Genomic DNA, 1153433 nt, shown 5'->3' with positions numbered 1-1153433 from the left:
CTTCTCCCAACACATGCAGTTTTCAAAGAAGAATGGGATGCCTATATGGTGAAATATACCATGTTAGGTTAGGTAACAGAAAACATTTTGTATGGATGGCGTTCTAAATATAGTGATCCACCTATAAACATCGCAAGCTTTTGAAAAGTGAAAAACAAGCTTAGTAGTTAATTTCAGTTGACAAATCGATACCCACAAAATGTTATGGACAAAAAATGCTGAACTATCCTAAGAATGGCATTTTGACAGAAGTAGGCCGAAAGCAAAAGCAAGAGGCCCCTACTGGTGCCCTTGTCAGGATGCATTATTTGAAGGGTTGGTCAAAGATTGTCTTAGTTGGGTCCACAGTGATAAGTCTTAAATAACAAGAACAAATGCTCTTGATCCGGTAGAGGTTTCAGTAAAACCATGAAAAAAACTCGTCGTAATCGCCCAATGATTTTCAACAATGCTCTCACAATGTGTACGCTAGCATTAGTGGACTATCACATTCATCGGATTGTCACTCGTTGGGTAAAATGTATTAACACAGAGGTTGTCATTTAATGTTTACATGATGCTTTCTTTCTAGAAGCAGTTTCCAGAATTCTGATTACAGATCATGATGTGCAATTCACCTATAAAGATGTGAAGCAATACTTATCTGCTTTGTCTGTCCCATGAGAACTGCACTTTATTCTCCTAAAGCATACAGAGAGCACCTTTTTCTAAGATTTCTTATGAGCTATGCAAGAATTATTATAGTCTCATCATACCATTCCTAACAACACTACTAGAGTATCCCTGTTTGTAGCGATGAACAAAGGAGTACCATGTACTAAATTATCACCTTGTTGGCCAAATGGTGGTTACCCAGTATGTGCCAAAGGTTTTAGCTTACCAAACTTATTACAAAGTGAAATATGACGAGGTCATAGTGTAAAGAGGGAACAGTGGGATGTGAGTGATTTATTTTTAGTCAAGAGATCAGAAAACTAAACCAATGTGCATATCCTGTGCCAACCACACTGTTGTTGTGTTGGCCAAAGGGCAGATATGGAGCCATATGTTTCCATTGCCCTCTGGAAGGCAAAAAACTCACAGGTTTTTCTAACAGAAAACCAGAGCTCATAAGACCTGTCATCTCCTGAACTTAACAACCTCCACGGTGGCACAATAAGTTTGGTATTTTTTAATCTTTTCCTCGGGACGGGAGATGGTTTTGTAATGTTATTACTCTTTCACACTATCACCAATGCATGCAGATATATTCCTTGCTGACAACCCCACCTATGTATTTGTACATTATAATGTATTGATAGTATAGAATGCTCATGCTCAGGCAGTGTTCTCTGAGAGCAGCTTGTAGGCAGATGTAAATAAAAGATTCTTCACATCTCAAGTGGATTCAACTCACTTTTATCAACTGCATTATGCATTTCTATTGTTGTTTTATTGTTTGATCAATAACATGATGCTAAAATGTTGACATATTGTGTTCTCGTAATGAGAGCCGGACGTCAAGGTCACAATCCAAATGTCTTGCGACATCAAAAAGAAAAAACGACATTTTATGATACTCTATGGCAATGAGCTTTTTGTACCTTAACCACTGCAGATTATTATGAACAGTTATGTCTAAGGGCAGCTCTGACTGCCCTCCTATTGTGATGTTGTCAGCAGCAGGTTGGGGATAGTGGACCTTTAACACAGTATGTGTGATATAGATATCTCATAATTGTTTGACAAGACATCCTTGTGGGGCTGACAGTGCTGATTAACATATAACCATATTTAGTACTGTTTAATTTCAAGCAGATTTACTTGAGCTGCTTTGGCGGTTTAGCTCTGGTGGTATAGACCAAGCATAAATCATCATACAAACTCTTATAGCTTTCTCAATCCATTTTAATATTTTTAGTTTCATTCATCAATATACATTCCCTGCATGTTTTAAAGCATTTCCATTATAATTGTGGACAGCAATATATTGGTATCTACTACTACTAGTGGCTGCACCTCGTTCATTGTATATCATGGGACCGACCGACACCCGGTCGGTGGTCCCGACCGAATAATTAGGATGCGACCGAACACTGTTCGGTCACATACCTATACTTTGCAATGGGATCATGTATTTCGGGTGCTCTCATTGTAAAATAGGAGGTGCAGATCATCCCTGTACCCTGTGGCAGGCACCTCAAGGTACCTGCCACGGGGTGCAAGGATCAACAGGGGGGCACAATAGATTCCCTCCCGGCCTCCAATCCGAGGCCATACACCCAAGGAGGTACTGATGGGGGTCCCTAAAGTCTAGTTCTGACAGCCTTCTGTTTCAGAAAGGCCAGCACAGAAAGGCTGTCGAAACCTGTCATCTTAATCCCAAGGCCAGAAAGAGCCGCCCTTCGGATTACTAACAGCCTTCCAACCGCATCGTAATAGGGCCCCATAGACTTTAACCTTGAACCAAATTAGCACAAGCTATTTGGGTCGAGGGAGACTATTTGTTTAGTCTATATTGAACATATCTTCAGTTCTATATAGATCGTTACAAATGGTGAAGTGTATTGCCTCCCTCCAATATTTCAATACATATTCTGTTGTCTCTTCAAAGAATACCCCTCAGGTCCTTTTCACTTATATTAATTTCAAAGTGTCATATATCACTTTAAGTTTTTCCTCAGCTTTTCACTTGTCTCAATCACAGTCTAATCTCTGGAGCTCTTTGAGGTCTACAAGCCATCGCTATACATCTGCTGGCTAGTAGAGCAGTAGTATATCCAACACGCATGGCCAGCCATTGATCCTGCAAATCTCTCCCACAGAAAATAGCGGAGCTAACGACATAAAATAGACCCTTAAAGCAAAGTATGTTAGATCGAATTCAATTATTTGAAATAGTAAAAATATAACTAATAAGATTTATTATATAAAAAAGTAAGCTTTTACCAAAATTATTTAATGAATTTCTAATCTAAAAAATAATTTGACATTCATTTATATTGCAATAGTACGAAATATGTTTTTTTTATAAAGACAAACCATCACTTTGAAGAATTAATGATACAAAATAAAAAATATTTTAATTTTACTTAAAGTAGGAATCTTTTTTTTTATTTAAGAATTAAGTTAATAATGTTGTGCCCTATGGTCGAAGTTTCCCTATGGTAAAGTATATGTAAGAGTAAAAACATTCACTAAAGTTGAAAAAAATGAGTAAAATGTGTTTATGGTAAATATTAATGCAAATAAGTGTTTATATTTATTTTAAATGTGGAACACAATACAAAATAATTAATGACATTAAAAATTAAATGTAACTATTTTGATTATATAAAATTAAACTAAAATTATTTTGCTGAAATTAAACAGGGCGGGACATCGTTATCCTCTATGGTGGTGCCTGGTAGGCACCGCCACCATTCTGGGGATGTGGAGCAGTCCGACAGGCAATCAGAATGATTACTACTGTCTGGCCTGTGGTGGTCGGGCTTTCCATCTGCCAGCACACCGGCCGCCATCAAAATATGGCAGATGGGAAAGCTGCTTAGGATGGTGGGAAGACAAAGTGCAGAGGAACACAACCTTCGCAAACCCTGGCTACCATTAAAGTATTTGAAAATGTTCAGTCCGCAGGCCTCGCACAGATTCAGTGGCAAAGTCTCCCATTTTTGCAGTGGCGCCACATAACCAAGTCTTTCAGTAACGTCTAGTGCAGCGGGCGGGCATCCCTTTTTTTCTACATCCAAAAGAGTTTTGATGAAAGGGACGCCCAGCCTAACAGGTCGCGGCTTGCAGGCCACGTCACCACCTAATATATTCCATAAGAATCTGTGGGTGGACTGCAGATTGAACATTTTTCTAACACTTTAATGGCAGCCAGGGTTTGTGAAGTTTGTGTACCTCTGTACTTCGTAAATGGTAACATAATTGAAGGGGTAGGGATGCAGATAATTAGAAACAACAACTTCCAAGCATGATGGAAAGTGTCCTCGAAGTAAATGGAGGATATATTGGCCGCCCAGCCCTAGCTGGAATTAACTCCTGGGTGAGCGTTTTTCCTCTTGATTATTTAGTGGAAGCTCAAGCATCCGTTAATATATGTTGGTCCTTCATTGTGCAGGGCTTTGTATGGATGGGTCAATATCTTGAACTGACAACACTTCTTCGGGAGACAGTGTAGCTTCTTGAGGTGTGGTGTGATGTCGGTTCGTCTGGGGAGGTTGAGAATAAGTCTTGCAGCTGAGCTTTGTCTGTTGCCCCTCAGGAGGCGTGCTATGATTCGCACATGGACAGTGTTCCTGTATTCCAAACTGTTGGTGATGAGGACCTGCATGACGGTCCTTCTGGTGTTGACTGGGAGCCACCTGAAGATCTTCCGGGGCATGCGTAGGGTGTGGAGGCAGGCAGTTGATAATGCATTTACCTGTTTCTTCATACATAGCTTGTCACCCAAGATGATGCCGATGTTGTGGGTGTGAATGAATGAACAAATGAATGCATGCATAAGTTAATTGTGTGACTACTTGAAATCATTACAATGTTAAATTAAAAGAAAGGTTAGACTTTAAAATCATAGCAGCAAGAGGGTGTGTAGCCAGCTGTTGCTTACTATATGATTGACAAACAAAGATAAAATATCACCATAGTTCATTCTTTGAGTCCCTGGAAAAAGTAATCTTTGCGGAGTGGAGTTTTGTTTTGGTGGGGCACCTCAAACTGTTATTGGTTCAGTCCGTGTGGCATTTTTCCTTTCAGGAGTGAACGTGCTAGGTAGATGAATTTGCCGAAATGGGCCATGTTCTTCACCGTATCCAAGGTGTAAAGCTGGCAGATGGCATCCTTTGCAGTACGTTTGCCCAGGGAAAGAAGTATGGGCCTGAGGTAGATTTAGCTGGCTTGCAGAACAGCCGGGCAGCATAGGAGAATCTGTGCCAGGGACTCCCTTCTATAGTTGCATAGTCAGTAATCAGTAATATCTGTAAGCGCTTTCTAGGTTGTGTATAGTTCGTTTATGGGAAGTGGGTGTGGTCTTGTAGCTAAGATCTGATATAATGCCTGGCTCCCCAAGGCCTGTGTGAGATGGGGCTTGTTTGTTTGTAGAATATGTGGAAGGCACAAAGTTTCATGAAAGTCTCTGGCAGCAAGAGCTTCTATTTCCAATTTGAGGGACCAAAGACACAGCTGCTTTTTTATAGTTAATGTGATAGTGGCATAGTCAATTGTACTCGGGTTCCAGTTCTCAATTGACTAGCTGTGGTTGCTCCTTTGATGCTGGGAGTTTAACAGACCAGGGATTGTTTGGTTTTGATAAAATGTTTTTTATGACAGTCTTCATATAGTTAGCTGGGGCTATGGTTGCCAGGTGATGGTATTTTGCTAAGGTAGCCAGTTCCTCTAATTTTTGTTGGGTGAGGTCGAACTCAAGACGGATCAAGCTGTTTCTTGTGGATGCGGGCAGGCGATATATTTTCTTGTATGCTGAGCATTGAATTTTCTCCAGGTCTTCTACAAGCAATTACCGGAAATGCCTGTTGTGCATTGTTAAGTGATGGTAGCAGTTTGGCCTGCATTACCCTTTGGATGGCAATAGTTGTTGGGCTGTCTAGCATGGCATGCAGCTTACAGAGGGAGTGTGTGACCATCTTTCCTTTCAGCTGCAGTTTGTGTAAATGGATCGAAGGGAAGCCAATCTCGCTTAGCCAGGCGCTTAGCTAGTTGTAGCTTTGCACCCAGTCCAGGCTCAAAGTGCCCATCGCCACTTGATAAGCTTTTTATTTGGATAACTACCAAAGATCACGGTTTTGGATTTACTCGCATTAGATGCTAGCATATTTTTGATGTTGTATTCAGCTAGGGCAGTGAGGGCATTTTGGAGGCCTGTTCTTGTGTGGTCCAAAAGGCCTAGGTCATCGCCATACTACATTAGATAGATTTTTTTGTCCCAGATTTTTGGGGTGACAAGGGAGGCCACCTGTGGAACCGGGACCAGATCGGCAGAATACAGATTGAATAGTATTGGTGCCAATTTACAAAAATAATGGTCCTTGACAGAAATTCAGTTACCCCGGAGAAATGACTATAGACTCAAATTAGTGCTATATTAATGCTGTACAGCCGGACAGTGACATTTAATGAATTAAGGTTTTTGAGAAAAGGACAAAATAAAGTGGGACACAGCCCTGCATCCTACACAATACAATTGACATGAAGAAACGTGAAGAAACATTCAGGCAGGGCAAACAGCTTGCATAAAGTACAAAAAATGTAACAAACAAAATGAGACAACACCGTTACACTTAAATAACAAATTAAATTGTGTATGCAGTGTAAAATCAGTCAACGACGTTTCGATCCCTTTACAGAAATAATGGGATCATCATCAGGAGAAAATTAAATGCATGCCTGAGGAATATATGGCCGTGCAGGGTGTATTTGTCATGGTTTGGGAGTGCTTCAGAGAGTAAACTGCGGAAAAAGACAGCAGTTGCGAGTAGAACAGTGCCACAACTCGGGTAGCCATCTGGTTTGGCCAGCAGGAATTGTAGCTGTAGGGCATCGGAGCAAGCTGGCCTGCAAGGAGCAGCTTTTGGGGTCCAATGCTAGCAGTGGAAAAAGGAGCGCTTGAGATGTCCAGCACTGTCAAACGTGATTGATTCGGAGAGAGGGAAACCAAAATAATGTTTGACCAAATTTTTTATTCAAGGACCTGCAATTCAAGGGGGATAAAGGAACATGGTCCACGGTGGCATGACCCATTGTAAGGCTCGACATCCTGCGGTGTGGATGCTTGGTGCATGGCTCATTGGCATGAGCATTAAGCCATTTAGGAATACACCACGCATCCACGCCGCCCGTACATAACAGGCCCCTATGGTATCCTGCGCATATGTCTTGCCTCAAGTTTTTTTTTGGTCATTTATTGTCCCGATTCTGACACGGCTGGCGGATGTGCATTTTTTAGAAATATGGGGAAGAGTGGAGGGCTATTTCCGACATTAATATTAGGCTTTGGTGGCTCTTTTTTCCTGCTGTGTTATGTGTTTTGTGCCAAGTAGTGGTCATTAGTTGTCGCATTAAATGTTTTTGTTTGCTTTTTGAGGTGTTTCTTCTCACTACGTGTAATGGGCCGTGATGTATGAGGCGCCCCCTGTGGGACTGTAGCCCCTATGTTGTGAGATATTGAGGCCGCTGTTTGGTTACTGTTCCCTATAAGTGATTCTGAATGAGGTTGCTGGGTTGCGTTACTTGTAGCCTGCTGCTGCAATTGGCTGGGAGCGGAGGCCAGGTCTCTATTTTCGTCAATAAGCTCATTTATTTTGTCCCCGGGGCCTGCGAGGTTGAACACGTTTTGATTTTGAATTTTAGCTCCTCCGCCAACAAGGTGAGTACTCTGGGGAGGCATGCAAGTTTGTGTACTATCTCAGGGCATCGGCATTCAGATGAAGGGGTCAGACTGCTACTGGCTGCCGCGATGCTGTCGACTTTCTTGGCAATGTCAGCCATTATGAGGGCCATTAATTGTATGGTTTCCATCTGTAGTTCCAATATTTCTGATTGCCATGTTAGAGCATTTATAGCTGCTGACAGAGAGGCACATGAAAGCTCGAATGGTACTAGCGAAGATGATCTATGTAGGGAGTGACTTGCTTCTTTCTGGCTCTAAGAGGGAGTCTAAGATGATACATGAACCCTCAATTTCACGTGTGCGATATTTGATCTTGATGAGGCTCACCCTCTGTATCTTTATTTTCTGTATGTGTAGTTTAGGGGGTTGATTTTGAACTGTGGAACTGACTGGTGAAACCATCCAAACCTTCTAAGGCCGTGGTGGTGGCATTTTGAAGGTTTACTTGTTGCATTCTTTTAACTGTATTGGTGGGCTCTAATGCAGAGCTTTACTGCGCTCCCATGTTGTGAGAAGAGTGAGACCATTTATTTTCTCATGGGGGACTGGCAGCCCTGAGGATGGTTCAGCACAGTATTTTTAGCTTTTGTATAGGAGATTTCGGTTCCCGTTAATGCAGTTGCGGGTCCTGCCCGTATTGCTATCTGTGCTGTCTGTGCTCATCATGGGTGTGCCTTGCGCGGGTGAGCCTTGCATTTTTTCGGGTGAGAAGGCATCAATGGCACTGTTTTCTAGGCATTCGTCATCCTTACTGATGGGGCCTGGGATGCGCTCTGTGAAGGTCCTGGGCCCGTGCACAGCTGTCCGAATTGTATATCTTTGGGTTTATGAGCTAGGCTGTTACCCCAGATGCGTCTGCATGTAGTGGATTTGGATCACTGCTTTGGCCTGGCCACTAGCAAATGTGCACTTTTCTTTGCCATTTTTACTGGTGATGTCCTTGTCCTGATCTTGAAACGTAGGGGTCACAAGGGCAATAATGTCAGGTCCCGAGGAGGAGGTGTAGAGTTTAGGTGAGATTCAAGCTGGGTCTGCACCAAAGACTGATTTTGCACCTGGTTATCTTATGCGTCCCTGCGGGTTTGGCCGCCTGCTATGCCACACCCTATTACCCCCAGACTTTCTCCCTGGAGTCTGCAGAGCAAATCACCACTGTGTGGAGAGGTGGGAGGGTGGGTATGTGTTTGTGGCCATCACAGGAATGTTACTGATTTTTACAGGGATGGACGGTAATGAGCGGTGTTCTAGCTGCCCTGGCGACTATTTTGCAGTGAGCTGTGGGCGCTTATGGGCTAGCTATGTTGCTGTGGCATAATTGAGTCTACCTGGTACTTTAGCAGGTACTTTGCCTTGAAATTACTGTGCTGCTTTCTGAGGCTCTAGCAGATTTGTTGCTTAGGCATCAGCTGCTGAAGGAACGGCTGGTAGAAATGGACTTGGCCATCTGGGTAGATGGGTAATCCTTACATTTCTTGAGGACTCCTAAAGTCTCTTAAATCCAGTGCAGTCCGTAAAAATGCCTGATCATCCCATCCGGCCCGACTTAATCAAGCCAGGCTCGGTCTCTCTCTCCTTCTTGCTCCCCCTCCACCTCAGACCTGCTCTGTTGTGCACTCTTGATGTTCCTGGGGGGTGAGGAGTCGGCAAGGTGTGGAAGAGATGTGTGGGGCATCCCGGACAAGTCCCGAGGGCTCATTGAGACTCTGTCTGGGCCTCACGGCCAAGGGGAGCAAAACCAGGGAATGTGAAAGAGAGGCAGCAAAACAGGATGCAGCTGCCCGACCCGCAGGCTGCACAGGTCTAATACCGAGCCCTCAGTGAGTTTTTGGGTGGAGCCACAGGCTCTAGCCTGTGGTGCTGCGGCTGTCCTCCTGTTTCAGCCGCCAGAAAAAATCCCCTGATGCTTCTCTGGGGGCAGAAGGGGTCACAGGTGTGGACCGCAGGCTCCGGCACTGATGGCCGGGGTTTCTCCCGCATTCACACGCAGCTCCTGCCTTGAACATAAACTCTGTTCTGCGCTGCTCCTCCTGTGCTACTCCTCCTGCATGCTTCACCTGCTTCACTTTCTGTCTTATTACTGTATTCCCACTGCTGAAGAAGCGTTGGAGGAAGATCTGACCCTCGCTGTATGTTCAAGAAAGAGTAATGTAATGTACCTTGAACTTATATAGCGCACAAACTGTCACCCTATGGGTATCTTGGCACTGCAACTTACCAAGTTGTCACTGAGCAGAAAAGTAACCTATTCGCCGGTTTAGGGGAACTTGTTTTACTCATCCATAAGGGAGAGCCAACTTTTTAAGCTTTTCCTAAACGGGAGCAGAGATTTAATTTGTCTGATGTTCAGGGGAACATCATTCCAGATTCATGAGGCTGCTACACCTAATGCTCTACCACCCGTCCTGGTCTTCTTAAATCTAGTAGTAGTTACCAGATTTGCGCTAGAAGAACAGAAATTTTTCCCAGGAGTATGCCAGGTGAATTTCTCCTGCATGGACATTGAACCCAAGCCGTGTACTGCTCTTAACACAATACAGAGGGATTTGAATTGAATTCTCTCATTGATGAGTAGCCAGTGAAGGTCTTTTAAAGCTAAAGTTGTTGAGGACCTACGTTGCCTGTTTAACTCCAGTTTGGCTGCTATAGACTGGATCCTCTGCAGCTTCAGTGGCACTGATTGTGGTGCTCCCACGTAAGCCTACTTAATATTTTACTCCTCACTACTAGAGATCTAGTAGCACTGGGCAGTAGTGGGATAATCTGGTGAAATGCTCTTATCAGGGAGAAACAGATACCAACTGATTTGTTGACTTGTGACTCCATTTGAAGGTTATCATCCATTAAAACTCACAGGTTTTGTACTGTTCTAGCTGGAGTCAGTGGTGTACCCTTAGGGGTGAGTCTAAACTTGTACGGTAAAGGCCGCGCAATTTTGGCTGTGGAACAGTATACTATATCCGTTTTATCTCCATTAAAGTGTAGGGAGTTTTTTCTGTGCCACTTGGTGGTATTGGACATGGATTCCTTGAATTTATCTATGGATACTGCTGGATTTCCTTCCAGAGAAAACACCAGCTGTGTGTCGTCTGTATAATTGACTAAATCAATGCCAAAGGACTTAATAATTGGGATCAAAGGGCGCAGATAGATATTGAATAGGATTGGGCTTATTGCTGAGCCCTGTGTCACCCCTTGTCGCACAGGGGTCTTTGGAGATGTAAATGGTGAGATAGTTACCACCTGTTGCCTGCCCATAAGATATGATTGCAGCCACTTTAATGCCCGTCCTTTCACTCCGATGTTCCCTAGTATTTTCAGCAGTATACTGTGATTCACCATATCGAATACGGCCGACATATCCAGTAGCACTAGTACGGATGGATTACCATTGTCGGCTCGCATTCTCAGGTTGACAAGTACCGTCACTAGGGTTGTTTCAGTTCCATGTCCTTGACAAAAACCAAATTGGTCCTTGTTTAGCAAATGGTTTTCTTCTAAATATAAGGACAGGGATTTACTAACTGCCCGCTACAGAATTTTTACCTGGTACGGCAGGAGAGAGATTGGTCTGAAACTCGTTGGACTTTTAGGATCAAGAGACGGTTTCTTGAGCAGCAGGGTCACCACTGCCTGCTTCCAGACTTCTGGAACCGTTCCCTTTTCTAGTGATTGCAGGCAAATCTGCCGCAGTCAGGGGAATAGTTCTAGCTGAAACTCTTTCCATATCCTATGCTGAAAGGGATCTAAAGGGGAACCAGAAGATACACTTTGAGCAAGGTAATTAAATACATCCTCAGTAAGAGTTTGAATGCACTCTAGAGCAGGTGGCTGACGGCCATTGAATGCCTCTGCCTGTTGCTCTTCTGCTAATGTCGTAGGTGGTTCCTTTTTCTCATCCAGTCTGCTGTTGTTGTTGGAGTTTAGACCCCCAACAATCTTATTATTCTTTTCATCAAAGTAGACAGCGATGTCATCTCAGAGTTTTTGTGTTGCGTCCAACTTATTGCCCATACTGCTGGATTAGATACGTCCTTCATAATATTGAAGAACTTTTTTGTACTATTAGGTGCCTGCAAGATAGTTTTACAAAAGGGGGTGGTGATGGACGGAGCATCTGAGCCAATCAAACACTCACACCCAGTCAAAAGATCTGGGTTTGATCCATCACCGTTCTTAAGCCCACTCTGCCACCCCAGTTCAGACATGGCTATATGCAAATCAGTCTGACCCTGTGCCTCATGGGAACAGTTCAGCCCGAACTGCCAAGGCATGTCTTCCCTGGACCGGGTACAAGCTTCCGAGGACCGGTTTCTGGCATTCCAGCCGTCTTCAGCCCGGCTTGCTTGAATCCAGTGGCAAAGTGAGCAAGGGACTCACGTCTGAGCATACCCTGCCACACTTATGGCAGCCAAAGCGGTACAAAAGGGGGTGGTGATGGACGGAGCATCTAAGTCAATCAAACACTCACACCCAGTCAAAAGATCTGGGTTTGATCCATCACCGTTCTTAAGTCCACTCTGCCACCCCAGTTCAGACATGGCTATATGCAAATCAGTCTGACCCTGTGCCTCATGGGAACAGTCCAGCCCGAACTGCCAAGCCATGTCTTCCCTGGACCGGAAACAAACTTCCGAAGACCGGTTTCTGGCATTCCAGCCGTCTTCAGCCCGGCTTGCTTGAATCCAGTGGCAAAGTGAGCAAGGGACTCACGTCTGAGCATACCCTGCCACACTTATGGCGGCCAAAGCGGTACAAAAGGGGGTGGTGATGGATGGAGCATCTGAGCCAATCAAACACTCACACCCAGTCAAAAGATCTGGGTTTGATCCATCACCGTTCTTAAGCCCACTCTGCCACCCCAGTTCAGACATGGCTATATGCAAATCAGTCTGACCCTGTGCCTCATGGGAACAGTCCAGCCCGAACTGCCAAGCCATGTCTTCCCTGGACCGGAAACAAGCTTCCGAGGACCGGTTTCTGGCATTCCAGCCGACTTCAGCCCGGCTTGCTTGAATCCAGTGGCAAAGTGAGCAAGGGACTCACCTCTGAGCATACCCTGCCACACTTATGGCGGCCAAAGTGGTACAAAAGGGGGTGGTGATGGACGGAGCATCTGAGCCAATCAAACACTCACACCCAGTCAAAAGATCTGGGTTTGATCCATCACCGTTCTTAAGCCCACTCTGCCACCCCAGTTCAGACATGGCTATATGCAAATCAGTCTGACCCTGTGCCTCATGGGAACAGTCCAGCCCGAACTGCCAAGCCATGTCTTCTCTGGACCGGAAACAAGCTTCCAAGGACCGGTTTCTGGCATTCCAGCCGTCTTCAGCCCGGCTTGCTTGAATCCAGTGGCAAAGTGAGCAAGGGACTCACGTCTGAGCATACCCTGCCACACTTATGGCGGCCAAAGCGGTACAAAGGGGGTGGTGATGGACGGAGCATCTGAGCCAATCAAACACTCACACCCAGTCAAAAGATCTGGGTTTGATCCATCACCGTTCTTAAGCTCACTCTGCCACCCCAGTTCAGACATGGCTATATGCAAATCAGTCTGACCCTGTGCCTCATGGGAACAGTCCAGCCCGAACTGCCAAGCCATGTCTTCCCTAGACCGGATACAAGCGTCCGAGGACCGGTTTCTGGCATTCCAGCCGTCTTCAGCCCGGCTTGCTTGAATCCAGTGGCAAAGTGAGCAAGGGACTCACGTCTGAGCATACCCTGCCACACTTATGGCTGCCAAAGCGGTACAAAAGTGGGTGGTGATGGACGGAGCATCTGAGCCAATCAAACACTCACACCCAGTCAAAAGATCTGGGTTTGATCCATCACCGTTCTTAAGCCCACTCTGCCACCCCAGTTCAGACATGGCTATATGCAAATCAGTCTGACCCTGTGCCTCATGGGAACAGTCCAGCCCGAACTGCCAAGCCATGTCTTCCCTGGCTTGGCTGTGATTTTGGTGGTGTGTGCAGATCCGGCGTACCCTTTCGAACTGTTTTATTTGCGGGTAACGTTTCCGGGAGTGGACGCAAATTCTGGTGTGTTCCACACCTACACACCCTCACCTGTAGCGGCTGAATATACACCGTACAGGGCACTGGAAATACCTATTGATCATTGGCAGCATCGCGTTTGGTTTGATGGCGTCCTACCCCACCCTTTGTCCGCTGCGAGGTTGGGTCCATTGTCCATTCCAGGCACAAATTGGCCTCGCACCCGAATCACGGCGCTTGTCCCTTAGCGGATATTCGCAGACTACATGTTGTCTCGATTGCCGTGATTCGTGCATTAGTGCAATACATAGGTCGTCATCTCCCGGGAGGTCCCCCGGGGGGTCCGGTCGTTCAAACGGAACATGGCGGTTTAAGACTCAATCCGGTTATGGTCAATTCGGTTTTTGGTAAGCGACCCGATGATAAAGATGATTTCCCTTTCTGGCTTGCCGAGAAATTTGACCAACTGGAGGCTGTGTTTCCGAATTCTACTCCTGCTGATAAACATAGAATGTTGACGATTACTTTGCCTAAGGATTTAACTCCTGATCTCGTTGACTGTGAAAGTTGGGAGAAAACTTTTGCGGCCGTTTATACGAGGTGTTTCGGCACCCCGTCTATGTCCGTACTGCCTACGATCGTTAAGCGTGTTCAGGATGATCACGGACCAGAGGCAGCGGTTGAATTGGGTATGCGCCTGTGTGGTTCTTTTGAGATCCTCTCCAATATAAAGGGAGATGCGGTGAACTTTCAGGTGTCGAATGCTTTGGCTGCTCTACCCGATGCCGAAAAACCCCGACAGTTAGCGAAGATTGTTGTGGCCGCATATAAAACTATAGGTCGCACAAGTAAAGGTCTGAAATATTTTCCTATCAAGGAGAAGAAACAACCAAAGGGCAGCCTGCTACAGCAGATGTCCAGCCCAAGTCCAAAAAACAAACTTGGCCTCAAAAACAGAAACAGGGGAAGCAACAACAGCAGACTCAGGATTCTTATCCTGCTCCGCAAGTTCCTGCGCCGACAGAGAGAGTATATGATTTGCGCGATCGCGCGATGATTAAATCACCTGATCGATTTCAGGTTTCTGAACAACGCTCTCCTCGTTCCTTTCAGGACTCATCGGCCCGAAGACCGGTGGAGGAGGAGGCGGTAGGGGACGTGGTGGCCAACAAGGACGTGGCCAGTCCCGCCAGACAGACGGCGCAGAGAAGCAGGAGGATTCTACGCCAAAGAGACCGCAGTTTGTGAAAAAGAAAGTCGCGGCCTTAACAGCGCATCGATATGCCACAGATAGTGAGAACGCGGCTTCGGAATCTGACGTGGGCTCTGACCTTGCTGGACAGCGCGGCGGAGATTACCATAGTGAGAGAGGCGCTGCGTCCACTACTGAGGGTGACAGCGACTGATGTCTACGTTGTAATAGAAACAGCCGATACGAGACTTGCTCCCCCTGAAAGACTTTATGAAATTGTCCTGTTAATTGAAGGTGACATACAGCGTACCGTCAAGGGGGTATTTTGGGAAAATCTTTCTTCTATGTATAATATTTTGCTTTCGGAGGCTGACTGGCCTCCACCTTTTGTGCTCGCGGCGCCGCGAGGGGAGGAGGTGATCCTCCCCAGTTTCGCGAACACTGTCTCGAAAGAGCATGAGCAGCATTTTGCAGAAGAGTGGGCTCGGGCTCTCGCACCGGCTCTGTACCGTAACCAATGTGGTTGGGACAAATTATCCCCTTGCCACGAAATTTCGTTGCGGTCTCAGCCGCAGCCTCAACCTCAATATCCCATTCGGCGTGAAGCCAAAGCTTCAGTCGCGGAAATCCTTGAACAATTGGAATATCAGGGAGTTATTGAAACATGTGTGTCACCGATGAATAATCCTCTTTTTACTGTGACCAAGCCTGACGGATCATATCGTTTGGTATTGGATTACCGGCATTTGAACTCGCATTGCCGTAACTGTGCAGTACAGAATACTCACGGCTCTGCCCGAGTGGATGGTCTAGTGCGTAAGCATTTTAAAACAACGCTTGACATATCCAACGGTTTCTATGCCCACAGATTGGACAGCTTTAGCTCCCAATGGACCAGTTTTACATGCGCTGGGGTCCAAAAACAATTCCGGCGTCTCCCAATGGGCTATAAGAATAGTCCTGGTATTTTTACCGCTCGCATAGTCTCTCTTTTGGAGAGTATCGACCCGGATGCTTGTTCGTATGTGGATGACATATATCTCACAGACGACGAAATTTGGGAGCATCTGTGTCGTGTAAATTCAATTATTTGTAACTTTGCAGATATGGGTTACAAATTTAACTTTGCAAAATCGCACATTGCTGAGTACACGGTGTTGTTCCTGGGCTATGAGCTCAACAATGAAGGTAGAGGTTTGGCTCCTCACTTCTTGGAGAAATGCGCACAGTTGCGCGCTCCTACAACACTGAAAAAATTATAGTCTTTACTGGGCTTTTTAAATTTCGGGAGGACATACATTCCGGAATATGCCCAGCGTATCAAGCCTTTGTATGCTTTGATACAACTAACTTTTTCCAAATCATGCTGGCTGCCTGAGCATTCAGCCATCTTGCAGTCATTGCAGGCTGATCTGCTCGCTTCTAAGTTCTTACTGACTCGTGACAACCATACCAACCTGGTGATAAGAATAATACCGGGGACAGTGGGTTTCACGTACCTCACTTTTAATGAAGGAGACACAGTGCCTATTGCTTACAAGTCACACTTGTACACTTCGGCTGAGATGCGGTTTCCCACTGTGGAAAAGGTTTTAACAGCTGTGCAGATGGCTATTCTTAAGGAACGAGCTCTGTCACAGGGGAAACGTATGTTGGTTGTTACACCCTGTCCTCATTTGGAGGCAGTCACGAAAGCCAGTGTACCAAATTCAAAGGCTTTGCACCCTCGGTGGATTCAGTGGGCTGCGTCCTTGACGTCCACGGATGTCACGTTTATTTTTGACGCCTCGTTGCGGTCGCAAGAGTACTTGCAGTATGAGTTTGTTCATCCTGCTCCTCTAGCTATGCGACCTTTGGAGGACTTCCATTGTATCATTTACACTGATGGTTCGGCGCAGGTTGCGCATGGCTCTAAACATGCCTACGTTTCAGCTTGCGCCATTGTGGTCGGTGCTATGTTGAACGGGAAGTGCACAGGTTGCCACTGGGAGATTGCACCGCACAATTGGCAGAGCTTCGTGCTCTCTTACTAGCGTTGGAGTACGCAGATCCTAGTGTTACTACTCTTATTGTAAGTGATTCTTTCTACTGTGTCCAGTCTTACAATGAAAACTTGTTCTTTTGGATTCAGAATGACTTTCGTGATTCCAAGGGTAGCACAATAAAACGAAAAGATGATCTGGGTTCGAGTGGCGGAGCTTAAGGCTACGTTGCCGCTCGTTTTTGTAATTCATACTCTTGGCCACCAGCATGTTGGAGTCCACGCTGTCGGTAACTCGCTTGCTGATGAAGCAGCGAAATCAGCGGTGTCTACATACTTAGTTACACGGTCCAAAAGTAAGATTGATAGTGACATCTTGGCGGCTGTTGCTGCCACTGAGAAGTGAGGTAAACATCCTACGGGGTTCCCTTCGAAGTACACATACCACTTAAGTCCCGAAAAGGTTCCTTTTATGAAAATTCCTGATGTTGGGGAACGTTTGATTCCCAACTCGGATCGCAGGGCTGACTTGATTACAGCGGCTCATGAAGGTGTGGCGTCTGCGCATGCGGGCGTCTCGGCCACTGTAACTCAATTACAACAACATTTCTGGTGGCGGGGACTGTACAAACAGACGCGTGATTATGTCCTTCTTTGTGACATTTGCCAGCAGATAAACCTTCGACTGCTGCGCGTCCGCCACAGACACAGTTGTACATTTCTAATAAACCGCTAGGTTGTGTTTATTTAGATCACTGCGGTCCTTTTTCCTCTGATACTGCGTATAAGTACATCTTAGTAGCAGTTGATTCATGCACACGCTTTGTGTGGGTCTGGCCCCATCGCAGCGCTGATTCACGGACTGTCATTAGAGATTTGCGCATCTTTGTAGGGATTTTTGCCTGTGGTACCTTCCATTCGGATCAGGGTCCGGCTTTCGCCTCTAAGGCGTTTAAGGATACCATGACTTCGATGGGGGTCCAAGTCAAGTTTTTGTCTCCCTACAGACCTGAGGGTAATAGTGTAATGGAGCGAATGAACCGTGATTTAAAGCAATCTTTGACAGCTCGAGGTATAGGCACTGGCAGAAACTGGCTAGCCCACCTCTATGGTGTGCAGCGTGCTCTTAATAATCTCCCTAGAAGGTCTCTGGGTGGGCGGACCCCATACAAAATGCTCTTTGGCATCAAGATGTACGTCCCTGACCTTGACGGTCTAGACTGCGTGGCTCGCGCCACAACCTTTGACGTTGATGAACATTGTAATGTATTACAGGATCTACAAAAGACCAGAGAGTGTCTTGCAAAGGAACATTTGCCCTCCACGTCGGATGTTGCGTTGCAGATCCCGGTAGTCGGCTGGCTACCCCAAGTTGGAGAACTGGTTCGAGAGAAGATCGACAACAAGAAAGAATTTGGTCCTTCCTATCGAGCTCCGGTTCCGGTACTTGGAGTGAAGGGCACGAGAACAGTCAATTTACCACTTCTTCCTGGTCGTAAGGAAAACAGGTTTATCTCAATTGACAATGCCAAGATACACAGAGTGGCCGATTCTTCTTAGCATGACACCGGCTGTTTCCTTTCCTTCCATTGTGAGAAATTCAGTTTTGCCCACTGCTTCTAATCATGAAACTGAAGTGGCAATCGAGTTGCCTGCTATTTCCAGTCCTTTATTAAGTACTTTGCCCGGTACTGACCTTGCTGAAATAGACTATACTTACCCCACTGACTTGTCCATGCCTGACCTGCAAGCTTATTTAAAAAACATTTTTTAATTCCCCCTTGGACATATATTTGGCTGGTGCTTTTTTCAATTTACCTCTTTATGTCAATTGGGTTTGTGTTTTATTTTTTCCGACTTATGAATGGACACTATGTCGAAGAAAGAACATGCATTCAACATCTGAATGGAACTTTGGCCCCCCTTTCCTCATCGCATTCTGCACACAGGTTGAAAAGAGACTTGACATTTGTTAACATCACTGCTTGGCCTGTCCTTGATGGGATAGTGTGGGATGCCGTTAGGTTTCAAATTCATGGCCCTACCGAGGTTGTTAATGTCCCTAATGTGCTTAGAGTTAACATGGGGGATGTAGTGAAACAAAACATACGTTCTGATGATTGTGATGTACAGGCCGTAGAGTCTTTGTTTTCTGATTTGAAATACTATGCTGCCTTTGATGCGGAAGATTTGTATTTAGAATCTGCTAATTATGGTGATTTGTTTTGCTTTCAACATTTTGGCAATCACTTCTTACATAAAACAGCATCTAAAAGGAATACTGTAAATTATACATAATGGGAACATTGCCCAGCCCCTAAACAAGGCAGTTCGAGTACTTTTTTGAAAAAGTACACTTATTTTACTGACTTCAATCAGTCTAATCCCGAGTCCTTTTATTTCAAAATGACACAGAAGCCTATGTCCAAGGTTAGACTTACTGATACCAAATTATTGTATTCGAAGTCCTTTCTTGATCAGCTGGCTGTTGGCGGCTATGAATTATGGAAGGAAACTATTGACTTAAAATCAGTTTGGGGTTCTAAAAACTGGCAGGTACAAGGCACTGAGGCTTTGCACCGTGCTTGTCTCATCCCGAATCAATTGTTGTTTTTGAATTCTTCTATTTTACAAACAACGTGCTTTGGATTGGCTACTTCTAAAAAATTAAATTCTCCGACCATCCCAGAGTTAGAAGAATATAATGGCTGGAGTAATTATACTCAGTTTTCGATTAGGGACTTGCAAACCCTATTGCTGAATTCATCATTTAACATATCCAGTATGGATCCAAAAGGTTGGCTAGTGTGGCACAGAAGTGCGGATTCATGCCAGCACCGTTTTCTGGGTTTATCTGATGGCTGTACACAGGTCAGACCTGATCCACGTTTTGAAACTGAGCATTCTGTCACAACTTACTCTGTGGGCAAGTTGTGTCAAAATTGGTTGAAACATTCAACATTGTCTGCAGTTAAATTACATCTTGCAAAGCTGAATGATGATGTAGATTTGAATGATTTCATAAAGGGCCCGGCTAGTGGTAGATCAAAAAGATGGATATATGCTGTTTACAATGAAATCTGGAAGACGTCACAGATTGAGGCTGCGACACGCCTTAGAGCTATAGATCAAGCCAATCTAGAAAAAGTGCTTGCTGTGGTAGATAATAGTATTAACATGCTTTCTTTCCGCATTTACACTTTAGATAATATTGTGTCTTCTGTAGTGGATATTGTGCATGATGAAGTGTCTGTGTTATACCATGGTCAGAATCAATTACGTTCTATCATGCAATTTGCATGGACACTTCAAACGTTGAAAGCTGGCAAGGTGCCATGGACCTACATGAATGTTTCTTCTCTCTTTGCCCCCTTTAATTTGACTGACAAGCAGCGCTTGCTTTCCATGCGGGATGCTTCATTTTCTATGTTACATATTGAGAAATTAGAGTCCGTGCCTTTTTCTGTGGCAGAGGCCAACGATGCAACGTGGCTTATCCACGGTTTAATAACTTTGACTTTTGCTTTGTATAAATTTACAAATTGTATGAGATATGTTGCCATAGGTCGCTATGAGCCCTTAGGTAGTGCATTTCTCCATGAAGTCTGGTCCCTTCCTTTCACTTATAGATGTTTGAAAGACGGAAAGGAGGTTTATCTGAATGGGGAGGAGTGTACAGAAACACCAGACCATTCGCTAATGTGTAGGCATATGCAATTGCACGGTTCTTGTAACCAAGACCGGCCTAACTTAGCCTGTGTTTTAAAAGGGACTCCAGTGCCTGCAATCACCCCGACTTTTACCTTGTTGGGAAACGGAAGTTATTTACTTTTAAATATTGAAGATTGTTGCGGGTTGATTAGAGGTGTAGCTTATGTGGTCACCGTAACTGAACGTGTAGTTTGCTGCAGAAATGTTCTGTACCCACCCACGCATGAAAATAGGGATGTTTCCATCTGGCCACGCATCCCAACCTTGAAAGCAGAATTCAGCGGCATGAGCAGAATAAGGGCTCTATTGTCCCAGAAAGAAGTGGCCTTGAGTTCGGCTAGGGAAACTTTCGTTCTTCACATAGCTAATACCCGTACTGAAGTTCAGGCTCTTTTAAACACTGATTTACTGTTGCATTTCAGCGAGATGGAACATTCTATCTTTAACGCGTCCTCCACAACTGGCCTGGCGCATTTTTTTAAATCTGTTAGCAGTGGTCTTGTAACTTCATTTGAAAAAATCTTTGGAGTCATCCCTGCTTTCTTCCATTCCATTTTTTCGAGTTTGTTTGGTGGATTCCCGGTTATCCTGGCACTAGCGGCAGCCGTTTTAGTGATTATTTGCTTCCTTAAATATGGATGCCCCACATGTGGAAGGAGCAGACCAGCCCCTCCTGGCGCTGTTTCGCAACCGGATGCTTGAATATTATGGCATGCTGCCGCTTGCGATTTTGAGCACGGCATATGGATTATCGTTTCGATTTTCCTACTTCACCTGTGCCCAGCCTGTGTTTCATTGCCTAAGCTGTGATTTTGACTGGGCCATTGATTTGTGTCTCTGCGGACCTGTTTCTCCTGAAGTCGACTTTAATCAGCTGATGAGTCCCATCGTTACTCACGAGTTGGTTTGTACTGGCGACAGGATTATGGCCTTAGCAGCGATGCATGGACTAATGGGTCCTTGGAACATTCTTACAGCGGCGCAAGATTTCTTGGCACTGAGCTTTCTTGAAAACCCACCGAGTTGTCCTCTGATGGTAATAGAGGCTCCAGTTTTAGGAGAACACGTCTGTTCTTTTCCTTTTTTAAATTGGATGGCTGAACTGTTTTCGGATGAAGACGGTGATTTCCTGTTGGAGGCTGTTGCTGCATATTTTGCATATTCGGTCTTGCCTTAATGAACCTTATTGGTTTATGATGATGCGCCAATTTCTTTGCATTTTTTTCACCTCCCAGTCCTATTGGCTTGAGTGCTGTTGAACTCTTAAATTGACATTTTTAAATTTGGTTTGATTACTGTAGTTTTTTTAAAAATAATTATAAGGTTGTTCATAGTTGTTGAACTCTGCTTTCATGAAGTTGCCCTTATCTTATCTTGTCTTATCCGTCCTCGTATCATGGGGGGGTGTCATATAGCTACTGTATATCTTTATAATGCGTTAAGTTAGCATAGGCTCATTACATGTTTAAACGCAATTTTTACCTTTTGCTGCTTCTGCACTTAATTGTTGATTTAGCTTTCAACCTAGTAGTTCGTTGTGGTTTACATGAGAATAATATGTTATTACTCTGATATCAGCTTTGCTTAATAAACTATGTCTGTACAGAGAGTGCTGAAGCTTCAGGAATAACACGATACAGAATTGTTATGAGGTCTGATCTTCACGCGTTCATAGACATAACATAAGTGCAGCTTCTGCCAACTTTGGGCTTTAGGCGGGTTTTATATTGCTTTGCTTGAAGCACAAACACACACTTGATGCTGTTCGCATGCAGAGAGAGCTGGTGTATGCTGATGTGATCTCTTCATTCTAGGATCCTGAGGTATGGGCCCGCCCTGCTAAAACCCAAAGAGACCTTCTTAGCTATTAATATAATATGTGTGTTAGGGAGGGTGAGAAATAAGTGTTGTTAACCCTTATTCATTACAGCATGTTAACATGCTGTCACCATTTGCTTTCTATGGACTAGTAACTATGCTGATAACTTTGCTTCTGATAATATGTCTCCTTGTATTATCTAAGATACTGCGCCTGAGAAGACGGCATTAGTAAATAAATATTTCAAATGTGCACGTGTCCTCATTTACTCCACGTTCTGGTTTGAAATGATTGTATAACGAAAGAGTGCTCATGTGTTCCACGTAACCTGAGGTATTGTAAGCTCATGTTCTGGTTTGTCTAAACATTGGGAGTTTTGTTATGACCAATGAGACACTGTAGCTAGCTCGGTAAGGGGTTTGTTGGGTACTAAGGTGAGTTTTGGGTCACCCTAATTCGCTGAGTTTCCAATTCTCTGTGCACAGTTCTGTGGGACAACAGAAACCCTGCTACAAGTCTTAGCTCTTCACTATACCAAGGAGCTGAGGGTTTCTTTCTGTTCTTCAACCTTTTTACTGGAGCAATTTGATCTAGGGTACAGTTTATGTGATCACAGTAAGTTTGATAGTTTTCTTCCACTGATTTACTGGTTGCAAATAAATTCTGTTCTGGGAATGTTGGGTATTGTCTATATTTTACTAGCTCAGCCATTTCTCTTCCCTTATGAAAAGTTATTGACTGATTTGTATTATTGACTAAACTGGGCAATGTTATCCTAAAATGGGATTAGGAAATGATCAGTCCAACATTTAGGAAATACTTCAATCACCTCTGTCTCGCTCTGGTTGGAAAACAAAAGGCCCAGAGTGTGCCCTCCTTGATGAGCTGACGGATGTACCAATTGGTACAAATTGAGGCTCTCGCAGGCTTGCCTCAAATCTCGGAGTGGGGGTCCAAAGTTCCCGTTGTCCCAGAGATTGAAATCGCCCAATATAATCATCCTTGAGTATGTTAAAGTCATGTTAGCGAGGGTGTCAATTAAGGCTTGATATTGGGTGGTTTGACCCAAGGGCCTGTAACATACTATTCCTGCCAACACTTTTCCTCTTGCCTCTTGCAATGAGGAGCCTAGTAGTTCAATCGCCTCGACATCATCAATGTGCAACATTCTCCAACTCTTCTTCTCCCAAGGTCGCTGAGGTTGTGGGTGTGGTCTGTCGAGTACGGAATGGCCCAAGTTCAGCAGACCACCATGCATTTTTCCATGTTGAGGTATTGTTCCCAAAAAAGAGCACTAGGCCTGCATGAAGCTTGCAGAGATTTACTCCGCAGAATTTCAAGAAGTTGCTGAAAAACTCTGCTGTTCCATGAGCAGGCAGAGTATTGCTTGGCCAACACTAATGAAGTCCCCTTGGCTGCTGAGGGTCGTTGGGGGCCAAGAATCCCTATTGCTGTGACAAGTAAGTCCCCCACAGCAAGATTGCTGAGATGCTATCTCAGGCCCACCACCTTTCTCAACCTGGCTGCAAAAGGGCCTTCTGGTGCGCTACAGGTTGGGTGATGAAGTCCCTTTGGCTGCTGAGGGTCGTTGGGAGCCAACATGCCCTATTGTTACCACAAGTAAGCCCCCCACGGGGGGATTGCTGAAACATAATCAGAGGCCTACCTGCTTTCTCAACCACTCTGCAACGGGTCCTGCTGGTGCACTACTGGTAGGTAGATGAAGTCCCTTTGACTGCTGAGGGTCGCTGGGGGCAGAGAACCCTTTTTGTTGCCACTAGTAAGTCCCCCGCTGCAGAATTGCTGAGACTAGGAGTGAGCGCAGCGTTAAAGTCCACTCCACCAGTGGGTTTGCAGAGTTTTTGCCAAACTATGGGAGCATAGTGTGGAGTGGTAAAAGTCAGCAAACTCCCCCATGGTGCTACGTTTGCTGCCCACCCCTATTTTGAAGCGCACAGAACTTCCTACCTCCTCTGCCCTGATTCCAAGCTGACTGAAGGACAAAACAGGGTCATTAGGCCCTTTGTGTGAAGGCAGAGACCAGACTATTAATTTGCAAGTGGGGCTGTGCTCAGCTTTGCCATCCCATCCTGCCCGTAGATGGCCCATTCAGGCACACCTAGTCCCTCTATTGTGTGACTGTCTGGGAGACACTTATGAAGTCTAACTATCAGTTACACCCAGTCATTTGACCCAAGAGAGGCTGCAGGCACAAAAGGGCTAAAGGCAAGAAAATGTCAACTTTCTAAAAGAGGCATTTTATAATTGTGATCAAAAACTCAATTTAACCATGAAATAGGCCTCTTCACCACAATTCCAAGTACACAAAACATGACATACCTTCCAGCTCCCATTTGAAATTGAGGTTTTTCAATACCACGACATGTACAACGAAAAAGTACATATCCAATTGTTTAGTTTCACAGCACAGTGCCCTTAGGGGCCTGCCTTAGAGGTGACTTGTAGTTAATAAAAGGGGAGTGTAACGCTTGGCACAGGGTTTAAATGCTTAGGCAACATTGCAGTTTAAAACTGCATTCAGACTTCTATGGCAGACCTGGGACATGTTTTAAAGAACTATTTAAGTGGGTGGCACAATAAGTGCTGCGGGCCCACTTGAATGATTAAATTAAACTCAGACACTGGCAATTGCTCGGACAACGTTCCAAGCTGTAATTTTTCACACACTATACTACTCCACACAGAGACCTAACATGCACAATTCATCCTTCATTTTACTCAAACCTTTGCATCATAGTACAAAGTTGTGTGCATGGTGTCTAGCATAGGTTTTGTCCTGGGAGGGTGCTCCCCAGCACAAATACTACCCTAACACATAGTTGAATGCATTTCCCACTTTGCATAATGCTGCACAGTACAGCATATATGTAAAGTTAGAAAGCTTTGGAGAAAAAATCTTTTTCTCCAACTTTGCGCCTATCTTAAGGAAGCATAATTTTGTTTTGCACAAAGCCCTTTCTGCAGATGTTAGTAGCGGCTTTATGCTACAACCATCGGTTGCGTAAAAGACAGTGTACTACCCACTGAATGCATCTTTAATGCAAAGTAGAATAAACTGCTACTTTTCAGTATTTTAATACTACTTCAGTGCACCCAAATCAACACTTTGAACCAGTTTGCTTCAATTTTGGTGACGTTGCACTTAGCCATAGGCAGTGTTGATAAATGTAGCCCTACAGATGTACCGAAACCACATACAATTGATCTGGATTAAGCAAACTGCAGAAGTGGAGACATTTTAGGGAAGGTGGTTACATCAGCCAAACTCGACAGCACTAATGACAATAAGGCTTCATGGCGCACTTCAACTACAGACACATACTGTCTCTCAATGGCCCTACCTCTAATCACCAGGGCACAGCAATGAAGATAAGCTCGGATCACTGTACAGTATCAATCAGTGTACTCATTGGCAGCTCTCGTTTATTAATGATTAGTACCATCACGGATCCTACTACGACAGAAAGAATAATTGCTGCATAGACCTTCCAGGTGTAAGTTCAGCATTAATTCCATAGAATAGATGACTTAGGGCCATATGTATCAAGCCAAATTGACTTCGCAAACGCCGAAATTCACAGAATTTCGGCGATTACAAATGCAATTTGGACTAATGGTATGCATCAAGCAAATCTGCTTGAGAAATAAGGAATCGCAAAATATGCGATTCCTTATCTTGCGATTGCATGTAAGGAATCGCAAATTTTGCGATTCCTTAAATCCAATGTAAGAAGCTTAAAAAAAATAGCAAATTGGCTTTAAGGAATCGCAAATTACCACCAACTTCTAGTTGATGGTAAGTTGCGAATTCCTTTCAAAATGCATCTTTTTTCTTTTTTCAAAGTGCCATGTGGGCATGTAGGTGCGCCACATGTGCACCCATGCAGTTTTCAGGGGTGCAACAGGGTGTCCTATAGATGCCCCTGCACCCTTGAAAATATTCACAATTTGCAATTAGCAAATTGCGAATCACACATTTCCCCTTCATTCCTATGGGCCTCCTGGCCCATAGAAATGAATGGGAAATTATTCCTTAATTGCGATTAGCAATTTGCTAATCGCAATTAAGGAATTTTTAGAAATCGCTAAAAAGAAGCGATTTTCTACATACTTTCCATTGTGCGATTTTTAAATAGCGATTCCTTAAAAATCGCTATTTAGGAATCGCAAAATGGAATGTTGATACATAAGGCCCTGAGTCCTCTCTAAGATTTCCAAAAGCCTACGATACTTTGCACAGCTTTTAAACAATTGGGAGTGGGCAACTGGAGTACTCATAAAACTTTATTCTGAACCGTCTAAATTTCCACTGAGGTTTGTGAATCTGAATCTCCCTGTAGATTTCCACAGAAGTGGTATTAAATACACACTTATCTACTTTAGTAAACTATGTTTTTTCTTATCTCTGCTACATTACCTTAACATGTGCATGCGCGTTTTCAAGGGATCGGAGTAACTCAAGTTGTTATCTATGTAAACTATACAGAACACATCCAGGAAATGTTCTTAAGACGTTTTCAATAAAATATTGAAAAGATGTTAGAGCATTGGAGGGGCTGTAGGGCATGATGTGAAATTCCAATAATCCAAACTTTGTGCAAAACACAGTTTGCCACTCATTGCCCACTAGGACTCCGTTTATTGATAGGCTCTGAGGAGTTCAAGTTTGGAAAAATCTTTGCATGTCAAATTTGATCTAAACGGACAGATATCTTGTATTCACTAATATTTAGTGCAGGGTGTCATTGCAGAAGCAAATCCTATTTCTAGGTGCCACCTACACTGTGTGCATTCTGCACACCCGGCCACTCTCTTGAAAACACATATGGTGAAGTGGTTCAAAGAAAAGCATGTCCCACAAACAATTACAGTTGGGCTGTCACTTATACAGCATTTGTTGACTGTTTTGATGTTTATTTCTTAAATGCATGGAGTCTGTTCACTAAATTATTAAACAATTATGTACATTTCCGGCCATAAACGTCTTAAAACACTCAAATGTTGGTATCTCTAGACTCAGAGTCTAAGTAAACATTTTCTAGCTTCATCTCTTCTAATCACATATCACTGTGTGCGGGAAATGGGATAAAAGTGTGAATCTTGGTAAAGCTGATTACTAAACATATAAAGATAGACTTTGATTGAAGCAACATGAAGAAATAAGGGAAAAGGAGTGAGAGGGCTAATTTGAAGAAGCCAAGGTATAGTCTCAAATGTTATATCCAACATACACAACAGTGGGACAACCTCTTTCTAAATACCAGTAAATTAACCTGTCATATGGGAAGTGTTGGGTAGTTAAGTTATTACTTCAACATGGTTCTTGTTATCAAAGGCATTGGTCTGTCACAGAACGAGGAGTTCTTCTCAGTAGCAACTTTAGATGAGATTTCTTATCTTGTAATGTAGGGCTATTAAAGAGTGTTGGCTCTGCATCCTGTTCATCTTATTAGGAGCCGTTAACACATGAAGTACGAGTTTCAGTACCTGTACAACATCTCTCCAGAAGAATGTGAACCTTTATGAAAGAGCCACTAATTTTTTAACAGAGCAACTTGAACACAGTAAAGCTGGTGTAAGACTTTCTGCCTAAAGTGGACCCACTACCACAGTGGGTGCACTGTTTCACTGCACAAACTGGTGTCATGCTTGAATGCTGAGCTGGTGCAAACAGGACCCAAAGTGGGTCACACAAAGATGAATGGCCCTTATGCACACAGCGTTTTTCTCCCTGCATGAGAGTGATAATGTAAGTTCCCTGTTCAGATCTGCGATGGCTGCCATGGCAGGCTAGTGCAGGGAAATGCAGTCTACCTTCCCTAAATACAACGAGCATGACCTAGAGTCCTAGTGGCAGGCAGCCATCGGGTTATAGGTTTATGATAGCAGAGCCAACTAGGGCTCCAACATTGGAATCCCACTGATTCCACTTTACCTGAGGTGGAAGAATTTTGAGTTTAGTGTGCATGATCTCCACCAGTTCATGGTAAAACTCCCACTCCGCCAAACTGTAACGGAGGCTCAGCAACGTTATTTGGTATAAGAGATAGCTAGGCTTTTTAAAGAAGTGACAACTTTGTGTGTCTCTAATCTCTTTATACCCAGACCCTCTAATGCCAGCAATGAAAAAACATAATAAACTGCCAGCACAACCACTAACTGCCATTATAATAATTAACAAAATATTATTCTCCACAACTATTCTGCGTGTAATAGTATTCTCTTGGACACGATGCTTGTGTTTTCTTTGTGATATAGGAATTCAATAAAAAGAAATTAAATATTTGCTAATCTCTTAAAACTTTTGTCAACAAATAACTTTTCTCAACCAGCTTGTGTTACAAATTAACAATGCAAAACACATTACACTTTTATATAAAGGGAATAATCATTATCTCCTGTTATATATAATCTACCCCTTCCCCTTCCCTACACCTACATGAAGTGCTAATTCAATATGCACGGCTGCCTCAGCAACAATGGAACACCTACACAGCAAGCCTGACTCATATACCCATGAAAACAATGCACTGCTAACTGCTCACAGATACAAACCAACAGACATGGAACTATCCCAGCTTCCATTATCATCTGTCCTAGAGTGAATGACTCACATTCTAGCTATTTGACCTCTTTTTTTCTCTTGCAAACATAATTACAGAAAACCCATTCCACTTAAATATCACCACTGGCAATAGATTGCACGTTTTTGTGTCACAAGAGTTTGTATTTAGTTTACTAAGACCTTTTCTTGGATGCGACACAGAGAGAACTTCAGTTGCCTAATATAATACTGAAGATTAATACATCTGATCCTTAGTAGTAATACATACAGATTATGGCTTTTGTTCAGCCATACCTCTGTTGGAGTAGGATGCACAGTTTTGTTCAGCCCTTAGAACAGAATAAAATGAGTGGGAGGCTGGGTCAGTCCTCTTTAGCCTCTGGCCTGTAAGCAATTTCACCCACATATTGGATCAGCTCTCAGGACAGGTAGTTACTGATAGACAAATGAGTTTAGATCAGTCTTCGGACTTCTTCTCTCTCCCACCCACCATGGTGTGATGGCTGATTGTGGTACAGGCTTCTTCTCTGACTGTGACCCTCGTTGCCACTGCTTTATATTTATCTGGTGCTCATTTCATTTCAACAGTTAGCACCCAGCTCTGTTCTGATATGTTTGCAGGGCCACTCATTGATTTTTAAAGTTGAGTTCCTGCAACGTTTCTCATATGCTTGCCAGGCACTCATTTGAAATGAGGAGCACCCAGCAGCCTTCTCGCATGGCAAGTTATCAAAAGGGTATCCAATTGTTTATATTGCAACAATTCCTAAGCTTTTGATATCTTGATAATGAAGAATCTCAAGACTACCTACACTACCATTAATATTACCAACATAACAATTACCATTGCATCCACTTTTACTGCCATTAACATTACCACCATTACACCACCATTTCCACCTCTACCTATTACCACTACTATGGCCACCAACATTATCCTTTCTCCCACCAGTACTGCAACCATTACTACTACCTCTGTTGACACCGCCATTACAACCACCAAAGGCATTAACGGCACTACCACCACCATTACAACACCATCATTACCATCAACACCTTTACCATCACCACCATCCAGATCACTATCATCACCACCATTAACAGTTTTACTACCACCATCCCCATTCTCAAATTACCTCCACGATTACCATCACTAACATTACCACCACCAGCATCATGATCACTATAACAGTATCACCACAAGCATTACCACCACCACCACAATGATTACCATCACCAACATTACCACCACTACTATCACCACCATGATTATCTTTACTATCATCACCACCATTATTATGATTTACATCTGTCATTTCCCAAAAGCTTTCACATTTATTTCTGTCAGTTAATTCGTAAACGAGTTCCTTCCTACATCAAGCGTATTTAATACAGAACCTATCTGAGGACACACACACACACAAACACTCATGAATGGCATCAATCAACCAGCTGTATAATACACATTTGTATGAATGGCGTGTATTTTGAGTAGGCACACATCAAAATTTATATAATTGGCTGGAGGCATGTTTGAAGATATAATACACCTGTATCAATCCAAGTAGTAGTCGTCTGTTTATGAGACATATCAAGATTTTTAATGTATCACTTGCATTCCTTCTAGCTTACTGCATATGGCTTTTGCACTGTGTTTGTACCCATACATAGCAGAAGAATCTATCAGTTGCTTGACATGTCTACTGCAATGATCGTTAACCAACTGTTTATCTTTTAGGTCTGGCTAAATAGGGATTTATTGGTTCAATGGAGACTGATTTTACAAAGAGTTTATCAGACTTTTCTTTGGTCCCTCGTGACCTTGCACTCGGATTGACAGATTTGACGGTTGTAGTGTCTGTGCATCCTAAAAAGAAAAGATTTCTTTTAACTTTTTTGCTGTACCACCTATGTTGTGTTCATGTACTGTGACTAGAAGCAACGTGATTATAATTTAGAAATTAGCACATGTGCAGTAATCCAGAGCATTTGCCACAATGTACAGGTGCTAATTCCGCACCCCCTTAAACCACTAGACCTATAAAAATGACAGACACACTAAGAAAATGCTTTTTGTGCCCCACAGGGAGGTTCGAGCCCCCTTATGGCATTGGAGTTTCTTTTGGCTTCATGTCGGAACATATTTGGGTTTCTTGTGTTCATGTTCTGAGGTTTGGGCTAACGTCCCTTATGTGTCAGACACAATCTTGTTTGCATATAGTTTTACCCTGTAATGACAAGGGCAAGCTAAAGCTGGGACAAAGTGTGCCCACAATGATTATCAGTATTTCAGATGAATTCTCAACCATCACTTTGGGGCTGTTTAAAGTGACTGAAAGAGGGCCATTGTGTTGCCAGATAGCTTGTTCTCTCTGCCTCAGGGCCAGCAAAAATTCATTGTAACTATTTCATCTAATAAAATTCTATAACATTGGGCAATAAATATTGTGTTAAGTTTGTGGTATACACCCATTACAACGCATTTTTTACAACGCACTACCATTACAACGGAACTTTTACAACGCAAATACTATTACAACGCATTTATTTACAACGCATGTTTTTACAACGCAGGTACTTTTACAACGCATACCATTACAACGTAAGTATTGGTAAGTATATAATTATATTTAAAATGTTATATGTTAGGTTTTTTTTAAAGGGGTATTTTTAGGGTTCAGGGTCAGTTTTGGGTTTTTGGGTAAAGGGGTATTTTTAGGGTTCAGGGTCAGTTTTAGGTTTTTGGGTAAAGGGGTATTTTTAGGGTTCAGGGTCAGTTTTAGGTTTTTGGGTAAAGGGGTATTTTTAGGGTTCAGGGTCAGTTTTGGGTTTTTGGGTAAAGGGGTATTTTTAGGGTTCAGGGTCAGTTTTGGGTTTTTGGGTAAAGGGGTATTTTTAGGGTTCAGGGTCAGTTTTCAGTTTTTGGGTAAAGGGGTATTTTTAGGGTTCAGGGTCAGTTTTAGGTTTTTGGGTAAAGGGGTATTTTTAGGGTTCAGGGTCAGTTTTGGGTTTTTGGGTAAAGGGGTATTTTTAGGGTTCAGGGTCAGTTTTGGGTTTTTGGGTAAAGGGGTATTTTTAGGGTTCAGGGTCAGTTTTGGGTTTTTGGGTAAAGGGATATTTTTAGGGTTCAGGGTCAGTTTTGGGTTTTTGGGTAAAGGGGTATTTTTAGGGTTCAGGGTCAGTTTTCAGTTTTTGGGTAAAGAGGTATTTTTAGGGTTCAGGGTCAGTTTTCAGTTTTTTGGTAAAGGGGTATTTTTAGGGTTCAGGGTCAGTTTTCAGTTTTTGGATAAAGGGGTATTTTTAGGGTTCAGGGTCAGTTTTCAGTTTTTGGGTAAAGGGGTATTTTTAGGGTTTAGGGTCAGTTTTCAGTTTTTGGGTAAAGGGGTATTTTTAGGGTTTAGGGTCAGTTTTGGGTTTTTGGGTAAAGGGGTATTTTTAGGGTTCAGGGTCAGTTTTGGGTTTTTGGATAAAGGGGTATTTTTAGGGTTCAGGGTCAGTTTTCAGTTTTTGGGTAAAGGGGTATTTTTAGGGTTCAGGGTCAGTTTTCAGTTTTTGGGTAAAGGGGTATTTTTAGGGTTCAGGGTCAGTTTTGGGTTTTTGGGTAAAGGGGTACAGGGTAAAAATAAAATAAAATTAAATTTAAATTAAATTAATTAAATGAAATGAAATTAAATTAAATTAAATACAATTACATTACATTATATTAATTTTAAATAATATACAATTAAAAAAAATATATATACTTACCAATACTTACGTTGTAATGGTATGCGTTGTAAAGGTACCTGCGTTGTAAAAAATGCGTTGTAAATACATGCGTTGTAATAGTATTTGCGTTGTAAAAGTCCCGTTGTAACGGTATGCGTTGTAAAAATATGCGTTTTAACGTCATATATCCTTAGTTTGTATCAGCTCACAGGATAGCTGTTCAGTGTTTGGCTTGTCAGTCAGTGAGTAAGAAAGCATTTTGCCTGCCTATTGTCTGTTTCATCATCTGGGGAAGGACTGCCTCAGCCTCAGAACAAGGTGCTAACATAAGAAACCTGGGGCCTCATTACGAGTTCTGCAGTCCAAAGAACAGCCAAACCCATGTTGGCAGTCCACCCACACCAACGCTGCAGGACCACCCGCAGTATTCTGACTGCGATGGTCAAACCGTCACAAGACCGCCGGCACTGCCGGGATCAAGGATCCCGCAGGGCCGGCCGTCATTTATTGGCAGGAATATGCTGGTAGTGCTGCAGCCAGCACTGCTGAGCATATTCAGAGTTGCCATCTCACCGCCCTTTTAATGGCAGTGATCCCGCAAAGAAAAGGGTGGTGGAATGGTAAAAAAGGGGGCCCTAGGGCCCTCTTCTGGATTTGGGCCTGAGGGTGCATGCGGGATGGGGGGGGCACATGTCGTTCTCCCCTGTATTTCACCTCCATTTCCTGCGTGGTGCGGCATGTATGCCATACCATGCAGGAAGGTGCAGTCGACGCTCTGCCAGTGGCAATCTGCATGTTCGGCTCTTCTATGAGCGTCACAGAACACCCCTGTTATACCACCGCAGGACAGCCCACCAGACGATGATCTGACTCCTAATCCTGCAGGCAGTCACACCAAGGCTTTGGTGCTCCTACAGCGGATGGCGCATTTTACCATCCGATGTAGGACTGCCAAAGTCATAATAAGGCCCTCGGTCTCTGAGCCACAGCAGCTGAAACAAAAAATATGTTGCCATCCCATTTGTTATTACTACTCCATATTGAGGAATAGTATAGGTGAAAGCCGATGATACTGATTGTTTTAAAGTGGTGGCTTAAATTCCAGACAGAAAGTGACAATATTTCGCAATGTAAGATTCAATTGTACACTGGAAACCAAAATTCTGTTTACATTTATAATGGCGACCAATCAACCCATCAGAATTTTTCGACATAACATAAACACATTTTTTGTAATTTGCCCATTGTACCCTTGCACATGGTACAGATTGGGGAGATGAAATCATATCCTTGCCTTGCTGCACACATAATATCTGAGATGGCTCAAATTTGAGCATAATATACTAATTGATTTTGGGAACCTCAAGGCTTGCTTTCATGAATTTCAAATGAGTTTGAATGATCCAAATTGTAAAATCACCCACATGTTTAATGGATTCCACTGTATGATCAATAGGAAACATCTGATGAAAATGATAAAAGTCAAAACAACATTCAAAAAGACATGACTGGGTACAACACCCAGGAAAGGTTTGCTTATCTTTATGAAAGTGGTCTATGTAATAATAATGATAGTTAAATATCCGTGAGTCTGTGTGTGAAAGCTTTGGAAAAGGGGAAATTCTTCCCATGTACTCTCTAGATTATTTGCAAAAAAGATCAGATGTGATTCATTAGATAATTCTTTGGTAAACAGACTCTTGTTACTGTAACTGATTGCCTGCTGTATGAGAAATTGATAAAGAAAGTAGGTTAATTTGTGAAACTATATGTATTTGGAATAAGAAAGAAAAATAGGTATTTCTGTTCAAGGTGATAAGGCAAAATGTATACAGGATACTGATTTTGAATGTGTGCTCCTGTGTGATATTCAGATTAGATTTTTAAGCATGGTCACAGTTTTGTAAACTCAGAATATGTGTGCCTTTGTGACAGTAGGGGTCATTTAAATGTAGGCGGATGGTGTAACTAACTTCGTCAAGGAGGGCTTTTCTACTCCCCCATGCCGAGTTGACATCACTTGCATTTCAAGGAACCACCACCACAGCAATTCCTGGAGATGCATTTTAAGTTTGACGTCCGCCTATGTAAACATGATTGTCTCTGTCAACTTTTTTTTTTTTAATTTTCAAAGGGAAAATCACAGGATAAGATTTCCTTTTTGAAAACAAATAAATTAACCTCTCACCATGGGAACATTCTCTGGTTGTCTCTGGTTGTCAGGCTTGTACCCTTTCCAAGTAGGAACCCTTCCTTGTAGTCTGTGTGAGGGGGATTACACTTCTAAAATAACCTCCTGCTCACCATCTTTGCAGTTTGGCATGAGCAGTCAGGCTTATCTCAGAGGCAATGTGAAAAGCATTTGCATATAACATACAGTAATAAAGTGAAAAACCCTACAGAAGGACACCACACCAGTTTTGGAAAAATAGCCAATATTTACAGTGCCAGACTGGGAACTGAAAGCAGCCCTGGCAAATTTTGCCAGACCAGCCCCGTCCGGCACGTTGCGAGCGAGCGGAGCGAGCGAGCCTGAACGCTACTAGGGGGGCTTGGGGGGGTTCTCCCCCCAAGAAAATTTTGGAAAACAACAGACCAAAATAGTGAATTTTACAGCACATTTTTCATTACTTATTCAAATTGTATCATCTTTCAAAGCACAGTAAATAGTAGATGATGACCTTAAAGAACATCAGGTTACCCACCCAGTTATATGTACCCATAGACATTATTTCAGAGAGCACCAAAAATAGATACAAGTAGTGAATCAGAGAGAACAAAGTAAAATTGAGACCAGCCCCCATATGGTATGTAGCGAGCAAGCACAGTGAGCAACCACTACTAGGGGGAGTTTGGGGGGTTGAACTTGCCAATTCCGTGTAAGCCAATTTTACCATGTTTGAAAGGAAAGAGCGCAAGTACTTTAGCACTGGTAAGTGGTGGTTAAGTGCACTGAGCCCTAAGAACCAACAAAAATGTCATTTTTTGATGTAATAAAGCAGATCAAACCGGATTTTAATTTGGAGGAATCTGAGGCAGACGAGGACTTATCTAACTTGGTCTCAGCATTCAGTATGAACAATATGTATCTAAAAAACATTTTACATGTGCTAATGGCGCTGGAAATTTTTCTGAGTTAGCTTCCTTCTATATCTCCTTGGGTGCCTGAAGAAAAGGATGCAGTTTAGAATGCAGGCATTTATCATCAGTTAGTGTCCTTTCCAAGTTCAATCATGGGATTAATTACTTACATTGTTTTTCAATCCACAAAGAAAATAGGACAGTGTGTCTTAATTTATGTTTTGTTTTTTTACCAGAAATTGCAGCCCGAGTCCAACATATATTTTGGTGCACAGACAAACTACTCCCTTCTAAAGCAGATATTTATGGATCTATGTGTTAAATCTAATGCAAATTACTCATGCTACCCTTGTTAGATCATTATACATCGTTAATACAGTAGTCAGGGTAGAAACAAAGCACCCAACATACCTTGAGCATATAATCAGTTCTACCCTCTTACTTGAACCATACAGAAACCTGACCTACTCCCCTTTGTAATAATAGATGTAGTGTTTTTGATGGTTAATGTAAAGCTTCCTTCTCCATACAACTTCAAATTGGCAGCTGGAAAGAATATGTACAACATTGGCAACATTCTCAGTTTGAATATTAAGTCTATTAAACCATATGCCATGTTTTAAAAATCATATCCATGTGCCATTGTACTCCAGAACCACCCATTATTCTTAAGTCATGGTGCCTTGTCACTGCAGCACAATTTGTTCCTCGTCTGGCTCCCAATTGTTTTTCTTCTATGCTCTGTGTGCTACAATGCCTTGGTACCCAAAGGCTGTGCGAGAAAGGCTCTGACAATGTTCACTTGCAATTCCACGCCTTCCTGCCTTTATTTTAACAGAGAGCCTTAACTATTGTTTACAATACATCTCCTTTCACCTCTTCAATTGCATTTTTGTCAGATGAGCCAACCAAGTAACTTTATGAAATTTACATTCAGAATATATGCTTAAGGCTCAAGTCACTTAATTACGATGTATGCCAATTAACTTTGAAAGCACAGTATTATTAAATCTTAAATTTAGTGGTGGTAATTAAACACTATTCAGTACTCGAGTTCATTTGCTGCATGGCAGCCACTGGCAGATTTGCTGTTATAAGCTTGATATTTTAGCACAAAACACAATGTTTTGAATTGTGTCATTGCTTGTTATATAGCAAATGCTGATCTCAACCATACATTTTTAGGTGAATTAATATAAGTACCTTATCTCAGAGACTCTGGCTGGTAAGAATGAAACTCAGTTAGGGGTGCCCACTGGCTAGGAGTAGCAGCTCCCACCCCAGGCTTGCCTTTGAGTACTCATGGTGTGGCAACGCCCTTGTTGGTTTCTACCCCTGCACCAGGTGTAATGAAGAAGGCAGGAGCAGAAATAGAAACTAAGGAGGGTTTTAAAGGGCCTATTAGTGTGTGAAGTGCCCCATAACTGACGATTTTTAAAACTTTTGACTATAAGAGAGAGGAGGAGGAGGAGGGGGCATAAACAAGGAGAGGAATGGCTAGAGAGTAGCCTGAGGGCCACACCTCTCTCTCCTCTAAAACTCTAGCAAAAGCTTCAGAGGCTACCACTAATTTCCTAGGGAGGCTGCTTGTAACCCACTTTATGGACGTCAGCAATGCAAAGCCTCCACACACAAGCTGGAAGGCTGCTCTGTGCAAGGGTTTCCAGCTCACCTTGTCTAGCACTATGATAACAGCTCTTCCCCAGGTGACCATGCGAAGGGAGCCAATAGTGCGACACACACTCACACCATGTGAGGTAGCAGTTCTAGCTTCCACATCTTGCCCTTGCTGCCCCTGGGCCCTTAGGAGCAAGTAGGACTAGGAGGCTGTTGAAGGGCTTGGGCTGGGATCAGAGATCAACTCTGTGATTTCATCAGAGGATTGGTGATGTAATTTGCCTAACACTCCGCCTTCTGTAGAGAACTCTGTGCAGCTAATTCGTTAAATATTGGAATCAATGCAAGGCAGAACCACCCTTTTCAGCTTTCTGAGGCCAAAAAACACGAATGCTATTCAGCTGGATAATCTGTTCCTTGGACATTAAAAACGAAACATCATAGAATACACATAAATTGGGTATTAAGAAACAGCAAGTCTCTTTCTAAAACGTCTGTCAGATTGCACACTGTGAACTGCAGCTACCATACCGTCACTGTGGCCCGATTGCATCTTTAGAAGTGAACCATCCGCTGAACACACAAGTCTGCACATTTTAACAGCACAAACTCCTTTCTCGTGAAATCCGGACTGAAATCCGGACAATAAAAAAAAAATAAAGAGGTCACGAACCAACTGAGCCAGCGTCAAGGGAACGCACAGAGCTCTCCTAGAAATGTACACATTAGCCTAAGTGGCAAGTGCAAGTGGCAACAACACCAGTGGCCAGTGGAAAACAAAAGGACTCACTCGTGTAAAAAAATAAATACAATAAAAAAACACTAGAAAGCCCTGTTTTCTGCTTAAAATATATTTTTCAGCACAAGCCCCAACTTGGGGCTTGTGCTGAAAAATACATTTTAAGCAGACTTGCTGACCCCAACCTTCGCCCAAGTTGCAGCCCCCAAGAGTCCAGCAGCACAGCGCCACCAAAGGGAGCAGCACACATATCCTGCCTGATGGCTCGGAACATTGCAGGCGGCCTGGCCATGCCCAGAGACGGACACACACACGAACAACACCTGACCAAAAGAAAACCCATTTATACAGAATCTGACCTGAGATCATGTTTGAGGTCAGTGCTGCACTGCTGGGGTGGCGGCCAATGGGCCGTGGCAGGAGGAACCAAAGGGCTGGCAGTGCCATTGCCATTCCAGCCCTGATCCACACTCAGGAGGCGAGGGTGCTAGAAGTGCGCTGTGCACTGCATGCGCAGAACCGGGCCGGGGATTAAACAAAAAAGGATAGGCCAAGGAATTAGTATTTTGTTCTTATATAGTTAAATCATTCTTTTTAAAATATGTACTTAATGTTAAAATAGATAACGTCCTATCCCTGTCTTTTCTTACTGACATGCTGTGCCTGTTAACCCTAGGGCTGTTTCCCCAAATCATCCTCATCACTGTAATAACGAATATATATGACGTTGTCATACATTATTAGAAAGTTAAATAACATGCGATGCAGCTGCCTTGTTTGCTATTTCATCCCTGTGCCTCTGCTGCTCCTGCTTGTCAGCTTCACAGGATGCCCCAAAATACCACACAGCAGAGAATGTTGGTTCAGTTAATATGCAGCACTTTCACGTGTAGCTCCGATGCACCGGCCGACTTTGTACAGGCACAAGAAGCATATTTTATCTCATTTAGAGGGCCTTGTCTGAGTCATCGGGGACAGCGCTGCGGTGGGCCTATACCTTTTGTTTAATCCCAGCTCGCCCCTGCCCACAGTGCCAATGCCTTGATGAATCTGATTGCAAATGCAAATGACTTCAGTGACTCCCTGCATAGCTGCCAAGGTTTAAAATTGCTATGTGTGACATGTTCAGAATTTCAGTGTAATTATGAGTGACATTTCAACGACAATGAGTGACACTTTTTCGCAAGCAAAATCAAGTCACAATCCAAGGTGAACAAGACTGGGCGAAGTTTAACTTTTATCCAAATGGGAAATCTGGTAGCCAGTAAGCGGTATGTACATAGCTGCCAAGTTTTCAGACTGCTTATGTCTGAGATTTCCATGGTATGTACACCTTAAAGGCTTCACAGAGCACTCCACAGTGTTGCCATTATGTGTGAAGAAATCAGTACTGGCGCTGCGTAGCTCGGTATTAAAAAGGGGATATCGAGGTGCATTTTCGGGAAGTCTCTACTAAATGAAGCTGTGATCAGGTGTGCAAACTGCAGACAGAGTTAAGATAATCGGCGTGTGAACCGACAGCCTTCGGACTAAGTGCTCGACATTTGTAGTGCGCATGCAGACATCCCTAGTAGTAAGCCAGTAGTCTATTCATGACCATGCTTCATGAGAAGATGTCACGCAGGTGCCCTCTCTGACACTTTGGGGTGCCTAATTGGCCAGATGTCGACTAAGTCATGGTCAGTTCGGAGGGAGTGCACTTGCACTGCGGCGCTGGGTGTGTGCTCCAGCTGGACCATGATCTGTCAGGATAGAGATCTAAAATAACATATAAGTCACTCACCTATAACACTGTCGAGTGACCACAGAAGAGACTATGGTTTAACATATTGCGGCAAAGAAGTCTAGGGAGTTAACATTGGGCCATTATACACATACAATGGTGACCCACTGACTTAGGAGTAAGTGGAACACGTGCAGAATCACATACTTATCTGCCCTTCTTGTCAGACAGGATGAAGGAAACGTGCTGCTGGGTCGCTGGCCGTGCCTTTCCCCAATACTTTCACCAAAGCAAAGGCGGACCTCTCAGAAGGCCAAGTTCATAGGCCTAAGGAGTAGGTACCTACAAAATACCCTTGCTCTCCCTTTGGTATAAACAAGTTCATAGGTAGCCTAGACTGTGGCGTGACTGAGCAGCAATCACCAGGCCAGGCCACGTGGCAGCACAAGTACAGGTGGCTGCCACACCGGGCCACAGGTCCTCGAGGGGCACAAGCAGGTCACTGCGTTGCAGAGCATCAGCAGACCCCACACAACACCATTCCCTCAAATGGTGTGCAGGGTGGTCAAACAGCAACAGCCAGATAACAGCAGGTTGCACAGGCCGCAATCCGCAGTCCTCACTCCTGCCAGCAATTGTCAGCGGTGAAGAGGGAGCAACTTTAAGGTGTCCGCTCCACTGCGGAGCATCTCTGGTAAAATGCCGCTGTTCCTCTCCGCCGCAAATTGGGCTCCAGTCTGGTGCGAGGTATAGGGTCCACCAGGGCTTTAAGTGGGATGAAATAACAGGGGGGAGTCGCTCAAAGGGGCGTGGCTAATGTAATTAAGGGCGTGGCTTAACACATAAGCTAAAAATCTGTGCTTAACATTGTGTGCCGCCCGACTTGTATTTTGCTGTTCTTTCTGTCATTGCATCCAGATATATGATACAACAAATAACATCATACCTACAAGAAGACAGAACTATTGTCTTTGTCAATGGTTGTTAGTTGCATAAGATAAAAAAGCAGCAACTATGGCTTCTTGTATATAAAATTGAAAAAGCTTCCACTTAAAGCCCTGATGACATCACCACGATGTTGCTGCTCCTGAGTTTCAAAGAGAGAAGAGAAATCCAGAGAGAAAATGACTCTAAAGGATTTCCCTTCCCCTACAATGCTCACCTGGCCTGACCTCATGCCGTAACTTCACCACTAGTGAGAAGTGAGCAGTGTGAGCAGCACACATCCATGTGCCTGATGTCACAGCAGTCCAGAAAAAAACTGAGCGCCTGTGCCAGGGCACAAAACAGAGCCCGACAGAGACCCGTTTCGAGGCCCCCTTTAAAAAACTGCTGGCCCGGCCCACTTAAAGCCCTGCTGGTATCACATTTTGGTTGTTTTGACTTTTTTGGGGTTTAAATTGAATACAATTCAAGTTATGAGCACAAAGGTGTAGCTTTGTATTTTTAACTTTGCTTACCTATTTCTGTGTACTCGTACATTGTTTTTTCTCAGTAACAGGCTTAAATTCATAGTACGGCCACTCATTCGTTATTTCTGTTGCCATGTGTTTTTGCTTGTTATTTAAAAAAAATTCTGGGGCATATTATCAAGGACAGGCGATACATTATCGCCGCTTTTATCTGCAGGAAACTGCCGATAAAGCGGCGATAATGGCCTTGATAATATTATTATTATTATCAAGGCCATTATCGCCGCTTTATCGGCAGTTTCCTGCCGATAAAAGCGGCGATAATGTATCGCCTGTCCTTGATAATATGCCCCTCTGTTCTTATTAATTTCTATAACGACAGTAGCACTATTCATTCAAGCAGTTAACTCCCACCCCCTCCACTGAGTCCCACTCACATGATATATGGTACAGTAATGAAATCCATCCGCAAACAGAACACCCCCAAATAAAGAACAGGATGGGTCTCGTATGTACCCCAACATAATTACCAAACACATCCTTGTGTATTACAAGAGGTCACCACAGCCAGCATCTCTGGTATTTTTACAACAAAACAGTTTTGTAAAATGGAGTGCCTTTTAAATGCCAGGTGGCCCATGTTACTGAAGGCAAAAAAGCAGGAGAAGGCTGTAAAGAACTGAAAGAAGGAGGAAAAGAAGTATAAGCAGAAGGCACGATAAAAGAATTAAAGACCGAGTAGGATAGTGGAGGTGTCCTCCTGAGGTTTTATTAATTATACGAATTTACTAATCTGCTCGAAAGCATTCGTACTCACACAGGTGTCAACACTTTTGTTAATAAGAAAATAAATACACATGACAAAGAATGTACCCATCAGAGAGAAAATGTGAATAAAATCTATTCCTAAAAATTAGTGTGAAGCTTATGGTGTTTGAACCAGCTTTTCGGACACTCTGCCACTGCCTTGAAAGGGTCCGTGTGTGGGCCGTGTATGTTTTGTTTGTCCTGTCACGGCCCACAGGGCAAAAAACAGGCCCATTCACTGGCTCTTTCAAACTGACCCATCTGAGAGCGCCAGAGGACCAGATAGCCCTGTTATCCGTATAGAACGCCTGAACTAATGCAGTCTGAATCGGGTGAGTCACGTGATCTGGCTCTTTCAAGACGTGTACTTCACTATTCTAAATGGAGCCTCTATTTAATTGTATCACAATTTCCGTTTCACACTTTTCGAACTTCCTCCCTTGCATCCCACACACCCTTGGCATTTGTATTGCTTGTCACAGTGATAGCAGACTTTTAAGTCACTGAATACCATAGAAAAAAACGAGACCCCCCTCTTGTGCAATGGTTTCGCCTCCGAGCATGACGTTGCTTCAATGCTAGTAGAGAATGACCTGTGCCAATGTCTGAGCAGTTATTTTAAAATCGCAGATGTAAATGACCCCTCATACTCACCCTGGAGCCTCAAATTGAATTCACCAGCAATATCCATCACTCGCTCTCCTCCTAACTTTTAGGACAGCATCGGTGCGTTTATATGGGCTCCGTCAGGCCAAAAAAAAAAAGATTACAATCACTTGTGGAGTCAAGCGACCCCATAGTATGCTGTGCAGGGGAAGTCGTGTCAACAGTTCTCAGAATCAGTGCTTTGTCTTCTGGCGAGAGTCGAGAGATAGTAGTTCAAAGTAGTACTATCACACACGGCAGCACCACAGCGAAATTACGGAGCAGGTCAGTGTTGCTGCCCATGCTGCCTGCTGCCATCCTGCCACCAAGGCCACTCACGCTCACCACTCTCAGTCGATGGTGACACAGCACGGCAACCCTGGAACTCCGGATCAAGGCTTCTGTAAAACTGCAGTGCCCCGGTCGGCCACCTTCAAGTTCACCACGGCTCGCTCACTCCTCTCTCCGACTTCCTCCTCGGGCCCTGCAGGATTGAAATTGCAGTCCGACCGGCGGGTGGCAACAGGGGGGGCCTATCAGGCAGGGGCTATAAATAATTGAATTATGGGGTGCCTCTCTGCGACTTATAAAAAATAAATAAAAAGACTTGTCTTAGACAGTTTGGAATGCTCCTCTCGACCGGGTCACGCACGCGCACGTTTTATTACCGAGCTACTATGCGCATGTCACCACCAGCGCGGCAGTAGAGACCCTCCCCCTATTGAACAGCGCGCAGCACAGTTCCATTATTTATGTATTTTTGCACGAGATAACCCACTCCACGATAGTTGTGCTTTATTTACCCCCACACGGAGCGAGGAAAGACGCAGAGTAGTGACTGACTATTCTTAGTGAATGCTGCGGCGGCACCAAAAATCGGCCCCCAGCAAGAAAACCGGCCCCAGCCAAAAAAATGGCCCCCACCCCTGGCAGCCGACCGGGGGATTGCCTGGTGCCCGGCATTGTCAGTCCGGCCCTGAATATTTATCTGTGTAAAACAAGTTCCAAATGATAAAAATTCAACATTCAGTAATAAACATGCGAATTTTGCAAGAATAAACCAAAGATACTCATCCTTGAAGTCGATAGCTCTGTCGGGGCTATAGCAGCAGCGGCGTCGTTGATGGCGTTGGAATGGTTTTTCTTTTGTTGCAGAAAAAAAACACAGTTTCCAGTGCTGTTGGCAGATGTACCTGAAGTATTTGATGTTACTGAGACATCTTAAACAGGGGGCAATCTCTACCTCAAGCCCTTGGAGAAACTCTGGAAAAAAGTTTGCAGAACGTTCAGTGCAGTCCTTTCACTGCCCAAGAAAGAAGTAGCAACTGCAAGCAAACCCACCAAAGAAATAAACAGCAAAGTGGCAGTACTCCTCTTGGCAGCTCTTCATTCTCTTCTTCTTGGCAGGGTTCTTAGTCCAAAAGAGTCTTAAAATTCTGTGGTCAGAGCCCCAATGTTTATGCTACTTTTCTCTTTGAAGTCTTTGGCAGAAAGTCCTTGTTGATCACTAAAAAACAGTTCTACCCTCCCTGGTCCAGCTTCACTACAGGAGGTGGAGAAGCATTGTGCAGAGAGGCCACAGCCTATTCAGGTGTCAGTGACAACTCCTCCCACCACTCTATCCCAAGATTATCCATCAGCATATGAAGGGCACACCTCAACTCTTTTCATGCCAGTGTCTGGAGTGAATACACAAACAGCCCCTGTAAGTCTAAAAACAGACGGCGAATCCACAAGTAGGCAGAGGCGCAAACGATGGTTAAGCAAAAAAATGCCTACTTTCTAAAAAGATATATTAAAATGGTGGTGATATGCACACCGTTCTTTTTCCTTTTTATCCATTATATTTAGAACGACCATCAGAAAGTTCTGTGCTTACTTGGCATGTGCCCTGCCCTGAGGGCACACTAGAATGAAACCATACTGTGAGGAGCGACATTATGCTCCACACCCAGTCGCACAGCAAAAGTGGATTTACGATCTTACTCAAAATTACGCATTCCTTTATCTCCATTTAACTCCATGTTTCTCCATGCTATATTCCAAAAGTTTTAAAGCTCTTCATTTTTAATCCATATGTACAGTGTTGTGCTTTTTGAATGCTTCCCGTGTTCAAGATGTGCCCATCCGGACCTCTGTCAAGAACATGATCAAAACGCAAGATTCGTTCGGAGCAGCATTTCTTTATTAAAACCCAATGCATTTCAGCCTTTCACAAGCCCTTCCTCAGAGGTAATCTGCAAATTACAATTGAAGAAACACATCATTACTACATTATACTTATGTTACCTAAACAAATCATGAAAGAAATCAACTATATTTCCCTGGAGAAACTGGGGGACCCTACCTGCTGCATACGACGTGGGCTGTGCATGTTGCTGTTTGCTGTTGCTGGGTCCTTTTTCGTCCCCCTCCTGCTGCCGCATTAACCACCCTTGCGGCCGCCGAGCGGAGGGGGGGCACTTGACACCGGAGGACCAGGGAAACTACACTTCCCGCCTGCCCTAGCGGCGGAAAATCCCGGAGACAGAGCGCGCCAGGCGGCGCTTTAAAGAGACGTCATCCCCGCATCGCGGGAGTGCCCGGGGCGAAGCCCGGGCAAAGGGCGGGCCCTCTACGGCCCTCCAAGGCCAAACAAGGCTGGGCTGGGTATACCCTCTAAAGTTTATGCCTTGACTCACGATCTGTAAAACACTCTATTAACGAACTCATACCATCAGAAATGTCTACTTCCGTGGCTGATGAATTTCCATCCAGGGTAGGAGTATCCATTCTCGGTCCCTTGGATAAATATTTCTCGAGAGCAATTGCCGACGTAGATAGAGATATAGCATTGGCAGAGCGACGTGCGGAACGTCGCCTCTCTATTGAACTATTAAAAAACACAGTCATTGCTCCAATTCCTAAGGAAACAAAGATACCACACTTAGAAAATGTCACCATTGAAAACACAGATGCTGATTTGTTTAATACCGAGAATATCCCCTTGATCTTTCAAATCAGCTCTTCCCCAAAGCTGGCTAACATGTCGATATCTGCTGTCACCCAGTCAGACCCACCTCCCCCTACCAGCCTTTTAATTGATCTTAATACCCCCATAGAACCAAAAGCTTTTGGACATTCTACTCTAAATCTTTCTGTGGCTAAAATAGGCTCCGGGGATGATCAATATGCCCAAACACGACCTCACCCTCCTATAGAACTCAGACCATTAGCTGATAACAATTCTTTAAAAAATAAACCCGGTATCATTCGTTCACCTCCAAAAAAACGAAGGAAAAGAAGCGGGCGAAAGACAGCGACCTCTGCTCGTAACTTGCTGCCATCTAAAGTTTCTTTGAGACAGGAATTAGCTGGAATTGTAGAAAGGGTTCCAAGCCTAGCCTCGACTAGTTCAACTAATATCATCCCTTCTTATGTGCCTCCATCATTAAAAGACTTTATTGATGCGACGGAACAGCTTTTGAAAGCCCTGCTGCTACCAATAGCAGAGAGAGTCAAGAGACTAGGCGTCCAATTAGATACTCTTGTCGAAGGTATTAAACAAACGATCCAAACAAAAAATGATGTAATAAAAACAACGAACTTAAAGGGGGCAGAAAAAGTGTCAACTAAGGTTACAGCAACACCCACTGTAAAAACAGCTACTGTGCCAATGCCTTCTGCAAAAATAAATCTGGCAAACACCAAGGTCTCTTCTGCTATCAAAAAGATGCCCCAAGAATCACAGTCTCGTCAAGTTAATGCACTTGTGGAATCAGCAAGATTTGGGATTAAAAAGACCTACTCCCAGTTGAACAAAGAAAAAACGAAACCTACCCAGATTCTACGTGAAAGAAATGTGGATCTACCCCCTGACGCTTCCAAATATGTTATTATTTTAACAGGGGTTTTGCCCTTACCATCAGGATCTTTTGAAAATTATAACAGCCTAAAAAATAAGGCTATCTACTGGCTATGCAATAATAGACCACTGCCACCCCACCTTAATGGTGACATAATTTCTATGCGACGAACAAATTGGGTGGGAATACGACCAAAGGACATTGAGGGTGATGTCGTGATTGTCACTTTCAGAGTCATCTCACACATCATGGATTGGTTTACAGATACTAGTCGGGGGGCGATTATTCTAAAAAACGTGAGTTACTTCTATCCTGAAGGCTTGATGCCCCGTAAGAAATATTGTCCAACACAGCTCTGCGAAAACTATTTTTCTTCCCAGCAATATAGACATTCACATAATTCCTATCCCTCGAGGCTAAGATATATGGAAAACAGCTTTCCTCTTTCCTTCCCACATGCTTTCTCTGGCTATGGCCATTGCCCGCCACCTAGAACGCCTCAGTGGAATATTCCTTGTTTTAACCCTTATGCGCCTCTTTCTGGCTTGGATGATATTGAATGACTTTCCACCCTAGATGCATCATCGACAAATTGTTTTGAGCACCTTGCCAAACATCAAAACCCGAACACTGCGCCTTCTAAAAATCTGAAGTCAAAAACATTTTCGGGGAGCAAAAAGGCAGCGAGGGTGTAAGGCCTCCTTTTGGTAAAATCAGTAGCCCGAAGAAAGGTCTTCTTCTCGAGTCTTTCGAGTCTTTGGATTTATACAAAAATGTACACCTTTCTATAGTTGGATCACAGCTCGGTACAAAAGTTTCTGGTAGCACATTGGCTTTATCAAGGGTGGATAGCTCTGAGAGAGGGAATGAAACTGCTGCGAGCTTTGACGTAGCACCTTTAAATAGTGTTTCTCTGTGTACCAAGATAGACGCCAGTGGGATAACAAGTCGGACAGAACTTTGGGAACTCTTAATCAAACAATCTGGGGTAAATCAGGAGAATAACACAGAGGCGTCTTATAATCATTCTATGAATCGTGCCACACTTTCCCAAATACAGATACTTAGCTGGAATGTGGCTGGCCTCTCCACTAAAATAGGCTTATCATCTTGGCTTGATTTAGTTAGTTCTTTTTCAGTTTCATGCTTCCAGGAGACGTGGGTACAAACCCCGGTTCATCTTCTGGGTTTTCAGACTTTGCACTCACCGGCGTTACCGAGCAAGCAAGTAAGAAATAGGGGTGGGCTGTGTGTTTATGTTAATATTGCTAGGGGTTTGAGCGTACGGAAACATTCTCTCACGGATTCTTATCAAATTATCTCCATTCAAACAGGTAAATCTTTGCATTTGCTAATAATAAACTTTTATAATAATATGCCATTACATGGTCTGGAGAGGGTGTTAAATGAATTGTTTCACGTTGTTGTTTCTGTCAAAGATCTGCTTGGGGGGAAATGGGCCATCGCCTTTATGGGCGATTTTAATTGTTACACTTGCCAGTATGCTTCAAGGGGACTCTGTGACTTTATTTCCTCCCCGGATAATGATGATACCTCAAACCATTTCATGCACTCAAAACCAGGGGAGGCACTAAATAGCTTTTTAGCACATTTTAACTTAGCTTTTGTAAATGAGCTATGCTCACCCCCGATACCCTTTAAACCCTCTTTTCATGGAAGAGGCTCAAACTCTACCATTGATTTTGTTCTCTTTTCTAAGAGGCACGCCCCCTTGATATCCTCATGGGATACGCTAGATCAGATATATGGTGATCATTACCCCATAGCCTTTTCTATTTCTTTACCATCCCACATTATAAGTCATCATACTCATCTGGTAAGGTACGACCAACCAATCTCAATAGGGGCGGTAAATGGCCATACTCTTAAATGGGAAAAAATTGAGCCTGCTGGCCTTCTTAAGAACTTAATAGAGATGAGGTGGGAAGAGGTGCATATTTGTCTGTCCACGACAGAACACCCCCCAAATTTTTTTTAATCTTTCTCAAAAATACAAGAAACTCTAAAAAAGTTACTTACCCGCCAGTTTAAGTCAGGCCCCTATATATCTAAAGGATGGTTCGATAACAATTGTACATGAGCACTTAAGTTATTGAAAAAGGCTTTACAGTCCATCCCGAAGTCCTTAACTGAGATACGCCAGGCAAGATATTGCTACCGTCATGCTATTAAGAGCAGGATAAAAACTTTGAAGGCGGAGGCTTGGCAGACACTGATGTCAGCCTCAGAAAGTCGCGATTCCTCGGCTTTCTGGAAGCTAGTCAATGCCCCACTGCCGTGGGTTAAAATGCCTGAGAAGAGGTTAGACCTGGCCATTGATGGAGATACTTGGGCTGCTTATTTTCAACAGCTGTATAGCAACCCAAGTCTTCTCGGTACAACTCCATCGGACCCTATTCTTTCCTCTCCTACTATCACAGTGGATTTGGGAGAGTGTGTTCCTGACATTGTTTTCTCATGTGATGAGGTCATCCTTGCTATTAAGGAGAGTAGATCTGGCAAGGCCCCCGGTCCTGATGCCATACCAGTGGATGTCTTTAAGGCTGAAATAGATTTTTGGGCCCCGTTATTAACATCTGTCATGAACTGTGCAAACGTTTATGGCCTAATCCCATCCTGGTCAGAAGCTATTGTGGTACCCATATACAAAAAAGGGGATAGGCATGTACCCTCTTCCTATCGTCCTATCTCCTTGCTTGATGCCCTAATGAAGATTGCGGGACGCATCCTCTTAAAACGTATGCATAACTGGACAGAGGAGGCTGATGTCCTCTCTAGATTTCAATATGGTTTCCGAACAGGTAGGGGTACGGTCGAACAGAGTTTAAACTTATATTTTTTAATTTCTAAATATGTCGAGGCCAAACATGGTAACCTTTTTGTTACATTTATAGATTTGAGCTCAGCGTTCGCCTGTGTTGCCCACAAGCAATTATGGGGTGTTTTGGAGGATATGGGACTGAACTTATCTATTCTTAATTTTATTATTGCTTTGTATAGGGATGCAGGGGCCAGGGTGCGGTACGGACAGAAAGGGGAGTGCTCCCCAAGATTCACCATTGGCAGAGGTGTGAGGCAGGGGTGCATTTTAGCCCCCCTGCTTTTCTCGCTCTACATAAATGCCGTTGGTGATTTCATGAGGAGTTTTGAATGTGATTACCCTAAGGTAGAGGGCCATGCCGTCCCAATCTTGTTATACGCAGACGATGCGGCTATTTTGTCTCAAACAAGGTTGGGGCTGCAGAGGGCGGTCACTAAATTTACTCTATTTATGAAAGAAAAGGGTTTGAAGGTAAACATTGCTAAGACCTTCTCCCTGGCTTGTAGCAAGGGAATAAAGAAAACCCCATGCCCGATATTCATTGAGGGAAAAAAGATAGACACTGTAGAACAATTTCCATATTTGGGTATTTGCTTTCATAGAAAGGTGTCCTGGCAACCCGCTGTAAAAGCTAGGCAGCTTGCTTTTGCAAGAGCGATTGGCACACTCAGAGATTTTGCTAGCAAAATTGGGGGGAGACCAGTCAAACAGCTCATTACCATTTAAAAAGCAAAGTGCGTATCAACGGCAATCTATGGGGCAGGGCTCTGGGGGATCGATACAATAACATCAATCCAGAAGGATGAAAATAAGTTCCTCAGATACCTCCTAGGATTGCCGAAGTCAACGTCTACTTATTTGACGCACATAGAGTTGGGACTACCGTTTATCTCCGATACCATTAAGACTGAGCCCATTCTCTTATGGCATAAGCTTTGGACCACCCCAGAAACGACTTGTAATAGCTGACTGCCAAAAATTGGAGGGGGCAAAACACATAAAATGGATGTCTTTCGTTGAAAGGATGTGTCTTGAAATTGGCCGCCCGGAGTTTTTTAATGACCCATCGAGTCTGGAGCAAATATCGAGGAAAGCCTTGAGAAGGCTCTTAATGGACCATTTAGAAGCCAAAAGATGGTCTACCCAAAAGGACAATAAAACAGTTTTGGCTTTCCAGAGGATCACTAAGGTTCAGGGTCTTCAACTATACCTGACAACTGACATTAATTCCTTCTCAAGAATGCTCCTCTCCAGATTTAGATTGGGCTTCTTTTTTCGGCTAATTACTTTCCCCTCTTGCAATGATTGGTCCCGAAACCTGCTCCCTTGCCCTTGTGATGATATTGCACCCCAAACAAATATACATTGTATACTTTTCTGTAAATACTATCAAGTACCTAGAAAACCCTTACTGAAACCTCTACTGAAGACCTGGGGACTGCGGTCCTGTAAGGATGCTTTTGTTCGTTTACAACAATTAGAGAACAAGGAAGTGATACTTATTGTGGAAAAGTTTTTAAAATTGCTGCTAAGGTTCAGGAAGTCGATATGATACATGAATTTTTATATAATTATTTATTATCTATATATTCTTTTTAATATCTCTTTTATTGCTAATGACAACTCCTTTCTTTCTTGTGAAGCTACGTTCTTCTGGCATTTTATAGTTCTATGTGTGGTTTTTTTAATTGCAATTCGATTATTGTAATGTGTGCTTTTATGATATCCTTGTGATTATCGAATAAAGCCTATTTGATTTGATCTGATTTGAACTATATTTCCCTTATTTGATTCGTCAAACCATACAAAAATAAACCCCATGCCCTTTCCATGTAGATTTAAAACAAATCAGGATCACCAATCAATCTCCCCCGTGCCCAACGAATCTATTCCACATTCCCACCTACTGCCATAAACCTGACATTTAAACATAACACTTCCGTGTCAGCCCTTTTCATTTCCAAACTTTCCTTGCTCTCCCACTATTACACTCCATTCGCCTGCATTCAATCATGCTCATCACTCCCCATCACTAACTCTAACCTCTCGCACATTCGCACTTTCCTATTTCCTCTTGCATCCTTGCTTAAACCCAAACACTCGATCTCACGTAACCCAACCACAACTAATCACATACCTGCCATAATTACATCTCTCTTTCTGTTCCCTGGCTGCCTTCAACAACATCTAACCTCCCACGTGAAACCTTCATTTTAAACCCTTCGCTAACGCAAGTACTTCTCCCCCCTGTGCATGAAGTAATTAATCCCTGACACTCATGCCGTTCCCTACATACTACAACTCTTGTACCCCTTGGCCACAATAACCAACATAAATAAATTAAACATGAAGATCAAACATTACAAAAATCATATAAGTAAATGTTGCTGCCATTCAGGATGTTTACGTCAATATTAGCAATCGGTGTGTTAAAAAATATAAACGCCTTAATGATTTTCAGTCTCATCATAACATAACTGTTGCTCAAAAGAACGTGCTGTTTCGCCATACATGCGGTGTTAATAGCAATCTCTCACCAAAGTGCAAAACCATCGAGTCTGAAAATTAATTACTTTGTACACAGGGGGCGGGGGGGCATATGCTTTAACGAAGGGTTTAAAATGAAGGTTTCACGTGGGAGGTTAGATTTTGTTGGAGACAGACACGGAACGGAAAGAGAGATGTAATTATGGCAGGTATGTGATTAGTTGTGGTTGGGTTACGTGAGAGCGAGTGTTGTTTGTGTTTAAGTATGGATGCAAGAGGAAATAGAAAATTGTGAATGCGCGAGAGGTGAGAGTTAGTGATGGGGAGTGATGAGCGTGTGGTGAGCATGATTGATTGCAGGCGAATGGAGTGTAATAGTGGGGAGAGCAAGGAAAGTTTGGAAATGCGAAGGGCTGACACAGTAGGGTAATGTTTAAAAGTAAGGTGTATCGCAGTGGATGGGAATGTGGAATAGATTAGTTGGGCACGGGGGAGATTGCCCCGGTTACTTACCGGTAATCTTCATTACTCCGAGTCCATGTCTTCCTCGCCACAGTAATATACATATGAGCCTCCGGCTCCACACAGAACTCCAAGTAAAATAAAAGAGCAGCGCTCTAGTCTCCCCTCCCTCCTCCAATATGGCCCCAGAGGCTTCATCCAATCCTATAAAAGGATACATACCCACCAGCCCAGCCTGAAAAACCAAGCCGCAGACATGAAGCCACCACCAGGGCCGGGAGGGAAGGGAAACTATACTGTGGCGAGGAAGACATGGACTCGGAGTAATGAAGATTACCGGTAAGTAACCGGGGCATTACCTCCTCGTCCTGTCTTCCTCGCCACAGTAATATACATATGAGCCGATACCAAAGCAAACAGCTTCATGTAAGGGAAACAGACCACACCATCAGTGCAGCGAAAACATATTTTAATATACAGAGGCATAACAACCCAAAAAATGGACAACCTCTTAAGGCACCCCAGCAGTCAAAACAGAGGAGGCAAACGAAACAGAACCCCCACCCCCAATCTGGAGGCGGTAATGGGACATAAAGGTATGCGGGGAGGACCACGTAGCAGCCCTACAAACATCCTCCATAGACACCCCTTTGAAAGAAGCCCAGGAAACAGCCACCGACCTGGTGGAACGACCCTGAACAGGAAGGGAAGGAACTTCAGACACCGAAGCATAAGCCAAGAGAATGGCTTCCTTTATCCACCGACTGATCGTGGACAGGGAGGGCTTCATACCCTGACGCGACAAACCATAATTCACAAACAAGCAGTCAACCTTACAGAAGGGAGAAGTGCGAGAAATGTAAATCAGCAAGGCACGCCTAACATCTAAGAGGTGCAAAAGTGACTCCTCAGCCGAGGAGGGATCAGGACACAGAACCGGAAGAACCACCTCGGTAGACCGGTGAAAAAAAGAATCCACTTTAGGAACAAAAGTGGGATGAGGGCGCAAGACCACCCGGTCCGCCAAAACCAACAAAAACGGGGCAGAACGAAGGAAAGCACCCAACTCCCCCATACGCCTGGCAGAGGCAATCGCCACCAGAAACACCACCTTGAGAGTCAAAAACTTCAGGTCCACAGACTCCAAAGGCTCGAAAGGAGCCAACTGCAAGGAACGCAAAACCAAAGGAAGGTCCCAAGGAGGAGGACACATGATAGGACGTGGCCGCTGGAAAGAAAGAGACTTAAAAAGCCGAGCAACCAACGGAGAAGTGGAAACCAAAGGCAGTACATGAAATGCCCGAATGGCGGCCCACTGAGCCCGAAGGGTCGAAATGGCCAATCCCAACACAAACCCATCGTTCAGAAAGTCCAGAACGCGAGCCGGATCCAAAGCATCCAACGTCAGCCCACGATCAACACACCAAGAAGCAAAATGATCCCAATGCTTGGCGTAAGACTTAAGCGTAGAAGGCCTCCGGGACTGTTGAATGACACCAGCCACAGCCACCGAACAACCTCCACGCATCAGAGACTCCCTCTCAAGAGCCAGGCCCGCAGACCCAGGGAACGGAACACAGGCAGAGGAAGAAGAGGACCCAACAGAGGATACGGTACGAACGGCAAGGGCCAACCCGGAGACACAGCCAATTCCCTCAGAAGGGGAAACCAAGGGCGACGCTTCCAACAAGGCGCAATCAGAAGCACCAGCGACCCCTCCCTCTTGATCTTCTGTAACACCGCTGGAAGCAGGGGAACAGGTGGAAATGCATACAGCAGACCCTCCGGCCAAGGGAACGAAAGGGCGTCCACCCTCCAGGCGTCCCGGCAAGGCATAATCGTGCAAAAACAACGGGTCTGGGCATCGTCCTGGGACGCAAACAGGTCCACAATCGGACAACCAAACATCGTCTGCAACCTCCTGAACACCCACTTCGTGAGAGACAAGGAACCCATGGAAGGAAACACCCGGCTCAGACAATCCGCCACAGTGTTCTCCGCACCCGGCAGGTAGATGGCAGACAGGGACTCCAGATGCACCTCCGCCCAAGAACCAATCCGACGAGCCAGGCAACTGAGGGAGCGCACCTTGCACCCCCCTTGATGGTTCACATAAGACATCACAACCTGATTGTCTGTCCGGATCTGCACGTGGTGACCCCGAACAAGATCCGAGAATTCCAACAGACCCAGAAGGACGGCCTTCAGTTCCTTGTAGTTGGAGGAACATGACAAAACCGACTGAGGCCAAATCCCCTGAGTCGTTGAAACCCCTAGAGTAGCACCCCATCCCAGCAGGCTGGCATCGGTAGTGACCACGCGGGTGGGAACAATCAGAAAAGGGCGGCCCTTGGACAGATGACCCTCGTCCAACCACCAACCCAGGACCACCCGAACCTCCTCCGACATAGGAACCAGAACATCCATATCGAGGGAACAGGGGTCCCAATGCGATAAAATGTGGGACACCACCGGGTACATATGGAGGCGAGCCCACGGCACCGTCAACAAAGAAGCCGACATCAGACCCTGAACTCGTAACCACAGGCTCACAGGATGAGAAACCCCCACCAACAGGGAACGAACAGCAGACATCAGGGACAAAACACGGGGAGGGGGCAGGAACACCATCCCCAACTGAGTCTTGAACAGAGCCCCAATGAAAGTCAATTCCTGAGCTGGAACCAGGGAGGACTTCGGCACATTCACGAGGAACCCATGATGCTCCAGGACAAGGCACACCTTCCGGACATGTAACTCCGCCTTAGGAAGAGAAGAAGCAGAAATTAGAATGTCGTCCAGATAAGGAAAAACACTAACTCCCTCTCCATGCAAATGTCCAATAAGAGGAGCCAGAACCTTAGTAAAGATCCGGGGAGCAGAGCAGAGCCCAAAAGGCAATACCTGGAATTGGTAATGACGACCCAGCACAGAAAACCGGAAAAATTTCTGAAAGTCCGGATGAAGAGGAACATGAAGGTAAGCATCCCTCAGGTCGATCGATGCAAGGAAATCCCCCTGAGCGATCAGAGGAAGGATCAAAGGCAGGGAAACCATCTTGAACCCCTGGTGAGGGACGAAAGTATTCACCCACTTCAGGTCCATCACCGGCCGAAGATCCCCGGTGCGCTTGGACACTAGGAAAAGTATCGAATACACCCCTTGCCCCAACTGATCGCTGGGCACAGGAACGATCGCCTTCTTGACCAACAGCGACGCAATGCCGTCCAAAAGCGCCAATCGTTTCACCGGATCTCTCGGGCAAGGAGTGGCCCTGAAACAGTCTGGGGGTGTCCGGGCAAATCCAATGCGCAAACCCTCCGAGATCACCTGAAGCACCCATTGGTCCGACACAGTCGCCCGCCAAGAGTCCAGGAAGCAAGAGAGCCGACCCCCAACCGGACCCACACCAGGAGCGATCCAGTCATGATTTGGAAGCGGGAGCGGAGGAGGCAGAAGCTCCGGAGAACCGGGACTTATCAAAGGAGGGAGCACCCCGGCCACGCCCCCGTCCACGAAAGGGCTGACCCGCCCGACCCCTCTTCGAGGAACCAAAAGATCGCTGAGAACCAAAGGCACGGAACCTGCCAGGACGGTCAGGAGCAAGCAGTTTACGGTCCTCCGCCGTCTTCTTCACCATGTCGTCAAGAGAGGAACCAAAAAAGTCTAACCCCCGAAAAAGGGATCTTCATAAGCAAGTTTTTCTGGGCAGCATCAGCCTTCCAGGAGCGGAGCCACAACTGACGCCTCGCAGCCACAGAGGATCCGGCCGCAGAAGCAGCAGCCCCCAGCGAATCAAAGGAGACATCGGACAGCAGACGAACCTGCTGCTCCATCATCGCCAGGGTAGAAGAAACATCCTCCCCCTGGTCCAACAACTCCGACAGAGACTGAAAATCCTTTAGTAAGGACTGGATAGCGTAAGAGGAATAGGCCGCAGCCCTGATAGAAAAATTAGCAGCCGCAAAAGTGCGCTTCACAGCACCATCCACCTTGCGGTCAACCGGGTCAGCAGGAGAAGAGTCCTCCGAGACAACAGACCCATGTGAAGACATGCTCGCCAACAAAGAGTCAACCTTCACGGAGGCAGGGAATTTGACCGCAAAATCCAGAAGAGGGTACCTCTTACCCAAGAAACGAGGAAAGGAACCCTTGTCCACATCCTTCCATTCATTCTCCAGGATCTTCAAGACAGAGGAATGGAGAGGCAAAGAATCCGGCTCAGGACGATGATATTGCGAAAACAGATCGTCCTCCAGAGGCACCACAGAAGCAGGGAACACCAAGTTTTCGCGAATGTGACCCAGCACCTCCTTCAGGTCGGCACCCTGCACAAAGCGACCCCTGACATCAACCTCCTCCTCATTCTCAGAATCAGCATCCGCAGCAGCGCCATCAACCCTCGCCTTTTTAGGAGGATGGACAGGGACATGACCCTGCAAAGCAGCAGAAACAGCAGAATTTATCATCCGCTGCAAAACCTCCATGGAAGGAACATGCACCCCCGAACTGGAAGCCACGTCCAAAGAATCAGGAGCCAAATTATCAGAAGAAAGATCCATGACAGCCAGCCATGTGAGTGAAAGAAAAACAAACACAGGCAAACCACCGAACAGTCCGTTAAAATAGGACCCGAGGTTGCCAAGCAACCAAACCAATCCCACCTGGAACCCAGCCGACGGCTAGAAATGCAGCCGGAAGAACCGCGCGCACCCAAATGGGAGAGGAAAAATTTGAGGCACAGACCGCATCGCGGCAACCCGTGAAGGCGTCTCCAGCCGCGCAGAGACACCACGAGTCAGGAAACCACTCCGGGACGAGACCGAAGGTAAGGGAACATAGAAAGAAGCCTCCGGCTCCAAGAGATCCCGCACCCGGCCGCGCAACGTCCGCTCAGCAGGACGCGCGGTCGGGAAAGGCAAGAAATACAAAAACGGCAAACAGGACTCAAGGCGCCCTGAAAAACAAACCAGCCGTAAACAGAAAACCACTCCAGTCCGCTGAAGCAGGACACGAGGCAGCTAGGCAATAGAAGGGGGAGACAAAACTTATTAAAAAAAATTACGAAGCACATGAAACGACCACAATAAATATGAACAGTAGTCATCACACCCAGCAAAACTAACGTCCCCCAACTAGATACCACAGGACACAGGGAACCGCTAAAGCAGGAACCCAGCCCCACTCACCTGACCAGCAGGGAAGACACAGCACTCGGAGAAGTGCAGAAAAAAAGAACAGGCTGGGCTGGTGGGTATGTATCCTTTTATAGGATTGGATGAAGCCTCTGGGGCCATATTGGAGGAGGGAGGGGAGACTAGAGCGCTGCTCTTTTATTTTACTTGGAGTTCTGTGTGGAGCCGGAGGCTCATATGTATATTACTGTGGCGAGGAAGACAGGACGAGGAGGTAATGATTGGTGATCCTGATTTGTTTTAAATCTACATGGAAAGGGCATGGGGGTTGCTTTAGTATGGTTTGATGAATCAAATAAGGGAAATACTGTTGATTTTTTTCATGTTTTGTTTAGGTGACATAAAGTATAATGTAGTAATAGTGCGTTTCTTAAATTGTAATTTGCAGAGAACAACCTGACGAAGGGCTTGTGAAAGCCCGAAATGCATTGGATTTTATTAAAGAAACTTTCTAAAAGCGGCATTTTCAAACACACAATTTAAAAAACAACTTTACTAAAAGATGTGCTATTAAATTCTGAGCTCAAAGAACCTAAACTCCATTTCTCTTTCTTTCTCCAATTGAAAGTTACACTCTAAAATGTTACAAGGCAGCTGCAATCCTCACCTATGGGAAAGACATCCTTTCAATAGTGAAAAACTAAATGCATTGTATCAGGACATGTAAAGCACACAAGCACATGTCCTACCTTTCATATACACTGGACCCTGTCCATGGGGCTATCTTGGGCCTAACTTAGGTGTGACTTACATGTAATAAAATGGAAGGTTAGGGCCTGGCAAGTCTGTACATTTGCTAGTTCAACATGGTAGGTCCGAGACATCTTTGAAAGGCTTCTTCTGTGGATGGCACAACCTGTGGTGCAAGCCGACTAGTAGCATTTGGTTTACAGACCCTGGGCACACACAGTGCACTGTACTAAGGACTTACTAGCAAATCAAATATGCCAATCATGGAAAACCAATCAAAGTACAATTTACATTAGGAGCACTTGCACTTTAGCACTTAACAACAGTGAATAAGTGCGCAGAGACATTAAACCATCAAAAACAGGGGGTCAGAAAGCAAAAAGACAGTGAAAACATGCCAAAAGATGCCATGTCTAACAATGCCCAAACCTCCAATAGCCATTATTCCATCAGGCTGTTAAAGGTGTGTGTACGCGGTGTAATATGGAGTACTCTCTGTCGTCTATACATTGAAGGTACGCTTAACTATAAATGAGGCGGATTAAGCTTCAGGTTGGCGGAAACGGTACTCTGTCCAACATTTAAATCAAGCACATAGTTTGTGGCTCAATCTTAGTAGCATTTAGTTTTAGCCAGTTAGAAAGCATGAAGGTTCAGTGCAATTAAATAATCATATTTGCCGAGCTCAATGTTGATAGTTTTTAAGATATTCAACTAAAGTATGCTGTAACTATCTAAAAATTCAGAGTACAAATGTAATATTAGAGTATTCATTTCTGAACTTGCTATGAAAGCAACACAGTGAGGATATAAAAAACAACGGCATATAATAACATAAACAATGTGCAGAACTAAGATGGGCTGAAGGAGATACAGTGATTACCGGCAGAGAAGTAACATTTTCCTAGTAATGGAATTGTGTTGTGGTCAGCTGTAATCATCTCAACAAATACGAGTGGAGGAACTAGTCATATAATACATCAATGAGTTAGGGCCTCACAACAAATGCATTCTTGTTCATCTCTCTTCAATTTCTGGGTTCTTTTGTTCATCACATGGGCCCTAATTCAAGTGAGGAAAATAGCTCACCCATCATCTAGTTTCGTAGTGAAAGACAGCTTTAATTGGGGTGCAGTAGACTCCTAAACCCAATGGGTCCCAGTGCCATTGAGCCTGCTGCGCGATTAATCTTTGTATGATGTCAAGCCAAGTTCCTCTCCACCTGATGCCTCTTTAACCTCTACAGCGCTACCGCGTTTTCCCGCTGTGCGCTGGAATTTCAAAAATGCGCGGTTTGTGACAAAGCCAGCTTGTCATCCGCGTAGCGCAGGTAACGCCCATGACGAGCTGGCTTTGTCATCAGCGCTGAAGGGGTTAATCCACCATCAGACATACCCTGCCCCTCTATCTCACTCTTGCAGGGTCTTTTAGTATCCCTGCTTTCTTCCTTTGTCACTGTTTTTCCGCACCCAATGTTTTTTTCCTCTATTGCTCTGAATCAAAGCCTGTTGAGAAAAAATGTCCTGTCCTATCCTCAAAAATGAGTGCCAGAGGCTCACCTGCAACCACCAGCTACAATTAAGCACAGCAGGCTGTATAGCTGCAATGACATTTTTCTGAATAGTACACAATGACACTGAATCAGAATCAGGCTTGTCGACCTTTCCTCTGCTTTGTTAGTGATCATGCCATGCCTGCTTTAAAATTTGTATTGGTTCCCAGTGTAATCTACAAATTGGAGGAATGTGATCTGTAAACATTTTCCTGGTTTGAAGTTATCTCCCTCCACTCGTCAAATCCCTAGCAAGGCCCCCTACTTGGTTTTTGACAGCGTCACGTGGTTCCTACAACTGCAGAGACTGAAATCATGATGATGGGCATTAGGAGGTCTATAATCATGATGTGTTGATTATCATCGAAAAATAGTTTTGAAGGTTGAGAAATAAAATTCATATTGGGTGTATGCTGCACCTAGGCAAACATGAGCACAATTGGTAGAGACATGAAGGGCGCACGCAGAAAATCAAATTAGCCAATATGCTGTTTGTATTGTACATAGGTCAGACTGATCCAATGTGACTATTTAATGAAGGCATTGGGTGCCAACTACAAAGGAACCTCTTTTTCAGTAAAAAGGATGCCTTGCTATATGAACACCTCATGGTCGCCTTCATAAAGGCCTAATGTGCAGATTTTCTATCAATGAACGCACATGTGATTGGAATAATATTTCTATACCATTTTTTTGTTGTCCTACAAATAAGTTGGAATTCTGCATAAGCACAGCTATAGTAGATTCCTATTTTTAGTCGGTGAAAAAATGATCCCATTATATGCACTTTTTTAATCTCAATTTTTTTTTATTATAAAATGTTCATATCAGAGGATATATACAGTACAGAGTGTGACGTAAATAAGAAGGGGCGTGTGATGTGGGGTTACACATATCTATTTAATACGTTGTGATTAAAGCGTGAATAAAAATGCTACATGCTATATTACAAAGAAATCATTTGCCTACTTGGGGGCATATTATCAAGCACGTCGATAAAATTATCGGCGGTTTAGCGGCAGAAAACTGCCGCTAAAGCGGCGATAATGGGCTTAATAATATGCCCTGGAGAATACCAATAGAAGCCCATGTTCACACCAGAACATGGACTACTGGAATTTTCCAGGGCATAATATCAAGCCCATTATCGCCACTTTAGCGGCAGTTTTCTGCTGCTAAAGCGGCAATAATTTTTAACACCATCCTTGATAAGATGCCCCAAGATTCCTTAATCGCACTGCAGTAGAAATGAGTTTATATATCATGATATTTAAGAAGCTGGAGCTAATACAAAGCTGGCCAGCATTTCCTGATATTCAAGGCCTTTAATAGTAGAGTAATGAATTATTTTCAGGAGTCGCAATATACTTTGCTGGGATGGGAAACCAACAGATAAGCAAAACAGAAGCCTAAATCTTTGAAGGTAATACATTTTAGAATGACAAAAAGAACACAAAAAGTATGGCTCTAAGTATTCAGTAGTGACCAAAGGCAGATATTCAGCAACTCACTTCTTGCCCAACTATGTACGTTTCCTCTGCTTCCTTAGTGTAGTTAGGAGATCCTGCTTCAATTGCTTCAACTTAGATTTTGAAATGATTGCAATAAGTTGTGGGTTGCAGAAACAGTTCACTCTCCCCATAAATTCAATCTGCTTTTTTACATGACTGTGCCATGGATTTAGGCTTATTATCGTTAGACTTTATATAATATATAGTAGAAAGGCTCACAGTCAAACTTTCACCAATAAATAGATGTATATAAAACTGTAATCGCAATGCCAAATTGCTGGACTCTCAGTGGAAGTCAGGGGCCAAAGGGCATTCAGTCCATTGCAGAAGAAAGATCACACAACAAGCTACATTTTATATCAGCACCTAACATGTCACTCTTGGGTAACACATACACACTGTGGATACATTTTTTGAACATAGAGTATATTGAACATTTGGACCTGATTAAAAGACTTTCATGAGACCATCTACTACTAATAAATATATTTGTAAACAATCCAGCTCTGAAATACCATTTCTTGGCATAATTGTTCTTATAGTGCATGATGAGTGTATTGAAATGTCCACTTGGTGTAACAGATATCTACACCAGCATAGATCATATACCAGAGACAAAGTTAGAAACCTTAATTAAGCAATTCAATATCATAACTCATACCTACTTATTACATAAAGCATTTCTGCTACAAGAACAGGCACTGATATAAAGGAGGAATTGTATATCAGGGCAAAGGCAGCGTAAAATCTCTTCCTTTTGCATTTGGCTGAGAGTTCACAATGCAAAATCCCTTTGTAATGCATTTTTAGGAAGTTCATATTCTTAACCCCTCCCTATTACAGCTGTCATGGAATTACACCATGACTGTATGCAATGGGATTGCGGCATTCAAAGCCTCATTCTTCTGTTGTTGACATGTCGTTTGAGTTAAAAATACCCCTGTCATTTATGAGCAATGCATCTGCTATTTTCTGTTGCATTTGTCAGAGTTCACAATCTAAAATCCTTATCTAGTGTATTTGTCATGGGGTTACAATCTCCCTCCCGTATTTGACACAAGGTCTCTGAGTGAAAATGCATGTTTTCTCTTAGTCAAGTCACCCCTATTTTTGCTGTTTTTTGTTACTGATTTTTAATCTCTGCACACTGGAGCACTGCTGCACAGTGCCAAATGTATAGGGCACTGCTGTTCAGTGCCAAATGTATGTGCTCTGACCTCTAAGACATGTAGAAATTGGCTAATCCCAGAATGGCATGTTCAATATTCTTATAGGGCATAGTATAAGGTGCAGAAAATTCACCTACGGCATAGAAAGTTAAATGTCACCTGTAGTCTGCTACACGTAATGTGCAACCCATTCTGTTGACAAGGAAATTATGACTTCAGGCATATCCCTGTAGCCTGACTGCTACAGTTAAAACGTTAAGCCTGAACTGTCAAAATAACCCTTTTAACAGGGGAAAACCCATCATTTTAAATATTATTTTAAATATTAATAAGTCACCCCTATGTAGGCCTTGTACCCCACTAATTAGGGTGCATCGTATTAAAAAATTGGCCATGTAGAAATTTAATGTAGCACTATCCCAACAGTGACAAGGTCCCACAGGCTATTTTCACTGCGGAGGTTCCTGGCTGTCCTGTGACGTAAACAGAATACAGATTGAAATACTAATTCTACTTTCTCGAGTTTGGGACCCACTAGAAAGAAATTCAATCATTCTTTTTAAAAAATATTAAACTCCCAATTCAATGGTGAAGGTAGATTTGTAATAAATATTTAGAAAAAGTAAATTTAGAAAAGTTACCTTTTACCTGTGTTAAGATCCTGGAGCCTAATCTACCTTAGTTCTCCAGGAGCTAGCAATCAAGAGTTTGACCTTAATGAGGTGTGAAATACCTTCCAGGAGCTACACAGTAGAACACTATGATTGAAAGGTTGACTTTAATGGGAATGGATGACTCCTCTGAGCTCAGCTGGACCTTCAGAGTGGGAGCTACGGTCTCTGCTGTTGGCACACAAGTGTCAAATCCTACATGACATGACTCTCTGAGGCACATGAAAATCTTTGCCTCCTGAATAGGTAACAAACAGGACCAGAACACAAGTTTTAGGTATCCCCTGTCTGGTTGCTGAAGTACTCTGCTTTTGCCCTTCCAGAATTCTGCTTCATGTTTACTTGTGGGCTCAGGGCCTGCTTCAAACGGGAGTTTAGAGTTAAATGTGGGAGAACACTGATGATTTCCACAGTACCCTCCTATACACTACTCCAGCTCTCACAGTCTAAGTTTAGTTTGGCTGAGGCTTCAGCCATTTTGGCATTGTCATTCCAGTAAGGCAAACAGAAACTACTGAAAATGTCGGTAGGGTTGCCTTCAGGAACTTTTGCCCTGTTCGTTAAGGAGTGACCAGGAGTTTCACCACCCACTAGCTAGTACCAACCATAAATATGGGACATCAAGGAACCTCCTCAGAACACTCACTGTACCTGTAGAAGAACAGAAAAAGGAGAAAGACCTGCTGTTTAAGACCTGTGAGTGGACCTGACGGGACAAACCTGCTCCCATGTGTACCCAGAACAAAGAAGGAGACTCCAAGGTTCAGTTAGCTGACCTCCTGTGTGGCTGAAGGGAACAACAACTGTAAGAAGCAGCAACTGAACCCTGATGGGAGCCTGCTGTTGGCCTGTGCCTGAGACCCTGAGATTATATAAGTGTCTTCCTTGAGGTCCTGGGGGACTTAGAATAAAACTTCCATTGTTGCTTTGGCGCTAGAAGAAAGTTTGGAAATGTTTGAAAACCTTTCCTCCAGAGCTGCAGCAGGACCCAGTGGAAAAAATGCCCGACCAGCAGTTTCAATATGTCAGAATGGATTTCAGCTCTTTACCATTCAGAGATCCCCGCATCTTTGAGAAAACAACAAAGCCCCATTCTGTGTTAGGACCTTTCAGCAAGAATTCACCACAGCTCCAGAGCTCCAGAAGAAGCAACCAGCTTCAGGGATACAGCTTTCAGTTCCACTCCTCATCTACAGTTTCCTCTGCAACCCAGGAATGAAGGATTTGTCTTCTCCAAAAATGACAAAGGTATTTTTTGTGTTGGTATTTAGAATACATTTCAACATTTTCCTTCAAAAAGTGCCAAAGTCAATTTCTGAAGACTTTGAAACCTTTTTAACTTTTTGAATTTTAGGACTTTTTGACTTTCACCTGGACCAATCCACATGGTGTATCATGGCCAGGCTGTCTCGGTCAGACTGTAATTGCGCCTTGGTCTCCGTATACGGGGATCAGTGAGTTAAATTAGGCATATATTTTTATTGCCACTTTTTCCTTTTAAACCTTTAAAAATTCATATTTTTGCGGGGCGTGGCCGAACGAGCTGCGAAATGGCCGCCTAACTCGCGAGCTCCGCCGGCTGCTTCATTAATCCTACCATAATCCTAGCTGTTTCGGGTGCAACACGTCTGATTTTGACATCTACTGACTCCGCATGGACTGCGGCATCATCGACCCAAGTTTCATGATCGGGGCATGAGTGCTGCAGAAGCTACCGACTCCGACTGCCGAGATTAAGGAGACGCACTGAGGTCCGGAGGCGCCGGAGGGCACACCCGGGCGCCTCGACCCAACTGAAATCGGGGACGCACAGGCCGGATCGACCCTGAGGCGTAGCAACGGGACGCGGCACTGTGCCTACACGCGGAGAAGCGGGGTAAGATCGCCGCCTAAACTGTGGTGGTCCTCACTGCGACAATCCTGTGTGACATTAATTCCTCCTCCGTTCTTGGCATAACGGCTGGCCCGCCGTACTCTAAAGTGGGACGCACCGCCATTTTGTATTGGGCTGTCTTGCCGAGATAGTTGCTACGCGAGCGGCCAAGCTGCGGACCCTGCCCGATGTAAAACTACATCAAGAGTGCACGAATCCTGCCACAGAGCGGAAAAGACAACAGTGGGCGCCCACGACCCACATCGTGCGTGTGGAGACAGGGGATTATCTGCGGCGCATCTGGTCGGGCTGCTGTGGTGTTTGTGTGTCGGAGCTACCGGCGGCCGCCGCCATTGTCTTGGGTCCATACCTGTTTGTGGTATGTGCCTGGGGGGGCTCGGAGTTGCCGGCATCCGCAACGCGGTGCGTACACCTGGCCAGACTGGCACCCAGGGACTCACGAATACATTGGGTGCGCGCCCGCGACCTTGGAGCCCTCCCGCGCGACATAATCCTTCCTCCACGAGACCGAAAGGTTCCATGTTCTTTGGTGATGCTTAGAGACACAGCTCACCCATTAGCTGGATGTCCTTTGGCACACGGGAGGGCGCCGCCGGGGACTGTGGAGAGGTGTGTGCCCGCCTTGTGGTGCCTATACTGTGCCGTGCCCATTCCATATCCCTGGGCAACACGACACTGTGAGGTTGACACTGCTGAAGACGCGGTAACTGTGGAGGCGATTGGGCCTAATTGCCAAGTCATGGGTAAGGGCGACCCCCGCCAGCCGAAGCTCACATTCGAACAGAAACGTCAATCCAAACAACCGGAACAGGACCTCATGGCGGCAGGGGGGTCGTCGTAGGAGGCTCCTCCAGAAATCGACGTCGCCACACTCCTTCTTGAGGTACGCTCAAGCCTTAAGGGTATAGGCACCAAACTTGATGCCATGGCGGCCCAGTTGGACACTGTGCGCTCCCAGGTCGCCACACATGAAACTCGGCTGTATAGTCTTGAAAACCGACATACAGAATGCAGCGAATTCTAGCAAGAGACCAAAACGCACATTACTAACATGGAGAAATAAATTTAGACTCTATGCGCAAAGGTGGACGATTTAGAGGCGCGCTCTCGAAGATGTAATGTCCGAGTCACCGGGATCCCGGAAACCACGGCGATGGGGAAAATGGAAATCTTCATTACTGAATTGCTACATGATCTCTTTGACCCCAGCCTGTCTCCGGTGTTCACTGTGGAACGAGCGCACAGAACACTGGGGAAGAAACCCCCAGTAGGAGCTCCACCCCGACCAATCCTGGTGAAATGACTCAACTACCAGGATAGAGACTTAATTTTGCGTTTGGCAAGGGAAAAAGGGAAAATAACGCACAAAGGGAAAAACATTTCTTTCTATCCGGATTTTACGCCTCTGGTGCAGGCGGCCCGCAAAGAGTTTCTACCAGCAAAGCGGATGCTGCTCCAAGCTCAGATCCCATACTCCCTCTTGTACCCAGCAAAACTAAAGGTTCTGCATGAGGGCACGGCCCACTATTTCCTAGATGCCAAGTCTGCTCTCAAATCTGCGAAACACGTATGTGGGCCCAGATCTAAGAGGAGATCTCCCACTGAGGTAACCAGGGATAACCCAATGAGTGACAATGACTGAATTTGGACTGTCGCACCATGCTGTCCCCTCTGGGTATACCCAGCTTCTTTCTGATATTAAAAGCCTGATCTCACTAACTATACTGTTCTACATGCACGATCATACTTTCTGCTGCCACTGCTGTCTGTTTTTACTTTAGTTAACTGACTATATTTCTGTATTCCAATGCATAGGTTCGAAATTGACTGTGGTTCTAACTGGCTAGTCGTGATCTCGATCCTTATAGTGGTCGAACAGCTTCAAATAGTGCAGCCACCCTGTGAAAACAGGGATGTGTGCTCGAGGCGCCGCGCCTCCGAGGGGTGTCTCCCGCAATTCAGTGTTTCTACTGTTCCAACGCCTTTGGCGTGCTAGGGGGGGGTTATCACACAACCTGATTGGGGGGTTGGTGTGGGTGGCGGGTGTTCGAGGGAACGGGGAATGTTGGCGAGTTGTTGGTACTGCATGGCCAGAAGGTTCTGTTTTAGAGTGTGGCATTCTATTATGAGTCAATCAACACATGTACTTACTGCTTTCGGTGTAATACAATGGGGGTAACAATGGTTTTAACATGGAACATTAGAGGCTTGAATGATAACAGGAAATCCAGATTGGTGCACAGTTATTTACTAAGACACAACGTTGACATCTGTTTCTTACAAGAAACGCACATTAATTCCACGGCATCCCCTAGACTCAAACATTCTAGATGGGGGTACACGTATTCAGCTATATTTTCTAACTATGCTAGGTGTGTGGCTGTACTTGTATGCAGGGGTATTGACTGGAAAGAACACAAGGTGATAAGTGATACGGAGGGCAGATATGTGGTGATACATGGCACCCTCCTAGGCAAAAATGTGATACTAGCGACTGTTTACGGGCCAAATGTGGACGACCCAGGGTTCTTCAGGGAGGTGTGGGCGCAGATAACGATGTTAGGCTGCCCCACGGTCATCTGGGTTGGGGACTTCAATGTGGACATGGATGATTCATTGGATAGAAAGGGTGCATCCAGACAGTTACACCCGCAGGCCAGCCAGGCGCTGAGAGACATACTAGATGAAGGCTCTTTAATAGATATATGGAGATCCCGAAACACCCACACTAGACTGGGCACATGTGTATCTGCCCATCACGCTGCATGGTCAAGACTGGATTTTTGGCTAGTGTCTCAAGATGTGGCCACCTGGTCTGTTGATGTGGGTATTCTGGCCCGATCCCTCTCGGATCACGCTCCCTGTCTTTTAGTGCTAGATATTCCCAGGGCCCCCACAAAGGCTTTCACCTGGCGCCTCCCACCACATGCACTTCAGGATGCAGCCTTTACTGAAGAGATACGACAAGACATAAAAGACTACTTCACTAATAACGCAGGGTCCGTGACCACTGAAGCAGTACTATGGGACGCCTTTAAAGTGGTCATATGGGGTCAATGCATAGCACGCAAGGCCGGGGTTCTTAAGGCCATAAGAAGCACCATAGCTAGGATAGAAGGGGAGCTTCAAACCCTTGAACAATCATTCTGTGCTGACCCTACGCCAGACACGGCCTCTAAGATTAAAGCTAAATTGTTAGACTTTGCTGAGGAGGCCCAGCGTGAGCTGAAGTTCCTTGGTAAACAGGCTGAGGCACGACGATATGGTGAGGGGGACAGGCCCAGTCGCACCTTAGCTAGAATGATACATTTCTCTGCACCACCCACGGCTGTCCATACCATCCTTGACAATGCAGGGGTCATGACTTATACAAGTCCTCACATGCCGCGCCACAAGACGCTTTAGCGTCTTATTTAGAGTCCATAGCACTTGTGTGGTTTAACAATGCACATAGGCAATATATGGACCACCCAGTCACAGTCCAGGACATCGCCAAAACCATCAAGGCTTTGCCGCTCAACAAGGCTCCGGGACCGGATGGCCTTACGGCGGCATTCTACAAAGCATATGTTGATGAGCTTGCCCCGCGGCTCCATGAGGTATTTGCTGAGGCTTTAGAGTTGGGAACCAGATAAAGACGACAAATATCTAGACTCGTACAGACCCTTGTCCCTGATAAATGTAGACGTGGAAATCTATGCAAAAATAATAGCAGGTCGTCTACAGCCCTTGCTCCCCATGGTGGTGCTTCCAGATCAGTCGGGTTTCATACCTGGCCGTGCAACCTCCCATAACCTAAGGACTGTGTTCTCTGTGCTACACTACCTGCACCCTGATGTGCAGGCTGCAGTCATATTCCTAGATGCCACCAAGGCATTCGACTCTCTCGAATGGCCGTATCTCTTTACCATACTGGAGCGTATGGGATTCAGCCCTTTATTTATAAATTAAATTTGCCTCCTTTATACTGCCCCAAGGGCCAGGGCGAGAGTGAATGGGCTGCTGTCAGACCCTTTTACAATTTCCAGAGGTACCAGACAGGAGTGCCCTTTGTCCCCCTTGTTATTCGCCATCGCCATGTAGCCATTAGCAGCCAGGATTAGACAACACCATACCGCTAGAGGTATAAGTTTCAGTACCCGCAGCTTACTGATCTCGCTGTACGCTGACGATGTCACTCTATATGTGCATAATCCAGCTGAAAACCTAAATCCTCTACTGAGGGAATTTGTTAAATTCGGGGGTCTGTCAGGGGTCACTATAAATTGGTCCAAGTCGGTAATGTTTCCGCTTACTGACAATACTTCCGAAATGCATTCAGATTACCCCCTGCGCTGGGAAGCAGATGAGGTTAAGTACCTAGGTGTTTGGATCAGCCGCAATCTCCAAGATCTCTGGACCCTGACTTTTGGAAGGGCGGTGTCCTGGCTCGAGGGCAAGGTGGCGATTTGGTCGAAACTCCCTCTGTCTCTGGCTGGCAAAATTGAGCTTGCAAAAATGATCTTATTGCCAAAATTCCTTTATCTATTCGTGAACATCCCCATCCCACTGGCACAATGCTTTTTCACCTGTCTACGTTCGCACATGCTGTCTCTAGTGTGGGCTGGGAGCCAAGCTAGACTCTCATGGGCGTTATTAACAGTACCACTACGTCAGGGAGGCATGGGTGCTCCAGATTTGCAACTATACGCGCTGTGCGCACAGGCCCAATATCTGCACTTCTGGGCCTACCCAACACCTTACCAACCACACGTGGCGGTGGAACTGGACACGGTGTCTCCGCTACCCTTAAATGTTGCTTTATATCGTAAAACTCCTAGGCCAGCAGGAGATGTCAACTCAGCTAACATGCTCCGCTGGGCATCGCGTGAGTTACAGAGGCGTGCTGCACTGCCCTTGTTATATGCACCTGCGATTCCCCTCAAACAGAACCCCATGCTCCCCTGCCTGGAAGTCAGTGGTGGAGATGTATCCGTTGCGGGATCCAAATTACACATATTTGCGGATTTGTATCCGGAGGGTAGATTTCTGGACCTGCAGGCTGCAGAGGAACGCCAACCTCTGTCATTTGGTGACGCGTTCACATATCACAAGCTTAAGTCTGCATGTAAAGCACTGGGGGACCGGTTCCCAGAGGAGCCACCGCACTAAATGCACTCCAGAATATACTGGCGAGGGCATCCCGGAAAAAACTGGTGTCACGCCTATACAACTCCATGCAGGAGCAGTCCCTTGTTGTGGTACCCAAATCTCTACAGCTGTGGAATGAAGAACTAGAGACACCCTTAGATGATGACCAGTGGTCATTCTGTTGCAGGCAGCTGTTGGAACTGTCCACAAACTACAGACTTCGACTTATCCACTTTAAATTTTTACACAGATTCTACCGCACCCCGATAGCTCTTGACCGCATGGGTATTAGGGAGGATGATAAATGCTGGAAATGTGGGACTGACGGAGCTACTTTTCTGCATGTGGCATGGAGCTGTTCGGCTCTATTGGAGTACTGGTCGGAGATCTTTGTAGCTATAAATCAAATTCTACACAGGGAAGATGGTCCCTTCCCGCTCCTTGGCATCCTAGGGTGGGTGGCAAATACGGAACCCAAGCACCGGAAATTGCATGCTTTATTGTTGTTATATGCTAAGCGACAAATAGCTATGAAGTGGGGGCGCAGAGCTAGGCCTAAATTCAAGGACTGGCTGTCGGATGTGACATATGGCCACACACAGCTGGATGCATATTGGGACCTGATGCCTACTGCCTCTTGGCCGCGGGATATCTGGGAGCCGTTCTTGCAATGGTCACGGGATAGAGCGGAGTCCCCCCAATCTGAGCCTGATGACCCGTTGGTGTAGAGTTGGAGAGGCGTGCGGGATTTGCCCCGTACTGTTGTCTATGCAATTATACCACGAATTTATGATGCACCTATTCAAACCGAGCACTGTCAATAACTGTGTTAAACACTCACCTGTATCTGCCCGTAGAGAAGTATGAATTATCCGTCACTCAATGTATTGACTTCATATGCCATGTATATTTGTCAGACTGCTCCTAATTTTATATGAGAACGCCGAGACTAACAAATGTGCCTCATGCTTGTACCGACGTTAGCCTGTTTGGTCTGTTGTTAAAAAAAAAAAGAATTTTGTATCCTTCCTTAAGACGTAACAGCAGAACCTGAAATGCTTCACTTGTTTTTGTATATGCATATGCTGATATTATGTGTACTGCTGCGGTTTAATATGCAATCTTTAATAAATACATTAAAAAAACAAATTCATATTTTTGGTACCCTTTATTGAATTGGATTTACAAATGGGTGTGGAATTTTTATTTTGTTGTGTCTTTGACTTTTAACTGTTTTGCTAGTTCTGAATTCTTTACACATTTTCCTTAAGCTAGGCCTATCTGCTCTGTGCCATAGCTACCAGATGTTGAGATCAGTTTTAAATTACTGAAACTTTTAACTGGACCTAACAGGTTAGTGACTTTATTATTTATGGCGACCAACCAACCGCCCCAATTCATAATTAACTTTCTAACATTGTCTATGAATTATGAGCAATGGAATTACTTCAACGGGCATCTTACACAACTGATGCCTATTAAGAAGATCAACAAGGGACTTGTTCATAGAACTGAGGTTTCTTTTGGACTCTTAACTGATCACCAACTATACTCCATAGTACGTTACCCTCAGGATAATGATACAAAGCAGCTCAAGGCATACTCATTGTCAGAAATAGATGACTCTTGTACTCAGTGGCTTGCACCGTGTTCAAATAGGTACCCTTATTCTAGTCAGGGTAAGGGAGTTACACACCCAAGATAACTCCTGCTCAGTCGCTTGGTAGCTTGGCAGAGCAGTCAGGCTTATCCCATAGGCAACGTGTAAAGCATTTGTACATAAACACAGTATCACAGTGAAAATACTACAAAAGGGCACCTCACCTGTTTAGTAAAATAGCAAATATTTTTTTTAATAAAACAAGACCACATGACAAAAAGCCAACATACATAATTCAAGATGTTACTTTTAAAAGGTTTAAAATAGTTCAGTCCATATAAAACTATGAATTTGTCACTTTTAAAATCAAAGATGAAAACACATGCAGAGTAGGTAATGCGCCAGTTCCTTACATGCAGGGAAGGTGATGCATCAGTTCCTTAATGCCATACAGGAGAGGTGCAAAAAACACAGTTGATGGACAGAATGTAGAACAATGTCATACATTCACCCCAGTACAAGGATCTGGGCCTAAATCCATCGTTTTTTTGCACTCCACACCACCCTGGGTTAGACACTGGCTATATGCAAATCAGCTCTGACCCTGTGCCTCATGGGAACAGTCCAGTCCGAACTACCAAGCCATGTCTTTCCCAGACCGGAATCAAGCATCCAAGGACCGGTTTCTGGCTATCAGCCTTCATTCAGCCTGGATAACTTGACTCCAGTGGTGTGGAGAGCCTGGGACTCACGTCTGAGCATACCCAGCCCACTCGGGGTGAAAATTGCAAAAAACACAGTTGATGGACAGAATGTAGAACAATGTCATACATTCACCCCAGTACAAGGATCTGGGCCTAAATCCATCGGTTTTTTGCACTCCACACCACCCTGGGTTAGACACTGGCTATATGCAAATCAGCTCTGACCCTGTGCCTCATGGGAACAGTCCAGTCCGAACTACCAAGCCATGTCTTTCCCAGACCGGAATCAAGCATCCAAGGACCGGTTTCTGGCTATCAGCCTTCATTCAGCCTGGATAGCTTGACTCCAGTGGTGTGGAGAGCCTGGGACTCACATCTGAGCATACCCAGCCCACTCGGGGTGAAAATTGCAAAAAACACAGTTGATGGACAGAATGTAGAACAATGTCATACATTCACCCCAGTACAAGGATCTGGGCCTAAATCCGTTGTTTTTTTGCACTCCACACCACCCTGGGTTAGACACTGGCTATATGCAAATCAGCTCTGACCCTGTGCCTCATGGGAACAGTCCAGTCCGAACTACCAAGCCATGTCTTTCCCAGACCGGAATCAAGCATCCAAGGACCGGTTTCTGGCTATCAGCCTTCATTCAGCCTGGATAGCTTGACTCCAGTGGTGTGGAGAGCCTGGGACTCACGTCTGAGCATACCCAGCCCACTCGGGGTGAAAATTGCAAAAAACACAGTTGATGGACAGAATGTAGAACAATGTCATACATTCACCCCAGTACAAGGATCTGGCCCTAAATCCATCGTTTTTTTGCACTCCACACCACCCTGGGTTAGACACTGGCTATATGCAAATCAGCTCTGACCCTGTGCCTCATGGGAACAGTCCAGTCCGAACTACCAAGCCATGTCTTTCCCAGACCGGAATCAAGCATCCAAGGACCGGTTTCTGGCTATCAGCCTTCATTCAGCCTGGATAGCTTGACTCCAGTGGTGTGGAGAGCCTGGGACTCACGTCTGAGCATACCCAGCCCACTCGGGGTGAAAATTGCAAGAAACACAGTTGATGGACAGAATGTAGAACAATGTCATACATTCACCCCAGTACAAGGATCTGGGCCTAAATCCATCGTTTGTTTGCACTCCACACCACCCTGGGTTAGACACTGGCTATATGCAAATCAGCTCTGACCCTGTGCCTCATGGGAACAGTCCAGTCCGAACTACCAAGCCATGTCTTTCCCAGACCGGAATCAAGCATCCAAGGACCGGTTTCTGGCTATCAGCCTTCATTCAGCCTGGATAGCTTGACTCCAGTGGTGTGGAGAGCCTGGGACTCACGTCTGAGCATACCCAGCCCACTCGGGGTGAAAATTGCAAAAAACACAGTTGATGGACAGAGGTGCTGCATCATTCCCATACCGGGAGAGGAGATGATGCATTGGTTTCTTACTGTGTGGGGAGGTGATGCTTCCTTTATCCGGACACGCAGCCTCTGTTCCTTACTGAAGCCCTGCATCAATGTTAACTTGGCAAACAGATGCGGTGCATGAAAATCCAGACACGCCAGGGTCGATGCGGCGACAGTGAAACAGGCGCTGCATTGATTCTCTCAGCCGCAAACAGGCACTGCGTCAACTCTTCAGCAGCATCATGGCAATGCAATAGATTTTCAGCAGTGCCAGAGTCGGAGTCGGTGTCGTGGACGTTGGAGACACAGTGCTTAGGACCAGAGCCACATGAACTGCTGCAGTGTCGATTCTCCCAGCTGCGAACAGGCGCTGCGTCGATCCTTCGGCGAAAGTGCAGCGATGCATTGGCTTTTTGATCACACGGTAAGCTAGCGGCAGGAAAAACAGGTGTGGAGGGTCGCTGCATGGATTTCCTTTTATCTTTCTGCAGCAAAGCCACCTCCAAGGGCCCGGAACTGGAACTGGCACCACTTGGCAAGTCTGAGCTTCCAGAAGAGGAGTCCAGGGGTTACAGGTAAAGTCTTGGATGGCCCTGAGACTTCCAACAGGATAGAAGCACAAACAAACCCATGGAGAGAGACTTTTGTCAAGTAGGATACAATGCAAAGTCCAGTCCTTTTTCACTCCAAGACGGAAGCATTAACTACAAGCCAACCCAGCAAAACAAAACAGCAAAGGGGCAGTACTCCTCCTGACAGCTATCCAACTCTTCCTCGTGGCAGAGTCTCCGCTTGATCCAGAAGGGTACTAAAAATGTGGGGCCACAAGTCCAATACTTATGTCCCTTTTGGCCACTGAAGTAGGCATACTTCAAAGGATAGTCTTTGTAGTGCACAGGTCCTGCCTTGCCCTGCCCTGGCTCCAGACACACTACAGGGGGGTTCAGACAGCATTGTTAGAGGACAGACACAGCCATATTCAGGTGTCAGTGACAACTCCTCCCGCCGCTCTAGCTCAGGAACTCCCATCAGCCTGGTGATGTGCCATCAGGACAAGCAGGGCACACCTCAGCTCACTTTGTGTGACTGTCTAGAGTGAATGCCCAAGCAGCCCAACTGCCAGCTCAAACCAGACGTTGATTCAACAGGCAGACAGAGTCCCAGAATGGTAAATCAAAACAATTCCCACTTTCTAAAAGTGGCATTTCCAAACACACAATTTAAAAAACAACTTTACTAAAAGATATATTATTAAATTCTAAGTCAGGGAGCCCAAACTCCTATCTCTTCCCAATTGAAAGTTACACTTGTAAGATATTACAAGGCAGCTCCAATGATAACCTATGCGAGAAATAGCCCTTGCAATAGTGAAAAACAAAATTGGCAGTATTTCAATATTAGGACATGTAAAACACACCCACACATGTCCTACCTTTTACATATACTGCACCTTGCCCCTGGAGCTACCTTGGGCCTACATTAGGGCTGGCTTACATGCACCAAAAGGGAAGGTTTAGGCCTGGCAAGTGGATGCACTTGCCAGCTTGACATGGCAGTTTACAATTGCACTCACAGTCACAGCAGTGGCAGGCCTGAGACATGCTTACAGGGCTACTAATGTGGGTTGCACAATCAGGCCGACTAATAGCATTTGATTTACAGGCCCTTGGCACACACAGTGCACTTCACTAGCTACTTACCAGTAAATCGCTATGCCATTCATTGATAAACCAATCACCATTGCCATTTACACCAGAGAGAATACACACTTTAGCACTGATTAGCAGTGGTAAAGTGCCCAGAGTCCTAGAGCTCACAGAAACGGGTCGTAAAAAAGGAGGAAGAAAGTCAAACATTTGGGTATAACCCTGCAAAAAGTGCCAAGTCCAACACTCATTAAGATGATTTGAGTTGAAACCACAGATCTCTTCAAAGCATATCACACCACTTAATTAGCAAATTAACATTGCTTTCTCTTTTAATTTCAGATTGATTTAGAAAGCACACATTCATCTCTAAAGTTAATTCCAGCACTGAACACAGTTCTGAATAAAGACGGTAGAAAGATGAGACCACTACAAAAAATAAACAAGGGCCTATAGAGGAAAGAGAGAGCCACCAAAACAAGCAAACAAAAACATGTTTCAGTCATTTCTTGAATGCGGTTAACTTAGCCATCAAACTCAGTTTGGAAGGGAGAGCATTCCAATGTGTAGCTGCCAGATATGTAAGTCATTGTCCTCCCATTTTGGTCTTAGAAATGCGTTCCAAGGTAATAGCTGCCTGATTAGCTGACCTGAGTACTTTGGCAGGCTTATATAGGCAGACGCTATTTTTGAGGGGGAAAAGATCTGTATTGTTTTTTAATTATATTATGATGCATTTGTGTATTTTATATGTTGCAATGTGATTTGTGCTTTTATGGATATGCTTTTATCTGAATGAAGTCATTGAATTGAAGATCTGTATTGTAAACCGATCAGCGCACATGGTAGTGCAGTCTGAAAACGGCTCTCTTGCACTCAGGTAGCCAATGAAGTGAGAATAGCCTGGAGGACACTGAGGCTCTAAAAAGTAAATTCCAGATCATGCGCACAGCAATATTTTGTACACTTTGCAGGTGTATAAAAAGGTAGATGGCCTTATAAGGCATTCCCATAATCAAGTCGACTCATGATGAGGGCCTGTAAAATGGTCTTACTTCAAAGGATCAGAACCCAATTGAAAATTCTGCTAAGTAAACTGATGATGCCAAAACAGCTCCAACAGACTGCATTTACTTTGTCTTTAACAGAGAGGGAATCATCAATCAGAAAGCTCAAGTTCTTAGCTGTTTTTTTTCCAGCTCAGTCTGGGTCAAAGGTTTCCAGCTTCCAAGAGCCAATCCAGATTGAATTGGCCTTCCCAAACAGGATGATCTCCGTTTTGTCTCCATTGAGCTATAAGCACAGACTCTGCATCCAGTCAGCCACAGCAGTTAGGCATCCCACTAGATTGTCTCTTGTTATTTCACTGATCCCCACAATTGAGACAATTAGCTGAGTATCATCTGCTTAAGATGTAATGTTGAACCCTCAGGCTCTAACAATGTTTGCAAAAGGAATTATATATACATTTAAGAACAGAGGGCTCAACGAAGAACTGCAATTGACCACCACTGACTATGACCTGAAGATAGGACGATAGATAGACTGGAATTACCTGCTCAGAAAGTAACCATACCATTTGAGAGTGATTGAGTACAATCTGATCTTGTGCATTCTTTTAGGAGTGACTGATGTGAAATGGTATCAAAAGCTGATGACAGTTGTAGAAGGATGAGGGCCGCCGATTTGCCCTCATCTCTCAAACGTCTGATATTGTCCCCCATAGCCAGCAATTTTTTTTAAGCACTATTATTTGCACTAAACCCTGACTGAGAAAAATCCAGCAGGTTGTTCTCTTCCAAACATCATGAAAGCTAAATATTAATCAACTTCTGAAGAAAGCAGGTGGAAAAAGTTAGGATATGCTTTCATGGTTGCCCCTCCCCCCCTTTTTGCTGCTATTATGCTGTTTTCTGACTAGTCTGACTGGAATCCTGCTAATCACTGAAAATAGTAAGTACTTTGGTACCACCACAATTGGCGACTGGTGTACCCTTGTAAGTCCCTAGTGTATACAGGGCATAGGTACACAAAGGGGTCTTCCATGGGCTGCAGCATGTATTATGCCACCCATAAAAGATCTCTCAAATTGTGACTATAGGCCTACAATTGCAGCCTGTGTGAGTGGGTGGTTGCACGCCTAACCACGGATATAAGTTTCCTTATATCTGAGGTCACTTATGAACAGGACACCTTCTACAAATGGCAGAGCCAATTCTCCAGGCTTTGAAAGTGCGATCAGCCATTTAATACATATAGTGGACTTTAAGTCAATTACGAGATGTCTAACTATATATTGGCTGCATCGCAACTGGTCATGTCTGGTCTTAAACATGTTGGAATCCTACACCAACACTGATTCCAGTGTTGGATGTTGGATCCCATGTACTGGAGGGCTCCATTAGGAGGCATCCCTGTATTCCCAGTAACAGCCTTTCAGATTTCTAACAGCAAGTAAATGCTGCTGCCGACCACAGAAAGGTTTCTGCCCTCCTTCTGCTGAGCTGAGCTCGAGCAGGGGAATGCAGAAACATAGGTTTCCTGCCACAAGGAGGTGTGACCACCTCCCAGACAGGACTTAGTGTAGTGGGCTGGGGAGGAGGTGCCTGCCAGCGCCACCAGCTACTTTGAAGGGCACATTTGGTGCCCTGCTTTAATACTCCAGTTTGAGCCAGTTCAGGAAACCCTTGACTCCCCCTCTGGTTTGAAACTGGACAAAGGCCATGGGAGTATCCTCTCCTCTGGGAGGGATCTTTGAATTGTCCCTATCCTTTCCATCAGGTACTTGAGGGAGTACCTGTGGGTGGCACTTCTGATTCATCATGTGACAAGATTCAAACTCAAAACCACTTCAACTTCAACCATCTGGGCACCTTGGACTTCGCTGGTCTTTGTCTGGAACTGAGACTGCACCAAGGAAGACTCCTGCTACTCCTGGTCTCACTCTACTGCAAGTCTTCATCATCATCGGCGCCTGTGCTTCATCCAGGTTCCTCCCCAGGCCTGTGGGCATCAAATAGATCAGAAGGTATCTCCCTTGGAGTGAAGGAGTCACTCCCCTGCATCTGCAGGCACCTCAACAAAGGTGGACGGTCTGCTGCTCCTGACGTCCCACAGGCTCAGCAACTAAAGTGGCTTTTCTGCAACTCCCTTGAGGCCTGACCTGTCCTCTCAGCATGTTTGAGAGCAGTATCTCTCGTCAGAACTGCTGGAACAGAATAGCGTTGACTAGCCGTTGCCAAGTGTTGTTGGCTGTGTCCTCCAGATACCTACCAAGATTTTCATCCTCATTGCACCTTCTGCACAGTGGGCCTACATCTTTGGTGAGCTGCTCTAGGACCTCTTGTGAGTCCTGTGCCTTCGGCCTGTGGGTCCTCTTGAGGGTCTTCGTTGGCTTCAGTTGATTCCCCTGCTTGCTCGGGGCTTACTTTTTCTCTCCAGCAAGTGGTGAGTCCCTTGGATCTTCCTTGTCCCGCTTTGCCCTTTTTTTATTTACCACGTCTGTTGCTGCTGCCAATGCTTGTTGGTGCTCCCGCTGTACACTGACCCCCAGGTTCTTGACTCTCGATGTGGAACAGCTTGTGAACACCTCCTGATCTTCCTCAGCATCGCCTGGTTCTCACCGCTGCAGCAACAAGGTCACCATCAATACTCCTGCATCTTCCGTCATCAGTAGTCATTGGTCTTCCTTACCTCCTGGTCACTTCTGAGTGGCATAGACTCTGTTGCCTCTGCTTGTAGGTACTTCTCTTCAAGAATCCCTCCTTGGATTCTACTGGACTCTTTCACCTTCTTCGCCAGTGCCATCTTTCCTAAAGTCCTCCATTGTGGTCTACAGCCTTTTGCAATGTCACTTCGCACTTATGCACCTGGCTTCCCTTATGTAAATATCCTGATTCCTTGGGGAATCCACGGGTGGGGGTACTCTCCAACCTCCTATCTTCCACTGGGTATCTTCAGGGTCCACTGAGAAGGGTCCTTCTTCTTGAAAACTGCAACTGCAATGTTCCCATTGATTTGCATTGAGTACGCAGCTGTGTTTACACTCTACATATAGCCTCAGTGGGGTTCCTGGGTACTTACCTCAGGTGGTTCCTGGGGTCCACAGCTCTTCTGAGGCTCTTGATGAAAGTCCTGACTCTGGTCACTGTTCGCATTCTACTACTTTAGTACATAGTTTGGTCTCCCCCTGGAGACCACTGTGGAATTTTGCTTACTTACCTGTTCACATTTGGAGTATTGTGTGTATTGAATTGATATCTCTGTTTAGGAGATATATCAATATGTTAGTGAGTGTGTATTATAAATATACTTATTTTTTATAACTACACTGTGTGGTTATTTTTCATTAAACTACACTATTTGATTTGTTTTGGTAAAACATGCTGCTTAACACTCCTCCAGGACTTCCAGGAAATTATTTTTCACCCAAACTCCTGTTCTCTGAGTGTAGAGGACCCAAGCCTTGTGCCACTAGGAGGTTGGTGATACCTCAGAAGTTCATTGGTTTTCTTGTATCTCTAGCACATGACATTCCCCTTGCAGGACATCCTGGGCAAAGCAAGAGTTGGGACCTCATTTTGACAGGCCCCACATGCCTGAAGACACCAAGGAGTTTTGGTGCTCCTGTGTCACTTGCCAAGCCAGTGGTAAGTCAGGTGGCACTACAAAGGCCCCCTTAATTCCACTTCCAGTTTTTAGGCTTTCCTTTGAGAGGGTAGGGATAGATATTGTTGGTCCCTTAATCCCCCAACAGCATCTGGACAGAATTCCATCCTAGTGGTGGTAATCCATGCCACTAAGTATCCAGAGGTTATTCCCCTTTGGACCACTAAAGCTCCTCTAGTGGTTAGGGCCCTTCTGGGAGTCTTTTTCAGAGCGGGATTCATTAAGGAGGACTTAACAGACAGAGGTACAAACTTCATGTCTAGTTACAATACTGCCATGTGGAAATAGTGTGGTGTAAACTACAAGTTTACCACACCCTAACATCCACAGTGCAATGGGCTTGTTGAAAGGTTCAACAAGACCCGCAAGGGTATGATCTTGGGGCTCTGTTAGACCTGGCACCTTTTGGCATGTTTCCCCTGTCATTTTACTTTCTGACCTCCTGGTTTTAACTCTATTTGTGTTGGTTTAGGGTCTCTGCACACTTTCTCACTGCTATTCAGTTCTGTATATTAGGTTATCAATCAATCAATCAATCAATCAAACTTTGTTGAGCGCACTACTCACCTGTGCAGGTCTCAAGGCGCTAAGGGGGGGAAGGTGCTACTCCTGCTCAAACAGCCAGGTCTTGAGAATTCTCCTGAATGCCAGGCGGTCCTGGGTCTACTGCAAGTGGATGGGGAGGGTGTTCCATGTCTTGGCGGCGAGGTCTGAGAATGATCTGCCGTCATTCGTCATTCGGTGGATGTGTGGAACGGTGGCGAGGGCGAGGTCAACAGAGCGAAGCTGGCGGTTCGGGGTGTAGAAGGTGAGTTGTTTTTTGAGGTAGTTTGGTCCAGTGTTGTGGAGTGCTTTCTGAGCATGTGTAAGGAGCTTGAAGGTGATCCTCTTGTTGACGGGGAGCCAGTGCAGGTCTCTCAGGTGGACAGTGATGTGGCAGGGGATGTCAAGGATGAGGCGTGCAGAGGTGTTCTGTATGCGTTGAAGTATTTTATGGAGTTTGCCCGTGGTTCCCATGTAGAGGGCGTTGCCGTAGTCCAGCCTGCTGCTGATGAGGGCCTGTGTGATCGTCCTTCTGGTTCTGGTGGGGATCCATCTGTAGATTTTGCAAAGCATGCGGAGGGCGTTGAAGCAGGAGGAGGAGATGGCGTTGACTTGCTAGGTCATAGATAGTGATGAGTCTAGGATGGACCCCAGGTTGAGTTCATGGTCGGTGGGGTTTGGTGCAGCTCCCAGCATGGCCGGCCAACAGGAGTCCTCCCAGGCAGAGGGGGTGGAGCCAAGGATGAGGACCTCCATCTTGTTAGAGTTCAGTTTCAGTTTCGGCGAAGACCTTCATTCCTTCGTACAGGATGGACTTGGTTGTGGCGGGGTCCTTGGTGAGGGAGAGGATCAGCTGTGTGTCATCGGTGTATGAGACGATGTTGAGGTCGTGCGATCGAACGATGTTGGTGAGCGACCCCATGTAGATGTTAAGAAGGGTCGGGCTGAGGGATGATCCGTGGGGTATGCTGCAGGTAATCTTGGTGGCTTCGGATCGGAATGGAGGGAGGCGGACTCTCTGGGTTCTGCCATTGAGGAAGGAGGTGATCCAGTCCAGGGCTTTGTCTCGGATCCCTTTGTCATGGAGATGTGTGTGTAGGGTGTGGTGGCAGACGGTGTCGAAGGCGGCAGAGGAGTCCAGGAGGATGAGGGCCTCAGTTTTGCCATTGTGCAGCCGGGTCCTGATGTCGTCAGTGGCGGCGATGAGGGCAGTTTCGGTGCTTTGGTTGCTGCGGAATCTGGATTGGGACGAGTCCAGGTTGTTGTTTTCTTCGAGGAAGCAGGTCAGTTGCCTGTTGACAATCTTCTCGTTGACTTTAGCTGGGAACGGGAGCAGGAAGATGGGCCAGAAGTTCTTGAGGTCCTTTGGGTCCGCCTTGGGTTTCTCGAGTAGAGTGTTCATCTCGGCGTGTTTCCAGCTCTCCAGGAAGGTGGCAGTTTCGATGGAGCTGTTGACAATCTGCCGGAGTTGGGGTGGGATTTGGTGAAGATGTGGTGAGCGCAGGGATCAGATGGTGAGCCAGAGTGGATGGTCTTCATGATTTTGGTGGTGTTGTCGTTGTTAACATGGTTCCAGGAGAGCAGGAGGCCGGTGTGGCGGGGGGTCGGTGAGTGTGAGATGTCGGCGGCTGTCAGGGGGGGGGTTTGGGTATTAAAGCTGTCGTGGATGTCTGAGATCTTGCGGTGGACGAAGGTGGCTAGGGAGTCGCAGAGGTCTTGTGATGGCGGGATGCTGTTGAAGCTGGAGCTGAGGTAGACGTGTTCCTTCACGATGTTGAAGAGCTCTTTGCTGTTGTGCACTTTGTTGTTGATGCATTCCTTGAAGGAGATCCTTTTGGGGGCTCAGATGAGTTGATGGTTCTTGCAGCTGGCATTCTTGAGGGCTGAGTGGTTTTCTGGTGTCTGTTTGTTGTGCCAGGGGTCGAGCATGTGCTGGCGGTGTGGGTGGGTGTCATGACAAGCTGTTTGAGTCTAAGGTTGTCGAGCAGGGTGGTGGAGTTGCTGTCGATGGCGTCCTAAAGGTGGAAGTTCAGGTCTCCGAGGAGGATGTAGTCTGTGGATGAAAAGGAGTGCGTGCTGAAGATTTCGGTTATGGCGTCACTGATCTGTGGCCGGGGTCCGGGGGTTCTGTAGTTGAGGGTTACTCTGAGGGGCTCGGTTATGGATTGGGATTTCCAAAATTGCTGTGTCTGATTTACTGGTAAGCTCCTAGTAAAAGGCAAGGATAGTGCCAGGGCCTGTAAATCAAATGCTTCTATTTGACCTGCAGTACTGATTGTGCCACCCACAAAAGTAGCCCTATAAAGTATCTCAGACTTGTCACTGCAGTGTCTGCGCGCAGTTCAAACTGCCCTGTCTTTCCCTTTTATTACATATGTCACCCCCAAGGTAGGCCCAAAGTATCCCTATGACAGGGTGCAGTCAATGTGTGAAAATTCCTGGTACTTCACAGGAGCAGAATGATGACTTTTGCCAATGCCCCTCTGAGTCTCCCTCCATGCTCCAAAGAGATTTTTTTCTGGGAAGATTGAAGGAACCTCCGGGGGGAAAGGGGAATGGGATAGAGAAGAGGCAGCCTCGTCTTCTTATCTTGGGTGCCTTCTTGGAACCGCTACCCTTAGTCTCTTCTTTGCATTTTCAGTATATTGACACTGTAACATAAATAAATTACTCAGGTCCAAACATTTTTAACAACTCTAATTGTGAATTGACTGTTCCTAGTTTTACGTACCCTTTTAAGGCTGGGCTTAAGCCTCTCTTCTATGGTCTTTAAGGATGTGCTTTCATTTTTACACATGAATAACAATCACTCAGATTTAGGCTATTCTTGACTAACAGCTGTGTATTTTTTCTCTATAGTAAATCTTTCCTACCCTTTAGACTGGACTAAACCTCTTTGTTGTGGTTTGGTTGCACGTGGTATTCTCTCGAATAGAAACTAACATAACTGCCTCTTATAATACCCTACTATAGCTTTTAGCGAGTACTACGCTAGTCAAAACAACAAAACTTTTTTCCTTTTCTATTTACAGGTGCCCAAGGGATGTGAGATGCTTGGCTGGCACGAAGACTCGCTGGTAAGTATACTTGAACAAGAAACAATATGTCTTTGTAACTCTTTTAAACCTAAAACTCTCTTCTTTAATTAACAGGTGTCAAGGACTGCATAAAGCTTGACTGGCACCAGAATTCCTGGTAAGTATTCTTAAACTGTACAATTCTCTCTTTACATTTATTAACTACATTATTTGCGTGACTGGATCTTATCACTCGATGACGGAATGCTCCAAGAATGATGGGAAAGTCAACAGGAGTCACGGACAACTCGACTTTAGATTCTGCTATATTTGTAGCTCTGCCTGATGCCTAGTGTTACCTAACACTGCTGCCAAAAGTCGCTACGAAATGTCACTAACTACTCTGGCTCTGAAACACGGATGATGCTTGAAGCGCTGCTCCTTCTCAAACGGCTTCAGTAAAGTGCAAACAACTGCGGGAAAGCGCGAGTCTTGAGTAGAGCTACCGGTTTCGCCCTCAAAGAAGGAAGGCTGAAGCACTGACCTGCGCGCTTTCAGCCATCTTAGAGGAGCGCAATTGTAGCAGCTCAGTCCAAGACAGATGATGTTTTTTCCTACTATAAGTAGAGACGGCCCCCACTAGGCAGGCCTTTTGAAGTCTCTTGGCTTGGTTCCTGACAGCGTGAAAGGTAGGACATGTACGATTGTGTGTAACATGTCCTAATAGTGAAATACAGTGTAATTAATTTTTCACTATTGAAAGGTTATATGTCTCATAGGATAGAATGGGGAATGCTTTGTAACGCTTTACAAGTATAACTTTCTATGGGGACAAGATAGAAAGTTGGAGTTTATTATGCCTGAATTCGGAATACAAAAATGCATCTTTTAGTAACGATGATTTTTATATTGGGTGTTTGAAAATACTACTTTTAGAAATTAGGTATTTTCTTGATTAGCCACCTGTGTGCCTCTGCTGGGGTGTGGATTGACTGTCTGGCTTTGGAGTGACAGGGGATGTGCTTTTGCTTCAGATAGCCATTGGGGTGGTCGAGGTGTGCCCTCCTTTTCCTGAATGAGTCAGAGCTAGGCCGAATAGGCATGGGCTGCATTTAGAGTAGTGGGAGGAGATTTTCTTGCACCTGAATGGGCCCGGTCTGCCTTAGACAATGCTGTCTCCACCTCCTGCTAGGAAGTTGGGCCACAGCGAACAGAACTTGTTTGGGCTGAGCAAAGACACTCTCTGCCACAAGAGAACAAAGGGAAATGTGGTATAAATATGGGGGCCCAGACCCCTGGATTTTTTAACTTTCGTTCACCAAGAAGAGTGCCAAGAAGAAGAGCTGGAGAAGCTGTGAGGAGGAATTACCACTTTTCTGTGTGCTTTGCTGTGTTGGCCTGCAGTGGCTGTGTCTATCTTGGACAGTGAAAGGACTGGACTGACCTTTCTGCAACTTCTTTGTGTAAGATTCTCCAAAGGCTTGAGGTAGAGCTTGTCCCCTGGTTTAGAAATCTCAGGACAGCAAAGACTTCAACTTTATCTGCTCTCAGCACTGGGAACTGTGTGTTTTGTGCTGCAACAAAAGAAAAAGCACTCCAATGCTGTCAACGACGCCGCTGCCTGCTTTGTGTCCTTTTTTTTTTTTTTTTAGTCCTCATCTCACCATAAAGTATATAAATAAAAGCTTGAAACCAGCCTTCTAACTTGAGCGCCCGGGATTTCTGCTGTTGCATTCGCTATGGGCCGACCAGGCCAGCTTTCTTTTTTGTACAAAGCCTGCTGTAATCATTGGACCAAAAACTTAAATCAGCCTCATTTCTTTGCCCCAACCGAGAAGCTGTGTCCAAATACTGGGCTCGTCACTGACCAAGTGACCCGAGCCCAGCTGAGCCGTTACCAAAGCGACCCGTAGCCATTTCTCATAAAGCGGGGGAGATGGACCTTCCATAGCCTACATATCTCTCTTCGGGCTATTAAAATAAGGTACATTAAAAGGCCTTTCTGTCTACCAGTCAATGCGAGCAAGGGGTTGTTATCTATGCCAAATATAACCGTAGATAGAACAAGCTTAAGATTAACTTTTTAAATGGCGCCCAGCGCACACTCTACATTGTGCCAGAACCCCTTTAAGGCCCCACACTCATAAAATATGTGCTGATTGTCAGCTTGGGTGGAGTCACATCTAGGGCACTTTGAAGAGACGAGGGGTGCAAATTTAGCAATTTCTTTGGAGTGTAGTATAACCTGTTAATTATGTAAAAGTGGTTCTTCTTTAGGGAAGCGGGTTTAACTACTTTGTATAACATCTGCAAAGAGAGCTCGAACATTTCTGGGGCCACAGTCTCCAACACTGATGAATCCCATACCGCATGTTGTGAGTGTCCCACAGTTTCGCTCACTTCCAACATCTTCCTATACCAGAAACCGACCTCCTTTTTAATTGGGTGGATATTCTGGCATTGGAGCTCGATTTCCCAATTACCACAGATTTCTCCGCAGCGTACCAGGAGGTTAGTTGAAGATATTTAAATCTTGAAAGTCAATCCCCAACTTTTAGCCTTAAAGCCTCCCAGGGATGCACGTCATCTGTGAAAACAAGATCTGACCAAAACCTAAGCCCAGCTTTCTTAATGGGGATTGCTAGGGTGTCCATTAAACACTCAGGTAGCCCCGGTGAATACCAAATAGGGGCGAAGTCGGAATAGTAGCCTATCCCCCATATTTTCCTGAGCCTATACCACAATTTCAATGTGGCTATTAAGGCCTTCGGATGAACTATCTTAAAACATCTGTGTTAGAAACGGGACCCCCGGCCGGCCAATGCTCACGCCAAGGTCAGTCAGGGATCGCCATTTCTAAGGTCAGGGCAAGGGAGTCACACACCAAGATAACCCCTGCTCACCCTCTAGGTAACGTGACGCGAGCAGCAAGGCCAATCTCAGAGGCGATGTGTAAAGCGTTTGCACGCGCACCCCAGCGACAACACCCTAGGCCCACCACAAAGGAAACTCCACACAAGGTTATATAATTAATAGCCTTTGTATTATAATAATAAAAACACATTTAGATAACACACACACTTTACAATGTGCCAACAGGCACGGGCAAGATTTACAAGGGATTATGTACAGGACAGGGCCACCTGGACCACTGTCAGGGGTATGCACTTTTTAGAAATAATACTTGTAGGTATAACACTTAGCACATCAACATATAATGACTGTAACACAGAAATAGTAAATGTAGCACACAACCAGTCACTACTAGGACCTTATCATCAGGGCCTATGGAAGGAAAACCTATCACCTAAGCAAGTCACATTTAGCAAAGGGAAGGAAACCTAAAATAATCACCTAAGCAAGTCACATTTAGCAAAGGCAATAAAACATCAACATTCCTCTAAGCAGGTCACTTTTAGCAAAGGGAAATAAACCATAAACAATTACCTAAGCAGGTCACTTTTAGCAAAGGTAATATCAAACAATCCTCTAAGCAGGTCACTTTTAGCAAAGGGGATAAAACAAACAATTACCTAAGCAGGTCACTTTTAGCAAAGGTAATAACATAAACAATCCTCTAAGCAGGTCACTTTTAGCAAAGGGGAATAACAAACAATTGCACATGAAACATTAAAACACATTCAGAGGTGCAGGTAGAACATTTGCGCAGAAGTCACATAAATCAGTAAATTACAATGCGCAGGGTGCATATAGCACAACACTAGGATTGTCCCTCAGGCCAACTGGCCTCGCAAGGGGCTGATTGCCCTGAGTCTCAATGTCAGGGGAGCTGCGCAGGCAGCACAGCACACAAAAGCCTAAACGTAGCAACTGTCCACTAAGTGCTGGACAGTTGTAAATAGCAGGTAGGCAAACGTTGGAGCCACGTGGGCTCAAGAACACTGGTGGGGAGGAGACACTGTGTGGGAGCCTCGGGGCTACTGACCACACTCGTGTCCCCAGAGCCTCTCTGGCTCGCAAAACAAATGTGCTGGCACCAAAGAGCTTCTGCGCTCTAAACCAATGATGGGCGCTCAAGAGCCTCTCTCAGGGCTCAATGGGCCAGGGTGCCGGCACTCGAGCCTCTCGGGGCTCAAAGAACAAATGCAGGTCCCTGGAGCCTCGTGGGCTCTTAAAACGAATGCCCCCTCGAGCCTCGGGGCTCGTAATTATACATAGGGCGGGAGCCTCGCAGGCTCGACAAAGATCAATTGCCCCCGGAGCCCTTGGCTCCCACAACGAAATGCTGCCCACGTTGGAGCAGCCCTCTGCCAACTGGGGCCGCTCGGGAACAAAGAGGCACGCCTCCACACTCACCGGCTGCTTCCCGGGCGGCGCTTCTCACTCTCGGTCGGCTCTCCTTCTGGGCGGCTTGGCGGTCTCCTGGGTGCACACGGGGAAGCCCTCGTGCGGCCCCGGGATGACGCTACGGGAGTCCCTGAGGTCGGGACCAATCACAGAGCTTCTGTCCTATGACGCGAGGGAATCTCCGCCGGCTGGGCCAATCCCAGCGGGGCCCCCTCGTGACGTCAGCGGCTGCCTCCTCTCGCCTTCTCCTCGATCCTGGGACTGCGGCGGTGAAACAACGGGGCAATGCCGGGTGGGCACCGGCGTCAAATTAAATATAAAGCAAGGTGGGCACTCGCTCGGCCTGGCAAAGCGCTCCAAAGCGCTAGAATCAAAATAAAGCGCACCCAGCGCTTAGGGGTAAAATAAAGCACTCTTCAGCGCTAGGAGTAAAAGAAAAAGCGCTCCACAGCGCTAGTGGGCAAATAAGCGCTCCCAAGCGCTAAGAGTAAAGCAAAGGTTCCAGCAGGGTCTGGAGGAAGGCAGGGGGGCAAGGCAGGGCCAGAGCCAGCACACTGGGTCTCCAGGCAGGGAGACACTCCAAGTGGCGGTCCTCCTGGCCCCAGCAGCAGCAACAGCCCCCTCTGGCAAGGATCCAAAAGTAGAACAGAGAACAGTTTCTGTGGGGACACAGCCCCTTTTTTATACCATAAATTCCTTTGTCTTCAGGGTGCACGGTGGGGGGAAACCAGTTGCAGCTGGCTTGGGAGTACCCTTGATGGCCCAACCACCCCTTTCATTCACTGGGGAGGCTAGGGTCATTAGACACACCACAGGGGGGCGGAGCCAGCATTGTGTGGGGAAAAACCCAGCCCATCCAGGACCCAGGTGCACTCCTCCCACACATCACTCATGCTGATCTCACACTCACCACCGGGCAGACCCATCCAGACTTCCTGGAGCCTGGCATGCCAGCCAGCTCCAGCCAATCACCCTCCAGCACCCTCACTGCACACATACATCAATGTCCAGAAGTAGCACTTCCCTTCTAGACACATACATGCCGCACACACCATCTCGCAGCATTCATTCTCACGAGTTCATACATACCAAACTCGAGCCTGCACTCCCCACACATCAGGAACTAACATGGACACACACATTCTCCATGCATTCCTATGGGAGGGCAGGCCAGCCATACTACACGCACGCACTTTACTCTGGGACACAGGGAAAAAGTGCGCCAAGACCCAAAAATCACTACACAGGGTCACAAATAAAAGCAAAAAGATTAGGGGTGAACCTGCCCTAAGGCCCAAGTCCAACAATCTGGGTGCACCAAACTAGCACAAAAAACCCTCCCCGCCACCTTCAAAAGCCACCATCTCAGTTAAAATCTTCCCCCAATTAGATTCCCCCACCGTAGAAAGTATAGCCCGGATATTTTTAAACTCAAACGCATATGAGTACCAGAGTATATCTGGGAGTGCCAAACCCCCTTTCCGGAGTTTGCACTTTAATTTATTCCATGACAATCGGACCGTTTTGTTGGGCCAAATAAAAGGTCCTATTTTACTTTGTATTTTCTCTATTCCTCTTTGGGGGAACTCTAGGGGAATGGTACTGAAGAGGTAGGTACATTTTGGCAAGACAACCATTTTAACCAAGTTTACCCGGCCATAAATTGTAAGCGGTAGACTAGCCCATCTTGAGAACAGCCGATCAATCTCCCTAGAGATCGTCTTGAGATTAACCCTTGGTATATCATCTATGTTGTTCACAATCGTGATACCCAGATATCAGAATTCACTGCTTATCTTGCCAGTCCAATTGTCGACGTTCCACATCATTACACCAGTTTTCAAAGAGTTACAAGGTAACCTGAATACAAGCCAAACTCCTCAAGGAGGGCCTCCACTCTTAGTAATACCTCGGCTGGCTTGTTGGTGTACTGCAGCAAGTCATCCGCATATAGAGCAAGCTTGCTGCTGTAAGAGTGGACACTAAACGGGGGAATTAATTCATTGAGTCTTATAGCCTGAGCTAGGAGTTCAATGTAAAGATCAAAAAGTAAGGGTGAGATTGGACAGCCCTGCCTTGTTCCCCTTGAGATAATAAAACTCGCCGTCACGATACCATTAAGCAATATCGCTACTGAGGCACCCTGGTAGCAATTGATTAGTGTCTGTATGAAGACTGGGCCGAATACCATTGCTCTCAGGACCTCCCACAGGAAGGCCCAACTCACACGGTCGAAAGCCTTCGCTGTGTCAAAAGCTTCCACAGCAAGGGGAGACAACCGAGCGACAGTAAGATCGATGGTACCAATCAGCTGCAAAGTTCCTGTAAATGCCTACCTGGGATAAATCCCTTTTGATCTGTATTTACCCTGCTAAGCTGGACATAAAGACCTTATAGTCCGCGTTGAGCAGAGAGATTTGCCTATAGGAGCCCGCCCTGCATGGATCCTTTCCTGGCTTTAAAATAAGAACTATGATGGCTTCCTTCCAGGATTTCGGTACTCTCCCCTCCGCACTGTATACAAAATTAAAGAGCTCACATAATCTTGGAATCAGCTCTGCCTGAATGATTTTATAGACCTCGCCTGGTAAGGCTTCCGTCCCTGCGACTTTATTGCTTTTAATCTTATTAATGTGAGCCGAAACCTCACTCTCAGTGATAGGAGAATCCAGGACAGCTTGACTGCTTGCAGTGAGGCCTGATAGCTTTCTATACCTTAGCCAATCTCTGATGCTCTCCTGACCTGGGGAAACCTCCTCCTTGTAGAGATCTTAGAAAAGGGAAAGGAGACAGTTCTGCATGTCTTCATGTTCACTTGAAGTTCCTCCCTTCTCATCTACAATTAACTGATTAATGTTGTTTTTAACCCGGTCAGCCTGGGCTTTCCAAGCCAGGAGGGCCCCTGCTTGTTCCCCGTACTCCTAATGCTGCATATTATGTGTCAGCCACTGTGCTTTAATTTTTGATTCAAGTTTGCCTCTATAGCCCTGACGGAGACGCTCAAGATCAGCATTAATACGGGACAGTTCATCTGTGTGTATTTGTGAGGTGTTAAGTCTCATCTTCTCCAGATTCCCTATCTCCCTCTCCAACTCCCAAAGCTCCAGAGACTCTTCCCTATTCTTATAACAGATCAGACTGTGCAGCTCCCCTCAAAGGTTTGCTTTAAAAGCATCCCAAACTACATCTAGGGAAGTTGAGCCAATGTTATTTTCAAAAAAGCAATAGTAGACGTTTTGATTGTACTAATTGAGTCGGAATCAGAGAGACATGCCCTCTTCAATGTCCACCTAGGCCCGGAACTCTGTCTGGAGCTCGAGTAGGAGTAGGAGAAGGAGAGAGGAGCATGATCGGAGAGGATACTTGGTAAGATAGCAATGTTCCCAATTCTGTCAAACCCTGGTCTATCTGCCAAAATGTAGTCTATTCTTGATGAATGAACATGCTTTTTACTAAAAAAAGTAAATCCTGCATTACTCCCTTCCTTGGTCCTCCAAACATCTATGAGCCCCATGTCGTGCATCATGTTAATTAGGACACGGCGAATACGTGTGGCACCGACGTAGTGGCTAAGGTTGGACCTATCCTTTACTGGGTTAATAAGAACGTTAAAGTCTCCACCTATTATTAATGGGGTAGACCTACTCGTTAGCTTTACCTGTCAATTATTGATGTAAGATGGGTCGTTACATTTGGCCCGTAAAATGAAACAATAGTTAATTCCCCCCGCCTGTTTCAATCTGTGCTATAATCCATCTCCCCGAATAGTCTGAATCTACAGATTTAATGATATTGTTTGCCCCTCGCTTAATTAAAATTTCCACCCCTCTATTATGAGCTACCAGTTCCGAAGAACAGTAGAGCTCTATCCATCGATGCTTAGCAAAGATATTTTTACATTCCAGATTGCTCAGGTGAGTCTCTTGGAGAAGCAAAATCTGTGCGTCCGATTGTTCAAGATATTTCCGAACTAATCTTTGCCTACATGGGCACCTGAGTCCATTGACATTCCAGGATGTAAACTTAATTAAGTTACTCATAGTTTTCTATGAAAACAGACAATTCCGGGGGGCATAATGTCATAGTATATAGAACGCATGATTTCTAAAACATATCAGAGATTGAGGACATTTTTTGTAATTTTCTCCCACTGCTCCCACACCCGTGCTTTCCCTCCCTCGACTGCCCCATAGCCCACCCACCCCGGTGCAACTTCATACCAACCCTGGGAAAGCCTCCCTAATTCTCTGGGCATAGCCCTATGGGCGGGGTCTCCCGAAGCGAAAAAAAAGAAAAGAAAGCACAAATTATTAATACTACAGCCCAACCCTCCACCCTCTAGAGAGGCCTGCGAAAAAAAGTCAGATTAAGTGGTCTTCATTCAACAAGAGTTACAGAATGCTGCGATAGTCCTTAAGTATCACCCTAATAGCCCATCCCCCTAAGCTAATCCTCACCCCTTCCTCTGATTTTGTCAATTAGTGTATCCACTTCTGCAGTCTGCCTCATATTATACATGTGGTTATTCCACATGACCCATAAGGTTGCCGGGAATCTCATTTGAGCCTTAGCTCCTAATGATGTCAAGATCGACAACCTTTTACCCATATCCCACTGCTTTGTAGCAGTGATATGCAAAACATCAGACCTAATGAGAAATGAGAATGGACTGGAGAAAGAGCTACATTTTATCTGGCCGATTTTCAATGCAGAGGAGAGGATTTTTTCTTTTAGTGAGTATGTTAAAAAGTTAACTAGAATCTTTCTTGGCTTATCTTTGGCGGGATTTCTTTTATATGGGTCCTGATGAACTCTGTGAATATCGAGCGCCAAGTCGATTTCTTGTGAACCCTGAAGAATTGTGTCCTTCTGGAGAGAGATTAAAAAAATTTTTACGTCACCCCCTTTCAGGTCTTCAGGGACATTCAGAATTCTCATGTTGTTCTTCCCGGCATGATTTTCCAGACGATCAATGTCGTCCTTCAATTTCCTATCCTGAAGGGCTAGCTCTTCCACTTCAGCTGCTGAGTTGTGCATGACTTCCTTAATTTTTGGAATTTTGAGTTCCAAGAGATCAGTTCTACGGGATACATCTTCCACTTTTTGTGCCAGAATTTCACATGAGGACTGTATGGCTGCTTGATTAATTTTGAAAGTGGTGAATCTTTTCCCCATATCTTCCCTCAGAGCCATAAGTATATCAGCCAAGGACCCGACCTCCATAACTGGGGGTCCATCCTTATATGGTGGCTCTGACGGAGTTGCCAGGACTGGAGTATCCAATGACGGCAGAAGGGATGAGGAAGTAGAGACCGCGGGGGGAACGACCAAAGGCATATCTCGAAGAGGGAGGAGCTCGTCGCCCAGAGTAGGCTGATCTTCCAAGACCTCATATTTATTAGATAATCCAATGGCAGGGTGGATAAGGACTGACTGAACAACTGGAATTTCACCCTGAGATGCATGAAGAGGCCCAGGCGCTACTAAGGAATTTACCAGGAGTGGGGGAGATTGACTACTCCCCTGACATTCCACCTTTTGCTCCTGGGGGATCTGAGCTCTCTGGGCCGACATGATGGTTTTATTTTGGGGGCCCTTATCTGAGGAGGCAGATATAACTTTAAAGAAGGACTTCAATGAGGGAGTAACTCTTACTTTTGAGACTGATATTTGTTCCCCTTTCCTTTTCCTTTACCTCCCGTAGTTGCAACCTCAATTGCACCCTTATCTTTGCGCTGCCTTGGTCTCGTCTATGTGACTGGAGGAGAAGTACGAAAGTTGTATCGGCCGCCTCTTCTTCAAAATGACCCCCCCCCCCCCGATTTCGAAGGGTGTATCTGCACACAGTTGTTTTAAGAATGCACTGTGGCTGAGGCTGCGACTGTGGCAGAGTAGGGGGGATAAGCTGAATATTGCTGAAGTTTTTTCCATGCAGCTTTGGGCCTCCTCCTTTTGGACAGGTCCCACTATCTCCTCATACAAACACACAGCTGGGGTACATGGTGAGCTAGCTCTCAATCAACCCGAAAAACCAAGAGGGCCCAACTCCACCTGGCAGAGTCCCTGAGCCCAACCTTGTGCCTGAACTTGAATCTGGGGTTTTAAGAGCTTAGAAAGACCTACTGTATACAGCCTTGAAATTGGCTCAGTCCTGGGGAAAGACCCGAAAACCCAATCCCCTCCTACCGCACTGCCTCTCTCCGAGACTGACGACTTCAGCTGGTAACCTTTAACCACTTCTGTTTCTCCCACCCGATCGTCAGTGCTGACTCTATAGAGTGCCTGGAGCTGGATGCTGGGGGTACGCCTTCTCCACTCAAAAGCGGCACCCAGAGCTCGGGTGGGAAAATCCCTTGCTGCGGAGACCCGAGCACCATTCGCAGCTCCCTGCTCCCTAAAATTCCCACAGACGCCATACAGCTGCACCCTGCTTCGGGAAGTTTGCAAAATCAAAAAGCGCCAGCACGACGCGACGCCGCCAGCCCTCTGTCCTCGCTTCAGGCGTGAGGACCGTCAAAGTTGTTCACAGGAGTCGCCCACAACGCCTACGGCAACAGGAGCTGCTCTAATCCGGGGAGAAAGGTCCCAGGTGCACCAACAGGAAACTCAAGGTAACAGGGTTTACAGTATTATTTGGCAGCATACGTTTAAAACTCCAAAAAACACAATCGCAGGTTTTCATCTCAACGAGGGTGCAGGGACAGGGCTAAGCATAAGCGCTTTGGAGGGGAGCACATCCGCGACCATTCAGCTGCCGGCCGCCATGTTTCCCCAATCTGCCTGCTTTGTGTCCTGAAGGCACCACAGAGGGCACCACTGTACTTTTCGCTGCAACCCTGATCTCACTGATGCCACTGTTCGATGCTGTCACCGAGCTGCTGCTTTCACCAGGACATGTGGGTACCACACTTAAGCAGCGCCGTATTTTATGGTGCCAACATTAACGCCTCTGTTTGCCACGTGGTTCAAGGGCACCGCTTGTAAGTTACTTGATGTACCGCTCTCATCCCACACTGCAGCCTTGCCTGCCGGCACCATCAACTCCGATTTGTCAGCCGACGACAGCGCTTCTGCAACGATGACGCTGCTGCATGCATTGTGACTTGCCAGCACTGCAACAAGCACAGCATTACCTTGCACTGCAGCTCTGGTCTCACCAATGCTGCTGAACGACCGTCACTGGTCTGCTGCCTGCACCTCAACCTGCGAGAATGGCACGCCGCGCTGCTGCACTTTGCACCACAGCCCCAATGCCTGCAGACGCCGGCACTCCTGACTTTAACTGCGAGGAGGTCGATCTGAAGCTCGTGTGACTTCAAGGGCCCAATGACTCCTGCACCGACCTCCGGAAACAACACATGCTGACCCAGTTCAACAAGATGTTGCCAACGCCCTGCATTTCTAAAGGTACTGTTTTGCGGGTTTCCCCAATACCGTAGCTGGCCCGCGATGCCGCGGTCAGTCAGAACTGTTTGGATTTGTTGTTCACGACGCCGTGATAGCCCCAGATGGGGTTATCGACTTCCAGGAACTGTAATTTAAGCCTATTCGTGCTTATTGGTGTTCCTAAGAACTTTATGCTGGAATTTTATCATTTTTGGTCTTGTTTATATAGAGTTAAAATATGGGTTATTTTTCTGAAACTGGTTTGGTGTCCTTTGAGAGAAGCCTGACTGCTCATGCTACCAAGGGGAATCCTCATGGACGAGGTCCCTGGGGTGTCCACAAGGTTGCAAAACATCCTTAAGCATATAACTAACTGGATGTCACTGAACTCTTTAAAAATTAACCCTGACAAGACAGAGGTTTTACCTATCACTTTGGCGGGCAGCCCTTGGCATGATGGGTTTTGGCCCTTAGAACTTGGTCCACCCCCAGTACCTGCAGTGACGGTTAAAAGTCTAGGCATTCATGTGGATGACAAGCTATCCATGCGGAAGCAAGTCAGTATGGTGGTCGGAACCTGTGTTGGACTATTACGTCAACTCAGGAAAATCGCACCACTATTGTCACTTTCAACTTTGAGACAGGCGGTCTCCGCAATGATACTATCAAGGTTGGATTATGGCAACTCGCTCTATATAGGATTGCCCCAAAAACTTCTTAACAAACTCCAAGTGGTGATGAACGACGCCGCTAGGCTCATCTTTAAGAAACCCAGGAATTCGCACGCGTCCCCACTCTTGCGCGAGTTACATTGGGTGCCGGTGAGACAGAGGGTGCTCTTTAAAGGGCTATGCATTGCTCATAAGTCACTCTATGGCAAGGCCCCAGGATACATCAAGACCCGTCTAACCCCATATATACCGGGCAGGGCACTAAGATCTGCTGATGCCTCTCGTCTCACCCAACCACGCGCCAGACTAGCCACGGTGGGTGGTCGTGCGATTTCAAATACCCTCCCTGTAGTGTGGAATAATCTGCCGATTGATCTGCGCAGGGAGTCCAATCTGATGGCCTTCCGGAAGAAGCTGAAAACTGCCTTATGCCAGGAAGCCTGGGTGGGGTTATGAGGCCGGCTTTACCAATCTAGGAATCTGTCTGTTTGTGCTCACTTAGGAATTCCGCGGTGCTACTTGGACAAGCGCTTAGAGACCCCAGGGTATAACGCGCTATATAAATCGAATAAAATAAATAAATAAATAAATAAATGAGCAGGGGTTATTTCAGTAGTGTATTCCCCTTATCCTTACTAGAAAGAAGGGTCACTACTTAGACAGGTTAACAACCTGCCAACTAGAGACCCCCATTTCTAACGGGCTCCCATAAAAGCTCAGGCAAAAATGGGATGTCTTACTACCCTGCCTTCTGTTTGCTTGCAGAGAGGTTCCTCAGAAGGGGGTGAGCTACATCCCATTTGAACTTCTTTTTGGACATCCAGTTAGGGGTCCATTGTGTCTGGTTAAGGAGGGCTGGGAGCAGCCTCTCAAACCTCTTACACAGGATATTTTAGACTATGTCCTTGGCCTGCATTCACGTATGGCTGAGAACATGAAGAAAGCCAGCAAAAACCTTGAAGCCAGCCAGGAGCTTCAAAAAGCTTGGCATGACCAAAAGGCTGTACTGACTGTTTACCAGTCAGGAGAGAATGTGTGGGTGTTGGAGCCTAAGCTCCCAGCAGCTCTCCAGGACAATTGGAGTGTCCCCACACCATTCTTGAGAACAAAGGTTTGACCTAGAAGCCCCCACAGGGTAATTTATGTGAACCGCCTAAAACATTTTGTTGACAAGGCTGACATGCGCTTGCTCATGGCCACTGATGAGGGACGGCAAGAAGAGAGTGACCCTCTCTCTGATCTCCTCTCTCAGGACCCTGTTGATGGGTCAGTTGATGGAGTAGCCCTGGCAGGCAGCCTCGCTGATCATCAGCAAGCTGATTGCAGGAAAGTCCTAAAACAGTTCACTCAGCTATTTTCTCTGACTCCCAGTCAAACGACTTGGTGTACCATTGAAGTGGACATAGATGACAGTCTGCCAGAGAAGAATAAAATCTACAGAAAGCCTGAACATGTCAAAGATTGCATCAGGACTAAGGTCCTATAGATACTAAGTTGGGCGTCATTGAGGACTGATGCCCATTCAATTTCCGGGGTAGATAAGCTAATTGATACTCTCCTCAGCCAAGTATCTTAGTACATTTGACCTGACTGCTGGCTACTGGCACATCAGACTCTCTGAGGATGCCAAACCAAAAACAGCATTTTCAACCTTTAGTGGGCATTATCAATATTTTAACCTCATGCGCGCGGCAGTTTTTCCCGCTACGCGCTGAAGTTTTAAAAACCCCGCGGTTCATGACGAGCTCAGCTCGTCATCAGCGCACGGCAGGTAAAACTCATGACGAGCTCAGCTCATTATCAGCCTCGAAGGGGTTAATGCCTTTTGGCTTGAAGAAGTGGTACAAAAGGGGGTGGTGATGGACGGAGCATCTGAACCAATCAAACACTCACACCCAGTCAAAAGATCTGGGTTTGATCCATCACCGTTCTTTAGCCCACTCTGCCACCCCAGTTCAGATATAGCTATATGCAAATCAGTCTGACCCTGTGCCTCATGGGAACAGTCCAGCCCGAACTGTCAAGCCATGCCTTCCCTGGACCGGAAACAAGCTTCCGAGGACCGGTTTCTGGCATTCCAGTCGTCTTCAGCCCGGCTTGCTTCAATCCAGTGGCAAAGTGAGCAAGGGACTCACGTCTGAGCATACCCTGCCACAGTTATGGCGGCCAAAGCGGTACAAAAGGGGGTGGTGATGGACGGAGCATCTGAACCAATCAAACACTCACACCAAGTCAAAATATTTGGGTTTGATCCATCACCGTTCTTTAGCCCACTCTGCCACCCCAGTTCAGACATAGCTATATGCAAACCAGTCTGACCCTGTGCCTCATGGGAACAGTCCAGCCCGAACTGCCAAGCCATGCCTTCCCTGGACCGGAAACAAGCTTCCGAGGACCGGTTTCTGGCATTCCAGCCGTCTTCAGCCCGGCTTGCTTCAATCCAGTGGCAAAGTGAGCAAGGGACTCACGTCTGAGCATACCCTGCCACACTTATGGTGGCCAAAGCGGTACAAAAGGGGGTGGTGATGGACGGAGCATCTGAACCAATCAAACACTCACACCCAGTCAAAAGATATGGTTTGATCCATCACCGTTCTTTAGCCCACTCTGCCACCCCAGTTCAGACATAGCTATATGCAAATCAGTCTGACCCTGTGCCTCATGGGAACAGTCCAGCCCGAACTGCCAAGCCATGCCTTCCCTGGACCGGAAACAAGCTTCCGAGGACCAGTTTCTGGCATTCCAGCCGTCTTCAGCCCGGCTTGCTTGAATCCAGTGACAAAGTGAGCAAGAGACTCACGTCTGAGCATACCCTGCCACACTTATGGCGGCCAAAGCGGTACAAAAGGGTGTGGTGATGGACGGAGCATCTGAACCAATCAAACACTCACACCCAGTCAAAAGATCTGGGTTTGATCCATCACCGTTCTTTAGCCCACTCTGCCACCCCAGTTCGGACATAGCTATATGCAAATCAGTCTGACCCTGTGCCTCATGGGAACAGTCCAGCCCGAACTGCCAAGCCATGCCTTTCTGTTCCCATGAGGCACTTGCCAGTACCCTAGAATCTGCTGCAGGCTTGACTAAAGGTACTGATGTGCATTGCAGGGTGTCTTTCATTAATGTGATAGGCACACCAAAGGATAAAGGAAACTTCATTTGTCGGTGATAGGCACACCATAAGATCATGCCTTTCCAGTGTGATACTTTTTGTGTAAACTAACGCTATTTGGTAGAACTCCTAGTGCATTGTACCTGCGTGAAGTTAATTCCAGGCCATGATGGATGCAGCAATAATACCACCTACGTTCCAAGAAGACACATGAGGGTCATGTGGGGCAAATACGGACAAACAAGAGTTAACAACACGTAAGAGTTTCTGGTTGGTGGATATGAATCAGGATGTTACTGAATGGGTGGTCCAATATATGCATTGTAAAGATAGAGAGAAAAGGTTGAGAGTAGGTGAGAAGTCAGTTATGGGAGAGATAGTGTATCCGGGATTGCCATGGCACACTGTATGCGTAGATTTCATAGGACCCATGTGAGAGTTGCTTCGGAGTTGAGGATTTGCCCTTATGATGGTGGCATTCAAAATGTCTCATAGTGAAATGTATGCGTGAGATTGCAATGAAAAATACAATCAGAGTGTTAGAGGAAATATTCAAAGAGGACCCAGTGAAATGAATCACAGACAATGGGACCCAATTAGCTTAGTAGGAAATGATGAAATATTTGAATTTTTGTGGAATTATACACCGGACCTCATTGTGCAACCCTCGAGCCAATGGAGCTGTTTAGAGGGCAAATCGCATGGCAAAAGGGGTGATTCAGATGGCAGTGATGTTAGTGTTATGGGAGTGATTTGGTATGGGGATATCGTACCACAGATAATGATGTCACGAAAAGAAATTCGATTCAGTGTGATAAGGAAGGCCAATACTAAGATGTCACCTGCATGGATGAGAGTTTTGAAGAGCCAAGAAGATGATAGAGGTGATTGCTAGTCTAACGAGAAAACTGACAGCAGGAAAAAGGTGGGTGATTTAGTGAAAGTAAAGCTTGGACATATTGAAGGTGGTCTAACAAAGTTTGGAGGTCTATTTAGAGGGAGAGATGTATAGGGTTTGTTTGTTATCTCAGAGAATGGGTGGCAATGGGACATGGTAAGAGTGGCATTATGTGAGTGAGGTACCAATGCCAATACAGAAGTAGTGGAGAGCTGCAGCAGCTTTATGAGGATGGCTGATGGTGATGTTTTGGGAAAGAAAACCCAAGATTCTGGTGAGAGAGAGTACAGTGGTGTAGGTGATGTGGGTGGTGCGCAGATAATTGGTGCTCAAAGGTTGCCAAGGCATAGGGTACCACCAAGATACATACATGACTATATTTGCAAGGTGTAACATTTTGTTTTTGTTTATCATTGTAGAATAGGTTTCATTCCTAAAAAGAGTGTCATTTCTGTAAAGGGAATAAGATGTGTTGTATCTGTTTACATAGTTCATTTATGGTAAAACTAGAATCTTATAGTGCTTCTGTTTTAGTGTCTTTTGTACTGTGATTTTGCTCTGTGCTCTCTGACTTTAGCTGTCGGCTGACTTGGGAGGAAGCACCAACTGCAGTCACTTGTGTCCCAACAAAGTACCTATTTTAACTCTCTACTGGCTCCTAGGTGTGCATCATAAGAGATACACTTTGCAAAACCCCTCACAACTGCATCTGACATGGAGATGGTGTGAACAATGAGCCTGATTTACAAAGGTAAACTAAGAAGAAAGTCTAACTTTACGACTTTTAGTATTCACGAAAGGCATTTATGAGTAGTAAAGTTAGACTTTTGTCTTTGTTTCACGTGTGTGTCTTAAGTCTAACTGAGACCAAAACGTAAGCTAAACTGAGACAGAAGTCTTACTTTACTACTCGTAAATGTCCTTTGTAAATGCTGAAATTAGTAAAGTTAGACTTTTGTCTCAGCTTAGCTTTGTGAATCGGGCCCAATGTCTTTATCAGTAATGAGCAGTGGAACTACTTTAATGGCTGGCTGACACAACTGCTACCCAAGCGAATACCGATAAAGATGAAAAAAGGAGTGGAGCCAGGCAGGCCCCTTTCTCTAACCCGCATCTCAGTTCTTGTTTGGGACTTAATGACCTCTAGCGTACAGCGAAACCTCTCACTAGCCACACCTAAAATTAACTCCACTGTAATACGTAGATATGCAGACCGGGATATAATAGTCATCCCAAATGAGTGTAATATAAGGTCTAATATGAACACTAAACATGGAAATGTGGAAATTCTTATCGATACTTGGGAAGACTTTAAGGCATCTGTCCTATCAGATTGTTCAATTGTAGTTTATTTTTCTCCCTTTCTATGTAGCAAGTGCATGTTGATGCAAGCATGGCCAGGGGCGTTCTCTTTAGATTGGCAGGTATAATACTCCATCCCAAACCTGAAGCACATCTTGTGTGCCTTAATAAATTATGTTAGAGTTTATGGAGCTTGTAATAGGGCGGATGGGAAATACTGTTTAACACAAAAAGAGCCGCTCCCAGTTTGGTGACGTAAGTGCTACGGTGTTATTTCGTGAGTGCAAGCATCTCACAAAAAAGTGAAAGACTGGTCTCACACACCACCTGGTGTCATGCTTCATCATCGACCAATACTCGCCCTCTAAAACCTTGGAGGCATATTAGTAAGTAACGGCGATAATTATCGCCTGCTGCAAGTATTGCAAAACTTTGTATCACTAACTTTCCGTGCTCATTTTCTCAATATTATCTGCATATTATCAACACCTTGATAACATGTGAGAGGGACTCTGAAAGGACGCGAAAAGTACCAGTAACGTGCGATAGCTATTCATGCGATAACATGAGGTCAGTGCGTTAACAGCGCGTTAGCGGGGATAATATTTCTGCTAAGTCTCATGATGCCTAATAACCCCCTTAAACCCCCTGTATGAGACGATCAGTGGCCCAAGGGCCTTGCATGACAAACAGTTAAAAAGGTGTGATAATGTGACATGCCGGATGGTGTCATCTGATGTTGTACTGCACTGTACCCCTTCAAAACAACACAACGGCACCTTTGGACATGGTAAGGGTCTACTATTATGACATGACCTCTACCTCTGTGGCTCCTGAGATGGTGATCTGGGCTACTGTCCCTCACGTTACACCATGTATCACCATGTTTTGTCTGTATTGTATCAGGTGTTAGAATCGCGCATTAGTCGGGCCTTAGCGCGACTTTTCCTATCACGGGACAACGTTGGTAATACAGGGAAGTTGTGGTAGCGACTTTTAGCGTGTTATTTTGGTTGGGAACGCCTACCTTGCATGCCATTAACAATAAATATCGCTGGCAGACGAGAGAAAAGGTGTCAGCTATCGCCTAGAAGCTGGCGCTAACGCATGTTAACTCAGGCTTGCTGATAGGGCGATAAAAATATCACCGCTTTCTCAGCAAAAAGTGCTGCTAAAGCGGTGATATGGCCCTTGATAATATGCTCCATGGTTTGATAGAGGGCGGGCATGCACCTGAAGACAGGGATGCACTTCTAAAGCTAAGTGGATGGGAAATATCCCATGTTCTGACAGAGTATGGAGCAGTAGCGATCGGTGTTTCATACAAGTGGTGAGGGCGGGGGTGAGGGGGCCATAGGCGTGGCGCAGGAAGGGGAAAATAAAAAATAATAATGATTAAAAACAATTACAAATCTTACCTTCAGCCGGCTGTGTCCCGCTCCTCTGCTCCTTCCTCTTCTTGTGGCACAGGCTATCAGCCTGCCCTGCGACCAATCCTGAAGCTGCTCTTGCATGAGAGCAGCTTCATTATTGGTCTGAGTGCTCTTGATTAGCGCTCCAGCAATGCAGCTGGGGTTGGAGAGAGTTTCACTGTGCATGATGGTTTGACCGGCCTGAGATGGCCGGTCATACTGTCATGTGTAGTGAAGGGAGTGCACACACCACTCCCCTCAGTGTTGTCACCCCTCAGGCCCAGCCCCCAAGATGACAGAGAAGGAGAAATAAAAACGAGTGTTGTTTTATTTTTGCTTTCCAGCCGTTTTTGTAGAGGGAGACGCTCCACCGCCATAGCGGAGGATCCGCCACTGGTATCAGTCTGTCAAACTCTACAAAATTAAGTCTGAAATGCTTCTGAAGTTTACCTAGTAAAATAACCTCCAAAGAATGCAGCAAAATAGTTTACAGGGTTTCTTGAGAGGAAACCTAAGAATGTTGACAGTATATCTGATTGCATACTGAAAATAGGAACCTGTTTCTGATTTTCATGATCAGCTACAGGATCCCCATTGTAAGACCACAGAAAACGAATAATAATATTGAGCCTGGGAAACATCACCTACTTCCAGAGCTGAGGGTTTACAGGGAGCTTTAGTAAGAAATGACCTATAAATCATTGCGAAGACCCTAATTTTTGTTTAATCGTCAAAGAACAAAAACAGAGGAGGCATACAAAAACATCTAATGCTCGTCTTAGAAAAGCACAGAGGTGACAGACGTGTGGGAAGAAATTTTCTTCTTGTTTTCAGCACATTCTCCACTAACTTGGCTAGCTCTGGAGTCACATTCACTTTGCGAACAGTTCCTATATATTTTATATTTTATACATAGTCTGCGCTGCCGTAATTACCGTTGCTTAAATCAGTTTGCATACATAGTCCATGTAACTTAACTTATAGGCAAATACATTTCCAGTAATAGCGCATGCAGTAACACTTCAAACGTACCACTTTGGCCACGTCTTAAGAACATTATCCCCACCAATCATTTTCTATGTAATTTAACATTACATATGCTGCAAATTCATTGGCAGAGAATTTGATTAGAATATATATTTGTGGAGCAGGGAGGCATCATTTTCAAATGGCAAAGTCGATCACGGCCTGATGATTCACAGGAATCAATGCGCCAGTGATAATTACAAGTTTAGATTTAGATGAAGCCCACCAGTGGAAGTTGAAATCCAATAATGGAGATTTAAGAAGTAATTAGAATGATCAAGCACATTGTTTATAGCTAACTAATAAACAGATTTCTCTTTCAGCTCCTGCTCAAATATTGTGCACCTTACTAAAGGGGTATATTGTAATGTATGTTTAGGAAGTAACCAAGCTGTAAATGACTAAGGAAGAACTCCTTGGCCCTATGCCCATGCATGGCTGCCTGTATTAAATGGAATAAATCAAATGATCAGTTGACCAGAGTGAATAAATAAATCGCTAGATATCTTTCTTCGTTAGATATTCGTTTGAAGAAAAGGTCAAAATTAAATAATTTCTGCCTCAAAGGCCACAGGGAAAACATCGAGCTCTTCACAAACTTAAGCACCTAAGCTGGCTGAGAAAGCTCGGAAGTAGAAATATGCTGTGTGTTTGTTTATGTGACTTTGTTATTTTGCTTTGTTGCATTTGTTTTGATATTATAAGATTTGCCTTATAAAAGTTTATATCATCTGCAAACCAAGGGTGGAGGATGAATATCAACCCCCTCTGCTATTGGTTACTGCATCATTCTCATATTGATCAGCCAACATTCACAATCATCAACCATTTGCTGATTTTGTCATTTTTAACAATTGTGCAGTTTGTTTTCCTTCTTACCTACATATAGCCAATTCATGTTAAACAAACCCCAATGAATCATAAAAGTGAAGTTCATTCTAGGGCAGGAAATAATGGCAGTAGAATGCAATGTCATTTTTTATGTGGCAAAGGCCTTTGCACCTATGGAATAGGCAGTTACCGTTTGTGTGTTCTTCCCAGACAGCCCCACAATAAAGGGACTGGGTGTTGACAGGATGGGCCATCCTAGAATGATGGGGTCACAGCCCTACTCGCTCTTCAAAGACTATGCTTCAGCTCACAAAAAAATTCACACTAGCCTTTTGTGCCCCCAGGCAGACTGGAACCAAAGCAGGGAAGCAATACGTTCCAGAAACATCTGGGGAGAGAAAACTCCAGAAGATTCTTCCACTTCAAAGCTGGCACCAGCTATAAAAATAGGACCCTTATACCCACTCTTCACTTCACTTCTGGAACTGCAGAAGGACTCTCAGAGGACTGCCCTACTGTCTGTGGACTGTTGTGTTCTTCAGAGGACTTCCCTGTTGCCACAAGAAGACTGCCTGCTGCCTGAAGCTTGCCTTGTGCCCTCAGAGATCTACACTGCTGCCTGAGTCTTGCTTTTCTGCATTAAACCGAGATTTTCAGAGTGACTCCAAGAGCTAGTTGGCTGGCCTCCTTACCAACCATCTTGAACCTGTACTTGGACACAGCATGAGTGAGTGCTGACCCTCCGAGTGCTGACCCTCCGAGTGTTGCCCCCTACACTCCTGTGCCCTTGGAAGTGGTGCTAAAAGTGCCCAGACAGCCCATATCCAAAACATGGGGACATTTGTTTTGCCTCAAAGTGCTATGGAAACCGAGAGGAGAACGGGACCTACTTGCTCACCTATCCACCCAAGGTGCATAGCCAGTGAGCCTGACTTTGCAGCAGCTCCCACTATGTTCTTCTCCGCAGCAGCAAAACCTGCTCTGCTTCTCCTTCCAGGTGGCGTATCTGGCCTCGTGGAGCTCTCGTAGCTACATCATGCAACTTTGTCCTGCTGGAGATTTTTTACTTCCATGAGAGGGACTAGACTAGACACAAAATGTAGAACTCTTCACCACGACTTCATCCAGCGTCTCCCCACCGCTGACTCCTCCTCCTTTGAAACCAACGGCTGCTTTACCCTTCTGAAGTTTACTTTCTTGGACATTTTTCTTCCAAATTGCTTCCAAGTCCGAAGCTAAGCAGGTCTAATCCATTTCGTGCATCTAAACCACTATGCATCGTGGTTGGCCGTAACTTTTGACTTTACCCCGGTCTCATGCGACTAAATTTCTGCAGTTGACGCTTTGATATATTTCAATTTAAACTTTAAAAATTCAGAACTCTGGTTCTACTGATTGAATGTTTGTCATTTTGGTGTCAAATAATTGATTACAATTTACTCAATTTTTCAAAATTAATATGGGATTTGTCTTGTGTTGTGTTTTCACTCTATCGCTGTTTATTTGCAACATAAAAACTTTACACATTACCTCTAAGTGATCCCTGACTACTTTTGTGCCAAGCAAACAGAGGTTTAAGCAAGGTTAATTTGGTGGCTTTTTGTGGTTCACCCTGACAAGGATTGTGGCTGTTGGGTGAGTAGGGTTTCACCCCCTCAACCAACAACCCAATATTTCACAAGCCTGAATAAAAATTTAATTTACCATTTGTCTGCAGAACTCTCACCTTGTTTGGGAAGGCAGTTGCCATTTTCAAATTTTGAATATGTTTCTGCATGGTTTAAAGTGTCCATGAAACTCAAAACACTTTGGGGCCATTAAGATGCCTGCCATGTTGTGCATGGAAGTGGACAACATGCCTTCCTGGCATTGTGGCGCAATTAAGATGCGCCCGCCACAGTGGCGGGCGCATCTTAATTGCCCACATGGGACCCCCGCCTTTATGGCGGGCGGTTCCAATCCCCGATAGGATGGCGGGCGTTTTGTCCGCCCTCCATCCTAATGACCCCCTTTGTTCCTGCAACTCACACCTAGCTAACAGAGCTTTTAAAAACTTTGTAGTATATTTCTTCCTTTTTGAAAACTGTATTTTGGAACTAGACGTACACATCAAAGTACTGATTATGTTTTTATGTTGAAGGAGTAAAGATCTATATTTGTGTTACACATTTTTGGTTTTTATATTAAGTGAGGAAATGGGAAGGATCCTCTTCATCTTTAGAAATTGTTGAAATATTCATGATGTATATATTCTGTTGAAGGTAGTGATGGTATTAAGGAAACTGATTCACTGGTATATGTGTAAACTATGTAATTCTGAGTATTGTTATATTACAGATTTACTCTAAAATTGTTTTGAATGTATATCTGAAGCAGAACGTGTGCACTCAAAAAATATGAGTTCTCTTAGAAAATAGAGTGAGAATATAGCAGTGATTGAATTGCATAAATCATTGCAGAGCTGTGATCCTGAGTGGAAAGTCAGGGAGCTTTGTAAGTTTGGAGCACAGGTTTAAGGTCATTGATGAATAGAACAAAATATTCAGTAACTATTGCATTGGTCTTTCCCATTCAGATCACTGCATATAAAATACCATACACACCTGACCTGAAAAATAAATTTGAAGTTAAACTAATAAATCAAAAATGGACTAGTTTACATTGTATGACTCTTCGAATAATGTGATCACTGCAGATGTATGTGTGTGCCACCAGAGATTTTAAAAAATGATACCTGGTTGGTACTGTGGGAATAGTGACTTCTGTGTTTATGGTGCCTGTTGCAAATGGTCCTTTCTGCAGGGTCACATCCAAACTGTTTGAATTCCTAATTCCCTTTTTGCTGAATTTTCTTTTTGTTGGCTTTAGGACTCCAGACACTTTACCACAACTAACCAGTGCTAAAGTGCATACTCTGTATACTTAAAACGTAGTAACAATAAAAAATAAAACATTGGCTTATCCACATTTGGCATATTTAATGTATTTATAAGTCCCTAGTAAAGTGCACTACATGTGCCTAGTGCCTGCAAATTAAATGCTACTAGTGGGCCTGCAGCACTGATTTACCACCTACTTAAGGATCCCTTTAAATGCGTTGCAGGCCTGCCATTGCAGAACCTGAATGTGATGTTTTATACTGCCATGTTGACCTGACAAGTTAACCCTCTTACCAGGCCCAGCCCTTCCTTTTTAATAATTATAAGTCACCCCTAAGGCAGGCCCTGGACAGCCCTAAGGGCGGGGTACACAGTATTTCAAAAGTTGGGCATGTACTTTTATATTTTACATGTCCAGGTGGCGAAAAACTCTTAAATTAATTTGTAACCACTGCAAAGCCTATCTCGCCCATTGGGATTACCTTATCAATCAATCAATCAATCAGGGGATTGTAAGCACGCTACTCACCTGTGAGGGTCTCAAGGCGGGGGTCAGCAGGTCTGCTTAGCCGAAGAGCCAGGTCTTGAGGGTCTTCCTGAAGGTGTTCAGGGAGGTGGCGCATCTGATGACTGCCGGTATCTCGTTCAAGTTCTTGGCGGTGATGTGAGAGAAGGATCTTCTGCCTACTCTGATTCTGCAGATGACCGGGGTTTGAAGGTTTTGCAGAGGATGCAGAGTGTGTTGTAGCAGTTGGAGGTGACAGCTTTGACCTGTCGGTTCATGGTGAGGGATGAGTCGAGCACAATGCCAAAGTTTTTGGCGTGGTCTGATGGGGTAGGTGGGCTTCTGAGTACAGTTGGCCACCAGTTGTTGTCCCATGCTGAGGCGGGGGTTCCAAGAATGAGGACTTCTGTTTTCTTGTCATTGAGCTTCAGGCAGCTGTTGGTTATACCGACTGTGATGTCTTGCATTCCTTTCTGAAAGTTGAGTTTGGCATTGGTGGGGTCTTTGGTGAGGGAGCAGAATGGATGAGCTGGGTGTCGTCAGCATAGGATATGATGTTGAGTCTGTGTTGTCGGATGATGGCTGCGAGGGGGGATATGTAGATATTGAAGAGGGTCGGGCTCAGCGACACTCCCTGTGGGACTGCACAGGTGATTTTCGTGGGATCGGAGAGAAAGGGTGGCAATCTGATCTTTTGGCTTCTTCCGGTGAGGAATGATCCGATCCAGTCCAGGGCTGTTCCTTTTATGCCGGCGTCATGTAGTCTGGTGACTAGTGTGCGGTGGGAGACGGTGTCGAAGGCCGCTGATAGGTCAAGTAGGATTAGTGCTGTGGAGTGGCCTTGGTCCATGAGGGTGCGGATATCATCTGTTGCAGCGAGTAGTGCGGTCTCAATGCTGTGGTTGTTTGAAATCCAGATTGGGACAGATCAAGGATGGCGTTCTCTTCGATGAATAGTGTCAATTCCCTGTTGACTGTTTTCTCTGCGACTTTAGCTGCGAAAAGGGAGGAGTGAGATGGGCTGGTAGTTCTTGAGGTCGGTTGGGTCCGCTGTGGGCTTCTTGAGAAGGGGCCTGACGTCTGCGCGTTTCCAGTCCTCGGGGAAGGTGCCTGTTTTGAAGGTGGTGTTGTAGCTCGGGTGCGTTGGCGGGCACTGCTCTTTGGTAGTAGTGTGGAGAGCAAGGGTCGGTGGGTGCCCCCCGAGTGGACGCCTTTCATCATCAAGTCAGTGTCTTCCGTCATGTTTGGTGTCCAGCTGGAGATGTTGGGATGGCTGGTGTCCCTAGGGGCAGGGATCTGGCTGTGGCATCTGGTGGGTGGTCGATGAAGTTGTCAGGGAGGTTTTTGATTTTGAGGTGGAAGTAGGTTCCAAGTTTGTCTAAGAGGTCTTGGGATGGGGTGATGTCTGTGGCTTAGCTGCGTGGGTTGGTGAATTCCTGAATGACACTGAAGAGCTCCTTGGAGTTGGTAGAGTTTGCAAGGATTTTGTTGTGGATAAAACTCCTCTTAGTGGTTGTGATTTGGTTGTGGTAGTCCATCATGGAGTCCTTGTATGTGGAGGAGTTTTACGTTGTCTTGGTGTTTCTCCAGTTCTTCTCCAGGTGCAGGTGCGCGAGGCTTCTTGGAGATCGATGGTGAACCGGTTGGCAATCCTGGGGCGCTGTTTGCTGGGGTTGCGTAGCAGGTGAACTCGTCTGCGCAGTTGGAGATCCAGGTGTGGAGTTCTCTGGCTGCGCTGTTTGCGTCTTATGTCCTGCTGTGGTCGTGTTGGGTGAGTGTGGAGTTGAGTTACTCATCGGTAACCTTGCTCCAGTTCCTTCGTGGTGGGTGTGTGGCCGGGTTGGGTCCCTTGGGTTTGTCGACTGTGAAGTGTACGCAATGGTGGTCGGTCCATTGCAGTTGCGTGGTGTGGCTGAAGTGAACGTTATTTCCTGTGGCGGAGAAGGGGTTGAGGGTATGTCCTGCTCTCTGGGTTGGTGTGGTAACGAGTTGTTTAAGTCCGATGTCGGTGAGGTTGTTGTGGTGGAGTGGTGGTCACAGGGGTTGTCGAGGTGAAAGTTCTGGTCCACAATGAGTATGTAGCTCGTTGAGGCGATGGCGTAGGGTGCGATGTAATCTGTGATGTTGGTGGCAAAGGGTGTCCAGGGGCCAGGTTGCCTGTAGATGGATCCCTCGGAGTGAATAATAATAATAAAGGAAATTTATAATGCGCAACTTAGCCCAAGGGTGTCAAGGCACCAGATAATATAAGTGTCATATGACCGGTCTCAGAATCGCCAAGCCCATGCCTTAAGAGTACGCCTCTCGAAAAAGCTAGGTTTTTAGTTCCTTGCGAAAAAGTGCCAAAGAAGACTGCCCCACCAGGTCAGGGGGGAGGGAGTTCCAAAGCTTAGGTACAATGGTGGAAAAAGCTTTGCCTCCCCATCTAGCTTTGGCAAATCTTGGCACTTGAAGAAGATTTTTTGTAGCAGATCGAAGGGCTCTACTGGGGTGATAGGGAACAAGGAGGGACCTAATGCCTTCAGACCCAGCACCATACATGGCCCCATGGGCGAGGCAAAGAAGCTTAAAAAGAGACCCTAGCCTGAACCGGCAGCCAGTGAAGGTCTTTCCTAGCCCGGGAAACAGAGGATAACCAGCCTGGCTGCCGCGTTTTGGACCATCTGTAGTCGATGGACAGAGCTCTTATTCATGCCCACGTACAGTGCATTACAATAGTCTAGTCTCGATGAGAGTAGGGCTACCGTGGCCCGCTTCCTCGCATCTGGAGAAAGGTACGGTCCTATCTTTCTGAGGATCCTGATGATACCACAACAGGTGGGCACGGTCCTGCTGACCTGCCGGTCAAAGGACAGGGTGGAATCAAACAGGACCCCCAGGTTCCTAGCCGAGTGCGAGGGAATAGGGCAGTCTCCAAGGGAGTCCGGCCACCAGTCTTTTGACCAAATATCATGGCCACCCGCAAAGATCAAAACTTCGGTCTTTTCTCCGTTGAGCTTTAAGAAGTTTTGAACCATCCAGTGAGACACCGCCTCCATACAAGTTCTAAAATTGAAGGCGGAATCATTCACCGACTGCGTTAGAGAGACCATAATTTGGGTGTCGTCAGCATAGGACAACACCTCGAACCCATAGGATCTCACTACCCTGGCAAGTGGGGCCACATAGATATTAAACAGGGTGGGACTTAAAGAAGACCCCTGAGGGACCCCACATTGCACAGGTGTGGAAGGGGGCAGAAAATCACCCAGCTTCACTCTCTGCTCCCTTTGATGGAGAAAGGAAGCTAAGAGTCTGAGGGCGGGACCGGACACACCTATCTCCCTAAGCCTGGAAACCAAGATGGCGGGTGACAGGGTGTCAAAGGCCGCCGTCAGGTCGAGTAGAACCAGGAGAGTGGTCTGGCCCCTATCCACCTTCGAACGGATGTTGTTTACCACCACAGTCAGAGCAGATTCAGTGCTGTGGGCTCTTCGAAAGCCATTCTGCGAGATGTCTAATAGGTTCGAGTCATCGAGAAAGGTGGTCAGATGGATTTCTAGTATTTTGGCGGGGGCCGGAAGCAAAGAGATAGGCCGAAAGTTTTTAAGGACCGCAGGGTCCAGAGAGATTTTCTTTAAGAGAGGCTTAACCACCGCCAGTTTCCAGGCCAGGGGAAAAACCCCTTCGGTAATGGCAAGGTTAAGCACCTCTAGCAGGGGGGGGCAGAATAACGTCCCTGCAGCTCTTCAAAACCTTCAGTGGACAGGGGTCCAGGGGTCCAGGGGAGAGCCCGATTTGATGCTGTCGAGGAGGCGCTTAAGGCCTCATTTATGAGGCCTTGCGCCAGTTTTGCGCTTCCGATGCGTCACTTTTTGTGACGCATCGGCAGCGTAAAACATGCTTCCTGTTGCGCACTATTTACAAAGTGACACATCTAAGCAGATGCGTCACTTTGTAAACCCCTGCGCTACATTATACCTGATTCAGGTATAATGTATGCAGAGGGGGCGTTCCCCTGCAAAAAGCCTCGTAATAGTGACGCAGTGAAATCTATGAGATTTCACTGCGTCACTTTTAGGACGCGGTTGCGTCAAAATCTTGCGCTGCCTCACAGCAGGCATAAGACTGACGCAAGCCCTTTCACATGGGGCTTTCCCCATGTGAAAGGATGCATTGCTGGAGTTGCGTCACTTTTGTGACACACTCTAGCAATGCGTCACTTTTGCGCTTACAGATACGCCAGAAATACTGACGTATCTGTAACTCCTTGCGCCATGATGTGTCATACTGTAAATAGGACACATCATTGGTGTCGCAAGGAGGGCGCACTGAGAAGTGACGCATCGCTGCTTTCACGCAGCTATGCGTCACTTTTCATAAATGAGGCCCTAAGAGTCATCAAGATTAAGCAAAGGAAAGGTAAGCAAGCAGGGTAAAGATTCAGAAGGGTCAGGTGCCAAGAAAGAAGCCAATGAAGGAAAGTGAAAGGGATCTAGTTCCCGGTTGAGAAGCTCCAGGGAGCTGTAAATGTCGTCATTTTTTTAATGAAAGAAGGTAGAGATCTTATTGCAGAGCTCCTGGGATTCCACTATAGCCTCCACCTTCTGGGGGCTGAGAGGGAATCAATAATCTTAAAAAGATCCCTAGGGGAGTTCAGAGTAGCAGTCAAATTTAGGAAATGGGCTTTCTTTTCCTCGATGATGGCCATTTTATATTCCTTCAGAAGCTGTTTGTGCTTTCGTCTGTTTTCCGTGCAGTCCAGATGAGCACACCAGAGCCTCTCTTGCTTTCTACAACCCTGTCTCAGGCATCTAAGTCTGTCAGAGAACCAAGGGGCAGAGGGGCTCTTCCTGGCAGAATAATGCTGCTTCACGGGGGCTATGAAGTCTACAGCCTCTGTGATGGTATTAAAAAAGTCCGCGGCCTAGGTCTAGATTTGGAAGGGCAGGTGGTTGGCGGCAAGGAAGGTTTCACTAGAGGCAGTGAGGTGGAGGGGGCTCTTGTGGGCAATGGTGAGGCCCCCTCCTCGGTAGTTTGGGCCGTCCTTCCTCTGGATCTTGTATCCGTCCGGGATTGCGTTGTTGATGTCGGGTTGGAGGAGGCGTTGGTCCAGGTTTCTGTGAGTAAGGCGATGTCGGCGGAGATAGAGTTGAGTAAGTTCCAGATCTCCATTGCGTGTTTGTGTACAGAGCGCACATTGAGGAGTATGCATCTTAGGTTGTTGCTGGTGCAGGCGCTGAGGGTGTTGAAGGCCAGGGTGGTGGTGAAGATCTGGCGGCAGTGGAGGCAGGATAACTGTCCATGGGTCGTGTTCGGTGAGGCCTGAGGGCAGTCTCTGATTCTTCCGGGGTTGAGTGCGAGGAGGGTGGTAGTGTTGTGGTGACAGATGGTCAGAGATTCAGAGTTCCTGGCGCTGATTGCGGTCAGGTCGCGGATGGGCGCAGATAGGCTTGCCTTAGGCGCGCCTTCCCTACATTAAGTAGGCGAGGGACATGCAGCTGGGAGGCGGGAGTGGGGGCAGTCAGGGTACAGAGGTTTAGGCAGGAAACAGGGGGGAACAACAAACAGCAGACAGTACAGCAGAAGAACGAATGGGCACAATGCAAGGGGAAACAGAATATATCAACACAAAAAGAATGAATGAAACAGAGTATATCTCCACAAAAATAATAATAAAAACAGAATATATTACCACAGAACAGAAAGAATAACAATACCAAGAAAGGCAATCGCATAAACTGGCACAGCGGGGTCTTGAACCCTGTCTGGGTGGGGTCAGAGGCAGAGCACAGCAGAAGAAGCTGGGGAAGAGCAGATCTCAGACCTTATTGCATTTTATAAGTGTAATTTACAATTGGGAATAGATAGATATTTCCAGTTTAGTGTGTCTCTGGACTCACAATTTAAAATCACAACATATGGTAAAGTTGGATTTTAAGTTGTAAGTCTTAAAATGCTATTTTTAGAAAGTTGACTTTTTCTTACTTTAACAATTCTGTGCCTTCCGCCTGTCTCTGAATACACATCAGGGGTGGGTGACAGCTGGGCCTTGTGCATTCTCTTGAGACAGTCACACACTATGGGAGGTTAGGTGTGAATTAATGGGCTTTAGTGGGCCATTAAGTGGCTTTTTCTGTGGGCCTAGGTAAGCACAGCCCCACTTTCACATGGATAGACGGTGCTCTGTCTCCACACAATAGGACTAACAACCCTGTATTGTCCATCAAGCGAGCTTGGAGCCAGTGAAGGGGAGGAAGGGGATTTCTTGTACTTCAAAGCCACTGTCTTGAAGCATCTCACACCTTCCAGAACCAGGCTCCAAAATTTAAATATCGGACCTCAGGCATGACCACTTCATTACAGTTCTGGACCTGTGGATACTCTGCCAGGAAAAAAAAGTGCTGTGCTGTTGAAATGACTGCCACTCTACTGGACTGCTTCTTTGCTGGAATGCTGCTTTTGCTGTGCTGACCTGTGCCTGCTGGCCTGCCAAGTGGTTACACCCAGTCCTGGGCCCCTGTAAGTGGTCCTGAGGTGCTTTGCCCTGTGTGGTCCTCATCAGAACTACTGCAAAACCTCGCAAAAGCAACACCACGCAAACTGTGAACCAATGTTTAAGGTACTGTCTTTAGTGGACCTAAGTCGGTCCCTGTATCCGGCCCGTTCTCCATTGCGGTAGGCCTGAACTCTTTGTCTGGGTCTGGCGTGACCAGATTACCACAGTTGGTGCTTTGCCCATTTTATGCACTATTTTTACCTTTAGCTTTAAAATTCAATATCACAGGATCTGCTTATTGGATTTCTGTGTGGTGTTTTCTCTGTTTTACCCTATTAAGTGTTGCACGAATAATTTTCTTATTACCTCTTAAGTTAAGCCTGACTGCTCTGTGCCAAGCAACTGGAGGGTGAGAACAGGATATTTTAGGGTGTTTATCTGACTTACCCTGACTAGAGTGATGGTACCTACTTGGACAGGGTGCATACCTCTGCCAACTAGAGACCCAATTTCTAACAGTACCACAAAGTTAATATACTTTGGCTATGTAAGTCTTTTTTTTTTAAGTGTTTTGCACACAGGATAAAATAGGCTGCCTGTAGGAAATCTGCCTTTTCTATGTAGTCAGCGCAAACTGTTTTTTATTTTCGGGCCCTTTTTTGCTGGTTTTATAGCTATGTGCCGCTGCTAACTAATAGAAAAGTGCATGTGCTCCCAAATTGGCCTATTGCTAAATTGTATGTTTAATGTATCTCTAAGTCCATAGTCTGTGATACAAAATGTTACCAGGCCAGAAACGTAACTGTCACTACCATTCTACAGCACCTATTGTGCCATCAACTCTAGTGGCAGTGTAATCAAGGCCTACCACTGAATCCTGAATGATGCAGGTTACATCTCCCTATGACTTGTTAAGAGGAAAAAACCTCCCTTTTGAATTTTAGTATGAAACCCTTATGTGAGCATTGTAGACCACAAGGTAGGGTGTACGATATTTAAAAGCAGGACATGTATAAATGTTTGACCTACTGTTACAAGAGGGTGTTCCAGAAGGGGTTGCTATAGAAACTAGGCTAAGACGGTTTCTAAAGAAGATTGTACTTTCAAAGCTAAAAGGAGAGTGGTTTAGACACATTGCTTATTATGGATGAATTTTTACCTGGCCCTTTTTGCAGGGTTATCCCCAAACCTTTTCCCTTCTTCCTTCTATTTGTTTCTGCCTTTTGGGGGGGCTCTAGAACTCTGGGCACTTTACCACTGATCAGTGCTAAAGTGCTTATGCTTTCAGTCTAATTTGTATTGGTAATGTATTATTCATGATTGGCATATGAGGTTTGCTGGTAAGTCCCGAGTAAAGTGCATTGTGAGTACCCAGGGCCTGTAAATCAAATGCTACTAGTGGGCCTGCAGCACTGATTGTGCCACCCACATGAGTAGCCCTGTAAAAATGTCTTGGGCCTCCCACTGCAGTGTCTGCAAGTGCAGCTTTAAACTGCCATGTCAACCTGGTAAGTTCACTCAATTGCCAGGCCCATACCTTCCCTTTCGGTACATGGAAGGCACCCCTAAGGTAGGGCCAAGGTACCCTTATGGGCAGGGTGTAGTGTATGTGAAGGAAAAGGTAGGATATGTCCTTGTGTATTTTACATGTCCTGATAGTGAAATATAGCCATTAGTGTTGTCACCATTGCAACAACTTTCTCTCCCATAGGTTATTATTGAAGCTGCCTTGTAACATCTTACGAGTGCAACTATCAATTGTGATTTGGGGTTTGGGCTCCCTAAGCTCAGAATTCAAATGTACATCTTTTAGTGAAGGTGGATTTTAAATTGTGTGTTTGAAAATGCCACTTTTAGAAAGTAGGCATTTTTTTGCATTACCATCCTGTGACTCTGCCTACCTGTGGAATGTACGTCTGGTTTAGACTGACAGTTGAGCTGTTTGTGCATTCACTCCAGACAGTCACAGCTGAGGTGTGCCTGCATATCCGGATTGCCTATCACAAGGCTGATGGGTATTCCTGAGCTAGATTGGTGGGAGGAGTTATCACTGACACCTGAATAGGGTTGTGTCTGTCGCCTCACAATGCTGTCTCCAACCCCTGTAGTGTGTTAGGAGCCAGGACAGGGCAAGGCAGGATCTTTGTACTGCAAAGACTATTCCATGAAGTATGCCTACTCCAAGAGCCAAACGGGGTATATGTTTTAAACCTGCAAACCACCCTTTTAAAACACTTCTGGATCAAAAGGAGACACTGTCATGAGGAAAGGCTGGAGGGCTGTCAGGAGGAGTACTTCCCATTTTCTGTGTTGCTTTGCTGGGTTGGCCTACAGTTGTTGCCTCTGACTGAGAGGAAAGGACTGGGCTTTGCTTTCCATTCTGCTTGAGAAGATTCCCCAAGTGCTTGTGTGTGCTTTCCTCCTGTTAAGAAGTCTCAGGGCCAGCAAAGATTTCATGGTCAGTCCCCCTGAACTCTTAGGATGGGAGTCCTGACCTGCCAAGTGTTGTCAATTCCAATTCTGGGCCCTTGAAGGTGGTTTGGCTGCTTTAAAGACTCAAAATCCATGCATTGCCCATAAAGCACTATTTTTCCAGTGCACTTGAAAATCCAAATCGTTGCCGGCCAAAAACCATCTGTTCATAGCCAGAAAAACCACCCCAGCTGAAGTCCAGAGCACCATGTTTCAGACGCCCTAGACCCCTGCTCCACTCCAACTCAGACGTATCACCAGTCCGCGGCTGAAAGAATTGATGCAGTGCCTGTTTTGCCACCGGCACATCGACCACATCGCATCTGGATTTTCATGTATTGCTTGGCACCAGGGGCCAGATGTAGGTAGCCTAATACCGGTCGGTAACGTCCGAAATTCCCGAATTTCGGCCGTTACCAACCGTTATTAGGCTTTTGAGATGTAGGTGGCCAATTTACAGATTCGGTAATTTACCGAATCGGTATTTTAAGGAATCGGTAAATTACTGATTCCTTAAAATACCGAATCGGTAAATTGCCGAATCTGCAATGTAGGTAGCACTCAAATGAGTGAATTGCATAGTTAAGGATTCGGTATTTACCACCAACTAAAAGTTGGTGGTAAATATCGAAAACTTTTGGAAAAGCATTTTTGTGCATTTCCAAAAGTGCCATGTGGCAGACAAACATGATGTATGTGTGCAACATGTGCACACATGTACGATTCAGGGGTGCAACAGGGTGTCAATGTGACACCCTGCCACCCTTGAATGTGTTCCCCCATAACCAAATTGGTATTTACCGATTCGGTAAATCCCATTCATTCCTATGGGCCTCCAGGACCATAGGAATGAATGGGAATTACCGAATCGGTAAATACGGATTTGGTAAGTACCGAATCGTAATGATTTGGTATTACTTACCGAATGTTTTCCTACATATCATTTACCCATTCTAAAATACCGAATCGGTAAAATTCGGTATTTTAGAATCGGTAAATTAGGATTACCTACATCTGGCCCCAAGTTTCCAGCACATTGCCCTGCAGAAAGGACCCACTTTCAGATTTCGACGTATCGTTTCTCATCGCAGTAAGGAATTGATGCAACACTTCTCCTGCATGAAGCAGAACTGATTTCTCCATTTACCTGAGACTCAATAAGCAATGCATCGCTGTGTTTTCCTAAACTTCGCTTCATTGTAGCTTTTTTTCATCTTGGATTTTGACACATCAAAGGTACTTTGTGCTGAAGTCACCGCATCCATACAGTACTATGGACAGAATTTCTTAAACCTTTAAAAAGTGATATCTCGAGTTCTGTATGTTGGATTTTTGTCATTTCGGATTTGTTAGGTTTAGACAAAGATTGTTTAGTTTTCTAAACTGGTGGTGTGTCCATTTGTAGTGTTTTCACTGTTTTACTGTGTGTGTTTTGTACAAATGGATTACACATTGTCTCTGAGATAAGCATGACTGCCTGTGCCAAGCTACCAAGGGGATGAACAAGGTTTATGTTAGGTGTGTAACTCCCTTACCTTGACTAGAAGGAAGGGTCCTCTATTTCTAACAGAGGACTTTTTTACTAGATCAGCACTATATTATAACCTAAAATGTAGATGGAGAGTCATAGTAGTATAATATGAAATGCTTTAATGGACTCCTGTATAGATTTGCAAATATGTTGCAAAGTTACAAGGGGTCCACGTTGAGCGCCCCAACGGTTTTGGGAATCTGCCCACAAACACTACCAGATGGAGCTTCTTAACAGGAGACTAGGAAAGTGTAAAAAAAACTGGACATTGATAAGTGGCATTACAAAAATAAATATGAAACAATGGTTCTGCATGGGTAACTGAGGCAGTATCACTGAAAGCAGAGAGGGCAAGGTTCCCATTATTGGTTCTTTCGTAGTGAGAGCGATATAACATACTTGTACTTTAGACTATAGATTGTGTCACAAATAAGATTTCAAGTGAAACTGAGTTCAAAATTGGAATCAGATAAGAGATTTTACAGGTATGTTAATATTGATGTACTTTTAAAAAGTATTTCTATATATTGAATTATGAGTTTAACTGCTAGATTTATTTGCCATTGATTACCCTTTACCAAGTCTTAAACTCCACTTTTTAAAATATTTCACCCCTAAGGAAGGTAGTAAGCAGGAAATAGGGCAGGGTGCTATGTGCTTAGAAGGTAAGAAATATACTTTAAAGTTTTAGTGAGTCACATGTGCACTTCCAGATCCTTATGCCAAGTTAAATATCCGGTCTCCCGCCATATTGCAATCCGGTCTCCCACCATATTGCAACTCACATACGTATTTACAAAAGCATAGAGGCACTCACCCACCCATTCAGACTGAGGAACTTACACTGTCACATGCCTATACAGCAGTTATATCCAACAGTAACAGAGTGAGTTGCACACACAGTTATATACCTCAACACTAATAGAGCCAATAAGTAATATATACAGCCAGTTACATACACATATAGAGACCCATAGTAATAGTAAGGCAACTAGTCATATGGAAAAAAAATAGCGGCTTAATTACAAATTCAGTGACACAGCCAGAGAGGTACTGATACACTTAATTAGATATGTACTGAAGTAGTGATACTCCTAGTCACTCATCCAGACCAGTAGGCCTTTAAACATGTGTTATGCCTGCTACTGCAGAGCCTGTGTGTGCAGTTCTACTACCAGGTCAAGTTGATATTTAAAACAACTTGCCAAGCTTTAAACTTCTGTTCTACTAGAGATAAGTCACCACTAAAGGTAGACTTTAGGTAGGCCATAGGACAGGGCACTATGTGCTTAGAAAGTAAGACACGTACTCAAAGTTTTAGGTAGTAACATGCACACATCTAGACCCATATGCCCAGTTAAACATCCAGTTCCCTACCATACTGCAACTCACATACATATTTACAAAAGCGTAGAGGCACTCACCCACCCAATCAAACAGAGACACAGACACTTATACATTCAGTCACATGCCGGACAGACCACCAAATTTTCCTGGCAGGTCGCTAGAGGGAGCAAGAGAGCTGTAACTGCCAGCAAACGCCAGAAACACTAGAAACGGCGAGGTGAGCGTGACACGAAAATAGGCTCCAGACCGCAGCTATTTGACTCGCTATTGCCTTATCTCGCCCCACCTGCCTGCAGAGAGCGAGGGGCTGTGGCCGCTGACCGGGCGGCCTGCTGTGATCCTTTCCCTCACCAGGATCGGGCTCTCCGCCGGCCCCTCACGGCCCCTCACTCACCGTCGTCCATCGGGGCCAGGTGGGTCGTGTAGACCTGGGCAAGCAGATTGGCTGTGTCCAGCTGTGTTTTGCCGTGTTCTGCTCTGCGGGCCTGGGAGAGCCGCTGCCGGCCCCGCAAAAATATCCGGTGCAGAGAACGGAGGCAGCAGCTGTCAAGGCAGGTGTCGGGAGAAGCGAGCAGGCTCTGGAAAGGCGAGCGTTGCGGAGCGTGACAGAGCAGCAGAGAGAGGGGGGCCGTGGTGTGCCAGCAGCTAACACCCTATCTACCTAATCTATCAACAGCAAAATTACCCTACACTCAAGACAGCTTCCAGACTATCTTTAACAGCTCTAGAGCAGCGGCAGCCTTCTGGAAATGTGCAACTGAGCAACTGAGTGGCCTGCATCCCGTGGTTTCTCCAGCGCCCTACAGTGCACCACAGCCCTCCAGCCCTCCAGTTGACAAGGTGAGAGGCGGCAAGCAATTAGTGAGCCGGGTGCCGGGTGCCGGGCGTTTGGTGCTGGATGTTGGGTACGGGCGTATCGCCATAAGGATCAGCCTTTTTTAAACGCCAGGCGTGAGTGGGTCTGTCACAGCGCCACAGCGAGCGACAACAAGCAGCGCCAGTCAAAACCCTAGCCGGGATCACGGTCACGCAACTGGGAGTCTGAAAGGCCGAAAGGAGTAGAGGGCAGGTTCGCCTAAAGAGCCACACTTTGATTCCCTTCATGAGATCAGGGACACTTAGAACAGACCCAATAGCTAAACCAAGCAAAAGCAAAAGCAAAAGTAAAAGCAAACAAACATCATGTCAGAAAATGAGTGAGGAACTTAACAACTCATCTGACGAGGACTCAACAGAGGTCACCCTAGAGGTGCCCGACTCCATTGCCAGCGTCCTCAATACCAAAACACCACAGAAGACCGTAGGCCTCATAAATACCAAGATCACAGATTTTTTAACTTTAGCTACATCATCTGCCCCATCAGTGTTGCAGGAGCAGAAGTCAAAAACTGATATTAGCATTAAAAGAAAGTCCCAGTCGGTGACTTTTTTAACTAAAACCCTGCTGCCTCAAAATAGCACTCAGAGTAACAACTTTCATGAGACCAAACAGCACCCGCGGGATATTTTCCAAAAAACCCCAAATAAAACGATGAATCAATTTATAGTGAAGGCCCAAATAAACACCAGAGGGGAAGTGGGCGGCACTAACCTTGACATAGTGCCAAGTGAAGAGCGCATCGAGGGCACAATGGAAACATCAAATGCACAAATGACTCTTACCGCTCCAGTGACACGGCGCTCTCTAAGCCTAGGTTCATACTTTGGCCTGGGGGGCTATGACCACGACCACGGGCTGATATACGACCAGTTCCAAGAACGGAAAATAAGGTCCTATTGGACCCATTTGCTAAGGCCATTACAGAAGCTGATAATAAGGCTCAGTCTCTAAGTGAAAGAAAGACACCCAACACCCCAACACAGCCAATGGAGAGTCCGCCAAGCACAAACAAAGCTCAACGTTACCCCAAAACTCTCCACATGCGTAGACCCGCAGGAGGGTTACTACCCGACCAGTCCTCTCCCCACAACCACTAATCATATGACCAACAGTAAAAATTCAAATCGCCCGTCTGGGCTATTCCCGCTCCACTTCAATATTTCCCCACTAAGCCCAACAATTTCACTAAAGGGCTTCGACCTAAGGAACAGATCGGACAACCACACATTTATTCCGGACAAGGGGCCAGGAGGTGACGCACGAGAGTCACCAAACCTTCAAGACCCACGAGCTCTGGGTTCAGTAAGGGCTAAGTTAAGGGACAAAGCTTGGAGTAGTCCCAAGACCCAAAATATTCAGCAGGGAATAGCCTACCAGCGTACGCACCGTTGTGGCCACCGTTTATAAAAATGATGGAAACCATCTCTTCAGCTTTACTCCAACATTCAGAAAAGTTGGAGTCACAAATTGACATCTTGCAAATCTTAGCCTCGCATGTCGTGGGCATAGATAAAAAGATTCTCGATCTGAACTCTTTCATTGAACGGGTACAGAAAGACCCGCGCACAACGTACCACGAATGTCAGTGTTCTGAAACCATGAATCAGCTTAAAGTTTTACCGGCCATTCTAACTGACATCCTGGCAGAGGTACAAAGTAAATCAAACGATGTCCATTATTCTTCTAAAATTGTTAGGACTGGAAGCCCGCCCGTAAGCTCGTCAAGCTCAATTAGTTACTCCACGCCACATAGGGAGGATAAGAGGGCGGACAAAACGGAAGGCAGTCCTCCACCCGGTTTCTCGGCCACACAGATACAAACCAATGAAGCCATTACACACCATCAAAAAGGTATTCCGGTCCCAGTTTATTTAGGAAATGAAGCCCTGGGCCATTGCAATCAAATGGGCATCAACCCAGCAGACCTATGTGCGAGCCGGAAAACCATTCTAGAGAAGACCCGGGGACGACATCCAACGGGCAAATAAAACAAATCTTTCCACTGACAAAGCGTGAATGCAAGAGACTAAGGAAAGCAAGACACAATAAGCTCCAGGGGAAAAAAGATGCTACAAGCACCATCACGGCAAATTTAATTATAGGAACGATATCGCAAGGATCGAGCCGCAAGGAATCATTCAACGTGGAGCAGGAAGAACAAGTGGACTGTGCGCAGGCTTCTTCCCTAGTGATTCCGCCCCAGGAAGTCAAATCAACAACCGAAATAAAGAACCAAAGCTTTCCTAATTCAACAAAAGCTCAAACAGCCAGGCAACCAGTGGTAGGCCCTTCCCAGCAGAAGCCGCACATAGAACAGAAAACATTTCACACTACTTTCCGAAATTGGCAAAGGCACCTAAAGTCCACCCCCCAGCAACCGAGCAACAACAGAGACTCACTCTACAAGCCCCGATGGCCCTAAGATCCCAGCAGGCGGCTTTTGACACTGAGTCGGCTTTTAAAAACAATCTTTCAATAATCGAGCAACAACAGAGACACATTTTACAGGTCCCGGTGGGCCCAAGTCCACAGCAGGAGGCCTTTGAAATTACGCCGGAAACTCAGTCGATCGACCCAAAGCAGGGAACTAGAGCAAGACCAGTAAAATCCAACAATCAAATTTGCCTTTCAAATCACCATGAGATGCAAGATTCAATCTATCCGGCGGGCTCAATTATGCATGAAATAATACCGCATTATAACTCGAGGGGGAAACATGATATCTTAAGTCGGAGTGCCATATTAAAACTCATCAATTTGTTCGAGACGCTAAAACATGTGAATACAAATCACATTGAAAGCATCGAATTCAAAATAATTCCTAATACAAACGGGAAAGAAATGACTGTGGCTACATGGAATGACCCCGAAATAGCCAAAGAAGCTTGGCAACATAGAGAAGAGTTCGCCAACTGGGGAATTGAAATAAGGCCAGTGCCGCCAGAAAGATATCCGGGCCCGTTATCAATATTGGCGGGAGAAAGACCAATACCAGAAGGCGGTTTGCTCAGGGGGGCCGTCGGTGGCACAGACACAATCAAGGGGAGATGGGCCAATATCCGCATCATACATCAAGGTCAGTCAGGGGGGCCCAAAGAAGGCCGGACAATCCTAGCCCCAACACGAAACACACTAGAGACAAGGAAGGTGGAAGCGTGAAAACCGATTCTGAAAGCCTGCTCGTGGAATATCAACGGTCTGGGGGGCAAATCTAACGACGTAGAATTAATGTCATTTTTAAAAGACTTTGACATTATTCTACTCCAAGAAACCTGGCTAACGGCTTCCCAGCCCATAGATGGTTTTAGGGAAATCCAACTACAAGCCATCAAAAGGGGCCCTTCGGGAAGGGCTGCCGGAGGCCTATCCATCTACCTCAACACTGGTATCATCTGGACTTTCCTTACAATTGACACAGGACAAGATTGGATTCAGTGCATCAAACTCGATTTAAAGATAGATCTCGGCAAAGGCACACAGAAGGTGCAAAACCCCTTGTCAATGATAATCTGTAACATATATCTACACCCAGACTCCAAGAACAAAGTGGAAAAGATCCGGACCCTCAAAGCCTATATCAATTTAATGCAATCCATCTATCCGCAGGACGGGCTGGTTGTGTCAGGTGACCTGAACATGTTCTTGCTTGAAAAGGACCAGGCCCAAACCATGACTCAAAACAAATGGAAGGGCAGAGCCATCCCAAGCATCATCACAAATCACCGAAAAAAGGATAAGTACGGTCAACAGTGAGCCCTAATGCTCTCTGAGGTTGGAATGGTTGCTTTGAAAGGCCGGTTTCCACAAGATCAACCAGCGGCCCCAACTAGAATAGCCAAACAGGCTCAATCAGTATTGGACTATACTATTGTGGACTTAGAGACCTTGCAAACTATTGTGAGTTACAAAATCATCCCCAAACTGGAGAGTGACCACAGCCTGCAAGCCATTGAACTTAGGGGCATATTAGCAAGGAACCTCGTTAAAATTATCGCCGTTTTATCGGCAGGAAACTGCCGATAAAACGGCTTCCTGCCGATAAAACGGCGATAATGGGCTTGCTAATATGCGTTATAGAATTCCTATAGAATCCCTGGTTAGATGTCCTGCACATCTAACCTGGGACTCTATAGGAATTCTATAACACATATTAGCAAGCCCATTATCGCCGTTTTATTGTCAGTTTCTTGCCGATAAAACGGCGATAATTTTAACGAGGTTCCTTGCTAATATGCCCCTTAGAGTCCAACACAAAAGGGCCACTCCATGCAAAGCCCTGATTGAACCTCCTAGTCTCTATAATCTCAAGAGACTAGTATGGAATGGCAATAACATCAAAGAGATAATGACGTATGTTAAAACTTTACACTCAGAAACGATAGGTGAAGATGCATCCACCCCCCGGGACAACTGGGAAAGTTTGATCATAAAAATAATGGAGAGATTTGCTAACCAAATCCATATCACCAAAAGGAAAACCGGAAAACCACCTCAGGTGTCCCTAGGACCAATAGTGCATAAGAAAAGGTCCCTAAACCAAGAAATCAGAAAGCTACATGCAACAGCCAAGACAAAGGGCGAAGATATTGGTAAACAAATTTACAGTTTAAGACAAAACTACAAAAAAGAAGTATGGGTAGAAAAATCAAAATACCAAACAGATATCTGGCAAGCACTACTAGTAGCCAGCAAATCAAACAACAACGGGAAATTCTGGGCTGAAATAAATAAAGTGGCAAATGGAGCGGAACAGGTCTTCAATGCCAACATTCTGGAGGGAGACTGAATACGGCATATAGAGCAAGCTCGATGTAACAACACTCCAGCACGACGCCCGGACCAGCAGACAATGCAACTAATAATTAACCAAGAAGCAGAGACACAACCTGATGGAAATTGGATAACGCAATCTCAGGTAGTAATAGTACTCAAAAACTTGAGGTCCAAAGGCGCCCCAGGCCCAAACGGCCTACCGAATGGTCTGTTCAAACAAGACCAACATTTTTGGGCAGAATATCTCACCCCACTCTATAACAATGTATTTCAAAACGGAAGTATACCTGAGTCATGGAGAGGCAGCATCTTACATCCTATCTTCAAGGCCCGAACAAGGTCAGATCCAGGCAATTACCGCCTCATCGCACTTATAGATGTCGAGGCCAAAATCTATGCCTCAAATCTTCTGAGGGACCTGGAAGATTGGGTCTGTGCGAACAAGATCCTGCCGATCACGCAGACAGGTTTCAGGCCTGGTACCAATACATCATGCAACCTGCTGGCTCTAAATCTTATGGTGGAAAAAGGAAGGGAAAAATCAGCCAAGCTGTACACGTGCTTTGTAGACCTCAAAGCAGCGTTCGACACAGTCCCGAGGGAGGCATTATGGCGAAAGATGGCCAATTGGGGAATACCATCAAACCTGTTGCGGGCCATATAAACCTATACTCGTACACCTGGGTTAGAATAAAACTAGCTAATGGCGATAGAATGACAGAAAAAATCCCCACCTATGTTGGCCTCAAGCAGGGCTGCGTTTTAGTACCAACTCTCTTCAACATTTTTACAGCGGATCTGGACAAGAGCATTGCGGAAATAGAAAGTGATCCACCAAAGTTAGCCAATTACAAAATCAGGAGCATACAGTATGCAGACGACATCGTACTATGCAGTCAGACCCCGCTGGGTCTACAACGTGCCATCACAAAGCTCAACGATTACATCAGTGCACAAGGTCTGCAAATCAATTACAAAAAAACAAAGATAGTCTGTTTTGCCTCGCGGCCAGGGAGAAAATCCTTTAATTGGCACATTGCAGGCAACACAATAGAGCAGACCTCCACTTACAAATACTTGGGAGTAGTAGTCGATGCCAGGTGGTCGCTGAAAGATCATCAGTAAATGTAAATGTAAATGTAGTTGAGCTTATATAGCGCACAGCTAACCGCAGTGTGTTTCCCGGCGCTTGCTTAGGGAACCCTTCCTGGTATTCCCCTGTGAGATAGCAGGGTATCCACAAGGTGAAAGTCAGGCATCCCGCCGCGAGGGGCCGTTGTGGAGATTAAGCAAGCTATTGCCCAGAGTCGCAGAGTGTGAACCCGTGAGTCGAGGAGGCACCGGGGCGAGAATTATCGAGTCCGTGGAATTTTTTGCCCAAGACCCCGCCGAGGCGGGGAATTAAACCCTGGTCCAGGACCGATCTCAAGCTTCCGGGTCTGCTGCCTCTAACCCCTGAGCTACACTTCTCGATCAGTCATACAGAAAGGCTCAGGCAATAAAACTACGCTATGCACTAAACCTATTAAAAACGAAACTGAATTGTCCATCTAACTCGCATTTGTTGAAGGTAATAGCTGCAAAATTTCTTCCATCTCTTACATATGGGTCGGAACTGTACAAGGGAAATGACGCTAACTTTTTGAACACACAACAATCAGAGCTGTTCAAATAAATTTTCCAGATTCCAAGTTTTGTTTCCCAACCACAGATCCGCTTGGAATTTGTTTTACTACATCAGCATCAAAGCAGACAAGCAGCCATATTAAAAACATGTTGGAAACTAAGATCTGCTGAAGAGAACACGCTCATGGGCTTCTGTTGGTCTGATATGAACAACCAGAAAAAGTTAAAAAAAACATCGAAAACAGCATGGGAGAGCGCCGTCTCAAATCTTAAGATGGAAAAGGCATGGAATACAAATCAATCATTTACGGCCTTTAAAAAAGAGACCAATGCGGCAGCAAAGCAAAGATCATGGGCAACAGACAAAGCTGCTATAGCGAAGAAAAAGCACGGTTGGACTGTGCTGACCACGTACGGGAAATTGGAGCCGCAACCATATTTAGTTAATCATATATCCCCAGCAGCCCAAAAATACTTCTAAAATTACGGCTGGGAACCTCCATAATAAAAGATCAGACACCGGCATGGAAACAAACATGGCCGACACCTGTTTGTAGACTATGTGGGCAAATGGATGAAACTATGATACACATACTGTGCATTTGTCCGGCTTTGATAAACCTGAGACGTTATTATTTACTCCATGTATTCCGATTTTCCCAAATTAGATCATGCCGCCCGGCCGTTATGCTAGCGCTGAACAGTTACCAACTGCAGATAGCCTGCAGGGCCGCAAGATTTTGTCAAAAGGCACTTTAGTTAATAGTGAACACTGAGAACAAGGATTTCAAAGGTCCGAATTCGACTATGTAAATGTGCAATCAATCAGTTCCATCCACAAATACACCATCCACATAGACATTACAGAAAGTTTTCTTTTTTAATGATCTGTCCGCTTGTTCATTATAGTTTTAAATCACATGTTTTTCTTTTTACATCATGAATATTGTAAAGGTTTTAATTAACTACAAACAATAACAATTTTACTTACACCATACAGCACTTACATATCCAGCAGTCACATAGCCAGTTGCATATACAGTTATATACCCTAACACTCAGTAATGGAGCAAGTACCGAATATAAGCAGCCATGTACATATAAATATATAGTGAGAGACCTATAGAGATGGTAAGTCAGTCAGTAATGTATTGAGATAGTTACTTACACATCCAGTGACATACCCAGAGAGGGACTGATACTGTTTTTAAGGTATGTACTTAAGTATTGAAACTATAAGTCTCCTATCCAGATAAGTAGCCCTTTAAATATGTCTTGGGCCTGCTACTGCACAGCCTGTGTATGCAGTTTTACTACCGGGTTGAGTTGGCATTTAAAACCCCTTACCAAGACTTAGACTTCCTTTTTTCTACATCTAAGTCATCTCTCATGTAGGCTGTAGTTTGACATACATTGATGCATTTCTGACACACCCAGACACACTTTAATGCATATAGTAGCACACCCAGGCACACACTGATGCATTCAGTAGCATATCCAGGAAGACACGTATGTATACACTGACACACCTAGGCACTCACTGATGCATTCATTGACTCACCCAGGCATACACGTATGCATGCACTGACACACCCAAGCACACAGACTTGCATGCATTAACACACCCAGGCACACACTGATGCCTATGCTGACATACCCCACCCTCACTCATGTATATGGTGATACACCCAGGCACATACTGATTCCTAAAGTGATAATCGGCAAAGGCATATACTGATGCATACAGTGACACACCCAGTCACACACTAATGCATACGCTGACACTCCGAGGCACACACTGATTTAAATATGAAAAGTACGAGATTTAGAGTGTCTATAATATAGTCACATAACTGTTTATGTAGGTAACTAAATGCTTAAATTATGTAACATAATAGTATAAAATGAGAAGCTATATGTATTGATTTGTTTTTTCCCCAGACATCTACTTGTACTTAAATACAGAGAGTTACAATGCTGGAAAAAAAGAAAGAAGAAATAATACAACCTCCTTACATCAGAGAGAGAAAAGGGACATAGTGTAAGAGAATGTAGTTAAAGATAAAAGAGCTGCTGGTAAAGACTAAGAAGTTTCTTAAAATAATGTGTGGAAAAATGCAAAGTGAGCAAGACCATGCAAATTAAAAGCAAGGTTTCAAATTAGCTAAGAAAGGTGATACAGTAAGTGACATGAAGAGTAATAAATGTTAAATGACAGTATTTAGTTCAAAAGGAAGGCAGAAGCGATGTAACTAAATAAAAGTCAGAATGTTTTGCAACAGGGCACTACAGAATTTGGTATGAACTATGAGGCAGTATACAAGGAGAAAAGAAACAGTCAAACAAAAACAACATGTTGGGGCTATGGTTGATAAGGTATTTGCATTGCAAAGGAAGCTATTTAATCTGATTCTGAACAGATTGAGAACACTGGATAAAACAGTGTTGTGTATGAAGAGAAGAAGTAAAAACAAAGGCTTGTGAGTACAAGACATTTTTGTAAAACGTTTCAGACGAGAATGGAAGCATACGTCACGTGCTGAGCCTTTTTTTAATGAAGTTAAAACAACTGGTTGATGTTAGGAAGTGAAACAAGGTACTCCTATTGCAAACGTGAGGTGGTTCCTAGGAATGTTGAGTAAGTGATAGCTGAAGAGGCACAAGGAAGATGTTGAAAGACACCTGTATACAAATGGATCTGTAGCAGTATTTGCAGTGTTTGCCAGGAATCAATTGATATATTGAGAGGTGTCCTACATAACTCTCCATACAAAATTCTGAAACAAAAGAATTGGAATTTTGCAAGGATTAAGGAAATATACTAATTTACAGGGACATTCACTGGCATGTTTATCGTAGAAAGTGAGCCCAAGCACATTTCATCACTTCAGAATGTTATCTGTTCATCATTTAAAAATGCTAAATTTAGTTAGGATACTTTACTTTATGAAAACTCACACCTTCTGTTTAGGAGAACAAAAATAGAGCTCTATTGCATTGTACAATAGCAAAGGTAGAAAATGTTTGTGAGATGTTCAGTTTCATTTCTTTGGTCCTGAAGAGCAGTCATGGGAAAATGAGGAATCAGTGGTGCAGGTGTAGAGGAACAAGACACAAGTACACAAGAGATTGCAAAGTTTAACATATTTTCTTCAGAAGAACCAAACTGCGTTTTTATTTGTTGTCCACAAACTCACTACAAAAGCCAAACTCAAAATGTTAGGTAATTCTCAAAACCTGTTCAAGAGAATAGAGATAAGTGGCAAGAATTGGCTTTATATTTATTTGGAGTGGAACGCTTTAATTTGTTAACACAGCCAATTATATGTAGGTATTGCTATGATAAGTTAGATAATAACAAAGGGCCAACCAGAGCAATTCATAACAAGCTAGAATTTATATCATTTCCAGAAGCAGTTAAAAAATTATGTTTATGAATCAGTTCTCATACAATATATTCTCCATTTTCAAGCAATAGTTTGAATAGAACTAAAGACTGGAAAATTCATATTGACAGAGCTGCATAAATCCATAAAGAAAGAATTACCTACTTACTTTTAGATTTTAAACAGAATATTGAATCAGTGGGTGTACAAAGAGATATTGATCAACCACTTAACATTCTAGTAAATGGTGTGGCTACCAAGAACAAAATATTCTGGCAAGAGTGAGTGGGTGTTACTAAAATAAAAAAATAAAGCTACACATTACCTGAAACAAACTAATATTAATCATAAAAAATGTTGATGTTGGAGATGCAAGTTCTATAGAGGATGAAATATTACCATCAAGTGGACAGATTGAAAAAGTGCATCAGAAGAAATATATGAGCATCCATCCACTGCATTCCAAAGAAGCTATTGGCAATGTCATTGTTCTCTTTCAAATGAAACAAGCAAAGGCAGATCTAACGACTGTCTGGGCGAAAGGTTTAGAGGCTCACTGTTTTCCACAGCTATTTCCCACTGGAGTAAGTGGCCGGTATGATGACCACCAATGCAAATGACAGCAGCTGAGTTCATGTCAACCAGATTATACTCAGAGGGCCCTAGATTTTGCCAGTGTATTACATAGGCATATTCCATCTCTTATTGACTATCAAATGCTGTAAACCACATACTGAAGACAGGACAGAGTTAATCTACAAAATCTCTCTGCAAAGGAATTCATTGACAAAGTTCCTGGGATGGATGAGAAGTTGCAATACACACACAGATACTCGCTCTCCCATACAGTCTCTCATTCACCCATATAGCCACTCATCTACCCACTTACTCGTCCACATAGCTGCTCACAGAACCACTCACTCTCCCACACAGCTGCTCATACACCCATGCAGCCTCTCATACATGCACTCACTTATCTATGCAGCCAGTCACTCAGTCATACACTCACCTATACACCCACTCACACACCCGCTCAATCACACACACAACCATTCATACAAACACTCCTTCTCCTATAGCCACTCACACATTGTCTAATATACACACTCATACACCCACTCACTCTCCCATATAGCCAGTCACACATGCACTCACTCACCCATAGCCAGTCACATATCCACTTACCCATACAGGCACTCACACAGCCAATCATCCACCAATACAGCCACTGACACAACGACCTGCTCACTAATATAGTCATTCACTCACCCACACAGTATCTCACATACCCACTCACTCTCCCAAACAGCCAGTTACACACACACTCTCTCACCCATACAGGTTCTCATACTACTAGTCATTCACCCATACAGCCAGTCAAACACTCACTCACCCATCCATGCAGCTACTCACACACCCATGTATTCATCCATACTGCCACTCACACACTCAGACACACAACCATACAGCGACTCACACTAGCACTCACTAACCCATACAGCTACTCACACACCCACTCATTCTCTCATTCACCCACACAGCCACTCATACACCCACTCACTCTCTCATAAAGCCAGTCACACGTGCTCACTCACCCATAGCCAATCACACACCCACTCACTCACCCATACAGGTACTCACAAAGCCAATCACCCACCAATAAAGCCACTCACACACCCACTCGCTCACCAATATAGCCACTCACTCACCCACACAGCAACTCACATATCCACTCACTCTCCCATACAGCCACTCACACATGCACTAATTCACCCACACAGGCTCTCACACAGCCACTCACCCACTCATACAGCTACTCATACACCCACTTATTCATCAGTACAGCCCCTCACACACCCAGTCACGCAACCATAGAGCCACTCGCCAATTTACAATGATACCATCTGTGGCACCTCTTTGCATCAAGAATAACAGAAATAGAATGCTCACCCACAGACAAAACTTTTTGGTACTTTCTGATAAACGTCCCCAGGTCTGCCAACTCTGTGATTAAAGCAGGAAAGGCTTAGGTTCCAGGCACAGGTATGGTGTTGCCAACAACTAGCTGCCCTGCAGTATGTGTTGATGCTGCCTCTTGCTCTTTTTACGCTCTGAACAGATGGGTGTGGATGAATAGTTTGCAGGTGCTTCAGAATGGAGGTGTTCCCAACGCTGTATTTTTTTGTGGTGCCTCTTGACAGAACATTTTTGCACAGCTCACCCTGCACCTGTCTTGCAACACCTTTTCTTTCCCCAGAAGGGATAGTAAAGAATTTCCAAGCTATGCTCTCTTTTCTTTTCAGGATCTGTTCCTCCTCAGTAGAAGAACTGTCGTCTTATGAGTCTGGGGCCTGAGCAGATGTTGAGGCCGCCATTTTTAAAATGAAATAATGCCTCCCACAAAATCAGGAAACTGCAGCTGTAATTAGAGGTGTCAAACAAGACAGCTACACCCAAAAGTACTGAACAGTGGGAGGGCTCTTACTCTGGAGAGGCATGAAAACTGTTTTAGCTAATGATATCCCTTTAGTCATGTGTCACATGAGTTTTCTAGTGATGTCGCGATGACGTCACAACGTCATTGCGAATACTAACAATTGAATTAAAACGTGCGTATAACATTAAATAACGTATGGGTACATAAATTAATACATATTATCAGTAATTCGCTTACCTCAAATATACATTTTAAAATGTCTATATGTTGTTTTAAGTCTTCTTAATACTTACATAGGCTTTGCAAATTTCCTGCTGTACTGGAAAATATGTGAATAGTCGAGAAGGATTCACGAACATCAAAAAATGTATAGAAAACACATTATGCAAATCCTGCAAATTTCAAGCAACTGCACCTATATATTCAGGTATATGAGTAGAGTGCAGCAGCTGAAGTGACACCAGAGTGGACCGAAGAGTGGGAACAGTGAAGTTCATGGAGATTAGCATTCAGTCTGAAAAATTCAATTGAATAGCAACGGTGCAGCAGGTGCACTGTCACTGGAGCAGGTTGAAGAGTGCAAGCAGTCCACTACACAAACATTAGGAAATAGTCACTCACACAGCCGCTCACTCACCCATATAGCCAGTCACACAGTGAATCATTCACCCATACAGCCACTCACACACGTACTTAGTCACCATGCAGCCAATCATACACCTACCCACGCACTCTCCCGCACTCAACAATACGTAGAAGCATTAACACACCCATCCTCTAAGGTTACAAAAAACACAAATTACACTGAAACAGCTAAAGGTTACAGGGACGCTATAGGTAGGAAATACAACTTTTTAATAAACCTAAGCAATTCACTGAAAAAAACAAAGGTTACATGGAAGTTATCGTTAGGATTAGTTTCTTAAAAAATCCTTAGAAATTCACTGAAAAAACAAAACATTACAGGGACGATATAGTGAGAAAATCGGAAAAAAAGCATCGAAATTCACAGAAAAAGCAACGGTTACAGGGACGTTATTGTTATGCACAGATTTCACTCATACAAAGCCAATTACATTTAGCAGTTACAGTTACCTGAGCTAACTATACTTAACACCTCTGCAAGGGACTGCTTATGACCTCATATATAATATCACTCATCACACGGTCAGAGAAATCCAGTATGTCATCTCAAATGACATCATTGATAAAATCATCCACAGAACTAGTCACACACCCACTCACATACCCACTCATCCATTAACATACCCATCCACAGACCCATACAATCACTCATTCACACACCCACTTACTCATCCATAGAATCACTCACACACCCACTCGCTTACTCACTCACTCATACATGCATTCACACAGCCACTCACTCACTCATACAGCTACTCACACACCACTCACTCACCCATTCAACAACCTACACAGCCATGCCCTCACTTACACAGCTACTTACATACCCACTTAATCAAGCATACAATCTCTCACACAGCCAGTCACTCAACCATACAGCCTCTCAACACAGCCTGTCACTCACCCATGCAACTACTCACATACCAACTCACACACCCACACAACCACTTACATAAACATTCACACATCCATTACACACACACTCACTCACCCATACAACCACTCACATAGACGCTAACTCTCTAATACAGCAATTCACACTCCAACTCACTTAACCAAACACCAACTCATACAGTCACTCATACATACAGCCACTCATAAACTCACTCATCTACCCATACCGCTACTCACATGCCCACTCACCCATCCATAGACCCCCTCACTCAGTCACTCAGTCACTGATACAACCACTCAACCACCCAGTCACTCAACCATAGAACCATTCACACACCACTCTCTTACCCATACAGCCACTCACAGAACCACTGACTCACCCATACATCTCACACAGCCTTACACACACCTGTACAGCTACTCACACACCCACTTAATCAACCATACAGTCACTCAGAGAGCCATTCATTCACCCATACAGTCTCTCAACACAGTCATTCACTCACCCATATAATCATTCACTCACCCACCCAGCCATTAACATACCCATTCACACATCTATACAACCAATTACACATCCACTCACATAGACACTCACTCTCCAATACAACCACTCACACAGCAACTCACTTAACCAAACACATAATCAAACAGACTGTCACTCACCCATACAGCCACTCATATATACACTTACTCACTCAAGTATCCACTCACACACCAACTCACCCATCCATAGATCCATTAACACCGACATTCAGTCACTGATACAGCCACTCAAACAACCAATCACTCACCCATAGTGCCATTCACACAGCCATTCACATACCCATACAGCCACTGACACACCCAGTCCCCCACCCATAAAGCCACTCATGCAGCTACTCACCTACTCATACAGCAAATCACATGTACACTTATTCACCCATAGAATCACTCACACACCTATACATCCCCTCAGACACCCACTCCCACACTGATATAGACACTCACACAGCCACTTAAATTACATATATTAGAAACAGCATCATTCATTAGTAGTACAATAAGAATAATAATTTAACTTGTGCAATAGCTTATTATATATCTTTAAGTCTGAGAAACATTTAAGAATTATACATTTACTGGATGATTTCAGCAGCGAGGTCATCAGAGATGTCACTGACCATGTCGTGAGTTATGTAATATGTCAGGCCATAAGCAATGCATTGCAGGGGCGTAAGTTATAGTTAGCTCGAGTTGCTATAACTGCTGAATTTCAATGGTTTTCTATGAATGAAATCTGAGCTTAACTATAAAGTCCCTGTAACCTTTGTTTTTTTGAGTGAATATATACATATATATGTTTTGAGCAATATGCAATCAGACTGTACTTAACACAAAAAAGAGTTTATGGCTTCATTAAAAGAGTGCACTCGATTCGCATGCATTTACATTGCTAGTTGTTTCAGCTTTTGCTTTCTGTCCCTTCCTTGGTTTCACAGCACAAAAAGAACACACTTCTTTTTTTTTAAAGTATGGGGACTGTTTTTTTCAAAATTTGAAAAGCATGGGCATGTTGCTCCTCTTAAATATCACTCACTTCAACACTGTGGTAACCATACACATATAGTGATTGCTCTTTTGAACTTGACTACACTGCAAAATTTCTCCATGACCACATAAGACAATTACATTCTTGAGACAACCTGGTACAGGCTGTGGTACTGCAACTTGAGCTGCTTCCAGTCTGGATGCTTAGTAACAGCCTGTGGTACTGCAGACTTGTGCTGCTCATTGTTTTTTTATCTGGCTCGATAGCACATCTATCTGCTACAGGCCTACAACTTGTATTAATACACTGGCATACAGTGGACTTGAGATATTATGGGGCTGATTAGGATCTCGTGAGACTGTCATTAACAGACTGTCAGTGGCGGTCCCACCGACATCCAACTGAGCGGACAGACTGTTGCATAATGAAGCAGTCGGTCGGGCCTCATCATTCAGAGGTACCACCGATGCTTCTGATGGGCTCAAGTAGCCCATCAGACCATCGGTTGGATAAAAGTCCCTACAATAGGGGTGGTCCCTGATCAGGCACTGTTGTAGGGACAACAATGTCCCGTTTTGACAGCCTTTCTAACCGCCATAGAAAGGCTGCCAGAAAATGACTTTGGGATCCCCTAGTAGGCCCATTATGAGGCCCGGGGGGCATCTGTGGTGCCCCAAACATCTCTGACCCATGTGCCAGGCACCATGAGGTGGCTGGCACACAGGACAGGGATGTTTGTAAATATGCATTTGTCACTGGGGCTTGTGCTGTGGCATTTTCCGGGCTAAAGCCATGCTTTTGATATAATTTGGTGGGGGTGACCTGTTGGCCAGTCCCGTAACAATGGTGGTTGAATGCTCATCCAACCACCATCAAAATCGGCCCCTAAATATTGTTCAGCTCCCGCTATTGACGTATATTCTGGCTCTTAGGAAGTCTTCCATTGTGGTGCCTAAGGTGCATTGTTTTCTCAATGTGACAAAGTCTATTTGCTAAATATAGAAACCATTTAAAAAAAAGGCTTCCCCTTCAGAAAACCTCATATATACATTTTTTCGGAGTTTTATACAATGCGAAGTAGACTCAAAGGTATCAGAGCACTTTACATGAGCACCAGTTGCATTTCAGACGGACACATTCATTTTCTTTTTTTCTGGTAGGCATTATAAGTTTATGTTGACTTGAAGTATGATTTAAGGACTGAGTATGTAAATGCTTTATTATTAGTCATAGTATGTTTAAAGAAAATAATTGTTGCTGTTAAAAATGCTACATAAATATATTACTTTTGGTAAAAAACATCTGACAAATATTATTACACACTTTCTTGATGAGTTGTATCATTATTTTATCCAGGCTTCGACTTCTCTCATAAGTTTGCCTTAGCCTTTGTTCATAATTGTGAGCATGCCCCTAACAAAGGTTTTATGTGCCATTATGATCCTTCTACTTTGTTGCTAGTTGTAGGTCCCAGTGTGGTTATTCTTGTATATGGTGGGTTGCTTTGTTACTGTAGTCCTTCTTCTGTTTCAATATTTATATGTGCTCCTCCGGTCCTTCTTCAATGTTAGTGCCTTTTGATCCAATACAGTTTGTTTCTACATCACTGGTTGCATGTGGCATTATAGTTCATTTTAAATATGGTGCATTTCTGGAAACAATTAATCAATTTTTACTAATATAGGTGATGCCTCATGTCTGAAATGTTAAAAAAATGGTATCACTGTTATTTTGCAGTGCTATTGTTATGAATTGCAATCATGTGCCTTTACATATTGGGACACCTAGTATCCCGCCATACTATAGTGCACGCTTGGGCTATTCACTCTTGTGACACCTTGTAGCAGCCTTTGGTACAGAAGTCTTGTTCAGCCAACTGTCAAGACTCTCAAGACAGCTAACATCATGAAAGACAATAGGACTTTCTATAATGTGCTAACACGTGCAAATAGAACTTCTGATTGCGTATGAGCATGTATTAGCACAGTGGTCCTTGACCTGTGTGTGTGACCCCCCGCGGTCTGCAAAGTCTACTTAGGGGGTCCACGACTACTTGGAAAATTAAATAATATGAACAGATCAATAAAGGGTACATAAATAAAAAGGCAAAATGTAACATTGAACATTTTAAAATGTTATGTAAATGTGAGGCAATTTGAAATTGGAGGCTAAAAACTAAGTTAGAATCCTCAGATTGAAACATGTGAGCAGCGCAAGTGCATTAAAGAGAATATATTATGTATAATGAGTGGCCTTAATTATAGAATCGTCCAGTGTTGTATAACTTGTTGATTTATGTTCATTTGAAAGATATGCTTTAGTATCCTGAAAAAAAGCATTCAAATGTGTATGTTATTTCTATGTGGTGTCTTAATGTGTTTGACCGTATTTCAAATTGAGTAGCCAAAATATGTTTGATTCACTGTGAATAAAAAGTGAACACGATTCTAACCGTGGACGGAGAACTCCGCTCCGCCCGCGGAGTGTGCAGAGTTTTGCCTACTCCATGTTCCACGGGGAACGTGGAGTAGGCAAAACTCTGCACACTCTGCAGCGGAGAGCAGTTGGCCCACCGCCCACCTCCACCCCCCTATTAAGATATACGTTAGCAGTAATTTAAAACAATTAAAAACCACTTACCTCCATACTGCTGCGTCCCCGGGCTGCCCTCCTCCTCTTCCTCGCATATCAGATACTGGTTAAGAAAACTACACATGCGCGCACTCCCGTGCATATGCATTTCTCGCAAGAACTCTGTGGCACTCCGCTTAGCCCCGCTATGCACACTACGCCCAGAGTTAGACGATTCACAGCCCTGACCAACAAAACAAAAATAATCCTATTCAAGATTAATGTCAGTACATTCACTCTTTGGTTAGTGTTGAATTTGCAGTGGCCCAGCCTTGCTGATAATAAATGGCCCCAACCCCCTCCTGCTGCTAAACATTTACACCTTGGCAGTCATTTTCATGTATCCATACTGTTATACATGTATGTTTGTGTGTATCAAGCTAACGCTGTTTGAAGTGTTCCTAACATGTCTGAAGTTTGCTGTATTCTGTTCACATATTCAGTAAAAAGAAATAGACACATTTTACACAAATAATTGGAAAATGAGATATGGATCAAATAATGAACTATGCTTTGCCTTGTTGGATTGACTTATTATACTTAACACATCACTTTCCACGAGTGAATGATTCAATACTGAGAAATGTCAGCAGACACTAATATACTCTGAAAATGAATTTTACTGGTGAACATGTCAGAAGAGTTGGTGCTTTTCTCCATACTAACAGGAACTCAATCATTTAATCACGGGCTCCCGTCTCGATCACATGGTATGCAGAAAAGATAAAATTGTCTAATACATTTATTATCTGTCTCATGCAAAATGTGTTTGCCATATCTCACATTCACTGTCTTGCTCAACACAACTGTGAAAGATAAGGTTGTCAATGATCGACTGATTGTGACAACTCTTCTACCTGTTGCTCTATTTAACATATCTCAAAGTCTCTCTATCTTTTCCTGTCTTTATGTCTCTATATTGACTCTGAATTGCAGAGGGTAGCAGAAATGACACGAAACACATTTTGACTCCCGATGACAACACAAGGTTTGTCTTTTGTTTCATCATGGCCTCTCAAAATCCTACTCCTTGCTGACGATCAGCCAAATGATATAGCAAGTGAAACCTGAAGAAAGCAAACATGCTTTCATTATTTTCTATTCCTTCTTCAGCTGTCATGTTCACTGAGACACGAAAAAGGAGAACAAGGGTAACCCTACTCACTAAGGAACCAGGGTAATGCGTTTATCAATAAAAACAATGGTTCCTGTGGCATATTAATTATACAATGCTCAATGGCAATTCAATTATTGGAGAGAGGATGACAAAGAGAAACACAAGCCACACTTGTACCAGTATATAACAATCTCTTTATATTTCAACAAACAGTTAATACTGCAATTTCATCTACAACGTACACATAATATACTAAAGTGCAATGTGTCCCAAGTGTTATTGAAAGCGAAACAAAAAACGTGTAACAATCAATAATATATACAAATTTCAGCTAAGAGTATTTACAAAAAGGAAAATGACCATGAATAATAGAGACAGTAGTTAATCAGTGGCTATCTACAATCATAGGCGCTGTGTTCAATTGTTCATTTCCTATGGCGTCAACGGCGTTTCGACCCGTGAAATGGGGGTCTCGTCAGGACTGGACAGTGAGGGACTTCTAAAAAAAGGGGGGGGGAACAATCAGTGATGCTGTGTAACTATGTGTACAGTCGCAATGAATAATAATTATTCACGGACTCTTAACTGGAGAGTTTACCTTGCAGAATGTTTTATTCCATTGCGCAACCAATGCGTGATACGAAGTAATTTTAATTTACTTACAGTGAACCCAGCCGGGCACTGTCGGAAAGCAAAAGAGAAAGGATTAAACAAACGTCGGGACATTACGATACAATACAGGAACTGAAGTATGACCAGGTGTGATATAACTTACCACTGTAGGTGGTAGATATCAATGAAAGTCCTTGATTGATATGGCGGTCAATGCCGTCAATGCGAAGTATATTCAGGAGAATGCCTAATAGAAAAAAATATATATATATATACCCCTTAGTTTAATTGTGTTCCAATCATTGATCCGAGTCCTATTATCAAGTAACTAGAGTGTATCATACCTGTTATTAAAATTACTACTTTAGAAGTCCCTCACTGTCCAGTCCTGACGAGACCCCCATTTCACGGGTCGAAACGCCGTCGACGCCAGCTCCAACTTGTATATATTATTGATTGTTACACCTTTTTTTGTTTCGCTTTCAATAACACTTGGGACACATTGCACTTTAGTATATTATGTGTACGTTGTGGATGAAATTGCAGTATTAACTGTTTGTTGAAATATAAAGAGATTGTTATATACTGGTACAAGTGTGCCTTGTGTTTCTCTTTGTCATCCTCTCTTCAATAATTGAATTGCCATTGAGCTAGGTACTGACTGAGCATTGTATAATTAATATGCCACAGGAACCATTGTTTTCTGGATAAACGCATTACCCTGGTTCCTTAGTGGGTAGGGTTCCCCTTGTTCTCCTTTTTCGTATTTTTGCGCGGTGGCTGCACCGCAAGGGTTTTATTCACGTAGTTGAAATTCCTTTCCCTATACACCAATAGGGATACTGTTTGCTTGGAGCTCGGGAGGGCAGAGAGAGACACACCATTGTACACAGAAGAGTATATTACAAAATTAACGAGTGGACCTTCTTTGTTTTCGAATTTACCTATTAATACTAGTAGCCCAAGACAGGTACTGGTTGAGAAGCTAGAAAAGGCAAAGAAAAATCACGTACGAACAGAGTTACATGCCCGTATGCTTACGGATTATTTGCGCGCAGGCATAATACCCCAGGGCCTCCAAATAAGAAACATACCAGGTATCTTCAGAGAGGACCCTAAATTCAAAGGGAGTTTCTGTGGAATCTCTGTTACTTGTTCTCGCCATTGGATGGTCCTTGGTGTCGAGACCGCTATTGAACATTCTAAGACTGAGCTCAAAGAAATAGAGGAGTTAGAGAAGGAACTTCTTGGTGGTGACGGAGTAGCTTAGGTCAAAATACTCCTAGACAAACTTAATAAAACTATAGAAGAGCTCAATACATTTGAACTTAAAAAGAAAGCGGACAAAGTCACAAAAGACATTAAGAATTATAACAAGGAGATAGCTTTTCCTTATTTGTAGGAAGATTACTTCTCAACTTTTCCTAACCAAAATAGACAAAACACCTGGGGTCGATTTAGAAAGAACCAACCAGTTACATTTTCAGAATCATCAGGTGTCTCCAGTGACTCGGACGGTCAAGCAGGTCCTAGTAACTTCAATACTCATCAAGGACCACCTTCTTTTTTAGACAGAGGAGGAAAGACCAAGAAGAGGGTATGGCATCAATATTCAGGAGAACGCCAAACAAGAAACAAACACTATCAGTGGGGGCCCCAACCATACTAGACACCACATTAGAATGCATAGACAATGTGTAAACAATACCGATTTTTGTCCAAACATATTTTGTCCTCTTCTGAAATTTCTCTATTAAGTAGAGGTCTTTCGTTTGTCATTACAGAGAAAACTAATTACTTCAATTTAAAATCGGAACTATTCCAGTTCTTCCGAAAAATTCGCCTCAAGCTATTCTTTAAAGATCGAGAAATTGTCACACATGAGTCGGCAACAGGTTTAAAATTGCCTTCCACCTTTTACCCCACAAACAGCATGATGCCACCTGAGTTACTCACTTTTGAGAGACTCATTTTACAGAATGTAGACATTTTGAGAAACCAGAAACAATTCACTCCATATAACATTACTTTATTGGAGAGACAGGCCCTTAATAACTTAAAGAAAGATGCTTCTATAATACTCAAACCCGCAGACAAGGGTGGGGGCATTGTTATTCAAGAAAGGACTGACTATGATACTGAGATACATAAACAAATCTCAGAAGAGAAACACTACAAGAAGCTTAATCATAATCCTTTGATTGAGATTCGTGAAGAAATTGTATGCATTACTAAGGAAGGATTAGAACAAGGCTTTATAACAAAAAAGGAGTTTGAATTTTTAAATTCAGACAATCCTAGAACTCCAGTTCTATATACTCTCCCAAAGGTTCATAAGAGTATAACACATCCTCCAGGGAGACCAATTTTATCTGGTTGTGGTTCGATTTTGGAACCAATTGGCAAATATATTGATGTTTTTATAAGAGATTATGTTCCCTTACAGAATAGTTATGTGTGGGACACCATGCACATGATTAATCTAGTTGAGGGATTATCATACAATAAAGACACCGATTGGCTGGCTACTCTCGACATATCATCATTATACACTAATATTCCTCAGCTTGAAAGCATTCGATGTATAGAACATCTTCTTGACACCAGACCAAGACCATTTAATGTCCCTACTTCATTTATAATCTCATTATTGGAAATAGCACTTAAAAGAAATTACTTTGTGTCTAACGGTCAATATTATGAGCAATATGGCGGGACCAGTATGGGGGCAATTTTTGACCCGAATCTGGCAAATATCTACATGAATCATGTGGAAAATAGCTATGTCTTGAATGACCAGAATCCATACTATACCAGCATTAAATGCTGGTATAGGTATATAGATGACATTTTTCTCATCTGGAGAGGCAATGAAGATGACTTCACTCAGTTTGTCACATATCTCAACTGTGTCCAAACCATCTCACTTTTACATCTATGTTACATAAAGAGACTATCCCGTTTTTGGATCTAAATATCCAAAACGAAGATGACAAACTTTTTACATCTCTCCACAGAAAATCTACCGAGAAAAATACATTACTGTCATACATGAGTCAGCATCCAAGAGCACTGAGGGACGGATTGCCATTTGGAAAAATTTTGAGAATCCGTCGCAATTGTGCGCGACGTGAAGATTATCTGAAAGAGTCAGAAATATTAAAAAACAAATTATTGAAGAGAGGGTATCCCAATAAAATAGTGAAGAGATCGTTGAAACGTGCCTGGTATTGCCCACGGGAGGAATTACTTGTTACCAGACCTAAGAAGGAAATGCAAAAAATTGTATGTGTCACTACCTTCGGGGTCCATACCAATAAGATTCGGAATTCGATTATAAAAAATTAGCCCATTAATAAAAGTATTGATCCACAACTGGAAGTCCACCTTTTTGCGTACAAAAGAGCAAAGAACTTGAAAGATCATTTGGTTAGGTCATCGACTGAAAGTACCAGAAAGAAACTTGGTACGTTGGAATCCACTTGGAACCTTCCCCCCATTCTTGGCCACCATGCTTGTGGCAATTGTGTGATCTGTCCATTAACAGTGAAAACAAATACATTCAAACATGGCAACTTTGAACAGAAACTTGAATTTTTCTCCAACTGCAATACACGCAATGTCGTGTATTGCATTTGGTGTCCATGTGACTTACCTTACATTGGACAAACCCAGCAATCAGTGAAGGCTAGGATAGGGCAACCCCGTAGCCGCATCAGAAAATCAGTTATGACTGCACCTCTCGTGGCTCATTTCAAAGAAAAGAACCTTTCAGCAGATGAGATGAAATGGCAAGTTGTGGATATTGCAACATTACCTGAGAGAGGCGGTGACATTGCCCAAATATTACAATGTCGGGAATGTCACTGGATTGACAAGATCAATTCAATTGATGAGGGTTTAAATTCTGCTGATGAATGTAGAGGATTTGTATCCACTCTCACTACATAAACACATTGAACATCATATGCAGTAAACCATAACTATAGCTGTATTTCAAGTTATCATATACGTCAGGAGATGTCTGTCTTTACTCGTCCAATGCGTACTGGTACTTTGTTGCAAGAATGTTTTAAGAAATGTTTTTGGTAACACTGTCGTTCAAAAAAACATTTTTATGCATTGAAATTGCCAAGTGTATTTTATTAATTGCTCTTACAAATGTTTATGTATAATGAATGCTTCTCATTTATGTAATATTCAAATTGTAAATTGTCTTCCAATGGGCTCTAGTGATATGTCCATCATTACATCTGGTACAATTTTGCACACGCGTTATCTAATTTGAATAGACCAAAGCACTAAACCAGAACACCATCAGACGAGGATTGAGCTGTCGGCTCTCCTCGCGATGGCTGCGCACGTACCTCACGCATCACGTTATAAACGTGATGACGTAATTGCCGCGCATTACCCTGGTTCCTTAGTGGGTAGGGTTCCCCTTGTTCTCCTTTTTCGTATTTTTGCGCGGTGGCTGCACCGCAAGGGTTTTATTCACGTAGTTGAAATTCCTTTCCCTATACACCAATAGGGATACTGTTTGCTTGGAGCTCGGGAGGGCAGAGAGAGACACACCATTGTACACAGAAGAGTATATTACAAAATTAACGAGTGGACCTTCTTTGTTTTCGAATTTACCTATTAATACTAGTAGCCCAAGACAGGTACTGGTTGAGAAGCTAGAAAAGGCAAAGAAAAATCACGTACGAACAGAGTTACATGCCCGTATGCTTACGGATTATTTGCGCGCAGGCATAATACCCCAGGGCCTCCAAATAAGAAACATACCAGGTATCTTCAGAGAGGACCCTAAATTCAAAGGGAGTTTCTGTGGAATCTCTGTTACTTGTTCTCGCCATTGGATGGTCCTTGGTGTCGAGACCGCTAATGAACATTCTAAGACTGAGCTCAAAGAAATAGAGGAGTTAGAGAAGGAACTTCTTGGTGGTGGCGGAGTAGCTTAGGTCAAAATACTCCTAGACAAACTTAATAAAACTATAGAAGAGTTCAATACATTTGAACTTAAAAAGAAAGCGGACAAAGTCACAAAAGACATTAAGAACTATAACAAGGAGATAGCTTTTCCTTATTTGAAGGAAGATTACTTCTCAACTTTTCGTAACCAAAATAGACAAAGCACCTGGGGTCGATTTAGAAAGAACCAACCAGTTACATTTTCAGAATCATCAGGTGTCTCCAGTGACTCGGACGGTCAAGCAGGTCCTAGTAACTTCAATACTCATCAAGGACCACCTTCTTTTTTAGACAGAGGAGGAAAGACCAAGAAGAGGGTATGGCATCAATATTCAGGAGAACGCCAAACAAGAAACAAACACTATCAGTGGGGGCCCCAACCATACTAGACACCACATTAGAATGCATAGACAATGTGGAAACAATACCGATTTTTAATTTGTCCAAACATATTTTGTCCTCTTCTGAAATTTCTCTATTAAGTAGAGGTCTTTCGTTTGTCATTACAGAGAAAACTAATTACTTCAATTTAAAATCGGAACTATTCCAGTTCTTCCGAAAAATTCGCCTCAAGCTATTCTTTAAAGATCGAGAAATTGTCACACATGAGTCGGCAACAGGTTTAAAATTGCCTTCCACCTTTTACCCCACAAACAGCATGATGCCACCTGAGTTACTCACTTTTGAGAGACTCATTTTACAGAATGTAGACATTTTGAGAAACCAGAAACAATTCACTCCATATAACATTACTTTATTGGAGAGACAGGCCCTTAATAACTTAAAGAAAGATGCTTCTATAATACTCAAACCCGCAGACAAGGGTGGGGGCATTGTTATTCAAGAAAGGACTGACTATGATACTGAGATACATAAACAAATCTCAGAAGAGAAACACTACAAGAAGCTTAATCATAATCCTTTGATTGAGATTTGTGAAGAAATTGTATGCATTACTAAGGAAGGATTAGAACAAGGCTTTATAACAAAAAAGGAGTTTGAATTTTTAAATTCAGACAATGCTAGAACTCCAGTTCTATATACTCTCCCAAAGGTTCATAAGAGTATAACACATCCTCCAGGGAGACCAATTTTATCTGGTTGTGGTTCGATTTTGGAACCAATTGGCAAATATATTGATGTTTTTATAAGAGATTATGTTCCCTTACAGAATAGTTATGTGTGGGACACCATGCACATGATTAATCTAGTTGAGGGATTATCATACAATAAAGACACCGATTGGCTGGCTACTCTCGACATATCATCATTATACACTAATATTCCTCAGCTTGAAAGCATTCGATGTATAGAACATCTTCTTGACACCAGACCAAGACCATTTAATGTCCCTACTTCATTTATAATCTCATTATTGGAAATAGCACTTAAAAGAAATTACTTTGTGTCTAACGGTCAATATTATGAGCAATGTGGCGGGACCAGTATGGGGGCAATTTTTGACCCAAATCTGGCAAATATCTACATGAATCATGTGGAAAATAGCTATGTCTTGAATGACCAGAATCCATACTATACCAGCATTAAATGCTGGTATAGGTATATAGATGACATTTTTCTCATCTGGAGAGGCAATGAAGATGACTTCACTCAGTTTGTCACATATCTCAACTGTGTCCAAACCATCTCACTTTTACATCTATGTTACATAAAGAGACTATCCCGTTTTTGGATCTAAATATCCAAAACGAAGATGACAAACTTTTTACATCTCTCCACAGAAAATCTACCGAGAAAAATACATTACTGTCATACATGAGTCAGCATCCAAGAGCACTGAGGGACGGATTGCCATTTGGAAAAATTTTGAGAATCCGTCGCAATTGTGCGCGACGTGAAGATTATCTGAAAGAGTCAGAAATATTAAAAAACAAATTATTGAAGAGAGGGTATCTCAATAGTGAAGAGATCGTTGAAACGTGCCTGGTATTGCCCACGGGAGGAATTACTTGTTACCAGACCTAAGAAGGAAATGCAAAAAATTGTATGTGTCACTACCTTCGGGGTCCATACCAATAGGATTCGGAATTCGATTATAAAAAATTAGCCCATTATTAAAAGTATTGATCCACAACTGGAAGTCCACCTTTTTGCGTACAAAAGAGCAAAGAACTTGAAAGATCATTTGGTTAGGTCATCGACTGAAAGTACCAGAAAGAAACTTGGTACGTTGGAATCCACTTGGAACCTTCCCCCCATTCTTGGCCACCATGCTTGTGGCAATTGTGTGATCTGTCCATTAACAGTGAAAACAAATACATTCAAACATGGCAACTTTGAACAGAAACTTGAATTTTTCTCCAACTGCAATACACGCAATGTCGTGTATTGCATTTGGTGTCCATGTGACTTACCTTACATTGGACAAACCCAGCAATCAGTGAAGGCTAGGATAGGGCAACCCCGTAGCCGCATCAGAAAATCAGTTATGACTGCACCTCTCGTGGCTCATTTCAAAGAAAAGAACCTTTCAGCAGATGAGATGAAATGGCAAGTTGTGGATATTGCAACATTACCTGAGAGAGGCGGTGACATTGCCCAAATATTACAATGTCGGGAATGTCACTGGATTGACAAGATCAATTCAATTGATGAGGGTTTAAATTCTGCTGATGAATGTAGAGGATTTGTATCCACTCTCACTACATAAACACATTGAACATCATATGCAGTAAACCATAACTATAGCTGTATTTCAAGTTATCATATACGTCAGGAGATGTCTGTCTTTACTCGTCCAATGCGTACTGGTACTTTGTTGCAAGAATGTTTTAAGAAATGTTTTTGGTAACGCTGTCGTTCAAAAAAACATTTTTATGCATTGAAATTGCCAAGTGTATTTTATTAATTGCTCTTACAAATGTTTATGTATAATGAATGCTTCTCATTTATGTAATATTCAAATTGTAAATTGTCTTCCAATGGGCTCTAGTGATATGTCCATCATTACATCTGGTACAATTTTGCACACGCGTTATCTAATTTGAATAGACCAAAGCACTAAACCAGAACACCATCAGACGAGGATTGAGCTGTCGGCTCTCCTCGCGATGGCTGCGCACGTACCTCACGCATCACGTTATAAACGTGATGACGTAATTGCCGCGCATTACCCTGGTTCCTTAGTGGGTAGGGTTCCCCTTGTTCTCCTTTTTTCGTATTTTTGCGCGGTGGCTGCACCGCAAGGGTTTTATTCACGTAGTTGAAATTCCTTTCCCTATACACCAATAGGGATACTGTTTGCTTGGAGCTCGGGAGGGCAGAGAGAGACACACCATTGTACACAGAAGAGTATATTACAAAATTAACGAGTGGACCTTCTTTGTTTTCAAATTTACCTATTAATACTAGTAGCCCAAGACAGGTACTGGTTGAGAAGCTAGAAAAGGCAAAGAAAAATCACGTACGAACAGAGTTACATGCCCGTATGCTTACGGATTATTTGCGCGCAGGCATAATACCCCAGGGCCTCCAAATAAGAAACATACCAGGTATCTTCAGAGAGGACCCTAAATTCAAAGGGAGTTTCTGTGGAATCTCTGTTACTTGTTCTCGCCATTGGATGGTCCTTGGTGTCGAGACCGCTAATGAACATTCTAAGACTGAGCTCAAAGAAATAGAGGAGTTAGAGAAGGAACTTCTTGGTGGTGGCGGAGTAGCTTAGGTCAAAATACTCCTAGACAAACTTAATAAAACTATAGAAGAGTTCAATACATTTGAACTTAAAAAGAAAGCGGACAAAGTCACAAAAGACATTAAGAACTATAACAAGGAGATAGCTTTTCCTTATTTGAAGGAAGATTACTTCTCAACTTTTCGTAACCAAAATAGACAAAGCACCTGGGGTCGATTTAGAAAGAACCAACCAGTTACATTTTCAGAATCATCAGGTGTCTCCAGTGACTCGGACGGTCAAGCAGGTCCTAGTAACTTCAATACTCATCAAGGACCACCTTCTTTTTTAGACAGAGGAGGAAAGACCAAGAAGAGGGTATGGCATCAATATTCAGGAGAACGCCAAACAAGAAACAAACACTATCAGTGGGGGCCCCAACCATACTAGACACCACATTAGAATGCATAGACAATGTGGAAACAATACCGATTTTTAATTTGTCCAAACATATTTTGTCCTCTTCTGAAATTTCTCTATTAAGTAGAGGTCTTTCGTTTGTCATTACAGAGAAAACTAATTACTTCAATTTAAAATCGGAACTATTCCAGTTCTTCCGAAAAATTCGCCTCAAGCTATTCTTTAAAGATCGAGAAATTGTCACACATGAGTCGGCAACAGGTTTAAAATTGCCTTCCACCTTTTACCCCACAAACAGCATGATGCCACCTGAGTTACTCACTTTTGAGAGACTCATTTTACAGAATGTAGACATTTTGAGAAACCAGAAACAATTCACTCCATATAACATTACTTTATTGGAGAGACAGGCCCTTAATAACTTAAAGAAAGATGCTTCTATAATACTCAAACCCGCAGACAAGGGTGGGGGCATTGTTATTCAAGAAAGGACTGACTATGATACTGAGATACATAAACAAATCTCAGAAGAGAAACACTACAAGAAGCTTAATAATAATCCTTTGATTGAGATTCGTGAAGAAATTGTATGCATTACTAAGGAAGGATTAGAACAAGGCTTTATAACAAAAAAGGAGTTTGAATTTTTAAATTCAGACAATGCTAGAACTCCAGTTCTATATACTCTCCCAAAGGTTCATAAGAGTATAACACATCCTCCAGGGAGACCAATTTTATCTGGTTGTGGTTCGATTTTGGAACCAATTGGCAAATATATTGATGTTTTTATAAGAGATTATGTTCCCTTACAGAATAGTTATGTGTGAGACACCATGCACATGATTAATCTAGTTGAGGGATTATCATACAATAAAGACACCGATTGGCTGGCTACTCTCGACATATCATCATTATACACTAATATTCCTCAGCTTGAAAGCATTCGATGTATAGAACATCTTCTTGACACCAGACCAAGACCATTTAATGTCCCTACTTCATTTATAATCTCATTATTGGAAATAGCACTTAAAAGAAATTACTTTGTGTCTAACGGTCAATATTATGAGCAATGTGGCGGGACCAGTATGGGGGCAATTTTTGACCCGAATCTGGCAAATATCTACATGAATCATGTGGAAAATAGCTATGTCTTGAATGACCAGAATCCATACTATACCAGCATTAAATGCTGGTATAGGTATATAGATGACATTTTTCTCATCTGGAGAGGCAATGAAGATGACTTCACTCAGTTTGTCACATATCTCAACTGTGTCCAAACCATCTCACTTTTACATCTATGTTACATAAAGAGACTATCCCGTTTTTGGATCTAAATATCCAAAACGAAGATGACAAACTTTTTACATCTCTCCACAGAAAATCTACCGAGAAAAATACATTACTGTCATACATGAGTCAGCATCCAAGAGCACTGAGGGACGGATTGCCATTTGGAAAAATTTTGAGAATCCGTCGCAATTGTGCGCGACGTGAAGATTATCTGAAAGAGTCAGAAATATTAAAAAACAAATTATTGAAGAGAGGGTATCTCAATAGTGAAGAGATCGTTGAAACGTGCCTGGTATTGCCCACGGGAGGAATTACTTGTTACCAGACCTAAGAAGGAAATGCAAAAAATTGTATGTGTCACTACCTTCGGGGTCCATACCAATAGGATTTGGAATTCGATTATAAAAAATTAGCCCATTATTAAAAGTATTGATCCACAACTGGAAGTCCACCTTTTTGCGTACAAAAGAGCAAAGAACTTGAAAGATCATTTGGTTAGGTCATCGACTGAAAGTACCAGAAAGAAACTTGGTACGTTGGAATCCACTTGGAACCTTCCCCCCATTCTTGGCCACCATGCTTGTGGCAATTGTGTGATCTGTCCATTAACAGTGAAAACAAATACATTCAAACATGGCAACTTTGAACAGAAACTTGAATTTTTCTCCAACTGCAATACACGCAATGTCGTGTATTGCATTTGGTGTCCATGTGACTTACCTTACATTGGACAAACCCAGCAATCAGTGAAGGCTAGGATAGGGCAACCCCGTAGCCGCATCAGAAAATCAGTTATGACTGCACCTCTCGTGGCTCATTTCAAAGAAAAGAACCTTTCAGCAGATGAGATGAAATGGCAAGTTGTGGATATTGCAACATTACCTGAGAGAGGCGGTGACATTGCCCAAATATTACAATGTCGGGAATGTCACTGGATTGACAAGATCAATTCAATTGATGAGGGTTTAAATTCTGCTGATGAATGTAGAGGATTTGTATCCACTCTCACTACATAAACACATTGAACATCATATGCAGTAAACCATAACTATAGCTGTATTTCAAGTTATCATATACGTCAGGAGATGTCTGTCTTTACTCGTCCAATGCGTACTGGTACTTTGTTGCAAGAATGTTTTAAGAAATGTTTTTGGTAACGCTGTCGTTCAAAAAAAAATTTTTATGCATTGAAATTGCCAAGTGTATTTTATTAATTGCTCTTACAAATGTTTATGTATAATGAATGCTTCTCATTTATGTAATATTCAAATTGTAAATTGTCTTCCAATGGGCTCTAGTGATATGTCCATCATTACATCTGGTACAATTTTGCACACGCGTTATCTAATTTGAATAGACCAAAGCACTAAACCAGAACACCATCAGACGAGGATTGAGCTGTCGGCTCTCCTCGCGATGGCTGCGCACGTACCTCACGCATCACGTTATAAACGTGATGACGTAATTGCCGCGACACACAACAATCCCTGATTGACACAGACGTATGGATAGAAGCGACTGAGCGCTTGAAACTTGCGAACAGGTATGATACACTCTAGTTACTTGATAATAGGACTCGGATCAATGATTGGAACACAATTAAACTAATGGGTATATATATATATATTTTTTTCTTCTATTAGGCATTCTCCTGAATATACTTCGCACTGACGGCCTTGACCGCCATATCAATCAAGGACTTTCATTGATATCTACCACCTACAGTGGTAAGTTATATCACACCTGGTCATACTTCAGTTCCTGTATTGTATCGTAATGTCCCGATGTTTGTTTAATCCTTTCTCTTTTGCTTTCCGACAGTGCCCGGCTGGGTTCACTGTAAGTAAATTAAAATTACTTCGTATCACGCATGGGTTGCGCAATGGAATAAAACATTCTGCAAGGTAAACCCTCCAGTTAAGAGTCCGTGAATAATTATTATTCATTGCGACTGTACACATAGTTACACAGCATCACTGATTGTTTCCCCCCCCCCCTTTTTTTAGAAGTCCCTCACTGTCCAGTCCTGATGAGACCCCCATTTCACAGGTCGAAACGCCGTCGACGCCATAGGAAATGAACAATTGAACACAGTGCCTATGATTGTAGATAGCCACTGATTAACTACTGTCTCCATTATTCATGGTCATTTTCCTTTTTGTAAATACTCTTAGCTGAAACTTGTATATATTATTGATTGTTACACGTTTTTTTGTTTCGCTTTCAATAACACTTGGGACACATTGCACTTTAGTATATTATGTGTACGTTGTGGATGGAATTGCAGTATTAACTGTTTGTTGAAATATAAAGAGATTGTTATATACTGGTACAAGTGTGGCTTGTGTTTCTCTTTGTCATCCTCTCTCCAATAATTGAATTGCCAGTGAGCTGTGTACTGACTGAGCATTGTATAATTAATATGCCACAGGAGTCATGTTCACTGAGAGCAGGTTGACCAAGATTACCGCTTTCTGTGCAGGTGAAGGAAAAACATAGGGCCAGACTTATTAACATTTTGCGTTGTGTTTGCACAAACTTTGTGGTGCAGCCATACTGCAAAATGCTAGCAGATGTTTACAAAGCCATGCAAGAGGTGATTTGTGTTGCCTAGCATGGCTTTCTAAAGAAATGTAACGCAACACATCAGCTGGCACTGCATTGCCTTTCATTCTGGGAGGTGTTCCATGGGTGGAGCATGGCAAGTGTATCTACCCATGGATTTCATGCAATCCCAGATTTACACCAGTTTGTAAACCTGGGATTGCATGAAATTGTTATGGCTCGCAGAGGATGATGGTGTAACGAGGAGAAAAATATTTTTGTCTCCTTGTTACTTCCTCTTTTATGTGTGCTGCATTGTGTAACTCACATAATAGGAGGAAAATGCATTGAGGGATTGATTTTTGTGCAGGAAGGCACCACTTCTTGCACAAAAACAATTCTCCTTGTAATGCAGGCACTTTTCCACTGTGGTGCAAGGGTGCCTGTATTGGCACCAGGCTGCCTGAAGTGAGAGCTATCAACAGAAAAAGACCTGACTCAAAATGAACACCAACAATTGTATTCAAGACACTGGAGGGGCCTTTAACATTTTTTCAAACACTCCCTCATAGGCTAAGACGCGCTTTCACTAATGCAAGTGTCTATGTGTTCTATTTATAACCAATATGTCAGTGAACTACAGGAAAGAGAGAAGGCTGTCAAACAAATACATGAAAAAATGTGAGGAAGGAGAGAAAACACCTCACAGTCGTAACCAAGGGGGGCTTGCTGGTTGGTACTCACTAGCACACCCACTTATCATCATCGGTTGCTTTCTCCCCGTAAAGAATAAGTGTGTGTTCCATCCTGAAGTTCTCAAACAATAAAGAAAAAAAAGACAGTGAAGAAACAAATATAAATATAAATACACTGTAAGTGCTTGGTGTCACTAAAGTGCCCACTGGACCCCATGAGAAAAGAAATGCAATTCCCAGCGTTTAAAATGAGGTACCGCTCACTGGTTGGACATAACTTTATTCAGTGCTGTAAGCGTCCTCAATTAAAAAATTGTTTAAATCAGACCATTTTCAATTCCAAAGATCTGACATGTTTTGTTGCCAACAGTTTGTGCAACTTCATCAGGGCTACAGGGGTTACAAGTATTCAATTCACTTGAGATTAACACGAAACTGAGTGGTTTCGAGTATTCCTTGTACCTGCAACCACCTCTTCACGGACAATACGCCAACCGGTCACATGTCCAATGGGTGACTGCACACATTCACGTCACCGATACCGAGTCCCGCCGGCGTAATGAAGCCCCACACTTAAGATCAGGGTGTGGGTAGATGAAATCATGAGAAGCTGGTCATGGGGACACAAAAACAGACTGCAGCAGCATGTTGAATCGAGATACAAGTCAAGATCTGGAAAAGACAAAATTGAATCTACAAAAATATTCTCCTATTTGGGAATTCTGCTAGAGGAAACAGGATCTTGGCTACCCGCAATTAACAATAGGGCGTTACTATTTAAAAGGTCAACGGTAGCATTAATGATGTTTGCTAAAAAAATGGGAAAGAGGCCTCCGGGAATTTTATTGAAAATTGACTACGCAAAATGCACTAGTGTGGCCACATACGGAGCAGGGGTATGGGGTCACAGTGATGTTACATTGATTCAATTAATTGAGAATGCTTTTTTAAGATTTATTTTAGCAGTTCCCCAAAGTGCTTCTGTTTTTAATTGTCATAGCGAACTGGGGTATGCTATATCACAGATGTTATAAAAGTACAACCGATGCTATTATGGCATAAAGTCTGGACCTCACCTGATCTAGGCTTGAACCTGGACTTAATTAAAGATTTGATGGGTTTGGACCAGGCGAGTAAAATTTTATGGTTAAAGTACATCCGTAATCTTTCTAATGATCTGGGTAGACCAGAATTTTTTTGTAACCCCGATTCCTTAATTAACATCTCAAGAAAAGAACTAAAGAAACTATGTTTAAATGATTTTGACCTGTTATGATTTGGGCTAGAGACAAGTAAAAATACAGTGACGAAGCACCAACTTACTTTGACTACAGTCACTATTCAGCCCTATCTTGCTTTGTGTTTGAGGGGTTATGACAGGTATATTCTGACTAGCTTCAGATTTGATTCGTTTTTTCGCCTGGTAACATTCCCAACCACCAATGATTGGTCTAGAACGCTCACTAAATGTCCTTGTGACAATTTATCAGATCAATCATCACTGCACTTGATATTTTTTTGTAAATTTTATTCAACTGAACGGGTCAGATGGATTAAACCTTTTTTGAGGCAGGGTTCATGGCGGCAGTGCCGCCCGGCCCTTTTGTTCTTACAGTCATTGAAACACGAGTAAGGTATCGAAATCATGTCGGGTTTTTTAAAAAGCATATTGAGGAAAAGAAAATGTATTAGTTGTTTTTAAAATTGAATATGTGTGTACATTTTTTATTTGACTGCTGTGTTTTAAAAAAAATGTATATTGAGGAAAGGAAAATGTATTAGTGGTTTTAATTATTTTTGAATGAACTGTTGCTTTTATGGTTTTATAACATGGAAATCGAATAAAGCATTTTCATATCATATCATACAAGTCAAGGTCTGCCTTGGAAGACAGATATCTGTTCTATTGGGTGGTCCTCATTGTTTGAGTTTATTAAGTCTTCTTATGACATCCCACTCTATTGCTGGAAACAGGGTCTGTGGGTTAACTGTTACTGCATAGATAAGATTCAGAAGATTTGCCATAAGTATTTTGTTTAATTGTTATGTTGAATGACTGCTGTGGAAAACCTGATTGTGCAACGAATAGTTAGTCACTTATCTTTCCCAACCTTTAGACAAGTGATGGAGCAGGGTTCTCGTGAAAATAAAACTTGCTCGGATTGAACCCTCAGTAACATTTACTAACCGTGTGCAATGAAAATTATACGGAAAAGGCCTAACATGAGGGAAAATGCTACTGCGCAACATGTACTCAAATAATAATAGTAGACTGCAAATGCTCTTTAGGCTAACAAACATAAAAAGGACTAATGCTGCTTGTGTGCATGTTATTAATGATTGCTAGGAAAAGGTAATAACTAATATGGGTTGTGCAGGGATAAATGCAGCATTGGGTTGGTGCATAAAGAAAAAGCATTATAAGTGAATAATAATGCCTTTGTTTGTTTTATAGAGGTATGGCTCTCTATTCTGCATGGTACATAATGGGTTAAGGAGTCTTCAGAAAATAAAAGCATTTAAAAGATGAACAATCAAGAGAGAATAAGGAGATAGAATATTATTCTGTCCTTAAAGTCCTGAGTGCCTGCCAAAATCAGTTAAAAGAACATTGCGATAAATAGAGATGAGCTTCCTCTGCAGAGAGGCCTTCAGCAAAAAAGATATACACATTTTTCACCATTTGCCAGAGAAGAGGAAGAGAAGAATGACAAAGGCTCGAAATTGTATTTATTAGGGAAGTTTATGTCATTAACTAAATAAACAATGAGAGATTTAGAGTGGTGGACATGCTGAGAATGGTGTGACTATACACCCCCTTCCTTAACCAATCAAATGTGAAGAAAACCTTTAGCTTGATACATATGTGGGTTGGACTTTTGGGTTTTTGGATATAATTGAGGATTACTCCAAGTGCACCGTTAATTGAAATAGAAGATCCCCATATTCCACAGGTTTCACAAGTTACCTGAATATCACAGGAAAAAGAGATTGAGATGCTTAATAGAGCAAAGGAAGAATTGACTCAGAAAATTAACCACTACCCTGCGGCGCAAATTCTGCCGCAGTGCAGGAATTTAAATGGGGGGCATACCCCTTGCATGCTCTGGCCGTCCTACATCATGCTGGGCATGTGCTTAGGATGGCCGGGGGCCATCCGAACTCCGCCCACTAATTAATTCTTCCGCACAGGCAGGGAATTTGAGTTGCGCTGCGGGATTGGCGGAGTTCGGGCGGTCTCCGGCCGTCCTGAGCACACGCCCAGCGTGACGTATGACGGCCGGGCCGTCCTGAGCACACTAGGGGTTAATCAGATGAGTATAAATGCATGAGCATTGTCAGTTCCAGTTAGGAAAGGTCCTGTAGTTCAGTTGTATAGTGAGGGTCAAAATATTTCAAGATACATGCATTAACTGTTCCGGTAAATAGTGTTAGGAATGTTAGTCAAGCAGAGTCAAATGAGACAAGTATGTCATTAATTGATCTTCCAGTAAATGGAAATGTTACTGAAACACAAAAAGAAGTGTTCAGATAGATCCTAGAAAATTATTACTGAATGCAAGAGAAACAACTTCGATATCAGGGGGTTCTGGTTCAGTGGGACCTTCTTGGAGGAGTTAGATGAATGGATACGAGGAATGGCATCTAATAGATCTAAACCAAGTATGGATTTATTGAAATTAAAAGTAGATTTGGACGAAATGATAACAATCAGTCCAGAAAGATTGAGTAAATATCAGGATGAAGAGTTGTTATTCATGTGTAAGCATATTACATTGAGAACTGCACAAGAATTTGGTGTGGATATAGAAAAGTCAAAAGCTTTGCAAAAGACGTATAGGTTGGATATCATTAATAAGGATTTGGAGGGTTTGAATGCTTCTGGAAAACGATTGCAAATAAAAGAGTTATAAATACTCTGAAAAGATGGGGTGATGTGGAAAGTTGGGAAGGTAGATGGACGAGAAAGAAAGAAGAAGCAAATATGAATAAGGGTGTGACTGCTTTTCCTTTACTTCCATTAAAAGAGACAGAGTCTGCTTAAATGATATATCAAATGAGAGAAGTTGTGGTTGATAGATATGTTCACATCCCTTGGTCAAGACAGGATACATTGTCTATCACAAATGAGTGCCACAGATTGAGAGAAAAGCCTGTTGAATGGTACATAGAGGTAGAGAGATTTGTAAAGGTTTCAAAGGACTTGTTGAAAGATTTGGATGGTTTATTTGATATTGTGGTTTCAGCTGATTTATGGACTGAATGTAAGAGTGCAGTTGATTGGCCCAAAAAATAATATCCTAAGGATAATAAAACAGGAGCACCTTCAGAAGAGGTGATGAAAAATTATAACCAAGTGATTACTTATGTGAAAGTAACATTTCTCCAATAGATACCGATTGGGTTAAGACTGACAGGATGACACAGGAATCAAAAGAATCAGTACATGCTTCTTATGAGAGGTTGTTACAGGTGTTCAAACAGTATAGTGGTTTTAAAAGCATCACAGATAAGGATATGGGACATTTTGTATATACTTTTGTGTTTGGATTGAAACTGGAAATTAGCAACAAGATTCAGCAGCATTTGATTTGTTGGCAGAACAAAACAGTGGACGAAATACTGAGGTATGCAAAGTATTGTAGCGATGATATTAAATAGAGAGAGAAGAAATTGAAGGAAAAAGTGATGTGGGCACAGGTGAAAGTGACACAACAGAGTAATGGAGATTTTGTGGATGGTTCACAGACAGGTTACCAGATGAAAGGGCAGAATCAGAATTTCCAAAATGGTCAGGTACCTATGATTATTGTACCTAATGGAGGTGTTCCGGTCCAGTTACCAGGAAAAGGTAGAGGTAAGGGTAATAAAGAAGAAATGAAAAAGAAATTCCCACGTCTTGGATGGGGCCAATTAGGGTATTGGAGGAACAAGTGTAAGTCTTTGTTAAGAAATAATGGGATGGTTCAAATTTTCAATCAACAGATGCAGAATGAGGTGGTTGTGACTCAACAACAACAGCAACAGCTAGTTACACCACAGGTACAACAGGTACAAGTGCTTGAAGCTCCTATGCCAAATAATGTGAATGCTCAGGTACAAAGATGCAGTGCGGATGCTGGTTTTCACGTGGGTGAACAAGTTGGTAAGAATCAAAATGTACAAATTGTTCCGCATTATTGGTTGCAGTGTTCTGAGAGTGATTCAGATTCATCTCAATGACGGTGCCTGAGGGGGGAGGAAGAGTGCGTACTTGGTGCATTTCTAGAGGTAGATCAGTCAGGTCCTTTTGTATATGGGAAAGTGGAAGGTGATGATATTACATTCCTTGTGGCACTGGTGCTACCCATTCTACTGTGAGAACAGCGGAAATTAAAACCCTACCCCGCTCGGGAGAAAGTATCCAAGCCGTAAGAGTCTCAAATAGACATAATGAGACTCCAGTGACCAAACCAATGGAGGTTCATAATGGAAAATTCAAAGATTTGCATCGGTTTGTGATGTGTGACTCGAGTCCAGTGAAACTTTTAGGTAGAGACTTGTTGTGCAAAATGAATTGCACAATTTATTGTACACTGGATGGTATTGTGTTCCAAACACCAGATGAGGATGTTGCTTTTACGATGACAATAGCAAAGCAAAGGACAGAAGTGAATGATTTGTATCCAATGTTTACAACTAGTGATCTACCCATTGAATTAAGAGACACGGTGACAGCTGATGTGTGGGATCTTTCAGGGAAAGACATTGGATTATTGAAAGGTGTTGATCCTATTCAGCTTATGGTTAAACAGGGTGCAGAATTTCCCAAAACACCACTATAAAATAAGTCCTGAGACTATAGAGGGAGTTACTCCAGTATTTGAGCAAATGATTGAACAGGGTATTTTGAGAGAGATTCTAGGGAGTCCTTGTAATTCACCTAGTATGGGAATTAAGAAACCGAGGGGAAAGTATCGGATTATGCAAGATTTGCGCAAAGTTAATAAGATTGTACTACCTTGTTGTCCGATAGTGCCCAATCCAGCAGTGATTCTTTACCAAATCCCTTGTGATGCGAAGTGGTTCACAGTGATTGATTTGTGTCAAGCGTTTTTCTTGATACCATTGCATCCGGATAGCCAATATTTTTTGCTTTCTGGTTTTAGAGATCGTGTTTTGGCATGGTGCCGAGTTCCTCAAGGGTATACGGAGAGTCCCTAAATTTTCAATCAAATTCTGAAAAAGTGTCTGGAGTCATTGGTTATGCCAGAAGACTCAGTATTGGTGCAATACATCGATGACCTACTGGTGGCATCAAAGACACGAGAAGCATGCATGACAGATACAGTTGCTCTACTGAACCATTTGGCAGTAGATGGCCATAAAGGTTCACCAGCAAAATTACAATTTTGTTAAAAAGAGGTTCAATATTGGCGACACTAAATTGAAAACGGAGTCAGGAAAGTATCACAAGATGGAATTGCTGTGATCTTGCAGATGGGACCTCCCAAAACACAGAAAGAAGTTTGAATGTTTCTGGGCATGGTTGGATACTGTAGACATTGTATTAGTGGCTTTTCTTTGACAGCTAAGCCATTACAGAGATTGACTCACAAAGTAGTAGTCGATCCAATTCAATTGGATGAAGAAAGCATGAAGACTTTTATGGAACTGTGAGATAGTCTATGTCGAGCACCTGCATTGGGAATGAGGATTATGATAAAGAGTTTGCATTGTTCTGTTGTGAGAGAGATGGGTGTACATTTTCGGTCCTGACACAGACACATGGAATGGCACGTCGACCAGTGGCATATTTCTCTGCTCCTTTAAATTCAGTGGCTGCAGCATTGCCAGGTTGTTTAAAAGCAGTGGTTGCGACGTGTGTGAGTTTGGAGCAGAGTGAGTAGATTGTAATAGGACATCTAGTGGGAGTGTATGTGCGATATTCTGTTGAGATTCTGCTGACACGTACTAGGACTTTACACATGACAAGCAGTAGTTTGACCAGATATGAAAGAGTGATCTTTGGTGCTGAAAATGTGACAGTAACAAGATGAACTACATTGAACCCTGTGACTTTGTTGCCGAGTTCAAGTTGTGAAGAAGTGAAAGATGAAGCTGATCATGATTGTTTGGATGTGACAGAATTGTGTACAAAGCTGAGGCCTGACATAAAGATGTACACTTGTCAGAGTCAGATTGTGTGATGTTTGTGGATGCTTCCTGTCTAAGGCATGAAAAGGGTGTTCTGCGTACTTCATATGCTGTACATACAGTGGCCATGGTTCTTGAATGCTTTTGTCTAAAAAGGTTATATTCAGCCCAAATTTTAGAGTTGGTCGTTTTGACCAGGGCGTACATAATTGGCAAAAATATGAGAACAACCATATTTACAGAAAGTCAATATGTTTTTCGGGGGGGTGCATGACTTTGGTCAATTGTGGATGCAACTGGGATTGCTGACTTCTTCAGGATCCCTGATTCGGAATAGTAACGGTGTAAAAGATTTGTTGAATGCACTACAATTGCCTAAAGAGATTGCAGTGGCACATAAATCAGCAAATGATTATGTGACCAGTGGAAACAGATACGCTGACCAAGTGGCTCGTTTCTGTGCACACAATTCAGTCTCGATTAACAAAGGATCACAGAAAAAGAATACAGATTGTCACTTGATGTTCACTACTATTGAAACGCAAGATGAAATTAGCCAGTTGCAAGAAGATGCCAGTGAAGAAGAAAAAGAACTTTGTGTATACAGATGACAGAGTAGTAATGCCACATTGTTTACTTTCCCGGATGACCAGGATGTATCACGGAATTACACATGTGGGAAGAGATGTCATGATTAGACTCTTCAAGCAGTCATGGGATAAACCCAAGTTTAGGGTTATTGCAGAGAGTCTATGCCAAAGGTGCACAGTGTGCCAGCAGCAGAGTCCAAGCAGAAACACAGTTGTTACTTGGGGCAGAATTGGGAAAGCAGCTGGACATTTTACTAGGTTGCAGGCTGACTTTATTGAGCTCCCTACTTGTAATGAACTAAAATATGTGTTGGTTGCTGTTTGTCTGTTTTCTCGTTGGGTAGAGGCTTATCCAACATGAACAAATGATAGTCGAACAGTTGCTAAATTGCTTTTGAGAGAGATAATTCCTAGATTTGGATTTCCAGTCTCGTAAGAAATGGATAGAGGTGCTCATTTTTATAAAGAAATTATTTGGATGATTTGTGAAGCATTACACATTGAGCAAAAGCTGCATTGTGCCTATAGACCAGAATCCTCAGATGTGGTCGAGCAAATTATTGGCACTATTAAGTCCAGATTGTAAAAGGTGTGTGCATGCACAACACTGAAATGGCCTGATGCTTTACCCTTGGTGTTAATGAGTTTGAGAAGAATTCCTGATAAAAAGACTGGATTATCCCCTTATGAAATTATAATGGGGAGAGCAACGAGACAGCCGATTGTACCAGCAAATCAACTGATGAATATTACTGATGATCTAGTGCTTGATTATTGCAAAGGATTGGCTGATGTGGTGCGTTCTGTGTATCATCAGGTTGGAGAAATTGCAACCACAACACACAGGAGCAAGCTCATAGTTTAAGTTCAGGTGAGTGGATCCTAGTGAAAATCATGTGAGAAAGTTGTGTTTGGAACCTAGATGGCATGGCCCTTCTCAAATAATATTGGTAAGGACTGCAGCCGTAAAGTGTGGTGGCTTGCCAAATTGGTTACACGCAAGTCATACAAGAAGAATCCCAAGTCTACTTGAAAGACAAGAAGAAGAGCAGCAACTGGTGGAAAGTCAAGAACAGCCAGAAGCTGAAGAACATGAAGCTGCAGAGTTTGAAGTTACAGATTCTGAGAGTGTTGAACACGTGCTTGAATAGGGAAAAAGTCGAATGAAGTGGGCACCAGCTACTGGGTCTCGTAAGACTGCTGTTGAGGGTGACAATGGAGTATTGTTGAGAGAAAATCTAGAGCAAGTGAAACAGAGAAAAGGACTGAATAATAGAATTTGCGAACTTGACACTGATGCTGCAGAAACAGTTCAAGTAAAGAAAGCAAGAAGAGTTGATGTGTGACCAGAAGGATTGAAAAGACTGAAATACACTCTGAAACAAAGATCACCTGAGACGATAATTGATGTTCCAGATCAGACTGAGCAAAGTGAGTCTGAAGAAGAGACTGTTCATAAAACGAAAAGAGTAAGAGTTTGTTAGAAAACGTATTTCTGGTTGCCTAAGGCTTGCACCAAAGCCAGGCAGAAACCACCACTCTAGTCAGGGCAAGGGAGTTACATGCCAAAGATAACCCCTGCTCACCCCCTTGGTAGCTTGGCACGAGCAGTCAGACTTATCCCGGAGGCAATGTGTAAAGCATTTGAGCAACACCCACACAGCAGCAACCCACTAGGCACACCACAAAAAGGGTTATATAAAAAATAGCATTTGTATTATCAGGGACACATTGGAGTAGTAATCACACAATATACACTGTGCCAACTGGCATCAGGCAGAATTTACAGGGGACTATTTACACACCACAGGGCCAATGGGGCCACTGTCAAAACCATCACAAAGCACAAATAGTAAATGTAGAGCACAACCAGTAACTAATGGTGAAATACTGAACTGAGACTTAGATCCTGTAACATAAAAAATATAAGAGGCTCAAATCATGTCAGGCATATATCACCTTAGCATGGACCACATGAATTACCTTAGCATAGACCACTTTAGGCATAAAACTACATTATGCGCCAGCCTCATAAACATACATCACATGTTATAATAAGCGTCACCAGCATAAACATATTGGGCAATAATCAGTATACACACAGTGTGTCCCAATCAGGGGCACCACACACTGGAACTGCCCCCTGGTCAACTGGCCTCTCTCAGGGGCTCAAAGGGCCCTATGTCCCGCAAAAGTCAGGGCTGGCTGCAGGAGCAGTAAAAGCAACATGCGCAGGTGCACAGCCTAAACGTGGCAGCTGTCCACTAATTGCTGGGCAGTTGTGAAAATGAGCACGGGCACCAGCTTGCCCCCTGAGCTCCTCTCTGGGACTCTAACTGAAAATGCTCCCAAGGAGATATGCAAAAACACACAGTGCCCACACCACAATTACTCATTCAATATTCAAGAAGGGTAAGAAACCAGTTTATTGTAACCACCCTTAGACAGCATTACTCAGTGTCTATCATTTTATGCTTTTTTCCAAATTTTCAAAAAATCATAACAGAATAAAGGACTACGTATTGGAATATTTACAAGACTAAATACACTTTATACATACATCAAAAAACAAACATTATTTACACACTAAAATACGTTTCTGCATCAAACATTACAAAAAATTATAATTACATCACAACCAACAAATATTACAATAAAAAACATGAAGAAAAATTATTTCCAAGGGGGTATAAGCAACTTAATAGCTTGTAAACGCTTAAATACTGGACCAGCCGGTCCTAGTGTCGTGAAGTTGACAATTTATTCCACCCAAGAAAGACTGCCGACGCGTTTCAAGAACCAGGCACAAAGTCACTGGTCTATCATCAGGGCTGTTTATTCTTTGTATCCAAATTGTTTTAAAGAGGGGCATGATGGTTAATCTTCTTGTGGTCCAACTCGCTCGAGTCTGCTTTCTTTCAATAATATTGAAAGAAAGCAGACTCAAGCGCGGGCGTGCTGTGGCAGAGGAGCAGGACGGTGACTGCGGTTTCTCCCTTTAAATCTTTAAGAACAAGATACTTCAGTAAGAATTACACCTTGATGGTGACGTCGTACAAGCAAAATTCGCCGTGCTACGGCAGTTCACAAAAAATAAGACATCTCTGTCTGGCCACCACAATAACTAGCGAGTTGGACCACAAGAAGATTAACCATCACGCCCCTCTTTAAAACAATTTTGATACAAAGAATAAACAGCCCTGATGATAGACCAGTGACTTTGTGCCTGGTTCTTGAAACGCGTCGCCAGTCTTTCTTGGGTGGAATAAATTGTCAACTTCACGACACTAGGACCGGCTGGTCAAGTATTTAAGCGTTTACAAGCTATTAAGTTGCTTATACCCCCTTGGAAATCATTTTTCTTCATGTTTTTTATTGTAATATTTGTTGGTTGTGATGTAATTATAATTTTTTGTAATGTTTGATGCAGAAACGTTTTTTAGTGTGTAAATAATGTTTGTTTTTTGATGTATGTACAAAATGTATTTAGTCTTGTAAATATTCCAATACGTAGTCCTTTATTCTGTTATGATTTTTTGAAAATTTGAAAAAAAGCATAAAATGATAGACACTGAATAATGCTGTCTAAGGGTGGTTACAATAAACTGGTTTCTTACCCTTCTTGAATATTGAATGAGTAATTGTGGTGTGGGCACTGTGTGTTTTTGCAATTTAAATATAAGGTCTAGCCCCCACTACGTGTTTATGGACCTATCCCCTTTTGGATCCCAAGAATATATGAGCACTACTCACCAGGCTCTCACAGTGCCTGGGGAGGGCTAACATGGTTCCCCCTTCAGCCCCCACTCACCGGGACTTTGACGGGATGCTCCTGTCGTGGCAGGATTCTCTCTGCTCCTGTTGCGGCAGGGGGAGAGCAGGTCATGCAGCCAAGGGAGCCCGCAAGGCTCCGGTGCCCCCTTTCTTCTGTCAGCTTCACCTGGTCCCTCTCCCAGGGTCACAGGACTTTTGCAGAATAGGCGTTGCTCCTCACCGGTCACGAGGTCCCTGCAAACAGAAGTGATTGTTCTGACTTCTCCCAGGCCCCCTCCTGGGACCCGGGACTACGATGCGGAGCCCGCAATGCTCCTTCCTGCTTCCTTTTTCCCATGCTGCAATTGGCGGCCACCTAGCCCCGCGCCCAATCAAGCCATGGGTATGCCTGTCTTCCTGTTCGCCCCTCCGATGCAGCAGTTTCCTTATTTGGATCTCGGGTCGCGACGGTGACTTCTAGGCAGCAATGCGGGGTGGGATCCCGCTGAGAAATTAAAAACTAATGCGGTGTAGGTACCCACATCTGTGTAAAAAGGTATAACGCGGGATAGGCTATCGCCAAAGACACAAGGCAGCGGGGTGGGCACCCGCCTTCAAGGTACCAATGCGGGGTGGGCTCCCACTCAGTTTCCAGTCTAAATCAGCGGCAATTACGCTGGGTGGGCACCCGCCATAAAAGCAGCCAAATTGCGGAAATCTCTATGTTGGGATTTCCTCAAAAATTATTGCAGCTCAGCACTGCAGGCAGCAACAGGAAGTGCCTCTTCTCAGCCTGCAAAAAATCAAGTGTTCCGTTGGAACAAACGCGGACCTCAGAAATAAAAAATAAAGCGCTCACAAGGCGCCAGAGCCCAAGTCCAGGTGAGGCAAAGGCTGGGCCCAGGCAGGCCAGCACACAGTGCCCACCAGCAGGGAAGCAGTCCCTTGTTGCAGAATCCTCCTGGAGCCCGGAAGTAGCAGGCCCCCCTCAAGTCAGGAGAACAACACAACAGAACAGTTTCATGGGGTCACAGCCCCTTCATTTATATACCCTTTTCCCTTTGTTTGTAAGCACAGGGCTGGGGAAACCAGATGCAACTGGTTTGTAGGAGCTTTGGAGCTCTTTGTTTTGCTCAGCTCCTCTCTCCTTTGCCAAGAGGGGGCTCAGGAATCAGACACACCACAGGGGGGGAACCGGCATTGTGGCGGCAAGGCACAGCCCTATCTAGGTCACAGGTGCAACTCCTCCCTCCCATCTAGATGCAGATCTCTCTATTCACCACTGGGCAGACTCACCCTGGCTCCTGGAGCCACCCACACCATCCAGCACCTGTCAATCACAAGCCAGACATGCAATTCACATCAGGCAGGCAGACACAAAGGACACTGACATGCCAACTTCTAAAAGTGTAATTTCTCCACCAGTCACCATAAATCTGCGCACACCATTGTGCAGCATTTATTCTCACAAGCTCACACATACTAAACTCGCCCCTGTACTCCTCTCATACCAGGAATTACCATTGACATACATATCCCCCATGCATTTGTATGGGAGGGCAGGCCAATCTCACCACACACACTCAGAGCATGCCCGTACTTTACAATGGGCCACAGTGCTAAAGTACGCAGAGGGCAAACACTACCAATATCAGGTCACAGAAAAGGCAAAAAGTTTAGGGGTGAACCTGCCAAAAGGGCCAAGTCCAACAGAGTTTCAAACAAGAAATACACAGTTCCAAAATGGACATATGTAGTGTTGGAAGAAATTGAAAACACAGATCAGATTAAAGAAACAGTGGTACCGAGCATAGTGAAGGAAACCGTTTTGAACCACTCTAAAGAACTATGTACAAATAAGGTGTAGAATCCAGAAAATTGAAAAATCAGTGAAAGAATTGCAAAAAATTGAAGCAGAAGATCTAAAGAAGAAGGAATAAAAAAATAAAAATAGTGGGGTTAAAGAGGAAAGTCATAAAGTGTGAGGATACACTACTTTGGCTAGATCTTACAAAAACTTTTATAGATTCGATTTTTGAGTTAGGTTTTTGAGTTTTTCTTAGTTTTTTAGTTTTGTTTTCTTAGTTTTATAGTTTGTTTTAGAATTGATTGAAATTTTTATTAGAAATGGCAAATACAGAAGAGACTGGACATCAAAATCATAGTTTTAAATGTAGATGTATTAATGCTTGCTTATTTAGTACTAGCAGCCCGTCCCGACGTTGTCCGGGAGCAACAGGCTTCCCCGACCCCCGCCCGCCCCGACATTGTCCAGCAGCCCGGCCCCCGCCCGGCCCGTCCCCCGCCTGCCCCGACGCCTGCCCCGACCCCCGCCTGCCCCGACCCCCGCCTGCCCCGACATGGGTCCCCTCTGCCCCGACATGGGTCCCCTTACCTCAGCTGCCGCTCCTCCAGCCTGTCCGCTGCTCGCACCGCCGCTGGCCTGTCCGCTGCTCCTCACGTCACCACTCCTCCCCCGCACCATGTCCGCCGCTCCTCGTCGTGCTCCTGGACACCACTCCTCCCCGCGCTCCTGACGTGAGCACGCATGTCGTGGCCGGCGCTACTTCAGAGGGACTACTTTTTTTTTACTGTAAATTTTTTAAATAACTTTTTTTTTTTACATTTATATAGCCTATAACCATCTACACACCCTGACTATTCCAACAGTGTATCGGGTGTGTGGATTGGCGCTGTGGTTCCCGAGTTTACCCGCCTCAAAGGCTGAAAGTTCTTCCTTTATTATAGTAGTATAGATTTTTCTACTAATGTTGATGTGGTTAACATTAATCGTCATTGTGCCTGTCTGAATGGTAACTAAACACAAAAATAATACTAATACTAATGGTGTGATGACTGATAAACAAAATACTAAAGATTTTGAAGAAGATTCACATACTAAATCAGAAAAGATGAAAGATAACACCATCTATCATCATGATATATCAATTAATGATTTTTTCTTAAATGTTTTCACAAACCTACTTTATGAATACGTGGATGTAATGTATGCGAGAGATTGTTATGTGTGCATGCAATTACCGTTGTCTGTCTCAGAAGGGGTGACTTATCATCACCTATCTTTAACATATGGTGTGTCTTCTAGTGTAATAACAAGTCTGTTCTATGAGTAGGGAAGTTTGCAGTATTACTATTCTAACATTGATTTAGTATTTTCAAAAATTCCTATTAGAAAGAACAAGAATAGAATATATGGTGCTAAAAATGCTGAATATATAGGAGCATTTTTGTCATTCTACACAAACAATAGATACAGTATATTTACATAGACACAATTTAACCTGTAGATTATGATTTGAAGAAATAGAATGTATTAACATGGTTGAAGTTAGAAGACAAGAGTTTCAGAGACAAGCTGCTGAGCAAAAGTATCATGTACCTCCATGGGCTTTCAGAGAAGGAGATTACAAGTAGGGCGAGACTTACACTGCCATGACCCTAGACTGGTATCATAGAGGGAAGCTTTGTTTGTTTACATAAAAGATTGATTGTAATAATTCTTTCATTGGTTCTAGTGAATGTGATCATACTTTCCTAATTACTGGAGGATGGGGAATAAAAGGAGGAACTGCTCCTGTCTTTCTGGGTATTTATTATGTGTGTGGTAAGAATGCCTACTAAAGGTTGCCTGTACATTTGTATGGGTGTTGTTATTTAGCAATAGTATTTCCGAAGATATATCATGTAGATAAGAATAATAGAACAAATGAAGTAAATAATGGACTAATATATAATAAGAAAGCGAGTTTTCATAGATAATTGGGGATGTTTTTAGAGCATTGATACCTTCAGTTGGAGTTATTTTAAATTTGCACAAAACTTGAAAATTATCCACAGTGGTTGATCGTTTATCAACAGACACTACTGGTGGGTTCTTACTAAAATGGGTGCACTTAGGTCTATGATTTTACAAAATCGACTTGCCCTTGATGTTATTTTGGCCAAAGAGGGTGGAGTCTGCAATATGTTGAAAACACAACAATGTTACACTTATATCCCCGACAAGATTAAGAGTCTTGAGGGGTATATTAGGAATGTTACAAATCTTCATCAAGATTTGTCTGAATTGATGGTTGATGTTGCTTGGGAGCAACTTGGTAAGAGTTTTTCCTCTGTGGGTAATTGGTTTTCTACTTTTGAAAATAGTGTATTAAGGAGAATATTAACACCTATTATTGCGCTAGCTACAGCAATACTAATGATTTTTCTGATCTATAAGTGTTATAGATGCAAAAGAGATTCATCTGATAATAAACAAAAAACAAGAAAGAGAAAGAGAGAAGAAATAGAATTAGAGGATATGAAAGGAAATTATTATGAAATTATGAAGGATTTAGATGGAATAATGATAAAACGAGAGAGAACATCTGCTTTGTGATAAATAACGACCTGTATCGGTGGGTATTTTGGTGACGGCTTAAAACACCATCAAAGGGGGGATTGATGGAGCAGGGTTTTTGGGAAAATAAAACCTGCTCGGATTGAACCCTCAGTAACATTTACTTACTGTGTACACTGAAAATTATGCAGAAGAGGCCTAACATGAGGGGAAATGTTACTGCGCAAACGCGTACTAAAATAATAATAGTTCTTAGGGTCGAAGTTTATGTAATTAACTAAATAAACAATGATTCAATCCCGGTTCATATACTATTAAGATAGAGTATAACACTTAGTACACATGAATATGTTCACAATTAATATTAGAAAAACTGGTGATAATGGCAATGAGAGTAAAAAGAACGAAAGAAAAGAGATCTTGTCATTTTTTTAAATCTGAATGAACAAATGTCACTTTTCTACAAGGGACACATATATCCCCCAGGTAGAGTAACAGATTTCGTAGGGCCTGGTAGGGTAAAGTTTACCATGCAAGCAAAAATACACAGTCGGATCACAATCAATGAACAAGAGTTCCTATTTGAAGGGCCGGAGAGGCCATATTGATTAAGAAAGGTTTACCGGTCAGTCTATGAACGTTTGTCAGACATGCAGGGATAATATGTGCTGACTAAGAGCACAATACAAGACAAGGCTGCTGAGGTTTCATTTTTTTGCATCAATTGGTGCGATTTTCATATTCTGCTGGGATCTGGACATCTGAGAAAGAGCTGCTGGAGGAGTTTCACAGAATAGAAGGGTTTTCAAATAAAGGATTACTTCTTGCACTCACATTGTGCATTGTAGTCCTATGTTACATCCCAGTGTTTACACCACAGTTCAGCTGGATTTAGCATCCAGTTCAATCTTAGCTAATTCCTTGTAATTTTGAATGTATTCTGATAATGTTTTCTCCCCGCTGTGCAACTGTTGCTGTTGGACTTGACATAATGTTTGGGTATAACTTGTTTTCCTCCTTTGATTAGCTGCTATGGAAGCAGACCGAAGAATGCTATACTAGAGTCTGCTTTTCTCTGTGTTTCTCCTAAGGAAAAGAGCTAGTGCATGCAGTCTGGCTATGTCTCATTATGGGGTAGCACTTTTATACTCAGATCATAATTGCTAATCAGTGTAGAATATGATTATGATTTCAGGCTGTGGAACATGAAATCTTGAATTACGTTTGCGACAATTAGCACTGCAGTGTTGAAAGCGATTCTGACAGGATTATTGAAGCCTTGCAACAAGGTGTGTGTGGGTCAGATGTTTGTCATTTTTAGTGCCCATTTCAAATGTATCAGTCCCTTCTGTAGGGGTGTGCAGTGTGCCTTCTATGCATGGTTTGTACATAGGCCCTTCCTTTATTTGATCAAGTGGATATTCCCTGTTGATGCCACTTTTCTGTTTGCAAGTGCTACCTGGTCACTGTGTGTGGTGTAGTGTATAACTTAAATAAACTTGTTATTGAGGTATTTCCGGGCTCCTAGAGCTCCCTGAGTCAGCTGTTCATGAACCAAGATCAGTCACAGTCTCTCTAGGGGCACATCTGGCTCTTCTTGTGGTGACTTCTCTAGGCTCAAAGGTGAAAGCCCTGTGGAGGTCAAGAGGGATGCAATACACTCAATTAAAAATATCTCAAAAGATAAAATGCTCATTTCACAATGTTATTTCACAAAACACTAGTTTGGTACTGCTGCTTTGTTACTGCTGTTGAAGACCATAATGGTTGTTAATGGCCCTGAACTGGAGATGCAAGCAGAGACATACAATGAGAGAGAGCGGCTTTAGCAATCATTATGGCCTGATGCTGCAGGGCTGTAAGATCATTCAAACATTCCACTTATGTAGGTTAAAATGTTCTAAATCAAACAAAGGGAAACAGAGAAACAAACATTGGAATGCTGGCCAGAAGGCCTATACCAGCCATGATTGTCCCTGTGCTACTCCAGTGTCTTAATTGCAGCTCTTAACATTCCAATGTTCTAATTAGCTTTAAAGTCGTCATAGCCATAGCCATTAAAGGCCCACTCCAATGTTAAAGGCCCAAGCGGAAGGCTTTAAAGGCGAAGGCGTTTAATGCTAGAGCAGGCCTGTTGGTCTTGGCCCTTTTTGCAGGGTCATCCCTGAACTTTTTGCCTTCCTCCTAGACTTTTTTTCTGACATGGTGTTGGTGTTTCTAGGAAGCTGGGCACTTAAACACTGCTGTCCAGAGGAAAGTGTGTGTGCTCTCTGTGGTAAACATGATATTATTGGTCTACACCAGTGTGGCATATTTAATTTTACAGTCAGTCCCTTGTAAAGTGGTATCCCAGATACCCGGGCCGGTAAATTAAATGCTACTAGTGGGCTTGCAGTGCTGATTGCGCCACCCACCAAGGTAGCTTTTCAAACCTGTCTCAGGTCTCTGCCATTGCAGGGCCTGTGTGCGCAGTGTTACTGCCGCTGTGACGTGGCATCTAAAGTATGTGGCATGTCTGTGACCCACCTTTTACTGCATGTCAGTCACCTCTAAGGTAGGCCTTAGCTAGCCCTATGGGCAGGGTGCATTGTAGGTAAAAGGTAAGGCATGTACCTTAAGTGTGTGACATGTCCTGGTAGTGACAAACAGCCATTTTGGTTTCTCACTGCTGTGAGGCTGCCCTCTCACAGGAATGCATTGAGGATTCCCTGATCAGTGTTTCAGTGGTAATCCCTGATATGAGAGGGGCAGCGTCGTCAAGTTTGGTATGGTTGGAATAGTAATAATAAATGCTGCGCAATGGTGTGCACAGATTTATTATACCTAGTTTAGAAATGCTACTTCTAGAAGTTGCAAAAACAACAATTGACAGACGGAATGTTGCACAATGGCAAAACATTCACCCCCAGTCACAGATCCGGGTTTAATCCATCGTTATTTTGCTTACCACACCACTCCAGTTCGGGCTGGACTGTTCCCATGAGGCACAGGGTCAAGCCTGATTTGCATATGGCCATGTCTGAACTGGGGTGGCTTGGTGAGCAGAATAACGATTGATTAAACCCAGATCTGTGACTGCGGGTGAATGTTTTGCCATTGTGCAACATTCCGTCCATCATCTTGTATGTTTTGCTGTTCACCCAATGTGGGAAGGGTATGCCCAGATGTGGGTCTCGTGCTCACTAAGCCACTGGAGTCAAGCTATCCTGACTGAAGACGGCTGATAGCCAGAAACTGGTAATAGGATGCTTGATTCCGGTCCAGGGAAGACATGACTTGGAAGTTCGGGCTGGACTGTTCCCATGAGGCACAGGGTCAAGACTGATTTGCATACGGCCATGTCTGAACCGGGGTGGCTTGGTCATCAGAATAACGATGGTTTAAACCCAGATCTGTGACTGGGAGTGAATGTTTTGCCATTATGCAACATTCAGTTCATCATCTTGTATGCTTTGCTGGTCACCCTATGTGGGAAGGGTATGCCCAGATGTGGGTCCCGTGCTCACTAAGCCACTGGAGTCAAGCTATCCTGGCTGAAGATGGCTGATAGCCAGAAACCAGTCCTAGGATGCTTGATTCCGGTCCAGGGAAGTCATGGCTTGGCAGTTCGGGCTGGACTGTTCCCATGAGGCAAAGGGTCAAGACTGATTTGCATACGGCCATGTCTGAACTGGGGTGGCTTGGTGAGCAGAATAACAATGGATTAAACTCAGATCTGTGACTGGGTGTGAATGTTTTGCCATTGTACAATATTCCGTCCATCATCTTGTGTGTTTTGCTGTTCACCCTATGTGGGAAGGGTATGCCCAGACGTGGGTCCCGTGCTCACTAAGCAACCGGAGTAAAGCTATCCTGGCTGAAGACGGCTGATAGCCAGAAACCGGTCCTTGGATGCTTGATTCCGGTCCAGGGAAGACATGGCTTGGCAGTTCGGGCTGGACTGCTCTCATGAGGCACAGGGTCAAGACTGATTTGCATATGGCCATATCTGAACTGGGGTGGCTTGGTGAGCAAAATAACAATGGATTAAACCCAGATCTGTGACTGCGGGTGAATGTTTTGCCATTGTGCAACATTGTGTCCATCATCTTTTGTGCTTTGCTGTTCACCCTATGTGGGAAGGATATGCCCAGACGTGGGTCCGTGCTCACTAAGCCAATGGCGTCAAGCTATCCTGGCTGAAGATGGCTGATAGCCAGAAACCGGTCCTAGGATGCTTGATTCCGGTCCAGGGAAGACATGGCTTGGTAGTAGTTTGGGCTGGACTGTTCCAATGAGGCACAGGGTCAAGACTGATTTGCATATGGTCATTTCTGAACTGGGGTGGCTTAGTGGGTGAGCAAAATAACGATGGATTAAACCCAGATCTGTGACTGGGGGTGAATGTTTTGCCATTGTGCAACATTCCATCCATCATATCTTGTGTGTTTTGCTGTTCACCCTCTGTGGGAAGGGTATGCCCAGACGTGGGTCCAGTGCTCACTAAGCCACTGGAGTCAAGCTAGCCAGGCTGAAGACGGCTGATAGCCATAAACCGGTCCTAGGATGCTTGATTCCGGTACAGGGAAGACATGGCTTGGCAGTTCGGGCTGGACTGTTCCCATGAGGCACAAGGTCAAGACTGATTTGCATATGGCCATGTCTGAACTGGGGTGGCTTGGTGAGCAAAATAGTGATGGATTAAACCCAGATCTGTGACTGGGGGGGAATGTTTTGCCATTGTGCAACATTCCGTCCATCATCTTGTATGTTTTGCTGTTCACCCCATGTGGGAAGGGTATGCCCAGATGTGGGTCTCGTGCTCACTAAGCCACTGGAGTCAAGCTATCCTGACTGAAGACGGCTGATAGCCAGAAACTGGTAATAGGATGCTTGATTCCGGTCCAGGGAAGACATGACTTGGAAGTTCGGGCTGGACTGTTCCCATGAGGCACAGGGTCAAGACTGATTTGCATACGGCCATGTCTGAACCGGGGTGGCTTGGTCATCAGAATAACGATGGTTTAAACCCAGATCTGTGACTGGGGGTGAATGTTTTGCCATTATGCAACATTCAGTTCATCATCTTGTATGCTTTGCTGGTCACCCTATGTGGGAAGGGTATGCCCAGACGTGGGTCCCGTGCTCACTAAGCCACTGGAGTCTAGCTATCCTGGCTGAAGATGGCTGATAGCCAGAAACCAGTCCTAGGATGCTTGATTCTGGTCCAGGGAAGTCATGGCTTGGCAGTTCGGGCTGGACTGTTCCCATGAGGCAAAGGGTCAAGACTGATTTGCATACGGCCATGTCTGAACTGGGGTGGCTTGGTGAGCAGAATAACAATGGATTAAACTCAGATCTGTGACTGGGTGTGAATGTTTTGCCATTGTACAATATTCCGTCCATCATCTTGTGTGTTTTGCTGTTCACCCTATGTGGGAAGGGTATGCCCAGACGTGGGTCCCGTGCTCACTAAGCAACCAGAGTCAAGCTATCCTGGCTGAAGACGGCTGATAGCCAGAAACCGGTCCTTGGATGCTTGATTCCGGTCCAGGGAAGACATGGCTTGGCAGTTCGGGCTGGACTGCTCTCATGAGGCACAGCGTCAAGACTGATTTGCATATGGCCATATCTGAACTGGGGTGGCTTGGTGAGCAAAATAACAATGGATTAAACCCAGATCTGTGACCGGGGGTGAATGTTTTGCCATTGTGCAACATTCCGTCCATCATCTTGTATGTTTTACTGTTCACCCTATGTGGGAAGGGTATGCCCAGACGTGGGTCCCACGCTCACTAAGCCACTGGAGTCAAGCTATCCTGGATGAAGATGGCTGATGGCCAGAAACCGGTCTTGGATGCTTGATTCCGGTCCAGGGAAGACATGGCTTGGTAGTAGTTTGGGCTGGACTGTTCCCATGAGGCACAGGGTCAAGACTGATTTGCATATGGCCATGTCTGAACTGGGGTGGCTTGGTGAGCAAAATAATGATGGATTAAACCCAGATCTGTGACTGGGCGTGAATGTTTTACCATTGTGCAACATTCCGTCCATCATCTTGTATGTTTTGCTGTTCACCCTATGTGGGAAGTGTATGCCCAGACGTGGGTCCCGTGCTCACTGAGCCACTGGAGTCAAGCTATCCTGGCTGAAGAGGGTTGATAGCCAGAAACTGGTCCTAGGATGCTTGATTCGGGTCCAGGGAAGACATGGCTTGGCAGTTCGGCTGGACTGTTCTCATGAGGAACAGGGTCAAGACTGATTTGCATATGGCGATGGTCTGAACTGGGGTGGCTTGGTGAGCAAAATAACGATTGATTAAACCCAGATCTGTGACTGGGAGTGAATGTTTTGCCATTGTGCAACATTCCGTCTATCATCTTGTATGCTTTGCTGTTCACCCTATGTGGGAAGGGTATGCCCAGACGTGGGTCCCGTGCTCACTAAGCCACTGGAGTCAAGCTATTCTGGCTGAAGACGGCTGATAGCCAGAAACCAGTCCTAGGATGCTTGATTCTGGTCCAGGGAAGTCATGGCTTGGCAGTTCGGGCTGGACTGTTCCCATGAGGCACAGGGTCAAGACTGATTTGCATACGGCCATGTCTGAACTGGGGTGGCTTGGTGAGCAGAATAACGATGGATTAAACTCAGATCTGTGACTGGGGGTGAATGTTTTGCCATTGTACAATATTCCGTCCATCATCTTGTGTGTTTTGCTGTTCACCCTATGTGGGAAGGGTATGCCCAGACGTGGGTCCCGTGCTCACTAAGCCACCGGAGTCAAGCTATCCTGGCTGAAGACGGCTGATAGCCAGTAACCAGTCCTAGGAGGCTTGATTCTGTCCAGGGAAGACATGGCTTGGCAGTTCGGGCTGGACTGTTCCCATGAGGCACAGGGTCAAGACTGATTTGCATACGGCCATATCTGACTGGGGTGGCTTGGTGAGCAAAATAACAATGGATTAAACCCAGATCTGTGACTGGGGGTGAATGTTTTGCCATTGTGCAACATTCCGTCCATCATCTTGTGTGTTTTGCTGTACACCCTATGTGGGAAGGGTATGCCCAGACGTGGGTCCCATGCTCACTAAGCCACTGGAGTCAAGCTATCCTGGATGAAGACGGCTGATAGCCAGAAACCGGTCTTGGATACTTGATTCCGGTCCAGGGAAGACATGGCTTGGCAGTTCGGGCTAGACTGTTCCCATGAGGCACAGAGTAAAGACTGATTTGCATATGGCCATGTCTGAACTGGGGTGGCTTGGTGAGCAAAATAATGATGGATTAAACCCAGATCTGTTACTGGGGGTGAATGTTTTACCATTGTGCAACATTCCGTCCATCATCTTGTATGTTTTGCTGTTCACCCTATGTGGGAAGTGTATGCCCAGACGTGGGTCTCGTGCTCACTAAGCCACTGGAGTCAAGCTATCCTGGCTGAAGAGGGCTGATAGCCATAAACCGGTCCTAGGATGCTTGATTCGGGTCCAGGGAAGACATGGCTTGGCAGTTCGGCCTGGACTGTTCTCATGAGGCACAGGGTCAAGACTGATTTGCATATGTTGATGTCTGAACTGGGGTGGCTTGGTGAGCAAAATAACGATTGATTAAACCCAGATCTGTGACTGGGAGTAAATGTTTTGCCATTGTGCAACATTCCGTCCATCATCTTGTGTGTTTTGCACTTCTAGAAGTTGGCATTTCTGTGTGCTATGTGTCTGCCTGCCTGATGTGGATTGCATGTCTGGCTTTGGAGTGACAGGGGCTTGTGAAGTATGTGTGGCTCCAGGGAGGGCAGGGGTAGTCAGAGATCAGCTGAATGGGAGATCTGCATTTGGAGTAGTGGGAGAAGTAGTCCCCTGACCCTGTACCGGCCTGTGCCTGCCCAGGTGGATGCTGGCTCTGCCCCCTTGTGGTGTGTCTGATGACAGAGCCCCAACCTGACAAAGGAGGATGGGAGCCCTGTAAACAAAGTGCTCCACGCTGCCCAGAACCAGTTGAGGCTGGATTCCCCCAAGCCTTGTGCCAGGGCAGACAAAGAACATGTAGTATAAATATTGGGTCTATGACCCCATGTGAATGAGCTTTTTGGTGCTTTCCTGGTGACTTGGGGGCTTGCTGCTGCTGGGCTTCAGGAGGAGCCCCCACGAGGGACTTCCTCCTTGCTGGAGGGCCCTGTGAGCTGGCCTGCCTGGGCCCAGCCTTGTGCCCCAGAAACTTTGTTCTCTGGAGCTCTGAATCATAGCGCCTTGTGAAGCGCTGCATCCTGATTCTCCTAGGATGGGGAGAGTGCTGGTGCCCATCAGCGTGGGGCTGCCTTCCGACGGAACCCCGGCATGGGGATTCCCCCATGCTGCAGGTGGTGGAGTGGGAGCCCACCCCGTATTTGTATATATTTCTGCCGCATTTTTGTGCATCCAATAGGGGGAGCCAACTCCGCCTTTATGCCGTGCTAGCGGGAGCCCACACCACTGTTGTGTGCCCTTGAGAGGCGGGGGCCTACCCTGCATGCTGGTACAGTCATTGGTATAGCGGAAGCCCACCCAGCATTTTTTTTAATACCAGAAGCCGCCAGAGAAGAGAAGCTGCTGCTCAGAGTGCGACTAGGAAGTGTGGTAGGGCTGCGCCTGACTGTGGGCAGGGCTCCCGGGAGGAAAGGGAAGCCCCTCATGTTGCCTGGAGACCGACAGGAGGATCGGGTGCCTATATGGGTTTCCGGCTGAAGTCCCACGCTGTGCCCCGCTCCCAGAAGAAATCCACTAGAAAGCCCAGGTTAGAGGGGCTCCCCGAGGCACAATGTCGGTGCCTTTCCCCCGATGTGGGGGAGTCCAGTCACAGGGCACCGGTGAGTGGGGGCAGACCGGAGCCGAGTTGGCGCTCCCTGAAGCATTGTGGTGCCTGTGACTATTTTCCTCGGGGGCAATTCTTGTTAGAGTCGTGGTGTTGGGGCTCAAAAAGCACAGTGGTACCAGGCCTAATTCTCTAGCTGCACCATGAGAGAGAGCAGGCAGCTGCAACGTGGAAGGGCAATTCCGGTCCCTTAGATCCAGAGTAGGACCTAGAAAAAGGCACTGTTAGTAGCAGTACGTCGTGGTCTTTCTCAGCTGCACCGCGAGAGCGCGGGCAGCTGCACCGACAGGGGCATTTCTTTTGATGTCAAGGAAGGGGTGAGATACACCCCCATCCCCAGTGCCTAGGTCACACTGTTTTTGCTGCTTTTTGAAAGGCCAGATGGCTAATTGGAAAACCTAGAGTAAGCCCTGACATTTTGGACAAGGGGCAGTTGAGCCCCACAGAAGGCAAGTTGGCCTGGGGTCAGTTCAGTGTTTACGCCAAGGTGCTGTGTGCACTTCATCTGCGGTACTGGGATGATGCCTATTGCGTAATGTGTTTATGCTTATGAGGTTTACTCATAATGTATTTATGAATAAGCTCATAATGCTTAGGTCATTCATATACAAGTAGCTACTGGTTATGTTTTATAATTACTTACCTGTTCTGATGGTTCTGAGAGTGACCCGATTGGCCCTGTCCTGTATATAATCCCCTGTGAATATTGCCTAGTGCCAGTTGGCACACCGTAAATGTGTAATTAGGTTTCTAATGTGTTTATGATAATACAAAGGCTATATTTGATATAACCTTTTGTGGAGTTTCTTTTGTGGTGTGCCTAGTGTGTTGCTGCTGTGTGTGTGTGTGTTGCACAAATGCTTTACACATTGACTCTGGGATAAGCCTGACTGCTCGTGTCAAGCTACCAAGGGGATGAGCAGGGGTTATCTTCAGCGTGTAACTCCCTTGCCCTGACTAGAGTGGAGGTTTCTGCCTGGCTTAGATGCATGCCCTAGCCAACCAGAAATCCCATTTATAACAGGGCCTTGATTGGCCAATAAAGTCTGCTATAGTAGGCTATAAGGTGATTAGAACAGTCAGCAATATCAGGGGAGAATGTTTTCATTATAGAAACAAAGGCCTCCACAACACTGAGTTAGGTTGAAATCCCCTGTAGCTCTGAAGTTTTTGTTTCACAGCTGTTACTGTGAATGTTAAATATCAGCAGTGTGCAGGGCCACTGCTATTACCTGTTGAACATACACAGCAATAGCTGTGGAAGGGGCTGACATCAGCCCCTGATTCTCCCTTGGGTTTGCTGAACTGCTGTTCCTCATTCAGCCCAGCCTGAAGACCCAGTGGCTCAGCTTTATTCTGCCCTTCTTCCTTCCGAGGCTCCAGTGACACTATAAAATGTGGGAGGAAGGAAGATTCCTGTGTTCCTTGCTGCCCAGTCTCTGCCTTTCCCTTTCCCCTGCCCAATCCATATACTTTGGAGAGTCAGGGGAAAAAGAGAGAAACAGAGGCTGTGTATCAGGACATTGTAATGTTAAGAGCAGCGGGCCTATACCAGTTCAGATAGGCCGCTGCAGTTCCTTTGTCTTCAGTAGGGCTCTCAACATTACAATGTCCTCATTCAAAATAAAGTAATTCACCTAGTGTCATAAAATAAGAATAGCAGTCCATTAAAAACGGACTGTTACTTCCTTGCACCACAAGGTTCTTTGTGGGATGATTATGGTATATGGAAGCTTAAACCTACATTCAAATATGACTAGTGTTAAGGGAAGCCTATGGCTAGTCAAAGTTCATTGACTGTGCCCAGCCACGACTAACGTAGTTCAATAAAGTCAGAACTTTGGCATAGAGGGTAAATCTATGTTAGGATTTAGGAGACCTTGGGAGGACAGCGCCATATCGGCAGGCTCCAGTTGTACCAACCCAGGATTCCCCATGCGGGAGCCTGAGTATTAGCCAAGTATGGTATTTAAGACTCACACCCAACTTTCAGATTTCCTCCTTTAGGAAACCCTGATGGCTCTTGAAAAGGTAAATTGACCTTTGCCACCATGTAAGAATGAAGCAAGAATGGAAACATGAACTATGCATATATCAGCAACAACTAGATCATTAATGTTCAGTCAATGATGAGAGGTTGATGAAGTTTCAACACCTTTATTTATCTTAAAGTATTACTTTGATTTATCATCGTCATTCAGATTAGTCAGTTTACATGAATATCATTAAAAGTATGATTAGTGATCATTTTACAGGAATATCAATAAAAGAAGGATTAGTGACAGCATAGATCAATACAAGTGTTCCAATAAGGAGAATTGCACTAAACTAGCTAAGAACATAATATACCCTAAATAGAACCCACAAATAGTCCTTTTAGCAAAGGAGCAAAATATAGAATGTAAGAAGAACTTCCCGTAAAGAGTCATTCTGGAAACGCAGCCAAGTTCCCCACAGTTGAAGTAGCAACCATCAATAATAGAATGTTCTTTGCAGTAGCATTGATCAGGAAAAGGTCTTTGGAAAAAGAAGGATGACGTCACCTTTAGCAGTAGCTGTCAGCTACAGAAGCAAAGTACTAACTTTCAATTAGAAGAGTCCCGGAGCAGGTTAATGGAATCTGGGTCAGAGTCCAAGAGAATCTTCTTCTAACTAGCTCGGAACACTCATTAATATAAAATCACACAATAATGTGTTGAAAATTGTTAGATGTTAGCTCTGCTCAGCCAATGGAAATTGCTCAGCCGATGGTGTCGTCAACTTCCAATGCTTCTTCTCTTGATTTCCATGGTAAACATTCAAGCTTATATAGTATAAAACAGGTATTTGTAAAATGGAGGAATGTTCTCATGAGAAGCTTCTTACTTAAGCTAAAATATGCATTCTATGTCCATTGTGAGTACAAAGTAAGTCGGATATGATGTGGGGAAACAAGCAATATTATTCTGTGAAGCATTCATAGAACATATCTAAATCATTATTTATTCAACAGTCACAGCAAGCTCATTGTAATAAAATAGGTGATCATTTTACAGGAATATCAATAAAAGAATGATTAGTGACAGCATAGATCAATACAAGTGTTCCAATAAGGAGAATTGCACTAAACTAGCTAAGAACATAATATACCCTAAATAGAACCCACAAAGAGTCCTTTTAGCAAAAGAGCAAAACATAGAATGTAAGAAGAACTTCCCGTAAAGAGTCATTCTGGAAACGCAGCCAAGTCCCCCACAGTTGAAGTAGCAACCATCAATAATAGAATGTTCTTTTCAGTAGCATTTATCAGGAAAAGGTCTTTGGAAAAAGAAGGATGATGTCACCTTTAGCAGTAGCTGTCAGCAACAGAAGCAAAATACTAACTTTCAATTAGAAGAGTCCCGGAGCAGGTTAAAGGAATCTGGGTCAGAGTCCAAGAGAATCTTCTTCTAACTAGCTAGGAACACTCATTAATATAAAATCACACAATAATGTATTGAAAATTGTTAGATGTTAGCTCCGCTCAGCCAATGGAAATTGCTCAGCCGATGGTGTCGTCAACTTCCAATGCTTCTTCTCTTGATTCCCATGGTAAACATTCAAGCTTATACAGTATAAAACAGGTATTTGTAAAATGGAGGAATGTTCTCATGAGAAGCTTCTTACCTAAGCTAAAATATGCATTCTATGTCCATTGTGAGTACAAAGTAAGTCGGATATGATGTGGGGAAACAAGCAATATTATTCTGTGAAGCATTCATAGAACATATCTAAATCATTATTTATTCAACAGTCACAGCAAGCTCATTGTAATAAAATAGGTGATCATTTTACAGGAATATCAATAAAAGAATGATTAGTGACAGCATAGATCAATACAAGTGTTCCAATAAGGAGAATTGCACTAAACTAGCTAAGAACATAATATACCCTAAATAGAACCCACAAAGAGTCCTTTTAGCAAAAGAGCAAAATATAGAATGTAAGAAGAACTTCCCGTAAAGAGTCATTCTGGAAACGCAGCCAAGTCCCCCACAGTTGAAGTAGCAACCATCAATAATAGAATGTTCTTTTCAGTAGCATTTATCAGGAAAAGGTCTTTGGAAAAAGAAGGATGATGTCACCTTTAGCAGTAGCTGTCAGCAACAGAAGCAAAATACTAACTTTCAATTAGAAGAGTCCCGGAGCAGGTTAAAGGAATCTGGGTCAGAGTCCAAGAGAATCTTCTTCTAACTAGCTAGGAACACTCATTAATATAAAATCACACAATAATGTATTGAAAATTGTTAGATGTTAGCTCCGCTCAGCCAATGGAAATTGCTCAGCCGATGGTGTCGTCAACTTCCAATGCTTCTTCTCTTGATTCCCATGGTAAACATTCAAGCTTATACAGTATAAAACAGGTATTTGTAAAATGGAGGAATGTTCTCATGAGAAGCTTCTTACCTAAGCTAAAATATGCATTCTATGTCCATTGTGAGTATAAAGTAAGTCAGATATGATGTGGGGAAACAAGCAACATTATTCTGTGAAGCATTCATAGAACATATCTAAATCATTATTTATTCAACAGTCACAGCAAGCTCATTGTATTAAAATAGGTGATCTAACAGGGTCTGAGGAAACTTAAGAAACACAAGCTTGAAATCGGCACACAGTGCAAGGAAAATTGCTCTAAATAAACATCTATGAAGCTATCAGCAAGATTCAAAAGAAATAAGCTTTTAGGCATTACTAAAGGGGCACATTTAAGAATGATTGCCTAATACAAATTTTTCTAGATCATTTTGTAGATACTTTAATTAATTTACTTTAATATACAGGTAATTAATACTATTATTTGCAGCATTAATAAGGATTCATACATGTTATAAAGCAGGCTCCATTTTCTACGTGTCATTTTCTATGTGAAACCATATGTGAAGCAGTTTAAATGCATTCTAAGGTGCAATTCTAACATGGTTTGTAAGTCAAATTTTCATTTTAGAAGTAATTTCCTCCAGAGATGAGTAAACTGATGATTCCCCATTCTGTTCAGATATGAGTGAACAGTTAGGTGTCTGATGGCAGAGCCTGAGCTTGCTTTGCTATTGGAAACCCATGGCAGGGAAGCCTATACATCACAGGACGTCTGAACTCTCTGTTAGAATGCTTGCCATTTTTATGGCATTACTTCCAAGTGATATTTTCCATGCCTAGGCCAGCTATTTGAGGCATATGGGTTCCAAGCTGAAAAAATAACTAATCAGTCACTCCCATGCACAGGGAGAAAACTTCAGGCATTTCAGAGCAATTGATTCTTTTGTTTCCCGGAACCCACCTCATTGGGAATTTGCGTCAAGGAACGAAAACATGTTGAATTATTTACTCAAAGTTGTTGGTCCACACAGCATTAACAGTCTGACAAGAGTACTGAGCCTGCAGAAGCACTTTCACCAGCAATTCCCTGCTACAGCAGACTAAGGCCTACCACTAGGCCTATGGAAGAGCACATGAGGAACCATTAGTAGTTGTTCTTGAGAAAAGGGATCAATTTGTACTTCAGAAAATCGTTTAAATTAGAGTTTATGAAGAAAATACAATGTTGTTGGATAGGCTCTGTGGATGCTGCCTGCCTTGAAATACCTCTATACAGAAACTGGTGCTGAGGATGTCAAACTAGGTGAAAATGCCACAGTAACAGTAAGGTAGTTCCTATAATGTGTCACTCTGTAGAATTCAGCCGGTTTATTCAATGAACTGGTTCATAGTGTGTCCAAAGAAGGAGGGACATTCTTGGTTAAGGTCTCAGGTGACTCACTGTGAATTTCATATAATTGGACAAAGAGTCTGTTATGGGTTGGTCTTGGTCTGGATAGTTAGTCCTATACATGTAGTAGTTGTTTGCATTGCTGATAACGTGGTTAAAAGCCTTTCCTTGAAAGTGTTTGTGGTGTGTGTGGGACAGCCCCCAATAACACCCTCATTCATAGAGGTGCAGGTGAACTGAATTGTTAATTCTACACCCACAATTACCTACACTTCAGGGTCAGTAATTCTGAGATATAGGATTACCTCAGGTTTCTAAGCAATCCGATGATAAATTGAGGATAACCATGGAAACTTGCATTTCTAGATCTGCTTTCAACAGTTATTCTTCTCTTTTTAGTTATATTCATCTACATAATTTGACAGGTTTTTCCTGGTGAAATATCCAGATGAATAAAATTGGGAGTTGAGGTTTACCCGCATTACTTGCAATCCCAATTTGACCAGAAACCCGTACTACCAGCCAAATCAGAATTCTTCTTATCAGAACGCAAGTTTTTATCTACTAGTGAACATTTAAGGCCTCAAAAAGAATTTCTCAGATTTACGTGTGAGTATATCAGGGACCTAACTGTCTGATTCCAAGAGGTATCCCCACATCTAAAACTGTGGATGACAAACGTTTTCTCCCAGAATTAGGACTAAAACACGGGCCCAGTATGCTGGGTGAATTGTGCTTGTTTTTTTTTACCTCTTCCAGGGTAAACAACAGGCACAAATCAGTGCTCATTTACTAATTTGTACAGGTGCTGTGTTCTGTCCTGTGATGCAGGTAGCACGAGAAAGTCAATGAAGAAGAAATTAGGGATTTTGTTGCTCCCATCATGCTGCCCTTAGTGCATATGAGCTAGGCGAAGTACTTGTCAATCGCCCCCCACAATTCTGCACAAAGGTCGAGTTCTGGTGTCTCTAGGCCTGGAAGTATCGGATCAGAAACTTGCAAACCTGGGATTGTCAGGTCTGGACTGTGCAAACCAGGTAATTGCATGACCAGAGACATTGGGTCCGCTCATATTTACAATTGGTGCAATTCTACAAGGAGTTACCTATCAGAGTAGAAAACTGCCCTCTTATGCTTGCCCTAAAAGGACAGCTTTCAACAAGTCAAAACATTTCCTCCTTGATACATGATGCACTGCAGGACAGGAATAGTGAAGGGACATTAAATATCAGATCGCCAGAATGATTGAACAATTGATAACATTTGTATAGTGCACACTACAGAAAGTTTCTGTAAGTGTTGTAATACCTTTTGCCTGCAATAGAGAGATTTCAGGTGATCCTAGAATCCAAAGACAATGTGATATGATCTGAGAACAATTTATTTTAAAAAAGTCGTTTTTAAAAGTGCCCCAGACCTTAGATAATTGTCGTCAAACCTACTTTTCTCACGGAAAATATTCAAATATCTTGGTGGCAAGAAGGGGAAAACTCCCACTCTTTGTTTGTCACTCACATTTGGTAGTGATAAGATGTTTTCCAAAGATCTTATGTATTTTGTATGCACTATCTAATGACATTTGATGGTCGGGTAACTGGGTCCTCTTCAATGAATGGCTTTGTGAACCAAACACAGGATTTTTAAATTAATTCAATCTGCCACTTTGAGCCTTGAAGAGAACTATGCTCCTACATGATATGGCCAAATTGCCCAAACCCTAATATCATTCTTACTCAAGCGCAGTGTGCCAGCTGCAATTAGCTTACAAATAGGTGGAGAAGCCAGCATAGGGACTATCATCCCGTAGAATAACACATGAAAGTGGGAACGCGGGTCAATGAATAATAATTCCAGATTTGTAAAGCCGGCGTATTACAGCTAAGGGTACCCATGAGCTGAGGGCCGTCGGGGAGATTAAGTGAGCTATTGTCCACAGTCACATGATGCTGAGCTGCCGCCAGCACCGTGGATCGAACCACGAGCCCCACGCACCGGAGTCAGCCGCTCTTGCCGCTGCACCACACGCTCCCTAATTCCTCATGTTTTCGCCCTTCCGAGAGAAATGACGGGGTATTTTCAGTCCCAATGTGCATGTGGAAGGGGAAGGTCAAGGTTGGTGAGGAGATATCATTTTCTTCTGCCTTCATGTGGCTTTACAGTGCAGGCAATGGACAGGTGCAGCAGCTACCAATTGCCCCTGCAGCTCCTTGCAAACTTCCGGATTTAGTGTCTCTAGACTCTCTAGGCAGGGATTTATAGGGTCCAGTGTTTGTAGACTAAGGATTGCCATGTCTCGGATTTGCAAACCTGGGAATTACAAGTCTAGAGTCACTGGGCCACTCATAATAACGATTGGTGCAATTCCATTTAGAGTTATCATATACCGCCTCTCCTAGTGAGGGCCTTAGAAATACAACTTCCAGGAAGTCAAAAATTCTAAGCCTTGATAAAGGATGCACTCCAGAACTTGCTCTATATGTTGTTCACAATGGCTCTTACCAGTAATGGTCTGTGAGGTAAGGACCAAAGTAAATCACCTTTCACCGCAGTGATAAGTGAAAATATGCTTTGACCATTACTTTAAACAGAAGTCTCACTGGCAATTCTCCATCTAAGAGAACCCCAGCTGTGTTAGATTGTCCTTGGGGTTAATAGGCTGGCCTACCAAATTAGCTCAATCCATTAACTTGAAGGTAAAAGTAAAAAAATATGTTGCTCAACATTACCACAGAGTCAAAAAAATGTGGTTGTCTTTGGACCAGCTGCAACTGACACACGAGGCCACCTCTCACCACTCACTGCCATAGTGATTCAATATTCTAATGAGAAATGAAAGAGCATCAGAAGAGAGATGAGAGTATGTTACGTGTGCCAGGGCTAGATATCGTGCTGTTTTCATATCCTAAAACTAGAAAGGCTGAGTCTCAAGGCATCGACATTGGCATGCCCCATTGCATTGTGCCTTGGCAAAACAGTTATTATTCAGGGCACAGTCCTTGAAAAGAACTGCAGGCAAGTAAGTCAACACTTATGCATGTTATAGAGACAAGTTGCTCTTGTCACAGAAGTTGTTTCATATTTTAGGACTCTTGTTACTTTCAGTTCTGTGGCAGGAAATAGATCAATGACTCAAAGAGAATTCCAATTGTTTTCTAAAATGTATAGAATCTTGTCTTCAGGATTTGGGGAGGCTTTCACCTCCAAGGAAACACATAGGGTGTTTATATGAAATATGGAATTTACCTTGAACTCTGGGCAGACAAAATAATTCAAATAAGATGCCTGCCGCGTTCTAGCAGACTTTGATGGGCTTCTGGGTGCTACTTAAAAGGAACCATGTTACTTGTGAAGGTCGCATTAAGTCATTGACTCATTTGGAGGCAAATACAATTCCAACTTTTCTCATGAGATATTTGTTGACTTATTTGCAATGAGGCAAATCATTGATAAGGAAAACGTGCACTGTGAACAGGTGTCTCATTTGGTGACACGACCGTGGCAGAAAACAAGTGAGTGGTCTATACTGCACTAGATGCAAGATGCGAGAAGAGAGAAGGGAATTGTAGGGATTGCAATAGGGCCTATGATGCACAGATGGAATGCATGTATGTCCGATATGTTCGGCTGGTGGCACAGGGAGCCATTACACTGGGTATTCATAGAAGAGGACAGTCTTTGTGCATTATTTTAATCGGTTCAATTTACTAGATGCATCATATTGCTTCTACATGTCTCAGTTTCTTCATGAAGATACAATGAATCTCTACGTGTTTGAACCAGTTTGGTATTAAGTTCCTAAGCCTTGTATCTAGGAAAGCAATTTGTCTTCCATCAGTCTCGACTTCTTTAGCAGAGATGGTCAGGAGATCTTCCTGTCTGCATGTGAGTTGAGTGGCCGTGCGCCATCTCTGGAAGCATGAGCTGAGACTTGTGGCTATCTCTGGAAGCATGAGCTGAGACGTGTGGCCATCTCTGGAAGCATGAGCTGAGACGTGTGGCCATCTCTGGAAGCATGAGCTGAGACGTGTGGCCATCTCTGGAAGCATGAGCTGAGAGGTGTGGCCATCTCTTGAAGCATGAGCTGAGACGTGTGGCCATCTCTGGAAGCATGAGCTGAGACGTGTGGCCATCTCTGGAAGCATGAGCTGAGACTTGTGCCCATCTCTGGAAGTATGAGCTGAGACGTGTGGCCATCTCTGGAAGCATGAGCTGAGACGTATGGCCATCTCTGGAAGCATGAGCTAAGACGTGTGGCCATCTCTGGAAGCATGAGCTGAGACTTGTGGCCTGTTGCCAAAGCGTGTGTGGGTACTCCAAGGTTCATCAACTTTTTAATTACTTGTGGGTCTCCATTTTGCTAGTAATCACTTCAGTCTGCTGTGGGTTTATTGTCTGTATGTTGCCTTTATGGAGTTCTTATCCATTGTTGCCTATTTTAACTTGTTGTGCAGTGGAGCTGCTACTCATTATCAGTGTGCCTCATCCATATGCACAGTTACTGTACTGCACGCGTTTTGGTAGTTATCCGATTGGAAATTCCAATAGGATGACTACCAAAACACGTGCAGTAAGTACAGTAACTGGTAACTGTACTTTCCCTGGTCCATGGCCGTTATCCAGGCAATTGTTTTTCGTACCTCATTGGTCACACAGAGGCTTTGGATGGCGGTACTTTGGAGTCACAATAAATATCTCCTTACTATTGTCCTACAACAAATGTCGTTAAATAGTTATTTCAAATGTCCTTACTGGTTACAGTAGATATCATGCAATGTGTACTGGTACAGAGGCTACGGGAGAGTATGGCACAACCCCGTACAGAACAGCAGGACAACACCATTCTATAGTACGAGCAACATCCTGCATGGTGGGAAACGGGGGGAGATGAGGGGGGTTGTGTGTGTGTGTGTGTGTGTAGGGGGGGGGTAACACTGGGCAAGCAGTGGTACATGGGAAGCTATGAATGACCAATGTGATGCTTTTTAGCTACCTTGAACTGTTGTGCCCTAGGGCAATGAGCCAACTACCATATATAGATGAAATAGACAAGTTGTCTGAGACGTGCACGAGCCAAAGGAATCGAGAAATGTAAGAAAAATAAACATGGCTCATCGGTTCCTTAGCTCTCCAGATGAAAGACATCCATTGTGCCCCTATAATTATACGAGCGCATCATGGAGGGGATGGCAGGCTCTGTGCAGTGCGTGCTACTGACGAGCATTACATTAAGTGCCGGTCCACAAACAAAATGCAGCTCGGAATTCATGAAATTGTCATTGAAGGGACAGTTAAAAATAATGAAGTGAATTAACGAAGCAGAAGGTGAAGCATCTGCCCACGCCTGTGAAATATTCCAAATGGATCTCTCTCCGTATTTCATGGAGCGTGGCCTATTGAAAGGCATTCTTTTAATCCGTTTCCTCTGATTGTCTTTTCATTTGCCAGAAAAGTGGGGCACGAGGGCATGTAAACAAAACAGTTGCACTCAGCAGAGCGCGTGGTGCGGCGCAGGCTGTCCCAGTTCCATTGACCTGGAAAAGAGAACGACATCAGAGCAGCCTAAAATGGCTTCACTGTGGTGGCGGGGAACTGCTAGTCTCTTCGCGAGCCACTCGCATTACATTAATTAGCCACATTAGTAAGCCGACGGTATTACCAGAAGTAGCTATTACAGGCAACCAGGAGATTTGATTTTATTCTAGCAAAACATTTTCAGTTTCTGAAACTGACAAATACATCTGCAGTATGATAATGAGGAATGTCGCTCTCAGCAGCGCCTTGATAGAATATTACTGAGCGCGGCAAAGGAAGGATGCTGGTAAATGAATGGTGCTATGTAATGCATTATATTTAAAACGATCACTATTTAGATTTTGAATAAAGGTGACACCTACTGTAAGCATGGGCGGATTTTGCGGATCCACGATTCGCGGATTCAGCGGATTCACGGATCGTGGATCCGCAAAATCCGCGGATTCAGCGGATTTGCGGATTTGGGGGCGGGGCTTCCTCGAGCGTGTGGGCGGGGCCAAACGGACGGGGCTTCCACGCGAGCGCACATGCCTCTTGTGTGTCTAAAAGGTCAGAGACCGATCAGAGCAGCAGATTAAGAGACAGAAGCCCCTGGTCACAGGAACAGCACGGGGGTTGCGCTCGTAAAAGTCAAAGATGCCCAGCCTCCCAACGCTCACGTTTTTTTTTGGGCTGCTGAATGAGTCACTGCATTTGCGCTTCAACTAGTTCCAGCGACCAAGTGTGTGTCACTATGCAATCGCGCCGAAGTGCGCAGGGGTCCCTTGAGTGAAATGTCCATCATAGTGGGTAAATGGCGGGAAGACGGTGCACACCTCGAGTGTGTGGGCGGGGCCAAACGGACGGGGCGTCCATGCGAGCATGCCTCTTGTGTGTATAAAAGGTCAGAGACCGATCAGAGCAGCAGATTAATTATTTAATTGTGCCAGGACCGTCGTGCCCGAATGAACCCTGCCCTTCATATTTATTCAAGACACCACTGTTGAAGTAATTTACGATGGCGCCGGCAAGCTGCCAGCGCCATCCTGCAAAAGTTACTTAATTAGCTTCAACAGGAAGCTCCAACTGCTAAAATAAAGCAGGCGCTCGAGCCCCTGCTGTATCTTATCTGTTAGAGCTTCCTGTTCAAGCTAATTAAGTAACTATTGCAGGATGGGCGCTGGCAGCTTGCCGGCGCCATCGTTAATTAGGCGCGCGCGCTTGAACTTTTGACCGCAAAATCCGCTCCGCTCGCGGATTGCGGATTTTCGGCAAATCCGCGAGAGTTCGCGGATCGCGGATTTGCCGAAAATCCGCAAAATCCGCGATCGGAGCGGATTTTGCGCTCATGCTTACTATCAATAACATTATTGGTATTTAGCAAACTGCAATCAAAATAAACCGACATAAGAGAAAGAGGAATAAACAGCATGCCACACTGTTATTTTTAGGTCTCGCCTACGACACCGCATGCGTTGCATATTCTTTTGCTTGTAAGAGATATTTTACACAACAAAGGGCTTGCAGAGTACCCATTGCTTATTATTCATTGGCTTCATTGACACTCTTATTTGCTGCCTTCTAATTGGCCAGCAAATGGTGGCTTCACTTTGCCTTCTTTCAGCTGGAGCATGGATCATGTATTGGTTGCTTCGGCTTTATTATGTGTCTTTCCATTGATCATGCTGTGATTGAGGTGCTGTTTTTATTTTTTCTTCTTCCCTGTGGTCCTCATTGACCCTCTTGCCACTTGTAGCTATGTTTAACTGTGCCACACACTCTTCAAAGAAGCCCTTTACTACTTTGAAATGGATGTATATTGTGACAACCGATGTCATCTGCTTTACTGCCAAATGTTTTTCACTAAGAGATGGACATGGGCACAATTGCTTACTGTTGGATGCCGGAGTCCCAGTCCCGCTGAACTGTCACCAAGTGTGAGACCCGGGGCTTCCCACTCAATGTTAGGCCAAGTAAAGACACCGTTTGAGATAGCCCTGCTCACCCCCTTAGTAGCTTGGCACGAGCAGCCAGGCCTATCTCCAAAGCACGAGTGTTCAGTATGTGCAACCACGCCCACAGCAACCCCCTGGTGACACAACAAATGGACTCCACACAAGTCTGATAAAAACGAGTACAAACTTTATACAAACAGATATATGATCATACCACACAATACATAAGCCAACATAGAATAAAGGGTAATATTCGTTCCTGCTGGCTGGTAGGTTCAAATCCCAACCACCGCTTTCAAAATCCTATGCTGGTCACAACGCTAGAATCACACACATTGCAACAGACAAACAATAGTGTACTGCGTAACAATATAATCCTGTGCTGGCCAAAGGAGATATAATACAATGTGTAACAATACACCCCGGTACCTGCAATGGGAGAAATAATGCAATGCATACCACTACATTTATGTACTGAGCTAGGAAGGAATAATGCAATGCGTCACACCCCAATCACGTACTTTGCAATGAAGATATAATGCAATGCGGGCCGCTACAATCATGTACTTTGAAATTAAGGAATAATGCAATGCATAACGACAATCATGTACTTTGCAAGGAAGAAATAAGGCAATGCGGGCCGCTACAATCATGTACTTCACAAGGGAAAAATAATGCAATGCGTAGCACTACAATCATGTACTTCGTTATGCAATAATAATGTCAGGCGTCATAAGACAGTCCAGCAGTTCGATAGCAGCAATATTGGCAATGTGTTTTGCAACAATCAGCCTCTTCGATAACAGTTACCCCCCACATGGTTCAACGATGACACAGAGTTCAGCTTACTACTCTGGCCCCTGTCCTGCCACTCCTTTCATCAGTAAAGGCCCCACTCTGAGCTGAAGCAAAGGCTCACGTCGTCAGAAGGACTGAGAGGCAGAGAGAGTGTCACTCCGAGCCCGCACTCCAGCCAGGGAGTAATCCACGTTACCTGGGGGCATGACCCCACTCTCCTCTTCTCCTTCCTCGAACTGGGCCTTCCATGCAGAACTCTCTCAACGGGTCTCAGTGGCTCGGCCTGGCAGCTCAGCTCTTCTGGGGCTGCAGTTCTGGGCCACGACTGTTAGGAAGGTCTCAGGCAGCAGCAGGGCTCACGTACCCCTCCTCTGGCACGAAGCCACACACGTTGTTGAAGGGACTTCATGTTAAGTCCGAGTGCACGCTCGCGAGGCACTCCTCTGTGCAGTCTCAGTTGGCACCAAGAAACGCATACAGCCTTGCAGAGACTCACTTTCTTCCAGTGCACACAATTACCAGCCGATCACCTCCACAGTCCCAGGTTGCACCAAAGCACGCACGCTGCTTCACTGTGACTTACTCCAACTCCAGTGCCCCGATATCCAGGTGCTCTTCACCAACGCCTTGGGCCGCACCTTGATACGCTCACTGTGTCTGAGCCTCACTTCTCCTCTGGTGCACTCGATCACCAGGTACTCTTCACCAATGCCTTCGATGCACCCCGACCCGCACCCTGCGCGTCAGAGGTTCACTCCACTTCCGATGCACACGTTGTCAGGCACTCCTCACCTACTCCTGCGATGCACCATGACACCCACCCTGCGCATCCGAGTCTCACTCCAGCTTCGGTGCACACACTGACCAGGCGCTCTTCACTAATGCCTGCTGTGTACCACGACACGCACCAAGCACGTCTGAGTCTCACTTTTCCTCTTTGTGTCCAAGATCACAGGGCACACCTTCCGAAGGTCTCAAGCTGCCACAACACATGCCCACCGCGTTGCCTGAAACTTCTCCAGAAACTTTTATGTTCCTGTATTTCCAAACAGGGAGCCAGCTCACCTCTGCCCCAGTGCCTCCAAGCACAGTCCCTTCCTTGGTTAGAACAGCAAACTGCAAACCAGCCCCAGATCACAAACCAAGGATTGGTCTTTCCCCAGCAGTCTCTTCAGTTGTTCCTTCCTTAGCAGAGGTTCTTCTTGACCACAGAATGGGTCCAAGCCTTTTCACTCTCAATCCATCTCTGTTTCATTCCAACGTTCAGGGGTTTCAGCTCTCATAGTTATACCCCTTACTGTCCTTGAAGTTTGTTGTGCTCAGGGGTCCCTGACCGTCTCTAAATCAGTTCTGGTTGTCTCTCTCCCAGTATCACCTTTCTCCCTTTGATACTGGGGGTCTGGATCTTTAATCACTCAGGAGGATATGGGTCAACTGATTTATAACACCAGCCCAGGCCTTTTCACCTCCCGGGCTTCTCCTCCCCCTACTCTCCAGATGCAGGTCAGCGTGGTTCCATCTCAACCTCTCCCTGGGTCAAGACCTCGCCCAGCTCCTCTCACCTCTCAGATCCAGACAGTCAATCCTCATTTAGCAGAGACACACAGAAATGCTTAAAGCACAAAACTCAGCCACTTTCTCAAAGAGTGGTTTCTGAACACACAGTGACAAAACCACTTCCACAGAAAGATGTGTTATGAAACTGTGAATTCATACATACTAAACTTCACTTCTCCATTATAAACTTACAGGAAACTCGGCAACCAAAACAAAATACCCAGCCTCCTCCATTCTGTCCTACGGGTAGAATGGCCTTTCACCAGTGAAAACGAAATGGAGTGTTTTTTACTGTCAGGACATAGCACACACCTCAGAATATATCCTGCCTTTTACTTACACTGCACCCTGCCCAGGGGTTTCCCGGGACCTACCAAAGGGCTGCCCAATGTGTATCCAAAAGGGAAAGTAAGGCCTGACAAGTGGTTACACTTCTCAGGACAACATGCTAACTAAGAAAACTGCTCGCAGGCCCTACACTACAGGCCTGAGTTCCCTTCTCTGTGCACCTTTGCATTACTAGCCCTGGCACACACAGTGCACATCAATAGGGACTTTACTAGTAAGGCAAACATACCAATCATGACTAACCAATTACCATTACACTTTACATAGTGAACACTTGTACTTTTACACTGATCAGAAGTGGCAAAGTACACAAAGCATCTAAATTGGCAACTCTATGTCAGGAAAACGGTCTAGGGGGAAAGGAAAAAGTTTAGGGAATTTTAGCCAAAAAGGTCAAGTCATATACTTACTTTATGTGATAGCGTTTTTTGTCATAGGTCATATTCCAGGTAAGCAAATGACTCTCTTCACTAATTCTGCACTCATTAATTCCTCTGTTTCCACAATAATACATAAAGTTTGGTCCAAAACGTGCACTCCTTTTCCTCTAATATTAAGTGCTTTCAGTGTGATTTACATGCCCTCTACCATGTTTCCCATCATGCAACCCAAAGAAATAGCACAGTTTTGTAATGCTTTAAACCTTGTCTGTTTTTCATTAAGACGTCACCCTGTTTTTCACGGTTCCACTAATAACCTTCTGCTAATTTACTTTTCCTCAGCCACTATTATACTATTGGTCAGACTCTAATTTTGCTTCAGTGTCTGCTACACTGATTAACTACATCCTCTTTCCTGTTCAACGCTTCCAGGAAGCCCATCACCGCTGTCTCTCCTTTGGAGTGTTTTCCAATATTAGATATCTCAGCATATCTTTTAGTAGATCCTCCTTAATTCCATTTGGTTTGGTAGGAGATCTGAGTTAAAAAGTTTAACAGACTTTTCTCATTAATCAATTATTTTAGCAGAGTGTGGAACTGGAGTTTATACCACTAGTTGTTTTATAAATGTCTTGTAGAGGACACTTATTAAATAGGATACAGGCCCTCACCCACAAAACTAGGTGGCATACTTCATCATTGTGCTGCGCCTTACTCGAGTGGGTGTCTTCAGTCGGAAGCACGTACAGAGATCTTTTATGACAGCATGACCATTTGTGGTTGCTATAGAATCTGAAAAAGTGAAAACAGCACTACTGAACAGTTTTGCTCAATAACTTTATTTCTGATTGACTCTGGTGAAAAAACATCAAGGATAATGATAGGGATAATTAGTTATCCCTCATTCTGAAGGTCAACATGTTTCAGCCAGATTAGGAAGGCCCATATGGAGCTGTTTTAACAGTGTATCTAACCTGTGCTCTAGTTCTACTCAATACTAAGATGAATTATGCAAATATACATGCAAACTACAAATACATGCAAAACAATACTTGTGATTAATTCCCAAGCTGTTAGCCCTTCTTTACATTGAAGAGGGGGTCCCAGGTGGAACACTGTAGTAAGGCTCTATACTCACACTCTCATCACGAGTCTTTGAGAATGGGGAAACATAGAGAAAGTCAGCGCATCATCAAAACTGTGAGGGAGGTATAAAAGCATGAGAACGTTTTTTGAAGGATAGAAAAGCTTGGCTAACCTCTGAGGTATGATACAAGGGCATCCCAGGGCCTCAAGCCCTGTATTCTTAATGAACATGTACCCATTTGTACATGACACGGGTATACAGATCATTAAAGTGTCACATTCTCTAAAGTCCATGGTTGCTACATAAGTAAGGAAATCTTTGTAAGTAAACTGTCTTCTTGCTTTGGAATATCATGTAAACAGTAGACAGAACATTGAATTTCATCTTGTATTTTCAGTTGGAATTCAAGGTCCGTAGCTTGAAAATGACAGATAGCAGCTGATTTTATAGTTCCTTTGGAGCACTATAATGTTTGTTCATTCATATTTTGAAAGTCTTGGTCAAATATTGTTGTCCTCTGAAAGTCTAGTGGTCTCAGTTTGCCTGTTGAGGAAATTTCAAGTCCAATAGCCCAATGTTTTCAGGACCTGTGGTCATGGCAAAAAAATTATTTTGTATGTTAGTCCGTAGTGGCTTATGGCACCCTTGTGTGAAGATTCAGTGGCTTCTGAGGCTCGAGAGCCTGGACACAACAAAAGAAAATTAGATATGTCTTGTTCAGGTGTCTTATCGGGTCAAAAGTGTTCTCCCACTACATTGTTCTAGGAGATCTCAATATCCATCTTCATCAGGTTGACACTAAGGACTCGGTTGATTTCCTGGATATTTTACACCTGGCCCATCCTGCTCAGTGGGTTAGCCATCCCACTCATCAGGCGGGCCATATAAAGGACCGAATCTGCCCCAACTTTCCCATCTTGATGGGAGATCCGCGCCCGGTTCCATGGTCTAACCACTTTTTAACGTATTTTTCATGGGAAGTTTCGAACATTGAGCCTTTAGTGCGATCCGACTGCAAGCCTGCTTTTGGTAGAATTGACCCACTCGTGTTCAACCAGGCCTTGGAAGACTCCAGGCCCACCCTCACGGGGGATCCTGAGAGTCGACTTGTTGGATTTACTAGCTGGGTTTCTGATATAGTTGACACGAAAGCCTTGCCCCCTCTTCCTAGGCTGTCTAGAGAATCTCCCTCTAAACCTTGGTTCAGCCCTGATCTCAAAGCACTTAAACATGAATGAAAGATTCTTGAGTGCACGTGGCGTCGCAGTGATTATTGCCCCGCAGCTAAGCTGAAGCTCAGACTGAAGCAAAAAATCTACTATGAGGCTATAACTCTGGCCAAAGGGAAATTCTACTGAGCTCGCATTGACTCTGCTAAAAACAATGCCAAAAATGTTTTCGCAATTGTCCAGAGTTTTACGTCCCCTATGGCTCAAGCTAGCACGCCTCCACCCACAGTCGCCTGGTGCTATAACCTCTCCAACTTCTTTACAGATAAAATCAGCACTATTTAGATGGCTTTCTGCTCCTGTGACAATTAAACTGGGGCAGCTCTTGTGTCATCCCCTGCTGACCCCAATCATTCCTTGCATGCTTTTAGGCCTGTGGACCTGCTTGATTCCCTTAAAATCATTAAGGGTCTGAAGTTGGCCTCGCCCTCGGACCCTTGCCCTGCTAGACTGCTGGAAGCATCAGCCGAGACTATTAACACCGAAGTGAATGATATCATCAATTTGTCTCTTCAGGAAGCTTGTGTTTCAGAGTCATGGAAGCAGGCTAAGATTTTTTAAAAAGCTGTCGCTTGATCCCCTTAGCCCAGGGAATTACAGTCCCATCTCTCTCCTGCCTGGTCTGACCAAGGTGTGTGAGAAGGTGGTGAACAAACAACTCACTGAGTTTGTTGAGAAGGAGGGCCTTCTGCATCCAGCCCAGTCAGGGTTTAGGGCCTCCCATAGTACCGAATCTGCCCTGGTGGAGGTCTCGGAGGCCATTCGGGAGTGTCTGGACACCGGCAGGAAGGCAGAATTTATTTTGCTTGACCTGTCGGTGTAGGAGAGTAGGATTTGCTTACTATGGTTACCCCCACTTTTTGCTGGTGTTTCACTGTTTTTCGACTTTAGTCTGACTGGGGCCCTGCTAACCAGAACCCCAGTCTAACTGTTTTCTCTCTAAATTGATTGCATGTACTATAGGTACACTCCAGTTTGGTCACTGGGGTACCTTTGTGAGTCCTTAGTATATGGTACACTATGTACTAAGGGCATAGGTACCGCAGAGGTCTACCAGGGGCAGAAGCATGTATTATGCCACCTCTGGAAAGCCTTCCAAAATGGCACCACAGGACTGCTAATGCAGCCTGGGTAAGCTGGTGCACGCACCCCTTACTAAGATATAGGTTACCTATATCTACCTTTAATCACTGACACATATAAGCCTATCAGTCCCTCCTATGGCAGACCTTATCAACCCTGAAGGCAGAGTGCTAGGTTTTGTGTGAGAGGGTGCCCATGCATGAGCAGAGCCCCTCTGCAGCTTTCGGAGCCTATCCCCTGAGGCTGTTCTGTGATGTAGCCAGACCATATACTCTTAAGTGCATTATAACCTTACGGTAAATGCTAACTTTGGAATGGCTGCATGGAAACATGTTGTGTTTAGTGTCAAACACTTTGGAATCCTACCCTCACCAGTCCTGGCGGTGGGGGTAGAATTCCACCCTTCCAGAGGGAGAGACATGTACACACTGGTCTAACCGGTAATAGTTTAAAAGAGCCCTGGCATCACAAAATGGATGCTGCAGCCAGAAAGGAGTCTGGCCTCCTGCTTCTGACCGAAACTCCGGCAGCGGAGGCCTGGACAATAGGTTTCCTGTCACAGGGAGGTGTAACCACCTCCCATACAGGCTTTAGTTTATTGGGGCTGGGTGGGTGCACTCTGAGAGTACTTTGTAGTCTGCACTGGGGGCACATTTGGTGTCCCTGTGCATAGTCCAGTCCAAACTGGTTGCAGGGGATACCAGCCCCTGCTCTGAAACTGGACAAAGGACATGGGTGCAGTCACCCCTCTTTCCTGAACCTTCCATTGGTGGGTCCCCAGAGTATGTCCAACCCACTCCTGGATGAAACTCTGAAACTGAATCCTGGAACTTTGATGCTCTACTAAAGACTGGAGGATGAAAGAATATCCCTTGGGGTCAAGGAGTGACTCCCCTGCTCAAGCAGGCACCAATGAAGCATTTGCCAGTCTGCTTCTCTGAAGCGCCTGCCGGACTCCGAAGTTTTTGCAGCCCCGGAAGAAGATTTCCAGACTTTTCGAAGGCCGATCCGAGTCCCCAGCAAAGCTGAGACCCGCAGCCCTCAAGAGTGACGTGGAACCGGAACCCCTGGACATCATGCACATTTGCTAAGTGCATTGACTTCCCAAGGTTTCCTGAAGTTTTGCTTTAGGACACTTATAGCCCAAGCCCCGAGCACCATCTGCACTGAAGATTGTGGGCCTACACTCCACGAGTGTTCCAGGAGCCTGCTTCTTGTATTTCCGCTTGAGGTTCCTTTGCGATTCCTGGTCCATCAACTGGTGGGTCTCCTCGAAAGTAACTATACTTTTCCTTTGGCTTCCCTGATTGCTCCAGGTGTGCCGTGACTCCCCACCAAGGGGTGAGTCCCTCAGATCTTGCTGGTCTGCACCAAAGCATTTCTTTGATTCTTGCGTGGGTTGCTATTGCCAAGGTTTGTTGGGTCCAATCAGGAAACCAACATGGCAGCACTTGACATCCTTCATGGGACAGCTCGAATACAGAACCTGGTTGTCATCGACATCTCCTGGTCTTCGTGGCTGAAGAGTCAAGCTTCACCTTCTTCACCTGAAATCACCCGACATCGGTGGGCATTCGACTATTGTGCCCCTGGTCACTGGCAAGTGATCCAGACTCTGTCCCCTCTGCTTTCTGGTTCTTCTCATCTTTGATCCAGGCTTGAACCACACCGGACACTTTCCACTTGGACGCCAACAGCACTTTGCAGCAGATCGCAATTGAAAACGACGACGAAACCCGACACCAAAAGACACCTATGCACCCGGCTTCCCTGGGTGAGGTAACGCAAGTACTCCAGTGCTTCCATGGGTGTTGACTCTAGAACCTCCTAGTTCTAAAGAGGTTTGCTCCAAGTCCTCTTCAACATTTTCTTTATCTTTAAAATTCCAACCGCGACTTTCCCCAAAGAAGTTAATACTGATTTGCGAATGTGTTTAGACACTGCACGTGTCCCCGTGGGTCCCCTGTGTCACTACCTTGGGTGGTTCCTGATGGCCCCAGCGGTTCTACAGGCTCTAGGCCTTGTCTCTATTCAAGTTGTGGTTCTTATACCACTTTCTTGATATATGGCTTGGTACGCCTCTGGGGCTCAACGTATATTGTGCTAATTTACAGTCTGTTATTGAGTTTACTGAATGTACTTCTGCCTCTAGCCTCATAAAGAGACTAGTGGGATGTGTTTAGAATAAATACATATATTTAACCTGGTGTGTTCTCCTTTCATTTGGCCATTCATGAGATTATAGACTGGTAAAACAAGCTGCTTTGCATTCCTCCAAGACTTAGCCTGAAGGCTGCTCCCCACAGCTATGGGTAGGATAGCTTTCTATGAAGGTTGTCTTTAACCTACCATCAATAAGGGTTGTTTGGACTGGTGCAAGATGCCCACTAGAATAGTGGACAGCATATGCCAGGCCAACTTCTCACAGTCGGCGGCCTTCGACACGGTCCCATATTCACTGCTCCTCACGCGACTTGCCAAGATCGGTGTGTCGGGCACTGTTTGGGGCTGGCTTAGGTCCTTCTTGGAAGGACGGGTGAAGCAGATCTGGCTTCCACCATCCTCTTCCTCTCTCCAGTCAGTAACTACAGGAGTAGCCCAGGGGTCCTCCCTTAGCCCCCTTCTCTTTAACATTTATGTTACACCGCTGGTATATCTGGCTGAGGGTCTAGGGGCTAAGGTTATGGCTTACGCTGATGACACCCAGCTTCTCTTCACATGGGATAAAAACGCGGACTCAGTCTCCTCTTTAAATGGCTGGCTGACGCACAACTCAAGTGCAATGAAGAGAAGTCGGAGATTCTCCTCTTTGGAAAATTTCCTCCCAATTTTAGGGAATCTCTCTGGCCACCTGACTTACCCCTGCCCACATCTACAGGGAAGCCCACCAAAAATCTGGGGGGGGTGATTTGATGAGAGCCTTTCCATCTCAACTCATATTAAGAAGTTGGCCGCCAACTGTTTTGGTTTTCTTAAAAGCCTGAGAAAGTTTCTCCCTCTCCTACTCAAGGCGGCGAATGAAACAGTTATTTGCGCCCTTATTCTGTCTTGACATGACTACCCCAATGCTCTTTATATTGGCATTCTGGGATTTCTGTTGAAAAAGCTCTAGGTGGTCCAAAATGAGGCTGCCAGACTTCTTTTTGGCATTTCCTCCAGGAATAGCGTGAGACTTCACTTATGCTCACGACACTGGTTCCCTATGGTCGAACAGGTCAAATTCAAATCCTTAGTTATGACCCATCATGCTCTTCATGGCCTCGGCCCTACCTACGTACAAAAACGCTTCTCCTTCTATGCCCCAACAAAACATTTGTGCTCTATGTCCCAATGCCTCACCCAGGGCCCTTGCTTCAAATGCCAGAGGCTAGGAGGCAGCTCTCTTGCTTGGAAAGCTGCTGTTTCTTGTAACGCCCTTCACTTCGCCCTTCAAAATATTCAGGACCCAGTAGTTTTCAAGAAAAATCTGAAAACACACCTCTTTGTTTAATGAAACACTTCACCCCTCATTGCTTTGCGCCGGGACACTCTTGAGTATCTGTGCGCGCTACAAATAAAAGTAACATTACATAATATAACAAAGCCCACCATGGCGAAACTCTGAACCTGCAGGCATAATTCATGCCAATACATCATGGAGGCATGGATAAAGACTGTGTCAAAAGATAGGGATCTTGATTTGGGGTGCAAGGACAACAGCAGATGTTTAGAGCTTGGCGAATGCAGGACATCTGCAAACAATTGTCAACAGCCTTTTCTGTCTTATATAGAGTATAATTAAATGTATAAACTCTAAATATACATTTGTACACACCTTAATTGGGCCAATGAGGCTTTTGATAATTTTTAAGATTGTCTTGCATCCACCTAACTCAAAATAACTCTGAAAGTTTGTTTATCGATTCAGGGGAGCAAGGTCACAAGACATTTTCTAGTCACTACTCCAGAGCTCGTTACCTGCACTTTTGGCGATCACTGCTGTATTCCTTCTCTGGACTACTCGATCAGCTAATCCACCAATGCAAAAAGAAGAATTGATGGACAGAATGCAGATCAATGTTATACATTCACCACCTCAGTACAGAGATCTGGGCCGAAATCCATCATTTTTTTGCTCACCATGCCATTCCAGTTTGGACCCAGCCATATGCATATCAGTCTTGACCCTGCGCCCGATGGAAACAGTCCATCCCAAACTGCCAGGCCAGGTCCTCCCGCGACTGGAAACAAGTATCCTAGGACCGGTTTCTGTCTTTCAACCCTCATCAGCCAGGATAGCTTGACTCCAGTGGCATGGAGAGCACGGGACCCACGTCTGGGCAAACTCTCCCACTCATGGTGACAAATCGAAAAAGAACAACTGATGGATAGAATGCAGAACAATGTCATACATTCACCTCAGTACAGAGATCTGGGCCTAAATCAATTGTTTTCTTGCTCACCATGCCTTTCCAGTTTGGACCCAGCCATATGCAAATTAGTCTTGACCCTGCGCCCAATGGAAACAGTCCAGCCCAAACTACCAGGCCAGGTCCTCCCTGGACTGGAAACAAGCATCCTAGGACCGGTTTCAGGCTTACAGCCCCCATCAGCTGGGATAGCTTGACTTCAGTGGCATGAAGAGCACGGGACCCACATCTGGGCATACCCGTACCACTCAGGGTGACAAATGCAAAAAGAACAATTGATGGACAGAATACAAACAATGTCATACATTCACACCAGTACAGAGAACTGGGCATGGAGCCATTGTTTTTTTGCTTACCATGCCATTCCAGTTTGGACCCACCATATGCAAATCATTCTTGACGCTGCGCCCAATGGGAACAGTCCAGCCTGAACTGCCATGCCATCTCCTTGTGTTTGCATTGTTTGCCCTAAGTTGGCAGGGTATGCACACACGTCGGTCCCTTGCTCACTTTGCCACTGGATTCAAGCTAGCCTGGCTGATGAGTGCTGTAAGCCCTAAACCGGTCCCATCATGCTTGTTTCTGGTTGAGGAAAGACATGGCTTGGCAGTTCAGGCTGGATTGTTCTCATGAGGCACAGGGTCAAGACTGATTTCCATGTAGCTGTGTCTGAACTGGGGTGGCAAAGTTAGCTAAAGTATGATGATGGATTCAACCCAGATCTGTGACTGGGGAGAGTGTCAAAAAAGTTTCAGCGCTCCGTCCATCATCTCCTTGTGTTTGCTTTGTTAAGCTAATCCACCACCATTTCCATTTACTCACCAGAGTCACTATTCTCCACATTGCAATGGGCCAAGTCAAGTCAAGTCAAGCCATAAATTTGTATAGCGCGCTATTCACCCAGAGGGTGTCAAGGCGCAATGGGCAGTCTCCTTAATTGGCGCCTCATCTTAGGGGTGCTTCTATAACAACAAGGAACTCATTGGCCATAAGGCAAGCATATAGTACTGCATTCCATGCCTAAGAGATGCAGAAGAGACCAACCAAAAGTCTTCTGATGTTGAGTGCCCCCTGTTATTCTAGTCCTGAATGAGATACACAAAGAGACACAGTTGCCAATGGACTAATCTTCCTCCCTTGAGAAGACACTCATGGATTACAACCTAACAGTTTTGTCAAGTCACTCAAATCTGATCTGCTGGGTACTACCTCAGCTATTTTCACATGCACAGGCATGCGCACACAGTTAAGTGCACACACACACACACACACACACACACACACACTCTCACTCTCACATGGGCAACTTTGTCCACCTCCACATATAACGTAACATGTGTCTTTGTAAAAATGCACACCTCTGGGTATCTTGCCCCTGGAGAATAGATGATTACTGTTACCCAACTCAATGTTTCTCATTTGTTTTTGGAAGTTAGGTGGACCTGCCGGGATTCAAACACAGATTCCGGTACAAGTGCACATACTCTTGTGTATGTACAAACACTCATGTGAACATACACTCATGTGCACATACCTATGCAAATTTACATGGACACAAACACATGCACACATTTGCACGCTTGTCTGCATGCATACACCTTTAAGTTCTCACACACATACATACACACACAGATAAATTAAAACTCACATTCACACATTCATGTACACTCACCTACATGTACACTCACACAGCTGCATACACTTGGGTGGGCACCCACTCATAAACCCCTTGTGTGGAGAAGTAGCTTGATGGCCTAAATACTTGCTGCTACAGCAAAGCAATGATCAGCAGGTCCAACAAGGTTGACTCGGACTCTATCCACCCGAATGTGAGTAGATTGAGTACCTTTATTGAATGTATACACCCATCTGTTATTTAAAATGTTTATAAATGGCACAAGTGAGACATGAAGTGCTATATAAAAGCAAGTTATGTTTTAGAGCACACTGACATGCACAGACACACACTCATGGAAAACCATATGCACAAACACATTTGCACAGATTCACACATACACATATTCACATACAGTCATGTGCAAACACTCACAACCACACAAATACATCTGAACACTGCGTTGCAAACACACACTACAACACACACACTCACATGCACAAACGCACATACACAAACACACACATATATTTATGGGGCTTTTTTGCTTACAGCTGTGGCTATGCCTTTTTTTTTTGCAAGCAGCAGCAGCCTCCCATTCTCATCATTAGGCCCGCCAGGCAGGTTTGAGATAGGGCATCAGCAGTAGGATCCCATGCACAGCCCCAGCAAGATTGTGGGAGAGCGATTGAGGTGTGTCTTCCCCTTTGTAATCCTGACAATGCTACTTTCTCTGGGTCCTCATTGGGGATCGTGCCTAACTGATTCAGCACCATGGAGCCTCAGAGTTGCCAACAAATAAAGAAAGGTAAGCTTAAATATTCAAGTGGCATGCATTTTGCTGCCAGCATGGATGGCAGCCTGGAAGTCATTGCCCTGCAGACATTATAGTAGGCAACCTGGCAGTCCTGTTGGGGTTGCCCGGGTCTCATCATTGCACCTGGGTCTCTTCTCCCGCATCTCCATCAACATCTGCCTCGACATTTACCCACACTTTTTCAACATTCTCAGCTTGGTCCCTTACCTGCTCCCTCGCCATGGTTAGTCCTGCACTACCTTCCCAGAGTGCCCTTCCTTTTCTTTTTCTCTTCTTTCCTTTCCATTTCCTTTATTTACTTCTCTCTCTTTTTATTTTCTTTCTTGCCCTTCCTTCTCATTTCTTTTCTTTTCAACCCATTTTTTTGTTTTCTTTCTTCTCTTCCTTACCCTCCTTTTTCTTTCTCTGTTCCGCCTCTCTCTCACCCTCTGCTTTTCCCTTCCCTCTTCATTTCCCACCCTCCGTTTAGAGGGTTTAGAGGCCTGGGGTGCCTACTGAACTCTGGTTATAAAACCAGAGCATCTATACTGTAGTAGTTCAAAGCAGAGCTCCTACTTCAGCAGCTGTGAGTGTGTGTGCATGTGTGTTTGTGTGTATGTGAGAGATTGTTAGAATCAGCGAGTGTGAGAATTAGCGAGTGTGTGCGATTGGATACATTTGTGTGTGTGTGTGAGACAGTGAATGGATGTAAGTATTAGTCATAATGAGTAAGAGAGAGTGTGTGAGTGAGTTAGACTGAGTGAAATCGAGAGAGATTGAATGAGACACGGATTGAGTTTGAGTGAGAGTGAGCGAGAAAGTGAGTAAGAATGCGTTTGTAAGCATGTTTTATGCTGGTGAGTCTGCCAAGGGGCATGGCATGCTCAAGATAATTTGAGAATTATGATGGCACCCAAGGTAAATTGCAGTTGCAGGCATATTAGAGGTAACAATTAGCATAAGGGTGGCACCTGTTGAAAAATGCAGGCTTTGATACACTGGAAATAATTCTTGGCATATGACGTACAGCTATGTCAAAATGCTGGTGCTTGCATACTGGCGGATATTTTTGCCAACCCTGGCATATTGGGGGTGGAATTTCTGGTTGGGGTAAGCAAACCATGAGAAATTGCGCTGGCATACTGAAGGTAATTTTTGACAAATGGCAGGCCAACTGGAATTATGTGATACTGCAGCCATGGAAATGTCTGCATAATTATGGCTAGGGCTCCCTGTTTTATGGTATTTATTTTTTTGACATTTCCATCTGTATTTATCCATATTTAATTTTTGCTAATTTTCTCTGCATTTATCCATATTTATTTTGGGTTTTGTGGAAAAATTAAGCTGAAATTAGTATATTTCCACATTTATTTAACCGGTAAATATGCACTTATGCTTGAATGCCTACTAGGTTTCAATGTTGTAAAGACCCGCAGAAGATAAATCAATGCACTTATAAGAAAATATGCAAATTTCATTAGCAACCATGTGCATATCTACTGCTGTTAAAGCCTCCTTACTAAAAGTCCTTTCTTTTGTAGCCACCTTACCTATCTATCCACACAACTATTGGCCTCAAAGTCATGACAGACAGTATTCAGAATTTCTCAAAAGCAAACCAATTTCCGTTTTTATCCACATTTAAAAATAAATACAGTCAAGAAAATAAATGATTTTTGTCTGTATTTATCTGTAAAAATCAGTAGAAACGGAAAAAGGGGAGCCTTAATTATGAATTAGCCACACTTGCCACATAATCCATCATCTGCAGCATAATCTGTGGATTTTAACAAAAACAAATGTTGTTTCTTACTGAAACAGGTCAAAAGTTATGAAAAATATTGCAACTTGGGTTCTTGTGCACCGGAAGGCTTTTTGCAAAGGCCGACTGGTCATCTTCTAGTTGATAATTGATGCATTTGGATGTTAAAGTGAAAGGCCGGCTCAGCATAGAGCCAGCAGCCATTATGGTGGTCGCACCGGCCCCGGTAATAAAGAGGGGGCGTGGTGCCGGGCGTTGAAGTGACGCGGCACCCCCTCCTTCGCAAGGGGTAAGGCTTATCCCTGGGGCGCCACTGAACTGGAAGCGCTTGGTTGCACTTCCGGGTCAGGTGGCGTGGTGGGGCGGAGGGGCAGGCCAGTTGGAACTGGTTCCGCGTCCCTGCTTACTCTGGTATCTATTCTGGCCCCAGGCAAGGAGGCATTCTCTTTATGCCTGCCCCCTTGCCTGTGAAGTGCCATGCCGCTGTGTGGATCGGGCTGGGAGGAGGCCCGGTTCATTTGAATTTTATGCTTATTTTTTAGGGTGCACAGGAGCGGGCGGCGCATCGAGCGCGGTGATCCAGTGCCTAAGTAGTGGGATTGGAGCAGCGGCGGCGGTAAGGGAAGGGAGGCGATGTCTCCAGCTAAAGATGGAAGGGACGCTTGACAACACACCGATGGAAAGGCTCATAGGGTTTTTGCAGCGTTCACGCCCCGCACTGCTTTAGTCCCTCGTGAAGCCCGGTTACACACTGCGTGGGCATTGGTGGTATCAAGGATCCCAGAACGAAAATCTCCTGCGCTGCACCCGCTGTTATTTCTATGTTGGTATGGGGTTTGAAAGGTGCAATTTAGCCTGTTCTATACATTTTGTACGTTTGGTACACCTTCTGGGTTTTAAATTATGCCTTTGCACAAGTTGGGTGCAAGTTGCAGTGAAAATTATGACCTGTTGCTGGCATTAGGGGTGGCTACGGTGTGGCATTGGGGTGGATACGGTGTTATACTGGATTGGGTCCTGGGGCCCCGAGAATTCATGCCGCCCCAGCGTGAATCACCCCCCCTTAATTGTTCTTTTTACCCTACCTTATTGTGCTGCAGGAAGCAACTGTAATTCTGCAGAAGCTTTCTGGAGGGAGGGAGTCCTGCTCCAACGCCAGGTAACGGTTTTTTGGTGGGTCCTAGCTAGGATACTTGCGCAAAGGACAATTTGGGACACGCGAGGCGGCGGACAATTGTGCTTGGGGCAGGTTGTTTGAGTGACTCTTGAGGCCTGGGACGGGGAGAGCAGCAATGGCCCCTAAGGCTAAGTAGAGTGAGCGGCCCACTCGCATGGAGGCGTTGATGGATAAGATGTTGCGGGAAATGGCGGAGATGAAACAGGGCTTGGCAGAATTGCGAGAGAAGACGCAGGGGCTGGAAGGGACAGCAGAGAGTAGGCCTAGGTGGCCCATAGTACCCCCCAAAGCTTACTCGCCGCCATTGTCAAAGAGGAATAGAGCGAAGAAGAGGAGGTCTTCAGAGGAGGGCCCATCAGTAACGGGGGAGGGGGTTCCATCTGTACCAGCTCCACTTGTTCCTCAGTCCCAGGTCACATCTGTACCGGCAACAATGGTGAACAACAAGCTGGCCGGGCAGGTTCTGGGAATCCAACAGTTGCAGGCATCACAGGTAGTGCCCTTCGGGGGGGGGGCTGTGCCAGCTCAACTACATGTGGACAATTTAGCAGCGCTCCTCCCTTGGTTGGAGAAGGTGGGGAACTGGTCGCCCGTTGGGGCATCTGGGGCATGGGGGATGCCACAGAGAGGGCCAGAAAGATATTTGAGGAACTTAGCAAGGCTAAACCGAAAGACGTGCCGGCGGTACTAGCAGGCGGGGCACCGACAGTGAATGCAGCAAAGGAGAAGAACGCCACTGGTCCCGTACAGTCTCCGGCAAGCACGGGAGCGGCCAAACCCATGGAGGTCACAACAGCAGGTAAGGAGGACAAACCCCTGCCACCCCTAGGCATGGGAGAGGTTAGATCCTCCAGGGATCAGTTGGGGAGTCATTTGTCCCAGGAGATGAAAGAGAAGATTTGGAAAGGGAAGTACTTTAACATATTCTCCCTGTTGATAGACAATGCAGAGTGGGAGGAGGCTAAGAAAAACAAGGAATGGCTATTGCCCAGGGAATGGGCCAGTTCTGTCCTGAAGTACAGGGTGGAAGAATATTTGGCAACCTGGGGAATAGGTTTTACTACTTACACAGCAATCATGTGCGAGCGTTTCCCAGAGCTGGGAACGGATTTGGCATGTTACCAAAATAGGATAACATGCAAGCATGATACATATGGGGTTCAGGGGTGGAACAGTTACGATAAAGAATTCAGAAGGGTGAAAGCAGCAGATCCCTCATTATGCTGGAACCAGGTAGACATGATCATTCACTTGAGGCATCTGGGGCAGGACCCCGCCAACAGGGGCGTTACTCAGAACACATTCCGGGGTCAGCTCTTTCGGGCAGGCCCCTCAGTGCAACATGCGGGGGGGGTGGAAAGAAAGGAGCCTGTTGGGATTTTAACAAGTGGGTATGCAACAGGCCACCCGGGGCATGTAGATTCAGGCATGTCTGCATAATTTGTGGTAACCCCTCCCACCCCGAGATCAGATGTCTCAAGAGACAAAAAGACAAAGGTGGAAAGAAGCAGGATTAGCAGCGCAACAGTTTCTAAGGCCGGATCCCCCTTAGTCATCAGCGCCATTTTCCCCTTGCTCAATAAATATCACTGCCCGGATTCTGCCAAGGTCCTTCGGGAAGGGTTCTTAGAAGGTTTCAGAATACCAGCACCTGGGTACACCGGAGAGGCACATTGCAGAAATCAATCATTGATAAGGGAAAAAGAGGGAGTGGTGGCGGCAAAGATTGAGAAGGAAGTTAGACTGGATAGGGTGGCGGGCCCATTCGAAGCCCCCCAGTGCCGAATTTTGTTTGCTCGCCATTAGGAGTGGTTCCCAAAAAAGAATAAGAACAATACCGGTTGATTCATAACCTGTCGACTCCCAGGGGGCAATCTTTGAATGACGCCATTGATGGTGCTTTATGCAGCGTCAAATACTCCTCTTTTGACCAGACAAGGGATATGCTCAGGTAATTGGGTCGGGGTGCTCTCCTCGCAAAAACAGATATTGAATCCGCTTTCCGGTTGCTGCCAGTTCACCCACAGGATTTTCATTTATTAGGCTTCCAATTCAGGGGGTTGTACTATGTGGATAAGTGTATGCCCTTGGGTTTCTCAGTGTTTTGCGCGTATTTCGAGAAATTTAGTTCCTTTCTCGAGTGGGTATTCAGGCAGGCGACCGGGCACAATTTGGTGCTGCATTACTTAGACGACTTCCTTTTCTTGGGGCAACCCGCGTGAAACAACTGCAGGATGGCATTGCTCAACTTCTGCGCGATCATGCAAGAGTTAGGTGTACCACTAGCAAGGGACAAAACTGTGGGCCCTGCAACAACAATGGAATTTTGGGGTATTGAAATGGACTCAGTGAAGGGGGTGTCTCGCTTGCCTGGGGAAAGGTAGAAGCATTTGTTCAGACACTGCAGGCTTGCTTAGTCAAGGAGAAGGTTACTCTATACCAGTTGCAACGGGTGGAGGGTCAGCTGAATTTTGCGCTTAGGATAATACCCATTGCACAACCATTCTCACGCTCAATCGCGCAGGCGATGTCAGGGCTTAAGGAAAAACACCATCACAACAGGTTAATCTGCCGAAGTCAAGCAGGACATGCAGATATGGCAGGCCTTCCTGCGCGAGTTCAATGGCCGGGTGGTGTGGCCGGGCCCCCCTAAGTCAAGCCCAGGGATTGGTCTAATGACTGACGCAGCAGGTAGGGAGGGTTTTGGTGCCATCCTTGGAGCAGAATAGGTAGCGCAGCATTGGCCCCTCTGCTGGGAGCAGTCGGGGATCACAAATAACATCAGTTTTCTGGAACTGTTTCCCATCCTGGTGGCATTGTCAGTTTGGCCGGAGCAACTGAGAAACCAAAGTGTTGTTTTCCAGTCAGACAACATGGCAGTGGTACAGTGCATTCATTCCCAGACCGCACATTGTAATATGATACTGCGGTTGCTCAAAGAAATTATACTGAAATGCATGAAACTCAATGTGTTGTTTAGAGCAAAGCATGTGCCAGAGGTGCATAACAATGTGGCTGACGCTTTGTCTTGCTTTAAAATGCAGGTATTCAGGGCTCACCATCGGGAGGCAGCAGCACGGCCAATGCCTTTCCCAGAACAACTTTGGCACCTTGGTGCCCCCGCTTATCGGACCTCGTGGCAGCTAGCCTAGCTTCCGGGATGAGAAAAGCGTACGGAGGGGCTTTTTAGGCATACTGCCATTACTTCGGGGATCACTGGGAACAGAGGTGGCAAAGTCACGGATCCTTAGTCTCCTATTTAGCGTCCATGCGGGAAGAGGGACGCTCGGCGGCTGCTGCCAGACGGCACGTCGCAGCGATTTCCTTCTTCGCAAAAGTGAAAGGAGGGTGTGATCCCACAGGTTCTTTCATGGTGCAGAAAGCACTCAAAGGATGGCAGCGGTTACAAGGTGTCCTGCCCGATGAGAGGAGACCAATTGGGGTACCCATGTTAGCCACCTTGATGGAGACACTGCAGCACACCTGTAGCTCCCTGGGGGAGGCAATCCTGTTCCAAGCAGCATTTTGCCTAGCCTTTTACGGGGCTTTTAGGGTGGGGGAACTGGTGGCAAAGAATAAATGTGACTGGCATGGGGGCCTCCAGGTGGATCATGTCAGGGAGGGGGAAGAGTCTGTTATGATATCACTCCCTGAATTGAAAGCGAATCAGGAGGGCAGAGGCGAAGGGATTGTGCTACACAGAGCTATGGGAAGTGTGTGCTGCCCAGTCACTAGGTTAAAGACAATCATATCACAGTGGCCAACAGCGGCAGGGGGCCCACACTTGATACACGTAGATGGAACTCCCCTTACCATATTCCAGTTCAAGAGGGTTATGGCTTTGGCTATGGGAAAAGCCAACATGGACCCAGCAGTTTTTGGTACTCATTCCTTTAGAATTGGGGCTGCTACAGAGGCAGTGGCCAGACGATTGAGCGAGAAAAAAGTGCAAAAGATTGAGAGATGGTCGTCAAAGTGCTATTAACGCTATGTGCCCTTGCATATGCTTGGTCCATCTTTCGGGGAGACCGACTGACGGTTGTTTCTCTCTACTTATGTTGCAGTTTCTTTGTCCTGTGATGCAGGGAAGAAGCATGCAGTGGGGGCATCCGCCTGCCACACAGGAGGGGTTCTAAGGGACCAGACAGCACGCGTCAAGGTGCAAATCCACAAGGGGCAAGAAGAAAGTGAGGTGTGGGTCATCGGTCATTCATACGTTCGCCATCTAACGGATTTCTTTGCAGATGATTTCCAGGCTAGAACTACGCAGGCAAAGGTAACTTTAGTGTTCCATGGCCGCGATGGCCTGTGAATTAGGCAGTTCCAAGACTTAATGGAGGATGCCTTACAGAATAGCCTAAGACCCCCAGCGGCATGTATTTTGCATTTTGGGGGAAACGACTTGGTTCACATGAGCCGAAGGGCACTGGTGGAGGACTTGCTGACCGAAGTGGAATGGCTAGCAAAGAAATGCCCTGAAACAATAATTGTTTGGCCACACATAAACCCAAGAGTCAAATGGACGGGAGGGAAGTCAGCAAAGGCGTTGAATCACTCGGTAAAGAGGATCAACAACAAGATGGAGAGGCTGTTCAGGACACCCAAGCTTGCATCCATAGCGCATGGCTATATCCGGGGTGAGCGTTTCTTTGTAAAAGATGGGGTACACCTCTCAGTCAAAGGGATGCAGGCTTTCATTGACGATATGCTAGCTGGGCTGGAGGGCAATGCGCAAGACATGACCTATGGGGGAGCTGAGGGGGAGGCCAGATAGTCGGTCGACTACCCTGCCCTGTGGTGGTAAGGTCATGGTTGGTGGGCATAGTTTGGGGTCCTTTGAGGGCATCACCTTGATGAAAGGGGATGCCCATGGGGGAGACAGAGGGTCTCTCATAGAACTCCAAGGGGCAGTTTCAGGCAGTAGGTGGAAGGGGTGTGGGGGGCTCTGGGAGCCACGCTTCTGGTAGGCCATGGGCCACCCCCGCACTCGCATGTGCTCAAGAGGGCACTGGCGGCACGTTGAAGGGGTGCGGGGGGCACTGCACTGGGAGCCACACTTCCAGTATGCCATGGGCCACCCCACACACGCATGCGCCCAAGGGCGCAAGGGCGCATACTGTTTAAGGGCCCCATTTTAAGGAGGGTCTGGGCTGCTAGTCATTGACCTTGCTGTAGGCTCTAAAGGGTTGCGCAGAAATGAAATCATATTCATTTAGAATACGATAGGAATCCAGATGTGTTAGAAAAATGTTAAGGTTAGTCTTTGAATAACTGTGCCTATCTGTATTTGGACTTTTTGCGCATTGTATAATGTATACTCAATATTATCAATGTTTAAATCGGTAATAAAATACGGCCGGGGGACTGCGACCCCTGATCCAAAACATGTTGTGTGGTCTGACTTGTCTGCCTTGGGAGGAAGGGGGTGGGGGAGAGGGACTTACCCCCTGTTTGGGATCATCTGCTTTTATGGTAGGGGCCTAGGCAGTACCAGACCATAGTGAAAGGCCGGCTCAGCATAGAGTCAGGCGCCATTATGGCGGTCATGCCGGGCCCGGTAGTAAAGAGGGGGCGGGGATGCCGTGCGTTGAAGTGACGCGGCACCCCCTCCTTCGCAAGGGGTAAGGCTTAGCCTGGGGGCGCCACTGAAACGGAAGAGCTTGGTTGCGCTTCCGGGTCGGTGGCGTGATGGGGGTGGAGGGGCAGGCCAGTTGGAACTGGTTCCGCGCCCTCCTCACTCTGGTATCTATTCTAGCCCCTGATGAGGAGGCATTCTCTTTGCGAATGCCCCCTTGCCTGGGAAGTGCCATGCCACTGTGTGGATCAGGCCAGGAGGGGGAACGGTTAATTTTAATTTTACCCGCCCACCATCCCCTAAGGCAGATATTGTTTAATGAATATATATGGTATGAAGTATGTTCTTGCTTTCACAGCAGGAATAAGTATATGCTAGGTAAATCAAGTTAATGTATTGGATGTGCGTATATTAATTTTGTGTTGCAAGACAATGTATGTTAGTATTGCAAAGTATGTTTCATTTACAGGAAGGTAAATATGTCGTATTTGGTGCGTTTTCCCAGGTCTGGCGGTGGTTGGTGGGCATAGTTTGCGGTCCTTTGAGGACATCACCTTGATGAAAGGGGACGCCTGTGGGGGAGACAGAGGGTCTCTCATACAACTCTAAGGGGCAGTTTCAGACAGTAGGTGAAAGGGGTGCGGGGGATTTAGGAGCCACGCTTCTAGTAGGCCATGGGCCACCCTCGCACGAGCATGCGCTCAACGGCATACTGCCGGTACGTTGAAGGGGTGCAGGGCACTGCACTGGGAGCAACGCTTCCAGTAGGCCATGGGCCACCCCGCACGCACATGCGCCCAAGGGCACATACTGTTTAAGGGCCCTGTTTTATGGAGGATCTGGGCTGACAGTCATTGACCTTGCCGTAGGCTATAAAGGGTTACGCAGAAAGGAAATCATATTTATTTAGAATACGATAGGAATCCAGATGTATTAGAAAAATGTTAAGGTTAGCCTTTGAGCAACTGTGTCTATCTGTATTTGGACTTTCTGCGCATTGTATAATGTATACTCAATATTATCAATGTTTAAATCTGTAATAAAATACGGCCAAGGGTCTACGACCCCTGATCCAAAACATGTTGTGTGGTCTGACTTCTCTGCCTTGGGAGGAAGGGGAGTGAGTGAGAGGGACTCACCCCCTGTTTGGGATCATCTGCTTTTATGGGAGGGGCCTAGGCGATACCAGACCATATAGGTACCTATTAAGTTAAACTCTTTTCTCATACGCTGTTATCAGGTGAAAAATAACTAAATAACGAAGAAATACTATCACCAAATGTGAAGCAACATGCCGCATAATTAGCATTTAGTCACCCTCACATAAGATCCCAAAAGTATCGTACCTCTACTATTTAATCTGTACATCGTCAACCTGTTGGAGGCCCTAGATGACATCAACTGCCATATCCCAAAACTGGGAGGCCAAAGCGTTACACATCTACTTTATGAGAACAAATTAGTGCTGTTAAGCCATACCAAAACCGGCCCACATTGACAACTATTAACTATGCACTTTTACATCGGCAAGAATAGTCTTTAAATAAATAACACCAAATCCAAAATTGTCATCTTCAGAAAGAAGACTCCCGAACGGGGAAAATGGCACCTAAAATGGGGAGTGGCTTTCAACAAAGCACAGAGTACAAATACTTGGGAATCCATCTCTATAGCAAAGGTAATTTTAATAACCACAAGAACTTCCTGAAAACCAAAGGCAGCTGTCTTTTGTTTGGCTTCATGACTCTATCTCAGAAACTGTGGGGTCCGAGTCTAGAGCCTTTACTTCAGGTGATGAAGGCAAGGCAATACGAGCGTTAACTTGCGGAACCGAAATTACCCTGGGAAAAGAGGCTATCCGGCTAGACAAGATCATTATTAGAATCTATAAGCAGTGCTTCGCCTTCCAATGAGAGCATCTCCTGCTCAAATAAGTCTTAAATTCAATCTCACCAAGCAGACCTAGGCCAGGAGCAGTTCCTCTTTAAATGTTTGCCATAGACTTAGACTTGCCCCATATGATACCTGGATGGCCTAGGCTGGCGAGACCTAAAAAGCTCAGGACAAAACATTTTCGCAGTCGCAATTCAAAAAATTGTCAACAATTACTGCAACAAAAACCTGTCTAGACTAGATCACATGACTATTTAAAACAAAAAAGCAAAGGTGCACCACATAAACAATGATTTAAAGTAGGACTCGTTTTAGTATTCACAGAACAGTAGATAGCAACAATCAGAGATCTTCAGTTCAAGTTCTTTATTCCATTTTCTTTTTTTGTATTAAGAACAATACAGCAGACGCGTTTCGTCCTGCTATTGGACTTCTTCAGGGCGAGGGTTCAAGTGTATGTACGATCTCTGTCGAGCAGTATCATCAATTGAAGAGACTTCAGTCTACTGGGGGAGCAACCCACCCACCAGGCTTTAAGTCCAGAACTGAATTCAGAGACTGCCATGCTAAATGTTAAAATTGTCCAGTTTTTGCAAGCTTCTTCAGCGAAACTAAGCATAGCTGAGAATAACGCTGATTTGGATGCTGGATTTAAGAAATTGATTTACCAAAAATTCTGTGGCTCTGCACGGTTGCTCCCATATTATACTACCCTCTCTACTCGCTCCTTGATATTGGCTTGCTGCCACTTTGCAGTCTTTTGCACTTTGGCAGTAGGCATTTTTCCATATAAGCCTGCCCAATTTTGTGGCATTGCTCTATTTACCAAATTCATAATTTTTCACTTTTTGTACTTCCTTCATCACATTTTAGCATCCAGGCCTGCTGTTATTTTGCTGCAATTCTACTGCTACCCTGCACTTTTTATTGCTCAGGGGTGGACAAGCTCGAAGTGCATTAGCATTATGATGGTAACTGCAGCACTCCATTTGGTTTGAGGTAAACTCACTTGTTTTTGCTAAACTGAGGTATCAGACCTTTCTGCTATTCTGCATTTGCACTTCTTATCAACACTTCACTTACTGTTGAAGGATCTCAAAGTGCAAGAAGATATTATGATGATAATCGCGGCATTTAACTCGATCCGAGGTTATTATACTTGTTCCTGCCAAATTAAAGCATCATGTCTTGCTTCACCTTCCTCTTACCCTCTAATATTTAAATCAACATCCTTATTCAGTGGATGTTTTAACTTTTTCTATTATGTTTGTAAATTGTTGGCTATGTTTCTGTAAACATGAAGTTTTAAGTATTTTTATCTTGTATGGCATAGACTGGCTGAGCAATATATGATTAATTCACTGTCAACATTGCTGCATCATTTGGTCCACCTTTGCCACCTAATTCCAGTGGACCTGCATATAAATCACCTATGATATATAGGGCGTATCAATGGCGAACCTATGGTTTGGGAATATTATCTGTAATTCTTGGCATCATATGGTACTTGAAAGTAATTCTTAATATATAGGGGGCACCAATAGCAAATAAAAAAAAAACAGGTAAAACCATGGCAAGTATTACATTCACCCAGTGCTTAATTTGAGCCAGTGGTTTCTAGTGCTCTGCACCGGCACTTAATTGTCAGCACTGGCTCTTGCGACAGTCTGGCACAAGGTGGCGCTGTCTGACTAATGTAGAGATGACCACAACAGCAGTTGATTATTCATTCAATATGCATAAAAATTTAATAATACCTGCCGCCCAAGCCTTATAGCCTAGGGGAACTGAAATAGTCCGCATTGCCACACTTGTAGGAGTGTGATGGTTAGTAGTTGTGTTGGTACGGTCATTAGCAGCATGGTAGGGGCAAGGTGCGGTGTAAGCTGCAGTGAATACTGATGAGAGCCATGGCACTTATTCTTAAACAAATTAAGCACTGACTCAACCACTCTTTGAGAGCACCAGCCATCACTGGAAACCCATGCTCAAAATAGTGCACGAATAGCGCACTTCCTCTTTAGTAATTACATTTTTAAATATACATCAGCTATGTACAGTGAAAACTGAAGTGATATCTAATGCTTCATGTGCACATGTATAAAGTGTGCTAGTGTTTAACAAGACCTCTGAGACGCACACAAATCATGGGAAGGATGAACCCTAAGGCTTTCTCTTGCTCTAAGGCTAAACGGCTACTATTTTGTCATTTTGGCCCCACAGCTTTAACATTTCCACACATGTCGATTGTGACATCGCGCCGGAGGATGGATGGAGGGTTTTACCGCATCCCGCCGTCCACAAACCTGCCTTCCACGCTCACTGGCCGAGCAACAAGACCCTTCTCATAGACTGAAGACTATTAAACAGACAGCCAGAGCAGAGTTACGCTCAGATGGTGGATAATAAAACACTGTCTTCTCGATTTACCTTTCTGACAGAACGCAGTGCTCAGTCAGGTCACACTACCCTTTCAAAGTAGTCTGATCCGAACAGAACGTTCAGGACAGATGCGTGAGGCCTCCCGCACCGACGAGCACTGAGCGCCTCCCAGTGTACAACCGTTAACCTTTTCTACTCATTGAACATGGCCACAGTGAAACGCATTGTGTAAAATGCGCCTTGTTTGAACTACCTTTTTTTAATTTGTTCTGGCTAATAGAGCTATATCTGTGACCTATATTCTCAGGGGCTTCACTTATAGTCAGGATGATGTAGGATAGCCTTTTCTGTACATACCTGCGTGGTTTGGAGTATTACATCATGGGTTTTGTCCATACATTGATAATCGTTGGTAGCATGGTCTTAAATGTGGGTCCATGTAAGGCTTGTTATTCTAATTTCTTTAATGATGTCCTTGGTCTGGATAGCCTATCTTTACTTTTTGGCCTGGTATTGACTAGGTTGCAGACAGCTGGCTCAGGAAAAACACCAGAAATCGCGTGACACCACTGCCCCAGCTGATTTTAGCTCCCCTGCTATAGAGCAACAAACCTTGTCCATCCAAAACTAATCATGCTTAGGGACAGCTGGGACTAGCAGAACACCCCTGGAGCGAACAGCTGCAACACCAGACACAGGGATTAAAAGAACAGAAAATAAAATTGCAAGTTCAAGAGACAAATATCTATAACAACGAAAATCTCCCATCACAACAACCATGCGAGCAGGCACTGTGAAGTGTATTGACTTCTAGGCTCCCTTTTGTCACCTTGTGCTAAGGTCTAATTTTGGACGGTAGCTCGTTTTTAAACCTTCACAACTTTTGTACAACACAAGGCTGTTTTTGTCGGCAAATTGGGAAAAAGTGCTGTGCAGGAAAGTGTATGCTTTTTCTTCTGCAAATGTCATCAATGGAAGGTTTGCTGTTGTAAGACCACCATCTTCCAGCTTTCAGGAATAAGCTTATGTCAAGAAAGACTTTTTTTTCTTAACGTTTTTGCACTTCCCTAAGAGACTGTCCATTTTTTGTGATTTACACGTACTTACAATTTGTGGTGGAAGCATGCGTGAAACCCATGGCTGACCATGAAAACCTCTGAGTCGCCTTGTTTTCTTTTGTTAGTTCCCTTTGTGTCTAGTGGAGTTTTTTGCCCCTGGATGGGCGATTAGGGATAGTCATTCCCACCCTCGCGGGGGTAAAATACTGATTATGTTATGGGGGTTGGGGGAGCACAAGTCCTTGCCCAAGGGGACACTCCCCCTGCCAAAAATCCCTGGTGTCTACGGGAAGCACCGGGGGAACCCATCCTACCTTCAGGGATAGGGAGGTATTGCTGAAAAGCTGAGTTTTCTCCCTTAAGGCACATTTCTCTGTGAGCATGAAGAACAGCCCACTCCCGCACCAGGGAAACCTGGGACCATATTGTGATGTGGAATAATGACCAGAGTGATCGACCTCGAAGATGGGGAACTGGGTTCGAGCCTCGGCAGGGACGCACACCATCCTGTGATTCTGGGAATTCACTTAATCTCTTAGTGCCGAACAAAAAAATGAATGTGTCCATCTGTAATGCAACGGTTGCTCATATACAGTGCTCTGATACCTTTTAGTTAAGTTTGCGCTATATAAAACTCACAAAGAAATAAAATAGAAGTGCCACTGTGGCACAACAGGCATTTGTGCCCACTTTGTGCGTCCCTGGGCACCTTGGTATTGCAGAAGGGGCCACAAATGTTTGCGCGTCCCCTTCTGTAATACTGAAAGCGCTGATACACACACATCACAGCGCTTCCTCAAGAGAGCATCCCCTCATTTGCATGGGGGCGTGGCCTCTTGCAAATGAGAGAATCCCTTTGCCTCTGCATCCGCACCATATTATAGATGAAGGCACAGAGGCAAAGAAGCTTTCAGGAAGAGCACTGACAATGCACCACCTAAAAACGGGGCGCATTTTCAGTGTGCCCTCTAATTGCAGCCCTCTGGTGGGGGGAAAGAGAGTGGACCCCCAGACATACCCTTGCAGGCGGGTGCAAGAGGATCGCTAACCCCCTTAAAACACAGAGCGGCTTCAAAGCAACTGCTCTGTTTTTCACATGGATGCGCTGCCCTGGGGGCAGCGCGAGTTCACACCTGTCCTTGGGAAAGTGCATTCACACTAACACAGCACTATCCCCTTAATTACGCCAGATTCACATTTTAAAAGGTGCACCAAGCACAATCAAGGAAAATGCGCTGTATGCATAAAATGGCCCCAAGAGGTGGTTTCTGGGATGACAATCCTCCAATGATTTGATTGCGTCACTGACACAATCACATTGTAGGGCACTCACATCCTTGCTGCTTCTCTGAAGTTGGCCCTGTGAACGTGACCTCCATGTCAATAGCACCTGGCTGGGAGCACTATGGATGTGTTAATAACTGTAGTCCAATAACAATGCCTCTTTTATTTCAAAAACATCAATTGTAAACTAGGAGAACCAAGCAGGAGAAAATAGCCCAAACAAAAGTACTCATGGGAAGAATAGAGGATTGTAGATCTAGTTTCCTACAACAGCCATAGGAAATAGCACACCGAATTGTAAAACAAATTCCTGTTTCTCTGAAAACCTTTTTATAGTGTAAGGAGGTAATTAATTTCTGCTTAGCTGGCATTTACAAGTGAGAATAGAAAGGTTTTCCTATGGGGTTTTGCTATGAGTACCACCATCTTCGATTGGGATCACCTGTTTGGATTTAAACTACCATCTTGGTTAGGCCACTATCCTTGACACAAGGCTTCTTTTCAGTAATTGTCATCCTTTCCTGCTGCAGCTTATGCTACCCCAACATCTGTCTCCAACTCCTATATTTTCTCCTGCGCAAGGGACCTATGACTGTCTGCAAAGGCATATCAAGGTCTCATGGGTTTTCTGGGACAGGGCACAGACCTATTGCGAGAGCACTCAATAGCTCGCTGTCAGTGTTTCGGAATTTCGGGGTAGAAAAGATGGCCTTTCTTTCTACTACTTGGCTGCTCAAGCCTAGAATCAGCTCCCACATGAGTTTTTCACCCTCAGGCCTGAATTGCAGTTTCCACATAGTTTGAAAATCTGGCTGTTTGCATATGCTTGATGTGTTATACATTCATCCATTCATATAAACAAGCACTTGTCTGACCAATAACACTTTCATGTTTTTTGTATTGATAATTTTGTGGAATTACTTTTTTTTCTAACTTTTATAGCACCTGTAACAACTATGTAAATATATTGTAGGGAGTTTGTTTTTTGCATACATATTTGCCATTATGCAATGCATTTCTTTCTCTTAGTTTTAAGCCGTCTCTGGTTAGGAGACTCTGCAGAACTCTTTAAGACGATGAAGGTTTCTAATTCTTGCTTTTGTTGCACTGCATTCTAAAGGTCCACTACAAGGCAAACTGACCACCGGGTTTTTCTCTTGAGGGAGATGCATAAAGTTCTAAACTGCCACTTTTCCCTTTCGTGCAAGTATTAGTACATCACATAGAAATAACATATTGAGGGATTTGACTCATTATCATCATTACTGTTTCCAGGAGCTTATGTTGTCATGCTTTAGCTGCCAAATAGTAGGAAAGCTATTTCTACATCAGCACGTGCAGGGTGATTTGCCAGATTAAGTCTGAATGCTTGCCCAGAGCCTTTGAATTGAGGGACATCAGCCTGGTGAAGAGGAACCTGTCATCTCAACCATCTGTTGAGCACAGCAGTGCAATACAAGTGACGATGATTTTTCAAGTAGTGTGAATTGTAATGTAAGACAACGAGCAAAACCAGCTGAATTAACATTAAAGTTAATCAAATCAACGCAGTCTGTAAATTTGATTATATTTGACATTGCAACCTTATGTCATGTTAAGAGACCAATGTTGATCTGCATGCGATCTTTCTTTACCAACCATGAGTAAACAACATGTAGGAAATTGAAAGAGTGAAAGGGAAATGATGATTTTTAGCTTGTGAATGAAACATTGATTCTAAATGAGCATGTTGTGATTAGATTAACTACAAAGGGGTCAAATTGTCTATCATAGCTGAGAGCACACGTGTCCTGTAGTGCTATTCATAGCCCTTGTGTGTGTGTGTGTGTACATATCTATCTATATATATATTCACAGAAAAAACCATAGGTTATAGACCATATATAGTTAGGAATTAGCATTTACAAAACCTTGAAAATTCACTGAAAAAACCATAGGTTATAGACCATATATAGTTAGGAATTAGCATTTAGAAAACCTTATTTTACTCACACAAAACCATTGAAATTCCATATATAGTTAGTTGCACTAACTATATATCGCGCACCCGCAATCCACTGCTGATGATGTCACATATTACATCATTCATGACATGGTCAGTGACATCACTGATGACATCACTGATGACATCTCAAATGACATCACTGATGACATCTCATTTGACATCATTCTTGTGCTAATACGATAAACCTCTTCAGACTCTAATATAACCTTAGATACACTCAGTGTATACAGACACTCACACACTGTCACTCATCCATGGAGTTACTCACACACCTAGTCAGTCATGCAAAGAAACAATCTCACCTCCATTTCCTCAACTATACAGTTATACACACCTTACTTATTCAAACATATACTAACACATATTTACTCTCTTATACAATCCCTGATACAAGTTCACAATGATCCATACAGCCACTCACACATTCAGTGGCTCTCATGCACAGTTATTTATATATGCCAACTCTCACATGTACTGTGTTTTACATATGTACTTACTATGACATGTAGCATTGAGATATCCATTCACTCATCAATACACTCATGCACACAGTCAACCGCCCATGTAGCTTTTTCCACATGCACTCTTGAACTCATACACCTAGTGAATCAACTGCTCACACATCTATGCACAGAGTCACACACCTCCCAGCCACCCCCACACAAACTCAATCTCCCATAGAAATACTTGGGCAACCAATTAATAACACATATAGCCTCTCGTATAGCTAATGATCAACACATGCAGCAGTTTACATCACAACAGACATAATGATGCACAAATTAAGACAGTTTAGTCACTAACCCATGCATTCAGTGAGACACATTTAATCACTCACTCATACAGTCAGTCACGCACCTACTAAATCCTTCATCCAGACACTTATACATCCACTCATTCTTCAATATCTAAGACATATTTTAACTTTACAGAAACATACAGTCACTGGATGTTGTCATCAGTGATGTCATTTGAGATGTCATCAGTGATGTCATCAGTGATGTCACTGACCATGTCATGAATGATGTAATATGTGACATCATCAGCAGTGGATTGCGGGTGCGCGATATATAGTTAGTGCAACTAACTATATATGGAATTTCAATGGTTTTGTGTGAGTAAAATAAGGTTTTCTAAATGCTAATTCCTAACTATATATGGTCTATAACCTATGGTTTTTTCAGTGAATTTTCAAGGTTTTGTAAATGCTAATTCCTAACTATATATGGTCTATAACCTATGGTTTTTTCTGTGAATTTCATTGGTTTTTTAACAGCTAATATCTGTAGCTGTAAAATGTATTCTTCTTTAAATCCAAAAATATATTTTATATGTTTATGAATAATTTTTTTTTTAAATATTTTTTTTTCTTCGTTCCCGCTTCGCGAATCGGGAAGCTTCCCGTTAGCTGACCTTGATGCCGCGAAATAGACCGCGAGCCGGTAAACGTTTCTTTACCGCAAGTGCCGCGTTAGAAAACAACATCGTGACGCCTCCCGTCCGCATGACGTTTCACGTTGTCGCGTGATACGTCATATGACGTGCTACGTTAGCGAACTGGTACGCGAAGCGAGTCGCAAAGCGCAGGTTTCTGGAAGCAAACCGGGAGGCCCTGCAAAGCGCTTAACGTAAACACAGCAAGTCATGTGACTTGGTAATAACACTTTTCATTGGTTCATTTCACTTTTGGTTTCCTAATGATGTAAGACTAGGTCATATAATCTAAAATGAACACTTTTGATTGGTTGAGAACTCTTGTTTTTCCCAAATGATGAAAATCCCTCCTTCTTTCCTCACTCTGACTTTCATCATTGTGAGAGAAAGACCCTTTGTGATCACTGAGCAATGGCTTCTTTAGTAGCTTCAGCTGGTGCTTCCCCACCACCTCCACCACATCCAAGGAAGAGTGGACCACCTGCTCAAGTTGTAATTCAACAAGAAGAAGAAGAAGAGGAACAGGAGGACGAGCACGAAGAGAGGCAGTTTTTGCCTGAGCAGCCCAGGACGTCTCACCGGAAAGAAAACTTCATTTGGCAATTTTTTAAAATTCCCAAAGGTCAGAAAAAAGTAAATGCAAGATACGTAACTTGCCTTATATGTCAAGATAGACTGTCCAGAGGGACCGACAAAAAATACAGTTTCGGAAACTACACAATGCATCGCCATATGACTAGGTGGCATCCTAACAACTACAGTGCTGCACAGTTTCGGAACGACCTAGATAATCTCCCTATTATGGCCAGAAGATCTGTTGTACCGGAAGTAACGGGACCAGAGGGCAGGGAGATGGTGCCAAATATACAAATGAGATTTGGTGATGTAAAACACACCTGCGCATTTTGCGATGGATTCATTTCCTACGGAGAAAAAAGCATCACTCTGATCAACAGAGCTATTGACTATCATATGCAAGTTTGTCCGAAACGCCCAAAATAATAAATACTTCTTTTTTTTGTTTTGTTGCTCCTGTTGAGCCCTTTACAATAAATCGTTTTCATTGCCCCCTCCAAGAAAAACCCAAAAAAATATAAAACTGTTCCGAAAAATTCAAAAACAGTAAAAAAATGTTCAGAAAAATAAAAAAAAAAGTTCTTTTCAGAACTACCTCCCCGTTATTAAAAAATTGGTACAATATTTGGAACTGTGCCAACCTCTATTTCTCTTAGTTCGCTTCCTAGTTCGCTCGCTGGTACGCGAACTGGAAGCGAACCAAAAACAGTAAGTATAAGGGAAGGAAACACACACTTATGTTAAAAGAAAGACAGCTATAGGGGAGTAAACTAGAGATACCATTACCCGTAATCCACTGCTGATGATGTCACATATTACATCATTCATGACATGCTCAGTGACATCATCAGCAGAGGATTGCGGGTTTTTTGGCAACATGCCTTATCCACGGTTTAATAACGCTGCCTTTTGCTTTATATAAGTTTTCAAATTGTATGAAATATATACCAATAGGTCGTTATGAACCTTTAGGTAGTGCTTTTCTTCATGAGGTCTGGTCGCTTCCATACACATACAGATGTTTCAAAGATGATCAAGAAGTTTATCTGAATGGAGAGGAATGCACTGAGACGCCAGATCATTCACTAATGTGTAGGCACATACAGTTACACGATTCATGCAACAAACACCGACCAAATATGGCTTGCGTGTTGCAAGGCACGCCAGTTCCTGCTATCATCCCCACCTTCAAGTTGTTGGAAAATGGTAGTTATTTGATGCTCAATAATGAAGATTGTTCTGAGTTAATTAAAAGTATTCCTTTTATCGTAACAGTAAGTGAACGGGTTATTTGCTGCAGAAATGTTCTATTTCCTCCCACACATGAACATAGGGAGTTTTCAATCTGGCCACAAATACCAACCTTGGGACACGTTTCAACGGCATGGCAAGAATAAGAGCTCTTTTGTCTCAGAGAGAGGTGGCCTTGAGTTCGGCCCGTGAAACTTTCGTACTTCACATAGCGAACACCCGTACACAGGTTTGCCTTTCAATTTCAGCAACATGTTTCCGACTATCTTTAACGCATCCTCCACAAAATCCCTGGCACACTTTTTTAAAGTTGTTACCAGTGGTCTCGTGACTTCATTTGAGAAAATCTTTGGAGTCATCCCTGCTTCCTTTCATTGTATTTTCTGCACTCTGGTTCGTGGATTGGCATTTTTACTTGCATTACCAGCGGACGCTCTTGTGCTTTTTTACATTTTTAAATATGGATGTCCCTCCTATGCAACCTCCGACCCTGCAGCTGCTGACACTGTTCCGCAATCGCATGCTAGAATATTATGGCACAATGCCGTTGGCGATATTAAGCACGGCATATGGATTATCTTTTCGGTTCTCCTACTTCACCTGTGTCCAGCCTGTATTTCACTGCCTGACCTGTGATTTCGATTGGGCCATTGATTTGTGTCTCTGCGGACCGGTTTCTCCTGACGTCGACTTTAATCAGCTGATGACTCCTATCATTACTCACGAGTTGGTTTGTCCTGGCGAAAGGATTATGGCTGTGGCATTGATGCATGGACTACTTGGTCCCTGGAATTTACTGGCGGCAGCACAGTCTTTCTTGGAACAGAGCTTTCTTGAAAACCCACCGAGCTGTCCTCTGATGGTGATAGAGGATCCGGTGCTGGGAGAGCACGTATGTTCTTTTCCGCTTTTAAATTGGATGGCTGAACTGTTTTCGGATGAAGACGGTGACTTCCTATTGGAGGCTGTTGCAGCTTATTTTGCATACACAGTTATGTCATAGACCTTTTTCATGTTTGATATGCTGAGTACTAGCATTTCATTGACAATTCATTGACTTATTTGTCAAGTTTTTATTATTTACCTTGCCTATTGGCTTAAGACTCGATAAAGTACTTGGCTGTTTTATTTTTCTTTAGCATTAAATTTTCCTAGTTTTTAATGCTTTACCTTGCGGACCGTCCACATATAAACTTGCAATCTGCTCTCATGAGATGGCACTTCTATTATCTTATTCAGTTCGTTTCCGGATCATGAGGAGGTGTCATCTAGGTCCTGGATATCTTTACACCGTGTTAAGTTAGCATGGGCTCATTACCGGTTTAAACGCCATTTTTCCTTTTTTGCAACTTCTGCACACGACACTTAGTTGTTGCTTTAGCTTTCCACCTAGTAGTTCATCGTGGTTTACATGAGAATAATATGTTATTGGTCTACTATCTGCTTTACTTGTTAAACTATATCTGTACAGCGAGTGCTAAAGTTTCAAGAACAACACGATACAGAATTGTTATGAGGTCTGATCTCCACGACTTCATACTCATAACATAAGTGCAACTTCTGCCAATTCTGGGCATGAGGCGGGTTTTATATTGCTTTGCCGAACACACATACACAACAGTTGATGCGGTTCACATGAAGAGAGAGCTGGTGTATGCTGATGTGATTCCTTCAAATCTAAGACACTAAAGTATGGGCACGCCCTAAACCAACACAAAGAGACCTTCTTAGCAAATAATATAATATGTGTATTAGGGAGGGTGAGATATAAGCAGCCGCGGGCCGTGGAGGGAGTTACGATGGGGCAGGGAGGCGGGGAGGGGGAGAAGCAGGGTGGAGCCCTCTCTACCTTGCCCCTCCCCCTCCCCGCCTCCCTGCCCCACCGTAACTCCCTCCACGGCCCGCGGCTGCTTATAAGTGTTGCTAACTCTTATTAATTTACAGCATGTTAACATACTGTCACCATTCGCTTTTTATGTACTAGTAACTATGCTGGTAATTTTGCTACTGATAATATGTGTACTTGTATTCTCCACCCTGCTTCTCCCCCTCCCCGCCTCCCTGCCTCACCGTAACTCCCTCCACGGCCCGCGGCTGCTTATAAGTGTTGCTAACTCTTATTCATTTACAGCATGTTAACATACTATCACCATTCACTTTTTATGTACTAGTAACTATGCTGGTAATTTTGCTACTGATAATATGTGTACTTTTATTATCTAAGGTACTACGCCTGAGAAGACGGCATTAGTAAATAAACATTTCAAATACACATCTGTTCTTCTTAACTCCATGTTCTGGTTTCTAAGAAATCTATAACGACCGACTGTTCATGAGTTCCACGTATCCTGAGGTACTATAAGTTCATATTCTGGATTGTCTAAACATTGAGAGTTTGTTATATCCAATGTGACACTGTACCTAGCTTGCTAAATAGTTTTTGATTACTAACGTGAGTTTTGGGACACCCTAATTCGCCGAGGTTCCAATCCTCTGTCCACAGTTCTGTGTGAGAACAGAAACCCTGCGACAGGGGCACCCCCGACCCTTGCTGGAGCTTCATCACACTTGCGATACAACTCCAGCAATGCATTCGCCGAGGTTCCAATCCTCTGTCCACAGTTCTGTGTGAGAACAGAAACCCTGCGACAGGGGCACCCCCGACCCTTGCTGGAGCTTCATCACACTTGCGATACAACTCCAGCAATGCGCCACCTTTACGGCACAGATACATCACGCATCTGTGCTGTTTTTGCCCCATGATGCGCCGCATTGTAAATGCAGCACACCATAGGTGACGGAACAGCGGCACAGAATGACTAACACATCCCTGGTGATGCGCCAGTCATCATAAATGTATCCCTATGCTTCTTATCTTGTTAGAGATGAACCGCCATATGTATCATCAAAGTTATTTGCATTTCCTAAATAGCGAACTTTAAGGAATAAATAGCGATTCTTTACCATTCCTAGTTTGCGATGAGCTATTTGCTAATTAGCCGAATGTAGCCCAATGAAGCCCAATGTAGCCCAATGTAGCCCAAAGATGGCCGCCAGACACACAAAAAAACAAATGTAGCCCAAATATCAGCCAGATGTAGCCCAACTATAGCCCAGTGACAGAATGACCAATCAGCTTCGCAAACCTCCGTTACGCGAAGCGGAGCGCTGTTACAGATATATATCTTTTTTTGAACGTTAATTTCTCAAAATCCACTGGAGCACATATATTGAGACCTAGCAAAGGCACATCGGGCTACCAGTCCCTAATATTTTGCCAAGTTTCGTGCAAATCCATTCAGCCGTTCAATTATTATTATTATTATTTTTTTTTGCCCCGCGGGGCCCTTTTAAAACCTCCACATCAAACCTAGGGGGTCAGCGAGGATCTACTATGCCCCCTTATAGTTATTTCCCCCTTTGTTTTGACCTCCTCTTGTCTCTCGATCCTACCGAGAGACAAGATGGCGGCCGCTACGGACTGTTTGGAATGTTGACAGACGCCGGAGAACCAATCAGCTTCGCTTCACAAAGCTCCGTTGCGCGAAAAGTCCGCGAACCACTGCGCTGCCCGGTCCGCTGTTACAGATATATATCTTTTTTTAAACGTTAATTTCTCAAAATCCACTGGAGCACATATATTGAGACCTACAAAAGGCACATCGGGCTACCAGTCCCTACAATTTTGCCAAGTTTCGTGCAAATCCATTCAGCCGTTCGGGCTAAAAGTGAGGCCAACCGCCCTATGGAAAACTCAATGTTAAAAACACGTTTTGGGACCCCCCTTTTTTCTCGGCCCCCACTGGACGAACCCCCCCCAAATTTTTAAGGGCTGCTCAGAAACAAAATGTGCCATTTTCCTGAAAATTTCAGCCAATTCCGTCCACAAACGCCAAAGTTATTAGACATAGAATTTTCAAAAAACCCATAGAGAAAAAATCCTAACTATATATACCTACTGGCGACCGCCAGTAGGTAATATATATATATATATATATATATATATTCACTGAAAAAACCATAGGTTATAGACCATATATAGTTAGGAATTAGCATTTAAAAAACCTTATTTTACTCACACAAAACCATTGAAATTCCATATATAGTTAGTTGTACTAACTATATATCGCGCACCCGCAATCAACTGCTGATCATGTCACATATTACATCATTCATGACATGGTCAGTGACATCACTGATGACATCACTGATGACATCTCAAATGACATCACTGATGACATCACTGATGACATCTCATTTGACATTACCGATCACATCACTGATGACATCTCATTTGACATTACTGATCACATCACTGATGACATCATTCATGTGATAATACAATGAACCTCTTCAGACTCTAATATAACCTTAGATACACTCAGTGTAAACATACACTCACAGACTGTCACTCATCCATGGAGTTACTCAGACACCTAGTCAGTCATGCAAAGAATCAATCACACCTCCATTTTCTCAACTATACAGTTATACACACCTTACTTATTCAAACATATACTAAAACATATTTACTCTCTTATACAATCCTGGATACAAGTTCACAATGATGCATACAGCCACTCACACATTCACTGGCTCCTATGCACAGTTATTTATATATGTCAACTCTCACATGTACTGTATTTTACATATGTACTTACTTTGACATGTAGCACTGAGATATCCATTCACTCACCAATACACTCATGCACACAGTCAACTGCCCATACACATGCACTTTTGAACCCATACATCTAGTGAATCAACTGCTCACACATATATGCACAGAGTCATACACCTCCCAGCCACCCACACACACACTCAGTCTCCCATACAAATGCTTGGGCAACCAATCAATAACCCATATAGTTACTCATATAGCTACTGATCAACACATGCAGCAGTTTACAAAACAAGAGACATAATGATGCACAAATTAAGACAGTTTAGTCACTAACCCATGCATTCATTGAGACACATTTAATCACTCACTCATACAGTCAGTCACGCACCTACTAAATCCTTCATCCAGACACTTCTACATCTACTCATTCTTCAATATGTAAAACATATTTAAACTTTACAGAAACACACAGTCACTGGATGATGTCATCAGTGATGTCATCAGTGATGTCATTTGAGATGTCATCAGTGATGTCATCAGTGATGTCATTTGAGATGTCATCAGTGATGTCATCAGTGATGTCACTGACCATGTCATGAATGATGTAATATGTGACATGATCAGCAGTGGATTGCGGGTGCGCGATATATAGTTAGTACAACTAACTATATATGGAATTTCAATGGTTTTGTGTGAGTAAAATAAGGTTTTTTAAATGCTAATTCCTAACTATATATGGTCTATAATCTATGGTTTTTTCAGTGAATTTTCAAGGTTTTTTAAATGCTAATTCCTAACTATATATGGTCTATAACCTATGGTTTTTTCAGTGAATTTCATTGGTTTTTTAAAAGCTAATATCTATAGCTGTAAAATGTATTCTTCTTTAAATCCAAAAATATATTTTATATGTTTATTAATAATTTTTTTTTTAAATTTTTTTTTTGTTTCGCTCCCGATACGCGAACCGGGAAGCCTTCCGTTAGCTCAATTTGATGCCGCGACCCGGTCCGCGAACCGGTAAACGTTCCGTTAGCGCAACTGCCGCGTTAGAAATCAACATCGTGATGCGTCGCGGAAGCGCGACGTAACACGTTGTCGCGTAATGCGTCTTATGACGCGCCGCGTTAGCGCACCCGGAAGTGCTCCGGTACGCGAACTGAGACGCAAAGCGCAGCTCCCCGGAAGCGATCCGCGGCGCGGCGCGAAAGCGCGACGTATCGCGTTGCCGCGTAATGCATCTTATGACGCGCCACGTTAGCGCACCCGGAAGTGCTCCGGAGCGCGAACCGAGGCGCGAAGCGCAGCGAACCGGAAGCGATCCCGGGCGCGTTCCGCAGCACGTAACATAAGCGTGAGAGGTCATGTGACTTGTTAATAAAACTTTTCATTGGTTCATTTAACTTTTGGTTTCATAATCATGTAAGGCTGGGTCAGGTGACCTAAAAATAACACTTTTCATTGGTTTAGAACTATTGTTTTTCCCAAATGATGAAAACCCCTCCTTCTTTCCTCACTCTGACTTTCATCATTGTGAGAGGAAGACCTTTATTCATAGTAGAGCAATGGCTTCAGTAGTTGCTTCAGCTGGTGCACCCCCACCACCACCTCCACCTCCTCATGGGAAGAGAGGACCACCTCCCCAGGTCCCAAAGATATATATCTGTAACAGCGGACCGGGCAGCGCTCCGGTTTGCGGACTTTGCGCGTAACGGAACTTCGCGTAGCGAAGCTGATTGGCTCTCCGGTGTCTGTCAACATTCTAAACAGTCTGGAGCGGCCGCCATCTTGTCTCTCGGTAGGATTGAGAGACAAGAGGAGGCCAAAACAAAGGGGGAAATGACCATAGGGGGCATAGTAGATCCTCCCTGACCCCCTAGGTTTAATGTGGAGGCTTTAAAAGGGCCCCGCGGGGCAAAAAAAATAAATGTTTTTTTTGTTTTTTTGCGTGGGTAGCGCCCGGTTCGCGAACCGGGAAGCGTTCTGGGCAGCGTACTATAAGGAAAAAAGAATGATAGACTTTTCAAATACTGTATGTTAATTGATTGTTGGTTTTGTTGATTATTTTTTAATTTTTTTATTTTTTAAGCAATTATTTATTATTGTGATTGTGTTTGAAAATTTAATAACATTTCTAACATTTAACTAGTTTATGAATTACATATAAAAATGATTAAAGACTCAAACAATTTTTTAATATTACATACAATTTTATTTTTCGGATTGTTTTTCAAAATTTAATAGAACGTCTAGCATTTGACTGTCCGATATGTCCTCTTGTTGAGTGAACATAAGTTCCCACATTTGACCGTCATCATAATGAAGTAAATGATCCACAGATTCTACACATTGAACTAATTCATGGTCCCGTGATTCATCCATGAAATCTGAGTCATCATTGTCCTCAATATCTTTTTCTGTGTTGTTCTCCAGAACAATTTCGAAGGAAACATTCTGCTCACCTTCCATTTTATTGCTGTAATTTGCATAAAAAATAAATATATCAGTAGAGATAGGGCACTGTTGGGTTTAAGTTCAGACAGGTACTTGTGAGTTTATAACAGAGAAGTAATCTATGGGCACTGTATGGTTTCAGGCGTGAAGTAGTACTATTAAAAAGTGCCTGTGAAGAAGCCTAAGTAAATTCATAATTATACCACAGAAACCTAAATCAATCCATAATTATAATAAAGAAGCCTTTCTCAATGTCTAACTCTTACAGAGGGATAGTATATAACTATCTGAAAATGTTTTCAAATTTATAAAATAATATCTCACCTTCTAAAAACAAGTTTAAGTTGTGTGTGAAAATGATCTTGCAATGTAGTTCTGGAAGTAGTAGTCAAAATGGCTGTGTTTCTCTCTCTTCCTTTATATATATTCAGGTACATAGCCAATCAAATGTCAGGTAAAAAAAGTAGAAAATGAAAGTAACATTTTAATTGGTTGTCAATTCCAACACTTCAGATGTGTTTTGTGAAGTAATTTACCTCAGGGTATTTAGAGAGGTCTACAGGCTAAATGGTTAAATGGAATTTCAATCAAATTTGTGAAAATGGTAGGCATTGGTATGTAGTATGAGCTAATCTATATTTGGTGAAATTGTCTCCAGTCGCTTTTCTGTAAACTACTTTCCCACCTTTTTTGATGGTGCGCTTCCCAGGGAGCGACCCGGTACGCGAACTGGCGAGCGCCCCGGTTCGCGAACCTTAAGCGTTACGGGAGTCCACCATTTTGTGTTTCGGTCGAATTAAGATACAAGATGGAGGGCAAATAATGTTCAGAATGGGTAGAAGGGGGCACGGTAGACTTATCTTGACCCCCTAGGTTTTCTGAGGGTGGCTGAGGAGGCCCATATGTGCGGAAAAAAAAAAAAATTAAAAAAATTTACCGAGGTTAGCTCCCGGTTCGCATACCGGGTAGCGCCCCAGGGAGCGTACTTTGTTGAAAATTAGTGAAAAATGTTAGAGTAAAATAATAATTGTGAGTGATCAGATGTAGGGTAGCTCTGAGAAGAGCTTTTGGGTTTATGGTACATTTAGGTACTTATAAGTAGGTACCAATGCACAGTCTTAAATTCAGAATGAAAATTCTGTTGCCCTCATCTGAGAAGTGAACTCCATCTCCTCTGTAGATATCTTGCATGTAGTAACGCAAGTTATTGTTGTACAGGGAGCCCATTCCATGGTCTCTCATGTAAGCTGAAACAGATTTGTTTACATGCTTCCTCGACTTCTCAATTTGTGGACAAAATTGGTTTGACCACCTCCATTTCTGTCTTTGGCATATATTTGAATATACCAAGGCAGTCTGAGGAAAAAGTGCCATTAATTGCTCAAAGGTGTCCTTTAAAAGCATGTCCAGACCTACCCCAGTCAAAGTGCCCAAATCATTACCTCCACAGTGCACAATTAACAGGTCAGGTTTTGGCAAATGCATAAAGGTTTTCACCAATGGTATCAATTGGTGACATTTTAATCCTCTGTGGCCAAACCACTTAATTTCCACATCTTGTAAATTGAGGTTAGGTAAATTCCTGTTCTCAGCATACCTCTGAGCCCAATAGATGTAACTATGTCCAACAATCCAGACAGAAAACATGGTGAGAGAAGGTTCTCCTGCAGTCAGATGAAGTGTGGCAATGAAATGGCAGTTGAAAAAATAAGAGTTTAAAATGAAAAAAACTGTGGAGTTTCTGTGTTAATGAAGCAGTAACAGTGATTGGTGGATTTTGATTGCTGAAAACAGAAAGTTAGGGTGCATGGATGAGTTCTTTGAAAGATGTATTTTGAGTGGTCAAGAAAAAATCATTAAATGAAATAATGCACTGGATATGAGGTGCACTGAGAGTTCAGAGTTCAATTGCAACATTGTTGTGTGAACTTGCAAACACCAGAGGCCTTCAAGGAGGTGGTTGCTATGCAAAAAAGGCAGAAAGGGCAGAGGGGGGAAGGGTTTTGATTTGAAAAAAAGTGAGGGAAGAGTTTTGATTGGGTGACATGAGAGATATGTGTGAAGAATTACAGCATTTCTGTGCTTTTGATAGCTGCAGACTCTGGAGTGCATACCTTTTGCTCTGCTGAAGACAAATTGGTGTGTTTCTGAGACTGTTTTGAAACTCAAAGTATTTGCTAAGGTGAGAAAAGATTTCTTTAATTTAGATAGAGAATAGTGTGCTTTAAGGAGAAAATTATGAAGAAAGTTGTGTTTTTCAAATGTTGCTTTGTCTGTTTTACAAATAGATTTTGTTTCTTTGAGAAAATGTAATTGGAGAAAATGTGAAGTATTAGTACTGACAGGGTGTTTTTGTGCATAGGAGCTGTGCAGTGTTTTCAAATTATGACTTGAAAATCGTTTTTGAGGAAAATGAATGGTTATAATATTTATGACAAGGACATAATGGTGTATGCTTCTTTATAAGGCAATTGAGTGTCTCTGATGTTATTTTTCCCATTTTAATGTAAGACCTTTCTCTGTGGAGCAAATTGCTTGTAAATATGCTCCCACCTGTGCATGGCAAATTTAGATTTTGAATGTTTGCGTTACATAGCCATGTTAAAAGTGACACAACCATGCTAGAAAGGCAATCAAAAAACGCTTTCATGTGTCTTAAGGACATTTTAAGTCATTTCTCCATGTGCAGTGTTTTGAAATTATGATTTGAAAATCGTTTTTGGGGAAAAGGAATGGTTTTTAAATTTATGACAAGGACATAATGGTGTATGCTTCTTTATAAGGCATTTCAGTGTCTCTGATGTCATTTTTCCCATATTACATTAAAAGACCTTTCCCCGTGGGGCACATTCCTTGTAAATATGCTCCCACCTGTGCATGGCAAATTTAGATTTTGAATGTTTGTGTTACATAGCCATGTTAAAAGTGACCCAACCATGCTGGAAAGGCAATCAAAAAACGCTTTCATGTGTCTTAAGGACATTTTAAGTCATTTCCCCATGTGCAGTGTTTTCAAATTATGATTTGAAAATCGTTTTTGGGGAAAAGGAATGGTTTGTAAATTTATGACAAGGATATAATGGTGTATGCTTCTTTATAAGGCATTTCAGTGTCTCTGATGTCATTTTTCCCATATTACATTAAAAGACCTTTCCCCGTGGGGCACATTCCTTGTAAATATGGTCCCACCTGTGCATGGTAAATTTAGATTTTGACTGTTTGAGTTACATAGCCATGTTAAAAGTGACCCAAAAACTTGCAAAGGCTTTAAAAAAACACTTTCATGTGTCTTAAGGACATTTTAAGTCATTTCCCCGTGGGCAGTGTTTTCAAATTATGACTTGAAAATCGTTTTTGAGGTAAAGGAATGTTGTTAAAATTTATGTGTGCCATATGCCCCCAAATTTCTTTTTCAGGGGTGCAGCAGGGTGTTCTTGAGACACCCCTGCACCTTTGGAAAAATTCCTAATTTGCGATGAGCTAATTGCTAATCGCAAATTGCACCTTCATTCCTATGGGCCTCCTGGCCCATGGAAATGAATGGGTAATTTGCAATTAGCAATTTGCTCATCGCAAATTAGGAATGGTAAAGAATCGCTATTTATTCCTTAAAATTCGCTATTTTGGAAATGCAAAATAGTTTGATGATACATATGGCGGTTCATCTCTAACAAGATAAGAAGCTTAGGGATACATTTATGATGACTGGCGCAATGAAGTGGACATCACTTACTTCATTGGTAGAGCTTTACATGTATTATCTCCTCTGTATTCTTCATCAAGCGTAACTTTCATCTGCAATCCTGAGTAGGCCTCACCTTAAACAAACCTCTCGATAGGGCACACCTTATCGTCATCCTGAATTAATCATTTAAAATGCTAGGGACAGATTTTTGATAGGTGTATGCCTCTTTTGCGCCACTGTGCGTCACTTTTGTGATGCAGCGGCGGTGCAAAAGATTTGCTATGAGGCGACAAAATTACAAATTGATGCATTTAGGCAGATGTGTCATGGTGTAAAAAACACCGTGCCACATGAAACCGATGCAGCAGTGATGCAAAAGATGCACCATGTTGCAAGACAGGCCTCACTTGGGGCCATATGTATGAAGCTAATTAGCATTTGCAAAGGCCGAAGTTCGGTGAATTTCGGCCTTTGCGAATGCTAATTAGACAAATGGTATGTATCAAACAAGTTTGATGCAAAATAAGGAATAGCAAAATTTGCTATTCTTTATTTTGCGATTGCACTGAAGGATTTGCAAATTTTGCGATTCCTTAAATGCAATGTATCAAACAAAAAATATGCAAAAAATGCCATTAAGGATTTGCAAATTACCACCAACTTCTAGTTGGTGGTAATTTGCGAATTCTTTTCAAAAAGCTTTTTTTCCAAAAAACAAAAAGTGACATATGACGCCCATACATGCCCTTAGGGCATGTATGTGCGCCATATGCCCCCAAATTTCTTTTTCAGGGGGTGCAGCAGGGTGTTCTTGAGACACCCATGCACCCTTGGAAAAATTCCTAATTTGCGATGAGCTAATTGCTAATCGCAAATTGCACCTTCATTCCTATGGGCCTCCTGGCCCATGGAAATGAATGAGTAATTTGCAATTAGCAATTTGCTCATTGCAAATTAGGAATGGTAAAGAATCGCTATTTATTCCTTAAAATTCGCTATTTAGGAAATGCAAAATAGTTTGATGATACATATGGCAGTTCATCTCTAACAAGATAAGAAGCATAGGGATAGAGATATGATGACTGGCACAATGAAGTGGACATAACTTACTTCATTGGTAGGCCTTTACATGTATTATCTCCTCTGTATTGTTCATCAAGTGTAACTTTGATCTGCAATCCTGAGTAGGCCTCACCTTAAACAAACCTCTGGATAGGCCACACCTTATCGTCATCCTGAATTAATCATTTAAAATGCTAGGGACAGATTTATGATAGGTGTATGCCTCTTTTGCGCCACTGTGCGTCACTTTTCTGATGCAGCGGCGGTGCAAAAGATTTGCTATGATGCGACAAAATTACAAATTGATGCATTTAGGCAGATGTGTCATGGTGTAAAAAAACCGTGCCACATGAAACCGATGCAGCAGTGATGCAAAAGATGCACCATGTTGCAAGACAGGCCTCACTTGGGGCCATATGTATCAAGCTAATTAGCATTCGCAAAGGCCAAAATTCTGTGAATTTCAGCCTTTGCGAATGCTAATTAGACAAATGGTATGTATCAAACAAGTTTGATGCAAAATAAGGAATAGCAAAATTTGCTATTCCTTATTTTGCGATTGCACTGAAGGATTTGCAAATTTTGCGATTCCTTAAATGTAATGTATCAAACAAAAAATATGCAAAAAATGCCATTAAGGATTTGCAAATTACCACCAACTTCTAGTTGGTGGTAATTTGCGAATTCTTTTCAAAAAGTTTTTTTTCCAAAAAACAAAGGTGCCATATGACGCCAATACATGCCCTTAGGGCATGTATGTGCGCCATATGCCCCCAAATTTCTTTTTCAGGGGGTGCAGCAGGGTGTTCTTGAGACACCCCTGCTCCTTTGGAAAAATTCCTAATTTGCGATGAGCTAATTGCTAATCGCAAATTGCACCTTCATTCCTATGGGCCTCCTGGCCCATGAAAATGAATGGGTAATTTGCAATTAGCAATTTGCTCATCGCAAATTAGGAATGGTAAAGAATCGCTATTTATCCCTTAAAATTCGCTATTTAGGAAATGCAAAATAGTTTGATGATACATATGGCGGTTCATCTCTAACAAGATAAGAAGCTTAGGGATAGATTTATGATGGCTGGCGCATCACCAGGGATGTGCCAGTCATCCTGCGCTGCTGTTCCGCCACCCATGGTGTGCTGCATTTACAATGCGGCGCAGCATGGGGCAAAAATGGCACAGATGCGTGACGCATCTGTGCCGTAAAGGTGGCGCATTGCTGGAGTTGTATCGCAAGTGTGATGCAGCTCCAGCAAGGCTCAGGGGTGCCCCATCTCCACAATGTTGCGTCAAGACCTATGCCTGCTTCAAGCAGGCGCAGGGTTTTGACGTAGCTTTCTCCTATCTGATTGTAAATGCGGCACACCATGGGTGGCAGAGCAGCGGTGCACGTTAACTGGTGCATGCCTGGGGATGTGCCATTTAACATAAATCTGCCCCTTTACATTTAAGTATGTGCAGGGGACACAGAGTCGGTGAGGCTTATCCAAGGTTAAGAAGAGATGAGTCCTGTTCACTGAAAAATTAGACATAGGCTTCACCTGCTCAGCATCGCTGGACATGGCTATATAATAGCTGCAAAATGTTACTCTTGTTAAACAATTTTACTATTATAATCTCTGAGATTTGTCTCTTACTCTGCAACATCTCATTGTTGTTATCTTTCTTTAAAGATAAAGACAACATCAACATGAGCGACAATCAGCAATCAGTTGATTTTGACCTCATCATTGAACTCGTAATTGAAACATCAGTCGATGTTGATCCCTTGGATGATTTAAATCCTGAGGATGAAGAAGAACGTGATGAGGATGCAGATTTGTCCGAATTATATGACATAGGATGGGAAGCTGACGTGCTTGAGCCTATGGAACTATAAACATTTATTTTAAAAATTTATAATAAATAAAAAGTAAAAATGCAAACCGTTTAATTTAAAAATAAAGACACCTTCAAAAACAGGTTATGTGTAGTGTCTTCAATAAAATATTAAAATATGCTCATAAAATTAGATCAGATTCACATATAAAATAGCACAGGTAACATGAATATAAATTCCATTTCTTTTCTGCTATTTCTGTATTCTAAATTTGCCAAGCACTAAAAAATCTTCTATGTAAAAATGTCAAGTAGTGTTTTAAGTTTTTGATTACTGTTATTGATTTACTGTTGGGTAATAGTGGTTAATAAATTTTTTTAATATATTTTACCACAGATTCAACTGCAGATCATTTCAAGATTTCACCATGCCAACGAAAGAAAGACTGAGAAAGGCTGCAAAACGTCAAAGACAGCAGGTGAATGAAAAAAAGCAGCAGTCCTCTAATAAAAAGATTTGTCAAGTCACCAAGAAAGCACCGGGTAAGAGTACAAAAACATTCATAAGAAATATTTGTAGTAAAAAAAATATTACTACAGAAAATGTTTCAGTCCAGAAAAAGAGAAGCAATTCAAACGGAAAGGAAAGGCCAATGAAAAATGTTACTGCTAGAGGAAGAGATAACTCTGTGCATGATATTAGAAGGAAACAACAGTTTAGGGACATTCGTAAACGAATGTTCCGCAACAGGATAATTGGCAATTTGTTAAAAAATATTAAGAAAGGTCAACAGAAAGTGGTTTTTTATAAGAGAAAAAAAAAAGTTGAGAAAGTTATTGATCAGGCATTTGAAATTAAACGTAAGTTATTTATTTTGATAATCAATAGAATTAGGAAGCTAAACAAGGCAATTTATGATTTCAAAAGAAATAGTAGATGGAAGAGAATAGTTAATCGTAGTAATTTTTGTGAAGTTTTTTCTGGAGAATGGATGCATAGTTCAAGCTGTGAGGCATTTTTTAATGAGGAGAGTTATTTCCAGGATAATGATTTGGTGCATGCAGTTGACACCAGTGGTCGTTTTTATGAAGTGAAAGATGGTTGTCCAGTTGAAAAAGAAAAACTTGTGACAACAGAGGCAGAAGAGGTGTTAGGTAATGAGGTTTTAGGAAGACGTGCTAAGGGTCCTGTGTACACCTGGAAGTGTAGTAGTATTTGCAGTGTGCGACAGGATTCCATCAATTTGCTTTGTGATTTTGTACGGTCATTTAATAAGAAAAGTTTGAAGCAGAAAATGAGGTTGTTGCAAGAATTAGATCCTTGCAGAGTGAGAGAAGTGACAGGTTTGCATGGTCATTCACTGGCTTGTCTTTCCAGGAGAGTATGCCAGAGTGTTTTTCATCATTTCAGGATGCTAGCAGTGCATCATAATAAAGTGAGGAAATTAGTTAAAATGTTGTATTATGCTAAGAGTCCAGCAATTATGCTTAAACAATTATGCGCTGCTCTTTTGCATGGTTCTGAAATAGATGTGAAGAATATATGTGAAGAAATTGAGTTTTGTTACTTTGGAAGTAAAGAGGAGAATGTTGAAATTGACCAAGAAGAAGCGGGTAATGTGGAAGATAGTGTACAGGTTTCCAGTACAGATAATTTCCAGAGGGAAATTGCGACGTTTCAGGTCAAATCAAGTGAGAGGCCAAATTTCACTTGTGTGTGTTGTCGACGCACTTATTATAAGAATCAGACTAAGTTAGTGGATTTATATGCAAAAAGTGAAAGGGAAAATAATAGTGAATGGAAGGATTTCACAAAATACTTGATGGCAGAAAATTGTTTTGATTTGGGATTGGATCAACGTGTGTGTACTTATTGTTGTTGCAAATTAAATCAAAACCAGATGCCTGCTAGAGCAGTTCATAATAATCTGGAATTGGTTGAGATTCCTTCTGAATTGAAGGATTTAAATACTTATGAATCTATTTTGATTCCAAGTATCCATCCCTTTCAGGCTATTGTAAGAATGGAGCCAAAGACAGGGAAATTGCCTCCATCAGATTTACAGAGTGGATTAAAGGGAAGAGTTGTTTATTTGCCTCTAGATTTGAAGAAAAACATTAACACAATTGGAGTAGAAAAAGTGGAAGAGGAACCTCTGGTTATCTTAGTTAATGGGGTTCCGACAAAGAATAAGAAAATATGGCAAGATTTAGTGGATGTTAGGAAAGTTAAAAAGGCAACATTGTATTTGAAAAAAAATAATAAATACTATAAGAATGTATATGTTGCAGAAGAGGAAGTAAGTGAGGAAGAGGATAGCGATTTGTGTGCTGGTCAAATTGAGAAAGTAGAACCCTCTACTAGTGAAGAGATATATGAACATTATAGTGTTCATCCTTTGCATTCCAAGGAAGTCATGGGGAATGCTATTGAGTTGTTTCAAATGAAACAAGCCAAAGGGAGTCCCATTAGTGTTTGGGAGGAAAGTTTGGAAGCTCGGTGTTTCCCACAGCTTTTTCCAACAGGTCAGGGAGGAAGATATGATGAGCGACCTCATCAAATTCCTGCTTCTGAATACCGGACTTTGCGATTGTATGCAGGAGATGCTAGGTTTCGACAATGCATTCCTTATTTGTTTCATCTCCTGTTTGAAAGCGATCTGTCTGGACTGTCATATGCAGTGAACCACATCTTGAAAAGTGGTATACACATGCAAAACATCTCGGCAAGTGACTTTATGGATAAAGTCAATGTCCAAGACAGTATTTTGGATTCTCACCTGATTAATCTCATGGCGTGTCAGCGTGGTACTAATGAGTACTGGTACCGTCGTCATGGTGATTTAAAATGTATGCTGAGGAACTTAGGAACTCCCACATGGTTCCTCACTCTGAGCTGTGCCGAGTATGGCTGGGAAGACTTACTTGAATTTCTACGAGAGGCAAATGCTAACGTAGAAAACATCGAATTCAAGACACCCGGAGAACTGTGCTCTTTGGATCCAGTCAATGTATGTAGGTACTTCAATCATAGATTTGAAGCTATGATGTCTTTCATCATGAATAAGAAGAATCCACCTCTTGGAGAGGTGTTGGATTTCTTCTGGAGAAAGGAGTACCAAGCAAGAGGTGCTCCTCATATACATATGTTGCTGTGGATCAAGGATGCACCTAAATTTGGAACGGATCCAGAAGACTCAGTGATGAGTTTTATACAACAGTATTCTACGTGTGCTGTTCCAAACGCAAAGGAGAAGAAAAGCCTAAGAGAAAAAGTTCTGCGTTTCCAAAGCCATCGATGTGGAAAGTACTGTCGTCGTAAATTCCGAAACAAGGACAAGTTCTACACCAAATGTCGTTTCGGCTTTCCACGACCGGTGATTTCTAAAGGAAGAGTAAACAGTTTGATGTCTTCGCTGCGACATAATGTGATGAAGAAATCACCTAAAAACACATACAATTTGAAGAGGAACGAAGAGTCCAAGTACATCAACGACTACAACCCGGTGATTTTGTCCATGTGGAATGCTAACATGGATATACAGTTTGTGGCTGATAACTGTATGGCTGTGGCTCGGTATGTGACATCTTACATCACCAAAAAAGAGAAGACAGAATTGAAGGATATGTGGGAGGACATTTCCCATGAAAAGAGCCTCAGCAAGAAGTTGTACAGTTTCAGTCTGAAGATGTTGTCGCATCGAGAAATCGGAGCGTACGAATGTTCTGACCGGTTGTCTTCAGCAAGTCTCTATGCCAAGTCCAGGAGTATTGTTTGGGCGAGTCTTGGTCTTGCTGCAACGCGTAATCGAGTTCTCAAACCTGTGCGGGAAATTGAGTATTTGGCGGAAAAGGAGCCAAACAGTACCGACATTTTGAAGACCAACATGTTGGATACATATTATCCAAATCGAAGCATTCACCTCGAGAATGTTTGTCTGTATGAGGTTCTTCAAAATTACATATTCAAGAGGAACATCAAAGAAGATACTGAGAAAGGAGTGTATGCTGTAATAGGAAGTGAGGGATGTCTGGTCAAGCAAAGAAAATGCCACTTGGTAAACCATCGAAAATTGAGTGGCGAATCTCCTGAAAAAAAGGAGTTTTTCTATTTAGCACTTTTGCAACTTTTCAAGCCTTGGCGTGCAGAAGAGGAACTGCTTGGAGATTTTCTCTGTTACGAAGACTCTTTCAATGCCGCCAAGGAGACCATAGAATGTCCTGCTTTTCCCAAATATGTAGAAATGTTGAATGCGGAAATTGAGCAGGAAGCAATGATTGCAGCCGAGATTGCCAGAGACAGTTCTCAGGACAGTCAGAGTTCTGCTTCATTGAGTCAGGATCCACTAGGAGGACCTGTTATCGAAAATGAAGCTGCCACTGCTATGAATGAAGTGGAAAGAGCCATGGCACATGCTCAGGAGGATGCGGTTAACTTAGAAGAGTTGGAAAGACAACTCAACGTTGAGCAGAGGAAAATATATGACGAAGTTACCATGCAAATTGATCATGGATTAAGTCATGACAAGAAAGAGTGCTCATGTATGTCGTTGAAGCCTGTCCGACTGTACGTGAGTGGAGAAGCGGGAACTGGAAAAAGTTTCCTTATTAAAGCAATTTCATGTTATTTGCAGGAAAGGACAGAGTCATCGCTGTCTTGTGTTGTCACCGCTCCAACTGGACTGGCAGCACATAACATTAAAGGGATTACTTTACATCGTTTACTGATGCTGCCAGTGGAGCATGACAACAAATTACAATATCACAAGCTATCTGGAGATGCTTGTTTTGAAGTTTCAAGAATCTTGAGGAAAATGAAACTTCTTATCATTGACGAAGTAAGCATGGTTTCCAATGTCATGCTTGCCTTTGTGCATTTGAGAATGCAAGAAGTTCTCAAAACAGAGTATGATTTTTGGTGGCAAACACATCATTGTTTTCGGAGATCTTCTGCAGCTGACACCAGTGAAAGGGCAACCTGTGTTCAAAATGCTCACGCATGAAGATACCAGGAAGTGCCTAGGCAGCATTGGCAACGTCAATATATGGTTAAACTTCAATTATGCTGAACTGCATGAAAATATGCGTCAGGCGAAGGATGAAGTTTACAAGACTATTCTACAAGATGTTAGAATTGGAAAAGTGACCGAGCATGGGAAAGAAGCTTTACATGCACGATTACTGTCAAATTTATATGCAGAACAAGATGTTGTGCCTGAGAATATTTTTCAGAAAATTACTGAGAAGAAATCTGGAATATGTTTGATGCCAACTCTTGCAGAATGTGCCAAATTCAACAACAAAATGTTGCATTTAGAAAAGCAAGAGATTGTGAAACTGGAAGCTATTGACAGAGTAGAGCATATGGGATCAACAATTATTTTGTCTGAGAATCTGAAAACAAAATTGGATTCATTAGAGAAGAGTATATCTAAAACTGCAGGTTTTGAAAAGACTCTGAATGTGTGCTTGAACTGCCGTATAATTTTAAGAAGGAATTTACATGTTGAAAGAGGTCTGGTAAATGGATCAATGGGTAATGTTGTTGATTTTGTAAAATACAGAAATAGAGATGGAATTTGAATTTTTAAAAATTAAATTTGATGGCATTGAGGAAGTACAGCTAATTGGTTGTTGTTCTGCTAGATTTTTGCTTGTAAAAGACTTATATGTTCGCCGTAAGCAGTTTCCTGTTTGCTTGGCATATGCGGTGACAATCCATAAATCGCAAGGTTTAAGTGTAGACAGTGCATTGGTGAATATTGGCAGTTCTGTGTTCAAGGAGGGTATGGCATATGTGGCATTGTCAAGAGTTAGAACTTTATCGGGATTGTACTTGATTGAGTGTGATGTCACAAGCATTTGTGCGGATCTAGATTGTGTTAAGGAATACAATAGGTTAAGAAGAGAGTATGCGCCACATTTGCCTCAATATCCTTTGTTTGAGAAACGTGTGGTAGGCCGGAAACGAAGAAATGTGACCAATACTGGGAAGGTTGTAGCAAAAAGACGAAAAGTCGATGAACCTGAAATTATAAGCAGAAACAAAAAGGATTCTGTTGAAGATGTTGTTGGTTTTCAATTTGAAAACAGTTCTGGTGTCAACTGCTATGCTAATGTAGTGGTTAATGTTTTGTTTTCTCTAGAAAATGTAAGAGAAGAGATTGTGGTCAATTCTGATCAAAGATTTTGCAGTTTGTTAAATTCTGTCTTAGAAAAATGTAGCACTGATAGAACAAACATAGAAAGTGTGTCTGAAATTCGAAATCTGTTAGACAGATGTTCAGGCCAAACACAATTCTCTCAAAATATTCAGCAAGATTGTCAGGAGTTTTTAATGTATATGCTTGATGTATTGCATGCTGAAGGTGTAGATGTAGATCAGCTGTTTGGGCTTTCTTATCAATGGCAGCATGACTGCGAGAACTGTAGGGTATCAAGTACTACTAGTGTAGACTCAGAAAGATTTATATATTTAACTTTGCCAGACAGTAAATCAGTCTCCTTTAATAAGCTAGTAAAAGCAGCTGATCACAACATGGAGTGTAGCCAATGTAAATCTGAAATGATGTCCACATTATTTATACGAACATATGGCCAGTATGTCATTTTAATGTTCCAACGATGTAGGCCTGATGGAACAAAATTGACAACTTTAATTTAAAATTTTGTGGCTTCACAGTTGTCAATATCAGGAAGGACTTTTGTAACTGCAGCAATTATATATCATGACGGTCCTTCAATAACATCAGGACATTACACAGCTTATTTAAAGTCTAGAAATGGCTGGTCATTCTGCAATGATTCTGTTTTAATTTTCAAAAAAAAATTGCCGTATGACCTTAAAAACACTTACCTGGTGTTTTTAAAACCAAAATTTTAGGGAAAGAATCTCGGGATGTGCTCTGAGGAATTTCAAGAAGTTCTAATGGCTCCTACACGATTTGGCCTTGAGGATAAGTGTAGTTCAGAGACATAACTTCTAACTATAAGACTGGACGTCATGGAGAAATAAGTGCACTTTGAATGAGTTCAGAAAAACTGTTTCTTTTTATAAGCTAATTGAAGCAGCCAATCAAAACATAGAGTAGAGGGAATGTAAGTCTGCAATGCTGTCTACTGTTTTACATTGCTTTGTGATTAAAAGTGATGTAGAGAATTAAATAATTGTAGTAGTCATAGAGGTAGTGTAAGTCTGCTTCATAGTAAGCAGTATCAGTGTCATAGGAAATGTAGAACATGACTGAGCAAGAAGGGGAAGATATTACTAGTCCAGGATTGTGAAAATGATCTTCAACATTTTAATTGTGAAAGTTGCGGAAATACAACATGATGGGATTGGCTTACAAGAATTCCAAGAGTTATAAATGGCTCTGACACGATTTGGCCTTGTGGAAACGTGTGGTAGAGAGCGAGAAGTCATTTATTGTATGTAACATGTTTTTCAAAACGATGGAGGTTTTCTTTCAGAAAGTGGCGGGCTGAAAGTAATAACAGCACAACAGAGTGTAAGCTGTTCATAGGACATCCTTCGCCGTCATGGAAAGTAAGTTAACTTTAAGGAGTTCTGAATTCTGATTTGTTATGTTGTATGGGTTTTTTAAACACAATCATTTTGATTGTGTTTTTTTTTCCCCGCTGTTATATGATGAATACCTTCAAGTCACTGTTTTTAGTGAAATTTGATACATTCTGAGAACAGCAAAAATAAACCATTTAACATGTATAATTAATTCTGTACTGTTTCCATTTATGATGTACATTTAGAACTGTGTAGGAGGCATGGAGAAGGAGAGGCTTCTGTAAGTGTCAAAGTTCTTGCATACAGTGCTCATATTCTACGTAGTCTTTCATATGATAGACTACATTTCCACAATGAGATACCTAAGCAAAGGAAACACAGGTCATATGATTGTGGAATGAGCAAAAAAATTTGCATGTTTTTCAATTATATTACCTGTGTTTCCTAACATTACACACCACATTGTGTAGATGAGGTTTAGGCCTGTTCCTGGAGACAGAGGAGGTCTGACATTTGTTCAAGAGTGCAGTGGACATTACTCACTTTGTTGGTAGGCCTCCACATGTATTATCTTCTCTGTATTCTTCAACAAACCTAAATTCCATCTGCAACCCTGAGTAGGACTTACCTGAAACAAATCTGTGGATAGGTTACACCTTATTTTCATCTTGAAACAATCATTTAAAATGTTAGGGTCAGATTTATGGTGGCCGTGCGCCTCTTTTGCTCCATTGTGGGTCACTTTTGTGTAAAAGATGCACCATGTTGCAAGATAGGTTTCAGTTCATCTCCAGCAAGATACCATCAGTTTAAAATGTATATAATTAGCATTGTGTAGGGGGCATGCAGAAGCAAAAGCTTTTATAAGTGTCAAAGTTGTTGCATGCAGTGCTGCACTTCTAGGTACTGTTTAATATGCTGGACTACATCTGCACTATGAGATACCTAAGCAAAGGCAACACAGGTGATGTGATTGTGAAATGAGGAAAAGAAACTCCACATTTTTCAATTACATCACCTGTGTTTCCTAAGTTTATGAATGACATTGTGCAGATGAAGTTTAGGTCTGTCCACGGACACAGAAGAGGTCTGGCCTTTGTTCAAGAGTGAAGTGGACATGACTTACTTCATTGGTAGGCCTTCACATGTATTATGTCCTCTGTTCTCTTCAAACAACTCGAAATTTCATTTGGAACCCTGAGTAGGTCTCACCTCAAACAAACCTCTGGATAGGACACATCTTATTGGCATCCTGAAGCAATCATTTAAAATGTTAGTGTCTTGCGACACTTTTCTGAGACAATAGCAGTGCAAAAGATGCACCATGTTTTAAGATAGGCCTCACTTCATCTGCATCAAGATACTGTTAGTTTAAAATGTATATCTTTAGGACTGTGTAGGGGTCCTGGAGAAGCAGAAGCTTCTGTCAGTGTCAAAGTTGTTGAAAAACTGTTTGTCCTTCAATCTTTTCCCTTGTCTTTTGTAATTTTTAAATACATGTTTTAATATTTTTCAAATGTTTGTTCTCTCTTTCACAGATTGAAAGTATAAAAACAAAAAGTGAGTAATTTAACGACAATTATAAGGTAAATGTTTTTTATTCTGTTCGTTACATTTCTATCACATTCACCTACTATTAGTTCCACAGCTTCATTTCTTTAACCCTCAGTTTCCTGCCTTTGCTACTTTCCTCATTCCTTTCTCTATTACCTACTTACTCAACTCCTTCCACTCTTTTTCTCAGTCCCTCTCTTCTCATAGTTCCTCACTCTTGTTCACTCACTCCGTCTCTATTACTCTTAGTGTCTTTGACTGATCACTCTTTCACTACTTGTTCATAATGCTTTCTCTGTGTAGTTGAAGCACACTAAGGGGCATATTATGAACACAGCCAATAAAATTATTGCTGTTTTTATTGGCAGAAAACTGGTGCAAAAGTGGTTTTAGCGGCAGTTTTCTGCTGCAAAAGCGGCTTTGGTGACATATTTCTGCCGATAAAAGCTGCAAAACTTTTATTGCCTATGTTGATGATATGGCTCTATGTTATTTACATTTCTTTGCTATTTCAATTAATCTTTTTCTGTTACTTCTTCTTTTCTGTTTTCTATTTTTTCTCTCTGTTATTCCCCATGTTTTAATCTTATTTTGAACATTCACTCACATTCTCCAAGAAAGTCTTCTTTGTTATTGTTCTACTCTCTTTTTTTTCTTTCACTTCCTTATCTATTTTGTTTTTCACAATTATACCCTCTTCCGTCTTTTCTTCGGTAAATAGATCTATTAAACAGTATCTCTGGTTTACTCCCTATAGCTGTCTTTCTTTTAACATCACTCTCTGTTTACTTTCCTTATACTTACTCTTCTTTTTTTTAAAAAAAAAAAAATTTTTGGTTAGCTCCCGGTTCGCGAACCGGGAAGCGAACTGGGAAGCGAACTAAAAGAAATAGAGCTTGCCAGAGTGCTAAACATTCTAGCAATTTTTTTTGAAAGGGGAGGTAGTTCTGAAAAGAACTTTTTTTTTTAATGTTTTTGTTGTTTTATATTTATTTTTATTTTTTGAACATTTTTTGTTTTTTTTGTATTTTTTGAACAATTTTATATTTTTTTTTGTTTTTTTGGGGGGGAAACAACAAAAAACAGGCATTGAAAAGGGCTCAACAGGAGCAAAAAAAAATTACTGTCTGGGGCGGTTAGGACAATTGTGATTTTTATAAGCTAGGTTGATTGAATTAATGCTCATGTTACCACATGATATCAATGCACCGCAGTGCAGACAAGTGTATTTCATATGCCCAAAATTCTCCTGGATGTTTAGCACGGTTTCCCGTGCCTCTGCTGCTGTCAATTATATTAACGATGTTGACCTGGCCACAGGAGTTGCTGTTGGGTTTTCTTCCATGTCCCGTATCTCCGCCCGGCTGTAATTCAATGGATGCCACCTGTTCATGTGCCGATGCATGGTATAGTTCCCATAGCTATACTTTTTATCAGTCCCTCTTGATAATTTCTCTTTGCAAATGAGGCAGGTGACATACCTCACATTTACTTTTTTCTGCCCTGGAGGGATTGAAAAAAACTGCCAAATGAAACTGGCTTTCCTATGGGAAACCCGGGGCACCTCTTCCAAGAACTGTGGTCCTTCTCTCTCCTCTTCCTCTAGTTCTTCCTCTTCCTCCTCTGTGTTGGTGATGACCTGGGGAGGTGGTCCTCTCTTCCCATGAGGAGGTGGAGGTGGTGGTGGGGGTGCACCAGCTGAAGCAACTACTGAAGCCATTGCTCTACTATGAATAAAGGTCTTCCTCTCACAATGATGAAAGTCAGAGTGAGGAAAGAAGGAGGGGTTTTCATCATTTGGGAAAAACAATAGTTCTAAACCAATGAAAAGTGTTATTTTTAGGTCACCTGACCTAGCCTTACATGATTATGAAACCAAAAGTTAAATGAACCAATGAAAAGTTTTATTAACAAGTCACATGACCTCTCACGCTTATGTTACGCGCTGCGGAACGCGCCCCGGATCGCTTCCGGTTCGCTGCGCTTCGCGCCTCGGTTCGCGCTCCGGAGCACTTCCGGGTGCGCTAACGCGGCGCGTCATAAGATGCATTACGCGGCAACGCGATACGTCGCGCTTTCGCGACGCGACGCGGATCGCTTCCAGGGAGCTGCGCTTTGCGTCTCAGTTCGCGTACCGGAGCACTTCCGGGTGCGCTAACGCGGCGCGTCATAAGACGCATTACACGACAACGTGATACGTCGCGCTTCCGCGACGCGTCACGATGTTGATTTTTAACGCGGCAGTTGCGCTAACGGAACGTTTACCGGTTCGCGGACCGGGTCGCGGGATCAAATTGAGCTAACGGAAAGCTTCCCGGTTCGCGAACCGGGAGCGAAACAAAAAAAATATTTTAAAAAAAAATTATTAATAAACATATAAAATATATTTTTGGATTTAAAGAAGAATACATTTTACAGCTATAGATATTAGCTTTTAAAAAAACAATGAAATTCACTGAAAAAACCATAGGTTATAGACCATATATAGTTAGGAATTAGCATTTAAAAAACCTTGAAAATTCACTGAAAAAACCATAGGTTATAGACCATATATAGTTAGGAATTAGCATTTAAAAAACCTTATTTTACTCACACAAAACCATTGAAATTCCATATATAGTTAGTTGTACTAACTATATATCGCGCACCCGCAATCCACTGCTGATCATGTCACATATTACATCATTCATGACATGGTCAGTGACATCACTGATGACATCACTGATGACATCTCAAATGACATCACTGATGACATCACTGATGACATCTCAAATGACATCACTGATGACATCACTGATGACATCATCCAGTGACTGTGTGTTTCTGTAAAGTTTAAATATGTTTTACATATTGAAGAATGAGTAGATGTAGAAGTGTCTGGATGAAGGATTTAGTAGGTGCGTGACTGACTGTATGAGTGAGTGATTAAATGTGTCTCACTGAATGCATGGGTTAGTGACTAAACTGTCTTAATTTGTGCATCATTATGTCTCTTGTTTTGTAAACTGCTGCATGTGTTGATCAGTAGCTATATGAGTAACTATATGGGTTATTGATTGGTTGCCCAAGCATTTGTATGGGAGACTGAGTGTGTGTGTGGGGGGCTGGGAGGTGTATGACTCTGTGCATATATGTGTGAGCAGTTGATTCACTAGATGTATGGGTTCAAAAGTGCATGTGGGCGGTTGACTGTGTGCATGAGTGTATTGGTGAGTGAATGGATATCTCAGTGCTACATGTCAAAGTAAGTACATATGTAAAATACAGTACATGTGAGAGTTGACATATATAAATAACTGTGCATAGGAGCCAGTGAATGTGTGAGTGGCTGTATGCATCATTGTGAACTTGTATCCAGGATTGTATAAGAGAGTAAATATGTTTTAGTATATGTTTGAATAAGTAAGGTGTGTATAACTGTATAGTTGAGAAAATGGAGGTGTGATTGATTCTTTGCATGACTGACTAGGTGTCTGAGTAACTCCATGGATGAGTGACAGTCTGTGAGTGTATGTTTACACTGAGTGTATCTAAGGTTATATTAGAGTCTGAAGAGGTTCATTGTATTATCACATGTATGATGTCATCAGTGATGTGATCAGTAATGTCAAATGAGATGTCATCAGTGATGTCATCAGTGATGTCATTTGAGATGTCATCAGTGATGTCATCAGTGATGTCATTTGAGATGTCATCAGTGATGTCATCAGTGATGTCACTGACCATGTCATGAATGATGTAATATGTGACATGATCAGCAGTGGATTGCGGGTGCGCGATATATAGTTAGTACAACTAACTATATATGGAATTTCAATGGTTTTGTGTGAGTAAAATAAGGTTTTTTAAATGCTAATTCCTAACTATATATGGTCTATAACCTATGGTTTTTTCAGTGTATATATATATATATTCTATTGGGAATAACTTTGGCGCATATTGAGGAATTCGCGTGTAATTTTACAAAATTTAGGCCAGCTCCGCTTCGCTCCTTCCCTGAAAGTTTCGGGGGGATTCGTGAAGTGGGTGCCGAGAAAAAAAGGGGATCCCAAAACGTGTTTTCCCCATGTTAATTTCCATAGGACGAATAGACAAGGCTACAGCCCGAACCGCTGAACGGAATTACACCAAACTTTGCAAAATTGTAGGGACTGGTACGCAGAAGTGCCTTTTCTATATTTGGTGAAAATTGCTCCAGTGTTTTTTTTTTTAAATTAACTTCAAAAACACATATATATCTATAGGCGCGCTCCGAGCGCTTACCGGTACGCGTACCGGGAAGCGCACCAGGCGCGCTACGGGAGTGCGCGAGCAGAAAGCTGATTGGCTCTCGGATGTCTGTCAACATTCTAAACAGTCCGGAGAGTCCGCCATCTTGTGTCTCGGTAGAATCGAGACACAAGAGGTGAAAATAAAAAGGGGGAAATTATTAAAAGGGGGCAGGGTGGACACCCGCTGACCCCCTAGGTTTTCTGAGGGGGGCCTAGAAGGACCCTGAGGGGCAAAAAAACTTTTTTTTTTTTTTAATTTTCGCAGGGTAAGCGCTGGGTGCGTTCCCATGTACGCTTACAGGTACGCGAACCCTGAGCGCACCACGGGGAAAACAGTGTAAAAAATGAGAGTAAAAAAATAATTTAGAGTGATAAGAGGTAGGGTAGCTCTGAAAAGAGCTGTTGTGTTATGTGGGTGTTTTTTGTACCTACAAGTAGGTACCAATGCAGAGTCTCAAATTCAAGAGGAAGACTCTATTCCCCTCATCTGTAAAATGTACACCATCTCTCCTATAGATGCCTTGCATGTTGTAACGCAAGTTGTTGTGGTATATGGAACCCATACCATACTCTCTGAGGAAAGCAGAAACAGATTTATTCACATGTTTCCTTGCTTTCTCAATCTGTGGACAAAATTGGTTGGACCAGTTCCATTTTTGCCTATGGCATATATTAGAAAATACCAAGGCAGTTTTTGGGAAAAGTGACATCAATTGCCCAAAGATGTCCTTTAAAAGTATTTCCAGACCTACCCCAGTCAAAGTGCCCAGGTCATTGCCAGCACAATTATGAGGTCAGGGTGTGGTAGATGCATAGATGATTTTACCAATGGTATCAATTGGTGACTTCTCAATCCCCTCTGTCCAATCCACACAATGTCCACATTTGGTAAATCAAGGTTGGAAATACCTCTGTTACTTGCATATTTTTCACTCCAGTAGACAAAGCTACGACCCACAAACCAGACTTTTGGCATCTTGAAGGTAGATGTGCTTGTATTCAGATGATTTGTTGAAATGAAATGGCAGTTTGAAAGTAGGAGTTATAAAAAAAAGTGGTTGAGATTCAGTGCACTTGAAAAACAAGAAATGATTGGTGGTTTCTTAAAATTCTCCACTGAAAATTAGGGTGCATGCTTTTTTTTTTAAAGAAGTCATTTTAATGGTTGAGAAAAAGTCATTGAAAGAAACATTGCACATGATTAGCTACTACATTGAGAGGTCAAACACCCTTGCTGGATTCTTTTGCAACATAGTATGATGAACTTTTCAACTGTGTGCTGAGTTAGGTGGGAGTTACCATGGTAACAGGGTGAATGAGCACTGGGGGGATGGGTGAATATTATGTGAGTTTCAAAGTGTTGAAATGTAGAACCAATTAAAATGTCAGTTTGGTTTTGAAATAGTGTGGGAAGAATTTTAATTGGTTAAGTCCAGGGATATGTGTGAAGAATTACAGGGAATTAGGGCCATTTGTGGTTGCAGTGTTTCAGGAGCATTTCAGAGATTCTCCTTAAGAAAGTCTGGTGTGTGTGACTGACACTGTTCTAAATCTTCCAAAGCATTGTTAAAGGTGAGTAATGATTCTTTTAATAAAGATAGACTGCTGTATGCACCATGGGGAAGATTAAGAAGCATATTGTGCTTCTTTATTCTTGCATTGTGTGTCATGTTTTTATGTAATGCTGTTTAAAAATTGAATGGTGCATATTGGAAATGTACTTTGGAAATGAGTTAGGTTTCTGCTTTGTTTTGTTGTGGTCATTTAAATGGGCTGTGCTTTGTGTCAAAAACGATTTACTATGGAAAATGTTTTCTGGTAAAATGTCTGGCTTTTAAATTTTGGTCAAGGATCACAGCGAGTATCTGTGTGAAATAAGGAATTACATTTTCACATTTTTCAATAATGTCACCTGTGCCTGCTAACAGTTTGCCTCTCTTAGCTTAAAGGGTACACTGTGCTTGTGTCTCACCTTACTCTGTGCCTGTGTGTTATCTCATATATGATTCATTTAATAAAGATAGGCTGCTGTATGCACTATGGGGAAGATTAAGAAGCATATTGTGCTTATTTATTCTTGCATTGTGTGTCATGTTTTTTTGTAATGCTGTTTGGCATATTGGAAATGTACTTTGGAAATGAGTTAGGTTTCTGCTTTGTTTTGTTGTGGTCATTTAAATGGGCTGTGCTTTGTGTCAAAAACGATTTACTATGGAAAATGTTTTCTGGTAAAATGTTTGGCTTTTAAATTTTGGTCAAGGATCACAGTGAGTATCTGCGTGAAATAAGGAATTACATTTTCACATTTTTCAACAATGTCACCTGTGCCTGCTAACAGTTTGCCTCTCTTAGCTTAAAGGGTACTCTGTGCCTGTGTCTCATGTCACTTTGCACGTGCATAATCTCTCTTTTTCTGTGTGTCATTTCTCTCTTTGTGTGTGTGTCATGACATGTGTCTCATGTGCCTAAGATCACACTGTGAGTCAAGCTTGATTTTAAATGGATCTGGGTGAATAATTTGCTTAGTTGATGTGTTTAAAAATATGGAAATACGTGTATTTTTAAAGTCAGTTAGGCTTTAGCATATGTACTAGTAGGGAATCTAAGGCAGCATGTCTGTTAGGCCTCTTACTTCACAAATAGGCTCTAAGCTGTGCAATCAAGATCCAGGGTGTGCCGTTGAAATAAAAAAGGAATGTTATGTCTTGCTTATATATATGTGTTCTGTTTTTTGCCAGTAGACACAGTAAAATAGTATGAACAGAGACACACATATTGCATGCAGAGACAGACATGGTAGATTACATGTAACATCCTGGTCATGTGCCTAAGATCACACTGTGAGTCAATCTTGATTTTAAATGGATCTGGGTGAATAATTTGCTTAGTTGATGTGTTTAAAAATATGGAAATACATGTATTTTTAAAGTCAGTTAGGCTTTAGCATATGTACTAGTAGGGAATCTTAGGCAGCATGTCTGTTAGGCCTCTTACTTCACAAATAGGCTCTAAGCTGTGCACTCAAGATCCAGGGTGTGCCGTTGAAATGAAAAAGGAATGTTATGTTTTGCTTATATATATGTGGTCTGTTTTTGCCAGTAGACACAGTGAAATAGTATGAGCAGAGACACACATATTGCATGTAGAGAGAGACATGGTAGATTACATGTAACATCCTGGTCATGTGCCTAAGATCACACTGTGAGTCAAGCTTGATTTTAAATGGATCTGGGTGAATAATTTGCTTAGTTGATGTGTTTAAAAATATGGAAATACATGTATTTTTAAAGTCAGTTAGGCTTTAGCATATGTATTAGTAGGGAATCTTAGGCAGCATGTCTGTTAGGCCTCTTACTTCACAAATAGGCTCTAAGCTGTGCAATCAAGATCCAGGGTGTGCCGTTGAAATGAAAAAGGAATGTTATGTCTTGCTTATATATATGTGGTCTTTTTTTGCCAGTAGACACAGTGAAATAGTATGAGTAGAGACACACATATTGCATGCAGAGACAGACATGGTAGATTACATGTAACATCCTGGTCATGTGCCTAAGATCACACTGTGAGTCAAGCTTGATTTTAAATGGATCTGGGTGAATAATTTGCTTAGTTGATGTGTTTAAAAATTTGGAAATACATGTATTTTTAAAGTCAGTTAGGCTTTAGCATATGTACTAGTAGGGAATCTAAGGCAGCATGTCTGTTAGGCCTCCTACTTCACAAATAGGCTCTAAGCTGTGCAATCAAGATCCAGGGTGTGCCGTTGAAATGAAAAAGGAATGTTATGTCTTGCTTATATATATGTGGTCTGTTTTTTGCCAGTAGAGACAGTGAAATAGTATGAGCAGAGACACACATATTGCATGCAGAGACAGACATGGTAGATTACATGTAACATCCTGGTCATGTGCCTAAGATCACACTGTGAGTCAAGCTTGATTTTAAATGGATCTGGGTGAATAATTTGCTTAGTTGATGTGTTTAAAAATATGGAAATACATGTATTTTTAAAGTCAGTTAGGCTTTAACATATGTACTAGTAGGGAATCTTAGGCAGCATGTCTGTTAGGCCTCTTACTTCACAAATAGGCTCTAAGCTGTGCAATCAAGATCCAGGGTGTGCCGTTGAAATGAAAAAGGAATGTTATGTCTTGCTTATATATATGTGGTCTTTTTGTGCCAGTAGTCACAGTGAAATAGTATGATTAGAGACACACATATTGCATGCAGAGACAGACATGGTAGATTACATGTAACATCCTGGTCATGTGCCTAAGATCACACTGTGAGTCAAGCTTGATTTTAAATGGATCTGGGTGAATAGTTTGATGAGAGTTAGAGAGATGGAAACTGTGAGCAGACACAGGTGACATTATTGAAAAATGTGAAAATATAATTCCTTATTTCATACAGACACTCAGTGTGATCCTTGTCAAAAATGTTAAAGCTATGCTTTTCACCCTAAAACATTTACCAGAATGAGATGAGACAGACGCAAACAGACAAATGACACACACAAAGAGAGAGAGATGGGGCAGGCACAGAGTGAGATGATACACAGGCACAGAGTTAGGTGAGAAACAGGCTCAGAGTGAGATGAGGCACAGGCATAGAGTGAGATGAGACACGCAAAGAGAGAAATGACACACACAAAGAGAGAGATTGGGTAGGCACAGACTGAGATGAAACACAGGCACAGAGTGAGATGAGACACAGGCACAGAATGAGATGAGACACAGGCACAGAGAGACATAAGACACAGGCACAGAGTGAGATGGTGCAGGCAGAGAGTAAGATTAATATTGAAACTGTACTGCACTGTTACTGTGACACAGTTGCTGTGGTATAAAGTAACTTATGTTGTAAACTAGTGTTTATATCGTTTACTTATTATAATTGCTATGTAGTATGTTTGTAGTGGTCTATAATATGTTATTTTTTCTTTACCACAGATTGTAATTATCTATAGAAAGATAAAAGAATATGCCGTCAAAGGAAAGACGTCAAAAGAAATATAAACAGGATTTATGGTCCAAGAAAACAGAAATACAAGACTCATCCAAAACACAATCTTCAGTGAACAAAAAATAATGCTCCTGGTAAGCAAACTAAGGACTTTTTAAGGAAGTTAATGAAATGTAAAAAAAACGATGTTGTTTCAAAGAAGAATAACCCATCTGTAAATAGAAACAAAAAACTGTGCCCCTCAAAAAATGTTAGACCTGAAGAAGGAGATGATATTGTCTATAGCAATAGAAGGAGAAATCAATTTATTGAAATTCGTAGACGAATGTTTTAGAACAGAATAGTTTCAAATTTATTAAAAAATGTAAAGTTGTATCAAAAAAAGACTGCTTTTTACAAGAAAAAAAAGCATAGTGAAGATTGTGGATGAAGCATTTAAAGTGAAAAATAAATTATATTGTTTAGTAATCAATAGAATTCGTACACTAGATAAGGTAATCAATGTAAGTGGAAAAGAGTAATTAATCAGACTAATTTTTGTGATGTTTTTTCTGGAGAATGGAAACATAGTTCAAGTTGTGAGCTATTTTTTAATGAAGAAAGTTACTTTCAGGATAATGATTTGGTGCATGCTTGACACCAGTGGTCGAGCATATGAGGTGAAGGACGGTTGTCCGGTTGAAAAAGAAAAAATTGTGCCTAGAAATACAGAAGAGGTGTTATCTGATGAAGTTTTAGGGAGATGTCCTAAGGCTCCAGTGTATACTTGGAATTGTAGTAGTATTTGTAGTGTGCGACAGGATTCAATTGATTTGTTTCTCTGTTTCTTACGGACATATACTAAGAAAAGTCTAAAACAAAAAATGAAAATTTTGCAAGAGTTAGATCCTTGTAGAGTGAAAGAAAAAACAGGTTTGCATGGGCATTCACTGGCTTGTCTTTCAAGAAAAGTATGTCAGAGTGTTTTTCACCATTTTAGGATGTTAGCAGTGCATCATAATAAAGTGAGGAAATTAGTGAGAAGGTTGTATTATGCAAAAAGTCCAGCACTTAAGCTAAAACAGTTAAACAGTGCTCTTTTGCATGGAACCGAATTAGATGTGAAGAACATTTGTGAAGAAATTGAGTTTTGTTACTTTGGTGAAAAAGAGGACAGTGCAGAAACTGATACAGTAATAGAAGGTAATGTGGAAGAGAATGTAGTGATTTCAAGTACAGAAACATTTGACCATGAAATTACAAAGTTTAAGGTCAATTCAAGTGAAAGGCCTAATTTTACTTGTGTGTGTTGTCGACGAACTCATTATAAGAATCAAAGTAGATTAGTTGATTTATATGTAAAAAGTGAAATGGAAAATAATAATGGGTGGAAGGATTTTGCAACTTATTTTTTGGTAGAAAATTGTTTTGATTTGGGTTCTGATCAACGTATTTGTAAATATTGTTATAATAAATTAAATGAAAACAGAATGCCTGCTATAGCTGTTCATAATAATCTGGAGTTGGTAGACATTCCTTCTGAATTGATGGATTTAAATACCTATGAGTGTATTCTGATTCAATGTGTGCATCCTTTTCAGGCTATTGTTCGTATGGAGCCCAAGACAGGAAAATTGCCTCCTTCAGATTTACAGAGAGGATTAAAGGGAAGAGTTGTTTATTTGCCTCTAGATTTTAAGAAAAATATTGATACAATTGGTGTAGAAAAAGTAGAAGAGGAACCTCTGGTTATTCTAGTTAATGGTGTTCCGACAAAGAGTAAGAAAATCTGGCAAGAATTAGTGGATGTTAGGAAAGTCAAAAAGGCAACGTTGTATTTGGTAAAAAATAATCACTACTACAAAAATGTATTTGTAGGAGAAGAGGAAACAACTGTAGAAGAGGACAGTGATTTCTCAGCTGGGCAAATTGAAAAAGTTGGTGTCTCTAGAAGTGAAGAAATTTATGAACATTATAGTGTTCATCCATTGCATTCCAAAGAAGTAATGGGGAATGCTATTGACTTGTTTCAAATGAAAGAAGCAAAAGGAAGTTCCATTAGTGTATGGGAAGAAATTTTGGAAGCTCGTCGTTTTCCACAGTTATTTCCAACAGGTCAAGGTGGACGATATGACGACCGACCTGTTCAAATTCCTGCATCTGAATACCGGACTTTAAGATTATATGCAGAAGATCCAAGGTTTCGTCAATGCATTCCATATTTGTTCCATCTACTGTTTGAGAGTGACTTGTCTGGACTTTCGTATGCAGTGAACCATATACTGAAAAGTGGAGTACATCTACAAAATGTTTCGGCAAGGGACTTTATGGATAAAGTGAAACTGCAAGACAGTGTTTTGGAATCTCAGCTAATTAATCTCTTGGCATGTCAGCGAGTACTAACGAGTATTGGTAACGTCGTCATGGGGAATTGAAATGTATGCTAAGGAACTTAGGAACTCCTACATGGTTCCTCACTCTTAGCTGTGCTGAGTATGCTTGGGAAGACTTACTTCAATTTCTACGAGAGGCAAATAAAAACATTGAAAATATTGAATACAGACACCTGGAGAACTGTGCTATTTGGATCCAGTTAATGTATGCAGGCATTTCAATCATAGGTTTGAAGCTATGATGTATTTTATTACAAACAAAAAATCCTCCGCTTGGAGAGGTTTTGAATTTCTTCTGGAGAAAGGAGTATCAAGCAAGAGGTGCTCCTCACATACAAATGCTGCCGTGGATTAAAGATGCACCAAAATTCGGAACAGATTCAGATGAGAAAGTGATGAGTTTCATTGAACAGTATTCTACATGTGCTGTTCCGAAAAGTACAGAAGAAAACAATTTAAGACATCAAGTTTTACCCTTTCAAACCCATCGTTGTGGAAAATACTGTCGTCGAAAATACAAATCCAAGGACAAGTTCTACACAAAATGTCGTTTTGCATTTCCACGTCCAGTAACATGAAAGGAAGAGTGAACAATTTTATGTCTTCTCTGCGACATACTGTGACAAGAAAATCACCTAAAAATACATACAACCTAAAAAGAAATGAGGAGTCCAAATACATAAATGACTACAACCCAGTAATTTTGTCCATGTGGAATGCTAACATGGATATTCAATATGTTGCTGACAACTCTATTGCTGTGGCTCGATATGTGACGTCTTACATCACAAAATCAGAAAAGACGGAACTGAAGGAAATGTGGGAGGAAATTTCACATGAAAAGAGTCTAAGCAAGAAATTATACAGTTACAATCTGAAGATGTTGTCACATCGAGAAATTGGAGTATATGAATGTTCTGATCAGTTATCATCAGCAAGTCTATATGCCAAATCTAGAACAATCATTTGGGTGAGTCTAGATCTTGCTGCAACACGAAACCGAGTTTTCAAATCTGTACAAGGAATAGAGTATTTGGCGGAGAAAGAACCAAATAGTACAGATATTTTGAAGACAAACATGTTGGATACATACTATCCAAATAGAAATAGTCATCTTGAGAACATTTGTCTCTATGAAGTTCTGCAAACCTATACTTTTAAGAGGAACGTCACAGAAGATATCAATAAAGGTGTATATGCTGTAATTGGATGTGAAGGTTGTCTGGTGAAACAAAGAAAAGGCCATTTGATTAATCATCGAAAATTGAGTTGTGAATCTCCAGACAAAAGGGAATTTTATTACTTAGCTCTTTTGCAACTCTTTAAGCCATGGCGTACAGAAGAGGAACTACTTGGAGATTTTCTTACTTATGAAGATTCGTTCAATGCAACCAAGGATACCATAGAATGTCCTGTTTTTTCTAATTATCTGCAAATGTTGAACGAGGAAATACAGCAAGAATCTACAATTGCAGCGAGAGATTGCTAGAGACAGTTCTCAAGACAGTCAGAGTTCTACTTCATTGAGTCAGGATCCACTAGGAGGACCAATTATACAAAATGAAGCTGCCACTGCCATGGATGAAGTGGAAAGAGCCATGGAACAAGCTCAGGAAGATGTAGTTAACTTGGAAGATTTGGAAAAAGAACTAAACGTTGAGCAGAGACAAATATATGACAAAGTCACAGAACAGATTGAGCATGGTTTATGTCATGAGAAAAAAGAGTGCTCATGTACATCATTTATACCTGTCCGACTGTACGTGAGTGGAGAAGCAGGAACTGGAAAAAGTTTTCTGATTAAAGCCATTGCAACTTAAAACAGAGTATGATGTGCTATTTGGAGGCAAACACATCATTGTTTTTGGAGATCTACTGCAGCTAACTCCAGTGAAAGGACAATCAGTGTTTAAAATGCTTACACATGAAGATACAAGGAAGTGCCTAGGAAGCATTGGAAATGTTAACATATGGTTAAATTTTAAATATGCAGAACTGCTACAAAATATGCGACAGGCAAAGGATGAAGATTATAAAAATATTCTAAAACATGTAAAAATTGGAAAAGTAAGTGAGCATGGGAAAGCAGCTTTACATGCACGATTAATTTGAAATTTGTTTCCAAACGAAAACATTCTGCCAGAGAATATTTTTAAGAAAATTCCTGAAAACAAATCTGTCATATGCTTGATGCCAACTCTGCAAGAATGTTCAATCTTCAACAACAAAATGTTAAAGTTAGAAAATCAAGAGATTGTGAAACTGGAAGCTATTGAGAAAATAGAAGGAGCAACTATTATTTTGTCAGAAAAGTTGAAATCAAAATTGGATTCTTTAGAGAAGACAATATCTAAAACTGCTGGTTTGGAAAAGACTCTGTATGCATCTTTAAATTGTCGTATAATTTTACGACGTAATTTACATGTGGAAAGAGGTTTAGTAAATGGAGCAATGGGTCATGTTGTTGATTTTGTGAATTACCGAAATAGAGATGGAATTGAATTTTTAGAATTTTTAAAAATTCAATTTGATGGTATTGAAGAAGTACAACAAATCGATTGTTGTTCTGCCCGATTTTTGCTTGTGAAAGATTTATATGTCCGCAGAAAACAGTTTCCTGTTTCTTTGGCATATGCAATGACTATTCATAAATCTCAAGGTTTAAGTGTAGATAGTGCTTTGGTGAATAATGGAAGTTCTGTGTTCAAGGAGGGTATGGCATATGTTGCTTTATCTCGAGTCAGAACTTTATCTGGAATGTGCTTTATTGATTTTGATGAGACAAAGATTAGTGCAGATGTAGATTGTGTAAAAGAATATAATAGGTTAAGAAGAGAGTATGCTCCAAATTTACCTCAATATCCTCTATTTGAAAAGCGTGTAGTAGGCCGAAAAAGAAGAAAAAGAAAAAATGGAATGAAGTTGTACTAAAAAGGAAAAAAGTAGATGAACCAGTAATTGTAAGCAGAAAGGAAAATGATTCAGTTAAAGATGTTGTTGGATTTCAGTTTGAAAACAGTTCTGGTGTCAACTGCTATGCTAATGTAGTGGTTAATGTTGTTTTTTTTCTCCAAACTGTTAATGTTATTGTTAATGTTAATGGTGCTTGTAAAGCACTAACAATCATCCTGAGTAGGATATCACGGCGCTATAATGGCAGTAGTGAATGTCAATGATAGGCAGATAATAGGATCCTTGTTTTAATCAGGCTTGGGGAAGAGAAATGTTTTCAATTGCTTCCTGAAGGACAGGTATCAGTCCGTCAGTCTAAGATTCACGGGCAGCTCATTCCAGCTGGTCGCCGCCAGGTGGGAGAAGGCCCGTCCGCCCATCCTTGTTGTTTTCACACGGGTAGTTCTTGCTCTTGCTGTTGTTTGGGAGCGTAAATTCCTGGATGGCGCATAGAATTTGATTTTGTTTTTTTAAAATACATGGACCTGTATTGTACAATGCTCTATGCGTTATGCACAGTAGTTTAAAGGTAGCTCTTTGCCTCATTGGCAACCAGTGGAGCTCTCTTATGCAACTCTTGGCTGGATCGTATTTCCTTTTGTTGCAGATTGCTTTTGCCGCAGCGTTCTATACGACCTGTAATTTGGAAAAGAGATAATCAGCCATTCCCAGGAACAGGGAGTTTCCATAGTCCAACCTACTCATCAGTAGGGACTGGACCAGGATCTTTTTACACTCAGTAGGAATCCATGGAAAGACTCTTCTGAGCATTTTCAATAATGCAAAGCCTTTACCACAGATTGTTGATACATGGGTTTTCATGCTCAGAGTGTTGTCCAATGTCACACCTAGATTCTTTGCCGTTATTGTCAGGCTGGGGGTGTGCCCAGAGTTATGGGCCACCAACTGCTATCCCATAGCTGTGTATGTCTGCCGAACAGTAGTATTTCGGACTTATCTGCATTTAATTTAAGGCAGTGGCTTTGCATCCAGTTGGCTAATTTGGTGAGGCAATTTAGTAACCTGTCCTTTGGGTCATTTTCCTCATCTAATTTGATCATCAGCTGGGTGTCGTCTGCATAAGAACAGATATCGACCCCCATTTCTTCCTGTTTCAGCCAACGAGGAGACAAACACATTGACAAATTTGCTTAGTTGATGTGTTTAACACATTGACAAACACATTGAACAATGTCGGGCTCAAAGAGGCCCCTTGCGGGACCCCAAACTTGATGTTCCGGGGAGGAGATGAAAAGTCACCCATCCGTACTGATTGTGTTCTATCTTGCATAAAGGATCGCAGCCACTCCAATGCATTTTCCCGATGCCTTTTGCTGCAAGGATTTCCAATAGCCGATTGTGTGGTACGGTATCAAACGCCGCCGAGAGGTCCAATAGTATCAGGGCGACGTTTTTCCCTAGTCTACCTGGGTTCTGATGTTATCCGTCACTGCCAAGAGTGTTATCTCAGTGCAGTTATTAGCCCGGAACCCTGTTTGAGAGATGTCTAGTAAATCGTTGGTTTCCAGGAAATTGGATAACTGCCTATTGACTCATTTTTCTAATACTTTTGATAGATAGAGTAACTGTGAGATAGGCCTATAGTTTGCCGGGTATTAATATCAGAGCCTGCTTTTTTAAATAATGGAGTAACTATAGCATTTTTCCAGATTTTTGGAAATTCTGCAGAGTTTAGAGAGAGATTAAATGCTTTTGTTACGACCGGGCAAATTATTGGAGTCAGTTGTGAGAAAATATGATATGGGCATGGGTCCAATGGCGAACCTGATTTTACTTCTAGCATGACTTTGCCCACCTCCTCTACTGAGAAGGGGCCGAACCTAGGACAGCTAGCCTGGATTGTAGATGACACGTGGGGTTCTAATTGTTCTAGTTCGATATTGGAGAAAGAAGCATAAATTGTATCTATTTTCTCGCAAAAGTAGTAATTTATTTTGTTGCAACCTTCTTGTGAAGGAGTAAGATCTAATGAAAGACTCACAGGGCTACATAATTCTTTAACTATTCTAAATAGTTCTTTCGATGAATTTTTGTTTTCTGTTATTCTACATGAGAAATATTCTTTCTTCGCTTTCCTAACAGTTTTGTTGTAGAGTTTAAGTTCTCTTTTGTATGTAACTCTAGTTCCTTTCGGTTTTATTGAGTCTCCATTTATGTTCACATGATGTGCACTTTCATTTCAATGATTTTAGTTCTGGTCCGTACCATTTCTCTGATATGTGGATCTACGTTTGTGTTTGGAGTGTGATGCTGAGCAATATTCCAGTGCACTCCTAATGTTGTTCTCGAGTAGCTCTATTTCGTCATTGGTATTAGTAACTCCTGTGTTTGCGTGTATAAAGTGTTGCTGAAATTTTTCTACAGAGAAATTTTTCCAGCTCCTCATTTTAACTACTGCTGAGGTTGGTAGTTTAGAGTGTTTAGTAAGTAGTTTAAGAGAAAACACAATCATAGAATGATCTGTCCATATCATTGGTTTTATCTCGTTGATGTCAATGGTTCCTATGTTAGAGAACATCAGATCTAGTATGTGTCCTGCCATGTGTGTTGGCTGATCTATTCTCTGAGTCAACTGTAGAATTTCTGTACAAGAACAGATTGTTGAAAATCGGGATCAAAGATTTTGTTCTTTGTTTAATTCTGTGTTTGAGAAATTTAGCAGTGATAGAACAAAAATACAAAGTGTTTCTGAAATTCGTAATTTTTTAGACATATGTTCTGGTCTAAATCAATTTTCACAGAATATTCAGCAAGATTGTCATGAATTTCTAATGTATATGCTTGTTGTATTGCAAGATGAAGGGGTAGATGTAGAAAATCTTTTTGGCCTTTCTTATAAATGGCAGCATGACTGCAACAATTGTTCCTTTTCAAGTAGTACTACAATAGACACTGAAAGATTTATATATGTGACTTTACCAGACTGCAAATCAGTGTCTTTTAATAATCTAGTTAGAGAAGCAAATCAAAACATGGTCTGTACTCAATGTAAATCTGCAATGCTATCAACATTATTTATACAAAGATATGGACAGTATGTAATTTTAATGTTCCAACGATGTAGACCTGATGGAACTAAATTAACAACTTTAATTAAAAATGTTGTGGCTTCTCAATTATCAATTTCAGGAAGAACCTTTGCAACTGCAGCAATTATTTATCATGATGGTCCTTCAACAAAATCAGGACATTACACAGCTTTTTTAAAATCAAAAAGGCTGGAGTAATTGTAATGATACTCAATTGACTTTCAAACAATGTTTTCCTTCTGACTTACAAAATTCTTACCTAGTGTTCTTACAACCGAAATTTTAGGGAAGGTAATTGGCCTATGAAGATTGGAGCAGTTAATAAAACTTAGTTTGCTGTTCAAAATTACTTTGCGAGTGAGAGTGATCAAGATAATAAAAAACTTGTAGTTGTCATAGAGGTAATGTAAGTGTATCACGTAGTGTGCGATGTGAGTATTATAGGAAATATTAATCATAAGTAAGCCAGAGGTGGAAATATAACTATTGTTTCATAATATAAAAGATGTTGGAGCTTTTCTTTCAGAAACTCGGGTAAATGGAAGAATAAGAATACTGTTGAGTAATTTCCAAAGAAAAGTAAGTATGGGCGATATCAGCGAAATCGCGGTCCGCGAAATCATGTGAATACAAATTCGCAATCCGCATAATTCGTGAATTTGTGCGAAATTGCCAATTGTTGGTTTTTTGCGTGTTTGTGGGGCTTTTTGCGTGTTCGCGGGGCTTTGTGCATGTTTGCGAGCCGCTTGCATGGCGAAGTTACCCATGCGGTCGTGTATGGGCTCAGCACCCTCTGGTTCACCACTGCCACCCTCTGGTTCATCACTGCCACCCTCTGGTTTGTTACAGCCACCCTCTGGTTTGCCACTGCCACCCTCAGGATCATCACTGCCACCCTCTGCTTCATTACTGCCACCCTCTGGTTCATCACAGCACCCTCTGGTTCACCAGTGCCACCCTCTGGTTCACCACTGCCACCCTCTGGTTTATCACTGCCACCCTCTGGTTCACCCCTGCCACCCTCAGGTTCAGCACTCACCACTGCCACCCTCTGAATCATCACAGCACCCTCTGGTTCACCCCTGCTGCCACACTCTGGTTCAGCACTCACCACTGCCACCCTCTGGTCATCACTGCCACCCTCTGGTTCACCACTGCCACCCTCTGGTTCACCACTGCCACCCTCTGGTTCATCACAGCACCCTCTGGTTCACCACTGACACCCTCTGGTTCAGCACTCACCACTGCCACCCTCTGGTTCATCACAGCACCCTCTGGTTCACCACTGTCACCCTCTGGTTCATCACTGCCACCCTCTGGTTTGCCACTGCCCCCCTCTGGATCATCACTGTCCCCCTCTGGTTCATCACTGCCACCCTCTGGTTCATCACCGCACCCTCTAGTTCACCAGTGCCACCCTCTGGTTCATCACTGCCACCCTATGGTTCATCACATCACCCTCTGGTTCATCAGTGCCACTCTCTGGTTCTTCACTGCCACCCTCTGGTTCATCACAGCACCCTCTGGTTCACCAGTGCCACCCTTTGGTTGATCCCTGCCACCCTCTGGTTCATCCCTGCCACCCTCTGGTTCATCACAGCCACCCTCTGGTTCAGCACTGCCACCCTCTGGTTCATCACAGCACCCTCTGGTTCACCAGTGCCACCCTCTGGTTCATCCCTGCCACCCTCTGGTTCATCACTGCCACCCTCTGGTTCAGCACTGCCACCCTCTGGTTCATCACAGCACCCTCTGGTTCACCAGTGCCACCCTCTGGTTCATCCCTGCCACCCTCTGGTTCATCCCTGCCACCCTCTGGTTCATCACTGCCATCCTCTGGTTCAGCACTGCCACACTCTGGTTCACCAGTGCCACCCTCTGGATCAAGACTGCCACCCTCTGGTTCATCCCTGCCACCCTCTGGTTCATCCCTGCCACCCTCTGGTTCATCACTGCCACCCTCTAATTCAGCACTGCCACACTCTGGTTCACAAGTGCCACCCTCTGGTTCAAGACTGCCACCCTCTGGTTCACCACTGCCCCCCTCTGGATCATCACTGCCACCTTCGGGTTCATTACTGCCACCCTCTGGTTCATCACAGCACCCTCTGGTTCACCAGTGCCACCCTCTGGTTCTTCACTGCCACCCTCAGGTTCATCACAGCACCCTCTGATTCACCAGTGCCACCCTCTGGTTCATCCCTGCCACCCTCTGAGTCATCCCTGCCACCCTCTGGTTCATCACTGCCACCCTCTGGTTCAGCACTGCCACCCTCTGGTTCATCACAGCACCCTCTGGTTCACCAGTGCCACCCTCTGGTTCATCCCTGCCACACTCTGGTTCATCCCTGCCACCCTCTGGTTCATCCCTGCCACCCTCTGGTTCAGCACTGCCACCCTCTGGTTCACCAGTGCCACCCTCTGGTTCAAGACTGCCACCCTCTGGTTCCTCCTTGCCACCCTCTGGTTCATCACCGCCACCCTCTGGTTCAGCACTGCCACCCTCTGGTTCATCATAGCACCCTCTGGTTCATCCCTGCCACCCTCTGGTTCATCACTGTCACCCTCTGGTTCAGCACTGCCACCCTCTGGTTCACCAGTGCCACCCTCTGGTTCAAGACTACCACCATCTGGTTCATCACTGCCACCCTCTGGTTGACACTGCCACCCTCTGGTTCAAGACTGCCACCCTGTGGTTCGCCACTGCCCCCCACTAGATCATCACTGTCACCTTCCGGTTCATTACTGCCACCCTCTGGTTCATCACAGCACCCTCTGGTTCACCAGTGCCACCCTCTGGTTCTTCACTGCCACCCTCTGGTTCATCACAGCACCCTCTGGTTCACCAGTGCCACCCTCTGGTTCATCCCTGCCACCCTCTGGTTCATCCCTGTCACCCTCTGGTTCACCAGTTCCACCCTCTGGTTCATCCCTGCCACCCTCTGGTTCATCCCTGCCACCCTCTGGTTCACCACTGTAGATTATGGGGGGAAAGCACACCTGCCCAACTGATATGAATTAATTAGGGGCTGGTTAATGTGTCACTGAATTTGAGCTTCAAGTCTGGCACCTTGCTCCCTTAGCTGTAAGTGCTTCCTGTTGCAGTTAATTTTTTTTTACAGGAGCATTGTGCCATACTTGTAACTATTCTCTGACCCTGCTTTGAGGGTCAGAGCAGGGTCAGAGAATAGTTGCAAGTAGGCAACTGAACTCTGGAGGGGCCCCTCAGGAAGCACTACAGGGAATGGCTACAAATTAGCTTGAACTTTTGCACCTGCTAAGTGCTTTCAGTTTTCCAAAATTCGTTTTTCTGCCACTTCATGAGATTCGCGGGGCGCGGATCCGTGCGAAATCGAACTTGCAATCCGCAAATTCGTGCGAATTTCCTTTTTTTTGCGTGTTCGCGCGTTTTTTTGCTTATTCACGGACCGCTTGCAGAGCACCGACCCCGAGGTTGCCCATGCGGTCGTGTATGGGCACGGCCATCTTGTTTGCGTGACGTATTTTCATTTCCGGGCGCTTGTTGCATGTACGTGTTCATGGGCGTTTTTGCGTGCTTGCGCGGAAAATATCGCACGAACTTACCCACGCGGTCCTCTACGGGCGCGGCCATCTTGTTTTTCATTCACTGCTATGGTTTTGGGCATGCTACCTTTCTATCCATCTCACATCTTCATAATCCTATGTTTTTCTGAACTTTTTTTATTTTTTTTGCTTATTATCTCTCTCTTCAATTTCCTACATCTCTATTTTGTGTTTTTTAAAACTTTTTGTTACTTTATTACCTACTTTATTTCTTTCGCTCTCTCTCTTTTTTTTTCACACCTATTCTTCATTCCTTCTTCTTGTGCCCAGGACCATGGCTAAGGGAGGCGACAAGGGCAAGGGGAAGGGCCCAGCACCCCGTACCCGGCTCCCTTGAGGGCGTTTGAGGCGTGAGGAAGTCCAGGCCAGGGAGATCTTCTCCGCAGTGGAGGTGGCCGCCTTGATGGTGTTTGTGCAAGTCCACCTCCCTAAAACCGTGGCAGCAGGTGGGCGGATTGCTTCCGGTTACGGCCTCCGGGAGCGTCGCCAGCTGTGGGAGAAGGTGTGCCGGCGCATGTATAAGGAGTCTGGGGTCCGGCGCACCTACCAGCAAGTGACGCACCAGTGGAGTGACATCTTGGACCGGGAGCATGACATGCTCGACCTGCTCAGTGTGGAGATCCCTGGCCTTGGTAAGTAGCTATTTAATAACTACTTCTTTTCCTTCTGCTCTGTTATATTGCTAATCTATTTTTTTCCTGAAGAGTACGAATGCTGCTGATTCGATTACATTGCAGGTAAATTAATGTTTAAATAGCTTCTGTCATTGCAGGTGCTCGCCTGGTTATTGGCGTTGCTACTATGCTTACTTGTTTGCAACTTTTTAGTCATTTGAGAGCATTACTGCGTAATGGTAGAGACAGTAGACTCAAGTCTAGTCCTTCTTTGTACTCCTCCTGCTGCCACTTTGAAGAGATAGTGGTGGATTGATACGTTGAGTATATTATTTATAACTTGTTATAGGACATTTGTTAGTGGTCTGCAATCATGATGACGGACTGTGTCTGTCACGCGACGTCTCGTACTGCTGAGTGAGGGCAGTCGTAGCAGAACCTTTTTGTTGTTGATGTAGTTAGTGAATTACATAACTTTCCTATTAGATGGTCTGCGAATCCTGCAATAATGTGCAACTATCCTCCTAGTTGACCAGATCAGATGCAATTGATGTTAATTTGTTTCCCCGACATAATTTTAGATTGAGTACAAAGAAATCAAATATTTCCCAAAAAACAATCATCCATGTTGTGTTTCATTATGTTATGTTATGTTATGTTATGTTATGTTATGTTATTATTATTTTTAATGCGCACAGATGCTCCAGCGAAGGAGCGTCCTGGCGCAGGGAAAGGTGGACATAACACAACATCAAAAACCAGAAACAAAGAAGAGACAGGAGTGATTGAAACAAAAAATTAAAACAAAAAAGTTTTCAGAGCCCTACGAAAAGTTAGTAGATCATCTAAGAGGCGGATTTCTGAGGGAAGCGCATTCCAGAGAGTCGCGGCTCTCACTCGAAAGGAGCGTCCGCCCATCCGGCTGAGTCTGAAACGTGGGACAACCACTAAGGATTGACCAAGAGATCTTAGTGGGCGAGTTGGAACATAGGGAGAGACCAGTTTGTTAAGTATCTCTGGTGCCGACTTTTGTAGAATTTTAAAGACCAGGCTAAGAGCCTTAAAATGAGTTCTATTTTTGATCGGAAGCCAGTGCAAGGACCGAAGAGTATTAGAGGTGGGACAGGTCCGAGGCAAACCGACCACCGCCCTCGCTGCTGCATTCTGTACCCGTTGTAGACGAAGAATCTCAGCTTGGTTTGCTCCTAAAAGGAGTGAACTAGCGTAGTCCAACCGGGAGATAATCATCGCTTGGATGACCAGCTGTCTTGTCGGGGCGTCAAAGAATTTAAGCACTGGTCTTAGCCGATGATCACCAGGACCTCCCAGGGGCAAGGCGGCGGCAGCGACAGAGACTCCGGTGGCAGAAGGTGGAGAGGCTCAGTCCCTTGCAAGCTCTTCTGCTGGCCCCAGTAAGTTGTTCTATTGTTATATTAATACTTATACTTCCCTAACTTTTACAGGTCCTATTCATTACAAACTGGTTCCTAATAATTCTATGTTTTACAAAATAGTCTTTGATCTTCTTCTAATGTAGACTACTTTCTACATTCTTATCCTGCCTCTACCATCACTCTCTGTGCTACTACTATTTACAATTATGAGTCGGTCTGTGTAGGTAGCTAAGCTTGCCCATTCGGCAAACGGTGTGAAACAAAACTCTGATACAGCAATAGGTCTAGGCACTGAGTGCAGTCCTCTGGGTGGCCCTTGCTGTATATTCCAGTCTTCTTAATGTAAGTGCTTTGACAATTTCCAACAACAAAATGTCATTGTTTACACCAAGTAAAAGGTAGCAGTTGCCTTTTTGATTTGAGAGGAGCACATCCCATACCACTAGTGTTCCAGGGACTATTCTGCACACAAAGAAGTATGGACAAGATAAAAAGGACATTGTTGATGATAGGTGCAGTTCGACTTTCGACATACCTCAGTCCGAGCAGAAGTTGAACCCCCATTCCCCTGACCGACTATCTAGAATGTCTGACCAATGATTTTACGACCCAGAAGAACAGAAGAAGACTACATCCGAGTCCCGGCCTATCTGAGTCACTAAAACATGACTGCCAAGTGCAGTAGTTCAAACCTTTCCGCTCACTCACTCATGAACAAAAACCACACAGTGTTTGTTAGTTTTAAAGATTTATTTTCAATTAAGAAATGAAAACATTATTTCTTTATTTTTAATAGCGTAGTATTCTGATGGATGAAGATGATGTTAAAGTTTAAACAACATTCCCATGAATGAAATTAGTATGACTCAAACTTAATAATAGTTAACAGACACAGGAAATTATTAGAATAACTGTGCGTGAGCCCCCACCTTCTTTAAAGTACTTAAAGTACTGCTGGTGATGACTCAGTAGTAGTTGGTGAATCGTCTGGCAGAAGGGCAATGGAATCTTCTTTCTGTAATGAGAAAAATGGTGCATGTTAAGCAAGCATTCATCAGTTATCATAAGAAGAAGTGTAGCATTTAATGGAATGAGCATATAAAAGGTTAACACCCTCCCCAAAACCGTTACTTTTTTTTAATCCCAGTAATAAAAAATGTGTTATGTAACATTTTCTTCCATTACGAGACAAAATAGGGGGTTGTGTATGGCATCTGAAAATATGACATGTTTTTCCTAGACGTCACAACATCTGATGCGGCACAGATGACCACCAGTGCCGGGGCCAGCACTGCGGAGGGGTCCACTCTGGATGCGGCGGCGCCAACAGGAGGAGCTGGGGGGGAAGAGTCAGCGGCGGCGGATGGTGGTAACTTATTATAGTCCTTACTTATTGAAATTTTTTTGAGTAGGCTCGTAAAGGAGTGTATGAAGTACTGCACAGTAGTACACAGTACACTAGTATAAGTACACTGTACTGTCAAGAACATTTACTAATTTAGAACTACTTTTTGGGCTATCACGGAGAAGACAGTCAACCTTGACTTGTAATAGCATTAGCGGCGGTACTTCTCTGGTAACCAATGGCCCCCTCTATTTCACTTCAACTCAGCTGGCAAATTTTTATTGTGAAGCCAAGTCATATCAGATGTAGTTTAGGGATGTGAAGAACGAAAAGTTAAAGAAGGGTGAAACGAAGGACGAGCGAGTCTTAATATTTATTTATGACTGTAAAGAATGGTTTTGTTGAATGCAATTCAACATAAGAAAGAAAACGGTGGTTTCCAAAATATAATGAAAAGGGTGTTAGTTGGTTGTTGACAAAAAGAAATTGTGGTACATTTGAGACATTAAGAAGAATCATAGACGTACTTTGGAAGCCTGGATGTTATCCTCTTTATCCTCCTCGTCGATAGCAGAGGTGTATGATGTAGTAGAGCAGACGCTGAGTGGATGAAGTATGGCCAGTGGCAGTGCCACCCCTATAGAAAAGTAAGACATTCCTATCCCCACCTGCTTGTACTGCTTAAAGTACTGCGAGTCTGCATCATCATGGCCTGTGTCTGTATTTCTTGGGTGAAAGCTGAGTGAGCTGCCATTATGGCGGCTACAACAAGTTCACGTACCAGTAATTTATTTTGCAAAACAAGAGAAAAAAAGTAAAAAAGGCCTTTTTTTTAGTACTCTCTGACTATGTATGTAGTAGTGAGTCCACCTATAGTGCTGCTAGTAAAATTCCTGAAACTCACAGTGTCACAGGCTTACAAAGACGGCGGAAAGATACATGCCAAAATGTTATACTGTGTTTGCTACTTGCTGGTGTTACTGAGTGTCAACCTTCCGTAGAATTATTTTGACTTTATGTTAAAGACTATTGGCTACAGTATTTTTCTTTCTTTCTTCATAGATGCTACTCCCAAAAAGCTCACCCCTAAGGAGATGGCTGTCCTAAGGAGATGGAGGGCCCGTAAGCTGGAGGCTATTTGTGTCGAGTATCGGCGGTTGTGGGCTCGGGAGCATGAGGAGACATCAACATCTACATCCTCCTCCACTGCCCCCGGGTCCACCAGCCAGAAGCCTCCAGCCAAACGGAGCCGTGGCCCGACAGCCTCCCGCCGCCGCCGCACAGCAGCAACAACATCAGCGCCCCCCCAGATCCTGGATCGTTCCTGTGCGCCGACTACGCAAAAGAGTGGACTACCTGGAGCGGTTGGCCGAAAAACACCAGCGCCAGCTCCGGGACCTCCGCAAAGAGAGCGGGACATGAAGCAACAGCTTGCAAAACTACACTACCGGAGGAAGTGACTGTCCCTTGCCCCTTTTTTAAAGACTGTTGTGGGGTGGGAATTGGGTGTTTGGGAAGGGGACTTTTGGACTTTTGGACATTGGTTGGGGTTAGGTAGGGGGGTGAGTTGGGTTATTTTTTTCATTTTTTGACTACCTCAATATATTTCTTAATAATTATTTTTCATACCAAAACATAGTATACGCGTTCATATTATTTTGTGTGGGGGTGGGCGGTGGTTACTGGACGTTGGGTTTCTTCCAAACTTACCAGCATGAATGAAACATCTAGTCCTGAAATGTACCAGTAACCGAGTTAGTGAATTCAGTAGCCTTACTAGTACTTTACTAGTAGTACTGGCAATCTCTGCTCTCCTCCCAGTCCTAGCCCATTATTCTACCTCTCCAAAATGCTTATCTTACCTGTGATTCGTGTTTGAGAATCGGGGTAGCCCCAGGGCTGGCTGCATTGCAAATGGTGATTAAGGTTGGTTGTTGACTTGAATCCTCGACGGATGCATTATTATTGTTGTGCTGGTAGCAGTCGTGGTACACACTTGCAGTATCACCATATGAAAAAAAGAGGAAATTAAACATTGAGTTGCCTGAGCGTAGCATTAGAAACAGTACAATAGATAGTACGGTACAGAACAGTGCCCTAAATTGTAGCCTAAGCAGTGCCAACGTAAGGTAAGCATTAAGCATTAGATTGTTCAGTCGTGTAGGAGGAGGATGTTCTTATTATCAATCCACGATGGCGCACATGAACTTCTGGTTGCTTTGACCTTATCCTCCCCAGCAAGTGTGTGGAATTTATTGTTGTTGTCAGTCACACCTCAATGAAATACCACACAGCCCGGGGGAAGAGGGTTAGGGTTTGAAAATTGGATGGGAATGGGGGTTTTTGGGAAAGTTTGGTAGAGAGAAAAAAAACACAGCATGGACAGTCAAACAACAAATAAAGAGAAACAAATCTTTGGATTTGAAGATATTGATAAACCTTTAAAGGGACATAAAGGAAGTGCACTACCGCATGCCAGAAGTTGTTTACTAAATGGATGGTTAGCTTACTGAAAAGTAGTACTACTACTTACTGCAACTTACTAGTAACTACGAAGGAACAAGTTGGCAGTACAGGGCTGCAGTCAATACGCAATTTCACTTGCCTCTCTGCCCTCAGAGAATAAACACTTAGAACATTAAATTAGTGTTAAACATAGCAAAGACGTATCAAATAGCTGGAGGGATGAATTTGAAGCAGAGATCAAACAAACGCACAGAGTCACACTCGTAGAAGTAAGTTCAAGTTCACAAGAATATCATTTCAAACATAAGGAGAATTTTGGATACTGTTACTGTTTTTTGTAGTTGTCCCGTTGAATTTGTGAAGTTGATGCATCCAGCCATTCCTCTTATTCGCGGTACTCCTTCATTCCATCGGATGCTCCGTCGATCAATCTTGGTGACCAGACACACTGACTGTCCACTGCCTGCCTGATGCGGATTTGCGGATCGCTAATTGTAAGCCTGAGTAGTACATCAATGGCACAGGGTAAAAGGCTGCCTGTAATTGATGATGGAAAAACACAACAGTAAGTGTTAAAGACACCTCGGAGAAAAAAATATATAAGGCACGCTGTGTAGTGCAAAAATTATACTGTCACTTTCAGAGATGACAATCCCCAAAATCTAGAACACCCCACATTACCCTCCCAAAAACGTGCAGAATACTGCTGCTACCTCGCAGAGGCCTAATTTCAAATCGTGCCAAAACGCACTCAGAAAGTATGACCAAAACCCCCCTTTTCCACCATGGATTTTCTTCAAACCACTTGCAATCAAAATTAGACATTCCAACAAGTGTTCCAAGGCCCCACCCAGTCGTAAAAATCTAGAACCCCCGCCCAAACACATGCAATACAATACTGCTAACCCTAACGAGCCCTAAGTTAAGAATAGTGGCAAACGCTTTCTTTAACTAGGCCAAATCCCCCCTTTCCCACAATGGATTTTCTTCAAACCAATTGCAATCAAAATTAGACATTCCAACAAGTGTTCCAAGACCGCACCCAGTCGTAAAAATCTAGAACCCCCGCCCAAACACATGCAATACAATACTGCTAACCCTAACGAGCCCTAAGTTAAGAATAGTGGCAAGCGCTTTATTTAACTAGGCCAAACCCCACCTTTCCCACCACGGATTTTCTTCAAACCACTTGCAATCAAAATTAGACATTCCAACAAGTGTTCCAAGACCCCACCCAGTCGTAAAAATCTAGAACCCCCGCCCAAACACATGCAATACAATACTGCTAACCCTAACGAGCCTAAGTTAAGAATAGTGGCAAACTCTTTCTTTAACTAGGCCAAATCCCCCCTTTCCCACCATGGATTTTCTTCAAACCACTTGCAACCAAAATTACACATTCCCACGAGTGCTCTAAGACCCCAGAACCCAGTTGCAAAAATCTAGAACACTCTCAAACACATGCAATACTGCTGCCAGTGCTAACCCTAACGAGCCCTAAGTTAAAAGAGTGCCAAAACGCTTTTCAGCATGGATTTTCTCCAAACCACTTTTATCCGGTATTAGACCTTCCCAGCAATGCCGCAAGACCCGCCAACCCACCCGCAAAAAAGCAGAACACCCCCAAACAGGCAAAAAGCAAAAATGGAAAATCTCATACTTAGAATCGGCCTTCTTTCAATTCTGTCCAAACGCGCTGTGCAGCGAGGCCATAACTCCCGTTTTCCACCATGGATTTCCTGAAAAACAAATACAATCAAAATTAGACTGTGCCAGCAGTGCTCCCAGACCCCAAAAGCCACCCCCAAACACCAGGAACGCCCCAAACAGCACCCCAAAGACAAGCAAGTGAGCAAAAACGCAAAAACGTTTTCAACTCCGATTTTCTCCAAAACACTTTTATCTGGTATTAGACCTTTCCAGCAATGCCCCCAGACCCGTCAACCCAGGCGGAAACAAGTAAAAGACCCCCAAACAGGCAAAAATCAAATATACAAAAATGGGGACTGAAATTTTCAGTCAAATTTCTAAAATCACTCCGCGCGCGCTCTGCAGCTAGGCCCTAACTCCCCTTTGCCACCATGGATTTGCTTCAAACCTCTTGCAATCAAAAGTATCCATACCCAACGTTGCTCCAAGACCCCAAAACCCACCCCCAAACACCAGGAACCCCCCAAATAGGCCCCCGAAAACGCTAAAATGAGCAAAATGCCTGAAAATGGAAAAAAAATTGTCACCTCCGATTTTCTCCAAACCACTTTTATCCGGTATTAGACATTCCCAGCAATGCCCCCAGACCCGTCAACCCAGGCGGAAACAAGTAGAAGACCCCCAAAGAGCCAAAAATCAAAACCTTAAAAAGTGAGACTTAGCAAATTTCGGGCCAACCTGGAATTCAGTCCAAATGCGCTGTGCAGCTAGGCCCTAACTCCCCTTTTCCACCATGGATTTCCTGAAAAACAAATGCAATCAACATTAGACTGTGCCAGCAGTGCTCCCATACCCCCCGACCCAGCACCGAAAATCTAGAACACCCCCAAATAATCCCAAAAACCTGCAATACTGGTATATTGAAAACATAGCAAATTGCGTGGTTCACAAAAAACAAACAGCAATTGGTTTCAACAGAGACAGACAGCCATTGCTGTCCACTGCATGCCATCTTCTCATTATTCATTACCTGTTCTACTTTATGTCCGCATCTTCTTCGGAAAGTGAGGGCCCACAGGGCAGCCTCTCCTGTAAATTTCAGAAGTAGGTCTGTCAACAATCAGCAAGCATGTAGTCAGTCAGTTATTTCAGTCCCACTTGAGGGGACTCGTCTACGAAGACAAAGTTTGTTTTTTCTCCATAATCCATCCATCTGCCTTGAGGGAAATGGATAGGGGGAGTCTGGAGGCGGAGGATAGAGGAGCATGATTGAGTTGTGAACTTGTGAACATCTGAATGCAGACTGCGGCACCTTCAAATCAATAAGGAAAATAAGATGAAGACAGTGCTGATGATGGACTTATTGTGATTAGGTGATTAGAGTTTTGTTGTGGTAAAAGTAGCAAAACAAAGAAAGACACACAGGAATAAAAGTGAATAAGTACGGAAAAAAAGGAAGTAATTTTCAGTCCTCGGTGTCAGGGAAGCAGAGCTCGTCCTCCAAGTTTACAAATTGAGACGGGAGTAGGTCTGGTGACCGAGCAGAACTTCCGTCGTCGTCACCTAAGTCCTCTTCTTCCTGCGTGCATTCACGTATTTTGTAATCGGGTGGTATGAAGTGCTGATTCATCTTGATTATTGTTAACCTCTCCACATTTTTGGGCAAAAGGCGGGTCCTGTTTGTACTTTGAAACATCTGCTTCAGAAAAAGGAATGAAATTATTGGTGGGCAGTGCCTTTTTGTACCGTGGATCAAGAATAGTGGCACAAATGTAATGTTGTTCTGTATGTATCTTTTTAAGCCTTTCATTGTCAAGTAGGCGCCATAATAACTTCTCCGCCAAACCATATGCTTCTCGCTTTTCACCATCATCTCGGAACGTTCAAGACACCTCCTTCAGTTGGTGCTCTAGCATGCGCAACAATGGGATAGCTTTGCTCAAAGAACAGTCCTCCCTGCTGACTTCACGCGTGAAGAGCTCAAAAGGACGAAGCATGTCTGTCAGGCTTGCTATTAGCTTCCATTCCTCCAACTCTAGCATCAAGTCTTTGTGAGTAGAACCCAGTTTAAAGACAAACTCATGTATTACCTCCCACTGCTCAGACAGATGCTCAAGCATGTAAAAGGTTGAGTTCCAACGTGTTGCCACCTCCTGGATTAGTCCTTTGACTGGCAGTTTACGCTCATATTGAAGGCTCCTCAGCTGCTTCCGGGCCTTAAAAAGAATGGTTGAAATGTGTGCAGATTTTTCGGCAGACGGTCAGTACTTTGACGACTGGCTCTTCTGTTTTCAAGAAGGCTTGCACCACGATGTTAATACTGTGCGCCAAACACGGCACTCTGAAATAGCCACCGTTGTCCATGGCCTTCACTATATTACTGCCATTATCCGTGGAAACATAACCAACTGTGCGGTTTCTTGGATGCAGCCATTCATTGACCTTCCTGTTAAAGTTAAACTCCTCCAAAAGGTTAGGTGCAGTGTGAGATTTCTCCATGGCAAACATGCCTACTGTTGCATGTTTGCGAGTAGCTTGAAAAACTTCCTCCATGTCAACATCTTTGTGTTTTAACTGTTTTTAGACCCTGCAAAAGAGACCCAGTGTGCAGTGATGCACATGTAATCAAGGGCTTGGCAACTGGTCCACATGTCTGTTGTCATGTGGATAGTGTGAACTGCACTCTTCAGAATAGCTGCGCCAATCACCTCCAGCACATCTTGATGTAGTGCTGGAACAGCAACCCTTGCAAAATAGGACCGGCTAGGAACATTCCATTTAGGGCAGACTGTTACCACCAATTCACGAAAACCCACCCCTTCCACGAAAGAGAAAGGGAGAAGGTCCAGCGCTAGCATTTTAACCAGCTTTGCGTTATACAGACGCACCGTTGGGTGGTTGCGTTCAAATGGCGCATCCAACCAAAACATGCTGCTAATGGTGCGCTGGACCGTTTTACGTGATGATGATGATGACGATGCAGACTTTAAACCAGTTAGGCTCATTGATTTAGTATTTTGCATTGGTGTCTGTCCCATACTCTTAGTGTGCCTCATACATGTTGCAGGGGTAGAGGGTGTGGGCGCTACCACTGCAGTGCTGCTGCCAGGGGTACTGGGTGTACCAGAAAAAATGTCTGTTGCTTCTTCACTTCCCCCCTGCACGATCAGCCTCTCGTCATCATCATCAGATGCAATTTCAAGGGATACATTTGGATTTGTTTTTGTTTTGGCTTCCTCAATGTCACTTAGGTGCTTTTACCACTGGATAGGGTGGTGTTGTTTGAGATGACCTCTCTGGCCTCCGGTACCATAGTTGGTACCAAGCTTACCCCGACTAACTGATACTTTACAAATCGAACAAACAACCATGTTTTCCGTCTTTTTGATAACAGTAAAGAAGTCCCAAACTGGGGACTGGAGATGTCTGCTGGTGGTGGAGGCGCTACTTCTACTTTCAATGCCAGATGAAGTGGAGGATGGGCGTGGCTGAATTAGTTTCTGTTGTTCACTTACAGTACCACTACTTGAGGTAATGGAGGTCTAAGTGGATGGAGGTCCCTGCCGGCCCTTCTGATGAGAAAATATGGAAGCTGGAGGTTGTGTTGGTGTTGTAGTTAACTGCGTTGGTGGTGGTACCAGTGCCACGCCGCCCACATCCCACTCAGCAGCCATTCGGGCTAGGGTTAAAATGTTTGTCTGCTGCATGCCCGCTGTGGCTGGAGTGACGTCTGTGATGACTGGGTCATCGTCAGACTCTTCAGAGGTGTGGCGCCGCGGCCAGGGCGACTGACGCTGGAATCTGGGGACCAGGGTTCGATCCCCGGCTCCGGCGGCAGGTTAGCCCAGCACCATGCGACTCTGGGCAATAGCTTGCTTAATCTTCCTGACGGCCCCCAGCGCCTAGAGACCCTAACGGGTGATTGTGCGCTATACAAATGTGGATTATTATTCATCTGCAGCAGAAGGCACCACTTCTTGTTCATCGTCAGCAACCATAAGTCGAAGCCTTGTGGGAACCTTCCTTTTAGGCTTAGGTACCTTTGTCGGCTCATGGCGTGCCTCACTGTCAGACTGCATTGATGGGTTCCAATCAAGATCAAGGTCATCAGAATGAAGGGGGCTTGAAAAAGAACTTGTAGTAGTAGCAGCCCTCCTTAACCTTTTTCTTGCTGGGGATCTGGAAGACAATGGATCATCCTCAGGAGGAATGGCTTCCTCGGATGATTCTTCCACTTGAATATCAATTTCCTGATGTGCCCCTACTTCTGGAGGAACAAGCGTTGTAGGCAGTTGTGCAGCTCCATGAACCTCTAGTGGCACCTCTCCATGCACCTCTACTTGCGCCTCTCCTTGTGCGTGTACTTGCACCTCTCCTTGCCCATGTACTTGCGCCTCTCCTTGCCCATGTACTTGCGCCTCTCCTTGCCCATGTACTTGCGCCTCTCCTTGCACATGTACTTGCGCTTGTACTAGTTGCACTTGTGGTTGTCGTTGCAGCTGTGATTGTTGAACACTCGCCAGCTGAGTTACACCCGGCGTTGATTGGATGGTACTTTCTTGTGATGAGCCAACATCACTGGTCGATGGTGATTGAACAACCAAAGTGGCTGCCGCAGCAGCACTCATGGTCTTGGACCTAACTTGGCGTGGTGGCACTGACCCCAATTAGGCGGAGGTGCTGCTTCCAGCTTGGTCCCCGGCGGACACCGCTGCTGCTGCAGGCGTAGTTTTTTTTTCTCCCAAAAAAGGTGTCGGAGGGCCCACCATCTCCTTGGTAGGTGGTGCCACTTGCTTCTTACTGGCAGTGGCACTGGCAACTTTCTTCGCTGATGCGCTACGGCCACCTTTCTTTGGGCCCATCTTCAGATGTCAGAACAGCAGGCCGCAGTTGCACGAGTTGCAGAGTTGTCTTGTCTGTGGCCACACGTGACGTCGTGTGACGTTGTGCTGCACACACCGCTGCAGGACTTCTTCCTGGCACTGGTGGTTCTCTTGTGCACCTAAACGCAATGGAAGACAGAGGAACATCAGTTATACACCCCAAAAAGTCGAAAAACACATACAAATCACCACAATCCCATGCCATCCATGCCCTCAATGATGTTTAAATTCAAGACACCCCACAGAAAAGACTAGGCCCATGCACCACTCACTACCCCTGGGCCTACTGGCTAGTGAGGCTTTACAGGTACCCCAAAATAAAAAAATAAAAAACATATAACAGTGAGCTAAAATTCCATGACATAAATGAGAGTTAAGTAAAAAAAATAATCAGAGAAACAGTTGTATCATGCACCCATGACTAACCCTGGGCCTACTGGATACTGTGGCTAGCTATCACCACAATATATATTTTGTTAAAGTTGTGAAAAAAGTTTTAGAACTGGAGTTGCCTCAACTGCAATGCCCAAAACAAACAACACCAACTTACTTGTAAAATATCAAGTCCAAAAGTGATCCAAACTCCAAAGTCCAAAAAGTCCTCAAATACAAAAATCTACCAGCAGCAAGAAAAAGTAATCCTTCCAGCTCAACAGCCAAATGAAAAGTGGCCAGTACATGGACAAAGCACTGGGAGGAGCCTGCTGGACAGGAACAGGAAGTTGGAGGCTCTGAGGCACTTCCTTCCTCCCACCCCACCCCAAAAAATGGACTCCTGCAACAAAAAGTGCAGCCAAATGTCAATCTGAGGAGTTATTCTGATCAAAATCATCATTTTCACAAGGTTTATGCTTCCTGCGGTTGATTTCTTGTGCAGAATTGCAATTTTTGCAATTTCGGGAATTCAAGCTGTTCAAACCTCCCACCGGAAGTCAGCTGCGCGCCGTCGCGGGCCTTTATGACGTACTCGCGTTGTCAAACTCTCGCCGTGCAAGATGGCAAGCCGCGATTACGTAATTGCGTTCGAAAAACTCTCAGCAAGATCGAACATGGCGCAGCACACGCAAAACCGGGAGAAAAACAACTCGGCAGGCTCAGAGTCAACACGGAGCACGCGATATTGTATTTTTCAAGCGCGACCAAGCAAAATAATTCGTAGATTGCGAATTTGCGAATTATTGGGTAATTTCCCGCGATTCGCGAAATCGTCAAAAATCCGCGAATTCACCCGCGAAACGGATTTTACGCCCACGCTTAAAGAAAAGGACTTTCCATATACTATTTGGCCTCGTGGAAAAGTACGTGGATCAAAAGTGAGTTAAGATATGTTTTTCAAAGTTTTACATTATTTATTGAATCGTTGTATGGGTTTTTTAAACACAATCATTTTGATTGTGTTTTTTTTTGCCCGCTGTCATATGATGAGTAGTATCGAAGTCACGGTTTTAAGTGAAATTCAATATATTCTGAGAACAGCAAAAATAAACCATATAACATGTTGTACAAATTATTTTATATTTTGTATTATCAAATATATATTATTCTCCCCTTGTCTTATGCTCACTCACCTTTTTCCACCCTCTATCACTCCTCTTAACTCACCCTCACTGGCCTTCTCTCACTCTCCCTCATCTCCCTTCCCTTATTACACTTCCCTCACTTATGCTTATTCCCAATTCCTTCACTGCCCTTTCCCACTCTCCCATCCACCACTTTCCAGCTGTCAGTCACTCTATTTCACTCCCCTTCCCTTCTTTCCTTTCTTTGCTCCCTCACTAATTCCCCTTCCCTTACTGACCTTACTCCACTTCACTCACTCTTGCTTACACTCCTTCTGTCCTCTCACATCCTCACTTCTCTTCCCTCACTCTCTCACTCTTAGCCTCACTCTTTCGGTCCTCTCACTCTATCACTCCTCTTCTATCACGCTCACTCCCTATAACTCACCCACACTCCCTCACTTACCTTTCTTTGCTCCCTTACTCAGTCCTTTTTTCTCACTTTTTCCTTCACTACCTCTATGTCCTTACTCCCTCAGTCCCCTTGTCTTACAATCACTCGCCTTTATCCACCCTCTATCACTCCTCTTTCCTCAACCTCTCTGCCCTTCTCTCAGTCTACTTCACCCCGTTCCATTACTCCACTCCCTTCAGTTATTTTCATTCCCCATGTTTACTGCCCTTTCCCTAACTCCCCTCCCACACTCAACTTCTTTCAATCTCCCTTCTTCACTTCCCTTCCCCTCTCTTTCCTTCCTTCGCTCCCTCACTCATTCTTCTTCCTTTACTCACCTTACTCAAATTCTCTCACTCCTTAAGTCACTCCCTCTGTCCTCTCACTTCCTCACTCCCCTTCCCTCAGTCCCTCTCTCGTAGCCTTACTTTCTCCATCCCTTCAGTCTCTCACTCCTCTTCTGTCTCGCTCACTCCCTATAACTCACCCACACTCCCTCACTTACCTTTCTTTGCTCACTTACTCAGTCCCTTTCTGTCACTCTTTCCTTCACTACCTCTATGTCCTCACTCCTTCACTCCCCTTGTCTCATGCTCACTTGCCTTTATCCTCCCTCTATCGTCTCTCTTTCCTCAACCTCACTGCCCTTCACTCACCCTCCCTCACCCTTGTTCCCTTACTCCAGTTCTCTCAGTTGTCCTCATTCATCATCCTTAACTCCTTTTCCTCTTTCTCTCCTCACGCACTCACCTTTTCCCAGTCCGTTTGCTTCACTCCTCTTCCCCTTCTTTCCTTCCTTTGCTCCCTCAGACATTCTCCTTCCCTCACTTACCTTACTCCCCTTTACTCACTCTTGCTCTCACTCCCTCTGTTCTCTCATATTCTCACTTGTCTTCCCTCACTCCCTTTCTGTTACCCTCACTCCCATTGTCCCCTCACTGTCTTACGTCCCTACATTCACCCTCACTCACCTTCCATCCCTCATTGTCATGAATCCACCCTCACTCACTCCTGCTTCCCTGTCACGTGCTCCCCTTTCTTTACTCCCCTTTCTTCCTTTAGTTTTCCTAATGCACATTCCTTTAGTATCTTACTCACCTTCGCTTCATTTCTCTCTCCTTCTCTTCTTCTCTGTCACTGAATGTATCCATCTCATTATCCTCTTAGTAATTTGCTCTCCCTCTATTTCTTTTTCACTCTCTCTGACCTTCACCATTCCTTTGTTTTCCTTTCTGTGTCCTTCACTCCTACTTTATCTCTTACTACCCTTTTATGACTTTTAATCTCCTGCTTTGTCTCTTGTATTGTGAAATATATATTGTAAATATTATAACTTACTTTTTTTCTCTTTCACAGATATTAAATTTACTGAAAACATGTAATTAAGTTTACATTACTTATAAGGTAAGTTTGACATACAAAATTTACTTTCTCAACACTCTTTTCCTTAACCTCACTACTCTTTTCTCAATCACCCACAACCCCGTTCCCTTACTGCGTTTCCCTCACTTATTCTCAATCCCCATGTTTACTCCCCTTTTCCTCACTCCCCTCCCACACTCACCTTCTTTCAGACCTTCTGCTTTACTTTCCTTCCTCTCTCTTCCCTTCCTTCGCTCCGTCACTCTTTTCCCTTCCCTTACTCTCTTTACTCCACTTCACTAAGTCCTTCTCTTACTCCCTCTGTCCTCTTACTTCCACACTCCCCTTCCCTCATTCTCTCTCTGTTAGCCTCATTCTCTCCGTCCTCTTAGTCTCTCACTCCTCTTCTGTCACGATCACTCCCACACTCACTTTCTTTCAGATCTCCTGTTTTACTTCCCTTCCTCTCTCTTCCTTTCCTTCGCTCCTTCACTCTTTTCCCTTCCCTTACTCTCCTTACTCCAATTCACTAACTCCTTCTCTCACTCCCTCTGTCCTCCTACTTCCTCACTCCCCTTCCCTCACACTCTCTCTCTTACCCCCATTCTCTCCGTCCTCTTAATCTCTCACTCCTCTTCTGTCACGCTCACTCCCTATAACTCAGCCACACTCCCTCACTTATCTTTCTTTGCTCCCTTACTCAGTCCCTTTCTGTCACTCCTTCCTTCAGTACCTCTATCCCCTCACTTCCTCACTCCCTTTGTCTTACCCTTACTCACTTTTATCCACCCTCTTTCATCCATCTTTACTCATGCTCTCTGCTGTTCTTTCACTCCCGTTCTCTTAGTCTGGTTCCCTCACTACCCCTCATTCCCTATCTTTCTCTCCCTTTCCCTTTACTTTCATCCCCCACTCACCTTCTCTCAGTACCTATGCTTCAGTCCTCTTCCCCTCTATTCCCTTCTTTCGCTCACTCACTCATTCCCCTTTCCTCACTCACCTTACTCCACTTCACTCACTCTTTCTCTCACTACCTCTGTCCTGTCACATCCTCATTCTCTTTCCCTCACTCCCTCTCTCTTAGCTTCACTACCTCCGTCCCCTCACTCTATCACTCCTCTTCCATCACGCTTACTCCCTATAACTCACCTACACTCCCTCACTTATCTTTCTATGCTCCCTCACTCAGTCCCTTTCTGTCACTCTTTCCTTCACTACCTCTATGTCCTCACTCCTTCAGTCCCCTTGTCTTACCCTCACTCACTTTTATCCACGCTCGATCACCCGTCTTTCCTCAACCTCACTGTCCTTCTCTCACCTTCCCTCACCCCTGTTTCCTTACTCCGGTTCCCTCACTACCCCTCATTTACCATCCTTCTCTCCCCTTCCCATTACTTTCATCCCCCACTCACCTTCTCTCAGTACCTATGCTTCAGTCCTCTTCCCCTCTATTTCACTTCCTTCGCTCACTTACCTTACTCTACTTCACTCAGTCCTTCTCTCACTCCCTCTGTCCTGTCACATCCTCATTCTCCTTCCTTCAATTCCTCTGTCTTAGCCTCACTCCCTCCGTCCCCTCACTCTCTCAGTCCCCTTCCCTCATGCTTACTCCCTTTAACTCTCCCATACTCCCTCACTTACCTTTCTATGCTCCCTCACTCAGTCCCCTTCTCTCACTCTTTCCTTCACTCCGTCTGTCTCCTCACTCCCTCACTCCCCTTGTCTCACGCTCACTTGCCTTTATCCACCCTCTATCACCACTCTTTGCTCAACCTCACTGCTCTTCTCTTACCCTTCCTCACCCCGTTCCCTTACTCCGCTTTTCCTCACTTATCCTCATTCCCCATGTTCACTCCCCTTCCCCTCACTCACCTCCCACACTCACCTTCTTTCAGTCCCCCTACTTCACTTCCCTTCCCCTCTCGTCCCTTCCTTTGCTCCCTCACTCATTTTCCTTTCCTCTCTCACTGTACTCCACTTCACTCACTCCTTTAGAATATGTAAAGAATATAGCTCTTTTTGGAGAATTGGAGGTAGTTCTAAAAAGAACTGTTTTTTTTTTCTTTTTTTGTTTTTATTTATTTGTTGTTACTTTTTCTGAACGTTTTAAATTTTTAGGGGTATTTTTTTCAGAACAAAACCAAAACTAGGGAATGCCAAACTGCTCAACAGGAGCAAAAAAAAGGGGGAAAATTAGGGCTGAGGGGCGCAGCGGTGTTCTTCCCTTTTTCGAACAATTAGTAGAATACTCTGCTCCCCATAACAAAGCAGTTCGTCACACTGCTTATGAATTGTTATGTCAAAAAAAACCAGGCTGAATATTAGGTATCATGTCTACTGGTCTTCCTCTCACCGATGATGTCGATGCTCCGGTGGAAGTCGAGGGGCCATCTCTTGGGGGATTGCGTGCCAGGTCCCTGGTGCTCTCCCTTGCAAAATTATTTGGGTGCCTCCTCTGTACATGCCGGATCAAGTTGGCATTCCCAAAACTATATTTGCGTGTGGGATCTCCACGTGACAAAGTTGTGTCACATATTTTGCAGGTGACTTTTGCTGCATTAACTTTTTTTTGTCCCTCTGGGACACTAAAAAACTTTCAAATAAAGTGCTCTTTCACTTTTCTCTGGGGGGTGTCCTCAGGTAGGAATTCTAGATCAGAGTCTGAAGCGGGCTCTCTGGAACCAGACATCTTTCCCAAAAAACAAGTTTTTCCTAGAAGAATGGAGAAGAGGTGTCCTCTGAGCAATTGCAAAGAGGTAGTAAGGGAAATGGGTGGAGACATTCCATAGTTCTGTAAAATTCTTTTATTAACCAATCAAAACTGTTGTTTTAAGGTCACATGGCTTGATGCGCACTTACGCTATGCACTCCGGGGCGCTTCCGGGGGCGCTTACGCGGCACGTACGTCGGCGCTTACGGAGGTGCTTCCGGGGCGCTTACGCGGCACAAATGAATGACGTGTTGCTCGATTTTCGGAAATGTGTTTAAAAGTAAAAATACAGTGATTAAAAATCTAAAATACAACTTTTGTGAGTATGCCACTGAATGTTTTGCATTAATATTTACTTTAAATACATACATATATTTTTTTCGATCGCTGGAATAGCGCTCACGCTCCGTGTACGGCTGTGCTTACCGGTACACGCTCCGTGAGCGCTCCAGGGTTTAAATATAAAAAAAAACAGGAAAAATACATTCAAAAAGTAATATTATAAAAATATAGAATATTGGAATAATTAGAAAAAATTATAATAATTTATAGCTATAAAAATTACCTATTAAAAAAACTTAATAATTCACTTAAAAAAAACATAGGTTTGACACTCGTATAGTTAGGAATTAGCATTTAAAAAACCTTTGAAATTCACTGAAAAAACTATAGGTTTCACACCAGTTATAGCTAGCTGAACATTTTACTCATACAAAACCATTGAAATTACCACGGTATAGTTAGTTGGACTCACTATAACTCGAGCGCCCGCAATCCACTGCTGATGATGTCACATATTACATCATTCATGACATGGTCAGTGACATCACTGATGACATCTCAAATGACATCACTGATGACATCACTGATGACATCATCCATGTGGTAATACGATGCACCTTCTCACACTCTAATCTAACCTTTGATACACCCAGTGTTAAATACAAACTACCATTTCTGAAATTATTGACACACCAATACCAGTAACTACATACGCACTCACTGATTCCTAGGTCTACACACACATCCACTTATTCACCCATACAATCACTCATACATACAGACACTCATTAATACAACACTATCATATGCACTCATACAGCTATACAGACACTCACACACTGTCACTCATCCAGGGAGTTACTCACACACCTAGTCAGTCATGCAAATAATCAATCACACTCCTATTTACTCACCTATACAGTTATACAGACAACACCTCAAATATACCAACATATACTAACACATACTTACTCTCTTTTACAATCACTGATACAAGTACACATTGATCCATACAGCCACTTACGCAATCACAGGCTCTCATATATAGTCATTTATATATGCAAACTCTCACATGCACTGTGTTTTACATATGTACTTACTTGGACATGTAGCACTGATATATCCATTCACACACCAACACACCCATGCACACAGTCAACCGCCCATACAGTTGTTTGCTCATGCACTCTTAAACCCATACACCAAGTGAATCAACTGCTCACACATCTATACACAGAGTCACACAACTCCCAGCCACCAACACACACACTGAGCCTCACATACAAATACTTGGGAAACCAATCAATAACCCATATAGCCACTCATATAGCTACTGGTCAACACATGCAGCAGCTTACACAACAACAGACATAATGATGCACACATTCAGACAAATTACTCACTAACCCATGCATTCAGTAAGACACATTTAATCACTCACTCATACAGTCAGTCAGGCACCTACTAAATCCTTCATCCAGACACTTATACATCCACTCATTCTTCAATATGTAAAACATATTTAAACTTTACAGAAACACACAGTCACTGGATGATGTCATCAGTGATGTCATTAGTAATGTCATTTGAGATGTCATCAGTGATGTTATTTGAGATATCATCTGTGATGTCATCAGTGATGTCACTGACCATGTCATGAATGATGTAATATGTGACATCATCAGCAGTGGATTGCGGGCGCGCGAGTTATAGTGAGTCCAACTAACTATAACGTGGGAATTTCAATGGTTTTGTATGAGTAAAATGTTCAGCTAACTACAACTGGTGTGAAACCTATGTTTTTTTCAGTGAATTTCAAAGGTTTTTTAAATGCTAATTCCTAACTATAACGAGTGTCAAACCTATGGTTTTTTCAGTGAATATATATATATATATATATATATATATGTATATATCCCTCCCGCTTTACGGCCCGACTTGTTCTATTTTTGGAGGCTGAGGCATTGGGGACCGGAGGGAGCCCTGGGCACATGATATACGGGCTCGCCTGCCACAATGCGGCCCCTCTTTTGTAAGGCAAAACACAGCGCTCATGTGAGCATGATCCGGCTGCCACACTGACAATATCTGGTGCATGCTGGGAGAGGTATTTGGACATTGTAATGCCTCTGCCCGAACTACAACTGGATCAGCTGATCTCCCACCTATGGGAGTGCCCAAGGAGTTTCAAAAAAGGGAGAAGGCATTACCTGGCGGTTACCAGCATCTGAAGAAGGCACAATCGCCGAAATGCATTATGCTAAATACTGCAGTGAATAAAGGGCTCCTGAAACTTACCCCTCTGTGTCCTGGGATTACTTCATATGCAAGTGGTCGAGTGGCGATATATATATATATATATTCACTGAAAAAACCATAGGTTATAGACCATATATAGTTAGGAATTAGCATTTAAAAAACCTTATTTTACTCACACAAAACCATTGAAATTCCATATATAGTTAGTTGCACTAACTATATATCGCGCACCCGCAATCCACTGCTGATCATGTCACATATTACATCATTCATGACATGGTCAGTGACATCACTGATGACATCACTGATGACATCTCAAATGACATCACTGATGAGATCACTGATGACGTCATCCAGTGACTGTGTGTTTCTGTAAAGTTTAAATATGTTTTACATATTGAAGAATGAGTAGATGTATAAGTGTCTGGACGAAGGATTTAGTAGGTGCATGACTGAATGTATGAGTGAGTGATTAAATGTGTCTCACTGAGTGCATGGGTTAGTGACTAAACTGTCTTAATTTGTGCATCATTATGTCTGTTGTTCTGTAAACTGCTGCATGTGTTGATCATTAGCTATACGAGAGGCTATATGTGTTATTAATTGGTTGCCCAAGTATTTCTATGGCAGATTGAGTTTGTGTGGGGGTGGCTGGAAGGTGTGTGACTCTATGCATAGATGTGTGAGCAGTTTATTCACTAGGTGTATGAGTTCAAGAGTGCATGTGGAAACAGCTACATGGGCAGTTGACTGTGTGCATGAGTGTATTGATGAGTGAATGGATATCTCAATGCTACATGTCATAGTAAGTACATATGTAAAACACAGTACATGTGAGAGTTGGCATATATAAATAACTGTGCATGAGAGCCACTGAATGAGTGAGTGGTTGTATCGATCATTGTGAACTTGTATCAGGGATTGTATAAGAGAGTAAATATGTGTTAGTATATGTTTCAATAAGTAAGGTGTGTTTAACTGTATAGTTGAAGAAATGGAGGTGAGATTGTTTCTTTGCATGACTGACTGGGTGTGTGAGTAACTCCATGGATGAGTGGCAGTGTGTGAGTGTCTGTATACACTGAGTGTATCTAAGGTTATATTAGAGTCTGAAGAGGTTTATCGTATTAGCACAAGAATGATGTCAAATGAGATGTCATCAGTGATGTCATCAGTGATGTCATTTGAGATGTCATCAGTGATGTCATCAGTGATGTCACTGACCATGTCATGAATGATGTAATATGTGACATGATCAGCAGTGGATTGCGGGTGCGCGATATATAGTTAGTGCAACTAACTATATGGAATTTCAATGGTTTTGTGTGAGTAAAATAAGGTTTTTTAAATGCTAATTCCTAACTATATATGGTCTATAACCTATGGTTTTTTCAGTGAATTTTCAAGGTTTTGTAAATGCTAATTCCTAACTATATATGGTCTATAACCTATGGTTTTTTCAGTGAATTTCAATGGTTTTTTAATAGCAAATATCATAAGCTGTCGAATGTCAAGTACGTGGTAAGTGAAAACATTTTCGTGTTTATGCACACTGATCTGCTTTGAATGGTGCCCCCCCCCTCATTTCTATTAGGAGTACTCTCTCTTTGCAGATAGTGAAAGGTAGTTAACGCAGGCCTTTGCCCCCGTTGTAATCCGTCGTGCCTGCTTCTCTCTCCATTTGATTGATTGTTATCCAAGTATTTACTGTTTTAGAATTAGTTCTCTTTGGTTCATTCTCTATTTACAAACAAACACAGAGTCGCAATACTCTGTTTAGTCTTTGCAGATAACGAAAAATCGTGTAAAAAAAAAGAAAAGGAATCGAGCAAAATCAGTAGGCCACTAATGGGATCTCTTTTTGACCTCGCTAAAATAGAAACATTAGGAACAACCCCTCATGACAAATACAAAACTAGTGAGATGAACTGAACTCCACACAATGATGGCTGCAAAACAGCTCGGCTCCGCCACCCACCCCGCTCAAAATAACGATAAAGAGCGGCTGCCATGATTGGTTGCGGAATGGCCACAACGGAGCTACGAAATGGTGGTGCTCTCATGCTAACCCCAGCTTCAGTCTGAAACATCCAGAAACACTGTAGACTACCAATTTGATCAGTTCCGGTAGCGCCCCAATGTAACCCGGTAGAGAAGAACTAGCCCTCCCCTCTTTGACTGATGGTTCTTGTTGCCTGTCCCTTCTGTTGTCATTTAACAGAACTATTTAGCCTGCTGAAAGGGGTTGTGTTTCGACCGCTGGTTGGTGGAGACATTTTGACTATATTCTGGACCTGCGTTGTCGCGTAATGCGTCATATGACGCGCCGCGTTAGCGCATCCGGAAGTCATCCGGGGCGCGCAGCGCGTAACGTAAGCATAACAAGTCATGTGACTTGTTAATAAAACTTTTCATTGGTTCATTTTACTTTTCTTATTCTAATGATGAAAGCCTTGGTCATATCACCTAAAAATTACGCTTTTAATTACTTCCGAACATTATTTTTTCTTAAATATATGTTATAATGTTCCAGGCTAATGTACTTTCCCGGAAATTTTACAACTGTCCTGCAAGTAAAATATATTCTTTTTTCGAGAAAAAGAGCGTTTCTTCGTCCCATGACGGAGCCGTTGAGCAAAAGAGGGTCGACCTGCTGTCTTAGTCGCCGATACGCCTGAATATGAGATTCTTATCGATCACTTTATGTTGCAGGAATAGAAAACACAACAGCCCTTGACCATTTATCTTTACTGCGTTCCTTCGTATTATACCTTTTACCCTTCATGTAATTGGTCTGCTTTATTTCACTTGCCTTTTAATGATTCTAAAACAGTGACTATTATTAAAAACTTTACCAATGTATATACTACTACCATGTTTTCTTTTAAAAACCTTTATTGTGAAAATTTCATTATACAAATACGAGCCTATAACCACGTGGGCCTGCCACGGAGCAAACTGTAATCGTATATGATGAATAGACATTTACACTGTAGAGGAACGTAACGGGCGGGCCATTAGGTTGCAAGAACTAAGGTGTCTAACAGTTACGGAATCGGTGGACGTACATTTTATAATTAAAATACGACAGGGCCAGTTACAATAAAATTATCTAGATATACATTTGCGGGCAAGTACCATGGGTGACGTTAATTCGAACTTTCAACAGTACAGTAATCAATAACACATCAGAACTTAATATCAATAGGGATGTCGAAATATTCAATCAATTCTCGTCCCCGCCCGCCATGTGCTTCAAAACTGCATACGTATCTCGTGATTTCAAGGTTCTGCAACCAGTACACAACAAGGAGTTACGAGTCCCATTTATTCCAGCGCCATTTTGGGCGAGGACGGGCAGGTCCAGGATATAGTCAAAATGTCTCTACCAACCATCGACTATGATGATGTTCATATGCTGTATTTATTAGAGTAACACTCATCTGTCCACATGAAATTAATTTACCACAATCTAAACATGTCATTTTAATCTTTCCAAAGTTCTTCTAAATATTTGGGACCGTTTCCCTTGCCTCTGAAGCTCTCAGTGCCACTTCTTTGATGAATGTACTAGCAGGTCAGGGGTTCTCCTCCAAATCTCTCTTTTATGCAGCACTATAATTAATTGGTGCCACCTCTCCATATGACGATGCATGGTATAGTTACCACAACTATATTTTTTTTCGGTTCCTCTGGAGAGTTCATCGTGGCAGATGAAGCGTGTAACGTACCGGGCATTTACCTTTTTTTGCATGTACAGGAAAGGAAAAAAAAATCGAGCGTCCGAGTTCTAAGGTGTCCCAGGGCCATTTTAGTGGACCAGGCCCAAATCCAAAGAACAGGCCGCCATTTTGAGAGTCCTCTTGCAGCCGCCTGTCGCTGTAGCATCAAGAGCAGCCGAAACTCAGCTGAATGGCAACTGAAACGGTAAATGGGCGCCCCACTACATTTCAGCATTGTATGATGACCACACCAGTACAGCAACTTGCTAGACATCACCTCGGTGCCATCCGGATCTCGGCGTCCCACTGCAGATGAAGTGCCTCTTAACTATGAAACCACCACGGTGACATCCGGATCTTGGCGCGTTGTGCTGCCTTCGGCCTATTCGCACATCGGTCCGCTACTGACGCCATCTCACTGGCTAATGGGGGGATCTTCCGCTTCAGGCTCGGTCCCCTCCCCAATCACAATACAGGATGGTTTTCAGATAATAGCAACGCTTCTGCTGTGACGGATCTCATCGAGTGTGGGCCTTGATCTACTATAACTCCTTTGAAGAGGGGTGATTCTTTACAGCTGTGGCCATAAACTACATCTGCAGGGCTAGCTGATACCCTAGGACCAGCCTGGACAATCGGACACAGAGGAAAAGGAGTGTCAGAGGGTGCGGTAGTGAATAGGGCGAAAGGGAGGTGTCGGGCGGGCACAGGGTGTGATTCTCAGGGAAGAGCAGCGCAGATGGGGGGAGGTTTATTACCCATGCATAAGACAGAGAGCGGGGGTGACCACTGCCTGGGGGAGATGCTTGCGAGGGTGGGGAGCCATGCTAAGGATCGACAGCGTGCACAGAGTGGGTCTGGTCAAGGCATCTAAAATGGCTGCCGTGCACGACAAAAGTGTGGCATTTGAAAAAAGACAACACTTCCTGATTTCCTTCGAATCGAACGTTAACAGACGTTGGGGCATATTACCAAAGTTAAGCGATATTTATCCCTAACGATGCTTAGCAACGATTTTTTTACCGTCAGAAATTATCGCAGATAAACCTTGCTATTATCAAGGTTTATCGGAAATACGATAAAAAACGACCGCAATGCATTAATATCGCTGAAAACTCAGCGATATTCATGCATTACCGAGCTAATGCTCTTAGCCATGTTATCCACCTCCCATTGGATAACATGGCTAAGAACTGCTCAGGGCAGGTGGTAGCTTTTGGAGATATTCGCGCTTATCTCGAATATTTCCAAAAGTTGATAATAGGAGATAGCGATGTTAGCGACTGTTTCCAGTCGCTAACATCTTGGCATGCCCACTTTGCATGTCATTAGTGATAAATATCACTCACATGCAAAGTGGGGCCCAAGATGGTCGCTATATTCTACTAGCCGTCGCTAACTGGTGTTAGCAACAGCTAGGTAATACACATATAATTTTATCTCCGCGAAGCGGAGCGCTGTTACAGATATATATCTTGTTTCTGAACGTTAATTTCTCAAAATGCACTGAAGCACATATATTGAGACCTAGCAAAGGCACATCGGGCTACCAGTCCCTACAATTTTGCCAAGTTTCGTGCAAATCCATTCAGCTGTTCGATCCTACCGAGAGACAAGATGGCGGCCGCTACGGACTGTTTGGAATGTTTACAGACACCGGAGAGCCAATCAGCTTCGCTTCGCAAAGCTCCGTAACGCGAAAAGTACGCGAAGCGGTGCGCTGTTACAGATATATATCTTTTTTTAAACGTTAATTTCTCAAAATCCACTGGAGCACATATATTGAGACCTACAAAAGGCACATCGGGCTACCAGTCCCTACAATTTTGCCAAGTTTCGTGCAAATCCATTCAGCCGTTCGGGCTAAAAGTGAGGCCAACCGCCCTATGGAAATTAACATGGGAAAAACGCGTTTTGGGACCCCCCTTTTTTCTCGGCCCCCCCTTGACGAACCCCCCCAAAATTATTAGGGGCTGCTCAGAAACAAAATGTGCCATTTTCCTGAAAATTTCAGCCAATTCCGTCCACAAGCGCCAACGTTATTAGACATAGAATTTTCAAAAATCCCATACGGAAAAAATCCTAACTATATATACCTACTGGCGACCGCCAGTAGGTAATATATATATATATATATATATATATATGAAAACCAAGTCCTTCAATGAGCAAACGAGAGCCTCCACATCGCTTCACCAACAGGAACGGAACATCACAAAGGTAATTTATAAAGTGCAATTTTATTCCATCAAAGTCACAACATGACGCGTTTCGACCAGGTTGCCCCGGCCTTGATCACATGACATGTCAGGAAAACCCACTCCCTTAAATCTCGTGAGGCATACTCTAGTCACTCCCATTCTAATCATGAACAGTGAAGATAGACATAATACAAAAAAAGTGCAGAGTGCATACAGCATATTCAACTCGCAATAAAAGAAACACATTGTAGTTTCACAATTGCACGTTTCATTGTTGGAACCTCCTATAATAGGTAAGAAAATCCAGGGCAAGTGCCCAAATTCAGCTTATGAAGAGAGAATATGCAAACCATACTATGCACTGTAATGGGAAAGAGCAGCCCTCCTACTGAGTACATCCAGTGTAGAGATAATGAAGTATTGCTAAATAAATAGCCTAACTTCTATTAAAACAGTTTAAAATCGGATGCGAATGTATTATAGCCATTCAAGCAAAGGTAAAGAAGAGTATTTGCACCTGCTTATAGATATTGCATATAATGAAGATTTAAAGTCATAGAGTCAAAATTTGTAAAAAACGAAGAGTTAATATATATAGAAAACCGTCGGGTTAGGACGAGTATGCTGAAATAAAAGCAGTTGGTCTAAACTGAAATAACCTGAATGAGTGCCTCCTTACCGGTTTCCAGCCGGTATCCTTGTGTGTGTGTATATATATATATATATTGCCCCCGCGGAACACATACCTGGTTGCGGTGGTTGTGCAGTCAGGGGACCCAAGGAGCCACGATATTCCTGCAGGCAACACGGGACATTGGGAGAGAGCTACTCGAAAAAACCTGCAGTCCCCACAACGTTGTTGCCGTCCTATCCTGGCAAACCATTGCATGCTGGGAGTTGCAGTTCCTTTGACCATCGGGAAAATGAAGCAGGTGACATCAATCATCGCTTTCAGGGCGGAGACTATTATAACTAGCTTTGTTGGGGCAGGACTTTTTGTCAGCATACTCACCTCCTGTTTTATTCTGGGCGCTGAAGAGGCTACACAGCCGAAATGCATACGCCCATTTGCCAATAAGGAATAGAGACTCCATTGTGTTCCCCTATCGTGGCCTCTGCCTTTCTTTGTGGAGGGTATTTTGGATACAGTTTGCACTGCTAGCCAGCGGTGTGCTACAGGGGCCCCTGCACTCAAGCTGGCCTGGTCTTCACTGGCGCTGTTTTCGCTCCGGCAGAAACATTTTCGTATTCCGAGGTATCGGAAAGACCAGGCCCACCACTGTGCACAGGAGGACAGGAAGCGGTGTCGGAGTCACGGAACTCTGCCCTGGGCGAGGCGCACTGTCGCACTTGCCCCCGCGGAACACATACCTGGTTGCGGTGGTTGTGCAGTCAGGGGACCCAAGGAGCCACGATATTCCTGCAGGCAACACGGGACATTGGGAGAGAGCTACTCGAAAAAACCTGCAGTCCCCACAACGTTGTTGCCGTCCTATCCTGGCAAACCATTGCATGCTGGGAGTTGCAGTTCCTTTGACCATCGGGAAAATGAAGCAGGTGACATCAATCATCGCTTTCAGGGCGGAGACTATTATAACTAGCTTTGTTGGGGCAGGACTTTTTGTCAGCATACTCACCTCCTGTTTTATTCTGGGCGCTGAAGAGGCTACACAGCCGAAATGCATACGCCCATTTGCCAATAAGGAATAGAGACTCCATTGTGTTCCCCTATCGTGGCCTCTGCCTTTCTTTGTGGAGGGTATTTTGGATACAGTTTGCACTGCTAGCCAGCGGCGTGCTACAGGGGCCCCTGCACTCAAGCTGGCCTGGTCTTCACTGGCGCTGTTTTCGCTCCGGCAGAAAAATTTTCGTATTCCGAGGTATCGGAAAGACCAGGCCCACCACTGTGCACAGGAGGACAGGAAGCGGTGTCGGAGTCAGGGAACTCTGCCCTGGGCGAGGCGCACTGTCACACTTGCCCCCGCGGAACACATACCTGGTTGCGGTGGTTGTGCAGTCAGGGGACCCAAGGAGCCACGATATTCCTGCAGGCAACACGGGACATTGGGAGAGAGCTACTCGAAAAAACCTGCAGTCCCCACAACGTTGTTGCCGTCCTATCCTGGCAAACCATTGCATGCTGGGAGTTGCAGTTCCTTTGACCATCGGGAAAATGAAGCAGGTGACATCAATCATCGCTTTCAGGGCGGAGACTATTATAACTAGCTTTGTTGGGGCAGGACTTTTTGTCAGCATACTCACCTCCTGTTTTATTCTGGGCGCTGAAGAGGCTACACAGCCGAAATGCATACGCCCATTTGCCAATAAGGAATAGAGACTCCATTGTGTTCCCCGATCGTGGCCTCTGCCTTTCTTTGTGGAGGGTATTTTGGATATATATATATATATATATATATATATGCACGATTATATATATATGCACAGCAAATTACTCTCCAACTTACTTGCGGCGAATAGAGAGACATGAACCACTTTCAGGTAAGGCTTGATGTTTCTTTATTTCCTCGAAGATAAGACATGTTTCAGACTGCTCTGGTCCTTGCTCACATACATTCGAATGCATATCGCCATGTTTTTTAAATACGTTTTTTTGACTGCACACCACGTGATACACAGACATAAAAGAAACACTTCAATGTTCATTCTATATTCGTCACATTGTAGTCGGTTTTCGCATTTTAGAAATTGGTAAAGTGGCATGTTTACATAAATGCGATTGTAGTTACAAGCTAATGCAAATATAAACATCATAAAAATGAATAATTGACTGCATATTATGTAGTACATACACATGTAAATATAGAAAGGCACCAATCAAGTTAAAAGACATCCGCTAATAACTAGATTAAAATAGTGCCATCCACATGTAAAATCTAAGACAAATAACAGGGTAAATCCTTAATTGTATTTCAATCCAAACATATACTCATGTCCAAATACCGCATTCTGTAAACCACTGACTTGTAGTAAAACAGCTTATATTCATGGACAATGCCATCATTAGTTATGTTTGCCTATATGGCTAGATGGCTATATGTGCCCTTTCCAGCCTATTCTGCAAATGAGCACATTGAAGCTATGCTACTGTTGTTCAATGTTATCTTAAATGCAGAGCCTCGCTCTTACTATTCCTTATCTCTAATAGAGGATATTATCGTAGAATATATGTGCAAATACTGTGAACAGAAAGTGCATGTGCTTGTTAGAAAGTTGAAAAAGGATTCCTTTCCTGCAAGAAATCCTATTGTCAATAAAGTGCAAGTGCTAATTAATCTTTTTTTTCCATTGTTTTCTTCCTCTTTTTAGACACATCTAATTTAAAAAACCGTGGTAAAAAAAATGCATAATAACCCTACTAAAACCAAAATTGGGGAAGTGTGCACTATATGCAATAATCTGCCTAATGTAGTCAATTGCCTAACTACATAATAAGGGATACATCAAAACCGGAACATAAGTACGTATTCAAAGAGACATTAAAGTCTTCATATGGAAGTGGGCTAGGATAATTATAGCCAAACATGTGAACCATAATGGTTAGAATCAGGAAACCAACTACAGCTTGCTTCACCAATTAGCCTTATAGACAATAGTGTAAGTCCTCATTAGTATTCATGCCATTAGGAGCCATACTGTCTAATTCAATTATTGTTCTAGATTCCAATTGGCGAAGCTTTGTTTCCCTGTCTCCGCCTCTCTTCTGTTTCGGTACTGCTTTTATAACCTAGTAGTGTAGAGACTTAAGATCGTTGTTATGTTAATTTTTAAAGTGTCTTGCGACTGGGTATAGAGTGTCACTGTTCACAATAGCACATAAGTGCTGCAAAATTCTGTTATGCACCTGTAGCTTAGTAATGCCAACATATCGTAAGCCACAGGTGCATTTCAGAACATAGACCGCAAAGTCAGTTCTGCAATTGAAATGACCATCAATTGCTATCGCAGTCGGACTGAAAGGGGTCTTATAGTGAGTGGTGTTCTTCCCAAACTTGCAGGCCCTGCTGGAGCTGCACTTATAGAACCCCTTCCTAGAAGAAAGCCACATATTAGAGGTAGTGATTTCAGGACTAATTTTCACCATTTACGATCGCATGGATGGACCCTTTCTGAAGGTAATTTTCTTTTGTTGGGGGAGCCTCGGAGCAGGTACGCCGTTTGTCAAAATTATTGACCAATTTTGTTTCACTATTGACCTAATTTTTCTTTCTTGCCTACTATAAGTTGTAATAAGTCTCGGTGCATCATGCTCCTGATCTGGCTCAATGTTCTCGACTACTTTGGGCATGAGGGATTCCCTAGATCTAGTGTGAACTTTTCTCAATGCCTCCTGAAGACACTTTTCGTGATAACCCCTGGCGCAAAATCTATTCAGAGCTTCATGAGCGCATGCATCAAACTCACTTTATTCACTGCATTTTCTCTTGAATCGTAGAAGTGCTCCAAAAGGAATGTTGTTAATAAGGTGCTTGGGGTGTGAACTGCTGACGTGTAAGATGGAGTTGCCAGCAGTGGCTTTTCTATAAGGAGTAGTAGCAATTTTCCCTTCCTTTATGAACCCCCTAACATCTAAGAATTCAATGCTGTCTTTATCAATTTACGATGTAAATTTGAGATTAACTGAATTTTGATTAATCCTGGCAGTGAAGTCACTGGCACTCTGTGTATCACCCCGCCATACAATGAAAATATCATCAATGTACCTTAGCCAGTATAGTGCATGATTATCATATATTAGGGCATAGTGGTGTTTGAGGACCTGCTCCTCCCACCAGGCTACGTGTAAACACGCATAACTGGGAGAGAAGCAGGCCCCCATTGCCACACCTCTTTTTTGGATGTACATCTCATTGTTGAATACAAAAAAGTTATTATTCAAACACCAAGGGGTCGATTCCGATTCGGGAAAAAGCGCTCCGTTTAGCTGTTAGTAGCGTTTTTCCCGTGCGAATCGTACACCTACAACGTCCCCGTACAAACGAGCAAGTACGATCCTAATCCAAAGCGCAACTCCGTACGACTCGTACCAAACACCGTACAACTAGAAAGAACATACGGATTGTCTCCGGGTGACGCTGTACGCTACGTCCGTACGTAAATAGGCAGCCATTTCCGGACCAAGAAGTACGATCTGTGTTGAAGACACTCCGTACGGCCCTTTTGCTACAAGAGCTGTAAACTGCCGTAACACCAGAGTCCGGCCCGAACTGCACCCCGGTACGCGACATACATGACATGAACCCCTTCGAGCGTGTCATCCCAGCCCTGTACGCCTACGACCTCGTGTATAAAAACAGACGACGGCGCAGACGGTGAGTACAACCTACCGCAACAACGGAAGTATACCTGAACGGTGCGCCACACGCTAGCGCATATCACCATTGCCATAGTGATACGTGCCGCACATACGCCATTAAAGTGGGGGGGTATAGTGCGCCACACGCTACCGCATATCACCATTGCTATAGTGATGCGTGCCGCACATACTCCATTAATGTCCGGTACGGTGCGCCACACGCTAGCGCATATCACCATTGCAACAGTGATACGTGCCGCACACACGTCTGAAATGTCGGGGTACGGTGCGTCACATCTGAGTGGTAGGTGGAAAAGACCCCCAGCAGTGCCCAACAGTGCCCAGCAGTGCCCAACAGTATAGGGGGTGGGTGCACAGGACTCCCAGTAGTGACCAGCAGTGCCCACCAGTGCCCAATAGTATAGGGGGTGGGTGCAGAGGACTCCCAGCAGTGCCCAACAGTATAGGGGGTGGGTGCAGAGGACTACCAGCAGTGCCCAGCAGTGCCCAACAGTACCCAACAGTAGAGGGGATGGGTGCAGAAGACTCACAGCAGTGCCCAGCAGTGCCCATCAGTATAGGGGGTGGATGCAGAGGACTCCCAGCAGTGCCCATCAGTGCCCAACAGTGCCCAACAGTATAGGGGTGGGTGCAGAGGACTCCCAGCAGTGCCCAGCAGTGCCCAACAGTATAGGGGGTGGGTGCAGAGGACTACCAGCAGTGCCCATCAGTGCCCAACAGTATAGAGGGTGAGTGCAGAGGACTCCCAGCAGTGCCCAACAGTGCCCAACAGTATAGGGGGTGGGTGCAGAGGACTCACAGCAGTGCCCAGCAGTGCCCAACAGTATAGGGGTGGGTGCAGAGACTCCCAGCAGTGCCCAACAGTGCCCAACAGTATAGAAGGTGGGTGCAGAGGACTCCCAGCAGTGCCCAGCAGTGCCCAACAGTGCCCAACAGTATAGGGGGTGGGTGCAGAGGACTCACAGCAGTGCCCAACAGTGCCCAAAAGTGTATAGGGGGTGGGTGCAGAGGACTCCCAGGAGTGCCCAACAGTATAGGGGGTCGGTGCAGAGGACTCCTAGCAGTGCCCATCAGTGCCCAACAGTGCCCAACAGTATAGGGGGTGGGTGCAGAGGTCTCACAGCAGTGCCCAGTAGTGCCCAACAGTGCCCAACAGTATAGGGGGGGCAGAGGACTCCCAGCAGTGCCCAACAGTATAGCGGGTGGGTGTAGAGGACTCCCAGCAGTGCCCATCAGTGCCCAACAGTGCCCAACAGTTTAGGGGGTGGGTGCAGAGGACTCACAGCAGTGCCCAGCAGTGCCCAACAGTGCCAAACAGTATAGGGGGTGGGTGCAGAGGACTCACAGCAGTGCCCAGCAGTGCTCAACAGTATAGGGGTGGGTGCAGAGGACTCCCAGCAGTTCCCAACAGTACCCAACAGTATAGGGGGTGGGTGCAGGGGACTCCCAGCAGTGCCCAGCAGTGCCCAACAGTGCCCAACAGTATAGGGGGTGGGTGCACAGGACTCCCAGCAGTGCCCAGCAGTGCCCAGCAGTGCCCAACAGAATAGGGGGGGCAGAGGACTCCCAGCAGTGCCCAACAGTATAGCGGGTGGGTGTAGAGCACTCCCAGCAGTGCCCATCAGTGCCCAACAGTGCCCAACAGTTTAGGGGGTGGGTGCAGAGGACTCACAGCAGTGCCCAGCAGTGCCCAACAGTGCCAAACAGTATAGGGGGTGGGTGCAGAGGACTCACAGCAGTGCCCAACAGTGCCCAACAGTATAGGGGGTGGGTGCAGAGGACTCCCAGCAGTGCCCAACAGTGCCCAACAGTATAGGGGGTGGGTGCAGAGGAATCCCAGCAGTGCCCAGCAGTGCCCAACAGTATAGGGGGTGGGTGCAGAGGACTCCCAGCAGTGCCCATCAGTGCTCAATAGTGCCCAAAAGTATAGGGGGTGGGTGCAGAGGACTCCCAGCAGTGACCAACAGTATAGGGGCTGGGTGCAGAGGACTCCCAGTAGTGCCCATCAGTGCCCAACAGTGCCCAACAGTAAAGGGGGTGGGTGCAGAGGACTCCCAGCAGTGCCCAACAGTGCCCAACAGTATAGGGGTGGGTGCATAGGACTCACAGCAGTGCCCAACAGTGCCCAGCAGTATAGGGGGTGGGTGCAGAGGACTCCCAGCAGTGCCCAGCAGTGCCCAACAGTGCCCAACAGAATAGGGGGTGGGTGCGGAGGACTCCCAGCAGTGACCAACAGTATAGGGGGTGGGTGCAGAGGACTCCCAGTAGTGCCCATTAGTGCCCAACAGTGCCCAACAGTAAAGGGGGTGGGTGCAGAGGACTCCCAGCAGTGCCCAACAGTGCCCAACAGTATAGGGGTGGGTGCATAGGACTCACAGCAGTGCCCAACAGTGCCCAGCAGTATAGGGGGTGGGTGCAGAGGACTCCCAGCAGTGCCCAACAGTGCCCAACAGTATAGGGGGTGGGTGCAGAGGACTCCCAGCAGTGCCCAGCAGTGCCCAACAGTATAGGGGGTGGGTGCAGAGGACTCCCAGCAGTGCCCAGCAGTGCCCAACAGTGCCCAACAGTATAGGGGGTGGGTGCAGAGGACTCCCAGCAGTGCCCATTGTCATGTATTCCTATAGGTTCTGAATCGATCCCCCTATTCCTGACCCTATTCTGGTTAAACTAACTATCAAGTTAACTAACAGTCAGCCCATGAGGCAAGAAAAGCCCCCACGATGCAGATACCGTTATCTGACGCAGTCACACTATGGCACAGGAACGTGTTATCTGATTAGGTCATAACGCTTGAGATCTAATTAGACAAGCGACATTCCTCCAGCCCCTGATAAGGCATACGACGTTCTCATAACAAATCAAACCTATGACAACCTGGAAAATCCGTGCGGCCATTGTTTTGATTTTCCAGAGAACTTCAGTAAAAGAATGTGCTAACGAGCAAGTCGTATGACATCTTTATTGACGTATCTATGTCCATCCTTACGTCAATCTCGGCACCTTTAAGGTATAAATATTGCCGATCTTGCCCTATGCAAACACACGCGTGGTGACGAGACGGAGCAGCCATACTTGCCGAAGCCCAGAAGCAGAGCAGACCCCGCTGGCAGCAGCCCCGCCTTCCTGACGCGCTGAGAGACGCGCTGCTTTCTCCTGCCGAGAATCCAGCACCGGCGTTTCTGGGCAGCCCTCGCAGGCAGCCTGGAATATCGAGAGCAGAGAAAGAGATACCATTCCTCATTCATCCTAACTTCCAGGTACAGAACTGAATAACCCCTCACAGAGAATTCTTTAGTTATTCACTTGGCAAAAACAAACTTAACTTAAACTGTAACTTTCTATTCCCGCCCACGCATTAGACTTAGGTCAGGTACACGGGGTAGGCGTATTTAGAAACACCAGTTGAGTACGTTTAGTCAAATGTATATGTGTATGTAAATATATTTTAATCATTTTAAACATCATATGGCTCAGAAACCATATCAATGTTTTTACAGTATTACTTTATACTATTGCTTTTAATGTATGCACTTTACTTAACTATAAGTATTGCAATAATATCGATCCATTTCTCTTGTACGAGAAAAGAGACTGATCAATAAATAACACCTTTTTATTGAACACGCCCGTCTCTTCCTTTTCTCTACAATCTGATGAGACTAAGAATGCACGTACTGACTGAGTAAAATAATTGCCTTGTGCTCACACGACTCTGGAGATACACTCTTGATTAGGGGAGAGCAAAGTTTTCATGTTCTATGGTGTCAGAAACTAAATCCCTTCTTGTCTCATCAGGGAAGTTAATTCCTCCTTGAACATTCGAGAAAGTTTCTAGCGAACTCTGAGCTACGCTGGAAAACCCAAAACTTAAGTCTAGTATCGACAGTAGTAGACCTAGTTAACGTCTGGCCTAGGCCTTTACTGCTGTAGGTATTATTCCAATGCGCAGAGCCTATTGGGAAGATAGGAACTACACTACATGGCGCCCAACGTGTTTGGAAAGGGCGATAAAACTAACGTAAGACATTTAGAGTAACTCAGTCGTGCTTTCTCACTCAGACCCCTTTTCCCAAATACTCCAAAGACGTCTGGAGTGGGTGAAAGGTTATATCCGCCAGACCTCGCAGGAGGGAACTCCTATGTATGGTTCTTGGTATAGTAAACGTTGAAGGATAAACAGTTCCAAAATATTGTGCATCTAATCTTTGTTCCATAAGAAACCTGATCTGCAAACAAACATAATACCATCCTGTCGGTAAAATGGGAGACAGTGATGAAGAAAGAGAGGCAGTTAGATTAGCAGCTGAAATAGTAGCAGCTGATACTGCAGCACTAGATGCGGACGGGGATATAATACTCATCCCGGTCGCCAAAAGGAAATCTATAACCTTAAAACTTATAGAAAATGGACTGACACCTAGAGGTGGCACAGTCATATTCGTAATTGAGGCACACGAATATCGGCAGACAGAGGTATACTATACATGGATACATTTTCCAGCAGCAAATGCTGTAACAAAGTACTTCCACTATTACAAAATAGAGGTTCCACCCGACATTTACACTCCTTTCGAGGAGGTGGAAGTACCACTCAAATTCCAAGAGCATTTGCTCTTATTTGATGGCGCCCTAATACATAATAATCACATCACCAGGCTCGGTCCTTTAGGTAGACCAGGAGCAACGTGGCCGGTCTTAGCCGGATACACACCACACCCAGACATCGAAGGAATGTCTACAGGAGAGCTGTTAATACAGCTAAAACAATTACTAAAAATTCATAGACAATTAGTCCAGTATGTAATGCGGACTTCAACAATTCAGCCAGCGATTAAACTTCCACAGCTGACCCCTCACCAGGGGAACACAAATAAAATCACACCACAGAACATCCAATCCTGCCTAGGTAAAGTTCCGGCTAAACGGGAACAGATACCATTCTGGTTGGCACAGAAAATCACCCAAATAGAGGCGGTGTTTCCTGACACCACCCCGCTAGAAAAACACAGGATTCTGACTATATGTCTCCCAATGGGAATCGCACCACACATAGAGGACTGTGACACTTCGGGTACAGTCTTTGCTTCAATCTACACAAAAACGCACGGTGTTCCATCCATTTCGGTAATACCAGATGTGCTAAAACAAATTCAAGATGAATACGGTCCAGAACCAGCTTTAACTCTTGGTATGAAATTACTGAAAGACTTCAAGCAGGTCTCGGCTATATTATTAGCCAATATAAAAGGTGAAGCAGCAAACGTGGCGATCCGCCAGAGGTTAAAAGAGACAGATATAGCAGACCAACCAGCTGAAATTGCCAGAATCATAGAAAAATCCTATGAAGAACTAGGTAGAGATAGTTTAGGTGGAATACCAGTAAAACCGCAAATGACTGAAAGTCCAGAAAAAATATTTTTTAATAATAATTCACCAAAAAAGAACTGGGATGGAAACAAACAATCCAATCCAAAAGAAAAGAAATTCCAGTCCCGAGGAAGGTCTCCTAGGCGAAGGGAGAAATCTCCGAACCAGAGACACAGGTCACCCCAGAGTGACCCCTCTGGGAAAAGATATAACCTTAGAAATAGGGATAATATTAAAAAACCTGATAGATATCAAGACATTGATACACGTCCCTCTCAATCTTTTCAGACTTCCTCGCAGAAATCGGAAAGAAGAGGACGATCAGAACAAAGAGAAGAGCACGCCAAGTCCAAAGACAAGGAACCTGCTCAACAAAAAAAGAAATTACAATTTCCAAAAAAGAAGGTAGCCAGTATCAAGGTAGTTAACAATGCCGAGAATACTGAGGACACAACTGAAAAACGGAGAGTGGGCTCAGACAATGCTAGACAGCGCAGCAGAAGTGAGCATAGCTCGCAAAGTCCTTATGAATCATCTGGAGACAGTGGACACGAATGAATATCTTCAAGTGGAAACTGCAGACACCAGAGTTAGCAAACCCCACAAGATATACGAGATAACATTACGTATAGAGGGAGATAAGACTAGGAAAATAAGGGGACTATTTTGGGATAACCTCTCCAAGGGTTATGACATCCTTCTAGCTGAAAAAGACTGGCCACCAGAGTTTGTCAGGGAGTGCCCTCATGGCGAAGAAGTAATTATGCCTGCCTTCTCGAATCAAATCCCGATTCATAAAAAATACACACTTGCTAGAAAGTGGGCAGTGGCCTTAGCACCTGCTTTATATAAAAATCATGTAGGATGGGATGAGGATTCTCCTCCTCACAAAATCCAGTTAAAATCACAACCTACTGCACAAAGGCAGTACCCAATTAAGCAAGAAGCTAAAAAACAGGTAAATGAAATACTAGATCAGCTAGAATACCAGGGGGTGATTGAAACTTGCACCTCACAAATGAACAATCCTTTGTTTCCGGTCTCCAAACCAGACAATTCATATTGTCTAGTTTTGGATTACCGACACCTTAACACATGTTGCAAAACCTTTGCAGTGCAAAACTCACACAGTGCTGCACTAATGAATAACATAGTGCGCAAAAAATACAAAACAACCTTGGACATCTCCAATGGATTCTTTTGTCAAAACATAGCACCAGAGAGCAGATATTTAACTGCATTCTCAGTAAATGGCACTCAAAAGCAATTCTGTCGGTTAGCCCAGGGGTACAAGAACAGCCCGGGGGTATTCTCAGCGAGAGTAACAGAATTACTACAACTATATGATGATGAAGCATTATCTTATGTCGATGACATTTACTTAACAGACGATGACTTGGATACTCACTTAAAAAGAGTGAACACCATAATACTTGGGTTCGCAGCAGAGGGTTACAAATTCAACTTTAAAAAATCCAGAATTGCCCATTTAACGGTCTTATACGTAGGATATGAATTATCAAGTATAGCCTGGTTGACAATTTTCCAGAACTAGAAGAATTAAAAAATCTAAAATATGAAAAGACGTATCCTCTGCCAATCGACATTCTGCCTCTAAGACATTACGCCTGTGTAATCTATACAGACGGACATGCTCAACCCTCCGTTTGGGGAGAACATGCATACAACCCCACATGTGAGATTACAAAAGAAGTGTGGCGCGGAGGTAAACTAAGACCTCTATTAACAAAATCACACTCAGTAGAAACTAATTCAGAACTACAAACTGAAATAATAGCATTGAAGATGGCGCTAGATAATGCGGATCGCGAATTCCCGACACTTATAGTGTCAGATTCATATTACTGCGTCAAATCATATAACAAGGATTTGCAGACATGGATTCAGAACGATTACAAAGATGACACAGATGCACCAATAAAGCAGAAATTGCTCTGGGAACAAATAGCTCTTTTACAAAAAGAACTACCAAGGACTCACGTGACACACTCACTGAGTCATCAGCGTGATGGCGTTCACGCTGTAGGGAATTCATTGGCTGAAACAGCCGCAGCGGCAGCCACTAAATCGGCTCCCGTAGTTCGAAAAAAGCGTACATTAAAATACATTGACGGTGAAACAGTGCTGGCGGTGAAAACGTCATCAAAAGGCGACTGCTCAGCATTACCGATCAACTATCCACTCAATTATACATACATAATCGATGCAAACTCCGTCCCTTTTGCTCGAATCCCTGGAGTGGGGGATAGAGTGATTCCAAACATGGACAGGAGAAGCTTGTTAATCGCAGACGCACATATGGGCGAGGGTCTCAGACACCTCAAACTGAAAGATTCTCTGGAAGAATTACAATCACGGTATAGGTGGCCAGGCATGAGCCTGCATTACACCATGTTTGTAAAAAACTGCCCAAACTGCAACAGAGATCGCAGTGGGGAGAGAAACAGTTTAATACCTCGTCGTATCAAGGCAGATAATATGACCAATAAAAAGCAGGGCTTGCGATTAACATATACAGGCTAGTTTCCACTTATAATGTAGATCACCAGCACTCGGCTGACGTCCGGACTGTTATACAAAGATTTGCGAGTCTAAATGGCATATACGCTAAGAGCATGCTACGTTCGACCACTGTTTTCACTCAAGCCCACCAGCCTGGGGGGAAACATGGCCGAATGAGCACAGTCCAGCGGGAATCTTCTCACTTCCTTCCTGAGGGTACGGGATGGTGTAAAGAAAAAACCAAGGCAGAAAGCAATCTATAATGGAAAGGATATTAGGTTCGGGAGCTGGGTGGGTCAAACATCTAATAAGTATCCAACGTAGTCTAAATAACTTGCCAAGAAATTCTCTGAAGGGATTCAGTCCGTACGAATTATTATTTGGAACTAGAATGATTATCTCTGACCTCGACAGTCAGACTTCAGTGGTTAAAGAAAAAAGCTTTGATGTCAAAGACCGTTTGGCTATTTTGCAGGACTTAAACAAAACAAGAAAAGACCTGAGCAACATACAGTTGAAACAACAGCCAACAACCACTGAAGAATCACCACCTGTCCCAGCAAGACCTGTCTGGATTCCAAAAGTCGGGGATCTAGTCAGGGAGAAGATCGCGGTAAAGAAGGAATTTGGGCCTTCTTACAGAAAAGCAGTTCCTGTCTTGTCTGTCAACGGGACAAGATCAGTTGTACTACCGCCACTTGCTGGTAAAAAGGAGAACCGAGTTGTATCCATCGACCTGGTAAAACCACAACATGTGGCCGATAACAAACAGTAGGCCAAGTGGACTCCCAATAAGTAGCAGAACACCAAGGTTTGCTACCAGTACAGAGGTCCTAACAAAGAGGCTCATCACATTCGAAACGCCTACAGAAGAACAACAAGGACTATGCAACGATGCAATAGAACTCAGACCTCTGAAAACCCAAATAAAAACATTTAGCAGAGACACACCAATCTACAATGAAGTACCAAGTGAAAATGCAAGAAACAAAAATCCTGAACCAATTGGAACAATTGACAGAACTGCATCCGGCTACTTCATCAACTTCGATGATTCCTCTGAAAGCCTCAGTGAATCAAAGACACAGCCATCATCAAAATCCTTTAAAGACAAAGCTAAGGAACTTTTGAACCAACTGAAAGAAACATATCTGATTTCTCCATGGATTGAATTTTGGGTGGGTTTTGGTGCATTTATCCTCATACTTTGGCTCATCATGGTATTAACTTTGGGACGCTTCATTGAGGTAAAATATGCTAAAATGGACACAGCAAGTCAGAACATCAACTTGGTCCTCAAACCACACACATCTTCACACGTCGAGAAAAGAGAACTTTCTTCAGCCAACTTCACAGCCAATCCTATACCTGGTGGGGTAGCCTGGGACAACACTGACTATGAAATGTATGGTCCGGTCGAGATCCTGAAATATCCACACCAAATCAAGATCTCCTTGAGTGACTTTGCAAAACCAAACTCATTTGCTGATGATTGGGACTTCGAAAGCATTAATAACATGATGTCTGACTTAGTAATGTCTGCTAAATTTACAAAACATGATTATTTGCAAGGTTCTACAAATTATGATAGTATGTATTGCTATAACCACTATGGTAACCATTTTTTACATAAATCTGCACAACCTAGAAATGTTTTAAATTATAATCAATGGGAACATTGTGCAACACCTCCAAAAGGGAGCTCAAGAACCGTTTACGACAAATATTCATATTTTTCAGGTTTTAACACAAGTAATGCTGAAACATTTTATTTTAAATTGTCAAACAAGACAGGGATGAAAACCATGATAACCAACACAAAGTTGATATATTCAGATTCGTTCTTCGAAGAAATGAATACTTTTGGATTTGATTATTGGGACAAAAATGTTGATTTGAAAAGTGTTTGGGGTACAAAAGAATGGCAAGTACAGGGTTTAGAAGCTTTGTTTAGAGCTTGCATGATCCCAGAACAAATGATATTTTTAAATGATACTGTTCAACAAACCACCTGTCTTGGCCTAGCCAAAATCAAAGATTTAAATAAACCGTCTATTCCAAAGCCAACAATGTTTAGCAATAACTCTGATACAGATGAAGAGATAGACGTAAACCATATATTAAACCAAAACAGAACACATCCTGATTGGAAACAATGGTTGATCTGGCCCACAGATACAAATAACTGTCAAGACAGATTCCTGAATAAAACACAGGGGTTCAAAATGACCAGGCCAGACCCTAGATATCCCCAAAGACATCACCCAGGGATAATAACAACCTACAGTGTGGGCAAATTATGCCTTCAGTGGCTACAAACTTCCACACTGCCTGAAATTAAGCAACACCTAACTTTACTTACTGATGGTGCTGACTTGCGTGATTTCATAATGGGACCACGCAAACAGCGTCAAAAGCGTTTCATAGCAGCCTCTGTATATGCAGCATACAATGAGGCCTGGAAGGTTAATCAAATTGAAACAGCAGAGAGAATACGGGAAATTGACCGTATTAATTTGGAAAAATCACTTTCTGTAGTGGACAATGGGTTAATGACTCTGTCCTCCAGAATTTTTTCTTTGGACAGCATTGTGTCTTCAGCAATCGACATATTATCGCAAGACTTACTGTTATTACAACACGGTCAGTCACAATTGCGTTCTATTGTACAGCTTGGCTGGACGTTACAAAATCTGCGTTCAGGCTATGTGCCTTGGCGTTTAATCAACACAACGTCACTATTCCAAATCTTTAACCTTACTGATAGACAAATCGGTATGGCGCAAAAGGGTGCTGATTATACAATCTTGAGCATTGAAAAACTAGAAAGATTACCAATGACAATGTCAGAACGACCTGTCAGTGAATGGATAATCCACGGAATCATAAATATTCCAATCTCAACCTTCAGGTTTCAATACTGCCAAAAATATATACAGGCTGGCATGTACGAGAAATTGGGGAAGGGGTACCTTAAAACAACTTGGAACCTGCCCTATTCACATGCATGTGTCAGTAATAAAGGACAGAAAGTGTTTCTTAGTGGCAACAATTGTGCCATGTCACTAAGCGGCACGCTTCTGTGTAACGGAATTAGTTTGCATGGAGCCTGTGAAGGGAATTCATACAACCTTTCATGTCACCAGCAAGGCGCACCTGCAACTGAAATAGAACCATTCTTTCAAAGACTCTATAATGGGAGTTACATTCTTATTGTAGACCGCAAATGTTGTAGTCTTATGCCCGGGACTCCTTATCTAGTCACTACGACTGCGAAGGTCAAGTGCTGTGGACGTTCTTTGTTCCCCAGCTCCTTTCCAGACAGGGAGGCAAGGGCATGGCCCAGTTTGAAAATTACTTCTATTCGAATAGATACTTTAAGCAGAATGAAAACAGTGCTTCTTCAGACGCCTACAAGGCTCACGTCATCAAAAGAAACGTATGATCTACAAGTCGCAAGGACGACTGCAGAGATACATACATTATTATCGACTAATTCCCCCGTACATTTCGCGGAAATCCTGAGCGAAATCTTAAATATTTCTGATACCACTGGGGTCTCAAATGTATTTAAGACAGTATTTTCGATGGCATTAACACCATTCAAAGCCATACTGGGTATTTTTCCAGATTTCGTCCATTCGATTTTTGGCGGACTTCCCCTGATCCTGGGACTAATTGCAGGAATCCTATTCTTAGTCCTTATTTTTCGTTATGGCAACCCATGTCACAGATCTGACTCTCGCGGCAATGGAAGAAACAATCCTAGCCATTGGATACCGGGACCGGATATCAAAAATCCTGGGACTCTCCCGGCTTAGAGACCTGAACATGACTTGGTTTCTATCATTTCGACCAATGTGGCAAAGATGTGTTTTACCTGTATTGAGATGTCTGCTATGCGGAGAAGAATGCGTGTTAGACACCTGTCTGACGCTACAATCGGATGCGCCAGTGGATGCAGATACATTGTTGGTTCCTACCAAGGTTCACGCTTTGTGCTGCCCTCAAAGGCTGCCAATCCTGATGACGGCATTCGTGGAATCTTCACCACTACGATTGAAGAGTAGTGAAGTTCAAGATGAAAGCAGCATTGATCAGGTACGACCTTCTGTCAGCAATGCGAATCAGAATGTCAATGGAGACAATCATGCGCACGAATGCATGGTTACACCTATTTCCGACTTAGTGGAACTTTCCCATGAAGCTGTTGACAGTTTTTTCGAAAGCCTTAATGATATGATGTTCTCTCCAGAACAGAAATAGAGACTTTTGAGCAAGCTCGCACACGGCGTTCCCTGAATTCGGCCTTCAACTTTAAAAATAAAGTCACATGAACAATTTTTCCCATCAGTTCACGGACAGCAATTTTTTAGCAGCCCCAAATTATTTTTTACAAAATTTTCGGGACACTTATCTTCTGCTTAAAGTAAGAAACTATTCCTAGAGAACTAAGATTTCTATTTTTAGATACTTTATAAACTTTAGTTGCCCGATGGTATGTTCACAAATATTTTATTATGTGATGAAATGGTCTCGAACTTTCTTTCTGTATAGCCATATTAAGAGCCATTTCATGTGTATTTCTCATATACCAAATAAGCAATAATGTCTACAAATGCGTATTTACTTTAGCGTTTAATTCATAGCTTAAGTGCATACAATATATATGACTGCAATATTTCAGTATATTTGAAAATTTCAAAATGCATTTATGTATTTTGGGGTGGTGAGGTATACACTATACTCTATAGTATGTTGTACTATGTTATACTATGCATAGATTAGTAAATATGACCATAGTTAGCGTGGAGTGGGTGTCATGTATTCCTATAGGTTCTGAATCGATCCCCCTATTCCTGACCCTATTCTGGTTAAACTAACTATCAAGTTAACTAACAGTCAGCCCATGAGGCAAGAAAAGCCCCCATGATGCAGATACCGTTATCTGACGCAGTCACACTACGGCACAGGAACGTGTTATCTGATTAGGTCATAACGCTTGAGATCTAATTAGACAAGCGACATTCCTCCAGCCCCTGATAAGGCATACGACGTTCTCATAACAAATCAAACCTATGACAACCTGGAAAATCGGTGCGGCCATTGTTTTGATTTCACAGAGAAATTCAGTAAAAGAATGTGCTAACGAGCAAGTCGTATGACATCTTTATTGACGTATCTATGTCCATCCTTACGTCAATCTCGGCACCTTTAAGGTATAAATATTGCCGATCTTGCCCTATGCAAACACACGCGTGGTGACGAGACGGAGCAGCCATACTTGCCGAAGCCCAGAAGCAGAGCAGACCCCGCTGGCAGCAGCCCCGCCTTCCTGACGCGCTGAGAGACGCGCTGCTTTCTCCTGCCGAGAATCTAGCACCGGCGTTTCTGGGCAGCCCTCGCAGGCAGCCTGGAATATCGAGAGCAGAGAAAGAGATACCATTCCTCATTCATCCTAACTTCCAGGTACAGAACTGAATAACTCCTCACAGAGAATTCTTTAGTTATTCACTTGGCAAAAACAAACTTAACTTAAACTGTAACTTTCTATTCCCGCCCACGCATTAGACTTAGGTCAGGTACACGGGGTAGGCGTATTTAGAAACACCAGTTGAGTACGTTTAGTCAAATGTATATGTGTATGTAAATATATTTTAATCATTTTAAACATCATATGGCTCAGAAACCATATCAATGTTTTTACAGTATTACTTTATACTATTGATTTTAATGTATGCACTTTACTTAACTATAAGTATTGCAATAATATCGATCCATTTCTCTTGTACGAGAAAAGAGACTGATCAATAAATAACACCTTTTTATTGAACACGCCCGTCTCTTCCTTTTCTCTACAATCTGATGAGACTAAGAATGCACGTACTGACTGAGTAAAATAATTGCCTTGTGTTCACACGACTCTGGAGATACACTCTTGATTAGGGGAGAGCAAAGTTGTCATGTTCTATGGTTGTCAGAAACTAAATCCCTTCTTGTCTAATCAGGGAAGTTAATTCCTCCTTGAACATTCGAGAAAGTTTCTAGCGAACTCTGAGCTACGCTGGCAAACCCAAAACTTAAGTCTAGTATCGACAGTAGTAGACCTAGTTAACGTCTGGCCTAGGCCTTTACTGCTGTAGGTATTATTCCAATGCGCAGAGCCTATTGGGAAGATAGGAACTACACTACACCATCAGTGCCCAACAGTGCCCAATAGTATAGGGGGTGGGTGCAGAGGACTCCCAGCAGTGCCCAGCAGTGCCCAGCAGTGCCCAACAGTATAGGGGGTGGGTGCAGAGGACTCCCAGCAGTGCCCAGCAGTGCCCAGCAGTATGGGAGGTGGGTGCAGAGAACCCCCAGCAGTATCCAGCAGTGCCCAACAGTGCCCAACACTATAGGGGGTGGGTGCAGAGGACTCCCAGCAGTGCCCAGCAGTGCACAACAGTGCCCAACAGTATAGGGGGTGGGTGCAGAGAACTCCCAGCAGTGCCCAACAGTATAGGGGGTGGGTGCCGAGGACTCCCAGCAGTGCTCAGTCATAGGGGTGTGCATGTCCACCATCATACAGCAAGTACATGCCTGTATGTGTACATCCCTAACTGGTAACACTCATGATAGTTGCATATCAACACATCACACACAGCAGTGACCTACTCCACGGAGAATGGTATCCTGTCACACACTGGGTGACACACCACATGTGGGTGTATTGTCAGATCCCACATGTATATCCACCCGTCTAGTTCACTGGCACACACCCCTCCATCATGACTCAATAGTGTGTAGTCATGTAACAGACCACCAAAGAAATGAAGCACAAATGGACTAATACAGTGTCATGTAGATCCCGGACATGATGTCAATGTCCAGGTGGTGCAACATGTACTCCCTCATGGATGTAACAGGGTAGTAATTCCCTAGATACAAGGAACCCACATGTATTTTGTGTGTCCAAATGTAAAAAATGTACAATCTGAATCATAACGCCAAGGCTGATAACATTGTCATGCATAGTGTGATAAAGTATGATGGTCTCCCAGAAGGCATTACTACATACTACAACCCCAAGCACAGTGAGTAGCATGGATGGCACTGACCAATTATCTGAATTGATTTGTGAGCAGGCATGGCCATTGCCGAAGGGAAGCTACAAATCTATAGGGAAGCAACACAAACGTCATCACAACAATTGTGTAACTGTCGGTAGTAAAAATCACATGTGTCCCTGAGGAAGGGACACTCTTTGGGACAATGTCTGCAGGCAAACTGCACACACACCAATCTAGATATTTTGCTGCAACATTGGGATAGCACAAACATACCATGGTCCACCTCATTACCATCAGAAAATAGACATATGTTACAATACCCAAAAATGAACATTACACCAACTCGTAGGCACACAGCAGCTAAACTAATTTCCTGAAAAGCAAAAGTTCTGAATGAAAGATGAAAAGCTTTATTCAGCGCAACAATCAAAAATACGAAAGTAATGAGTCCAGGCTCACAAAAGGCCAATGGCCAGTCCAAATAAATGTCCTCAACAGTGGTGGCATTGTGGATGTTGTCACACCCAAACTTGCCTGTACATGGAGTTCAGATGTCTGTGGACACATGGGGGCATCATTGGGTTAATTGTCCGGCACCGCAGGGACAGGAGAGGGAAGGGCAGGTGTAGTGGGTGCAGGTGGGGTGGATTCCTCCACAGTGGCCGGTGCAGCGCAAAAGGATGACAAATATTCTGCGCTGCACATTGCTGCCAGTTCTGACAAACTACTACCTGAACCCGGGGACACAATGGGGGTGGATATAGAGGGCTGTGAGTCAGATGTCATGTGTCTGTGGATGTGTGTGTGATGTCTGTCCCCTCTCCCTGTGGATGTGCCTACATCCCCTTGAGATTGGGTGCGTGGAGATTTGCGTTTCGACTGCCGTGTGGGTGTGTCTGTTGTGGTGTCTGACCTGTGGCGTCTGCGTGTACGTTGGACAGGTATGGGAGAGGGTGATGTGGATGGGTCTGAAGGAGGAGGGGGCTGACGTTGCAGGATGAACAGTGCTTCCGTCAGTGAAGACTCTATGGCTGCCAAGCTCCGACTTTGGCCAGACATTGCTGCTGACATGCCCTCCATGTATGACAACAACTGTGTCATGATGTGTGTTTGGCCATGGAGGACAGTCAGCATTGACGTCTGACCAACTTGGATCTGCCGGAGCAGGTCCACAGACTCAGCACTGAGGACAGCAGGGGAGACAGGGGCAGGGGCTGCAGTGCCGGGGACAAAGGAGACACGGGGGGTAGCACGGACCCTAGGGACCCTAACAACTGGGAGGGTGGAGATGGGTCTGGAGGTGGGGGGGACAGGCATAGTTGTTGTAGATGGCATAGCTGCATATTCCCCCTCCTCCTGGGAGTCCGAATCCGAGTCGTCCGCATGGTATGAGGTGTCGTGCTCATGAGGTCCGGCCGCCTGACTCCCCTCACCCTCTGTGCCACTGCCTCCCTCCGACTCCTCAAAGGTGGTGGCACTGTTGCTGGGTCCCTCTGTCTGGTCCGTGCCTGTGTCTCCTCCAGGTTGTGGTGATGATGCTGTTGGCAACGAGAAAATGATAAATATATCAGTCACCTGTACACATCAGACATATCAGAAACAAATCATTTGGGGACATTTCTAATCATGGCAGGCATCATGAGTCACATGCCACATAACTCTGCACATATATAAGTCTAGTAATGCGCAATTGTAATAGACACAACGCTCATTGTATACAAAGATACAAGTAACAGACCAGGCCACAACTTGGATGACAGTCACAATGATGAGCCACTGCCTGTCAACAGGATAGGTGTTGATCAATCACCGTTCAGTTGCCCACTCTGCCACCCAAGTCCATACATGGTCATGTTCAAATCTGTTTGACCCTGTGCCACATGGAACAGTCCTGCCCGAACTGCCATGTGATGCCATCCCTGGACCTGAAACAAGTTTTCCATCACCTCTCACTGGCATCACAGCTGTCTACAGCCAGGCTTGTGTGAAACACAGATGTGTATACAAACAAGCATGGCTGAAGACGCCTGTAATGCCAGAAAGTGGGTCCAGGAACCTTGTTACCAGTCCAGGGAAGGCATGGGTTGACAATTATGGCTAGACTGTTCCCATGAGGCACATGGACAGACAGATGTGCACATGACCATGTTTGAACTTGGGGGCAGAGTGTGCAACAGAGAGGTGATGGATAAATCCCTGACCTGTTGACTGGGTGTGAGTATATGATTGGTGCAGAGGCTCCCTCCATCACCAGACACTTTAGTGACACTCCTCACAGGGGCATCTATCCCCAGACCATACAGTTGCTAGCACATAACACACACTGGCTGTCAAGTGAAGTGGCACACATGTACAAAATCCAGAAAAAGACAAAGCTAATGTGCCTACAATTGTGAATGTGAAAAACATTGATGCATTCTTGACACATCCGCAACCGCATGGGAAATGTGAATACAGTAGTGTGGACACCAAGACAAAACTGCGTTACACCACCAACCCATACTTGTAGCATAAAACGATGTCGAACAATCATCTCTGTGAGCCAATAACATTGCCTGTAAATCCTACAATGACTGCATTGTCCAGCAGCACAGGCTAAGTGCATAGTGACAAGTTCACATCAGAAATAACATACACAGCACACCACTGACAAGGCTAAACAGCCAGGCCCATCACACCTCCCATGCACAACACCCCAGTCACTCCGTCAATGTGAGTGTTACAGCTCAAGTAGTGAAAACTCAGAATCTGGGTCTCAATAACTGGGCAGCTATATTAAGTAAGCCAAGGTCACATTGTGTGGCTGCACATCAGTTCAGTTCAGTTCAAATCTTTTATTCGGTTAACCGTTTTGTTAATCATAAAAAGTACAACACATATAAACATTTCATCTTAAAATCACATTTACCGTTAATACACCTTAAAAATATAAAAATTAGAAAAATACATTTGTCCAGGAAAGTACAATTTTAAATCAATTTACAGCAAGGAAACAGATATCCAAGTGTTCAGGAAAGGTTCATACCCAACATTTTTCGAATGGTTATACATGATTTCAGAAAAAGAGCTAAGCTTTTTGCCACATACTGTGAATCAAGATGTTGGAGAGCTAAAAAGGCCGGGCGACAGGTCCTGAGTCCCATTTGACGCAGCAATGGTAAGACCCAGCGCTTGCGTGTTTCTGCGTAGTGATGGCAAAACAATACTACGTGCATAGTTGATTGGTGGGAAACTTTGTCACAAGGGCACTTATCAAGGTCGCGGGACCAGTTTAAGATTCTAGGGAAGGTAACCAGTCTATGAAAAATATTAAAACGTAACCTAGTTAGTAGGTATTTTTCATAGTTGGAAATATGGTACGATAAGTACGGCTGTATTCCTAAGGACACCTGAACCATCAAAATGTTTACATTTGTTTGTTTGGGAATTTCATTACACAGACGGAGATCCCTTAGGTGGGAAAGGCAATGATGCTTCAAAGCTTTTCTACTCATTTCAGTGATGGATGAGGGCTCAATGGTATACCGCGTCAAGTCAAGATCTTTGAGAAAGTTGACTACGTAATTCAACCAAGGGATGTTTTTCCAGCCCGACATCTCAAAACAGTCTAAAATGAGTGCGCGGGTAAGATGACACTGTGGCTTTGTCCATATGCGATGCCATAGGAGCACTGGTTGACATTTTATATAATCTGTTAGATAATCAATTCCGAGCTCTATATGGCAACCATATATGGGGGCACTCCGTGGTAGGGCCAAGAGATACTTTAAAAAACCATTCTGGATTTTTTGCAGTTCGTCAGTATTTACATAGCCCCAAACCCCGGCTCCATACGTAGCGATGCTCAAGCATTTAGCTTGATGAATTTTAAGCAGTACTGAGGGGGATGGCTTACCCATTTTTCTTGAAAAAGACACGAGGGCAGAAGTTGCTCGTTGGTAGAGCAATCTCCTGGTGACCATCGCCCTTTTCCAAGTCAGCTTGTCGTCTACTAGGATGCCCAGGTAGGGGTATTCCCTAACGCGTTCCAGCTTTGATTGGTCAATACAAAGATGTTTAGAGCTTTTTACCTTGGGCCCAGATTGCATAACAAAGGTCTTGGTCTTGTTGACCTTTAGCCCAAGTGAAAGCATGAAGTTGCAATATTTATCAAGCTGCTTCTGGAGTTGAACTAGGGTCCTGGCAAAGAGTACGGAGTCATCGGCATAAAGAAGTGCTGGAATTGGGCGCCTGTTAATAGTAGGTAGATCCTGGCACCCCTCTAGCATGGCTGCTTCTAAACCGTTGGTATATAGGTTGAATAAGAAGGGGGCCAGGACACAACCCTGCCTTACTCCGCGATTTACTGGAAAGGCGGGCGTTAACTCTCCATCCGTACCAAATCTTACGCGGGCCGAGGCGTTAGAATAAAGCTCGCGCAAGAAGCTGATGATGGGTGGGTCAACGCCCAACTCTTCCAAAATGGACCAGAGCTTGATATGACTTACACAATCAAACGCCGCGCTTAGGTCGACGTAGACCATAAATAAGTTGCCCCCTTTTGCTCCAACGTATTTCCCAATTAAGAGTGTAAGATTTAAAGCCTGTTCGACAGTGCCCAGCCCCTCCCTGAATCCGTACTGCAGGTCCGTTATGATGTTCTTTTCTGTCGCCCAATCCTGTAGACGATCCAGAATTAGGCGACCCGCAACTTTACCCAACGAATCCAGGAGGGAGATGGGCCTGTAACAAGCAGGGTTATTTCTATCACCCTTTTTAAAAATTGGGAGCAGTATGGAGGAAGACCAAGAATCCAATAGGCCATCTTTTAATGCTGCAGCGATTAGTTGAGTTATTAATGGGGACCATAAATCTATATTTTGGAGGAAAATATCTAAAGGTGCGCCATCGGGACCGGGGGCCTTTCCGCATTTAGAGGCCAATAGTGCACTTATAACCTCGCCGAGGGAGAAGTTCAGATTGATTGGGTACACCCCTTTATCGTGTGTCCCTTGCGCTGTGGTGGAAGTTACAGCGCAATCCGCCGGGGGGTCGGTAAAGATTTTGGAAAAATGTGCCACCCACTCATCCGAAGTTACAGCAACTTCCAGGTGCTGATGGGATTTACCCTCGGTTAAAAAGGGAGATTTTATTATTTTCCAAAATAGAGAGCTGTCCTTACTGTTACTGCTCTCGTGTAGCTGAGCCCAGAGGTCGTTTTTATGGTCTCTCTTACAGCTTAATTGGGCCTGTTTATAGTTGGATCTGAGGAGGGCTATTTTTGGTTTGTCTCTGACCGGTTTATGAAGCTCCTTTTTTAGTGCATTTAGGGCTTTGCGGCATGCTGAATTAAACCAGCCTGGCTCGGTGTGACTACCTGATTTACGAGTACGCAGAAGAACTTTCTGTATAACTTTCAAGATTTCTCCAAAACTAGAAAGGATGTCCGAATAGAGGGCGTTGTCTCGTTCAAACATTTGTTTATCCAGGGGAGAGCTTTAGAAATCACGGAGGCAGATGTTTCTAGTGGGTCTATCCTTGACCATTTTACTGCATAGCCATTAGTTTTTGCCATTGATAGTGATTTTTGGGTCAGTAGGCTATTCTTTATAGTGTTTGACGCCCGCATAGGCAGTTTTAGCTCAATTATAATTGGAAAGTGATCACCTGAAAACTCTGTTCCCGTGTTAAACTTAATAAGGGTACCCTTTAAAGAGCCTGAACAAAGTATAAAGTCTATAATGCTAAAACAACCCCTACCGTGGAAAGTAGGCCTAAATTCCACAAGGGTCGGTAAGTTCATTGGCAAATGTTAAATCCATCGACATTAAAATGGCGTTAAAAGAATCGCCCACCGGGGAGTGTGTAAAATGTGTTAAAGGGCATTCATTTTCATCAAGGAGGCCACAATCTGAATTCTTATAATGAGAACACAATTGTACATTAAAATCCCCTCCCCAAATTACATTCCAAAAAATTGATGCTAACTTTGCACTTTGCTCGTCTATACAGTGTGAGATTTCAGAGACAAAGCTTATACACTCTGTCGGTGGGAGATTATTATAGAAGTTAATCAAACTATATGTAGTACCATTTTTAAAAATAATCAATAAGATTTGATAACAGGGAGTGTTACACAGAAGGGAAATTTTCCTTACTTCTAACTTATTGGATATATATACCACAAGACCCCCCTTAGGTCTGCCATGTGTAGAAGGGCTAGCGGGGGAGTGATATGTTAAATACCCTTGAATGGGGAGAGGATCGGTAATCCAAGTCTCTTGAAAACACATTATTTCGTGAGAGGTAACAAAAGCCAACCAAGATGCCGATAACATTCTGGCTCGCAGACCAGCCACATTCCAGAATAATATAGGCAACGTGGGGGTCAATACTGGACCAATCGTGGGTAATAACCTTCTATTTTTAGACGTGTTTTGATGCATTGCTGGGAGGTCATGATTAAAAGATGGCAACAGACTGTCTTTGTGGTTATCGCGTGGGTTGGAAGGATGAAGCAGACAACCAGCATAGTCAAGAAAGTGTGTGTCCACTATAACAGGCAATGTGTCCAATATTACAGGGGACATAGGTATAGTTGGCAAATGAATCGGTGCGTGTGTCAGCACCGAAGAACCAATTTGCGCGCGAGGGGAAGGGCTTGGGGTGGTGGAATGACCACCAGGCATGTTAGTGCCTATTGGTGGTCAGTCCACCATCTCCAAGCAGTCGTACCTGTTGTAAGTCGGCACGCCCCTCCACTCCGACAAGGGCATAGGGTTTCTGCCTCCCTGGCCCTGCCAGTTTATCCAATCCGCATTTCTAGGCCGGGTCCCTACTTGCGTCCAATTCCACTCTAAGGATGGTGCAGGGTGGTGGGTTGGAGGGTAGAAAAAAGCTAGCCTTTTAGTTCCTATGCCATCTGAGGATACTTGATCGTCCCTTGGGCAAATGTGGTCTACAGTCTGGGGATCTTCGAAGGTTATTATAATACAGTCACCCTGGATGGTTTTTTGCTCCTTCCCTATCCAGGGGACTCTACGAACTGAAATAACGTTATTATTAGAGAACGGTGGTAGTGGTCGATTTATCGTTAACCAATGGAGTACCTTGTTTTTCAAAGACCATCCAGGTTCCTCAGAATTAGTAAGAAGTACCGGAACTCCGGTCATAATTACTACATATGGTGTTGCTTCTGGGGGGAGGTGAACAGAGCGGGGTGGATTGCGTCTTGTGTTATACGCCGCATTCTTAGTAGCTGTTGGTTTAGCTGAATGACGTGTCGATGGTGCAGTAGAATGGTTGGCCGTTTGAGCTGACGGCCCAGGCAGAGAGGAAATGGCGTTTTTTTTTACTGGAGGATTAGCTGGTGTTTGTTGTGTTTTAGCTGCAGGTGTGTGAACAGGAGTGTGAGTAGAGGGGTGGTGAACTACCGCTGTGGTAGTTACCACTTTAGGGACTTGTTGAATTTGTTGGGATGGAAGAGGCCCTATGTTAATCAGATTTGCATTTGACTGATGAGGCACGGAAGCAGCAGTAATAGAGGACTTGGTGTTATTAGATTTTAATTCAGATGATAAAGTCGCTATTAATAACTCAATCTTAGATAACGCCAATTTAACAGGATCAAGATGACTTTTAATTATTGCTTCAAATGAAGCTAGGATATAAGGATCTTGCACCAGGGAAACCTGGTCATTACCTATATTACCATTTGAAGCAATAATAGGCTGGTCGGAAGAAAGATTAATTATTTCCGACGTTATTAAGGTGGTAGACTGGTGAATAAAATCAGGTTGAACTAGGGGTTGAGCTAATGTGGGAGAATCATCGTTCGAATGGAACGGGGGGACCTGTTGTATATCGTTGTTAATAGATGTAGGGTTTTTAGTGTCTTTCTTACTCTGTCTCTTTTTTGGAATAGCACCTTCCCGCTGTCCCCTTGTATTGGGGGACTGCGGGATCTCCTCCATGTTGGAAAAAAGGATGGGAGTTCTCTCAATCGAACAGGAGGGGTTGGGCGCAGAATGTTGGGATGCTTGCGTGGTAGACAGGTCTATGGACACTGATAGATCCACTATTCCTGGAACTGACGGGGTCACGTGTTGTATTTCAGGGAGGGGGAAACGTTGCGGGGTTGTAGCAGCGGCCAGTAAGCCCAGCGACGAGCGCCTGGCTGCTGCTAGGTCTAGTGAAACCCTTCTCTCTAACAAAAGAACACCCTGGTTAATGGCGTCGTTAGCCTTTGCGATGAATTGGTCTATTGGACCTACTATCTGCGCTACGTGCGCAGCTTTGCTGTTTCTTGTGACTCTGGGGGACATAGCGATTACTTAAATACACAGTACACAGATTAAACGATGATAATAATAAGGCAGTCCAACTAATAAAGAAAATGTTAGTGGTAGGATGGGTTGCGGCTGTTATGGGGCACCCTTGAAAAGATGTTAATAAGGTGGGCCAGTCCAGTCTTACCCGGTCTGTAACGGGCTAGAACGGGCCCGCCCTTGGCCCGGGCTTAGCCCGGCGCGGTCACGCGCGCGTTCCGCGACGCGGAGGAAGCCTCCTCCTTTTCTGCGCCTCCGGGCGCGCTTGTCCAGGAAGTGCCCCGCTCGGCCTGCTGGGAGCTGTAGTTCCCCGGCGGCCGTGAACCAGGAAATCACCGGCGGCAGGGGGAACAGGCAGCGTTTGGGCCCCAGCGGCGGTGTGTGGCGAGCGGCCAGTGGCGAGTGACCCAGGTATGGCCAGAACAAAGTTAGTGCAAGGTTAGTGCCCCCGCTCCTCAGTAGGAGCCTCCTCCTTTTCTGCGCCTCCGAGCGCGCTTGTCCAGGAAGTGCCCCGCTCGGCCTGCTGGGAGCTGTAGTTCCCCGGCGGCCGTGAACCAGGAAATCACCGGCGGCAGGGGGAACAGGCAGCGTTTGGGCCCCAGCGGCGGTGTGTGGCGAGCGGCCAGTGGCGAGTGACCCAGGTATGGCCAGAACAAAGTTAGTGCAAGGTTAGTGCCCCCGCTCCTCAGTGGGAGCCTCCTCCTTTTCTGCGCCTCCGGGCGCGCTTGTCCAGGAAGTGCCCCGCTCGGCCTGCTGGGAGCTGTAGTTCCCCGGCGGCCGTGAACCAGGAAATCACCGGCGGCAGGGGGAACAGGCAGCGTTTGGGCCCCAGCGGCGGTGTGTGGCGAGCGGCCAGTGGCGAGTGACCCAGGTATGGCCAGAACAAAGTTAGTGCAAGGTTAGTGCCCCCGCTCCTCAGTGGGAGCCTCCTCCTTTTCTGCGCCTCCGGGCGCGCTTGTCCAGGAAGTGCCCCGCTCGGCCTGCTGGGAGCTGTAGTTCCCCGGCGGCCGTGAACCAGGAAATCACCGGCGGCAGGGGGAACAGGCAGCGTTTGGGCCCCAGCGGCGGTGTGTGGCGAGCGGCCAGTGGCGAGTGACCCAGGTATGGCCAGAACAAAGTTAGTGCAAGGTTAGTGCCCCCGCTCCTCAGTGGGAGCCTCCTCCTTTTCTGCGCCTCCGGGCGCGCTTGTCCAGGAAGTGCCCCGCTCGGCCTGCTGGGAGCTGTAGTTCCCCGGCGGCCGTGAACCAGGAAATCACCGGCGGCAGGGGGAACAGGCAGCGTTTGGGCCCCAGCGGCGGTGTGTGGCGAGCGGCCAGTGGCGAGTGACCCAGGTATGGCCAGAACAAAGTTAGTGCAAGGTTAGTGCCCCCGCTCCTCAGTGGGAGCCTCCTCCTTTTCTGCGCCTCTGGGCGCGCTTGTCCAGGAAGTGCCCCGCTCGGCCTGCTGGGAGCTGTAGTTCCCCGGCGGCCGTGAACCAGGAAATCACCGGCGGCAGGGGGAACAGGCAGCGTTTGGGCCCCAGCGGCGGTGTGTGGCGAGCGGCCAGTGGCGAGTGACCCAGGTATGGCCAGAACAAAGTTAGTGCAAGGTTAGTGGCTGCACATCAATATTAGTCCCAAACAAACTGCAAAATTTCTTGTGAATATGCACACACGCACTGCCCAGTGTGAGTATGCACAAGCCAAATTTTGTATACATGGACAGTGTGCACATGTAGCTAACACATGAGAAATACAAAGTATACCAGGGACAAAGGCCACTGAGGCAGACCCGTGCAGAACTCCATGTTGAGACTCATGATCAGTGCCAAAATATCATGAAGGGCAACCACAGTGCACAGGTCGTGGAACAGTTAAGGTACCAACAAGTGTCACAGATCCCCCTCCAACATGATGTTGTGCTAAGCAATATGCATACTAATACATTGCACCCTAGGAGGAAATACCCAAAGCAGGGGACAAATGTGGAGGAGGGGAAGGGATGTAAAAGAGCATCTGCTGAATATGGGGCATTGCAATGAGAATGCATAAAGTGCCTGTCTGACCAGACCTCCCCAACTGTGGGAGTGTTACCAGGCTTCGGAACACTGCAGGTAGCAGGTGACTCACATGACAACAAACAGACATGTACCTACCCCCTCCTTGCTGCTGTCCCTCCTGCAACTGCCTATGGAGGTCTGGGAAAACCACGGCCAGGACCCGGAGCAGGGTGGGGGTGAGGTGACGTGTGCCGCCATGCCGGCGTGGAGCTTCCAGCTTCAGCTGCACCCGGGCGATATGGCGGGTCCAGCACCGGATGCCCTGCCACCTCTTGCGGATGTTCCGGATTTTACGGTGAGGGCCCCCCTCAGACCTGACATCCCTGACAGCCCTGGCTATGTCCATCCAGATCTCCCCCTTCTCATAGGCAAATACCTGTGAGGAAGACGTGAAACAACATCAGTACACCTGCTCCATGTCCCAAAGACACACACTTGCACCACATTGACGATGACAACAGGGCAGAGGATGCTGACAGGACTTGCATCATTGTCTATGTGAATGTGGCCTGTGAGCAAACACCAATGCACTACATGCCTTTGAAAGGCAACATATGCCCTAAGGGGTGCAAACCACTCACTGAGCATGGCTAACACTGAACAAGATATGCTATTGGAGGGTAGTGGACAGCATGTGACATGCTGTCACATATCCCACTACACCTAAGAACTCTCAGCAGACCACACATGCTCTAGTGAATGCACTTAGCACAATGCCGGTAAGCATTAAACACTATTTAGCCACATCATTCACTGCATGGTAGATACTTTAATGTACACACCAGGCACTCACTCCAAAGTACATTGCATCTCTCTGTCCCATTAATACACAATGGCTGTAGTGACAATCACACATTCATCACTCACCTGATCCCCTGGTTTCCCATACAGCTTGCTGTAGTTAGGTAGGAGGGCATCCAGCAGGGCCTGGTTCAACTCTTCACTGAATGCAGGTGTCCTCTCCATGCTCAGCAAAATCAGGGTCCAGGGAATACAGAGACAGCAGCAGTGTTGTCCACTCCAATGTTGTGCAGGCAAGTGCCCTCTCACAGCCACATGCAGCCTTACATCTGTGCTGCTGAGGGGCTGTCAGTCTCAGGAAGACAGTGTGATAGGGCAGATAACTTTGCATCCTATGTTTCATCCAATCCCATTCCACATAAGGCCCTGACACACATTTGCATGGTTTAAAATTTGAGCTCTAGCTACACAACAAACATTGCAACATTGTATAGTTTTGGCCAACTGAATTTTGCAGAACACCTGTAGCACACTCAAATCTCTATTTCCTTGACAACTAGCCTGCATTCTGGGCATTCTACTCGTCCCCTAGGTGTTCCCTATGTAGTTTCAGGGATCCACACACAAGTACGATGCGTGATTCGTTGCAAACGCCAGTTTTCGATAGTGAGACGACCCGTACACATGCACGCACCAGTGGGTAGGCTCCACGCGCGTATCACGTATGACTACAATGCAATAGTGAGACGACCAGTACACACACACGCACCAGTGGGTTATGCTCCACACGTGTATGGCTACAATGCAAAAGTGAGACGACCCGTACACACGCACGCACCAGTGGGGTACGATGCACACGCGTATCGCATATGGCTACAATGCAATATTGAGACGACCCGTACACACGCACGCACCAGTGGGGTATGCTCCACACGCGTATGGCTACAATGCAACAGTGAGATGGCCCGTACACACGCACGCACCAGTGGGGTACGCTCCACACGCGTATGGCTACAATGCAACAGTGAGACGACCCGTACACACTCACGCACCAGTGGGGTACTCTCAACACGCGTATGGCTACAATGCAATAGTGAGACGACCCGTACACACGCACGCACCAGTGGGGTATGTTCCACACGCGTAACGCGTATGGCTACAATGCAATAGTGAGACGACCCTTACACACGCACGCACCAGTGGGGTTCACTCCACACGCGTATGGCTTCAATGTAATAGTGAGACGACCCGTACACAATCACGCACCAGTGGAGTACGCTCCACACGTGTATGGCTACAATGCAATAGTGAGACGACCCGTACACACGCACGCACCAGTGGGGTATGCTCCACACGCGTATGGCTACATTGCTATAGTGAGACGACCCGTACACACCCACGCAGCAGTGGGGTACGCTCCACATGCGTATCGTGTATGGCTCAAATGTAATAGTGAGATGATCCATACACACGCACGCACCAGTGGGGTACACTCCACATGCGTATGGCTACAATGCAATAGTGAGACGACCCGTACACACGCACGCACCAGTGGGGTACGCTCCACACGCGTATGGCTACAATGCAATAATGAGACGACCCGTACACACGCACGCACCAGTGGGGTACGCTCCAAACGTGTATCGCGTATGGCTACAATGCAATAGTGAGACGACCCATACACACGCACGCACCAGTGGGGTACACTCCACACGCGTATGGCTACAATGCAATAGTGAGACGACCCGTACACACGCACGGACCAGTGGGGTACGCTCCACGCGCGTATGGCTACAATGCAATAATGAGATGACCCGTACACACGCACGCACCAGTGGGGTACGCTCCAAACGTGTATCGCGTATGGCTACAATGCAATAGTGAGACGACCCATACACATGCACGCACCAGTGGGGTATGCTCCACACGCGTATGGCTACAATGCAACAGTGAGACGACCCGTACACACGCACGCACCAGTGGGGTACTGGGCGTCTCACATGCTCTAGTGAATGCATGTGTACAGTGCGTTCCACAAGCTCACGCATGGCACCATTACTATAGTGATAACAGGAAAACACATTGCAGGGATGTGGGTGTGAGGTCATTAAGAGGATGTCCATGTATGTGTTGGCATGGCATACTTACATGAGCAGGCCCTAGGTGTGGCACACAGTTATATAGCAGAGGGCATGTGATCTAGTGGCACAGTTGATGTGTGATGGGCTGTGGAGACATGACATCTGTGATGTGCCACTATGTGGTTCACATTACCTTGACACTTGTCACATGAGTAACATCATGAACATGTTGTTATTCACATGAACACTGGGATGGCACACTCTTCAGTACGGGCATTTGTCACATGATGCCAGGGACAGGGGCACTGTCTCACTTTACCAATTGACGCTCTGCATGACCCTGTGTGACAATGTAATGTGTGTGCCATGTAACAGATTGGACATGCTGTTTTTATCGGGTAAACGTAATCCTCTTTAGGTGCATCTATGATGGGTCTGTGTCGTGATTGCAAGTGTCTCACATGTACGCACACCATGCCACAGGGGCATTTCTACAGCTCATGTGTGTGATGGCATCATAGAGCATTTGGCCACACACATACAGATCTGCATTCAGAGGATGGCTGTGGTGTAGTTTTGTAAAATTCACAACTCATGCACAATATCACTGAAATGTAAAATATATAGCACATGTGACGTGGGTGTGTTCCTTGCAGTCAGCTGTCTGGATGTGTTGACAACCTTCTCATGTAGGTCACGTGATGTTTGTCACTGACGTGATACATTGGTCTGCTAACTCAGACATGCCCAGATGACCATTTGGGTGCATGTCATGTCCATTTCACAGCCAACAGGTGAATCAGTTTTGTTGTAGTAGTGCCAACTAGCTGGCATAAGTGTCCATGATGTATAGAACACGGCAGATACATAAGGGATTTCATGTGTTGAAGTAGTGTTGATTGTGCTATGTACATTGTAATTGTTGTTTGCTGATAGTTGTACACCTTTTTACCCAAACATGTCGTGCAGGGCACCCCCTCTGCCAAGGCCGTTGCCTGACTTGGATGCCATGAGGGAATGTGATTGCATCCGCCGCTACAGATTCCCTCAAGAGTTGATTCAGAAGTTGACGGACAGGCTGGAACCAAATCTCCAACCGCGACACAGGTATCCAACTGCTCTGACACCCAAGGTAAAGGTGATGGCAGCCCTACATTTCTTTGCCACAGGTATGTTCCAATTCATCATAGGTGATATGGGGGGATGTCCCAGACCATGTTCAGCCGTGTACTACGTGATGTCTTAGCTGCTATGTTGCAGCACATTGATGAATTCATTAAGTTCCCTACTCCACAAGAGTTGAACAATGTCAAGGGTGCATTCTATGCCCTGGGACACATGCCACTTGTAATTGGGTCCATTGATGGGACACATTTTGGACTGGTGCCACCACAGGCTCAGGACCAGGCCTTCCGCAACAGGAAACATTACCACTCCATAAATGCCCTGGTGGTGTGTCTTGCTAACATGATGATTTCCCATGTTTGTGCACGTTTTCCAGGATCATGCCACGATGCATTCATCATGAGGCGGAGCAGGGTACCACAGATGATGCTGCAGCTGCGCAACCATCGGGCATGTCTTGTTGGTGGGTAAACACTGTTTCTCATGTATGTCTCAATGTAATTTATCTCTCTCACGGCTTCTCATTACACACTCATTGTAATGATGTATTGTTGTAGGAGACGCTGGATATCCGAACATGCCGTGGCTCATGACTCCACTACGCAACCCCAGAACTGCTGCAGACTAGCGGTACAATAATGCACACGGGCAGACCAGGCATGTGATAGAGCGTGCGTTTGGACTCCTGAAGAGCCGGTTCAGGTGTCTCGACAAGACAGGTGGATCCCTACCATACTCCCCGCTCAAGGTGTGTCACATCTTCACAGTGTGCTGCATGCTGCACAACATGGCAGTGGAGAAGGACGTGCCACTCATCCTGGATCCTGATGATGAGGAACATCCACCCGTTAAGGATGAAGGCCTTGGCCAGGATGCTAGCGATGAGGAGGAGGATGATATCCAGAGTCAGCTCATACGCAACTTCTTCTCATAACGGTGAGTACCTGTAAAATAGTGTGCAAGCTACTACCATAGAGTGACATGTGTAGCATACTGTGTGTCCAGCAGACTGTATACAATGTCACTTTCATGTTTGTGGTGCAGTGTCACACAAGTAACGATGTCAGGCCACACACATGAGAGCAATGAGTGAACTTTGAATGTACAAGTGTACTACATTGTTAGTGTATTATACATGACCATGTCTGAATGAATACATTCAGTCCGTGACCCCTTGTGTGCCTGTCCTTTCCAGGTCGCCCTGCCTGTTGTCTGTTCGTGTCATCTTGGTCCTCCTGCAATTCCTCCTGATGATAGCAACGACGGATGAATCTGCGTACCCTGCACGGACATGTGGAAATGTCAGATTGGGTAAGGATCCCAAACAGGCAGTTTATTGTTGGTATGGTTTTTAAATGTGTGGAAACTGTTCATGCGCATGTTGTAGGCCCATACATACATGTCACATTACCATGTATCAAATTTCATGTAGCGCCACTCCCATGACAAGACAGTCACCTTTCTTGGCAGTCATCTGTAGTTGAGTTTTGACTTTGGTGAATGCATCAATGTGTGTTAACATTGACCCTGACACATTGCGGATGGCATGGGTTGCCATAGTGTGTGACATCACAAACACAGGCTCCGTGGAGAATTGCAGCCTCACTGTGTGCAGCAGGATGTGTCTGAACCATCCACTCAACCTTGTGGGCCAGTAGAGTTTGATTTCCAGAAAACCATGTTGTGCCGGTATGGGCCAGTGTATGTCCCACATGTTCTGTCAACTGTCCTGTGAGTCTGTTTGCATGGATGCATTGCCCCTTGTGGCAGTATGTCATGTCACTGTCATGTTGTTACCTCAGTGCCGGTGGAGAACACTGCTTCGCTAGCCTTTTCAGTAAGTTGATGTTAACTTTCCATTCTCATGATGCCATGTATGTTGCGCTGATTACATCACAACGTTGGGCTGTAGCAAATGTTGGGCTGCCACACCAGTCGGGTGAGTTCATTGCCCGAAATCTCTTGTGCCATGCAGCATATCCTGGTCACGGTAGGGTTGTTTTTGTTGCTTTGTTCCTATTTACTCGCTGTTAAGTTTGGTTAGACATGCTTGTCCTGTCTAGCATAGTAAGACACAGTTGCAAGAGGTAATGACTGGCCCCTATGGGGCTTCCTGGTGTTTAGGTTATTTCCTTCCTCATTTGAGGAGCTGCTTACGGCTCTTGCGGGTGATGTCTACTTTCCCTTCATGACCCTTACTGATTCACAGGGCTGACTAAGGATTGTTGGCTTTGTGTCATTTGCACTGCTATACGTCACAATTACTGAGATAGCGAGAATCAATCATACACTGTGACGTCGTTCATGACTGCATGGATCTAATTGCATTGTAGCAGCCTAGTGAGCGTAATACATGCACCATTTTGGTGACAACCTCTACTAACTCTCATGTGTCCGTGTTGAAGGATCTGATCTTGTCTCATTGCAAGATCTGTGATCAGTAATAGGACACAGTGGCAGTGGTTACACTACACAGGTGTGAGTGGTACAGTCTAGGTGCCAAGGTAATCTGTGAATCTGTAACAAAAAGTATGGAATCCTTATGCTTGTTTTGCTTTGTTTCAGATCTCCCTCCCTGCAGTTCCCATCCTCACCTTCCCTCGCCTGATCGCCCTAATGTGTCTATCATTTGTAGTCAGACCAAGGGGATATTGGGAGATGGACCCCTTCCAGCATCACACCACTCTGATGATCACAGGTACGGGCAGTCCCTGGCAGTCGTGTGGAGAGTGTTTCACCAGCATTCGAGGTAACATCATTGCATGAGTGTTATTGTCGGCAGAGCAATGCCACTGGGCATGTAAATTGGTTGAGGCAGCATGGCCTTGCAACTAACTTCATCCTATTGTGTAGGAACTGTGTTTCACACAGTACATTGTGCCTCATTGCTGTCACCGCCGTTATCTTTCCAGTCTGCATGCGTTCAATATGGCATTGTTTACAATGGGTGTTCATATGTGGTTATGTGTACAGTGACAACAAGCATGCTGTTCGTAATGGCTAATGGACCATATTGTGCATGATGTACATGGTTGTGTATGTGTTGTGTAGCTTGCTACACACAACGTGCAGGCTACAGCTGCTGACGCAGTGTGTCCTGTGCCCCGCTTGGCATTATGGTGACTCGTCCTGTGGCCGTGATGTTTGGTGAATGTTCACACATTTTCACGCAGTGACCCATGGGTAACCAGCCACTCCTGCCTCACATACACATATCACTTTTTGACTCTGGGAGTGTTAATGTGGATGATGGCAATTCCTCCTACCACTCTGTAGGTGTGGTGTTTGCGGGAGTTGTCATTGCCTTGTGGTATGGCTATGGTGATGTCTGTTGGCAAGGTGGTGTTCAGCCTGGTTGCCGTCCACAACACCAGCCAGCCCAACTACAGCAACAACTTCTACACAGGAACAAGAACCTGACTCCTAGAGTACTTGTGGAAATCCAGGGTGCATGCACATACCTCATCCTCAACATCCCCTGCTACTGCCACATGACCATCCGCCTAAGATACCTACAATGGTCCCAAAAATGCAGGTTCACCTTCATACTCCTCAGCCACACTCAGTCAGCACTCCACAGACCCAGGCAAAATAAATGATATGGACATCTACCATCCAACACCCCGTTGCCCACAGTCCATCTTGCCACCCTTGGCCAGGCCAACAATCGTCACATCCACAGTACAGCAGCATGTGGCTGCTAGTTCTCATACCTCATTAAACAGATCCTGGTGCTCCCTCCGTGGACACCTACATATTAGCCAGGCTCTTGACACCTCACACACTCTTCTATGACTGTCTGTCATTGCAGTATTTCAAGCAAACCCCATCGTCTGCAGTTAGTGACCATCACGGGTGAGTATTGCCATTCATGTATGTAGTTTTGGCTATATTGTGACCTATGTGTGTCCACAGCCGCACTCAGATCCCAGTGTGTGGATGGCTAGAGTTTGCAGGAGACTATGGCATTTGAAGACATGTCACCTCACGAATGTATTTGAATCTGGGTACATACAAATACATCTATGCATATTGTGCTAGTTAGATTTATTTTGGACTCTTGTGCGTGTAACGTGAGTAGGTGCTGTACAACAAGGGGGGAATCCAAAGTTCAAAGTGGGAGATGTGATGCCTTACAGTATGAGTCAACAGAGTCCAGGCCACAGTGCTTGGCATCATTGAGCACACTGCGACCAGCAAGTCCCTGTGGGAGAGTCTGAAAGTCAATAGGGTGATACTGTTGCCCACGAAGGCAAGATGCCAGACCAGGTGACCTGGGAGTTGTGCATGGCCCTAGCCTCTCAACGTCTGGACCGTGGGCGGCCCACCTTCCTTGGGGGACCCTCACGTGCAGGCCTTGACGATGCCTGGGATGCTCCGTCTGACAATTCCTCCTCCTCCTCCCTCCCTGTGCCTGTTGCTGGTCTTTGCCTAGATGTTTCTGGCCTTGTGACACAGGGAGGGTGCTGCATGTTGACAGCGATCAAACGGAGTGATTGGTTAATTTCCCTATGCACCATCATGAGCTCATCCAGTCTTGCCTCCTGCCGTCCCTGGTGTCGTTCTTGACTGGCATGTAGCTGGGCCTGCTTATTTGTCATTTTGTTGAGGGCCTCCACTACCAGGCTGAACTCCCTGGTGTCCCGCCGGTATACAATCATGATGTCTCTGAGTTCTGCCATACCGGGCCCTGCAGCTGGCGGGTCAGGTTCTCCCCTTCGCCTTGCGCCACTCCCACCACCCCTGCACACACGAGCCCACACGAGCCGGGCCTGCGTTTGTGGACACATCATGTCGACGGGACCCATGAGTGCTGGCAGTGGAGGTGTCGTCGGCCACCTCCTGGGTTCCCGGCGAGCCATGTCCCTCATTGTCAGACTGGCTCTGTTGTGGATTATGGGCAGGGCTCCGAGCTGTCTGCTGGGATGTGGCGGGAATGGGTGTGGTGGTTGGCACAGATGTATCTGTTCCAGCTGCTGCACGGGTTTAGGATCCAGAGGGGCCTGGTTGTTTGGGGTCATCCACAGTGTGTTGAGAGGCCTCGCTGTCAGTGGGCTCAGTGCCGTGCTGAGCCTGGGACTGGGATCCATCTCCCCCCTGGTTGGGGGTAGTTTACACACGTTCACCTGTGGGTGTGAGAGACAAACACTGTTAATGCACTATCATGCAACATCCAAATTTTATATCCATTGTCGTTAGCACTGTTCCACCCGCTTTAGATTGTTGAAATTGTTCACTTGTGTATGGGTATGTTGTGGGATGTGATTGACATGTGCTCAGGGGTGCTTGACATGTTGGGTACTGTTTACGATGACTGACACAGACATTGCTGTGGCTTGTGTCGCCAGCACCACACAGATCCAGCTGTGCTCTGTGTGGCCAAATCTGCACAATGCAGTGTCAATAATTATGCCTGGTTCAAGCATGCACAGGGTTTCAATGCAGCATGTTTATGATAGAGATTTCATTCAGCAACTTTTGAGAGGTGTTGCTGTGCCGTGATGGCCACCCACTACCAACCCCCCAGGACCAGTACACCCACTTCAGGCACAGGGCTTTAGGACGTGGCACTTCTCCAAGATGCATTACCTTGTCAATACCCAGGTCCATGGTGCTACTTGAGTGCATCCACAGCATCACAAAGCTGTGGCAACAGCATTGTGTGAGAGGCACAATGGACTTGTGATTCAGCACTGTGCTTCATTTGCTTGGATGCGTCATCAGATCAGTATTTCTAAGGTTGTGTTACATGACGATTGTGACAGTGGTGCACTCCATTGTCTTTCCCCAGGAGCTCAGTTTCTGTAAGGGGTGTGTGTGACAGGCCATGCTAGTAGTTTGAGTGTGATTTGCAAGTGGGCTTCCCTCGTGGTGTCTATCCCCCCATGAAGCATGCGGCCATGATAGTGGATGTGAGTTCCTGTGCAGGATATCTGATCTTGTCCTGGTGTTAGTGTTTGCACTGGTCACAGGAGGTCCTTGTGCTGCCTACACGAGGGCCCAGTGTCCGCTATCTTGTCAGTACTTTCACACTCCCTGTGCATTGAGCATGGTGCATTGGTGTGTACCTGGTCCATATGGGTTGAGGGCAGCCTCCTACCCTACACCTTGCACCCTCTCACCCTCCCCCTTGCAGCCTTCTGGCACTCCCCTTGCACCCACCCCATACTGTTAGGCACTGCTGGGAGTCATGGCCACCCACCCCATACTGTTGGGCACTGCTGGCAGTCATAGCCACACCCCCCCACACTGTTAGGCACTGTTGGGAGTCATACCCACACCCCCCCACACCACCCCCATACTGTCTGGCACTGCTGTTAGTCCCCCCATGTTACATGAGTTGTTTGTATACTCACCAGGCTCCACGGCTCCTTCGATTCCGTGAACTCCCACTGGTGGTAGCAGGGCCATGACTTTCTCCTCCCAGGGATGGTGTTGTGCAGGTCTGCGGGGACCGCCACCTCCAGTGTGATGAGCGTTGGCGTAGTCCTCATCCATCTTGCGCTTGACCATCTTCCGCAGATCGTACCACCTGTTCTGGCAATCCCTCCTGGTGCGCCTAATGGCTGCAACAGCATTGACCTTCTCGACGATCCTCTCCCACAGGCGTGAAATTTTCAGCTGTGCTGGTCTGTCTGACCAATGCACCAAACAGCTGTGGCTCAACTCTGATGACTTCATCTGTAAGGATCTCCATCTCCGGGTTAGTGACCTTTGGATTCTTTGGTGTGGTCATGGTGTGGGGTGTATGTGATTGGGGGGGTGATGGTGTGTATGGATGAGGGTGTGTGGGTCTGATTGTGAAGGGGGTGGTGTGTGTGTGAATGAGATAGGGTGTATGTGTGAAGGTGTATGGCTGCATTTGTTGGTGTGCTATCAGTGTCTAAGCGCAAATAGGTGTCTTGCAAAGGATGATGGGTTGTATGTGTGGGCCCTTTTATTGGTCCATTTGTGGGTGTGGCTTATTTTGAATTTTTGGTGGGTGTGTTATAAGGGGTGGGTGTGACTTGGGCCCTCTGTTTGCCTGTTTGGATGTAGCCAGGACATTGTTTTCCTATGGTGTGTACACTGTAGACTTGTTTTGTGGGGTTGTGCGACTCGTTTGCACCCTCCTTGTGCTGGATTCGGGGTTTGTGTGCACTTTATTAGTGAGGAGTGTGCAGTTCGTTGTTGTTGTTGTTGCTGGGTCATAAGGGACATTTTTGCGGTTCGTATTTGTTGGTGCGGCTGGCTGTTACGGTCCGTTTTCAGGACCGGGGATCGTGTACGCTTGATTGAGGGGTGTGCGCTTCATATTTGTTGGTGCGGCTGGCAGTTACGGTCCATTTTCGGGTCCGGGGTTCGCGTACGCTTGATTGAGGGGTGTACGGGTCGTATTTGTTGGTGCGGCTGGCAGTTACGGTCCGTTTTCAGGACCGGGGTTCATGTTCGCTTGATTGAGGGATGTGCGGGTCGTATTTGTTGGTGCGGCTGGCAGTTACGGTCCATTTTCGGGACCGGGGTTTGTGTACGCTTGATTGAGGGGTGTGTGGTTCGTACTCGTTGGTGCAACTGGCAGTTACGGTCTGTTTTCGGGGCCGGGGTTCGTGTACACTTGATTGAGGGGTGTGCGGTTCGTATTTGTTGGTGCGTCTGGCAGTTACGGTCCGTTTTCGGGAACGGGGTCGTGTACGCTTGATTGAGGGGTGTGCGGGTCGTATTTGTTGGTGCGGCTCACTCATACACGATGTTTTCCGTACAAATCATGCTTCATGCGGGACTACGTTTGCCCGTACAAATCACGTACTTGGTCCCTGGTCTGGATCGTACTTGTTAGTTCGTACGGCATGTTTACAAATCGTACGGTTAGAGTTCCGACGACATTTCGTACGGGTCTTCGATTGTGGTTCGTACGGTTCGCTGGTATTCAGACGTATTTTCGGGATTCGGATCGTACTACGCTATTCGGACGGACTTTTTTCATTCGTACGGAGACGGCTATGAATACGAATCGTACAACGTTTTTTTATCCCGAATCGGAATCGACCCCCAAGTAATCAACTCCATGAGCATCTTGTTGTGAGTGTAACATTCTGCAGGTCTAGAGTTCAGAAAAAACTCAACTGCTTTTAGACCCGCCTGGTGTTCAATACTGGTATAGAGCGATTCTATATCAAGGGTGATGAAAATAAGATCTTCCGCCCAAGTAATGTTACTCACTTTTGTCAAGAAGTCCCCAGTGTCCTTTACATATGTAGGCAATTTTTTGACAAATCCTTGTAGAAAAAAGTCCACATATTCAGTTATATGTTCTACCATGCTTCAAATCATTGAGGTGCCTAAGTACTTCCATAATGTAGTCTTGTCGTGGCCAAATCAAGATATTCCCTCCCTTATCGGACTTGTACATCACTATTTCTTGGTTTTCACTTAGTTTTCTCATGAGGGTGGCATATTGTTTCTCCTGATAAGATTTTGCACGTTTTTTTATGCTTCACTTGATAATACAACTTTTTCATTTCTTCAGTGACCACTTAGTGAAAGATATCGATTGCATCTTTAGGCATATACGGAATGAATGTAGAATTTGGTTTAAATGGGCTCATGCCTGCTCCTTTTTGTTTTATATCTGCCTCCGGTAGTAGATCTTGTGTCCCTTGATAGTTAGTATGTTCTTGGCTGTTGTCGTTTTCTGCGTTTCCCAAATCATATACTGTGCGCAGAGTCGGGATGTCGGAAGCCTGAAAAACCACTACTATCATTATTTACATCAGATGTTAAAAGTTGTTTGTCCTTCATGCTATCTTTAATAGTAAAGAATTTTGTGAGCTTTAGCTTGCGGAAGAAGCAAAAAATATCAACTCTAGTTGTAGCATAGTTAAAATCCTTCACTGGGCAAAAAGACCAACCCAGCTCACGTAGTTGCTTTTCTGCTTCAGACAGAGTTATAGGAGAGAGATTAATTATGGTATTGTCTGTCATTTTTTGCGCCATTAATTTATGTTTGGTTTTATATTTCCTCCTTTGGCGCCGTTGCGTCATTTTGATGGTTCTTCTGAATCTCCTTGTTTCCTCTGATTCCGAGGTCTTAACGTTTGTCGGTGATCCGATGCTAAAAAATTGATCTCTTCTGCTAGATCCAACCTTCTAGTTTCGCCACGTTCATCCGTACTGTTGAAATTCTCATTTTCGGAGGCTGACTCAGTCGTTACAGACCCGCCGTCTGTTTCTGACAGGGTAGCATTGTCTATATTCCTCAGATGTTGCGTGGGATTCATTGTGGCACTGGTCGGTCTTCCACTCTGTTTGGCTTTATTCACCTGCTCGTATTTGCTCCCAAATGTAAAAATACACACTTCTTCAAAGGTAATCAAACCAACGTAGTTGGTAAATATTGATTATTTTGGACATTGCAACCTTATGTCATTTTAAGAGACCAATGTTGATCTGCATGCGCCCTTCTTTACCAACCATGAGTAAACAACATGTAGGAAATTGAAAGAGTGAAAGGGAAATGATGATTGAAACATTGATCTTAAATGAGCATGCTGTGATTAGATTAACTCCAAACGGGTCAAATTGTCTATCATGGCTGAGATCACACATGTCCAGTAGTGCTATCCATAGCCCTTGTGTGTGTGTGTTTGTGTGTGTGTGTATATATATATATATATTTATATTCCGTACCAAATTTGCCAATAAGCAATCACTCGCACTCAGAAGTTTTCCTGCAAGGATTTATTCTTAGTTTACGCTACGCGTTTCGACACCCACGGTATCTTGATCACTCGTTAACCCAAATGACATTTTCGGCTTGTTTAAATAAAGTAAACACAAACAAGGTTACAGAGTGAAGTCACATGATCAGATCATACCAAAGCAGTGGCCATTTTGTAGTGGTTTCAAATATGTTGTAAACATAGAAAAAACAAAAGAAATCCTCTTGTGTTAAGTTATATACATATTGGGAAGTAAATGAATGGATAAATATCACATTACACCACCTTCAAGAGAAATCATGCTTAACTACGCTTCAATTTCTGCATGCGAATATATCGAGTGGTAGCTTAATCATCGCGTGGATTCTAGCTATCTCCCATGTATCTGTACTATAAACAAAGAAATCCTATAATTAAATTAAAATATAGGAATTTCATATAACGTGTCTGCACTCCGTCGTTAAGAACTACACATAGTGAGTAGACCCCGTTCCAACAATTGGCAGTTTGTGAGAAGTTTCTAAAAGTACATATGTGATACAGTACTGTAAGGAATACACTCGTGCCCTTCTTTGCTTTTTTCGCCGTATCTGGGGGGTAAGCCGGTGCAGAAGTGCGCCGGTTCTCCTCCTGTGATCGGCGGAATATGGGGATTGAGCTTGACCGAGGGCGGGTGCAAACAAATTGGACAGTCAATCGGAGACTATCATTTGAAGCAGAAAACTGCTAGAACGTTAAAAATTCCTTGCGTGCACTAACCCAGAAAAGCTGCGAGTGGCATCAGGAACCGCCGAATACAGGGGGGGGGGTGAAGTTTCCAGTGTGCACAATCTTGTGCTCTTTATGAACAAGAAAAGTGGTACGGGATACCACGAATATTCTTAGTGTAACCAATGTGTGTTCAGAAGTAAAAAAGTACAAACAGTACAATACAAATGGTACATTGGATGTAATAAATTGATCTGTACTACACAAAAATGGAAGAGGAGAGCGAAAGACGACGAGAGGCAGCTGCCTTGTTTGCTAGAGCTCCAGGAAAAGGAGGAATGAGTAACACAACCTTGGATAAAACCGAGAGTAACCAACTGACCCCACTATTACGCAAATATGAGAAACTGAAAAAACAAGAAAGCTCTAAATGGTGGGAAGCTACATCACTGCAGGACTATGTAGATAAAGAATTGATACCACGAGACCTGAGAATATACTTAACGCCATCCCAAGAATCGCCAAATAAAAAAATGCTAGAAGAATGGGCAATGAATTCGGAATCAAGCTCCAAAAATATGCTATGCATACTTATGAAATATGCTTGGGAAGATCGAGAAGATATACTAAAACAATTGAATGAATTGGAAGATGAATTCAAAAAAAGCCCTGAACAGGATACCATCAATAAATTCAAAGATGAATTAAAAAACAGACTAAAAAAATATGAGGATGACATCAAATATCGCAAACAAAGAAAGTTGCATAGAGACTGTGGCGATTACGATAGTGGACGCATCCTCACATATAGTCCAAAACATGATTACCTGTACAAACAACAAGGTGAACAAACTAAAGCATTGGAACCAAGTACCACAGGAGAAGAATCCACAACACCAAATGCCACAAGTGGATCTGACACAGATGGGTCAAGACAAACAGCGAGTACTTAATCGTAGGTCGTGATCACCAAAAGACCGGTGAATTTTTTCGGGGAGTTTCGACTGCTAAGAACAAGACGCAAGAAAGAAACAGAGATGTTACAATCAGCATCATTCCAAAGGAAACCAACGAGAGGACGCCCAAGGGGAAGAGCAAGAGGCAGGGGAGATCACGACAGAGACGACTCAAGTACGAGCATAGGAGAAGAAAGAAACAACAACAAGAAACCAGTGGGAACCAAACGAGGTGGTTACAGAAGAAGAAAATAAATATGGATGAACAAATGGTAAATAAAACCATAATTAATTTATCATCCAGAACACTAACTTTAAAAGAAAAACAAACCCTTTGTCTCGGACTTACGGTTTGCCCTACCGAACTTTTCAACTATACTGATACAAGAGTTGATGTTTTCAAGTTTGTTAGAAAACTTAAACTTACGAAATGGCACTCTATGGCTAACAGAAGATCCACATTAGGACCGACAGTGGGGCACAATGTGCCTGAGCTCACAGTAGGGGATGTGGATATGCTTCACACTGTATATTCTTTAGGGGATATCACATCGGAGAATGAGTATGAAGAACAAATAGTTGGTTTAAGGGAGACAAGGACAGATAGGGCTGCATGTACTTCATTTAGACCTAAATCTGTCTTTTGTCCAACAATGCCCCATGATTGTGTTGATACCTTTCACGAAGTAGTAACAAGAGAACTGACCAAACTTAAACATAAATGTCCCAAACTGAGGAAAGGAAATACTAATCTCTCTAAAGAACAGAGGAAATTTATCTTTTCATTGGCGGAAGATAAATCAGTCATTCTACAACCCTCAGACAAAGGAGGAAATATTGTCCTATGGGGTAGAGACATGTATATACAAGAAGCCCTAAAACAACTAGAAGGAAGTTCCTTTTACACTAAATGCCATTTTAATGAATACAATGAGAGTATCGTAGAGACCTGGGATAGACTCAATGAATGGCACACGGAAGGCCTGCTTACCTGGCATGAATTCCGTTTCCTTAAGAAAGATTACCCTAAGTTACCAATATTTTACCTTCTACCGAAGGTTCACAAGAACCCTATTGACCCACCGGGTAGGCCCATTGTCTCTTCCATTGGTAGTATCAATGAAAATCTTAGTAAATATATTGATCATTTTCTTAGAGAGTCGGTGAGTCTCCTACCCTCCTATATAAAAGACACCACGGATTTTTTAAATAAGATAGACCAAATAAAATGGACAGAGGGATCTTTGCTCATTACGATGGACGAGAGCGCACTATATACCATCATAGACCACGTCCAAGGCATGGAAGTGAGCTACCACTTTCTTAAACATAGGGAGATAGGCTTTTTGGACCATACCTGCATGTTGATTGAAATGATGAAATTGTGTTTGAGAAATAAGATTTTTATGTTTGATGGTGATATTTACAGACAAGTACGTGGCGCGGCCATGGATTCGGCCTTTGCACCAAGCTTCGCGAACCTCTTCCTTGGGAAGTGTTAAGAAAAATCAGAAACAATGTTGATTTGAGAGAGGATTTTGCTAAAGTAGACACTTGGATCAGATATATCGATGATCTGTTTGTTGTGTGGCGGGGAACAGAACAGGATGCAAATACTTTTGTTGATAAACTTAACAACAATGGGTATAATATACATCTCACACACAATATCAGCACAGACTGTATAGAATTCCTCGATACTGAAATTGAAATTGTGAATGGAACTCTTACATCCAGGCTTCATAGAAAAGACACTGCAGGCAATAGCCTCCTTCAATGGTTTTATGCGAGTAAAACTTCCAGCTAACTATAACTGGTGTGAAACCTATGGTTTTTTCAGTGAATTTAATAGGTTTTTTAAATGCTAATTCCTAACTATAACTGGCGTAAAACCTATGGTTTTTTCAGTGAATTTCATAGGTTTTTTAAATGCTAATTCCTAACTATAACTGGTGTGCAACCTATGGTTTTTTCAGTGAATTTCATAGGTTTTTTAATAGCAAATCTCTATAGGTATAAAAAGTAAAAAATTTTATAATGAATTTTATATTTTATAATTATGTAATATATATATATATATATTTTTTTAATTTTTTGCCCCGGAGCGCTCCCGGGGCGCGTACCGGTGAACGCACGGGTAAGTGCAGTGCTTTGGCACGCCCCGGGGCGCGCACCGGTGAGCGTCCCGTTAGCGCTATTCTCGCGAACGAAAACAACATCGTGATGTTTCGCGTAAACGCGTGATGCGTCATATGACGCACTGCATAAGCGCACCCGGAAGCACTTGAGTGCATACGATCGCGCAACGTTCTGACGCGCTTACGCTATGCGCCTCCGGGCGCGCCCCGGGGCGCAACTACGGTCGCGCCCCGGGGCGCGTAGCGTAAGCGCGTCGGTTCATGTGACCTGAAAATAAAACTTTTTATTGGTTCATTTCACTTTCGGTTTCCTAATGATGTAAGGCCAGGTCATGTGACCTAAAAATAACACTTTTCATTGGTTCAGAACAGTTTTCTTTTCTAAATGATGAAAGACCCCACCTTTTTTCCTCATTCTACTTTTGTGCTTTGAGAGAGGCAGACCTGCAGTTATTTCAGTAGAAAATGGCTACATTAGCTGCAGCTGCTGGAGCTTCTGGACCACCACCACCACCACCACCACCACCACAAGGACCACCACAACTTCACAGTGGTGGAGATCAAGAAGAGGAGGAAGATGAGGTGGAGGAGAGGAGATTCGTTCGAGAGGACAATATTACATACAAACCTAAAGAGCACATCATCTGGCAGTTTTTTCAATCCCCAAGGACAAGAAAAAAGTAAATGCGCCTAAGGCAACCTGCTTAATATGTCATCAGAAGCTGTCAAGGGGGAATCCCAACAAAAAATACTCCTTTGGCAACCACGCCATGATCAGACATATGCTACGCAAGCATCCTAATAACTATGCTAGGGCAGAGGTCAGGGAACTGGCCAGAAACCCTGTCCAATCTTCTGCCAGCACCTCCCAAACTAATGTTCCCACCCCATCGGGACCGGAAGTTAGGGAGATGTGCTCCACCATACAAACAAAGTTTTCCAATTTTAAAATGGTTTGTATTTTTTGTGGACAAACAATATGCTATGGAGAGCAAAGCATCACACTTATTAACCGTGCTTGGGATAACCACAAGTGCCCAAGGAAACATTAATTTTTTCCGCCTTTTTTTTTACTCCTGTTGAGCCCTTTAGAATTCCCCGTTTTTTTTCCCCCCTTAAAAAATACAAAAAAAATATAAAACTGTTCAGAAAACCCAATAAAAGTAAAAAATGTTAAAAAAAAATAAAAAAATATAAAAAACAAAAAGAATAAAACAACAGTTCTTTTTAGAACTACCTTTAATTTATAAAAATAAACCAATATTTTTAAAGAATCTCTGTTAATCTTTTTTCTGCAGGGTACGCTCCCCGGTACGCTCCCCGGTGCGCGTACCGGGCGCTCCCCCCGCGAAAATCGTTTTTTTTTTATTTGCCCCGCGGAGCCTTTTATGGCCCCCACATCAAACCTAGAGGGTCAGGGGGGTCTACCCTGCCCCCTTTTGGTCATTTCCCCCTTTGTTTTTTGCCACCTCTTGTGTCTCGATCCTACCGAGACACAAGATGGCGGCCGCTCCGGACTGTTTGGAATGTTTACAGACACCCGAGAGCCAATCAGCTTTCCACGCACGAACTCGCGTTACTCGCGGTGCGCGCCTGGAGCGCTCCCCGGTGCACGTACCGGGGCGCGGCTATAGATATATATTTTTTTTAAACCCAAATTACTCAAAATTCACGGGAGCACATATCTTGAGACATAGCAAAGGCACATCGGGCTACCAGTCCCTACAATTTTGCCAAGTTTGGTGAAAATCCATTCAGCCGTTCGAGCTAAAAGTGAGACCAACCGCCCTATGGAAATTAACATGGAGAAAACACATTTTGGGACCCCCCTTTTATCTCGGCCCCCGCTTGACGAATCCCCTTTCAGGGAAGGAGCGGAGAGCCGCGAGGCAAATTTGAGGAAAATTTCAGGCGGATTCCTCAACCGGCGCCAAAGCTATTCCCAATAGAATGTTGCGATTTCCCTATGAAAAACAATCCTAACTATAACTACCTACTGGCGACCGCCAGTAGGTAATATATATATATATTTATATATATGTATTACCCAGTGGTGGTCACAACTGGGTTGGTATAGTTAGGTCTGCTTTTCCATCCGAAAGCCGTTTTATGGTTTGCTAATGTCTTTGGTGCCATTTGACAAATCTTCATAAGACGTTCACAAAAATGTTTATCCACATCTGCTACTCCCTGTAATGTTTCAGAAAGAACTGTCAGGCAGAGCTGAAAGAAAGGGAGGGTTTCAAACAGCCGCAGTCCGTGCAGGTAACCCCGGCGGGGTGGTGGGCCCTGTAAGGGGGGATTTTGAAGCACGATGCAGAGGAAACATTTAATAAATAATTAATTTTCCCTCTGCATTGTCTCTCAAAATCCCCCCTTGCACAGCCCCACCGCTGTTACCTGCATGGACCGCGGCTGGTCTCAAAGCACTGAAATTCAACAGTTACAGTTACCTCAAGTAGGTGTAACTGCAGTCCTAAAGTTACTATAACTTGTACGCCAACCATGCATTATGTAGTTTCCACCATCTGGTAGGAAGTGCACAGAATAACCATTGAGAGAGTGTTAGACTGATTCCATGCACCCCCTCAGGGTATGTTGTCCAATAGGCCAGCTGTTGTGCAGACAAAATATTGAGTTTGAATTGTCGACTTACAGAAATATTGAGTCCAAAATATCGAGAATGAGAAATATCGACAGCAAGAATATCGTGCTCAAGAACATCGATTTACGTTAAGAAATATCAATTTAAAAAATATAGAAGTGTTTAATAATATTTGCAAAAATAAAGGGGACAATTACGATTGTGGCAGGACCTTCACCGCCAGCCATGCGGGGCAGTCTTTCCGCGATCGGACCGTGATTTCCCCCGCCATATTACCTTGGCGGGGAAATCGCATTCAGTCCACTGCGGACGCAAAGACCGTCCGCCACGGAACCGCCACAGGCAATCTTTCCTATTGCCTGGCAAGTCGGTCTGCATCCAAGAAATGGTGGCGGTGCCTAGCAGGCACTGTCCGCCAAATTATGATGCTGTTTCCAGCCAGCCTTTCTGTGGGGGGTAAACCGTCATTGAAGGGCTGGTGGAGATTGGTTCCGGGGGCCTGTTACGGCCCCACATGTGTTGGGGGGAGGTGTGAGTGCACTGAAGGGGGTACCCCCCTACATTTCACTGCACCAAGTGCCTGCCACGTAGTGCAGTGAAATACACAACATGCTATTTTGACATCGTGGCGGGTGCTGCTGTCAGCAGCACCTGCCGCAATGTTAAAATGCTAAATACGACTGCCATGGTGGCAGTTGCATCCTAATTTGGTGTGCGGAACCGCCACATTTATTGTGGACGGTCGCGTTGTCCACCACGATGGCCAACGGACTCCAGTCAGTTCGCCATCCTAATCGGCTCCAAAGTTGTTAAGAATATACATTTTTTAATTAGTGTTATGTATTTTAGTATATATTTTAATTGTACGTGATGTATTATTTTTGTATAAAAATGGTTTATATTTTTTAATATGTGTGTTACATTTTTAGTAGTTATTAATATTATTTTAATTGAAATGTGCACTTTTTATTCTGTAGTGGGTTGTTTGTTTATAGGGGAATAGGGTGGGAAGAAATTAAATTAAATTAATGATTATATTTTATTTATTAACATTTATTTAATTAGGATTTCATAGTGTTAATTGAGTAAAGTTATTTATTATTAAATAATTAATAAGTGGTTGTTAATTAATATTAATGAATGAATTGGTAATTAATTATGGTAATTGTATAAATAATTTTAGGTGCACATTTTGGGGTTTGTAAGGGGAAACGGTGGGAAGTAATTTATTTTTTATTAATTAATAGTTAGTTGTTAATTGAGATGAATTAATTTATTTAAAATTAATTATAGAAATTGTGTAATTAATTGTGGGTGAGAGTTGTGGAGTTTATAGGGGTAAAGGGTGGGAAGTAATTTAAGTATAATTAATTAATAATTAGATGATAATGAATATTAATTAATGGCAAATTAAATATGGAAATTCTGTAATTACTCGCATGTATTTTGTGTGGGATTTATAGTGGTTAAGGTTGCAAAGTGATTTGTGTTTATTTAATTAATAATTAGTTGCCAATTAATATTAATTCATTCATTGATATTTATTTTTGGTAATTGCTGCATTTTTTGCATGTTTTTTCTTTTAAAGAAGTAAAGGGTGGATATTAAATACATTTTGCTTACTTTATAATTAGTTGTTTAATAGTAATATTTTTTTAAAAATAAATTTTAATTGTGTAATTCATTTTTTTACAGTTTTATTTTAATGAGTGTACTGTGAGAATTATAGGGTTATAGTGTGGGAAGGTAATTCATTTTATTAGTTTTATTTTATTATCAATAATATTTCTTTACTTGGTAATTAATTATGTTAATTATGGAAGTACATTTAAAACTTTGTAGGTCGACAGAATGTTTTAAAGATGTTTATACTACCCAGGGTGCTTTATTATTTGCGGATGGTACCGTTGGAGTTGACACGTGTACAATTAATGCAGCTACAATCTGTTACGGATAGGTTCATTTGGGGATGGAAGAAGGCCCGGCGGGCTTCAAAATATATGACATTACCTTTGTCGAGAGGAGGATGGGGCGTGCCGAATTTTGTTTTTTACTATTTAGTTTGTCTTCCCCAAAACATGAAATTCCTGGTCTCTGGGGGAGAAACAATGCCGTTTGAAACCCCGAATATATACGTGATGTTATTAGGATGCAAGTCTCGTCAAGCCTTGCTTAAATTTGTCAAACCAAGTTATTTTAAAAGAACGAGATTTAAAATTGTATTTGCAGCATTTAGAGGTTGGAGATGGATGCGGAAAACTATTGCCCTTAATCGAATTAATTATTACACTCCTTTTGATTTCACAGAACTATTTCCCTCAATATTTTGGGAAACTAAGATGCGGACATGGGGGGACAAATGGATCTACAATGCAGGGGATATCGTTTCATTTGCAGAATTAACTGAACAATATGCAATCTCGAGGAATGACTTCTTCAAATATTTACAGCTACGGGACTTTATTTTTAAGCATGTAGTAATTTCCTTATTGTAACTAATGAACTTCTCAAAGCGCTGATTCAAAGGGCCAAGATTGGGACTTTTTACGATATTTTATTGGCTAAGCAGCGAGATGCTATCGAGGTTCAAGATTTAAAATGGAGTACTAGACTTGGCAACTCTGGTTTGTTTATTCAAGAATCATTTGATATGGCTAGCAAAGTTATTTTGACTGCTACTTTATGTGCTCAACATTATAAAACTTTATTTAATTTATACCATACACAGGCTAAAATGATGAAGTGGGGTGATGTTCACGATGGAAAATGCTTTAGGTGTCAAACTGCGGCTGCTGACATTGTACATATATTTTTTGACTGCACTGTGTTGGGACCTTTTCTTTTATCTATTGCACAATTTCTGTCTCAAATAACAACATACCCGACCCTGCCTGCCTGTATTTTGAAGATCACTCCGGAAGCGGAGCAATTGCAAGCGCAGCACGGTAAGACCAGGGACCGGGTCCGTGACCGGGACCGAGACTGAAACGGATGCAGAGGAGCAGAGTTGCAGAGCTGTAACAGGGCCAACGTGGTGAGAAAGGCATTTTTCTCTCTAATGGTGTGTTTTAACGCACCTTATTCTGTGTTCCCGCCTGCTCGGAAACCAGCGGAGCTGCTGGGTTGTAGATTACTTGCAGCCGCAAGGGGGTGGAAGAGGATCAGTCCATGTGTGTATGGTAGTGTACTACCCGAGTCAGCCAAGAGAGTGCCACAGGTGGTGGAAGTGAAAGTGAAAGGGAAAGGGAAGAATCTCCCCGAGAACCACTAGATTCCCCTGAAGGGAGAAAGCGGAAGAACAGAAAGCAGAGAAAGACTAGCTCTGCAACCAATCTAAAAATAACACCGTCTTTAAAATCTTACTATAAAATTTGCGGTTCTACCTCTACTTCCTCTTCTCTAGCACTTTCCTCTACTAAGCGGGAGATGGCTGCTAAAGGGTCTTCAGATTCTACCACCCCATTGGTCCCCCCTACAGCCCTTAATGCATCAACGACTGCCTCAACAGAAGCATATGCGAGTAAAGCCTTGGATCAGGGGCTCCCAGGGACACTAAATCCCACGGTTACCATCTCCAGTACTATTATTACTCCCGGCACTCCCGGTAGTGACAGCTCCAAAAGCGCCACCCATGCTACAATGGAGACTCCTCTGCTTAGTCCACTGGAGGAGTGTGTAGAAGTTCATCCTTCTATCGAGCGATCAAATAGCTTCTCTGCCCTCGAATTGAGGGACTTGGATATGGATATGGAGAACCCGCCTGGCACGCTTGGTGAACCCGGTACTGTGATTAAGATGGAAGCTAGACCCAAGGATTTTATGAGTCGAGGGAAAGAACTATATGGGGAAAGTTCCACGACTCAAGCTTCTGAAGCTCATCCTGAACCTTCGAGTTTGGCGCATGTCTCAATTGAAAACCCCGGATCATTGGCGGACATTTTACTGTGTATACGAGACGATATAGGAAGGAGATTTGATGATATTGGTAGGAGATTCTCTACATCAGAAGCTAATCAGGAGGCGATTCGAGCTTCCTGTGACCTTTTGTCTCAGAAAGTGGAGGCGGTCTCTAAAAGAACCGAGATGCTTGAGACTGAGATGCCAAAAATTAAAGAGAGTATAAACTCCTCCTCCACAATGGTTAAGAAATTGACCGAGCAAAATCAAGAGTTATATGATGAGATAGAGAGGTTGGAAAATCACTCTAGAAAAAATAATTTAAAGCTTTTGAATGTTCCAGAAGATATCGAGGGGAGTGATTTAAAAAGTTTTGTGGTATCTCTCCTGAGGACACTAATCTCACCTGCAGAGGAAGAGATAGATTTAAAAACCGATATACAAAGGGTACATCGTGATCCTTGCAGAAGAATCCCTGGAAGAGAGCGCCCTAGAAAAATATTAGTACATTTTCTTACCTAGTCACTTAAAGAAAAAATCTTGTCCATAGCCTTAAAGGCTGGTCAATTGAAAAGTAACCTGACCCCCAATTCATTTACGTATTCTAACCGGTCAGATATATCCCATCGGACAGCCGCAAAACAGTGGGAGCTTGGCAAACGGATGACAATAATAAATCAGTTGGGAGCCAAAACCCAACTCAGATTCCCCGCCTCTCTTCGTATTATGTGGGATAACCACATGTACAATTTTCGCAACCTAGAAGAGGTAGATTCCTTAATTGACAAGATAAAAATGAGGAGAGGGGGAAAAACAGAAGCAGGGACCGGAAGAGGAGAAGGAGAAAATCAGGCCATATACTACTAATATGTTGTACATGATTAATTAAAAACTAAAAGATTCAGACTAAGGGGTTAGTACTAAAACTAGATGCCGACACCTTATTGACTATCACTAAAAATCACCCAAAAAAAATAATTACTAAAATCACTATATTTCTTATATAAACACACATCAAAGGGGGCTCCCCCAAAGGGCTTATGCCCAAGAAGAAAGGGAGGGTTCCCCAGGGAGGGTCAATGGGGTCACAGGGGGTTCAGGGTGGGGGTGGGTGTGGCACGGGTGGGGTTGTAGTGGGAAAAAATAAAACATTCTTGTCCTCAAACCTAGTACTTTTAAGGAGAAGTAAGCTAGCTTGGAGCATTGACCCCAGATTGGGAGTAGAGTACTATAGATATAAATGGCTGGAGATAGGATAAAGTTCCTATCGTGGAACGTTAACGGATTACGGTGTAGCAGAAGACAGCGCCTAGTTTTGAAGTTTCTTGAGCAATCTACCGCCCAGATATTTTTTTATCCAGGAAACCCACCTTAGTCATGTAGAAACCAAAGAAGTCTTTGGTAGAAACAAATGGATAGAGCATTTCATATACACCCAAAATACGACACATAATAAGGGGGTGGCAGTACTGATAAGGAAGCGAGTCACCAACGCAATTAAAAAAGTAACAACCGACGTTTCTGGTAGGTGGATCTTGGTGCAGGCTCAGGTGGGGGAGACTGAGATCACTATGGTGTCCTATTATGGGCCAAATATAGATGATCTTGGTTACCTCCTTAAAGTCCAGGCTATACTAACTGAAGTCACAACCCCAATTATATTAGGGGGGGACTTTAATGTTCTATTAGATCCTGTCAGGGACAGCTCTAACTATAGCAAATATGTAGCTGCACCGCACACTCGGAGAACAATGATCAATATAATCCATGATTTGGGTCTGGTGGACGTATGGGAAGCCAAGGGAGGAATAGGATTAAGGTTCACCCATTTCAGTAAAAAAACACGGCCATTCCTCCAGAATTGATTATATTTTAACAGACGCAGTAGGGGTAGAAAATATGGAGGAAATCCTTGTTCAGCCATCTATCCTCTCAGACCATGCACCTATAATATTTACCTATTTAGGCAGCATAGCTAAATCACCTCCCCGTTGGACGTTAAATAGAGACATACTGGTAGACCCAGAACTGATCATCACGATTAAGGAATCCACAATTAAATTCTTTCTAGATAATGTAGGGTCAACAACCCCCGACATGGTATGGGAGGCTTTTAAGGCCTATATTCGGGGAGTATTCCACAGCTTCACATCTTTTAAAAATAAGAAAAATAGGACAGAATTCCAAAAAATGGAACTTGAGATATCTAGTCTTGAGAATGCTAGACTGAACTGCCAACCAGAAGCCCTCCCCTCTATTCTAAAAGAACTAGAACGAATTCGCCTAGACTATCGAGGCAAACTGGAGGAAAAAGTGAAAGCCAAATGGAATGTTCATAAAATGGAGCTTTACGAATACGGGGAGGGAGCTAGCGCCTTATTAGCTTGGAAGTTAAAATCTGACAGGGTTAAAAATAACATTAACCAGCTAGAAGTAGACGAACTAGGTACCATATCTGGTAAGCATGAAGATATCTGGTTAACCTGTTTTCGGAACTCTATAATGAGGAGGCAGGCCACGTTGTGGACTGCACCCAAGAGTGGCTCAATAATATAGATCTGCCGAGATTGACCATCGACAGCAAAGAGTTACTCGAAAGACCAATAACAGAGGAAGAGATAAAACTGCATATTGCTAAAATCAAAAATAACAAGGCAGCAGGGACAGATGCACTTCCAGGGGAAGTCTATAAAATCTTGGACAATGCAATAACATCTAGACTTCTTGAGTTATTTAATTACATATATATAGGGGGAGGGAAAATACCTCTGTCCTGGAAGGAAGCAACTATCGTCCTTATACTAAAACCCGGTAAGAGCCCATTGAAGGCAGACTCCTACAGGCCAATCTCCCTGCTTAACGCAGATTATAAGATCTTTACAAGCGTTTTGGCAGGGAGATTGGTCAAGATGATACCACAGGTTATAGGAGAGGAGCAGAAGGGGTTTACTCCGGGCAGATATATACAGGAACAGACACTACAATTAATCGGCTGTATAGATTTAGCGATAGCGATAGCAAAGTCACAACCACTAGCAGTAGCAGCGTACGACGCCGCCAAGGCATTTGACCGCGTTAGATGGATCTTCCTCTGGGAAACTCTAAGAGTCATGGGATTTGGCCCACTCTTTATACGATCACTAATTAAATGCTATCACGGCGCATCTTCTAATATTCTTCTAAATGGCAAACTAACATCTAGATTTGAAATAAGGAGAGGCACCCGACAAGGGTGCCCAATTTCACCCTTATTATTTAACATCTATATAGAGCCACTGGCGCAAACGCTCAGGCTAGATCCTTAAATAACTCCCTTTCGGGTGCAAGACCTTAATATTAAGCTCGCTCTATACGCAGACGACCTGTTAATATATACTAACAACCCCACCGAGGTCCTCCCAAAGGTCGAGCACTCCCTAAGTGAGTTCGGAAGATTCTCCGGTTATGCAGTTAATTCTCTGAAGACCAAGATAATGTGCTGGGGAGTCGATGGCTGGGAAAGACGAGAAGGGCCAGGATTTAAATATTTGGGAATTAGTATAGAGCAAGACCGGATAAACATACCCCTGACTAATTTAAATAGAGTGATGAAGGAAATTGACCATCTTTTCCATAGGTGGAGAAACCTCCAACTTACAATATACGGTCGTGTAAATATAGTCAAAATGGTAATTTTACTCAAGCTAAAATACCTCTTTAGCGCTATCCCCCTCGAATTCTCCTCTAAGCTTATTGGGAAAATTCAAAGTAAGATCGGTAGTTTTGTATGGGCCAACAAAAGCACCAGACTGTCCTGGAAAAAGCTGAAGAGAAAACTACTTAAGGGGGGACTTGCACTACCGGATATTTTCTGCTACTGCCTCTCTTTTCAGTTTAAAAACATCCGAAGCCTTTTGACCAGTCCTTGCAACAACAACTGGGGGATGATTTTAAAAACAATGGCAATACAGGAGGGAGGCGGAGAAGGTTTTTTGTACAAATTCGGAGCCATAAGGTTCTTCAAGAAAGTCCGACTGAAGGTCATCCGGGCAGCACTCTATGTATGGCAAAATTTGAAAACTAGGTGGGGTATAAAATACTATTGAGACTTCGCCCCAATTTGGGACTCTCCTGGGCTCCCTGAATGTTTGAAGAATGGTCTGGCGGTGCCAATAGAACTTGCAGGTATAAGCAAATGGTCAGAACTAATATCTGCAGATGGGGTTTATCCATGGGAGGTCCTGAAAGCAAGAATCGGAGACTCTTTTTCGCGGTTTAAATATCTACAGCTACGCTCATGGTTTGCAGCAGAAAACAATAATATTGGCGGAAACTGGGAAATAGAGTCCAAACTGCAAACTCCCACCCCTCTTAAAAAGGAAGTTGGGATATGGTATAGATACCTATTAGATAGAGAAGATACAGAACTACCTTTACCCTACATGGTATGGAGATCATCAATATTAGAAAATAGTGCTGTAGAATACTTTCTTCCTTCTATCACAAACCTTTATAAGTTTTAAAATCTGCCTCCCTGAAGAAAAAACATTTTTTTTACTTTGAATAGGATTTATTATACCCCATATAGAGTTGCTAAATTTGTCGACAACCCAACTCCCAGATGCCCTAAATGTGGTATGCTTAAAGGAGACGATCTGCATATGTTTTATGAATGTCCCCGAATTACAGGGTACTGGTGGAACGTAGAACAGGCACTAACAGGTATATTTGGAAAAAAGATTAATTTAGACCCAGCATCAGTTATTTTTGGTTTAAATTCTTCACTTGGAAATTCCATGTCTAGAGTACAGATTGGCCTTTTTTTAAATTTAATCCTGTTAGCCTGCAGGGAACTATGCATATTATGGAAAGATCCAGCTGCTCCCCTTTATGAGAAGTGGCCGCATTTGCAACCGCAAGGCTTGACCGTATGGAAGGTAACGTTTGGGCGCCTTTGGTGTGCTGGGGAAAGGCACTAAGGTTGGTTTAAGATCGTCCAAGGATTACACCAAGCCTCCTACAAAGAAGCAGGCCTGGCGGCCCGTAGCGTATGCAGGAACATGGACCATGGGCGTTCAGGATCAAAGGGGTCTAATGTTACGATTGCAGATGCTTACGGTGGTATGAGGACAATCTAAAAAAAAATAAAAAAATTAAAAAATATCAAATAACAAGTGTTAAAGTCTCGATATCTAGAGAAATGATGTTATTCAGGATTTGTGAAGATAGAGATGTGATACAGCTGTATTATTCATATAGATTTTTTTTTATGGCTTTGGCAGTCGCCCGATTATCTATTGCTTCCATGTTTGTTTAGTGTCATTGCTTTGGCTGTCTCCTTGTTTTAGCCATGACATTTGTATTTGTACTGTTTTTTCTTTTTGCAGCACAATGAATGCTGATTGATATATGTATGACCTTTACTTGTTATATATGCTATGAACTGAAAATACATTTTTTTTAATAAAAAATAAAACTATGTTTACATGTGAGTTGGGATTTGTGTGGTAATATAGGGTAGGAAATACAATTATCAAGTGTATGTAACAATTAATGTGTTTGTTTGTAAATATTTTCTAGTTAAAAATATTTATTTGTTTAAAGTTTATTTTTGATTTTATTTGTATATGCTTGTAGGTATTTATAATATGTAATTAACATTGTAATATGTTCTTGTTTTTTATTTTTAATAATATTTATAGTTGTATTTTAAGTTGTAACATATTTATATATTCATTATGTTTTCTTTATATCTTTCTCTACTGTTGCACTCAATGGAGTGTGAATAGTAATTTTGATACCTCTGCTATCCAAATCGTTCCCTACTGTTGCACAGACTGGTATTGGAATAGTAAATGTAATCCGTTTGCTATCCAACACTTTCCTTACTGTTGCACTCATTGGGGTTGGAATGGTAAATGTTTCCCTTTCGCTATCCAATACGCTCCCTACTGTTGCACTCATTGAAGTGGGAATATTTGATATATTTTGTTAAAATATATATTAAATGTTATTTATTTTGTTAAAAATTATTTTATTTTTTAATATATTAAATATATATATATTTATGTTCTCTGTATGTATAAAAATCGATATTTTGTACAACTATATTTTTACATCGATTTTGTTTTGTCGATATTATTGTACTCACCTGTTTAAATATAGGGAGTCAATATTTTTTTTGTCTATATTTTTTCATCGATAATTTTTTTATCGATATTTTTTACATCGATGTTGTGTCAATGAACCAGGCCAGCTAACTCACATTGCCACCATAAATACCCCTAAGCCTAGGTGGGTAGCAAATAGTTCTGGCAACCACTGAACATAAAGCATGGTAAAAGATCTAGAATTCTTTTGCTTAGTCACACATCCTCTCTTCTTCTCAATGAAATATACAAGGAATACACAGTAGGACATTTTCAATGTTTATTGAACCAATGTTTTGTCCTTGTATAAAAGATATGTGCTGTAATGATCAATAGACAGAAGCAAATGAAAGTTATTAGAAGTACTAGGACAGTGAACAGAATAAAAAGTTCCACCATTGTTCTAAGACAATGTACATGTGCAGGAATATAAAACAACAAAGAAATCTGGGGTACTCCCTCTATGTGTCCCCTAACCTAAGTGTCTAGAGCATGTGTGTTCTGACAAGAATCCCAGTACTGAATTATCCAACCCACGTTATCTGCAAGGAAAGAATGTAAGTCCCCATCATAATCACGAGCTGGACACCCTTCGCAGAGATATCAGCAAGCTGCTAGATCAAAGCTTCAGTATGCAGAGACTTCACCAATAACAGCAAAGCACTCCTCTGAGTGAACCCAGAAATGCTTGTTTATCTATAATGAAAAGCTTCCTTGAAAGTCCTCAGACAGGCCATCCTTGTTATGGTCTATACATAGCCATGTCACCTTGTGGATGAAAAATAGAATGGCAATAGCACAATGTGTGTCGAGGCCTTGTACATGGTGTTCAAGGAGTCGTAATAATTGCCTCGCGAAGTGGAATCTGTAAGCAAAACAGTTTCAGAGAGACGTATCCAGTATTGTCATACATGCAAACGTGTGTAAAAGGTTATTGTGTACAAGGGAAGGCAACGTAAGAAACGCGCACATGGTGAAAGATGGAAGCATTTATTCATGGGCCTAGCTAAGACACATGACACATGCATAATCTTGCCATCAATAATTTCATATCAGATGTTACAGTTATGTTATCAATCATGTCATAGAACTTGTTATATAATAAGGAAGGTAAATAGCAGTGCATGTTTTTGGCCCCAGGTCTGGACCCTTTGGCCTACCGGCGAGGGTATACCTAATCTGCGCTATTTTTCTTTTTTTAAAGTTTCTTCTCAGACTTGCAGGCTAAGTCTCAAGTCCCAAGATCAATGGTGAAGTGGTGGCTTCCAATCAGATCTTTATTTCAGATCTGTTGGCTTCATGGATATCTGCGGCATGAAATATCTGTCTGCTCTTAATTTCTAAAAAACTACTGAACTAATTTAAATCATATCAGAAGAGCACACTTACTGGAGCAAGGTCTAGGTTTCTGAATATTTTGGTGTAAATCCATTTGGCAGTAGCTGTGGCTAATTTTCCTATGGAAAAATGAATGGGGATTTAGACCCAAAGTTAGTACAATCGACCAAATCTTCCGCTTTTGTTGTCTCTATTGGAAATACATTAAGATTAAAAAGGGCCAATTATATGTCGCGTTTGTCGACTTAAGGGCGGCATTCGATTTAGTCCCACGTAATTTACTGTGGGAAACATTGAACTTAGTAGGGATGCCACCCACCCTGATAGCGCAAATACAAGAGCTCCATAGAGGTAACTTCGCGAGAGTACGCTGGGGCCCAAAAGGTGAACTAACACCCAAAATCCCTATTGAACGTGGTGTGCGCCAGGGGTGCGTACTGGCCCCCACATTGTTTTCGCTATTTGTGAATGACATTCCTCTATACTTGGAGGGATGCAAGAACGATTCTCCAAAGTTGAATGGCGAAAAAGTTAATTCCCTATTGTTTGCGGACGATACTATTTTGATTTCGCAGACAAAAAAAGGTCTCCAAGCTCTCTTAAATTCTTTTAATGATTACTGCATTAAGAAAGGATTGGAGATAAATGGTAAAAAGACAAAGTGTATGGTTCTAAATCCAACCAAAATTGACAAGGGCTGTTTAACTTTAAATGGATTGAGACTGGAATCAGTTCCGCATTTTGGTTATCTGGGGGTAACATTGGATTCCAATTTTACATGGAAAGCCCAAATGGAAAAATGTAAGATGATGTTTAGTCAGAACACAAAACCCATTCTTAGAGAGCAAGGCCAAAGTACCAGTAAGGCCGTGTCCCCTGCTGTTGAACTTTTTAAATTCAAGGTTCAACCTGCAGTGTTATACGGTTCTGAAATCTGGGGCCCGGGGTCTAAAGATACCTTTAGGGTCTTGGACAATAATTTTTTGAGAAGTTTGGTCAGAGTCCCTAGAAGTACTCCTCTGGTTCCGCTCCAGCTTGATTTAAATTTTCGTAGAACGGACCATCACATTATTCTACGTCCTTTACTGCTATGGATCAGGCTGTGGCGTGTACCCGAGTTGCAAGTATATAGAGATGGGCTCATAGAAGTCATGGAGCTTGATAGCTTCAAGGTGATACCCTGGATTAAACATGTTAAATTCTGGCTTACCCTACTAGGTCTAACGCATTACTGGGAACATCCAGATTTACTTCCACCTCATTCAAAATCTATGGTAAAAAAGTGCTTTTGGTCGTACATTACGGACATGACCAAAAACGCTTTATCTAGTGGGTCACTTGTAACAAGGTTTCTTACCTTTAAAAATGATCCATTCTTCGAGACCTTTTTGGATGAAATAGAACCACCTCTAGCAAAGACCTTATTTCTGAAATTCAGATATGGTAATCTCCAAATCGGTTCAACATTGGCACGTTGGTCTGGCGGTGTAAACTCGGCAAACCATGTAGAAGATGAATTATGTACCATGTGTGGATGTAATCAAAAAGAAAATGAGCTACATATCCTCTTCTTCTGCCCAGCATATGCACAGGCTAGAAGGAGATGGATTAAACCAATATGCTTAGCATTAGGTGTAAGATCATGTTCCCAGGCTCTAAGGATTCTTTGGACTAACACTAGTCAACTTATTGTATTTAGTGTTAGCAGATTCTTGCATAGTATTTTTTTCCAACGAAGAAGATTGGGTTATAAACTGTAAAAAGCAGATATGTTAAAATTATTGCCAATTAATAACAGAGGGATAATTGATGAAATATTATTTTTGCTGTCCCTAACTGTTTCTACTAGATTGAATAGTCTTTATGATGTGTTCAACTTTTTAGTCTCTATCTTAAAATTGATATGAAAATTGAATGAATTTATACGGCAAGTTGTGTATTTTAAAAGAAATGTTTTATTGTATTTATGTATTGTTCTTTTATGGTACTTATGCCGAAATAAAGATTTTTCAGAATCAGAATCAGAATGGGGAAGACGCATTCAAAACCCACCCTTTTTTCTGCCCCCTCTTGACAAATCACCCCAAAACTTTCTAGGTAGGAGCCGAGGTAGAAGAACATTTTTGGGAACCTTTTGTGAAGATTTGTCAAACAGCACCAACGTTATTTGAAAACAAAAAATACTTTTACCTTGGAAACACAATCCTAACTATAACTACTCATTGGCGATATATATATACACACGGATCATCCACGATAAAGATCAGGGAAAATGAAGTAGGCCAAAGAAACTGAACCAACTGGCATAAAGGCTCAAGAGAATCACCTGATACAAACAGAGACTGCGTTTTGCATGGCCCCAAAAACACCCAACAATGAGATGCCTCTGTTTTAGTATGACAAGATCCAGATAGGCTTGCTTATGCTTTAATGACACACCCTGTTACACAAATGAAAAGTCCAACCTTACAAGCATTTGAGCATGTAAATGGCACCCCTTTATGGAAATTTAGTTTTACGAACCTTGCCCTAGGACAACACCTGATAATAGAGAACATCAAGACAGCAAGGCAATGTAACTTCACTGAACTATCTTGTACCCTTATGGATGCTGCAAATTGCACTATGGGTGGTCCCCAACGCTCCAGCCAACCAATTCTAGGTCACAACGTATACAAGGTGGCACATATGAAACACAGTAGGGAGACTAAAACCAAGACCAATAGGAAAAATCAGCATACAAATAAAAAGAAAATATGGTGACGTTAAAATGCACCAGGGCCCTATATTTCAGAGGAAACAGAAAAACCTTAATAATAATAATAGACAAACTGCTCGCTGTTGCATGGACCTAGCTCCACTATTACATCACCTAAGTCAGGAGTTAACAACATCTGAAATTAGATATAGTAGCCTTCTGAAGAAATGTCTCTGAACAACCTACAAGGTGGCTCACCACTTCAAATCAATATTAGTGACAGAACTGATCCCAATAAGTTCCAATCAAATTTCCCAGATCACCACACAGACCAGACACCATTTCAGGATAGGAAATTTGTCTGGTCTCCACAGTCGAGGCCACCAAAAAAATAATTTCCTCTGGAAGAAACAGTCACACACCAGAATCTAACATGATCAGTACAAACCAAATGAAACTGATAAACAATAACCCTTATGCCCACCAGAATTATAATTTCTTTATAAATGGTTACGCAATGACAGAAAATTCATCATCTGTAACATACTTAAAGGCATTGTCAATCAGGGAAAGCAATAACTAGGGAACACAGGACTATCATGAGCTTGGTGAACTGGATACTCCATCAAAGTGTATCACAAGTGCCATATGCTAGAATGAACCTGTATTACGGTGAATGGGCTATTCACCACATTTGTGACAGAGTATACCATCCTTCAAATTCTAAATATGGCTAACATTCTGAAATGGATGTCTGAGAACCTAGGAGAGGAAAAATGTATGTGGAATGAGCTCCAAATGGTAAAAAGAAAGGCCTGACTATGGAACAAGTGCAGATGGCAATACGATTCTTGTTCTTACAGGCATGGCAAACCTTATTGAATATATACTGAAAAACGAACACTCTCAAATCTTTTTCTGAAGACAAGAATAGTGAATGGAGGGGATCCTCCTGGCTAACTCAAGAGCTATCAGGCCAGGGTACTGTGCTGAGAGGGTCCCCTGGAGCTCCCCCCTCCCCCCACACTGCCAGGGTTGCAGGGGGCCTTTGTTACGTCACTGATGTAAACAAGTGCATGCCTCAATATACGCAGAGGATGAGCATCTAAAAGTAAGGCATTTTCAGCAGCCACCATGAGACACTTCAACACCAAAGAGAAGAAAATGAGAGACAAACCCCTACATAACAGTCACTTCATTAATGTCAAGTTGCCTGGACACATTAAGCAGCCAAAACAATTTATGAGGCATGCCGCCGAAAAAGAACTTTAATTACAAAGACAATGCACAACTAACTGGCAGCTAGTAACAAAATGTCAAGGATTGCCCAAGCTGTTGGGGGGAGGAGGGGAGAGAATTACAATCCTGTCGTCGAGCACGGCAGGCACTCCCCAAATATTAGGACATCCTGACATGATAAAGTTTCTGACTGACATAAAGGTTCTAGTCCTGCAGGACACATGGCCAGCATCAACTTGGGAAATCCCAGATGACATCAATTACACAAACTGTGCTACCCATCTGACAGGTAGCAGAAATAGGATCAGAATGTGTATGGTCTGCAGAAGTTAAACCTGCAGCGAAACAAGAAGCTGGAATAACCAACGCAGAATTGATGAAAAAGGGTTCAGGCAGATCAGGTCGTTTACCCCTTTTCTAGGTTTGCCCGGCGTTAGCCGCTTCTCACCCAACTCACGATTACCCAAATAAAGAGGCAGGCGCTGGAGACTGGAAGGCAGGAAACAGGAGTTTATTTCCGACGAAACAGAACACGTCAAATCAGACAACAGGGTATCTTCTTGAGGTGCTCTAACAAGTTTCTCTACGGCTCTGTCTTTTATATACAGGTTTATGATGTACAAACATTCCTTATTGCAATAAAGACACTTTGAAGTACAAAAAGGGCATGTTTGGGACCCCAGCTCCAGGCCCATTCCCATACTGACCGCTCTGATGTTGTTTTCCCCTCCCAAATGTGACATGTGATTGTAATCTGCAGCCGGACATTCCAACAGGGCACGAGGGCAGGAGGGGGTGGTCAGATCTAAGGTTGGGCGGGCGATAAGATCATGTTTCGCTATGCGGGGCCGGAGGGGTACATCCACGAGACCTAGTTTTATGATGTGGGACTGGGTCGAGAGGCCAGGTGTAGCCGGGGGGGGGGCCACCAGAAGAGAGTAAGGGTGTTCCTGGGAGGGATGCGGGGGTGTCGGTCAGATCGAGGGGTGTGAAGGCCTTGATTAATCACCGCTCCTCTGATGTGAGGTGAGGTCCTACTGTAGGAAGCAATAAACTGCATCTGTTGGGCTAGGTGATGGCCTGGGATCTGGCCGGGCAATCGGGCAGGGAGGAAGAGGTTACCAAAAGGACCCGTTCTATGGGTAGGATGAAAGAGCGAGGGGCAGGGGTTCAGCACGGAGACAAGGTCGTGTTTAGCGGTGCGTTTATGGCCCGAACAGGAGAGACCAGGGGCTGTCGGGGCGCGGGGTGCTTGCGGGTCTAGAGAGAGAGAGAGAGAGAGAGAGATGATGGCTATCGGCAATGGGCAGGGAGGTCATGACACAAAGATGGCTACTATCTATGTTCGTGATGGAGCCTAAAAGGGAACAAGATGGCGGGGCCACTGTTTCGTGACTTTCTTTACCTTCAACAGTGGCGAGGGTGAACACAAATGAACGCCGCTTATGTACATATACATTTTGTCATTTTCCACAGTCGCCGCTTTTTACATAAGATAGATCATTTCCGTGTTTATCATACATATAGTCGTGTGTAGTCAATGCGACATACGAGGTGGAATACATATAAATTTACATTTGTCGTACTTAAAAGTGACCGATGAAACATTTTACAGGCAAAAGTGATTGAGGGAGGAATTTAGTCCAATACAAGCAATTAGTCAAGGGGTGTGGAAAGTTACGAAAAAGGGGGGGGGGGGTCTTCGCCACAGTGTCTTTATTAGTAGCGAGTCATCACGGGTAGGTTCTGGTAATTCGTTTTCTTCCGTTGGCGCTGTTGAGCACCGGCGGTGGAGCTATAGGTCCAGCTCGGGTCCTTCTTTACACGTCGCAGGGTGTGATCTGTCCTTTGCCGTTAGGCCACAGTCCTGTTTCCTAGCTAATCTTTCTTAAGGGTGCCTTATGTTGGGCACCTGCATTTCTGTCTCGGAGTCAAAATCCACTTGGAAAGGATAGAAGGGGTTTTGTCGGATAATCGGGGGAGGAGAGGGCGGAGTGGGACCGGATCTTTGAGACGGACCAAGGGAGCAAAAGGGTGATGCGCAGGCAGGTCCATCAATCGGGCTCAAAGGGCGCGGACTTCTGGCACGCGTGGGACAACAAGTAGAGGGCTTCAAGGCAGCCTTCCATTCCTTCGTTTTCTGCGTTTGAGAGTGGTGCATCGTCCCGCGTCCCGTTGCTCTGCGGCTCCATCTTAGGTCGAGGTCACACGCGCCTCACGATCTGTGGCCAGGCTGTGCGTCACGTCCAGCCCCTCTCCTCCGGTGGCTGTGTATCCTTGAATGGGTACAAAACAGGTTTTAGCGAACTGGCAAGAGAAGGCATTTATACATTTCAATTCCGTCCCAGATCTAGGTAGCTGGGGGTACGTTTCATCGGTCACGGTCAGAAGTTATCACTGTGGAGTATGTATACAGGCGTGTCTACTGAGTTTGAACTAGGTCTATTTGGCGTTCATTCATGTCGCATGTGGCTTTCTGACCCTAGCCCTGGCAGTCTTTTATCATCATGAGAGAGGGGTAGAGGCTAAACACTCTTTTCTCCGGGAGCAACAGTTAAGCAGGGTCATCAGTTATACCTCGAGTTTACGGAGCTGGGGTCAAGCGGGAGGAACGGGGACGTTTTGGACATCCGTACTTGGGTGCGGAGGGGTGGGGCAATCTGGGCCTAGGAGATTGTGTTTCTAACGAGCTGAGAGCAGAAGGCCACTGACGTATAGTCCTCCTATAAAAAGGGCCAGATTAGGGGGACATCAGTCGTCTTACCTGTCCTTTCCTTATAGCCAATTCGAGTTCTGTCATTTTTACAGAAAAGGAGAGGTAGTAACATGGCAAATTACAATTGTTTTAGTTTCTGGCAATTTTGTCGATCACCTTTGTGTTCGAAAAACCAATTAGGCTCGTGCCGGCGGGGCACAACATTACCACACAGAGGAAGAGGGAGCAGGGGTCGTTCGCATTTTAAATGAACTATTCGGTACACGTACAACATGAAGGGAAAGGACGAGAGAGAGAAACGTGTACAATAATAGGCCATTTTGATGCACACAAAACACAAAACAGTAGGGGTCATATTATATAGAAACACAGACTGAGGGACAACGTAAATCCATATACCACGTACACATGAATTCAGGCGAGGGGGGGGTACATGCATTTACATACAGAATTCAAGACATAACATAGAACAGTACTTGGCCAAAGACATTTCCTCCTGCATGCTGCGCATCCTTAGTTTCCTATTTAATTCGCCTGGCTGTCTTTTGCTGTTCGTCTCTGTTGCAAATACTTATACTTTCGTCAATTGTTCGGGAACTATCCTGGTCGGGCTAGTACTTACGGTGGGATCTTTGAATCATTTTTAGCGGACGGGTATCCAGGCCAAGGCAACGGAGGGTGTTAGTTGGGGCAACAATGGGCTACTTCGAGTTTCATGGCGTAAGAATCTACTCGTAGGTGCACGTCATTCTTGGTTGCATTATTAGAGAGATGGTCGTTTCTAAGTAAGGGAGTGTTATATCTATGTCTGTTCATCGTGTATAGGTGCTATGTTCAGACCCCCTTTTTCCCCATTCCATCGGTCATCCAATCATCACTCAAGTCGTACAAAAACATCTCTCTTATCAGGTCACCGCGTGCAACGTATATCCAGTCGAGTTACACACATTCGGTCATACACACAGGCATTCATATCACCCAAATCCGCGTTGCTTAGGTTTTCTCCACACTTTAGTCGATGTTCTGATGCGACCTGCAGAACGAAGGGGAAGAAGAAGGGGTGGGGGCAGCGTTTAAAGACACATTCGCGCGCATAAACCCAAAAGGCTTTTTACTTACTACGTATTTTGACCTATCTCCGCGGGGTGCAGTCCCTTCCATCTCGGCGTTTTAAGCCCCGAGGGCCTGATGGTGCGGGAGGCATAATCATTTATGGACTGCACATTGCATAGATCGCCCACGTGTGGTATTGCGGATCTTGTGTGGGGGGGGTCGAAACAAAAGGGCAATCAGGGTAAAGTGGGTGAACTCGTGTTCTTCTTCGAGGAGTCGGGGTGGTCTACAGTGGTACCGGGTCTGGTTTAGGGGCATCTGAAACAATTTCCCTGAGATATGTGGCATACAAAGTAAAACAGAACACCAGGACCTTTATCGATTGCCTTAGGTTGCACAAAGGTAAAAAAAACACGCGCAACAAACTTGGATCATTCACATTTTCAATATTTCTGGGTACTTTGCTTTTTAACCTTTCAGTAATCGACTTGCTTTATTTCGCCTGTATTTTACGTAGATCGGTAACAAGGGCTATGTATTCGAACTTACCAATCCAAAAGCTACGACTATATTTGTTTGTCACAAAATCTTTATTTAAAAATGTTGACGTACAAATGCAGGCCTACAACCACGTGGGCCAGCCACGGAGCAGACTGGAACTGTACATGAGGGCATATTTATCTGCGGAAAACATAACTGAGTCGGTGGTTGTTTTATTTCATCAAGGTACGATAAGTGCAATAAAATCATATCGAAAATTCATTGTGGGTAAGTACCATCAGTGTCAAAAAGATTCGAACTTTCAATAATACTGTAATCAATGATGCGTCAGAACTTAATATCAAATTCACTGTTCGAATGTTCGAGCAATACTCATCCCCTCCCGCCATGTGCTTCAAAACTGCATACATATCTCACGATATCAAGTCTGAGCATCCGGAACACAACGGGGAATTGTGAGTTTCGTTTGTACCGGCGCCATTTTGGGTGGGGTCAGGCGGGTCCAAGTATAGTCAAACTGTCTCTACCAACTCGTGGTTGGACCAGAACTTCTTTTCGGCAGTCCAGAAGTTGCGTTAAGGGGCAACAGAAGGGACCGGTGACATGAACCATCAATCAAAGAAAGGGGAGGGGCAACAATCTTTCCTACCGGGTCATACTGATGTTCCACCGGAACTGATCAAATCGGTAGTCTGCAGTATCTTGGATCATTCAAAACTGAGGCTGGCGCCAGCATGAGGGCACCGACGTCCCGTGGCTTCGTCTTGGTCGTTCTGCGGGCAATCATGGCAGTCATTTCCCATCGGGGGCGGTCGGGGCCCGCGGAGGTCGAGGGCCCTCCGCAACTCTCGTAGAATCTTCAAAGCTGAGGAGAACGTTTCTGAACGGAGGACTAGTTTTTCTAACTGGCCAGCGACCAGGCCATCCTTGCACGTCAGGTTCGTTCCTGCAAGGTCGACCGCCATTTTTAGGAGTTCTGCAGCTACCGGCAGTCACTGGGTCAAATGAGCAGACGGACTCCGGCCTGTTCGGTGAGGCGTTGTAGCACCGCCACAGTGGACGAGACCCTGCTGGGTGTGTGGAGAGTCCCTATACTGCAAGAGTGGACGAACCCTTTGCCGGGTGCGTGGAGCGTCCCTGCACCGCAAGAGTGGACGAACCCTTTGCCGGGTGCGTGGAGCGTTGGGGGTGCAGCTGAGGGGCCTCCACCTGGGGAGGCGGGAGAGGCTCGTCCGCGCCGCCTCTCCCTCCCAGTGCACCCCACGGCGTCTCGCTGACATTTGTTATGGCCGGACCAGGCGATGAAGAAGAGGGGGGGGTCGGAGGCATATGCAAGACATCCCCCCCGTGGCCTGCAAGGCGCCAGGAGAAGAAGGGAATGGGAGGACGAGTTCATTCCGGGCTGGGCCATTTACCCCACGACCTCTCCGGCCGAGGGGCGGCCAGCCACTTCTCCACCCCAGGCCACAGGAGCGGGTCCCCTGGCCCATCCCGGGGACAGGCCCTGGCGCGTGGCGTCGCCTCCGGACTATTCGCGTAATGGTTCTCCACCCCAGGCCGCCGCCGACGGCTTTTGTAGACTTTCTGACGCCCAAAAACCTACTAGAAAGTAGCCCAAAGTAGCCCGACATTGCTACTTTGGGGAAGGAGGGACAGGAACGGCGTCAAGCAGACGGCGAAATGCATTGTGGGTTTGTTGTTGCAGCCGTTTGCCGTGTAAATAGTTGTTTAATGTATTTTCGTTCAAATAAAAACGCTTTAACCTGTTACTTTGCTATTGCATTGTTTATTTCTAATATTTGCCTAGGGTTTGCCGTTAATTGGGCGGGGTGGTCTGTGGAGCCGAGCTGTCTCGCAGTCATCATGGCGTTGAGTTCGGCTTTCCTCACTAGTTTCATATTTCCTGAGGGGTTGTTCCTAATGCTTCCATTTCAGTGAGGTTGAAAAGAGATCTCATCAGTGGCCTACTGACTTTACTCGATTCCTTTTGTTTTTCCTAATGATTCTTATGTTCTTTAATTTGCTAGCACGATACCGCGGCTAATCCGCATTTTCTTTATATATGTACTTTTTATTAGGGGTGTCCTCCGGTGGAGCCAGATGGTCTACCTTTAATAAATGGTCCGGGCTGAACCAACTACTGAGCAATGGGGGGGGAGATAGGCATGACGGGTTACAACGGGGACAAAAGTCAGCACTACCTATCCTTCACTACTTTGCGGAGACTAGGTAGAATATTTCTATTCTACAGTATTCGCAAATAGGGAATACCCAAAGAGAGAACCAATTCCAAACAGTCAAGTTCGGACAAACAATCAATCAATCAAATGAGGAATAAAATAGGCGCGACGGGTTACAACGGGGGCAAAAGCCTGCGCTACCTACCCTTCACTATCTGCAAAGAGAGAGATCTTCCTGTTCCTCTCTGTTTGTAGGCAGAGAAAATCCTTTCCAAGAACCAATTCCGAACGATCAAGGTCCGGTCAAACAATCAATCAGTGGGGGATAAAAATAGGCACGACGGATTACAACGGGAGCAAAAGCCTGCGTTACCTATCCTTCACTATCTGCAAAGACTAAACAGAGTATGGCAGCCCTGTGCTTGTTTGCAAATAGAGAATGATCCAAAAAGAACCAATTCCAAAACAATAAATGCTTGGATAACAATCAATGAAATGGAGAGGGAAGTAGGCGCGACGGGTTACAACGGGGGCAAAAGCCTGCGCTACCCACCCACTATCTGCAAAGGGAGAATACTCCTATCCTTCCCCGTTTGTAGACAGAGAATCTCTCAGGACAAAACAATCAAAATGCGTAATACTAGTATTTTCCAATGACAATCAAACAATCAATTCGCAATTTGTCGTGTTTCCACGACCTTACCCGGACCGTATGGACGGTTTCTCGTCTTCCGTTTCCAGCGCCCGATCGTCCTCTATTCTCCGTAATTACTGTGACACTCCTGATGGTTCCCAGTCAGGACCGTAGATCACTCGAGAGAGGTCTGTTCGGAACCGGTGAAGTTCGGATGATCGGCTGCCATACAAGGGTCTATCGGGCAGGAGCTCTTCCCGATCGTTGCAGTCGTTCACTCTGTCGTTGGGACCTCTCTCACTGGATCCACGTGTCGCTGATGGGCCCCACGTTTGGGACGCCAATTGATGAAAAAGGGTTCAGGCAGATCAGGTCGTTTACCACTTTTCTAGGTTTGCCCGGCGTTAGCCGCTTCTCACCCAACTCACGATTACCCAAATAAAGAGGCAGGCGCTGGAGACTGGAAGGCAGGAAACAGGAGTTTATTTCCGACGGAACAGAACACGTCAAATCAGACAACAGGGTATCTTCTCGAGGTGCTCTAACAAGTTTCTCTACGGCTCCGTCTTTTATACACAGGTTTATGATGTACAAACATTCCTTATTGCAATAAAGACACTTTGAAGTACAAAAAGGGCATGTTTGGGACCCCAGCTCCAGGCCCATTCCCATACTGACCGCTCTGATGTTGTTTTCCCCTCCCAAATGTGACATGTGATTGTAATATGCAGCCGGACATTCCAACAGGGCACGAGGGCAGGAGGGGGTGGTCAGATCTAAGGTTGGGCGGGCAATAAGATCATGTTTCGCTATGCGGGGCCGGAGGGGTACATACACGAGACCTAGTTTTATGATGTGGGACTGGGTCGAGAGGCCAGGTGTAGCCGGGGGGGGGGGGCACCAGAAGAGAGGAAGGGTGTTCCTGGGAGGGATGCGGGGGTGTCGGTCAGATCGAGGGGTGTGAAGGCCTTGATTAATCACCGCTCCTCTGATGTGAGGTGAGGTCCTACTGTAGGAAGCAATAAACTGCATCTGTTGGGCTGGGTGATGGCCTGGGATCTGGCCGGGCAATCGGGCAGGGAGGAAGAGGTTACCAAAAGGACCCGTTCTATGGGTAGGATGAAAGAGCGAGGGGCAGGGGTTCAGCACGGAGACAAGGTCGTGTTTAGCGGTGCGTTTATGGCCCGAACAGGAGAGACCGGGGGCTGTCGGGGCGCGGGGTGCTTGCAGGGCTGGAGAGAGAGAGAGAGAGAGAGAGAGAGAGAGAGAGATGATGGCTATCGGCAATGGGCAGGGAGGTCATGACACAAAGATGGCTACTATCTATGTTCGTGATGGAGCCTAAAAGGGAACAAGATGGCGGGGCCACTTTTTCGTGACTTTCTTTACCTTCAACAGTGGCGAGGGTGAACACAAATGAACGCCGCTTATGTACATATACATTTTGTCATTTTCCACAGAATATCCTAATATATGCCACTTTTCCTATTAGACAAAACCATTGTGAGGATAAACTATGTTTAGCAAAAAAGGAGGGAAATGCAAACCTCCTCGATGCTATTAGGGAGGTTATGAGCAACCAGCTGAGCCCAAACCCTAATCGGTGGGGATTTCATCAGTATGATGGGCAAACGGAGGAACAAAATTTGACCAAACTACCAAATTGCAACACTCTAGGCTATCCCCCGATTTGCCACAAGTTGTCAATAATGGACGCAATTGGAAAGTGCCTAAAATATTTCTGTGCAAACAAACCCTGAAGCAGGGGTGGCCTTAGGCATGTGCAAGCTGTGCACCTGCACAGGGCCACCAAACCCCAGGGGCCACCATGCCAATATATATCCTTAATATAATAATCCTTTGAGGATAGATACATATTTGCGTGGCTGCCCCTGGCAGGGATTTGGTGGCCTCCGGCTCTGTTCCACTTCCAAGCAACCTGACCCCCCCCCCTCTTTACTGACCTCCGCGCTCTGCCCCGCCCGAACCCCTCTTCCGGGACCCCCTACCTACGCTCCCTGCCCCTACCTACGCTCCCTGCCCAGGGCCGCCCCTACCTGAAGTATGCCCGCAACTCATTTGAACACGATAATGTCTACCTTTCAACTCACGAGGAGCACAAACAGTGATCAGTAACCTCCTCTTCATGGCCAAAGATGGGTCAGATAATGAATTCTGCACACTATCCTGGATACTGGTGAGTTGTTATAATTCACTTCATCTCTACATTTCCAAAGAGACCGCATTAATACAGAAGCTGAACCGCGCATGGAGAGTGGCAGTAAAGTAAGGCTGAAAGGGAACAAGATGCTCAGGCTGGAGGAATGGAAAAATGACCCAGAAATCCTGGAGGAAATACAGGACCTGGTGAACGAACTCACGCATAACAGAGGCAGGTGACCTGTTACCAAAGTCTCCAAGGTTCAATAACAACCATAGCAACCTCACAAATTGAAACAACTGATGAACGAAGCAGCAGAAGGGCTAAAAGCGAAGCTACCTACTTTCGGGGAGGAGGAAATAAAGGTGGTTAATTGAGGAGCTCCAAAACAAAAGGAAGGCCTTGAATTTTCCAATATGATTCCTCCTGAAGTATTTAAACACATCTCTGTATGGAGTCTAAAATTCTGGCAGAATCCTTGATAGTGATCTCTCTCTCCAAATCTTGCTCACCCTTGTGACGGAACATTAATATCACCCCACAAAAAGGCTGCTAAAATGAACCAACATCCTACAGCCTGTAAGTATTATCTTCAGTGGCTTTAAAATGTACTCAAACTGTTGTCAAAGGCCCTAGAAGCCTGGGTAGAAACTGAAACCATTTTAAAAGCAATTCCAGGAGCTTTGGGGAAGGCCTCACCATGGTTGACCAAGTATTTGACTTTCTACATATCATCTACAAGAAGAGATCATTAAAGAAGATAATGCTCTATATCACTTTCTTGGACCTCACATCAGCTTTCAACCAAAATACTGTTGAGCAAACTTGTGAACATGAGCTTAGACCTGGAGGCCATAGAAGAGTATTTTACTATAAATACTGGTTCGGTGGACATATGGGTGGTTTGTGGGAGGCTTTTAAAGGCTATATACGGGGCATTTACATCTCTAAACACGCGGGCGTCCTAAAGTACCTGTGTGCTAACATCACTCGCCTTGAGCGGGAGTTGGCTGAGTTGGACGGTGAGTCGATGGCTTGTCCTGATCTGGAGGTTCTGAAGCATTGCATCTCCCTCCTCTCCGACTACAGGAATGCCACGGACCATGAGATTCACTTCCTCAGTGAATACCAAACAACACGCTATGGTGAGGGCAAGAGACCAGGCCTAAACGTTGGAGCAGGTGCTCAGACCTCCATATGCTAAATCATAGTAACTCCTAATAACTTTGAGCACTACCTGACACTTTATCGCTTTCACTGCTAAAACATTTGCTGCTAATCTGTACCCTGAATTTTTAATCTGCTTGTAATCAACTCTGTTATATGATTCATTGCTGTGTGGGAATTTTGAAATTGGGAATTTGAGTGTTGAGGGAGCCATTTTTCCTCTTCGGCCCGGTCTAGTGGTTGGATGCTGGCCCCTTCAAAATGGGACGCGGCGCTAGCACGCAGCAGACGCGTGCAGCGGGCGCGCAATTGGAGCGCCAAAGGCATGCCAAAGGCAAGCCTGTCAGCGCCCGTCAGCGTCCCGTCAGGGTCCGAGGCCGCCTTGCTGCCTATTTTGTCCTGGTGCCTCCCAAGGTAATTACCTACGATAGGGACCATTTGTTAGCGCCTGACAAAGGTTCGGCGTGTACACCCACACAGTTACTCGGGGAACAATGGCTTTGAGAGGTGTAAGGATTGTACCTGGTTACGTTGGCCTCCTCCTAGAGAGCACAACGTTAATAGGGCAATGACGGCCCCGGTTAGAAGACATGAGATCCCAGATACATTTTGGAAGGCTTCCCTACTGAATGTCCACTCCCTGAAAGAACATGAATTTGAAACCTATGATTTTCTAACTGATTCATCCCCTGACTTGTTGTGTCTTACAGAAACTTGGCTAACCAATGCTTCTAATCCCACTATTGCCAATGCTATTCCACAAGGCTATCAGATTCTGAGGAAGGACCGTCCGGTGGGTAGAGGCGGTGGGATAGCTATTGTATACAGGATCTCCTTTACCTGTACTCCTTTATCGAATGTAGAGATAGAGGGGGCAGAAAGTCTGGGCTTTCTCTTAACTCTCTCGGCTCAGTAATCTATGGTAGGAGTAGTAATCTATCTCCCTCCAGGTCTGGCTAAGAACTTCCTCGACTCTATCAGCCATTCCATCTCTCCCATTGCAACTAAATATAGCCATTGTACGGTCCTGGGTGATTTTAATATCCATATGGATAAATCTTTGGAGCATGACTCTCTAAAACTGTCTGAATCCCTGGATAATCCTAATTTAACTCCGTTTGTATGTGGTCCTACACATGATAAAGGCCACGTACTGGAGCAGGTTTTTTCTACCAACCAGATTCATATGGATGCTCCTTTAGCTTTAACCTGGTCCCATCATCATTTGATCAATTTTAAAACTTGCAGAGATACTGCTAGGCCCCAACCCCTGGATACAGCCAATTTGAATCACTGCTCGAGACCATTTCACCTGATCACATCTTAGGCCATTCAGCGTGCGCTGCAACAGCAGCCAATTCCTTTGAGTGGCATCCTGGAACAGGACCTGAAGACTTTAGAGGATTGGCTGCAGCAGCAAGCCACTGAATTGTCCTCCCTCTGTGCGAGGCCTGTTAAATCCACTCAAGCTTCATCTCCTTGGTTTTCTGAGGCCTTGAGGGATAGTAAAAGAGCCTGTAAACTTCTTGAAAGGGAGTGGCGGAGGAATTATAATTCCTCAGACAAATTGGCCTATAAACTGGCTCTGAAAAATTATCACAGGAGTACCGTGAGCGAAAGAAACTCTTTTTGTCTACAATAAATTGACATGGCGAACAATTAGAGTAAAACCTTCTTTAATGTTGTGAAAAGTTTCACATCCCCTGCTTCTATAAGCCAACCTTTTGTTCCTAATAGCGATTGGACAGAATGAATGGCCCTCTTTCTTTTATGAAAAAATTAAATTGATCCAGGATTCTTTTGAAGCTCAATCAGTGGATCGAGAGGGCGCTGAGGGCTCCCTCCTAGCTACCTGTCCCAGACCCAGGGTCCCTTTGAGGGAGTTCCCAGAGATTACTGTAGAGCAATCTCTGGTGTTTATGAAAACGTTGAAATCTGGCTCGCCTGCGGATCCCTGTCCAGCTAAGGTGTTGTCCTCAATAGTGGAGGTGATCAACCCTTGGGTGAATTCTATCTTGAACACCACTCTACAGGAGGGGCTTATGCCACAAAGGTGGAAACATGCTAAAATCCTTCCGCTACTTAAGAAATCTTTGGAAGACCCTGAGGCAGCATGTAACTACAGATCCATCTTGCTTCTGCCTTTCTTTTCGAAGGTTCGGGAAAAATTTGTTAATAAAATCTTAACAAACTATGTGGAGACCAATGATCTGCTACACCCTAGCCAGTCTGGCTTCAGAGCCAATTTCAGTACCGAAACAGCCCTATTGGAAGTTCAGAAACTATTAAAGCTACACTGGACAGATGAGGGAGAGCTGTTCTGGTTCTGTTGGATCTATCTGCAGCTTTCAACACCGTGCCTCATCTGAGATTACTGGAAAGACTCCGTGATGGCGGTATTGGAGGCACGGTGTTGAGTTGCTTCGCCTCCTTTCTTGCCAACTGCTTTCAAACCATCTGGTTGCCTCCTTTTTTGGCGGCAGTCCCTCTTTTGAATGTGGGGGTGCCCCAGGGCTCTATTTTGAGCCCCTCACTTTTTAATTTGTACATGGCCCCCCTGGCCCCTCTCGCTGAGAAATCTGGTGCCAAAATAGTGTCATACGCTGATGACACTCAGCTGTTGTTCACCTGCGAGAAGGGAGTCGAGTTTGACGGCAACTTAATTAATACCTGTCTTTACAAAGTCTTCTCCTGGGTGAGCCACAACCATTTAAAATGCAATTCTGAGAAGTCTGAGATCATTTTTTTTGGGCCTCAGCCACCGGATATTTGGCATGAATGGTGGCTCCGAGATAAGTCGCCCCCTGTATCGGCCGTTTCCACAGTGAAAAATTTGGAAGTTAAGCTGGATTTCAGCTTCGGGTTGTTGAAAATGCTGCAAAATTTCCTGCCATTGCTTTCGATTCTATACAGGAAGACAGTGGCTCAGGCGCTGATAATGTCCAGATTGGACTATGTTAACTCCTTATATCTTGGTCTTCCTGAATATCTTCTGGGCCGACTACAAGTGATTCAGAACTTGGCAGCCAGAGCCATTTTCTTGACAGGTCCTAGAACCCATACGACCCAGCTATTGTCTTTTCTTCATTGGCTTCCTGTATGGAAAAGAATTCAGTTTAAAACCCTGGTTCTGGATTTTAAGGCTTTCCATAAGATCGGAGCCTCTTTCTTAGCGACAGATTTCAGCCTTATTTCCCTCAGCGCACCCTGAGATCCTCATCTCAGCTTTTGATCATCACTCCTAGAGAGCTACGTGCTCGAATAGGGGGCAGATCTTTTCATGCAACTACCTCACGGCTGTGGAACAGCCTTCCGCTTGCAATCAGATAGAGCCCGGATCTTTTTTCCTTTAGGAAAAGTCTTAAGAAATGGGTCTTTCAGCAGTGAGTCTTTAGCGGTGGATTGGTTGTGTTCTATGTTCGTGACATTTGGATGTTTTAGCGCTGGGACACTCCAGGGAGTAGCCACGTACTTTATAAATAGACGCTAACATAACATATATCACGGAATTACGTTGGCCAGACGGTCGCGTACTCACAGACACAGCTGACATCCGTGAGTAATTCTTGGATTATTATACCACATTGTACTCTAACGATGCTGCGCGCAACTCCTCGGCACAAGAAGCTTACTTGTCAGAAATAGCTCCTGGTCTACTTGGAAAAATATATGCAGGAGTTTCTTGCTGAACCCTTTTCATAGGAGGAGATCGTCAGTGCCATTGAGGCCCTCAATGGATCCACCGCCCCTGGGCTAGATGGTTTTACTGGGGAATTTTATAAAACCTATAAAGACTTGCTAGCGCATAAATGAGTGGATGTCTACATGGAGGCACTTGAGAAAAATGAACTGCCACCTACTCTCCGCGAGGCGGTCGTTATACTTCTTCCCAAACCGGGTAAGGACCCTGTGTACTGTGGCTCATACAGACCCCTGTCATTACTCAATCTAGATTACAAAATATTGGCCAAAATGATCGCTCTTCGATTATCCTACACAAATCCACTTCCTTAAATATTAGAACTCTGTTTGTCATTCTATATAGGATCAGCCCTGAAGTCCCAGCTGCCGCAATTTTGTTGGATGCCGAGAAGGTGTTTGACTCTCTTGAGTGGCCCTTTTGTATATCTGTTAGGCGCAGGATGGGATGCCCAAGAGATTGATTGCTACCATAGCTTTATTATATAGTAACCCCTCTGCCAGAATAAGCATGAAGGGAAACAGCCTTTACAACGCGGGCATTACCACGCGCTACCATTACAACGCTGCTATCACAACGCAAGTTGTTACAATGACTTGCGCTGGAGGGCGCTGTTGGATAGGGAATAGTTTCATTTTCTATTCCAACACCTTCCCTACTGTAAAGTGGGCTGGAGTTGGAATAGAAAATTAAACTATCAACTATCCAGCGCTTACAGCGCAAGTCGTTGCAACGACTTGCGTTGTAAAAACAGCGTTGTAATGGCACGCGTGTTAAAAGCCCGCGTTGTAATGTCATATAACCAGCATGAATGGTATCACTATCCCGCCCCTTCTCTTTTTACTGAGGCACGCGCCAGGGTTGTCCCCTGTCGCCATTATTTTTATTCTTGCCATGGATCCCTTAGTTCGACATTTTCAGGAGCGACATTTGCAGTGGGGACTCCAGTTTAAAACCGGCCCAATATTAGTTTCTCTGTATGCAGATGATGTCATTTTATATGTTTGGGAACCTCTGAACAATCTGAAACCTCTTATCAGTGAAACGATCAGGTTTGGACGATTTTCTGGTCTACATATTAATTGGCGCAAATCAGTTATATTCCCTTTTACTCCCAGCACGCAACAGTGGGAATGCGAATTCCTACTGGAATGGTGCACTTACTCCACCAAGTATTTGGGTATCCATTTGCATTTAGACGCAGCTCAAATTATTAATCTCAGCTATGGCCAGGCGGTTGCCGCCCTCGAGTCACAGGTGGAGAGATCGCTGCAACTCCCACGGTCTATCGCCGGCCAAGTCACATTGATTAAAATGATAGTCCTCCCCAAATTTTTATATTTGTTTAATAACATTCCCAGCCCCCTGCCAAATAGTTTTTGCCAGACATTGTGTTCACATCTTATCAGCTTAACATGGGGGGCAAACGACTGCGAGTGAGGTGGCAGATTCTTTTGTTGCCATACGACAGAGGTGGGTTTGGAGTTCCTGACCTCAAGCTACACTTGCTCGTGGCCCAGTGGAGTTACGCACATGCCTGGTTCCACCCTGATGCCACAAGTTGTCAATAATGGACGCAATTGGAAAGTGCCTAAAATATTTCTGTGCAAACAAACCCTGAAGCAGGGGTGGCCTTAGGCATGTGCAAGCTGTGCACCTGCACAGGGCCACCAAACCCCAGGGGCCACCATGCCAATATATATCCTTAATATAATAATCCTTTGAGGATAGATACATATTTGCGTGGCTGCCCCTGGCAGGGATTTGGTGGCCTCCGGCTCTGTTCCACTTCCAAGCAACCTGACCCCCCCCCCTCTTTACTGGCCTCCGCGCTCTGCCCCGCCCGGACCCCCTCTTCCGGGACCCCCTACCTACACTCCCTGCCCCTACCTACGCTCCCTGCCCAGGGCCGCCCCTACCTGAAGTATGCCCGCAACTCATTTGAACACGATAATGTCTACCTTTCAACTCACGAGGAGCACAAACAGTGATCAGTAACCTCCTCTTCATGGCCAAAGATGGGTCAGATAATGAATTCTGCACACTATCCTGGATACTGGTGAGTTGTTATAATTCACTTCATCTCTACATTTCCAAAGAGACCGCATTAATACAGAAGCTGAACCGCGCATGGAGACTGGCAGTAAAGTAAGGCTGAAAGGGAACAAGATGCTCAGGCTGGAGGAATGGAAAAATGACCCAGAAATCCTGGAGGAAATACAGAACCTGGTGAACGAACTCACGCATAACAGAGGCAGGTGACCTGTTACCAAAGTCTCCAAGGTTCAATAACAACCATAGCAACCTCACAAATTAAAACAACTGATGAAAGAAGCAGCAGAAGGGCTAAAAGCGAAGCTACCTACTTTCAGGGAGGAGGAAATAAAGGTGGTTAATTGAGGAGCTCCAAAACAAAAGGAAGGCCTTGAATTTTCCAATATGATTCCTCCTGAAGTATTTAAACACATCTCTGTATGGAGTCTAAAATTCTGGCAGAATCCTTGATAGTGATCTCTCTCTCCAAATCTTGCTCACCCTTGTGACGGAACATTAATATCACCCCACAAAAAGGCTGCTAAAATGAACCAACATCCTACAGCCTGTAAGTATTATCTTCAGTGGCTTTAAAATGTACTCAAACTGTTGTCAAAGGCCCTAGAAGCCTGGGTAGAAACTGAAACCATTTTAAAAGCAATTCCAGGAGCTTTGGGGAAGGCCTCACCATGGTTGACCAAGTATTTGACTTTCTACATATCATCTACAAGAAGAGATCATTAAAGAAGATAATGCTCTATATCACTTTCTTGGACCTCACATCAGCTTTCAACCAAAATACTGTTGAGCAAACTTGTGAACATGAGCTTAGACCTGGGGGCCATAGAAGAGTATTTTACTATAAATACTGGTTCGGTGGACATATGGGTGGTTTGTGGGAGGCTTTTAAAGGCTATATACGGGGCATTTACATCTCTAAACACGCGGGCGTCCTAAAGGACCTGTGTGCTAACATCACTCGCCTTGAGCGGGAGTTGGCTGAGTTGGACGGTGAGTCGATGGCTTGTCCTGATCTGGAGGTTCTGAAGCATTGCATCTCCCTCCTCTCCGACTACAGGAATGCCACGGACCATGAGATTCACTTCCTCAGTGAATACCATACAACACGCTATGGTGAGGGCAAGAGACCAGGCCTAAACGTTGGAGCAGGTGCTCAGACCTCCATATGCTAAATCATAGTAACTCCTAATACCTTTGAGCACTACCTGACACTTTATCGCTTTCACTGCTAAAACATTTGCTGCTAATCTGTACCCTGAATTTTTAATCTGCTTGTAATCAACTCTGTTAAATGATTCATTGCTGTGTGGGAATTTTGAAATTGGGAATTTGAGTGTTGAGGGAGCCATTTTTCCTCTTCGGCCCGGTCTAGTGGTTGGATGCTGGCCCCTTCAAAACGGGACGCGGCGCTAGCACGCAGCAGACGCGTGCAGCGGGCGCGCAATTGGAGCGCCAAAGGCATGCCAAAGGCAAGCCTGTCAGCCCCCGTCAGCGTCCCGTCAGGGTACGAGCCCGCTTGCTGCCTATTTTGTCCTGGTGCCTCCCAAGGTAATTACCTACGATAGGGACCATTTGTTAGCGCCTGACAAAGGTTCGGCGTGTACACCCACACAGTTACTCGGGGAACAATGGCTTTGAGAGGTGTAAGGATTGTACCTGGTTACGTTGGCCTCCTCCTAGAGAGCACAACGTTAATAGGGCAATGACGGCCCCGGTTAGAAGACATGAGATCCCAGATACATTTTGGAAGGCTTCCCTACTGAATGTCCACTCCCTGAAAAAACATGAATTTGAAACCTATGATTTTCTAACTGATTCATCCCCTGACTTGTTGTGTCTTACAGAAACTTGGCTAACCAATGCTTCTAATCCCACTATTGCCAATGCTATTCCACAAGGCTATCAGATTCTGAGGAAGGACCGTCCGGTGGGTAGAGGCGGTGGGATAGCTATTGTATACAGGATCTCCTTTACCTGTACTCCTTTAGCGAATGTAGAGATAGAGGGGGCAGAAAGTCTGGGCTTTCTCTTAACTCTCTCGGCTCAGTAATCTATGGTAGGAGTAGTAATCTATCTCCCTCCAGGTCTGGCTAAGAACTTCCTCGACTCTATCAGCCATTCCATCTCTCCCATTGCAACTAAATATAGCCATTGTACGGTCCTGGGTGATTTTAATATCCATATGGATAAATCTTTGGAGCATGACTCTCTAAAACTGTCTGAATCCCTGGATAATCCTAATTTAACTCCGTTTGTATGTGGTCCTACACATGATAAAGGCCACGTACTGGAGCAGGTTTTTTCTACCAACCAGATTCATATGGATGCTCCTTTAGCTTTAACCTGGTCCCATCATCATTTGATCAATTTTAAAATTTGCAGAGATACTGCTAGGCCCCAACCCCTGGATACAGCCAATTTGAATCACTGCTCGAGACCATTTCACCTGATCACATCTTAGGCCATTCAGCGTGCGCTGCAACAGCAGCCAATTCCTTTGAGTGGCGTCCTGGAACAGGACCTGAAGACTTTAGAGGATTGGCTGCAGCAGCAAGCCACTGAATTGTCCTCCCTCTGTGCGAGGCCTGTTAAATCCACTCAAGCTTCATCTCCTTGGTTTTCTGAGGCCTTGAGGTATAGTAAAAGAGCCTGTAAACTTCTTGAAAGAGAGTGGCGGAGGAATTATAATTCCTCAGACAAATTGGCCTATAAACTGGCTCTGAAAATTATCACAGGAGTACCGTGAGCGAAAGAAACTCTTTTTGTCTACAATAAATTGATATGGCGAACAATTAGAGTAAAACCTTCTTTAATGTTGTGAAAAGTTTCACATCCCCTGCTTCTATAAGCCAACCTTTTGTTCCTAATAGCGATTGGACAGAATGAATGGCCCTCTTTCTTTTATGAAAAAATTAAATTGATCCAGGATTCTTTTGAAGCTCAATCAGTGGATCGAGAGGGCGCTGAGGGCTCCCTCCTAGCTACCTGTCCCAGACCCAGGGTCCCTTTGAGGGAGTTCCCAGAGATTACTGTAAAGCAATCTCTGGTGTTTATGAAAACGTTGAAATCTGGCTCGCCTGCGGATCCCTGTCCAGCTAAGGTGTTGTCCTCAATAGTGGAGGTGATCAACCCTTGGGTGAATTCTATCTTGAACACCACTCTACAGGAGGGGCTTATGCCACAAAGGTGGAAACATGCTAAAATCCTTCCGCTACTTAAGAAATCTTTGGAAGACCCTGAGGCAGCATGTAACTACAGATCCATCTTGCTTCTGCCTTTCTTTTCGAAGGTTCGGGAATTTTTTTTAATAAAATCTTAACAAACTATGTGGAGACCAATGATCTGCTACACCCTAGCCAGTCTGGCTTCAGAGCCAATTTCAGTACCGAAACAGCCCTATTGGAAGTTCAGAAACTATTAAAGCTACACTGGACAGAGGAGGGAGAGCTGTTCTGGTTCTGTTGGATCTATCTGCAGCTTTCAACACCATGCCTCATCTGAGATTACTGGAAAGACTCCGTGATGGCGGTATTGGAGGCACGGTGTTGAGTTGCTTCGCCTCCTTTCTTGCCAACTGCTTTCAAACCATCTGGTTGCCTCCTTTTTTGGCGGCAGTCCCTCTTTTGAATGTGGGGGTGCCCCAGGGCTCTATTTTGAGCCCCTCACTTTTTAATTTGTACATGGCCCCCCTGGCCCCTCTCGCTGAGAAATCTGGTGCCAAAATAGTGTCATACGCTGATGACACTCAGCTGTTGTTCACCTGCGAGAAGGGAGTCGAGTTTGACGGCAACTTAATTAATACCTGTCTTTCCAAAGTCTTCTCCTGGGTGAGCCACAACCATGTAAAATGCAATTCTGAGAAGTCTGAGATCATTTTTTTTGGGCCTCAGCCACCGGATATTTGGCATGAATGGTGGCTCCGAGATAAGTCGCCCCCTGTATCGGCCGTTTCCACAGTGAAAAATTTGGGAGTTAAGCTGGATTTCAGCTTCGGGTTGTTGAAAATGCTGCAAAATTTCCTGCCATTGCTTTCGATTCTATACAGGAAGACAGTGGCTCAGGCGCTGATAATGTCCAGATTGGACTATGTTAACTCCTTATATCTTGGTCTTCCTGAATATCTTCTGGGCCGACTACAAGTGATTCAATACTTGGCAGCCAGAGCCATTTTCTTGACAGGTCCTAGAACCCATACGACCCAGCTATTGTCTTTTCTTCATTGGCTTCCTGTATGGAAAAGAATTCAGTTTAAAACCCTGGTTCTGGATTTTAAGGCTTTCCATAAGATCGGAGCCTCTTTCTTAGCGACAGATTTCAGCCTTATTTCCCTCAGCGCACCCTGAGATCCTCATCTCAGCTTTTGATCATCACTCCTAGAGTGCTACGTGCTCGAATAGGGGGCAGATCTTTTCATGCAACTACCTCACGGCTGTGGAACAGCCTTCCGCTTGCAATCAGATAGAGCCCGGATCTTTTTTCCTTTAGGAAAAGTCTTAAGAAATGGGTCTTTCAGCAGTGAGTCTTTAGCGGTGGATTGGTTGTGTTCTATGTTCGTGACATTTGGATGTTTTAGCGCTGGGACACTCCAGGGAGTAGCCACGTGCTTTATAAATAGACGCTAACATAACATATATCACGGAATTACGTTGGCCAGACGGTCGCGTACTCACAGACACAGCTGACATCCGTGAGTAATTCTTGGATTATTATACCACATTGTACTCTAACGATGCTGCGCGCAACTCCTCGGCACAAGAAGCTTACTTGTCAGAAATAGCTCCTGGTCTACTTGGAAAAATAAATGCAGGAGTTTCTTGCTGAACCCTTTTCATAGGAGGAGATCGTCAGTGCCATTGAGGCCCTCAATGGATCCACCGCCCCTGGGCTAGATGGTTTTACTGGGGAATTTTATAAAACCTATAAAGACTTGCTAGCGCATAAATGAGTGGATGTCTACATGGAGGCACTTGAGAAAAATGAACTGCCACCTACTCTCCGCGAGGCGGTCGTTATACTTCTTCCCAAACCGGGTAAGGACCCTGTGTACTGTGGCTCATACAGACCCCTGTCATTACTCAATCTAGATTACAAAATATTGGCCAAAATGATCGCTCTTCGATTATCCTACACAAATCCACTTCCTTAAATATTAGAACTCTGTTTGTCATTCTATATAGGATCAGCCCTGAAGTCCCAGCTGCCGCAATTTTGTTGGATGCCGAGAAGGTGTTTGACTCTCTTGAGTGGCCCTTTTGTATATCTGTTAGGCGCAGGATGGGATGCCCAAGAGATTGATTGCTACCATAGCTTTATTATATAGTAACCCCTCTGCCAGAATAAGCATGAAGGGAAACAGCCTTTACAACGCGGGCATTACCACGCGCTACCATTACAACGCTGCTATCACAACGCAAGTTGTTACAATGACTTGCGCTGGAGGGCGCTGTTGGATAGGGAATAGTTTCATTTTCTATTCCAACACCTTCCCTACTGTAAAGTGGGCTGGAGTTGGAATAGAAAATTAAACTATCAACTATCCAGCGCTTACAGCGCAAGTCGTTGCAACGACTTGCGTTGTAAAAACAGCGTTGTAATGGCACGCGTGTTAAAAGCCCGCGTTGTAATGTCATATAACCAGCATGAATGGTATCACTATCCCGCCCCTTCTCTTTTTACTGAGGCACGCGCCAGGGTTGTCCCCTGTCGCCATTATTGTTTATTCTTGCCATGGATCCCTTAGTTCGACATTTTCAGGAGCGACATTTGCAGTGGGGACTCCAGTTTAAAACCGGACCAATATTAGTTTCTCTGTATGCAGATGATGTCATTTTATATGTTTGGGAACCTCTGAACAATCTGAAACCTCTTATCAGTGAAACGATCAGGTTTGGACGATTTTCTGGTCTACATATTAATTGGCGCAAATCAGTTATATTCCCTTTTACTCCCAGCACGCAACAGTGGGAATGCGAATTCCTACTGGAATGGTGCACTTACTCCACCAAGTATTTGGGTATCCATTTGCATTTAGACGCAGCTCAAATTATTAATCTCAGCTATGGCCAGGCGGTTGCCGCCCTCGAGGCACAGGTGGAGAGATCGCTGCAACTCCCACGGTCTATCGCCGGCCAAGTCACATTGATTAAAATGATAGTCCTCCCCAAATTTTTATATTTGTTTAATAACATTCCCAGCCCCCTGCCAAATAGTTTTTTCCAGACATTGTGTTCACATCTTATCAGCTTAACATGGGGGGCAAACGACTGCGAGTGAGGTGGCAGATTCTTTTGTTGCCATACGACAGAGGTGGGTTTGGAGTTCCTGACCTCAAGCTACACTTGCTCGTGGCCCAGTGGAGTTACGCACATGCCTGGTTCCACCCTGATGCCAGGATTCCATTTCTCCATCTAGAGATGGATTTTATGCTTACTAACGCCGTCTGTCGTTCTCCTCAGGGGCGTCCCCAGGGATCCAAACGATATCCAGACGGTGTCCAACACCAGTTGGGCCTGGGACAAGCTGCAACGAACTATGTGAGCTTCCCTATTATATTTATCTGCCTTGCCGATTCCCAACCCCCACTGGATGCCAATCATGAGCGAAAGACTAGTACAGTGCACGCTTACCTCCTTTGAATTTGTCAAACTTAGTGATTTATTCCCAGGCGGCCATGTGTTCTCCATGGCTGATGAGGACCGCTTCCGCACGCCCACTTTTATGGACCACTTCGTTATGAATAGGGTCCGTACAGCGTTGCAGGCTATTCTCCCCAGCTTTCCCATTGAACCCGATTTGTTCATCCCCCTTTCCACTATCATAGAATCTATGGGGGAGGGGAACAACTGATTTCTAAATTGTATAAAACTTGTTTGGCGCTCCTCCCCATTAACGACGCCAAATTGCGTGAGGCCTGGGAGACTGACTTGGGACATCCCATCCTGGATGACCAGTGGGAAAGTGCTGTTAAGTCACTAAAAAGATCTCATTGAATAGTCGGCATAAGTCATTGCATTGTAAGTTTTTGTGATGAATGTACATCACGCCAGAGAACTCACACAGAATTGATCAGTCCAGGAATCAGTCCAGACCTCATAAATGTTTGAAGTGTAAGGCTCCACATGCTGATTTTGCACACCTAACATGGACATGACCCGAACTACAGCCTTACGGGGAGGCGATACATTAAACATTAGGACACATGCTTGGCCTCACTCTTGGCCCTATTCCTGAGATGGCACTCTTGGGGTATGTAGTGAACTTCCCCAAAGGAGTGCGGAAATTTTCCGCCATTTTTGCTGCCATTTTTGCTCGCCAAGAGAGAGATCGCTATTAACTGGGGTGGCAAAAGGGCTCCCACCTTGCAGAATTGGTTAAATAGTCAGGCTTATTGTAGTACAAATAGTGAGACTTAAGCTTGCATGCTGTCTTGCGCTTTACGCCCTAACGACATCTGGGGTCCACTTAGAGGTTACACGGTGGCTGCACGTCTGAAAACTGATTCGCAGTTAGAACAGGGTAGCATACCGACTGGAGTGGGGTGAACTTATAATGTATGATATTAGATCCCACGCTTGTTATTACACATTTCCAACTACTACTCTTATGTAAAGCTCATGGGGTTGCCCAAACGGAGCTGTCGCACTGATATTTATTTTGTTGGACTTATTGGGAGGGTCGTGGAATCTGTATGTCTATATCTGCTTCTTTGACTTGGCTATTGTGTTCTCATTGGTGTATTATTCTCATTGGTTCAGTTTCTCAGCCCACTTCACCCTGGGAGCCTCTTTGATCTATAGGCCCCCCTTGTCCTGCGGGTCCATTTCTCTTGAACTGTGGGGACGCTATTGTCTCAAGGGTGGTAAGGTTCTCGCACTATTTGATTCTGGGGGATTTCAATATCCATCTGGACCGACCTGATACCAAGGAGGAGACTGACCTGCTGGACATTTTACAAATGGCCCAACTTAGCCAGCATGTCCGCCTTCCTACACATCAGGCCGGCCACATATTGGACCCGATTTGCTCCAACTTCCCTATCTCCATTAGGGATCTTTGCCCGGTGGCTTGGTCTGACCATTTTATATCTTATTTTTCTTGGACGGTATCTAGCGCAGCGACCCAGGGGTGGTCCTACCAGAAGCCAGCTTTCGGGAAAATTGACCCTTCGGAATTCAAATAGGCTCTGGAGCATTTTAGGCCTGTTTTGTCAGGTGAATTGGAGGAGTGTATGGCGGGGTTCACTGGCTGGGTGGCGAGGGCGGTTGACTCTGTAGCCTCCACTCGGCCCGTCAGACCCGCTAGAGGCGCGCCCTCTAAACCTGAGTTTACTTTGACTCTTAAAGCTGCTAACCATGACTGCAAGATTTTGGAGCGAGCTTGGCGTAGGAGTGGCTACTGCCCTATAGCCAAGAGAAAGCTCAGAGCAGTGCAAAAAACGTACTATGCCGTGGTTCCCCGGTTCAAGCTTTGCCGTGCCGGGGGCCGATCTTTTCGAGTGAGAGCTGCGGCTATCTGGAACTCTCTTCCGGTTGAGATCCGTTTGTTGGAGGATCTTCTGCAGTTTCGTAAGGCTATCAAAACCTTCCTATTTTAACTCTACCCCACAGTTGTTCTTTTTCTGTTCTTACTTTTTAGCAGTGTTGTGTTTTACCTTGTCATGCGCCAGGACGCTCCTTTGCTGGAGCAGCTGTGCGCACGATAAATGCCTGTAACATAACATAACATAACATAACTATGAGGCCATCGCCGTTGCTAAAGGCCAATTCTTTACAGCTCGCATTGACTGTGCCAGGAACAATGCCAAAGAAATGTTTGCCATAGTGCAGAGTTTTACGTCACCACAGGCTCAAGCGAGTGTGATTCCGTCTTCTTTTGCACGGTGTAATACGCTATCCTGCTGTTTCAGAGACAAAATTCAGGCCATCCAGGCTACATTTCCATCTACTAATGGCTGCCGTGTAGGGCCTTTGGCGGTGCAACCTACCGCCTCCACCTGTTCTCTGTCAGCATTTAGCATAGTTGACCCCCTGGAATCTCTTAAAATACTCAGGGGGCTCAAGTCCGGCTCTCCCTCGGACCCTTGCCCGGCCAGGCTTTTAGCAGCGGTGGCAGAGAGTGTGCATACAGAGGTGAACTGCATTGTTAATCTGTCTCTCCAGACAGCGGTGGTTCCTCAGGGGTGGAAGCAGGTGAAGATTTTGCTTCTTCTTCAAAAATATTTTCTGGATCCCCTCAATCCAGGGAATTACCGTCCCAGCTTCCTCCTCCCGGCTATTGCCAAGGTCTGTGAGAAGGTGGTCAATAGATAACTCACTGAATGTGTGGAGTCTGATGAAATCTTGCACCCAGCTTAATCAGGGTTCCAGGCCTCCCACAGTACTGAGACCATTTTAGTAGAGTAGCAGAGGCTATCTGGGAGTGCCTCAATGCTGGCGGGAGGGCAGCACTAAGTTTGCCAGACCTCTCGGTGGCGTTCCATACAGTTCTTGGCCCGTCTTGCAGAGATTGGCGTATCGGGAGCCATTTGGGGTTGGCTTAGGTCTTTCCTGGAGGAGCGGGTCGAGCAGATTTGGCTCCCTCCCTGGTTCTCCTCCCCTCAGCTGGTTACCACTGGTGTCCCGCAGGGCTCTTCCCTTAGCCCGCTCCTCTTTGACATTTATGTTACACCATTGATATATCCGGCAGAGGAATTTGGGGATAAGGTGTTGGCCTATGCGGACGACACGCAGTTGCTGTTCACCTGGGATAAAACATCTTGCTCCATCTCAGCGGCGCAACAGTGCTTAGCTTCCATCTCTAAATGGCTGGCCGATGCACAACTCAAGTGCAATAAACAAAAATCCGAGATATTGCTCTATGGCAAAGTTCCGACTGACTTTCGTGAGCAGCTGTGGCCTCCTGTCTCTCCTCTACCCCTCTCTTCGGGACAGCCCGCGAAAAACCTGGGAGTGTGGTTCGATGAGAGTCTCTCTTTTTTGACACACGCTAAGAAACTGGCCGGATGCTGTTTCGGCCTCCTCAAGACCCTGAGGAATTTCTTTCCACTCCTCCCGCAAGCAGCAAGAAAAACTGTCACATGTGCTCTGATTTTATCACGCTTGGATTACGCCAATGCCCTCTGTGCCGGCGCCCCTGGCTACCTGTTTAAAAACTCCAGGTTGTCCAAAACGCGGCGGCAAGATTGCTATTGGGCATTTCGACAAGGAACAGTGTGGCTCTCCAGCTGCGCTCTCTTCACTGTTTGCCTGTCGTTGACAGGGTCAAGTTTAAATCTTTGGTGTTGGTCCACAGTGCTCTCTATGGGCATGGTTCTCTTTATCTTCAGAGATGCTTTTCCTTTTACTTTCCTTCGCGTGTGCTCCGTTCTATGTCTCTGCGCTTGGCTCGGGTTCCGCGCTTTAAGCTCCAGAGGGTGGGTGGTAGCTCTTCTGTGGTGAAGGCAAGTGCAGCCTGGAATGCCCATCCGCTTGCTCTGTGGTCCATTCAGGACCCCTCTGTGTTCAAAAGGAAACTCAAGACTCACTACTTTGTTTGTTAGCTCCTCCTTGTTCCCCTCTGGCATCGCGCCGGGACACTCATGAGTATCCGAGCGCGCTACAAATGGATATAACATAACATAACATTGGTGTTATTTCTTCTTCCCTTCTGTGACAAGGTATGACAGTGAGCACTCATGTTTTCTATTAATGTACTGCTGTAAAATGGTAAAAATAAGTTATAAAATAAGACATGGGCTTATATCCAGCCCAACTCTCATGAAAAGGTTGTACACTGACACAACATCTCATGTAAGGCTAAACCAAACTGGAGTACTGAACAGAAAGTTCACCATCGCATGTGTAGTCAAACAGGGTTGGCTCTTCACCCATTTAGTTTTTTCATTGTATTAAGGCGACATCCACAATGAAGTTCCTAAAGCCCTCTAAGGCATGGCATCAATTGATGATTTCCAGATACCTACCCTACCATATATTGATAATTCCATCCTCATCACATGTGCCACTATAGAGAGCTACAGTCCCATCTGACAGCTATGGAAAATGACTGCCTGAAAATGGTTTACAAATAAACAAACAGAAAACCAAACAATAGAATGCAGGAAAAATCAGAGGCAGAACAAAATCTTCACCATCAAAGACTCGTGTTTCGAACAGGTCAACACCTTTTCATACCTGGAAATGGCCATAACTCACATTTTAAAGATGACCACACACATTCCAAAGGTAGTTGACATATCTGAGACCTCTATAAATGACAACCTCAGGCTCACTCGTTCACACAGCCACCGTTTCTTGCAACATATCCACCATGTGGTTCAAGCCAATGGCAGAACTCAAATTGCTTATGAAGCAGAACTATGGACTCTGGACAAACACTATCCAAAATAGACACCCTGGAAGGATTTTTTAGGTCGCCTCTGTTGCTACCTACAAGCATCACCACCATCACATTGAAATCCTACATTGGTTGCAACTCTATCCAAAACAGATGCTAAATTTCATCAATAAAATAAGGGCTAAAAAGATAGAAATCAGCCAGAAAATTCCTAATTGACAAGTCATGGAATGAACACTTCTCCTTGCACATCAAATCCAACTACACACTGGTATGGGAGAAGGAGGATCAATAATGTATTCGCCTCATCTTGACTCCTGCTAACTCAAGTCTTAGCCCCAAGTCCAATAGAACAATCAACTCAGCAATCTCTATGAAGGCCATCCGGGTTACAAAAAGCCTTCTCATTGCAATCTGGATAGAAATGGATACCAACCCAAGCTCCTTCTCAGACTCGAAATCTGATTGGTGTTTGATAATCCATCCACAATCCTTATAGGACTATATTGAAATATTTGTGGGTTCGAGACAGAAGGTCGTGGAGCATTTAGGTCAATCTCCAGGCAATACACAACCTAGAACAAAATAGCATGGACATGGGCTAGCTTATATTTAATCCTCAGCAGAGTACAGTTCTTACGTAAACTATGGCAATGAGCATCTTAGCAACAGGTACAACTTATGGGGTAAAATTCAACTCCATAGCAAAATTCACCCTAGATTTCCAACTGTTTATAAAAGTGTATGAGAAATTCCAAATTCCTGTCACCAGCGAAATGAGGGCATAATAGAGAACCTTAGTCTCTCCTGCACTAAGGCGCAGATAATTGTTTGCCTACTAGTTATTTAACCACAATCAAGTTTGCTGACACTGAATCACTATCAGCAGGTTCATCGCCTTGATACACCAAAATACTTCAGTATCCAGTCTACACCACTTGATAGCACACGCACGTAGAGCTTCTCATGATTTGCATATTTTCATAGTTCCTTTATGCGAAATCGGTGTTAGTTGCAGTAAAACAAATCACAAGTTCACATACCTCCAGAAATGAAAGCAGCTTATCTTTGACACCAGTGGCATCTCAGAAAGTAATGTTGATAAGCACTGTAACAATCGCTAAAATCACACATCACCAAAAAGATAAAAAAGAAAATGGATAACACATGACGGTGTCTACATTAAATGTGCAAAATGTATCACCTCTCAAAAGGAAAAAGTCACTAAATATAGTATAGGCTATAATTATCATTAACTGCTTCATACAGCAGTATCAAAAGACTTCAGTCATGATGAGCATCAATTGCCCCAAACATCACTGTACATATGCCAATCCGGCTTCAGACAAGGCCGCAGCACAGAAACCGCGATGCTGAACATCTTAGATGACATTCATGGATCTCTTGACGCAGACAAGTGCTGCCTCCTCATACTCCTTGATCTCTCCGCAGCGTTCGACACGGTGCACCACAAGCTCCTCATCATGACTCTTCAAGAAAGAGCCGGCCTTGGCGAGGTAGTTCTCAAGTGGTTTTCCTCCTTCTTACATAACCGTATGCAAATAATAAAAATTAAGAACTTCACCTCCGAAACCCAGCAAGTCAACAAGGGTGTCCCTCAAGGATCAGTGCTCTCTCCTCAGCTCTTTAACATCTACATGGAACCGCTCGCCAAGTTACTCAGGAACGCCAACATCCACTTCCACCTCTACGCGGATGACACGCAGATTTACCTGGAAACCTCTTCTCTTAAAGACATCCACAGACTTAACGATGTCCTAAATGAAGTTCAAGATTGGCTGACAAAGAATCACCTGAAACTCAACCCCGACAAGACAGAAACACTCCTCATCTCAAACAAAGAAGATAACCCTCAAATCACCGAGTGACTAAAGTCGATCGATGCTCTCAAAGGTAACCTCACGCTAGCCAACTCCGTTAAATCCCTGGGCTTCACCCTAGACCCCAAACTAACCCTGACAAACCACATTAAGAACTCGGCAAAAAGCGCATTTTTCAACCTCAGACTTCTGAACAAAATCAAACCCTACATTCCTAACAAGGACCTCAAACTAGCCACGCAATCTCTAGTTCTATCAAGACTGGACTATGGGAACTCAATCCTAACAGGCATCCCAAATCGCACCTGGCCCCACTAAAAACAACACTTCACGCGGCAGCGAGAATGATCACAGACTGCAAAAAATCTGACCACATCTCCCCGGCACTCAAAGAACTCGAATGGCTCCCTGCCGAAATGCGGAGTACTTTCAGAACGGCCTGCCTAACCCACAAGCCCCTCCACACCGGCAAACCGGAATACTTGGCAAATAGGCTCAAAAAAGCAGGCCAAGCCAGAAATTTGAGAAGCTCTAACTCCCTGCTGCTCATCCTACCAAAAACCAGAAAGAAGAGAACTGCGGACTGCTCTTTCTCCGGAAATGCCCCCAAAATATGGAACGCCATCCCCCCGCACATCAGAACTATACCGTCCCATGCAGAATTCAAGAGCCAACTCAAATCCTTGTGCCTTATCCGCTCCCTTGGTTGTGGGTAACTTGGATCAGCAAGTGCCCCCAGAATCCATGCGGTAACGTTGAATCCCGTTACCAAGAAGGCCTGCTGTCCGAACTTTTCCTCATTCCAAATTGTCGCTCGCTGATTGCTTTTATTGGTTTTGTATCATGTTGTTCTCTTTTTCATTCCCTCTACTGTAAAGCGCTCTGCTACCTTCGGGTCTTGTTAGTGCTATAGAAAACTTCTAAATAAATAAATAATAAATAAATAAGTATTCATGGGCAGTATAAGAATCAAATATTCATGTCGTTTTAAACAAAAGTATTCACAATGGTAGTATGCATTGCTGGGACTAGGCTTACGTGCATCAATGGCCCCTATCCCTACTGTCAGGCCACAGGCAGAAATAAAAATTAGTGATAATATGAATAAATGGCCCGAGAGATTGCATGCCTCGGTAGCACCTGGATGAACACACAACAGCAACTCCAGGCAGTAATGAGCAACAAAAATGAACAGGAATGATTTCAGGTTGTAACACGCATTCATTTTCCAAGCCTTAGTGTGCATTAGTGTATACAGATCAGAAAGAGGAGTATTGGATTCAAAATGTCATTCATCAGTGGCCAGTGATATTATGATGCATTAATGGCTCCAGTAATTAATCTTCATCAATGGCGCTAGGCAATAATGAACATCAACGGCCCAGGTCATTAATAAGTGCCAATGACCGTGGCCATCATCAATAGGGGTAGGCAGCAGTGAGCATCAATGACGACAGGAAGTACATTCATCATGGCCCCAGGCAGTACATGGATCGATGATCCTGGGCAGTATATATTTATATATGTTTTATATAGAGCAAACTTTACCCAAAGGTGTTCGAACGCCCTACAATGGAACCAGTTACTTTACATAAGGAATTCATAGTACATGAACGATAAAATCAGATACACTCTAAATTCACATAAGATTTGTCATAAGTACATAAGTCTACTACAGATAGTAGTGGTTAGAGTTACATATATACAAGTTGCATCACTCAGGAGGAGTGCTAGCCACATCTACGATCACAGAATGCAAGGGCTGCAACTGTCACACTGAATCAACAGTTGTCTGTAACTACACGTAGGGTCACGTGGGGTCGCAATATTGAATTGGGCGCATTTTCCTTGTTAGCACAGGGCGCAAAAGGTGTGCCCTGAGCAAACAAGGAGAGTGCGTCCATGGAAGCCGCAAACTTGTGCTGCCCTGGGACAGCGCATTCTAGTGAAAGAAGGAGCGGCTTTGAAGCAGCTGCTCCGTATTTCACGTTTAAGGGGGATTAGAGATGCCCTTGCAGGTGGGTGCAGTGAGTGGCTGCCCCCGCCTGCTCATTTGCCTATGGCATTGCAACTAGTATTACATCATGAATTGGAAACACACCCATGTTGGAAGAAGTGTTGCTCTCGCACTCACTATAGTATCATTCTTCCTCAACTAACACTGGCATCAGTCCACACACATCCAGGCTTGCAGATATCAAGGCAGGGAAAAGTGTTTCCATGAAATCATAATACACAATGCCATCAGAAGAGACGTTTTAAATGCTGGAATCCCCTGATGACATGGGCATATTTCTGGCAATCTCAAAACTAACGTGGTAGCACAAATTACTTCATCAGTCCAGTAGGCATTCTCACCTTATGCCGCATGAGACAGTATAAATGTAATGTTGGGAAGAGTTGGCCCCAGGAACATTTACCCCTTTGGCTATAGAGTGTACAGAAGTCACCCTCACTCATTGGCTACTAAAATGTACAATAATGGACATCACTCCTTGCTCCTCAGAACAATTTCTGGACCTGCAAATGACCAGAAGAGAACTGAATCTGCTGTATCAGACCTAAAGGACTTGACATGCTACTATTTGCACCAAATTCTAAGAAGTTGACTCTAAGGGTCAGTAGGCTAACCTCCTGTGTGGCAACAGGGACTCGATAAGCTGGAAGAGGCCTTTTACCCAAATTTCCCAGTTCAGTTGACCAGTAGCAGATGCACCTGTACTAAACTCTGCTGGTGGCTTCTGCTGGAATAAGATCTGCCCTCTAAGTGATGTCCTGGATGTCCTGGGAGTTTTAGGAGGAGCTCCTTCAGAAACTCTAAATTGTGCCTGGGCAAAGATGTTAAAAAGTATGTACTCGACATGAGAAATGTATAGGCAACAAACTTTGAATCTCTCACGCTCTATGCTTTTCTTGGCAAGACCAACAGCTTCACCTGCCCTTGTCCAGCAGATATCTGGCTTTGAGAGAATTTCAGCGGGCACAGCTTGCAGCTTTGCCTCTCGGAAGGATTTTGACTTCCCTTTCTGAGACTACAATGAGGTGTGGGTGCCATTTTGGTATTGGGTACACATTGGTTGGCAGGGACAATAGCCAGTATTTCGTTCAGCTTTTTAATAGTAAGGTTATTGGAGTAGGGACAATGTTGTGACAGCATTGGTAATGGCTCTGAGTGATAGCATGCGCCAAGCACTAATGACACTGCAGGATGTTGGCAGGACCGGTTTGCTGTCAGATGGGGGCCTGTATTCAGCAGCTGCTTCTCATGTGGAGAGGCCAGAGGTTGGCGGGTGTTGGCAGCAGCCGTTATGGCCTTCTTGCCCCCATCCAGCAAGCACAAGTAGGGAGGAGTACATTTAGATAGGGGTGCGGTGGGCAGTGTGGTGGGCTGGCCGTCTCGGGCTGAGGTGTTACACCGCTCTGCAGTAGGCAGGAGGGGCCAGGGAACTGTGTGTGGTGATCCAGGTGCTCTCCGGGCCACTGTGAGTGCAAGAGCTGCTTGGTTGTGAAAAGGTCATGGGATGGCTGTTAGAGCAGGCATGGGCCTTGGCGTGGCCTGCTCTGGCAGAGGGCATGCATTGCGTGGAGGCTTGCACCCAGGCCGTAGAGCAGTACCTGTTTTCCCAACTGGTGAATGGCTTGCGGTGGCTGTGCTCATTGCATGGCAGGCACCGATGTGAATGCTGGAATAAGCACCATATCTGTGGCCAGAGAGTGGAGTGACGCCACTCAGGCATGAAGGAGAAGAGGGGCATGATGTAGCCGGGGCACCGTTTATGAATCATAGGGCCTGCCCCTGGATCTATCAAGTTCATGCAGGCAGACTCTGTTTCCTGACTAAGAGGGAGTGGCAGAGGGGGTGGAAGAGTGCCGCGATGGGGTGAGCAAAGTGACAGAGAGTCTGGCAGATTGCATGACAGGAGCAAGGTCAGGTGTATCATAAGTGAGAGGGCAGGGATTCAACCATCAGTGAAATACATAAAAGCTGAAAGGGGGTATCAGGGAGTATTTTGGGTAGTGCAGATGCCCCCAAAATGTGCTGGGGTAAGGGGGAGCACAGGGGATTCCTGGTGAAGGCGGAGTGGTCTTTACATGTCAGTGGAAGGATGGTTAAGCCCCCTGTGCTTAGGGCAAGGTCTGTGGTTGGGATGGGGGAGGTCTTTCAGTATGGGGTGCTGGGAGGTGAGTGTTGGTTCACAACAGGCCCTTTAGCATTTCCGGATGGGCAGGCTAGAGTCTGTTTAGTGCCAACCAAGGTGTTGAGGTCTGTCTGGTGGCAGTGACATTCTCCGGCCAGCCGGGAGAGTCTGGTGAGTTCTAGCAACCCCAGTCCAAAGACAGAGCTTGTGTGTTTGTGGCTGGCTCTAGGATGGCATTGGATGACTCTGTGGAGAGGCAAGGACTGTTATCTGTTTCCGCCATGCAGGATTACGATCATTCTCAAAAACCTTTATGATGAGCTATTTGATGATTGCGGTGTTGGCAATGGTCAGGTGCTAAGCATGAGTGCGGACTGTGGTGCTGCTTTTGGGGATGCTAAGTTGGAGCTGGACTATGTTGAGGATGAGTTAGAGTAAGGAACATTTGTGGAGGATGAGGTGCATGAGAGTGCCTGGTGGGAGGTGCCCCAAGATGTTTATCGGGGATGTGGTAAGAATAACCAAAGGGGGAGTATTGGTGTTTTATTGCAGCATGTCACGGTTTTAGCATTGGCACATTATGTGTCCATTCAAACGGAGGCAAGACCCACGTCAGGACAGACGGCTTTGGGGCAGGCCCCAACCTTGAGGTTAGATAAGGAGCCTTGCATGTCATGCACAGCCACTGGGGGAGTGGAAGTGGGGGTACTGGCTGTGAGGACTGACACACAAGTGCATGGATAATCTGGCCCTCATTTGTCGAAGGGCAAGAATGTGCTGGGTCGGGGGACAGGCACAGAGGGAGCGGGAAGAGTGGGAAGGAGAAGGAGGGGAAGAGTGACAAATCACAGGAAACAGTGGTAGAGTCTTGGGCTATAGACGAGGAAAAAGACCTGAGAGAGAAGCAGGAGAGCAAGGACGTGAAGCAAGAAAAGTTAGTATACATGGGTGTGGTAGCAAACCTCAGTCAGGCCTACTAGTGCAAGGGATTTGACCTTCTCTGCTTAGAGTCCTTAGACCAATATTAAGAAGTTGGAACAGAAACTGGAATAGAAAAGACAGAGTTTATTAAACCTCATGAAGTGGAACTACATTCACACAACACCCTTCGGTAGAGTATGAGGTAGCACACTGACTGGAAGGAGCTTGGTCCTTTAATACCCACACAGGGGCTAAAATGAAGGCGGTACAAGGCACAGAGTGTTGGTTTCAAATACATATAAGGTCATACAGAGAGTGTGCTAGCAACAAGTGGGAAGGGCTGACAGTTAGCTAATTCTGGTGGACACATCTTGACAGTTACAAGTTAGAGACAGCTGCATGCTCAACTGAGCATGTGCAAAGCAGAAGAGGATAAATATATATTGTCTCTAGGCAGATTTCAAGAGCAGTTAACAGGAAGGTAGGACAGACCACATGGGAAGCAAAATGGCTGACAGAAATACAAAATGGATTCCATAAAACGGACAAGATAGTCTCTAAATACAAGAGGTCTTCTGCTAATGCTTAACCTAATCATTGCTAAATTACCACATGGGGATGACAAAACCATTGGAGGCCCACTTAATGTCGGCCTCAAACGAATGCGTTTGGAAAGGGGAGTATGTAGACATTTTTTAACTTTTAAATAGGGATGTACGAGCGAATGAGGGCTCTGAAGAGGAAGAGTATGAGCTGTATGCAGGCCGTATGTGTCGGTTAATATTGAGAACTCAACAGTGGCTTTACTTATTTACTATAGCATGCATTGTGGGAAGTATCTGGAGAGACGCGCAACATTGCTCAAGTACCTTGTTGCAGTGCGTAAAGCGCAAGTTACATGTGGGGTGTGGGCATGGGTGCGGTATGATGAGGAATTTCACATCCACCTTGCGGACGATGCGGATGGTATTTGGGGGCAGTTGACAATGAGCTGCTTCTTCAAACAATGACGCAACAGCCCGCCCCATTCTTTTACATGATGGGTGAATGGCCAGTTATCTACAAGCCCTTTCAAGGGTATTGATTTGCCCTAGAACTCCCAGAGTCCTGAAAGAACTGCGAGTTCTTAGTGACGTCTTATGTCCAACCTTACGTCAAACTCGGCACCTACCAGGTATAAATATACCAGCATCTGCCCTAGCAAAACACACGGTGGTTTGGAGCAGATCGATTATCTACTTGCCCGACGCCCTGCTGTAGCAAGTGCCGAAGGAAGCCGACCCTCCCGCTGACGCACTGAGAAAGACGCTGTCTTTTCTCCTGCCGAGAAATCCAGCTCCAGTGTTCCCTGTCACCCTTGCGGGTTGCTGGGAGATCGAGTCCTGAGAGAGAGATACAAGACCTCCTTCATTCTATAACCAAGGTACGGAGCTGATTAGACCCTTAGAGAATTCTTGATTTAGATTCTTGGCAGAAACTATCTTAACTCAAACTACATCTCACTTACTCCTTCCCATGTACTAGGCTTAGGTTAGGTACACCGGGGTAGGCGTATCTTAGAAGCACCAGTTGAGTACGTTTAGTCATTATTTTACCATTGTATGTATTTTATCCATTTTAAACACCGTATGGCTTAGAAACCATATCATGCTTTTACAGTATTATTTTATAATACTCCTTTTACTGTACGCACTTTACTTCATGACAAGTATTGCGATTGTAGCAATTCACTTCTCTTGCATGAGAAAGAAGACTGTTCAATAAATAACCTCTTTTATTGAAAACGCCCATATCTCTATTTCTCTGCACTTCTGGTGAAACTAAGCATGCACGATTGACTGAGTAAAATAGCTATCTATTGTTTCCGCGACTCTGGAGGTATACTCCTTATTCTTGAGGGAGCAAAGTTGTCATGTTTATGCGGTTGTGAGAAACTAATCCCTTCTTGTGAATTCGAGAAAGGAGCTAGCTGGCATTCATAATTAAGTCTAACATATTCAATAGAGACCTAGCCGACCTAAGTCCTACGTCTAAACTATCGTTTATGTTATTCCAATGTGCAAAGCCTATTGGGAATGTAGGAACTACACTACAAGTTGGCCCTCAAGCACTGCCCACACATTAGTTTTGAGCAATAAATATCCTCTTTTCACCCTTGTATATCTCAGCCGTAAGGCAACACTCACACGGCGACCCTCTTCGTAGGGCAGTAGGTGTAGGGCCCACTTGATAACTGTGTATCTAGACATTTGTCAGCGCCTACTTGGACTCCTTTCATTCAGACTCTGAGATCTCCATCCTCACAACAGAACTGGATTGTTCAGCTTAACTTACATCGCTGAATTACTGATTCCTTGATCTTGCCACGGCCATCTAAACCGTGGTGGTATTGGACAGTGCACTCCACCTAGCATTGAATACTTCACGTTTAATAAAGAAATTTTTAAGTCACAAACTAGTACAATGGTGTTTTGGAACTATGTGTACATTAAATATTACATTTCATGATAAATCATTTTTTTGCTACAAAATATCAATAGAAAAAATCAATAAATACTTGGAAACAAACTTACCCCCAGAAAAACAAAATCAAAATGAGAAACTCACCGATAAGGCTAGCTCCTACACATATGTAACTTAGATTTCCTTTTTTGACTGAAGATAAAGGAGTTCTAATATCTAGCAGGAGATATTTCGAAAATGAGTCACCATACCAGAAAAAGTTTTTTTTTTGCTATGGGCATTTCGAGGGCCTCAAGACGTAACATAACCCAGGAGGACCATTTTTTCGGCCAAATACAGGGGTATATTATCAAGCACAGCGTTGAAAATCATCGCCGGTATAGCGGCAGAAAACTACCGCTAAAGCAGCAATAATGGGCTTGATACTATGCCCTGGAGAATTCCAATAGAAGTCCATGTTCTGGTGTGAACATGGGCTTCTATTTGGAATTCTCTAGGGCATATTATCAAGCACATTATCACGCTTTAGCGGCAGTTTTCTGCTGCTAAACTGGCCATAATTTTAATGCCGTGCTTGATAATATGCCCCATAGTTTTGTGCAGATGATTTACTTTAAAGACCAGGAATTTTACCCTAAATAAGGATCTAACCATTTTAGCAAGCCAGTAAGCACAGGCATAACCAGAGTAAATAGAACCATCCGTAGGGCCGCAGCACTAAGAAAGCAGAGTCCATGTGAGGATATACTGCTATGGTTTAGCTTGTCCTACCATGTATGAAACTGTGTTGACATGACTGCTTACCTTGGTATAGAGTGCATCACTACATCATTGTAGTCTTATTCTGTTCCTGTGTGGGGCTGAATCTGGAAATTTCTGTGCACACCCTCACCCTCAAACTGAAGCACAGAGTAGAATGCTCAGATTGAGTCATTGAGAAAGATTGAACTGCTGAGGTCTATATACATAACATCCACCATGGGTCAAAAGGAATGGTGATCACGTGTGTTTGGTTGCAGCTTAATGCTGCAGCAAGAATTGGCCTCAGAGGGTCTATGCCCTGTTTCGCGCCCACCTTCCTGTGACATTGTTCATGTGTGAGCATTTGGATGCTCGCCTTGTTGCCAGCCTATAGGATTCCAGTGGGAATTAAGCATGGGCGGATTTTGCGGATCCACGATTCACGGATTTGTGTATTCACGGATCGTGGATCCGCAAAATCCGCGTATTTGCGGATTAGCGGATTTGCGGATTTGGGGCGGGGCTTCCATGCGAGTGCACATGCCTCTTGTGTGTATAAAAGGTCAGAGACCGATCAGAGCAGCGGATGAAGAAGATACAGAAGCTCCTGGCCACAGGAACAGCACGAGGATTGCGCTCGTGAAAGTCAAGGATGCAAAGGCCTCTGTCCAGCATCACAGCCGATTTTCGATGGTATATTTGGGAAGAGGACACAGCTGCCCAGCCTTGACAACGCTCACGATTGATTTTTGGGCCGATGAATGAGTCACTGAATTTAAGCTTTAACTAGGGCACATGCTTAAATGATATCTGTAAGTGCTTCCGGTTGAGGTTTAATTTTTGTGCCAGGACCATCGTGCCAGAATGAACCCTGCCCTTCATATTTATTCAAGAAGACGCCACCGTTTTGTGCCATACCTCGTTGGCTAAATGTATAGTGCTTTCACTACACTACACTACAGCTGCCTAAAGTGCCAGAGAGTTGTCTACAGCGACCAGGTGTGTGCTACTATGCAATAGCGCCGAAGGGCGCAGGGGTCCCTTGAGTGAGCTATAAAAGCTCCTGTCCACAGGAACAGCACGAGGATTGCGCTCGTGACAGTCAAGGATGCAAAGGACTCTGTCCGGCATCACAGCCGATTTTCGATGGTATATTTGGGAAGAGGGCACAGCTGCCCAGCCTTGACAACGCTCACGATTGTTTTTTGGGCCGATGAATGAGTCACTGAATTTAAGCTTCAACTAGGGCACATGCTTAAATGATATCTGTAAGTGCTTCCGGTTGAGGTTTAATTTTTGTGACAGGACCATCGTGCCAGAATGAACCCTGCCCTTCATATTTATTCAAGAAGACGCCACCGTTTTGTGCCATACCTCGTTGGCTAAATGTATAGTGCTTTCACTACACTACACTACAGCTGCCTAAAGTGCCAGAGAGTTGTCTACAGCGACCAGGTGTGTGTTACTATGCAATAGCGCCGAAGGGCGCAGGGGTCCCTTGAGTGAGCTATAAAAGCTCCTGTCCACAGGAACAGCACGAGGATTGCGCTCGTGACAGTCAAGGATGCAAAGGCCTCTGTCCAGCATCACAGCCGATTTTCGATGGTATATTTTGGAAGAGGGCACAGCTGCCTGGCCTGTTAACTATTTTACGATGGCGCCGGCAAGCTGCCAGCGCCATCCTAAAATAGTTACTAAATTAGCTTCAACAGGAAGCTCGAATAGATAAAATAAAGCAGATGCACGAGCGCCTGCTTGATTTTATCTATTAGTGCATCCTGTTGAAGCTAATTTAGTAACTATTTTACGATGGCGCTGGCAGCTTGCCGGCGCCATCGTAAAATAGTTACAACAACAGGCCAGGAAGGCTTGAACTTTTGGCCTCGGAATCCGCCGCTCGAGGATTTCGAATTTTCGGGAAATTCGCGAGAGTTCGCGGATCGCGGATTTACCGAAAATTTGCAAAATCCGCGAGCGTAGCGGATTTTGCGCTCATGCTTAGTGGGAATACAGAACTTGTGGAGTTGGAATTTCTTGCACCCTACGTGTCTCCACATATCTGAACACATGTCACCTTCTAGAGGTGCAGGTAGTTACTTTTTAGCAAGGCATACCCCATAATTGTTTCTTATTAGTCTAAGAGTCTTTAGTGTTTTTTCACGTGAGCTTAGTATTCTTTTCTTTAAGTGCAGCGCCAGCCAAATAATGTATTGTGCGTAGTTAGATGGAAATTATAGAATCAATCGAAATATGCTAATATGTTGTAACCATTGAGAATTCCTTTGAGCATCTTTGCATTCTTTTTTCTGTACTGCATGACTCCACAGGAAACCAACATTAAGTAAATCAGTCATAATCCACCAAAAGCACTTTTGTACCTCTCACGGGGTAGCAATCTCTCACCACTGACAGCAGCAATCCTGCAACCCTAATTATCTAGCAATAAAGCCAATACAACTGGCTGGTAACTGAAAGTGCCCCTTTATGGATTGATGATTGTTTGGTACTGTGGATGAGTGAGTGGGTGAACGTAACAATGAGTCACTGAATGGATGAAAAGAAAAATAAGGAACCCTGGGCGTAGTTGGTGTAGTTGGCGTAGTAGCACTACACGTAGCAACACGTAGTATACTTTGAACTACACGTAGTACACAAAGTTGCGTAGTTGATGGTACTGTGTACTTGTCTTATCACAACAAAATACTCCAAAAATTACTAGACCTAAGAATAGTTTCTAGGTAGTATAACACAAGAGGAATTTAGGCCTTGTGTATGGTAGCGAGGGCTAAATGACTAATCACTAGTGGTATGTTGGACTTGCTAGTCATGTCCACTTATATGGGGGGAGAAAACTAGTTCTTTTTAGTTACCCTCACACACCCTAGTGGTGTCATGCTTCATCATTGGGTCACCCCGACTCCTAAAAGTCGAGGTGGGCTCAACCACAGTGTTGGGTTGCTCTTTTAGAGATGAAGGATGGGTATTTATAAGATAAAATACCTCAATCAGGCCCCTGGTTTCCCTTTATTCATGGGTCTGGTTGGGTCGTTAAAAAATATATTTAAAAGTGGGTCTTGTTTGGATTTTAATGGTCCTATGACCCTAGTGCCGACATGTTTCAGTCCATACAGAGGGCCGTAAAGGTCCAGGACATTCTTCAGGGCTGGGAACAAACCCCCTCTATGTGTGGGGAGTATATAGGAAGGGAAGTCCCTATCCTACCAATGTGGCGAGGGAAGAGTAGCTTCTCCTCGTGTATGTTTCAAGGTATCTCTGTGATGCCAGGCTCCATCTGTGGAAAAAACATATTATCAATTGCTATTATAGACCTGATCCTATATCCCAATGGTGCTCAATCTATAACGCTGCATGCTTAACGTCCTGTGTGCATGCTGTGACAGAGGAGAAATGGTGTCCCCACTCATTGTCACCCATTCTCATATGTGGTAACACTCCTATTTTAAGTGACACCCAATGTTCGTGCCAGGTTCTACCCACTAAACTCAGTTAAGTATATGGGATAGTCAGAGGTATTGAATAAAACCAAAAAAACGGTCTCAATTGCAGGTTTAAAACAACATACTGATGTGTATTCGGAGACAGTACAATTCATTCATACATGCATTCATTCAGATGTGCCATACATACATTAGTAACCTTGTTTGCACTTACCCAATTGGGAGGGCTTAGGGCTTCTCGACGGACCGAGAGATGCTGGTGAGAGGTCCTAATGTAGTCATAAGTAAGAAGGTCCAAAGTTATTGCACTCTGGGGGAGTTTACATATGTGCTACTATGCCCAAAACAGAACGAAAGTGGCGAGAACGCTTGCATTACCATACGGATGGGGCTATGACCCGATGGCAGTTTTTACTTACTCAGATTCTGAGTACACTCTTCCATTCATTATATGGTGGTCTCGGTCCCCGGCTTGTTCTGAATCGACAGCCGAGGGGGATGCGTGACTGCACATATGTGTAAAACAACCGGAAAGCCTTCTCTGAATGGTTCGGCGACCGGAAGTTCTGCTCATGCAGATCGCAAGGATCATGGGATTTGTAGTGTAAAGGCGGAATATATGACGTGAATATTCGTGTTACGAGGTGCTTTTAAGTAGGTCTATTAGGAGGACTTAAGTTATAAACATCAGATACATTTATGTATGCCCAGAATTTACATGCCAGAGTAGGGGCTATTAAAAGTCTATTTTGACAAAGTATTTCTAAAAAACGGACTTGCAGTGATTATCAAAATCACCTGGGACATGCGGTGTTTATATGTGTCCTTCTAGTGTTAGTATGCACACTCAATGTGATTTTTTTGGCAGAGAGATTAAAATCATATTTGAGGCAGTTTGTATTTGGAATTTTTCTGTATACCAACTTGTATTTACGAAGTCAGCTAGTTCTATATCTTCAAGTGTCACCAGGGTATGAGTTGCAGAGGATTACTAACCTCAACTAGGGCATGTAATATTTATGTGTACTCGTCTAGTGCTGGTATATATATACGATATGTTTTTTTAAAAAGGTGTGGCGATTAGAATCATATTTTTAGTAGTTCTTATGTGGTATTTATCGGTCAGAAGTGGCCAATTGTCATGCATACCAGCTTGTAGTCTTGAAGTCAGCTAGTTTCTACTTTTTCAGTTGTCCCCAGGGTATAGAGTCATTCAATCCAATCTGATGAGTTTTTAGACGGTAGACCCATCGTTGTTCTTTTTCCAATAGTACTTTCTGTAAATTGTTCTCAGCTTTGACCTTTTCAATAATAGTCCATCTGATATCTGTGGCTTTATGTTTCATTTCCACATAATGGGCTGTCAGTTTTGTAGCAGTTATTGCTCTCCTGATGGTGCTTCTGTGTTCACTTATTCAGGTCTTAATTTTTCGTGACGTCATACCTATATATGATAGTTGGGATGGGCATTTTATGAGGTATATGACCGCCTCCGTGTTACAATTCGTGTGGGACCTTTGTTTCCACGGAGTAGTTAGACCCAGATCTAGGTGTGTTATATGTTCAGTGAACTCACATGCTATGCACATTCCACAAGGGAAGTGTCCCATTACTGGTTGTGTATTCCAGAGGGTGGTTTGGGTGTTAGTTTTTGGTTGAGAGCTGTTCGTATGTACCAATGAGTCTTTTAGACTTTTGTTCTTTTTGAAGGAGAACATAGGTTTATCAAACTTGAGTTGGTTCGAGATCAATATATTCCATTTTTTGTTTATAATTTTCTTAATTTGATTGGAAGCTGAATTGAATGTGGTCACGCAAATCAGTTGTTGGGGTTCTGGTCTTTTATGCGTTTCAAGGAGAGATTCCCTTGGTGTATTGCGTGCTCTCTTTTTAGCATTTTCAATGATTCTCGATGGATATTTTTTCTCCTTAAGTTTGTTTGACAGTATTTTGGCTTCTTTTGTGAAATCCTGAACGTCCGAGCAGTTCCTACGGATACGTAGGAACTGTCCCACTGGTAGATTTTCACGTAATGTGCGAGGGTGAGCACTGTCAAACCGCAACAGGCTGTTTTTGTCTGTGGGTTTTGTATATAAGGAGCTGTATAAGGTACCATTGTCACCATTGATATTAATGTCTAAAAATGGGACAGTCTTCTTGTCTTTGTTCATTGTAAAGCGTAGGTGGGGGTTCAACTGGTTGATACATCTTCCAAATTCTAGTAGACTTGATTCATCACCTCTCCATATCATTAGGATGTAGTCTATATACCTGTACCACCTGCAGATATTTAGAGTGTACTGATTGGGGGCCCATATGTATTGGTCCTCAAATTGGCTCATGTATAGGCACGATATGCTGGGAGCAAACGTGCTGCCCATAGATGTACCATGGGTCTGTAGATACATCTGCTTTTCAAATTTGAAAAAATTCTCAGTGAGTGCCAAACGGATGAGGGACACTATCCATTCAATTGGTGCTGACCATTCCCATGTTTCTTTTTGAAGTAGGTTCTTTATGACATCGATACTTTCTGCTTGTGGTATGCTGATATAAAGTGCCTCTATATCGAGGCATACCAGTATATGTAAGTTGGGATCGTATTCGATGTCAAGTAGAAGATTGAGAAGATGTTTCGTATCTTGTACGAAAGATCTGATGCGTTTAACCAATGGTCATAAGAACCAGTCTGTATATTGGGACAGAGGTTCTAATATTGATCCGCATCCAGAGATGATGGGTCTGCCTGGGGGTGGTACTATTCTTTTGTGTATTTTGGGAATAGTATAGAACAGTGGGATTCTAGGTTCTTCTTGGTTTAGGAATCTGTGTTCTTTTTTAGATATCCACCCTCTCTCTAGAGCCTCTGTTGTGATAGCATTGATGGTTCTTTTCAATCTTTCAGTGGGGTCTTTATTGATTTTTTGGTAGAATTTTGTGTCGCTCAAAAGGGCCAGACATGCAGTTTGGTATGCCACCGTGTCTTGAATTACAGTGGCACCCCCCTTGTCGGCTGGTTTTATAATGATGCCGGGTCTTTTTTTCAGATTTTCTAAGGCAGTCCGTTCTTTCTTACTCAAGTTGTTATAAGTATTTTTATTGGGCTGCAGTTCCTCAATGTCTTGAACCACTGCCTCTTTAAACGCCAGAACTTCAGGGGGCATGAGATTAGACGGAGGTAAAAAAGTAGATTTGTTTTTTAGATCTGTATATTTACCTTCCACAATAGCTTCTTCTTTATTCATGAAAAATGTTTTCAATCTTATCTTCCTAAAGAAGTCGCTGAGTTCACATCTCAGATTGAATGTGTCTAGATATGTTGTTGGCACAAAGCCCAGTCCCTTTTCTAGGACTTTCATCTCATCCTCAGTAAGGGTAGTTCCAGAAAGGTTAACTATCATTCCCTCGCTCCGCTCGTACCGGGTTGAGGTTGACCCCTCGTGTTGCTTCTCGTGTTTGGTCCTGTTTTTTCTTGCTGCCACTGGACTCTTCTGTTGCTGTTGCCTCTTCTGCCACGTCTGCCTCTTCTGCCGCCCTGTCCTAAAAAATGTTGGTTATAGTCAGGTTGGAAATAGGGGCCTCCCGGATATTGTGGGGGTCCGATGGTATGGGCCCGGTATAAAGGGGCCTGGCCAGTGGTACATCTGTGGTGGACCGTAATTTTGATTGAACCCACCTCTTTGTGATTGTTTAGGCTTGTAATTCCAATTCTTATTAGACCCATCACTAGAGTTCTCTTCTTGTTCAGAGTTTACAGAGCCTGTATAGCTGCGTCGTGAGGATCCGGTTTCAGAGAGTTGTTCACCTTTGTAGTCCTCTTTTATATATGGATATATTTTCTCGTGACTAAATTTCTTCAGGTCTTTTTGCAGCTTAGCAATTTTATTCTGCATTAGATAATCTTTGTGTTCAGTTATTTCTTTGTTCACCTCTTCCAATTTCTTTTTGTATATGGTTAACTTGATTTCTGTGAGTAGGTGGTCTTCACTGGTCTTAATTTGAACTAGTATAGCATCTGAGAGGCGCTTAGCAGTGTTAATGATCAGGATTAGCCAATCCCGAAAGCAGCGCCATGCTATAAGTGACCATTCTTTCTTGAAAAGGGGATCATCCAGAAATAATCTAGGTGCATTATTAACCAACAAGCCAGTTGGTGCTGCATTTCCTCTGAGATATTCCGTCATTATTGCGCTGTGTAGTAATATTCTCATTTGATTCCGTTTCAATTCTTTGAGTTCATCCCAATTTTGTGCTTGGGATAGACTCTGGTTGATGTTTGTGTCTGATAGCAGCGAAGGACCTGCTAGGATGGCTGAAGCGTCATCATCCGTGTAACCTATACCCATTAGATCGGTCATGGCAGTTCAGAGTATATACTCCTAGTGTAAAAATCTATCTTTATTCTGCAAGAAACCATCAATAAATGGCTTAAAATACCTCTAAAAGGTTTTGGATTGAATAGTACAGTTCAAATAAACCCACAGCTGTGCGCTGCTCAAAATACTATAACACAAAGGGTCTCTGGTGTAATATCCAGAGGACCGGGGGGTTTTAAGAGGAAAAATGAAGTATATCCTCCTTACAATCGTTTTATCACAACAAAATACTCCAAAAATTACTAGACCTAAGAATAGTTTCTAGGTAGTATAACACAAGAGGAATTTAGGCCTTGTGTATGGTAGTGGGGGCTAAATGACTAATCACTAGTGGTATGTTGGACTTGCTAGTCATGTCCACTTATATGGGGGGAGAAAACTAGTTCTTTTTAGTTACCCTCACACACCCTATGTGTTCACATCTAACATGGGCTTTGATTGGAATTCATAGAGCATATTATCAAGGCCATTATCGCCGCTTTATCGGCAGTGTCCTGCCGATAAAAGCGGCGATAATGTATCGCCTGTCCTTGATAATATGCCCCTTTATTTAATGTCCGCTTATTAACTCCAATGTTCGATCTTGAGGAGAAACGGGAGTTTGCTGATTGTTACTCTAGTGGACTTACGGGTTCTTGTAGAGCAGTCTAAGCATCTGGCACGTTAATGTCGTGTCCAGTTTGCACACAACGGAACCTGTTCTAAGATGGCCGCCGTTGTGGGTATGGACATTTCTATTTACATTTATTGACACCAGTACGTTTTAACAATGGTTAATGAAGTAGCTTGGCTTAGCTATTAAATTTAATTAGGCAGCTATTTGAGTGATTATTAATAGTGGATTCATTTCAATGTTACTATTCTTTTTCGGATCACACACCGACAGAGAGGCTGACGTTGCGTCATGCGTCATGACGTTGCAGAGGCCAGGGGTTATGTACTCGGAAAGCCGTGGTCGGCATTCTCGAACTGACGAGTCGAGAGGAAGTTGAACGCTGCACCTTCTATCTATGAGTAAGTGTGAGCCACGCTGTTTTCCAAAATTTAAATATTAGCAGTGATGTGGCTTGGTAGCTATGGTCTACACGCTGACAGTTACTAATAGCTTTTTCTGATTTTAGGTGATTTATACGCTCCTGATTGTTTTTGCCGTGAGTACTCCATCTATACACACAATGGGTTTTGGTCGGGTTTCATAAGGTGACTTGAATAGGAGAGTCTAACTAATGAAGGGTTCACTTTTATTATGTATTGATACAGGACACATTTAAAATGTTCGCAAAATAACTTGACGGATTGACTGAAGCAATCTGTAAGTACGGTTTCTGCGTGTTTCCTTGCATGCGAAGATGGACTTATGTATTTACTTTAGTTTAACGCTGGTTTTGATTCTGGTTTTTTAGACATTTGGACATTATTGTCCTCTCAGGCCTTACAACTTCCGGCTGGAGGTTACTGGTAAGACCTTTTCAATCTAAGCTGATTCATTTGTAAGGCTATTGTAGTGCACGGGTCTTTGCACATTGGTTGTGGTGTTAACTGATTGTTGTTTGGAACCCTTTTGAGTTACACTTAGGGGGCATGTCCTTGGTTTGTTTTCTCTTTGGGTGATTAGACGATACCTGGTATACAAGGAGTTTTCTATGGATTATTGATATTTATATTTATTTGCAGATATATATGTGCAACTTGTCCTGATGATGGTCCTATGGATTTTGTAAACCGATGAGGGACCGAAACGTTGACGCCCGACACCGTATTGTTTACATCTGTACCATTTTTTGTGATGTTACAATGAATGTATTGCAATGAGAAAAATTCCTCTCTGCATGGTATTTCGTTTTTCCATGTAAATAGCAAAAGGTGTTATATACTACTTGAAGCTCTTTGTGTTCAAGGCATCTGCTTGGTCCTCCCCCTATGTTAGGGGAGACCCCAAAATCATCAAATCTCTCATTGCCTAATATTTGCATTCAAAAAGTTAACTTTTGTGAATTGGTTATATGCTTTTAGCATGTTAAATTGCTTTATCAAAGCATCTGAGGATGTTGTTGATTTAGCTGCTCGCTACGTGATTAAGCACAGTTTTTGTACTGTGCTACGTGCAGTTTGCAGAGTGTTAATTAGTACAAACTACGCATGTTCTGGAGAACCCGGCCTTATGGGCCGAGCGGCGCAGGTCACGCCTAAGATCTCCGAGTTCACCTGCCTCAACCGACAGAGACACAGGACACTCTGGTTGGCGTTCGAAAGTAGTTTTATTAGCTGCAGCTAAGCACAGTTATCTAAGAAGTACCACACAGGTAGGTTCTCAAGAGACTGCCACTTCAATCTGTGGCGCACAGTCTATTATACCACACAAGTTTACAATGACAACTCCCAATATACACAAAACTGACAAATAGGAATAGTTCGAAAACAAGCTATCAGATGTCTAAAACACACCCTCCTTTCAGACCCCGTGTGCTCTCCTCCCATCAGGTTAATCAACACTAGTGCCCGAAATTCAATTTGCAGGTCGTAAAACATGTGTAGAATGCTTCAAAAGAAGGGCTATGTAACAAGAGAACACACGGAGAGAATAGCGAAGGCCAGTTAAATAAGATAAGGTAGAGAAGAATGGTGGGACCCAAACAGTGGATTAAGTCATGGATTAATCAGTCTAGACATGGCTTGGCGAACTCGGCCGGACCCTGACATCTATCCGCAAGACTAAAACCATATTCTTTCAGGAAAGAATAGAAAAAGCAGTATGCTCGAGCAAAGAATCCTATGTCATTCTAAAAGAGCTTCTGAAGACCCCAGAACCTGGACCGACAAACCCCCCAGACTCCAAGGCGGATCAGGAAAAATGCCATCAGTTGGCTAACTTCTTTCAAGAAAAGATACAAAAAATCCTTGACTCAATCCCCCCTGCCGGTCCATGCGAAGATAACGATCCCTCGAACACTCGGACATCTATCTGTCTCCCCTCCTGGGGTCAAGTAACCATCGAAGAAGTAGAAAAGACTTTAAACTCCATTAAAAGTGGATCTCCTAGAGACCCCGCCCCGCTTCGGACCCTTAAAGAAGTAACTCCCATCATCGTTCCCCCCCTTACCCACCTGATCAATGCTTCACTCCAACAGGGAATTGTGCCCCTGAGCTGGAAGGCGGCAGTTGTTAAGGCTCTATTGAAGAAGCCCTCCCTGGATCCCGAAAACCTGGCCAACTTCAGGCCGATCTCTCTTCTCCCAGGGATAAGCAAGATTGCCGAAAAATTAGTTAATAATAAACTGTCACAGTTCCTGGAGGACAACAACAGACTAAAAAGCTCTCAGACAGGCTTTCGTCCAGGGCAGGGCACTGACATCGCCCTCCTGGCAGCGGTAGAGGAGGCCAGAGCACTCTTAGACGAAGGAGGATCAGTGGCAGTGATCCTCCTCGACCTGAGTGCGGCCTTCGATACCGTCAATCACCAACTTCTCATCAAACGGCTCGAAAGAGTCGGTGTGGTAGGCTCCGCCCTATCCTGGCTCTCATCCTTTTTAGACCAGCGTACCTTTCAGATCTGGAAAAACAACACCTGCTCCTCCGAAACTCCCCTCCAATGTGGCGTGCCTCAGGGCTCCTCCCTGAGCCCCACATTATTTAACATCTACATGTCTCCATTGGAGGAGGTTATCACCCCGTTCGGAGTGAGCGTCGTCAGCTATGCTGACGACACACAATTAGTTGTATCACTATCTCATCCCAGCCAAAAACCAGCAGATCTACTCAACTGCCTTACGCAGGTCCAACACTGGATGAACAGTTCAGCCTTAAAACTGAACGGAGCAAAAACTGACGTCCTTCTTCTTGGCCAGAAAGGAATCACTCTTCCCCCGAACATCTGGCCAGACTGTCTGGGCCCCCTCCCTGAACCAAAACAAGAGGTAAAAAGCCTGGGCGTGTGGCTCGATACAACCCTTTCGTTCTCCTCGCAAGCAAAAAAAGTAGCCGGGACATGCTTTGGCCTGTTGAAATCACTGAGGAATATCCTGCCCCTCTTGCCCCCCAACTCGCAAAAACTGCTAATTCAAGGCCTGATAATCTCTAGGCTGGACTATAGCAATGTGATATACCTGGGCGCCCCAGAAGCAACGATGAACAAACTTCAGAGAATTCAGAACATTGCTGCCCGGATCCTCACTAAGACTCCTGCCAGAGACTCGGCCAAACCAGCACTAAAACTCCTCCATTGGCTCCCTATGAGGGAGAGAGTCAAATTTAAGGCCCTGTGCCTAGCGCACAAACTGCTACAAAATCAAGGCCCTCCCATTCTTAGAAAATTTATCAAACCCTATAAATCTTGCAGATCCCTCCGCTCGGACACGGAGAATCTCATCATCGCCCCCAGATTCAGGAAGGCACGCACAGGCGGAAGGCGTTTTTCAGTTCACACCGCACGCCTTTGGAACGCACTCCCCCGCGACCTGAGAAACGAACCTCACTATCTTCGCTTCAGGAAGCGTTTGAAAACGTATCTCTTTCCCCAATGAAACCCGCCTGTCCGGATTACTGAACTCCCCGTCCCTTTCCTCAGTCCCCCTCCTTTCCTGGCTCTCTGACAGGTTGGGGTAGGGTTCTTAGCGCTGGGATACCCCCGGGTGACTACGCGCTCTACAAAATCTTTTAATAATAATAATAATAATAATAATAACATCAGTATCGCACACAAGGACAAAGGTTGCTCCTTGACGAGAAAAACATCGAACAGCTGAAAGGGGCAAAAAGACCATTTTCTCCGCGTTAGCCGTGCTGCCGGAGTGAGGCAACATAAAATGGCGACTAAACGCAAAATGGCAGCTGTAGCGAAGCGAGGCTGAAAACTATACGTAACCTCAGTTCTGTTAGTGTAGCATAGTACTACGCCCAGGGTACTCATGAGTGCCAGACTGGGTGCATGGACTATGAGTAACTGAGTGCATGGATGGATAAATGATGGATGCATTTGGGCACTTGTAATTCAAGGCCATACCTATGTACTTTGCCAAAGTTTGTCAGGTCCTACTCTAGACAGCTTTAGTTGTCCAGGAACACCTCTTGTCATGACAACACGTAACATACAGAAAAGGAATGTGGGTCATCCCTCTTCAGCTAGTTTTCTGTGGGTTTGGGTAAACCCGTTTCAGGCACTGACTCGATGGGCTATTCTCATGGTTTGGATCCGCCTGAAGAATTTGGGGTATGTTTACATATAGTCAATGCCGATTGTGGAAGGTGATGACAAAAGAACTACAAGGAATGGGCCCAGTCCTGCACTCTTCCAACTCGAGCTTGGCATGCGCACTTGAGGGCATTGCATTGGCTCCACATAAAAAAAGAGTCTTATTTAAGACTCTCGTTTTAGTCCACGGAGCCCTTAACCATAGGGTGCTGAATACCTAAGAGCACACATTAGTTTTTATGTTCCCTCTAGGTGCCTTCATTCAGCCAAAGCCCTTTTAGCCAGCACTCTAAGGATTATGTGTGCTAGGGCTGGCGGCAGATCCTTTTCCTTTTTAGGGCCCTCAGCTTGAAATAAACTGCTCTCTGAGTTTCGGAGCATTACAGACATCTCTCAATTTAGAAAGAGACTTAAGATATGGCTGCTTAACCAAGACTAAACAGATTAGCCCTTCTGTGTGTGCATTGGTAGACACTCCTTGGAGTATCAGAGTGCTTTATAAATGCCCTTTCATTCATTCATTCATCTCTACTGGGCCACCATGCTGTGTTTTATGTTTCTGTTCTGTTGCCCCACTTCCTTTTTATCCAGAAGAATGGAATTGCTTTTTGAACCAAATATTTAATTTAGTTGGTTTAGCCCTGAAGATTTATTTCTATTGCGGAATTAATCTGTGTGCAAATAGATTTAATTTTGCTTATATCTTTAATTCAGCTTCCCTGAACTGGCATTTTCATTTGCATTTCAAATGCACTTTTAAATTTCATATAGCGACGTTTTCTGTTCCTTTTATGCAGTCTTATACTATCGAAGTGTCTTAATTAGTTAAAAGCGGTCCTACTTGCTGGCACAAAGATTCTGTTTCAAATGCATGCCAGAGCCATGCGTTAATGTTCCCTTCATTCTGTCAAGTCCTAGTTCTCTGCTAGCATCCTGTCGGTCATCTTCGTAGGTTCCTTCCCATATTTCTGCACGTATTGTTCGTTTTTGTCGTTGTAGACTCCCTCGCCGGTCCCCCACTTGGCTCCCACTGAATCACAAATACTCTCTGTGAAATTGGAAGGCTGCTGCTGGGATAAACATACAAGTCAGAGGTCAAATATGTCTGTGGTAGCAAGCATGTCCAAATCCGGCATTGGTATACCAAATGCAGTCTCCTAACAGAGGGTTCTTCCGGTAGTTCTCCACACTTAGCTGTGAAACAACATTTTGAAGGTTCAAAGCCTAACCACCAAATACAGGGAGCTCAGTTTCTCACTGTCAATGTATTGTAGTGACATTCATATAGAGCTTATTGCCACTGATGAGGGGCTGAAGTGCTTCGAGGGTAGTTAGCACACTATCTGTGGGATACATCCAATGTAAGAGACTTTGTTATGCAGATGGAGTTACACAACTTGCCATGCAGTTTTTCACAGGGTTATTGTTAGAAATGGGATTTCTGGTTGGCTAAGGCTTGCGCCAAAGCCAGGCAGAAACCACCACTCTAGTCAGGGCAAGGGAGTTACACACCAAAGATAACCCCTGTTCACCCCCTTGGTAGCTTGGCACGAGCAGACAGGTTTATCCCGGAGGCAATGTGTAAAGCATTTGCGCACGCACACAGCAACAACATCCGAGGCACACTACAAAAGGAACTCCACACAAGGTTATAGAAAAATAACTTTTGTATTCTTAAAACACATCAGATAGTAATCACATCATATACATTGTGCTAACTGGCACGGGCAATATTCACAAAGGATTATTTACACAGGACAGGGCCACGTGGGCCACTGTCAGGTTCAACACTTAGTATAAATTGCACTTAGAGAAACTGTAAAACCAAATAACAATTATAGACCACAACAAATAGCCACTGGTAAAAGGTAGGTACACACTACGCAATACTAATCACCATAGGCATAGATCATGGAGGGACACATAAACTCACTATTATAAACTATACTAGGCAAAACAACCTCCTAAGCATGAAAACACATTTAGAGGTATCACAGGCATAAAGACTTTGCACATTACGCATAAATCACATTAGGCCTAACCAGTATAAATACAGTAGGCAATCACCTCGCACCACATTTAGAGCACATAAATCACATTTAGGGCCTTGTGCCCTATCCATAAACCAGCCCCGTGGCCAACTGGCCATCTCAAGAATGGGCTCAGATACCCTGTGTCCAGAATGTCAGGGCGCGCTGCCAATGCAGCGCCATTCAGGCGGGTGCCATCTGCGCAAACCTAAACGTTGCAGCTGCCCACTACTTGCTGGGCAGCTGAGAACAATAACCGGGCCTAAACTCTGCAGCTGGCACTAAGTGCTGCGCAGCTGTGAAAGGCCTGGCACCACTGTGCCACTTCTGTCCCTCTCAGGGACACTCACTAATGTGTCGAGCGAAAGTCTGCCTATCTCAGAACAGAAGTGGCATCACCATGGTCACTCACGGGGGGCTCACCCCATCTGGCTGGCCCCTGACCCACTGGCTTTTCCAATGGGGCTTTTCTCCCCCGATCTCCCCTCAACCAGGACTTCTGCACCCTCCACTTAGGAGCGGTACTGCCCAACACCAGGACCGCCGGAGTTCTGGTTACAGAAACCTCCCGTCCTCTAGACACAGGAAGATCCTCCTCAAATGACCTGTCAGTACAGCCTAGGCCCCCGACCTGGCGCTCCCTTAGGGAACCGTCCAGGCCCTGAGACAGGGTTTCGGCGCACATGGAGACGCACAGTCCCTCCCACTACTTCTCCTCAGAGACAGGACGTGGGCCCCTACAACCCTTCCCATTCTACTGGGACCTAGCGGGGCTACACATGAACCTCTTCCTCCTCACAGGACTAGAAGATACACATGTCAATCCTGTTGGAATCACTCCCCAATGCCTCTGCAAGACCTCTAGCACACCGCCAGAGGTCCACCTTCTTGTTCAGTGCCTCCGCAGGACCTCGAGCACACCAGAGGTACATCTCCCATGCAAGCTTCTTGTCAAGCAAAGTACTCACACCTACTCCTCCAGGGCCTCTGCAGGACCTACCACACACCACCAGAGGTACACTTCCTGTGCAAGATTCTTGTCAAGCAAAGAACTCACACCAACTCCTCCAGTTCAACACACCACCCATCCACACACTCCCCCTACAGACTGGTGAGACAGGTCCTCACTGCCCCTGATTCTCAACCTGTACCCCTCTTACTGAGCACCAGGCACCATACTCTGGGAAATGGGAATGAGACTGGACACATTTTAGCTGCCACCACTGGATCCTACCATACTTGGGAATCCAGACACACATACTACACTCAGGGATAACCACCCTCCTGGGCTAGCCATTTCTCCTCCACACTCCCTCTCTCCTATCTATCCCCACCTCTGGGGACAGGAACAGGGATTGGACACTGGACCCAGGAAGGAACTCACTATCTACTGGCGTCCCGCCCTGTCATTTTCTCAATTCTGCCACTAATTATAAAGTGCAGGAACACCATTTGAAAATGACACTCTGGAGGAAAAACAAAATCAAAAACAATAATCCCCAATATGTGACTATCTAAAATGCCGAGTTTTGTAATGTAGCCTGTTGTCGCTGTGGTATTGCGCAAACACAAATCCTAATCCTCACCGCTGACAACCAATGTTAGAAATGGGATTTCTGGTTGGCTAAGGCTTGCGCCAAAGCTAGGCAGAAACCACCACTCTAGTCAGGGCAAGGGAGTTACACGCCAAAGATAACCCCTGCTCACCCCCTTGGTAGCTTGGCACGAACAGACAGGCTTATCCCGGAGGCAATGTGTAAAGCATTTGCACACGCACACATCAACAACATCCCAGGCACACTACAAAAGGAACTCCACACAGGGTTATATAAAAACAACTTTTGTATTCTTAAAACAGATCGGATAGTAATCACACCATATACATTGTGCCAACTGGCACAGGCAATATTCACAAGGGATTATTTACACAGGACAGGGCCACGTGGGCCACTGTCAGGACAACACTTAGTAGAAATAGCACTTAGATTAACTGTAACACCAAATAACAATTATAGACCACAACCAGTTACCACTGTTAAAAGGTAGGTACACACTACGCAATACTAATCACCATAGGCATAGATCACGGAGGGACACATAAACTCACTATTATAAACTATACTAGGCAAAACAACCTCCTAAGCATGAAAACAAATTTAGAGGTATCACAGGCATAAAGACTTTGCACATTACGCATAAATCACATTAGGCCTAACCAGTATAAATACAGTAGGCAATCACCTCGCACCACATTTAGAGCACATAAATCACATTTAGGGCCTTGTGCCCGATCCATAAACCAGCCCCCCGGCCAACTGGCCATCTCAAGAAGGGGTTCAAATGACCTGTGTCCAGAATGTCAGGGCGCGCTGCCAATGCAGCGCCAGTCAGGGGTGCGCCATCTGCGCAAACCTATATGTTGCAGCTGCCCACTACTTGCTGGGCAGCTGAAAACAATAACAGGGCCTAAATGCTGCAGTTGGCACTAAGTGATGCGCAGCTGTGGAAGGCCTGGCAGCACTGTGCCACTTCTGTCCCTCTCAGGGACTCTCACTCCAATGGCGCCTAAACGGTGCAGCTGCCCACTACTTGCTGGGCAGCTGGGAAAGTCAATAATGCGGCGTGGGCTATAACTGGCCCTCAGAACACTGTGCAGAACGTTGGAGCCACGCGGCTCTAAAAATAAAACCTGTCTCTGGGAGCTCCTGAACTACTCCTGCGCCCGTAACCACAAAGGGGAATCTACCCCCAGATGGTGGAGCACACTGGCGCTTTAAAATGAATATGCCCTCAAAATAACTAAGTCCCAAGTGGTGGGGCCACACGGGACTCAGTAAAGAACTAATGTACCCAGGGGAGCCCACTAGGCTCTGAAATCAACTGGGACCTTGTTGGAGCCCGCAGGCTCTTAAAATAAACATGGGAGCGGCCCGCTGCCATCCGGGCCGCTCTAACTGCAAAGCCATCCCTGTGCCGTTATCCGGCACCAACATTAATCCCCTCGGTGTGGCATGGTGAAATTACCCAACTTCCCTCGGTGCCGCGGTCGGCACGCACAAAAACACCTATGAAGTCGCCCAGCCCTTCTACACTTACCGGGCTGCTCTCAGGGGACTCATTGGGCGTTGGAGTCGACATCCGCGGGGCTCTCTTCTCACTAGGAGAGCCCTGCACACTGGAAACAATGGAGACCGGCTTCCCCTTTCCCCAGGAGCCCGCGAGGCTCAGCACAGCTTCTCCCCGGCCGGGGCTTCCGGGTTGGGAGCGTGGGAAATCCCTCCAAGGGGAGCCAATCCCTGCGCTCCACCCTAGTGACGCCGCGGGAGTCTCTGCCGGCTGGGACCAATCCCAGCGCGGCCTTGGGATGACCTCGGCGGCTGCTTCCTCGGGTCGGCCTCGGTGCCGCGACGGTGTAACGAGGAGCAAAATGAGGGGTAGGCTCCCTCGAGACTAAAAATAACGGCAGAATGTAGGGTGGGCACCCGCTAAGGCTCTGATAAGCGGGGTGGGCACCCTCAGCGATTCCCTACGGGTCAAAACAGGAGGACATAATGCAGGGTAGGCACCTGCAATTAGGATATAGAAACACTAGCGCTACCTCCGCAGGTTATAGCCACAGCGCTCCTAAGGCAGCAGCAGAGAGCGCTCATAGGGACAAAAGTACCACACTCCCCCAAGCGCTATAATCCCAGTCCAGGGACAAAGAGAGGGAGCACAAACAGCTCCTATCTTGGGAAAGTCTTCCAGCCCTCCCAGGCCAGACAAAAAGGGGTCCACAGGAGAAGTCCTCCAGTCATCCCGGGGCTGGGCAGGGCCCAGCGAGGCAAGCCTTCCCCTGAGCCCCAGCAGCAGCACGCCCCTGGCAGATTCCTGTCCAAGAAAAAATTTTCATGGGGTCACAGCCCCTTTTTATACACATAAATCCTTTGTTTTCAAAGGTGCAGGCAAGGGGTGAACCAGATGCAACTGGTTCTGGAGCACTTTGTTTTGCTCTGCCCCTCTGCCTATTCACAGGGTGGGTCAGGGACATCAGACAAACCACAGGGGGTGGAGCCAGCATTGTGGAGCGAAGGCCCAGCCCCATTCAGGTGCCAGATGCACTCCTCCCTTCCATCAACATGCAGATCTCTCCATTCACCACCGGGGCAGACCCATCCTGACTCCTGGAGCCATGCACACCAGCCAGCTCCAGCCTATCACAAGCCAGACAGTCAATTCACATTCACTGCACAGACATGCCAACTTCTAGAAGTGGCACTTCCACACTAGACACATTAAATCCGCGCACATCATCACGCAGCATTTAATCTCACGAGTTCGCACATACCAAACTCGACCCTGCACTCCGCACACTTCAGGAACTACCATGGTCACACATATTCCCCATGCATTCCAATGGGAGGGCAGGCCACTCTCACCACACATACACAGAGAGCGCACGCACTTTACACTGGACCACAGTGAAAAAGTGTGCAGAGGCCTAAAATCACCAAATCTCTTGACCTTTGACAGTTTTCACCCTCGCCATCTCAAACAAAACCTGCCATTTGGACAATTCCTCCGTTTACGCAGGAACTGTAGCAAGAAATCAGACTACCTAACCCAAGCGGAAGACTTAAGCAACAAGCTGAAATACAGGAAATACCCAAATAAACTGATCAAAGAGGCTAAAAAACGGGCGGCCAACAACAACAGGGAAGCACTTTTAGAACCCAAAGAAAGAACCCAACCTGAGGACAAAAAACCAATCTGTATCACCACGTACAATCAAGTCTCGAACAATGTGTCTAAAATAATCAAAAAACATTGGCCAATACTTAACAGCGGCGGCCTACACATACCTACTCCTATGTTTAGTCATAGGCGGGGTAAAAATTTGAAGGATTATTTGGTACACACCCGTCCCACAGCATTAATTCAGACAGTAAGATCCCAGCCACTACCGGACGGTCATTTCCCATGCAACAATTGCAGTGTTTGTCATTTGACCTCCCCAACCAAAAACGTTATCTTCAACAACAGTACGAGATGGGAACTAAAAGGTTTTTCTAATTGCAACACAAGTGGGGTTGTGTACTTGATAACCTGTACGTGCAACCTTCACTATGTAGGAATGACGACCAGGAAGGTCAGTACTCGCATAGTAGAGCACAGAAGTAACATCAGGTGCAAGCGAGCCACAACAAGAATGACCACCCACTTCATTGAGCAGAACCATACACCCAATGATCTGACCTGGGTAGTATTAGAAACAGTGAAAAACAAAGACAATCTGGAACACACCCTCCATGAAAAAGAACAAAGATGGGTGTTTCGTCTTCATACAGATACCCAACTTAATGATGAAATCCCGTGGGGAGCATTTCGCCCATAGTTACTTTTTCCAATGACTGTTTGGGGTTGGTCCGAACTGTTTCAATATCATAGGAAAATGTCGCCCAAAACAATACAAACCCTACTATCAGAAATACCTTTTTCCTTAAATACTAATACACCCAGCTGAGCCTTTCCAGACACGATAGGTACCATCCTTCCTATCTGCCAAAGTTAAAATACCCACCCTTTCATAAATAAGCCTAAACCAATCTAAAAACTTCTCCAACCCCGAGAAGTAATCCTGTGTTCTAAATTTATGTGCAAGGACGCCCTTGTCCACATTAGCGCCCTAAATTATTTCCTATCCCTGAACCCAGCGGTACTCGGTAATATTCACTATTTTTAACTTACACTCGCGCCGAGCGCGATCGCATCCTACCAATATGGCCGCCCCAAATGCGCGCTCTAGCAAAACAAAGGCGTTTCCCGCCACCCGGAAGCTCACGCGTTTTAAATACACCGCGAGCCCGGCTTCAGATCAGTATGCGGTCGGGTGAGGAAGCAACCAGGTAGTACCGAGCGGGTCTGCCGATAGGAAGTAAGTGTATGGACTATGTAATTTTGCAAGAAAGTCGGCAATTCCGAATGGGCAAACAAAAAAGAAAAAAACCTCCTAACTCTACAATTTGACAATCCTTTTTTCAGCAATGTTTCCACGAGGCGTTCCTGCCCTTGCCTAAGACCATGGGGTGTAACCATACACTCTTTTATGTAAATATGACCATCTGCCATATTATTTCGTGTGTATATGTTGTGTGTTTTGTCAATAGTCACATTAAGTCTATATGTTTATATGTTTTTATGTGTGAAACCACTAAACCACTTTATTCACAGTGATTTATTTTTCAACACCGTCTTGAAAACCAGCACGCGTCAATATGATGCCATGGGCACACTCACGCCCTAGTTGGAGTGAGATGCTTGTGAGTTGTTCCCCTTCTTGGAAGGGGATGTCCATCATTTAACAATTGTTGTTCTATTTTGCAGAAAACGAAGTGAAATACAAAACGTATGTACAACACGCATGTTTTATTAACAACAGCGTTCATTGTAAATATATTTTTTAGCAACACTTTTTTTCATTTGGAAACAGGAGTGGCAATACAGGGCTGGACCCTGTATGGTCCTGAAGAAAAGCTTGGGGGAGCTTGAAACATGTTGACCTTAACACTGATCTAGCTCAGTAAAAGTTAGAATACAGTGTTACCCCTTTTTAATTTTTTATACCACACTAGGAGCGAAATAAATTGTTGAGGCCCACTAGCACGGTATTTTTAATCCCACACCCACTCCACCATTATCACACTTGCACCACACATAGTCATCTCACAAAACCAGTGCTCCAGCGTAGTCGCCTTGTCGCAGCACGCCCCTTTTCGTAGAGAACTGGGATGGCCCCAATGATGAAGCATGTCACCGTGGGGCAACCCCGGTGAGTGAGGGGACTCTAGAAAGAAATTTTTCTTTCTTATATATATTTTTTGGTACACACTGACTCAGTAAACAGTAACCATAAAATCACCCACCAGGTCTCTGGACCTTTGACATAAGGTCCCTGTATTTCGTATTTCCTAAAATCACCAACACCAGGTTACAGAAACAGGCTAGGCAAATGCAAAAAGTTTCGGAGTGAACCTGCCAAAAAGGCCAAGTCCAACAGTTATCATACAGCGTGTAAGCAGTATGCCATTCAAATTGGAATGTAATCTTTCAATTAGGATTTATCGCAAGCTGTTATGCAATCTGTTATACATTATGCTCCAAAGTGGTTATTCAATTAATCATGCAGGCTGTCAAGCAGGTTTTTATGCCCGTGTTTTTTAGTGATCTTTCGGGTAGTGATGCAGGAGTCATGAGAACGCTCATGTATGAGGTCATTCAAGCAGGTGGGCCTGCATGCACGTTTATGATAATGTTGCCCCTGCTGATATTCACCATTAAACGATTCACGAGCTGTAATGTTCTAAAGGCTCCGGAAATGGTGAGCCATAAAACCAACAGGTCTTGGTTATAATGTAGAAAAACGCCCCTTGTCACGACTGCTCCCACTGGAAACGGACAGGTTTTATAAATCACATTACCAATGTGAAATACAACTGACCTTTTCTAACGGTTAGCTTAAAAGATTTCAGAATTTAAAAACTATAATATTACTTCCAATCTTGCATAGACTGTCTGTTGCAACCCTGCCTTGCTGTCTTCTTCTCTCCCTCGCTCCTTGATTCCCTGCCTCCCTGTAACCTGGTTCCCTGGTATCCTGAGATGGAGTGGGCAGTGTTGGAGTGGCTCTAATTCGAGTCTAAGGTACTGCATCTTGCTAAGTTTCCTGTCTATTTGGGTGCTGCACTGAAATGTACCCTCCAGCCCTGCCACGTGGGTCCAGACTGTAAAATACTGTACCATAAATGATCAAGCATCTCAAGTTTCCTGTGTCCAGACATGGGTAGCTAGTTCAGTCCAGAATTTTTATTACATCCAGAGGCTTGTACTCACCATTTTACGCAGTGATTAATAAAACTACTACTCCCAAAAATTCAAAGTAAAAATAAGTACTGGCCCTCCTAACCGTGCATGGATGTAGAAAATGTAGGTGCCCTAGAACAGATTTGATAGTTAGAGAGATATAAGCATTTTTAATATAATATTGCAAAGAATGTCAGAGTGAAATGGCCACCTTGAGCTGAAACTTCACTTTCATACTGAGGTTTTTTAATGCATGGGCTAAATGGGCCATTGACCAGAGCCCCCACCTTCCATGCTTTCCCCCCGGTACAGTGAATACTGATGTGCATAAAAAAACAGATCACCTTTCCATTTGTCACCTTGGCAAGCTCACCCTTGACCCTCGAGCTGTCAGTCGGTTGGTATGAACTAACTTTAATAATGATCTATTTCTCTCACTCTTTATCTCAATGTCAACCCCCCCACACATAATTCATCAAGACGTTAAGGGTGGAAGATCAAGTGCCTCCAAAAGTTATCCTTAAGTTACAGTGCTGCCTGCGCCCCCATCAGAAGTAGCGGAAAGCAGGGCTGCACCTGCTCTGTGTGTGCACGTGAAGGCTAGAGGAGTTCATCTCCTGCAGCACGTATGAGGCCAACAACCCCATTGTGCCACGAGGATAGAGGGGAGGGTCTCCACTCCATCAGCACCTGTAGAGGCCCAGTAATTATTTTCACGTGAGTCACCTCTGTGTGCCCCTGTGGGTGAAGGTTAAGGCTTAGCAAGCACTCGAGCCCTGTATCTTTTCAAGTCCATTGTAGTAATGTGTGTGTGTGACCTTAAAGTCACAGACTTATATGCTGGTGGCTAGAATCAGCATTCCACCAATAGCAGGTCATTACAATTAGAACTATTGCGATGAAACGTACTTAATAATATTTACCTCAATGCTTGCAGTATTTATGACAAAGAAAAACTGCACATTGGACGTCTCCGCCTCTCTGATGTGTATCTTGAATGTGAGGAGAACTGAGGTGTTGTGTTTCAGACAAATATTCCATGCCCTGCAGAAGGCGCGCCAAAGGCAAGCCTGTCTGCGCCCGTCCGCGCCGGACCCGCGCCTAGCGCCATACCCCCTGTGTCTGGCACTACAGAGAGGATTGTATATGCTCCGATGGAGATTATGCAGTTGAAGCCAGCACTTAGGGAGGTCTGCCCACAATATAACACGGAAACTATTATTGAACTCACCACCATCTGTTGTTCTAATTGTAAGTCGTCTATTTCGTCTGTTACACCTAAAGCTAGTATTTCAGATGCCTATATCACCAAACCTAAGAAAATTATTATATCACTCATTAATGCCCGCTCTTTGGCCAGCCATAGGCAGGAGATAGCAGATTTAATTCTGGATAGAAAAATAGATATTCTTTTTATCACAGAGACATGGATGGATGAAGCATCCGCCCCTGATTTACTGGTGGCAGTGCCGCAGAGCTTCACGGTACATCGGTTAGACAGACAGGGGAGAAAAGGAGGAGGTTTAGCAATTATCTCCCGGAACAACTTTCCGGTTAGAATGTCTTCTTTACCTTCATTAACTTGTGAAGCTCTATATTTTGCCATTCAGCTTTCTCCTTCATATAATCTTAAAGGAGTACTCATTTATAGACCCCCGGGTACACGATCCGAATTCTTGTCCTCCTTTATGTCACTCATGGAACCATTGGCAATTAATGACACCTTTATAGCCTTGGGAGATCTAAATTTTCATTTAGACAAGCTGGAGGATCCTGAAATGGTATCTATTGGCCGATTGCGAATCGCTGGGTTTAACTCAGCTCATAACTGTGCCTACACACGAGGCCGGACATATTTTGGACGGCCTTTTTTCGAACATTAAGGAGTTAGTAATTTGTGATGTATTACCCCTCACGTGGTCTGATCATTACGCCATTTTGTGTCATATCCCTATTACTCAGGCCCCTAGTTCTAAAACAGCCCTTCCAACGCAGGAAACTTTCAGAGTCTGGAAAGACATCGATTATGAGATCTTTAGAAGGTCATTGATCAAAACATGTCCCGCTATCTCGGAAGACCCTAATATAGCGGTGGATCAGTACTGCACTTGGTTGGGCAATGCGGTGGAGGCACATGTCCCGCTTAAAACCATCTCCAAAAACAGGAAGGTGCCCTCGGCCCCGTGGTTCTCAGAAGCCTTAAGAAGGCAAAAACAGGTCTGTAGGAACCACGAAAGAAATTGGCGAAAGACTTATGACAGCGAAAATAAATCCATATATAAAGAATCACTAGCTGTCTATAAAAGAATGATTCAGGAAGCAAAAAAGAAATACTTTGAGGAACAAATTGAAAATTCTAAAAACTCTACAAGACAATTGTATGAGGTGGTAAAATCATTAGCTGGGAAGTCAGAAGACCTGGTCCCTCCTCTTTCGCAGGATTTTTGTGATGCTCTGGCAAATTTTTTCTATTCTAAAGTAAATGATATTTACTCTGAGTTCTCAGTAATGACAACCTCTATTAAATCGAAATGTACTTTTTCATGTAAACCCCTCAACTGTTCATTTTCCCAATTTAAAGAGTTAAAGGAGGAGCAAACAGCGGATATCATCAGGCTTATAAAAACAGGCTCAGCCCTAGATCCATGCCCCCTAAAATTTTTCCCCCAGTAATTGATCTAATTAGTGAAGTTACAACACGAGTCTGTAATGAGATGTTCAAATCGGGGGGTTTTCCGGACAGGTTAAAGAACACCTTACTGAAACCACTCCTCAAAAAATCAGGTGTTGAAAAAACGATGCTGAAAAATTACAGACCCATTGCTAACCTGCCGTTCTTAGCTAAAGTAGCTGAGAAAGCAATGAATAAACAACTGTCCGAATATATTGAACAAAACATCTTACTTGCCGATTCTCAATTTGGGTTTCGGAAAATGCATGGGACTGAGACCGCACTCATCAAGGCCGCTGACAACATTAGGACCATCAGGGACCAAGGGGGGACAGCGGTACTGGTTCTGTTGGATTTATCCGCGGCCTTCGACACGGTCAATCATTCCATCTTGATTGACCGTGTCGAAGAATTGGGTATCCATTCCATGGCTAGGGCCCTACTCGCCTCTTTTTTGTCGGGCAGATCACAGGCAGTAACACTGGGATCCTTTAAATCTGTGGATCTTGCTCTTCCATGTGGTGTTCCCCAAGGCTCATCCCTAAGTCCGACACTTTTTAATATCTATGTGTCGGACTTAGCTAGGGTTATTAAAAACTACCGGATGAGCCTCACCACATATGCCGATGACACCCAGTTGGTGCTTGCCATCAAGAATGATGGAGAAGAGGTGGCAGTTCGGTTTCAGGAAGGTATGCTGGCAATCAAGGAGTGGATGGCGGGAAACTGCCTACGACTCAATTCTGAGAAGACCGAGGTAATTATCTTCGGAAAGTTATCCCCTTTGTGGTCTTCCATCTGGTGGCCTCCGTCACTCGGAGCCTTACCAACTCCGGTTCATAAGGTTATAAATTTAAGGATAATCTTTGATGAAAAGCTGAATTTTACTAACCATGCGAATCAGATAACATCTTCTGCCTTCCATAAACTTAGAGTCCTCAGGAAAATCCTACCATTTCTTCCAGACAATGCGAGGAAAACGGTGGTCAGTTCCTTGGTATTATCATCATTGGATTACTGTAACGGTTTATTTTTAAATGCTCAATCTAAGGTGGTGGCCAAACTACAGCTTATTCAAAACTCAGCAGCTAGGCTACTGTCAGGCACCCTTAAATTTAAATCCGTTAAGCAGGTAATAAGGAGCTACCATTGGCTAACTGTAAAAAATCGGATTGAATTTAAAACTTTATGCCTTACATTTAAAGCATTACATGGTCTTGGCCCGATGTTTCTCAGACAGAAACGTACCCTATATCAACCCAACAGATCACTTAGATCCGAACATCTGCACCAACTAACAGTGTTACGGACTAGGACGGTCACCTGGGGCGATAGATGTTTTACAAACACTGCGGCCAAACTTTGGAACACTCTTCCGATGGTAATAAGATCTACTTCATCACTGTTTCAATTTAGAAAGTTGCTGAAAACTTGGTTAGTTGACCAATGATTTCACTTCTTACAGTGCCACTTTAGAAGCCTGACAATGTTCTTATTGAGACAAGATGTTGAGTTACAGCGCCAAGACACCTACGGGTATAAGTCGCGCTTTACAAATCGCAAAAATAAATAAATAAATAAATAATAGAGTGTCATGATGGCACTTAATAAAAGTCCAAGCCTAATCAAGGCAAAGCTGGTCTCTTCAGTGGATTTCTGTCGATGTCTGAGTGAAATTGCCATCATTTCTTTTCCAGAAAATATGCAAAATTACCAAACCATTATGCAAAATGGCAGTTCTGCATTTTCTGCTCTTTTATAGCGCAAAATGCTTTCTATTGTTCATTTTTGACACAAGGGCACATTTCTCATTAAAATAATAGGACAATGGTGCACTTAATATCAACAGCAGCCACACACACTCTGTTCTTTCACATTGTTCCCGTGCACCTGCCATAAGATCTTTATTCAATAATGCAGAACAGCGTAATCTCAGACATTTGGTGTTGCAAGAGTAATGTGAGAAATACTGGAAACTACACAAGAATACGCCGGCTTAAATTAAATGCATTCTGGCCTAGAAATAAGGGGAAATATTCTCAAGAATGTGCAATAATCATCGCCAAAATCGGTTAACGCAATCTTTCATATCGCCGTCTATCACAGAAAAAGAAAATAACTCTGTGTTAACGTCCTATTCACAAGACGGCGGTAACATGCAATAGTCTCCCGAAAACGCGTCAAATGTCCGCAATAAAATCACCTGGATGGCGATAAAAATCTAAACCCGAATGTGAAAAAAGTTGCGATGGGCCCAACTGTGATAAAAAATGCAGTGATAAGCAGCACCACACCTGCAAGTCCCACAAGTCAGGCGGGAAAAACCACTATAAAAGCGGCAACAAAAAACGCAAACAAAATGCATACAACTGCAAAGCACCATGGAGGTAGCTGGAGCAAGTACAGAGGATAACCAGAACCCCACAACCTCCACGGAGGACCAGCCTGGGACCATCATTGGAGAGACGGTGGCAGGAGTTGGGGGACCGGACACTGCACAACATGACCTGAGCCAACAGCAACAGTGAGTAACGACCAGGGACAAGGGGGAAGGGGGAGATGGGCACAATGGCACACATGCACAAGTAAGTGTACCTGTCAGGATTTGCAAGGCAATTCGTGATCAACCAGTGGTTAATAGAAAATCAAAGGCTAAAAAGAACTTTTACAGGAAACGCCATTCGCACAAGAACAAGTTGCCAATGACTAAACTCTTTGTACGACAATGCCTATCGACATTGCAGGATGCAGGTATGTCCACTGCTGACTCCGCTCTAGAATCGAGTCAGCGGTCTAGTCTTTCGGGCTCGCGGTGAGCCAGGTGCTTAATTCTCGAGTTCTAGAATAGAACAGTGCACTTCAACCGTCGTTGTGACGGAGACGTTTGTGTTTCGTCTCGTTGCTTTTCAGTTTTGCCTCAGAGACATTTATTTTTAGTCAAGAGCCATAGTTTAGGTATTTAGAGGATATAGTTCACTGTAGACTTGTTTCAGAGAGAAAACTACAACGCATGCGCAACGTGGGATCCCAGAACTTCGCTTTTTCCTCAGAGTAACGAAGAAGTGTACAGAAGGCTACGGAGTGCACACCAGAGATTTGCAGAGTCTTATTTCCAGTGTAGCAGTGGTAAGAGGTGCTATGCACCAACTACTGCCCAGAGTTTTGTATTATCGTTTTGCCTATGAAGAAAACAGAGTCATGTAGATTCTTCAGCGGAAGGAGCCAGTGTATATGGTAGTTCCTTGAAATTGATAGAACTCCTTATTGGCATTCTGATAAGAGCAGTGTTACTGTATTTAAGGTAAAACTACTAGACAATAATTTAAAATACCAACTGTATCTCAGATAATTATAGGTTGGTTTACAAATGTGTTATTTTACAGGTACAGATGCTGCATTTCATTTACATACAAAAAGAGAGGAGCAATAGTCTTGGAGTTATTTGGTAATTACAAGAGTGTTTATTTAAAAGGCAACTTGAGAATTATAAACTGTATAGTGTTAAATGCTAATAAGAATTACTTCCACTTCAGGTATCGCACACTTAACCACGTGGAGACCAGCTGATCCAAAGCAACGTGCTACAAGCAGATACCAGCGCCAGGCTGTCTCTCTCTTGTTCTCCACTTCCCCTTTGCCCCTTGCTAGAGCGTTGCCCAGAAGTTGTAAAGTTCGGGTGGCGCTCTGGTGGTGGGGTGTTGGGACCATCTTCGGCTCCTGTGGTACAAGTTTGATTTGTGACAATACCACATTTGCGGACAAACCATGCCCAAGAGTCACAACTCCGGCCAAGAGCCCAATTTACGCAAGTCTGCAACATCTCAGCACTGTATGAGCACAGAAGTGAAAGGCACACTGCCTGAAAATGATAAGGGCCAGCCAACTCAGAGCCAAAGGGGCAACTCACCCATAATGCAGCGCATACACATAAGATGCAGAGCACCCCTTCATTGACAACAATGTGGTACAAACTGCACCACTTTCACAACAGAATAGAGAACACAACAGCTGCTGCTTGGGTATAGAAAATGGCCATTCGCATTTGGCATAGCAGGAAACTGTGAGATGGCAATGTACAAGCACAACCTCACATCACTGATGGAGTAGAAAGGCCAAATGTCGCACTTCAAATAGGCGTCTCCTCATAAACAGTCACAATGTACATTGCCATGCAGTCTTTCAGTAAACATGTACAATGCGTGAACATACATGTGAACACAATGACAATCTGCATTTCCCCTTCACATTGCAGAGGGAGAATCAACACCTCCTGCAGAGCAGACCCAACAGCTCAGCACTGATGATGAAGAGGACCTCCCCAACATCTACACCGACATACTCCAACAGCTCAGGGATAGCTCCGGCACCCTACCTCGAGGAGCAGGGCAGCCCAGCTGTATCCATGAGACCAACCCCCTGCACAGACCAAACAGCAGGAAGTACCCACCACTACGGCTGTCTCTCAGGACCCCCCCGCCCAACACATGGCCTTTCAACACCATGTGTTAGGGTGCCAGGAGGAGATGTCTGACCAGCTACGGGTGGTGTTCGACCTCATGGCAGCCAAACTAGATGCCATACGTGGGTGTATAAGTCCCATCAGGGACCACTCACAGTCCCTAACGGACACCCACTGTCCACTCCTTGCTCTACAACAAGCCATGGCTGACATCGCTGGTGTCATGACTCTGAGCAAAGAACAACTGTCTAGCCAGAGTGGCCCCAGCGATTTAAGCAAGGAGTTGCGTCACATGCGAATGATCATGGAGAACATGGAGCTGATGCAAGCCTCACAAATGGCTGCCACAGCTGTACACCAGCAAGATGTAGCTGTGATCTTCCATGCCCTGCAGATCCTCGTCATGGCATTGCCACCACAATACCTGGCGCAGATGTATGCTGGTGCTACCACTCCATTCACATCTCCTCCCCCTGAAGTGTCAGTGCCACACAGTGCGGCAGACATTCCACCTCCCACCCCTGATGTGTCACTGCTACACAGTGATGCAGACAAAACACCACCATCCGCATGTGAGGCACCTGACACAGAGAATGAAGATGATGATGAATTTGGCTTTGTGGTAAGAATTAAGTGGTAGCATTCAGCTTGGTTCTGCCTTCTGCATCATGCCCTGGAATAACACCTCTCACTGTCCCCCTATACACAGCATGGCATTCACCTTGGACTTCGACATGGACTGCCATATTTGTGGGTCTATTAGCATGGCGGTTGGAAAACCACCCCGACCGCCATGGAAGCGGAAAACCACCGCCCGCTGGTACCGGGGAAAAAACGGTGACTGAATTAGGAACAACCGCTAAAAAACACCGACTGCGGTTGCACGAGGCAAAGAAAAAATGCCTGTAGCGGGCGGAGATGGCCAAAACCCGTCCACGGCTGTCGTATTTGAGACAGAAACACACCAACCTGCTTCCAGGATAGCGGAGACATCACACGGAAAATTAGGATATCCCCGATGGCCCTGCGGTACGTTCCGCTGTTTCTGACCACTGCGGTTGCAAACAGTGTATGGGAGAGCCGGCGGAAGAGCTGCAGCATAGCCACCGCTGCGGACTCTCCGTGACAAATATGGCAGCCGAAAGAAAAACCCACAGCAAGGCCACAAAGTGCACACAGCAAACTAGCCATGTCACTCAAAAATGCAGAACACACCCGAATGACATAACCACATGGCAAATATAAAAATACAAATCCCAGGACAACCCACACAACACACCTGACAGCAATTCTCCATTTGGACATACCCACATAGCTGAGTATAAAACCAACCCCTTCCTTGACCACAATCCTTTGCAATACTCCACAACTGAAGGGCCCAGCACCAGAGCACAAAGGAGAGGCAAACAACACACCATCACTACTCACACCACACACAGCACCACCGCCACTTCCACACCTGCACCTCTAACCCCCTGCACATCACACACCACACACATCACTACCACACCCACCACTCACACCCCTGCACCCATAACCACTTTGCACATCACACACCATGGCAATAAAGAAAATGCCAAAATTCACAGATAGTGAGTTGAAGGTTATGGTAGATGAGATAATCAGAGTGGAACCACAACTGCTTGGTAGCCTGGTCCAACAGACACCATTAGCCACAAGAGCACAAATGTGGTCAAGAATAGTCGCGAAGGTGAATGCAGTAGGGACCACCTCACACTCAAAAAATGAAATCATGAAGCAGTGGCATGGCCTGAAGAGGGTTGTCAAACAGAAGAGGAGCAAGAACCGTGAGCTGACTCAGGACTCAGAGGACTGGTGGTGGCCCTCCCATTGCACCCAAAACATTCACTGAATGGGAGAAGAAGGTGCTTGCCATACTGCATCCAGAGAGTCTCACAGGAGTAGCCGGGGGAGTGGAGGCTGGTAAGTACAAACAAATGACTAATACCACACTGCTATGTCCTGTCTTACACAACTACAAAGCTACATCTCCTAGGACAAATTCCATTCATCTGAACCACACACTCCCCAACACATGTCTCACAGATCCAACATTATCTCCATCCTATTATTCCCAAACATAGCTAGCAACATTACCATGGGGGCATGTATACAGGCAGCCAGCACTACAACTCCCACAAGGTCCCCGTGCCCCCCAGCTCAGCAAGATGGAGCACTCCCCCACCCCACCAAGAAGCATGTGTTAGTCAATACATTGCCCTCATCAAACTAACAGGTAGGTAGCCATCTTGCCATGGAACGCTTTATGGGGGTGGGAGGCCTGCACAACTCACCCGAGTCCCCGAGTCCCCCAGCCCATCAAGATGGAACACTCCCTCCCACCCAGATATATTTGTCAGCTATTGTATCACCACAAACAAACTAACAGGTAGGTAGACATATTATGCTGTCTTGCCCCACCCCTGATCAGGATGTAAGCCTCCACCACAAAAACACACACACACACGCATATGTGTCACAAAACAAAATCAAATGGGAAAACATAACAGGTAAGTAACAGCCAGTACGTGCACCTAACAATTATTCTAAATAAGCATGGAGCCATATGACAACACCAGCTCTCTCATCGCACAAACACACACACAGATCATGTTGCCACTCACAGTGTGCAGACAGCTAAGCAAATGAAACTTATAGCAACCAAAGTGTGACACACCAATGCACATGTAGAAGAAAGTCTATGCACAATCATGCAACAAAGAAAGCATGGTTGGTGGTACAAATCCAGATATGCACACAAGGTATGCCGGAGAAGACAATGGCCAGTTCATGTGCAGATGTAACGTCTGGCAGGGCAAAGTAATCAACAAAGAGTCCTCACAGAAAATATTTGTTGCGCTAGTCCCTAGATGGCAACATGTCCCTGTAATCACAAATTATGCATGTGGCGCATGGTATGTATTGACAGCTCACACCATGGACAAGTAATGCACGTACCACAGCATCATGTCAGGAGGCACAGTAGAGCACATAGAAAACAATGTGATGATTAGTCAACTGTGTGGTGTACAAACAGTGAATGATACACAGCTAACACAAAGCTTGCGGGGTGCACTACAATGACCATTTCCCACCTGACCGACAGGTGACCAAGAACTGACTGCAGAGGACAACACCAGCCACCTGAGGAGCCATTCTCTCCCCCCAGAACATGGACTCTCAGATGTTGTCTCTGGGGATTCTTTGGATGAGGAGCTTGAAGCCGGCCCATCTGGTGTGCCAGGGTTCAACAGGTCCCAGGACCCCAATGTTCCCCCCACCACATCTGCTGCAATACCAACATCTTGCACACCCCTGCGGTTATGGCCGGTGCGTCCTCCACCACCACTACCACAAGTGCTGCCTGGAACACCTTCCCTGTCCCGGAGGATGACCACCCAACCCCCCTGACTGAGGAGGGCAGGGAGCGTTTGCGGGTGCCTACAGTGGTGAGGCAACAGGTCAGTGGCAGCAGGGCAGGTGGGAGGGGCAGGGTCACCCACAGACAACCAGTGCCTAGGACCGAATCCCTGGACCAAATAAACAGAGTCCTTGGGGCATGTGAACGGGCCCAGGGATGAGGTCCATGGACACCCGCAAGTGCCAAATTGTAGATCTCTTGGGCCAGCAAGTGGTGGTACTGAGGGACAGGCCTCCACCACAACCAACACATCCACCTTCCTCTGGTGGGCGGCAGGATGACAGTTCACCATCCTCCCCTGTGGCCACAGAGAGGGGTGATTCCTCAGACCCCACTGGCCGTACAGTAGAGGCCCCCTCTGCCAAGCGACAAAGGGGCCATCCTAAGAAAACCAAGGGAGTATCAGTTGGCAAAGCACCTGCCAAACACCAGTCACGGAGCAGCCATGATGGCAACCCTCTCCATCACTGCATTGACTTTTTGGACTGTCCTTCCCCACACTGCCTTGTGAATGGCATCTGTCTGTTGGACTGGGTCAGCACATCTATGTGGCGACTACTCGATTCTCTCATTTACCATAACTGTCAACTCACTGCTTCACTAATCACCTCAATGCAAATGTTCACCCCCTCACACATCACCATTGTAAATAAGAAATCCTTAAACACATGTTGTTGTACCTGCTCCGTCTTTATTCCAGGATGTACAGTCTTCACCATGATTACAATGTACCAGGAGTATGGGATGTATGTAGGCAAGGAGAGGTTGAAGGCACCTAGGAAAACACAACAGAACAACCTTCACTAGTCTGCATGTGGCATCACAGACATCACACAAGACTTACCATCAAGGTAATCCTACATACACACATAACAAGTGCCAACATACACATCCTGTAGATGTTCATAAGTGACCTGTCCCAGAAACATTGTCAGCCACCACTGAGTCAACAACCGGGTGCAATCTCAAATCTCACCAACATCATCAGACAATGGGTCCGTTGTACATTGTCAGCCACCTTCAAGTGAAGTAGCGGGTTATGAGCTGTGAGGCAGGTCAACACCTTCCTCCTCTCCACTGTCCTCATCACTAGACACAGGTTGGTTTGCAGGAGGGGGAATCTCCCTGCGAATGGCTAGGTTGTGGAGCATGCAGCATGCCACTACATTCTGACACACCTTCCTGGGCCAGTCCATCAGTGCACCTCCGGCCTTGCCCAGGCAGTGGAAACGTGACTTCAGCAGACCAAAAGTACGCTCCACAACACAACATCTCCTCCCATGGGCATCATTGTAGCGGACATCAGCTGGTGTCCTGGGATTCCACAGTAGGCTCAGCAACCAAGGACAGTTGGGATATGCAGAGTCACCTAGTTGTGACAAACACAGATAAACATTGCAATGTCACTGTGGCAGAGGACAGCAGGTCATACACACAGCACGCTGTTTGACTAGGCATACTCACCCACAATCCATGCACGCTCGGGAAGCAGATTAGCCATGAGCTGGGGTACAATGCTGTTACGCAGGATGTATGAGTCATGGGCTGAGCCTGGAAATTTGGTACACATGTGCAAGATGATCATATCTGCCTGGCACACCACTTGCACATTTATGGAGTGGTAATGTTTACCATTCCTGAAGATGTGCTCATGTATATTTGAAGCCTTCAAGGGAACATAACGTCAATCCAGCGGCAACCGCCAGCTTCCTCTAAAGCATCAGCTGACGGTATGCCGTTTTCATTTTTGCAAGATCGTGCAATGTGCAGATACATGACGGCAATTTCACAATGGTTATTCGTTTCTAGGTGGCCCCCTCTCCTGACTGTTCATCGAGTAATTCTACCCTGCACATCCAGACTTCACGTGCATTTTCCTCTGAATTCGTTTTCATTCCACAATGGTAGGACCATCCTATGAGTGCCACATAATAGGAAAAAGTCTATTGCTACAAAGATTAAAATTCGTCATCCTTTTCTATTCCCCACAGACAGACTAATTGTGCCCTGATGAGATTCCAGGAAATAATTACCTGGATTCGAAACGCGTCGGCCAATTAGAAAGGATTACCAACGATTTACTCTTTCATACCAGCACTTGCTGGTTGTAAAAAGACTTACAAATCTACTTTGCTCCTTTTCTAATTTCCCCCTCTTTTTTCAAACCTTCATGTGCTTTATTTATTTTTCTTATTTACAAGAATTTTGCTTATTACTTAATGTGGTATATGTTCAATTTTTCTGTTTGTTTCAGATTGCTTTTCATTCTGTGTTTGACCATGTTGTTTAGTTTGTAATATATTTGTGTAGAGAAAAGCATAACAATTTTGGTTGAAATTTTCAATGTAGAAAAATGTCTTTGTATGTCAGCAATTCCTTGTGTTTGACAAACTTCGTCTAATCTTTAAAAATATTTTGGTATAAATAAAAATACCCAGTTGATAACGACAGTTAGCGTGTTCAACTTTCCTTAAATGTGGATTTAAATGTAGGTGGTGAGGCAACTTTTTGCTGTGTTCATTCAAATTAAGGCCCAGCCTCCCCACCTGTCCGTTTGGGTCTGGCTCCCCTTGTGTTTCTCATTTTAGTGCGGGTTTTTACTCGCGAGAGCCTAAGGACACTTTGTGTCGTGTTCTTGCACTAAATGTAAGAGGTCTTTGGGAAATTCTCTATTTCCCCACGTAATGGCAGACAAAGATACGCTATCTTTTAGCGAAAACCATATTCAGAACCTTATAGACAATTCTCCCTTTTCTAATGTGACACTCAGCACTACCGCTAAACAGCAGAATGAATCAGATAGATTAATACGATTACAAAAAAAGCATGTACGAACAGAGCTGCATGGGCATTTCCTCCTTAGGCACCTCAAGGGTGGTACAATCCCCTGGGGCCTACAGGTTAAAAATGTCCCTGTAATATTCATTGATGATACAGAGTATAAGAAAGGCTTCAGCTTTATAAACACAAAGTGCAGCCGGGACCTCATGGTCCATACCATAGAAACTGCCCAGAGATTGTGCATCCAAGAGGAAAAGGAAATTGAGGAACTGATTGAGACAATTAAGAGCAGTCCGGTCGTGGCGGACGCCAAGGCACTATTGGAAAAAATTGATAAAGAAATCAGGACTTTCAAAGATAATACCATTAATGACAAAACTTTTAAATACGAAAGAGACGTTAAGTCATTCAAAATAGAGCAGGTGTATCCCTTCTTGAAAGAGGATTACTATACCCAACAAGATTCTCGCAGAGCATTATCTATGTACCAAGGCCGGTCGAGAAACCGGTTCACAACGTTCTCGGAAACTTCCTCATTTGACTCGTCGGGTTCAGATAATCGAAATCCAACAAAAAAACAGGTGTCTTTTTTAGAACAGGGCCAACAGCCAAAATCCCGGTATAAACCACCATGGGAGATGCGAACCAGGAACCGCTCGTACAAATCGTAGGGGGTGGCAGCTCCGTGGTTAATTTGTCTGCTAGACCATTAACATCGGATGAATATTCTGTCTTAAATTTGGCACTTAAATTTGTACCAGGCAAAAAGACTGACTACACAAAACTTAAGTTAGAAGCCATTGAGTTTTGCCGCAAAATTCGTTTAAAAACCTTTTTTTGGAACCATCCACCGTTACCCAACACAGAAGTAACTGGGCTAAGGAACAAGTCGAACTTTGTTCCCAACCAAAATATCCCCAAAGAGGTTCTTGCGTTTGAGCAAGTCCTGCTGTCATCCATTGACAAACTTGAAAAGGGCAGACACTTTGTGCAACAAAACATAGGCCAAAGACAACGTGCAGCCATCAAAGCATTGAAGGAAGACACCTCCATAATCATCAAACAGGCCGACAAGGGCGGGGCAGTAGTAGTTTGGGCACGTGAGAAATATCTAGCAGAAGGCAGTAAACAAGTCAACAATCAAATCTGGTACAGACGTCTATCAGAAGACCCTGTCAATGAGATCCAACGACTCATTTTTTAGATATTGCAGAAAGGACTAGAAGATGGCTTTTTGGGCAAAAAAGAACATGAATATCTCTCAAAAAAATGTCCCAGAACTCCAGTACTCTATCTCTTGCCCAAAAGTCACAAGAGCCTCCAAGACCCCCCAGGACGTCCGATTGTTTCTGGATGTGATTCCTGCCTCGAACCACTATCCCAGTACGTGGACTTCTTTTTAAAACCATTTCTAACCACAGTCAAATCCTACTTGCGAGATACCACGGACTTTCTACTTAAGGTAGAAGATACCCAATTCGATCCAGACAACCAATTGATGGTGACAATGGATGTCACCTCCCTCTACACGCAAATCCCACAGGAAGAAGCGTTAGAGGTGATGGAAATATATCTGAACCTGAGAGACAGGCCACATCGAGTGCCCACTGCCTTCATTCTAAAATTGGCTGAAATCGCCTTAAAGAAGAATTATTTCTCATTTAATGGGGAATTCTTCATGCAGGTTAAGGGCACCGCGATGGGGTGCCCTTATGCCCCAGAAATGGCTGTATTGTATATGGCGCAGTATGAACAAAAATTTGTTGACAACAATAACCCCTTCAAACAGCATGTCATGCAGTGGTTTCGCTATATAGATGATGTCTGGCTCCTGTGGCAGGGGAGCCAGACTCACCTGGCAGCGTTCCACGATTGGCTCAATAACAGACATGGGGACATTAAGTTCTCCATTGCGCAGAGCAATGAAAGGATGACTTTCCTTGATGTTGAAATAGTATGCATCAACGGGGTACTTAAATCATCCCTTTACAAAAAGGAAACTGACAGAAACACCATTTTGCACCATAAGAGTGCCCACCCAAGAAATCTAAAATCTAATCTCCCTTATGGGCAACTTTTGCGCATCAGGAGAAACTGCTCTCACTTGGAAGACTTTTCGTCCCATGCAGAGACATTTTGTCAGGAAATGAAAGAACGAGGGTATCCAAAGAAACTACTGAAGCACTCTTTCAAAAGAGTACGCTTCACCCCACACGAAACCCTCCTACAAGTACGGCCTAAACCTGTACTTGATAGACTAGTCTGCGTCACCACGTTTGGACCAGACACTCATAAACTGAGGAAAACTGTGCTGAGTAATTGGCATTTGTTCGAAAATCTTGAATGCTCACTCCCACGTCCACTGTTTGCCTACAAGAAAAACCAAAACTTAGGACAACAGATCATGAGGGTAGATGTTTCATTACCCAAAAAGAAAAACGATTTATTGACCCAATGGAACCTCAAACCAATTACAGGGCACCACAAGTGTGGCACCTGTGTCGTGTTCCCGAATACCATTGAGGGCGACGAGGTCCAACATGGGGGGACCAGATGGAAACACACTGAATTTTCCAACTGTAAGACCAAGAATGTGGTCTACCTGGTCCAATGCCCCTGTGACAAAATCTATATTGGCAAAACAAGACAACAAGTCAATACGCGCATTTGCCAGCACAGGTCCCGGATTAAAAATAAAACCTTGAATGCCCCCATGGTCGAACATTTTTTGGAGGCCAAACACGATGGAAATGATCTTAAATGGACGGTGTTACATACATTACGACCGTCACACCGCAACGCAGACGTGGACAGAATGCTCCTCAAAAAGGAAGCATATCTCATTCTCAAGTTTAATAGTGTGCAGAAAGGCCTCAACAGTTTGTCTGAGATTGCCAGACTGTAATTTATTAGTGCCCCGGCGCCATGTAATGGCCTCTGCTCCTGTTTTTGTCTCAATCATCCTCTTTAATGTATTCCTTGAATAACATGAAACATGGGGTGCCACCGTTTACCTATACATAAACAGCTCCTGTAAATTGCAGCGATCTAGCACTTCGTATTCGTGCATCCCTGCACTAAACTACATTTCCCATAAGGCATAGCCCATCAGCTGAGGGCTTATTTCAAGGTAAACACACCTAGCGTCCATCTTTGCACTACTGCAGAACACCGTAGGCATGGACTGGGCTGGACGCAGGTAAGCTGTGTCCGTGCGTTTTCCCTTTGGCTTCAACTAGAACCTCGGCATTTTTACACTCCAACTAATCTATTCCGCTATTTCCACAGCGGATGCCGTCATCTTTCATGAATCATAAGCCGAATTAAAAAAGAAAACACGAGGCTACTCGGCACCTGTCCGCAAAATTAAGGTATGCTTGTTCGGGACGCCTTCTGAGCTTACAATGCCTACAATTTGACACGGCTCCCCGATTTAATTGCACCCCTTCCTCCACACAGTGTCACCGGTCATAATTCATTTGAAGCCTTCAAGGGAACATAACGTCAATCCAGCGGCAGCCGCCAGCTTCCTCTAAAGCATCAGCTGACAGTATGCCGTTTTCATTTTTGCAAGATCGTGCAATGTGCAAATACATGACGGCAATTTCACAATGGTTATTCGTTTCTAGGTGGCCCCCTCTCCTGACTGTTCATCGAGTAATTCTACCCTGCACATCCAGACTTCACGTGCATTTTCCTCTGAATTCGTTTTCATTCCACAATGGTAGGTCCATCCTATGAGTGCCACATAATAGGAAAAAAGTCTATTGCTACAAAGATTAAAATTTGTCATCCTTTTCTATTCCCCACAGACAGACTTATTGTGCCCTGATGAGATTCCAGGAAATAATTACCTGGATTCGAAACGCGTCGGCCAATTAGAAAGGATTACCCACAATTTACTCTTTCATACCAGCACTTGCTGGTTGTAAAAAGACTTACAAATCTACTTTGCTCCTTTTCTAATTCCCCCCTCTTTTTTCAAACCTTCATGTGCTTTATTTATTTTTCTTATTTACAAGAATTTTGCTTATTACTTAATGTGATATATGTTCAATTTTTCTGTTTGTTTCAGATTGTTTTTCATTCTGTGTTTGACCATGTTGTTTAGTTTGTAATATATTTGTGTAGAGAAAAGCATAACAATTTTGGTTGAAATTTTCAATGTAGAAAAATGTCTTTGTATGTCTGCGATTCCTTGTGTTTGACAAACTTCGTTTAATCTTTAAAAATATTTTGGTATAAATAAAAATACCCAGTTGATAACGACAGTTAGCGTGTTCAACTTTCCTTAAATGTGGATTTAAATGTAGGTGGTGAGGCAACTTTTTGCTGTGTTCATTCAAATTAAGGCCCAGCCTCCCCACCTGTCCGTTTGGGTCTGGCTCCCCTTGTGTTTCTCATGTGCCTGTGGTGGCACAAGCCAACTTGGGTGCAATCAGTGGTACCAGCATCATAGGGGATGTGTCCAAGGGGTTAAAAATCGCCCTCACAGCTGCCAATTCAGGCCCCCTGTGGAAATGGATATATCTGTTATTGTAGATCATCATAGCGAACAGAACATCACGCAGCACCATGCTGAACAAAGGTTGCGACGGCCCACCTGTGCTGAACACTGTGTGCTGGAACGATCCAGTGGCAAAAAATACAGTGTGCCATCACCTTAGACGTTGGGGTGAAAGCTGTTGGATATGTTCTGCGAGGCAGCAGGTAGGGCTCCAACATAGCACAAATGGTCTGTAGGATTGCTCTATCCAGATGGAATTTCCGGATGATCGCCTCATCCTCTATGTCTGCCAGCACTGTGAAGGGACAATGCAGATTAGGTCTTCTTCTAGTTGAGATGAAAGTGGACACATGTCAATGCAATACATCATGAGATGGGCACTGCATCTCACGTTTTGGCTGACACAATGCCATCAAAGACTGTCATCAAAATTGAGATACAGACTAGCTTACATGCAGGGACACTTCCGCTACACTAATCGCAGACTTGACAACTTACACACAGCAAGTACCTCCAAAACCACCTTAGTCTATGTGAATGCACATAGGGATATGGCCACATTTACCATGGGGACGCCTGGGAGTATACCATCCAGCATATGTGTAAAAATGCAACCCCACTGTCTCATACCTAGCTGCGATACCTAACACAACTTCAGGCGTCATTTGAACCTGGCACACATCAACAACACAATGACCACAGGCTGAGCATAAATGATGAGTGTGTGCATGATCAAACATAAGAGGAAAGGCAAATCTGAACGTTATTCATTGAGACAAACATTGTTGTGATTTTCACTGCACTTTAACACATTGACATGTGTACACATTGTAGAGTCCATAACAACACTGCCCTGTGAACAGGCCCATCAATATCACAAGTGACATGTGAGGGAGTACATGCCAATCTACAAAATCACATTCACAAACATGGCATGTGTAGTCAGCAGAGGGGTAAATGGAACTTTGGCATTGTGTGAATAATGATGTGCCATTAACCATGTGGCCACTGTACTCTGTTGATGACTGCCAGATGGCCATTGACACAGAATGCTGTGTCCTTTGGTGCTGTCAAAGTAATCTGCCACCCCAATCTCGGCAACCCATGTCAATGTATGGCACCCAAATCATGGTAGCTACTGCCTGGCCCCAGCGGTGTGTCACCGCCAATGCCCAAGACACAATCGCGGTAGTGATAGATATCTATGTATTGTCAAATGGTGGTTGGCATGCTCCACCACCTCAATCCCGGCCACCCATGTCACTGTATGGCACCTAACCACCTGGCCCCAGCGGTATGTCACAGCCAATCCAATGCCCAAACCACAATCACGGTAGTGATAGATATCTATGTATTGCCAAATGGCAATTGGCATGCTCCGCCACCCCAATCCAGGCCACCCATGTCACTGTATGGCACCCAAATCGCGGTAGCTACCACCTGGCCCCAGCGGTGTGTCACTGCCAATGCCCAAGACACAATTGCGGTAGTGATAGTTATCTATGTATTGCCAAATGGCGGTTACCATGCTCCACCATGGGGGCGTGGCTTGGACGCCGAGGGATATGGCGGCGTGAGCCCGGAGCTCCGCGCCTGATCCCTAATTAATCAAGAAATTAAAAGCGGCAGCCCAAAAGAAATTGAACTGCCACACTCCAGAACCGTGAGGGAAAGTGAGTGGCACCCTGGCGTCTTGAAACGACACCCCTCCGGTGGCGCACTGGACCAGACGGAGCCGTGGAGCAGCCCGGAGGAGATGGCGCACTAAAATGCCGGGCGCGACTACAAATACTGTCTGAGGGCGCTAGGAGCTAAGAGTGCGGAGAGCGTCCCGGGGGCGTTTCACGGCGGAGCTGCAGGGGTGGAGCGCTATGCCTGCTGACTAAGGCGGAGGAGCTCCGAAGCTTGCACGTACTTTTCCTGGTCCGACCCCATAATTGCCTGCTCATAACGGCGCACTACAAAATGGCGGCCGAGATATACTCCTCGGTTTGAGGAGGCCAGCGAGAGGGCTGCTGTGCTGGGGTGCGCTCGAGGGCCTTAGCCGCAGCGGACTGCCCGGAGCCCCCTCTGTGCGCAGAGGGCGCGCGGAGACAGCGCTGGACATCGAGAGTGCCAGCGACACTGGGACTGCGGGCTGACGCCGAGTCGGAGCTACGCCGGTGAGGAGGTGGACCTTTGGCTGCAGTGAGAAGGGACTATCAGGGCGCTTGCGGTGCCGGAGTGAGGACACCTGCGCCCGAATGCAGCGCGGCCCTCCTGAGGAGATCTAACTGGGTGCTCTGGGGGAAGCGCTGGTGGACTCCCAATCGGCGCTGCAGACGTGAAGGACAGAGCTGGCGGAGCAGCGCGGAGAATCGGGTGCTCAGCTTGCTGGAGCACTGGGCTATCGGGGGGCCCGGGAGCAACGGGAGGAGTGCGAATCGACAGCTCCCAGGGAGGTGCATGGCCCGGCTGCGGGACTTACCGGGGTGTGACCATTGGGCCTAAACTTGAATTGCTCAACCGGAGTGGACTGACTGGACACCAGGAGCACGGCGGACGACGATCCATGCAGTGAGTAGCGCCTGGGAGCTTCATACGGGGCGAAAGGGCGCCCCGGAGCCAACGCGACTGGGAACACACCGCAGCCAGGAGCAGAGGAATTGGGGACCTGGGGAGACGTTGGAGGCTCGGCCTTGCCCGCCCAGGCCCTGCAGTCGACTCTGGAGCGCGAGCTGGGACGCGCTGCCCACCCGGTGTGGCGGCTGAATGGCGGGGGGCTGCGGAGCACTTTAGTCTGCGAATCCTTTCGCGCCACGAGGCAGACACCAAAAGTGCTGGAGGAAGATTCGGCGCCTGCCCTGAACTAGGAGCGCCCCGGTGTGAGGCGCCGCGTGGAATACAGGTGTACCTGGTCGAGATACTGCGGGCTGAGCTGAGGAGGGGCTGGGCGCTGTGCGAGCTCCGGGACAGTCCCACTGGCAGACCCTGCGAACATGGAGTGTGTCTGACACTGATGCAGACCTAGTGCCCACGACCGGAGAGCCGCTGGACCTGTGGGACGGGATACAGTGCACCCCCACTCCACCTATGAGCTGTGAACGCGCCCCTCACACTGAGGAACAGATTGGATCGATTGGTGACACGAAACCATGGTGAGGAACAAAGGAAAGGTCTATAGGGCCACTGCTTCGGAGACACCGAAGAGCTCTTCCCCGGGGCCTGGATATCTGCAACAACTCCAAGACCGTATACTAGAGGCCATCGCGGCAACGAAGGACGCTCTACAGCAGGATATCGCGCAAGTGGCATTGGGGCTGGGGCTCTTACGCGCGGACCATGCCAAACTTAAAGACAGGGTCAAGACCACGGAAGATACCCTACAGGAGCTGGCCCCTGCACATAAGTCGATGGACGTGAAGTTGGCTGATGCCTTGGACCGAATTCAGCCACTGGAAAGACGGGCTGAGGACGCTGAAAATAGAAGCAGACGCAACAACGTTCGCTTAGTGGGCCTGCCAGAAAAAACGGAAGGGGGAGACATGATTAGCTACTTGGACAACTGGCTTAAGACGGAGGTAGCACCGGAAGGCCTCTCTCCCTTTTTCACACTAGAGCGGGCACACCGTGTCCCGGCTAGGCCTCCTAAGCCGGGCCAGCCGCCTCGTCCGATCATTGCCAAGCTCCTGCATTACAAGGACCGAGACTTGTTGCTCCAGAGAGCCCGTGACGTGGGGCCGTTTCAAGTAGACAATAGCAAAGTGACGCTTTTCCCGGATTATACCTATGAGACGCAGAGGATACGGGCCTCCTTCTTGTCCATCAAACGCGAGCTCCGGACTGAAGGCATACAGTACTCCCTGCTATTCCCGGCCAAGTTAAGGATAGTGATGGATGGCAAAACGCTCTTTTTCCCCACGTCAGCTGAGGCCTGGGCATGGTGGGAGACATAGAAAGCGGGCACGGACGGTGCGAGATAAAGGGAGGAAGAGGAGCGATGGCTACAGCCAGTGCGGAAATCACAGAGACTCCGCGGGTGACGACGGGGACCTCGGAGACCTTCCCTGTCCCAAACGGATGGGGAGAGGCGAATGGAGCTGCAGGCTGTGGTGGCACTGTCTGGAACCGATGCGACTCCATCGCACTGGGGAACGGAATCAGAAGGCCACGTCACGGGCTCGGAAACGGACCAGTCGGACGTCAACAGCACCAAGGGCCCGATAGTGACACCGCAGACATCGGAAGAGATCCTAGAGACCTGATATATCGGTGGCTGGAGGAGAACACTACCGGTAACTGGGGACATTACTGCTATATGACACAGGTGTATATTGAAATGCAAGTGGGGCTGCCACTGCGATTTCTGGAGGGATCATGGGGGCGGGGATTGGGGGCTGCTGTGGCCACCTTTGGATCTAGAGCTGCGCCCTACTGGCCCTTAAGGCTACCACAGCGACGACTGTGGAATAGGTGGGGGGTTGGGCGATTGACTAAGTTTGGATGGGAGCTGATAGCTTGATATTGGGTCCTGTTCTGGGGGGGTGGGAGGAGAGGACACTTGGGGACACTCTCCACTGGGGACTGTTTGTTGTTGTTCTGGGGAGGGAGAGTCGACCTGAAGACATTTTGGGAGGGGACCACCACTTACGCAGGGACACGGAACTGTTTCATATTGATACAACTGATCTGGGACAATGGCTAATATGGGTACATTGTGATGTATGACCTGGAATGTGAGGGGCCTGCACGATGGCAAGGAGACACAAGGTGCACACCTACTTGGTCCACAGGGGGGTCCACATTGCATTTCTGCAAGAAACACACTTGACAAAACAGGAAGGTATCGCGCTGCAGCGCAGATGGAGAGGGCAAATATTTAATACCACATACTCTGCGTTTGCTAGGGGCACACTGATCTGGATCAGAGCGGGTATTCCCTTCCAGGCGACTATGCACACGATAGACCCTGAGGGCAGATATGTTGCTGTAGAAGGCAAGCTAAGGGGCAGGGATATAGCATTCTGCAGTGTATATGCACCAAATGTTGACCAACTTTCCTTCTTGACGAGACTTTCTGGAGCGCTTGCGCACTATTTAGCGGGCCCTGTCATGATAGGAGGAGACTTCAATTCAGTGACGGACGCTGCATTAGATAGATCCCATCCACCATTGAGGGATTCCCCAGTACATCGCCTTACAAAGGGTAGACTGGATTGGCAGGGGAGGTGGGGACTGATAGATGCCTGGCGCACGCAGCACCCAACTGACAGAGACTACTCTTATTCAGGCCTGCACGATCTCCATGTTCGGCTGGACGCGCTGTTGTGCTCCCCACTTGTGATGCCAGCAATTGCAAGCACCGAATATTTAGCCAGGACGATATCGGACCATAACCCCATGTTGGTCACGCTGAACTGGATGACTGCGGTCTCAGGTGTCCCGATCTGGAAACTGAGACCTGAGACATTGGATGACCCACTGTTTCACGCGGCATTGGAAGAGGGGATAACCCAGTACTATGCCAAAAATGATGGCTCCACTGCATCCAGAGCGATGGAATGGAACGCCTTTAAGGTAGTTGTCAGAGGGCAGTGCATCGGGAAATGCACAGGGATACGGAAGGTATTGCTAGGCGACCTCGCTAAAGCAGAGGACAAACTGCGGAAAGCGGAGGTGGCACGACCAGGCCACCCTGAGCTCTAAGAAGAGGTTGGCACGGCTAGGGAAGCAATGGCAATTGAGGTGGAGCGTCTCCGCAGCTTCGATTACAAAGCTGAGAGCGCATGCTGAGGGGGATAAGGCTGGGACGCTGCTAGCATGGTTGGCTAACCCCGCCAGGCGCAGTTCCCCGATCCTGGCTCTGGAGGGAGAAGGAGGAAGCATAAACTATACCCAGACGGCGGTATTAGACAGCTTCCAATGCTATTACAAGTCCCTCTACAAGAGCGCACTGGAGGGGCGCGAGAGTGACACTGATGTTTTCCTTGAAGGGGTATGTTTGCCACAGTTGGACCAAGAACAGGCAGAGGACCTGGGCAGGGACATCGACCTGAGCGAGATTAGGGGGGCTGTAAAGCGGATGACCCACAACAAAACGCCGGGTCTGGATGGATTGCCCATAGAATTTTATAGTAAACATGTAGACCTGTTAGCGCCGCGCCTCCAAGCAGTGTACAATGAGGCCAAGATCGCTGGCCGCTTGCCCCAATCCATGCGTGAGGCGCTGGTGATTCCCTTGCTGATGTTGGGAGGAGGAGCTGCAGTCCGGCCTCCTATAGACCACTCTCTATGCTGACCACAGACTATAAAATCTTAAACACTATCCTGGCAACTAGATTATTACAGCATATGCCCGGCTTGGTCCATAAAGACCAGTCCGGTTTCATCCCGTCGCGCAACACGACTATGAATATTAGGAGACTTACACGCCTGATGGACGACACTTATCCCGGAGCGCGGGCGCCCCTGGTCCTCTCGATAGATATCGAGAAAGCTTTCGACAGCTTGGAGTGGGAATACTTATACAAGGTCATGAAGCGCTTTGGCCTTGGGGATGGTTACATCCAATGGACAAGAGTGCTGTACACGTCGGCTGTGGCTAGAGTGCGGGTGGGAACTCTCGTCTCACACCAGTACCCGGTGGAACGCGGAACGCGGAACGCGGCAAGGGTGCTCGCTGTCTCACTCCGCCACCCCAGTTCAGACATGGCCATATGCAAATCAGTCTGACCCTGTGCCACATGGGAACAGTCCAGCCCGAACTGCCAAGCCATGTCTTCCCTGGACCGGAATCAAGCTTCCCAGGACTGGTTTCTGGCATTACAGCCGTCTTCAGTTGGGCTTGGATTAAACCCAGATCAGTTGACTGGGGGTGAGTGTTTGTATTGTCAACGCTCCGTCCATCATCCCCTTTAGTTTTTCTTTGTTCGCCCTAAGTTGGCAGGGTATGCTCAGACGTGAGTCCCTTGCTCACTTTGCCACTGGATTCAAGCAAGCCCGGCTGAAGACGGCTGTAATGCCAGAAACCGTTCCTGGGAAGCTTGATGTGTATGTGTGTAGATTCCTACTTGTGTTTGACAGTAATGGAGTGTGTCAATGAGCCTTGTGTGTTGTGCTGCTGGAATACTCCTGTGAAGTAGTTGTATACATATGTGCGGCTGTTCACAGTTTGACTTCAGGGCCTTCCTTTCATCCCTGTGCCTATGCATGGATTGCCTTGCTGTCTCCATGGGTTGTTGCACTGAGATGACTGTGGTTTGACTTCACTCACTGTGCCAGTCATGTGTGTTTTGATGGGCTTAGGGTGTTGTTCTATGTTCCTTGTCTTGCATGCAATGTACACATGCTTGGTGGTTATCTCCTTGGCCTTCCATTTGTGTGCACCTCACTTTGGCTTTCCTATATGTTGTGCTCCATTGCTGGTGGCATGTGGTCTGTGAATGTGTCAGTGTGGGGTATGTCTGTATGACTTGGTAGGCTGTGTGTCCAGTCGAATGTTTGTGCTTCTACTCAGTTTTCTTGCCAAGAGTGAGGTGTTGTTGTGGTGTGTGGGTTGCCATGGCCCTGTGCTTCTGTGCTGTGTGGTCAGTAGTTTGGGAGGGTGTGTTAGTTTGTTTAGCTTCCTGAAAACGAATACAGAAAGCAATGGGTTGTGATCACTCTCCACATGGTCTAAGATGACCATGTCCTCAAGGGCATGCCATAGTTTTAAATTGATTAGAAGATAATCAGTACGGCTAGAATGATGGATGAAATTAAATGTATTCGCCCCTTGCCTGTCAGAGTGAGTTCTTCCATTGGCTGCTCTTATGCCTTTTTCCAAGCAGATAGCTTTAAGCTGGATAGTTGCTTCTGTCCATCTTTTGATTGGTGTTGTTTCTAGGCTTGGGATGCCCCACTGAGCATCTCCTCCTCCGCCAGGTCATTTTCCTCATTATCAAGTGGCTCGAAAGTTGAGTTAAGATCCCCCGCTATGACAACTGAGGCACCACCTGAAAGCCATAGGTTTCAGGGACGTTATAGTTAGTTGGACATTTCACTCATACAAAACCATTGAAATTCTGCCGTTATAGTTAGTTGAGCTAACTATAACTCGCACCCCCGCAATGCACTGCTAATGACGTCACATATTACATCATTCATGACATTGTCAGTGACATCACTGATGACATCTCAAATGACACCACTGATGACATCACTGATGACAGCATCCAGTGACTGTGTGTTTCTTTAAAGTTTAAATATGTTCTACATATATATATATATATATATTTAAGCAAAGTTCGCCAAACTCCTGGCCGCTTGGTGATGGCGGGCTCGAGCGAGGAGGCGATCCTCTATTATTTCTCATGCCAACTTTTTCCTCCAAAAGAAGCTGACTCGAGCCCAGTTTCATTCAGCGTGAAGTTTATTCAAACAAAATGACAAACGAACGCCCAACGCGTTTCAGTGCAGCCGCACCTTGGTCACGGGTACCTTTGGTTTGTACATTGTGAGATTTAAAGTGCTCAAAACTTGAAAATAAAAGTAGGACTACCTCTCCAAAACAAGTTAATGGTTATACAAGTTTAGCAGTCATCTTTGAATGTCATAACTACTTTATACATGTGTTAACAGTATATGTAAACTTGCAAATCTCTGTCTTACTTGACCGATTCAAATAAAGGTCATTATTAAATTTAATGAAACAAAATATACTCAAATATAACACGAATTTCGGATATTCGCTTTAAATCATCTAGGGCCAGATGTAGGAGCCCTAATACCGGTCGGTAACGGCCGAATTTGGCCGTTACTGACCGGTATTTGGGTTTTGCAATGTAGGGGGCTTAAAATTACGATTCGGTAAAATTACTGATTCGGTAAATTACCGAATCGGAAAATATACCGATTATATAATTCCAGATGTAGCTAGCACTTCAAGGAGTGCCACAGGCCCTTAAGAGTCGGTATTTTACCACACAATCCTATTGTGTGGTAAAATACCGACTTCAGGTGTGCATGCACATCTGTGCATGCACACCTGTGCCATGTGACACACAGACATGCCCTTAGGGCATGCACGTGTGCCACATGTCACACAAGCCTTTACTTGGGGTGCTAGAGGGTGTCAAAGTGACACCCCCTGCACCCTTGCAGTATTCGGTATTTACTGATTCGGTAAATACCGAATCGGTATTGCCCATTGATTCCTATGAGCTTCAAGGCCCATAGGAATCAATGGGCAATACCGATTCGGTATTTACCGAATCGGTAAATACCGAATCTTACAGATTTACCTACATCTGCCTACTTCTAATTTACCGATTCATAAATACAGAATCGGTAAAATTCGGTATTTATGAATCGGTAAATTAGAATTACCTACATCTAGCCCCTAGCGCTCAAACCAATGCCGTCTACATGATTCAATTCCACCCTATAGGCTAAGTTGCATTCCCAATTAAAGGCATACCTGGTGCAATGATTAAAGCATGTTTGTTTAAATGTTATTGTGCCTGTCAGCCCATTAATAAAAAACAAGAAGCACAGTATTCATTTCTAATTCTGCCCCAGTGGGCTAAACTACCATGTTGGACCATTTTCACAGAAAAAAAGAGAGAAAAACCGATATTGCATCATATTATAAAATTACTTTTCACATGATTTGTAAATATTTGTTCATTTCATTTAGGCTGTTCTTGATTGTTCATCCTTTTTGTGTGCAGACATTGTGTCTCCTACAAAACCTAATAAAATGTGTGATCACTGTGATGTATGTGTAAGTTAAAACCAAACTGCAGCTTCAAATCTTTAACAGAATAGGATAATACCATCATGTTTACATTCAGACTTTTTGGTACAATACAGATCAATCAGCATTTCAGCCTAAGTGAATAGACATTTCCTCGTTTTTTTTTTAACCCTAAAGGTTGTACTGTATCATATTTAATGATCATTCTTGACTCAAGCGGATGCAACTCTTTAACTCTGTCCTCTCCCCTTTCAGATATCGGAATCCTGTCAAGGGCACAGAATTGCAACATATTCACATTCTTCTTATGTAAATCTTTGAAATGCCGCGCTATCACATAATTTTTGCCCTCGTTGATGATTGCCCTAGTGTGCTCTAAAACTAGTTTTTACACCTGGTGTATGGTGCTGCCAATATATACAAGTGGGCAGGGGCAGCGTAGAGCATAGACACAAAAGTCAGATTTGCATGTTAAATGCTTTTGAATCTTGAACGGTTTCTGATTATTGGACAGGAGTTCCTTTCAATTTACCCTGTTTTTGCACGCCTTGCATGCCTTAAAAGTAAAGAAACCCTGTATCGCTTTTGAGTTTTTTCTGTCTTTTATAATATTGCTGCAAAGCATATCTTTCAGTGCCGTACATTTTCTAAAAGTGATTTTGAGTAGACTCCCAACTGACTCTTTCAATATTGGATCAAGATTTAACACATGCCAATATTTCTTGAGGCTCTTTCTCACCTGCAATGATTGGTCTGAATATGCAGTAATGAACCAGATAGGTTCATTGGTTCATTATCTTCTCTGGTTAAGGGTTTAGGATTTAGGAGATCTTCCCTTGAGAAGGTTTTCACTTTAGCACAGGCTTGTTTTACCACCTTGTTCGAATACCCCCTTTCCAAAAACCTTCCCTTCATGTTTGACATTTCTATCTCAAATTCTGATGCTGTGCCATAATTTCTTTTTGCACGCAATAGCTCCCCAAATGGTATGCTACAAATTAAGTTCCCAGCTTGCTTATGAGTTTGTTCTGTTCAACATTGACCACCACGTCTAGTAATTCAATATGTTGTTTATCAAATCGCATGGTTTCATCTTTTCCGCCCTTCCAAATGCAAAAAACGTCATCTATATACCTTGTATATAGATGACGTTTTTTGCATTTGGAAGGGCGGAATCTATATACCTTGTATATGATGATTTATAGCGATATACCTTGAAGACAAATGATGTAATATGTGACATCATCAGCAGTGGATTGTGGGCGTGCGAGTTATTGTTAGTACAACTAACTATAATGGGGGAATTTCAATGGTTTTGTACGAGTGAAATGTCCAACTAACTATAACACCTCTAAAACCTATGTTTTTTTCAGTGAATTTCTAAGGTTTTTTAAATGCTAATTCCTAACTATAACATGCCTGAAACCTATGGTTTTTTTCAGTGAATTTTAAAGGTTTTGTAAGTGACAATTTTTAAATGTATTAATTCTTATATTTATTTTTTTGATACTGGTTTACAATTTCTTTTTAAACAATTTCTTTTTAGATATTTTTTTAATTACATTATAATTACATTATACATTACATTACAAAATATACTTTCTCAGAACTAATTATTTTAGTTTAAATACTTTGCAAATAGCCAATAGACTGTTAAGTACGGTAGTTACAGTTGTTGTAATGCGCAACACAATTTCAGACACAATGCAACATTGAGCTCAATGTGAATTTCTAGTTAAATGCAATTAGTTACTTTTTGGATTACTTTTCTAACCACAAGACTAGATCCTAGATTCAGTCCTGGGATATCTCCTGTAAACAGTTGAGTAAAAACGTTTTGGTTACAGTAGTGATTTTGAAGGAATATTATTGTATTTTAAAAGTTGACACTTAGAAACTTTTTCACATAGAACCACCAATGTTATCCTACGGGAGGAAATTCACTTACCAGGTAAGTAGTGTTAACGTTACTTTTTCTGACTTAGTGGTGGATCCTGGATCCAGCACGGGTGCATCTCCTGTAAACAGTCAAAAGAATTTGTTCAAGTCATACAGGCAATTTTAAAGGAATATTGTTAGTTTGTGAAAATAGACACAAACTTTTCTGGTGAAAACCACACAATGGATTCCTATGGAAGGAAATACAAGTTACTGGTAATTATGCTTAGAATTACTTTTCAGGGTCAGTGCTGGGCTAAAAGATGCAGAACTGAGTTCTCTCCTGATGACAGGTGAGTAAATTGGAATTCGTAGTTCGACTGATTTTTAGAGGAATATTTGTACAATGGTGAAGGAAGGGGGCGGGGCCTGTGGTGACATGTATGCAAACACGCCCTGCGGTGCATTTTAAGTTGCGGAATTAATTCATCTTCAATCCAGAGTTCCCCTGGGGGCCAACTAGCCCACCAGGTACCTCCAGTATGCGCCCGGGAGCTGCGTTGCAGAGAGGTGTTCAGAGGCCACGCCCCTTTTTACACCTCTCTGCAACACAGCTCTGTGGCGCTTACTGGAGGTACCTGGTGGGCTAGTTGGCCCACAGGGGACCTCTGGATTTTTGACCCCCGTTTTTTTGTGTGATTGATGAGAGCTAGCATGTTTTTAGCTCGTATTGGATTATTATTGCCTGTTATCTCCGCCGGCATGCACGCCAACCTCCATAGGTCGATAGAAGTCCGGAAGGAGAGAGTGGCATATATATATATATATATATATATATATATATATATATATATATATATATATATATATATATATATATATATATATATATTACCTACTGGCGGTCGCCAGTAGGTATATATAGTTAGGATTTTTTCTCTATGGGATTTTTGAAAATTCTATGTCTAATAACTTTGGCGTTTGTGGACGGAATTGGCTGAAATTCAGGAAAATTGAACATTTTGTTTCTGAGCAGCCCCTGAAAATTTGGGGGGGTTTCGTCAAGGGGGGGCTGAGAAAAAAGGGGGGTCCCAAAACGTGTTTTTAACATTGAGTTTTCCATAGGGCGGTTGGCCTCACTTTTAGCCCGAACGGCTGAATGGATTTGCACGAAACTTGGCAAAATTGTAGGGACTGGTAGCCCGATGTGCCTTTGCTAGGTCTCAATATATGTGCTCCAGTGGATTTTGAGAAATTAACGTTCAAAAAAAGATATATATCTGTAACAGCGGACCGGGCAGCACTCCAGTTTGCGTACTTTTCGCATTACGGAGCTTTGTGAAGCGAAGCTGATTGGTTCTCCGGCGTCTGTAAACATTCCAAACAGTCCGTAGCGGCCGCCATCTTGTCTCTCGGTAGGATCGAGAGACAAGAGGAGGCCAAAGCGAAGGGGAAAATGACCATAAGGGGGCATAGTAGATCCTCCCTGACCCCCTAGGTTTGATGTGGAGGTTTTAAAAGGGCCCCGCGGGGCAAAAAAAATAAAATAATAATAATCGAACGGCTGAATGGATTTGCACGAAACTTGGCAAAATTGTAGGGTCTGGTAGCCCGATGTGCCTTTGCTAGGTCTCAATATATGTGCTCCAGTGGATTTTGAGAAATTAAAGTTCAAAAAAAGATATATATCTGTAACAGCGCTCCGCTTCGCGTACTTTTCGCGTTACGGAGCTTTGCGAAGCTGATTGGTTCTCCGGCGTCTGTAAACATTCCAAACAGTCCGTAGCGGCCGCCATCTTGTCTCTCGGTAGGATCGAGAGACAAGAGGAGGCCAAAGCGAAGGGGCAAATGACCATAAGGGGGCATAGTAGATCCTCCCTGACCCCCTAGGTTTGATGTGGAGGCTTTAAAAGGGCCCCGCAGGGCAAAAAAAAAAAAAAAAAAAAATCGTTTTTTTGCGTGGGGAGTGTCCGGTTCGCGAACCGGGAAGCGTTCTGGGGAGCGTACTTTGTTGAAAATTAGTGAAAAAAGTTAGAGTAAAATAATAATTGTGAGTGATCAGATGTAGGGTAGCTCTGAGAAGAGCTTTTGGGTTTATGGTACATTTAGGTACTTATAAGTAGGTACCAATGCACAGTCTTAAATTCAGAATGAAAATTCTGTTGCCCTCATCTGAGAAGTGAACTCCATCTCCTCTGTAGATATCTTGCATGTAGTAACGCAAGTTATTGTTGTACAAGGAGCCCATTCCATGGTCTCTCATGTAAGCTGAAACAGATTTGTTTACATGCTTCCTCGACTTCTCAATTTGTGGACAAAATTGGTTCGACCACCTCCATTTCTGTCTTTGGCATATATTTGAATATACCAAGGCAGTCTGAGGAAAAAGTGCCATTAATTGCTCAAAGGTGTCCTTTAAAAGCATGTCCAGACCTACCCCAGTCAAAGTGCCCAAATCATTACCTCCACAGTGCACAATTAACAGGTCAGGTTTTGGCAAATGCATAAAGGTTTTCACCAATGGTATCAATTGGTGACATTTTAATCCTCTGTTGCCAAACCACTTAATTTCCACATCTTGTAAATTGAGGTTAGGTAAATTTCTGTTCTCAGCATACCTCTGAGCCCAATAGATGTAACTATGTCCAACAATCCAGACAGAAAACATGGTGAGAGAAGGTTCTCCTGCAGTCAGATGAAGTGTGGCAATGAAATGGCAGTTGAAAAAATAAGAGTGTAAAATGAAAAAAACTGTGGAGTTTCTGTGTTAATGAAGCAGTAAGAGTGATTGGTGGATTTTGATGCTGAAAACAGAAAGTTAGGGTGCATGGATGAGTTCTTTGAAAGATGTATTTTGAGTGGTCAAGAAAAAATCATTAAATGAAAGAATGCACTGGATATGCAGGTGCACTGAGAGTTCAGAGTTCAATTGCAACATTGTTGTGTGAACTTGCAAACACCAGAGGTCTTCCAAGAGGTGGTTGCTATGCAAAAAAAGCAGAGAGGGAAGAGGGGGGAAGGGTTTTGATTTGAAAAAAAGTGAGGGAAGAGTTTTGATTGGGTGACATGAGAGATATGTGTGAAGAATTACAGCATTTCTGTGCTTTTGATAGCTGCAGACTCTGGAGTGCATACCTTTTGCTCTGCTGAAGACAAATTGGTGTGTTTCTAAGACTGTTTTGAAACTCAAAGTATTTGCTAAGGTGAGACAAGATTTCTTTAATTTAGATAGAGAATAGTGTGCTTTAAGGAGAAAATTATGAAGAAAGTTGTGTTTTTCAAATGTTGTTTTGTCTCAAGTGTTTTACAAATAGATGTTGTTTCTTTGAGAAATTGTAATTGGAGAAAATGTGAAGTATTAGTACTGACAGGGTTTTTATGTGCATAGGAGCTGTGGAGTGTTTTCAAATTATGACTTGTAAATCGTTTTTGAGGAAAAGGAATGGTTTTAATATTTATGACAAGGACATAATGGTGTATGCTTCTTTATAAGGCAATTGAGTGTCTCTGATGTTATTTTTCCCATTTTAATGTAAGACCTTTCCCTGTGGAGCAAATTGCTTGTAAATATGCTCCCACCTGTGCATGGCAAATTTAGATTTTGAATGTTTGCGTTACATAGCCATGTTAAAAGTGACCCAAACATGCTGCAAAGGCAATCAAAAAACGCTTTCATGTGTCTTAAGGACATTTTAAGTCATTTCCCCATGTGGAGTGTTTTTAAATTATGACTTGAAAATCGTTTTTGGGGAAAAGGAATGCTTTTAAAATTTATGACAAGGACATAATGGTGTATGCTTCTTTATAAGGCATTTCAGTGTCTCTGATGTTATTTTTCCAATATTAAATTAAAAGACCTTTCCCCGTGGAGCAAATTCCTTGTAAATATGCTCCCACCTGTGTATGGTAAATTTAGATTTTGCTGTTTGAGTTACATAGCCATGTTAAAAGTGACCCAAAAAAGTTGCAAAGGCTTTAAAAAAACACTTTCATGTGTCTTGAGGACATTTTAAGTCATTTTCCCGTGGGCAGTGTTTTCAAATTATGAGTTGAAAATCGTTTTTGAGGTAAAGGAATGTTTTTAAAATTTATGTGCGCCATATGCCCCCAAATTTCTTTTTCAGGGGTGCAGCAGGGTGTTCTTGAGACACCCGTGCACCCTCGGAAAAATTCCTAATTTGCGATGAGCTAATTGCTAATCGCAAATTGCACCTTCATTCCTATGGGCCTCCTGCTCCATGGAAATGAATGGGTAATTTGCAATTAGCAATTTGCTCATCGCAAATTAGGAATGGTAAAGAATCGCTATTTATTCCTTAAAGTTCGCTATTTAGGAAATGCAAAAAACTTTGATGATACATATAGCGGTTCATCTCTAACAAGATAAGAAGCTTAGGGATAGATTTATGATGACTGGCGCATCACCAGGGATGTGCCAGTCATCCTGCGCCGCTGTTCCGCCACCCATGGTGTGCTGCATTTACAATGCGGCGCACCATGGGGCAAAAACAGCACAGATGCGTGACGCATCTGTGCCGTAAAGGTGGCGCATTGCTGGAGTTGTATCGCAAGTGTGATGAAGCTCCAGCAAGGCTCAGGGGTGCCCCTGTCGCAGGGTTTCTGTTCTCACACAGAACTGTGCACAGAGGATTGGAACCTCGGCGAATTAGGGTGCCCCAAAACTCACCTTAGTACCCAAAAACCCCTTACCAAGCTAGCTACAGTGTCACATTGGATATAACAAACTCCCAATGTTTAGACAATCCAGAACATGAACTTACAGTACCTCAGGATACGTGGAACTCATGAACACTCAGTCGTTATATATTCATTACAAACCAGAACATGGAGTTAAGAAGAACACATGTGCATTTGAAATGTTTATTTACTAATGCCGTCTTCTCAGGCGTAGTATCTTAGATACTACAAGTACACATATTATCAGTAGCAAAATTACCAGCATAGTTACTAGTACATAAAAAGCGAATGGTGACAGCATGTTAACATGCTGTAAATGAATAAGAGTTAGCAACACTTATATCTCACCCTCCCTAATACACATATTATATTATTTGCTAAGAAGGTCTCTTTGGGTTGGCTTAGGGCGGGCCCATACCTTAGTGTCCTAGATTTAAAGGAATCACATCAGCATACACCAGCTCTCTCTTTATGTGAACCGCATCAAGTGTTGTGTATGTGTGTTCGGCAAAGCAATATAAAACCCGCCTCATGCCCAGAATTGGCAGAAGCTGCACTTATGTTATGACTATGAAGTCGTGGAGATCAGACCTCATAACAATTCTGTATCGTGTTGTTCTTGAAACTTCAGCACTCCCTGTACAGACATAGTTTAACAAGCAAAGCAGATAGTAGAGCAATAACATATTATTCTCATGTAAACCACGATGAACTACTACGTTGAAAGCTAAAGCAACAACTAAGTGTCGTGTGCAGAAGTTGCAAAAAAGGAAAAATGGCGTTTAAACCGGTAATGAGCCCATGGTAACTTAACACGGTGTAAAGATATCCAGGATCTACATGACACCCCCCCCATGATCCGGAAACGAACTGAATAAGATAATAGAAGTGCCATCTCATGAGAGCAGATTGCAACTTTATATGTGCACGGTCCGCAAGGTAAAACATTAAAAACTAGCAAAATTTAATGCTAAAAAAAAAATAAAACAGCCAACTACTTTATCGAGGCTTAAGCCAATAGGCAAGCTAAATAATAAAAACTTGACAAATAAGTCAATGAATTGTCAATGAAATGCTAGTACTCAGCATGCCAAACATGAAAAAGGTCTATGACATAACTGTGTATGCAAAATAAGCTGCAACAGCCTCCAATAGGAAGTCCCCGTCTTCATCCGAAAACAGTTCAGCCATCCAACTTAAAAGCGGAAAAGAACATACGTGCTCTCCCAGCTCCGGATCCTCTATCACCATCAGACGACAGCTCGGTGGGTTTTCAAGAAAGCTCTGTTCCAAGAAAGACTGTGCTGCCGCCAGTAAATTCCAGGGACCAATTAGTCCATGCATCAATGCCACAGCCATAATCCTTTCGCCAGGACAAACCAACTCGTGAGTAATGATAGGACTCATCAGCTGATTAAAGTTGACGTCAGGAGAAACCGGTCCGCAGAGACACAAATCAATGGCCCAATCGAAATCACAGGTCAGGCAGTGAAATACAGGCTGGACACAGGTGAAGTAGGAGAATCGAAAAGATAATCCATATGCCGTGCTTAATATCGCCAACGGCATTGTGCCATAATATTCAAGCATGCGATTGCGGAACAGCGTCAGCAGCTGCAGGGCGGGACCTTGCACAGGAAGGACATCCATATTTAAAAATGTAAAAAACCACAAGAGCGCCCGCTGCTAATGCAAGTAAAACTGGGAATCCACCAAACAAAGTGGAAAAAATAGAATGAAAGAAAGCAGGGATGACTCCAAAGATTTCCTCAAATGAAGTCACGAGACCACTGCTAACAACTTTAAAAAAATGCGCCAGGCCCTTTGTGGAGGACGCGTTAAAGATAGTCCGAACTATCTCGCTTAAATGCAAAGGCGAATCAGTATTTAAAAGGGCCTGCACCTCTGTACGGGTGTTCGCTATGTGAAGCACGAAAGTTTCACGGGCCGAACTCAAGGCCACCTCTCTCTGAGACAAAAGAGCCCTTATTCTTGCCATGTCGTTGAAATCTGCTCCCAAGGTTGGTATTTGTGGCCAGATTGAAAACTCCCTATGTTAATGTGTGGGAGGAAATAGAACATTTCTGCAGCAAATAACCCGTTCACTTACTGTTACGATAAAAGGAATACTTCTAATTAACCCACAACAATCTTCATTATTGAGCATCAAATAACTACCATTTTCCAACAACTTGAACGTGGGGATGATAGCAGGAACTGGCGTGCCTTGCAACACGCAAGCCATATTTGGTCGGTCTTTGTTGCATGAACCGTGTAACTGTATGTGCCTACACATTAGTGAATGATCTGGCGTCTCAGTGCATTCCTCTCCATTCAGATAAACTTCTTGATCATCTTTGAAACATCTGTATGTGTATGGAAGCGACCAGACCTCATGAAGAAAACCACTACCTAAAGATTCATAACGACCTATTGGTACATATTTCATACAATTTGAAAACTTATATAAAGCAAAAGGCAGCGTTATTAAACCGTGGATAAGCCACGTTGCAGCATTGGCCTCTGCCACTGAAAAAGGCAAAGATTCTAACCTTTCAATATGTAACATAGAAAAGGAAGCATCACGCATTGACAGCAAGCGAACCCCAAACTGATGTAGATCCTGGATATCTTTACACCGTGTTAAGTTAGCATGGGCTCATTACCGGTTTAAACGCCATTTTTCATTTTTTGCAACTTCTGCACACGACACTTAGTTGTTGCTTTAGCTTTCAGCCTACCTGCGTCAAGACCTATGCCTGCTTCAAGCAGGCGCAGGGTTTTGACGCAGCTTTGTCCTATCTGATTGTAAATGCGGCACACCATGGGTGGCAGAGCAGCGGTGCACGTTAACTGGTGCATCCCTGGGGATGTGCTAGTTAACATCAATCTGCCCCTTTACATTTAAGTATGTGCAGGGGACACAGAGTCGGTGAGGCTTATCCAAGGTTAAGAAGAGATGAGTCCTGTTCACTGAAAAATTGGACATAAGCTTCACCTCCTCAGCATCGCTGGACATGGCTAAATAATAGCTGCAAAATGTTACTCTTGTTAAACAATTTTACTATTATAATCTCTGAGATTTGTCTCTTACTCTGGAACATCTCATTGTTGTTATCTTTCTTTAAAGATAAAGACAACATCAACATGAGCGACAATCAGCAATCAGTTGATTTCGACCTTATCATTGAACTCGTAATTGAAACATCAGTGGATGTTGATCCCTTGGATGATTTAAATCCTGAGGATGAAGAAGAACGTGATGAGGATGCAGATTTGTCAGAATTGTATGACATAGGATGGGAAGCTGACGTGCTTGAGCCGATGGAACTATAAACATTTATTTAAAAAATGTATAATAAATAAAAAGTAAAAATGTAAACCGTTTAATTTAAAAATAAAGACACCTTCAAAAACAGGTTATGTGTAGTGTCTTCAATAAAATATTAAAATATGCTCATAAAATTAGATTAGATTCACATATAAAACAGCACAGGTAAAATGAATATAAATTCCATTTCTTTTCTGCTATTTCTGTATTCTAAATTTGCCAAGCACTAAAAAATCTTCTATGTAAAAATGTTAAGTAGTGTGTTAAGTTTTTGATGACTGTTATTGATTTACTGTTGGGTAATAGTGGTTAATAACATTTTTTATTATATTTTACCACAGATTCAACTGCAGATCATTTCAAGATTTCAGCATGCCAACCAAAGAAATACTGAGAAAGGCTGCAAAACGTCAAAGACAGCAGGTCAATGAAAAAAAGCAGCAGTCCTCTAACAAAAAGATTTGTCAAGTCACCAAGAAAGCACCGGGTAAGAGTACAAAAACATTCATAAGAAATATCTGTAGTAAAAAAAATATTACTACAGAAAATGTTTCAGTCCAGAAAAGGAGAAGCAATTCAAACGGAAAGGAAAGGCCAATGAAACATGTTACTGCTAGAGCAAGAGATAACTCTGTGCATGATAGTAGAAGGAAACAACAGTTTAGGGACATTCGTAAACGAATGTTCCGCAACAGGATAATTGGCAATTTGTTAAAAAATATTAAGAAAGGTCAACAGAAAGTGGTTTTTTATAAGAGAAAAAAAATAGTTGAGAAAGTTATTGATCAGGCATTTGAAATTAAACGTAAGTTATTTATTTTGATAATCAATAGAATTAGGAAGCTAAACAAGGCAATTTATGATTTCAAAAGAAATAGTAGATGGAAGAGAATAGTTAATCGTAGTAATTTTTGTGAAGTTTTTTCTGGAGAATGGATGCATAGTTCAAGCTCTGAGGCATTTTTTAATGAGGAGAGTTATTTCCAGGATAATGATTTGGTGCATGCAGTTGACACCAGTGGTCGAGCTTATGAAGTGAAAGATGGTTGTACAGTTGAAAAAGAAAAACTTGTGACAACAGAGATAGAAGAGGTGTTAGGTAATGAGGATTTAGGAAGACGTCCTAAGGGTCCTGTGTACACCTGGAAGTGTAGTAGTATTTGCAGTGTACGACAGGATTCCATCAATTTGCTTTGTGATTTTATACGGTCATTTAATAAGAAAAGTTTGAAGCAGAAAATGAAGTTGTTGCAAGAATTAGATCCTTGCAGAGTGAGAGAAGTGACAGGTTTGCATGGTCATTCACTGGCTTGTCTTTCCAGGAGAGTATGCCAGAGTGTTTTTCATCATTTCAGGATGCTAGCAGTGCATCATAATAAAGTGAGGAAATTAGTTAGAATGTTGTATTATGCTAAGAGTCCAGCAATTATGCTTAAACAATTATGCGCTGCTCTTTTGCATGGTTCTGAAATAGATGTGAAGAATATATGTGAAGAAATTGAGTTTTGTTACTTTGGAAGTAAAGAGGAGAATGTTGAAATTGACCAAGAAGAAGAGAGTAATGTGGAAGATAGTGTACAGGTTTCCAGTACAGATAATTTCCAGAGGGAAATTGCGACGTTTGAGGTGAAATCAAGTGAGAGGCCAAATTTCACTTGTGTGTGTTGTCGACGCACTTATTATAAGAATCAGACTAAGTTAGTGGATTTATATGCAAAAAGTGAAAGGGAAAATAATAGTGAATGGAAGGATTTTACAACATACTTGATGGTAGAAAATTGTTTTGATTTGGGATTGGATCAACGTGTGTGGACTTATTGTTGTAACAAATTAAATCAAAACCAGATGCCTGCTAGAGCAGTTCATAATAATCTGGAATTGGTTGAGATTCCTTCTGAATTGAAGGATTTAAATACTTATGAATCTATTTTGATTCAAAGTATCCATCCCTTTCAGGCTATTGTAAGAATAGAGCCAAAGACAGGGAAATTGCCTCCATCAGATTTACAGAGAGGATTAAAGGGAAGAGTTGTTTATTTGCCTCTAGATTTGAAGAAAAACATTAACACAATTGGAGTAGAAAAAGTGGAAGAGGAACCTCTGGTTATCTTAGTTAATAGTTAATGGGGTTCCGACAAAGAATAAGAAAATATGGCAAGATTTAGTGGATGTTAGGAAAGTCAAAAAGGCAACATTGTATTTGAAAAAAAATAATAAATACTATAAAAATGTATATGTTGCAGAAGAGGAAGTAAGTGAGGAAGAGGATAGCGATTTGTGTGCTGGTCAAATTGAGAAAGTAGAACCCTGTACTAGTAAAGAAATATATGAACATTATAGTGTTCATCCTTTGCATTCCAAGGAAGTCATGGGGAATGCTATTGAGTTGTTTCAAATGAAACAAGCCAAAGGGAGTCCCATTAGTGTTTGGGAGGAAAGTTTGGAAGCTCGGTGTTTCCCACAGCTTTTTCCAACAGGTCAGGGAGGAAGATATGATGAGCGACCTCATCAAATTCCTGCTTCTGAATACCGGACTTTGCGATTGTATGCAGGAGATGCTAGGTTTCGACAATGCATTCCCCATTTGTTTCATCTCCTGTTTGAAAGCGATCTGTCTGGACTGTCATATGCAGTGAACCACATCTTGAAAAGTGGTATACACATGCAAAACATCTCGGCAAGTGACTTTATGGATAAAGTCAATGTCCAAGACAGTATTTTGGATTCTCACCTGATTAATCTCATGGCGTGTCAGCGTGGTACTAATGAGTACTGGTACCATCGTCATGGTGATTTAAAATGTATGCTGAGGAACTTAGGAACTCCCACATGGTTCCTCACTCTGAGCTGTGCCGAGTATGGCTGGGAAGACTTACTTGAATTTCTACGAGAGGCAAATGCAAACATCGAAAACATCGAATTCAAGACACCCGGAGAACTGTGCTCTTTGGATCCAGTCAATGTATGCAGGTACTTCAATCATAGATTTGAAGCTATGATGTCTTTCATCATGAATAAGAAGAATCCACCTCTTGGAGAGGTGTTGGATTTCTTCTGGAGAAAGGAGTACCAAGCAAGAGGTGCTCCTCATATACATATGCTGCTGTGGATCAAGGATGCACCTAAATTTGGAACGGATCCAGAAGACTCAGTGATGAGTTTCATACAACAGTATTCTACGTGTGCTGTTCCAAACGCAAAGGAGAAGAAAAGCCTAAGAGAAAAAGTTCTACGTTTCCAAAGCCATCGATGTGGAAAGTACTGTCGTCGTAAATTCCGAAACAAGGACAAGTTCTACACCAAATGTCGTTTCGGCTTTCCACGACCGGTGATTTCTAAAGGAAGAGTAAACAGTTTGATGTCTTCGCTGCGACATAATGTGATGAAGAAATCACCTAAAAACACATACAATTTGAAGAGGAACGAAGAGTCCAAGTACATCAACGACTACAACCCGGTGATTTTGTCCATGTGGAATGCTAACATGGATATACAGTTTGTGGCTGATAACTGTATGGCTGTGGCTCGGTATGTGACATCTTACATCACCAAAAAAGAGAAGACAGAATTGAAGGATATGTGGGAGGACATTTCCCATGAAAAGAGCCTCAGCAAGAAGTTGTACAGTTTCAGTCTGAAGATGTTGTCGCATCGAGAAATCAGAGCTTACGAATGCTCTGACCGGTTGTCTTCAGCAAGTCTCTATGCCAAGTCCAGGAGTATCGTTTGGGCGAGTCTTGGTCTTGCTGCAACGCGTAATCGAGTTCTGAAACCTGTGCGGGAAATTGAGTATTTGGCGGAAAAGGAGCCAAACAGTACCGACATTTTGAAGACCAACATGTTGGATACATATTATCCAAATCGAAGCAAACACCTCGACAATGTTTGTCTGTATGAGGTTCTTCAAAATTACATATTCAAGAGGAACATCAAAGAAGATACAGAGAAAGGAGTGTATGCTGTAATAGGAAGTGAGGGATGTCTGGTCAAGCAAAGAAAATGCCACTTGGTAAACCATCGAAAATTGAGTGGCGAATCTCCTGAAAAAAAGGAGTTTTTCTATTTAGCACTTTTGCAACTTTTCAAGCCTTGGCGTGCAGAAGAGGAACTGCTTGGAGATTTCCTCTGTTACGAAGACTCTTTCAATGCTGCCAAGGAGACCATAGAATGTCCTGCTTTTCCCAAATATGTAGAAATGTTGAATGCGGAAATTGAGCAGGAAGCAACGATTGCAGCCGAGATTGCCAGAGACAGTTCTCAGGACAATCAGAGTTCTGCTTCATTGAGTCAGGATCCACTAGGAGGACCTGTTATCGAAAATGAAGCTGCCACTACTATGAATGAAGTGGAAAGAGCCATGGCACATGCTCAGGAGGATGCGGTTAACTTAGAAGAGTTGGAAAGACAACTCAACGTTGAGCAGAGGAAAATATATGACGAAGTTACCATGCAAATTGATCATGGATTAAGTCATGACAAGAAAGAGTGTTCATGTACGTCGTTGAAGCCTGTCCGACTGTACGTGAGTGGAGAAGCGGGAACTGGAAAAAGTTTCCTTATTAAAGCAATTTCATGCTATTTGCAGGAAAGGACAGAGTCATCGCTGTCTTGTGTTGTCACCGCTCCAACTGGACTGGCAGCACATAACATTAAAGGGATTACTTTACATCGTTTACTGATGCTGCCAGTGGAGCATGACAACAGATTACAATATCACAAGCTATCTGGAGATGCTTGTTTTGAAGTTTCAAGAATCTTGAGGAAAATGAAACTTCTTATCATTGACGAAGTAAGCATGGTTTCCAATGTCATGCTTGCGTTTGTGCATTTGAGAATGCAAGAAGTTCTCAAAACAGAGTATGATGTGTTATTTGGTGGCAAACACATCATTGTTTTCGGAGATCTTCCGCAGCTGACACCAGTGAAAGGGCAACCTGTGTTCAATATGCTCACGCATGAAGATACCAGGAAGTGCCTAGGGAGCATTGGCAACGTCAATATATGGTTAAACTTCAATTATGCTGAACTGCATGAAAATATGCGTCAGGCGAAAGATGAAGTTTACAAGAGTATTCTACAAGATGTTAGAATTGGAAAAGTGACCGAGCATGGGAAAGAAGCTTTACATGCACGATTACTGTCAAATTTATATCCAGAACAAGATGTTGTGCCTGAGAATATTTTTCAGAAAATTACTGAAAAGAAATCTGGAATATGTTTGATGCCAACTCTTGCAGAATGTGCCAAATTCAACAACAAAATGTTGCATTTGGAAAAGCAGGAGATTGTGAAACTAGAAGCTATTGACAGAGTAGAGCATATGGGATCAACAATTATTTTGTCTGAGAATTTGAAATCAAAATTGGATTCATTAGAGAAGACTATATCTAAAACTGCAGGTTTTGAAAAGACTCTGAATGTGTGCTTGAACTGCCGTATAATTTTAAGAAGGAATTTACATGTTGAAAGAGGTCTGGTAAATGGATCAATGGGTAATGTTGTTGATTTTGTGAAATACAGAAATAGAGATGGAATTGAATTTAAAAAAATTAAATTTGATGGCATTGAGGAAGTACAGGTAATTGGTTGTTGCTCTGCTAGATTTTTGCTTGTAAAAGACTTATATGTTCGCCGTAAGCAGTTTCCTGTTTGCTTGGCATATGCGGTGACAATCCATAAATCGCAAGGTTTAAGTGTAGACAGTGCATTGGTGAATATTGGCAGTTCTGTGTTCAAGGAGGGTATGGCATATGTGGCATTGTCACGAGTTAGAACTTTATCGGGATTGTACTTGATTGAGTGTGATGTCACAAACATTTGTGCGGATCTAGATTGTGTTAAGGAATACAATAGGTTGAGAAGAGAGTATGCGCCACATTTGCCTCAATATCCTTTGTTTGAGAAACGTGTGGTAGGCCGGAAACGAAGAAATGTGACAAATACTAGGGAGGTTTCAGCAAAAAGACGATAAGTCGATGAACCTGAAATTATAAGCAGAAGCAAAAAGGATTCTGTTGAAGATGTTGTTGGTTTTCAATTTGAAAACAGTTCTGGTGTCAACTGCTATGCTAATGTAGTGGTTAATGTTTTGTTTTCTCTAGAAAATGTAAAAGAAGAGATTGTGGTCAATTCTGATCAAAGATTTTGCAGTTTGTTAAATTCTGTGTTAGAGAAATGTAGCACAGATAGAACAAAAATAGAAAGTGTGTCTGAAATTCAAAATCTGTTAGACAGATGTTCAGGCCAAACACAATTCTCTCAAAATATTCAGCAAGATTGTCAGGAGTTTTTAATGTATATACTTGATGTATTGCATGCTGAAGGTGTAGATGTAGATCACCTGTTTGGGCTTTCTTATCAATGGCAGCATGACTGCGAGAACTGTAGGGTATCAAGTAGTACTAGTGTAGACTCAGAAAGATTTATATATTTAACTTTGCCAGACAGTAAATCAGTCTCTTTTAATAAACTAGTAAAAGCAGCTGATCACAACATGGAGTGTAGCCAATGTAAATCTGAAATGATGTCCACATTATTTATACGAACATATGGCCAGTATGTTATTTTAATGTTCCAACGATGTAGGCCTGATGGAACAAAATTGACAACTTTAATTAAAAATTTTGTGGCTTCACAGTTGTCAATATCAGGAAGGACTTTTGTAACTGCAGCAATTATATATCATGACGGTCCTTCAATAACATCAGGACATTACACAGCTTATTTAAAGTCTAGAAACGGCTGGTCATTCTGCAATGATTCTGTTTTAATTTAAAAAAAAAAATTACCGTATGACCTTAAAAACTCTTACCTGGTGTTTTTAAAACCAAAATTTTAGGGAAAGAATCTCGGGATGTGCTCTGAGGAATTTCAAGAAGTTCTAATGGCTCCTACACGATTTGGCCTTGAGGATAAGTGTAGTACAGAGACATAACTTCTTACCATAACACTGGACGTCATGTTGAAATAACTGCACTTTGAATGAATTCAGAAAAACTGTTTCTTTTTATAAGCAAATTCAAGCAGCCAATCAAAACATGGAGTAGAGGGAATGTAAGTCTGCAATGCTGTCTACTGTTTTATATTGCTTTGTGATTAAAAGTGATGTAGAGAATTTAATAATTGTAGTAGTCATAGAGATAGTGTAAGTCTGCTTCATAGTAAGCAGTATCAGTGTCATAGGAAATGTAGAACATGAGTGAGCAAGAAAGGTAAGATATTAGTAATCCAGGATTGTGAAAATGATCTTCAACATTTTAATTCTGAAAGTTGCGGAAATACAACATGACGGGATTGGCTTACAAGAATTCCAAGAGTTATAAATGGCTCTGACACGATTTGGCCTTGTGGAAACGTGTGGTAGAGAGCGAGAAGTCATTTATTGTATGTAACATGTTTTTGAAAACGATGGAGGTTTTCTTTCAGAAAGTGGCGGGTTGAAAGTAATAACAGCACAACAGAGTGTAAGCTGTTCATAGGACATCCTTCGCCCTCATGGAAAGTAAGTTAACTTTAAGGAGTTCTGAATTCTGATTTGTTATGTTGTATGAGTTTTTTAAACACAATCATTTTGATTGTGTTTTTTTTTCCCCGCTGTTATATGATGAATACCTTCAAGTCACTGTTTTTAGTGAAATTTGATACATTCTGAGAACAGCAAAAATAAACCATTTAACATGTATAATTAATTCTGTTCTGTTTGCATTTATGATGTACATGTAGAACTGTGTAGGAGGCATGGAGAAGGTGAGGCTTCTGTAAGTGTCAAAGTTGTTGCATACAGTGCTCATATTCTACGTAGTCTTTCATATGATAGACTACATTTCCACAATGAGATACCTAAGCAAAGGAAACACAGGTGATATGATTGTGGAATGAGCAAAAAAAATTGCACGTTTTTCAATTATATTACCTGTGTTTCCTAACATTACACATCACATTGTGTAGATGAGGTTTAGGCCTGTTCCTGGAGACAGAGGAGGTCTGACATTTGTTCAAGAGTGCAGTGGACATGACACACTTGGTTGGTAGGCCTGCACATGTATTTTCTTCTCTGTATTCTTCAACAAACCTAAATTTCATCTGCAAATCTGAGTAGGACTTACCTGAAACAAATCTGTGAATAGGTTACACCTTATCGGCATCTTGAAACAATGATTTAAAATGTTAGGGTCAGATTTATGATGACCGTGCGCCTCATTTGCTCCGCTGTGGGTCACTTTTGTGTAAAAGATGCACCATGTTGCAAGATAGGTTTCAGTTCATCTCCAGCAAGATACCATCACTTTGAAATGTATATAATTAGCACTGTGTAGGGGACATGCAGAAGCTGAAGCTTTTCTAAGTGTCAAAATTGTTGTATACACTGCTCAACTTCTGTGTACTGTTTGATATGCTAGACTCCATCTGCACTATGAGATACCTAAGCAAAGGCAACACAGGTGATGTGATTCTGAAATGAGGAAAATAAACTCCATATTTTTCAATTACATCACCTGTGTTTCCTAAGTTTACGAACGACATTGTGCAGATGAAGTTTAGGTGTGTCCACGGACACAGAAGAGGTCTGGCCTTTGTTCAAGAGTGAAGTGGACATGACTTACTTCATTAGTAGGCCTTCACATGTATTATCTCCTCTGTATTCTTCAACAAGTGTAAATTTGATCTGCAACCCTGAGTAGGCCTCACCTTAAACAAACCTCTGGATAGGCCACACCTTATTGTCATCCTGAATCAATTATTTAACATGTTAGGGACAGATTTATGATAGGTGTATGCCTCTTTTGCGCCACTGTGCGTCACTTTTGTGACGCAGTCGCGGTTGAAAAGATTTGCTATGAGGCGACAAAATTATAAAATGATGCATCTAGGCAGATGTGTCATGCTGTAAAAAAACAATGCCACATGAAACCGATGCAGCAGTCATGCAAAAGATGCACAATGTTGCAAGATAGGACTCACTTCATCTGCATCAAGATACTGTTAGTTTAAAATGTATATTTTTAGGACTGTGTAGGGGCATGGAGAAGCAGAGGCTTCTGTAAGTGTCAAAGTTCTTGAAAAACTATTTGTCCTTCAATCTTTTCCCTTGTCTTTTCTAATTTATTAAAAACATGTTTTAATATTTTTCAAATGTTTGTGAAAGAACAAATGACTAACTTAACGACAATTATAAGGTAAATGTTTTGTACTCTTTTCGTTATATTTCTATCACATTTAACTTCTATTAGTTCCACTGCTTCATTTCTTTAAGCATCACTTTCCTGCCTTTGCTACTTCCCTCATTCCTTTCTCTATTACTTAATTACTCTACTCCTTCACTATTTTTCTTAGTCCCTCTCTTCTCATACTTCTTCACTCTTGGTCACTCACTCTGTCTCTATTACTTTCACTGTTTCTGACTGATCTAAAACATTTTTTTTAAAAAGAACAGTAAGTATAAGGGAAGGAAACAGACAGTTATGTTAAAAGAAAGACAGCTATAGGGAGTAAACTAGGGATACTGTTACCCGCAATCCTCTGCTGATGATGTCACTGACCATGTCAGGAATGATGTTATATGTGACATCATCAGCAGTGGATTACGGGTAACAGTATCTCTAGTTTACTCCCCTATAGCTGTCTTTCTTTTAACATAACTGTCTGTTTCCTTCCCTTATACTTACTGTTCTTTTTTTGAAAAAAATTTTTTAGGGTTCGCTCCCGGTTCGCGTACCGGCGAGCGAACTGGGAAGCGAATCAAGAGAAATAGAGGTTGGCAGAGTTCCAAATATTCTACCAATTTTTTTATAACGGGGAGGTAGTTCTGAAAAGAACTTTTTTTTTTATTGTTTTTGTTGTTTTATATTTTTTTTATTTTTTTTCTGAACATTTTTTTACTTTTATTGAATTTTTCTCAACGGTTTTATATTTTTTTTTGGTTTTTTTTGGGGGGGGAAACGAAAACGATTCATTGTAAAGGGCTCAACAGGAGCAACAAAAAAAAAAGAATTTATTGTTTGGGGCGTTTCGGACAAACATGAGCATGATTGTCAATAGCTCTGTTGATCAGAGTGATGCTACTTTCTCTGTAGCAAATGAATCCATTGCAAAGTACGCAGACTTGTTTTACTTCCCCGAATCTCATTTGTATATTTGGCACCATCTCCCTGCCCTCTGGTCCCGTTACTTCCGGTACAACAGATCTTCTGGCCATAATAGGGGGATTATCTAGTTCGTTACGTAACTGTGCAGCACTGTAGTTGTTAGGATGCCACCTAGTCATATGGCGATGCATTGTGCAGTTTCCGTAACTGTATTTCTTCTCGGTCCCTCTGGACAGTCTATCTTGACATATAAGGCAAGTTACGTATCTTGCATTTACTTTTTTCTGGCCTTTGGGAAATTTAAAATATTGCCAAATAAAATTTTCTTTCAGGTGAAACCTCCTGGGCTCCTCAGGCAAAAACTGCCTCTCTTCCTGCTCTTCCTCCTCTTCCTCTTCTTCCTCTTCTTGCTGAATTATAACTTCAGCAGGTGGTCCTCTCTTCCTTGGATGTGGTGGAGGTGGTGGGGAAGCACCAGCTGAAGCTACTAAAGAAGCCATTGCTCACTGGTAACAAAGGGTCTTTCTCTCACAAAGATGAAAGTCAGAGTGAGGAAAGAAGGAGGGGTTTTCATCATTTGGGAAAAACAATAGTTCTCAACCAATGAAAAGTGTTAATTTTAGATTACATGACCTAGTCTTACATCATTAGGAAACTAAAAGTGAAATGAACCAATGAAAAGTGTTATTACCAAGTCACATGACCTGCTGTGTTTACGTTACGCGCTTTGCGCCGCCTCCCGGTTTGCTTCCGGGAACCTGCGCTTCGCGCCTCGCTTCGCGTACCAGTTCGCTTCCGGGTACGCTAACATAGCACGTCTTATGACGTATCACGCGACAACGCGAAACGTCATGCGGACGCGACGCGTCACGATGTTGTTTTCTAACGCGGCAGTTGCGCTAAAGGAACGTTTACCGGTTCGCGGACTATTTCGCGGCATCAAGGTGAGCTAACGGGAAGCTTCCCGATTCGCGAAGCGAAAGCGAAGAAAAAAAATATTAAATTTTTTTTTTATTAATAAACATATAAAATATATTTTTGGATTTAAAGAAGAATACATTTTACAGCTACAGATATTAGCTTTTAAAAAACCAATGAAATTCACTGAAAAAAACATAGGTTATAGACCATATATAGTTAGGAATTAGCATTTACAAAACCTTGAAAATTCACTGAAAAAACCATAGGTTATAGACCATATATAGTTAGGAATTAGCATTTAAAAAACCTTATTTTACTCACACAAAACCATTGAAATTCCATATATAGTTAGTTGCACTAACTTTATATCGCGCACCCGCAATCTACTGCTGATGATGTCACATATTACATCATTCATGACATGGTCAGTGACATCACTGATGACATCACTGATGACATCTCAAATGACATCACTGATGACATCACTGATGACATCTCAAATGACATCACTGATAACATCTCAAATGACATCACTGATGACATCACTGATGACATCTCAAATGACATCACTGATGACATCACTGATGACATCTCATTTGACATCAATGGTCACATCACTGATGATATCATTCATGTGACAATACAATGCATCTCCTCACACTTTAATATAACCTCTGTTACACCCAGTGTTAAATACAGAATATAATTTTTTAAACCATTGACACACCAATACTAGTTACTACATACACCCTCACTGATTCCTACGTCTACACACACATTCACTCATTCACCCATACAATCATTCATACATACAATCACTCATCTTTTCAACACTATCATATGCACTCATACACCTATACAGACACTCACACTCTGCCACTCATCCATGGAGTTACTCACACACCTAGTCAGTCCTGTAAAGAATCAATCACACTTCCATTTTCTAATCTATACAGTTAAACATAGAGTACCTTACATTTTCAAACATATACTAACACATACTTACTCTCTTATACAATCATTGATACAAGAACACATTGATCTGCACAGAGTCACACATCTCCCAGCCAGCCACACACACACTCAGTCTCCCATACAAATACTTGGACAATCAATCAATAACCCATATAGTTACTCATATAGCTACTGATCAACACATGCACCAGTTTACAGAACAAAAGACATAATGATGCACAAATTAAGACAGTTTAGTCACTAACCCATGCACTCAGTGAGACACATTTAATCACTCACTCATACAGTCAGTCACGCACCTACTAAATCCTTCATCCAGACACTTCTACATCTACTCATTCTTCAATATGTAAAACATATTTAAACTTTACAGAAACACACAGTCACTGGATGATGTCATCAGTGATGTCATTTGAGATGTCATCAGTGATGTCATCAGTGATGTCACTGACCATGTCATGAATGATGTAATATGTGACATCATCAGCAGTGGATTGCGGGTGCGCGATATATAGTTAGTGCAACTAACTATATATGGAATTTCAATGGTTTTGTGTGAGTAAAATAAGGTTTTTTAAATGCTAATTCCTAACTATATATGGTCTATAACCTATGGTTTTTTCAGTGAATATAAATATATATATATATATATATATTTATATATGTCAAGATGTATTGAACTTACCGACCACCTCGTAGACCACCTCGTAGAGAGTCATCAGACAAACAGTATGTGTGGAACTACGGGGACCATCATGCCGAGCAAATCGCCACATTGAGGGTGTCCACTAGAGAGCTGGCAGAGATGTAAAAACCCGCCGCGCAATCCACTCGGAACTCTCACGAACTGAGGCAAGACCTTTTAAAAAGTTTTATGAAAAACAAAACGTGTCAGGTGCCTCAGACTGCTCATTAAAGATTGCTGCCTGCATCTTGTGTAACATGTGCGTCTCTTCTTCTCTCCAACTGGGAGAGATCCTTGGCTGACATATAGCGACGCGGTCCAGTCGCAGAGAACACGCACCACCAGTGAGAGCGCCACAAGTTTCCCCGACCTGGATCACAACTGCATAGTCTCGGCAAAACCGAAATCAAGGGGAAACAGGCTGCCGCCAGACACTGAAGTCTGGCATGGGTCCCCCACAGCCCCTAAAAATATTGGGAAGCAACAGGGAGTTACACAAAACTGGAAACCTCAATGTTCCAGGGAGATAGTCATATACTCACTGACCACCTCGCCGAGAGTCATTTCACAAACAACATGGGTGGAACTGCAGAGACCATCATGCCGAGCAACCACTAGAGGGCTGGTATTACTGGTTGTAATCCTTCCTGCAATCCACTCGGAACTCTCACCGACTGGAATAAAACCTTTGAAAAAGTTTTAAGAAGAAGGAACAAAGAAAAAAGAACTTACCGACCACCTGGTAGAGAGTCATCAGTATGTGTGGAACTACCGGGACCATCATGCCGAGTAAATCACCACATTGAGGGTGTCCACTAGAGGGCTGGCAGAGATGTAAAAACCCACCCCGCAATCCACTCGGAACTCTCACGAACTGAGGCAAGACCTTTGAAAAAGTTTTATGAAAAACGAAACGCGTCAGGTGCCTCAGACTGCTCATTAAAGATTGCTGCCTGCATCTTGTGTAACTTGTGCGTCTCTTCTTCTCTCCAACTGGGAGAGATCCTTGGCTGATATATATATATATATATATATATATATATATATATATATATATATATATATTATATATGTCAAGATGTATTGAAGAATGAGTGGGTGTATATTTGTCTGGATGGAGGATTTAGTAGGTGCATGACAGACTGTACAAATGAGTGATTAAATGTATCTTGCTGAATGCATGAGTTAGTGACTAAACTTTGTGAATGTCTGTATCAGTCTATCTATTGCTGTGTAAGTTGCTAAATTGGTTGGTGAGTAGCTAAATGAGTGTCTATATGAATTATTGATTGGTTGCCTGAGTATTTGTATGGGTGCCTGAGTGTGTGTGTGGGTGGGTGGGAGGTGTGCGACTCTGTGCATAGATGTGTGAGTGCTTCATTCACTTGGTGTATGGGTTCAAGAATGCATGTGGAAACACTTGCATGAGTGGGTGAGTGTGTGTATGGGTGTGTTGGTGAGTAAATGCATATCTCAGTGCTACTTGTCCAAGTAAATAAATATGTAAAACACAATGCATGTGAGAGTTGGAGTATATAAATGACTATACATGAGAGCCCGTGATTGTAAAAGTGGCTGTATTTGATCTGCGTGTACTTGTATCAGTGATTGTATAAGTATATGTTAGTATCTGTATGAATAACTGAGGTAGTGTGTGTATAACTGTGTAGGTGTGTAAACAGAAGTCTGATTGATTCTTTGCATGACTGACTAGGTGTTTGAGTAACTCTGGATGAGTGATGGTGTGTGAATGTTTATATAGGTGACCATAAGAGGTACCCCGAGCTTAGAAAAGTGTTAGCATTATAAATACATATTTACAAATCAATTGCCCATATACACGCATTGCAGTCATCAGTCCTTTGTCTTTTATTTTCTTATCAGAGAGATGTTCACGAAGACTTGTTGGTACACATGTTGAGTCTTGATAATACAAACAACAGCCAACAGCCAACACGTGTTTCGTCAAAGGGTGTTACCCAAAGTCTTCCTCAGGGCTGTAACAACAAATATTAAACTAATTATAATTTCCAAGTAACTATACCAAACCCAAATTGGCATTACCACCACCACAAATAAGATGGAAAGGAAAACAAGACACCCAAAGTGCATCAGAGAAAGAGCACATATAGAGGAAAAATCCCATGGACGAGATCTCATAGCTTCTTTCTATTAATATCCATGTTATGCATTCATCGCAACTGCAAAAGATCCCAGATCCACATATGATCACACACCTGAGTGCCACAACCATCGGTGTTGTTAAAAACGTTCTCTTACCGGTCGATCGCGAGCTACTGGTAGCTCGCCGAACCCCCGTGAGTAACTTGTGCCTTGCATCTCAGTTTTGTAGCCTATTATTGTCATTTATTGTTTTTAGGCCTTTTTCCATAGCTATTGCCTGCCCTCACCAAAACCAGCTGCTCAGATTGGTCTAACTGAGCCTAGCGTGGGGGGGGGCAGGCCAAAGATGATGACGCTGTTGCTGAACTGCCTCTGCACGTCACTTGTCTTTCAAATTCTGGCACAGCGGTCTTGATCGTGTGCCGGAGCAAGCAGCAGGTGGGCCGGAGTGGAGCAGCAGGTCCCTGAAAGCCTGCTAGCATGGAGGTAGCACAAGCAGTATTGAACTTCTACGAACCCGCGCTTCCTGCCTGACACATTATATCTAAGCAGCAGATAATCGAAAAGCATTGGCCTGGCTAGTAAAATCTTAATCCTCTGTTCTCCAGACTGTAATTCCGATGTGCGCCTTTCATACTCAGCCACTTGTATGCCATAGGTGCGAAAGACTGGGAATATCTTTTTCTCCCGCTTTTCAGCTCTGGGCTATAGATCATGAGAAGCAGGGTGAGTGTCGGTTTTCTTTACGTAAGGCACAATACTAACAAAGCTCTCCCCGTCTGCACTCCTAAAAGGAATGTAAATGGTTCCACTCGTTAGCACAGCTATGAATTTATGATCCAGTGTCAACTCTTTCATACCGTCTGTAGCCAGGTCACTGACAGAGCCCGTCACACTCGTCCAAACTATAAATGTGTTTATAATATATTCAGTATTCAGGGATAGTGATGTGTGTTCCGATATTTAACACAGCAGCAGCTCTCTAACATTACTGCAAATAATCTGTGACGCCGTCCCATTTTAAATGTGATATCCTGTTTCGTTCTATAAGAAACTTTTTTATGGATATTGCATGAAATAATAACACAGAATATCTCAGCAAAATGTAACACTCTCGCGCATTACCCACATTCAAAATAAATGAAAGGAAAATTATATTTAAAGCAATCTGTTTAAACATTATTAAATGTCATTCGGGCAATGCTCTCTGCAGAAAAGTTCTGGCTCTAGCGGGGGCCCCCTCAAAGGAGGGGGCTCTGGGCCAGAGCCCACTTTGCCCATGCTGTATCTGTTCCTTGTGCATGTGGTAATAACACCATCACTACAGCAGTTTCTCTGGGTTCCAGATCATGGACAGATCTGGAGTATTCGGATTTAATCCTCAGTTTGGAGATTGAGATTGACTGCTTCTTGGGAACAGAGCTTATCTGTTAAGAGTGCTTCAACTTCGAAATAGCCAGCCTTCCTCTTTATTCAATAAAAGCAGTTAAAAAACAACAGGTGTTTAACATACTTTCATGAAGAGTCGGATCCTAAAGTTGTTTTACAGATGCATTTATTGTGAGCCTCTGCCCTGGCCTAGTATCTGCATTGGCGAGGCAGTGTTGCAAATTTTATTTGCACATTAAATGCTGTCTAAAAAACAAATGTTGTGAAACTCTTCTTTATTAATGACTACATTTAATCATTGAAATAAAGCAGCATTTCAAGCTCTTTTTTTCTCCAACTAAATAGCTATGGGAGGGTACGACAGAAGACAGAATAGCCACATAAAGAACTGGAGACCTACCAATTGGCCCGAGACTAGAGCATCTGTGACTGTTGAAGTTGTATTTTTTTCACAAACTCAGCGAAGCTTGCACTTGATTGGCCCGTGTATTAAGTTGAAAAATATGTATTCTACATACAGAGAGAATAAAGCCCCATAATGAATCAAATGAGTTCAAAATTATTTACATCTGAACCAAGATGGGACATTTTAAAACTGTAAAAAATAAAAAAGTATATGTGTTGAGGGAGAAATAATTGAGGTTATTCATAATAAAATGAGTTTCTTTTTGGAAAACTAGTGACTGCACATCTAAGCTAGCCTTTATAAATAACATTTGGTAAGGAATATATGTTGAGGTTTAGCTTTTGCAGTGTGGGAACGAGTTGAACCTCAGACCCTCCTTTTTCCATTACTCAGGCAAAACGCAAAATGACTCAAGTTAGTCTGAGTCAATGTCAATGGTCATGAGGTCATTGAGCTGTTTCTGCAGCATCATTTTAATGTTCTCTATTTTCTGTGACACAGGCTTTGGGACACACAAGGTGGCACAAAGACCACTGATGACGGTGCCACACTGCAAACAAAGACAGAAAGAGAAAATGATGGCTAAAATCATTCCATGGAAAGTTAACACTTTCCATCCCCATGAGGACAGTAGTCCTCAAAACCATCTCATCACAGACCAATCTCCTCTGTCCTGATGAATAGACTCGGAAATCACGTGTAACTTAGAAATGGCTTGGTATACTGTAGGGGCATTATCAGGAATGTAAATGCAGCAACTAGACCCAATCAATTTACACACTCCTCCTCTGACTGCTAGGACAATGTCTAAAACCATTCGGTTTTGCAAAGTCATAAGACGATCCTCCTGAAGTTCGGCTGTCAGATTACTCAAGGCTACGGAAGTTACATTTATCGTAGCCTCAACAACACGAACTAGCTGTCTAATGTTTCTGCTATTGGCCATTGGGCCCCAGAAAGGAAGAATCCCTTTGATAAAGTCTCCTCCCTCTTGTCCAGCTGTGTCTTTAGAATCAATGACCCCTCTGCCATATCTCTTTTTGTGATGACCTGAAGGAGCAGTGTATCTAGGGGGAAGAAGGAATGCCACATAACATGTTCCTGAACAATAGGTGGGAAGCCATGTATAGGCTCTATCATGACAAACAAAGTATGTACCTTGAGATGGTACTAACGGTGAAGAAATCAAGGGTGAATAGGTATATGTATGGGAACAAACACTCTTTTCCTGTTTATTCTTTTTATTCTGATCATTTATCTGCAGACACAAGTTACCTTTATGAGGTATGGTTCAAATTGGCAAAGATCTTCTTTGTCTAGCCTTATCAGTAAGGCTAGTAACATAACGAGTCACGTTCCAACCATCATATGCTCGTTTCTCATCAACGGGAATCTTACCAATGTCGGCAATATTAGCCATAGTCACTATCCCTTTTATCAAAGAACTATGATATAAATCTGCTCCACCATTATATGGACCATCAAGAGGATGTCGAAGTTGATTCTGGTATACATTAGAAAACATAGCCAAATAAGCCCAAGCGGAACCTTCATGAGAAAACAGAAGGACTGAATATGGCATCCCTTTCTCAGCGTTATGGGGCATAAGCCCACAAACCCAACAATCAGTAGTGTTGACTACCAGGTGATGCTGATGTAACAACTGGATGAATGAATTGTTGAAGTATTCTGTTCTCCTAATGTCCTCATGATCTGGGAGTGTATAGAACTTATGCGGGGAGGTAGTAGCAGGAAAAGGCAAAGAAACAGAAGTTGGAGCAGGTGCTGACTGCATAGTGTGGACAATCCAACCCACACAATCTAATAAAATACATAAACATACTAAAATACACAATGCTACGCCACATCGACTAAACAATAATTTCTTATACTTCATTTTCATTGCAACTTTCTTATCATTCCCTTCCACTTTATTATCCATTCTCTAAACCGTTGCTCACGGTAATCTTCCTGGATCACTTAGTTGTGGTTATTAGCCGTCTTATGACACTGCAAGACCTGCCGACCTATGTCACTACTCAATTCACAGCCTAAGACTCATACCGTGACCCTGCAAATTGATGAATAGTGAAAAGGAAATGTCTTTCAAAAAAGTAATCAGAAGGAAAAAAAAAAATTCTATTGTCTTTTGTCAACCTAGGTCTTAGGTTGTACCGTGTCTTGCCAGGTATCGTTTGGTCTCGAAACAAAGTCTCTGGGTTCATTGTATTCAATCGCAACTTTGTTGGTACAGCTTCTTGTAACACATCGTCATCTTCTTTCTCAGAGCTTGTCCAGTCCAGGCGTGCACTACTGAAAGGTACAAATCGGAGTACTTTTTCACTTTCACTGTCACCTACGCCTTCTTGGACCCACTGGTCATAAGGTAAAGGCAAGGGTACCCTCTTACAGTGCATGCCGTGGACCCAATTTTTCTTCCCGACCACCTTAACTGCTGTACGTGTGACAAGAAGCACTTGTTGCGGGAGTCCCCAACGAGGTTCCAGGTTCTTTTCCTCTGGAAATTCTTCAGGCAAACGAAATCTCCAGGTTGAATGGAATGCCCTGGATCTGAGGAAGCATCCGGCAAAGCGTTTTGAACCTGTTGATGAATAACACGTAATTTAGTGGTGAGGTCATGCAGGTAATCAACCAACAATGGGTATGGAATATCGGAATACTTTTTAGGTAGAGGGACTCCCCAGACATTAGCCGGGCGCCCAAAAATGACCTCATAAGGACTAAGTCCTAAACGAGAATGTACAGTTGTTCTCGTAGAGAGAAGTGCCAAAGGTAAAGCATCGGGCCAAGCAAGACCCGTGTTGGCCTGAATCTTTGCTAACTTGAGCTTGAGAGTGCCATTATAGCACTCTACCAAACCCGCTGACTGAGGGTGGTTTGCCGCGTGGAATTTCTGCTCAAGACCCGCACACACCTTCTGCATAATTTGACCTACGAATTCACTTCCATTGTCACTCCAGACAATGCGCGGCAAACCAAACCTCGGGAAGAATTCCTTTAAGAGGACGTTGGCAGTGTTATCCTTTAGGGGGTAGGCCTCTATCCATCTGGAAAAGGTACAGACCACCACCAAAACATACTTGAGGTTATTGGAACGTTCCATATGAATGTAATCAATTTGTAAGACCTCAAAAGGATACGTAGGGGGAGCAAAATGACCTGCCGGAGTTGGTGTTCCCTTTCTGATTATGCATCAAGCAAACAATACAATGCTTTACCACGTTTTCTGCACATTTGGGAGTACCTTCATTCTGCCATACTGGAGCCAAAAGCTTACATATTCCTTTTGCACTGATATGAGCTGGACCATGCGCCATAGTAACCACTGGTAATACATAGGCATCTGGTAACAACCAACTTTGGTGTTCTGACAATTCCGTCCAACACCCTGTCGCATCCAACATTCCCGTACTTTCTTTCCACTTACTCAATTCCTTCTCAGTTGCTTCTTCTTGGATCATTTTCACACTTTCTACCGTGTCTTCACACATACCTCCTTCTCCGACCCATCTTGCAGGGCCTGCAACATACATGCGACTTGGAGCATCTCTCGCTGTTTCTTACGCTTACTCATCTGCAAAAGCATTCCCACGACCTACATCATCGATGATCCTTTTGTGTGCACTACACTTCGCTATCTGGGTAGGCAAGGCAAGTGATTCAAGAAGGTCAGTTACCAACTGACCATGCTGTATTTTAGACCCATGGGAAGTAAAGAATCCTCTTTCCTTCCACAAACGACCGAAGCTATGAGCCACGCCAAAGGCGTATTGGCTATCAGTGTAAACAGTCACTCTCTTTCCTTTTGCCAACACACATGCTCTCGTCAGTGCAATCAATTCAGCTGCTTGTGCTGAATTATGTGTAATGCGTGCAGTCTCTACTACTGTATGCAAAGTGGTAACAGCATAGGCTGCAGTCGTCTCGCCATTAGGAAGCTTGAAACAAGACCCATCCACCCATAGGATCCCATCCGGGTCCACAAGTGATGTGTCTTTTAAATCTATCCTGCCTTTAGTTTCCTCTTCTGTACGAAGAAAACAATCATGCTGTTCTTGTGTATCTTTCTCATCTGGAATAGGTAACAATGTTGTTGGATTTAAAACATTACATCGCTTGATATGTATGTGACTAGCCAAAAGCGTCAACTCATACCCAGACAAGCGAGCCCTCGTGAGATGTTGCGTTTTCGTTCTATTCAAGAGAGTATCCACTGCTTGTGGTACCATAACAATAAGAATGTGATCCAGTACCAATCCAGCAGATTGACGAATGGAGATCACTGCTGCTGCTGTTGCTCAGAGACAACTAGGCAATGCCTTGGCTACTGGATCCAATGTAGCCAAAAAATAGGCACATGGCCTTTGTTTGTCTCCAAATTGTTGCGTTATAACTGACAATGCACAACCTTCTCTTTCATGCACATAGAGTGTGAAAGGCTTACTATAATCTGGAGTACCCAACACCGGAGCAGAACACAAAGCAGTACGTAAATCAGAAAAACTCTTCTGACATTCATCAGTCCAAGGAAAAGGTTGGGGTGTATCTTTCAAAGTAAGTGCCAACAAAGGTTTAGCCAACAGGGAAAAATTCGGAATCCACTGTCTACAATAAGAGGTAATGCCCAGAAAGGCACGCACCTCCCTTTGTGTCGATGGTACAGACATTCGTGCAATTGCATGAATACGTTCTGGGGTCAATCGCTTTCCCTCCTTCGACAAGAGATGACCTAAATAGGTAACCTCTTGGCAGCAATATTGTAATTTAGAAGGTGACACCTTATGATGTAAATCGGACAAATGACGCAAAAGCGAAACAGTCGCATTTTTACAAACATGCTCTGAATCGGCAGCCACTAACAAATCGTCCACATACTGAATAAGAGTAGCACCTGGAGGCAAAGAAAAATCATCAAGCTGGGATTTCAAAGCCTGACTATAAATGGAGGGACTTTCACAATAACCTTGAGGTGCACGTTTAAATCGAAAACTTCGGCCTCCGAGAGAGAAACCAAAGAGATCCCTACTCTCCTCAGCAATAGGAATGCTAAAGAAAGCATTTTTAAGATCAATAACTGAGAACCAAGCGGCCGAAGCAGGTATCATTGTGAGCAAAGCAGTAATATCCGGGACAACAGGAAACTGAGGGACAACAATTTTGTTGACCTCTCGAAGATCAATCACAAAACGGTATACAGGAGGCTTAGAAGGATCAATACGTTTAAGAACAGGCAGAACAGGACTATTGCAAACATTTCCTCTCGCTTCTTCAACCACACCCTTCTGAACCAAATCATAAATTATGGCCAACAGAGCTCTTTCACCATCGCTGGAAATTTTATACTGAGGAATGCGTGGTAGCTTAGCATCAGGTTTGACAGTAACCATGTAAGGTGGAATTTTGAGCAAACCAACATCATTCGGACCCGCGGCCCAAAGCGTAGCAGGAAGTGAACGCAATTCAACTGGCAGTTGATCCTTAAATGAATACATAGGAGAAACCAATTTATCACCCAAAGTAAGATGTACATAAGAGGGGGAACAATACAACGTTGCATGTAGACGTTTCAATAAATCCAAACCCAACAAATTCTCACCGCAACCAGTCGTTAAAATGAGCGGGGCTTCTAAATCATAAGGACCAATGGAGATGGGCAAAGGACAAGAAACCGGGTTGCGAACTGGGGCGCCAGAGAATCCTACAGAAACATTTGTTAAGCCAGACAAAGGTGCCCCAGGGAGTTTGGAGTGAATGATAGAACTTCTCATTGCACCAGTATCCAAAAGAAATGGCTCTGAAACACCCAATGCAACAACGTTAACATAAGGCCCATTCTGATCCACTGGAACTGATACCACTCCCTTGCTTTGTGCATGGCTGTCCTAGCTAGTATGAAAATCCTGATTTTCACTTTCAGTACAATAATCATCATTGTAATATTGTGCAGACTGAGAATTCTGCTGATCAAAATAATTCATAGAATTCTGAGGGGGAAAAGAACGCTGTCCCTGAGACAACGCACCTCGCTCTCTACCCCTAGGTGCTGACTGAAAACCACCACGACCTCGTGACCCTGATAGTCCACCAATACGCTGCAATAAAACTGGACAACTACTCTTCAAATGACCTTCCTCTTTACAGTAGGCACATTGATTAGGACCCAGCAAAGGCCGCGGAACAAAAGGTGCAGGTTTCTGCAACAATCTTTGAAACTGTGGAGGCTGTTGCAATGGACGCTGAGCAGGACGAGGGGGATAAGCTTGTTGCAAAAGAACCTTCGTCTTCAGCTCTTTAGTCTTTTTCTCCATTTTATCCTTGTCTTCCTTATCCATATTCTCAAAATACTGAGCAGTAGCTAATATCTGGGCAGACGATGAAACAGCCCACGAACTCTCGGAGTCTTTTAATTTATGCAATAATTCTGGAAGTAAATTAAATATGAATTTATCCACAAATAATCGCTTTTCACCCTCAGTACTCATATCTTGACCACTATGGTCAATAATCGTCTCCTCAAAACGAGTAAAGAAATCGGAGACACTATAATCTTTCTTCTGTTTACACGCAGCTAACTTATCCCAGTTAACACGTAGGGCAGGCATCATTGTTTTCATTAAAGCAATGATCCTACCGGGCAATTCTGTAATCAAAGCATCGGGTTTAGCACCACCTATTTGTGCTGCATCTGCGGCAGTTTTAACAATTCACCATAATATACATGGCGCAATATCTCTTATCCGCAAAACAGTTAATCTGCGGCAGTTATAGCAGCCCACGCACCACCTAAAGCTTGATCATGGTCCTCCTTACGAATCCAAGCCCATAATGCTGTGGGACTACATTTCCCATCAGCAAATCAATATCGGCCAATTCATGACACACGCATCAATAGTCTGGGACAGCTCTTTATAATACCCAGCAGGATTCTTACGAGGGTCCGGTAAAGACTGCTTAACCGCCAAGACTTCAGACCGTTTCCAGGGGACATGTACCCATATACGCTGGAAATGGGCAGGGATAGGCGGATTAGCACCTGCTTGTGGAACTGCATCTCTCCATATTGGAGGAACTTCTCTCATAGGGCAATGTTTCACTTTTTGTCTTACTGCAGGATCAGGTTCAAGAGAAGCCTGAGAAGAAAATAAAGACCGAAAGGTGACAAGTGTCCTTACGGCGTTTTCAACCTCAGAACCCACAATGAGTCCCTTATCAAACGTAGCCTGTACATCTAACAGACCCTGGGGAGCGAGACCCAATTCCATATCTTCCCAACCTTTAACAAGAGTGTCACACATGACATTAAAAGCTTATCTCTGTCTGGGCTCATCCCACTGGGAAAAGGTGCTCATGATATCGGGCACACTATACTGTGGACCACTCGTGATCCATTTACGGGCAAGATTATCCAACACAGTTCGTTCGTCAGTACCTGGAAGTTGACTACGAGATTGTCTTTGAGACAAAGCAGGAGTCAGGTTAAAAGATCCAAAGAGAGGGGAGAAAAGGCCAGAGACAGTATCGACCAATCGTCTTCGAGCTGTAGGGGAATCTGACAGTAGAACGGGAGACAATGTATTAAGTACTGCAGGAGAAGAACCAACGGTCATAAGAGGAACTGACGGTAAAGGAGACTGAGGTACAGAAGTCGGAGGCAAAGGGGGTGGAGGTGGAATTACTGGAAGAGGCAATTGTGGAAGAGCCGGGACCTGTGGCAGACCGACAGGTGGCTGAACAAGCGGCAACAGTGGGGGTGCATTAGCACCTTGTACATAGGGCGGAGGCAATCGCAACAAATGGGACATTAAGGGATCTTCATCAAGATCTTTATTCTGTGGGGGAGTAGGCAATACAGGATAACATCTATCTACTGCCATACAATGCTGTCTTTCTGATACTTCAATCATCTGATCAGTCTCATTATTCTTAAGCTGTTGAGCAGCCTGTAAAATTGTCATATTTTGTGCTTTCCTATCTCTTTTTGCCTGTTTAATTTCTTTCTGTTTGGCTTCTTTACGCCATAGGCGGAAAGAGTCAAACATTGCCGGCCGGACTTTTCTCTTAAACAAAATTGCTTCCAAATGATCTAATATGTCAGGCTCAAAGCTACCATTTTGTGGCCATTGCAGAACCCCATCTTTCTTTGTATATCGGATCCATGTTTCATTAAAAATAATAGGGCCAAGACCATGTTTCGAATAGAGCTCATAAGTGGGAGTTCCAACCGGAGGAATTGGACAAGAGTACTCTAGCTGGGAATCCCTATTACAGTCAAGATAGCAAAACTTCCTAAACTTACTAAGCCCAGGCATTTCATAACGAACTGGACTGTTCAAAAACTTCAAGGGGGTTAAAACAATGATCACAGCACAAACGTACTTACCCCTTGGCTTTGAATAGTGCAAAAGTCGAATAACAAAAATAAGACAAAAGAGTGGGCGCTACCCACGAATACTTAACTAAGTGTTTTCTCACGCCAACAGATGTCTGTCTAACGTCTCACGATACCAATCATCACCAGAGGGCCAAGGCAGGGCGGCAGTCAGGGCAGCAGTCGTCAGCAGCCGTCGGAAAGGAGTAGCCGCGCTGCAAAAGACTGTTGGTCCACTTCGACATACAGGGGTCGCTTGACGTGGTTCTCGAATCCTCCAGAATTTTCTTGCGGGGCTCCTCACGACCCTCGGGCTGAACCGCTACCACTGAAGCCGCCCCACGTTGGGCACCAGTTTGAGAACTTGGCCTTATGGGCCGAGCGGCGCAGGGCACCCCTAATATCTCCGGGTTCACCTGCCTTGTCAGACAGAGACACAAGACACTCTGTTAGGCGTAGAAAATCGAGTTTATTAGCTGCAGCTAAGCACAGTTATCCAAGAAGTACAATAGTATATTCTTAGGAGACTGCCACTTAATTCCGTGGCGCATAATCTTTTATAGCACACATATTTACAATGTCTACTCCCAAAACATACAAAACTGATAAATAGGAAAAGTTTGAAAACAAGCTATCAAGTATCTTGAATACGCCCTTCTTTCAGACCCCGTGTTCTCTCCTCCCCTCAAGTTAATCAATGCTAGTGCATGTAATTCAATTTGCAAGTGGCAGGACTTATTTGCGTGCTTCAAAGGATAGTTGTGTAATAGGAGAATACAAGGCGAGAATAGCGAAGGCCAGTCAAATAAGATAAAGTAAAGGAAGAATGGTGGGACCCAAACAGTCAACTAAAACAAGGATCAATCAGTCTAGACATGGATTAACAAACTCGTCCAGACCCTGACATCGGTTTCGTAAACAAGGACAAGGGGTTACTTTTTAACAGAAGAGACGCATAGCAGCTGGAAAGGCAAAAACACTCCGTTCGCCATGCTGCCTGAGTCAAGGCAACACAAAATGGCGACAGTCACAAAATGGCGGCTAAATATGAGGCAAAGTCGAGAACCACAGAACCTCACAACGTCACTAAAACCTACATAATATCCTTTTAGTATCCTTGCTTCAAAAACTTTTTTGATGTAAATTATAGCATCATCGCTAGGTGCACACATACTGAGTGCCTCAGGATCCACTAACTCAGTGCAGCACACCTCATGGACCCTTTATGATACAATATTTTGTTATTTCCAACAAAATAGATTACTGCATGCAGTTCATACCTGTGGTCGTGAAAAATGTGTCTCCAATTAAAAAAGAAAAGATATTTCCTAGAAATGTTGAACAAGTAATAGCTGAAGAACTTCAAGGGAGATGTACCAAGGCTCCAGTGTTTACATGGATTGTAGTAGTATCTGTAGTATACGTCAACAATCAATTGACATTTTACTAAATTTCCTAAGACAATATAGAAAAAAAACTGTGAAACAGAAAGTTAAGATTTTACAAGAACTAGATCCTTCCAAAGTGAGAAAAAATACAGGGTTGCAAGGTCATTCTCCGCTTGTCTTTCTAGGAAAGTGTGTCAAAGTCATTTTCATCATTTAACAATGTTAGCAGTGCATCATTCCGAAATCCAAAGTTAGTTAGAAGATTATACTACGTGAAAACTCCTGCATTATGTCTAAATAAAATTACTACAGCTCTTTTGCATGGTTCAGTGTTGGATGTAAAACAAGTTTGTGATGATATAGAGTTACGTTTCTTTGCTAGTCAAGAGGAGTGTACAGAAAATAAGAGTTTGATAAGTGTACATGTTGAAGAAGAGATGGAAGATAGTACTGATGTCAAATTTGAAAAAACAAATTACTAAGTTTAAAGTAGTTTCTGGTGAAAATCTCAACATAGGGGCAGATTAGGATACCGTTTTTTCCGTATACTCCGGGCCGGCGGAAGCCACCGCCGGCCCGGAGGATACGGAAAAACCGCAGCGGACCCACCAAAGACCCACCTCCACATTAGGATGGCTGGTGGGTCAAGGTTTACGTCCGCAGCTTTCCGCCATGGTTGGCTTACAAACGCGGCGGAAAAGCCCTAATATGGTGGCAGTGTCTCTCAGACACCGCCAGCCATGTTAGAATGCCCAAAAAGAAATGCTTTTACACTGCGTGTTTTCCGCCGTGGAAAAGCATGCGGAGCTTCACTGCGGGGGCCCGTTGCGGGCCCCCTGGGCGAAGAGGGTGTGGGGGGTGCACATGGGGGGTACCTATGGTACCCTCCTGCATTTGTATGCAGTAATCGGCAGGCACCGCGCGGTGCCTGCCGCTTTCTGCATACAAATGCAATGTATGCATTTTTAACATTGCGGCGGGTGCAGCTTGAAGCTGCACCCGCCGCAATGTTAAAAATAGAGGATGTGACCGCCAGGGTGGCGGTCACATCCTAATTGGAGAGGAGGGAACTCCGCAGGCCATGCGGAGGTTCCCTCCTCCTCGATGGTCGCGGACGGACTCAAGTCCCTCCGTGATCATAATGAGCCCCTATGTTTGTATTTGTTCTGGACGTACTCATTATAAAATTCAAACTAGGAATGTAGATGTGTTTTTAAAAAGTGAAATGGATAACAATGAAAAATAGAAATAAGTTGCTGCTTACCTGTTTGTGGAAGGTTGTTTTGAGTTACATACTGTACAATGTATTTGTAAATATTGTTACAATAAATTAGAAGAAAACAAAACGCCAGCTAGAGCTGTCCATAATGATTTAGAATTAGTTGCTATACCTCCTAAACTTACAGATTTAAATACATATGAAGCCATCCTTATACAATCTGTGCACCCTTTTCAGGCTATAATTCGTAGGCAGCCTAAAACAGGTAAGCTGCCTCCAACAGATCTACAAAGAGGTTTAAAAGGAAGAGTTGTATATTTACCTTTAGATTTTAAGAACATTTTTGAAACTGTTGGTGTAGAAAGAGAGAATACTGAACTTGTAGTCATTCTTGTTAATGGTGTACCCACAAAGAGTTGGAAAATATGTCGAGTTAGTACATGTCACGAAAGTCCAAAAGGCTACATTATATCTGGTGCAAAACAATATGTACTATAAAATTGTAAATGCAGAAGAAAAAGAAATTACTTTAAAAGATGAAACACATATTTCAAGTGGACAAATAGAAAAAGTGGACAATTCAAGAAAAGAAGAAATGTATGAACATTATACTAAATACCCTCTACATTCAAAAGAACTGATAGGAGATACTATTGAATTGTTCCAGATGAAAAAAGCAAAAGGAACTCCCATGAGTGGGTGGTAAACAAGTTTGGAAGTCCCTATGTTTTCCACAGCAGTTCCCTACTGGAAAAGGTGGACGATATGATGAATGACCAGTTCAGGTTCTAGCTTCAAAATACTGTACTTTATAACTGTACTCAGAAGAACCAAGATTTCCTCAGTGTATCCATAAATGTTTCATCTTTTGTTCCATACACCTACACTGCGGTCAGTAGAGCTCACAATTTAAATTCAGACATGATTTATTTATTACAGAGAGAATTGTACTCTATGTCCTCGAACTTTGTCAAGAGAAAGTGACTAAAAACATTCCTCAATGTCTGTGCTGACTGCTGCCTTCGATGTACACTACCGACAGCAATGCGCACAATTCACATCTAGTCGTGATTGCAGATAACGAAGCCCAGTAGGCAACACACATTGCTCCTAGTGTGGCTCGCCTGCACCATGCCTCATCGCTGGCTGCGCAGATGCTAAATGCTTCTGATGCCCCTATCTCAGTGCAGCACAACTCATGGACCCTTTATGACACTATATTTTGTGTATAATTTCACATCTGCTGTCCTACCTCAGTGTACCACAAGTCATGAACCCTTTACAATAGAATTGTTTCTGTATTATTTCACATCTGGTGCCCTACCTTAGTGCAGCACATATCATTGACCGTTTATGATTGAAACTCTTTGTCTGATCCAATGATTACTGTCGTACTTGTTGCCAGCACCAACCATTCCCGGAGGGTCGGCTTACAATCACCCCAGACGCATCCAGCACAGACGTCACTGGACACGTGACCCTGGTAAAAAAACAGGAGTTGAGCGCACGTGCCCGTGCCCGGTTCCACTATCTATCTGTGTCCTTGTGTTCGTTATGTATGTAACATGCCGCCCCTGTGCCCTACCACATTGCATAGTGCTCTGGACAGCATGTGGAACCATCTTATCTTTGAAAGTGGGGGAAAACTTTAGTTATGTAACTATGTCTCGGTCATTGTACAAGTACGTACATAGAGACTGGATCATTAGAGTACTAAAAGGAGAGTGTATAGTGAATTTATAAGTGTGTGGGGATTGGTGGAATGATTGTATAAGTACATATGTTGGCGCAGCCTAACTCCGACAACGAGCTTGTTTCTAATTGGCTGCCCTCCATGTGCCAAAAACTGAAACTTCAACTTTCCATATCTCTGTATTGCTACAGCTGCATCACTCCACTGAATGTGCAATAAACATTCATATCCACACAGATGTCTCATGTCGACCATATTTCTTGTGTGGAACTATGGATGAATGTAGGGTCAGTAATTCCCCATACCTTCCATGTTGGCCATGTTGTGGGACTTGGCTCACAGAGTGACACTTTGGCTTTTCCAACCTGGGTGACGGCACTACTCCAACAGGGACAACCACATCCAGTGTTGTCAGATTTTTTTAAGCTTTCTATAGCCCAAAGACAACCAAAAAGTAGCCCAGAGTAGCCCAATATTGGTACTTTAAGGAAGGAGGGCAGAGACAGCATCAAGCAGGCAGTGAATGCGTTGGAATTGATGTTGCGGAAGCAAACATACTACTTTGCTGGAGCACTATATATGTATTTGTAACCTGGCAACTAGCACAAACCAAAATTTGAACGCGCAACCAGGAAAAATATAGTCCAATTGTGCGTGATCTAGCCCAATGTGGCAACACTGCCTGCATCAATTGATTCCTCATAGAACTCACGGCAGAACCACGCCCATACCTCCGCAGTCATTCTCCACAGCCTCACGCTGGACTGACATATGCCAGGCCAGCCCACTCTGCTTACGCTTACAAAGAAGGACAACAACGCTACATGGCCCTGATTTTCATTGTAGTGATCTGCTGGTCACAGGTCTAGTTGTTAGTATGCCACACAGTGTTGCCAGATTTTTTAAGCATTCTATAGCCCAAAGCCAACCCAAATGTACCCCAAAGTAGCACAATATTGCTACTTTAAGAAAGTAAGGGCAAGGACAGCGTCAAGCAGGCAGTGAATGCATTGGAATTGATGTTGCAGCAGGCTGCCAAGTAAATCTTGTCTATTAAAGCGCTTTAACATACTACTTTGCTGGAGCGCTGTATATATATTTATAATCTGGCAACTAGCACAAACCAGAATTTTTACTGCACAACCGGAAAAAATATAGCCCAATTGTGTTTGATCTAGCCCAATCTGGCTAAACTGATGCCACAGCCACTCCTTATTGCTGGTATACACCCAAACCACACCCATCCAGCACAGGCGTTACAGGACATGTGACCCTACTAATAAAAAAGACTGGGCTTACCTTCTCCACGCCATTTTAGAGTTGCTCGCCCTGCTGCAGGCACAGTTACACTGCCACGGTGATGGCCCGTCCCGGTGGTCCGGACAACTCATGTTTTGTGTGCTCTGCGGCCCGCAGTGTTGGCCTGAGCCCAACAGCGAGGGCCTACTGACACGTTCGTGGCCTCACTTATCATTGAATTAGTAGCACCACAAGCTCTGAGCGGGTGTACAACCTGCGATGATGATAGGTGCACTATTATGTCCTCTGCCATGGCGATATCAAGACTCAGTACCAAATGTGAGACTTGTTAGCTTGCAGAGCAGAGCTGCATGATGTGGAGGGTGCCCCGTCTGCGAAAAGTTGAGCAGTGAGGCCTGGGTGTGTAGCCTCTGGCAGATACCTCTGGGCGACATGACTGGATGGTGTACAGCAGCCTGCATGCAGAAAGACGGCACCGTGATTTAGGCCTACACAGTCATATGTACGCAGTCGTATATACTCTACCATTACTAATTCTGTACTATCTTTCAGATGTGGGAGCTTGAGCATTCCACAAGGTCCCAGCACGTGGTTGGAGACAGAGCGGTGGCATAAAGGTGATCTGTGACGGTTTTGTCCACAGTGTGGTCACTCAGTGTCCCTCCTCATATCTTCCTTTCTCTCCCTCACACTCTTTCTCTCTCTCTCTTCCTCTTACACTGTTTGTCTCTTTCTCTCTTCCTCTCTCTCTCTTTCTCCCTCTCTCACTCTTCCTCTGTTTCTCTGTTCCTCTGTCTAATACTCTTTCCCTCTTTCTCTCTCTTCCTCTCTTTCACTGTTTCTATCTCTTCGTCTTTCTCACTCTTTCTCTCTGTCTTCCTCTCACTTTCTTTCTTTTTCTCTCTCTATCTCTCACTCTCACTGTTTCCCTCTTTCTCTTTGTCTTCTGCTCACTCTTTCTTCCTCTCTCTCTTCCTCTCTCCTTTGATGGATGCATGATACACAATCTTATCTTGTGTTTTATCTAAGAGGCTGTGAATCACGAATCAACGTTCCCCCCCAATACCACCAGAGCTGAACGTGCGTAGAATCTGCAATGATGTATGGCCATCCTCAGCACCTGAAAACGTTGCTTCGGCACGTGGTGTACCCTCTTACACACACGCCGGTGGTGGAAGGTGAGCAGAGAGACTTCTTTCTGCAGCACCTCTGGGTGCTGGGAGTGGATAGTCTGCAGCAGCCTGGGAGCACAAGAGCGCACAGACACCGAGCAGTGTGAGTGGATGGGGTGCAACAGCCTGTTTGCGCATTGGCGAAAAAGAGAATTAAGCGTGTGCAGTTGTATGTACTCTGCAATTACTAATTCTATACTATCTTTCAGATCACTAAACTTGAGAGTTCCACAAGGTCCCAGCATGTGGTTGGAGACACATCGGTGGCACAAATGGGAGCTGTGAAGATTTTCTTCAGTGTCAACACTCCCTCTCCCTCTCTATCTCTTCTTTTCTCTCTCTCACACTTTCTCTTTTCCTCTCTCTCACTCTTTCTCTCTGTCTCCCTCTCTCTCACTCTTTCTCTCTCTCTCTCTCCCTGTTTCTCTCTTCCTTGTATCTTACTCTTGCTCTTTCTCTCTCTCTTTGTCTTCTTCTCTCTCTCACTCTTTCTCTCTTTGTCAGCCTTCCTCTGTCTCACTCTTTCTCTCTTTTTCTCTCACTCTTTATTTCTCTCTCTTCCTCTCTCTCACTCTTGCTCTCTCTCTCTTTCTCCTTTCTCTCACTCTTTAGCTCTCTTTCTTCCTCGTTCTCTGTTTCTCTCTTCCTTGTATCTTACTCTTTCTCTCTTTCTCTCTCACTCTTTCTCTCTTTGACTTCCTCTCTCTCTCACTCTTTCTTTGTCTGCCTTCCTCTCTCTCTCTCACTCTTTCTCTCTTCCTCTCTCACTCTTTCTTTCTCTCTCTTCCTCTTTCTGTCTCTCTCTTCTTCTCTCTCACACTGTTTCTCTCTTTCTCACTTCCTTGTATCTCACTCTCTCTCTGTCTCTCTCTCACTCTTTCTTTCTTTCTCCCTCTCTCTCACTCTTTCTTTCTTTCTTTTTCTCCTCTGTTGGACGCATGATGCACCATCTTATCTTTCTTTTTGTCTTGCAGGCTGTGATTCACAAATGTTCCAGCGATGACACGCCATGGCCGTACATAGTTTTATTTGTTGTTGTTTTGTTTTGATAAAATGTTTTGTATGTAAATCCATACATAAGTAAGATTCTTATTTGTCCAACCTCACAAACATCTTCTTATTAATGGTTCGCAGAGGGACACTTGCGGGCTCAAGAAGGTTGATGGGGGTATGCTGGTGATGCGGGAAGAGTGTGCATTACCTGCTTATGTGGGGAGACGGAGCATGAAAGGGGTATCTCTCACAGACAGAACTCCGGTATGTTTTCAGAAATGCCTCGGACAGATGCCAGCTGACGGACTGAATCACAAAATGGCTTTTCAATGCTCATATAGTGTGACCTATAAACAGTTCACACCCAGGCTCGCAGAGGGACAAATGCAGCCCGTGGGCTTGACTCACAGAGGAGGAACTGTGGGCTGTCTGCTCCCAAAGGTACAGCAGCTTAGTAGCTCACAGACGTAGAGGCACATCAGCATACTAGCTCGCAAAGGTAGAGAGCTGCGTGCAGACGAACTGGCTTCTAAAGGCATAGCGACAAAGTGGTGATGTTGGGCAGAGGGAGCGTGAAAGGGTTATCTTCCTACTGGTGTACTGGAGTGGAAGTTGTGCTGCCTGGCGCTCACCTGTTTCTCCTTTATTGTAATTAAATCTTAAACCTTCACTCCGTCCATATCATCATTACACAGAGCTCCGGTGTATTAAAATGCCCCCGGGACCTTTCTTTTATATTTTCACTCGATGCAAGCCACAAGACGGCTGCTAACAGTTCCTGGTTTGAAGTGTTAGCAGCCAATCAGAGGACACTTCCTGCTGTGAAGTGTTAGCAGCCAATCAGAGGCAAGCTCGTGCTCGAGAGTTAGGCACCCACCAGATATAAATATATATTTTTCCTTTAATATCTCAAAATCTACTGAATAGATTTATACCATTTCTACAAAACCGCGCCTTCTGGACCAAGACCTTTCTCCCTGCCAAATTTGGCGTAATTATGTTCAGCAGTTAGACGTGTAGCCTTGTCTAAAGTTTCCTATGGAAAATGTATTGAGAAAACACAATTTGACTCCCCCCTTTTTCTCATCCCCCCCTTGACCAATCACGCCTGAACTTTCAAGATATGAGCTGATCAAAAAGAGAACCTTTTGGGAAACTGTCGTAAAGATTCGTCAAACGACGCCGAAGTTATAAGCAGAGGGGCCGTGCAACACCCCTCCCAACCTGATTGAAGCCCCAGGACTGTGGGGACCCCAGCGAGCTCCTGCAGCCCCAGCGAGCCGCTGCTATATTGTTTAACAAAATTCCCCCCGAGACCTAGCCCACCCCGGGGTCTCATTAAAATAAAACACGGGAACCAGCGACCCAAGCGCAAACTGCAACCATATTTTTTATTATAAAAATGCTTTCTTTGGCCCAGGGGGTCCTTCTGAGACCCCCTAAGCATTCCTAGGGGGTCAGGGTATTTTTACCCTACCCCCTTCTCTTGTTTTATACCTTTTTTCTCTGTTTTCTGGTGACTCGCTTCTACCGAGTCACAAGATGGCTGCCAACACTTCCTGGTTTGGAGTGTTGACAGCCAATCACAGTCAAGCTTGTGCACGGGACTTAGATATCAAAACTTTTATTTTTCTGATTTCTCAGCAACTATGAACGGATTTACACCATTTAAAAAAAAGTTTGCTTTCTGATCCAAGAACTATCTTTATTCCAAATGTTGGGTAATTTTGTCTGTAGCCTTGCACAAATTTTTCTATGGGAAATTGATTTTTTCACTCTTCTTTTTCCAATTTCTCAAAAACTTTTGAAAGGATTTACACCATTTTAAAAAAAGGTCGCTTTTTGAAGCAAGCTCTACCTTTCTGCCACATTTGGGGTAATTCTGTTCAGCAGTTTGGGCTGTAGCTCGTCGCAAAATTTCCTATGGAAATGAACCTGGGGAAAATGCGTTTTGGGACCCCCGTTTTGTCTCAGCCCCCACTTGACCAATCACCGCCAAACTTTCAGGTTAGGAGCTGGTCTGTGTAGACTTTTTGTTTGGAGAATTTCACAAAGATTCGTCAAACGACGCCAAAGTTATTAGCGATCAAAAAATGCTTTTCCTATGGAAACTAGGTTGTAACTATAACTACCTACTGGCGACCACCAGTAGGTAGTATATATATACTTACAAAATGCTTCCTGCGCTGTGACAGAAAACATCGGCACTCCAGTGTAGTTGCAAATAAGTGTTTTAATCCAGATCTAGAGTCACAAATATATATATACATTATATATACACACACAGAGATACAGAGTTGGAGAAACAGGTGGGTTAGAGAGAGAAGAGAGAGTTGGAAAGTAGATGAAAAGAGAGCAGTGAGGTGCAGAGGGAGATGCAGAGGTAGATACAGAGCATGGGGTAGAGAGAGGTGGGAAAGAATAAGGTGCATTGAAAGAGAAGTGAGATAAACTGAAGTGGGGCTGAGCAGGTAAAGATAGAGGTAGGAATAAGGACCATAGAGATAATTTGAGAGACAGTGGTAAGGAGAGATGAATTAGGTGTAATAAGTGAGGTGAAGCAAGGAGAGGGGTAGAGTGGTATAGAGAGAGGTGACAGAGAGAGGGGCTTATAAACAAGTGAGGTACAGAGAAGGGCAAGGATGTAATGATCAATATGGTTGAGAAAGATAAGATAAAACAAGATAGGGAGGTCGAGCTTAAGCTGAGAAAGGAGAGGAAGATGGAGGGGAAAGGGTAGAGGGAGAAACAATGGAGACATGGGGAGTTAGGAATATAAAAGAGGGAGGTAAACAGATAAGTAAATAGAGAAGTAAAGTGGTATGAGATAGGGAAGGAGAGATGAAGCAAGAGCTGGATGAGTGAGAAATAGAGATAGATATAAAGGCAGCGAGTTGCATTATGTGGTTGGTAGTGACAGAGTCAGACGTAATCAAAGATATCTCGAGAGGCTGAGACAGATACAAAAGAGAGCGTGGGAGAGAAACTCTACTTGCTGCCCGAATCACTTTACCTTAGCGGTCCTTGGAAGGTGGGCCCTGGGCAGTTGCCCACCTTGTCCCCGTGTTAAAACGTCTCTGTGTAACTGCCAAACTCTGCATGATTACAGTTCAGTCACTACTGTAAATTAAATAAAATTCGCAATTCATGTGAAAGCATAGAGTGGTCATTTAGACGGATGTACGTTGTTACAACGCAGGTTGTAACAACGCATACCTTTACCACGCGGCCGCTACAACGCAAGTCGTTACCACGACTTGCGTTGGAGGGCGTGGATTTAGGATTTTTATAATTTTATATTCCAACACCAGTCCCCGTGGATACTAGGGAAGGTGTTGGAATATAAATGTATAAAATTCCTTATCCCACAGCGCCCTCCAGCGCAAGTCGTGGTAACATCTTGCGTTGTAACGGCCGCGTGGTAAAGGTACCGCGTTGTAAAAAATTTACCCATTTAGACGGACCTTGGAGTCTGGTTTGTTGGTCTACAGGGAGGGGGGGGTGGAGTCCATGACCTGAGAGGGAGTACAGTGCAGTAAGGGCAGTGGCTCCATTCACAGTGTTTCGTTGAAACTTTTTATTATGCATTTATTTAACTTACTTACAGAGTTCACACATAATGTAATACGTACTCATACATGCTTCACACCTCGAGTCGCTCCATCCGGTGGATTATACACTTGTTTGTTGTACATTAGAGTCAATAAATAACATAGATCTGTCTCTTATTATTCACTTATATTTGGCTTCCCTCACAGTGTTACTGTTTACAGAGCAGGCAAATTTTTATCAAAACTGTAGTGAGTAACTCACAATTTGACCTGACGATTCTTTGGCACATGGACAGCTAAGTCGGAGGTTACCATTGAGCCGAGGTGAGTGTCCGATGCCAAAGCGAGCTGAGTGGTCCAGTGGTTCCTCACCTCTCAGGGGCAGATTTACAAGAAAGTGACTCGTCTGTAGTGATGTGCCACTTTCCCTGCGCCACCCTGAGAAACCCTTGCGCCAACATGGATGCGCCGTATTTATAATATGTAGCACCATGGCGCAAGGATTGACAGATGCGTCAGAAATTCTGATGCAAATGTCATGCATTGCATTTTGAGGCCCATTCCCACTACACTGCGTCACTCCTTACGCCTGCTTCAAGCAGGTGTAAGGTTTTGACGCAGTGGCGTCCTAGAAGTGATGCAGTGAAATATTGTAGATTTCACTGCATCTCTTTTACAAAACTTTCCTGCGTGGGAATGCCCGCCCTGCATACATTATGCCTGACGCAGGTATAATGTGACGCTGGGCTTTACAACTCGATGCATCTCCTTAGATGGGTCACGTTGTAAATTTGCTGCATTCTTTACACCACCACTGCGTCACAAAAGTGACGCAACAGCGGTGCAAAAGTGTCACAATTGGCTAGTAAATCTGCCCCTAAATGTTGTCAGGGCTGGACGTTCCTACTCGTAGCACCTCTAAATAAGCAACGCAAAAATACATGTTTTTAAAGCTTACTTAAGTGCTTGTAGGAACTTTACTGGCAGGTCTCCAACAATAAAACGGAACCCCACTGGCATTGAAACTGACCCACCCTGCCAGCCCTTTAAAACGCCCGCTAGCCAGTACAGCCCTGAACAGGGTGGAGAACTACAGTTTTGACCATTATTTTAAAGCATTCCTCCTGCCCCATCAAACCCTAAGTGGGACTCACAGTCTGCCTATTTTTTGCAAATAAGTATACTGAGGTTGCAAGAGGAAAGAACATCGGGGCATATTATCAAGAACAGGCGATAACAATATCGCCGCTTTATCGGCAGAAAACTGCCGCTAAAGCGGCGATAATGGGTTTGATAATATGCCATTGCGAATTCCCATAGCAGCCCATGTTAACACCAGAACCTGGGCTGCTATGGAAATTCACAAGGGCCTATTATCAAGCCCATTATCGACGCTTTGGCGGCAGTTTCCTGCCGATAAAGCTTTTATCGCCTGTTGTTGATAATATGCCCCATCATTCTTAATGGATATAATGCAAATGCAGCACATGCAAGCCGATGTTCCAGAATACATGTTTATTTTTTGTTTTTGCAGATTTCTATTGCGCTAACTCGACCCGAAGATATTGGAGCGCTTTACATGAGCACCAGTTACGTTACAAAAGGACACATTCATTAAATATATCAGATATGTTTCTATCATTACAATGCACTCCATTAAGACTAATTATTCTACAGCAAGATTCCGTTTTTTCTTCCTTTGTTTCGAGTCTGCTTCTAGAAACTCATGCTGTCCTTTGTAACATTCCTGACATTTATCGGAAATAGAGTAGGCCCGTCTGATGAAAGTGCATTTTCAAAAGCATTTATGCAGCAGCTGCATCAAAGTGGAAGACTTATATTTGTCACAGTGAAGAAGAAAGCAAATGACACTCCAGTGTGGGTGAGCGGGCCCCTATAAATATGAGCAGTTAACGTCCCCGAGCAGTCGTACACACGCCTCCGCTGTTATGCAGTCTATCCAGAGCATTCCGAGAGCGTTGTGCGATGTAGGCCACGAATGAACGCATCATTGGATCCTTTATTTGTATTTCAGCTGCCAGGAAAGAGGCTTTTTGCGTTGCCATATCGCATTGTTTTGTGTTACACTGCCCCCTGCAGGATTCAAGCAGCAACTCTTTTTCACAACACTTCAGAGCTCGCCATGCGAGTAAAGGACAGTGCTTTTAATTAGAATTTTTTTTATTAGTACTAATAAATTTGGCTTGGCAGCATTTCCCGAACAATCGAAATTGTTTGGTTCGTTCTCTGAAAAGACCATATCGACACACAACCGCCAAGTTGTTTCGTAGTTTAATATAGGTAATGTTATACATTTGCAAAATATTGAAAACACGATCTAACCGCAGATGTCAGTACCTTTTGTGAGTCACAGGAACCTTCACGTTCTCTTACTTAGACAATGTTTGCTAAACGCCTTTCAATCTCGATTTACACAGTTCCCGTTTGAGTAGCAAGGCACCAGGGACCCTATTAACAAAAAAAAATACCCCCTTAAACTCTAGTTCGGCAGTAAAAATCAACTATAATTGCGGTACAATGGGCCACTGCGACCACCAGGCCCCCTTGTCACTCCACCTGCTGCACTAGTGAAAACTGAGGGACATATTACCAATGGTGGCGATATTTAATTATCGCCGCTTTAGCGGCCGTTTTCGGCCGCTGAGCGACGATAATTCCATCGCCCTATTACCAAGCTGTCGCTAACACCAGTTAGCGAAAGCTTGTAGGCGATAGCGAGCGGTTTGGGGCCCGCTTTGCATGTCAGCGATATTTATCGCTAATGACATGCAAAGTGGGTGTACCCAACCGGTTAGCGACTGAAAGCAGGCGCTAACCTCGCTATCGCCTATTACCAAGAAAGGCGAAGCGATGGAAATATAACGCCTGCAAATACCAGTTCTTAGCCATGTTATCCAATGGGGGGTGGATAACATGGCTAACAGCATTTGCACACTAATGCGTGAACACCGCTGGTTTTCCAGCGATATTCACGCTAACGCCTGCAATATTATCGCTTTTGAGATAAACGTTGGTAATAGGACGTTCTCTCAGTGATTATATTAGGGGAAGCGCAGCGTTAAAAAAACTAACGCTAAGCTCAGTTAGCTATAAATATCGCTAACTGCTGGTAATATGCCCCTATGCCCCTTAAAGTAGCATAATATATGTCATGTACAGGCAACTATGAAGGGTGTGCCTCGTTGCTGATGGCAACAGTTAACAAAGGCTGCAGGTTCCACATCCACAAAAGCATAATCAGGTGGTGAGGCGCAGCGGCCAGAGCGACTGACTCCGGAGCGTGAGGCTCACGGTTCGAGCACTGGAAGCAGATCAGCTCAGTTTGGTCCAGGGGTCGGTGCACGGTTCTTCGGTGCTCACTGGTGCCGAACTTTCAGGCAGGCTCGTTAGCTGGCATGCTGGTCACCCTCGCAAGAGATCGTCTTCCATTTCTACTAGCCCAGGGAACCATACTCTTTCCCACATTCTTGATTTTATCTTTGTGACACCTTGGTGTCCCCCATGGACCAGTTGCGTGGCATGGCATCTTGGGGCCTTCGGGACTATGATGCAAGATCCTCGCAATAGGATTCCATCCTGGGTGGAACTGAATTTGTCTTGTATTCTCCACAAATTCTCCACGTCCTCGTCAGACTCTCCTTGTCTTCAGGAGCCCAATCGTTGGTGTCCAGGAGGAAGGCTTTCCATGTGCCCTCTGTAGGACGTTGCCCACTTGAGCAATGACGGGGTCTGATTCGGCCACCTTTTTGATGTCCTCCAGTCTTAAGGCTCGGGGACAAGTGGCACTTGAGATCCTCTGGATGCAGTCTTACACTTCGCCAAGGCCGTCTTGCAGTGGCGGCTCCTCCACAGGGGCGTTGGGGTGTCGACTCACTGCTTCCTATCAGTGCGAGAAGGCAGAAACATTGTATGGTAAAACTACCATTTATGTTCCTGCTTCTCCAACTGCGAGAAAGCAGAAGTGCCTGTTTGTGGGTGGTCTGGTGGGTGGTCCCGTTTGAGGGCAGGATGGGAGTGGCTTGCCCACTGTTGTGGGTACTGACTGTTTGGTCGGCTGCCATTGCAGCGTTGTGATTGGCTTAGCCTAGGGTAGGGGCGGGTTTCTGTTCCTCCACCAGGATTAAGAACACGCAGTTACGAGCGGACTCGGAGGCAGCGCGGAACCAGCGGTAAAGGGATCTAAGTTTTAATTTTATTCCCAACCCACGCCCATCCCCCTCCCTCGAGCATGCCGGCCGCGGCTGTATGTGTTCCCCTTTCTATCTAGGACACGCTCCAAGCAGTGGACCTGCTCCCACTCCAACTCTTGAGGCTGCTGCCATACCAGTTCCCAGTCTCCCACTAAGCCACCAGGTAAACCAAAGATGAATGAGAGAGACACTGGTCATGACAAATGCAAGGGGCCTCATTTATGAGGCCGCGCGTCACTTTTACGCCGCTGGTGCGTCACTTTTTGTGACGCACCAGCAGCGTAAAAAATGTGCCTTGTTGCACCATATTTGCAAAGTGACGCATCTAGGTGGATGCGTCACTTTGTAAACCCCTGCGCCACATTATACCTGCGCCAGGTATAATGTATGCAAGGGGGGCGTATTGTCGCAAGAAAGGGTCATAACAGTGACGCAGTGAAATCTACAAGATTTCACCGCACCACTTCTAGGACACAAATGCGTCAATTTCTTTCGCCTGCCTCACAGCAGGCGTAAGACTGACGAAGGCCCTTGAAAGGACGCATTGCTTGAGTTGCTTCACTTTTATGATACACTCCAGCAATGCGTCACTTTTGCGCTTACAGATACGTCAGAAATACTGACGTATCTGTAACTCTTTGCAACATGATGCGTCATACAGTAAATATGACGCATCCAGTATGTCGCAAGGAGGGCGCACTGAGAAGTGACGCATCGCTGCTTTCACGCAGCGATGCGTCACTTCTCATAAATGAGGCCCAAGGTGTCCAAGAGTCACTCGTCACAATCCCATTATTTCCTCTTCAGATAGAAGTCACTCATTCAGCATTCAAAGAGCCTGACTCTGCTTCCATCCTCCATCTCTGAACCAATGGCGAAACTGATAGAGGCCTTAATGGAGGCCATGCTGCAGCTCTGTAGGACATTGCCAGCTCACTGTAGACAGCGTTCAAGTCCATCTGAGTCACAGAGACCCACAGTCGAGCTTCTGTTGGCGGGGCCTGTCATAATGCTGACTGACTCAGTTGGACTTCCATCCGGTCCTCATCTGTGCTGGCCTATAGCTTCACTCTTGTGGTGGAGGCCCTATTGATTCTGACTGCTCTGGCGCCTGCTCCGACCTCAGTGGTGCCTATTCCAGATCTGACGCTGACACCTGTCTCCGATCAAATCAAATCAAATTATACAAATTTGTAAAGCGCACTACTCACCCGCGAGGGTCTCAAGGCGCTGGGAGGGGGGGCAGTCTCTACTGATCGAACAGCCAGGTCTTGAGTTGTTTCCTAAAGGAGAGGTGGTCCTGGGTCAGCCGTAGGTGGGTGGGGTGGGAGTTCCATATCTTGGCCGCCAGGTAGGAGAAGGATCTACCTCCGGCGGTTGTTCTGCGAATACGTGGGACGGTGGCGAGGGCGAGGCTGGCAGACCGGAGCTGGCGGGTGGGTGTGTAGAATGTCAGGCGGCTGTTGAGGTATCTGGGGCCCATGTCGTGGAGAGCCTTGTGTGCGTGGGTGAGGAGTCTGAACGTGATCCTCTTGCTGACGGGGAGCCAGTGCAGGTCTCTCAGATGGGCAGAGATGTGGCTGTGAAGGGGGATGTCCAGGATGAGTCGTGCAGAAGCGTTCTGTATCCGTTGGAGTCTTTTCTGGAGTTTGGCTGTGGTGCCAGCGTAGAGGGTGTTCCCGTAGTCCAATCGGCTGGTGACGAGGGCCTGGGTGACCGTCTTCCTGGTTTTGGTGGGGATCCACCGGAAGATCTTTCGGAGCATGCGCAGGGTGTTGAAACAGGATGACGAGACGGCGTTGACTTGCTTGGTCACCGTGAGGAAGGAGTCCAGGATGAAACCCAGGTTACGAGCATGGTCCGTTGGTTTGGGGGCGGTGCCCAGGGCAGGGGGCCACCAGGAGTCATCCCAGGCCGAGGGGGATGGTCCCAGGATGATGACTTCCGTCTTGTCCGAGTTCAATTTCAGACGGCTGAGCTTCATCAATTCCGCGACGTCTTTCATTCCTTCCAGGAGGCTGGCTCTGGCGGTGGCGGGGTCATTGGTGAGGGAGAGGATCAGCTGGGTGTCGTCAGCGTAGGAAATAATGTTTAGGTTGTGTTGGCGTGCGATGGCTGCGAGGGGGCTCATGTAGATGTTGAAGAGGGTGGGGCTGAGCGAGGATCCTTGAGGGACGCCGCAGATGACTTCGGTGGCCGCGGATCGGAATGGGGGAGGTGGACTCTCTGGGTTCTTCCGGCGAGGAACGAGATGATCCACTCCAAGGCCGATCCTTGGATGCCGGTGTTGCTGAGGCGCTGTATCAGTGTGCGGTGGCATACAGTGTCGAAGGCTGCTGAGAGGTCCAGGAGGATGAGGGCGGCTTTTTCCCCGTTGTCGAGCAGGGACCTGATGTTGTCGGTAGCTGCGATGAGTGCGGTCTCGGTGCTGTGGTTGGCTCGGAAACTGGACTGCGAGGGGTCAAGGGATCCGTTTGTCTCAAGGAAGGCGTAGAGTTGTTTGTTGACGGTCTTCTCGATGACTTCGGAATGAAAAGGGAGGAGCAAGGTGGGTCAGAAGTTTTTGAGGTCCGTGGGGTCTGCGGTGGGTTTATTCAGGAGGGCGCTCAGCTCGGCATTTTTCCAGCTCTCCAGGAAGGTGGCGGATGCGAAGGAGCTGTTAATGATGTCCCGGAGTTGGGGTGCGATGATGGAGTCGGCTTTGTTAAAGATGTGGTGTGGACAGGGGTCGGCTGGGGAGCCGGAGTGGATGGTGTTCATCATGCGGGTGGTGTCTTCAGTGCTGACCAGGGTCCAGGTGCGGAGCGTGGTGGTGGGCGTTGTTTCGGTGGTTGGGTGCGTGGTCTGTGCGCCGAAGCTGTTGTGTATGTCGGCGATCTTGCGGTGGAAGAATGAGGCGAGTTAGTCGCAGAGGTCTTGCGAGGGTGTGATGCCGTTGTTGCAGGCGCTGGGGTTGAAGCGCTCTTTAACGATGCTGAAGAGTTCCTTGCTGCTGTGGGTGTTGTTTGTCCAGTCGTTCTCTGAATGTTGTCGTTTTGGTGGTGCGGATCAGCTGTTTTTCTTGGAGTTTTTGACGTAGTTGGTGAACTACGCGGCTTTCTTGCTGCCGGGTTTGCTGGGGGGGTTCTTCAGTGGTGCGAGGTCGTCGGCTCAGTTGGTAAGCCACTGTGTGAGGTTGCGGGCTGCTTCGTTGGGGTCCGTCGTGTTGGCGGGGGGGTTCTGGCTGAGGGCGGTGGTGAGCTGGTCGGAGGTGATCTTGCTCCAGCTTCTGCGGGCAACCAGTTGCGGGTGGTGGTAGGTCGTGGGTTTCCTGAAGTTGAAGTGGACGCAGCTGTGATCTGTCCAATGTAGTCACGTGGAGTGGCTGAAGGAGATGTGCTTGCTGGATGAGAAGATGGGGTCAAGCGTGTGGCCGGCGTAGTAAATGGGGGTGTTCACCAGTTGCTTGAGTCCAAGGTTGGCGAGGTTGTCCAGTAGGGTGGCGGTGTTGCTGTCATTGTTGTTCTCCCGGTGGAAGTAGAGGTCCCCTTGGAGGATGTACTCTGAGGAGGTGAGGGCGTGTGGACTGATGAAGTCTGCGATGGCTTCGCTGAATTGTGTGCGTGGTCCCGGGGGTCTGTAGATGAGGGTGCCTCTGAGGGTGGTCTTGGGGTCGGTGTGAATCTGGAAGTGGAGGTGCTTGGCGGCGGTGAGCGTGTCTTCGGAGTTGGTCGTGATGCGGATGGTGTTTCTGTGGACGATAGCGATGCCTCCTCCGGTTTGGTTGATGCGGTCCCTCCAGATGATCTTGTAGCCCTCCGGGATGGCTATGGCAATGTCGGGGGCTGAGGAGGCGTTCAACCAGGTTTCCGTCAGGAAGGCGACGGCGTGCCTGTGGACGGAGCGGGTGTTGAGCAGGATGCACTTGAGGTGATTGTTGCTGGTGCTTGGCTTGGCGGGTGCGGTGCAGGTTCGGAGGCAGGTGAATTTGCAGGCTTGGCAGGTGAAGGGTCCATGGGTGCGTTTCGAGATGGCTTGGTAGCAGGCGGGTTTCCGGCCAGTGTTGAGTGCATGGAAGATGGTGGCGTTGTAAGTCCGTCGGGTGGGTTGGCATCGTCGAGGGCTAGGGGTCCTGGCGCTGGGCACGGTCCCGGCACGGACGGGCGCAGACGGGCTTGCCTTGCTTGCCTAGCTGCGCGGCCGCTTCGTGGTCTCCATATGAGAGTAGAGGGAGGGAGGAGCAGCTGGGAGGTGGGAGCGGGGTGGCCAATGGGAGTGAAGGGGGCGGGGCCGCGGGGGCTCAGCGGCGGGCGAAGTACCGGGGAAACGGCGGGAAAAGACGGCGGGAGGGGGGACAACCGAGCACAGAGGTACAGAAGGCAAAAGCAGGGGCAGAGAAAGCAAATACAACAAGGTGGCACTGGATGCCAAGCGCAGGGGTACAAAAGAAAGAGGGAGCGAGCAGACAGGAGGAAAAAGGGCAACAGCAGATCAACCCACAGGGGGCTGCGTGGTGGATGGGGGGAGCGACCTGCCTGGTGCCAGGGTCAAGGTCGCTCTCTACCACCGCTTCGCGGCCTCTATATGAGGGCAGAGGGAGGGAGGAGCATCTGGGAGGTGGGAGCAGGGTGGCCAATGGGAGTGAAGGGGCGGGGCCGCGGGGGCTCAGCGGCGGGCGAAGAACCGGGGAAACGGCGGGAAAAGACGGCGGGAGGGGGGACAACAGAGCACAGAGGTACAGAAGGCAAAAGCAGGGGCAGAGAAAGCAAATAAAACAAGGAGGCACTGGATGCCAAGCGCAGGGGTACAAAAGAAAGAGCGAGCAAGCAGACAGGAGGAAAAACGGCAACAGCGGACCAACCCACAGGGGCTGCGTGGCGAATGGAGGGAGCGACCTGCCTGGTGTCTGGTGCCATGTTGGTTCCGATCAGCCCGGACCAGGTCTGTGTTTTTTCTGAGATTAACAAGGTACAACCAACTTTGGATGAGCTCAATTCTCTTCCCCAATGCCAGTACTATGGTAGAAACGACTTCCGATGCTATTCGAGGGCTTCAAGATTCTCCACATAATGAGGAGGATGACGACGGGGTGGACGATTTACTCTCCCATCATTTAACAGATTTCAGCCACTTAATGCTAGTGGTGTAGATATCTTCTAATAGACCGATTTGAACTCCCTACCAGCCCCTTCCCACAATGAAGAGAGTAGTTCATTAACAATTAGCCTATTTTAGAGACATATTCAAATTTCCCAATAGAATTCTTGCAGCGTGGGCCTACTGCTTCACAGCTGTTGTTCCTTTCAACAAAGCTTTACTAGAAAAGCTTTTAGCAACCTGGTCTAAACCATGTTCAACTCCCTCTGTAAGCCAATCCGGGCTAGGGGACATAAATATGCCCCAGAAGACCCATCCTTCGTCATCCAACTACAGGGTGCTTGGCGATTCAGGCATCTACCAGCAAGGGAAATGCCAGCACAATTCATACTGTACCCCCGGACAGAGTCAAAGTGTGAGTCAAAGTCACCTGATTTCCTTGGCTGCCCCTCCGCTGTGTCTCCATTTCTCCTAGTCCCCCTTCCTTCACAGCAGTATCTGGCCTCCTGTGATCTAAATTTCGCCCTCTAGTGCCTGCCCACATGTCACTTTTTCCTCCTGTAATGCACCGTTTGCTACCTCTTGTAATTTGTTTGCTTATGATTGTCACTTTTGCCTCATGTAATGAAACGTTTGCTTTTGTAATTTGTTCACTTGTAATGTTCTCATGTATCAGTTCTGTTCCTATTGTGAAGCGCTCTGACACCTTCGGGTAAAGTCTGCGCTATATAAAAACGCATAAATAAATAAATAAATAAATAAATAAATAAATACATAAATAAATATGGCGCCTCCTTGCCCTGCATGAAATACACGGTGCTGGCCTGGAAGAATTGTTACTGCAGTCAGCATCACCATCCTGCCCCCTTCCAAACCAGGGCATGTATTTCGTGCTGTGGTCTAGATACTGATGAGTTACATGGTGCCAGAGGCAGCTCTGATTTTAAATTAAAATCTACACTTTTTTGCACCAGACATCCCTCTTCTCAGCTTTCTATTGCCTCAAGGCACAGTGCTTTGTTGTTACTTCTGTAACTAGGTCAAAATATTTTTGTGATAGGTGCATCTTGTGCCTGCCACAAAAATACCAACAAAAAATAGCTTTTTTGGCTGCATATTTTATATTTTTGAGGCAGCAAAATCTGACAAACTGAGTCATAATATCACGGGGGTTACCTACCCATCTTTTTAGCTCTCATCTTTCCATACTGTTATGTTACCTATCTAGTTATGCAGTTTTCTATTTTTCCAACCGCTCAGTTTTGTCCCCTATTGGGATCATTTTGCTTTCTTTATTTCCTTCACCGTGGGCCGGCACACTGCCTGCACCCTACACTGCACCCTACACCCCCGTCTTGGTAGCTCCCAGCATTGTTCTTTATGAGCACCAGATAGAGGAGGCTCATGAATAATTAATTACATTTTAGTGGGACTGGGTTCACGAGGCCCGGTGGCAGCCCCGCTTGAGATACTCTAGTTGGATAGCTCACTAGTCACTACGTCCCTGCCTTTAATAGCGCATTTTTTAATTGATTGCTGCACTTTAAACTCTTGACAGCATTTAATTTGGTTTTTCAAACCACAAATTGTCAGTACGATGCTCTAAGGATGTTACGTCATTGTATCTTGTTGTGTTAGTGTACTCACAGTTTTTTTGATATGCTGATCAGTGGTAGAAGTGGGCGGGGACGGAAGGGCACAACGTGCCCCTACTTCTAAAAATAATTTCAGTCTGTTCCCCTACTTCTTACTTTAAAAAAAGCATCCCGGGACGGCAAGAATAGTCCTACTTAATAAAAAAAGATAACTTTTTTCTTTCAGCTTTCAGGGGCTGCTCGCACTTCTCTGTTAAACTCCAGAGGCTGCAGCAGCCCCTCCCTGAGCTCGCACAGGCTGAGGGCAGGCCCATTGTCATTCCGATTGAGGCTGATTACCCCCTTTCGAATGACAATGCGCCCCCCTCTGCCTTTAGCATGTCATGTGCCACTGAGATTCGAGTTAGTGATTACAGAGGAGCTCTCCCAGAAAGAGCACTTCGACACCTCGTTGGGGGTAGTAAGCACTATATGAATGCAATTACAATCCAATCCAATGATTGTGTCATGTTACGTGAGAAAGCCTGAAAAAAAGGCCTTTTCGTGTATAGGGTTACTCAAGGAGACTTTTTTTTTTCACTGCACTGAAATTCTTTTGCACTGTTCCTCAGGAAGGCAACCCAGTACAATCAAAAGAGACTGAGAAAAACTATTTGTCTCAATTCCCTCTTTGCTGACTTTGTTTGTCTGAGACTGCAATGGCTGCAGATCTGATTGAAATCGTTAAGCAGCGCAGATCAGTATAGCTTTGTATCTCCTCGTAAAGGGCCTGTGTGATGGGGAATCTCTCGTTGTGATGCTATAGTGGCTCTGACAATATGATCCCCCTTGATACCCATACAACCAACTTTTCATGACCTTCCATCACTCACAGCACAATTGGGGCAGGGCTTTAAGTGGGATGAAAAAACTGGGGGGGTTCTCAAAGGGACGTGGCCAATATAATTAAGGATGTGGCTTAAAACATTTATGCTAAAAATATGTGCCCAGCGTAATGTGCTGCCCGACTTGTATTTTGCTGCTTCTGTTATTGCCTCCACATATATAATACAACAAGAAACATTACACCTACAACTAGCCAGGACTATTGGCTTTGTCAAAGGTTGTTGCTTGGAAAAGATAAATATACTACATTCATACAACTATGGCTTTGTTGTATATAATATTGAAAAGGAAAAGTGACGGGCCAGGAGCAGTGACGGGTCACAAGAGACAACAGGAAAGGAGAGGTGACTGGGCAGGAGAGGTAACTGGGCAGGAGCGGTGAACGGGGCAGGAGCAGTGAACGGGGCAGGAGCAGTGAACGGGGCAGGAGCAGTGAACGGGGCAGGAGCAGTGACAGACCAGGAGAAGTGACGGGGCAGGAGAAGTGACGGGGCAGGAGAGGTGACGGGGCAGGAGAGGTGACGGGGCAGGAGAGGTGATGGGCAGGAATGGTGGCGGGGCAGGAGAGGTGACGGGGCAGGAGAGGTGACGGGGCAGGAGAGGTGACGGGGCAGGGGAGGTGACTGGGAAGGAGAGGCAACAGGGCAGGAGAGGCAACAGGGCAGGAGAGGTGACTGGGCACAAGAAGTGACGGACAGGTGACATGACAGGCAGGTGATGTGATAGGCAGGAGAAGTGACGAAGCATTAGAAGTAATGGGGCAGGAGCGGTGATTAGGCATGAGCAGGAGTGGTAACCGGGCAGGAGCGGTGAATGGGGCAGGAGCAGTGAACGGGGCAGGAGGAGTGAACGGGGCAGGAGGAGTGAACGGGGCAGGAGCAGTGAATAGGGCAGGAGCAGTGAATGGGGCAGGAGCAGTGAACGGGGCAGGAGGAGTGAACGGAGCAGGAGGAGTGAACGGGGCAGAAGGAGTGAACGGGGCAGGAGGAGTGAACAGGGCAGGAGGAGTGAACGGGGCAGGAGGAGTGAACGGGGCAGGAGGAGTGAACGCGGCAGGAGCAGTGAACGGGGCAGGAGCAGTGAACGGGGAAGGAGCAGTGTACGGGGCAGGAGCAGTAAACGGGGCAGAAGTGGCAGGGCAGGAGCAGTGAATGGGGCAGGAGCAGTGAACGGGGCAGAAGTGGTGGGTAGGAGAAGTGACGGGGCAGGAGAAGTGACAGGGCAGGAGATGTGACGGGGCAGGAGAAGTTACGGGACAGGAAAAGGGACAGGGCAGGAGAGGCAACAGGGCAGGAGAGGCACCAGGGAAGGAGAGGCGTCAGGGAAGGAAAGGCACTAGGGAAGGAAAGGCGCCAGGGCAGGAGAGGCGCCAGGTAAGGAGAGGCGATGGGCAGGAGAAGTGACGGGCAGGAGAGTTGATGGGGCAGGAGAGGTGATGGGGCAGGAGAGGTGATGGGGCAGGAGAGGTGACGGGGTAGGAGAGGTGATGGGGCAGGAGAGGTGACAGGGCAGGAGAGGTGAACGGACAGGAGCGGTGAACGGACAGGAGCGGTGAACGGACATCAGCGGTGAACGGGGCAGGAGCATTGAACGGGGCAGGAGCATTGAACGGGGCAGGAGCATTGAACGGGGCAGGAGCATTGAACCGGGCAGGAGCATTGAACTGGGCAGGAGCATTGAATGGGGCAGGAGCATTGAACAGGGCAGGAGCATTGAACGGGGCAGGAGAAGTAAACAGGGCAGGAGCAGTAATCAGGGCTGGAGAAGTGACGGGCCTGGAGAAGTGACAGGGCAGGGGAATTGACGAAGCAGGAGTGTTGATCGAGCATGAGCAGGAGTACTGACTGGACAGGAGCAGTGAAAGGGCAGGAGCAGGCGTTTCCCAGGGTGACTGGAAGGGTAGGGGGCCAGCTTAGTTTGGGGGGGACCGTTTTTGTACAAGTGCAAGAGTTTTAATAACACTGCAAAGTTCTTTGTATATTCAGCAGGTTTCGGTCAACAATACAAGTGCCAAGATAACTATGGTGATCAATGTACCTGCTGGAGAGAGATGGGAGCATGTTTTGTCTAGTGACTGTTTAACTCATCTAAGGTAGTGCAGAGGGGTAAAATCCCTGCTGCAAAGAACATGTACCATGCATATCAAAGAGCAATATTTTATGTGCATAGTTCAGTGGGTACTGCTTTGTGTTCACTTCCCGAATGAACGGACACTTGAATACATATGGCCTGGCAGTTCGGGCTGGACTGTTCACATTGGGTGCAGAATCAAGACTGATTTGCATATGGCTGGGTCCAAATTGGAATTGTGACAAACTGGTGGAGAAAGGGTTTGAGAGGTGTTTAAAGACCTAGCCTAGGTTGTACCCCCCATCAATGGATATTAATAACAAAGAAAGCTAGGGGTCTCATATGGAGGAATATACGGAAACCTCAATACATTCTAGATCAAATCTAAATGGATACAACAATTATTGAAGTGGGATAAATAATATTCAAACAGCAGGTATGCCAGTGATTGTGGATAGAACCCACTCAGTTCATAGGATACCCATCAAAGTGTTGTATGATCAATTTTATCATCTGGTCATCCCTCAGAGGTAATGAGTCTCTAGATCATTGAGACCAAATATTACCCTGTAGGAGAGCGGGGTCACTGCCCACAAGCACATGATGACCAAATAGATATAGACCAATGGGTAGAAGTGCAGTGCAAAAACTAGAGTGTGGAGCAAGGGTGCAGTGTGGAACACATTTACTGCATTATGGCCATAATGCAGTAAATTTGTTCCACACTGCACCCTTGCACTGTTCTTTTAATTAGGAAGAGGCCAGATTCCTAATAAAATTGTTTATTGTTTGTTCTCTATCCTATTCTAACTCACCACACTCTAGTTTTTGCACTGCACTTCTACCCATTGGTCTATATCTATTTGGTCATCATTTGCTTGTGGGCAGTGACCCCGCTCTCCAAATTGGAATGGCATGGTGAGCAAAAACAACAATGGATTTAGGCCTAGATCTATGTACTGGGGTAAATGTATGATATTGTTCTGCATTCTGTCCACCAGTTGTTCTTTTTTCTATATTATGGTTGAGTAGCTGGCTGGCTGACATGAATAAGAAGGAGCCTTTGTGAGTTTCCATTAGTCTAGATTCTCCTGAAGAGTCCCTTTCTCTTCTGAGCCCTGCTTAACACATGTGTACATGAGGAGCCCTGTATTCATGACCTCAATGTTTGAGACAAAAAATAATCATGGATTTCTGAACAATGAGAGTAAAAGCATTAACACCTTAACCGCGGCAGCAATTCCGCCGCGGTTCAGACGTTCTGATGAGGGGGCAGGGCCGCGTCGGCCAACGGACGTGTGCAGCACTACAAATGTAGTGCTTGCGACATCCGTTGGCGACGGCAGCATCGAAAGGGTTAAGGTGACATGTTGTTTCTGCTTATATTTAACACACTTTACATAAACCTGTATTCCCTGTGAGTGTTTGCTTTTCCCTGAATTAAACCTCAAATAAACATGTTTATCCATTGTTTTAATTAAATAACGTTATAAGCTGTAACTAGTCAGTGAAATGCTAAACGTACAAAAAATTGGTATGTTTTGCTATTTCTAGCCACACCTCTGACTCCGCCCACTGATTCAATTTTCGGTTATTCCTGCCCCCTGATTCCCCACCCACAGTTCCCCTACTTTTTATTTCCCACTTCGACCACTGATGCTGATGCGGTGTTATTTCTGGGGAAACGTTATTTTGTGTATTGGTGGGTTGACTTGGAATATGGTGTTTTGTGTCGGTTGTGTTGAGATACGTCATCGACAAGCACGTCAGGGAGGATGGTTCAGTGAGATGAAAATTTGCTGGTAATCAGCGCACGATTGCCGTAAAGGTTGTCCTTATAATTCCTGGATAGCAGAAAAGATGGAGCCAGTTATCTATTAAAATTCAAGGTTCGCAGGACTTTTGGTCGCGGGGCTGGGGCATTCAGTTCCAGGAATTGCTGCCTAACAAGTAAAACAGAGCCGTCTTTGACAACATTGATTGATTTTAGGTAAGGGACCTGTAGACTGAACGTAGTTCTTGAATAATGGAGGGGCCGTTTTGTGCAGAGGTTCTGAACAAATACGGAAATATTATTTGAACAACTCCTCTTTGTTTATTGGCAGTCAGTAGAGGCCAAAAATAGAGTCATGGTGAGGAAAACTAAGTAGCAGTGCAGTACACCTATAATGTTACGCCCGCCAGTCTCAAACTTCACCAGCCACCACTGCCGTCTTGCTTTTCTGAGGGTGTGGGGTGGAGTGACAGAAAGTCGGAGGGTTTTTCGATCCCGGTCTGTAGACTACCTCCATCTGATAGTGTTGTAATTGGATGGCTTATCTCTCAATCTGCAGAGGCAGGTGTGGAGCTGACCCTCAGGAGAGTGGTACCAGAGGCTGGTGGTCAGTGACAACCTTAAAGGGCTGGCCGCTCAGATACAGGTGAAAATGCCTTCAAGCCCACTTGATAGCCAATGGTTCCCATTCAATTTTGCGTACCGTGCTTTGGTGGAAGTGCTTTACTCGCGAAAGCTAGTGCTGCCGATCGCCCTGGTTCTTGTTCTTGAGCAAGTATGGCCCCTAACCCGACTGGGCTGGCATCTACTAACAGTTTGGTGTGTTTTTCAGGGCTGAAGAGTGGTGTTGGCGAGGAGGGCATCTTTGATCCTTTGAAAAGCCTCTTACTCACAATGACTCAAGGTCCATTTCATGTTGGTCTTTGTAAGGGCCCTGAGTGGTTCAGCCAGAGTTGCAAGGTCTGGGATGAACCTCTCGTTCTGTGGGCCATGGGCCTGTGCAAGTCATAGCGGCAAATGACGGACACCCACAGTCTGCTATACAGTGTCGGAGTTGGCCCTTGAGTGGTCCATTCACATTTATTATTACCCCTATAGTCACACTGACTAGAGGATGACGTGCATTTACATCCTGTTGTCCCCTCCGGCAGGAGGACTGCTAACCTGCTACAGGTAATGCACCTACCCAACACTAATCCAACACAGGCGTCACCAGTCAGTTGACCCTGTCAATAAAAGGGCCGAGCGCACGTGCTCATGGCCAGTCCTCTACCCCACTTCCTAGTGTCTGTGTCGTTCTTTATCTAACATGTGGGCCTAGGGTCCAAAGCACCACATTGGCAATGAGGGGTCTGATCCAACATGCTGTGCTTCCTCACAGCTAATCACCATGAATGAGAAGGATATCACTAATCAGCATCAACGCTGCCGTTGTAGCCTGCCCGGGGAAGAGGTCAAGTTGCTTCAAAAAGAGGGTTAACCCTTTCCCCGCCGGAGGAAGGAAACATAGACCGTTTGCCTCCTACACCACACAGTAACTGCTGCCATTCAACTGCTATGATACACTGTGAGTTGGGGGGCAGCGTGGAGGAATGAAAGCAGCGCTATTGGCAGGATGCCAATTAGGGGTGTGCCCTGGCCCCTCAAGGTGAGGCAAGGCCCAAACTTAAGCCCCTTCGCAGAGTGACTCCCACCCGCCATATGCTGGCCTCACACGTCCGTACCATGTGCTCCACCTACCCACTGAGCACTGTGTGGAACACGGAAGAGCTACAGCGACATAGCGAGCGGCGCTCTGCATCTGCTTACAGTAGTTTGTGGCACCCTGTGACCCCCACATTTACATCTCCAGTGCCTGCGTGAGTGGAAAGACCCGCACCATCAGGGAGGCTGCCACAACATGGGAAGAGTGGCTGCAGTGCCACCTAGTGGTTGTTCGTTGCAATGCAGCTCAGTCCGGGAGACGGACCATGTGACTTGCAAAGAGGTGGCCCTGATGAAGAAAACATAGGTACACAATATAAGCCACCCGGCATATCAATGAGCCTGCAGTGTCCCTGCGACCTCGCCCCAGTCAGCAAACACACAGACAGTACCAGAGGAAGCCAGAAGAATGAAGCATTTATGTTATGTTATGTTATGTTAAAAACGCTTATATAGCGCATGGCTACCCCAGCAACAGGGCGTCCCAGCGCTTGTGGACAGTTTGAAACAAAACAACTAGGCCCCAGGAGAGAGCATACACGAAACGGAATTGCAGCCACATTCCCCACCAGAAACTGAACAGCTCCCTTTCTCCTGTGCTGCAGAGGTGACTGGGGTTGAGAAGGAAAGCCGAGACAGGCCGAAAGTGCACAACACGCACCGTGGTGGTGAACTGCTACCACTGCATGCTGCCGGAAAGCTGCCTACAGGTGCGGTAATGGAGCAGAAACTTACTGGCTTGCTTCTCCTGAGAGGCTTGATGCATATTGACATGAGTGCAGAGGCCACACAAATAGAAAACAGGTGGTCGACCTGGCTGCCCCACAACTGGACAGGAGATCTGGCAATAGAGGAACCTGCCACCCAAATAACTGTAGCGATGAGAGCAGCTTCCTGCAGGTGAGGAAAGTTCGTGACAAGTGAAGAGAGCATTGCATGCGCCCTGGTGGCAGTTTGACACCACCGCACTCAGGTTAGAGTCGCACGCCCCTAATGGTAAGTTGCCACCACCGCAAGTAAAAGGAGACGCTCGTTCCCCACGAGAATCCTGTTTGCACCCTCTATACTTTGCCTCGTAATGTTGTGCCTGCCGTGTGCCCGAAAAAGAAATCAAACTGAGGCCACCACAGTGAGAGGACATCTTCTGCAGAAACCCTGTTGCCATAGAAAAGTGGTCTGTCTGCAGGATGCAAATAGCCTGCACGAGAAGTGTGAAGAAGCCAGTGTGAGCAGCTTGTGGCGCCCAACCCCCCGCTTGAAGCTATAAGATCCAGCCAGCAAGCCCATGATGTTCACGAGGAGTGTTCCACGCCCCCTAGCGGTGAGCTGTCACCATCACCACTTATTTGAGACATTCACCTCCCACTGCGATCCCGTTTTGCACTTTAATCACTTTGGCCAAGAGTTAGAAAAGTATTAGAGAACCTCAACCACCCATACGTAACCAAACAATGCCTGCAAGAAGCTGCATCTAAGTCTGGCTGACTTCAGATGTCTCTGCATTCTGAAGGAGATGTGCCCCCAATGAATCCAAGCACAGGAAAAAGAGAAGAGTCAGGTCCTACATACGGGGCAGGTCCTGCGAGAGGCCCATGATGGGAGAAAACGCACATTCCTTTGAAAAGGACGGCACCAGCAAGAGGTCCATGAGAAGAGAACAGGCGACACGACTCCTTACGCCACCTCACACCAGAAAGATGAGAACACATGTGAAGCATGGCAGGACACCACATCGTAAGGGAGAACTGAAAAAGGAGAGGAGAGAAAGGTGTGTGACCCGAGCTGGCACACTGAAGAACCTGACAACCACAGATGTGCAGGAGAAACGATCAAGGGTGACAAGACTGCGAACTCATGCCACTACCAGAGACTGCACCTACAGACACAAGCAAGCCAAGGATATGGAACAACGTCACTGGCGACAGCCCAGTGGGAGAACCAAATTTAAGCTGCCCGCATGCGGAAACCGGTATCTGCCCATGCTTCTCAGTGCAACCATCCGTTCATAGTCATCGGCTACTCGGTGAATGATGGCATCCCTGCTTACAACTGCACATGTTGAAGGAGAAGAACAGCACCAACAACACACCGGGCAATGTGAATGCAAGGTCCCTCCAGTCACTTTCACTCCCTGCAATTACTAATCACCTCTCATACAGGCTGTTTAATGGCAAAAACACCATCATGCCATGTGCATCACCGTAACCACTGTGGGAACATCTCACCACAAGGGTGGAGCCTCAAACCTGCGAACCACTAAGAGACCAAGGAGGCACTCCTAAAACCATGAGGGACTAATTGTACAGAGACTGTTGGTTAGCCTCACCAGCGTCTTCCTGGTGAGCACACCTGACTGTGTGTAATTTACCTTTGTGGTTGCAGGAATGGCTCCGCCATGGTTCTGTTTGTGGTACTGCAGTGGCCGTGCAGCCCATACGCAGCCCAATCACAGTCCACGCGGTCTTGTTTGAGTCATCGGAAAGGGCCTCTCAAGAGAATCTCCACATGAGAGATCAGCCTGAAGATGCTCCACTGACAAGTATCGGGTGGCACCGGGGCTTAGAGAAAGACGTCACAACATTGTCAATGCTGAATACTTCCCACCCTTTACCCCTATAAACCCCTCAACCAGCACCTAACAAAAAAAATACTCAATAAACACAATTAATGACCAATTAATTAATTAATATTACTCGACAACTAATTATTAATTAATTAAAAATAAATTACTTCCCACTCTTTTCCCCTACAATCCAACAACCTGCACATAATAGCAATTAGACAATTAACATAATTAATTATCAATTAATGAATTAATATTAATCAACAACTAATTATTAATTACTTAAAATTAAATTACGTCCTACCCTTTATCCAAATAACCTCAAAACCCACACTTCAATGTACCAAATAAAAAATTAAAAGCACAATTAACACAAATAAATATCAATTAAATAAATAATATTAAATAAAAAAAGAATCATTAATTTATTATAATTAAATTACTTTCCACCCTATACCCCTATAAACCCACAACCCACTACAGAACTAAAAATGCAAAATTAAATTAAATTTAATATAATAACTACTAAACATGTAACACATATTAAAAAAACATAAAAAATACGTATACAAAAAAATTACATCATTTACATTTAAAATATATACTTATATAATATTAATTAAAGAATGATAATTTAAACAACTATATTTTTGCAAATTATATTAATGACTTCTATATTTAAAAAATAAATATGACTTACCTCAAAATCGATATTCTTGACATCGATATTCTTGCTGATGATATTTCCATATCACAATATTTTTGACCCGATATTTTGGCACCCTGAAATTTGTTTTTTGATATTCTGTCTAAATACCCTCTGAGAGACTGAAGGACAGCATTAAGATGTAGGAGATGTTGTTCCCAAGTGGAGCAATGGATCACAATGTCGTGCAAGTAGGCCACTGATAACCCAGATGAGGGCATAGTATGATGTCTATGAGCCTTTGGAAGGTCGCTGGGGCCCCGTGTAGCCCAAACAGTAGATCCTTGAAGTAATACAGCCTGCTCGGTTCTGAAAATGCTGTTTTTTTCTCTGCCTGAGGGGTTTGTACCTGCTAGTATCCCTTGGTTAAATCTAGGGTGGTGAGATATCAGGCTCATCTCAGGTTCTCAATTAACTCATCCACCGGGGCATGGGATAGGTATCAACTTTGTTCCTGCTATTTAACTTGCAAAAGTCTACATAAAATCTTAGGGTGCCATTGGGTTTAGGGCCCAACAGCACTGTTGGATGGTTCAATGATTCTTCCTTAGTCATTAATACACGGAAATCTCTACTACACAAATTCATAAAAATACATGAAAATACACAATTGTTAAAACCTCAACCTAAAAAAGTGATATTATAAAAAAGACAGGAGACATTCAGACAATTTGCTTTGTCTTGAAAGTGTTACTTCGGATGCACTACGGGCAACAAAGGGCAAAGGTTCTAATGCCTTGTCACCGTGATAATGTTGACCTTTCCGAATTAAACAAAAACTAAGGCGTCGATACGTTTCGGTGGTGTTAGCTGAATTGTTATATAAACAAAAGGAATCCTACTTACAGTGAAAGGGAAAAATGTCAACCACAGGGGTGTGGGGACACTCAGTGTTTAGTAAAATACCCCTCACACACCAACAGGCCCCTTGGTGTCATGCTTCATCATCGGGGTCTTCGCACCCCTCTAACGGGATGCGGCGTGCTGCGACCTACGACTACGCGGGAGCACTGAAAGTATGAACTATGTGTGGTGTATGTGGTGTATGTGATAGGGATATTAATGTGAGTGGTGGGATATAGTGAAGGTTTAAAAAGTACCTGGCTCGTGGGTGTATAGAAAAAACTTTATTCACAACCCCGGGCTGATACTGTTAAAAGAGGTGCAGTGCGAGGTAGTTTTCTGTCGTGACTATGGACAGTACCTCAGGTGTGCGTCGACATGTTTCGGAGCATATGCTCCTTCTTCAGGACGGGGGCACAACTTCCCCACCTTACTCATGTTTCTCTATTGTTTTGTGTAAATAACCAAAAAGTGCAGGACTATTTACAGTGTTTTTAATAAAAGCTGTCTTGCTTCATGAGCATTCGAGGACGTCTGGGGTTAATTGCTAAATTTGCAATAGACTCGGGACGAGTTTTCCTCCATACTACCCCACACGCTGCTCCGCTCGTATCTACCAGCGGAGCAGCGTATGGGGTAGCACGTGTGGGGAAGCAAGACAGCTTTTAACAATGAGTCATGCAAATGCATGTATCCTGAGCTAAAAACCGCTGTAGGCACATTGTAGCCTTAAATCTTTTATTAAAAACACTGTAAGGTCCCTTTGAGGTTGATTCTGTCAAATAAAGCACAGAAATCCAGGGCTATGATATCGGGCTCATTTACTAGAAAATACATTTTAGGCTCAGAAACTGACTTCACTGACACCACTAATTACCTTCTTATTGAGTATCTGTAGATTATCTATTGTTGTCCACCTGAAGGAATATTTGTGTCCCCGATATTTCCTGGGAGGTCGCCTATATAGATCGACATACAAAAGCCATTTTTAGAAATAGTTTCATTATCCTAAATTAACCAAACTGACTTAACAACATCAGAACCTGTTAGTATCAGACGTACAGGCGCTATCTCACCTTGTAAAGATCACACAGGTTTATTCACAGATTATTTTTAGTTCTAGACCCGGAGTAAGTAGTGGTTGTGGCTACATTCATCACGACCGATACATATGAAAAAAATAACGAGAGGAAAGATGGTTACTTTCTATGTAAAACCCAATACTAAAGCAACATATTTAGTATCAAATTCCTACTGGAGCACGCGCTTACTAAGATACAAAATATATGTTCTGGAAGGAACAGTGCTGTTATTCGTGGTCCTAACCATCGTTATTTCATTAGTTACATGCACGCTGTAAGGCTTACTACTAGATTTTAACACATATATATTTTAAAGCATGCCAACTCCCTATAGTGGCAGAAGCGCCCTCATGGTCGTAAAAATCTACCTTGAGAGTTATTATCTAGTTGTACCCTCACCTTTTGAATCCTACACCTAGGTCTCTCCGGAGCCAGCCGCTTGCGACCACTCGTGGCGATGCGATCAAAGAGAACGCGCCCGCAACTAGAGTCTCCTTTTATCCGCGTCATGTGTGACGTCAATCGCGTCATCACGCCTAACCACACGCCCAACCACACCTCCATTGAGGGCTTTCAAAAAGCCTTTATTGTCCACAAAAAGAATTCCATTCGAGCATTCTCGGTGGTACAACATAATAGGTTCATAAAATTCGCCCAAAATTTACGGTCCCAACTCAGAATACTGCGGGGGATCGTAATTATTTGTGCCAAACAAACCAATCAATCTTATATAAAAATAGGTACACAAATTTAAATACATAGATGGTGAGGCAATTTTTAGTTTATCATTTCGTTAGTAGATCGAACCAATACATTAGTGTAACTACTCCCCTACCTATCAGACGTGAGTATTGTTGAACATTGACGGAATGTACAAATATTTATTCCCCATGTACATGAGGCTAAAATATATACTTATATAAATATGTATATAGAATAGAAAAAGGATAACCTCTATTCATGGGTTACAGCTCTAGGTGTAGAACAGATTAAATAGATTACCACTTTTGGAAAAAAAGTTTTTGAAGAAACTTTTTTTTAATATTTATTAGGCAAAAAAATGCTTTCAAAACGTCAAATAGATGATGTTCACAGTCTAGTCTATTCGCACATTATTGGGGCACGATTCTCATTCAGTCCTCCTTTGTGTTCAGACCCTTATTGACTGTATCTAATGTTGAAATATACCACTGCTCTCTATTCTTTCTCTTAATTTCAACATTACCACCTCTTCTTGGACAGCTGATTTTTTCAATCACGTACCAAGAAAATTCAGTGAGAGTATGATTAAATTTCACAAAATGATCGACCAGTGGCGCATTAACTTTTCTGGTCTTCAATGCTGACCTATGTTTGAGAAGTCTCAGTCTAATTTCTCTGCCTGTCTCTCCAACATATCCAAGTCTGCAAGGACAGAGCAATAGGTATATCAAATTGCTACTCCTGCAATTATTTAAGCTTCTAGCTGTCATGGTATAGTTATTGTGAGTAAGGGTTTTGGTAACCAGGCAGTTCTCACATATGGAGCAGTTCCCACATTTATGGTTTCCTACTGCTTTGTTCCCATTTAATGAACTCTGATTAACCTGAGTTTCTTCCCTATACGTGTGTACTAGATTTTTCCGCAGATTATCATTGCGTCTAAAAGCAAAGATCGGTTTTGGTATTTTGATCTCATTCTCATGATTCCAAATATTCCAGTTAGAATTGGTAACATTTTCGAATGTATTGCTGATATTCGAGAATTGACTCACGAATGCCAGTTTTGAATCATTGGTTTTAAACTCCTTTTTATTTTTAGAATCCTAATTCAACATGCTTTCTCAGTTATAAAACCGGGCTCGTTTGAGGGAATGTTTTTTGGGGTAACCCCTATCTTTCAGTGTGTTACTTAAACATTCGGCATGTTTATAATAGTCTTGAATGTTTGTGCAGTTCCTCCGTAATCGAAGGAACTGTCCAAATGGTATATTATCACGCTGAGAGCGCGGATGGTAACTTTTTTAGTGTAAGAGAGTATTCTTGTCAGTGTGCTTTGTGAAAAGCTCCACTTCCAAGAATCCCTCCGCATCTTTCATCGTGATGACTAAAAAATTAACCGCCTGATTGTCATACGACGCTGTAAATTTAAGGTTGGTATCACCAAGATTAAGCTATGCAGGAAATCATTCAATGTGCTGACATCACCCTCCCAAATGAAGAAGATGTCGTCAATGAAGCAATGCCACATCTTAACATTCTCAAAGAAGGGCACCACCTCATTGAAGACATGGCTCTCCTCAAATTTGGCCACATATAAGCATGCCAAACTTGGGGCACAGGTAGCTCCCATGCTTGTGCCTTTACACTAGAGAAACAACTCATCTTTGAATAAAAACATATTGTTCTTTAATACTAGGGTAATGCATTGCACAATAAATTCTTTACTGGCCCCTCTCAGGTCTTCAGTTTCCAGAATATCATTTATTACCTGAATTGTGTTGTCCTGAGGTATGTTCGTGTATAACGACTCTATGTCGAGGGTTACTAAAATCTGATTATTCAAATTAAAAGAAATACCCTCAATCATGGAGATAATATGGGATGAGTCCCAAACATAAGACCTCTGCTGGATCACCAGTGGTTTGAGGAATGTGTCTGCATATTGGCTCAAGGGTTCAAGGAGTGAGCCAATGCAGCTCACTATTGGTCTCATCCGTGGGTCATAAACATTTTTGTGTATTTTTGGGAGACCGTAAATTGCAGGGATCCTAGCATTCTTATTAATTAGAAATTTGTGTTCTGCTTGACAGATCCAACCATTTTCTAAAGCCGTATTAACAATGGTAGATACAAGATTGGTAAGTTTCTCCATTTTAGAAGCTTGTACCCTAGAGTAGTGTTCTTCAACCCCCAATAACTGCAACATTTTAGTGTCATAGTCAATGGTGTTAAAAATAACCACCCCACCTCCTTTATCTGCTGGTTTAATCGTGAGCTGCAGATTATTCTTAAGTTTCATCAATGCATTTCTGTGGTCTCTAGACATATTGTTCTCATCTGGGTGAGGATCACACATGATTTCTCTAACCTTAGTTTCCACAACCTTCTCGAAGATTTCCACATTCTTACAGACCTGTGTCATTTCCGGTGTGAATGTGGATTTCCCCTCTGAGGCCTGAAATGTTCTCTGTGGGGGTATATTCATTTTATAATAACATATAACATATGATATTTTTTTAATCTAATTTTACGAAAGAATGCTTTAAAATCCTTTTTCTAAATGAAATTTATTCACATTAGCAGTTGGTGCGAACGTGAAGCCTCTCTCTAAAACGTCTAATTCTACTTTGCTCAAAGAATGTGACGAAAGATTAATAATAGGAAATTTATTAACCTCTGATCTCATTGTCTCCAATACCTCTGGTTTCTCATTTTGAGGTATTCCTGAGGTTGATTGCATTGGTACTCCCCTCTCTGTATCGACTAATAATCCTGCGGTTGGTTTCTCTGATACTGACCTCTGCCATGATTGAGTATCCGATCTATTCTTGCGCCTTTCGCGGGCGATGTTCTAAAAAAGAGGAAGAAGACAGTGCCCCATTATATGTTAGAGGGCCATCATCATCAATACTCGAGATCGAGGTGTCGGAAAAGGAAACGCCTTTCTTGCCCCCTCTCCTATAAATAGGTCTCTGTTCAAAGTTTCTTTCGTATCTAGGTTGCTGGTAGTACTCTTTATTAGTATAAGGATATACCAATTCTAAACTGAATTTGTTAATGTCCTTTTTCAATTTGATGGTTTTCTTATTTATAAAATAATCTTTATAACTATGAGGAAGAGGTGTGGCGCCGCGGCCAGGGCGACTGACGCTGGAATCTGGGGACCACGCTTCGATCCCCGGCTCCGGCGGCAGGTTAGCCCAGCACCATGTGACTCTGGGCAATAGCTTGCTTAATCTTCCCGACGGCCCCCCAGCGCCTAGAGACCCTTACGGGTGATTGTGCGCTTTACAAATGTGGACTTTACTTTACAAATGTGGACTTTAACCATCTACTTCCTGATTTAATTCATCTAATCATTTTTTTGCCTCTTCAACTGCTGACATTTCCCTAAGAGCATTTTCTAACTTTTCTATTTCTTGTTTCTCAGTGATGATCCTCTCTTGAGCTGTCTCAATTATAAGTAGGATCCAGTCCCTGCTGCACCTGTTAGCAATTTGGGTCCATACTTCTATGAATTTCTTATTATCAACAAATAGGCCAGGTTCATTACGAACCTGAAAACCTATTGGGATTACTCCTGACTTTGCATATTGAATAAGAAACTCTGCGTGCAGTTCTGTACGCACTAGTTTTTTCTTTAAGTTAAGCACATTCCCCCATTTGTCATTATTGCCAGTAATTACCGTAATTTTATTTGTGCTACTTAATGAGTTACCAATGATCCTATTAAATTGATCCTCTGTGAAGCCGAAGGTCTAAAATTGCTCCATATTACTTATTAAGATGGGAATGTCACTAAGAAGTGATCAAAAGAGTTATGGACACTCTCCAGCCAGAGGCTGTACTTAGACTATAGTAAAACAAGGAGAGGGGCTCTTTACAACCAAAGGGAATAGAGTGCCCTAATACCATGAAGTTAAACAGAAAAGTTTCCTTTAGGATAGTTTAAGATAAAAGTCAATCACTCCACACCATTCAGCTGATGTCAAACTCATATCACAAATAAACTAGATGATTCAGTGAAGCACTTACAAAGAAAATGATACCTATATTAAAAAGTGTCACAAATTTTATTAGTCCTTAATACACGGAAATCTCTTCTACACAAAGTCATAAAAATACATGAAAATACACAATTGTTAAAACCTCAACCTAAAAAAATGATATTATAAAAAGACAGGAGACATTCAGACAATTTGCTTTGTCTTGAAAGTGTTACTTCGGATGCACTACGGGCAACAAAGGGCAAAGGTTCTAATGCCTTGTCACCGTGATAATGTTGACCTTTCCGAATTAAACGAAAAGGAAGGCGTCGACGCGTTTCCGTGGTGTTAGCTCAATTGTGCCACCTTCTTCAGGACAAATGAAATATGTCTCCTTTTGCCTGCGATCACCTATTAAAAAGTAAAACAAAACATTTGTTTATCTTAACAAAGGGGCCGATTATGATGGCGGACGGACCTGAGTCCGTCCGCCACCATAGAGGAGTAGGGACCGTCCGCAGGGGCAGCGGCGGTCCCTCCGTGCAAATTAGGATGTGACTGCCACCCTGGCGGTCACATCCTGTATTTTTATCATTGCGGCGGGTGCTGCTTGAAGCAGCACCCGCTGCAATGATAAAAAAGTAAGTTGTGCATTTGCATGCACAAAGCGGCAGGCACCTCGCGGTGCCTGCCGCTTTGTGCAGGCAAATGCAGGGGGGTACCATAGGTACCCCCCATGTGCACCCCCCAACCCCCCTTCACACCTGGGGGCCCGCAATGGGCCCCCACACACAAATCCGTATGCCTTTACACGGCGGAAATGCCGCCGTGTAAAGGCATCTTTCTGCAGACATCCTAATATGGCTGGCGGTGTCTGATAGACACCGCCAGCCATGTTAATGCTTTTCCGCCGCGGGCGGATTCCGCCCGCGGCGGAAAAGCGGAGGACAGATAGTAAGACCCACCAGCCATCCTAATATGGCGGTGGGTCTTTCAAGGCTCCACGGCGGATTTCCCGCATCCTCCGGGCCGGCGGTGGCTTCCGCCGGCCCGGTGGATGCGGGAAATCCGCAATCGTAATAGGCCCCTATATGCGGACAAACACATATCTACAATGGTAAAAGAATAGTCTATAAAAACAATGTCAGTGTAATCAAATATATTCATTCAATGTACATTCACTGTATCAATAGTAAGGCTAACATGCACTTGACCCAGATTTTGATCAGAACTAGTTTCCTACACCTTGCATTCTAGTATTTGTAACACTAAAAACAATACTCATCATTCATCTTTGTAAGTGCTCTATACCTTAATTCAATGTAAATTCACTGTATTAATAGTAAGGCTGACATACTCTTGACCCAAGTTTTAATCAGAACTAGTTTCCTACACCATACATTCTAGTATTAGTAACACTAATATTAGTAACACTAAAAACAATACCGATCATTCATCTTTGTAAGTGCTCCATTTTTTAATGTCATACCACATTCAATCATCCTTTCAAACATAGTGTTTTTATTCGAAAAATCATGAGACTCACCGATGCAGGCGCACATAAGTGAAAGATTCCACCTCAGGTTGGTAACAAGAGGTAAAAGACTCGATTATTGAATATAAAATCTGTGGAGTATGATGATTTAAATATTAGTACTCCTACTATGCAAATAATAAATGATCTGCCAATCGGCAAATTTACTAACGCAGATTGTGTATAAAGGCATTACCTTTAATTATTAAATATTTGATCTTTAAATAACATAGTTGTTCTTTGAATCGATTCCCTTGGGTGGTTTATCAGGTCCCTTAGAGGTTGATTCTGTCAAATAAAGCACAGAAATCCAGGGCTATGATATCGGCTCACTCACTAGATAATACATTTTAGTCCAGTGGGTTCAGAAACTGACTTCACTGACACCACTAATTACCTTCTTATTGAGTATCTGTAGATTATATATTGTTGTAAACCTGAATATTTCCTGGGACGTCGCCTATATAAATCGACATATAAAAGAGAGTAACAATCTTTCCTCTCTTGTTGTTTTTTTCATATGTATCGGTCATGATGGATGTAGCCACAACCACTACTTACTCCGGGTCTAGAACTAAAAATAATCTGTGAATAAACCTGTGTGATCTTTACAAGGTGAGACAGTGCCTGTACGTCTGATACTAACAGGTTCTGATGTTGTTAAGTCAGTTTGGTTAATTTAGGATAATGAAACTATTTCTAAAAATTGCTTTTTTATGTCGATCAGTGACTGTGTGCAGTCTGTGAACTACCATGTCTTTCTGGTCAGTGTCCCCACTGACCAGGCCTAACCCTTCCCTTTCTGTGTTCATTGGTCACCCCTATGGAAGGTCCAAAGTACCCCCTCGGGCATGGTGCAGTGTATGTGAAAGATAGAGCATGTACTAGTGCAGGTGGCATGCTCTGGTAGTGAATGACAGCCATTTTTCGTTTTTCACTATTGTAAGGCTACCTTGCCCATATGCTATCATGGGGAATGCTGGCTACAGTGGCTACCAGCATATCTTCCCATAGGAGCAAGGTAGGACATAAATGTCTGGTATTCCTGAACTCAGAATTAAAAAACACATCTTTTAGGAAAGGTCTTTTTTGAATCCTGTGTTTGGGAACAGCACTTTTAGAAAGTGGCTGTTCTCTTGTCTGACCTTTCTGTGTGCCTTTGCCTGTTTGTGAATTGACTGTTTGGTTTGTGAGGGACAGGCTGGGGGATTCCAGGAGCCAGAATGTGTCTGCCCAGTGGTGAATAGAGAGATCTGCATCTAGATGGGAGGGAGGAGTTGCACCTGGGACCTGAATAGGACTGTACCTGCCCCTCACAGTGCTGGCGTCTGATGTCTCTGCCCTGCACTGTGAAAGGAGAGAAGGAATCATGTCAACAAAGTGCTCCAGGGCTATGCTTTCCCTCCACAATGCTGCTCCACCTCATGTGGGGCGTCTGATGTTTCTGCTCTGCACTGTGAAAGGAAAGAAGGAGTCATGTAAACAGAGTGCTCCAGAACTGGTTTGGACCGGGCTCAGAGCCCTCCTGCACAAAGGGAACAAATACTTTTTGGGGTATAAGTACAGAACCCCAGACCACTGAATTTTAGATCATCCTGGAATCAAGAAGCAACCTCTGCCAAGGAGAAAGCTGGAAGACTGAAGAAGGAAGACTGTCCTGATGCAGCTTTGCTGGACTGACCTGCAGTTGCTTTGCTGCCAAGGAGAGGGGAAGGACTTTGCTTTGTGCTGTGTCCCCCTTGCTTGAAGGAATCTCCAAGGGCCTGAAGAAGAGCTGGCTCCCTGCTAAGAAGTCCCAGGAACAAAAGGACTTCACCCCAGCTTCCCTGAAATCTGCTGAGAGAGTTCTGTCCTTCCTAGAGTGCTTGGGCCAGTTGTGGTGCCTCTGGAAGTTGTACCTGTGTTGGGAAGCTGAAAACCAAGATTTAAAGAACTTTATGCACAGTTTTTTGCATCGCTCGCTTGCGGAGCGCATTCCCGTCAGTGCGAGGAAATTCCCGCCGCTACGAAGGCCGAGATCGTCGCAGTGCCTGTTGCCGCTGCCAGAGTCATTGCATCCTTTGTTTGCGGGACGCACCAGTCCAGTGCGGGAAGATTACCATCGCTGCGAGTATCGTCGCAGGGCCGTCATCACTGGGTGAGATCATCGCACCGCTTTGCGGACTCCATCACATCGAGGAGCCGTGAGAAGAGTAGATCGCTGCTGAGCCGCTCATCGTCGCTGCAACGGAGATCGTCGCCGCCCCGAAGATCATCGTATCGTACTTTTTGTGAGCCGCTTCCACCGAAACCTGTGCACCGGAATCCACGCAAGGTATCGCATACAGACCAGAGTCATCGCAACACGCCTGCTGCGTCCAGTGGGATTGTCTCATCGCCTCCCCAGGGTCTCAGGAGCGACGCATTGCTTGCTTTTCACCGCTACAGCTTTCACTTGGAACTTTTGACGCATCTAAAGGTATTGTTGGCCAAAACGTGACGTAACTGTGGATTATTTTATTGCAACCTTAAGAACTCTTTTGAAACCATATTCTTGAACTGTATCTGTTGGATTTTTGTTGTTTTGGTCTAGTGTAGTTTAGATTAAATACCTTTATTTTTCCAAACGGTTGTGGAGTCAGTTTGTGGTGTTTTCACTGTGTTACTGTGAGTGTTGGTACAAATACTTTGTACATTGCCTTTGATAAGCCTGACTGCTCGTGCAAAGCAACCAAGGGTGTGAGCAGGGGTTAACTGAAGAGTGTATCCTTCTTACCCTGACTAGAAGCAAGGGTCCCTATTTGGATAGTGGTACCTACCCCTGCCAACTAGAGACCCCCAGTTCTAACAGTTACATTGCTAAATCTTTCTACTCATGGATATGCAACGATTATGCAACAGTTAAGGAGAGATAATCTTTCCACCATCTAGGTTTGTACCACTGTCTGTATCTCTTGTCATCACCCGTAGGTGAGTCTAACCATTGGTCATTTTGCAATGGAACCATATTCTTGGCATTGTCAGAATTGGGTACCTCATACCACTGCACCATTCTGGACATGCTCCATACATTGCCATTATCTAAAATCACAACATTTTTCCAGACCACACACATTCCATAGGGTGCCATAAATGCAGACTTTCCTTTCCTTCCAAAATGTGTCTCTCATTAACATTGTGTCAGCAACACCCCAATGTGGTGTTATGTTCCATATAGGTGCCCTAATATAGGCTCAGATAACATTGTAACCCTTCACCTATATTCTTCCCCACATTTCATACAATACAGGTGTACAGGGAGTGACCTTTTCCCTACATACAACACTGCATTCAGATACAGGTTTTCCCTAGTTTGACATCGTATACATTATGCATAGGCTGTGGGGTTTTAGGTATAAACCTATAATAACTGATAAAACCCCACTTAAAGAAAAATAGCCCTCACCAGTGAAAACATATAAACACTGAAAAAACACTTGCACAACCTCAGACTAAATGCCATTCAAAGAAAGGAAAAAGAAAGTGAAAGAGTCATTTTGTTCTTACTGAAGGGGTCAATAAAATATAACTTTGTTATACAAGCTAGCAGCAAGAAAGACTGGCTAACATTATTCTGCTTGAGTTTTGTTCTTTAGGGTTGACACTAAAATATTGTTTCTTCTTCCTTTTACTTTTTTTCAGTTTTATGGCCTTTGGTCTAAATATGCAGGGTTTAATTTCACATTTTAGGTTTAGTTTAATTATTTTATAAACTGTAGAGAATTAGGACATATCAAACTCACATTTGATATTTTGGCTGCATTTGATTATTTCACTGATAGGTAAAATGGCTAGTTTCATAAAACTCTTTCCTAACATGTGTCATCTAATTTGCCCACAGAGAATGGGTAAAAACCCTTAATACATCAGACCATAGTTTCTAGTGGGTCAGTATTGATAGTAGGTGAATTGCCAACACCTCAGGCTTTAAACATTAAATCTAAGGTATAGTGACAAGTATATATATATCCAAGCATCTGGGACAGTGGTGAAAACGTGACACCAGACTTTTGGAAAACATGAAAAGCAAGCAATGATAAAAGCGAAACGTTCCATAAACACCGGAAAAACACTTTTTCCGTTGTTTTTAGTGGCGTGAAAATGTGTAACCACTGAAAACAACTGTTTTTTAAGATATTGAAAACACTGAAAAAAAACCACCAGAATTTACCAAAAATAGAAACTGAAAACAGGACAGCATAATTATGCATCAGGATTCTTGGAAGCACAGCAGGGCTCCCATCGCCTGTATAATATCTATGTACAAAGTTCATGCCCAATGTCATCCTTAGTCCGACACAGTAACACAGGGAGGTAGGACCCCTGGGGAGACCTATGGGTATATACACCACATCTTGCTGAGATATACCGAGGAGACTGAGACTTTCCAGCAGACACACTGACCAGAGACGCTGAGGTTCCTGCATATTCCATGTTGCAGTGGTCTAAAACATCCCTAGTGGGTGTCCAACTCAAGACCAAGACAGGGTACCAAGGTCTCTCACTTCAGGTAATGGGGTTGACTTCAGCCTAGAGGGATTCTTGGCTTAACACCTACACCCATGCTAGGTACACTTAGGTACATCTAGTTAGGGAGGCATCGTAAGAGTACTCATCTTTGTATTATAATATAGTTATGTACGTGTATGTATTCATGAATACTGCAAGATGGTAGAGCTTTACCATCCTTTTACCTTTACATCTTTTACTGTCTAACGGTTGTTGCAGCTCATCTATTTTACCCCAGAATAACAACTGTTCAATAAATACTTATTGAAAATGCCCAGCCTGTTTATACTGTGTATCTCTCTAAGACACACTAAGTAAGCACGAGTGACTGAGTTAAAAGTAGCAGATTGTTTCCACGGCCCTGAAGGATCAGGGTTGTCATGTTCGATGGTTGCCAAAAACTATTCTCTCCTTGGTAAGAGAAGGTTATAGAGGCACTCTGACGTAGCTGATACAAAAGGCCAACATACCCAGTGGGGGTGTTTAGAATCAGTCTGACACCAATCCTACAGTGTATGCTGTCAGAATGCCCAGTTCCCGTATAATTTTATAGGAACTACACAACAGTGGACTTGAAGCACTTTTCTTGTTGTCCAATGTCACTTTGTATTTTTCTTGATAGTAAGTAAGTAAGTAATCTTTATTGCTTGATTAATTAAAATCTAAGCAGTCTGTACAAAAAACACGTATATTTCACAATTTCATATTTCCTTAAAAGCAAGAATACTGTATTCTAAAAACAAGAGTTTAAACTGATTAAAAATACATTTAATAAAATTGTATTAACCCCTTCGATGCTGATGATGGAGCGGTTCTGTCATCAGCATCGGTTGGGCTGTGCTGATGACGGAACCACTCCGTCATTGGCACAGCCCCCGGGGGGGAGCGCTGGCGCTCCCCCCTGGGGCATCGATCATGCCCACACTAATAGGGATGGCAGCGGAAGAGTTTCCGCTGCCACCCCCGAACCCCCCACGCTTCCTGATGACGTCAGCACGCACAGCGCGCGCCGACGTCATCAGGAAGCGCTGGACGCGCTGGAAACCATTTGTTTCCAGCACGTCCAGGGAGAGCAGGTAGGTTTTGGCTCTCCGGTGGGGCGGGGGGCCTTTTCTGGGTGCCTTGAGGCATCGGGGGAAGAAACAGTGTTTCCTCTCCCCTGATGTCCCAATGCAGGGCATTCCTGGTGCACGATCGCGCACAGCTTCACGATCGTGCACGAGGAATGCCCCACTAGACACCAGGGATTTTTTAAATGTATAGGTTTCTTAGGTTTCTCTAGGTGACGGCAGAGCTACGGTTAAAAAACTACAGCTAAACACTTTGCCAAAAAAGGGTAATTTTTTCATTGCGAAATTGAGGTGTGACCACGTTGCGTTTTGCGCCGTTTCCGGTCGCTGGCACTAGGCCAACCCACACAAGTGGGGTACCATTTTTTTGGAAGACTTTGGTGAACACAGGGTAGAAGGGAATTTGTGGATCCACGCAGATTCCAGAACTTTCCACCACAGAAATGTGGAGAAAATGTGGGTTTTGTTTGTCAATTGTTTAGGTTTGACAGGGATTCTGGGTAACAAAACCTGGTGGGAGGCAGTCAAGTCACCCCATCCTGGATTTCCCTGGGTGTCTACGTTTAAAAAATGTATAGGTTTGCTAGCTTTCCCTAGGTGCCGGCAAACCTAGTGTTCAAAAACTACAGCTAGGCACTTTGCCAAAAAAGGGTCATTTTTTCACTGCAAAATTGAGGTGTGACCACGTTGCGTTTTGCGCCGTTTCCGGTCACTGGCACTAGGTCAACCTGCACAAGTGGGGTACCATTTCTCTTGGAAGACTTTGGGGAATGCAAGGTGGAAGGAAATGTGTGGATCCACGCAGATTCCAGAACTTTCCACCACAGAAATGTGGAGAAAATGTGTTTTTCTTTGTCAATTTCTTAGGTTTGTAAGGGATTCTGGGTTACAGAACCTGGTGGGAGGCATTCAAGTCACCCCATCCTGGATTCCCCTGGGTGTCTACTTTTTAAAAATGTATAGGTTTGCTAGGTTTCCTGTGAGAAGTTGGCCTGATGAATGATGTCTCCAATTCTGGGGGCACCTTATATCAGTCCAAACAATCCCTTATGGTGGTGGTTGTAAGTCAACCTTATAGACAAGCTATCCTAGGGATAGCATGGACTAAGCAGCCTTAAAGGCTTAACCTCAGAGGCGAGTGAAGCGAGCTATTTTACCATATACAATCCTGTAATACCAAATGAAAGGACACCACACAAGTTATATATTATCAAAATATATGTATTTATTCTTAGAATAATCCCCACTACTCTTTATGAGCAATGAAGCACAAGCGTTTAAATAAAAGCACAGTATAACATAGACAAGTTGCACGTTTTGGATGAGGCCTGTGGCCACTCAAACCATATATCAATAAAGTGGTATAACAATCACTAATCGATCGGGGGTAAGGCCTAGGGCCTTGGGAATCGCTTGGACTACGATGCACTAACAGCAGTTAGGGCGGGAGTAGCCTGCGGGATTCGGGTGCAGTGCAGAAAGCACAGGCATGCACCAATGCAAAGTCAATGGTGCGTAAAAGTTATCGAGTTACACTTTTAAGAGTCTTCCGACTGGACTAGTAGGACAAAACTTTAGACACTAGAGGTGTAAAACACTACAGGAGCACCGGCGTTCAAGAGTTACCTACAGGAAGCGGGTGCACAGGTGCAAAGGTGTGTCGGGTTTCGTCACGAAGATCTAGGGTGCCTGGAGATGAAGATGCTGCAGGCGTCCAGAAGAGAAGTATCCGGTGCAATCCAAGGGTGGATTGAAGTTGTAGAGTACCTGAAAGCAGAGGGGACAGAGTCTGGGTCACTAGCCAGTCACCAGGAAGGAACCAGGAAATGTCGGGCGCAATCAGGTCGATGTTGTGTAGCTTCTCTCCACTGCCACGTGGTCTCTGGGGCACCGAGAATGTCCTGGAGTGAATCACAAGCTGTCCCACAGAAGTTCTCGGTGTCGGCTTCAAGATCGGAGTCAACAGGCCTTGGCAAATGCAACCCACGCAGGAATCAAAGATGGCTTAACACTCGGACCAGCAAGGTCTGAGCGGGTGCTCCTTTTCAGGGGAGCGAGTGCCAGTCTGGAGCAAACAGACTAGCTGTGTAAATTCAAGGTTTCGTCGGTACTGGGGCCACTAGCCAACAGGCAAGCAACCGGACCAATGCGTCAAGCAGGAAAATGCAAAAGGGCCCGACGCAGCACTCGTCAAGTGTGGAGGGGTGAGCTTTGGTGCACAAGCTGCTCGGGGCTGGAGCTTCTCAGACTCTAATGCACAGCTTCGAGGGGGCCTCAGATGCGGCACGGTCAGCGCTTCATTGTTTCTCCAAGATGGCCGCTCCCACGCTTCAGGTTGCCTCCACGGGTCTCAGCTCTGCAGGGATTGTGGATCGGGCTGTTAGGAGGCAGGCACGCCGGGTCTTGTTGATCTCTGTTGCTCGAGTTCTGGCGGGAACAGCAACAAAGCAAACCTTGAGGTGCTGGATGGTGCCTGTTTGCACAGGGTGGTCACTCCTTGACCACAAGGGAGATTCTTCAGTCTTCCACGAGGAGTGGGATGTCGAAGGGTCCAGAGTTTCATTTCATAAGTTTCAGTCAGGATAATCTGATGTGCATTGGCACTGCTCCCACCTATATTCCAAATCTGGGGGCTGGATTACCTGCTAGGTCCCTCCTATGGGTGGGACCTGGGAAGGGGGTGGTTACACCCCTTTCCCTTTGTCCAGCTTCGCGCCAAGATTGGGGCAGGAGTGCCCCAGAACCGGTTTGACTGTAATCTGCCCAGGGACACCTTGTGCGCCCCAGGCAGTGTCTAGTTTCTTTCAACCCTCCCTGCTACAATTCACTATCTCGTGTCTGGGGTGGTGTGACACCTACCTGTGACAGGAAACCCTTTGTCCAGGCGTCCTCTGCCAAGTTTCGGTCAGCAGCAGGAGGCCAGACATGTGTCTGTGGCAGCAGCATCCATTTTGTGATGCTGGGGCTCTGGTTAGGATTAACCGCGTTTTCAGTAAGTAACATGCCTGCACCCTCTAAAAGGGTGGGATGCTATCCCCCTTACCTGGACTGGCAAGGGGATAGTATTCCAATGTGTATGACACCAAACACGACATGTGTTGATAAAGCCAAACCAGAGTTGCAATAACCGTAAGGATTATAATGCACTTAAGAGTATATGGTATGGCAGTATCACTGGAACAGCATTAAGGAATTGGTCCCAACACTGCAGACAGGCTCAGCTTATGCTAGAGCACCATCTCACATAAAACCATGCACTCTGCCTCCAGGACTGTAAAGCCCTGCCATAGGAGTGACTGATAGGTATAGATGTGTCCAGATATAGGTTTAGACATAGGTATACTACATCTAAGCAAGGGGTGAGTACACCACCTTGCCCCAGCTGTGGGAACAGCCAGTTGTGTCGATTTAAGTACCAGCCAGGGGTGGCAAAAGACATGCTGTGTCCCCTGGTAGGCCTTGGATGCACCTATGCCCTTGGCACCTAGTGTGCACTGGATAGGGGCTGACAAGGTGTCCAGTCCCAAATTGGTTATGTACCTATAGTACATGTCTGTGAATTTAGAGAGAGAACAGCAGGCTGGGGGTCTGATTAGCATGCCCACAGCCACATTAAGTCGAAAACCAGTGAAGCAAAAAGCAAAAATTGGGGTGACTATAGGATAGCAGACCCTACTCTCCTACATTTCCCTAGGTGCCGGCAGAGCTACGGTTAAAAAACTACAGCTAGGCACTTTGCCAAAAAAGGTTCCTTTTTCACTGCGAAATTGAGAAGTAACCACTTTGCGTTTTGCACCATTTCCTGTTGCAGGCACTAGGCCAACCCACACAAGTGGGGTACTATTTTTCTCGGAAGAGTTTGGGGAACGCAGGGTGGAAGGAAATTTGTGGATCCACGTAGATTCCAGAACTTTCAACCACAGAAATATGGAGATAATGTGTTTTTTTGTCAATTCCTTAGGTTTGCAAGGGATTCTGGGTAACAGAACCTGGTGGGAGGCAGTCAAGTCACCCCATCCTGGATTCCCCTGGGTGTCTAGATTTAAAAAATGTTTAGGTTTGCTAGGTTTCCCTAGGTGCCGGCAAAGCTAGTGTTCAAAAACTACAGCTAGGCACTTTGCTAAAAAAAGGGTCACTGCGAAATAGAGGTGTGACCAAGTTTCGTTTTGCGCCGTTTCCAGTCGCTGGCACTAGGCCAACCCACACAAGTGGGGTACCATTTTTCTCGGATGACTTTTGGAAATGCAGGTCGGAAGGAAATTCGTGGATCCACGCAGATTCCAGAACTTTCGACCACAGAAATGTGGAGAAAATGTGTTTTTTTTGTCAATGTTTTAGGTTTGCAAGGGATTCTGGGTAACAGAACCTGGTGGGAGGCAGTCAGGTCACCCCATCCTGGATTCCCCTGGGTGTCTACTTTTCAAAAACATATAGGTTTGCTAGGTTTCCCTAGGTGCCGGCAAAGCTAGTGTTAAAAAACTACAGCTAGGCACTTTGCCAAAAAAGGGTCATTTTTCACTGCGAAATTGAGGTGTGACCACGTTGCGTTTTGCACCGTTTCCTGTTCCAGGCACACGGCAGACCCACACAAGTGAAGTACCGTTTTTATCGGGAGACTTAGGGTAATTCAGATTTGTAAATCAACTGTTATTACATATTTCTCCCTTACACATTGTGTAAAAAAGAGCTCATTTTGAAAAATGACCAATAATTCACATGCTAGTATGAGTACTCCCAATTTTGAAAATTTGCAAATATGTACTGTTTCTTTTATTTTTTTTTATTTTTTATTCATCATCAAGAATTTCCAATTCATTATTTCAATACTACACAGAATATATACATTAATTGATTAAACCAACAAAAAAAAGGAAAGACATAAGAAGAGGATTTCCCTCCAAAATATGCAAATAAACATATTCAAGCAAAATATATAATGGAAACCAAGAAGAAACATTTTCTACTCGTCTTCAAACCTCTGTTTCCATTCTGCTACTGGAGCCCATATTCGTTTGCCCAATTGTTTTGCCTTCCATCCCCTTTTGTCATATAATGCTTTCTCTAGTGTATATTTGGCAAGCAGTCGTGCTGAAACGTTGGTGGATTTGGGTCTTTCCACATACTTGCAATACACAACCGACTTACTGTCATTGCTAAGTATATAAATTCATCATGACGATTTTCTACCCCATATTTGGTGACCCCTAGAACCATTACTTCGCTTGCCAAGCAGATAGGGATCCCTAATGCTAGATCAAAAAATTGCTCTAATGATCGTTTAAATGGATCTAGAGCAGGACAGGAGGCAAACATGTGTACCGTATCTGCCTGCCCGCTTTGACACCTCAGACACGTTATACCACTCGTCCCACCCCAACATGCAATTCTGTGTGGCGTATACTAAAGCTCAAACATAGTCTTGTATTGCTGTACTTGAAGATTAGCTACTCTTAACACTGAGTTTGCCAATTTGAGCGATTTTTCAACCTTATTTCCTGACAAGCTAAGCTTATTTCTCCATTTCTCAAACACCTTCACACAGTCGTCTTCCTAAATTTGGATCATTTCCCCACATATTTGAGATATCGTACAGCCCTCCTCGTCTATCACATACTCCATAATTTCCTCTTTCTTATAATTAATATCACCTCCCTGTTTTCTTAGCAAAGCTGACCAAATCTGTAAATATTTAAAGAAGTCTTGACGCTCTAGATTATATAACCGTTGCGCTTTATCAAATGTTATAAAGCCTGTTGCATCAGTGAGATCCCCGATAGTTCTAACCTCTAAAATATCCCAGCCCTTCCTTACTTGGTCATGAAATATGCCTGGTAGCGACGGATTCTTGAACAATGGAGTATAATAATTCATCCTCCCCAATTTAATTTTCCTCCGAATCAAAGACCAAACTGAAATTGCAGCTCCTAGGGTCTTAAATGTAACTTTTTTGTAGTAGCTGATTTCATTAAACGTAAGTAGCCACTTGTTGGATTCTTTGATTAATAGCTCATATGTGTCTGAGACACTCTCACTGGCCCTCCACCGATCATTCACATTCCCACCCAAGAGCCCTCTGATATATTGCAGGACTGTCGACCAATAATAAGCCTTAAAAGCAGCTGCTACCAAACCCCCTTGCTCTCTTGGTAATGACAGATATTTTAGCGCCCTTCGTGTTTTGCCTTTTGCCCATATGAAATGATTCACAACTCTCTCTATTTCTCTAAACCAATTATTATTGAATTTTAGAGTTAGAGTTCGAAATAGATATAGCACCTTTGGCAAGAATAACATGTGTATTACATTACTGCGGCCTATTATTGTTAGATGCACATTTTTTATTCCATCCAAGTCTTTTTTTGCTTTTCTAATCACTGGACTCAAGTTCTTTTCCACTATCTTTGATAGATCTGAAGTTACAGTAATCCCAAGGTAGACTGCTTTCTCTGTTATTCTATGATCCGCCATCGTTATCTTTTGGTTAATTATAATTTGTGTTTTTCCCTGGTTTAATTTATACCCAGCTAGTGCTCCGTATAGTGCTGCTTCCCTTTCTATTCCGACTAGTGCTAAAGCCGGATCTCCTGTCGTAATGGCTAAGTCATCAGCGTACCCTAAGATTTTAGTTTCATGCCGTTCAAGACTACTGGTGGAATCACTGTTCCCACCAAGGTGCGCGCGTGGGCGCGCGCTCACGATGGTCACCCACAGCGCGCAGTGGCCTGGATTTAGCGCGCACACTGTGACAGAGACATCCCTATGAGACGCTGCTTTTAAAACGCGAGCGTCGGGAAATCCAGGCTGGAAGGAGAGGAAGAGACATGGTGTTGGAGGCGTGCCAAGCCCATTGTGCTGAAAGGGCTGCAGTTTCAGCCCCCGCCCCCCACCCCACCCCACCCCTGTCGTGTGTGGACCCCCCCTCTGCCCCCCCCCCCGCTGAGAAAACTTCCAGGGCATACAACAGCCGCACCCGAGTACTTCAATGGTCTTTAAAAGACCATTTGCACATTAATGAACTTTGTCATTTTTTCACCCCTCCTTAGAGCCCCTGCACCTCGACACTTCCTACTTCCTGGAAGAATGAGCACCCCCCTCCACCCTCCCTTTGCAACTGCGATGTTACTTTATTGTGGTGTCGTGAGTCACGACAACACAATAAAGTAACATCGCAGTTTGATCTTTCATCTTCGTAGAAAACAGGGAGTCTTCACATAGAGTTTAGTTCTTGTCCATGCCACAGCGTCACAGTACAGAGTGAGCTGAGGGGGCCCCTCTCGCATGGGAAAGACTGCCCCCCACTCCACCCCAGCGCACTGCGATACCAGAGATGTTTGTGCCCAGCAATTGATAAGTTGGACAATGGGCATGATTCACTCCGCCTTTTATCTTTCTTAGGCCGATAGATTGAAAGTCATTAAACCGGATCACAGCAACATCTGTTATTTAAACTCCGGTGGAATGGCAACATTTGTGGTTTCTCTCAACATGTACAAAATAAGTTAATTTTAAAAAGATCGAACTTTAAAGCCAGTTTCGAGACACATATGAAATGAGAATACAATTTCTTGGCCACACACCTCTCTCACCCCAACAAACACTGCCCTCCAGTCGCATTTAACGTGATCTATAAGTATTTTAAATTTTTTCACCCCTCCTTCGAGCACCTGCACCTCGACACTTCCTACTTGCTCGAAGAATGAGCACCCCCCTCCCTGCCCCTCCCTTTGCTTGTTTGGTCGCCTTTTCTTTATAAATAAATAAAATAGAAACATGCTTTGCTGGCAGCATTAGGAACATAGCTGAGAGGGGGTGAGGAGGTAAAGTTTGCTGGCACTCCGCACCTAACTCCAGCGGGTCATTTCTTTGAGGCAAACACATTGTTTTTCCTGTGTTGCCCCCTCCTCTCCCATCCCTCTCCATTCCTAACAGGTTCCCTTCCTACTGCCATGCTTGTAGCTCTTCCCTCTCTAAATGCGTGTTGGTTCAGCCTTTCTGGAAGCACGCTCTGCTGGCAGCATTAGGAACAAAGGTGGGGGTGGGGGGGCTAAGTATGCTGATGATCCTGCACGTAACTTCTCTTTTTTACCACAGGAATAATTAGGAGACTAGAAGTAACAATGTCAAGAAATAAAAACACCACATCCTAATTTTTGAGAAAATGTTCAATGTATTCCTAAATTCGAATTTTCCAAGCTCCAAAGTCTTCTTTTTAATTATTTTGTGGTCTCCCCTGTCCTTTAATATCTTCACACATTTTTAACATGGCACTATTATATATTTAAAAATATTAATAATAAATTAAAAAAAGAAGACATTTCTAGAAAGTTAAGGCCAAGTAATGTTTGTATTCTGGGGCTTTCTGTTGCAGAGCCAGATCCCCCATTAATAGTTCATTATTGCTCAGTGTCAGTCTGTTCACTAACATCTTTATTATGACTTATAGTGAAGATATGGCATATCACACAGATCACCATAAAAAAAGGTGGTCTTCTCTGGCAGTCACATTAAACCTTTGTTCATCCTTTTGCCTGTTCCTCTCTCTGGGCCTGTCCTTCTGTGTTATCCCAGTCCTGTCCTTCTGACTGTCTATGCCCCTGTTCTTCTCCTTGCATCTTCCTGCCTTGCCTTTATCTCCAGGGCACCATCTACCTCTGCCTGTCTGTCCCGCTTTGGCTCAGAGCATATTTTTCTTTTTCATCCCGTGGTTCAGTTGACCTCTGTCATTCTACCTGTTTCTGTTCCTCTGCCTCCTGCTCTTTGTTCCTTTCTCTAACTCTGTCACACTGTCTCCCTCTGTCCTTCTATCCTGATTTTGCAGCCTCTCGCCATACCACTTGCTCTGTTACATGGTTTGCTCTTGTCTGTCTCCTCATCTTGATTTCTGTCCCACCTTCTATGTTTCACTTTATGCCCCTGTATGTCTATCCTTCGGTCTACCTCTATTCGGCTGACCTCTTCATGTCCCTCTGTTTACAACCCCTCTATGTACCCGCAGAAGTTCCCCTGTATCACCAGCCCAACCTGAAGCAACTACAAATACCAGATTCCTCGCCCCTTGAAGCAGCAGTGCACCCTGGAGCAACTTCATCTTCTCTCTAATGGGAAAGCCAGACATTACTCCGTAGCCTGCCCATCAAATTGTAAATATGTTATGTAATTGTGTATATGTGTGATCTTGTATCGGCTCCTAACATTCCCCACCCTATGAACAGTCCTTGAGCTGAGGATCTTCAGTAAAATCGTATTATGGTACCACCATTTGAGTCCTGTGCTTTTCTAAACCCAAAGTGTACTTGCCTGCGTAACCAATTCATGTAATTGCGTGTAGATCTAAATTGAAAACCTGCCTTAAGACACTTCATGTGGCTCTGCAGGTGTGGAAATGCACTCTCTTTTCACTTTAAGCACAGGTCTGGAGCGATATTTGGCGCTGCACCCACATAAGCGGTCTGGTTCCAGGCGCACATAGCCTTAGTTGCAGCGCACAGAGACCTTATACTGCCGCACACAGAGGAAAAAAATTAGAGGGAACATTGGGTGGAATGCTTTGGTTTAGCTCTATTTTTCTTATTAAAGAACCTATATACAAGGCAAAGAGTAATGGGGAGCAGGGGCACCCTTGCCTAGTTCCCCGTCCAATGTTTATCATCCCGCTCTGCTCTCCCATAACTCTGAGCCTGATCCTTGGATCCCTATATAATGCCTTCAGGGCCCCAATACAGCCACCCCCTATGTTTGCTTTCTCTAGTGCGGCCCAGAGAAAACCCCACGAGACCCTATCAAATTCTTTCTCAGCATCTAAAAGTATTAAAGCCATAGGGTCTTGTGAGGCTGCCGTTCCATCAAATAGCATACACACTCTTCTTATGTGGTCTGCGGTGCCCCTCCCGGGGATAAACCCGTGCTGTCGGGGAGAGATTATCTTGCCAATCACAGAGCTTAACCTATTGGCCAAGATTTTAGAATATATCTTTGTGTCACTGTTCATTAGACTTATTGGTCTATAAGACCCGGGATCCGTTGGAGGTTTGTTCTTTTTAAGAAATACAACCATAGTGGCTTCCCCCCAAGACCCAGGAGGTGTCGTTCCGCTTTGCGTAGAAACCATAAGTTTAAAAATATCCTCTTCTAAGATCAGGAGAATTTTTTTACAAAATTCCAGCGGTAATAGGTCTGGCCCTACCGCTTTTCCCTCTGGTAAATCCTTAATAGCTCTCTGTATTTCCACTATTGAAAAGCTTGTCTCTAATGCCCTTGTATCCTCCTTAGTAAACCTCTTTACGAATGCACTCTCTAAATAACTCTCTATTTCACTGCTCCACGCCCTTATGTCAGGATCGTATAATTTCTGATAGAAATCCTGAAAGAAAGCACAGATCTCCCTTGGCGTTGTAGTGATGACCCCCCTCCTGACTGGATCTTTAATATTTCCCCCTTAGTGGCCGCCTGTCATGTCCTAATAGATAATAAACGGCCTATCTGCTCGCTGAACTCATACTGATCTTGCTTCCAAGCCAAGTATTTTCCTGCTGCTTTGGATGCAAATATTTCCCCTACTGCTGCTTTAGCTATAGCCAGCTTTTGAACTATCGTTTCCACATCGTGCTTATCCCTAATCGCTTGAATGAGCTCTTCTTCTGTTGTAGCGACTTCCTCTCTATCTCCTCTTTCTCTATCTTATTTTGTTTTAATGAGTAACTCAAAGTTTCCCACCTAATGCCAGCCTTCATGGCATCCCAAACAACCGCTGGAGGAGCAGATCCTTTATTTACCTCAAGAAATTCTTTGAGCCAGCTTTCCATCTGGCTAACATATTTAGCATCCTGTAGCAACGCTCTCTCAAATGACCAGTTAGATACCTCTTTTTGATGGCTTGGAATATATATATATCTAAGATCATGGGGTTGTGATCTGACATCCCCCGTGGCAATTTTTTAACCTTAGAAACAGATATTAATAATGGTGAAATCAGAAAAGAATCCAGCCTTGCTAGTGCTTTATGCGGAGCAGAATAATATGTGCTGCCCCCTCCATTTGTGTTTTGCTGTTCCCATAGATCGATTAACCCATTATCTTGCATCAATTGTACTAATGCCCTATGGCTCTTCTTCTTCCGGCCAGAGAACCTAGCTGGGTCGTTCTTTCACAAGCCGTGTAGGCCGTTTATATTCAAATCCCCACACATGATAATTGGCGTGGGCCAGCTAGCCATTTGTGTGTTAACATGATTAAATACATACGGATCATCCACAGTGGGAGCATAAACAGAAGACAAAGTAAAATTAAATCCTTGCACCTGGCATTCCACCATAGCCCATCGACCAAAGGCATCTGACTTCTGCTTTTTCACTGTCAGCGTCCTACCTCGTGCCAATATAGCCACCCCCGTGTTCTAGTCCCTTGCGTTGTGCATGTTAATAGCTGGTAGCCCAGTTGTTCTAATAAATATTTAAGAGAAGCTTCAATATGAGTTTCCTGCATACATATGATATCAGCGTGCGTCACCCTTAGATATTTCTTAAGATCTCTCCGCTTTTTTGCGTCGTTTAGCCCACATATGTTAATTGTGACTATCCGCATATATTTTTCCTATACTCGCCCTTCATTGTCCTGTGTAGACTACTCTGATCTTTATTGTTCCCTGATGATGATGTTTTTGTCCCTTTTTCCACCCACGTGCTCCCCTTACTCCCCCTACTCCCCACCCTCTCCCTGAACACTCCTCCCCTTGCCCCCCTCCATCCCCCCACCTAATGAAGGTCTCAGTGATGGAGTCTGGCCGTCAGCCTCCCTCTGCCGTGTGTTAAATGTCTTGTGCATTTTTGATAAAAATCTGATCCTTCCCCATTTACCTTTTTACCCGACTAAGTATACCCTAGAAATTTTGCTAATTCATCTCCTATCCTTCTCTCCTCATATGTGTTCTCACACCCTCAACCCTCAACCCTCAGCCCTCTACCCTACCCACCCCATGGTCCCAAATGTCCTGTACCTAAACTATATTTTCTCACTATAACAAAATAATAATATGAACATCATGGGGCAGTATTGTCCTGACCACCTGGTTTCAATGTATCCATATATGCCCACGCTTGTATCTCGGAGGTAAAGACTCTGGTGGTGTTTTTGTAAATGATTTTCAACCTTGCTGGGTTCATTAAATATGCCTGCAAGCCCATTTGATGACATGGATCCAGCAATTCTCTTAGTCTCCATCGCCTTTCCACCGTCGTATGGCAATAATCTGGGGTTGTATAAAAGGACTGGTTCTCAAATGTGCATTTGGCGTTGGGGCGAGCTTTAGCATACACTTCCTCTCTCAACAAAAAATTTCCAAAGTAAATCAATATTGCCCTTGGTCTCTGTGTTTCTCTTTGGGACCTTGTCTTGTTCTTCTTCAGAGTCATTTAGGAACCGATGTATTCTTTGAACTTCTTTTTCCCACTCCCAGTGGCTTAACTCTGGAAATGTTCCTTTTAGAAGCTTTAAGACGTAAGCTCTTATATTGTCCCCTTCCTTCCCTCCTTTGATGCCCAAAATCCTAAGATTATTTCGCCTTTGGCAATTTTCTAAATCTTCTAATTTCCATTGGACATCTTCAAATTGCTTCTCATACCCATTTAGTATAGCAGATTCCTTGGCTTGCCGATCTTCCAGGGCGCTTGTGCGATCCTCCAAGTGAGACACCCTTGTATTTGTGTCTGTACAGATCTTTGTAACTTTCCTAATCGCACCTTGCAAGTTCTTAGTTGCGAGCCGTTTTTTTCCCCTCAATTTTTGTCTCATCTTGCAGTTATTTTATGGATTTTAATATCAGCTGTAATGTTGGGGTCTCCTCCTCTGCTTCTCCCTGAGAAGTTGGCTCCGGATAGGTCCCCCGGGTGGCTGAGTAATTCCATTTCAAAGCTGCTTCTGAGTTTACTCCACTAACCCGCCTTTGTCCACTGGCTATCTTTTCTTGGGACTGTGTATCTCTTTGCCGCCTTGATAGCCGTTTTCTCCTGGTGGCTGTGTCCTTTTCCTTAGGAGAGGCTCTGCTATCCCCTTCTGTACTAAAGATAAGACTAGTATCTGCAGGGATTCTCCTCACCACTCTCTTCTATGTCCGATGGGGAACCTTCGGATCCGTCCGTTACTGAAAAAAAGTTGTTGGCTATATCCTGATTATCCTCAGGGCCGCTTGGGCCGCTGCTTGCTGCAACCTCCTGGACTAGTATTTCAGTCGACAGCACTTCTGTATCAATGGCGCCCATCAGGTTAGCTGCCCCCAGCCCCATCACCACCGTCACACCATGAGGGCCTGTGGTAACATCATATTGTTCAGGTATCGGTATATCAGGGCTGTTTTTATCCTGTGCCAATTCTCGTCTGTCCCCCAGACCATCCATAATCTCTCCCCATTGCATTTCAAGTGGAGCTGCCTGAGGGTCGGGAATCTTTAGATCTTGCTGCACATTTTTCTTGCCCTTGGGGGTGACCACTTTTTTTCATGGGGCCAGTGTGCTCTTACTGGCTAAATTAGCTTGATTGGCTGGCGAAAAATAGCCTGCAATATTCTTGGAGACCTCACTGTTTGTCTCATTATTTGTCCCGATGTTCACAGCCCCCGTCTTCTTGCCCCTGGTGTTGCTCCCTACCCCTATGTCATTCTTTTTGCTTGCTCCCCCATTCTCACCTGGGGTATCATCAGCATCCTTGCTCTTCCCTGGCTCCTTCTGGGATGCTGAGTGCTTAAAGGGTTGGGCCGATTGCTGCTCTAGGTCTGGGGCTCTTCCTTTTCCTCCTCGTACTGTTTTTGGGGCCATTTTGCAATTTCCAGAGCTTCCCTGTGCTTGGTGTGCCTTCAGCAAGTCTCTGATCACGTCGCTCTGAACCAACCGGCTCAGGCTGTCTCCGTATACAAAACTCAGCACTCTACCGCTCTCCCTGGCTCTGCAGGCTCTGCCGGTCGCCCTAACTCCTCTGGCTCCGCCATTTACACTGGTTCCATCTGATGAGGCGCTGCGAGCTCGTAGCTCCGTCAACACCGCTGTTGCAGCCGCCAGCAGACCCAGGATCAGCCTCTCTGCCGCTTCGTAGAAATCGCCATCACTCCATACCCTTTCCATGTAGGTACGTATATTTTAAAGCACCATTTTTGTCAATTAAATTATCTCGGCATAGGGAGTGCTCTCAGTGCCGTCAGCCAGACACCATCTTGCTTCCTAAAACCGAATTCACGCAAGCCATACCTCCTTGAAAGCCCCTGGGTGTCTACTTTCTAGAAATGTATAGGTTTGCTAGGTTTTCCTAGGTGCCGGCAGAGCTAGGGTTAAAAAACTACAGCTAGGCACTTTGCCAAAAAAGAGTCATTTTTCACTGCGAAATTGAGATGTTTTGCGCCGTTTCGTGTCGCGAGCACTAGGTCGACCCACACAACTGGGGTACCATTTTTCTCAGAAGACTTTGGGGAACGCAGGGTGGAATGACATTTGTGGATCCACGCAGATTCCAGAACTTTCCACCACAGAAATGTGGTGAAAATGTGTTTTGTTTGTCAATTTGTTAGGTTTGCAAGGGTTTCTGGGTAACAGAACCTGGTGGGAGGCAGTCAAGTCACCCCATCCTGGATTCCCCTGGGTGTCTACTTTTCAAAAATGTTTAGATTTGTTAGGTTTCTCTAGGTGCCGGCTGAGCTACGGTTCAAAAACTACAGCTAGACACTTTGCCCAAAAAGGGTAATTTTTTCACTGCGAAATTGAGGTGTGACCACGTTGCGTTTTGCGCCGTTTCCGGTCGCTGGCATTAGGCCAACCCACACAAGTGGGGTACCAATTCTTTAGGTGTGCAAGGGATTCTGGGTAACAGAACCTGGTGGGAGGCAGTCAAGTCACCCCATCCTGGATTCCCCTGGGTGTCTATGTGAAAAGTTGGCCTGTTATATGATATTCACTATTCTAGTGACTGAGCACCTTGCACCAGTCCAAACAACCCTTATGGTGATGGTTGTAAGTCAACCTTATAGACCAGCTATCCTAGTGGTAGCGTGGACAGAACAGTCTTAGGCTAAAAGACTCTCGAGGGCATGTAAAGCCAGCTGTTTTACCATATGTACCCCCTTGAATATCAAATGAAAGGACACCACACAGGATATATATAAAATATATATGTATTTATTCACTAACACACTCCTCTGAACTCTTTATGAGGTCAGAGGCAAAAGCACATAACAAGTTACACTTAGAAATACTTTAAATAGCACAAGTTACAGTTAGGCCCTAGGGGCGCGTAAAAACAATATACTAAGTAAGTAGTATAAGAACCACGACCTAGGAAAGGAGAAGGCCTAGGGCCTAGGGAATCGCTGGGGCTACACTATCTGACCCTTAGGTTAGGAGTAGGAGGCCCACAGGGGCGCGTGCAGTGTCAGTACACTCACGCGAGAGTCAATAGAAAGTCAATGGGAACTTTAAAAGGTAATTAACAAAGATTTAGACACTTCCGGTCTAACTAGGAAGATACAACTAACAAAACTAGACACTAGGATAGTTAATAGGATAGAAGGGGTTCCCCGGGAGGGCTTTAGGATACTGGCAGGAAATGGGGAAAATAACAGCTGAATAGAAACAAAGGAAACCCTGGTTTTCCTTCGTTTCTATTCAGCAACTAGGATAGTTAATCCCTACAGGAGCACCGAAGTACTCGCGTTACCTCACCCACGGGCTGCTGATGCATAGGTGTCAAAGTGTGTCGGGTTTTCTCGTTGATTCCTATGGAGCCTTGGAAGAAGATGCTGCAGGCGACCAGGAGGAAGATGTCCGTGTGGATCCAAGGGTGGATCTAGGATGAAGAGGACATGGGAGCATAGGGGACAGAGTCTAGGTCACTAGCCAGTGACCGGGTGGAACCAGGGAGGAACCAGACGTTGTCGAGGAGCAATCAGGTGTGGATGCGAAGCTTGTCATTGCAGCCACGCGGACCAGGAGGCGTCGAGGATGACCAGGCGCTGGAGAGGAGCTGTCCCACAAAGGTTCTCGCAGATGGAGGGCTCGACTTCAAGATTGGAGCCAACAAGCCTAAGCAAAGGCAACCCACGCAGGGTTACACAAGGAGCTTCTGGTGCAGACCAGGAGGGTCTGAGGTACTTCACCTTTTCAGGGAAGCAAGTGCCAGTCTGGAGCAACCAGACAAGTGATGGATTTTCAAAGGAATAGTCATCACAGGGCTACTAGCCGACTGGCCAGCAACCGGGACAACGCATCGAGCAGTACACAAGCAGAAGGGCCCCACGCAGATCTCGTGGAGTGTGGAGGGCTGGTCTTCGGTGCAGGTGGAGCTCGGTGTTGGGGTGTCTCAGTCCCCAGTGCACAGCTTCGAGGATGCCCCAGGAGCTGCGCTGTTAGCAAGTTGAAAACTTTCCAAGTTGCCTGGTTCGACGGATTCCTATGCCTTCCATGGAGCTCAGCTGTGCTGGAGTTGTGCAGTGGGGTCAGTGGAGTCCTGGAGTCGAGGTCTTTTCAAGCTCTGTGCTCGAGTTCCGGCGGGAACGGGGACAAAGCAAGCTGTCGAGTTGCTGGATGGTGCCTGGTTTCCCAGGTTTCCCAGGGTGGTCACTCCTTGGCCACAAGGGAGATTCTTCAGTCTTCAAGTCGGTTGAATGTCGAAGGGTCCAGAGTTTCGTTTCAAGTTTGAGTTAAGGATCAAATCTAAAGTCTCCTGGGTCATCTCCTATCTTTATACTACTAAAGGGGGCTGGGTTACTCACTAGGTCCCTCCTATGGGTGGGACCAGGAAGAGGGTGGTTACACCCCCTTTCCTTTGTGCAGTTTCGCGCCAGAGCTGGGGATGGAGTCCCCTAGCAACCGGTTTGAACTGGGGTATGCATGGAGCACCTAGTGTGCCCCAGACATGTCTCATTCTATTCAGCCCGCCCTGTCCCAATACACAAAATCCTGTCTGGGGTGGCGCTCGCACCTCTCCAGGCAGGAAACCTATTGTCTAGGCCTCCCTCGCTGGATGGACTCCCAGCAGCAGTAGGTCAGACTTGTGTCTGTGGCAGCAGCATCCATTTTATGATGCTGGGGCTCTGGTTAACTTTAACCGGGATAGTCAGCAACAACATGTCTTCTCCCTCTAGAAGGGTGGAATGCTACCCCCGTCGCCAGAATTGGCGAGGGGGTAGTATTCCAAAGCGTATGACACCTTACACGACATGTTTAGATAAAGCCAAACCAAAGTTAGCATTTAACCGTGAGGTTCATAATGCACTTAAGAGTATATGGTATGGCAATATCATAGCACAGCTAGAAGGACATGGTTCCGAAAGCTGCAGACAGGCTCAGCTCATGCTAGAGCACCATCTCACACATAACCAAGCACTCTGCCACCAGGATTGTTAAGGCCTGCCATAGGAGTGACTTATAGGTAACTGTGTGTCTATATTTAAGGGTAGATATAGGAATACTATACCTAAGCAAGGGGTGATTACACAACCTTGCCCCAGCTGAGTGATCAGCCAGTTGTGTCAGTTTGAGTGGCCAGCCAGGGGTGGCATAATACATGCTGCAGCCCCTGGTAGGCCTTGGTTACATCTATGCCCTGAGTACCTAGGGTACACTTCTACAGGGGCTGATAAGGTGAGCCAATTCCCAATTGTGGATGTACCTAGAGTACATGGTGTGAATTTAGAGAGAGTGCATCTGGGCTGTGGGTCTGATTAGCAGGCCCACAGCCACATCTAAGTCGAAAACCAGTAAAGCAAAAACAAAAAAGTGGGGGTGACCATAGGAAGCAGACCCTACTCTCCTACAGCCTAGTTTTAAAAAATGTTTAGGTTTGCTAGGTTTCCCTAGGTGCCGGCAAAGCTAGTGTTAAAAAACTACAGCTAGGCACTTTGCCAAAAAAGGGTCACTGCGAAATTGAGGTGTGACCACGTTGCGTTTTTCGCCGTTTCCGGTTGCTGGCACTAGGCCAACCCACACAAGTGGGGTACCATTTTTCTCGGAAGACTTTGGGAAATGCAGGTTGGAAGGAAATTTGTGGATCCACGCAGATTCCAGAACTTTCTACCACAGAAATGTGGAGAAAATGTCTTTTTTTTCAATGTTTTAGGTTTGCAAGGGATTCTGGGTAACAAAACTTGGCGGGAGGCAGTCAAATTACCCCATCCTGGATTCCCCTGGGTGTTTACTTTTGAAAGATGTATAGGTTTGCTAGGTTTCCCTAGGTGCCGGCAGAGCTAGGGTTAAAAAACTACAGCTAGGCACTTTGCCAAAAAAGGTTCCTTTTTCACTGCGAAATTGAGGTGTGACCATGTTGCGTTTTGCGCCGTTTCCTGTCGCAGGCACTAGGCCGACCCACACAAGTGGGGTACCATTTTTATCTGAAGACTTTGGGAAAGGCAGGGTGGAAGGAAATTTGTGGATCCACGCAGATTCCAGAACATTCCACCACAGAAATGAGGAGAAAATGTCTTTTCTTTGTAAATTTTTTAATTTTGCAAGGGATTCCGGGTAACAGAACCTGGTGGGAGGCAGTCAGGTCACCCCATCCTGGATTCACCTGGGTGTCTAGTTTTCAAAAATGTATAGGTTTGCTAGGTTTCCCTAGGTGCCGGCAGATCTAGGGTTAAAAAACTACCGCTAGGCACTTTGCCAAAAAAGGTTCCTTTTTCACTGCTAAATTGAGGTGTGACCACGTTGCGTTTTGCACCGTTTCCCGTTGCAGGCACAGTGCAGACCCACACAAGTGAGGTACCGTTTTTATCGGGAGACTTAGGGTAATTCAGATTTGTAAATCAACTGTTATTACCTATTGAGTTTTCATGCATTTCTTCCTTCCAAATGAAAAACATTGTTTAAAAAAGAGGTCATTTGGAAAAATGACCAATAATTCACATGCTAGTATGAGTACTGCCAATTTTGAAAATTTGCAAATATGTACTGTTTCTAAACTCTATAATTTGTACCCATTTCAGAAATACATAGGTGTCTTTCATACCGATTTTTCCATGTATACATTTTCCAAGAATAATTACACTATACCTGGTACATAATACAATAACATTGGAAGTTGCTGCACAGTTTTTGACTCTGGGTTCGTCGGGTTCTTGGTGAATCTACAAGTCCTATATATCCCCACAACCAGGAAGGTCCAGCAGATGTAATGGTACATTGCTTTCACATAGCAGTCATAATTACAAGAAGTTACAGGTGAAAATGTTGACACAAAATGCTGTTTTTTTCAACAATTTTTCAATTTTTCCTTAATTTAACTGTTAGTTTCTATAAAGAAACCTTCATGGATTTAGACAAATGACCCCTTTCCAAATTCAGAATCTTGTCTACATTTCTAAAATGTATAGATTTTCAAGATCCATTATTGTATTCATACTAATTTTTACCATTAACTAGAAGGAGGTTGAAAGCACTAAAAATAGCAAAAATAGGCAATGTCCCAGAAAAATGCCAAAACTGTGTGAAAAATGTTGGTTCTCTGACAAAAGACTGTCATTCCCTAAAAGCTGGGAAAATGGTGATTTCAGCCCCACAAACCCTTTTTTGATAGCATTTGCAGGGAAAAACCCAGAGGCTTTCATTTGTAGCCCATTTTTCCAATTTTTCTGAAGAAAACAAAAATGTTACTGTATTTTGCTTAATTTCTGGGACCCCTCCAAGGGAATCCACAAACCTTTAGAATCCCCATGATGTTGGAAGAAAAGGAGGCAATATTGGCGTGGATACCTTATACTGTCAAAAAGGTACAGGGGCCTAAGCGTGCACTATCCCAAATAGCCAAAAAAAGGCTTAGCATAGGAGGGGAAAGGCCTAGCAGCGAAGAGGTTAAACATCGTTAATTCAGGCAGAGTTTGTGTGCGAGTTCCAAACTTACATCGTCTCCTGGGCCCGTAGATTTCAATAGTTATTTGTTTGATCGTTACCCGCTAGTTTTAGTGTCTGTGCGGGGTTGAGTTTATTAGTAGGCACCTGGCGGGGGGCCATGGGCGTGGTTGAATGTGCTCAGGTTTCTGTGCCTGGTTTTGTCTGTACTTCTTTCATAAAGCGGACAAAACTGCAGAGTAATTTCAAAAAGGGGGTGGTGATGGACAGAGTATCTGAGTTAATCAGAACACTCCTACCCAGTCAACAGATCAGGGCTTGATCCATCACCGTTTTTTAGCTCACTGCACCATCCCAGCTCAGAACCTGGCTATATGCAAATTAGTCTTTCCCTGGCCCAGTGCATCATGGGAACAGGGCAGACCAAACTACCAAGCCAATTCTTTACTGGAAAGGAAACAAGCTTCCGGGGACCGGTTTCTGGCATTACAGCCGTCTTCGGCCCGGCTTGCTTGAATCCTGATGGTGCAGTGAGCAAGGGACTCACATCTGAGCATACCCTTCCACACTTATGGTGGCCAAAATAATTTCAAAAAGGGGGTGGTGATGGACAGAGTATCTGAGTTAATCAGAACACTCCTACCCAGACAACAGATCAGGGCTTGATCCATCACCGTTTTTTAGCTCACTGCACCATCCCAGCTCAGAACCTGGCTATATGCAAATTAGTCTTTCCCTGGCCCAGTGCATCATGGGAACAGGGCAGACCAAACTACCAAGCCAATTCTTTACTGGAAAGGAAACAAGCTTCCGGGGACCAGTTTCTGGCATTACAGCCGTCTTCGGCCCGGCTTGCTTGAATCCTGATGGTGCAGTGAGCAAGGGACTCACATCTGAGCATACCCTTCCACACTTATGGTGGCCAAAATAATTTCAAAAAGGGGGTGGTGATGAACAGAGTATCTGAGTTAATCAGAACACTCCTACCCAGTCAACAGATCAGGGCTTGATCCATCACCGTTTTTTAGCTCACTGCACCATCCCAGCTCAGAACCTGGCTATATGCAAATTAGTCTTTCCCTGGCCCAGTGCATCATGGGAACAGGGCAGACCAAACTACCAAGCCAATTCTTTACTGGAAAGGAAACAAGCTTCCGAGGACCGGTTTCTGGCATTACAGCCGTCTTCGGCCCGGCTTGCTTGAATCCTGATGGTGCAGTGAGCAAGGGACTCACATCTGAGCATACCCTTCCACACTTATGGTGGCCAAAATAATTTCAAAAAGGGGGTGGTGATGGACAGAGTATCTGAGTTAATCAGAACACTCCTACCCAGTCAACAGATCAGGGCTTGATCCATCATCGTTTTTTAGCTCACTGCACCATCCCAGCTCAGAACCTGGCTATATGCAAATTAGTCTTTCCCTGGCCCAGTGCATCATGGGAACAGGGCAGACCAAATTACCAAGCCAATTCTTTACTGGAAAGGAAACAAGCTTCCGGGGACCGGTTTCTGGCATTACAGCCGTCTTCGGCCCGGCTTGCTTGAATCCTGATGGTGCAGTGAGCAAGGGACTCACATCTGAGCATACCCTTCCACACTTATGGTGGCCAAAATAATTTCAAAAAGGGGGTGGTGATGGACAGAGTATCTGAGTTAATCAGAACACTCCTACCCAGTCAACAGATCAGGGCTTGATCCATCACCGTTTTTTAGCTCACTGCACCATCCCAGCTCAGAACCTGGCTATATGCAAATTAGTCTTTCCCTGGCCCAGTGCATCATGGGAACAGGGCAGACCAAACTACCAAGCCAATTCTTTACTGGAAAGGAAACAAGCTTCCGGGGACCGGTTTCTGGCATTACAGCCGTCTTCGGCCCGGCTTGCTTGAATCCTGATGGTGCAGTGAGCAAGGGACTCACATCTGAGCATACCCTTCCACACTTATGGTGGCCAAAATAATTTCAAAAAGGGGGTGGTGATGGACAGAGTATCTGAGTTAATCAGAACACTCCTACCCAGTGAACAGATCAGGGCTTGATCCATCACCGATTTTTAGCTCACTGCACCATCCCAGCTCAGAACCTGGCTATATGCAAATTAGTCTTTCCCTGGCCCAGTGCATCATGGGAACAGGGCAGACCAAACTACCAAGCCAATTCTTTACTGGAAAGGAAACAAGCTTCCGGGGACCGGTTTCTGGCATTACAGCTGTCTTCGGCCCGGCTTGGCTTGATCCATCACCACCCCCTTTTCTGTATCGTTTTTGGCCACTATAGGTGTGGCAGGGTATACTCAGACATGAGTCCCTTTCTCACTGCTCCATCAGGATTCAAGCAAGCCGGGCCGAAGAGGCTGAAATGCCAGAAACCGGTCCCCGGTAGCTTGTCTCCTTTCTGGTGAAGAATTGGCTTGGTAGTTTGGTCTGCCCTGTTCCCATGATGCACTGGGCCAGGGACAGACTAATTTGCATATAGCCAGGTTCTGAGCTGGGATGGGGCAGTGAGATAAATAACGGTGATGGATCAAGCCCTGATCTTTGGACTGGGTAAGAGTGGTCTGCTTAATTCAGACACTCTGTTCATCACCACCCCCTTTTCTGTATCGTTTTTGGCCACTATAGGTGTGGCAGGGTATACTCAGACATGAGTCCCTTTCTCACTACTCCATCAGGATTCAAGCAAGCCGGGCCGAAGAGGCTGAAATGCCAGAAACCGGTCCCCGGTAGCTTGTCTCCTTTCTGGTGAAGAATTGGCTTGGTAGTTTGGTCTGCCCTGTTCCCATGATGCACTGGGCCAGGGACAGACTAATTTGCATATAGCCAGGTTCTGAGCTGGGATGGGGCAGTGAGATAAATAACGGTGATGGATCAAGCCCTGATCTTTGGACTGGGTAAGAGTGGTCTGCTTAATTCAGACACTCTGTTCATCACCACCCCCTTTTCTGTATCGTTTTTGGCCACTATAGGTGTGGCAGGGTATACTCAGACATGAGTCCCTTTCTCACTGCTCCATCAGGATTCAAGCAAGCCGGGCCGAAGAGGCTGAAATGCCAGAAACCGGTCCCCGGTAGCTTGTCTCCTTTCTGGTGAAGAATTGGCTTGGTAGTTTGGTCTGCCCTGATCCCATGATGCACTGGGCCAGGGACAGACTAATTTGCATATAGCCAGGTTCTGAGCTGGGATGGGGCAGTGAGATAAATAACGGTGATGGATCAAGCCCTGATCTTTGGACTGGGTAAGAGTGGTCTGCTTAATTCAGACACTCTGTTCATCACCACCCCCTTTTCTGTATCGTTTTTGGCCACTATAGGTGTGGCAGGGTATACTCAGACATGAGTCCCTTTCTCACTGCTCCATCAGGATTCAAGCAAGCCGGGACGAAGAGGCTGAAATGCCAGAAACCGGTCCCCGGTAGCTTGTCTCCTTTCTGGTGAAGAATTGGCTTGGTAGTTTGGTCTGCCCTGTTCCCATGATGCACTGGGCCAGGGACAGACTAATTTGCATATAGCCAGGTTCTGAGCTGGGATGGGGCAGTGAGATAAATAACGGTGATGGATCAAGCCCTGATCTTTGGACTGGGTAAGAGTGGTCTGCTTAATTCAGACACTCTGTTCATCACCACCCCCTTTTCTGTAAAACTGCAGAGTAGTCTTACGTTGGCCCCTTTGAAGCACGCCTTCACTGCCTGTCTGCAGGACTGAATATGCAGTTCGTTTATATGTGGCTTTAACAGTTCTCTCCTCTCCAGGTCGAGAGTCTTACAGATACACAGAAGGTGCAACACATCTTCTTTGGTTTCTCCACATAGTCTGCAGAGGGTGGTTGCAGGTGAACGTTTCCATTGGGCATGTGGGTTTTAACATGTAGAATCCCCATCCTAATTGCCCAAAACGCGTTCCTTCAGCATTCTGGAGAAGCTGGTGCCTAGTTACGGTTGTGGTGAGTATTTTGAATAACTTTGAATCACAAACCAGCTATGCGCCTTCCTATTTAAGTCTGCTCAATCTTTTTTAGTAGAGACGAGGTTTATTGACTTATTGACCAGGATTTTGACATTGTTAAAAGGAAGTCCGGATTCCCAGATGTTCTGAAGGGCTAGCTCCCTGATCCCTGATTGAACATAAGCCATGGCCGGGGAGTTATTTTTCTGTGTAATAATAATAATAATAATAATAATAATAATAATAATAATAAAAGAAGCTTGTAAAGCGCCTGCTTACACTAGAAACAGTGTGTCCCTGCGCTGTGTAGATTCACTGAACCAGCTCGTACCCCTTGCAGATAGAAGTAGCGCCAGGATCCGTCGGGCCCTCCTATCTATTTAGGGGAAAAGGTGGGTTTTAAGTTTCATCCTGAATCTCCTCTCTGATGGCTCCATCCGGAGTTCCAGAGGCAACGCATTCCAGTGCTTACTGGCCAAATACTTGAAGGAACGCCCACCCATCCTGGCACGGTGGATGCGGGGAACCTGAAAAAGCATACAGCCCAGTGATCTTAGCTGTCGTTTAGGCAGGTACTGGGTCATTAAGCTTTGGAGATAGACAGGGCCCTTATCCTGTGCGATGCGGTGAGCTACGCATAGAGTTTTAAATTTGATGCGCTCCCAGACCAGAAGCCAATGCAGGTTAGCCAAAGCACGGCTACCTGAAGATTTTCTAGAAAGATTCAGTGCCAACCTGGCAGCCGCATTTTGAACACACTGCAATCTGTGAAGCCCCTTTTGACTCAGGCCAGCGTACAGTGAGTTGCCGTAGTCAAGATGAGGCGTGACCAGAATATGGATCAAGATTTTTCTACTGGTCGCTGGGAGGAGATACAAAGTTTTACGCAGGCATTTTAAAATGCCATCGCATTTGCCTGCCACCCCTCTCGTGTGATGTTCAAAAGAGAGGTTGGTATCTAGTATGATCCCCAGGTTCTTCACCTGTCCTGCCGGACACGGTGCGGGTCTAATTTCTTTCTATAGGAATGAGTTTAGTGAGCCGGCCACGGAGCTCTTTATTTTGTACCAGCTTTTCACGTACGTGCCTTTCCGGTTTATTGCCTGGTTTGGGAATCCGAATTAAAGACTTAGTTGCACTGGGGAGGTGTATTTTGGCAGCTTGAATATTATTCTTAGCGTTTTAGAGACTATTTTGTCCAAGGTTATTTCGTCCTTCCCTCTCAAGGCCTCACTTCCATAGATTATCGTTGGAAGGAGCTTTGCTCGGAGTACTTCGAGCAGCGGGAGCAGGTTTGGACCGGTTATTTTGTCTTCAAGGTTTTTCAAAGTGATAGCTAGGAGGGTCCCTCGCCTTTGTATTGCCTCCTTTTGTTGGTCATACGACCCTTTGTTATCGATGATTATTCCTAGTTATTTGTACTCTTTAGCCACTTCGAGTTCACAATCTCCCAACTGCCATTTTTGTCGGTTTTTTTGCACCTCGCTGGTTTAATACCATAATTGTTGACTTGTCTAAGTTGATTTCAAGCCAGTTGCTTATGGCAAAGTCGTTTGTGGTGTTGAGTAAATGCTGTAAGCCTACTTGGGTTTGGCTGATTAATACCAGGTCCTCGGCATACAACAGATTTGAAAGGGGGAGGCCACCCAGATTTGGTGCGTGATGATTGGAATTATCTAATTCAGTTGAAAGATCGGCTATGAAAAGGTTAAATAAAGTTGGAGCAAGGACGCAGCCCTTCTTTAGGCCTCTGTTCGCTGGAATCCGCCTGGACACGATGGAGCCGCTCCACAATTTTATTTGAACCCATGTCTCAGTGTGTAATAAAATTAGTTGGTTCAGGAGAGGAGAAGGGATTCCCCATTGAGCTAGCTTTGACCATAATTTTCCTCTGTCAAAGCTGTCAAAATTGGCTTTGTAGTCAATACAGCAAACGGGTAGTGATTGTCTGGTTGCTTTTGCGGTGTCGCCTAGGAGAGAGACGGCCAACATATTTGTGGTGGTCCCCAGGTTTTCCTGGAACCCTGTTTGGTTGATTGGGATCAATTCTTTTTCCCTGGCCCAATCCTGCAGTTCGGCCAATATAAGGCCTGCGTGGTATTTGGCCTCAATGTCAATAAGAGCTATGAGCCTATAGTTTTTTGGGTCGCTCTTACAACCTTTTTTATAAATGGTGGATATGATTGAGCCGTTCCACGATTCTGGGATTATTCCTGTGTTGGCGATGTTGTCAAAGAGTGGTAGTAGTGTAGTGGACCAATATTTTGGGTCTTGTTTGTATAATATTGGAGGCTAACCATTGGGTACTGGTGCTCCCTCTCGTCGGCTATGGTTGATGCTGCTCTCAATCGTTTTGGGAGAGAAGCTCAATGGTATTTTTCTCTGTAACTCAGGAAGTTTGTTCATGTCCTTCCCCAGATTTTCACTCAGTATTATACATCCATCTTTGCTGGATACGTTTTTGTACACCCAACTTGGCCTCTTTAACAATTAAAAGGAGACACAGATGTTATAGAATTTGGGTTGTTGCGATGTGCCCACCACATTTCTCTAAGTGTATCAGTGTATAGTCTTAACAACCCTAAAAACACAAGATTTAACCATTCTGTTCATGCTTTCAGCAAAGTCATTTGCTTGAGGTAGGCATAATGCTGTTTTAAATGAACAATGGCTTCCTGAGAAAACTCCTCCTTAAGGAATTCTATTTCCACTTTGGTATCCAGTGACCCTACACACTTCGTCTCAACTCACTTGGAGGTGTAATCCACCAGTAACATCACATAGTGCTCACTGTCAGGTAGAAGTTTGGACAATCCCATAAAATCTAGTCCCAACTTCTTCCAGGGTGTCCCAGGAATGTCAAACAATGACAGAAGTGTCTTCACGACTATTTTACTCCTATTATTCTGAGCACAGAGGAAACAATCTTTGACAACACCCTCCACGTCCTGATCTAATCCAGGACACCAGAACATCTCTCTCACCATGGACTTAGTGAGGTTTCTGCTGCAAAAACCCCTCATGTGCTAGATTAATCACTTAGGGGCCAGATGTAGGTAATTGCATTTTACAGATTCTTAAATACCGAAATTTACCGATTCGGTATTTATGAGTCTGTAAATGCAATGTAGGTAAAAAATCGGTATTTTTTACCGAATTGGTAAAATTCGGAATCGGTCATTCGGTATTTACCGAATCGGTATTTACTGAATCGGTATTTCCCATTCAATCCAATGGGCCTTTTGGCCCATTGGAATGAATGGGAAATACCGATTCGGTAAATACCGATTCTGTAAATACCGAATCGGTAAATACCGATTCCGAAACCAAAGAAAAGTTAAACTGATTCAGGCAGCCAATCAGGTGCCACCACCCTCCCCCTCCCTACCAGGAAGTGACTACACAGGCAGCTGCTACTAATTAGAAGCTTCTGGAGAGGCAGTTGGAGCTGAGCTGAGACCCTGAGCAGCAGAAAGAGTTTTGTGCACTTTTAAATTTGAAAAATGGCAAGCAGCACAGACAAAGATCAGCCAGAGAGGAAGAGGAAACTGAAATTCAGCAGCATGGAGCTGCAGGTCCTTGTTGAGGAGGTGGTGAATGAGTACAGAAAACTTTTTGGCAGGAAGTACCTCACTGTGGCTGAGTCTGCAAAAAGGAACATTTGGCTGCACATTCAAGAGACAGTTAATGCAGTTGGAGTGACTCCTAGAGACATAGAGGACCTTAAAAAGAGGTGGTACAACCTCAGGAGCCTGACAAAAAAGAAAATCTCTGAACACCACAAGCAGGCAAGCAAAACTGGTGGAGGGAAGAACCCAGCACCCACCCTAACTGACCTGGAGGAGATGGTGAGCACAACCATAGAACCTGAAAGCGTCTGCGGACTGGGAGAAGTAGACAGCTCAGCCATAGCTGCCAGCAGAAAAGGTAAGATGCATGCACAGCAATCCCCCCCAAACCATCATCCTTCCCTTTACCCTATGTGGCTAAGTGAACCCCAGTCCAGTACAGCTAGCACTACACAGGAGCAATGCATTATGGGACATGTATGCAGGAAATGAAAGCCAATGTCATACAGCATAGCAACAAGCAAGTTAGGGAAATGATTCCAGACAGAAAGAAGCGCAGGCAACGTGTACAGTGTTCAAGTGAAAATTATTTAATTGTAGTGGCTGTGAGGCAGTTGCACTTTGCTAATGTACGCTCATATGTCCACAGGTGAGACATCTCGCAGGCGTTCCCGGGAGACTGAAAGCACGGCACCAGAGAGGGATGGGAGTCAGGAGTCCGGTCCAAGTGCACAGAATGTATCAGAGGGCACAGGTGCACCAAGTACACAGCCACCATCCCAAGACACAGAAATGGCTCCAGAGTTGCAGGCGTCCCCAGAACGTACATAATCCCCTCTGTTACTGTCATCCCCAGAAATGCCAGCATAACTGCCTGTGACAACACCTGCCTCACAACAGAGCAGGAGGTATGTTGTTTCCCCACTATTGGAAATGGAGTCATCAGTAGGTGACATGGAGGGGGAAGACACACACACCTTGCCTGGTGAAGGTAGCACTGCTGCACTACAGTCCAGTGCAGAGGTGTCCCGTAATGTTTCCAGACGCCGCAGGCTCTGAGAAAGCAGTGTAGCTGAACATGTGGAGGGTCCCAGTGTGTTCTGTGGCCTGGAGGGGAGCATGGTGAAGTTCCAAAGGATGCAGAGAAAGGCCATCATGTCTGTCCAACGCCAAATGAGGAGCCTAAACAACAATATGGAAGACATAGGGAAGGGCATCAGAGAAATAGTGGATATTGCAGCAGGGTTGCATGATATGTCACAATTGGTGCAGCTTCTGTGCACCAAACTAGATAGGGAATTTGCATCAAGGCGCAAGGAGAAGCAGCGTGCGCAGCAACAAAATTAAGCCATCAACCGCCTGGCCACTGCCACCTCCCTGCTATGCGGGAGGTGCATTAACATGCAGGAGGGACTCACGCAAAATAGCAATGAGGTAACTAGGGGTATTGCTAGTCTGACCAGTGCCGTTGAGGTGCTGATACATGTACAATCAGCACAAACTGCTGCTCTGGATGTGCAAGAGAGTGAAGGGAGCACAAGTAGGAGCAGCATGGCAAGCCCCCTTGTTGTAGAGACACGGAGGAGCAGCAGGCGCCAGGGTGAGGCAGCAGCCCAAACGCCAAGTGAAGATAGTTAGCCACAAACATCTGGCACTGGTAGGCGTGGATGAAAATTAGTAAATCAGTTAATGGGGAAGTGACCCAGGACTAACATTTGAGATTGTATACTGTTTGAGTTGCACAATTGTGCTTTTGGAACCTGCGTAGTGACAAAATTAACCTACGTTGGATGCATACTCCACCTGTCTGTGTCTCTTTACTTACTTAAAAGTAGTTGCGTGTGATCTCTTCCCGTCGGTGTCTGCCATCTGTTGCTATTGCAACTCCTGCAGTGTTGGGTTCAGGCAGTGCTTGTTCATCATCATGGTCCTCATAATCTGATAATTTTTCATGGTGTGCCCCTCCACTTTTGTGGAGGCAGCGGAACCTTCTTTTCCACATGGCAAATGTTCGCTCCACAATGTTCCTGGTGGATTTGTGTGCCCTGTTGTATCGCCTCTGGCTGAGGGTTGAAGGGTTGAGGTAGGGTGTTAGGATGAAGGGCCGAACAGCATATGCACTATCCCCTATTTAAAAATGAGAAAAACGTTACCCACATGCACACATTCACATACATCTAAAACATATATCATGGGAGTGTCACACACTGTTTTACCTAGCAAGTAGCCTTCGCCAAATTCCCCCGCAGTCAGGCGTGCGTAGACCCCACTATTCTGGAAAATGTAGGAGTCATGGGTACTGCCTGGAAACTTGGCCACTATATCCGTGATGATGTAGTTGGCATCGCAGATAACTTGCACATTTATGGTGTGGGTTGATTTTCGGTTTCTGTAGTTGTACTCTGCGTCAACAAGTGGGCAAATTGGAATGTGGGTGCCATCAATGCAACCAACGACGTTGGCGAAGTGCGCTATTTGATAGAACCCAGTCTTTGTCCTGAGCAGTTCAGCATGCGTTTCAGGAAAGGTAATGTAGTGATGCATTCGCTGAATCATGGCCTCTAGGAACTTCCTAAAGAAGCGGGCCAGGCAGCTCTGGGACACCCCACCTACCGCAGCAATGACACTCTGGTAACTGCCAGAGGCAAGCAGGTGTAGACTACACAGCACCTGCACATGGGGTGGGATGGTGTGTGCCCTTGGGGTTGGATGCTCCAAAAGTTGGTGCAGGTCCCTGATCAAGTCCAGGATGGTTTGGGGATGTAGCCTGTACCTTTGTTGTATCTCAGCATCAGTGAGTTGGAACAGGGTAATCCTCTGTCTGTAGACCTCCTCCTCCCTTCTCCAGACCCCTCTCCTTCTGCCTGTAGCCGTAGCCGCCTCGCAATCACATAGAATGCCGTCATTCTGGTCAAACTGTTGCATTTTGGGCCCTTTTTAGGTCGAGCATGTAACAGCTGGAGACCTAATGTTGCCTGTCACGAGGGAAGGAGGACAAGAGGGTGTTACCCGCTTTTCCCCTGGATTTGGGTGCGCGAACGCGCACGTCGCCTCCGTCCACGCGTGCGCACACAGCCAGCCACCACACAGACTGAAACACACGCGCGCTGCTTACTTTCACTTTACATCCCCCCACCAGTCATCGGATCTTTTTACACACGCATGCATGCATGCATGCATACATACACACACACACACAGACACACGCGCACACACAGGCACAAACACACACACACACAGACACACTCGCACACACACACACGCGCGCGCACATGTCCCCCCCCCTCCCTCCCACCCCACCCACCGAGTTCTTTTCGTGTGTCCCTCTTTTAAGACGCCTCGTATTTCCGTTCATATTTAGGTCTGAGGTCCCCGCAGACAGACCTAGTTGCACTTTCCGTGAGGCTGGATCCATGGGCCTGGGCAGAATATGACGTCATGGAACGTGGTTCCGTCGGGTAGAATCTTGGCAAGGTTCTGGCCTATTTCTTATTCCGTTGGGATCCGTTGCTTTCACCGTTGTATATTATAATCACCGGGTTTAAAAAATACTGGGTTGAGGTAAAAGAAGTCTCTTCATGAGAGGCAGAACTTCAGCTTGGAAGGTGTGCCCGCCGCCGTGCACTTGGGACGGCCACCCTGCCACCAGCTGCCGTCCGTCGCCCAAGGCGCCGCCCACACCTCTCCCCGCCTCCCTCCCACCTGGCGTCGGGTGGGGCGCTAGGCGAGCCCGAGGCCTCATCCGCGCATGGAGGGGAGGGGTCCGGCGCTTAGTGAGCGCCCTCTGCCTGGCCGGGGCGGGGCAGAGCGGACTCTACGGGCGCAGAGGATGCGTGCAGTGCCCCCGGGCACGGAGAGCAGCCATGGACTGGCTGCCCCAGCGCCTGCAGCTGGCAGCCCCCGGCCTCTCGCGCCACTGGACCCTGGCAGTGCTGCTGGTAAGCGCGGGGCAACTCACCCTGTTTATTATTTATACGTGACGCTCTTCACAGGCTGGGGTTAAAAAGCGGCCACCTCTGCTATATTCAGACGTGACTTTCACATCTAAACGAAGGTGCCCTTTAAAGAGTGCCATATATCTGCAAACCTAGAATTTATTCTTATATTACTAATTTCCATTCCAACATGCTGTTATTTCTCAGCAAAGTGTTCAACATCCCCTCCGTTATCAGGCTGGCATTGAGAGGGTGAGTGGGGGAAGAGGGTTGTTTCTGGACAGAGCATGGGACATCTACAGGATTGCCAACCGAAGTTTTAAACAGTGATAAAAATATTATTTAGAAACGAACAATACGACTTAGGCTATGCAAACTGCTACCGTTATCACTTTGCAATGCTTTATAAAAGAACCCAGTGCATCTGTTCTCGCTAGACAGAACTTGAAGTGCTTAGCTTAGCAGGTTAATGCACCGTCTGCTGCAGATATCTGTGTGCAGTGTGTAGGTCACAGAGCAAGTACCAGCAGAGCCGATGCAGCATTTTATACTTATCAAGTCGATAAAGCGAAGAGCACTGAGTGGAACGACTTTAACTCCTACCTTCAGTACAGTTGTTGTAGAGTTGATATTGTACAATACGGTCCGCGTGCGTGCACATTCTTTCTCCCTCTGCCTTAATCACCCATTATTATTTTCTAAAGGGGCATGGTTGCTAACTATGCGGTCTGGAGGCCTACTAATATATTTTCGCAGCGTGCATGGTTCTGAACAAATCATTTTAACCCGTAGGTATCAGAACATTTCATTTTGACAGCTTGTATAAAGACTGTGAAATGATCAGCATTATAGTTTTGAACATTTAGGATGGCTTACAAGTCCTGGTTTTATCGTCGTTTTCATTATATTTTCTTGAATTGGTGCCATGCTGGGCAGTGCTTGAAATGCATTAACCCGTCAACTTCTCCTTAGGAGCAGAGTTGTCACTTTCAAAGAGAAATTTTCAAAGTCGTTGTAGGAAACAATAAACTGTAGAAAGTTGGCAGTGTCTAAGTCTAAGGCCCTGATTAGAAAGGGGCCGAGAAAAGGTGCGGCGTTTACAGCACACGGTAAATTAAAATAGAAATATAGCAAACTTTGTAAAGTGGCTTCAGATTGATTAGAAGTTTGCATTATATGTGTTCAACTAGGTGGACAATACTAGCAGGACTGTAACATGTTTGCCTCCTGTAACAATCGCAAAGTGAACACTTGACGTGTTTCAGAGCGTTGGCAAGTGTGCCAAGCCGCGAAATCTTTCGTGACCTTTGTGAAAGTGTAGGGAAGACCTTGAAACTTCACGTTCTTTGTATTGTTTTTCACTTTGTGAAATCGAAGTGGGAAATGTGACTTCTGCAGAAATCTATGCATCATTTACTTTAGTTTAAACTAAAAAACAACTTGGGAAACATACTTTGTTAAAAAACGATGCTCTACTCTGCTGTGCCATCTGTCACACAAAAGCTCTGCAAAATATAAATTTGCTGAGAATAAAATCTGCATGGATTTTCCAGCATGGAAATATGAAGCTCACTTAAACGTAGCATGAAACACGGTGGGGTGTGTTTGGCTTGGTTAGGGTCCATTTGCATAGAGTTATCACACTAGGAGGAGAAACAAGCATTTGCAATGCAACAGGTCTCGCATTTGCGAGAGTTAAAGCTATTGGCAATGTAAATGACAGTGCCTTTTATTTATGTGTTAATTAGCAAAACAGATAAATAAAAGGCATTGTCATTTACATTGCCAATAGCTTTAACTCTCGCAAATGCGAGACCTGTTGCATTGCAAATGCTTGTTTATGGCTTGCACCTGGTTACCACCTGCTTTCAAGCCATGGTAAATACAGACTCTTAAATACCGATTTTCATGCAAAATCGGTATTTTAGAGGTTACCTACATCTCAAAATGCATTTTTACCATTTCCTATTTACCAATTTGGTAACGTTTCCGACTCTGTAAATTTACTGATTCGGTATATTTACCGATTCAGTAAAGTTTCTGAGTCGGAAAATTTTGCGATTCGGTAAATTTACAGAGTTGGTAAATTTACAGAGTCGGTAACTTTACCGAATCGGTAAATTTACAGATTCTGTAGTTTTATGAGCCCCTACATGTCAAAATGCAAATACCGGTCGGTAACGGCCGAAATTCGGTATATTCGCCTGTTACCGACCGGTATTTGGCTACCTACATATGGCCCTTAATCTCTTAAATTTACAGATGGTATCCTTCTCCCCCCTTGCACAGTTCTTCTCCCATCAAATACAAACCCTCTCTTAGAGTCCAAAATACCTTAAAGGAATCAGAGTTATTCCTATGCTCTGGCCATCCCTTCACCACATATTCCACAAGGGTTTTACTTCAAATAACTTTTTCCCCGGCTGACTTCCAATCCTCCTCAGAAATGGTCTTCTCCCACACCAATCCAATCAAGTTTATATCAAACACCTCGTCTCCTCCATTAATGGGCAAACGCGAAAGAAATCAGCAACTGTGTTCCTGGTCCCAGGTATTTATCCCACTTGAAAAATAAAATCCACTAATCCTTCCACTCATCCTTAGATTCAAGGCGTTATCTTATCACACTTCCTGGTGGAAAAAATTTGGGCAGGAGCCGGCTTATGATCAGATTTTACTACAAAAGCTAAACCCCCATGAATAAAACTTAAAGTGCTTGATAGCCTATGTGCATGTTAAGGCCTCCCTCTCATTAACAGAATCATTTTCCTCAGCACATTTGAGGGAATGGGAGGCAAATGCAATTATTTTCTCTTCACCATCCACAACTTGTGAAAAAACTGCCCCCAACCCATTAAGACTTGAACTAGTTGTTAATGTCTTCATGAAAACTTCAAAGTGACCAGGAGTGGGCATGCTACTAATGCTCTCGTTGATGGAGGAAAAAGCAGACACACATTGAATAGGGGGTATTCTTCAAGGAGTGGAGGGGAATCGTATGAGACAACTGGATTTTAAACATAATTTGTCATGAATACTGCATAGAACTCATCAAAAGACTTTCACACATACCCCCACAAACCAAAAACGTCAGGGGACAGGAGATCATACAACTCAGGAAGGAAATCAAAGAGCTTTTCCAAAAAATAAAAAAGAGCTCTAGAAAATGCCCCCCCTTGGGAAGAAGGCAGTGGGATCTACTCCAAATACTTTCTGTTTCCAAAACAAGATTTAACACTAAGGCCAATCCTAGACATCAGATTCTAAACAAGTTCATATGATCTCAACATTTCAAGATGACAAGACTGGAAGGAGTAAAACCACTCCTAAGGAAAGGAGATTATATGACCACCTTACATTTAAAGGACACCTACCTATACGTACCTGTGAACCAAGAACACAAAAAATACCTCAGGTTCATTCTAGGGAAGGTACATTACCAGTTCAGGGTGCTACCCTTTGGTATAAAATTGGCACATAGAGCATTCACAAAGTGTCTAGGGGCATTAGCAACCCACGGCAGAAGACAAGGAATCCATGTCTATCTGTATGTAGACGACTGGCTAGTAAAAGCACAATCAAAGAAAAAATACCACAAGGACTTACAACAGTGATTGCCACACTACAACACCTTGGTTTCACAATAAACCATAAGAACTCTTCACCAAAAGCAGAACAAGTGAAATTGTTCCTGCGGGCAGCTATAAACTTGAGGACTGCGCAAGCATACCCACTCCACAAGAGAGTGGAGGCAATTGCAGAACAAAGTCACCCTTACCAGAGGGGGTCTGTCTCTGATAGTGTGGACTGTCTTCAAGGTGATGGGCAATATGGCATCATGCATCCCACTCCTACTACATGTAACATTACATATGCACCCCATTTAGGAATGGATCTGCAATGGATGGTCACAAGCCACAGGAAGCTGGAAGGATCTAGTGGTTGTCACAGCAAAGGTATAAAGGTGGAACTTGCTAAATATGAAGGAGACCATTCAAAACACCCCCCCAATAGTGACCATAACAACAGATGCTTCCCACAGAGGTTCGGAAGCCCACACATGCTGTGAAACACATAAACTATCTAGAAATAAAGACAGCCTTTCTAGCCCTAAAAGCATTCCAAACGCACATAGGCTAGACTGTACTGATCCAAATGTCAACAAAACAACACAAAAGTGCCAAGCAACAGAACTGAGAACTTCACACTGCCACCACAAAGCTTCCATCATCATTGTGGATGACAAAGTGACTTAAGTATCAAGTGTCACGCTCATCACACTAGCCACTGCCAGGTCAGGGGCATGAGGATCAGGCAGATACAGAGAGCTGCCTCAAGGCCAACAGAGGGTCTCGAAATCCGGAAACCAGATTTGTCATTGTCTCATTGTGTGATGAATCCAAGCTCTATAGGTACCATTCCCCCACAGAAGAAAAGTGCTCATACTGAAGCCTTGAGCAGTGCAACATGAAGTCCTGATCCAAGTGTACTTACAACAGTGATTGAAGCTGTTGTAGGAACTCATGAGGGCATAAATACAAGGAATAAGATGCTGGAACTGTCAAAAGACCTCCCAGAGAATCATGGCTGACAATGTACAGTTCAGCTTTTCCACCTGCATGTTATGTTATGTTAATTTAATTTGTAAGGTGCAACAGCTACCCAAAAGGGTTTCCCGGCACCATCCTGAAAGAAACTGAAAGGGAGAGGAGAAATTAATTCTAGGGACTAAGAATTTCACCTTAGTGGCAGAGCGAAGGGGGCGCGAAGGCAAGTAAAGGTGGATCAGAACTTGCAGGTATTGAGGAGCCACTCCAAATTTAATCTTAAACATATAGCTCATGGCTTTGAATTTCATTTGGCTCTCTATCCTGAGCCAATGAAGGTCGCTCAGAGAGCCGGAGTTAGAAGCAGCTCTGGGGACCTTACAGAGCAGTCTGGCAGTGAAATTCTGGACCACCTGCAGCTTGCGTGTCACATCCTCGTTAGTCCCCAGATAAAGAACATTGCCGTAATCAAGTCTGGAGGTGACAAGAGCCTGGACTACGGTTCTCTGGGTAGGCCCAGGCAACATCTAGATACTCTATTTAAGCCATTTCAGGATGGTGAAGCAGGTTGCAGCTACCTTCATGGCTTGTTGTCTCATAGAAAAAAAGTCATCAAAGATGGAGCCTAGATTGCAAACCTAAAATCACTAAAAAAGACATTGTCAGTTTTTTCTCTTTCAGCCCCAACCTTTAGTAGGAAATTGTTCCTGTTTTTTTTAATGAAAAGGAGTTTGAAAAATGGCAGTAAACTCCTCGCATTTCCAACAACTTCTTGTTCAACTAGATCAGTCCAATACTCGCGGGTATCTGTGATGGAATTAGGTACTATCTGAAAGGAAAGCTTCATTCATTCTTCTGCTGACGCTCTACAATGGAGAGGAAACTATAGCAATTAAGCCACATGCCACATCAGTCTGCGTAGCTGATAAATGTACCCCTTCCGAGACCTCGCTTGTACAGGAGGAAAGGGAGACACCTCCATCCTCATCTGAAGACTCAAAGCTTAGTATCTTGGATGCTGAGCCCTGAGAATAAGTATTTGTTCCTGCATCCGTTTTGCGTGAACGACTGGAGACGCCTTTCCCATCTTTTAACATCTTTTATTATACTTGCTTTATCTATCACCTATGGGCATTCATGGCCTAATAGACTGCCTAGTTAAGTCTGTGTCTAGTTTAAGAACTGTTAGCTCATGTGCTTTTACAGATGTTAAAGAAGAATTCACCTCCATTAAGGTGACTGGAGTCATTTTGCCCTTTTCTGTGACGCAGGTTGCTATAATAACTGCAATCGCATCCGCTTCCTGAATCAGAAATGCTACTCTGGTCCACATGTTAACTATCTTTCTTTACAGAGAAAACATCGTCATTTGCAAAGACCGAAACAGGCGTACCACCTCCAGAAATGTTCCTGTGGCAAGTGCGGATATCCTGCTAAGTGCAAGAGAAAATGTAAGTAAATCTCTGCTCGGAACTATATTATTGCCCAGGTAACCTCGCCGTTAATAATAATTATTACTCCAGGTCAAGGTCTTCCCATCCCATTCCTTATCAGTGAGCAGCTAGTCTACTCCCCAGAAACCCTATACCTAGCAGAACTGTCAAGCACTTCCCCCAATATGGCGCCACCTATCAGGCGAGCATATGGAGGGAAGTGCGTCACACAACTTCCTGAGAATACCACAGAAAAAGAGAAATAAAAACAATCACCCCCAAAAAAAACATGGAGGGAGGGAAGGGCTCAGGAATGGAACCGGAAGACGAGGACTCGGATTAATGAATATTACCGGTGAGTAACCGGGTATTACCTCCTCGTCCAGTATTCCCCTCCCATTCCTTCTTAGTGAGCCCATACCCAAGCACACAGTGATTGTAAACATAAAGACCAGAAATTGAAGCAAAACAGGTCAATGTAATCAAATGAAAGCAGTATAAATCAAACATCATGTACAGCAGACAGAACATGAGAGCCAAAAGCAGCAGAGGCCGCCATCCCCAACTAAAGAAGGTAATGAGAAACAAACGTATGGGGAGAGCTCCAAGTGGCAGCAGTACAAATGTCACGCAAGGAGGCACCCTTGAACATGGCCCAGGAGGAGGAAACACCCCGGGTAGACTGACCCTGCACCGAAGAACGGAGAGGACAGCGAGGGGATTCATAAGCGGAAACCACAGCACATTTCACCCAGCGAGAAAAGGTGGACAAGGAAGGAAGAAGCCCCTTCCCAGAGGCCCCATAGGTGCAAAACAATGAATCAACCTTATGAAAGGCACTGAAGCAGTCCAAATAGATGCAGAGAGCCAACAACACATCCAAAGAATGAAGAACCACCTCCTCCGGAGAGGAGGGGTCTGGAAATAAGACAGGGAGGACAATATCCTCCTGACAGTGGAAAGTAGACAAAACTGACAAGGACGAAGAATCACCTTGTCCAAGCAGAAACGCAAAAAAGGGGGAGAGGCACCAATCTCACCAACCCTCCGCCAGAAGAAACCGCCACCAAAAAAATAACCTTAGCCATAAGGAACTTAAGGTCCACAGAAAGCAAAGGCTCAAAGGGGGGCCCAGTCAAGGCCTGCAGAACAAGGGGAAGATCCAAGGCCAGGACAGAAGAGTGAGAAATAGGACCCTGAAGCAAAAAACTGCGCAGAAGGCGCGCCACCAAAGGGCAGACAGAAGACACATCAGAACCCCGAAAAGCAAGAATGGCAGCCCACTGCGTACGGACCGTCGAAATAGCGAGCCCCAGAACAAACTCATCATGCAAGAAGTCTAGCACCCGTGCAGCCGCACAGGAGGAGGACAAAAGACCCTATCCAAGGCAAGAGGAGGAGTAGTTATTCCAATGACGGTCATAAGACTTCAAGGTGGAAGGACACCTAGACAACTGGATATACTCGGCCACTTTGACAGAACAACCCCTGTCCAACAAACTCAACCTTTCAAGTTCCAGACCCCCAGCCGGAGGCGGCGCAGAGACGACTCATGGAGAAGAGGAGCCCACAGAGGGGACGGCCACAGAGGAAACTGCCAATGTGGGCACAATGCAAAAGGAGGGAAGGCAAACAGAAGACCCAGGGACCAAGGAACCGTGAAAGCGTTGATCGCCCAGGCCAGCTGCGAAGGAACCAGGCTGCAAAAGCGTGGAAGAAGGGCCGACTCCTCCGAGGCAAACAGATACAGCCAGGAAAGGCGGAACGGAAGACAATCAGATGGAACAGAGGAGGGGACAGACACATCGTCCCAGAGGTAGGGAACACCCTGCTCAGTGAGTCCGCTGGCCCATTCTCCGGAAGATACACCATGGTCAGAGACAACAGATTGCGCTCGGCCCAAAGACCGATCGTCCTGGAGAGGAGAAACAGAGGCCTGCACTTGCCCCTTGGTGATTCACATAAGCCCAAACAACCTGGTTGTTGGTCTGCACCGAGACAGCACAACCCAGAAGAAGAGGAGCAAACCACAGGAGAGCCAATCAAACTGCCCACAACTCCTTCCAGTTCGATGACTTGCGAGAATCGAACAGAGACCACTGACCCTGAGCCTAGGAAGGACCCATGACTGCCCCGAACCAATGGCACTGGCATCCGTGGACAACACCACCACTGCCGTAGGAGGAAGAAGGTTGAAACCCCGGGAAAGAGACAGGGGGGGCAACCACCATCGGATAGCCTCCTGAATCCCTGGGGTGACAGGAGTAAGAGTCTCGTAGTCCAGAGAGGCAGGATCCCAGTGTAACATGACATGATGCAGGAGGGGATACAAATGCAGCCAGGCCCAAGGGAGGAGATGCAGAGTGGAAGCCATCTCCCCTTGACTCTGCAGCCAGAGACGAGCAGACGACTGGGACAGAACCCAAGAAAGGTGATGGAACAAAGTCAACTGGGGCTACTGGAAGAGGAACACCATCCCCAGATCCATGCAGAACAGAGCCCTAGGGAACTTCAAAGTCTGGGAGGGCAGCATGGAGGACTTCCAGTGATTGATGAGGAACCCATAGGACCCCGGAAGATGACACACCTGGTCCACATCCGACAGAGCCTGAGATAAAGAAGGAGAAACAATGAACCAATCATCAAGATAGGGAAAAACCTGCAGACCTAGCTTCATGAAAACTCTTGGCGCTGATGAAAGGCTGAAAGGAAGCACCCTGAACTGGAAGTGCTGGGAACCAACAGCAAACCGGAGAAACCGCTGATTTGCAGAATGGATCGGAACATGCAGATAAGCATCCATCAGGTCAAGGGACGCCAGGAAGCTCCCAGGAATCACCAGATGCAGGATGGACAACAAAGTCACCATCTTGAACGTACGTCTGGGGATGAAGAGATTGACCCCCTTGAGATCCCAGACAGGGCGCAGATCCGACGTATCCTTCTTGGAAACCAGGAAGAGAATCAAATAACAGCCTTGCACCTCTCCAGAGGAGGAACCTCCATGATAGCCGCCTTCTCCAACAGAAGGCGCACACCTTCTAGCAAAGCCTCCCTCCGCAGATGATGACGGGGTAGGAGGGTCACTCGGAACCGTTGACCACTGGGACAGGAAAAAACGAGGGCAACCCCCAACCTGAAAAGGCAGACAGTCATTGTGTAGTGGAAGGAGAGGAGGCAGTATGACCCGCAGGGGCACGGGAATTCTCACCTCCAGGGGCCCCCTGGCCATGACCCGTTCCACGAAAGGGCTGCGAAGCCGCCCGAGCAGAAGGTCCAAAGGCACGCCGGTAGCCAAACCCATGTCCCCAAGAAGGAGGATGGACAGGAGCCACAAGCGTGCGGTTTCCTGCAGACTGCTTGACCATGTCTTCCAACTGAGGCCCGAACACCTTGGAACCCACAAAGGGCAAATTAAGCAGGACCGCCTTCTGAGAAGACTCAACCTTCCAGGAACGCATCCAGATATGATGCCTTGCAGCAATCGAAGCACCTGAAGCAGCCACAGTGGCACTCAAATTGTCAAAGGAAATATAGGACAAATAGTGCACCTGCAATTCCATGAAGGCTTAGAGAGAGGAGGCATCCTCCCCGTCCTCCAAAAGAAGAGCCAGGGACTGGAAATCCTACAGCAGGGACTGGACCATGTAATTGGAATAGTCCATCGCCCTGACAGAAAATTTGGAAGCAGCGTAGGAAGGAAGGGCATCATCAGACAGAACCAAACCCTGCGAGGAAAGACCAGCCATCAAATTGTCCACCTTGACGGCCTGCGGAAACTTAGCAGCAAACCCCTCCAAAGGATAACGTGGGACAAAAAGCGAGGGATGGAGGACTTATCAACCTCCTTCCACTCATGATCCAGCACCTTGCGCACAGCACCATGCAATGGGAAATACCCCGGAGGTGGCTGGTGATACTATGTAAAGAAGTCATCCTCCAGGACATCAGACACTGGAGGAGCGAACCCTAAATCATCACGCACATGGGAGAACATATCAGAGAGCTCCGGACCCTGAATAAAACGCACACTTCTCCTCCTCAGAACCCATATCAGAGGCAGGAGCATCAGGTGGATCAACAGACCCACGAGGCACTTTGGCAGGAGGGCCAGCTGCCTCCTGAGCCTGGAAAGCAGCAGAAACAGCGTCATTAATAATGAGGCGCAGGGCATCCAAAGTTGGAGCAGCAGAGTCCGAGGCACCCTGGTCCATTGCAGCGAAAACAAGAAGCACCACAAGGAACCGCAATAACCAGCAAAAGGTCGGGGACCAACCGAAAAAAGACCCATCATAAAGGAACAAAGTCTCGAGGCCCCCGAACTCTCAAGAAACAACAGAGTGGGTGGATGCAGAAAAGAAGAGCCCCGGCAGCAGGAAATCCCAGGAGGACGCTCTGCACCACAAGGAACCATCGAAGACCCGCGGCCGCTATTGCAGGGCGTGGCAGGAGAGCCTGAAGGGAAGCGGCTGCTACAGAGCACCGCAGACCACAAGTGAGGAGAAGAGGCACAGGCAGCCGCTAGAGTGAGCCGCGCAGGTAGTCCCACAATGCCACAGTATAAAATAACATAACAAGGCAGCCGCTACAGCACGCCGCGGAGATCCCCAAGTGTCTATCTGAAGACGTAAAGCCAATGAAAAACTGAGGAAAAGAGGCACAAGTCGCTGCTAGAGCGTGCCACGCAAAGCAAATAATAAAATGAGCACAAGGCAGCCGCTAAAGCAGGTTGGCGACATACAACAATCAGAAAAACAGGAACTATACACTTACCGGACCCACGTCCTGCCAGACAAGGAGAAAACTGCAAAGGCAGAAAAAAATTAACAGGAAGATGTGTGACGCACTTCCCCCTATATGCTTGCCTGATAGGTGGCGCCATATTGGTAGAAGTGCTAAAACGTTCTGCTAGGCATAGGGCTTCTGGGGAGCAGACTAGCTGCTCACTGATAAGGAATGGGAAGGGATGACTGGACGAGGAGGTAATGTCAGTGCTACTGTAGCAACATGTATGTGTCAAGAACCTACGAGTTGTCCGAAACCTTCAGGTTGCCGCCACTTGTATTCCTGCTCGGCATAAGAGGGTTCGAGCGGTGGTAAAACCACAGCGGTTCAATGTGTGGTTTCGTTGGCCATTTTAAGAAGATTCTGGCAATTGTAAATAACCTTTGTACAGTACCTTTTAGTTATTGGTAATTTAGTTAGTGTGCTTCCCCTAAGATGGCCGACGGACTGAGTCGCTCTATGTTCTAGTAGCGGTCGGCATTCTAGTGAACCTGTTGGAAGCGCGAGCTTGGAACTGCGCACTTCAACAAGAGAATTCGTTGAGGAAGCAGCTGGTTTTAAGTTCGTGTCAATAGTTCATGACGGAAGCTTGAATAACCCTCGGTTTTGCTTCGCATTCTTCCAGTATAGTCAGAGTATATTCCTAGACGTCAGAGAAGTATTCTCCACGACAGCAGTGGAGTTTCCGTCTTCGAGAGGAAGTCATATTCCAGTCAGCTGAGGTGGCAAGATAGAAACTATATTGGCAAGGACTACTTCGTCTTCCCCTTCAGCAAACTTTCACTTCATAGAACCTCTGAGACAGTGAGCGACAGCTGTGGAAACGATTGGAAATTTACAGTAAGACAGCCTTTCTGCGTACTGAAGCAGCGAACTTTGGTCCTTGTTCCCTTCCTTGCGCTTTCCCTTTCTTTCCCTTCTCCTTGTACCTTCCCTGTACCTTTTTGCGTGCTCTGAAGGAATAATTGGGCTGAAGCTGCGAGGAGAACTGTCCTATTGTCTACACTGAATATACAGAACCCCCCAAAAAGGCAGGAGTACGAGGATATCCAGGTAAAAGGCGAAGAGGACATTAGAATAGTGGAACTGTAAAATATGAACCTAGAGTAATGAAAGTCTCCTTATTTCCCAGTCAGGAAGCCTTCACAGAAAACTATTTCATACAGAAGAGAAGCATAGCCTAGAGAACCACTGGTAGGATAAAACTTATATATTTTCCATAGAGTATTGTCAGTAGAGGTAGGTTGTTGTGGTTTATTCTCTTCCTCTTCTGTGCATTAGGCATCATCACCGTGGCGAACAGCAGACCCCCAAGACAGTCTGAAGCCAGAACAGGTGCCAGAGGTTTTCGAGGTGTCTCTTCTCTCTCTCCACTTCCCCTTTCCCTTCTGCTGGTGTACTTTGCTCTTGTAGCGGAGACACTGGTGGGAGGGCGATTGGGACTTGCAGCAATACTACCTCTGCGAAGTGTTCCGGAGCCTTCTGACAGTTTGAAGTGCCCACGTATTTTACTTCGCCCGGGTAGTATGGCGGAGGGAATAGATTTGAAGACCTTTGGAGAGATTCTAGAGGGTATTCAAAGAGATATAGGAGCAGTACGGGTAGAAAATAAAAGTTTGCAACAGGAATTAGTGGCTTCTCGTCTAGAGACGAGGATGTTAGCACAGAAGGTCGAAGGATTAGCCTTGGGAAATCCAGTTCAGAGCATTCCCACTCCAAGTACTAGTAGTGCAAGTACAGACCCTAAAACTGTAGCTCAGGTTATTCATTCAGTCTCTCCTTTAATCCCGTTAGCAGCACCTGAAAGATTCACGGGGGATCCACAAAAGGCCCAACTTTTTTTGACTCAGTGCTCCCTCCATTTTATGTGCCGGCCCACCCTATTCCCCGATGCCCAGTCTAGAGTAGCTTTTATTCTTTCCTATTTGGGTGGAGATGCTGCTAATTGGGCCATGCCATTAATAAGTGAAGATGATCCTTTATTATGTGATTTTACTCGCTTTAAAAGTGAGTTTCTTAGGATTTTTGACAGGAGAAGGATTTCCCAGGCCACTGATAATGAGCTGTTGGAGCTACGTCAGGGATCTAAGGATTTAATAACTTATCTTACGCAATTTAACAAACTTATTTTGGAAACAAATTGGCCCGAAGAAAAGAGAGCGGCATGGTTTTACCGAGGATTGCGTGATGAAATAAAAGACACCTTGGCACAAGTTCCAAATCGACCGACAGAGCTGTCAGCGCTGGTGGATTTGGTGTTAAAATTAGATTTTCGCCAATCTGAACGCAAAGGAGAAAAGAAAAAAGATTGGAAGGCTACCTTCCCTCGTTTTGATCGGACTCGAACTGAGAAAGGATCAGGAAATTCAAATGATGTAGAACCAATGCAGATCGGAGCAGTAAGAGGACCACTTAGTCAGGAAGAGAAAGAGTCCAGACGTCAGAAGAGGTTGTGTTTATATTGCGGAGGGGCCGGTCACTTTGTGAAGGAATGCACTAAGCGCCCCAAGACTCCATTTAAGGGAAACGAGAAAAGCCATCAGAAGGAGGAGTCGCTCTGGTGGTGAAGGAGAATAAGTCGGCTCTAGAACCTCATTTGATTCTTATCACCTTACAGACTATGATTCCGCATTTGATCCTTCATATGACCTTGAAGTTCAGGGAGCGTCAACTTTCTGGTGTAGCCATTATGTTGGATTCTGGGGCTACTGGCAACTTCTGCGATATTAATTATGCTCGTCTTATGGGAATTCAAGCCATTCGAAAAGAAAGACAGGAACCCGTTCGTGCAGTTGACGGAACGAATTTGACCTCGGGCCCAATCACTTGTCATACTGAAGAACTCACCTTGATCCAGTCTGATGGTCATTGGGAAGTCTTACAGTTTAATTTGATAGACGCACCCCAATTTCAGCTGATTTTGGGGTTGCCGTGGTTAACTACCCATAATCCGACTATTGACTGGGAAAACAGAACTGTCAAGATGCAATCGCAATTCTGCTTGGAACATTGTTTTGGTCCACAGGAAGTTCACAAGGAACCTTCACAAGCTACCTTGTTGTCATATGGAGGTCAGTCAATTGGTGTAATTTCTTCAGAAGAGATTCCTCCCGAGTATCGGGATCTGGCAATGGTCTTTAGTGAACAAGAGGCCGAAGTTTTGCCACCGCATCGGTCATATGACTGTACCATCGACTTGGAGCCAGGGGCTGTTCTTCCGTGTAGTCGGATTTATGCTCTAATGGAGGCAGAGAATGAACATTTGAAAAGTTATTTGGACCGCTATCTCGCAAATGGTTTTATTAGACCTTCCCAGTCACCAGTATCTTCTCCATTATTTTTTATTCCGAAGAAGCAAGAAGGAAGTCTAAGAACTTGCATCGATTACCGAGCATTGAATCAAGTAACAATTAAAAACAGATATCCTTTGCCCTTGATCTCTGTCTTATTAGATCAAATAAAAGAAGCTCGGGTCTTCACGAAATTGGGTCTGCGGGGTGCCTATCACCTCATTCGAATGAAGGAAGGGCATGAATGGAAGACTGCTTTTCGAACTAAATTCGGCTTGTTTGAATATTGTCTGATGCCCTTCGGGTTGTGCAATGCCCCCGCAGTATTTCAACATTTCATAAATGATGTAATGAGCGATCTAATTGATAACATTGCGATCATTTACTTGGATGACATTTTGATTTATTCCAAGAACCCACACGAGCATCCAAAACATGTAAGATTGGTGTTGGAAAGACTTCAAGCCCATCACTTGTTTGTGAAGCTAGAAAAATGTGTTTTTCATGTGAACCAAGTTGAATTTCTGGGATTTGTCATCTCCTCACAAGGCATCACCATGGATCCAGGAAAGGTGTCCGCTGTGGAAGATTGGCCTACGCCACATAACATCAAGGAGATTCAGAGATTTTTGGGATTTGCCAACTTCTACAGACGTTTTATCCAGGGATTTTCTCAATTAATCTCTCCTATAACTCGTTTGTTGAAGAAAGGTGTCAAGTTTGAATGGTCTAGTGAGGCGGAAAAAGCATTTTGTGATCTGAAAAGGAAATTTGTTTGTGCTCCAATTCTGCTGCATGCTGACCCTATGGAACCTTTTTACCTGGAAGCAGATGCCTCAGATCAGGCGATTGGAGGTGTCGTTTCCCAACGGCATCCACAGACTGGGCAATTGCATCCTTTTGCCTATCGTTCTAGGAAGTTGCTTCCGGCAGAATTAAATTATACAATCACGGAAAAAGAATTATTAGCAGTAAAGGACGCCTTCGAGGATTGGAGACATTATTTGCTGGGAGCTAGACACACAGTTACTGTATTCTCTGACCATAAAAATCTTCAGTTTTTAAAGACAGCCAAGACACTCACTCCACGGCAGTTACGCTGGTCCTTATACTTCGCGGACTTTGATTTTGTAATTACTTATCGTCCAGGTACTAAAAATGGAAAAGCTGACGCTTTGTCCCGTATGAACACTGTAGAAAGTGAGCATTCTGTGGAACCTCAACCTATCATTCCGGAGTCCAAGATTGTCTGCACCCTTTCCCTTGACAATTTTCAAGAAGAGGTACGGAAAAGTTTGACCCAAGAAGAAATTCAGAAATGGGTGCGGTTGGAAGATGGAAGACGTTGTCATCAAAATGTACCTTATGTTAAGGAAGCTTTGTACCTGCCCACACCCTCTCTTCAACAGAAGGCGTTACAGCACTGTCATGATCACCCCTTAGCGGGCCACAAAGGAATCTCCAAGACACTAGATTTAGTACAGCGCTATTTTTGGTGGCCTGGGTTATCCTCTCATGTAAAAGAGTATGTGCAATCTTGTCAGCTTTGTGCTCGTGGGAAACCTAGCAGACAAGCTACTCAGGGTTTACTTCGACCACTTCCTACACCTACCCATCCTTGGCACACCATCTCCATGGATCTTATAGTAGATTTGCCTAAGAGTAAAGGTTTTAATACCATTCTGGTGATTGTGGACACTTTCACTAAAATGAGCCACTTTATTCCCTTGTCAGGCATTCCTACTGCTCCAGAGTTGGCCCGGGTTTTCAGTGAGAACATAGTGAAACTGCATGGAGTCCCAAAGATAGTGGTGTCTGATCGGGGTTCTCAGTTTATCTCTAATTTTTGGCGGGCTTATCTGAAAGGATTGGGAGTGGAGAGTAGGTTGTCAACTAGTTACCATCCTGAATCTGATGGTCAGACGGAGAGAATCAATCAGGAGCTAGAGCAATATCTCCGTTTGTTTCTCATTGATCAGGGTGGTGACTGGTCAGATCGATTATGGATGGCGGAATTCGCAATTAATAATGCGAAAAGTTCCTCTACTGGTTACTCTCCATTCTACTTGAATTCTGGTCGCCATCCAAATCTTTTTGTAACTAAAGAAGATCTGGGAGTTCCTGCAGTGAAGGAGTTATTAACTCATATGAATGCCCTACATGAATCGGCAGAGCAAAATCTAATCAAGGCCAAGATCTCATATAAGAAATGTGCTGATAAACATAGACAAGCTGCTCCTGGGTATCGGGAGGGTGATTTGGTTTGGTTGTCCACCAAGAATCTTCATTTAAAGGGCAATAGGAAGTTTTCAGCCGAGATTTGTAGGTCCTTACCCTGTAGAGAAGGTTTTGGGTCCAGTGACAGTGAAATTAAAGTTACATACGAACTCAGCAATTCATCCAGTTTTCCATGTGTCCCTATTGAAGAAGACCAAGCCAAAGATGCGTCTCAAGAAACCCCCAGGTCCTTTGAACGTTCAGGGTCAGGCAGAATATGAAGTTAAGGACATTCTAGATTCTAAGTACAAGAAGGGTTCCCTCAATTACTTAGTGGATTGGAAGGGTTATGGCCCTGAGGACAGGTCCTGGGAACCTGAGTCGCAAATTCATGCTCCACAGTTGATTAAAAGATTTCATACACTGAATCCGTCCAAACCAGGACCGATAAATCGGTCCTTCAGAGGGGGTACTGTCAAGAACCTACGAGTTGTCCGAAACCTTCAGGTTGCCGCCACTTGTATTCCTGCTCGGCATAAGAGGGTTCGAGCGGTGGTAAAACCACAGCGGTTCAATGTGTGGTTTCCTTGGCCGTTTTAAGAAGATTCTGGCAATTGTAAATAACCTTTGTACAGTACCTTTTAGTTATTGGTAATTTAGTTAGTGTGCTTCCCCTAAGATGGCCGACGGACTGAGTCGCTCTATGTTCTAGTAGCGGTCGGCATTCTAGTGAACCTGTTGGAAGCGCGAGCTTGGAACTGCGCACTTCAACAAGAGAATTCGTTGAGGAAGCAGCCGGTTTTCAGCTTCGCGTCAATAGTTCATGACGGAAGCTTGAATAACCCTCGGTTTTGCTTCGCATTCTTCCAGTATAGTCAGAGTATATTCCTAGACGTCAGAGAAGTATTCTCCACGACATCAGTGCAGTTTCCGTCTTCGAGAGGAAGTCATATTCCAGTCAGCTGAGGTGGCAAGATAGAAACGATATTGGCAAGGACTACTTCGTCTTCCCCTTCAGCAAACTTTCACTTCATAGAACCTCTGAGACAGTGAGCGACAGCTGTGGAAACGATTGGAAATTTACAGTAAGACAGCCTTTCTGCGTACTGAAGCAGCAAACTTTGGTCCTTGTTCCCTTCCTTGCGCTTTCCCTTTCTTTCCCTTCTCCTTGTACCTTCCCTGTACCTTTTTGCGCGCTCTGAAGGAATAATTGGGCTGTAGCTGCGAGGAGAACTGTCCTATTGTCTACACTGAATATACAGAATCCCCCCAAAAGGCAGGAGTACGAGGCTATCCAGGTAAAAGGCGAAGAGGACATTAGAATATTAGAACTATAAAATATGAACCTAGAGTAATGAAAGTCTCCTTATTTCCCAGTCAGGAAGCCTTCACAGAAAACTATTTCATACAGAAGAGAAGCATAGCCTAGAGAACCACTGGTAGGATAAAACTTATATATTTTCCATACAGTATTGTCAGTAGAGGTAGGTTGTTGTGGTTTATTCTCTTCCTCTTCTGTGCATTAGGCATCATCACCATGGTAAACAGCAGACCCCCAAGACAGTCTGAAGCCAGAACAGGTGCCAGAGGTTTTCGAGGTGTCTCTTCTCTCTCTCCACTTCCCCTTTCCCTTATGCTGGTGTACTTTGCTCTTGTAGCGGAGACACTGGTGGGAGGGCGATTGGGACTTGCAGCAATACTACCTCTGCGAAGTGTTCCGGAGCCTTCTGACAGTATGTTGGTGTGTTCTGGTCTGAAGTCTTGGGCAGCATCTCAATCATTTTAAACTAACTAGATAATTGACGTCATTATCGCCTTAACCGCGGCGGTTTTCCGCCGCAGTGCGGGCGTTCTAAAGGGTGGGTGGGGCTGCGTCGGCCATTGGTCGTCGGCAGCACTGGGGAGGGAGTGCGCTCGTCGGCCAACAATGGACGGGAGCACGCAAGGGGTTAAAGTAAGTAAGCAGAGCCGGTGGATTTTTAAGTTCTCCCAAACTTGCTGCATTGGGCAGCAGTTATAGAAATTGAATTATTGGGTATTTGATCTATCAGTAATTACATCTTTCAGGCACGGTAGTACTGCAAGGGCACTTTACATTCAAGCGGTACAGTTACGTTACTAAAACACTGGGCAGGAAAATACAAACAGACAACATAACAAACAAACTGCAACAAGAGGACAACTCCTTGATTAGATAAATTCTGATGTGGGAGGCCTTCTAATGTTAATAGAAATAAAATGAAGGTTTGGGAGACCACTGAGACTGTTTGTGCCATGCAGGCAGCTCTTTTTACCTCTAGGTTTTCCGTGATTGCATTGGTAGTTTATTTTTTATGTTCTCAAACTACTTTTCGATGCTGGCTGTGACAGCTTTCTCTGGGACTATATGCATTGAGGGATGGTAACTGGTGGAATGAGTGAGGGGGAGTCCTAGATCTGCCCAGATGGGGTGCCTAACAGACCTTTTATATTAGTGCTGTGATAAACGGTCAAGTAAGATTTGGTAAAATGTACTGCATGGTTTTTTACCGGTTCCTGTCAGTCTTTGTGGGTATAAAAATGTATCAAATTAATCTCCCCTTTGTTCGTACAGCCGTGAAATACATCACTAATTTTCATTCTCTTCTGGAATGAACTTCCAAACATTTTGATTAGCCCAAAGTGTCTAAAGCATGCATGTTCTCTCTTCTTTCTTAGAGTTCCCCACTGATAAGTAAATAATAGTCTTATTTTTCACCACATCTGGAAGCAAGGACACTACTCAACTGTTGGTGGCATTTCCATGCCACAGAAAATAATACATTACACTAGATGCTTCCTTGGCATGCCTCTCTGGCACTCCAGTTTCTTCAGTATTGGATTTGTTTGTATATGCTTCAATCTTCTAACACATTAAGGGCAGTGGGGGGAATGCTAGTGGTGAGTGTAGCTACTGATGGCAGCTCAGTTGGTGTTCCACCCCATGTTCTTTTGACCACCATTCCGCCCTAGTTTTATGTAATGCCCTAATTGGCCATGGGTATGCCCAGATTCAGGTCCCTTGATCACTGTTCCACTGGAACCAATCTGTACCAGACTGACGAGCCCCAACCAGGGTGAAACAAGTATTTAGTTGCTGGTGTACCTGTTCAGGGAGGACCCGGCCTGGCAGTTCAGGCTGGACTGTTCCTACTGAAGCAGGGTAAAGATTGCTTTGCATGTGGCTGGGTCCAGAGCTAGGTCAGTGGAATAACACAGTCCCCTGGGGTGCGGAGGGGGGCCTGAGTTGCAGGGGGCCCCTCAAGGTACCTTGCATGAGCGCCCCCTCAAGTTTTGTTATGCTGCTGAGCTAGGTAGCTTGGTGGGTGGAGGAATGGTGGGTTGGATTGCTGCCCTGGGCAATTGCCGGTGTTTGGACTTGCTGCAGGCTTTCCTCACATCACCTTTTATGTGTTTTAATGCTTGAATTATCGCAGTAATCAAGCTATGAGCCCAAGTGTGCCTTTAGACTAGCTATCTTATGTTACGCATAGCTCAGAGATTTTTAAACACTCACCTGAATGGCTTGCTCACAACTTTAACAAGCATTGACAATGCCAATCAGTCTCTCCATATTGATGAGTTTAGTGTTGTAGTTTTTAATAAAGGGCATTTTAATAATGCTAATCTATGCTAACCTGCCTATTTTGTCACATTAGATTTACTCCCGCTCTTTCTGCTAAGCTGCTCCCCAAAAAGCATGCAATCTTTGATACAAATACAAAAAGTGTAAATGCAGTTTAGGAGAAAATCACCAAACTGGACTTGCCTATCCAAAAACAAACAAGCAGCAAGTTTCAAGCTGTAGCACTCTGCAGCCTCAAAAGTCCTAAATAAAAGCCTACAGCCACTATTTAATTTGTAAAACATAAAGTGCTGGGGCTAAAAGTAAAACGTTAAAAATTACCAAAAACGCGATGACAAAGTAGACTCTAGATACTTATTCCCTCGAATGAATTGTCTTCAAACTATTTGCAATTAAATAACTAGACTTGCATATTAAAATTTCAAACAAGCTGCAAATGCCACATTTTACCCTCCAGTAATCTGCAGCCACATAGGTCCCAAATAAAGGCCTACACCCAGTGCTTAGTTCGTAAAACAAAGCAGAAACTGCCACGTTCTACTCTGCTGCACTCTGCAGCCACATAAGTACCAAATAAAGGCCTACATCATTTGCTTAATGTGTAAAACATGAAGTGCTGGGGCTAAAAGTAAAACTTTAAAACTGACCAAAAACATGTCAAAACCGCGATGACAAAGTACACTCTAAATACTCCTTCCCTTAAATAAATTGTCTGCAACTATTTGCTGTTAAATAGACAACCTTGCCTATCAAAAATCAAACAAGCAGCAACTACCACGTATACATTTCCAGCTGTCTGCAGCCAAATTAGTCCCAAATAAAGGCCTACACCCAGTCTTAATTTGTAAAACATGAAGTGCCGGGGCTAAAAGCAAAACTTTAAAAATGCACAAAAACTCGTAAAAAACGCCATAATACTTCTATGGTGACACAAACACAATAAATGTAAATTCAGCTGAAGAGGAAACTCCTAAACCAGACCTGCCTATCCAAAATCAAACAAGCACCAATTTCCATGCTGCAGTACTAGCGGCTATATAACTAGCAGCTATATATTGACACCAGGACCTACCACCCCAACATATTAAAACATACCCTGAACTTAAGCACATTATATATTATTTTGGAATAGTAGTAATATAAAAGATATACAGTGTTAATATCACAAACTAAATTAAGTCATCTGTACCACAAAAAGCTACATTTAACAGAAAAGTATTTCAAATGCACGATGGAGGTTGACTAAATTAAACGGAAATGGCTGTTTAATAAGCCAGGTATGGGGACACATGGAGAGAAATATTGCCTTTCAGCTGTAAATGGCATAGCCTAAAGCTTTGCTTTTAATATAAAATCAGGGGCTTCGGTGGTCAAATCACTGAAAATACAAGATTTGAAAAAAATATTAATGTGCTTGTGGAAGACAATTTCTATGTACTGGAAGCTAGAGAATGCTAAAGTGATTCTGGTACTTTACTGACCTCTGCTGGTCGTTTTCTATCAAGACAGTTAAATAATGGTAGTTGAACAGAAAAAAAAGTCCCTAAGCGGAAGCAGACAAGTCCTTGGGATGATCTCTAGAGCCCACAAAGTGCATACACATTTATGTATATTTAAAATAGAGCATGAAGGAATCACTATTATTTTGACGGAAACATTAAAAACAAAATTGGATTCTTTAGAAAAACCTATATCTGAAACTGCTGGTTTAGAAAATAATTTATTTCTATGTGTAAACTGTCGGGTAATTTAAATTTTACGGCGTAATTTGGATGTGGAAAAAGGTTTAGTAAATGGAGCAATGGGTAAAGTTGTTGATTTTGTTAATGATCAAGATAGGGATGGGATTGAGTTTTTGAAAATCAAATTTGATCACATTGAAGAAGTAAATCAAATTGGTCATTGTGCAGTTTGTTTTTTACTTGTTAAAGATTTGTATTTTCGTATAAAACAGTTTCCTCTTTCTTTGGCATATGCAGTGACTATTCATAAATCTCAAGGTTTAAGTGTATATAGTGCTTTGATAAACATAGGAAGTAGCGTATTTAAAGAGGGTATGGCATATGTTGCTTTGTCCCGAGTCAGAACTTTATCTGGATTGTATTTGATTGATTTTGATGAGAGAAATATTAGTGCAGATGCAAATTGTGTAAGAGAGTATAATCGGTTCAGAAGATTGTATGCGCCCAATTCAGATGAATATCCTGTATATGAAAAGCATGTAGTAGATCGAAAAAGAAGATATAAGAATATCTGTAGTGAAGTTAAAGAAAAAAAAAATAAAGATAATGTTTAGATTCCAAGCAAAAAGAAAAAGGACGCTATTGAAGAGATTGCCAGATATCAGTTTGAAAATAGGTATCGACGGCTATGCTAATGTAGTGGTAAATGTCATATTTTCTTGTAAAAAATTTGCAACACCAAATTATGGAGAATCAAGAAAAAAGGTTTTGTTCCTTGTTGCATTTAATTTGTGAAAAATTGAGAATGATAAAAGCAAAATCCAAAGTGTTTCTGATATTCAGAATCTTTTGGATATATGTTCTGGTTCTACACAATTTACACAGCATGTGCAACAAGATGCTCAGGAATTTCTAATGTATATGCTTGCAGTATTAGAAGATGAAGGAATACAAATTGAAAATCTATGTGGACTTTGTTATAAATGGGAACATGAATGTGACAATTGTAGATTTACTTATACTACTAACATAGACACTGAAAGATTCATATATTTAACAATACCTGACTGTAAAACAGTGGGGCATATTATCAAGGGCGGGCGATACATTATCGCCGCTTTTATCGGCAGGAAACTGCCGATAAAGCGGCGATAATGGGCTTGATATATGCTCTATGAATTCCTATCGAAGCCCATGTTAGATGTGAAGACAGCTGATGGAAGAAAATTGGAAACTTTAATTCAAAATGATGTAGCAAGTCAACTATCAATATCAGGAAGAACTTTTGTAGCAGTAGCAATTATTTTCCACAATGGTCCTTCTACAACATCTGGACTTTACACTGTCTATTTAAAATGTAATAAAGGATGGACATATTGTAATGATACTCATTTGGCTTTTAGAAACCGCTGGCCTAACGAATTATCAAATGCATACCTAATATTTTTAAAGCCAAAGTTCTAAGAACATAATTCGGCCTATGGGGAATATGTTAAAATGTATTAATACGATTACTTTGGACAATTTCAGTGTAAAGGATTTCAGGAATATGATTTGGCCTAGAGTAAAGAAATTATCATGAATTAAGCACTTTTTCTGGGATATTCTGACAGCATATATTTTAAAGAACATCATTTAGTGTATATGGAAATTATAAAGAATTGTTGATTGACTTATTGTTTCGGTTCTTTCATATTGTAGTGACAAAATTCTCTTCGAAAGAAGCATTTTATGCATGTCTGATTTGTACTATATGCTATGGTATAGAGGATGTTATTTATATGCAATGTGCAGAGATAGTTGACTATATTGAAAATATTTTTGACACAGATTTGTTTTTTTACATAAATCTTATTGATTGTTTTTTTTGCCCGTAGTTATGTGATGAGTAACATTGAAATCACTATTTATAATGAAATTCAATATATTCTTAGAACAGCCAAAAAGGCAAACTAAATAATTTATATTATGCTTAAATGATGTTGTGTTTATAAAATTATAATATTGTATATTATAACTGTATTTTTCTCCTCTTTCACAGATCCTATTTCTAAAATTTAAATTTTTTTAAAATTACAATTATAAAAAACAACTGCAAAAAGGTTTAGAATATTTTGATATCTACAACTGTAAAGGTAAGATTAAGAAATCCAAACACTATCCATGCACTGCTACATTCAGCTGTGCACTATCTATATAAACATCTAACCAGCTACTTACTAAGGTACTACCGATGCAGCCTAGGAATCTTCCTGTCTGTCCCATGCACTTCTCCAATCACACCGCCAACGCTATCTACTTATCTTATCACTCCGCCAATACCTAGCGACTTATAATATCACCATGCAGTCTGTTTGCATCACCGTAATCATTCCAATTACTAATAATGTAGTTATGGAACGGCTTAGTCACTAACACAAGTGCACCTACAATATTCTATACACTATGCTTGCAGACCTCTAACCAGCTACACCCTATTGGAACAGTCTTATAAATACTACGGTACTACCCATGCAGGCTAGGAATCCTCCTGTCAATCCCATGCACTTCTCCAATCATCCATCCAGCACTATCTACTTATGCTCTCTCTTTGACAATATCTATCCACTTATATATTCACCAGGCACCCTGTTTGTAGCATTGTAATCATTCCACGTACTAGTCATGCACTTATGAAATGGCCTAGCTACTAACACAAGTGCACCTACAATATTCTGTACAAAATGCATATAGACCTCCAACCAGATACATACTACTGGTACACTGCACTAAATACCCAAACAGTACCCATGCAGCCTAGGAATCCTCACGTCAGTCCCATGCACTTCTCCAATCATCCATCCAGGACTATCTACTTATCCTATCACTACACCAATACCTAAACACTTATAAATTCACCATGCACTCTGTTTACAGCACTGTCATCGTACTAGTTACAAGTCATGTATTTATAGAATGGCCTAGCCACTAACACAAGTACACCTACAATATTCTGTTCACAATGCATGCAGACCTCTAAACAGCTACATACTATTGGAAAAGTCTTCTAAATAGCCACTTAGTACCCATGCAGTCTAGGAATCCTCTTCTCTGTCCTATGCACTTCTCCAATCACCCATCCAAAACTATCTATTTATCCTATCACTCCGTCAATACCTAACCACTTATAAATTGACCATGTGCTCTGTTTGCAGCACTGTAATCATTCCAATCATTAGTCATGTAGTTATGGAATGGTCTAGCCACTAACACAAGTACTCATCCAATATTCTGTGCAGTATGCATGGAGGCTCCCAAGAAGGTATATAGTATTCATACACTCTTGCAAATACCCACTTATTACCCATGCAGCCTAGCAATCCTCCTGTCACTCCCATGCACTTCTTCAATCACGTATCCACCACTATCTACTTATCGTATTACTCCGCCAATACATAAACACTTATAAATTAACCATACACTCTGTTTGCAGCACTGTCATCTTTCCAATTACTAGTGATGTTCTTATGGAATGGCCTAGGCACTAACACAAATCCACCTACAATATTCTGCGCACAATGCCTACAAACCTCTAACCACATACATACTATTGGTACAACTAAATACTGAAGTAGTACCCATGCAGCCTAGGATTCCCCTTGTCAGTCTCATGCACTTCCTTAATCATCCATCCAGCACTATCTTCATATCCTATCACTCAGCCAAAACCTAAGCACTTATAAATTCACCAGGCACTCTGTTTACAGCATTGTCATTATTCCAATTACTTTTGGAATGGCCTAGCCACTAACACAAATACACCTACAATATTCTATGCACTATGTTTCTAGATCTCTAAGCAGCTACATACTATTGGAACACTATTTTAAATACTAAGATACTACCCATGGAGACTAGGAATCCCCCTGTCATTCCCATGCACTTCCCCAATCACCCATCCACCACTATCTACTTATGCTATCACTTTGCCAATATCTATCCACTTATAAATTCATCAAGCACGCTGTGTGTCGCACTGTAATCATTCCACTTACTAGTCATGTACTTATAGAATGGCATAGCCACTAACACAAATACACCTACAATATTCTGTGCAGAATGCATGCACACCTCTAACCAGATACATACTATTGCTACACTGCACTAAAGACCTAAGTAGTATCCATGCAGCCTAGAAATTCTCCTGTCAGCCCCATGCACTTCTCCAATCACCGAAACAGTACTATCTACTTATCCTATCACTACACCAATGCCTAAACACTTATGAATTCACCATGCACTCTCTTTATAGCACTGTCATCATACTAGTTACAAGTTATGTATTAATAGAATGACCTAGCCACTAACACAAGTACACGTACAATATTCTGTGAACAATGCATGCAGACTTCTAACCAGCTACATACTATTGAAAAAGTTGTCTAAATAGCCACTTAGTACCCACACAGTCTAGGAATCCTCTTGCCTGTCCCTTGCACTATTCCAATCACCCATTCAGCACTATTTATTCATCCTATCACTCCGCCAATACCTAACCACTTATAAATTGACCATCTGCTCTGTTTGCAGCACTGTAATCATTCCAATTACTAGTGATGTTCCTATGGAATGGCCTAGGCACTAACACAAATACACCTACAATATTCTGTGCACAATGCCTACAAACCTCTAACCACATACATACTATTGGTACACTCAACTAAATACTGAAATAGTACCCATTCAGCCTAGGATTCCTCCTGTTAGTCTCATGCACTTCCTTAATCATCCATCCAGCACTATCTTCATATCCTATCACTCAGCCAATACCTAAGCACTTAATTCACCAGGCACTCTGTTTACAGCATTGTCATTATTCCAATTACTTTTGGAATGGCCTAGCCACTAACACAAATACACCTTCAATATTCTATGCACTATGTTTCTAGATCTCTAAGCAGCTACATACTACTGGAACACTATTGTAAATACTAAGATACTACCCATGGAGACTAGGAATCCTCCTGTCAGTCCCATGCACTTCCCCAATCACCCATCCACCACTATCTACTTATGCTATCACTTTGCCAATATCTATCCACTTATAAATTCATCAGGCACCCTGTGTGTTGCACTGTAATCATTCCACTTACTAGTCATGTACTTATAGAACGGCATAGCCACTAACACAAGTACACCTACAATATTCTGTGCAGAATGCATGTACACCTCTAACCAGATACATACTATTGCTACACTGCACTAAAGACCCAAGTAGTACCCATGCAGCCTAGAAATTCTCTTGTCAGTCTCATGCACTTGTCCAATCACCGAAAGAGTACTATCTACTTATCCTATCACTACACCAATACCTAAACACTTATAAATTCACCATGCACTCTGTTTACAGCACTCTCATCATACTATTACAAGTCATGTATTTATAGAATGACCTAGCCACTAACACAAGTACACCTACAATATTCTGTGCACAATGCATGCAGACCTCTGACCAGCTACATACTATTGCAAAAGTCTTCTAAATAGCCATGTAGTACCCATACAGTCTAGGAATCCTCTTGTCTGTCCTAGGCACGTCTCCAATCTCCCACTCAGCACTATCTACCTATCCCATCACTCTGCCAATACCTAACCACTTATAAATTGACCATGTACTCTGTTTGCAGTTCTGTAATCATTCCAATTACTAGTGATGTACTTATGTACTCATGGAATGACCTAGCCACTAACACAAGTACACCTCCAATGTTCTCTACAGTATGCATGCAGACCTTAAACCAGGTATATAGTATTCATACACTCTTGCAAATACCCACTTACTACCCATGCTTCCTTGCAATCCTCCTGTCACTCCCATGCACTTCTTCAATTACTTATCCACCACTATCTACTTATCCTATTACTACGCCAATACCTAAACACTTATAAATTAACTGTGCACTCTATTTGCAGCACTCTCACCATTCCAATTACTAGTGAAGTTCTTATGGAAATGCCAAGGCACTAACACAAGTACACCTACAATATTCTGTGCATAACAAGTTCAAACCTCTAACCACATACATAGTATTGGTACACTCCACTAAATACTGAAGTAGTACCCATGCAGCCTAGGATTCCTGCTGTTAGTCTCATGCACTTCCTCAATCACCCATCCATCACTATGTTCCTATTGTATCACTCCGCCAATACCTAAGCACTTATGGGGCAGATTTACAGGCCCCGTGCGCCAGCAGTATGTCACTTTTTGTGAAGTACTAGTGGCAGAGGGGTCTCCTTCATATTTACAAGGAGAGGAAAAACCACCTTGCAATACTTTTCCTCTCCTTGTAAATACTGCCCCTTCACACGCAGCACTTTGCGTTGAAGGGGCACACCCATGGAACAAGCCACATCTCCAGATTTACGAGAAATTGTAAATCTGGAGATGTGTGCGAATGCTACGCCACCCTAGAGGTGGCGTACTGAGGCGCAACGAGGAGAAATTTTTCATTTGTCCTCATCATTTCCTCTTTCAATGCGTGCTACGTTCTACAGCACGTATTGAAGGAGGAAAATGCCTTTGTGCAGGAAGGTGCCCCTTTCTGCACAAAACAATCTCCCCACGATGCTGGCATACTTGCACCATGGTGCAAGTGTACCTGCCACAGAGCATGGCTGCAGTTTGTGCACCAGCGCAGGGGGAAGCACAGAGATATGATATATTCATGTAAATATGTCGCATCCCTGTGCTTCGAAAGTGCTGCAGTATGGCGCAGACAAAGTGCTTGCGGTGAGACGCTGCAGCACTTCCTCCTCGTCTGCCACAATAAATTCACCAAACACTACTAATGCATTCTTTCAGTCAATCATGCTCTACACATATATTCAACCAAACTTTCAGATATTACCATGCAATTATAGTTCTTTTTTTAACCAGATAAGATAGTTCTGACAAGAACTTTTTTTTCCTTTTTTTTTGTTTTGTATTTTTTTTGTAGTTTTTGAACAATTTTGTATTTTTTGATGGTATTTTTCGAAAAACTGAACAAAAAAAGGAACAAAGTAAACAGGTAACTTTTGGAATTGAAGATCATTCCAAAAACAAAAAACAAAGAAAAAAATAACAGCAGTGGTTTCTTTAAGCAGCACAAACAGCATCCACCGACTGTTCTTCATAGCAGATTATTTTCTTGCACTTGACACAGTGCTCCTCCAAGAAGGCAAACTCTGGTCTTATATCCATAGGAGGTTGTGATGATGACGCTCCTGATGTGCTTGCTCCAGCTGCCGGTGGATTTTGAGCAGCTCGCCTCATTTCCTCCTGTGCAAGATTGAGAGGATGCAGAGTACGCAAATGCTTATACATGCTGGCAGTATCGCATGAGTACTTCTTGTAGGTCGTTAGAGTTAGGAACTAGTTTCCATAGGAAAAGTGTTTTTTCTTTACCCAATAACTTTGGAGCCGGTTGACGAATCATCGCCAAATTTTCAAAACTAGTGGCCCACTCCGGTCAGCTTGTGTCGTTAAAGTTTTGAGTTGATCTAGCAAGCGGGGGCCAAGAAAAAAGGAGGTCACAAAACAAGTTTTCCTCATGTTCATTTCCATAGGAAACTTTAGGCAGCCACAGCCCGAACTGCTGAATGGAATTACACCAAATTTGGCAGAAAGGTAGCACTTGGTTCAGAAAGAGACCTTTTTGTTAATTGGTGTAAATCTGTTCAGTAGTTGTTGAGAAAAATAAAGGAAAATACCTTTATATATGTTGTCGGGACCTAACCCCCCCAGCACAAGCTTGGCTCTAATTGGCCGCCAACACTTCAAACCAGGAAGTGTTGGCAGCCATCTTGTGCCACGCATGAAGTGAAAATCAATGTCACTGCCACCAACAGCAGCAGTTCTGGTTAATTTGCAAAGTAATGTGTATATATATATATATATACAAAATATAGTTAGGATTTTTTCCCTATGGGATTTTTGAAAATTCTATGTCTAATAACTTTGGCGTTTGTGGACGGAATTGGCTGAAATTTTCTGGAAAATGGAACATTTTGTTTCTGAGCAGCCCCTGGAAATTTGGGGGGGGTTCGTCCAGGGGGGGTTGAGAAAAAAGGGGGGTCCCAAAACGTGTTTTTAACATTGAGTTTTCCATAGGGCGGTTGGCCTCACTTTTAGCCCGAACGGCTGAATGGATTTGCATGAAACTTGGCAAAATTGTAGGGACTGGTAGCCCGATGTGCCTTTTGTAGGTCTCAATATATGTGCTCCAGTGGATTTTGAGAAATTAACGTTTAAAAAAAGATATATATCTGTAAGCGCTTTCTGGGCAGCGCTCCGGTCCGCGGACCTTAAGCGTACCAGAACTTCGCGTAGCTAAGCTGATTGGCTCTCCGGTGTCTGTCAACATTCTAAACAGTCCGGAGCGGCCGCCATCTTGTCTCTCGGTAGGATTGAGAGACAAGAGGAGGCCAAAACAAAGGGGGAAATAACCATAAGGGGGCATACTAGATCCTCCCTGACCCCCTAGGTTTAATGTGGAGGTTTTAAAAGGGCCCCGCGGGGCAAAAAAAACAACTTTTTTTTTTTGTTTTTTTTGCGTGGGGAGCGCCCGGTCCGCGAACCGGGAAGCGTTCTGGGCAGCGTACTGCAATGAAAAATGAATGATAGACTTTTCAAATGCTGAATGTTAATTGATTGTTGGTTTTGTTGATTATTTTTTATTTTCTTTATTGTTTAAGCATTTTTTTTTATTGTGATTGTGTTTCATAATTTATTAAACTTTCTAACATTTCATTGTCAGAAATTTCATAATTATCATTGAATATACATTGTAGTCTCTGAGGGTGTAAAATGTCCTCATTTTCAAGGAGGTTATCTACTGCTTGTACACATTGCAGTAGTTCTTTGTCTAAAGTTTCATCGAAAAATTCAATATCATTTTCATCATTGATTTCTTGGCTGCTCTCTTGCAGGACAATTTGAAATTCAACTTTCTGTTCGCCTTCCATTTTGCCTGAAATTTAGATTAAAAAAATATATATTAGTAGAGATAGGGCACTGTTGGGATTAATTTTGGGCAGTGTATAGTATCAGAGTGGAAGTAGGAATATAAAAAAGTGTATGTGATTTAACGTAAGTAAATTCATAATTATACAAGAGAAGCCTAACTCCATCCATAACTATAACAGAGAAGTCTATCTAAATCTATAACTACTACAGAGGGATAGTATATAACTATCAGAAAAAGTTTACCATATTAACTTATAGTGCACAATATACTTCAGTTTTAAAAATAAAAACTTACCTTTAGAAAGAAGTTGAAGGAATTAGTGAAAATCCTATTGAAATGTACACCAAGAAGTAGTAGTCAAAATGGCTGTGTTTTCTTCTCTTCCTTTATATATATTCAGGTATATAACCAATCAAATGTCAGGTAAAAAAAGTAGAAAATGAAAGTAACATTTTAATTGGTTGTCAATTCCAACACTTCAGATGTGTTTTGTGAAGTAATTTACCTCACGGTATTTAGAGGGGTCTACAGGCTAAATGGCTAAATGGAATTCCAATCAAATTTGTGAAAATGGTAGGGATTGGTATGTAGTATGAGCTGGTCTATATTTGGTGAAATTGTCTCCAGTGGCTTTTCTGTGAACTACTTTCCCACCTTTTTTGATGGTGCGCTTCCCAGGGAGCGACCCGGTACGCGAACCGTTGAGCGCCCCGGTTCGCGAACCTTAAGCGTAACGGGAGTCCACCATTTTGTGTTTCGGTCGAATTAAGATACAAGATGGAGGGCAAATAATGTTCAGAATGGGTAGAAGGGGGCACAGTAGACTTATCTTGACCCCCTAGGTTTTGTGAGGGTGGCTGAGGAGGCTTATATGTGCGAAAAAAAAACATTTTTTTTAAAATTTCGCGAGGTTAGCTCCCGGTTCGCGTACCGGGTAGCGCCCCAGGGAGCGTACTTTGTTGAAAATTAGTGAAAAATGTTAGAGTAAAATAATAATTGTGAGTGATCAGATGTAGGGTAGCTCTGAGAAGAGCTTTTGGGTTTATGGTACATTTAGGTACTTATAAGTAGGTACCAATGCACATTCTTAAATTCAGAGTGAAAATTCTGTTGCCCTCATCTGAGAAGTGAACTCCATCTCCTCTGTAGATATCTTGCATGTAGTAACGCAAGTTATTGTTGTACAGGGAGCCCATTCCATGGTCTCTCATGTAAGCTGAAACAGATTTGTTTACATGCTTCCTCGACTTCTCAATTTGTGGACAAAATTGGTTTGACCACCTCCATTTCTGTCTTTGGCATATATTTGAATATACCAAGGCAGTCTGAGGAAAATGTGCCATTAATTGCTCAAAGGTGTCCTTTAAAAGCATTTCCAGACCTACACCAGTCAAAGTGCCCAAGTCATTACCTCCACAGTGCACAATTAACAGGTCAGGTTTTGGCAAATGCATAAAGGTTTTCACCAATGGTATCAATTGGTGACATTTTAATCCTCTGTGGCCAAACCACTTAATTTCCACATCTTGTAAATTGAGGTTAGGTAAATTCCTGTTTTCAGCGTACCTTTGAGCCCAGTGAATATAACTATGTCCAACAATCCAGACAGAAAACATGGTGAGAGAAGGTTCTCCTGCAGTCAGATGAAGTGTGGCAATGAAATGGCAGTTGAAAAAATGAGAGTTTAAAATGAAAAAAACTGTGGAGTTTCTGTGTTCATGAAGCAGTAACAGTGATTGGTGGATTTTGATTGCTGAAAACAGAAAGTTAGGGTGCACGGATGAGTTATTTGAAAGATGTATTTTGAATGGTCAATAAAAAATCATTAAATGAAAGAATGCACTGGATATGCAGGTGCACTGAGAGTTCAGAGTTCAATTGCAACATTGTTGTGTGAACTTGCAAACACCAGAAGTCTTCCAAGAGGTGGTTGCCATGCAGAAAAGGCAGAAAGGGCAGAGGGGGGAAGGGTTTTCATTTGAAAAAAAGTGAGGGAAGAGTTTTGATTGGGTGACATGAGAGATATGTGTGAAGAATTACAGCATTTCTGTGCTTTTGATAGCTGCAGACTCTGGAGTGCATACCTTTTGCTCTGCTGAAGACAAATTGGTGTGTTTCTGAGACTGTTTTCAAACTCAAAGTATTTGCTAAGGTGAGAAAATATTTCTTTAATTTAGATAGAGAATAGTGTGCTTTAAGGAGAAAATTATGAATTATGTGGCGCAAATTGCTTGTAAATATGCTCCCACCTGTGCATGGAAAATTTAGATTTTGAATGTTTGTGTTACATAGCCATGTTAAAAGTGATACAAACATGCTGCAAAGGCAATTAAAAAACGCTTTTATGTGTCTTAAGGACATTTTAAGTAATTTTCCCATGTGCAGTGTTTTGAAATTATGATTTGAAAATCGTTTTTGGGGAAAAGGAATTGTTTTTAAATTTATGACAAGGACATAATGGTGTATGCTTCTTTATAAGGCAATTGACTGTCCCTGATGTTATTTTTCCCATTTTAATGTAAGACCTTTCTCTGTGGCGCAAATTGCTTGTAAATATGCTCCCACCTGTGCATGGCAAATTTAGATTTTAAATGTTTGTGTTACATAGCCATGTTAAAAGTGACCCAACCATGCTGGAAAGGCAATAAAAAACACTTTCATGTGTCTTAAGGACATTTTAAGTAATTTCCCTGTGGGCAGTGTTTTCAAATTATGAATTGAAAATCGTTTTTGAGGTAAAGGAATGTTGTTAAAATTTATGTGCGCCATATGCCCCCAAATTTCTTTTTCAGGGGTGCAGCAGGGTGTTATTGAGACACCCCTGCACCTTTGGAAAAATTCCTAATTTGCGATGAGCTAATTGCTAATTGCAAATTGCACCTTCTTTCATATGGGCATCCTGGCGCATGGAAATGAATGGGTAATTTGCAATTAGCAATTTGCTCATCGCAAATTTGGAATGGTAAAGAATCGCTATTTATTCCTTAAAATTCGCTATTTTGGAAATGCAAAATAGTTATATGATACATATGGCGGTTGATGTCTAACAAGATAAGAAGCTTAGGGATACATTTATGATGACTGGCGCAATGAAGTGGACATCACTTACTTCATTGGTAGAGCTTTACATGTATTATGTCCTCTGTATTCTTCATCAAGCGTAACTTTAATCTGCAATCCTGAGTAGGCCTCACCTTAAACAAACCTCTGGATAGGCCACATCTTATCGTCATCCTGAATTAATCATTTAAAATGCTAGGGACAGATTTATGATAGGTGTATGCCTCTTTTGCGCCACTTACAAAACACTGTCCATGGGGAAATGACTTAAAATGTCCTTAAGACACATGAATGTGTTTTTTTAAAGCGTTTGCAATTTTTTTGGGTCACTTTTAACATGGCTATGTGACTCAAACAGTCAAAATCTAAATTCACCATGCACAGGTGGGAGCATATTTACAAGGAATGTGCTCCATGGGGAAAGGTCTTATAATGTAATATGGGAAAAATGACATCAGAGACACTGAAATGCCTTATAGAGAAGCATACACCATTATGTCCTTGTCATAAATTTGCAAACCATTACTTTTCCCCAAAAACGATTTTCAAATCATAATTTGAAAACACTGCACATGTGGAAATGACTTAAAATGTCCTTAATTCAAAATTTGCTATTCCTTATTTTGCGATTGCACTGAAGGATTTGCAAATTTTGCGATTCCTTAAATGCAATGTATCAAACAAAAAATATGTAAAAAATGACATTAAGGATTTGGAAACTACCACCAACTTCTAGTTTGTGGTAATTTGCGAATTCTTTTCAAAAAGCATTTTTTTCCAAAAAACAAAAGGTGCCATATGACGCCAATACTTGTCCTTAGGGCATGTATGTGTGCCATATGCCCCCAATTTTCTTTTTCAGGGGTGCAGCAGGGTGTTCTTGAGATACCCCTGCACCCTTGAAAAAATTCTTATTTTGTGATGAGGTAATTGCTAATCGCAAATTGCAACCTTCATTCCTATGAGCCTCCTAGCCCATGGAAATGAATGGGTAATTTGCAATTAGCAATTTGCTCATTGCAAATTAGGAATGGTAAAGAATTGCTATTTATTCCTTAAAATTCGCTATTTAGGAAATGCAAAATAGTTTGATGGTACATATGGTGGTTCATCTGTAACAAGATAAGAAGCTTAGGGATACATTTATGATGACTGGCAAAATAAAGTGCAAATCACTTACTTCATTGGTAGGCCTTTACATGTATTATCTCTTCTGTATTCTTCATCAAGCGTAACTTTAATCTGCAATCCTGAGTAGGCCTCACCTTAAACAAACCTCTGGATAGGCCACACCTTATCGTCATCCTGGATTAATCATTTAAAATGCTAGGGACAGATTTATGATAGGTGTATGCCTCTTTTGCGCCACTGTGCGTCACTTTTATGATGCAGCGGCGGTGCAAAAGATTTGCTATGAGGCGACAAAATTACAAATTGATGCTTTTAGGCAGATATGTCATGGTGTAAAAAAAACGTACCACATGAAACCGATGCAGCAGTGATGCAAAAGATGCACCATGTTGCAAGACAGGCCTCACTTGGGGCCATATGTATCAAGCTAATTAGCATTCGCAAAGATCAAAATTCTGCGAATTTCGGCCTTTGCGAATGCTAATTAGACAAATGGTATGTATCAAACAAGTTTGATGCAAAATAAGGAATAGCAAAATTTGCTATTCCTTATTTTGCGATTGCACTGAAGGATTTGCAAATTTTGCGATTACTTAAATGCAATGTATCAAACAAAAAATATGTAAAAAAATGACATTAAGGATTTGGAAACTACCACCAACTTCTAGTTGGTGGTAATTTGTGAATTCTTTTCAAAAAGCTTTTTTTCCAAAAAACAAAAGGTCCCATATGACGCCAACACATGCCCTTAGGGCATGTATGTGTGCCATATGCCCCCAAATTTCTTTTTCAGGGGGTGCAGCAGGGTGTTCTTGAGACACCCCTGCACCCTTGGAAAAATTCCTATTTTGTGATGAGCTAATTGCTAATCGCAAATTGCACCTTCATTCCTATGAGCCTCCTAGCCCATGGAAATGAATGGGTAATTTGCAATTAGCAAATTGCTCATTGCAAATTAGGAATGGTAAAGAATTGCTATTTATTCCTTAAAATTCGCTATTTAGGAAATGCAAAATAGTTTGATGGTACATATGGTGGTTCATCTGTAACAAGATAAGAAGCTTAGGGATACATTTATGATGACTGGCGAAATAAAGTGCAAATCACTTACTTCATTGGTAGGCCTTTACATGTATTATCTCCTCTGTATTCTTCATCAAGCGTAACTTTAATCTGCAATCCTGAGTAGGCCTCACCTTAAACAAACCTTTGGGTAGGCCACACCTTATCGTCATCCTGGATTAATCATTTAAAATGCTAGGGACAGATTTATGATAGGTGTATGCCTCTTTTGCGCCACTGTGCGTCACTTTTATGATGCAGCGGCGGTGCAAAAGATTTGCTATGAGGCGACAAAATTACAAATTGATGCATTTAGGCAGATATGTCATGGTGTAAAAAAAACGTACCACATGAAACCGATGCAGCAGTGATGCAAAAGATGCACCATGTTGCAAGACAGGCCTCACTTGGGGCCATATGTATCAAGCTAATTAGCATTCGCAAAGATCAAAATTCTGCGAATTTCGGCCTTTGCGAATGTTAATTAGACAAATGGTATGTATCAAACAAGTTTGCTGCAAAATAAGGAGTAGCAAAAATTGCTATTCCTTATTTTGCGATTGCACTGAAGGATTTGCAAATTTTGCGATTACTTAAATGCAATGTATCAAACAAAAAATATGTAAAAAATGACATTAAGGATTTGGAAACTATTGTGGTAAATTGGTGGTAATTTGTGAATTCTTTTCAAAAAGCTTTTTTTCAAAAAAACAAAAGGTCCCATATGACGCCAACACATGCCCTTAGGGCATGTATGTGTGCCATATGCCCCCAAATTTCTTTTTCAGGGGTGCAGCAGGGTGTTCTTGAGACACCCCTGCACCCTTGGAAAAATTCCTAATTTGTGATGAGCAAATTGCTAATCGCAAATTAAACCTTCATTCCTATGAGGCTCCTAGCCCATGGAAATGAATGGGTAACTTGCAATTAGCAATTTGCTCATTGCAAATTAGGAATGGTAAAGAATTGCTATTTATTCCTTAAAATTCGCTATTTAGGAAATGCAAAATAGTTTGATGGTACATATGGCGGTTCATCTGTAACAAGATAAGAAGCTTAGGGATAGATTTATGATGACTGGTGCATCACCAGGGATGTGTCAGTCATCCTGCGCCGCTGTTCCGCCACCCATGGTGTGCTGCATTTACAATGCGGGGCATCATGGGGCAAAAATGGCACAGATGCGTGATGTATCTGTGCTGTAAAGGTAGTGATTGCTGGAGTTGTATCGCAAGTGCGATGCAGCTCAAGCAAGGCTCAGGGGTGCCCCATCTCCACAATGTTGCGTCAAGACCTATGCCTGCTTAAAGCAGGCGCAGGGTTTTGACGCAGCTTTCTCCTATCTGATTGTAAATACGGCACACCATGGGTGGCAGAGCAGCGGTGCACGTTAACTGGTGCATGCCTGGGGATGTGCCATTTAACATAAATCTGCCCCTTTACATTTAAGTATGTGCAGGACACACAGAGTCGGTGAGGCTTATCCAAGGTTAAGAAGAGATGAGTCCTGTTCACTGAAAAATTAGACATAGTCTTCACCTGATCAGCATTGCTGGACATGGCTAAATAATAGCTGCAAAATATTACTCTTGTTAAACAATTTTACTATTATAATCTCTGAGATTTGTCTCTTACTCTGCAACATCTCATTGTTGTTATCTTTCTTTAAAGATAAAGACAACATCAACATGAGTGACAATCTGCAATCAGTTGATTTTGACCTCATCATTGAACTTGTAATTGAAACATCAGTGGATGTTGATCCATTGGATGATTTAAATCCTGAGGATGAAGAAGAGCGTGATGAGGATGCAGATTTGTCCGAATTATATGACATAGGGTGGGAAGCTGACCTGCTTGAGCCTAAGGAAATATAAACATTTATTTTTAAAATGTATAATTAATAAAAAGTAAAAATGTAAACCGTTTAATTTAAAAATAAAGACACCTTCAAAAACAGGTTATGTGTAGTGTCTTCAATAAAATATTAAAATATGCTCATAAAATTAGATCAGATTCACATATAAAATAGCACAGGTAACATAAATATAAATGTCATTTCTTTTCTGCTATTTTTGTATTGTAAATTTGCCAAGGACTAAAAAATCTTCTATTTAAAATGTCAAGTAGTGTGTTAAGTTTTTGATCATTGTTATTGATTTACTGTTTGGTAATAATGGTTAATAACATTTTTTATTATATTTTACCACAGATTCAACTGCAGATCATTTCAAGATTTCACCATGCCAACAATAGAAAGACAGAGAAAGGCTGCAAAACGTCAAAGACAGCAGGTGAAACAAAATAAGCAGCAGTCCTCTAACAAAAAGATTTGTCAAGTCACGAAGAAAGCACCGGGTAAGAGCACAAAATATTTCATAAGAAATATGTGTAGTAAAAAAAATATTACTACAGAAAATGTTTCAGTCCATAAAAAGAGAAGCAAATCAAATGGAAAGGAAAGGCCAATCAAAAATGTTACTGCTAGAGCAAGAGATAACTCTGTGCATGATAGTAGAAGGAAACAACAGTTTAGGGACATTCGTAAACGAATGTTCCGCAACAGGATAATTGGCAATTTGTTAAAAAATATTAAGAAAGGTCAACAGAAACTGGTTTTTTATAAGAGAAAAAAAAAAGTTGAGAAAGTTATTGATCAGGCATTTGAAATTAAACGTAAGTTATTTATTTTGATAATCAATAGAATTAGGAAGCTAAACAAGGCAATTTATGATTTCAAAAGAAATAGTAGATGGAAGAGAATAGTTAATCGTAGTAATTTTTGTGAAGTTTTTTCTGGAGAATGGATGCATAGTTCAATCTGTGAGGCATTTTTTAATGAGGAGAGTTATTTCCAGGATAATGATTTGGTGCATGCAGTTGACACCAGTGGTCGTGCTTATGAAGTGAAAGATGGTTGTCCAGTTGAAAAAGAAAAACTTGTGACAACAGAGACAGAAGAGGTGTTAGGTAATGAGGTTTTAGGAAGACGTGCTAAGGGTCCTGTGTACACCTGGAAGTGTAGTAGTATTTGCAGTGTGCGACAGGATTCCATCAATTTGCTTTGTGATTTTGTACGGTCATTTAATAAGAAAAGTTTGAAGCAGAAAATAAGGTTGTTGCAAGAATTAGATCCTTGCAGAGTGAGAGAAGTGACAGGTTTGCATGGTCATTCACTGGCTTGTCTTTCCAGGAGAGTATGCCAGAGTGTTTTTCATCATTTCAGGATGCTAGCAGTGCATCATAATAAAGTGAGGAAATTAGTTAGAATGTTGTATTATGCTAAGAGTCCAGCAATTATGCTTAAACAATTATGCGCTGCTCTTTTGCATGGTTCTGAAATAGATGTGAAGAACATATGTGAAGAAATTGAGTTTTGTTACTTTGGAAGTAAAGAGGAGAATGTTGAAATTGACCGAGAAGAAGAGGGTAATGTGGAAGATAGTGTACAGGTTTCCAGTACAGATAATTTCCAGAGGGAAATTGCGACGTTTCAGGTGAAATCAAGTGAGAGGCCTAATTTCACTTGTGTGTGTTGTCGACGCACTTATTATAAGAATCAGACTAAGTTAGTGGATTTATATGCAAAAAGTGAAAGGGAAAATAATAGTGAATGGAAGGATTTTGCAACATACTTGATGGTAGAAAATTGTTTTGATTTGGGATTCGATCAACGTGTGTGTACTTATTGTTGTTGCAAATTAAATCAAAACCAGATGCCTGCTAGAGCAGTTCATAATAATCTGGAATTGGTTGAGATTCCTTCTGAATTGAAGGATTTAAATACTTATGAATCTATTTTGATTCAAAGTATCCATCCCTTTCAGGCTATTGTAAGAATGGAGCCAAAGACAGGGAAATTGCCTCCATCAGATTTACAGAGAGGATTAAAGGGAAGAGTTGTTTATTTGCCTCTAGATTTGAAGAAAAACATTAACACAATTGGAGTAGAAAAAGTGGAAGAGGAACCTCTGGTTATCTTAGTTAATGGGGTTCCGACAAAGAATAAGAAAATATGGCAAGATTTAGTAGATGTTAGGAAAGTTAAAAAGGCAACATTGTATTTGAAAAAAAATAATAAATACTATAAGAATGTATATGTTGCAGAAGAGGAAGTAAGTGAGGAAGAGGATAGCGATTTGTGTGCTGGTCAAATTGAGAAAGTAGAACCCTCTACTAGTGAAGAAATATATGAACATTATAGTGTTCATCCTTTGCATTCCAAGGAAGTCATGGGGAATGCTATTGAGTTGTTTCACATGAAACAAGCCAAAGGGAGTCCCATTAGTGTTTGGGAGTAAAGTTTGGAAGCTCGGTGTTTCCCACAGCTTTTTCCAACAGGTCAGGGAGGAAGATATGATGAGCGACCTCATCAAATTCCTGCTTCTGAATACTGGACTTTGCGATTGTATGCAGGAGATGCTAGGTTTTGACAATGCATTCCCTATTTGTTTCATCTCCTGTTTGAAAGCGATCTGTCTGGACTGTCATATGCAGTGAACCACATCTTGAAAAGTGGTATACACATGCAAAACATCTCGGCAAGTGACTTTATGGATAAAGTCAATGTCCAAGACAGTATTTTGGATTCTCACCTGATTAATCTCATGGCGTGTCAGCGTGGTACTAATGAGTACTGGTACCGTCGTCATGGTGATTTAAAATGTATCCTGAGGAACTTAGGTACTCCCACATGGTTCCTCACTCTGAGCTGTGCCGAGTATGGCTGGGAAGACTTACTTGAATTTCTACGAGAGGCAAATGCTAACGTAGATAACATCGAATTCAAGACACCCGGAGAACTGTGCTCTTTGGATCCAGTCAATGTATGTAGGTACTTCAATCATAGATTTGAAGCTATGATGTCTTTCATCATGAATAAGAAGAATCCACCTCTTGGAGAGGTGTTGGATTTCTTCTGGAGAAAGGAGTACCAAGCAAGAGGTGCTCCTCACATACATATGTTGCTGTGGATCAAGGATGCACCTAAATTTGGAACGGATCCAGAAGACTCAGTGATGAGTTTCATCCAACAGTATTCTACGTGTGCTGTTCCAAACGCAAAGGAGAAGAAAAGCCTAAGAGAAAAAGTTCTGCGTTTCCAAAGCCATCGATGTGGAAAGTACTGCCGTCGTAAATTCCGAAACAAGGACAAGTTCTACACCAAATGTCGTTTCGGCTTTCCACGACCGGTGATTTCTAAAGGAAGAGTAAACAGTTTGATGTCTTCGCTGCGACATAATGTCATGAAGAAATCACCTAAAAACACATACAATTTGAAGAGGAACGAAGAGTCCAAGTACATCAACGACTACAACCCGGTGATTTTGTCCATGTGGAATGCTAACATGGATATACAGTTTGTGGCTGATAACTGTATGGCTGTGGCTCGGTATGTGACGTCTTACATCACCAAAAAAGAGAAGACAGAATTGAAGGATATGTGGGAGGACATTTCCCATGAAAAGAGCCTCAGCAAGAAGTTGTACAGTTTCAGTCTGAAGATGTTGTCGCATCGAGAAATTGGAGCTTACGAATGCTCTGACCGGTTGTCTTCAGCAAGTCTCTATGCCAAGTCCAGGAGTATCGTTTGGGCGAGTCTTGGTCTTGCTGCAACGCGTAATCGAGTTCTGAAACCTGTGCGGGAAATTGAGTATTTGGCGGAAAAGGAGCCAAACAGTACCGACATTTTGAAGACCAACATGTTGGATACATATTATCCAAATAGAAGCAGTCACCTCGACAATGTTTGTCTGTATGAGGTTCTTCAAAATTACATATTCAAGAGGAACATCAAAGAAGATACTGAGAAAGGAGTGTATGCTGTAATAGGAAGTGAGGGATGTCTGGTCAAGCAAAGAAAATGCCACTTGGTAAACCATCGAAAATTGAGTGGCGAATCTCCTGAAAAAAAGGAGTTTTTCTATTTAGCACTTTTGCAACTTTTCAAGCCTTGGCGTGCAGAAGAGGAACTGCTTGGAGATTTCCTCTGTTACGAAGACTCTTTCAATGCCGCCAAGGAGACCATAGAATGTCCTGCTTTTCCCAAATATGTAGAAATGTTGAATGCGGAAATTGAGCAGGAAGCAACGATTGCAGCCGAGATTGCCAGAGACAGTTCTCAGGACAGTCAGAGTTCTGCTTCATTGAGTCAGGATCCACTAGGAGGACCTGTTATCGAAAATGAAGCTGCCACTGCCATGAATGAAGTGGAAAGAGCCATGGCACATGCTCAGGAGGATGCGGTTAACTTAGAAGAGTTAGAAAGACAACTCAACGTTGAGCAGAGGAAAATATATGACGAAGTTACCATGCAAATTGATCATGGATTAAGTCATGACAAGAAAGAGTGCTCATGTACGTCGTTGAAGCCTGTCCGACTGTACGTGAGTGGAGAAGCGGGAACTGGAAAAAGTTTCCTCATTAAAGCAATTTCATGCTATTTGCAGTTAAGGACAGAGTCATCGCTGTCTTGTGTTGTCACCGCTCCAACTGGACTGGCAGCACATAACATTAAAGGGATTACTTTACATCGTTTACTGATGCTGCCAGTGGAGCATGACAACAAATTACAATATCACAAGCTATCTGGAGATGCTTGTTTTGAAGTTTCAAGAATCTTGAGGAAAATGAAACTTCTTATCATTGACGAAGTAAGCATGGTTTCCAATGTCATGCTTGCCTTTGTGCATTTGAGAATGCAAGAAGTTCTCAAAACAGAGTATGATGTGTTATTTGGTGGCAAACACATCATTGTTTTCGGAGATCTTCTGCAGCTGACACCAGTGAAAGGGCAACCTGTGTTCAAAATGCTCACGCATGAAGATACCAGGAAGTGCCTAGGCAGCATTGGCAACGTCAATATATGGTTAAACTTCAATTATGCTGAACTGCATGAAAATATGCGTCAGGCGAAGGATGAAGTTTACAAGACTATTCTACAAGATGTTAGAATTGGAAAAGTGACCGAGCATGGGAAAGAAGCTTTACATGCACGATTACTGTCAAATTTATATCCAGAACAAGATGTTGTGCTTGAGAATATTTTTCAGAAAATTACTGATAAGAAATCTGGAATATGTTTGATGCCAACTCTTGCAGAATGTGCCAAATTCAACAACAAAATGTTGCATTTAGAAAAGCAAGAGATTGTGAAACTGGAAGCTATTGACAGAGTAGAGCATATGGGATCAACAATTATTTTGTCTGAGAATCTGAAAACAAAATTGGATTCATTAGAGAAGAGTATATCTAAAACTGCAGGTTTTGAAAAGACTCTGAATGTGTGCTTGAACTGCCGTATAATTTTAAGAAGGAATTTACATGTTGAAAGAGGTCTGGTAAATGGATCAATGGGTAATGTTGTTGATTTTGTAAAATACAGAAATAGAGATGGAATTGAATTTTTAAAAATTAAATTTGATGGCATTGAGGAAGTACAGCTAATTGGTCGTTGCTCTGCTAGATTTTTGCTTGTAAAAGATTTATATGTTCGCCGTAAGCAGTTTCCTGTTTGCTTGGCATATGCGGTGACAATCCATAAATCGCAAGGTTTAAGTGTAGACTGTGCATTGGTGAATATTGGCAGTTCTGTGTTCAAGGAGGGTATGGCATATGTGGCATTGTCACGAGTTAGAACTTTATCGGGATTGTACTTGATTGAGTGTGATGTCACAAACATTTGTGCGGATCTAGATTGTGTTAAGGAATACAATAGGTTAAGAAGAGAGTATGCGTCACATTTGCCTCAGTATCCTTTGTTTGAGAAACGTGTGGTAGGCCGGAAACGAAGAAATGTGACCAATACTGGGGAGGTTGTAGCAAAAAGACGAAAAGTCGATGAACCTAAAATTACAAGCAGAAACAAAAAGGATTCTGTTGAAGATGTTGTTGGTTTTCAATTTGAAAACAGTTCTGGTGTCAACTGCTATGCTAATGTAGTGGTTAATGTTTTGTTTTCTCTAGAAAATGTAAAAGAAGAGATTGTGGTCAATTCTGATCAAAGATTTTGCAGTTTGTTAAATTCTGTGTTAGAGAAATGTAGCACTGATAGAAGAAACATAGAAAGTGTGTCTGAAATTCGAAATCTGTTAGACAGATGTTCAGGCCAAACACAATTCTCTCAAAATATTCAGCAAGATTGTCAGGAGTTTTTAATGTATATGCTTGATGTATTGCATGCTGAAGGTGTAGATGTAGATCAGCTGTTTGGGCTTTCTTATCAATGGCAGCATGACTGCGAGAACTGTATGGTATCAAGTACTACTAGTGTAGACTCAGAAAGATTTATATATTTAACTTTGCCAGACAGTAAATCAGTCTCCTTTAATAAGCTAGTAAAAGCAGCTGATCACAACATGGAGTGTAGCCAATGTAAATCTGAAATGATGTCCACATTATTTATACGAACATATGGCCAGTATGTCATTTTAATGTTCCAACGATGTAGGCCTGATGGAACAAAATTGACAACTTTAATTAAAAATTTTGTAGCTTCGCAGTTGTCAATATCAGGAAGGACTTTTGTAACTGCAGCAATTATATATCATGACGGCCCTTCAATAACATCAGGACATTACACAGCTTATTTAAAGTCTAGAAATGGCTGGTCATTCTGCAACGATTCTGTTTTAATTTTCAAAAAAAAATTGCCTTATGACCTTAAAAACTCTTACCTGGTGTTTTTAAACTAAAATTTTAGGGAAATAATCTTGGGATGTGCTCTGTGGAATTTCAAGAAGTTCTAATGGCTCCTACACAATTTGGCCTTGAGGATAAGTGTAGTTCAGAGACATAAGTTCTAACCATAAGACTGGACGTCATGGAGAAATAAGTGCACTTTGAATGAGTTCAGAAAAACTATTTCTTTTTATAAGCTAATTGAAGCAGCCAATCAAAACATAGAGTAGAGGGAATGTAAGTCTGCAACGCTGTCTACTGTTTTACATTGCTTTGTGATTGAAAGTGATGTAGAGAATTAAATAATTGTAGTAGTCATAGAGTTAGTGTAAGTCTGCTTCATAGTAAGCAGTATCAGTGTCATAGGAAATGTAGAACATGACTGAGCAAGAAGGGGAAGATATTACTATTCCAGGATTGTGAAAATGATCTTCAACATTTTAATTCTGAAAGTTGCGGAAATGCCAAATGACGGGATTGGCTTACAAGAAATCCAAGAGTTATAAATGGGTCTGACAAGATTTGGCCTTGTGGAAACTTGTGGTAGAGAGCAAGAAGTCATTTATTGCATGTAACATGTTTTTAAAAACGATGGAGATTTTCTTTCAGAAAGTGGCGGGCTGATAGTAATAACAGCACAAAAGAGTGTAAGCTGTTCATAGGACATCCTTTGACGTCATGGAAAGTAAGTTTACTTTAAGGAGTTCTGAATTCTGATTTCTTATGTTGTATGGGTTTTTTAAACACAATCATTTTGATTGTGTTTTTTTTCCCCGCTGTTATATGATGAATACCTTCAAGTCACTGTTTTTAGTGAATTTTGATACATTCTGAGAACAGCAAAAATAAACCATTTAACATGTATAATTAATTCTGTACTGTTTGCATTTATGATGTATATGTAGAACTGTGTAGGAGGCATGGAGAAGGTGAGGCTTCTGTAAGTGTCAAAGTTGTTGCATGCAGTGCTGCACTTCTGCGTATTCTTTCATATGCTAGACTACATCTGCACAATGAGATACCTAAGCAAAGGAAACACAAGTGATGTGATTGTGAAATGAGCAAAATAAATTGCACGTATTTCAATTACATCACCTGTGTTTCCTATCATTACGAATCACATTGTGCAGATCAAGTTTAGGTCTGTCCAGGGAAACATAGGAGGTTTGGACTTTGTTCAAGAGTGCAGTGGACATGACTCACTTCATTGGTAGACCTTCACATGTATTATGTCCTCTATTCTCTTCAACAACTCGAAATTTCATCTGCAACCCTGAGTAGGCCTCACCTCAAACAAACCTCTGGATAGGACACATCTTATTGGCATCCTGAAGCAATTATTTAAAATGTTAGTGTCTTGCGACACTTTTCTGAGACAACAGCAATGCAAAAGATGCACCATGTTTTAAGATAGGCCTCACTTCATCTGCATCAAGATACTGTTAGTTTAAAATGTATATCTTTAGGACTGTGTAGGGGGCCTGGAGAAGCAGAAGCTTCTGTAAGTGTCAAAGTTGTTGAAAAACTGTTTGTCCTTCAATCTTTTCCCTTGTCTTTTGTAATTTTTAAATACATGTTTTAATATTTTTGAAATGTTTGTTCTCTCTTTCACAGATTGAAAGTATAAAAACAAAAAGTGAGTAATTTAACGACAATTATAAGGTAAATGCTTTGTACTCTTTTCGTTACATTTCTATCACATTCACCTACTATTAGTTCCACTGCTTCATTTCTTTAACCCTCAGTTTCCTGCCTTTGCTACTTCCCTCATTCCTTTCTCTATTACCTACTTACTCAACTCCTTCCACTCTTTTTCTCAGTCCCTCTCTTCTCATAGTTCCTCACTCTTGTTCACTCACTCCGTCTCTATTACTCTTAGTGTCTTTGACTGATCACTCTATCACTACTTGTTCATAATGCTTTCTCTGTGTAGTTGAAGCACACTAAGGGGCATATTATGAATACAGCCAATAAAATTATTGCTCTTTTTATTGGCAGAAAACTGGTGCAAAAGTGGTTTTAGCAGCAGTTTTCTGCCGCAAAAGCAGCTTTAGCGACACATTTCTGCCAATAAAAGCTGCAAAACTTTTATTGCCTATGTTGATGATATGGCTCTATGTTACTTACATTTCTTTGCTGTTTCAATTCATCTTTTTCTGTTATTTTTTGTTTTCTGTTTTCTATTTTTTCTCTCTGTTATTCCTCATGTTTTAATCTTATTTTGAACATTCACTCACATTCTCCAAGAAACTCTTCTTTGTTAATGTTATACTCTCTTTTTTTTTCTTTCACTTCGTTATCTATTTTGTTTTTCACAATTATACCCTCTTCCGTCTTTTCTTCGGTAAATAGATCTATTAAACAGTATCTCTTCTTTACTCCCTATAGCTGTCTTTCTTTTAACATCACTCTCTGTTTACTTTCCTTATACATACTCTTTTTTTTTTTTAAAATAATTTTGGGTTAGCTCCCGGTCCGCGTACCGGGAAGCTAACCCGGGAGCGAACCAAAAGAAATAGAGCTTGCCAGAGTGCTAAACATTCTAGCAATTTTTTTTGAAAGGGAAGGTAGTTCTGAAAAGAACTTTTTTTTAAATATTTTTGTTGTTTTATATTTTTTTTTTATTTTTTTTTATTTTTTGTTTTTTTTGTATTTTTTGAACGATTTTATATTTTTTTTGGTTTTTTTTTGGGGGGGGAAACAACAAAAAACAGGCGTTGAAAAGGGCTCAACAGGAGCAAAAAAAAAATTACTGGGGCGGTTAGGGCAATCATGGTGTTCGTACGCCAGGTTGAGTGCATTGATGCTCATGTTGCCACACGCTAACAACGCACGACAGTGCATACAAGAGTGTATCATGTGGCCAAAATTTTCTTGTATATTTGGCACAGTTTCCCGTGCCTCTTCTGGTGTTAATGAAATTGGTAATCTTGGTCTGGCCACAGGAGTTGGTCTTGGATTGTCCTGCATATCCCTTATTTCCGCCCGGCTGTAATTTAGTGGATGCTTCCTTGTCATGTGCCTGTGCATTGTGTGATTTCCATAACTATATTTCTTGTCCGTCCCTCTTGATAATTGTTCTTTGCATATGCGGCAAGTGACATACCTCGCATTGACTTTTTTTTGGCCACGAGGGATCGAATAAAACTGCCAGATGAAACTGACTTTCTTTCTGGAAACCCGGGGCACCTCTTCTAAGAACTGTGGTTCTTCTCCCTCCTCATCCATTTCTTCATCTTCCTCCTCAGTGTTGGTAATGACCTGGGGAGGTGGTCCTCTCTTCCCATGAGGAGGTGGAGGTGGTGGTGGGGGTGCACCAGCTGAAGCTACCAATGAAGCCATTTCTCATATAGTAGTAAAGGTCTTCCTCTCACAATGATGAAAGTCAGAGTGAGGAAAGAAGGAGGGGTTTTCATCATTTGGGAAAAACAATACTTCTCAACCAATGAAAAGTGTTATTTTTAGGTCACCTGACCTAGCCTTACATCATTATGAAACCAAAAGTGAAATGAACCAATGAAAAGTGTTATTAACAAGTCACATGACCTGTTATGCTTACGTTACGCGCTCCGGTCCGCGCCCCGGATAGCTTCCGGGTCGCTGCGCTTCGCGCCTCGGTCCGCGCCCCGGGGCACTTCCGGGTGCGCTAACGCGGTACGTCACAAGATGCATTACGCGGCAACGCGATACGTCGCGCTTTCGCGACGCGCCACGGATCGCTTCCGGGGAGCTGCGTTTCGCGCCTCGGTCCGCGCCCCGGGGCACTTCCGGGTGCGCTAACGCAGTACGTCATAAGACGCATTACGCGGCAACGCGATACCGTCACTATGTTGATTTCTTACCGGTTCGCGGACCGGGTCGCGGCATTAAATTGAGCTAACGGGAAGCTTCCCGGTTCGCGGACCGGGAGCGAAACAAAATAAATATTTAAAAAAAATTATTAATAAACATATAAAATATATTTTTGGATTTAAAGAAGAATACATTTTACAGCTATAGATATTAGCTTTTAAAAAACCAATGAAATTCACTGAAAAAACCATAGGTTATAGACCATATATAGTTAGGAATTAGCATTTACAAAACCTTGAAAATTCACTGAAAAAACCATAGGTTATACACCATATATAGTTAGGAATTAGCATTTAAAAAAACTTATTTTACTCACACAAAACCATTGAAATTCCATATATAGTTAGTTGTACTAACTATATATCGCGCACCCGCAATCCACTGCTGATCATGTCACATATTACATCATTCATGACATGGTCAGTGACATCACTGATGACATCACTGATGACATCTCAAATGACATCACTGATGACATCACTGATGACATCTCAAATGACATCACTGAGACATCACTGATGACAACATCCAGTGACTGTATGTTTCTGTAAAGTTAAAATATGTCTTACATATTGAAGAATGAGTGGATGTATAAGTGTCTGAACAAAGGATTTAGTAGGTGCATGACTGACTGTATGAGTGAGTGATTAAATGTGTCTCACTGAGTGCATGGGTTAGTGACTAAACTGTCTAAATTTGTGCATCATTATGTCTGTTGTTCTGTAAACTGCTGCATGTGTTGATCAGTAGCTATATGATTAACTATATGGGTCATTGATTGGTTGCCCAAGTAATTGTATGGGAGACTGAGAGTGTTTATGGGTGGCTGGGAGGTGTATGACTCTCTGCATAGATGTGTGAGCAGTTGATTCACTAGGTGTATGGGTTCAAAAGTGCATGTGGAAACATCTGTATGGGCGGTTGACTGTGTGCATGAGTGCATTGGTGAGTGAATGGATATCTCAGTGCTACATGTCAAAGTAAGTACATATGTAAAACACAGTACATGTGAGAGTTGACATATATAAATAACTGTGCATAAGAGCCAGTGAATGTGTGAGTGGCTGTATGGATCATTGTGAACTTGTATCCAGGATTGTATAAGTGAGTAAATATGTGTTAGTATATGTTTCAATAAGTAAGGTGTGTATAACTGTATAGTTGAGGAAATGGAGGTGTGATTGATTCTTTGCATGACTGACTAGGTGTGTGAGTAACTCCATGGATGAGTGACAGTCTGTGAGTGTCTGTTTTCACTGAGTGTATATAAGGTTATATTAGAGTCTGAAGAGGTTCATCGTATTATCACATGAATGATGTCATCAGTGATGTGATCAGTAATGTCAAATGAGATGTCATCAGTGATGTCATCAGTGATGTCATTTGAGATGTCATCAGTGATGTCATTTGAGATGTCATCAGTGATGTCATCAGTGATGTCATCAGTGATGTCATTTGAGATGTCATCAGTGATGTCATCAGTGATGTCATTTGAGATGTCATCAGTGATGTCATCAGTGATGTCACTGACCATGTCATGAATGATGTAATATGTGACATGATCAGCAGTGGATTGCGGGTGCGCGATATATAGTTAGTACAACTAACTATATATGGAATTTCAATGGTTTTGTGTGAGTAAAATAAGGTTTTTTAAATGCTAATTCCTAACTATATATGGTGTATAACCTATGGTTTTTTCAGTGAATTTTCAAGGTTTTGTAAATGCTAATTCCTAACTATATATGGTCTATAACCTATGGTTTTTTCAGTGAATATATATATAGATATATTACCTACTGGCGGTCGCCAGTAGGTATATATAGTTAGGATTTTTTCCCTATGGGATTTTTGAAAATTCTATGTCTAATAACTTTGGCGTTTGTGGACGGAATTGGCTGAAATTTTCTGGAAAATGGAACATTTTATTTCTGAGCAGCCCCTGGAAATTTGGGGGGGGTCGTCAAAGGGGGGCCGAGAAAAAAGGGGGGTCCCAAAACGTGTTTTTAACATTGAGTTTTCCATAGGGCGGTTGGCCTCACTTTTAGCCCGAACGGCTGAATGGATTTCCACAAAACTTGGCAAAATTGTAGGGACTGGTAGCCCGATGTGCCTTTTCTAGGTCTCAATATATGTGCTTCAGTGGATTTTGAGAAATTAACGTTCAAAAAAAGATATATATCTGTAACAGCGGACCGGGCAGCGCTCCGGTTCGCGGACTTTACGCGTAACGGAACTTCGCGTAGCGAAGCTGATTGGCTCTCCGGTGTCTGTCAACATTCTAAACAGTCCGGAGCGGCCGCCATCTTGTCTCTCGGTAGGATTGAGAGACAAGAGGAGGCAAAAACAAAGGGGGAAATGACCATAAGGGGGCATAGTAGATCCTCCCTGACCCCCTAGGTTTAATGTGGAGGCTTTAAAAGGGCCCCTTTTAGGGGGGAGCGCCCGGTTTGCGAACCGGGAAGCGTTCTGGGCAGCGTACTATAAGGAAAAAAGAATGATAGACTTTTCAAATACTGTATGTTAATTGATTGTTGGTTTTGTTGATTATTTTTTATTTTTTTTTATTTTTTAAGCAATTATTTATTATTGTGATTGTGTTTGAAAATTTAATAACATTTCTAACATTTAACTGGTTTATGAATTACATATAAAAATGATTAAAGACTCAAACAATTTTTTAATATTACACACAATTTTATTTTTCGGATTGTTTTTCAAAATTTATTAGAACGTCTAGCATTTGACTGTCCGATATGTCCTCTTGTTGAGTGAACATAAGTTCCCACATTTGACCGTCATCATAATGAAGTAAATGATCCACAGATTCTACACATTGAACTAATTCATGGTCCCGTGATTCATCCATGAAATCTGAGTCATCATTGTCCTCAATATCTTTTTCTGTGTTGTTCTCCAGAACAATTTCGAAGGAAACATTCTGCTCACCTTCCATTTTATTGCTGTAATTTGCATAAAAAATAAATATATCAGTAGAGATAGGGCACTGTTGGGTTTAAGTTCAGACAGGTACTTGTGAGTTTATAACAGAGAAGTAATCTATGGACACTGTATGGTTTCAGGCGTGAAGTAGTACTATTAAAAAGTGCCTGTGAAGAAGCCTAAGTAAATTCATAATTATACCACAGAAACCTAAATCAATCCATAGTTATAATAAAGAAGCCTTTCTCAATGTCTAACTCTTACAGAGGGATAGTATATAACTATCTGAAAATGTTTTCAAATTTATAAAATAATATCTCACCTTCTAAAAAGAAGTTTAAGTTGTGAGTGAAAATGATCTTGCAATGTAGTTCAGGAAGTAGTAGTCAAAATGGTTGTGTTTCTCTCTCTTCCTTTATATATATATTCAGGTAGATAACCAATCAAATGTCAGGTAAAAAAAGTAGAAAATGAAAGTAATATTTAATTGGTTGTGAATTCCAACACTTCAGATGTGTTTTGTGAAGTAATTTACCTCAGGGTATTTAGAGAGGTCTACAGGCTAAATGGTTAAATGGAATTTCAATCAAATTTGTGAAAATGGTAGGCATTGGTATGTAGTATGAGCTAATCTATATTTGGTGAAATTGTCTCCAGTCGCTTTTCTGTAAACTACTTTCCCACCTTTTTTGATGGTGCGCTTCCCAGGGAGCGACCCAGTACGCGAACTGGTGAGCGCCCCGGTTCGCGAACCTTAAGCGTTACGGGAGTCCACCATTTTGTGTTTCGGTCGAATTAAGATACAAGATGGAGGGCAAATAATGTTCAGAATGGGTAGAATGGGGCACGGTAGACGTATCTTGACCCCCTAGGTTTTCTGAGGGTGGCTGAGGAGGCCCATATGTGCGAAAAAAAAACATTTTTTTTAAAAATTTCGCGCAGTTAGCTTCCGGTTCGCGTACCGGGTAGCGCTCCGGGGAGCGTACTTTGTTGAAAATTTGTGAAAAAAGTTTGAGTAAAATAATAATTGTGAGTGATCAGATGTAGGGTAGCTCTGAGAAGAGCTTTTGGGTTTATGGTACATTTAGGTACTTATAAGTAGGTACCAATGCACAGTCTTAAATTCAAAATGAAAACTCTGTTGCCCTCATCTGAGAAGTGAACTCCATCTCCTCTGTAGATATCTTGCATGTAGTAACGCAAGTTATTGTTGTACAGGGAGCCCATTCCATGGTCTCTCATGTAAAATGAAACAGATTTGTTTACATGCTTCCTCGACTTCTCAATTTGTGGACAAAATTGGTTTGACCACCTCCATTTCTGTCTTTGGCATATATTTGAATATACCAAGGCAGTCTGAGGAAAAAGTGCCATAAATTGCTCAAAGGTGTCCTTTAAAAGCATTTCCAGACCTACCCCAGTCAAAGTGCCCAAATCATTACCTCCACAGTGCACAATTAACAGGTCAGGTTTTGGCAAATGCATAAAGGTTTTCACCAATGGTATCAATTGGTGACATTTTAATCCTCTGTGGCCAAACCACTTAATTTCCACATCTTGTAAATTGAGGTTAGGTAAATTCCTGTTCTCAGCATACCTCTGAGCCCAATAGATGTAACTATGTCCAACAATCCAGACAGAAAACATGGTGAGAGAAGGTTCTCCTGCAGTCAGATGAAGTGTGGCAATGAAATGGCAGTTGAAAAAATAAGAGTTTAAAATGAAAAAAACTGTGGAGTTTCTGTGTTAATGAAGCAGTAACAGTGATTGGTGGATTTTGATTGCTGAAAACAGAAAGTTAGGGTGCATGGATGAGTTGTTTGAAAGATGTATTTTGAGTGGTCAAGAAAAAATCATTAAATGAAAGAATGCACTGGATATGAGGTGCACTGAGAGTTCAGAGTTCAATTGCAACATTGTTGTGTGAACTTGCAAACACCAGAGGTCTTCCAAGACGTGGTTGCCATGCAGAAAAGGCATGAAATGGCAGAGGGGGGAAGGGTTTTCATTTGAAAAAAGTGAGGGAAGAGTTTTGATTGGGTGACATGAGAGATATGTGTGAAGAATTACAGCATTTCTGTGCTTTTGATAGCTGCAGACTCTGGAGTGCATACCTTTTGCTCTGCTGAAGACAAATTGGTGTTTTTCTGAGACTGTTTTGAAACTCAAAGTATTTGCTAAGGTGAGAAAAAATGTCTTTAATTTAGATAGAATATAGTGTGCTTTAAGGAGAAAATTATGAAGAAAGTTGTGTTCTTCAAATGTTGCTTTGTCTCAAGTGTTTTACAAATAGATTTTGTTTCTTTGAGAAAATGTAATTGGAGAAAATGTGAAGTATTAGTACTGACAGGGTGTTATTGTGCATAGGAGCTGTGGAGTCTTTTCAAATTATGATTTGAAAATCGTTTTTGAGGAAAATGAATGGTTATAATATTTATGACAAGGACATAATGGTGTATGCTTCATTATAAGGCAATTGAGTGTCTCTGATGTTATTTTTCCCATTTTAATGTAAGACCTTTCTCTGTGGAGCAAATTGCTTGTAAATATGCTCCCACCTGTGCATGGCAAATTTAGATTTTGAATGTTTGTGTTACATAGCTATGTTAAAAGTGACCCAACCATGCTGCAAAGGCAATCAAAAAACGCTTTTATGTGTCTTGAGGACATTTTAAGTAATTTCCCTATGTGCAGTGTTTTCAAATTATGATTTGAAAATCGTTTTTGGGGAAAAGGAATGGTTTGTAAATTTATGACAAGGATATAATGGTGTATGCTTCTTTATAAGGCATTTCAGTGTCTCTGATGTCATTTTTCCCATATTACATTAAAAGACCTTTCCCCGTGGGGCACATTCCTTGTGAATATGCTCCCACCTGTGCATGGCAAATTTAGATTTTGAATGTTTGTGTTACATAGCTATGTTAAAAGTGACCCAACCATGCTGGAAAGGCAATCAAAAAACGCTTTCATGTGTCTTAAGGACATTTTAAGTCATTTCCCTATGTGCAGTGTTTTCAAATTATGATTTGAAAATCGTTTTTGGGGAAAAGGAATGGTTTGTAAATTTATGACAAGGATATAATGGTGTATGCTTCTTTATAAGGCATTTCAGTGTCTCTAATGTCATTTTTCCCATATTACATTAAAAGACCTTTTCCCGTGGGGCACATTCCTTGTAAATATGGTCCCACCTGTGCATGGTAAATTTAGATTTTGACTGTTTGAGTTACATAGCCTTGTTAAAAGTGACCCAAAAACTTGCAAAGGCTTTAAAAAAACACTTTCATGTGTCTTAAGGACATTTTAAGTCATTTCCCCCCGGGTGCAGTGTTTTCAAATTATGACTTGAAAATCATTTTTGATGTAAAGGAATGCTGTTAAAATTTATGTGCGCCATATGCCCCCAAATTTCTTGTCACACCCCTGCACCCTTGGAAAAATTCCTAATTTGCGATGAGCTAATTGCTAATCGCAAATTGCACCTTCATTCCTATGGGCCTCCTGGCCCATGGAAATGAATGGGTAATTTGCAATTAGCAATTTGCTCATTGCAAATTAGGAATGGTAAAGAATCGCTATTTATTCCTTAAAATTCGCTATTTAGGAAATGCAAAATAGTTTGATGATACATATGGTGGTTCATCTGTAACAAGATAAGAAGCTTAGGGATACATTTATGATGACTGGCGCAATGAAGTGGACATTACTTACTTCATTGGTAGGCCTTTACATGTATTATCTCCTCTGTATTCTTCATCAAGCGTAACTTTAATCTGCAATCCTCAGTAGGCCTCACCTTAAACAAACCTCTGGATAGGCCACACCTTATCGTCATCCTGAATTAATCATTTAAAATGCTAGGGACAGATTTATGATAGGTGTATGCCTCTTTTGCGCCACTTACAAAACACTGCACACGGGGAAATGACTTAAAATGTCCTTAAGACACATGAAAGTGTTTTTTTAAAGCCTTTGCAACTTTTTTGGGTCACTTTTAACATGGCTATGTAACTCAAACAGTCAAAATCTAAATTTACCATGCACAGGTGGGAGCATATTTACAAGGAATGTGCTCCACGGGGAAAGGTCTTTTAATGTAATATGGGAAAAATGACATCAGAGACACTGAAATGCCTTATAAAGAAGCATACACCATTATGTCCTTGTCATAAATTTACAAACCATTCCTTTTCCCTAAAAACGATTTTCAAATCATAATTTGAAAACACTGTACATGGGGAAATGACTTAAAATGTCCTTAATTCAAAATTTGCTCTTCCTTATTTTGCGATTGCATTGAAGGATTTGCAAATTTTGCGATTCCTTAAATGCAATGTATCAAACAAAAAATATGCAAAAAATGCCATTAAGGATTTGCAAATTACCACCAACTTCTAGTTGGTGGTAATTTGCGAATTCTTTTCAAAAAGCTTTTTTTCCAAAAAACAAAAGGTGACATATGACGCCCATACATGCCCTTAGGGCATGTATGTGCGCCATATGCCCCCAAATTTCTTTTTCAGGGGTGCAGCAGGGTGTTCTTGAGACACCCCTGCACCCTTGGAAAAATTCCTAATTTGCGGTGAGCTAATTGCTAATCGCAAATTGCACCTTCATTCCTATGGGCCTCCTGGCCCATGGAAATGAATGGGTAATTTGCAATTAGCAATTTGCTCATTGCAAATTAGGAATGGTAAAGAATCGCTATTTATTCCTTAAAATACGCTATTTAGGAAATGCAAAATAGTTTGATGATACATATGGCGGTTCATCTGTAACAAGATAAGAAGCTTAGGGATACATTTATGATGACTGGCGCAATAAAGTGGACATTACTTACTTCATTGGTAGGCCTTTACATGTATTATCTCCTCTGTATTCTTCATCAAGCGTAACTTTAATCTGCAATCTTGAGTAGGCCTCACCTTAAACAAACCTCTGGATAGGCCACACCTTATCGTCATCCTGAATTAATCATTTAAAATGCTAGGGACAGATTTATGATAGGTGTATGCCTCTTTTGCGCCACTGTGCGTCACTTTTGTGATGCAGCGGTGGTGCAAAAGATTTGCTATGAGGCGACAAAATTACAAATTGATGCATTTAGGCAGATGTGTCATGGTGTAAAAAAAACGTGCCACATGAAACCGATGCAGCAGTGATGCAAAAGATGCACCATGTTGCAAGACAGGCCTCACTTGGGGCCATATGTATCAAGCTAATTACCATTCGCAAAGGTCAAAATTCTGCGAATTTCGGCCTTTGCGAATGCTAATTAGACAAATGGTATGTATCAAACAAGTTTGATGCAAAATAAGGAATAGCAAAATTTGCTATTCCTTATTTTGCGATTGCACTGAAGGATTTGCACATTTTGCGATTCCTTAAATGCAATGTATCAAACAAAAAATATGCAAAAAATGCCATTAAGGATTTGCAAACTACCACCAACTTCTAGTTGGTGGTAATTTGCGAATTCTTTTCAAAAAGCTTTTTTTCCAAAAAACAAAAGGTGCCATATGACGCCCATATATGCCCTTAGGGCATGTATGTGCGCCATATGCCCCCAAATTTCTTTTTCAGGGGTGCAGCAGGGTGTTCTTGAGACACCCCTGCACCTTTGGAAAAATTCCTAATTTGTGATGAGCTAATTGCTAATCGCAAATTGCACCTTCATTCCTATGGGCCTCCTGGCCCATGGAAATGTATGGGTAATTTGCAATTAGCAATTTGCTCATCCTTTGCAAATTAGGAATGGTAAAGAATCGCTATTTATCCCTTAAAATTCGCTATTTAGGAAATGCAAAATAGTTTGATGATACATATGGCGGTTCATCTGTAACAAGATAAGAGCTTGGGGATAGATTTATGATGACTGGCGCATCACCAGGGATGTGCCAGTCATCCTGCGCCGCTGTTCCGCCACCCATGGTGTGCTGCATTTACAATGCGGCGCAGCATGGGGCAAAAATGGCACAGATGCGTGACGCATCTGTGCCATAAAGGTGGCGCATTGCTGGAGTTGTATCGCAAGTGCAATGCAGCTCCAGCAAGGCTCAGGGGTGCCCCATCTCCACAATGTTGCGTCAAGACCTATGCCTGCTTAAAGCAGGCGCAGGGTTTTGACGCAGATTTTTCCTATCTGATTGTAAATGCGGCACACCATGGGTGGCAGAGCAGTGGTGCACGTTAACTGGTGCATGCCTGGGGATGTGCCATTTAACATAAATCTGCCCCTTTACATTTAAGTATGTGCAGGGGACACAGAGTTGGTGAGGCTTATCCAAGGTTAAGAAGAGATGAGTCCTGTTCACTGAAAAATTAGACATAGGCTTCACCTGCTCAGCATCGCTGGACATGGCTAAATAATAGCTGCAAAATGTTACTCTTGTTAAACAATTTTACTATTATAATCTCTGAGATTTGTCTCTTACTCTGCAACATCTCATTGTTGTTATCTTTCTTTAAAGATAAAGACAACATCAACATGAGCGACAATCAGCAATCAGTTGATTTTGACCTCATCATTGAACTCGTAATTGAAACATCAGTGGATGTTGATCCCTTGGATGATTTAAATCCTGAGGATGAAGAAGAACGTGATGAGGATGCAGATTTGTCCGAATTATATGACATAGGGTGGGAAGCTGACCTGCTTGAGCCTATGGAACTATAAACATTTATTTTTAAAATTTATAATAAATAAAAAGTAAAAATTTAAACCGTTTAATTTAAAAATAAAGACACCTTCAAAAACAGGTTATGTGTAGTGTCTTCAATAAAATATTAAAATATGCTCATAAAATTAGATCAGATTCACATATAAAATAGCACAGGTAACATGAATATAAATTCCATTTCTTTTCTGCTATTTTTGTATTCTAAATTTGCCAAGCACTAAAAAATCTTCTATGTAAAAATGTCAAGTAGTGTTTTAAGTTTTTGATTACTGTTATTGATGTACTGTTGGGTAATAGTGGTTAATAACATTTTTTAATATATTTTACCACAGATTCAACTGCAGATCATTTCCACATTTCACCATGCCAACGAAAGAAAGAGTGAGAAAGGCTGCAAAACGTCAAAGACAGCAGGTGAATGAAAAAAAGCAGCAGTCCTCTAACAAAAAGATTTGTAAAGTCACCAAGAAAGCACCGGGTAAGAGTACAAAAACATTCATAAGAAATATTTGTAGTAAAAAAATATTACTACAGAAAATGTTTCAGTCCAGAAAAAGAGAAGCAATTCAAACGGAAAGGAAAGGCCAATCAAAAATGTTACTGCTAGAGCAAGAGATAACTCTGTGCATGATAGTAGAAGGAAACAACAGTTTAGGGACATTCGTAAACGAATGTTCCGCAACAGGATAATTGGCAATTTGTTAAAAAATATTAAGAAAGGTCAACAGAAAGTGCTTTTTTATAAGAGAAAAAAAAAAGTTGAGAAAGTTATTGATCAGGCATTTGAAATTAAACGTAAGTTATTTATTTTGATAATCAATAGAATTAGGAAGCTAAACAAGGCAATTTATGATTTCAAAAGAAATAGTAGATGGAAGAGAATAGTTAATCGTAGTAATTTTTGTGAAGTTTTTTCTGGAGAATGGATGCATAGTTCAAGCTGTGAGGCATTTTTTAATGAGGAGAGTTATTTCCAGGATAATGATTTGGTGCATGCAGTTGACACCAGTGGTCGTGCTTATGAAGTGAAAGATGGTTGTCCAGTTGAAAAAGAAAAACTTGTGACAACAGAGGCAGAAGAGGTGTTAGGTAATGAGGTTTTAGGAAGACGTGCTAAGGGTCCTGTGTACACCTGGAAGTGTAGTAGTATTTGCAGTGTGCGACAGGTTTCCATCAATTTGCTTTGTGATTTTGTACGGTCATTTAATAAGAAAAGTTTGAAGCAGAAAATGAGGTTGTTGCAAGAATTAGATCCTTGCAGAGTGAGAGAAGAGACAGGTTTGCATGGTCATTCACTGGCTTGTCTTTCCAGGAGAGTATGCCAGAGTGTTTTTCATCATTTCAGGATGCTAGCAGTGCATCATAATAAAGTGAGGAAATTAGTTAGAATGTTGTATTATGCTAAGAGTCCAGCAATTATGCTTAAACAATTATGCGCTGCTCTTTTGCATGGTTCTGAAATAGATGTGAAGAATATATGTGAAGAAATTGAGTTTTGTTACTTTGGAAGTAAAGAGGAGAATGTTGAAATTGACCAAGAAGAAGCGGGTAATGTGGAAGATAGTGTACAGGTTTCCAGTACAGATAATTTCCAGAGGGAAATTGCGACGTTTCAGGTCAAATCTAGTGAGAGGCCAAATTTCACTTGTGTGTGTTGTCGACGCACTTATTATAAGAATCAGACTAAGTTAGTGGATTTATATGCAAAAAGTGAAAGGGAAAATAATAGTGAATGGAAGGATTTCACAACATACTTGATGGTAGAAAATTGTTTTGATTTGGGATTGGATCAACGTGTGTGTACTTATTGTTGTTGCAAATTAAATCAAAACCAGATGCCTGCTAGAGCAGTTCATAATAATCTGGAATTGGTTGAGATTCCTTCTGAATGGAAGGATTTAAATACTTATGAATCTATTTTGATTCAAAGTATCCATCCCTTTCAGGCTATTGTAAGAATGGAGCCAAAGACAGGGAAATTGCCTCCATCAGATTTACAGAGAGGATTAAAGGGAAGAGTTGTTTATTTGCCTCTAGATTTGAAGAAAAACATTAACACAATTGGAGTAGAAAAAGTGGAAGAGGAACCTCTGGTTATCTTAGTTAATGGGGTTCCGACAAAGAATAAGAAAATATGGCAAGATTTAGTGGATGTTAGGAAAGTTAAAAAGGCAACATTGTATTTGAAAAAAAATAATAAATACCATAAGAATGTATATGTTGCAGAAGAGGAAGTAAGTGAGGAAGAGGATAGCGATTTGTGTGCTGGTCAAATTGAGAAAGTAGAACCCTCTACTAGTGAAGAAATATATGAACATTATAGTGTTCATCCTTTGCATTCCAAGGAAGTCATGGGGAATGCTATTGAGTTGTTTCAAATGAAACAAGCCAAAGGGAGTCCCATTAGTGTTTGGGAGGAAAGTTTGGAAGCTCCGTGTTTCCCACAGCTTTTTCCAACAGGTCAGGGAGGAAGATATGATGAGCGACCTCATCAAATTCCTGCTTCTGAATACCGGACTTTGCGATTGTATGCAGGAGATGCTAGGTTTCGACAATGCATTCCCTATTTGTTTCATCTCCTGTTTGAAAGCGATCTGTCTGGACTGTCATATGCAGTGAACCACATCTTGAAAAGTGGTATACACATGCAAAACATCTCGGCAAGTGACTTTATGGATAAAGTCAATGTCCAAGACAGTATTTTGGATTCTCACCTGATTAATCTCATGGCGTGTCAGCGTGGTACTAATGAGTACTGGTACCGTCGTCATGGTGATTTAAAATGTATGCTGAGGAACTTAGGAACTCCCACATGGTTCCTCACTCTGAGCTGTGCCGAGTATGGCTGGGAAGACTTACTTGAATTTCTACGAGAGGCAAATGCAAACATCGAAAACATCGAATTCAAGACACCCGGAGAACTGTGCTCTTTGGATCCAGTCAATGTATGCAGGTACTTCAATCATAGATTTGAAGGTATGATGTCTTTCATCATGAATAAGAAGAATCCACCTCTTGGAGAGGTGTTGGATTTCTTCTGGAGAAAGGAGTACCAAGCAAGAGGTGCTCCTCATATACATATGTTGCTGTGGATCAAGGATGCACCTAAATTTGGAACGGATCCAGAAGACTCAGTGATGAGTTTCATACAACAGTATTCTACGTGTGCTGTTCCAAACGCAAAGGAGAAGAAAAGCATAAGAGAAAAAGTTCTGCGTTTCCAAAGCCATCGATGTGGAAAGTACTGTCGTCGTAAATTCCGAAACAAGGACAAGTTCTACACCAAATGTCGTTTCGGCTTTCCACGACTGGTGATTTCTAAAGGAAGAGTAAACAGTTTGATGTCTTCGCTGCGACATAATGTGATGAAGAAATCACCTAAAAACACATACAATTTGAAGAGGAACGAAGAGTCCAAGTACATCAATGACTACAACCCGGTGATTTTGTCCATGTGGAATGCTAACATGGATATACAGTTTGTGGCTGATAACTGTATGGCTGTGGCTCGGTATGTGACGTCTTACATCACCAAAAAAGAGAAGACAGAATTGAAGGATATGTGGGAGGACATTTCCCATGAAAAGAGCCTCAGCAAGAAGTTGTACAGTTTCAGTCTGAAGATGTTGTCGCATCGAGAAATTGGAGCGTACGAATGTTCTGACCGGTTGTCTTCAGCAAGTCTCTATGCCAAGTCCAGGAGTATCGTTTGGGCGAGTCTTGGTCTTGCTGCAACGCGTAATCGAGTTCTCAAACCTGTGCGGGAAATTGAGTATTTGGCGGAAAAGGAGCCAAACAGTACCGACATTTTGAAAACCAACATGTTGGATACATATTATCCAAATCGAAGCATTCACCTTGAGAATGTTTGTTTATAGGAGGTTCTTCAAAATTACATATTCAAGAGGAACATCAAAGAAGATACTGAGAAAGGAGTGTATGCTGTAATAGGAAGTGAGGGATGTCTGGTCAAGCAAAGAAAATGCCACTTGGTAATCCATCGAAAATTGAGTGGCGAATCTCCTGAAAAAAAGGAGTTTTTATATTTAGCACTTTTGCAACTTTTCAAGCCTTGGCGTGCAGAAGAGGAACTGCTTGGAGATTTTCTCTGTTATGAAGACTCTTTCAATGCCGCCAAGGAGACCATAGAATGTCCTGCTTTTCCCAAATATGTAGAAATGTTGAATGCGGAAATTGAGCAGGAAGCAATGATTGCAGCCGAGATTGCCAGAGACAGTTCTCAGGACAGTCAGAGTTCTGCTTCATTGAGTCAGGATCCACTAGGAGGACCTGTTATCGAAAATGAAGCTGCCACTGCTATGAATGAAGTGGAAAGAGCCATGGCACATGCTCAGGAGGATGCGGTTAACTTAGAAGAGTTGGAAAGACAACTCAACTTTGAGCAGAGGAAAATATATGACGAAGTTACCATGCAAATTGATCATGGATTAAGTCATGACAAGAAAGAGTGCTCATGTACGTCGTTGAAGCCTGTCCGACTGTACGTGAGTGGAGAAGCGGGAACTGGAAAAAGTTTCCTTATAAAAGCAATTTCATGTTATTTGCAGGAAAGGACAGAGTCATCGCTGTCTTGTGTTGTCACCGCTCCAACTGGACTGGCAGCACATAACATTAAAGGGATTACTTTACATCGTTTACTGATGCTGCCAGTAGAGCATGACAACAAATTACAATATCACAAGCTATCTGGAGATGCTTGTTTTGAAGTTTCAAGAATCTTGAGGAAAATGAAACTTCTTATCATTGACGAAGTAAGCATGGTTTCCAATGTCATGCTTGCCTTTGTGCATTTGAGAATGCAAGAAGTTCTCAAAACAGAGTATGATGTGTTATTTGGTGGCAAACACATCATTGTTTTCGGAGATCTTCTGCAGCTGACACCAGTGAAAGGGCAACCTGTGTTCAAAATGCTCACGCATGAAGATACCAGGAAGTGCCTAGGCAGCATTGGCAACGTCAATATATGGTTAAACTTCAATTATGCTGAACTGCATGAAAATATGCGTCAGGCGAAGGATGAAGTTTACAAGACTATTCTACAAGATGTTAGAATTGGAAAAGTGACCGAGCATGGGAAAGAAGCTTTACATGCACGATTACTGTCAAATTTATATCCAGAACAAGATGTTGTGCCTGAGAATATTTTTCAGAAAATTACTGAGAAGAAATCTGGAATATGTTTGATGCCAACTCTTGCAGAATGTGCCAAATTCAACAACAAAATGTTGCATTTAGAAAAGCAAGAGATTTTGAAACTGGAAGCTATTGACAGAGTAGAGCATATGGGATCAACAATTATTTTGTCTGAGAATCTGAAAACAAAATTGGATTCATTAGAGAAGAGTATATCTAAAACTGCAGGTTTTGAAAAGACTCTGAATGTGTGCTTGAACTGCCGTATAATTTTAAGAAGGAATTTACATGTTGAAAGAGGTCTGGTAAATGGATCAATGGGTAATGTTGTTGATTTTGTAAAATACAGAAATAGAGATGGAATTGAATTTTTAAAAATTAAATTTGATGGCATTGAGGAAGTACAGCTAATTGGTCGTTGTTCTGCTAGATTTTTGCTTGTAAAAGACTTATATGTTCGCCGTAAGCAGTTTCCTGTTTGCTTAGCATATGCGGTGACAATCCATAAATCGCAAGGTTTAAGTGTAGACAGTGCATTGGTGAATATTGGCAGTTCTGTGTTCAAGGAGGGTATGGCATATGTGGCATTGTCACGAGTTAGAACTTTATCGGGATTGTACTTGATTGAGTGTGATGTCACAAGCATTTGTGCGGATCTAGATTGTGTTAAGGAATACAATAGGTTAAGAAGAGAGTATGCGCCACATTTGCCTCAATATCCTTTGTTTGAGAAACGTGTGGTAGGCCGGAAACGAAGAAATGTGACCAATTCTGGGGAGGTTGTAGCAAAAAGACGAAAAATCGATGAACCTAAAATTATAAGCAGAAACAAAAAGGATTCTGTTGAAGATGTTGTTGGTTTTCAATTTGAAAACAGTTCTGGTGTCAACTGCTATGCTAATGTAGTGGTTAATGTTTTGTTTTCTCTAGAAAATGTAAAAGAAGAGATTGTGGTCAATTCTGATCAAAGATTTTGCAGTTTGTTAAATTCTGTCTTAGAAAAATGTAGCACTGATAGAACAAACATAGAAAGTGTGTCTGAAATTCGAAATCTGTTAGACAGATGTTCAGGCCAAACACAATTCTCTCAAAATATTCAGCAAGATTGTCAGGAGTTTTTAATGTATATGCTTGATGTATTGCATGCTGAAGGTGTAGATGTAGATCAGCTGTTTGGGCTTTCTTATCAATGGCAGCATGACTGCGAGAACTGTATGGTATCAAGTACTACTAGTGTAGACTCAGAAAGATTTATATATTTAACTTTGCCAGACAGTAAATCAGTCTCCTTTAATAAGCTAGTAAAAGCAGCTGATCACAACATGGAGTGTAGTCAATGTAAATCTGAAATGATGTCCACATTATTTATACGAACATATGGCCAGTATGTCATTTTAATGTTCCAACGATGTAGGCCTGATGGAACAAAATTGACAACTTTAATTAAAAATTTTGTAGCTTCGCAGTTGTCAATATCAGGAAGGACTTTTGTAACTGCAGCAATTATATATCATGATGGTCCTTCAATAACATCAGGACATTACACAGCTTATTTAAAGTCTAGAAATGGCTGGTCATTCTGCAATGATTCTGTTTTAATTTTCAAAAAACAATTGCCGTATGATCTTAAAAACTCTTACCTGGTGTTTTTAAAACCAAAATTTTAGGGAAAGAATCTCGGGATGTGCTCTGAGGAATTTCAAGAAGTTCTAATGGCTCCTACACGATTTGGCCTTGAGGATAAGTGTAGTTCAGAGACATAACTTCTAACCATAAGACTGGACGTCATGGAGAAATAAGTGCACTTTAAATGAGTTCAGAAAAACTATTTCTTTTTATAAGCTAATTGAAGCAGCCAATCAAAACATAGAGTAGAGGGAATGTAAGTCTGCAATGCTGTCTACTGTTTTACATTGCTTTGTGATTAAAAGTGATGTAGAGAATTAAATAATTGTAGTAGTCATAGAGGTAGTGTAAGTCTGCTTCATAGTAAGCAGTATCAGTGTCATAGGAAATGTAGAACATGACTGAGGAAGAAGGGGAAGATATTACTAGTCCAGGATTGTGAAAATGATCTTCAACATTTTAATTCTGAAAGTTGCGGAAATGCCAAATGACGGGATTGGCTTACAAGAAATCCAAGAGTTATAAATGGCTCTGACAAGATTTGGCCTTGTGGAAACTTGTGGTAGAGAGCAAGAAGTCATTTATTGTATGTAACATGTTTTTCAAAACGATGGAGGTTTTCTTTCAGAAAGTGGCGGGCTGAAAGTAATAACAGCACAACAGAGTGTAAGCTGTTCATAGGACATCCTTTGACGTCATGGAAAGTAAGTTAACTTTAAGGAGTTCTGAATTCTGATTTGTTATGTTGTATGGGTTTTTTAAACACAATCATTTTGATTGTGTTTTTTTTCCCCGCTGTTATATGATGAATACCTTCAAGTCACTGTTTTTAGTGAAATTTGATACATTCTGAGAACAGCAAAAATAAACCATTTAACATGTATAATTAATTCTGTACTGTTTCCATTTATGATGTACATTTAGAACTGTGTAGGAGGCATGGAGAAGGAGAGGCTTCTGTAAGTGTCAAAGTTCTTGCATACAGTGCTCATATTCTACGTAGTCTTTCATATGATAGACTACATTTCCACAATGAGATACCTAAGCAAAGGAAACACAGGTCATATGATTGTGGAATGAGCAAAAAAATGTGCATGTTTTTCAATTATATTACCTGTGTTTCCTAACATTACACACCACATTGTGTAGATGAGGTTTAGGCCTGTTCCTGGAGACAGAGGAGGTCTGACATTTGTTCAAGAGTGCAGTGGACATTAATCACTTCGTTGGTAGGCCTCCACATGTATTATGTCCTCTGTTCTCTTCAAACAACTCGAAATTTCATTTGGAACCCTGAGTAGGTCTCACCTCAAACAAACCTCTGGATAGGACACATCTTATTGGCATCCTGAAGCAATCATTTAAAATGTTAGTGTCTTGTGACACTTTTCTGAGACAACAGCAGTGCAAAAGATGCACCATGTTTTAAGATAGGCCTCACTTCATCTGCATCAAGATACTGTTAGTTTAAAATGTATATCTTTAGGACTGTGTAGGGGGCCTGGAGAAGCAGAAGCTTCTGTCAGTGTCAAAGTTGTTGAAAAACTGTTTGTCCTTCAATCTTTTCCCTTGTCTTTTGTAATTTTTAAATACATGTTTTAATATTTTTCAAATGTATGTTCTCTCTTTTACAGATTGAAAGTATAAAAACAAAAAGTGAGTAATTTAACGACAATTATAAGGTAAATGTTTTGTATTCTTTTCGTTACATTTCTATCACATTCACCTACTATTAGTTCCACAGCTTTATTTCTTTAACCCTCAGTTTCCTGCCTTTGCTACTTTCCTCATTCCTTTCTCTTTTACCTACTTACTCAACTCCTTCCACTCTTTTTCTCAGTCCCTCTCTTCTCATAGTTCCTCACTCTTGTTCACTCACTCCGTCTCTATTACTCTTAGTGTCTTTGACTGATCACTTTTTCACTACTTGTTCATAATGCTTTCTCTGTGTAGTTGAAGCACACTAAGGGGCATATTATGAACACAGCCAATAAAATTATTGCTGTTTTTATTGGCAGAAAACTGGTGCAAAAGTGGTTTTAGCGGCAGTTTTCTGCCGCAAAAGCGGCTTTGGTGACATATTTCTGCCGATAAAAGCTGCAAAACTTTTATTGCCTATGTTGATGATATGGCTCTATGTTATTTACATTTCTTTGCTGTTTCAATTAATCTTTTTCTGTTATTTTTTGTTTTCTGTTTTCTATTTTTTCTCTCTGTTATTCCCCATGTTTTAATCTTATTTTGAACATTCACTCACATTCTCCAAGAAACTCTTCTTTGTTATTGTTCTACTCTCTTTTTTTTCTTTCACGTCCTTATCTATTTTGTTTTCCACAATTATACCCTCTTCCGTCTTTTCTTCGGTAAATAGATCTATTAAACAGTATCTCTGGTTTACTCCCTATAGCTGTCTTTCTTTTAACATCACTCTCTGTTTACTTTCCTTATACTTACTCTTCTTTTTTAAAAAAAAAAAAAAATTTTGGTTCGCTCCCGGTTCGCGAACCGGGAAGCGAACTGGGAAGCGAACTAAAAGAAATAGAGCTTGCTAGAGTGCTAAACATTCTAGCAATTTTTTTTGAAAGGGGAGGTAGTTCTGAAAAGAACTTTTTTTTAATGTTTTTGTTGTTTTATATTTTTTTTATTTTTTGAACATTTTTTGGTTTTTTTGTATTTTTTGAACAATTTTATATTTTTTTTGGTTTTTTTGGGGGGGAAACAACAAAAAACAGGCATTGAAAAGGGCTCAACAGGAGCAAAAAAAAAATTACTGTGTGGGGCGGTTAGGGCAATTATGATTGTTATAAGCCAGGTTGATGGAATTAATACTCATGTTGCCACATGATATCAATGCACCGCAGTGCAGACAAGTAAATTTCATATGCCCAAAATTATCCTGGATGTTTGGCACGGTTTCCCGTGCCTCTGCTGCTGTCATTGAGATTAACGAGGTTGACCTGGCCACAGGAGTTGCTGTTGGGTTTTGTTCCATGTCACGAATTTCCGCCCGGCTGTAATTGAGTGGATGCCACCTGCTCATGTGCCGATGCATGGTATAGTTCCCATAGCTATACTTTTTATCAGTCCCTCTTGATAATTTCTCTTTGCAAATGAGGCAGGTGACATACCTCGCATTCACTTTCTTCTGCCCTGGAGGGATTGAAAAAAACTGCCAAATGAAACTGGCTTTCCTATGGGAAAACCGGGGCACCTCTTCCAAGAACTGTGGTCCTTCTCTCCCCTCTTCCTCTATTTCTTCCTCTTCCTCCTCTGTGTTGGTGATGACCTGGGGAGGTGGTCCTCTCTTCCCATGAGGAGGTGGAGGTGGTGGTGGGGGTGCACCAGCTGAAGCAAGTACTGAAGCCATTGCTCTACTATGAATAAAGGTCTTCCTCTCACAATGATGAAAGTCAGAGTGAGGAAAGAAGGAGGGGTTTTCATCATTTGGGAAAAACAATAGTTCTAAACCAATGAAAAGTGTTATTTTTAGGTCACCTGACCTAGCCTTACATGATTATGAAACCAAAAGTTAAATGAACCAATGAAAAGTTTTATTAACAAGTCACATGACCTCTCACGCTTATGTTACGCGCTGCGGAACGCGCCCCGGATCGCTTCCGGGTCGCTGCGCTTCGCGCCTCGGTTCGCGCACCGGAGCACTTCCGGGTGCGCTAACGCGGTGCGTCATAAGACGCATTACGCGGCAATGCGATACGTCACGCTTTCGCGATGCGCCGCGGATCGCTTCCGGGGAGCGGCGCTTCACGCCTCGGTTCGCGCCCCGGAGCACTTCCGGGTGCGCTAACGCAGCGCGTCATAAGACGCATTACGCGACAACGTGATATGTCGCGCTTCCGTGACGCGTCACGATGTTGATTTCTAACGCGGCAGTTGCGCTAACGGAACGTTTACCGGTTCGCGGACCGGGTCGCGGCATCAAATTGAGCTAACGGAAAGCTTCCCGGTTCGCGAACCGGGAGCGAAACAAAAAAAATATTTAAAATGTTTTTATTAATAAACATATAAAATATATTTTTGGATTTAAAGAAGAATACATTTTACAGCTACAGATATTAGCTTTTAAAAAACCAATGAAATTCACTGAAAAAACCATAGGTTATAGACCATATATAGTTAGGAATTAGCATTTACAAAACCTTGAAAATTCACTGAAAAAACCATAGGTTATAGACCATATATAGTTAGGAATTAGCATTTAAAAAACCTTATTTTACTCACACAAAACCATTGAAATTCCATATATAGTTAGTTGCACTAACTATATATCGCGCACCCGCAATCCACTGCTGATGATGTCACATATTACATCATTCATGACATGGTCAGTGACATCACTGATGACATCACTGATGACATCTCAAATGACATCACGGATGACATCACTGATGACAACATCCAGTGACTGTGTGTTTCTGTAAAGTTAAAATATGTCTTACATATTGAAGAATGAGTGGAATTATAAGTGTCTGGACGAAGGATTTAGTAGGTGCATGACTGAATGTATGAGTGAGTGATTAAATGTGTCTCACTGAGTGCATGGGTTAGTGACTAAACTGTCTTAATTTGTGCATCATTATGTCTGTTGTTCTGTAAACTGCAGCATGTGTTGATCAGTAGCTATATGAGTAACTATATGGGTTATTGATTGATTGCCCAAGTATTTGCATGGGAGACTGAGTGTGTGTGTGGCTGGCTGGGAGGTGTGTGACTCTGTGCAGATCAATGTGTACTTGTATCAATGATTGTATAAGAGAGTAAGTATGTGTTAGTATATGGTTGAAAATGTAAGGTGCTCTATGTTTAACTGTATAGATTAGAAAATGGAAGTGTGATTGATTCTTTACAGGACTGACTAGGTGTGTGAGTAACTCCATGGATGAGTGGCAGAGTGTGAGTGTCTGTATAGGTGTATGAGTGCATATGATAGTGTTGTAAAGATGATTGATTGTATGTATGAATGATTGTATGGGTGAATGAGTGAATGTGTGTGTAGACGTAGGAATCAGTGAGTGCGTATGTAGTAACTAGTATTGGTGTGTCAATGGTTTCAAAAATTATACTCTGTATTTAACACTGAGTGTAACAGAGGTTATATTAAAATGTGAGGAGATGCATTGTATTGTCACATGAATGATATCATCAGTGATGTGGTCATTGATGTCAAATGAGATGTCATCAGTGATGTCATCCGTGATGTCATTTGAGATGTCATCAGTGATGTCATCAGTGATGTCACTGACCATGTCATGAATGATGTAATATGTGACATCATCAGCAGTGGATTGCGGGTGTGCGATATATAGTTAGTGCAACTAACTATATATGGAATTTCAATGGTTTTGTGTGAGTAAAATAAGGTTTTTTAAATGCTAATTCCTAACTATATATGGTCTATAACCTATGGTTTTTTCAGTGAATTTTCAAGGTTTTGTAAATGCTAATTCCTAACTATATATGGTCTATAACCTATGGTTTTTTCAGTGAATATATATATATATATATATATATATATATATATATATATACATACATATATTACCTCAACATCACACCTTGATACGGTATGAAAAAAGGAAGGCACACACGAAGAATCCAAAGCTTAGTGCTTTATTAGTGCAGAACCCCCCACTGACAGACGCGTTTCACCTCACGGCTACGTCAATGTCAGTTTGTTAGTGCAGATACATCACTTTTTAAAGAAACCACCATACGTCACATGAAAATTTATAGACATCAAAGACGGACTTCTGCAACACTTAGTTAAAAAATATATGGCAGCCATCTTATAGTGTGTTTTATAAAAAGAGTGGAAAACAAACAAAGTGTAAAGTGCTTGTGCAATAAAGTGTGAAAAATACACACAATTCATGTAGTATCTTGCTACAATTGTGTTAAAACTAGGAAAAATTATCTTAATAAAATCATTGATAATTCATATCTTTGTTTCCTAGCGTTTTGCATAATTGAGCCCTGAATGGGCATATGCGATGTGCAGCTCACAATTACTATAGCCCCCTTAAAAAGAAGAAATATATACATATATACATTAAGGGGGACGTGAAAGGGAGGAAAACAGATGAAAGGAGAAGAAGTTACCCAGTCATTAACAAATCTTATTCTAAATTAGTCCACAATTCTTCATCATTATTGAATCCTACTGGACTCATGCTCTGAAGATCAATAATGTAGCGTGACTCCAGAGCTCTCAATTTCCTTATCCTGTCTCCACCCCTCTCATGTTTCTCTACTCTGTCTATGGAGTAGAATTGCAACAGGTCCCTGTTGCTCTGATGGTGTGACTCAAAATGACGGGCAACACGGTAAGCAGCATCTTTGTTGGTAATTGCGCACATGTGTTCTAATATGCGCTTTTTAGTTTGATTTATCGTGCTGCCTACATATCGTTTGTGACAGGGGCATATTAGGCAGTATATTGTAAAGTCAGAATTGCAGTTAAAGAAGTGTTTAATGACTCGGACAGGCCTGGGATCCCCCGGTCTGCCTTCAAAGGTGGTCTTTTTGTTACTGTATTTACAATAATTTGCAGTTTTTACAGGGAGAGAAGCCATTTATTCCCAATATACTTTTTGCTGATACTGACTGGTTAAAATGGCTGTGTATTAACTGATCCCCAATAGATGGGCATCTCTTACAGGTAATGGGAGGTCGTTCTGGAAGATGGTGTTTTAACACATTGTCTGTTAATAGGATATTGCAGTTCTTTTTAAATATTTGTACAATGTTGGCTGATTTCTTATTGTACCTTGTTATCATACGTGCAGGTGCCTCATTAGATTCAGTTCTCTTGTTTTTTGCAACCAGAAGATCTTTTCTCTCAGTTATCAGGACCCTATCCTCTGCCAGTATACCATCTTTCTCTGAAGCGTTGTAATGCTTCTTTTTTAGCTATACTGAAACTAGCATCAGTGGTGCAGTTGCGCTTAAGGCGCAAGAGCTCTCCATAGGGTATGCTTTTGATTAAGCTCTTAGGGTGGTGGCTTCTTGCGTGGAGAACAGCGTATCCTGCCATTGGCTTCCTAAAAAGGCGTGTCAGTAATGTGTGATTCTCAAGGTTTAAGTTGTTATTGTTTAGAGCAGCAACATATTCCTCAGCCAAGGAACGGCTGCCGCGCCAAACAATAAAAAGGTAATCGATATACCGTGACCATAGTATAATCTTGTCCAACCATAGGTCATTTTCCTCCCCCCAGGCTACGTGCTTCTCCCACCAGCCAACTAATAAATTGGCGTAGCTGGGGGCGAAGCACGTACCCATTGCTGTACCCCGTTTTTGTTGGTACAGCTGACCTGCAAAGGAAAAGATGTTATTGTGTAAACAGTAAGAAATCATGTCCAGTAACATGGCATTGTGTTTCATATATTTTGGATGCCTTTTGCCAAGGAACCATTTGACTGCTGCCAGACCATCTGCATGAAGGATGCAGGTATATAGACTGGTGATGTCCAAAGTTATCAGCAGCATCTCTTCTTCCCAAGTTACTCCTTCGATTAGTCTTAAAAAGTCTTGAGTATCCTGTATATAGGATGCTAGATCTTTCACTATTGTAGCCAGAATCTATATAAATGGCAGTATTTTGTAGCAGGCTGTTGATTGAGGCGACAATTGGTCTTCCAGGGGGATTGGTATAGTCTTTATGGATTTTAGGAAGGTGGTAGAACGTAGGTAGGGTTGGTGCATCACAGTAATGGAACAGATATTCATCCTGGCTTAGCTTGCCATCATCTCTCCAATTCCCCAATAGTTGATGGTATTGCTCTACACATGTTACATATTCCTTTCGATGGATAGGGATGTAGCATTCCTTATCTTCCAACTGTCGCATTGCTTCCCTGTGGTATTGTTGTTTACTAAATATGACCATGTTGCCTCCTTTATCAGATGGTTTTATTTCAATGTCTTTGTCATCTTTCAAAGATTTAATAGCGTTCGTATATTTTTGTGGCATATTGAAGTGCTGGATTCCTGCACTAGATTGTTCCGCTAAATCTTTGAGGTCTGCTATGACTGCCTCATTGAAGACATCAATGGTGTCAAACGATGTATGTGGTATAGTCCTTGATTTTTTCTTGAATTTGCTGTGGCCGCTAGCCTGGATGATTCCAGCTTGTTTAAGATGCTCTTGGGTATTTCTTTCTACATTTTCGCCAGCACTCATGGCTTCCAATGATTGTAATGTTGCCAGAGATCGAAAGTTGTTTTCTGTTAGCTCTTCGGTTTCATTGGGGTCATCATCATTATTCATTCTCGTGACCTCATTCCTTGGATTTATTAGGAATATTTTTTGGAATATCAATTTTCAGATGTATTTAAAGAGGTCTATGCGGACCTTAGCATAGTCATATCCTGAGGTTGGGCAAAAGCTGGGTCCCAGTTGCAATACTTTCAGTTTCCTTAGTCAGGAAAAATGAAAGATTCACAACTGTTTTGGTCAATGGTTTCAAATATGGCACTTTCTATTTTACATTGAGTGTTGAAATATTATACGAGTGTGTAATGAGGTGTATTTCATTGTCACATGGATGATGTCATCAGTGATGTCATTTGAGATGTCATCAGGGATGTCATCAGTGATGTCACTGACCATTTCATGAAGGATGTAATATGTGACATCATCAGCAGTGGATTGTGGGGGCACGAGTTATAGTGAGTACAACTAACTATAACGGGGGAATTTCAATGGTTTTGTATGAGTAAAATGTCCAGCTAACTATAACTGGTGTGAAACCTATGTTTTTTTCAGTGAATTTCAAAGGTTTTTTTAATTGTAATTCCTAACTATAACATGTGTGAAACCTATGGTTTATATATTTTTAACAATACTTACATTTTAATTTTATTAATGTATTATTATTTACTAATTTTTGCTTTTTTTAATAATTCTGGCCTTTTTTCAAAACAAAATTTGTGTTTTTAAGGTGCGTGCACGGTGTGCGCACGCATGCGAGCACACTGCAAGCACTCCGCGAAAAAAATTTCATTCCAAAAAGTCATTTCTGTAAATGTAATGTACATAATAACCCAAGACATTCTGTGACATAACTGTGAAAATAGTATTTTTGACTTTTAAGAACCGTATATTAGCTTTAAAAGCATTTACGAAAATAGGGGAAAACGTCATTCATATGCGACTCGTGCGAACACCGTGCGTGCATGCATGTGCGCACCCTGCGCGCACGTAAAGTCATGTGACTTGAAAACAACACTTTTGATTGGTTAATAGTAGTTTCTTTTCCAAATCTTCAAAAACCCCACCCATTTCCCTCAAAATCTGTTTCACTTTCCTTGGAGAAACATCTACAGTGTTTTCTTCGTGCTTTGAAAATGGCAGAACAGCAATTTTCAGACTCTGATGTGGAGTTTTTGCCTGAACAACCTAAACAAAAGAAAACAAAAGAGTCTTTTGTATGGAAGTTTTTTACTTACCCAGAAGGCCAAAAAAAGGTAAATGCCTCCAAGGTCACATGTAAAATCTGTGGCACCATCCTTTCAAGAGGTGATGCCTCCAAACATTATTCGTTCAGCATTGCGAGTATGACTCGCCACCTCAAAAATCTACATCTCAACAACTATGCTCAGGCATCTACACAACACATGAGGGACAATCCTGCAGCTGCTGTCCCCAGCACATATTTGGGCGCATTTCCATCTTCAACTGCTCCAGATATCCGGCCGGATTTTGCAGACTTGAACATACGTTGCAACTATTGCAATGAACTTTTATGTTATGGAGAGCAATGCATTGATTTGATTGTGCGAAAAAAGAGGCAGCACAGATGCCCCCGGGATAATTTTTTGTCTTTTATTATTTTTATTCCCGTTCCTGTTGAGCAGTTTTTGGTTACCTGTTTATTTTTTTGTTACAGAAAATCCCCCAAAAATATAAAATTGTTCAAAAAACACACAAAATAAGGAAAAAAAATAGACAAAAAAACAGTTCTTCTAATAACTAACTTCACTTCTCTAAGAAGAGCTGTATTTCTTATATACTGTGTCATACTTTTTTTGAATGAATGTGTAGTGTATAATGACTGAAATGACTGAGGAAAGGGGAGGAAGGGACTGAGAGAATGAGTGAGGAAAGGGGAGTATGGTGAGTGAGGAAAGAGAAGTCAAAGAGTGACTGAAAGAAGGGGACTAAGGGTAGGGGAGTGAGGTAAGGGGAGTGAAAGAGTAAGGAAAGGGCAGTAAAGAAAGGAAAGTGAGGGAGGGGGAGTGAGAGAAGCGGAGCAGGGGTCAGAGACAGGGAAGGAGAGTAAGAGACGGAGAGAGGGAAGTAGAGCAGGGTAAGAGGAGTGAAGGTAAGGGAAGTGGAGTGACGGTGAGGGAAGGGGTATGAGGATGAGAAAAGGGGGGTAAGGTAAAGTGAGAGATAGGGAGTGAGGGAGAGAGAAGGGGAGTGAGGGATAGAGGGAGTTAGGGAAGGGGAGTGAGGGAGAGGGAGTAAGGAATGCAGTGAGGGAAAGGGAGCGGGAAAGAGAAGGGGTGTGAGAAACAGACAGGAGGAAGTGCAGTGGGGGAAGGGGAGTGACGGTGAGTGAAGGGCACTGACAGTTAGGGAAGGGGTATGAGGGTGAGGGAAGGGGAATGAGGGAGAAGGAAGAAAATTAATAGAGAGGGAAAGTGAGTGAGGGAGAGAGGAGGAGTGGTAGAAAGACAGAGGAAAGAAGATTAAGGGTAAGGGAGAGAGAGGGAAAGAGTGAGAGAGAGGGAGAGCAAGGGACTGAGAGGGAGTGAGGCAGTTAGAGTGAGTGAGACAGAGGGAGACAGGGAGAGAAACATGGCGGAAAAAAAAGTGAGGGAGGGAGTGAACAAAGGGGAGTAAGTGAGATGGAGTAAGGGAGAGAGGAAAGAGGAGTGAAGGAAGGGGAGTGAGGGAAGGGGAGTGAGGGAAAAGTAGTGGGGGTGAGTGAAAGGCAGTAACAGTGAGAGAAGGAGTATGAGAGTGACGAAAGGGGAATGAGAGAAAAGGAAGGAGATTAAGAGAGAGGAAAGGGGACTGAGGGATAAAGTAGGAGTGAAGGAAAGAGAAAGGGGAAGAGAGGAAGGGTGAGCATGAGAGAGGGAGAGAGAAAGAGAGGGAGAGCAAGTGACTGAGAGGGAGTGAGGCAGTTAGACTGAGTGAGACAGAGGGAGAAAGGGAGAGAGAAATAGAGTGGAGGGGAGTGAGGGAGTAAAGGAAAGGGAGTAAGCAAAAGGGAGTGAGGAAAGGGGAGTAAGGGAAGGGGACTGACGGATGGAGTGAGGGAAAGAGAGTGAGGGGGAGTGAGGGAATGAGAGCAGGAGAAAGGGAATGGGAGTGAGGCACAGAGAGGAGAACATGAAGTGGCAGAAGAGGAGTGAGATTGAGTGAAGGGCAGTGACAGTGAGGGAAGTGATATGAGGGTGAGGGAAGGGGAGTGAGGGAAAAAGAAGCATATTAAGAGAGAGGAAAAAGGAGTGAGTGAGAGAGAAGAATTTATGGAAAGAGAGAGGATAGAAAAGGAAGAGTGGTGGAGAGAGAGGGAGACTGTGAGAAAGAGAGGGAGAGTGAGGGACTGTGAGGGAGTAAGGCAGTTATAGTGACTGAGACAGAGGAAGAGACGTAGAGGCGGATGGAGGAAAGGGGAGTGAGGGCGGGAATAAAGGAAGGGGAGTGAGCGAAAGGGAGTGAGGGAGTGAGAGAAGGGGAGTGAGTGAAGGTGAGTGAGGGATAGTGTGAAGGAAAGAGAGTGATGGGGGAGTGAGAAGAGAGTGAGGGATAGAGCAAGCCAAGGGTAGTGATGGAGGAAGAAAGGAAAGAGAAGTGAGGGACAGAGAGGGGAAAGAGGGAGCATAAGAAGGTGAGTGAGGGTGAGGGAAGTGTACTGATGGTGAGAGAAGGAGTATAAAGGTGAATGAAGGGGAGTAAGGAGAGTGAGAGAAGGGGAAAGAGGAAAAGAGAAGTAAGAGAGTGATGAAAAATTATTTTTTTGTTTGTCATACTTACCTTATAAGTAATGACAAGTTAATAATACATTTTTTATAAATATAGTATCTGTGGAAGAGAAAAAAAAACGAGTTATAATATATATTTCACAATACAAAATAATTTGTACAATAAGTTATGTATCTTATTTTGCTGTTCTCAGAATATATTGAATTTCACTGAAAACAGTTAGTTCAATAGTACTCATCATACAACAGCGGGCAAAAAAAAGACAATCAATAAGATTGTCTTTAAAAAAAACATTCAACATTTTCATTAATAATGTAAAAATTAGAAAAAAACATATCTTAAATGTTTTTTTCAAACAGCAATTTCTTACGTAAATATGGGACATTTCCAACAATCACAAAGTAACAAAACATTATTACTTCTTTTTTATACACTCTAAATAAAGTTATGTACAAACATTTACCTGAAATAGTCATTTTTTGTTTCTGATACCATTCCTCATGGCCGAATAGTATGTGTGAAATCCTTAGTTTGGAAGATACTTAGGGGTTGATTCCGATTCTGGAAAAAACGCTCCGAATAGCCGTTTGGAGTATTTTTACCGTACAAATCGTACCCTGCAACATCCCGCGTACATACGTCGAAGTGCGATTCGTACCAGGAGCCGGACTTCGTATAAATCGTACAGAGACCGTACGACTCGAATCCCCGTATGAGTCTCCGGCGGAACCCGCTGTACGTGAGATCTGTACGGCTCGCGGCTGGTTTATACGACCCAGCAAGTACGCACCGTATGACCCTTTTTTACGAGAGCTGAAAACAGCCGTAAAAGCAGAGTTCGCGCCAAAACAGGTACGGATCGGGCCCCCCGGGTAGGGTGCATACCCCCCATGATCGCAGGGGTATGCCCCGTACACCCAGCGTACATGGGGTACGGTGCATACCCCCCATGATTGCAGGGGTACGCCCCGTACACCCAGTGTATAGGGGGTACGGTGCGTACCCCCCATGATCACAGGGGAAGCACCGTACCCCATTTACGCTGGGTGTACGGGGCATACCCCTGCGATCATGGGGGGTACGCACCGTACAGTGTGTATGTGATTGTGCGCTATTCTGTACGAATCGCCCTTACCTGACGTGGACCGTACGGGTCGCGTCCTGATGCCCCGGTCCGGATCGTACTCGTAGGTTCGTACGGCACGTGTACGAGTCGTACGGAGAGGGCTCCGGATACGATTCGTACGGACGGGTTTTTTACCAGATCGGAATCGACCCTTAATAGTACTCTTAAGCGTCCATTTCTCAACCTTCTGAATCAAAAGCACCAACATCTTTTGTACCATCTAACAAGGGTTATACCTCCACACGATGCTATTTATCATGTACATAGAACCTTAAACAACTAGCATGCTATCAGAATCTCAACATCATCTGGTATGCCGATGACACTCTGCTCATCCTTTATCTTACCAAGGAGCTGTATACCATTAAAAGAAACCTCTACAAGGGAATAAAAAATGTCACCAACATCTACAACAACTACAATAAATCTAAAACACCTCTGACTCACTGATGATCAACATCTCCTGTGATAGCCACATCACCCACTATCTGATACACTTACACTACCTCTACGTCAACTACAAGAATTTTTTGAACCTGATTACCCTCACTCACAAAGTACTTTTCAACACCGGACTACCCTTTCTTAACAGCAGTAATTTTCACAGGCCAATTATTTTCCCTAAAATTTTGGTTGTAAAAACGCTAGGTAAGAATTTAGTAAGTCATAAGGCAAACGTTGTTTAAAAATCAATTGAGTATAATTACAATGAGTCCAGCCTTTTGTACATTTTAAATAAGCTGTGTAATGTCCTGATGTTGTAGAAGGACCATCCTGGAAAATAATTGCTACAGTTACAAAAGTTCTTCCTGATATTGATAGTTGAGAACCCACATTTTTTTTAAAATAATATTATATATTTTTTTTATTACAGATTTTATTCATCAATAGAAAAAGAAAGTCATCATGCTTTCCGCCTATAAGAGGCTCTGTTTGTAATACACCCTCTAAGAAAGGCCTTCAATGTTTCCCAAACTGTTGTTACAGCTGCAGAGTCTAGGTTAACCTCCAGAAACGATGTAGTTACAGATACCAAAAAGCTGACTTCTTCCTCTTCAAACAAAATAGTACGGTCAAACGACCAGGAGGGATGTTTTGTCTGGGGTTCGAGTCTAAGACTAAACATTAAAGCAGCGTGTTTCGACAGATGGGACGGGAGGTATTCTATGGCAGTTAGCATATCTTTCAGACCATTACTGAATAAAGCATTATCTATTCTTGGTTTGTGCTTATATTTCAAGTTGCAAAAGGAGACCCCTAATTTGTAAGCAGCCCTTTCCCTCCAAAAGTCTGCCAAGCCAAGTTGTGTCATTGCTGCTATAAGGGTTTGCCTAGATTTGGAGGGTACACTAGCTCTAGAGCTGGGTGTCTTGTCTAATTTCGGGTTGAGCACAATATTAAAGTCGCCCACCCATATTATGGGGTCTTGAGTGGAGGTCAGATGGTGCCTAATAATATCCAAAAAGGATTGGTCATCCGAGTTAGGACCATAGTAGCCCACCACTGTACAGATCCAGCCATCCACTGAGATTCTCAATATGAGCCATCTCCCACTTTGGTCCTCCTTGGAATCCAAAATCTGGACTTTCGCAGATTTCTTAAAGATAAATAGGATCCCTCTTATGTTTGCGTTATGGTCAGTGCCACGTTCTGGTGAATACGTGCATTCTTAAGTCCCTACTGATTTACGTGCATTGTAGCTTGTTGAAACGCTTTGAGAGTCTTGAGTTAAACTTTAGATAAAGATACTATTTTTATATACCTACTTGAGTGTGTCCTTTTGTGGTGTCATTACTGTCTCATTGTGCATGGTCATAAATGCTTCACACACTGCCTGTGAGATAGGCCTAACTGTTCGTGCTACGTTACCACAGGGTTGAGCAGGGGTTGTCAAAAGGGGTAGCCCTCTTGCCCTGACTTAGGAAGAAGGGTCCCTATTTGGACATTGGCGCCAGCCATTGCCAACCAGCGACTCCTATTTCTAACCAGTGGGCACCAAAAACAACTTGCAGAGATGCCATGAGGGTGAGCAGGGCCAGACAATCTGCAAAACATTCAGGAAGAAGGGCAACGGCAGCTGAGTGAGGATAGCGTAAGGGCCTCTATACCAACCTACAGGACTATATCATCCGCACCAAATACTCTGTAGCTGCTGGAGCCACGTTTCTGCCCACCTGAGGGGGGTGTTGACCTGGCATCAGTGCATGAAGGCATGCTGTGAAGAGCCATATTGCTCTATCACCTTAGCTGTCCACCTCTTCAAGCCACCAGTATGCTCCAGCATAGAGCTGCTACGTACTGGTGCCACAGTGGCTTTACCTTCTCATTACACTGTGGCTAAAACAACTTTACCTGCTCCCAGGTAAATGAGAATGTGAGTGCCACCCGCCAGAGAGAGCCCACCAGCAACGCCCTGCAGAGGCTGGCAATTACCACAGAGCAGGAGGTAAGTGCAACTTGGCATTAGATGATTGCAACCATAGCAATTTCAAACAACCGTTTTTAGGCCTGACATTTCAGCAGAGCTTCTGCTAGACATTATGTGATCAGTTAAAAAAAGATCGCTTTAAGCATCACTATCAGGAGAGGGGCATTGACTCCACACATATGTTGGTAGCCGGAGTACATGTTTTGATTGTGCAGAATTTGTGTTATTCCACAAAAATGCCTGCTCTACAAGCAGCTGTGCTCACTGTGTTCCTTTATGCAGCTGGACTTCGATAAGTGACGATGTACAGGTTTTTATTTTTAATCTGGCAGCAGCACAGACGGGAGGAAGGCAATCATTAGCTTAAGACTTCAGAGTGAAGTTTTGTGTTTGAGAGCCCAGGGATACACTGGACTACATGGATTTTCTGGTCTACCTTCACAGTTCAAAGGGTGCTGGATGTTTTAATTAGAGGGAGTCTGCAGGGCGGTGCCTTAGACTCCGTGGGCTGTCTTGCAGCTCGTCGTAGTTGTGAAGTAGAGATGTGGCAGCCAGGAACCAGCTACCTGCGTGCATGCTCCCAGTCTGAATCTCTCCTCATGCGGGCAGGCAGCTCTGCTCTCGCCTCTCCCGGCGGGGCTGAGCTGCTCTGGTCAAACTGCAGTCGGAGCTGGGCACCTCACTCTGTCCTCCAGTTGATGTAAGTCTAGCGATGGTTTTCAAAACAGGAGAGATCGTGCTGTTTTTACTCCCTTCCTCAAAAACCCTACAGAGATGCATTTAACAGAGTTTCTTCAGGGAAAGAGCACAGTGGTGTTTTAACTGGCAGGCCCCAAGAAGCAGTAGTTTATTGGCACTGCTGATTATATTTCTAACAAGTTTAAAAGGAGAGCCTTTGCTGATAGATCGCTTAATGCGATTAAAAAAAAACTTTTCCTATTCTGGAATAATGTTCCTGGCATTAGGTTTAGAAAATAATGAATAATGTTAATTTGCTGTCACTGAAACCAACCAATCCCTGTAGAAGTTCTAAATGAGCCGTAATATATTTACTTATGAATTTGGTTGTTGCAGCTTAAATCTTTGGTAATCTACATTACCCCTTAAGAGTTCTTTCCAGTTACATTGGACTCCATATAGCCCATTCATGACAGGCCCACTGTTGTGACTCTAGTGGACAATCGAGGTGGCCAAACACTTGCAGTGATTGCATGCTGATTAATTAAGTGAGACAGAGGAGGACAGAAAAGAGTGAACTAGTTTGCATTACATCTTTCATTTGTGTTGCATTGCTATATCTAAACTAAGAAATAGACCCCCATGAGCAGACCATTAGCATGGTGTATCGAAGGGGGTTTCCCATTCTGTGTCTTCTGCGTACATAAGGTCCTATGTCCTCTTCACACTGTCCCCGTAAGCACAGTCCAGGAATGTGCTGCTATATAAACATGACCTGAAATCACACTAATGATGGTTGGCCTCTTTTGATAGTCGGAAGGCGTCATATCCCAGTGTTTCATTCTCAGAGGTTCGCATCACTGCACTTGTTATGTTCTGGACAGACTGATTTCTGTTATCAGGTATGAAGCTGTATCTCGGTGTACCTCTTAGGGTATGTATCAACTTAATTCCGATGAGCAACAACAATCAGAATCACTTGTACTGCTGGCACAGTGTACAACAAGCATTTGCAATGCAATAGGTCTGGCATTTTTTAGAGTTAGATCTATTGGCGTTGTAAATGTAAATTTTATACTTAGCTGTTTAGTACTAATAGATGGATGTGAAAGCAGCTGTGTGTTTTACAATTAATGTAAATGGAAGCATGTTGATTGTGGGTTATAGTGTGTGAGGCTCACTGGGATACAGTTTAAAGGAATCCTGGATTTCTTTTAGCAAATGGATACTGTTCAGTTATTAAGGACATGACGAGAATGCTTTATTACATAAAAGGAAATGCCGCGTATGGACATATTGAATCCAAGAGAATAGGAGTCACCTGATTATTTTATTTGCGGATATTTAACGTTAAGCAGTATGATGAATAGGCATCAGAGCGCACAACAAAGGAGATAATGCCGTAATTCGAGTGAGCATCAGAAAGATAGAATTGGAGGAACAAATTTGTGTATGCATTCTATTGTCTCACCACGTCAAGCCGGCAACCTCGACTGGTATATGGACATGGAGATGGAAAAGCATTGTTTAACACAGCCGCAATCTCTTGCAGGCACTGAGCTCACATACACTGTACCCAAAGCGTACAGGACTGGGGCGTTGTAATGCAATAGGTCTCACCTTTGATTAAGTTCAAGCCATTTGCTTTGCTAATGGTATTGTATAGCAAAGCAAATGGCTTTATCTTAATGAAAGGCGAGACCTATTGCATTTTTAATGCTTGTTGTTTTTGAGTTTTATATAGCGCAAACTAGACCCAAAGGTATCAGACCGTTTTACATGAGCACCAGTTGCGTTACAGATCAACACATTCATTTTTAATAAAAAGTACTGTCCTCCAAGACTATCCTTTTTGTGCTGCACTTTACTACACAGAAGTGCTTTGAAGTAGCTGCTAATCGCTCTAGAAAAACGAAATCTAACACTGAACTATTAGCAGGACCATTCAAACTATTCATTTTTGCAGCCATGGCTTTTTTTTGTTTGCATAATTAGGGATGTGCCGCATTTGCCACATAATCCACTATCTGCTGCATAATCTGCAAATTTTAACAAATAAAATGTTTGTAGCTCAAAGGGATCAAAAGTTACTTAAAACATGGGGATATGTGTTGGCACACTTTGGAAGACCATCCCAAAGGTTAACTGGTCATCTTTCAGTTGCTTATTTATGTATTTGGTTTGTTAAAATGCTACTAATGAGGTGAAGTCTTTGCCCAGACAGTATTGCAATGTGGACAAATGACAAAATAATGATGTAATAGAAGCAAAAATGTGCCTTGTTATGCCACATAATTTATTCAACTCTGCCTCATAATTGTAGTAGCCCTGACTATTGCGGGCAAGATTCGTAGGTGCTAAAGGAAGCCACATTATCATTGTTTTACTCCGACTGGCGGCAACTTCTTGACCCCTAGTTCCCACGAGCCCTCTGTTGCCTTCAAGCTGTGTAGTAATAACACCTCATCAAGGTGCCACAAGTCGTGCTAGATGTTTTTATTATTTCTTTACATTTTCCCTAAGGTGTTTAATGATCATCAGAGCGTGTTACCGCAGCCGGAGACAATACAACTTCACCTGGATGTCATGGTGTAGATGGAAGATGAGTTGTTGACCGGTTGCCAAAAGCATCTGAACCAGCAAAAACTAAATCCAGCACAGCGTTAAAAATAGGGGGTAGAGGCAAAAAGTCAGGGGAAACCACGCCAAAGATGACAGGTCTAACAATAGGTGTTACAGAAGTTATAGTAAAAAATTTGCATTTAAAAAACCTTAGAAATTCACTGAAAAAACCATAGGTTTCAGGGGCGTTACAGTTAGCTGGACATTTCACTCGTACAAAACCATTGGAATTCCACCATTATAGTTAGTTCAGCTAACTATAACTCGCGCCCCTACAATGCACTGCTCATGATGTCACATATTACATCATTCATGGCATGGTCAGTGACATCACTGATGACATCTCAAATGACATCACTGATGACATCATTGATGACATCATCCAGTGACTGTGTGTTTCTGTAAAGTTTAAATATTTATATGCCAAGGTGTATTGAAGAATGAGTGGGTGTATAAGTGTCTGGACTAAGGATTTATGAGGTGTGTGACTGATTGTATAAGTGACTGATTAAACGTGTCTTACTGAACGCATACATTAGTGACTAAACTCTGTGAAAGTCTGTATCAGTGTGTCTGTTGTTGTGTAAGCTGGTACATGGGTTGGACAGTAGCTACATGACAGCTTGCTGAGCGTCACCTGGGGGTATGATCTCACTCTCCTCTCCTCACGGCCAGGGCCTCCAATGTGACTTCACTGATCTTGGCAGTGCAACATGGACCCCCGAAGTGATGGTTCAAAGTCTCTCCTTGGCAAAGGCAGGCTCGGATCAGTGGCGGTGAATCCTCAAAGCTCCTCTGGCGATGCTGGTCTGGGCCGATTATAACGATGATCGCGGATCTTCTGGTCACGCTGTCGGTCAACTCAGAAAACACGACTGCTTTGGGACACACCATCACGGGGCAATTTCTCACGAAGGTCTCAGGCTGCAACAGAGCACATGCACACAGCGTCATTACGACTCACTTGAGCTCCGGGTGCACATGAACACAGGGCAATCCTCATGAAGGTCTCAGGCTGCACAAAGCACATGCACACAGCGTTGCTGAGACTCACTTGGACTTGGAGTGCGCGCGATCACAGGGCAATCCTCACGAAGGTCTCAGGCTGCAACAGAGCACATGCACACAGCGTCATTACGACTCACTTGAGCTCCGGGTGCACATGAACACAGGGCAATCCTCACGAAGGTCACAGGCTGCACAAAGCACATGCACACAGCGTCGCTGAGACACCCTTGGACACTGATATGTTCCTGAGTTTCCACAACAGAGAGTCAGCTCTCCTCTGGCCCTGGGGGACAAGTTATTTCAGGACACAGCACACAGCAAAGTCATTTAAAGCAGGGGGACACAACACACAGCAAAGTCCCTTTGCCTCTCCTTGGTTAAATCATCAAACTGCAATGTAGCCCAAGAACACACAGCAAGGGTCAGTCCTTTCCTTCAGTCTCTTCAGCGGTTTCGTCCTTGGCAGAGATTCCTTTTGACTATGAAGTAGTTTTAATCATTTTCAGTCTTGATCAGTTCCATTCCAACCTTCAAGGTTCCAGCTCTCATAGTTATACCCCTAAATATCTTTGAAATCTTCAGGGAGGCACTGACCCCTGTCCAAAGCAGTTCTGGATGTCTCCCTGCCAGTGCCACCTTTCCTTTGATTAGTGGGGGTCTGGATCCTTAATTACTCAGCAGGAGATGGGCCATTGTTTTATGGTAGCACCCCAGGCCTCTTTACCTCCTGGGGCTACTCCTCTCCCCTACACTCCAGATGCAGGTCAGCCTGTTGCTGTCTCACCTCCTCCCCAGGGTCAAGACATTCCCCAGACCCTATAACATTTAAATCCAGACAGTCAATCCACAACCAGGCAGACACACACAAAATGTTAGAATACAAAAAAACAGCCACTTCTAAAAGAGTGGTTGCTAAACACACACTGCAAAAAATTAAATTGTGAGTTCAGGCACACTAAACTTCACCTCTCCATCTTAAGCCTATGCGAACATAGGCTCAAAACATATTACACAGCCTTCCCCATTCTGTCATATGGGCGAGATGGCCTTTCAACAGTGAAAATCGAAATGGAGAATATTTCACATTCAGGACATGGTACACACCTTACTACATGTCCTACCTTTCACATACACTGCACCTTGCCCAGGGGGGTACCTTGGACCTACCATAGGGATATCTGATATGCATAAAAAGGGAAGGGTAAGGCCTGGCAAGTGGGGGCACTTGTCAGGACAACATGGAAGTTTAACAAACCTCACGCAGACACTGCAGTGGCAGGCCTGAGTTCTCTCAATTTGGCTACTTGTGTGGGTAGCACAATTCGTGCTGCAGGCCCACTAGTAGCATTTGCATTACCAGCCCTGGTACACATAGTGCACTTTACTAGGGACTTTACTAGTAAGGCAAACATACCAATCATGGACAGCCAATTACCATTACACGTTACACAGGAAGCACTTGCACTTTGACACTAATCAGCACTACCAAAGTGCCCAAAGCATCTAAGTTAGCAACACCATGTCCGAAAAAAGGTCTAGGGGAAAGGCAAAAAGTTTAGGGAACTTTAGCCAAAAAGGGCCAATTCCAACAGCTTTATATTAATTTTTGTGACATAAGTTTACTATTCAAAATAACCAATCAGAACCATGAAGAGGTGTTAAACAGTTCCTGCAGAAAAATAAAATGGTTAAGAGAAATTATCAAAAATAAGATATGAGCAATAATGGGAAATTAGAAAACTGTGATTAAATGGTTTCTGAACATGTTTCCTACATGCATGAGACAATCATAAAATGAAACAAAAGTTTGAAAGTCTTGAAGCAGTTGAAATATGAAAATGTGGATAATATTTGGAGAAAAAAGTTCATGATCCGTTCTATTTACACAGATACAGTACAACTATTGTATTTTCAGCATCTTCAAGAGCAGGCGAAGGGGACATTGACCACAAAGGCGGATGAGCATCTGGCCACTGTTTTTTGAGTGATGCGACAACGCATACTAATGGACACGGTAGCATGGAATGAAATGGAGGCCACCACCTTGTCATCATCTTCGAAGGCCTCCACAATTGACCATTCCCTAGTGGTGGTGGACCCTACAGGATCTGTACCAGAAATATCAATGTCAGCCACCCAGAAACCCATCTCTACCCTCCCTCTTGCTTCTCCCCTAGTTGGCCAAACCCGACCCCCTTAAAGGCTAGGGTCTCCCTCACCACAGGCACATCACCCCCTGTGCTTGTCACCTTGGCTGCGCTGAGTGAGGAGACAATTGACCGCTTACGTAGCATCACTGTAGGCCAGACTGTGACAGTGAATGGTATCCAGGGCCTTAGTTGTCAAATGCAACAAATGGTCGAATTCCTGGATGTCATTCACAGCTCAATGTTTCGCATGCAGAGATTGATTGTAAAAATAGGCTCCTCATTCACCGCAGCTCCCCAACCAGCCCAATCTCTGCCCCAAATCAGGTCCCTTCCTCAACTGAAATCCCAACTCTCGGCCCAATCCCACGTACACGCACTTCTTTGTAGGCACTCACTCCAACAGACACAAGCACCAGAATAACATATACTCATAAACACAAACACAAAGAAACACATGTAACATACACACACTATTCACACTACACTCACAGGCGCCACACTCACCAGCACACCCACAACCACCACCACACTCACAACCACCACAACCATCACCACACCCAAAACCACCACAACAACCACAACCATCACACTCACAAGCATCACAACCATCACCACACCCACAAGTACCACCACAAACACCATCACACGCACAAGTACCACAACAACCAACATACCCACAAGCACCAACACACCCGCAACTGTAAGAACATGCACAAAGACCAGATCAGCTCAACAGCACACTCATCCAAAGCAAAATACTCACACAAAAGCACACCTACATGCAAAACAACAACCAAACCTAAACGTACACATTCACCAAAATACCAAATACCATCCAAACCACACACATCCAAACATACACATTATATACCAGACCCACATACAACTTCTAAAAATACAGACACACACACCGCAATTACACCAACCTCCTCAACAGCACACTCATACAAATCAACTCACTCATACAAAAGCACACCTACACCCAAAACAACAACAACCAAAAACAAGTACACACTCACCCAAACACCAAACACCGTCCACAAAACACACTTCCAAACATACACAGCATACACCAGGCCCACATGCAACTGCACAATGTATCGACACACGCACATCACCCACTTCCACCACCCTCTACCTCCAAAGCCCAATCCTCTCCCAACCCTCCTACCCCTACTCCTCCTGAATTCACATCTTACCTGTCCCTAAACTCTGCCAAACCTAAACCCACCCCTCCAAGAAAGATCCTTGAGTTGCCTGCTGTATCCCAAATAGAGGCATCTTCCAGTATGTGTAGGAGGCAGGTTTTGGGCAACACTACGACATCCTGTTTTTTTTCTTCATTTGCCTTCAACCCCAGACAACTAGAAGGTTAGAAAGACATCACTGTGACTCAATTTGAGATGTTGGCTCTCCAGGAGGTAAACCAGGATCTCTCGCCCGCCTACCAGTAGCCGACAAAACCTCCTTCATGTTGATGATCTCTCATTGTCATGGAGAGGGTGGTCATGCTCTCTTCTGATTGTTCGCAACCGATGACTGTTGCTTAAAGCTCACCAAACCAACGAACCTGGGCACCAGAAGAAGAAGGCGAGGCCTAGCACAGTGTGAAAACTTTCCATAAGGCTTAATCATTGGATCAGGGAGAGATTTTTACTGAGCTCCTAAACTAACTGGTGTTTAATCGGGAGACCAGTTGATCAAACAATCCCACATAGCTTTCTTTCTACTACCCTTCAGTCTGGCCAGGTCTATCCTGGGAGGTTTTATACAAGGTGGACAACCAATCTGAATGTGTGGGGTGTGTGGCCTCAAGCCATCTTTTACATATGTCTCATCTAGCCAACAGCATAGTGTAGAATAAAAAACTCCTATTCAAGCCTTTATTTTTCTTGATATACCAAAAATGACCAGGCTGAGAGAAACGTGTACAGGGAGGTACAAAATATCCATTAAGATTGTTCCTACTCACTCCTAAATTTCTTGGATAGCTGGACAGTCCCAGAACATGTGTATATCAGAGGCATTCACCATACCACATTTTTGCAACTGGCAGGGGGACCATTCACGATTTTTGAAAGCCTAGCCGGGGAAAAAATAGGTCCTATGTATAGAAAAATAGTGATTCCTCCTGAACCAGACTGGTATTACAATTGTAAATAAGGTGTTGAAAGAGATTTGCCACCAATCTACCCAATCTATGTCTGGCATAGATGATCCCCATAGTTCTTCAGCTTGCCTAAAATCCCCATCAATAGCCTCCTCAATACACCAGTAGAAGAAAGATACTTCTTTATTCCCTGCCGGTCTCTGTACCAGTTGCTCTTCTAGTATGTTTCCTATGCCTATGGGTTTATTCAGACTCTGGGACCAACTCTGTAATTGTAAATATTTAAACCTGGACATACCTTTCTCCATTTTATCATTTAGTAGTGCCCAAGTTGAAAGTGAGCCTTCAGCCGCCAAGTCTCCCCACACTAGGAACCCGGCTGTTTTTAAAGGGGCTGCCAGTTTGTCCTTCAGACAGCCCGGGGCACCCGGAGAATCCCACTGTGGAGCGAGAGTTGAAAAGTAGCCTAAACCTGTACATTGGTTAATCCTTGCCCATATGCGAGCCATACTAAGTAGGACATTCAGCCTTATCTTTAAAAAGAAATTCTGGTCTCCATATTTAAAAAGAAAACCCTCTTTTGGTAGTCCCCCCATATCCAATATAGCCAAAAACATTGCCCCCCTCTCTGATGAATCTGGGGATTTTAACAACATTCTTGAATGCGTCAGCTGAAATGCCCAGGCATAGTACTGTAAATCTGGCAATGTCAGGCCTCCCTTTTCCCTCCTACACCTTAATTATTTCCAAGATATCCTCGCAGTTTTGCCGGCCCACACAAATGAATAGATAGATTGCTGGAATTTAGTTATTGCACATTTAAAAAAAAATAAAGGAACAGTGTTGAAAAGAAAAGTAATTTTTGGGAGGATTACCATCTTGATTAAGTTGATTCTCCCCAAAATGGTCAAAGGAAGATGGACCCAAAACTTCAAGAGTTTCTGACATTCTTTTGAAACATTCGCCAGGTTAGTCTCAGAGATCTTGTATATATTATGGACAATCTTATTCCCAAATATCTCATCTCGTTCTTGGTTTGATGTCGACTCCCAGGCAAATTCCAGGCCATTATCTCAGTTTTTTACTACGACATCCGGTGTGTTGTGAAGGGAAAAGCTATGTGTTACCCACTGATGTTTTGCAAAAAATAAAATATATATGAGAGAAGTATCTAATTTGTTAATAAAAAAATCATTTGACAAAGTTTGTCCTAACATTATTTTGCATATACAATTCATTGATTCCTAGAAATGTTAATGATGATAATATGAATTACATATTTTACTTACAATTATGACAGGTAATATAATAGTTTCTTTAAATGTCTAATTTGTAATGTCCATACACTAGTAAAGAAAAAGAATATGATGGGCATTTACTTTTAGGTGCAAGCATTCATCATGATAATGGACACTTACACCAACAAATGATTTTCTGCTTAAAGTGTTAATACAGTTGAGTTTGTTTGAACATGTTAAGTGATATAAATAAATACATATGCATTACACCTTACAAATAAAGAGGAAATTAAAATGTAATACAGAACAGTAAATACACTAGACAAGGGGAAATGTTACATTTATAAATATTTAAAATGATTTAAGTTTTAAAGTAACACTGATTTTACAGTCATGTTTAAAAAAATGGTTTCACTTTTTCTAGTGCAATTTCTAAATTATATGAAATGTACATTTTTCCAATAATGTGTAATGCATACGTTTATGATTTGATAATTTATTAAATATAATTAAACACACATGTATGGACACTTTTTGATTTTTTGATTAATGTCAATTTTTGTTTAAGTGTGCATTATCATGAAGGAATCTTGAAAATAAAATTAAATTATACAGGTGTTTTTCTTTAACCTCTTCCGTGTGTCGGACTGCCCCCGGCCATCTGATGTCATGTCGGGCGTGTGCGGAGGATGGCCGGGTCCGTCCGAACCGTGCACGTGTGGATTTCCTCAGCACCGCGGGGGAATTCTGGCCACAGCGAAGCGGTTAAACGACATTACACATATATGCAGTAATGTTAGTGAAATATTGCTTGTAACAGAGATTTCAAAATGCACGAGTCCTGAACTAATGCAAACAGAAGCAAGTAAAAAAGAACCTCACCTTAGATTCCAGCAACCACAGAGTTGATTTGCTTTGTGGTCAAGTAGCAGAAGCAAAGTAAGGACTTGAAAATCAGGTTCATGTCAGAAACAGAAGTGTAAAAAGGTAAGTTTTTACCTTGAACACCTTCAAGACCACCAACTCAGGTGTCGAGGTTTACTTGCCACAGTTACGTAGGTGAGAAGGCACATTGTGATTGGCACTGCAGAAATCTTGGCTGGACTTTCTCCGACAGCCACTTTTGCCTATGGCGCTGTTGACGTGGACGGAAAATTCTGACGGAGATGGTGGAACTCAGATGGACTATTGTCTATAGATCCACCAGCATCTAAATTGAGCATACGGATTGCCTAGTAGGCAGATGGAGAAGCCAACAGAAAACTGATGGCAGGACCAGATGCGCCAAGATCTAAATCAGGCCCCTGGTCTGCGTAGTCAAGAAGGGCGGTGGATGAGGGTGCCGCAGAGGGTATAGTTCGTGGTGACAAGAAGTTTGAAGGTCAAATTATCCATGATGGCGGTGCTTTCAGAAGTGGTGAAGCACTGGATGGATTCTTTGAAAATTATAGTTATTCCACCTCCCTGTCTGTCTGTCCTATCATGTCCTGTCTTTTGATCTTCGGTCCAGAAGAGATTGCTGTGGTGATGATGGGGACTGACAAGGGAATCAGCCAGTTTTCTGTCAGGAAGAGCAAGTCCGGTGAAAAGTCATGCAACAGATCCCATATTTCAGTAGCATTTTAAGTGAGGAAGCGACTGTTGTGGAGGATACAGATCAGGGAGGGGTGTGGTGTATAGGGGGTCGAGCGTGCATGGTCTTGTGTGTTGGGTGAGTCATTCCCAACATAATGATTTTATCCAAGTATTGATTGATTTGTTCTTATAGCAATCTATGGGATATGCAAAAGTTTTCACCAGCATCAGAGTTCGAAGGACTCAATCATTTGAAGATAATCATTATTAGTCATCCAGCTTTCAACTCCATACATTGTTACAAGAAAGAACATTGTTTTGATGATTTTTCTCTTTTTGTCAGTGAGATGTCTTTGGTCTTTTTCTTTTTGTTCAGGCTTGTCATTGCTTTTCTTCCCAGTAGTAGCTGGTTTCTGACTTCAGGGCTGCAAACCCTTGTTAACTTAGCTGCAATCCTAATAAAATTAAGTATTTGATGATCTCTATTTCTTCATTGTCAATTCTGATACTTTGATTGTAGTCTTTTTCACATTTAGCCTTAGTCTAGCTGCATCACTATTTCTTTGATCTTGACAATCATTGATTTAAGACCTTCTGCACTTTGCAGCAATTAAAAATCCGGTATTTGTAATGCGCAAACTTCACCCTTACGGGTTTCAAGGTGCTGGGGGCCGTTGTTGAAATTAAGCCAGCGATTGCCCAGAGTCACACGGTGCTGAGTTGATCTGCCGCCAGAGCCGGGGATCGAACCGTGAGCCCTGTGCTCCGAAGTCAGCTGCCCTGGCCGCTGCACATCACCTCTACACTTATGGCTGTGTCATCAGCATACTGCAGGTTGTTGATTTTTCTTCCTCCAATATTGATTCCAGTCTGAATGTCATTGAGTCTGGAGTTTTTTCACAATATGCTTAGTGTTTCGATTGAACAAATATGGTGATAGGATGCAGCCTTGTTGAACAAGTTTTGCAACATTGAACCAATCTGTTCCTCCATAATCAGTCCTCACTGTGGTTTTTAGGTTGGTGTACAGATACCTCATGATACTGCTCAGTTGGGTTGGCACACCCATGTATTTTAAAATATTCTAAGGTTTTCCATGATTAATGCAGTCAAAGGCATTGGTAGAATCTACAAAGCAGAAAACGTCATAATTCTGAAATTATCTGGCTTTTTTAAGTATCCAGTGAATTTGTTTATTGTTTTTAGTTAATAAAAACCATCACAATATAAAATACAGTTTAAATATTTTTTTTTCCTTAAAAGGGTATCACTCTATCTCATTAAAACGCTATATATATTAACACATCAAATAACAGTTATATTCCAATTTTATAAAATATCATCAGAGCGAGGTTATAAGTACTTTACAGTATTTCAACAAGTTTGTATGGGGGGTGCATAGGAGATATGACAAGTATGATTCTGTTGTTCATGATGGCGTCATTACCATAACTTTAGCTACCTTAACAATAACATACAGTTAGAGCCAGCCTTTATGGATGCTTCCTACTTTCTCTTTTACAGCTTTGTCTTGGATTTCCAAATATTTCAGCAACTTACAATTTAGGCGAGGATCAGTAGAGTCCAAGCTTCTCATGATTGCTGTTGTACATGTACGAATCCCTCGCTCATTAATTTTTAAGAATCCTTTGCATATTAGAGATCTGGTCATGCGTTCCTGTTCCTTTTCTGAGTCCAGCTTGTATATTTGGCAATTGCGTTCCACATATGGGTGTATCTTGCTTGTATGATCTTCAGCATGATCTTACTGGCATGTCACATTAAGGCTATTCTGCTGTAGTCTAAAACTGAGATGCACACTTTGATTGTGTAGCCAATACCCTTGTGATCAGGGGCGCCATAAGGGGCGAGGGAGGCAGAGGAGGCATTATGTTAATGCTATACGTCCCACACTTGCCAGGACCCTGGGTTCCTTCTGAAAATTGTATTTATAAATGTTTAGTAGTAAGCATGCATGTTGTCCCTGTTAATGCTGAGGCAGTTTACAGCCACGTCATGTTTCTCTTTATTATACTCAGAAACAGGTACATCATGCACCTGCAAAAAAAAAATGTTTGAAGCAGCTTGAAGGCCCCGCATTGCATTATCTCCCAGACCTCGCAATAATAGTTCTGCCAAGACTGGTCGCTATGATTCTGTGGTAACTGAATTACAAAAGAAAGGCAAGCAAGCATCATTCTTTCCTGCAGCCCATCTCCTCGTCCAGTAATGGGGAACTACAGACCAGAAGCAGTGCCTCCTAGGAAAGGAGGCCTCCTGCTCGGTCAAGTCGATCCACTTCAGCAGGTCCTCTTGAAAACGGATCAGAAGGTTGGGGCTATGCACATTACTACATTGCGTTCTATAAACATACTTCAAGCTGCCAACACCTAAAAAAACCAAATGATTGCACAGAATTGACAGCTATTTAGGCTTACGAAAGTCGGCAATTAATCATGCTGCAAGCTGGAATGCAGCGACTCCCTTGATCACTGTACTGCATTTTGGTGCAGCCAATCTCTTCCAGCCAATACTTGTGTACAGCATCAATACAGCATAAGTCAGAAAAGCACAAAAAAAGTAAATCACAATTATTGAAAAGCACCTGTCTAACTTACAGAACACATAGAATACAAATGCAAAATATATACATATAAGAAAAGTAAGTATTTGATAAACCATCTACGAAATGCTTCCAAGGGCCCACTGTTGAAGAAGAAAGTCCCTTTCTGTAAATTGTATAAGGAACAGCATGCTGAAAAGTGTGTTGTTGTCTATTGTGTGTAGTGGTGACTTTAGGGTCATCCAGACAGCTAAATATGTCTGTGTCCGCACCCTAAAAAGGAAGCCACTTTTAGACCCACCACTGGCCTGAGGCCGAGGAGGGAGCTGGTGAAGAGCAAGCCAAACATAATAAAGGCAATGCACCACCACCACCAAACCAAGCAGGAGGTCAGCAGCACACAACAGCCAAGGTGAGGCAACGAGATACGGAACTCCCCCTACTAGCTTCAAGCCCAAAAGTGAGCAGAGGGCGGAGCTCAAGTTCAGCCCCATCCCAAAAAGAATCAAGCGGGGGAGGCATGTACCTGCTCTTCCGGATACGTGAGTGCCACACTGCGAGCAGGTATATCTAATCCCCGAGCACAGTAGGAGCACCCAGAACCAGCACTAGTAGCTGGGCTGGGGAGGAAATACAAATGCACTGTTGGAGCCTCACACCACCATCCAGAACAGCAGCCTTAAGCCTCAGTCTCAACAGAGAGCCAGGAAGTTACAGGGCCAACTTGAAAGCCAGCACCACAGACTCCCAAACCAGCCGTGCAGCGAGGCGGGGCTGTACAATGTACCAGCAATGGCCAAAACACGAGCCGAGAGGATTTCAGGAAGTCAGCAATCCAGGGAAAAATCCACAGCCAAAACTAAGAGCAAACGGAAAAGACCAACCAATGCCTGTAAGGCAGGCAGCAACTCCTGTCCAGAGACAGGAAGCACAGGGCAACTGCTCCCAAGAGAGAGGTTTGTGAGTAGAGATGGTTATTTATAGGCACACCTGACTGTACTTATTGACAGTAGCCTACCCATCTCCAGATTGTGGGCGAATGTCAGGAAGTAAGCATTGGTACGAGGAAGCAGAGCTTAATTTGTAAAAAGGTGAGAGCCCTGGCCCTACTCAGGAGGCCAAACGCAGCGTGCAGCCTCCATTGCCCCTGCCAGCGCTGACAATGACAGCACCAATACAACCTCAGTCTATTCCAGCCCATTTTAATGTATGTTGCATTATTAAACACTGAAATTGAGCTCATCTCAAATTTAGACCGACACCACCACAAGGTGCCGGACTGTCATTAGTGCCGGAATTGATAATAAAGAGCAAGATTTAGATTTAGGAGGACAGTTACTAAGTTACAACGATGAAGGTTGTCCCACCCCGAAATATAAATCCCACAATATCCTGTAGATTCTTGTACCATGCAGTTTGCAAGCAGTTCTTTGATGACAGTTTATAGGTCACAGTGCTAGATTATGATTGTCACTTATGAACTGCAGAGTAACAAAAACATCTGTGACAAAAGCAGCAACTGACCAATGCACATAAAACACAGTTTTTTTTTAATGCATGGTACACGTTCTATGCACCCTCTGTTCTGTGCTAAGTTAGATATCTCAAAGCTGCACTGGACAAAAGTCTCATCTCTCCAGCAGGTGCATTAATCACTGGCGTTATTTTGACACTTTTATTGTTGCTCTAAAACTGCTAATTAGGGTAGTCAGACAAAATATCGAAATTAAAATATCGATATACAATAATATCGATGTTTTAATATCGATGGTATAGTATATCGATGTGCCATAATATCGACAGACAGAATATCGAGATTAAGGTATGTATGTTAGTAATATCGAAATTTTGTTGTTTAGTGTTATGTATTTTATTTTGTTGTTTATATGTTTGCTAAATATGTTTAGAAATGTATGTTTGAAAATTAGTAATTTTGTTAACATTTAGCGTTTTAGTATTAGAGCGGGTTGTGGGTTTATAGGGGAATAGGGTGGGAAGTAATTTAATAATAATTAATTAATTAATATATGTTTGTAAATATTTTTAATTAATAATGAATTGGTAATTAATTCATATTAATTAGTTAATTAATTAATATAATTTTGTATATATTTTTAATTAATAATTAATTGGTAATTAATTAATATTAATTAGTTAATTAATTAATATATGTTTGTAAATATTTTTAATTAATAATGAATTGGTAATTAATTAATTATTAATTAATATTAATTAGTTCATTAATTAATATAATGTTGTACATATTTTTAATTAATAATGAATTGGTAATTAATTAATATTAATTAGTTAATTAATTAATATAATTTTGTACATATTTTTAATTAATAATTGATTGGTAAATAATTAATATTAATTAGTTAATTACATTATTTAGAGTAATTTTTAAATATATATAATTTTTTGTTAGGTTCAGGTGTCCAGAGGCGCTTTTCCAGCCATCTTTCCTTGGTATGGAGTCCTGTGGTATTCACGAAACAACCTACAACTCAATCATGAAGTGTGATGTTGATATCCGTAAGGATCTGTATGCAAACACAGTGCTGTCTGGTGGCTCCACTATGTACCCAGGCATTGCAGACAGGATGCAGAAGGAAATCACTGCCTTGGCACCAAGCACAATGAAAATCAAGATCATTGCCCCACCTGAGCGTAAGTACTCTGTCTGGATTGGTGGCTCCATCCTGGCCTCCCTGTCCACCTTCCAGCAGATGTGGATCAGCAAGCAGGAGTACGACGAGTCCGGCCCTTCCATCGTCCACCGCAAATGCTTCTAAACATACTTTTGCCATTTTTCACCTGGGCAGATAACTGCACAGAAAATTCCGAGATGGCATGGTAATTTTGTAGTTTGCTTCTGGTGCTGGACTCTGGATTGGAAAACTGGAAAAACCAGAGAGTATGTCGGTATTGTGGAGCCAACATTCCAAGTTCTGCAGTGCATTAGAGGACTTGATTGTACTGTCATTCCAAATTGTGTAATGCATTGTTACAGTTGTTACTTGCCTCCATTAAGGCTGCCCAACATGTGGGAGCACATACGTAAAATCGTATGTAATAGTATTTTTTTTATTTGTATCCATGCAAGTGTATTTTGTATGTTCTGCCTTAAGCTCGTGTTAATTTTCATTCCTTTTTTCGCCATTCCACCAAAACATTATTTTCCCATTACCTGTTGAAAGTTACAATCTCTCCTCTATTAAGATGTGGTGCCAGTCGAGTGAATGGAGGGTTAACTATACACTTGGCCAGTTCAAATAAAGTCCATACGTTGAAAGTGAAAAAAAAAAAAAAAAAAATTTGTTAATTAATTATTTGGGAACAATTAATATTAATTAGTAAATTAAATTAATTATAGCTAATGTGCTAATATATTTACTTTATTGTTATTGTTAATTAATAATTAATTGGTAATTAAATAATGTTAATTAATTTTGGGTAAAGGAGTATTTTTAGGGTTCAGGGTCAGTTTTCAGTTCTTGGGTAAAGGGGTATTTTTGGGGTTCAGGGTCAGTTTTCAGTTTTTGGGTAAAGGGGTATTTTTAGGGTTCAGGGTCAGTTTTCAGTTTTTGGGTAAAGGGGTATTTTTAGGGTTCAGGGTCAGTTTTCAGTTTTTGGGTAAAGGGGTATTTTTAGGGTTCAGGGTCAGTTTTCAGTTTTTGGGTAAAGGGGTATTTTTAGGGTTCAGGGTCAGTTTTCAGTTTTTGGGTAAAGGGGTATTTTTAGGGTTCAGGGTCAGTTTTCAGTTTTTGGGTAAAGGGGTCTTTTTAGGGTTCAGTGTCAGTTTTCAGTTTTTGGGTAAAGGGGTATTTTTAGGGTTCAGGGTCAGTTTTGGGTTTTTGGGGTACAGGGGTATTTTTAGGGTTCAGGGTCAGTTTTGGGTTTTTGGGGTACAGGCGTACAGGGTAAAAATAAAATAAATTTAAATTTAATTTAAATCAATTAAATGAAATTAAAATAAATAAAATTACATTAAATTATTAAGTTTTTAATTTATTTTAAATGTATATGTATTACTTTTAATTTTTTAATTGTTTTAATGTTTTTATTTAATATTTGTTAAATTATATGTATTTTAACATTATTTTTACATTATTATTAATACATTTAAAAAACAATATTTTTAATTTCGATATTTTTGTACTACGATATTAATTTATCGATATTTTTGTACTTACCTTTATGAAGATATGACTCCGATATTTTTGATTTCGATATTTTTGTGTCGATATTTTTGTATGTAGATATTCTGTCTGTCGATATTATGTCATACAACCGCTAATTAGACAAGGAACTTTGCATTCCTTTTAAAACTGCCTCTTGCGGACCCCTTAGGATTGTGTCACGCGGCCCACAGTTTGGGAAACGCTGCTGTAGAATGTATATTTCGACGGACGGTATATCCGTCACGTTGTGACAGAGTATTTCGTCCTCAAAAATCTAAACCAGGCCCCAAGTGCCGGTGACGAGCACGGAAACCACTGCCTCAAAATGAAGCACCGTGAGGAAGTGATCAGGAAACAGTGAAACATTGTCTCCTTTCCTGGACTACTACATACACACACACACACTCACTTACCCCGGCTTATATTACTAATAAGAGAGGACAAAATAGAGGAAAAAAAGATATCGGTAGAGTGGAGGCCATCTTGATACTCCTGACTTCAAACCAGTAATTTTTTTTATATCCACCACTATATTATATAGTTTATTTAAAAAAAATACATTAACAGCTCTGCCTCTGTTACTGTAGCTCTCCTTAGAAGACAGCTCCTCTATGCTCTCTCCAACTCTTTGCTGCCCTGCACCTAAACATGACTGAATTCACGTTTTGCAAACCCACTGAAACCTATAGAACCGATACAACACTTCCTAATGTCATTGTATGTAATATAAACTGTTATTTTTCAATAACTATCCAGAAATCAAGGATGAGGCAAATGCAAGATAATAATCAAAATCAAAACAATGTTCTGGAGAAGTAATCAAGCCTGACTGCGCACAGACATTTTAGTGCTAACCGAGTAAAGCCTCTATATATTTGACTTCAGATAATCATTTTAAACATCCACAGGGAATACGCTCCTTGGCCACTGGATGTCACTCTTAATCTGCTAAAACACGTTTCTAAGTATTTCAGTTCAGACGTCAACCGTCATGCTCCGTACAGACAAGCGAATCTTGAAAAAATATGGTTCGACTTTTACTTCTTTGTTATTTAAAGTGCCTAAAAAACAGAAACGAAAAATGAATTTTTATTAAATACGCTTTTGAACAGGTGACAGACTCATATTCGTCAATATTATATTGTTTTCCGTGATTAATAAACGGGTAGGCCATAAGCTACCTAGTTATGTGGTACTGACATTACAATGTCTTACTTAGTTAGAGTTCGGCTGCTATTCACCCTAAATAAAAAGCGGGTTCCAATAATTATCTCAGCTATGTGACAAGTATTAGCTTTTCTATTTCTTCAAACAAAAGTGAGGGGGTCTACATTTTGATTCATATCAAAGGAAATCATCTTTTCGATAAGAACCTAAGGTGGCAAGAAGACATCACCCAAATATCAAAGCATAACTCAGGGCTCGAGCAAGAAAGAAAGCCCAAAACAATTATTGAGTGCACTAAGAGCCGGATTTGCAAACATTTCACGCAATGCAATGTGCCATGCCTACTAAGATGTGGGGCACCTCTGCCCTTTCAAAGCAATGCCTAGGGTCAGTGCCGGCTGGTGACATTTAAAAGTGGTGAGGCATAACAGTTGGGCAAGATTTTTATTTAGCAAGAGATGAGAACAAGTTCTATGGATAAACCCGGGATCCAGTGAGAGTATCTCTCCTGAGAAAGAAAGGAAAAAAAGATTGGCAGATGGTGTATTTAAAAGCAAATGAATGTAGCGATAAAGCAAGGCTTATTAAGCAGTGGAAACGTATAGTCTTGAAATATTAAGCACATTAAAAACTGCCCCATATCTTCTTGCATTAATTTGTTCAACAGTTACTGTAATGTGTAAATTGTTCTGTGTGACAACTTTAGCCCTTTAACATGTATGCTTGCCCAGCAACTTGCACTACATGCAGCATTAACTTTTGAAAAATATGCTCTAACCAGACTTCAAGAAGCACCCGCAGATGCTAGCTGTAACCAGTTATATGGAAATATGTGCAGACAGGTCTTTAGGTGAGATGAAAAAAGTGGGCACTCTCTATAAAGGAACATGCTTAATACATCTCTGTGATTCCCATAGTGTACCATCAGACAGGTATTTTGGTTTCTCTCTGAGATGTAATTTTATCCAGATGAAGGGCACAGTAACTGCCAACGCCTAAAGCCTGTCAGTATGATTGGCTTTGTCACTGGGTTTTAGCTGTTTAAGATAAGTGAGTAACAACAATGATTTCTTATAAATAATTAACATTAGAAATGTTTAAATTCTGAAATAGTGAGTCTCTGAATTAAATAGCATTGAGGTCTGTGGAAGAAGTTTTGGCCGTCAATAATGTGTGCTTTATGTTAGATATGTATCCTCTTTTTCTCTGCATAGCTTGTCCATCTGCATATCTTCACCCCCTCTCTTTCCTCTTCAGCATCCTCTTTTCACTCTTCCCTGAAAGCCCTTCCTCGCATCTCTGTCATTTCACGGGCCTCTACATGTACTGCGCCCCATCAAATTTAAGCACTTTAATTTCTCTTACTTTTGCCTTGCAAATATTTTTGGCGAGTGTACTCCCTTCACACACATATCCACAGAAATTCAGTTGCAAATGGAATATACAAACATTGTTCTATGTACTCTGCAGACAGGCCAACCCACTGACAGGCACTTTGTTAGGCTTTAGCCTTAGCGCTTGAGCACTCAATCAAAACCCCTCATAAACACCTGGCATGGCTTAAGCTTCAAAGTATGCACAGAAAAAAAATACACATGAACAACAGCATTATAAAATAGCTAACTCGTGGGGAATGCAAGATAAGTAAAATAAGAGAGGAACTAAATCTCCGAAATGCATTCCCTCGACGTTTTTAACCTTCAATGTTTGCAAGTCAATCCATGTTTTTAGCATCAGTGTTAACTTAGGGGCATGTACACAGGGCCAGTTTTAATGCCATACATCAGCGAACTGCCCCTGTAAGCATGTTACATAGTAAACACATATCTCTTTCTTTGGACCTGACTCGATATTTGGATCAATTTCACAAGGGAATACGAGCGAACCCTGCTCCTTATTTGGCTCCATTTCACAAGGGGGCAAATGCCGCACCTCCACTTCTAAAGGAGCAAGAAATGTGCAGCGATGGCCTAGGGTGTCACTGTGGAGGAGGTTAGAGTGATGAGGGGTCTCAGAACAATATACAGAACACAGCATTAGCTTGCAATCAGTTACCACTACCGAGAACAAGGCACTGGATCAGAAGTGCTTGAATCCACTCTCACGTATTACAAAAGGGTTGGACCAACTTCTTTGAATGACGGATGTCTGAACTCACGCAGGGAGGAAGTCTCCTACGCCCAAAACTGTGACACTTATTGCGTCGCTGGCCTACAATGTGCATACAACAACAGACACAAGTGGCAATCAAGGGCTTTAAAACAGAAAGCCCTGCGTCATTTTAAGAAAGTTAGCCTGTCTTTCGTCTCCTGCTTCAGAGCAAGGTGGGGTAGGCAGCCTGAACCAGACAACCCGGACTTAAATACATCAATCTATTTAGAGATACGATCACATCTTCAACCCCTTGCATGCTTGTGACGGAACCGTTCCGTCACAATCCTCGGGTGTGCTGTGCTTGTGACGGAACGGTTCCGTCGCGGCCCGCTCGTCACGCCTGCGCGCCGCGATTTCCGCGCCTGCGCTGAGCGTTCTATTGGGCGGGTGGGGCCGTGACAGAACCGTTCCGTCACAAGCACAGCTCACCCGAGGCTCGTGACGGAGCGGTTCTGTCACGAGCACGGGAGCGCCGTGCGGCCGCCCCGCCCCCTTAGCACTGCGGCGAAAATTTCGGCACCCTTAGTGCAACACTGTATAGACTTGAATCACAATGAGGCAGAGCTGCGTTGGTGCATTTGGGAGAAAGTGCAACATAAAGCAGGCCAATTAATGGAAAGTACCGGCAGGAAACGTGAGAGTTTCTGGATCTTTCAATTTGATAGTGTACGAAGGGGACTTAATGAGAATATAGCTTGGTTTGTCACTAAGAACAATTAAAGAGGTAACTACGTTTACATCTTAAGGAACTTTAGTAAACTGAGTAGACAACATCTATATCAGTTATGTAGTGTTATCTACTACTATCTGAAAATCATTACCCCTTTTTTGAACATTCAATTCTCTGGCGAGTAAGACGCAACCTGGAAATAAAAATAGTTTTGTCCACCTCATATAACTCCCTTACTGTTATAAATGTATTCACCTACTACTATCCTAGAATCATTACCTTCTTAAATCTCCAACCCTTTGGCGAGTAAGACATAACCTGTAACTCGTAATTAATAAATTTAGTTTTGTTTATTCCATAAACATCCATTGCAGCTAGAAATTCACTGTATTCCTAAAAATAAAAATATTGCTTAATACTTTAGTATACATAAGAACACACCTTTTTGATAATAAGGGCTCTCGATAATAATACTCTAATTCTGTTGTTAGATATCTAAATCACGAACCTGTTCAAAGATGGCGGTCGTTCTCACTAATGGGAAGTTAAAGCTCTGTCTGCTGGGAGGATTAAGCCTGACCCAACTGCTTCCGGGTTACTAGACGTCGAAATTGCAAACCGCGTGAACCAGGAGTGCCTATTTAAAACCTTGAATTTAGCAAACCATAGCAAGGTCTGTCGGAGCAGGAGAAACGAGGCAGGATGTCTGTGAACACCGTTTAAACCAACCTTTAAAAACAGGTACGATTGCGGGGCTGGAAACATGCTACTATTCATGCTTTATTTTCTAGCTATGCCCGTTTAAAGTTTCAGTTTGAGATAACGATTGTAAACAACAAACTGCACGACCCGGGGACCTGGTAAGGGGTTAACTCAATGTAGATCTGAGACACGCATACTTTAACTAACAATGTGTCAGGCCGTGCAATTAGTGTGCTTAGATAGGCGCATAAGGTAGCAACGCTATGCCCGTTTAAAGTTTCAGTTTAAAATAACGATTGGAAACAACAAACTGCACGACCCGTGGACTCGATAAGGGGATAACTCAATGTGGATCTGAGACACGCATACTTTAACTATTAACGTGTCAGGCCGTGTAATCAGTGTGCATAGATAGATGCATAAGGCAGCAACGCATTTTTAGAGCGAACTTCAAACGGAGGGAGTATTTACTCTTGTGGGATCATCACTCTAAAAAGGGAATTGATATAACACGCAGCTAGAACATGATTTAGACTGAAGGGTGCAGTTCCTTAATTATCAAAAATAATTTTAAAAAACAACATAAAGATAGAACATGACTTACAGTGAAAAATACTACCTTTCATTTTTTAGATCTACCAAATGACGAGAAGGAATAACAAAAAGGAATATAACATGTATTACGTGGTATAAAAATTACGAAGACCGAAAAGTGTGTCATTTTCAGAAAAAATAAAGGTCAGTCAATAAATACAATCTAGATCCTGGAAATTATTAGAGTGTCATGAGTGAGGGACATCTGAGATAAGTGATATAATTCGAACTTATTCTTGTCAGGATAACAAATCTTGAAAGCCACGGCGAAAAGCAAATGCCTTTTCCTGCTCCTGACACCAAGACAAAGAATAATTCCTGATTTATACAACAGTGACAAATCTGGGGTAAGAGTGCACCTTGTCAATATCGTGGCTAACTACTAGCATAGAGTTCGAGATGAAGTACTTAAAACATATGTCTTTTTCTCCAGGGGTTGTTTGTGCATTCATAGTAAAGAAAAGCCATTACCCGTACACAAAAGAAACTAGATATATCTGGGTATCACCGAACTGAAGGTGAGATCAAATTGTGAATATTTGTTGCTTAGAGCTTGGAACAAATAGCATATAAGAGACCCCATCTTTGATGGATCTGTCATAAGGTGCACAATATAAATGGTTTGCAGTTTCCCTCAAAGAACATGACAATATGGTCCGTTGTAGAGACTGTGTAACAATGTATTATGGGTGTACAGTCATAATATCGAGTCAATTATTTCGACTGGACAGAATATCGAGTAAAAAATATAGAATGGACATAATATCGACTAGACATAATATAGACAACAAAAATATCGACTAGAGAAAATTAATATCGAATAGAATGGACATAATATCGAATCAAAAATATAGAATGGACATAATATCGACTAGACATAATATAGACAACAAAAATATCGAATTTAAGGTAAGTTAATAATAATTTTTATTTTTTGTGTAATATAAGTCTGTAGCGGGTTGTGGGTTTATAGGGAAATAGGGTGGGAAGTAATTTAATTCTAATTAATTAAATATGTTAATTTATTTATTGATATATATTTAGAATTAATTGTTAATTAATTATTAATTGGTAATTAATTAAAATATAATTGGTAATTAATTATAATTGATTAATTGATAAATATTTTAATTTTAGTAATTTATTTTCTGTAGCGGGTTGTGGGTTTATAGGGGAATAGGGTGGGAAGTAATTTAATTATAATTAATTAAATATGTTAATTTATTTATTGATAATAATTTAGAATTAATTGTTAATTAAATATTAATTGGTAATTAATTAAAATATAATTGGTAATTAATTATAATTGATTAATTGATAAATATTTTAATTTTAGTAATTTATTTTCTGTAGCGGGTTGTGGGTTTATAGGGGAATAGGGTGGGAAGTAATTTAATTATAATTAATTAAATATGTTAATTTATTTATTGATATTTTTAAAAAATTAATTGTTAATTAATTATTAATTGGTAATTAATTAAAATATTATTGGTAATTAATTATAATTGATTAATTGATAAATATTTTAATTTTAGGGTTCAGGGTCAGTTGTCAGTTTTTGGGTAAAGGGGTATTTTTAGGGTTCAGGGTCTTTTGGGTAAAGGGGTATTTTTAGGGTTCAGGGTCAGTTTTCAGTTTTTGGGGTAAAGGGGTATTTTTAGGGTTCAGGGTCAGTTTTCAGTTTGTAGGTAAAGGGGTATTTTTAGGGTTCAGGGTCAGTTTTCAGTTTTTGGGTAAAGGGGTATTTTTAGGGTTCAGGGTCAGTTTTCAGTTTTTGGGTAAAGGGGTATTTTTAGGGTTCAGGGTCAGTTTTCAGTTTTTGGGTAAAGGGGTATTTTTAGGGTTCAGGGTCAGTTTTCAGTTTTTGGGGTAAAGGGGTATTTTTAGGGTTCAGGGTCAGTTTTCAGTTTGTAGGTAAAGGGGTATTTTTAGGGTTCAGGGTCAGTTTTCAGTTTTTGGGTAAAGGGGTATTTTTAGGGTTCAGGGTCAGTTTTCAGTTTTTGGGGTAAAGGGGTATTTTTAGGGTTCAGGGTCAGTTTTCAGTTTGTAGGTAAAGGGGTATTTTTAGGGTTCAGGGTCAGTTTTCAGTTTTTGGGTAAAGGGGTATTTTTAGGGTTCAGGGTCAGTTTTCAGTTTTTGGGGTAAAGGGGTATTTTTAGGGTTCAGGGTCAGTTTTCAGTTTGTAGGTAAAGGTGTATTTTTAGGGTTCAGGGTCAGTTTTCAGTTTTTGGGTAAAGGGGTATTTTTAGGGTTCAGGGTCAGTTTTCAGTTTTCGGGTAAAGGGGTATTTTTAGGGTTCAGGGTCAGTTTTCAGTTTATGGGTAAAGGGGTATTTTTAGGGTTCAGGGTCAGTTTTGGGTTTTTGGGGTACAGGGGTACTTTGTAAAAATAAGGTAAAATTACATTTAAATTACATTTATTTAATAAAATTAAATTATATTAAATTATATTATAATATTTTTTATTAATTTATATTCAAAAAATTATTATATACTTACCAATACTTATGTTGTAATGGTATGCGTTGTAAAGGTATATGCGTTGTAAAATCTTGCGTTGTAAATGTATGCGTTGTAAAAGTTTTTGCGTTGTAAAAGTTTTGTTGTAATGGTAGGCGTTGTAAAAGTATGCGTTGTAACGTCATACATCCCTGGAGTGGGAATAGTAATTTTAACCTCTACGCTATCCAGCGCTTTCCCTACTGTTGCACCCACTGGAGTGGGAGTAGTAAATTTTACCTCTACGCTATCCAACACTTTTGCTAATGTTGAACTCACTATAGTTGTAACAATAAATTTTAAACATTTTCTAAAATGGCATATATGTTTATTTAATAATATGTTTAAATATATATATATATATATATATATATATATATATATATATATATATATATATATGTGTGTGTGTAATTTTTGGTGATATAATTTTTTTAATTATATAAATTATTTATTAAAATTATATTTTTTTAATAATTATTTCTAAGTTTATATTAAATATATTTATTACTATATTAGTTTTAACTTACTTTTAAGACATTTAAAAAAATCGATATTTTGACAGTCTATATTTTTGTAAGTCGATATTTTGGAGTCGATATTTTGGTACTTACCTGTTTGAAGATAGGGAGTCGATATTTTGTCAATCGATATTTTTGACTCGATATTTGTGTATCTCGATATTTGTGTCGTCGATATTATGTCAGTGATCCGTATTATGATATTACTTGTCAAACCGCACATATATTTCTTCGAAAAATAGTGCTGTTCATTCTATTGGCGTTACTGACCTCTGGTGCAATGTGGTATCTCATAGTAAATGTATAAAGTAATTGATAGAGTAAACACGATAGATTAAGTCAAGTGTCCTTCGCTAAAAGTTAATCTATAGGTACATTATACTCTGTTTATAATTTCAGGTACCCTGCACACACACGCTGAGGGGAGAATAAAACTATTTCTAACCTGGTCCTGAGGAAGGTGGTCAGAGTCCACCGAAACGCGCGTAGACCTGGCGTGGAAAACAAACAAATAATACCTGTGTTACCTCAACCTTAGAAATTGTTTTTTGGGTTTGGAAAGAGTGTGGAGATGTATGAATGAGGTAGTGTGCATGTTGACCAGTGTGTGACAGACAGGGTGTTGTTGTTTTTCTTTATAGAAACACTTGTTTTTTAAATACATTATAATGTTTATGGTACTTTGCACTGCATTTTAACATTGATTGGATTATAACCTATGTTTATGAAATGATATATACACCAAAAAAAGGAAAAATTTAAAAAGAAGAAAAATATTTTTTGATACACTATAGAGAAAAGAAAAACTAATAAAATATACAAAATGAGAGAACTTATTGTGTTGTACCTATGTTAATATGAAGGCTGATTGATTAATTCTATGAGTTTTTCCATATAAAAAAGTACGAATTGACCACGGGGGAACTTCTGTATATTCTCTTCTTGATGTTTTCCTCTCTTTTCCCTGGTCATTAATTAAACCATAGAGGGGGTCCCAAAATGTATGCATTTGGGTCTCAGAACAATATACAGAACACAGCATTAGCTTGCAATCAGTTACCACTACCGAGAACAAGGCACTGGATCAGAAGTGCTTGAATCCACTCTCACGTATTACAAAAGGGTTGGACCAACTTCTTTGAATGACGGATGTCTGAACTCACGCAGGGAGGAAGTCTCCTACGCCCAAAACTGTGACACTTAGTGCGTCGCTGGCCTACAATGTGCATACAACAACAGACACAAGTGGCAATCAAGGGCTTTAAAACAGAAAGCCCTGCGTCATTTTAAGAAAGTTAGCCTGTCTTTCGTCTCCTGCTTCAGAGCAAGGTGGGGTAGGCAGCCTGAACCAGACAACCCAGACTTAAATACATCAATTTATTTAGAGATACGATCATATCTTTAACCCCTTGCATGCTTGTGACGGAACCGTTCCGTCACAAGCCTCGGGTGTGCTGTGCTTGTGACGGAACTGTTCCGTCGCGGCCCGCTCGCCACGCCTGCGCGGCGCGATTTCCGCGCCTGCGCTGAGCGTTCTATTGGGCAAGCGGGGCCGTGACGGAACCGTTCCGTCACAAGCACAGCTCACCCGAGGCTCGTGACGGAGCGGTTCTGTCACGAGCACGGGAGCGCCGTGCGGCTGCCCCGCCCCTTTAGCACTGCGGCAGAATAGCCGCTGCAGTGAAGGGGTTAAATAAATCGATCTATTTTATATTTTTTAATGTAAATATGTAGGAATTATTAGAGGGGCACAACCACACAGCCCTAATGGAGAAACTTCCCCTGCCTAGGGTGCCTGCGTTACAAAGAGAATTGTTTTTGTGAAGGAAGGGATACCTTCCTGCACAAAAACAATCTCTTGAGACACTTTCCTTTTTATATGCGTGATGCACAGTGCAGCACACATAGAAAGAGGAAATATCTCCTCCTTAGACCAATCTATGGAAGCATAGCAATTTCACACAATCCAAGGTTTACAAACTTTTGTAAATCTAGAATTTCATGAGATCCATGGCTGGAAGCACGAAATGCCCATGCTCTTCCCATGGAATGTCTCCCAGAATGAAGTGTAATGCAATGCAGGGTAAACCGATGCTTTGCATAACATTTCTTTACAACTACACAAGGAGGTGCAAATCACCCATTGCGTGACTTTGTAAATATCTACTAGCTTCTGGCCCTGTGGCTGCATCACAAGAGTGGTGCAACCGTGATGTAAAATGTTAATAAATCTGTCCTGAAGTGTATATTGTGCATAGAGCAGGAGGTACACAACACATTTCTGTTGTCCTGCAAGCATAGCTTGCTTCATTCATGACACAAGGGGCCAGATTTATCTTTTGGATTGCATTGCCCTTGCGTCACGCATGGTTTTGCAAAGGCAACACAATCCTCAAAACAGACCTATCAAGCAACGCAAGGCCACATTCTGTGGCCCTGCGTTGCTTTGTAAATATGGAGTAACACAAGGCGTTGCCTTGCATTCCTCTGCCCCGGGAAGGCATTCTATGGGTGAAGCGTAGATGTTCTCACGCATCCACCCATGGATTTTAGCGCATTACCATATTCACCAAGACTGATAATTCTGGGAATGTGTCAAAAGGCTATGCCTTCTCATTAGGGGCAGAATGAAGAGAATTGTCTTTATTTCTCTTTGTTTTTTAATCAAGTTAAAAGCAGGAAAACTCCTCTAAGGTTTATTTTTGTGCAGGAAGGTGTTCCTTCCTTCATAACAACTGTTGTGCCTGCAATGCAGGCCGCCTTGCATTATGAGTCAAGGGTGCTTGCTTTCGCGCTAGTGTGCAGTGCAAGGAGACAGGAGGCATGCGCCATACCTTGATATCTTGGCATTCCTGCCCTCTCCATTTGGTGCAGCCAGCAAGTTGCCCTGCTGTGCTGCGCCGCGTCAAAGTTTGATAAATATGGCCATGATTTCTGTATGCATTATCAGCTCTACCTGTGGCAGAGCCTCTGTTATGGTGGGACACTCATGAAGGCAGAAATCCGCAAGTGATGCTCATATACCAAAGTCCTTCCCCAGTGTGAATATCATGTTGTAAGAACATGTTATAGATTTCGTTTGCTTACCACTTTATAATTGTATGGTAGATTCTGTCAATATGTTAGGTTTTGGCCTTTGAAAGAAATAGCCTCAGTGTCCCCAGCGTACTTGTGCTATTTGTTCAAGACCATCTGCCTGTTTACTTTTGTCAGAAATCAAGTATTGAGGTTGCTGCAGTGCATTTCAGTTCGCATCTTTCGCATCCTTCCTCCCATCGCGAACCACCACGTGCGCCTCCCAAACCATGATTTCCATGACAACCAACATGATTTGTGTGAGCTCATTACGTGCAGAAGATTGGGTCACGGTTATTGTCAAGTGTAATGAAAAGTGTGCCTGCAGCCCTCTTTAGAAAAATATTCACCTTTTCGTAGGTGCTGTGTAGTCTGCATAAATACATACAAGACATAGCAAGCGCACTGAGCTGCCACCAAGATGTGCTGACGCTCGTTGTACAATTAAGTCGTTTTTCGTTCTCTGCGTCTAATTCTAAATGTGGCCAGTTTGCAAGTAGAAAACACAAGTCAAATGTTAGTGTTTAAGGAAACATGGCTATGTTCTCATGACCTCACTTGAGTTGTACTGCTCAGTGAGGTCATGAGAACTGCATTGGTGATCCATGTTGTGGTTGAGTAGCTTACCATAACTGGAGCATTTTAGCAGGGAATGTAGGGGCAGATTTATAAGCCCCTTGCGCCACTTTTGCGACACTTTTCCCATGTTAAAAGTGACGCAAAATTGGCACAAGGGGCTTGTAAATAAGCCCTGTAGTTTTTTAATATGTTAAAACATAACTTTAAAGGCCTTACAGTAGAAGACTTTTTTTATGGATTTTACAGAGTATTATTTGTTTTTATAACTGATTAGTGGGAACTCTTACCTGTCAACTATAATGTTGCTTAAATAAATGGTTTTTAGTGAGTGCAAGACAAAAACTCCCCTTTGAAGGCAAATTTATATCTTCCTATCTTGTTGGACTGCTTTATTTTTCACCAAAGACCTACCACTGACGAAAAAGTGGCCCACATTTGCGGGGCGTGGCCCACATTCGCGGCTGTGCCCTTTCATGAAACACACAAGAAATGCAATTGAGAGGATATTGTTCTTGGGAAGGACACAGGGCCAAGGTGACAATGTCCTACAAGTTGAGCACCTGAAAATGAGCCAGGCCCCTTTCTATTACCATATTATTCCCAGCCCTCCAGCACCGGAGCATCTGAAAACAGCAAGGCCCCTTTCTATTACAAAATTATTCCTCAGCCCTCCAGCGCAGGAGCACCTGAAAACAGCAAGGCCCCTTTCTATTACAAAATTATTCCTCAGCCCTCCAGCACAGGATCACCTGAAAACAGCGAGGCCCCTTTCTCTTACAAAATTATTTCCCAGCCCTCCAGCGCAGGAGCACCTGAAAACAGCGAGGCCCCTTTCTCTTAAAAAATGATTCCCCAGCCCTCCAGCGCAGGAGAACCTGAAAACAGCAAGTCCCCAGCTATTTGTAAACTCAGCCCTTCCCAGCCCTTCAGTGCCTCAGGGCAATGGGTTGGCAGGAGAGGGGCTAAAGCAAACACACAGCTTCTGGGCCATCCATGGGGGTGAGGGGGAGGCTAAGGTGAAGATGGTGCGAGTTCCCCACATCACCTGGCCCCCATAGTGAGACCCATTCTTCCTCGCCCACTAAGCCCTGATTGAGAAGGGCTGTGGGCGAGGACTAATGCAAGCACTGTTTCTGGGATGAGTGGGCCCCAGGGGGCCATAGGTGAAAATGACTCATAGCCCTGACACCTGGCCCCCAGAGAGGCCGATTCCGAAACACAATCACCCCTCCCCAGCCCACGATCAGCATGATTGCTTGGCAGGGCAGGGGGTCAAGGAGAGGCCACAGCTGATCGGCTCACTGCACAGTGAAGCTGCTTTCCTCTCCCTGTCAGTGCTCTCTGTGGACTGGTAAAGGGGGAAAAACCGGCCCACAGAGTGCATTGAGACACCGGCCCTTTGGCCCATGCCCGAGTGCCCGCAGTGCCAATCCGTCCCTGCACATAGCAAGAACCACATCATTGAAAAAAAGCTTTGGTAGCAGAATATCATTGTCAGAATGTCATCTGACAAAAATAGGAGTCAGTGGCGGCTGGTGGGTTACTAAAGTGGTAGGGTCAAATCACACTATTCAGCCCTGTGCCTCTGGCTTAGCTTGCCATCTCTTGGGCCAGACTTTCACATGGCCCAAGAGAAGATATGCATGCACACACATTTGTCGGCAGGCACATAAAGACACTCATACATAAGTACACATGAACTCCCTAGCACACGAACGCACACACTTATAAGCACAAAAACGTACTTGGACAGCCCACAATTTCTAAACTCCCATCTATCAGCAGCAGCCCCAGGCCCACCCACAAACTTCTGCTCAGTCATAAGCTGGAATAGGTTTGACGGTGCCAAGTTAGACGTTTGTTTCTATCCAGCTTCTCATTGAGCAAGAGGGTGTGTGATTGACAAGCCCTGAAGCTCCTTTATCAGATATGGGGTAATGTGTGACGTTAGTGCAGCATGTCAGGTATGTATTGAGTATGTGTGAGGCTGGCCTGTAACAGCCCCCGCCTGCCACACCTGCAATACATCTAGTGGACCCCTCTTTTGCTGTCAAGGAAATATTACAGCTTTTACATGCAAACAAATGATTTGCAAAATCGCTTGCTTTCATATTAAAGCTGTAACATGCCAAGAAGTAATGCAGAGGGAGGCAGTGGATCAATGCCCTGGTGCCCCCTAGAGGCCGTGGCTGCTGCTAAGCAGTACGCTGGCCACAACACATATGCCCAGTAGATTCTGGTACTTGTAAAGCACAACCTGTCGTCATGTGTAGTGGGCACTGTGCAAGTAGTGTTGGCTCAGCCACTCCCTCTTATATCGAGCCCTTTCCCGAATAACCGGTGGATAAAGCTTGCTGCTGTGTTCAGTTAGCATTAGACATAGTATTAGCCCATACCCTATGCTGATCGCATGCATTTCCAGCAACTACTGACCACGGCTAGGGGATTTATCCAAGAGAGCCTGGGTGTCACTGTTTGCTTCATTCTCTCATCTCTCCTCCTATCTATTTTACTCATCGTCAGTCGCACTCAACAACATATATTTTTCTCTTTGGACCCTAAAAGTTGGTTCTGAAAAGTCTATTTAGATTTGTTTGCTCTGTAAAGTATTTTATTAGTTATTTTTGGTAAAGCATAGCAAAAAATAGGACAATAGGAAAAGAACTGGGGTAACAAATGATGTTGTTATGTGTATTCTGGCATTCGATTTTCAGTTCTCTTGCACTTAGCTCTCCACAAACCAAGAATATACAGGATAAAGATATTGGTATGCAGCACAGCTATCACTCATATAATGTGGAAAAACTTGGAGTTAGCGGTCTTTCTCCTTTTCCTCCTATTGTTGGAAGTCTTATGACAGGGTTTCTTCTCTTTCCTCCTCCACACTCCGCTGTACCTGTATTAGTGTGGATTGTCAGAATATTTCTTCACATCACCGACCTAAATGTGTGCTTCCAGGGATGCCCTTTTTGAAGCGCTTGTTGATTTAGACTGCTTGTAACTTTCTGGTACAAAAGGGGGTGGTGATGGACAGAGCATCTGAACCAATTTAACACTCACACCCAGTCAACAGATCTGGGTTTAATCCATCACTGTTCTTTAGCCCACTCTGCCACCCCAGTTCAGACATGGCCATATGCAAATCAGCCTGACCCTGTGTCTCATGGCACCAGTCCAGCCCAAATTGCCAAGCCATGCCTTCCCTGGACCGGAAACAAGCTTCCTAGGACCGGTTTCTGGCATTTCAGCCGTCTTAATCCAGGCTTGCTTTAATCCAGTGGCAAGTTGAGCAAGGGACTCACGTCTGAGCATACCCTGCCAACTTATGGCAAACAAAACGGTAGAAAAGGGGGTGGTGATGGCCGGAGCATCTGAACCAATCAAACACTCACACCCAGTCAACAGATCTTGGTTTAATCCATCACCGTTCTTAAGCCCACTCTGCCACCCCAGTTCAGACATAGCCATATGCAAATCAGTCTGACCCTGTGCCTCATGGGAACAGTCCAGCCCGAACTGCCAAGCCATGCCTTCCCTGGACCGGAAACAAGCTTCCAAGGACCGGTTTCTGCCATTTCAGCTATCTTCCGCCAGGCTTGCTTAAATCCAGTGGCAAAGTGAGCAAGGGACTCACGTCTGAGCATACCCTGCCAACTTATGGCGAACAAAGCGGTTCAAAAGGGGGTGGTGATGGATGGAGCATCTTAACCAATCAAACACTCACACCCAGTCAACAGATCTGAGTTTAATCCATCATCGTTCTTTAGCCCACTCTGCCACCCCAGTTCAGACATGGCCATATGCAAATCAGTCTGACCCTGGGCCTCATGGGAACAGTCCAGCGCGAACTGCCAAGTCATGCCTTCCCTGGACCGGAAACAAGCTTCCTAGGACCGGTTTCTGGCATTTCAGCCGTCTTCAGCCAGGCTTGCTTAAATCCAGTGGAAAAGTGAGCAAGGGACTCACGTCTGAGCATACCCTGCCAACTTATGGCGAACAAAGCGGTACAAAAGGGGGTGGCGATGGACGGAGCATCTGAACCAATCAAACACTCACGCCCAGTCAACAGATCTGGATTTAATCCATCACCGTTCGAGTCCCTTGCTCACTTTGCCACTGGATTCAAGCAAGCCTGGCTGAAGACGGCTGTAATGCCAGAAACCAGTCCTAGGAAGATTGTTTCCGGTCCAGGGAAGGCATGGCTTAGCAGTTCGGACTGTACTGTTCCCATGAGGCACAGGGTCAGATTTATTTGCATATGGCCATGTCTGAACTGGGGTGGCAGAGTGGGCTAAAGAACGGTGATGGATTAAACCCAGATCTGTTGACTGGGTGTAAGTGTTTGATTGGTTCAGATGCTCCGTCCATCACCACCCCCTTTTGTACCGCTTTGTTCAACATAAGTTGGCAGGGTATGCTCAGACGTGAGTCCCTTGCTCACTTTGACACTGGATTCAAGCAAGCCTGGCTGAAGACGGCTGTAATGCTAGAAACCGGTCCTAGGAAGCTTGTTTCCGGTCCAGGGAAGGCATGGCTCGGCAGTTCGGGCTGGACTGTTCCCATGAGGCACAGGGTCAGACTGATTTGCATATGGCCATGTCTGAACTGGGGTGGCAGAGTGGGCTAAAGAACGGTGATGGATAAACCCAGATCTGTTGACTGGGTGTGAGTGTGTGATTGGTTCAGATGCTCCGTTCATCACCACCCCCTTTTGTACCGCTTTGTTCGCCATAAGTTGGCAGGGTATGCTCAGACGTGAGTCCGTTGCTCACTTTGCCATTGGATTCAAGCAAGCCTGGCTGAAGACGGCTGCAGTGCCAGAAACCGGTCCTAGGAAGCTTGTTTCCGGTCCAGGGAAGGCATAGCTTGGCAGTTCGGGCTGGACTGTTCCCATGTGGCACAGGGTCAGACTGATTTGCATATGGCCATGTCTGAACTGGGGTGGCAGAATGGGCTAAAGAACGGTGATGGATTAAACCCAGATCTGTTGACTGGGTGTGAGTGTTTGATTGGTTCAGATGCTCCGTCCATTACCACCCCCTTTTGTACCGCTTTGTTCGACATAAGTTGGCAGGGTATGCTCAGACGTGAGTCCCTTGCTCATTTTGACACTGGATTCAAGCAAGCCTGGCTGAAGACGGCTGTAATGCCAGAAACCGGTCCTAGGAAGCTTGTTTCCGGTCCAGGGAAGGCATGGCTTGGCAGTTCGGGCTGGACTGTTCCCATGAGGCACAGGGTCAGACCGATTTGCATATGGCCCTGTCTGAACTGGGGTGGTAGAGTGGGCTAAAGAACGGTGATGGATTAAACCCAGATCTGTTGACTGGGTGGGAGTGTTTGATTGGTTCAGATGCTCCGTCCATCACCACCCCCTTTTGTTCCGCTTTGTTCGCCATAAGTTGGCAGGGTATGCTCAGACGTGAGTCCCTTGCTCACTTTGCCACTGGATTCAAGCAAGCCTGGCTGAAGACAGCTGTAATGCCAGAAACCGGTCCTAGGAAGCTTGTTTCTGGTCCAGGGAAGGCATGGCTTGGCAGTTCGGGCTGGAATGTTCCCATGAGGCACAGGGTCAGATTGATTTGCATATGGCCATGTCTGAACTGGGGTGGCAGAGTGGGCTAAAGAACGGTGATGGATTAAACCCAGATCTGTTGACTGGGTGTGAGTGTTTGATTGGTTCAGATGCTCCGTCCATCACCACCCCCTTTTGTAACACTTTGTTCGCCATAAGTTGGCAGGGTATGCTCAGACGTGAGTCCCTTGCTCAATTTGCCACTGGATTCAAGCAAGCCGGGCTGAAGACGGCTGAAATGCCAGAAACCGGTCATCGGAAGCTTGTTTCCGGTCCAGGGAAGGCATGGCTTGGCAGTTCGGGCTGGACTGTTCCCATGAGGCACAGGGTCAGACTTATTTGCATATGGCAAAGTCTGAACTGGGGTGGCAGAGTGGGCTAAAGAACGGTGATGGATTAAACCCAGATCTGTTGACTGGGTGTGAGTGCTTTATTGGTTCAGATGCTCCGTCCATCACCACCCCCTTTTGTACCGCTTTGTTCGCCATAAGTTGGCAGGGTATGCTCAGACGGGAGTCTCTTGGTCACTTTGCCACTGGATTCAAGCAAACCTGGCTGAAGACGGCTGTAATGCCAGAAACCGGTCCTAGGAAGCTTGTTTCCGATCCAAGGAAGGCATCGCTTGGCAGTTCGGGGTGGACTGTTCCCATGAGGCACAGGGTCAGACTGATTTGCATATGGCCATGTCTGAACTGGGGTGGCAGAGTGGGCTAAAGAACGGTGATGGATTAAACCCAGATCTGTTGACTGGGTGTGAGTGTTTGATTGGTTCAGATGCTCAGTCCATCACACCCCCTTTTGTACCGCTTGTACCTTTCTGGGCATCACCATTTTTGACCCTGCAGGGTGAGTGCAAAACGTCCACACCAGTCTCTCGCTCTCAGGTTGTTTGGTATTAGGCGTCCTAGAAGTGAAAACAACCACCACACCAACATCAGCCTGCTGTGGTTGTGTCATGATGGTGATGGATTCCGATTATAAGCCTGTCTCTTTGAAAAGAGGAAGGCAAAATGGTGTTCTGCAAATGATGGCTCCTTATCTTTAGCAGCTGTGGACTGGATTTCTGGAGTGGATTGTTTAGGCAATCAGATGGCTTCTACATTTTTATTTTTGTATATATTTTTTTGGTGCCTTTAGGATTTGTGGCACTTGATTAGTGTTGTGGTAAGTTTGCAAGTTTGGGAAGGTGGGACTGCAAACTTCTCAAATTGAAGTTAAGAACCCCGTACGTTTTTACAAAGTTAAGTTTGATAAGAAAACAAACTCATTTTTATTGTTGGAGCCGGGAGTTTGCTGAGAAGAAATTAAAACTCAGGACTTTAGTGGTAAAATTCCACATATATTTATTTGTATTTATTTATTTAATGAGTTTTTCTATAGCGCTGGCTAGACCCGTAGGTATTAGAGCACTTTACATTCGGTTACACAATGTTGTAGAAAATGATAAAAATTACACATTTCGTCAAAAATAAACAACACATTAAAAGAGGAAAGAAAGGTGAGAGAAGTAGGGAGGAGGGGGTAGAGGGAAGTGTGTAGGGGAGGATGAGGGAAAATATGGCAGGAGAGACGAAGGGAAGTCTGCCCTAAGATCGACGTGTAGGTCACGACTGAGGAGGGAATACACAGCCCGTCTCCGCTTTAGCTAAACAGGGTAGCTCCATCGGGCATCAGTCAAATTGTTAGGTCTCAACTGATGAGGGAAAGTTCACATAAGAAAGTCCAGTGCATAAACAGGGTGGGAACTATGGGCAAGGATGGGTGCGGGCAGGGGTCAATAGCTGGAAAGAAGAGAAGAGTAGAGCAGTAAGGGGGTAAGGTAAGGTGAAGGGGAGGAGGAAGATTATGTCAGGAGAGACGCAAGAGAGTTTGCCCAAGGACTGGCTGGGTAGTGGATGGCCAAGGAGGGAATCCATAGCCCATCTCCCCTTTAGCTCATGAAGTAGCTCCCCCGGCATCAGTCAAAATGGCCGGGTCTCAGGTGTCAATGGAGAGTTCACAGAGTCAATGACTGAGGGGACCATCTTGGGGTCAGGCAGGGGGGATGAGTCATTGATGTACGAACTCAGAGGATACCCACAATTTTCTACAACCTGGATAAAAGGGGGTTCAAACTAAGCAGAGGATCGGCATGATGAACATAGCCAGGGTTCGCATGTCCTTAAGGGGAGTGGGTGATGTCGAGTGATAACCGCCAGAGGGAGAAACAGCCGCCATTAGCAGGCTGTTTCTCCCTATGTTTCCAATTCTGTCCCAAGAGGCCCTCTCAATACACTGTGGAGATAGGGATGGTGTCATCCCTCATAGGTGCCTGCAATGCATGGACTCCCTTGACCGGTATTTTACGATTAAGGCTTTCACATTTCAAGTCTTTGTATCAGGAATCACTATCGCAACACCAAGGCATTCCCTTGGTGTCACTGAGGGTTGACAAGTACTTTGACACCGTTGGAAAGATGTATTTCACTTCTACGAGTGTATTATTCCACATTCAAAAGTTTCCTATTATACATGCCGCTACACTTCTTGTTACAGGAGAGTCACATCAAAGGGGACTAACAAGTTGTTTTTCTGTTCTTCCTTTTGTGGGGGATAATCAATTTTTCCCATCTTTACTTCTGGCTTCTGGGCAATATGACGAGCACCAGGCAATTCCAGAAGAATCTCTTTAGGATAGCAGTGAAGATTAGACCATAGACACCAACGGCCTTATTTCGATGTTTGTGGTCTTCCAATGGGACTGCCACTGCAGTGGTCACAAGAAGACCGCCAAGGCAGTGGTGAGCCCGTCGCCAGATTATGAGTGTAATACAGGGCGGGCGGGCAGTTGGTGCTGCAGCGGTCTCACGGTGGCGGCTGTGTTAGGTTCTTAGGAAAGCCTAACCAGCATACCGCCGCTATGAGAGTACCTGTAGCATGTTTGAGCATGGTGTGGCATGCTCCATGCCGTGCATACCACACCGTGCAGGAACAATGATGCAATTCCAGGGAGACACAACATGTTCCCCCACGCATGTACCCCCAGGCCCAGAATCAGCAGGCTACATGTCCACCACCCATTTCATGGCTGGGTCCCTGCTATGAAAACAGTGGTGGATATGCAGGTCGCAATATGGTCAGTGGTGCCAACATCAGCACCTCCAGCTAATTCAGGCTGTTTTGAGACCGCTGTTGTAGTGGGTTCCTTGATACTGGCAAAGGTGGCAGTCTTGTGATGGTCCCACTACCACACTTCTAATATGGCGGTCAGACCACCAAGGTGATTGTGGTCAGGCCGCCACCACGACTACAGCAGTCCTGAGGACCACTGGACTCGTAATAAAGCCCCATGTCTTCATCAGAATCTATTGTGGGGTATTTCCCCACCATCCCTGCTCCAGAAAAGCAGCTATGATTTAAATTTGTCACTTGTACATGTGACAGATACAGTTGTGGTAAAATTGATTGGGTACGGATGCGCTCCAATTACGGGGGTACGAATTGTGTGATTTGCTTTGCCTGCATGATACTTTTAAAATTGGAAACTTTCAGAATCACGGCAGCCTAAACCTTTTTAAATAATTTTACCTTTTGTGGGCTAACTCTCCCCGTTCCACAGCGAGCTTCGCTCGTTTGTCGTGGAGGGAGATTCTTTCTGTCTCTTTGTTCCTTGGTAACATCCTCTTCCGGCGGAAGGATGAGCGGTATAGTTGTTTTGCCACTCTCACCCTTTATAACGGATGTGTTGGGCGACGCGCAGCGGACGCGCTCCAACTACGGGGGTACGAATTGTGTGATTTGCTTTGCCTGCATGATAATTTTAAAATCGGAAACTTTCAGAATCACAGCAGCCTAAACATTTTAAAATAATTTTACCTTTTGTGGGATAACTCATCCCGTTCCACCACGAGCTTTGCTCGTTTGTCGTGGAGGGAGATTCTTTCAGACTCTTTGGTCCCTGGTAACATCCACTTCCGGCAGAAAGGTGAGCAGTCTAGTTGTTTTGCCGCTCTCACCCTTTATAACGGATGTGTTGGGCAATGCGCAGCGGATGCGCCGGCGGCGCGCCAAAGGGGCGCCAAAGTCAAGCCCGTCTGCGCCCATCCGCGGCCGGTCGGGGCTAGGGGCCAGGCACTCTGGTGGTTTTTTTGCGTACACTGTTCATGAGTTAGTTGCACTCCATGGCAACTGGGCTCTTTCAGGTCACATCCTTTCACGCATCAAAGATGTTGGCATTTTAAATTCCAGCCCTACTGTGTCCCCTCCTGCTTACATGGGCCAGCTGGCTCACGCCTTGCCACATGATACGGCCTCTGTGCCTTCTCAGTCTTCTTTAGCCCAGCCCCCCTCTACGACAGTGTCAGCTTACCTTCTTAATACTAGTTCGGCAGTTAAACACCAGCTGGAACTTTTTACCTTGTTAGACACTGTTAAGCCTGACATGTTGTTTCTCACTGAAACGTGGCTTTCCTCTGATTTCTCCCCGGACATATTAGCCGCAATTCCAGAGCCCTATTATATCTTACGCTCTGACTATACGGAAGGGAAAGCTGGTGGAAGGGTTGCTATAATTATCCACTCTAAATTTCAGTTTTTGCCTATGTCCTTTCCTGCTATTGCAGCAGTGGATTTTCTTGTTGTTCGTTCTACTTCCACCACTGCGCACCTTACATGTGTACTTTTTTATCGCCCACCGCAGTCCATGCCCCTTTTCCTTCAGGCAGTTGAGGAATTGCTGGCTACACTGGTTGTTAATAATTCTCAGCAAAGGTAGATCTCCACAGCCGACCAAGCAAATAGCACCTCAACTTCAACAGTCCCAAGAGTATTCGGTGTTATGTGCTGTTAATCCTCCAAGACCTGCTGTGGTGCGGTCTCACTGGAATCCCAGATAGAAACTTCGGAAAAAGGTAGAGGCAGCACCAGATGTGAAGTAAATTGCAGAGGCAAAGTTTTCTGAAAAAAATATTCTTCTTTTTATGAATCTTTTTTTATGGGTGCACAGGACAGCCAACGCGTTTCGCTCCCCACCTTGGGAGCTTCGTCAGGGCTGAAAGCAACGTGAAACATATATATACATTAATACAAAATACAAAAATATACAATAAACAACATGAACTGACAACAAATACATAATGAAACACCCCCACCCAGTTTTACAGGAAGATTACGAAGATGGCATTTGGGAAATATAAGAAAAAAGGCACAATGTCTATAAGAACTAGTCGCAGACAAGGGAAAAGACTACAGTTAAAAAGCACAACAATTAAAAAGACAATTTTGAGAAGTACCATTAGTATTTGTAGTTCCAGATGTCATAAATATATGTTCAATTCAAGAGAGAATTGTTGCTACATCCTATACTAGGAACTTCCAAAAGGGCAAAGGCAAAGAAGAGAGATCTTAGATAAAAGTGAAAGTCATTCAATACAGTGAGAAGTTTAAAAAATATATATAAGAACACAGAAGTAGAGTCTCACAAAAGTCAACGAGTTATTACACAAACAGAGATGTACAAGTCCAGGCTGGGCAGGCCATATTAAGCTCAATCAAAATCCACATGGACAGGAAATGAACTATCGATTTAGAGAAAAGAAAATTTGAACAAAATGTAAATGTTTATCCAGGGAACACCAATCTTACAGCACAACACACAGAAGTGAGACAGGATAAAATCTCACCAAAGTCAAAAGTGTAGCACGATAGTCTGGGCGCCGTGAGGACCAATTGACGTAGGGTATTAATTCCAAGATAATAAAGAATCTGAAAAGATGAGGACAGTATCTAAGGCCCCCTCATACGTCAATGCTTATAAGCACAGATTTTACATCAGCAAAGCGTGTGGTAATATATGACACAGTTAGTGTAACATCTAATAATGAAGTAACCGAGATAGTAAGCACCAACCCACCTTTAATGACTCATTCTGAGCTAAACGTAAGGGCAACATTGGATATTCCAAGACAGTCAGTTAGAGTCGGATACAAATAATAAAAGAATTCGCGGATAGTCCACCCAGAAAAGGACTATAATGTTAGCAAGGTGTAAAAGTCACACAGGTGAAAAATCGTATCTTGGTCTAAACTCAAGCTTTAAAACTTATAAATATTATTACAAGTTATAATCTAATTAAAATCCAAAACATGATAATAAGACTGGAATATTCCATATATATCATGAATCTAGGACAATGTGTATTTATCTAATGCTGGTTAAGCATACAGCATAGCTAACATAATATAATATATATATATATATGTGAACTTACATGAGTATAATGAACTTGGATAAAACGCAGAGATGCGGTCTTTCATGCGGGCTTGGCAGACCTTGATAAGTTGCCAGACCAGTTCATTCTGAAAGTAAAAACCAACAATAAGCTCTAGCAGAGGGGAGCGTTTTATAAGCCCTACCCTGACGGACATCATAAAGGTTCCTCAGTGAAAGTTATCAACACGGATGGTCAGAAAATGAATGGCGAGACACCACGCATGCCATGTCACAGTCCCGCCTTCCCTGGTTTGAAGAAAAATAAGTAAAACAGGAGCAGAACACCCCTCAGTTCTAAGTTCTAGATAAAGTGTCACCTATGCGTAAAACATATGCCCACCTTTAGGGAAAACTTGTCAAGAGGGAGCAACATGGCACACTGCATTTGAAGAAAGTTACATATGTATAAATAACTCAATTAGGCGAGGGTTAGATAACCCGAAGCGTCGTACATTTATCACCATGACGGGAGAGACGCTGCCCTCGTATACCAATACGGATTGGAAGTTGTATAAAACCAGTCCCCACTTATCAGAAAAATATATAATTCATAAGTGCGCCGGTCAGCGGTACAGGAAAGAGTGTATCTGTAGAGTTGCGGATAAAAACCTTATGTTTGTATGCAAAAAATTGTAGTGAGTGGGCCAAGCCAACCCCATAACGAAATATGTGATACCCAGCACAAAAGTGCCGAATAGTCCTCGCCTCCGGAGTGGAACCTGGGGCAAACTAACAAAGCATCGAGCTTACCTCTAAAACGTGTATCCTCAACAGCAAAATCCCCCGTGCAGAACGCCAGCGCCATCTTGGTCCAGAGCAATGTCTTTTGAACCAAACACCACGATCACATGTATGAGTCACCTGACACCTAATCCCTGCCTTCTGGTTGCTGCAACGATGTTACATCAATGACATAGGTAAACAACAGGCGCCATATTCAAATACCCGAAAAGACACATCCCGACAACAAATCGCGGAAAGCGCAGTGTAATGGGCCAGTGTTCCTTAAAAGTAAGAGCTTAAATATTTTGGAAATTTTAATTAAGTCGCAAAGATGCAATGCCAATTATTACACAACCAATCAAATGCGCTATGCAATCAAAACCGAATTAACTATAGGCAGTAAGCACGGGCGCCATCTTTGACGTTCTATGAACATACGAAAATGGTTTACCAAAGTGTCAAGACCTTAAGAAATTCCAAGACAGATACCATAATAGAGTTCAAGGAGTTCGTGATCACCCTGCTACTTTACCAAAGGGGAGTAAAATGTTGAATATCCAAATAGTATGACCATGTCTTAAAGTATAAGTTAAGACACAATGTATCAAAGTGGCGGATAGGACAGTTGAGCCTAATAGTTTCTTACAACCTCTACCAACCGCATACAAGTCTCACAAATAATTAAACAAGTATAAACTACAGTGTAAAGCCAGATAGTCAGTCCGAAATTAAAAGAAGGATAGTAAGTGAAATGAAGAGGAAAAAGAACTCTAATCTGTAGAGCATTCAATCCATTGGAAAAGCATTGTATATAACTTGTTGACATTTGTTCAAGGCTAAAAAATCCCAATGGGTAATACATTTGAATCAAAAGAACATCGTATTCAAGGAAAATATGACTTCTTGACATTTGTTCAAAGCTCAGGTAATACGTTTGAATCAGGGGAACATCTTATTCAAAGAGAGCAAGTATAACAATGCGGTCATAATCCAGAAATAATGACTAAACATCACAAGTCTGTAGGGGCACCACAAATAGGGGGAGTGGAAGTTATTCACAGGAAATGGTGCATTGTATTGTCAGAGTTGTGTCCACACTCAATCGCCCTAAGGTGACAAATCCACTTGGCTTCCTCCCTCCTAAGGGATAGCTCCCTATTACCGCCTCTCTTATTGGCGGATATATGTTGGATCGCATGAAACCAGAAAGTATTATCATTCTGGTTTTCAGAGTTGTAGTGGTCAGTAAGTGGATGTCTCACGTCTCTATTTATGATTGCCCGGCGATGCTCTTGTATACGTAATTGGAATGGTCGTATACTGCTTCCAACATAGATACGACCACACAGGCAACCAAGAACATATACAGTAAATGGGGTATTACAATTACAGAATTGGGTTATTCTGAAAACCTGATCACTATTATATGAGAAGGTGGTGATTTTGTTCCTACCCATGTCACAAATAATGCACATTCCACAGACAAAAAAGCACACAGGTTTTGAGGGCAGCCACGTATCTCTCTTTGGGGGCGTAGTAACATAGCTGGGACACAGTTGGTTACGTAGAGAGGCACCCCTCCTATAGGTGATAGATGGTCTCTCATCCAAATAGTCTTTAATGCCCACAATTCCAGTCAACAGATGCCAATTTCTGCGGAATACATTAAATATTTTGTCACTCTGTGTAGTATATTGGGTGATGAATCTCAATTTATTAGGTTTATCATTCTTTCCCTTGTTTTTGGCATTATCACTCAGCGTTGAGTCCCTATCCAGTGACCCAACCCTTGAGATAGCTTTATCTAGGGTTTTGTGATCATAACCGTGTTTCAAAAATCTTTGTTTTGTCTCGACCACATTTTCCCTGAAGATGTTTTCCTCACTACAGATCCTCCGTATTCTTGTGAGTTCTCCAAAAGGAATATTCCTAATAACTGAGCCAGCATGCGCACTAGAAGCATGCAGGACAGCGTTGCAGGAAGTTTCCTTGCGATACAATTTAATTTGTATGCGGCCATTCTCTATATAGAATGTAATATCCAAGAAGTTGATACTACTTTTGTGGAAAGACATAGTGAATTTCACATTAAAGATGTTATCATTAAGGTATGAGAAATAATGCTCAAGGTCTTCCAAGGTTCCAGACCAGAGACAGATGACATCATCGATGTACCTCCCCCAAAACACGATGTTATTGGTCCAGGGGGAGGCACACCGGGCCCAGGCATCCTCTCTCTCGTACCACCCCATAAAGAGGCAGGCGTAAGAGGGAGAAAACCTGGAACCCATTGCGGTACCACTGGTCTGTTGGTACCAACGACCATCAAAGAGAAAGAAGTTGTTAAGTAGTATTAGATCGATCATTTGCATGACCATCTCATTTTGGGAAAAGAGTTCGGCATCCTCTCTATCAAGGAAGGACTGGACTGCCATTAGTCCATATTTTCTGTCAATGCAGGTGTATAAACTGGCAACGTCCAGTGTCACAAAAGTAAGGTCATCCAACCACTCAAAATCCTTAAGCTTTACAAGTATATCTTTTCCATCTCGAATGTAGGAGGGAAGGCTACATACGTGTTTTTGAAGTTTGAGATCCACATAGTGTGACAAGCCCTCAGTGGGTGAGGAAGTAATACCCTAAGTTAATTGGTCCTCATGGCGCCCAGACTATCGTGCTACACTTTTGACTTTGGTGAGATTTTATCCTGTCTCACTTCTGTGTGTTGTGCTGTAAGATTGATGTTCCCTGGATAAACATTTACATTTAGTCTAAATTTTCTTTTCTCTAAATCGATAGTTCATTTCCTGTCCATGTGGATTTTGATTGCGCTTAATATGGCCTGCCCAGCCTGGACTTGTACATCTCTGTTTGTGTAATAACTCGTTGACTTTGGTGAGACTCTACTTCTGTGTTCTTATATATATTTTTTAAACTTCTCACTGTATTGAATGACTTTCACTTTTATCTAAGATCTCTCTTCTTTGCCTTTGCCCTCTTGGAAGTTCCGAGGATAGGATGTAGCAACAATGCTCCCTTGAATTGGACATATATATATGACATCTGGAACTATAAATACTAATGATACTTGTCAAAATTGTCTTTTTAATTGTTGTTTTTTTAACTGTAGTCTTTTCCCTTGTCTGCGACTAGTTCTTATAGACATTGTGCCTTTTTTCTTATATTTCCCAAATGCCATCTTCGTAATCTTCCTGTAAAACTGGGTTGTGTGTTTCATTATGTATTTGTTGTCAGTTCATGTTGTTTATTGTATATTTTTGTAATTTGTATTAATGTATATATATGTTTCACGTTGCTTTCAGCCCTGACGAAGCTCCCAAGGTGGGGAGCGAAACGCGTTGGCTGTCCTGTGCACCCATAAAAAAAGATTAATAAAAAGAAGAATATTTTTTCAGAAAACTTTGTTAATAATTCTCCTCTATTGGTGTTGGGTGATTTTAACTTTTGGCCCACTGACCCACGGGAGATTTCTCACTCCAAAGAATTTACTGACTTGCTCTGTAATATGAATCTCTCCCAGCATTTGCATTCCCCGACACATATTCATGCTCACATTTTGGACCAGGTTTGGTCAGTTAACCTGTATGTTGATATCCCTACTTTTAATCCATGTCCTTGGTCTGATCACTTTTTTATTTCATTCTCTTTTGAGCTTGTGGAGGCTAGTAAACTCTAGCTCCCCTCCAACACTTGGGCTCGTAATTGTGGACGAGTAGGCATACCCCTTCTCTACTCCTCTCTCTGCACGTCGTGCCCGAATTTATGTGACCTTTCTCCCCATGCTCAGGCTATTGTAATTAACAACTGGCTTTCCTCAGCCTGTGATCATGTGGCCCCTTTAAAACGTCTCAGGACCCGTTGTCTTCATGATGCCAATTGATGGTTCACCCCTGAGCTAAAATGTAAAAAGTTGGCTCTTAGGCAGGCTGAACGTCGTTGGAGGCATAGGTACTGTTAAACCTTAAAGACTCTGTACCTTACGTTATTACAAGATTACAAGAAATTCATTCTCCAGGCCAAATCCGATTATTTCACGTCTTAAATTCTCCTATCAGCCAATAAGCCTAAAGACATCTTTTCTATTGTTCATGACCTGTCCACCTCTGCAAGAGTTACTCTCAAGCCTCTTCCTTCACAAACCCTCTGCAATTCTCTTAACCAGTATTTTATTGGAGAGTCATGTGACAGCCTGCCTTAGTTCCTTAATCGAGAATACACATTTTCTAGATCCTCACCAGGCAGGCTTTCGCCCCGCGCATTCTACTGAGTCGGTCATCCTCTCTGTGATGATTGAACTCAGATGTGGAGCCGATGCCAATTCTTTCCAGACATTGGTCCTCTTGGACTTGTCAGCGGCCTTTGACATGGTCGATCATACCATTCTGATCGATCGTGTCAAGGGCGCCGGCCTTCGGGGCCCTTCCCTGGCCTGGGTCTCCTCGTTTTTGGAGAACCGTCAGCAGGCCGTCCAGTTGGCCGGCTTTTCTGCTGCTGCCTGTTCTATCACTTGTGGTGTCCCCCAACGGTCTTCTCTTTCCCCTCTTCTCTTTAACCTGTATATTCTTCCTCTTATCTCTGCTCTTCAAAAACTGGATGTCATGGTATTCAATTATGCAGATGACCTCCAACTTTATTTTTAATATTTCTTCTTCCTCCTCCTCTGTTTCTAACTTTCAATCAGTTATGATTTTTATCAGCGACTGGATGAATGCCAACCACCTTAAGCTTAATCCTGAAAAGACTGAGTTAGTGCTTACTGGGGGTATTCTAAGACCCTCGTCCCCTTCTTTTTGTCCTTCTCCTCTTGGTCTGTCACCTTCCCCTTCAGCTTCTGTCAAGACTCTTGGCATCCGAGTTAGCAGTGATCTTTCCATGCACTCTCAAGTTAGTGCAGTGGTTTCATCTTGTTTTCCCAATTTACGTATTATACGTAAAATTGCTCGCTTCTTTTCCAACGCGGCATTGAAACTTATCCTGCTAGCCATGGTCGTATCTCGTCTTAACTACGGCGATGCTCTGTACGACTCTGTATTCCGGCTTAGGAGCTTCGCCGTCTTCAATTAAGTCAGAACCAGGTGGCTAGGTTAGTCTACAAATTTCCTAAACACCACCATGTCTCTTTACTTTTAAAAGGGTTACAGTGGTTGCCTCTTTATGTGTGCTCACGCTTTAAACTTGGTTGCCTGGTCTTCAAAGCTCTAGCCAGCACAGCCCCAACCTTTATCGCTGCTAAACTCAAGGCGTACATCCCTACTCGTGACCGCCGGTCTTCCTCCAAACATCTCTTATGCATCCCCCATTGCAAACATGGAGGCATGAGTTTTTTTTGGCCCCCTCTTTTTGGAACTCTTTACCCCTCACTATTAGGACTTCTGCTTCTTATTTGGATTTTCGTAGGGAACTGAAAACCTGGCACTTCTTGCAAGCATTTGTTGAGTAGTCCGCCTCTCTGCCTCCCCTTACGTCTGTCCTAGCGCCAAGAAACCGTTGGGTCTACGAGCGCTCTACAAAACCCTTAACTTTACCTTTAACATTAACACCATTAATGCACAAGCATCCTAATACTTGCCATCAAAGGCAAGTTAATGCAGTTAGATAAATAAAACCCATTACCCTCTAGAAGTGACAAAAAGAAACTAAAAAAAACAAACAAAAAACGTCTTGCAAAACGGAGATCAGGGCTTGTTGGGGCAGGGTTTCTCACAAAGCCAGACTCAGAAGAGAGGGGGACTACTCACTTTCCTATTTTCAATCAGATCTGATAAATAAAAACTGAAACCCTGACTCCAAAGTGTCTCTTATTGACAACAATATTTCTGTTGACAACCCCTTGACAATTACTCAGGAAGATCACAAGGTGAAAGCCACTGCCCCCAGCGCCTCAGAACCGCAATCAACCATTACTAAGCCATGCACTCCGCCCACTCAAAGCAAGGGGGCACCCCCACAAGTTCGAAGCTTGGACACTCAATATACCTCCATACAGTTTTTAATGGATGCCTCAAACATCCAGAATGGTTCCAACGACTGCTCGGGAAATGCAAGTTACAACACTGTTGCTCCACAAGGTATAACAGCTAGAGGCCTGTCGGGCCCCTCTTTGCGACATCAACCAGGCGACTTAACCAAAGCCCTTTGGGTCCGTCCACCACAAATGCAACCGCCCAACCAGCTTCAACTTTTACAGGCCTCATCGGGCAAAGACTATTAGAGGAGAAACATTTACCACCTGATGTCACATCTCTTCACTCAAAGCCCCCTCTGCTCCGCGCTGACGATGTCGGGGGGCAGAATAATCAAGGTCCTGGCAATCATGCAGAACCTATTTTTATTCCGCATTATGCACATAAGGGCTCACATGACTTCCTCATTTGAAACAATCTTCTTCGTCTATTCAAGCACATCCTAGCCCTTATGGGGATAACTTCCTCTGACCTCACAGTTGTAAAGTGTGCTCAAATACTGGCCTAAGGGGCTTCGGAAGCAACCGTCACCACATGGTCAAAAGAAACATTAAGGGACTCTATTCTTAGGGAATCCAGGATTTTTGAAGACTGGGTGATAGAACTCTGGTTTCCCCCCCAACAAAAAGACCCTTATTTCCTCTTCCAGGAAGATCCAGTGAGGTTGCACCCCGTGACCTGAAAGGGTCACAGGGTGCAACCGACGACTGCCTGCCAGACACATCAAAAGAGGACAACCCCATTAAAATGTTCTATAATAATCAACGTTCAGTGAGATGCAAATATAATTTTTCTGCCCCCACAACATATACAGCCGTTATGGGCTTTCCCACCGAGAGCAGTCAGTGTCCTGCTCCTAGCAATATTCTTCGCAATAGTTCATTAAAGCGGCCAGACTCTAAACTGACCATCTCTTCCAGAGAATGTGGGCTAAAGTCAATACTTTGATCTAATGCTACTGTGGATTATCTGAGTAAAAGTGATATCATCTGCTTACAAGAGACCTAGTCGCTAACCCCATCAGTTCTCTACAGCTACCACAAATTCTTTCAACCAGCATCTCAGTCTTACTCGTTTGGCTATCCTTTCGGGGGTTGTTCCATTTTCATCAAACATTCTTGTATGATCACAGCTTCACCCCTCTATCGAAACGTCTCCGCCTGTTTAAATCTTACTAATCTCAGGTCTCTCAACCCAAACAAGGGCTTTTTTTCTTCTTCTATTTAACTGTTACCATAACACAACCAAAACATTGAAGTCAACTGCAACAGCTCCTCTGACCAAGTATTTGGAGGAGCTTCTACTAGAGTTTGCTTCCGCTGTAGTCTTGCTACTTGGCGACGTTAACATTAGGGGCCCTGGACCTAATGATCATTTAGCCGCGAAACCCAAAGAGCAAGAAGCCATGAACACTTTATTATCCAACTGCAATTTACGCGCTGCAAGGCAAATTATGCAGTCACAAGGTCCCAGTGTCCATTTATCTGCAACATTTAAGAATCTTCGACCATTGACTATATTGTTATATCAACATCTTTGCAAGTCAACTAGTCACACTTGAAATCCCCACTTGTACTGAGAGTGATCATAATCTTCTGACTGCAACATTGGACTTACAAGTTCCTGTCGCTGCCAATGTTACCGAAGCAGGGCAAACAATGCCGTCAGAACTTCTCACTCTTGTCAGAAGAATTAAATGGGATGCTTTAGGTTCTGATAAGGTGGGAATCTGGCTCAGGGAAACAGCCTCAAATTTCACCCTGCATCTTCCAACTGACTACTATCATAAGTGGGACCCCCTAACTGGCCCTGATGTTTTTCACAGATACACCAGGTCCCCCCTGTGGTGGTCTTTCAATTTGGCTATAGCCAACCAAACAAGAGCCCTAAGAAGGGGTGTGCGTTTGCACAAACTCAATGCTACAATGCTCACATCCAAAAATATGGCCTTATTACATAAAGCCTACAATTTCCATATGGGAAGCCAAGAAATAAAAAGAACAGATGGACTGGCTGAAAATACATTGTCTGTTGAAAGAAAAAAATCGGACACACTTCTGGAACCATATAAATAAACTTTGCAGGGGGGATGCAGTGTCTGAAGATGTGTGATCACGGTACGATATTCAACAATACAGCTGTGAAAGTTCAGACCCTACTAAAGTTGCAATTGGAGAGCCCCTTGGTAACAGGTCAACATATACCTGCAAGCTGACCACTTTGGGCCAGGTTTGAAGGCTTCTGAAATCCATGAAAAAAGACAGGGCTCCAGAGCTTAACGTCCTTCCATCTGCTGTATTTAAATGTGCGTTGGACGATTGGGCCAAGCTGCTATCCCCCCTGTACAACTATGTTAACTTCATCCCAGATTCATGGAAAGGTTCAATTCTATGCCCAATTTTTTAAAAAGGAGACCGACTCATAGCCTTGTTAGATCTTGAGGCCAAGTTATATGCTCGGTATCTTCTTAAGTCACTAGAAGAATGGGTTGCGGAAAAAAGTATTTTACCATACTTTCAAACTGGGTTCCGAGCTTCCGCATCCACAATTGATAACATCACTGCCCTAGCTATTCTGAGTCATCAGGCGGTCCAAAGAAGTCAGCTTCCCCTTTTTTGCTGCTTTATAGACTATAGTGCTGCCTTCGATAAGGTGTCTCGTAACACTCTCTGGAGGAAATTAGACATGTGGGGGATCTTATGGAATTTGCTTGGAGCCCCCATTTCCTTGCACAAGAACACATGGGTGCGAGTTAGAACAGGCCCCAAAACTGTCTCTGCAAAACTTTCCACATCAAACGGCCTCAAGCAAGGATGTGTTCCCGCTCCCCTCTTGTTCAACCTCTGCACCGCTGATCTTGGGACATTCCTGGAGCATAGTAGTCTGCTTCCCCCACAATTGGGTCATGCAAAATCGAATCTGCACATTCTACAATATGCTGACGACATCGTCATAATGGACTGGGCAAAATCCGGCCTTCAACGAACCTTGAGCAAACTTGATGTATACAATAAAGTACATGCTCTCAAAATCAACCAGGACAAGGCCAAGGTCCTGATTTTTGGCCGCTGCAAGATAAAGAAAATCTAAACATGGAGCATCGGGTCCGCAAAGATTAAATCAACACCTAAGTACAGCTATTTGGGGGTATGGTTTAGTCAGTCCTCCAGACCATCAGTCCACTTAGCCCCGCTGAAAAAAGAGAGCCGGTGTAATAACATACAGCTTGACTCGACTTAACCAGTCCCTGAGCAGTCCTTCAGCTGAATCCATACTGAAGGTGATTAAAGCCACCCTTCTCCCTGCCTAAGTTATGGGCACCAGGCCTTGCCTGAAGCATGTACGGTCAGTCTTGACCATGCCCGGATTACTATCTACCAGAAAATATTTTGACTTCCGAAATATATACACAGGGCAAGACTAGACTACGACTGGAGTGGGGCCTCACAAGACAATATCTCTCCTGTGAGGCAGATACCCTGAAGTACTATATAAGAGTACAAAAATCCTCAGATAATACTCTTAAAGCTCACTTAAAAGAAACCTTTGCCAGTCCTGGAAATCCATGGAATAGTCAAATTGTAAAGGCCATAAGATTGCTACAAACTGTTGAATCAACATTATGAGCAGACTCTATCCCTAACACAGCCTGGAAAAGGGTCATAAACAAGCAGGCAAGACAAATCTCTTACCAGATGGACTTGCGCTCTCTAAAATCATCCACTATTCTGTTTCCCCTGAACGAATCATACCTCCCAGGGTTACCACAACCTTATTTCTTTGAAAGTTTAAACACATCTGCCCACAGAAACATTATGTTCATGTGCATTCTAGGCGGATGTATGACGTTACAATGCACACTTTTACAATGCATACCTTTACAACGCATTTTTTACAAAGCAACATCCATTACAACGCATTCCATTACAACGCATGCCATTACAACGACAATGTAAAAACTACATTTACAACACAAAATACCTTTACAACGCATACCATTACAACGCATAACATTAAAATTGCACGTTTGGTAAGTATTGGATAGTGTAGGGGTAAAAATTACTCTTCTAACTCCAGGGGGTGCAACAGTAGGGTAAGTGTTGGATAGTGTAGGGGTAAAAATTACTATTCTAACTCCAGGGGTTGGAACAGTAGGGTAAGTGTTGGATGGTAATGTTATGCGTTGTAATGGTATGCGTTGTAATGACTACGTTGTAATGACATGCGTTGTAATGGTATACGTTGTAGTGTCATGCATTGTAATGGTTGTGTTGTAATGGATGTTGCGTTGTAAAAGTTTTGTTGTAATGGTAGTGCATTGTAAAAGTTGTGTTTTAAAGGTTGTTTCCCTTCTAGGCCTGCGTTACATTGCTTTTAATCAATGGGCCTCATGTGGTGAGGAGGGGGCTTGCAGATTGTGTCCAAATCATGGCTCCATCTCTTGTGCTGCCCTAGAAGGCCCTAGAAGAGTCCTCCTAAAATCATTATATCTAAAAAGGGGCATTAATGCTTGATTGGAGGCATCTGCACTTTGCTTCACACAATCGGACATTCAAATGCTTGCAAGGTCCAGAAAATACGTGAGAGTCTTGGAAAATCTACTATCTCCCTTCACTGTCCCCCCCATTCTGGTCCCTGCTCCTCAAAAACTCATTACAGACTACTTTGGACAATGCCCTACTGTTTTCTTATTACACTAAGTCATAATGTTTACTTTCTCTTTGACTTTGATGTTTTTTATCTGTTGTTGCGGTTATTGTACATGATTGCCTTGTATTTACAACGTGTTTAAATGCGATGGTCAGCCTCGCCCTGCTCTTAAAAATGCAAAGACGCTACGGAGGCATTTTTATTGCAATGGTTTTAATTAACTGTGTAGAAATGTTCTCTTTAGGCAGGTAGAATTTTGACGATCTATGGCTCCAAACCGTTAATTTTTTTTGCACAATAGTCCTTTGATGTTTGCACAAAGCACTTTTCGAATGATTGGCTTATGTTTAGGCAGTTTGACATAGGATGGCCTATGATTTTAAGCTGTTTATGCTCTTTCGTACAGTATGTCATCTGAAGTTTGCATAATGCACTATCTGCCTGACTCTCCTGCATCCAGCTACTGATCATAGGATGCCGTCTGATGTTAAACTGTTAAAGCTCCTTTGCACAGCACTTAGTTGCTGTTTGAACAGTGCTTGAAAGATTGTCTTGTGCCTTGCCAGGTTGATACAGTAGGGTTAACAGTCTATGCTCCTCTGTATAGTGCGCCTTTGATGCCCATAAAATTTACTCTCTGCATGATTCACTAGTGTTTATTGAATTTGATGCTGAGATTAATTGATTCTAATCATTATGATTTGTTAACTAATGTGAAGATGTAAGGAGGACTATTTTTACATGGCTTGTATTTTGTATATTTATGGTTTTTACTAAATAATAACAATAAACTAATAAAAAAACAGGTGTGGAAAGAAGCAAGAGAAGTGCTGAGAAAGGCGCAAAGGGTTTAGAAAGAGCAAGAAAAGTGCAGAAAGAATCAACAGAGGTGCAGGCACAGACAGGAAAGGTGCAGAAAGAGGGAACAGGGGTACAGAAAGAGGCAAGAGAGGTACAGAAAGAGAAAAAAGGGGTGCAGAAAGAGGCAAGATGGGTGCAGAAAGAAGCAAGAGCAGTGCATAATGAACCAACAGATGGGCAAAAAGAGGCAAGAGGAGTGCAGAAAGAGGTAGGACAGGTGCAAAAAGATGCAAGAGAGGTACAGGAAGAAGCAGGAGGGGTGCAGAAAGAAGGAAGAGAAGTAAAGAAAGAGGCAAGGGACTTGCTGGAAGAAGCATCCACGTTGTACAAAGAAGCAATAGAAGTACAGAAAGAGGCAAGTGTGGTGCAGAAAGAAGCAAGAGCAGTGCAGAAAGAACCAACAGAGGTGCAGAAACAGACAGGAAAGGTGCAGAAAGAGGGAACAGGGGTGCAGAAAGAGGCAAGAGAGGTACAGAAAGAGAAAAGAGGGGCGCAGAAAGAAGCAAGAGCAGTGCATAATGAACCAACAGATGGGCAAAAAGAGGCAAGAGGAGTGCAGAAAGAAGTAGGACAGGTGCAGAAAGACGCAAGAGAGGTACAGAAAGAGGCAGGAGGGGTGCAGAAAGAAGGAATAGAAGTACAGAAAGAGGCAAGAGACTTGCTGGAAGAAGCAACCAAGTTGTACAAAGAAGCAATAGAAGTACAGAAAGAGGCAAGTGAGGTACAAAAAGAAGCAAGAGCAGTGCAGAAAGAACCAACAGAGGTGCAAAAAAGAAGCAAGAACAGTGCAGAAAAAGGTAGAAGAGGTGCACAAAGAGGCAAGAGAGGTTCTTAAAGAGGCAGGAGGAGTACAGAAAGAAGGAATAGAAGCCCAGATAGAAACAACAGAGGTGCTGAAAGAGGCACAAATGTGCAGAAGGAGGAAGAAAAGTACAGAAAGAATCAACAGCGGTACCGAAAGATGCAACAGAGGTGTAGAAAGACGCAAGAGAGGTGCAGAAAGAATCAACAGGGATGTAGTAAGGGGGAAGTGGGTGGAGAAGGAGACAAGAGGGATACAGAAAGAAACAAAAGAGGTGTAGAAAGAGGGAAGAGGGTTGCAGAAAGAAGCAAGAGAAGTGCAGAAAGAAGCAACAGAGGTGCTGAAAGCAGCAAGAGAGATGCATAAACAGGCAAGAAAGGTACAGAAAGAGAGAACAGGGGTTACAGAAATTTGCAAGAGAGGTACAGAAAGAAGCAAGAGCAATGCAGAAAGAAGCAAGAAAAGTGCAGAAAGAAGCAAGAACGGTTGAGAAATAAGGAAGTGGGGTACAGAAAGAGGCATGAGAAGTGTAGAAAAAAGCAACAGAGGTGCTGAAAGAGGCAATAGAGGTGCAGAAAGAGGTAGGAGAGATGCACAAATTGGCAAGAGAGGTATGGAAAGAGGCAGGAGGGGTGCGGAAAGAAGGAAGAGAAGTACAGAAAGAAGCAACAGAGGTATAGAAAGAAGCAAGAGAGGTACAGAAACAGGCAGAAAAGTGCAGAAAATGGGAACGGGGTGCAAAAAGAGGCGAGAGAGGTACAGAAAGAGGCAAGAGGGGTGCAGAAAGAAGCAAGTGAGATACAGAAAGACATAAGAGAAGAGAATTGCTAAAAGAAGCAACAGAGGTATAGAAAGAAGAAGTAAGAGGCAAGTGAGATACAAAAAGAAGCAAGAGCAGTGCAGAAAGAACCAACAGAGGTACAAAATGAGGCAAAAGGGGTGCAGAAAGAGGTAGGAGAGGTGCACAAAAAGGTAAGAAAGGTACAGAAAGAGGCAGGAGGGATACAGAAAGAAGGGAGAGAAGTGCAGAAAGAGGCACAAGAATTGCTGAAAGAACCAACAGAGGAATAGATAAAGCATGAGAAGTGCAGAAAGAGGCAAGTATGGTGCAGAAAGAAGCAAGAGCAGTGCAGAAAGAACCAACAGAGGTACAAAAAGAGGCAAGAGGATTGCAGAAAACGGGAGGAGAGATGCTCAAAGAGGCAAGACAAGTACAGAAAGAGGCAGGAGGGGTGCAGAAAAAAGGAAGAGAAGTGCAGAAAGAGGCCAGAGAGTATTGCTGAAAGAAGCAACAGAGGTGTAGAAAGAAGCAAGACAAGTGCAGAAAGAACCAACAGATGTGCACAAAGAGGCAAGAGAGGTACAGAAAGAGGCTGGAGGTGTGCAGAAAGAAGCAACAGAGGTGCTGAAAGAGGCGCAAAGGGTGCAGAAACAGCAAGGGAAGTGCTTAGAGAAGCAACAGAGCTACAGAAAGAGGCAAGAGAGGTGCAGAAACAGGCAGGAACAGTGCAAAAAGTAGGAACAGAGATGCAGAAAGATTAAAGAGAGGTGCAGAAAAGAGAAAAGAGGGGTAAAAAAGAGTCAAGAGGTGGGCAGAAAGCAGCAAGTATGGTACAGAAAGATACAACTGAGGTGCAGAAAGGTGAAAGAGAGGGGCAGAAACAAGCAAGAGAAGTGTAGAATAAGGCAAGAGAATTGCTGAAAGAAGCAACAGAGGTGTAGTTAAAAGCAAGAGGAGTGCAGAAAGAGGCAAGTGATACGCAGAAAGAGGCAAGAGAGGTACAGAAATGGCATGAGATCAGCAAAATAGGCAAGAGTGATGCAAAAAAGGGACGATGGGTACAGAAAGAAGCAAGAGAGGTACAGAAAGAAGCAACAGAAGTGCAGAAAGAAGCAAGGGAGGTGCCTACAGAGGGAAGACGAGTGCAGAAAGAGACAACAGAGGTGCAGAAAGAGACAATAGGTGTGCAGAAATAGGCAATAAAAGTGCAGAAAGAGGCAAGTGAGATGGAGAAGGAGTCAAGAGAACTGAAGAAAGAGGCAAGAGAGTTGCAGAAACAGGCAAAAGGGGAGCAGAAAGAGGGGACATGTGTGTAGGTAGAGGCAAGAGAGGTGCAGAAAGAGGGTAGAGGGGTACAGAAGGAGGCAAGAGGGATGCACAAATTTGCAAAAGAGGTGCAGAAAGAAGCAAGAGCAGTGCAGTAAGAACCAGGAGACGTGTAGAAAGAGGCAAGAGGGATGCAGAAAGAGGTAAGAGAGGTGCACATAGAGTCAAGAGGAGTACAGAAAGAGGTAAGAGGGGTACAGAAAGAGGCAAGAGAAGTGCAGAAAGAAGCAACAGAGGTGCAGAAAGAGGAAAGAGAAGTGCCGAAGGAAGAGAATGAGGTTCAGAAAGAGGCAATAGAAGAGCTGAACATTTCAAGTGAGGTGCTGGAAGAGGCAAGAGAAGTGCGGAAAGAGGCTCTTGAGGTGCAGAAAGAGGCAATAGAGGTGCAGGAAGGGGCTCAGGAAGTGCAGAAAGAGGCAGGAAAAGTGGAGAAAGAGGCAAGAGAGGGTAGAAGGAAGAGAGTCAGGTACAGACAAAGGTGAGTGAGAAGCAGAAAGAGGCAAGATAGGTACAGACATAGGCAAGGGACAAGCAGAAACATACAAGAGAAATGCAGAAAGAGGCAGGAGATGAGCAGAAAGAGCCAAGAGAGGTGAAGAAAGTAGCAAGAGAAGTGCAGAAAGAAGAAAGAGAGGTACAGAAAGAGGCAAGAGATCTGCAGAAAAAAGCAACAGAGGTGCTGAAAGAGGCAAATGAAGTGCAGAAAGGGGCAAGAGAAGGGCAGAAAGAAGAAAGTGAAGTGCAGAAAGAGGCAAGAAAGGTACAGAAAGAGGCAAGAGATCTGCATAAAAAAGGAACAGAGGTGCTGAAAGAGGCAAGTGAGGTGCAGAAAGGGGCAAGAGCAGTACTGAAAGAAGGCAGTGAGGGACAGAAAGATGAAGAAAGGTGCAGAAATATACAAGAGAAATGCAGAAAGAGACAATGGAGGCACAGAATAAAGAGAAGTTTGTGGACCATTAGTACCAATTTAACACCCACATTTAGCAATAAGTAATACATGACCATTCCAGCTTTGAAAGGGCCTTCCACCATGCTGTAACATGTGAAGCTGCATTTTTGGAGACCTTTGAGCTGTTTGTGCTAGAAACAAGACTTTATTTGTTCAAATCTGCAGATTAGGCAGCAGATGATGGAATATTTGGCAAATGCGGGAAATGTTTAATTATGTGAAAAGTGGTGCAGCCGAACAGTCAGTCACATATTTCTAGTGGCCCTGCTCATACCTCTGACAAGGTCCAGAAGTGCTCCTCAGTGGTTCCTTCTTTTTTGTGTCTCAATTCATTTATAGCTTAGCTCCTATAGAAATGAGGAAGACTAAACCTGAGGTTATTACTCCACAACACAGACCGCAATACCACACAATTACTCTCCAAAACACATAATCCCATTCCACTTAATTCCTGTACACTAAATACCACATACTATTCACATAATTTCACTGCACAACATACCACATTATTCAATACACACAACACACATCCACTCTACACCCAAAAACATTATAAAAAAACGTTTACATTTACAATGCCAATACCTCTAACTCTTGCAAATGCAAAACCTATTACATTGCAAATATTCTTTAGCTAGTAGTCGTGTTTACAGAGTGGTGGAAAATAAGTGCTGGGCCTCCGACCAGAGTTCAGGAATTCCGCTGTGTAGAACTTAGAGGAGGTACCAGGAGGGTTTCTTGGCCCCTAAAGTCCCTCTGGAGTAAAGTGGACTGCACCACCGTCCCGTAGTCTGCCAGGAGGTGAGTTTACAGAGTGGTGGAGAAAGGGGGCGTGGCCTCTGAAGATGTCTTAGCAATTCAACTGTGTGGACCTACTGGAGGTAACAAGCGGGGTAGGTGGACCCCAAGGACATCCTTGGGGGCCAACTACACCTCCTATTACCTTCAGTAAGTCCCACACAGTAGGATTGCTAAGTTTGTCATAGCAGGCCCACCCCCTTTGCCCACAACTCCGCAAACGCGCTCTCTGACATGGTCTTGGATGGGGATTGAACTCCCCTTCACTGTTGGGGGTCCTTTGGGGACAACTATCCTACTTCTTACCTCCAGTAAGCCCCACAGAGTGAGAATGCTGAAAGGTGGACACAGGCCCGCCCCCTTTCACGACCACTCTGCAAATGCGCAACTTGGCGCATTCTTGGTTGGGTGATGAAGTTCCCTTTCCTCCTGAGGGTCCCTGGGGGCCAACTAGCCCTTCTGTTACCTCCAGTAAGCCCCATACAGGTGGTTTGCTGAGAGTGCTGAAAGGCCACACCCTATTTTTACACCAGTATGCAAACGTGGCTCCTGGCGTACTGCTGCTCGGGGGATGAAGTCCACTTGTGTCCTGAAGCCCTCAGGACACAAGAGGACCTCAGCACCCCACCAGCAGTGAGCCAAGAGGTATGTTTGCAGAGTGGTGTAAAGAGTAACGTGGGCTCGGGCCACCTCTCAGCAATCCCATTGTGTGGGGCTTGTTGGAGGTACCTGGTGGGCTAGTTGACCTCCAGGGACCCTCAGGAATGAAGGGAACTGAATCCCCCAACTTAGAACACGCCAGGGGGCGCGTTTGCAGAGTGGAGCAGGGAGGGGGTGGGGCCTTCGGCGAAATGCAGGCTTTTTTTTTGTTGGTTTTGTTAGAAGGGGGCTGTGTGGCCCCCGTCTCTTTTTATTTTTTGGGGTCATGGAAACCCCATTCCCCAGGACCTGACCGGCTTTTTTTTTTATTTCAAGGGGGGCCCAGGCGGCCCCCCACCTGAGGCCTTTATTGGCCCTGCGGACCCCATCCCCGGTGCATTGCCTCGTATTTTTTTCAAACAATATTAAATATTCGGGAGGTTGCCACATGGCCCCCCTTCCATGGGCCTCTTCTGGCCCCGTGTACCCAATCCCACGGGGCCTGGCAAGCCTTTACTTTATTTTTATTTAGGAGGGGTGCCGTCCTCCTGAGGCCAATATTGGCCCCGGGGATCCCCATCCCCCAGGACAGGCCTTATGATTTTTTTCTTTAAAAAAAAAAATTACATTAAAGAGGAGGGTGGCCATGTGACTTCAATACACCTTGGCCTATATTTATATATATAAAACATATTTAAACTTTATAGAAACACACAGTCACTGGATGATGTCATCAGTGATGCTTTTTGAGATGTCATCAGTGATGTCACTGCACATGTCATGAATGATGTAATATGTGATGTAATCAGCAGTGCATTGCGGGTGCGCGAGTTATAGTTAGCTCAACTAACTATAATGGCCAAATTTCTCAGGTTTTGTACGAGTGAAATGTCCAACTAAGAATAACGTCCCTGAAACCTATGGTTTTTTCAGTGAGTATATATATATATATATATATATATATTCACTGAAAAAACCATAGGTTATAGACCATATATAGTTAGGAATTAGCATTTAAAAAACCTTATTTTACTCACACAAAACCATTGAAATTCCATATATAGTTAGTTGCACTAACTATATATCGCGCACCCGCAATCCACTGCTGATCATGTCACATATTACATCATTCATGACATGGTCAGTGACATCACTGATGACAACATCCAGTGATTATGTGTTTCTATAAAGTTTAAATATGTTTTACATATTGAAGAATGAGTGGATGTATAAGTGTCTGAATGAAGGTTTTAGTAGGTGCGTGATTGACTGTATGAGTGAGTGATTAAATGCGTCTTACTGAATGCACGGGTTAGTGACTAAACTGTCTAAAAGTGTGCTTCAGTATGTCTGTTGTTGTGCAAGCTGCTGCACGTGTTGATCAGTAGCTATATAAGTAGCTATATGGGTTATTGATTGGTTGCACAAGTATTTGTATGGGAGACTGAGTGTGTGTATGGCTGGCTGGGAGGTGTGTGACTCTGTGCAGATCAATGTGTACTTGTATCAGTGATTCTATAAGAGAGTAACTATGTGTTAGTATATGTTTCAAAAATGTAAGGTGTTCTGTGTTTAACTGTATAGATGAGAAAATAGAAGTGTGATTGATTCTTTTCAGGACTGACTAGGTGTGTGAGTAACTCCATGGATGAGTGGCAGAGTGTGAGTGTCTGTATAGGTGTATGAGTGCATATGATAGTGTTGTAAAGATGAGTGATTGTATGTATGAATGATTGTATGAGTGAATGTGTGTGTAGACATAGGAATCAGTGAGTGCGTATGTAGTAACTAGTATTGGTGTGTCAATGGTTTCAAAAATGATACTCTCTATTTAACACTGGGTGTAACGGAGGTTATATTAGAGTGTGAGGAGATGCATTGTATTATCACATGAATGATATCATCAGTGATGTGATCATTGATGTCAAGTGAGATGTCATCAGTGATGTCATTTGAGATGTCATCAGTGATGTCATCAGTGATGTCACTGACCATGTCATGAATGATGTAATATGTGACATGATCAGCAGTGGATTGCGGGTGCGCGATATATAGTTAGTGCAACTAACTATATATGGAATTTCAATGGTTTTGTGTGAGTAAAATAAGGTTTTTTAAATGCTAATTCCTAACTATATATGGTCTATAACCTATGGTTTTTTCAGTGAATTTTCAAGGTTTTGTAAATGCTAATTCCTAACTATATATGGTCTATAACCTATGGTTTTTTCAGTGAATTTCAATGGTTTTTTAATAGCAAATATCATAAGCTGTCGAATGTCAAGTACGTGGTAAGTGAAAACATTTTCGTGTTTATGCACACTGATCTGCTTTGAATGGTGCCCCCCCCCCCTCATTTCTATTAGGAGTACTCTCTCTTTGCAGATAGTGAAAGGTAGTTAACGCAGGTCTTTGCCCCCATTGTAATCCGTCGTGCCTGCTTCTCTCTCCATTTGATTGATTGTTATCCAAGTATTTACTGTTTTAGAATTAGTTCTCTTTGGTTCATTCTCTATTTACAAACAAACACAGAGTCGCAATACTCTGTTCAGTCTTTGCAGATAACGAAAAATCGTGTAAAAAAAAAAGAAAAGGAATCGAGCAAAATCAGTAGGCCACTAATGGGATCTCTTTTTGACCTCGCTAAAATAGAAACATTAGGAACAACCCCTCATGACAAATACAAAACTAGTGAGATGAACTGAACTCCACACAATGATGGCTGCAAAACAACTCGGCTCCGCCACCCACCCCGCCCAAAATAACGATAAAGAACGGCTGCCATGATTGGTTGCGGAATGACCACGACGGAGCTACGAAATGGTGCTGCTCTCATGCTAACCCCAGCTTTAGTCTGAAACATCCAGAAACACTGTAGACTACCAATTCGATCAGTTCCGGTAGCGCCCCAATGTAACCCGGTAGAGAAGAACTAGCTCTCCCCTCTTTGACTGATGGTTCTTGTTGCCTGTCCCTTCTGTTGTCATTTAACAGAACTATTTAGCCTGCTGAAAGGGGTTGTGTTCCGACCGCTGGTTGGTGGAGACATTTTGACTATATTCTGTACCTGCGTTGTCGCGTAATGCGTCATATGACGCGCCGCGTTAGCGCATCCGGAAGTCATCCGGGGCGCGCAGCGCGTAACGTAAGCATAACAAGTCATGTGACTTGTTAATAAAACTTTTCATTGGTTCATTTTACTTTTCTTATTGTAATGATGAAAGGCTTGGTCATATGACCTAAAAATTACGCTTTTCATTACTTCCGAACATTATTTTTTCTTAAATATATGTTATAATGTTCCAGGCTAATGTACTTTCCCGGAAATTTTACAACTGTCCTGCAAGTAAAATATATTCTTTTTTCGAGAAAAAGAGCGTTTCTTTGTCCCATGACGGAGCCGTTGAGCAAAAGAGGGTCGACCTGCTGTCTTAGTCGCCGATACGCCTGAATATGAGATTCTTATCGATCACTTTATGTTGCAGGAATAGAAAACACAACAGCCCTTGACCATTTATCTTTACTGCGTTCCTTCGTATTATACCTTTTACCCTTCATGTAATTGGTCTGCTTTATTTCACTTGCCTTTTAATGATTCTAAAACAGTCACTATTATTAAAAACTTTACCAATGTATATACTACTACCATGTTTTCTTTTAAAAACCTTTATTGAGAAAATTTCATTATGCAAATACGAGCCTATAACCACGTGGGCCTGCCACAGAGCAAACTGTAATCGTATATGATGAATAGACATTTACACTGTAGAGGAACGTAACGGGCGGGCCATTAGGTTGCAAGAACTAAGGTGTCTAACAGTTACGGAATCGGTGGACGTACATTTTATAATTAAAATACGACAGGGCCAGTTACAATAAAATTATCTAGATATACATTTGCGGGCAAGTACCATGGGTGACGTTAATTCGAACTTTCAACAGTACAGTAATCAATAACACATCAGAACTTAATATCAATAGGGATGTCGAAATATTCAATCAATTCTCGTCCCCGCCCGCCATGTGCTTCAAAACTGCATACGTATCTCGTGATTTCAAGGTTCTGCAACCAGTACACAACAAGGAGTTACGAGTCCCATTTATTCTGGCGCCATTTTGGGCGAGGACGGGCAGGTCCAGGATATAGTCAAAATGTCTCTACCAACCATCGACTATGATGATCTTCATATGCTGTATTTATTAGAGTAACACTCATCTGTCCACATGAAATTAATTTGCCACAATCTAAACATGTCATTTTAATCTTTCCAAAGTTCTTCTAAATATTTGGGACCGTTTCCCTTGCCTCTGAAGCTCTCAGTGCCACTTCTTTGATGAATGTACTAGCAGGTCAGGGGTTCTCCTCCAAATCTCTCTTTTATGCAGCACTATAATTAATTGGTGCCACCTCTCCATATGACGATGCATGGTATAGTTACCACAACTATATTTTTTTTCGGTTCCTCTGGAGAGTTCATCGTGGCAGATGAAGCGTGTAACGTACCGGGCATTTACCTTTTTTTGCATGTACAGGAAAGGAAAAAAAAATCGAGCGTCCGAGTTCTAAGGTGTCCCAGGGCCATTTTGGTGGACCAGGCCCAAATCCAAAGAACAGCCATCTCACAGGCTAATGGGGCGACCCACGCCGAGTTTCAGCATTGTAGTATGACCACACAAGTACAGCAACTTGCTAGACATCACCTCGGTGCCATCCGGATCTCGGCGCCCCACTGCAGATGAAGTGCCTCTCAACTATGAAACCACCACGGTGACATCCGGATCTTGGCGCGTTGTGCTGCCTTCGGCCTATTCGCACATCGGTCCGCTACTGACGCCATCTCACAGGCTAATGGGGCGACCCACGCCGAGTTTCAGCATTGTAGGATGACCACACCAGTACAGCAACTTGCTAGACATCACCTCGGTGCCATCCGGATCTCGGCGCCCCACTGCAGATGAAGTGCCTCTCAACTATGAAACCACCACGGTGACATCCGGATCTTGGCGCGTTGTGCTGCCTTCGGCCTATTCGCACATCGGTCCGCTACTGACGCCATCTCACAGGCTAATGGGGCGACCCACGCCGAGTTTCAGCATTGTAGGATGACCACACCAGTACAGCAACTTGCTAGACATCACCTCAGTGCCATCCGAATCTTGGCATCTCAACGCCTAGTGGTATCTTCCATACAAAAAATATTGTTACGCTGCCTTTGGCCCCATTCGCACATCAGTCCGCAACTTAGACACCACCTCGGTGCCATCCGGATCTTGGAATGTCAGCACCTTTTGGTGTCTTCTCGTCAGAAAATATTGTTGCGCTGCCTTTGGCCCCATTCGCACATCAGTCCGCTACTGACGCCATCTCACAGGCTAATGGGGCGCCCCACGCCGACTTTCAGCATTGTAGAATAACCACACCAGTACAGCAACTTGCTAGACATCACCTCGGTGCCATCCGGATCTCGGCGCCCCACTGCAGATGAAGTGCCTCTCAACTATGAAACCACCACGGTGACATCCGGATCTTGGCGCGTTGTGCTGCCTTCGGCCTATTCGCACATCGGTCCGCTACTGACGCCATCTCACAGGCTAATGGGGCGACCCACGCCGAGTTTCAGCATTGTAGGATGACCACACCAACTTGCTAGACATCACCTCAGTGCCATCCGAATCTTGGCATCTCAACGCCTAGTGGTATCTTCCATACAAAAAATATTGTTACGCTGCCTTTGGCCCCATTCGCACATCAGTCCGCAACTTAGACATCACCTCGGTGCCATCCGGATCTTGGCATCTCAGCGCCTTGTGGTGTCAGTCAGAAAATATTGTTGTGCTGCCTTCGGCCTATTCGCACATCGGTCCGCTACTGACGCCATCTCACAGGCCAACGGGGCGCCCCACGCCGACTTTCAGCATTGTAGGATGGCCACACCAGTGCGGCAACTTGCTACACACCACCTCGGTGCCATCCGGATCTTGGCATCTCAGCGCCTTGTGGTGTCTTCTACTCCGGAAATATAGTAGAAAATATTGTTGCGCTGCCTTTGGCCCCATTCACACATCAGTCCGCTACTGACACCATCTCACAGGCCAACGGGGCGCCCCACGCCGACTTTCAACATTGTAGGATGGCCACAGAAGTGCGACAACTTACTAGACACCACCTCGGTGCCATCCGGATCTTGGCGCGTTGTGCTGCCTTCGGCCTATTCGCACATCGGTCCGCTACTGACGCAAACTCACAGGCCAACGGGGCGCCCAACGCCGACTTTCAGCATTGTAGGATGGCCACACCAGTGCTGCAACTTGCTGGACACCACCTCGGTGCCATCCGGATCTTGGCGCGTTGTATTGCCTTCGGCCTATTCGCACATCGGTCCGCTACTGACGCCGCCTCACGTGCCAACGTATTTTCTCCGCATTTTATACCCTATGCCGCATAACAGGTCATGTGACTTGTTTATAAAACTTTTCATTGGTTCATTTTACTTTTGGTTTCCTAATGATGGAAGGCTTGATCATATGACCTAAAAACAACACTTTTCATTGGATGAAAACTTTTTTTTTCCCCCAAACGATGAAAGCCCCACCTTGTTTCTGGATGTTTCAGACTAAACTGGCGTCACCATGAGAGCACCACCATCTCGTAGCTCCGTCGTGGTCATTCCGCGAGCAATCATGGCAGCCGCTCCCCACCAGAAGCCTGCAGGAGTCGGGCCCCCAAAACTTTTGATGAATTCTCAAGGCGAAGGGGACGCTTTCGAGAATGGGGTCCAAGACCTAGCAGACAAGCGTCCGATTTCCAAGGTGTCCCAGGGCCATTTCAGTGGACCACGCCCAAAAAGGAAAGAGCCTGCCGCCATTTTGAGAGTCCTGTGGCAGCCGCCTATCGCTGCACCGCAAGAGTGGGCGCAACTCAGCTGAATGGCGGATTTTGACACAGTGGACCAAAAGCGGACGGAATGGCAACTGAAACGGTAAAGGGGCGCCCCACTAAAACAGATGAGACTCCACCTGGAGAGGCCCGTTCACGCCGCCTCCCCCGGGGCGCTCCACGCCGTTATTCGGAGCAGCATTGTAGGATACCAAAACCAGTGCGGCAACTTACTGGACATCACCTTGGTGCCATCGTTCTGCTGCCTTGGAACTATTTGCGCAACAGTTTGCTACTGATGACCCACCCCCCGCGACGCCCCACGCCGTTATTTGCTGGGTGGCAACTTACTAGACATCACTTTCGTGTCATCTAGATTTCGGCGCGTTCTGCTGCCTTGGAACTATTCGCACAACAGTTTGCTACTGATCACCCACCCCCCGCGACGCCCCACGCCGGAAATCTGGACGTTGTGCTGCGTTGGGACTATTCGCACAGCCGACCGCTACTTCGTTGTTTTTCTCTAAAAATGTTTATATGTTATTACTATTTTTGTTTTCTTGTATATATTTATAAATTATTAAAGTTTTATAATCTTACTACTTTGTCGGAGTGCTATATATTTTTAATGTGACACATAATTGTAAAAACTTTGATGTACAAAGAGTCATCCCTGGAATCTTCCGCTTCACGCTCGGTCCCCTCCCCAATCACAATACAGGATGGTTTTCAGATAATAGCAACGCTTCTGCTGTGACGGATCTCATCGAGTGTGGGCCTTGATCTACTATAACTCCTTTGAAGAGGGGTGATTCTTTACAGCTGTGGCCATAAACTACATCTGCAGGGCTAGCTGATAGCCTAGGACCGGCCTGGACAATCGGACACAGAGGAAAAGGAGTGTCAGAGGGTGCGGTAGTGAATAGGGCGAAAGGGAGGTGTCGGGCGGGCACAGGGTGTGATTCTCAGGGAAGAGCAGCGCAGATGGGGGGAGGTTTATTACCCATGCATAAGACAGAGAGCGGGGGTGACCACTGCCTGGGTGAGATGCTTGCGAGGGTGGGGAGCCATGCTAAGGATCGACAGCGTGCACAGAGTGGGTCTGGTCAAGGCATCTAAAATGGCTGCCGTGCACGACAAAAGTGTGGCATTTGAAAAAAGACAAGATGGCGCACACAATGTTTTTCAACAATTCCTGATTTCCTTCGAATCGAACGTTAACAGACGTTGGGGCATATTACCAAAGTTAAGCGATATTTATCCCTAACGATGCATTGCAAAGATTTTTTTACCGTCAGAAATTATCGCAGATAAACCTTGCTATTATCAAGGTTTATCGCAAATACGATAAAAACCGACCGCAATGCATTAATATCGCTGAAAACTCCGCGATATTCATGCATTACCGAGCTAATCCTCTTAGCCATGTTATCCACCTCCCATAGGATAACATGGCTAAGAACTGCTCAGGGCAGCTGTTACTTTTTGGAGATATTCGCGCTTATCTCGAATATTTCCAAAAGTTGATAATAGGAGATAGCGATGTTAGCGACTGTTTCCAGTCGCTAACATCTTGGCATGCCCACTTTGCATGTCATTAGTGATAAATATCACTCACATGCAAAGTGGGGCCCAAGATGGTCGCTATCTCCTACTAGCCGTCGCTAACTGGTGTTAGCAACAGCTAGGTAATACAGACATAATTTTATCTCCGCGAAGCGGAGCGCTGTTACAGATATATATCTTGTTTTTGAACGTTAATTTCTCAAAATGCACTGAAGCACATATATTGAGACCTAGCAAAGGCACATCGGGCTACCAGTCCCTAATATTTTACCAAGTTTCGTGCAAATCCATTCAGCCGTTCGATTATTATTATTAATTATTTTTTTTGCCCCGCGGGGCCCTTTTAAAACCTCCACATCAAACCTAGGGGATCAGCGAGGATCTACTATGCCCCCTTATGGTCATTTGCCCCTTCGCTTTGGCCTCCTCTTGTCTCTCGATCCTACCGAGAGACAAGATGGCGGCCGCTACGGACTGTTTGGAATGTTTACAGACACCGGAGAGCCAATCAGCTTCGCTTCGCAAAGCTCCGTAACGCGAAAAGTACGCGAAGCGGTGCGCTGTTACAGATATATATCTTTTTTTGAACGTTAATTTCTCAAAATCCACTGAAGCACATATATTGAGACCTAGCAAAGGCACATCGGGCTACCAGTCCCTACAATTTTGCCAAGTTTCGTGCAAATCCATTCAGCCGTAAGATTATTATTATAATTTTTTTTTTTGCCCCGCGGGGCCCTTTTAAAACCTCCACATCAAACCTAGGGGGTCAGCGAGGATCTACTATTCCCCCTTATGGTCATTTGCCCCTTCGCTTTGGCCTCCTCTTGTCTCTCGATCCTACCGAGAGACAAGATGGCGGCCACTACGGACTGTTTGCGGCCACTACGGACTGTTTGGAATGTTGACAGACGCCGGAGAACCAATCAGCTTCGCTTCACAAAGCTCCGTTGCGCGAAAAGTACGCGTCCTAGGCCGCTGCCCGGTCCGCGCTTACAGATATATATCTTTTTTTAAACGTTAATTTCTCAAAATCCACTGGAGCACATATATTGAGACCTACAAAAGGCACATCGGGCTACCAGTCCCTACAATTTTGCCAAGTTTCGTGCAAATCCATTCAGCCGTTCGGGCTAAAAGTGAGGCCAACCGCCCTATGGAAATTAACATGGGAAAAACGCGTTTTGGGACCCCCCTTTTTTCTCGGCCCCCCCTTAACGAACCCCCCCCAAATTTTCAAAGGCTGCTCAGAAACAAAATGTGCCATTTTCCTGAAAATTTCAGCCAATTCCGTCCACAAACGGCAAAGTTATTAGACATAGAATTTTCAAAAATCCCATAGAGAAAAAATCCTAACTATATATACCTACTGGCGACCGCCAGTAGGTAATATATATATATGTATATATATATGCGTACCTCCTTTAAAGAAAAGAGTAGAAGCCACAGTGGGGGGGTACCAAGGAGCCATTTTATTCTCATGAGTGCATCAGGCAAATGCATTTCGGCCGTGAGGCCTTCTTCGGTGCCCAGTAAAGCTGAAATGAACAGGCCCTCTCTCCCTGAGCTGCTATAGTCATCCTGCTCAGTTCTGATAGGTTGTGACCCAATCCCTCCCACTCCAGCCGGAGCGAGATGTCCGACGTGTAGTCCCCGACAGTTCAATGGACTACACGTCCCAGAATACTCGGTTCCAGCAACAGGGATCCATAGGGTAGGGAAACACCACATTGAAAGAAATAGCTGGCAGGTGAGTCAAGGAGCGGAGCCTGCCACCATTTCTCTGTATTCTTGAGTTAAAGGCGCTCAGTCGGGTCCCCACATCGCAACAACCTTAAGCACCCAGGTGTCCTTTCCGCGTGGATCCGAGTGGCCATGCACCGAGCCCAGTGTGAGGCGGAATTGCCTCAACAACGCTTCGCCTTCTCCTGGGGTTATAAGGTAGACTCCGGAACATCTGCTACCACAGAAATGTCCAATCAGCAGTCAGAGCTGCCGCTGCCAATGATTTCGGTGTCACTTGTGATGCGTGGGCTTCTATACCGTGTCACAGGCAAACCACAGTGAATTGATATATGCGCACCTCCTTTAAAGAAAAGAGTAGAAGCCACAGTGGGGGGGTACCAAGGAGCCATTTTATTCTCATGAGTGCATCAGGCAAATGCATTTAGGCCGTGAGGCCTTCTTCGGTGCCCAGTAATGCTGAAATGAACAGGCCCTCTCTCCCTGAGCTGCTATAGTCATCCTGCTCAGTTCTGATAGGTTGTGACCCAATCCCTCCCACTCCAGCCGGAGCGGGATGTCCGACGTGTAGTCCCCGACAGTTCAATGGACTACACGTCCCAGAATACTCGGTTCCAGCAACAGGGATCCATAGGGTAGGGAAACACCACATTGAAAGAAATAGCTGGCAGGTGAGTCAAGGAGCGGAGCGTGCCACCATTTCTCTGTATTCTTGAGTAAAAGGCGCTCCCTCGGGTCCCCACATCGCAACAACCTTAAGCACCCAGGTGTCCTTTCCGCGTGGATCCGAGTGGCTATGTTCCCATAGTTTATCAGAAATTGAATCCGCACTCCGCTGAAAGTAAGTTGACAAACTTTATTTTCCAGGCATTTTGTATCCCCTCTGGCAATTTAATCCTTTGGCCTGACGCGTTTCGATGCTGTTTTGCATCTCTTCAGAGGCCGACGTGAGGAACGGCTTCTTCGCCGCTACCAACCCCCTTCTGCAATGTTTAATTTATTTCAAATTAGCCTCTGATGTGCTAGTAACATCAAGTTTTCTTGAAATACTGCATGCTGGGAGATATAGTCTATTTAGGCATTTATAACCCTCCAGTGGGTCAAATCCCCATGCCATAATCCAGGATAAGTTTATATGGCCCTCCTGTGGACACCAGAACGGGATGCAAATGACCTAATTTCTTAGGCTTTCAGCACCGTAGCAAGGAGTTACGTTCACCTCCGGCCGGTCCTTTCTTTACTTTTGTAGGTGGTGTGTTGCTTCCACGGCCGGAGCCGCCATGTAAAACATGTTCCCATAGTTGCTCAGAAATTGAAGCCTCACTCTGCTGAAAGAAAGTTGACAAACTTTATTTTCCAGGCATTTTGTATCCCCTCTGGCAAATTAATCCTTTGGCCTGACACGTTTCGATGCTGTTTTGCATCTCTTCAACGGCAGCCACGAGGAAAGGCTTCTTCGCCGCTAACAACCCCCTTCTGCAATGTTTAATTTATTTCAAATTAGCCTCTGGTGTGCTCCTGACATCACGTTTTCTTGAAATACTACATGCTGGGGGATGTAGTCCATTTAGGCATGTATAACCCTTCAGTGGCTTCAATTCCCATGCCATAATCCAGGATGAGTTTTTATGACCCTCCAGTGGAGCCCAAAACGGGATGCAAATTACCGCACTTCATAGGCTTTCAGTGATGTAGCAAGGGGCACATTGACCCCCGGCCGGTCCTTTCTTTGCTTTTGGAGGCGGTGCGTCGCTTTCACGGCCGGAGCCGCCGTGTAAAACATGTTCCTATAGTTGCTCAGAAATTGAAGCCACACTCCGCTAAAGGTAAGTTGACAAACTTTATTTTCCAGGCATTTTGTATCCCGTCTGGCAATTTAATCCTTTGGCCTGACACGTTTCAATGCTGTTTTGCATCTCTTCAGAGGCCGGCATGAGGAAAGCCTTCTTTCGCGCTAACAATCCCCTTCTGCAATGTTTAATTTATTTCAAATTAGCCTCTGGTGTGCTTGTGACATCACGTTTTCTTAAAATACTGCATGCTGTAGGATGTATTCTATTTAGGCATTTACAACCCTCCATTAGGTTCAATCCCCATGTCATGATGCAGGATAAATGTATATGGCCCTCCAGTGGACCTCAGAACGGGATGCAAATGACCGCATTTCATAGGCTTTCAGTGCCGTAGCAAGGGGCCCATTCACCCCTGGCCGGTCCTTTCTTTGCTTTAGTAGGTGGTGCTTCGCTTCCACGGCTGGAGCAGCAGTATAAAACATGTTCCCATAGTTGCTCAGCAATTGAAGCCACACTCCTCTGAAAGTAAGTTGACAAACTTTATTTTCGAGGCATTTTGTATCCCCTCTGGCAAATAATCCTTTGGCCTGACGTGTTTCGATGCTGTTTTGCATCTCTTCAGAGGCCGGCATGAGGAAAGGCTTCTTCGTCGCTAACAACCCCTTCTGCAATGTTTAATTTATTTCAAATCAGCCTCTGGTGTGCTTGTGACATCACGTTTTCTTGAAATACTGCATGCTGGGGGATGTAGTCTATTTAGGCATTTACAACCCTCCAGTGGGTCCCATCCCCATGCCATAATCCAGGATAAGTTCATATGGTGAACCAGTGGACTCCAGAACGGGATGCAAATTACCGCATTTGATAGGCTTTCAGTGCCGTAGCAAGGGGCCCGTTCACCGCCGGCCGGTCCTTTCTTTGCTTTTGTAGGTGGTGCGTTGCTTCCACGGCCTGAGCAGCCATGTAAAACATGTTCCCATAGTTGCTCAGAAATTGAAGCCTCACTCTGCTGAAAGTAAGTTGCCAAACCTTATTTTCCAGGCATTTTGTATCCCCTCTGGCAAATGAATCCTTTCGCCTGGCACGTTTTGATGCTGTTTTGCATCTCTTCAGAGGCAGGCATGAGGAAAGGCTTCTTTGCCACTAACAACCCCCTTCTGCAATGTTTAATTTATTTCAAATTAGCCTCTGGTGTGCTCCTGACATCACGTTTTCTTGAAATACTACATTCTGTAGGATGTAGTCCATTTAGGCATTCATAACCCTCCAGTGGGTTCAATCCCCATGCCATCATCGAGGATAAGTTTATATGGCCCTAGAGTGGACCCCAGAACGGGATGCAAATTACCGCATTTCATAGGCTTTCAGTGCCGTAGTAAGGGGCCCGTTCACCCCCGGCCGGCCCTTTCTTTGCTTTTGTCAGTGGTGCGTCGCTTTCACGACCGGAGCCGCCGTGTAAAACATGTTCCCATAGTTGCTCAGAAATTTAATCTGCACTCCGCTGACGGTAAGTTGACAAACTTTATTTTCCAGGCATTTTGTATCCCCTCTGGCAATTTAATCCTTCGGCCTGACGCGTTTCGATGCCGTTTTGTATCTCTTCAGAGGCAGGCATGAGGAAAGGCTTCTTCGCAGCTAACAACTCCATTCTGCAATGGTTAATTTATTTCAAATTAGCCTCTGGTGTGCTCGTGACATCACGTTTTCTTGAAATACTGCATGCTGGGGGATGTAGTCTATTTAGGCATTTACAAACCTCGAGTGGGTCCAATCCCCATGCCATAAAACAGAATAAGTTGAAATGGCCCTCCAGTGGACCCCAGAACGAGATGCAAATTACCGCATTTCATAGGCTTTCAGCTCCGTAGCAAGGGGCACATTCACCCCCGGCTGGTCCTTTCTGTGTTTTGTAGGTGGTGCGTCACTTCCACGGCTGGAGCCACCGTGTAAAAGATGTTCCCATAGTTGCTCAGATATTGAAGCCGCACTCCGCAGAAAGTAAGTTGACAAACTTTATTTTCCAGGCTTTTTGTATCCCCTCTGGCAATTTATTCCTTTGGCCTGACGCGTTTCGATGCTGTTTTGCATCTTTTCAGAGGCCTGCATGAGGAAAGGCTTTTTCGCCGCTAACAACCCCCTTCTGCAATGTTTAATTTATTTCAAATTAGCCTCTGGTGTGCTCGTGACATCATGTTTTCTTGAAATACTGCATGCTGGGGGATGTAGTCTATTTAGGCATTTACAACCCTCGAGTGGGTCCAATCCCCATGCCATAATCCAGATTAAGTTTATATGGCCCTCCAGTGGACCCCAGAACGGGATGCAAATTACCGCATTTCATAGTCTTTCAGCGCCGTAGCAAAGGGCACATTCACTCCCAGCCAGTCCTTTCTTTGCTTTTGTAGGCGGTGCGTCGCTTCCACGCCAGAGCCGCCGTGTAAAACATGTTCCCATATTTGCTCAGAAATTGAAGCCGCACTCCACTGAAAGTAAGTTGACAAACTTTATTTTCCAGGCATTTTCTATCACCTCTGGCAAATTAATCCTTTGGCCTGACGTGTTTCAATGCTGTTTTGCATCTCTTCAGAGGCCGGCATGAGGAAAGACTTCTTCCTCGCTAACAACCCCCTTCTGCAATGTTTAATTTATTTCAAATCAGCCTCTGGTGTGTTTGTCACATCACGTTTTCTTGAAATACTGCATGCTGTAGGATGTAGTCTATTCAGGCATTTACAACCCTCCAGTAGGTCCAATCCCCATGCCATAATCCAGGATACATTTATATGGCCCTCCAGTGGACCCCAGAACGGGATGCAAATTACCGCATTTCAAAGGATTTCAGTGCTGTAGCAAGGGACCCGTTCACACCCGCCCGGTCCTTTCTTTGCTTTTGTAGGTGGTGCTTCGCTTCCACGGCTGGAGCAGCAGTGTAAAACATGTTCCCATAGTTGCTCGGAAATTGAAGCCACACTCCTCTGAAAGTAAGTTGAAAAACTTTATTTTCCCGGCATTTTGTATCCCCTCTGGCAAATAATCCTTTGGCCTGACGCGTTTTGATGCTGTTTTGCTTCTCTACAAAGGCCGGCATGAGGAAAGGCTTCTTCGTCGCTAAAAACCCCTTCTGCAATGTTTAATTTATTTCAAATTAGCCTCTGGTGTGCTCGTGACATCACGTTTTCTTGAAATACTGCATGCTGGGGGATGTATCTATTTAGGCATTTACAACCCTCCAGTGGGTCCAATCCCCATGCCATAATCCAGGATGAGTTTATATGGCCAACCAGTGGACTCCAGAACGGGATGCAAATAACCGCATTTCATAGGCTTTCAGCGAGGTAGCAAGGGGCACTTTCACCCCCGGCCGGTCCTTTCTTTGCTTTTGTAGGTGGTGCATCGCTTCCACGGCCGGAGCCGCCATGCAAAACATGTTCCCATAGTTGCTCAGAAATTGAAGCCGCACTCCGCTGAAAGTAAGTTGACAAACTTTATTTTCCAGGCATTTTGTATCCCCTCTGGCAATTTAATCCTTTGGCCTGACGCGTTTCGATGCTGTTTTGCATCTCTTCAGAGGCCGGCATGAGGAAAGACTTCTTCGCCGCTAACAACCCCCTTCTGCAATATTTAATTTATTTCAAATTAGCCTCCGGTGTGCTCGTGAAATCACGTTTTCTTGAAATACTGCATGCTGGGGGATGTAGTCTATTTAGGCATTTACAACCCTCGAGTGGGTCCAATCCCCATGCCATAATCCAGAATAAGTTGAAATGGCCCTCCAGTGGACCCCAGAATGAGATGCAAATTACCGCATTTCATAGCCTTTCAGCGCCGTAGCAAGGGGCACGGTCACCCCCGGCCAGTACTTTCTTTGTTTTGTAGGTGGTGCGTCACTTCCACGGCTGGAGCCACAGTGTAAAACATGTTCCCATAGTTGCTCAGATATTGAAGCCGCACTCCGCAGAAAGTAAGTTGCCAACCTTATTTTCCAGGCATTTTGTTTCCCCTCTGGCAATTTAATCCTTTGGCCTCATGCGTTTCGACGCTGTTTTACATCTCTTCAGAGGCCGCATGAGGAAAGGCTTCTTTGCCGCTAACAACCCCCTTCTGCTATGTTTAATTTATTTAAAATTAGCCTCTGGTGTGCTTGTGACATCACGTTTTCTTGAAATACTGCATGCTGGGGGATGTAGTCTATTTAGGCATTTACAACCCTCCAGTGGGTTCAATTCCCATGCCATAATCCAGCATAAGTTTAAATGGCCCTACAGTGGACCCCAGAACGGGATGCAAATTACCGCATTTCATATTCTTTCAGTGCTGTAGCAAGGGGCACGTTCACCCCTGGACGGTCCTTTCTTTCCTTTTGTAGGTGGTGCGTCGCTTTCACGGCCGGAGCCGCCGTGTAAAACATGTTCCCATAGTTGCTCAGAAATTGAAGCCACACTTCGCTGAAAGTAAGTTGACAAACTTTATTTTCCAGGCATTTTGTATCCCCTCTGGCAATTTAATCCTTTGGCCTCACGCGTTTCGACGCTGTTTTACATCTCTTCAGAGGCCGGCATGAGGAAAGGCTTCTTTGCTGCTAACAACCCCCTTAGCAATGTTTAATTTATTTCAAATTAGCCTCTGGTGTGCTTGTGACATCACGTTTTCTTGAAATACTGCATGCTGGCAGATGTAGTCTATTTAGGGATTTACAACCCTCCAGTGGGTCCAATCCCCATGCCATAATCCAGGATAAGTTTATATGGCCCTCCAGTGGACACCAGAACGGGATGCAAATGACCGCATTTCATAGGCTTTCAGCGCCGTAGCAAGGGGCACGATCACCCCCGGCCGGTCCTTTCTTTGCTTTTGTAGGTGGTGCATTGCTTCCACGGCCAGAGCTGCCGTGTAAAACATGTTGCTATCACACATAGGGTAGGAAATCATTAGGGCACTCGTACGGTTTTCTGAGGGCACTATACCTCCAAGGAGAAGCACTTACACTTCACCATATTTATCCCCAACCTATTATCGATAGACCAGTCATACCACACAGTATAGACACCACACCCCTCTCTAATACTTTACCTTCAGTGTAGACCACATTTGGGTTTACATACAATGAGGAACTTCCTACCCTCTGTGTGATAGCATATTTGTCCTTGGGAGCAAGGGTACTGGACCTCAATTCTCTGTTCCCATTTCATATTTTCCTCTTAAAGCTCCCCGTCCCCCCTCTCCTAGTGTACACGTGTAAAACATGTTCCCATAGTTGCTCAGAAATTGAAGCCGCACTCCGCTGAACGGACGTTGACAAACTTTATTTCCCAGGCATTTTGTATCTCCTCTGGCAATTTAATCGTTTGGCCTGACGCGTTCCGATGCTGTTTTGCATCTCTTCAGAGGCCGGCATGAGGAAAGGCTTCTTCACCGCTAACAACCCCCTTCTGCTATGTTTAATTTATTTAAAATTAGCCTCTGGTGTGCTTGTGACATCACGTTTTCTTGAAATACTGCATGCTGGGGGATGTAGTCTATTTAGGCATTTACAACCCTCCAGTGGGTTCAATTCCCATGCCATAATCCAGCATAAGTTTAAATGGCCCTACAGTGGACCCCAGAACGGAATGCAAATTACCGCATTTCATATTCTTTCAGGGCTGTAGCAAGGGGCACGTTCATCCCTGGACGGTCCTTTCTTTCCTTTTGTAGGTGGTGCGTCTCTTTCACGGCCGGAGCCGCCGTGTAAAACATGTTCCCATAGTTGCTCAGAAATTGAAGTCACACTTCGCTGAAAGTAAGTTGACAAACTTTATTTTCCAGGCATTTTGTATCCCCTCTGGCAATTTAATCCTTTGGCCTCACGCGTTTCGACGCTGTTTTACATCTCTTCAGAGGCCGGCATGAGGAAAGGCTTCTTTGCTGCTAACAACCCCCTTAGCAATGTTTAATTTATTTCAAATTAGCCTCTGGTGTGCTTGTGACATCACGTTTTCTTGAAATACTGCATGCTGGCAGATGTAGTCTATTTAGGGATGTACAACCCTCCAGTGGGTCCAATCCCCATGCCATAATCCAGGATAAGTTTATATGGCCCTCCAGTGGACACCAGAACGGGATGCAAATGACCGCATTTCATAGGCTTTCAGCGCCGTAGCAAGGGGCACGATCACCCCCGGCCGGTCCTTTCTTTGCTTTTGTAGGTGGTGCATTGCTTCCACGGCCAGAGCTGCCGTGTAAAACATGTTGCTATCACACAGAGGGTAGGAAATCATTAGGGCACTCGTACGGTTTTCTGAGGGCACTATACCTCCAAGGAGAAGCATTTACACTTCACCATATTTATTCCCAACCTATTATCGATAGACCAGTCATACCACACAGTATAGACACCACACCCCTCTCTAATACTTTACCTTCAGTGTAGACCACATTTGGGTTTACATACAATGAGGAACTTCCTACCCTCTGTGTGATAGCATATTTGTCCTTGGGAGCAAGGGTACTGGACCTCAATTCTCTGTTCCCATTTCATATTTTCCTCTTAAAGCTCCCCGTCCCCCCTCTCCTAGTCTACACGTGTAAAACATGTTCCCATAGTTGCTCAGAAATTGAAGCCGCACTCCGCTGAACGGACGTTGACAAACTTTATTTCCCAGGCATTTTGTATCTCCTCTGGCAATTTAATCGTTTGGCCTGACACGTTCCGATGCTGTTTTGCATCTCTTCAGAGGCCGGCATGAGGAAAGGCTACTTCGCCGCTAACAACCCCCTTCTGCAATGTTTAATTTATTTCAAATTGTCAACTTACTTTCAGCGGAGTGCAGCTTCAATTTCTGAGCAACTATGGGAACATGTTTTACACGGCGGCTCCAGCCGTGGAAGCGATGCACCACCTACAAAAGCAAAGAAAGGACCGGCCGGGGGTTAACGTGCCCCTTGCTACGGTGCTGAAAGCCTATGAAATGTGGTAATTTGCATCCCAGTTGCTATGCGACCCGTAGGTGACTTCAAGCGCATACGCAGCATATGCGTATCATGCCACATCGCACGTGCGTTTCCGCATGACATCATGTACATGTTCAAAGCGTTGGGCGCACGACTTCCGTGAAATTTTTCGATATAATATTAAGGGGAAAAAATTCTCTTTTAGTTTAAATAATCTTATATTACTTTTAAATGCAATTTTGAAAAGTCGTGCTAGATGTGTGCTGCGTATACGCACCCAACGCGAATCCCATGTGACCAAAACAAATAGATGTTATTGGTTTATAACACTTACTGTTCTAACTATTGAAGAACCCCACCCATTTCAATTACTCTGCTTAGACCTTCCTTACGAGAAGACCTATCCTGTAAAGAACGTCACTTTTTGTTCATTGGAAACCTGAACTTCTTTTTTGGAATCAAAAATGGCTACACCACTGCAACAATCATCTGATTCTGATGATTTTGTTACTGAATAATTTCTACCAGAACCTCACCCTCCTGAGAGATACACATCCATCATATGGAAATTGTTTACTTTTCCAGAGGGGCAAAAGAAATGTAATGCAACCAAAGTAACATGCAACATTTGCCAGGCAGTACTGTCCAGAGGAGATCCAAACAAGAAATACTCCTGTGGCACTGCTAGTATGCGCAAGCACCTCCAATCCATGCATCCTGTCAACTATGCTCACTAAGAATGTAGAAGACTGTGGCAAAATGTACCTCCACCACCGGCAATACTAAGTACCTCTGGGGCATTACCTTCAACATCGCCACCAGGCATACGTCCCCAGTTTGGGAAAGTTAGAATGCCCTGCGTGAAGTGCAATTGTTTAATTTGTTATGGGGAGCAATCAGTAGACCTAGTTTGTAAAGCAATTGATAACCATCAATACTACTTTTTTTTTTATTCCCGCAAAATTCATGGTTTCGTTCGTCCTGTTAACTTTTTTTTTCTTTTAAAAAAAACAAAAAAAACGTTCTAAAGATCAATTTTTTTTTTAAAAGTACAAAAACAACAAAACAGTTATTTTCAGTACTAACTACTCCGGTTAAAGAAAGAGCTAAATGTATATGCGAGTGTGTGAAAGTTTACATAAATGTATACATGCTATTTAATTGATCAAAGAATGCATTTGTCATATATGGTGAATGTATAACTGCAGAACTATAAGGAAGTCCTGTAGTATGACACTGTAAGCTCTTTAGCTACAGCGTGCTGAGCTACTTCTGAAGCACAGAGATGCAACATATGTACATAAATATGTTGGAAGTCTGTCCCTCCCTCTGCACGGCTGCTTAAACTGCAGGCATGTGGTGATACAGGCACCCTTGCACCATGGTGTAAGAATATCTGTGTTGTGTGGAGTTTGTTTTTGTGCAGGAAGATACACTTTCCTGCACAAAAACAATCAGTGAAGGCCCCTTTTCTCTTACAATGTATGATGTGCATTGTAGCATACATTGAAAGAGAAAACATGAGCAGAAGTGAAAACAAGTGTCCTAGGTAGTGCGTTGGTCTTTGTGTAGAGTGGGGGTTGTGTTGGTGGTAGATTTAGTGATTATGGTAGTACACTGGTGTTTTTGTAGTGTGGGGAGTTGTGCTGAGGGTAGTGTTTTATGGTTTAGGATAGTGCAGTGGTGTTTGTCTACTGTAGGAGGTAGTGTTTTAGGGTTTAAAGTAGTGCAGTGGTGTTTATATAGTATAGAGGTTCATGCTGGTGGTAGTGTTTTAGGGTTTAGGGTATGGAGTGGTGTTTATGATGTTTAGGGGTTCTGCTGGGGGTATGTATTCACATCACACTGTGACCACCCTAAGCACAATTATCAGTAGTAACCACCAAATAATTTCAGGTGAAATTATCAGCAGAATGCTAGGAAAACTTTTATCAATATTAAATGCTTCTAATCAAGTAAAATTCAAATCATCACATGCAATGTGCCACAAATGGTATTACCACAGCAGTAAGACTCCCCAACTTAGATTTAAAGTGGGTAAACATGTTTCATATGACAGACCCATAGGCCAACGCTGCACCTTCCACATGCTTCAACACCCTCCACATACTGAGCAAGACCTTCAAATAGACTCACTCCCCGAATCAAGGAACACCATCACCCAAGCACTCATCACCAGCAGGCTGGACTACAAAGAACGCCCTAGATGCCGGAATCAACAAATCACTACTCCATACACTTCAGACTGTCCAGAACACCGCAGCCACACTCATGCTCAGCATCCCACGACAAGACCACATTACCCAGCATAAACGAGCACTCCACTTGCTCCCCTTCAAAAAAAGAGTGACCTTTAAGCTGCTCACACACCCCTATAAAGCCCTCCACAACTCCGGACTCCAATACCTCAATCTCCTTCTACATCCCCAAAAGAAACATCCACTCTGCTGACCAGGCCTTGGTTTTTGAAACACATTATTAAAAAAAGTGCATCACAAAATGACCTAGGTACATGGTGAGGATATCGTAATGTCACATAGAAAAAACAAGCCAATCAACATTAGAATCAGGAAGGTAGAGTTAACCACACAATAGCCAATCAAATGTTTTTCAAAATCTGCGCAAGGAAAGGGATTGGTCAGTAATACATCTTCTTACAATGCTTCACAACCAATGAAAAAGAGGTGTAGAACATTTCTGTTTTTAACATACGAGCAAATCAGATGACCTTCCAAGTTCACACAGCGAGAGGCAATTATTAAAGATGACTTGCTTTCGCAAGACCCCGAAAGGCTTCTTGCAGAATAAGTACGCACTTATCTGCCAGACCCCATTTAATGATTAACCAGGCTCTCAAGCCTAAACACGTCAGAAATCATCTCTCGTTACTTTCTGTTCGTCCAGGTTGACTGTGAAAGTGCGTATCTCCTCCTTTAACTCCTTTCTTTTTCATAGTAATTGTTACTCATACACTATCCAGCAAATACCCCACAGATGCAACCCCCTGGATTTGCAATAGTAATTGTTACTCATGCACTATCCAACACATGCCCTACAGAAGCACCCTCCTGGAGTTAGAATAGTAACTGTTACCCCTACACTAACATGTACTTACCCTGCAGATGCACCCCCCTAAACTTAGAATAGTAATTGTTACCCCTACACTAACCTGCACTTACCCTACAGATGCACCCAGCTCTCTCTTTCAAAATCCAAACCAGATTTACAACACCTTTGCACCACTTTCGTGTCACTTTTCCCATCTTAAAAGTAATGCAATAGTAACGCAATGAACTTGTAAACCTGCCCCTAACCACATTACGAGCAAAACAAGTACACAACTCATTCACTTCTTTATCGATCACAATTAGACAGTGTTGTTTCACGATTCGCAATGAACTTCAATAAATACTTCGTGCCTATTTAAATGGAAGACGAGATTGTCGACATTACAAAACTTAGTGGCATATTTACAAACACAGAGTTAAAATTGTCGTCGCTTTAACACCTGCAAAGTACAACAAAAACACCAAAAATGGACTTCAAAATCCTTTGTTATCTTACCAGAAGATTTTCTCAACATTGCTGTTTCCTATACAAGACGGAGAGCCACCCCCTGGGGCTATAAAACAAATTGTTGTGGGGGGCTTCAAGCCCACCCCCTGCGAAATTAGAAGCGTAGGGACCTCAACGACCCCCCTCAAGCCCCGGGAACCACCACCCCGGGTTTTTGTGTATTGTGGGAGGCAGATTGCGTGGCCCTCCACCTGGAACCCTCAAGGGCCCTGGGGACCACCACGCCCCATGGCAGGCTCCTGTACTCTCTAGGGGTGCCTACCCCCACAAAACAAAGGTGATTTTCAGGGTATTTTTGATCAAAAACCGATTTTTGCATAAACAAGATCTAAAAATCTGAAAGAAATTTTAAAAACTCAATTGACACGAAAGCAAACATCAGTTTATAAAGGAATGAAAAAGTGTTCAAACTGTGTACATTGTAACAATGTGATAGTCGGGGCATCTTTACATCATCCACAGACAGGGATAGAAATATCATTATTTCATAACACAAATTGTAATTCAAGTGTTCTGATTTACTACATAAAGTGCCCATGTGGGAAACTATATGTTGGAAAGACAGAACGAAAACTAAAGTTGAGAATCAGTGAACATAAAAGCACAATAAGAAACCAAAACCTGAAAAGTTCTTTAGCAGTCCACTGGATGGAGGCTAAACACAGCATAGCCCAACTACAGTTCTCAGTACTAGAAAAAATTCAACAGCATGAAGGGATGGATCTCACGAGATCCCTCTTACAGAGAGAAACCTATTGGATAAAAAGGTTGGAAATCCAGGACCCAAAGGGTCTTAATGAAAAAATAGATTTCTCATGTTTTTTATGATGATCTTGCAGAAATTGAATTTGCACCAAGCATGAAATGTGTGAAGCTCTGGTTTTTAACACCAAAACGTTCTAATGCTGATTGTGATGCATTGCACCTTATTTAGCTACATACTTCACCGAAATGAGGTTTTACGTTTCACACTGCATGTTTTTCATTTTTGGTTTTAAAGTGGCACAAGATTGCACAAGCGGAAGGAACCGCGGTGGGTTCATTGAGTCTGTTTTTCACTTCGCAACCTAATATCTTGTTAGTTTGTTGTTTATTTTCTGAGGCAGGGCCGTCTATGGGTGAGATTTAAAGACTTGTGATTGGTTGTAATCGCAAGCCAAGCACGTGATGAGGTTGAATCTCCGTAGAAGCTTACGGCTAGGAGTAACAGACATAGGAAGGTTTACGTTTTAGTTTTTGGCACGTGGTAAGGGCGCGTAGGTCCGGATTGGTTGAGAGGTTCACCGGGAATACGTAAACATGGTGGATTTTGTTTCGATCGAGGACGAGCCGTCTGTTGAACGAGGGTCATTGTGGTGAACCTTTTCGAGGATTGTTTGGAGGGTTTTTCGGAGGTATGTTGTTTTATTAACCCTGGTATAACAGTTGGTCAATTGTTTGCCTTTCATTTAGGTAACTTTGTTTGTTTGTTTGTTTTTTGTTTAAGAGCGGAGGAACGAGAATAGCGGTAGTAAAAGCAGATGAATGCATACTAGATTCCGGTAAGTTCCCTTGATCTGTTCGAAAATATCAGCACATGAAGGAAGCCTCAAACATGGAGGTTTGAAACATTTCGATGTATGTTTTAGGAGTTGGAGCAAGTTGTTTCTGAACAGGAAGGAGGGTAAGCCCCATTTTAAAGTGATGGATTGAGTTGTATTCGGGAGCACCCGGCACTAGGTGAAAGTCACTCATTCTGTTTCATTCTTTTCTCACCATTATTACACACATTTAAGGTGCTCAACATTGTGGTATAAACTTTGGATCGGTCATAGGAATCCATGTGGCCCCTTGTATGTTCGATAATAGATTACATAAAGGTATTTCTGTTTAGATTTCAGGCCCCTAAAGAAGAGCCATTTCTGGCTCGAAATGCATTGGGCATTCAAGAAATCCGGACAAAATGTTCATGTTTGAGAAATGTTTTGCTTTATAAAATTAACTGCTGTTTGACAACCGCTCATGATAAATCTGAAAATGTATATGGAAACATTGTAAAAAAGGTGTTTTGAACATGATAGAGGACTTGAAAGAAGAATTGAACTAAGTTTGTTTCTGTATATTGTTTTTGGAACAGTGAAACAAATGAGATCAATTTTGTTTGATAATTATTGGAAAATTAATTCCTGCAACAGTGCACAGTGGTCGGGTGTGATTTCACTCGAGGTAGGAAGGAACGATGACAATCCTCGCACACTCCGCGGATCCACTGCGCCCATAGATATATAAATGACTTTAACTGTAATTTTCTCAGGAACTACTGAACAGATTGAACCCATGGCAAAAGAGAATACGATGTCGAGCCACGCTGCAAAATTTGAATAATGATGCATTCTGGGAACAGTGGTTCTAAGTACGGACCACAAGACCACTTGGACACTAAATGTTACTCACCTGTGAACAAGGCGCATGGCGCCGAAACGCGAAAGGTTTTAAAGAGTTGTTTGTGCTGCCACGCATATGAGACCAATAAAGTGTCAGCATGAAAGGAGGTGAAGCTGTGGGCTCTGGTTGTTCTTTTGTTGAAGTAACAGGATTCTCCATTCCTTTGGGAGAGCCCGCCCTGCAGAGTTGGAGGCCCCCGGTAAAACGGAGCAAGTTATGTGCATATATATATATATTCCTCTTCCCCTCACATCGCAGAAACATTTTCTCTGGCTTCTTGGGTTCTCCAGAAATCGCGCTCCAACCTGCAACGAAAGTAAGGTTTCAGACTACAAAAAGAAGCACAAGACCGGAGCACCTCGCAGGAAAGATCAGACCCGCACCGCAACGTTACCCTCCTGAGCCGACGAGCCGTAGCTCGCAACACCGGAGGAAAACACCGCAATGCAGGACCTCGAGCCGATCCCTGCATGGTCCGCCCCGGACCCCCTCTCAAGGAACTTAAAGGTACTGTCCGCTGTAACAGTGCGAGTCGCCTATAAGCATACGGCTCGCACCACCCTGTTTGCCTCTGAAGCCCTGAATCGTGTGCCGTGCGAGTCTCACCCCCCATCACGACTCGCACAGCCTCTCTGCCTCGCCCGCACCCTTGAGAACGCACGGCAGGTGGCGCGGGAACTGCAAGCGCACCGCCATACGAGCCGCTCCTGCCTGGTACGACTCGTACCCTTGGTTTGCCTGACCTACCGAGTGCGCGTCTCAGGCGGAATGCGTGAGACTCGGTAGGCTCTTTCCCCGATCAGCGTACGAGGCGTGCAGAGGCACTCCGAGGCGTTCAGGCCTCAACGGACAGCACGCCCAAGCATTGGGTCTTGCCTGCAATCTAGGGAAGCCGTGTTTGGAGCCTTTTTGATCCCTTGAAATAGTAAACACTGCCTGAAGCCCAGTGAAGCGGTTAGAGGGGCATTTAACACTGTTTCAAGATTGGACCTTTTCCTTGTGGTCTGAAGGGACTCTAGGACTTACTTTGAACCCTGCTTGCCCTAAAACGTTGCCTGTGGTTTCCCTTCGCAGCCGCTGCATCGGAGACCTGAGCGCGGACGCTGTGCAGGGGAAACTACACTTTCCAGGATCCTCAGCAGCAGGAAGCCGACCGAGACCACGCCCACAATGCCCTGGTGGCGCTTAAAACTCCGCGAGTCCTTGTGGGACGCGTGCAGCCGACGCCGGGAGAAGCCCGGGACAAGGGCGGGGGCGCCAGAGTCCGGGCTGAGCCACTCCCCGTTATTTTTACCTCTTGTCACGCTCATTGATTGCTTCAACACGAGGGATTGTCCACCTGGGTTAGTTTGTGCTATCCCCTAGAGGCATCTGGACGTTTGACTCAAGGTCAGAACTCAGTTTATTCTACTGCTAGGAGTCTTTTGAATCATCTGCTACTTAATGCCATTGTGAACTCCGAGCAATCGGTACACCTTAGAGCTATGGGGAAACGGAAGGCAATGGAAGGGGGGGGCAGTCTTTGTTAATCCCCCAAAACATAGGAAGGGTAGGAAAGTTAAAAAAGTGGCTAGTCAGGCTGATGCTAATTGTGTAATTGACCAAATTGACCGAATTGGCATTCTTGTTGATGATTGTGAGGAGATTCTTGTGGCCTGCCAAGATTCTGCTAAGGGTGGGGATCATAGAGAGCAGAGTAGAGTTGTATCAGGGTTTGCAATTGAGGCTAAAGATTCGCCTGTAATTCCAGCTATGTTTCGGGCTAAACAAAGAGTGATGGAGGAAATCAACAAAGTTGGTAGTAGCCTGGCAATTATAACGGGCGAGGCTCTTGCTCATGTGGGTCATGACAAGTCTCCTATTGCTGCTGTAGAGAATAGTTTATCTGACTCTGCTCCTCTAATATCCTGCTCTAATAGATTTGCGGTTTTGGCCGCTGTCCATGATGAGCTCCCTGTCATACAAGCGCCGCAAACATCTGGGTTTTGTGTTACTCCAGTGACAAATTCTTTATCCAGTTCGGCGCTGGACCTTGATATTATTAGGGGTATATTAGCATTAGAAGAAGTCAGTACATTACCAAACTTGGTCACCCTTTTACGAGACGAAATCGAGACGATGAAATCGTTGATTGCAAACCTAACTACTATGGTAGGCAGTGTGCTTGAGGGGGGTCACGTATTTTACCTAATAATACTACAACCAACACTAACTTCTTCCCCTTGAGACCTCGCATAGTAAATAAGGTGCAGCAAGTGCAAGTAGGGGCTGATGGCAGAGGTTTAATTCCGGCACCTCCCACAGTCGATAGGGAAAGCTGCCATTCAGTCCCCAAATAATCTAATGACAGGTTATTAACAGCAGTAAGTAGCAAGGTCAGAAGTTTGGCACCATCAATGCAGGAGGAAGTAATACTACACCTAGGGCATCTGCCAGAATGGTAGTGTCAGATAATAATGCCTCAGTAGCAGGGGGAACGTGTACCCGATAAATGATCATTGCCCAAATAAAATCTACATGACTAACGTTCCCAAACTAGGCATAGGGACTAGCGGCAATAGAGAGAATGCTGATTCCCTAACTAGCTAGGAAATTCACTGGCTGCGTCACATTAGAGGATGTCGCTCGGTGATTAGGGAAGATATCTTAAAGGCAACAAGGTTAAGTTCCCCACATGATGAATATGACTCAATTGAGCTAACTTTAAATTCAATATCTCTTGCTGAAAATGTGTTTGCCCTGGAGTTTAGAACCAGCCCGCCAGCGCATTCACGGGTCCAGTTGAGGAAGTCGTGCTCCTCAACCGAGGTCCATTCTTTTTACGCACAGAGCCACTGGGGAGGGAGTCATGGCTCCGGGCTTGATAACAATGATTGACTTACATCAGACCCAAACTTAGGATTAGTTGGTAATATGGGGGGTAGCCCAAGTGATGTAGTGACCGGGGAAGTAGCGTTGGTTAGAAGTATAAATATTGGTGTAGACCGTCCTGTGGATGGGAACCTAAAGTTAAGTGGGGAAAGTGAGGCGCATTCTGCCACCTATCTAATTTAAAGACCTATCACTGGAATAGAGAGGGAATCATGTAGAATCTCTGCCACTGCTGCATCCTTATACCCAATTAGTAGCAATAGACCCGGAGGGGGTAAGTTAATTTCGTGGAACATTGCTGGCTTGCGTTCCAGACTCCAGTCTCCGGAATGGTTAACATTCATCAATGAATTTGATGTATGTATCTTCCAGGAGACTTGGCTGTGTGAACCACACTTCACCCAGGGCTACTTAAATTATTTTGTCCTGGCAATTAAAGGGCCAAAGGGGCGTCCGATGGGAGGTTTGGTTATCTGGGTCCAGCAGAGTTTATTACTTCCTATCAAAGAGGTAGTCACTAAAAGTAATGACATCCAGCTTATTAGACTCGTTTTGGGTCCTTTGGGTTGGTTAGATATTTACAATGTATACGCCAGGGGTAATAAGGGAGGGAGGTCCCAAGTTTTAGTGGCTCTGGATTTCCTTCTAGAAACTAACTCTGTAACCAATAATATAGTTGTAGCTGGAGACTTAAACCTAACCTTCGAGCCCCTGGTTACCTACGATCAGTACCCTGGGGATGAGGAAGACAGGCAATGGGGTGTCCCCAAATTGGACTTGAAACCTGTAATTCGATGGTCTGAGGATGTCATATGCATAAATGCGATCTGCTGTGAAAGGGGATTAAGGGCACTAAGGGAGAACTACGAGTGACAAGATAGGGGCCAACACTTTTGATAATGGGCGCTCCAGCAGCAGGATTGACTATGTCCTTTGCAGTATGAAATTGTGGAAATTGGTGGGTGATATGGAGGTTAAGGGGCGAACAGAAAGCGACCATAATCCGCTGTGTGTGGTGCACAAATGGGGGAAATTAGAACAAACAGAAATGGACATGGTTGTGGATTGTTTACCTTCAATTGTCCCCTCAAATGATTTGCATAGGCTTAAATGGGTGCATGTTATGGCCAACCAAAAAGTCTTGGATAATATCGGTGAAGAGGCTGATAAAGCCATACTGGCCCTTGAGCAATTGAATCAATCTGATGCCGGTTTGAATGAAGTAACCAAACTTCATGACAGTCTTTTTTTGGGCATCAGGGATCATTTTCTAAAACCGGTTAAGAGGAACAATGATGCAACCCTTAAACCGCTTAAGTGGTACAACACCGAATGCAGGAACGCTAGACTTGCCTTAGGCATTGCTATTAAGGGGAGGCATTTGGAGACCATTCGCATTGCAAGAAAGGACTACAAGAGTTGTATATTAAAAGCCAAGAAACTGTGGGATGATCTTCATTGGCAAGACCTAAAGGAAGCCAGTGACAGAAAAGATTTTAGGAGTTTTTGGAATATTGTCAAGTGGGGTAAGGGGGGGCAACCCGACCCTCTGGAAAATAATGTCTCGCAGGAGGATTGGGTGAATTATTTTAAACCGCAATATGCTCGAAACGAGTTGGATAACACTATGGGTGATTTTAGGCCTGTTTTTTACAAGGGTAACTTTTTTAACATTGATGAAGTCTTAATGGCGGTAGAGCACCGGGCTAGATGGGGTCCCTGCGGATGTTTTTCTTAATTACAAAGAACGCTGTGGCAAGTATATCTTGCTTCTTGCTTATGCTGTGGTCCAGGGAGCTCCAGTCCCGGTATCATGGCAGGGCACTGTAATAATCTCAGTGTTCAAGAAAGGTGACAAATCACAACCTGGAAATTATAGGCCCATAAGCCTCATCGATACTATCCAAAAGGTGGTAGCGAGGATGGTTGTGAACAGGGTACTTGAATGGGCTGAGGAGAATAGTGCTCTGTCGTCCTTTCAAGCGGGGTTTCGAAAGTTTACCAGTACAGTAGATCAGGTCTTTCGGTTTACTTTACTGAAATGGAAGACCGTGTTACTGGGCATAGGCAGTCTGTATGCGGCATTTGTCGATTTACGTGCTGCCTTTGACCTAGTCCCCAGGTCTCAGTTATGGGTAGTTTTAAAAAATCTGGGACTACCCGTAGATCTGTTAACACTCTTGATGAGGTTGCATGAAGCAAACTTCGCCAAGATACAGTGGGGAGGGCAGGGAATGGTTACTTCTGATTTCCCAGTGCAGCGTGGTGTTCGCAAAGGTTGTTTGATGGCCCCCACGCTCTTTACCTTGTATATCAATGGTGTTGTCCCTCGAATGCTATCTACAAACACGGATGCTCCCTCTTTGGCCGGCATTAAGACACCAATTTTAATGTTCGCAGATGATACGCTGATTTTATCAAAGACCCCAAGTGGCCTGCAGCATGCCCTATCTATCTTCGAAAAATTTTGTGTGGACCATGGCTTGGAAGTTAATGCATCTAAAACCAAGCTCATGGTCTTTAATCCTCATCGTAGTTTTAAAAGTAAACTTATCATGAATGGCCATTCATTAGAGGTAGTCAATGCCTTCACGTATCTAGGGATTCATTTGGGTAAGGACAATAGATGGGCGCAACATATAGATTTAGTGGAACTAAGGCATAGGCAACTTGCAGGAGCCTTAAACTTGGGGCATAAAAGATCTTTAACTAAGCCAATAAAGCCAGTACTCCAGATTTATGAGGCTAAGGCTCTTAGCTCAGCGCTTTACGGCACTGAGCTGTGGGGGTTTGAGAAATTGAAGCCACTGATAATCTCGGAAAACAAGTTTTTCCAAAGCATTACTGGACTTCCGGTGAGTACTCCCCTGCTGCCACTTAAGTATGATCTTGGCAGGAAGGCTATTTCGGATTTAGCAAGGCTGCGGCCAATTTTATATTGGCGCAGGCTCTGGCGGGACCCAGGAATATATCAGGTGTTCCTCATTGCAGCCGTGACTTTTGTTGCCAGTGAACAAGGGCAGAATGCTGCCTGAAACGCGTTTGGCCATCTGATGTGCACAAGAGGAGGAGAGCTGTTTCTGTGTGCCAACCGACAAAATAAAGGAATTAGCGCTCTCTTGTGTGTGGCATTTCTACAGGGGCAGCCTTTGTGAGTGGATTTGTAGCGGCTGGCCCAGCCGCAGAAATGCCCTGCTGCTCTTCGAGCAGACCGCCAGCGCCGGATTTCCCTCGCTGCTTGGGACAGAGAGTCCGTTTTTCTGGGAGCATAAAAGCAACAGATGCAAGGTTTCCTCCATCATGTGACCCACTTGGGTAAAAGACATTATTTTATTTGACAAACTTCGACGGCACCCACTGGGGTTTAATATTGAGGAACTACAGGGACCATGAGGCTTTGTGGCCACGCCTATCGCGGCAGGACCCAGGAATATATCAGGTGTTCCTCATTGCAGCCGTGACTTTTGTTGCCAGTGAACAAAGGCAAAATGCTGCCTGAAACGCGTTTGGCCATCTGATGTGCACAAGAGGAGGAGAGCTGTTTCTGTGTGCCAACCGACAAAATAAAGGAATTAACGCTCTCTGGTGTGTGGCATTTCTACAGGGGCAACCTTTGTGAGTGGATATATATATATTCACTGAAAAAACCATAGGTTTCAGGCCTTATATAGTTAGGAATTAGCATTCCAAAAACCTTTGAAATTCACTCAAAAAACTATAAGTTTTAGGGGTGTTATAGTTAGCTGGACATTTCACTCATACAAAACCATTGAAATTTTTCCTATATAGTTAGTTGTACTAACTATATTTCGCGCACCCGCAATCCACTGCTGAGGATGTCACATATTACATCATTCATGACATGGTCAGTGACATCACTGATGACATCTCAAATGACATTACTGATGACATCACTGATGACATCATCCAGTGAATGTGGCTTGCTTCTTTATTTAAATATGCATTATATATATAGCAATTTGCATTGAGGAAAAAGTGGATATATAAAAATAAATATTTGGATGGAGGATTTAGTAGCAGTGTAATTGACTGTTTACTTTAACAATGTATAGTTTCTCACTAAATATAGTGGATAGTGACTAAACTGTGTGAATATCTGTATCACTTTGTCAGTTGTTGTGTAAACTGGTTCTCCAGTTGCTTACTAGCTATGTGAAAGTGTATTTTAGTTATTAATTAGTTAACTGAGTATTTTTATGGGAGAGTGAATGTGTGTGTGGTTCGGTGGGGGGTGTGTGACTGCCCAAAGATGTGTGAATAGTTGATTCAGTAGATATATGAAGTTAAAACTACATATTCTAACATTTGGCAGTGTATGTGACAGTATAAGTATACATAAGACTCAATGATTGTGTGAGTGACTGTATACTTGTAATAATGATTTTATAATACACTAAGTATGACTTACTATGAAGTGGTGTTTGTATAAGTGTGTAGCTAAGTAAGTATGTAAGTATGATCCATTGTTTGGATAAGTGAGTAGGATAACTTCATATGTGAATAGGTTGTGTGCTTGTGTGTAATGTCGATATAGGTGTATAAGTATTTTTGATAGTGTTTTATTGTTCATTGACAGCATGTATGAGTGAATCTACAGGTAAGTGATTAGGGGTGCCGCTCGAAGTCGTTTGCCTGTTAATTATCTCTCCAGGCGCTTGGAATCCACGGACCTTTATATCCTGATCTGCCTACCTGGGAGTGCTGCTGAGTTGGAGAGCTGATCCCTGCACTGCCGCTTTGAACTGTTGTTGGTTGCGGGGGAGCGGGACTGCGAGGCCCAGGGTTCTTTGCGCTCCTGACATCACGCGCACCTGGTGCCTCTTCCCGCCCCTCCTCCCCGCTAACCTGGTGCACTTTAAATCCGACTCGCGGCCCCCGCTCTGTGGGAGCCGCTCAAAGTCGTTTGCCTGTTAATTATCTCTCCAGGCGCTTGGAATCCACGGACCTTTATATCCTGATCTGCCTACCTGGGAGTGCTGCTGAGTTGGAGAGCTGATCCCTGCACTGCCGCTTTGAACTGTTGTTGGCTGCGGGGGAGCGGGACTGCGAGGCCCAGGGTTCTTTGCGCTCCTGACATCACGCGCACCTGGTGCCTCTTCCTGCCCCTCCTCCTCCTCTATTTAAAGAACGCCCATTACACAACCGCGGGACGGAGCTCGAGGTGAAGCCCGGGCAATGGGCGGGCCGTTTGAGGCCGTTCGAGAACGGTAGAGACCGGGACCGGGTCACCCCTTTTGCATCTCTCTATTCATCTTTCCAATCACCAAACTTTGAAACTATGGCCATGAGAGAGACGAGGAGCAAGAGCACGCTAGCTGCTGGGACCTCAAAAGGTACTTTCGACAACTATTTTGCTAAGGCGGGCTCTCTCCTCATTGATGAAATTACGATATTGGAAAGGCGAATATCGCAAGAAATAGACTAGGTAAGGCAATCATCCATGGGCACAATAGCGCAGGCCATGAGCCCGGTAAAGAGATTGGATCGCATGGAGTCTGACAATGGGGAGAATAGAGTTAGTGGTGTGATAGATACAGCTGCCCCAACCATTTCCACTTCATTATTTAACGATATCGACACTAGTGCCCCTGTAGAGTTAAGCTTATTACCCCTACACCAGCCCCCTCTTCTCCCTATTAATGGTTTTGTTAGCTTGGCTAACACGGATGACACTACCGATACAGCTAGCTGCCTTACGCAGGGGGAAAGGGAAGGAGCCATTCCAAAAAGGAAAAGAGGGCCACAAAACCCTGGGGGGTGCAAGGCTAAGATAGCAAAGCACAACCCAGCAGTGGGGGGAATCAACTTGGGATCTGGTAGCAAGGGACATACCCCCCTGAGGAGAAAGGCGCCATTACCACCGCCTAATCCCCTCCCCCAAACACCACTCCAGACACCCAGTCATAATGCAACCTCATGTGACGAAGATATCACCCTCTCTGATATCGGCACTCTTCTGAAGTCACTTCTAAGCCCCTTGGAGGTGTGCCTAACTAAGATCGAAGCGAGATTAGTGTCAATTGAAAAAGCTACGGTTCAACTAGCAAACATCCCCAAAAAAGATAGTATTGTTTCCAAAGGTGGGGGGATGCTCAGGAATAAAAAGCCTGCATCTATGCCACTAATAAAGGAGGTGGTGAAGGAGGTGGCACCGGCCTCCAAGCCCCCTCAATCCCAACAACCCGCTCCGCACATAGTGTCCCCCCAGTTGACTGATTGTGGCACATCTTCACATCCCCCTGAGAGGCCAGCTGAAGTTACACAGGGAGACCAGGGTATTAACAAAAAACAGAGGGTAGTAAATTTACCGCCAGAGGCGAGTCCATACACAGTTATTCTGGCGGGGGTTCCGGAGCTAAAACCATTGTCAAAAGAACATGTTATGGCTCTTAAAAACAAGGTGATCAGTTGGCTTTCCATCAATAGGCCCCTCCCTCAGGGAACAACGAGTGATGTCCTTATGGTGAAGAGAGTCCCATGGTTAGGTTACACACGAAAATCGATCAATGGGGATAGTATCCTAATCAATTTCAGGGACCCCTCGACTGTCGCACACATATGGGGATGGTCTTTCCCTGACTTTGGGACATCCATCCAGGCCTTACCTCTATCTTTCTTCTATCCCCCAGCGTCCCATGTGAGAGATGAGGAGCGATGGGAGACTGTACATAGGAGGGAGGGAAGATGGGGCGACAGAGGGAGAGGAGCCTCATTCCGTCTTGCTGCCCACTATCCAGTCCACCATTCAGTCCGTATCCCAAACATCAATAGGTATAGTACCCTGGATCTAGTTGACTGACAGAGTGGGATCATGGGGGGGAGGTAGCACAGCGACCCAGGGGCTTTGAGGAAAGGGGAGCCACCACTTTCAAATTCTGCTCCAATAACTCCTGTGGGCCAGCTCGTTGTGAGGTGCAACATTCTTCCAGAGAGGTCCACACAAATATAGCCAGGACCATCCCCAGTTTGAGTGAAACCTTACATGAACAAGGGGAAAGTCTCTCTAGTAACACGCCTTTAATGAACTCCTCATACATGGGCACTTCTCCCCTTCCGACCCTGAACCCCAGACCGCCCTTCCTAAACATACTATCTTGGAATGTGGCTGGCCTGGGGAACAAAATTAATTCTCCGGATTGGAGCTTATTCATCGAGGGTAGGGACATATGCATGTTCCAAGAAACCTGGGCGAGAGAGGAAGTCCCTCACACAGGTTTTGCATCTTATTCTGTCCCCGTAAAATGGGGGGGTAGGGGGCGCCCTTCAGGTGGCCTTGTGACCTGGGTGGCGGCCGATCTGGGATGCACTGTTGCCGTGCTTCCACTAGGCACAGAGGACATTCTGGGTCTCTTGCTAGAGTGGCCTAATTCGAGTAGACTTGTGGTGCTAAATGTCTATTCCAGGCCGGTTGGCATTACACCGGAGTCACACACCATCGATGACCTCTCGGTCGCCCTTAGCGACATTTCCCAGGGCACTCCCCTCCTGATTGGAGGGGACTTAAACTGCCACTTTGAACCCCTCTTGTGTTTAGTGGATGGACTTTCCTAAGAGGAGGATGCATTATGGTCCCTACCTCCAATGGCAGCTCCCGCACCCAGAGCCTGGACTCCTTTGGCCGTCCAAATTACCGGTCTGACTCTCAAACACGGTGTGCGGGCCTGTAACGGACGCACCAATTCTGACATCCCCCCCAAATGTACTTACAATAGAATAGGTAGGGAGTCGAGATTAGATTATATTCTAGTCCCAATTTCGTTGTGGTCTCACATTATTGACTTCCGGGTGATATCTAGGAAGGACAGTGACCACAACGCATTGGAACTGGAAAATGTCCATCCAGTATTTCGCCCAAGGCTTGGCAGGACCACTTCCAGTCTCTCTATGGGGTTGACGTTGGCTCCCTCAACAAACCCCTACCGACCACCAGCACGGGAGGTGCGAATAGCCATCGCAGGGCTGATACCTGGCAAAGCGCCTGGTTTGGACGGCTTACCGGGTGACCTATTTAAACAGGAGCCCGATGTATGGGCATCATACCTAATGACGTTATTTAACGCCGTTCTAAGGGGTATGGATATACCGGGTAGTTGGCTGGGCACAGAGATTGTTCCGATTTACAAGAAGGGGTCGCCTCTGCTCCCAGCCAACTACAGGCCTATCAGCCTGATTGATGTAACTCAGAACATTTTTGGTAGGCTGATACTTGACTGCCTCCAAAATTGGATTGAGGAATTTGCCATCTTAAGTCCCTATCAGGCCGGGTTTAGAAGAGGGGTTTCAACGACGGACCAGATCTTCCGCCTGAACCTTTTGTTCTGGAAGACTGTGACAATCGAGGGCGGCAGCTTGTACACGGTTTTCGGGGACTTCCGAGCAGCCTTCGATTTAGTGCCGAGAGATAGACTGTGGATTGTCTTGGCGGATTTGGGGATCCCGGCGGATATTCTGTTAGTCTTGATGAGATTACATCAGGGGAATTTTGCCCGGGTTAGATGTGGCAGAAGTGGGGTACTCTCGGACAGCTTCCCCGTTGGCAGAGGGGTAAGACAGGGCTTTGTGCTTGCACCGACCCTGTTCTGTCTTTTTGTCAACGGGGTGATCAACCACTTGAATAGGTTGGTTGATACTGACGCTCCAAAGCTTAATGGCAGCAGGGTGCCCGCTATTATGTTTGCAGATGACACCCTGCTGCTAAGTCTCCCATGGGCATACAACGGGATTTGGACGGGTTTTCGACCTTTTGTGTGGAGCGAGGGTTGGAGATCAATGCTATGAAAACAAAATTTATGATCTTCAACGCTCCCTCCTCAACTCGCCCAAACCCTACCATAGGACCGTCGAGACTAGAGAGGGTCATCACCTTCGAATACCTGAGGGTAACCATCAATCAGAGCATGACCTGGGACTCCCACTGTACCAAGGCTATTATGAAACTGGTCCAGCTAACGGGTGGAATCAGCAGGATGGCAAGTAGGTCGACTTTTAAGCCTTTTGGTCCCCTTATCCATATCTATAAAATGCAGGCAAGAGGGGCCGTAACCTACGGCGGAGAATTGTGGGGCCATGCAATTGCCAAGAAACTACAGATTAGTGAGAATAATTTCATATGGCAGCTGGCAGCTCTACCACCTGGCACCCCCCTCCTCCCACTGAGATTAGATCTGGGTCTTAGACCCATTACTGAAGAATTGGGACTGAAACCTTTAACCTTTTGGCGCAGAATTTGGAGCTCCCATGAATTACTGAGTTACATGGTCGAGCTCATGGAGATCCTACGACTACCAAACGCCACCCTGATACCTTGGCTGAGATATATCAGACAAACATGCGAGTCTTTAGGAAGGCCGAAACTATGGCTTGATCCGGGTAATGCATGTGGCAGGATCCCACGCAAACTTCTCTCGAAAGAGTTTTACGAGCAAAAGTTGCTCGTCTCGATTGAGGGTACACGCGAGGGGTCTTTACCTAATCTCTTTACCATGTCCAAGGACTCTGTTGTATCTATCCCTTTAAGTTTGTGCATTCTCACTGGAGAATGCAGGTATGTCACTATGGAATTCTTGATATGTATCAGTTGTTCTCCAGGTCTCAGATGTGGATGACTTGCCTCCCTGTTGGGTTAATAAACCTATTTCAACTACCTTTTCGAGTATTGCATCTTTACAATACTGGCGACGATGAACCCAGCAGGTGATTACGAACCCAGCGCTATGAAGACCTCACTTTATTGATTCGTTTTTTTTTCTCAACTTAAAAGAAAAATCCTCGTTTTCTGCTCTTCATTGTGCCCTACGTGAATTGCGAGGAGAATCTGACTGGCGGCACCGGCACCCGACGAAAGGTACATTTTATAACTCTAGACTGAAATTGGTGTGTTTTGTCGAGGTATCCCTACCTCCGTTGCTCGGCATTTTTTAAATCCGACACGAGCTGGTCAACTTCATTGGAGCGTGCCTGTCTGGAACGTGATCTGCACGAGCTGTTCTGTTGCATCGGAGTGTGCCTGCCTGGAGCGTGCTCGCCATTGTCTCTCCGCGTCTTCTCTCCTCAAGTGTCACGTCACATGCAACGTGCCTGGCGTTTTCGAGCCACACGTCACAGGCAACGGGTTGCCTAGGTGAGAAACAATCAAACGCGCTTCTGTTAACATACGCGCATTCCAGTCACCTAGCAACCGTGTGTCTGCCTGTGCAACGTGCTTGATCCTCGGCCATTTATCAAACGCGCTATAGATTTTTCCTACGCGCTGAAGATCTCTTTTGTTTACCAAATATTACATGGGCATTTATACATCTACGAAGTGAGGCAAGTCATAAATTTTTGTTGATACAGATGACCTTGGACGTATTTATCAGACTGAACATAGTAGTCAAGACTGATTATTTCTGATCTTTTTATTGATTTTGATGTGTATATCTGACTGAAGCAGTGGAATATCAGTCTTTAATGTTGAACTTAACGTTTTTCAAATGAAAATGGCTGTACGCAGAGTAAATTAACTGCAGTGAAACAAGCAAAAGAAGTTTTTCTGAAGTAGCGAAACAGGCATGGCACACTAGGATAGTGCGGAACTCTTTTGTTATTTTAACTCCTTATTTTGAGTTATTATTTTGGATTGTTGTGTTAGCTTATTTATTTATCTTGTTATTTTAGTTTGTTTAGTTGTTTTCTTTCAGCATGTCATCTTCTACGAGTGGAATGAATCAACCTCCCCAGTTTTTAAGTGAGCAAGGTGAACCTATCTTACCATGGAAAAAGTGGAAACCTATTTTTGACTCCTATTTACTTGCAATTGGTGGAGAGAAGTTTTCCGCTGTCAGGAAACAAGCTGTCTTACTAAACAACCTTGGAATTGAGGGTAGAAACATTTATGACAGTTTAGATCCGATACCTATTGGCAGAGGTGCTGGTGAACCTTCGGATGTATTTGAAATGAGTGTCCTTCTACTCAAAAATCATTTTGGTGCACGCATTAACGTTGTCATGGAGAGACACAAGTTTTTTATGCGTGTTCAGGCTAAGAATGAGAGAGTTGGAAATTACGTTGCTGCACTCAAATCCCTTGCACAGACTTGCGATTTTGAACTCTTAACTGATTCTCTCATCCGTGATCAACTCGTCCGTTGCACAAATGATCTTAAAATCCAAGAGAAATTGTTGTCCAAAAATCCAGATTTAAAAGAGGCTATACTCATTGTTGAGAGTGTTGAACATACCTCTACTTGGGTCAAAGAAATCAGGAAGGGCCCTTCGCAGAATGATCCGGTTTCGAATGTTAGTTAGGAGCACCGACAAACTCTCCAACCTGAGTGTAATGTTGCTGTTGTCAGTAAAACATCCTCCAAACAAGAAAAAACCACAACCAAAGCAGAAAAACCTAAGCAAAACTTTGGTGGTAATAGTTTTAATAGAGAGAACAAATTTAGATGCCCCAGATGTGGTAGTGAAAAACATGGCCCGAATTACCCAAACTGTTTTGCAAAAAGTACAGTCTGTAGAAATTGTGGGAGGAAGGGTCACTATGCAAGGATGTGCAAGAGTAACAAAGTCAATTGTATTGATGATGATGAAGCTTATTCTCAGGATTCCATTCATTGCATTACGGATGATGTCATCAATGGTGTGAATCAAGTTGATGATGATATAGTTGTCATGCCCTCTTGTGATGTTCAAATTGCCAACAAAGTCGTTCCTGTGTTAGCTGACTCTGGTTCCCTGTTCACTCTTATCAGTGATAAATTTTGGTTTGCAAATTTTGATGGAGACAAGATTAAACTCATAGCCTCTGATATCAATCCGGTGGGATATGCCAAACAGAAGATTGAGGTATTGGGATATTCCATCCAAACTATTGCATTTAAAGGGAGGGAAACGGTTGGTAAGGTTTACATTGCCAAGAGGGGGGATAATCTTCTTGGTTGGCGTCACCAAAGAAATCTGGGGATCACGTTAAATCCCAATGCACCCGAACAGGTCATGTTAGTATCTGTTGTGGGTGATTTTTCTGATGTTCTTGAGAAATTCCCAGAAGTGTTTACTGATGATCTAGGATTACTCCAAGGGTTCAAACACAGGATAATTCTGAAAGACAGTGCCAAGCCTGTGGTGCATAAGGTCAGGAAGGTGCCCAACCTTATGTTACAACCCCTGCAAGTTGAGATTGACAGGTTATTGAAACTTGGCGTTATCGAGGAGATAGAATCCTCAGAATGGCTTGCACCGATTGTTTTGGCACCCAAGGACAAGGGAACCAAAATTAGGATGTGTGTGGACCTCAGGAGTCTCAACAGTGCTATTTGGGTGGACAGGCAGCCTTTGCCTAATATCAATGAGATTTTGACCAAGTTAGGTGGTGCTACTATGTTTAGTGTCATGGATCTGTCAGCAGCTTACCACCAGGTTCTGTTACATGAGGAGTCAAGACACTTGACTTCTTTTGTTACTCCCATCGGTGCATATAGATTCGTTAGGATGCCTTTTGGTTTAGCCAGCGCGGCCGCTTGCTTCCAAAGGATCATGAAAAATGTCCTTTCCGGCATTGACTGTGTCCTCTTTTTTCAGGATGACATTTTGGTCCACGGTGCCGATGTCAACAGACATGATGTTACCCTTTTTGCTGTTTTGGCAAGACTTAAGGAGGCAGGTCTGACGCTTAAACGTGAGAAATGCAAATTCAGGGTTAGATCTGTGTCTTATTTGGGACACAACATATCTGGGGAGGGCATCAGTCCTAAGATTGATCTTGCTGAGGCCATTCTTCAGGCCCAACCTCCTTCTAATAAGGATCATGTAAAGTCTTTTAATGGGTTATCGGAGTATTACTCCAAGTTTATTCCAAATTTCGCTAGCGTTATGCAACCCATCAGACTTCTCCTTAAGAAGGGTGCGGTTTTTGATTGGAATAAAGAATGTTCTATTGCTTTTGGGACAGTCAAGGCGGAAATTGCTAAAATGCCTACCTTAGGTCATTTTGATGTGTGCAAAAAGACCATTTTATCCACTGATGCCAGTTTACGTGGTTTGGGGGCGGTGTTGGCTCAGTTGGTGGATGGTTCAGAAAAGGTTATTGGTTTCGCCTCGCGCTCTTTGAAGGGTGCAGAGGAGCGTTATTCGGTCATTGAGCGCGAAGCCTTAGGATGTTTATGGGCCATTAATCATTTCAGATTCTATCTGTGGGGCCTACCATTTGTAGTAAGATCTGACCATAAACCTTTGGTGCAGTTGTTCTCATGTAGGAATGTCGAATGTACTACCCCCAGAATTAAGAGATGAGTTGAAGGTCTTATGGAGTACAATTTTTGTGTTGAGTATTTACCTGGCCCCAAGAATGTCCCTGCTGATTTTCTTTCCAGGTTGCCTATTGATAAGTTGGCCACGTATGATCTGGATGCTCCTACCGTTTCATGGGTAAGAGAGTCTGCCCTAAATGAAGTGGAGTGGAAAGGCTGTTTTCCTGGCGATCCAGCTAGGGAGTTTGTTTTGGAAGCCACGGTAAATGATTGGCCTGTTTTGAAAGAAGTTCCTGATTTGGCAAAAGGTTTTTGGAATGTAAAGGACGAGTTGAACATCGTTCAGGGCGAACTATTTAGGGGTGACAGACTAATTCCCCCTTCTGGTATGAGAGAAAAGATAATCAACCTAGCCCATGAGGGACATTTAGGTCATAGCCTCACCAAAGCAAGGGTGAGAGAATCCTATTGGTGGCCCGAGTTGGACCGGGAAGTTGAAACCGTTGTCAAAGACTGTCACATTTGTGCTGGTAACGATAAATCGAGGAAGGTATGTACTCCACCTCTTTCTCCTGTTGCCATTCCTGAACGACCTTGGTCCAAGGTGGCCATTGATATAGTAGGACCTTTTGTGAATCTCGGACTATCTGAGAGATTTGTTGTCGTCCTTGTTGACTACACTTCTAAGTGGTTGTCGGCTGCTTGCATGGGAACCGTTTTGAGCAGAAATATCATTGAATTTCTTAAGGATGCTTTCACCTGTGAAGGGGTACCGGACACTTTGGTTTCAGATAATGGTGTCCAATTCACCTCTCAGGAGATGTCTGATTTCTTGAAAGACCTCTCCATAACCCATCATAGGTCTGCCCTCTATTCTCCACAGGCGAATGGTTTGGTGGAAAGTATGAATAGATTGATTAAAGCGTGTGCCCAGACCGCCTTAGAGAGAGGACTTCCTCTAAAACCCATTCTTAGAGAAAAGTTGTGGGCGCATAGAAATGCTCCCAATAGTGTGACTGGTATTTCACCTTTCGAGAAACTCAGGGGCCGTATTGCTGGTTCAAAACTCAATCCTTTGTGGTTGTCTATTAAAGATAGAGGCGTTGTAGTTAAAGATCCTAGGTTGTGTAATTATCAGGATGGATACAAGCGCAGGTATGATGCATTGAAGGGTGTGAAAGATCCTTTTTGGAAAGTAGGTGATTTTGTTTTCATCAAAAAGGGTCTTTGGTCCCCAAAGGGAGAGTCTAAATTTTTTGGGCCTAGGCGCATTGTGAAAGTCATGAAGAACGTAGTCATGCTTGCGGGGGGTGATGTTTGGAGCATGTCACGTTTGTCGAAATGTGTGGGGGGGAGTGATGGTGTTATGGAACCCGCTGATGCTCCTGTGATACCTACCCCTCGGAAGTGTGTTGGTAAAGAACAAGTTTGCCCATCATCTTCTCAAGATGCGTGTGTTTCGTCTCGTGAGACTTGCCCATCACTTTATCGTGATGTGTGTGCTTCCTCTCGTGGGATGAAGCCTAGGTCCAGGAGACCACCTCCGTATCTCCAAGATTATTGTACTGATTAATTTCTTCCTTTCCAGGTCCTTGATTTTCGCCTTTTTCCCCTTTCCTTGTTTTCCCTCTGTTCCTTATTATTATCATTATAAGGGAGATGTGTTGTATCTATCCCTTTAAGTTTGTGCATTCTCACTGGAGAATGCAGGCATGTCACTATGGAATTCTTGATATGTATCAGTTGTTCTCCAGGTCTCAGATGTGGATGACTTGCCTCCCTGTTGGGTTAATAAACCTATTTCAACTACCTTTTCGAGTATTGCATATTTACAATAGACTCATATCTCCTAGAGGCTGTCCTTGATGGAATTAGTCCCGTCCTGACCAGGAAGCTATTCATGCAGTGGCATTACGGCACTCTCCCCCTTGGGGCCTTTACGGATCATTGGGGCAAGTCCCAGCCCTCCGCACAGTGCCCAGCTTGCCGACATCCTCATGAAAACGATCTGCACATTTTATTTTTTTGCAAAGCCTACCAAAGACCCAGGAAATACTGGCTTGTTCCCCTCTTAAAAAACCTAGGCTTGAGGCTCTATCTCCCAGCCTATAGAATACTAAAGACAGATCTATCTCCTCCTATTGTGTTTCCAGTGGCAACTTTTTTAACAGCTAAGTGGCACATTCGCAACCGTTCCATTGAGCTAAATATTGATACACGCATTGCTTGATGATTTTTTTAATGTAATGTACTGGAATTGTTCCTTTTCTAACATGCTTTTGTAATGTTTTTACTCTTGATTACTTGTATTGTTTGCTTTTAACTTGACATCTTTTTAACCATTTAAAATTGTTGTAATCTTTTATGATCTGCATTGATCGAAATAAAGATTGAAAAAAAACCAAAATTAGATGTGTGTATACATCTAGGAATCGCTGAGTGGGTTTTTAGATACTTGTATTACTGTGTCAATGGCTTCAAATATAATACTCTGTATTTTACAAAGAGTGATGAAAGTTTTTTACTAGAGAAGGAAAAGTTGTATATGATTTTCACGTGGATGATGTCATCAGTGATATCATCAGTGATGTCATTTGAGATGTCATCAGTGATGTCACTGACCATGTCATGAATGATGTAATATGTGACATCACCAGCAGTGGATTGTGGGTGCGCGAAATATAGTTAGTACAACTAACTATATAGGAGCAATTTCAATGGTTTTGTATGAGTGAAATGTCCAGCTAACTATAACACCCCTAAAACTTATAGTTTTTTGAGTGAATTTCAAAGGTTTTTTAAATGCTAATTCCTAACTATATAAGGCCTGAAACCTATGGTTCTTTCAGTGAATTTCAAAGGTTTTTTAAATGCTAATTCCTAACTATATAAGGCCTGAAACCTATGGTTTTTTCAGTGAATTTCAAAGGTTTTTCAAATGCTAATTCCTAACTATATAAGGCCTTAAACCTATGTTTTTTTCAGTGAATTTGCAAGGTTTTTTAAATGCTAATTCTATTAGCGGATAACGTTTAAATATATTAATATCCTAGTGGGACCACCTGAGCAGCCCTAGGGGGTCAGGGTGTTTCTACCCTGCCCCCTTTTGGTGTTCTACACGTTTGTTTTTCTGCTTTCTTGTGCCTCAGTCTACCGAGCACAAGATGGATGCCAACACTTCCTGGTTAGAAGTGTTGACAGCCAATGAGCATGCAGTTTTCTCAGGAAGGCATGCTGATTGGCTGCCACTGTCTGTCAACACTAGCACAAGATGGATGCCAACACTTCCTGGTTAGAAGTGTTGACAGCCAATGAGCATGAAGCTTTCTCGGGAAGGCATGCTGATTGGCTGCCACTGTCTGTCAACACTCCAAACCAGGAAGTGTTAGCAGCCATCTTGTGCCTCGGTAGAACCAAGGCACAAGAAAGCAGTGAAACAAAGGTGGAAAACTCGCAAAGGGGGCAGGGTAGAAGCACCCTGACCCCCTAGGCCTGCTCAGGGGGTCCCACAAGGACCCCCCAGGCCCAAAAATATATATATATATTTTAAATTGCTGGGTACGCGTGAGCGTACGTACGCGTACGGTACGCGTACCCCGCGACTTTTTAAATTATTATTTTTTTTTTGCCTTGGGGGTCCTTGTGGGACCCCCTGAGCAGGCTAGGGGGTCAGGGTGCTTCTACCTTGCCCCCTTTTTGAGTTCTACACGTTTGTTTTTCTGTTTTCCTGTACCTCAGTCTACCGAGGCACAAGATGGCTGCCCACAATTTCTGTTTTGGGGTGTTGACAGACAGTGTCAGCCAATCAGCATGCATCTCGTGCACGGAGAGGTACGCGCACGTATGCGTACGTACGCGTATGCGTACGGTACGCGTACGGGTAAGCGTACGGGTAAGCGATCGGATATATATATTTTTTTTAAGTAAATTTTCGTAAAAACCACTGGAGCAACTTTCACCAAATATAGAAAAGGCACTTCTGCGTACCAGTCCCTACAATTTTGCAAAGTTTGGTGTAATTCCGTTTAGCGGTTCGGGCTGTAGCCTTGTCTATCCGTCCTATGGAAATTAACATGGGGAAAACACGTTTTGGGACCCCCCTTTTTTTCGGCCCCCGCATGACGAATCCCCCCGAAACTTCCAGAGAAGAAGCGGAGCGGAGCTGGCCTAAATTTTGGAAAATTACACCCAAATTCCTCAACCGGCGCCAAAGTTATTCCGAATAGAATGTTGCGGATTTCCTATGGTAGCTAGGTCCTAACTATATATATAGGTAATATATATATATATATATATTCACTGAAAAAACCATAGGTTATAGACCATATATAGTTAGGAATTAGCATTTACAAAACCTTATTTTACTCACACAAAACCATTGAAATTCGCATATATAGTTAGTTGCACTAACTATATATCGCGCACCCGCAATCCACTGCTGATCATGTCACATATTACATCATTCATGACATGGTCAGTGACATCTCTGATGACATCACTGATGACATCTCAAATGACATCACTGATGACATCACTGATGACATCTCAAATGACATCACTGATGACATCACTGATGACATCTCAAATGACATCACTGATGACATCACTGATGACATCTCAAATGACATCACTGATGACATCACTGATGACATCTCATTTGACATTACTGATCACATCACTGATGACATCATTCATGTGATAATACGATGAACCTCTTCAGACTCTAATATAACCTTAGATACACTCAGTGTAAACAGACACTCACAGACTGTCACTCATCCATGGAGTTACTCACACACCTAGTCAGTCATGCAAAGAATCAATCACACCTCCATTTCCTCAACTATACAGTTATACACACCTTACTTATTCAAACATATACTAACACATATTTACTCTCTTATACAATCCCTGATACAAGTTCACAATGATCAATAAGGCCACTCACACATTCACTGGCTCTTATGCACAGTTATTTATATATGTCAACTCTCACATGTACTGTGTTTTACATATGTACTTACTTTGACATGTAGCACTGAGATATCCATTCACTCACCAATACACTCATGCACACAGTCAACCGCCCATACAGCTGTTTCCACATGCACTTTTGAACCCATACATCTAGTGAATCAACTTCTCACACATCTATGCACAGAGTCATACACCTCCCAGCCACCCAAACACACACTCAGACTCCCATACAAATACTTGGGCAACCAATCAATAACCCATATAGTTACTCATATAGCTACTGATCAACACATGCAGCAGTTTTCAGAACAACAGACATAATGATGCACAAATTAAGACAGTTTAGTCACTAACCCATGCACTCAGTGAGACACATTTAATCACTCACTCATACAGTCAGTCATGCACCTACTAAATCCTTCATCCAGACACTTATACATCCACTCAAGACATATTTTAACTTTACAGAAAAATACAGTCACTGGGTATTGTCATCAGTGATGTCATCAGTGATGTCATTTGAGATGTCATCAGTGATGTCATCAGTGATGTCATTTGAGATGTCATCAGTGATGTCATCAGTGATGTCATTTGAGATGTCATCAGTGATGTCATCAGTGATGTCACTGACCATGTCATGAATTATGTAATATGTGACATGATCAGCAGTGGATTGCGGGTGCGCGATATATAGTTAGTACAACTAACTATATATGGAATTTCAATGGTTTTGTGTGAGTAAAATAAGGTTTTGTAAATGCTAATCCCTAACTATATATGGTCTATAACCTATGGTTTTTTCAGTGAATTTTCAAGGTTTTGTAAATGCTAATTCCTAACTATATATGGTCTATAACCTATGGTTTTTTCAGTGAATTTCAATGGTTTTTTAATAGCAAATATCAAAACCTTTACAATGTATTCTTCTTTAAATCGAAAAATATTTTTTACATGTTTTTAATACAATTTTTTTTTTATTATTTTTATTGTTTCGCTCCCGGTACGCGAACCGGTTAGCTTCCCGTTAGCTCAATTCGGAGCCGCGACCTGGTCCGCGAACCGGTAAACGTTCCGTTTGCGCAACTGTCGCGTCGCGTCAGCATGACGTTTCGCGTTCTCACGTGATACGTCATATGACGTGCTACGTTAGCGTACCCGGAAGCGCAGCGGTACGCGAACCGGAAGCGATCCGCGGCGCGGCGCCGACCGCGTAACGTAAACACAGCAGGTCATGTGACTCGGTAATAACACTTTTCATTGGTTCATTTCACTTTTGGTTTCCTAATGATGTAATACTAGGTCATGTGATCTAAAATGAACACTTTTCATTGGTTTAGAACTTTTGCTTTTCCCAAATGATGAAAACCCCTCCTTCTTTCCTCACTCTGACTTTCATCTTGGTGAGAGAAAGACCCTTTATTTGCATTCTGACATGGCTTCATTAGTGGCTTCAGCTGGTTCTAACCCACCACCTCCACCAAATCCAAAGAAGAGAGGACCACCTGCTGAAGTAATTTTACAACAAGAAGAGGAAGAACAGGAAGAGGAGGAAGAGGAGGAAGAGCCAAGGTTTTTGCCAGAGGAGCCCAGGAGGTATAATCGAAAAGAGAACTACATTTGGCAATTCTATAAATTTCCTGAGGGGCAAAAAAAAGTAAATGCACGCTACGTGTTTTGCCGAATATGCGGTGATAGACTGTCAAGGGGAACTGAAAAAAAATACAGTTACGGCAACTACACTATGCATCGGCATATGAGTAGGTGGCATCCTAATAATTATAGTGCTGCCCAGCTACGTGATGAGCAACAAAATCCCCTTCCGATGGCAAGAAGATCGGTTGTTCCAGAGGTGTCGGGACCAGAGGCGAGGGAGATGATCCCAAACATTCAAATGTTGTTTGGGCACGTGAAGCAAGTGTGCGTGCACTGCGGCAATTTCATTTGCTACAGGGAAAGTAGCATCATTTTGATTATGCGAGCTATTCAGAATCATGTTAATGTTTGTCCGAAATGCCCCAAAAAATAAAGTCTTTTTTTTTTGTTGCTCCTGTTGAGCCCTTTCCAATGGATCGTTTTTGTTTCCCCCCCCCCAAAAAAAACCAAAAAAAATATAAAAACGTTCAGAAAATACAAAAAAAGTAAAAAAATGTTCAAAAAATACTAAAAAAAATATAAAACAACAAAAACATAAAAAAAAAAGTTCTTTTCAGAACTACCTCCCCGTTATAAAAAAATTGGTAGAATATTTGGAACTCTGCCAACCTCTATTTCTCTTAGTTCGCTCCCCGGAGCGCTACCCGGTACGCGAACCGGAAGCTAACCAAAAAAATTATTTTTTTAAAAAAAGAACAGTAAGTATAAGGGAAGGAAACAGACAGTTATGTGAAAAGAAAGACAGCTCTAGGGAGTAAACAAGAGATACTGTTACCCACAATCCACTGCTGATGATGTCACATATTACATCATTCATGACATGGTCAGTAATATCATCAGCAGTGGATTGCGGGTAACAGTATCCTTAGTTTACTCCCTATAGCTGTCTTTCTTTTAACATAACTGTCTGTTTCCTTCCCTTATAGTTACTGTTCTTTTTAAAAAAAATAATTTTTGATCAGTCAGAAACAATGACATTAATAGAAACAGAGAGAGTGAACAAGAGTGAAGAACTATGGTCCTCCTCAGCCACCCTCAGAAAACCAAGTGGGTCAAGATACATCTACCGTGCCCCCTTCTACCCATTCTGAACATTATTTGCCCTCCATCTTGTATCTTGATTCGACCGAAACACAAAATGGTGGACTCCCGTAACGCTGCTGGTTTGCGAACCGGGCCACTTCCCGGGAAGCGGTCCAAAAAAAAAGGTGGGTAAGTAATTCACAGACACTAAGAGTAATAGAGACGGAGTGAGTGAACAAGACTGAGGAACTATGAGAAGAGAGGGACTGAGAAAAAGAGTGGAAGGAGTTGAGTAAGTAGGTAATAGAGAAAGGAATGAGGAAAGTACCAAAGGCAGGAAACTGAGGGTTAAAGAAGTGAAGCAGTGGAACTAATAGTAGGTGAATGTGATAGAAATGTAACGAAAAGAGTACAACTATTTACCTTATAATTGCCGTTAAATTACTCACTTTTTATTTTTATACTTTCAATCTGTGAAAGAGAGAACCAACATTTGAAAAATATTAAAACATGTATTTAAAAATTACAAAAGACAAGGGAAAAGATTGAAGGACAAATAGTTTTTCAACAACTTTGACACTGACAGAAGCTTCTGCTTCTCCAGGTCCCCTACACAGTCCTAAAGATATACATTTTAAACTAACAGTATCTTGATACAGATGAAGTGAGGCCTATCTTAAAACATGGTGCATCTTTTGCATTGCTCTTGTTTCAGAAAAGTGTCGCTTCAGGATGCCAATAACATGTCTCCTATCCAGAGGTTTGTTTGAGGTGAGGCCTACTCAGAGTTCAAGATGAGATTTACACTTGTTGAAGTGTACAGAGGAGATAATATCTGTGAAAGTCTACCAATGAAGTGAGTCATGTCCACTGCACTCTTCAACAAAGTAGAAACCTCCTATGTTTCCCTGGACAGACCTAAACTTGATCTGCACAATGTGATTCGTAATGATAGGAAACACAGGTGATGTAATTGAAATACGTGCAATTTATTTTGCTCATTTCTCAATCACATCACTTGCGTTTCCTTTGCTTAGGTATCTCATTGTGCAGATGTAGTCTAGCATATGAAAGAATACGCAGAAGTGCAGCACTGCATGCAACAACTTTGACACTTACAGAAGCCTCACCTTCTCCATGCCTCCTACACAGTTCTACATATACATCATAAATGCAAACAGTACAGAATTAATTATACATGTTAAATGGTTTATTTTTGCTGTTCTCAGAATGTATCAAAATTCACTAAAAACAGTGACTTGAAGGTATTCATCATGTAACAGCGGGGAAAAAAAAACACAATCAAAATGATTGTGTTTAAAAAACCCATACAACATCAGAAATCAAAATTCAGAACTCCTTAAAGTTAACTTACTTTCCATGACGTCCAAGGATGTCCTATGAACAGCTTACACTCTTTTGTGCTGTTATTACTTTCAGCCCGCCACTTTCTGAAAGAAAATCTCCATCGTTTTTAAAAACACGTTACATGCAATAAATGACTTCTTGCTCTCTACCACAATTTTCCACAAGGCCAAATCTGGTCAGAGCAATTTATAACTCTTGGATTTCTTGTAAGCCAATCCCGTCATTTGGCATTTCCGCAACTTTCAGAATTAAAATGTTGAAGATCATTTTCACAATCCTGGAATAGTAATATCTTCCCCTTCTTGCTCAGTCATGTTCTACTTTTCCTATGACACTGATACAAGCAGACTTACACTACCTCTATGACTACTACAATTATTTAATTCTCTACATCACTTTTAATCACAAAGCAATGTAAAACAGTAGACAGCATTGCAGACTTACATTCCCTCTACTCCATGTTTTGATTGGCTGCTTCAATTAGTTTATAAAAAGAAACAGTTTTTCTGAACTCATTCAAAGTGCACGTATTTCTCCATAATGTCCAGTCCTATGGTTAGAAGTTATGTCTCTGAACTACACTTATCCTCAAGGCCAAATTGTGTAGGAGCCATTAGAACTTCTTGAAATTCCACAGAGCACATCCCGAGATTATTTCCCTAAAATTTTGGTTTTAAAAACACCAGGTAAGAGTTTTTAAGGTCATACGGCAATTTTTTTTTGAAAATTAAAACAGAATCATTGCAGAATGACCAGCCATTTCTAGACTTTAAATAAGCTGTGTAATGTCCTGATGTTATTGAAGGGCCGTCATGATATATAATTGCTGCAGTTACAAAAGTCCTTCCTGATATTGACAACTGCGAAGCTACAAAATTTTTAATTAAAGTTGTCAATTTTGTTCCATCAGGCCTACATCGTTGGAACATTAAAATGACATACTGGCCATATGTTCGTATAAATAATGTGGACATCATTTCAGATTTACATTGGCTACACTCCATGTTGTGATCAGCTGCTTTTACTAGCTTATTAAAGGAGACTGATTTACTGTCTGGCAAAGTTAAATATATAAATCTTTCTGAGTCTACACTAGTAGTACTTGATACCATACAGTTCTCGCAGTCATGCTGCCATTGATAAGAAAGCCCAAACAGCTGATCTACATCTACACCTTCAGCATGTAATACATCAAGCATATACATTAAAAACTCCTGACAATCTTGCTGAATATTTTGAGAGAATTGTGTTTGGCCTGAACATCTGTCTAACAGATTTCGAATTTCAGACACACTTTCTATGTTTCTTCTATCAGTGGTACATTTCTCTAACACAGAATTTAACAAACTGCAAAATCTTTGATCAGAATTGACCACAATCTCTTCTTTTACATATTTTAGAGAAAACAAAACATTAACAACTACATTAGCATAGCAGTTGACACCAGAACTGTTTTCAAACTGAAAACCAACAACATCTTCAACAGAATCCTTTTTGTTTCTGCTTGTAATTTTAGGTTCATTGACTTTTTGTCTTTTTGCTACAACCTCCCCAATATTGTTCTCATTTCTTCGTTTCCGGCCTACCACACGTTTCTCAAACAAAGGATACTGAGGCAAATGTGGCGCATACTCTCTTCTTAACCTATTGTATTCCTTAACACAATCTAGATCCGCACAAATGTTTGTGACATCACACTCAATCAAGTACAATCCCGATAAAGTTCTAACTCGTGACAATGCCACATATGCCATACCCTCCTTGAACACAGAACTGCCAATATTCACCAATGCACTGTCTACACTTAAACCTTGCGATTTATGAATTGTCACCGCATATGCCAAGCAAACAGGAAACTGCTTACGGCGAACATATAAGTCTTTTACAAGCAAAAATCTAGCAGAACAACGAGCAATTAGCTGTACTTCCTCAATGCCATCAAATTTAATTTTTAAAAATTCAATTCCATCTCTATTTCTGTATTTCACAAAATCAACAACATTACCCATTGATCCATTTACCAGACCTCTTTCAACATGTAAATTCCTTCTTAAAATTATACGGCAGTTCAAGCACACATTCAGAGTCTTTTCAAAACCTGCAGTTTTAGATATACTCTTCTCTAATGAATCCAATTTTGTTTTCAGATTCTCAGACAAAATAATTGTTGATCCCATATGCTCTACTCTATCAATAGCTTCCAGTTTCACAATCTCTTGCTTTTCTAAATGCAACATTTTGTTGTTAAATTTGGCACATTCTGCAAGAGTTGGCATCAAACATATTCCAGATTTCTTCTCAGTAATTTTCTGAAAAATATTCTCAGGCACAACATCTTGTTCTGGATATAAATTTTACAGTAATCGTGCATGTAAAGCTTCTTTCCCATGCTCGGTCACTTTTCCAATTCTAACATCTTGTAGAATAGTCTTGTAAACTTCATCCTTCGCCTGACGCATATTTTCATGCAGTTCAGCATAATTGAAGTTTAACCATATATTGACGTTGCCAATGCTGCCTAGGCACTTCCTGGTATCTTCATGCGTGAGCATTTTGAACACAGGTTGCCCTTTCACTGGTGTCAGCTGCAGAAGATCTCCGAAAACAATGATGTGTTTGCCACCAAATAACACATCATACTCTGTTTTGAGAACTTCTTGCATCCTCAAATGCACAAAGGCAAGCATGACATTGGAAACCATGCTTACTTCGTCAATGATAAGAAGTTTCATTTTCCTCAAGATTCTTGAAACTTCAAAACAAGCATCTCCAGATAGCTTGTGATATTGTAATTTGTTGTCATGCTCCACTGGCAGCATCAGTAAACGATGTAAAGTAATCCCTTTAATATTATGTGCTGCCAGTCCAGTTGGAGCGGTGACAACACAAGACAGCGATGACTCTGTCCTTTCCTGCAAATAGCATGAAATTGCTTTAATGAGGAAACTTTTTCCAGTTCCCGCTTCTCCACTCACGTACAGTCGGACAGGCTTCAACGACGTACATGAGCACTCTTTCTTGTCATGACTTAATCCATGATCAATTTGCATGGTAACTTCGTCATATATTTTCCTCTGCTCAACGTTGAGTTGTCTTTCCAACTCTTCTAAGTTAACCGCATCCTCCTGAGCATGTGCCATGGCTCTTTCCACTTCATTCATAGCAGTGGCAGCTTCATTTTCAATAACAGGTCCTCCTAGTGGATCCTGACTCAATGAAGCAGAACTCTGACTGTCCTGAGAACTGTCTCTGGCAATCTCGGCTGCAATCGTTGCTTCCTGCTCAATTTCCGCATTCAACATTTCTACATATTTGGGAAAAGCAGGACATTCTATGGTCTCCTTGGCGGCATTGAAAGAGTCTTCGTAACAGAGGAAATCTCCAAGCAGTTCCTCTTCTGCACGCCAAGGCTTGAAAAGTTGCAAAAGTGCTAAATAGAAAAACTCCTTTTTTTCAGGAGATTCACCACTCAATTTTCGATGGTTTACCAAGTGGCATTTTCTTTGCTTGACCAGACATCCCTCACTTCCTATTACAGCATACACTCCTTTCTCAGTATCTTCTTTGATGTTCCTCTTGAATATGTAATTTTGCAGAACCTCATACAGACAAACATTCTCGAGGTGACTGCTTCGATTTGGATAATATGTATCCAACATGTTTGTCTTCAAAATGTTGGTACTGTTTGGCTCCTTTTCCGCCAAATACTCAATTTCCCGCACAGGTTTGAGAACTCGATTACGCGTTGCTGCAAGACCAAGACTCGCCCAAACGATACTCCTGGACTTGGCATAGAGACTTGCTGAAGACAACCGGTCAGAACATTCGTACGCTCCGATTTCTCGATGCGACAACATCTTCAGACTGAAACTGTACAACTTCTTGCTGAGGCTCTTTTCATGGGAAATGTCCTCCCACATATCCTTCAATTCTGTCTTCTCTTTTTTGGTGATGTAAGACGTCACATACCGAGCCACAGCCATACAGTTATCAGCTACAAACTGTATATCCATGTTAGCATTCCACATGGACAAAATCACCGGGTTGTAGTCGTTGATGTACTTGGACTCTTCGTTCCTCTTCAAATTGTAAGTGTTTTTAGGTGATTTCTTCATGACATTGTGTCGCAGCGAAGACATCAAACTGTTTACTCTTCCTTTAGAAATCACCGGTCGTGGAAAGCCGAAACGACATTTAGTGTAGAACTTGTCTTTGTTTCGGAATTTACGACGGCAGTACTTTCCACATCGATGGCTTTGGAAACGCAGAACTTTTTCTCTTAGGTTTTTCTTCTCCTTTGCGTTTGGAACAGCACACGTAGAATACTGTTGGATGAAACTCATCACTGAGTCTTCTGGATCCGTTCCAAATTTAGGTGCATCCTTGATCCACAGCAACATATGTATATGAGGAGCACCTCTTGCTTGGTACTCTTTTCTCCAGAAGAAATCCAACACCTCTCCAAGAGGTGGATTCTTCTTATTCATGATGAAAGACATCATAGCTTCAAATCTATGATTGAAGTACCTACATACATTGACTGGATCCAAAGAGCACAGTTCTCTGGGTGTCTTGAATTCGATGTTATCTACGTTAGCATTTGCCTCTCGTAGAAATTCAAGTAAGTCTTCCCAGCCATACTCGGCACAGCTCAGAGTGAGGAACCATGTGGGAGTACCTAAGTTCCTCAGCATACATTTTAAATCACCATGACGACGGTACCAGTACTCATTAGTACCACGCTGACACGCCATGAGATTAATCAGGTGAGAATCCAAAATACTATCTTGGACATTGACTTTATCCATAAAGTCACTTGCCGAGATGTTTTGCATGTGTATACCACTTTTCAAGATGTGGTTCACTGCATATGACAGTCCAGACAGATCGCTTTCAAACAGGAGATGAAACAAATAAGGAATGCATTGTCGAAACCTAGCATCTCCTGCATACAATCGCAAAGTCCGGTATTCAGAAGCAGGAATTTGATGAGGTCGCTCATCATATCTTCCTCCCTGACCTGTTGGAAAAAGCTGTGGGAAACACCGAGCTTCCAAACTTTCCTCCCAAACACTAATGGGACTCCCTTTGGCTTGTTTCATTTGAAACAACTCAATAGCATTCCCCATGACTTCCTTGGAATGCAAAGGATGAACACTATAATGTTCATATATTTCTTCACTAGTAGAGGGTTCTACTTTCTCAATTTGACCAGCACACAAATCGCTATCCTCTTCCTCACTTACTTCCTCTTCTGCAACATATACATTCTTATAGTATTTATTATTTTTTTTCAAATACAATGTTGCCTTTTTAACTTTCCTAACATCTACTAAATCTTGCCATATTTTCTTATTCTTTGTCGGAACCCCATTAACTAAGATAACCAGAGGTTCCTCTTCCACTTTTTCTACTCCAATTGTGTTAATGTTTTTCTTCAAATCTAGAGGCAAATAAACAACTCTTCCCTTTAATCCTCTCTGTAAATCTGATGGAGGCAATTTCCCTGTCTTTGGCTCCATTCTTACAATAGCCTGAAAGGGATGGATACTTTGAATCAAAATAGATTCATAAGTATTTAAATCCTTCAATTCAGAAGGAATCTCAACCAATTCCAGATTATTATGAACTGCTCTAGCAGGCATCTGGTTTTGATTTAATTTGCAAGAACAATAAGTACACACACGTTGATCCAATCCCAAATCAAAACAATTTTCTACCATCAAGTATGTTGCAAAATCCTTCCATTCACTATTATTTTCCCTTTCACTTTTTGCATATAAATCCACTAACTTAGTCTGATTCTTATAATAAGTGCGTCGACAACACACACAAGTGAAATTCGGCCTCTCACTTGATTTCACCTCAAACGTCGCACTTTCCCTCTGGAAATTATCTGTACTGGAAACCTGTACACTATCTTCCACAAGACCCTCTTCTTCTTGCTCAATTTCAACATTCTCCTCTTTACTTCCAAAGTAACAAAACTCAATTTCTTCACATATATTCTTCACATCTATTTCAGAACCATGCAAAAGAGCAGCGCATAATTGTTTAAGCATAATTGCTGGACTCTTAGCATAATACAACATTCTAACTAATTTCCTCACTTTGTTATGATGCACTGCTAGCATCCTGAAATGATGAAAAACACTCTGGCATACTCTCCTGGAAAGACAAGCCAGTGAATGTCCATGCAAACCTGTCACTTCTCTTACTCTGCAAGGATCTAATTCTTGCAACAACATCATTTTCTGCTTCAAACTTTTCTTATTAAATGACCGTACAAAATCACAAAGCAAATTGATGGAATCCTGTCGCACACTGCAAATACTACTACACTTCCAGGTGTACACAGGACCCTTAGCACGTCTTCCTAAAACCTCATTACCTAACACCTCTTCTGCCTCTGTTGTCACAAGTTTTTCTTTTTCAACTGGACAACCATCTTTCACTTCATAAGCACGACCACTGGTGTCAACTGCATGCACCAAATCATTATCCTGGAAATAACTCTCCTCATTAAAAAATGCCTCACAGCTTGAACTATGCATCCATTCTCCAGAAAAAACTTCACAAAAATTACTACGATTAACTATTCTCTTCCATCTACTATTTCTTTTGAAATCAAAAATTGCCTTGTTTAGCTTCCTAATTCTATTGATTATCAAAATAAATAACTTACGTTTAATTTCAAATGCCTGATCAATAACTTTCTCAACTTTTTTTTTTGTCTTATAAAAAACTAGTTTATGTTGACCTTTCTTAATATTTTTTAACAAATTGCCAATTATCCTGTTCCGGAACATTCGTTTACGAATCTCCCTAAACTGTTGTTTCCTTCTACTATCATGCACAGAGTTATCTCTTGCTCTAGCAGTAACATTTTTCATTGGCCTTTCTTTTCCATTTGATTTCCTTCTCGTTTTATGGACTGAAACATTTTCTGTAGTAATATTTTTTTTATTACACATATTTCTTATAAAGTGTTTTGTGCTCTTACCCGGTGCTTTCTTCGTGACTTGACAAATCTTTTTGTTAGAGGACTGCTGCGTATTATTTTTCACCTGCTGTCTTTGACGTTTTGCAGCCTTTCTCTGTCTTTCTATTGTAGGCATGGTGAAATCTTGAAATGATCTGCAGTTGAATCTGTGGAAAAATATAATAAATAATGTTATTAACCATTATTACCAAACAGTAAATCAGTAACAGTGATAAAAAACTTAACACACTACTTGACATTTTAATTAGAAGATTTTTTAGTCGTTGGCAAATTTACAATACAGAAATACCAGAAAAGAAATGACATTTATATTTATGTTACCTATGCTATTTTATATGTGAATCTGATCTAATTTTATGAGCATATTTTAATATTTTATTGAAGACACTACACATAACCTGCTTTTGAAGGTGTCTTTATTTTTAAATTAAACGGTTTACCTTTTTACTTTTTATTAATTATAAATTTTAAAAATAAATGTTTATATTTCCAAAGGCTCAAGCAGGTCAGCTTCCCATCCTATATCATATAATTCGGACAAATCTGCATCCTCATCACGCTCTTCTTCATCCTCAGGATTTAAATCATCCAATGGATCAACATCCACTGATGTTTCAATTACAAGTTCAATGATGAGGTCAAAATCAACTGATTGCAGATTGTCGCTCATGTTGAGGTTGTCTTTATCTTTAAAGAAAGATAACAACAATGAGATGTTGCAGAGTAAGAGACAAATCTCACAGATTATAATAGTAAAATTGTTTAACAAGAGTAACATTTTGCAGCTATTATTTAGCCATGTCCAGCGATGCTGAGCAGGTGAAGCCTATGTCTAATTTTTCACTGAACAGGACTCATCTCTTCTTAACCTTGGATAAGCCTCACCGACTCTGTGTCCCCTGCACATACTTAAATGTAAAGGGGCAGATTTATGTTAAATGGCACATCCCCAGGCATGCACCAGTTAACGTGCACCACTGCTCTGCCACCCATGGTGTGCCGCATTTACAATCAGATAGGAGAAACCTGTGTCAAAACCCTGCGCCTGCTTGAAGCAGGCATAGGTCTTGACGCAACATTGTGGAGATGGTGCACCCCTGAGCCTTGCTGGAGCTGCATCGCACTTGCGATACAACTCCAGCAATGCGCCACCTTAACGGCACAGATGCGTCAAGCATCTGTGCCGTTTTTGCCCCATGCTGCGCCGCATTGTAAATGCAGCACACCATGGGTGGCGGAACAGCGGCGCAAGATGACTGGCACATCCCTGGTGATGCACCAGTCATCATAAATCTATCCCTAAGCTTCTTATCTTGTTAGAGATGAACTGCCATATGTATCATCAAAATATTTTGCATTTCCTAAATAGCGAATTTTAAGGAATAAATAGCGATTCTTTACCATTCCTAATTTGCGATGAGCAAATTGCTAATTGCAAGTTATCCATTCATTTCCATGGGCTAGGAGGCTCATAGGAATGAAGGTTTAATTTGCGATTAGCAATTTGCTCATCACAAATTAGGAATTTTTCCAAGGGTGCAGGGGTGTCTCAAGAACACCCTGCTGCACCCCTGAAAAAGAAATTTGGGGGCATATGGCACACATACATGCCCTAAGGGCATGTGTTGGCGTCATATGGGACCTTTTGTTTTTTTAAAAAAAAGCTTTTTGAAAAGAATTCACAAATTACCACCAATTTACCACAATAGTTTCCAAATCCTTAATGTCATTTTTTACATATTTTTTGTTTGATACATTGCATTTAAGGAATCACAAAATTTGCAAATCCTTCAGTGCAATCGCAAAATAAGGAATAGCAAATTTTGCTACTCCTTATTTTGCATCAAACTTGTTTGATACATACCATTTGTCTAATTAACATTCGCAAAGGCCAAAATTCGTAGAATTTTGATCTTTGCGAATGCTAATTAGCTTGATACATATGGCCCCAAGTGAGGCCTGTCTTACGACATGGTGCATCTTTTGCATCACTGCTGCATCGGTTTCATGTGGTACGTTTTTTTTACACCATGACATATCTGCCTAAATGCATCAATTTGTAATGTTGTCGCCTCATAGCAAATCTTTTGCACCACCGCTGCATTATAAAAGTGACGCACAGTGGCACAAAAGAGGCATACACCTATCATAAATCTGTCCCTAGCATTTTAAATGATTAATCCAGGATGACGATAAAGTGTGGCCTATCCAGAGGTTTGTTTAAGGTGAGGCCTACTCAGGATTGCAGATTAAAGTTACGCTTGATGAAGAATACAGAGGAGATAATACATGTAAAGGCCTACCAATGAAGTAAGTAATGTGCACTTTATTGCGCCAGTCATCATAAATGTATCCCTAAGCTTCTTATCTTGTTACAGATCAACCACCATATCTACCATCAAACTATTTTGCATTTCCTAAATAGCAAATTTTAAGGAATAAATAGCAATTCTTTACCATTCATAATTTGCAATGAGCAAATTGCTAATTGCAAATTAGCACCGCCGTTGCATCATAAAAGTGACGCACAGTGGCACAAAAGAGGCATACACCTATCATAAATCTGTCCCTACCATTTTAAATGATTAATCCAGGATGACAATAAGGTGTGGCCTATCCAAAAGTTTGTTTAAGTTGAGGCCTACTCAGGATTGCAGATTAAAGTTACGCTTGATGAAGAATACAGAGGAGATAATACATGTAAAGGCCTACCAATGAAGTAAGTAATGTCCACTTTATTGCGCCAGTCATCATAAATGTATCCCTAAGCTTCTTATCTTGTTACAGATGAACCACCATATGTACCATCAAACTATTTTGCATTTCCTAAATAGCAAATTTTAAGGAATAAATAGCAATTCTTTACTATTCCTAATTTGCAATGAGCAAATTGCTAATTGCAAATTACCCATTCATTTCCATGGGCTAGGAGGCTCATAGGAATGAAGGTTGCAATTTGCGATTAGCAATTAGCTCATCACAAAATAGGATTTTTTTCAAGCGTGCAGGGGTATCTCAAGAACACCCTGCTGCACCCCTGAAAAATAAATTTGGGGGCATATGGCACACCTACATGCCCTAAGGGCATGTATGGGCGTCATATGGGACCTTTTGTTTTTTGGAAAAAAATGCTTTTTGAAAAGAATTCGCAAATTACCACAAACTAGAAGTTGGTGGTAGTTTCCAAATCCTTAATATCATTTTTTACATATTTTTTGTTTGATACATTGCATTTAAGGAATCGCACATTTTGAATTAAGGACATTTTAAGTCATTTCCACATGTGCAGTGTTTTCAAATTATGATTTGAAAATCGTTTTTGGGGAAAAGTAATGGTTTGCAAATTTATGACAAGGACATAATGGTGTATGCTTCTCTATAAGGCATTTCAGTGTCTCTGATGTCATTTTTCCCATATTACATTATAAGACCTTTCCCCAGGGAGCACATTCCTTGTAAATTTGCTCCCACCTGTGCATGGCGAATTTAGATTTTGACTGTTTGAGTCACATAGCCATGTTAAAAGTGACCCAAAAAAATTGCAAACGTTTTAAAAAAACACATTCATGTGTCTTAAGGACATTTTAAGTCATTTCCCCATGGACAATGTTTTCTAAGTGGCGCAAAAGAGGCATACACCTATCATAAATCTGTCCCTAGCATTTTAAATGATTAATTCAGGATAACAATAAGATGTGGCCTATCTAGAGGTTTGTTTAAAGTGAGGCCTACTCAGGATTGCAGATTAAAGTTACGCTTGATGAAGAATACAGAGGAGATAATACATGTAAAGCTCTACCAATGAAGTAAGTGATTTCTACTTCATTGCGCCAGTCATCATAAATGTATGCCTAAGCTTCTTATCTTGTTAGACATCAACCGCCATATGTATCATATAACTATATTGCATTTTCAAAAAAGCGAATTTTAAGGAATAAATAGCGATTCTTTACCATTCCAAATTTGCGATGAGAAAATTGCTAATTGCAAATTACCCATTCATTTCCATGGGCTAGGAGGCTCATATAAATGAAGGTGCAATTTGCGATTAACAATGTGCTCATCACAAATTAGGAATTTTTCCAAAGCTGCAGGGGTGTCTCAATAACACCCTGCTGCACCCCTGAAAAAGAAATTTGGGGGCATATGGCGCACATAAATTTTAACAACATTCCTTTACCTCAAAAACGATTTTCAAATCATAATTTCAAAACACTACACATGGGAAAATTACTTAAAATGTCCTTAAGACACATAAAAGCGTTTTTTGATTGCCTTTCCTGCATGGTTGGGTCACTTTTAACATGGCTATGTAACACAAACATTCAAAATCTAAATTTTCCATGCACATGTGGGAGCATATTTACAAGCAATTTGCGCCACAGAGAAAGGTCTTACACTAAAATGAGAAAAATAACACCAGGGACAGTCAATTGCCTTATAAAGAAGCATACACCATTATGTCCTTGTCATAAATTTAAATCAATTCCTTTTCCCCAAAAACGATTTTCAAATCATAATTTCAAAACACTGCACATGGCAAAATTACTTAAAATGTCCTTAAGACACATAAAAGCATTATTTCATTGCCTTTCCTGCATGTTTGTATCACTTTTAACATGGCTATGTAACACAAACATTCAAAATCAAAATTTTCCATGCACATGTGGGAGCATATTTACAAGCAATTTGCGCCACATAATTCATAATTTTCTCCTTAAAGCACACTATTCTCTATCTAAATTAAAGAAATATTTTCTCACCTTAGCAAATACTTTGAGTTTGAAAACAGTCTCAGAAACACACCAATTTGTCTTCAGCAGAGCAAAAGGTATGCACTCCAGAGTCTGCAGCTATCAAAAGCACAGAAATGCTGTAATTCTTCACACATATTTCTCATGTCACCCAATCAAAACTCTTCCCTCACTTTTTTTCAAATGAAAACCCTTCCCCCCTCTGCCCTTTCTGTCTTTTCTGCATGGCAACCACCTCTTGGAAGACTTCTGGTGTTTGCAAGTTCACACAACTTTGTTGCAATTGAACTCTGAACTCTCAGTGCACCTGCATATCCAGTGCATTCTTTCATTTAATGATTTTTTATTGACCATTCAAAATACATCTTTCAAAGAACACATCCGTGCACCCTAACTTTCTGTTTTCAGCAATCAAAATCCACCAATCACTGTTACTGCTTCATGAACACAGAAACTCCACAGTTTTTTTCATTTTAAACTCTCATTTTTTCAACTGCCATTTCATTGCCACACTTCATCTGACCGCAGGAGAACCTTCTCTCACCATGTTTTCTGTCTGGATTGTTGGACATAGTTATATTCACTGGGCTCAAAGGTACGTTGAAAACAGGAAATTACCTAACCTCAATTTACAAGATGTGGAAATTAAGTGGTTTGGCCACAGAGGATTAAAATGTCACCAATTGATACCATTGGTGAAAACCTTTATGCATTTGCCCAAACCTGACCTGTTAATTGTGCACTGTGGAGGTAATGACTTGGACACTTTGACTGGTGTAGGTCTGGAAATGCTTTTAAAGGACACCTTTGAGCAATTAATGGCACTTTTTCCTCAGACTGCCTTGGTATATTCAAATATATGCCAAAGACAGAAATGGAGGTGGTCAAACCAATTTTGTCCACAAATTGAGAAGTCGAGGAAGCATGTAAACAAATCTGTTTCAGCTTACATGAGGGACCATGGAATGGGCTCCCTGTACAACAATAACTTGCGTTACTACATGCAAGATATCTACAGAGGAGATGGAGTTCACTTCTCAGATGAGGGCAACAGAGTTTTCACTCTGAATTTAAGAATGTGCATTGGTACCTACTTATAAGTACCTAAATGTACCATAAACCCAAAAGCTCTTCTCAGAGCTACCCTACATCTAATCACTCACAATTATTATTTTACTCTAACATTTTTCACTAATTTTCAACAAAGTACGCTCCCTGGGGCGCTACCCGGTACGCGAACCGGGAGCTAACCTTGCGAAATTTTTTAAAAAACTGTTTTTTTTTCGCACATATAAGCCTCCTCAGCCACCCTCACAAAACCTAGGGGGTCAAGATAACTCTACCGTGCCCCCTTCTACCCATTCTGAACATTATTTACCCTCCATCTTGTATCTTAATTCGACCGAAATACAAAATGGTGGACTCCCGTAACGCTTAAAGTTCGCGAACCGGGGCGCTCAACAGTTCGCGTACCGGGTCGCTCCCTGGGAAGCGCACCATCAAAAAAGGTGGGAAAGTAGTTCACAGAAAATCTACTGGAGACAATTTCACCAAATATAGATTAGCTCATACTACATACCAATCCCTACCATTTTCACAAATTTGATTGGAATTCCATTTAACCATTTAACCTGTAGAACTCTCTAAATACCCTGAGGTAAATTACTTCTCAAAACACATCTGAAGTGTTGGAATTGACAACCAATGAAAACGTTACTTTCATTTTCTACTTTTTTTACCTGACATTTGATTGGTTATGTACCTGAATATATATAAAGAAAGAGAGAGAAACACAGCCATTTTGACTACTACTTCCTGAATTACATTGCAAGATCATTTTCACTCACAACTTAAACTTCTTTTTAGAAGGTGAGATATTATTTTATAAAATTGAAAACATTTTCAGATAGTTATATACTATCCCTCTGTAAGAGTTAGACATTGAGAAAGGCTTCTTTATTATAATTATGGATTGATTTAGGTTTCTGTGGTATAATTATGAATTTACTTAGGCTTCTTCACAGGCACTTTTTAATAGTACTACTTCACGCCTGAAACCATACAGTGCCCATAGATTACTTCTCTGTTATAAACTCACAAGTACCTGTCTGAACTTAAACCCAACAGTGCCCTATCTCTACTGATATATTTATTTTTTATGCAAATTACAGCAAGAAAATGGAAGGAGAGCAGAATATTTCCTTCGAAATTGTTCTGGAGAACAACACAGAAAAAGATATTGAGGACAATGATGACTCAGATTTCATGGATGAATCACGGGACCATGAATTAGTTCAATGTGTAGAATCTGTGGATCATTTACTTCATTATGATGACGGTCAAATGTGGGAAGTTATGTTCACTCAACAAGAGGACATATCTGACAGTCAAATGTTAGACATTCTATTAAATTTTGAAAAACAATCCGAAAAATAAAATTATATGTAATATTAAAAAATTATTTGAGTCTTTAATCATTTTTATATGTAATTCATAAACTAGTGAAATGTTAGAAATGTTATTAAATGTTGAAACACAATCACAATAATAAATAATTGCTTAAAAAATAAAAAAATAAAAAAATAATCAACAAAACCAACAATCAATTAACATACAGTATTTGAAAAATCTATCATTCATTTTTCATTATAGTACGCTGCCTAGAACGCTTCCCGGTTCGCGGACCGGGCGCTAACCACGAAAAAAAACAAAAAAAAAAAATTTTTTTTTTTGCCCCGCGGTGCCCTTTTAAAGCCTCCACATTAAACCTAGGGGATCAGGGAGGATCTACTATGCCCCCTTATGGTTATTTCCACCTTTGTTTTGGCCTCCTCTTGTCTCTCAATCCTCCCGAGAGACAAGATGGCGGCCGCTCCGGACTGTTTAGAATGTTGACAGACACCGGAGAGCCAATCAGCTTCGCTACGCGAAGTTCCGTTACGCTTAAGGTCCGCGGACCGCAGCGCTGCCCGGTCCGCTGTTACAGATATATATCTTTTTTTGAACGTTCATTTCTCAAAATCCACTGAATCACATATATTGAGACCTAGCAAAGGTTTGCAACTTTTTTGGGTCACTTTTAACATGGCTATGTAACTCAAACAGTCAAAATCTAAATTTACCATGCACAGGTGGGAGCATATTTACAAGGAATGTGCTCCACGGGGAAAGGTCTTTTAATGTAATATGGGAAAAATGACATCAGAGAGACTGAAATGCCTTATAAAGAAGCATACACCATTATGTCCTTGTCATAAATTTACAAACCATTCCTTTTCCCTAAAAACGATTTTCAAATCATAATTTGAAAACACTGTACATGGGGAAATGACTTAAAATGTCCTTAATTCAAAATTTGCTATTCCTTATTTTGCGATTGCATTGAAGGATTTGCAAATTTTGCGATTCCTTAAATGCAATGTATCAAACAAAAAATATGCAAAAAATGCCATTAAGGATTTGCAAATTACCACCAACTTCTAGTTGGTGGTAATTTGCGAATTCTTTTCAAAAAGCTTTTTTTTCCCAAAAACAAAAGGTGACATATGACGCCCATACATGCCCTTAGGGCATGTATGTGCGCCATATGCCCCCAAATTTCTTTTTCAGGGGGTGCAGCAGGGTGTTCTTGAGACACCCCTGCACCCTTGGAAAAATTCCTAATTTGCGATGAGCTAATTGCTAATCGCAAATTGCACCTTCATTCCTATGGGCCTCCTGGCCCATAGAAATGAATGGGTAATTTGCAATAAGCAATTTGCTCATCGCAAATTAGGAATGGTAAAGAATCGCTATTTATTCCTTAAAATTCGCTATTTAGGAAATGCAAAATAGTTTGATGATACATATGGCGGTTCATCTGTAACAAGATAAGAAGCTTAGGGATACATTTATGATGACTGGCGCAATAAAGTGGACATTACTTACTTCATTGGTAGGCCTTTACATGTATTATCTCCTCTGTATTCTTCATCAAGCGTAACTTTAATCTGCAATCCTGAGTAGGCCTCACCTTAAACAAACCTCTGGATAGGCCACACCTTATCGTCATCCTGAATTAATCATTTAAAATGCTAGGGACAGATTTATGATAGGTGTATGCCTCTTTTGCGCCACTGTGCGTCACTTTTGTGATGCAGCGGTGGTGCAAAAGATTTTCTATGAGGCGACAAAATTACAAATTGATGCATTTAGGCAGATGTGTCATGGTGTAAAAAAAACGTGCCACATGAAACCGATGCAGCAGTGATGCAAAAGATGCACCATGTTGCAAGACAGGCCTCACTTGGGGCCATATGTATCAAGCTAATTACCATTCGCAAAGGTCAAAATTCTGCGAATTTCGGCCTTTGCGAATGCTAATTAGACAAATGGTATGTATCAAACAAGTTTGATGCAAAATAAGGAATAGCAAAATTTGCTATTCCTTATTTTGCGATTGCACTGAAGGATTTGCAAATTTTGCGATTCCTCAAATGCAATGTATCAAACAAAAAATATGCAAAAAATGCCATTAAGGATTTGCAAACTACCACCAACTTCTAGTTGGTGGTAATTTGCGAATTCTTTTCAAAAAGCTTTTTTTCCAAAAAACAAAAGGTGCCATATGACGCCCATATATGCCCTTAGGGCATGTATGTGCGCCATATGCCCCCAAATTTCTTTTTCAGGGGTGCAGCAGGGTGTTCTTGAGACACCCCTGCACCTTTGGAAAAATTCCTATTTTGTGATGAGCTAATTGCTAATCGCAAATTGCACCTTCATTCCTATGGGCCTCCTGGCCCATGGAAATGAATGGGTAATTTGCAATTAGCAATTTGCTCATCGCAAATTAGGAATGGTAAAGAATCGCTATTTATCCCTTAAAATTCGCTATTTAGGAAATGCAAAATAGTTTGATGATACATATGGCGGTTCATCTGTAACAAGATAAGAAGCTTAGGGATGGATTTATGATGACTGGCGCATCACCAGGGATGTGCCAGTCATCCTGCGCCGCTGTTCCGCCACCCATGGTGTGCTGCATTTACAATGCGGCGCAGCATGGGGCAAAAATGGCACAGATGCGTGACGCATCTGTGCCGTAAAGGTGGCGCATTGCTGGAGTTGTATCGCAAGTGCGATGCAGCTCCAGCAAGGCTCAGGGGTGCCCCATCTCCACAATGTTGCGTCAAGACCTATGCCTGCTTAAAGCAGGCGCAGGGTTTTGACGCAGCTTTTTCCTATCTGATTGTAAATGCGGCACACCATGGGTGGCAGAGCAGTGGTGCACGTTAACTGGTGCATGCCTGGGGATGTGCCATTTAACATAAATCTGCCCCTTTACATTTAAGTATGTGCAGGGGACACAGAGTCGGTGAGGCTTATCCAAGGTTAAGAAGAGATGAGTCCTGTTCACTGAAAAATTAGACATAGGCTTCACCTGCTCAGCATCGCTGGACATGGCTAAATAATAGCTGCAAAATGTTACTCTTGTAAAACAATTTTACTATTATAATCTCTGAGATTTGTCTCGTACTCTGCAACATCTCATTGTTGTTATCTTTCTTTAAAGATAAAGACAACATCAACATGAGCGACAATCAGCAATCAGTTGATTTTGACCTCATCATTGAACTCGTAATTGAAACATCAGTGGATGTTGATCCCTTGGATGATTTAAATCCTGAGGATGAAGAAGAACGTGATGAGGATGCAGATTTGTCCGAATTATATGACATAGGGTGGGAAGCTGACCTGCTTGAGCCTATGGAACTATAAACATTTATTTTTAAAATGTATAATAAATAAAAAGTAAAAATGTAAACCGTTTAATTTAAAAATAAAGACACCTTCAAAAACAGGTTATGTGTAGTGTCTTCAATAAAATATTAAAATATGCTCATAAAATTAGATCAGATTCACATATAAAATAGCACAGGTAACATGAATATAAATTCCATTTCTTTTCTGCTATTTTTGTATTCTAAATTTGCAATGCACTAAAAAATCTTCTATGTAAAAATGTCTAGTAGTGTTTTAAGTTTTTGATTACTGCTATTGATGTACTGTTGCGTAATAGTGGTTAATAACATTTTTTAATATATTTTACCACAGATTCAACTGCAGATCATTTCAACATTTCACCATGCCAACGAAAGAAAGACTGAGAAAGGCTGCAAAACGTCAAAGACAGCAGGTGAATGAAAAAAAGCAGCAGTCCTCTAACAAAAAGATTTGTAAAGTCACCAAGAAAGCACCGGGTAAGAGTACAAAAACATTCATAAGAAATATTTGTAGTAAAAAAAATATTACTACAGAAAAGGTTTCAGTCCAGAAAAAGAGAAGCAATTCAAACGGAAAGGAAAGGCCAATCAAAAATGTTACTGCTAGAGCAAGAGATAACTCTGTGCATGATAGTAGAAGGAAACAACAGTTTAGGGACATTCGTAAACGAATGTTCCGCAACAGGATAATTGGCAATTTGTTAAAAAATATTAAGAAAGGTCAACAGAAAGTGCTTTTTTATAAGAGAAAAAAAAAGTTGAGAAAGTTATTGATCAGGCATTTGAAATTAAACGTAAGTTATTTATTTTGATAATCAATAGAATTAGGAAGCTAAACAAGGCAATTTATGATTTCAAAAGAATTAGTAGATGGAAGAGAATAGTTAATCGTAGTAATTTTTGTGAAGTTTTTTCTGGAGAATGGATGCATAGTTCAAGCTGTGAGGCATTTTTTAATGAGGAGAGTTATTTCCAGGATAATGATTTGGTGCATGCAGTTGACACCAGTGGTCGTGCTTATGAAGTGAAAGATGGTTGTCCAATTGAAAAAGAAAAACTTGTGACAACAGAGGCAGAAGAGGTGTTAGGTAATGAGGTTTTAGGAAGATGTGCTAAGGGTCCTGTGTACACCTGGAAGTGTAGTAGTATTTGCAGTGTGCGACAGGATTCCATCAATTTGCTTTGTGATTTTGTACGGTCATTTAATAAGAAAAGTTTGAAGCAGAAAATGAGGTTGTTGCAAGAATTAGATCCTTGCAGAGTGAGAGAAGTGACAGGTTTGCATGGTCATTCACTGGCTTGTCTTTCCAGGAGAGTATGCCAGAGTGTTTTTCATCATTTCAGGATGCTAGCAGTGCATCATAATAAAGTGAGGAAATTAGTTAGAATGTTGTATTATGGTAAGAGTCCAGCAATTATGCTTAAACAATTATGCGCTGCTCTTTTGCATGGTTCTGAAATAGATGTGAAGAATATATGTGAAGAAATTGAGTTTTGTTACTTTGGAAGTAAAGAGGAGAATGTTGAAATTGACCAAGAAGAAGCGGGTAATGTGGAAGATAGTGTACAGGTTTCCAGTACAGATAATTTCCAGAGGGAAATTGCGACGTTTCAGGTCAAATCAAGTGAGAGGCCAAATTTCACTTGTGTGTGTTGTCGACGCACTTATTATAAGAATCAGACTAAGTTAGTGGATTTATATGCAAAAAGTGAAAGGGAAAATAATAGTGAATGGAAGGATTTCACAACATACTTGATGGTAGAAAATTGTTTTGATTTGGGATTGGATCAATGTGTGTGTACTTATTGTTGTAACAAATTAAATCAAAACCAGATGCCTGCTAGAGCAGTTCATAATAATCTGGAATTGGTTGAGATTCCTTCTGAATTGAAGGATTTAAATACTTATGAATCTATTTTGATTCAAAGTATCCATCCCTTTCAGGCTATTGTAAGAATGGAGCCAAAGACAGGGAAATTGCCTCCATCAGATTTACAGAGAGGATTAAAGGGAAGAGTTGTTTATTTATTATTTACCTCTAGATTTGAAGAAAAACATTAACACAATTGGAGTAGAAAAAGTGGAAGAGGAACCTCTGGTTATCTTAGTTAATGGGGTTCCGACAAAGAATAAGAAAATATGGCAAGATTTAGTGGATGTTAGGAAAGTTAAAAAGGCAACATTGTATTTGAAAAAAAATAATAAATACTATAAGAATGTATATGTTGCAGAAGAGGAAGTAAGTGAGGAAGAGGATAGCGATTTGTGTGCTGGTCAAATTGAGAAAGTAGAACCTTCTACTAGTGAAGAAATATATGAACATTATAGTGTTCATCCTTTGCATTCCAAGGAGTCATGGGGAATGCTATTGAGTTGTTTCAAATGAAACAAGCCAAAGGGAGTCCCATTAGTGTTTGGGAGGAAAGTTTGGAAGCTCGGTGTTTCCCACAGCTTTTTCCAACAGGTCAGGGAGGAAGATATGATGAGCGACCTCATCAAATTCCTGCTTCTGAATACCGGACTTTGCGATTGTATGCAGGAGATGCTAGGTTTCGACAATGCATTCCTTATTTGTTTCATCTCCTGTTTGAAAGCGATCTGTCTGGACTGTCATATGCAGTGAACCACATCTTGAAAAGTGGTATACACATGCAAAACATCTCGGCAAGTGACTTTATGGATAAAGTCAATGTCCAAGACAGTATTTTGGATTCTCACCTGATTAATCTCATGGCGTGTCAGCGTGGTACTAATGAGTACTGGTACCGTCGTCATGGTGATTTAAAATGTATGCTGAGGAACTTAGGAACTCCCACATGGTTCCTCACTCTGAGCTGTGCCGAGTATGGCTGGGAAGACTTACTTGAATTTCTACGAGAGGCAAATGCTAACGTAGAAAACATCGAATTCAAGACACCCGGAGAACTGTGCTCTTTGGATCCAGTCAATGTATGTAGGTACTTCAATCATAGATTTGAAGCTATGATGTCTTTCATCATGAATAAGAAGAATCCACCTCTTGGAGAGGTGTTGGATTTCTTCTGGAGAAAGGAGTACCAAGCAAGAGGTGCTCCTCATATACATATGTTGCTGTGGATCAAGGATGCACCTAAATTTGGAACGGATCCAGAAGACTCAGTGATGAGTTTTATACAACAGTATTCTACGTGTGCTGTTCCAAACGCAAAGGAGAAGAAAAGCCTAAGAGAAAAAGTTCTGCGTTTCCAAAGCCATCGATGTGGAAAGTACTGTCGTCGTAAATTCCGAAACAAGGACAAGTTCTACACCAAATGTCGTTTCGGCTTTCCACGACCGGTGATTTCTAAAGGAAGAGTAAACAGTTTGATATCTTCGCTGCGACATAATGTGATGAAGAAATCACCTAAAAACACATACAATTTGAAGAGGAACGAAGAGTCCAAGTACATCAACGACTACAACCCGGTGATTTTGTCCATGTGGAATGCTAACATGGATATACAGTTTGTGGCTGATAACTGTATGGCTGTGGCTCGGTATGTGACGTCTTACATCACCAAAAAAGAGAAGACAGAATTGAAGGATATGTGGGAGGACATTTCCCATGAAAAGAGCCTCAGCAAGAAGTTGTACAGTTTCAGTCTGAAGATGTTGTCGCATCGAGAAATTGGAGCGTACGAATGTTCTGACCGGTTGTCTTCAGCAAGTCTCTATGCCAAGTCCAGGAGTATCGTTTGGGCGAGTCTTGGTCTTGCTGCAACGCGTAATCGAGTTCTCAAACCTGTGCGGGAAATTGAGTATTTGGCGGAAAAGGAGCCAAACAGTACCGACATTTTGAAGACCAACATGTTGGATACATATTATCCAAATCGAAGCATTCACCTCGAGAATGTTTGTTTATATGAGGTTCTTCAAAATTACATATTCAAGAGGAACATCAAAGAAGATACTGAGAAAGGAGTGTATGCTGTAATAGGAAGTGAGGGATGTCTGGTCAAGCAAAGAAAATGCCACTTGGTAAACCATCGAAAATTGAGTGGCGAATCTCCTGAAAAAAAGGAGTTTTTCTATTTAGCACTTTTGCAACTTTTCAAGCCTTGGCGTGCAGAAGAGGAACTGCTTGGAGATTTTCTCTGTTACGAAGACTCTTTCAATGCCGCCAAGGAGACCATAGAATGTCCTGCTTTTCCCAAATATGTAGAAATGTTGAATGCGGAAATTGAGCAGGAAGCAATGATTGCAGCCGAGATTGCCAGAGACAGTTCTCAGGACAGTCAGAGTTCTGCTTCATTGAGTCAGGATCCACTAGGAGGACCTGTTATCGAAAATGAAGCTGCCACTGCTATGAATGAAGTGGAAAGAGCCATGGCACATGCTCAGGAGGATGCGGTTAACTTAGAAGAGTTGGAAAGACAACTCAACGTTGAGCAGAGGAAAATATATGACGAAGTTACCATGCAAATTGATCATGGATTAAGTCATGACAAGAAAGAGTGCTCATGTACGTCGTTGAAGCCTGTCCGACTGTACGTGATTGGAGAAGCGGGAACTGGAAAAAGTTTCCTTATTAAAGCAATTTCATGTTATTTGCAGGAAAGGACAGAGTCATCGCTGTCTTGTGTTGTCACCGCTCCAACTGGACTGGCAGCACATAACATTAAAGGGATTACTTTACATCGTTTACTGATGCTGCCAGTGGAGCATGACAACAAATTACAATATCACAAGCTATCTGGAGATGCTTGTTTTGAAGTTTCAAGAATCTTGAGGAAAATGAAACTTCTTATCATTGACGAAGTAAGCATGGTTTCCAATGTCATGCTTGCCTTTGTGCATTTGAGAATGCAAGAAGTTCTCAAAACAGAGTATGATGTGTTATTTGGTGGCAAACACATCATTGTTTTCGGAGATCTTCTGCAGCTGACACCAGTGAAAGGGCAACCTGTGTTCAAAATGCTCACGCATGAAGATACCAGGAAGTGCCTAGGCAGCATTGGCAACGTCAATATATGGTTAAACTTCAATTATGCTGAACTGCATGAAAATATGCGTCAGGCGAAGGATGAAGTTTACAAGACTATTCTACAAGATGTTAGAATTGGAAAAGTGACCGAGCATGGGAAAGAAGCTTTACATGCACGATTACTGTCAAATTTATATCCAGAACAAGATGTTGTGCCTGAGAATATTTTTCAGAAAATTACTGAGAAGAAATCTGGAATATGTTTGATGCCAACTCTTGCAGAATGTGCCAAATTCAACAACAAAATGTTGCATTTAGAAAAGCAAGAGATTGTGAAACTGGAAGCTATTGACAGAGTAGAGCATATGGGATCAACAATTATTTTGTCTGAGAATCTGAAAACAAAATTGGATTCATTAGAGAAGAGTATATCTAAAACTGCAGGTTTTGAAAAGACTCTGAATGTGTGCTTGAACTGCCGTATAATTTTAAGAAGGAATTTACATGTTGAAAGAGGTCTGGTAAATGGATCAATGGGTAATGTTGTTGATTTTGTAAAATACAGAAATAGAGATGGAATTTAATTTTTAAAAATTAAATTTGATGGCATTGAGGAAGTACAGCTAATTGGTCGTTGTTCTGCTAGATTTTTGCTTGTAAAAGACTTATATGTTCGCCGTAAGCAGTTTCCTGTTTGCTTAGCATATGCGGTGACAATCCATAAATCGCAAGGTTTAAGTGTAGACAGTGCATTGGTGAATATTGGTAGTTCTGTGTTCAAGGAGGGTATGGCATATGTGGCATTGTCACGAGTTAGAACTTTATCGGGATTGTACTTGATTGAGTGTGATGTCACAAGCATTTGTGCGGATCTAGATTGTGTTAAGGAATACAATAGGTTAAGAAGAGAGTATGCGCCACATTTGCCTCAATATCCTTTGTTTGAGAAACGTGTGGTAGGCCGGAAACGAAGAAATGTGACCAATACTGGGGAGGTTGTAGCAAAAAGACGAAAAGTCGATGAACCTGAAATTATAAGCAGAAACAAAAAGGATTCTGTTGAAGATGTTGTTGGTTTTCAATTTGAAAACAGTTCTGGTGTCAACTGCTATGCTAATGTAGTGGTTAATGTTTTGTTTTCTCTAGAAAATGTAAAAGAAGAGATTGTGGTCAATTCTGATCAAAGATTTTGCAGTTTGTTAAATTCTGTCTTAGAAAAATGTAGCACTGATAGAACAAACATAGAAAGTGTGTCTGAAATTCGAAATCTGTTAGACAGATGTTCAGGCCAAACACAATTCTCTCAAAATATTCAGCAAGATTGTCAGGAGTTTTTAATGTATATGTTTGATGTATTGCATGCTGAAGGTGTAGATGTAGATCAGCTGTTTGGGCTTTCTTATCAATGGCAGCATGACTGCGAGAACTGTATGGTATCAAGTACTACTAGTGTAGACTCAGAAAGATTTATATATTTAACTTTGCCAGACAGTAAATCAGTCTCCTTTAATAAGCTAGTAAAAGCAGCTGATCACAACATGGAGTGTAGCCAATGTAAATCTGAAATGATGTCCACATTATTTATACGAACATATGGCCAGTATGTCATTTTAATGTTCCAACGATGTAGGCCTGATGGAACAAAATTGACAACTTTAATTAAAAATGTTGTGGCTTCGCAGTTGTCAATATCAGGAAGGACTTTTGTAACTGCAGCAATTATATATCATGACGGTCCTTCAATAACATCAGGACATTACACAGCTTATTTAAAGTCTAGAAATGGCTGGTCATTCTGCAATGATTCTGTTTTAATTTAAAAAAAAAAAATTGCCGTATGACATTAAAAACTCTTACCTGGTGTTTTTAAAACCAAAATTTTAGGGAAAGAATCTCGGGATGTGCTCTGAGGAATTTCAAGAAGTTCTAATGGCTCCTACACGATTTGGCCTTGAGGATAAGTGTAGTTCAGAGACATAACTTCTAACCATAAGACTGGACGTCATGGAGAAATAAGTGCACTTTGAATGAGTTCAGAAAAACTATTTCTTTTTATAAGCTAATTGAAGCAGCCAATCAAAACATAGAGTAGAGGGAATGTAAGTCTGCAATGCTGTCTACTGTTTTACATTGCTTTGTGATTAAAAGTGATGTAGAGAATTAAATAATTGTAGTAGTCATAGATGTAGTGTAAGTCTGCTTCATAGTAAGCAGTATCAGTGTCATAGGAAATGTAGAACATGACTGAGGAAGAAGGGGAAGATATTACTAGTCCAGGATTGTGAAAATGATCTTCAACATTTTAATTCTGAAAGTTGCGGAAATGCCAAATGACGGGATTGGCTTACAAGAAATCCAAGAGTTATAAATGGCTCTGACAAGATTTGGCCTTGTGGAAACTTGTGGTAGAGAGCAAGAAGTCATTTATTGTATGTAACATGTTTTTCAAAACGATGGAGGTTTTCTTTCAGAAAGTGGCGGGCTGAAAGTAATAACAGCACAACAGAGTGTAAGCTGTTCATAGGACATCCTTTGACGTCATGGAAAGTAAGTTAACTTTAAGGAGTTCTGAATTCTGATTTGTTATGTTGTATGGGTTTTTTAAACAAAATCATTTTGATTGTGTTTTTTTTCCCCGCTGTTATATGATGAATACCTTCAAGTCACTGTTTTTAGTGAAATTTGATACATTCTGAGAACAGCAAAAATAAACCATTTAACATGTATAATTAATTCTGTACTGTTTCCATTTATGATGTACATTTAGAACTGTGTAGGAGGCATGGAGAAGGAGAGGCTTCTGTAAGTGTCAAAGTTCTTGCATACAGTGCTCATATTCTACGTAGTCTTTCATATGATAGACTACATTTCCACAATGAGATACCTAAGCAAAGGAAACACAGGTCATATGATTGTGGAATGAGCATAAAAATGTGCATGTTTTTCAATTATATTACCTGTGTTTCCTAACATTACACACCACATTGTGTAGATGAGGTTTAGGCCTGTTCCTGGAGACAGAGGAGGTCTGACATTTGTTCAAGAGTGCAGTGGACATTAATCACTTCGTTGGTAGGCCTCCACATGTATTATGTCCTCTGTTCTCTTCAAACAACTCGAAATTTCATTTGGAACCCTGAGTAGGTCTCACCTCAAACAAACCTCTGGATAGGACACATCTTATTGGCATCCTGAAGCAATCATTTAAAATGTTAGTGTCTTGCGACACTTTTCTGAGACAACAGCAGTGCAAAAGATGCACCATGTTTTAAGATAGGCCTCACTTCATCTGCATCAAGATACTGTTAGTTTAAAATGTATATCTTTAGGACTGTGTAGGGGGCCTGGAGAAGCAGAAGCTTCTGTCAGTGTCAAAGTTGTTGAAAAACTGTTTGTCCTTCAATCTTTTCCCTTGTCTTTTGTAATTTTTAAATACATGTTTTAATATTTTTCAAATGTCTGTTCTCTCTTTCACAGATTGAAAGTATAAAAACAAAAAGTGAGTAATTTAACGACAATTATAAGGTAAATGTTTTGTATTATTTTCGTTACATTTCTATCACATTCACCTACTATTAGTTCCACAGCTTTATTTCTTTAACCCTCAGTTTCCTGCCTTTGCTACTTTCCTCATTCCTTTCTCTTTTACCTACTTACTCAACTCCTTCCACTCTTTTTCTCAGTCCCTCTCTTCTCATAGTTCCTCACTCTTGATCACTCACTCCGTCTCTATTACTCTTAGTGTCTTTGACTGATCACTTTTTCACTACTTGTTCATAATGCTTTCTCTGTGTAGTTGAAGCACACTAAGGGGCATATTATGAACACAGCCAATAAAATTATTGCTGTTTTTATTGGCAGAAAACTGCTGCAAAAGTGATTTTAGCGGCAGTTTTCTGCCGCAAAAGCGGCTTTGGTGACATATTTCTGCCGATAAAAGCTGCAAAACTTTTATTGCCTATGTTGATGATATGGCTCTATGTTATTTACATTTCTTTGCTGTTTCAATTAATCTTTTTCTGTTATTTTTTCTTTTCTGTTTTCTATTTTTTCTCTCTGTTATTCCCCATGTTTTAATCCTATTTTGAACATTCACTCACATTCTCCAAGAAACTCTTCTTTGTTATTGTTCTACTCTCTTTTTTTTCTTTCACTTCCTTATCTATTTTGTTTTCCACAATTATGCCCTCTTCCGTCTTTTCTTCGGTAAATAGATCTATTAAACAGTATCTCTGGTTTACTCCCTATAGCTGTCTTTCTTTTAACATCACTCTCTGTTTACTTTCCTTATACTTACTCTTCTTTTTAAAAAAAAATTTGGTTCGCTCCCGGTTCGCGAACCGGGAAGCGAACTGGGAAGCGAACTAAAAGAAATAGAGCTTGCTAGAGTGCTAAACATTCTAGCAATTTTTTTTGAAAGGGGAGGTAGTTCTGAAAAGAACTTTTTTTTAATGTTTTTGTTGTTTTATATATTTATTTTTTTTGAACATTTTTAGTTTTTTTTGTATTTTTTGAACAATTTTATATTTTTTTTGGTTTTTTTGGGGGGGGAAACAACAAAAAACAGGCATTGAAAAGGGCTCAACAGGAGCAAAAAAGAAATTACTGTGTGGGGCGGTTAGGGCAATTATGATTGTTATAAGCCAGGTTGATGGAATTAATACTCATGTTGCCACATGATATCAATTTACAACAAGGGGTGGTGATGGACAGAGTCTCTGAATTAAGCAGAGTACTCTCACCCAGTCAAGAGATCAGGGCTAGATCCAACACCGTTTTTTAGCTCATTGCACCATCCCAGTTTCAGAACCTGGCTGTATGCAAATTAGTCTGTCCCTGGCCCAGTGCATTATGGGAACAGGGCAGACCAGACTACAAAAGCCAATTCTTACACTGGGAAGGAAACAAGCTTCCGGGGACCGGTTTCTGCCATTTCAGGCGTCTTCGGCCCGGCTTGCTTGAATCCTGATGGTGCAATGAGCAAGGGACTCACATCTGAGTATACCCTTCCACGCTTAGGGTGGACAAAATAATTTACAACAAGGGGTGGTGATGGACAGAGTCTCTGAATTAAGCAGAGTACTCTCACCCAGTCAAGAGATCAGGGCTAGATCCAACACCGTTTTTTAGCTCATTGCACCATCCCAGTTTCAGAACCTGGCTCTATGCAAATTAGTCTGTCCCTGGCCCAGTGCATCATGGGAACAGGGCAGACCAGACTACAAAAGCCAATTCTTACACTGGGAAGGAAACAAGCTTCCGGGGACCGGTTTCTGCCATTTCAGGCGTCTTCGGCCCGGCTTGCTTGAATCCTGATGGTGCAATGAGCAAGGGACTCACATTTGAGTATACCCTTCCACGCTTAGGGTGGACAAAATAATTTACAACAAGGGGTGGTGATGGACAGAGTCTCTGAATTAAGCAGAGTACTCTCACCCAGTCAAGAGATCAGGGCTAGATCCAACACCGTTTTTTAGCTCATTGCACCATCCCAGTTTCAGAACCTGGCTGTATGCAAATTAGTCTGTCCCTGGCCCAGTGCATCATGGGAACAGGGCAGACCAGACTACAAAAGCCAATTCTTACACTGGGAAGGAAACAAGCTTCCGGGGACCGGTTTCTGCCATTTCAGGCGTCTTCGGCCCGGCTTGCTTGAATCCTGATGGTGCAATGAGCAAGGGACTCACATCTGAGTATACCCTTCCACGCTTAGGGTGGACAAAATAATTTACAACAAGGGGTGGTGATGGACAGAGTCTCTGAATTAAGCAGAGTACTCTCACCCAGTCAAGAGATCAGGGCTAGATCCAACACCGTTTTTTAGCTCATTGCACCATCCCAGTTTCAGAACCTGGCTGTATGCAAATTAGTCTGTCCCTGGCCCAGTGCATCATGGGAACAGGGCAGACCAGACTACAAAAGCCAATTCTTACACTGGGAAGGAAACAAGCTTCCGGGGACCGGTTTCTGCCATTTCAGGCGTCTTCGGCCCGGCTTGCTTGAATCCTGATGGTGCAATGAGCAAGGGACTCACAGCTGAGTATACCCTTCCACGCTTAGGGTGGACAAAATAATTTACAACAAGGGGTGGTGATGGACAGAGTCTCTGAATTAAGCAGAGTACTCTCACCCAGTCAAGAGATCAGGGCTAGATCCAACACCGTTTTTTAGCTCATTGCACCATCCCAGTTTCAGAACCTGGCTGTATGCAAATTAGTCTGTCCCTGGCCCAGTGCATCATGGGAACAGGGCAGACCAGACCACAAAAGCCAATTCTTACACTGGGAAGGAAACAAGCTTCCGGGGACCGGTTTCTGCCATTTCAGGCGTCTTCGGCCCGGCTTGCTTGAATCCTGATGGTGCAATGAGCAAGGGACTCACATCTGAGTATACCCTTCCACGCTTAGGGTGGACAAATTAATTTACAACAAGGGGTGGTGATGGACAGAGTCTCTGAATTAAGCAGCTCACTTTCTCACTGCTCCATCAGGATTCAAGCAAGCCGGGCCGAAGAGGCTGAAATGCCAGAAACCGGTCCCAGGTAGCTTGTCTCCTTTCTGGTGAGGAATTGGCTTGGTAGTTTGGTCTGCCCTGTTCCCATGATGCACTGGGCCAGGGACAGACTAATTTGCATATAGCCAGGTTCTGAGCTGGGATGGGGCAGTGAGATAAATAACGGTGATGGATCAAGCCCTGATCTTTGGACTGGGTAAGAGTGGTCTGCTTAATTCAGACACTCTGTTCATCACCACCCCCTTTTCTGAATCGCCACATGATATCAATGCACCGCAGTGCAGACAAGTAAATTTCATATGCCCAAAATTATCCTGGATGTTTGGCACGGTTTCCCATGCCTCTGCTGCTGTCAATGAAATCAACGAAGTTGACCTGGCCACAGGAGTTGCTGTTGGGTTTTGTTCCATGTCTCGTATTTCCGCCCGGCTGTAATTGAGTGGATGCCACCTGCTCATGTGCCTATTCATGGTATAGTTCCCATAGCTATACTTTTTATCAGTCCCTCTTGATAATTTTTCTTTGCAAATGAGGCAGGTGACATACCTCGCATTCACTTTCTTCTGCCCTGGAGGGAATGAAAAAAACTGCCAAATGAAACTGGCTTTCCTATGGGAAACCCGGGGCACCTCTTCCAAGAACTGTGGTCCTTCTCTCTCCTCTTCCTCTATTTCTTCCTCTTCCTCCTCTGTGTTGGTGATGACCTGGGGAGGTGGTCCTCTCTTCCCATGAGGAGGTGGTGGTGGTGGTTGGGGTGCACCAGCTGAAGCAAGTACTGAAGCCATTGCTCTATTATGAATAAAGGTCTTCCTCTCACAATGATGAAAGTCAGAGTGAGGAAAGAAGGAGGGGTTTTCATCATTTGGGAAAAACAATAGTTCTAAACCAATGAAAAGTGTTATTTTTAGGTCACCTGACTTAGCCTTACATGATTATGAAACCAAAAGTTAAATGAACCAATGAAAAGTTTTATTAACAAGTCACATGACCTCTCACGCTTATGTTACGCGCTGCGGAACGTGCCCCGGATCGCTTCCGGGTCGCTGCGCTTCGCGCCTCGGTTCGCGCACCGGAGCACTTCCGGGTGCGCTAACGCGGTGCGTCATAAGACGCATTACGCGGCAATGCGATACATCGCGCTTTCGCGACGCGCCGCGGATCGCTTCCGGGGAGCTGCGCTTCGCGCCTCGGTTCGCGCCCCGGAGCACTTCCGGGTGCGCTAACGCAGCGCGTCATAAGACGCATTACGCGACAACGTGATACGTCGCGCTTCCGCGACGCGTCACGATGTTGATTTCTAACGCGGCAGTTGCGCTAACGGAACGTTTACCGGTTCGCGGACCGGGTCGCGGCATCAAATTGAGCTAACGGAAAGCTTCCCGGTTCGCGAACCGGGAGCGAAACAAAAATAATATTAAATTTTTTTTTATTAATAAACATATAAAATATATTTTTGGATTTAAAGAAGAATACATTTGACAGCTACAGATATTAGCTTTTAAAAAACCAATGAAATTCACTGAAAAAACCATAGGTTATAGACCATATATAGTTAGGAATTAGCATTTACAAAACCTTGAAAATTCACTGAAAAAACCATAGGTTATAGACCATATATAGTTAGGAATTAGCATTTAAAAAACCTTATTTTACTCACACAAAACCATTGAAATTCCATATATAGTTAGTTGCACTAACTATATATCGCGCACCCGCAATCCACTGCTGATGATGTCACATATTACATCATTCATGACATGGTCAGTGACATCACTGATGACATCACTGATGACATCTCAAATGACATCACGGATGACATCACTGATGACATCTCATTTGACATCAATGACCACATCACTGATGATATCATTCATGTGACAATACAATGCATCTCCTCACATTTTAATATAACCTCTGTTACACTCAGTGTTAAATACAGAGTATACTTTTTGAAACCATTGACACACCAATACTAGTTACTACATACGCACTCACTGATTCCTATGTCTACACACACATTCACTCATTCACCCATACAATCATTCATACATACAATCAATCATCTTTACAACACTATCATATGCACTCATACACCTATACAGACACTCACACTCTGCCACTCATCCATGGAGTTACTCACACACCTAGTCAGTCCTGTAAAGAATCAATCACACTTCCATTTTCTAATCTATACAGTTAAACATAGAGCACCTTACGTTTTCAACCATATACTAACACATACTTAGTCTCTTATACAATCATTGATACAAGTACACATTGATCTGCACAGAGTAACACACCTCCCAGCCAGCCACACACACACTCAGTCTCCCATGCAAATACTTGGGCAATCAATCAATAACCCATATAGTTACTCATATAGCTACTGATCAACACATGCTGCAGTTTACAGAACAACAGACATAATGATGCACAAATTAAGACAGTTTAGTCACTAACCCATGCACTCAGTGAGACACATTTAATCACTCACTCATACATTCAGTCATGCACCTACTAAATCCTTCGTCCAGACACTTATACTTCCACTCATTCTTCAATATGTAAGACATATTTTAACTTTACAGAAACACACAGTCACTGGATGTTGTCATCAGTGATGTCATCCGTGATGTCATTTGAGATGTCATCAGTGATGTCATCAGTGATGTCACTGACCATGTCATGAATGATGTAATATGTGACATCATCAGCAGTGGATTGCGGGTGCGCGATATATAGTTAGTGCAACTAACTATATATGGAATTTCAATGGTTTTGTGTGAGTAAAATAAGGTTTTTTAAATGCTAATTCCTAACTATATATGGTCTATAACCTATGGTTTTTTCAGTGAATTTTCAAGGTTTTGTAAATGCTAATTCCTAACTATATATGGTCTATTACCTATGGTTTTTTCAGTGAATATATATATATATATATATTACCTACTGGCGGTCGCCAGTAGGTATATATAGTTAGGATTTTTTCCCTATGGGATTTTTGAAAATTCTATGTCTAATAACTTTGGTGTTTGTGGACGGAATTGGCTGAAATTTTCAGGAAAATGGAACATTTTGTTTCTGAGCAGCCCCTAAAAATTTGGGGGGGTTTGTGAAGGGGGGGCCGAGAAAAAAGGGGGTCCCAAAACGTGTTTTTCCAATGTTAATTTCCATAGGGCGGTTGGCCTCACTTTTAGCCCGAACGGCTGAATGGATTTGCACGAAACTTGGCAAAATTGTAGGGACTGTTAGCCCGATGTGCCTTTGCTAGGTCTCAATATATGTGCTCCAGTGGATTTTGAGAAATTAACGTTCAAAAAAAGATATATATCTGTAAGTGCGCTCTGGGCAGCGCTCCGGTTCGCGTACTTGACGCGTAACGGAACTTCGCGAAGCGAAGCTGATTGGCTCTCCGGTGTCTGTCAACATTCTAAACAGTCCGGAGCGGCCGCCATCTTGTCTCTCGGTAGGATCGAGAGACAAGAGGAGGCCAAAACAAAGGGGGAAATGACCATAAGGGTGCCTAGTAGATCCTCCCTGACCCCCTAGGTTTGATGTGGAGGCTTTAAAAGGGCCCCGCAGGGCAAAAAAAAAAATAAAAAAAATTTTTTTTTGCGTGGGCAGCGCCCGGTTCGCGAACCGGGAAGCGTTCTGGGGAGCGTACTATAAGGAAAAAAGAATGATAGACTTTTCAAATACTGTATGTTAATTGATTGTTGGTTTTGTTGATTATTTTTTAATTTCTTTATTTTTTAAGCAATTATTTATTATTGTGATTGTGTTTCAAAATTTAATAAACTTTCTAACATTTCACTGTCTGAAATGTCATTATTTTCATTGAACATAGTTTGTAATCTCTGAGGGTGTAAAATGTCCTCATTTTGAAGGAGGTCATCTACTGCTTGCACACATTGCAGTAGTTCTTGGTCCCAAGTTTCATCCATAAAGTCTATATAATTTGGATCAATTATTTCTTGGCTGCTCTCTTGCAGGACAATTTGAAATGAAACTTTGTGTTCGCCTTCCATTTTGCCTGAAATTTGGAAAAAACATATATGTATTAGTAGAGATAGGGCACTGTTGGGATTAATTTTAGATAGGCAGTTTTTATCAGTGAATTTATCTTTGGGCAGTATATAGTATCAGAGTGGAAGTAGGAATATAAAAAAGTGTATGTGATTTAACGTAAGTAATTTCATAATTATACAAGAGAAGCCTAACTCCATCCATAACTATAACAGAGAAGTCTATCTAAATCCATAACTACTACAGAGGGATAGTATATAACTATCAGAAAAAGTTTACCATATTAACTGATAGTGCACAATATACTTCAGTTTTTAAAATAACAACTTACCTTTACAAAGAAGTTGAAGTGATTAGTGAAAATCCAATTGAAATGTACACCAGGAAGTAGTAGTCAAAATGGCTGTGTTTCATGCTCTTCCTTTATATATATTCAGGTATATAACCAATCAAATGTCAGGTAAAAAAAGTAGAAAATGAAAGTAATATTTTCATTGGTTGTCAATTCCAACACTTCAGATGTGTTGTGTGAAGTAATTTACCTCACGGTATTTAGAGAGGTCTACAGGCTGAATGGCTAAATGGAATTTCAATCAAATTTGTGAAAATGATAGGGATTGGTATGTAGTATGAGGTAATCTATATTTGGTGAAAGTGTCTCCAGTCGTTTTTCTGTAAATTACTTTCCCACCTTTTTTGATGGAGCACTTCCCGGGGAGCGACCCGGTACGCGAACTGGCGAGCGCCCCGGTACGCGAACCTGAAGCGTTACGGGAGTCCACCATTTTGTGTTTCGGTCGAATTAAGATACAAGATGGAGGGCAACTAATGTTCAGAATGGGTAGAAGGGGGCACGGTAGACTTATCTTGAACCCCTAGGTTTTGTGAGGGTGGCTGAGGAGGCCCATATGTGCGAAAAAAAAACATTTTTTTTAAAAATTTTGCGAGGTTAGCTTCCGGTTCGCGTACTGGGTAGCGCCCCGGGGAGCGTACTTTGTTGAAAATTAGTGAAAAAAGTTAGAGTAAAATAATAATTGTGAGTGATCAGATGTAGGGTAGCTCTGAGAAGAGCTTTTGGGTTTATGGTACATTTAGGTACTTATAAGTAGGTACCAATGCACAGTCTTAAATTCAGAATGAAAATTCTGTTGCCCTCATCTGAGAAGTGAACTCCATCTCCTCTGTAGATATCTTGCATGTAGTAACGCAAGTTATTGTTGTACACGGAGCCCATTCCATGGTCTCTCATGTAAGCTGAAACAGATTTGTTTACATGCTTCCTCGACTTCTCAATTTGTGGACAAAATTGGTTCGACCACCTCCATTTCTGTCTTTGGCATATATTTGAATATACCAAGGCAGTCTGAGGAAAAAGTGCCATTAATTGCTCAAAGGTGTCCTTTAAAAGCATTTCCAGACCTACCCCAGTCAAAGTGCCCAAGTCATTACCTCCACAGTGCACAATTAACAGGTCAGATTTTGGAAAATGCATAAAGGTTTTCACCAATGGTATCAATTGGTGACATTTTAATCCTCTGTGGCCAAACCACTTAATTTCCACATCTTGTAAATTGAGGTTAGGTAAATTTCTGTTATAAGCATACCTCTGAGCCCAGTAGATGTAACTATGTTTAACAATCCAGACAGAAAACATGGTGAGAGAAGGTTCTGCTGCAGTCAGATGAAGTGTGGCAATGAAATGGCAGTTGAAAAAATAAGAGTTTAAAATGAAAAAAACTGTGGAGTTTCTGCGTTAATGAAGCAGTAACAGTGATTGGTGGATTTTGATTGCTGAAAACAGAAAGTTAGGGTGCATGGATGAGTTCTTTGAAAGATGTATTTTGAGTGGTCAATAAAAAATCATTAAATGAAAGATTGCACTGGATATGCAGGTGCACTGAGAGTTCAGAGTTCAATTGAAACATTGTTGTGTGAACTTGCAAACACCAGAGGTCTTCCAAGAGGTGGTTGCTATGCAAAAAAGCCAGAGAGGGCAGAGGGGGGAAGGGTTTTGATTTGAAAAAAGTGAGGGAAGAGTTTTGATTGGGTGACATGAGAGATATGTGTGAATAATTACAGCATTGTTGTGCTTTTGATAGCTGCAGACTCTGGAGTGCATACCTTTTGCTCTGCTAAAGACAAAGTGGTGTGTTTCTGAGACTGTTTTGAAACTCATAAAGTATTTGCTAAGGTGAGAAAAGATTTATTTAATTTAGATAGAGAATAGTGTGCTTTAAGGAGAAAATTATGAAGAAAGTTGTGTTTTTAAAATGTTGCTTTGCCTCAAGTGTTTTACAAATAGATTTTGTTTCTTTGAGAAATTGTAATTGGAGAAAATGTGAAGTATTAGTACTGACAGGGTGTTTTTGTGCATAGGAGCTGTGGAGTGTTTTCAAATTATGACTTGAAAATCGTTTTTGAGGAAAAGGAATGGTTTTAAAATTTATGACAAGGACATAATGGTGTATGCTTCTTTATAAGGCATTTCAGTGTCTGTGATGTTATTTTTCCCATTTTAATGTAAGACCTTTCCCTGTGGAGCAAATTGCTTGTAAATATGCTCCCACCTGTGCATGGCAAATTTAGATTTTGATTGTTTGCATTACATAGCCATGTAAAAAGTGACCCAAACATGCTGCAAAGGCAATCAAAAAACGCTTTCATGTGTCTTAAGGACATTTTAAGTCATTTCCCCATGTGGAGTGTTTTCAAATTATGACTTGAAAATCGTTTTTGAGGAAAAGGAATGGTTTTAAAATTTATGACAAGGACATAATGGTGTATGCTTCTTTATAAGGCATTTCAGTGGCTCTGATGTTATTTTTCCCATATTAAATTAAAAGACCTTTCCCCGTGGAGCAAATTCCTTGTAAATATGCTCCCACCTGTGCATGGTAAATTTAGATTTTGATTGATTGAGTTACATAGCCATGTTAAAAGTGACCCAAAAAAGTTGCAAAGGCTTTAAAAAAACACTTTCATGTGTCTTAAGGACATTTTAAGTCATTTCCCCGTGGGCAGTGTTTTCAAATTATGACTTGAAAATCGTTTAAGAGGTAAAGGAATGTTTTTAAAATTTATGTGCGCCATATGCCCCCAAATTTCTTTTTCAGGGGTGCAGCAGGGTGTTCTTGAGACACCCCTGCACCCTTTGAAAAATTCCTAATTTTCGATGATCTAATTGCTAATCGCAAATTGCACCTTCATTCCTATGGGCCTCCTGGCCCATGGAAATGAATGGGTAATTTGCAATTAGCAATTTGCTCATCGCAAATTAGGAATGGTAAAGAATCGCTATTTATTCCTTAAAATTTGCTATTTAGGAAATGCAAAATAGTTTGATGATACATATGGCGGTTCATCTCTAACAAGATAAGAAGCGTGGCTCAGTGGTTAGAGGCGGCAGACCTGGAAGCTGAGATCAGCCGTGGACCAGGGTTCGATTCCCCGCCTCGGCGGGTCTCGGGCTCAAAAATTCCACGGACTCGACAATTCTCGCTCCGGTGCCTACTCGACTCACGGGGTCACACTCTGCGACTCTGGGCAATAGCTTGCTTAATCTCCACTACGGCCCCTCGCGGTGGGATGCCTGGCTTTCACCTTGTGAATACCCTGCCGGGATATCTCACAGGGGAATACCAGGACGGGTTCCCTAAGCAAGCGCCTTGAGACCCCTGGGTGATAAGTGCGCTATATAAATCGAATTACATTTACATTTACATTTACATAGATTTATGATGACTGGCGCAATGAAGTGGACATCACTTACTTCATTGGTAGGCCTTTACATGTATTATCTCCTCTGTATTCTTCAACAAGTGTAACTTTGATCTGCAACCCTGAGTAGGCCTCACCTTAAAGAAACCTCTGGATAGGCCACAGCTTATCGTCATCCTGAATTAATCATTTAAAATGCTAGGGACAGATTTATGATAGGTGTATGCCTCTTTTGCGCCACTGTGCGTCACTTTTGTGATGCAGCGGCGGTGCAAAAGATTTGCTATGAGGCGACAAAATTACAAATTGATGTATTTAGGCAGATGTGTCATGCTGTAAAAAAACCGTGCCACATGAAACCGATGCAGCAGTGATGCAAAAGATGCACCATGTTGCAAGACAGGCCTCACTTGGGGCCATATGTATCAAGCTATTTAGCATTCGCAAAGGCCGAAATTCTGCGAATTTCAGCCTTTGCAAATGCTAATTAGACAAATGGTATGTATCAAACAAGTTTGATGCAAAATAAGGAATAGCAAAATTTGCTATTCCTTATTTTGCGATTGCACTTAAGGATTTGCAAATTTTGCGATTCCTTAAATGCAATGTATCAAACAAAAAATATGCAAAAAATGCCATTAAGGATTTGCAAATTACCACCAACTTCTAGTTGGTGGTAATTTGCAAATTCTTTTCAAAAAGCTTTTTTTCCAAAAAACCAAAAGGTGCCATATGACGGCCATACATGCCCTTAGGGCATGTATGTGCGCCATATGCCCCCAAATTTCTTTTTCAGGGGTGCAGCAGGGTGTTCTTGAGACACCCCTGCACCCTTGGAAAAATTCCTAATTTGCGATGAGCTAATTGCTAATCGCAAATTGCACCTTCATTCCTATGGGCCTCCTGGCCCATGGAAATGAATGGGTAATTTGCAATTAGCAATTTGCTCATCGCAAATTAGGAATGGTAAAGAATCGCTATTTATTCCTTAAAATTCGCTATTTAGGAAATGCAAAATAGTTTGATGATACATAAGGCGGTACATCTCTAACAAGATAAGAAGCTTAGGGATAGATTTATGATGACTGGCGCATCACCAGGGATGTGCCAGTCATCCTGCGCCACTGTTCCGCCACCCATGGTGTGCTGCATTTACAATGCGGCGCACCATGGGGCAAAAACGGCACAGATGCGTGACGCATCTGTGCCGTAAAGGTGGCGCATTGCTGGAGTTGTATCGCAAGTGCGATGCAGCTCCAGCAAGGCTCAGGGGTGCCCCATCTCCACAATGCTGCATCAAGATCTATGCCTGCTTCAAGCAGGTGCAAGGTTTTGACGCAGCTTTGTCTTATCTGATTGTAAATGCGGCACACCATGGGTGGCAGAGCAGCGGTGCACGTTAACTGGTGCATCCCTGGGGATGTGCCAGTTAACATAAATCTGCCCCTTTATATTTAAGTATGTGCAGGGGACACAGAGTCGGTGAGGCTTATCCAAGGTTAAGAAGAGATGAGTCCTGTTCACTGAAAAATTGGACATAGGCTTCACCTCCTCAGCATCGCTGGACATGGCTAAATAATAGCTGCAAAATGTTACTCTTGTTAAACAATTTTACTATTATAATCTCTGAGATTTGTCTCTTACTCTGCAACATCTCATTGTTGTTATCTTTCTTTAAAGATAAAGACAACATCAACATGAGCGACAATCAGCAATCAGTTGATTTCGACCTCATCATTGAACTCGTAATTGAAACATCAGTGGATGTTGATCCCTTGGATGATTTAAATCCTGAGGATGAAGAAGAACGTGATGAGGATGCAGATTTGTCGTAATTGTATGACATAGGATGGGAAGCTGACGTGCTTGAGCCTATGGAACTATAAACATTTATTTTAAAAATTTATAATAAATAAAAAGTAAAAATGTAAACCGTTTCATTTAAAAATAAAGACACCTTCAAAAACAGGTTATGTGTAGTGTCTTCAATAAAATATTAAAATATGCTCATAAAATTAGATCAGATTCACATATAAAACAGCACAGGTAAAATGAATATAAATTCCATTTCTTTTCTGCTATTTCTGTATTCTAAATTTGCCAAGCACTAAAAAATCTTCTATGTAAAAATATCAAGTAGTGTGTTAAGTTTTTGATGACTGTTATTGATTTACTGTTGGGTAATAGTGGTTAATAACATTTTTTATTTTCTTTTACCACAGATTTAACTGCAGATCATTTCAAGATTTCAGCATGCCAACCAAAGAAAGACTGAGAAAGGCTGCAAAACGTCAAAGACAGCAGATCAATGAAAAAAAGCAGCAGTCCTCTAACAAAAAGATTTGTCAAGTCACCAAGAAAGCACCGGGTAAGAGTACAAAAACATTCATAAGAAATATCTGTAGTAAAAAAAATATTACTACAGAAAATGTTTCAGTCCAGAAAAAGAGAAGCAATTCAAACGGAATGGAAAGGCCAATGAAAAATGTTACTGCTAGAGCAAGAGATAACTCTATGCATGATAGTAGAAGGAAACAACAGTTTAGGGACATTCGTAAACGAATGTTCCGCAACAGGATAATTGGCAATTTGTTAAAAAATATTAAGAAAGGTCAACAGAAAGTGTTTTTTTATAAGAGAAAAAAAATAGTTGAGAAAGTTATTGATCAGGCATTTGAAATTAAACGAAAGTTATTTATTTTGATAATCAATAGAATTAGGAAGCTAAACAAGGCAATTTATGATTTCAAAAGAAATAGTAGATGGAAGAGAATAGTTAATCGTAGTAATTTTTGTGAAGTTTTTTCTGGAGAATGGATGCATAGTTCAAGCTGTGAGGCATTTTTTAATGAGGAGAGTTATTTCCAGGATAATGATTTGGTGCATGCAGTTGACACCAGTGGTCGAGCTTATGAAGTGAAAGATGGTTGTCCAGTTGAAAAAGAAAAACTTGTGACAACAGAGATAGAAGAGGTGTTAGGTAATGAGGTTTTAGGAAGACGTCCTAAGGGTCCTGTGTACACCTTGAAGTGTAGTAGTATTTGCAGTGTGCGACAGGATTCCATCAATTTGCTTTGTGATTTTGTACGGTCATTTAATAAGAAACGTTTGAAGCAGAAAATGAAGTTGTTGCAAGAATTAGATCCTTGCAGAGTGAGAGAAGTGACAGGTTTGCATGGTCATTCACTGGCTTGTCTTTCCAGGAGAGTATGCCAGAGTGTTTTTCATCATTTCAGGATGCTAGCAGTGCATCATAATAAAGTGAGGAAATTAGTTAGAATGTTGTATTATGCTAAGAGTCCAGCAATTATGCTTAAACAATTATGCGCTGCTCTTTTGCATGGTTCTGAAATAGATGTGAAGAATATATGTGAAGAAATTGAGTTTTGTTACTTTGGAAGTAAAGAGGAGAATGTTGAAATTGACCAAGAAGAAGAGGGTAATGTGGAAGATAGTGTACAGGTTTCCAGTACAGATAATTTCCAGAGGGAAATTGCGACGTTTGAGGTGAAATCAAGTGAGAGGCCAAATTTCACTTGTGTGTGTTGTCGACGCACTTATTATAAGAATCAGACTAAGTTAGTGGATTTATATGCAAAAAGTGAAAGGGAAAATAATAGTGAATGGAAGGATTTCACAACATACTTGATGGTAGAAAATTGTTTTGATCTGGGATTGGATCAACGTGTGTGCAAATTAAATCAAAACCAGATGCCTGCTAGAGAAGTTCATAATAATCTGGAATTGGTTGAGATTCCTTCTGAATTGAAGGATTTAAATACTTATGAATCTATTTTGATTCAAAGTATCCATCCCTTTCAGGCTATTGTAAGAATGGAGCCAAAGACAGGGAAATTGCCTCCATCAGATTTACAGAGAGGATTAAAGGGAAGAGTTGTTTATTTGCCTCTAGATTTGAAGAAAAACATTAACACAATTGGAGTAGAAAAAGTGGAAGAGGAACCTCTGTTTATCTTAGTTAATGGGGTTCCGACAAAGAATAAGAAAATATGGCAAGATTTAGTGGATGTTAGGAAAGTTAAAAAGGCAACATTGTATTTGAAAAAAATAATAAATACTATAAGAATGTATATGTTGCAGAAGAGGAAGTAAGTGAGGAAGAGGATAGCGATTTGTGTGCTGGTCAAATTGAGAAAGTAGAACCCTGTACTAGTGAAGAAATATATGAACATTATAGTGTTCATCCTTTGCATTCCAAGGAAGTCATGGGGAATGCTATTGAGTTGTTTCAAATGAAACAAGCCAAAGGGAGTCCCATTAGTGTTTGGGAGGAAAGTTTGGAAGCTCGGTGTTTCCCACAGCTTTTTCCAACAGGTCAGGGAGGAAGATATGATGAGCGACCTCATCAAATTCCTGCTTCTGAATACCGGACTTTGCGATTGTATGCAGGAGATGCTAGGTTTCGACAATGCATTCCCTATTTGTTTCATCTCCTGTTTGAAAGCGATCTGTCTGTACTGTCATATGCAGTGAACCACATCTTGAAAAGTGGTATACACATGCAAAACATCTCGGCAAGTGACTTTATGGATAAAGTCAATGTCCAAGACAGTATTTTGGATTCTCACCTGATTAATCTCATGGCGTGTCAGCGTGGTACTAATGAGTACTGGTACCGTCGTCATGGTGATTTAAAATGTATGCTGAGGAACTTAGGAACTCCCACATGGTTCCTCACTCTGAGCTGTGCCGAGTATGGCTGGGAAGACTTGCTTGCATTTCTACGAGAGGCAAATGGAAACATCGAAAACATCGAATTCAAGACACCCGGAGAACTGTGCTCTTTGGATCCAGTCAATGTATGCAGGTACTTCAATCATAGATTTGAAGCTATGATGTCTTTCATCATGAATAAGAAGAATCCACCTCTTGGAGAGGTGTTGGATTTCTTCTGGAGAAAGGAGTACCAAGCAAGAGGTGCTCCTCATATACATATGCTGCTGTGGATCAAGGATGCACCTAAATTTGGAACGGATCTAGAAGACTCAGTGATGAGTTTCATACAACAGTATTCTACGTGTGCTGTTCCAAACGCAAATGAGAAGAAAAGCCTAAGAGAAAAAGTTCTACGTTTCCAAAGCCATCGATGTGGAAAGTACTGTCGTCGTAAATTCCGAAACAAGGGCAAGTTCTACACCAAATGTCGTTTCGGCTTTCCACGACCGGTGATTTCTAAAGGAAGAGTAAACAGTTTGATGTCTTCGCTGCGACATAATGTGATGAAGAAATCACCTAAAAACACATACAATTTGAAGAGGAACGAAGAGTCCAGTACATCAACGACTACAACCCGGTGATTTTGTCCATGTGGAATGCTAACATGGATATACAGTTTGTGGCTGATAACTGTATGGCTGTGGCTCGGTATGTGACATCTTACATCACCAAAAAAGAGAAGACAGAATTGAAGGATATGTGGGAGGACATTTCCCATGAAAAGAGCCTCAGTAAGAAGTTGTACAGTTTCAGTCTGAAGATGTTGTCGCATCGAGAAATCGGAGCTTACGAATGTTCTGACCGGTTGTCTTCAGCAAGTCTCTATGCCAAGTCGAGGAGTATCGTTTGGGCGAGTCTTGGTCTTGCTGCAACGCGTAATCGAGTTCTGAAACCTGTGCGGGAAATTGAGTATTTGGCGGAAAAGGAGCCAAACACTACCGACATTTTGAAGACCAACATGTTGGATACATATTATCCAAATCGAAGCAGTCACCTCGAGAATGTTTGTCTGTATGAGGTTCTTCAAAATTACATATTCAAGAGGAACATCAAAGAAGATACTGAGAAAGGAGTGTATGCTGTAATAGGAAGTGAGGGATGTCTGGTCAAGCAAAGAAAATGCCACTTGGTAAACCATCGAAAATTGAGTGGCGAATCTCCTGAAAAAAAGGAGTTTTTCTATTTAGCACTTTTGCAACTTTTCAAGCCTTGGCGTGCAGAAGAGGAACTGCTTGGAGATTTCCTCTGTTACGAAGACTCTTTCAATGCTGCCAAGGAGACCATAGAATGTCCTGCTTTTCCCAAATATGTAGAAATGTTGAATGCGGAAATTGAGCAGGAAGCAACGATTGCAGCCGAGATTGCCGGAGACAGTTCTCAGGACAGTCAGAGTTCTGCTTCATTGAGTCAGGATCCACTAGGAGGACCTGTTATCGAAAATGAAGCTGCCACTGCTATGAATGAAGTGGAAAGAGCCATGGCACATGCTCAGGAGGATGCGGTTAACTTAGAAGAGTTGGAAAGACAACTCAACTTTGAGCAGAGGAAAATATATGACGAAGTTACCATGCAAATTGATCATGGATTAAGTCATGAGAAGAAAGAGTGCTTATGTACGTCTTTGAAGCCTGTCCGACTGTACGTGAGTGGAGAAGCGGGAACTGGAAAAAGTTTCCTTATTAAAGCAATTTCATGTTATTTGCAGGAAAGGACAGAGTCATCGCTGTCTTGTGTTGTCACCGCTCTAACTGGACTGGCAGCACATAACATTAAAGGGATTACTTTACATCGTTTACTGATGCTGCCAGTGGAGCATGACAACAAATTACAATATCACAAGCTATCTGGAGATGCTTGTTGTGAAGTTTCAAGAATCTTGAGGAAAATGAAACTTCTTATCATTGACGAAGTAAGCATGGTTTCCAATGTCATGCTTGCCTTTGTGCATTTGAGAATGCAAGAAGTTCTCAAAACAGAGTATGATGTGTTATTTGGTGGCAAACACATCATTGTTTTCGGAGATCTTCTGCAGCTGACACCAGTGAAAGGGCAACCTGTGTTCAAAATGCTCACGCATGAAGATACCAGGAAGTGCCTAGGGAGCATTGGCAACGTCAATATATGGTTAAACTTCAATTATGCTGAACTGCATGAAAATATGCGTCAGGCAAAGGATGAAGTTTACAAGACTATTCTACAAGATGTTAGAATTGGAAAAGTGACCGAGCATGGGAAAGAAGCTTTACATGCACGATTACTGTCAAATTTATATCCAGAACAAGATGTTGTGCCTGAGAATATTTTTCAGAAAATTACTGAGAAGAAATCTGGAATATGTTTGATGCCAACTCTTGCAGAATGTGCCAAATTCAACAACAAAATGTTGCATTTAGAAAAGCAAAAGATTGTGAAACTGGAAGCTATTGACAGAGTAGAGCATATGGGATCAACAATTATTTTGTCTGAGAATTTGAAAACAAAATTGGATTCATTAGAGAAGACTATATCTAAAACTGCAGGTTTTGAAAAGACTCTGAATGTGTGCCGTATAATTTTAAGAAGGAATTTACATGTTGAAAGAGGTCTGGTAAATGGATCAATGGGTAATGTTGTTGATTTTGTAAAATACAGAAATAGAGATGGAATTGAATTTTTAAAAATTAAATTTGATGGCATTGAGGAAGTACAGCTAATTGGTCGTTGTTCTGCTAGATTTTTGCTTGTAAAAGACTTATATGTTCGCCGTAAGCAGTTTCCTGTTTGCTTGGCATATGCGGCGACAATCCATAAATCGCAAGGTTTAAGTGTAGACAGTGCATTGGTGAATATTGGCAGTTCTGTGTTCAAGGAGGGTATGGCATATGTGGCATTGTCACGAGTTAGAACTTTATCGGGATTGTACTTGATTGAGTGTGATGTCACAAACATTTGTGCGGATCTAGATTGTGTTAAGGAATACAATAGGTTAAGAAGAGAGCATGCGCCACATTTGCCTCAATATCCTTTGTTTGAGAAACGTGTGGTAGGCCGGAAACGAAGAAATGTGACCAATACTGGGGAGGTTGTAGCAAAAAGACGAAAAGTCGATGAACCTTAAATTATAAGCAGAAACAAAAAGGATTCTGTTGAAGATGTTGTCAGTTTTCAATTTGAAAACAGTTCTGGTTTCAACTGCTATGCTAATGTAGTGGTTAATGTTTTGTTTTCTCTAGAAAATGTAAAAGAAGAGATTGTGGTCAATTCTGATCAAAGATTTTGCAGTTTGTTAAATTCTGTGTTAGAGAAATGTAGCACTGATAGAACAAAAATAGAAAGTGTGTCTGAAATTCGAAATCTGTTAGACAGATGTTCAGGCCAAACACAATTCTCTCAAAATATTCAGCAAGATTGTCAGGAGTTTTTAATGTATATGCTTGATGTATTGCATGCTGAAGGTGTAGATGTAGATCACCTGTTTGGGCTTTCTTATCAATGGCAGCATGACTGCGAGAACTGTAGGGTATCAAGTACTACTAGTGTTTTAACTTTGCCAGACAGTAAATCAGTCTCTTTTAATAAACTAGTAAAAGCAGCTGATCACAACATGGAGTGTAGCCAATGTAAATCTGAAATGATGTCCACATTATTTATACGAACATATGGGCAGTATGTTATTTTAATGTTCCAACGATGTAGGCCTGATGGAACAAAATTGACAACTTTAATTAAAAATTTTGTGGCTTCACAGTTGTCAATATCAGGAAGGACTTTTGTAACTGCAGCAATTATATATCATGACGGTCCTTCAATAACAACAGGACATTACACAGCTTATTTAAAGTCTAGAAATGGCTGGTCATTCTGCAATGATTCTGTTTTAATTTTCACAAAAAAATTGCCGTATGACCTTAAAAACTCTTACCTGGTGTTTTTAAAACCAAAATTTTAGGGAAAGAATCTCGGGATGTGCTCTGAGGAATTTCAAGAAGTTCTAATGGCTCCTACACGATTTGGCCTTGAGGATAAGTGTAGTACAGAGACATAACTTCTTACCATAACACTGGACGTCATGGAGAAATAACTGCACTTTGAATGAATTCAGAAAAACTGTTTCTTTTTATAAGCAAATTCAAGCAGCCAATCAAAACATGGAGTAGAGGGAATGTAAGTCTGCAATGCTGTCTACTGTTTTATATTGCTTTGTGATTAAAAGTGATGTAGAGAATTAAATAATTGTAGTAGTCATAGAGATAGTGTAAGTCTGCTTCATAGTAAGCAGTATCAGTGTCATAGGAAATGTAGAACATGAGTGAGCAAGAAAGGTAATCCAGGATTGTGAAAATGATCTTCAACATTTTAATTCTGAAAGTTGCGGAAATACAACATGACGGGATTGGCTTACAAGAATTCCAAGAGTTATAAATGGCTCTGACACGATTTGGCCTTGTGGAAACGTGTGGTAGAGAGCGAGAAGTCATTTATTGTATGTAACATATTTTTCAAAACGATGGAGGTAAGTGGCGGGCTGAAAGTAATAACAGCACAACAGAGTGTAAGCTGTTCATAGGACATCCTTCGACGTCATGGAAAGTAAGTTAACTTTAAGGAGTTCTGAATTCTGATTTGTTATGTTGTATGGGTTTTTTAAACACAATCATTTTGATTGTGTTTTTTTTTCCCCGCTGTTATATGATGAATACCTTCAAGTCACTGTTTTTAGTGAAATTTGATACATTCTGAGAACAGCAAAAATAATGGTCGACTTTTGTACAAGATACAACAGACTGTCTACGGAAATTACAAAGTGTGCCTATTGTAGACAATGAGGAAGTGTGGTTGTGCACGGTTGATGTTTCAGCCTTGTACACCTCAATCCCTCATATGGAAGGTTTGGAGGCAGCAGAGTGGATGCTGTTGAGACATGAGTATGAGGAGGGGCACAATATCTTTTTGCTTGAATTATTGCAATTTTGTCTATACCATGGGTACTTTGAATGGCAGAACTGTTTCTTCTTACAAAAGACGGGTACCTCAATGGGGTTTACCGGGGCACCGACATATGCCAATATGTTTATGTCCAAATTTGAAGATGAGCATATACTACAGAACGAAAACTGGCAACAGCATCTAGCACTATACCTCAGGTATATCGATGATATACTAGTGGTATGGAAGGGTCCAGAAGAAAAGTTAAGAACACAACTCCATGAATTGAATAACTGTCATGCTTTTATCAAATTTACTTACACCATCAGTTCGGAACAAATAAGCTATCTTGACATCATGATCAAAAGAAAGGGGAATACATTAGTGACAAGTGTATTCAAGAAGTCAACGGACAGAAATAATGCTTTACATTTTGTTAGCTTTCATCCAGAATCACTGAAAAGACACCTACCACTGTCACAATTCATCAGGGCAAGAAGGATTTGTTTAGATGAGAAGCAAGGGTTTGAGACTATCACCAGTATGCGCACAGAGTATCAGACAAGGGGGTATCCAGACAATATCCTTGAACAAGCTGAGATTAGAGCAAAAACCATGCCTAGATCCGCTATGTTGGAAAAAAGAGAAAGGAGCAAAAATAAGAGGGAAGTCTACGTGCTAAAATTTTCCACAGCCACAGCGGCCATACAAAAATGTGTAAAGAAGCGTTGGGAAATAATTGAGCAAGAACCTGACTTTAAACAGGTATTTTTAGACAAACCTCTATTTGCACACTCAAGGTCTAGGAACATTAAGGAATTTCTTAAGGATCGCTAACTTGGAGACTCAGATGTAGGCCAGAAAGGTATGAGGAAGTGTTTAAACTGTGGGCATTGTGGGAATGTATTGGTAGGTAATTCTTTTTCTCACCCTCAAACAGGCAAAAATATCACCCTGAGACACACGTCAGATTGCAACTCGAGTGTTCTAATATATGCAATCAAATGCCCATGTGGTTTGGTCTATGTTGGACGTACTAGCAGGAAGGTGAAGGTTCGGATGACCGAACATAAAAGTATGATACGTACTAAGAACATGAAATCATGTTTGGCTGCACATTGGCAATAGAAGGGACATTCAATACCGCAATTGAAATTTACTGTATTAGAAAGACTGGTGGAACAACCACATGTTGACACAAACAGAATGTTGGCACAAAGAGAAACATACTGGATTAAGTCCCTTAGGACGCTGACACCCTATGGACTCAACGATAAGATTGAAATGATTTGTTTTCTATAATATTGTAATATGTAGCTGTATTTAACATGCCTGTTTGTACATGTGATTTAGATGGTATTTATATTCACGCTCACAAAACCTCACATTTTCTCACGTTTTTGTTATGAGTATTTTTCACAAACATTGATCTATATAATAATTGGTAGCGAGAGCATGTTCTTCTTTAGCATTATGAGTTTAGTTTGATTGTATTTATGCTCATCCAATGGGAATGAAATAGCTGACTCGCGTTCCATGCGAGTAGTAAATACATGGGGGCCATTTTGGATTAGGTTGTTTACTCTGGGAGTCCGTTTTTGATGTCTACAGCGGCATGATGTCAGACGCCACATTCTGGTGTCTTTGCACAGGGTTCGGTAGAGCGGGAAAGCGGTAGGAGAGATTCACTCGTAGAATAACGCGGAGCGTTCACATACAAATTGAGGTAAGATGACGGCAAATCCTGTTAGTCAGAGGCTATTTAATAATGTGACCCGTCTACATATTAAGGAGTATTCTCCTTGATTGTGTTACAGATTACGAAATCTATTGGATTGAAATATAGCCTGAGTGATAAAATAGCGCCGCAGTGATTTAAAGTTGGGGTCTTCGTGACCAAGTAAGTACTGGCTTGTTTTGAAACAACGAGGAAGGAAGTAATACATGCAAAGTACTAAGGGCTGCATTTTGTGTTTTTAGCATAAGAATAGTACGAACCCTGATGGTGGTCAAGTTTTTTGCTTGATTGGTCCAACAAAGGTAGGAGTTTGGTATCTTTAGGTGATACACATGATGATGTTACTTTTGGTTAGTTTTGTAAATTAGTGAGCACGAGGTGGCGGTAACTTTGGGTAGCACAATTTGTTTTCGGTTTGATTTAGATGGTGATAGGTGAACTTTTGTGAGCATGACTTTTGAATACATATCAGATGTTCAAAACACATGAGGAGATCTGCTGGTTGCTATTTAAGTGTAAACATTATGAAACCATTGTATGTATGATTGTAAATAGAGTATATATTGGATATATATATGAAAAAGAATTTTTGTTATTTATAGTGCATTCCCCTGACGAAGGTGCATACCGAAATGCATTGGGATATGGCATCAATTGTTGACTCTTGGAGAGTTGTTTGAAGAATATACTATCGTATTCATTGATGAACAAGAAGAATAAAATCATCTCTGAAGAAAAGAAATACGATTATTGTTTCATGAGCACTTACTTTTGAATGGGTTAAGGCTTTCATTTTTGAACAAAAAGACTGTGAATACATTCAGTTTTGAACCCTTGATGAAACAGAGGCTGTTTAATTTGTGATGTTTATGTTGAATTGAATTTATGGATGAACAATACGAAAAACTAATCACGTTATTGTGAACGAGTGCATAGTGCTCCCCATACCACAGGCTTCTGTGGATACTTAACAGCAAAAATAAACCATTTAACATGTATAATTAATTCTGTACTGTTTGCATTTATGATGTACATGTAGAACTGTGTAGGAGGCATGGAGAAGGTGAGGCTTCTGTAAGTGTCAAAGTTGTTGCATACAGTGCTCATATTCTACGTAGTCTTTCATATGATAGACTACATTTCCACAATGAGATACCTAAGCAAAGGAAACACAGGTGATATGATTGTGGAATGAGCAAAAAAAATTGCACGTTTTTCAATTATATTACCTGTGTTTCCTAACATTACACATCACATTGTGTAGATGAGGTTTAGGCCTGTTCCTGGAGACAGAGGAGGTCTGACATTTGTTCAAGAGTGCAGTGGACATGACACACTTGGTTGGTAGGCCTGCACATGTATTTTCTCCTCTGTATTCTTCAACAAACCTAAATTTCATCTGCAACTCTGAGTAGGACTTACCTGAAACAAATCTGTGAATAGGTTACAGCTTATCGGCATCTTGAAACAATGATTTAAAATGTTAGGGTCAGATTTATGATGGCTGTGCGCCTCTTTTGCTCCGCTGTGGGTCACTTTTGTGTAAAAGATGCACCATGTTGCAAGATAGGTTTCAGTTCATCTCCAGCAAGATACCATCAGTTTAAAATGTATATAATTAGCACTGTGTAGGGGGCATGCAGAAGCTGAAGCTTTTCTAAGTGTCAAAATTGTTGTATACACTGCTCAACTTCTGTGTACTGTTTGATATGCTAGACTCCATCTGCACTATGAGATACCTAAGCAAAGGCAACACAGGTGATGTGATTGTGAAATGAGGAAAATAAACTCCACATTTTTCAATTACATCACCTGTGTTTCCTAAGTTTACGAATGACATTGTGCAGATGAAGTTTAGGTCTGTCTACGGACACAGAAGAGGTCTGGCCTTTGTTCAAGAGTGAAGTGGACATGACTTACTTCATTAGTAGGCCTTCACATGTATTATCTCCTCTGTATTCTTCAACAAGTGTAAATTTGATCTGCAACCCTGAGTAGGCCTCACCTTAAACAAACCTCTGGATAGGCCACACCTTATTGTCATCCTGAATCAATCATTTAACATGTTAGGGACAGATTTATGATAGGTGTATGCCTCTTTTGCGCCACTGTGCATCACTTTTGTGACGCAGTGGCGGTTAAAAAGATTTGCTATGAGGCGACAAAATTATAAAATGATGCATCTAGGCAGATGTGTCATGCTGTAAAAAAACAATGCCACATGAAACCGATGCAGCAGTCATGCAAAAGATGCACCATGTTGCAAGATAGGACTCACTTCATCTGCATCAAGATACTGTTAGTTTAAAATGTATATTTTTAGGACTGTGTAGAGGCATGGAGAAGCAGAGGCTTCTGTAAGTGTCAAAGTTGTTGAAAAACTGTTTGTCCTTCTATCTTTTCCCTTGTCTTTTCTAATTTATTAAAAACATGTTTTAATATTTTTCAAATGTTTGTTCTCTCTTTCACAGATTGAAAGTATAAAAATAACAAATGACTAACTTAACGACAATTATAAGGTAAATGTTTTGTACTCTTTTCGTTATATTTCTATCACATTTAACTTCTATTAGTTCCATTGCTTCATTTCTTTAAGCATCACTTTCCTGCCTTTGCTACTTCCCTCATTCCTTTCTCTATTACTTAATTACTCTACTCCTTCCACTATTTTTCTTAGTCCCTCTCTTCTCATACTTCTTCACTCTTGGTCACTCACTCTGTCTCTATTACTGTCACTGTTTCTGACTGATCAAATTTTTTTTTTTTAAAAAGAACAGTAAGTATAAGGGAAGGAAACAGACAGTTATGTTAAAAGAAAGACAGCTATAGGGAGTAAACTAGGGATACTGTTACCCGCAATCCTCTGCTGATGATGTCACTGACCATGTCATGAATGATGTAATATGTGACATCATCAGCAGTGGATTGCGGGTAACAGTATCTCTAGTTTACTCCCCTATAGCTGTCTTTCTTTTAACATAACTGTCTGTTTCCTTCCCTTATACTTACTGTTCTTTTTTTTTAAAAAAAAATTTGGGTTCGCTCCCGGTTCGCGTACCGGCGAGCGAACCGGGAAGCGAACCAAGAGAAATAGAGGTTGGCAGAGTTCCAAATATTCTACCAATTTTTTTATAACGGGGAGGTAGTTCTGAAAAGAACTTTTTTTTTATTGTTTTTGTTGTTTTATATTTTTTTTATTATTTTTCTGAACATTTTTTTACTTTTTTTAAATTTTTCTGAACGGTTTTATATATTTTTTTGTTTTTTTTGGGGGGGGGAAACGAAAACGATTCATTGTAAAGGGCTCAACAGGAGCAACAAAAAAAAAGAATTTATTGTCTGGGGCGTTTCGGACAAACATGATTCTCGATAGCTCTGTTGATCAGAGTGATGCTACTTTCTCTGTAGCAAATGAACCCATTGCAAAGTACGCAGACTTGTTTTACTTCTCCGAATCTCATTTGTATATTTGGCACCATCTCCCTCCCCTCTGGTCCCGTCACTTCCGGTACAACAGATCTTCTGGCCATAATAGGGGGATTATCTTGTTCGTTACGTAACTGTGCAGCACTGTAGTTGTTAGGATGCCACCTACTCATATGGCGATGCATTGTGTAGTTTCCGTAACTGTATTTCTTCTCGGTCCCTCTGGACAGTCTATCTTGACATATAAGGCAAGTTACGTACCTTGCATTTACTTTTTTCTGGCCTTTGGGAAATTTAAAAAATTGCCAAATAAAATTTTCTTTCAGGTGAGACCTCCTGGGCTCCTCAGGCAAAAACCGCCTCTCTTCCTGCTCTTCCTCCTCTTCCTCTTCTTCCTCTTCTTGCTGAATTATAACTTCAGCAGGTGGTCCTCTCTTCCTTGGATGTGGTGGAGGTGGTGGGGAAGCACCAGCTGAAGCTACTAAAGAAGCCATTGCTCACTGGTAACAAAGGGTCTTTCTCTCACAAAGATGAAAGTCAGAGTGAGGAAAGAAGGAGGGGTTTTCATCATTTGGGAAAAACAATAGTTCTAAACCAATGAAAAGTGTTAATTTTAGATCACATGACCTAGTCTTACATCATTAGGAAACCAAAAGTGAAATGAACCAATGAAAAGTGTTATTACCAAGTCACATGACCTGCTGTGTTTACGTTACGCGCTTTGCGCCGCGTCCCGGTTCGCTTCCGGGAAGCTGCGCTTCGCGCCTTGCTTCGCGTACCGGTTCGCTTCCGGGTACGCTAACGTAGCACGTCATATGACATATCACGCGACAACGCGAAACGTCATGCGGACGCGACGCGTCACGATGTTGTTTTCTAACGCGGCAGTTGCGCTAACGGAACGTTTACCGGTTCGCGGACTGGGTCGCGGCATCAAGATGAGCTAACGGGAAGCTTCCCGGTTCGCGAACCGGGAGCGAACAAAAAAAAAGTATTAAAAAAAAAATTATTAATAAACATATAAAATATATTTTTGGATTTAAAGAAGAATACATTTTACAGCTACAGATATTAGCTTTTAAAAAACCAATGAAATTCACTGAAAAAACCATAGGTTATAGACCATATATAGTTAGGAATTAGCATTTACAAAACCTTGAAAATTCACTGAAAAAACCATAGGTTATAGACCATATATAGTTAGGAATTAGCATTTAAAAAACCTTATTTTACTCACACAAAACCATTGAAATTCCATATATAGTTAGTTGTACTAACTATAAGTATAAGTATAAGTATAAACCGTTTTGTAACGCGCTCTGTTACTGATGAGTATCCTGGCGCGGGGAGAAAGACAGACCGGCAGAGAACAAGACATCGGGGCTGGGTGTCCTATCAGTGATGTAATTTGAGATGTCATCAGTGATGTCATCAGTGATGTCACTGACCATGTCATGAATGATGTAATATGTGACATGATCAGCAGTGGATTGCGGGTGCGCGTTATATAGTTAGTACAACTAACTATATATGGAATTTCAATGGTTTTGTGTGAGTAAAATAAGGTTTTTTAAATGCTAATTCCTAACTATATATGGTCTATAACCTATGGTTTTTTCAGTGAATTTTCAAGGTTTTGTAAATGCTAATTCCTAACTATATATGGTCTATAACCTATGGTTTTTTCAGTGAATATATATATATATATATATATATATATATATATATATATATATATATATATATATATATATATATATATATATATATATATATATATATATATATATATAACATTTCCATGGCAAAATGAAACCCCTCATTTTGTTCCTTTTCAAATAAAATGTATTAAGTGTTACCACTTTATTCCAATCAAGATGACTTCAGGTGTGCCATACTTTTGTCATAAGTAAGACTGTTAGCGTTCTACTTGTTCTTTAGAACACTCTGGGACATTCTGTCATTGGGCTATAGTTGGGCTACATCTGGCTGATATTTGGGCTGCATTTGGGCTCTTTTGTCTCTGGTGGCCATCTTGGGAGACTGCATATCAGAATTTTTTTAATGAAATATAAGAGGATTTGAGAAGTCACTCAAAATGTGCCCTAATTTTTGTTTCTTCAGCACTAATCATAATTTCTATGGCAAAATGAACCCCCTCATTTTGTTCCTTTGCAAATTAAATGTTTTAAGTGTTAACACTTTATTCCAATCAAGATGACTTCAGGTGTGCCATACTTTTGTCATAAGTAAGACTGTTAGCCCTCTAGTTGTTCTTTAGAACACTCTGGGACATTCTGTCACTGGGCTATAGTTGGGCTACATCTGGCTGATATTTGGGCTACATTTGTTTTTTTTTGTCTCTGGTGGCCATCTTTGGGCTACATTGGGCTACATTGGGCTACATTGGGCTACATTTGGGCTCTAACATATATATAGCCCAATGTAGCCCAATATATATTTTTCAAAGTTAGTTTTCGTAAAAACCACTGTAGCATATATCTTGAGACATAGCAAAGGCACATCGGGCTACCAGTCCCTACAATTTTGCCAAGTTTTGTGGAAATCCATTCAGCCGTTCGAGCTAAAAGGGAGTCCAACCGCCCTATGGAAAACTCAATGTTAAAAACACGTTTTGGGACCCCCCTTTTTTCTCGGCCCCCGCTTGACGAAACCCCCCCAAACTTTCAGGGGATGCTCAGAAGCAAAATGGGCCATGTTCCTGAACATTTCAGCCAATTCCGTCCATCAACGCCAAAGTTATTCAACATAGAATTTTCAGAAATTCCCTATTCAAAAAAATCCTAACTATATAAACCTACTGGCGACTGCCAGTAGGTAATATATATATATATATATATATATATATATATATAAATATAAATATATATATATATATATATATATATTCACTGAAAAAACCATAGGTTATAGACCATATATAGTTAGGAATTTGCATTTACAAAACCTTGAAAATTCACTGAAAAAACCATAGGTTAGAGACCATATATAGTTAGCTGGACATTTTATTGACATAAAACCAATGAAATTCCATATATAGTTAGTTGCACTAACTATATATCGCGCACCCGCAATCCACTGCTGATGATGTCACATATTACATCATTCATGACATGGTCAGTGACATCACTGATGACATCACTGATGACATCTCAAATGACATCACTGATGACATCACTGATGACATCTCAAATGACATCACTGATGACATCATCTAGTGTCTGTGTGTTTTTGTAAAGTTTAAATATGTTTTACATATTGAAGAATGAGTGGATGTATGGAAGACTGAGTGTGTGTGTGGCTGGCTGGGAGGTGTGTGACTCTGTGCATATCAATGTGTACTTGTATCAGTGATTGTATAAGAGAGTAAGTATGTGTTAGTATATGTGTGAAAAGTATGGTGTTCTGTGTTTAACTGTATAGATGAGGAAATCGAAGTGTGATTGATTCTTCACAGGACTGACTAGGTGTATGAGTGCATATGATAGTGTTGTAATAATGAGTGACTGTATGTATGAGTGATTGTATGGGTGAATGAGTGAATGTGTGTGTAGACGTAGGAATCAGTGAGTGTGTATGTAGTAACTGGTATTGGTGTGTCATGATGTCATCAGTGATATCGTTTGAGATGTCATCAGTGATGTCATTTGAGATGTCATCAGTGATGTCATCAGTGATGTCACTGAAGTATGGTGTTCTGTGTTTAACTGTATAGATGAGGAAATGGAAGTGTGATTGATTCTTTACAGGACTGACTAGGTGTGTGAGTAACTCCATGGATGAGTGGCAGTGTGTGAGTGTCTTCATAGGTGTATGAGTGCATATGATAGTGTTGTAATAATGAGTGACTGTATGTATGAGAGATTGTATGGGTGAATGAGTGAATGTGTGTGTAGAAGTAGGAATCAGTGAGTGCGTATGTAGTAACTGGTATTGGTGTGTCATGATGTCATCAGTGATGTCATTTGAGATGTCATCAGTGATGTCATCAGTGATGTCATTTGAGATGTCATCAGTGATGTCATCAGTGATGTCACTGACCATGTCATGAATGATGTAATATGTGACATCATCAGCAGTGGATTGCGGGTGCGCGATATATAGTTAGTGCATCTAACTATATATGGAATTTCATTGGTTTTATGTCAATAAAATGTCCAGCTAACTATATATGGTCTCTAACCTATGGTTTTTTCAGTGAATTTTCAAGGTTTTGTAAATGCAAATTCCTAACTATATATGGTCTATAACCTATGGTTTTTTCAGTGAATTTCATTGGTTTTTTAAAAGCTAATATCTATAGCTGTAAAATATATTCTTTATTACGTGACGTATCACGTAGCTGTCGGGATCTAGCCCTACGCGCCTGCACAACGAACTACAATTACCGACGGTCCTGGGACTACATTACCCAGAGTTCCCGGCGGGGATTCCGGGATATCTGCCGGCCGACCAGGAAGTCCGGTGTCAGTGATTCTTCTGTGTTTCCAAGGTGGCGGCTGCTCCTCGGATCTGCTCCTTTCCAGAGGCTCCGGGTATTCTTCTCTGACCGGTATTTGTTCGAGCAGGTTATTCAGTTGCCGAACAGCGCGCTGGCTAGCGTGCTGAGCTATGTGTGACATGTAAATGATTCCCGTTCTAGAGAACACGGAGATTGTTGTGTGTTGGATTTTCACCTCGCGGCTGCGAGGAAACAGTGTTGATTACGAGCGCCTCGCTCTTTATGTATAGGCTCATTGGAGGGAGAGCATATTTGTGCTGTTTCCACCTTTCAAGTGGCGGAGTGCAGGGGGGGATTGTAGGACCTCCGCACTGCCGTCACGAACCCAAGGCATAGGGTTCATTTGCATCTTGGATTTGTTGACAAGGCAAATACCAAAGCGGAGTGTGGTAGTGATTGAACTACACACTGCCGTATTTGGGTATTCTTGGTATTCACATCCCTTCAAGTGGCGGAGTGCAGGGGGGGATTGTAGGACCTCCGCACTGCCGTCACGAACCTAAGACATATGGTTCAGTGGCATCTTGAATTTGTTGACAAGGCAATTGCCAAAGCGGAGTGTGGTAGTGATTGAACTACACACTGCCGTGTTTGGGTATTCTTGGTATTTGCATAGAAAGAAGGAACTCATCTGTTTCTGTTTGAAGCAAATAACAGTGGTACGTTACAGTTATTATTCGAGCACAGGAAGTGCCCTTTCATTTTATGTTTTGGGATCCTTTGTTCCAAACTCATACGTTATCACAGTGGGGTATGTGTACGTCAGTTATCTTTAGGCTTTACGCTTCCCAATTAGGCTTGATAGTAACTCTGTTCTTTTTGTATTGATCAAGGAGGAAGACGGGAGATACAGCAAAGGTAGGTTTAGTGTCAATCATATTCAGGTGAATACATGTTGGTATGGTGTTAGTAAGAACTAATGAGAGTATGGTTTAGCAATGTATTAACCTGTGTATTTTTGTCTTTCAGTTTCTTTATCCCTGCTGCCCCTTCCTTCTCCTCTTTATTCTTTCTGGGTTTTTCCCCCTTGTTGGGGTTTTTTCCCTCGCCGTATCGTCTGAACACCCTGTGTTTATACTTCAGGGTGTTCGGTCGGTCCGGAGGTGGAGCATTGTTGCTGCACGTGACTCCTGCGGAGTGCAAAGCCTTACAGAATCACTGACCCAAGAAATACACTCTGCCTGATTCATATGTAGCAACAATGGCGTCCATGGAGGATGTGTTACATGCCTTGGTCCTGGTACAGCAGGAGCTGGCCTCCTCCAAGGCTGAAACCGCAGCCTTGCGCGAGAAGGTGGAGCGTTTGAGTGGTAATCCGTTCAACGCTGCCGCTTCGACTTCCAATGTTCAGGTTACTGTACCCCCACCCATTCCATTGGCTACTCCTGAACGGTTTTCAGGGGATCCTCGTAAGGTGCATGTGTTTATGACACAGGTTCTCATGCATTTTTCCTGTAAACCGTCCTCGTTTCCCACAAATCATTCAAGGGTGGCATTTTTGATTTCTTATTTAATCGGGGACGCAGCTGATTGGGTGGTACCGTTGGTGAAACGTGATGATGCTCTTTTGTCTAATTGGGCAGAGTTCAAAAAGGAATTTGAGAGGGTCTTTGACCGCAGAGCAACCACTTTCAGTGCTGATCGTGAGCTGTTGACATTAAGACAAGGTAGAGGAGAATTGATAACATACCTGACGGCCTTCAATAGGCTTGTGGTAGAAGCATCATGGCCAGAGGAGAAAAAACTGTCTTTGTTTTATCAGGGGTTACATGATGATTTAAAGGATGTGGTAGCGCAGGTGGATCCTCAGCCCACTACCTTTGAGGACATGGTAAACCTGGTGTTACGGTTGGACAGTAGATTAACGGATAGGGGTAGTAACAGGAGACGGTGGGAAAGAGGAGCGTATTTTGGTGAAAGAAACCCGAGGAAAGTATCCGGGGGTACGAACTCTACGTCTGAACCGATGGAGATAGGGGCTCTCAGAGCACCATTGTCTAGAGAAGAGAGAGAAGCCAGAAAGGTACAGGGCTTGTGCATGTACTGTGGTAAGAAGGGGCATTATGTCCGAGAATGTCCTTCTAAACCGAAAGCATCAGGGACTTTTGGTAGGTTTAAGAAGGTTGCGGTGTCTAAAACTGTACCAGATAACGAGCAGAAGGAGGACCGCACAGCGGGAGTAGACGGAGAACAAGCATGGAAACTTACCTCCCTGTCCTCCTCGGGTGATGAGGAAACAGAACCTCACCTGGTGGTGGTGATGACGTTAGAATATGAGTTAGAAAGATGTCCGGTAATGGTGATGGTGGATTCAGGGGCGACTGGTAATTTTGTAGACGAAGGTCTGGTAAGACGTCTAGAATTGCCTCGAGTTTCTAGGGAGACGCCGGAAGATGTGTTGGCAGTGGATGGGCAGCCTTTAACCTCAGGTCAGATAACGGAGAGGACTGGTGATTTGGGGTTATCAATGGTGACACAAGGGTATGTGCATTCTGAGGTGTTAACATTGAATATCATAGATGCTCCTCAGTACGAGATTATTTTGGGCATGCCTTGGCTGCATAAACATAATCCCGTGGTGAATTGGCAGTCAAAAACTATTCAGTTTGAACCAGAGACCTGTAAGGACCATTTAACTCCTTGTATGTCTGCTAATGTCACCGTGTTAGCCACACCGTTTTTGGCAGCCACTGCTGCGGAAAAGGACGTCAAGCTACCAGTAGTGTACGCTTCTTACAGTGATGTGTTCAGTGAGGTGAAGGCAGAAACTCTGCCCCCTCATCGGGAATATGACTGTCGAATTGATTTAGTGGAGGGGGCATCGTTACCATCCTGTAGAGTGTATGCTTTGTCTGTGCCAGAAACCTCCCATTTGAAGCAGTACATTGATCATTATTCTCGATTGGGATTTATTCGCCCCTCTCGCTCTCCCGCAGCTTCCCCTCTTTTCTTTATATCAAAGGCCAACGGGGACTTGAGAGCATGTGTGGACTACAGAGCATTGAATAAGAACACCATTCGTAATCGATATCCTCTTCCGCTCATTTCAGTCTTGCTCGATCAGGTGAGAGAGGCCAGGATTTACACCCGTTTAGATTTACGTGGGGCATATCACCTGGTTAGAGTAAGAGAAGGGGATGAGTGGAAAACGGCGTTCAAGACACGGTTTGGTTTATATGAATACCTAGTGATGCCTTTTGGGCTTTGTAACGCCCCTGCAGCATTTCAGTTTTTTATAAACGATGTGCTAAAGGAATACGTGGATCAATTCGTGGTGATGTATATAGATGACATCTTGATATACTCTCAGGACGTTTCATGCCACACGAACCATGTCTGCAAGGTCCTGGATAAATTGAGAGAACACCATCTATATGTAAAGCTTAGTAAATGTGAGTTCGGGGTGCATGAGGTGGAATTTTTGGGTGTGAATCTTAGTCCTGAAGGATTACAGATGTCAGAGAGGAAGGTACAGGCGGTGAGGGATTGGCCAGCCCCTAAGAATGTGAAAGAGGTACAGAGCTTTTTGGGGTTTGCCAACTATTATCGCAGGTTCATCGTACACTTCTCCCAAACCGCTGTCCCTATCACTAGGCTGTTAAGGAAAGGGAGGTCGTTTGAGTGGACAGTGGAGGCTGAGCAAGCTTTTCAGGCACTGAAAACGGCCTTTACTACCGCTCCAGTGTTGGCGCATCCTGTTTTGGAACATCCATTCATCGTTGAAGCAGACGCTTCGGATGAAGCCATAGGTGCAATTCTGTCTCAGAGAGATGTACATAATGGTCAGCTTCATCCTGTTGCCTACTTGTCGAAAAAACTGAGTTCTGCTGAGGTCAACTATTCAATCGCGGAAAAAGAACTCTTGGCAATAAAAAAGGCTTTCCAGGAGTGGAGACCGTATCTGTGGGGAGCAAGTCAGGCAGTAACTGTGTACACAGATCACAGGAATCTCCAGTACATGTCCGCTGCTAGGCACCTTACACAAAGGCAGATGCGGTGGATGCTGTTTTTTTCCGAGTATAACTTTGTTGTAACATTTCGTCCTGGCTCGGAGAACAGAAAAGCAGATGCTCTTTCTAGACAGGGAATCCCCACCAAACAAAATGCAGAGGAACAGTCAATACTCCCTTCCACGAAGGTGGTTTGTGTAGTAAGAGCTGAGAAGTTTCTGGAGGACATCAAAGACTCTAGGTCCATGGAATGTTGGGTTCGTTGGGCTTCTGCCAAACCAGACAGGAAGATTAGGCAGGGCTTACCCTTCTATGGAGAGTGCTTGTTTCTGCCTAATATGGAGATTAGAAAGAAGGCATTCAGTTGGTGTCATGAAGCTCCTGCGGCTGGACATCCAGGGATCACAAAGACTGTGGATTTGCTTAGAAGGCATTTCTGGTGGGAAACTCTAGTGAAGGACACCACTCAATGGGTGGGCAGCTGCGAAGTCTGTGCTAGAAGCAAGGGGGAAACATCAAAAAAGAAAGGGTTGTTAATGCCAATGCCCACGCCTGATCGCCCATGGTCAAACATTAGTTTGGATTTCATCACGGGCCTCCCAAAAGATCAGGGGAACACCGCAGCACTGGTGGTTGTGGACAATTTGACAAAAATGGGCCATTTCGTACCTTGTGTGAACCTCCCCACTGCTAGCCAAACAGCACAGATAATGGCATCACAAGTTTTTCGTTTGCATGGCATTCCAAGAGTCATTGTGTCCGATAGGGGGCCACAATTCATTGCTCGTTTTTGGAGAGTATGGTGTCGTGCATTGGGCATAGAATCAGCATTGTCTACTAGCTTCCATCCACAAACTGATGGACAGACAGAACGTCTAAATCAGACTCTAAAGAAGTACTTACGATGTTACTCGAAGGAGGCTCATGGGTCTTGGGTGGAGCTGTTGTGGATGGCGGAGATGGCCTACAACAACGCTTGGCATAGCTCCATAGGTATGTCCCCATTCAAAGCAAATTATGGGTATGATGTACGTACTTTGCCGATACATATACCGGAAGAGTTAAACGATCAACCCGCGGTAAAGGAGCGGGTGCTAATGATAAGGAAAATACACAGCGCAGTGCAAAAACATCTGCTAAAGGCCAAAGAAACATACAAACGGTGGGAGGACAGACATAGGATACCTGGTCCTCAGTTCGAGGTAGGAGATAAGGTTTGGCTCTCAACCAAATATATTCGTTTCAAGCTCCGAAGCGTGTTTCATCCGCGCTTCATTGGGCCATATCCTGTGGTGCGCCGCATCAATCCTGTGGCGTACAAACTGAAGTTGCCTAACACGTTACGAATCCACCCCGTGTTTCATGTCCAGTTGCTGAAAAAAGCTCTTACCTCACGCAGAATTGCACCTCCGGTGTTGGCCAAGGATGGGAATCTGGAGTATGAGGTGAGATCCATAAAAGACTCCAAGTTTCGCTGGGGTGTCCTGTGGTACTTGGTGTCTTGGAAAGGCTACGGGGCGGAGGAAGACTCCTGGGAACCAGTTCACAATGTCCATGCTCCTAGAGCTGTGCGAACATTCCATGTCAGATACCTCGCAAAGCCTGGGCCTAGGAGGCGCTTGGGAGGAGGGCGTACTGTCGGGATCTAGCCCTACGCGCCTGCACAACGAACTACAATTACCGACGGTCCTGGGCGCGGGACTACATTACCCAGATTTCCCGGCGGGGATTCCGGGATATCTGCCGGCCGACCAGGAAGTCCGGTGTCAGTGATTCTTCTGTGTTTCCAAGGTGGCGGCTGCTCCTCGGATCTGCTCCTTTCCAGAGGCTCCGGGTATTCTTCTCTGACCGGTATTTGTTCGAGCAGGTTATTCAGTTGCCGAACAGCGCGCTGGCTAGCGTGCTGAGCTATGTGTGACATGTAAATGATTCCCGTTCTAGAGAACACGGAGATTGTTGTGTGTTGGATTTTCACCTCGCGGCTGCGAGGAAACAGTGTTGATTACGAGCGCCTCGCTCTTTATGTATAGGCTCATTGGAGGGAGAGCATATTTGTGCTGTTTCCACCTTTCAAGTGGCGGAGTGCAGGGGGGGATTGTAGGACCTCCGCACTGCCGTCACGAACCCAAGGCATAGGGTTCATTTGCATCTTGGATTTGTTGACAAGGCAAATACCAAAGCGGAGTGTGGTAGTGATTGAACTACACACTGCCGTATTTGGGTATTCTTGGTATTCACATCCCTTCAAGTGGCGGAGTGCAGGGGGGGATTGTAGGACCTCCGCACTGCCGTCACGAACCTAAGACATATGGTTCAGTGGCATCTTGAATTTGTTGACAAGGCAATTGCCAAAGCGGAGTGTGGTAGTGATTGAACTACACACTGCCGTGTTTGGGTATTCTTGGTATTTGCATAGAAAGAAGGAACTCATCTGTTTCTGTTTGAAGCAAATAACAGTGTTACGTTACAGTTATTATTCGAGCACAGGAAGTGCCCTTTCATTTTATGTTTTGGGATCCTTTGTTCCAAACTCATACGTTATCACAGTGGGGTATGTGTACGTCAGTTATCTTTAGGCTTTACGCTTCCCAATTAGGCTTGATAGTAACTCTGTTCTTTTTGTATTGATCAAGGAGGAAGACGGGAGATACAGCAAAGGGAGGTTTAGTGTCAATCATATTCAGGTGAATACATGTTGGTATGGTGTTAGTAAGAACTAATGAGAGTATGGTTTAGCAATGTATTAACCTGTGTATTTTTGTCTTTCAGTTTCTTTATCCCTGCTGCCCCTTCCTTCTCCTCTTTATTCTTTCTGGGTTTTTCCCCCTTGTTGGGGTTTTTTCCCTCGCCGTATCGTCTGAACACCCTGTGTTTATACTTCAGGGTGTTCGGTCGGTCCGGAGGTGGAGCATTGTTGCTGCACGTGACTCCTGCGGAGTGCAAAGCCTTACAGTAGCCACGTGAGACGCCTCATGACGCGTCGCATAACCGTGACGTATCGGCTCTGCAGCGCAAACAAAACCCGTGACGTAAGCGTGCCGGAGCACGCTTACAGATATATATATATTTTTTTAACCTTAATTAGACAAAATCCACACGTGCACATATCTTGAGGCCTTGCAAAGGCACATCAAACAAACAGTCCCTACAATTTTGCCAAGTTTGCTGGAAATCTATTCCCTTAATTTTTTTTTTACTGTTTCTCTTGGTTTTCCCCTTGTTACGCTTACCGGGACGCTACCCGGTACGCGAACCGGACGCTCCAAAAACACAAGATGGCGGACTCCCGTTACGCTGCCGGTTAGCTGCCCGGTTCGCGTACCGGGAAGCGCCTCTACCGCGAAAAATCACGGGGGACTTTAATATCCCCCTCATCAATCCTAGGGGGTCAGGAGGGGTTTACCTTGCCCCCTTTCCTTCATTTCCCCCTTCTTTTTTCACCACATCTTGTCTCTCGAACCTACCGAGAGACAAGATGGCGGCCGCTCCGGACTGTTTACAATGTTGACAGCTACGCTGCCGGTTAGCTGCCCGGTTAGCTGCCCGGTGAGCTGCCCGGTGAGCTGCCCGGTTCGCGTACCGGGACGCGCCTCTACGGCGTAAAATCGCAAAAAAAATTTTTTTTTTATTTTTTGCCCCGCGGGGCACTTTAATATCCCCCTCATCAATCCTAGGGGGTCAGGAGTGGTCTACCTTGCCCCCTTTCCTTCATTTCCCCCTTCGTTTTTCACCACATCTTGTCTCTCGATCGTACCGAGAGACAAGATGGCGGCCGCTCCGGACTGTTTAGAATGTTGACAGACACCGGAGAGCCAATCAGCTTCGCTTCGCGAAGTTCCGTTACGCGTCAGGTACGCGAACCGGGGCGCTAACCGGAGCGCTGTCACAGATATATATTTTTTTTTAAACGTTAATTTCTCAAAATCCACTGGAGCACATATATTGAGACATAGCAAAGGCACGTCGGGCAAACCATATCTACAATTTTGCCAAGTTTCATGTAAATCTATTCAGCCGTTCGAGCTAAAAGTGAGTCCAACCGCCCTATGGGAAAAACGCGTTTTGGGACCCCCCTTTTTCTCGGCCCCCCCTTGACGAAACCCCCCCAAATTTTCAGGGGCTGCTCAGAAACAAAATGTGCCATTTTCCTGAAACTTTCAGCCAATTCCGTCCACAAACGCCAAAGTTATTAGACATAGAATTTTCAGAAATCCCATAGAGAAAAAATCCTAACTATATATACCCACTGGCTATCGCCAGTAGGTAATATACATATATAAACATATATAATCTGCATATCTATATAAATATAAATGCATGCATACATATACATATATGCATACATATGCATGTTATTTACATGAAAGTTTTAAAAACACTAATAAAAGCAAAGCTAAAAAGCCACCTCATTACAAACAGAATGGCTTTAACTTAAACGAGGGCGAGATCTATTGCATTTTCAATGCTTGTTTAATTTGGTTCTATCAAGAAGGCATTCAGATGTGTCACACATTTGCCATAAATTCTGAATGTTAGCACTCTAGTTGCTCATTAGATCACTGTAGTAAAGCTAGTGCTCACCAGGGAAGTCTGCTGCTAATCATGGTTTGCAGCCATTTTCCCGCATTTTTTATCCCGCAGACTTTCAGTCCGCATACCATTATCCCGCAAGGTCATTGACCTCGCATACCATTATCCCGCATTTTTTCAAAACGCATGTGCATTTATCGCGCATGCCTTTACAAAGAATTACGTTTTAAAGGCATGTATGGTAAATGCATTTGCGTTGTGAAAACCACGATGACGAGAGAGGTAAGTGGGTTTGTGTTAATTTTTTCGTGGGTTAGTGATTGTGTAGTGTAGTGTAGTGTTGTGTAGTGTAGTGTTGTGTTAGTGTAGTGTAGAGTTGTGGTGGTTGTTTAGTGTAGGGTCATGCTGGGGGTTTAGGGTTTAGGGTTGTGTTGTAGTGTTTGCGTAGTGTAGGGTCATGCGGGGGGTAGTGTTTTAGGGTTTAGGGTAGTGTTGTAGTGTTTGCGTAGTGTAGGGTCATGCTGGGGGTAGTGTTTTAGGGTTTAGGGTTGTGTTGTAGTGTTTGCGTAGTGTAGGGTCATGCTGGGGCTAGTGTTTTAGGGTTTAGGGTAGTGTTGTAGTGTTTGCGTAGTGTAGGGTCATGCTGGGCGTAGTGTTTTAGGGTTTAGGATAGTGTTGTAGTGTTTGCGTAGTGTAGGGTCATGCTGGGGGTAGTGTTTTAGGGTTTTGGGTAGTGTTGTAGTGTTTGCGTAGTGTAGGGTCATGCTGGGGTGTAGTATTTTAGGGTTTAGGGTAGTGTTGTAGTGTTTGCGTAGTGTAGGGTCATGCTGGGGTGTAGTGTTTTAGGGTTTTGGGTAGTGTTGTAGTGTTTGCGTAGTGTAGGGTCATGCTGGGGTGTAGTGTTTTAGGGTTTTGGGTAGTGTTGTAGTGTTTGCGTAGTGTAGGGTCATGCTGGGGTGTAGTGTTTTAGGGTTTTGGGTAGTGTTGTAGTGTTTGCGTAGTGTAGGGTCATGCTGGGGTGTAGTGTTTTAGGGTTTTGGGTAGTGTTGTAGTGTTTGCGTAGTGTAGGGTCATGCTGGGGGTAGTGTTTTAGGGTTTTGGGTAGTGTTGTAGTGTTTGCGTAGTGTAGGGTCATGCTGGGGGGTAGTGTTTTAGGGTTTTGGGTAGTGTTGTAGTGTTTGCGTAGTGTAGGGTCATGCTGGGGGGTAGTGTTTTAGGGTTTTGGGTAGTGTTGTAGTGTTTGCGTAGTGTAGGGTCATGCTGGGGGGTAGTGTTTTAGGGTTTTGGGTAGTGTTGTAGTGTTTGCGTAGTGTAGGGTCATGCTGGGGGTAGTGTTTTAGGGTTTAGGGTAGTGTTGTAGTGTTTGCGTAGTGTAGGGTCATGCTGGGGGTAGTGTTTTAGGGTTTAGGGTAGTGTTGTAGTGTTTGCGTAGTGTAGGGTCATGCTGGGGGTAGTGTTTTAGGGTTTAGGGTAGTGTTGTAGTGTTTGCCTAGTGTAGGGTCATGCTGGGGGTAGTGTTTTAGGGTTTAGGGTAGTGTTGTAGTGTTTGCCTAGTGTAGGGTCATGCTGGGGGTAGTGTTTTAGGGTTTAGGGTAGTGTTGTAGTGTTTGCGTAGTGTAGGGTCATGCTGGGGTGTAGTGTTTTAGGGTTTTGGGTAGTGTTGTAGTGTTTGCGTAGTGTAGGGTCATGCTGGGGTGTAGTGTTTTAGGGTTTAGGGTAGTGTTGTAGTGTTTGCGTAGTGTAGGGTCATGCTGGGGGTAGTGTTTTAGGGTTTTGGGTAGTGTTGTAGTGTTTGCGTAGTGTAGGGTCATGCTGGGGGTAGTGTTTTAGGGTTTAGGGTTGTGTTGTAGTGTTTGCGTAGTGTAGGGTCATGCTGGGGGTAGTGTTTTAGGGTTTAGGGTTGTGTTGTAGTGTTTGTGTAGTGTAGGGTCATGCTGGGGGTAGTGTTTTAGGGTTTAGGGTAGTGTTGTAGTGTTTGCGTAGTGTAGGGTCATGCTGGGGTGTAGTGTTTTAGGGTTTTGGGTAGTGTTGTAGTGTTTGCGTAGTGTAGGGTCATGCTGGGGGTAGTGTTTTAGGGTTTAGGGTAGTGTTGTAGTGTTTGTGTAGTGTAGGGTCATGCTGGGGGTAGTGTATTAGGGTTTAGGGTAGTGTTGTACTGTTTGTGTAGTGTAGGGTCATGCTGGGGGTAGTGTTTTAGGGTTTAGGGTAGTTTAGTTGTTTAGTGTATGCTAAAGGCATATTCGTTCGAAAAGTTTTCGTTATTTTAATTTGCGGCCTAATAGTACATGCAGGATTTTTTTTGCGGACTGATGGTATGCGGGATTTCGTCATATATTCGCTAATCATACTTTCTATGGCAAAATGAACCCCCTCATTTTGTTCCTTTTTAAATTAAATGTTTTAAGAGTTACCACTTTATTCCAATCAAGATGGCTTCAGGTGTGCCATACCTTTGTAATAAGTAGGACTGTTAGCACTCTAGTTGTTCTTTAGAACACTCTGGGACATTCTGTCATTGTGCTATAGTTGGGCTACATCTGGCTGATATTTGGGCTACATTTGTTTTTTTTTGTCTCTGGTGGCCATCTTTGGGCTACATTGGGCTACATTGGGCTACATTTGGGCTCCAACATATATATAGCCCAATGTAGCCCAATATATATTTTTCATAGTTAATTTTCGTAAAAACCACTGGAGCCTATATCTTGAGACATAGCAAAGGCACATCGGGCTACCAGTCCCTACAAGTTTGGTGTAAATCCATTCAGCCGTTCAGGCTAAAAGTGAGGCCAACCGCCCTATGGAAAATTGCATGGGAAAAACACGTTTTGGGACCCCCCTTTTTTCTCGGCCTCCCCTTGACGAAACCCCCCCAAATTTTCAGGGGCTGCTCAGAAACAAAATGTTCCATTTTCCTGAAAATTTCAGCCAATTCTGTCCTCAAACGCCAAAGTTATTCGACATAGAATGTTCAAAAATCCCATAGGAAAAAAATCCTAACTATATATACCTACTGGCTATCGCCAGTAGGTAATATATATATATATATATATATTACCTACTGGCGGTCGCCAGTAGGTATATATAGTTAGGATTTTTTCTCTATGGGTTTTTTGAAAATTCTATGTCTAATAACTTTGGCGTTTGTGGACGGAATTGGCTGAAATTTTCAGGAAAATGGCACATTTTGTTTCTGAGCAGCCCTTGAAAATTTGGGGGGGGTTCGTCCAGTGGGGGCCGAGAAAAAAGGGGGGTCCCAAAACGTGTTTTTAACATTGAGTTTTCCATAGGGCGGTTGGCCTCACTTTTAGCCCGAACGGCTGAATGGATTTGCACGAAACTTGGCAAAATTGTAGGGACTGGTAGCCCGATGTGCCTTTTGTAGGTCTCAATATATGTGCTCCAGTGGATTTTGAGAAATTAACGTTTAAAAAAAGATATATATCTGTAAGCGCGGACCAGGCAGCGCACTGGTTCGCGGACTTTTCGCGCAACGGAGCTTTGTGAAGCGAAGCTGATTGGTTCTCCGGCGTCTGTCAACATTCCAAACAGTCCGTAGCGGCCGCCATCTTGTCTCTCGGTAGGATCGAGAGACAAGAGGAGGTCAAAACAAAGGGGGAAATAACTATAAGGGGGCATAGTAGATCCTCGCTGACCCCCTAGGTTTGATGTGGAGGTTTTAAAAGGGCCCCGCGGGGCAAAAAAAAATAATAATAATAATAATCGAACGGCTGAATGGATTTGCACGAAACTTGGCAAAATTGTAGGGACTGGTAGCCCGATGTGCCTTTGCTAGGTCTCAATATATGTGCTTCAGTGGATTTTGAGAAATTAACGTTCAAAAAAAGATATATATCTGTAACAGCGCACCGCTTCGCGTACTTTTCGCGTTACGGAGCTTTGCGAAGCGAAGCTGATTGGCTCTCCGGTGTCTGTAAACATTCCAAACAGTACGTAGCGGCCGCCATCTTGTCTCTCGGTAGGATCGAGAGACAAGAGGAGGCCAAAGCGAAGGGGCAAATGACCATAAGGGGGCATAGTAGATCCTCGCTGACCCCCTAGGTTTGATGTGGAGGTTTTAAAAGGGCCCCGCGGGGCAAAAAAAAAAAATAATAATAATAATCGAACGGCTGAATGGATTTGCACGAAACTTGGTAAAATATTAGGGACTGGTAGCCCGATGTGCCTTTGCTATGTCTCAATATATGTGCTTCAGTGCATTTTGAGAAATTAACGTTCAAAAACAAGATATATATCTGTAACAGCGCTCCGCTTCGCGGAGATAAAATTATATCTGTATTACCTAGGTGTTGCTAACACCAGTTAGCGACGGCTAGTAGGAGATAGCGACCATCTTGGGTCCCACTTTGCATGTGAGTGATATTTATCACTAATGACATGCAAAGTGGGCATGCCAAGATGTTAGCGACTGGAAACAGTCGCTAACATCGCTATCTCCTATTATCAACTTTTGGAAATATTCGAGATAAGCGCGAATATCTCCAAAAAGTAACAGCTGCCCTGAGCAGTTCTTAGCCATGTTATCCAATGGGAGGTGGATAACATGGCTAAGAGCATTAGCTCGGTAATGCATGAATATCGCGGAGTTTTCAGCGATATTAATGCATTGCGCTCGTTTTTTATCGTATTTGCGATAAACCTTGATAATAGCAAGGTTTATCTGCGATAATTTCTGACGGTAAAAAAATCTTTGCAATGCATCGTTAGGGATAAATATCGCTTAACTTTGGTAATATGCCCCAACGTCTGTTAACGTTCGATTCGAAGGAAATCAGGAATTGTTGAAAAACATTGTGTGCGCCATCTTGTCTTTTTTCAAATGCCACACTTTTGTCGTGCACGGCAGCCATTTTAGATGCCTTGACCAGACCCACTCTGTGCACGCTGTCGATCCTTAGCATGGCTCCCCACCCTCGCAAGCATCTCACCCAGGCAGTGGTCACCCCCGCTCTCTGTCTTATGCATGGGTAATAAACCTCCCCCCATCTGCGCTGCTCTTCCCTGAGAATCACACCCTGTGCCCGCCCGACACCTCCCTTTCGCCCTATTCACTACCGCACCCTCTGACACTCCTTTTCCTCTGTGTCCGATTGTCCAGGCCGGTCCTAGGCTATCAGCTAGCCCTGCAGATGTAGTTTATGGCCACAGCTGTAAAGAATCACCCCTCTTCAAAGGAGTTATAGTAGATCAAGGCCCACACTCGATGAGATCCGTCACAGCAGAAGCGTTGCTATTATCTGAAAACCATCCTGTATTGTGATTGGGGAGGGGACCGAGCGTGAAGCGGAAGATTCCAGGGATGACTCTTTGTACATCAAAGTTTTTACAATTATGTGTCACATTAAAAATATATAGCACTCCGACAAAGTAGTAAGATTATAAAACTTTAATAATTTATAAATATATACAAGAAAACAAAAATAGTAATAACATATAAACATTTTTAGAGAAAAACAACGAAGTAGCGGTCGGCTGTGCGAATAGTCCCAACGCAGCACAACGTCCAGATTTCCGGCGTGGGGCGTCGCGGGGGGTGGGTCATCAGTAGCAAACTGTTGTGCGAATAGTTCCAAGGCAGCAGAACGCGCCGAAATCTAGATGACACGAAAGTGATGTCTAGTAAGTTGCCACCCAGCAAATAACGGCGTGGGGCGTCGCGGGGGGTGGGTCATCAGTAGCAAACTGTTGTGCGAATAGTTCCAAGGCAGCAGAACGATGGCACCAAGGTGATGTCCAGTAAGTTGCCGCACTGGTTTTGGTATCCTACAATGCTGCTCCGAATAACGGCGTGGAGCGCCCCGGGGGAGGCGGCGTGAACGGGCCTCTCCAGGTGGAGTCTCATCTGTTTTAGTGGGGCGCCCCTTTACCGTTTCAGTTGCCATTCCGTCCGCTTTTGGTCCACTGTGTCAAAATCCGCCATTCAGCTGAGTTGCGCCCACTCTTGCGGTGCAGCGATAGGCGGCTGCCACAGGACTCTCAAAATGGCGGCAGGCTCTTTCCTTTTTGGGCGTGGTCCACTGAAATGGCCCTGGGACACCTTGGAAATCGGACGCTTGTCTGCTAGGTCTTGGACCCCATTCTCGAAAGCGTCCCCTCCGCCTTGAGAATTCATCAAAAGTTTTGGGGGCCCCGACTCCTGCAGGCTTCTGGTGGGGAGCGGCTGCCATGATTGCTCGCGGAATGACCACGACGGAGCTACGAGATGGTGGTGCTCTCATGGTGACGCCAGTTTAGTCTGAAACATCCAGAAACAAGGTGGGGCTTTCATCGTTTGGGGGAAAAAAAAAGTGTTGTTTTTAGGTCATATGATCAAGCCTTCCATCATTAGGAAACCAAAAGTAAAATGAACCAATGAAAAGTTTTATAAACAAGTCACATGACCTGTTATGCGGCATAGGGTATAAAATGCGGAGAAAATACGTTGGCACGTGAGGCGGCGTCAGTAGCGGACCGATGTGCGAATAGGCTGAAGGCAATACAACGCGCCAAGATCCGGATGGCACCGAGGTGGTGTCATAGTTGAGAGTTCTGAGCAGCGGTTGTAACACTGTCTGAAGCTTATTTGCAGCTGCTGCAGCTTCACTACGCGCCAAGATCCGGATGGCACCGAGGTGGTGTGTAGCAAGTTGCCGCACTGGTGTGGCCATCCTACAATGCTGAAAGTCGGCGTGGGGCGCCCCGTTGGCCTGTGAGTTTGCGTCAGTAGCGGACCGATGTGCGAATAGGCCGAAGGCAGCACAACGCGCCAAGATCCGGATGGCACGAGGTGGTGTCTAGTAAGTTGTCGCACTTCTGTGGCCATCCTACAATGTTGAAAGTCGGCGTGGGGCGCCCCGTTGGCCTGTGAGATGGTGTCAGTAGCGGACTGATGTGTGAATGGGGCCAAAGGCAGCGCAACAATATTTTCTACTATATTTCCGGAGTAGAAGACACCACAAGGCGCTGAGATGCCAAGATCCGGATGGCACCGAGGTGGTGTGTAGCAAGTTGCCGCACTGGTGTGGTCATCCTACAATGCTGATAGTCGGCGTGGGGCGCCCCGTTGGCCTGTGAGATGGCGTCAGTAGCGGACCGATGTGCGAATAGGCCGAAGGCAGCACAACAATATTTTCTGACTGACACCACAAGGCGCTGAGATGCCAAGATCCGGATGGCACCGAGGTGATGTCTAAGTTGCGGACTGATGTGCGAATGGGGCCAAAGGCAGCGTAACAATATTTTTTGTATGGAAGATACCACTAGGCGTTGAGATGCCAAGATTCGGATGGCACTGAGGTGATGTCTAGCAAGTTGGTGTGGTCATCCTACAATGCTGAAACTCGGCGTGGGTCGCCCCATTAGCCTGTGAGATGGCGTCAGTAGCGGACCGATGTGCGAATAGGCCGAAGGCAGCACAACGCGCCAAGATCCGGATGTCACCGTGGTGGTTTCATAGTTGAGAGGCACTTCATCTGCAGTGGGGCGCCGAGATCCGGATGGCACCGAGGTGATGTCTAGCAAGTTGCTGTACTGGTGTGGTTATTCTACAATGCTGAAAGTCGGCGTGGGGCGCCCCATTAGCCTGTGAGATGGCGTCAGTAGCGGACTGATGTGCGAATGGGGCCAAAGGCAGCGCAACAATATTTTCTGACGAGAAGACACCAAAAGGTGCTGACATTCCAAGATCCGGATGGCACCGAGGTGGTGTCTAAGTTGCGGACTGATGTGCGAATGGGGCCAAAGGCAGCGTAACAATATTTTTTGTATGGAAGATACCACTAGGCGTTGAGATGCCAAGATTCGGATGGCACTGAGGTGATGTCTAGCAAGTTGCTGTACTGGTGTGGTCATCCTACAATGCTGAAACTCGGCGTGGGTCGCCCCATTAGCCTGTGAGATGGCGTCAGTAGCGGACCGATGTGCGAATAGGCCGAAGGCAGCACAACGCGCCAAGATCCGGATGTCACCGTGGTGGTTTCATAGTTGAGAGGCACTTCATCTGCAGTGGGGCGCCGAGATCCGGATGGCACCGAGGTGATGTCTAGCAAGTTGCTGTACTGGTGTGGTCATCCTACAATGCTGAAACTCGGCGTGGGTCGCCCCATTAGCCTGTGAGATGGCGTCAGTAGCGGACCGATGTGCGAATAGGCCGAAGGCAGCACAACGCGCCAAGATCCGGATGTCACCGTGGTGGTTTCATAGTTGAGAGGCACTTCATCTGCAGTGGGGCGCCGAGATCCGGATGGCACCGAGGTGATGTCTAGCAAGTTGCTGTACTTGTGTGGTCATACTACAATGCTGAAACTCGGCGTGGGTCGCCCCATTAGCCTGTGAGATGGCTGTTCTTTGGATTTGGGCCTGGTCCACCAAAATGGCCCTGGGACACCTTAGAACTCGGACGCTCGATTTTTTTTTCCTTTCCTGTACATGCAAAAAAAGGTAAATGCCCGGTACGTTACACGCTTCATCTGCCACGATGAACTCTCCAGAGGAACCGAAAAAAAATATAGTTGTGGTAACTATACCATGCATCGTCATATGGAGAGGTGGCACCAATTAATTATAGTGCTGCATAAAAGAGAGATTTGGAGGAGAACCCCTGACCTGCTAGTACATTCATCAAAGAAGTGGCACTGAGAGCTTCAGAGGCAAGGGAAACGGTCCCAAATATTTAGAAGAACTTTGGAAAGATTAAAATGACATGTTTAGATTGTGGCAAATTAATTTCATGTGGACAGATGAGTGTTACTCTAATAAATACAGCATATGAAGATCATCATAGTCGATGGTTGGTAGAGACATTTTGACTATATCCTGGACCTGCCCGTCCTCGCCCAAAATGGCGCCAGAATAAATGGGACTCGTAACTCCTTGTTGTGTACTGGTTGCAGAACCTTGAAATCACGAGATACGTATGCAGTTTTGAAGCACATGGCGGGCGGGGACGAGAATTGATTGAATATTTCGACATCCCTATTGATATTAAGTTCTGATGTGTTATTGATTACTGTACTGTTGAAAGTTCGAATTAACGTCACCCATGGTACTTGCCCGCAAATGTATATCTAGATAATTTTATTGTAACTGGCCCTGTCGTATTTTAATTATAAAATGTACGTCCACCGATTCCGTAACTGTTAGACACCTTAGTTCTTGCAACCTAATGGCCCGCCCGTTACGTTCCTCTACAGTGTAAATGTCTATTCATCATATACGATTACAGTTTGCTCTGTGGCAGGCCCACGTGGTTATAGGCTCGTATTTGTATAATGAAATTTTCTCAATAAAGGTTTTTAAAAGAAAACATGGTAGTAGTATATACATTGGTAAAGTTTTTAATAATAGTGACTGTTTTAGAATCATTAAAAGGCAAGTGAAATAAAGCAGACCAATTACATGAAGGGTAAAAGGTATAATACGAAGGAACGCAGTAAAGATAAATGGTCAAGGGCTGTTGTGTTTTCTATTCCTGCAACATAAAGTGATCGATAAGAATCTCATATTCAAGCGTATCGGCGACTAAGACAGCAGGTCGACCCTCTTTTGCTCAACGGCTCCGTCATGGGATGAAGAAACGCTCTTTTTCTCGAAAAAAGAATATATTTTACTTGCAGGACAGTTGTAAAATTTCCGGGAAAGTACATTAGCCTGGAACATTATAACATATATTTAAGAAAAAATAATGTTCGGAAGTAATGAAAAGCGTAATTTTTAGGTCATATGACCAAGCCTTTCATCATTACAATAAGAAAAGTAAAATGAACCAATGAAAAGTTTTATTAACAAGTCACATGACTTGTTATGCTTACGTTACGCGCTGCGCGCCCCGGATGACTTCCGGATGCGCTAACGCGGCGCGTCATATGACGCATTACGCGACAACGCAGGTACAGAATATAGTCAAAATGTCTCCACCAACCAGCGGTCGGAACACAACCCCTTTCAGCAGGCTAAATAGTTCTGTTAAATGACAACAGAAGGGACAGGCAACAAGAACCATCAGTCAAAGAGGGGAGAGCTAGTTCTTCTCTACCGGGTTACATTGGGGCGCTACCGGAACTGATCGAATTGGTAGTCTACAGTGTTTCTGGATGTTTCAGACTAAAGCTGGGGTTAGCATGAGAGCAGCACCATTTCGTAGCTCCGTCGTGGTCATTCCGCAACCAATCATGGCAGCCGTTCTTTATCGTTATTTTGGGCGGGGTGGGTGGCGGAGCCGAGTTGTTTTGCAGCCATCATTGTGTGGAGTTCAGTTCATCTCACTAGTTTTGTATTTGTCATGAGGGGTTGTTCCTAATGTTTCTATTTTAGCGAGGTCAAAAAGAGATCCCATTAGTGGCCTACTGATTTTGCTCGATTCCTTTTCTTTTTTTTTTACACGATTTTTCGTTATCTGCAAAGACTGAACAGAGTATTGCGACTCTGTGTTTGTTTGTAAATAGAGAATGAACCAAAGAGAACTAATTCTAAAACAGTAAATACTTGGATAACAATCAATCAAATGGAGAGAGAAGCAGGCACGACGGATTACAATGGGGGCAAAGACCTGCGTTAACTACCTTTCACTATCTGCAAAGAGAGAGTACTCCTAATAGAAATGAGGGGGGGGGGGCACCATTCAAAGCAGATCAGTGTGCATAAACACGAAAATGTTTTCACTTACCACGTACTTGACATTCGACAGCTTATGATATTTGCTATTAAAAAACCATTGAAATTCACTGAAAAAACCATAGGTTATAGACCATATATAGTTAGGAATTAGCATTTACAAAACCTTGAAAATTCACTGAAAAAACCATAGGTTATAGACCATATATAGTTAGGAATTAGCATTTAAAAAACCTTATTTTACTCACACAAAACCATTGAAATTCCATATATAGTTAGTTGCACTAACTATATATCGCGCACCTGCAATCCACTGCTGATCATGTCACATATTACATCATTCATGACATGGTCAGTGACATCACTGATGACATCACTGATGACATCTCAAATGACATCACTGATGACATCACTGATGACAACATCCAGTGACTGTATGTTTCTGTAAAGTTAAAATATATCTTACATATTGAAGAATGAGTGGATGTATAAGTGTCTGGATGAAGGATTTAGTAGGTGCGTGACTGACTGTATGAGTGAGTGATTAAATGTGTCTCACTGAATGCATGGGTTAGTGACTAAACTGTCTTAATTTGTGCATCATTATGTCTGTTGTTCTGTAAACTGCTGCATGTGTTGATCATTAGCTATACGAGAGGCTATATGTGTTATTAATTGCTTGCCCAAGTATTTCTATGGGAGATTGAGTTTGTGTGGGGGTGGCTGGAAGGTGTGTGACTCTATGCATAGATGTGTGAACAGTTTATTCACTAGGTGTATGAGTTCAAGAGTGCATGTGGAAACAGCTACATGGGCAGTTGACTGTGTGCATGAGTGTATTGATGAGTGAATGGATATCTCAATGCTACATGTCATAGTAAGTACATATGTAAAACACAGTACATGTGAGAGTTGGCATATATAAATAACTGTGCATGAGAGCCACCGAATGAGTGAGTGGTTGTATCGATCATTGTGAACTTGTATCAGGGATTGTATAAGAGAGTAAATATGTGTTAGTATATGTTTCAATAAGTAAGGTGTGTTTAACTGTATAGTTGAAGAAATGGAGATGAGATTGTTTCTTTGCATGACTGACTGGGTGTGTGAGTAACTCCATGGATGAGTGGAAGTGTGTGAGTGTCTGTATACACTGAGTGTATCTAAGGTTATATTAGAGTCTGAAGAGGTTTATCGTATTAGCACAAGAATGATGTCAAATGAGATGTCATCAGTGATGTCATCAGTGATGTCATTTGAGATGTCATCAGTGATGTCATCAGTGATGTCACTGACCATGTCATGAATGATGTAATATGTGACATGATCAGCAGTGGATTGCAGGTGCGCGATATATAGTTAGTGCAACTAACTATATATGGAATTTCAATGGTTTTGTGTGAGTAAAATAAGGTTTTTTAAATGCTAATTCCTAACTATATATGGTCTATAACCTATGGTTTTTTCAGTGAATATATATATATATATACATAGTATGTAGATATTTGCTCCTTCTTATATAGTCGAGCTACTTAATTAATTGCTTTGTGTTGATCAGTCCAAACATTGCCTGATTGTTTTGTTTTATAATTTGGGTTATTTACCATTCAAAGATGGCGCCCATACACTTCAGCGAATTGTCCATTGTTTGTTTCAATGGTTTTGCTTTATCTCACTTCCGCCTTGTCGCCGCCAGCTGACACTGACGAAGGCAAGAGCTGAAACGCGTCTGTTTGTTTGATTTATCTGCGCAATAAACTTGAAAACGAAGTTTAACCTGCTGCGAGTGCTTTTCTAAGGGTTTGGAACCACGGAGCTCGAGATATATGAAACGGCACGCCGCCGTTTGAAACAGCACCCACTCGGCTGAGTGCGGTCTCCAAGAGGCGAGTTTGGAGCAGCGAAAACAAGAAAAGGGGAACGCACCGCCAGGAGAAGCCGGCATTACCTGGACTGGTCCTGAGGGTCACGGACTGCTGCAGCGGTTTTACCCGGACGGGCTGTGTGAGGTAGGAGATACCCGACTTTCTCCGAGATTCTTTGGCACGTTTGAAGCAGGCTGCGCAACTAATTTAAAGGGGACTTAATAACGTAATAAATGTTCAGCGACACAGCGCGCCGGGAGGCGGCAAGTGGCATTTTTGGAGGACGACCGGGGCCGCAGGCACGGGATACCTCACAGGGAACTGACACAGCCCATTCTGTACTCAAAGGCAAATATCAGCTATTGGAGAGACTATACGAGCGAGAAATACGCAAGTGGTGGGAGGCCACTTCACTGCAACACTACGTGGAGGTTAAGAGGGTCCCACGCGGTCTCCGCATCTACACAATCCCGGCATATGAGAATCCGGACCCCGAACTGTTAAGTCAATGGGCCGACTATATAGCGCACTCATGTGAGGGAATGCTGTTACTGCTCATTAAGTTTGCCTGGAAAGACAGGGAGAGAGCATTGCAGGATATTGATGTACTAGAGAAGGAGATCGTGGAACTGACGGACCAAGAACAACTAGACAAGGAAAAGGAGCAAATGAAAAAAAGACTCACAAGCTATGAGAAAAAGATACAACTGAGAAAACAACAAAAGTTCGAACGCGATGCTCGCGACTATGAACAAGGAAGGATATTAACGTTCGCACGAAAATACGATGCACCCCGCCGAGACCTGAGGGCAAGACAACAGAAACCACCTGTATCTAGAGAAACCTCTGAATCTGAAGCCACGAGCGCGGAGCAATCCGAAGAAGAGAGAACAGGCACAGAGCAAGGAACCAGAGCAAGACGCGAGCCACCTTCTTTTCACGAGGAATGCGATTTAATCCGCCAGACCTGGCTGAGGGATGGCAAAAAGCGCCCCCCGGACCAATCCTCATTCGCAAGCGGAGACGCATCACAAGGCGCGGAGGGAGGAGACAGAGGGCGAGGCACCAGAAGGCTGAGGAGTCGGCAGACCAAGGCCAAGAAGAACTAAATGAGAACTTGAATATAATCAATCTAACACAACGAGCCCTCACAGAAAACGAAGAAAGTGTCCTGAAATTAGGACTGACATTCTGTCCAACAGGCCGTTATGAATATGCACAGACCCGGATAGACCTGTTCCTATTTGTTCGAAAATTAAAACTTTGGAAGTACTTCAAACAAAAAGCTTTGAGAGACAACGTGACCCCACCAAGGGTGGGAAGTACGACTGAACCCATTCCAACAGAGATGAACATTAATGATCTCGAGAGTTTGGCCGTACTAGAGGACCTGCTAGAAGAAAGTGGCTCCCAGTTTGTCCCGCCAATTAATGTGGTTGAAAGAGGTACTTCCTTAGGTATAAGCCAAGTAGGTGAACAGAGTACCTTCAAGCCGACCTCTCGCTTCCTCCCCCAGACACCAACTGATGCTATGGACATTTTCTCTGAAGCTGTCATTCAGGACTTACGAAACTTGTCGAGATTCGAAGAAGATCAAAAAGGGAAAATTAGGTGGAACCTCTCATTCCAGCAGAGAGAGGCCATCACTAACCTTGAACAGGACGACTCAATAGTAATCAAGCCGTCGGACAAGGGCGGCAACGTGGTTATTCAGAGTCGAGTTAATTACTGTAAGGAAGCGCTACGTCAGTTACAGGACCGAAATAACTATACGCCAGTGACTGAGAAGGAATACTTGGATAGTATCCACAGCTATCATTCTCTTATTGACAAATGGCACGGAAAAGGCATACTGGGAAGGGAAGAGTATATCTTTCTACAAAACAAACAGCCCAGGCTTTCAAGCTTTTATCACCTCCCGAAAATACACAAAGACGCCACAGAACCACCAGGGAGACCGATTGTGTCATCCATAGGAGGATTGACCGAAAGGATGTCGAGATTCATTGACTCTTTTTTGGCTCCATGGGTAGCTCAGTTGAGCTCATACACAAAAGACACTAAAGACTTCCTCAGACAGATACAGGATGTGGAGTGGGAGGAAGACTTTATAATGATAACAATGGACATTTCAAGTCTCTATACGAGCATCAGTCACCAAGATGGGATTGCAGCCACTAAGACTTTTCTGAATCTACGCCCGGCACGTCACCTGGAGCATAGCAGAATGCTTTTGGAATTTATGTCCTTTTGCCTAATGAATAACATTTTTGTCTTCCAGAACCAACGATACAGACAAATTAGGGGGACTGCCATGGGTACCTGCTTCGCCCCCAGCTACGCGAACCTATTCGTGGGCTGGTGGGAGAAGCAGGTAGCCTGGGCTGATGACAAAACGGATTTTGTTGATAAAATAATATGCTGGAGAAGGTACATTGATGACCTTTTCTTTATTTGGAGAGGGTCAGAGTCTTCTGCTCTAGAGTACATACATATACTCAATCAGAACGATTTGAATCTGCAATTCACACATTTCATTAGTAAATCTGAAGTGAATTTCTTAGACCTCAGGGTCTTTGTTGAAGCTGGCATAATTCAGACTGCCCTCTTTAGAAAAGAGACGGCAGGTAACTCTGTGCTCCACGGGCGGAGCAGCCACCCGGCCTCCCTAATCAAGAGTATCCCCTACGGGGAACTGTTGAGGATCAAGCTCAACAGTTCTCTGGACAGGGACTTTACGGAAGCTGCCTGCAGAAGCGTATCACGCTTCAAAGCACGCGGCTACTCCGGTAAAACACCCCAACAAGCTGAACATAAGGTGAAAACCATTGACAGGCAAACTCTGCTGATTGACAAGAAGAGAGCAACCTCCAAAGGCGGGAGTGGCATCATTAGGCTGGTAACGAACTATTCGGTGGCAGCGAATAGAGTTCGTGCCATCATGTCCAAAAACTGGGGCATCCTGAGATCTGACCCCGTAATAGGGAAGGACCTACAAAAACATCCCATGATCACCTTTAGAAGAATAAGATCACTTAAAGATAGGTTGGTCACAAGTCACCTTCCAAGAGAGAAACCTAAAGGAGATTTACGTGCCATGCATGGGTCATACCCATGTGGGAAATGCAAGGCATGTAACAACAGCCAGAGAGTACTGTCCTACGATGTTCCACATAGCAACAGTAAGATCAGGATAAGCAACTTTATTATTTGCTCAACTACATTTGTAGTTTACTGTCTAACATGCCCCTGCGGACTTAGATACGTGGGTAGCACGACAAAGGCGGTTAAATTACGTGTTTTGGAACACCAAAGGGCCATCGCTAACAGAGATGAGAGCTATCCGATGGCCCGACATTTTGCCTTGTGTCACAACAGTGATAGGACCCTCCTAAGCTTTTTCAGCCTAGACTGTGTCCCACAAAACATAAGGGGCGGGGATCTGAAAATGAAATTAAGGCGTCTAGAGTCGAGATACATCGTGGACCTTCAGACTAAATCACCTGGAGGCCTTAATGCAGGGGAGGAACTCTTATCACACCTCTGAGTTACAGTATTTGATATTAAGGGGCTGGAATTAGAAAGTGTCTTTCCTGAGAATAATTTTGTTTATTTTGGAATTAACTTGGAATTTCTGTTGGTGGTGGGGCAATTAAATTCAGTATTATATCAGGATATTAGGTATTTTTAGCTAGAGTACACTGAGGGATGCATGTCATCAACTATACACAGCATTACTGTTAATACAATGTTAGTTCTAGGCTATATGGATATAATTAGCCTACAGATGCCCTTCCCCATTGAGAACTTGTAGTGATTTAGTGCAATGTAGGTCAGGTTGACTAATACAGAATGGGTTGCTTATATGCAAGATGAATCAGCCCATCTAGGGCTCAATTTTGTAAATATCATGTATATAGTATGTAGATATTTGCTCCTTCTTATATAGTCGAGCTACTTAATTAATTGCTTTGTGTTGATCAGTCCAAACATTGCCTGATTGTTTTGTTTTATAATTTGGGTTATTTACCATTCAAAGATGGCGCCCATACACTTCAGCGAATTGTCCATTGTTTGTTTCAATTGTTTTGCTTTATCTCACTTCCGCCTTGTCGCCGCCAGCTGACACTGACGAAGGCAAGAGCTGAAACGCGTCTGTTTGTTTGATTTATCTGCGCAATAAACTTGAAAACGAAGTTTAACCTGCTGCGAGTGCTTTTCTAAGGGTTTGGAACCACGGAGCTCGATATATATATATATATATATATATATATATATATATATATATATATATATATATATATATATATTCACTGAAAAAACCATAGGTTTTACACACGTTATAGTTAGGAAGTAGCATTTACAAAACCTATGAAATTCACTGAAAAAACCATAGGTTTGACACCAGTTATAGTTAGCTGGAAATTTTACTGATATAAAACCAATGAAATTCCACGTTATAGTTAGTTGGACTCACTATAACTTGCGCGTGTAATGCACTGCTGATGACGTCACATATTACATCACTCATGACATCACTGATGACACCATCCAGTGAATGTGTGTCTTTCTGAAAAATAAATATGTGTTATATATGTATATATTATTGAATATCTTAGTGAATACATATATTACTGAGTAATGCTTAAATTTTTAAATATATGTCTTAGTGTTTCACTTTGTGTATAAGTGGCTCCATGGGTTGATGAGTAGATACATGTGTATGTATATAGGTTATTAGATGTTTTTCTTAGTATCAGTATGAGTGTTTGCATGGTTTGGTGGGGGTATTACTTAGTACATAGATGCAAGAATGACTGAGTCTCTGTTTGTATGTGTTTTGAAGACAGCATATGTGCAGGACTGTATGTGTGGATGAGTGTGTATATGTCTGTGTTAGTGAGTGAATGACTCTCTTATTAGTGTCTTTATCAGTAACTACGTATGTTTTAATGTAGTATATGTGAATATTGATGTATATAAGTGAGTATATGTGAGAGTGAGGTATTGTAAGAGTTCCTGTTTAAATTAGTATGTGTTTCTATAAGTGATTTTTTAAGAGAGTAAGTATGTGTAAGTTTCCTTAGAAGTAAAGTGGTAGTGTGTGTATAGCTGTTTATGCAAATAAATGGATGTTCAATAGTTTATTTGCATGTGTGAGTATGTGTGTGAATAACTTTTGGATGACTGTCGGTGTGTAACAGGATGTGTAGGTGTATCACTACATATGATTAGTGAATATATGTATGAGTGACTATATAGAACTGTTGGTGAATTAGTGCATGTGTATATAGATGGTGGAATTATTGAATTGGTTGTTGTAACTGGTATGGGTATCTCCATTTTTTTTGAAAACTTTAGTTTCTATTATTGAATATGCGTTACAAGGGTTAGATTACAGTTAAAGGAGGTCTGTCACTGTGTCACAAGGATGGTGTCATCAGTGATGTCATGAGTGATGTAATATGTGACGTCATCAGCAGTGCATTACACGCGCAAGTTATAGTGAGTCCAACTAACTATAACGTGGAATTTCATTGGTTTTATATCAGTAAAATTTCCAGATAACTATAACTGGTGTCAAACTAATGGTTTTTTCAGTGAATTTCATAGGTTTTGTAAATGCTACTTCCTAACTATAACGTGTGTAAAACCTATGGTTTTTTCAGTGAATTTCATTGGTTTTTAAAATGCTAATTCAGAAATATCTCGTGTATACAACCTATACTTTTGTCAATAAAGTTTTGGCAATATTTTTTTCGGAAACAAGCCGTTTTCTTCACTGTTCAAGTTGCATAGAGACTCCTTGTAAAGCGATACAGAATTAGAAAGTCTGTACCTTGCCTTTTTTTCAACGCATTAAAATTTGTCTGTAAATAAAAATAGCCTTTCTAAACTTTCGCGCACGACCCGGTGTGCGCACTCTCGGCAACAGTTCTCAATAAAATGGATAGCACATTTCCAGGCTTTCGTGCGCGACCGTGTGCGCGCACCCACCTACATATTTCGTGAAAACATTGCAATCTGAACTTATTGAATTTCTTCATAGACCCATCAAAGAACTTATACTACGTCAAAGACACTAAACCTAGGCTTCTTTTTTATTATTATGAAAATTTTCATTAAATGGAGCCGAATGTCTTTTTAAACTTTCGTGTGTGACTGAATGTACACACCTTGCTATTTTCAAAAAAATATATAAAAGGTTTTATACTTTAACAATTGTATGCTTGAATCGAGCTCAAAAGATATATTAAATCCGGATATGTTTGAATTTACTTCTTTTCACGTTTTGAAACTTCGCTGAATTAGACCGCTACTTCCAAATGACGTACGTGACTAGATACTATCACCGCGTACACGTCCTGAGACGCGCATGTGAAGTCATGTGACTTGAAAACAACACTTCCAATTGGTTCTTAGTAGTTTCTATTCTGCAATTTACACGGAGGACTCCACCCACTTCCCTCACTATCTTTTGTACTCTCAAAAGAGAACAACGTTCAACACCCTTCGGAAGACTTTGCTGAAATGGCTGCCGCCCCGCATTCATCTTCCGAATCTGAAGGAAATGAGCGACTACCTTTAAAAAGAAAAAAGGAATCTTTTATTTGGGAATTTTTCACTTATCCTGAAGAACAAAAGAAAGTAAATGCGCCAAAAGTTACCTGCACGATATGCAATTCGGTTCTCTCAAGAGGAAATCCAAGAAAAAAATATTCCTTTTCCACACATACCATGATGCGGCATGTCAAACAAGTGCACCCTGTGGAATTTGCAAAGGCATCGACAAGAGCCCTGGCCACGCTATTACCATCAGAGGTGGCCAGCACATCTTCTGGTGGACGACCTGTATCTCCATCGAGTGCTGTGATGGACTTGAGACCATATCTTGCAAAGGTGCACATGAAATGCAACGAGTGTGGAGAAATTCTTCTGTACGGAGAGCAGAGCCTCATTCTTACTAAACTAAAAATTGAGAGTCATAAATGCCCCGAGAAAAGATACATTTCTTCATTTCATTTTGATCCTGTGTCACACTTGAAAATGTTGTTGCAAGTTTAAAAAATAAAAAACAACATAACAGTTGTTTTAAAAAAAAAAAAAAGTTCTTTTCAGAACTAACTCATTGTACCAAAAACAGCTCCAGGAGCATATTATAAAGGGCGTTTATCTCCCCTTTTTTGGCTTTCGATCGTGCGCGACCGGGTGCGCTCACCCGCCTATATATTTCGGGAAAACTTTGCGTTTGCAACTTATTAAATTTCTTCATAGACCCATCATAGAACTTATACTACTCAGAAGATATATTAAATCCGGATATGTTTCCATTTACTCCTTTTCACGTTTTGAAACTTCGCTGAATTAGACCGCTACTTCCAAATGGCGTACGTGACTAGATACTATCACCGCGTACACGTCCTGAGACGCGCATGTGAAGTCATGTGACTTGAAAACAACACTTCCAATTGGTTCTTAGTAGTTTCTATTCTGCAATTTACATGGAGGACTCCACCCACTTCTCTCACATCTCTACCGTGTTATCTGCAACTGTGAACATCAAAAGGAGCTGCGCTACGCCCCTGTAAGAGGCCTCACTCCCACTGCTGCAACGGCTTAGCAGTCCTCCAGATGCACAAGAACAGCCCCTCCGATCCATTGAAGTTCTATGTCGGCATCAAAACCACTTACGAAATGAAAATAAGCACTGAAGAATATTTATGCTGTAGCAGGAGGACTACTACATGCTTGCAGAATGCATTCTATTACCTATAAAAAAGTGAAACACCCACGCTTCAATCATATAGAACACTTCCTCTAAAGAAACCTATGAATAACTTTCGAACATCAGGTTAACCTTTTTTTACTCTCTCATCATTGTTAAAGATAAGTATTTACAATGCTATATTAAACAATGCCATGGTTTTTCCTTTTTAATTTTAAAAATCTTGCAATCATTCACAAACCCAATACTCATGGCTTATTTTTCGTGACAAAAATCTTGCAATATTACATACCTACATAGAATAACAGAAAAAACATAAAACTACAAAAGCCAAACAGTCTACTAAACGTGGATTTGTAACCTATGGGGCAGATTTATGTTAACTACTTCATACCCAAATATGCACCAGTTAATGTGCACCACAGTATGCTAGTGCTCCGTTACCCATGGTGTGCCACATTTGAAATGTGGCGCACCATGGTACAAAAACACCATACATGCGTAACACATCTGTGCTGAAAAAGTAATACATTACTAGAGTTGCATCGCAAGTGTGATGCAGCTCCAGCAAGGCTCACCAATGCACTATATTCACAATACTGCGTCAATACCTACGCCTGCTTCAAGCACATGCACAGTTTTGAAACAGCATTGGTCTGAAAGTCACTGAGTGAAATATCAAGCATTACAGTCAGCCACTTTCAAGACGCATTCCTTTAGAGGAACACTTCCTTATGGTGCAGGCCTTTAGAATGTGACATATCTCCTAGATCCATAACGTTGTAAATATGGTACATTATTTCCACTGTCATTGTATTAAATAAACTGACGAAATTGTGGCGCAAAGAGACGCAACGTCAACATAAAGCTGCCACAATGTGTTTTAAAGTGCCCTTTAAATTACAACCAACACTCTCTTTGAAGAGACCCCTCAGGTTTTTTTAACACCTGTTAAGTCCTTCCATGCTCATAACAGAGCCGCTCCATCACAAGTATTGCTTCAGCTGTCCTCAGGATAGACCAGTTTTGTCATGGGCTTGCCGCTGTGCTTGCACAACACTAATATTGCGCCTCCATGACACGTTCTATTGACTAAGCTGAGCCATGACAGAACCACTGTATCATGAACAAATCTCATCTGTGGCTCATGAAGGAGTAGCTCTATCATGAGCATAGAAGTACCACTCAGCCCCCCGGCCCCCTAATGCTGTGGCAGAATTGCCACTGCAGCAAATAACTTAAACTCCTGGAAAGAACAACATGTAACATTTAATATCATTTCCCACCAATGTTTTCATATATCAGTGTTGTTGAACTCACTCAGTGAAATGTCGCTCATTTCATTAAATCACTTTTAAAGCATGCCTTATAACAATGCACCCAATCCTATGTGGAAGTGCTTATATTAAACATGACATTGCTTTAAACAGGATAGACAAAGAAATGACACAGTGATGTAAAAGTTTCTTTATTTTTTATACTTACCTAAAAAATAATAAAAAAGTAAAATGAATTTCTTTTAAAAACGTAGTACCTGTGGAACAAAAGTAAAAATAAGATTATAATGTACATTTCATAAAATTAAAAAAAGTAGGAGTCAATAAGAGAGAGGCAGAGAAAACTCTTATTAGTTGTACTTACCTTATAAATATAATATCTGTGGAAGACAGTAAAAAAATATGTTTTAATACATATTTCTAAATTCAATATAACAAATAACTCAAACAACATATTAAATGGTTTATTTTTGCTGTCCTCAGAATACATTGATTTTCACTATAGACAGTGATTTCAATATTAATCATCATATAACAGCGGGGAAAAAAAAACACAATCAAAATGATTGTGTTTAAAAAACCCATCCAAAATCTCCATACATATTATAAATACCTGAAAAAAACATATCTTAAATGTTTTTCTCAAATTCGCAATTTCTTGAGTAAGCACACTACATCTTCCACAGTTACAAACTAATTAAACTATACGACCTATTTTTTAAATATATTTCAAAAAAACACCGTGCAAGTATCTCCTATAAAAATCTATCTTAAGTATACATTTTCTTCTCTCATACCTTTCCGCATGGCCAAATTGTATAAGTTAACTCATTACCTTTTAAATACCTCTCCCAAAAACTTGCGTCCATATATGTTCTAAAATAATTATCTAAAGTACTCATTTTCTTCTCTCATGTTTTTCCACATGGCCAAATACTATGAGTTAAGTAGTTTTTTTCTGAAATTTCTTAATCTTAATCTTATCTTTTCTTTTGTGAACCTTTACAGTAAAAATGTGTAACATGTTTTATACCATCAAACATTAACTAAATTTCTACCTGATGTTATCACTATACCAAACACAAATTTTATTTATAGATTTGTAGACCCTCAGTCACATGATATTTGTAAACAAGAAAGTTTCATATCTTTACAGTATTAATCTTCCTACAGCAAGTGATTCTACTGAAATTTGGGTTCCAAAAATAGCAGATAGGAGTTAGTTAAGGCAAAAGGCAAACGTTTCTTAAAAGTCAATTGGGTATCATTGCAAAGCGTCCAGCCACTTCCACACTTCAAATAAGCTGTATAATGTCCTGATGATGTGGAAGGCCCTTCATGAAAAATAATGGCCACAGTTACAAATGTTCTTCTGGAAATAGATACTTGAGTAGCCACAATTTTTTTTATTAAAGTTGACAATTTACTACCATCAGCTCTGCATCGTTGAAACATTAATATTACATATTGTCCATATCTATGGATAAATAAAGTTGATAACATTTCAGACTTACATTGAGAACAGACCATGTTCTGATGCGCATCTTTAACTAGTTTATTAAAAGACACTTCTTTACACTCAGGTAATGTTAAATATATAAATCTTTCACTGTGTATATCAGTACTACTTGAAAATGAGCAATTATCACACTTATGTTCCCATTTATAAGAAAGGCCAAAAAGATTATCAATATCTACACTTTCATCTTCCAAAACTGTAAACATATACATAATAAATTCCTGACAATCTTGCTGAATATTCTGTGAAAATTGATTTACTCCTGCACATATATCTAAAACATTCCTTAGTTCTGAAACACTTCCTACTTCACTTTCACCACTACTGCATTTTTCAAATATAGAATTTAAGGAATAGCAAAATGTTTCCTCCTGATTTTCTACAATCTGTTCCCTTACATTTTTTTAGAAAAAAAACAACATTAACTACTACATTTGCATAACAGTTGACACCAGACCTGTTTTCAAACTTAAATCCAACAATCTCTTCAATACTAACCGTTTTCTTATGCCTACCAACAACAGCTACATCTTTTTTCCGTCGTTTCTCAACTACTTCAGCACATTTATCATCATTTTTCCTTTTCTGACCAACCATACGCCTTTCAATTAAAGGATATTGAGGTAAACTTGGAGCATATTCTCTTCTTAACCTATTATACTCCTTCACACAATTTAAATCTGCACTAATCTTTGTCTCATCATAATCAATTAAATAAAGTCCACATAAAGTTCTAACTCGTGATAAAGCAACATATGCCATACCCTCTTTGAATATAGTGCTTCCAATATTTACCAAAGCACAATCTACACTTAAACCTTGAGATTTATGAATAGTCACTGCATATGCCAAACAAATTGGAAATTGCTTCCGACGGACATATAAGTCTTTCACAAGCAAAAAACGATTTGAACAGCGACTAATTTGCTGAACTTCCTCAATTCCATCACATTTTATTCTTAAAAATTCAATCTCATCTCTATTTGTATAATTAACAAAACCAACAACATTACCCATTGCTCCATTTACCAATCCTCTTTCTACATGTAAATTTCTCCTTAAAATTATCCGACAATTTAAACATACATACAGATTTTTCTCTAAACCAGCAGTTTTAGATATACTTTTTTGAAGAGAATCCAATTTTAACTTCAACTTTTCAGACAAAACAATAGTACTACCTTCATGCTCTATTCTATCTTTAGCTTCCAGTTTCCTAATTTCTTGATTTTCTAAATTCAACATTTTCTCATTAAAAACTGAACATTCTTTCACAGTTGGCATCAAGCATATCACTGATTTATCTGCTACCTCTATACTATATATTTTCTCAGGTACATTATCTTCATTAGGAAACAGCTTGGAAAGTAATTGTGTTCGTAGAGTGTGTTTCGCATCTTCAGTTAGTTTTCCAATCCTGATATCTTGAAGAATATTTCCATATTTAGTATCCTTTGCCTGTCGCATATTTTGAATCAGTTCAGTATATTTGAAATGTGACCATATATTAACATTTCCAATACTGCCCTGGCACTTTCTAGTCTCTTCATGCGTAACAGTTTCAAATACAGGTTGTCCTTTCACTGGAGTTAGTTGGAGTAGATCTCCAAAAACTATGACATGTTTACCTCCAAATAACACATTATACTCTGTCTTAAGTATCTGTTGCATTCTTAAATGCACAAAAGCAAGCATTAAATTAGATACCATGCTTACTTCATCAATAATAAGAAGTTTCATTTTTTTAAGCACTCTAGAAACTTCAAAACAAGCTTCTCCAGATAGCTTGTGATATTGTAATTTATTTTCATGTTCAACTGGCAGCATCAGTAAATGATGTAAAGTAATACCTTTAATATTATGTGCTGCCAATCCAGTTGGAGCAGTAACAACACACGACAGTGTTGACTGAGTTCTCTGCTGTAAATATGTAGTAATTCCTTTAATTAGGAAACTTTTACCAGTTCCAGCTTCTCCACTTACATATAATCGAATAGGTTCAAATGACATACATGAGCAATCTTTTCTCTCATGACGAAAGCCATGCTCAATGTGCTCTGTCACTTCATCATATATCTGTCTTTGCTCAATATTAAATTGCTTCTTCAATTCTTCTAAGTTGATTACTTCCTCTTGACCTTGCTGCATTGCTCTTTCCACCTCATCCATGGCGGTGGCTGCTTCATTTTGGATAATTGGTTGTCCCAGTGGATCTTGACTTAATGAAGCCGAACTTTGACTATCTTGTGAACTATCTCTAGCAATCTCCGCTGCAATTGTCGCTTCTTGCTCTATTTCATCATTCAACATTTGCAGATAATTACTAAAAACAGGACATTCAATACTACTTTTAGATGTGTTGAATGAATCTTCATAACTATCAAAGTTCCCAAGTAGTTCCTCTTCTCTACGCCATGGTTTAAAGAGTTGCAAAAGAGCAAAATAGTAAAATTCTCTTTTGTCAGGTGTTTCGCAACTCAGTTTCCGATGATTAATCAAGTGTCCTTTTCTTTGCTTCACCAGACATCCTTCTTCTCCCATTACAGCATATACACCTTTATCAATGTTCTCTGTAACATTCCTTTTAAAAGTGTAGTTTTGAAGTATTTCATACAGACAAATGTTTTCTAGAAGAGTACTTCTATTTGGATAGTATGTATCCAACATATTTGTTTTCAAAATGTCTGTACTGTTTGGTTCTTTCTGGGCTAAATATTCAATTTCTTGCACAGGTTTTAGAACACGGTTTCGTGTTTCTGCAAGACCCAAACTCACCCAGAGAATAGTCCTTGATTTAGCATAAAGACTTGCTGATGACAATCGGTCACAGTATTCATATGCTCCAATTTCTCGATGAGACAACATCTTCAAACTGTACGTATACAATTTCTTGCTTAGGCTCTCTTCATGAGAAATGTCTTCCCACATCTCCTTCAGTTCCGTCTTTTCAGATTTTTTGATGTAAGACGTTACATATCGAGCCACAGCAATAGAGTTGTCTGCAACATATTGTATGTCCATTTTAGCATTCCACATGGACAAAATGACTGGGTTATAGTCATTTATATATTTGGATTCTTCACCTCTTCTTAAATTGTACGTATTTTTAGGTGACCTTCTTCTGATGTTATGTCGCAAAGATGACATCAAATTGTTGACTCTTCCTTTTGAAAGTACCGGTCGTGCAAATCCAAAACGACATTTGGTGTAGAATTTACTCTTTGATTTGAACTTTCGCCGACAATATCTTCCACAACGATGATTTTGAAAACGTAACACTTTTCCTCTTAAATCCTTATCAGTTGTACTATTAGGTATGTCACAAGTGACATACTGTTCAATAAAAGACAGTACAGTCTCATCTGAGTCTCTTCCAAATATAGGAGCATCCTTGATCCATAACAGCATATGAATATGAGGAGCACCTCTTGCTTGGTATTCTTTTCTCCAAAAGAAATCCAGTACTTCACCAAGAGGCGGATTTTTCTTGTTTGTAAGAAAAGACATCATAGCTTCAAATCTATGATTAAAATATCTGCAAACATTAACCGAATCTAATGAACACAGTTCTCCGGGTGTCTTGTAGTTTATATTTTCTATGTTTGCATTCGCCTCCTGAAGAAATTCAAGTAAATCTTCCCAAGCATACTCTGCACAGCTTAGAGTTAAAAACCATGTTGGTGCTCCTAAGTTTCTAAGCATGCACTTCAAATCTCCATGACGACGGTACCAATACTCATTAGTACCACGCTGACAAGCCATTAAATTAATTAGGTGTGAATCCAAAACACTATCTTTCTGTTGCACTTTATCCATAAATTCCTTTGCTGAAATATTATGCAGATGAACTCCACTTTTTAAGATATGATTTACTGCATAAGAGAGACCAGATAAGTCACTCTCAAACAGAAGATGAAACAAATATGGAATGCATTGGCGAAACCTCGGATCTTCTGCATATAATCTTGTTGTCCGGTATTCAGATGCAGGAATCTGCATAGGACGATCATCATATCGTGTACCTTCACCTGTAGGGAATAACTGTGGGAAACAACGACCTTCCAAACTTTCTTCCCACACACTAATAGGATTTCCTTTAGCCTTTTTCATCTGAAATAATTCAATAGCATTCCCTATTGCTTCTTTGGAATGCAGTGGATGAACACTGTAATGTTCATAAATTTCTTCACTTCTGGATAGATCAACTTTTTCAATTTGTCCAATAGACAAATCACTCTCCTCTTCTTCACTTACATCTTCTTCTTCTACGTATACATCTTTATAGTACTTATTGTTTTGAACTAAATACAACGTTGCCTTTTTGACTTTTCTAACATCCACTAAATCTTGCCAGATTGTCTTGCTCTTTGTAGGTACACCATTAACTAAAATAACTACAGGTTCCTCTTCTACATTTTCAACACCAATTGTTTCCATTTTTTTTTTAATCAAGTGGCAAATATACAACTCTACCCTTTAATCCTCTTTGTAAATCTGAAGGATTTAATTTACCAGTCTTAGGCTCCATACGAACAATAGCCTGAAAAGGATGTACACATTGGATCAGAATAGTCTCATAAGTATTTAAATTCATCAATTCTGATGGAATATTTATCAACTCTAGATTATTATGAACAGCTCTAGCAGGCATTTTATTTTCATTTAATTTATTATAACAATATTTACAAATACGTTGCTCAAAACCCAAATCAAAATAGTTTTCCACCAACAAATAAGTTGCAAAGTCTTTCCATTGAACATTACTTTCATCTTCACTTTTTAAATCTAAATCAACTAACCTAGTTTGACTTTTGTAATGTATGCGTCGACAACAGACACAAGAAAAATTTGGTTTCTCACCTGCAATTACCTTAAACTTTATTATTTCCTGTTCAAAATGTTCAATATTAACATGTCCAACATTTTCTAACACATTTCCTTCTATAATTATATCAGTCTCTGCATTATCTTCCTCTGGACCAAAATAACTTACCTCAATTTCTGCACAAATCTTCTTAACATCTAATTCACATCCATGCAAAAGAGCACTATTTAACTGTTTAAGTTTAAGTGCTGGACTTTTTGCATAATACAACTTTCTCACCAATTTTCTCATTTTAGCATGATGTACTGCTAACATCCTGAAGTGATGAAACACACTCTGGCATATTTTTTTAGAAAGACAAGCCAGAGAATGACCTTGCAGACCTATTTTTTCTCGCACTCTGCAATGATCTAATTCTTGCAACATAACAATTTTTTTTTTAGACTTTCTTTAGTGTACTTACGTATGAAATTGCGAAAGAAATCAATTGAATCCTGTCGTACACTACAAAGGCTACTACAATTACAACTGTAAACAGGAACATTAGTACGTCCCCCTGAAGCTTCTCCAGCCATCACCTCTTCTGCATTTCTAACCACAATTTTCTCTTTCTCAATTACACATCCCTCCTTCACCTCATATCCTCGACCACTGGTGTCAACTGCATGCAACAAATCGTTACTTTGAAAGTAACTCTCTTCATTAAAAAATGGTTCAGACGTTGAAGTATGCATCCACTTCCCAGAAAACACTTTACAAAAATTACTCCTATTTATGTGTCTCTTCCATTTACTTTTAGCTTTTAAAACTCGTATTGCCTTATTTAGCGTATTTATTCTATTAAGTACTAAAATAAATAATTTTCTTTTTGTCTCAAACGTGCGCTCAACAATACCCTCTATGTATTGTTTCTTCTTAAGAAAAGCAGATCTTCTTTTAGAAACTTTCTCCTTTTGTAATAAATTCGAAACTACTCTGTTGTAAAACATACGCTTCCTGATTTGGCTAAATTGATTCATCCGAGTTTTACTGTACAAATTTTCCTGGCTCCTGATTCCAGAAACATTTTTATCTTTGGTTCCATGTCTCCTTCTCGATACTGTTATACTTTTTTTCTTGTGCACTTCAATACTAAAATTTTTCCTTCCACATATTGCTCTCAAAAACTTTTTGGTTTGCTTACCAGGAGCACTCTTCTTTTTATCCGTCTTATGTTCTTTTGATACTTCTTCAATTCCTTTCTTCTTCAAAATGTAAGTCCGTTCATAGAGCTTTCTTTTTTCAGTTCTGGTCGGCATCTTAATTTAAGATTTTGATGAAATTCTCAATCTGTAAAACACAAACATAACAAATATTATAGTTGACTACTGGCATATAACGTACAAATTTAAACCACAGATTCATTTTCTAAATAGAATAAAGAAAATAACAGAAAGTCTCTGAACAGAGTAGGAAATCCTGTAGTAAATGTTGGTTCTTAATTTAATCACACTCCATATCTGTTTTAACATTATAGACAGTTTTTAATTCTAATTTCTAAAAGCCCATGTGACGGAGAACAAGTGCATAGACATAAAATACAGGGCCAACCATGGGCATATGCAAGCAGTACACCTGCACAGGACCACCAAACCCCAGGAGCCACCATATTAATATATATTCTTAATATAATAATCCTCTAAGAATGCATACATATTTGCGTAGGGGACCATGGCAGGAATTTGGCGTGCTCTGCCTCTGTTCCACTTCCAAACACCTTGATCCACCCCCCCCTCTTCAGTGGGCTGCACGCTCCACCCCGCCCAAATCCCCTGTTACTGAGCCCCCTACCTACGGTAAATTTTTCTCTCTAACCAACCAATAGCGATAATTATCGCTATTGCTTGGTAATAGGCCCCCAAATGTGTACAACTCGACAGGCTATACGTTCCACACGTTGACTCGATAAGAGAGATGTTTTTGTACGACTTGAGTTATGATCGAACGACCGACGGAATGAGGAAAGAGGGGGTCTGAACATGGTGCCTCTTTGTTTACTACGAACAAGCATAGATATAACACTCCCTTACTTAGAAACGACTCACTCTCTGAACCCAACACTGATTTGCGAACGATCCAACACATTACATACATGCACCTCTCGCCATTTTGTCGGTTTTGGCGCGTTTATTTTCCCTTACACAATAGCATAACAGAAACGTGATAGTGCTTTGCATGCAGAGAGCTCATTGATAAAGACATAGGGGCAGATTTATGAAGACCTTGCGCCGCCGGTGCGTCACTTTTTACCATATTAAAAATGACGCACCGGCGGCGCAAGGCCTTCATAAATCTGCCCCATATTGTCTAACCACTAGCACCGTCGCAGTTCCGCTTCACTCAGTGTTAATCACTGCTCCCACGCTTCTACAGACCAGACGCTATGTCGTATTTCACTCTTTATCATGCTTTAATCTCCACAATAACAAACACTTCTCCGCCAGCCACCAGACAACACAGTGCAGATGCAGAGGCACTAAGTAGTGAAATACAACATACCCTCTGCTCTATGGAAGCAACCGAGCGGTAATTCTGAAAGAAAACATTCACTAGCGCTTCAAAAAAGCATTTCAATTATATAAATAGTTTTTTGAAAACGTTCCAACTACTTTGATGCGACTATCTGTGTGTGCCTCCACAACAACACCTGCCCCTGAGCAGTTCTTAGCCATGTTATCCAATGGGAGGTGGATAAAATGGCTAAGAGCATTAGCTCGGTAATGCATGAATATCGCTGACTTTTCAGCGATATTCATGCATTGCCGGCATTTTTTATCGCATTTGCGATAAACATTGGTAATAGCAAGGCTTATCTGCGATAAAAATCGCCGCAGCTCTGCGGTAAATTTTTCTCTCTAACCAAGCAATAGCGATAATTATCGCTATTGCTTGGTAATATGCCCCCAAATGTGTACAACTCGACAGGCTATACGTTCCACACGTTGACTCGATAAGAGAGATGTTTTTGTACAACTTGAGTGATGATCGAACGACCGATGGAATGGGGAAAGAGGGAGTCTGAACATGGCGCCTCTTTGTTTACGACGAACAAGCATAGATATAACACTCCCTTACTTAGAAACGACTCACTCTCTGAACCCAACACTGATTTGCGAACGATCCAACACATTACATACATGCACCTCTCGCCATTTTGTCGGTTTTGGCGCGCTTTTTTTCCCTTACACAATAGCATAACAGAAACGTGATAGTGCTTTGCATGCAGAGAGCTCATAGATAAAGACATAGGGGCAGATTTATGAAGGCCTTGCGCCGCCGGTGCGTCACTTTTTCCCATGTTAAAAATGACGCACCGGCGGCGCAAGGCCTTCATAAATCTGCCCCATATTGTCTAACCACTAGCACCGTCGCAGTTCCGCTTCACTCAGTGTTAATCACTGCTCCCACACTTCTACAGACCAGACGCTATGTCGTATTTCACTCTTTATCACGCTTTAATCTCCACAATAACAAACACTTCTCCGCCAGCCACCAGACAACACAGTGCAGATGCAGAGGCACTAAGTAGTGAAATACAACATACCCTCTGCTCTATGGAAGCAACCGAGCGGTAATTCTGAAAGAAAACATTCACTACCGTTTCAAAAAAGCATTTCAATTATATAAATAGTTTTTTGAAAACGTTCCAACTACTTTGATGCGACTATCTGTGTGTGCCTCCACAGCAAAGTTGCTCAACCTGGACTGAAGGCAGACACAGACAGACACACAAACAATAAGATAACACAGGGCAACGGAGACGGAAAACAGAAGGCAGATGAAAATGCAGTCAAACAGCAGGAGTGACAGAGATATTTTTATATTCAGTTTGATACCTCAAATTACGAACACATTTACTGCACAAATCTGTGTACAACCTCATGGTCAGAACTTTTCATTTTATTTTAATCGACCACCTCCCCCTCTCACCCCACCAGTACAAGCCGCGGCCACAAACTACAATGTAATTTTGTCGTCTGTCAGAAAGTTTAAGAATTCATTAAGCATTACCACTTTTTCAAGACGGTATCACATGTAATATACCAACTTTTGATTTTATTTCACTCAACCACCTGCCCCTCTCAACCTACACCCACCAATGCAGGCCACCCCCTGAAACCGCACTCTAATTTTCTCGTGTGACAGAAAGTTTAACATTTTTTCACGACGGTATCACATGTAATTTACCATTTCTCTCTCTATCTGCATTATCTGTCTCTCTGCTAATATCATTTTTTCACTTCATAAACAACTTCTCTCATTATATATAAAAGCTTCAAAATCACACAAATAATTACTCTTTATATTACACATATTTTATACTTCATATTTCACATTTAAATTAAAAATAGTTTTAGAAATACAACACATTATGACAGCCAAAAATGAGTTTAGTTTCAAACTATGAGGAAAATCAATCCTTGTTTGTGAGTAAACCATATTTTACTGTACATGACAAAACAAACAGTTACAGACTTACCTTTACCAATGCTTTGTACGATGTACAACAGTGACAGTCACAAAATAGATATTCGTTTGACGAAAGTCTCAATTATGCTGCTATCACTGCAACCAAAATTCAATGGCACAGATATACAGTCAATACAGACTCTTATATGTCTCTTCAGCCAATCATATTTCCTCCCGCAAAATTTTGTATTCAAATTTACATTTCAGTTGGTTGTCCCTCACAATATTTTCAATGTCACATAAAAGTCACCCATGACCCACTGCCATCTCTGCCTGTTTCCATGGTAACACCTCATTCTGCACCTGGCTGAAGGCACAGGTCAAAAGTTCATATCTCAACGTTCTACAGCAAACTAACAACACTGTTTTCCCTCCAAAAACACCTGCCTATCCACAGCTCTGTTACATGTCATGTCAAACAGAATCTTCCTCTGCAACATCAGACTCTGCATCGGTACTTACTTAAGTAAGTAAGTAAATCGATTATTGTGATGATTATTTAAAATCTTACAATATTACACATCTCAGACAGTACTTACTTATAAATGCAGAAACAACTCAATTAACACAAGGGCTCTTTTCAGAGCCACCTTATATCAAACCACTCAAACTTCTGTTTTATCTCCATTTTCACACTCTTGTAAATAGGTGTGCGCGTCCGAGTGCGCGCACCCCGCAACCTTATTTAAAAAAAAATATATATATACATATTTTCGCGTTTAAGGGCCTTACTGCACACCCTGAGAGAACCTACGCAGCAAAACAATCTCTACCTTCACCCCTTTCCATGTTCCAACGTTTTGAAACGAGAATATATTTACTCGCGCGCACCCAGCAACTTTAAAAAAAAAAATATATATATATTTTTGCCTTTAAGGGCCTTACTGCACACCCTGAGAGAACCTACGCAGCAAAACAATATCTACCTTCTCCCCTTTCCATGTTCTAACGCTTTGAAACGAGAATATATTTACTCGCACGCACCCCGCAACTTTTTTCGAAAAAAAAAAATATATATATTTTCGCGTTTAAGGTCCTTACTGCACACCCTGAGAAAACCTACGCAGCAAAACAATCTCTACCTTCTCCCCTTTCCATGTTCCAACGCTTTGAAATGACAATATATTTACTCGCAGTGACAAAATGGCGGTCAACACTTCCTGATTTCCTTCAAATCGAACGTTAACAGACGTCACGCAGCAAAAAAAAAATTCCGCTCGCGCGCAGCCGCTTGAGTGCGCGCACCCGTGCGCGCTTATAGATATATAATTGACTTTAACTTTAATTTTCTCAGCAACTACTGAACGGATTTACACCATTCCACAAAAAGCGTAATCTGCGAGCCGGACTCTACAGTTTTGCCAAATTTCTTATAAATCCATTCAGCCGTTCGACCTGTAGCCGTGTCTAAACGTCCTATGGAAAATAACATGGAGAAAACACGTTTTGGGACCCCCCTTTTATCTCAGCCCCCACTTCACCAATCCCCCCCAAATTTTCAGGGAAGGAGCGCAGCGGACTGAGCCATCTTCTTTGAGAAATTCGCAAAGATTCATCCACCAGGGCCAAAGTTAATCCAAATAGAATGTTGACGATTTCCTATGGAAACTAGGTCCTAACTATAACTACCTACTGGCGACCGCCAGTAGGTAATATATATATATATATATATATATATATATATAGGCTCCTAAAGCATTATAGGTGCGTAGGGGTATGAAGAGTAACTTTGTGTGCAGGTGACAGTTCCACTGATATAAATGTGTGGAAGCATGTAGAGTAGGGGATTGGCAACAGGTCCTGGTTGAACCCACATGGAGACATACAACCAAAATAAATAAACATAGATCTTTTTTATCACAGTTAGCTATAACATTTCTTTAATATTCGTTTTTTTCAGTAAATTTCCTGGGGATTTTCAAGGTAAAGTAATATTTTCTCAGCATTCGTAAAGCCCATCCTCCATCATGCCAAACCCTCACAGGCATCCAATCCACACAGTGCACAGTCTTTTGCAGTGCACAACATGAGGTTGGCAAGCGACCTTGGCCGTGGATCTGTGGACACCCCAAAGAGAAACAACCACCCCCTCACAGGCAGTCAACCTCAAGCTGCACATGGCCTTTCATACACACAGTGTGGCATTAGCAGCAGGCCTGGCTTCTTGCTGGAATTTCTCCTCATCACCCCCCCAATCTCTCTACTCCCATGGATGAATAACTCAAACAGCTCACAGCACTCGACTGCACCCTACAATGTGTTGATTCTACTAGATCTCTAGGCATTATTTTGGACAAATACCTCAATATGCAAGAGAACATCAGTGTAACTACCAGAAGAGTTAAGTACCATTTGAACATTCCAAGGAAAATCAAACCCTTCTTACCCCCAGATGACCTCCAGTTAACAGTTCAATCCCTAGACATCTCACGCCTAGAGTATGGGAGTGCCACTCTTGCAGCTCTACCCAAAACCAGGCAGACTCCGTTAGGGGACGCTCTAAACTCAGCTGCTAGGCTGATCACCGGATCCGAGAAACGAACCTGAAATATCTCAAATGGCTACCGTTTAAAGGAAGAATTCAGTTTAAGATAGCCTGCATGACCCATAAAGCTCTTCATCACAATGCACCCATCTGCCTGGCAAAAAAACTTTAACTATCAGGTGGGGGTCGATCTCTAGGAAGTTTGCAGTACCTCCTGAAACTAGATCTAATCCTTCAATTAACTCCTTCAAAAACGTATTAAAATTGTTGTGGCTGAATAGATACCTTCAGCAGTAGTCCTTATTTCCTGAAGTTCAAACAATGTTGCCTATATACATTTCTGCACCCTGAGTACTCAAATTTACTTGTTTTCACTGTATATATTTTGTATCTTACCTGTTTATTTTTTGTTTGTGCTATAACAGCCTATTTTCACAACATACAGTTAACTGCTTTTCTAACGTGTTTTGGTATTTGTACAGCACTCTGATACCCAGCTGGGTAATGTTTGCTCTATATAAAGCCCCACAACTAAATACATTTATAATAAATTAAAAAAAAGTCAGGCCCTGGTTCCTACTCTCTGCAGGCAGCCAACCCCACATCGCACACAGCTTTTGGCAGTGAATAGTGGGGGGTTGGCGCGGCCAAACCCCCAGCAGGCACCCAACACTACACTGCACACAGCCTTTGCTTTAGCCCCATCATATGGGGCCTAAACATATATATTAAGGGGAGGGTTCATGCAGGCACCTCCCCATCCCCAAATTTGCATGGCTGACCCCATTCCCTGGAGCCAAAAACAATTCAAAATAGGGGGGAGACTCTGGTGCTTCTCCCCAGCCATCTTATGACCCTGGGACCTCATTCCCTGGGGCCAAAATCAAAGGGGAGGAGGGGCGTGCAGCCCCACCCTCCTTGAGCCTTAATAGTCCTGAGTACACCATTGTCCAAGGCTGTGCTTGATATAAAATGGGAGGGAAGCATGTCCCCACTCAACATTTAGCCCCGGGACCCCATCACCCAGGACCAAATATATATACCAAAGGGGAGGGGGGGCATGTGGCCTCCGACACCAGGCACCCATCGAGGGGCCATGTGTTGTTTTTTAAAGAGGAGGAGGGGCATGTGGCACCACTTTCTGAGCCTTCTCAGGCCCTGGGTACCTCATCCCCCTGGGCCATCTTTATTTTTTAAAGGGGAGTCGGACATGTGGCCCTATCCTCAAGCCTCATTTGCTCCTGGGGATCCCATCCCCCGAGCATGATTTATTTTAAAGGGAAGGGGGGCCCCCTCCCGACCCTCATTAGGCCCTGGGGATCTCCTGGAAGTGATGAAAGTGTAGTAATAAACATGAATTTTCGCATTTATTGCTAGAGTACCACCCAACTACTACCCTACTGCCTTACACAGATCACATTCAGGTTACAGTAGAAAAGGAGTAGGGTCTAATTCTATTTTACTGAATGGATTTTATCCCTTATGCTCTTTTTTTTCTTTATTGGGGTAGGCACGGATTTGCTAAATTAATGGAATCCTAAGCTAGCTAGAGAACTTTATAATTAATTCCTCTTCTAGTAATGCTTAAGGTTCTGAAGAATATATGGCTAGAGAATATTAGGGTTAAATATTTTTCTTACTTGATAATGTTTTGTGGTGATGATTTTATTTCACCCTGTACTATTTTTAAACTGCTTTATCATGCTCACTCCATTTGAGCAGTGTATTTCAGCTAAGCAAGTAGTTGTTAACAATTTTTACTGTCTGTATACAGTCAATATTCATGCTTCAAAATGTCTAGTTTAAAGAACGTCACATTTATTGATTCTATTTCTAAGAGGCACAAGTTTAACACTGAGTTCAGTACAAAGTAAAAAAACAATTGCGATGGTAAAGGTCTATTTACTGGTTGCCATGTTGACAGCCCTCTAAAAATGACCACAAAATGCACTTGCTATTCCACATGCTGTTAGATCACAGTACAGCTTGAGAGTCTTCTAATCTCTTTTCCATATATAACTGTACTGCTTGACCTTTTCCTGCGAGGTGCTGATATATAAAATGTCAGTGAATGGATTATAGACACAGGACAAAGATAGGGTTTAATTAAAAAGAATTCTTTGAGGTTGGTAAAAGTGAGAGTCACATAATAGAATTATTTAATAGCACATTATTGTTCATGAAATAAAGTAACACACACATGCATTTGCAAGTGTAACCTGTTGACGTTCATATTTTTGTGATAGACCACAAAGGTTCTTTAGCAAAAATCGCCAAAGTGTTTCCGTCATTATTTTGCTGTTTCTAAATGTTGCTGTTTCTAGATTTGTAATGAATAAACATTGATGTACAAACAATAATTGGTAAGGCTTATTGAGGAAACCCGATAGCATTTCCATAGCGGGTATAAAATTCCATTTGCTGCATTATTCGATAATGTATCAGTTTAAGGCCCTGGGCCAGATTGGTTGCAGTGCTTTGTTATGCAATGGAAGGAAAGCAGCACAGTTCCATGTTAGAAATGGCCTGCCGCAGCTCTGATCCCTGCGCTGGTTCACAAACCAGCTGCCTAGTGTCAGTGTGCATGTACAACCTTTGCACTATGGTGCACAGGTGTGGGGGATGTCTACCATAGGTTTTGTAATGAAAGTATATGCTTCCTGTACAATACTGCTGAGTCAATTCAGAATACACTCCAAACATTGGACGCATGGTGTACCGTGTAGCACACTTGCAATGTGTGGCTACCTCAGGGAGGTGTTATTTTTGTAAACAAAGCGCAGTCTGACTATCTAAGTGGATGGAGCTTTGTGTCAAAAATTGTGGGTGCTTGTGATGGTGTGTCGAAAGACCACCTCTTGATGCAAAGTGGTAAAATGAAAAGCACTATATTTAAACGGAGTAAAGGGCACCAAGATTTTGCACCTGTTTGGGTGAGTTTGCACTGGCACAAACCTTTTGTATATCTGACTGCTATTATACTCGCCTGACCCTAATCTGCTTTACTATGCAGTTCATAGATATGCCCCGAACTGTCCTCTCTGCTCTGCTTCCTCGTAATGCTCCCTGTTCCATGCTTCCAGCTGCCCGAACTGGCAGCAACTCCTTTCTGGGCAAGGCGCCCGCTTTGTGAAGCAATCTTCCTTTTCATAGGAGGTAGGTTTACAATCTAAGGTACACATGCATCAAACGAAATACCGGTCACAAAGGGGCAGGTACTCCGAATCTGCCCCTTTGCCACTGGTATTTTTGCATTTGGGATGCATCATCCCAAAGGCAAAAGTCGCAAATTGCATTTGCATTTAAGGAATCGCACATTGCGATGCCTTACATGCAAAGCAAGATGCCATTTAAACTAGCGATTTTGTTATTAGGTTCTGCTTATTACCAGAAAATTACACCAGATGGTAATTAGCGAAAACTTTGAAACATGCACTAAAGTGCATTTTTCAAAGTTACATGTTTATTTATTTTATTTGTATTTATTTGCAGAGTTTTATATAGTGCTGGCTAGACCCGGAGGTATCAGAGCGCTTTACATGAGGATTAGTGAGTTACAAAGATTACATCATGAGTTTCTTGAGCATAGCATAAAATAGACACACATTATATGGGGAATAGAAGGTAGAGGGGGAAATTAAAAAGGGGTTGAAATGCCGATCAGGTCAGCAGACCGGCAAGGGGGAAAGAACTTCAGAGGAACCAAAAAGTCAAAGACAGTCAAACAAAGCAGCTGGGGACCAGCAATCACCACATCCAGTGCCGCGGTGACTGTACAAGATGACAGGGGTGGAAGAGACAAAGGGGGGTCGACTAGAAGTAAGGACAGTCAGGCGATGCAGAGAGCAGCCCAGCAGCAACAGAATCGGTGGAAGCCGCTAAGATGGTGGACCCAGGTCATCATCTTGCTCAAAAAATCGGCAGATCATCAGAGAATTTGTCGGAAAGGAGGGGGAGGTAGAAGACACAGCAGAGAGATGAGGAAACTATGCCCAATGGTTGGCTGGGTAGGTAATGGCCGAGGAGGTGATACACAGCCAATCTCCTCTATAGCTGACCAGGCAGCTCCACCAGGCATTGGCCATGTTACTAGGGTTCCGTGGTCGGTAAAAAACTCATGGTTTTTCAGAGGTTTTGAGATCAAACTCTGGAGTAGGAGAGTCGGAGCACCGCAGTTAATAAGAACCCCAGGTGAGTATAAAGGTCAAAGGAGTGGGTAGATTCAAGGGGATATAACAGAATACCTTATCAGGTTTTGATCCTACATCGACCATCCCTCATTCACAGGGATTCATTGATGTGAAATTTCTTGAGGTGAGTTTTTGTTTGATCTGGGGGTCATACATAATAGGAAGATTGAGGACAATACTCTCCATTATCCTTTATTTGTCTGATAGTGGCTACAAGCAAGTTTTTCTTTGCTTTACCTCTATTGGTTTTCATCAATAGTGAAAAAGCATAGCTCTGAACAGAGTATTTAACTGTGAAAGTGTAAGTCTGTTACGAAGGTCTCGGTTGATCCCCACTCATTGCGATAATTTTTGCCATTCGTGGTAGGTACAAGGAAAGAGGACCGGCTTCATAAGAGTTGTAGAGGGTGTAGCATTACCTATTTTATTTATTCATGGTTTATGTATTTCAGGTTTGAAAGGATTCGATATGACTGCACAATTATTCTGAAAGAATTATTCATCTTCAGTGACGTACTTACAAGGTGGGCATTAAACTCACAGAATGGCAATTGAAGCTATATAGAAGATGGAATAACATTGTGTGAATAATTAGACCAACTTAACCCTAATTCATCATGGGTTGACATCAGTGCTTATTATTGTTTTGTTTGAATATGTTCATTGCATTTTTTTTGTTATCATAGCACAACCATACACACATGTGAAAATTGTATAATTATGCCGTAGTACATTAGTCAAGGCCGAGGCCATTGCGGGTGCTCATTTACATAAAGAGATACATTCTGGAAGAGCAACTGTAAAGCAAGCGAGGCATTATGTATGTCAACATCATTAGCTACTGGCATAACAACAAAAGAGAAAAGTGTAAGGAAACAGTGATTTGCGTGGTTGGCGAAAAAGCAAACGTGGGTCTCCAATATCTCATCAGAAACTTGTTCGGTTGAGAGCATAAACTATGCCTTGGCAGTATCTCAAAGTGAGCAGTGTATATTGGCAATGTGATACATATCCAAAGCTTTTAGGACGAAAACCAACAGATAACAAGTACAATCTGAAAGGGTGAGGAAACTAGAGACTGGACGATGTGTCATGGTGAGAGTGTGTGTGTTTGACGTTCTCGGGTCAGGTGGGTGGGGGCAGGCATGTACCATGATGTAGCAGTAATGAGGATCCAGTCGCAAGATCCACCAAATACGCAGCAGGGGGAGGTTGGGGGGGAGGAGAGGAGGCTCAGGGGACGGAAAGGGAGCGCAAGGGGGGCAGGCACCAACGCATAAACAATGCCGTTCTGTAGGCACACCTGATGGTAGGCCGTCAGGGTACTATCCCAGTCGAGAGCTATGGGATACATGCGGAGCCCCGCTGTCTCTTCCCGATGGAGCGCTGTGCTTTCCACCCTAGCCCAATTGTCAAACGAATTACGCCACTGGAGCGGTTGGGGGGGTATGTTATTCTTCCAGCGCTTGGTGATGAGTCGCTTTGCAGTGATCAGCCCCAAATCCCAGAACCGCTCGCGGACCTTCGTCTGTTCCGTTCTTCTGAACAACCTCAGCAGGCATACCTCCCATGTAGGCGGCAGGCTGCCTCCCGTTGCTGTCGCCAAGGTATCTGACACTGTAGCCCAGTAGAAGTGTAGAGAGGGGCATGCCCAGAGTGTATGTAAGAGGGGTGCATCCACCAGTCCGCATCTGGGGCACGCTGATGTTGTTAAACCAAAGTATCTATTGATCATGTCCGGGGATAAATAGGCGCGGTGCACAATGTAATATTGTATAACTTTAAATCTGGCATTGCGTGGTATGTGCAACGTCCCGGCTAGTATCTGTGCCCATTCCTTGTCCGTCCAGTCCCGGCCTCTGTCAACAGTCCATCTGTCTCGCAATCGCTGTGATGAGAACTGTGTGTGCGTGTGTAGTGCCTGGGCGAGCCAATGTATCACTTGAGAGCCGTTCCCCATCACGTGTAGATATTGAATTAGGAGATGTGTCGGAGGCTCCTCCGTTAGTGCACCCCAGGCTCGCTTAAGTGTATGGAGAAGCGTCGCATGTGTCAAAAATTGTCCAGCCGGTAGTCCCGTGCTTTCCGCCAGCGCTGCAAAAGGTAGCAGTGCGCCATCCTCAAACAAGTCACCCAGGCTCTCTAAGTCAACTGTTGTCCAGCTGCTCAACGCGTGTTCCGTTAGTGCCCCCTCCTCCCAAGGTGTTCCCAGGAGTGGTAAATTAGGGGCGTACGGCTTGGTAGCGCCTGTGAGTTTCAGACTCCTCGTGTAGCATTTCCACGCTACAGCGAGGTGTAACTGGTCAGGGCAGCGGGCCCTGGATAAGGGGTGAAATAACGCATGTATTTGCGAGGTGGTCAGAACCTCGTCAACCGTGGCCGTATCTCCTAAATTTTTTCCACTTAGCCAATAGGTAACCCATTGCAACTGCGCTGCAAACCCATTGCTCCACTGGTGCGTCAAAAAAAGTGATGCATCAGCCGCACAATGGGCTTGTAAATAAACTCCTTAGTATGGGTCCTTTCCTTTTTTTTCTTAAACTTTTCTAGTATGTCGGTTAAAGTTTGTGAGGTGGCCGTAGGAGTGACCAGGGTCGAATTCAAGGATTTGTTTTTACTTTTCTGAGGCATATTGGAATAAAATTACAAAAACATCCTTAGTTTAGGATTACTTATGTTATGTTATGTTATTGGCTTTTTGTATAGCGCGTAAATCCCCCGGGGGCATCTCAGCGCTTATACCTGTGGGGGAACTTCTGGAGGGGAGGAAGTAGGCTCATAGGCAAAAAAGAGGCTTTAGAACAAAAAGGTTTTCAATAGTCTCCGGAAGGGTTGGAGAGATGTTGACTTACGCAAAACCCTCCGGTAGCGCGTTCCAATATTTAGGGGCGACATATGAGAAAGCCCTACCACCTGAGCGACTCAGGCGAATTTGAGGAACCCTAAGAAGGGCCAAAGTGTTGGACCTAAGGTTCCATTCTGGCACGTACTTTTGTAACTTCTCTTGTAGGTAACGGGAGCCTTCCCCTTTGAGAGCCTTGAATGAGAGGCAACAGGTCTTAAAAAGGACTCTCTTTTTCACTGGGAACCAGTGAAGTTCTCTAAGTAAGGGGAGGGAAGGAGATCATGGAGGGCGGTTCAAGACCATCCTGGCTGCAGTATTTTGTATAACCTGTAATTTGGCTAGCACTGTTTCACCCACTTCGGCCAATAGTGCGTTCCCGTAATCGAGTCTGCTCATAACCAAAGCCTGGACGACTGTTCTCCGATGTTCTAGAGGAAGATAGGGGATCATTTTTCGTAGCAGCCGAAGGCTGTAGTAGCAGGACCCTGTAATGTATTTGATGTTGTCTTTCATAGAAAGTTTATCATCCAATTGAATACCCAAAGATTTTACTGATGAGGAAGGATTGGGGGCCTTGCCCAGCTCTACTGGCCACCAATCGGCTGACCTGTAGTGGGAAGCTTTACCGAGGAGCATCAGCTCCGTTTTCCCAGGGTTGAGCTGGAGGCATCTATCTCACATCCACTCCGAGATAGCCAACATTCCTCTTGAAAACCGGGATTTCTCATCCACATGGTTAGAGTCAACCGGGAATAACAATTGTGTATCATCGGCGTATGATACAATCTGAAAGCCGAAGGGTTGCACAATCTTCGCCAGAGGGGCCATATAAACATTAAAGAGCGTTGGGCTCAAGCACGAGCCCTGAGGGACGCCTTTCTCTAGCTGAAATGTTTCAGATGTAAAAGTACCTAGCATGGTGGTTTGGCATCTATCCGTAAGGAAGTTTTTTAGCCATTTCAGGGCCATGCCTCCGATGCCACAATCCTGTAGTCTATCAGCCAGCAATTGATGGGATATAGTATCAAAAGCCGCCGAAAGATCTAATAAAATCAGGATCATAGAACCACCGGCATCGAGCGTGAGACCTAAAAAATCCGTAACAGCCAAAATCGCTGTTTCTGTGCTGTAGCTGGGGCGGAAGCCAGACTGAGATGGATCCAGGAAGTTGTTTCGTTCCAGGTACTGGCTGAGTTGTTTATTTATAGATGATTCAAGTGTTTTTCCCAGAAGTGGTAGCAGGGATATTGGTCTATAATTTATCAAACAGTAAACTTCATTTTAAATTTTAGAAAAATACCTGCCTTATGCTTTGCACCTCCTGATAGTGTAGACGCATACTACAAAACAATTTGTGAATCACAATATTTTTTCCCAAAATTAAGAAAAATTGGCAGACCTACTAAAATGTTTTTGAAGATACTTGGATTGGCCATCCAAGCAGTTTGATTCACAGGGGAAGACCAAGATTTCCTGTTGAATGGTGAAACTGTTACACGACCTGCTTAGAGGGAGGTGCAAAGACTAACAATGCCATTGAGGTTTGGCACAATTCATCAGAAAATCAATTGGCAAATTTCATCCAAACCAAAATAATTTTTGGGAAATTTTGAATAAGGAACAAAGGGGCATATTACCAAGCAATAGCGATAATTATCGCTATTGCTTGGTTAGAGAGAAAATTTTACCGCTGAGCTGCGGCGATTTTTATCGCAGATAAACCTTGGTATTACCAAGGTTTATCGCAAATGCGATAAAAAACGGCCGCAATGCATGAATATCGCTGAAAAGTCAGTGATATTCATGCATTACCGAGCTAATGCTCTTAGCCATGTTATCCACCTCCCATTGGATGACATGGCTAAGAACTGCTCAGGGCAGGTGTTAGCTTTTGGAGATGTTCGCGCTTAGCGCGAATATCTCCAAAAGTTGGTAATAGGAGATAGCGATGTTAGCGACTGTTTCCAGTCGCTAACATCTTGGCACGCCCACTTTGCATGTCATTAGTGATAAATATCACTGACATGCAAAGTGGGGCCCAAGATGGTCGCTATCTCCTACTAGCTGTCGCTAACTGGTGTTAGCGACAGCTAGGTAATAGGGAGATAATTTTATCTCCGCTTTCTTGGCTTTTAAAGCCAAAAAAGCGGAGATAAACCCCCTTGATAATATGCCCCAAAGTTTCCAAGAACTGAGATGCTCACAATCACTGTCAGGTAGCCTGAACCCATGTGCAGCCAAATAGAGTAAATACATGTCTGAGAGACTATTAGGTCAAATTTAACAATTTTCAATGATGGTGGCTTCAGACTACCTGGACAGTATTGCATATACATTATATTACTTACACTAACTAATCTTTCCCTAAATGACTTGACTGTTTAAAAATGTTTTCTTTTTTACCAAGTCATCAAAAATATTAATGCCTACCTGTAGATGTCTTCTTTCTTCAATTCTTGGTGACTTTTTAAACATTGTCTCTCCAAAGTAATCCAATAATCCATATTTGTACAAATTTGCATCTACAGGAAAAAAAATCCAGATAAAGCAGGGTTTTCAATGGAAAACCATCATCTGCAACTCAATTATTACAGGTATTAATTGTGAGTCTGAAAAACACACGTTCACAGCAGTTTGAACAAAATCCATTCTCTAAAAACAAAATGATTATCCAAAAGCATTAGCAATGGACATCCATATTGAAAATGCTGTCAATAAAAACATCAGCGTAAAAAAATAACACTGTTTCCAAATCGCATTATCCCCAAAAGATGCTGTAGTTGTGTAGTAAATACATCCATCTTCATCCTGAAGCCACATAATCTTAATTTCAAGAGAATTACAAATCATATAAAAAACAAGCAGGTAAAAAAGTAGAAATGTTGTTTTTATTTCAAGGACATTTTAAAAAGTTTTACTAACTTATCATACTACTTTTCTAAGCCGACTGTCCCAAAGTGAGCATATGCCTGCCTAGGAATGGAAATAGGATAAAACATATAAAAAACACCAGGAATTACTATCAACCTCTAACTATGTTCCTACTGTACCTTAGGATAAATGCAGCCACCTATACACTTAGTAATGTAACGAAAATTGTTCTTACCTGACAGCAGCTCTTCTTTGTTTCCATTTTTTACTGCCATGCTCCACCGACTGTAGAAACATATGTACAACCCTGAGGGTAAAGTTGAAAAAACAGGCATCAAGCATAAGATGCTCTGGGAACAAGTAGTTCTATTACAAAAAGAACTACCAAAGACTCACGTGCACCTTATCCAATTTTGAGTGTGTACAATAAACCATCTACTGAGGGATCTTGTGCTTCTTTGGTTGTGCCATTTCTGCCTCTGGAGTGACCATAAAGGCTGTACTCAGGGCACTCCTCAGGGTCACTTCTTTGTTGATGCTGTGTGGACATTAGAGGGCATTTATCCTGCTGACCTAAACTATTCTATGTCGTAATCTACTCCTCTGTGACTCCTTCATAAACCCTGTAAATCAATTGCCAGTGTACCCTTGAGAGTTTCTCATCCATTGCTCCTGGGTAGCCCCCAAAGTGGATGTGTTTCTCCTATGCTTTTGTGTGGGTTGCTCAGCTTTACTCCTATATAGACTCACATCTTTCAGCATAGGTAGATGTAATCACTACATACATGTAGGTCTTTCTTTCTTTGTTTTGTGTGTTCTAAAACCCATAAAACCATTGCACTGATCTGTCATCATTAATAATAAAAGCAATTTAAAACAATGTAAGACTAAAGTTCACTTGCAAATTAATAATGAATACAAAATATATACCATTTAGAATTATAGAGTTAGATGTACGATGTGATTTTGCATGTGCAAACGGGTTTGCGAACCCGTTTGTGCAAGCAAAATCACTGTTGTAAATAGCGAGTCACAATTTATTTGCGACTCGCTATTTAGGGATTGCGACTCACAATTAGGAAGGGGCGTTCCCTTCCTAATTGCGTCTGCAATGCTATATGTGAATGTTTTGTGACCACAATTGTGGTCGCAAAATACTCACAAATTACCACCCTCTTCAAGAGGTTGGTAATGCAGTCACAATTTGTGACTGTCTCTAAAATTATTTTATGAGGGCAGGCAGTGGTCCCAGGGACCACTGCCTGCCCTTAAAAAAATGAAACAAAAACATTCAACTTTCTTTTTTTAAAATGCATCCTGAATTCCTTTAAGAAAAACGGGATGCATTTTTAAAAAAAATCTGCTTTATAAAAAAGCAGTTCCAGACATGGTGGTCTGCTGAGCCCAGCAGGCCACCATCCCTGGGAGGGCTGGCATTCCCAATGGGCTTGCAAATTGCGAGAGGCTCATTAATATTAATGAGCCTCGCAATTTCCGACCCCATTGGGAATCGCAAATAGTGGTCAAATGACTGCTGTACATGCAATGTAGCGCCTCAGAATTTGCAAAGCGCTATTTTGCGCATCGTACATTTGGCCCAAAGTGATAAAATGATCATTACAATTTTTGGAATTTTATTTGTGTTTTATTTGTGTTTGCCAAACAGTTGTTAAAAACGTACAAAATTGCACTGTCATTAATAATAAATTTTTTCGGTGTTCCTGTATTTCCCTCAGCGGTGTGTTCTCCACACTCCATTTAAGCAATGTTTTAGTGAGGCTCCAGTCATGGTAACTTTTTGATGGTTAAAAGCTAAAAGGTGGGTAATGAGTAACCAGGCAGATTAATCTACTTTATGACTCCTTGTAATTAACTGGGTGCTGGATTCGTGTTTTATGGAGTGCTCTCGTGTTTATAGGGATGGATCCCTAATTTTTATCTAGGATTTTATGGGCTTCGTCAGTTTCCTGAGGCCATGTCTCCTTATGTGTGCCTTGTGGCACCATTGGTGTGGGTTGTTTTCAACCTACACGTGCGCAGGACTGAAAGAGGAGGGGGCGTGTCATAGTTGAGTGTTGTATGATGGCTGCAAAATGCCCTGAGATCACATGTTGATCAACATGAGGCGTACAACATACCCCTCTCTTGTGGTGTAGGATATCTCATTCCACCGTTTCTCTAGAGGCTTCTCTTTTTGGACTACCTTTGGGCAATTTTTGATGGGCTTTGGCCACTTCCCTAGATCTTTCATGATCGGATATTTCACTCATCATGAGGCGAAGGGGGTTGGAATGAAGTTCCCTGATCATTGTCTAGTGGTGTCTGAGGTCGGGCCTTACTGCTTTCTACGGATGGTGTATTTGAGGCCTGGTGCATTGGACAATTGTAGGTCTGTGACAGGGTGAGTGTAGTCTGCGTTCTATTCGCGCCTGGAGTTTGTGGCCTTCTCCCAGGCACCTCCCACTCCATCGGTCCACGTCTTCTCAGATGTTTTTGGATCTGCAGTTCCTGGCTTGTGGCTAGGAACTCCCAACTTGAAGGCATGCTAGAGGTATGGCATGGGGACCGATCTTTGGTTATTCGAAAACCTGAAGGGAATAACAGAAAACATCACAGAGTTCATAAGAATGTGAACTAAGGCCAAGAATTCTCGCCAAACTTTGCCTAGGGACAATGACTGGACCAGGACTGCATCGCAACTCCGGAATGTCTGGCTGACCTGACAAGCCTCTCGATGGACCCAATGCCGTGAGGGCACTCCGTAACTTATTGACTCTTGTGCATGAGCTGTGGAGGATGTGGGGTCTTCAATATCCCAGGCATATGGGAATCCTAGATTCCACCATTTGAGGACAGCTTTGCTTTAAAACTGAAAGGGGGACTCCATCTTGTAGGAGGCTTCTAGTTTTTGGGGGAGCTGGTAGCACTAAACACCATACAGAAAACATGGGTCCCAGTCGTAGCACGCCGCATTCCGTAGAGGTTTGCGAAGACCCCGATGATGAAGCATGACACCAAGGGGCCTGTTGGTGTGTGAGGGGTATTTAAACAACACTGGTTGCTCCCCACCACTGTAGGGATCACTGACACCTTTCGAGTGGATTCTTTTTGTTTATACATATTGCCAGGGGAGACAGAATCCACTTCTTCCTCTCCCTCCCCCTTTTGTTATTTACTGCCCTCCCAATGTGGCATGGCCAGCTAATCCCACCCTGAGGGATCAGTATCAGAGTGGGGGACTTGGCTCCCATAGGCGCCCTTAATAGCAAACTTTAGTGAGGATACCCGATCGGCAGAGCACATATAGAGCCCCAAATCCCCAGATGCAAGTTAAAGTTTATAATCCCAATGTCGTGTCATTGGTTTTTATTTTGACTTTTGGTACAGTTAATCCTTCGGATGTGGGCAAATGGTTTTTTTTTACTCTGGAGTTGTATCCTACTGTGCATTTGGACTCTGTGTGAATGCATTACCTCCTCGGACAATTATTATTATTATTATTAAGTGAAATTTGTAAAGCGCGCTGACACCATGGGTTTCCTGGCGCTATAGAACAGAGGTGAGATGCAGGCTGGGAGTTTACAGGATTTAGCAGGGTGGGGGGAAGAGGAAGGTTTTAAGATGCTTCCTACTGAAGATGTAGCCTGGGTACTTGTTGGGCTGAGTTCTATGTCTGCAATTGTTGTTGCCACATGTTTGTCCAACTCCCTGATCCCTGTTGCAAGGTTGCCACGGCTAAGTGGCCTCTCTGCGACAGAATGTAGGGTATATTCGAGTTTCCCTGAGCTTGATTCTGGGATTAGGATTTTGTGGTGACTGACCTTGACCCATCAATCTCTGCTCATGGTATGCCTTAACCAGCATTAGTCTGCCAGGCGGCCTATCCTGTGGCAATAGTAACATTCCCTAAGATCTGGTTTTGCCAGCCTTCCTGGTCTCTGCCACTATAGTGAGGTTGAAACACTCTGGGGATTTGTGGTGGAGCCCGCTTTAAGACTGGTGCCATTTGCAAACTGATGGGCAACACTGCCCCTTCAAGGGCGGTCTTTTTCAATTTGTGTTGGACACATTTAGCAGTGTCTCTCAGTTTCTCTCTATCATTCTGATGGTTCTTTTTGTGGTAATAAGATTGTATCTCCCACCAGGACTTGGTACCTAACCCAACCACACTTTCCAATCCACTTTGTATCTCAATGGGCAGCCCCTTTTTGAGAATATTGTAAAAGAATGCAACTTGTTTGCCCATGTCAGTCCACGGGAGTCCTGTTTCTTGTCCCCATTGTTCTCTCATCCTATACAGAAAATCGGTTTTTGTCTCCCCTGCTCTCCTACTTAGTCTCCGTCATTGGCCCTCCTAAGTCAGGACAGGCAGGGAACATCTCATTGCAGGGATATTATTATTTGATTCCTGTATGAGTCTAATTGAGAACTGGCATGGTCAGTGTCTGTCAGAGTAATTGATGTGTTTCAAGATTGGGTTAAAATTGTCTTGGTCTGCTCTCTAATAAGACTACTTAGCAGACTTCCGATATCACCTATTGCTAGGTTTATTCTCACTGCGTTTTTCTCAAAGCATGAGATCCATTTTCCTCTCCATTCAGCAATGGCAGTAACTTTGTCCTTAGCCCCTCTATAACCATTTTAGCCCACGGTACATAGATGGTCCCTTTTTACACCTTCTCTAGTGGTGGGTACATCTTTGTTTTGGGTAGCTCTACTGGTTTCTCATTAACATGGCATACCCATCTTTTTAGGCATTTTTGCATGTAGGGGAAGTTCCATTCAGGATCTCCTCCTGCATGCCAGACACAGTTTTCCTCTTATTTTGCTTATGGCCTGTGTATTTGGTTTGTATGTATGTTCTCATCTGTTAAAGTATGTTAGTGTCAAAAGTGCCCTCTTTTAGCCAGGGAAATGTATGTGCCTTCATGTGTGCGTGCCATTCTTGGCAACCCTTAGTACGTGTTTTTAGCCTGTGTGGGAAACCGAGTTTGCATATGTTTTAATGGTGCCTCCATGATAAGTTTGGTAGTTTTAGAGAACAAGATCCCTTAACTACCTTGTTTTGGAAACTAAATGTTTTCAATCTGAATCATGGGAAAAATATGCACAAGGGTTTACTACAAGTTCAGCACTATGTACAGATGCATTAACAAATGAACATTTCATAAACACAAATAACAATACATATGAAAAGTTGCAACATAAAAAATCAATTTGTCAATATCAATAGTATCAATAAACACAGCATCTGAACAATAGTGACTCAAGTCAAGTTGATTTGTTGCACAGTTGCTTAAAACCATTTGCAATATAACCAAAATAAAAAAGAGAGGAAATAATTCATTAACATCTATGACCATTTTCTTTCCATAGGAGAACAAATAAAATATGAAGGTTAATAAATTATGTATGTTTATAAACATTATGACAGAAGTGTCCCTTAGTTTGTGCTCAGCTAGTCTGTTTTTATGCAGTTAACTTGATCATTTTCTTTAACAAGTCTGGAGCGCACATCGCCCATATATCTCCCGATTCTGGCCAGGTCAGTTGGTAATGTGCAAGAGAATAGATCTGTGACGGCTTCTTTTACTGTTCGAATACCTTTACGTAGCCATATTGGCTTTAGTAGCTTCTGACGAGATTTTGGCAGACCCAAGTAGCAGCACATCAGATGTAATAATGATTCAGTTTTAAATAGTGACTCCTGGCATCAAATATGGTTGATGAAAAATGCAGCATCTTCATATGAAACATAATCACAAATCGACAATCACACTCTGTATCACACCCAGGGACAATGTGTACCATCTGTATGAAGCCCAGTGGTCCAAGCGTCCAACACCTAAAATATTCACACAGAAAAAATGACTTTGTCAAAAAACAAATCCCTAGCCTGCTCCTAGCCCATGCTATCCTGTCACCAGAAGCTCAATGCGGTACAAGGGACTAAGTGAACCTGATAGTCTGCCAATATCGGCTCCAGGACAAAGACAATAACAGTAGTTTGAGGAAAAAAAGGAATAACTTGAGAAGCACCGGTGCCTCTTGGCCAAAAACAAGTTACACCTAATCTTCCCCGGGTCCAAATCTTTTTTCCTAAATGTCTGAGTCACCCCTGTATCACACCCAGTGGCTAAGCATTCCAACTGTGTCACGCCCAGGGGTAGAAGCATACTGACTTTGTCATGCCCAGTGGATAAAACATACCATCTGCGTTATGTCCAGTGGTCATATCGACCAACACCTCTCACTTCTTTCAGATGACAATGGCAGTAGAAACCCTGTGGCATTGAGGTTCTCTGCACAATATCAAAACCATAAATATCATGCAGCAGAAATATTTTGTCAAAAATATAGAGCATAAAAATATTATTTTCCAATAAATATATATATACAGGTAAGTTCAAAAATATCATTTTACACTAATATTGAAAAAATATAGACAAAAATGTTGTTTATATATATGTATATATATATGTGCAAACCTAAACTCCAGTCATTACGCCACGTAGAAACAGAGGGCCATATTTATGACCTTTGTGCTCTGCCCTGCGCCACAGGGAAAGGTCAGCAATGCACTATATTTGTGCAATATGGCACATTCCTATACTTTTCCCTTGCTCTGGTGCCAGTTTGGCAGCCTTACACCACAGCGGAGCCCGCCTGTACTGTAGGCAGGATTGTATTTGTGTAGGAAGGGGCAACTTCTTGCTCAAAAACAATCCTGAGAGAAACCTTCCTCTTTCTATGACTGCTGCAGAATGTAGCACACATAGAGGGAGGAAAAAATGAAAAGAAATAAAGATATTTCTTCTTACGCCTCACCTGGGGAAGCACATCTTTTTGGAGCATTCCCAGGTTTACAAGTCCTTGTAAATCTGAGAATCTGTCAAAAACCGTGTGAGTTGCATTGGAACACCCACACAATGCCTTGCGCAGAGTGTAGGGTAATGGAGATCTCCTCTCATTGTTAAAAGGTGCCTAAGTTCAGAGAAGGTTAATGTTGATAATAAATGTGAAAAAAAAATCATCTGTGTGTTTCTAAGCCGAAATGTTTCAGTGGGTAACAGATTCTATATAAAACACTAGAGGGCAGTGTAAGATTAGTTTGCATAACCTTCATTTTTACATGGCACCATTAACTGTTGATCTACCTCCACCAGAGTACTTTTCACACACAGCTAGGAAACAATAGAAGCAGCAGAGGCGAAGTGGCACGCAAAGTTGCTTTGCAAATCACAGGTACAACAACGAACTCTCCCATAAGCAAGATATATTTTTTCATTCGGTCTTGTCGAATTAAAAGAATTCTAAATGTGTTTATATTTTCAATTGGAGTTCTTAATGTAACTTAGACCTGCGTGCTTTTGTTTATAATATTGTATGAGTACAGAATAGTGAAAATCAGTTATTTGCAATCATTTTTACACGAGTTGCCATCAGGAGATGAGCTCAGTGGCAGATGGTGACTTTTGAATGTCGTGGGGCGTAAAAGTGGCCGTGGATGGAGTGAAGAAAACAAGCAAGTCCTATTGTCAACTACTAAGGGATTCGTGATGACAAAATGATGCACATTCCGATAAATGTTGATAAGGTATTTGGCTAAAAAGCACAACTAATTGTGAGTGGTTAATCTTTCAATGAAAACTAATTTGAGCAATCAGAAAGCATAAATAAGCAGGCGAGCAGGCCCAGGCCCAGTCTTCCCACCAGCAGCAGGCTGTGAAAAATCTGTACAGGTGATCTGTACATGTGCTCATTTCTTACATTTGCATCGAGTGACATGCTGCTATTACAAAATAAACATTGTGTGTAAACAATGGAACGCTTTCCTACATTGTGATGGCTGGGCATTTAACAAAATACCTTGAGAAACAAATAAAACGATCTACTGCGCTAGTGTGCCAGCCTCTTTGCCCTGCACAGTCAAATATAGTTAAGGTGCATAAAACCTCAGAAAAGATTTTGTACACGTAGATGACATATGAAGTCGAGATAATTGTATCTCATCAATAAAGCAGCATAAACAAAAACCTCACTAGAAAACAAGAAAGAAAGGAAAATTGCCTGCTTAAAAGATGAAATACTGTTTACATGCGGGGAAAAAAATAGTAACAGCTTCACAAGTTGGCAAACACTCTTAACTTACATGCCGCTGTCAAACTGGACATGCCGAATGACTAATTGCGCCTGCCATGTCCTAATCCCCCCTCAAACTCCTCCCCCACCCGCTACACACAGTGGTCAACAGGAGGCTCTCTTGGCGGCAGTGCTTGCAGTGTTTTCAGCCTCTGTAAAATAAAATACTGTCTAGCTGGTCATGGCTGTGGCTTATCGTTATCACAGGTGGATTTACAAAATCAAAGGCATCAGACAAGGATGCAGTTAGAGATATGGGGCATAAAGAAGTGCACTAAATGAGATATTGTAAAATGTAAGTACTTGTATGTGGGTTTCCAGCGATGTTTCCTGCAAAACGGCGATAACCTTGCTGATATGACCGACAGGGTCGTATCAGCAAAATCCACCCCAATGTTAGGGATAGGTAAGTCTACATTTTAGCAGATGTTACTTTTTGGAGAAAACAGCTGTTTTCTCCAAAAACTAACCTGTGCTAAAATGCTGGGGCAGCCTTGTAAATATCGCGATGTGAACATCAGCGATATTTGCAAGGTTGTTCATCCGGGGTACGCCCAGTGATGCCCACTTTGCATCTCATTAGAAATGCAAAGGGAGGCGTTGGGAAAAAGGGCGCTAACATGCGATTATGCATGTTAGCACCCTCTTGTAAATAGGGTGATAGTTTTATCTCCGCGGAGATAAAGCCCTTGTAAATATGCCCCTACCTTCCCAGCTCAACAGAGAGCTCTCATGCGATGCACAACTATTGGATAGTTTTAAATTTAAGATGTTGCACTGCCTTCTCTCTGCAGAGGTGCATGGCGAAATCTGTTATGATAATGCAGTTACAGAAAAACAATGCTCCCTCAAAGAATCCATCTTCAACTCGAACAGGTGTTAAGAACCAATTACCACCCTCAAACGATACTACCTCTTAAAAATACTCGTTTAACCCAACTCACAATGCTGTCTTTTGTCCAGAGAAAACTTGACTTGCCGCCATTCGTGTATTAAGAACGAAAAGTGATTTACAAATACCAGATGGCTGTATTTTTATTAGAACGGACAATGGCCCATTTCTGTGTGGCTTCAAAGCAAAGCCACATGGTGATTGGTCAAGTTTTACAATTCTCCTGCACTTGCGATGCCGATGAAGCCCGGACCGTGTGAGTATAGACCAAGCTCTAAAACCAATCCTGGTGCTACTCTCATACTGTTTATCATAACAGTAAATAGCATGAGAGACGCACCACTATTTGTTTAGTCAGGCTAATCCTACGCTCCACAGGAGACTGGGGAGATGCATCTTTGTTCTTTCTCCCTGGCTCCGAATACATCATGGATTTGAGAGGCTTCAAGTGGGCATGTCAGGCTGGACGTACCAAAACAACTGTCCAACCAGACATGCGCACTTCAGATGCAATGCAGTCTCACTTTTGCCATCATTGGCCCTACCCTGAAAGACACCACCACACCACCTGTCCCACTACAACAGAAATAGCGGTAGGGCATGGGGAACAGATAAACTAGTGAGTTTATTTATATGCCAAAGAGAAACCACCCCTGGATGAGGGTAAAGTGCCTTCTCTCATAATCTGTAAGGGCAAATACTACCAAGCTGTACCTCGGGCCAGATCATGAAGGTTTGGGTTCTCTGAGGGCAAATGCGCTTTCTAAAGCACAGATAATAAAAGACAATTTCACAGAGTTATTACATGAGAGAAAGGCAGCAAACCTCTGAAACTGAGTGAGGCAATCTTTGCTGCTATTTCAGAGCTATACTTCACATTGCGTGCATTGACTCTGATAAATTCGGAGTCAAATATATGCCTTTGGAAAGTGCAAGTTCATAAGGAAAGGTACACAGTTTTGCCCTGCGATAGCGCACACCTTCATGATTAGCCACCCTGTGTTAATTGTCTGTGCAACCCTGCATACCAATATTAATGCTGAGTCATATAGCTGTGTGAGCCAAACAAAGGATTGCTGCCCGTTCTCGCCGTACTACAGCAACCTCGCTGAAAATTGATTCCCGGGAAGCCCAAACCGGGTAACCAAATGGAGGATCTATATAAACCATCGTCATTACTCTGAAAACTAAACTATCAGAGCTCTTTTTCTGATTCTCAAGAGTGTGAGCAACAACAAGCCTTTTTTAAAATTGAACTAACCCTCTTGGAGTACGCTCACATTGACCTGTCCGCTGTAAGGGTCTTTGCTAAATGCAATATTTACTAACTTGAAGATGGTCGAAGGGATTAATGCCACAGAAGACCGAAACATCAACCTTAGCTTCCAGTTCCTCGCTACTGGAGATATTTTAAGTGATTTTTGCATTGATTATGAGATACGTCAATTGTTAAATCTGATTTGGAATGGATGTTTTACACACATGATTTATAGGTTTGATTGTAATTTACCTTTTTCATGTGCTTGCATGAGATTTATTTCAGTTATGAATGTACCCAATATAATGTAATTGTCACAAGAAAATATATTTATTCTTTGATTATACGATATTCCTGTGTCTCTTTTTCTCATTTTTGGTCTTATAGTTTTATTTCTCTGCGCATTCATTGCAGAACCGTTGTAAGTTATTACATTATTGGTTCATGATTTTCCATAACTGAACCCAATTATTTTGTTGAACACAAGTCAATACGAATTGGATTGTTTAAGTGAAATCCCTTGCTGGCACACTTCACCTGACATTAGAGTCATATAGCTGGCTGCCAAGTTTTGAGACAGCTTGTTTCATTGTGCGATTGAGTACATTCCGGTGCAAAGTCTGTGACACTTTCAGTGATTCTTTCTCGGTAAATCAAATCAATGGTCTGGTTACTTACTGGTAATCTACATTACTCAGAGTCCAGGTCTTCTTTGATACAGTCTATCTCCATCCTGCAGAACCTGTTCCCTAGCTGACATACAAAAAAATCCAAAATGGCCACCATTCCTTTGTAGCAGTGGAAAAGGGGAGGAGTAATGACATCACATCTTGTATATATAAAAGCAAGTTACAACAATACCTTATATCAATCCTATCGCCCTGGTCGGTCGGGTGGGAAAATATAGGACTATATTGGGGAAGACCTGGACTCTGGGTAATAAAGATTACCTGTAAGTAACCGGGCCATTACTTCCTTGTACATCTTCCCTGCTACAGTGCTTACCTGCGAGAGAATACCCAAGCAAAATGGGACTGATTATGTAAGAATACTAAACACAAATAGTGAATGCAAAAAGATCTTTACTCATGTGTTAGACAAAATAAATCATGATTCTGATACAGTAGAAAGTACACATTCTCCAAAAACTGTTAAAAAACCTTCTCCCAACCGGACTCTTTAATGAGACAAGAAAGTATGAGGTGTCTGCCAAATGGTTACACAGCAAATGCCCTTCAAAAAGACCCCCGAAAAGAGTCCCAAGAAGCCGACATTCTCATACTGATATCCCCTCAATGACTGCAATAGGAGGAACCTTTGCCAATCCATAGCACATGCTAATGGTGGATTTAATCAATCTAGAAAGTGTGGATGTAGACTGACACTATCTCTTATTAGGCAAACCGAAGGTGACAAACAAAGAATCCACCTTACGAAAAGGCGTTGTTCTAGCCAAATAGATAGAAAGGGATCTATGCAAGTCAAAAGAATAAAGCTTCTCCTCCTCTGCAGAGGCTGCTTATGGAAAAAACACAGGAAGAACAATATCCTGGGAGCAATAAAAGAAGAAAGAAACCTTTGGTAACAAGGTAGGACTAGGAACCAACACACGCTTGCTAGGAAAAAAATGAAGAAATGGGGAAACTGAAAGTATTGCACCAATTTAACCCACCCTTTGCCCTGAACAAATTGCCACCAGAAACAACACTTTTTGTGTAAGCAATTTAAGATCTACTGATTCCAGTGGTTCAAAAGGAGGCAAAAAAAAGAACAAAAATGAAGGCAAGTCTCAACAAGGTACCAAAGAACACACTGCAGGACATTGAAAGAAGAAGCTCCGTATGAGATATAATGCCAAAGGGGGTCACCAACATCAAACCATCACCCCCAAAAGCCTGGATTGCTGCCCACTGAGCATGAATAGTAGAAACAGCTAGTCCAAGCCTGTAACCATCCTGCAGAAAGTCAAAAACACGTACCAGATCAAGGAATGAAACCTGAAATCTCTTACCAAGGCATAATTTCTCAAAGTTCTGCCAGTGTCTATTGTAAGACTTACGTGTGGAAGTATTTTGGGACTGTTGAAAAGCCTTAGCAACATCCTCAGAACAACTTTTTGCTAACAGACATTCCCTTTCAACAGCCAAATCCCCAGATTCCACCGTCTGGGGGACACAAGAAACAACCAAGGTTGGCTTTGTAGGGAAGGCTGAAATGGAAAGATCCAAGGAGGAACCACAGTCATTGAACTCATGATGGAAAAAGAAGGGCACCAACTTCAATTTGGTACAACCAAAAACACCTGAACTTGGTCTTCTCTTATTTACTGCAAATTACGAGGAATCAAGGGAACAGGAGGAAAACAATGCAGCAGACCCCTCCACCACTTCTCTGAGAATGCATCCATCACTCATACCTCTTGGGTTATGTTGGAAAGTGGGTTATTAGTAGCGATAAGTAGGTACTTACCAATAGTAATAAGGCCTCAAACACATTAAAAGGTTCAGTCAAGGTGTTAATAAATGTATTCCCTTGTTCAATCCTTTGTGGCTGGCAACAAACATGTAGGCTTAACTTAGGTGACAATTAAAAACACCAATAAATTAAATAAGTAAGACACAGAAAAAAAATCCAACTCCAATTTATAAAACTAGATTATATTTTTATGAACAAATGGACACCAAAACGACAAACATCCAATTTAGGGAACCAGTGATATGAATGTTTTAAGTATAGACACTTTCTAGTGCTTACAAACCTATAGCACCCACTTGGGACATCTGGTCGCACTTGACCAGGACTTTGTCAAAGTTTGAGGCAGACTGCAATGGAGCAATGGTTGGATACTCTAAACAAGAGGCCTCGGTCAAAATTTAACTTCGTACTCAGAAACGTTTCTGGAGAATTTTTCTCTTGACATCGAGAGGTCACCTCAAGCATGCCGATGTTGATGCGAAGTTATTGGATTGCTTGGCTCAGCAGGACAAACCTAAATTCCAGAAGAGGTCATGGTTAAAGGTAGCTGGTTTGACTATCGACGTCGAGATGGTCACCTAATGGAGCTTTTTGACAAAAAGTTCCCAAACTTCACCAAACTTCTGGATCTTCTTCCAGAAGGTCCCTTATGGGTTCAAAGTGTCCTAAACACGAATTCAAGGAACCTCCAAGATGGTCCTTGGGATGTCTGGACTACAATTCCCACAACGCACCTGGGCAAATCATTAAAAGTCCTCTGAACACACTCAATGATGCAGACTCTTGGAGATGATGCAGGCAGGCTCTATTAACCTGCAACTTGTGTGGAGTCCACTCCTTAATCCTTCTTGAAGCAAGGCAAAGTCCTTAGGGCTTTAGTACTAGATTGTGCAGCAGGTTCAGTTCTTCAAATGTCCTTTGGGTTAAGATCCGGATTTCAGCTGGGCAATCATTCTTACTTCTCCTTTTAGTTTCAGGCAGCAGATATGAGGAGCTATGTAGCTAGAAATCATTATTGTCTCAAAATACAACAAGGAGAAAGTATCTCCTTTGGGGTTAGATCTGACTAAGCCAATTTACTGGTGTGGCTAAGTTTCACTTACACACCCCTTCCAACCCACTGATTAATTTAATTACTGAGGCTACTGTTTCACTGTGGTTGCTGGATGTGGGGGTCAGGCTGTGTTGGTCACAAACTGGTATTCTCCCTTTGAGGACCAGTTTGGCTTCCTCACCCTCTTTCTCCCTTTTGACATCTGCAGCTAAAGTTCTCCACCCACAGGAAATCCACCCCCTGGATTTTGACTCACAGAAAAGAACGTTTAATAACTTATTTTTTGTAATAGTTATTATAAATCTAACAGTGCCTTTAAGTATATTTTAGGTGGCTGTCAATATTTACACTTAAATATCTCAATGTCTATGGAAAAATTCATTAGAGTGGGCTCATAAAACAACATATTTTGTAATGTCGCTGCTTATAGTTACAAGGCACCCGAACCCTGGGGCACCTTGAGGAGACCTTATATGTAAAAATAAGGTACATTAAGACTTTGGGAATATTTTTAATTCCAAAGTCAAATTTGCATATCATTAAGATTTAAAAGTAGCCTTCAAGGCAGGACTGGCTTTTAAAATGACAGCAGGCAACACTGCAGTGCACACTTTAGTGCATGAAATCTACCAGGCCTCTAAACCTCCCTGCCTTATTTCATACTAGGGTCCTACAGGTAGTTGTAATCCCCCTGCCTTCTCATATACTAGGGACTTATAGGTGTCAGTTATTGCCATATGCAATTATACCTAACCATGTACTTTAAATCAGAGCACAGGACCTGGGTCTGGTTAGCAGAGCCCAGGGCGCAATCAGAGTCAGAAAAACAGCACCTACTAGTCAAAATGGGTGCAAAAAGGAGAGGGACTCTACAAAGAGTTCCATATTTCTCACAGGTTGGAACAAGGGACAAAACTGGGGCAGTAGAGCATTCTCTTTGGTTGCAAACAGATCGAACCAAGGATGGTCGAACCTGGCACAAATCTGAGAAACCATCCTAACTTAAAGACAAAGTGTCACTGATGAGGACCATTTCCTGTTGGTTCACAGGTCCATTCTCCCTCCCTGAAAGATAGACTGATTTCAGACTCAGGAGATTGGATTCTGCCTATACACAAATCTCCCTTGCAAGGTGATATAGGTAATGAACCATCCCCCATGGCGATTGATATATGCCACCACCATGTCATTGTCGGATTCAATGCAAACATGATGGTGAACAATGTGGGGAAAAACAGAAGTGCTGCTCTGATAGCAGCCAACTCCCTCCATTTGGAAGATGGCTTGGCTTCCTGATGAGACCACCTGCCCTGAGCTGGGTAAGATCCAAGAACTGCTCCCCATACCAACCTGCTGGTATCTGTTGTTAATGTTACTAGGGAGGAAAGTTTCAATTGATGACTTTGGCCACAGACTCTAGACTGACCCATCATTGAAGATTCCCTCAAATCTGAGGTGTGATTGAAATGAGAGTCTTGTAATTCTAGTAAAGAGGCTTCCAATGGGCCAACACATGATGTGCCAATGTATATAGGTGGTGACGACTCCGAGGAATAATGGCTAGAGAATATGCCATTTTCTGTTCCCTTCGTAACCATAGAACTTAACAACAAGTCCTGTAAATGAAACACCAGCCTCTTGATATTCTCTGGGGAAAGAAACACTTCCCTTCCATGTACACGTACTTGGATAGCACAAGAATGCAATAAACCCATCAAAGGAGCCAAGTGCCTGGAAGGACTTGGAATCGAAAATGGTGAAGATCCACAGCAAATGTTAGAAACCTGTGAGCTTGAAAATTGTGAGATTAAGGTAAGCATCCTTCAGGTCAGAGGATGTCACAAAATCCTCTTGTCTGAGCAAGGCCAAATAACTTGTTTCATTTTGATTTTGAAGGTACTTATTTAAGTATTTCAAGTTCAGAATTAGGTGAAATTCTTTTGATGGCTTTTGTACTAGAAACAGAGTCGAGTAGTAACCTTTGCCCTGTTCTTGGTGTGGTACAGTACGAAAAGCATTCTTTGCCAAAATGACTTGAACTCCATCCAACAAAGCATAGCATTGGCTCAGATCTCAGGGAAGGGTTGTTGGTTGGAAATGATGTGGTGGAGGACTTGCAAACTCCAAGCGATAGCCCTCTGAAACCACTGGCCACTGTTCTGACTCATTCTTACTCCAAAGCTCTTTGAAAAGGAAAAACTGACCCCCACTGGTCTCTAGCTGTGGTTGTCATGCCTTTGAAGGGGCTCCTGGATTCTGTGACCGGGACTTATCAGTATTTGGGATCCCCCGGCCATGACCCCTGCCACAAAAGGTCTGTTATCCTCCTTTCGTAGATGCCCATGGAAAAGCTTTTTGGTAAAAAATCCCCTGGAAAAGGATTGAGCTGGACCTTCAATTTCTTGTTTTCCAGTCTTTTCAATTAGATCCTCCAACTGCTGACCAAAAAACGAGAATAACCATCAAATTGCATCTACATCAGAACTAATTTCTGGGAGGCGTCTGCCTTCCAGTTCCGCATTCACAGATGACACCGGGCTGAAACAGCTGCCCCTTATGCTACTGCTGAAGCACAGAGAATATCAAAGGATAGAAACTGGACCTGCTGTTCCATCATACTTAAAAAGACTGATAAATCTGCCCCTTCCAACATCTTCTCTGCTAATTGGTGATAGTCCTTGAGACGAGACTGCAGTGTGTACGTAGTATATGTATTTACTCTGAGGAAAAATTGGACAGAATCACTTGATGACCTGCTCCACCCTCTTATCTACAGAATCTGGAGGAGCAGTGTCTTCAGCGGCTATGGGGCCGATTATGATTGCGGTTTTTCCGCATCCTCCGGGCCGGTGGAAGCCACCGCCGGCCCGGAGGATGCGGAAAAACCGCTGCGGAGCCTCCAAAGACCCACCGCCACATTAGGAGGGCTGGTGGGTCTGGAATTCCGTCCGCAGCTTTTCCACCGCGGTCGCCTTCCGACCGCGGCGGAAAAGCTCTAACATGGCTGACGGTGTCTATCAGACACTGCCAGCCATATTAGGATGGTGTGAAAGACATGCTTTTCCGCGGCGGCTTTTCCGCCGTGGAAAAGAATACAGACTTTCACTTCGGGGGCCCGTTGCGGGCCCCCTGGGTGAAGGGGGGTGGGGGGTGCACATGGGGGGTACCTATGGTACCCCCCTGCATTTGCGTGCACAAAGCAGCAGGCACTGCGCGGTGCCTGTCGCTTTGTGCATGCAAATGCGATGCATGCAATTTTAACCTTGCGGCGGGTGCAGCTTGAAGCTGCACCCGCCGCAATGTTAAAGATAGAGGATGTGACCGCCACCCTGGCGGTCACATCCTAATCTGCTCGGTGGGAACGCCGCAGCCCTTGCGGACGTTCCCTCCTCCTCAGGGGTCGCGGACGGACTCAAGTCCGTCCGCGATCATAATCGGCCCCTAAATGTCAATGTTAACCATTTTATATGGGGTGTACTGGCCCTAGCTCCAAAGAAAGGAAATGGAACCCAGAGGGCATAGTTGCTAAACTGCCATGTTTTTAAATCTTTCCTGAATGCAAGCAGGCCAGGGACTGCATAAATGAAAGGGGGTAGTTCATTCCAGGACTTAGCAGTGTTAATGATGAAATGTCTTCCACTCCAGTTGACTTTTTAAAATCTGTGAACAACCAAGAATCTTGCACCTGGGGACCAAAGGGTTCTATCCGGTACATACCATGGGGACTTCTGTCTAAGATGAACAGAATCGATGTTATGAAGAGCCTTCTAGGCAATACACAAACTTAATCCTATTTCTGATTGGTAATCAATGAAGTTGCTGGATTACTGCCTTAGCAAAACAGAATTTGGCAGTGCCAGAAAGAAGTCTGGCAGCTGCATTTTGCAGCACCTGCAGCTTCTTTAAGTGTTGCTGCTGCATGTTAGTATAAAGACTATTATAAATGTTTAGGGTGGATGCACAGCTGATCTCTTTGTGATAGAAATATGCAATAAAGTTTGACTGTTTTGGTGCTCCTCAAAGGTGGCGCTGAGAGTCCGTGCAGCGTCTATAGAACAGTAGATGAAAGTGGAACTAGAGGACCTCTAGTTCCATCCCTTTAGGGCACACAAATGTTGTCTTTCTTGAAAAAGGAAGACTTCCACTCATAGGTTTCTTAGTTCATAAATGATGTTTTAATTAACATTTCATTAGCTACATCATTATGTTATCCTTTCATGTTGTAATGATCAAATGAACTTCAGGCCATGTGATTTCAAAGAATTCCAATGCATTTCGGGCAGGTATTGCATGCCCTTCATCAGGGAATCAACACTGTAATCATAATATGATAGTCATTACAATTTTGCATAGTAGTCACACCAAATCATAAAACACATAGTCTATTCATGTTGAAATATAGTGAGCTCAGTGTCGGTAACGGGTTCTAAATGCCTAACAAGTACTAAAGCAAAAACATATCGGTAAAGTTCTAATTTTGTTGTTTACACCAGATACGAAATAATTGAAAAAAAGGGAGGAAAAACGGAGTTTCACTTACAAGCCTTTCCTTGGATATCGTTCTACATCTGTAGAAAGAACAAAGTGTCAGTACGTGTTTAGCGAGCGTTATATTAAAACGCTCGTTATCTTATTATTCTGGTGGTTCTATCGTACTAACCTTGCTAGCCTGTTCGGCGTGCTTGAAAAATGTTAGCAGTCTTCGGTAAAAGGCGGCGCGGGGACAAGCTCCGGTCGCGTTTCCCTATTTGCAAAAAGTTTCGGTCATGTGACCATAAACATGGTCAACGGACTGAAGTTATTGCTCGCACTTACAGGGAAGGTCGTGGTTCTTGAAGCATTGCTATTCGATAGGATGTTAAAAATTATGCACCTGCGACTAAATAATATAGTGCAAATGTGTATTTACCCCGGGGTGGTTAAAAAATAAAGACTAAATACAAGGAAAAAATTAAAATTAAAAAATATCTAATATCTTAGGGGTTTCGAACCTCGAGCTAGGTGAATCATGTTTACTTACTGTGAGGTACTAACTGATAGTGCTATGGCGTGTGACAAAGAGTTAGGCAAAATGTGTAACTATGGTTCAGTGAACCTGCACAGTATTAACAAGATACAGTCAATGGAGCAAAATAAGTTTATAGGTAACATGACAGTTCAATTCTCTCGTTTAAGCCAATCGGCTTTTGTGAGGACAATTTCTGTATCCATGCGTTCTCTCTTCTCAGTAAATATTTTGTATTGTCTCTCCCCTCAATTTTTAGGACGGTTTCCAATACGACGAACTTTATCTGGGAAATGTTATGGTGTTGATCCACAAAATGAGCTGACAGTGCTGATTTCATATTCTTCAATCTGATGTTCGATTTATGCTCTGTTAATCGCACTTTAATGCGTCGTTCTGTCTTGCCCACGTACATTTTTCCACATGGGCATCTTATTCCATATATCAAATTGCTGGTGTCACATGTTGCATTAACCCTGAGTTTGATTGGGTAACCTTGTGTGGGGTGATTGATTGAGTTTCCTTTAATGATGTTGTTACAACTACCACAGTTGAGGCAAGGTTTGGTTCCAGAGTACAAAATAGTTTTGTTGGGTTTGTTCTGTAGAATTTCGCCTAAGTTCTTTGCTCTGGTAAATGCAAATATAGGTGGTTGGTTAAATGCTTCCTTGAAGTCCGGTTCCATATTCAGTATGGGCCAATGTTTCAAAATTACCTTTTTGAAGTTTTTACTTGATGTTGAAAATTTTGAAACCACGACTGTGCGTGTTTGTTCTGGTTTAACTTTTGGCATTAAGAGCTTTGTTCTGCTGAGTTTGTTGATCTTAATTTTTGCTTGTTCAATCAATCCTTGTGGGTACCCTCTTTTGGTGAATTTGTTTGTGGTTTCGCTGAGTCTAATGTTGAGAATGTCTTCCTCGGAGGTGATTCTCTTTACTCTGGCCATTTGTGAGAAAGGTAAGTTTCTTATTAAGTTAGGTTCATGAAAACTTGAATGCAGTAACATGTTATTTCTGTCAGTGGGTTTCACATATAGATCCGTGGAGAATCCCTCTGGTGTTATTGATACTTTTACGTCCAGAAAATTGACCGTCGTGGCTGATATGTGCCATGTCAGTTGGATTCGTTGATCTATTTCATTGAATTCTGTCTGTTTAGATTGTAGTCTTTCCTCTGTGTTCGTCCAGATGATGAATACATCATCAATGTACCTTACAATCATTTTCAAATTGTCCGTCCACTCTTTGTTGGTTAGTATATGTTTATTTTCGAACCACTGCATAAAGATGTTTGCATACACGGGGGCCGCAGAATTTCCCATAGCCATTCCGGTGAGTTGTTGGTACCATGTTTCGTTGACTTTGAAATAACTTTGATACAATGTGAAGTACATGAGTTCCATTAGGAAGGTCTGGAGATCCTGATCTAATTCTGTATGCATGAGTGCTGCTTCCATAGCTTCTATCCCCATGTCGTGGGGTATGCTTGTATAGAGGCTACATACGTCTGCCGTGCATAAAATTCTCTTTTGTTGTGGATTCCATGTCACTTGTTGCAGTTTTAGCAAGAATTGAGCGGTATCCTTGACATAAGTTTGCATAGCTTGTACTGTAGGTTGTAAGTATTTGTCTATTAGCTGACCAATTGGTTCGTGTAGACTCCCTACGGTGGATACTATCGGTCTCATGGGTGGGTCCGTTATATTTTTGTGTATTTTTGGTACCATGCGTAGGGTGGGGCTTTTCGGATTTGATGTTATCAGAAATTTTTTTGTCCTATCTGTGATTGTGCCTTGTTTGTGGGCTCTCTCGACGATTATTTTCAATGTTTTGGAGTATTCCAGCGTGGGGTTACCATCCAATTTACTGTATGTGTTGATGTCACTGGTGTGTTCCATCACTTTGGTATCATACATGATCTTATTCATGATTACAATAGCTCCTCCTTTGTCAGCTTTGGTGAATATGATTTTGTCATTCCCTGCAAGTTTTTTGAGAGTATCCAAATCTTTCCGAGTTATGTTTCTCTTTTTGGGTTTAGTATGTTTGATGTTGTTGAGGTCTTGTTTGACAAGATTTTCAAACAGATCGAGCGTTTTATGGCTTATTGGAGCTTGAAAAGTGCTTAATGGACGTAGTCCTAGGAGTTGGTCTTTTTCTTGTTGTGGTCGTTCAGGCAATACGTTGTCAAAAAAGTGTCTTAGACGTAGCTTGCGCATGAGTTTAAAAAAACTCACATCTAACTCTAAGTTGTTGGTAGTCGTAGTGGGTACGAAAGATGTTCCCTTTTGTAATAGTTTTAATTCGTATGTGTTGAAGTGGTAATCACTTATGTTTATGACTAGTTGTTCTACGTCTGGTTCTTTCGGGCCTTCTTCTTTTTCTCCTTGTCCTTGAGAGTGCCTGTTGTGCTCCGTGTGTTTGGAGGATCTCTCTCCTTTTCTTTTTCTTTTCCCTCTCCGGGGTCTCCTTTTTGGGCTTGGCCCTGGTCTAAAAAAGGATTGGTGTCCATTGTTGCACTGGTGGTGGGTTGTTGAGCTGACGAATCGTCTTGAGTTTTCCGGGTTGGTTGTTTCGTGCGTGGCTTATGGCTTGTGTCACTATCCGTCAATGAGGTTTCCGTGTTTGAGTTATATGGACGATTCCTTCTTTTTTGGGCATATATTTCTGCCCAAGTGTAAACTTCACCCAGTTTGTAGTCCAGGGTGTCCCTCTTGAATTTTCGTATTTTACGTTCGTTGATCTCTCTAGAATGTTTTTCTATTTGATTTTTAATGTCTTCCAATGTTGTCTTTAATTCCTCCTCTGTCATCATTTTGGATAAGTCAGTTGATATTTCTTGAATTTCGGTACTTAGGTCCTCTAGGATTATGGATAGTTCTTGAATTATTAGTAGGATCAAGTCGAGCGAGCATTTGTTCAAGATTTCAAACCAACGTTCCTGAAATTTTTTTGAATGTTTGCAGAGGGATGGTTTGAGTGCAATTCTTAAGCCTTGTGGAATTCGTTGATTGCGATGGTATCTTATGAGAGTGCTCGCATGAAGTTGTTGATTAATTTTCCTTTTGGATAGGTATAACAACTGTAGTATATTTTGCTCTTTAGACCGACTTGTAGTCTCCTGTGTAAGTTCTTCCCTGATTAAAGAATAAATTTGATCCACATCTTTTGTTTCAAAAGCAAAGGTGGAGGCTCTGGCCTCAGTACTTTTTGATATGTCCTCATAGTTACTCATCTTTGTAACTGTTAGTATTGAATTGTTTAGTGCGTGCTATCCGTCCTAGGGGACGCTGATTTTATGAACGATATAAATGTTTAGGGTGGATGCACAGCTGATCTCTTTGTGATAGAAATATGCAATAAAGTTTGACTGTTTTGGTGCTCCTCAAAGGTGGCGCTGAGAGTCCGTGCAGCGTCTATAGAACAGTAGATGAAAGTGGAACTAGAGGACCTCTAGTTCCATCCCTTTAGGGCACACAAATGTTGTCTTTCTTGAAAAAGGAAGACTTCCACTCATAGGTTTCTTAGTTCATAAATGATGTTTTAATTAACATTTCATTAGCTACATCATTATGTTATCCTTTCATGTTGTAATGATCAAATGAACTTCAGGCCATGTGATTTCAAAGAATTCCAATGCATTTCGGGCAGGTATTGCATGCCCTTCATCAGGGAATCAACACTGTAATCATAATATGATAGTCATTACAATTTTGCATAGTAGTCACACCAAATCATAAAACACATAGTCTATTCATGTTGAAATATAGTGAGCTCAGTGTCGGTAACGGGTTCTAAATGCCTAACAAGTACTAAAGCAAAAACATATCGGTAAAGTTCTAATTTTGTTGTTTACACCAGATACGAAATAATTGAAAAAAAGGGAGGAAAAACGGAGTTTCACTTACAAGCCTTTCCTTGGATATGTCGGAGAGACAATACAAAATATTTACTGAGAAGAGAGAACGCATGGATACAGAAATTGTCCTCACAAAAGCCGATTGGCTTAAACGAGAGAATTGAACTGTCATGTTACCTATAAACTTATTTTGCTCCATTGACTGTATCTTGTTAATACTGTGCAGGTTCACTGAACCATAGTTACACATTTTGCCTAACTCTTTGTCACACGCCATAGCACTATCAGTTAGTACCTCACAGTAAGTAAACATGATTCACCTAGCTCGAGGTTCGAAACCCCTAAGATATTAGATATTTTTTAATTTTAATTTTTTCCTTGTATTTAGTCTTTATTTTTTAACCACCCCTGGGTAAATACACATGTGCACTATATTATTTAGTCGCAGGTGCATAATTTTTAACATCCTATCGAATAGCAATGCTTCAAGAACCACGAACTTCCCTGTAAGTGCGAGCAATAACTTCAGTCTGTTGACCATGTTTATGGTCACATGACCGAAACTTTTTGCAAATAGGGAAACGCGACCGGAGCTTGTCCCCGCGCCGCCTTTTACCGAAGACTGCTAACATTTTTCAAGCACGCCGAACAGGCTAGCAAGGTTAGTACGATAGAACCACCAGAATAATAAGATAACGAGCGTTTTAATATAACGCTCGCCAAACACGTACTGACACTTTGTTCTTTCTACAGATGTAGAACGATATCCAAGGAAAGGCTTGTAAGTGAAACTCCGTTTTCCCTCCCTTTTTTTCAATTATTTCGTATCTGGTGTAAACAACAAAATTAGAACTTTACCGATATGTTTTTGCTTTAGTACTTGTTAGGCATTTAGAACCCGTTACCGACACTGAGCTCACTATATTTCAACATGAATAGACTATGTGTTTTATGATTTGGTGTGACTACTATGCAAAATTGTAATGACTATCATATTATGATTACAGTGTTGATTCCCTGATGAAGGGCATGCAATACCTGCCCGAAATGCATTGGAATTCTTTGAAATCACATGGCCTGAAGATCATTTGATCATTACAACATGAAAGGATAACATAATGATGTAGCTAATGAAATGTTAATTAAAACATCATTTATGAACTAAGAAACCTATGAGTGGAAGTCTTCCTTTTTCAAGAAAGACAACATTTGTGTGCCCTAAAGGGATGGAACTAGAGGTCCTCTAGTTCCACTTTCATCTACTGTTCTATAGACGCTGCACGGACTCTCAGCGCCACCTTTGAGGAGCACCAAAACAGTCAAACTTTATTGCATATTTCTATCACAAAGAGATCAGCTGTGCATCCACCCTAAACATTTATATCGTTCATAAAATCAGCGTCCCCTAGGACGGATAGCACGCACTAAACAATTCAATACTAACAGTTACAAAGATGAGTAACTATGAGGACATATCAAAAAGTACTGAGGCCAGAGCCTCCACCTTTGCTTTTGAAACAAAAGATGTGGATCAAATTTATTCTTTAATCAGGGAAGAACTTACACAGGAGACTACCAATCAGTCTAAAGAGCAAAATATACGACAGTTGTTATACCTATCCAAAAGGAAAATTAATCAACAACTTCATGCGAGCACTCTCATAAGATACCATCGCAATCAACGAATTCCACGAGGCTTAAGAATTGCACTCAAACCATCCCTCTGCAAACATTCAAAAAAATTTCAGGAACGTTGGTTTGAAATCTTGAACAAATGCTCGCTCGACTTGATCCTACTAATAATTCAAGAACTATCCATAATCCTAGAGGACCTAAGTACCGAAATTCAAGAAATATCAACTGACTTATCCAAAATGATGACAGAGGAGGAATTAAAGACAACATTGGAAGACATTAAAAATCAAATAGAAAAACATTCTAGAGAGATCAACGAACGTAAAATATGAAAATTCAAGAGGGACACCCTGGACTACAAACTGGGTGAAGTTTACACTTGGGCAGAAATATATGCCCAAAAAAGAAGGAATCGTCCATATAACTCAAACACGACGGATAGTGACACAAGCCATAAGCCACGCACGAAACAACCAACCCGGAAAACTCAAGACGATTCGTCAGCTCAACAACCCACCACCAGTGCAACAATGGGCACCAATCCTTTTTTAGACCAGGGCCAAGCCCAAAAAGGAGACCCCGGAGAGGGAAAAGAAAAAGAAAAGGAGAGAGATCCTCCAAACACACGGAGCACAACAGGCACTCTCAAGGACAAGGAGAAAGAGAAGAAAGCCCGAAAGAACCAGACGTAGAACAACTAGTCATAAACATAAGTGATTACCACTTCAACACATACGAATTAAAACTATTACAAAAGGGAACATCTTTCGTACCCACTACGACTACTAACAACTTAGAGTTAGATGTGAGTTTTTTTAAACTCATGCGCAAGCTACGTCTAAGACACTTTTTTGACGATGTATTGCCTGAACGACCACAACAGGAAAAAGACCAACTCCTAGGACTACGTCCATTAAGCACTTTTCAAGCTCCAATAAGCCATAAAACGCTCGATCTGTTTGAAAATCTTGTCAAACAAGACCTCAACAACATCAAACATACTAAACCCAAAAAGAGAAACATAACTCGGAAAGATTTGGATACTCTCAAAAAACTTGCAGGGAATGACAAAATCATATTCACCAAAGCTGACAAAGGAGGAGCTATTGTAATCATGAATAAGATCATGTATGATACCAAAGTGATGGAACACACCAGTGACATCAACACATACAGTAAATTGGATGGTAACCCCACGCTGGAATACTCCAAAACATTGAAAATAATCCTCGAGAGAGCCCACAAACAAGGCACAATCACAGATAGGACAAAACAATATCTGATAACATCAAATCCGAAAAGCCCCACCCTACGCATGGTACCAAAAATACACACAAATATAACGGACCCACCCATGAGACCGATAGTATCCACCGTAGGGAGTCTACACGAACCAATTGGTCAGCTAATAGACAAATACTTACAACCTACAGTACAAGCTATGCAAACTTATGTCAAGGATACCACTCAATTCTTGCTAAAACTGCAACAAGTGACATGGAATCCACAACAAAAGATAATTTTATGCACGGCAGACGTATGTAGCCTCTATACAAGCATACCCCACGACATGGGGATAGAAGCTATGGAAGCAGCACTCATGCATACAGAATTAGATCAGGATCTCCAGACCTTCCTAATGGAACTCATGTACTTCACATTGTATCAAAGTTATTTCAAAATCAACGAAACATGGTACCAACAACTCACCGGAATGGCTATGGGAAATTCTGCGGCCCCCGTGTATGCAAACATCTTTATGCAGTGGTTCGAAAATAAACATATACTAACCAACAAAGAGTGGACGGACAATTTGAAAATGATTGTAAGGTACATTGATGATGTATTCATCATCTGGACGAACACAGAGGAAAGACTACAATCTAAACTGACAGAATTCAATGCAATAGATCAACAAATCCAACCGACATGGCACATATCAGCCACGATGGTCAATTTTCTGGACGTAAAAGTATCAATAACACCAGAGGGATTCTCCACGGATCTATATGTGAAACCCACTGACAGAAATAACATGTTACTGCATTCAAGTTTTCATGAACCTAACTTAATAAGAAACTTACCTTTCTCACAAATGGCCAGAGTAAAGAGAATCACCTCCGCGGAAGACATTCTCAACATTAGACTCAGCGAAACCACAAACAAATTCACCAAAAGAGGGTACCCACAAGGATTGATTGAACAAGCAAAAATTAAGATCGACAAACTCAGCAGAACAAAGCTCTTAATGCCAAAAGTTAAACCAGAACAAACACGCACAGTCGTGGTTTCAAAATTTTCAACATCAAGTAAAAACTTCAAAAAGGTAATTTTGAAACATTGGCCCATACTGAATATGGAACCGGACTTCAAGGAAGCATTTAACCAACCACCTATATTTGCATTTACCAGAGCAAAGAACTTAGGCGAAATTCTACAGAACAAACCCAACAAAACTATTTTGTACTCTGGAACCAAACCTTGCCTCAACTGTGGTAGTTGTAACAACATCATTAAAGGAAACTCAATCAATCACCCCACACAAGGATACCCAATCAAACTCAGGGTTAATGCAACATGTGACACCAGCAATTTGATATATGGAATAAGATGCCCATGTGGAAAAATGTACGTGGGCAAGACAGAACGACGCATTAAAGTGCGATTAACAGAGCATAAATCGAACATCAGATTGAAGAATATGAAATCAGCACTGTCAGCTCATTTTGTGGATCAACACCATAACATTTCCCAGATAAAGTTCGTCGTATTGGAAACCGTCCTAAAAATTGAGGGGAGAGACAATACAAAATATTTACTGAGAAGAGAGAACGCATGGATACAGAAATTGGCCTCACAAAAGCCGATTGGCTTAAACAAGAGAATTGAACTGTCATGTTACCTATAAACTTATTTTGCTCCATTGACTGTATCTTGTTAATACTGTGCAGGTTCACTGAACCATAGTTACACATTTTGCCTAACTCTTTGTCACACGCCATAGCACTATCAGTTAGTACCTCACAGTAAGTAAACATGATTCACCTAGCTCGAGGTTCGAAACCCCTAAGATATTAGATATTTTTAAATTTTAATTTTTTCCTTGTATTTAGTCTTTATTTTTTAACCACCCCGGGGTAAATACACATTTGCACTATATTATTTAGTCGCAGGTGCATAATTTTTAACATCCTATCGAATAGCAATGCTTCAAGAACCACGACCTTCCCTGTAAGTGCGAGCAATAACTTCAGTCTGTTGACCATGTTTATGGTCACATGACCGAAACTTTTTGCAAATAGGGAAACGCGACCGGAGCTTGTCCCCGCGCCGCCTTTTACCGAAGACTGCTAACATTTTTCAAGCACGCCGAACAGGCTAGCAAGGTTAGTACGATAGAACCACCAGAATAATAAGATAACGAGCGTTTTAATATAACGCTCGCCAAACACGTACTGACACTTTGTTCTTTCTACAGATGTAGAACGATATCCAAGGAAAGGCTTGTAAGTGAAACTCCGTTTTTCCTCCCTTTTTTTCAATTATTTCGTATCTGGTGTAAACAACAAAATTAGAACTTTACCGATATGTTTTTGCTTTAGTACTTGTTAGGCATTTAGAACCCGTTACCGACACTGAGCTCACTATATTTCAACATGAATAGACTATGTGTTTTATGATTTGTGTGACTACTATGCAAAATTGTAATGACTATCATATTATGATTACAGTGTTGATTCCCTGATGAAGGGCATGCAATACCTGCCCGAAATGCATTGGAATTCTTTGAAATCACATGGCCTGAAGTTCATTTGATCATTACAACATGAAAGGATAACATAATGATGTAGCTAATGAAATGTTAATTAAAACATCATTTATGAACTAAGAAACCTATGAGTGGAAGTCTTCCTTTTTCAAGAAAGACAGCATTTGTGTGCCCTAAAGGGATGGAACTAGAGGTCCTCTAGTTCCACTTTCATCTACCAGTATAAAGACTATTGTCATAATCCAGCCTTGACAGAATAAAGGAGGACATGATTGTTTTTTGAGATTCCAGAGGAATGAATCGTAAAATCTTTTGATCATTCTTAGAATGAAGAAAGTCGAAGTCGTCAAACAGTTGACCTGGTTACCTAGGGAAAGCGTGTTGTCTACAATGACTTCCAGTTTTTTAGCTTTACTGACAAGAGTAGCTAGTGACTTCAATTCCTCTGGCCACCAAGATGGGGATCAAATGAAGGGTGGTTGCCAAATAGGATGATCTTCGTTTTGTCGGAATTTAGTTTTGCGCAGTTATTCCTCATCCATGAACTGATAACCTGCATACAGTCATGGAAGTATCTGCCAATAGTGTTGGTATGGTTAGAGACCTCAACGTCAATTTGTGTGTCATTGGCGTAAGAGGTCAGGGTGAACCCAAAAGATCTAATAAAAGGAGGCAAGGCTGGGACATAAACATTAATCAGGGACGAGCTAATGGAGGATCCTTGGGGGACATGCCAGGGGAGAGTGAAAGAAACTCAGAAACAAAGGAGTCCAATGCCATGAACTGTCTTCTGTCTGAGAGGAAAGAGCACAATCAGATGAAGACTACGCCTTGAACTCCTATTGATGCTATGTGATCCAAAAGAATGTAATGACGGACCATCTCGAAGGTCACAGAGAGATCAAATTGGTTCAAGCAGCCTTGCCTATGGAATCTAGCGTATCCCTAATTTCTTCCACTGATTTTATCAGTGCAAACTCCATTACCATCTGAAGATAAGCCAGCCAGAAGGTTGTCTACCTTAACCATCACCGGAAATTCTTCAGAAAACTTAACCACTGGGTAGCGTTTGGCCAACAAAACAGGGGAAAGATGATTTATCCACATCCCTCCATTCATGGCTAAACACGGGCCTGATAGCACCATGCATGGGTAGCGATTGAGGCTCAGGATGCATATATTGGGAATGTTAATATCGGTGAATGCGATGTCAATGTAAGCCATTATATATATACACATAACAATGCCAACACCAGTAAATACGATGTTGATGTATGCCATGGCAAATGTATGCATAATAATGCCAATGTCAGTAAATGCAATATCAATGACTGCCATGTTATATGTACACTTAATAACAAACGCATATCATTGCTGTTAGATCCACTTGAGATGACCTCACCATCAACCCAGAGTCAGAGATACATGGTCAGACAATCCCTGCGACCCAAACCTAACCCTACCAATTGATAGGTCACAGGTGCGGTTACACTTATTCCGAAGACAAACACTGGAACAAGGAAAACCCCGATCAATCACACGGATAGGCAGCTACACCACAAAAGGTCTGAGGAGACTGGCCCCAATAAAGCACAGTTTGTAAAAGGAGTGCACGTTCCCATAATACAACAAAAGTCAGATGCCACATGTAACACTACAAGGAGTCATCACACGAACCCCATGCAGGACCTCTGGATGTACACACTGGCCTACATTGGGTCTCCATGAAAGTCAAAAGCCAACTGTGCCACCTTATCGAATGGTTGAATTTATGGTTCATGACTAGGCCCACATTGACATGTTTTACAGGAATGTGCAATCGGTTTATTGTACTTCAAGAAATGAATAAAATGCCAGACAAAACCTCTTTACATCAAGACAGTCTTCAGACCCAACTCTGTTGCTGCTCTCCTGGCTGTTGTGTTTAATTAAACCAACTTGTTCCTGTTTTGCCAAATGCCTCTTGTCTTTGAATTTTTTCAAGGCAAATCCATATCCAAGCAACAAGACCATACAGTCAGAAATGGGGAGATCAATGTTTTCTCTCAAATGCTGCAACACGTCAGAGAGCTCTGGCCCTTGAATGAATCTGCACCACTTATACTCCGCATCACCATCCTCTTCTCTAGCAGGATCAGTAGACTCCTAGATACAAGGTTGTTTAGCAGGTGAGGGCCCTTCTTTAACCCTAAGAGCAGCTTCCACTGCCTGTTCAATAAGAAGCTGGATATTAGCCATTGCAGCAAGGTCAGATGAGGGGCCTGGAATCTCCGCTGTTGCTTCTTCAATGATTCATCAGACAAGGAAATGAAAGCTGCATTACTTTGGAAACTGACCAAATACTTCCTGTATTTCTACCTGTTTTTATAAGGAACCCATAATCTTTCGGGTGTTTCCCCTGGGCCTATATATTGAATTGGGCTAAAAGAGGCTTAAATAGACCCTAAGACGCTAACTGTGCTCGGCACAATATGCTTGCCAATAGGTGAAAGGGCTCATAATCTTTAAAAGGGTTTCATTCCCAGAACGCGCTCAACGTGACTTGGAAAGCGGTGCACAGTCAAAATATCAAATTTTAATATTGACGTAAACTAATATCGAGTTTTTAATGATGTAGGTACAGAATATCGAAGTCAAGAATATTGTTGACCAGAATATCGACCTTAAGGTAAGCAATATTTTTTTTTAATATCGAAGTAAGTAATATCGTTAGCAAAAATAATGTTGTCAATTATATCGATTTTTTTGTGTTATGTAATTTAGTATGTATTTTATATGTATGTTTAACATTTCTTTTTAATGTATTTTCAATATTTTTAAATATATGTTTTAAATGTTTAAAAATTAGAAATTTTTTTTAATTACATTTTGCGTTGTAGTATCATAGCCTATCATATCATATAGTATCATATCATAGTATCATATCTGCTTTCTGGAACCCCTAAATTCGCGGCCATATGAGAAACTATTAAACGACTTCACTGGCTGACGATCCAGAACAGGATCAAGTTCAAATCACTATGTATAGTGTATAGCGCTCTAAACAATCAAGGTCCGCACTTTCTAATGGACCAGCTGGTTCCGTATCATCCTTCCAGACAGCTCCGGTCCTCCAATCGTAACCAGCTAGTGATCCCTCGTTCCAAAACAGTGTCCTGGGGCGATCGCCGCTTTTTGATTGCAGCCCCTAAATTATGGAACACCTTGCCTCAAGACATCAAACTAAGCCCTTCACTCATTCAGTTTCGCAAGAGACTAAAGACTTGGCTGTTCAACCAATAGCTTCCATTAAAAGAAAGATAATCTGATGGAGCATATAACATCGAGCCGAATTTATGCAAATGGTCTAGCGCCGAGACGCCTGCGGGTATTTGTCGCGCTTTATAAATGGCAATAAATAAATAAATAAAATAAATAAATAGCCGGTTGTGGGTTTATAGGGGAATTGAGTGGGAAGTAATTTAATTACAATTAATTAATTAATGTTTTTATTTATTGTTATTGATTATTAATTTATTGTTAACTAATTATAAATTGGAAATTCATTTTTATTAGTTGGTTAATATATAAGTATATTAATTATAATTAACGTATTAATACTTTTTACTCATTGTTATTGTTAATTAATGTATTGTTTATTACTTATTAATTGGTCATAAATGTTTATTAATTGATTAATTGATAATTAAATCAATTATGCATTTTTTTATATGTGGCAGGTTGTGTGTTTATTGGGGAATATGGTGGGAAGTAATTGAATTATAATTAAATAATTAACATGTTTGTATTTATTGTTATTGGTTATTGTTAATTAATTTACCATTGCTAATTAATTTTTATTAATTGATTAATAATTAAATGAGTTGTGTTATTTTTAATACGTAGCGCGTTGTGTGTTTATGGGAGAATATGGTGGGAAGTAATTTAATGTTATTTAAGTAAATATTGAATATATTTTTGTTAATTAATTGTTAATATGTTATTTATTTTTCGAAAAATATATTAAATTAACCCCTACGCTAGCCTACATTTTCCACACTGTTATACTCACTGGAGTTGGAAAAGTAATTTTCACCCCTACAATATGCGTAACTTTCCCGACTGTTGCACTCACTGGAATGGGAATAGTAATTTTTACCCCTACGCTATTCAACACTTTCCCTACTGTTGCACTCACTGGAATGGGAATAGTAATTTTTACCCCTACGCTATCCAACACTTTCCCTACTGTTGCACTCACTGGAGTGGGAATAGTAATTGTTACCGCTACGCTATCTAACACGTTCCCTACAGTTGCACTCACTGGAGTGGGAATAGTAACTTTAACCACTACGCTATTCAACACTTTTCCTACTGTTGCACTCACTGGAGTGGGAACAGTAATTTTTTCCCCTACGCTTTCCAACACTTGCCCTACTGTTGCACTCCCTGGAGTGGGAATAGTAATTTTAACCGCTACGCTATCCAACATTTTCCCTACTGTTGCACTGTTTGTAGTTGGAATAGTAATTTTATTCCCTCAGCTATCTAATATTTTTTTTATTATTTTAGCTAATGTTGTATATAATTAATTTTAAAAAGATTAAAAAGAAATGTATTTTTTTTAATTTGTTACATATATTTATTTAATTTTTATTTATATTATTGTTTAATGTGTATAGATGTATTTATAATTTATAAGAGCTTTTATAAAAATGTATGTTATTAAATAATTCTTACAACATATTAATAAGTATATATATTATATGTATATGTGTAATGTATTTTTAAATAATATATATATATATATATTAATAGATCTTATAATTTTGAAACTTTTAAAAATATATTTATCTATGTTTATTTTAATTATATGCATTATTTACTTTATTCTACATTATTTTTGTAACTTAAATAAAAAAAGATATTTTTAACAACGATATTTTTGACATCGATATTTTTATTACGATATTTTTGTACTTACCATAATGTAGATAAGATGTCGATATTCTTGACTTCGATATTCTTGCTGCGATATTTCTGTAGGTCGATATTCTGACCTTTGATATTTTGTCAGTGATTCTCGGAAAACCCCACCGCTTAGGTAAATACAACTATAAGACAGTATGTGCCTGAGAAAACATGCCCGCTAAAGGAGGGTTTCAAATTGAAGGAATTCCCCAACAATCACGGTCATGCCTGCTAGAGCAAGTGACTCTAGGACACATAAATAATGCTAAGAGTATGACCAAAGCAAAATGCTTTTACAGGAAACAATAAACAGAACAAACAATCTTACCTAAACATCTGGGGTGCTTCAGGATGATGAAAGAAAGAAATAGGATGTGAAGTCAATACTCCTCCCCTTTTCTACTACCACAAAGGAAGAGCAGCCAAGTTGGGGGGATGTTTTTGTATGTCAGCTAGCGGATAGGTTCTGTGGGACAGACATAGCATCTCCCAGGCAAGGGCTGTAGCAAGAACGAAGGACGAGGAGGTAATGACCAGTATTTGAATGCCTCTCATAATGTTTTCTGTTATTGCATTCAGACGTATCACATAATAATAAACTTCTACCAGATACAAGCCATACCTATTGGTGTTGCCAATCCTTGTTAACAATAGCAACCAAATGAGTAATGACAACGATTTTGATCGGATTAATTAGAAGTGAACATTTTTGAATTCTGAAAATAGTGGCATTTGAATTAAACATTACTTTGGTCTGTAGAAGAGGTATTAGTAGAAGGAGTGTCTCAGTCACTTCCATTCTCCCCTTCATACCACTATGCTCTACAGTCTACCTCTCGTTCTGTTAGCCGCATGTTCCCTCATTCTTCTCACATCTTTCTGAAATCTTCCCGCTGATTATCTTTCACGCCACCTTGTTCCTCTTAATCCCCTTTTCACTAGGATCTTCAGCATGCGCTTTATAATTTTGCCCCATTCACTATTCACACCCACCAACTATCTCTACTGCAAACACACTAGTCATGCTGTTCACCTTGGGCACTGTCAAGATTTCGATACCCAGGTACCTCCTTCACCCACTTTCAATTACAATTACAGTTCACCCATGTGTGACCATTAAATTGTTTACAACTTCAACTTCAAAGCTTTCAGTCGTGGACAAGCACCCACAACCTAAACCATCCAGGCATGTAGAGGCAACTCAGTTAATATTATGTGCTAGTGTAAAGGGTCCAATGCATGGAAAAAAAGAAAAACAGAAACATAGGGCCCCATTAGGATGTCGGGCGGATTGCGATCCGCCCGACATCCTTCCCCGCCCACCATCCATTCCCCTGGTAGGGGGACCGCTTAAGCAGGAAAAACGGTCTGCCGCTTTTCCGTCCGGTTGAAATGTCACCGGGCGGAAAAGGGTTTAATATGGTGGCAGTGTCTATTAGATACCGCCATTCATATTAGGATGTGGGCGGGAACATGCTTTTCCGTAGCGGCAGACATGCGGTAATCTTCTGCGGGGGCCCGTTGTGGCCCCCTAGGGATTCTGGGAGGTGGGGGGTGCACATGGGTAAGTTCAATGTACAACGTGGCGGGCACTGCATGGTGCCCGTCACGTTGTGCATTGAAGTGCGCGACGTGCATTTTTAGCATTGCGGCGGGCGGTGCTTTCAGCACCATCCACCTCAATGTTAAAAATGCAGGATGCGCCTGCCAGTGTGGTGGGCACATCCTAATGGCTCCCACGGGACCGCCGCCCTTATGGCGGGCGGTCCCATTTTACGTCGGCTGCCCGCCATCCTAATGGGCCCCTAAGTTTTAGAAATGTGGGGTCTCTAGTTGGCACTGGTTTGCACCATTGTCCAAATAGGGACCCTTCCTTCTAGTCTGGATAAGGGGGATACACTACTGAAAATAACCCATGCTCACCCCTTGGTAGCTTGGCATGAGCAGTCAGGCTTATCTCAGAGGCAGTGTGTGAAGCATTTACCCATAACATACAGTCATACAGTGAAAACACTTCAAAAGGACAGCTCACCAGTTTAAAAAAATAACCAATATTTATCTGTGCAAACAAGACCAAAAAGATAAAAATCCAACATACAATAATCAAAATCTGTACTCTGCAAGAATAACCTTAAAATGCAGTTGCATGAAATCAGTAGCTCTGTCCGGTGCTACAGCGGTGCTGAAAATGATCAAATCTAACCGTGTTGGTTGACCACATCGGTGCGGACCGGCCTTGGTATAAGAAGGCTTGTAAACTGTACCTTGTTGTTGGATCGACCGACCACGGTGGTGTGTTCCAGCTGCTGTGGTCATTGAGGCTACGGTGTGAGTGAAGCGGTGTGGCGTGTGGTGCCCTAAGGTCGCACTGCTGGCAGTGGCTCATTGTCGGTTGTCCAGCAGCGTTGGTGAGACCAGGACTGAAGTGCAAAGAGGGGTGGTGCTCATTGAGGTGCTGACAGTTATGGTGCAAGCTTCAGCAGCCGTCTGAGATCAGCAGTCGATGTGGCTTGCCTCAGTGGGAAGCGGCTGCGGTGTGGCACTGGGCGGTGCTGCAGTACTTTACAAGCGGTGCCCCGGACCACAGTGACGAAGGTGATGCCAGCTGGTAAAGACATCGTTGGTGAGACCAGGGCAGCAGAGTGAAGGAAGGCAGTGTGGACTCCAGTGCCCACAGGCCGCGGTGTAAGCAGTGGCTTGGTGGTGGCGCTTGTCGTCATCGGTGAGACCTGGGTTGCGGTGCAAAGGATGGCTAAGCAAGAACATATCTAATTTCTAAAAGTGGTATTTTCAAACACAGATTATAAAAATCATTTTTACTAAAATATGCATTTCTACATTCTGAGTTTAGACATACTTAACTCCATTTACCTGTCTTATCCCAATGGGAAGATATAAGATGTTATAAGTAAACTCCCATTCTATCCTAAGGGGCAGATAGTCTTTCAATAGTGAAAAAAGAAGTACACAGTATTTCACTATCAGGACATGTGACCCATACTAGTGCATGTCCTACCTTTCACATACACTGCACCCTGTTCATTGCGTGGCACACATGTAATAAATGGGAAGGTTAGGGCTTGTCAAGCTGACATGGCAGTAAAAACTGCATGCAGACACTGCAGTGGCAGGTCTGAGAACCCTTTGAAAGGCTGCTCGTGTGGGTGGCACAATAGGTGCTGCAGGCCTACTAGCATTTCTTGCCTTTACCTTGTGACAGAGGAGACCCCAAGCAAGAAGACCGCCCAATCTCTGAATTTGGAGCCATGTTTTTATCAAAGGTAAGAATTCAGATTATGTCATAGTTCAAGATGATTAATTGGCAGACAGGAGCAGATATCAGCCAAAAATGATTTGATAAGAGCAGGAAGAGAGAACACCTTTGAGAATTGATAAAGGAAGATGTCTAGCTGTAAATCATTATCTCAATGGAAAAAAATCAGCCATGTTTCTCCTACTCTATGTGGGACATCAAGAAGGGCAAAGATCTTCATGTGAATTTGTAGGAAGGAGGCAAACCAAGCAACAGCCACATATCTGACCCCTGCTTTCCTTAAACATGTAAGCATCAAGGACTGAAAGATGGTGTCAAAGACTGCCGAAAATTCTAAGAGAATCAGGGAGGCTGGTTTCCCTTGGTCCAAAAAAGAAATACATATAATCTAGAAATGCTATTCGTACATGTTTTATACTGTGGAAAGAGTGGAGGACTGCTCAAGCCAATCCAGGATAGAGTGGGCCTCTAAATGATAGGTGAACTAGCAATTCACTTCAGCCTGGCGAAAGAAGCAGTAGAGAATTTGGATGGTAGTTGGATAGAATTTTCTGGTCAACACTGCCCTCTTTTAAGAGAGATTTGACAATATCTTTTTCCACTCTTAAAGACTTGACCAGAAATTACAGATGACTTGTCTTACAATGGTGAGGAGATATTGTCTACATGACTAAGACAGGATTCCAGGGAAGAACCCAATAAAATTCCCGGAATCCATTTTGCAGTTCAGTCTATACCATGGGCAACAAATGCTGTGAAAAGGGCCATGGAGCCAGAGGCCTCAAGTAAATCAGATTTTCTGTAAGTTGCTACTGAAGTGGTAATTGGTAAGTGCATCTTCCTAACTCATAGAACTCACCTGATATGTCTGCCTAGTGGACAAGGTCCTTATTGTTCTTTGCCCCGGGGTATGTTCTTTTTTCAGCTCCCTAGCACTGTCCACTGAAAGGGAATTGTTACAAAATAAGGAAAAGTGTGTGCATGTATGGCCACCCAATGCATTGCAACGCATCGCAACACCCGCCCATATTTAGGCCCATGCTGCATTAATCAACTGGTTTTCTGGCCCTCCCATATAGTTGAGGAAGATGTTGGAGGGCCCTCTCACAAATTACCTCTAACTCTTCTTCAAAAAGTCTGGCTTCCCTTTCCTCATGTACTTCAGCCAGTTTAAATGGAATATTGGGCAAAAGGAGCAGCAGGATGAAGGAGCAATGTCTTGTGGCGAATCACTGACCGAAGAATCACCTACTTCCTGTCTCTGTATGTCCTTCCATGTTTGTCATTGCAGGCTGAGATCCCCACCTTGGCTGCAGAGATCTCCACATACTTACTGGAGTTGGGAAAAAAAGGTATGGAGTTGAAATACAATATGACATAATAACTTTTAAAAGCTAAAACATGTTTGTATGTGTTCAGGTCTGGATACCTAGCTATAATCCAGTACTGGTGTTCCACTGTCAGATGTACGGTAACTGGTTCTGAAAGCTGCAATGTCCCACACACTGAAATTTGTGGTAAACAAGTTGTGGTGGTGAGGCCTACCAGTGCAAGGGATTCGCCCTTCTCTGCACAGAGTCCTCAGACCAATAGGAAGAAGTTGGCACAGAAACTGGAATAGAAAAGACAGAGTTTATTAAACCTCATGAGGTGGAACTACATTCACACAACACCCTTCGGTAGTGTATGAGGCAGCACACTGACTGGAAGGAGCTTGGTCCTTTTATACGCACACAGGGGCTCAAATGAAGGCAGTACAAGTACAGAATGCTGGTTTCAAAAACATACAAGGTCATACAGATAGTGTGCTGGCAACAAGTGGGAGGGGCTGACAGTTAGCTAATTCTGGTGGACACATCCTGACAGTTACAAGTTGGGGACAGCTGTAAGCTCAACTGGGCATGTGCAAAGCAGAAGAGGTTAAATATATATCGTCTCTAGGCAGGTTTCAAGAGCAGTTGACAGGAAGGTAGGACAGAGCACACGGCGAGCACCTGGCAAACAAAATGTCTGCCAGAAATACAAAATGGATTCCACACAACGGACAAGATAGTTTCTAAATAGAAGATGGCTTCTGCTAATGCTTAACCTAATCGCTGCTAAATTACCACAAAGTGGCCAAGAGAAGCTGGCACACTTTCAGGAGAAAACAGACAAAGGCATACAAAAATGCCCTGCTGGACAAAAACTTCTAAAGATTGGAGAAAACAAGGAATCTGGAATCTGATAGTGGAATTATTCAGGATTGAGGAGTCAAGATCAGCAAGTAAAGGGAGCAAAGACATAAGATAATGAACACAGCTTTGTTGTGACACACCTCCAACTAGAATGAGGCTTTTAAATAGTAAAAGCATAGGAAAAGAAAATTACATCAAACACCACAAGACAGCAAATGTAATGGACTGGAAAAGTCAGAAGGAAACCAAGGAAGGAAAAGATATGATGGAAAGGGAAAAGAAAAGAGAATAAAAACCTGGAGTGGACTAGCTGTGTAGTCATCTTAAAAGACAACTGCAAACCCTCAGGACGGTGATTGATAATTTGGAGTTGAAGAAGGAAGGAGCAGGAGCCGAGAAGCACAAGAACAAAAATGCCCATGTGAGTGACTTTCCTAACCCACAGCTGCAGGCTTCATATGGCATTATCTGAGGTCTGGGAACTGTGGAACTACACAGAGTGCTGTGTTTTACAGGTGTTGAGGTAGCCAAGAAGCAGAGGACTCAAAAGAATGAATATATACGAATGTATAAGAATGATGTGTGTGTTCATAATATGTTCTTAATGAATGGATGAGTGAGAAAGTGATGTCTTTGTACATTGCAATGAGATAAACATGTTTGGTTGTGATAGTATGGTAGTTTAACAGAGTTGTCTAAGGATTATATTTCTGAACAAGATCAAAACCCACCATTCATCACTGACTGAGCATTTCCCAAAGATCATGATGCGGCAACCAAAGCTCAGGTGAAAAATGAAGCATTTAGAACATGGATGTTGATGTAGTTTAGGGGTTATGTCTACTTATAAGCCCTGGCATATGGTGATATTGTACAGGATACAATAATATTGCACATAACTTTAGGGAAATACTAGTGACCCCTGCATCCCCCCATATAAGCAAGATGCATGATTTGAGAATGACAAAAGAACACATGATGTCTGGTGTATGTGATTGTGCAATTGTATATGTGGTGAGACTCTGTCTTGTAGCAAAGCCTAGGGAAGTAGAATAATCTGGACTTCTGTCATCATGCATAGAAATCTCTTTCATTTCGACTTGAAACTAACAGTTTACTGTCCTTTTCCTATTCTAATGGCAGAATACAGGACTGGCAATTTGTGGATGTGGCTACATAATCCATCATTGAAGCAGAGGCCAGCTGGAATCAGATATTATCCTGTAACTAATGATAAAGTAAAATGTTGCTACTTTCTGGGGAAATTATATTAACTGTTTTTCACATAAATATTTATTACGGTTTAAGTTTGTTATTTAAGAATTCAAATCTAGAAAGCCTTGTAAAATGTGACAAATATTTTGCAGTGTGTTAAGTGAAATATCTATTTAACATGATTCATTTCACATTTCTAATTAATTTTAAGAGTGTATAGAAATGGGGCCAAAAATAGTTGTTATGTTCTGTGGTGATATTGCTAGCACATTCTTTTATTTTTGGCATTTGTACATTCTATTACGAATCATTTTCCTTGGTGTCTGTGATATCCTCTTGCCAATTATTTCAATGAGGCTGATGTATTCAGTGTATTAGCTATTGTTTTATGGAGACAGCCAAGCTTGTGTGATTAATGTCTAGGTGATTAGTTTCATTTGCCATTATGTGAGTAATAACGCCTATAGTATTAACTACATGAAGATATTCCATGAAGAAATATTGGCTGACATTGGTTTCCTAGGATTCTGCTTATTGCGGTGTCCAGCCATTGACTTGTAATCAATTATGTGCGCTGTGAACAGATTGTTGTGTCAGTGCATGTTAGACCTGTCAGACTTAGGGTTGACTTCCCCCAAACATTTACCCTTCTTCCTCCATTTGTTTTGCTAATCTTGCTTTTGCTGGCCATAGGACTATTTGCACGTTACCACAACTAACCAGTGCTAAAGTGCATGAGCTAACTCCTTAAAACATGGTAATATTTGCTTCTCCCCATTTGGCATAGTTAATTTACTTATAGGTTTCTAGTAAAGTGGTACTACATATACCCACAAACTATAAATTATATGCTAATGGTAGGCCTGCCGCACTTATTGTGCCATCCACTTAAGTAGCCCTTTAAAAATGTCTCAGGCATGCTATTGCAGCCTCTGAGTGGATGTTTTAAACTGTCATGTCAACCTGCAAAATAAAGATTTTGCTTGGCCAAAATCTTTTATTTTAATACATATAAGTCACCCCTAGGGTAGGCCCTGGACAGCAAAGAGAGCAGGATGCAGTTTATTTTAAAAGTTGGACATGTACTTTTAAGTTTTACATCTCATGGTAGTGAAAAAAGTGTAAATAAATGTTTCACTACTGAAGACCTAGCTCTCCCATAGGATAACATTGGAATTACCTTATTACAATAAATAAGCTATAACTTACAAATGGGAACAGGTTAGCAGTTCATGTTTGGTGTCTTTGGAATTGTAATGAAAAACGTAAAGTCGAATTTTAAATTACAATTTAGAAAATTCCACTTTGAGAAAGTTGTCATTTTGTTGCCACTAGCCCTTTGTGCCTGTAGCCTGTCTCTGGTCCACGTGACTGGGTGTAGCCGCCAGCTTATACTTTGTGAATTCCTCCCAGACAGTCACACAATAGAGGGATTGGGTGTGCCTGAATGGGCCCTCTGCTGGCAGAATGGGGGGGGGGAGCAGAGCTTTGCACAGCCCCACCTGCACCTGAATAGCATGAGCTCTGCCTTCACACAAATGGCCTAAACACCCCACATTGTCAATGCAGCCAACTTGAAGCCAGGGTAGTGGAGTCATGAACATTCATGTACTTCAAATGAACCTTTTAATAAGATGTTCCCACCTTCCAGTAGAAGGGCACCAGGGTATAAAATAGGACCTTTAGACCCACTCTTCAGTTCACTACTGGACTTGCGGAAGGACTCTCAGAGGACTTCCTGCCGCTGTGAGCTGCTGTGCCCAGCCCCACCTGCACCTGAATAGCATGAGCTCCGCCTTCACACAAACAGCCTAAACACCCCACATTGTTACTGCTGCCAACTTGAAGCCAGGGTAGGGGAGTGATGAAATTCCATACACTTCAAATGAACCTTTTGAGAAGATTTTCCCACCTTCCAGTAGAAGGGCACCACGGTATAAAATAGGACCGTTAGATCCACTCTTCAGTTCACTACTGGACTTGTGGAAGGACTCTCAGAGGACATCCTGCCGCTGTGACCTGCTGTGCACTCCGTCAAAGTGCTGATATACATGGAAAGACTACCTTGCTGCCTGCAGTCCACCTTAAACCCTCAGAGGACAGTCCTGCATTGGAGCCCTATATTTTCACCTGCACCCAGGACTACCAGAGTGACTCCAAGGGCTGTTTTGCTGGTCTCCCATTCAGAACCACAGGGACATAAAAGGCTCCCACCATCTTGAACCCACACCTGGACCCAACCTGAGTGTGTCCTGAACCCCCACGAGGTGTTCCACCTGTCCTGGGCCTTTGGTTGTGGTCTAAAATGTGCCCAGATGGTCACATCCCAAAATAAGCTCACCTATCCACCCAAGGTGCTTCACTGGTCAGATTGAATTTGAGGCATCCCTCACTGCATTCTTCTCCGCAGCTGTAAATCCTTTTTAGTGGTCTATCGCCAAAGGTGTATCCGACCTTCTTGAGTTTTTTTTAGCTAAATCCCTCTGCCTCATTCATCCAGAGATTTTGACTTCCATTTTGGAGACTGAGGCCTTCATTTATGTGGATTTAGTATTCTGCAGCATAGCAAGTCACCTTGCTACACTGATCTACATCAAAGTAAAAGGGCAATATTGCACCTCATTTATCCAATAAGCTGCATTCCTGTCCTCCCCCCCCTGCCCTGGTGCCATTTTGACCTGTGTCTGTGTTGTCAGCAGAATTGCTTTTATGCAGGAAGGGGCACCTTCTTGCACAAAAACAATCTAGCGAGAATTGTTGCTCTTTCTAGATGTGCTGCATAATGCAGCACACATGGAAAGAGGAAATAATGAGGAAACGTAATTTTTCCTCATTGCGCCTCCGCTGGGAGGCATACGTTTTTCGGATATCCCCAGGTTTAAATGGTTTTGTAAATCTAGGGAAGCATCAAAATCCATAGGTGGTGCTTGGAAATACTGACTGCAATGCACATGGAACGCCTTACTAGCGACGTATGTCAATGCAGCGATTTGGCTGCCTTACTCCATATCTATGAGGCAAAGTGGCATTGTGTGACGTCATAAAAATGATTTTGTTGTTTGCGTTGCCAGAACGTCATAAAAAATAGCGCATTGGCAGCACAAGGTATCATAAATATGAACCTAAGTCTAAATGTAGGAATACTTCACTGTGGCTTCGACCCAAGGCCATCCTACAACAATGCTCCCTCCTCAGATACCTCCTGCAGCTCCATCCCGCAAACTTTACATTCTCAGACACTTTTTCTCTCGTCACTTAAATGCAATCAAAAGATGTTGCAAAATCAAAGCCACATCAGTGCTTAATTTGTAACAAAATAAGTGTCAGTGCTCCCCTCAGGAGGCCACTGCAGCTTGCACAACACATTGCCCCCGCCATGCCTATTTCAGACCTCCACAGCTTTAAGAATGGCTTGTGGGTCAGGTAATAGCCATTTTTTATGTATATTGAATTAATAATTACCTGTTGTTGTGGTCTTCTCTAAATTAGCCAGACAGCAACACCTTGTGGCAGACTATCACAAGCTCATGTGTTCACAAATAAAGGCCGGTGTCGAGCACCGGAAACCACCGGCTCAAGTTAAGCACTGAGCCACATGTGCCATCATGGACAACATATCAATGAATAAATTGTTCTCAGTAGGATGGAAATGAAGTCAGTGATTATGAAGATAATCTACACTGGCTGCCAATATTGGAGAGAACCAAATTAAAAGCACTCTGTATTACCCATAAGTCTTCCCGTGGAAAGGGACCGATGATCAATCAAGATATGATCATCCCTTACCACCCTTACAGAAGCCTCTGCTTGGCGAACATGTTGCTCGCCACAGTGCCAAAAGTAAAGAGAGCAAGAAGCTGCGGCAGCTCTTTCTCTTATAATGCTGCGAGGCTGTGGAATTGCCTCCCCCACATATGTCAGGAACCCAATCATCTGTCTTCTCGGAAACTGGTTAAAACTTCGCTTTTCAAAGTCACTACTCAGTAAAGATGGTGTCTTGGTCCCCGTCTGCAAACAGGGCTGGGATGCCTCAGGGTAGCTATGCGCTCTATAAATGTTTCTTTCATTTCATCTCATTCATTCATGATGATAAGGGCAATGAACATATGAAACAACCTAATGGCAACTCCAAGTACAGGATGCAGAAAGAGCCTCAAATGGGGATGCATGCAGGACTGATGTGACAAACAAGTATTTATGAGGTTCATGAGACAGAAATATTAATGTAGACATACACATTGTTTTGTGCTTTAAACTATATTCAAAATGTATTAATGTGTCCTAAAGGGTAACACAACTGTAAGTGACAGATGCAGCTACCTGGCTCTGATTAGGAACAAACATAACAAAAGCCATGACTGGAGTCTTTAAATTTGAACATTTTTGAACATGGAAAAACTATAAACCATACATTTACATTTAATTTGCATCGTGCTCTAGTAATATTTGCTTTCTTTTTGGGGTGCTGACCTGTCCAACTTCACTGTGACTTTTCCTTGTAGTACATGCCTCTTCTGTTACGCACAAACTACTAACATATGAGTTCTTTTAACTCTATCCTGCTGCTGAGATAAATCTGATGGCTGAATTGGATGTCTGTTTTTCCTGAAGAATATTTGTCATAAAAGGCTTCTGGTGGCGTCTCAGGTGTGATGAACCTTTTCAACTTCCATATTTTTTGTCATCTACATATGTTTGTTGTTGAAGATACCATCCTCTTTACATAGTGACCTATAGCCTGAAACATTTTTCAATGAGAGTTTGCCTACATCTGCTTGCATCTGAGTGAGTCCAAAGTCTCAGCACAGAACCTTCGCTGCTGTAAGTAATTCAATTAGTAGGTATCCAATGATCTCATCTCACTTAAACATGTTTTCTATGCTCCTTTAAGATTCTACTGCGCTCACATGTGGACCTGGGGTACTTGTGTTGCATCATGAGCATAGACATTTCCAAACTATGATACTGTAATGCACTGAGACTGCCTAACAACACCTCTTGTAACCTATGACAGATGCATTGACTATAGAGCCTATCCTGTTTAGGTAATGAGTCGTGTGTGGTCTTTTCTCAATATGTTTTTATATTGTTTGCTTGGTTGTTGACTTTGTAAGTAAGGCTGCAGATCTTGAAGTAGGTGTGGCAGACTCTGCAATGATTTTATTGGTAATAAAGTGCTTCTTCTCTAGTTACTACAGTAGTTTGTGAGGTAATTTGTAGGAAAGTTAGTTATTAGTAGGTGGGTTTATTCACCCTCAGCTAGTATTAGTAACACAATCATTAACATATCCGTTCGAGTCTCAGTAAATGAGTCCTTCCTCAACCCTTGGTACCTTAGCCAATGAGTAGTCAGGCTTAACTTAGTAGACAGGTATGTGTAAAGCATTTAATATCAGCAAAACAGTCCAATGTAAAGAACCAGAGATATTAATTTTTAAAGATTAAATCAAAACTTGTGCATTGTAGCACCAAAAGGTTAAAGTGTCACACACAGCTATCTGGTCACACTGGACCAAGTCAAAGTCAATATTTTAGGCTGACCGTGATGGAGCATGGGTTGGATAGGCTGAGGGCTAGGTCCCAGTCAAAAGTTTACCTTTGGACTTAGTTTTTTTTCTTGGAGTTTTTCTCTCAGCAACACGTCCTCAAGTTCTTTGGATTCAGATCCTGATTTGATTATGGCGGCCTTCTGCATTGTGATGCCTCAGTAAGCCTCTAAAAATCTTTGTCCTTAACATCGACGGTGAGGAGCTCCGGAACTTTTAGTGGGGCAAACCAGCATGGTCATGGTATTCACGGGTCGATGGCGGTAGCTTGACTCTCGATGTCAAGATGGTCACCTCATGGAGCTTTTCTACAAATGTTTGCAGAAATTTTCCAAACTTTGTTATCTTGTTGGTTCTGAGTATCTTTTAGGAAAATAGGTGGCTCTGGATAAGGATTCAGAGACTCTTGGTTGCTTATTGGGGACTAGGACTCAATTTCATAAAATGAAGCTGCAAATTCCAGGAAAAGTTCAGTTTCCACATATCAGCTAGTGTGCTCCCCTCTTTTGGCTTTGCAGGTGACTTCTTCCAGCTCTGCTGTACCTGTTGTTGATCAGGGAGTCCACTCCTTTCTCTTTGAGTCAGTCACAGGCCTTTCTTCTTGGGGCTTTGTGAGTGCAGCAGGTGCAGTCTTTCAGAGTGCAGGCCTTTTATGGTGCAGTCCAAAGGTCCAGCAGGGAAGTCCTTCCACTTCTGTTGTTTCCAGGCATTGATTTAATGAGTTCCTGTAGGTCTTCATAGTTATATTCCATTCTGGGCTAGCAGGATGGGGGCACCCTAATCAATAGGAGTAAAGCTATCTACATGTTGATGTGTCTATTGTTTATACTCCGGTTACTGACAATGGGTGTAAAATGGACTCAATCAATAGCCCCATTGTGTATGTTTTTTTGTTACTGGGTCGGACGCTTTATGCTTCTACTTACGAGCTGCAATTCTTTCCTTGGTCCTGGACCATAGGTCATAGCAATGTTTTCTGAATGTCTCCATTCTTCTGTTTGTAACACCTTAGACATTTATGCATTGTTAAATAATCTGTAGGTATTTTCCAGTAAGTTATATTCTGCCACTCACTCTTCCACCAGGATCTTGAGTTCCTCATTGCTGAATGTGTTTTTTCTTTTTCTTCCCATCTCATGTGGCTCCTGGCTTGACATTCTATAGTAAAGTCCACTACCTGGGAAGTGTGCTCCTCTTTCAGGCTCTTAAACAATGCTTCTGACTCTCTGCCTGGGTCCCTCATGTCATCAGTCTCTTCTATATTTACTCTGGCATTTGCAATTTGTAACACCTGATTCCAAATAGCAAATTGGAAATTAGGATTTAGCGTTTGCTGACACTTAGATATTGTTATTTTGCTGCCCTGGTGTGCCATTAGGGCAATGGCTTCAGTGGGAGATAACACCAATACTGAGAGGCCACCAGGTCAAATTTGGCATGCAAGGACTGAAATGGTTTCAACCCCCATCTATCCGCAATTTTTCTTATTCAGTCTTCCTTAAGGTTGCTGCCAATGGTCTTAGGGCCAACAGAAACAGGGTGGACAGTAAGGTGCAACCCTGATGTGATCCATATTGGATTGAAAGGGATCAAACAAAAACCCATTACAATTACCCTGCACTGTGGGTGAGTCACACAGCCATTCTATCAAACCAACTGTCTTCTTAGCAAGGAGGATGGGAGACATCCATCCATTTCGGCAATTGGTTGCTTCTCTAAGTAGATCACAGTCAGTGGGTTGCTGCCCCCACTACTGCCCTGTGTTCCCAGTGTTCAGATGGAGTCCAATCAGCAGTAGCAGGCAGCAGATTCCTGACTTTTATCTGTTAAAGCCTAAGGGTATGCTTTCTTGTGGTGTGGTTGGGTGGGAGGCGTGCTTACATTCTCTACGGTCCCTCAGGGTCAATAAAAGCTCTGCTGTAGAACTGTATGGCATTAGGCCAATGACAAGGAAAAGCACACAAATGGCATGAACAGAGGAGAGGATTAGTGAGTGGGTAGTTGTCCTGAGGTCTTAGATGAGGTGCACTAAAGGCATTAGAGGCTTAGATATTGTGACCGGGCAGGTGGAGACCTCCATATGTGGTGGTTGGTTCTCTTCCCGGGGGCAGAGTCACATTTAAATGAGACATTTATTTTCATGGTTGATTTGCTAAAGATGTTTCCGGTGTAAAATGTTTGCTTGCAAAGGCATTTTAGTTTTGGTTGATTAGATAGAAAATATGAATGTATTTATGTAGTATCAGTATAGTGCAAATAGAATAGAAAGGCAGCAGCGTGCTTTAGATTCAGCTGGAAAATCATTAAGAATTATCTGAGTTTTTATATATACTACTGTTATATAGTGTGAGAAAATGGGCTGTTGGTTTAGGGGTCTGAAACTACTCAAGCAACAGCCACAGTTCTTGTCAGGGATAGCTACAAAAAGTCACTACATTTTCCCATACTTATCCATCTGGTGGCTTGGCACAAAAGTAGTCAGGCCTACCTTTGAGGCAGTTTGTAAAGTAGTTATGCATACAGTATTCAAAGAGTAATACAGTAAAAACACAAATCAGGAAAAGCTCAAACCAATTTAGAAATATTTAGTAAGATTTAGAAAATAAATTGACACCAAAAATCCAATCAGTAAAACCAAAGTTATACATATTATATTTTAAAGTGCAATAAAGATCAAAGCAACAATCATGGACATCTAGTCATGCAAGGCCTAAGCAAAGCCAAAAGTAATAGATGACCGGATGGAGCATTGTCCGGAACCACAAAGTGGATTGGCCCCAGTCTCCTCCTCTCACCTTCGGACTGAGAAGAAATTCTGGAATAAAAATGTCTGAGAAGGTAAAGTTCAGTGGGGCACGGCAGTCAGGGGTTTCCGAGGAAAGTGCATCATCGTCAGGGAGCCACTGGACACTGCCGCTGTGACGATTCTTCAGTTCTGACTTGATCTCTGTTTTGGAAATTAAAATCTCCAGAGGGTCGAAGCTACAGTCTATAGCCAATGAGAGCTCCCCGAGGTCAGTTAATCCTTCTGACAGCATTTGCTGCTGCAGAGAAGAACGTAGCAGGAGCTGTTGCAAAGTCAGGCTGACTGTCAATGTACCTTGGGCAGATCAACGAGCAGGTAGGTCCTGGTCTTTTCTCATTTCACTGACAGATTTTTTTGTTTAAAAATGTTCTAAGTTCCAAGTTGTTGAATGGAGGCTGCCTGGGCATATATTTAGCACCACTTCCAAGGGTCCAGGAATGGAGGGGTAACACTTGGAGGATCAGGATTAACTCAGGCTGGGTCTAAGTGTAAGTTGAAGATGGTTGGAGCCTTTTGTGTCCTCGAGGCTCAGATCAGGAGGCCAGCCAAATAGCCCTGGGGGTTACTCTGGAATTCCTGGGTTCAAGTAGAAGAGAAGGGCTCAGGCCAAAGGGTAGACCTTTTGGGGGGACCAGAACAGGCTTCAGGCAGCAGAACAGCCCTTCTTGGTGCAGCCAAGCAGTCTTCTAAAGTATACAGCAGGCCAAAGCGGCACGCAGTTCTCTGATAGTCCTTATGCAGGTCCAGAAAGCAAACTGAAGAGTGGGTCTGAGGTTCTCTTTTTTATATCATGTGCCAGCTTTGAAGTGGGAGAAATGTCTGCAGGCTTCCACGTCAGAAGGGCCTGGTATTTCCTGCCTCCCCGCCCTTTTCCCAGTCTGTCTGCAGGCACAATAGACTAGTGTAAAGTTCATTGTGTGTGTGTGTGAGGCAGAGTCTTTTGAAGTGCAAGGTGCTGCTCACAGCTCCACCCCCACCCTGCCCGAGATGGCCCATTTAGGCACATCCAATCCCGTAATTGTGTGGTGGTCTGGGAGGAATTTTCAAAGACCAACTGTGACTCACACCATGTCATGTGACCCAGGAACAGACTGCAGGAACAAATGGTTAGGCCTGAAAAATGCGAGCTTTCTAAAAATTGCATTTTCCAAATTTTGACTTACCATTACAGAGGATGTTAATTTACAATTCCTCAGATACCAAACATGACTTTCCTACCTGCTCCCAATCAAGAGTTATCACTTAGTAAATGTAAAAAGGTAACCCAATGTTATCCTATGGGAGAGGAAGGCCTCAAAGTAGTGAAAACGAATTTGTGAGTTTTTAACAAACAGGACACATAAAACTTAGACGGATATGCCCAACTTTTGTAATGCACTGCGCCCTTCCTAGTGGGCTGCTTAGGGCCTACCTTAGTGGTGACTTAAATGTAGGGGCGGGTGGAATTTTTAATTCCACCAGCACAATTGAAGGAATTTAGTAATTCTGCATTACTCATGTAACACTGAATTACTAACACATTTCCACTGCTTGACCGGCCAAATTAATCAGCATTGCCTATTATGTGCAAAACTAATTCCTTCCATCTATTTTTCCAATGGATAAGTCGGCCGATGATTTATGCAGCTTGATCAGTCTATACACTGATGTGGCCTGGCCACATGATGGCGCGCTTCGATCATCTGATTGTTCTCAGCACATTCTTCATGCTGCAAAATTATTGGCCTTAAAAAGTCATCTCGTTACCTTAGTCCATGACAGTAGGACCACTTCACAAAGCTTTCTTTCAATTAGAAGGTTAGAAATTCATGAGTATGGTACTCATGTTCACAGAAACATATTTGGGAATCAGGCCAGGTCATGTGTTTGAAGGACCTAAAATCTTTTGCAATAGGACCCCATTAGTCATTTAAAGATAATGTTCAGATCCCCCTGCAAACGTGTTCACACTGCTTAGGTTCTCACTCAGATCCAAAGGTGTCCCCTAACACCATACTAATGTTCAGACCAGCAACATTGTGGACAAATTCTCCTTCTGCTGTAACACAACATGGGTGTTCTACTGACATTAAAAGGCCAGCTCATAACTGTCAGAAACTCTCTTACATTGATCATATCTGTCGTCTTTATGGAATGACCTTCAAGCAAAGTGTCTCAGTATTCCAGAAGCTTGTCAGCACTATTACCTATACTCATATGTTCTCAAATTAAAAGCTGGGTACAAATGCTGCAGTAGTTGTTCCAATTCAGTCGCTATTTATTGAATCTATCATTCATCTAAATATCTTACTTTAAATGACAAACAGTGTAAAGACTGTGTTCTCTTTACATTCCCTTCATATTAGATGTAAAAACCTTACACAGAGCAGCAGAACAACCCTTCTTGGTGCAGCCACGGAACACCAGCACAACACCAACCTTTCAGGCCCTAGAATAACATACATGGAAAGCCGGGCAAATCAAAATCAGGTGCAAAGCCGGCATGATCAGAAATGGGCCTACACAGTCAATGTCTTCTAGAGGGGAGCGGAGATCGCCTCAGAAACAAACACCACACATTCACCTTCCTATTCAAACACACAGGCCACAGTGCACTCTGCTCAAGTGCAACCAGCTCAGTGGACCCCTAGGTTCTCTTAATTGCTTTTATTCCGTGGAATCGTGTAGAATTTTGTTATTCTGTCGATTTCCATAGAGTAAAACGTAGCCAATACCACGCACCCCTACTTATAAGTATTAAAAAACGTAGGCTTGGCAAATGTGTTATTTGGTCATGTCGAATTGGAAGTTTAGAACTGGCGCAGGCTGCATTGGCTGCATTGGCAGGCCTGATGCATGTTTTTACAGGGCTCTTTAAGTTGGTGGCAAAATAAGTGGTGGAGGAGGACCACTAGTAGCATTTAATTTGTAGCTCCCGAGTATATGGTAGACCACTTTGCGAGGTAATTATAAGTAAATTAAATATGCCAATCAGGTGTAAGCCAGTTTTACCATATTTTAAGTGAGCACAAGCACTTTAGCACTTTTTACAGTGATAAGCAAAGTGCACTTAGTCCGAAGGACAACGAAAGCTAATTCAGAAAAATAGGAGGGGTGATGGTAAAACTTTTGGGGAAAGACAACCCTAAGACTGACAGTTCTAAGCACAGTTACTGACAGTGCCATTTTCGTTAGGTTTGTCGTTTTGTGAACTGTTGGGTATATTACCAAGGGCTTTAGCTCCGCTTTTTTGGCTTTAAAAGCCAAAGATGCAGAGATAAAAATATCGCCCTATCAACAACAGGGTGATAACATGCAAGATCGCATATTAGCACCCTTTTTCACTGCGCTTCCCTTTGCATCTCTAATGAGATGCAAAGTGGGCGTTCCAGAGCAAAATAATAGGAGAAATGTCGCTAAGCGACATTTCTCCTATTATCAAGGTTCACGCTAACCCTGTTAGAGACAAAGAAAGCAGTGCTAACCACAGTTAACGCTGCTTTGTTACGTCTGCTAATTTTCAGACTTAGCCATGTAATCCATAGGGAGGTGGATTACATGGCTAAGTCCAACATGGGCTATCAACAACCCTACCCTCGTAGTTTTATCGCTGCATCCCAAAATGCCGCTATCGCTGGATTTTTTATCGCCTATGCGGTTAGAGTTGTTAATAACACGATAACCAGGCAATATTGTCCAGCGATAGCGGGCGTTAAAAAAATTAACGCTAAGCACCCTTAGCGTTAATTTCCCCTGTTCCTTGTTAATATGCCCCTGTGTTTATACATTTTGTGGGATTGTCCAGGTTTCAACTAAAATATCATGCACAATCACTGGTTCGTTTAGGGACGTCTTAAGTTTTAACAGAGTAATAGGATAATCTAGCAATGTAATAGAAAGTATTATGGATTTGGAAAAAAGATATTTGGCTTTTTATTTGATTTAAATATTTTGTTCGTTCTTATGAGCTTTTTTCTAGTGCTTCTAACTTTAAAAATATTGGCATCCTGAATTCCTCGTTGACAATTTGGGTGCTCTTCTTATAATAGTAATGCTTATGGTATATTTTTTAATCAAATATTACAAACCAAATCGTTTCCTTTCCTCCTCACTCCGAAGAGTTTGATTTCTTGAGGTTAGCACTCGTTCCTGCCGCTCTAGGTTGCATAAAAAAAAAAGAAATCCCTTTCTGATGTGAATTGATGTGTGCTTCTGGCTAAGGGTACTTCAATGACTTTGAATGTATGAAATATACTGTTCCACAGCCCATGAAATGTAGGGCCATAAGTAGCGCTTTTAGCAGGCGCCATAAACCCTTTGGTTGTAAGGCTATTAGCCTGAACATGATTGCCTTCAAGTGGGCTGTTGACTCAAGAATGAGTGAGAATGTAAACCTGCGATGCTGCGCGTTCCAATAAACAAGGCCCTTTCTAAATGTAATCAAGCCTGGGCTACAGCGTGACAAAGGATGTAAATTGATATTAAGCCAAGTTGTTTTTTGACATCCATATTACGCTTGTATTTTAGATTTCACAGCGCTTAATCATGCCTGCATTTTTATTGGCGCCTCGCAAAGGGCGTTTTTGTTGTACAGCAGCGCTGACTAAAGTGGGAGACGAAGCGGGTGAAGCGCAGAACAGTAACCGATAAATAATTACAACAAGGGCATAATCATCATTTAATTAAAATCTGTGCATGGGGAGATATGATGATGAGGCCTTTAGCTCACTATCTCATTAGGCTGACTCTCGTCATTAAACAATTTGGTAGCATTCAGCTGGTAAATGCACGCGCAAGCTGCTGCGCGTCCTGAAACCGTTCTCTGCAGATCCCGTTATCTGCTAAAGCTGGGGAAATGCACGCATCTCGCGGTATCAGGTGTCACCCGGTGTTTTTAAAAACCCGAGACATAATTCTGCACAACATTTTTTCCAGTAAGAGGATTATTTTCGTGCTCCCCATACGTCTAGAAATGTAAATTTCACGTTTTATCTTAAGCACTTATTACTAATCGGGGGAGGGGGTGCATGGGGAGGCAGCTCTTGGGTGAGATTTACAAGGACAGCCTGTCACAGGCCACTTGTGCTTGTCATGAGGCATTTCTGTGTCTGAGGACAACTGGGCGCAAACTGCATGGAAATGAGCGCATGTTTTTATTTTCGTAAAACTTTGTAGCATTACTGCTTGTCACAGATGGAACTGGATCGAGACATTCTTGTCTCTATCCAAATTTTAAGAAAATACTAATAGTTAATACAGCATTAGAATCTGATTTTGAACGCCGAAGCAGCTGTTACAGTTTCTCTCCACAAGTTATTGGCCCGAGCCACAGGAGAGGGCCTCTAATGAAAGGTAAAGGTCAAATCAGACAATCTAGCATACAATTACAACATCCACATGATGATGATAGAATGTTTCAAAATGAAAACAGAGAAACAAACAAAAAAAGACAAGCAATGAAATTAGTAGGAGGTCAACAGAAGCGATTATTGCCCTCTGTAACTCTATTGTATTATGCGGTGTTTCCAAATTTCCAGTGTCCTATTGTCCCTTGAAAAACTGCATACGATCCTGTTTTTAACCAAATCTTTCTGTTTCAATCCAGGACTTTGTTACATTAAAATAATCCAATGTCAACATTGTTATAAATACCCAGAGAACCTCCTCAGCATGTTCAACTGAAAAAAAAACAAATTGTTAAATGTTAGATATTGTTACAAAATGTGAATGTGACTTGAATTGACAAGCTGGCAAGCATTTACAAATGCATCAGGTTTTCCTTGCGCTCCCAGGCTATAACGATGACATATTTTTCGTAGAAAGATACACCTTAGGAGGAAAGCTTTGCCATGTATGTACACTAGTCTGCATGTTAAACATGATCTCCTGAACTTTTTCTCCTCTTCTCTAAGTCTGCTTAAACTTTAATGAAGTTAAAATTATTTACATATGTACTTTGGTATCATCATCCTCTGGTTTCCCAGAATATACCAGGATTTTCTACTACCAAGCCAGAGCCAACATTATACTACAGTGGGCATCATAAGACCCAAGAGACCTCAAGAATTTCCGGCCCATCTCTGCTTCTGTTCACGGCCAAGGTCCTGGAGAAGATCGTCAACAGACAGCTAACTCGATACCTCGAAGAAAACAGAATCCTGGACCCTTCCCAGTCAGGGTTCCGCAGCAACCACAGCACTGAGACTGCCCTCATCGCCGCCACCGATGACATCAGGACCCTGCTGGACAACGGTGAGACCGCGGCCCTCATCCTCCTGGACATCTCCGCCGCCTTCAACACCATCTGCCACCACACACCACACACATGCCTCCACGCCATAGGGATTCGAGACAAGGCTCTGGAATGGACCACCTCCTTCCTCTCCGGCAGAACCTAGAGAGTCCGCCTCCCCCCATTCCGATCCAAAACCTCTGTGATCATCTGCTTCCCATTGATGTTAGAAGTCTAGTAATCCACAGTACAACACTTGCATATTACGAACAGGAAAAAATATCCAAACATGGATTACTATAGTTGTTTTATCATCTCTAGGTCCAGCCATTCCAAGACTTATTCATATACTTAACAAGGCTGCATGAAAATACAATGTTTTTTAAACCTTAACTTCTCCAAAACTACTGAACAGATTTAACCAAAATCCCAAAAAGCACACATTCTGGACCAAGATGTAGCTTTCTGCCAAGTTTGGAGCAAATCTGTTCAGTCGGTTTTGTGATATCGCTGTGCTTTGAGACTCCCTCTTCTTCTCAGTCCCCTCTAAATTGATAACCCCAAACTTTTCCAGGAACAAGCCGAGGTGGATGAACTGTTTTCATAGTGCGCACCTCAGTGCCCACCGAGGACACCAACAGCCTTGATTTCCTTGGTGGCTGAGTGTGGAGCCCCAGGGCACTAGGACCCCTTCTGGTACTCCTGGCTTGAGCCATCTGTTACATGAATTTTTGATGGGTGCCAAGGTGTCCACCCCTGGCACCCACAATTCTGCCATTAATGCGGGCAACAGGAGAAGCCCAAATGCCCACGTGACCCATGCTGGCTGCCAAACGAGTGCCTTAATGAGTGCTGGCAAGAGCGGAAACCTTTCCTTTGCTCCACCCAGGCGGGAAAATAATTTCTTTAATGAATCTGCCGGGTGGGAACAACGTTGTGTTCACTGCCCAGGAGAGTGCAGGCAATATATGCCCTCACTCTCCTGAGCAGGAAACCACAGTGTCATGGGATGGGCTCCTCATGACACTTTTAAATGTCAGACCTTGGGGGATGGGGCCCCTGGGGCCATTAATGGCTCAGGGAGGAGGGGGTCTGGCCCCACACCTGCTCCCCACAATATATTGCTGCACCCTTCCCTTGGCACCGCCCACCCCGGGCCTAGCGGGGTACGATATCCCTATCCTGCCCTCTCATATATATTTCAAAACTGGCACTAAGATGGTTGTGCCACATTGTTGTTGATCATCATGAGAGCAGTCAGTTCCATGGGTTCTCCTTGGCTGAAATATCCATAGTTTTTGAGCCATTATCAAGTACCTAAAGTTTGACTCTCTTTTGCAATTCCAATGATAGGCAGTGTTGTAGTTAGACTGGTTTCACCAGCTTACCCCTTGACCTGTCTCCTGATTTATAGACCTCCAGTATTCATGCCTTGTTTTCTGCAATCTATGGCAAATTACATGTATACCTTAGTTACTGACCATGCAAAAGTGTTAATGTTAAGGGACTTTAACTACTGGGCAAATGATGACATTGGTGGGCAACTGACCTAATAAGTAGCCTAAATCTTATGCCGTATGTGATCTCACTGACCCACAATAAAGGCCGTATTTTGAACCAGGTTGGTCCTCTAACCTAATAATTTCCAATATGGAGGTACTCCCTTGTGTTTGGTCAGACCATGTTTTAACTACATTTGTACTTTCAGGTGTGACCCTTCTTAAACCTTGCCCCTGTGCTAACTGCCTCTCCAGAAACTTGGCCAGAGTCAATATGGAGAACATCCATAGTGCTCTGGAAATTTGTTGACATTTTTAAAGAAATTTGGGACTCCTAAAAACATGTACTCATTAGAATCCACATTCTTTCAGTCCTACAGACACAACCGTTGTGAAAAAATGTGAAAAGGAAAAATGACCCCTCACTAGCGCACCACCAACAGGCTAACTGGCAGGCATGATCAAAATTGAAGGGTTCACTTCACTCGCAACAACTTTATTCTTTAGCAAGAAAAACCGATCAAGAGTAAAACCAAGGTAGGATGCTATTCATGCATACCATTACTGGATGCATTTTACTCTTGATCGGTTTCACTTGGTAAAGAATAAAGTTGTTGCGAGTGAAGTGAACCCTTCAATTTTAATCATTTATTGCCACAAAGTGGAGTGTGATTTGTTGTCACTTCACTGCACGCACTTTTATTTTCTTATGGACACTTTTTCTTTGGGCAAAATGACCACCAATGATGAGAAAAATTGGCTTATCTGGTGAGTACTTGCCAGTTACCCTGTTGGTGGTGCGCCCGTGAGGGGTCATTTTGCCTTTTCACATTGTTTCTCAACGGTTGTGTGTGTAGGACTAAAAGAACGTGGATTCTAATGAGTACATGTTTTTAGGAGTCCCAAATTTCTTTAAAACTGTCAACAAAGTTTAAAAGGGGTTTTTATGCGAGATAATTGAAATTGGTCACAAACTGAAGTTGAGTGAGGGTTATGTAGAAAACTACAAATCTTCACAACTACAAATAGAAATACAATAGAAGAGATTTCTGTAGTTTTAGGAACCTGGTAATTTCTGTTTTGATGACTCTTGAGTGGAGGGCGAGCAGGACTCCTTTTTCCCTCTATGCTCCTTATTGAATACACTGTGGGGTGCCTGTCATGTTGTGCATGCCAATGCACAACATGCATATATTGTATTGTGGCTTACAGCACTGCCCACCACAATGCAATATATGTTGGATTCCACCACCACCGTGGCGCTGGCATTCTAATTGCCATGGCGGGACCGCCGCACCTCTGGCGGTCGGTCCCATATACCGTTATGGTCTGTCTGCCGCTATCGTAATCGACCCCTAATTTTCCTCGATTTGACATATTTGAGATTGCCAGCTCATTAGAACAGGCTAGTGATACTTTTGATATGCTTAAAAAAAAAAACTAAACTACATCGGAGACATAATGCAACAAAATGGTTCTCCACTTTTTTAAAAGTGGAAAAATTAAAACTGCCACAAGCTGAAGAACGTTTTGAATGAAATATTGTTTGGATGATAAACAGACATTTATGTCCCAACTAAAACATTATAAGAGACTTATCAAAATGCCAAAGCGACTTTCTTTTCAGATAGAGTCATAAATTCCACCAATAAATCAAAGGAATCATGATCGAATATCTAATCCAGACAGAGTGATCAGTGATGTTACTCCAACTCAGAGTTTTTGTCAGGCCCGCAATACTTTTTTTATTGATAATATCTCAACCATCAAGGCTAGTATTTCATCCAGGTCATCTGCCCAAGGTGCAACGGTGGGAGAACACAATCCTGTGATCATTTATGAACTGTCTTCCATCAGCAAGGAGTGCCTTTTGAAATTATGAATCAAAGTGAATTCAGGATAACCAGAAGATCCTTGTACTCCACAGGTGTTAAGAATGGTCTTTACCCAGTTCTCTGAAATAGTTCTAGATTTTCGTAATCAGTCTCTGAGCTGTGGCACAGTACCCATTGCTTTTTAAGAAGTTACAGTAGTACCTCAGTTGAAGAAAGCTGGGCACGATCCCTCCATATTGAAACATTATCACCCCGACATCGCTTCTTCCATACTTGGCTAAAGAGTTATGATTTATAAAGTACCACTTAGGTACACCTAGTTAGGGTTAACTTCATAGTAGTATGCCTTATTACTGTCATGCATCTATCTACCTGCATATATCTATTGGTTTTGCGTTATGGTAGAAGTCTACCATCTATTTACTCATTTGGTGCTTATAACCATTTACATCTGTTTCTGTCTTATGGTTGTTGCAGCACACATATTTTACACTAGAATGGCGCTGGCTCAAAACCAGCTTATTGAGAACGTCCCCATTGTTTATTCTGTGTAACTCTCTGAGACAAAGTGACCACGAGTGACTGAGCGAAAAGTACTGTACTGTTTCTATGATCTCTATCCGGTGGATGTGTCTGGAATCAGTCTTAACACCAATCCCACAGTTTATGTTGTCTAAATCCACAGATCCTATATAGATTTATAGTAGCTACATGACAAAAGTACTTGAAGCGCATGTAGCAGTCTGCACATGTTCTTTTGAAAGGAAACCAATTCCTTTAATTTCCACCAAGCGGGGTTCAGATTAGCTCAATCCAGGAAGTCGGCTCTCAATTCGGTGGTGAGCAAACTATGGGTGGCTGAAGAGAAAGGGACAACCCAGTACTTCTGAATCTCTCAGCTGCCTTTGATACAGACGACCATGCGGTCTTGATGGACCATGGCAGGTCTGCAGGCCTTCAAGGCACTGCTCAGGAATGGGTTATCTCATTCCTGAAAGATAGCTCACAATCCATTTAGCTCTCCTCCTTTCGCTCTCAAAAGGTTAAGTTAGTCAGTGGAGTCCCTCAGGGATTGCCCCTTTCCCTCTATCTTTTCAATTTATTGAATCATCCCTTAGTGTGTGCCCTGAAAGAAATGCAAGTCAAAGTGTACCATTATGCACATGACTTGCAACAGATCTTTTCCCTTGATAACTCTTCAGAATCTAAATTGTCTTTTCAGGATACAATGGTATTCATCCGAGATTGAATGAATAACAATCATCTAAAGTTTAAATCCGATAAGACCAAAATTGTTATCATTGGTAAGCAATCTAATCTGTGGAAAGCTACTTGTTTGCCCCCCTTTAAGGGCTCTCCCCCCAGCCCAAGATGTCAGTCAAAAGTCTCTAAGCTGTCAAAGAAATCTCAAGTGGGGGTCACAGTCTGAGCCTGTTGCTTTAAAATCCACAACCATAGAAAAGATCAGAAAGACTGCTCTGCTCTGAGGCTATCAAACAAGTTATCATCACTCTGGTCATCTCTAGAGTTGGCTATGCTAATTCCCTCTATGTGGGGCTTCCAATTGGCTTAGTTGGCAGACTTCAATTAATACAGGCTGCCAAGCTTCTGTATCAACTTCCCCTGAAGTGTCGCATCACACCTCTGCTGTGGACTTTGCATTGTTTAACAGTTGAGCAATAGTCAGTTTTTAAGACCTGCTGCATTGTTTTTAAATCAATATACTAATGTAACTGACTGTGGGTGTGCTTATATGGGTGGATTAGTGTGTTTGTAAGCGGTGTATACAACAATGAGTGGGTATGTAAGAGTCAGTACATGACTGAGTGGATGTGTGAGTTTTTGTATGAGTGAGCGAAAGGAAGTGTCAGTGGATGTATGAGTAAGTGGCTGCATGAGCTTCCGTCTGGATGAGTGAGTGTGTGTATAAGTGGTTGTAATCGTAAATTAGGGCATAAATGAGTGTATGCGTGAGTGTGCGGGTGTGTCAGTGGCTGTATATGGTGAATGAGAGGGTGCATGACAAGTTCAAGTTCAAGTTCGGGTATTTGTATAGCGCACTACTCACCCAGAGGGTCTCAAGGCGCTTAAGTAGGGGGTTCATTATTTGTCGAATAGCCAGGTTTTAAGTTATTTTCTGAAGGAGATGTGGTTCTGAGTAAGGCGGAGGTGAGTGGGGAGTGAGTTCCAGGTCTTGGCAGCAAGGAAGGAAAAGGATCTACCACCCATGGTGGATTTTCGGATGCGCGGGACGGCGGCGAGGGCTTGGTTGGACGATCTTAGTTGGCGGGTGGGTTTGTAGAAGGACAGTCGAGTGTTGAGGCATTCAGGTCCTAGATTTTAAAGGGCTTTGTGTGCGTGGGTGAGAAGGCAGAATGTAATTCTTTTGTTGACGGGAAGCCAGTGGAGGTCTTTTAGGTGTCCGGTGATGTGAGCTTGGCGAGGGATGTCTAATATGAGTCTCGCGGATGCGTTTTGGATGCGTTGGAGTTTTTTCTGTAACTTTGCTGTGATTCCGGCGTATAGTGTGTTGCCGTAGTCCAGTCGGCTCGTGACCAGTCCGTGGGTGACAGTCTTTCTTGTCTCGAGGGGGATCCAACGGAAGATCTTTTTGAGAATGCGAAGTACGTTGAAGCAGGATGATGAGACTGCGTTGACTTGTCTGGACATCGAGAGAGAGGAGTCTAGGATGAATCCAAGGTTACGTGCATGGTCTGTGGGTGTGGGTGCTGTGCCCAGAGCAGAAGGCCACCAAGAGTCGTCCCAGGAAGAGGGGGAAGATCCTAGGATGAGCACCTCCGTTTTGTCTGAGTTGAGTTTTAGGCGGCTCTGTTTCATCCATTCGGCTACTTCTTTCATGCCATCGTGAAGGTTGGTTTTGGCGGTGTTAGGGTCTTTGGTGAGGGAAATGATTAACTGGGTGTCGTCGGCGTAAGAGATGATGTAAAGGTTGTGTTGACGCGCGAGGGAGGCGAGTGGACTCATGTACACGTTGAAGAGGGTGGGACTGAGTGAAGATCCTTGTGGTACTCCACAGATGACTTCGGTGGCCTCAGAGTTGAATGGGGGAAGTCGTACTCTTTGAGTTCTCCCAGCGAGGAATGAGGTGATCCAGTCCAAGGCTTTTCCTTGTATTCCGATGTTGCTGAGGCGCTGTATAAGGGTTCTGTGCCAGACTGTGTTGAAGGCGGCGGAGAGGTCGAGTAGAATGATGGCCACAGTTTCACCATTGTCCAGTAGTGTTCGGATGTCGTCTGTTGCTGCAATGAGGGCGGTTTCGGTGCTGTGTTTGGCTCGGAATCCGGATTGAGATGGATCGAGGGAGTTGTTGGATTCAAGGAAGGCGGCGAGCTGGTTGTTGACGGCTTTCTCGATGACTTTGGCCGGGAATGGGAGGAGGGATATGGGTCGGTAGTTTTTAAGTTCAGAGGGGTCTGCTGTGGGTTTCTTCAGAAGGACGCTGAGTTCGGCGTGTTTCCAGCTTTCTGGAAAGGTGGCAGAGTTGAATGAACAGTTGGTGACATCACGGAGATGGGATGCGATGATGAAGTACGCTTTGTTGAAGATGTGGTGGGGGCAGGGGTCGGTTGGCGAGCCAGAGTGGATGGAGTTCATTAGGCGGATGGTGTCTTCAGTGGTGATTGGGTTCCAGACGGTGAGGTTGTTAGTTGGCGGAGTAGGATCTGAGGGGGGTGGGGGTTGTTGGGAGCTGGGAGTATTCTCGAAGCTGTTGTGGATGTCGGCGGTTTTGTTGTAGAAGAAGGAGGATAGCGCATTGCAGAGGTCTTGGGAGGGAGTGATGTCGTTAGATGCTGCGGTGGGGTTGGTGAATTCTTTGACAATGTTGAAGAGTTCCTTGCTGTTGTGATTGTTGTTGTCAAGACGATCCTTGAATGCTGATTTCTTAGCGGATCGAATCAGTTGGTGGTGTTTGCGGGTGGCAGCCTTGAGGATGGACATGTTGTCGGTGGTTGGGTATTTTCTCCATGTTTTCTCCAGGGTGCGGCATAGCTTCTTAGATTTTTTAAGGTCATCATTGAACCAGGGAGCCTTTTTGCAGTCTGATTTGATCTGGTGTTTTTTCAGGGGTGCTAATTCGTCAGCACTGTGGGTGATCCATTACTTGAGATTGGTGGCCGCTTGGTTTGGGTCCAATGAGAGGGTGGGAGGGTTTTGGTTGAGTGATGTGAGGAGTTGGTCGGAGGTGATTTTGTTCCAGTTTCTCAGAGGAATAGGTTGTGGGCGGTTGTGGGTCAGGGTGGTTTTGTAGCTGAAGTGAACACAGCTGTGGTCCGTCCAATGGAGAGCTGTGGTGCGATCGAACGAGATATGCTTGCTGGAGGTGAAGATAGGGTTGAGCGTGTGTCCGGCAACATGGGTGGGGGTGTCAACAAGTTGTTTGAGTCCGAAATTGGCCAGGTTGTCCAGAAGGGTGGTGGTGTTGCTGTCGTGTTTGTTTTCAAGGTGATAGTTGAAGTCTCCTAGAAGAATGTAGTTCTCGGAGGCGAGGGCATGTGGGCAGACGAAGTCGGTGATGTCATCGCTGAATTGATTGCGGGTACCTGGAGGCCTGTAGATGAGGGTGCCTCTAAGAGTGGTCCTAGGGTTGGTATGGATCTGAAAGTGGAGATATTCGGCGGTTGCAAGATTATCCTCGGAGCTGGTCGTGATTTTGATGGTGTTCTTGTGGATGATGGCAATGCCTCCTCCTGTTTGATTGGTGCGGTCTTTACGGGTGATTTTGTAAGCGTCCGGTATGGCTTTGGCGATGTCGGGTGCAGATGATGTGTTCATCCATGTTTCTGTAAGGAAGGCGATGTCCGGTGACGCAGTGTCGAGTAGGTCCCAGAGTTCCGTTGCGTGTCTGTGGACCGAGCGGGTGTTGAGCAGGATGCATTTCAGGCGGTTAGAGTCAGAGCTGTGTGTGGAGGGGTTGGATTTGGTGAGGGTCCTGGAGCAGTTGAACTTGCAGGAGAGGCAGGCGAATGGTCCGTGGGAACGACCTGGGACGGCTTCGCAGCATTGTGGTGCTCGTCCGGGGTTGAGGGCGAGGAGAGTTGCGGCGTCATAAGTGACTCTAGTGGGTTGGGAGCGGCGGGAACCAGGGGGACAGGCGCTGGGCGCGGTCCAGGCGCGGACGGGCGCAGACGGGCTTACCTTTGGCGCACCTTCGGCGCGAATGGGGCGCGACCGCTGCGCGTGAACGCTGCGCGGAGAGACATCAGTCATATATGGATATTGGAGGGGGAGGGCGGAGCAGCTGGGAGGCGGGAGGCGGGGTGGATATCCGGGGAGGGAAGGCTAAACAACAACAAGAAACTAAACAAGATGGCAGTCGGCCAAATCCTATGCAGTGATTGGGGCACAGAGTATTAATGACACGCTAAGAAACTGTAAATGGGCACAAACAATCAAAATATTGAAATGCAAGGCAATACAGACAAAGCTCAGCGTTACAGCGCGCTATGGAAGGTTAGCGCTGTGCTAGTATGCTAATTGGTACAATTGGGACTAGCGCTACGCTGCAAGACAAACTGCACAACTACTGAGGTGGTGGAGCGCTATGGAAATAAATAATTAAAATCGGGCGCTGTGGGAGTAAATAATTAAAATCGGGCGCAGTTCAAAGCAGCTCAAGGCAGGTCACAATACCGCACTGAGGTCGGGGAGGCAGCGTGAAAAGGAGCGACCGCTTCTGACGAGTCAGGACGGTCACAGAGGTCTCGTGGAGAGACCGAGCCTGACGAACTGTGGGAGGGCGGAGCAGCTGGGAGGCGGGAGGCGGGGTGGATATCCGGGGAGGGAAGGCTAAACAACAACAAGAAACTAAACAAGATGGCAGTCGGCCAAATCCTATGCAGTGATTGGGGCACAGAGTATTAATGACACGCTAAGAAACTGTAAATGGGCACAAACAATCAAAATATTGAAATGCAAGGCAATACAGACAAAGCTCAGCGTTACAGCGCGCTATGGAAGGTTAGCGCTGTGCTAGTATGCTAATTGGTACAATTGGGAATAGCGCTACGCTGCAAGACAAACTGCACAACTACTGAGGTGGTGGAGCGCTATGGAAATAAATAATTAAAATCGGGCGCTGTGGGAGTAAATAATTAAAATCGGGCGCAGTTCAAAGCAGCTCAAGGCAGGTCACAATACCGCACTGAGGTCGGGGAGGCAGCGTGAAAAGGAGCGACCGCTTCTGATGACTGAGCAGGCACATACATGTCTGTATGAGTGAGTGACAGGTTATTTGAGTGGCTGTAAGGGTGCATGAAGGGGTGTGTTAGTTGTTATAGGGGTGAGTGAGTGCGTGTGTTAATGGGTGTATGGGTGAGTGAATAGGTATGTCAGTGGTTGTATGGGTGAGTAAGTGAGTGTGAGAGAGAATGTATGGGAGAGTATCTGCTTATCTCAGTAACAGTGTAGGAAAGTGAGTACATATGGTAGTGTGTGTATAAGTAAGTGAGTGATTGAGTAAGTTTATGACTGAGTCAGTGGCTATGTTAGTGAATATATGCATGAGTGAATAGGTGTGTGAGTATCTGTATAGGTGACTGACTCAGTGTATGAATGGCTGTATGAGTGGTTGTGTAAGTGGTTGTATTGGTAAATTAGTAAGTGCATGAGTGGCTGTAAATGTGAGTAACTGGTTACATTAGTGGATGTAGGGGTAACTTGATGTTTGAGTGGCTTTATGGATCAGCGAGTAAGTGTGTCAGTGGTTACACGGGTCTGTGAATGGGTATATCAGTGGTTATCTGGGAGTCATTGTATGGGAGGTTGTATCGGGTGTAAGTGGGTGTGTAAATGATTCTGTGGATGATATCATCAGTGATGTCATTTCAGGGTTCACTGATACAACATTGATGTAACAAATGAAAAGCAAAGTCTTGGGTACACGCCAATAGTATTGATATGCGGTTCTGTAAGGTTTCGTGTTCAAAACAGAATCTGTGATCCACACCAGATAAATAGTTTCACATGTGTTTTAATGAATGAAAAAGTGTGAAAACAACCAGCCGACATGTGTTTGGTCACATAAGGCATTGATCCCGTGACTTCTTCAGGGCTGGTGGGGGCGATTCAAAACATTGAATCGAAAATTATACTTAAACCATTTAAAGTGGGGGATGCCAGGGATATCCGACATGACCAGCTGCTGATGTGGTGGTGCGGCACCGTAGCAGTGTGGAAACCCTAAGTGAAAAGTGGGGCGGATATTGTGAGAGTAAAAAGAGATACGAGCAACAAATGGGGGACTCCGTGAAGTGCAGATGTTTAAAAAAAAAAACAGGTGACATGATCTTGACACTTGGTGAAGAAAGCTTGTGAAAGTAACAACCAGCAGCTGGATAATACAGGTGTAAAATCAACTTCAATTAGCATGCATGTACATGCTACAATAGCGACATCCAGCAATTAATAAAACAAGTCTCACAACGAAATCTAGACATCATGAGAGCATGAAAAACAGGAGTGAGTGGGGGTATTTTTCCAACTGTATGAAAGTTCTCCGACTTCCTGTTCCTGTCTTGCAGGTTCTTTCCAGTGTTTTGTCAATTTCCTGGTCATTTTTCATTTAGATTTAGAGCTGGAAGGATCACTCTTTGTGTCTGCTTCATATATCATTGGATTTAAAGACTCTTAGAACAGTTAGATCACAGACAAAGAGTTGTCACGCTAAAACATACCAGCATTTCAGTCATAGTAATGCCAAGCTCAAAGATGACATCTGTATACGGAGTCCTTGTGAGTGTTGACTTCAATTAAAAAAATTAATCAGTATGATGATTTATTTACAGATGAGAGAGTCTTAAGACCTAGGCATAATAATGTAATCAACAAAAAAAATAATCATTTCCCAGCAATATTACATTGTTGAACAGCCGTAGAATTGTACTTATAAACCATTAAGCAGATGAATTCAACATTTGAATGCAATCAATCACGTAACACAGCCTGACACATTATAATGTTCAAAAATCGTGAAAGCGGTTTTAAAAAGGCCAATCTTGATTTAGTATAAAGTTTGCAAAGAGCTCTGGACTGACTTTGAGTTACATTAACACAGATATAACTTGACATTGCAATGCTCATCCTGTGGATATGGGACCATTAAGTAGGAAGTGCCCATACTGAATCTTATCAAATAAAATATTTTAGCATAGCTGAAACATAAAGTGAGGTAGGGCTCAATATCTAGGGAGCAAACTAATAAAAATGGTCAACAACCCTTTTTTTGCCCTCTCCAGGTTACCTCTAACCAAATATGAATGAATTACAAATTCTCCTTTCTGCCTGGCTCTCAGGATTTTGGCTATGCTTCCGGGGCTTGCAAGGCAGTCCAACAATCCCAATTTATCAAGTTGATCAATAATGTGAGCGATCCATGGGATTTTTTTTAACACAATCCAATTTTAAACTATCTAAAATGACAGCACGATTCAGGACTGCTTCTTCTTTTGCCCAAATGTTGTGCCATAGCAATAGAGGTGCCAGTTTTATGCGAAAAGACAACGGGGTCACACCAAGTTCACTGTGACAGATGGTGGCACCGGTGCTTATGGGGACTGTCAACAGTCGTTTCATGAATGTGTTCTCTTCTCTGTGTAGGCTCCTGATATTACAAGAGCCCCAAACTCCAGCACTATACAGAGGAACAGCACTCGTGTGGGCTTTATAAATATCAAGGATAGCTTTGATGGGCCTTGAGCCTAACTTTTTGGTACATCTGAAGATGGCCTCCACATTTTGATAGAAACCCCTAGTCTATGCCTCCACTAAGTGACACCAGGAACTTTTTTGATCGAAGAGTATACCTGAATAAGAAAAGGTCGGCCCTTAAGACAATTTTTCATTATTTATGTAGCATGCCTTTAAAATCTTGGTAGGTTTACCCACCACCATAATGTGAGATTTCGCTACATTGGTCTTTAGACCAAGCTCATTCATGAAGTTGTTAAACCTATTTAAAAGCCTCTGTAGGCCCACACCGGTTCTGGACATCAGTACGCAGTCCTCCGCATATAACAATGCTGGCAGGGACTTACAACCTACCAGAGGAGCATCCGCGTACCCTTTTTTAATCTGGCCTTCGAAGTCAGTTAAGTATAGGCAGAATAAAAAGGGAGTGAGAACGCAGCCCTGGGGGACTCCGCGGTCCATCCTTACTGGGGAAGTAAGTTCTCCATTTGCTCTATTTCAAACTCTCCCCTTCATTTCCTGGTGCTTAGCTGCTAGAAAATGCACGATGGGCAGGTCAATGCCCATAGTCCATATTTTCTCTCAGAGCCTTCCTCTCTGCACCCAGTCAAAGGCAGACGTCAAGTCCAAGAATCCAAGATAGAGAGATCCAGGCTTGGCTAAGGTGTATTTGACTATGATCAGGTGCAGGTGAAGGCACTGTTCGACCGTGCCCAAGCCTCTCCTGAAGCCATATTGGATGTCAGAGAAGTTACCACTTTCTGTTACCCAGTCCTCCAACCGCTCCAATATTTCTCGCCCATAATCTTGCAGGAACAATTAGAGATATGGGCCGGTAGCATTTAGGGTTTGACCTATCTCCCTTTTTAAAGATGGGGACTATTGTCAACACTCTCCATGATTCAGGGGGACCCTGCGACGCATAGCATTTAAAGATATTTGTTAGCAGCAGGAGCCACAGAGGAATGTTGGCTGAAAACAAGTCTGCAAGGTTGCTGTCAGGGCCCGATGCCTTGTTCTTCAAAGTATGAGCTAGAGCCCTTTCCACCTCATCTATTGTAAGAGGTGTCAAAGTTAATGCCCCATATTGAAAATTAGTACTAGAGTGTGGGTCTCTGCCAATTTTATAAAGGCCAGAGAAATGGTCTACCCAGATATTGGGCAGAATTGTAACGTCAATGTTTCCAGTATTAGTACCATTAAAATAATCCTGGTTAACAGTTTGCCAAAAAAGTTTAGAGTCTTCACTCCTGCGGGCTAAATGAAGTTGATACCGAGCATCTTGCCTAATTTCTCACTTGCGTTTCTGTAACGCCTGCTTATATTCAAATCGTGACTTTTTTACATCAAGTATACTTCGTAGTGTAACCTTTAATGTCTTGATTAATTTATTATGTAAGTGTGTGCATTGACTATTAAACCACCTTTTATTTCTCCGTGGTCTATAACTTTGTTTCTTAGTCAATACCACCTTTATTGTCTCAGTTATAGCCTCAAAGGATGTTATCATCACTTGGTGATTTATACAGTCTTCCAGGCAGATTAAGACTTGGTTTAAATTATTTTTTGTGATCTGATTTAGGACAAGATCAGGGTCTAGAGTAGGCCACTTCCGTATTAACCCCTTATTTTCATCATGAATTAATGGGGATAATCTGACAAATTTTGTGTATAATAAAAGTCACATGTTGTGCATTAAAATAGTCAGACAGAGCAATAAAATCAATTAAAGTGCCTTGGCCTTTCCCAACATATGATATTAAATCAGGGCCTTCCATTTCAATAAGATCAACAGTTAAAAAAAGGGAACATTTTGACAGAAGTGAATTACAAATATTTCCACAAGGGTTATGATAAAAATGACAACCGGCATCAGTATCCCCTGCTACTAAGTGGCATACAGATTGTTTTTGAGAAGGGGCATAATTTACAATTAAAATCACCTCGCCAGGATACCTCAAAGTCTATATTTATTTCCTCAATGTGTCTTGAAAGAACAGTTTCCAGTTCTTGAGCAATACTGATGTTTGTCGTATTGAACTTATTATGATAACAATTTACAAGGAACAGAGTAAATTTTTTCCTGAGAAAGATATCATCTGAAAGTATGATGAGTAAAGCTGGGTTTTTCCTAATCTACCATTCAATGTCGTAGAGACCAAAGTTAACAGACCCCCTTTATCATGTCAACCTAGGGAGGCTTTAGCTGGGGTACGGCTAGAGTAGAAGCCATCTATTCAGGTTCTTGTATCCAAGTTTCCTGCAGGCATACTATACAATATTTTTCAATAAAAGCAGCCCATTCTTTAGATTCTAGTTTAGTTGGCAGCCCAGCAATATTCCAAATAAGGTTGCCATGCATTATCATGTTATTTTGACTACTATGGCTTCTCTTTGTACAACGATGGGCTGCAACACAGCCATCTTTATCCGCCATTACAGATTCTGGTGCAAGAAAAATCCGGCCCACCCAGCGGTAATACGATAAATCGTGCTAAGGAGTTCCTGGTAGATCAGAAAGAGTGGGACTGACTGTCTTGGGCCTAGTAGGGAGGATTAAGTTATCCAGACCACACACATAAACAGAAAATTACTCTCCTTGCGACTTAGCATTAGAAATTGAAAAAGACTTTGATAGGGAGTAAGACAAATTGGCACTACCTAACCCAGACAGAGGCAAAGATAATACATTAACCAACCCGCATGTAAGTGCCTGAAGGGGTATGTATGTTGGATCTAATTCATTTGCACCAAACACACCCAAACCTGAGGGTTCAGTCAGTCTACATAATCTAAAGGAGAAAAATAGTTAAAGGTCGGGATGCCGAATGCAGGCGGCAGTTTAAAAGATAAGGGGACAAGCCCAAATCCTCTATTAATCAACAGTTTATAAAAGGACCCTAGTGGTACTGGTTCAATAGGACCCTTTACGTTATTGCTCCAGAAAAGCCTATTCATCAACCAACGTACTAGGGACCTGTTCCTAAAATTAACAATGATACAATCGCCTGTTTCAGTTTTTGCTTGTGAACCCACCCATGAAACACATTCAACATTGCTCCTCTTTCGTACGCTTCCTGAACAACATGAAAGTTTATTTTGGTGTAGTTTTCCGTTTTACAAATGGATACGCTATATTGTTAATGGCTTAAAATAACTTAAGTATCCAGTGACCATACTAAATGCTATTGTTAGATTGAGCTACTAATGCAGTGGCATTGTGAACTTCAACATTGCCATGTTTCACTGATGTGCTTGCTTCTTTGCTTTTAGGTGCACAGCCGAACACAGTGAGTTATGTTATGTTATGTTATTTATTTTGTAGAGCGCACGGTTACCCGAAGGTGTCCTGGCACTAGGTGCTTACTGCCTGAGAAGAAGAATAGTTTTATTGAGAAAAGAACAGAGTTTTCAATCCCTTACGGAAGGACAGGAGGTCCGGGGCATTCCTGAGCATAAATGGCAGATCATTCCAGGCTCTAGATGCACAAACAATAAAACCTCTACCTCCCCAGTAGTTTTTTTTTAAGGAGGCCACTTGTACTTGCTTAGCACTTGAAGATCTTAGGTTCCTGCCTGGAATATACCATTGCAGCCTACGTCTAAGGAACTCTGGGCCAATTCTATTTACTGCTTTAAAAACGATACAAAGAGCTTTAAAGCGAGTTCTGAGTCTCACTGGGAGTCAGTGTAGTTTTTTCAGTTAGCTTCTAACGGAAACAAACTTGGGAGTATCAGTCAGCAGTCTTGCCGCTGCATTCTTGACCAGTTGGAGTCTGTTCAGGTGTTGTTCTTGATCATTGCGGTATAGGCCATTACAATAGTCAAGGCGTGACACTATAAGAGCTGTCACTACTGTCCTCAGGTTATTTGTAGTCAGAAAAGCCTTGATTTTTCTAATTACTCTTAGAACCATAAAACAGGCCGAGGACACCATGCTCACCTGATCTCCCATAGAGAGCCTAGTGTCCACCAGGACCCCCAGGTTCTTAGCTTTCCTAACACGTTCAGGGCATTTACCCAGGTCCTCAGGCCACCACTCTGGGGTCCAAACCCGGGGATTGTTCGGCAAATTTCAAGACCTCGGTCTTAGAGGAATTTAACTTTAAGCAGTTAGAAGACATCCAGATAGATATTCCCCTCATAGAGTCGTGGAAATGGGCCCCAATCTCCTTTTCAGCTCCCTCTGTCAGTGATAGCACAATCTGAGTGTCATCTGCGTATGAGGTGAGCTGAAAACCAAAGGACCTAATTACTTCCGCCAGTGGTGCCACATAAATATTAAATAAGGTCGGACTAAGTGATGAACCTTGTGGCACCCCACATGGAAGCATAAAAGGTTCTGAGGCTATCCCATCGAGAACAACGGTCTGCAACCTATTAGATAGGAAGGATTGTATGAGCTTCCATGCAGACCCTTTGACATTAACTTCCTACAACCGGTCCATCAATATTTTGTGATGGACCGTGTCGAAAGCCGCCTGTCCTCCTCTATCCGTCAGACTACCTCAGATCCTCTAAGAACCCACAGAGATCAGGTGTGTAGTGTCCCCAGGGCTCCTGCCTGAGCCCCATCCTTTTGTGCCTCCCTCGCTGCCATCGTCAAGAACCATGGACTAAAAATTGTCTCCTATGCCGACAATCCCCATCTGACCCTCTCCCCATGCTTAATTTGAAAAAAAAATGAAGTGCCGGGGCTGAACATGTTGCCGAGGAGGCTACAGCCCACTTCTGCCTCCGGTGTGCCCAACTTTCAACACCCGCACTGCCTTAGTCTCAAACCTGTAACCATGCTGTGCTGTCTGTCCCATAAGACATGCGTTTTACTTCTTTACCTACACGGACAGATGCAACAAAATGTACACCAAATGAAAATGCTTTTTTTGAACCTATTAATCAGTGTGGTCTGACTGGGTTTGTTGCAGGTCAGGAGGCTGCCTGAGCACAGCAGGTCATGTCACTGCTAGTGCTGCCTGTAATTAGTTTGGTCCAGTTATGACGACGGCATAGGCATCCACTGCTCAGCCTGCTGTGACCCTAACTGCTACAGCAAAAGCACTGTCCCCAACCGGAATGCTGAAATGCCTGTGAGACATCAGTATGACTGTTGCACCTACTGGGCTCAAGCACACTCAGCAATTAGCATGCTTGGAGGCAGCGCACGAAAACTGCAGGTGACTCCAGAGCACACGAAAGTTGCAGTGAGCCACAGCCACATCATGCACATTGAGGATAGTAGTAGCAATGCAGGGCTGCAGGCCCCCACTACAATCATCCAACGGGAGGCTTAGGCCCAGGCAGTGGCAGGGTGCAGCAGACTTGAGAAATAGAATGCAAGCCATTCCTTAGTTATGACTTCTTGGATTCATGACAGGCATGACGACATCATCACTAATGATACACAATCATGCCTGCCTGAACAGAGGTATGCCTCCCTATGAAAACATACCAGGCCGTCACCATGCAAGGTATGTGATTCTTTTTATTTTAAATTGGGCAATTAATATTGAGACCACCACCTGCAGGATCAGAAATCATAGCCCCGGCACTGTGAAAGAAGTGCTGGCGCTGAGCACTTGAAAGCACCTGCTCAAAGTAAGCACTGCCCTCTCCCTCACCATCAAACCCAAAGCCACCAGAATCAACTTCCAAAGTGGAATAAAAGCCATTGCCACCTGTACGTAAGATAGTTGCCTCAAAATCAACTCAGACAAGACTGATGTACTCATCTTGGGATGCACCTCCTCATCTTGGGATGACTTCTGATGGCACTCCGCTTTGGGAACCACTCCCACCCCACCGACCACTCACATAACCTCAACTACATACTGGACTCCCCACTCACAATTGACTGTCAGATCAACGCTGTATCCTCTCCTTGCTTCCACACACTCTGCCTGCTCAAAAGATATTCAGATGGATCCCTACTTATTCTAGAAAGATGGTCACCCATGCACTCATCACCAGCCTCGACTATGACAACCCACTCTACACCGGTACCACCCAGAAACTCATCAGGAAACTACAGAGCATTCAAAATGCCACACCCAGACTGGTTATCAACATCCCCTGCCACAGCCACATCACCAAACACCTTCGAGAACTATACTGGCTTCCATTCAATAAAAGATCCTACTTCAAGCTCACCACTCAAGCCTACAAAGCTCTACATAACACAGGCCCAGCATATTTGAACCTCAGCCTCTCATTCCATGTACCCTCTAGACACCCAACTGACCCTGGTCACCGTCCCACAGATCCAAAGGACCAGAGGCAGAGGAAGATCCTTCTCCTACCTTGCCACCAAGACCTGAAACACCCTACCTCTCCACCTTAGGCAATCCCTGTTGCTGACCCAATTTAGGAAAGATCTTAAGACTTGGCTCTTCAACCAAACCCCTGTGACCAGACAGATCAGCAGCCTCCCCTAGCCCCCTTCAGAACCTTGAGACTTTTACGGGTGTATAGCCATGCTTTATAAACCCTTGATTGATTGATTGAGAAGAGGCATCACCCAGAGTACTTGCAGACAGAAGGCCTGTTCATGACTTGATGCGTGACCACACATCACAGACCTCTCTTCAACTTGTGAAGCTAAGCGCCACTGCTAACTGACAGCTTCAAGATGGTCTTAAAGAAAGGTGCTACCAAGAAAGTGGCCAGTGAGAAGAAGAAGGAGCTTACCACCACTAGTACGTAAAGCCAGACCTTTTTCAGGAAGAAAAAAAAATCCTTCCACACCGGCCTCCGGGGAGCAAACTGGGAACAGCAACCCCGCATCAGTGGATCCACCGCAGCCTAGGCCCAAGCCCATGTCTGTCACAGAGGCTAATCATGACAATGCCGATGAGCAATGGCATTAAAGTTGACATCTGTTTCGCAGAGTAGTACCCAATCGTTGTTGCAGACTCAGATAAGTGGAAAACAACAAAAGGAGCAACCACCAATAGTAGAATCCTCCTGAAGTAGGAGCAGTTCATGAGATTGAGCTTCATACTGAGGATGTAGAGGAAGCCACTCTTTCACAAGATCCATTATCTTCCAGATCTCAGCAAGAAAAAGGAGGGTTAGAGCATCATCTTATTCTCCAAGCCTCACTTCTGATGATCTAGACACCACTTGGATCCTGCCTCAGTCTGAGAGTGAGACTTGCCATGAGAGGCTATGGAAAAGGAAGATTCTTGAAAGCCTCAGACGTATGTATGAATATTAGAAGAGGAGGATGATGATGAGCCGGTCATCATAGATGTTAGCCCAGCCTCTGTGTAGACCGATGTTACCCCATCCCAACTTGCTGTGAGGGATGTGGCACCACAGATAACACCATCCCCAACTACCATATTTGTAAATTCCTGGCAGCGACCTACATCCACAACCACAGTAAAAGTAGGTACTGCAGAGAGTCAAACATCAAAACGCCCAAATACTGCCAGTTTATATGACATTTGCATAGGCATGTTCATCGGCAAGTTAATATCCCAAGTTTGGGACTTCTTTATGGTTAGCAAGAAGGAGGTGAGCATTGCCATATGTTCAATTTGCAGAGCAAATGTTAGTCGTAGTAAGCTTGGTACAAACTATGGTACCGTATGCCAAACAACCCATTTGAGAAAACATCATACACTCCCGTGGGAGGCGCACCTTAGTGGCCAAAAAACTGCAAGTGTTGTTGGTGAAGGGGTGAAAGGCTGAGCAGGGAATCCGATCTGATCACAGTGGAAGATGAAGAAGAGGAAGACATTATCATTACGCAAAGCAGCCCTGTCTCCAACAGTGCAGTGGTATTGCCCACATCAGCAACATCGCAATGGCACAAGACTCAGGTCAAAACCTCAAGGTAAGAGCATATAGTGATGGCCCTGCTGAAACACACATTGAGTCTACCAACATTTGCTCTCAAGAAGTCATCTGCATAAGTGGCACAAGAAAAGAAAAAAATCCAGGCTACTATTACTGGAATGTTTAGGCAGGAGGAGCAGTATGAACGTAACCACCCAACTACACAATTGTTTAAGGCAAAGCTGACTACAATGTTAGCACTGGACCTCCTTCCTTTTTCTTTTGTTGAAAGGGATGATTTTTCTTGAATTTGTGGCAGCTAACTGCCCAAAATGGAAGGTTAACAACTGGTCTTATTCCGCCAGATTTGCTGGTCTAGCGCTACGACACGATGTGCTGGAATTGCTTGGACAAGCTGTGCAGTAGAGTGCTGTTCACACCATCCACCTGACGACAGACATGTGGACCAGTTGCTAAGCCACTGATTACATGTGCATCACTGCACCCTGGATCTCCTTTTTGGGGGTTAGAGAAAAGATATCTGCAGGTGTTGACACTAGTGAGATTTGTAATTGTGCCTGAAAGCATGTGACAGTAGCCATTTTTGCCATGGACCAATCCCATACTGCGGCATAAATTTTGGAAGACTTTAACAACAAAGTCTTTGAATGGCTTTGAGAAAGAGGGCTTCACATTGAATTTGTTGCCACAGACAACGGCAGTAAAATATTTAAAGCGATGGCCGATGGTGGCTATTTCAGAGTCCTGTGTTTGTCGCACTGCATCAACATCATTGTACAGGACTTTCTCAAAAAGAAGACCATGTAACTTACTGTCCACCTGCAGACGAATCTGCACTCATTTCAGTCATTAATTTAAAGCCCGGAAACAGCTAAGGGTAATTCAGCATGGTAATATAACATCAGTTAAAACACTCAAACAGAAGGTGCCAACACATTGGAACTCAACTTATAAGAGGCTTATTACAACATAGCTCACATGCTTAACTAACCGGATTGCATCCGCCAGGCACCCAAGATTGACGGACAGTTCAAGAGGAATGCAGATGCCACTCCCAATTTGGCAATACAGTATCACTTTTCTATTAAGAATTATTTGAACTGCCTGCGTTGTTTTCTTCACTCCTCCATAATTTGTAATATATTAACCATCTTTAAAAGCTTTCTCTCATCCACTTTTTTGCCATAGAAAATTAGTTATCATTATCCAAAAAATTCATCCATCTACACATAGCTCCGAACAAACCTTTCACCAACATCCATTCGCACAGCCATGCATCCATGCTTTCGAGCATTCCATTAACCCATCCTAGTTTGCCTTAACCCACTCAAGCATTCCTTAGTTTCAACCATTCTTAACCTAGCCATGCAGATTGATTCCTATCATCATTACCCACCTAGCATCATTCCTTTCACACACGTATCCTTTCACCCATCTATCTCCTTCCCTCCTGTTTTGTCTTTCCCATCAACCCGTCATTCCTAAAGGGAATTTATGAACCTTTGTCTGCTGAGTTGCAGATAGAAGAGGACATAATAGCTACTCAACTCTTACTGTATGTGCTAAAGCAGGTTGTGATTCACAAGTCAATCAATGCCCTTGCAGTGAGTATATTACTATTTTTCAATAAATAAGCAAGCAATGAGACTTGCCACTGCCCGCCCCTGCTGCCATTGGCTCTCCCTCCTCACTTGTGACTGCTGCAGCTGTGTCCCCTATGTTGGCGGCGCCGTTCCAGCCCCTGGGGACATGTGCGTCTAGACTAGAATACACAGTACACATTTATCATTTGAGATGCCAGATATGCCTCCCCTGGTTTTTTTAAGAAACATATAATCACAACAAAATCATTGTTACAGTATCTTTATCTTCTATCAAAATGAAAAAATTACGTTGGACATTTTGTTGATTGACAATCATTGAAAAGCCAGGTAATCAAGCCAAACAAAAAAAACATTTTGCAATTATGGAGGGGCAGAGCTATAATGAATCTGAGTGATTGAAGTGAAGTTCAATGAAGTGGTTCAATAATTGGTCAATGAATGACATATGGTCTTAGTTTGCAAGTGCAATGGGACATCATACTTCCAAGTTCCAGCCAAGCTGCATGGTCATTAACTACTTGTATATCAATCATACATGTACAACACTGGGGGGGTCCACCATGGCCACTCTCTTGTTTTACAGTAATGTTTAAACATGAGCAAGAAAAAGAATGCCTTCTCAACAAACGTGCGTAGAATGCCTTAAAGTCTTACTGTACCACTCGTCAAGAAGGTGAAAGGGAAAGCGCACTGACAAAGCAGAAGAAACATTAAGCTACAGACTAGTACCAATAGATTTGAAGTCAAGTACACAAACTTGAAATATAGAAAAAGTAAGTAACAAATATGATAATGTAGGGATAAAAATGATTTAGGAAGCAGATGAAAGTGGGGTTGGAAAAGATTAGAAGACAGACACTGTAAAAAGAAAAGAAAAAACTCAGAGGACTTACCGGGCTCAGCACAGCCATCTGTACTCATGGAGGCACCTCCAACCTCCACATCCACCTGCGCAACAGTGCTGGTACTCACTAACGTATCCCTCCCGCCCCTGGATGCAATGTAAGAAATGAAGAAAATGAAATTAAAAAAAGATTAATGGTACAGGTAATCTCCCCCATAAAAATTTGGCTGGGAGAGGCAAACACAGTAACATTTGATTTAGCTTTTATTAATCAGATCTCCTCTCCTATTACTATCGCGGACCTATTCCTTAATTTCCTAACCCTGTTCCAAATTTCCTAAACTCCATTGGAACTACTAACAAATTGCAATGATTGATCTTTGCTTCTCATCTCATTCTGAATCTTTCAACCTTTGACCGGTCACCTCATTCTGCATTTTTTTCAATGCTTAAATGCTAATTCAGGCATATTTACCAGTTACATTATACTTTCTACGCATTAATGGGAAATCACTTTGAGTTGGTAGTTGGGACTGTACGATCTACAAAAAATAAAGACACAGAGAAGTCAAAGATTAATGCACTGGCTCACTGTCTAATGCACCACTCTCTCAGTGACAGGACGGAGGGCGCTCTGCATGACTTCTTAAATAAACAGTCCAAGCGAGTGCCAACGACACAAGTAGGATTAGATAGCATCACTCGAGTGTTAGCAACATGCTGGCTAATTGGGAAAAATGATTAGCATTGATAGAACACAATAAATAAATAATTATTACTCACCAGTCCAAGATGTCCGCCCACAGATGTGTCAGCTGTTTTGGGTGCACTTGATCCCCAAACAGCAGTGAACAGCCTGATGCACCCTTTTCCAATGTTGCTTCCACTCCCGTAGGGCATAGCCACTACGAGGCCTGATGCCTGCTGCCAGGGTAGAGGGGAGGTGGTGCTGCACATAAAAAGCCAGTGCTATAACCTCCACCTCAGTGAAAAGTGTGCAGGGCTGCACCACTCTTTTACTTATGTTTACTAAGTATAGCAACTCTGTACTTTGTTTGTTAATCATATTTTCTTATTTTTTCCTACTGTAGAAGATTGACTGCAGGATGCGTGCTACAAATACAGACCTTCACCATCCCATTGATTAATATTTGTTTACTCCTTACTAAAAAATACCCCAAAAATACAAAAACATTTACTAAAAAATAAAGAATATGCAGATGCAGAATTTGACCAAAAAGGTGAAAGTATTAATTCCGTAGGAAAATAGAATGAAAAAGTATTCTTAAAGACACAAAAATAATAAGTTGCAACCTGTGACAAACTTTGACAAAAATGCAAAAAGGTAGGAAATAATATTATACATAGAGTTCAAAAATAGATGTCAGATGACTGATAATCTTATTAAGATGTACATAATGATACTATATTTTTTGCAAAAAACTACTGTACACTGCTAATATTTTATACATAAATTTTGTTTTTAATGTCAAATTTGGAATCTGTGGATTTCCTTCGAAATTGCCGGGCTTCTCTGGTTCCAACTCTATGGTCTTTCATTGCAATCAAGTGGTAGCAACTTGCAGGTCAGATCCGCAGATTTGGTGAAATACTAAACAATTATTTTTTGGGTATAGGAACTTATAATTACATCATAGTATTAAGTCGAAGATATTTTAAATTTTATAAAATATTTCTTTTCAATTTCCTACTACTCAAATACTAGGATTTGCTTCGTAATGTATGGACTCGCTCAAAATTAAAAACCAAACCTTCATTTTCTTTGCTTCTTCTTGAACCACATCCACATTTTGGTAAAACCACACCCAAAAAAGTCACTTTGATCTTGGGTGTTAGTGAAGAAAGATTGAAAGTTGATTGGTGTCTTTCATTATGGCAGAAGCAAAATTATCACCCACTGTAGGTCCAGAAGAGGAAAAGGAATAGAGGAAGAAGAAGTTAATTCCAACCAGAAGTAAAGTGATGTCTTATTCTCGTTCCTTGTGCCTTCTGGAGAAAAAAAAGCCACAGCCAGGTATGTTGAATGCAATTTGTGTGGAAAGCAGCTTTCAAAAGGTACCATGAAAAAGTAGAGTTACAGCACATCCTCGATGTGGAAGCACATCAAGAGTAATCAGGAATGTGCCTTTCTTAGAAAGCGGAAGGGGAAAGTTACATCTCATAGTGACACAGGACCATCATCATCCATGTCCAACCAACCTTCATGAAATATCAGCATTGCACCAACTTGTAGAGAATTTAAAGACATGGTTGTTCACTGTTCCGATTGTCAAAAGATTGTTTTAAAACTAAATGATGACATTATCACTATTTTGGAAAAGGTGAAGGGGCATCAATGTTAATTTCTTCTTGTTTGTTTTCTGTCACTAAAAAAGCAAAAGGACGTGTTAATGTTACATTTGTTAAACACAATGGAAGTTCCTTAAGTGATAGAGAATGATGAAGATTTCCCATCATCCAACCATCTATGAACTTTAAACAACAGTTGGGCCAAGATATAATTTGGAAATCTGAGAACATTATTTTCAAGAAATACAACAGAGCCACTTGATAATTTTCATACTTTTTTACTGTTTTAAAACAGTTTTTTTTCATATGCAATAGTTTTGCATAGATTTTTAGTCTCTGCACAATTACTATCGTGAATAGAATCTTTTTTCTGCAAAATTGTTATAATGTGTGCCTACATGTGGAAATATACACGTTAGTGTATGCTGTGGTGCCTTTCTATATGAATTATTTTATATCTGAGTGTAACTGGGTATGGCAGTGTTTAAATAAATGTGTGTTGGTGTGTCACTGTATGTGTTACTGTGTGTTTGAATGTGTCTCTGCAGAAAATGTGTGTACATGGGTGTGTCAGACTACTTGTCAGTGTATCTTTCGGTGTAACTTTGTTTTCGTTATTGTGTTGCTATCAGTCTGTCAGAGAATGGAGGTGTATATGGGTGTGTCGGTGTATATGTCATTGTGTTTCTGGGTATATCAGTGTATCCATAGGTGTGTGCCTTGCTATGTAAGTGAGTCAATCACGGTGTTAATAGATATGTCAGTGTATATATCACTGTGTACCTACCTTTATAACTGTTTGTGTAGGTGTGTCCCTACTTTTGTAATATACTTGTAAGTGTATATTTAGGTCAAATGAATTAAGAATTCAAATAAAATGAATAGTTAACATTATAAATATAATAGCAAAACTATACACAAGTAATTTCAAATTAATCAGTTAGATTAAATAAATGCTAATATAAAAATCTTATAATTGCCCTACATCACAGTAATAAAAATGCATGCATAATAAACATATACAAATTTGAATACAAATTAAAAGAAACCTTAAACAAAAATTTAAAATAAACAATAAAAATAAGTTAACATTACAATTAATTTCCCACACTGTTCCTGCCACAAACCCAACACCCTGTTACTAAAATATAACATACTGTTAATAATTAAATTAATATGTGCATTCATAATAACAAATTAAACTGATACTATAACATAAGCAAGCAATTTGCATAATTAATCATCAATTAAATAATAATTTACAATACAAACTAAATCCCAGTCAATTTAAATTATTCATGATTTAATTAACTTTCCTCTCTTTATTCCCCCACAAACCCAACACCCCACTCCTAAACTTATATTTAAGAATTAATTATACAAATAAACAATTAAAGCACTCACAATTACAAACTATGGGCCAGATGTAGGAAGCCCTTTACCGGCCGGTCGGTAACGGCCAAAAATCGGTATTTTCGGCCGTTACCGACCGGTATTGAGCTTTCGGGATGTAGGAGACCGAAAATCGTCCGAATCGGTAAATTTACTGAATCTGTAAATTTACTGAATCGGTAAAATATCGAATCGGAAATATTACCGAATCGATAAATTTACCGATTCGCAACGGTTTGCGATTCGGTAAATTTACCAAATAGAGTTACCGATTCAGTAAAATACCGAATCGGTAAATAAGAAGTGGTAAAAATGGATATTGAGATGTAGGGAAGCTCAGAAATACCGAATTTGCTTGAAATTCGGTATTTAAGAGTCGGTATTTACCATGGATTGGAATTAGGTGGTAAACAGGTGCAACCTATAAAAATGGACCCAAAATTCAATTCTTCTTGCACGATGGCGGCATTTTATGTCATTGCAAGACGGCTACGGCTACAGGAGGAAGGAGAGAGGGAATGGCAGAGAGAGGAGCAGGTGTACAGACAGATGATAACCCTGTTCATGCTCACAGAGGCAGAGATACTCCAGAGGTACAGGTTGGCCCCAGACACCGTCACGGAACTCATCAGGGACCTACACCCACTGTTGGAGTACACTACCCCAAGGGCACACGCTATTCCTCCCCATGTTCAGGTGCTGTGCAGCCTACACCTGCTTGTCTCTGGGAGCTACCAGAGTGTGGTTGCTGCGGTAGGTGGTGTGACCCAGAGCAGCCTGTCAAGGTTTTTCCACAAATTCCTTGACGCCATGTTACAGAGGATGGAGCATTATATATCTTTTCCTGCAATCCATGCTGAACTGGTCCAAACAAAATCTGACTTTTACCAGATAGCACGATTCCCCAATATAATTGGCTGCATTGATGGCACGCACATTCCCATTTGTCCCCCTGCAGCCACCGAATTTATATACAGGAATAGGAAGTCCACCCACACCATCAATGTGCAGGTGATCAGCAATGCAAAGTTCACCATTACTGACCTTTTTGCAAAATTCCCTGTGAGTACCCACGACTCCTATATATTCCAAAACAGTGGCATCTATGCACGGCTGACTGCAGGGGAATTTGGTGAAGGATACCTCCTAGGTAAGACACAGTGTGTGACCCCTATAACACCTATTGCAGTAAGAAGTACATGAATGAATGTGAGTAATGTATTCCCATTACCTTTTAGGAGACAGTGCATATGCCCTCCGCTCCTTCATACTCACATCCTACCTCAACCCCTCAACACCCAGCCAAAGGAGGTATAACCGGGCACACAAGAGCACACGTAATGTGGTTGAGCGAACATTTGGTATCTGGAAAAGCAGGTTCAGATGCTTGCACAAGAGCGGAGGTGCAAGGCAGTATACCCCCATCACCTGCTGTAAGATCATTGCTGCCTGTGCCATGTTGCACAATCTTGCTGTGAAGAGGGGGACTGAGGTGGAGTTGTCAGACTATGAGGATCATGACGACGACATTGCTGTGCCTGAAACACGATCTGCTGGAGTGTCAACACCAAGTGATGGCAGATACAGACGTGAGGAAATAACACGCAACTATTTCTGAGTAAGTGATAACACTGAAACCTATATTGAAAGCACAAGCTTTTGTTTTATTTAGTATATTTACAGGTATGTTAAAGAACAAAAGTGCAACAGTAAGCATTTCACAGCAATGCTCACAGTGAGCAAACACACACAGACAGGTGTTGAATCCACCCACCGTAGTTGTATATTGTCACTAGGCAGGTTTAAATGGCACAAATGTGCAACTAAAACTTTTTCATCTATGATTTTAATGTCCAATGGCTGTAGGCCATATTATCAACAGTTTATTTGCGGCCACGCTTTGCACTAGCAGGTGTATGTGGCTCAACCTGTTCACTGGGCGTTTGGCCTGTAGCCTCACCCTGTCGCCTGCTGCTCCTCCTTGTCTCTACGACATGGGGGCTTGCCGTGCTGCTCCTACTGGTGCTACCTTCAGTGTCTGGCACGTCAATCGCAGCAGTTTATGCACTTTGGGCATTGAGTTGAGCCTCCAGCGCACCGGTCATTCCGGCTATGCCCCTTGTCAGCTGATTGCTGTTATGAGTCAGGACTTCCTGACTATTCATGCTACGCCTGCATAGCAGGGATGTGGCTGTTGCCAGGCGGTGGATAGATTTCTCAGTTCTCTCTGCACGCTGCTTCTCCCTGCGCCTTGATGTAATTTCAGAGTCCAGTTTTGTGCACAGTTGCTGCATGGATTGGGACAGGTCATGTATGCCTGTTGCCATGCTCTTGTTAACTTCCACCAGCTCCCTGATGCCCTTACCAATTTCCTACATGGTGATGTTGAGGTTTCGCATTTGTCTTTGACAGGACATGATGCCCTTGCCCTGCATCCTCTGAATCCTGACCATGGATCCCTCCAGCCCTTGGAAGAAACTGGACCCCTCCCCACGTGCACCTACACTCCTTCCTTGTTCTGTGCGGCGTCTACCGGTACTTGGTACAGGCTCTGTGCTGGGCTGCAGTGTGGCGGAGATGGCAGCTCCAGGCAAGTTGTGTGAGTCTTCACCCACCAATTCACCAGCAGCTGTCTCCATTTCCAGCAGTGGGGAAACGACATGCCTCCTGCTAGGGCTTGCAGCAGGTGTTTCTATTTCAAAGGATGCTGGCATTTCGGGTGACGAAACCAATAGTGGGGACTGTATAGGTATTGGGGAGGCCTGCATTTCTTCACTGATGTCAGGTTCTTGGGAAGGTGGCTGCCCACTAGGAACACCTGTGTCCTGTGATGCACTGGGACCTGGCTCATGACTGTCATCCCTCTCGGGTGCTGTGCCTTCTGCCTCCTCAGACTGCCTTCTGGATGTGTGACCTGTGGACATATGAGCACATATCAGCTAGGTGTAAATGTCTCACAGCCACTACAATTAAACATATGAAATAGCACTTAGTACATGCTGCCTGCCCTTCATTATGTCTGCATTCATTTGACTGACTTGGTGATTACAGTGCTGTGTGACATGCTCTTTCATTAACTGACAACGTGTACCATGATGCATTGCTACAGTTTTGCACAGAGACCCTGGGACTGGGGTAACTTAGCTGCAAGGGGTGAGGGATGGATGAGGGTGTGAGGGGGATTGCTGTGCATGCATCTTACCTTTTTAGTTGCAGCTTTCGCCGAGCTGTCCACTTCTCCCAGTCCATGGACGCTTTCAGGCTCCAAGGTTGTGGCTACCATCGGTGAGGGGGGGTGCAGTGTTCTTTCCGCCACCTGTTTGAGAGGCTTGTTTGTGATGGTCAGCCAATTTTATTTTTGTGAGGCTCCTTAGGTCATAGACCCTCTTTTTTAAATCTTCAGTGACTCTGGTGGTCACTCCCACTGCATTTTCTTTCTCTAGGATGTCCAGCCAAATCTTCCTTTTTGCTGATTCTGGCACAGTAAGGGACTGCTTTCCAAAAAGTCTGTGGTGAACCTTTACCACCTCCTCAACAAGGACCTGTAGCTCCATGTTGCTGAATTTTCCTTTCAGTCTGCTCTGTGTCCTTGCTGCTTGCCATGTTTAAATTTGAAAAGAGCACAAACTCTGTCTGCTGCTGCTCCCAGTCTCTCTGCTCCAACTGCCTCTCCAGAACCTTCTAATTACTTGCAGCTGCCTGTGTAGCCACTTCCTGGTAGGAAAGGGGAGGGTGGTTGCACCTGGTTGGCTGTTGTGTTAAGTTTCACTTTTGCTTGCTGTCCGATTCGGTATTTACCGAATCGGTATTTACCGATTCGGTATTTACCGATTCGGTATTTCCAATGCATTCCTGTAGGCCTTTTGGCCCATAGGGATGAATGGGAAATACCGATTCGGTAAATACCGATTCGGTAAATACCGATTCGGTAATTTCAGAAAGTCCGATACCGAATTTTACCGATTCTGTAAAAAATACCGATTTTTCCCCTACATTTCATTTACCGATTTTTGAATACCGAATCGGTAAAATTAGGTATTTAAGAATCGGTAAAATCAGATTACCTACATCTAGCCCTATATGTTAAATAATGAACAGAAATTATACTAACAATACTAACACCTAACATGAATGTTTTACCTAAAACATTTTAATTTATATTCACGGAAATTTTACTAAAAACAACCAAATTCTTGAAAGCTATAATATATACTTTAGAAAAAAACAATATTCTTGCTAATGATATTCTACCCCATGATATCTTGGTACATTTGTAATTTACATGTGTAATTTACTCTTTCTGTTTTTGAGGAACCTCCCTACTTTTGGTTATTCACAAAATCCTAGTTTAAAGTTACTCAACCCCCTCACTTTAGGGGGCAGAATCAGACGAATGTTAATTTATGACTGTACAGTTAGTACATGTAATTTACAACTATATTATTGTCTGGTTTGATCTCCACACTCAAGAGCAGAGACTACACACAAGGGGGCAGATTCTGTATGTTAGTGTGTAGGGGAACTGCACAATTGGGTTGAGACTCCTTCCTGAGTATGGAGATTCTGCATGGTAGTAAAAAGGAGATCTCCACATTTGGGCGTGGACTCTGTTCATGGAGTAGTGACTTTCACATGGTAATGAACAGCCACCACTGCAAGGCAGATAATAGGATAATGGTGAGCACCTGAAAGAAATCAGAAACACCTGAAACACATTCTCTCACAATCACATAAATAATACCTACAACATAGGTTCTGTTTCTTTCATCCTCAACTGTTGGATCCTACAGCCACCACTGAGAAGCCACATTTCACTGGGGATGAGACAGTCCTTGTAGCTAAGTTTGTGGATACAAACTACAAGTAAATACTTGGGCTACCCCCTTTCTTCCTCAATTGAACCCAAAAGGCAGTCTTATGGCAGGAGGTGACTGATGCAGTCAATGCATTGGGGTGGGTGTGAGGACCATGGGATATCTGAAGAAAACCTTGCAAGATAAAAGGAGGCACTTCTATTGTGTAAGACGTTCTCTCCATGAACCACCTACACCTGCTAGATTTACTGCCACTTTATGACAAGAGAAAAATGTGGTGCTAGGTAAGATCATAATTAAGTCTGGGCAGTGAACTCCACTCCACTCGCGGAGTTTTCTGCACTCCGCGTTACTCAGCTTGCGGAGAAACGAAAAACTCCGCTTCGCATAGCGTAGCGGAGTTTTTTTCCTTGCTTGCAGTCGCCAATGTTAATTGTTGGCGAGCTCGAGTGTGGAAAATCAACCCCAGAGAGATTTCTCAATGCGGGTGGTCAGATTTCTCATTGCAAGCGGTCGCATAGGCTCGCGAGAAACCGTCCGTTCGCTTGGAGAAAGCTGCCGCTTGAGTAAAAATCTACTCGAGTGCAGAAAGTAAGGAACACTCACTTGCGATGTGCATAGTGCCGTTTGCGATTATTGGCCAGTGTAGAGAAGCACATGGCACTGAAAATCACCGCGTACAGCATTTATCTAATGCACTCCTCTGCTCGCGCTGCTCTGCTTAGCACGGCTGAGTTTTCTTTGCCCTTAACTCTCCGAACTCTGCCCAGACTTATTCATAATCACTTTTCCCTCCTATCCCATATAGCTGCAGCTTTCCCAATTATCCTACTTGCTAGTTGTATCTAGAGGTCAAACCTGTCTCCAAGTCGAAGATGTCTCTTCTTGCTCATGGTACTGCTGTGATCTTGGTTGGCCAGCTAGGTCCGCTGAAAAAGTATGTTAAAAAATACTCTCTGTTAAAACATTTATTCAATATTGGATATTATCTACATATTTGTAGTTGACAAAAGGGACGCCTTACCAAACTTAGAGGCCGATTATGATGGCGGACGGACCTGAGTCCGTCCGCCACCATAGAGTAGGAGGGAACCTCCGCATTGCCTGCGGAGTTCCCTCCTGTTCAATTAGGATGTGACCGCCACCCTGGCAGTCACATCCTCTATTTTTACCATTGTGGCGGGTGCGGCTTCAAGCTGCATCCGCCGCAATGGTAAAAATGCATACATTGCATTTGTATGCAGAAAGCGGCAGGCACCGTGCGGTGCCTGCCGATTTCTGCATACAAATGCAGGGGTACCATAGGTACCCCCCATGTGCACGCACCCCCCACCTCCCCTTCACCCAGGGGGCCCGCAACGGGCCCCCGCAGTGAAGTTACACATGCTTTTCCACTGCGGAAAACCCGCTGCGGAAAAGCATTTTTAAAGCCCTTCCTAATATGGCGGACGGTGTCTGAGAGACACCGCCACCATATTAGAGCTTTTCCGCCGTGGTTGTAAGCCAACCGCGGCGGAAAAGCTGCGGACAGAAACCATGACCCAGCAGCCATCCTAATGTGGCGGTGGATCTTTGGTGGGTCCGCTGTGATTTTTCTGCATCCTCCGGGCCAGCGGTGGCTTCCGCCGGCCCGGAGGATGCGGAAAAACCGCAATCATAATAGGACCCTTAATATCATGTGCTCGATATCAATTTGCAGACCTCAAGTTACTAATTCACAATAGAGCTGAGGTTTCACTAATTCACTGGTGAGGAGAAAGGTAATAGTTGAGTCATTCAAAAACGATATTTTTTCAATAAATTCATCACACTGGTTAGCTATGTGTACATTGTCGCCACCAGCTTATGAAGCATGTGAAAGGAAGTCGAACTTGTATAGATTTGTGGACATCAAAATTTCCATTATTCTATAATTGTGTGAACTTGGAAAATAAAGCATCACAAAGGAATGGTGGTTAGGATGTAAGGTAAATGTACACAATGTCAGCATTGACATAACGTGACATACAGGTTACTATTGAAGCCAAAGGAAAAAAGGATAAGCATGCATCTTATTAAATGTGAACTTTGAAAACCTTCATACAACGACAGAAGGTTTTAAAGAGAATTGGTAAGGTTATGATAAAGCTCTCAGTGAACACATGGCAGGACTGCAGTCTCAAAAATCACATACATGTATGTTCCAAAGACTAATGCACCCATACTTACCATCTCTCTGCTGCTTGATCTATTACAGATGAGATTTAAATTTTGACCAGGCAGCTTTCAGGGTTCTCCAGTGCAGTGGAGTTATGTGAGGGTGCTGAGTATTTGGCTGGGAGGAGAAGCTTATGATGTCTTGACCCTCAATGTGGGCACAGCAGCATAGGTCCTCCCAGCGTTTGTGGCACAGCTTTTATCGCCAGGTGTGGACACCCACTGCACTGCAGCATGTGACAAAGAACTTCCAGATATGGGCCTGCGCAGCATTGCTCAGCTTTTTTTCTGGTCCTCCATAAATCTAAGGGTGCTTGTCTGCGACCTACTTCAATATGATACTCAATTCGGATTTAGAAATAGGAAGGTACTTCTCTTCAAGTCCCTCAGCAATGTTGGGGGGCAAGAATATGGCAAGGAGCAGCAGGATGATAGAGGATGCTTCTTGCAGGAGACGATGCCTCAGAATGAAAACATAACAGCCAACTTCTTGTTCTTTATTTCTTGTTCTTGTTTATTTGTGGTAGGCGGAGACTTCCCTAGTGAGTGTGGAGTCTCAGCACCACATGCAGAGGAGAACACCACTACATGGGGCTGAGGCTCAGAATAAAACAGGGAGATTGTCTGCTTATAGTTAAAAAACACAGAAATGTTTCTGGACCTAATATTTGTGTGCTTATGTTTTATTTATTAATGTTCATTGTCATAAACAAGAATGTGTTTAAATGTTGGTCTGGATAAGTGAAACAATATTTGGGAACACAAAAAGAAATGTTGTTCACTTCCCTATGTCTTGTTAATTAGAAACATTACTCAATAAAATAGTTGTCTCAGGATGGTATGTATGGACAGTATGTAGATGCAAATCATTCATCATTGACAACAGACTATCTAACAACATACATGCAGTAACCCAACAATCCTTGTGAACAGAAGGCCATCAGAGGGAATGTGAAATTAGCTCTAAGGCTGATTTAACCCTGCAATGACCTGCTACTGCAGTGTCATGATTCATTTCCAGAACCTCAGTTTGAAGGACTTTGGTAGGGAGACAACCAGGTCTGCTGGAAAAAAATATTGATTCTGGCAGTAGGCTAAGGGAACTTGACTCATCACAGCATCAAGGTCTGAGCAGGGGCATTTCTCATATGCTGTAAAAAAGGCTTTGGTAGACAGACAGCTTTGGCAGAAGCAAAATGACATGTGTCTCAGAATCGTCCACCAAAATGTCCTGTGCAGACAAGGCATCAGTAGGAATGTTCTGTGTGCCAGGAATGTCATTAACATAGAAATCATAATGAGAGAAAAGTATGCCCATTGAGCTTGTCTTCTATTTCTACATTGCATGCTCTGCAGCAACTGGCGGTTTCGATTATGCCTAGGCGGAGATTGCGGAGTGCTACTCCATGAAACTCCAAGCAGTCAGGGAAAAACAAGAAAATTAAGCTGGTATACATAAGCCCTACTTCTTGGGTATGTGTAGGCAAGCTAATCTCAACCTCAGTCTTAATAGACTGCGGGACGTGGCAGGAGTGTCCTCTCTCACCCATCCTATTTACCCTTGCCATGGAATCCTTGGCTCAGCGACTCCGATTGGGGTGACAAATTTGGGGCAGGAGTGGGACTATGGGTGAACTGGGGGAACTCATGCGTTTACCCACTTAGCTGTGAAGCATTAGTGCAGGTAATCCAACTGGGCGGTAAGCCATTGACCTGTACAACAGTGGGGGTCTGGTATCTCTGGGTTTGCCTTTATCACTAGCAACAGGATCTATTTGACTGCAATTTACAGTGGGATTACGGCCCATAAGTTTCAAATGCAGTTTTGGCAGCAGTTGGCACTGGCTTTGGTGGGTAGGATACCTCTCTCCAAGATTATTGTCCTACCCTGGCTACTATACTATTTTGTTACTATCCTAGAATTTACAAAGCGGTAATTCTTTCTTGAAGAAAGTAGTAGCAGTAGCTGGCACTTGGAGATCTGCTCCAGGATAACAGGAGAAGTAGGGTAGCCTTAAACAGGCTTCAACTACCGTGGGGGGCTGAGGGCTAGGACCATCATCTTTTAAGGCTTATTACCTCACAGCACAGCTTCAGTGGATTGCCAGATGGGACGTTTTACTAATGACCAGTTAGCAATCTGGCATGGGCATTCCATAGACACAGTGGAGGGGTTGTTTCATGACACCCCTTTACTCCAGTTTGATCTGTTGTGTCAAGGATACAGTATTCCCCCAACTGAATCTCTTTTACATGAAAAGTTATTAGGAGTTCTCAGATCATTGTGGAGTACGATTGACACAGAGCCGCCCATCTACACTGTGACACACACACCACTCATCATGGGAAAGGGACAGCACCTTATCACTATGTTTTACAAAGCCATTAGGAAACATACTGGGGTCCCATTGTCTGAATTCCAGCTGGAGTGGGAGGAGTATTTTGAGTATCCGAAGATCTTTGCCACCATAGTGGAAATTTCTGACCAGATGAAATAGAAGCAGTGGATACTGTAGTACTAATTGATGTAGTACAAAAGGCAGTTTGTGAACAGGCCCTAAAGTTTTGCAGTAAGAACCCAACATTTATGGGAGAATGCATTATTAAGGATAATACAGAAAAATAATGTATCAATCTGAGGTATAAAGGTCAAGATCCAGGACATACACTGTTGATTCACCCAATGTGGCTCCTAGTTGAGAGGCAATTGCAAAGTAATTATACCATGTGCAACCTTCTTGTAGGAAGAGAAATATGAAAATAGCCTGTCATTTTAAAATGTGTGTTAAGATGCACAAATAGCAGTCTCCTGCCGGGCACCTAATGATCGCTACTTAAGTCCAAGCTCAGGGACGCGGGGCTGAAGTGCAGCGAGTCGCGTGTATGGTTTGGTAGCGCTCTGTGCAATTTCTTTAAATCTTTATTCACTTCCTGACTTACTAGGAAGCTGTTTTAACTTGTGTTCCTTGTGCTCTCCTCTTTACCCTCGCCTGCCGCTACGGCCCCGTTCCACCGCAGCTGGTGCTGTTTGTTGTGGAAGGCGGACCAGTGGAGAGTGACACGCCCCTAACTGGATACTGATCGCTACTTAAGTCCAAGTTCAGGGACGCGCGGCTGAAGTGCAGCGAGTCGCGTGTATGGTTTGGTAGCGCTCTGTGCAATTTTTAAAATCTTTATTCACTTCCTGACTTACTAGGAAGCTGTTTTAACTTGTGTTCCTTGTGCTCGCCTCTTTACCCTCATCTCCCGCTCCGGCCCCGTTCAACCGCAGTTGGTGCTGTTTGTTGTGGAGGGCGGACCAGTGGAGAGTGACACGCCCCCTCCGCTATGTCTTCTTCGACCACACCCTCCTCAGCTTCATGGGAATATAAAACCAGGCACCCACCCAGGACGCGCAGCGGACGGGCGCAGCGGGCGCGCCGGCGGCGCGCCGAAGGCCGCCAAAGGCAAGCCCGTCTGCGCCCGTCCGCAACCGGCCAGGACCAGGGGCCAGCCATTATGCCCATCGCACCTCCTACACCTCCCGCGAGCTCCTAAAACTACAGGGCAACTGGTCCATCAGCCCTAATACCAGGGCCACCCTAATTGCAGAAGGAATTCCGCATCTTAATTACATATCCCCCGACTCTCACTTCCCGTGCAACAGTCACCTGGATCCCCCGCCATCTACCGCCTCCTGCTCCCAGGCCACAAGCCCTTTGGCCATGATTTACTTAAACACTCGTTCAATGGTAAAGCACCAGCTGGATATTTTTCAATTGCTAGACTCAGACAAACCTGACATTTTACTTCTGTCTGAAACATGGCTTGCGGCCGATTCTAACCCTGATATTCTGGCAGCAATACCTATGGGCTTCTATATACTTCTTGCTAACAGGGTATAGGGTAAGCCTGGAGGCGGAGCGGCTGCTATCATCCAATACAAACATAAATTCACGTCCCTTCAGACCAGCGTTTTACCCCATATCGACAGTCTCATTCTAAAATTCGACTCCCCCAAGTCCCCCTTCATGTGTGCTATCGTTTATCGCCCCCCCAGACCACATGCCTCTGTTCCCGCAACTCTTTGGCGAACTCGTCTCACAACTAGCCATCAATCACGCCAGGATTATTATCCTTGGCGACTTTAACTACTGGCCTGCTAACACATATGAGAGCTCCGCTTCGGTTGAGTTCATGGACTGTCTACAAGGTATGAACTTCCTTCAACACATGCACAAGCCCACCCACGTCAAAGGGCATACCTTGGACCAAGTCTGGACCTCTAACCTAGAAATTAACCCACCCCTAGTCTCCCCTTGTACATGGTCTGATCACTATCGTATCTCCTTTAACATTACTGTTACCCCCTTTCCCATGCCACTCCCTATTAACAATCTTCTGACTAGGAATTGGAAACGAGCCAACTTAGATGAATTTCACGCCACTCTAATTGCTACCCTTCCACAAGAAGAAGCACAAGCCTCCATCTCCCTGCAAGCTTCCAGTCTTGATAACTGGCTAGAAGTAGCCTGCAACAAGGTAGCTCCTCTGAGAAGAATTTTACTCAAACGCCCCCATGACGCCCAACGTTGGTTTTCTGACGCCCTAAAAAAGGAAAAACTAGCACTCAGGCAGGCAGAACGCCGTTGGCGTAGAGCCTATGCTCATGAGGAGAGAGCAACATATGTCGCCTTACAAAAAAGCTACAAAGTGTCCATTGTTAAGGCTAAAATGGCCTATTTCTCCCAAAAAATCATGAATTCTAATACGAAGGCCAAGGACATCTTCTCGATTGTCAACCAGTTTGCCCAACCTGATAGGGTTACCCAAAAATCTATACCCTCACAATTACTATGCGACTCTCTAAACTCATTTTTTATAGATAAGATTACTGTTATCAAACATAATATCCCTACTCCCACTTCCCCCTCCACTCTTCCCATTATTTGTAAAAACCCTTCTACTCTCGACTCTATCCCTACAATATCAAGAGAAGATTTTTTGACACTCCTAAACAGAGGGGGATCTGGCTCCCCCAATGACTGTTGCCCCCCCATATCCTAAAAGAGGCTTTCACCATCTGCCCGGACCCGCCACTGTTACTTCTTAATAAATCTCTTAAAATAGGTGTTGTCCCAGATATCTTTAAATGCGCTACAGTCATCCCCATACTGAAAAAGCCAAACGCTGACCCCGCAGTATTAAGCAATTTTCGTCCCATTTCTCTGCTCCCCTACCTCATTAAAATTCTAGAGGCCCATGTCACAAACTGTCTCAGCTCATTTATTGAAAACACGCATTTTCTCGATCCCCGGCAAGTGGGCTGTAGACCCGTTCACTCCACAGAATCTGTCATTTTGGCAGTGATGGACGAACTCAGAAATGGAGCTGACAATAACATCTCTCAGGCCCTGGTGCTCCTGGATCTCTCGGCGGCGTTTGACACGATCGATCATCAACTTCTGATCGACCGTGTCGGCAACGCCGGCATCCAGGGCCTGGCCCTGAAGTGGATCATCTCCTTCCTTGACGGGCGCTCCCAGGCTGTACGTCTAAATAATTTCTTGGCAAAAAAAACAGCCTTTCCTGTGCGGTTCCCCAGGGCTCGGCCCTCTCGCCCCTTCTTTTTAACTTATATATGCATCCCCTGATTGTGTCGCTACGCAACAACCCTGTCACTATCTTCAATTATGCTGACGACCTCCAGCTGATTTTTAATATTGACTCTTCTGATACTTCCATCACTGACTTTCAAACCACCATGCTCTTTATCAGCGAATGGATGTACCACAGTCAACTTAAACTCAATCCTGATAAAACCGAGCTGGTTTTAGTCGGAGGTTCCGCTAACCCTTGGAACCCCAGCTTCTGGCCGCCCTCATAAGGCTCCGCTCCCAGCCCAGTCAACTCTGTTAAGAGCCTCGGAGTAACCATCTGCAGCGACCTCTCGCTTAAGCCCCAAATCAATACAGTAGTCTCCACCTGCTTTTTCGATCTCCGCAAAATCCACAAAACCTGCAGTTTCCATACCAAGGAAGCTCTTACCCTTGTCATCATGGCTCTTGTCACCTCCCGTATCGACTATGCGAATGTCTTGTATGTCGGCATACCAACTCCATCGCCTGCAACTCGTACAAAACCAGGCAGCTAGGCTCATCTTTCACCAACCCAGACACCAACATGTTAGTCCCCTCCTGAAGAGCCTGCATTGGCTACCTGTAGCTAAACGCTGTCTCTTCAAGCTTGGATGCACCATCTTCAAAGCTCTCGCCAACCACCCCCCGCCTTCATCTCCTCTCGGATTCAACGCTACGCACCGTCACGTGAACTTCGCTCCTCTTGTCTTAATTTGCTTTCCATTCCTACCTTCAGACGGAAAAAGCATGGAAGTCTGAGTTTCTCCTTCGTAGCCCCCGTTTTTGGAACTCCCTCCCTAATAAGCTAAGACTGGCCACATGCTACACCAAATTCAGAACTCTCCTGAAAACTCTCCTATTTTCTCAAGCATATCAATAAGTACCCTATGCCTCTGCTCCGCTTCCCTCAGCGCCATGAAACCGCTTGGTGTAAGCGCGCTTAAGACATTCTTTTAACATAACATAACATCCCGTTACGCAAACGTTTTCCATTCGTCCTGCCGAAGAGTCCATCTCATCTTGGTGGCCGGTAGTTTGCAATATTCCAATTGTGCATGCTTTGCCGGTTGGAAAATCATCTCAAAGTTGTGCCTCATTCTGGAGCCCTTTGATCCTTATGCCAGCAGACAGTGTAACATAGTAGGACTGAAAACGATTCAAGCACACCGCAGTACCTAAGGGCCAATCTGATAGATGAAAAAATTCTGAAAAAAACAGCGGCTGTAATTATTAAGCATTTGGCTAGTCATCTTTCCAGGTGATGTTCAATAAAGCCTCCCCAAAGTAAAACAACATCAGTTATATAAAAGGCACTTTACACTCTGCATGATTGCAAAAATGGGATGTTTACATATTTGCTAATAGGGTGATATTTTGCTGACTATACAGGTCTTTAAGTAAAATTTCTTTAAAATCAAGGCAATTCATGTCTCGATAAGTAGGAAACACTATTAGAGGAAGAGATAGAAGTGTCCTCTAAGCAGTTCCTTTGCTTCATTGTTACTACAAGATCTCAGATCTTCAAACTTTAAGCACATTCTTATTTAGACCAGGGCCGGTTATAGGATTTTTTGGGGCCCCGGGTAGAATAGGAACATGCGAGGCCCCTATAATTTATTTGCATAAGATTTAAAATCACAGGAAGTGACATCATAGAAATTAGTATTATTAAGTGTTTGCTAAGCAGTTCCTTTGCTTCATTGTTACTACGAGATCTCAGAACGTCAAACTTTAAGCACATTCTTAGACCAGGGCCGGTTGTAGGAATTTTTGGGGCCCAGGGTAGAATAGGAACATGAAAATCAAACAACAGAGCACAGCACAATAAACAGTTACAACTGACTATTACGTCAGTAGACTATTTAATCTCACAATTAATTATCAAAGAACAAGCAATAGGGCGCAGTCTTGACCATAGGTTAATCAATTCTTGATAAGTTGACACGATGATGAAGATGGGTTCAGAGATAGTACTCCATTCCAATCATCTATACAGTAACAAAATTGTCTCTGCCAAAGTTTAGCGTTACGTCACTCATACCGGCAGGAACATCAGGCGGCTCGTTCTGATAGACGAGCGGAGGCCATGTAGCAAACTTCCATGAAGACAAGCATCTTCAGTGATAATCCGTATGCATGTAGTTCCCTGCTTGCGGTCAATAAAGAATAGGAACATGTGAGGCCCCTATAATTTGCATAAGATTTAAAATCACAGGAAGTGACATCATAGAAAGTAATATCATTTGGCCATTAATTATATGGCATTGTTGAAGTCGCTTTGCAAGAAGCTACTTACCTAGTTTTGATATCAGTAAAATACTTTAAAATTGCATTGTTAATCTCAATAAAATATGTACATATATTTTAAATCTCTATTAAGTTGAATTAGATTAAATGAATTAAATGTAGTTATTGTTCTATTGAATGGAATAAAGGACAATTGTATGCCAACTGGGCATCCTGGCACTAAGAGATGTTCAAAGGCAGTGCCTAATTTATAAAATAATAAGTGTCAGGGCACTCATCAGGATCCCTCCGCAACTTGCACTACCCATTGCCCCTGCCATCTCAGCCAATTCCAGTACCAGCACTAACCCTGGGCAATGAACTTCGCTCCACTATTGGAGTTTGCGGAGATTTGTTAACTACGCATTCCATTAAAACCACAAATTCAGGCAAAAAAATATACTCCTTCACCACGTAGCGAAGTCAGCTACTAAACTGCACCCACAAATGCTTTGATAAAACAACTTTACATGCTTAAAAGCATATAACCAATTCACAAAAGTGAACTTTGAAATTAACAAATATCAGGCAATGAGAGAGGTGATGATTTTGGGGTCCCTCATAAACTAGGGGGAGGACCAAGCAGATGCCTTGAACACAAAGAGCATATCATGCTGAGCGATTCAGTGCATTTGACTCCTGAGGGACATCTAGTAACGACTAGTGGAACTGCAGCTAAATTCAATGCTTTTGCATTTGACTCGTGAGGGACACTTAGTAACGACGAGTTGAACTGCAGCTCTTTGTAGAATTATTTTGATATTGGATACTATAATATTCACTGCCCACTACTAATCTCATCCCATAATGCTTTGCAGGGTCTTTGGTTGGGATTGTATTTTTGCTAATAATAACTGTGCTTGAAATGGGCCTAAGAGAATGGGACCACCACTGAATCGTTCAGCAAGATGTGCTCTTTGTTTTCAAGGCATCTGCTTGGTTCCCTCCCTAGGTTAGGGAGGATCCCAAAAGTACCACCTCTCTCACTGCTTGCTAAATTTTCATTTTCACTTCTGTGAAATGACTATATGCATTTTAGCATGTAAAGACAGAGATACATGTTATTTAACCAAAATATATATGAGGCCTCTGTTGACAGAGCAAAGTTGCGGAATTTACAGATTTTTTTGTTCAACTTCATGGAATTATGTGTAGTAGCATTCCGCTAACTATGCCCGCCCTTAACCAGCACAACAACTAAGCATCACACTCTTACAAGAGTGACAATTCAGACTATTCCAGGCCCCCAAATATTTAAGAATGGTGTGGGCAGCAGGTATTAGCCATTTTAATGCATATTAAATTGATAAACAACTGCTGTTATTCTCATCTGTAAATTAGACAGACCGCATCACCATGTGGCAGACTGTCATAATCGCAGGTGTTGACAAATAAGTGCTGGTGCTGAGTACCGGAAACCGGTGGCTCAAATAAAGCACTGCCCAAAGGAGAGGTGCAGACTTTACTAACGTGGAGAAATTAAATTTCTTTTTGTTGTAGTGATTATACAATCAAGTAGGTTGCAGTCATTATAACATATCAGCCATGCATTTCTTCAAGTCAAATAGCTTTACAGGCTGCCTTGTTCAACATTAAGCTTAGTTCATCTCCATAGTCTTGTTATCAAAATCATCCATAAGACTTCACCCCATGACTGCCCTGCTGGTTCGTGTAGAGGGGTTAGAGCAGATGCCCCCTATGAGCGTTCCTCAGGCCTGTTCCCATTTCCTACGGCAACCCCAACTTTCATATACAGCCCTCTCGGTGATCATAAACCAATCCATATCTCTTTCCCACTCCCCAAGGGTAGGTGTATTTTGTGTCCCCCAATGTCCAGCCACATTTTGTTTAGCTATTGTCATACCTAGTGTCACCCATATTTGCTCTGTACGACTCAGATCCGTTGCCTCCCATTTGTTAAGGAGACCTTGTTTCGGCTCTGGCTGTAGGCTTGTCCCACACACTTGCATCATTGGGTGTATGATGGCTTCCCTGTATGGTCTGGTCCTCGGTCATTGTCATAAAATATGTTAGAATGTATCTTCTTGCCCACACAGTTGCTGACATGTCGAGGTGACCTCTCTGCCAATTTTGACTAATGTGTCTCTAGGGAGATAGGGTCTATGAAGTATTCTGAGTTGGATCAGTCGTAGTTTCTAGGATATGGCCACTTCTTTGGAGTAACCTAGGGCTTCCTGACAGTCCTTGTCCTCCATTTCCTTCATATCTCTTTGCCAGTGGTCACAGAATTGTTGAAGAGGGTCAGGGGAGTTATGTATTATCTTTTGATATGTCATTGAGATTGCCCAACAGTTCATGAAATCTGTGTGGAGTCTGACCTCCAGTGGGGAGGCTTCAAGTAGGGTACTCCCTGGTTGTATGACTGCCATTAGGGCATGCATAGTGTGTAAATACCTGAAAGTTTCGATAACAGCAAGGTGATACTCCTTCTGTAGGTCCACAAAGGGAACTACCCTTCTCCTTGTCCATAGATCTCCCTCTTTCATGATTACTATGAGGTCCTACTTGCCGAATAGAGGGCATTTAGACAATCAGCCCAGTTTTTCTGTCTGTCTCCCAAAGTGGTATGGCATGTGTTATTTTACAAAGCCATCCCAGCCTTTGGTTACCATATGCTAGTTTGATCATTTGTGCATTGGGGTCTATGAGATTATTGCCTCTAGGGTTAGTATATAATGCCAGTATGTCGCCCCCTGTGCCCAGGAGGAGTCTGTCCATTATAAAGGCCAGCGTAACCTGTGCCCGTTGCACCCATTGATTTATGACCACTCGTAGGGCTGCCAGTAATATGTCTGAATGTTTGACAATGCAATTCCCCCATCGTAACACCCCCTCACCAAATTCTGCATAGCTATTTGCGGGTTTTCCCATCCCCGAGCAGAGTCCGCACCTCACAATCAATAGTTTGGAAGTAGGATTGCCAAATCGCATATCATGTGCTTTGTAAAGCATAGAGGAAGCGCCATAATTTTGAAAAGTGCTGCGTGTCATAGTAGGGATAACGGAGGTGATCTCCAGTGATGGACATCATTCTCGAGGCGTGTCAGAGGGGCTTGTAGATTATGGGCATCAAACAGGTCTGGATCCGCCGTAATGAGTTCCAGAGATAGCAGAAGCTCTCCATCCCCACCTCAGCCTCACATTTCACTGGGGCTGGCTATGTTGTACAAAGAATATGTACTTAGACCAATTGATAAAATAGCCAGAATATTTAATGAATTTTGTGAAGATATGCATAATCCTAGCTATGGAGCTGTGTGGTGTGGTGACATAAATAAAATATTGGCTCCATATAGAGATATTCGTTCTTCCCATCCCTCTGTCCAACAAACTCCCCGTATCAGGGGTCACCCTTGATCCAGGTTGCCAGTGGCTCAGGAACCAGGGTGGAGTACTTTTTGAGTAGGTGGGGTGCCACATGGAGTCACTTACTTTATAGAGTTCTATCGGAAGGTCTTTTGGCCCCATTGCCTTTCCCACCTGAATACTGCGGGTGGCCGAGATTATTTCCTCAACAGTGGGATCACTATCCATGAATGCTGAGTCTTCTGGGGAGAGCATGGGGAGTGGGATGTCTACCAAGAAGTCCCTCAAGTCTCCCGCTGTAGAGATAGACGTAGTACTTCATGAATGCCTCAGAAAAATCTTACGGGTTGCTCAAAGTTTCGCCCGTCTCTGTGGAGAGCCTGCAGGTCCATCTGTCAGCACACTCTCACCTGTGAAGCCAGGCCAGTAGTTTCCCAGCCTTATCTCCTATTTAATAAAGCGATTGCTTAGCTCTAGCCACTTTAAATGCCAGGTCTCTCTATTCCTGGTTTTTTAGGAGCTAGCGCATGCTTAGTCGTGTTTGTGCAGTCTCTCGTCAACCAAGCTTCCAAGTCTAATATGGTGTTTTCAAGTGTTTTCATCACCGCTCTCTTGCCTTTTTTGTGGCCTACCATAAGGGAGAGTCCCTGATCCATTATCACTGTTTTATAATCCTTCCCACAAGGTGTGTTATTCATGTCCAGCGATAAAGAGTGTGACTCTCCTCCCACCCTGTGTAATATGCATTTGTGGGGTGATCATGGTCATGATACCTGACTGATGTTTCCTAATGGAATGGAGCCTCGAACCTGATTGTGGCTGCTGCTTTACTTCATGGGGTGTGTTGATCAGAATGCATGGCTGCCGTACTTACCTATCTGTGACATTACTTACTGTGAAGTTTTAAATAGCCGTTCTTTCCAACTAAGGAGAATCCCACCCCCTCCCTGCCTGTCTGCATGGGAGACTCCGACTACCCTCCTCCCCAACTCTGCAGAGCACCTTTCATCCCTACCCAACACAAACTCTGAAGATTGAGTCCCGGTTGTCTCTTCACCCCTCATCTCTCCAGAGTATAACAAATAATGAATGATTCCAACAATCCATAAGTTGTCCAAATTTCCATAAGAACCACATTAGGTCTCTTTATGGAGTACTGCCTCATATCGCTGAGCACTCCCGCCAATCTTGGGCACTCCCGCCATTTGGCAGTTGTTTTGTTGAGTGATTATGTCTCTTGATGGTAGCTTTATGCCCCTGCTGAGTTAATTGGGTAAGATTGTCATTGAGGCCGGTGCTTCCGTGGTCAGATCCTCCTTGTTGGGGTCTGGGTCTCCCCTGGTGGACTCAAAGTTATTTTGTGGTTTTCTTGGTTGCTTGTCTCCTTTCATGCTTTTGTTGGAGCCTCCTACTTGCCGCCATCCATCCAGCCACTCCCACATTTCCTCCAGGCTTGAGAAGAACCATACCTTCTCTTCCACCTCTACTCGCAGTCTAGCTGGGAAGAGCATTGCATATTTTATCCCTCTATCTCTTAGAGCTTTTTTGACTTCCGTAAAGCTTTGCCCCGGTTTTTGAACTTGGATTGTGAAATCTGGAAAGAATGTGATGGTGCTATTTTCATAATGCTTCGAAGAAACATTGTGGGCCATTTATAGTATAATGTCCCAATCTTGAAAGTTGAAGATGCAGACCAAGATTGGCCTTGTGGATGCCCCTGGCTTGGGTTGTCGATCCGGCACTCGGTGGGTCCACTCTACAGAGAAGAATTTGAGAGGCCATGGGGTTTGAGGTGTTTCAGGGTGAGGTCCTCTACAAACAGAGCCACAGCTGGCCCTCCTGCCTGTCAGGGAACCCGGTAATTCTCACATTGTTGCCTCTGGATCTCCCTTCATAATCGTTGAGTTTTGCCTTGAGTGTCTTGCTGATGTCTTGGAGACTGCAGACTTGACGTTTGAATGTTTCTTTGTTGGCATGGAGATTCATAGTCTTCTCTTCCAAATCTGTGACTCTTGTGCTCATGTTTCTGAGAACTGCTCTGAGGAGTGAGACCCCTGTGGTCACTGTGTCTATTTGTATTTCAAGTGATCCGTGTACTCAAATCAGGGCTCTCATGATGATTTGTAAGGTTAGTTTGGTAAAGTGGGCTGTACGATGGATTGCATAGAGTCCTGGGAGCTTTCCGTCACTTATTGCTTCTTGTACCAAGCAAATTTATCTAGCGTGGTTTGATGTGAGGTTCATGCTCCCTTCCCACCCATCATTGTAGGGGAGAGGAAGCAAGGCTGCGGTATAATTCACCAGTCACCAGTGCCCAACCAGGGTATTCACCGCTACCTGACCGCGGATATGGTGGTATTCCACGTGGACTATCGGGTTTCTCCCATTGGGGCTAGTTAGTCGAGTACCCTCACTTGGGCTCTGGTGTGTTCGGTTCCTACCAGGCCACCCTATAATGTAAATTCAGTATTTGTAAAGCGCACAGCTACCCAATTGGGTGTCCCAGCACTGGGGGGCATCGGGAAGGTTACGCAACCTATTGCCCAGAGTCGCATGGTGCTGGGCTGACCTGCCGCCGGAGCCGGGGATCGATCCGTGACCCCCAGCGCCTAGTGTCAGTCGCCCTGGCGCCACACCTCTTCCTTTAGATATGACAAGCCCTCTGTCTAGATGGGGGGTGCTCATTTACCACCTCTCGTCCCTCAGGAGGATGGCTGTGATAGTTCAGGCTGGGCTGTCAAGCGCTGTATTCTAGAGCTCAGCCGTTGGGTCACTCATCACTCACAGGGACTCTGCAGTCTTCCACCGCACATCGGTGCCACTGCCGCTCCCCTCCATCCATTCCCTCCGGTATTTTTTTCACTACCACTGCAGACCTCGGTCAGCTTCCCCAATGCAGTCGAGCCTGCTGCTGGTCACCAGGGTCCCGACAGGTCATTCACTGCTCGCTCAATGTCTCTTGACTCGCCTCCACTTCTCACTGTAAGACGTGGGCTCGTCCGTGCCTCCGACTCCGGTGCATTTGGCGCCGGGCTAACTTCACTCCAGCACCCACCTTTCGCCACTCATAGGCCTCATCACGTTTTTTGAATTGTTGGCTTCTCCAGACCTCCCGGTGATTCTGGGCGATGCCGGTGGGAGTCCAGCAAAAGCAACTCAGCTTTCCATGGCACCACACACATATTAATTACCGGATTTACTGAGATGTGGGCCGTGGTTTACAGGAGCTTACCTTGATGCTGGCCATCTTGCTCAGTCCTTGGCCACATCCTAAGAGAGACCAGTGTTATGAATTTTCCTGAAAAGAATGGAGATACATCATACCTCAAGAGGGAGAAAGTTCCAGTCCTGCACACTAAAAAGGAGAATGATCCGCCTCCAATCAGCTCCAACATAAACCAAAGAGAACATCATATGGTATGAGACAGCTTAAAAAATGAGAACCATTGCTATGCCACTATAAGGTTTTATTGAATTTGTCTTCGTTCTGAAATCAACTGCTAGCACGCAAGTCCAAGCATATTCTTGGGCAGAGACCAGACTGCTGGTGAGGGAAATTATGTTTGGGTATCTATATGCACAAGAAATCAGCAAGAAACCAAAGGACTGAATGAGTAAGGCTAACTAGGAATGACAAAGATTAAACAGAGGAGACCCAATAAATTCCACAAATTCAAAGGTTTAGTAGTAACAGAACTAGGTGGTGAGTGGATTGTTTCAGATTTTCCAAATAGGATAGAGGTAAGTCACACCAGTAGAATACCTTAAATTCCAGGTTGTACTAGTTGATTTATAAGCATTGGCAGGGAAACAATGTCTACAAAGTAATGTCCGAAGATGCTGACAAGGTTGGAGCCAGCTGAAGGTTTTTAGAGCATTTTTACCTCCCCTTCAGACTCTTACCTTTTTGCTTCAACTTTTTCTTGCTGGTACTGTTCATCTAACTTCCACCTCCCTCCTCCTGTCTCCCTCTGCCCTCTGCCCAACCTCTTACCATATTTCAGTGGTTTTGCTTTCTTCCATCCACCTCTTACCATTACTTCTCTCTACACTCTGCTTATGCTCTCTTGATGTTTCTGTCTCTCTTATAAGCAGACCTCTTAACTATACTCCACCTTCAATTCCCATCTCTCCCCCAGTGTCATAACTTTTTCTTTGTTCTACTTTTATTTTTTTTGCAGCCTCAGAACAAGGCCGTGTTTCTGAGATTCAGGTTTGTTTACCCACATTTTAAGGATTTTGATGGTCCATGGAAATTAAAGGTCTACTGACTAGTCATGTATGATATGCAAGTTAGCCGAAGAGCCCATTGAACATATAATGTGCTTATGCCCAGCCCTACTAAACATGCTGAAAAATATTTAAAGTCAAGGTTTAATTATGAGGGCATATGGACAATAACAGAGGCTTGTGCTTTAATTTAATGGCGGTTCTTTAAAAGTGGAGGGTCTCCTTGTGAACTTTGTGAGGCAGGTGATGAAGCTCAGGGACAAATATACTTGACTTCATAATTCTTTGAAATGCATCTATTTTTAATGATGCTTTTTAATCAGTATTTTGTGATATCTTCTGAAAATAAGTTATTGTGTATAGTTTTATGTAAACTTTAAACAATAATCAGACTTCACTTAATATCTCTGCCTGACTCCTAAAGTACCCATTGATTCTGACCCTCTTACATCCACCTCTCACGAGTCTCTCTTTCTCCTCCTACACTTAAGTTCACTGCTGGTCCTGCCTCTCTGACCAGCTCCAATCCATGTGATACCCTTCACCTCTCAACTCTCACTCTAGTGTTGTCCCTTATGTTGCTCATCTCCTTTCCACTTTCACCTCTAGCCTCTTACCCTGCCTGACTGCTGCTGAATCGCTTACATTCATCTCTACACTTCCCCTAATCCTTCCCTCAACTTACATTTTTCTCACTGATTCTGCTCCTCTTTTCTTCCCCTCTTTCCTCCCTGCTTCGCACTTCATATCTCATCTCTCCCCATCCTATAATCTTTTCTTACTTGTTCTGCCCCTTTAACAGTTACATCTCCCCTACTTCCCTACCCAGTCTCTTAACTGCTCTTACATCCATTTCTCACCCTTCCCTCTTCCCACTGCTTAAGTTCTCCCGATGATTCATCTTCTTTTATAATTACTGCTCCATTCATGCACTATCTTGCATCTTTTTTTTTTCTTCTCATTGCGCATAAACAGGTAGAGTAAATATGACAAGATTCTTTCCGCATTCGGGGGGACCATCTTTACCGTGCTGTGCTGCCCTGGCCCTGCCCTGTGACACCTGCCATTCGGTTGGGGGTCCACACATGTGGGGGTATCCTATCGGCCGCTGGGCAACCCCTATGCACCTTGCCTACTCATCCCTTGTTGGGAGTCAAATCCTGTACCAGCACCTCTCCCTTCTCCTTATTGCTGTAGTGCTTAATCATTTGACTTCCGCTTTCCTAGGGTACTCCGTTCCAACAAGTCAACAGTCATTGTTCCCATACATCCCAGAGTTCTTGCCTCTTGCTTTGCGTTTCTGCCCTGTCTAGTTTATTTATACTATGAACTGATCCCAACCATTCCGCTTGAGTAGTCGGATTGTGATTAACCCATTTAATGCAGATCCCCTGCCTGGCCAGTAATATCAACAGGAAGAGCAGGTTATATTGCTGTCTGTTTAATCTGTGTCCTCACCTACTATGCGTATCACCTTCCACCCCAAACATGACTAAATGCAGGCTTACCTCTATTTCATGGTGTAGGACTTCTGAGAGGATCTTACCCACCTCTTCCCAAAACACCTGTAGTCGGGAGCACCGCCGGAATATGTGAATGTCATCCGCTCTCTCCTCCTCACATTTGGGACACTCTTTCACCCCTCCTCTTCTAAGTTTAGACAATTTCTTTGGTGTCCAATAGGCTCTATGCAGGGTGAATAAATAGTTATTTTAGAGAGGTGCAGATTTGATTATGTACCCACATGTAGCCATTGATACTTGCCATTAACAAGATATATCCAGCGTCTGCACGTCTTTCCCCCAGGTCTCTGTGGGTAGAGTAAATTCCTTCTCCCCTTTAGAGATAAGCAACCAATACCAATATGCTACCTCTTTCTTCAGAATTTACCCTTGAATTTTCATTCCAAGTCCATGCTCCTGAGCCATCTTTCCCCAGAGAGTTTGCACAGCTCGTCTGTTGGTAAAATTTAAACTTAGACTGAGCCCCATTGGTCAGTACTACTAGGGGGTCCCTGACAATTATTGCGTTCCCTATTAATAATTGTCTCCACTTTGTTATCCCTCCTCTTAGAGGAGCAGATAACGTGTCTTCTAGGCACTACAACATTCCTGGTGAATTTCAGATTGGGGTGTATTCACTGTGATAAGGAATTTCCATCGGCGCCTCAAGTGAACCCATAATCTGGCTTCAGACCCGAGCATCTTTAATTTCACCTTTTGAAAAATTTTGAGCGACCAAATTTATACAAGAAGTGACTTCCTTCGGAAACTGCCGTAGGTTTCATGTATCATGGGTATAGCTGATGTTCTTTGAATACCACTCTAATGTTTTTGAAATTAAAAGCCCTGTAATATTGATATCCCCCTGAATTCTGTTGAACCACTCTTTTTTTAATTCTAGGGGTATGGAGTTAAAAATGTATCTGAATTTAGGGAGTATCATCATCTTTGCTATATTGGAGCTAAGCATGGGCGGATCTAGCGGATCTCGCGTACGCGAATTTGCGTATTTACAGATTCGCAATCCGCAAAAATACGCGAACTCTCGCGGATTTGCGGATTTTTACATTTTTTGTGTTGGCGCGCGTTTGCGAGGATTTGTGGACCATTTCGCAATTGCGAACTTACTTTTCGGCTCGCAACGGCCGCGACTATGTTGTTTCTACGTCTGGTTTATCATCACAGGTTCACAGCACCCTCTGTTTCACCACTGCCACCCTCTGGTACACCCATGCCACCCTCTGGTACATCCTCACTGCCACCCATTAGGTTTGTTTATCACTGTATATTATGGGGGTGAAAAAAAGCAACCACACCTGCCCTGCTTCAACTGCCATGAATTAATTTGGTGTTGATTAATGTGTCAGTAATTTTGAAACTTCCAGTCTGGCTGGCACCTGCTTCCTTCCATATCTGTAATTTGCTTTCTGTTGCAGTGAAAGCAAGCACACCTGCCCTTCTTCAACTGCCATGAATTAATTTGGGGGCGATTAATGTGTCAGTAATTTTGAAACTTTCAGTCTGGCTGGCACCTGCTTCCTTCCTTATCTGTAATTTGCTTTCTGTTGCAGTGCTATTTTTTTTCACAGGACCTTTATGGTCTACTTGTAGCTATTCTATGAGCCTGCTGTTTGGGTCATAGCAGGGTCATAGAATAGTTGCAAATAGGCAACTGAACTCTGGAGGGGCCCCTCAGGAAGCACTAGAGTGAATGGTTACTAATGTTAAGTTTGAACTTTTGCACCTGGTGATTGCTTTCAGTTTAGCAAAAATCGTTTTTCTGCAATTTCGCGCTATTCGCGGGGCGCGAATCCGTGCGAGATCGATTTCGGAAGCCGCGAATGCGTGCGAATACATTAATTTTTTGTTTGCGGCGTGTATGTTCGCGTGATTTTTTGCATGTTCGCAAGGCGCTTGTAGTGATACGTTTGCGAACTTACCCACGCGGTCGTACACGGGCGCGGCCATCTTGTTTGCGTGACGTAATTCCGTTTCCGGCCGCTATGTGTAATCTCGCAAAGTGTGCTGCTCGCTAGTACAATTTCGCACGTGATCGCGAGGGAAATCTCGCACGAACTTACCCACGCGGTCGTGAATGGGCGCGGCCATCTTGTTTCTCATTCATTGCTATGGTTCTGGGCATGCTTTCTGTATCCTCTCTGAATCTCTGCCATCCTTTGCTTGTTTGAAGTTTATTTGATCTATTTTACTTATTATCTATCCCTCTATTTTTCTAGCTCTATATTTTTGTGTTTTCTGCTACTTTTAGTTAATTTTAAACTACTTTTTTAAACTCTTTTCTTTTCTTCTTCACTATTCTATTTCTTCTTTATCATTTAACTTTATTTCTGCCCAGACCATGGTAAAGGGAGCCGGGAAGCACCCTGAGAAGGGGAAGGGTCCCGCACCCCGTGCCCGGCTCCCGTGCGGGCGTTTGAGGGGGGAGCAAGTGGTGCCACGGGAGATCTTTAGCGCGGAGGAGGTGGCCGCACTAATCTTCTACGTCCAGCGCCGCCTCCCCAAGACCATCCTGGGAGGCGGCAAGATCGCAACCGGCTATGGCATCCGGGAGCGCCGGAAGCGGTGGGAGAAGGTGTGCCGGGCCATGTTTAAGCTCTCTGGGGTCCGGCGCACCTATAACCAGGCCACCCACCGCTGGACGGATGTCATGGACCGGGAACGGGACTTGCTGGACGCGCTCGGCGTAGAGGTCCCCGGGCTTGGTGAGTAGTAGTAGCTATTCATCACTACTCTGTTTTATCCGGCTCTGTTATTTGCAAATCTTTGTTCTTTACCAAGAGCAATAATGCTGCCGATTACATTGTAGGTAAATTATATTTCAAAATCTTCTATGCATTTCAGGTGCACTGCTCTCCTTCTCAGTAGCCGTGCTTGCTACTATGCTTATTTGTTTTGTATTTTGTGTTCATTTCATTGGCCTGAGAAATTATGTATGAGTGTAGTGTAAAGATAAGAACTGCGTAATGCTAGACACTAAGGGTCATATTTTCAATTACCGGCGCATCCCTGCAAAGTAGCAGGGATGCAGCAGTAATTGTGCGCCATGCCACCACCACCCATTGGCCCAAAACGTCACAGAAGCCTTACGCATCTGTGCCGTAAAGGCTTCGCATTGCTGGAGTTGCGTGCCAACGATGGCGCAGCTCCAGCAATGCTCTGGGGTGCCCTATCTCCCCAATGCTGCATCAAGCCGTACGTCGGCTTCAAGCAGGCGCAGGGTTTGAGTCACGCATCATTGTCCTAAAAGTGACTGATTGACATCTTGTAGATTTCCCTCACCCACTTTTAGGATTCGTTCCTGCGCAGGAACTCCCTCCCTTGCGCCGGAACGCCCCCTGATGGCGCAGGGCTTTACAACGTGATGCATCTCCCATATGCATTTTTTTTAATATATACGTCGCACCATGGCGACTCTTTTGTTCTGCCGCTGCGTCACAAAAGTCACGCAACAATGGAGGAAAATGAGCCGCAAGCGACTTCTAAATCAGCCCCAACAGACTGAAGTCCAGTCCTTCCTTTAGACACATGGCTATAAGAAGAAATAGTGGTGGTGGTCGGTGGATTGATAGTTTGAGTATTCACTGATCTGCAAGCAGGATGGACTTTGTCTGTCACTTTGCGTGCTGCGGACTGCTGCGTGCCAGGCCTAGGCAAACCTTTTTAGTAGTCTGTTTATTGAGTTACATAGGAACTTTGAAAGTCAACGGTCCGCAAATCAGGCAATACGAAAACCGTAGTATACCACATGAAATAGGTCAATATATCCCGTGGAATAGTTGTCTATCTATTTGCTATTTCTCAAAAATATTTTGTTATAATTCTTTTGAAATGTTTGATTTGGTTGACAAATCTCATCCATGTTTTCTGGTCTTTCTTTCTTTCATGTTGTACATCAGCTCCCCCCAAGGGCAAGAGGACACAGGAGGAGGGTGCTGTTCAGGAGGATGCAGGCCAGGATCGGGCAGGCGAGGGCTCCTTTGCTGGCCCCAGTAAGTTTTAATTTTAATAAAGAGTACCTATTTTTTCCTAGCGTTCCTCATTCGATTTTTTCTAAATCGTCTTTGATCTTCTTGTAGACTGGATCTAAATTCTTATCCTGCCTCGACTATGACTCCCTGTGGTATTACTAGATTATTCTTATTAGTCTGTCTGTGTAGCTAACTAAGATTGCACATTTGGCAATTCCATTGGACTCCCATTCTAGTCAGCAATAGCTCTATGCACTGAGTGCAGTCCTCTGGGATTGTCCATAATGTCTTTTCAAGTCTTCTAAATGTTTATGCTTTGACAATTGCCAACAATAAAAAGGTGAATGACCACCAAGAAAGAATAAGATACTACTTTACTTTTGTTTTGGATAGAAGGACAATCCATTCTACCACTGTTGCAGGGACAAATCTGCACAAACCGAACTATGAACACTAAATAGTGCATTGTTTATCAATTATAATAGGCGCAGGTAGACTTTCTTTCCACATACCTCAGTGATATCAGACTTTGAAGAACCCCCAATCTCCTTACTGACTAGATAGTGTGGCAGAGTCATTTAGCTCCCTAAGTCACCGATAATTGATCCCCAATGATCATTAGATTATCCTACGCAGGGCAAGAGTACGGAGTCACAGTCAAGAAGTGTCAGAGGCACTCATGCTTGCAAAAATTCCAAAACCTTTAGCTCATCCACTCTAGTCTGGAGGACCAAAAACCACAGAGTCTATTTAAGTTTAAAAGCTTTATTAAAACTAAACACATTTATTAAAATCAACTTTGTCATAAAAGTAAACGTTTAACTGAAAATGGAAAAGTGCTTAGTGCTAACGATTAATTGGACACATTTCTTGTGGTCGAGCTGAGCTCTCACCTGGTTTGAACTACTTGAGCTTGACCCTGATCGTGTTCTTAGAAGTCAAGCTTCTGTTAGGAGAAAAAGTGTTGTGTGTTAAAAATAAAAAGCAAGCATTCATCAGTTGTGACAAAAAGTGCAGCAAGACAACAGCCTTCCCTGAAAAAAGGGACATTTTTACTGTAGAGTATACAGTTACAAATTATTACATTGTATTTCGTTTTTTTAACTTTCTTTATTCCTCCTCGACCAAATATTATACAGTAGTGAGTGGTGTATTCTAACATTCTAAAAATTTACTTTGTAGGTGGAACATCTGGTGGCGGGGCCAGCGCGGAGGTGGTGGATGAGGAGGACAACTCTTCTGGGGAGGAGGCGGTGCGAGTGCTGGACAACACCAATGTGCCTGTGAGGGTTGACACGGTGGTGGCGGGCACAGGTAAGCTATATAATCAAAAAGCGAAAGAAGGGTGTAAGTAAGTGTGGAAGGACGAGAAATTTTATGATGGCTGGCAAAGAAGAATGATATGTGTTTGCTTGGCCCCCGAGGTGGCTCGGAAGGAAAGAATATGGTATGGTGCAAGGCTGGGTCAATGATGAAGCAAGGATGGGTGGAAGGACAACAGCCTGGGTGGGTGAAACATAAACTGTATGTGTGCATATACTTTGAATGGATGGATGCCTGGAGCATGGTATTATCTGACTCTTAGATAGCACATGTGTATCTAGAGAGAGTAGATGGTCACTGGATGAACTAAGTGTTACCTTGAAGAGCATGTAACACCGCACCCGCACGTCCGTTCCAGTGTAGGGAAGGCAAGGAAAAGAAATTGTAAATTTGTCCAATACTACCATGAATAGTAGCAATAGTTTGTATTGCAACTGCAAGCACAGCATATATCCGGTTATTACGGTGGACACTCCGTACCTCTCTTAATAACTTTAGTTTAGTAGTAGTACGTCATTCATGTGTGGGTGTATCACTGTTCACTCAATAATAAGCAAAGCACCTAAAGTCATCCCATATGTCATCAAATACATCCCATGTGAAGTGATAGATAATCTAATTATTTAGCTTCTTCATTTTCCTTTTCTAGTACTTATTTGCACTGTAGGGTGAAAGGTAAATTAATTAAGCAGTAGCCCTTGTAACAGAGTATTCTCAATGCCACCCGTAATAGAAAAGTTATTGCTTCACCACCTGCATGTACTGGACCGGTACAGTAACGCAAGTCTGTCTCACTCATCATGGTGTGCGTCTGTTTTTCTCGGGTGCAAGTTCACTGCCCTGGCATTCTGCCGGCTTGCATAAGATAACGTACCAATTTTCCGAAACAAGAGAGAAGAAGAAGAATAAAACTGGTGTACTGTCATAGTCGACTGTAATGGAAGTCCATAGTGGTCGTAGAATTTGTTCATTAAACTACCACTAATGTTAGAGCAAGGATGCAGAAGTGGGAGGTTAGATAGATACTGTCCTCAATAGTTATGTACTGTGCTTTCAATTTGCTACTTGTACTGTGACACAACTTTCGGCTCAATCACTTTGTGTTATTAATGTTAAGGAGCAATGGTTACAGACTATGTCTTTCTTTCTTCATATAGTTGCTCCTTCCAAATCGACATCACGGAGGGAGCAGGCTCTAATGGCCCGGCAACGGAGGCTGGATGCCACTGTCGCGGAATATCGGCGGCTGGTGGCCCTGGAGGAGTCGGAGGACACGCAGTCGACCGGTGCAACCACAACATCCTCGACTGGGACAGCTGCATCCTCCTCCGTGAACCCACGGGCTGCCAGCCAGCGCAGTGCTCCAGCGGTACGGAGCCGGGCTAACAAAGCCAACCGCCACCGCCAAGCAGCAAAAAGACCAGCTGCCCCCCACAGGAGCTGCAAGGCACGCCAGCGCCGCCTAGGAGTGAGAATGTCCTACCTGGAGCAGGAGGTCCATAGGTACATGAACTTGGTGGAGGGCCTCCGCTTCGAGCATGCCACCCTCCGCAAGGAGTATGATGCCCTGGCCGCAAAATTCACCAGCACCCTCCAGTAGTGGAGTGTCCCTTGCCCTTTTTTTAGAGACTTTTGGGGGGTGGGATTTGGGAGTTGGGTGCTTTTTGGGACTTTTCAAAGACAATCGTTGGGGTTAGGGAGGGTCTTGAGGGAGATTATTTTGTTAGGGCTACATAAATATACTTTTTTAAACTTTATCTGACCATACCTGTTTTTTACTGCTTTTCAGTCTGGTGGGTGGGGGTGTAACAGTAAGTTTGTTTTCCTGAAGAGTCCTAGGACTTTAGTAGTACTACCGTCAATCTCTCGTCTAGTCCTAATACTCCATTATACTACCTCCCACCAAACGCTTATCTTACCTGTAATTTGTGTTAGAAATTAGGGCTAGGCCCAGGGCTGGCTCCACGTGAAATTGGGATTAAGGTTGGCAATCCTGGGCGGATGAAATTTCCTCATTGCGGTGGTACTAGTGGTGTGACACAGTGGCAGTTGCATGCCTATGGAAAAAAAAAAACGAAACCTGGTTTGTCCTTACTGTAGCATTACAACGGTTACGGCACGATCGAGAATATAGCAGGTGACAGTACACTAGAACAGTGCCACAATGTAGCCTAACAAATGGTAAAGTATTGCAAGTATAACTAGTACTTGCGTTGAATTTATTTGACATTGGCTCCTACTACTACAAGAAATAGTACTGAAGATGAGTAAGGCTAGAATATATCCTCGTATTCCTTCACCAGCCTGTTGCTATGACCTTATCCTCCCCAGCAAGTGTGTGGAATTATTGATGTCATTTAGTCAGTCATCAAGCAAAACCACACAGCCCGGGGGAAGAGGGTTAGGGTTTGGAAAATGGATGGGAATGGGGGTTTCTTTTTGGGTAGGTTTTGTTGAGAGAAGAAAAAAAAAGCACAGCATGGACAAACAATAATTGAAGATAAAGAAATCTTTGGGTACAAACTAAAGCTAACCACATGCAGTCACACTCATAGAAGAAAACAATGGATACTGTATCTGTATTCTGTATGTTGTTGGAGTTGTCCTGTTGAATTTGGTAAGTAAGGTGCATGCAGCAAACAATTCCTCTTATTAGCGGCACTCCTCCATTCCAGCTGATGCTTCGTCCATCAATGTTGGTGACCACTGACAGAAGACACCCTGTCCACTGCCTGCCTGGCGGATGTTGACTGAAACCCGGCCTGTAATTATTGAACGTAAAACAGGATGTGCTATTACAATACCACTGATAAATAAATATAAGGTATGTACGCTGTGTGGTGCAAAAAGTCACACTTTGATTTCCCTAAGACAGTACAATATTGTTGAAATTGCGTACTCTGTCTGAGTCACCTTTTTAAGGATAAATAAGTATGGCCAAAATAATAGTTAGCTAACCTTAACGAACCCTAAGTTACAAAAAGTGCCAAAAGGTTTTTCCTTATGGATTTTGTTCTAAACACTTCTATCCGTTATTAGACCTTCACAGGAATGCCCCAAGAGACCCGCCAACCCACCCGCCAAAAAGCACACGACAACACCCCCAAACAGCCAAAAAGCAAAATCTCATACTTACAATATCTCTCGGCCTTCGGTCCAAACGCGCTGTGCAGCTAGGTCATCATCATAACTCCTGTTTTCCACCACGGATTTCCTGAAAAGCAAATGCAATCAAGTTTAGACTGTCGCAGCAGTGCTCCGACAGAGACACCAACACCCACCAACAAACGCCAGGAAGCCCCTCAAACAGGTCCCCGGAAACGCTACATTGAGCAAGATGTCAGAAGAAATAGCAAAAAAAAAATCTGCATGGATTTTGTCCTAGACACATCTATCCGTTATTAGACCTTCACAGGAATGCCCCAAGAGACCCGCCAACCCACCCGCCAAAAAGCACACGACAACACCCCCAAACAGCCAAAAAGCAAAATCTCATACTTACAATATCTCTCGGCCTTCGGTCCAAACGCGCTGTGCAGCTAGGTCATCATCATAACTCCTGTTTTCCACCACGGATTTCCTGAAAAGCAAATGCAATCAAGTTTAGACTGTCGCAGCAGTGCTCCGACAGAGACACCAAAACCCACCAACAAACACCAGGAAGCCCCTCAAACAGGTCCCCGGAAACGCTACATTGAGCAAGATGTCAGAAGAAATAGCAAAAAAAAAATCTGCATGGATTTTGTCCTAGACACTTCTATCCGTTATTAGACCTTCACAGGAATGCCCCAAGAGACCCGCCAACCCACCCGCCAAAAAGCACACGACAACACCCCCAAACAGCCAAAAAGCAAAATCTCATACTTACAATATCTCTCGGCCTTCGGTCCAAACGCGCTGTGCAGCTAGGTCATCTTCATAACTATTGTTTTCCACCACGGATTTCCTGAAAAGCAAATGCAATCAAGATTAGACTGTCGCAGCTGTGCTCCCAGACCCCAAAACTCACCCACAAACACCCGGAACCCCGCCAAAGAGCACCTCAAAGGCAAGCAAGTCAGCAAAAACGGCAAGAAATTTCCGCGTCATATTTGGTCCAAAACACTTTTATCCGTTATTAGAGCTTCACAGCAATGGGCCCAGAGCCGTCAACTCACCCGCAAAGAAGTAGAACACCTCCAAAAGTGCTGAGTCTTTCTTCATTGGGCGTAATCCAGCCCTCTGCTTTGAGGGAAATAGGAGACTGGAGGAGGAGGATAGAGGAGCATGTTCTTCAGAACTTGTGAACCTGAGGAATGTAGACTGCGGCACCTTCAAATCAATAAGCAAACAAGTGAAGACAGTTCTGCTGATGGGCTTGTTTTTGGGATTAGGTGATTAAAGTTTGAATTAAATTAACTGTGCAAAACAAAGAAAGACAGACACACAGGAATAAAAGTGAATAAGGACGAAAAAGAAAGTTATTGATTCATTGTCTCATTTTCAGGGCTCGGTGTCAGGGAATAAGAAGAAGATTTCGTCATCATACTCTGCAAATTCAGGCAGGATGAGGTCAGTGTGACCGAACAGAGAACAAATCCCCTCATCTACGTTGCCGTCCTCCTGGTCTTCATGCGGCGTGCTTTCTCGTACTTTGTAATCTGGTGGTATGAGGTGCTGATTCATCTTGATCATTGTCAGCCGCTCCACATTTTTGGGCGAGAGGCGGCTCCGTTTGGGAGTTACAATGCCACCAGCAGCACTGAAAACCCGTTCAGAAGACACACTTGCGAGTGGGCAAGACAAATAGTTTATAGCCAGGTTGGAGAGCTGTGGCCACAATTGTTTTTTCCCATGCCAATACTGCAATGGCTCATCATTAAGAAAGACCTCTGTTGAGTCATTCAGATAGTCCTGCACCTTCGACTCAAGGTCCTCAGCGGTTCCTCCACTTTGCTTACTTTTTGCTGTGCTTGTGACATTTTTTCGAGAACCATACCCAAGCAAAGTTAGCCAATCCTCTACAGCAGCCACTGTTACTGTTGTGTCTGGTGCAGATGATCCGGTTGCCGGTGTCTTTAACGGCTGAGAGGTCACTTGTGTCACAGCCACAGGTGCAGAAGTGGATTTTTTTGACTGGGGATGGCCTGCTGATGCTGATGCTGATGTACTGCCTTCTTCTCCTTCAATATCCTGCCGTTCTTTTTCAAACCTCTTGGCTGACCAGGCTAGCCAACGTTTGTACTTTTTAACATCTTCATCAGCAAAAGGAAAGAATGCTTGGCCTGCCAGCGCCTTTTTGTAGCGTGGATCCAGAATAGTAGCACAAATGTAATGCTGTTCTGAGTTGATCTTTTTAAGACGTTCATCACCACGTAGGCGCTCTAATAATTTCTCAGACAAAATAAAAGGGTCTTTTTTTTGGCATCTTTTTCAAACTCAGAAGACACCGCCTTCAGTTGGTGCTCCAGCATGCACAACAATGGGATAGCTTTTCCCAAATTACAGTCCTCCTGGCTGACTGCACGCGTGAAGAACTCAAAAGGACGAAGCATGTCTGTCAGGCTTTTAACTATGTCCCATTGCGCCGCACCCATCCGCAGGTCCATCTGAGCTGTACCCTCTGTTAAGAAATAGTGATCGAGTACCGTATACTGCTCATACAGACGCTCAAGCATGTAGAAGGTTGAGTTCCAACGTGTTGCCACCTCCTGGATGAGTGCTTTCACTGGCATTCGACGTTCAAGTAGCAGCCTCCTCAGATGCTTCCGGGCCTTAAAAGAATGGCTGAAATGGTTGCACATTTTGCGGCAGGTGGCCATTACCTCGAACGCTGTACTGTCTCTATCACTCAAGAATTTTTGAACTACCAGGTTGATACAGTGCGCCAAACACGGCACTCTGAAATAGTCACCCAGCGCCATGGCCTTAACTACATTGGCGCCATTATCCGTGGAAACATAACCAATCCGGCGTTTTTTTGGGGACAGCCAGTGAAAGACCTTTTTGTTAAACTCGTCCAAAATGTTTTGTGCTGTGTGACTTTTCTCCAAGCCAAATATGGCTAGTGTTGCATGTTTCCGAGCAGCTTTAAAAACTTGGTCCGGGTCAACACCTGCGTTTAGCTTTGCTTTAACACTCGAAAAAGAGACCCAGTGTGCAGTGATGCACATGTAATCAGCGCCTGCGCCACTGGTCCACATGTCTGTTGTCAGATGTATAGTGTGAACAGCACTCTTCTGCAAAGCTGCCCCAATCGCCTCCAGCACATCTTCATGTAGTGCTGGAACCGCAACTCTGGCAAAATAGAACCGGCTAGGAACCTTCCATTTAGGGCAGAGCGTTGCCACTAATTCTAGAAAACCTACCGCTTCTCCAAAAGAAAAAGGGAGAAGGTCCACAGCCAGCATTTTAGCCAGCTTAGTGTTATACAGACGCGTCAGTGGGTGGTTGCGTTCATATGGCGCGTCTGAAGAAAACATGGTTCTAATGTTGCCCTGGACCAAGCATTTACGGGATGATAATGACTTCGTTGACGCAATTATGCTCGCTGGTGAACTTTTGCGCGTTGGTGTCTCACTCGCTCCAACACTCTTAGTGTGCCTCTCATGGGGTGTGCTGCTGACAGGGGTACTGGGTGTAAGTGAAGTGTTTGACACGTCTTCTTCCTCCTCGTCATCATCAGATGAAACATCAACTTTTTCTTGACTTCCAATTCGGGCTTCCTTGATCGCCTTTAGGTGCGCAAACCATTGGACAGTGTGCTGTCTCTTAAGATGACCTCTCTGGCCTCCGGTACCATAGTTGGTACCTGACTTACCACGACTAACTGCAACCTTACAAAGGGTACAAATGGCGAACTTTTCCCTTTTTGGGCAAACAGTAAAGAAGTCCCAAACTGGTGACTTGAAGTGTCTGTGGGGCCTGGAGGAGGTGGCGATACTGGTGGTGGTGGTCATGCTGCTAATGCCAGATGAAGTGGAGGATCTGGATTGCCCAACTTTTGTACGTTGTGCACTTTCACCGCCACTAATTAAGGTCGAGGTGGATGGAGGTCCCTTCTTGCCAGAAAGAAATATGGAAGCGGTACAAGTTGGTGTACTACTTAACTGCAATGATTGTGGTGGTGTTTCCACTGCCTCCTTGTCGACAACATCATCATCATCATCACGCTCAGCAGCTTTTCGGGCTAGGGTCAAAATGTCTGTTTGCTGCATGCCCACTGGGGCTGCAGTTACCTTTATGATGACTGGGTCGTCGTTGTCAGAGTCTTCATCAGCAGCAGTATCTGCCACTTCTTGCTGAGCCTCATCATCACACTCCATAACTCTGAGACTTTGGACGAGCTTCCTTTTACGCTTAACTACCTTTGTCAGATCATGGTGTGCCTCACTCTCAGACGGCAGTGGTGCTGGTTCCCAATTTTGATCCGTATCATCAGAAGGAGGTGTGCTTGAAGAAGATGTAGACACCACCCTTGATCTCTTCCTTGCTAGGGGTGTGGAAGACAATGAATGATCATCAGGAGGAGTGTCTTCCTCAAATGATACCTCGCCTTGATTGTCGATTTCCTGATGTGCCCCTACTTCGGGAGGAACAACTATTGTGGGCACTTGTGACCCTCCATGCACCTCTGCTTGCGCATCTCCTTGCGCTGCCTCTCCTTCCACATGTACTTGGGCTTGTACTTGCACATGTGATAGTTGTTGCGGCTGTGATTGTTCAACACTCGTCAGATGAGCTACAACAACCTGTGTTGATTGAGGGACATTGCTGCTGCTTTCTTGCGATGAGCCAACATCACTGGTCGATGGTGATTGAACAACTATACTGGCTGCCTCTGCAGCACTCAAGGGCTTGGACTTAAGTTGGCGTGGTGGTGGTGGTGGCACTGAGCCCAATGGAGCGGGGGTGCTGCTCCCAGCTTGGTCCCCAGCAGATCCCGCTGCTGCTGCAGGCATACTTTTTTTTTTACTCCCAAAAAAAGGGGCGGCCGGTACACCAGTCTCCTTGGTAACTTGCTTCTTCTGCTCCTTACTGGCACCTTTCTTGCTAGAGGAGCTACGGGTAACTTTTTTTGGGGCCATCTTCTTCAGAGCAGGTCAGAACAGCAGGCAGCAGTTGCACGAGTTGCAGAGTTGTCTGTGTCCAGACGTGACGTCGCGTGACGTTATGCTGCACACACACACCGCTGCAGGACTTCTTCCTGGCACTGGTGGTTCTCTTGAGTCTTGTGCACCTAAAAGCAATGGAAGACAGAGGAACATCAGTTCAGTTATACACCCCAAAAAATCGACAAAACACAGAAAATCAGCACAATCCCATGCCATCCATGATGTTTACATTGAAGACACCCCACAGAAAGACTAGGGCCATGCAAGTATGCAACACTCACTACCCCTGGGCATAATGGATGAAAAGTAGGCAAAATAAGTGCAGGCCTCAGACACTGCCTCTCTTCAAAATGGCCCCTTACACCCCAAGCCAGTCCACATCAACAGTACACCCCAAAAAAACTGAAAAACAGCCAAAAATCACCACAATCCAATGCCATCCAGGATGTTTACATTAAAGAGAGTGAAACCACACAGGCACACTCAGTCCATGCATCACTACCCCTTGGCAAAAGGCCATACCAGCAGCCTCAAAAAAACGACAAAAAACAAAAGAAACAGCACAATCCCAGCCCATCCATGGCCTCAATGGTGTTTAACTTCAAGAGGACACCCCACAGAAAGACTAGGCCCATGCAACACTCACCACCCCTGGTCAAAGGGCCCCACCAGCAGCCCCAAAAAACGACAAAAACGACAAAATTCAGCACAATCCCAGCCCATCCATGGCCTCAATGGTGTTTAAATTCAAGAAGACACCCCACAGAAAGACTAGGCCCATGCAACACTCACTACCCCTGGGCATAATGGATGAAAAGTAGGCAAAATAAGTGCAGGCCTCAGACACTGCCTCTCTTCAAAATGGCCCCTTACACCCCAAGCCAGTCCACATCAACAGTACACCCCAAAAAAACAGAAAAACAGCCAAAAATCACCACAATCCAATGCCATCCAGGATGTTTGCATTAAAGAGAGTGAGACCCCACAGGCACACTCAGTCCATGCATCACTACCCCTTGGCAAAAGGCCACACCAGCAGCCCCCAAAAAACGACAAGAAACAATAAAATAAGCACAATCCCAGCCCATCCATGGCCTCAATGATGTTTAAATTCAAGAAGACACCCCACAGAAAGACTAGGCCCATGCAACACTCACCACCCCTGGGCAAAGGGCCCCACCAGCAGCCCCAAAAAAACAACAAAAACAACAAAAATCAGCACAATCCCAGCCCATCCATGGCCTCAATGGTGTTTAAATTCAACAAAACAGTTGTATCATGCACCCATAACCAACCCTGGTCCTACTGGATACTGTGGCTACCCACAATATAATTTATTTAATGTTCTGAAAAAGTTCAAAAATTTTAGTTGCAGCAACTGTAATGCCCCAAACAAACTTACTTGTGAAAGTTGATTTCTAATCCAAAAGTGATCCAAAGAAAGTCAAAAAGGCCTCAAATCCAAATATCCAGCAGCACCCACAAAAAGTAATCCTTCCAGCTCCAGATCCAAATGAAAGTGACCAGGAGATGGACAAAGCACTGGAAGGAGCCTGCTGGACAGGAACAGGAAGTTGGAGACTGTGGGGCACTTCCTTCCCCCCCCCAAAAAAAATGGACTCCTTGCAAAAAAAAAGGCCATGCAAATGTCAACCTGAGGAGTGATTCCGATAAAAATCATCATTTTCTGAAGGTTTATCCTGTTTGCTGGTGGATTTCTTGTGCAGAATTGCAAAATCTCTATTTTGCGAGTGCGAGATTGTTCCTTTCCGCCGCAACTACGTGTTCGCAATTGCGAACTCTCGCGAGGTGTGCTGTGCAAGGTGGCAAGCCGCGATTACGTATTCGCGGGCGCCAAACTCCCGCGGGATCACGCAGCAAGATCCAAAATGGCGCGGCACTCGCAAAATATGATCGAGAAAAACAACTCGGCAAGCGCTTAATGACGGAAAGTGAACGCCGTGCACCACGCCGCGCGCCGCAACCAAGCAAAAAATCCGCCACGAGCGGATTCACGGATTTTCGACAAATTCGCGAGAGTTCGCGGATTGCGAATTTGCCAAAAATCCGAAAAATCCGCGAGCGGAGCAGATTTTACGCCCATACTTAATTGGAGCGACCCAGGAAAGACAAAGGGCGTCTCCTCCATGCATTAAGGAGTTTTTTGTATTCAGCTAGAATTTTATTGAAATTTACTTGAGCGATTTTCTTAATTTTTCTCACAATCTGAATGCCCAGATACCTGATCTGTTGTTTGTTTTACCATAGGGTTGTTGCACTGGCTGTTCCACTCCATGATCTCCGTCTTCTGTTGGTTCATCTGATAGCCAGAGATCTTTCCGAACTGCGCAAGTGTCTCTAATATTCTTGGAAGTGAACTTATCAGATCATCCATAAATAACATTAAATCGTCCACATAGAGTGTGACCTTCTTCTCCTGGTTCTTATACTTGAAGGGGGATATCTGGAGGTTTGACCTTCAGGCATTTGCTAGAGGCTCTATATAAAGGTTGAACAGCAATGGGGAGAGAGGGCACCCCTGTCAGGTCCCCCTTCCGTAAGGGAACCATTTGCTATTTACTATTACTCGTGCTGAGGGGGCTCTATATAGGGATCTTACCGCCCCTGCAAAGGTGATTCCCAGGTTGAAAGCCTCTATTGCTTTACGTAAAAAGGACCAGCTGACCCTGTCAAACTCCTTTGCGGCGTCGAAGTGATTACTGACGGGGGGATCTTTTCCTGCGTAGCCACATCTATTGCTCCTATTAGTTTGTGTGTTAGCCCTTGGATCTGCCTCCCCTTCATACAACCTTTCTGGCCCTCATGGATTTGACTCCCAGCAATCTTGCCCAACATTTCTGCCAGAAGTTGAGTGTAAATCTTATAATTGCTGTTTAGCATTGATATTGGTCTATACAATTCGCACCGCTTGGGGTCCTTCCCTGGTTTCAATAAAATGCATATTGTTGCCTCTTCCCAGGACATTGGTAGCTCCTGACCCTTCAAGAATACATCGTTAAACAAATCGGTCAACATAGGCACCAGTTCTTCCTTCAAGGATCTATATATCTGGTTAGGCAGTGCATCTGGACCTGCCGCTTTTGCCTTTTTTAGCTCCTTTATCACCCCCATTACCTCTTTTTCTGTTATTTTAGCGATTAACTCCTCTTTTTACTTTCCTGATAAGGTCTGCTCTGTCCAGGTTGTAAGATAATCCTCTATGTGCTCTTCACTGGCTTGCATGTCCTCTGTATATGAATCCCTAGAGAAACCGTAGAATGTGCTCCTGATTGCCATTTCTTCTATCCAGGGTCCACCTTATCCTCCTCCTGGATACATACAATCTTATTGTGGCTTTGCTCTGTCTTGGTCTTCCAAGCTAGCAACTTGCCACAGTCCTCTCCATATTGGTACTGAGCAAGTTCACCCACTTCCCATTTCTCTTTAATTCGAACTTTTAGTGTATTTTTTGACAGATCACTTTTTATGTCATTCATTTCCCACTCTAGTAGCACCTTTTTATGTGCCAAATTCTCCTCCTCGATTCTCCTCTCTAGCGTTTGTATTCTGCCATCCAAGCTGCTGATTTTCTTCTTGATTAGCTTATTCCGATGGGCAGCTAGATTGATTAGTTTCCCTCTTATTACCGCATTATATGTGTCCCACCTAACCTGCTGAGAGGTCTCATCTGTATTTAAATGGTAGAAAGATTTAGTTTCAACTCTCAAATCCTCTATTACCGGGGGATTTAGGAGCAAGGTTCTATCTAGCATCCATCTAGGCGGATTCTGTGGGCTCTGGAGATCCACCTCCATCATCACTGCTGAGAGATGAGAGAGGTGAGCTGGGAAATGCTCCACCTATTTTCACGTTACAACCTAATATTTTATCAACTAAAAAACAATCTATCCTTGAAGAATGACCCAGTTTTTTATTCTTAAACATAAACTTTTTAGATTTTACGCCTTTTTTCACCATATTGTAACCAATCCTACATCTTCTAGGTGTAGCTTCAGCCAACTCCTCATTTTAGGCGATGTTGAGGTGTTCCTTGGTGGATTCTATTTTTTTGGGGTCTATTATCAAATTGAAGTTGCCCCCCTAGATAACTTGGGCTGGGACATCCAAAAGATATGATTAGAGAGCCTGCATTGCTGTGGGGTCATCTACATAAGGACCATAGTACCCTGTTACTGCGTATATTCCCTCATTTATACATCCATTTGCTACGACCCATCTCCCCTTCAGGTCACTATTGAATTACTCTATTATCGCTTTTGCTGACCTTTAAAAAAGAATAATCACCCCCTTGACACAGCAGGCCTGATCTGTACATATGCAATATTCCACCCACCCCTGGTTCCTCAATATTCTCCCAATTCTGTTCTTAAGTGGTGCATCTCTTGCACTTTATGCATTTTAAATATTCAAATATTTTATGCCTTCTACCTCTAACTAGGCCTGGGCGGTACAATCCGCGTTGCTCAGGGAATTTGCAGATTTTTGGCAATTCCGTGTTAAGCGGAGAATGCAGAATTACCAAAAATTCCGCGATCCGCGGTGTAACAGACTTGTTTCCTTGTTCGCTCTTTAAAATGCATTTTCACACGCTTAGTAGCGACTTACCGGGATCCCTGAGCTCGCCGACGAGTTTTCCTATGTTATGTTATGTTATGTTATCCGGATTTATTGAGCGCACAGATGCCCCAGCAAAGGGGCGTCCTGGCGCTAGTACAGAACAAAAAAACGGACAAAGGTGAGAGACAAAACACAACACAGCAGAACTAAGGAGCTAAGGGGAAGAGAAAGGTTTTGACAGCCTTCCTAAAAGCAAGGAGCCCGTCGATGGCACGAATATGGACAGGCAGGGAATTCCATAGTTTGGCGGCAAGAACTCGGAAAGAGCGTCCGCCAATCCTGGATCTCTTAAAGCGAGGCACTATGGTAAGGTGGAGAGCAGAGGACCTCAGAGAGCGAGCTGGAACGTAGGGGGAGATAAGATGCTCCAGAATCTGAGGGGATGACAATTTGAGAATTTTAAATGTCAGAGTCAATGATTTAAACATTATTCTCTGTGCCACCGGAAGCCAATGGAGATTATAAATGGTTTTCCTAGCTGAACAAAATTTGGGTAAGCCGACCAGAGCCCTGGCGGCAGCGTTCTGGACGCGTTGAAGACGGGAGAGTTCAGCCTGATTGGCTCCAAGAAAAAGAGAGCTAGCATAATCTAGTTTAGACAAGATCATGGCTTGCACAATGAGTTGTCGAGTGGGAGCGTCAAAGTATTTGAAGGTGGACCGAAGCTGACGCAAAATCCCAAAACATGCTGCAGCAATCTTTTTAGTATGGACGGAAAAACTCAGTTGGGAGTCAAACCATACCCCAAGGTTTTTAACTTCAGTGACGGGGGTAGGAGTAGGACCGAGCTCATGCGGCCACCAGTTATCGCCCCACAGATGTGATTGTTTCCCCACAATAAGCACCTCGGTTTTCTTGGCGTTTAATTGCAGGAAATTGTCATTCAACCAGTGGGCCACGGATATAAGTCCCTCACGGAACTTGACTGCCTCAAGATCGGAAGCCCCACTAATAGCAACCGCCAGCTGAGTGTCGTCTGCGTAGGATACGATGGAAAGGTTCCCACGCATGGCGACAGCAGTTAGCGGTTGGACATATAGATTAAATAAAGTGGGGCTGAGAGCCGATCCCTGTGGAACTCCCTGGGCAATCGCATGTGGTTTGGATTCGAAAGGGGGGGTGATGACCCTATCTGGTCGCGTGCGCCACGAGATTTTGGTAGCAGGCCGCGTGATCCTGCGAGCGTGTGCGACAACGAACACATCATTTGGACGTGCCATCGGAAACCTCAAGAGTGTGCTATTGGGAACACTCTCATTCGGACACGCCAGCGGACATCCAGCGGAAGTTTGATGACTCTTGCAGTGCCGAACATGCAAATTTGCAATCTGGAGAAGAATATCTCTCGAGCAGCATAAAACCTTCTCAAAATTGATGATTTAGATGAAAAAAACTCCTCAGATTGACATTTGGCTGTACTTTTTTGTGCAAGGAGTCCTTTTTTTTAAAAACACTTTTTGGGGGGAGAGAAAGGAAGTGCCTCAGAGTCTCCAACTTCTAGTTCCTGTCCAGCAGGCTCTCCCAGTGATTTGTCCATGTCCTGTTCACTTTTCATTTGGATTGGAGCTGGTAGGATCACTCTTTGTGTCTGCTGCATCACATATCATTGGATTTGAGGACTTTTGGATTTGAGATTTTACAAGTAAGTGTGCTTTTGCCATAGGCCTGCGTTGTCTGTTTTCCCTTTCTTGGTGTTTGGAGGCCTGACCATGTGGCTTGTGGCAATTTTGAAACCAGTCAGTGTGGTTTTGCCAAAGGCCTGCAAAATTGTGGCCTAGTCTGCCAATAGGCCTTTCATCCAGTCGGCTCAGAGGTAGTCATGGGTGCATGAAACAACTGTTTCTGTGTGTTCTGTTGAATTTAAACATCATTTAGGGCATGGATGGCATTGGATGGAATTGCAAAATGTGTTTTTTTCCGGGCTATCTCACTTTTTTGGTGTGTGTTAAATCAATGCCTTTGGTGTAAGTGTGTGTGTGGTGTGTTTGTTGTGTAACTTGCACACCTTGTTTATCCCTGTGGATTTTCGTTTTTGCATTTTATTGCATTAAAGCTGTGTTGTTTAGCATGCCTACTTTGCCTGGCTATTATAGGCCTGTTTCAGTTCATTGTTTTCCAGGCCTCCTGTTTGTTGCTTGTGACTGTGAGGGTCCATGTGGCTGGTGGCCATTTTTGGTGTAGTTATGAGTGTCCTGCTTTTGGCATATAGGTTTGCATGTGTTTTTTTGTTCCTTTTTGGCTTAGGCTTCTTGTTGTTGTGGGTCTGGCCATGTGGCTGGCGAACATATGGCATATGGCCATGTCTAAACTGGGGTGGCAGAGTGGGCTAAAGAACGGACATGGATTAAACCCAGATCAGTTGACTGGGGGGGAGTGCTTGTATTGTCAACGCTCCGTCCAGCACCACCTTTGGTTTTGCTTTGTTCGCCATAAGTTGGCAGGGTATGCTCAGACGTGAGTCCCTTGCTCACTTTGCCACTGGATTCAAGCAAGCCGGGCTGAAGATGGTTGTAATGCCAGAAACCGGTCCTCGGAAGCTTGTTTCCGGTCCAGGGAAGGCATAGCTTGGCAGTTCCGGCTGGACTGTTCCTATGAGGCACAGGGTCAGACTGATTTGCATATTGCCATGTCTGAACTGGGGTGGCAGAGTGGGCTAAAGAACGGAGATGGATTAAACCCAGATCAGTTGACTGGGGGTGAGTGCTTGTATTGTCAACGCTCCGTCCATCACCACCTTTGGTTTTGCTTTGTTCGCCATAAGTTGGCAGGGTATGCTCAGACGTGAGTCACTTACTCACTTTGCCACTGGATTCAAGCAAGCCGGGCTGAAGACGGTTGTAATGCCAGAAACCGGTCCTCGGAAGCTTGTTTCCGGTCCAGGGAAGGCATGGCTTGGCAGTTCGGGCTGGACTGTTCCCATGAGGCACAGGGTCAGACTGATTTGCATATGGCCATGTCTGAACTGGGGTGGCAGAGTGGGCTAAAGAACGGAGATGGATTAAACCCAGATCAGTTGACTGGGGGTGAGTACTTGTATTGTCAATGCTCCGTCCATCACCACCTTTGGTTTTGCTTTGTTCGCCATAAGTTGGCAGGGTATGCTCAGACGTGAGTCCCTTGCTCACTTTGCCACTGGATTCAAGCAAGCCGGGCTGAAGACGGTTGTAATGCCAGAAACCGGTCCTCGGAAGCTTGTTTCCGGTCCAGGGAAGGCATGGCTTGGCAGTTCGGGCTGGACTGTTCCCGTGAGGCACAGGGTCAGACTGATTTGCATATGGCCATGTCTGAACTGGGGTGGCAGAGTGGGCTAAAGAACGGAGATGGATTAAACCCAGATCAGTTGACTGGGGGTGAGTGCTGGTATTGTCAACGCTCCGTCCATCACCACCTTTGTTTTTGCCATGTGGCTGGCGGCCATTTTGAAGCCAGGCAGTGTGCTTTTGCCATAGGCCTGCATTGTCTGTGTTCCCTTTCTTATTGTTGTGGGCCTGGCCATGTGGCTCGTGGCCATTTTAAAGCCAGGCAGTTAGCTTTTGCCATAGGCCTTCAAGCTTGTGGCCTAGTCTGCCATTAGGCCGTATCAGTCAGTAGGCTCAGAGGTAGTCATAGGTGTATGAAACAAATGTCCTGTTTCAGTTCATTGTTTTCCAGGCCTCCTATTTGTTGCTTGTGACTGTGAGTGTCCATGTGGCTGGCAGCCATTTCTGGTGGTAGTTATAAGTGTGCTGCTTTTGCCATATAGGCCTGCATGTATTTCCTTTCTTCCTCTTGTCTTACTGATTCCATCCCCTTTGCAAGCTGCAGCTCCCTGAATGATTTGATGAGCAAATTAGTGCCAAATAGGTTCCGCTTCCATTACATTTGTATTTTTGTTTTTGTTTTTCTTCTTTCCTATCCGTCCTGAGTGTACACAGTATACCATGAAAGCCCTTGTTGTCAAAGTCTCACAAATGGCTACACTGTTTAATAATATAACACTAACAAGTGTAACCACCAAACACTACGTTATTATTATATTTGTTTATTTGTACTAGTAGTAATTGAACCACAAAAACAAATGCAACATTTCACTGATGTTCTTCTTCTGGCTTCTATGCTTTTAGGTGCAGAAAAAAAGAGGACGACATGTCATCATCACCCGTTTAACTGCCAGACAGAAGTCCTGCTGTGCACCACGTCACATCCACGTGTGACCACAGACATATCTACAACTTGTGCACCTGTGTTCTGCTGACATCGGAAGGAAGCATATGGCCCAAAAGAAAGGTACCAAGTCCTCCAGTACCAAGAAAGTTGCCAGTGAGAAGAAGGAACAGAAGAAGGAAGTGGCACTGCCACTTACCAAGACTGGTGTGCCGGCCAATATGTTTTTGGGAAACAAAAAACTACGTCTGCATTAGCGGTGTTCCGGGGACCAAGCTGGGAGCAGCACATCTGCATCGTCGGGCCCACCCCACCAACCTAGGCCCAAGCCCATGAGTGTCGCAGAAGTAGCCAGTCTACTTGAGCAAACACCAACGAGCAGTGATGTTGAAATGTCATTATCGCAAAGTAGTACCCATTCAACGCAGGCGGAAAAGTCAGCAGATAAGGGGTAACAACAACAGGAACCACCGCCCAAAATAGTAGTTTTCCTCCTGAAGTAGGGGCCGTTCAGGAAATCGAGATTCCTGCAGAGGAAGGAGAGCAAGCCACTCTTTCAGAAGATCCATTGTCTTCCAGATCCCCAGCAAGGAAAAGGGGAGTTAGTCCAACTTCTTCTTCAAGCCCCCCTTCTATTGATCTAGATACCACTTGGAAGCCACCATCTCAATCTGAGAGTGAGGCACGCTACGCGAGAAGGCTAGGGAAAAGAAAGGTTCCTGAAAGACTTAGAGTTATGGAGGAATATGTAGAAGAGGAACATGATGACGAGCAAGTCTAAGTAAACATCACTCCCGCCCCAGTAGAGATAGAGACCGACATTATTATTATCCCATCCCAAATTTCTGTGAGGGATGTGGCATGGATAGCACCAACACAGGTAACACCAACACGACCTACAGCTTCCATATTTGCATTTGCTAAGACCCGGCAGGGACCTACATCCAGCTCAACCACCACCTCAGTATGTAGTGGTACTGTAATTGCACAGTTAAATTCCATGCCCACCCTCCAGTTCATCTGGTATTGAAAGTGGCACCTCCAGCAGCACCAGAAAGTTCACCTCCCCAGTATGGAACTTCTTTTCGGCTAGCAGTAAGGAGAAGTCATTGCTATATGCTCAATTTGTCAACACACAGTTAGTCGGGGTAATCTTGGTACAAATGATGGTACTGGAGGCCAAAAAAGTAATCTAAAAAAACACCACATAAACCATTGGGAGGTGCACCTACTTAGCGTACAAAAAAAAGTAAAACTGCACCCATTGCTGTTGGTGGGGATGGAGAAGTAGAAGACATGAACAAGAGGGAGACATTACTAGCCATGTCCCCAGCAGTGTAGTGGTACAGCCCACATCCTCAGCAACATTGCAGTGGCACCGTAGTAAGAAGACTAAGAGTCAGACTGAGACACCAAGGCAACAGAGTACTGCAATGAAAAAAAGTGCGTCGTTGAACCTAACCAGGTTTAAGAAGTCACCTGCCTCAGCTGCACCACAACGGAAAATAATCCAGCCTACCATTGACAGCATGCTTAGGTTGGAAGGGCAGTACGAATGCAACCACCCAAAGGCACGTTTTTACAATGCGAAGCTAGCTAAAATGTTAGCGCTGGACCTTCTCAATTTTTCTTCTGTGGAAGGGGTGGGTTTCCTTGAATTTGTGTCAGCCATCTGCCCTAAATGGAAGGCTCCCAGCCGGTCCTATTTTGCCAGAGTTGCTGTTCTGGAATTGCTTGGACAAGCTTTGCAGCAGAGTGCTGTTCACACTATCCACCTGACAACAGACATGTGGACCAGTTGCCAAGCCACTGATTATATGTGCATCACTGCACAGTGCATCTCTTTTGTGGGAGTTAGAGAAAAGATATATGAAGGAGGTGTTGTTGACACTGCTGAGATTTTTCATGCTACTCGGAAACATGCAACTGTAGCCATGTTCTTGCCCTGTTGCAAGTGTCTCTTCTGAACATGTTTTCAGTGCTTCTGGTGCCATTGTAACAGTGGAAAGGACCAGCCTCTCGCCCAAAAACATGGAGAGGTTAACCATGCTCAAAATGAATCAGCACTTTATACCACAGACTTACACTATACATGAATCAACGCAGGAAGATGAGGACAGTGGCTTAGGTGATGAAAGTAGTGTGTTAGATGATTACCCACTTCTGGTTGAATCCGAAGAGTTTGAGGACGACCTATACTTCCCTGACAACTAGGCTTGAACTTCGTACTTTCTTCCTTCCTCATTAACTTTTATTTGTGTGTGTCTGTCTTTCTGGTTCAAAACTTCGAATCACAACAAATCCATCACCACCGTCTTCTAGTCTTTTTATTCCCATATTGGAGGTGCAGCTGTCTGCTTACTAAAGTCCACTAGTCCGAGTCCAGCTCTTCTATCCTCCTGACTCACCCTAAATCCATTTCCCTCAAGCCAGATGATGATTGGATGTAGAATAATAATAGTACAAGCAAGAAAATGTTGCCTCGTCGAGTCCCTCCAAAAGAAGTGGAACATGATGCTTACTATAAGTATTCTCCTTTCTGAGCCAAGAGAGGCTGCCCCTTAACTTAAGATGAGAAGGGACAGGTAATGAATTATGGCATGCATTGGACGCTGACTCTGAGAGTGATTGGTGTTTGTTTCGTTGTTGTTTGTTGTGCATAAAGTAAATTCATTGTGTACTAATATTAATTACTCTACACACTAAAAGTAACTCAAGTCAATGTTTCCCTTCTTGTTTAATAACAAAATTGTATTTCTACTGCAGGCTGATCCATTGCATTTTTGAATATGGAATCTGGACTAAAAGCGGTGCATTGATTTAGAAACTTAGGGCCAGATGTAGGAACCCTAATACCGGTCGGTAACGGCCGAAATTACCGAATTGCGGCCGTTATCGACCAGTATTAGGCATTTGGGATGTAGGCGGCTACATTTCAGATTCGGTAATTTACCGAATCGGTATTTAAGAATTCGGTAAATTACCGAATTCTTAAATACCAATTCAGTAAATTACCGAATCTGAAATGTAGGACATTTAATAACAGTGCCATGTGGCAGACATACATGCCCTTAGGGTATGTATGTGTGCCACATGTGCACCCATGCACAATTCAGGGGTGCAACAGGGTATCAAAGTGACACCCTGCCACCCTTGAATTATTCCCCCCTTTTACAGAATCGATAAATACAGATTCAGTAATTCCCATTCATTCCAATGGGCCTACAGGCCCATAGGAATGAATGGGAATCACCGAATCGGTATTTATCGATTCTGTAAATACCGAATTGCACCGATTCGGTAATACTTACCGAGTAATTACCTACCTAGCATTTACCGATTCTAAAATACCGAATCGGTAAAATTCTGTATTTTAGAATTGATAAATGTAGTTTACCTACATCTAGCCCTTAATTTGGAAAATGCTATGTTGCTCTATATGTGCTTTGTCTGCCTCAGTCAAAATGTAAGCTCAATGGAGGTTGGGTCATGGGTCTAATGGGCCTCCTCTGTCCTCTTGTTGTTGTAGGTTAATGCTGGAAACAGAGTAAACATCATGTATCCATGCCGCCTCTGAAAGTGTTCTTGTTGCACTCCACTGTAATTTAGGCATTTTTTTCTCCTTGATTTTTCAATTTCCCTTTTGATTTTCTATCTACAATTACAGGCAGGCCCTTACCCTATGCTATACTGGGAAAAACAACTCACACTTACTTTACTAATCCGCATCCTCAAGGCAGGCAGTGGCGGCACCCAAGATTGATGAACGGAGCGTCCATGGAAAGCAGGACCAAGGGGAATGCTGAGATGCAATTACCCAATTTGACTAGGATAATATACAGTAACAGCATCAACAGTCATCATCTTTTAAATAATTTTATTCATTTTTATCTTCAAACAATACGACTGCGTGTTGTTGTTATTATGTTTGCTCTCTGCTTATAATTCATCCCTACAGCTATTTTTTAATTTTCTTTGCTATCTTTAAAAGTAAGCCCGGTACAACAGAAACAAAACTGTATGTAATTTGAGTCTTTGACGAGAGAGGGAGTTGGGGCCCAGAACTCAAAAATAGAAATATTGCCTTCGCAAGAACAACCTCTGCACTTCAGGGCTTCACAAAAAAACTGGGGGCAAAGCCTATAGAAGCAATAATGAAGATTTATAAAGCTAAGTGCATCGCAGTTGCCACATATGGTAGCTCAATATGGGGCTACAGTTCCCCAGATTGTCTACAGGTGACTGAAAATAAATTTATGAGATCTGTCTTAACAGTGCCACAGTCCACTCCCTCATATACCATCCATTCCGAGCTGGGGGCAGGATTTATTTCTGACATGATAAAAATGGCTCCATTAATATGCTGGATGAAGACCTGGGTGAACCAGGAAATCTCCTTGAACCACATCATCATGAAAGATTGTCTCCTACTAGAAAATGTCAGTAAGATCTGGTGGTTGACATACATTAAAAACAGTTTGTATAAGCTAGGGAGACCGGAGCTCTTCTCCGCACCAGAGTCAATAACACCTAAGGACATTACACAAATTAAGGGTGTTATGTCGCATATGTTGGCACTGGAGAGAGAGGACCTAGAACTTAAAAAACCCACTGTAAGGGCTAACCTCATTGTAGCTAACTCACCAGGACCCGAACTTTACCTTTACATGGTGAATCGTCCATATCACAGGTTCCTTTTAACCTGTTTCAGTTTTAACCTGATCCATCTGAATTTAGGCTACTTCCCAAATTGGAGTACCCCGGAAAACGCTATGCCTTGTAGCTGCGACAACTTTTCCACTCAGAACACAATGCACTTTTTGATGTTCTGTGGACATTACACGGAATTAAGGATGACATTTCTGGTTCCTATACTTAAAGAGGCAAGATTCCTACAAGTTAAGCCCACTCTGCTGTATCTACAATTATTAAATAGCCATCGTATCATTTTTCATGTTGCTAGTTTTTTAGTGGGTGCTGCTCAGGTCAGGAAAAGGATTAACTGTACCTAAATGAACTTGGATCTTGTAAATTGAATTGATGCTAGTTTACCCTGTAAAATTGACAGTGAGGGTAACGAAACTGGTTGTTGGGATTTTAGCTGATTTTATGTGATCTTATGAGATTTTATGAAATTTTATGAAATCCTTTTGAAACTTTTTAAATGGCTATATACTTCTTATTTTATTTTTGTAAATAACACATACTGTGTACAGTACCATTGTCTTTTTATGATATTGATTTATCGAAATAAAGTATTCTGACTGACTGACTAACTCTCTGAGGGAAGACATGCAAGACAAATTGCATAATATACTGCTGCCCTGTACTGTCTAATTGTCTAGTAGTAGCTAGTTAGTAAGTACTGCTTATCATTAACCATCACGTTATCATCATCATTCATGCATTTGCTTTTTCTCCCTTAACAGATTTATGGATATGGTCGTCTGCCAAGATTGTGTTTTGTTGTTTGTCCATAAGCAGTGTTTTTCTTTGTCAAAACTTTCCCCAAACCCCTCTTCCCAACCATACATCAAACCCTAACCCTCTTCCCCCGGGTTGTGTGATTTATTTTGAGCTCTGACTAAATTAATTGTACACCAATAATCACAGGAGATGCATTTGAATGTTACGCCATCACAGAGACTTTGTCATAGCCACTGGGACATATTTACTGCTCTGTATACTCCAATTACGCACAGGGGGTTGCTGTGTTGCTCAAGTGGGGGTTGGACTTGAAGGAGGGGTTGGTACATGGAGACCCTGAGGGTAGAAACACCTTGGTGCAGGGGCTTTTATGTGGTGTTTCTATAGCTATTGTGGCCATATATGGCCCTAATGTCAACTAGACAGACTTTTTTAACACTGTCTTGACTTAAATCAGGGCAAGAGGCTGCAATATGGGGAGGAGACTTTAATGCCTTCCTAGATGACGACCTGGACAGGAGAGGTGCTGGACGGACTACTATCTGATCCCTTCCCTATATCACAAGGCACAAGGCAGGGGTGCCCTCTTTCCCCGTTATTGTTCGCAATAGCAATGGAACCACTGGCCGCCCGCGTCCGACAACATCACATGGCATGAGGCATAGGCTTCAGCTCCAGGAGCCTCCTAATATCTTTATATGCCGATGACGTGACCCTTTATCCTGTTAACCCGGAAGATAATCTGGACCCAGTTTTGCAGGAATTCATTCGATTTGGGGGCTTAACTGGGATTTCTGTGAATTTGTAAACTGGCACGACGTCTTAGGGAGGACATAGATACCGCAGGTACGTTGAGATGGGCATAGAAGGAGCTGAGTAAAAGGGTGGGAGTCCCTGTATTAAATGCCCCCTCGATATCGTTGACACAAAACCCACTGCTGCCCTGTATCGCAGACGAGATTAGCAAATTCCTAGAACAAAAACTGCACCTTCACACCTTTGCTGATCTATTTCCTGATAATGAATTTAGACCCCCCGACAGCAGACGATGACCAGACTGTGCCCTTCCCCGAGCGCTCCTTGTATCATAAACTCTGAGCGGCATGTCGGGCCCTTAGCAGCAACTTCCCGTCGGCTCCCCCAGTGCTGCCCGCATTGGAAAACTTGGTAGGATCCCCATCCCCCTGCAAATTAGTCACAAGAATCTATAAGCACATGCAAAACTCAGCCCCATTGGTCAATCTCAAGTCCCTGCAATACGGGAACGATGATCTACCCACCCCACTAACCGAGGCACAATGAGAATTGTGCTGTGGGCAGCTTACAGAACTTTCTCCCAACGATAGGCTGAGACTGGTTCATTTCAAATACCTGCACAGATTCTATAGAACACCCATTAGTCTACATAGAATGGGGCTCAGAGAGAATGAGGGTTGCTGGCACTGTGAGTTTTCACCTGCTTCGTTTCTGCATGTGTCATGGGCTTATCTGTCACTTACAGATTATTGGTCTAAGATCTTTATCTCAGTGAACCAAATAGTTGGACGGTCCAACACTCCATCTCCCATAATAGGCTTATTGGGATATGTCAAAGATACTCCGCCAAAAACACATAAACTGCTCGCACTGCTTTTATCATTTGCCAAAAGGCAGGTGGCGGTATGTTGGGGTAGGAGGAGGACGCCATCGGTTAAGGGCTGGCTAGCCGATGTAACATATGGACACACACAACTGACTACATTCTGGAAGCCTATGTCACCCACCTCCAGGCCTCGTGACATCTGGGAACCTTGCCTGCAATGGGTACAGATTCAAAAGAAGGCTGCCAAGTCACAAACGGCTGGCCACCCTTAAAACTTGTAATAGATTGTGGGATTAATAGGCATCAAATGAGCTGCCACAGTCCATTATCTCTACTAATAGGTGGTAAATGTTGATGTATGAATATGAACGCCTAGACTACCTGTCCTCTGTAATAACAACAGGATGTCTTGATTTCGAATACTCGTATATATATTCTACACTGTCAACAGCCCTCGAAGCTACATACCTAATGTAATTTAGATTGTTGATGTACGCACGAGGTACCCAACTAATGCATAATGTACCACAGTATTTTTTATGACTGCACCAAGTTTCATGATTGACGCAATATCAAACTGGCTTGTTCTGTTGTTGGAATGTTTTGTACCTTAACAAAATTCCAATCAAAAGAAAAAATTGTACACCAATAATTGATCACCCGCTTGCTGGGGTGGATGTGATGAAAGCAACACTAATTCGATTTTAAGGAAGGGCGAGGATCTTCTTCTGTTTGCCCACCCATGCTCAGTATATTTAAATTGCAAGTCAATTTTTTTTCTAAAGGAACCTAATCAATCATAATTAATTTCCGGCATCGATTGGATTCATCAACATACTCCTACACAACACTAAAGGCTACGCTTGAGCCGAGTGACTAGACACAACTACAGTTTGTAACTTGTTGTACTAGGCTACCCCCGCCACCATTATGTTTTATTTACTTCATTCTTCTACTCCTCCAATAGTATCTCTCAGGCGACTGACTCTCTCATTTTCATTTTTTTGCAAATGCTACTGCCAGTGTCTACTGCTACCACCAAAACCATAGCATCTCCATTCTCTTGGGGAAAATTAACATAGGTAGGGAGTGGGCCTCGGAGTCGAAGGAAAGCGCTTGATAACCACATACATACACAATATATATATGCTGTGCTTGCAAGCTACTGTGAGTCAAGGGAATATTCTGAAAATACAACATATATTCTCCTCGGCTTTGCTACTCTGGCGCGCTTTCTTTAACATTCTCTTCAAACTAAGAATCTTCATCCAGTGACAGTCTCCACATATGCTATCTATGAAGAATAACATCCAGGCATACATCCATTCAAAGTAAACGTCTATTATTCTTCTTAATCTCTCAACAGACCTTAGTTTATTTCACCAACAACAAACATTTATTCTTTGTTTTTTAAACCACCACCCATGCGTCCATCCACTGAGGATTCTTGCTATCCACCCATACAGTTTCACCCACACAGAGAGGCATCTTTTCTTTCACCTTCCACCCATCCTTCAACCACCCATGCATCTGATTCCTATCATCATGCAGCCATCGTTGTACCTAACATAAACATCAATCACAGATAAGAAAAGAAGTTTATAGGAGGTATAGTAATGGACTAGGAGGAGGGACTGACAGTACTAGTAGGACAAGTCACTCAGAGAGGGCTACCGCATCTATCGTATGTTACAAAATTGGCAGATTATTTAAATCAAACACTGGCTGTGGCCCTGCAGCACCAAGGAAACCATGTGACGTAAAACAGTAACCCCCCACAAAACATTAAAACAACGTATGCTATGTTTAGGTATAAATATAATTTAATACCCTAACAAAAATAAACTATATAAAAAATCCCACAACACCCAACCTACCCCTCTCCCTAACCCCAACCAATGTCCTAAACGAGAAAGTCCAACAAATGTCCCTAATAAACACCAGCGCCCAATTACCACCCACCAAAAAAAGGATTAAAAAAGGGGCAGTCCAACAGGGTCTTAAAGTTATCGGTGGGCTCTTTGGATTTCCTTCTGCAGGACCTTGAACATCTTCTTCAGCTCCCCTACTTACTCCTCTAGACGCACATTTCAGAGGAGCATGCAGCACGCATGTGCCCTGCACTTGCATCCACAGGGGGCAGCAGTGCTGGAAGTGCGGTGGCGGGTGGCTGCCTGACCGAGGCACAGTAACACTGGAGGGGCCTGGCTGGGGCCTGGGGCATTGGAGGAGGCTGCTCTAGCTGCTGCCACCTCCTCCTCCTCCTTTGCAAGCACCACCAGCCGCCAGTATTCTTTGCAGCTGGCCTCCAGCTTCCGGGAACGCCATGGCTGCCAACTCCTTCCTACTTGGTTTTGCTTGTGAAGGAGGAGCTATATCAAGAAAGAAAAAAAGACTATATTAACCAATACTCTTAGCAAAGCAGTGACACAAAATTAATTCAACACATAGTGGCACAGTAGCACTAGCAAGCACAGTATAACATTTGTGGTATGTCACTATCCTCCCACATCCTCGGCCTCTAACATTTATTTCAGTTTCAGGCATTATATTAGCACGATGGACTCGAGTTCACAGTTCACCAGTCTTCATCTTCTCTCTTGTTTAGCGAAATTATGTAACCTTGTTGTAGCCGTCATGCCAGCTCAGTCAGCTTGCGCCCAAGACAAACATACTTGAGTCATGACGCAGACTCATGTTAGTTTTATTTACAACTGTCATCTCTTATTTTTCCATTATGGATGGCACTGGCCATACTCTGTTACATCAAGGGAAACTGCTCAAATTCACTTTCACTTTCACCCTGCCCTGACTACTACAAAAAGGCAGATGATATCTGATCCAATGATCATTGCTTATATATGGGATGACATGAGGTACTTTGTTTTGATTGATTGTGTAACCAGTCGATAGGCCACCCTTGGCAGGCTGGCTGACACAGTTGAAAAAAATTAACATAGGTAGGGAGTGGGCCTCGGAGTCGAAGGAAAGCGCTTGATAACCACATACATACACAATATATATATGCTGTGCTTGCAAGCTACTGTGAGTCAAGGGAATGTTCTGAAAATACAACTTATATTCTCCTCGGCTTTGCTACTCTGGCGCGCTTTCTTTAACATTCTCTTCAAACTAAGAATCTTCATCCAGTGACAGTCTCCACATATGCTATCTATGATGAATAACATCCAGGCATGCATCCATTCAAAGTAAACGTCCATTATTATTCTTAATCTCTCAACAGACCTTAGTTTATTTCACCAACAACAAACATTTATTCTTTGTTTTTTAAACCACCACCCATGCGTCCATCCACTGAGGATTCTTGCTATCCACCCATACAGTTTCACCCACACAGAGAGGCATCTTTTTTTTCACCTTCCACCCATCCTTCAACCACCCATGCATCTGATTCCTATCATCCACCTATGCATGCATCCCACATATACTTCTCTGTCAGTCATATTACATCTCGCCCGTCCTTCCTCCTTCCACCCTTCTTTCCTTTTACGTTCAACACATCCATCAAGGTCATCTGATCTGACTTTTAGTCTTCTCCATAAAACTTTCACAGCTGAGTTGAAGTCAGATAGAAGAGGCCATTGGTTACACCACTAATGCTATTGCCAATGCTAAGTAAAGGGAGTCTTCTTCAACCGTTGTTCATAGCAACTCCTTACTTACTAAGTCTCACCAGTACAGTGTACACCCAGGCAGCTAGTGTAATGTCAATAAGTTAGGAATATAACTTGCCACCGCCTGCCACTGCTGCTGGCTCATCCCCTGCAGCTCCTGCAGGTGCCACATCTCCTGCTCCCTCCGAAATGGCCACTTCGCCATTGCCGCTGGCCCCAGCACTAGAGGTCGGTAGTATGCCTAGAAAAAATATTACCCATTTTTTAGATGCCATATACACCTACCCCTATTTATTCTTTTTCACTAGCAAGATTGAAAAAAAAGTTGATACATACATATACAACATACATCACTAGTACAAATCGGGTACTAGAGTAGAATGGACACTAGTAGTGCTATGGTCCCCAGGGTCATTCTAATCTACTCTTTGCTAAGTTAGCCTGAGCCATGCAACCATTTTAGCTTTGTGTCTTTTATGTTTGCACACGTTACCTAGCAGCTTGTTGTGTAAGACGCCTTGGAGCCCACATGAGCTCATACTGCTACTGTCTGAGCACCGCTTTCAAGTTACAAAAACAAGCGACTTTGTTATGGACTTCTGGTCAGTCCGTATTGTTTCAGCCATAACATGCTACACTTTTTGGCACGACTAAGAAATTCTTGCATTATACTAACGCGCACCATTTTTCTCATAACAGGTGGAAGATTTCCCTCTGCGAACCAGAGCTTTACAGAGCTTATGATGTCATCAGTACTTCTAGGTTCTAAGGTGAGGGGTCTTCCAGAAATCGCTCAGAGATCTTTTTTCTTCTATGGACTTTTAGTTATAAAAATGTTTATTGTTTTAATCTTATGTATTTTGCTATTGGTGCTGGCTCGTATACGGCATTATAGAACAATGTACAGAGCTTTTTAGTTGAAAATAAACCTTTTGTAATTACATAGACCCTGTGATATTTAGTCTGGACTTACACGAGTGAGTGAGCAAAAGGGTGTGCATTGCTTTGCGACTCTGAGAGGTCGGGAGTGTTATGTTCTGGGTTCTCTAATCATTGGGTATCTTTGGGGGTTCCGGGGAGCTAATGAGACACAATAGGTAGTCGGTCAGTGGATTGTGGGTTCTGACTGAGGTGTGAGGAAGGTCCAACCTCCCATCACCAATGTACTATTTTCTTGTGCATAGTTCTGTATGTGCAGAATCCCTGCAACAGTAGTAGTAAGTACTATCCTATCAAAAATAGTAACATTTCTAGTTGGGAATTCTGTTTTGGTGGCAATTGTCGAAAAGCCTCTAGAATAGGACAACCCAAAGGACTGGACTCAGTGGCTAGAGCTATTGGTGAATCTGAGTTTTATTTAAAACCTTTTAAATAAACAGTGGCCAACTGGGCAAGTTTAGCTACGGACAGACTAATAGTAGTAATACAGAGAGTCATAGCAGAGGCAGTTAGAGGCAGGGATATCAAGAATTTAGAAACAGATAGTCTAGATCGAAGAAAATGTTGTAAAAAATAGAATTAGGAAACCAAAATATTAGTTCAGAAAAAATAAGGAGCAGTTAAAGTTAGGGAAATATAATTATTACTATTAACCACTGGAGGACTTACTGGGGCCAGCCACTGAGCCCTCTGTAGAGGAGAGGTCCTGGCCCTTAGAGGCATCTTGTCCATTCCCGCCGACTTTGACCCCATCTTCTTGGTCTGGGTGCTGATCATGTAAGATATAATAAAGAAAGAGACAAACATTAATGCTTGATCTGAAACAAATAAAATATTTTAAAAAATGCTCCAAAATCATTTTTGGAAATAACAATTGCAATAAAATTGACCTTTCTTATCTGATCGACGAGTAGTATTGCGGGATTCACAGACCGTCTAGTTATTATTTCTGAACACTAATCCAGTGTTCCATTCTGATTCCAGAATACTAACTAAGCCTAAGTACCACCTGACCTAGCCCACCTATTCCAGACGGGCCAATTGTTCACTAAGTCTGCATTTCCATTTATTTTAGTCCTAAAAAATGCATAAATATTTGCATACACCAAATTGTTGGTTGGTTGCTGCAGATGTTCTTCTAGTTATAAGCCTATTACCACTCACTAAACAAACTACAAAAGGTCTTCTAAGGACTGGGGTAAGCAGCACTCAGCAGCACGTGACGTGACAGAGGATGCGTCACGCAGACCACTAAAAAATTACCAACTAATACTAATAAGTAACTAAACCTATCAATCCACCACTATCTCTTCCTAGTGGCAGGAGGTCAAAGGAAGGACTAGAGTCTCTCTAGCATTGCCTAACTTAAATTCTATAACGTAAACTCTTACACAGTCAGGCCAAGCGAGTGCAAAGTTGCAAACAAGTAAGATTAGTAGCGCCGAGCACCTGTGTCATAACAATCACAGAAGATTTCTAAACGTAATTTACCTGCAATGTAAGCAGCAGCATTTTTGCTGTTCGGAAAAAAATATATTCGCAATATATAACACAGAGCAAAAGAACACTAAGTAGCAATATTAAATAGCTACTCACCAAGCCCCGGGACCTCCACTCCTAGCAGGTCCAGCAGGTTCTGCTCTCGGTCCAAGATATCGGACCACCGGTGCGTCAGCTGGGTATCGGTGCGTCGGACACCAGAGCAGCGAAAAACTGCCAGGCGCACCTTTGCCCACCACTGGCGACGTTCCCGGAGCCCGTACCTGGATCCAGGCATGCTGTCTGCTGCTAGGTATAAGGAGTGGTGGCGCTGCTAAAAAAAATACAAGTGCATACACCTCTGCCTTGCTAAAGTTGTCCCTAGCCTGCACCTCTTGTGGGCACCACCTTCCGCAGGGAAGGCAGTAATGGCTGCGGCTATGGGCAACCTTGCCTTTTCCCTTGTTGGCTCTGTCCCTTGGCCATGGTTCTGGGACTCGGGGTGGAAAAGAAAATGGAGGAATTAGAAAAGTAAGTAAAAGAAATGAAAAAAGCAAGTTATAGAAAAAGAGTGAAAAGTAGTAGAAAAAGACACAAAAAAGAAAAAAAAACTCAAAATATAGAATCAGAAAAACAGAGAGATAGATAATAAATAAAAAAGATTTTAAAAAAGTGTAGAGAAACAAAGAATTACAAAGATAGAGGGAGGATAGAAAAGTAGGCCCAGAACCATAACAATAGAGTGAAAAACAAGATGGCCTCGCCCGTTGCAACTGCATGGGTAAGTTCGTGCGATATTTCCCCCCCTGAGCACGCAAAAAGTGTTGTGAACACGTAATTCGCATTCCCGAACAGGAAATACTCATTGCGAACGGGCGGGAACCAATAATACGCGACCCAAAACGGGAAATAGCATCACAAATGAGCAGGACAAGTGAAAAACAAAATGGCCACGCCCATTGGCGACCACATGGACAAGTTCACAAGATATTTCCCCGTGAGCACGTAAACAGCATTCCCGAAAAGGAAAAACGCATCGCGAATGGGTGCAACAAGCAATTCCGCATGCTTGCGGGACTCCACGTGGCTCGCAGAGATTTTTTACAGTTTCGCAGAACTTTTCGTGACTAAGCAAATTCCACCCACCCCTACCTCTAACCCTCAGACTGTTCACGTTCCATGTAAGAATATTAACTCCCATGAACTATGGTAAATATTGAACTCTCGTTTATGCACAAGTCGGACCAACGTTTTTTTAAAAATTTTCCCCATATGCTCCCACACCCTTAGTGTACTTTATCTTACATAACCCATTTCCACCCCTTCCTTGTCCCACACCCACCCATGGAGATCCATCCCTTCTTTTCTTTGGTGAATTAGTCTCGCAGATGTGAGGCCCCTTCTCTATAGGCATTCCTTACTCTTTTGGCACCTTAATCTTACTTATTAGGGAATCCACTTCTTTGTTCTCCCTCAAATTATACATCTGGTTATCCCACATTATTCTCAGAGACGCAGAAAAAAAGCGGATCTGTACTGACGCCCCCAGAGGTTTCAGCTTCTGCATACACTGGCCGTGCTCCCACTGTCGATCCTGGGTTGACCTTGAGATGTCAGATTTTATTCAGAAGGTCCAATCTTTTTTATGTGAGAACTGGCTCTTATCGTCTCATCCAAAATTCTCTTCTTTAATGTATAGGTTCTGAAGTTAACTAGGGTCTTCTTTGGATTCTTCCTGTGTTTACCTTTCCCAAATGGGTCTCTGTGCACCTTCTGAATATCCAATGACAATATTTTTGTTTTAATCCAAGGGAAAAACTCCTTCAGGAGATTGACCACAAAGCTTTTAATGTCTTTCCCCTCTTGTCACTCCAGGACATTCAGGAGTCTCAAATTATTTTGTCTTGCTTGGTTTTCCAATGACTCTATTTTCCCTCTTAGATCTTTCTTGTTTGCTTGCAAAACCCTAATCTCCTCCTTGTTGGTCTCCATGTTTTTTCCCAGCTCTTCCACCCTGGCTTCCACTGCATTAATCCGTTCCATAATTGTGTTAATCTTTGTTTCCTGTACCTCACAGCCCCCCTATATTCTCAGCTGGTTTTTCTCTGAGGTAGCGCAATTCGGCCTCATGTTCGAATTCAAGATCTCAATTAGGTCTTGCGTACTCTTAGTGACTTCGTTTTTTTGAGGATTTTGGGTGAAGATCATCAACCATCCCAGGCTCCACAAGGTTCTGAAGTGCTTCTTCCCCTGTAGCTTTGTCTAGTTCTAGACCCTGAAATATAGTGCCACTAAGCGGAATATCTGTTGCAAAGTTGATTTCCGACATTTTAGATTTCCGTTTACTTCCTGCCTGTTCCGCAATGTGTGTTGTAATCTCTTTTGAAGGGACTTCTTAACCTTAAAATATGAGTAAAGCAAGGGGGTGATTTTAACTTTTGGAGCCACTACCCTCGCACAAGTTGATGCTGGGGTAGTCTCCAGGATTTCAGGGGGCAAAGCCAGCTAATCTGATTTTGTTGTATTTCGAATCACTGAGATGGTGGGTTTCTGGAATAGTTATGTGGCTAGTGCAAGGCTTACTGGCAAGTAAGTTCCTGCTCCTTAAACAATATTTCCCCCCTCTGTTTGGGAAAGGATTGTGAGGTTGTTTAAGTAGGGTATCAGTAACTTTTCCTAGCTTCTTTCCCTTGTTTATCTGAGCAGAATTCAATGATCTGCCTAAGCCACCCCCCTCAGTTGTTTCACTTACCCTGTGTGACTGTCCACCTCCTCTCTGAACTGTTTGGGGTGTTCGACCCCTCCTGGATGGTCTCTCTCCTTTGTTTGCCGTGTAGGAACCTGCTACAGCCGCCACGCTGCTCTCCTAGCTACAGGTGCTTCTGCTGCTGGGGCTGATCCTTCCCTTCCACCAGAAGGGACCTCGGGCGGCTGCTTTTCTGCTTGCATGCAGGACTGATCCTGCTTGTGCCCACACGGTGTTTGCAGAGGCTCTGGCGACCTGAGACTGCACCCTGGCAGATCCCCACTGCAGCCCGCTCGGCCCGCTTGCCTCTTCCTTCAATACTGCTGCAGAGCCAAGGGACATGCTCTGAATGTCGCGAGAGATCCTGCTAAGCGTAATTTTGGCGCTCCGCTCTACACATGATTCTTGCATATAGAGCTTGGGAGCTCCCAAATGGGCATTCTATCCTGTCGCCATGTTCTCCGATAACTATCTTGCACCTTTTACCTTCCCGTCCAGCCTCAACCTTTTTTTCTCTGGTTTTGCACTCTTTAGATCCACCTCTTCCCTCTATGTACTACTCATCATGTTTCACCTCTCCCCCGCCTCTACTCTCCTCTTGATGGTTCTGACCCTATAATATTTACCTGTCCTCTCCATGTGCTGATCTTCGTCACTCTTCGTCACTCTTCTCCCCAGTCTCTAATCATGTTTTGCTTGTTCTTCTCCTTTAAATCCACCTCTACCCTTCCATTGTCCCACTCTCCCCAATCCTTTTACCGATGGCGGCTGGTGCCTGAGGGCGCTAGAGCACCACTCCGCACTATCAACAGGCACTAAAAGCTGCTTTCAACAGCTTTGAAAGGCAAAAAGTATAACCACCCAAACGAACAGGTAGTTTGCGCATTTACTTTAATCAGTGCTATGCTCCGTCCGCAGCCTCTACACATTCACAAGCCATAAAGAAGCTGTGCATGCTGCCTGAAGCGCATGTCTATGAAAGAAATGAGCATGCTTGGGCAGTGATGCATCTGTAGCAGTGTCACTCCAAGCCCTATCAGAAGCCTTGATAGAGTGGGGTTATAGAAGGGTCAGCCCCCTATTCATATCTTGTCTTCTGAAAGGGCTGTCAGCAATCTTGTGTGCAGAGACACAGACACGAGGACTGAGTGCACCAGAAGAGAAGAGCTGGTATGTAGAAACCTGCCTCAGAACCAGTTGGTAAGTTGGACTGTCCACTGCTCCTGGCTTTCTCCTATCCAGTTTGCTCACCACTGGCCAAGTTTTTCTTTCCACACTAAAGACTTGGCATGCTGTGCAGATGGTCACACAGTGTGTCAGCTTTTTTAACCTACGATCACACTGTGTGAAAAATCTGTGAGCCGAGAATCACTTATGAATATAGGGTTTCATATTCCTGAGAAGACTGTCATAGCATGTTGTCTTTTTGAGTGTTCAAAGGCATAGCCTTATTGCATGTGTAAATAAATATTTAGGCTCTAGTTAGTAACGGTGACTGTACATTGAGTTGATTTTAAAAGCTAGGACAATGGATTAGTGTGATGTGTTGGCACTACTCCACCATGTACCTCCTGTGCTGCATTACTTCCTATTTCCGACTTTGAACATAAACTTATATTTTGCGCAAAACAGTGAGAGCCCTCTGTGGAAATCAGACATATATTCATTTAATTGAACTATGTTATAATGTAATGTCTACCCTTGAGTAGGAACATATTTCAAGGGGTAAGAATACTTCAATTGCAAAGAAAAGTAAGTGGAACAATAACTTTTTTATAAAGGGTTTAATATCACACATTTGCTTGTACTAAGCTATGGAAATATGTTTTATTATTAGCCTATTAAAACTTGTGACCTGTTGACCATTTCAAATTCATTTTAAATACGTTTTATTTCCTACAAAACTCACATTCTGATGAAAGTTGGAATGTCAAATTCCTGGATGAATCCCCTGCCTAATATAGACAATATTCTTTGAGTCCAGATGGAGATAACTTTTAGCATCCTCTTTTCTGAAGGTAATTTAGACCCAGATATGACAGAAATGGTTGCAATTTTTTTTACCCGATTTAGTAGTAATGTTTACTTTAGGACCCACAAGCAAATGGTGCTTGCTCCTGTTTGTCCACTAGGAAGAGAGGAGACAACATAGGTAGGGTACACATGAGGTTATAATGGTGTACCAAAGAGTAAGGGGCTTAGAGAACAGAATGTTGTGCACTAAAGATCAGTACACAATAAAGAGAGATGATTACTGATGCAGAATGTTACAGACAGGAATTTGCGTTGATTGAAAGGTAAAATGGAGCACTTGGGAAAGTGTGGATTACACAACGGAAAAGGGAAAAGAAAGGAGTGCAGTTCTTACATGAGAATGAGCCACCGGAAAGTGATGCAAACTGGTTAGAATGGATCACACATACAGCTTCTTGATCACTTTATATGAAAACTGGACCAATAATACTATCTTCCGCTATTTCTCAAAGTCATCTTGGGGCGGGTGTAACCCCAAAACCACTGGTAAGGGTGAGGCTTGCCTGGCACACCACAAATTATTGTATATTTCACTAGGAAACTCTGGATTTCAAGGGTCACCAGTCTCCATAACTGTTACCTTTTTCCATGGATTCTACCCCTCTTACATCATTGTATTTTGCATGCAATGTCCTTCACCTCATCTCATCTCTCTACCGGACTGCTGCATTGATTCTGCCCATTACATCCATCTTTTCTCTTCACCCGTCTCCCTTTCCTTAAGTAGGCTGAAACAAAATGGGAGTCTAAAAGGCGTGTGGTCTTTATAATTTAAAGCTTAAACATATAGGGACATATTTACAAGGAGGTAGTGCAGTATAATTTGTTTTGATGCAGCGACTGTGCCATCAATGCTCCACACTGCTCCATATTTACAAAATTATGCTTTAGGCCAGAAGCATCAGTTTGTAGTGGCCTGTGTCACATTATACCTGTGCCAGGTATAATGTAAGCAGGGTAGGCTTTCCCTTGTTAAAACCACGTAGAACTGACACAGTGAAATTTACAACTTTTCACTGCATCACTCAATGAATGGACTGTGTCAAAATCCCTATGATTTCTCAAACCATGCATATAATTGATGGAATGCTTTTGACATGGGACTTGCCTCTGTGTTCTGATGCATTGCTGGAGTTGTGTTAGTCTTATGACCAACTGCAGCAATGTGCCACTTTAGTGCCAAAAGATGCGTCAGAAAAATACAGCGCATCCATGGCGTCATTAGGGCATATGCGTCAGGTGCAAGAAATCCGAAGCATCAATGTTGATGCGTCAGGTCTTGTAAATATGCCCATAAACTAAAGTTTTGTGATTCCCATTGGGACCCATCTGACTGGTAATTTGGTTTCTCTCTGTGCTTTCTGTGATTGAACCCAGAAATATAACACAGCAACTGTCATTCACCTAAAAACAGCCAGGTGTATTGGTTTGGTCAATGGTTGTTAGCTGTTGAAGATAAATGAGTAACAACAATAAATTATTTTACTTTCACCTTGTCACTGTTTTGACCAATGAGTATCTCCTTCGCACACATTTGCACAGAATCGCAACTGGAAGTACAGGACTGCTTTTTTGTGTGCTATGCAGAGAGGCGATGTATTGAATGATCATGAATTCTGAACACCTTTTTGACCCACAGACAGGCACAGTGAGGAAATTCTACTGCCTTCAGCCTCAACTCCAAAGACTTCAACTGTAGTCTGTTAAGAACACAAAATAGGTGACTCAGTACAAAGTAATATGGAATTCTCTATCCCCCACCCTGTGGAAGGAAAATAATCTGTTGGCCTTCCGCAAGCTCCTTAATACCCATCTCTTCAAGGCTATATGCTCTAACTTGGTTGTTCCTCTGCCACCCAGTCCAGAAGCGCTAGGAGGCCTCAGGGTAGCTACGCGCGATAGAAATTTAAATCCATTCATTCACATGCTGTGAAATAAAATGTAGAAACACACATCTTCGAAATAGCTAACTTTCCTGGGGAATTCAAGATTAAATAAAGGATAGGAAATATTAACAGGAACTAAATCACTGTCATGGATTACACTAACATGCAGTGTCAGACTTGGAAAGGAAACAGGCTCCAGCACCAAAATAAAAGTGGCCCCTATTAGTGAATTAGGTATCTAAAAAAGTGTCCTATATTTGAAAATTAGGGCAGTTTTTCACTTGTAAAGACATAGGCCCACATGCATCATTGTAGGAAATTGCGATTCCTAAATTGCGAAAATTAAGGAATCGCAATTTAGGAATTGCAAATTCCTATGCATCAAGAAATCACAAAAGTTTTTGCGATTTCTTGATTTTCCTTATTTGCGATTCCTTAATTGCGAATCGCAATTAAGGAATCGCTTTACATTGATTCCTATGGGCCTAGAGGCCCATAGGAATCAATGGGAAGGCTTTCTCATTTTGCGAATTCGCAATTAAGGAATCGCAAAATGAGAATGCAATATCAAGGGTGCAGGGGGGGGTCCAAAGGATCCCCCCTGCACCCTTGGTCCAAAGGATCCCCCCCTGCACCCCTGAAATGTCACGTAAGTACATTTTACTCACACACATGTCCCAAGGGCATGTGTGTGTGTAAAATATAAGTTTCAAAAATGCACTTTTGTGCATTTTTGAAACTTTTCGCAAATTACCATGAAGGTTTACTTCATGGTAATTTTTTCCTTCATAATTGCGAATTCGCAATCTAAAAAAAATCATGCATAGCATTTAAGAAATCGCAAAATTTGCGATTTCTTAAATGCTTTCGCAATTCCAGAAATCGCAAAAAATTGCGATTTCTTAAATTGCGAAAAATGAAAAAAAAATGGTGCATCCCAAAAAAGGTTTTTGCATTCGCAAACGGCAGAATTTTGCAATTCGCACCGTTTGCGAATGCAAAAACGCTTGATGCATGTGGCCCATAGTGTAAACGTCTTTTTTAAGATATGGAAGACTGCAGCGATTTTAGATTGCTGCAGGCAATGTTTGTTTTAATATCATGAAATCAGCAGTAAAAACTGTCTCACAGGATCATAAAGCAAGCCAACAAACAGCCCAAAAAACGGCCTACATACTGACTTGACAAATTAGCACATGGGGCACAGCTTGATTGCCCCACAGGCAGTCTGAACCTCCTAACGTGTTATACATTCACTGTGCAGACACTGACTTAGTGTTTTTGCAGGTAAAGTTAAAGACATAAATATAGGGACCGAAAGGGGCCCTTTTGAATGTCTGTTTAAATTTACTACTAGCCCGCAAGAAACCTGGCACACATAAAGCCCTGCTCCATCCACTTGTACATGCTGATTCTGCTCCTCTGGGTGCACCTCTTGTCTCACTGCCGTACTCACACCTCTTTGATCTCCCTCCTTCCTCTTTTCACTTTATTCGGGTTCTCTTACCCTTATATATTCACCCCTCTGCTTCCTTTGCCCTCATCCTAGGTAAGCAGTTTCCATTGTGGTGTGACCTAATTCCGCCTTTTTGCTGGATATCCTGCTTTTCCTTCATACAGGGGCAGGGCTTACGTCGTAAGGGCACTTTAATTACCTGTCTAATTTGTGTCATCATCATGCAGATACAGCGATTAGACCCAGCAGGGGAAATTGATAAAAAATATATATATAAACTATGAGGGGGCCGCCGTGGCTTTGAAGGTGGGAGGCTCCTTGGCTGTGAACAGGGGCAGGGCCCTGGGCAGCTCACCACGCTGCCATCCATCGCGCTGCCACTGATTTAGACCATTCCTGTTTTGCCTCTAATTGTCCCTTAATTGAGTCTGTGCAAAAGTTTCTTACAACTCTCATTTCTTTCTAGGAACGTCATTAATCCGACTCGTGTTGTTATCCTTATCGTTGACTGGAAATAAGCAAAGCCATTAGATGTTTATTTACATCAGAATTCTGATTAAGGACAGCCGTTTAGTGAAAGTGTGAACTGTCATTATGTGCCAGAGCAATTAGCATGGCACTTTGCTGTGCGTTCCCTGGAGTACATAGGAGCAGATGGGGAGTGTTTGTGTTGTTTACAAATCACAGACTACTTTGACAGATGCATAAAAGAAACATGCTCCCAGGCCTAAACACACCATTCCACCAATAACTGCCTTGTATAAAGGACGACATTAATAAACTAGACTTCTCTGTTAACCATAAACACGTCTCATAAGCAGTGGTGTTTGAACAAGCTTCAAGCAAGGCTGTGGCCCTGGTATTCTTATGAGTGACATAACTTCTTCACTGTTTAACAATTTTTTATGTGTAATCGAGAGGATGGGTGACTCGCAGAATGTGAGAAGGAATCAGGTGCTTATTTACAAGCCCCTTGCGCCATCGATACGTCACTTTTAATATGGGAAAAAGTGATGCACCTCAGTGTTTGGATGAGTGGATCAGTGAGTGATTGGGTGGATGATTGAACGAGACTTGTTAGAAATGTTTACAAAGTTATAAATTGCTGCATACCATCAAGAAAGTAAGAAGCAAACCTGCTTCACTTTCTCAACCCTTCGAATACCCTTGGAACAACCAACTATCCCATCCTTATCTTTAGCTACATGTATATGTTAGTGCCCTTGAATAGTCACCTACCATATTCCAAGAATTACCTTACTACCTTTATACCTGGATGAGCACCATGTTAAAGATGGCCACCATAATGTCACGAGTGCCCACAAAGGATCCCCACTTGATCCCAATAAACTTACAGCTATCACCATTATTTCCACAAATGCTACTAGTTACCGTCATTATGTGTGTTTTAGCATTATGTTATCATACCTCGCATATATAATTAGTGTTTGCCAAGTATTACCAGCATTATGCCAGTGAAAACTGTAGCAAAGTGGAAGAAATCGATCCTTTTGGCATGGTCAGCCCATATCGTTAGCCTTTTTATGACTCTGTGCCTTGTGACACTACTATTCAGTGCCACAGAGCCGGTGCTCTGGTCCTAACATTGTACTGATAACATTTGGTGCCACCCAATTGGGTCTCTTTAAATTTCCTGTAGGTCCATGGTAGACAATGCAGACAATGCAACAGTTGCTTAAATGTTGAATCTCATATGTAGGCTGCAGTGTGTATTTACATAAGCCATAGATAATAATAATTATATGGCTTCTAAGAACACTACTGTGCTCTGGCAGAATTGCAGTTTAAATGCAGTGCAGTAATTCATGGAGAGTAAAAGAAGTCACTTTTAAAGTTTTAATTGTATTCCCTTGTGGCAGGGTGTCTAAAATTTGAACAAATGGCACACTATTCATTTGAAATATGTGTGCACACGCGGATTGAAGGCCTAAAAGCATTTTTCACTGTATAAGTTCAGCTACAATTTCCTTGAGACAAGACTTAATTGTCATTCAGTAACTACTATTTCAGTTAGACCGTGTGTCTGGGCAACATAAGCATCAAAACTATGTGGGACTGACTCCGTGAATACCATCATAATTTGTTGACCTAATTCATGGCTACCTCATAGTGTGTCATCTGGACCTCTAAACTGAACAGGGTACCGGATTGTGTCTGCAACCTCAGAACAAGAGAATCTTGATTCCTCCAGGAAATGGTGGAAAGAGATCCTAACCTTTGGTTAGTAACTCAGGCATGCCCAAAGGGCTACACAAGAAGTACAAAACCTGGGCTTTCAAATATTTATTGAAGCAATTGTACTCTTGAGTAAAATATGTGTACTGCAATAATTTATTGAATTGAGAAAAACAATGTTACCAGTGTTACAAGGATGGTTAACAAAAGAAACAACCACTGTGTGTCTGCATTGGATTATATGAATACATATAATTGCACTCTACCTAGCACTGAGCGGGTGCTGCATTAAATGGTTTGAAGACCACTGCTATAAAGCATAGAGTGTGTGGGTCTGCCAGAATAACATGTAGTGGTCTAACTCCCCATTTACCGGTGGGTGTGTATCATCTGGTAGCCAGTCTTAGTGTAGAACAGGCTGCTGCCCTTCTCGGGATAGTAACAGGATTCAGCTGGGCTAGAATTTCGGTATGGGACGATCTCAACAACTCATCAAAATGCTCTTGTGTCAAAACGAAGTCTTGGTCCACTATATATAATGAACTCAACTCAGTTGTTCTGTGCCTGAGCTCTGATTCAGCTGTCATTGTTGATTCTATCCACCCAGAGTTGTTGTCTAACATACAATAACAAGCAACTACATTTTGCACAGTGCACCTAGCCCCTGTACTAAATGTTCCAAGGCCTGATAATGTGCCTACAAAGAAGTTTAGGTGTAAGCAAATCATTTTAAGGGAACAGTATCACAAATGGGTGTGCAATCAAATGTGTGTTAAAAATCATCTTTACAAAGATATTGATTTTAAATGTGAGCATGTGAAATGGAAGTGTTTGTGCCTGAGGCCTAAGTAACCTTACAACACCTACTACATGTCTTTAAGGTGACTAAAAACATTCACATTACATTTTAAACAATATCACTTGCTCATAAAAATACGGAGTTAACATCTGCATTAAAGACAAAAGGTATTTAAAGCATTTTCAGAATTAAAAAAGAAATCTTAAAATGTCATGATTGTTTATATGTTCTGAGAGTCAGACAAAACTATATTGTTTGCAGCCTTCGCAGGCAATATTTCTATTGGCACCCTTGACACAAGTTCCAAAGAGCAAACACGGTCATATCCAACCTAATCAGCAGCCACATAAGTGTGACGGCCTGTATGGCATCTGCAGAGAAGACGCCCTCATCTGAAAATCCAGGAAGGCTCATAATATCCATTTTACAGCAACAGCAATTGTGCAGGACATCTTTGCAGATGGATTTTTAACGGACCCATCAGGAGCTCTTTATCTGTATATTGGACCAATTGCATCCCAAGGTATACATCCATGGTACACTCAAAAGTGCACTGCAGGCAGCAGAACACAGTCTGTATGCAATGTAGGCATATTAGCTGAAAGGACAAGGGCCAGTTGTCATTTCATTACTGAAATTTGGGTGTGCCAAAATACAGCATGTTAGACCTGGCACCCCTAGGGTGGTCCTTCCCCGGACTTTTTTACCTTAGCTTCCATGTTTTGCCGATTATTTTTGTTGGTCTTAGGACTCAGAGCACTTTACAACTGCTAACCAGTGCAAAGGTGCATGTGCTTCTCACCTAATCCAAATGACATTGGTGTATACTTGATTTAAGTGTTTGTTGTGCTGGTAAGTCCCTTGTAAAGTGGTACACCATATACCCAGGGCCTGTACTTCAAATGCTTTTAGCGGGCTGCAGCACTGATTGTGCCGCCCACAGAAGTATCCTTTCAGACCTGTCTTAGGCCTGCCACTACAGTGCCTGTGTGTACAGTTTACTGCCAGTTCGACTTGGAACTTAAAACTACTTGTAAAGCCTTAAACTCCCCTTTCATTACATATGTCACTCCTATTTGTAGGCCCTGAGTAACCCTAAGGGCAGAGCACCATCTAAGTAAGAGGTAGAACATGTACTTATACGTTTGGCATGTCCTGGTAGTGACAAATAGTCTATTTCATTTATAACTACAGTGAGGTCTACCTTTCCTGTGGCATTAGGAATTCCTTAATACACGTTTAGCTGTAATTCATGATCAGAGATGAGTAGCTTTATCATGTTTCATGGGTTTAGAATGGTAATGATAACTCATCCTTACTGGTGGAGTTGGATTTAACATTACTGTTTTAGAAAGACCCCTTTAAGAAAGTGGACGTTTCTCTGTACTTACTGTTCTTTGTGCCTTACAGCCTGTCTCTAAAACATGTCTGGGTTGGTTGACAGATACACTTCGTACATTCCCCCTGGGGAGCCACAAACACATAAAGTTGAGGCTCATCTGAATAATAATCACTCATTTGCATTCATCTGCATTCTGATTAAGCATGGGCGAATTTTGCAAATCAGCGGTCCACGAATTCGCGCGAAATTGCAAAAAAATCGGCGAATTCGTGGATTTTCCTGCGAAATCGTGGATTTTTTTGTGATTTGCACCATACTTAACTGGAGTACTTTCTACTGGCTAATCAGTAAGTGTTACTTCGTTGGGTAAATGTATTGTGCTTTTCCTACACTACAGCTGCATAAAGGCCCAGAGGAGTTGGCCAGTCACCACGTGTGTCTGTAACTTTGCCACCGGGCCCAAAGGTGCCGAGGTCCCTCGAGTGAGCTGTCCATCACAGTGGGGGAAAGGGCGGTAAGAGGTTGCATAGCCTAGTGTGTGTGGGGCCGGGCTTCTGTGCGAGTTCACATGCCTCTTGTTTATAAAGGGTCAGAGACCGATCAGAGCAGCAGATATGGAGAAAGCAGTAAGTGCTACCTTGTTGGGTATATGTATCGTGCTTTTCCTACACTACAGCTGCGTGAAGGCCCAGAAGAGTGGTAAGTCACCATGTGTGTCTGTGACTTTGCCACCAAGCCCATAGGCGCCGAGGTCCCTCGAGTGAGCTGTCCATCACAGTGGGGGAAAGGGCGGGAAGAGGTTGCATAGCCTAGTGTGTGTGGGGCCGGGCTTCTGTGCGAGTTCACATGCCTCTTGTTTATAAAGGGTCAGAGACCGATAAGAGTAGCAGATAAGGAGAAAGCAGTAAGTGCTACCTCATTGGGTAAATGTATTGTGCTTTTCCTACACTACAGCTGCATAAAGGCCCAGAAGAGTGCCAAGTCACCACGTGTGTCTGTGACTTTGCCACCCCGCCCATAGGCGCCGAGGTCCTTCGAGTGAGCTGTCCATCACAGTGGGGGAAAGGGCGGGAAGAGGTTGCATAGCCTAGTGTGTGTGGGGCCGGGCTGCTGTGCGAGTTCACATGCCTCTTGTTTATAAAGGGTCAGAGACCGATCAGAGCAGCAGATGAGGAGAAAGCAGTAAGTGTTACCTCATTGGGTAAATGTATCGTGCTTTTCCTACACTACAGCTGCGTAAAGGCCCAGAAGAGTGGCAAGTCACCACGTGTCTGTGACTTTGCCACAGTGCCCATAGGCGCCGAGGTCCCTCGAGTGAGCTGTCCATCACAGTGGGGGAATGGGAGGGAAGAGGTTGCATAGCCTAGTGCGTGTGGTAAGGGAACTAACGGGCGGGGCTTCTGTGCGAGTTCACATGCCTCTCGTTTATAAAGGGTCAGAGACCGATCAGAGCAGCAAATGAGGAGAAAGCAGTAAGTGCTGGTCACTGGAAGTACAGGGGGATTGCGCTCGAGAAACTCGTGTATGCCTAGACCCCCATCACGGATTACAGCTAATTGTAGACGGTAGATCTGGGGAGAAAGCACACCTGCCTAGCATCGACCATGCTCACTAGATTCTTGGGCGGATTGTAATGCGTTACTGAATTTGAGCTTCAACTCAGGCACCTGCTTTATTTATCTGTAAGTGCTTCCTGCTGAGGTTTAATTTTAGTGACAGGAGCCACGTTGCCTAATTGTAACTATTCTCTGACCCTGCTTTGAGGGTCAGAGCAGGGTCAGAGAATAGTTGCAAGTAGGCAACGAACTCTGGAGGCGCCGCTCAGGAAGCACTTACAGGGTTACAGCAGGTGCCCAAGTTGAAGTTAATTTCTTTGTAACCATTTTGTAAATGGTTACAAATAAATTAGCTTCAACTTGGGCACCTGCTTTAACCCTGTAAGTGCTTCCTGAGCAAAATTCGTCCCGCTCGCAGATTCGCGGATTTTGCCGCAATTTCGCGTGGATCGCGAAATTGCGGAAAATCCGCAAATTCCGCGAGCGGACGAATTTTCCACCCATACTTAATTCTGATGAGTCTTCCTGGGCATGGAGGAATTGACGAAGCTGACACTTACATTTCAATAGGTAGTGTTCAGTCCACACAAAAAGCACTGATTTACCCCACAGAAATAGCCTGGAAGACAGGACTTGGTTGAAAGGGATCCTTGTGCACTGCAGAGAGTTGGTATGAAGTTACTGTCTCCATCAAATCGACATTTGGGTATGAATATTGGGTCTCTGATCCACCAAATCAGACACTTCTGGATCTTGAACTGAACCTCTATCAGAAGGACTGCTCTATTGCCTAAAGGACTCAACTGGACTGCTGGTCTGGAAGGACTTCTTTTTTGCTTTTTGCCCTGCTGCCTGCTGCTCCCTGACTCTGCTGAAGGAAAGGTGGACTCTGCCTTCCCTCCAAGTGATCTCCAAGGGCTTGCTGGCTTGCCTCCAGTTTTCTGAAGTCTAAGTGACACTAAAGACTACCTGCAAATCTGCTGATGCTGCTGAACACTGCCTTATGTGAGTCCTACACTTGCCTGACATGCCCACTCACCATTTTGGGCCTCAGAAGTTTGCTCTGCAGCTGTTTTCTGGAAACACTGATGTATATCCACCACTGCACCATTCGGAACCAATGCATCCCCCTTTGGGGCTGTTCTATGACAGCAGTTCCACAGCCTGCACAGCCCTACAACAAACCTCTGCACGGCTTGATGGTGATGCATTTCCTACTCTTCAGCAAAGCTTGACAAGGACGCAGCAACCCTACTGTATGGAAAAGATTGATGCATCATACCTTCAGCGTTGACACTTTGCTCCATACAAGATACTTTTTCAGTGGGCCCTGCATGAGTCCTGTACAGTGGTTGGCGTGACCTTAAGTAACTTTTTGACCGCAAGGGACTTTTAAGCACTATTTTTGCATTCAATCTTTAAAAATGTATATCTTGACTTCTACCTATTGGAGGTTTGCTGTTTTGGTCTGTTTTTTATTCAGATAAATAGTCTCTATTGTTCAACACCTGTGTGGAGCCTTTTTGTGGTGTATTCATTCTCTTACTGTGTATGTGTGTGTATTGCACAAATACTTTACACATTGCCTCTTTAGATAAGGCTGACTGTTCTGTGCCATACTACCAGTGAGTAAGCACAGGTTATCTTTAAGTGTGTATCTAGCTTACCCTGGCTAGAGTAGTGGTTCCTGCCTTGGGTGGGTGCATACCTCAGCCAATCAGGAATCCTTGTTCTAACTTAGCGCCATGCATTCACCACACAGTAGCACATGTGGTAAGGCTACTCCCATTTGGTCATGTGGCTGATCATACATTGCAGAGCAACAAAATAGAATCAAGATTCCAACGGTCAGAAACAGGACACGTGGTATGCTTCCAAAAATGCTGGGAAACCAAGAAGTGCATGAATGATGGGTTTACTACGAAGACATCTGGAAAGTACTAACAAACTCAGACCCAATCGCTTAAAAACAGTTTACTACTCCGACAGTTTTTGAGATGTTAAAAATGCGTTGCACAAGTTCTCCGACATTGTGTGGGAGGTTAGTGTGTATTAGCAACTGTATTTAAGGAGATGTTGCAATTTGAAGAATAAATGTCTCCCTTGTAGACGTTAAAGAACCTTCCTTCTGAAACAATAAGGATTTCAGTCTGTTCAAACCATCAAAAATCACATCAAAGATAGAAGTTGAAGGCCATATCATCACTTCTCTAACTGTACGGGTAGGTGGAAAAAGCACGTTCGTAAAACAGGTCACAACCATGGAAAGCACTCCCAGTTACATCCCACAGCAACCTTGGTAATTCAAAATCAAACAGCTTCCAATAAAAAGTAATCTGAATGCTGGATGAATTACAGCAGCTGCCGAACCCCTCAGTTAACATGCTAAGTTTTCATTGGATGCATTACATACTCTGCCTCTATTTTTATACCTGTACCCAAGAGGTAGGATCCATGTCTTGTGTACAAACCTCTCCCCTCATGCTTCATATCTGCCTACTTGATAGTTGTGAGAGACTCTGATTGTGCCCTGGACTCTCCTTACCAAGCCCAGGGCCAGTGCTCTGTTCAATGGTTGTATGTTGGAACAATGGGTTCCTCAACAATGACTCCCTAAACCACACAGTCCGTACTACAACCGCATCTCAACAACACATTTTTTTTACCACGCATTCTTTTACCACAACGTTTTGTGATAAAGGAATGCATGGTAAACCACCCCCTAAAATCTATTCCTAACCCCTAGCACTCCCTGAAATGTACCCAGTACCCCCATGTCCCAACCCCTAAAAACTTAAACAAACCTCCACAACCTCCTTATAAATAACACTAACCCTTCCTAGCCCAGAAAACTAACACTAACCACTCCCACCCTAAAATCTAACTCAAACACCTCTCACCCCATAAAAACTTACACAAACCCCCTTCTCACCCCAAAAAACGATCACAAACCCTTAACTCCTAAAATCTAATATGAACCCCCACCCCCTTTAAACTAACTCAAACCCCTCCCACCCCTAAAAACGATTAGGACCTCACCCACCCCCAAAAAACTAACACAAACGCCCCACCCCTTAAAATCTACCCTGACACCTTCCCACCCATAAAAAATAACACCCTACCCTCCCTCATCACCCAATACCCCTCTTACCTCTCCTGTTCCTCCGACGCTCCTCGAGGCTGCCCATCCAGAACACTAGACTGTCTCAGCCAGAACCATGCACAAAAGTGGGTCCGGCTAAGACATTGTTCTTGTAAGTTGTTGTTCGACTTTAGTGACTCCGGAACTCGTTGTTCTGGAGTCATGGTTAAGGATGTTCCCACTTTTCAATAGGTAAATGGTAATTAGGTGTTATTACAATTGGTATGACAACCTACCTGTAAGCCCCTAGTATATGGTAGGGAATGTAGATTAGGGGCCCAGCAGATGTATTGATCTTCAGTGTGCACTGCTGTGTGGCCTGCTATTATTTCAAAAGTCAGCCCTGCTTTGCAGGCTGCTTGTAAATTAAAATTATATGTAAATTTGGCTTTGGAATTAAAGGTACTTCCAAAGTTTTATGCTACCTTATTTTTACCTATAAGTCACCCCTAGTGTCTCCCCTAGGTGCTGCAGTGGTAGGGTTCCTTGTAACTACAAGCAGAGACATAAAATAATATTTGATATGCCCTGATGATGGAAAACTGTCAATTTTGTTTTCCCGATTGTAGTACATTAGCTCAATATGCTAACATGGAAGGCTTTATTACACTTTAATAAAGTCTAACTATTGACAGGGGTGAGCCAAAATGATACATCAAAGTGGCTAAATAATTGGACAACACCTTGTCAAGGTAAGATTTATTATAACTATGACAGAAAATAAGTTACAGAACTTACTTTTCTGGTCTGACTAAATGCAGCTCTAGAGTAGCCTCTCCTGATTGGCCAGGCTTTGAGAGGCTGAGCCACGGTGCTCTGATGAGGTGTGAAGTGGCCTGAAAGGAAACAAAGAGACATCTATTGGGAGGAGAACCAGAAACTGCAGAGCGAAAGGAAGGAAGGGATCTGGGTAGCCAAACTGGTCTGCAAAGAGGAAAAAACACTTAGGACAAGACCAGGCCCACCTCCACTTCTTGCAACAAGAAGAAAAGGGACTGCTCTGCTGGAACCTCTGGCCTGCACCACAAGGACAGCGTTCTGAAAAACTGCACCTGATAAGGACTGCGTTCTGAAAGACTGCACCTGATGCACACTGTGGAGCTACAGCAAAAAAAGGACTTTGCCTTGCACTAATGGTTCAAGGAGTGGACTACCCGAAAGCAACAGGTTAAAAGAGGTCCACCTGCATCAACTGCCCCAAGAAGAAACCAACTGGCCAGGTGTGTTGTGTGAACTGTAGTCCCAGCTCTCCAAGAAGCAACTCAGGAGCAGCTAGAACCTTGGCTGGTGTTGTGGATCCATCTAGAAACCAATAGGACCTTATGGAGTTAACTCTAAAAGTTTTTAATTATTTGGAGCATTTTGACCAAAAAGCTCCATAATTTAACCGACCTGTCATCGGGAGTTAAGATGGTGATGTTAAACTGTGACCAGGCCTGATATTTCAGGTTTGCCCCGCTGGAGCTCCAGAGCTTTTCGTCATCAACAAGAATTCCAAGAATTGACCCAGGCATCCAGCTGAAGCAAGCTGCCGTCCTTGAAACCAAACCTGGCATGCCGAGGAGACCCACTCAACGGCAAGAGAAAAAAGCTCCAAAAAAAGTGAATGTGTCATGAAGTGAAAACTTGACCGGGCCTCTATTGCCCATTGTATGCGACACATGCTCCATCACAGTCAGCCTGAAACTTTTACTTTGTCCCAGTCTAGCACGACCAGATGTCCCAAGTTGATGCTTTTGACTTTTAAGCCCTAGAAAGTGTTCATTCTCCAGAAATTCAGATCTCCTGTTCACATAATTAGATTTTTGTTGTTTTGGTGTCATTTTAATCATTAAAATATTTCCTATTTGTATAAACTGGTGTTGGATTTATATTGTGTTGTATCTTTCTTATTAAATGCATTGGCATTTTAAATGCCTTATGCATCTGTCTGCTAAATTAGGCCTGCCTGATTGCAGCCAGCTACCAAGGATTGAGCAAGCGAATAAACTATTAAGTCCTTGACCGGACCTTATATTGTGACTGTGGCCTTATTAGTAGTGGAAGGCGCCTACCTACACCTACTAATAATCCTCCTTCCAACAAAGGTGTTGTAAGCAGTTCATAAAGTGGGAATGGTGAAATTTGCAGAGATATAAACCATTGAATTATCCAATTGGCTGATGTTTCTGCCACCATGAACAGTAATTTCTCTAGATGTTCTATATTTAGCATTAAGTATGTTGCGTCCTTTTCTGCCATACTTTTCTGCTCTCTTGTTAAATTGTATGTCAGAAATAAATCAGTTGTGTTCAAATGCTTCCAGGGCACACAGCTATTGTGCAGCCTGTAAATCCAGCTTCAGGGCCTTGATGGATTTAAGCTGACTCTGTCCTTGTTGTAAGAGGGACATGTCACTCTGTATAATGTCAATCGCTGATGACACAATGCTGCTCAGAGAATACATTGTAGTGGACAAAGTAGTCATATTGTTATCAACTACTGCTAGAGCATTTTCTAAATTTACTCTGTCAGTTTCACATATCAGCTCTGTAGCTTTCTGCTGTGAAACCTTCTACAATTCATTGAACATAGCATACAAAAAGCATTTTGGCATAGATTTCTAGGACCCAACAAACAATCCTATAAATCCATGTCATCAGAAAGGAAAGTCAAGTGTTCTTTCACCTCATCTAACGTGAATGTTTAAGCCATTCAAGGCACAACTTTCCCATGCTATAAGATGTTACTACTTCCGAATGCTGTGTCTGCATGTACGTGGATCTGGTGTATTTATCCTAAACCCCTTCATGTTGTTTAAACAATGTACATGACAACCATTACTTATTCATGGCCACACTAGCTATTCCTCTGGACTGACTGGAATCTGAAGAACTCTATGTATCATACTTGAGCATGTTGTTGAATTTTTCCTGTGTACTTTGTGACCTGTTGCCAATTCTCAAAACATGCAAATGTGGGAATGTTTGTTGTGTTCAACATGGCCATTCCGAGGAAGAATGTTTGTTGCACACCTAGCTTAGGAAAATCAGTTGTCTTGCTATAAGACACACTCCAAACAAATCCTCATTAATTTGAATTTGCCATTCCCCTAACAGATTTGACCTCAATATTGTCGTTGCAAACATTGTACCCTTGTCTTGACAACTGGGCGAATAATTCTATGTCATATTGGTTAGCATAGTTTTCTTTGCCAGAGAAAGGAGAAGTTTACAAATAATAAGGCTCTGGGTATATGGGGTTATTGCCAGAAAAATATGAAAACATCTGCGCAAATGTTTTGGAGATACCCAAAGGTGGTGATGGGGCAATGTTCTCATTATGTATAATTAAATACTGCAAGTGGAGTACTAGCTCTGTGCAAGTAATCGTGTGCTTAGTGGAAAAAACAACACATTTAATCATAATTGGATCTTCCAATATACGTATCTTCATGTTCAAATACAGTACAATGATCTAGCTCATAATGCATAGACTTGGCTCTGTTAATGTCCCAATCATCAAAGTTGCTGCTGGGAGTGATAATATCATTCAGGGATATTTTAAATACATATGGTATCTGTAAAGTTTCAGTCAGTTCAAAAGTATCATATGGTCCCTTTTCCCAAACAATTCCATCAAATACTGGAACTAGCAAAATACTCACAAGGGACAGGTCTCTTCACTCTTTGTGTGGTGAGGAATGATGCCTCAATACCTCAGGTACCAGTTCAATAAAAGAGCATTCTGTGAGAAAATGTCTATTCAGATACAGAAAGAATACTATCATAAAACCAATTCAAACAAAAAGAATGAGCAACAAAATGGAAAACAAAATGTATATTTTTGAGCAAATTATAAATGTATGAGTTCCATGTGGTGGTGGGGCCGGCGAATCTGAGGAAAAGTCATCAATGTTGGCAACATACCCAGGGGCAGTCTGTGCAAAATCAGGGACCTCTCATGTGTGTTCAGAACTGGTTGGTAACTCCAAAGGTGGATCATAATAAACAACTTCATTGTTGGCATGGCTATATGGTATGGTTTGATTAAGTCAATTGACACAAACCTTTCATGTTTACAACTAGGACGGGGTGGTAAAACTATAGGTACCTTCAAACTCCAGAATAGGCACATGTGCTCTTTATGATGGGCCAAATTCTTTTTTGTCCACAATATTTTCTTTAACCAGATCCCTGATCTTTAGAATCCAGTCAGGAGTTGCTGGTTGCCCCATTACCTCAATAGTAGGAGAATGGTTCTGCAGCTTGTTGTTTTGCTAGCCCTTGAAGTCTTTCTGTTCTTGTAAGACCGCCAAACATTCACTGATATAAAGAGGCATTTCTGCAGCCACTGTGCTAGGAAGGTCCTGGTCTGGAACCCACATCTTGACCCCAAACCGGACCTCATAAGGAGTCTGATCACCCAAGGATCTTCTTGACAAATTGTTTAAGGCTCTTTATACCCCAAAGAGGTGGTGGTCCTAACTATGACCTGAACCTAATGGTGCAGCTGTTAATGACTGCTCCAAGTCATATTTTTTCCTTTCCACTATTACATTTCTCGCAGGATGATGGGGGAGGAGTAGTGCACAGTCAAATCCTGAATGGAATGTGGCTTCAGCATATGTGCTGATGAAGACTTGGAAATCTTTTATAACAGTTCGAGTGTCAGCTGATCACTGTGGTAATACCCATAGTAATTGAGAAGAGGATTCCATTGCTAACAGAATTTATTTAAGAGCCATCACTGTGGAAGGGTCTGCAATTATCCAGGTAGATGCCGGTGAGTGGTTTTTTGGAAACTAAGAGAAGTGTCTGTGGCTGACGTGCTGTGGTAGAAAGTTTTATTTCACATTTGAGAACATAATCTTTTTGTTAGTTTATATAGACCTGCTCACCAGTATTGTTGCTGTAACAGTGAAACTGTTGCAGCCACACCAGCATGTGCAGATGCTAACTCCTCATGTGTTGCTATGATTCATTCTGGCTTGAGGTCCAAATGTAGTATTACTCTATCTCCCTCTTTGGGAAGACAAGCAAACAGATTACTTTGCACACTTAGCAGGTAGGAATATTTAGCTAGAAATTATTTTGGTAAAAGGGTGCCACAGCACGAAGCTGTGACAGCCAACATTATGTCTCCATCTATACTAGTGTTGGAATCAGTCACTGCAGCTATGATAGAAGTTTGCACTTCTGCCTTTGTGGCTTCATCAGCCAATGAATTCCCTACAACGTGCATTCCTACACGTTCTGTGTGTGAATAACATAAGCCCCTGTCAAATCTGCTTTAAGATTAGCCCCTCTTCCCAAAAGCAACTTGTTTTGATAGTGTACCCTTTGAATCTCTGAATCCATTCTAGTTCAAATAGTGTAAATACTCATTGTAAGACTGGACAAGAAAATATGAATCACTCACTATAAGTGTGGGGAATTTTGGATCCATATTCTCAAAGTCCAGAATTAGAGCTTTCAGTTCAGCCGACTGTGCAGTGGAATCACATAGATTCTGCAAAAAGGTTTTTAGAGGTTGGAATTCTCCATCTTTCATATTACCCATTACCTATGCACAAGAGACAGAGTATTGATGTTTTACAGCTGTTGGCAGGGCAGAACCCTCAGTGTAAACTATACATTTGTACTGATCTAGAGGCATTATTTGATTGAGCATAGGGTATTTTGTTCCCATGAAAGGCAAGCCAGTTTTTGAGGTTTGGAGTCCAATATTATGTAGTCTATATCTGTTGCTGTTAGTCAATTGGCCCAATGGATCCATTTCAGATGTAAGTCTTTCACGTTGGGGATGATGGCCTTTTCCCAGAGCCAATGCATCATGAGTATCACACCTCTTCCCATTGTACAGGCCACTGCACAGTTACAATCCCTTTCATTCTAACACCAGCAGGGTGATTACGGAGACACTATCAATAACTGTCACATGTGTTGTTGATACTTCTGCATCTGTGCACACCTGCACAGAATTGATGATAGAAGTAGGCTTCACAGTCTAACATTACACATTGTTCCCACTAAAAGGGATAGTTTGTATTTCTGCTGAAGGAGAACTTTGGCAATGCTTGTTAGTAACCACCTACTCAGCATAACATGCATACCTCATGCAGAAAATGTGCTGTATCTCATTTCCCCCTGATGTTTCCTGGAAACGTGCATTCTTGTAAACAGTAATAAATGTGAACAATGTGCAAACTATCAAACATGAGCAATTATCGCTCTATTCCATTATGTAAACTGCCTTAACTTGTGTCACAACATTCGGCAGGACAAGTGCGCATGTTTTCAACCTCCTCTGCATCTATTTAAAGTTGCATAGAGAAGAACTCACCGCTTGGCTTCGTTGGACTTTAAGCACTTACCTGGCTCCAGCTGACTTCGGTATCAGCGCTCCCTGGATCCAGTCCTTATTTGGAATTGCATCTTCGGCTTTCCTCCGGCACTTCTCTTCCTGCTTCCGGTGCACCACCTGCTTTCACTGTAAACCCTGCCATTCAGGTGCAACGAAAAAGAGACACAAGGACAATATGGCACTCATCGCGCTGAGACCATTCCTTTTGTCAAACAACAATACCAAGGTAATGGATTTTCTCTGTTTAACCACATTACTAGCATTTAAGCAGTGCTTGGACTTGCAAAGCAAGTAGGCAAGGCACCAAGAACTCCAGAGACTTGAGCAAGTATATCAATACAGGAAAGATGTATTGCCTGTAACAGCTGTGCCTCACAACTTAAAGACAGTAACATGTATTTGAATGGGTGATTGGCAATCCGTTCACTTGTGAAAAGACAGTAACAGCTATTTGAATGGATGATTGGCAACCTATGAACTTGTGAAAGCAAAGACATTGTAAAGACATTGGTAAACCACAAATTTGTCAAAACTGCATGATTTATTGTGCTTTCTTTAGAGACATAACATGTCAAGGGGAATGCTAATGAACAGTTGTTTGCCAGAAAAAACAGAACCATACAGCCTACTAGGAAGATCTGCTATGCAAACAGTGCTGGGTGTTTTGAGTGCGTTATAGAGTCAAGTCAAGTCAAGTCAATAGCACTTTATTTTGATTAATAAAAATCATAAAAGCAGTCACAAAATTACATTATACAGAATGTATGTGCATTAATGCCGGATACTATTATGCAACCATTTAATGATAACTTTCCATTTTAACCATTAAATTTGAACTTTCCATTGCAGGATGAAAGCATCGTTTCATGCCACTGATCCAGACCAAGATACCCTGAATCAAGACCTTCTCTACCCTGAGCCCAGCACTTCCTGACCTAGAGAAGTAGCCCTACCTGAATCACCCATATTTCTCTTTCTCTCTTGTCCCAAACTTTCTTCCCTTTGGGAACTCATGTGGGTTTAGTGAGACAATTCACTGCTCCTGCATTAGGTTCCATTGGGAGTTGGGGACAAATATCGACCCATCACAACCACCTGGAGTTTCAGGTGAGTGACGTGCAACACAATGAACTTTTGTCTTACAGCAGAGGTCTGTACTGCTGTCAGATTTTTTCTGCTGGTGCAAAAAGCACTTCCGCATTGGAATATAAATGTAATTTATATGCAATTGGTACAGTGTCACCTTAATTGAATGTGACATGTGTACATCCAGTGGTTCCCTCAATTATGCGGATTACCAAATTTGTTCTGAAAAGTCTAGATGGGAAACAACCTTTACAACGCAACTTTTACAACGCACTACCATTACAACAAAACTTTTACAACGCAACATCCATTACAACGCATGCATTTACAATGCAACCATTACAACGCATGACACTACAATGCACACCACGACAACGCATGCCATTACAACTCAGTCATTACAACGCATACCATTACAACGCATAACATTACCATCCAACACTTACCCTACTGTTGCACCCCCTGGAGTTAGAATAGTAATTTTTACCCCTACACTATCCAACACTTACCCTACTGTTGCACCCCCTGGAGTTAGAATAGTAATTTTTACCCCTACACTATCCAACACTTACCCTACTGTTGCACCCCCTGGAGTTAGAATAGTAAATTTTACCCCTACACTATCCAATACTTATCAAACATGCAATGTAATGTAATGCGTTGTAATGGTATGCGTTGTAATGGATTTTGCGTTGTAAAAATGTGTTGTAAAGATATGCGTTGTAAAAGTGTGCGTTGTAACGTCATACATCCGTCTAGATGGATCAGGTGATAAAATGGTTTCACCCATTGTGCATAATCTGATATGTATGTTCTACCAAAATGTAGAAAATCCAATAATGATTGGAGCTTTTTTTAATTTGCTTGGCAGGTATAAGAGCACTCACTACTCTAGGAAGTGTGTCACTAAGCACTTGCCTTCATTTCATGTATCTGAAGAACAGGACATTGAGATAGATAATTGAAAAATGTGTATATATTGAATTTGTAGACAATATGAGCGAATCCTAGAATTATGCAATCTACTCTGTCCAGGTGTGTTTCTAAGTAATCATCTGTGAGATATATGTAATTGACATAGGACAATGCTTTATTGTCGAAGACCAGGGCAGAGTTAACAAGCAAAGATTGTTCTTATACTCTTGTGGCAATTAACAGAATTGTTTTTGTGACCAGATAGTAAATGTGGTCAAATTCTGGCTTTTAGGTGATATGTTTGGCAGAAAATCCATTTGAAATGTCTTCTGCTGTTTATTTTGGGCCCTATTGTTCATTAGAGCCGCACTGTGCACCTTTTGTACTACAAATGTGGGAGTATGGCTGTTTAATTGTCTATATTCTAAGACTGACCTATAAGAGTGATTTGATTTCACTACTGGAAAAGTGGATTGTTCATTGGTGAGGTGCAAGTCTAGATTACACCTTAATATTCAAATTGTTTTATGATTTCTCCCACCTGTTGTTTAACCTCATTTTTTATGGGGTACTGTGGGTTCACTTGTGGGCTTGACCTTATGGGTATAATATAGTAACAGGATTCTTCATCGCAGCCCACATGATTGCAATATAATGCCGGGGCTTGTGCTTGAGCCCACTCTTTTCCATATATATGTCTAGTTGATTCTAGAACAAAATTGGAGAAAGATAGTAATGTCACACTTTCCCCTTGCGGAACTTGTTGAACAAACTCAGGTGGCCAATCTCTTTCAGCCAAGAGAATGTCATAACCACATTTTAGGTTTTCCCAGGAGAGAACTGTTAGAAATGGGGTTTCTGATTGATAGAGTATGCACCTTGTACAAGCATAAACCACTTATCTAATCAGGGAAAGACAGATACACACAAAGAAATAGCCTGTGCTCACCCTCACCCCTGGTAGCTTGACACAGAGCAGTCAGGCTTATCTAAAAAGGAAATGTGTAAAGTATTTGTGCAAAACTCACACACACATAGTAATACAAGGAAAACCCCTCAAAATCTCCACATAGGGTTAGAAAAATAGATTATACTTTTATGAGTAAAATAAGACAAAAATTTAATATGTAGTACTGGAGTTAAGATTTTGTAATGAATAGGTCAAAAAGTAGTGCTTAAAAGCAAATTGAGTTTAGAGGTTACTTGAGTTTGTGCTGGACCGGAAAAAATCCAAAGATACAGGTTCAGTAGTCTACTGTCTTGGTAGGATCAGAGCCCCAGTATTTATACCCAAGTGTGCGTTTGAAGTGGAAGTGACTTCAGAGAAGGGTTTTTGAAGTGCACACAGGTATTTTATTCAGTATGGGGTAATTAGCCCTAATGCGGGAAACATGACATTGCCTATTCAGGTCTAAGTGTCAGCTCTGTCTCCATTCCTGCCCAGGAAGAGCTATCAGAATGCAGATAAATGCAGATGAGTTGTCTGTCATACCTACCCTTCCTGTGTTTGTGACTTTCTAGAGGGAATACGCAATGTGTAGCTTTCACACACCTAAAACATGTATTAGAGCAGGCTGTGGGCATACAGAGCAGTACAAGTGGAGAAATGCCCACTTTCTAAAAGTAATATTTCTAAAATAGGTATGGTAAATCCAACTTTGCCATTAAAGAGGATTTATCGTTACCATTCCAAAGATATAAAACTTGATGCAGCACTCCTTTCTGATCAGGAATTACAGCTTAAAAGTGTATTAAGGAATTCCCAATGATAACCTATGACAGGAGTAGGCCTCACAGTAGTGACAAAGTAATTTTGATGTTTTTCACTACCAAAACATTCAAAATGTAAAGGTGCATGTCCTACCTTTTACTGACACAGCATCCTCCTATGGGCTACCTAGGGCCTACCTTAGGGTTGACTTATGAGTAATAAAAAAGGGAGTTTAAGGCTTGGACTAAGTTTTTTTAATGTTCAAATCTTTTTTATTGAATTTTGAAACACGGGATACAGAGTATATGAGCATAAAGCACAGTTGCAAAATAAATAAATTCACAGATAGCGAGCATTAGTATTCTTGGAAAAGGAGTACAAAGATGAGGTGAGTAGGAGACTGTGTAGGATTTGACTTGAAGATTTAGATGTTATGCAGGTATTTTTACTGCCACGTTGTAGTGGTAGTAAACTGCGCACACAAGCCCTACACTGGCAGGCCTGAGCCACGCTTGGAAGGTTACTTGTGTGGGTGGCACAATTAGTGCTGCAGGCCCAGTAGTAGTGGTGCAGGGATTCTTTTTGGCAACAGAACTGGGACTTGGAATAATAGTACATCAGAATATAGGGATAGAGTCTCACTACTACCTCAGTAACTGTAGGCCCAAATCTGACTAGCTCACAGTGCCTCACTTGCACTTCTAAACTTCTGGAGTAATAGGTGATTACGGCAAACCTGGACATGAACCTCTAGTCCCAAAGACACCGTGGAAACAGATCATCACTGTTTGACCTGGTACCATTGGCGTGAGTCTCCCTTCCATTTTTCACTGTTGTCTCCTCTGTTTTTGATATCTTTTTGCTGGTTAGATGCTTTGGGCAATGTGCCACTGCTATTCAGTGCCACAGTGCAAGTGCTCCCTATTGTAAATTATTGTAATGGATTAGTGACTCCATGATTTACTTATTTGATCTATTTTGTCAGACCCTAGTACAGTGCACCATGTGTGCCCAAGTCCTGTAGATCAAATGCTGCTAGTGGGCTTGCAGCACTGATTGTGCCACCCAAAGAAGCAGCTTGTGAAGTGTGTCTCAGGCCTGCCATTGCAGAGCCTGTGTGCAGTCTAGTACTGCCACGTGTACTTGGTAAGTGCACCCACTTACCAGTCTCTAAACCTTCCCTTTTCTACATGTTAGTCACCCCTAAGGTAGGCCCTAGGGCAGGGTGCATTGTATGTGAAAGGCAGAACATGCCCTGATGTGTGTAGCATGTCCTGATAGTGAATTACAGCCAATTTCGTTTTTCACTATTGCAAGGCTACCTGTCCCCATTGGCCAGAAGGGGCAGTTTGATTATAACATCTTATAATCCTAACTGACCCAGAGAACATGGTAGACAAACAAATGTAGTATGCCTGAACTCAGAATGATAAAATACATCTTTTAGTGAAGTTGGTTTTAACATTCTGTGTTTGAAAATACCACTTTTAGAAAGTAGGTATTTTCTTGCCTAACCATCCATCCTACCTCTACTAGCTTGTGTATTGTATGTCTGGTTTTGTGAGTGACAGGGGCTGGGTGGCTCCAGGAGACATGGTGAGTCAGCACAAGGCTGAATAGACCTATCTGCATTGGCAGTGGTGGGAGGAGTAGCACCTAGGCCTGAATAGGGCTGTGCCTACCTTCCACATTAATGGCACGACCTCCTGTGGTGCACCTGATGACCCTGGCCCACACTGACAAAGGAAGAAGTTGTGCACTGGCAGAATGCACCCAGAACTGGTTTGGACTAGGTACAGACCTCTCTGCCTTCAGAGACAAAGGATTTGTGTGTATAAAAAGGGGTACCCCGACCCCAGAACTTTAGATCACTTCTGGGGAATCAAGACAAACCTTTGCCAAGGAGAAGAAGCAAGTAAGCTGTCGGAGTTTTGACTTCCCCTTTGCCAGTGAGCTGTTTAGCTGGGTTGGCCTGCAGTGGTGTCTTTATTGCCAAGGAAAGGAGAAGGAACGTTTAAGGAACTTTCATCATCTTGTAGAATATTTCTCCAAGGGCTTGTGCTTGCCTCCTGCTGAAGTCTCAGGGCTACAAGACTTCACCACCAGCTCCCCCTGATTTTCCTTGCTGGGAATTCTGTCTGCAGAAGTCTGCGTGTCGCTGGGAGCTGGAAGCGCGACTCAACAAGAAGAAGAGTGTCACTATCACAGCTGTTGCCGTCGCATCGCCAGAGAAGCGTGTCGCCTACGCATCAACAGAGAAGAATGTCTTCATCGCAGCTGTTTGTCGTTGCATCCCCGGAGAAGCGTGTCGCCACTGCAAGGGTTGCCGTTGCATCAAGGGAGAAGCGTGTCACAGGGCCTGTCACGGCTCAGAAGTAGTTGAGTTGCCGCACGGCCATCGGGCGTGCACACATCATCTTCACATCATCGCACCAAGGGTGCCATCTTATCGCATCGCACCGGAATGTCACATCGCATCTTGGTGACATCTTGCCGCATCATAACCAGAACGCAGTATGAGAATCACCGCATCACCTCCTCTTCGGTGAGGAACAGACGCATCCCCTACTCTGTGTAGGCATTGAGGCACAACGCATCACCTCCCCCGAAGCAAGGAACCAACGCATCACCCTCCCTGCGAACCTTTTGTTTGTTTTGTGTTACGCATCCAAGGTACTTTTGTGAGAAACGTGTCGCTTTTATCATCAACTTGAACTAAGTTACTTCTACCATCTTTAAGTCCATTTTGCGTACTGTATTGCGGATTTTGTCGTTTGTGGTCTTGTGTTAAGTCTAGTAAAGATTACTTATTTTTCTAAACTGGTGTGGTGTCAATTTGTAGTGTTTTCACTGTGTTTCTGTATGTGTTCACAAATGCTTTACACACTGCCTCTGAGATAAGCCTGTCTGCTCGTGCCAAGCTACCAAGGGGGTGAACAGAGGTTATTTTAGAAGTATACCCTCTTACCCTGACTAGAAGCAAGGGTCCGTATTTGGTCAAAGGTACCTACCTCTGACAACTAGAGACCCCCAGTTCTAACAATCACCTTCATTTTCACACATGCATGTCGATAATAAATAGAAGAAAGATATGAAGGAAGTTTACAATATATTTATTGAAATTGTCATAGCCTAGTTTGAAGCAGCTTTTCTGTGATTATTAAACACATGCAACTAAGAAAAGTACTTAACATTACTAACATATTGTACACTATGAAAAGCCTGATTATGTCAACTTATATACCTATCGAAGCCTACTATTTGAGCACAGGGATATCTTAGCAATCTCTGAGATTAGTGCTGAACCCTGAACCTGGTGTGTGTGGTTAGGTGGTCCGCATCACAGGTGGAAACTTAGGGGCTAATTAGGATGGCAGACGGACCTGCGTCCGTCCGTCACCCTAGAGGAGGAGGGACCATCCGCAGGGGCAGCAGCGGTCCCTCCAGTGCAATTAGGATGTGATCGCCAGCCTGGCGGTCACATCCTCAATATTTAACATTGCGGCGGGTGCTCCTTGAAGCAGTACCCGCAGCAAGGTTAAAAATGCATGCTTAGCATTTGCATGCACAAAGCGGCAGGCACCGCGCGGTGCCTGCCGCTTCTTGCACGCAAATGCAGGGGGGTACCATAGGTACCCCCATGTGCACCCCCCCACTCACCCTGGGGGCCCGCAACCTGCCCCCAAAGAATTCACCGTATGCCTTTCCACGGCGGAGAATCCGCCGCGGAAAGGCATCTGTTTTCCGCCATCCTAATATGGCTGGCGGTGTCTGATAGACACCGCCAGCCATGTTAGAGCTTTTCTGCAGCGGTTGGAAGGCGACCGCGGCGGAAAAGCTGCGGACCGATTTTGAGACCCACCGCCATCCTAATTTGGCAGTGGGTCTTTTGTGCCTCCCCAGCGGTTTTCCCCGCATCCTCCGGCCCGGCGGTGGCTTCCGCCGGCCCGGAGGATGCGGGAAAACCGCGATCCTAATCGGCCCCTTAGTTTACACAAGGCTGCTGCCTCTGTTCCAAGCCTTATGCCTCTGCTGCAATTCTCCTTTCTAACCCCCAAGGGGTGGGTGAGACACAGTTTGTATGACAGAATGTATTGGGTTAGAAAACCTGCAGCAGTGCTACAGTGTTATGTCTAGAAACGTTAGATGTTGCTGACTGGGCACAAGAAAAACAGTACATTATGTTGTTCAAACTTGTACAAAATGCTCAGAACAAATCTCAGGAAAAGTCACTGAATAACAAATAATATGCATAGCATGCTGAAATAATATCATGTCACTAAAGTAAATGTATTATGTATGACTGAACTAAGCAAAGACAGCCTAAAGTTGCTTATAGGTATTACATAGGGACATCCAAAGTAGGCCCAGAAGGGGAAATACAAAGTAGCATTTAGGTTACAAGCCCTGGGTTTATGGTGTGCCACTTAACTAGGGATTTTCAAGTAAACTAAATATGTGAAGCAGGTGTAAACCATTTAACACCATGAGAGCACATGCACTTTAGCACTGTTTTAGTAGTGGTAAAGTGTTCAGAGTCGTAAAGCCAACAAAATGAAGGCTAGAAAAAGATGAGGAAGGCAAAACATTTGGGGTGAAACTTGAGAGAAAGCCATTTATCTAGAAGAACGTTATTAGTAAGAGGCATATCACCCTCCACTTGGAGTTGTAATTCATACAACCTTCATGGAGCACTAAGTCTTGTGTTTCTACCTGGACAAACTCACTAGTGGCTGCCGTTGCCAGACACTCTGCAAGATTCTGGTGAACTATCATGACTTCTGGTGTGCTGTCTTGCAAAGTCTACGCCGATTGTCCGTTCAGAAGAAGAGTCCCCAATATGTGTGATATGTTCACGTGAGATCCCAGCCATTTTCGTCTTTTTAAAGTGAGGCTTTTGCCATGGAAGATTTTCTTGCTGTTTTACTGTGAAGTCAGATGAGTGCTGTGAGTCCTTCTTCAGCTTCCCATACACCTCCGACTTGTGCTCTAATCATCTTTTTCGAATTACTCCTGAAGGAACAGGAAGGACATGTATCAGTATACTGATTGTTTCATGGTTGCACAGATTATAACTTTTTTCATAGGACTGCTGTGTGGAGGAGATTCAGCCAGTGAATTAGTTGTTTCTTTATTTTCCATATTATTCCAGCCTTTTTAAGAAGTCTCCGGAGCCTTTGTTGATGTATCCTTCTCAGAATTACTCCTGAATAAGTCCCTCAGGGGTCCTCCCTCAGCCCGACGCTCTTCAATGTCTACATGGCTCCACTCGCCCTCATCGTCAGAACCTATGGACTCAACATTGTGTCATACGCAGACGATACCGAGCTCATCCTCTCCCTAGCCAATGAACACAAGACCGCCAGACATAACTTTCGAGAAGGCATGGAAGCTGTCACCAAATGGATGAAAAACAGCTGCCTACAACTAAACACTAACAAGATAGAAATACTCATCATGGACCCAAACTCTGATGCCTGGAACAACACCTGGTGGCCCCCCACCCCCGGAAACCCGCCCACCCCCATGGACCATGCACGCATCCTGGGAATAATCCTGGACTCTAACCTCAAAATGGACCACCAGATCAACTCCGTCTTGTCCTACTGCTTCCACACCCTCAGCCTCCTACATAAGACCCTCAAATGGAACCCCCTTGAACACAGAAAGACCGTCACTCTTGCCCTGGTCAACAGCAGACTCGACAACGGCAACACACTCTACGCCGGAATAAACAAAAACGTCACCCGCAAACTACAGAACATCCAGAAGGCCACCGCAAGACTGGTCCTCGACCTGCCAAAACACTGCCACATCTCCCAGTCCCTGCGCACACTCCACTGGCTCCCCATCGAGGCAAGAGTCACCTTCCAGATGCTCACCCACGCACACAAAGCCCTCCACGACACCGGACCAGCATACCTGAACAGCCGACTCAATTTCCACGCACCCCAAATGACCCAAGCTCAGCCCAGCTCTCCTACGCCGAAGTCCCATGCACCAGAAAAACCAGATCAGGAGGCCGCTCCTTCTCCTTCCTTGCGGCCAAGGCCTGGAACGCCCTTCTGCTCCACCTCAGACAGACAATATCACTTCCCATCTTTGTAAGAGACCTCAAGACCTGGCTCTTCGATGGACCCTCTTCTTGATGGACTGGAACCTGCACCCCACCCCACCCCACCCCCAGCGCCTTGAGATTATTAGGGGTGAGTAGTTGTGCTTAACAAACACCTGATTGATTGATTGACTCCTTAGTTATTGTTTATTAGGTCTGGATCCCAAATTATCTCGACCTGTGCAAGTATAGGTTTCAGCAATTGTTTTCTGTAGTTCTAACTCCTGCTCTGCTTACTGAACTGTGTGAGATGGTGGTGCACAGCCAATGGTGATGTTTCCCCCTTAACATTACTTAAAATATTTGAGGAGACCGTGGCTAGTTACCCATAAGTTCAATATTCAAATGAGTTGGTGGCTGGGAAGAATGGGTGCACACTACCATATTATTACAGTATCAATTCAAAATAATAGACAATCAGATACATATAAGTCCAGTGCTCAGGAGGAGTATGAGCCAACAATTCTTCCTTAATAGGAAGGTCCAAGATTTCAATACATTCTCTGAGCATTCAGAAAATCACTTTCGAGATCGCGGTATCAGTAGTTTTAGTCTTTATATTCTTGTCTTATACAACACACTTTGCCCTTGCCAACACGATTCATCCATGCGGAAAAATTACAGCAGATGTCTTCAGGGCAACAATGGTAAATAAAATATTTAGGGCTCCCAATTGTATGCTCTTCATTTTATAACATTTCCATCTGTATTTATCCGTATTTATTTTATGGCCTTTTTATCAGTATTTATCCATATTTATTTTATGTTTTGAGAATAAATAAAGTTATAAAATGGAATATTTCCACATGTATTTAACTGATAAACATGCACTTATACTTTGATGCCTGTCTCATTTTAGCAAGCAGCCATATACAAAACACTACAATGACAGGACAAAATTAGCATTGCACACAAATATATGTTAATATATGCCTGTATTCAAACGGATCTGATCCTGTTTTTTAAATTCCCGATGGTGTCTATCTGCTTAAGAATTGGTCTGGAATTCATGAAAGACAACAAGGAGAGTCACTTACAAGAAGCACAATTTACTGTGTTTTTCTGCTTTTAAAATTACATACAGACGGAAAATAGATTGTCTTCTGTCTGTATTTATCTGTAAAAATCAGTAAAGTGGGAAAACTGTAAGCCCTACATTTATTGTATGTGGGAAGAATATTAGAATTAAATGATCACATCACCTGGGTAAGGAACCCAAGTTTCTCCATGTGTGCGAGATGACAGGCCCTCTAGCAAGGTGTGAAGGATCAGCCGAAGAAATAGAAAGTACCAGTCAGACTATATACACATGTTCATTAGTAACTAATCATCATAAGTGATTATCATATCATATGATGTGCCATATATCTCACATGGTAATGATCGGTTTAGGAGTTCCCCATTCCGTGATGGATAAGTGCACTATTTTTTGGAACCGGTGGTTCTTTATGCATTCAATTGTTAGAGTTCAAATCTATTCCAATGAGGAATCATAAGACGTAATTTCTTATTCATTGAATCATTTTATTTTTTCTTCTTTATATTTCAATGTTGTAATCACATTGATTTCATTTTATCATTGTCTATTTTTAAAGAACCCAATGCATTTCGGGTCACGATGGTGGACCCTTCTTCAGGGGTCTAAAAATAAAGCGAATTGAAAAACAATCAGTCCTCTAAGATTTACATAGCTCAATTCAAACATGTATGTAGTTTATGCATGCAATTCTGTGTCGATAAAGTTAATACAAAAAAGAAGAGTGGTTTAATAAACGTTTCAAATGTATGCTATAATGCCTGTTCTCTTACTTCAATGATGGTTTCAATATATACAAATAACAATGACTCGACAATTATTGTGATGTATGCGTTTTCTCTGAACTGGTATCGCTGGTGTAAAAAGTGATAGAGTTCAATGTTACGCACTACATATAGTAAAGCTGCATCAATATGTGTATATTTCTCAAAAATTCATAGCGAATCTACAACGGGAGGTTTATACGCCCTTTAAGTGAAACTGCTTAGCTAACTTAATCTCACAGGGTTTTGAATAGGAGACCGATAAGATAACAACTTTAAAGATCGGCATTAAAAATCGATGTTGCCTTTAACCACTAAGTCACTTGCATTTCTTGATACGAGAAATTTAGTCTTGTGTGCCAAAGATGTCTACATCCTTTACGCCCTTACACTCACCGTGTTAATCTTTCTAGTTTGATCTCCGTGTGCTGGTTATCAGATCCAAATTATTCTACAGGCACCGTGACTAGGTGCATCGGATACAGTAGCACAAAAAGAACCTTGAGTTAAGTAAATAATAAAAGAGTGCGCAGAGAATCTACCTTTGAATACATCTCACATGGCCATAGTCTCCCTATACATAAGTTAAAACGTGTTTCCCCCTAGTGCTACCATACATTATCACACTGGACTCACCGTCTCCAGTGGTAATTCAGTCTGCACAATGTCGTGCTTATCATAGAATATAATTTAAGAGCGACAAAGACATATGCCCATTAGGCTCAAATGATCTATTATTCCATCCATCATTGTGAGAGCTGTCATATCAAAATATCTCTTACCCAATATGTGACCGGGATAGAGTATAGGGTTCATATAAAGTCAAGCAGGCATATGTTCAGAGTATGTACATGTTGGTCTATATGAAACGTTGTATCTGTTATAAGCATAGAGATACACTCTAATTCCAAGGGTCAAAGAACCTACATTATCATTATATCGTCATAGTAAGTAAACGTTTAAAGTTTGTATGTTTCAGTTTGCAACACCTTACACATTATACCCATATGCCCATATGCGAAAACGGCAGATAGGACTTTCACAAAATTGCCACAAATAACTATCTGCTTTGTCATTGCTATTATCAATCAAAGGCAGCGATTATTAAGCAATATCATTCGATACATAGCATCCATTTGAAGGAAGGTCACTTCGACGTACTGTGTCCTCTCGCAATGTTGCCCAACATTAGAATGAAAATATTCAATCATGAGCAGTGGCTTCACTTACTTAGGCCAAGATCAAATATTAAAAACTGTTATCTTGGTCCACATTGCCGTCATCAATTAAGTGGCATGTAAAATATGCAGCAAATGCCTGTAGCATTGCTGGTGGCAAGTGACACATGCAGCATGCACTCATACTATTAAAAACAAATGGGTAAGCACAGTGAAAGCCTTCCAGGCTTGTTTATCTTACATCAGGGAGAGTACTCCCACCACATTGTTAACTTGACCCAAATATCGGCGTCTTGAAATCCCTTTTTATACCACACAAAATGCGTAAATTATTTAATGACGAACTTCATCCTTCAAATCCTCAGTAATCCAAAATCTAACTCGGCAGACATTTTATAGTGTTAAAATCACGTTGCATACTCAGCCACTACCCAAATGAAGTTTGCCCAGTGTAAGCCTAAATTATGCTAAGACTAAGATTCTATTATAATACATCTCATATTCGCATTGCTAATGACGACAAGTTAAATTAGTGACTGAAGAAATCATCTGGGTTTCATTAGCAGGGCACAGCATAACTATATTAATCCAGATGTCAAATATGTCCATTATGTGTATAATGGATCAGATTAGTGATTTGAAAGTGGGTGAAATATAGAACTAGGCAAAACGTCCCCAAGTTATGAGGGGTACAGAACAAATATATTTCCCCATTATGGTGTTTCTTTTTGAAGCACCTCTTTTTAAATATCATATTAATCACATTGGAACACAATATTGTCATGGCCACTGAGGCCGAGCTCTGTAGAGAAGCTCCTGAACTTGGGAACAGATATACTTGAATATCTCTGTTTTGTCCTGCCATCCACCACTTTGCTGGATACCATCGTATGAGGAATACAGTGATCAATACTTGCCTGCCCTGTATAAATAGCAGAAAAGAAATCATGCATTTTCTTCTACACAAATTTAGAGAGCATGTGGTGTATAACAGAGGTATTTTAGTATCTATAAAGCTGACAGTGAATAATGAAGCTGCAAGAGAAAAGTGAGGTTTAAAATATGTTGGCAGAGGGATTATTGCATATGCTACTGTATACGAGACTCTGGAAAGGTACTCTTGAAGTAGGCCGTATAAATTTAGGTTTCTGTTTTAAACAGGAAGTGAACTCTGTAAAGTTTGAATATCTGCGTGCTATCATGTCTGCAGTATGTCTCTACTTCTACATGTTTTCAGCTGATTACCCTAACTTAAAAACTATGGAGCTTATTATACAGCTTGACAAATGTTGTCAGTCCTACTACCCAAAAAAATGGGAGTTAGACCCAATGGGACAAGGATAGGCAGGGCCTTTACAAATCTGAATCAACTAGGGGTAAGCCTATACCTTGGATTTTGCAAGCATACACTACTTTTATATCTTGAAGGATTAATACCTCTTTTTTATATCAATCCTGGTATATTTATTTATATCTTTTTATTTTGAATTTTGAATTTTCATTATTCATTCATTATCACATCGAAAATCGAGACGTTGTCACTTTATAATTACACTTCATGAAAGACATTTCAAATCAACAAGTATTCATACTTAGCAAAACAGTTAATCCCAAACAGAATTTTTGTGCTTTACAAAAAACAATATCACAAAAAAATACAACTCCAATTCAAAAAAATAAGTAAACAATAACAACAAATTTTGATTTGGATGCCCTAGTTCCAAAAACTCATCTGATGTCTACCTTTTGATTTCTTTTACAAAAACACAAGGGAACCCAAAAGGTATGCCATAGGGACCGTGGGCAGTATCATATTACACAAGACAGTGGTCCCTATTAATGGACACAATAATATGAAAAAACATTAATCATTCACTTAATAAGAGAAATGTCTTTTGTCCAGCCGGACAAGAAATTTATTTTTTGATGATCAGAAGAATTTTTAAGAAATGGGAGAACCATTAAATGTCAAGCGGGCACAGCCGTGACCCTTAACATACAAAACAAGACAACAGAACTAGTGGCCAAATGGGCAAAGCAAAATTATGACTGTGTACTTTTCACACCCCTGCAATTATCAATATTTCAATCATATATTGCATTTGGGGTTTTATGGTCGACGACGTTTCGATGCCGTATTACATATAGGGCATCATCATCAGGACAGTGAATAACAATTGTTGTCTTGAGCATTATTTAATTACACTATGCCTTTAGTCACATTAGTGCGTGGTTTCGTCGTGGGCAGATTTCCTCGTGAGGCGTATCAAAGATTCACTGTTTTTCCATAACGGAGTATATCTGGCAGAGGGGACATCTGTCCATACATTCTGGGAAAGAGCGCAATCGCTCAAATCGATGGCAGCCCAATGGCTAGATTTGTGCACCACGGGAACCGCAGCAACAGTCATCCTTCTAGAGTGGCATGAGAAGAGTCGACATTTGGTATAGACCTAGCATTGTCATCTCTTACTTTCTAACCAAGCTGTGAGAAATAACTAAGCTGTGAGAGAAAAGCAAGGTTTAAAACATGTTGACAGATGTATTAAGCTGTATTCTAGTTGATATCAGTCTCTGCAAAGGTACATTCCAGGTAGGCCATATATAGTGAGGGGTGTTCTTTAAATTGAAAACATAACCAGACAAGTTTGAATGTCTGAGTGTTACCATGTCTAAGGTATGTGTGTACTTCTACATGTTGTGTGATGTGTGTTGTGCAGGTCATGATCCTATCTTAAAAAGTATGCAGTTTATCATCCCGCTGCAGAAAATCTTGTCAGAGCTACTACAGCATTCAGTCACAGAAGCACAAAACCTTTACCTAGGTAGGCATCACAAAAGCACTTGAATACGGAGTTGAATATGTATTTTTGCTGTATAATAAGCACCAAGTAATTCATGCAGATACCTGTACAAATAATTTGAGAGGCTGCAGGGTGAGATAGAGGTACTTTAATACTTGTAGGCTTCTTTAGATGTATTCTTACTTGTGAAAGGTAGATACATACTTATTGAGCTGTTTAGAAAGACAGTGAGACTCACTAGAGTGGTATCAGAACAGTTGACACTTTCGGTTTGTTGTAAGTCTGGTATTTTCGTCTCTGACTTTCTATGCAAACTGCTGGAGTAAAGTGAGGTTTAAAACATGTGGACAGATGTATTAATAAGTGTTCTAGTCTATATAACTGTGTGCAATGTTACATTGCAAGTAGGCCATATATAGTGAGGTGTGTGCTACACATTTAAAGCATGTTTGAATGTCTGATTGCTATCATGTCTCAGTTATGTCTGTACCTCTATATGTATTCTCGCATGTGTGGTGCCGCTGATGACCCTAACTTAAAAAAACAATGTACCTTATCATACAGTTGGCCAACTTTTGTCAGTGCTTGTACACCATTCAGTTGCAGAAGCCCTCGTCTCTTATCAAGGTAGGCATCACAGAAGCACTCAAGTACAGAGTTCAATATCCGCCTGCCCCGTATGATGAGGAGAAAGTAATGCATACATCTTGATCTAGAGAAATTTAGAGAGCATGTGGTGTGAATCAGAGGTGTTCTAGTTCCTATAGACTTCTTTACATGTGTCATCTCAACCCAAAAAGGTAGAGGCACACTGATTCACATCTTGAGAAAGATGCTCAGACTGAAAACAGTGGTACAAAAGGGGGTGGTGATGGACAGAGCATCTGAACCAATCAAACACTCACACCAAGTCAACAGATCTGGGTTTTAATCCATCACTGTTCTTTAGCCCACTCTGCCACTTCAGTTCAGACATGGCCATATGCAAATCAGTCTGACCCTGTGCCTTATGGGAACAGTCCAGCCCGAACTGCCAAGCCATGCCATCCCTGGACCAGAAACAAGCTTCCGAGGACCGGTTTCTGGCATTTCAGCCGTCTTCAGCCCGGCTTGCTTGAATCCAGTGGCAAAGTGAGCAAGGGACTCACGTCTGAGCATACCCTGCCAACTTATGGCGAACAAAGTGGTACAAAAGGGGGTGGTGATGGACGGAGCATCTGAACCAATCAAACACTCACACCCAGTCAACAGATCTGGGTTTTAATCCATCACCGTTCTTTAGCCCACTCTGCCCTGTATGATGAAGAGAAAGTAATGCATACATCTTGATCTAGAGAAATTTAGAGAACATGTGGTGTGAATCAGAGGTGTTCTAGTTCCTCTAGACGTCTTTACACGTGTCATCTCAACCCAAAAAGGTAGGGGCACACTGATTCACATCTTGAGAAAGATGCTGAGACTGAACACAGTGGCATAACAGAAGTCAGACTTTCATTTTTACATAGGCCTGACATTGTGAGCTGTCACTCTATAATGAAACTACAAAAGAAATGTAATGTTTAAAACATGTTTGTGTACGTATTATTTTATTTCTTAGTCCATATGAGTCTCTTCAAAGGTACACTTGAAGTAGGCTGTATAAATGTAGGTGTCTGCTTTAAACGGAAAGTGTACTCCCTCAAGTTTGAATATATGCTTGCCATTATGTGTGAGGTATGTCTAAACTTCTACATGTATTCTGACACGTGTTGAGCAACTGATGACCCTTACTTAAAAACTATGGGCCATATGTAGGTAAATCAAGAATACCGAATCCTTAATACCGAATTTTACCAAATCGGTATTAAGAATTCGGTAAACACGATGTAGATAAAAAATCGGTAAACATTACCGATTCGTTAAAATTCGGTAATAAACACCCGAATGTGAACGAATCGGTAAAAAATTAAAATACCGAAAGACATATACCGAATCGGAGTTACAGAATACATTACCGATTCGGTAAATACCGATTCGGTAATTCAAAAATTCGTAATTCGTTGAATCAGCCAATCCTGTATCACCCAATTACCTCCCAAACAGGAAGTGGCCACACCTAGGCAAGTGCACAGGACCTGGAGCTCACTGTGAAGCAGGCAGGCAGGCAGGTGAGCTGAGGAGCCAGCAGCAACAGAGCCTCACAGCTACAAGCAAGAAAAAAAACCAAGATAACAAGCATTGAAATGGCAAGCCAGGACAGGGAGAAGGAGGGAGGTGATAGGAAAAGAAAACTGAAGTTCAGTGACAAGGAGCTGGAGGTACTGATCCAGGATGTCAGCCAAGACCATCACAAGCTTTTTGGAGCCCAGTCCCAACAAGTGCCCAAGTCACAGAAGAGGCAAATCTGGAGTGGCATTCGGGACAAAATCAATGCCATAGGTGTGACCCAGCGCACCATAGAGAACTTCAGGAAGAGGTGGTACGACCTAAGGAAGACAGCAAAACTAAGGATGGCAGAGAGACAGAGGCAGGCTGCCAAAACAGGTGGAGGGTGTGAGTGGCATGGGAGACACAGACAGCTCCACCAGAGCAGCAAGAAAACAAGGTAAGAAGCATGCCCAGCATGCTGTGCTACCCCCTCCCAAACCCCAATCCCCATAGTGTCATAGAGGCTCCCACTCCACTCCATGTCTTACTGATTACCTGCAATGCATTATGGGTGATGTAGTCAGAGTGAACTTATGTATAGGACAGTCAGGCTAGCAAACATAATAGCATGGTAAAGTAATTGGCTAAGTCAGGACAATCACTGTGCTCTGTAGGCATGATGTTTAATGTAATTCCATTGCAGACAGAGCAGTGAGTATATCTACATTTGTGTCATTACAGGTGAGTCATCTCGCAGTGCAGCAGAGGGCAGCAGAGCTAAGTCAGCCAGGCCAGAGGGGAGGCAAAATGAGGATGACAGCATGCCTGCAGGGACCACAAGCTCGGCGCCATCACATCCATCAAATCCTCCACCACAGCCATCACCACAGCGCCAGAGAAGGCCGCAATCCCCTCTCACCCAGTCCCCACTGCGACGATCACCAACACCACCACAGTCAGGCAGGAGGCATGCCGTGGCCACCCTCCAGCAGATGGAGGAGTCGTCAGAGGAGGGCACAGTGGGCGAACAAAGTCCAATACATGAGGGATCCAACAGGGAGAGGGCTGGCATTCCATCCGAGGGCACCCACAGTTCATTCAGACGCCGCAGGGCAAGGCCGGACAGTCCAGAAGCATCCGAGCAGGGTGAAAGTGTGTTTGCTAGACTGGAAGGCAACATGCTGAAGGTCCAGCGCCTGCAATGGAGGGAGATGAAATCAATGCACAGGGAGGTGGCACACATCAACAAGCACATGCACAGGATGGAAAAGGGCATCAGTGCAATGGGAGAAAACTTGTGTGGGAATGGAGAGAGTGGCAACCTCTGTGGACAACCTCTGCAGCCAGCTGGAGCAGGACCGTCTTGGCAGTCGCAGGGAGAGGCAGAGGCTCCAGGCCTATACCAAGTCAGTGAACCGGCTGGCCACTGCAACATCACTTATGTGTCGCAGGTCCATCGCTATGCAGGAGGAGATGGCGCATTGCAGCAGGGATGTGGTCAGGGGGATGGTGTCTATGACCTCAGCTTTAGAGTTCCTGAAAAATGCTAAGGCGGCCACAATGGAAGGAGGGGACAGTGAGGAGGCTACCAGCCATGGTAGCATCACGCCCTCACCCACCGAGTGCAGGAGGCGCAGTGAACGCTACGGGGCTGCACAGGAACAGTCCAACACAGCAGACAGTGTTGATAGGGAACGTGCACGTGCAGCGCGTGGACGCAGGAAGTAGAGACCTATGCCTGTTGCCATACATGAGATGGGTGATGTAACCCATGTTCGATTGGACATTGATCACAATACTGGAGGTGTGCTTAATAAACACCTTAACATGTAACTGTTACTGGCTCTGTCTCGTTACTCACTCAGAATTAGTTTGACGTAATCTCTGCCCGTCTCTGTCTCCCATCATGTTCATTTGCAACACCAGCTGCGCAGGGCTCTGTCTGAGGGTTGTCCTCGTCCTTGTCCTCTGAGTCAGTTGGTTCCACTGCTTTTCCTTTTTTTGTGGCCAGATTGTGTAGCATTGCACATGTAGCAATTATCTTGCAACATTTGATGGGGCTGTACAGACGTGCACCTCCAGTTTTGTGGAGGCAACGGAATCTGCTTTTGAGCAATCCAAATGTGCGCTCCACCATGTTGCGTGTGCTCCTATGTGCCACATTGTATCTCCTCTCCCTTGGGGTGGTTGGGTTGAGATATGGTGTGAGTAGATAAGTCCGGAGGGCATATCCGCTGTCACCTCTGTACAGAAGAAAGTGCCATTAATTTGTGTGACCAACAGCTTGAGCCAGGGTGTACATCAGGGTGTGTCACATTGACTTACCTAGTAGGTATCCGTCTCCAAATTCACCAGCAAGCAGACGTGTATGGATGCCACTGTTCCGGGGGATGTACGAGTCATGGCTACTCCCGGGGAATTTGGCCACGATGTCAGTTATAATGTACTTGGCATTACATATCACCTGCACATTGATGGAGTGGGTGGATTTGCGGTTTCTGTAGATGTATTCACTTGCTGCAGGTGGGCAGATGGGTATATGGGTCCCATCAATGCAGCCAATTACATGTGGGAACTGCGCAAGTTGGTAGAACTCCAGCTTGGTCCTCTGCAGCTCCGCCTGTGTACTGGGGAAGGTAATGTAATGTTCCATTCTGTCCATCATGGCATCCAGGAAGGTGTTGAAAAACGGAATAGACAGCTCTGTGACACACCACCCACTGCGGCTATCACACCCTGGAAACTTCCTGATGCATGGAGGTGCAGGCAACAGAGTACCTGGACATGGGTGGGGATTGCGTGGGCCCTTGGTGTCTGATGCTCTAGATAGGGTTTTAGGTCCCGTATTAGGTCAAGGATAGTATCTGGGTGCAGTCTGTACCTTTCATGGATTTCAGGTTCAGTCAATTGGAACAATGTGATGCGTAGTCTGTACACCCGCTCTTCCCGTCTCCAGAACCTCACTCCTGCTGCTCTCAAGCGTAGCCGCCTTGCTATGAGGTAGAGGGCCGCCATTGTGTTCACACAGATGCATTTTGGGCCTGTTTTTATGCACTGCACCTGATTACCACCTGCTCAGAAAAAGTGGTAAATACCGAATCGTTATTACCGAATTTGGTCATATTCAGTAATAACGAGGTTTGCTACATCGCATTTTTGGGGTTTTTACCGATTCGTTATTTCCGAATCGGTATTCATTGTTTCGGTATTCTCCGATCGGTAAATAAGGAATTGGTAAATTTTTTACCGATTCGTTATTATCGATTCAATTCGGTATTACGTACATCTCACATGGCTAAATACCGGTCGGTAACGCCGAAAACGACCCATTTTCGGTGTTCCTGACCGGTATTTGGCCACCTACATATGGCCCCATGTAGGTTAACATATAGCTGGCCAAATGATGTCAGTGTTACTACAGCATTCAGTTGCAGAAGTGGGGATCTGTTATGTACATAGGGAGCATAGAAACATTCTAATACAGAGTTCAATACCTGCCTGCAGTGAATAATGAGGAGAAATTAATGCATATATTTTCTTCTACACAAATGTCGGGAACATGTGGTGTGAAACAGAGGTATTCTAGTATTTGTAGGCTTATTTTTATATCATGCCATTACAAAAAGGCAGAGATACACACATTGACGTCTTCAGAAAGATGCTGAGACTTACAACAGTGACACAAGAAGAGTCAGTATTTCATATTTGCCTAGGCCAGACATTGTGAGCTGTCAGTGAATAATGAAGCTTCAAGAGACATGTTGGCAGATGTATTACTCTACATCCAACTCCATATGAGTCTCTGTAAACGTGCACTTGAAGTAAGCAGTTAAAATGTAGGTGTTTGCATTAACCCCTCCCATGCTCATGACGAGCTCAGCTCATCATGAGCCACGGCGGCCATTTGCTCATGACGAGCTGAGCTCGTCATGACCATTGCGCCGCACCCACGCGGGGCTGATTCCCCTGCTGTGCTGGGCATTCCATTGGAACGAGCGTGATCATGACGAGCTGAGCTCGCCGCGAGCACACGGCCACCGTGGCTCATGACGAGCTGAGCTCTTCACGAGCACCAGGGCGCTGCGCGCGCCTCTCCTCCCCCCAGCACAGCAGGGGAATTAGCCCCGCAGGGAAGGGGTTAAACAGGGAGCGTACTCTGTGAAATTTCAGTGTCTGGTTTAATGTCTGAGATATCTCTGTACTTCCACATGTATTCCAAGATGTGTCGTGCAGCTAATGATGCTAAGTTTAAAACTCAGTAGCTCATCATACAGGTGGACAAATGTTTTCAGTGCTACTACAGCTTTTAGTCACTGAAGTATAGATTACTTAGCTAGGTGTCACAGCGGCATAATTCAATCTGCATTTGTTCTGTATATTAGGCACCAAGTAAATTATGCAGAATATTTTACAAATATTTTGAGAGGATGCACTGTGAGACAAAGGTAGTCTAATACCTGCAGGCATCTTTAGATGTCATCTCACTTTTAAAAGGTAGAGATATATTTATTGAGCTGTTTACAAAGACACTGAGAATCACGAGGTTGGTATCAGAAGAGTGGCCATTTTAGTTTTGGTGTAAGTCCCATATTGTTATGTCTGACTTTCTAAGGAAGCTGCTAGAGTAAAGTGAGGTTTAAAACATGTTAGCAGAAGTAGTAACCAGTATTGTAGTTGATACAAGTATTTGGAAATGAACAATCTGGTGGGCCGTATATAGTGAGGTGTATGATTTAAAATGAAAACATACCCTGACAACTTTGAATGTTTGACCGCTAGCATGTCTCAGGTATGCGTACATTCCTACATGTATTGTGATATGTGTGGTGCTGCTGATGACTGTAATTTCAAACCTGTGTAGCTTATCATACACCTACATACATTTTGTCAGAGATACTACAGCAATCAGTCACAGAAGTCTGGCTCCTTTATCTTGGTAGGTGTTATAGAAGCACTTGAATACAGAGTTCAATATCTCCCTGTGATGTACAAAAAAGTAATGCATACATCTTAATCTATAGAAATTTAGAGAACATGTGGTGTGAATCAGAGGTATTCTAGTACCTATAGACTTCATTACATGTGTCAACTCACCCCCAAAAAAGTAGAAACACACTAATAAACATCTTGGGAAAGATACTGAGAACAGTGGCATAATAGGAGTCAGACTTTAATTTTTGTGTACGTCTGACATTGTGAGCTGTCACTCTATAATGAAACTGCAAGAGCAAAGTAAGGTTTAAAATATGTTGTGTATGTATTAATATATTTCCTAGTCCATACGAGTCTCTTCAATTGTACACTTGAAGAAAGCTGTATGAATGTAGGTGTCTCCTTTAAATGGTAACCATACTTTGTGAAGTTTGAATATCTGCTTGCTCTCATGTCTAAGAGAGGTCTCTACTTCTACATTATTCTGACATGTGTTGTGCAGCTGATGACTCCAACTTAAACACTATGTAGGTTAACATATAGCTGGACAAATGTTCTAAGTCCTACTACAGTATTCAGTCGCTGAAGCCTCGATCATTTACCCAGGTAGGCATCACAGAAGCACTGGAATACAGAGTTAAAAAGTAAGACTGCCCTGTATAATGAGAAAAAAGTAATGAGTACATATTCGTGTATACAAATTTAGAAAATAAAAGTGTACAGTAATTTATAAAACTTTTCTCTCAGAGTTTCAACCATTTACAGCTTTGCTAATGTGCATAGTTAGATATTTTGCATTATTTATTCGTAATGGAGACAATGCCAATGTAAATGTAAGCAACTGCTTATTGATTATTACGAATATTCATATGTAAATAAGTTAAAATTATTAATTGATGTAACAAACTATTTAAACTGTTCTTTGTTTTTTAGATATTTACTTTATTTGAAAATGGCAAGACGATATGAAAAGAGAAGAGAACAAAAAAACAGTACTACTTAAAGAAGAGTGAAAAGAAGAAATTAGATGATGTGCAGAAGTTTATACAGGAAAAAAATCTTCTGGTAAGAGAACTAAGCAGTTTCTTAAAACACTTTTACGGAGATTAAAAAATGTGGAAAATTATGAAACTGCTGAAAAGAAAAAGAAATGTTTTACAACAAATCAGAAACAAAACAAAAATTGCAGAAAGAGTAAAAGGATATAAGAAGAACAATGTTTAGAAGAATAGTAATTTAATGTATTAACATTTTTAAAAAAATATGAAAGAAGATCAACAGCTTATAAGCAACAGATTTAAAGTGTAGTAGAGACATCTGAAATTAAAATTATTTATATTAATATTCAAGAGAATGAAAACATTGGATAAAACAATGTAACTTTTGTAAAGGTTTTACTGGTGAATGGAAGCACACTTCCAGTACTGAGCATTTCTTTAATGAAGAAAGCAATTAGTATATGCAGTTGATAATAGTTGTCAATCATATGTGGTGAAAGATGGCTCTCCCATTCCAAAGGAAAAAATGGTTCCTAGGAATGTGGAAGAAGTAATAGCTGAAGAAGTTTTAGGGAGGCGTATACAAGCTCCTGTAAATGGGATTGTAGCAGTATTTGCAGTATTCCACAGGAATCTATTGAAATATTTTGATTTGTTTAGGAGAATATGCCCAAAAAATGTTAAACAGAAGATTAAGTTGTTAAGGACCAGGGGCCCGATGTAGGTAAATCTTTTTTACCACTTTTTAAATACCGATTCATACCGAATCGGTATTTAAGAAGTGGTAAAAAAGAGGAGAAGAGATGTAGGTATTTCTGATTCGGTAAATACCGAATCTTTAAGATTCGGTATTTACCGATTCTGTAAATACCGAATTGGTAATGCCCATTGACTCCTATGGGCATTGAAGCCCATAGGAATCAATGGGCATTACCGAATCGGTATTTACCGATTCGGTAAATACCGATTTTAGCAAGGGTGCAGGGGGTGTCACTTTGACACCCTCTAGCACCCCAAATACAGGCATGTGTGCCATGTGGCCACAGACATGCCCTAAGGGCATGTCTGTCTGTCACATGGCACAGGTGTGCATGCACAGATGTGCATGCACACCTGGATTCGGTATTTCACCACCCAATTGGATTGGGTGGTAAAATACCGAATCTAAAAGGCCTGTAGCACTGGAAACAGTGCTACCTACATCAGGAATTTTCCGAATCGGTAAAATTACCGATTCGGTATTTTACAGAATCGTTAAATTTACCGAATCGGTAAATTTACCGATTCTGTAAAATATAGCCTCCTACATCTCAATGACCCATTTACCGGTCGGACCGGTAATGGCCACCTACATCGGGCCCTAGATCCCTGTAAAATAAGAAAATGTAATAAGTTACGGCGTCATTCTCTGGCTTGTCTTTCAATAAAAGCGTGCCAAAGTACTTTTCATCATTTGAGAATGTTAGCTATGCACCACTCTGAAATACGGAAATTAGTAAGGAGGCTTTACCATGTAAAACTCCAGCATTATGTTTAAGTGAAATGAATACAGCTCTTTTACACAGTTCTGTATCAGATGTATAGAAAGTTTGTGATGATGTACAGTTTCTTTTTTTGGTTCTGAAGAGAACTGTATAGGTGTTGACGAACAGGAGAAAGAGATTCACATTGATGATTTTGCAGAAGAAATTACAAAGTTTAACACATTTTTCTCTAAAAAAACCAAACTATGGGGCACATTACGATGGAGGATTTTCCACATCCTCCGGGCCGGCGGAAGCCACCGCCGGCCCGGAGGATGCGGAAAATCCTCTGCGGACCCACCAAAGACCCACCGCCACATTAGGATGGCGGGTGGGTCCTGGTTTCTGTCCGCCGCTTTTCCGCCGCGGTTGGCTTACAACCGCGGCGGAAAAGGCCTAATATGGTGGCGGTGTCTCTCAGACACCGCCAGACATATTAGGATGGCTTTGCAAACATGCTTTTCCACGGCGGATTATCCGCCGAGGAAAAGCATGTGGATCTTCACCTCGGGGGCCCGTAGACGGCCCCCTGGGTGAAGGGGGGGTTGGGGGGTGCACATGGTACCCCCCTGCCTTTGCGTGCACAAAACGACAGGCACCGTGCGGTGCCTGCCGCTTTGTGCATGCAAATGCACTGCCTTCATTTTTTACATTGCGGCGGGTGCTGCTTCAAGCAGCACCCACCGCAATGTAAAAAATACAGGACGTGACCGCCAGGGTGGCGGTCACATCCTAATTGCCATGGAGGGACCGCCGCTGCCCATGCGGACGGTCCCTCTCCGCCATCATAATAGGGCCCTTAATTTGTATCTGTTGCTGACATGCTCACTATAGAAGTCAAATTAGGAATGTTGGTTTATATTTATAAAGTGAAAAACTAAAACAATAAGTGGCAGCAATTTGCTCTTTATTTGTTTGTAGAAGGACAGTTTGAGTTTTCCAGTGATCAAGTTATTTGTAAGTACTGTTACAACCAATTAGAAGAAAATTAAATGCCAGTTAGAGCAGTACATAAAAACTTAGGGTTGGTACCTATTCCCCAGGAACTGGCAGATTTAAATGCATATGAGTCTATTCTTTTTCAATCTGTACACTAATTTCAGGCCATAGTTCATAAAACAGGTAAGTTACCACCAACAGATTTACAAAAAGGTCTCAAAGGAGGAGTTCTATACCTACCTTTAGATTTTAAGAAAAACATTGAACCTGTTGGTGTAGAGAGAGAGGAAAATGAGCCAGTAGTTGTTCTAGTTAATGGTGTACCAACAAAGAGTAGAAAAATCTGGCAAGAGTTTGTAGATATTAATAAACTTCAAAAATAATATATATTATAAGAATGTAAATGTCGATGAACAAGTAACATGATTCCATGATGAAACACTAATCTCAACTGGCCAAATTGAAAAAGCAGACAAATCCAGGAGTGAAGCGATTTATGAACATTATACAATTCATCCTCTGCATTCGAAACAAATCATAGAAGACAGTATTAAATTATTTCAAATGAAAGAAGCAAAGGGAGCTCCCATGAGTGTATGAGAAAAAAAGTGTAGAAGCTTGTTTTATTTCACAACTATTTTCCACTGGAGAAGGTGGACGATTTGATGAGCGAGCTGTACGGATTCCAGCATCAGATTAACGAGCAAAAAGATTGAATATAGCTGGATCTGAACTGGAGTGGTGAAGTGAGCTAAAAAATGCTGTTAAATTCAACCCAGATCTGTGACTGGGGGTGATTGTCTGAAAAGATTCAGCACTCCGTCCATCATCTCCTTGTGTTTGCTTTGTTCGCCCGAGGTTGGCAGGGTATGCCCAAACGTGGGTCCCTTGCTCACTTTGTCACTGGATTCAAGCTAGCCTGGCTGATGAGGGGTGTTACCCCAAAACAGGTCCCAGGGTGCTTGTTACTGGTCCAGGGAAGACATGGCTTAGCAGTTTGTGCTAGACTGTACCCATGAGACACAAGGTCAAGAGTGATTTGCATATAGCTGTTTCTGAACTGGGGTGGCGAAGTGAGCTAAAGAACAAAGATGGATTCAAACCATTTCTGTAACTGGGGTTGAGTGTCTGAAAAGTTTCAGCACTCGTCCATCATCTTTTTGTGTTTTATTTGTTCACCCTAAGGTGGTAGGGTATGCCCAAACATGGGACTCTTGCTCACTTTGTCACTGGATTCAAGGTAGCATGGTGGTTGAGGGGTGTTACCCCCAAACCGGTCCCAGGATGCTTGTTTCTGGTCCAGGAAAGACATGGCTTGGTGGTTTGGGCTGGACTGTTCCCATGAGGCACAGGGTCAAGACTGATTTGCATATAGCTGTCTCTGAACTAGGGTAGCGAAGTGAGCTAAAGAACGCTGTTGGATTCAACCCAGATCTGTGACTGGCGGTGAGTGTCTGAAAAGTTTTAGCACTCTGTCCATCATCTCCTTCTGTTTGCCTTCTTCACCCTAAGTTGGCAGGGTATGCCCAGATGTGGGTCCCTTGCTCACTTTGCTGCTGGATTCAAGCTAGCCTGGCTGATGAGGGGTATTACCACGAAACCACTCCCAGGATGCTTGTCTCCAGTCCAGGACAGACATAGCTTGCCAGTTTGGGCTGGACTGTTTCTATGAGGCACAGGGTCAAGTCTGATTTTCATATAGCTGTGTTTAAACTGGGATGGCGAAGTGAGCTAAAGAAGGCTGTTGCATTCAACCCTGATCTGTGACTGAGGGTGATTGTCTGAAAAGTTTCAGCACTCCGTCCATCATCTCCTTGTATTTGCTTTGTTTGCCCTAAGTTGGAAGGCTAAGCCCTGATGTGGGTCCCTTGCTCACTTTGCCACAGGATTCAAGCTAGCCTGGCTAATGAGGGATGTTACCCCGAAACTCATCCCAGGATGCTTGTTTCCCGTCCATCAAAGATATGGCTTGGCAGTTTGGGCTGGACTGTCCCCATGAGGTACATGGTCAAGACTGATTTGCATATAGCTGCATCTGAACTGGAGTGGCGAAGTGAGCTAAAGAACGATGATGGATTCAACCTATATCTGTGACTGGGGGGGGCTGTCTGAAAAGTTGCACCACTCCGTCCATCATCTCCTTATGATTGCTTTGTTTGCCCTAAATTGGCTGGGTATGCCCAGATGTGGGTCCCTTGCTCACTTTGCCACTGTATTCAAGCTAGCCTGGCGATGAGTGGTGTTACCCCAAAACAAGTCCCAGGATACTTGTTTCCGGTCCAGGGAAGACACGACTTGGCAGTTCGGGCTGGACTCTTTCTATGAGGCACAGGGTCAAGTCTGATTTGCATATAGCTGTGTTTAAACTGGGATGGCGATGTGAGCTGAAGAAGGCTGTTGCATTCAACCTTGATCTGTGACTGAGGGTGATTGTCTGAAAAGTTTCAGCACTCCGTCCATCATCTCCTTGTGTTTGCTTTGTTGCCCTAAGTTGAAGGGTACGCCCAGATGTGGGTCCCTTGCTCACTTTGCCACTGTATTCAAGCTAGCCTGGCATTGAGTGGTGTTACCCCAAAACAAGTCCCAGGAAACTCGTTTCCGGTCATGGGAAGACACAGCTTGACAGTTCAGTCTGGACTGTTCCTATGAGGCACAGGGTCAAGACTGATTTGCATATAGCTGTGTCTGAACTGGGGTGGCAAAGTGAGCTAAGGATCGATAATTGATTCAACTAAGATCTGTGACTGGAGGTGAGTGTCTGAAAAGTTTCAGCCCTCTGTCCATCATCTTCTTGTGTTTGCTTTGTTCCCACTTCAAGACACGACCAGCTTGAATCTTATGAAGAACTTTTAAATAAAACCATAGATTGGTTGGTTCATCACAGAAGCATGTCTCTCTGCCATGCAGGAGACATCCGGCATATAAGGAGATGTGCTTAGTTTGGGCCAAAGCCTCCAGACCAACAAGGAGACTCCATTGTTGTACATTTTAGAATCAATCATTTTTATTATTATCATGCGAAAATCAGGATCATCAAACACAGCTTCCTGCCTACATCTCAAGGCTGGCAGAGCGAAAGATGAGCACCAGCACATAGCTTTCAAACATACTGTTCGGAAGTGTCTCACATAAAGGGCTGACTTGTAGGACTTCTATGCTGACTTCCAGTTTGAGGACATCTGCTTATAACAGAAATAAACCAAATAAGGAACAACCTAAACAAACATCCCCCTGACCCTCCTCCCACCCACCTCCGCACCAGTTCCATCAATGGTTGGAGACCCTCAACCTAAGGCACCAGTCCACCACTTATACCGGGTATCTGCTCAGCCCACCTGCATTTGAATGGAACCCAAGGGCTCCAGGGGTAAAAAGCTTGAGAATCTGTAAATATTTCAGGCATGTTACTTCTCTCATGTCTTTTGTGAGGAGTTTTGCTAATTCTTTACCTTTCCCATCCACACTTAGCAACATGCGCTCCATAGCGAGGAGATTCCACAGGTGCTGTATCCATGCCAGGACTTCAGGTGTCGTTGTGGTCCCCAACAGAGCCAGGATAACCTGGTGGGCTGCCAGCAGCGCCAGAGCAATCTGTCTTGCCCTAAGGGATCGCAATGGGAAGGTCTTTATGTGGGAGAGACCTAGCAGAGTGTATTCTGGGGAGCGAGGTAGTGTAATCTGAAACGCAGAGCCACAGTAGGTTTCCTAGGGTTTCAGTTAAGTCACATCCCCTCCAACATAGATCGATTCTGATTTTATCCCAGCCGTGCACGCGCGCAGGTGTGTAATACCAATACGTGGTTACTTTGAAAGCGACTCCACCCCAGCAGTGTTATGTGTGGTATGATGTACCCTGTGTAGGACGTGTTCCCATTCTTTAAGTGTTAGGGGCCTGCCCAGTTCAGTTTCCCAGCGTACGTGTGCTCTAATTCGCTGCCCCGATGGATGCGCTATAAGCATGGAATATAATTTGGAAATAAGCCGGCGGTCATCTGCCTTGCACACTAGCCACTTTTCAAACGAGGTCAGGAGCCTTGACATGAGGGCATAGTTGGCGGGGCTAGCCACTCAGTGACAGACCTGGCCATAAGGAAACACATCTGTTGCTAAAAGATCGTAGTCCTTTCGAAGTTACCCAAAAGGTATCAGCCCTTCCATATCAAAGAGGGACCCCACCCGCTTACAGCCCTCCTCTCTTCACTTCTGAAACACTGCTGACGCCTGTCCCAGCGGAAAATCAGGGTTGTCTACAATGGGGGACATGGGCGATGGGAACGATGCCCAACCTTTCTGCAACGCCAACCTATCCCAGACCTTGAGGGTAGGCGTGGGGACAAGACATGATTATAGGCCCCATGCTCTATGTTTACAGGGCAACAATAATTCCCTCCAGATCTTCACCCCCGTGACTGCCTGATCCATAAAATCCCAGTGTTTACTGGATAGGGGCCTATTCCATCCCACTAAGTAACAAGTCACGCTGCTTGGTAATATCCACCGATAAGTGGGAGAACCAGTCCACCCTGAGCTTTCGTGCGTGTCATTAGAGCAAGAGAGAGTTGTGGCTTTTTCCTCTCCCATACAAATCTGCAGTTTCTTGAGCGTTCCAGGTGGTTGGGTCATTGGTAACAGCTGAAAGATGTAGAGAATACGCAGGCGTATCAACATTTTTAGGCTTTTTCCCCTCCCATACAAATCTGCAGTTTCTTGAGCGTTCCAGGTGGTGGGGTCATTGGTAACAGCTGAAAGATGTAGAGAATACGCAGGCGTATCAACATTTTTACTGCCGCTATCCTCCCAAACCAAGCCAATAGAAGATGCGACCAGGCGTCCAGCCCCTTGGCATAGTTTAGCGAGACCGTCCTCTCGATGGTCACCCCAACTGAACCCCCAGGTATGTTATGTCCGTGTAGATCCACTGGAACATGAAATCCGTTTGGAGGGCCACCACTTCATCAGAAGGAATGGAAAGGTTCAGGATCAAAGATTTCCCTAAGTTAACTTTAAAGAGTGAGACTTCCCCAAAGTCAGCAATTTCATTGAGCAAAGCTGGGCGAGTTGTCCGAGTTGCATGAGCGCTAGGATCACATTGTCTGTGTACAGACCAATTTTACGAATGTCTGCCCCAAATGTAAGTCCCACCACGTTTTGATTAGCCTGAATCCATTGAGCGAAAGGCTCCATATAGAACGCAAATAAAAGCGGGGACAGGGGGCATCCCTGCCGTGTCCACCACATGATGGAAAAGAAGGTCGACTTACATCCATTGACCCGCACAAACGCCTTAGGAGTATGGTATATGCACCTAATCCAATTCAGGATGTTATCCCCAAACCCGTAACTGCGCAAATTTGTTGTACATTTTAGGTACACTATTTGATTTTTAACTTCAGGTGCAGTATTTTACCCGGTAGTTATATTACCATGGTCCCACTTGGCCAATTTTTTAGACCTCCTCCTTTTTTATGGCGTCAGTGATGCAATCCTTCATGCGCTAAGCGACACTGTGCACCAGAAATGCGTACTCCTGTTTATTGGGGCGTGGCAAACCTCATTCACTTAATTTAATTGCCCAGTGTTTAGTTAGGACCTAAACACGTCAGAAAGGTCTTCCTGAGGGGCCAGAGTTAGCCTATAAAGTAATTTATATGCTATACTACTTCCACACTGCAATGTAGTCGCACATTAGATATACCGTGTAATTTACAGGCACTGAAATTCACCCGTGTACACACACGTTCAACTTCCAAAAAATAAACTGCGTTATTGCCTACGCCAAAGCCGGCGACTTCACATTGTTATCGTTTTTTGTCAATAAAGTTTTTTAACCTGTAAATTTAATTGTTGTGCCTCATAGAGGGGTGTGGGAGGGAGTCCTGTAGTCTCCAAAGTGTACTTTGTGAAATTTACTTACCTGTTGTGTGCTCACTCACTCCCCGGTCCACCGCAGCTACCAGTGCTGTTTGTTGTGGAGGGAGGCAAGCGGCACAACTTCCTGGTTGCTCCATCGGAGGCGGCCATATTTGGTGGGTTGACGCGCTAGTCTCCCACTCCGCCCTGATCACAAAAGGGCCGGTTGGAAGCGCGCTCGAAAATTGACTGTGAATTTAGTTGCGCTGGCGCTTGGTAGCAAGCAGGACTGCTACAAGCGTTTCTCCTTGTATTCCTGCTAGCCATTGTTCTTAGACTGATGTAAAAACGATTTTAAAGTGTACTGATTTTAAAAGTGTACTTTGTGAAATTTACTTACCTGTTGTGTGCTCGCTCACTCCCCGGTCCACCACAGCTACCAGTGCTGTTTGTTGTGGAGGGAGGCAAGCAGCACAACTTCCTGGTTGCTCCATCGGAGGCGGCCATATTTGGTGGGTTGACGCGCTAGTCTCCCACTCCGCCTAACCTATTTAGTTTTCAATCACTCGCGCAGCGGTGACGCGCAGCGGTAGCGCCGTTGACGCGCCGGAGAGGCGCCAGAGAGAAGCCAGTCTGCGCCAGTCCGCGTCCAGACGCTCCGGCGGACCGGTGGGTAGATTGGTTTGCTATGGCTCAACCTTTGCTTTCTTACGATGTCCCTTCGTTGCTTGCCATTCGCCCTCCTACATGTCCTCATTATGCCCATTCGTTCTACCCATCTGATACCAATTACTTCTGTAAAAACTGTAACTGGAGCCCATCCTTGTCGAATATAGGCACGTTACACCCTTCCCCTGCCCTGGAATGGAGATTGTATCTCTTAAATTGCAGGTCCGTTTGTAAACATCACACGGAAATACATATACTGATTGAAGAGCTCAATCCTCACGCCCTCTTCCTAACGGAAACGTGGCTTCACACAGATAATTATCCAGCTATTGGGTGGGCTACTCCCCAGGGCTTTACACTAAAAAGACTAGATCGTCAGACCGGGAGGGGCGGAGGACTGGCCATTGTCTACCGAGACAATTATAAATGCCGCATTACCCCCACCACCTCACCAACCTGCGAAAGTGTTCACTTTTCGTTAGAATTCTCTCCTACCACCACCTTCTCAGGTATATTAGCCTATCGTCCTCCTGGTGCTCTAAAAAACTCCATTGCTCAAATAACGGATCTCGCCGAAAGTGTTGTGTTGTCCTCACCCAATTTTACTTTATTGGGGGACCTCAATCTGCACCTCGATGATCCACACGACACAGCAGCCAATTTTCTCCGCTCCAATCTTTTAGCACTGGATCTTCATCAAAAGGGTTTTCATATAACCCACAATAGAGGCCATCTTCTGGACCATATTTACAGTAACAGTGATGATCTTACGGTGCTACCCCCGATTCCACTACCTTGGACCGATCACTTTTTAGTACCTTTTATTTGGCACACATATTCTTTTATCCCCACTCACCATCCTGCTAAACAGCGAGGCAGGAAGTGGTCTTCACTCCCCATCCCTGAATGGGAAGCTGCCCTGGTTAGAGATCCCCCGATGAAGGTACTGAATGTCAATACAGCAGCCAACAATTTCGATGGTTGGATCTCTTCTACACTTGACATGGTCCTCCCCGTGCGAGCCACCAATGTCATAAAAAGACATAAACCTGCTCCATGGTTCACTCCTAACCTTAAATCTAGGAAACTAATCTGTCGTAAATATGAAAGAGCTTGGAGACAAGATTATTCCCAAGACAGGAAGGTTAATTATAGAGCGGCTATTAGGCTCTATAAACAGGAGCTAAAAACAGCACAAGCCTCCTATTACGGCAGCAAAATTGAGGCTGCCGCTAATGCTCCAAGGGAAATTTTTAAAATTGTTAAATCCCTTATCTCACCTCCAACGGAATGCCCCTCCGCTGAGGGTGCCCAGAATCGCTGTAATAACCTGGCTAATTTTTTCTCCCAAAAAATTCAGACCATATACTCTTCTTTTGGAGAGGTTAACAGCGCTCTGGACCCCTCTGCCCCTCCAACCCCGGCTACCGTTATTCCTTGTCTGCTCAATACAATCCCTCTCTTGGACATGCCGGCTCTGGACAGACTTATCCCACAAATCACCTCTGGCTCACCTAGTGACTCGGCACCCCCCCAGGCCCTCCTTAAGGTAATGGACATAATTCGCCCGGTCATACTGGACGTCCTCAACACCTCTATCACCACAAAATCTGTACCTCCTCCCTGGAAGTGCGCAATGGTGAGGGCTCTGTTGAAGAAGCCCAACTTGGACCAGAACAACTTGGCGAATTATCGCCCCATTTCTTTGCTCCCCTGGCTGAGCAAACTACTAGAGAGGCACGTAAATAACACCTTGATGAGCCATTTGGAATCAAATGGCCTTCTGCGTGCCTCTCAAACAGGGTTCCGCCCTCGACATGGAACAGAAACCGCTCTTCTAGCGGTAACGGAGGAAGCAAGAACTGTGTTGGACCAGGGTGGAAAGGTTGCCATCATTCTATTAGATCTAAGCGCTGCGTTCGACACAGTCAACCATGTCACGCTTTTACAACGCCTGGCGGACATGGGTGTGTCGGACGCAGCCCTAGAATGGCTGACATCCTTCCTGGCTGACCGTTTCTTTCAGGTCTTCGAGGGCGAGGTGGTATCCCCTAAACACCCTCTCAGATGTGGGGTTCCTCAGGGTTCCTCCCTGAGCCCCACTCTGTTTAACGCCTACATGGAACCCCTAGACAGGATAGTCCATCCCTTCGGTGTGCGTATCGTCACCTACGCAGACGATACCCAACTGGTGGTCTCCTTAGACCACCAGGAGGGATCGTCTAGCACCCTAGGTTCCTGTCTGGAGGCTGTCTCCATATGGATGCAATCTTCATGCCTAAAACTTAACGGGGAGAAGACAGATGTCATCCTGTTGGGTAATCCCTCCCCCTCGGGCTTTGCATCCTCCTGGCCCCCATGTTTAGGCCCGCCCCCTATTCCCAAATCCCAAATAAAAAGCTTAGGGATCTGGCTTGACACCGACCTGAATTTCTCGGTCCAAGCTACGAAGACTGCGGCTACCTGTTTTGGGTTGATGAGGATGCTAAGGAGGGTACTTCCTCTGCTCCCGTTTCAGGCAAGGAGGATCCTGGTCCAGGCCCTTATATTATCTCGCCTGGACTATGGGAATGTCCTCTACATGGGAGCCCCTGCTTACACCATTCAGAGGCTCCAAGTCACCCAAAACAGTGCGGCCCGTCTACTTTACAACCTTCCCCGATGGCAGTCAGCAAGGAATGCTTTAAGGGAACTTCATTGGCTTCCTATAGCTGCAAGAATACAATTTAAGGCCTTGTGTATATTACACAAGGCCTTCCATCGCACTGGCCCCGCAATTCTTCAGTCCCTGGTCACTCCCTATGTTCCATCTCGTTCCCTTCGTTCCTGTTCCCTCCAGCTGGCTACTCCCATCAGAGTCAGGAAAGCACGCTGGGGTGGCCGCTCCTTTTCACATACTGCGGCTAAACTCTGGAACATTCTCCCTTTGCCCCTCCGGGAAACTGTAAACCATCTTTCCTTCAGGAAAACCCTGAAAACACACTTGTATGCTACACTCTGCTGACCTGCCTTGAGCCCTCGCTAATTAAGTTCCTGTCATAAGCGCTACGAGGCCTCCGGGTAGTTAGCGCTATACAAGTGCTGTTTCATTCATTCATTCACTCTAAAGTGATGTAATTATAACAACTGCATTAAATAATTGCATCCTATGGAGTTTTAAGAAAAAGCCCTAGGTGTTTAAAGAGTAGAGGGAGCTGGGTGCGTGCTGCGTGTCTGACTTACTCTGTCAAGGTACTCCCTCACTGTATACCTATTGTTTATCCCTGTCCTCCTGACGGTGCCATCTTCCATGTACGGAACACTATTTCAAATGATTGATGCCCGGCCGATGACATCATTGGCTGGCGACAGGTTGGGAATCATGGGAGAGGTAGTCTCAAGGTTCCCGATTTCGTGAAAGAAGCGTATATGCAATTTTTTTGTGATGACAGAAAAATACAGGATTAAGAAAAGAGAATGTCCACATTTTAACTGCTATAGTCAGAAAGAAATACTTGGCATCATATGTAATGTCGTTTCCAGGGGTGAAGTCCAAGAAGAGCAATGCATTTCTAATATGCTGTATTTAGCCATGAAAATAGAGGCTTCTAGAGAGTAATTAAACACCACCGCAGAGTGGGATTCTCAAAGATGGCTAAGGAAAACAAGACCTTGGGGAGTCCTGCTTCGGACCCTTTTGAAAAAAAGAGCTAAGCACTTCTGTTTCCCTGCAAACAAGGCAGAAGTGGGACAGGGGACACATATCCTCAAGATGTTGTCACCTTGTTATATGTGTGCCTATCCATGTCTGCATATGATATATTCCATTAAACAGTAAGTATGTCAAAAGTTGGTGTAAGAAATGTACCGGATTACACGTGTAACCATGTAATGTCATAATTCAGACCATTAATGTGTGTCTTCAACCAATATACCCATCTTTGTTCTCTTTTAATTAGTCTCTTACTTATATTGGTGCCTGGTCTGTGTTTGAGTGCCTCCAGTGTGACCCAGTACATTTCTGCTTCTGTGTGGTGGTAACCCATGTAGTGTTTAGTTAGGCATGTAGATGTCTTCTTGCATCTTATAGTGCTATGATGTTCATTGATTCTCAAACTAATCTTTTGTGCAGCCATACCAATAATTATTTTTGTCACAAGGGCAGGTGATCATATAGACCACATTTTCTGTGCTGCAATTGGTGTGTTGTTTTAATAACCAAGGGGGGGTCTGTTCAAATGTACACCTCTTTTTGGTGTTTTGTATATGGGCACACCAAGCAGTTTCCACAAGGAAAATGCCCCCTCATGGGAGACATGTTCCACAGTGTATTGGTGGTTCCATCCTTGCTGAGCTTGTTTGGAGTACTTGTGTGTGTGTACCAATCTGTCCCTCAGGAAAAAAAGGTAATTCCCAGTTGATACCTGCTTTTTTTAGGATCTTCCAGTTCTTAGTAATTATCCGTTTAATTTTGTTGGATACTGGACTGAAGGTGGTGACATCCTTTGTGTAGGTTTCTAGTAGGTCTTCCCTGTTTTTATTACAGGCTTGTTTCCTCACTTTTTTGAATATGCCAGATGGATACCTTCGGGCTTTCAGCTTATCTGTTAGTATGCTCGCCTGTTCTTTAAAGGTTGCTCTGTTTGTGCAGTTTCTTCTGATACGTAGGAACTGTCCAAAGGGCAAGTTCTCCAACAATGCTTTCAGGTGAATACTGTCAAACCTCAACAGCTGTTCTTATCTGTCAGTGATGTAATGTGAGATGTCATCAGTGATGTCACTGACCATGTCATGAGTGAAGTAATATGTGAGGTCATAAGCAGTGCATTGAGGGGGCGTGAGTTATAGTTAGCTCAGCTAACTATGATTGCCGAATTTCATTGGTTTTGTACGAGTGAAACCTGACCCTCACTATAACATTCCTCTAACCTTTGTTTTTTCACTTATATATATTTATATATAATTATACATATATTTAGAATGGTTGTAGGTAGTGCAAATTTAATCTGGGTTAAATTGTTGTCAGTTTAGTTTTACTGGGGTGAATTATAAACATTTTGATGATAAATATAAAATATGGATATACTGTGTTTTAAATAATTGTTTAATGTAAAATGAGGTATTTTTATATTTATTAATGATGATGTAATTATTTTGGTGATAATATTGTTGTTAATATTGTGTGAATCAATGTTTTTAACATATTGTATTTTTATTTAAAGTTGCTGATAGTTTTATAACCGATATTTGTGGTTTTAGGAATAAGTAACAATCAATATTTTTAACAACTATATTTTTGTTCTCAATATTTCTGGTTTTATCAGTTAAATATAGGAAACAAATATGTTTGTTAATTATATATTTTTTCTGATATTTTTTGTTTCTAAATTGTACGCATCAATATTGTATCAGTGAAACCCTCTTCTAACATTGTAAACGTCACAGTACTCCAATTTTCAAATACCTGCCAATAAAAAAAACACAAACGTCAAGTTCTACAGTACAAACTTGGTTTTAAACAGTTTGCAGTAGTGAGATAGTTAACAATCATAGATACCAGCTCACAAATCTGCAAGGGATTCTGTATCAGCAACTGGGATAGGCTGAACTCCTACCATCATCGCTGTCTGTACTGAAATAAATAGTTTTTAGCCTATACCATATAGATGGCTTCAGCAGCTCGAAAATTGGATATTGTGGGCATCAGAAAGTGGGTGATTAATTTAGGAAGCGGCAAACCTTACCAACACACCCTTTTTAGATCTCAAAACTCTGCCCAGTCTCTGGTAGCTATGAACAAGCAGCAGGCAATTCCTCAAAGAAGTCTGGATATTTGAAGTTCAAGCATTACTAACAATTTTAAAGAAAGGAGCACATAATTAAATTCCCAAAAACATTTAGTAAAAGACAAAACTTTAATGAGCAAAACCCCCAAAATCATTGAACCAGAGATTTTCATTTTTAAGTTTTAAAGGAAAAAAAGCACCTGGATAATGTGAAGCATCAATCCAAATAGTAATAGATTGCAATTGACCCAGACCAACGGGTGATTTTCGGAAGACCTCTTTGGAATGCAGGCCATATACACAGGCCATGCCCCTCTCAAAGTTTTACCTTCTCACTTACCTCTTTACCTGGAACTCAGTCGTCCAGTGGGTGAAGGTCCAAGGCTGAAGTCAGTGAGGGTCACTTGAGTTAGATATGTTGTTGTGCAGCTGCCACTGAAGTCATTAGTTTTGACACTGAAAGGTCTGATCAGTACAAATCTGGACTATGCAGCTGCTGAGATCACACTATAGTTGGGATGCATGTCCCCCCACACTCTGGTCTGAGGTTTTTACATTTAGGATGAGTCACTTTTTTTGGTTCTCAAAATCTTCCAGAAGTGTAAGGTTAAAAGCCTTAACCTGGCAGGGTTAAAGATGCCTTCAGGACAAGTTCCCGCTGAACCTCATTTCAGCACAGCAAAAAGGTCTGAGTAGGCTGAACCTGTTTTGCTTTCCAACCCTGAGTTCACCTTCCATAAGCAAGTCTTATCACCTAGTCCCAGTCATCTGTTTGCAAAGTTCTTTCTGGTCACTCCTACAGCCCGAGGGCTTCAGGGAGGGTTCTAGGCAACAGGACTCTCTCCAGCCAGTGCTCCTAAAGGAACCGGCCGTCTGGGTCTGTGGTCAGCTGTGTCTTATTGTATTTAGTAGCCCTCCCGATTTTTGTATCTGTGAAGTAGGCAGACCGGAGGTCAGCCACCTGGTCACTGGAAAGCATCAGTAAATTACATTTTGAAAATTAAGGGGAAAAACACTTTGACTTATGTTGATAGCACTTCCCAAGTGGAGGAAATAATTGATCGTTTTAGTTATTGCTAGGCTTGCTAATCAAGAATTCAAAGTGAAAACAGCTTTTTAGGCCTCAGTCACTGTGAGATCACAGATTTCAAATAATATATCCAATTGTGTTCATGTGCAAACAAAATGAGACATGGCCTTTCTTAGAGTAAGGTTTGCAGATTTCTGCACAGTACCCACCAATAATCTTGTGTACCTGTGACCTCACTAATTTTCCTGTGTGGCAGGATTTTTCATCAAAACATGGCTGATATTTTGTTCTATTGTTGATATTTACGCTGCATTACAAGATTAATCAGCTGTCACATACTTTTGCTAGGGTGGACAGGATATCCTTCTCTTTTATGAAGGAATATCCCATCTGTCAAACTCTAAAAAAAGGCCATAAGTCTAAAGCTGTACAGATAAACAAGTGATTACAATTTTTTTTTTTAGATTGTTAGGCACCATGACCTGTGAAATTACAGATGAACTTTAGGGTTGATTTACTAACATATAAAATAGGTTTCCTAACACGACTAAGGCAATGCTATTAAACAGCAGCACAGAAAGAGCACATGGGTGCCCCTGGTAGCTGTATATGTTGTGTTCATTTTTAAGTCCATTTACTGTAGCCTTACAGAAAAGTTAAATGAGCTAAATAGGGTAATCCAGTTTTAATAGTTCCATTATAGTGGATGAGCACACACACCGAGGGTCTAAATGCTAGTGTCACAGTGCACGGCAACCTAAATTCAATTATAATTAGGCGCCAGGAAACAATAGACACACGTTAAAGACAATTCATAATAATATTCTGGCTGCTGTATTGATTAATTCCACCTCATACCAAAGACTTTAAAATAAGGACTAGAAATAATTATCATTACCTAAAAGTAATCCGGCATTTACATCGTTCCCAATCACAACCTATAGTTTTTTCAGCTAAAATCTCTTACCACTCCTGATATAATGTGTGTCTGCATAAAATAATGTTTTGTTTTATATTTCTCTCGTATACATTTGAATCCTTAAGGACTGTAGAATGAGCCTGCTGAGAGTGTTTCCTTCCGTGTTTGGTCATTTTCCTGCTATGTCGTGTGGATGTATTCAAAGTTTTCTGAATTACAAGCATATTGTCACCTCCAGATCTATTCCCTGATACTAAGAGGTTGAAACAGGTTTATGCCTTTTATACCTGAATAAGACTTAATAAGCATTTGTGGTACATTTCCTCTTAAGTGAAATTAATAAACTTTCGTTTAACTCATGATTTAACTAAAGTGATATTTCATACATTTATTGATTTAAAAAAAAATCAAGTACTCTTTCCCCTTTTTCCTATATCTATCTTTCTTACTCTCTTCCCCCCGCTCCCACCCCTCAGTCCATCTATTCTTCTTAGTCGGTCACTCTATTTTATACGTAATGTACTTAACTCTTACATTCCCTACCTCTATGTCTTGTCAGAAAAGTAATCTACGTGTAAAAACACTAATTGTATTGCTTGCAAGGGCTTATAGAACTAGGAGGCTTAAGCTTCTTCGTCTTTAAAACATGGAATAAATAATAATATGCCTGAGAATAGAAGGGCTGAGCCCTTCAGATAAAAAAAGATAACCATTTGCGTGACATTTTGCTGAGCAAGTAAACACTTAGGACTAAACAAGGTGTGTAATTAGAAATCAATATGCATTATTTCCTTACTCATGTGGAAAACATTGTATCCCATTAATGAGTTCAGCACTCCTGACTTTCTAACATCATTTGCTGTTGTCATATTAGTCATATTTTATTACCAATCGTTACACCGACTTCATTTATGCATATTACTGTTTCTGCTGTACAGGCAAGCACACTTTGTGTTTTATGAGGCAGTTTATTGTTTGATATAATTGCAAAAAATGAGGCACAATATTTTTTCGTTGCTATGCATCATAAGGCGTTATGTAGATGTGCAAAAAAGAAGATCGGGAAATCCGCCCTTTGGGTCAGCTACGGAACGAGTAGAGGAACGTTTTGTATGCTACTGTTCAGCGCGTTTCTGCCACAGTTCATACACAAAAGGCAAGGTAGGGTTCCCAGGAAAAAGGACCAGGGCTAATTTTGTCTGGGACCTAATTTACATTCTCATTATAGAAGATCACCTTCAGGAAATATTCAAGGCAGTGCATCTGAAATATTTTTTTAAAATATTTTATTTAATTTATTCCTGAGCAGAACGTGCTTCATGATGCAAGCAAAGTGCTCCAGAGTGCCAATGTGTGAATAGTGGAGATACGGGAAGGAGAGGGAAATACAGGATAGGACAGTAGTATGGCGCCAGAGAAGTCAAGAACCTTCACAACGCCCAGAAAATAACATTCCAGATCCAGTGGAGTTGAAGGAGGAGTAATCTCTGTGAGATAAGCTTTTCAGACGCTTGGTAAAGTTCCAGTTCGACAAGGTGCAGGGTGATTCTAACCCATAGGCAGCAATCACTTAAGCCAGGTTGAACACATTCTTCGGACAAAATAGTATGATGATTTGGCTGTGAGATTGTTGGAACCGAAAGGTCTGCAAGTGTCTGATACACTTGAGATAGTGCTTTTGCTGTCTGAGGGCAGGAGTCTGGTTCTTATGAGCCTTTTGGGCTCTGTACTCCAGATTTTCCCACAAGCACCCTTTTTGATGCCGTATGATTCGGGTGTTATATGAGGAAACAGTTCATAACTCGGCCGGTGCCTGCTAAGCATTCTCCTCGCGGCCGGAGCCGCTAAACATTTCGGGGCAGATTTATGAGGCCCTTGCGCCTCTGTGCGCCGCAATTGCGTCACTTAATTTGACGCAACAGCGGCGCAAACAATGCGCCCTATTTACAACGTGGCGCATCTAGGAGATGCGTCACGTTGGAAAGCCATGCGCCATAGGAGGCGTTCCTGTGCAGGGGGGGCGTTCCTGCGCAGGAACGCCTCCTAAAAGTGATTAGATTTCACTCAGTCACTTTCTACGGCAATTCCTTACGCCTGCTTGAAGCAGGCGTAAGGGTGACGCACCATGCATTGTAGGGGTGGCCCCTGTGCATTGCAGGAGTCATGTCGCACTTGCAACATGACTCCAGCAATGCGCCGCCCGTACGCCGAAAGATGCGTCACGCATCTTCCCTGTCTTGCACCATGGTGCGCCGCATTGTAAATGCGGCGCACCATGGGTGGCGGAGCTGTGGCGCACTGTGGTGCAAATTAACTGGCGCATCCCTGGGGATGCGCCAGTTAACATAAATCTGCCCCTTTTTTTCGCGGCCGAGCTGCTAAACATTTCTTTTCGCGGCCGGAGCCGCCAAACTTTTCACAACGTGGCCGGCGCCGCCAACATTTTTACAACGCGGCCGGAGCCGCCAAACATTTCTTTTCGCAGCCGGAGCCGCTAAACATTTCACAACGCGGCTAGAGCCGCTAAACATTTCTTTTCGCGGCCGGAGCCGCCAAACATTTCTTTTCGCAGCCGGAGCCGCTAAATATTTCACAACGTGGCCGGAGCCGCTAAACAGTTCACAACGCGGCCGGTGCCTGTTAAACATTTCTTCTCCCGGCCGGAGCCGCTAAACATTTCCCTCGCAGCCGGAGCCGCCAAACATTTTTTTCTCGCGGACGTGGCCGCCAAACATTTCTCAAACATGGCCGGAACCGTTAAACACCGCTGTTCGCGGCCGGAGCCTCTTAACATCTCTTTCCTAGCGGCTGATCCGCGCGCGTCCATTAAACGCGGCCGGAGCCGCCAAACATTTCTCTTCAGGGCTGAAGCCACGAGCTGCCATACAACATGGCCAGATCCGCCAAAAAATGTTTCCTCGTGGCTGGAGCCACGCGCTGCCACACAACGCTGCCGGAGCACCAGAGCAGTTGTGAGTTCCTTTTTTGGTTTCTTTTTTTTATTATTTTTTTTTCAAAATACTTTTTTTTGTGACCTTTTAAAAAAATCCTTTTATTGATACAGAACAGCTCCATCATAATACACGTCAGATAGCAGTGGTAGTGCATTGGTAGTTTCACAATACAAGAGTATAAAAACCCCCTTGGGCGTATGTACTATTGGTCTACCCCCAAATCATGCCCCGACGAAATCCAATGTTCTACACTAAAACATCCTTGCCACCCTGTCTAGGCCCCCCTCCCTAATCTGAGTCCTCACCCTGCCCTCCCTCCCTCCCTATCCCCCCTCCTTCATGCTCAGGACCTCTCGCAATCATAGGCTAGTGGCCTCTCAATAAATGGGGTTACCGAATGTACACAATGCGCGGTGCTCAGTGGGAGAGTTCCTGTAGGGGGTACCCTCAACCCATTGGTGAAGCATCCGGTGTATCCAGCCATTCCCCTCTGTACCTTCTCCATGCCAGCCATATCTTTTCCCATTTCTTGGGGCAGCCCCGACTATTATAAATGACTTTCTCTGCCCTCTGGCACCAGTCCATATCTCGTTCCCATTTCTCTATCGTTGGTGACAGGTCACTCCCCCAGAGTCGAGTTATTTTCCTTTTGGCGACCATACTTGCGAAAGCTAACCATGTCTTGTCCCATTTGGGCCAGGCAACGTCACCCGTCACCCCAGAATGTGCCATCGAGCCTCCAGTGGCACCTCCGCCTCAACCACCTCCTCCATGATGTCTTTCAGTCTGACCCAGTATGCACGGATTTTGGGGCAGTCCCGTAGAATGTGAAAGAAGGTGCCCTCCTCCCCACAGCCCCTCAGGCAGAATTGTGTTGTCGCAAACCCCATCTTATATTGCACCGTTCGAGGGGTGTAAGACCTATGGAGGATGCGCAGCTGAATCAATCTGAATCTAGCTCGAATCGCCACCTCTCTAGGACACTGCAAAGCCTCATTCCAGTCATCGTCCTCCAACAAGCCAAGGTCTGATTCCCACTTTTCCCTCAATGGCCCCAGTGTGTCCGGAATGTTATTAATGAGCTTTTTGTAGATGAGTGAGATAGCTTTATCAATCATAGGGTCTAACAGTAGCCTGTCCTCAAGTGGGGCATACTCAGGCAGTTGGTCCCCCTGTTTCATATGTGCGTGCAAGGCATGTTTAAATTGTTGGTAGTGTAGAAATTTGCCATCCCCCATTTGGAATTCCGTCTTTATGGTTGCGAAATCCACCAATTGCCCCCTCTTCCAGACGTCCCTCAGCGTATCTATGCCTATCAGACTCCACTGGCGCAGGTCGCGGAGTTTCACAACCTCCCTAAGGAAGTCGCCTTCCCATAAAGGCATTTGGACCGTAAGCTTCGCCTCCCACCCAAGCAACTACGTTGCCCGTTTCCACACCCACAGTCTGGGGAGGCAAGGACTGGCTGCTCCTGGTTTTAGAGTATAGAGCCGCCAAGTACGAATCCACTCCCAGGGCCATACGGTCCACCCGATAAGCGGGTTCCTCCTGTAGAGCAAAAACCCAACCATTTATATTGACCAACTGTGTCGCCCAATAGTATAGACGGATGTCGGGCACTGCCAGCCCCCCTCATAGGGACCCCGCTGCAGTTTACGAAAAGCAATTCTCGGACACCCTCCACTCCACAATTAGGAGCGTTGCTCAGACTCCACCGTTTTAAAGACATGCTCCGGGATCGGGAAGGGCGAACTCTGCAGTACATAAAGCAGAAGAGGCAGGGCATCATTTTGAATAACACGGCCCTGCCCATTAGGGAGACCGGGAGGGTCCTCCAGTGCAGCACGTCACTGTGAAGGTGGTCCACTTGTGTCTGTACATTTAACTGGAGGAATTCAGTGTCAGATGGTGTGACCCATATTCCCAGATACAGGAATGTTGTGTGCCAGATTAGGCCCTCGCAGTCGTCCACGGTGTGAGGCTGGGGTCCCGCCAGAACATAGCCCAAGGATTTGCTCCAGTTGATGCGATACCCGGAGTACTTCCTGAACATGCGCAACATGACCATCAGCCTTTGTATGGACTCAGACGGTCGCTGGGTATACAGTAAAATGTCATCGGTATATAACGATATGCGTTCCTCCCATCCGCCCCCCAGGTCTATGCCCCACACCCCAGGGTCTGTCCTAACCAAATGTGCCAGTGGCTCCATTGGTAGGGCAAAGAGAGTTGGGGAGAGGGGGCTGCCTTGTCTCGTACCGCGCCCCAATCGGAATTCCCGTGACATAGCCCCATTGACCCGAACCCTCGCCAGTGGCTCCGTGTACAGTAGTTTCACCCAGGCGCAGAAGTTGTCTCCAAAGCCCAACTTCTCCAAAACTGCGTATATGTAGCTCCATTCAATGCTATCGAAGGCCATATGGGCATCAAGAGATAGCAATGTCCCTGCCACTTCCCGGCATGTGGCTACCGTCTGCAGGACCCCGAATAGGTAACGCAAATTGAGTCGCGTGCTCCTGTGGGGCATAAAGCCCGACTGGTCCAGATGGATCTTCCCCAGGACTTTTGTCTCATAGTTAAGGAGGGAGATAGGTCTGTATGAGCTGCATTCCTCCTGCGTTTTTCCTGTCTTATGGATCACAACGATCGTTGCCAACCGTAAATCCCTCGGGAGCCGCCCAGTCTCCCGCGCCGCGAGGAACATACTGCACAGGTGGGGGCTGTGTGGCTAGCCACACAGCCAAATGCCTCCGCTGGGAACCCATTGGGCCCTGGGGCCTTTCCAGTCTGCAGGCCCCCCATGGCCTCCTCCACTTCCTTGACCGTGATATCCGCTTCCAGCACGTCCCTGTCCGCGAACTCTAGTATGGGCAGCTGCAAGGGGTCCAGGAAATCGCGACACTCCTGTTGGTCCCTAGTCGTGTGAGATCGGTAGACCTCCTCATAATATAGCGCGAAATCCTCTGCTATTGCCACGCTCGTGGTGCTCAATGACCCATCCGGATGCTCTATCCTCGGTACCAAGCTGCGGTCCCGGTCTCTCTTCTCCAGCCAGGCGATCATTTTATTCGCCTTGTCCCCCAAATCGTACACCCTCCGTTGAGTGGCAAGTGCATGCGATCGCGCCTGTTCCGTCAGGACATCCTGTAGCTCATTACTTAGGAGGCGTGCCTTATGCTGTCTGTCCCGCTCCTGAGCCTGAGTAAGCCCTGTCCTACCTTCCAGAGCATGAAGCTCTGATTCCAGTTTCTCCACCTGCGCATGTTTGTCTTTGCGCCGTCTCCCAACCTCGGCCTGTACAAAATCCCTCGCCACTGTCTTGAACGCCTCCCACACTATCCCGGGGGAGCTCACAGAGCCTACATTGCCATCGAAATAATGATCTAACCTCTCCCGGAACCCCTCCTGGAACTCCCTGTCCTTAAATAAAAAGGAATCAGGCCAAGGGGGGACACTCCAATCTCGCCTGGGACCCATCATCTGAACCCCCACCGGTGACTTGGTCAGAGTTCCCTCTAGCTTTATGATGTCCGTCTCTAAAGAGGTTCATGCAGTCTGCTAGTGTAAATATGTAATCGATCCTAGAGGATGACCCATGGGCTGCAGGGATGTGCGTGTATTGTCTGACTTGTGAGTTATGCGTTCTCCATAGATCGACCAAGCCCAGTGCCTGTGCAAAGTCCCTGAGGTGGCCTGTCCCTCCCCTACCCAGTGTAGTTGGTGTTCTGTCTAGTTCTCCAGCCATCACATTGTTCATGTCCCCACCCAGGACCAATGTCCCCGTAGGCATTTCCAACAGCAACTTTCCAATATCAGGGAGGGTAGTCGCGTGTAGCTTCGGAGGAATGTATAGCGAGCAGAAGTTCAGAGTGCGGCCCTCCCATTGTGCAGTTAATGCCGCAAAGCGACCCAGGGGATCAGACCAGCATCGCCCCAAAACCAGTGGCAAAGAGTTTTTGATTAGGATACCTACTCCCCTAGAGCCCGTTGTAAAGCCAGAGTGGGCACGAAGGGTGTAACAAAACCTGTCTAGGGCCTTGCAGTGATTTCCCAGCACATGCGTCTCCTGTAGGAGTACAACATCAGGGGCGTGCCTGCATAGGTATTGAAGCACAACAGTGCGCTTGATCTTGTTCTGCAGGCCGTTCACATTCCAGGATATTATGTCAAGGTGTTGCGTCCTAGGCGTGTGTGACCCAGTCATTGTCCCCGCAAAATCTAAGGGGTAGTGACCAAATCTCCCTATCACCCCCTTCCCACCCGCCAATTGAGTGTGTCGATGGAGTCAAAACATACATACAATACAAAAACAAATCATGAGAACTAAAACAAAGCCCCCATTTCCCCCCAGCAACAACCCCCCACCCTGCTACCCTGCTACGTCGGACAACCGCACCAGACATCCCCAGCAAGCAGAGCGCCTGTAGGCCTTAAAATGATAAACTCATGGGTGAGTGGTGCGACCAAGTCCAGCATCCGGGGCTCCCATCCGACCCCCCCTTATAGTTCATTAGGTAGTCCAGCGATCGCCCTGATCTAGAGCAGCGTCCCATTACGGAGGAGGACCCTCCCACGACTCAACCAGGCTCACCCCATCCAAATGGTAAATTAGCAACAACAAGCATAGATCAAGGCCTGCAATCGATCCACTCAGGACCCCCCATACGTTTCGAGGCCCCCCAACTCTCAGTGACCCTGCAGGATTAGTATCAACAGTCCCCGTATACGTTACATGTCCATGATATCCTGCCAGTCCGAACCCACGTAGTCCATCTCGTCACTCCGAGTCCGGAGACGCCGAAAGGCTGCGGGTCCTCCTCCTAGTCTGTTGGAGCTGGCTCTCCTGTCGCTGTTGTGATTCCCCCGCTGACCCCACAGATGAAGCCGGTGACTGGGGCGCCGCTGTCCTCCAACTTCCCTTGCGGTCCGGACCCCTCCGCTGCTGGCCGCGCTCTTCAAGCCAGGTATTGGCCTCCTCCGGGGTAATGAAGAAAAAGGACTTCCCCTCCGCCAAGACCTTGAGCCGCGCCAGAAAGAACATCATGTACTTGAGACCGCGTTCTCGAAGTTTCCTCTTGACGGCGTCAAATGATCGACGCTCTTGTTGGACCTTAAGTGTGAAGTCAGGGAAGAAGAGTATCGTGGTGTCGTCTGCACGTAAATCACCATGCTGCCGTGCCGCCTGTAGGATTGCATCTCTGTCTCTATAATTAAGAATCCGCGCGATGATGGTACGCGGTGGGACCCCCGGGCGCGGCGGCGGGACTGGCGCCCTGTGCGCTCGCTCTATGATGAAGAATTTAGACAGTCTCTTGGGTTTCAGGCGGTTCAAGATGAGATCTTCCAAATCCAGTTCCACACTAGCCCCTTCCATTTTCTCCGGCACACCTACCACCCTGAGGTTGTTTCTTCGGGACCTCCCTTCCTTGTCCTCCAGCCGCGTTGCCAGCTGCCTCTGGTGGTGTGTGAGCTGTTGGACCTGTTGCTGTAATGACTTGGTAGTCCCCTGGAAGTCCGTAAGGGCGGCGGCGTTTTGCGTTGAAGCGTCAATTCGATAGACATTTTGTCTATTTTTGACTCCAGAGTAGTGTCCAAAGATTGTATGGCCTGCATTATGGAGGATCGTGAGGGCTCTCGGGGCTCCTCTGAAGACCCGGGTGGGGCAAAGTTCCTCCTCCCTGGTCCGCCGTATAGTTATCCATGATATTCGTTTGGATTGCCGTGGGGGATATAGGGCGACCACCACTGGGCCCTCCGTCTTCCGCCCGCACCCAGCCTCAGTTGAGAGGAGCAGGGGTGGCCCTCCATAGTTCAGCATGTGCCCACTGATGCGTGCCGGCCGCCTGCCAATCTGGTCCGCTGCCCGCCTGGGACCTCACACCTCACTTAGCAGTGCGCAGTCCGTTTTTAGCCCCAGCCCCGGCACCATTGTCGCCGAGGGCTCTCCGCCACTGCCCCCACCAATAGGCGATGTGCCCCTGTTGCCCCGATAGCTAGGGGCCTCCTGGCATACACGTTAGGCCTCTCCGCCTTCCAGCTCCTCACTGTGGTAGGGGCGGCCTTCTCCCCTCTGCCCAACTCCCCCGCCAGGGGGGGGGGCAACGTACCACACCGCCGTAGACGGGGGATGGAGCGAGGCTCCACACCTCGTCTTGACCTGGGGCTCACCGGCGCCACGTGCCGCACTTGGCCGCCCTCCTGCGCTCCCACATCGGCCCTCTGAGCACTCGAGGCCGGTGCTGCACTGGCGGGCATTCACCGTGTAGGCCGCACCCGGCCCACACTTGCCGATCCCCGGTTCTCTGCTTCCCGGGGTCGGATCTGGACAGGAAACACACGGTCGGGTGTCAGAGTATGGGAACTCTCCGACGCCGATGTGCAGCGTCGTGGATCCACAGGATTAATGGCGGATTTTTGGGGTCGTAAGGATTGCCGCCGGAGCACCACGGGATTATGTGGCCATCTTGGTCGCTGCCAAGCCACGCCCCCCCCTTTTTTGGTTTCTTAACTCACCCTTCTATTGACAACCCTACACTCTGGTGGGAACTTTATGTCCCAGGGTGCAACACGAATATTCCCAGGTGTTACGAGGGGGAGGCATTGATCCAACTCCGCGCATAACGCGCAGCCTCTTCCCCCATAGCGTGTGCTCGGGCCACGGCAAGTCCGTTGGAGCCCGTTAGAGTGGCTGGGCCACTCCCCTGAGAATCAATCCCTCACAAGGTGCAACTGTACCACTCCCATCGAGTGGAAAGGGGTGAAACTGTAGACAGGGTATCAAGTTGGAAACTGGGAATCTTTTTGAGGTTCTGTTGTGTGTTTTTTGTCTTTTTTGACTTTTTGAAATTGCAAATGAGATCTGGGCATGTGAGAGGACAAGTGCAATCGTCCTTTCAAGAACAGCTACAAAAAAGGCGAAGAGCGGCTAGGAAAAAACTAACCCATTCTAAAAAAAGAAATCCCCAAGAGATGATTGATATAGGTGATGAGAGTGTACCAGAAAGAACTGTGCTGAGCTCAAACTTAAGCCCTGTGAAGGGTTTGGGGTTAAACAGTACCCCATCATTAAGGATTTCTTTATGCAGAAAGGTGTTGCCAAGCATGAGAATAATGGTGATCTCAACTTATCTCACAATCTATCCCGCGTACCGGAAACTGTGAATAAAGGCCAAGCAGATTTCAAGGGTCATGTACTGTTGGTGGAGCTGAATGTTAGTGGTCATCAAGTACTTAGCCCTATACAATCAACACTACAAGTTCAAGTATGCCAAGATGCATCTGTTGCAAAAATAGCAACACATAAAATGGTAGTTAATGCCTAAGTCCATGCTGTTCCAACTAACATGTTCATAAAGGAGGAGTTTAATTTGAAGTCGTGGCCTGGCGAAAAGGCTGATCAATCAGCGGTTACTTCTTTGGACGTATTCAGCTGAACTATGCCCCTGAATGCTAGTGATGCATCTGTTATTTGTATGGGGGATGTGCAGGTTAACAAAGAGTGCCAGGACCTTGTGACAATTGGGATGCCCGTGTTTGTGAGTCCTTAGGAATGCCGATTTTAGAGATAACACATGATAAGAATATGTTACGTTTATTTGGTGTAGAGAAATGTGGCGATGATCCGGTACCGGTCCAGTTATTGGATGACCGGGCAATTTTAACTCTGGTAAAAATGGATAATAAGATCAACCCTCAGGGCGTTCAGATCCAAGATCAAGCTGATTTTTTTTTATTGAATATTGTAAAACCTATTCCCAGTCAGTCTGATAACTCACTGAGCCCTGCGGATCTTTCGTTTTTGGATAAATATGACTAATGCTGATGGTCATGTTACAAATAACGAAAATACTGCTGACATGGGTGTATGGATAAGTTTGCTCAATACCATGAATGTAATAATGGGTGCACTTGGCTTTCATTCAAATAAACTTGAAATTCAGGTTGATCTATTAAACACTTTAGCGATCTATGTGGCCGGTATTGACTAGAAATTACAAAACCTGACAGGTTTGGTGGTAAAAGCCCAGGCTGAGGTAAATGATCAACAGATAAGATATACATGTTTTCACATGTTGGACAAATTGGCTGAGCTCCCAGAAATCTTAGGTACTCTTGTGAAAGAAGTTAAAAAAACAGCAGGGAAATCGGTTTTGGATAAAAATCTGGTCTGTACAAAGGAAGCTGATGATAGTTTATATTTTGAAAACAAGGAGTCTCAAGATGTTGAGGTGAATGTGGGTTGTGATAATTTGGGTAAGCAGAAGGAGGTTGATGGGGAGGCCGTGGTCAGTAAGTGTCCAGATGTATATGTAGAGGATGGTGAGGTCTCTAATGGACCTAAGAAAGGCAAGTCAATATCCATAGCTAAATCCCGAGTATAAGCCCAGGGGATGGTTTAAATATTTGCCCTCCGCTATGTAAACGGTCAAGGAAAAGATTGCGGGAAGAGCAAAATAAGGCCAGAAGTGCCGTTGCGTTAGCAGCTATTGCTGTAATGTCCAGGGATTATTACCCCATATTTAAACCGGCTGTTAAGAAATGCCCACCACAGGTCACAGTAGTAGTAGACGGAGATCCTTCTGTTGCTCTGCCATTTCCTAAAAGGGTCTGCGTTCATGGACCAATGAATGGTAAAAATATTGATGTTTTTAAACCAAATGATATAATAAAATCAGATTTGGAAGATACAGAATGTGTGACAAAACTGGTTAATGAACCCCAGGGGTTAGGTCCTTTGCTTAAAGACCATGCTGTGGATATTCGGATTCGGTTAAGTAAGGTAGAAACGCTAGAACCTATCATTGGCCAGTGTCAACCCCAGTAAAATTGTTTCCTGAATCTATCATTTCTAAAAAAATTAACTCAGGTTTACTAAGCCCCCTATGTGGCAGACAGGAGCATAGTAGTAATAATGGGGACACCAAACTAGGAATGCACCCGTTGTATGAATCTCAGGGAACCCAGGATAGCCTTAACCGAGGTTTACTATTGAAAATTTGTTCAACTATGCCTGATTTTGCTTTTATTAAATCCTCCGATTTGGTGTCGGTCCAATTTAGACAGGTTCAGCCCAATACTCCTCGTTAGTCTACTGTTACCACTTGGTCATCAAGTGATGTTGTTACTAAGATTTTGGGTTCCAGGTTGAATTTTATGGATTGTGGAATCAAGGTCGAGATTTGGAACTGTGTTAGAGGTGCAGTAGGCTCAACAAATAATCAATCTTGCAGTTCTGGTTTGTTGATTACCAATCCTCAGTCAGGGGGTCGTCTTTTCAAGTGGTTGCCCAAAAACAATATGAGAATGGAGGATTGGTCTTGGTTGCCAGCATCACTGGCAAGGGTGCCCCGAATAGACAGGAAATCCGGTGTTACTAAAGATAAAATAAATGAAATTAGTCTATGCTCCTGGAATGTCCATGGTTTGCATCATTTACTGTCTGATCCAGATTCAATATCTTTTTAAACTCATTTAAATTTGTATTATTTCAAGAAACATGGTGTGAACAAATGACCCGTTTTTGTCCAGATTTAATGAATATAGTATTCCGGCAGTAAAATCCAATAAATTTGGCCGAGCAAAATGTTGACTGTCGTGTTATATCGCGGCAAATTTAAATCTAACTGTGGAAGTGGTAGACTTTAATATGGGTTGGTTGCAATGACTTGTGGTAAATACCTCTGATCTAAGATTAGTTTTTCTTAACATATATCTGAGTGCAAATAAAGATAAGTCTGCTCAGTTGTATATCCTTCGGAATATACTGAGTGTTTTAATACTTCAATACGCCGATGCTGGTCTAATAGTATTGGGTGATTTTAATTTGCAATTATTTCGGTACTCAGAATATAACTTTAATTCAGGAGGTTTAGCTAAGGATTGTTGTGATATTATGTCAAAGGCTGGAACCAGCCAGTTAAAAGGAAAATCTGGATCAATTTCCACATTCAAGAAGTCTAAGCAAGGTTCAATTATCGATTATACATTTATTTCGGACAATATCAGATCTCATGTGTCTGAATATAAGGTAATCGGCTGGCCAGAAAGTGATCACAACCCCCAGGTTGTAAAATTTAATTTTTGGGTAGAAAGACTTTTAAAATCTAAGGATCTTCCCAATTCAGCATGTTCGGCATACAACCTGAGGAGGCTGGTTTGGAATCTATCCAAAAAGGAGGATATTATGCAAACGACTGAGGCATCGATTAAGGAAAGTTATCAGGGCACCCAGGGTGATATGAATATGATTATTAAATGGAATTTTATCACAGAGTCCATCATCGGGAAATTTTCTACTGGTAAGATCAGGAAAATTATTACCAATCTGAATATACATAAAATATGGTTTTCTCCCAAATTATTAAGGTTAAAAAAAGTTCTCAATAGAGCTGTTCGTAAGGCATATGCCCGTAGATTTTGTCAGACCTACACAGTGTATAAAGAAAACCTGAAGGAACTTAAGAAGACCTATAAACAAGAAATATGGAAAGCAAAACTTAAATATCAAACGGGGATCGGGTATAGCATATTATCTGCCACTAAGCAAAATAACGCAAAGACATTTTGGGGGGGTATTAATTACCTCGAAAGGGGTGGCTATAGGGCTTTTTCTGTAAATATACCTGAACCCAGTTGGGTAATGTTTATATCCAATTTGTATGGTGTATCGGTTGGGGTGGGAAAACACTCAGATAGGTTGGCTTTAGGTGAGGTAAATAATATATCTTTAATTTATGCGGGCAATGAAGAGCGCCCCCGATCAGAACCCTAATGATCATGCTATTGATTCTAGTTCTGATCCAAATCTTGATTTAGAAATTCCAAGCTATACTCAAGTACTGACCGTGTTGCGAGGGCTGCGAGCAAATGGTGCCCCAGGACCTAATGGGTTACCGAATGCCCTGTTTCGTGTTAATAGCAATCTGTGAACAGGCTTTTTGCATAATCTATTTAGGGATGTTCTGAAATTGGGGGTTGTTCCAGAGTCGTGGCAAGGTAGCATAGTCCAACCAATTTATAAAAGCGGTACGTTTTCAAACCCCGCTAATTATCGTTTAATTTCATTGACTGATGTCGATGCAAAGGTGTTTCCTCAATTCTTGTGCAATTCTTTATTTAATTTTCTTGATTAAAAAGCAGATAGCCTAATTTTGCCTTAATCCCTAAACTTTGTTGCTGAGCTATTATGCTTCTGTATGCTAACACTTGGGTTCAAGTTGAGATTGGGGAGGGTAATTGCCTATCAAGGAGGATCAGAACATATAATGGCCTAAAGCAGGGCTGTGTCCTTGCCCCCTGCTTATTTAATTTATTTCTATCAGACCTTTCACAGCACTTGGATGTTGTCAATGGGCATGTTCCTATGATTGGGGGAGTGCAAATTAGCTACCTCCAGTATTCTGATGATACGATTTTTGCGAGCCATACCCCCATCGGCCTACAAAGGCTTATTACTGCCTTTGATGATTATATACAGCAGAATGGCCTTGAACTAAACGTTAAAAAAATTAAAGTGATGAAAATTGGTATAATTAAACAGAAGTTTAATTCTTGGAAAGCCAGAGCAGGCACAATTGATATGGTTAAGACGTATAGATACCTAGGGGTAATATTTGATAATCATATGTCTTTTAAATTTCATTTTCAAGATTTAAGGGCCAAGACTGTGACGTTGATCCACGCATTTAAATGTTTAAAAAATTCACTGAACTGTCAATCGTATGAGTTTATTCTAAAAGTAATTAAAGCCAATTTACAACCCAGCCTCATTTATGGTTCTGCGATTACTAGAGGAAAAGATGTGAAGTTGCTTGACTTACTGATTGTTAAGGTTTTTAAAGTAACCGTTGGAATTGACAGGTCAGTGTGTCAAGCAGCAATTAGATTGGAATTTGATCTCCAAAGACAGTGCCTGGTATCAAAAGGATCTTTTCTAAAATGTATGGCTGTCTTATCAACATCAGCCCCGGCATCTTTAGGGAATATTTGTTGGCAAGAAATTGATGAATCTGCTTACACTGCAAAATGGAGAGGTTATATTTTAGCATCCTTACAAGATATCGGCCTGGAAATTGAACTGTCAGCTTTGAAAATGCCTAACTATAAATTAACTTTAAAAAAGCATATCAAAGCGGTATCATTTAAATTGGATAAAATTGCTTTAGCTGAAAAAAACTATGCATGGTATGTGATCAATTCATAACAATCCCCGCGTGTTCAGCCATATTTAAATGTCTTCTTTTCTGTAAAGTTTAAAAATATGTTTCTAATGCTACGTATGGGTATAAACCCAACAAAGGAGGGCACTTGGATTAAACAGTGGCTGTTTGTAGATTCTGCGGATGGCCACAGGAAACTCTTGTACAATAGTATGTGTATGCCTGAAGTTGACTAATCTTAGACGTTTTTTTTCTGAGACCTTATTTTCTGATGAGTGGTGTGAGATCTGCATGACAGGCATTAATCATGTCATTCAAGAAAAGAAATACCCTATGCACACACATCTAAAATCAGATAGTTCGTATATCGTAGGATATGCAATAAATAACACAAGTAAGGTTGCAGAGAGACGATGATTTCTTGTGTAAAAGTCTTCAGTTCTTTAATTTCTCAAATATTTAACAGCAGCCAGCTGACACATGTTTCATCGCTTGCGCGAATCTTCAGGGCTCAAACACTACTGTATAGACTTTGAAGGTCGCTCTGCCGGTGATATTTCCGACCCGGTAGGGTCCTTGACCGATATGGATAGGAACACAGGAGTGGAGAAGGTTACTGTCCATTTTATAAAATCGGACAGGAATTCCAGAAGCTCTTGAGATTCTAAAAGGTGGGAGGTTGAGCAGATAACCCAAACCTACAATCCAAGTCCGTGAGTGATGATGCGACAGTCGTCAAATGGGCATATTATTTCGAAATCTTCGTTTTGGAATAAGTAATAGTGCAATGTGCCCGGCGTCAATCAAGCTTCCTGGTCAACGGGTTCCTGGTGAATCGGTTCCACTACTATGTCAATTGGTAACATTTTTAATGGCAGTTGATAAATGTTTAATATAGGGTAGATCCCCCCTATTTTAATGACCTTAGTGCTATTTTTTTTTTTCAGAACAAAGACCTTGGTGCTATTTGATTTCAACAAGTTATAATTTTGATTAATTGAATATTTGTTTTGATGCGATGGTATTAATTTGAAATGTAATATCAGCAAGGTTACCATCGCAGCAAACTGATGCACTTTTTGCACATTAGAACGCTTGAAAGGATGGGAAATGAATGTTTATATTGTGATATTTATGGAAAAGTATGCAAAGCACACCGTCACTTTAAACTGTAATATGTAATTCGAGAAGTAAGGTGGCTAGATTTGGGCTTATTAACAAGGTTTTAAACTGTATTTATGGGATTGTTTTTTTGTATCATGTGAAGAGACGATCTCTTGTTTTAAAATGCAAATGTGTTTTTCTTGGTGAATTATGATGCTGCGATTGCAATGATTTTAAGTAATCAAGCAATAAAGATTATATTTATTTTAAAAAAATAGTTATAGGCAATAATCAATACCTACGCCCTGAATAAAAGTCAAACATAGTGAGTATAATTATATTATTTTATCTAATTGATGTGAAATAATTCTCATTAAATGCCAATACATAGGACACACCATGGAATATCGTTGAGTAAATTATTAGCAAAGAATATGATAAAAACTCACATCACAATGACAGTGTATTGAAGGAGTTGAAAGGCGGAGAGAGAAAAGGTTCAGAGACAAAATACATTTGCAAATAATTATACAAATTCAGGTTTCTATCTATACTAAATAAAAATCAAGACTCTCTTGGGATTACCCAAAGGTTCTCAAATAGCCTATAGTCTCATGCACATCCCAAGATCCAGTTCTACAAAAGAGGCACAATCCTTCCACATCAAAATCCAAATGGACTCTATCCAACAATTATAATACACACAATGATAAACACCCAAACTTAATAACAAAAATATATTTATTAAAAATGTTGTTTTCCTCCCTATATTTTTTTGTATTGCTAAGACAATCCTGCAATCTAATCAAGGTTACAATCATATATTTAAAAACCAAAATACCACATATATTTTATCCGAGAGACACAAAAAGTGTAAACATATTTATCACATTATAGTTTGGTTATTCCACATGGAATCCATTTAATCAATCTTTTCAAATGTCCATCGATGAAATCATATGTTGGGCATGAACACGTTCCTTGGATACAACCATATAATTTAAACAAGAGCGTCAACGCGTTTCGGTGGTACTTGATTATTAACAACCACCTTCTTCAAGACACAAGTGATATTTGTCTCTCTTGCACTTAAAAAACAATAAAAACACCTTGTTTAAAAAAAAAGCATAAAATCATGTATGTCACCATCTGTGTATATATATTTGACAAACATGTTTCAAAACAGTTATTCAATATATATGCATATTACATTAATCAAATGAATCAGAGTGTTGTACATAATTGTCTAAAGGGTCCATTTGCCAAGAACAAATTAAAACATGCATCACAACTCACAAATACTCTCTTATACCAATTTAAAAATGAAGGAGAGCGTACTTATTTCAACTGTTGCAACCCCTAAGCATCCACACACATATACTTCCTCAAATGCCACATCATACCTACCTCATCCACACATGAGGTATGTTCTATAGCTGTGCAGCTTACTTTATATAAACAGAACCACTCAGGGCTCAACAGAATTTCATGAGAATCTGTTGGAAGGCAGAAGGAAATTGTAATTATTGTAGCAGCTGCCTGATGTTAATTAAACACCCATACTATAGGGTCCTAACCCTGAATCGTATCCCAAAATGGCAAACATACCTTCTTCAAGGCCCGTAACTTCCGCTTTCTATGAGGTACCTTGGTCTCGATGGACCAACAATGGAGCAAGATGCCTGTTATTGTTATGTATATATAGCTCCAATACCTATGCAAAGAGGAATACAGGTATAGTTGACCAGCGTACTCTTACTTTAGTTGTACTATTCTTTAGATAGTTTCAAATATAGTTATACACTCACCGGAATAACGTGTATGGGAGACTCACCCTTCCATGCTAATAATAAAACATGAAAAGACACTCATAGTGGTCCTTGTTCCTCCGGAGTAAGGGTAGGAGACCTCTAACCTGGTTGTAGAAAAGAGGTGAATAAACCTGAAAATAAAATAAAATAAAATAAAATAAAATAAAATAAAATCCCCATTTACTTGATATTAGTACAAGGAGGTCTGTTATTTTTCTATTGTTATGCGGGGTCCTGCGCTATCTGTGTAGGACGCCGTACTTGGCTAATAAGTTTCACCCCATATCTTCATATAATGGGGAACATGTTACAGGTATAGCCGGCAATCTAAATCATTATAAAAAGGTCTCCTCAGAAAACAAACTCACTTATGCTTCTGTATTGTGAAAAGGGGCATTCGTCATGAGTGGGCATCCCCTAAAATGTCCTTTACCACAATACGATTCAATATATAAACAGAGTGATCGAATATAATCGAAAAAACCTCTCCACCCCGGGTGTGGGCATAAATAGAGAGTGGAGATGTATTGATGATATCAATCTTCCCCATACGTATTCTCCCTACTGGCTATCGCCACCCTCCCACGAAATTACCTTTTTTTTAAAAATGGAGTTGGTCCCGGAAATTCTGTGCCGTCGCTTCTGTGCTCAGCAGTCGTGTGAAAAGCAATGCACACATGCCGCTCTTTAAATCCACCCCTGAATGCAGGGCACCTGTGGAAGCTTGCGTAATCACTGCTGCGACAAACACATGCCGGCGTTTCTTAAACACACACAGTCGTGTATGTTGACTGGTGGGCCCGACTCTTTGTCGGCTGTAATTAAATAGGCAATGGGCCCTAGGTTGAAAATCCACTCGTCAAATCCGTCTTTACAGAGCCCTACCACTTATGGCTGTAATAAAAAAGCCAACGCAATCTAAAGATTGAAAACAACCATTATTTTCCTTTTTCGGTGTCACGTGTAAGATGTTTTAAGCGCTACCAAAACACCTAAATGTGGTGGGGGCAATGGTCGGAAGGTGAGCCGGAATAGATGGTGTTCATGATGTTGATGGTGTCTTCGTAGTTGACGTTGTGCCAGGAGATCAGAAGGTCGGTGTGTTTGGTGGGTGTTGGGTCGGAGGTGTCGGCATCTGCCGTCGGCGTCTGGGTGTCGAAGCTGTTGTGGATGTCTGCGATCTTGCTGTGGAAGAAGGCAGCCAGGGAGTCGCAGAGTTCTTGTGATGGTGGAATGTCATTGGAACAGGAGCTGGGGGTGGCGAGTTCTTTCACGATGTTGAAGAGCCCTTTGCTGTTGTGTGCATTGTTGTTGATGCGTTCCTTGAAGGAGGTTCTTTTGGCGGAACGGATGAGTTGGGGGTGTTTGCGTCTGGCGATCATGAGGGTAGCGTGGTTGTCTGGTGTCTGTTCATTGCGCCACTGCTTCTCGAGTCTTCTGAAGGTGTGCTTGGAGTTCTGGAGGTCAGCGTTGAACCAGATGGTTCTTGTGGTGATGCGCCTGTTGGATGGTTTCCTAATCGGGCGAGGGTGTTGGCGTAGTCGTCAATCCATTGTCTGAAATTCTTGGCTGCTGTGTCGTTCTCGGAGGGCTCGGGTGGAGGGTCTCGGGTGAGTGTGGTGATGAGCTGGTCTTCGGTGACTTTTTTCCAGCTGCATTTTTTTGGGCAGAGTTTTATATAGCGCAAACTAGACCCTAACCAAATCGGGTATCAGAGCTCTTTACATAGCACCAGTTACGTTACATGAGGACACACATTAATTTTAGGCACGGGGAGATTAAGTGATTTGCCTCAAGGTGACGTGGTTGCTGGCGGAGAAGATGGGGTCAAGCAAGTGTCCGGCGGAGTGGGTGGGTGTCGTGATGAGTTGTTTGAATCTGAGGTTGGCGAGGTTGTCGATCAATGTTGTGGTGTTGCTGTCATTGGCGTTCTCGTGGTGGAAGTTCAGGTCTCCGAGGAGGATGTAGTCTGTGGAGGCAAGAGCATGCGTGCTGATGAGGTTGGCGATGGATTAGCTGAACTGTGGTCGGGGTCCAGAGAGTTGGTAGATGAAGGTTCCTCTGAGGGTGGTGTTGTGATCGATGTGGATCTAGAAGAGTAGGTGTTCGGCCATGCTGAGGGAGTCTTCGTGGTGTTTGAGATTCTGATGGTGTTCCTGTGGACAATGGCAATTCCTCCTCCTGGTTTGTTGTTGTTTCGGTCCCTGCATGTGATCTTGTAGCCGTCCGGGATGGCTATGGCTATGTCAGGTGCCGAGGAGGTGTTTGCGCAGGTCTACGTCAGGAAGGCGATGTCTGGGGCGGAGGAGTCGAGCAGGTCCCAGAGTTCGACGGCGTGTTTGTGGACTGAGCGGGTGTTGAGTAGTATGCAGCTGAGATGGTTGTGGCCTGCAGTGCTGGTATCGGCAGGACTTGCAGGGGTGCGTTGCCTGGTGTAGCTCCAGTTTTGGCAGGTGAAGGGTCTGTGAGTGAGCTTCGGGGTTGCCTGGAAGCAGGTGGAATTTCGACCGTTGTTGAGTGCGTGGAGGGTGTTTGCATCATAGCGGCGTCGGGTCTTGTGGTGGACGCAGGGGCTGGGGGGTCTGGCACTGGGCGCGGTCCAGGCACAGACAGGTGCAGCCGGGCTAGCGTTAGGCGCGCCGCAACCGCATCGCCATTTCAGTAACGGAGGTGCGAGCGGCTGGGGGGGCGGGAGCGGGTCGGGTTGCACCGGGAAAATAACGCAGTGGCAGCGCAATGAGCTACGGGGGAAGCTGGCAGCAGGCCAAGGAGACAGTGGAAAATCCAAGAAGGGGACAAGAGCAATAATGAAGGAGCAAGGGGTAAAAGTACCATTTAGAGGAGCATAGAAGTGAGACAAGAAAAATAAGTGGCACCCAGCAGGGAGGGGTCTCTATCCCAGCCTGGGTGGGAGCTTAGTGCAGAGAGCAGATAAGCGGAGCTGCGAGGGAAGAGCTGATCTCTGACCAAGGGTCAGGGATCTAGCTTTAGTTTTTTGGTTTTGAAATGGTTAAAGTTGGTTTAGGTTCTTCTTCTGGATACTTATGTATACCCTGCTGCAATAATCAAGGTGTGATGGGATTATTGCTTTAAAGAAAACCACTCCACCGCCCCCGACATCGCCTTCTTGACGGAGACCTGGCTGAACGCCGCCGCGTCAGCACCAGACATCGACATTGCAATCCCAGAAGGCTACAAGATCTCCCGCAGAGACCGCACCAACGGAGTGGGAGGGGGAATCGCCATCATCCACAAAGACACCCTCAGAGTCTCGACCAACACCGACGACACCCTCACCACCGCTGAGCACATGCACTTCCAGATCCATACCGACCCCAACACCACCCTCAGAGGAACACTCGTCTACAGTTCAGCAACACCATCGCCAACCTCGTCAGCACCCACGCCCTCGCCTCCACGGACTACATCCTCCTCTGGGACCTGAACTTCCACCTCAAGAACGACAACTATGCCAACTCCACCTCCCTTATCGACAACCTCGCCAACCTCGGACTCAAACAGCTCGTGACAACACCCACCTACGCAGCTGGACACACGCTGGACCCCATCTTCTCCACAAGCCCCCACGTCTCCTTCAACCACACCACCGAACCCCAGTGGACCGACCACAGATGCGTCCACTTCACCTTCAGGAAACCCACCACACACCACAGCACCCAACAGCTGCCACGCCGATGCTGGGGCGAGGTCACCAAGGACCAACTGACTACCACCCTCGCCCTGAGAACACCCGCCACCCCCACCGACCCAGACTCCGCCGCGACCCACCTCAAACAATGGATCAATGACTGCGCCAATACCCTCGCCCCTCTCAAGACCTCCACGACCAACCACACCAACAAGAAAGCCGCCTGGTTCACCGAAGACCTCCGGACCTCCAAGCACACCTGTCGGAAGCTGGAGAAGAAATGGCTCCATGACCGAACACCCGACAGCCACGCAGCACACAAGAGCGCCACCCGCAGACACCACCAACTCATCAGGGCCGCCAAGAGGACCACCTTCAAGGACCGCTTAGACAACAACGCACACAACACCAAAGAGCTCTTCAACATCGTGAAAGAACTCTCCAACCCCAGCTCCAACACCAACGACATCCCACCATCGCAAGACATGTGCGACTCCTTAGCCACCTTCTTTCACCGCAAGATCACTGACATCCACGACAGCTTCAACTCCGACACCCCCGCACCCACCACCAAGTCCACCACCCCTGCGACCACCACCCGCACCAGCTGCCTGACCGCCTGGTCCAACATCAGCAACGAAGACACCATGAACTCCATCCACTCTGGATCCCCATCTGACCCCTGCCCTCACCACGTCTTCAACAAAGCCAGCACAACCATTGCGCCCCACCTCCGGAAAACAATCAACAGCTCCTTCAAGACAGCAACCTTCCCGGAAAGCTGGAAGCACGCCGAGATCAACACCCTTCTGAAAAAACCCAAGGCAGACCCCAAGGACCTCAAGAACTTCTGGCCCATCTCCCTACTCCCGTTCCCGGCAAAAGTGACAGAGAAGATTGTCAACAAACAGCTAACCCGCTACCTCGAAGACAACAACATCCTGGACCCTTCCCAATCCGGCTTTAGCAGCAACCACAGCACCGAAACTGCCCTCATCGCCGCCACTGACGACATCAGGATCCTGAAGGACAAAGGAGAAACAGCCGCCCTCATCCTCCTGGACCTATCAGCAGCCTTTGACAGAGTCTGCCACCGCACCCTATCAGCTCGCCTCCATGATGCTGGGATTCAAGAGAAGGCCCTGGCCTGGACCACATCCTTCCTCTCCGGCAGAACCCAGAGTGTCCGCCTCCCACCCTTCTGCTTGAAATCCACCGAGATCATCTGCGGCATCCCAGAGGGATCCTCCCTCAGCCCGACGCTGTTCAATATCTACATGGCACCGCTCGCCCACGTCGCACGACAACATAACCTCAACATCATATCCCTCACCGAAGACCCCCACACCACGAAAGCCAACCTCCACAGAGGAATGAAGGCCATAGCCGACTGGATGAAGGACAGGAGACTGAAGCTGAACTGAACACATCGCTAGGCATAGCCCCGGAACCCACAGACCATGCACGCAACCTGGGGGTCATCCTTGACTCCACCCTCTCCATGACCAGGCAAGCCAACGCCGTCTCCGCGTCCTGCTTCAACACCCTCTGCATGCTCCGCAGGATCTTTAAATGGATCCCTCCTGACACGCGAAAAACCGTCACCCAGGCCCTCATCACCAGCAGACTCGACTACGGGAACGCCCGCTACTCAGGAACAACAACCAAGCTCCTTAGACGACTACAACGAATCCAGAACGCCTTGGCATGACTGATCCTCAATGTCCCCCGATGCAGCCACATCACACCCCACCTCAGAAGCCTGCACTGGCTCCCCGTCAACAAGAGGATCACCTTCAAACCCCTCATCCACGCACACAAAGCCCTACACAATGCCGGACCTACTTACCTCAACGACCGACTCAGCTTCCACACCCCCACTCAAAGCCTCCGCTCAGCCAACCTCACCCTCTACACAGTCTCTCGTATCGGGAAAACCACCGCCGGCGGGAGATCCTTCTCCTACCTCGCCGCCAAGACCTGGAACACTCTCCCCACCAGCCTACGACAGACTCAGGACCTGCTGGCCTTCAAAAGACTCCTCAAGACCTGGCTCTTCAATCAGTAGCGGCCCCCCTCCCCCCAGCGCCTTGAGACCCTCGCGGGTATGTAGCGCGCTTTATAAACGCAGTGATTGATTTATTGATTGAGTGCAGTGGGTTCATGACAAAACAAATTAGGCGCATGGCATGGTTGAAGGTGATGGCCTTTTCAAAGTTCCTGATAATTGTGGCTGATGGCCATGTGCAGCAGGCTGTGCTCTGGGGAAAGTGAAACTGTGCGCAGTACATATCTGATGGACATGCCATGCAACCATCACACATTTTCATGCCTACAACACTTGAGCAAATACTCAGTGTAGCAATTTCATGGGCGTAGGAAAGAGTGCATGGTTTGTTTAAAGACTACATCCATGACCCACTGTTGAAACGCGAAATTCTGACCAGTGGGCTCTATTCGGAGGCAGTGGAACTAAATGACTCACTCAGGTTTTGTGAAGATGCGATAACTGTGCACGGTATTCATGATTATGGCTGTGCGAAGTTTGAGGAGCATAGAAACTGGCTGCAGACTATGGCTATTGCATGAAACTCGAGGGATCTATGGAAGAGATGTTGATTACTGTACCTGGGTCTTATATTTTATGTTTAGGCAATGACAGGCAGGGCCTAATATTGACCTAGTGGACCTTGAGGTATAGGGAAGTTGAGCAACTGCAATTATGTATATGTATGTGATATGTAGTGGCACTGATGTTATTGGCAATTTTATATGTTATATCATGAATGGTGTCAATGTGTTTAGAGTGTTTACACATTTGGGCCACAGGCATATAGGGGCCTATTCACCAGCTGCATTTTGTTGATTATTTAGTAGTACTACAATGGACCTGCTAACAAACCACAAAAATGTGACATCTATAGCATTTGTGATGCAATATGTGTTGTATTTACGAGACTTAGATGTATTGATATTACAAATAACAATGGCTTTTAATTTTTTTATTAAATCATACTTAAATAAAAGTTATTGAAATTTATGACAATAGCTTAAACTTTTGTAAATAACTTTTGTTTAGATTATGTTCAGTGTATTTTATTGTGACGAAAATCTAAGAACAGAAGTGAAATAATATCTTATTGTGACATTTGTAATAAAGCTTGAAATACATTGAGAGAACATATTTGAACCAGTTGTTGTTGAATGGTTGCACAGATTGATGCTGTGGTGACGCTGGGAGATGTTGTGGTGGCGACGAGTGATGCTGTGGTGTTCAGTGATGCTGTGGTAGCGCATAGTGATGTTGTGGTGCCCCTGAGTGATGCTGTGGTGGTGCCGAGTGATGCTGTGATGATGCGATAGAGTTTATTTTATTTATTTTATTTTAAGAGTTTTATATAGCGCTGGCTAGACCCGGAGGTATCAGAGCGCTTTACATGAGGTTCCACAAAATTACAAGATTACATCAGTTCCAATTTACATCAGTTGCTAGACAAAAAATTACAAGAGCTTAGAAAGCGAGATCAGTGAAGTGTAGAGGGGAAGGGGGTAAGCATAAAGGGGTGGGAGGGAGATACGGCAGAAAGACGAAGGAAAGTCTGCCCAGAGTCCGGCTGGGTAGGTGACCCTCGAGGGGGAAGTCCCAAAACCCATCTCCTTTATAGCTATCAGGTAGCTTCACCGGCTTTGGCCAAAAAGCTAGGTCTCAATGGGAAAACATTTAAAGAGCAAGGAGGGCAAAATAAGTGGGGCGTAGAGGGGAGGGGACAGGGAAGGTGAGAAAGGGAGGATAGGGGAGGAGACAACAAGGATAGACGAAATTAAGTCTGTCTAACGACCTACTGGTAGGTGGTGACCAAGGAAGGAGTCCACCACCCATCCCCCTATAGCTAAACCAGGTAGATCCATCGGGCATCAGACAAAATAGTTCAATCTCAATACATTGAGAGAGGAGAGAAGTAAGCATGAGCACAAAATCCGTTCCGCTCGTGGATTTTGCGGATTTTCGGTAAATTCGCAATCCGCGAATTTACCGAAATCCGCAAATCCGCGAGCGGCGGATCCGGGGGGCAAAAGTTCAAGCCTTCAAGCTTGAAGTTGTTGTAACTATTTTAGGATGGCGCCGGCAAGCTGCCAGCGCCATCCTAAAATAGTTACTAAGTTAGCTTCAACAGGAAGCACTAATAGATAAAATAAAGCAGGTGCTTTAGTAACTATTTTAGGATGGCGCTGGCAGCTTGCCGGCACCATCCAAAATAGTTACAGGATGATGGACAGCTCACTCAAGGGACCCCTGCGCACATCGGTGCGATTGCATAGTAACACACACATGGTCGCTGGAACTAGTTGAAGCTCAAATTCAGTGACTCATTCATCAGCCCAAAAACAATCGTGAGCGTCGTCGAGGCTGGGCAGGTGTGCCTTCTTCCCAAATCTACCGTCTAAAATCTGCTGTGATGCTGGATAGAGGCCTTTGTATCCTTCACTTTTACGAGCGCAACCCTCGTGCTGTTCCTGTGACCAGGAGCTTCTTTCTCTTCATCTGCTGCTCTGATCGGTCTCTGACCATTTATACACACAAGAGGCACTTGAACTCGCACAGAAGACCCCCCGCCCCCGAGTGGGGGAGAGGGCAGAAGACCACAAAAACGAGTTGGGCAGAGGGCAGAAACGAGTGGGGCAGAGGGCAGAAGACCACAAAAACGAGTTGGGCAGAGGGCAGAAGACCACAAAACGAGTGGGGCAGAGGGCAAAAGGGCACAAACACGAGTGGGGCAGAGGGCAGAAAGGCACAAAAACGAGTGGTACAGAGGGCAGAAGGGCATAAAAAACGAGAGGGTGGCAGTGATGAACCAGAGGACGCATCACGGTCTCGCCCCAAAAAAAACCTGTGAACACGCAAAGCGCCCCGCGAACATGCCAAAACGCCCCGCGAACCCACAAAGCGCCCCGCAAACACGCAAAAAGATAAAAATCCGCAAATTCGCACAAATTCGCGAATTTTGCGGATCGCGAATTCGCAAATCCGCAAATTCGCGAACTGCGAATTTGCAAAATTCGCCCATGCTTAGAGAGAAGGAGAGACATAATTAGAGGGAGGTTGCAGGAAGAGACGACCTGTCTCTCCTATAGCTAAACCAGGTAGCTCCATCGGGCATCAGACAAAATAGCTAGATCTCAAATGACGAGTGAAAATTCACATGTAAACAGGATGGGAACTAAGGGGCAGCACAGGTGAGGGCATAGGTCAGTAGCAGGAAAGTGGAGAGGAGTCTGAGTTCCCGAGGCACACTCCCCCACGCACATTGAGTTGGGGTGCTGACCGCTACGAATTTCAGAGAGCCGCAGGAGAGACCGTGGGCGGGCGGTGACGCTGCTGCGCGATTCCCACCCAGGTACTAAACCCCCCAATTCAGTAAACGTTGGGGGCAGCCACTGGCACCAGTACACGGGCGCATCGCTGGTGCCAACCCCCCCTCTCTCCAGCACATCCCAAGGAGGCTGCGAATTTGTGCCACACTTGCCTGACCTCAAAATGGCCCAGAGGAGATGAAAAACTCAGCCCATGAGGCAGATCTCCACCATAGGACTCACAAGCCGCAACAAAGGAGGTGAGAGGGACGGGGGCCTGATTCAGCTGCACAAATACCCCGCTCTGCTAACCCCCCCCACTCGCTGCACTGCCTAAATGCGGGCTGGTCGCAGTGACTGCCATTGCCTGACCCTAAAATGGTGGCCACCAGAAGGCATTATCACCAGTGAAAGCACCCTCATTCTGCCAAAGCAGTAGCAGACAAGCGCCTGGGACACCTTTGCTACTAATCTCTCCTGCCACACCACCTGTGACATGCAATACCAACTTTTGGGTGCCTCGCACACCTAAAGGCACAGTAAGGTTTTGCTTGTTTCCTTCCACTGCCAGTATATTTAACTGAGGGACGCCTTACCATAAATATCAGGGCCATACTTCAGTGCTGCATTCTGGGGTGCCACCTCAGGGGGGAGGAGGAGGAGCCAGGATCCAACTTGGCTGCTCGGAACCTCTGTTCCGCTGGAGCCCTGCTTTCATCAACTAAGTGAGGTGCTTAATTCCCCTCCTAAACAACTGTTTCAACCATCTCTGGACATCGGAGCATCTGACGCTGTGGCCGCCGTTCCAACCGGTCGTAGCAACACAAGGATACTGGCGAAAATCTCCCCCGGCATTTTAACCTCAAGAGGGCGCCTGAGAAGGAACGGACCTGCTTTTTGAATGACTCGAAGCTTATCCATGGGAACTTTTACCGAACGACCTACCCCCTATCCCGAGATAGATAGATAGATAGAGTGAGGGCGATAGATAGATAGATAGATAGACAGATAGATAGATAGATAGATAGATAGATAGATAGATAGATAGATAGATAGATAGATAGATAGATAGATAGATAGATAGATAGATAGATAGATAGATAGATAGATAGATAGATAGATAGATAGATAGAGAGATAGATAGATATTGGCAATGGCAGGAATGCACCATATTGAACATTATATGGAGCATTCCTGTCCTCGCGTTGCACTGGTGCACAATGTGCTGCCTTGCGTCAATGCAGGTACCCTTGCACTGCAGTGCCAGAGTGCCTGCGTGGTAGTCAGGATTGGTTTTGTGCAGTAAATGAAACCATCCTGCACAAAAACAATCCTCTGAGGTTTTTTCCTCTTTTTACCTGTGCTGCAGAATGCAGCACAGTGAGAAAGAGCAAAAAAACGAAGCAAAATAAGACAGTTTCTCCTCGTTACTCCCCCCTGGGAAGGTGTAGCCTTTTGCCCCATTCACATATTTACCACTCATTGTAAATCTGGTAATGTGCCACCATCCATGGGTGGATGGATGGTAACACCTACAATCCACCCATCTAGCGTCTAATCAGGGCAGAATAACACATGCGTTACTCCAGATTTACCAAGCGTTGCAGGGGCACACAAGGTGGCCTTGAATTGCTTGGCATATTTTACTTTGGTGTTGCGTTGCCATTGTGTTACCTTGCGTAACGCAGGGGTAACAATGCAATGATGATTCTGCCTGCGGGTACTTTTCTCTAAATAAACAGCAGCAGGTTTGACTTGAAGATATTTACCATCCATAGAACTCCTAATTGCGACATGTGCAGTAAGAGGAGTTAGCATACATATTGCAATTAATCAGTCTGCTAACAATGAGGGTCTTTCTCTTTTACGTAATGAAAACAATTCATACACACAATGCTAACATCAAAGAAGACAAGGAATGCAACATGGCAATTGTAAGGCAATGACCGGTGTCTACTTCCGGCTTCCTCACCCCTGCACGTTTCTCTGCCTCAGGCATTGCCAGCCAAAATATTCATTGCAAGCATGCCCAAAAACTATTGCCAAGATTCTTAAGGCAGGTCAAGCGGGGATGCAGGGATTTAGATGAAGGTCTGTGGTTGCAGACTTTTTAAAATATCGTTTTAATATCTTTGTCCAGTGCCTCAGCGTATAATATGCTGCCCAGTATCATCACACAGTAGAAAAGTATGTCGACGTTGGCTTGGCTGCGCAAAAGAAAAAGAGATAGAGTGAGAGGTGTTAAGAGAGTTAGTGAGAGAGAGAGTTGTCTATAGAGATAGAGTGAGAGTTCGAGAGGTGTATAGAGAGAGAGAGAATTGTCTAGTGATTGTGAGAGAGAGTGCGTACAGACAGAGAGGTGTGTAGAGTGAGAGAGGTGCGTAGAGAGAGAGAGAGCTAGAGAGATCAAATTGTTGAGCTTGAGCAAGATGTGTGTAGATAGAGTGTTGTGTAATAAGTAGTAACACCTTTTTCTTTCAGCTGTGCTCACTTCATGTATGATGAGCCAATGTTAAGAAAAGAAAGCACACGCACAAATAGAGTGTAACAATCCCCAAAAATAAATTTTCCTTTTAGTGTGAAAGCAATACAAACACATTATACATTAACTATATTTTTAATTACATAAGTATAGACATTGTGTTTCGTAAAGAAAGGTACAAGAACTACAAGTGATATTTATTTTTTTAATTTTTAAATGTAAGTGAAATAAAATCCAAATCAGTATTAGGAAATAGAAGGGGACTGTAAGAATACACGTAGCAATGGTGAGAGGGTGTGCCTAGCTGTAGCTTGAAAGCGCATATCGAAGGAGTTGTAAATGGATAGCGCAGTTGATAAGAATGACTCTACTTGTGACTGTGCGAAGGGGACAAAAAGTCATTAGACTGAATCTTCCACTTGTGCGTGCATGAACAAAGCAAGAGGCAAACCGATGATGCCATTGATAAGAAGGTGCTTCCCTGCCTTGTAAAGTAGTTGTAAAAACACGCAGCATATGTCGACCGGAGCTAGAAAGAACAAGCATTGGCGCGCAGCTCACTCGGATTTTTTATTTTCATGCTGCAGTTCAACTTTTCCAAAATCACACGGTGCAGAAGCAGAGACGCCATGATTAAGGTCGGATTGTGGAGGAGGTAACGGAAGGGGAAGTGAGGGGAGGGAGAAAGCAAAGGGGAGGCGCGGAATAGGGAGAGAGCGAGAGAGGGAAGGGTGTGAAGGTTGGCGAGCTGTGGCACAGTGAGGAGGGATGCTGAGAGGGGGTGACCCAACAAATTAACACGAAGAGGCGTGGCAAGCGGAGTCTTGAGGCAGGCGCCTGCTCCGGCCCCTTGTCTCTGGCATGTAAGCACATACAAGCATTGGCACTCAGCTCACTAGATCAAAGCAGCCGTGAATGCAAGCCGAGGTGACAATAAGGACCGCAAGACGCTCTGTGGAGGGGGAGGGGCGAGAAACACAGGCGGAGCGAGCCAGTGATGCAGAGGAAGAGATCATAAACAAGCGAGGGTAGGGGGCCCAACCAAATGGCACTCTGCATGCAATTAAGTGCGGTCAGAGCGTAGCGAAACTAGTTAGGCGCCGCTGCCTTGGAACTACACGGAAGTAACGTTAGGGCCAACAGCCAACAAAAATCAGTAAAACAACAGCAATGCTAGACTTTAACCAAAAGGAGCAGGAAAAATTACATTGAGTTGAAGCCAATATAGAGATCACTTTAAGTCTCACTTAGACAGCTGCGCTGCCAAACACGAGACCTAAGAAGCTATTCATATACCTACGTCTGGGGGTCTCCTCCTCTGACTCTTTTATATTTTGTATGCAGAGATCTCTGCCCCAACAGTGGAGACCTTTGCACCCATAAGTATATGTTTTTGTAAAGTAAATGTGGGTGGGACAGGAGGAAGGGCTGGAAAATGTAGAATACTTACTACTAAATGGTAGGGCATTTTATGGAAGTAAGGAGGGATTAAGAGACAGCTTACAAAAGGTTTAGGGGGAGACAGGCAATCACCCACAAAAGAGTTCAACCATTGCTATTCACAAATTGCATTTCTATAGCTACCCTAGCCAAACAAGACACAAAACCGTCATAAATGTCCTCCAGCTCCACAAAGTATGTACATTATCAAATATAGTCCACATACTGATATGGTTTTACGTGATGTTTTTAGCGGGTGAAGACGTGTAGACTTTTGAGTAACTTTACACTCTGGTGAGTCAAAATTTGAAAAGTTACTCAAGCGTGTATCTGTAAACTTACACATGTAGATTTACTTGTGTGTGAATTTACCTTTGTAAATAAGCCCCTGTGTCACCACAACTACATTTTTGTTTGTAGATAGTGTCCAGCTGCTTTTAACACTAATTAAACTGACTATTGGATTTTCAACATGTGTGGACATGAGCTGGTTACCTTTGCTTGAAGACCTCTGTCTTTCAATATTGATATATTGATGTACAAATGTATGTGATATAATCCAAGTGTGCAAGGAAAGACAGAATAAGAGGTGAATAAGTTAATTTATGATTAATTAGTATTTTGGTACACAGAAACACCATAACATGAATATCTGTTGTGCTGGTTCTTGACAGTGTTTTTGCACCCAATTTTCCACTAGGATGGGGATTAATACATTGAAACAATATTAGTGTCCATATTACAAACAGCACTACCAAATTTGATTAGTTTTGAGGGTGCAGTTACCTTTGAGTAAAACGCTATTGGGAGCAGTCAGTGCGAAATGGGAGTGAATGCAATTAGCACTTACCTGTTAAGATGTATTACAGCAGAATAAGCAAAAAAACATTGGTAATTGTTTTTGAACTAACATGGTGGGGTTACTGTACCCAAGAAGAAATTACGATGTACAAGCAAGCAAAGAAATGGCCAGGTCACATCAATTCTTAAATAATGAAACAAAGAAAACTTGTTCATGATCATCACACATGCATTGTTAAAAGTTAAACCAATTGTCTTTTCAACGCTTGTTCATATTTAGAAGTCCATCTCACAGTATGTTCCTGAAACTGTGAGGATGGGTTTATGCATAGTTATCTCATTTGGTGGACATTCCATAAGCTACCTTTACTTTTACTTGTCAGTCTACGATTTGTTTCTTTTCAAAGTTGGGTGAAGCCTTTTTTCATTAGACCCCTTTTATTCAGCTCTCATTTTTACGGTATACACCTGTTACAACGCATTTTTTACTCCGCACTACCATTACAACGCGACTTTTACTCCGCATACCATTACAACGCATTGCGCTGGGGGGCGCTGTAGGATAGGGAATAAGTTTAATTTTCTATCCAACACCTTCCCTAGTGTCCACGGGGACTGGTGTTGGAATAGAAAATTATACTTACCACTATCCAGCGCCCCAAGGCGCTATGCGTTGTAACGGTATGCGGAGTAAAAGTCGCGTTGTAATGGTATGCGGAGTAATAGTATGCGTTATAACGTCATACATCCCATTTTTACTTATTTGTCAGGTCTCACCTTAGAGTCAGCTTTAGCTGTTATTTGTGGAAAGATTTAGGGCCAGATGTACGATGAGAAATTGCATGCGCAAACAGGTTTGCGACCCGTTTGGCACACTAAAAATCCTGTGGGCCATGTACTAACACTATTTTGTGACTTGCAAATAATTTGCGATTCGCAAAAATGTTTTTTGCGACTCGCTATTAGGAATGGACATTCCCCTCCTAATAGCGACCCCACAAGCCATGTACAAATGTTTTGTGACTGCAATTGCTGTAGCAAAACACTTGCAATTTACCGCCCTCTCCAATTGCAAAAGGGAAGGGTTCCCCAGGGGGCCCCTTCCCCTTTGCAAATGCAGGGGGAAATATTTTTTAGGGGCAGACAGGAGTCCCAGGGTAGGCAGTGGTCCCTACATTTAATTTTTTTAATGCGTCCCATTTTCCTTTAAGGAAAACGGGCTGTATTTAAAAGAAAACAGCTTTACATGAAAGCAGTCCCAGACATGGAGGTCTGCTGAGCCCAGCAGGCCACCATATCTGGGAGGGCCAGCCATTCTCAATGGAGTCTCAAATTCTGAGTGCCTCATGAATATTCCTGAGACCCCCCCGATCCCCCCCCAACCCCCTGAGAGACGCAGCTCATAACAGGGTCCCTCTCGCGGGACAGAACCAGGGTCTCTGAACCCCCGGAGGAAAACGGAGGAGGTCATCGGTCCTGACAGCAGAGCCATAAGGGGAAACACCACCCTCCCCTCCATGCCAAGACAGAAGTATGACATTTTATCCAACTATTCATTCTCACAATGATTTTCTAGATAAGTGCAAGGAAATGAAAAGAAAAGGATATGTAGAGAATCAAGTACTAATGATGTGACAAATTGGCTACAATGTTAAGATATAGGATGTTATATGATTTTGTGTATCTTTAAGGATGTACAATTAATGCACTTTCTTACATGTATCTCCTTTTTAGAATTTGTGTGGCTTCTCCAGAAGAAGGCGCTGGTTCGCCGAAACGCGCGTAGAGACCCTAACTTGCCACTTTTAGTCTCTTAATTTGTTCAGTATATGTTTACAATAATTGTCTCGAATGTATGAATTTTTTAATTTACTTTATGTGATAAATATTTTTATACATGTTCATTGTTTTCTTTTTAATCATGTTACATGCTGTGTCCTTGCGGAATTTATAATAAAACAGATATTTTCTTAATAATTTGTAGCCATTTGTCCATATGTCTATTACATTGTTTTAGTATAGTTGCCTAGGTTGTTTTTTGTCACAAACCTTTATTCCCTGGCCTTGGAACTATGGTATCCGTATCTTCAGGGGGTCCTTGTTAAATACACGCGAAGACAGAAGTACATTCCAGGGGATAAATAAGTCAAGCACTTACCCGCGCCGACCTCAAAGAGCAACCGAGCCAGTATCAGATTCACTGTTGCAGGCGGAGGCGGAAGTCATCACAGATCCGACGCTGCGCTCCTCGACCTTCGGTCAGTGCCTGCTTTTAAAATGGCCGCCCGCTAAATGAAACCGGATAAAAGCTCAGATGCAAAGACCGGTTCACCCCTGATAGCCGCCAGCCTGGGCTTGAATGCTAGAAATCACCACCAGGAAAAAAGTACCGCAACGTACCGCGGCCAGCACTGAGGATTCTGAGCCCCAACGTGCCTTTTGGCACTGATGAAGCCTGACCCCAAAATGGCCGCACCGCCCGGACATCTGCCCTCTCACAAAGAGCTCAAGTCACATGGAAACCAAGCAATTGAAAATACTTAGTGCCTACAGGTTCCTTTCGCGACGTGGCTGCCACAGTTAACTCCGCCTGTTTTACCCCCTAGCTCGTGGACACAGCAGGCTATACTGGGTGACTAAAGTGTCCCAATTTGACACCTAAGGAAGCAATCTTCTTACCACAGAGGCCGCCTGACCCCAAATGGCCGCTCCGCCCGGACATCTACCCTTCCCTAAGGAGCTCGAAACTTATTGAGGCCCTTCACAAAGTTGGAGGTCCGGAGCAACCCCCTCCCTCGGACTGGGGCAGCCCCCTCCCGTGGGACCATAATCCCCCCTCCCCCCACCCCCCAGGACCTAAAAAGGATAGCCCAACCGAGCTTACGTCCCGGCTAGAAGGGAACCTGGCCCTAAAATAACCGCTGCACCCAGACACCAGCAGAATCAACTAGGAAGCACCTGAAGCCCACGGAGATCCAGCATACCTAGATCAGAGAGGCCCAACACCCTGCGTCTCTCCCTCATTTGAATTGAACCAAGGATTCAACACCCCCGGTTCCCCAGCGTCCTGCCCTTAGAGAGGCCTCCTGCTAGCAACTGCTTTAGCCGCACGCCCCTCCCTGCTCCCCCTCCCTCTACCCCTGCTTAACGGGGGTCCTCAGGAGGGCGTCCCCTCACCTCCGAGCCAACAGATCGCGCCACTAGAGAGATCTTTGAGCGCTCGACCCCACTAAACACCCCCCCGAAGAGCCCAGCCTCCACCCATCCCATCATTCCCCAACCCCTATTCCTGACTACCGCCTCTTCCCCCTGGCCTGTAAAGATGCCTCCGGCCTCGCATTTTGTCACGCACACATGCCCCACCCCTAACTTCCTGACACCTCACGGACAAAACTCCTTCGCGATATCTTTCCCCTATACTCTCTCCTTTAAAGCAAAATAACAGTTCAAGCTCAAACTAATTAGACGACATCCCGAAACACTAGATGTGGACATTTATCACTGCTCATCTAAAGGGCAGCGAAAAATGGACTTCATCTTCCACACTGATAGGATTAACCTCTGGGTCTCTACCTTCAACTCTCACCTCCCCATCTCTAAAACTACCATCACATCCCACAGCCGCAAACTAACCTTCTCCCTCTTAAAACACCAGTCCCTAAGTGGTGACATCTCGATCACCATCTTTGAGAACGGCACCATACTAATTCAGGCCAAGGACGAAAACCTTGAATTCTTCGACTCCATGTTCCCCGCTCTAAAGAAAGCAACATCACAAAATGCACAACAGGCAAGGCTCACCCCCTCAAGCACCCCATTCAAGCACTAAAGATCCTGCTCCCGCACGGGCCCGACCCCAGAGCCCACCCCTTCTTATTACAAGAACTCCCTAGCCTAGCCTCCTCCGCAACCGCAGCCCCTCCGACCACCCTCCCCTGCCCCCTCACCCTCCCAACCCTACCTCCAGAGCCCCCCTCTCATTCACTTCCGCTCCATAGCCCCTCTCCCCCACTAACCAGTTTATGCCCAGTTCTCTATCACCCGCCCAAGGGGGAGTCCGACCTCTAAGCCAACCCTCCTCCCAACCCTTCCCCCCGCCAACCCCTTATCAACCAGAACAGAGCTCCCTCACCGGAGGGGTCCTTGACCCACATCCTCAACCAGGCCTTCTCCCCTACCCCCTTGTCACACCGCAGTTGGGCGACTTGCACAATTTAGCTCCCCAGCCACCACTGAACTGCTCTAGAATTGACACGGTCAGCAGCCTCTCGACCACAGGGCTCAACCCCTCCCTCCCCCTCCCTCCCGCCCCTCCAGACAAGCTGATGCAACGCCTTGACCTGCTAGAAGCACAGCTCGGGATCCTAGTTCACGGCCTAAAAGAAACTCTTTCCACCCTAGGTAAAATACAGCTGTCAACCCCAGTCTTTGCTACCCCCCACTCCTTTGCAAACGAACAGAATTGACTCACCCCCCCACCCAGACCATGGCTCATGCAGGCCCCCGACCCCCACTTACGAAACCCTGGGTGGAATCACGATCACGTCCAGACAGACCCAGAAGAACTAATCCCAACCTTTCCCACCAGGAAGCTACCACACTCGCCTCATCTTACGACCACCCTACCATCCCCCTCCACAAGCTAGCTCCCGACCTATAGATATCGACTCCACCCACCGTAGCGCAAACCCCGTCTCTAATATCTTCACCCAAATCCGCAATCCAAGTCATTACTGGTATGGGTAGGGACCCTCCCCACCGTAGAGCCCCCAGACTGCCAGAACACCTAACCGCTATACCCAGGGCCCTCCCTGACACTCAGAAGCCTAAAGATGTACCACGTATTAACTGCATGCTCATCAACAGCAGATCAGCTTCCAAACACGCTACTGAAATAGCGGAAGCCATCCTTTCACATGACCTGGATGTAGGCTTCATCACTGAAACCTGGCTTAATACCCTGTCTTACCCCACCATGGATATGCTGGTGCCACCAGGTTTCTCAATCATCCATTTAATTTAATTTAATTTAATAACGATTTCTAAAGTGCCTGGTGACCCAAGGGCATCCCCGCGCTATAAGGTTAGTGATCCTGTTGAGGGGGAGGGAGAGAGGAGAGATACTTATAGAGGGAACTCTATTTAGGGAATAGGTGTGTCTTTAATTTCTTGCGAAATGCCAGGTAGTTAGGTTCAAGTCTGAGGGAGCGGGGAAGGGCGTTCCATCCAGCAGCTGCTTGAACGGAGAATTGTCGTCCTCCTGTGCGAGTCCTTTTGAATCTAGGAATGTTGGCTAGGTTCTCATTCTGTGATCGTAGGGATCTGGTTGCTGTGTAGGGGGTGATCATTTTACTGAGGATCGCCGGGCCAGATCCGTTGATCAGCTTATGTGTCATGCACATCGCTTTGAATTGCACCCTTTGGCGCACAGGGAGCCAGTGCAGAGCTTTGAGGGCCGGCTTGGCGGACATTCTGGAGGGGAGGTTGGTGAGCAGGCGTGCCGCGGCGTTCTGTGTCCGCTGGAGCTTCGTTAGGGTGGCCTCAGGGGCTCCCAGGTAGACCAAATTACTGTAGTCCAGGCGAGACAGTACTAGTCCCTGGATGAGCAGTTTCCTGGAAGCAGGTGGCAGTAAGGGGAGAATCTTGCGGGTCGTGCGCATGAGCCCGAAGCAGGTGCCCGAAATTTTAGCTGCTTGTGTCTTCATAGACAGCTCTGGTTCGAGCCACACACCGAGTGTCTTAATTTCACGCTTCGGGGGGGGGTTTCCCCGAACACGTCGGGCCAGAGTGCTGGGGGGATGGCCGTCCATTGTTTCCCTAGGAGCATCACCTCCGTCTTTGACCCATTAAGTTTTAATGATGAATTATTCATCCAGTTGTGAATTTCTGTAAGACAATTGGTCAGGTTTTCTGGGTGGTCGATGAGTTGGGACAGGGAGACGACCAGCTGAGTGTCGTCAGCATAGCTTACCATTTTTATGTTAAATGGTGTCGCCACGTCCTCAAGGGGGGCCATATATGCATTAAAAAGCGTCGGGCTCAGGGAGGAGCCCTGAGGGACACCGTTTGTGAGTGGAAGGGTGGATGAGTGGTGATTGTCGTCCCACACTTGGAACGTGCGCCCTGTGAGAAAGGATTCAATCCAACTGAGTGCCGTCCCGGTAAGTCCTGCATTCGCCAGTCTATGAAGAAGGACACGGTGGTTGACTGTGTCGAAAGCTGCGCTTAGATCCAGGAGGATCACTGCCACTGATCCTCCTGAATCCAGTATGCGCCTTGCTTCTTCAATGACGGCAAGGAGTGCGGTGTCTGTGCCATGGCCCGGGCGGAATCCAGTTTGGGATTGCCTGAGTACGTTGTTGGTCTAAAAAAACTGAGATAATTGTATGTTTACCAATTTCTCTGCTACTTTGCTGATACCAGGGAGGAGAGATATTGGTCGGTAGTTAGACATGTCTGCTGGATCTAGCTGGGTTTTTTTTTGAAGTGCCTTCACCACAGCACTCTTCCAGCTGTCGGGGACAGATCCGTGGGCGAGCGAGCTGTTAATAAGTTCCGTGACCGTGGGCACGATGACTGAGGCTACTGTTTTGAGGAACCTGATCGGTGCTGGGTCCCGAGGTGATCCGCTTTTCATTTTCATCAAGGTTCGTTCTACCTCTAGGCAAGTTACTGGCCGAAATGTCGGCAGTGTGGGGCGCAGATTGCTTTTGGCCTGGTCGAGGGATAGACGGCTTTCCATGTGACTAAGGGGGCCGGGGGGTGGGAGGGAGGCCAGGATACGGGTGATTTTGTCATTAAAGTAATTAGCTAGTTCATTACTTCGGTCAACTTTGGGGGTGGTGGGGGGGGGAGTGTTGGGGACTTTGAGCAGCTCCTTTACAATTAAGAAGGATTCCCTGGCTGAGTTGGATGATTCTTGTATCCGCGTGTCGTAGTGTGAGGCTTTGGCTTGTCTGATGGCCTCTTTATAGAGTCTGACTGTGATCTGGTAAGCTTCTTTGTTGGCATGCTGCCAGTTTCTCCTCCAAAGCCGTTCGGCTTTTTTGCAGTTTTTGCGAAGTAGTCGGAGGTCCTCGGTATACCACGGGGCCGAACCAGGTTTGCTGTTTTTGTCCTCCCTCGTTCTAAGTGGGAGCACTGAGTCCAGGGAGGAGGTGATCCACTCTCTGAATTTTTTGTCGGCGATAGCCGGGTCTTCCGCGTATGCCGGGGTGGTCCTTTCTAGGGTTTTGGCCCATTCTTCAGTGGGGAGTCTGGACCAGGTCCTGTCCCTGCTGTAGGTGGGAGGTTTTTGGGGTTTCCTGAAAGTTCCAGGTAGTTGGAAGGAGACTAAGAAGTGGTCTGTCCAGGGAAGGGGAAGAGCCTCTTTTGCTTGCATCGAGGGAGAACTAGTGAACACCGGGTCCAATAGATGACCCTTGATGTGGGTGGCTCCGGAGTTGAGGAGGCAAATGTCCAGTGCCGCCAGATCTAAAATCAGATCTTTTGCTACCGATTCTATCGGGTCTTCGAGATGAATGTTCAGGTCACCTACTATCATAAAGTTTGATAGAGAGTGGGCCAGGGTTGTAACTGAGTCCAGGAGGGAACTGGCGAAGGGACCTGGGAGACCGGGGGGACGGTACACAAGTAATCCCGTTAATGAATTGGTTGGGTTTAGCTTGATAGTAAAGTGAAGACTTTCTGAGTCGGTAATCTGCGCATCACTGGTTTTACAGTGGAGATAGTCCCGGTGGATAATGGCGATAGACAGGCCATAAAGACAGACCTGAGCACAGAGGGGGTGGCATAGCTATCATTCACAAGAGCGACCTCTCCATTTCAGAACATCCCTCTTGCCTTTATAATGCCTTCGAATGCCTATCGGTCATCATCAAATCGCGTACTAACAGCCTGCTATACTGCTATCTCCTGTACCACCCTCTCGGTAACCACAACAAATTTGGAACACAGTTCTCGGACTTGATCACCCAATGCGCTCTCAGCAACGATAGTAGCTTAATTCTGGGGGACCTCAACCTAAGATGGAACAAATCAAAAAATCCACTCATACAATCTCTAAATGGACTCCTGCTAGACAACGGTTTGTTCCAACACTGCCTAGAAGAAACACACCACAGAGGAGCAATCCTAGATGCAATCATCTCGGACAAGAAATCAATCACTATTGACTACATCATTCCCGTTGACTGGTCCGATCACCACATTATTCTTTTTCATATCAACCATCCACCCCTTCCCAAACCACCCACTCTGGCTCCTCCGAAATGGGCCAGGAATACATCCAGAGTCCCTCGAGACAAACTAGAAGATGGGCTAAGCTCACTCCTTCCAATCGAAGTGGAGCACCTCTCAACCTCTGAACTAACCTCACTCTACCACTCTAACCTGATGCTCTCCTTGGACCGGCTGGCTCCCCTGAAACTTAAAAAACCCAGAAACACCCCCTCTAGGACTTGGTTCACCACTGACATCAATGAGGAAAGAAGACACCTTAGAACCGTTGAAAGAACTTGGAGGAATAATCCCTCCTCCCTCCATCGTGATCAGCTCAATGCAGCACGCAGAAACTATAATAAGCACATCAAGAACAAAAAGTCATCGTTCTTCGGCCTTGCCCTAAACAACGCAAAAAATCGCCCCAACGAACTCTTTAACATCATTAGGAGCCAAACATCCAAACCGTCAAAATACAATATGACGGCGTCAAAATCGCTTTGTGACAACTTTGCTAGCTTTTTCAATGAAAAAATTGCCAAAATAGATCTGGCTCTCAGCACGGACCCTGCCTCCCTCATGGGGATCTCGACACTAGCAACATTAAGCAACCCCCAAGTGAGCTCTCCTACGCTTTGGTCCTCCTTCCGCCCCATCCAGGAAGATGAGATAATCAAGCTGATAGCTGCCACTAAACCCACATCCTACTCCCTAGACCAGCTACCCTCGAACCTAATGAAAGACTTGAAGCTCACCCTAGCCCCAATCTGGTGCAAGATAATCAATTCTTCACTGAGCACGGGACTCATACCTGACTGCCTCAAAGTAGGTCTGGACATTGAGGACATGAACAACTTCAGACGGTGTCAAACCTTCCGCTCCTATCTAAAATTCTCGAAAGATGTGTTCTCTCTCAGTTAACCCAACACCTAGAGAACATCAATCTACTTGACCCTCACCAATCAGGATTCAGAAAGGGATGCAGCACCGAAACCGCAATCTTAAATGTCCTAGATGATCTTCACATGTCTCTCGACTCGGACCAATGTAGCCTTCTAATCCTACTTGACCTATCAGCCGCGTTCGATACAGTTGACCACTCCCTGCTCCTCAAAGCCCTCCAAGAGCGAGCTGGCATTGAAAGGACGGTACTTAAATGGTTCTCCTCCTTCTTTCACAACCGCTCACAAAGAATAAAATCAACAACTTCGAGTCCGACCCTCGACCCGTCAGTAGAGGAGTCCCACAAGGGTCAGTTCTCTCTCCTCAACTCTTCAATGTATATATGGAACCCCTCACCACACTTCTAAGGATGTCTAACATTCCCTTCCACCTCTACGCGGATAATACACAACTCCACCTGGAAACCACCTCGATCGAAGACATCCACAGACTAAACGCCACGCTCAAAGAGGTCCAACAATGGCTCTCAATGAACCACCTCAAACTCAACCAATAGAAAACAGAAGTTCTCCTCATCTTAAACAGGGACAAAAACCCTCAAATCGAGGAATTGTTCAAAGCCTTAGACGCCCTTAATGGGGCTCTCACGCCAACGGACTCTGTGAAATCCCTAGGGATTACCCTCGACTCCAAGCTGGACATGAAAAAACACATCTCAAAAGCTGCAAAATCTGCATTCCTAAACCTGAAGCTCCTGTATAGAATAAAACCCTTCCTACCTCCAAAAGATCTCAAACAGGCCACACAGGGGTTAGTGCTTTCCAGAATCGATTATGTAATCGCAACCTTGACCGGTTCAGCAAAATCTCACTTAGGTCCCCTGACCACAACCCTCAATGCAGCAGCAAGAATTGTCACAGGAACAGAAAAATTTGAGAACATCTCTCCAGCACTTAGGGAACGGAAGTGGCTTCCTATTGACCAATGTGCCAGCTTTCACACAGCCTGTCTCATGCATAAAGCCTTGCACACAGGCAAACCAGAATATCTGGCAGCCAAACTCAGAAGGGCCGGACAGTCCAGGAACCTCAGAAGCTCCAACACGCTTGTACTTATCCCGCTAAGAGCTCGGAAACAAAAAAACTGAACTAAATTCTTTGCGGGTAATGCGCCCAAAATTTGGAACTCCATCCCACCCCACATCAGACTGACCCCCTCCTTCCCGAAATTCAAGATACTTCTAAAAGCCCTCTACCTAGAGCGCTCTCGACCGTAAAGGGGAACCCAGAAAGGACTAAAGAAGGTTTCTATCGAAATCCCACCACCGGGAGTTACGCTCAGCTACTGTTGTCATTCTGCCGCTGAGTTGATTGACTAAAGATGTTTTTTTTTCTCTTCTCTGCTCTGGTTTTCCATTTAGAACTTGTTTGCTCACAATTTGTACATGTTGTGAAGTGCTCTGATACCTTCGGGTCCAGCTAGCGCTATACAAAACTTCAATAAATAAAAATAAATAAACAAATTGAGAATCGCAAACAGTGTCTTTGGCATTGTTGTACATGTCATTTTTCGAGTCGCAAATTGCAACTCGCAATTGAGCGCAATTTGTGACTCGCAAAATAACATGATCATACATCTTGCCCTTAATATCTACAGTTCAATATATAGAGGGGAATTTGGGTCAGCACCTATCTTATAATTAGATGGAGTTGTTGCCTATGTCCATTCCCTGATCGCTATTCAATGGATTTCCTCCCTGTCCTTGTATGTCTTGCTCCATGAGCATTTCTGGTTTACCATGCTTCTGATTGGTTGACTTGCATCCTGCAACTGCTAATGCTGCTTACATTCATGTAAATATTATTTTCTTTCCACAAACGTACCTCTGCCCCCACATTCTCCATGTTGTTTTCCTTCTCTAGCCCCAGCTCACAATTTGCTTTCTCACTTCACCCCTGCCCATCCTTACCATTGTTGTTTGTTTTTTTCCACTATTCTCCCCTTTTCAGCTCCTTCATTACACCCATGTCCCTTCCTGCTATCTGCCTCCTTTTCCCAGTGTTCCTGCCATCACGCACCGCTATTTTAACCCTCTGTCCTAATCACCACCATTATGCCAAATGAACTGGCATTATCAAGGCCAATAGTTGTGACTGGACATTCTAAAAGTAAAGAAATATTTTTTTCTCGACTTTGAAGATGTCTGATAGAACAAAGTGGCAATGCATGCGGCCATTTGAAATGTGCAGAAAAGAGTAATATCAGCCAACCAGTTTTTTAAAGTGCTGCTCCCTAACATGGTGACATAGGCTTACACCCAATTGGCATATTTAACTTACTAATAAATCCCTAGTAAATTGCTAGTACATGTACCCAGGGTCTGTAAATAAAATGTTACTAGTGGTCTTGACTCACTTATTGTGCCACCCACTTAAATAGCCTTTTAAAACATGTCTCAGGTCTGTCATTGCAGCTTCTGGGTGCAGTTTTGAAACTGTCATTTTGACCTGGCAAAAACACTTTTTAATACATATAAACCCCCCTAGGATCGGCCCTAAAGAGCCATAGGGCAGGGTGCAGTGTATTTCAAAAGTGGGATATGTACTTTTAAATTCCATGTCTTAGTTACCAAAAACCCAAACATGCATTTTTCACTACAGTAACTTCTATCTCTCTGTTGGTCTATGGCCTTTTTAGCTAAAGTTCCCTAAACTTTTTGCTTTCCCCTAGACCTTTTTTCCGACATAGTGTTGCCAACTTACATGCTTTAGGCGCTTTGCCACTGCTGATCAGTGTCAAAGTACAAGTGCTCCTTGTGTGAAGTGTAATGGTAATTGTTTATCCATGATTGGTATGCTTGCCTTACTAGTAAAGTCCCTAGTAAAGTGCACTATTTGTGCCAGGGCTAGTAATGCAAATGCTACTAGTGGGCCTGCAGCACTAATTGTGCCAGCCGCACCAGTAGCCTAAAATAGAGAACTCTGCAGTACCTGCGCACAGTTTGTTAAACTGCCATGTTGTCCTGACAAGTGCACCTACTTGCCAGGTCTTACCCTTCCCTTCCTATGCACATCAGACACCCCTATAGTAGGTCCAAGGTACCCCCTGGGCAGGGTGCAGTGTATGTGAAATGTAGGACATGTAATAATGTGTGTACCATGTCCTGACAGTGACATACTCTTCATTTCATTTTTCACTGTTGAAAGGCCATCTTGGCCATAGGACAGAATGGGGAGGCTGTGTAATATGTTTTCCAGCCTATCTTCCCAAAGGCTTAAGATGGAGAGGTGAAGTTTAGTATGCCTGAACTCACTGGGTAATAACATATTTTTTTTGAAGGTGGCTTTTGCATTGTGTGTTTAGAAACCACTCTTTTAGAGGTTGCTGGGTTTTTGTGCTCTTAACATTTCTGGGTGTCTCTGCCTGGTTGTGGATTGATAAGTCTGGTTTTGAAAGTGATAGGATCTGGGTAATCTCTAGACCCAGGGGAGGAGGTGAGACAGCAACAGGCTGACCTGCATCTGGGGTGTAGGGGGGAGGAGTAGCCCTTGCAGGTGAAGAGGCATGTGTTGCTGCCATAAAAATATGGTTCCATCTCCTGCTGAGTGATTCAGAATCCAGACCCCCACTATTCAAAGAAAGAAGGTGTCACTGGCAGGGAGGCACCCAGAAATGGTTTGAACAGGGGTAAGTGCCCCCCCTGAACACAAAGACTTCAAAGACATTTAGGGGTATAACTATGAGAGCTGAAGCCCCTGAACATTGGATTGAAATGGACAAATGGAGTGATCAAGATTGTAAAGGATTGAACCACTTTTTGGTCAAGAGGAACCTCTGTCAAGGAAGAAACAGCTGAAGGGACAGACGGAAAGGACTGATTCTTGCTGTGTGTTCTGGGGCTGGCCTGCAGTTTTCTGCTTTATCCAAGAAGAGGCTAAAGGGATTTTGCTGTGTGCTGTGTTCTTCTGCTTGAAAGGTGAAATGACTTGCTGTGTGCTGTGTCCGGAAGTAACTTATCACCAAGGGCCAAAAGTGAGCTGGCTCCCTGTTTTGGAAATTCATGAAAACAAACGATTCCAGGAGAGTCTCAACGACGCTGTGTGAGTGTGCTTTTTGAAGCCAGAGCCCTTTGTGAGGATTGTCCTGTTATGGTGCACCTGGAGTTCAAGTGAGTCTCAGCGACACTGTATGCTTGTGCTTTGTGCAGTCTGAGACCTTTGTGAGGATTGCCCTGTTATCGTGGACCCAGAGTCCAAGTGAGTCTCAGCGACGTTGTGTGCGTGTTCTTTGTGCAGCCTGAGAACTTCGTGAGGATTGCTCTGTTATCGTGCACCAGAGTTCAAGTAGCAATGCTGTGTGCGTGTGCTTCGTGCAACCTGAGACATTCGGGAGGAATGCCCTGTAATTGTGCACACCCATAGCCCAAGTGAATCTCAGTGACGCTGTGTGTGTGTGCCTTTTTGCAGCATAAGATCTTTGTAGTACCAGCGGCCCGGACCGGCAGCCCCAGAGGAGATGAGCTGCAGGCCCAAGCCCGCCGTTGCCAGTGCTGGACCTCGAACAAACCCCATCGAGGGAGGGACCGAGTTCCACCGCCCGGTATCCACAAGTTGCATCGGAGGCCCAAGTCACAGGAGGAGGAGAGGAGAGTGGGGTCGCACCCCCCAGGTAATGTGTGTCGCCACCTGGGGCAGGGTCGGGCTTGGAGAGAGATGATCTTGGCCTCTTCCATTCCTGCAGCGTGAGCCTCTACTTCGGCTCGTATCGCAGTCCGTACTTGCCAAGGAGTGGCAGTATCGGGGCTGGAGTGCAGAGCTGCACTTTTGGTCTACATCATACATGTGAGGGGGCATCTGTGACAGAAGCTGAGCGCTATTTGGTACTGGAGTGTATTATGCCTTGCATTATTTCTGCATTACAAACTACCTGAAGTGTATTACGCATTGCATTATTTCTGCCTTACAAACTACCCGATTAGTGTATTATGCATTGCTTTATTTCTGCATTACGAACTGCCTGATTGTTGCATTACGCATTGCCTTATTTTGCATAACAAACTACCTGATTGTTGCATTATGCATTGCATTAGTTTGCATAATCAGGTACCTGATTGCTGCGTTACGCATTGCACTATTTTGGCATTACGAACTGCTTGATTGTTGCATAACAAACTGCATTATTTTTAAACTGTAAAGTGCCCGATTCTTGCATTACGAACTGCATAGCATTGTGTTGGGACTGCAGTAGATCATTTAGAATTGCTCATTAATATCGCTAGAACTTATAAGGGCGGGCTGGCCTAATAACTGGCCAGGTATTACAAATACGTATATGTTGTATTTATATTGTGTGGTCGCATCGTATATCTTTTTATATAATTTTATACTTGTTTTTATTAAACTCGTTTGGAGTCCATTTGTGGTGTCATCATTGGGTTACTGAGAGCGTGGTTTCAAATACTTTACACACTTGCCTTGAAGATAAACCTGGCTGCTCGAGCCAAGCTACCAAGGGGGTGAGCGGGGCTGTCTGAGAGGGTGTCCTTCCTTTCCCTGATGTGGAAACTAGGGTCCCTATTTGGCCTAAGGCACCTACCTCAGCCAACTAGCGACCCCCAGGTCTAACACTCTCACATAAGATAAAATTTGGTTACCTAATTACAATCAATAAGTGATAACTTTCAATTTGGAGAAAGTCAGAATATCGAGTTTGGTGCCTATAGAATTGTAATTTAAACTCTCTTTAATGGTGAAGTTGGATTTTAAGTCACAATTCTGAATATGCCACTTTTGGTGCCTTCAGCCTGTATCCTGGGTCACATGACTAGGTGTAGCTGGCAGTTGGTCTTTGAGTAATAGGTGTTGGGCAGGATAGGCCATCTCTGACTTAACAGCAGGGTGGAGCTGTTACCTACCACACCTGCACCTCACAAAGACCCTGCCTGAGCACACTCACACAGGATTTGACACTATTCGTGTGAGAAGTTGGCCTGGTATATGATGCTCACTAGTTCTAGTGATCACCTTGTACCATGCCAAGCAACCCTTATGGTGCAGGTTGTAAAGTCAACCTTATAGACAAGCTATCCTAGGGGTAGCATGGACTAAGCAGTCTTAGGCTAAACTCTGTAAAGGCATGTGAAGCAAGCTGTTTTACCATACACAATCCCTTGAATACCAAATGAAAGGACACCACACAGATATATATTGAAAATATATATGGATTTATTACTACAAATATCCCTGATACTCTTTATGAGCACAGAAGCAAATGCGTTAAAACAAAACACAGTTAAAATACACAAAAGTTGCACAATTATGGATGAGCCCTAGTGGCCACCTAAACCATATACTAAGAAAGTGGTATAAGAGATGCCACTTGGACAGGAAATAGGCCTAGGGCCTGGGGAATCGCTGGAGCTGTTCGGGACTAACAGTGAAGAAGTCGGGAAAGGCCCGCAGGACTCGGGTGCAGTGTTTAAAGTGCACGCACTCACCAATGCAAAGTCTATAGTGCGTAAAAAGTACAAAGTTAGTTAGAAAGGAACCTTCCGAGTGACCTAGAAGGATGAAACTTCAGACACAGACACTAGAGGTGTGTACCAGTGTGGGAACACCGGCGGAGCTGAGTTACCTCACCCACAGGAAGCGGGTGCATAGGGTCGAAGTAGTGTCGGGTTTCGTCACGCAGGTCGATGGTGCTTGGAGCTGAAGATGCTGCAGGCGGCTCGATGTGAAGAGTTCCGGTGGATCCAAGGTTGGATCTGAAGAGGTGAAGACCTGAAAGCAGAGGGGACAATGTTCAAAGTCACTAGCCAGTGACTACCGTGGAACCAGAGTGGAACCAGGCGATGTCGGGTGCAAACAGGCGTCGAGGTGTAGCTTCTTTCTGCAGCCACGTGGACACGAGGGGTCGAAGACGTCCAGGAGTTGGTCACGAGCTGTCCCACGCAGGCTTCTTGCTGTTGGCGGTGTCGGCAACTTGATTGAAGCAAACAGGCCTTGGATAATGCAAGCCACGCAGGAATCAAAAAAGGCTTGTTACTCGGACCAGCAAGGTCAGAGCAGGGGCTCCTTTTTACAGGAGCAGGGGCAAGTCTGGAGCAACCAGACCCGTAGTGAAAGTTGTAGGTTTCGTCGCCAAGATGGCCACTAGCCGCGTGGCAAGTGGACGGAAAGGCGTGTCGAGTGGCACAATGCAAAAGGGCCCCACGCAAATCGTGGAGATGCTGGGGGGCTGATCTTCGGTGCAAGGGCTGCTCAAGGTTGGGGCTTCTCAAACCCCAAAGCACAGCGTCGAGGGTACCTCTGATGCTGCACAGTCAGCGTCTCGGGGGTCTTCCAAGAGGTCCGGTCCCACGTCTCTCGATGCCTCCATGGGTCCCTTCTTTGCAAGGACTTTGGATCGGGCTGTGGGAAGTCTGGGAGTCTGGGTCTTGTCAGGCTCTGGGCTCGGGCTCCGGCGGGAGGCGGCGGCAAAGCAGATGTCGAGTTGCTGGATGGTGCCTGTGTGAACAGGGTGGTCACTCCTTGGCCACAAGGGAGATTCTCTTCCGTCTTCTGAGCAGCAGAATGTCGAAGTCCAGTCTTCTTCTGTATTTCAAGTTGATTCAGGATGATCTGAAGTCTCAGGACACAGCTCCCACTCTTATTCGAATCTGGGGGGCCGGATCACCTACTAGGTCCCTCCTCTGGGTGGTACCAGGAAGGGGGGTGGTTACACCCCCTTTCCTTTGTCCAGTTTCGCGCCTGGACTGGGTCTGGAAAGCCCCAGCACCGGTTTGAACTGGCCTTTGCACAGGGACACCTTGTGTGCCCCAGGCATGTCTGATTCTATTCAGCCCTGTCCTACCCAATACACAAAATCCTGTCTGGGGTGGTGCTAGCACCTCCCAAGGCAGGAAACCCTTTGTCCAAGCTGCCCTCGCTGGAAGGACTCCCAGCAGCAGGAGGTCAGACTTGTGTCTGTGGGGGCAGCTTCCATTTTGAGATGCTAAGGCTCTGTTTAACTTTAACCGGGGTTCAGGCTAGGTACATGTCGTGTCCCTCTAGAAGGGTGGAATGCTACCCCCGTCGCCAGAACTGGCGAGGGGGTAGTATTCCAATTCGTATGACACCTTACTCGACATGTTTTGATAAAGCAACACCAAAGATAGCATTTAACCGCAACGATTATAATGCACTTAAGAGTATATGGGATGGCAATATCATGGAACAGCTAAAGGACCTGGTTCCGAAAGCTGCAGACAGGCTCAGCTCATGCCAGAGCACCATCTCACATATTTCCAAGCACTCTGCCTCCAGGATTGATGAGGCCTTCCATAGGAGTGACTGATAGGAACATATGTGTCCATTTTAGGTTAGGTATAGGCATACTACACCTAAGTAAGGGGTGGTTACACCGACTTACCCCAGCTAAGTGATCAGCCAGTTGTGTCAAATATGGAGGCCAGGTCAGGGGTGGCACAATACATGCTGCAGCCCCTGGTAGGCCTTGGAAGCACCTATGCCCTGGGTACCTGGGTACACTGTTACAGGGGCCAATAAGGTGAACCAGTTCCAATTTCGTTATGCACCTAAAGTGCATGGGTAACAATTTAGAGAGAGAACAGCAGGCTGTGGGTCTGATTAGCAGGCCCACAGCCACATTAAGTCATAAACCAGTGAAGCAAAAATCTAAAATTTGGGGTGACCATAGGATAGCAGACCCTACTCTCCTACACAACCCCCCCCCCCCCCAAACGCAGGGACATTAGACTAACCTTGACCAGTTGTGTCTTCATGTTCTAAGTGGAAGTACCTGGAGAGACCATCTGCATTACCATGGTCAGTCCCTGGGCGGTGCTCCACTGTAAAGTCCATCCCCTGTAGGGAAATGGACCACCTGAGCAGTTTGGGGTTTTCACCCTTCATCTGATTAAGCCATAAGAGGGGCTTATGGTCGGTCTGAATCTTGAAGTGAGTGCCAAACAAGTATGGTCTCAACTTCTTCAGGGCCCACACCACAGCAAAGGCCTCCCTGTCAATGGCTGACCAACGTTTCTCTCTGGGGGTCAGCCTTCTGCTAATGAAAGCAATGGGCTGGTCTTGACCATCTACATTAAGTTGTGAAAGCACAGCTCCCACTCCCAACTCAGAAGCATCTGTTTGGACAATAAACTCTCTTGAGTAGTCAGGACTCTTCAGGATAGGTGCAGAGCACATGGCCTTCTTCAGGTCATCAAATGCCTTTTGACAGTATTCTGTCCACTGAACCTTTTTGGGCATCTTCTTGGATGTCAGATCATTAAGAGGAGTCACAATGGACCCATAGTTCTTAACAAACTTCCTGTAGTACCCAGTCAGGCCCAAGAAAGCTCTGACCTGAGTCTGGGTAGTTGGAGGAGTCCAGTCCTTTATGGTCTGAATCTTACTCTCCAGTGGTTGAACTTGGCCTCCACCCACAAGGTGGCCCAAGTACACAACCTTACTCTGCACTATCTGGCACTTGGTTGCCTTGATAGTGAGGCCTGCCTTTTTCAGAGCCTCTAGCACTTCCTTCAGGTGGACCAGGTGATCCTCCCAGGTGGAGCTAAAGACAGCAATATCATCCAGATATGCTGCACAAAAGTCATCCAACCCAGTAAGGACTTGATTCACCAACCTTTGGAAGGTGGCAGGTGCATTTTTCAAACCAAAGGGCATCACCACAAACTGGTAATGCCCACTGGGGGTAGAAAATGCTGTCTTGGCTTTAGACTCCTCAGCTAACCTGATTTGCCAGTAGCCAGCTGTCAAGTCAAATGTGCTCAAATACTTGGCAGAAGCCAATTTGTCTATGAGCTCTTCTGCCCTTGGAATTGGGTGTGCATCTGTCCTGGTGACAGCATTGAGTCCTCTGTAATCCACACAGAACCTCATCTCTCTCTTTCCATCCTTGGTGTGAGGTTTGGGGACCAGAACCACTGGGCTAGCCCAGGGGCTCTCTGAAGGCTCAATGACACCTAACTCCAGCATCTTTTGCACCTCAGCCTTGATACAGTCTCTGACATGGTCAGGCTGCCTGTAAATTTTGTTCTTTACAGGAAGACTATCACCAGTGTCCACCACATGGGTACACCAGTTAGTCTGACTGGGTGTCAGGGAGAACATATGTTGATATGACTGTAAAACCTGTCTACAGTCATGTTGCTGATGGTCAGTGAGGCTGCCATCTAAGGCCACACCATCAACTGAGCCATCTTCAGGGTTCTGAGTCAGCAGGTCTGGGAGAGGGTCACTCTCTTCCTCCTGCCCCTCATCTGTAGCCATGAGCAAGCCCATGTCTGCCCTGTCAACATATGCTTTCAGCCTGTTAACATGGAGCACCCTGTGGGGGCTCCTGGGAGTTCCAAGGTCCACCAAGAAGGTAACCTCTCCCTTTTTCTCAATGATTGTATGGGGTCCAGACCATCTGTCTTGGAGTGCTGCTGGGGCCACTGGCTCCAACACCCATACCTTCTGTCCAGGCTGGTACTCAGTCAGGACAGCCTTTTGGTCATGCCAAGCTTTCTGTAAGGCCTGGCTAGCCTCAAGGTTTTTGGATGCCTTCTCCATATACTCAGCCATCCTTGAGCGGAGACCAAGTACATAGTCCACTATGTCTTGCTTGGGCTTTTTGAGAGGTAACTCCCATCCTTCCCTCACCAGACATAGGGGTCCTCTTACAGGATGTCCAAACAACAATTCAAAGGGGTTGAAGCCAACACCTTTTTGTGGGACCTCTCTGTAAGCAAACAGAAGGCAGGGCAGAAGGATATCCCATCTTCGCCTGAGCTTCTCAGGTAATCCTTTGATCATGCCCTTTAGGGTCTTGTTGAATCTCTCAACAAGCCCATTGCATTGTGGATGATAGGGAGTGGTGAACTTATAGTTAACACCACATTCCTTCCACATAGCTGTCAAGTATCCTGACATGAAGTTGGCACCTCTATCGGATACTACCTCCTTAGGAAACCCCACTCTGGAGAAAACTCCAAGTAAGGCCCTGGCCACAACAGGAGCTGTTGTGGTCCTAAGTGGAATTGCCTCTGGGTACCTGGTGGCATGGTCCACCACCACCAGTATGAATCTGTGCCCAGATGCTGTAGGGGGATCCATTGGACCAACAATGTCAATCCCCACTCTTTCAAAGGGCACCCCCACCACAGGTAGTGGTATTAGGGGGGCCTTTGTGGTACCACCTGCTTTGCCACTTGCTTGGCAGGTTACACAGGAGCGACAAAACTCCTTGGTATCCTCTGACATGTGAGGCCAGTGAAAGTGACAGACAAGTCTGTCCCATGTTTTGTTCTGGCCTAGGTGTCCTGCTAAGGGAATATTGTGTGCCAAGGTAAGAAGGAAGCCCCTAAATTGCAGAGGTATGACCAACCTCCTGGTTGTACCAGGCTTGGGGTCTCTACCCTCTGAATAAAGGAGCCCATCATCCCAATAAACCTTATGGGTACCTTGAGCATTCCCAGCAGCCTCAGCAGCAGCCTGCTGTCTGAGGGGTTCAAGAGAAGGACAGGATAACTGAGCCTGCCCCAAGTCTGCCCTAGAAGGTCCCCCTGTCCCCAGAAACTCAACCTGATCAGGTTCAAGCTCTATAGGGACAGTTCCTTCAGGGGTCTCAGAATCATCTTCCTGTGAAGGCTGATCCTCACTTGTAGGCATTTGGGAAGGCACAGCCTTTGCCCTCCTGTTCCTTGTCTTGGGAGGTACTTGGTCCATTGTTCCAACAAACATTCTACTGGGAGATCAGCACTAACCACAACTCTTTTTAGGCCAGTTACCCCTCCCCAGGAAAAGTTAACAATTGCCACACTATGTGTAGTAGTGACATTGCTGGCATTGGTCACCAGGTAATTATCACCTGGTATGTACTGTCCAGGGTCCACAAAGCTAGGCGTCACCATAGTGATACTGGCACATGTGTCCCTGTATGCTTGAGCCACTTTTTCATTAATTAAAGGTGTCTGTCTGTACTTGCCCAAATTATTGGGACTGACAGTAGGGGAGAAATCAATCTCCCCATCACAGATCAGAACAGCCTGTGTGGGGACTCTGACTAGGTCAGAATCTCCATCAGTTCCCAAGGTGATACCCACTACCCCCTTAGTCTGTGGTCCAACACTGCCAGCTGTACTAGTGAGTGCAGGTGCCTTAGGGGCTGCAGTGTTGGTGGCTCCACCCTTTTTACAATCACTTGTCCAGTGAGTGGTGTTTTTGCAAAAGCTACACCAGGGTTTTCTTTGACCTTCTTTCTTCTTCTTCTTGGAAGTTTGGGACCCACCCTCAGTATTAGTTTGGGGCCCTGTTGAAGACTTCTGGTCTTTAGCTTTCTGCTCCCCACCCTTCTGGTCTGTTTTCTTTTGGTCACCACCCTGGTTCTGGTTCTGGTTCTTTTGCTTAACTCTGGTTCTAACCCATTTGTCTGCCCTCTTTCCCAATTCTTGGGGAGAGGTTAGATCTGAGTCAACCAAATGTGGATGCAACTGCTGGTTCTGACAGTTATTTAAAATCTGTTCTCTCATAAGCAAATTGTACAATCCTTCATAGTCTGTAACCTTACTTCCCAGCAACCAGCCCTCCAGAGCCTTAGTGGCACATTCAACAAATTCAGACCAGTCCTGAGTCTGTGTCTTCTGGGTGTCTCTGAACATTAACCTGTACTGTTCAGTGGTTAAGCCTAACCCATCAATCAGAGCACTCTTCAGGACCAGGTAGTTTCTAGAATCCCCATCACTAACTGTGAGGAGTCTGTCTCGGCCTCTACCTTCAAAGGAGAGCCACAAGATTGCTGCCCACTGCTCCTGAGGGACCTGCTGTACTTTGCAAGCTCTCTCCAGTGCAGTCATCCACTTGTGGATATCATCCCCAACTTTGTAGGGGGGCACAATCTTACTCAGGTTTCTATTGTCATAGGACCTGTCTTTATCCTTAGGGATAGTGCTGCCACCAGTGGAATCTAATCCACTCTCGATGGCTGCCTTGCTCTAGCAAGTTTCTCTTTGGCCAGGGCAACTTCTAATTCTTGTCTCTGGATCCTAAGATCAGCCTCTCTCATTTTGGCCTCATGTTCCCTTCTCTGAGGGCTAGTGAACTCCCTTCTGGAGTTACCATGAGAACCTTTAGAAACATGGGAAGTATTGGATTCACCTGAGTGATTCCTCCTCCTCCTATGCTCCTGGGTAAGTCCATTTGGGGGTCTGAATGGGTTGGACCCACCTTCAGTCCCAAATAAGCTTAGGTTAGCCTGGTTAAGCCTGCTGACTAACACCTGGCTATCTCTATCATCATCAGACTCACTTTCTTCAACCTCCTCCCCCTCTTCTTCCTCAGGCTGAGTATTCCCAGTGGTCTGGTCTTCCTCATCTAACTGGATGACAGGGGCAGGGGCATCAGGGTTATCATCTTCAGTGGGGGATCCTCCATCTCCAGTCCCTGAGGGGCATGGTTTGGAGTTCCTTAGAGCTTCAGACTGGTCTAACAGCTCTCTGAGGTGTCCTGCTGTAGGAGAAGGACCTGTTTTGATTCCTCTCACGGAACACAGTTGCCTCAGTTCCTTAAATGGAAAGGTAGCAAATTTGGATGGTGCCCTTGGAGGGTCACTCTCAACAGAGGTGGTTCCATTGGATCCCTCTGCTCCAGACATTGCTCTAGTGTGGTGGATGTGTTGCAATCTACCTACACTGGTGTTTTCCTACAAAACCTATCTAGTAGTTGTAGTCAGGGTGTGCTACTCCCTATCCTCTACAACAACTAAGTTCTGTAGAACTTAAGTATATCTAGTCTTGTTTTAGTGTACCTATCAGGTACCTGTATGATCTTTCAAATGATATTTTCAAAGATTGCAATGGTAAAACAACAGCAAGCTCAAATCCCAATCCGCTGCTCACCAATGTGAGAAGTTGGCCTGGTATATGATGCTCACTAGTTCTAGTGATCACCTTGTACCATGCCAAGCAACCCTTATGGTGCAGGTTGTAAAGTCAACCTTATAGACAAGCTATCCTAGGGGTAGCATGGACTAAGCAGTCTTAGGCTAAACTCTGTAAAGGCATGTGAAGCAAGCTGTTTTACCATACACAATCCCTTGAATACCAAATGAAAGGACACCACACAGATATATATTGAAAATATATATGGATTTATTACTACAAATATCCCTGATACTCTTTATGAGCACAGAAGCAAATGCGTTAAAACAAAACACAGTTAAAATACACAAAAGTTGCACAATTATGGATGAGCCCTAGGGGCCACCTAAACCATATACTAAGAAAGTGGTATAAGAGATGCCACTTGGACAGGAAATAGGCCCAGGGCCTGGGGAATCGCTGGAGCTGTTCGGGACTAACAGTGAAGAAGTCGGGAAAGGCCCACGGCACTCGGGTGCAGTGTTTAAAGTGCACGCACTCACCAATGCAAAGTCTATGGTGCGTAAAAAGTACAAAGTTAGTTAGAAAGGAACCTTCCGAGTGACCTAGAAGGATGAAACTTCAGACACAGACACTAGAGGTGTGTACCAGTGTGGGAACACCGGCGGAGCTGAGTTACCTCACCCACAGGAAGCGGGTGCATAGGGTCGAAGTAGTGTCGGGTTTCGTCACGCAGGTCGATGGTGCTTGGAGCTGAAGATGCTGCAGGCGGCTCGATGTGAAGAGTTCCGGTGGATCCAAGGGTGGATCTGAAGAGGTGAAGACCTGAAAGCAGAGGGGACAATGTTCAAAGTCACTAGCCAGTGACTACCGTGGAACCAGAGTGGAACCAGGCGATGTCGGGTGCAAACAGGCGTCGAGGTGTAGCTTCTTTCTGCAGCCACGTGGACACGAGGGGTTGAAGACGTCCAGGAGTCGGTCACGAGCTGTCCCATGCAGGCTTCTCGCTGTTGGCGGTGTCGGCAACTTGATTGAAGCAAACAGGCCTTGGCTAATGCAAGCCACGCAGGAATCGGAAAAGGCTTGTTACTCGGACCAGCACGGTCAGAGCAATGGCTCCTTTTCACAGGAGCAGGAGCAAGTCTGGAGCAACCAGACCCGCAGTGAAAGTTGTAGGTTTCGTCGCCAAGATGGCCACTAGCCGCGTGGCAAGTGGACGGAAAGGCGCATCGAGTGGCACAATGCAAAAGGGCCCCACGCAGATCGTGGAGATGCTGGGGGGCTGATCTTCGGTGCAAGGGCTGCTCGAGGTTGGGGCTTCTCAAACTTCAAAGCACAGCATCGAGGATACCTCTGATGCTGCACAGTCAGCGTCTTGGGGGTCTTCCAAGAAGTCCGGTCCCACGTCTCTCGATGCCTCCACGGGTCCCTTCTTTGCAGGGACTGTGGATCGGGCTCTGGGAAGTCTAGGAGTCTGGGTCTTGTCAGGCTCTAGGCTCGGGATCCGGCGGGAGGCGGCGGCAAAGCAGACGTCGAGTTGCTGGATGGTGCCTGTGTGAACAGGGTGGTCACTCCTTGGCCACAAGGGAGATTCTCTTCCATCTTCTGAGCAGCAGAATGTCGAAGTCCAGTCTTCTTCTGTATTTCAAGTTGATTCAGGATGATCTGAAGTCTCAGGACACAGCTCCCACTCTTATTCGAATCTGGGGGGCCGGATCACCTACTAGGTCCCTCCTCTGGGTGGAACCAGGAAGGGGGGTGGTTACACCCCCTTTCCTTTGTCCAGTTTCGCGCCAGGACTGGGGCTGGAAAGCCCCAGCACCGGTTTGAACTGGCCTATGCACAGGGACACCTTGTGTGCCCCAGGCATGTCTGATTCTATTCAGCCCTGTCCTACCCAATACACAAAATCCTGTCTGGGGTGGTGCTAGCACCTCCCAAGGCAGGAAACCCTTTGTCCAAGCTGCCCTCGCTGGAAGGACTCCCAGCAGCAGGAGGTCAGACTTGTGTCTGTGGTGGCAGCATCCATTTTGAGATGCTAAGGCTCTGTTTAACTTTAACCGAGGTTCAGGCTAGGTACATGTCGTGTCCCTCTAGAAGGGTGGAATGCTACCCCCGTTGCCAGAACTGGCGAGGGGGTAGTATTCCAATTCGTATGACACCTTACTCGACATGTTTTGATAAAGCCAAACCAAAGATAGCATTTAACCGCGAGGATTATAATGCACTTAAGAGTATATGGTATGGCAATATCATGGAACAGCTAAAGGACCTGGTTCCGAAAGCTGCAGACAGGCTCAGCTCATGCCAGAGCACCATCTCACATATTTCCAAGCACTCTGCCTCCAGGATTGATGAGGCCTTCCATAGGAGTGACTGATAGGAACATATGTGTCCATTTTAGGTTAGGTATAGGCATACTACACCTAAGTAAGGGGTGGTTACACCGACTTACCCCAGCTGAGTGATCAGCCAGTTGTGTCAAATATGGAGGCCAGGCCAGGGGTGGCACAATACATGCTGCAGCCCCTGGTGGACCTTGGAAGCACCTATGCCCTGGGTACCTGGGTACACTGTTACAGGGGCCAATAAGGTGAACCAGTTCCAATTTCGTTATGCACCTAAAGTGCATGGGTAACAATTTAGAGAGAGAACAGCAGGCTGTGGGTCTGATTAGCAGGCCCACAGCCACATTAAGTCATAAACCAGTGAAGCAAAAAGCAAAAATTTGGGGTGACCATAGGATAGCAGACCCTACTCTCCTACAATTCGTTTGTACCCTCAGACAAGCTGAGGCCAGGGGAGGGTGGAAGGAAGTTGCAAAGTGAAAACCTCAAGAACCTTCTCCTATTTCAAAGCTGACACCAAGTATAAATATTGGATCCTCAGACCCAGCTCTTGAGTATACATCTGGACCTGTGGAAGACTCAGAAAGGAATGCTGTGCTCATCTCCTCGAAGACAGACTGCTACTCTGCTGCCCTACTAATCTGCTGCCCTGCTGTCCTGCTGCCTAAGTGAAAAGGGCTGAAACTGCATCTTGAATCTAGGACCACCAGGGTGACTCAAAGGGCTAGTTGACTGGCCTTCTGATCAGAAACTCAGGGACAGAAAAGGCTCCAGCCATCTTAAACCCAGCCCCTAAACTCTGTCTGCTGTGAGGCATGCCCCCCAAGTAGCCCCACCTCAGTCCTGGACCCTTGGAATTGAGCCTGAAGGTGCCCTATCAGCCCAGCTGGGTCCAAGCAGAACTGATTCAACATGACACATCACCTCACAGCCTCTCATTGCAACAGCAGCTGTGTGACACATCTTTGATGCATGACCTCGCATCATAACCCCGCAGCTGCTCAGAACCACTACTGCAGGATGCATCATTGATGCAAGACCTTGCATTGAAGCCTTTCAGCTCCTTGGAACCTACAGTGCGTGAAGCATTCTTGACGCAGGGCCTCCCATCTGCCTCTGTGCAATGCATCCTCAAAGTGGGATATTGGAACACTCTGCAACCATGATTTAAGGTACATTGTTTACGGGGCCTAACTTGTTCCCTGTATCTGGCCCGGGCTCCAACGCAGTTGACCTGTATTTGTGAGTTTGTCCTGATCTGGCACGACAAGATAACTACACTTGACCCTTTGTACTTTCAGATATTATTTTTACTTAAATATTTTAAATTGCATATCTCTGGTTCTACTGATTGGATTTTTGTCCTTTTGGTGTTAAATTGTTTATTAAACTGAACTCTAATCTTCTAATTGGTGTGATACTTTTCTTCTGTTATGGTTTTCCTTTATTACCGTTGGAAGTGCTGCATAAATACTTTACATAGTGCCACTAAGTTAAGCCTGCCTGCTTTTGTGCCAAGCTACCAGAGGATTAAGCACAGGTTAGTTTGGAGTTTGTTTGTGTCTTTATCCTGACAAGAATTGTGGTTGCTGCGTGAGTAGGGTTTCACCCTGCTCTACCAGTAGCCAAATTTTTTACAGAACTGGTTTATTATGCACGCAACATTGTGCTGTGTGTGATGTTTACTGGTACAGGCTAAAGTCTGTGTGCTATGGAGACAGGTCTTTGGTGCATGCTCCTGTGAGATGTGGGTGCTGGGTATTAGAAAATACTGCAGGTTGTTATAGGTGCCGTTTACCGACATCTGATAAAAAGCACAGTTGGTACCGGTGTATGCTGCAAGGTGATGTTGGTGTGGGAACCTGGTGTAAGACACAGTATGTTATGAGAAATTGTTACTAAAATACAGTATAGGGTTTGTTGGATGCTTAATAATGGTGACATTCTAGAGGGTGCTGTAGCTTCTGGTTATGGAGGTGTGCAGCAGGATGTGTTGGTTACTGATGCAAGCTGCAGAATGTTGTTGTTTATTAATGAATGTACTTTGTACTTTCAGGCATGAGTTTTATTTAAATCTTTAAAATTGCACATCTCTGGTTCTACTAATTGGATTTTTGTCATTTTGGTCTCAACTTGTTTATTAATTGGACTCTATTTTTCAAAGCACATGTTAGTTTGGAGTTTGCTTGTGGCTTCACCCTGACAAGAATTGTAGTTGCTGCTCGAGTAGCGTTTCACCCCCCTCTACCAGTAACCCAATTTCCTACAGTACTGGGTTACTATGCATGCAACATTTTGTTGTGTGTGATGTTTACTGGTACATGATAAAATCTGTGTGCCATGGAGGCATGCTACTGTGTGTTGTGGATGCTGGGTATTAGAAAACACTGCAGGTTGTTATAGGTGCTCTTTACTGACGTCTGATAGAACGTATAGTGGACACCGGTGCATGATACAGGGTGATGTTGGTGTGGGACCCTGGTGTATGACACAGTGTGTTATGAATATTTGCTACTGAAAAACAGTATTTGGCGTGTTAGATGCTTATTAATGGTGACATTCTAGAGGGTACTATAGCCTCTGGTTATAGAGGTGTACAGCAGGATGCTGGTTACAGATGCATGCTGCATTGTGTGTGCTGGTTACTGATGCATGCTGCAGCATGTTGTTATTTATTAATGAATGTTACATATTGGTTTGACTGCAAATCTTTGGTTCGTATTTCAACTTGTGGGTGTTAGTAACTGGGATATGCTTCAGGATATTATGGGTGATGATCACGATGAAGAATACTGAGTGCTTGTTACAAATATTGATAGCAGGATCTTCTGGTCCTGGCCACTGGTGAAATCTTCAGAACATTTTGTGTGATAGTTACAAGTGCACAATCATATTGTTGTAGGGTATTATTATGGGTGGATACTGGGTAGTTGCTAGTTTCTTAAAAAAACATTCCAAGATGATAGCTGTGGGCCCAATTCACAAAGGGACTTATGATTTGTAAAGTTACGAGTGTGGAGTCTCCGCACTTGGAGCAGAACATCCACACTCATGGCAGAATCTCCTCAATGAGCACTGGAGATTCTGCCTCGACTGAGGAGACTCTGCCTTAGTATGGAAACTCCACCCTTGTAACTTTACAAGTCATAAGGCCCTTTGTGAATCTGGCCCTGTGTGTACACCTGCATTAAATGTGTTGAGACTAATCGATGGATATTTTGGATTTAATAATCTCCTGTTCAAACAGGACCTACTGCCATATTAGAATAGTAAAGTAAAGATAAAGTGCACAGAAGCACTAATACAAATAAGCATTGACCAAGCCAATAGGACACCACTTGCCTCTTAAACGTGAGATCTATTGGCTTTGCCAATGTTTGTTATTAGTGGTATGGCAACTCCAAACTACGGGCATTTAATAAACTTTATTAAAACTTTGCAAAGTGTGAAGCTCACTTTTTTTTGTTTCAGTGTCCCTTTTTTGTAGTGAAAGAATATTCCAGCTGCTGCGAGGAGTTATGTGAGGCAGCAGATGGAGTGACTCTGCTTGGCAGCAAACTGACCCCGCACTGTAATCCAGACCATGGTCATGGTCATTCTGCAGAGTCCCACCATCCAATGCTCTGTACCATTCTGAGAACAGATTCCTGTGCTTGCTAAGCTCTCATCTTCATGTCCCCCAGCACGCACCACTCTGTCTGCTCCAGCTCCTTCTATTTCAGAAAGGGTCAGGGTTGAGGGCTACCAGTGACTCTAAAGAATTCCAGACTCAAGATGTCCTGCCATTCAATAGTTATGGGCGAAACCTGTCTGTGGATTCTTGTGTTTCTTTTCATGGAGGAACCGCCCTGGTAGTTTGGGCTGGACTCGTTCTATTGAAGCAGAGCCAAGATTGGTGTTCATATGGCAGGGCCTAAACTGAGGTGGCATGGTGAGCGAAAGAATGAGGGATTGTATGCTCCCTCGGGTGATTAGTGGTTAAACTTATTGCAGGCATTCCTCCCACCACCTTTTGCATGTTTGTTCTTACAGAAAGTAGGACAAAGCCAATAAAATTCACCTGGTTTTTGCAAGGATATGGGACCAGATATATGTAGATGCAGTCACAAAATGCTGCCCGCAATTTGCAACTTTTAATTCAACCACTAAAATATTTTGGAAAGCGACTTATGTGTTAAAAGGTTGGCCCACACAATAAGGAGTTGGAGGGGGTCCCAATCCGACCTACCTTACTATTATTCATGAGGTTGGTCTGAAATTGTGACTTACTCTGATTGGTGGTCACCATAGTAATGTTGGCCTAGTGGGGTAAGCCGGTCGTTTTTTGAATATTTTTTATTCAGCACGTGTTTCTTAAAGGAATCGGTGCTGCTTTCATTTTTCTTTTTTTTTAATGGTTTGGTAAAGACTGAGTTAGCTGAGTTAGCGAGAGACCCTTGGGCCACTGTACACTCCCAAACATTTTGTTTTAACCTTTACGATGGGGAGGGACCAAGGGAGAAGGAGTTGCTATTTTCAGGAGCCTGTTACCTACCAGTGGTTTGTTACCAAAGTTGGGAATGCAAGCCATTGATTCATAGCATTCCAAATTTCAATTTAGAAGGAACATCAGAAACACCATCCCTTCCAAATTGCACTTCAGTGTGCATTTCTAAATCCATGTTGCGATTTGATAACTGCTAACAGAATCGAACATAGGCCAGGTACATACACAAAAGCAATTTAGAGTTTGCAAACTCTGTTATGGGGCGTACCACAGGGTTTGCGATTGCTAAAAGGTTTGGTAAGCCTGGCACACAGTTTCCAATTATTCCCGACTAAGCATTCGACATGACAGTTTTACTTCCCAAACTGTTGCCAAAATGGGTAATGACTGAAGATCGCCCAGATTTGTACAAATCTTGCCTGTACCACTTTATATCAAAACAGATGCAGCCTGTGTACCACAAATTGCATTTCAATCGAAAAATCCGTCATTTGGATCAAATTATTATATCATTTTTGTGATCTATTAATAACTGACACGCTCTCTGCTGTCCTCGAGGTGAACTCTGACTATATGCAACTACTCCCCTGCATGCGCGCTGCAAAAACACATCGGCGAGTCTTTGCACAAAAATCTGCCCTTACAGAAAAGAAACGCCCTGAAAGATCTTAGCTTGTGGAAGGAGCGGCTAAACCTTCCCGGGGGTCTTGCCCTCGGACACTGAGCACTGCCTACGTGCAGCCTGAAATACACTTCACCACTGAAGAGTGCCCCGGGACTTCCAGTTGATGAACAGATACAGGTGTAGGGACCGTATGCAAAGATCAGCCCGTCTGAAAGGTCACTGCAACAGTTGGCAGTGTCGGATTCCCATCACTTTGTGTCTCGTGATGCTCGGTGTATTTTCAACTAACGAGCTGCATTACCCAAACATTACAATTTGCTTCAAAAATACATTTCGAAAACTCCAAACAACTCCCTGTATTACAGCAAAAAAGTACAAATAGCTACCACTCCTAATAGCATGTTAATACCGACAGTTACCGCCGTGAATAGATGAGTCGAGAAATCACAGGAGACGTGTCACGAGTGATCATACGACGTGCAGGCTAGAAGTAATATCCCAAACTAAAGTTGGCTCGCAGAACATGCTATCTATTCCAGCACGTTACCCTGTGGTAAGATCCGGACCCTTACGTCACTCGCTGTAACATCAAAGTCCGTCAGAGGCGCTGTTTATTATAAACTCAGACGCAGCTGGCTGTAGCGAGCCAGCAGCATCTGTCCATTAACACTGAGCTGCACATAAGCGAGGCCTTTTCATATTTTAATAATACTCTGTCCCGTGAACTGTGCAACGACTTAACACAATTTCTACAGTCAGTTTCAATTTATGGAGGGCATTTTACTGAAAGTTTTTCAGTTGCCTTTTGCATCTACTTTATGACCACTATATCCTTGTAGATTGGTCTGACCACCACCTCATCCCATTCTCTCTTCAACTTTCACATTCTATAACTCTTGGCCAACCCAAGAGGGCCATCTCCTGGTTCCGTGATGCCAAAAATATTGATGTCGGTCCCCTCTGTGAATCAGCCTTGCTATCACTTCCAAGGCTAGACCCAAACATAGCTGTTGACGATCTCACCTCCCAATGCCTCACAGTTCTTGCAGCTGAAATTAATAACGCCGCTCCACTCAAAAGCAAAAGGATAAGGCCCACCCCCTCAGCACCTTGGTTCAACAAATCCCTTTATGAGGAGAGGAAGCAGCTAAGATTCCTGGAGAAGCAATGGAGGCAAGTGCCCTCCACAGACAATTTAGCCATGCTTCGCACAGCAAGATCCAGGTACCACAAGCATATCTTCCTTGAGAAAGCGGCGCACTTCAAAACCCTCCTTGACTCCGCCAAAAATAGACCTAAAAAACTATTCGAGCTCGTCAAGTCTCCGAGCTGCTCCCCCCCTTCTTCCGAGGTGGAGGATCCTACTAAGAGAGCAGCATATTTCGCTATTTTCTTCGATGAAAAAGTGAAATCACTTGTGGATCAGGTCGCTCATCCTACACCTCCAGAGGAGCGCAAATCCTTAGCCATCTGGCAGAGCTTTGACCCCATATCTGAAGATGCTCTTCTCAAGTGCATATGCGAAACAAAGCCCTCCAACCATTCTCTTGACCCTATCCCCAGTGCCATTGCCTTGGACTTCTATACCCATTCCCTTTCCTATTGGGCCACTCTGATCAACCTCTCTCTCTGGCAAGGCTCCCTTCCTGTCCCCTTCAAAACTGGACAGGTCTCCCCTCTGCTTAAAAAGCCCACTGCTGATGCGAAGGACCTCAACAACTTCCGCCCCATCACTAACATTCCCTTCCTTGCGAAGATCACAGAAAGATGTGTAGCAAAACAACTCTCTCGTCATATCAAGGACAATGATCTTCTTGACAATTGTCAGTCTGGCTTCATGCAAAACTGCAGCACTGAAACAGCCCTACTGCAAGTGGTTGATGACGCGCTGAGGATACTCGATTCGGGGGGGTCCTGTCTTCTAATTCTCCTGGACCTTTCTGCAGCCTTTGACACTGTCAATCACAACACCCTCCTCAATATCCTTCAACAGAGAATGGGCATGGAGGGCACTGTGCTTAAATGGTTTGCATCCTTCCTCTCTGACAGATCCCAAATGATCAAAATTGCGAACAGTCTTTCTTCTCCTGTGGCGGTAGGTCAGGGTGTTCCTCAAGGCTCTATACTTGCACCCACATTGTTCAATCTCTACTTAGAACCACTGGGAGACCTCCTAAGCAAATCCGGGATTCACTACCATCTCTATGCAGACGACACTCAACTCTACCTCAAGGTTGCCTCCACCCATGATCTCTCCTTCCTAAGCTCTACACTGGACTCCATCCAAAACTGGATGTCAACTCATCAACTGATTCTGAATCCTTCCAAAACTGAATTCCTCCTCTTCTCCTCCTCACTCTCTCCCCCCCGGTTCAATCATGGATGGATCAGCTGAATCTACTCAACACTAAACCCATCATTGTCGACAGCGCAAAATCCCTTGGAGTTATTCTAGACAAAAAACTCAATCTAACCCCCCACATCAATTCTATTGCAAAATCTGCTCGTTACCAACTGCGCCTTCTTTGGGGAATCAGACGCTTCTTCCCGGAACAGGACCTTATAACCCTGGTGCAATCGCTGGTCCTCTCCAGATTAGACTACTGCAATTCTCTTCTTACTGGCCTCCCCAAATCCCACCTGTCCCCACTTAAGTCTGTTTTCCATTCAGCAGCTCGCTTCATTTATGGGGCCAAAAGAAGCGATCATATCACACCGATGTTATCCACCCTTCGCTGGCTCCCCTTCGAGGCTAGAGCTATCTACAAGACCGCTTGTATCACCCACAAAGCCTTGCACTCCTCCTCTCCTCGCTACCTGGCGAACAAACTGAAACTCTCTGGAGGCTCTAGACCCTCACGCAATGCGGAGAATCTTCTACTCGAACCTCCCACTTTCAAGAAGGAGAGACCAATGGCCCAATCCTTTACAGGCAACGCAGTGAGAATCTGGAACTCACTCCCGCCTCAGCTCCGGACCACTGCCTCCTCCCAGGCTTTCAAAAGAGACCTCAAAGTTCTCCTCCTCCAGAGACACCTCCAAAAGTAATTCACGTCCTCTTGTTATTTGGAGGAAGACTTCCCACTACTGATATTTTCCATGCCCATGGAAGTGCCTTCCCAGGGTATTCCTGGGGTTGGAGTGTCTGCCTCTTTGGAGTATTTTCCATGTACTTGTGTTTGGTGCCCTTGTGTAACATGCACACACCACTTTGCCCTTGTAACTCACGGTTTGCTACCTCTCACATGTTTTTATCTTTGATACTTGCACAAGTGCCACCTTGCCTACATAACGCTTGTTCGTGTGCCTGAGTGTCTAGCACCTTTTGCAGTATTATACCTCAAATGATACTTTGTTCTCTCTTGTAACTGCACACTTGTCACTTTTTCCTCCTGTGCACTTTTTACTACTGTCAAAGCAAACAAATTCATTAATAGGGACAAGAAGAAGGGCACATACAAGGTTTCAAAGAAAGTGGCTTTATTGCCAATAAAAGCTGCAGCTTGAGATAAATTGCAGGAGTGCAAAGTGATCTCTTTTTCAGTAAGCAAGCCAGTTCTTATATACAGTTTTCAGAACCTGCATACATTAATTATTAACAATGACATCATGGTGTGACCATGCTAGAATTAGGTCCACGTGTACATTACAGTATCAAGGTGCATTTCAAAAATATGTCTACGTTCACAGTTTACATTAGTTGCAATACATCTGACCATGCAGCTATAGGTTAATCTTTAAACTACCGCCGCCTCCTGACTTTCAACCTTGCCTTGACCGGTTATCTGGAAATGTCAATGTGCAATGTTGATCTGATGTCAGCAGAGGCCCGTGTTTTCTGCTTTTCCATACAGATGACGCACTTGCTATCTATGTTATCTATGCTGAGCAAACACTGCCCTTTCACTTAACCGGGCGAGGGGCAGAACAAACTTGGCACGTCCTAGGTCAGCGAGCGATTCTTAGAAAGGTCTCGCTGAACTGACTCTGTACATGGGTGAAAGCTAGTAATACATTAAACAAGTAGGAGCTACAGTAGAATGAGCACGCACACGTTCACCATCTATCCTTTTCTGGTTTTAGCTGAATTTCAGACAACTTAATTTAACTCTCTGTGTACCAGCTGTGCATCATGGAGCAGCATTTCATTATGACTAGTGGGCTTATTTTATTAGCAAGCAGGTTAAAGACAGAAATTAATATAAACTACGGTTCAATTTAATATTTTCATTCAACAAAGGGCCAACTTATTTTTCATCTTTTACAAATCGACCCTTTGAACCTCAGTTTAAAATAATTTCATCACGCAGCATATCACAGTCTAATAATTATATTGTTCATTCTTATCAATGTCAGAAATGTCTATGTTCATTAACTCAGTAGTGGCTGTTTGCATCAGCATTCTTTCTTTTTCCTTTAATTTCCTCACTGGGCATTTAGTCAGCTGTCCCAATAGTTGACAGCACATTGGCAGGCAATTAATTAATAGGCAACAGCCTATTATTAGTAGGAAAATTGTTATGAACACCATTCCTATCTTCCAACCCCATGCGCTCAACCAACTCCAAAGTGAACCTCCTATATCCCATGTACCAGACTCCTGATGTGCTTCTACACCTATATGATGTAATCTTTTTATTGCTTCCCTGACAGTAACAGAGGTGTCAGGGACATAGGTACAGCAGGACGCCCCTATAACTGCACAGACTCCTCCCCTTTCTGCTAGCATCATGTCAAGAATCATTCTATTTTGTAATGAAACTAATCTCACAGCTTGAAGCTCTACTGTAATATTTTCAAGTACACTTGTAGTTTCGTTTATTGTTGCTTCGAGTAGTCTGGCTAATCTACGTATATCCCTTGAGTTGATAGATGGACCAACCCATGGTATTATTCCTTTAAATATATCACCTGCTATTTCTGCTGCTGTATCTCTTTGATCCACACTCCTTCTGCCTCGCCGTGGTGCATGTCTTTGCATGTCCCTTCGTACTTCCTTTGTGTCTTTTATCGCTATAGCAGGTAATACAAAACCTAGGTGACAACAACCACTCCAACTTGTTGGAAGCCATGTATAAGCCTTATCTCCACAAATGAAATAAATTGAGTCACCTACGTAAAATGGAATGCTAATATTTCCGGCCGTCATTTCAAATGTCATATTGCAATTTGTACTATTGCCCACCTGATAGGTCCCGTTACTCTTAATACAAATACTCCCTATTGCGTTGTGTTTTCTTAATTTTAACTTCAAAAATGGTATATTCTTATTTGCCTCTTTTGATGGGCCTGCTATCCCAATGCTTGTATTCTGAGTTGGAAAGATTGGGGTAAAGATGTCAGACAGGGGAAATGTTGCATTCTGCTCTACTACCTCCGTGCAATTTCCCAGTGTCAGAATCTCTGCCATATATTTGTTATATAATGTTCCTGCAGGCGGAGCCATAGTTGCCCCTGCACCACCAGAGGTGCTTTTCTTTAGATTCTGTAAAACAGCTATTATCTCTATCTTTACTATTGTTACGTAAATAGCGTAACAGGATGCTGCGAAAGGCAGTGGGACTTGAACCAGGGGCAAACTTTGGTCTACCGAAGCTGGGAATTGCAAACATATCCAGCAATCTCCCCTTGGTAATATTTTATTGGTATGATGCAACAAAGTCACAAAAGTATTGTGGTGCATATCTTCTCTGTGGGCTATTTCTTCAGGTGACAAAGTGTATGCAGGTATTGTAGCAGGTGTTGTTGGTGCTGGGATCAATTTTTCCATAGGATAGAACACATCTAATAGATATACAGTAATTAATGCTAGCAACAACAGACAGAATATCACCCCAGGTATACACATTTTAGACTTGTACCATTTTTTCTTCATTTTTAAAGCTGTATTTTCCCTATCCATACCTATCTATTCTTATACTCTTGTTAATTGGATGTAGAGCTATTGACGACACTATGTTGTGAATTATCACTGTGAATTTTTACTATAATATAAGCTAAACACACAAAAAGCATGAACACATATAAGGTGAGGCTGTAGTACAGGATATATTGCGAACAACTATTCGTTAATATTTCAGATGGTCTCTGAGAATTTCTTGGTACTTCTCGCCTCCCAAAGATATGCATGTAATTTTGTAATGCACGACCCTTTGATATATATCAGTTGGTGGTGCAGCCACACTTACTTTCACAGGAGTGTCCACTATACCTCACCCCTCAGGTAATTTTCTAAAGCTAGCTGTCTCGACGACCTGGAAAAAGTTCTTTGCTGGTTGCTGCAGCAGCACGGGTGCTCGCAGTGACAGGAGGACTCGCAAATACCTCCCGGATCAGTTCATCTACTAATGGCTGCAGTGGCACGGGCACTATGCAGCTACAGGAGGACTCGCAAATACCTCCTGGATCAGTTCATCTACTAATTACTGCAGTGGCACGGGCACTATGCAGTTACAGGAGGACTCGCAAATACCTCCTGGGTCAGTTCATCTACTCAACGTTGAACTTCCCTGATGAAGTGTGCTAAACTTTTCTTGTTCTGCAACTGAGCTATTACTCCTGGTGGTAGTGTGCAATATACCTTAGTTGTATTTTCTTAGTCTGAAAGTACTCTACTCAAGGCTTCTTGTAATGCTATGCTATTTAAATCTCGCATTAGTTGGTATTCTAGCTGATCAAATACTTCCTCAAGGCAAATGAGTGCATTTTCATTGTCTTCCTCACTGCTATTCTCAAAGTCAAAAATTGTCGTCAAAATATCTGTTAGGATGATATCTAGTAGTAATACTTCACCTACTTCCTGTAGAAGATCAGGTACTGGAATCACTGACATTTCATCTCCTTCTTCTTGGTAGATCTTAAGTTGTACCTTTTTTCCTCTTTGACTGGTTCTGGTGTTGGCGTGTGTTGCTGACCTGTGTCTTGACTGGATGCCGTCTCAGTGGGTGCCCTTTTTATATGGCTGGCATGAATCCAGGATTTGTAGTTGGTGCACTTCACTGCTGTCTTTGTAGCGAGCAGCACCTGCTGCGGTCCCTTCCAGCGGGCTTGGAGGCAGTTGGACCTCTGGAATGCTTTGATGAGCACCCAGTCTCCAGGCTTGAACTTGTGCCCCTCGACCTGCAGCGGCTCTGGAAGTGCTCCCTTCACGTGCTGGTTGATAGAAGCAAGAGTACGTGTAAGTGACATGCAGTAATCATTCAACAGTTCATTCGTCATCATAGGCAGAGCATTTTTGTCTGGAACTCCCCAAGCTACCATCGGCAACCCAGTGACAATCTCGTGTGCACTGAGTTTGGTCTTGGCATCTGGTGTGCTCCTCATGCTCATCAGGGCAATAGGTAAGGCATCCATCCAGGTCAATTTTGTGTCAGCACATATTTTAGAGATTTTGGCCTTGAGCACGCCATTTTTTCTTTCCACTGCGCCAGCGGCCTCTGGATGGTAGGCACAGTGTAGCTTCTGCTGTATTCCCAAGGCTTTGCATGTCAGTTTTATTAGTTCATTACAGAAGTGACTGCCATTGTCTGAAAATATTGTTTTTGGGACCCCAAAACGTGGGATCAACTCCTTTATCAGGCACTTGGCTGTTGAGATGGCATCATTGCATTTTACCGGGTATGCCTCTATCCATTTTGAATACATGCACACCACCACCAGGATATACCTATACTTATTTGTAGGGGGCATCTCCACATAGTCTATTTGCAGGGCTTCAAATGGCATCGTTGGCTTCTGAAAATGTCCCTTGGGTACTGGAGCAGTCTTACCCACATTGTACTGTGCACATACCATACATGTTTGACATATCTCCTGTGCTATCTTTCTTATGTTCTTGTTCACCCAGAATTTGTCCATGCAATTTACAATTGCATCCCTGCATATATGTGCCGGGCCATGCATGGCCAAACACATAGAGTAGACCATCCTGTCTGGTAACATATATTTATCTTTGGCATCATTCATCCAACATCCTTGAACAAATGACCCGTTCTTTGACCAACTCATCTGTTCTTCTGCTGTTGCTCCTTGTTGCATTAGTCTTATACCTTCACTTGTTAGATCTAGTGACTTCACTTCATCAGGTAATTCTTGGACCGTTAGTACTAGTGCTGCATTATTTCTTGCTGTCTGTTTTGCTGTAATGTCAGCAAATGCATTTCCCTGGCCTACCTTGTCTGTAACTTTCTTATGAGCACTGCATTTAACTATGGCCAATTTCTTTGGAAGTGCCAAGGAATTAAGTAATTTAGTGATCAGCACTCCATGCTGTATCTTTGTGCCTTGTGAGGTAATAAAACCTCTTTCCTTCCAGAGTCTTCCAAAGGAATGTGCCACATTAAAGGCGTATTGGCTGTCTGTATATATGTTAACACACCTTCCTTCAGATAATTCACAAGCTCGTGTGAGTGCCACAATTTCTGCTGCTTGTGCAGACAACTCAGGTATCTTACAGGACTCAACTACAGTTCTATTTGTTACAACTGCATAGGCTGCTGATGTATTTCCATCCTCTGTTCTAAGGCAGGACCCATCCACCCACAGTTCTCCTTCAGCATCTGCATAGGGTGTATCAGTCATGTCAATTCTACCCTTCGTTTGTTCTTCAGTTAACAGAATACAATCATGGTCTGAATCCACTAAATCATCAGTGGGGACAGGTAACAGAGTGGCAGGGTTAAGTACATTGCATTTGTGAAGTGTCACATGTGCTGCGAATAAACAGATCTCATACTGCGTGAGCCTGGCATTTGTGAGGTGCTGCGTGCGTGTCTTATTCAGTATCAACTCCACGGCATGTGGAACATAGACATCAACTTCATGTCCCATTATAATGCTTTCTGCACGTTGTAGTGCTAAAGCAGTTGCTGCAACAGAACGTATACAGGAAGGTAAAGCCTTGGCTACAGTATCCAAGGTGGCAGAGAAATATGCGCATGGTCTTTTGTGGTCACCAAATTGCTGGCATAGAACCCCAAGAGCACTCCCGTCAGATTCATGGACATAGAGTAGGAAAGACTTAGAATAGTCTGGTAGGCCTAAAGCAGGAGCAGAGCAGAGAGCTTGCCGAATGGCAAGGAAGCTTTGTTCATGTTCTGGCAACCACTGAAGGGGTTCGGGAGTGTCCTTGTGGGTCAGGGCCAATAAGGGTTTTGAAATCAAGGAGAAGTTAGCAATCCACTGTCGACAATAGCTGGCCATACCTAAAAAGGCTCGCACCTGCTTTTGGGTGCGTGGCACTGGTGTCTGTAGAATCAATTTAATGCGCTTGTCCAATCTTCTCTGCCCTTTCGACAGGATGTGTCCTAAATAAGACACTTCCTGTTGAACAAATTGTAGTTTCTCTGGGGAAACTTTGTGACCACGTTCAGCTAGGAAATTCAACAAATTGATGGTGTCAGTTATACATTGTGGCTCAGAGTTGCTGCCAATCAGCAGGTCATCTATATACTGTATTAGCACAGAATCTGGTGATAAATTGAAAGTATCTAGTTCTCTTTTCAAGGCCTGATTGTAAATGCTTGGACTTTCTGTGAACCCCTGAGGAACCTTCCTAAAACAAAAGGTCCTCCCGGAGACTGAGAATGAGAACAGATACATGCTACCCTCATCTAATGGAATTGAGAAGAAGGCATTCTTCAAATCGATCACTGAAAAATATGCCATTTCTGGTGACAATGTTGACAGTATTGAGACTACATTGGGGACGACCGGGAACTGAGGCACCACAATCTTATTAATTTCCCTGAGATCAAGAATGAATCTATAATTCTTTTCAGTAGTATTTCCATCTCCCTTTTTAAGGACCGGTAAAATAGGGCTGTTGCAAGGACTGCCTGTTATTTCTTTCACAATCCCTTCTTTGAGCAAGTCAGTTACTATATCCTGCAACCCCTTTAGGCCTTCTGGAGCTATTCTGTACTGAGGTATCCTTGGTAATTTCACATTCTGTTTAATTGTAATTGTTACAGGTGTCATGTTCATTCTTCCTGTATCATTTTTATGTTTCGCCCAAATTCTTGAATCTATTTGATCCATTATGTGTGCTGGTATATTTTTTATTCCTATTGACAGTAAACAGTTGTCTATTTCCTCTGTCATTGGCCCATCTACTTCCAAGAATACTCCATCTGCCCTACACGTAATTGTTGCATTCATTTTCTTAAGCAAGTCTAATCCCAACAAATTAAATGCACATTTTTCTGATATTAGAAATGAATGGGTGTCTTGTAGTGGGCCTATACTGTATTTCAAGGGAGCCGAAATTGGGCTAGTTACAGGTATGTTGGTGAATCCCACTGACTTATTTATTTTTCCCGAGAGAGGAACATCTGGAAACTTTTTCTTTGTTAAGGAGGAATTGGTGGCCCCTGTATCTATTAGTAATTCCACAGGTGTACCTTCAATCTTACCCCTGACATATGGTCCAGTGGGATCTACAGGGATTACCATCCTCTGTATTAACTCTCTCGGGCCTCCCTATCGTGCATAATAGTCCCATTCCCCTTGGGGCCCTTCCTGATATATTCCATCGTAAGGGTGATGCACCTGCATTTTTGGTATTTGTTCATTATCAAAGAAATTTGTGTTGGGGGGATAGTCTGTAGGGGCAGGTTGTGAGTCACGTCCTTGCTGTTGATAACCAGCTCTTCCCATGCTCCTACCCCGACCTCTTGATCTCCCCAACCCACCCCCTCTCTGTGACTGTTTAAGGGGGTGTGGGCATTGAGCTCTCCAATGATCATGACCCCCACAATTAAAGCATCCTTGTGTGTGTCCTTGTTCATTTGTGGTGGTATGCTGTGCAGGGGGAGTAGAAAACGACCTTTGTGGACCCCCACGGCCTCTTCCTCTACCCCTTCTTATTTCTCCTCTGCCGCTATACTGGTTTGCCTGCTGAATCAAAACTTTAGTTTTTAACTCTTTTAATTTGTTATTTTTACTTTCCAAGTCCTTTTTACCTAGCATTTCGTAATACTGTGCCAATTGTAAAACTTCTGTTAGTGGTTTGCATGACCAAGTAGGGTTGTATTCTAGAATCCCTTTTTTAATAGATGGTTTTAAATTATTTACAAAACAAGAGACAAGTGCACTCTGTGTTGCTTCCTTTTCAGTATCTAAACCACTTGAAGCTGTGAAGACTTTCTGTATTCTAGCGAAAAACCCAGATACTGTTTCTTCAGTGTCTTGAATGCATGCATTTAATTTTGACCAGTCTATTTGTTTTCTGGGGATCAGTGTATTTACTTTAGCCATTATTTTTGCTGGTAAGGCTCTAATCTCATCTGATATATCATCTCCTCCTTTTCTAGTTTCTGAAGTTATATCGTCCCATTTTATTTTGAAAAGTTCATCATCTTCTCTCCTTATTTTTCCCCAAATGTCTGGTGGTAATATTATAGAAAACATTTGTTCAATGTCATCCAATGTCAGAGTGCCAACTCTTAGTATTATTTCTGTTTGCCTGTACCATTCTTCTCTATTTTGTCTAATGTCTGGAAACTGAAGCGCAAATCTATGTAATTCAACATTTGACCATGGTGTGTGAACTTTAATAGTGGGCTTCCCTTCCTGACTTCCTGGTACTTCTCTTAATGGCAGGGCTCTAGAAGTGGAAAGAGTACTATCTTCTTCTTTTTTAGAAAGAGTACTATCTTCTTCTTCTTTACTTTTTTTCTTTTGTATACATTTTTGTTGTAGTATCAGAAGAGTATCTATCCATTCGGCTAATATCTGGACAGCCTCTAGTATCTCTGTGCTTAATGCCCCTACATCATCTATTGCTGCTGAGATCGTGTTGCTATGAGCACGGGACAATCTGTCAGGTTGGGGGTAGCTGTGTTCCTCTGGCCAAAATTTGGCCCAATCTTTAAACCAGTTGTAACTTTTTTTGTCCAATTTATGCAAAGCACTGCGTTGAAGTGCAGGCGTGAAATCTGGGGGGAAGCGACATTTTGTAGTACGCCATGCAGCGGTACCATATTTCATAACGTCCATCACCCATTCGTGTATCATTTTCTGTTCTTTTTCTGATATTTTTTGTCGTAACCCCTGTCTACCAGAGTGAGAGAGAGGCGTGTCATGTAGTGGTATAGGTACTGTCTTGCTAGATGGTGATGTATGTTGTGGTGTGTGTGTCTGTGCTGCTGATGGAGTTTGCATTGTTTGTGGGCTGTATGGTGGTGGAGTTGTTAGTAATGCTTCTATTACAGGATCTTCGGTATCTTCCTGTTCTAAGGGAGCATTAGGTAGAGTTGGGTAAATATCTGGTATTGGCTCGTGAACTGTGAAGCATTTGTCTACTTCCATTTCCTTTTCCCTACAATTACTTACATGTCTTTCTTCCCATTTCTGCCTATCATGTACCATTGCTTTTCCTTTCATACTTTTAGGTTCGCATGAGAATCTTGAAGCTACATATGACCTCCATGCATGGAAAGCATCCCACTGCAACAAACGTACCTTCTTCCCTTTCTTTTCACGTTCTCTTAAACAATCTTCTAAATAAAGCATTTTAGCTTTATCAAACGTGCCATATTCTGGCCATTGCAATTCAGTATTTTTCCTGGTGTAATGAGTCCATTGATCTAAATGGACAATTGCAGAGTATCCCTTTTTCCTTGACACGTACCATGCTGGGGTACCGCGAGGTGCTGTCGGCTGAGTGACATCTAATGCTGCCCTGCGGCCTTTAGCTGTGCTCAGAAATAATTTACTAAGCATTTTTTAGTTATGTATGTATGTATTTATCAATTTATTTTCTAGATATACACTGTTCTACACTTTATTTAAACACTGTTGTACAACCTATTTCAGTAATATGCATATTTTTCTAGACGTCTTTCAGAAGCATGCTCTGTCTAAAGGCGACCACCCACGGTCCCTCTTCTAAAAGCGACCACCCACGGTCCTTCTCCTGTCCTTGAGATCCTCAAGATCTTTCACAGGTTGGACAGTCTTCCTCAGGTATCTTTCTTAAAGGCACCCTCAGACCTCCCCTAGAGACCCCTAATGAATCTCAGTATGTACCTTCTAATGTATTTTTAGAAAAACACTATTCATTTAATAAACTTGAGTTCAGTGCATTTAAGCACTGCCTACCTGATCATCAGACCAGACAGTATGATGCCGTTGTATGCGTCCCTCTTTGTTGTGGCAGCAAAAAAACCTGATGGTTCAAAGGAAGCTGGTGGTGTCTTTTGTCAAAGGATGATCAGCGGGAGCCTTGCCTTCTGGGCGTGTCAGGAAACAAGTCCTCTCCTCAGTAGCTGCGCAGATTACACCGAGACTGGAAGGCCCCTGAAGATTCCAAAGACAGCAGTTCTTTATCCCCTGCAGAGACCATCAGTTCCCCTTGGATCACGGCACCATTCTGTCAAAGCAAACAAATTCATTAATAGGGACAAGAAGAAGGGCACATACAAGGTTTCAAAGAAAGTGGCTTTATTGCCAATAAAAGCTGCAGCTTGAGATAAATTGCAGGAGTGCAAAGTGATCTCTTTTTCAGTAAGCAAGCCAGTTCTTATATACAGTTTTCAGAACCTGCATACATTAATTATTAACAATGACATCATGGTGTGACCATGCTAGAATTAGGTCCACGTGTACATTACAGTATCAAGGTGCATTTCAAAAATATGTCTACGTTCACAGTTTACATTAGTTGCAATACATCTGACCATGCAGCTATAGGTTAATCTTTAAACTACCGCCGCCTCCTGACTTTCAACCTTGCCTTGACCGGTTATCTGGAAATGTCAATGTGCAATGTTGATCTGATGTCAGCAGAGGCCCGTGTTTTCTGCTTTTCCATACAGATGACGCACTTGCTATCTATGTTATCTATGCTGAGCAAACACTGCCCTTTCACTTAACCGGGCGAGGGGCAGAACAAACTTGGCACGTCCTAGGTCAGCGAGCGATTCTTAGAAAGGTCTCGCTGAACTGACTCTGTACATGGGTGAAAGCTAGTAATACATTAAACAAGTAGGAGCTACAGTAGAATGAGCACGCACACGTTCACCATCTATCCTTTTCTGGTTTTAGCTGAATTTCAGACAACTTAATTTAACTCTCTGTGTACCAGCTGTGCATCATGGAGCAGCATTTCATTATGACTAGTGGGCTTATTTTATTAGCAAGCAGGTTAAAGACAGAAATTAATATAAACTACGGTTCAATTTAATATTTTCATTCAACAAAGGGCCAACTTATTTTTCATCTTTTACACTACCTCATGTATTTTTGGATGCTCACAATTTTCACTACCTCATGTACTCTGTTTGCTCACAATTGTCACTATTACCTTTACTACCTCATGTATTTTTGGTTGCTCACAATTTTTACTACCTCATGTATTCTGTTTGCTCACAATTGTCATTATTACCTTTACTACCTCATGTATTTTTGGTTGCTCACAATTTTTATTACCTCATGTATATTGTTTGATCACAAATGTCACTATAACTTTATGTAACGTAATGTATGCTTTTGTAATGTTCTCTCATTATGTTCCATTTCTGTTCCTTTTGTGAAGCGCTCTGACACCTTCGGGTAAAGTCCGCGCTATATAAAAATGCATAAATAAATAAATAAATAAATAAATAAAACTTGGCTCTTAGCTGTACCCCAAAATAATGAGGGGGCTCACTCGCATCGTATTCGGTTCCAGGGAAGACCAGGGTAGAATGCAGGTTACTGCTAGTTAGGTAATGAAGAACACCACTGCTAAAATTGTCTAACTATCGAGATGCTCACCCAGAAACGATAACCAGTGGTGGTGCAGAATTGTGGGTAATACCAAAAGTACATTTTTAAATTTACATGGCACTACCCAGCAGCCAAAGCTGCAATGCGCCAGTCACCAGGGTAATATCACATCGTTTTTCACTCGTATACAAACTTAAAATATATTTTGAAAATCCATTTTTCTCTAAATATCAGCATATGTAAGGGTGGGCGTAGTTCGCGAAGTAGCGCTATGCGAAGCTACGCGAAGTGCACTTCGCACTACGCGAACTTCACGTAGCACTACGCGAGCTGCGTAGTAGCATGTTCGCACTGTGCAAGATGCGTTTTCAATGATTGCACAGTGCGGACAAGCATCCGGCACTGTGCAAGCATTGAAAACAGCATCTTGCACAGTGCGAGCTGTAGTTTTCTGCTGCTCGAGTAGATTATTACTCGAGCAGCAGCTTTCTCAACGCGAACAGGTAGTTTCTCATTGAGAGCGGTCGCGAGCATGCGCAACCACTCACAATGAGAAACCTGACCTCCTCGCGTTGAGAATCTCGCCGGGATGTCATTTTGCTTGCTCGCGGTCGCGAAAATGACGTTCAGGACCGCGAACAAGCAAAAAATGACCGCTGCACTACGCTACGCTGCACTACGCATGTTCGCACTGTGCTATGTGCAGCTCGCATAGTGCGAAGTTGCGAGAACTTCGCAAACTCCGCGAGCGTAGCGTAGTGCTTCGCCCAGGGTTACATATGAGTTCTGAAAACACACACACTTCCATACACACATTAATTCAACCAAACAAAAGCTTCTAATTTACTATGCTGTGCTGCACACTGGAGAGCTACTTGCAGGTAGCTGAAGAGCTAACAGTAGCTCACGAGCTACACGTTGGAGAAGCCTGGCAGTAATTGCAGCTGACTATCTCTATTTTATGTGATGCCATTTCTGCTAAATCTAACTATTATGAATATTGCCTACCGTGGTTTATGCACTCACAGACCTACACAGGCATTCACGCACCCACATGCAGGCACTCTCAGACCCACTCAGAGATTCACATAGGCACGGACATACCCACTCACAGACAAACACAGGCATTAACAAACCCACTCACATACCCGCATAGGAAATCACACACCCACATAAGCACTCACACACCCACTCACAGACCTGCACAGGCAGTCACATACCCACTCAAAGAACAATGCAGCCACTCCTAGACATTCTCACAGACCCATGCAGGTACTCACATATTCATTCACAGACCCACATAGCCACTCACAAACCCATTCACAAACCCATTCACAGACCCACACAGGCAATCTCATAGCCACCTACTCACAGGCCCACACAGCCACTCTCACACCCACTCACAGACCCAAAAATGCAGCCTCACACCCACTCACAGACCCACACAGTCACTCCCACACCAACCCACTCACAGACCCATGCAGGCACCGACAGACCCATTCACAGACCAACACAGGCACTCACAGATCCAATCAAAGACCCATGCAGGTACTCATGCACCCATTCATAAACCCATACAGTCAGTGAGAGACCCACTCACACACCCACATAGACACTCACACATCCACACACAGACCTACACAACCACTCACACACTCACTCACAGACCCACAATTGCACTCTCATACCCACTGACAGACCAACACATACACTCGCAGACCCACAGACAGAGCCATGCAGACTATCACACACCCACTTAGAAATCCATGCAGGCACTGACAGACCTACTAACACACCCACCCAGGTACTCACAGACCTGTGCAGGTACTCACACACTGACACATAGACCCATGCATCCAATTACACAACCATTTACAGATCCAAAGATGTACCCTCACACCCACTCACAGGCCCACACAGGCATTCAAACTCCCACTCACAGTTCTATGCTGGCACTACCACACCCAATCAGAGTCCTACATAGGCAGTCAAACACCCACCAATACCCCCATGCAGATATAGACTTCCACTCAGGCACTCACAGACATACTCATCCACTCACACACACCCTCACAGTCCTATGGAGACACTCACAGAGATACTCAGATACCCATGCAGGCACTCTTATACCCAGTGAAAGACCCATGCATCCACTTATGCATAACCCTGGGCGTAGTTCGCGAAGTGGCGCTATGCGTAGCTACGCGAAGTGCAATTTGCACAACATGAACTACATGTAGCACTACGCGAACTGCGTAGTGCACTGTCCGCACTGTGCAATCATTGAAAACGGCATCTTGCACAGTGCGAGCTGTCTTTTACTGTCGCTCGAGTAGATTTTTACTCAATTTTTACTTGAGCTGCAGCTTTCTCAACGCGGACTGGTAGTTTCTCATCGCGAGCGGTCGCGAGCATACGTGACCCCCGCAATGAGAAACCTGACCTCCCCACATTAAGAAGCTCGCAGCGAGGTTTATTTTCCCCGCTCGCGATCGGCAACTTGATGTTGCTGATCGCGAACGAGGAAAAAATCTCACCAGGATGTCATTTTGCTTGCTCGCGGTAGCTAACTTGACATTGAGGACCACGAGCAAGCAAAAAATGCTATGCGTGTTTGCACTGTGCAACGTGCAATTCGCGTACTGGAAAGTAGCGCAAACTCTTCAAACTATGTGAGCCTAGCCTAGTGCTTCGCCCAGGCTTACTTATGCACCCACTTACCGGCTCAAACAGGCACTCACACACCCACTCACAGAGCTGTGCAGACACTAGCAGACTCATTCACAGACTCATACAGAAACTCAAATACCCACTCACACATCCACAAAACCACTCACACAACCATTCACAGACCCAGACAGGCACTTATACACCTACTCACAGATCCACTCAGACACTCACACACCCACTCAGAGACTCACTCACACACCTACTCATAATCCACTCAGGCACTCTCACACTGGCAGTCACAGACTCACTCACAGACCCACACAGGCACTCACAGATTCACTCACAGAAACACTCAAGCACTCTCACATCCACTCACAGACCCACACAGACACTCACAGCCCCACTCATGGATCCACACAGGCACTCACAAACCCACTCACATACCCAAGCAGGTGCTAACACCCATTCACAAACCTATGCAGCAACTCAAAGACCCATGCAGTACTCTAACACCCATTCACCAACCTATACAGGAACTCACACACTCACTCTCAAAGGTTATAGGTTTCAGTTCGGAAATAGAATTAAACAAAACCTTCAAAATTCACTAAAAAACAAATGTTACCGGGGCATTATAGTTAGAAATTAACATAAAAGACCTTTGAAATTCACTGAAAAAAACAAAGGTTACAGAGACAATATAGAAAGGGAATAATTTTTTTAAAAAACATAGAAATTCACTAAAAAACCAAAGGTTATACAGATACTATATTTAGGTTCAGATTATAAATGCACTAAGCCATAGAAATTCAGCAGTTATAATTATCTGAGCTAACTATAACTTACACCCCCTCAATGCACTGCTTCTGACCTCACATATTACATCATTCATGACATGACCAATGACATCACGGATGACATCTCAAACAGAGCTGCGTGTTTCTATATTCTGTTATCCAGGATCACTTTGCAGTCATATGGTCCAAATGTGTGAAGAGTGAATACATTTACCCAAGCTCATTCCATTTGTAAATGGACCCAATCATGAGCCTTTAAATTGGCCATTGATTCCCACATCGCATAAGCACTTCCAGAATTAAATGCCACTCAATCCTCTTCACAGCAAAAACTCTCAATGGAAAAAATAGGGATTTGGTGAATAAAATACATAAATGATTCGAAAAAAATCTAATAAAAGATATTAATCATCAGGTGTGCTTTTCAATAAAATATATAAAGACCTATTATATATATATCTGCTCATTAGGTGCACAGTTTTACTGAGAGATTTAATTCATTCAGTGAATGTTCTTTGGAAACTATCGCTACTATATAATATCTCTTTAGGCACTCAGCATTGCAAACCTATTTACCTTGATTTAATTTAAAAATCACACAATCAGTTTATTTGAGTCATGTCTACTGACTATGCTCAATATAGTCAAAGCACTTATAAAATCTCACTATATTAGCCTTTTGATTTATTAAATTCAGATTATACCATTTCGAAGCAGAATAGTCATTGCACGTTCTGAAAAACGTATATGCAGACCAATCAAAAAGAAGCCATTCTTATAATATGTGAGCCTACCCAAAATAGCTACTTCAGTACCACCAAAAAGTTGCGGAGCTTAGTTTAAGCCGTAGACATATTCAGAATTGGCATTAGCTGGAGGAAGCAAAGCTTCAATGAAGAAGACCTTCCTCTGGTTCGACATTCCTAAGTTCAATATATGTACCACCATAAAGTCCGCATACTCTGCAAATGCATTCAGAATTTGGAGCTCCCTCCCACCTAGGATTTGCATGCACACCTCTTCCGTAGTCTTCCAAACAAACCTGAAGCTTTCCCAACTAACTAATTGCTGTAACTATGCTCGTGTATGTGCATCAACCATCCATCCATGTACCCAGAGGAGTGTATTCTGCACCTGATTGTATATTTCTCATGCGATGTGTAATATGTTTGCATTTTATGTGAGGACCTCTGACACCTCTAAGTAGAGATAACGACCATGCTACACAGTAATCGAGTAATGTAAAAAAAACTTACTACTGGCCTAGCTACTCTTGGCAGGGTCTCATTTTTAATTTCATATAATCTCAAAATAAAAAAAGTACTGCTCAGTATACTTTTCAAAACATTAGCTTTGGCTTAGATGCAAAATTTAATATTGCAGATTCTACATATAACCGTGGCACCTGTTCCAATCTAATTTAATTGAAAGTTTTTTAAAGATGACATTGCAATTCATATAAGCAGGTCGCTATCGACTGCTCAAAAAGCTATCTGTATGCAGTCCATTTGACAAAATAAACAAACTATACATAATTAACTTCGTCTATAGACTTCATTTGTATATTTTATGAATGAAAATGAAAGACATTTGATTGTGTAATATTGAATGTCAATAAAAAAGCAGTTTTTAGAGCTCTGGCAGGTTATAAAACTGAACAGCTTCTACCAGTGACCATATACATTCTGTGGCCCGTAAAGTATAAGAGTCAAACTGTGCTTGCCAAACCACACAGTCCCACTCTGCTCCACCTCCAAGGAATTTACAAAACTGCAACAAAATGATTAATGCCCCAGATTATAGGTTCAATCAATATATCAATATTTAATCTGATTTATGGTGGGTCGAGCTGTTTTTGAGTTTTTAATGGTTCGCTAACTATAAATGTATGCAATTGCCACGAAAGAGTTATGGGTGCAAGTGTGGAATGGGGTTTTGTTTATATATCCCTGGAATCTCAAATGTGAAGCACCTTGCCCAGATCTCAAGTTCTTCTGGCTCAGTTGAAGGAGCGCAGATGATTTTCCGCTGTGATACAGGTTCTCCCTTCTCTTAGTGAGGATGCTTTCCACCTAGGGTAATGCTTCAAGAAAACACAACCAAAACCCCAAAGTGAAACATCCCGCAGAGGTAGCCTTAAAGCCAAAGCCCAAAACCCTTTAATGGCTACTCGCTGAACCTTGGATTAAACCTATATATAATTCAAATGCAGACGATTGTTATTGTTAGTGTTATCAGCACCTATAAAGCGCACTATCACCCTACGGGTATCCTGGCGCTATCATGTGTGTGCCCAACTGAGCTCATCGTACATGAGGTATCTGATAATAATGATAATGATAAGTAAGACCCCCCCATTTATCCCGGGGAAATCTGATAAAAAATACAGTTTACTGACAGTCACAGTTCGGAAACAGTGAGTAATGTTTTCTCTTTTCTGGTTCCTTGCTGTGCTGTCTGATAATCATGTAACGTTTCTCAGAGAAATACACAGTGCAGCACAGAAAAACAGGTGTTGCCTCTGCACTGAGCCAATGCAATAATCTATGATATAGCACCCTTTCTTTAACCGCATGCGCGCTGCGGCTATTTTTGCGCTACGCGGATTTTTTCAAAAAGCCGCGTTACATGACGAGCTCAGCTCGTCATCAGCGCTGAAGGGGTCAACATATAAAGCAGAGCCACAATGGGTTAAACTGAATTAGCACATAGCTGAGCACATGCTTTTATTTATCTCATGTATGTAAAGAAAATTCATTTAACCTTTTAGTTCTCTGAGGAATGGATTGATTTTTTTAGGCAGTGCAGCTGGAGCAGGGAGAGTAAGAATTATCTTTCTGAGTTGTGCTGTCTAAAATAATCCACTAACCAGTGGGAGCTACTTCGCTAAGGTGGAAGAGCGTCGCCTCATTGCTTTGAGAGCAGTGCAAAGAAAAAGAAAATTATAATAATGGAATGTTATTATAAATGTATTTTTAGCAATGAGCTTGCAGTTGCAGTCGCGCTAGGTTAGGGCTGGGCTGCTGTGACCCAGAGGGAGGAGGAGTGGTTAATGCACCATAAGTGCACATGACGGTTTGGCCAACCGTCTTGGGCCATCTCCGGCCAGCCAAACCCTTGCGCATTTAGAATGTTCTCCCCTCAACTGTATTGCACAGTCTGGGTGCAGAACATGCACAGCCTCCCAGTCCCTCTCTGAGTGCCGAACCACGACGCTTAGACCAATCACAATACTGCTGTAACGCAGCACGGCGATTGGCTAGGGGAGTCTGAGAGTCAGTAAGCTTTCTGGTTCCTGCGTCAGAGGAGAGGCGGCAGTTGGCGACTGACAACCAGCAGGTACGTTTTTTTTCTTATTTATTCATTTTTTCTACTCCCCCCGCCACCTTTCCCTCCCAGCCACCACTGGCACTAACTGAGAAATAATGGGTCAAACGTATTCACTTTACACACTGCAGGTGTATAAAAATAAATACTGGGTTCTGCACTGAGACAGCACAGCCTATTATGATATGGCCCATGAGCTTTATTTCTTATACTTTGCAGTTGCATACCCCTAGTCAACCTGATCTCACTAGATTTCTCCTCATTACAAAACACTCACCTAGCCAAATAAAATAATTCCTTCCTGCATGCCAGCATCTCGTTAATGCTGCATACAGGTAGGTTTTCTGGGACCTCAGCTCTTTAAAGACCTGCAAATGATCATGTTCTTTCACAATTAGATTTTCTTAAAGTCCTTTGAATAATTGTATAAACTGTTATTTAACCTTTTGGGTATTAATCTTTGTTGCACCGAAAATCATTTGAGCGGTCATTCCCAGAAATGTTGTCTTTCGGTCCTTTTTGTCGCTGAATTCGTTTGGTTTGACTTAAGAACTCTGCAAAACCTTTTCACTGCTAACCAGTACTAATGTGCTTGTGATCTATCCGCTAAACATGCTGCAATTGATATCTACCTGTTTGGCAAATTTAGTTTACTTGTAAGTCCCTGGTAAGTGGTACTATGGTACCCAGTGCCAGTAATTGAAAGGCTTCTGGTGGGTTGCAACACATAATGTGCCACCCACTACTGTAGCCCTAAACCTATGTCTCAGGCCTGCACTCTTGCAGCCTGCATGTGTACTTTTGAAATTGCCATTTTAACTTGGCACAATAAACATCTGCCAAGCCGTAAACCTTCCATTTTATTACACGTAAGTCACCCTAGAGTAGGACCGTTCAGCTCAGAGGGGAGGGAGCTCTTTAGTTACAAAGTAGTACATATGTCTGTTAAGATTTACATGTTCTGACAGTGAAAATCTCAGAAATTCTGCTTTCACGGTTGCAAGGCCTGGCTCTCGCATAGACACACACTGATTCACCTTTGTGCAAACCATTAAAGGCTAAAATCACACTGGGAGCAGCTAGATAAATATTTCTTACACTTGTATTAGAATTGAAAATTCTTTTTAATGGTGAATTTGAACTTTACATCCTAATGTTAAAAATACCACTTTTAGAAAGGTTGCATTTTTCTGCCTCCATACTCTAGCGCATTTCCTGGGTGTAGTCTTCCTTTCTGACATTTAAATGACTGTCTCCCTGGGTTGTCAATTTGAACCAGACACTAGGCAATAGGGACTGGGCGCACTGAGTGATGAACACTCGGGCAAGATGAGGGTGTGGCACTGACACTCACACCAGCAGTGACCTGTCTTTACACTAAAACAATGACCAACACACCAGAGACCAGATATCTTGGCATCGCTGAGGGAGGTGACAGGATGTGCTCTAGGCAGGGCTTGCTGTTAATACATGCCCCTCTGCCCCATTTCAAAGGTTTGCACCTGGATAAAGAGGCCCATCTCAGAGACCTCCTCAGATCATCTTTGGACTGGAAACCTGAAGACAAGACTGCACTGCTGTTTGCCTTGCTGCATGAAATACTGGACCTGTTCTCTCTTCCAAGACTACTAAGTGACTCCAAGAACCAGTTGGTTGGTTCCCTGCTTGAACTTTCGGGACTACAACAAGTTCCAGAGGCCTCACTAACTTTTCCCTGACCACGACCTGGTCTGGTTCGTGCTTTATGGTTTTCTGCCTCTGAAGGAGTGAGCCATGACCCCCATTGCCTGTCCTAAAGTTGTGGGACACTTTAGTGGTGTCAGAGTGTGCTCCTCCTGGCAATTCCTGCAAGTTTCTGCTCTTAAGCTTCGAATGATGCCAAGCAACACTGCGATCAAGACTCCGAACCAGCTCTGATCGATGACTTCCGAAGGTTTTGGCTCTCGGACTTAAATCAAAGGCTACAAGCAATTCCAAAGTCCAATACCCCTGTCTGAATTTGACAACGGCAGCAGCAATTGATGGCTACCCGTCTCCGGGTCCGAAGTGGACCCCTATATATGGCTCCAGCGGCTCGGACCCCAGCAGCTCCTGTCTGAGACCAAAGACAATGATCCTAGTCTGACAGCAGCTTCAGCTCCAATACAGCAGGTCTAGTCGACTCCAATGACAAGAGATTCGGATCATCGTGATTCCGACAGCGAGTGTCCTTTGCCTGGCGGCACTCCCAACTCCATGAACTCTTGCATTTTCTGCCCCCCTCCTGAACGTGCATACCTTGGTTCTCGACACTGGCACAACTCTCTTGTGCCAGGCTTGAACTTACCGCTTTCTGTTTCTAAGAACTAGTTTTCTTTAATACTTTAAACTTACACATTCAAGATCTACTGATTAGATTTTCGTCCTTTCGGTGTAGTTTTATTTATTAAAATGTACTCAATTTCTCTGTTATGTTTTCACTTCATTAATGCTTGTGTGTTACATCAATACTATATAAATATATAATGATATCAAGAACAATAGCACAGAGTACAGATTGGGAATCCTTATCAGACAAAAAACAAAAACCATATAAGAACTATTTTACATGGAGTCATACTCACCGAGTATCTACGAGCCAACACCGCTCCAAGAGGCCTAATTGTGATAAACGCCTCCAGAATATTCCTGGAGGATGCTGATTTCCGAAGGGATTGGGCGAAAATTGCATGGAGATGCACAAGAGACTGGATTGTGCTCATTATCCAGACATCATAGAGACTAGGTGGCGCTTACTTAATAGAGATCCAGGCAACAGAGAATCATTTCAAAACCACGCTAACTGCATATAAGAAAAAACTAGACGAGGTTAATAAAGAAATCCAGGAATACAAGGAGAACTTAACACAATCCAAAATCCAGAATTTCAAAAAAGGTTTGAAGTAGTTCTCGTATGCCAAAACGTACCCTTACTCTGAACCAGAATATGAACCTCCAAAGAGCCGGGACAAGTCCAATAGCTCAGATGACACAGCTTCCAACAGCAGTGGCTCAAGCACAGGAAGTGGCCAACAGAGGTCCAGAGGAAGAGGGAGATCCAACAAATGGCAACAAGTATGGAACCCTGAACAACTAACAGGCCACATGTCCTACCCACAGTATCATCCCATGCCACCACAAATGATGTACGGTTGGAATGCATCGTTCCCACCACCACACATCCCCTTCACAAACCCCAACCAGAGGTTTCCTTTTATAGGGAATGGCCGGAGGGGAAGAGGAAAACAAAGAAGACAATCCCAGGTCCACTGGGAAGACGACACACAAGTGGGAGCACAAATGAGAATCAAGTCTCTGGAACAACGAGCGGGACCGAGCAACAACAAAAATTAGTGACCAACTACTCACAACATACCATCGATCAAACAGAAATGGATCTTCTAAACAAAGGATTGGGGTTTGTCCCCACACCACGACTCGACAAGTTTCGCCTCCATTGTGAGATGTCTGACTTTTTTAGAAAGCTGAAGCTAAGAGCTTTCTTCTCCAAACAAGAGCTGACCAATGACTCTCAACAACAAAAAGGTGACACTGACTTCAAACCGAAATCATCCTTCATGCCACCACCTTCAAGCATATCAGTGGAAATCTTAGCCTTTGAGCAAGCAGTATTCAAAGACATTGAATAACTCCCCGAAAAGAACATCTTCAACAACATGACGAAAAAAGAAAAAGAAAGTCTCACTTCCCTAAAGGAAAACAGTGCAGTAGTGATAACACCTGCAGACAAAGGAGGTGGGATAGTCCTACAAGATAAGGAAGCATACAGAAACGAATGTCTTCGCCTACTAGCTGATAGACGCAATTACAAACCTATTCAGGAGGACCCCACATCCAAACTCAAAGAAACCATACATGAACTTGTCTCAGAAGCAGAAAGTGAAGGACACATCAGCAAAAAAGAAGCACAATACCTACTCAATTCACAAGGCAAAGTACCATACTTCTATACAATTCCTAAAGTACATAGGAATTAAGCATGGGCGTAAAATCCGTTCCGTTCGCGGAATTTGCGGATTTTCTGCAATTTCACGGTCCACGAATCTCGCGAAATTGCATAAAAATCCGCCAAATCGCGTTCGGGACGGATTTTCAAAAACTGAAATACATGAAGCACTTACAGGATTACAGCAGGTGCCCAAGTTGAAGCTAATTTCTTTGTAACCATTTACAAAATGGTTACAAAGAAATTAACTTCAACTTGGGTAACCCTATAAGTGCTTCCTGAGGCGCCTCGTTGCCTACTTGCAACTATTCTGTGACCCTGCTCTGACCCTCGAAGCAGGGTCAGAAAATAGTTACAAGTATGGCACAATGCTCCAGGCTGTCACAAAAATTAAACCACAACAGGAAGCACTAACAGATAAGGAAGCAGGTGCCGGACTTGAAGCTCAAATTCAGTAACACATTAACCAGCCCCCTGTTGAGGCTGGGCAGGTGTGCTTACTCCCCATAATCTACAATGGTGAACCAGAGGGTGCTCTGATGAATCAGAAGGTGCAGTCGTGAACCAGAGGGTGCTGTGATGAACCAGAGGGTGTCAGTGATGAACCAGAGGGTGGCAGTGATGAACCAGAGGGTGGCAGTGGTGAACCAGAGGGTGACAGTGGTGAACCAGAGGATGCTGTGATGAACCAGATGGTGGCAGGGGTGAACCAGATGGTGGCAGGGGTGAACCAGAGGGTGGCAGTGGTGAACCAGAGGGTGGCAGTGGTGAACCAGAGGGTGCTGTGATGAACCAGAGGGTGGCAGTGGTGAACCAGAGGGTGGCAGTGCTGAACCAGAGGGTGGCAGTGGTGAACCAGAGGGTGGCAGTGATGAACCAGAGGGTGGCAGTGATGAACCAGCGGGTGGTAGGGGTGAACCAGAGGGTGCTGTGATGAACCAGAGGGTGGCAGTGATGCACCAGAAGGTGGCAGTGGTGAATCAGAGGGTGGCAGTTATGAACCAGAGGGTGACAGTGATGAACTAGAGGGTGGCAGTGATGAAACAGAGGGTGGCAGTGGTGAACCAGAGGGTGCTGTGATGAACCAGAGGGTGGCAGTGATGAACCAGAGAGTGGCACTGGTGAACCAGAGGATGCTGTGATGAACCAGAGGGTGGCAGTGATGAACCAGACAGTGGCACTGGTGAACCAGAGGGTGCTGTGATGAACCAGAGGGTGGCAGTGATGAAACAGAGGGTGACAGTGATGATCCAGAGGGTGGCAGTGGCGAACCAGAGGGTGGCAGTGATGAACCAAAGGGTGGCAGTGATGATCCAGAGGGTGGCAGTGGCGAACCAGAGGGTGGCAGTAATGAACCAGAGGGTGGCAGTGATGATCCAGAGGGTGGCAGTGGCGAACCAGAGGGTGGCAGTAATGAACCAGAGGGTGGCAGTGATGAACCAGAGGGTGGCAGTGGTGAACCAGAGGGGGCAGTGATGAACCAGAGGGTGGCAGTGGTGAACCAGAGGGTGGCAGTGATGAAGCAGAGGGTGACAGTGATGAACCAGAGGGTGGCAGTGGTGAACCAGAGGGTGGCAGTGATGAACCAGAGGGT

Source organism: Lissotriton helveticus, chromosome 1_1 (assembly GCF_964261635.1).
Source record: "Lissotriton helveticus chromosome 1_1, aLisHel1.1, whole genome shotgun sequence".
In the NCBI taxonomy this organism is placed as follows: Eukaryota; Metazoa; Chordata; class Amphibia; order Caudata; family Salamandridae; genus Lissotriton; species Lissotriton helveticus.
The sequence above is the reverse complement of the archived record's forward strand: the minus strand, read 5'-3'. Positions refer to the sequence as shown.